Raw genomic sequence first — 1,153,433 nt, 5'->3', positions numbered from 1 at the left:
GACATTATGAGGGCTAATGATGAGAGTAGAAAAGTATGCACTTATTTGGGTAAACGAAATTTTGGGGAAAATTGCAGGTTTCCAATTTAATTTGACCAGTATTCTTGGAGTGCTTGTGATGTCAAAGGCACCATGCTGTCAGCACTGGGTGGGGAGTGAGTGTGGGCTAAAGAAGAATGGGATATCATCTCTTTATTAAAGTGGTTAGATTTTCTATCCTAGATGTCTAGCTCCCAATCAAGTCAAATCTCATTTCTGAAAAATATTGAGATAAACCAGAGAAAAAAGCTTGTCTTAAAAAATGAATATCTAGATAATAATTGTCAATAGCTACCATCTTAAAGAGACAACCAGACCTGAGATGCCTTCTACTGGAGGTACAAAATACCACCTCTGAAGTTAACATGTCAACATATCAAACTAGAATCTGATCAAGCCTTTACATTTAACTACCAATTTATAGGGGATGGAGGAATGTGTTAAATGATACCATAGGTATACAATTAGCAGAATCCAGACTATCAAAACTCTAAGGACAAACAATATGCTTTCCTCAACAACAAAATTGCATTGAAAATTGTGTGTGTGTATGTGTGTGTGTGTGTGTGTGTGTGTGTGTGTGTGTGTGATAGAGAGACAGAGAATTAGAAGCTAGACATGATTGCAAAACCTTAAAAGACATATCAACTAATTGCAAAGTGTGGGCCTTATGTTGATTCTAACTAAAAAATGAGAGAGAAGGGGAGAGAGAGAGGAGAGAGAGGGAGAAAATTAAAAGCTAGAGATTACAAGAATCTTAAAAGACATACCAACTAATTGCAACGTTTGGACCTTATTTTGATTCTGACTCAAATTGTAAAAATATCAGATTAAGGGGAATTTAAATACTGATTGGATATTTAACTATGTTAAAAGGAATACTTATTTTTAGTGGAAATGATGACATAGTTATTTAGAAACTATCATTTAGAGTCACATGTTGAAATACTTAAGGATAAAATGATATGATGTTTGGCATTGATTTCAAAATAATCTAAAAGGAAGGGGGAAGTGGATAGAGGTATATAAGAAGCACACTTGGCCACTAGTTGATAAAGTGATGGGCACATTGGGTTTCTTCTATTTCTGTTTAAAATTTTCCATAATGAAAAAATTTTTAAACATTGGTAAAAAATAGGTCTAGCATCATTCAAGATGGCGAAGTGTTGAACTGAAATTTTTTTCCCCAATCAGTGTACTGGTTATAGATTTACTATGTGGCAGGTATGAGGTACTTTTGTTCACATGGAACAGGAAGAATGACAAATTTATCTGTTTCCCATGGCTTGAATTGAGACATCACTGGCATCCTTTTATCTGTTTTTCCTTTCATCTTGAAAATGTTACTTCAGATGTTGATGTGAATTTTGGCATTGAGTGGGCTGAGCACAGTGTTACTCTGTGGCAAAACAAATTCAGAAATGGAGTATGAGGAAAAGAGGGGGATGCTGTCTGTGCCCTCATATTGCCCCAGGCCTCTTTCCCCTTCATTTTTCTGGGAGACCATCAGATTCTTTACCATAAGAAGGGACCATTCCAGTCACTTAATCTTAGGCTGAAGATGCTTATAAAATAGAATAATAAAAATAGTAATGGTCATTTATTAAGTGATTCCCACATACTACAATGTGCTAAGATATTGTACAGGCATAGTCTAGTTTATTTCCCACAGTAAATCTATGAATTAAAACTTATTACAGTTATTATTATTTCCATGTTACAGATTTAAAGAAGGCAAGTGTCCTGTGCAGAGCCAGGTTTTAACCTGGATCATTCTAACTCCAAAGCCTGTGCCATTTACTACAACACCAAATGCTTCTTAGCCTTTCTTTTCTATCTCTTGGGAGTTCTGATGAGGACAACCCAACAGACTTAGAGGGTGACCATTGGTCTTAATTTTTCCCCTTTACATTATTTGTAAGTTTTCCAAATACTATTTTGATAAAGAGACCCTGGCTCTTTGAACAGAAGTCCTCAGAATCTCTGTGTGGTGCTCAGCCATTATATAAACATGGCTTGCACTTTAGATATGAATTTTCCAAACCTATCTTTAGCCCAGCATGAGGCTCACTGCTCAGGAGAAACCTGTTAGTTTGTGGTATGCTCATGGTGTCCACGCCTTGGAACTCTGGATGTATCTAACTAGCTACAGAATTGCCAAGGCACTGAGTTCTTCCCTTGTGGAAAAGTGCCCCCAATCATCTGCATTTGAATCTGTGATGTGTTTTGCATACTTACATTTATATAATGAATCTAATACATTATCATTAGAATTATACAGTCTAAAAATGTGACAGTAGGCGATGATAGGGTTTAGAAATAGGCTTTGGAATTGGACAGGTTTGGTTAAGGCATATAACTTAATAGCTCTATGGCCTTGGACAAATTATTTAATTTCTCTGAGCTTTACTTTTTATCTGTAAAACAGAGATAATAACCTAGGACATAATTGTGAAGATTAAACGGCATTCTCTGGTGCCTAACACATAGTAAGAACTCCACAAATGGCTGCCCTTGTTGATTTCAGTATTACTCTTTGCTGTTTGTGATTTCCTTGGCTTCCAGCCAATGACTATAAGACTGAGAACTTCCTCTGTGCAAAGAGCCAGACACCCAGGTGTCAGGTCTGGGGATGGAGGATAGGCTTGGGGCAGGGGGCTGGGAATGTAGGGGAGAAGGACAAGGACAAATTTAAGGGAAAGATTAAGAAGAAAAAATGTGGCTCAGTAACATTGTGGATTCTGATTTAGCCACAGAGATCAATTCAGGATAAACCAAGAGAATATCCTGTAGGACCCCATAGGAGGTGAAGTTCCCTTACTGCCTCTCTCTATAATTGTTCCTTAGGAAAGTAGGAATTGCTGCCCTTGATCTGAGTCTTTATAAACTCTGAACTACTTTAGTGTGAATGATAAAGTACTATTTGGGAAAGAATGCTAAGATAACCTAAATATTTAGGATGTTTACACAGGCCTCTTGACAGATTGGGTAAAATGAAGGCAAATAAATATAGAGACTGCTATGGTCATGACTTCATAGCAATCATTTGATATTATAGTAAACAAATTTTTAGCTATTGCTTTATAGAACAAAATGTTAAAATGCTCCATTGAAGAGGTGCTGATTATAGTAGCCATAGGATAAATATTTTAGAAGGCGTGCAAAGGGGTACTTTTAATTTGGGATAAAATTCCCAATGATCTCATCATACATGAAATCAAAACATGCTGTATGTCAGTAGCTCAGAAGGAATTGAAGATGTCATCAAAAATAATTATAAGGGTAATGAAGACACTGATACATAGCTATATAAACCTGTCTAAGATGAATAAATTATTTTCTGGCCTATGAGTTTGGAAAAGGGTAATATTTTAATATCACATTACTTTTAATTTGTGATGCACACATGTGAAATTTAAACAGTAAAATAATATAAGTAGACATCTGACTACTTAATCTATGGCTCTAAAAGTGTATATATTGTCTCCAGTTTTGGGGGGAAGGAATTTTCTGTTTGGGAAACTAAGGGGTTGCTCTAGGTTTGGGCATATGAAGTACACAGATGTCTTGGTATATATTAAGGGGAAAATAAAAGAAAACACATTATTGGTTGAGATGGGTAGTCATTCAGGGTCTGAGTATTCCCAGAAGAAGAAAGACAGCAGAATGTAAAGTCCAGAGCATGGATTATGGAGCCAGCTGGCCTGAACTAAAATCCCTGCTTTGTTATCTACCAGCTCTATGATGTTGGATAACTTAATTTTTCTGTGTGCCTCAGTTTCCTCACCTGTAAAATTAGAGTTATAAAAATGTTTATCTGTTATGCTCTTATAAGAATTAAGTGGTTTTTTTTTTTTTTGAGATAGAATCTCACTCTGTCACTCAGTCTGGAGTGCAGGGGCGCGATCTCAGCTCACTGCAACCTCTGCCTCCCGGGTTCAAGTGATTCTCCTGCCTCAACCTCCTGAGTAGCTGGGATTACAGCCATCATGCTTGGCTAAGTTTTGTATTTTTGTAGAGACGGGGTTTCACCATGTTGGTCAGGCTTGTCTCGAACTCCTGACCTCAGGTGATCTGCCTGCCTCGGCCTCCCAAAGTACTGGGATTATAGGCGTGAGCCACCATGCCTGGCCAGTTAAGAGTTTTAAAGAGTTTAGAACAGTGATTGGCACACAGTGGGAACCTATGCATTTGTTACACAGATAGATAGCCTGAACCTGTATCTTGCCTTGTTACAGTGGCCTTACCCAGAAAGAGGTCCTGCCTCTGCTGCCTGGTCTTTCTCTGTCTTCTAAATTTTTAAAAAAAATTTTTGTGGGTACATAGTAGGTGTATATATTTATGGGGCACATGAGATATTTTGGTACGGGCATATAATAGATAATAATCACATCAGGCTAAATGGAGTATCTATCATCTCAAGCATTTATCATTTTTTCATGTTACAAGCATTCCAATAATCTTTTAGTTATTTAAAAATGTACAATGAGTTATTGTTGACTGTTGTCACCCTGTTGTGCTATCAAATACCAGATCTTATTCATTCTATCTAACTATCTTGTTGTACCCTTTAACCATCTTTACTCACCCTACCACTCCTTCCATCCCTCCCACCCCTCCCACCCTTCTCAGCCTCTGGAAACCATCCTTTTACTCTATTTCTGTGAGTTCAGTTGTTTTAATTTTTAGCTTTCACCAATGAGTGTGAACACAATGAAGTTTGTCTTTCTGTGCCTGGCTTATTTCACTTAATGTTCTCCAGTTCCATCCATTTTGTTGCAAATGACAGAATCTCATTCTTTTTTAAGGCTAAATATTGTGTATTTGTACCACATTTTCTTTATTCATTTGTCTGTTGATGGATACTGAGGTTGCTTCCAAATCTTGGCTATTGGGAATAGTGCTACAATAAATGTGGGAATGCAGATATCTCTTCAATATACTAATTCCCTTTCTTTTGCATATATGCCCAATGGTAGGATTGCTGGATCATATGGTAGTTCTATTTTTGGTTTTGAGGAAGCTCCACTATGTTCTCCATAGTGGCTGTACTAATTTACATTTCTACCAACGATATATGAGGGTTCCCTTTTCTCCATATCCTCACCAGCATTTTTATCACCTGTTGATATGGTTAGTATGGTTAGGCTTTGTGTCTCCATACAAATCTTGTGTTGAACTGTAATCCCCATAATTCCCATGTGTCAAGGGAGAGACCAGGTGGAGGTAACTGGATCATGGAGGCAGTTTCCCTCATGCTGTTGTCATGATAGTGGGTGAGTTATCATGAGATCTGATGGTTTTATAAGGAACTCTTCCTGCTTCACTTGGCACTTTTCCTTCCTGCCACCCTGTGAAGAAAGTGCCTTGCTTCCCCTTTGCCTTCTGCTATGATTGTAAATTTTCTGAGGCCTCCCCACCATGCTGAACTGTGAGTCACTTAAACCTCTTTTTTAAAATAGATTACCCAGTCTTGAATATTTTTTATAGCAGCATGAAAATGGACTAATACAGTAAATTTGGTACCAGGTATATGATATACATATGCCCCAAAATATGGAAGTGACTTTGGAAATGCATAATAGGCAGAGGTTGGAACAGTTTGGAGGGCTCAGAAGAAGACAAGAACATTTTGGAAAGTTTGGAACTTCCTAGAGACTTGTTAAATGACTTTGACCAAAATGCTGATAGTGATATGGTCAATGAAATCTAGGTTGAGGTGGTCTCAGATGGAGATGAGGAACTTTTTGGGAACTGGAATAAAGGTGACACTTGCTATGCTTTAGCAAAGAGACTGGTGACATTTTGCCCCTGCCCTAGAGATCTGTGCAATTTTGAACCTGAGAGAGATGACTTAGAGTATCTGGTGGAAGGAATTTCTAATCAGCAAAGTGTTCAAGAGGTGACTTGGGTCCTCTTAAAATCATTCAGTTTTATGTATTCACAAAGAGTTTGTTTGGAATCAGGGGAGCTGCCCAAGGCTGTGGGAGCCCACCTCTTGCATCAGTGTGGCCTGGATGTGAGACACAGAATCAAAGGAGATCATTTCTAATCTTTAATATTTGAGTGCCCTATTGGATTTTGGAATTGCATGGAGCCTATACCCACTTCCTTGTGGCCAATTTCTCTCATTTGAAATGGGTGTATTTACCCAATGGCTGTACTCCCATTGTATCTAACTTGCTTTCGATTTTAAAGGCTCCTAAGTGGAAGGAACTTGCCTTGTCTCAGATGAAACTTTGCACTTGGACTTTTGGGTCAAAGCTGGACTTTGGGAGACTATTGGGAAGGCATAATTGATTTTGAAATGTGAAGGGGACATGATATTTGGGAGGGGCCAGGGTTGGAATATGGTTAGGCTTTGTGTCTCTACCCAAATCTCATCTTGAATTGTAATCTCTATAATCCCCACATGTCAAGGGAGAGACAAGGTGGAGGTAACTGGATCATGGGGGAAGTTTTCCCCATGCTATTCTCATGATAGTGAGTTCTCAGGAGACCTGATGGTTTTATAAGGGGCTCTTTTCCCTTTGGTTGACCTTTCTACTTTCTGCCACCTTGGGAAGACGGTGCCTTGTTTCCCCTTTGCCTTTTGCCATGATTGTAAGTTTCCTGAGGCCTCCCCAACCATGCTGAATTGTGAGTTAAACTTCTTTTCTTTATAAATTACTCAGTCTTGGGTATTTCTTTATAGCAGCGTGAAAATGGACTAATACACCTGTCTTTTGGATATAAGCCATTTTAACTGTAGTGAGATGATATCTTACTGTAGTTTTACTTTATATTTCTCTGATCAGTGATGTTGAATACCTTTTTACATGCCTGTTTGCCATTCGTATGTCTTCATTTGAAAAATATTCAATTTTTTTCCCATTTTTAATGGATTATTGGTTTTTTTCCTATTGAGTTGTTTGAGTTCCTTACACATTCTGGTTATTAATCCCTTGTTAGATGGGTACTTTGCATATATTTTCTCCCGTTCTGTGGGTTGTCTCTTCACTTTGTTGATGTTTCCTTTGCTGTGAAGAAATTTTTTAACTTGATGTGATCCCATGTGTCCATTTTTGCTTTGGTTGCCCGTGCTTATGGGGTATTACTCAAGAAATCTTTGCCCAGACCAATGTCGTGGAGATTTTCCCCAATTTTTTACTGTAGTGGTTTCATAGGCTGAGATCTAGATTTGTCTTTAATTCATTTTGACTTTTGTATATGGTGAGAGAGAGAAGCCTAGTTTCATTTTCCTATAAATGGATATCCAATTTTCCCAGCATCATTTATTAAAGAGACTGTCTTTTTCCTCAGTTGATATTCTTTGCATCTTTATCAAAAATAAGTTCACTGTGGATGTATAAATTTGTTTCTGGGTTCTCTATTTTTCTTCGATCTATATGTCTGCTTATATGTCAGTACCATGCTGTTTTGCTTACTATAGTTCTGTATTATAATTTATAATTAGGTAATGTGATTCCTCCAGTTTTGTTCTCTTTGTTTAGAATGGCTTTGGCTATTACAGGTCTTTTGTTGTTCATGAATTTTAGGATTTTTTTTTGTTTCTGTGAAGAATGTCATTGAATTTTGATAGAGATTGCATTGACTCTATAGATTGCTTTGTGTAGTATGGACATTTTCACAATATTGATTCTTCCAATTCATGAACATGGCATTTCTTTTTGGTGTCCAGTTTCTTTCATAAATGTTTTATGGTTTTTACTATAGAGGACTTTTAGTTCTTTGAAGTTTATTTGTAGGTACCTTATTTTATTTGTTGCTAATGTAAATAGGATTACTTTTTTATTTCTTTTTCAGATTATTCACTGTTGGTGCATAGAAATACTGCTGATTATTGTATGTTGATTTTCTATCCTGTACCTTTACTGAATTTGTTTATAAGTTCTGATAGTTTTTTTTTTTTTTTTTGGTGGAGTCTTCAGTCTTTATATTTCTAAATATAAGCTCCTATCATTTGCAAACAAGGATAATTTGACTTCTTCCTTTCCAATTTGGATGCCTGTTTTTTATTTCTCTTGTCTGATTTCCAGTACTATGTTGAGTAACAGTTTTGAAAGTGGACATCCTTGCCTAATTCCAGATGTTAAAGGAAAGGCTTTCTGTCTTTTCCCATTCAGTATGATTATAGCTGTGATTCTGTTGTAAATGGGTTTTTTATTGCACTGAGGTATGTTCCTTCTATACTCAGTTTTTTGAGGGCATTTATGATGAAGGGATGTTGAATTTCTTCAAATGCCTTTTTTAGCATCAATTGAAATGGTCATATGATTTTGCCCTTCATTTTGTGGATATTATGTATCACATGAATTGCTTTGTATATGTTGAGCCATCCTTTCATTTCTTGGATAAATCTCACTTGGCCATGATGAATTTTTAATGTTTTGTGGAATTCAGTTTGCTTGTATTTGTTGAAGATTTTTGTATCAATGTTCATCAAGGATATTGGTCTGCAGTTGTTTTTATGTCTTTGATTTTGGTATCAGGGCAATACTTGCCTTGTAGAATGAGTTTGGAAGTATTTTCTAAGCTTCCATTTTTCAGAAGATTTTGAGTAGGATTGGTATTAGTTTTCTTTCAAATGTTTGGTAGAATTCAGCAGTGAGAGCACTGGATCCTGGGTTTTTCTTTACTGCAAGACTTTGTATTATTATGGTTTTGATCTCATTACTTGTTACTGGTCTGTTCAAGTTTTGGATTTCTTCACGGTTAAATCCTGAAGCTGCTAGCTATGTTGCCTGGGGGTGGGGGAGGAATGTTGCAAGCACTCCTTTGGTTGCCCCAGCTGGTATCTCACTGGGCGGTGTGCACCAGAAGTCCACTGGCTCTGAGCCTAGCACAGCATCAGGTCTTGCCCAGGAATTGCAGTCCTTGTGGCCTACACTGCTTTTAAAGTTTATTAAGGACCACAGAGCGCTTTAGCCCATAGTAGTGGGGCTAGCCAGAATTCAGGTTCTGGCAGCTGGGATGGACAAATCCCTCTTCTAGCTTGGGCTGGTCTAAATGCCCCATCTGTGGATTCCTGCTGAATTCTGCCATGTGTTGCTTTCCACTGTGACAGGGCAGCATTGAGTTCCAATGCAAAGTCCCATAATTGCTGTGCTGTCCCTCCCCCAAGCATACAGATTCTCTCTCTGCACCTTGTGGCCAGTTCTGGGGAATAAGGGGATGGTGATGTAGGCAATTCAAGACCATCTTTGCTACTCTATTCAGTGTGTCTTTCCTTAATATGATGTTCAAATCAGGTATTGTAATTACTCACCTGATTTTTGGTTCTTATGAAGGTGCTTTCTTGTATGGATAGTTGTTCAATTTGGTGTTCCTGTGAGGGTGCTGTGATCTCTGGAGAGTTCTTTTTGGCCATCTCACTCTGCGTCCTCTCTCCTGTTTTATTTATTTGCTTTAGGAGACCTAAAGTAACTACTTTTGCATTGGAAAAGATTGCGCATATACATTTGGCTGGTCTGATGACTTAGGGGATAAAGTGGGGAACTGTGCTTCTGGTGTCATGCTTGAGCCTCCACAGTCTTCAGGTGCTCTTTTTGAAGGAAGAGATCTGACAGCCACCCAGAGGTTGGCCCCTGAATCTCTGTTGTCTTCTGCTCAAAGCCATGCTGTCCTCTATCAATGTATTGTCAAAAGGTTGTCCTATGGAACATACTGAATGCTGGCATGGATGTAAGGTAGCAAGAATGCTCATATGTTGCTGATGGCCGGGTCAAATGGCACCACCACTTTGGAAATCAGTTTGGCAGTATTGTGGAAGCTGAGCATATGCCTACTGGATGACCCAGCCATCCTGCCCCTGATATGTTCCTAACATAAATATGTACACACATTCACCAAAAGTCATGAACACTACTAATCATAAGTAGACGCCCCCAAATTCTGAAATGGACAGATGTATTTCCTAATATTTATGAAATGGAATACTACACAGCAATGGACTGAACTACAACTCTGAATGATATAGATCAATCTCTCAAACATTATGTTGACCCAAAGAAGCCAGACACAAAAAGAATACATAATACATGATTTCCCTTATATAAAGTACAAAAACAGGCAAAACAGAATGTATGACACAAGTTAGGACAAGGGTCACTCAGAGGAGACTAGTGACTAGAAAGGGGCAAAAGGGGAGGCTTTTGGGATGCTGGTGATGTTATTTTACTTAATGTGAGTGTTGGTTACCTGGATGTGTTCAGTTTCTGAAAATTCATTGAGCTGTAAAGTTATGATGTGTGCACTTTTCTGTATGCATATCAGACTTCAAAAATGTTTTGAAAAGAGAGCACAGATAACTTTCACATTCTGCAAACTGGGCATTGAAAACATGCAGTTATTAATGCTGCTGAAATCTAAACCTTGTATTCCGATTTTGTAAGTGCTTGTTTTTATATGTTTGTCTTGTTTCTGTAATTAAATTTTAAGCTCTTTGATGGGGATGACTGTGTCTTATTTTTCTTTGTATTCCCACAGTGGAGGAACAGTGTGCATGCTCATTAAATGTTTGTTCATTTATCAGGAGGAAAAGTAGTCTTGCCTAGCTACTTCATGGAAGGGTATGGTTTTCATGCCCGATTGTAGCAGAGTCTTTTAATAATTATGTTCCTTAATTTAAGACAGTCTTGGAATAGGCTGGCTATTTTGAGCTCTTAACCTTGTGTTTTAGACAATCTGATGTGCCAAATGCTTTGACTAAATTCTCCTGAGGTAAAGTGCCAGCTTTGGAATGTATTTTCTGAGAAGCCAACTTTGAGTGCTGGCAGAATGGAGTGGCTGACTGCCAGCCGGGGGCAGGAAAACTTGCTCTGAACTTTGGGAGACTACCTCATTAACTTACTATGCCATGGATGAACTCTTTCTGGCTCTCCTGGGCCTGGCTCTCCAGGGTCTGGGGAGAGGGAGGGAAGGAAGGATGGAGAGAGAAGAGAGAGGGGGAGAGGGAGAGGGAGGAGAGAGAAAGGGCAGCTTAATTGAGGAGCAACTCCCCAGGGCCTAAGCCACAGTAGAAAATGGTGCTGGCTTAAGACACTGTTGGTGAAATGAGTCAGCATGTCGGCTTAGCCATAGGACAAAGTCTCCACAAGCTAGCTATAATTGGAGAGAAAATTTACATGAAATTGAAAGTAAGCACTCATCCTCCCACTTAAAGTAAAAACAGGCCTTGGTGGAAAAATTTTATACCATAAATAATGCACATGGAGTTATACTTGTAAATCCGTGGGACCTATAGGTAGGATTTCTAAAAAACCTATTTTTTTCCTTTTTCTTTTGAGACTTTGCTCTGAAAATAAAAACGATTGATTGTTTTTAAAGTCACATGTAAAAGAACCTTTCTAGACCCTAGGTTACTAAGTGTTTGTGCTGAAGAAATATGTAAACAAATGCATATTTTTCTGCAACCTGTAATTCTTTTAACTGATTTCAATTTGAGATGCTATTGCAAGACTAGTATTATGTTTTTCCACTTGGAAACTCAGAGCTAACTGCCTGCTTTTGTAATCAGCTTGTAGGAGCAGCAGAAAAAAGAGTGCTGTTTAAAGTGATTCTGCAGAATGCTGCATTGATTTCTTAGTTTTATGGACATCACTTTTGGTGCATGAAGCTTACCTCAAAATTATTTCTTTTCTCTTTCTTGAAAACACATACACACACACACCCCTACACCTTCAGAGCAGAATCAGTGTGAGCAAAAATTCAGTCGAAGTTGAATTTCTATTGTCTGGGATCTAGGGAAATTTGTAGAATGCCCAAATCTTGAACAGACTTCTAGAAGTCCAGAATATTCTAGAAGGCATTAGAGAAGGCAGAAGTGCCCTGCAAATATAGCAAGAGTTAATCTGCAAGTGTGTGCAGCTAATTGACACTGCCTTCCCATTCTTCTACACCAGGAAAGTGCTTGACAGTTACTAGGCCAAGGCCTCACTACTAATTGAAGGTAACTGCTCCTGCATTTAGGAAAAGGGAAATTTCAGCTGATTTGGAAACACTTATGAACTCACATTGACTTATTCTTTTTAGGTAAAGTAGGAGAGATTTTAATTGATTCTTGAACATTGCTTTCCTGAAGCTTTCAAAGCTTACCAGACTTGTGCCCTGATGTATAGTTTTTGGTCCTGTTGTTATTCAGAGCCATATATTTAAAGAGCTTTAATTTTAAAAACCATCTTTCAAGATAGCCTATTGTCACCTCTGTAGTCTCAAATGCTAATGAACGGGGCAGTTGTGTGTGCTGATGAATAGGTACTTATAAAGCTTTGTACAAATAAAGCAAAAATATGACAAATTCGTCAATTTAAACAGCTTAGGATTCTGAATGTTCAACAATTAATAATGAACTTGTGGGATTGTCATTTCATAGTAGGTGAAAAACTGAGATGAAAGAATAAATCTCAGTGTGACAGTAGTGGCAGGTTTTCCTTTATGTTTAGGAACTTTGAGATAGGGTATAGGGACAGAGCATTTCTCTATTTATCAGGGTAAAGAACTTGAAACAAGAAGCCTGGTGCACCTTGCACAGAGGCCTGTATGGAACAATGGAGAGTCTTGACTGGTGTCATGGCTGTCTTCAACTCCCTACCTCACACCATCAGAAGAAATGTACTGATCCTGGGTTCCTTTGTGCTTTCTCTGTTTTGCTTTTCTACCATCTCTCTCTTCTAAACCCACTTTCTTCTTGCTCCTCAGTCTTTATCTGTTTTCAAACTTACTTCTCTCCTGCCTTATTCCAAAAATCTATTCAAACATGCAGCAGCTTCAGAGTTAGAGAGCTTTGCAGTCTAGTTTCCTTGATTATGGAATCAGAAGTCACAGAAATGTTTCTGAAAATATCTACAAAACTGGATGGGTTTCCCATGCTACTTTTAAGATTTAGATGAGATTGACACCCATTCCATGCCATGAGGATATCCAGAGTAGGTAACCCTCATAATCCTGGGGGCTTCAGGATTGCTATGAACCAGTGAATGCCATGTATTTTTTTAGTCTTCCTTTTCCTGAAGGAGAATGTCTATTATGGTCATCCTGTCTTACTTCACCCATGTATGGCATTAATTCCGAGGTTTGTTAATTAGGGCGGGATAAGCACGTTTTTTCTGTAAAGGGCCAGATAGTATTTCAGGCTTTGTGGGCCATATGGTCTCTGTCATAACCACTCAATCTACCATTGTAGGATGAAAGCATTCATAGACAACAAATAATGGGTAAAGCTGTGTTTCAAGAAAACTTTCTTTACAAAACTAGGAGAGAGGCTGGATTTAGCCTGCAGGCTGTGGTTTGCTGACCCTCACACATTATTTTTTCTTTCTGACACTGCTATTTTTCAGGATTTTGTCACTTTAATCTCCATATTACTTAGTTTTTGTTTTACATTTTTTTCTAATCTTTTCCTGTTGTCTTATGGAAACATAATTCAATCTGATCTCTAACATGGTAATTTGGTCATTGGCTATGTCTGTCCTGCTATGTATCCTAGCTATTAAGGCTTTTATTGCTATGATTATATTTTTTAAATTAACATTTTCACTTGGCTCTTTTTAAAGTCTTTTTACTGCTTCATAATTCAAATAACTTTCGTTTTCTATTTGAGGATATTTAATATGCCATCTATTCCAGTAACTGCTCCATGTGGTACCCATTGTTTAATTTTCTGTTTTTCTTTTGTAGCTATCGTATTAATCAGGGATAAAATTATTTTGTCCAGCACGGCCATATTCCTTGGGTACCAGCTACTCTCTCTAGTGATGGATATTAGGAGTGGATAAAACCTAGATGCTAGTTATTTATAGCCCTCATGATAATTTTGAGAGAAGAGTGAATGAACTCAAGTATGGAATGCCTCAGAAACCACAGAACCATTTGTTACCACTCCACAAGGCAACACTTCTAATCCTTCTAAATCCTTTCTTTAAATACTTAAAGAAGGACACATTAGGAGGTGGTAATCTCCTTAAATTGCAGTCTACCAACTCTGGGAACTTAGAGAGGAAGAAGGGAGGAGTGATTGTCTGGGTGGCCCTCACCAATCCATACCTGTTTTTTTTTTTTTTTGTTAAAGTAATCAAATTCTTACTGCAAGGATACTTTTGTGCTACTTTGAGAGAGCCCCATTGACATTGGCACTCTAGGCTGTTGCAACCTTTTCTGTGTGGGGGACCTGATTATATTGGGAGAATGTGGAGAAAGGGTAAGAGGAGAGCCTCAAGGGTCTCCCCTAGTGTATCAAATCCCTACTGTGTTTGCCTGGCTACTATACCACACTACCACCATTTCTAGATGTACAAATTCATGATTGCCTATAGCCTCCCAAGACAGTCTGCAGAAATTTTTGTTAATTCCTTGGTTCCATCCTTTCCTCTCACTTGTTAAGTTCCTCCATGATTGACTTTGGTGGAGGGGAGCCAGCAGCCTGTGTTAGTTTTTCACCTTGTCAAGAATGAAAAACTTTCTGAAGCTTTGCATGCTTTTATATTCACCCCAAGACCTGTCTTGGCCAATTAATCAATTAAAAAATGTGTGACAGCTACAAAAGCCCCTCCTACAAAAGAAAACATGACCTATCATTGGCAAGAGGGAAAGGAGAAAACAGGAAAAACTACAAGACCATATATGGATAATATAAAATATGATAGCAGAATTAAGCCTTAATATGAATAACTGTAATAAATGTAAGTGTTCTAATCTTCAGAGAAAAGTAAAAACACAAGATTAAACAATAGTTAAATAATTGAATTAAAAAAAGATTAAACAAATAAAACATAAGGGTACAGAAAGACTGAAAATTAAAAAGATGAAAGGATATACCAAGTAGATATCAACCAAGAAAATCTGGGGCAGTAGTCTTAATATCTGATAAAATAGAAGGTCTTTGCATACAAATAAAAGTTATAATACAATCAGAAGGAAAAAACAACCATGAATGTGTATATAGGTAATAATATAACCTCAAAATGTATAAAGCAACTACTCAGTGTCATGGGTAAAAAATTTTCAACAATTATTTGGACATTTTAACAGACTCCTTTTTAAAATAGGTTAAGCAGTCAAAAACAGAGACATGGGAGGTCTGAATATACAAATGAATTATCTTCAGCCATTAGATACTAACTCAGTTCAACACATCCCTTTTGAACATATTTTCAAAAATTGATGATGTAATAGGTCAAAAAGGAACTTTCAATAAATTCCAAAGTATCGATATTAAACACCTATGTTCTCCTACTATAATGAATAAAATTAGAACATAAAGGAATTGCTAAAAAATTCGGTGAGACTGGAGACTGAATAGTATAATACTAAAAATCCCTTTGGTTAATAAGTAAAACATTAAAATAAAATACAAGAAAATTATAATAAAAACACTACTTGTCAAATTTTGTGGGACACAGAGCAACGTCCTCAATTAGGAAGGAATTTATAGCTATTGCATTTATCAAGAAACAAGAAATGTTGGAATGAAATGAACTACACTTTCAAGTCAAGAAGTTTTAAAACTACAGGTAAAATAGAGACTAAAAATAATACAAGAACAAGATGAATGTATTAGGGTTCTCTAGAGTGGCAGGCCCAGTAGGGTAGATGTATATATGAAAGGGAGTTTATTGACTCACATGATCACAAAGTAAAGTCCCACAATAGGCTGTCTGCAAACTAAGAAGCAAGGAGGCCAGTCTGAATCCCAAAACCTCAAAAGTAGAGAAGCCGACAGGGCAGCCTTCAGTCTATGACTGAAGGCATGAGAGCCCTTGGCAAACCATTGAAAAGTTATCCAACTTTTGGATTCTTGATGTAAGTCCAAGAGTCCAAAAGCTGAAGAACTTGGAGTCTGATGTTCGAGGGCAGAAAGCATCCAGCATGGGAGAAAGATGAAGGCTGGAAGACTCAGCCAGTCTAGTGCTTCTACATTCCCCTGCCTGCTTTTATTCTAGCAATGCTGGCACCTGAGTAGATGATGCCAACCCAGATTGAGGGTGGGTCTGCCTCTCCCAGTCCACTAACTCAAATGTTAATCTCCTTTGGCAACACCCTCACAGACATATCCAGGAACAATTCTTTGCATCCTTCAATTCAATCAAGTTGACACATCACAACAAATAACGTAGGCAATTACATTTGAAAGTCGAGATGACTATTTTCTGGAAAAAATATTTTAAATGCCAAAATTCACTTAAGAAGTTGGTGAAAAGTTTGTACCCTTTGACTAACATTCTCCCCTTCCCTGACACCCGGCCCCTGGCAAATACTGTTCTACTCACTATTTCTGTGAGTTTGACTTTTCTAGATTCCCCATATGAGTGAGATTATGCAGTATTTCTTTCTGTGTCTGGCTTACTTCACTTAACATAATGTCCTCCAGGTTCATCCATGTTGTCACAAATGGCACAAAGTTTCAGTTGTACAGGATGAATTAGTTCTGGAGATCTAATGTACTGCACAGTGATGATAGTTAATAATGCTATGTTATATACTTGAAATTTGCTAAGCGAGGAGATCTCAAGTGTTCTCACTAAAAATAAAAACGTAAATATGTGGGGTGATGGATAGGTTAATTAACTTGATTGAGGGAATCATTTCACAAGGTATAGGTATATCAAATCATCACGTTGCACACATGAAATATAGACAGTGTTTATTTGTCAATCATACCTCAATAAAAATAGGTAAAGAGCAGGAAGCATTAAAACAATTTCATACAATTAAAAACTCCCTTATCCTTTCTAGGACGATATGTTTTTATGCATACTTTCTATCAAATCTTAAAGGAATAATTTGTATCTTAGATAAATTATGCTGAAAGATAGAAAATAGTTCATTTCACATCATGAAGGTAAACTCTGGTTTCCAAAACTGGACATAGACAACTCAGGCCTGTGAATCATTTTTATTTTCCTATCTCACTTATGAATGTAGATGCCAAAATCCTAAAGGAGGAAAAGAATATATTCTCTCAGTTGATGCAGAAAATATATTTGATAATGCAAAATATTTTTATGTTGTAAGTCTTCACAAACAAAGTAAAAAGGGATTTTCCTTATTGTGGGAAAGGTTATATAACAAATTCCTGCAGCAAACATTGCATTTAATTGAGAAGCTTTTAAGATCAGGAATGAGGGAACGATACCTCCATCACAGATACTGTTGAATACAGTGCTGTGACTCCCACACAGTTATAAGAAATAAAAACAAAATTAGATTATAAAAATTGGAACATTAAGTGATAAAACTATCTTTATATGTTGATTGCATAAATATCTATCTAGAAAAACCAATAGAATCAAGAAATGAGTTTGCCAAACGTAAGATTAACTTACAAAATCAATAGTATTCATTTCTCTACACTAGCAACAACTGCCTGTAAATTATTTTTTTAAAGATACCAGTTATAATAGTAAAACAAAACCTAAAAATGAAAATTAAAAAAACAAGAGAGCACAATAAACCACCAAACCAAAAACCCTGTAAAGTTGGGGTTAACAAACTATGGTCAATTGGCCAAATTCTGCCAACCACCTGTTTTTGTAAATGAGGTTTTATTGGAGCCCAGCCACACCTGTTGTTACATATTGTCTGTGGGTGCTTTCATGCAACAATGGGTGAATTGAGAAGTTTTAACTGAAACTGTATAGCCCACAAAGCCTCAAATACTTGCTATCTGGTCCTTTACAGAAAAAGTGTGCTGATCCTGCTCTAATGTTCCTAGGAATCAACATAACCAAAAATTTACAACACCTACATGAAAAAATCTTAAAGCTCTATTAAAGGACATGAAAGAAAATCCAAATAGTTGTGGAGACATCCTTTCCTCTTAGAAAATATTTTATGTGTTTTCTATGGCTGCTTTCAGCAACCATGGAAGAGTTTAGTAGTTTTAACAGAAACTCTATGGTTTCTGTATGAGAGAAAATAATTGTTTAATGAGAACACATGAACACACGGAGGGGAACATCATACACTGGGGCCTGTTGTGGGGGGTGGTTGGGGACAAGGGGAGGGAGAGCATAAGGAGAAATATCTAATGCATGTGGGACTTAAAACCTAGATGATGGGTTGATAGGTACAGCAAACCACCATAGCACATGTATACCTACGTAACAAACCTGCACATTCTGCACATATATCCCAGAACTTAAAAGAAACAATTGTTCACTTATTATGAAATGTAACAGAAATCCAGAGTGCATCTAGATTTTTGAGACATTCAGTATTTTAAAATTAATATGAAATAATAAAATTCTGCAAACAGCTAAATCACCTTTGGAAAAGAAGAACAAAGAAGAGAGTTATCCACTCAGATATTAAGGCTTACTACAAAGCCATGGTAAAAAAAACATGTTGTGGTACTGGTACAAGAAGAAATAGACCCATGGAATGGAACAGAGACTCAGAGACAGACCTTGTATATGTAGGAATTGAATATGGTGAAAATAACACCAGAAATCAATGAGAAAGGATGCACTGTTTAGCAGATGGTAATAAGAATACTAACTCACTAAATGAAGAAAAATAAAACGGGGACCCTACTTAATACCATGTTCAAAGTGGACTCCAGATACATGAAAGATGTGAATGTGAAAGATAAAGCCATAAAGTTAATAGAAGATAATGCCGGAGATTTCTGTGTGACTGAAAGGGATGGGTCATCTTAAATAAAACTCCAAAACAAAAAGATGAATTTGATTATATAAAAACTAAGGATTTCTGTTCAATGGGGAAAATAAGGACAAAGTAAACAGCTGATAGACTGGGAGAAAATAAAACTCCTGCAAATAGAAAAAATACTCCAGTAGAAAAATAGGTAAAAGGAAAAGAAATAACAATTCACAGAAGAGGAAAAAAAAGACTATATCTGGTATAGGAGGATATACTCTTAATCATTAGTAATTAGAGAAATGCACACTAAAGCAAGGCATATCATTTTGCATCTATCTAAGGTTAGCAAGCATTAGAAAGGTTAATCACATCAAGCTTGTGGGGAAAATAGGAATTATTACACATTGCTGAAGGGAATGTGAAATGTAGACTGTTGTGGCCATTCTAGTGAACAATCTGGCAGCATTTAGCTAGATTGTAAGTTAAAAATCTGTATACGTTGTAACTCAGCAATTCCATTTCTAGTTAGGTATCCCTGAGACATTCTCATAAAGGTCTGTAGGGTAGCAGTGTTTGGAAGATGTCCACCACAGCGTTATTTGTAGTGGTAGTAGGAGCAGGGATCTGGATGCACAGCACCAGGGACTAAGTACAATCTGAAGGGTGCAACTCATGGAATACTGTGCAGTGATTATAAGTGTCTGACTAGTTGTACACAATCACACAGATACCTTGAAAATATGGTGTTGAGTGAGAAAAAAGGAGGGAATATGAATGAGCATGGACAATAAGACTAAAGGAATAAAAAAAAAGCTGGGCTTTGCATGGACCAATGAAGCATGCCATGAACGCAGGAATATAATTAACTCAATCCTCCCCCACCAATGTCCTTAGCTGAATGCCGACTGCCAACTTCTCTCAGCCCCACTACCTCTGATTTTGTTCCTCTGCTGAGCTATAGGAAAAGTCTCCTTGAAAGGTCTGTGCTTTTGCTGAGATTGGAAAGGGTTAGAATTCCTAGGCTGCTCAGCTCTTTTGGGTGTCGCTGTCAGTCTGATCCAATTGAATTTATAGCTACCAGATATTTTTTTCTTTTTGGATCTATTCCTGACACCCATCACTGACTCCTAACAGACTGTGGAATGATTATTTTGATATTTCTTCAATGGTTTTTGTAAGGAGAGGTAAATGTCTGTGTTCACTCAATCAATTACCTTAAATCAGAAGTCCAAAAGATTATTTACTTTTTAATTTTGTGCTTCAACACTCCTAATCTAAATTTCAAACCCAGGGTTGTTGAAATAGCTTTCTTAAATATTCTAAACCTTGCTTCTGAAAAGATTGCTTTAAACTCAGAACTCCAACAAGTTTAGACAGATCGACTATTTGAGTTTTTACTATGCCCTCATGCTTAACATCCTAGGTGCAAATTTGAGAACACTAAGTTGTCTTTAAATTGTTTCAGTACTTGAAGTGAAATTAAATTCATAAATCAATAAAGAAAAGAAAAAGAGCATAGTAACTGTGATTTATTTATGTGTAGATAATTTTGACATATCTTATACTTTAATTTCAAGAATTTTCTGCATTTGATTATCTTATTGCCACTGTGCTTGTAAATTTAGTTTTTAAAAATTAACTTTAAAATATAACATTTTAAAAGGTGCACGAATTATAAGTACACAGCTCAATGAATTTTTAGAGTAAACATACATGTACAATCACCAGCTAAGTCAAGAAATACAACTTTACCAACACCATAAAAGGATGGAATCAAGTAATACATGTTCTTTTGTGTCTGGTTTCTTTCATTCAACATTTGTTTGTGAGATTCATCCATGTCCCTGTGTGTAGATGTAGCTCATTAGTTTTCTCTTGCTGTGTAGAATTCCACTATAAACAGTGTGCTGTAATTTATCCTTATAACATTAATGAATATTTGGCCTTGAGGGTAGAAGGATTTAAAGGAAAGGGCCCTGGGCACTGGAGGGGCCCAGGGCATTTGTGGGACCTTGGAGCTCACTGCCTAGGGTCCTTTCAAGTTTCTCTCCACACATTCTGGCACAGTGCTCCTCAGCTGCCCTAGTTGTGACTCAAGATGGCGCAGGTGCATCTCAGTCTGCCCTTCCAAAAGCCAGAAGAGGGTAATCCTTGGTGGTGTCCACATGGTGCTAACTCTAAGTGCACAAAGTGTACGAGCCATGGGGCCATGGCTACCTCTACCTAGATTTGAAAGGTTGCTCTGTAGAGCTTCAGAAGCCCGGGGAGAGAATTGCCACATCAGATATCAAGGTTATGCTGGCCCCTTAAAAATATATGGGTATAAAGTTGTTATTTTTTTATTACAATTTTAAAGATTGAGAGATCTGTAGTGATATCCCACTTTTAATTCCTTATAATAGGTATTCATGATCTCTTTTTCTTTATCAGTCTTGGTAGAGGTTCATACATTACTTTTAGTGTTTTAAAGGACAAACTTTTTGTTTTTGATCATGATATTGAATAGGTGTCTGTAGCCTCTGTTGCCCCTGCTGTTTGTTTCTCTGACTGCCACTGCAGTGTTGTCTCAGGGCTGGAGGGTATGACAATAGAGAAAACAAGGAAAATGAGGAATTTCTTCTGTCTTTTATAGTGTTATGAATGGCTTCCTCTCATTAAGCCAGAATTTAAGGGATTCTCCTAGAGCTCATTCTGTCCATTCCTGGGTGCCTACTTTCTGGTTTCAGGTTGACTTGAGACCTCAGAAAGGGATAGAGGACAAAAAAAGGAGAACTTACTGCTGGTTCAATGGTACTTTAAACTGTGATCTTTTCCTTCCATCTAGCTCCCAAAATTTATCTTTCAGAGTTCTCAAATAGCTTCCAGATTGTATAGCTTCATTGAGAGAAACAGACAAGATGGAGTGTACTGACTTTATCTCACCCAGAACCAGAAGTGCATCAGTTTCTTTTCTGTAGTTTCCAGTTCCCTGTCAAAATTCACCACTTGTGGTTTAATTTTTGAACATATTATGACTATTTAAAGTCTAGGTCTGTTAACCCCATTCACTGGATTTCTTTTGGGTCTTTTTGCTATTGGTCTTTTTTTGTAAAATACTGAGTTTCAGTTCCATTTTATCTTCTTACATACCTGATTATTTTTGATTGAGTGCCAGATACTTGCATTAAAATTTTCAGTTGCTTTGATGCTCTAAGTAATGAAAACTTTGTATAGAGAGGATTAATTTTTGCATGTGTTAGACAACTAGGCATTGGGATGATCACCTTTATCTGGTCAGGAATTGAGATGACTTAAAGCTGGGTTTCAATTCTTTTGAGGGCTGTTATATTTCTAGTTCCTCCTTCTTCCTAGAGTGCACCCCTTTGCGGACCTGATTGAGGTATTTACCAGGGCTTCTTTTCCTTAGCAGTCTCAAGTCAATTTTTTGTCCTCTTGTACTTTGTTATGCTTAGCTTTTCAGCCTCTCCACTGCCGCTTTTACTTTAATTGGCAATTGCCTCAATGGTAAAATTATTCCCAAGTGCCTGTCTCAAGTCTCTCGGTTTCCATTTTCTTCTGGATCTTGACTCTGCAAATTTTCAGTGCCTTGGTAGTTCTGTGATTCATTCAAGCTAGGGTTTTTTATGTTCCCACCACCCCACCCCACAGCCTTTCTAATTGTTCGCAGCAGGAGTATTGGTCTGAAAGAACCTAGTCAGCTATTGTCCCAGAGGGAAGTTTTAGAGGTAAAAATCTTATGTCACTTCTCTCCTCAGAAACCTTTAATATGTCTTAGTTTCTACCCTACTCCTACTTTGATGTTGCATTTTTTTCTGAATGATACAATTTTATCCTTCTATGACTTTTCCTACAGTTTGTCCTCTATGTGGAGTTCTCTTCTGTCTCTTCTCTGCCTCAAAGATTAAGTATCTTTCTTCATAATCCATGTTATATTTTATCCCCTTTGTTAGACTTTCTTTTGTGTTTGGCCTCTGTATTTCACACATACTACTTTAGTTGTAACTCTCATACAGCCTTATAGTTGGTTGTTTGTCTACATGTCTGTCTTCCTCATTAGAATTGAGCTATTTTGTGGCTCACACCATATATTACTCATCTTTTTATATCCAGTGCCAAATGCAGTATTTATCACCATAGACGTTTGAAATAAATGTGTTTGGACTGAAATGGAGTGAGCTACAAAAATATGTTCAACTGTAAGCATGGTTTGGCCCTGAGGTTATCTCCTAGTCTGTCTTACCTCAGGGACTGACGAAGGCCTTATTTAGGAATGACCAATTGAAATGTGTCAGGCTTCTTCCTTGTCTAGTTGGTTGTCTTCTTTTATAGTACTGGTTAATTACTGTCTCTCATTGCCTATTGTATCTAATGATATCATAGACTGGGCAACACTATATACCAGGTCTGATATTAACTCTAGCAACCTCTCAGTCTCTATCTGAATTATTCAAAGTTTAAAGTGTAGAGCCCTACTTTGATTTCTTTGTTTTAAGCCAGTTTATTCTTATTAGATCTCCCAAGTTCTTCACAAATATTCTTAGGCCATCCTAGTCATGAGCAGAAAATGGACATCTTCCAGACGGACTGTTACCTGAAAAAGTCTTTCCTACTGTGTAGATGACATTTTCTCTGTTCTTATCCCCAGGATCTTGTTATTAAATGTGGCCTCCTGCACCACTTCAGCCTACAACTGTCTGGGGGATTTGCTATTCCATTGTTTCATGGTATATAAGTAACCCTGCTCTTGAAAATCTTGGATGTTCATGAAGATAATATAAATATTGATGTTAAAATGTGGTTCAATATTCTTTATTGATTCATTTATATTCTCCTAACCTTCAAAAATGGTTTGAGGGAGGCTGCATGTTATAAAACAATTATCACAAAATAAAAATTTTCAAAATCAGAAAAGAAGAAAAACTCCGGCAAGAACTCCTTGCTGTAAGAAGCTGTAGATTTCATATACCAAATTTAGCTCTGTACCTCCTGCTGGCTAGGGAGAGAGAGAGAGAGAGAGAGAGAGAGACAGAGAGAGAGAGAGAGAGGGAGGGAGGGGGGGGAGAGAGAGAGAGAGAGAGAGAGAAACTCAATAGGCTTTATAACTTGCATTTTTTTGTTGTTGTCGTTAGAGCCACTTCAGTTTCTCCAGAGAAAGTAACAATATCTTTCTGGGCAGAACTGAGAGAAATTTATCACTGGATTCCTTATGTTAAGGGGATTTTTGGTAATAGTAGAGGAATTTGTTTAAACATTTTATTTAAAATGATAGGATTTGTTGATTTATTTCTTTTTTAGCCCTCCATGAAAACCAATATTTAATGTTAAAATATTGTTCTATACAGACAGCTCTAGAGTGGGAGGGAAGGTAGGACAAGCATGTAGGTTTCTGATGATTTAGCATAACCCAAGGATAAAACTTGAAGAATTTTGAGAAAGGCTTGTTGTCATCTTTCAGTCTATTAGTTTCTAATCCCAGCTAAATCATCTGAGTTTTTTTAAAAAGTTACAAATGTTACAAATATCCAATGTTGGAAAAAGTGGTAGAAATATTTACATAGGTGACTTTAAAAAGCAATTAATTTGAGTCAAACCTTAATGAATTAATTTCCTTCTCTTGGCATGAAAATGAATGATGTCAGATATGGTTTGGATTGCTGTTATGCTTTCCGTAGGGTTTGAATTAACATTAGCAACAACCACCAGCACAAACAACTAGGCAGATGTCACTGTGACAGATGCTGAAGATGGAGAAGTGAACAGGACATTTGGAGCCTCAGTCCTATAGTTAAATACAAGAACATATATGGATGTTAAAAGAATGTACAGTGTACTAGTTTACTATTGACACTGTAACAAATTGCTACAAACTTGGTGACTTCAAACAACACAAATTTATTGACTTATAGTTCTGGAGGTCAGAAGACCAAAATAGGTCTCATTTGGGCTAAAGTCAAGGAGTTAGCAGGGCTGCATTCCTTCTGGAGGCTCTAGGGGTGAATCTATCTCCTTGCCTTTTCCAGCTTCCAGAGGCTTCCCTCATGTTTTTGGCTTGTGGTCCCTTCCAGTATTGTATTGCTCTGACTTCTGCTTCTGTCATCACATCTACTTCTCTGACGGACTCTATTTCCTCCCTCTCATGTAAGAATCTTTACATGAGAGGATTCTTACATGGGCTTACTTGGATAATCCAGGATAATCCTTAATTGGTCACACATCTCAAAGTCACTTTTACCATTAAGACAACACATTCACAGATTCCAGGGATTAAGACGTGTACTTTTGTCTTGGGGGGTTGGTATTATTCTGCCTACTGCATATCATAAGCATACAAAAGTGCATGGCCTTTATAAATGTGGTCAGGTTATTTAAACTCTAATTTTCAAAATATTCACCTCTAAAATGGGACAATAATAGCCTTTTAAAAAGACAGTTAAGAAGCTTAAATAAAGTGTGAACACTTTTGCCACTATAGCTGGTACACAGTAGGTACTCAGTAAATATTAGTTAAGTGAGAATTTAAATCTAATACCTGTATACTGCAGAAAGTTTGAATCCAACTTGTCAGACTCTTTGGACAGAGAAATTTTTTATTATTCCTTTAGGTTGGTGCACATTTTCAAGAGAAAATAAAAAATATGGCTCCAGATAATACTAGCTTTGTGTCCCTTATTTGAGAACTAATCATATGGTGAAATATCACATGCTTTGGCATTATCTTCCACAAAACATAAGGGAGAAAACTTAAAAATAGAAAAATAGAAAATCTCAACAATAATTCTGGTGGAAACGACTTGTAACTATTTAGCGCCTTATTTTTATTTCTGGAACACTTTCCATTTGAAGAGCTCAGATTACTTGGGACATGCTAGCTAATTCTTATGGTACCAGATGTATCTGGTGCAATGAGGGGGTAGGTACTAGCAACGAAGGGAAAAGGGGGAAATGGGGCAGGTGTGACAAGCTAGGGTTTGTGTTTGGAAGCAGTTCTTGGCAAAGGTGAACATATTTTTAGGTAATCTTTTCTTTTTCCTGTGAAAGTCTGTAATACTCTAAAATTTGCTCCATTCTTACAGCCTAGAAATAGAACCCTGGAAATAGAATGACTGCACTTTGGTGGTTATTGTGGGCTGGGAAGTGAAAGCCAAGAGTGGTGGCTCTAAAACTTTTACTTTGTAATTTGTATCCATCATCCTCTCTGGCTCTTCTGAGGCCCAGTGGCACATAGCAACAATTTTCTGCTTCTTTTCACTTTTTTTCTGATGCCCCTCCCTCATGGCAAAATAGCTCTCTTTAAACTAATTTGGACCCACTACTGCCTGTGGCAGTTCAGAATTTTGTTGTGCTGCTTTCCTCTCTCATGAGATCTCAGAAGATTTCAAACCTTGGTCAGAAGACAGTACTGGTGTATGATTCAGGTGGCAAAGGAGGCCCATTTCCTCCATTTTTACTGTCTACGAATTGCTACTTTTGCTACTTTCTTTAAATCATTCATTAAAAAATATTAAGGATAATCTCAATAAGCTATTAGTGGTAGATACTAAAGATATAGCAGTGAACAGCAGTCTCTGCTGTCATGAACCTTGTAGGCTAGTGAAAGAGACAAGTAATAAATAAGGAACCCAATTTGTAAATGGGATAATTACAGTAGCTATAAATACAAAGGATGAAATAAAGTAATGAGATAAGCAAGTTTAGAAGAAGTGGGATCTTGGTCTAGCAGAAGAACAGAAAGAAGGCTAGTGTGGCCAGAACATGTTCAGGTGGGGTCGAATTTTGTGAGATGAGTTTAGGGAGACAATTTTCAGTGATGCTAAGGAGTTTGGATTTATTTTAAAAACAATGGGAAGTCATGAGAGAGTTTTAAACAGGATAATATCTGATTTATAGTTTAAAAATTATTCTGACATTCTGAGTGAAAAATAGTCTGGAAAGAAGAAAGAGTGGAAAAGGAAAATCTGTTAGGAGGTATTGATGGTGAGATGATAATGCTGCAGGTCTGGTGGAATCAATGTCAATGGAGATAAATGAACACTTTTCAGATGTTTCTGAGATAGAGTTGGAAGGACTTGCTGCTGGATTGGTTGTAGGGGTTGATGGAGAGAAAGAAAACTTGGGCGATTCTAGGGTTTGGCTTGATCAGCTAGGTGACTGACAGTGCCATCTACTGAGATGATAAAGACAGGTGGGGATATGGGTTTTGTGGAGGGAGGGAATGATGAGTTTTGTTTCTGTCCATGTTAGTAATTTAGAGGATCTTTTAGCCAGCAGCCTTTCAAGAAGAGATGTCATGTTAGCAGAAGATACAGTTTGGGAGTTGTTAGAATATCAATGGTATTTAAAACTATAGCACTGCATGAACCCATCAAGGTAAGACAGAAGAGGACTCCTGTGCTTACAAACATTTGGAGATCAGTTGGAGGAGGAACCAGCTAGGGAAAGTGTGATGTCACTGAAACTATGAGACAAAATTATCTTAAGAATGATCAACTGTATTGAGTACAGCTGACAGGACATGAAGTTTGAGGACAGAGAGATGACAACTGGATCTGTCAAGATGGAGGTTATTGGGGAACTCGATAAGAGTGGCTTCAGTTCGGTGGGGAGAGAAGCCACATTCTGGAAGAGTGAATGGGAGCGAAAGAAATGAAAAAGTCAAATATAAACACAACTTTTGGCCTTCCCTCCCTTAATTCTGTTACTCTGTTGAAGTTTATTAGAATGTGTTGGGACAATCCATGGCAGTGGATGATTATAGAGAAGGAAGTAAGAGTTTATATTCCCAATTTGAGCAATATTTATCATAAAACACTAATTATCCTTATCAATCATACTTCTATTAGGGGCTCTCCTTATGTTATTTTTAGGGTGATGAGTGAATCTTGTTTTTAACCCTCTGTCTTCTCCCTTTACTTTCCTAACTTTCCCCAGTCATCCCTTGAATAAGCCTATTTTTGTCATGTTCACTCTTCTGTGCTCTATACTTCTTTTTTTTTTGTATGTGCTCTATACTTCTTATAGCTACTCTTGATTATCTTTTAACTATTCAATTTCTTCTCCTTTTATAAACCTAAAGGATTTTTTTTTCTTGTAGTTGAATTTCTATGTTACCTTTTGTCTGATATTTTTCTTAGGTTTTGTGAAGGGTTTCCTTGGCTAGGTAATTTTCTATGCCTATTGTATTGCTCAAGTCACATTTTCCCAAACGAGAACACAATGCTGGAGTAAGTAGCCATTTGTGGAACAGACTGTAGGTGGTTGCTAAAACTAGGGTGAATATTATGTTTGATTACTACCCTTTCAGTCAATTCTTGCCATCATGGTCAGTGACAAATTACACCTTAAGACTAGAACAACTGTAAGAGGAGAATAAGAGCTTTCTATGGAATGTGGAAGAAGTTCTGGTTTGAATGCTGCACTTAAGACCTCCATGTCTTTTCCTCCTAGGCACAGTGCTAGATAACATTTCCAAGTCTCCTTTGCAGCTGTATGTAATAGCCATGGTGTTGAGTTCAGGCCAGTGGATTAAAGGTGGAGCCGGGCGCAGTGGCTCACGCCTGTAATCCCAGCACTTTGGGAGGCTGAGGCGGGTGGATCACAAGGTCAAGAGATCGAGACCAACCTGGTCAACATGGTGAAACCCCGTCTCTACTAAAAATACAAAAAAATTAGCTGGGCACGGTTGCGCGTGCCTGTAATCCCAGCTACTCGGGAGGCTGAGGCCGGAGAATTGCCTGAACCCAGGAGGCGGAGGTTGTGGTGAGCCGAGATCGCGCCATTGCACTCCAGCCTGGGTAACGAGAGCGAAACTCCGTCTCAAAAAAACAAACAAACAAACAAAAAAAGGTGGAAGTGAAGTGAGCAACATCCAGACTTGACCTATACAAATGAGAATGCTATTCTGTGTTCTTTCTTCCCTTGTCTCCTGGCAAGTTTCAGAGCATCCAGCAGTACACCTCAAGACTTTGGAGCTAATAAGCCACAAGATAGAAGGAGTCTCGGTCTTTGAAGCCAACCTTATACCCAGGAACATAGTCTTCAGACTTTATATGAACAAGAAATTAACTACTAAGCCATTACTATTTTGAGGTCTGTTTGTTAGAGTTGCTGGTGTTGCTGACCCTAACTAATAGACATTCTTTGTGTGAGTTTTCTCTGTGCATTTGGTCATTCCTCCTCACTGTCCTGGAGTGCCCTCTTCTCACTTTATGAAACCTGACAGCTACTTTGCTGACCTGTTTTCTATTTTTTTTCTGACATAAAATATTTTCCGACTCACCCAGCCTGGGACAATCTCTTCCTTTAAATTTCTAAAGTGATTATTAGCTTTGTGGTCTACTGAGTGAATAACGAAAAGATCATAAGCTCTTAATATCTGAGTTATTTTGAGTAAGTTAGCTAACCTGTTTACTTTTCCTTAAAAAAAGACATAACAATCCACACCTTATAAAGTTGTTAGGAGGTTTAGATGAGGAAACAAATGAAGAGAGCTTAGAACAGTAACTGGCATGAAGCAAGTCCTCTATTATTAGACTCTGTCTCCTACCAGTTTTTTTTCCCCTATATGCTGTGCCCCTTGAGTCAAGCATTAGCCAGGTGGAATGGATATGGCACTGAGTGATAAGCTGCTGTTCTTATAGTTTCTTCATCTGTAACACTTATTAATACATAATGCAACTTGCTTCAGTGACATTTATTGAGCATCTACTATGTGCCAAAGACTGGGCAATATATTGTTGGGATATGAATATCCCCAAGGAGGTCAATCAATTTTAATATCTCTATAAGTCAACAGATCAAATTAATACTACTTGAACTGGTGTTTAGAAACATTTTGTTTTCTTCTTCAAAGCTGGATCTCTGGAGTTTAATAAAACCTCTTACCTCGCAGGGCTATTTTGCAGATCAAATGGTAGAATATGTGGAAGTGTTCTGCAAACTTAAAGTATAGAGCAAATGTTTATGAAGATGTCAATTTCCAATTCTTTGTTTTTAAAAGAAGTTTTCACCTTTGCATGATTTTTATCTTCACTCTAAATTGAATATAAGCTTGTTGAAGCTTTATTATTTATTAATCTCTCTAAACCACTAGTATCTACCTCTGTGCTAAGTAAAGGGCAGGCACTCAAAAAACTTTTATGATTCAAAATTTTGCACAGTGTTTACCATGAAAACCCTTGACGCCTTCTCTTATCTAGTAGTTTTCTGCAAAGTAGTACTTATGTACTGGGTGAGAGATTTGACTATGTTGGTTTCAGAGAAGAAACCTGTTTGAGGCATGTTGCTAAGTGGAAAATATACTTTAAAAACATATATTTAGTTCTCTGAGCAAAACCATCTTGAATTTTAAGCACCAATTTTCAATGAAGCTGACAGGCAAGAAATTATTATTGAGCTGTTGATCTGCTCTGTGCATCTGTACACACAGTGTTGAATAAGCTGTTAATCCTTCTATCTTTATAGAATATTTTAGGAATGCTCATGGTGAGGTCATGCATATCCATTTCTGTAGTGTTCTCCCACTCTACCCACTCACCATGTGTTCTGGTGCTGTGATATTTTTGTCCACTTTCATAGTACTCTCTTCTTACCTTACTTCCCTCCCCCAAACCCAAGAAAAAGAAAGTTGATTCTTCAGTTTTTTCCCAAATTGAAAATGTGACTGAGATTAGGAAGAAGGGCATTGCTATTTTTTTCTTCCCCACTTCAGGTTGGTGTTGAAATGACTCAGAGTAAACAGTTTGATATTCTGTAAAAACAATTCTTCAATCGAAGAAAAAGTTATGTCAGTGATAAGAAACAATGTTTTTCTGGAAAAGATTTCCTTGTATTTCTAACTTTCACTTGTAAATTCTGCTGTTACTGCCTTTCGTGCAATTTCAGGTCAGCAGAATGACTTTCTAAAGGAAAATACGATCAAGTCATACTTTTTACAATGGTCCAAGGTGTGATTTTAATTACGATATACTTGTACTGAGTTTAAAGAAAATCTTTGTTGTTGGTCCAGCACCATGGACAGAGAAATGGCTTCTAGTCCTCCTAGGTTGGCTAGCAATTTACCTATATCGTTTAGGTCCTCAATTCATCTAAATTAAATACAAATTTAATTTGCATTAAATAATTTAATGTCATGTCTTAACCCAGGACTACTGCCTTATAATATTTGCTAATCTTTTCTTGAATATTCTAGGTACTATTTTTCTTTCTTAGCTATAGGTGGTTTGAGATGGTCTAGACTCCAATTCTAGAGCCAACTACTTTGCAAACTTGACTCTCGCACTTTTATAAAATACTATTTTTTGCTGGGCATGGTGGTGTACTCCTTAGTCCCAGCTACTTGGGTGGCTGTGGCAGGAGAATGACTAGCTCAGGAGTTCAAGTGATCCTGGTGAGCTATAATCCTGCTGTTGCACTCCAGTCTGGGTGACAGAGACCCTATCTCCAAAACGAAAATTCTATTTTGAAATAATTATAGATTTACATAAAGTTACAAAAAATGGTACAGAGAAGTCCTATGTATCCTTTACCCAGTTTCCCCCAACGTAGAGCTGCCAAATAAAATATAGAACACTTAAATTGGAAATTCAGACAATGTATACATTTTAGTAAAAGTATTTTTAATATAAATATGTTCTATTCAATGTTGGGAAATAGTTATACTAACAAGTGATTTGTTTATCTGGCTCGGGCTTTTTTGTCATTAGGATACATCTCAGTAGGGATGAAGAGTTGAATTATAGTGTTTTAAAGTCACTTGGAATAGTTCATCTCTGTCTGGTTATGACACCTGGATACATAGTTATGTTCCTTTGTGTCATTTTACATTTGAATATTTTAGAAATTGTTTTTAAATTTAATTTCATTTTATAGAATATTTACATGGTTCTAAATTCAAACTTACATGAATATAATTTTAATGTGTTTTCTCTCTGAACTAACTGAAATTAGTTTGCTCATTTTAATTTTTAAAAACATGCAATATTGTTTCCCTAGGTATGATTCTTTTACGATTATTTTATAAAACATCTTTCTGAAACAGAATGAATCCAGAAAGACAGTCTGTATAACACTGGGTGATCTTTTTTGGGGTTGCTTTAAAGCAAAGTGACCTCATATTCTACCTAAAGTAGAGAGAAACTGGAATTTCTGCTAATTAGCCTCCTAGTTCCTTTCATTTTGTACATGGCTAAAAATATTTTCATAAAGTCCCTAAATGGAAAATCAACAAGGGAGTTTTGCAAATGTAATCCTAATTAAGGTACTTGCCTTTTATTTTTAATAACTCTATATGTAGATTTTGTATTTTGAAATTATGAAAACAAGCAATGAATTAATAACATTTCTTTAAAAAGCTACTTTGTGGTGGGAATGAACTATTATTCAATGTTAATTAAAGAAATTAAACATGAGTTGTTAGTACAAGTCCTTGGGATATTTATGAATATCTTAATTTTAACAAGAGAAAAATGACAGTTTAGGCCTAGCCAATGCTTGCTATTTTCATTTTGGTATTAGTTTTGTGTCTGTCTATATTCTTGACTTCCATCTTTGCCTCTCTATTTTTTCTGTCTTTTTAGAAAGATAAATCTTAACTTTAAAAATAAAAGTATATTTGTAGTTTTTTGATTATTAAAGTAATACATGCTTATAATAGAAAAATTAGAAAGTCATGAAAAAGAAAAAAAATCTCTTACAATAGTTCCATTACCCAAAGAAAATCAGAGTTACTATAGATGTAATTCTAATATTTTTCTGTTTATTTTATGTAATTGGGATTGCATTTTGCATATATTCAATTTTATTGTCTTTTTCTGTTTAACATTAAAACAAGCATTTTACATATTAAAAACTTTGTAAATAATTTATTGGTTAAAGTTCTATTATGAAACTTGAATGAAGATTTTTAAATCATTCATCTTTTGATCCAATTACTATAAACCATGTATAAAATATTTAAATGTATTTTAAAATATGATTATGATCTTCCAAAGAAAAATTCTGGGGGAAATGTCTTTACTTATTATTTCCACCTGGGATTTTTGTAAGTTGTGAGAAATTTGTAGAAATTCTTGTGTCATTTTACATTATGTAATTAATCCATATGTCTTTATACCAGTGGTTCTCAGTGGGGTCCTTGGACCAGAATCATCATCATCATCTAGGAGCTTGTTAGAAATGCAAAATTTGGGGCACTATTCCAGGCTTACTGAATCAGGAACTCTGGGGGAGAGCCTCAGCGATCTGTGATTTAACAAGTCCTTCTGGTGATTCTGATGCACACTCAAGTTTGAGAACCACTGCTTTAGAGTAATTCTTAACAAGGGGATTTTCTTTTATTATTTCTTTAGAAGGTATTAGTCAGTTAATTCATGAAACAAGCATTTACTGTCTGTAATAACAAGCGTTGTTCTAAGATATACAGAAGCAAACAGAACAGAAAGAGTTCCTTCCCTCATAGATCTAATACTCTAGTGGTGGTGGTGGGGGTCAGACAATAACCAGATAACTAAAATATACAGAATGTCAGATAGTGGTAAGTAATAAGTGCAATAGAGAAAAATAAACAGGAAAAGGAGATAGGGAGTGCAGGGATGGTTTACAATTTAAGTGGAAAGGCCATGATAGGTTTTACTGAGAAGGCAATGGTGTGAGGCTGCCAATCATGCCAAGATTTTTGGGAAAAACATTGTAAACAAAGGGAGCAGTAAGTAGAAAAGCTCAAAGGTGTGACAACACTAACCTCTTTGAGGAACAGTAAGGAGATCAGTGTAGCCAGGAATAAGGAGGGTAATTGAAAATGGGGTCAGAGGTGAGGAAGTGATGGGAGAAAATAATGCAGGTCGTTGTCAGAGTAGGATACACAAAACTGTAATTATGGAGGGGTCATAGAGTGGATGCCATGGGTGCCCCGTCCAGATCTCCTTTGCCAGCTAATACACCTATTCCCAAGCTGCTGGGAGTGTTGCTTGCTAATAGGTCACAGCTGCTACTTTTTGCAGTGAATCGACCTTAGCTAAGCAGGACCCACCTAGAAAGTTTATTCTCCTCATCTCCAACTAGGGAACTAATGACTCACTGACACACAGTTACAAAAAGCCCCCTAGCTTCAAGGTGAGACTAACTCTATGGTGCTACTTATGCTCTAGAGCACCCTGTAGGATCAGGCTGAAGCAAGTTTTCAACTCAGAATTCATCCTTGCATAGTGGTGTTTCCTATGTTCCAACCTGTTTCCCTCACTTCCTTTCTCCTGAGAACACTTCTTCAATAAATCCTATGAACAACAAGCCTTGTCATAGCTTCTGATTCTAGAAATACCAGCCTAAGACAGTTGGTATTAGGAGTGGTCCTAGAAAGCAGACTCTAACAATGGGATTCTGGCTTTGGATCATTCACTGGTTCAATGGTAATAGGTACCTCATCACTGGTGGAAGGTGGAGTATTGACAGTCCATGGCATGCTGGAGCAAAATGATTGCTTCATCTTTAGCATGAAGTGAGCTGGGCTAATACACAGGTAGAAGGGGATTCCCTTGCTAGTACAATGTCTCTGGCACTTGGGAGGTATGGGAAATAGAAACTATAAGAATTAAAGTTGCTAGGCACCACTGATGCACTGGAGAGAACATGACTAGCTCAGATCCCATTCATCTGATTATAAGTAAAGGGTAAGAGTCAAAAGTTTTCTTTGGCTGCATTTAAGAAGAGCCTCATATCTGAAGCTGAAGAGCAGATAGCCTTAAAAATCAGGCATAAGACATAATTCTAAGTGTGGCAGAACTTCAAAGGAGGCTGAATGTCAGCCTAGGCGAGTCCCTTATGCCAAAGTCAGGGCCGTGACTGGGAAGGGACTCTGAGACTTGGCATGGAGATAAGAAACCCTGAACTATGAGTCTACAGAAGTGGTGCACTGTGTCTTGCTGGAAGATAGAGTTATCCGTTTCTTTGAAGACTATGCAGAGGCCTCAAATGAAGCAGATGCCTTACAAGTCAAAGCCTGTCCTCATTATCTATGCCTACCAACCCTAATCACCACCAGACCAATAACTAGGGTCAAATCTCAGCATGACCTAAGAGGCAGTGCTGAGTATATTCAAGGAGGAGGGGGATTGTATATCAAGGGAGTTGCAAGATTAGCTAACATGTACCAGCAGTTACTGAGAGGGTATGCTTGGAAGTGATCCTGGAAGTGCTGGTCCAGGGAGGCAGACTATAAAGCTGTTACAGAAAATTTGTTGATTATATTATTTTTTATTGTTGTGTAACAATTAACACAAACTTAGAAACTCAAAATAATACCCATTTACTACCTCTTAGGTCAGAAGTCCAAGCATGACTTGAGCTCTCTGTTCGCAAGTGGTTTCTCAAGACTGAAATCAAGGTGTCATCTGGGGCTGCAGTCTCATTTGACAGTGGGATCCTCTTCTAAGCTTATTGGTTGTTGGCAGAATTCAAGTTTTTGCAGCTATAGAATTGGGATCCTCAGCTCTTAGAGGCTGCCTACTGTTCCCTGATACTGTTCCTGCTGTAACCCTTTCCACAGTAAAGCACTTTGCTTCTTCAAGGCCTACAAGAAAGTGTCTGCTGCTGCTTCTTATCTCTTACCTTCTTTAAAGGGCTTGCTTAATTTTGTCAGGTCTACCCAGCATGATCTCCCATTTGATTACATCAAAATCAACTGATTAAACACCTTCATTTCACCCATAATAGCCCTTCACCGTTGTCATATAACATAACATAATCACAGGAGTTAGATCCCATCATATTCACAAGTCCTGCCCACAATTAACTGGGGGAATTACATAAGGCATGAACATTAGGGAGCAGAGATCTTAAGGGCCATCTTAGAATTCTGCCTACATCATCAATATGGGAGCACTTTCCTGTAACACATCTTTTGATACCCTGGGTGTAGTTCTAGGGGAACATTTATTTATTTATTCATTTATTTATTTTTAACATGTTCTTGGGATAGCACTTGGAGACTTGGAAAAAGGTGATAGTCTGTATTAAATGAAGTAGAGATGCCAGGATCGCCAAGTGACTTTGGGGAAAAGGGTCAAAAGGCTTCCAGAAGAGGGCATTCTACAATGGCTCTATTACGTAAGACAAGAAAAACCAACCAATTGACTATGTTATTTGGGAAAGACTTATTTACTAAGGCAATAAGGAATGCACTGGCAAAAGTGGTACATACCTCATTGATAAGCTTAATACTGTCTGTTCTCTGTAGGCCAGAGCTGATAGTAGAAAATGCTGTTTATAGAACTAGTTCCCTAGTAGCAATGGGGATGATGGGATAATGGAATAGCAAATGACAGATAGCAGTGCTTAACTATCAGAAGTGAGGTGGGCATAATGATCACGATGGACAGCAAATTCAGATTGGTAGCTAGGGGATCCTGACTTTCAGGGATATATGGAGAACACTAATAGAACATGGTGTTTTTAGAGGTATTATAGGCAGCCAATTTGGGTATTGCTTACCATATATAATTAAAAGAGATCAAGAATAGATGATCTGAAGGCTGAGGTCAGCAACCCAATGGAAAGTCACAATCCTATGACCAGTTTCAAGATCCAAGATATTTTTTTTCCTCTCCACCCCCCACTGTCCCTCCCCTAACCCCCCCAACAGTCGCCAGTGTGTGATGCTCCCCTCCCTGTGTCCATGTGTTCTGATTGTTCAACACCTGCCTATGAATGAGAACATGCGGTGTTTGATTTTCTAGTGTCAGTTTGCTGAGAATGGTGGTTTCCAGATTCATCCATGTCCCTACAAAGGACAGGAACTCATCATTTTTTATGGCTGCATAGTATTCCATGGTGTATATGTGCCACATTTTCCTTATCCAGTCTATCATCGATGGGCATTTGGGTTGGTTCCAGGTCTTTGCTATTGTAAACAGTGCTGCAATGAACATATGTGTGCATGTGTCTTTATAATAGAATGATTTATAATCCTTTGAGTATATACCCAGTAATGGGATTGCTGGGTCAAATGGAATTTCTATCCAAGATAGTTTATAGAAGAAATTGAGTGAAGACTGGGTCCCCATAAGGAAGGACATTATGACACCATAGCAAGTATATACAATAGTAATTTCCCCCAGTTCTTTCTTATGGGGACTTAAGAACATTTCCTTGAGTAACCATGTGTGGGGGAAAGGAGAATCCTCAGATCTTTCTGGGTTTGTTGGATACAGGGTCCTAGTTGAAACTGATACCCCAGGACCCTAAATACTGTCATGACTTCCTCATGTTAGTTTACAGATGTAAGGGGTCAGGTAATAAATGGAGTTCTAGCTTGCTTGGGTGTGACTCATAGTGGGTCCATTGGGTCCACAGACCAACTCAGAAGTATAATCAATATGGACCTAACTAGCACTGGCAATCTCCATATTGGGTCCCTGACCTGTAGAGAATCCCTGAAACTATCCCCACACCCCCACACGCCAGCCAAGATAGTCAATCACAAACATTATTGCAACCTTAGCAGAGTGGAACAAACTGTGGGGCAAGGAATAAGAGTCTTTTTAAAATCTTTTTTTGCATGTGAGACTTTTATTTTGTGAGGAAAGTACTGATAGGGCATGAGTTGCTTTCTCTCTTCTTTCCCCATGATCCAACTGCTTTGTACTTAGCTGCAATAGTAAGGTTCTGCCAATTTTAGTTTTCTATGGTGTGTGTGTATGTGTATATGTGAGTGTGTTCCTGTGTTTTCATAGATATTTTCATGGGAATCAGAAGGATGCTGTCTATGGACAGGATTGTTAACCAGATGCCATTTAAAAATGTGTAACTGAAATAACTTTTAAAATAATTTAAATTTGGCAGGGCATGGTGGTTCATGCCTATAATCCCAGCACTTTGGGAGGGCGAGACAGGCAGATCACTTGAGGTCAGGAGTTCAAGACCAGCCTGGTCAACATGGTGAAACCCTATCTCTACTAAAAACCAGGTGTGGTGGTGCATGTCTGCAATCCCAGCTACTCCGGAGACTGAAGCAGGAGAATTGCTTTAACCCAGGAGGTGGAGGTTGCAGTGAGCAGAGAGAGAGAGCATGCCACTGCAGTCCAGCCTAGGTGACAGAGTGAGACTCCATCTCAAAAAAAATTAAATTTATTAAATCACATAAAAGAATGAATTCTGGCAGGCAGGTATACATAGCTATAAAATTATATTACTTTGACATGCCACAAACAAATCTTCATGGGGCTTAATTCACCATAGGGTAGTTCCAGTTGAATTCCTTGGGCCCACATTTACCTTTTTGTTGGACTGTAACAAAATGTCTATGTCTTAGAAATATGGTCAGAAAGTCTGTGATTATGCAATCACACCAAAAGGTGGGGGAATATGTGGACATTATTTTGCTGTGACTTTATTCAGAATTCTACTTAGAAGCAGCTTAGACCTTCAGTCATTCTCATATGACTTCCTGTTCTGGGTTGGGGGGTTCTTCATTCTTTCACAATTGCTGAGGGCATAGCTATGACAGGTAGCCTGTACTTACATGGTAGTTGATTCTGTGTGCAGATTGTGACCAACAGGAAGTGTAGGCCTTTCTGAGGTGATGATTTGCCAGAAATAGAACTTTATACTTCCTATGTGAACATGTGATAAAATATTTCCAGGTTGGGTGCCTTCTGTGACTCTATGCTTGGTCTTAAGTCAGTCGCACCACGAAGTTAATGTAACATGGTTGTGAGGCCACTTAAAATGATTGTAAATCTGTATTGGTTTGCCGGGGCTATCATAAAGTATCATAAACTGAGTGGTTTAAACAACGGAAATTTATTTTCTCACAGTTCTGCAGACTGGAAGTCTGAGATCAAGGTGTTGGCAGGATCATGCTCCCTCTGAAGGCTCTAGGGAAGGATATGTTCTAGGCGTCTCTCCTAGCTCCTGGTGGTTCCTTGGCCAATCTGTACATGGTACTATCTTTATGTTTGTGTCTGTGTCCAAATTTCCCCCTTTTATAAGAACACCAGTCATATTGGATTGAGCCCACCCTACTCCAGTATGACCTCATCTTAACTAATTGTATTCACAACAATCCCGTTTCCAATAAGGTCACATTCTGCCATACTAGGAATTAATATGTCAATATGTTAACTTTGGGAGGACACAATTCAATCCAAAACAGACTCCCTTCTTTATATTTGGGTCAGTATTTCTCAATCTTGTTCATACATTAGGACCTGCTTGGGAGATTTAAAAATCCTGATTGCCAGATTGCACCCATGACCAAAGACATCTAGAATATCTGTGGGACCCAGGAATCAGCACTTTAAAACACTCTCTAGGTGATTCCAATGTGTCAACAGGGTGTCAACCACTCTTTTTGGGCATTCCTGTTAAGGATGAGGAAAAGCAGAAATTCATCCAATTCTACAGACAAAATGTTAGGAAAATAAAATTCCAGTAACACACAAAAATTTCTACTTGTTAGTACTATGATTAATTTTAGAGTCAGGACTTTTTTTTTGGAAAACTGGAATTATAGGTGATTTTTTTCAATTTTTTCTTGTGCTATTTAGAAAGTCTTCTACAATTAATGTAAAATTCTTATACAAAAACCCAGCAATAAACTTTTTTAAAAATGGAAAATACACTCCTTTTTCTTAACAACCATGGACTACTATTTAGAAAAAATAGGAAAGCATTCCCACTGGATTTAGTGTCATAAAGGGCTTTGATAAACTCTTGGCCATCCTATCTAATTACTGTCAAGTCAGAGAACTATAGATGACTCCTTTTAAAACAAAATGGTCATTTATGGTGGCAATTCACCAATGCTTAACTGATTTATGAGTAACAAATATGTCACAAATTAGCTCACTCGGAAACCTTGACACACATTTCAAGACCAATTTATCTTGAAGGTTATGATAGACAATGATGTCGCTCAATCTTAAATACACTAAGAGTGCTCCATATTAAATGGTTTGGGAGTTTTGTTAAATCCAAGGAAGGATTTGATTACATACTTTAAATTGTCAAGAATTTACTGTGGTCTAGAATTTGGGACTTTTTGTCTTTTCTTTCTGAGTTAGTGGTGACCCAGTATTATTTCTTAAGATAAATGTTGGCCCTGCCTGTGAGTAGTCCCCTTGGCCTACTATTCATACTCTCTAACTTTCATAAAAAAAAGTTATGAATTCCTACTGTCTGCTCAGATGATTGTTAAAACACATTTCCCTAACACTCAAATGGCAATATAGGATGTACTAACACCAAGAACTCATATGGAAAGTGGAATCTTAAACCTGCTGTCACTTATAACTTATCTAAAGCTAGGTTGGCTTCTGGCAATTGATGCTTTAGATATAATTGCATACATGTGGAATGGCATATGTTCAAGGTTATGCACTACAGCAAAATTTTTTTAAATATAAAAGACTGAAAACCAGTTCATTTTTTTTCTTTTGTGGATCATACTTTTGGTGATGTATTTAAGAAATCTGCCTTACCCAAGGTCACAAAGATTTTGTTCTGTTTTTTCTTTCAGGAATTTTAGGTTTTATGTTAGGTTTATGATCTATCTTGAATTAATTTTTATATATGAGGTGTATTATGGATTAAAGTTCATTGATTTTGTATATGGATATACAATTATTTTAGGAAAAGAATAGTCTTGTACCTTTGCCAAAATCAGTTGTTCATGTGAATATATTCCTGGACTCTGTTTTGTTCTATTGATCTATTTGTCTATCTTGACACAAATACTATACTGTCCTGATTACTCTAGCTTTATAATAAGTCTTGGACTTTATTAAAATTAAAAATGTCTGCTTTTTGAAAGATATGATTAGAGAATGAAAAGACAAGCCACAGAAGGGAAAAACATTTGCAAATCATATAAGCAACTTGTGTTCAGAATATATAAGGAATCCTAAAATTCAAAAAGTAGACAAATGACCTAATAAAAATGGGCAAAAAATGTGAACAGATAGTTACATCACCAAGAAGATATATAGATGGCAAATAAGCACATGAAAAGATGCTCAACATCATTAGTCTTTAGGAAAATGCAAATTAACCACCATGAAATACTACCATTCTTCCTGTAGAATGGCTAAATTAAGATGACTGACCATACCAAGTGTTGGTAAGGATGCAAATGAACCAGAATTCTCTTACACTGCTGGTGGGAATGTAAAATAGAACTACTTTAGAAAACAGTTTAACAGGCTGGGCACAGTGGTGACTCTTGCTTGTAATCTCAGCACTTTGGGAGGGCAAAGCGGGTGGATCACCTGAGGTCAAGAGTTTGAGACCAGCCTGACCAATATGGTGAAACCCTGCCTCTATTAAAAATGCAAAAATTAGACAGGCATGGTGGTGTGCACCTGTAATCCCAGCTACTTGGGAAGCTGAGACAGGAGAATTTCTTGAACTGGGGAGTTGGAGGTTGCAGTGAGCTGAGATCATGCCACTGCACTCCAGCCTGGGAGACAGAGTGAGACTCTGTCTCGAAAAAGAAAAAAGTTTAAAAGTTCCTTAAAATGGTAAATATATATCTACCATATGATCCAGCTATTCTACCTCTAGGTATTTACCCAAGGTAAATATTTTGTCCATACAAAGACTTGTGCATAAACATTCATAGCAGTTTTAATTGTAACAGCCAGAAACTGGCAACAACTCAGACGTCCATTAACAGGCAAATGGATAAACTGTGTTATACAATGGAATGCTACTCAGCAATAAAAAGGAATAAATATTTGATATACACAACATGGTTGAATCTTAAAATAATTAGTCTAAATAAAAGCAGTACTACAAAAATGAGGACTTGCTGTATGATATATCTGGAAACTTCAAACTAATCTATAGTGACAGAAGGCAGATCAGTGATTACCTGGGGAGACTGGGAAGAGACAGGCAAGGAAGTATGGGCAGGAGGAATTACGTAGGGGCTAAGAATGGTTTTTACATTTTTAGATGGTTGAATAACAAAAGAATAACATTTTGTTGATATGTAAAAATCATATGAAATTCAAATTTCAATGTTTATAAATAAAGTTTTATTAAACATAGCCCATTAATTTATGTGTTGTCTGTGGTTGCTTTTGCACTATGATCATAGAGTTGAGTAGTTGCCACAAAGACCATATGGCCTGCAAACACTAAAATATTTACTACTTGGCCCTTACAAAAAAACATTTCTCTATCCCTGCTCTAGACAATGCATAGTTTTCCATTAAGCACATTTTTCCCGACAAAAGATACTGATATTTCTAACTTTCTCTTTTTGCCTTCCCTTCTCTCTTTTCTTCCCTCCCTTCCTTTCAACAATCATTTATGGAGTACCTACTGTACACCAGTATGGTGAACCTTGGCAGTAGAAAAGGAAGAGAAAATATCACCTTTGTGCTCATGCATTTTGCAGTCATGAGAAGAGAATCATTCATCAAATAGTCATGTATAGATGTATAATTATAGGCTGTGAAGTTCCCATAAGGGAAAGAATAGAGTGTTATAAAAATATGTAGGAGAGGCAGTTTTGGTGGAGTGGAAATTGGGGCAGGGAGAACTTCCCCTCAAACAACTGAAGATGGAACTGACTGATTACTATGTAGGGTTTAAGTGAAGAAGGAGTGGTGGCCTATGGGAGGGGATGTATCTTTAGTTGGGGAGAAGAGATTTGAGGGAATAGCACGTGTTTCAAAGGCTTGCTGGCAGATCGAGAGCAAGAAGCATGAATGGAATGTAAAGAAAGCCCTTGAGTCTGGCTGGGCCATGGTGAGTATTTGAGTGAGCAAGATAAGAGATGAGGCTGGGGAGGAATGTGGGGTATAGCTCACACACGGATTGGTGGGCCCTATTAAGGGTTTCAGTCTTCATCTTGAGGACAGCAGGTGGCCACTAAAGAGTTTTTAATGAGAATGATGATGTGTCACTTGGAGTGTGGAGCAGATAATAGATAAAAGAGGGTAGAAGTGGATATAGGAGGTCAGTTGGGAGGCTACTGCAATAGTACAAGCAAGGCCAGGATTTTTGTCTTACAAATTAAGGCATGGTTTTGTTTCTAGGATGCAATGTAAAACTATGCTTGTCACAGTGCCAGTGGCTCATGATAATTCTTTGTATATTTTGCTTGGAGAGATCTCCTTTATAGGTCTTTAGTGGAGATTCATAAGATGGCTCTTTCTTTATAAAAATGATTCACCTAAAGACCTCTTTTTTTGAGTTGCAAGGTTCTTCTACCTCTTGCACACATACACCCCCCACCACCACCCCCTCCCTCACTTGAGAACTCACAGAGTAAGCATGGCATTTCAGATGATGAACTTACTCCAGCTTGAAGGCATGCTTGAAAATAACTGTGAAGCCTGTGACTTCTTTTTCTGTAAGACTAAAAAATTTATATAGGGTTTTATTTGTTTTTAATGCTTTACAATTTCCTACTGATGGTGCTTCAGGGTACAGGGGATGCTTTTAATCATTAGCATTCTTACCTGCCAGGACTTTGTTTAAAAAATTAATTTTTGTGGGTATATAGCAGGTGTGATGGTTAATACTGTCAAGTCAACTTGACTGGATTGAAGTATACAAAGTATTGATGTTGGGTGTGTCTGTAAGGGTGTTGCCAAAGGAGATTAACATTGGAGTCAGTGGGCTGGGAAAGGCAGACTCCCTGTTAATCTGGGTGGGCACCATCTAATCAGCTGCCAGCATGGCTAGAATAAGAAGCTGACAGAAAAATTTTCAGAGAGACTGACCTAGCTTCCCAGCCTACATCTTTCTCCCATGCTGGATGCTTCCTGCCCTCGAATGTCGGACTCCAAGTTCTTCAGTTTTGGAACTCGGACTGTCTCTCCTTGCTACTCAGCCTGCAAATGGCCTATTGTGGGACCTTGTGATCATGTGAGTTAATACTTAATAAATTTCCCTTTATATATATATATTAACTCATATGATAAATATATATATTAATATATGTAAATATATATATATATATTCCATTAGTTCTGTCCCTCTAGAGAACCCTGACTAATACAGTAGGTGTATATATTTATGGGGTACATGAGAAGTTTTGGTATAGACATACAATGTAAAATAATCACATGATGGGAAGTGGGGTGTTCATCTTCTCGAGCATTTATCCTTTGTGTTACAAACAATTCGATTATACTCTTTCAGTTATTTTAAAATGTACAATTAAATTATTGACTATAGTCAGCCCATTGTGCTATCAAATACTAGGTCTTATTCATTCTATGTAACTATATTTTTGTAACCTTTAGCCATCTCCACTTCCCCTACCCACCCTGCCCCAGTTACCCTTCCCAGCCTCTGGTAACCATCCTTCTACTCTCTATCTCCATGAGTTCAATTGTCTGGATTTTTAAATCCCACAAATAAGTGAGAACATGCAATGACTGCCTTTTTACGCCTGGCTTATTTCACTTAACATAATGACCTCCAGTTCCATCCTTGTTGATGCAAATGACTAAGTCTCATTCTTTTTAAATGGTTGAATAGTACTCCATTGTGTATATATATCACATTTTTTTAATCCATTCATCTGTTGATGGACACTTAGCTGGCTTCCAAAGCCTGGCTATTGTGAACAGAGCTACAACAAACATGAGAGTGCAGATATTTCATTGATACACTGATTTCCTTTCTTTTGGGTATATACCCAGCAGTGGGATTGCTAGATCCTATGGAAGCTCTATTTTTAGTTTTTTGAGGAACCTCCAAATTGTTTTCTATAGCAGTTGTACTAATTTACATTTTCACCAACAGTGTACAAGGGGTCCCTTTTCTCCATATCCTTGTCAGCGTTCATCATTGGCTGTCTTATGCATATAAGCCATTTAAATTGGGGTGAGATGCTGTATTAGTCTATTTTCATGCTGCTATAAAGAACTTCCCAAGACTGGGTAACGTATAAAGGAAAGAGGTTAATTCACTCACAGTTCAGCATGACTGGGGAGGCCTTAGGAAACTTACAATCATGCAGGAAAGCAACGGGGAAGCAAGGTACCTTCTTCACAAGGTGGCAGGAAGAAGTGCCGAGCAGCAAAGGGGAAAGAGCCCCTTATAAAACCATCATGAGAACTCACTCAGCATCAAGAGAACAGCATGGGGGAAACTGCCCCCATAATCCAATTACCTGTGCTTGGTCTCCCACTTGAGATGTGGGGATTATGAGGATTACAATTCAAGATGAGATTTTGGGTGGGGACACAGCCAAACCACATCAGATGCTATCTCATTATAGTTTTACTTTGCATTTCTCTGATAATCAGTGATGTTGAGCACCTTTTTATATAACTGTTTGCCTTTGATATGTCTTCTTTTGAAAAATGTCTATTCAAATCTTTTTCCCATTTTAAAATTGGATTATTATACTTTTCCTATAGAGTTGTTGAACTCCTTATACATTCTGGTTATTAATCCCTTGTCAGATGGGTAGTTTGCAAATATTTTCTCCCATTCTGTGGGTTGTCTTTTTACTTTGTTGATTGTTTCCTTTGTTGTGCAGAAGCTTTTATCTTGATGTAATTTCATTTGTCCATTTTTGCTTTGGTTGCCTGTGGTGGTGGGGTATTACTAAAAAAATCTTAGCCCAGACTGATGTCCTGGAGAGTTTCCCCAATATTTTCTTGTCATGGATTCACAGTTTGGAGTCTTAGATTTACATTTTTATTCCATTTTGATTTGATTTTTATATATGGTGAGTGATAGGGGTCTAGTTTCATTCTTCTGCATATGGATATCCAGTTTTCCCAGCTCTATTTCTTGAAGAGACTGTCTTTTTCCCAGTGTTCTTGACACCTTTGTTGAAAATGAGTTTACTGTAGGTGTGTGGATTTGTTTCTGTGTTCTTTACTCTGTTGTATTAGTCTGTGTCTGTTATGCAGAGAAACAACCCTTCTCCTACATATCCTAGGTCATAGCTTTCAAAACTGACTCCATCAGAAGTAGCTGAGGAGGTTTGAAAACACAGGGATAACTAAGTCCCACCCACAAACACTGATTTAATTACTTTGGGGTGGGGCCTATATAATCACAAGATTAAAACCTCAACAAGTAAGTCAGATGTGCAGCTAGGATTAATAATTACTGTTCTAGGCTGGGAGTGGTGGCTTCCACCTGTAATCCCAGCACTTTGGGAGGTCAAGGCAGGCGGATCACAAAGTCAGGAGTTCAAGACCAGCCTGGCCAATATGGTGAAACCTCATTTCTACTAAAAATAAAAAATTAGCCAAGTGTGGTGGCACTTTCCTGTAATCCCAGCTACTCAGGAGGCTGAGGCAGAAGAGTTGCTTGAACCCAGGAGGCGGAGGTTGCAGTGAGCCAAGATCGTGCCATTGTCCTCCAGCCTGGGCAACAGAGGGAGACTCTGTCTCAGAAAAAAAATTACTGTTCTACATCAGTGTTTTTTAAACTTCCATGAGCATATGAATTACCTGGGAATTTGTTAAAATGTAGATTGATTCAGCAGGTCTGGGGCAGGACCTAGAGTCTGTATTGCTAACAAGTTCCCCAGAGATGCCCATGGTAATATAAAATCATTGCATTACTGTCATTCCTTAAATATAGTCCGAATTCATAGTAATTGCTGAGTTCCTGGGCATTGAGTCTAGTCAGATGTAGTGCCTTCCCAGATATATTTAAATTGATGGGTTCAAAGCCCCTCCTCTGTAGCCTTTAAATTGAATTTTTAAAGCATTCTGTCTTTAAGTTACTGGTAGTTCCAACATAGTGTCCATTGTTATTTGGATTCTTGTGTATGTAGAATCAATTCTGCTTTTGCTACTTGTGAAATGCACGTGGAGTTGCACACATTCTGAAATTCAGAACATCTACTTCTCATTTGACTAATTGTCTCAGGGTTGGCCTTTTCTCCTGGATACCACAGAGATGTTGAAGATCCTGGAATGAATTGTGTTAACTCTCCTGAGACTGAAATCTAGGGCACAAAAATTTGATCACTTGACCCAGAAGCCTTCTCCTGAAGACAGAATTTGTTGGCATTCTCAATTCTGTAGATGTCCTTTCCCTGTTCTTGGTTCCATAGGGAACTTCAGGGACCTCTTACTCCTCCATGGGGCCTTTTAGAATAAAGCTATTGGGGGGTGATTCAGAGTGGTGCTTTTCATTTTCACACCTCACCAGTACATTTACATAACGGGTGTAATTCTGAATATGTCTAAATGGAGAAAGAAAAATTGAATGACACTGCATTATAATGGAGGTGCAGCTCAGGCTTTTGGGAATCCTTCAATTCTGCTATGTATAAAACAAGAATTAAACTCAATAATGTTTACTCATTAGTAAACTAAGTAAAGTTAATTAGTATTTTCCACTTAGGCTTTCATCTTAGTATATTCTAGAATATTCAGTACGTTAGACATAGAAGCATTTGCTAGTTTGCCCAGTGATATACATAACAATTTCTAATTTGGGTTAATTTAAATCTCTATAATGCTATTCTTTTGTGTCATCCTCCTCTCCCCATACTCTGCTTTCTATGTGGGACAGGGCTTATTTTGCTCAAATCTTGCATTTTAAAAATAACACTGCTCCCGGATATGCTTGATACCAGTTTCAGGTCCTGACCTCTGCCAGCCATTTCCAGGAAGCACAAACACCAGCAACAACTCTCTGCAGTGTCTATTTTTCTCTTGGCTGAATCATAGCCAGATGTATATCTTCAGCTGACATTTAATAACACCGGAATGTTCTTATGAGTAGGAGGAGTAGGTGACTGCTTCTGGGGACATGACTCAGAGGACTGGGAAACCCTTCTTTTACCAAAATGCTTCCTACATTCTGTCTGATGCCTATAATTCTCACAAGAGAACACTCTTATTGTGGTTAAGGCTCTAGTTCTTGTTAAATGCTCTGGGAATGGGTAATGCTCCAAACCAAAGCTTTCTAAACTTTAACGTGCGTATGACTTACCTGGGGGATTTTGTGAAACTACAGGTGCGGTTTCAGTGGGTCTAGGGCAGGGCCCCAGAGCCTACAGGTCTGACAAGCTTGCAGCTGCTGCTAAAGTTGCTGGTGGGTGGAATGCATTTTGGGTAGCAAGGCCAGATCAGCATTCTGAAACTTGGCTGCACATCAGAATCTTCTAGGGAGTTTTACCAATCCTGAAGTTCAAGCTGTATCCCGGACCAATTACATGAGATTCTCTGGGGGTGGGACCCAGACATAAGTAGTTTTTGAAGCTTCCCAGGTGACTCCACTGTGAGGCCACATTTGAGGACAAGTGCTTCAAAGCAGTGGCTCTTGACTCTAGCTGCCAATTAGAATAATCAAGGGAGAATTTAAACACACCAATGCCTGGCTCTACCCAAGATCAATGAAATCTGAATCTCAGTTGGTTAAATTTCAGCATTTGGATTTTTTTTAAAAAGCAGCCTGAATGTTTCTGGCATGCAGCCAAGTTTAAGAACCACTGTGCTCTGCTAATCAGTGTATGTAACTTCACGTGGATAAGGTCTCCTCTGTGTGAGGTTTGGTGGGAGGGGTGAGAGAGGCAAGAAGTGGAAGGTTCAGAGAACTGGGAGCCCCAGGAAGGGTGGAGACGTGAAGAAACCTGTGAAATGGAGAAAATGGGGAAGCTGACCGTTTTGCACACTATGCAACTTTGCCCAGGGCTGTTCTGGAGAGTGTCCACATCAGAGGATTTGGGAAGGTCTGATCATGACACTGTTTCAATGACTGGTTGACCTGAGTAGTGGGCGGGGTACAATGTGAAAGTAGAGCCTGCTAACTATTTTGTTCTCTGAATTAGATGCCTCAGTGAAGGTGACCAACTGCTCCATTTTACCCAGACTGTCTTGGTTTGAGCACTGAAAGTTTCGCATTCTGAGAAACTCCTCAGTCCTAGTTGAACTGCAATGGTTGTTCATTCTAGCCTTGCCTCACCTCTGAAGCAATGACCCAGATCTCAGTGTGTGGCCACCATAGAGGAGCAGGTTTGTTCTTCTGGCTGGGCAGTTGGAAGAAATGCACCTTACTGAGTTCTTAAGTGTATTTCATTCATTGTTGTTGGATAGGGTCAGATATTGTGAAGATGGCAGAGAATTTGGAAATACCTGATCCTGGATACATGGCTTAAGAACAATTTGAATGGTTTCTCTTAATTTTTTTTAAAAATGTGTGGTGCCAATATACCCACTTCCCTCCACACACTCATGCATGCACACATATATGTATATCTCTGCTTGGTTGGCAGACCACTGACCTACATAGGCACAGAGGCCAGATAGCTTCCAAGGAAATGAGAAAAATCATGGTCTGTGCTGAGCTCCCGTCTGACAGATGGATGTAACCTACTCAGAGTATTTTCAAAGCACGTGGCTTGAATGCAGATTAATGTCATGCAAAATGAATATGCAAATGTTAAGACACCAAGTCACAGAGTAAAATGCCACATCAGAGGAAGATAGGGTTAATCAGGAAAGACCTTTTTGAAGATGTGAATGTCATTTTATAAAATGAGGATAATGTCATCTTTCTAAGGGAGAAAAAAAGGCCAGAAATACCAAAACCCAGAACTACTCAAAGTATTCATTAAAGGGTGGAGTAAAAACTGGATGATTCAATAGTCCATGTTCTAGTTCACAGACTTTAGAATATAATCTCTGAGGTAATCCACCCTCAGCACAATTGAAATCTGCTTTCGAAGCTATTTTAGTTTGTATTATCAGGCTGCTGGTGGCTGGTTTCTTTGACTTAGAAGCCATCAGCAGTTCTTTGCCTGAATCAAGACTTTGGATTAGACTCTCCAGCAGTGATTCTCACATTTAAGCATGTGTCAGAAGCATCTGGAAGACTTCTTAAAGAAAGGCTGATTCCCCCACCCCCCAAGTTTCTGATTAAGGTCTGGGATGGGACCTGAGAATCTCCCCTTTTAATAATTCTCAGGTGATGCTGATGAACCTGGTCCAGAGATTACACTCTGAGAAAGAATGGACTAGAGCATTGTCCTTGAAGAGGTTTATAGACACAGTAATATAGCTCTTCCTAGAATAGACCTTGCCTTTTAGAACATCATGATCAAAACTGAAGGATGTCAAAGGGATGAAAATTGGAAGCGAAGAAAGCTAGAATGCCATCTGGGGAAACAAACAAAACATCCTAATTTTTGTTTGTGGTTAGCGCTACAGCTCTCCACTAAAACCATGGTGTTTCTGGATTTTATACATGTGCAATTAAAATGAATCCTCGCCATTGTGACTTAAAGAAAATCCTAGTCTTTGGAATGAGAAAATACTGTTTTCTCATGAGTGATAACAGTCACCAAATTCTATTCCAAACATATCTGTTAGAATATGTCATGAAGTCTATTTTCTTCCATGACAGGGTCATTTTATTGGGTAACCACTGGGACCAATGAATTTCTTAGCAGTTTAGCTATGTCAATGGGGTAATTCAATCAGTGGCTTTAGGAAACACTGCCAGATGTGTTTTAGTTAAAACTGTGTATTTTGAGTTAATGCAAGACAGATAGATCTACTTACTTTCTAAGGCTATCTGAACTACAATGCCTAAAACAAATGCTTCTTTCTAACTTCTGCAGGAGAAATGCAAGTAAGTTGTAATGGATTCTGTTTATGACTGATCCACCATCCATTTTCTCTTTTCTTCCCAATAGCATCCCAGTTTTGTCCAGGTGTCTGCAAGTCATTTATTTGCCAGGTGATCTTAGCAAACAAATGTTAGGGAGTGGTGAGAAGAGGCAGGGAAGCTAAAGAAACCAATGAAAGGTATGTTATCATGTGAGTTACCACTGTGGGCTCCTGGAGCTCAGGCCTGTTGGGGAAGTGTAGTGATACTGGGTATGCTGCTGGGAGACAATTATCCATGTCTTTGTACATCTTGTGACAGCTGTTGTCCTCATCTATGTTTTCAAGGATGTTTGCATAGCAAACAGCTATGGAGATAGTATCTCCATTCAAGGGCAAAGGGCTGATCTGTTTTCTCACCAAGATGAGAAAGATGATGTCTTTCTTGGGGACAAAGGTGGTAGGTTTGCTAGTAGCCCTTATAAGATTGGAGATTTCTAAGCTTGGAAACTTTCAGCTATGACACAAATCTACTGTGTGCATAACATCCACTGAGATTCCTCAACATCACTCTGTGGGAATTGGGTGTCAAGGGGAACAAATGGGGACATGAAGCTCATGCTGCCTGCTATGCCATGAGTAATAATGTCCTTTGTCTCTGACCCTGGGATCTACTGTCTTCTGCCAGCATGTATGAAACTGGCAGGCTAATCTGCTAGCTTTTAGGCAGTGTAAAATCTCAGAACCTTCACAGTCCTTGACAGATGTCTCAGCCTTATCCCTTTTGAGGGATGATAAAGCTGGGGTATTTAATAATCATTGGTCATTGGTTGAAGGCTACTCCCATGAGGCATTAAATCTTCAACATTTCCAGCTTTCTGCATGAACAGGCTAAGTGACCTTCTGCAATTTTGTGAAAGCCTCCAGACAAAGAGATGTAGATACTGCCATTTAGAACTGGCAAGTGCATACTGAAATGGTAAAGCCTGAAGGATATAGGCAGGGCACAAAAAAGGTCCGCTATTTCTTCTCTGGTGTTCATGTGCCTCACTTCAGAGACCACCAGTGAAGAGCATGAGAGGGACATGTTACAAGATGAAGCCCTCAGAAGTAAGGGGCACCAAATCACCTAAGCTCTTTAGAGCCATGTTAATTAATTTGAGGGTGGTGGGGAACCACTGGGTTTTTAAAGCAAGGTAGCTACTATTTATTGAGTATTTACTATGTATTAGGCATCATGCCAGGGACTTTAGATGTACTAACATAAATCTTAACCTTCATAGCATTATTTTTATGATTTTATGTTTAAAAAAATTTTAAAGAAAATTTAAGAAACAAACTCAACATTAAACACTAATATTAATTTATCAATTTATTTGAAAAGTAAATGTGCCAGCCCTCAAGCCCAGCTGTATTTGCTCTGAGGCCAATGGTGTTTTCATTATGCCATAGCTACTGCTTTTCTTCAAACATTTTCTACATATGAAGAAAATGTAATTCCCAGTGTGAAATGATTTATCTTAGGTATTGAATTGGTTTTTGACATCTCAGTTTGTTCCTGAATCAGAGAAAGTTTATATCTTCATTAAGCTTAATATATATGACTATAAAATATTTATTTAATATAAAAATTATTAAGCTAAAGCCAAAATCAGTTTGTAGTTGATCAAGAAGTTTCCTTAAAGTGCTTAATGCTTTCTGTAATTCAGCTGGTATATTTTTGAGAATCATTCCAATCTAAGTTACCTTCTAATATTTAAAAAGTCTATAAATGAATATAATCAAACAGAAAAAATCCAAATATATTGAAGTTTTCATGTTTATATAAGCAAATCCTGTGTTTTTATTGCCATGTAGCCATATCCTATTATTTAAAGTGGATGATTATGTCCAAAGAGCAATCTGCGTTTATGTTAAAAATGGTTCATAACTAAATCTCTTCTCTACTCCTAAACCACAAAGAAATCTTTTGAGATTAAATCTTCCAGATTTATCTTAGCTCCCATGTAAGAGTATTGAGAAATGTTGGCAAAAATAATCCAGTTATTTTTGAGCATAGAGATGAAAGTAAAGAATGTCTACTTTTTGAAAGCTAGCTAGGTGTTGAATTTTTTTCCTGTAAACATTTATCCTAGATGTTTAAAAACAATGTGGGAATTTAAATGGAAAATTTTTCTATGTAAATATGCTTAGTACAGGGATTTTGGACTTTTAAACAAAAGCCTTTCACAATTACAAAGCATTTCTTGGAGCGTTTTTTCCTCTGTGCTTTCCCTAGGTTGACTAAATGTCAGTGCTACATTGAAAAGGAACATGAAGAATAAAATTCAGGCATTAAAATTAGGCTATTGAAAAAGTTATCTGATCCCCTACATATTTTTGTAAACTCACATTTTAAAATTATATCTAACAAATGATAATATGCCTGAACTCTATTTAGGAATATTTATCTATTTCATACTTAAATATAACAACACACATTTATGGCAGGTTCCAGTGTTCCTTTGATGGCCATATTTACAGGAGGCAGGCATTAAGACTTGCCTTAAAAATTCATTCTCATGTCTGTGTTTTGCTCATCATTTCTAACTCTGTTAAGATAGGGTTCTGGAAGTGAAAGAGCTGTAAGAATTCAGCGTATCTATTGTCTCACTTTAGTTAAAATTGATTTGGAAATGCCTACAGAATTTGGTTGAAAACTACATATTCAAACAAAAGTTAATGTTTTATGTTGTACAATGAAAGGTTATAACTTCTTCAGGAAACTGAGGGTCATGATCAGCCTCCAAGAATACCACCTTTCTCAGATTCCCTAGGTCCTAGTAAGGAAATAAGATGGGTAATTGGGCACCTGAGATCAATTCTCCAGACATTGGGATTATCACTCCCTCACTCAAGGAAGGAAAGCTAAAGCTGTTTTTCACCTGTTAGGCCAGCTATTCTGGAAAGGTTGGAAGTCACTTGAGGGAGGGAAGAGTTGAAGGATAAGTATCTGACTTTGTAGCCCAACGTTGTGTTTGAGGAAGGAGGGTTTTTAAGAATACAAGGTGTGGCCAACTGAAGAGCATTCTAGGTGATATCCTGGGACCCTTGGCTTAAATGCCTGAGAGAGAAAAGAAAACTACATATGTCCAGAAGAGGGAATTACCTGGGATCTAGGCCTGCCAAGGCTGGCCAGGGCAGCCCTGCCTTCAGAGGAAGTGTCCTTCTACTAAAGAGTTAAGAATGCAGGTGGAAACTGACAGAATACGTAGTCAGAAGTAGAGACTTCCACACCAAGGAGGAGTGAATGAGTTTGATCAGGAGTGCCTGGCTAGGATTCATCCTGTTTCTTCTCTTAGGTGAGTGGAGCCATGGAGATTCCCATCCTTATATGCAACTTCCCAGTCCCTAAGAATTCTGAAATTCAGCATTCTCAGAAGTAAACTTGTCACCTCAATTAACTTTTCTCTTCTGTATTCTCCAACTTTCTTGGTGACTGGCCCAGCCATCTAGCCAATCAACTTATCCATCATTCCTCACAAACTTGTCAATCTTTACATCCTTCATACCCCATGTCTGATACTACTTTCTTGGTTTAGGCCCTTAACTTTCTCCACATAACATAGCTATCAAGTTTTTGGATATAAAATACAAATCTGGCTGTATCACTCCACTGTCACTGCTAAAAATAGTCAATGCCTACCCCTCTTGCTGCCTTTGGGTTAAAAAACTTCTCTGCATGGCAAAGTGGTGTGCTGGTAAACCAGTTCTATCAAAACAAGAAGGTCCTGATTTTGACTGTTTGCAAATTTCCATGGTGTAAATACCCCCACCATGGCCAATTCCAAGCCACAGTTTATCGACCAGATCACTCAAGTTCCAAATAATTAACAATTAGCTGCTAGCTGGCTCTAGCACACCAAATGCATCAAACTCATGAAGACGTGGTGCCGGACTACTTCTCTTATCACTAGCTAATCCCTTCTCAAAGCTATGCTCTGGGATGTGCTTGTAGCTCCCTATGTATTCCAGGCTGCTTATTGCCTGCATGCTTTTGTTCATGCTGTCTGAAATGTCTGTCCATAGCACCCCTTTTCACCACCCTCTTGAGGTGAAACTCTTATCTTCATCTTGCTATGTTCTTCCATCCTGGCTTAGGCAAACTTTCAAGGAAGACTTTTTTCCTTCACTTTTTGTCTTCATTTGCATAACCCAGAAGTAGGCCCTGAGATGAAGATTCATGTGTAAGTGATTTCTTAGTAGGTGTTCCCAGGAAAAACCAATAGGAGAGTGGTGAAGAGAGACTGACAAAGACAGGAGGCCAAGCAAAGATGTGGTGGAGTTTCCATGGACAGTAACTCTGGTGCCTTCTCATAGGCGACTTTTGCAGAAAGTGTAAGTTATACATTAAAGTTGTCTTGATCCAGGGGCAAAGGAGCTGGCATATTTATATTGCCATATTTGTCAGTCATAAGAGCTTCCCCCAGGGAAGTAAATTCCTAGGCACTTCTGGCTCTCTGTGCAGGTGCACAGACAAAGTGGGTTCTTGCAGCCTGAGAGCTATCTTCCAACAAAGAGACACAGTGCTGGCTGCTGGGAATGAAAATGACCTGAATCTGATGTGCATGAAAGTACAAACGGGTTCCACAGGATATGGGCAGGGCACTGACAGTGCATGAAATATACCCTACTCCAAAACACACATGCATGTGTGTGGGCACATGCATATGATGTGTGCACACACACATGCACAAATGCACACACATCCCTCAGATCGGTTTGGGTTTCTGTTATGGTTTGGCTCTGTGTCCCCACCCAAATCTCATCTTGAATTGTACTCCCATAATTCCCATGTGTTGTGGGAGACACTTGGTGGGAAATAATTGAATCATGGGGGTGAGTTCTCCCATACTGTTCTCGTGGTAGTGAATCAGTCTCACAAGATCTGATGGCTTGATAAGGGGAAACCCGTTTCGCTTGGTGTTCATTCTCTTTCTTGCCACCTCCATGTAAGAAGTTCCTTTCACCTTCTGCCATGATTGTGAGGCCTCCCTAGCCACATGGAACTGTAAGTCCATTAAACCTCCTTCTTTTGTAAATTGCCCAGTCTCAGGTTATGTCTTTATCAGCAGCATGAAAATGGACTAATACAGTTCCCCTCTACAGTACTTCCATCTCACCATCATTGCAGTTACCTCATGGTTTAGAATAATTTCTTCATGTATCAGTGCCCTTCATTTTACATGACTGCCTTGAGAATAGGGATCATTCATCTTTGTACAGTGCCAGGCATACAATACATGTCCAATAAATGTGTATAGATTAAATACCTAAGGGAGGAGATCATAGTGACAATTAATGGGAGCAATTGGGATTAGGGAAGGGGCGTAGATGGAGCAGAGTCTCAGAAAGACTGGATAGGAAGTTGAGGCACATGAATTTTTGAGTATAGCTCAGGTCTTAAGCTTTCTTGTTTGCTGTGGTCTGCAAAGATGGCATTAGCACAGCATAAGCTTGGTAAAACTGGAAAATGGTTCTTCAGGCCCCCTGGGGATTAGCTTTATGCTATTTTTCCTTTCAAGAAGCATTCTTAAGACACTTAGAAATTATGGGCAAAATGTTGGCATTACAAAAGAACCTATGCCAGGCCTCCAAGCCAGAGGTTAGAGGAGGCTTGAGTGCATTGTTCGTAGGGATTTCCCTGAAGTCTAATTAGCATCTAAGAACACTTCAAACTGCAGCTCCACTGCTTGCAACATGTAATTATGGATATTACTAGCATGTCTAATTTGACAAGTAACGTAGAGGGCGAACATTAAGTGGGAGCTGTAACATTTGGCAACATATGCTGCAGAGTTCAGTTTTGCACTGACACCAGAATCATCTGTGTGTGCCAAACAAGCCTTTTGAAAATGACAGAGATTAGGAAAGCAACGAGAGAGTGGTATTTCTTCCTCCTCCTCTTTCCAAGTTAGTAGTTCAATAAAATTGGTTAAACTATATGATCTGTGTGGAAAATGGAATTCTAGTTAGCATTGATAACAAACCATTTACCCTCTGCTTTTGAATATTAGAACATTTGTTTCTGGCCAATTCTGTTCCCTTAGAATTCAGGGCATTTGAATCAATTTGGGTAATCAGTGGTCATTTGAGTCCAAGAGGAACAAAAAGAGGTATGATGTTTATCTGAAAAACCTTCTAAATAGCCTAAACAAGAAAAGGCTAAAAGGAATAAAAGAGAAATCTGAGATAAGGACTAAGAAAAATTACACTATTATTAAAGTATTTTGTTAAAATAACAACCCTGCATTTAGTAAAGATCCATCTCCCTTGTCCCAGTCCTTATGATTTTCTCAAGAACTCAAGGTTGAACATTTGAGGTCATCCACCTCTTTTAGCCCCTCTATCTGGTTATGGAAGTCCTTTTTTCTTATACCTTCAGAATATCATGTACATGAACCCATCCTTGGGATAGATGGAGCAGGTGTCTGTTGACATGGGTTTGAGGAGTTTCAGGGGGCACTATTGATTTGGGTCCAGAAGATGGTTCAATCTTTAAAGAGTAGACAATCACATTTAATTTCCTTGAAAGAGGGCGACAAGTCAATCGGTTGCCAACTATAGGCTTAAAGGAATTGATTGACAGATATCAAACCAGGGGTTTGAATGTGGGTTGGAGGAGGCAGCAGGAAGAGAGAAAGAAAGGCAGAATGCAAGATAGGACGCTGGTAGCAAAATATCTCTTTCAAGTTTTGATGAAGCCTAATTCTATGCAGAGCATCCTCTGTCCTTGATGATGCTCTTCAAGCCTGCATCCCTCTTTAGCTTTTCAGACCCATCAACCTATGCAGAGATGTTGGATTGATTTATCTCCATACTTCTTTCAACACCTTTCATAATTTCACTCCCACGTTGAATGAACTAGTCTTCTCCTGGTTCTTTAGCTGGGCCTATGTACCAGGCACTGGTCACTAAAAATAAAGATGATAGCTTCAGTCTAGAGCAGAGCCACCTACCCTACCTCAAGATAATTCTTTAGTCCCATCCTTAGTTCCTTATTAAGACCCTACCTGTGGAAATGTAAATTAGTACAGCTACATGGAAAACAGTATGGAGGATCCTCAAAAAATTAAAAATAGAAATACCATACAATCCAGTAATCTGATTGCTCAGTATATATACAGAGGAAATGAAATCAGTATGTGAAAGAGATATCTGCACCCCCTCCCATGTTTGTTGCTGCACTATTCGCAACAGTCAAGATATGGAATCAACCTAAGTGTCTATCAACAGATGAGTTGATAAAGAAAATGTGGTATATATACACAATGGAATACTATTCAGCCTTAAAAAGAGAAGAAGTTCTATTATTTGTGACAACATGCATGAACCTGGAGGACATTATGCTAAGTGAAATAAGCCTAGCACAGAAAGGCAAATACCACATGATCTCACTCATATATATGGAAACTAAGAATGTCAGACTCATGGAAGTAGAGAGTGGAATTGTGGTTACCATGGCCTGGGCATTGGGAGGGGGGTGGTCAAAGGATAAAAAATTTCACTTAGGATGAATAAATTCAAGAGATCTATTGTACAACACAGTGACTATAATTAATAACAATGTATTCTTGAAAATTGCTAGGAGTAGATTTTAAGTGTTCTCAGCACAAAAAAAAGTGAGGCAATAGATAATTAGCTGGATTTAGCCATTCCACAGTGTTTACCTATTCCAAAACATCATGTTGTATACCATAAATATGTTTTATTTGTTAATTAAAAATACATTTTAAGATATAAAAAAATTTTAAAAAGACCCTACCACTTGGTGCCTCTCTGGTCCCAGGCACCTGGCAATATTTCACCTTCCTTCCCCCTCTTGCAGTTTTGTGCCCTTATGTTCCCTCTGGCATTCATATCTTGGCACCCCTTTTCTGGTTTTAGTTTTGCTTACTCCTGGCCTCAGAAGTGCTCCCTGCTGCTTGCTCCAGCCCCCATCCCTGCATCTCGAAGGAAAGGAAGGAGAAAATGTTCTTGTCTAATTCCCACTGCAAATCTGGGAGCTAATTCTGCCAAAAGAACCATGTGGCATTTATGGGAAAGATTAAAAGCATGAAGGGGAAGCGTGTAGTGTGTTCAGTGGCTGGTCATGTTGAAATAGCCAACTTCATAATTAGAGCTATGGTCCTTGTAGCACCTGCCTTTTGATCTTGGTACAGAATATATTAGGTTTAATAAACAGCCATTTTACTGCCTTGTTTTCAATATTCACTAGAAACTCTACATTGGGTATTTGTAGCCCTGTTGAGCTTTTTATTTCTCAATCTGTTTCCTATTAAGAATAGAACCTGATGTAAATGCCCTCCTCAAGAGAGAGGATCTAGAGCAGTGCTTCTCAAATGTGGAAGGGCACTCCAATCTCCTGTGGGTCTTATTAAAATGAGATTTTGGTTCAGTAGGTCTGCCTGAGATTATGGATTTCCAACAAGCTCTCAGATGCTCCTGAAGCTGTTGATCCAGGGATGACACTTTGAGTAGCTAGGATCTCGATTCTGGATGCCAGAATTTTCAGCAATGATTAATGAGCAATAATTGGGTTAATAGAGTTTGGGTTTAAGACCCAGCATTTTCCACAAGCATGTATACTATGTATACTTCATTGTAAAAAGAATCTGGTAAAATTTTAGACCCTCAGGAAATAATGGTCTACTTACAAATTTCTTGTGCATCTTCTTAGACACTTCTTCTGATGGGTCTGAAAAAGTGGAAAGACGATCAGAATCTTGATCCAGAATGATTTCTGTCTGTAGTAATATTTTAGGTTGATGTTGCCTGCAGAGCAAGCACTGAACTCGAGGCTTCCTCAGGGAAGGTGTTCAGGTATTGTAGACCTGAGACCCTAAGAGACAAAAATAATCAGTATCAGTTAAAGCTTCCTAAATGCATCATTCTTTCAAACTGTAAAACCATTCATGTGTAATTAGCATTAGTGGAAAATAAGTCAGTGACTGTTTCTCATCTCTTATTTCTGAATACTCATCTCCTCCCTTGAGGTGCTTCTTTTGATTTCAGTTATTGATGCTTGATCACAGATATTTTCAAAGTCCCTGCAGAGAACCTAGTAAATCCTACCTTTTGTTAGTAGTAAAATTAGCCTTAGGCATGGTAACTGCCCTGGCAATGTGCTAGCAGCTGAATCACCAGGTGAAAGCAATGGAAGTTCCAGGAGGAGACAGAATATGACCTCAAGCTGGCCACAGGGCCCACTGGTCATGACATTATAATATAACCTGTTTTTGCCACTTAGCCTCTGCTTTTCTCTCCTCTCTTTTCCCATCCCATTCCCATTTCCAGGTTACATTTCTCTTTTTATCTTCTTGATCCCCAGCAGATAGCACAGATAGCACATTGAAAACTAACTCAATGAAAGTGTGATGGTGAAGTCAGACTTTTCCTCCCAAGTCCTAGCCTAAGGTGCCTGAGATTACCCAAGGCAAAGGTGTACTGTGCAGCCCCCAAGTAGAAACTCCTCCCTTGTTTCTGCCTTTATCCATCACTGTTAAGAAGGGGCCTCATAACAGTTTAAGCATTTGTGTTTTGGTATTTAGGTTCTTATTTGTCATTTAATGAACTGGTGTTCCCTGCTGGAGCTTGAGCTAATAGAAAGTGATAGATACAGCCAATATAAAAAACAGAAATTTCTAGGTTGTGGGCAGCATAAGTGAAAGTTCAGAAGCTTAGAGTTTAAGGTAGCTTTGCTGACCCAGCTTGCAAAATCCTAGCGGTGATTTACAACTGTAAATCCCCTACCTCCCTCCAGGTTGCTTTATCTGTTTTTTTTTTTCTCTCATGCTTTAAGCCAGAGACTGAGGCAATATGAACTCACAAATATTTAGCTTATTATTTTCCATGACCACAACTAAAGTCAATGGAAGAAGATACCATAGGTGTGCAATGCTCAAGGAATTCCCAAGTAAGCAGATCCTGTTTAATTCAGATTCTTCCTTTCCTGAGCTCATCTTTTATCGAATGTACAAAGCCCTCTAAAACTTCTACAGAGATCATTCTTCCATGCCTAGTTATGATTTAATTCATTTGCATGTGGCAATTCTATTATAATCTCAGTACCATGAGGGGCAAGTTCCCAAGGCAACAGGAAGTGGTTCCATCTTTAAGGAGGTCTCAGGTTTACTTGCTCAATTTCCAGTCAAGCTATTGGCTCATTTTGTTGTTATAATTGCAAGAATGCTATCTTTCTGTGGCATTACACCTGGTGTTTCTAGATCCCTCAGACCCACACATTTATCTCCAAATCAACTTTATTTATACTAAGTAATCTTGACAAGTTCCCCTCCTTTAATAAACTAAACTCCTCTTCAGATATGCACTCAATAGCATTCATTTGGAATCCATCTTGGACTTTTGGACTAAATACCACTCCCTGTAGGGAAGCCCAGCCTGGACATCTGTTGTGGGACCACATAGCTACATGTCTCTGCAACTCAGGAAACATCCATGATTCTGACTGACTACTGGGTGTGTGGGTTTCTTGAATAAAGGGGCTGTATCCTTCCTTAATCTGTCCTTGCAGTATTTTAGCACTGTGACCTCTTGTTTTCTTCTAAATGAAAAATGGCTTTATTATTTAACTCTGATTATAAAAACAATCCATGCTTGGGGTAAAACTTTCAAATAGCACAGATTGGTATAAGGAAATAAAGAAAACATTAAATGCCACCAATTAGGGATTAATACAATTCACAGCCTTCTGGACCCTTAATCTGCACATAGACACAATTTAATGCAATTGGAAGGCACTCTTTTGACTGAATAATATATTATTGTTTCAGGGAGTACAGATATCAAAATAGGTATTTATTTCCACTAGACTGAATTGCAATATAAACAGAGGCCTATGGCTGTTTATAATTCTCATGCCCTTCCTTATTTTTCAACCGCTCTCCACAATTTCTCTGAGCTCCTCTCCCTCTTCTTTAACCACGGCTCCCAGCATCCCCTGAGGGGCAGCCTTGGCTGCTGCAGTTGCCAGGGAGAGGAAGAGAAGGAAGGAGGTGCAGGTGGTCAGGCAGCAGGAGGGACGTTCCATGCTGTCACTTCCAGGAGAATTGGCCTTCTCTACTCTTGCCAGGTGGGAGTTGAAGTGACGTCAGTCTCCCATTTTATACAGTCTCCTTGTTTTTTATACTCCATCCACCTCTTCGCCTCCTTCCCAAGCAGCAGAAGGAAGGCATCTGCATGGTCACCAAGCTCCTTTGGCAATTCTGAGTTAGAAGGTGCACAGCTACTCTTTGAGACATGCTGCTTCGCTCATTGCAGACCAGGTGCATCTTACGGCTAAATAGGAATTACCTGGGGAGGTGGTTAATAAAACAAACTCCTGCACCTCATCCCCAGAGATTCTGATTTGCAGAGCTGGGATGTGGCCCAAGCTGTGTGTGTGTGTGTGTGTGTGTGTGTGTGTGTGTTTTCTGCTCTACTTTCTGGCAACTCAAAGTGTGGTTCATGGACCAGCTTCATCATCACCTGGGAGCTTATTAGAACTGCAGGATTTCAGGTATCACCCTAGACCTGCTAAATCAGAGCCTATACTTTAATAAGATCCCCAGCTAATTCATATGCAATTAAAATTTGAGAAGCACTGCTCTATCCCAGTGCTATAGAATGGGCAAATCCTTCTTTGTGGCATTTAAGTAAAACATTGTGGCTTACTTGATTCCCACCTACTTAACTGGTAGTGAGAGTTCACAAAATGTACCCACAACCTATGAGAACATTTTTATGAAAGAGTTGGGGTAAACAGTACAGATAATTTTAACTTAAACTCTCCATTTTGAACCTTGGCCTATCCCTGATTTTATGCATGAACTCTTCATGAATGGAACCAATATTTACATGAATATTTTAGATTAAAGGTTGAAACTGGGCCACATTTTAGCTATTAAATCTAGTCTTCCATCCTTAGTGTTTAGTGGTTTGCAGGTTGGCTCCTGTGCCTTCATGAAGTGTGTCCATCTTCCAGGAAGGAAGAATGGGAAATGGAAAGAGCCATTGGGTTTAGAAGTCTGCCTCTTTTTAACAAGCTTTCTAAGCAGCTCCACCCAATGATTTCCACTTATATACCATAAGCCAGAGCTGGGTCATATGACCACCCCAACTGAGAAGGAAACTGGGCATGTTGCTACCCTACTCGCCAAACTGGGATTCTGTAACCAGATGAAAGGGGAACATGGATATTAGGTAGGTAGTTAGCAAGACCTGCCACTATCACTAAGTTGTAAATAACTCACAAGATCTTTGCATTGTAAAGGGGAACAAAGTCTTAAGCCAAAGGAATAAACCTTGAATAGTAGAATTTCAAAAATTAGTTACTGTGTACTTAGTCTTTGTGTTTAGGGTTGAGAAATTCCTATTTACTCTCTGCTCTCAGTATGCAGAATATTTGCCTACTCTGTCTGGGTTTAAGTTGGACCCTACTTAGATAAGAAACCACAGAATCCACAATGTGACACTTACCTCTGTCCCACCTGTGCTCTGTTCTGTTTTGAGATGTGATGTTTCTAATCAGAGTCCCCAAAACAGAAACATCCTTCCAAATACCTGCTTTTATTTGGAAAGATGTTAGCATAGTTATCTTGAATTGTGTTTTCTATAGTCAACACAATTGTTTTTATTTGATCGAGATTCTAATACCAATCCATACATGCTTCCTTTTTAAAGTGATGACCTATATTTAAGGTAAGGGTTTAGTAAAATCGAATTATTATAAAACTTCATTTTTAATTGAGAATGCTCTGCTTTTCTTGTCTGGACAGGCCCTCAATCTAGCACTTATGCCCTCTCTTGTGGAGCAGAAGTATAGATACCCTCCTGATCTCATGCTTAATGTTGAGAGACTATGAGGCAGGTCCTTAGGGCAGGTAAGCTTAGATATCTATGGAAAATAGTGACTTCAGCTAAAATAGAGTGGATGACTAGATCTGGAGACTGAGAGTAAGAGAAACTAGAGATCTATTTTTTTTTCTGCTTTTGCAGGCCAGAGGGAGGAATGTGAAGAATGAGACTGCTAAATCCTAACCACTAGACCACCAGGAAACTTAGAACTGAGAAGAATGAACACAGCAATCTGAATGGTTTTAGGAAGGGTCAGAGGGACTGAGGATGCTTTGTGTGATTTAGACCAGGTACCAGGTAGAAATAGATACTTAAAAGTCCTAATAGGAAAAAGTGAAAAATTATTGAGGCCAGAGTTTTTGAAACAAAACCCAAATCAGAGTTGGCCAGATTCCTGGCTTCCTGCTCCCGTGTAACTTCAAGGGATCTAGCTGGCACTAATGGGGTCTCCACGAGCCTGGGGAACTTTGTGGGATTGTATGTCATTATATATATACAGAAGGTTTAAAGTTTAGGGAAAGTTCCTTGTTCCAGTTAGTATTGTTACACAATATATCATTCCAAATCAGTGGTATAAATAACAACCATTTTATTAAGCTCACAAATTCTGGGAGTCAGGAATTCAGGCAAGGTACAATGATGATGATTTTTCTCTGACTCATGATGTGTAAGTTCTCAGCTGGGAGGACTCAGATAGTTGGGGGTGACTTGAATGGCTGGGGGCTAAAGCCATTTGGAGGCTGCTTTTCTCAAATTTCTGGAGTATAACCTGGGACACCTCAATGGCTGGCCTCATCAGGGCTGTTGACCTGAGGATCTATATGTGGCCTCTCTATGTGGCTGGGTGACGGCCCAAGGACTCTCTGGAAGTTGTGGGTTCTCCAAGAGAGTCCAGGCAAGCTGCAGAGCCCCTTGTGAACTAGCCTTTGAAATCTTATAGCGTCACCTTCACTTTTCCCTTGTGGTCAAAGTATCTAGAAGCCTGCCTGGATTCAAGGAGTGGAATCATAAAGCAGCCCTCTCTTGATGGGAGGAATGGTAAAAAAAAAAAAAAAATTGAGGTCCACAAGCAAGTAAGCAAACAAATTCCTACTTCCTAAACTTGGTAACTTGGCTGTATATTTTCTAGCTGGTGACCTTGAGCAAAAGAGTCAACTTCTCTGTTGTCTACTTTGCTCATCTACCAGATAGTAGGTGCCCATCTCATGGGGTTTGGATGATAACAAAATGAGATAAACTTACATTGAAGCATCTAGCACATTGCCTGGAACATAACTATTCAATACCACTTGAGCCTAAATCTGAAGAATGTTGGGCAGAACGCCAAGGCTAAAGTCAGGTTTATTTTATCAGGTACAGAAGCAAGGATGAAGTTGAAAAAGGTATTGTGCTTTAAACAAATGCATACCTATTGAAGACCTCCTACATGCCCCGCATGTCCTCCTAGCTAGGGACAGGTCTAATTCAAGAGTTAGCCTTGGATCCAAAACTACAGACATGACATTTCAGATGATTATGGATGCAAATATTATCTAAGCATCTTATCCTTTCCTTGACCATAAATTTTTTCCAGGACTGAACTTTTGAAAATCTCTTTGTATGCCAAGTTCTTCTCTGTGCAGGTTTTGCAAGAGATTTTGTCTATTCTTACATGTATTAAACTTCTTGCATCCTTAAATATTGAATTAATTTAGTTGAATTTCCTAGAAAAAGAATGACTGTTGTGTCCTTAGATGAAGTCCTCATTAGGAGATGTTCTTTTCTGAGAAAATCATTGTGGTTCCTGGGTACTGTGACATTTAGTTGACTTGGTGCAACAGTTTTAATTAGTGAGAGGGATGAGATGGGACTTCTGAGGAGGCTTTCAGGAGTCTAATAAGACAGACAGCAGTTCTAGTTGAAATATCACACACATCTTGCCCTGTGAGGAGCAGTGATCATGGGTAATAGATGCATCTACCTACACAGTGAAATTACTGGGAGCAAGAGCTACAGTGGATAACAGAATTCTTGCAATCCAACAAGTGATCTTGCTGGTGAAAATAAAAGTAGATTAAGAACTGTAAACGGGTTTTCTGTTCATGGAGCAGTTGGGTTCTTCTTATTTTATGGGTTCATCATACCATGTTGTGGATAATATCTTTCTAGCAAATTTATTTAAATATGTGAAAAAGGAAAGCTTAGTAATAGAATATGAAAGTACTATGATCATTAGATTTGAAAGTAGTTCTTAAAATGTAATTTATTGTAACCAAATGTAGCTAATGCTTTCTGTGTCTCAAGCCACATTCCCTCTACCTTTATGTGACTTCAGCCATAGCTGTGGTAGCCATTTCCTGTGCATGCTGAAGGGTTCTCCCCAGTGCTTGCTGCATCTTGCTCAGCCCTCACATACAGCAGCCTGAGATATGGCAAGGAGTGGGGCATGAGAGTCAAAACTTCTACATGCAACTCTGAAACAAAGGAGGACAGGAATGGGCCCACAATGCTTCCTCTCCTATGGAGGAATAATCCTGAGGCACATTCTACATCATTTCCAGTGTGTTCCCAGCAGGATTAGTCTCCAGCTGCTCACAGGATTAATCATTTCAGGAACATACCCTTCCTTAACTTTCTTCCTTGTCTGCCTTACTCTCCCTGATCCTTCAATCCTGACCCCTGAGCTCATCTCCACAATAAGCTACCTGGATCCCCCAAATTAAAATACCAAATATCTTGACTTAGTTGGACCTGAAATGCAACTATGCCCAGAGGAAGGGGGTCTCTCATTCCAACTTTAATATTTATTGCCTTGCACTAATTGTCATGGGAGCCAAGGCCACACCTGAACAAGGGACTCCAATAGTGTCCTCAAAGTGGAATGGATTGGGGTAGGGAATAGGATTCTGAGATAGACAGAGAGACTTTACCTAAAAGGAAGAAGGAGCCTGCTGTGATACATTCATTTATTCAACAAATATTTATTGAAAATCTGCTATGTTTCAAGTACACTTCTATATGCTGGAAATGCATCAGTGAATGAAAGCAACAGAAATCCTTGCACTCATGGAGTTTGTATTCTAGTAGAGGAAGACTGGTAATTAAAATAATAAAAAATAAATTTTAATAAACATGGGAGTACAGATATCTCTTAGGTATACTGATTTCCTTTCTTTTGGGTATATACCCTGCAGTGAGATTGCTGGACCATATGTAGCTCTATTTTTAGTTTTTTGAGGAACCTCCAAACTGCTCTCCATAGTTGCTGTACTAATTTACATTCCCATCAACAGGGTATAAGGGTTCCCTTTTCTCCACATTCTCACCATCATTCACAGTAGCCAAGATTTGGAAGCAACCTAAGTGTCCATTGACAGATGAATGGATAAATAAAATATGGTACATGCAATGGAGTACCATTTAGCTATCAAAAAGAATGCTATCCAACCATTTGCAACAACATGGATGGAATTGGAGACCATTATGTTAAATAAAATAAGTCAGACACAGAGAGACAAACAGCATATTCTCACTTACTTGAGGATGCTAAAAATTAAAACAATTGAATTCATGATGATAGAGCATGGAAGGATGTTTACCAGAGGCTTGGAAGCATTGGAAGGGCAGTGAAGAAGTGGGAATAGTTAATTGTTGCAAAAGTATAGTTAGGTAGAATGAATAATATATAATATTTGATAGCACAACTAGGTGACTACAGTCAACAATAATTTATTGTTTTTTAAAAAATAATATAATTGGATTGTTTGTGACACAAAGGACAAATACTTGAGGGGACAGATACCCCGTTTGCTCCGATGTGATTATTACGTATTGCATGCCTATATCAAAACATCTCATACAACCAAGAAAGATACATATATACTATGTACTCACAAAATGTAAAAATAAAAAAATTTTAAAAAGTACATTTTAGAATATTTTAGAAGAGGTTAAGGGCTAGAATAGAATAATGTAAGGAGGATTAGCAATACAGGCAAAGAAGGGGGTGGTGTTAACTTAGGAATGAGGTGGCATGTTAGTCTGCTCAGACTGCCATAACAATATAGCACAGAGTGGGTGCCTTGAACAACAGACTTTTATATTCTTACAGGTCTGTAGGCTAGAAATCTATGATCAAGGTGCCAGCAAACTCAGTTTATGATGAGGGCTCTCTTCCTGGCTTGTAGATGGCTGCCTTCTCACCGTGTCCCTGGTGAAAGAGCTCTGGTGTCTCTATTTCTTATAAGAGCACTAGCCCTATTGGATTTAGGTCCCACCCTTATTACTTCACTTAACTTTTATTACCTCCTTAGAGGCCGTATCTCCGCATACAGCCACATTGCGGGTTAGGGATTCAACATCTGAATTTTGAGGGGACACAATTTAGTACATAACAGATAGTTTGGGTAGATATCCTTTACAAGGTGATATTTCGGCAAAAACGTGAAGTAAGCAAGTTATCCATATGGATATCTGAAGGAATAGAATTCCAGGAAGAGGGAATGGCTAGTACAACTGTCCTGGAGGGAAACCGGTCTACCCTGGCCAAAGTGTTCAAGAAATAGTAAAGACATAAGTGTGGTTGAAGTGGAGGCAGTCAAGGGATTTGTAGAAGATGAGATTGGACAGGTAAAGGTGGCCCATGTCCTGTATAGCCTTCTAGGGCCCTGTAAGAATTTTTTGCCTTCTGGAGTGGTAGACATGGAAAACCAAACTCAGCAACAATGTCTAATGGGTGGATGAGGAGCAGTGATTTTAGGAACAGGTGGCATGGTGACCTACTTGACAGCGTCCTGATCCAAGCACCCTTTTGGCCTGCTGTTGAAAGAATTAATGAAGTATATGCTAGGAAGAATAAAACATTATGATTACTGGTCAAAACAAAAAAACAAAAACAGTCATTAAACTATGTCATTCACTGGGGTCCAAGCAACCTGTTTGTGGGTGTCATGTAACAAAGACTGGAAGTGCCAGCAGAAAACTGCAGCCATCACTGAGACTGCTCAGTATGGATGGAGCCCAGTGTTGACAGATGATCAGCCCAGTAAAGATGAGGGTCTTGTTGCAGATAGCATCAATCAGATAGACCAGGGGAGAAGGACAGGGAGTTGAGAAGTACAACTCCATGATGCCATATGTGGTGGCTCATACCTGTAATCTTAGTACTTTGAGAGGCCAAGGTGTGAGGATAGCTTGAGCCCAGGAGTTCAAGACCAGCAACATAGCAAGACCCTGTCTCTCCAAAAAAAAAAAAAAAATTAACTGGGCTTGGTGGCGTGCACCTGTAGTCTTAGCTGCTCTGGAGGCTAAAGAAGGAGGATCGTTTGAACCCAAAATATCAAGGCTGCAGTGAGCCATGATCATACCAGTGCACTCCAGCCTGGGTGACAGGGCCAGATGCTGTCTCAAAAAAAAAAAAAAAAAAAAGGAAAAAGAAAAGGAAACACACCCCCTCATGGTATATATAGGAATTGAAATATGTGAGAAAAGTCACATTTCAAATTAGTGATTATGCTGACACTTGGTTGATAATGTGGCAAAAATTAATTTGGAGCTCTATTTAAATCCACATAGATTGAATATTTGAAATAAAAAAAGTTGTTGGAGGATCTATATTTGTCTTAGCTTGGGAAGGGCTTTTTAACCATTACCTCACTGGCAGAAATCAGAAGGAAAAGACTAGCTGGGCATGGTGGCTTATGCTTGAACTCCCAACACTTTGGGAGGCTGAGGTGGGGGTATGGCTTGAGCCCAGGAGTTTGAGACAAGCCTAGGTAACATAGTGAGACCCCCATATCTACAAAAATAAAAAAATTTAGCCAGGTATGGTGGTGTATACCTGTAGTCCCAGTTACTTGGGAGGCTGAGACAGGAGGATCACTTGAGCCCAGGAGTTCAAGGCTGCAGTAAGCCATGATCATGTCACTGTACTCCAGCCTAGGTGACAGAGTGAATCCCTGTCTCAAAAAAATAAATACATAAAATTAAAAAAAAGACTGAAATATTTGACCACAAAGATGTTTAGAAGTTCTATATGGTAAAAAAAAAAAAAAAAAAAAAAAAAAAAAAAAAAAAAAAACCAACCAAAAAAACCCCACTATATCTGTAAAACTGGAAAAATATATTTGCGACATTTGTGACAGAAAAGATTAATATCCTTAGCATTTAAAGAGCTATTATAAACCAATACAAAAAAGAAAAGCTAATAAAAAATGAATTAAGGCTATGAATAGTAAACTTACTCAGTCTATGAACATTAAAATATGAAACAAATAAGTACGAATTAATAATGAGATATATTTTCTCAGAATAACAAGGATTAAAAAGATTGTGGACATAAAGTCTTGGCTAATATTTGGAAAAATAGGCACTCTTTCTTATAATACTGGTTGTTTCTGATGAATTACTCTGCTGACAAATTTTGTAATATAGATCATATCCAAGTATATATTATTTAGCTCAAAAATTCCACTTCTAGTCATTTATACTAAGGCAATGATTCAATATATATGTAAAGATGGGTATCAAGAATGTTTAATTTTTGACATTTATGCAAAATAAAAAGAGAGAATAGTCCAAATGTCTCAGGATAGAAATGCCATGAATAAATTACGGTGTGTCTAAAATATGATACAGCAATTAGGATGAATGATAAAGCTGTATATTTATTAATATAAAAGTTTTCTTTCTTCTTATAATGGTGACTAGTAGACACCACTCACAAATCTCTAAGTACTCTGTAATCTCATGTGCTTGCATGTATATACTAGCATAATAAAGTAAAAAAATGATAAGTTACCTTTGGGAAGTGTTATTACATGTGATTTTTAAAAAGTTCTCTTTTTGCTTATCTGTATTATTTAATAATGAAGTTGTGTAGATTGAATAATAAATATTTTTTAAAATTATAATTTAGGCTATATAAATTGCTAAGTTCTTGAATATCTGATATTGAAAGGTTTCTGGTGTTTTTCAAGTTAAAGTTTTCTCAAGCCTGGCTGATTTAATTTTTAAAACAATATTTATGTCAAGGAAGTGTTATATTTTACATAAATTTGATATTTCCTTTGGTTTTCAATTTCACCTCTGTCTCATTATTATGACCAATATCTAATTCTTATCTTTGACATTTCACATTTTAATAATACTGAAAGGACTAAGAAGAACAATTTGAACAGAGACCAGGATTATACTTCTCCAGAGGCTGACTGAGATAGAGTCATCTGTGGGACCATGGGCTTTTTTTTGCTAACAGCTTTATTGAGATATGATTCACATGCTGTGCTTCTCAGCCATTGCAAGTATATAATTCAATGGTTTTTAGTATATCCCCAGAATTGTAAAATTATTGCCACACTCAATTTTAGAACATTTTAATTGCTCAAAATGCAATGTCCATACCCTTAGCAGACAACTCTCATTAGTTTTCATGTTTTCCAGCTTAGGCAACTACTCTATAGATTTGTCTATTCTGGACATTTCATGTAAATGAAACCATAAAATATGTGTTCTGTGACTAGCTTCTTTCATTTTGCATAATGTTTTCAAAGTTCATCCATGTTGTAGCATGTATCAGTATTTCATTCCTTTTTATTGCTAAGTAATATTGCATAATATGAACATTTTACATTTCATCAGTTCATGAACCTTTGGTTTGTTTGCATTTTTTGGCAATTATAATTCCGCTATGAAAATTTGTGTACAAGTCTTTGTGTTGAATGTAGGTTGTTTTGGTTAGTAATTCAATCTCTTTATTGTTAGATATTTAGATTGTTTCTTTTCGAGTCATTTTTGGAAGTTTGTGTTTTCTAGGATTTTGTCTATTTTATGTAAGTTATCTAATTTATTGGAAACCATGGTCTTTTGAAAAATATTTGGAGTGTACAGGAAAGAACAGAAGACTAGTGGAAGATTGTGTAGTTACCCTGAGATCCTTCTTGTAATCTCTTAAATCTTTAATGAAGTGACTGAACTCACAAAATTTTTAGTGTGACTTGTTTTTTTTGGTGAATAGCAATAATAACCAAAAGAAGAAACAGTAGCCACAACAACAACAGGGGAACAGGGCTCAAAGTAATTTTAGATTGGGCTGAATCAATTAACAAGACTGCCCTTGCCATATATTCTGAATTCAAGCAGCCAGTTCCGTTTTTTCTGTTTGACTAAAATTTGTACTTAATGGTGGCTTATCTGAAGTAAAGTTGTGATGCCAGAAATATCTATGATGTAAAAGAAGGAATTCAAAGGCTTAGAAGGATAAAAATATTGGAATGTATTTATCATGTGCACCTGGCTTACCTATGTCTTCTGAGAAAACCTGGAAGATATTTTCCTCACCGTGGCAATAAAGAAAAAATTGGTGAAGTTGGAGGCAGCATCCTGGAAAAGCACAGTATTGATATTTTCTGTAGGCAAGGGACAAAGAGGGAAAATGCAACCACTGAAATGGGGTGGCTGAGGCAGAGGCTGAGTAATAGCACTTAGTCACTAGAAGCCAATGGGTGTGGTTATAATAGGCAACAAACCCAAATGCTTGTCATAGTGGCTGGACCTACAGGGATCTCTGGTGGTAGCTAATTGATTATGGTGTCTCCATAGCTGAAACAAATGACTAAATGTGTGATCTAACATCTTCTTTGTAGAACAGAAACTGAGTCATCATGTTAGAGAATATGGGATCCTCTTCCAATTCCTGGCTTGAGTCAATCCACAGATCTAGAAGCCCCTTCAATAAGAGAGATGCGAGGCACTCTTGTAGGACTGTAAACTTGACACCTGACCTTTTACAAGGGGGTCTGGAGCTATTTAATTAGGTAGCTTCACTATGGAAACAATTCTTGGAAACCCAGAATACCAGTGTGATCTGCCTATCAGTGTGGGGGCAGACATCTAACAGTCATTAGATGATAAATGAAGTTTTGGCCCAAGTTCATCTCACTGTGGCTCTGGGATTTTTGTTAGCCCACTGTCTGCTAGGCCTGCCAACAAAATATCACAGTTTGGGTGATTTAAACAACAGAAATTTATTTTCACACAGTTCTGGAGGCTGAAAGTCCAAGATCAAGGTGCCAGCAGGGTTGGTTTCTCTTGAGTCCTCTCTCCTTGGCTTGCAGATGCCTGTTTTCACTATGTGTTCTCACACATACCTTTTTTCTCTCTGCATGTGCCCCTGGTATCTCTCCCTTTTCTTTTTTTCTTTTTTTTTTTTTGAGACGGAGTTTCGCTCTTGGTACCCAGGCTGGAGTGCAATGGCACGATCTCGGCTCACCGCAACCTCCGCCTCCTGGGTTCGGGCAATTCTCCTGCCTCAGCCTCCTGAGTAGCTGGGATTACAGGCACGCGCCACCGTGCCCAGCTAATTTTTTGTATTTTTAGTAGAGACGGGGTTTCACCATGTTGACCAGGATGGTCTCGATCTCTTGACCTCGTGATCCACCCACCTCAGCCTTCTCCCTTTTCTTATAAGGACACCATTTCTATTGAATTAGGGCCCGACAATAATGACCCTGTTTAACCTTAAGGTCAGGCTGGTCTTGAACTCCTGAACTCAAGTGATCCGCCAGCCTTGGCCTCCCAAAGTGCTGAAATTACAGGCATGAGCCACCATGCCCAACCCATTATCTCTTTAAAATAGGACCATGTTTAAATCTTCTCAGACAACTCCAAAATTGACCCAATTTCAAAGTAATATACACTCTTTTTAATATAAGCAGTGCATTCTTATCATTGAAAACTTAAGAAATAAAAGGAAACCTAAAGAAAAAAATATATATATATAACACACTGAGAGATAATTACTACTAAGTTTAAGTTTTTGGTATTTATTTCATTTTAATCTTTGCTGCCATCTTCCCCCAGTCACAAACCCTCAGAGATTATAAAGTATATTTTTAGGTCTGTACCCATGAATTCTGACAACAGGAAACAAGTTCCATGAAATAATAGTTCATCACATGAATATACTTTAATTTTTTAAATGTAGTATTCTATTGTTGAACATACAGACATTTGCCATGAATTAAACAAAATTTAGATGAAAAATATCTTTGGACATAAATCTTGTTCACATTTAATATTTTCTGTAGGATAAAACTGTAGAATTATCTAGTCAAAGTATATAAATATGTTTAAGAGCTGGATGAATATTGTAACATCATTTTCCAGAGAATTTTTGCCACTTGCACTCCCAGCAATATGGAATTTCCTTAACTGTTCCTTAATTAGTAAGTAGTTTCTTCTTTTTTCCTTTAATTTGTTGGTAAAATGAAAACTTCTTATATCAGTTATCTATTGTTGCATTAACAAACCACTCCAAAGCTTTGTAAATTAAGGCAAAGATAATTTATTATTTCTAATGATTCTATGGGCTGGTAAGCTGGGGCTAGGTACTTTTTCTCCAGGTCTTAGATTATTTATGCATCTGCAGTTCTCTGACAGCTCAACTGGGGCTGAAGGGGGCCAAGATGACCTCACTCATATGTCTGTCTGGAAGTTACTTCTGATTGCTGGCCGAGTCACCCTTTTTCTCCCCATCATGGTCTCTCATCCTGAAACATATTTTAGACTGAGCTTCTTCACAGTTTCAAGGTTCCACTGCGATAAGAGTGAAAGATGCATGGTCTAACCTCCAGCATAATTTCTACCACATTCTTTTGGTCAAAGCAAGTCACGAGGCCATCCCAGCTTCAAGGGGTGGGAAAATAGATTGTACCTCTTTTTTTGTTTCGTTTCCTTTAGTTCTGTCTGATCTTGGTTATTTGCTTTCTTCTGCTGAGTTTGGGTTTGGTTTGTTCTTGTTTCTCTAGTTTTGTGAGGTGTGACCTTAGAATGCCAGTTCGGGCTCTTTCAATCTTTTTGATGTAGGCATTTAGGGCTATGAACTTTCCTCTTAGCACTGTTTTTGTTGTATCCCAAAGGTTTTGGTAGGTTATGTCATTATTGTTATTTAGTTAGAAGAATTTTTAATTTCCATCTTGATTTAATTTTTGACCCAATGCTCACTCAGGAGCAGGTTATTTAATTTCCATGTATTTATATGGTTTTGAAGGTTCCTTTTGGAGTTGATTTCCAGTTTTATTACACTGTGGTCTGAGAGAGTACTTGATATAATTTCAATTTTCTTAAATTTATCGAGGATTGTTTTATGGCCTATCATATGATGTATCCTGGAGAAAGTTGTATGCATTGTTGAATAGAATGTGTATTCTGTGGTTGTTGGATAAAATGTTCTGTATATAGCTGTTAAATCCATTTGTTCCAAGATATAGTTTAAATCCATTGTTTCTTTGTTGACTTTCTGTCTTGATGACCTGTTTAGTGCTGTCAGTGAAGTATTGAAATCTCCCACTATTATTGTGTTGTGGTCTATCTAATTTCTTAGGTCTAGTAGTAATTACTTCATAAATTTGGAAGTTCCAGTGTTAGGTGCATACATGTTTAGGATTGTGATATTTTCTTGTTAGACAAGGTCTTTTACCTTTATATAATGTCCTTCTTTGTCTGTTTTAACTGCTGTTGCTTTATAGTTTGTTTTTTCTAATATAAGAATAGCTACCTGTGCTCTCTTTTGCTGTCCATTTGCATGAAATACCTTTTTCTACCCCTTTAAGTTTATGTGAATCCTTATGTGTTAGGTGAGTCTCCTGAAGGCAGAAGATAGTTAGTTGGTAAGTTCTTATCTATTCTGCCATTCTGTATCTTTTAAGTGGAGCATTTAGGCCATTTACATTCAATGTTAGTATTGCAATGTGAGGTACCCTTGCATTCATCATGCTCTTTGTTGCCTGTGTACTTTTTCTTTTTTTTTTTTTTTTTTTTTTGCTTTTTAACTTGTATTTTTGTTTTATAGGTCTTGTGTGATTTATACTGTAAAGAGGTTCTTTTTTGATGTGTTTCTAGTATTTGTTTCAAGATTTAGAGCTCCTTTTAGCAGTTCTTATAGCGGTGGCTTGGTAATGGCCAATTCTCTTAGCATTTGTTTGTCTGAAAAAGAGTGTATTTTTCCTTCATACTTGATACTTAGTTTCGCTGGATACAAAATTCTTGGCTGATAATTGTTTCATTTAAGGAGGCTGAAGATAGAGCCTCAATTCCTTCTAGCTTGTAGATTTTCTGCTGAGAAATCTGCTGTTAATCTGATAGGTTTTTAAAATATGTTACCTGGTGCTTCTGTCTCACAGCTTTTAAGATTCTTTCCTTCATCTTAACTTTGGATAACATGATGACACTATGCCTAGGGCAAATCTTTTTGTGATGCATTTCCTAGGTGTTCTTTGTGCTTTTTGTATTTGGATCTAGGTCTCTAGCAAGGCTATGGAAATTTTCCTCGATTATTCACCTAAATATGTTTTCCAAGATCTGAGAATTCTCTTCTTCCTCAGGAATACTGATTATTCTTAGGTTTAGCCATTTAACATAATCCCAGACTTCTTGGAGGCTTTGTTCATATTTTCTTATTTTTTTTCCTTTATCTTTGTTGGATTGGGCTAATTTGAAGACTTTGCCTTCGAGCTCTGAATTTCTTCCACTTGTTCAATTCTATTGCTGAGACTTTCCAGAGCATTTCACATTTCTAAAAGTATGTCCAAAGTTTCCTGAATTTTTTATTGTTCTTTTTCTTTAAGCTATCTATTTCCTGGAATATTTTTCCCTTCACTTCTTGTATTGTGTTTTGGATTTCCTTGCATTGGGCTTCACCTTTCTCTGGCCCCTCCCTGATTAGTTTAATAACTAACTTCCTGAATTCTTTTTCAGATAAAGCAGAGATTTGTTCTTGGTTTGAATCCATTGCTGGTGAACCTAGTATAATTTTGGGGGTGTGTTGAAGAACCTTGTTTTGTTATATTATCAGAGTTGGTTTTCTGGTTCCTTTTTATTTGAGTAGGTGTTGTCAGAGAGAAGGTCAATGGCTGAAGGCTGTTCAGATTCTTTTGTCCCACAGGGTGTTCCCTTGATATAGTACTCTCCCACTTTTCCTCTGGATATGGCTTCCTGTAAGCCAAACTGCAGTGATTGTTGTCTCTCTTCTGGGTCTAGCCACCCAGTAAGTCTACCCAGCTCCAAGCTGGTACTAGGGGTTGTCTGCACAGAGTCCTGTGATGTGAACCATCTATGAGTCTCTCAGCACCTATTACAGTGGAGGTGGCACGGTGTGGGGTGCAATGGACTCTGTGAAGGTTCTTAGCTTTGGTGGTTTAATGCTCTATTTTTGTGCTGGTTGGCCTCCTGCCAGGAGGTGGTGCTTTCCAGAAAGAATCAGCTGTAGTAGCATGGAGAGGGACCAGTGGTGGGTGGGGCCCTAGAACTTCCAAGATTATATACTCTTGGTCTTCTGCTACCAGGGTGGGTAGGGAAAGACCATCAGGTGGGGGCAGGGCTAGGCACGTCTGAGCTCAAGACTCTCATTGGGCAGGTCTTGCTGTGGCTGCTGTGGGGGATGGCAGTGAGATTTGCAGGTCACTGGAGTTGTGCACCTTAGGAGGATTATGGCTGTCTCTGCTAAGTCATGCAGGTTGTCAGGGAAGTAGGGGAAAGCTGGCAGTCACAGGCCTCATCCAGTTCCCATGCAAACTGAAGGGCTGGTCTCATTCCCACTGTGCCTGCCCCTGCCCCCCACGCCCACCCCCAATAGCCTTGAATCTGTTTCCAGGTAGAGGGTGAGATGGGCTTGAAAACTTGCGCCAGGCTACCTACCTCATAGCTGCAAAATAAAAGGGCTTGGTTCTTCCATCATTTGTGGAGTCTGCGCACTGGATTTGCACCCTCCCCTCACTTCTGGCTAGGAGGCTTCTTATCCTGTTCAAATTGTTACAAGTTCAGCTAGAGATTTCCTTCTCCTTGTGGAGTTTTACCATCTGCTCCTTTGGCTGCCCTCCTGATGAATCCCTGTAGTGCCAGGCAGGAGTGGCCTGCTAGGGGATCCAGTGAGCTCCCAGGGCCTTTCTGCTGCTTCCTCTACCCCTATATTTCACTCAGCTCTCTAAACTGACTCAGCTCCAGGTAAAGTTGGAAACCTCTCCTGCAAACGGACCTTCAGTTTCTCTAGGGGGAAGGGGGTGTGTGTTCGGGAGAGGAGAGTCTCCCTTTCCCACTTCTGCAGTTGGGGCATTCACAGTATTTGGGGTGTCTCCCAGGTCCTGCAGGAGCAGTCCACTCTTTTCAGAGGGTCTGTGGGTCCTCTTGTGATTGCTGGTTTTTTCTTCCAGTCGATCTGGAGCTAAAATTCACAATGTGACCCTCTACACGCTGCTCTGTCCAGAGCTGCAAGTTAGTCCTGCCTTCCATCCACCATGATGATCCAATTAAAGATTTTTCATTTCTTGGCTTCAGTGGTGTCCTGGAGTCTGAGCTATGAATCTTCCAATACCAGCAGGTCACAGTGAGGGAGGCTGAGGCTGTGGCAGAATCACCAAGACCTCCTGAAGCAGAGGTCCTGGTGCAGTTAAGCCTTAACCCCCGAGCTCCAGCTGGAGCAAGGGACAAAACCTGTGCCAGATCTTGGAAGCCACTCTTCCTCATTTTAACCATTTTTAAGCATACAATTTAATGGCATTAAGTATATTCACAATATTGTCAGCCAACACCGTTATCCATTTCTAGAACAATTTCATCATCTCAAACTGAAACTCTGTATCCATTAAACACTAATTCCCCATTCCCACCTTCTTCCAGATCCTGGTAACCACACTTCTACTTTCTGTCTTTGTGAATTTACCTATTCGATGTACCTCAGATAAATAAAATTATACAATATTTTTTTTTCTTGTCTAGCTTAATTCTTTCAGCATAATGTTTTGAAAGTGTATCCATGTGTGGCATTCATCAGAATTTCTGTTTGTTTTATGGTTGAATAATATTCCATTTCTAAATGTATATGTATATATATCAATATCAGTGTATAGGTATGTATATCACATTTTGTTTATCCATTCATCTGTTGATGGACATTTGGGTTGTACCCACCTTTTGGCTATTGTGAATAATGCTGCCATGAATATTGTTGTATGAGTATGTGTTTGAATCTCTCCTTTCAATTTGTTTGGGTATATGCCTAGGGGTTGAATTGCTAGATAGCAGAGGAACCTTATGTTTTACTTTTTGAGGAACCACCAAACTGTTTATCAAAGTGGCTGCACTATTTTACCACCAGCAATGCTTGAGGGTTCCAATTTCTCAACAGCCTCAGCAACATTTGTTATTTTCCTTATTTTTTTTTGATATAGCCATTCTAATGAATATAAAGGGGTATTCATTATAATTTTAATTTGTATTTCCCTACTGACTAATGATACTGAGCATCTTCTCATTGCCACTGGCCATTTGTATATCTTCTTTAAAGAAATATCTATTCAAGTCCTTTGACCATTTTTAAATTGGGTTGTTTGTCTTTTGATTGTTGCGTTGTATTTGGTTGCTGATTCCCTTACATGATTAAAAACATTTTTTTTTTTGGTTGCTATTGGTGGTGCTTCTGATGTTATATCCAAGAAATCATTGCCAAATCCAACATTATGAATATTTTTCCCCATGTTTTCTTCTAAGAATTTTATGATTTTGTCTTTTAAATTTAGTTCTTTGACCCATTTTAACTAAATTTTTGTATATGGTGTAAGTAGTGGTCCAACTTGGTTCTTTCACATGTGAATATTCAGTTTTCCCAGTATTTTTCTGACTTTTTAAATAATGCAGTATTTGTCAGCACATTCTATGGTCCACTTCTCTATACCTAAATGACCTATGTTGATGATCTTATCCAGCCTCATGGCTCTAAAAGAATCCGTATGCTGGTAATTCCTGGATTATATCTCCAGCTGCAATATTTCCCCTTGGACTCAAGATTCATACATTCAAGTTCTACATCATTTCTCCCCTAGAACTCTGACTCAAAAACTGAAGTTTACACTACCAGTTTGGGCATTAAAACTCTTTAAGTTTCCAAAAATTAACTTAGTACCCTCTTCCTCATGCCCAACCTACACATCCCCTAGTCTTTCTTATTATAAAATGCTGCCACCAGTCCCCCAGTTGCTTATGCCAAAAACTAACATGCCACCCTTTACTCCCCTCTTTCTCTCACACCCCACATGCAATTCATCAGCAAGTTCTCTGAGCTCTACTTTCCAAATATACTCTAAATTCAACCAGTTCTCACTCCTCTGCTGCTATCTTTCTTGTTCAAGCCCCCATCCTCAATTCCAGGATTCTGCAGGAGTCTCATGATGGTTTCTACCTTCACTCCTATAATCCTGTAGTTGATTTTCTATACATCAGCCAGAATAACTCTTTACAACTGGAAATCATATAATATTATTTTCTTGCTCAAAACTCTCTAATGGCTTGCCATAATAGAATAGAAAACAAATTATTAGTGTGGCCCAAGAGCCTCAGTTTCAGTTACTATTACTGTGTAATAAATCACTCTAAAACTTAGTGGTTTAAAACAACATTTTTTAGAAACTCAGGCAGATACTGGCTAGTTGGTTCTTCTGTTCATGATGGAGTCAATTGAGGTTACTCAGGGGGACTCGGCTGGCTGATATGGACTGAAGGGTCCAAGATAATTCTTTTATTTATTTTTCAGACACAGTCTCGCTCTATCTCCCAGGCTGGAGAGCAGTGGCATGATGTCAGCTCACTCCAACCTCCACCTCCCAGGTTCAAGCAATTCTCCTACCTCAGCCTCCTGAGTAGCTGGAATTACAGGGATGTGCCTCCATGTCTGGCTAATTTTTATATTTTTTAGTAGAGACACCATTTCACTATGTTGGAGCAGGCTGGTCTCAATTTCCTGACCTCAAGTGATCCCCACCTCAGCCTCCCAAAGTGCTGGGATTACAGGTATGAGCCACCACACCTGGCTGGGTCCAAGATAATTCTATTCACATCTGGCTCCTTGGCAGGGTGGCTAGAAGGTTGGGTTCAGCTGAGACTCTTGACTGGAGTACCTACGTGTGACCTCTTCAACATGACAGTCTTAAGATAGTTAAACTTATATGGCATCTGGCTTCCCTCAGAGTGAGCACTCAAGAAATCAGGAGGAAGCTTCATGGGCTCTTACGAACTTGCTTCAAAAGGCATCTAGTGTCACTTCCACAGTACTTTATTTATGGAGGCAGTCAAAAGCCTGCCAGATCCAAGGGGAGGGAATTTAGTCCTCACTTCTCAATGGCAAGAGCGTCAAAGAATCTGTGGCCATTAAAAAAACACTGCTACAGCCCTGAATGCTCTAACTCCTATAATGTCCCTGCCCTCCTCTCCAGCTTCTCTCCAGCTTGTTCATTCTGCTGGAGTCACACTGGAAAACTCCAAGCTCTCTCATGCCTCACAGCCTTTGCTCTTGCTGCTGTCTGTGCCAGGAATGATTTTCCTTCAAATCCATGCATACTATACCTTTTTCACTTCATTCAGATCTCTGCTCAAATATTCCTTTCCTACAGAGCCTTCCCGCCTACACTGTCTGAAATAGCGCCCTCCTCTCAATGATTTATCTCCTTACCCTCCATTGTTTTCTTTACAGACATGTGCAACCCTGTATATTTCATTTTTTTAAGTTGTCTATTAGTGTCTCATTCACCAGCACGTGGGCTTTATGAGGACAAAGACTTGAACTAATGTTTTCTCTTGTGTACCTTGAACAGAGACTGACATAGTTACTCCATCATATTTGCTAAATGAATGATTGAATTCACATGCATGTTTTCCATTCTATCATGTAATCCTTTTCCTTTTCATTTCATTCTGAGGAGAAAATGCATTTTCCATTCCCTTTTCTCTGGGGGATGTTTTCTGCCACTTGTGGCTCTTTATTAGCTGTTTGTCGGGGATTTGATTTTGAAAAACATTTGATACATCCATTTAACTTTTGGACAAATACTAGATTTGAGCAGTAGACTTTATTTCTATGGTCTTTTAAATTAGTCTTTTACTTTGAGCTTCTTTATTAAGCCCGGGCTAGATAATAACTTCATGTTTTCTGTGTGCCAAAGGGAAAATCTGAAGGTGATTAAAAATTTTCCATTAGAAATATATTTACAAAAATAAAACCTTATAAGAATTGATTACATAAGACTGTGTTACTTAAGTGGCCTGGTATAGCATGTGCTTTATCTTACCTGAAGAATCTTAGGAAAGAATGAGTATATTTATATCCTAATTCTTTTCAGAAGAGGACTTGAGGCAGAGTATATATACACAATAGGAGAAAATTAGTAAATTGGGGCAAGGCAAAAATAAGTTTTTAAGAAGTGAAGATTTCCCCCATAGAAATATGCCAGTTGTTACATTAAAATGAAAAAAATGAGAAGCTTGCAATAGGATTTTTTTTTTTTAATTTCAAAAGTGCCATTTGGGTGTTTTAATCACAAGAGAAGGACAATGATGAAAATGAGTTTATCTGTGTCTTCTATATTAGGTCATGATTAGAGTAGACTAATTAAAAAAACTTGAGAAATACTGGCCTTTCATAGATTTTTAGGTATTTTTATTTGTTTATTCTTTGTGGATCAATTGATAACATTTTTATTAGCCTTCTGAGAATTAGCATTCTGAATATTTTGAGTGCTCCCTCTGGATCCAGTATTACTTTATTGTTCTGCACCAACATTTACATTTCTATTTTCTATTGTATGAATCTTTATTGTTTCCTTTGTGCATTTTTTTTTTTTTTTGCTATTTCTCTATTTGTGGATTGAGGTATCATAGAAGTCAAAAGAAAATTCAAACAAACCATAGCATCAGGAGTGTTTGCAATGCATTCAGTTCAACCACCATTTGTTGGATGCTTACTGTATGAGTCTTGAACTCAAGTGCATCTACAGACCAAACAGATAAATTAGTGATGCAGGGCAAGCGTACAGAAAATCAATTGCCAGAAAAGCAATCAAGCTTTCTTTGTTTCCACTGAAATACGGTGTAAACAGATAACATAATAAACACAGTTATGTGAATGGGGATTATATTTTACCATGTACATGAGGAAATGTAAATTGAAAATAGACATAGTTAAAAAATTATTATTTTCCTTCATGTTTATTTTTAATTTGGAAATAGAAAAAGGGGTGCCTTAACTTTTGCAAAAATATTAGGTGTCAGGTTTTATATTTCACATTGTGAGGTACAGGGCACCTTAATTCAGTATTAAATCCTCTAATAGGTTTTCATATTTAATTTAATTTCAGGTTCATAACAGAAAGAAGCTCTTCAATAATTGATAGTTCCTTTTAAACAGGATTGTTGCAGTGTTTTTATAAATAGATGTGTTATTTCACTTTTAGTATTATATTGCACTCCAGTTCAATAACTTCTATTTGGAACTCTCAATTCACACTGTCAATAGTATTTGAGGAAGATTAACTGAGAAATTCTAGCTTATTTTCATAAAATTTCAGATTAAGAAAACATATTTGGAATTTGGGATTTAATTTGATACTTTGGGGAATATAAATCCAGCTATGACTTCAACTTCTTTTAATAAAGGAAAGTAGATGAGATTATTCTCTGACAAAGGAAATTCCCAGAGATTCATTTTTGTGTGATTAATGAATAAAACTAATTCTTCCATTTGCTAATGCCCTTGATAAGATATTAAAAATATTTAGAAGGTAATAATGTCAAGTGTTCCATCCATTTTTTGCTGCTAAATTGAGATGGGCATTTTTTCATGAGTAACATGAACCAGCATCTATCATGAATTAAAAAGAATTCAATATCCATTCATGATTTAAAAAATCCAGGCTTTCAGTAAACCAGGAAACTGTATTGAAGCAATACAGATCTTCTTGTCCCTGCAATTCCTTAACATCATTTACATAATGTTGGTGACATTGTTACATATTAACACTGCATCATCCATCCTGCTGCCCTGACTCTTTCTGATGTAATTGTGCTTTGTTCATGATGATCAGAAATGCAAGTCCTATTTAAAGCATGTGGGAAAATCTGAATAAGTTATTTTCTGATCATGTTAAATTTACTACCCATTATTTTATAGTACAGTGGTAGAACAGCACATCAAACAACTATGTCTTTTCTTGAATTCTTTAGGCCATGATTGCTGCATCCCTAGAATGCGATCTTTTTCAATGTTGACTCAGCCCTTGCTGTGCATATACTGATACCAGCAGGGAGGAGTGTGGAAGGTAGTTGAAGGGCCCATCAACTGAGCCAGAAGGGTAGTCCCATTTACATGAGTAATGGCTGCCTCTGATTCCACATGGCTTTAGATTGCTCAAGAGCACAATGTCACCACATCAATCACAGGCAAGAGCAGACATGGATGGTGTTGTGGAGCAATGGTTTCAAAAGCCCTCAAGGACACAGGCAAGGCTTCTCTTTGAGTACCATTGACACATAGGCCTTTGGAGGCTTTGACAGGGGATCACTCTGGATACCAGCAGAATGACATGCAGAGTAACAAATACCTGCTGCCAGTCCTGCCACCCTGAGGTACTGTAGACTGGAAGTGGCACAGTCCAGTGGTGGACCATTGGTAGCTCAGAGCTACTTGTCCCGTATCTGATATGAGTGAGAGCCACCCCAATCCAGCGAGTTAGCACCAATCTTGTGCAATTTCATGAGAGAAATATGAAGGCTCTTGGGAGAAAAATGCTTGCCAGACTGTCTTCCTAGAATTGGGACCTTAAGACCAGTCTATAAATGTGATTTCTGGAGCTCTTCAGGCCATCTGGGTGCCCCTGTGCAAGGGATGCATAGGTGAGGTAGCAGCTCAAAGAGCATCTGGAAGGGAGAAATGGCAACTGGTGAGCAGGTCACACATACAAGTTCCAGTTTGGGCAAAGTAAGTGTCCATCACCTGGGCAGCACTGCTGGTTGGGCCAGTACTGACGCCTAAGGGGAAATTAGAAAATTTCCAGGATTGTAGCCCTGAGGCCAGGGCCTCTTATATTGAATACATATGCTTTATAAAGTTCCTAAATGTAAGGCTGGGAGTGATGGCTTATGCCTGTAATCCCAGCACTTTGGGAGGCCGAGGTAGGTGCATCACCTGAGGTCAGGAGTTGACCACCAGCCTGGCCAACATGGTGAAACCCCATCTCTACTAAAAATACAAAAATTAGCCAGGTGTGGTGGCCAGCGCCTGTAGTCCCAGCTACTTGGGAGGCTGAGGCAGGAGAATTGCTTAAACCAGGGAGGCAAAGGTTGCAGTGAGCCGAGATTGCACTGTTGCACTCCAGCCTGGGTGACGGAGCAACACTTCATCTCAAAATAAATAAATAAATAAATAAATAAAAATAAAGTTCCTAAATGCAAATCATTGGTGTCAGGCAATTAAATTAATACGTAACTGTATTTCATAGCAGCATTGTTGATTTTATTCACATTCAAAATAAATTCTATGGCAATTGCACTCCTTTTCTGGTTTACTAAATATTTTCTCAAACAGCATGTTTGCTAAGAGCATAAGTCCTGAAAGTAGAAGGCTGGGATACAAATCCCAGCTCTCCTACCTACTGGTTCTATGACTTTGGGCAAGTTACTAAACCTCTCTGTGTTCCAGCTTCTTCAGCTATGCAATAGGGAAAATAATAGTACCTACCTCATAGAATTGTACTGAGGACTCTGTGTGGCTACATCTAAGTACCTAGAACCCTGTCAGCTGCATAAGGACTCTTAAAGTGTGTGCTATTATTATTGTATGCCAATGGTTCTCAACAGGAGTAAATTTGTCCCTCAGGGACATTTTGCAACTTCTGGAGACAGTTTGGTGGTTCCAACATGTGGTGGAGAAGGGTGTGGGGAATGCTATTGGCACCTAGTGGGTAGAGGCTGACATGATGCTGAACATTATATAATACACAGTAAAGCCTCCACAACAAAAAAATTATTTGGCCACAAATGTCAGCAGTGCCAAGGTTGAGAAACTATTATTATATACTATTGACAGTTCTTACTGTGGTCTGTTTCATGATGGTGTCTTCAGGTGTATACTTTTGACCTAGGTACACTGTGCAAAGTAAACAAGTTACAGTCTTAGCTTCTGCAGGAAATATGCTCTTTCCCCTTTACCTCGAAGTAGATTATTGTAGAGGTAGGGGGTACAAGAAGGATTTTGTAATCCTCTTTACTCTATTACAAGTGCAACAGTAACAACTGAGAGCTAACCATTGGCTTCAGACAGGGAGAAAATAGAGACTGATGCAGTGATAGGGAGGTAGAGAACTGGCTTTAGGTCCTTGAAACCATCAAGTCTAGAAAGAGACCATTTACTTGTTTTCCTGTCCCCTAATTCTTATGTGTCAGAGGGCACAGCATCAGTTATTGTTTGAATGGGGGGAAGTAGCAGAGGAAAAGGTAAACTAGTAGACAAAAATCCCAGCAGTTTTTATTTCAAATATATTAACTATTTCATGCAATCGTAAAAAAAAATAATAATGAGAATGAATTACAACAACCACCAACAAATTGTATGTGAATCAAAAGGTTGGGCAAATTTTTGGTGGGAACCTTGCTCTTGAATGAAGCTTCCTTTTGGGGTTGTGGGTTCTCTATGTCCTCAATACTCAAAGTGGGGTCCATAGACCAGTAGCATCACCCAGAGTTTGTTAGAAAGGTGGAATCTCAGGCCTCACCTTCTTCCTGATGAATCAGAATTTGCATTTCAACAAAATTTCTAGGTGGTTTACATGCATGTTAAAATGTGAGATGCACTGGAATGCTCTCTCTGTCCCTAGCACTCATGGTGTGCAGCTTAGCTTTTAATTCAGAAATGGGCCTATTAATAGGCTAAAGGTGACAGGAGAAAACATTTTAATCAATGAGAAAGCTATTTCTCCCTTCCATTAAGTAATTTACATGCCATTGTGTTTATTTATAGATTCTCAAATGATCTGATTTTATAAGATATGATCTCTTCATTAAACAGATGTTATGGTTAATGATTTGTTTTATATGTGCAATTTAAAAGTTAAGAATGAAGAGTATCAAAGCTTTGAAAGGTAACAAGGTGTGTTCTGCTATCTTTGTAATTTGCAAACGGGAAGAACCACACTTGCTAAACAGCAGTGGCATTCTATATTTTTGATCTCTATAGTGTATATTTATTTGCATAAGTCTAAATATGGTAACTCTAATCTCCTACACACTTAGCTGACTGTCACAGGCTGAGACCAAAAAGGCAATTACAGTAAAATTGAGTGGCAAAGGATACATTACTTCAATTAAGTGCACTTCCATATTAAATAAATTGGACTGGTAGGCCAGGACACTGAAAACTGTTTCCAGCAGAAACCCAAGTGAGAATAGAGAAAGTTGTGTGAGGGAGGCACTGCCCATACAGTGCCTCAGGGGCATTTGAGCCATTCTGGGGTGCCTGTGTCAGGCTTCATCCTCATTTTTATCCTGTCCCCATCCCAGAGAAAGGAGTATCTTATTTTCTGTTAAAGGAGCCAAAGGGTGGATGAGCAGCTGATATAAAGCTTTTCCAGCTGCATATTCACAATTTCTGCTTTCTCCCCTAAAATTCTTGTGAACCCTGCCCCACCCCCAAGTCTTTTCTCATGCTCCTTACTAAAACTCCAGTTGATCCCTGAGAGCTTGATACAATTGGAAAACTTAAGGCAGACATAGAACTGTGGCTTTCTAACTAGGAAACAAAAACATTCCCATGCCCTTCCATGTTGGGTGATTTCCAAAGTACTGTAATCTGTACGCCTTGGAAATGGTCAGGTGTTTTGGGCCGAAAGCCACCAGTAGGAATAAATTTCAACTTTATCTCTTGCTGTTGAAGTATAATGAGCATTTTCTTATGAAATTTGAGGCCTCTTTCTACCCAGCAGCTTATGTACTTCTATTGTTCCAGCTTCCGTATACTGTCATTATCATTATTAGACACAACATCTAAAACACCATCAAAATAAATCTCATCTCAAATTGCCTTCCTGAAGTGAGCTGAGGAGATTCTGGCATCTATAAATGCAGAAATGTACACTGCAATGGGCTGTATGTTGTATCAGACCAAAAATGAAATGAGGAACATATCAAGCTTAAAGATTCATCAGAAGCTTGTTGATAATTCTGCCACTGTTTCAATTTAAGTAGTCTCTTATGAAACATTGGATCTCATTGGGCTTTCAGTTCTTGAGCCCCAGGATGCATTGTATTTAATTAACTCTTCCTGGCATAAAACTTCTAAGAAGCTCTAAGCACTGGTGACCAAATAAAGTAGTCTCAAAGGTAATCTCAGAAATCCCTTGATATACATATATAAAAATGCAAATATATATACATATATATACACATATATGTATACAAATATTTAAATGTCATTTACTTTTCCATATGCAAGCTCAGGTGTAGTTGCAGAGATAGTGATGTCTATAGATATCTGACTTAACAGCCAATGTGAAATCTGGCTTAGAGAGAAATTAGTCTTAGCTGTTCAGTGGTTGTAAGCAAGATGTATTCTCATCCTTAGACTGGACTGATGGCATCAGTAAAGCTTATGAAAACACTTCTGAAATGACAGAAATTTGGGCTGAATATGCTGAAGTTGTGGTATGTCAATATTCTTGGAATTTGCATCACCTCTTTGCAATGAGTTCTTTTCCTGGTTTGTCGATTTGACATTGTCACAGACTGAACTGTTATAAGAATATGAGATTTTTAATGAAAATGAGCAATAATGAGCAGTAATAAGCAAAGTAATAAAAATAACAAACAATAGCAGTTATTTCTATTGGTGTTTGAACCTATTTCACAGGATACAAGAGATGAATAAAACCACTTTTCAATCAGGGTATCTAGACTAGAAACTTTAGAGGAGAGTGTAAAAAGCTCCTCTTCCCCAAACACTTCTTATGTCTGAACATATTAGTCAATAGAAGATTAAAGGGAACAGAGTGAAGGAAAAGCAGTGAGGATGATGGTGACCTTTGGTGGGGGTAGTGACAGAAAAGAGCAAGACAGGTGCTGGTAACGTGGGCATGTTCAGTTTATGAAAATTTATCATCCTGAGCATTTATTACCAGTAAACGTTTCTCTATGTATATTTCAAATGAACAAACAAACAAAAAACCAAACGTAGTTTGTGAAAGTGGTCCAGGTAGAACTAGGCATCCAGCAGACATGGTGAGGGTCAGAGAGGGATAATGTCACTTGAAACAGAGAGAGGATACGTTAAAAGGACCTGGTCCAACCAGTAGCCAGAGTGTCTGGAAGAAAGTTCAAGAGGGGTGGATGGTGGATGGTGATGGTAGCTAATGGTAAGAAGAAGGATAGTGAATCAGGACGCTAGAATCCAAAGGGAATTTAAACAGAAAGTTGACACAGGAGCTAAGTGTATAGATCACAGAATATCGATAAAAGGAGTTCAGCAGGAATTAGCATAGATCTGGGCAGCAGTGGAAATGGGGGTGGGACTCTTCTCCCCAATGCGTAAAGTGGCAGAGATCCTAGACAGACTCTTAGATGAAACCCAATACTCATTTAGAAAGTGGAATTATCAATTACACAGAAAACATTGGTTCCCTAGATAGTACGTTCTCTGAGGTTCAGTCTTCCAAATGAGGAAGAGTTGCCCCTTTTGGGTACTGGTTGATTCACCATCCCAGTCAAGGATTAGATTTTGTGACCATACATAGCAACCCAGATGATTGAATAGATCTACAGATTGTTCATGCAACAAACACTTTTTGAGCACCTACTATGTGCCAGGAGCTGTTCTACGTGTTGGAGAGGCAATGAATAAGCAGAGAAAATCCCTGTCCCTTGAAGCTTACACCATATTGCTTATGTTTAATGTACCAGAGCTGAAGGGCTTGTGCAGAGTTTTATAGCAAAGAAAAAAATCTGTTGAGAATCATCAAAAACCTTGATGGCTAAAATATACATAAGTGTGTCCAATAGGTAATGTAGGCACATAGACACATAAAAAAGATATTATACTTAGGCATTTTCCTTATTAACTCCAACCCCAAGGAGGGTACATTTTATGAGGTGAAAACACCCTGGGGTTAAGGTTTAACACCTCTCCCTCTCTCTTGCCAGGTGAGTGTGAGCAATTTACTTTACCTTCCCAAGCTTCCAATTTTCTCATTTATGAAATCAGAATAATTTGAGTACCTGTATGCTAAGGTTGTCATGAGGATTAACATGTTTATCTTAGTTTCTTACAATAATTCTACCTACAATAATAATAATTATTATTATTATTAATTGCATTTTAGGTTTTGGGGTACATGTGAAAATCATGCAAGGTTGTTGCATAGGTGCATATGTGGCAGTGTGATTTGCTGCCTTCCTCCCCTTCACCTATATCTGGCGTTTCTCCCCATGCTATCCCTCCCCAACTCCCACCCCCGCTCTGTCCCCCCCACTCCCCCCAACAGACCCCAGTGTGTAGTGCTCCCCTCCCTGTGTCCATGTGTTCTCATTGTTCAACACCCACCTATGAGTGAGAACATGTGGTGTTTGATTTTGTGTTCTTGTGTCAGTTTGCTGAGAATGATGGTTTCCAGGTTCATCCATGTCCCTACAAAGGACGCGAACTCATCGTTTTTGATGGCTGCATAATATTCCATGGTGTATATGTGCCACATTTTTCCTGTCCAGTCTATCATCAATGGGCATTTGGGTTGGTTCCAGGTCTTTGCTATTGTAAACTGTGCTGCAATGAACATTCGTGTGCATGTGTCCTTATAGTAGAACGATTTATAATCCTTTGGATATATACCCAGTAATGGAATTGCTGGGTCAAATGGAATTTCTATTTCTAGGTCCTTGAGGAATCGCCACACTGTCTTCCACAATGGTTGAACTAATTTACACTCCCACCAACAGTGTAAAAGTGTTCCTATTTCTCCACATCCTCTCCAGCATCTGTTGTCTCCAGATTTTTTAATGATCACCATTCTAACTGGCGTGAGATGGTATCTCAGTGTAGTTTTGATTTGCATTTCTCTAATGACCAGTGATGATGAGCATTTTTTCATATGCTTGTTGGCCTCATGTATGTCTTCTTTTGTAAAGTACCTGTTCATATCCTTCACCCATTTTTGAATGGGCTTGTTTGTTTTTTTCTTGTAAATCTGTTTTAGCTCGTTGTAAATTCTGGATATCAGCCCTTTGTCAGACGGGTGGGCTGCAAAAATTTTTTCCCATTCTGTTGGTTGCCGATTCACTCTATTGACTGTTTCTTTCGCCGTGCAGAAGCTGTGGAGTTTGATCAGGTCCCATTTGTCTATTTTGGCTTTTGTTGCCAATGCTTTTGGTGTTTTGGTCATAAAGTCCTTGCCTACGCCTATGTCCTGAATGGTTTTGCCTAGGTTTTCTTCTAGGGTTTTTATGGTGTTAGGTCTTTTGTTTAAGTCTTTAATCCATCTGGAGTCAATTTTAGTGTAAGGTGTCAGGAAGGGGTTGAGTTTCTGCTTTCTGTATATGGCTAGCCAGTTTTCCCAACACCACTTATTGAACAGGGATTCCTTTCCCCATTGCTTGTTTTTGTCAGGTTTGTCAAAGATTGGGTGGTTGTAGATATGTTGAGTCGCCTCCGAGGCCTCTGTTCTGTTCCATTGGTCTATATCTCTGTTTTGGTACCAGTACCATGCTGTTTTGATTACTGTAGCCTTGTAGTAGAGTTTGATGTCCAGTAGTGTGATGCCTCCCGCTTTGTTCTTTTTGCTTAGAATTGACTTGGCTATGCGGGCTCTCTTTTGGTTCCATATGAAGTTTAAGGTGGTTTTTTCCAGTTCTGTGAAGAAGGTCATTGGTAGCTTGATGGGGATAGCGTTGAATCTGTAAATTACTTTGGGCAGTATGGCCATTTTCACGATATTGATTCTTCCTAACCATGAACATGGAATGTTTCTCCATCTGTTTGTGTCCTCTCTTATTTCGTTGAGCAGTGGTTTGTAGTTCTCCTTGAAGAGGTCCTTTACGTTCCTTGTTAGTTGTATTCCTAGATATTTTATTCTCTTTGTAGCAATTGTGAATGGCAGTTCATTCTTGATTTGGCTCTCTTTAAGTCTGTTATTGGTGTATAGGAATACTTGTGATTTTTGCACATTGATTTTGTATCCTGAGACTTTGCTGAAGTTGCTTATCAGTTTCAGGAGATTTTGGGCTGAGATGATAGAGTCTTCTAGATATACAATCATGTTGTCTGCAAATAGAGACAGTTTGACTTCCTCCTTTCCTAATTGAATACCCTTTATTTCCTTTTCTTGCCTGATTGCTCAGGCTAGAACTTCCAGTACTATATTGAATAGGAGTGGTGAGAGAGGGCATCCTTGTCTAGTGCCAGATGTCAAAGGGAATGCTTCCAGTTTTTGCCCATTCAGTATGATATTGGCTGTTGGTTTGTCATATATAGCTTTTATTATTTTGAGATACGTTCTGTCAATACCTAGTTTATTGAGGGTTTTTAGCATAAAGGGCTGTTGAATTTTGTCGAAGGCCTTCTCTGCATCAATTGTGATAATCATGTGGTTTTTGTCTTTGGTTCTGTTTATGTGGTGAATTACATTTATAGACTTGCGTATATTGAACCATCCTTGCATTCCCGGGATGAATCCTACTTGACCATGGTGGATAAGCTTTTTGATGTGCTGTTGCAATCGGTTTGCCAGTATTTTATTGAAGATTTTTGCATCTATGTTCATCATGGATATTGGCCTGTAGTTTTCTTTTCTTGTTGAGTCTCTGCCGGGTTTTGGTATCCGGATGATGTTGGTCTCATAAAATGATTTGGGAAGGATTCCCTCTTTTTGGATTATTTGGAATAGTTTCAGTAGGAATGGTACCAGTTCCTCTTTGTATGTCTGGTAGAATTCGGCTGTGAACCCATCTGGACCTGGGCTTTTTTTGGGTGGTAGGCTCTTAATTGCTGCCTCGACTTCAGACCTTGTTATTGGTCTATTCAGGGTTTCGACTTCTTCCTGGTTTAGGCTTGGGAGGAAGCAACTGTCCAGGAATTTATCCATTTCTTCTCGGTTTTCTAGTTTATGTGCATAGAGTTGCTTGTAATAATCTCTGATGATGGTTTGAATTTCTGTGGAATCTGTGATGATATCCCCTTTATCATTTTTTATTGCATCTATTTGGTTATTCTCTCTTTTCTTTTTTATTAGTCTGGCTAGTGGTCTGTCTATTTTGTTGATCTTTTCAAAAAACCAGCTCCTGGATTTATTGATTTTTTTGTAGGGTTTTTCGTGTCTCCATCTCCTTCAATTCTGCTTTGATCTTAGTTATTTCTTGTCTTCTGCTAGGTTTTGAGTTTTTTTGATCTTGCTCCTCTAGCTCTTTCAATTTTGACAATAGGGTGTCAATTTTAGATCTCTCCTTTCTTCTCATGTGGGCACTTATTGCTATATATTTTCCTCTAGAGACTGCTTTAAATATGTCCCAGAGTTTCTGGTATGTGGTGTCTTCATTCTCGTTGGTTTCGAAGAACATCTTTATTTCTGCCTTCATTTCATTGTTTATCCAGTCCACATTCAGGAGAAAGTTGTTCAATTTCCATGAGGATGTGCGGTTCTGGGTTGGCTTCTGAATTCTGAGTTCTAACTTGATTGCACTGTGGTCTGAGAGAGTGTTTGTTATGGTTTCCGTTCTTTTGCATTTGCTGAGGAGTGATTTACTTCCAATTATGTGGTCAATTTTAGAGTAGGTGTGATGTGGTGCTGAGAAGAATGTATATTCTGTGGATTTGGGGTGGAGAGTTCTGTAAATGTCTATTAGGTTTGCTTGGTCCAGGTCTGAGTTCAAGTCCTGGATATCCTTGTTAATTTTATGTCTCGTTGATCTAATATTGACAATGGTGTGTTGAAGTCTCCCACTATTATTGTGTGGGAGTCTAGGTCTCTTTGTAATTCTTTAAGAACTTGCCTTATGTATTTGGGTGCTCCTGTATTAGGTGCATATATATTTAGGATCGTTAGCTTTTCTTGTTGCATTGATCCCTTTAGCATTATGTAATGTCCTTCTTTGTCTCTTTTGATCTTTGTTGCTTTAAAGTCTATTTTATCAGAGATGAGAATTGCAACTCCTGCTTTTTTTTGCTCACCGTTTGCTTGGTAAATCTTCCTCCATCCCTTTATTTTGAGTCTTTGTGTATCCTTGCATGTGAGGTGGGTTTCCTGGATACAGCACACTGATGGGTTTTGGCTTTTTATCCAATTTGCCAGTCTGTGTCTTTTGATTGGGGCATTTAGTCCATTTACATTTAGGGTTAATATTGTTATGTGTGAGTTTGATCCTGTCATTTTGATGCTAGCTGGCTGTTTTGCCCATTGGTTGATGCAGATTGTTCATTGTGTTGATGCTCTTTACCATTTCGTGTGTTTTTGGAGTGGCTGGTTCTGGTTGTTCTTTTCTATGTGTAGTGCCTCCTTCAGGAGCTCTTGTAAAGCTGGTCTGGTGGTGATGAAATCTCTGAGTTCTTGCTTGTTCACAAAGGATTTTATTTTTCCTTCACTTATGAAGCTTAGTTTGGCTGGATATGAAATTCTGGGTTGAAAGTTCTTTTCTTTAAGGATGTTGAATATCGGCCCCCACTCTCTTCTGGCCTGTAGGGTTTCTGCTGAGAGATCTGCTGTGAGTCTGATGGGCTTCCCTTTGTGGGTAACCCGACCTTTCTCTCTGGCTGCCCTTAGTATTTTCTCCTTCATTTCAACCCTGGTGAATCTGATGATTATGTGCCTCGGTGTTGCTCTTCTAGAGGAATATCTTTGTGGTGTTCTCTGTATTTCCTGGACTTGAATATTGGCCTGCCTTGCTAGGTTGGGGAAGTTTTCCTGGATAATATCCTGGAGAGTATTTTCCAGCTTGGATGCATTCTCTTCGTCACATTCAGGTACCCCTATCAAACGTAGATTAGGTCTTTTCACAGAGTCCCATATTTCTTGTTGGCTTTGTTCATTCCTTTTTACCCTGTATTCTCTAATCTTGCCTTCTCGTTTTATTTCATTGAGTTGATCTTCTACCTCTGATATCCTTTCTTCTGCTTGGTCAATTCGGCTGTTGAAACTTGTGCATGCTTCGCGAAGTTCTCGTGTTGTGTTTTTCAGCTCCATCAATTCACTCATATTCCTCTCTAAGTTGTCCATTCTCGTTAGCATTTCATCAAGTCTTTTTTCAAGGTTCTTAGTTTCTTTGCATTGGGTTAGAACATGTTCTTTTAGCTCATGAAAGTTTCTTATTATCCACTTTCTGAAAGCTGATTCTGTCATTTCATCACACTCATTCTCCATCCAGTCTTGTTCCCTTGCTGGTGGGGAGTTGTGCTCCCTTGTAGGAGAAGTGTTCTGATTTTGGGTGTTTTCATCATTTTTGCGCTGGTTTCTTCCCATCTTTGTGGATTTATCCGCCTATCGACTTTGTAGTTGCTGTCTTTCTGATTTTGGTAATTTTAAGTCTGCAGCAGCAGAACTCATAAACCCCCTTTTTCTTCCCTCCCGGTGTTCTGTCCCAGGGAGTTAGGGCTTTATGATTTTCCGCTGTCTTGTTGTTGCTTTCCCTGCCCACAAGGTGGCAGCCTAGTCACACTCAGCCTGCAGAGGCTTCGCTGAGCTGCTGTGGGCTCCGCCCAGCTTCCTTGTGAACTTCCCTGCAGCCCTGTTTGTATGGGTGTAGTTAGAACTGCTTCCACTATGTTGGCCCGCCCCTGTAGTGACGGAGTCTCTGCAGAAGGAGCCACCGCCCCCTGCCTCAGGGTGCAGGCCGAGCAGCTGCGCCAGTCAAACCCACCGCACTGGCGACCTGTGGGGCTCTTCTGCCTGTGAATCTCCTGGTCTGTGGGCAGTAAAAATCCGCTGCCCTGTGAGCCGTTGCGTCAGTTGAAGCGTCGGCTCTGAGATTCGTGGTGCGTTTTTGCCCGGGGAATCTCATGGCTTGACTCCCTGTTTCAGCTCCCCTTGCTGGCTTACAAGGGACTCGGTCGCACTCACTCTGCAGAAGGAGCCGCTGCTCCCTGCCTCAGGGTGCAGGCCTAGCGGCTGCGCCTCTCAAGCCAGCAGCACTGGCGACCTGTGGTGCTCTTCCCCCTGTGAATCTCCTGGTCTGTGGGCAGTAAAAATCCATCTGGAAATGCGGCGTCCACTCACCCTCTGCGCTTTCTCTCAGAGCTGCAATCGCGAGTTCCTCCTAATCGGCCATCTTGGATCCATCCAATTCTACCTATAATTATTTAATAAAAGAAATGCATTATGAATGCCTGAATACTTCCAAGTCTTCTAGGTTTCTGAACTCCCTCTTTTATTTGTAAGCCATTTGAACTTGATCAAGCCCTCATATCTATATTATAGGATGGCCAGGGTCTGTCACAATATTTATAAGGATTGATGAGGTGAGGAGACTTCATTTCCTGGGAATCTCTTTTTATGAATTCCCACTCCATCTAAATTCTTGATCCCTACTCACGAGGCCATGATCCGGCCTCCTGCCACTTGGCCCCTGCACAGGTACTTCCATTTCACCTTCCTTCTCTCCACGTGTAACTAACACAGGGCTGTTGGGTGTAATAGACTTTGATGGAGGGTTTGGAGACAACCAAGGGAGCCCATGGCATTGCCCAGAACAGGAGCACTGACCATCTTTCCTTCCCCAAGATTTGGCTTCATCCCTCACTTCTCTCTCTTCATGTACAATTTATCAGGAAATCCTGTTGGCTCTATTTTCAAAACATGTGAAGGAGAAACATTTAAAAAAACTGATTTTTTCAAGTGCCTATGACAATGTCTGGCATAAAGTAGGTGCTCATTCATTATGTGTTGAGTAAATGAATGAAAATGTGCTTACAGCAGTGCCTTGCATGTAGAAATAAACATTTAAATATACTAATATGATTGTCTGTGATCTGTAGTCTAGCCTTTCAAGTGGTTATTGTGTCAGAAGTAGGTTTTTGCTGTAGAAAACTGACTCACACTTCATCAACCTCACACTTCAAGTCAATTAATTAACACTTGGGTGCAGTAGCCATATCTTGCTTACCAAGGACTGATTATCTTCAGTATTTGGTAAAGTCAGTTTCCTAGGTTTGCAAAGCTGCACAGGATACAGTGAACCCTTAATGACCACCATAGAGGCAGGTATGTTGTGAGGATCAGCTTGAAACCAGGTGAACAGCTTCTCTGTCTTAACCACAAGCGTCGTACCCTTATATTTAAATAGCATCAGGTTTATTGAGGAAAGGGGACCATCTGAACTGTCAGGTGTTTCAATTAAAAATAAAATCGCAACAGCCAAGAAGCCATTACCACAAGTCCTGCATGTGTTAGACATTTCAGGTTTTACTAAGTATTAATACATTGCAAAAGTATCAAGAATATGAGAAATGTTCACATTTAAATTTTAGTTTAGTGAGATGCTTTTCTTATTGCTGCCTCAATAAAAGCACAGTTTTTAGACACATATTAACATATCTGTTCTGCTCAAAATCTTTTTTATGATTCTTCATAAAATACATAAAACACACTCCCTTAGTCTAACATTTCAGGAGCCCCATATCCATTACAGGGATGGAAAATACTGGGCCCAAGAGACTCCAGCTGTGTTTTCATTTCTTCCATGCCTACAGTGAGTAGGTGGTGGCCTTCTTTCCTGTTGAGTCTGAATTTGGTCTCAGCATTCTTCTCCACACAGCATTCTAAGCAGTTGTTACTGATTAATCCTCTGTCTTCCTACAGTCTACTCTCAATATGATAGGCAGAGTGAGCCATTAATGTGTAAGGCAAATCACTGTCCTCCTCTGTTCAATGTCCCCACCCCAATCCTTTACCTCAAATGACCTGGTTCCCCTACTTTCTGATTTTATTTATCTCTTAGTACCCTGATTCACTGTGTCAGCTGTGCTGGCCTCCTTGTTCCTTGAACACACTGGGAACCCTTTGGCCTTATGGCCTTTGCACTGGCTATCTTTTTCCAGAACATTCTCCATAATATAGCTTTATAGGTAACTCCCTTATTTTAGGGTCTTGCTCAAATCTTACCTTAATCAATGAGGCTTACCATGACCACCAATTGCAATCCTTTTGTGAGAGCAGAATAATGTACCCCCCCCTCCAGGGGATTATAACCCCAGATTATACCCTACAGGAGGCATTGTACTGGATTATCCAGGTAGGCCTGATGTAATCACAAGTGTTCTTATAAGAGTCAGGCAGGAAGGTCAGAATCAGAGAAGATGTGACATGGAAACAGATCAGAGAGCAGAGAGATTGGAAGATGCTACCTTGCTGCTGGTCTTGAATAAAGAGGAAAAGGTCATGAGCAAAGGAGTGTAGATGTCCTCTAGAAACTGAAAGAGGCAAGGAAATGAAGCTGTCCTAGAGCCTCCAGAAGAAATGCAGTCCTGTCCAAACCTTTTTTTATTTCCTTATTATATTTGGGCTCTGGGGTACACGTGCACGTCCTGCATCCTGCAGGATTGTTGCATAGGTATATACATGCCATAGTGGTTTGCTGTCTCCATCCCCCCACGAATGTTGCCTACATCAGGCATTTCTCCAGGTGTTATCCCTCCCCCTTCTCCCCACCCACCCCTGCTATGCTCCCCTCCCCCCACCACCTAGCCCTGTGAGTGTTGTTCCCCTCCCTGTGTCCATGTGTTCTCATTGTTCATCATCTGCCTATGAGTGAGAACATGCGGTGTTTGGCTTTCTGTTCTTGTGTCAGTTTGCTAAGAATGATGGTTTCTAGGTTTATCCATGTCTCTACAAAGGACACGAACTCATCGTTTTTTATGGCTGCATAGTATTCCATGGTGTATATATGCCACATTTTTTGTTGTCCAGTTTATCATTGATGGGCATTTGGGTTGGTTCCAGGTCTTCGCTATCATAAACAGTGCCACAATGAACATACGTGTGCATGTGTCTTTATGATAGAACGATTTATAATCCTTTGGGTATATACCCAGTAATGGGCTTGCTGGGTCAAATGGAATTTCTATTTCTAGATCCTTGAGGAATTGCCACACTGTCTTCCACAATGGTTGAACTAATTTACACTCCCACCAACAGTGTAAAAGTGTTCCTATTTCTCCACATCCTCTCCCGCATCTGTTGTCTCCAGATATTTTAATGATCGCCATTCTAACTGGCATGAGATGGTATCTCAATGTGGTTTTGATTTCCGTTTCTCTAATGACCAATGATGATGAGCATTTTTTCATATGTTTGTTGGCCGCATATTTGTCTTCTTTTGAAAAGTGTCTGTTCATATCCTTTGCCCACTTTTGAATGGGTTTGTTTGTTTTTTTCCCATAAATCTGCTTTAGTTCTTTGTAGATTCTGGATATTAGCCCTTTGTCCGATGCCTAGATTGCAAAAATTTTTTCCCATTCTGTTGGTTGCTGGTTTATTCTAATATTGTTTCTTTTGCTGTACAGAAGCTCTTAAGTTTAATTAGGTCCCATTTGTCTATTTTGGCTTTTGCTGCCAATGCTTTTGGTGTTTTAGTCATGAAGTCCTTGCCTGTGTCTATGTCCTGAATGGTTTTGCCTAGGTTTTTTTCTAGGGTTTTTATGGTGTTTAATCTTTCATCCATCTGGAGTTAATTTTTGTATAAGGTGTAAGGAAGGGGTCCAGTTTCAGCTGCCTGCATATGGCTAGCCAGTTTTCCCAACACCATTTATTAAACAGGGAATCCTTTCCCCATTGCTTGTTTTTGTCAGGTTTGTCAAAGATCAGATGGTTGTAGATGTGTGGCGTTGCTTCTGAGGCCTCTGTTCTGTTCCATTGGTCTATATCTCTGTTTTGGTACCAGTATCATGCTGTTTTGATTACTGTAGCCTTGTAGTATGTTTGAAGTCAGGTAGCATGATGCCTCCAGCTTTGTTCTTTTTGCTTAGAATTGTCTTGGCTATGCGGGCTCTCTTTTGGTTCCATATGAAGTTTAAAGTGGTTTTTTCCAGTTCTGTGAAGAAGGTCAATGGTAGCTTGATGGGGACAGCATTGAATCTATAAATTACTTCGGGCAATATGGCCATTTTCACAGTATTGATTCTTCCTAACCATGAGGATGGAATGTTTTTCCATCTGTTTGTGTCCTCTCTTATTTCCCTGAGGAGTGGTTTGTAGTTCTCCTTGAAGAGATCTTTTACCTCCTTTGTTAGTTGTATTCCTAGGTATTTTATTCTCTTTGTAGCAATTGTAAATGGGAGTTTGCTCATGATTTGGCTCTCTGTTTGTCTCTTACTGGTGTATAGGAATGCTTGTGATTTCTGCACATTGATTTTGTATCCTGAGACTTTGCTGAAGTTGCTTATCAGCTTAAGGAGGTTTTGGGCTGAGATGATGGGGTCTTCTAAATATAAGATCATGTTGTCTGCAAATAGGGACAATTTGACTTCTTCTTTTCTTAATTGAATGCCCTTTATTTCTTTTTCTTGCCTGTTGCTCTGGCTAGCACTTCCAGTACTATATTGAATAGGAGTGGTGAGAGAGGGCATCCTTGTCTAGTGCCAGTTTTTAAAGGGAATGCTTCTAATTTTTGCCCATTCAGTATGATATTGGGTATGGGTTTGTCATAAATAGCTTTTATTGTTTCGAGATACGTTCCATTGATACCTAGTTTATTGAGAGTTTTTATCATAAAGGGCTGTTGAATTTTGTCAAAGGCCTTCTCTGCATCTATTGAGATAATCATGTGGTTTTTGTCTTTGGTTCTGTTTATGTGGTGAATTACATTTATAGATTTGCATATGTTGAACCAGCCTTGCATCCCTGGTATGAGGCCTACTTGATTGTGGTCGATAAGCTTTTTGATGTGCTGTTGGATTTGGTTTGCCAGTGTTTTATTGAAGATTTTTGCATCAATGTGCATCATGGATATTGGCCTGTAGTTTTCTTTTTTAGTTGTGTCTCTGCCAGATTTTGGTATCAGGATGATGTTGGGCTCATAGAAAGAGTTAGGCAGGATTCTCTCTTTTTGTATTGTTTGGAATAGTTTCAACAGGAGTGGTACCAGCTCCTCTTTTTATGTCTGGTAGAATTCAGCTGTGAACCCATCTGGACCTGGACTTTTTTTGATCAGCAGGCTATTAATTGCTGCCTCAACTTTAGACCTTGTTATTGGTCTATTAAGGGTTTCAACTTCTTCTTGGCTTAGTCTTGGGAGTGTGCAAGTGTCCAGGAATTTATCCATTTCTTCCAGGTTTACTGGTTCATGTGCATAGAGTTGTTTGTAGTAATCTCTGATGGTCGTTTGTATTTCTGAGGAATCCATGGTGATCTCCCCTTTATCATTTTTTATTGCAGCTATTCAATTCTTCTCTCTTTTCTTTTTTAGTAGTCTAGCTAGTGGTCTGTCTAGTTTGTTGATCTTTACAAATAACCAGCTCCTGGATTTATTGATTTTTTGAAGGGTTTTTTTGTGTCTCTATCTCCTTCAGTTCTGCTCTGATCTTAGTTATTTCTTGTCTTCTGCTTGCTTTTGAGTTTTTTTGATCTTGCTCCTCTAGCTCTTTCAATTTTGATGATAGGGTGTCAATTTTAGATCTTTCCGTTTCTCATGTGGGTATTTATTGCTATAAATTTCCCTCTAGACACTGCTTTAAATGTGTCCCATAGGATCTGGTACATTGTGTCTTCATTCTCGTTGGTTTCAAGGAATGTTTTTCTTTCTGCCTTCATTTCATTGTTTATCCATTGGTCATTCAGGAGCAAGTTGTTCAGTTTCCATGTGATTGTGCGGTTTTGAGTGCTTCTCTTAATCCTGAGTTCTAATTTTGTTGCTCTGTGGTCTGAGAGACTGTTTGGTATGATTTCCATTCTTTTGCATTTGCTGAGTAGTGATTTACTTCCAATTATGTGGTCAATTTTGGAGCAAGTGCAATGTGGTGCTAAGAAGAATGTGTATTCTGTGGATTTGGGGTGGAGTGTCCTGTAAATGTCTATTAGGTCCACTTGGTCCAAATCTGTGTTCAAGTCCTAGATATCCTTGTTGACTTTCTGTCTCATTGATCTGTCCAATATTGTCAGTGGAGTGTTAAAGTCTCCCACTATTATTGTGTGGGAGTCTAAGTCTCTTTGTAGGGCTTTAAGAACTTGCTTTATGTATCTGGGTGCTCCTGCATTGGGTGCATAAATATTTAGGATGGTAAGATCTTCTTGTTGCATTGATCCTTTTACCATTATATAATGCCCTTATTTGTCTCTTTTGATCTTTGTTGGCTTAAAGTCCATTTTATCAGACTAGGATTGCTACCCCTGCTTTTTTTTGCTCTCCATTTGCTTGGTAAATCTTCTTCCATCCCTTTATTTTGAGTCTATGTGAGTCTTTGCATGTGAGATGGGTCTCCTGAATACAGCACACCGATGGGTCTTGACTTTTTATACAGTTTGCCAGTCTGTGTCTTTTGTTTGGGGTGTTTAGGGCATTTAAATTCAATGTTAATATTGTTATGTTTGAATTCGATCCTGCCATTTTGTTGCTGGCTGGTTGTTTTGCCCGTTAATTGCCATGGCTCCTTCATTGCTTTGTTATTCTTTACCATTTGGTATATTTTTGCAGTGGCTGATACTGTTTATTCCTTTCCCTGTTTAGTATTTCCTTCAGTGGCTCCTGTAAGGCAGGTCTTGTAGAGATGAAATCTCTCAGCAATTGCTTGTCTGTAAAGGATTTTATTTTTCCTTCACTTATGAAGCTTAGTTTGGCTGGATATGAAATTCTGGGTTGAAAGTTCTTTTCTTTAAGGATGTTGAATATTGGCCCTCACTCCCTTCTAGCTTGCAGGGTTTCTGCTGAGAGATCTGCTGTGAGTCTGATGGGCTTCCTTTTGTGGGTGACATGACCTTTCTCTCTGGCTGCCCTTAGCATTTTTCCTTCATTTCAACCCTGGTGAATCTGACAACTATGTGCCTTGGGGTTGCTCTTCTTAAGGAATATCTTTGTGGTGTTCTCTGTATTTCCTGGATTTGAATGTTGGCCTGCCTTGTTAGGTTGGTAAAGTTCTCTTGGATAATATCTTGAAGAGTGCTTTCCAACTTGGATTCATTCTCCCCGTCACATTCAGGTATGCTGATCAAGAGTAGATTAGGTCTTTTCACATAATCCCATAGTTCTTGGAGACTTTTTGTTCATTTCTTTTCACTCTTTTTTCTCTAATCTTGCCTTTTTGCTTTATTTCATTGATTTGATCTTCTATCTCTGATATCCTTTCTTCTGCTTGATCAATTCGGCTGTTGAAACTTGTGTATGCCTCGCGAAGTTCTCATGCTGTGTTTTTCAGCTCCATCAAGTCGTTTATGTTCTTCTCTAAGCTGGTTATTCTAGTTAGCATTTTGTCTAACCTTTTTTCAAGGTTCTTAGTTTCTTTGCATTGGGTTAGAACATGGTCTTTTAACTCAGAGAAGTTTGTTATTACCCACCTTCTGCAGCCTGCTTCTGTCAATTCATCAGGTTCATTCTCTTTTTTTGTTCCCTTGATGGTGAGGAGTTGTGATCCCTGGGAAGAAAAGAGGTGTTCTGTTTGTTGGTGGTTTCATACTTTTTGCGCTGTTTTCCCATCTTTGTGGATTTATCTCCCTTTAATCTTTGAAGTTGGTGATTTCAGGAGGAGTCTCTGAGTGGACGTTTTTTTCTATTGAGGTTGGAGCTGTATCTTTTTTGGCCTGTAGAGGGCGTTACTGGGCTCTCTCGGGTTCAGTCAGGTTGCTGGGTGGGTGGTCCTTCCCTGGAGTCTGTTTGCAGGTGAGATTGGCCCTGCCTTCCCAATGGTATCTCTCCCAGAGCTAGATCTTCCTGGTTGGGGTCAAGCTGGTGTATTTGCTGCCAACCTCTCTAGCTAGCGCTTCAGTTTGAGTTCTGTGGGGGTGGGACCTGTCCACCTTATGGCCTGTTTCCCTGCTTTCAACTCTGCCTCCCTCTATGGGACAGTCTGTCCCACTGGCATTAGTCCAAACTCCTACCCAGGTCCCTGCAACAACTTGCTGCACCCGGCGGTAGCTGCTGCTCAGATTTGCATCGACTACCCATGGCGCCCCACCATTTGGCAGGGCTCTTATGGACAGAGGGTTGCAGGAGGAATGAGGCAAGCACAGGATCTGAAACAGAGCGCCGAGGGGGTTAAGTCCCCCCACCCTCCGAGCCAGCTGCATGTTTCAGGTGGGGACGCGCCCCTCCCATCTTGATTTGCCCCCCTAGGCGGCTCTTGCCTTGTGGCTCCTTCCCTGGGCCCAATTCCAGTGCCCTACTAGTCCCACAGAAAAGAACCCGGCACCTTGTTTGGAACTGTGAAGTCCTCCAGCCCTCTGCGTCTCATTCGCTGGGAGCTGCGTTCTGGCACTGGCTTCTCTCAGCCATCTTGGCGCCCCCCACCACCCCCATTCAAATCTTGATTTCAGCACTTCTCATTACCTAACTATAAGACAATGAATTTGTGTTGTTTTAAGCCACTATTTGTAGTAATTTGTTATAGTAGCAAGAACTAATACACATTCTCCCTCCTAGATTTTTCTTTTTTCATTTCACTTACCAGCCTCTATTGTACCAGTTAACATGTTTATCATGTCTATATTTATTATCTCTCTCCTGCTTTGTCCTCTGCCTCCCATTATAATGTAAGCTCCATGAGGACAGACATTTTCCTATGTTTTGTTCATTGCTGAAAACCTGCACTTAGAATCAGTGCTCAATAAATATTTGTTGAATTAACTAATTGGTCAATTCTGAATCTATTTCAACACTCTAAAATTACTTCCCACCATGTTAAAAATGAATCCTTTTATTTGGTCCCTGGTTCTTTTACTCTCTCCCCCTGTCACTCTGTGTTTCCATCTCTTTCTCTCTGTTTCTGTCTCTCTGTCTCATACACACACACTCTCTTTCCCTGTCAGAGTGGGTCCAGTTCAGGTTATAGGTGTTTATGACGTCCTCTCTGGACTCAACAGTCCACATTCAACTTTGCATTTTCTGATTTCCTAGAGCATCTCGTATCACTATCCCCCAGTTTTGCACTTATATTCTCTTACTTTTTGTATCAGCTAGGTTTCTGTCAGGAGGCAGAAACCACACAGTAATTAGAACAGAGAGAGTTTAATATAAAGAATTATTAATAATAACAAGGGATTAACTGCTATGAAGTAATGGATAATTCTAAAGAATACAGAGATAGCAGATATAGGGAGCAGCCACTACGTCTAGGGTTGAAGTGAAGTACCTAGGGAGGAACACATTTGGAAGGGCTTCCCTCAGCCCCTACCAAGGCTGAGATTCAGACCTCAGTTGAGGTGTGTGGCTGTGGCCCATTGATTAGCAGTGAACTTCACTGAGGTGCTGCAGACAGGGGCTGGCAAGCAAAACACTGCTTGCCAAGGTGCCTACTAAACTCACTGGGAAGCTACTCATGGAGTTGCTGATGAGACTCACCGAGAAGTTGCTCTGGAATGCTACTAAAACTCTGGGAAGCAGTCCGCTAGGTTGCTAGTGGAACTTCCTGGGAAGCTGCTTGTGAGAATGCTGCTGAAAGTCGCTGAGAAGCTACCTGTATGGGTGCTGCTGAAACTCACTGAGGGGTGAGTACCTCTGAGGGATCTGCATGGCCCTGGCCACCTGTGGTGCAGAGGCAAGCAGGAAACCAGAAAAGCACATTAGGATGAGAAGTCTCTTTGCCCTGCCATGCACTTCCAGTGCCTAGCACTGAACCAGCTGGCAAAGGAGAAATATTTACAGGGTCCACCTCCAGTATCACAAAGCACGGTGGATTACCACTTTGGTGGTAAAGAAGGGTGGATTTACCACTGAGAGGCACTACATTGATAATTGGCACACCTTTGTATTTGTAATTTTTCTTGAGTGTTTGCAGTATTGTAAGCCTCTTGAGTGTAAGGACAATGTCATGCTGCTTCCTCTCCTCCTCCTGCCCCTCCCACCTTCAATATGGGTTATATAGCATTTTTAACATGAAGTTGACCACATGTAATGAGTACTTGGTCAACTGTAAATAAGATTTCCCTGAGCTCTTATTTGCTCAAAAGCCTGGGAAGCCAATGGCACCATCATCCTCTTCATTTGTGTTACCTATTCTGAAATCTAATGACAGAGAAGTTCTACCATGAGTGAACAAAAGCTGCCACCGAACTAGCAATTTCCCACAAGTGCAAACCAGACTGATTTTCTCCTCAGTGATTATGCTATCTTGGATGTCATTCTCAAAAGTACTGAAGCCAAGCTGGGACCAATTGTGATTCTGTTATTAAACTCTCACTTGGTGGGAAACAGCCCTGTCAGCTGCTGAGTCTCTTAAAGTCAACTCTCCCTCAGGCTTCTAAGGCCAACCAATCAAGGAAGTATGTTCCAATGTGTCCCACCTTCTCCTTTTCTCACAAAGACTTAGAAGCTTCACAGACCAGTCCTTTCGTGATCAGAATGACTCAAGCTGCACACACCTGCTCTGTGGCCAAAAGGAAAATAGTACAGCCTAACAGTTGTATTCATTTTAATATATGTATTTCTTGGCTTCCATATTAGTCAGTTTTGCATTGCTATAAAGGAATACCTGATACTAGGTAATTTATAAAGAAAAGAGGTTTATATGGCTCACAGTTCAGCAGGCTGTACACAAAGCATAGTGCTGGATGATGAGGGCCTCCAGAAGCTTACAGTCACAGTGGACGGTAAAGGGGAGACAGTGTGTCACGTGGTGAAAGAGAAAGCAAGAGAGATGCTAGGCTCTTTTAAACAACCAGCTCTTGCATCAGCTCGTAGGGTGAACTCACTCATTATCTCAAGGACAGCACCAAGACATCCATGAAGGATCTGCCCTCATGACCCAAACACCTCCCACGAAGCTCTCCTCCAACACTGGGGATCACATTTCAACATGAGATTTGAAGGAGACAAAGCACCCAAACCATATTAGCTTCTAAAGGCCTTCAAAAATCTCGTTTTGTGTGAATCTAAGAATTTCTCACTTCAGGGCCTCTATTAAGCAGCCCAGTCTAAAGATAAGGTTGCCTAGCTTTAATATTAACACTAACTCTACCCTTCTTTATTTCTCCCTTGCCTGTGGTTAATGTGATGGTACTCTTTCCTCACACTGAATATAATGAGTTTTCCTCAAATATTTGCCCAGCATCAGTAATTGTGGCCCATATAGTTTCTGGAGAGTGAAAACAGTTCTGAGTCCTTGAGTTAGATAAATTTGTATGAACTCAGGGTCTGTTTGTTATTTGTGTGACTTTGGATACGTTACTTCCCCTCTTTTAAATTTCAGATTCCTCCCTGGTAAATCAGGACTAGATGATGAAAATGAGTTAAGTTATTCTCTTTTAAAAATCATTTTTTCTCCTTAGTAAATATGGGCTAATGATGGGTACTTATGCCACAGAGTGGTTATGAGGATAATGTTTGTATAGCCCTTAGGAAGTGAGTGTTCATTAAGTGTCAAATGCAATTATATCACAAACCTGAAAATGTCAACCTTTCTAGTACAAGCCACAATTATCTCTTCCCTGAACTGTTGCATTGGCTTCCTAACCGGTATTCCTGCTCACAGTCTTGCCTAGAGTCTATTCACCCCACAGAAGCCTGAAGAATCTTTTCTAAAATCAGGTCTTGTCACTCCCTTAACTCAAAGTCCTATATTGGCTTCCCATCATACTTTGAACAAAATCCCAAGTCCTTATCAGGACCTACAAGACTCTGTGATTTGGCTTCAGCTTATGTCTGATCTCCTCTCTTACTGCTCTCTTCCATGCCTCACTTTCATCTGGTTACAATTTTCTTGCTGTTTTTTGACCACGTAAGCATGTTCCAGCTGAGAGACTTTTTATATGCTGATTTCTCTCATCTGAATGCTCCTCACTCCAGATACTCACATTGCACCTGGCTTATTCCTGCATTTTATTCAGGTCTCCTCTCAAATGTCTTCTCATTAGAGAGGCCTTTGTTGGTCACTATATGCTAATTGGGTCCTACCTCCCATCCATTGGTCTTTAGTCTCTTACCTTCCCTTATTTTATTAATGACACTTACTGCTACCTAACATTATCTTATTTATGAGCTTTTGTTTTCTTAAAACTTAAGTTTCATGAAAGCAATACCTTTGTTTTGTTCACCATGGTCTAGTGCTTGGCATATGTTAGGTGCGCAATAAGTGCTTGTTGAATTAATGAGTATTACTGTTATTATCCACGACTTTGACTCTTGTGAAACTGAGTCTTTTGTGATACTCTTGTTGGAGTGCTAATGCCTCTAACAGTGGCTGACTCAGCTTTTTCTTGGTGATTAGTATAAATCTTAGCTGAGATTTTTCAGAAATGAGATTCCTGGCTTGACTACAAGTTTTTGGGGAAACATAAAATGAAAAAAGAGTAAGGAAGGGAAGGAGAAGCTTCTCAATAGGAGATATGGGAATATCTCAAAGAAAAATCTTCACCCAATTTATTATTTTGTCTAGGGCCATCCCTGGATACTTGTTCAAATCAGGATCTCATATGAGAGAAAAGCTCCTTTTCTCTACTTCCCTTTCCTAAATCTTCTTGTATTTGGCATACACAACATAAATGTAATGTCAATTGCTAAAGATAAGCCAATTTTAACATTTTTCAAGCTGTCTGAAAACAAAATGGAAAAATTCAGTTTTGTTGTTGCTTTAGCAATGAAAACCATGCTCTATTTTCTCATCAAATAAGACAAAACAAATACTAAGTCATAGTGAAAGTATATACCTGGGCTTCTGCAAGCCCACTCTTAGGAATACTATAGCTGAAGCTCAAAAGCACTTTGGCTTATAGGCCATTTTCCCAGCTAAGGACTTCAGAACTTCTATTTTAGAGTTCAAGTTGAATAGTGACTATTTGTTCTAGGTTGGTTCTACCATACTTTTAGGTCATGATTAACAATGATTATATGGGTAGAGAGCAAGCCATGGGGCTACTAAGAACTACTAAACAAAATACAGTATATATCATGATACCAAGACCTACATTTACTCAAATTTGACTGACAGGCACTCCTTCTCCTCCCACCCTTGTTTTTTCACCCAAAGAGAGCATAAATTTCTTACTCTTTTGAGAATGGGAGTGGGTGAAAGTGTTATGAAGGGAAAGGCAAGGACTGGTGGAGGAATGGCAGGCTGCCCTGTCCAGGGCAACTATGAAGTGAAGGGTGGCTGCCTGAGTTTCTAATATTCTTCTGGCCCTATTTCTCCATATTGGGCTGACACAATGTGTGCCAATTGACAGGGGAATGCTTGGAAATGCCACTGCTCTATGTATTCACAGGACCCAGAATCACTCCCATGAGCTATTAAGTAAGACAATGAAATTAGAAGATGCCAAAACACAGCCTGAATCAAGATAGAGATTCAGATCACACATCTGAACCCTTGGAACTTCTGGCAGGTTGGCTGCATAGGCTCACTCCAAAGTTTTCATCAACCCTGTGATAATGTGGCTTTTCATCTTATACATTAGATGTTATTACCTTATTCGTTTACTTGTTACTTGTTAAATGCTAGTTTCACCCCACTTAAGAATGCAAGCTCTATCATGGTAAAGACTGTGTTCCTTATGCCTAGGACATGGTAGGTACTCAATTTATATTTGTTGAATGAATAAATGAATTAATATTTATGAATGAATATCAGGCACTAATTGAGGTATGAAGGTAAGTGAATCAGGCTTTTCTTACACTAAAGGAGTACACCAGACTGGAAGTGGGGAACTATTAACTAGTAAATAACCCTAAATGCTGAAATTCTGAAGCTGAAACTAGCTAGTGAGGCTAAAGAGAAACTTTCCCCTTTTTATGGGATGCAAATTGTCCAATTTGCCACATCCTGCTTTATACATTATGTACCTGCCTGGAGTTTGAGGACATTTGAGTTTGTATGACTGCTGCTCTTGTTAGACAATATCTTAGATGGCCTGAAAAACACATAAATAGCAGAATTAATCTGATGCCCCCAAGCAGTGCTCAAGAGTGTTGGATAAAGGCAGTAGACAGGCTATGATAAGGTCTTAGTTTGACTCTTAGCTATGACTCACAGAGATCATGACCAAGGACCAAATGACACAATGGATGTCTCTGAGGATCCCATGAGAAACAAATTGTCAGTCCCTTTCCCCCTGAATCTTTTGGCATGCTGGAAAAGCCTTCAAAACTTTGACATAACCTAGGAGAAAGGGAAAGGACACCAAATTACTTAAGATTAAGGTTTGGTAGAAGAGCGAGGGGCTCATAGTCAAAATTAAGTCAAATTATAGAAGAATGAAGATCCAATTCATGCATTCCTGAGTTTGTGGTCCAATACTCTCAAACTTATATATTTATATAATGTATGTACTATGGGACTGAGGAGCAAGAGTTGTATTTTAAGATATATTCTCATTACGATTGACCATGATTCAGCTTACAATTGAAGGTAAAGAGAAATCCCACTGGCAAAGAATGATAGTTGATACTTTGGTTGATACTAATTTTTCTGCTACATCCATTAATATTTTATTTTTGTGAATCTTCCTGTTATGTATCACCTCTTTTTCATCTTAATAAAGTTACTTTTATTCCTGAATTATTTAGAAAAATGTATGAAGTCTGAGAGGTGGACAAATCATTTACTCTCTTTGGATCTTGATAATGTCATGTGTCAAATAAAGGAAGTCAACTAGACCAGCACATCTCAAACTTTAATGTATATCACCTGGGGGATCTTGTTAAAATGAATATTGATTTGCAGGTCTGAGCTTGGCCTGCCGTTCTGCATTTATAACAACCTCCCACCCAGGTGATGTCAGTGCTGCTGGTCCAAGGGCCACAGTTTGGGTAGGAAAAGCCTAGCTGACAGACAACATTATTTTTCTTTGCATTTCTAGGTTATTTATGGGACATAATTTAATTGGCACAGAAAAAGTACACACACACACACACACACACACACACACACACTCTCATACTGAGTTTTTCTATGCCAAGAATTAAGCCAACTGGGGGGCACTACTTCAGTTTTTGTAGCACATGAACTTCATCATATATTACCTTATGGGGATAGCTTATCTGTCTTAGTACAATTTAAGGTCATTAAAAATATATTGGAGTCTTATATTTTCATATTGTTCACTGTCCTATGCAAAAGACAACAATATGTTTCTAGCAGTGGAATTAATTGAGTAGTAGGGTGAGTAGTTGCAACTTACCCACTAACTGAACAATGTGAGATTGACATAAAGCATGATGTGGATATTATTACTGTGTCTATCTCGGTTTGATGCCACAGGGAAGATAAGGCTGATCTGTGTCACATTAGCCATTGGCAATGGAGTCATGGCATTGGGAGTCATGTTGAGGGAAAACATGTTTCTAATGCTTTCTGAGCAGGACATGAAACCCTGCGTCAGCCAGTTTAAGCAGCCATATCTGCATAAATAATATATATATATTATAGCCTATAGATAAGATTAATATCACCTTTATAGTTCTCAGACTTCCCTTGGTTCTTCCCAGTGCTACTCAGATTTATTCTATATCTTCCATTTATGATATTATGAAAACATTATATTTTGAACAGTATTTCAGTGTCACCAGGAATAATTATCATTGACATTTTAATCTAGGTTCCAATGGTAGATGAATATGTGGATTTCTTCACTCAACTTCTTTGAAAGTAAAGCATTGTCACTGGCAAAATGATTATGTCAATAGGTGGCATTTTCTTGATTTTCTCCAGAGGGTGTTTTCTATTTGTGATTTTATTTTCTTTGAAGTTGGTCCTTATAATTTATCTTGAAGAATACATTACTTCTTTCTTTCTACAAGCTTATCTGTGGGTAACTGAATCCCAATGACACTATAGTTTCTCAGTAGCCTGGCCTGTGTAGACTTGTTTTTATTTAATTATTGTGATTTTTTTCTATTGACTCACTAAAGCCAAATCAAGAGCTCTATGTGAAGACTACCTGTGAATTCCAGAGTAAGCATTTTGATATTAGGGAAAAGCAAAGCTTGCCTCCAATTCCAAATGGCCCAAGCAGTACTGGAATACTAGCTATAAGAAGCCATTACTGTGATACATTCCATTTGGGATAAGCGTTAACTGTTAAGGCATTTGTCCTATGGCGAAGCTTGGAAATAGCAGCTATAATTTAACAGGTGATGCTCTCTGAAGCAGTTTCACTTGCAAGTGAGTCATGCTACAAGAGATCTATGGAAGTTCATCAGAAGCAAGTCTTGTGCTCAGCATTCCCTCTGTGGCATCTCTTGGGTCTGTTATTCTTTGTTGGTGGCTTACAAAGAAGATTCCAACAAGTGAGAATTTCAATCCTTTTTCAAATGCCAAAAACCAAGTTAGAGAGCATTTTTGGGAGGGCAACAGGAACAGTGACTGATATGGTTTAGCTATATCCCCACCCAAATCTCATCTTGAATTCCCACGTGTTGTGGGAAGGACATGGTGGGAGGTAATTCAATCATGGGGCGGGGTCTTTCTCATACTATTCTCATGATAGTGAATAAATCTCACAAGATCTGGTAGTTTTAAGAATGGGAGTTTCCCTGCACAAGCCCTCTTCTTCTCTTGTCTGTCACCATGTGCAACATGCCTTTCACTTTCCACCATGATTGTGAGGCTTCTCCAGCTACGTGGAAAACTGAGTTGATTGAAACTCTTTCTTAAGTTGCCCAGTCTCAGGTATATGTCTTTAACAGTAGTGTGAAATGGACTAATACAGTGACTACATCCTAAAATCATATCTTTATATTTACAAGCTAGGGTCTTTTTTCTGCATTGATTAAATTAATTTTCTGCCTTTAATTAACTTTTTCCTGAGATTGTGTTATTTATAGTTGGGACTTTCTGAGTAGGTCAGGAGACTATAGTGTAGAGCAGAAATGTTAAGAAGAAAATAGTAAATGATTTAGGTTTATGTCAGCAAGGGCATGACAGTAAGGAGAGAATTCACCTGGAGAAATAGTTTCTCAATTGGCCGAATGAAGAGAAACAATTTTGCCAGTATCTGATTTCTTTTTATTAATTATAACTATGTTAAAATCAGTATTATGAACTTAAAAGTTTCCTTTATGTTCTGTTTTGGTTTTCTAAATTAGCTTAAGAAATGTATTATTAAAAGGAAGTATTAATTTGATGTGATGGGTAAAGGAAAAAATAAATTTTAATACATGATTTTATAAACAACATCATAAAATAACAATGTTGCGCCTGCCTTTTTATTTCACCATTTATCAAAACACTCGTTTTACCGTTTTTCCAGGTCTCTTTATAGTTCAGTATGGGTGCTTCATTTTAGTATGCTCGTCAAAGAAGTTTGTAATTTGCTTTCTCTCTTTAATATTGTATCATAACTGTTGCATTATTTTAATAAGCAACCTCACTATCTGTTAAGTTGCATAATAGCTTATTTGATTGCATTTTGGACATTTATGATCTTAATTCTTTTTAATGCTGCAATAAAAACACTTGTACATAAAGTTTGCTTTCTATTTAAAATTATTTGTTATTTGGCAGATATATTAGCCAGGATCCCCAAGTACCAATGACTTAATGCAATAGTGACTTGTTTCTTGTTCATGCTATGCATTCATCATGAGTCACTGGAGGGAGGAGTACCCCGCTGATGGAGGTTTCACAATATGATAGCTGTCAACTTGAACGTGTGTCTAGGCAAAAGAGAAGAGACTGGAAAATTATGCACAGACCTTTCACTGCTTCTACCTGGGAATGACACATGTCCCCCTGCTCACAGCCATCAATCAGAACTAGTCTGGAAGGGGCTGGGAAATAGAGTGGAACAAATGGAGTATTCAAAAAAAATTACAAATTCTTCAACAGCAGTGGTGTTGGAGCAGAAGGAAAGATTATTTTCCTAGAACAAATCCCTGATTGGTTGGGCTCAAACAAAAGAGATATATGTGTACTTTTTGAAACTTTTTTTGCAGAGCGCTTTACAAAGGGATAGGCCTTCTTCATAGTGCATAGTGATATAGAGTAGTGACAAAGAGCATGGGCTTGGGTCAGAGGCATATTTGTGTTTGTATCCTGGCACTTAGTAGTTACATGTCCTTGGATGAATTACTTACTTTTTCTAAATCTCAGTTTCCTGATTAACAATATGGGTGTGAGTGTATCTACTACACTTGGATAGAATTAAATGAATGACTATATGTAAAATATTAGCCCAGTGTGTCTGGTCCATAGTAACTACTCAATAAGTGGTAAATGCTATTATTTACCAATTTTCATTATGTTTTTTTATGAACATATGTTTTCTAGTTTTACACGTATCAAGTATTAAAATTTTAAATTTGGAGTAGTTAGTAGGCTCAATAATTAATGGGTTTTGACAGTGTAGGGCTTTCTAAAAAAATTAACAATAAAATTACCACATGATCCAGCAATCCCACTACTGGGTATACATCCAAAGAAAATGAAATCAGTGTCTTAAAGAGATACCTGCACTCCCATGTTTGTTGCCACACTGTTCACAATAGCCAAGACATGGAATCAACCTAACTGTTCATTGACAGATGAATGGATAAATAAACTATGACACACACACACACACACACACACAGAGATGCACACGAATATTATTCAGCCTTGAAAAGAAGGAAATCCTGCTATTTGCAACAACATGGATAAACCTGAAGGACATTATGCTAAGTGAAATAAGCCAGACACAGAAGGACAAGTACTGTATAATCCTACTCATATGTGGAATCTAAAAAAGTTGAACTCATAGAAGTAGAGAGTAGAACAATGGTTTCCAGGAGTTGGGAAGAGGCGATAATGTGGAGATGTCAAAGGGAACAAAGTTTCACTTATAAGATAAATGTGTTCTGGGGACTTAATGTACAGCATGGTGACTATAGTTCATAATACCATATGGTATACTTGAAATTTACTAAGAAAGAAGATCCTAAGTGTTTTCACCACACACATGCACATACACACACACCTTAAGTATATATAATTTTTGTCACTTAAGCCTCAATAAAGCTGCATAAAAATTAATGTGTTTAGATGTGGTGAGTATTTATATTTTCCCCTCAATGAAATGAAGTGAGTGATCACACTTGTTCCCTAGTAAGAGAAGATCTGACTAGGAGACTCTCCTTGGTTTCTCATCACCAAATTCAGCATCATCTCTATTGTCTTTTCTTTAATCCTAATTGGAGATGTAGTGATGGTGGGGACCTAGAAAGACAAGGAAGTTATGCTGTGTTATCAGGATTCTGGTTCTTGTTTATAAGGCTAAGCCATTATGTGTGTATGTATGTAGGTTTTGAGTATCCCATTCATGAGATTTGGAGGAAAAACAGTATGTCATGATGGAGATAGAGATGAATATAATATTTTACAGGTTGTAATATTAAAAACATATGAGATCATTTCTTTTTTCACAAAAGATAATAAATCCTTATTTAAATATTTCTTTGTGATTTGATAAAATAGGTTTTATTTATATGATACACCATCTAGATGTCTGATATTGAACAAATGTTAGTGTTCTTTCTATTTGGGTGGCACTAATAAACATATTGACAAAACAGTTTTGAGGGATTTTTATGCAGTTTCACTGTTCCAGGTGCTACAGTATAAGAAATTATGATTCTGAGCTAAAAGACATACATCTTACAGCTGTGGAGATGGATTTGTATGTACATAGACAGCAATTGTATGTACATACGATATATAGAAGTGTGTGATAGGGAAGAGCCAAAAGTAAAGCAGAAATGTATGGCTCTGGGAACATAAGAATGGGCCAATTTTTCTTCAGTGTTTTGGAGAATCTTCAGGGAGAAGAGGCTTTTGAGTTGGGCCTTGAAACCTGTGGAAAGCTTCAATTGGAAGCAGGAAGAAGTACACTCTAGGAAAAAGGAACTAAATGAGCAAAGGCACAGAGAGGAAAGAATACGGCCTGTTGTTTATATGCTCTTCCATAGGCACTAGGAAGCCAAAACAGGATTTTTAGCAGGAGGTTGACATAATTTGATGTGTTCCAGCCATATGGAGGCTGGATGAGATGGGAGAGCCTGGGTAAGAAAACCCAATTAGAAGGCAATTTTAATGATCCAGGAGAGAAGAGCAAGAGAAGGATAGGTCTGCTGGCACTGCTGAAAGAGCCAGCCTTGGCGAGGTAGAAGACCTAGCTTTTTCTATGATTTAGCATAACAAGTGGAACATGAACAAAGATGAAGGGAGATGAACTGGTAAGGCAGAGCTTGTTGGGTGAGCCCTATTTTTTTTTAGACAGGTAAAAGGCTGTTTGCTGAGAGGAAGAGAGTTGATTGGAGACCAGAGGAACTGTTAAAAGTTTGGAATTGCAACTTCAGTGAATGAGTTAGAGATGTGTTTAGGGATGAGTAAAATATTGGTCAAGAAGCAGTTGGGAGGAAGTTGATAGTACTGTGTTAATCGGGGAAATTGGCATCTCAGACACTGTTGGTGAGGTGTAAAGTGCTAACATATCTTTGAAGGCCAATTTGGCCTTATCTTTTGAAATTTAACCAGGGCTTTCACTTTGATGCAGAAGTTCCTTTTCTGTGAATTTGCCATGTAGAAACAATTTCATATATGTACAGAAATGAATATGTGAGGTTGTTCACTGAAGAGTTGTTTAAAACAAACATCAAATTGGAAATAACAAATTCCTAGTCAATAGACAATTGATTGGAAAAAAATACCTTACAACCCAACAATGGGATCCTATTTAGATGGAAGTCTGTGTTAGGTGATGGCACAGGTATGTGTTGACATGGAGAGATAGCAACATTATGTTAAAGTGAAAAGAATAATATTTATGGCATGTCCATTTTTCTTTTGGAAAAATATCACCTAACAAAACTGTGTGCTTATATAGGCATATCTATAATTTCAAAGATTTGTATAGGATATATCTGAAAGGATACATATTGGATTTTACTAATGATTTTCTTCCAGTACAGAGTATCTTTGCTTTCTTCATAAAAGCCAAATTAAAACTAAATCTCTGTGTGCAAATACATGTGTATGTGTTTGTGTGTATATTTGCACCTGCATTCATATATTCATGTGTCTGAAAAAAATAGTCTAAAAAGATACAACTAATCTTCACATTTTATTTTACCTTCTCATTTCTGTTGACTGTTTTGTTTTAAAAGAAGCAAATATTAATTTTTCAATTTAAAATAATAATTACAACAAATTATTTTCAGACAATGAGGTCCTCATATAGATATTGTGAAGTCTAGATTTTTAGTACAGCCTATCATTATGATGAAACACTTCTTACCTCTAGCTGTGCTTAGCAGCCTATGATCTGGGGTAGAGAAACAATTGGAAGAATTTATTGGAGAGAGATCCAAGATGGCCGATTACTAGCAGCTCAGGATTGTAGCTCCCAGTGAAAGCGCAGAGAACGAGAGGACACCACAATTTCAGATGAATTTTTGTTGCTCATGGACCAGAAGATTCCCAGCGGAGGAGCCCCACGGGTCACCAGCGCAACTCTTGTGGCCAGCGCAGCGGTCCTTGGTGCAGAGTAAATGGGACTGGGTCCCCTTTTGGTCGATGTTTGGAGCTCTGGGAAGGCAGAGTCGCCTATTCAGCTGATTGAAAAAGGGACTCAAGAAGGAAGCCAGACTGGAGATTCCTGGGCAGAAAAGCACCATGAATCTTAATGCCGCTGTTTTAGCCGGCACAGTGGGTTGCTCAGATTCCGGCGCTGGGAATCAACAAGTTGGACGTCCACTCAGAGACCTAATCTGAAAGTCAGTAATTACAAAGACGATAGGTGGATAAATTTACAATGATGGGAAGAAACCTGTGTAAAAAGGCTGAGAATACCCAAAATCAGAATGCCTCTCCCTCTACAGGGGATCACAGTTCCTCGTCAACAAGGGAACAAGACCTGATGGAGAACGAGTGCGTTCCATTAACAGAATTAGACTTCAGAAGGTGGATAATAAGAAACTTCTGTGAGTTAAAAGAACATGTTCTAGCCCAATGTAAAGAAACTAAGAACCTTGAAAAAAGGTTTGACAAAATCCTAATGAGAATAGACAATTTAGAGAGGAATATAAGTGAATTAATAGAACTGAAGAATACAATACGAGAACTCCACGAAGTATGCACAGGTTTTAATAGTCGAACTGATCAAGCAGAAGAAAGGATATCAGAGGTCAAAGACCAACTTAATGAAATGAAATGAGAAGACAAGATTAGACAAGAAAGAGTAAAAAGGAATGAGCAGAGTCTCCAAGAAACATGGGACTATGTGAAAAGACCTAATTTATGTTTGTTAGGTGTACCTGAATGTCATGAAGAGAATGAATCCAAGCTGGAAAATATTCTTCAGGATATTATTCAGGAAAACTTTCCTAACCTAGTAAGGCAGGACAATACTCAACTCCAGGTAATACAGAGAATGCCATAGAGATATTCCTCAAGTAGGGCAACCCCAAGACACATAATTGTTAGATTCGCCAGGGTTGAAATAAAGGAGAAAATTCTAAGGGCAGCTAGAGAGAAAGGTCAGGTTACCCATAAAGGGAAGCCTATCAGACTCACAGCAGATCTCTCAGCAGAAACCCTACAAACTAGAAGAGAGTGGGGGTCAATATTCAATATCCTCAAAGAAAAGAATTGTCAACACAGAATCTCATATCCAGCCAAACTAATCATCTTCATAAATGAAGGAAAAATAAATTTTTTCACGAACAAGCAAGCACTCAGAGATTTCATCACCACCAGGCCTGCTTTACAAGAGCTTCTGAAAGAAGCACTATACACAGAAAGGAACAACCAGTATCAGTCATCCCAAAAACTTACCAAAAGGTAAAGAGTATCTCCATAATGAAGAATCTATATCAACTAATGGGAAAAATAGCCAGCTAGCATTAAACGACAATATTAAACTCACAAATATCAATATTAATCCTAAATTTAAATGGTTTAAATGCCCCAATCAAAGACACAGACAGGCAAATTGAATAAAAAGTCAAAACCCATCAGTACGCTGTATCCAGATCCATCTCATACGCAAGGACACACAAAGACTCAAAAAAAAGGGTTGATGGAAGACTTATCAGTCAAATGGAGAGAAAAAAAAACCAAAAAACAAAAAACAGGAGTTGTAACTTTCGTCTCTGACAAAATAGACTTTAATAGTAACAAAGAAAGACTAAAAGAAACAAAGAAGGACCTTTTACCATTACATAATGGTAAAAGGATCAATGCAACAACAGGAGTCAATGATCATAAATATATATGCACCCAATATAGGAACACCCGGATACATAAGACAAGTTTTAATGACTTATAAAGAGACCTGGACTCCCGCACAATAATAGCGGGAGACTTTAACACCACATTGTTAATATTCGACAGATCAACGAGATAGAAAATTAACAGGGACATCTATGATTTGAACTCAGACCTGGAACAAGTAAACTCAGTGAATATTTATAGAATTCTTCACCCTAGGTCCACAGAACATACATTTTTCTCAGTATCATATTACACCTATTTTGAAAGTGACCACATAATTGGAAGTAAATCACTCTTCAGCATTTGCATAGCATTTCACAGACTTAAATGAAGTATTGATTGGCTGTTTGTTTGTTATTTTCTTCCTTTATTCCTTCCTGTCTCCGCTGTTAAGCACAATTATCGGCATAAAAGAGGTTTTTAATACCTATATTTAGATTGCATTCCAGCCTAGGCAATAGAGCAAGACTCTTGTTCTCTCTCCCCCTTTCTCTTTCTCTTTCTCTGTCTTTCTTTCAAAAAAAAAAAAATTTATCTATGTAAGCTGAGGTTACATAAAGTAGGTGCAACAGGAGGTCAAGGGCATCGATTAATTTAGAGAAGTGATAAGAGAAAAGTTGAGGTTGTTGCCCATAACATTCAAGTTGGGTAGCCTGCAATCCCATTAAGCTGTCAGACAAGAGAAAAATCCTATACGACATACTTTAGTTTTGAACATCATTTCATCCTGTCCTGTCTCTTTTGTCTACCACCCTGACTTTTCATCTTTTCTTTTAATTTTTACCATCTTTTAAGAATATATTGGATGCAAACAACAGAAAATTCTCACTCAACTGACTAAAGAAAAAAGAAATGGATTATGTCCAATAAAATAAAATGTATTTTCATGTAAGAAGAAATGTATTATCTCACGTAACTGGAAGTCCCAGAGTAAGGAGGCTCCAGGGCTGCTTGATTTAGCAACTTTGTTGTCATTAATCCAAGTTAATAGCATCTCCTGTTCTGAGTCCACAGTATTGGCATTATCCTCAGACTGGTAGCATCATAGTGAGAAAAATGAGAGGAAAGACACTATGTCTTCCTATGGTTCTCTCTTAAGAATGTGTAGAGGTTCCCTTTTCAGAGGTGCCCCAAAAGAATACTCCTCAAGAATCATTGGTCAAAATTAGGTCACATGCTCCTTTCTGAACCAATCCTTATCAAGGTAATTGGAGTATCCTAAGACCACTTAGATCTTCTGGAGCTGTGCAGTGGGGCTCGCTTCTCCTAAAGGGCATGTCTGTATGGAGGTAGGTGAGATCCTCAAATAAAGTGGAAGTTCTACTATGAAAGAAGAAGAGAGGCAGAGGCAGGAGGATCACTTGAGGCTAAGAGTTTGAGATTAGCATGGGCAACATAGTGAGACCCTATCTCTATAGACATTTTAAAAAAAAAAGAAGAGAGAAGTGGAGCTCGTGTAGGACAACAGTGCATATTACTCTTTCATCTTTAAATCTGAAGCTTTGCATATTTTCCCTGAGGAAAAAATAAAAGCAGCCCTCTGCCTTTTGGGACCTGGCCTGGCACCATCAGCTGGTCTTTGGTGTTACTTTGAGCTGGGCTGGCACTAACAGCTTAGCCTTGGTGTTTTCTTGTTGAACATAAACTATTTCCTAGATCACCAACATTAGATTAGGCTGCCCAATGGCCATAATGGATCAAAACAAAAACAAGACCATTTCATAATCACATTTTAACACAGACAAAACAAACATTGTCCAAGCCACATAAATGATCAAATATGCCTCTCTCCCAGTTAATATAAATGACTGCTGCTTCTTTACCAGTCACAGATTTAGCCTCATTTAGCCTTCCTTCTAGATAAGATATATTAAGACATTCAATTGTAGAACTACCCGTTTCCTTTCCATTTCAGAGCAAAGCACTGCTTCCTTAAACCCTCCCTAAAGCACCTAGCAGCTCCAATCCTAAGACAAGTCTTTCCTAACATCCTCTCACTGAGATGCCCCATGGTTCCCCAGGGTGTACATTTTCTCTCATTGCAATGAGTAGTAAACCCAGCTTGTTCAACCTCAGAAGGTTCCTTGTCATCTTTGACTGTAATGAAGGCCCAGCTTTATTCTGGTCTTGGTTCCTTTGGCCACAGTTCCTATGTAGACTTCAGCTGTGCTACCCCAGGTTGCCTTGAGGAAACACCACTTTGAATTAAATACCTTAGGTGTAACCTGCCACTCTGCTTGCCATGGATCCAGAAATGGATGAGCTAGTCAAATAGAGAGACAAGTAAAGTTGGGATACATTTGACAGAATGAAAACATAGGGAGGATCAGGGGTGCAGAATTCTTGAATTAATCCACATAATGACTTAAACAGTTATCTATCACATAGCAAATCCTCTATGAACCTTATACTTTCTTATTATACTTCTTGTCTCTATGATGATAATGGCAAAATGCTGATTTACTTCTTTGGGGAGGCGGGTGGGGCAAGGACATTACACTCATCCCCAAGAGCCTGCCAGACCTGGAGGAATTATTTCTCTGAGGGAGGCCTGGTCCAGACAAGGAAGCTGCAACCTTCTTCACTGCATATTAAATACTTCATTGGTTCATTCAATTCCATTCAACATTTAGAGAATGCTGGCTATGTGCCAAATTGAATTAGGGACTACTATTTTATCAACAATAAAGGCATGACTCACCCTAAGGAAAGCAAGTGCTAGCATATGGAAGAAAAAGTTGAAATTGTGTCACCACATAATTCTTTTTTGGGGAATGGATTCATGGTAGGGTTACTTTAAAATTTCAAACCAAATTATGTGTTTAATATGATTTGATTTATTAAAACTGTGCTTTGGATGACTTTTTTGAACCTATCTTCTGTGAAGAGACACCTTGACATGACATAGGCTCCAACATTGCCTTTCTTTCCTCCACAATCCTATAAGGGGCATATATTAAAACAAACATGGTGAGGGAGCTTCACATGGCAGTTGAGAGCATAGACAAGAGCCAGGGGGAGTCTGAATCTGGTATCACTATCCACCAGATATTTGCCTTGGGCAGATTAACTTGCCTCTCTATGCCTCCGTTTCTTCATTTGTAAAATGGAGATAGCAACATTGCCTACATCATAAATTGTGAGGATTAAATTAATGCTTGCAAAATGCTCAGAGCATTAAGTGTTAAATATGTTTTTTTAAAAATGTAGCATATAGGGAATTTGCAAGCAATAGCAGAAATTATGGGCCTCCTGTTCCAATGCACTATTACTTAAATGAAGAAAGAAGTTTTGACAGTCATTTATTTGTCAATCATTTGTCAGACTGCTGTGTTGTAAACAGTGAGTTAATAGTGGGCAATATAACAGGCATAGAGGCACAGAATCTGACCATGGTGGGGTGGGGTATGAAGGGGATGGTGGGAGGTGACAATGGCCATTCTTTCCTTTTTACAGTACAGAGTCTCCCTCCACCCCCCAGTGCTGTTTGAGAGCAAGAGCAGGCCTTGTGCTCTGTGGAGGCTGAATAGCAAGATTCAGATTTCAGGGGTGATGTGAGGATAGCAGACAGATCTGAGCGTGTTCAGTGGGAGTATTCCCTGAGGCGTGCTGTGTCTCCATTCACTGACACTGATGCATAGTGACTGCCCTCTCTTCTCCTCCTTAACCAGTGGTAACTTTCTTGGGCTGAGTGTTTTGGGGCCTGTGAAGGCCTTTATGTCAACATATCTCCACAATGAATCCAAGTATCACAAGAAAAAAAGAAAGAAAAAGCAACTTAACAATTGAGACACATAACCCAATTTAGAAATGGGCAAAGCATTTGAAGAGACTTTTCTCCAAAGAAGATACACAAATAGTCAATAAGCACATGCCAAGGTGTTCAACGTTATTAGCCATCATGGAATTGCAAATCAGAATCATAAGATAACACTGCATAACCACTAGGATGGCTATTATCAAAAAGGACAGACATAGCAAGTGTTGGTGAGGATGTGGAAGAATTGGAACCCTTATACACTGCTGGTGGGGATGTAAAATGGAAGTCACTTTGGAAAATAGTTTGACATTTCCTCAAAACATTAAACATAGAGTTACCATATAGCCCAGCAATCTCACTCCTAGGTATATTTCCAAGAGAAATAAAATGTGTCCATACAAAAACTTGTACACAAGTGTTCATAGCAGCATTATTCATAATAGCCAAAAAGTGGAAATATTCCAAATATCCATCAATGGATAATTGTATAAGTAAACTGTACTATATATATGTAAATAGAACATTACTCAGCAATAAAAAGAAAGGCAGTCCTGATACATGCTATACTGTGGATAAACCTGGAAAACATTATACTGAGTGAAAGAAGCCAGATATAAAAGACCACATACTGTGTGGTTCCATTATATAAACTGTCCAGAATAGGCAAATCCACAGAGACAGAGAGTAGATTGATGGTTGCCTGGTGGAGGGGAGGGTTGAGAAGAAATGCGGAGTGAATGCTAATTGCTACAAAGTTTCTTTATGAGGTGATGAAAATGTTCTAAAATTGATTGTGGTGATGGTTGTACAACTTTGTAAATATACTAAAACCCACTGAATTTTACACTTTAAAAGGATGAATTGTGTAGTATGTAAATTATGTCATTATATCTAAAAAGAAAAACTCTTAATAATACAACAAACATTACATCTGATTGGAGCCATGTCAAGCTGTCATCCCTAAAGTTTGGAAATCAAAATTCTCACCATTTTCCTTTCTTGTTCTTATCTAGGGGAGTATTAGAGAGTGGAAGAAATCTAGCAGTGTCCTTCACTCTATTCTCCTGTTTCCAGGTAAAGAGGTTAACAGCCAGGGATGTGGAATTTAAAATGCAGCTCTCCGAATTTTAATATTCCCACATGATTAGATTATGACATTTCCCCAAAGCAGTGGAATATGAGAACAGGGTAATAAGAGTATGGGGTGCACTGAAGGTAGGGAATTCCTCAGGAGATACCTCATAGGTTTCTGCTGCTGGGAAATTTCACTGCGGAAAAGTTATCCTGTTGCTAGGCAACACTGCAGCTTGAATTGAATTCATGGTGATCAGAATGCCTCACATAAAGTCACATTTCATATTCCTATCTCCAGTAAGAAGAGTGCAGATGAAAAACATTCTTTAAATTAAAAACGAATATAATCACAGCATTGAGAAAAATTTTAAAAATACAGGACTCACTCATATACCCCTCATTTAAACAGAACTATTGCAATTTCTGTATATTTTATTAGATTCTAATAGTTCATAAGCATACATTTTTACAGGATTATAATTGCAAAGAGCACACCACCTAACAATCTTCTTTTTCCTTTAGTGTATTATAAGATCTCCCTATATACCTAAAGTTTTCCTAATGATTATTTTAAATGACCACATAGCATTCCTTTTGGTTGATGTCCCATTGTTTGCTAAACCTTGCTAAATGTTACTGGACATTTACACTCTTTTTCATTTTCCTGTTTTTATTGAAAAATCCAGAGCACATGGCTTGAGAAGAATGTGTAATACAGAAACTTGATGAGTTAAGTATTGCTCTTCAATGACTATATTTAATTAGCCTCCTTTTTTTTTGATATAGCCATTTGGAAATCACTTCGGAAGCCCATTTAATCCACCCAATCAGTCATCTCTCCAGAGTGGAAACACTGTCTAAATGCTTGGTTGAGTCTTAAAACTGCCTATGTGCCTGGCAAAGGCCTCTCTGATGGAAGCTTTGCATTTTTGAGATTGCCAATTGCATGGGATGTGGCTGGGGGAATTAGCAAAATTATTTGAAAAGCATTCCACAGGAATGAAATTCTCTCTACTGTAAAAACTGGGGCTCCCTCAACACATGAAATTAATGTGCAAAAAGCTGGTCAAATGTAGGGATAAAAAAGGATTTAAAAAGTAAAAGGAAATTTATTGTCTTCAGCTTCAAGATTGTTATAGTGCCTAATCAGAGGACTCACAAGGTTTAAGATTGGGGCTTCTCTTATAAATACTTGAATATCTAACAGCTTTATTTCCTTGCTGCATTGAAGAAAGGTACAGATTAGAGATATAATAAAAATGCTGTTTTATTTAAGAATATCTGATGGTTTGGGGTTTTAAATCCATAGCTTCAATAATTGCCATTATCAAGATTTTCAAAAGTAAGTATTTGAAAACCATGTAGAAAAAACTGAAATAGATTTCCCAAGTTAAAACAAATAAAAGGAAATCCTCAATCAGAATATGTGTGTTATTTTTTAAAAAATCTACTTCAGATCAGAAAGATAATGTTGTTCTGTTGTCCAAAAACCTAGCTCTTATCCCTTTGGCCTTTACCTTTCAAAACCGAAATGCTGCAAATTGATTATGAGATGGGAAGCCCTGCTAATGTCAGTTGAATGCCTACCCTGGACATTTTTGCCATTTCAAATAGAAAAGCCTCTATAGGCTTTCTTCTGATTCAGCAGCAGCCTGCTTAGCATTAAGGAAGGGCAAGCCAGACTCCAGAGCTGGGTAATTATGGCTGAGCTCTTGGATATTCTCTTCAGGAGATAACAAGGTCGGTTCTTCCCATATTACAAGATGCCAGGAGGAGCTTGTGTCTGGCTGCATTCTGCATTTTGAAAGCGGCTCAGCTTGGAATGGTTTTGAAGCATCAAGTTAAAGGTACAACCTTTGCCAAACAGAGATTGCTTTAAAAAGAAGCTGACCGGGAATATGGCTCTCAGCAAAGAATCTGCAAAGATCTTTGAGCGGGAAGCCATATTAATCATTCATGATCACGAAGATGCTGTCTAACTCAGAGCAAACATTTGTTCCAAAGGAACTAAAGCATCTTGTGTATCAGGGTGCAAAGGTTCCTCAAAATAATCAAATCAGAATTTTATAACTAGTTAGAATTAAGTGGTTGTCACTCTCTTCTACTTTTTTTTAAAAAATTCAGGTTTATTGAGGTATAATTCACATTTTTATAGATACAATTCTGAATACTCTGACGAACACATATAGTCATGTAACCACCACCACAATTTAGCTATAGTATATTTCCAGCAATCCCAAAGTTATTTTACTCTCCTTTGTACTCAACCCTTTCTTCTACCTCCAGTCCTTGGCAACCACTAATCTGTTTTCTGTCATGACAGTTTTGCTTTTCTCAGTGTCATATCAATGGAATCATACAGGATATGACCTTAGAGTTTGCCTTTTTTCACTTAGCATAATGCATTTGAGATTCATCTATGTTGTTGCATGTATTAGTAGTTTGTTCTTTTTAATTGCTTAACAGTATCTCATTGTAAAGTTGTACCACAGTTTTTTTTAATCCACTCACCAGCTGATGAACGTTTGAGTGGTTGCCCTCATTTTAAATTTATTATTTTCCTTTTGCATGATGGTGTACAATTTACAAGGCTCTTTACATTTACTTATGTCATGTTATGAAAATACGGCAATTCTATTTTTTTGACGATAATTAATCAGAGTCACAGGGAGCTAAAATGGCTTTCAAGATTTAACAGCTGAGATCACAACTTTGAATTTCACTCTCCCAGGCTAACCCTTTTTCCAGTATACAATGTCCCTTCTCTGGTATGAAGTGAATATTATTGATTGAAAATTTTTATGCATTGGGACATAATAATGTACTGTATATTTAACAGTCTTAAAAAATAGAGACTCTAATTTTTAAAAAAATGAGTATCCCAATTATGTCAATGCAGTGTGGTAGGATGAAAATCAATTTTGGAATCAGACAGTTTTTGATGCAAATCCTAGCTACTCCAGTGATTAACTCTGTTACCTGGGGAAAATTGCTTAGTCTCCCTGAGTCTCAGTTTCCTCAGTTTCTTCATAAGAACAGTGCTTTCCACCACACTGGCCCCTAAGTGATGATAGTCTTGTGATGCTAAAGTAAAGTTATGTGTACATGGTGCATCTCACAGAGCAGCTGGGACATGCTAGACATTTCTTTGTTACTTTACTTCTCTCTCTGCCGCATGCACACACATGCGCACGCGCGCGCGCGCACACACACACACACCTATCCGCTGGCATGAAAACAAAGTGCTAGCAGAACGCTGCAGTGAGGGAAAAGAATTGGAGAGGAACTAAGCCTATGATTGGAGAGAGGAAGGAATAAAATCAGGGTACCAGTCTGTCTTAGAGTTGCAGTACTGATTGATGTGAAAGCCTTCTCCAACAGAGATGGCCTCAGTCTGTTCTAGTGACCAATCCACCTTGGAAAAAGCCCTCATGGCTGCTATCTCTGACTCCTTCCCATCTTCTCTTACCCAGTTTTTGTTTTCTGCAGAATGAGGATCTGGGCTGATTTTGGATGAAATTGTGTGAAAGTCTCAGTTTACTGTGGCTCTGCTTTCATGCTTACAGTACCTTCTCTTCTCAGGTCCAAGGAGGAATTTAGGATTCCCTGTCTCATCAGAATATTTCTCTTCCTTTAGTCTTATTCCTGGGAAGCCCCTGGCTTTGTCCTCAGACCCTCTTTTTCTACCATTAAAACTGCCCAGTTCTATCATTAGAAAAAACTTGATAGTGTAATTTACTGGAAGCTCTTGACTTCCTGAATATAACTTTCTGCAATAACTAATGTTAGATTTAAATTATATCCTTCTCAGGAGTAGTTGCATTTTATCAGTAGACACTTCTAAAAAACAGAAATACTAATGTAGAATTTCAGGCAGCATGTCACAGTAGAAAGAGCACTAGATTAGCTATTAGGAGATCTGAGCTCTTCTCTTTGTGTTTTGACCAAGTTACTTTAGGACCCGAGACGAGTATCACTTCCTTGATACTTGGTCATATAATATGTGTTCTACCCTTTTCCTGGTTCTTTCTGGAACATTTCATATCATCCCATATGTCAGCCACTATGCAGGCCATTCCCAGGCCAATAGTAATTATTCAAGTACCTAAATGCTCCTGGACTGTACCATTTTTATTCATGATTACCCCTTTCTGGGCACTAAATTCTGCTTCTTTGCTCTGTGTGGGTAGCTCTGTGTGGCCTAAGGGCCACATTTACCATGGTGTTTGGATTCTTTTCTATGCAGAAGTTATGGTGCCATGCTACAATGCCATTTGCCACTGCAGGGAAACATTGGTCTCCCTGTTGTTATCAGCTGAGACCAAATGTCCCAAGTCTCATCTGACAGAGTCTTGGGCGTTTCCACCCCCATCCTACCAAAGGAGCAAGGGTTTTGTACCACAAAGAATAGTGACTGATTGAAAAATAAGAATAAAAATAAAAGTTGACATATCTGGGAAACTGATTTTTAAAAAGGGAGAATTCGCGGAATACATTTTTTCATAAATCTGTGATAAGAGTTTTAAAATTCATGTTAGAAAAATAGACTTTAAGAAGAAAGATCAGTGTACTCTTAGTACATTTTTCTGTATAATAAACCCTGTCCTTTTGAATAGAATGTAATCTAATACATTAAAAAAAGTCCTGAGGCTTTTATTTTAAAGGCAGTGATACTGCTACAGGCAAAGTAATTATAACCATTAACTCCTCAAAATGTCAGTGGAGGCTTTGGCATCAAAATCCCAGAGGAATCCCAAATTGACTAACCAGTTTTAAAATTTTAAGAATTGTGTTCTTGGAGGAAAAACGTACTTAGAGAGGGAACTCAGAAGTCTAAATTATGCAAGAAAGTCACAATAATTTCAACTTATTTTTCAAAATTCATTCTTATGTTGCTTTGGGGCTTTATCTTTACAGTATATTTTATATAGTTTGCAAATAATTAACATAATCCCTGACCTTTAGGAGAAAACCACCATTTGGGATGTATGATTGAGAATACCACTTATTTTTCCATAAAGTGGGGGAACTATTTTTTATTATTTTAAATTTCTTTATTTTAATAGTTTTGGGGTGCAGGTGGTTTTTGGTTACATGGATGAATTGTATAGTGATGAAGTTTCAGATTTTAGTGCTCGTATCACCCAAGTAGTGTACATTGTACTCAATAGGTAGTTTTTCATCCCTCACCCCACTCCCACCCTTCCCCCTTCTGAGTATCCAAAGTCCACTGTACCACTCTGTGTGCCTTTGCATATCCACAACTAAGCTCCCACCCATGAGTGAGAACATGTGGTATTTGGTTTTCCATTCTTGAGTTACTTCACTTAGAATTGTGGCCTCCAGTTCCATCCAAGTTACTGCAAAAGACATTTCATTCTTTTGTATGGCTGAGCAGTATTCAATGGTATAAATATATGTATCACATTTTCTTTATCCACTTATCCATTGCTGGACACTTAGGCTTATTCCATGTATTTGCAATCGTGAATTGTACTGTGGTGAACATACATATGAAGATGTCTTTTCGATATGGTACTTCTTTTTCTTTGGGTAGATACCCAGTAGTTGGATTACTGGATCGAATGGCAGATCTACGTTTAGTTCTTTGAGGCATTTTCATACTGTTTCCAACAGAGGCTGTACTAATTTACATTCTCAACAGCAGTGTACAAGTGGAGACTATCACTTTCTTATTAACAATCTTTTCTCATAAATATTAGTAAAATAAAGCATATGTTATGGAAACAACTGAAAATTTAAAACAGGAAATAGCTATAACTCAATTATTATTGTCATTATTACATTTCTTTATGATTTGTTGTCCCGTTTAAGTAATGATAAACTGAAATAAAATCAATGATTAAAATTTAAGTGGAGAAGAAAAATTCATCCATTAATTTTATTATACATTTAACTAAATGTGAAGGTGGATATGTAGCAGGGTGAACAACACATGTGACTTACTGCAGACTTCCCTGGTCTTAGCACTGAAAGTACCATATGCAGAACCTTCCTCTGTCCGAGGCAAACCGAGATCATCGATTACTCTAAATAAAGTAAAAATGCCTTGTACAATCCTACTCTTAAGAAATCTAGTCTACTAAGGGAGATGAGACAGATGTGTGCAATGAAAAGTTTAATAACAAAATAAGAAATAATAGCACAGTTTTTGCTTCATGTTATTGATATGTTCTTGTAAACTTCGACTTTAAGTGAAACGATATAGTATAAGGAAACCAACTTTAAATTGATGTAAACAAGAGTAAGTTCCTACAACTTATTTTTGGTCACAAAAACATCATCAAACTTCTAAATAAAGACCCAAAATAGTTCTAATATTAAACATTGACATAAATGTTTAATATTAGATATACATACATTTAAGAAAGACTAATAACAAGTAAGATCATTTTTATTTGCATACATTTAAGGGATACAAGTGCTGTTTTGTTACATGGATATATTATGTAGTGATGAAGTCTTGGCTTTTAGTGTATCCATCACCAGAATAATGTAAACTGTACCCATGAAGTAATTTCTTATCACCCATCTCCCCTTCTGCTCCCCACCCTTTCGAGTATCTAGTATCTATCATTCTACACTCTATGTCCATGGGTACACATTATTTAGCTTCCACTTATAAGTGAAAACATGTAGTATTTCATTTTATGTTTCTGAGTTGTTTCATTTAAGATAATGATCCCCAGTTCCAACCATGTTGTTGAAAAGACGTAATTTCATTATTTTTGGCTGAGTAGTATTCAATTATGTGTATATGCCACATTTTCTTTTTTTAACTTTTAGGTTTGGTGGTACATGTGAAGGTTTCTTATATAGGTAAACCTCTATCATAGCGGTTTGCTGTACAGACTATTTCATCATGCAGGTATTAAGCCTGGTACCCAATTGCTATTTTTTCTGCTCTTCTCCCTCCTCCCAGCCTCCACTGTCAATTAGACTCCAGTGTCTGTTGTTCCCTTCTTTGTGTTCATAAGTTCTTATCATTTAGCTCCCACTTATAAGTGAGAACATGTGGCATTTGTTTTTTTGTTCCTGAGCTAGTTTGCTAAGAATAATAGCCTCCAGCTCCATCCATGTTCCCATGAAAGACATGATCGCATTCTTTTTTATGGCTGCACAGTAGCCCATGGTGTGTATGTACCACATTTTCTTTATCCAACCATCCATTGATGGAAACTTAAGTTGACTTTGTATCTTTGCTATTGTGAATAGTACTGCAATAAACATATGAGTGCAGATATCTTGTTGATATAATGATTTCTTTTCCTTTTGGTAGATACCAAGTTATGGGATTGCTGGATCTAATGGTAGTTCTATCTTTAGTTATTTGAGAAATATCCATGTTGTTTTCTATAGAGGTTGTACTAATTTACATTCCTACCAAAAGTGTATAAGCATTCCCTTTTCTCTGTGGCCTTGCCAACATCTGTTGTTTTTTGATTTTTTAATAATAACCATTCTGGCTGGTGTAAGATGATATATCAATGGGGCTTTATTTTGCATTTCTCTGATGATTAGTATGTTGAACATTATTTTTCATATGCTTGTTTGTCATTTGTATGTCTTCTTTTAAAAATATCTATTCATATTTGCCAACTTTTAAATGGGTTTGTAATTTTGTTGTTGCTGAGTTTTTCATAAATTCTAAATTTTAGTTTCCTGTTAGATGCATAGTTTGCAAATATTTTCTCCCATTATGCATGTTGTCTGTTCATTCTGTTGATTATTTTGCTGTGCAGAAGCAAAGTTCCATTTGTCTACTTTTGTTTTTGTTGCTTGTGCTTTTGAGTCTTAGTCATGAATTCTTTGCCTATACCAATGTATAGGAGAGTTTTCCCTAGGTTTTCTTCTAGTATTCTTATAGTTTGGGGTCTTACACTTAAGTCTTTAATCCATCTTGAGTTAATTTTTGCATATGATGAGAGACGGTGAAAATTGGCAATCCAATTTTCCCAGTACCATTTATTGAAAAGGGTATCCTTTCCTTAGTGTACGTTTTTGTCGACCTTGTCAAAGATCAGTCAGCTGTACACATGTGGATTTATTTCTGGGTTCTTTATTCTGTTCCCTTGATCTATGTGTCTGTTAAATAGTGCTGCACTGTTTTGGTTACTATAGCCATGTAGTATAATTTGAAGTCAGGTAATGTGATGCCTCCAGCTTTGTTCTTTTTGCTTACAATTTTTTTTTTGTCTATTTGAGCTTTTTGGGGGGTTCTGTATGAATTTTCAGATTTTTTTTTGAATTCTGTGAAAAATGACATTGGTATTTTCATAGGAATAGCATTGAATCTGTATATTTCTTTAGGCAATATGGACAATATCTTATTTTAACAATATTAATTCTTCCAATCCATGAGCTTGAGACATTTTTCTGTTTGTGTCATCTACAATTGCTTTCATCATTGTTTTATAGTTTTTCTTGTAGAGATTTTTCACCTCCTTGGTTAAATATATTCCTAAGTGTTTTATTTTATTTGTAGCTATTGTAAGTGGGATTGCCTTCTTGGTTTGGTTTTCAGCTTGATCATTATTGGGTTTTCATCTTGATCATTACTGGTGTGTAGAAACACTAGTAAATTTTATACATTCATTTTGTATCCTGACATTTTACTGAATTCATTTATCAAATCTAAAAGGCTTTTGTGGAGTCTTTAGAGTTTTCTATATATAAGATCATATCATCAGTGAACAGAGGTAATTTCTTTTCCCATTTTACAATTTGGATGCCTTTTATTTCTTTTTCTTGCCTTATTGCTCTGGCTAAGACTTCTGGCACTATGCTGAATAGGAATGGTGAGAGTGGGCATCCTAGTCGTGTTCCAGTTCTTAGGGGGAATGCTTTCAACTTCTCCACAATTATTCTAGTTCAGGATCGTGGGTGGTTGGAGCCTATCCCAGTAGCTCAGGAAGCAAGGTGGGATCCAATCCTGGCGGGGATGCCATTCCATCACAGGGTGTACTCTCTTTCATTCTCTCTCTCTCTCTTTCTCACACACACACACACACACACACACACACACACACACACACACAGGTGCGTGCTCTCAGATTGGGACCACCTAGACATATCAATTTACCTAACATGCATATCTTTGGGATGTAAGAGGAAACTACAGTACCTGGGGAAAACCCATGCAGACATGAGGAGAATGTGCCAAGTCCACACAGACAATTGCAGACAATCCTCAGCTGGGAATTGATATTTTTCCTCATCAATATTACAATGTAATGAGGTTATTTGAAGACCTGCTTTACTGACAACAATGTATTGTCAAAATTAGTAAGTTATTATTGTATAAAGTAATAGTTTTTTAAAATATTGAATCTGGGGAAAGACATTTAAAAATTGGACACCTGCCATGTAGTGAGGTGGTTATTATCTTTCTCATAAAAATCTTCCTGAGAAAACTGGGCTTTAGAGATATTTAGTAACTTGCACTAGGTTACGATGCCAGTAAAGGGTTGAGATGGAATTTGAACTCAGGTCTTTTGGATTTTGAAATTCACAATCTTCTCACTGTCCCAGAAGAATTTGGAGGTCACAATCTTAGGTTCTTTTCTTATACCTGAAGCAAATGAAGCCTGAACTAGTGGCCTGTATAGCATCCTAGAGCACTGCAATGACAGAGTTTGGATATAAATCCAAATTTCTTGGTTTACAGTCCAAGGCTGATGTACTATGTAGTGACAGATTACATGGTGTGGAGTCAGCTACTGCCAGGTCTAACACCACCTCAGAAAGTGAAGGTTTTAGGAAAATTTTATTCACTAAAATGATGCTGACTATAGTCTTCCCCCATTTCTGCCCCATCCCACCACCTCAACAATCCTTTTAACAAAAGTAGCAGCAGGAAGATAAATGTTGATGTGTACTCCATCTAGGGGCTTCATCTTCTGTATCAGATAGCAGCAGGCCAGGAAAACAGAAGCCATTTCAGATACGAAAACAGAGAGGAATTTTACAGAGAATCAGGTTGGTGATTCTCTGGTGTTAGAAGGACTGGAGAGTGGAAATGGAGAAGGTGGAATAGCCCAGGAGCCAGTGCTCTTTGGCCTCTACACTCCTGTGTCTCAACACTGCTATGTAGCCACCTCTGTAGCCCCTGCTCATCTGCTGACTGCCACCTACTCTTCAGGTCTCAAGTATCCAGGGTCACATTCTGTCATATGCTGCTGCCACTGCCATCAAGGGAACCAAACATGCCATTCCAGGAATCCATGGTTGCTTGATTGCTGCTGCCGCTGCTGCTGCATGCTGCCCTAGCAGCAGAATGGTCTCTACCTTCTTCCTAATTCCTAATCTGCTATGAGTGTCTCCTTTTGGTAAAATCTAAGCAGAATCCAAATGGCAAGGGTATTTAGGATCTTTTCCTTTTCTATTTTGCATTTAAAAAAAAATCCTATCTCATATAAATCTTTTCAAAGGATCAGTTTTTTACTTTGTTTATTAATATCCTGTTTTTCATTGATTTTTCAGTGTATTTTTGTGACTTAATTTTTTGAATTTTGTGTCCAATATTGTACATATATGTATGTCTGTGTATATATATATATACACTACAGTTATAATCTACATCTATAATTCATTTTAACTATATGCCATGTATTTATTCTATAGTGATTTTAATGTTGTCAGATCTTAGTATTTTCTGATATCCTATGAAATCTTAACTCAGATATTATTTAATAATATTATCTTATGTTCTAGAAATATGGGATCAGTTAAACTATCTTTTATTATTGATGACTAATTTTCTTTAATTTTTTTTATATAGACAGGGTCTCACTATGTTGTCCAGGCTAGTCTTGAACTCCTAGGCTCAAGCAATCTGCCTGCTGCCTCGGCCTCCCAAAGTGCTGGGATTACAAGCATTAGTCACCGTGCCCAGCTGATGACTAATTTTCTAGTCTTATGATTAGAGAAAGCTGTACACATAAGATGTAGATTCTTTGGAACGTATTAAGGCTTCCGTTTGGCCTGGAACATGGTCAACTTTTGTTCCAAATGTGATAAAAAAGCATGTGTATTTTCTGCCTACTTCATATAAAGTTAAATATATGCTGTATATGCACCAAAGTTCACTTCTGACATAATCCACAATTCCATTTTGACTTTGACCTCAGCCTTTGGGAAGCCCAAATGGTAGAATGGCTATCTAAACATAATTTCTATCAACTCTGAATTTTGGGATAAATGATTTCCTTTTTTTTTTTTTTTTTTTTTTTAAGAGATGGAGTCTCTCCCTGTCACCAGACTGGAGTGCATGCAGTGGCACAATCTTGGCTCACTGCAACCTCTGCCTCCTGGATTCGAGTGATTCTCCTGCCTCAGCCTCCCGAGTAGCTGGGACTACAGGTGTGTGCCACCACGCCCAGCTAATTTTTGTATTTTTAGTAGAGAGAGGGTTTCACAGTGTTGGCCAGGATGGTCTTGATCTGTTGACCTCGTGATCCACCACCTCAGCCTCCCAAAGTGCTGGGATTACAGGTGTGAGCCACTGCACCTGGCTGGATAAATGATTTCCAATCACTCAAGTTATTGTCAGATCTAATAACCACATCTATTATATAAATTTGGCACATTGTTTAGATTTATTTTCAATTTGTTCCCTTTAAAATACAAGTCAAATACTAGTATGAACTGTAAGAAACATATCTCCTTATGTGCTTTATGCATTGAAATTCTAACAATTGATTGAGCTATAATTGCATCTTTATTGAATAAAGTCAATGATGTGATAATAATTGATGATTGTGAAAGCTACTAATTTTATATGCAAAATAAATTATTACAACATTTTAAATAATTGAGTAAATAAGGAAATAGATTGGTAGTATTTCATATAAATATTATACGTTAGTGCATCATATGGTTTGGCTCTGTGTCCCCAGGCAACTCTCACCTTGAATTGTAATAATTCTCATGTGTCATGGGAAGGGCCCATTGGGAGGTACTTGAATCACAGGGGCGGGTTTTTCCCAGGCTGTCTTCCTGATAGTGAATAGGTCTCACGAGATCTGATGGTTTTATAAAGGGGAGTTCCACTGCACATACCCTCTCACCTGCTTCCATGTAAGATGTGGCTTTCTCCTCTTTCACCTTCCACTATGATAGTGAGGCTTCCCCAGCCATGTAGAACTGGGAGTCCATTAAACATCTTTTTCTTTACAAATTACCCAGTCTGGAGCATGTCTTTATAATACAGACTAATACAGTGCATTAAGAAAATAATTAGGAACAACATTATATCCTTTTTGAGCCCCCACAAAGCAGAATAATAGTTAAAAATAAAATAATTCTTTGTCTAATTCAGTTGCATTTGATAGGAAGGAAGGCTTAAGACCTTGAGGAGACATCATCAACAACAATGCTCTGTATAAGATGAGCTAGCCAAAAATCACCTTGCTTCTCCACCAAAGGTGATTGTAACTATGTGCACTGGGTTGAATAGTGCCCCTCCAAAAATTCATGTCTGCCCAGAACCTCAGATAGTGACTTTATTTATACATAGCGTCTTTGCAGGTATAATTAAAGACGAGGTCACAGTGAATTAGGGCGGCCTGATGAGTGGTGTCTTTATAAAGAGGGCCATTTGAACACCTAGATATACCCACAGAAAGAAGATGGTCACATGAAGATGAAGGCAGAGATTGGTGTGATGCAATTATATTACAAGCCAAAGAATGCTCGCAACTACCTGAAGTTAGGAAAGAGCCAAGGATTATTCTCCCCTAAAGCCTTCACGGGGAGCATGGCCCTGCTGACACCTTGATTTCAGTCCTGTGACCTCCAGAACCATGAGAGAATATATTTCTGTTGTTTTAAGCCACCCTGTCTGTGGTACCTTGTTGCAGCAGCTTTAGGAAACTAATACATTGAATATCTATTTCATCTCACAACTGTGTGTAATAGTCACTGCAGGAGCAATCTAGTGCTGATAAAGTTAAGAAATTATTTCAGACATTTAATATTAGAATATAATTTTTCATAATAAAAGTGAAATATGAATTACATTTTATTGAAAGCATTTGAGATTTAATTCTTATGTTCTAGCAGTTCATTCTACGATGATTGATTTTAGGTTTTGGTCAAATATTGGTTTAAATTATGTTATAACTGATCTTTTTTAATTTGCTTTAGCTATGGGTTTTGGAGAGGGGCTTGTTAACATTGCTAGTTGTTGTTATATATATTACAAGTGTCTGTGTTTAGATGTATGTATATATGTTAATGATAGTTAAACCTTCTTGATATATTTTCATTTTATGAGCATATAACATCCCTTTTGTGTTTTATGGCATTTTCTTGATAAATTTATTGTTTTATATTAACATTCCTGGTCTAGCTTTCGTTTTCTTACGTTTGCTTTGCATATTTTTCTTCATTCCTTTATTTTCAATTTTCATTATTCTTGTTAAGTGTGACTTCTGCAGTAACCATGTGATTAGAATTTTTTTTTTGGTCCAATCTGTTTGTTTGTTTGTTTGTTTTTTTACTGAATGGTAAATTTACCTTTTTACATTTCTTGCAATGACTGTTATAACTGGACTCATTACTGCCCTATTTTTTTGCATTTTTATTAGCTACAATTTCCCTCTGTTTCCCTTTTCTCTCTTTTCTTCATTCAATTGGATGAATCAATTTTTTTTTACTGACTGGAAATCATGAATTCTAGTTTTATTTTGGCTATTACTAATTTTTGGAGACTCATATTTAGGTTTGTTCTCCCTTTTTGGTATTATTTAATATTTAAATGTCTTTATCTTTTCTTAAAACAAAGCAGGTACTTTATCTCTGGTTCCTCTTATTTCCTCTTGTTCCTTGACTTCCTCTGGTGACACTGAACACATGCTTCTACCCTCTATGAATTCTCTAGAGCTGCAGTAAAGGAGGGATATTTCAGACCATGCATGCTTCTTTGCAATCTTATAGAACCACATACATTTTGTAACCCAAAACTTAAAATACGTAAAATTAGACCGTGAGTTGGTAGAAAAATAAAGGGAGGGATTAATAGCCACAAGAGCAGTACTTGCTTTCCATGCTTGTTTTCCACTGGAACCGTGCTTATAAAAAATTTTTAACTATGATAAATATAAGAAAATCATTTTACATTACAACTAGGAACACACATTCATATTAAAAATTAGAAAGGAAGCAAAATTTTCGTGAAACATTGTTTACCATTATGTTTTCTGTTCTATTGTACTCCAAACAAACAAACACAACACTTGGCATGACTCACTACATTGATTTCATGACCCACTTGTGGGTCATGGCCTGCAGTTTAAAATCACTAACCTAGACAGTGGGATGCTTTAGGAGATGCAGCCTGTTTTATCCCTTGGCATACTATGCATGCTTGACACAGTATATGATTTAATAAATGCGTGTTGAATGAATAAAGCAAAAAGCAGGAGAAAAGAGGTGACTCTTCAGGTCAGAAGTTGTAAGGTCTAGTTTCTTCACTTTCTCTTTGTGTATTAAAGTCAGGTGAAAAAAATCTGTAAACATAGGCAGTCAATTATTTCTTTGATGCAGGAGATGTGAATCACATGGAAAGGACCAAGTGTTGTGAGTAGAGCTGGCTTATAATTAGACGCTACTTGTGGAGCATCATTGAGAGAACACAGTCCGTGAGTCCCAGCCCCTAATAATGCTGCCACTGTCATCCTGGCTTTCTGAGAGTCCCTCATTTGAACACAAACACTACTGGAGAAAATTGTAAATGATCTCAGACTTTTATCTGGGAGAACAATAAAAACTGGGGAGGTAGATGAAGACCAGAAGGAAAGGAAGGGGTTGATGCAAAAAATGAAAATTGTTTGGTATGTTTTGTTGTCTTTCCTGCTGGTTTTATGAGATTCTTGTAAATATTTTTCCATTCTTGTTTTAGGGCTGTCTTCCTCTTGATTGCTTAGAATGATTGGTTGTGATGTGGGGAGGGAGTGACAGGAGTATGTGTAGGGCTGATGAGGAGCCATGGTTTTCACAGTGGCTGGAGAGTGAACACTGATACAGAGGCATCTCCATGGCACTTGTCAACTGTGGCAGCAGTAGTGGCTGCTGGCAATTATGATGAAAGTTTATACATTGTACTTATTTAAGCCTCAGAAGCTCTGTAGTGTAGATGTATGTTTTTGGGTGGGTGCAATTTATTTATTCTCCCCCACCTCAGTTTTAGATAGAAATCAAGAAAAACACTGAAGCTGAAAACTAGTGGTTGGGGAGGTGTTGAAAAGACTTCAAGATTGATATTTATTTTATTTCAAGTAACTCAAACCTAAGCTTCTTTTATTTCAGAACAGTGTGCCAACAAGAATTCTGTCATTGTCTGATGAATGAACCAAGCTATAACTTTTGACTGTTCTTACTGGGGTTTATTGATTCAACATACCTGTGACAATGTCTGTAGTGCTCACCAAATAGTTCATGTGCTGTCTTTATTTTCTGGTCTCCCTGGTGGTTAAATTGAGGTTGTGCAACTATTTCTGGCCAGTGGGCTGTGAGTGAAATGATGTGCGCAATCTCCATTCTGAAGCATTTAAAAGTCAGTGTGACACTGTCAAACTGATTCTTCCCTCATCTCAGAGCCCATAGGGGCTATATGTTGAAATGTTGGAGTCACAAGATGTAAGAAGCCTTGATTTCTGAGTCATCGCCTGGGAGAAATATCTTGAAACATCTTTTTGTCTGAATCAGACTCTGTGGGAGTGATAAATAAACCTTTGCCACTGAAATTTGGAGGTTTATTTTTTATTGCAGCACAGTTTATCTTATTCTGACTAAGCTAGGTACTTTACTAGATACTGGAGATAGAGAGATTAATAAAATATAATCCCTGCCTGTAATGAATTCAGTCTGTTATAGCAGATGAGTACATACTCTTACCATTATAATACAATGAAATAAGTGCTATGATAGAGATAGACAGGGTTCAGTGGGTTTACTCAGATGCAGCACCTATCGCTGACTGGGGTGGGGACAGGAAAATCCTCTGAGCAAGGTGACACCTAAGCTGGGTAAAAAATTAAGGAAAGGGTGTCCAGGTAAGAATGAGCTGTATGTGCAATGAAAGAGCAAGACATATTTGAAGAGCTGTAAGTAATTCTGTGCAACTAGATCATAAAGTGCTAGGTGTGGGTTGTGGAGTGATGAGAGATGAGGCTGGATAGATAAAGGAGAATGGGTGATAAATACTGTTGGACTCTATTCTAAGGGGGGTTGGAATTCATCCTAGTGAAAGCTTAAAGCATTAGTCAAGAAGGGATATAATCAGATCTATGATTTCTAAAAATCACTCCAGCAATACAGAAAAGAGAAAAGAGCCCTAGACCACCAAGGTCTCTAGGAACCCCAGGGAATATCAATATTTGAACCACCAGCAGAAGAGAAACAGAACATGAATGCAGTATCCAAGGGAGTTGAAGTTTAAAGAGGAAAGTTGCTCTCCAAAGAATGAATTAAAGTACTCTAATAGCATAAGAGAAATTACAGTGAAGTGGAGAGGCATGGTTGGAGTCAAATTTAATAAGCGGAGGAGTGAATAGGAGTAGAGAAAGTAAAGTCAGTAAAAAAGGTTCTTCTACTAAAAGTCCTGAGTGAAGAGAAGGAAAGCCCTGAGTCTATGACTTGAGAGAAACAAAGTATGGAAGGAGTTTATGTTTATGTTTGAATGTCCTTCAGCCAATCTTCCACAAGGGAATTGTTCACTCTGTAAAACACACACACACACACAAACACACATATATACACACCCAGTAAAGAAAAGAAAAACTATTGTTATAAACCCGAACCTCTCAACTAATTTCTTCTTTGGCTTTGTTGTTGCAGAAAACCACAAATCTAGAGGATTCTAATTCTTCTTTTGGATATTCCTATATTTAGGTACCTGGATATTGATTAGGAATGTCACAGAAATTATGGACTTGTACCATTTAAGATTTATGGTCTCAAACTCAGCAGGGCCGGAGTAGCCATTTAACCATTTCTTTCTTCTCCCATGGTCAAAGTCCCTGGTGATGGCTGGCTGAAGACCTTGTAAGAACAGAGAGATATAATGTTCACTTCAAGGAGTTTGTACTGCTACAGAGGGAACCCTTCTTCTGTTTCCCAAGATCTTCAGAAAAGTCTACTAAATATACAAATTGCTCTGTGGGAGTGGGAGTTTTTGAAGGTATGAAAGAAGGAATTGAGTTTCACGTCTGGATTAATGTCGTACAGAAAACATGTAGTGTGTGTCGGATGGGAAAATAAGTCTACAAGCTAAGTTGAGTTAGCAGAAGCAGGAAGGAGCTCAGAGATGGAGATGGCCATGAGAATGCAAGTTGTACGTTTGGAAATCACAAAGGTCCACAAAGTCCTCATGGAAGGACTTTGAGAATGCACAGCACATGAAATAAATAGTCCAGATTTATCTTAATAGGCCCTGAAGAGACAGGGAGATCTCAACTGATATCTGCAAACACTCCCCCACTCCCACTCCCATGTCCCCAGCACATGGAAGTGTTTGTGTATGTGTTCCTTTTCCAAATGTGTGTAGATGGTGTTCTACAAGGGAAATTTCTTCCAGTTAGTGAGAGCAGGGCCAGGGAATAGTACTCTTTATGCTAAATACTTCTGTATTATTTTGTGATTTATTAATTAATTGTTAAACAATTATGGAAATACACAAATGTTTATTTAATATTAAAGTAAATTACTTATGGTTTATTATGAGCATATGTTTCTTTTGTAATTAAAAAAATAAAAGTTTGGAGTAAAAGGCAGTAAATGGCAAGCTCAGTGAGTGTCCCAGTTGGATTTAAATGAGAAGAAACAGCTCTGTTCTATGTAGAGAGATCAGGAATAGCTTTGCAGAATAGGTAGAATTCAGGTTGTGCCCTAAAGCATGGGCAGGGTTTGAATAAGAAGATTGTTTGAGAGAGACTTTTCCAAGTGGGGCAAAGACTGTTGGCAACAGCAAGGAGTGTGAAAGTAAGGGGAGAAAAGGAGGTAAGAGGTGAGAGTGGAAGGGGAAGCCTGCTTTAGCTGTCTTCTGCTTCCATCTCATGAGTTGGGAAATATTTTGCTGTTACTCTTTCCTATTGTTTTCTCTTTTGTCTTTCTCCTCCTTTCCCAAAAAAGCTTTCACCTTCTCTTCCTAAGGTTTATTTTTTATTTTTTATTAATACCACCATGATTCCTCACTTATCCTTCCAGTCTCGGCTCAATCCCCTTTCTTCCTTCCTTCCTTCCTTCCTTCCTTCCTTCCTTCCTTCCTCCCCCCTTCCCCTCTTTCCCCCTTCCTCCCTCTTTCCCTCCCTCTTTCTCTCTCTTTTTTTTTATCCTTAGAAGTAGCACTTCTGTATTAATACAAAAGAAGTTTCCCTGATCTGGTGTGATACATTTACAAAAATGAATTTCCCTGAAAAAATGAAAAGTAGATTGATTTTGGTCTGTTTGGAGGAATGCCAGAATGGAAGAAATAAATCATTATTACAACACCACTGTTTTCCAGTTTGCCATAGACTATGTTTCTCCTTTAGCCTCTGAGAAGCATCGTGTTTGAGGAAATCAAGTTGAGCACAGTCATCACAGTCAGCACTGTGCTAAGGGGATAAATCTCAGTAGCTGAGCAGCCCGGGTAATTTCCTTCTTTTCTGTTGTCCTGCAACTGGTCATCTGGAAATGTCCTTGAGTCAGGTGGTGGACCAGGGTAGGGAATAAGAAATGAATAACACACATCTGTCCTTGTATCTGGGAGAAGAATCCACAGGGTTTGATCCTCTTAGAATTTCGTGACGAGCATCTTGGCATAAAGACACCCTTGTGATATTATTGATCAAAGATATTTTAGTTTAAACAACTGCCAAGAGTGGCAGAGATTCTGGGTGTATGCAGGGCATGGAGAAAGAATTAGACTAGGGAACAGAGCCCTATGGTTCATTCTCTGTTCTATCTCAAGTGTACTTTGGGCAAAGAAATTGGTGATGGGGAGGTGATAAATATTTGTCCAGTTTTGACCATGTGCTGGGCCTTGTGCCATCACATATGAAACCCTCAACCACTCTGTGATGGAGGTGTTCATGACTCCAGCAGAGGAGACACCACAGATCAGGGAGTTGAGGAGGCCCTGGAGCATTTCCACGGTGGTCACTGATGACCTGAGATTAGCACTTATGTTACTCTGATGCTAAAACTTATGTTTTCTTTATACCATGCTTCCTCACTTATCCCTGCAGTCACAATTTTCTAATCTGAAAATAAGAAGCACATGAGAAACTCTAAGGCCCTTTCCATCTCTGACATTGAGTGGTTTCATAAGTTAGCAAATTCTCTGCTCTTTGCTGAAGGAGTCAATCACTTGCTCTACTTACTGAATGGAAAGCTTTAAATGAACCCTTATTTTGAAGTCTCGTCTCTTTAGATGTTTTCTGCTCCAATTTTTCTTTTATTTTAATCTTTAGACAAAATTAATGAAGTTTGTCACCAGAACTTTACCCCTTTAAAACTTGCCTGGAGATTCATTGCATTAGGTTATGAATTAATACAGTAATTTTAAATTTGGTTGCTTGAAATCCCAGAAAAGTGCCAGATACAGAATCCATTTCCATAAGTCCTTGGAACGGAAACTATGCTGCCGCTCTTGTCTTAACAAGTCTATATCTTCAGCAGGAGAAATGCAACCATAGAAGCTGAAAGAATCTGAAAGTGTGAGCTCCAGTGCTCTTAGGCATTGAGTGTGACTCTTGGCAGAAAAACACTCTGCAGAAAGGGAATTAAGGCCAATTAACAAACTCACTGAGTGAACCACTGCTTGAATACTGTTGGAAAGGTAATATAGAGGCATTGAGACAGTTTTGATCAGAAATATGATCTTTGAGACCATTGGGAGGCTCATTACTTTCATTATTTGCATTTGTCTGTAGCCAGCAGACATCAGCTCAGATGGTCTTCATATATCTTTTAGATATAAGTGGATGTTAGGAAACAATTAGTAGGTATAAAAGAGGCCACTGATTTAGTTTCTGAACATGTGTCAGTTGGGTCCACAGGGCTGCTGCTTCTAGGGTAAAGTACTTATCAGAGGGAGCCCTGGGTTTCTTATTTCACATCGATTTTCATGTGGTATTTGCTCTTTATGATAGCAAACACTAAAAATCCAGCTTGACAAACTATGACATAGCAATCTGATAATGAAACCAAATTATCTTAAGCTAGTAGTTCAAGTGGTATGTGATAGATGCCACAATGTTTCACAAGAAAATTAAAAATATCCCATGGTGCCTCTATAAATTTGCTGTGGCACCTGGGATACATTGGTACATAGTTTGAAAACCTCTGGGATGTCCACCAGTTCTAGAATTTGGATGTTTGTTCCCACTAAAACTCATGTTGAAATTTGATTCCCAATATGGGAGGGAGGTGGGGCCTAGTCAGTGATGTTTTGATTATGGGGGCAGATCTCTCATGAATAGATCAATGACCTCCCACAGGAGTGAGTTCTTGCTTTCCTCAAGATGGAGTAGTTACCATGAAAGCAGGTTGTTTAAAAGTCTGGCTTCCTTGATTTCTCTTTCTTGCTTCCTCCCTCACTGTATTACCTGTCTTCTGCCTCAGTGACTGTCCCTTTGTCTCCAGTCAGCAAATACACAGCGTTGGGTGATTCCAAGAGAGTATGTTGTGTGTCAATGCAATTCATCAATGCCTGGCTAATAGTAAGTTCTCAAAAAATGCTAGTTGTTATTATCATTATTGTTATTATTTTGACATAGTGTTTCTTTCTACATTGCCCAAGCTATTTTGAACTCCTGGGTTCAGCCCAGCAAGTACCCAAGATTACAGGTGTAAGCCATTGTAAATAGCCCAGCTGTCATTATCATCACTCTTTTTTTAATATTCTGATTTTTAACTGGGATCCATAAGATATTTTGGCACAGGCATGCAATGCATAGTAATCACATCATGCAAAATTGGATATCCATCCATTCAGGCATTTCTCCTTTGTTTTACAAGCAATCCAATTATATACTCTTTTAGTTATTTTTAAATGTAAACTTAAATTATTATGGACTATAGTCCTCCTGTTGTGCTATGAAATATTAGGTCTCATTCATTCTTTCTAACTATTTTTTTTACACCTTAATCATCCCCTGCCTTTCCCCCCACCACCAATTCCCTTCCCAGCCTCTGGTAATCATCCTTCTATTCTCTATCTCCATGAATTCAACTGTTCTGATTTTTAGATCCCACAAATAAGTGAGAGGATGCAATATTTGTCTTTCAGTCCCTGCCTTATGTCACTTAACATAATGATCTCCAGATCCATCATGTTGTTGCAAATGACAGGATCACATTCTTTTTTGTTACTGAATATTACTCCACTGTGTAAAAGTACCATATTTTCTTTATCCATTCATCTGTTGATGGACACTTAGGTTGCTTCCACATCTTGGCTGTTTTGAATAGTGCTGCAACAAACATGGGAGTGCAGGTATCTCTTCAATATACTGATTTCCTTTCTTTTGGATATAAACCCAAAAGTGGGATTGCTGGTTCATATAGTAGCTCAATTTTTAGTTTTTGGAGGAACCCCAAAATTCTGCATAGTGATTGTACTAATTTTCATTCTCACAAACAGTGTACAAGGGTTCACTTTTCTCAATATCCTTTCCAGCATTTGCTATTGCCTGTCTTTTGGATGTAAGACATTTTAACTGGGGTGGAATGCTATCTCATTGTAGTTTTCATTTGCATTTCTTTAATGATCAGTGATGTTGAGCACCTTTTTATATAACTGTTTGCCATTTCTGTGTCTTCTTTTGAAAAGTGTCTATTCATATATTTTCCCCATTTAAAATAGGATTATTAGACTTTTTTCCTACAGAGTTGTTTGAGCTCCTTATATATTCTGGTTATTAATCCCTTGTCAGATGGGTAGCTCACAGATATTTTCTTCCATTTTGTGGGTTGCCGTTTCATCTTGTTGATTGATTTGCTGTGCAGAAGCTTTTTAACTTGATGTGATACCATTTGTCCATTTTTGCTTTGGTTGCTTGTGCCTATGGGATATTATTCAAGAAGTCTTTGCCCACACCAATATCCTGTAGTGTTTCTCCAGTATTTTCTTTTAGCAGTTTCATAGTTTGAGGTCTTAAGTCTTTAATCCACTTTACTTGATTTTTTATATGGCAAGAAGTAGGGGTCTAGTTTAATTCTTCTGTGTTTGGATATCTAGTTTTCCCAGCCCATTTATTGAAGAGACTATCTTTTCTCTGATGTAGGTTCTTGACACCTTTGTAAAAAATGAATTCAGTGTAGGTGTGTTGATTTGTTTCTGGGTTTTCTATTTTGTTCCATTGGTCAGTGTGTCTGTTTTTATGCCAGTACCATGTTGTTTCGGTTAATACGGCTTTGTAGTATAAATTGAAGTCAGGTAATGTGATTCCTCCAGTTTTGTTTTGTTTTGTTTTTGCTTAGGATAGCTTTCTTTTCTCTTGCTGCTTTTAGGATCCTTCCTTTATCCTTGACCTTTGGGAGTTTGATTATTAAATGCCTTGAGGTAGGCTTCTTTGGGTTAAATTTATTTGGTGTTCTCTAACCTTCTTGTACTTGGATATTTATGTCTTTCTCTAGGTTTGGGATGTTCTCTGATATTATCCCTTTGAATATACTTTCTACCACTATCTCTTTCTGTACCTTCTCTTTAAGGCCAATAACTCTTAGATTTGCCATTTTGAGGCTATTTTCTAGATATTATAGGCATGCTTCATTGCTTTTTATTTTTTCTTTGATCTCTTCTGACTGTGTATTTTCAAAAAGCCTGTCTTCAAGCTCAGTAATTGTTCTGCTTGAATACTTCTACTATTAAGAGACTCTGATGCATTCTTAAGCATGTAAATTATATTTTTCAACTCTAGAATTTCTGCTTGATTCCTTTTATTGTTTTAATCTGATTGTTAAATTGATCTGACAGAACTCTGAATTCCTTCCCTGTGTTATCTTCAATTTATTTGAGTTTCCTTGAAACACCTATTTTGAATTCTCTATCTGAAAGGTCATATATCTCTGCTTCTCCATGATTGGTCCCTGGTACCTTACTTAGTTAATTTCTTGAGTTCATGTTTTCCTGAATGATGTTGATGCTTGTAGATATATGTCAGTGTTTGAGCATTGAAGAGTTAGGTATTTATTGTAGACTTCACAGTCTGGGCTTTTTGTGCCCGTCCTTCTTCAGAAGGCTTTCCTGGTATTCAAAGAGACTTAGGCCCCAAGCCCAAAAATGCTCTGGCTTTTGCAGACTTCCAGAGGTACCACCTTGGTGGTCTTTGATAAGATCTGAAAGAATTCTCTGGATTTCTAGGCAGAGGGTCTTGTTATTTTCCCTTACTTCCTCCCCAACAAATGGAGTCTCTTTTGCTGAGCTACCTTGAACTGGGGGTATAATGATGCAAGCACCCCTGTTGTCACCGCCACTGGGACTGTACTGGGTCAGACCTGAAGCCACCACAGCATGGGGTTTTGCCCAGGACTTTTCCTTTCAGGGCAGTGAGTTCTTCCCAGGCTATGGGCATGTCCAGAGATGCTGTCTGGGAGCTAGGAATTACAGTCAAAACTTTAGCAATTTACCTGATGTTCTAGTCTACTGTGGCTAAGCTGGCCCTCAAATCACAATAACACCCTTCCTTTTCTTCCCTCCCCTTCCATAGGCAGAAGAGCCTTTCTGTGGCTACCACCACCACTGGTTTAAGAGGGGTTCTTCCAGGCCCTTGCCAATATTCACTTAAAATCAAAGGGCTCTTTTGTCAGCTTGTGCTGAATGGTGCCAGGCCTGGGACTTCCCTTCAGGTAAGTGAGCTCCCCTCTTTCTCAGAGCAGGTCCAGAAATGCTGTTCAAGAGCCTAGGCCTGGACTTGAAGACCCTAAGAGCCTACTTGTTGCTCCACTCCACTGTGGATGAGCTGGTGCCTAGGGTATAAGAAAAAGTTCCCTTTACTTTTTCCTCTGCTTTTCTCAAACTGAAGGAGTCTTTCACTGCAGCCACTAAAGCTGGAATGTGATAGGTCACTCCTGAAGCCAGCATGTTTCAGAGCCCAAGGCCACAGCATATTCCCTGGGAACTGCTGCTAGTTATTCAGGGCCCAAGGGCTCTTCAGTCAGCAGGTGATAAATCCTATCATCACCGCTCTTTGACAATACAAGAACAGATGAACACAAACTTCCAACACCCTGATTGTATATGTTCTTATCATGCACAGGGGTGCTTTTGGTTTCTTCCCCAATGGCTAAAAAAAATGATTCACTCAGAATTTGGGAAAGCAGAGAATCTGATTGAGATGGATTTTCTGAAGGTGAGAACATGGCCAGGTTAACCTCCACTTGGTGATGCACATTTGAGCAGACATCAGCTGCCCCTTTTCATCATCCCTCTCTTCTGGTGTTTTAGCTCTGCCAGGAACAGTTATACAGAATGGGAGTCATGTATAGATCTACAGAGAAGAATGGCAGGAAGCAGACAAGGTGAGACCTAGGTGAAACAGTGGCCAAAAAAGACAACACCAAATAGAACACAAATGCAGTTGGCATGCCAAGAGATAGATGGCTTTGGGCATAAAAGTTTTGGAGGGTAGAGAGAAATAAATGAAGATTTTTTGATATATCCTCCTATTAAACAATAATTTATATAAATCATCTAATAATCATATGATGATATATAATTATGTGATTATTTACATGAGGATCTAAATTGATATGTTATCTATAATTTTCTGCCTTAGAACCACTATACTATACCCATTGGGCTGGGAATTGGGAAACTTTATTTCTTTTCTGAACTCTATTGATAATTAGTTATATGGCCTTGAATAAAATACTGACTTTTTAAGAATACAGCTTCCTTCTCCATAAAGTAAAAAAAAAAAATTGTAGAGAATTTCTAGAATTTATACTGGATTCTAAGTATAAAATTATTTAATTTAAGGAAATCTTGTCATTCATTCATTTATTTACTTGTGTTTCAAAAAATACTGATGGAATTATTTCTATGTCAGATTTGTAGTTGATTGCAGGGATGAGATGGTGAATATAATGGTGAGATAAATGAGAAGTCCTTGTCTTGGAGCAGACTAGGGTGAGGGAATTCTCATCTTTTTCTTTCAGGAAGCTGTCTTAGTCTTTGGAGAAGAGATTGAGAATGATAAATGAGAAATGTCAGCAACATCTGGCAAGGTGGTGAACGATCCTCAAAAAATGGCACTCAGACTATCCCTCTGGGGACTGATGCACTTCTAAGGATGAAAACCTATTGTCTAAAGCAGTGATTGTTGTTATTCATTAGATCTATGTGTCTTTAGATAATACTCATTTGGTAATGGAATTCAGTGTTGGGATGGTAAAATTTATTCAAAAGATGGTAGCAAGCAAGGCAGTGTTAGTTGCTCACCAAAATCCATGTTCTCTTTTCCTTCCCAAGCATACAAGTAGACTGTATTTCCCAGCATGCTTTGCAAGTAGTAGTTATGTGACTTCTAGCCAATGAAATATGAGCAGGGTAGCCTGTGAACAATTCTTATACATACTCCTCCATGATTTCTCTTTCTGTCATAGGGTAGACAACCATAGAAACCTTGAGAGTCACATACTGAAGATGACAGAGCCACAGGATAGAAGAAGCCTTGGTTCCTGAATCATGCCTTGGAAGATCTATTATGTTAGTTAATGTTCTTCAGAGAAATAGAACCAATAGGATATGTGTGTGTATCCATGTACGTGTGTGGGTGTATATATGTATATATACACATATATACATATACACACACATATATATACACATACATACATATAGATAGATATATGCATACACATATGTATGTGTTTGGAAGAGATCCATTTATTTATTTATTTATTTTAAGAAATTGGCTTATACATTTGTGGAGGCTGACAGTCCAAAACCTACAGGGTAGGCCAGCAAGCTGGAGACTCAGGATGATGTTGCAGCTTAAGTACAAGGGAATTCTGCAGGAGAATTCCCTTTTTCTTGGGGGAAGTCAGTCTTTTTCTCTTAAGGCCTTCAACTGAGTGAGGCCTACTTACATTATGGAGCACAATCCGCTTTATTCAAAGTCTACTGATTTAAATATTAATCTCATCTTACAAATACCTTTACAGCAACATCTAGACTAGTATTTGACCAAACATCTGGGTATTTTGGTCTAGCCAAGTTGACACATAAAATTAACCATCACAGAAGACAACCACCTGCTGATTAGGGGCAGCTCTTTTAGAACATAGATTTTTGAAAAATAGCTTCTATAGCATCTCAGCCATTTTACTCATTCTTGTTGCCAGAAGCTAGCATTACCTTAACCAATAAACTATAAAAAAACCCATCAATTACTTTTTGTAATTTCAGTTTACTTATTTGCCAACACTTTTAGTTTTCCACTGGCTCCCTGATGTGTAGGACTAGGAAAGGGGCAATCTTATAATTCTAATAAATAACAATGATGACGATTTGTTGGATCCCACCCTGGGAATGTATTAAACACCTTGGGGGGTGACATTATCTCCTGTGGACCACCAATAAGTACAAAGAGGCAGTCTGTTTCTAATTGGTAGCCTAGTGGTTCAAGGAGGTTAATGCACCTTCTAAAGTGATTTGCTCCTATAGAGTAATTGATTTATTGGCATTCCATGTCTTAATGTTTGTGAAGCCCTTGGTGCTAATCAGAATAAACATGCTGAACTAATCTTTACTAAACTGCCAACAACATTTTACATGCCCCACTTTTAGAGGCAAGGCTTCCAAATTCTACAGTATGTTTTACTACAGATGAAAGCATTTACTTTTCTGATGTGAACTGTTGTGAAGGATAATATTTTTCACAAAAAGGTGATGAGAAACATAACAAAAAAAAATCAGTGACCAAAATGCCTCATTATTTAAAGGCAAATGTGGAGGCTTAAACAAGAAGATGGTGGATAGGAGGCAGGACTAGCTTGTAGCTCTCACTCAGATTGACAAAACAGCATGTGAAGACTCACATTGTGAACTTTTGTTTCCAGAACTATTGCAGGAATATACCAGGAAAGCCAGGAAAATCCACAGACCCTTTGAAGGAACTGGATCACCACTGCAGGCTCCCTGAGACACTAAAAAACTGTGAGTCAGATTGCTTTCTTAACAGGGAGGCCCATGGTCTGGTCCAAGTTCTCAGCCTTGGTCATCAGCTGCCTGGAAATAGATTCAGTGCTGTTGGAGAGGGCACAGTGAGAGTCAGAATGGCCTGTAGGACTGTGAGCTGCAAGGGAGTGGGGTAAGGCCTGTGACTGCAGGCTTTTCCCCACTTCCCTGGTGACCTGTATGACTCAGCAGAGGCAACCAAAATCCCCTTGGGAGTATAATTCCACTGGACTGGGAACCATCCTCCTATCCCCCACAGCAGCTGCAGCAAGCCCTGCCCAAGGAGAGGCTGAGCTCAGGCATGCCTATTCTGGGCCCCCACCTGATGGCCCTTCTCTACCTGCCCTAGTAGGTGAAGATAAAGGTCAAAATCTCTTGGGAGCTCTATGGCCCTGCCCACCATCCAAGAAATCTGAATACTTTTTTTTTTTTTTTGCATTTTAGGTTTTGGGGTACATGTGAAGAACATGCAAGATTGTTGCATAGGTGTATACGTGGCAGTGTGATTTGCTGCCTTCCTCCCCTTCACCTATATGTGGCATTTCTCCCCATGCTATCTCTCCCCAACTCCCCACCCCCCGCTGTCCCTCCCCTATGTCCCCCAACAGACCCCAGTGTGTAGTGCTCCCCTCCCTGTGTCCATGTGTTCTCATTGTTCAACAGCCACCTATGAGTGAGAACATGTGGTGTTTGATTTTGTGTTCTTTTGTCAGTTTGCTGAGAATGATGGTTTCCAGGTTCATCCATGTCCCTACAAAGGACACGAACTCATCAGAAACCTGAATACTTAACCAGGTATCCCTAGGGCATCCTCCCTATAGGACCACAGCTGATGCACTCTTGAAAGTGCCGCCTCCTGGCTGGAGGCCAACCAACACAAAACCAGCACACTAAACAAAAACACAACGAAGGACCCTCACTGATTCCACTTCACTCCCCTGCTAACTCTGCAGGGGCAGGTGCTGATATCCATGGTTGCAAGACCTGAAGACAGATCACATCACAGGACTCTGCAGATATTCCGTAGTACCAGCCTGGAGCCTGGTAGCTCGACTGGGTGGCTAGACCCAGTAGAGCAAAAACAATCACTACAGCTCAGCTCTCATGAAGCCCCATTCCTAGGGGAATGGGGAGAAAACCAAATCAAGGGAGCACCCCATGGGACAAAATAATCTGAACAGCAGCCTTGAATCCCAGATCTTCCCTCTAACATAGTCTACCCAAATCAGAAAGAATCAGAAAAAAACAATTCTGGTAATATGATGAAACAAGGTTATTTAACACTCCAAAAGATCATATCATACCAGCTCATCAACAATGGATCAAACCAAGATGAAATCTCTGAATTGCCAGAAAAAGAATTCAGAATGCCAATTATTAAGTTAACCAAGGCAGCATCATAGAAAGGCGAACTCCAATTTAAATAAATAAAAAACATGATTCAGGATATGAAAGCAAAATTCTTCAGTGAAATAGATAGCATAAATAGAAACAATCACAGCTTCTGGAAATCAAGGACATACTTAGAGAAATGCAAAATGCACTGGAAAGTTTCAGCAATAGAATTGAACAAGGAGAAGAAAGAATCTCAGAGCTCGAAGACAAGGCTTTTGAATTAATCCAATCTATCAAAGACAAAGAAAAAAGAATAAAAAGAAATGAAAAAAGCCTCCAAGAAGTTTGGGACTATGTTAAACATCCAAACCTATGAATAATTGGTGTTCCCAAGGAAGAAGAGAAATCTAAAAGTTTGGAAAACATATTTGGGGGAATAATCAAAGAAAACTTCCCTGGCCTTGCTAGAGATCTAGCCGTCTAAATATAAGAAGCTCAAAGAACACCTGGGACATCACAAAAAGATCATTGCTTAGGCACATAGTCATCAGGTTATCTAAAGTCAAGACAAAGGAAAGAATTTTAAGAGTGATGAGGCAAAAGCATCAGGTAACCTATAAAAGAAAACCTACCAGATTAACAGCAGATTTCTCAGCAGAAACTGTACAAGCTAGAAGGGATTGGGGTTCTACTTTTAGCCTCCTTAAACACAACAATTATTAGCCAAGAATTTTGTATCTAGTGAAACTAAGCTTCGTAAATTAAGGAAAGACACAGTCTTTTTCAGACAAACAAATGCTGAATTTGCCATTACAAAGCCAGCACTACAAGAACTGCTGAAAGGAGATCTAAATCTTGAAAGAAATCCTTGAAGTACACCAAAATAGAACCTCTTTAAAGCATACATCTCATAGGACCTATATAACAATAACACAATTAAAAAACACGAGATATTCAGGCAAAAAAGTAGCATGGTGAATAGAATAGCACCTCACATCTCAATACTAGCATTGAATGTAAATGGCCTAAATGCTCCACTTAAAAGATATGCAATGGCAGAATGGATAAGAATTCACCAACCAAGTTTCTGCTGTCTTAAGGAGACTCACCTAACACATAAGGACTCACATAAAGTTAAAGTAAAGGGGTGGAAAAGGTTTTCCATGCAAATGGACACCAAAAGTGAGCAGGAGTAGCTATTCTTATATCAGGAAAAAAAAAACAACTTCAAAGCAATAGCAGTTTAAAAAGACAAAGAGGGACATTATATAATGATAAAAGGACTAGTCCAACATTAAAATATCACAATTCTAAACATATATGCACCTAACACTGGAGCTCCCAAATTTATATAACAATTACTACTAGATGTAAGAAATGAGATAGATGTCAACACAATAATAGTGGGGGACTTTAATACTCCACTGACAGCACTAGACAGGTCATCAAGACAAAGTCAACAAAGAAACAATGGACTTCAACTATACCCTACAACAAATAGACTTAACAGATACTTATAAAACATTCTACCCAACAACTGCAGAATACACATTCTATTCATCAGCACATGGAACATTCTCTAAGATAGACCATATGATAGGCCACAAAACAAGTCTCAGTAAATTTAAGAAAATTGAAATTATATCAAGTACTGTCTCAGACCACAGTGGAATAAAATTGGAAATCAACTCCAAAAAGAACCCTTAGAACCAGGCAAATACATGGAAATGAAATAGCCAGCTCCTGAATGATTGTTGGGTCAACAATAAAATCAAGATGGAAATTTAAAAATTCTTTGAACTGAATGATAATAGTGACACAACCTATCAAAACCTCTGGGATAGAGCAAAGGTGGTGCTAAGAAAAAAATTCATAGCATTAAATACCTACATCAAAAAATCTGAAAGAGCACAAATAGACAATCTAAGGTCACACCTCACAGAACTGGAGAAACAAGGACAATCCAAAACCAAACCCAGCAGAAGAAAAGAGATAATGAAGATCAGAGCAGAACTAAATGAAATTGAAACAAACAAACAAAAATACAAAAGATAAATAAAACAGCTGGTTCTTTGAAAAGATAAATAAAATTGATAGACCATTAGTGAGATTAACCAAGAAAAGAAGACAGAAGATCCAAATAAACTCAATTAGAAAAGAAATGGGAGATATTACAACTGATACCACAGAAGTACAAAAGAAATACATGCATAAACTAGAAAACCTAGAAGAGATGGATAAATTTCTAGAAATACACAACCCTCCTAGATTAAATCAGGAAGATAAACAATCTCTGAACAGACTAGTAACAAGCAGTGAGATAGAAATGGTAATTTAAAAAACGCCAACCAAATGAAGTTCAGGATCAAACAGATTCACAGCTGAATTCTGTCAGACATTGAAAGAATTGGTACCAATCCTATTGACGCTATTCCAAAACAGAGAAAGAGGAAATCCTCCCTAAATCATTCTATGAAGCTAGCATCACCCTAATACCAAAACCAGGGAAGGACATAACAATAAAAAAAGAAAACTACAGAGCAATATCCCTGACGAATATAGATGCAAAAATCCTCAACAAATTACTAGTGAACCAAATCCAACAGCATATCAAAAAGTTAAGCCACCATGATCAAGTAGGTTTCATACTAGGGATGCAGGGATGGCTTAACATACATAAGTCAATAAATGTGATACATCACATAAACAGAATTAAAAACAAAAATTACATGATCATCTCAATAGATGCAGAAAAAGTATTTGACAAAATCCAGCACCCTTTATAATTAAAACTTTCAGCAAAGTCAGCATAAAGGGGACATAGCTTAAGGTAATAAAAGCCATCTATGACAAACCCACAGCCAGCATTATACTGAATGGGGAAAAGTTGAAAGCATTCCCTCTGAGAACTGGAGCAAGACAAGGATGCCCACCCTCACCACTCCTCTTCAACATAGTACTGGAAGTCCTAGCCATAACAATCAGACAAGAGAAAGAAATAAAAGGCATCCAATGGCAAAAAGGAAGTCAAACTGTTGCTGTTTGCTGATTATATGATCATATACCTAGAAGACTCATCCAAAAAGCTTCTACAGTGGGTAAGTGAATTCAGCAAAGTTTCAGGATACAAAATTAATGTACACAAATCAGTAGCTCTGCTATACACCAACAGCGACCAAGTTGAGAATCAAATCAGGAACTCATTCCCTTTCACAATATCTGCAAAATAAAAATAAAATAAAATACTTAGGAATATACCTAACCAAGGATGTGAAAGATTGCTACAAGTAAAACTATAAAACATTACTGAAAGAAAGCATATATGACACAAACAAATGAAAACACATCCCATGCTCATGGATTGATAGAATCAATATTGTGAAAATGACCATACTGCCAAAAGCAATCTACAAATTCAATGCAATTCTCAGCAAAATACTACCCTCATTCTTCAGAGAACTAGAAAAAACAATTATAAAATTCATATGGAACCAAAAAAGAGCCTGCATAGCCAAAGCAAGACTAAGCAAAAAGAACAAATCTGGAAGCATCACATTACCCAACTTTGAACCATCCTATAAGGCCATAGTCACCAAAACAACATGGTACTGGTATAAAAATGGGAACATAGACCAATGGAACAGAATAGAGGATCCAGAAATAAACCAAAATACTTACAGCCAACTGATGTTTGAAAAAGCAAACAAAAACCTAAAGTGGGGAAAGGACACACTATTTAACTATTTAACAAATGGTGCTGGGATAATTGGCAAGCCACATGTAGAAGAATAAAACTGGAACCTCATCTCTCACTTTATACAAAAACCAACTCAAGATGGATTAGAGACTTAAATCTAAGACCTGAAACCATAAAGATTCCAGAAGATAACAGCAGAAAAATCCACCTAGACATTGGCTTAGGCAAAGACTTCATGACCAAGAACCCAAAAGCAAATGCAACAAAAAAATAAATAGATAGGACTTAATTAAACTAAAAAGCTTCTGCACAGCAAAAGAAATAGCCAGCAGAGTAAAAAGACAACCCATAGAGTGGGAGAAAATCTTCACAATCTATACATCTGACAAAGAACTAATATCCAGAATCTACCAGGTACTCAAACAAATTAGCAAGAAAAAGCAAATGATCCCATCAAAAGGTGGGCTAAGGACGTGAATAGACAATTCTCAAAAGGAGATATACAAATGGCCATCAAACATATGAAAAAATGCAGCATCATTAATGATCAAGGAAATGCAAATCAAAACCACAAACCACATGCTATATCACCTTATTCCTGTAAGAATGGCCATAATAAAAAAAATCAAAAAATAGTAAATGTTGGTGTGGATGCAGTGAAAAGGGAACACTTGTACACTGCTGATGGGACTGTAAACTGGCACAACCACTGTGGAAAACGGTGTGGAGTTTCCTTAAAGAACTAAAAGGAGATCTACCATTTGATTCAGCAATCCCACTACTACGTATCTACCCAGAAGAAAAGAAGTCATTATACGAAAAAGATACTTGCACATGCATATTTATAGCAGCATAATTTGCAATTGCAAAAATATGGAACCAGAGTCCAAATGCCCATCAGTCAACGAGTAGATAAAGAAAATATTATATATATATGTATATATATATATGTGTGTATATATGTGTGTGTGTGTATACACACACCCCATGGAATACTGCTGTGTATACACACACACACACACACACACACACACACCATGGAATACTGCTCAGTCATAAAAAGGAACGAAATAATGGCATTCACAGCAACCTCGATGGAATTGGAGACTATTATTCTAAATGAAGTAACTCAGGAATGGAAAACCAAACATTGTATGTTCTCATTCATATATGGGAACTAAGCTATGAGGATACAAAGGCATTAGAATGATAGATTGGACTTTGAGGACTCGGGGAAAGGATAGGGGGTGGCGTGGGATGAAAGACTATACATTGGGCACAGTGTACACTGCTCGGATTATGGGAGCACCAAAATCTCAGAAATCACCACTAAAGAACTTACTCATGTCACCAAACACCACCTGTTCCCCAAAAACCAGTTGAAATAAAAAATAAAAATTGGAACAATAAAGAGGAATGTGGGGACATAAGAGAAGGGATAAGGTCTATGACAGATATCATATTTGTAAGATTGTGATGTTTTCTATTGTCTGCTTTGTGCAGGGCTGCGATGATAACACTGAGGTTTTACATCATCTAAATTAAGTTTTCAACTCAAATCCTTAGAGGCTTCCTTCAAACCATTCAGTGTGCTGTTAAGATTTTACAGAGATTTCCACAGTGACGTGGTAACCATTACTTGCCAGTCACTGAATATGTGTGAACACATGTTAATCCTGAGATAATTACTTTCTTTTCTTTTTCTCTGTCTGTTGGGTAAGGTCTCACTCCTGGGCCTGGCTGTTACATAGGTCTCATAAGTAGAAATGCAGAAATTGAAGGTAGTTGGACATGGATCTCTCTTTCCTGGTGGGAGAAATCACTTAAGTAATAGGTTGATTCAGAGCTATTCTTTCCTCTGGTGTCTATGGAGGCAGAAATAGAAAAACCAACTCCACATTCCTCTTCTAGCTGCAAAGCGCTGTGGTCAAAACTATGATACATTTAAAAAAATTATTTTTCCAAGTTGGTGACATCACAGATAGAGGTTATAGTATAGTGTGTAGTTCTCAGTGTGGTTCTTGGACCAGCAGCATCACCATCACTTGGGAACTGTTTAGAAATGGAAGTACTTGGGCCCCATCCTGGATCTACTGAATCAGAAACTCCAGGAGTGGGGTCCGGCAAGCTGATAAGGGATTCTGATGCCTGCCTAAATTCGAGAACCAGACTTTTTACTTCAATGAATCTGGGTTGGAATGCAGCTCCATCACTTAATACATGTATGATGGTCTTGAACAAGTTACTCCCTCTCTTCACCCCCTTTTTATTTTGTGTATGCTATTTTAAAACTGCACATAGTAAAATTCTAAACCACATTAAATATCTTATTGAAAAATAAAAATTACCTTTCCTTCTGCCTGCAATTCCCAGCCCTTCTCCCCAGAGGTAAATACTTTGAGTGGATTCCTTTTTAAAATCATTTTTCTGGTGTTTAATAGTGTTATTTTAAATAATAAGCATGTAATTACATTCCTTGATTTATTAGCCTGATACGTAGTCTCTTACTGTCCCACTCTGAAAGTTGGAGAATTTGGCTCATACCAGCTGCTATCACCTGATTTTGTTAAATTCTTGTTTTTACGTAATCTAGATTTACACAATTTTATTTTGTCACTATAATTGTCTTTGGCTTTGTTTTTAGATTAATTATAAAATATTAAAACAAAATAGCATTTGCAGAGTTAAGTTTATGTGACTATTTTTCACTACAGGGAGTTCCTCCTATAGAGATGTTCATGCTACCAAACTTGAGAGGATTTTACAAGCATCAAATTTCAGTGCTTCTTTCAGATTATAGTCAATTGCCATTGCTTCTTCTATCTCAAGTTTTCATGTATAATATTCTTTTTTTTCTAGAATAACTTTAGTAAAGCAGTTTTCATACAGATGTATGCAAATTATCTGCATTTTTGTGTGTCTGAAAATGTATTTCGTTCTTACACTTGTAGTATGGCTAAGCATAAATTATAGGTTCCTAATCACTTTTCCTCAGAGCTTTAAATGCATAATTCCTGTTTCTTAAAGTTATTTTAATTTCTTTTTTATCCTTAGAGTTCTGAAATTATGATAATTCATTTTTCTCACTACTGTTTCTGCCACCCAATTCCTGTCCCAGAGGTAACTGCTACCTCTTTCATATGTATTCTTCCAGAGTTATTTTATAAATATACTACTAAGTACACATGTAGTAGCAAATAATATCTTTTTTTACAAATGGTAGTATGCTTTCTCTTACTTAACATTGTTTTGATGATTTCTTTCAGATCACCACCTAAACAACTTCAACATTACTTTTATAGCTGTATACTATTGCTTTGTATGGATGTTCCTTAATTTATTTAACCCATGCCTCCTTGAATGTTTTGAGTGTTTCCAATCATTTGTAATCACGAAAAATGCCACAATAAATAAGGGAGTATAAATGTCTGTAGGATAAATTCCCCAAAGTCATGCTGCTGGCTCAGTAGGAATGCAAATTTGTAATGTTGATTAATATCTCCAGGATACCTCCATGAAGGTTTACCAGTTCATACTCTCAGCAGCAACATTAGAAGAGAGTGACTTTCTTCTCATCACTCCAATAGACCATGTTATTAAACTTCTCAGTAGCACCAATCTGATAGAAGAACTATTATATATCAGCATAATTTTGCTACACTTTTCTTTCATTATGAGTGAGGATGAGTCTTTAAAATATGTTTAAGGGCCACTTCTATTTCCTTTTCTGTGAAGTGTACATTGATATTCTTTCCTATTTTTCTATTGATTTCTTGGGGGTTTTTTTTTGTCTTTTTCTGTAGGAAATTTTTACATTTTAAAGAAATTAACATTTTATGGTATGAATTGCAGATAGCTTTCCAAGTTAATATTTGTCTTTTGGCTTTGCTTGTGGTGGTTTCTGCTAAGCAGACTTTAAACAAAAAATTAAGTTATAGATTTTTCCAGTACTTTCTCTTATGGCTTCAGGATTTTTAATATTTAGAAAGACCACCCTCTCCCTAAGATTATGAAGGTATTCCATTAATTTTCATTTTTATTTAATTTTAAAATGAAAAATTTTTTTTCAAGTTGGATTTTATTTTGGTATAAGATGTGATGTGTGGATCTAATTTTATTTTATTGTTTAGATGGCTACCTAATTTTCTAACTAAAATTCAGAACAATCCCTCTCTTCCCCATGGATATAAACTATCGCCTGTATCTAAAAGAAATGTTCATATGTAGTTGGTCTATTTCTATTGTGCTCCATTGATCATTTAAATGGTTTTATTTCTATAACATCTTTTAATGTCCAGTAATGCTAGCTCCTTCTTATTTGTGTCTATTTTCTGAGTTTTTATATATAATTTTGCCTTATTCTTTTCCAGATAAACTTTGGACTCTGCTTGTGGATTGCAAACAAAATTTCTGTTATTATTCTTAATGTGATCACATTACTTAGGGAGACTTGACATTTTTATGATAATCAAGCTACTAATCATCATAGAATATGGTTTGTCTTTGAATTTTTCACACTTTATCTTACACTTTCTACTGGCACTTGAAAGTTTTCTATTACAACTTTGTTATGTTTATTTCTAGGTGTTTTGCAGTATGTAAGTCTACCTTAAATTGAGGTATTTTTTCATTTATTCTAATTGGTTATGGTTTGTAAATGAGATGATTATTTGTGTACATTAATTTTAGACCTAGTCACATGTTTGCATTCTATTATTTATGAGTGTTTTTCAGTTGATTCTTTTATATTTTAGAAATATATCCTGAAACCAGCTGCAAATGATGGTAATATTAAGCACTTTGCAATTTTTATAGTCTTAATTTAACTTTCTCATCTGTTTTTGTGCTGCCAGTGTTCCAGAGCAATGGTAACTAATTGTAGCAATAGTGGACACTCTGGCTTTGTTTTAGACTTTAATGACAACATTTCTAGTTCTCCATTATGTGAGATACATATATTTGAACTTGACTTTTAAAAATTCTTGAAGAAAGTTCTGGACATGCATGGTGGTGATGGCTGCACAGCATGTGAATGTACTTATGTCACTGAAGTGTACACTTAAAAGTAGTTAAAATGGTAAATTTATATTATGAATATTTATCACAAGAAAAAAAGTAGCCAAGAAAAAATAATTGTTGATGGAGGTTGACTTTCACCAAATGTCTTTTCAGCATCTATACAGATGACAATATGACATTTTCCTTATTCCTTTTAACAAGAGGCAATATAGCATTGTGGAGAAGTGCACAGGCTCTTAGCTGCCTTGCCTATGTTCAAATCCTAGCTCTGCTACTCTTTAGCTCTGTCACCTAGAGGAGGTCACTTAAGGTTCTTATGCCTCTGTTTCCTTCTCTGTAATTCATGATAATAGTAGTGCCTATCTCATAGGGTTTAACTGAAGATTAAATGAATTTATATATATTCATATGTATGTGTATATATGTATATATATGTATGTGTGTGTGTATATATATATAGAGAGAGAGCACACTTAGAACAAAAACTAGCACATAGGAAGTATTACATGAGTTAATATGGTAGATTATTTTAATAGATTTTTCACATCCTAAATATAAAACCTTCATTGGCAATGGACAATTGTCCTGCTGAATATCATATATCTATATTTCATTTAGAATTTTTCATTACTAAATCATATGTGATAGTATCTAGTTTTCTTTCTTGTGTAATCTTTGATGGACTTTGATATCAATGTTGGCTTAGTTTTATAAAAAGAATATGGGAAAATTTCTTGCCTTTTTATGCAGTGAGGTGTTTAAATAGTGTCTAAGTTATCTGTTCTTTAGATGTGTTATTCCTCTGTAAAGTCAACTAAGCCTGTTGCTTAGTTGACAACTTTCTCAATTTTTTCTACTTAGATTTTCTATAACTTCTGGCGTTAGTTTGGAGTAAATGATATTTTCTTTGAAGATCATTCCTGACAGCCAGTATTCACATGTACTTTTGGGCCTTGGTCAGGTGACCTGGTTGGTGGGGAACCCTCCCATTTGCCAAATAAGGGGAGATTTACTTGAACAGTGGAGTGATTTAGTTACATTCCTGCAGGGAGGCAATGCCTTGGTTGGCTTTATTTTCTCCACATCTGTTTTGGGAATCTGGATTTCTCTCATACTCTATTTTGCTTTTCTCTTAGGCCTCTATACCCAAATCAGGAGCTCAGGACAGACAGGGTGTTCCTTTATTCAGACTTCAGTTCTTAGTGTTGGCTGGTGATACGGATTGGTTCTGTGTCCCCATCCAAATGCCATCTTGAATTGTAAATCCCACAATTCCCATGTACTATGGGAGGGACTCAGTGGGAGGTAATTGAATCACGGAAGCAGGTCTTTCTTATGCTGTTCTTGCAATAGTGAATAAGTCTCATGAGATCTGATGGTTTTAAAAAGAGGAGTTCTTCTGCACAAACTCTCTCTCTTTGCCTGCTGCCATCCATGTAAGACATGACTTGCTCCTCCTTGCCTTCCACCATGATTGTGAGGCCTCCCCAGCCATATGGCACTGTAAGTCCATTAAACCTCTTTCTTTTGTAAATTGCCCAGTCTCAGGTGTGTCTTTGTCAGCAATGTGAAAATGGACTAATACAGTTGGCTAGGTGTCAGAAGTGTCTGAGGTCTCTTCTCTGTGTTGTTCACATTCTGGAGGGCACCCAGCCTGGCCTGGCTGTTCTGAATGCAGCACCTTCAGTGACCAGCTCTGTTCTTACTTCTTGGTCCATGCCTGTTCTTTGTGGGTACCCCTTCTGGGTTTGAGTTCCTCTGGCTCTCTCTTGTAAAGAGCTACTTCTACCACTAGTGTTTTGGGCTATGGCTAGCCCTGCTTAGTTTTCTTCTTTGGTCTGTTTCTAACTGATTTAAATTTTCTAGCATTTCCTCAAAGTTTCTGGGCCACTCTTGGTTTCTTCTCTTGCTTATATCACAGGAAGGCCTTGCTCCCTGAAATACATTCCTTTATCTGTTATCTTCAGGATAACAGGCCATAATAATTATAGCTAACACTTACAATATGCTGCTTATCCTTCTAAGTCTTAGCAATCTTAGGCTTCCAAGTGCTTGGATAGGCATTAACTAATTTAATCCTCACAAAACCATATGAGGAAGAAATTACTGTTATCTCTATTTTAGAGATGAATAAACTGAGGTAGGGAAAGATTAAACAAATAGTTGGGAAACTGTACTATGAACTTGGGCATTTGAGCACCTAAGTCACTACTTTTAGCCACCATGTTGTACTGTGTCTTACTATCAAAAAGTTACAAGTTTTGGTCTCTTTACTTACACTCATGGGATGTTGGTTTACCTATCTGCAAAACTGGATTAGTAATAACTACCTCCTGGTTCTGTTGCAGGAATCAAATGTTTGGCATAGCATGATGCACTCCATACAATTTAGCCCTTTTTCTTTGATTTGGCTTTGGCTCAGAATCACTGTAGACTTAGAACTCCTAGGCTGTTTTATCCCCATGGTAGACATTTCTCACTGAAATGTGAATATTCAATTATTTGAACAGCATTTCATTAATATCATGGGATCACATGTATCACCTCTCAATTTCACCCTCCTCACTGATATCAACCATATATTTAGCTCCTACCTTCTCACTTTTCCATAATGTGTTTACATATTTCCTTATTTAGTTTTAGCCCTTTACATTTCTATGTGTTTTCATTACATTTTATCTTCAATGACTTTTTTCCTTCCAAAAATCAAGGAGGTAATTTCTTCAAAATATAACAGCACTCTTTATTAGACTTTCAATGTGCAATGAGAAGAGCACTGAGATCCTTTCTGGTGTTTGAAAATGTGTCCATTTCACTGACAGACCTCTTCCTTGTTGGAGAAAATCACACATGCTGTGTGTCTCTCTTTAATTTACACCTATGGGTACCCAAGGAGCTGGGAAGAAGGTCATCTGGATAAACTAAACTGATTAGAGATATTTCCAGTGTTCTGGCTGCTTGCCTATGGAAAAGGTGAGTACCAGCCTGTACTTAGACTCTCTCTGCAGGACTGTTGAGGAATAGACAAGTGAGTACTTACTGCTCTTTTCCAGTCCAAGACCATTTTGAGACCCGTGTCCCATGCAGTGATTCCTAATCCTAGTTGCACAACAGTATCACCTAGGAGTTTTAAGAAATCCTGATATTCAGGAACATCAACCTTGAATTCCTGAAATGAATCTCACTTGGGGGTATATTATTCCTACAATATATGTTTGAAATATTTTTCTACTAATTAAATATTTTACCATTGGGGAAAAAATCCTGATATTCAAAGCCAGGTCAATTAAATCTGAATCTCTGAGGTTGGGCTACAGGCATTAGTACTTTATATTTTTTGTAGCTCTCAGGTGATTCAACTGTGCAGTGAAAGTGGAGAATCGCTACTTTAACTCCTTTGGTTCTGTTGAATTTAGTATGACATTAAGATGCGACAGGAAAGTATTAGCACTGATGACTAATAGGTGGGGGAAAATCAACTTGCAAATCTGAATATTGCTCGGTACCCACCTGCTGAGGACATAGGGATAGGAAATGATATCTCTTCATCATGCCTTCTAGTTGCAGGGCAATCTGGCAGCTTTAAAAATCTTTGTTTTAAATAAGGTTATTCAGAGTGCAAATGCATTAGCAACAATTTTGGGAAAACTAATCTTTTATTTCAACATGTTATTTTCTAATCTTCTCAACGCTTGTTAACTTTATATTATTTCAGCTGCCTTGACCTTATTTCTTGTTTGAGGTAGCTTTTTCCAGGCATCTTTTCTTTCATCAGGGAGTGGGAGCCTGCTCACAAATCTGGCCCCAGATATCTGTTATCATCCAATACCTGCCTTAGGCTGTGCTTCTAGATTCATCTGTGAATACAAGTCTAGCAGACTTCCCAAGTTTTGAGAAAATTCTGTGTAGGCCTTGTATCATCCAGTATGAGAGCTCAGGTGCACCCAGGGCCAGTGTTTGTGGTCCGTCACATATTTTGAGATAAACTATACTGTTTTTCAGCTGTAATGATTTGCTTTCTAACTATTTCTCAAATCCATTTCTTCCTCCTTATCTCTGAAGTAGGCCCACATGATCTCAAACCTAGATTATTATAAGTCTCCTGAATGATCTTTCTTAAATTGGAGTCATCTAAGATGTTGGCAGGGTGGTTGGTCTCAGATGGAAATCTGTGTCTATTGTTCCTCCTGTGCTTAAAATTAACCCTCTAACAGATGGCCTCAAATGATGTCCAAGTGTGTTATCTCCCTTTGTCTACATCTCTACCTTCATTTCTTCTCACTTCTTACCTTGTACTTCATGCTTGGATCTCAGGGCAATTTACCTTACCTAGCTTTTCTTTTGTCCCTCTGTCTGCAGTGCCTTTGCCTAGCAAACTCCTGCTTTTAAAGATTCACCCAAGTGTTACTACCTCTCTCTGGCACCCTCACAGGAGTAACTACTTCTCTGTGTTCCTAAAACACACTGTACATATTTTGACAATGACATTTACCAGGTTGTTTTATACTGATTTCTTTGTGGATCTGACTTTCCTCTCTTGGTGAGTTATCTCCTTGAAGCAAGGAATTATGCCTTATTCATTTTATTTCCATAGTGCCTGAAGATAGGTACTCAAACTTTTGTTGACTTAATCACTAAAAGCATGGATAAAAATTTTAAATTTTATGTATACAATTAAAATTCTATGTCTCCTGTTTGAGGCCCCTGGGAAGTCATTTTTCTCAGGTCTTTACAGGAAGAAAAGCTGAACTACTCCTGTGAGATAAATTTGTCTTTATCTTATTCATAATAATATCATATGGTTGATCATAACCTTCATCAGACTTCAGAGTCTATTTCTCTGCCTAGGTGAAAGCTCCCTGAAGGCAGAGCCCATATCCCTCCTGATCACTACCATATTTCCACCCCTAGCTCAGTGCCTGTTACAGACAGGATATTTGATAAGTATATAGAAATAATTCATTTCACCTCAAAGTACAAGCCATAGTATACAACAGAGGAGGCCAAGAAAGTGATCATCTTAGGTTGGGTTCCCAAGAAGCAGAGCCTGAAGCAAGGCTTCATATACAAGTGATTTAGTAGAAATTGTTTCTAGGAACAACCACCAAGGAAGGGAAGGAGGTCAAGCAAGTGTATGCTATCAAGTAATATACCACAGGTGAGGTTCTGGAAACAGTGTAGGTACACTTCAGAGTTTTCTATCCAGTGACCAAGGGAGCTGGAGTATATTTGTTCTCTCCACTAGTCAGACATCAGTTGGAAGGCTGTGGATGAGGGATATAAATTCTCAGGCATATCTGGCTTTACATGCACACAGGCAAAGCAGGTTATGACAGCCGGAGGGCTGCTGGCCAACAAAAGACACACAGGTGCTGGCTGTTGGGAGGAAAAGCACGCCCACCAGGAGCAGGTGTGCATGAAAATGGTATGAGCACATCACTGTGAACACATGCTATAGTGATTATTGTCTAAATGTAGACATGGAAATTTCCTCCAGGACTCTGGATTGCTCAGACCATGCAGGGATCATTCGTAGACCACTCCTGAAAAATCAAATGGCCTTGACTCAACCTGAAGCATGAAAACTAGAAGGGACGAGGCCAAAGTTCAGTGAAAGCATTTTGAATATGGGGAAGTTGTCACATTTCCCTCAGTTATGGAAATCAGGCCCTTCATTTGGGGTTATGGGATCACAAGAGTTCCCAAGATGGCTAAGCTCATGTTTTAAGGCAAAGGATTCACCTGTTTTCCCACAGAGTAAAAGCCCTGGCTTAGAGCAAGGAGACCATGTGGTATAAATAATCTCTGTTCAGAAGCCATTGAGTATATGAAAATCTAATAACTTCACTCGTTACAGTCAGTTTTACTTCCTAGGGCATATGAATCACTTGGTAATTATGTTAAGATGCAGATTCTGATTTAGCAGGTCTTGAGTGGAGCCTGAGATTCTATATTTCTACATGCTTCCACGTGATAACTGATATTGCAGGTCCAAGGATCACACTTAGAGTAGCAAGGTTCTGAGATGCAGTTAAAAATGAAAACACAACAAAAACCAGCACAAAAAACTGCCACTAAATATGTGACTTGAGGTTTAAAAAGAAAGAAAACTGAAGGAGGCTGCTACCACTTTTTTTTAGTTTTATTCAGTGTTGCAGATATAGCTGATATTCTTGTTTCCCAGAAGAACTTTAAAAAAAGATGTTCTCAGGGGACCAGTAATATATGGAGTTAAAATCCACTTAGTGAGCCATTTGCTAATCTGTCCCCTTCCCAAATGAAAAAACTGAGTTATTAAGGTTATAATTTTAGCAAATTGTGTTTTGTAGTCTCCACATTACCCATCTGCAAGGCCTCAGAGATGCTAATGATGCAAAAGAAGCCTTGGGGTTTGCCTTCTTCAATGTGGGTAAAGGCTCATGTGGATGAAGCTTATGTGGATTGGACTTCAGACTATTTACATAGGAGCTACTTTGCTTTCTGACTCGGATATCAGAGAATAAATTCTGCATCATGGTGGTGACAGTTGTAGGATGAGCCTGGGTTGATAGGTGCTCATTATAATGGATAATTAAGTCTAAATGCAGGAAAGCTCACCATATGCCACATATTATTCCTAGTTCCTCTAAATTCTGCCACTCCTAAGCCCACTTGCAGGCTTTTGTCTCTTTTCCATAAACATTGATCACAGTGGGTTGAACCACAACTATTGTACATGGAGAGGACAGATATATCTATTTTTCCCAGAGGCTCTACTCAGAAACAGGCTTTTGTAGAGAACAGAAGGGCATTGAAGCCACCTGAAGTGGGGAGAGATAAAGAGAACAGACCATGACTCATAGATTTGGGCAGATGAGCCTGATTATTTGGTTGGGGAGTTTTCTGAATTTTCTGTAGCAACCCTCCCCACCACTATTGCCGTCTAAGGCTGGAAACTGTATTTCCCAGAAAATTCTTTCCTGCATAATTCTGGATTAAATTTTGCCAGTGACAGGTATTTTTGTGAAATTTGGAAGGTGGAAATAGAAGCTGTGATTGTAGAGCTAACATACAGCAGCTTTGTAAAATGCAGTGGGTTTTGCTGATTCAGCAGCTTCACAGATCTCTCTACAAGCTCCTATTTTGGTGGTCAGAATGGTGGCTTCTTGGATTTCCTCACGTCCTGCTTCTTGGCCCACTTCAATGCTTCTGGTAAAGTCCTTAAACCTTCCATCCTCTGGCTGCAGCCTTTCCATATCTTCACTCCTCCAACTCTCCCATGTTCATATGAGTCCTGATTTTTATGTGAAACTCCTTATTCTTGTAATAAATGTGGTGCTGCTGCTTTCCTGACTAAATCCATATGGGCACAGGAGTTCTTAAACTTACTAGGTTTCTAGTGGATTAGCAAGCTATTTAAATGTTTTGACAGAATTGTGAAAAATGGGGAGAAGAGCACTCACTCACAAGTTCATCAAAACATTTAAATAGCTTTCTAGTCTGCCAGAAATCCAATAAATTTGACAACTCTTGTGCCTATGTAGGTTTAGGGCCAGAAGTGTCACAGATTGAGTTCCTGGAGAAGCAGACCCTGAGATGGAGTTTAGTAGGCAGGTTGTTAGAGTGCCTGGGAGATCAACACTTGTGGAAGGGAGGAAAAAAAAGCAGATGTGGGTAAAAGTGAAGTCAACTGCAATGCAGGCCCAAGGGAAGCTGTGGCAAACTCCATGAGGAGGTCTGGAGGATATAGGGTTCTTCATGGTTGTCTCAGTTATGGGCAGGCTTCAATATTCCAGCACTCATCCGTCATTGGATATAGGCCACTGCAGGAAGGAGCATGAATTTGAGCAAGAGGGCTCTCTTCTTGTGAAGCAGGACCTGAAGGTGCTGTAGCCAAAGGCTGGTATGACAATGCTCCCAGGAGCTGGGGCAATTAGTGCTTCTTTGAAGGGGGATCTGGGTGACACATCTTGAGTTCACCCCAAGAAGTAAGTTACGCTGAGTTCTAAATCAGTGTTAGAGCTGGAGTTGGGAGTGACGAAAGGAGAATGACATTTGTGGTAGAGTGAGCAACATGCTAAAGGCTTGACATTTCAAAAAACAAATAGTCCCATCTGCCTAAAGCATGAGGTGACAGAGATTTAGGCACATTCCAGAAAGACAAGACATGATTCTTGGTAACTCAGGATCTGGATCCAGATGTTGAACATGTCTGTAGTCAACTTGTTTCTGGGGCCCTGGAGTAAAAGTTAAGTCTTTCTGGAAGCCAACCCATACCACCTTTGTCAACTCCAAGTTTGCTACATCACTTCACATTTCCCAGTCCTCTCAACCGGGGAGTGTAGTAGGCACAGGACCTCTATCCTTGGTGAATTCCTCCAAATTCAATGTGTTTCTTCATCTTCCTGATTAACTGCCTGTCTCTGATTCCATGCTTCCCAATGAGGACAACCACAGGATGTGACTCTTGTGTCGCAGTTCTTTGGTGTTTTCTGGACTTTATTTCCTCGTGAGCAGGCTCCTTTTCTGTCTCTTATACTTTCCTTCAGCTTTAGCTGACAACCACACTTTCTTTTAATTATGGGTATTTTCCCTTGATGTATTGCAAGAGTTCTCACTCTCTTGCTTGGTCTAAGCCTCTCCTAGTCTCATTTTATGTTACTCATTTCCTTAGACACAAAGATATGTCCTTTAACGGAAAGAACATGGGCTTTGGATTCCGACGGTCCTGGACCAGAATCACAGGAGCCTCACTTTCTACTGATGTAATCTTGGGCAACTTCTTTAAGTTCTCTGAGTCTCGGTTTACTTACTCATAAAATAGGGAGGGATATTACAAATATGACATAAAACAGGATGAGTTAATGTCCCTTTCCCTTTATAACCTGGAGTTTTAGAAACTGACCCTGAACTTGGGCTAGATGAGGAGGAGTTCTCCTTTTTTTGAGAGCTATTGGCCCTGTTGCTTTTGTCTTATTTTCCTTCCCTCAATGGCTATCAGCAGAGCGCAGCTCACTTTCTCTGTTGGAGTTCATATTACCAGCTTTCTGATATTAATCTTAGCTGCATCACTCAGTTGGCTTTATTCTGCAGTCCAATTCTCCTAACAAAATTACTTTAGGCATTTCCTAATCTTCATGTGAAATCAGTAACTCTAGACATAAGCAGCACTAACTCTCTAAAGGAGACATGCATTACCCAAGTACCACTTCAAGTCTTGTGAAAGGAGAGAGAACATGTTTGTATTCTATGGCCAGATAGGCTATGATGGTTCTAATTGGCCCTCCTGAGTGTTCTTGCCAGCTAAGGTTCTTCAGAGTACTGCAAAATTACAGTCTAATTGAATTTCCCCTCTGATCCGTTTACAGATTTTTATAAATGCAGTCTGGACAGATCAATGTTAATAGCTGCTGGTGCTTTGAAGCTAGACAAGTGGGAAAAACAAACTGGAGCTTTACTTTGCATGGGTATTGTTTAGATTTCCTTGGCACCTTTCAGAGGATGCTGAAGCTGCAATTGAATCTTACTTCTTGCTGCTTTTATTAGTCAGGGATTTCCAGAGCAACAGAACCAATAGATGGTTGATTGACTGATTGATTATAAGGCATTGACTCATGTGATTATGGAGGGTGAGAAGTCCCAAGATCTGTAGCAAGCTGGAGACCCAGGAGAGCCCACAGTGTAAGTTCTAGTCCAAATGCCAGCAGGCTCAAGACTCAAGAGGAGTTGACTTTTCAGTTTAAGTCCAAAGGCAGGAAAAGACCAATGTTCCAGCTGAAGTTGCCAGGAAAAGGTTCCTCTAACTCAGACTTTTTCTATTCAAGTCTTCAATTGCTTGAATGAGGCCCATTCACATTAGGAAGAGCAATCTGCCTTTCTCAGCCTACTGGTTCAGACACTAATCTTATCCAAAAGCACCCTCACAGACAAATCCAGAATAATATTTGACAAAATGTCTGGGTACCCTATGGCCAAGTCAAGTTCACACAAAATTAATTATCACACTGTTTCACCCCCCACCCCAGTAGTTGCAATTGCTTATGGAAACTTTAGTCTCATGAGAGAAAGCCTTTTCTTTAAGTTGCATGTGAGCTAATAGTAAGCCTACCTTTAAAATGTTCTTTGCTAATTAGAATTGAACAAGCAACATCATTTGCACAATCACTTCGGTTAGCATGGATGACTAATGCTTACCAATAGGCAGCTTTGACTCCCCACCAGTTGTTGTTTTCCTATTTGCATGTCTACTGTGGAGACTGCATATTAGGAGTGATTAGAAGTCAGTTGACTCATTCTCATCAGAAATATAACCATTAATGTGTCCTTTGAGATAATCTCTGTTGGGGTACTTTTAGTTGAAATTGGGAGATGTGGTAGATTACATTAATGACCCCATTCTTCACCTCTTTCTGTATCCATGTCCTTTACCCATATCTTTGCTGTTCCTCCTATTAAAGAGACAGACTCTTTCCCTACCCTTTGAATGTCAGCTTAGTCATGTGACTTGCTTTGGTCAATAGAATGAAATAGGAATCATGGTGTACTAGTTCTGAGCTTGAGTCCTGAGAGGCTGTCTGTGTTTTTGCTACCTCTTTCATACTTCTGACATCAAGTGAGAAAAATACACTCAGGACATCTCACTGGTCCCAAGAGGTGGATGAGAGATACATGAAACCGAGCTCTCCCCTACGGTGCCTAGCCTACCACATCCTAGAATAGAGTCTCCAGATGACCTGCAGACATATGAGCAGACCATTCAACCCACAGATGCATGAGCAAGTCCAGTCAAGCTCAGATGACTCACGACCTACCCTTTATTATGTGAGTTGTAGTAATAAAAATGAACATTCTTTCAAGTCACTCAGTTTTGGAGTGGTATGTTATGCAGCAATAGCTAACTGACACAAGAGTGCTATTTTATACTCTGCCCTTCAGGAGTGGGGATTTCAAGTCAGTGCACAATGGTCAATTTTCCTTTTATATTGCTTTCCTTCATTAGACACACATTTATCATCTGCATATTTTTGTCAATTGTGACACTGCTGCTTGATCAGCAGCTTTGTTCTCTCTCTCTGTCTCTGCCTCTTTCTCTTCTTCCTTCCTATATTTTTATATTTTGAGCACAAATACTAATTTCCTATTTCCCCTTGCATTCACGTGTTGCCATGTGATGATTTAAAGCCATGGAATATATGTCTCTCTACCAGGCCTGTATTAGCCTGTTCTCAGGTTGCTATGAAGAAATACCCAAGACTGGGTAATTTATAAAGGAAAGAGGTTTAATTGACTCATAGTTCTGCATGGCTGGGAAGACCTCAGGAAACTTACAGTCATGGTCAAATGCACCTCTTCACAGGGCCACAGGAGAAAGAATGATTGCTGAGCAAAGGGGGAGGAAGCCCGTTATGAAACCATCAGCTCTCATGATAACTCACTCACTATCACGAGAACAGCATGAAGGAAACCACCCCCATTATTCAATTATCCCCACCTTGTCCTGCCCTTGACATGTGGGGATTATTACATTTCAAGGTGAGATTTGGGTGGGGCACAGAGCCAAACCATATCAAGGTTTGATCATCAAAACCTCTTCTCTCTATCTCTCTTCACACCCCTACCCCTTGTCTACTGACTAGACATTGATATTCAAGGACTTTAAAAGCCATATGTAAATTTGTCAGGGTCTATGTCATCCTGGTTCCTGAATGACTGCAGGAGTAGTGGCCCCTTCTGCCTAGGAAGAATGATCATATTGGACTACTGTGTCAATGAGAACTAAATTTGGGGATGTTATGCCATTGAAATGTTAAGATTCATTTGTTAGAGAGCTACTTTTACTAATGTGCCAGTTAAAGAGGTATGCTTAGGAAAACTTACACTTTTGCTTTTCCCTCTTTCCCACCCACTCCCTTGTTGGTATATTATATATGAAGTTTAGATCTTGTTCAATATATTGATGTCCAATATGCTGATGGAGAAGGATGGGCATGAAATATTCAGTTTTGAAATCTTAAATTATACTCAGATCCTGCCCCACTTAAGTGCTGAGTATGTTTTGAGTCCTAAATATTGTAATATAGCAACAGCTTGTGAGCAGAAGTACAGACCTCAGAAAACGAGCATTTCTGAATTAGGAGGTGGTCAGTAAGCTGACCTTAATAATTCTGTTGTTCTGGGACTGGAAAAGGAGTGGGGCTGAGGGATTTTGAAACATGACAGTATGAAAAGATAGTTTTGTTCAAGATATGTTCCTTGTGAGTGAAGTTGCTATAACTCCTATTTTCATCCCGTGATAAGTAGGTAAGCCAATATCAATGCACTTTTCTAAGTTATTGAGGCAGCATGGATTCTGGTTTCTCTCCACTTCTGCAAGACCTCAATGTGCTTCTCAAAAGGGATTCTGTTTCCAGTTAAATACAGCAGACTTGACATTCACTGCATTGTCACAAACAGGTACATTTGGAAGATAAGCCCAGTAGTATTCCATTTTCTCTCTCCTGTTTGGATACTGTCCTTCAAGGAAAATGGAAAACTTCCTCTGTTTCTATTAACAAAAGGCCTGTTTTCCTTGCTTTCCCTTCTACATTAGAAAATACCAGATGTATGTGAGGCAGTGGGAGGTCCAGTGCAGTTCTAGGATGGCTAGTCATTAGAAAGAAGTGAAAAGGACTCTGAAAACCCAGCTTCCCAAATAATCCCAAACAAAACCTTTGTTTTCTTAACTACAAAGCTAATTTCTTAACAAATCAAGTGGCAGTGATGTCCAATTAGAACGATGAGCTAGAATTCTCAAAACCAAGTTTTGTGTGTATATGTTGGAGAGGGTATAGTGGGTGTCTTGTCCATTTTCTGTTGCTATAACAGAATACCACAGATTGAGTAATCTATAAAGAAAAGAAGCTTATTTGGCTCACAGTTCTGGAAGCTCACTTTTGTAACAAAGCCACTCCATCAATAAATCATCCACTCACTCAATAAAGACATTAATCCAGTCACGAGGGTGGAGCCCCCATGACCTAATCATTTCTTAAAGGCCCCACGCTCTCATCACTGCTGCTTTGGATATTAAGTTCCCAACACTTTGAAACTTTGAACTTAGGGAGATGTATTCAAACCATAGCAAGTGGTCACCATGATCTTTTCATCATAGTAACTGTACTCCACCGGAAATGAAAGGATGCATTTTGCTATGTGAATTAGGGATAATGTAAATCAGTTTTTCACATCACTGAAAAAATTCAGACTCTTTTCTACTAGAATATGTGTAAGTGTCTATATCTTCATGTGGTGTTCTTTTTATAATAACAAGTCATATTGGATTAGGGGCCCGTCCTACTTTAGTATGACTCATCTTAACTAATTATATCTGCAACAACTCTACTTCCAAATCAGGTCACATTCTGAGGTACTGGGTTTTAAGACTTAACATATGCATTTTTGGTGGGAAGGGGGTTTGCAATTCAACCTATAATAGATAGTATCCATCTCAGTAGGCTACTGTGAAAATTAAATAAAATGATGTCTAAAAATGTTATCATGGGACTTAAATGGAGTAGTGCCACGGTTCAGAAATGTTAACTCTTATTATTGTTAAGAGTTTGCATTTTTTTGACTGGAAATGGCAGAAATACCAAATTTTAGTTATTTTAAGAAAAGTAACCTGGTTGGCATCTATCTCCTCAGTCTTAACTGTCCATTCTTTCTGCTGCTTTAGGTCAGTGAAAATAGTCAGAGATGGTTGAGGACAGTCCTGTCTAGGGCATCACAGTGGGAAGCTCCAGACATTCAAAAGGCTGCACTTCCATTGATTATTTCTTTGAAGGAGATAGATATGACATGACCATTTGAGATGAAATCCACTTCAGACTTGGTGAATTGATGTCTGTTTGGCTACCATCGTACGTGACTTTGAGCAAATTCACCAACCACTGAAGGTCCTTCTAGGAAATCATAATGCTAGAAAGGGACTTAAACAATAAATTTTATTCTGACAAGTTTATTCAGGTTCACAGTCACAGCCACTCCAGACACATGAGAGTCAATTTGATTTCAAAGGAAGTCTAGAAAAGGAGATTTTGTAACCTCTCTCATTGTCAGCAAATGTTGAATTTAATCTAAATCTCTCAAGCTTTAGTTTAAATCCAAGTTTTGTTTGTTTGTTCCCAGTTTACAAACAGAATAATTGGTCATTGTAAATAGCATGAATCCTCCAGGTACATGAGTTGTTTCTTCTGTTTTGGGGGGTCTCCTCTCTTTATACTGCTAGTGGCCATCTATTCACTCAGTTGGAATTGATATATATAAATAAATTCCACACATATATATATATGTGTGTGCGTGCGTCTGTGTGTGTGTGTGTGTGTGTGGAGTTGCACACATCTTCATTTCCAGGCTTCCACGCTTCCTTTCCTTCCTTCCTTCCCTTTCCTACCTTCCTTCCTTTCCCTGCTTCCTTTCCTTCCTTCCCTTCCCTTTCCTTCCCCTTCCCTTCTGTTCCTTTCCCCTTCCCTTCCCCTTCCTTCCTTCCTTCCTTCCTTCCTTTCCTTCCCTTCCTTCCCTTCCTTCTTTTCCTTTCCTTCCTTTCTCTCTCTCTCTCTCTTTTTTTTTTTAGAAATGGGGTCATTCTCTGTTGCCCAGGCTGGAATGCAGTGGCACAATCATGGCTCACAGCAACCTTGAACTCCTGGGCTCAAGAGATCCTCCTATCTCTGCCACCTGAGTAGTGGGACTACAGGCACACACCACCATGCCTGGCTTTTGCTTTTAGTATTATTTTCCTCTCCTGACCATAGGCAATTTTCATTTGAACATTCCATCAACATGTTAATCCAAAACCTGGGCTTGGATGACCCATATTGGCTCCCCGAAGCCTATGCAGTTTTTCTTCCTTCTCAGATTCATAAGACTGGAGTGATGGCTTTTTCTATTTTTCTCTGTGCTTATATTGATATCCAGGTACTGAAGATTCTTCCATTTTCCCCTTTTTCCATTTTCTTACCAACTCTGTAGTCAGTGCTGAAGTCCGGAGGTTGTTTCTGCACTTAGGGGATATCTCCTGGCTGTCTCCAAGCTTCCCATTTTCCTACCACATTTCCCACAGCAGGAGAAAAAGTATACCTTCTTCTGGAATCCTGGCTCCTATTATTATGAACCTGCTATATTTCTGAATTGCTACACACAAGTAAGACTTAAAAAGGCAAGGTCACCCAACTTCTCCACACCAACGAAACAAACTGGCTCAATCTTTGAGTTCAGTAATTAACCAAATATTTATTGATCATCTCTGTTTTCCTAGGCTTTGTGCTAAGTGCTTCGGATCAGCTTGATGATGAGAGTCACTGTCCTAGTTCCCATGTACTCATTCATTCCACCATTTGAGCCTATGCAATTCCATTGCCTACACCAGAAATGACCTTCCTCCTTCCTCCTCCTCCTCCCTGAGATATTATGTCACTCACCTACCAAATTCATTTTCTTCCTGAAGTTTTTCTTGAACTAGTTGTGTGACTTATATTATTCCAGCCACAGCTGGAATATTTTTTTTTTTTTTGAGATGGAGTCTCACTCTGTCTCCCAGGCTGGAGTGCAGTGATGCGATCACGGCTCACTGCAACCTCTGCCTCCTGGGTTCGAGTGATTCTCCTACCTCAGTCCCCCAAGTAGCTGGGATTACAGGCGCGTGCGCCACCACACCCAGCTAATTTTTGTATTTTTTAGTAGAGATGGGGTTTCACCATGTTGGCCAGGCTGGTCATGAACTCTTAACCTTCTTAGGTGATCTGCCCACCTTGGCCTCCCAAAGTGCTGGGATTACAGGCATGAGCCACCATGCCCAGCCAATCTGGCCCCTATGCTTAAAATGCCCGTGTAGCCATTCTTAGTAATATGTATGTGTTGTGAATACACATGGCTTCAGTTATTGTTAGACCTCTGTATCCATGGGTTCTGCATCTGTGGATTCAACAAAATTCTGGCCAAAAATACTTGAAATCAAACCGATGAAAAATAATAATAAAGAAAATGTGGTACATATATACTACACAGCCATAAAAAAGAACAAACTCATATCCTTTGCAACAACATGAATGCCACTGGAAGCCATTATCTTAACTGAATTAATGCAAGAAAAGGAAACAAAATGCTGCATCTTTTCACTTATATGTGGGAGCTAAATATTGGGTACTCATGGATATAAAGATGGCAATAATAGACACTGGATACTACTAGAAAGGGGAGGGAGGGAGTAGGGTAAGGGCTGAAAAACCATCTATTGGGTACTATTCTTAGTACCTGGGTGATAGGATCATTCATATCCCAAACTTTGGCATCATGCAATATACCCAGGTTACAAAGCTGCACATGTACCCCCTGAATCTAACATAAAAGTTGAAAAAAGAAAGAAAAATAATAATACAACAATAAAAAATAATACAAATAAAAAACAATACAGTATAACAACTACTTACATGGCATTTACAATGTATTAAATATTACAAGTAATCTAGAGGTGATTTAGAGTATGCAGGGGGATGTGAGTAGGCTGTTTGCAAATATGACACCATTTAAGATAATGGACTTGAGCATCTGAGGATTTTGGTATCTGCAGGGGTCCTGGAAACCATCCCCCACGGATAGCAAAGGACAACTGTGTTTGTCTGGTCTCCTCGATTATAAGTACAACTGTTAGGAGGGAAGACAGTTGCCTCATATGTCATAATAATAAGATACCCTTCACCTTTTTGAGACAGAATTGGCTGACTATATCTGTCAGGTCTAGTTGGGAGGCAGAAATCACATTAGCTGTTTCAACAGAGAGAAGTTGATATTATAAATTGTTAGCCTGGTATTGGAGAACCAGAAAGGCCAAATGGAGACACTGACATATTTCAGAGTTTGTAACTGCTAGAAGCTGCTCTACCCCTAGGACTAGGGAACACAGGAAAGAGGTTGAAATGGTTAAAAGTTAATAACTTGGAAGAGAAGGTACTGCTCAGCTAGTGTTGACATCTCTGAGGGAGGAAATGTCACTGCCAGGGTGAAGAATCTTTGCTGAGGTGACACTGACAGAAACAGCAAGCAAATGTGGATGAGCAAGTCCCTTCTTCTAGCCTTCCTAGGGTGCTCCTGTTGGCAAAATATAACAGGGAGCATCTGGCCAAGCAGAAATGTACCAAGTACTAGCCTTTGATACCTCAGAGAGCAGAACAGAGCAGGGCAGGTTTGGAGGCAAGAGAAAAGAGTTTTATAATCAAAAGGCTTACTTGGGCAATGGGTTACAGAAATCTGAAATTTTCAGATACTTAAACTGAATCCCACATCTACCTCTGACCTTAATGCACTTTCTGTGCATTTTACTTGTCCAAAGAAATCCATTATGCTTGTGTTTTTTAGAGAACGGTAATGTTCAAAATCAGTGCCAAGTAGGAAACTTTCAGAATTTGTTAATGGAGTTTTCATGTGTTCTCCTAAGCAGAGGCAGTTGGGGATGTCCCACAAAGCTTAACCTTACCTGCTACACTGTACTACATAATAATCGTGTCCTGGGTGAACCTGGGAGAGTCTAGTATCACCTTGCTTCAGTGAGCCTGGGATCAGGCATCTTAAGCTGAGCAACAAAGAGAAAATATGTACTTTTCTGCTGAGCCAAAGTGGCTGTTGGAGAATTTCACTGAGACTTCATTTGTTGGAAGTCTTTTTCATCTTTATGTTATGTGTTAAGGGGAGGTGATGATTGTTTATTCTTTGTAATTTCTTCCATTTCTGGTTATGCTCTGTTCAGTAGACTGCAGCTTTCAATTACATAGGTAGGAGGTCTTTAGAATACTTTAAAAAAGACTTTTCTTAGTACAAAAGGGATACATGTTCATTGTAGGTAATTTATTTAACAGTCAAGCAAAAAGAAAAGCATAAAAATCACCTGTAGTTCTGCTTCCCAGAGATAATCACTGTTAATATTATGAATGTTGTGTTACATATCATTACATATGTATATTATATATGTATGTGTTTTTATATACACACTTTAAAATGTATACTTCAAAGTAATATATATATTACTAAAAGGGGATAGTTCTTTGCTGCCTGTAGTAGTCTGTTTTCTGTTGCTTATAATAGAATACCCCAAATCAGATAATTTATAAAGAAAAGGAATTTATTTCTTACAGTTTTGAAGGCTGAGCAATCTAAGGTCAAAGGACCACATCTAATGAGAGCCTTCTTGCTGATGGGGACTCCCTTCAGAGGCCAGAAGCAGTGTGGGACATCACATGGTGAGACGGGTGAGTGTGCTGGCTTAAATCTTTCCTCTTATAAAAAATATCAGTCCCAATTCCATGATAACCCATTAATCCCATTAACAAATTGAGAGCCCTTATGACCCAATCACTTCTTAAAGGTCCCATCTCTAAATGCTGCCACATTGGGAATTAAATTTCAACATGAGTTTTGGAGAGGATGAATATTCAGATGATAGCATTACCTATTTTATAATCTTTCATTTAACAATCAAGTTGCTCCTATACTAAAATTTCTAAATTGCTGTCTGTGGTAAGTGTTATTCCCATTCAGTCCTCTCAGTTACATCCTGCTGGCTACAACATGGGAATAATTACACACACTCATCTTATGTATCCCTTAGTTACTTAAAAACATTTGCTTCAATAATTGTCTACACATCTCAAACATGATCTGGCATCCTGGAGAATCAAGAAATATGTAGATGGCTGAGAATTTTCAAAAGCATTAAGGCATCATAACTTAAATTGGTCTTTAGTCCTCACTTATTAAGATTTTACCCATTTCTAGTCTTCACGAGGATTTCTCTATTTGGGGCTACAGTCAGCATAAGCAATCAGCAGGTACGATCAAGTTTTGATAACCTATCTTCCTGATAAAAGGCCTACCCTACTGTTTCTGTTCATTGTAGGTTTTATGCACAGAATTTTGCTCCTAGTGTCCCCCTTAGCTACATAGATCAAACACTGAAATTAATCATTATAAAAAGGAAAACGAAACATGTCAAATTAATTTAAATAGCATATTTAACCCAATATATCCAAATATTATTTCAAAATGTCATAAAAATGAAACATATATTATTGAAATATTTACATCCTTTTTTTAGTGTCAGTCTTTGAAAACTTTTTTTTTTAAACTTAACAGTGTATCTCTTTGTGTGTGCTAAATTTTCTCTGAGGATACTTGATCTGAATCTAGATTTCATATAATTTTAAGTTGAAAAAGTTGGTTGACATACCCAAGTGCTGTCAAACATTCTTAAAAGTTTTCCAATAACTAAATCAAGTACTGAAAATCATCTTCCTTTAATATTTGCATCCACATTGACAAAATGATTTATTGTTTTGAAGAGAATTGTTTTGACTTTGAATAAAATAAGTATCAGTTTGAAAACTACATCTGTCTAAATGAAGTATATTCACTGTCTTGTTTCACCTCAGTATGATTAATAAGTTCAAAAGGGTATTGCATAAATTGAAAAACAGCTCTTATCAAATAGAAAATAATTCTTCAAATTTTTCCAGTTGTTTTGTTTTGCAACAAACTTACCAATTACAATGTAAATCTTCTGCATATTGTTTCCACGTTAGAAAAATGTGAAAAGTCAATATTAGTGATTTCTATTATGAAAAGTTTCGATTTCAACTTAAATTTTTATACCTGTCTAGCTTACAAATAAGCTTTTCTTTTTCTTGGAACTGCAAATTGAGGTCATTCTTCGACATCATTAGCCATCAGGGAAATGCAAATCAAAACTACAATGAGATACCACTTCACACCCAGTAGGATGGCTATGTTAAAAAAGACAGATAGTAACAGTATTGGCAAGAATGTGGAGAAATTGGAACTCTCATATGCTGCTGGCAAGAATATAAAATGGTGCAGCTACTTTGGAAAAGAGTTTAGAGAAAGAACCTCACAAAGTTAAACATAGAGTTACCATATGACCCAGCAATTCAACTCCTAAAATCTAGAAGAGAAATGAAAACATGTCTATACAAAAACTTGTACATGAATGTTTATAGCAGTAGTAGTTATAACAGACTCAAAGTGGAAACAACACAAATGTCATCAACTGATGAATCCTTACATAAAATGTGGTGTATCCATATAATAGATTATTATTCAGCAATAAAAAGAAAGGAAGTACTGATATATGCTACAATATGATGAACCTTGAAACCAGTAAAATAATTGAAAGAAACCTGTAACAAAGGACCACATATTATATGATTCCATTTAAATGAAATGTCCAGAATAGGCAAATGTATAGGGATAGAACATAACTTGGTGGCTTCCAGGAGCCGGATGGAGGTAAAAGCTGGGGGGAAATGGGGAGTGGTTGCTAATAGATGTGGAGTATTTCTGGGGTGTGATGAAGTATTCTAAAATTAGATTGTGGGGCATGGCTATACAACTCTGTGAATATGCTAAAAACCCATTGAAGTATACCCTTTAACTGTGTGAATTGTATGGTATGTGAATTATATCTCAATAAAGCTGCTGTGAAAAGTTTAGTTTAATTCATGTGCAGTGTGATATCAGTGAAAAATGTAAATCCCACTTCCATTTTTGTCTTTGATTATTGAATATTTGGCAAGTATTCCTTCTCCTCTAAGAATATCTTAAATTTGATTTAAAAGTACTTTACAATAAATCTTTGCAAAGCTTGTTCACGACTTAACCAATAAGCACTGGCAAAGAACAGAAGATCATTGTCTTCTATTTCTGTCAACAGTTCCATAAACTGGCAATGATTCATAGCATTTGCATGTGTACAGAACAATTTTAATAACTGTATCCATGACACTTTTCCTAGGTTTGCTTCAGAGAACTGAGCACAGATATTTTAAATATGTATTATACAGTGAAACAAAGCAATAAGGGAAACATCAGTCTTTAGTTTAAAAATTTAATAAATTCATATTTTTGAAACTAACATAGCTGGAGCATCATCTGTTATGATAGAAACTAATGTTTTTCATATCTCACTGAAATTCTTCTTTGACAGATGTAAAATATTCAAAAATATCTACATCATAAATTTGATTTTTAAGCTACTAATCGGCATCTTTTTTTTTTTTTTTTTTTTTTTTTGGTAAATTTTGAAGTCCTTTGAGACAAAATGTACCCAAAACATTACTTGGGCAGTATCACTTATATCACCTGACTAATCTAAAGCTACAAAAAGTAATAAAGTTTTTCAACTTTTGAATGAATTAATCCTTAAAATTGTTAGAAAGGCCTTTGTACTCCATGGACAATTGTTTGGTGGCATAATCAACAATCTGCTACACTTATATCATTTTTAGTCTTATTCTTCTAATTTTCTAACATAGTTTCAACAACTGAAATATTGATATATTATTAGTTTTCTGTCTAAAAAATGGTTTTCTTTTGGTGCAAGGATCCAAACCATTATATATCTGGCCAAAGTTATAAGTAAATTAAAAATTGTTGTTGGTCATTTCTTTCTGATTTCGGGTGGCCAATTTCATTGATTCTTTTTTGAGTACTGATACAGATTTTTAATCGAATTCCCTATGTATTTGCTGAAGATGTGTTTTAGTATTGCCCACTTTATTATCTTTTTGCTTTTTAAACAGTTTTTTCATTTTACTCTGTTGCAGCAAATTGCAATTCCTATTAATTGTGAAATTTGCGACATACCTTCTTTCAATTTCTTTCTTTCCTGTTTCTGTCATAGTATCAGTTTCTGCATCTTGTCTCAATATTGTAACAGTTATGCCTTAATTTTAAACTTAAAAATTTGTCTGTACTTTTTTGGGGACTAGAAAAATAATTAAATTGTATTATAATTAAGAGAACCATTTCAATTTAAATACAAATTATGATTTACATGGATATTACTGTAACTCATTCTGTCTATATAAAATATTCACGTAAGCATCACAATGACACATTGGTACATTCAAACTGAATCAATCCCTTGACACTGATTACATTGGTGAGGTAATAATGTATAACACTAGCTAGAAATGAGACACATGCCCACCATGTGCACTAAAAGACAATGATAATAGCTTTTGTGATGCAGTGGTTAATGTGAAATGTAGTCCTTTGCATTTTCTACTCCATTGCTGGCATTATTATTTTTCATCTTTATTTTGAAAATTATTGCTTCATTATTTAGCCCTCAGCCTTGGTGTGACTTCCTCAAGGAAGATTTCTTTGCTTCTTCTACTAGGCTGAACTAGTCAAACTGTTTAAATATTACAAGAGTAGCAAGGTCCCAGTTTGAGTTTCAGAACTTTGAAGAGATATGCCTGATTATGGCTTCCCAGCAGGTGGGGACGTCCTCTTGTGACTCAGATAACTTGAAGGAAGAAGAAATTAGGACTAATAAGTGTAGCTCAATAAGTAATAGCTTAGGTATTCCAAGGACATGGGGATTTTTAGTATAGCATGATGTTTGCCATTCAGATTTGTTCCTTGCATGAGTATAAGTCCCATAGGGAGCAGAGTATTTGGATGGCAACTAAAAATGGAATCCCTAAATATCTGTAAAACATTGAAGAAACCAATATCTTACCTAACAGAATGTTATCCACAAGGGATACACTACTGAACAGCTCCCACAAAAACTCCAGTACCTTGGACCAGGACACAGTGGTCCCCTTAAGAATAGGGATTTTTTAAAATTAATCTTGATATCCTTAGTGTCTGTCAGGCAATGTGTCAGGATCACAGGAGATGAACAATAAATAGTTGTTAGCTGAATGAATTAATAAATGAGCACATATTTTAATTGGAGCCATTTGAAGCAATTTTCAGTCTTATTGTTTGATCCAGAGAAGCTACTATGATCGTGGACATTTTAAGCTATGCAGGAAGGGAGATTATCGATATGGCAGACCAAGAGAGGGATATATTTTTCCAGAGGATTGATTTGTCTAGATCTGTAAGTTTTATATCTACACATAAAAGTTATCCCTGACTCTTAATGATGGAATGGAAGATAGACCTTGTGTATATTGCATGCACTAAGGCTTTGTTATCTGCACTAAGTATACTTTGAGAAAAAGAGGGCTCTATCTGCATTTCATTTTTGTAAAAACTCCTTTCTCCTAGTATATAACAGCTTTATAAAAGACCAAAAGCAATGTAAATTAAAGTCTTATTTTTCATTTCATAAATGCCACAACAAAGGACAGCCACAATGCCTGTACACTTTCTTACCCTACCTATGAATGTCTTTGAATCACAACTGTAAAATTGCCTCAACAATGATCTCAATTCCAAATAGACTCCATCGCTGTGCTTTGCACTGAGATTGGAAGAAAGCTTCATTCACAGGGATGAGTTTGATGATAGGATTGAAAAAGGTATTTTCCACATGACACCAGCCTGGTTCAACCAATGTGAATTCTCAGGTCTTGACAGGTGCCAGGTAGTAACACCTGTAGCTTCCTCTTGACAATAAAAATGGAGGATTTCTGTGAAACTGCTGTGGATTATGAAGCAGCCTCATTTTCCACTGCTTCAGTCATTGAGGGCTTCCAAATTCTCTGTGGGTGTTAGACCTTCTGTTTTCTAATGGCAGAGAAAGGAATGTTTTGTTTTGTCAGAGTTAGGTTTTATCGGGGCTTTTAAATACTTAGCTCTGAATAGGTTAGGAAGACAAAACTCCTCATTCACTGCACATGCTTAAGAACTCTTGCTCTGATCAGAGCAGAACTGAAGGAGATAGGGAAACAAAAAAACCTTCAAAAAATCAATAAATCCAGGAGCTGGTTTTTCAAAAATATCAACAAAATAGACAGACCACTAGCCAGATTAATAAAAAAGAAAAGAGAGAATAATCAAATAGATGCAATAAAAAATGATAAAGGGGATATCACCACAGATTCCACAGAAATTCAAAATATCATCAGAGATTATTACAAACAAATCTATGCACATAAACTAGAAAACCTGGAAGAAATGGATAAATTCCTGGACAGTTGCCTCCTCCCAAGCCTAAACCAGGAAGAAGTCAAAACCCTGAATAGACCAACAACAAGGGCTGAAGTTGAGGCAGCAATTAATAGCCTGCCAACCAAAAAAAGGCCAGGTCCAGATGGGTTCACAGCCGAATTCCACCAGACATACAAAGAGGAGCTGGGACCATTCCTTCTGAAACTATTCCAAATAATCCAAAAAGAGGGAATCCTTCCCAGATCATTATATGAGACCAACATCATCCTGATACCAAAACTTGGCAGAGACTCAGCAAGAAAAGAAAACTTCAGGCCAATATCCATGATGAACATAGCTGCAAAAATCTTCAGTAAAATACTGGCAAACTGATTGCAACAGCACATCAAAAAGCTTATCCATCATGATCAAGTAGGCTTCATCCCAGGGATGCAAGGCTGGTTCAACATACACAAGTCTGTAAACGTAATTCACCACATAAACAGAACCAAAGACAAAAACCACATGATTATGTCAATTGATGCAGAGAAGGCCTTTGACAAAATTCAACAGCCCTTTATGATAAAAACCCTCAATAAACTAGATATCGACGGAACGTATCTCAAAATAATAAAAGCTATTTATGACAAACCAACAGCCAATATCATACTGAATGGGCAAAAACTGGAAGCATTCCCTTTGAAATCTGGCACTAGACAAGGATGCCCTCTCTCACCACTCCTATTCAATATAGTATTGGAAGTTCTAGCCAGAGCAATCAGGCAAGAAAAAGAAATAAAGGGTATTCAAATAGGAAATGAGGAAGTCAAATTGTCTCTATTTGGAGACGACATGATGGTATATCTAGAAGACCCCATCTCTCAGCCCAAAATCTCCTGAAACTGATAAGCAACTTCAGCAAAGTCTCAGGATACAAAATCAATGTGCAAAAATCACAAGCATTCCTATACACCAATAACAGACTTAAAGAGAGCCACATCAAGAACGAACTGCATTCACAATTGCTACAAAGAGAATAAAATATCTGGGAATACAACTAACAAGGAATGTAAATGACCTCTTCAAGGAGAACTACAAACCACTGCTCAACGAAATAAGAGAGGACACAAACAGATGGAGAAACATTCCATGTTCATGGTTAGGAAGAATCAATATCATGAAAATGGCCATACTACCCAAAGTAATTTACAGATTCTATGCTATCCCCATCAAGCTACCAATGACCTTCTTTACAGAACTGGAAAAAACCACCTTAAACTTCATATGGAACCAAAAGAGAGCCCGCATAGCCAAGTCAATTCTAAGCAAAAAAAAAAAACAAAGCGGGAGGCATCACACCACTGGACTTCAAACTATACTACAAGGCTACAGTAAGCAAAACAGCATGGTACTGGTACCAAAACAGAGATATAGACCAATGGAACAGAACAGAGGACTCAGAGGCAACACCACACATCTACAACCATCTGATCTTTGACAAACCTGACAAAAACAGGCAATGGGGAAAAGATTTCCCGTTTAATAAATGGTGTTGGGAAAACTGGCTAGCCATGTGCAGAAAGCAGAAACTGGACCGTTTCCTGACACCTTACACTAAAATTAACTCCAGATGGATTAAAGACTTAAACATAAGACCTAACACCATAAAAACCATAGAAGAAAATCTAGACAAAACCATTCAGGACATAGGTGTAGGCAAGGACTTCATGACCAAAACACCAAAAGCATTGGCAACAAAAGCCAAAATAGACAAATGGGACCTAATCAAACTCCACAGCTTCTGCACGGCGAAAGAAACAGTCATTAGAGTGAATCGGCAACCAACAGAAAGGGAAAAAATTTTTGCAATCTACCCATCTGACAAAGGGCTGATATCCAGAATCTATAAAGAACTAGAACAGATTTACAAGAAAAAAACAAACAAGCCCATTCAAAAGTGGCCAAAGGACATGAACAGACGCTTTACAAAAGAAGATGTACATGAGGCCAACAAACATATGAAAAGATGCTCATCATCACTGGTCATTAGAGAAATGCAAATCAAAACTACATTGACATACCACCTCACACCAGTTAGAATGGTGATCATTAAAAAATCTGGAGACAACAGATGCTGGAGAGGATGTGGAGAAATAGGAACACTTTTACACAGTGAGTGGGAGTGTAAATTAGTTCAACCATTGTGGAAGACAGTATGGCGATTCCTCAAGGACCTAGAAATAGAAATTCCATTTGACCCAGCAATCCCATTACTGGGTATATATCCAAAGGATTATAAATCGTTCTACTATAAGGACACATGCACACTAATGTTCATTGCAGCACCGTTTACAATAGCAAAGACCTGGAACCAACCCAAATGCCCATTGATGATAGACTGGACAGGGAAATGTGGCACATATACACCACGGAATACTATGCAGCCATCAAAAATGATGAGTTCGTGTCCTTTGTAGAGACATGGATGAACCTGGAAACCATCATTCTCAGCAAACTGACACAAGAACAGAAAATCAAACACTGCATGTTCTCACTCATAGGTGGGTGTTGAACAATGAAAACACATGGACACAGAGAGGGGAGCATCACACACTGGGGTCTGTTGGGGGGGAAATAGGTGAGGGATGGTGGGGGTGGGGAGTTGGGGAGAGATAGCTTGGGGAGAAATGCCACATATAGGTGAAGGGGAGGAAGGCAGCATATCACACTGCCATGTGTGTACCTATGCAACAATCTTGCATGTTCTTCACATGTACCCCAAAACCTAAAATGCAATTAAAAAAAAAAAGAACTCTTGCACTTTGCTGGGATTAGGTTACCAGTTCCTTGGTAATTCCCAGTTGGCCTATTTCTTTTAGATTACTTTGTTCTGCCAGAACATCACCTGCCTAAGCATAGTTAACATTTAAAAAATCACTTTATATCTCATTCATTCATTCTTCCACTAGCTAGTTAATACTACTCAGTGCAAACTATTATGGGATCTCAAGATGTATTAGAAACTGTCCCTACTCTGTAGTACTGTGAAATTCATTGAGGAAGAAGAACATATGCATAATAAGTATTACAGAAAAACGAATGAGAAATACCTACAAGGAAGTGTTATAAAACTGACAGGAGGGAGGAATTACTTCTAGTTAGGAAAGCAGGGAAATTTTCTGTAAAATGTGGCAGGCATGGAGCTTCTTGCTTATAATCCCAGCACTTTGAGAGGTGAGGTGAGAGAATCACTTGAGCCCCTGAGTTCAAGGCTGCAGTGAGCTGTGATTGCACCACTGATTGCCTGGGCAACAGAGCTAGGCCCTGTCTCTAAAAAGATTAAAATAAAATAAAAAGTCAAGGAATTATTTCACTTGGGTATAATGGCATGAGAGGTGAGACTGGCAGGGAGAAAAATGTAATGACTGGTTTGACTGATGTATAGATTCAATGCTATGCTGGAGCTAACTGATACTGGGTATGAGAGCCCATTGCATGCATATTTTCTCAACTTTGTGTTAGCGATGTCATGTTGATAGCTTAAAATCAACCATGGTGGTGGGAATTTTTATACCACAGAAATTAGCAAATGCCACAAATCAGGGTTTTGCTCTTGTTTTTTGAAATCTGGTTTAACAGCACACCACTGGATATATTGCATTATTATTTGTATTTCTTAAACTCTCCCTGAATCTCGAACCCTTGTCTTGAGTTTAATGTTTCCGCCACTACAGGCAGAAAATATTTCACTGCCCCATTGATTTTGGGTTTGGCCAGGTGATAGTTGCTTTGACCAAAGGGATGTCAGCAGATGTGATGTGAGCAAATGCTTGAAATGTACTTGCTTAGTTAGGCTTGTACTTTGGCACTCTTTCCTTTCACCATGACAATGATATTTTCTGGGCAACTTTCTATTTCCAGAAGAATGAGAGATACATGAAGCAGAGGTGAACTGAACTGATAGTAGAGCACCAATCCCAGCAGCACCCATCCAAGATCAGCAGAGCCCAGAACATATGTAGATATGTGAGCCAGAAGTAAATGCTCATGTTTGCATACAACTGAGATTTTGCAGTTGTTGTTTATGTAGCAATAGCTAATGAATTGGATTAGGCTCCTATTACTGCTATAACTAATTACCACAACTTAGTGTCTTAAAACAATACAAGTTTAGTCTCTTATAGTTCTGGAGATCAGAAGTTTTAGATGAATCTTATAGGAATAAAATAAAGATGTTACTAGGGCTGATTCCTTCTGGAGACTCCAGGGAATAATATCTTCTTTGTCTCTTCCAGTTTCTAGAGGCTACTGGCATTCCTTGATTCATGGCTGCCTCACTTCAAATTCTGCTTCTGTTCTCACATCCTCTTCTCTTATCTCTGGCATTCTGTCTTCTTCTTCTAAAGACTCATGATTACATTGGACTCACCTCGATCATCCATGTTAATCTCCCCATCTCAAGATTCTTAATCACATCTACAAAGTCCCTTTTACTATGCAAGGTGACATATTCACAGGTTCTGGGGGTTAGGACATAGACATTTTTGGGTACCATTCTTTAGCCCACTACACTGATACAGACGGAGAACAAAGCATATTTTCACCATTTCAAATGGTCAAAATTTTACCATTGAACCATTTGGAATGATGAAAATATGCTGCAAAGATATTGGTGTCAACTGGTAGATGATGAAAGTCACTAATGAATGGCTAACCTTCCCCTGCCACTAACCAATTTTTTTGGTCATTTTACAATTATCATTCCTACTGACATTTATCCACAACACTTAACATTGTTGATGTTGATATTGTCCCTTGTCATCTAGGATGCTACATTATCCTGATTTCTTCATTTTATTGAGGCAATAGCACTACTAATCAGACTAGGCATCCATGGGGTCTCTCATTTTAAACAAGGGGAAAACACCAATGGTAGTTAGAAATAAAATGAGATAAGACAATACATTTAGTGAGGAATGTGTTTTGATGAGTAAATCATTGAAGACAAACAAACCAAAGACAGAAAAACAGAGTTAAGATCCTAGTGGAAGCTGAAACTGTATATGCTCAACCCCAGATACCCTGTTGCTCACCACTTTTCAGTAATGCCATCACATTAATTTAAAAAAAAAATAACAAAAATAATTAGAAGTAAAGCCATCATTGGTCTGGAAAGAGTGGAATATACATTTAGTGGAATCCATGATGGTTTTGATGTAGAGATTGATAAACTTAGCATTGTGCTTGAGGAAAATTAATTTGGTGGCCTTGGGTAGGGTGAATTGAATTGAGGAGAAACTAGAAGCAAGGAGGCTAGCAAAAACATTAGTCCAGTAGAAAATTAATGAGGATCTGAACCAAGGGCATAGCAGTGGAAAAGGAAGAAAGGGATGGTTGTTTTAGGAACTGAGTAATAAACCCATAGTTTCAAACTTGGGTGATTATTGGTTGCCTGTAGTAGAAATAGAAAAATCAAGAAGAGGGACTGGGATGGGTAGGTGTTGGGGGTGATGAAGATTACAATACATGATTTTTTGGTTGTTAGTGTTGAATTTAAGATGTTTTAGGATATATATTTCCTTTGTAGATCATAAATTACTTGAGTCTCATTATTAGTCTTATTAATTTTTGTACTCTCAGTGTCTAACGGAGTAATTGGCATTTGTTAGACTCTAAATAAATGTTTATTGAAGGATGGAAGGAAGGTGGGAGAGGAGGAGAAAAGAGCTGACTGCTTGTTTTTCTCCCACTCTCCACTGTGGCTGACCCAACCCAGATGGGTGGCTTACAGGACGGGGAGTGCAGTCTGAGGACAGGCCCTCCAGTAGCTCTGATCCCATACTGGGAAAATCCTCTTCTGTCTTTTTTTCCAGACAAAGATTCCTTACGGGCAGCTAGGCCAATCAACAGAGCAGATGAATATGCAACCAGATGACACTTCACCAACTCTGACTTTATCAGTACAAAGGGAGAAAGAGCAGGTATGTGTTAGTCCCAGAAGATATTACAAGTGTGCAGGTCCAAGGTGTTCCTTATGCACTTTACCCATCTTTCGTGATCACATCCTTTGCCTGAGGCACAAACTCTTTCTAAACTCCTTCCAGACCACTGATGCTTTACTTCTAATTATTTTATTTGTATTTTGAAAAATCAATATCAAGGCATTGCTGAAAGGTGGGAGGCGACAGGGAATCCAGGGTTGAGCATATACAGTTTCAGCTTCCACTGGGACCTTAACTCTGTTTTTCTGTCTTTGGTTTGTTTGTCCTTGATGACTAACCCACCAAAACACATTCCCCTCTACATGGGCTGTCTTATTTTACTTCTAACTACCATTGATGTTTTCCCTTTCTTTAAAGTGAGACACCCCATGGATGCCTACTCTGATTAGTGGTGCTGTTGACTCAATAAAATGAAAAAGACAGGATAGTGTAGCATCCTAGATGACAAGGGACAGTATCAACATCAGCAATGTTAAGTATTGTGGATAAATGTCAGTAAGAATGACAATTGAAAAAGGACCAAAATATTTGGTTAGTTGCAGGAGAAGGCTAGCCATTAATTTGTGACCTTTAAGAGTGCAGTTTCAATGGAGGTAGGAGTTAAAAATTGACTGAAAAGAAGTGGAAGCCAAAGGAGGGAGGGTACTCTTCTGAGATGTCTGATGTTCAAAAATAAATGAGACAGGATGCTAGATGAAGGTTGTAGCTAAAATATTTTTGGAAGATTTGAGATAATGTTTTATAAATATTAGCCAATTAGTTAATTCATAACTGATATTTCTAATTTATTTCACAACCAGTGAATAAGGGGAACTGACTGAGAGGGAAACTGATTGAAATCTTGACATGGCTCAAGATGAAGTAATTTGTGTCACCAATAATTTGTATGTTATTTCTTATAATATAGAAATATCATGACATTTTAAACCAGATGAAATGATTACTTATTTCCTATATTAAATAAATTTTGAATTAATATATTTTCATCTATAAATCTTTATGGAGCTCCATGTCTATTTCTCAGCAATGAAGAACTGAGGTGACATAGATATTTATTTGAACACACACGATGAATGTAATTCCTCTTCAAAAGCTTTAAACAAAATAAAGTACAAATTAATCTTGCCATTTCTTTGGTTAGCTTTGTACTTAAAAATAACAAATAAATACCCTGTTTATTATTTTCTACTTCTTCAGGAAAATTTGGTTTCTCTGATTTAAATTTAAGGGAAGGTTAAATGAGAATGCAACTTAAGATTGAATTTGTGAAGTTTTCATCAAATTAGCTCTATTCCAGAAAAGTCTTTCTCAGTACAATATAATTGCCAAATAAGTTATAGTTGGTTTCATGTTAAAAGAGATGAACATTGATTGAATATTGATGTTAGAAGAAATTGAACGTTTATTAAAAGATGAACATTTTCCTTATGGAAAATACTAATTAAACCATTATTTCTTCTCACTCTATGAGGCTTGTTAGACACTCCATGAGGCTGGAAGCACAACAAAGTTTCAGAATTATTAAATGTGGTAGAATGAGTGAAGCCTGGGTATCTGGAAGCAGAGATCTTATTGTGACTCTGCTATACAATTTTGGGCAAATGCTTTCTGAGCTTTGCTTTCTAAGTTTTCAAAATAAGAGGATAGAACTAACTTATCTCCAGATTTAATCCCAAGACTATCTTTAACTTTGAATTATTCATTTGTTACCTGATAAAGACAAATTGTTATGAAGTGTCATTGTCTGTTTTTCCCCTTTTGAACACTTGGTAAAAATAATGAACTGTCAGCCTTACCCAAAGTAGCTGAATATGAAAATACAGACATTATAGAAATATCAATAATAAGATTTCTGCTCATACTTGCACTCTTATGTCTGCATTAAATGAGACTGAAGATTATAATTTTAGAAAGGATAAAAAATACACATTATTTCCATTTTGATTAAAGTCAATAACATAAGAGCAACTTGAGTTTGCTTGAGAGACGTTTTAAACAGAGCTTATTTGATCAGCCTCAGACATAAGTAAATTAGCAACAATAAGAAAAAAGAGGTATGCTTGCTAAGAGAACATTATGATCTGCCTTCACTTATGCACAAGGAAAATCGGTGCACTTTGTACGATTTCCTTGAAGGGATGCTTTTTCCTCCAATTTGGTTTTTCAGTTGGGACAGCATCAGATGGCATCTGACAGTGGTTCGGAAAGGGAATATGATTAATTTGGAAGGGAAACTACTTTGGGGTCATTTCTTGTTTTATACTTTTATATTAAAAAAGAAAGACCTCCTCAAATATTAAATGGTAACAACTTTGGAAACTCAGTAACATACTCTTAACACACAACCCAACTGTATTTCTTTACTTATGCAATTTCTTATATTTGGAAGATCTATTTCTTTCACAAGACAGGTTCCTTCCTTCACCTCTAAATCATTCTGTAAATACATTTCCTCTCTAATAGCACATTGCCATCCTTGTTCCTGCTCCTGACACTTGATTAGTTCTAGGCCTTTCAGCTATACCTGTATTCATTAATTATGCACATAGGTTTAGATAGCAAGAATTGGCTTGTATTCATGAGCCATGGTGGAGACTGCTGGGGCTGTGAAAAGTAACCACCGACCTGGGATAGCAGGTTTCTTAGAACCCTTTAAATTCCCTGTGGGCAGTCAAATGGCCCTAGCCAGTCATTTTGTTTGATAATTTCTTTCATTTTTCATTCTTTGGCCATTTCTCTCTCACTTCTACCCTTGTTAAGCAGCTTCCAGGTTGCTCCTGTTTCATCCTCTACTCTGAAATCCAATCCAACTCCAATTTGTGTTGATTTTACTACTCATCACCACTAGGCTCCATCTGCTTCTTTCCATTCCTATTATTTTCACCCTCATCCAAAGCACCATCATTCCTCACCTGGATTGTTGTTATAATGTCCTTATTTGTCTCCCTGCATTCATGATTGCTGCCTTCTTATCTATTCTCCACATTACAGCTAGAGTGTTATTAAAAATAATAATCATAACAAAACACAATAATATGTTCCCTTCTTCCTCATTTAAAGTCATTCAATGGCTTCTTACAGTGTTTAGGCTAGAAAATAAAATCTTTTCAAGGCCAATATTAAGACATCATCTGTCCTAGTTCACGCAGTTTAATACCTGTTTATACCTTTTGTCCTGGCTTAAGTATCAGCACTGCTTTCATTTTCAAAAGTGTCCTGGTTGCCTGATAAGTCATGTGATCCCTGCCAGCCACCCCTAGCTCTTTGCATGCCACTCTCCCCCTCCTTCACTGGGTCCAGAGCCCCACTGGCTCCTTTCAGTATCTTAGATATATTTTTTTTACCTCAGAGCCTTGGCACATGCCTTCCTGAAATGTGTTTTCTTCTTCATCAAGATAACTGTTACTCATCCTTCAGATCTCATTTGATCTCACTTTAAATGTCAAGTCCTCCCATTATATGCTCTTATAACTCTCAGTACTTTTCTTCAAAGCATTTGCCACCTTTGTAATCACATGTAAATGTGTGCCATTATTCAAGTAATATCTGACACCCCTTTCCTCTGCCACAAAACAGCAAAGGAGATATCTGTTTTACTCTCATTAAATTGCCAGTATCCTTCCCAGAACCTTGCACAGACTATGCAATCAGTATCTGTTTGTGGAGTGAATAAGCTGGTGAACATGCTCAGGGCACTCTGTATATAACACCTCCTACAAGGTCTAGATTATGATTGAAATTAAATCATTGCAAATATGATTAATGTCTTATGTAAGGTCTTCTTTGCTCACAGGAATATAAACTCCAAAGCAATAGGGCAATAGGGCTATGACTGGGAGGCAACAGATTGTAGGGTTCAAATCCTATGTCTACCACTAGCCAGTTGCAAGGCCTTGGGTAAGTCACTTAACCTCTGTGCCCTATGTCCAAAAAGGGGATGACAGTGATAGCAATCTCATAGGCATGTGTGTGAATCTTATAAACAAGAACAGTGCCTGGCACATTGTAAGTATCATGTGAGGGTACTTTTTTCATCACTGAACACCTTTGGTACATAGCATAGTATTGTGCTGTTACATGTGAATGTTAAATAAATGTTTATTAAATTATTTGGGAGACTAAATCCTCTGCTGTTTGATGTGGCTAAAGTCACTCCTGCATTTACCCATTGAACTCAAGTGAGAGCAAGTGCTGTCGCTGTATTTTTACTGTCTTAAGATAGATCTTCACTGTTCACTCAGGGTTTTAGAATCATGCTAGAGAATCAAGTCTCTTGTCTCATTTACTCTTTCTTATAATGTCCCTTTCATGCAAGAAGGTCTCCAATGAGGTCTTCATGGTCTGGTCTCCAATGAGGGATACAATCTAGAAGGTGTTCTGAGGTTTATTCTGCTGTGAGAAACCCAGTCTCTCTTTGCACTCAGCTATGACCACTGTTCTTGGGCCAAGGATACACCTAAACTCCCTTTCATCAGGATGAGATCGTTCTTCTGAAAAACCCTCAGTGTAAGGGCTTAGGGGATTATTCTAAGGGCTCTGATACCTTTGTAGCAGGGGTGGAAACTCTTCACTAGGCTTTAGTTTCCAAGCATTGTCCTGCCATAAAGGTCTTTCAGGCCCTCAAACAAAGACCTGCAAGTGGCTCCCTCCATTGGCACTCCAGGCATTAACACAACTACCTACTTAATAGCGATTATATGCCATAGGCCTATGATATTAATTATTACAAATAAATATATTATAGACCTTAGACCTATAATATAAATTATGATATTTATCTTCTGTAGAGTAGTGATAGTGTTATTTTGGTGACTGTTTCTATGTATAATACTGTACAGTATGTAGCATGCTGTTCCAAACTGTGTGGGCGGAATATAATCTTACATAAAAATTAATTTTTATAACCCCTTTCAGTCTGAGACTCTGCTTTGAGTGTATCATTATGTCTAGAGATCCTCTTGTTTGATTTAAATTTCCTCAATTATTTACCCTGTGCCGATTGACCCCATTAGATAGAAAGAAGACTTTTTTCATAGAAAGGGGTGCAGCTTGAGAAGGAGCTGTAGTTACCAGTTATCCTTTCACTGTTATTAGGAATGTTCTTGCCCCTACTGTAGTTAGCAGACATAATACACCACAACTCTATTTTTGATACTGGTCATGTGTGAAAGTGAGTAGAAAGTTGTCTTAGTTGGGTTCCCACAGAGGCAGACTGTAAGACAAGAATTGAATGTACATAGTCTATTAAGGAGGTACAGGAACATTGGCTGGGAGTGGGGAGGTAATATAGGAAAGGATAGCTAGCCAGTAAGAGATGCCTTTTAAAAACCAGTTGCCATAGTTGTCAGCTAAAATCTACTCCCATTGGGAAGCTTTGGAAATGGAGTAAAACACACATCTCAGCATAACCCACCCAAAAATCTAGGTACCTGAGGTATTTATACCTCTGTACCCATCAGCCATCAGTTTAAGGCTGCCCTGAAGGAATGTTAGTTCTCAGGCACTGTTATGTGAATATGTGTGGAGGTGGGCACAAAGCTATTTCTGGCAACCCCAGATCAGCCTTCTGGCAAAGATATACATACCAGCCATTGGAGGTCAGGCTGGTATGCACTGACATGGTAAGGTGATCAGAGAGGATGTGGGAGGAACTTTGACAGCATTTCTTATATAACTGAAAATGTTTTCAATGGGCTATCCTTTTGATGAACACATGGCAGGGTAGATATAATGTGGCTGTGGCAGACAGAGCCCTCTCCTACTCTCAACACCACTGTGACACCAGTTTATTTCTAGCTCTTCTCATATACAGTGTGCCACTTTCCTCACTGGCACTTCTCTTTTATCCCTTTATCCCAGTCTTGGACTCCATGTGGCCTCTTCTTTTCCACTCCCTACTGGCATACTTGGCCTGCTTACATATCTTTCCTCCTCTTGGTTTTTCCCAAATGGAACTCCTAAGCCTTCTGAGTCTTCTCTCAGAACAAACACCATTATAATGGATGATAACATGATTATTATTGCAGTGATGGTAACATTTGTTGACTGAATGCTCCACTGGTCACTGCTCCCGGCTCTCACAATGACAGCTGAGGAACCACTAAGTCAGGATAATGAGTGATCAAAACCGAAGGGCTCTTTTCAGCCTTGCTTCCTTTATGCCCAGCCGACTGTTGGCCTCACATGGCTCTGCTCTGGATCTGTGCCATTCTGCCCCATTTATTTGGCACTGCCTGGAGGAAGACTGCCTCTTGTGTCAGATGAAATTGATGATGATTCTTGGCTAGGAAAGTAAGATTCCTGAATGATTAGGACACCGAGGCCCAAGTTCATGTCTGAAACTCCTTTCCAGGCCTTCTAATCTTCATTCTACTTTTAGGACTATAACTTCTGTTAAAATGCCCTTGGGTTTGATTTTCATCATTTAAGCATGCTGTCATATCTGTTTGCTCAAGAATGCTGACCCTGTTTAGAAATTACAGTTGCAATGTTACCCGATACACATAAATAGTCCACTAGGGCCAATCCTCATGTAAGTGAAATGCTGTGATGTGATCTCAGGAGTAATCGGCTCACTACAAATATATAGCACTCACTTGCTTCCTAATGCGTAAAATTTCTTAACAAGAAATAATTCCTTTCAAGCTACAATTAGAGAAAGGAAGCTAGAGAGAGGGAGAGAGAGAGAATCCAAATTGTAGAATACTTCTGAGAGGAGTAATTTGTTGACTTGCCTGTATTTTTATTTTAACTTTTACCAAATTAATAGATAAATTTAATTTTAAAAACACAATTAGTATTACAAGGCTTGCAAAAAAAATAGCTACTATTCTACCACTCTCCATCCCAAGGACCACTCCTTAGAGAAAACTACTTTGTCGAGTCTTTGAGTTTTTTTTGTTATTTGCCTACATAATTATTTACAAAATATTATAGTGTGATTTTTTTATTGATTTTATACTTTATAGATTGACTTCCTACAATGGAAGATCAGAATTTAGTACTCTTACATACACCCACAGACCTGTGCGGTCCCTCTCTTTATTGTCCCAATATAGTTGAATCATAACTTTTCATTAAATTAATATTCTATGTTAAACATTATGACTACTTTAGTCCATTTGTGTTGCTAAAAAGGAATATCGGAGATGTGTAATTTATTTTTTAAAAAAAGGTTTATTTGACTTATGGTTCTGCAGGCTGTGCAAGAAGCATGGCATGGTGCCAGCATTTGCATCTGGTGAGGGGCTCTGGTTGATTCCACTCATGGCTGAAGGCAAATGGGAACTAGCATGTACAGAGATCATGGGGTGAGAGAGGAGGTGCCAGGCCTTTTTCAAAAATCAGTTCTCCTGGGAACTAAGTGAGATCCCACTCATTCCTGCATGAGAATGGCACCAAGTCATTCATGAGGGATCCATCTCTAGGATTCAAACACCTCCCACCAGCCCCATCTCCAACATTAGGGACCAAATTTCAACATGAGACTTGGCAGGGCTAAACAACCATATCCCACCATAGCAATGACTATGTAAAATTGTTCACAGCTGAGACAAATAGTATGCAATAATTCCATTTCCTTCATTATAATTTTTTATCTAGGTAATGGTTACATTTTCTTTCTGTTTACTTGGTTTTATATGAACCAATCACTAATTCTTTCCAAACTCTGAGATCATGTGCTGTGCAGTAACATGGATAGAACTGAAAGCCATTATCCTGAGTGAACTAATGCAGGAACAGAAACCAAACACCACGTTTTCACTTACAAGCGGGAGCTAAACACTTAGTACACATGAATACAAAGAAGTGAACAATAGACACTGGGGCCTATTTGAGGATAGAGTATGAGAAACAAAAACTACCTATCAGGTACTATACTTATTATCCAGGTGATGAAATAATCTGTACACCAAACCCCTGTGACATATCATGTCATGCAATTTTATCTATAGAACAAACATGCACATGTACCCCGAAATGAAAATAGAAGTTTTTTAAAAACCTCTCCTACAGAGCCATAGGTGCTTCTCTGTCAAAGATATCAAGCAATCTGTCAGTTCCATCTCCCCTCTACTCTCTCACAAGTCATCTGTCCTAGAGTCTCCTTTAATCCTGATTTGATCTGCACTAGTTGTTCCATAGAACAGCTATGTGGCTGCTTTCCTGTCACAATTTCCTCTGTTCCTAAGGAAATTGTGCTTTCTCTCTTCTGTGTTGAATACCCTGTTTCCTGGATCCTAGGCCCCCTACTTTCCCTTGTGTTAGTTAAGCCAGTCCTGGAGTAGTTTTCTGCAAACACATTTTAGAATTTTTTCATGCCTGAAAATACACTTCTACTTTCGACTCTTGAATGTTAGTTTGGTTGAAACTAAAATTACAGAATGGAAATAATCTTCCATCAGAATGTTGTGGGCATTGCTCCAGCTTCCAGTGTTGCTGCAGAGAAGTTAGATTGTAAACTGATTCCTGATTCTTTGTGTGCAACCTTTTTCTTTTCTGAGATTTTCTAGGGTTCTTTTGTTCATTGCTGTTAGACTAGCTTTTAACATGATGTGCCTTGTTGATATTTAGCTTTTGTGTTCTATATGTACTTGGCATTTGGTCAACTCTTATACTCTGAAAACTTTTTTTTAATTAGAAGGAAATGTTCTAGTATTACCTCCTTTATAATTTCTTTACCTTCCTTTTACCTATTTTTATTTTGAAATTCTTAAGAGTCAGATGTTGGATGTTCCAATCTGATCATCTAACTTTCTTATCTTCCCCTTCCTACTTTATGAGAGATTTTCTCATGTTTATCTTTCAACCCATCCATTAAATATTTTTTATTCTGGCTATCATAATTTTAACTTCCAAAAGCTCTGAAGTGTTTTCTCTTTTTTGTTGTTGTTGTAATATTATATTATTGATTAATGGATGCAAGGTTTTCTCGTACCCTCTGCTATTATTATTGCTCTTATTTTATAATGCCTTTGCTCCGTTTCTTTTTGGTATGTTTGTTTTGGTCTCTGACAGTCATGTTGGAAGCTATTCAAAACGTCTGTTATCTTAAGATGTTTTTCATATTTAAGAATGAAATGCTGAAAAGCTAATGAAAAGCTCTGTGTGACTAGAGAGGGCCCAGCCATTTTGTTGGGGAAACCTCAGATATTAGCATCTATAGATCTTTTATCTTGGGATTGTTTCTTCAGAAAAGAATCTTCTAATTTCCTGCCTGGAAGGTTAGAAGCCTGTCTGAGAGTGTTCTAGAAGCCAAGAAAGTGAACTTATAATATTTCAGTCCTGATTCTCTTCCATACCTTCTATTGTGCCAGGCTCCAGAGCCTCTCAGGCTTGACTGTTCCAGAGACAAAGCCTCCTGGCTTCTGTTGGGTTGTGGAGTGGAGATGGCTGGCTAGGCAGGGTTACAGAGAGGATCTCAGGGATCTACCTTTCCCTTATATACATTTTAAATCGGTTTTCCTATATTTTACCCTACGTTTTGAGGTATTTGTGCCTCTGATTTCTCAGCCATTCTAAGATTCTACAGAGAAAATTAGCTTGTTTCTTCTTGGCATTTTGCTTTTTAGACACTTTTTTTCAGCTTTCTGCTCTAGATGTTGACCTTATAGAGATGGTCAAAGCTGTTTTCCTAGCACCACATCTGCATTTTGCACAAAGCAAAGGAAAAAGGGAGGCAGGCAGGGCAGACAATTTCCTTTTAAAGAGAGAGATATGCAGATATATACATCCTCTTGTTCACATTCTATTGGGATAGTTTAGTATCATGGCAACACTTACCTGCAAGGCAAGATGGGAAATGTAGTCTTTAGCTAGACAGCTACATTGCTTGATAAATCTTTATATGTGGTGGGAAGTTATTAAAAGGAAGAAGGGGAGAATGGATACTGGAAAATGATGAACAATTTTTGACACAGATAGAAATAGCGTAATTTTCTTCAGCATTACAGCGGTCCCCTTGCCCACAAGGCAGAGGTCTTCTAAAAACACACATGTAGTCAGCAGCATGTGTGCTTCTGTCCCTCTTTTGCCCAGGTTTATAAGTGGGCAATACTGACCATCTTTACGCATGATCCCTCACACTTCTAGCTTCCTTGTAAGTAATGTATTTTGTCCTTTTTTTTTGAAACAGAGCCTTGCTCTGTCACCTAGGCTGCAGTCTTCTCCTCCCAGGTTCAAGCAATTCTCCTGCCTCAGACTGCTGAGTAACTGGGACTACAGGCCTGCACCACCATGCCCAGCTAATTTTTGTATTTTTAGTAGAGATGGGTTTTTGCCATGTTGGCCAGGTTGGTCTCAAACTTCTGGTCTCAAGTGATCTGCCTACCTCAGCATCCCAAAGTGCTGGGATTATAGGTGTGAACCACTGCGTCTGGCCTCATTTTGTCCTTTTGACAGAACATGAATAAAGAGATAAAGCTTCTGGCCACATAGGGAATTTTATGAGGCTGCATCTACTCATAAGCTGGTTAGGTGCAGGAGCTTCTCTTGTCTGAGGTTAGAAAGAGTTAGAGCACAACCTCCAAATTGGTACCTATTTTACATGCTACAAGAAAGAATGTGGTATGTTTAATACGAAACGAGAAACATTCTTTGTCTACTGCTTAGAGAAGTAGTCTCTTGGGCAGGACCTGAGAGACTGCATTTCCAACAATCTCCCAGGCAATGCAAACTTTGGTTAGCCCAGGTACTAAGTCCTCCCTCTGTTAATATTCTCTGCTTGGGGTTAGACAGCTCAACCTGGACACAAAATCCATATATGTCTAAAGGAAGCAACAACAACTGCATTTCTTCTGATAAGCATAAACAAAGAAATTTCATAGATTTTTCTGTTTCTTGCTGTACCTAGGAATTTTGAGCAAACAGCAAAATTGAATGATAAACAATGATGGGTGGGTTACAGTCCTAAAGGGAACTGCTTTGCTGTGTGAGTAAAAAAAAAAAATAAATCATAATTGCCTAAAGCATTCAAAAAGAAAAAAAAATCTCAACAACTTAAGCTGGCTACTCTCCTGTCTTAGGATTTAAGTTGCTTAATTGATGAATATGAAGGTGTACCGAAAGAGCAACACATTTCAAACTGTTTTAACCAGCTGGTCTCTGGTTTTAGTGTATATACACTTAACTGGCAGTTCTAATGACCGTGGTGGCTGTTCGGTTTTGGAAGCTGTAGTTCAATATAGGGAACATTACTTACCAGTGGAGGCAGGCCAAGGTCAATTATTTTTTTCTTAGCCAACTGAATTATAAAACAAAACAAAACAAAATGAAACCTTTTTAAAACCCGTGTTGTTTACTGCTTTGCTTAACGCTGACTGCAGGACTTGCTGAGTGACTCATTCTCCGAGCCTGCCCCCTTCGGATTACCTTGTCAGAGATACTCATTTGTACCTAAAGACACTGTTGAGTGCAAGTCTCAAATTTTTATTTTCAATCTTTACTTTCTGTTCTCATATGGGGCAAAAGGAAGGAAGGGACATATGCGTTTCATTGTGGTAGAAGGAATTTTGTTAAGTCCTTACTGTTGGAAAAACTGGTTTTATCTCAGTTTCTCACAAAGCAATCTTTGAGTGGATGCTGAACAGAAGGGTCAATGAAAGAAAGCAACACTATCAGCAGCCTTGCTAAGAGTTTTGGATTTTCATGAAACAGAGTGAGGGATTAATTTCTTTTGAATTTTTAAATTGAAGCATAATATAGAAAACTGCAAAAATAAATACGCAGTTTGATGAATTTTCACAAATTGAACACAAGGATAACCAACATCCATATAAATAGAACATTACCAGCATATAGAGGCCTTGCTCATGTCTCCTTCCAGTCACTTATACTGCCCTCCCAACACAAACCAGGAAAACCATTAATCTGACCTGTAGTATCATAGATTACTTTTGCTTGTTTGTGAATTTCAAATAAATGGAATTGTGCTGTATATGCTCTTTGGGGTTTTAATTCTTTGGCTCAATACTATGTTTATGTGACTTTCACATGTATTTGCTATGTGTTTTTGCACATAGCTGTAATTTGTTCATTTTCATTGCTGTGTATTATTTTTATATGACTACAGCACAATTTGCTTATATACTTTTGATAGTCCTTTGTTTTGTCCCCCTGCCCCCGTTTTGTAACCACTACTACAAGTAATGCTTTTATGAATATTATCATTCATTTATTTTGATGACTAGAGGTATTCATTTCTGTTAAGTTACTTAACTTCTGTTATTACCTGCCAGATTATAGGATAAATGTATGTTCAACTTCAGTATACTGACAAACAGTTTTTCAACTTGGTAGGCACCTACATCTTTGAGCAGTGTTTCAAGTAGAAGGTTGTTCTGGAGGAGGCTTAGACACGAGGATGGAGTAATCAACTGGTAAGGTGATTTCTAAATAGAACACAGGAGACAGGTGAGGTGCTGGACATAAGGAATTATTTCTCTCTATAGTTTGTATTTAGATGCTAATAATTTACAACACAGAATGGAGCTCAAGCAGCTGAAACACAGAGCAAAGGGCAAGTGCTCTATCTCTTGAGTGGCTTAACAAATAGTAGGTAATAAAGTATTGTGACAATCTGAATGGATTTATGATAACAAAGTACTTAAATTCACAGTTAATCTTGTTAGAATGTAAGACCAGAAAACACAATGCTTAAACACTTGGCCCTTGTAATCAGATTACCTGGATTCAAATTCCAAATCATCATTCATTTGTTATGATATATTTTTTTAGTTTTAAATTCAATTTAATTGTAATTGATGATTTTACAACTGTCACAAAAAGAAGTTGAGATTATCTTCCCAAGAATCTAAAATACTTGACAAAAAAGTAAACTATAATTAGGATGGCACACATTAATTTGTAACATAGGTACATAGTAGTTAGTAAGCTTCTTTTAAGGCTAATATTTGTTTCTTTTCTTTTTTCCAATTTTTAAGTTTTGTGGGTACACAGTAGGCATATATATTTCTTGGTTACATGAGATATTTGATACAGGCATGCAGTGTATAATAACCACATCAGGGTAAATGGGGTATTTATCACCTCAAGCATTTATCCTTTGTGTTACAAAAAATATCCAATTATACTCTTTCAGTTATTTAAAATGCTCAGTTAAATTATATTTTACTATAGTCACCCTGTTGTGCTATCAAATACTAGGTCTTACTCATTCTTTTAACTATTGTTTTGTACCCTTAACCATCCTCACTGCCCCTCATCCCACCTTTCTCAGCCTCTGGTAAGCATCTTTCTTCTCTCCATCTCATGAGTTCAATTGTTTTAATTTTTAGCTTCCACAAATAAGTGAGAACATGTGAAGTTTGTCTTTCTGTGCCTGGCTTATTTTACTTAACATAATGACCTCTGGTTCTGTCCATGTTGTTGCAAATACAAGATCTCATTCTTTTTTAGGGCTGAATAGTACTGCATTGCGTATATGTACTGCATTTTCTTTATCCGTTCATCTGTTGATGGACACTTAGTTTGCTTCCCAATCATGGCTATTGCAAATAGTGCTGCAAAACCATGAGCATTCAGATATCTCTTCAGTATACTGATTTCTTTTTTTACAGGGGTTGGGGGAACAGGTATATACCTAGGAGTGGCATTGCTGGATTGTATGGTAGCTTTATTTTTTATTTTTCTTTGAGGAACCTCCAAACTATTCTCCATATTGGTTGTGCTAATTTACATTCCCACCAACAGTGTACAAGGGTTCCCTTTTCTCTACATCCTCACCAGCATTCATTATTGCCTGACTTTTGGATAAAAGTCATTTTAACCGGGGTGAGATGATATCTCATTGTAGTTTTTGATTTTCATTTTTCTGATCAATGGTGTTGAGCATCTTTTCATATGCCTATTTGCCATTTGCATGTCTTCTTTTGAGAAATGTCTCTTCAGATCTTTTTCCCATTTTAAATCGGATTATTAGACTTTTTCCTATAGAGTTGTTTGAGCTTCTTATACATTCTGGTTATTAATCCCTTGTCAGGTGGGTAGTTTGCAAATATTTTCTCCCATTCTGTGTGTTGTCTTTTCATTTTGTGGATTGTTTCATTTGCTGTACAGAAGGTTTTTAACTTGATGTGAACCCATTTGTGCATTTTTGCTTTGGTTGCTTGTGCCTGTGAGGTATTATTCAAGAAGTCTTTGCCCAGACCAATATCCTACAGTTTCCCCAGTAGTTCCTTCAGCAGTTGTATGGTTTGAGGTCTTAAGTGTTTAATCTATTTTGATTTGATTTTTGTATGTGGCAAGAGATAGAGGCCTCGTTTCATTCTCCTGCATGCAGATACTCAGTTTTCCCAACACTATTTATTGAAGAGACTGTCCTTTTCCTAATGTATGTTCTTGGAACCTTTGTTGAAAATGAGTTTACTAGAGATGTATGGATTTGTTTCTGGGTTCTCTATTCTGTTTCACTGGCCTATGTGTCTGTTTTTATGCTGTTTTTATTCTGTTTCACTGGCCTATGTGTCTGTTCTGGGGTATAATTTGAAGTTAGGTAATGTGATTCTTCCAGTTTTGTTCTTTTTGCTTAGGATAGCTTTGGCCACGTGGTTCCATATAAATTTTAGTATATTTTTTTCTATTTCTGTGACGAATGTCATTGATATTTCCATAGGGATTACATTAAATCTGTGAATTTCTTTGGGTAGTGTAGACACTTAACAATATTGATTCTTCCAAACCATGAACATGAAATATCTTTCAATTTTATTGCATCTTCTTTAATTTCTTGCATCAGTAGTTTATAGTTTTCATTGTACAGATCTTTCACTTCTTTGGTTAATTCCTAGGTATTTAATTTTATTTGGAGCTATTATATATGGGATTACTTTTTTTGATTTCTGTTTCTGAGTGTTCAATTTTGCATGTAAAAATGCTACTGATTTTTTATGCTGATTTTGTATCCTGCAACTTTATTGAATTGCTTATCAGTTCTAATAGGTTGGTTTTTTGTGTGTGGAGTCTTTAGGTTTTTCCAAATATAAGATCATATCATCTGCAAATAAGGATAATTTGACTTTCCTCTTTCAAATTTGGATGCTTTTTATTTCTTTCTCTTGTCTGATTGCTCTAGCTAGGACTTTCAGTACTATGTTGAGTAACAGTGGTGAAGATGGACATCCTTGTCCTGTTCCCAATTTTAGAAGAAAGGCTTTCAGTTTTTCCTCATTCAATACGATACTAGCTATAGATCTGTGTAATATATGGTTTTTATTATGTTGAGGTATGTTCCTTCTATATCCAGTTTTTTCAGGGTTTTCATCATGAAAAGATGTTGGACTTTGTCAAATGCCTTTTCTGCATCAATTGAAATGATCATATGGCTTTTGTCCTTCATTCTGTTGATATGATGCATCACATTAATTGATTTTCACATGTTGAATCATCCTTGTATCCCTGGGATAAATCCCACTTGGCCATGATGAATAATCTTTTCGGCGTTTTGTAAAGTTTGCTGGTATTTTGTGGAGGATTTTCTCATCAATACTCATCAGTGATATTGGCCTAGAGTTTTTGATGTATATTTGTTGGTTTTGGTATCAAGATAATACTGGCCTTGTAGAATTAGTTTGGAACTATTTCCTCCTCCTTTATTTTTCAGAATAGTTTGAGTAGGATTGGTATTAGTTCCTCTTTAAGAACTAATGTTTGCTAGAATTCAGCAGTGAAGCCATCGAGTCCTGGGCTTTCATTTTTGGGAGGCTTTGTATTATGACTTCAATCTTGTTACTTGCTATTGTTCTTTTTTGTTCTTTTCAGGTTTTTGTCTTCATGGTTCAATATTGGTAGGTTGTATGTGTCTAGAAATTTATCAGTTTCTTCTAGATTTTCCAATTTATTGCCATATAATTGCTCATTATAACCACTAATGATCCTTTCAGTTTCTGCAGTATCAACCATATCATTTTCATCTCTGATTTTATCTATTTGTATCTTCTCTTTTTATGTCAATTTTGTTTATCTTTTCAAAAACCAATTTTTTGTTGCATTGATCTTTTGTATTGTTTTATTCATTTCAAATGTATTTATTTATGCACTCATCATTATTTTTTTTTCTACTAATTTTCAGCTTGGTTTGCTCTTAATTTTCTTGTTCTTTAAGGTATGCTCTTAGGTTGTTTCTTTGAAGTATTTTTTATCTTTTTTTGATGTAGGCAGCTATAGCTGTAAACTTCCCTCTTAGCACTGCTTTCACTATATATCATAGGTTTTGGTATATTGTGTTTACATTATCATTTGTTTCCAGAAATTTTTCAGTTTCCTTCTTAATTTCTTCATTGATTCACAGATCATTCAGGAGCATATTGTTTAATTTCCATATTTTTGAATAGTTTTGAAAATCACTCCTGTTATTGATTCCTAGTTTTATTCCATTGTGGTCAGAGAAGATGCTTGATGTTATTTCAATTTTTTGAATGTTTTAACACTTGTTTTGTGATCTAACACAGGGTCTTTCCTTGAGAATAATACATGTGCTGAGGAGAAGAATGTGTATTCTGTAACCATTGAATGAAATCTTCTGTACATATATATATTAGGTTCATTTATTCTATGGTGCAGATTAAGTCTGATGGTTCATTGTTAATTTTCTATCTGGAAGATCTGTCCAGTGCTGGAAGTTGGGTGTTGATTTCTCCAGCTATGATTGTACTGGGGTCTATCTCTCTCTGTAGCTCTACTAATATTTGCTTTATATATATCTGGGTTCTCCAGTGTTGGGTGCATATATATTCAAAATTGTTATATCCTCTTGCTGAATTAACATCTTTAACCTTATACGGTGACCTTTTTTGTCTCTTTTTATAATTTTTGTGTAGAAATTTATTTTGTGTCATATAAATACAGCTACTCTTATTGTTTTTTGGTTTTCATTGGCATGGAACATCTATTTCCATTCCTTTATTTTCAGTCTATGTGTATTTTTAAAGACAAAGTATGTTTCTTGTAGGCAATAGATTTTTGGTTCTTATTTTTTAATCCATTCAGTCACTTTATGTCTTTTTTTTTTTTTTTTTTGAGACGGAGTTTCGCTCTTGTTACCCAGGCTGGAGTGCAATGGCGCGATCTCGGCTCACCGCAACCTCCGCCTCCTGGGTTCAGGCAATTCTCCTGCCTCAGCCTCCCAAATAGCTGGGATTACAGGCATACCCCACCATGCCCTGCTAATTTTGTACTTTTAGTAGAGACGGGGTTTCACCATGTTGACCAGGATGGTCTCGATCTCTTGACCTCGTGATCCACCCGCCTCGGCCTCCCAAAGTGCTGGGATTACAGGCTTGAGCCACCGCGCCCGGCCACTTTATGTCTTTTGATTGGAGAGTTTAGTGCATTCACATTCAATGTTATTATTAATAAAAAGTTAACTCCTACCATTTTGTTATTTGTTTTCTAGTCTTCCTTCTTTCCTTCCTTCCTGTCTTCTTTTCAGTGAAGGTTATTTTCTCTGGTGGTATGATTCAATTTTTTGCTTTTCATTGTTTGTGTATTCGTTATATGTTTTCTGATTTGAGGTTACCATGAAGCTTGCAAATATTTTAACCCAGCATTTTTAGCTGATTGCAACTTCACACTGTTTGCATAAACAAATAAACAAACATGCTAAATGGAAATTAATTAAAACTCTATACCTTAACATCATCCCCTGGCCTTTTAACTTTTTGTTGTTTCTATTTATATCTTATGGTACTGTCTATGTTTTGAAAAATTGTTATAGATATTATTTTTGATTGGTTCATCTTTTAGTCTTTCTACTTAAGATAAGAGTAGTTTATATATCACAGTTACATTGTCATATTATTCTGTGTTTTTCTGTGTACTATTACCAGTGAGTTTTGTACCATCAGATGCTTTATCATTGCTCATTAACCTCCTCTTCTTTCTGATTGAAATACTCCCTTTAGCATTTATTGTAGGACAGGTGATAAAATCCCTCAGCTTTTATCTAGGATATTCCTTTTTTTGTTTTTGAGACAGGGTCTTTCTGTGTTGACAAAACTGGAGAACAGTGGCATGATCTCAGCTTACTGTAACCTCCACCTCCTGGGTTCAAGTGATGCTTATGTCTCAGCCTCCCAAGTAGCTGGGATCACAGACATGCACCACCATGCCCAGCTAATTTTTCTATTTTCAGTAGTGACAGAGTTTCCCCATGTTGACCAGGCTGATCTCGAACTCCTAGCCTCAAGTGATCTACCTGCCTCAGCCTCCCAAAGTGCTGGGATTACAGGTGTGAGCTACCATGCCCAGCCCAAATATCCTTTATTATTGTTATCATTCATGTTTGAAGGATATTTTCACTGGATATGATATTGTGAGATAAAAATTTTTCTCCTTCAGCACTTAAAATATGCCATACCACTCTATCCTGGCCTGTAAGGTTTCCACTGAGGAGTCTGCTGCCAGACGTATTGGAGCTCCATTGGATGTTTTTGTTTATTTTCTCTTGCTGGTTTTAGGATCCTTTCTTTATCCTTGATCTTCAGGAGTCTCATTATTAAATGCCTTGAGGTAGTCTTCTTTGAGTTAAATCTGCTTGGTGTTCTATAACCTTCTTGTTCATATGAAGCGACCTCATTGTCTGGGGTAACACCAAAGGTTCTAGGTCTCACAGCTATGGAGATCAAGAATGTGTACACACAAAGGTGAGGTTTAGAACAGAAATTTAATAGGCAAAAGAAAGAGAATATCTGTGATACAGAGAGGGGTCCTGGAAAAAATGGGTTGCTAATGTACAGTGAAATGCAAGGGTTTTTATAGATGAGCTAGTGGGGAGGTGGTACCTGATCTACATAGCGCATGAAAAAACAGTTAGGACCAGGTGTGCCATCTGCATAGGGTGCAAATCTCTGGCACCACCCACCCCAATGTTTTATTATGCAGGTGGGTATCCACTTTATGTTGGTTATTTCTTTCTTACTGTGCATGAGCCAAAAAAGAGGAAAGGTGGAGCCCCCATGGTAGACATGCCTGGCTCTAGATAGCCCTTTCTATCTGGGTAGCTGCAGGCATCCCCCCATGCAAGCTTCCAGCTTCCTTATCTATGTTTGCAGCCTGGTCTTCCAGGCTGTTCTTTAGAAGACAGGTGATTTCTTGGGCTTTTTGTTAGAAGGGAAGTTCTGCTGAGGACTCTTTTGCCCTCACTATCTGCCTAAATAATTTCTTTCTATCTCCTGTATCACTTGGATAGTGATATATTTCTCTTGGTTTAAGATGTTCTCTGTTATTATCCCTTTGAATAAACTTTCTATCCCTATTTATTTCTCTACTTTCTCTTTAAGGCCAATAAGTCTTAGATTTGCCCTCGTGAGTTACTTTCAAAATCCTATAGGCATACTTCACTGTTTTTTATTCTTTTTTCTTTTGTCTCCTCTGCCTGTTGTATTTTCAAATAGCCTGTCTTCAAGCTCAGTAACTCTTCTGCATGATCAATTCTGCTCTTAAGTGTCTCTGACTCATTCTACAGTATGTCAATTGCATTTTTCAGCTCCAGAATTTCTGCTTGATTCTTATCATTTCAATCTGTTAAATTTATCTGTTAGAAATCTGAATTCCTTCTCTGTGTTATATTGAATTTCTCTGAGTTCCTAAACACAGCCATTTTAAATTCTCTGTCTGAAAGGTCACAGATCTATTTCTCCAGGACTGGTCTCAGTGTCTTATTTAATTCATTTGGTGAAGTCATGTTTTCCTGGATGGCCTTGATGCTTGTGGATGTTCATCTGTGTCTGAGCATTGAAGATTTAAGTATTTATTGTAGTCTTCACAGTCTAGGTTTGTTTGTATCTGTCCTTCTTGAGAAGGCTTTCCAAGTATTTAAAAGGACTTGGGTGTTATGATATAGGCTGTACCTGCATAGGAGGCATCTGAAGCCCAGTAATGCTCCAGACTCATACAGGTACTGCTTTGGTGGTCTTGGATGAGATCCCGAAGAATTCTCTGGATTACTAGTCAGAGACTCTTGCTCTCTTTTCTTGCTTTCTCCCAAACATATGGAGTCTCTCTCTTTGTGCTGAACCATCTGGAGCTGTGGGTAGGGTGACACAAGCATCCTTGTGGCCACCAACACTGGGACTTCGCTGGCTTAGACCTGAAGACAGCACAGCACTAGGTCTCACCCATGGCCCACTGTAACAAATACCTGAGTACTGCCTATGTTTACTCAAGGCCCTTGGTCTCTACAACCAGCAGGGTCTGAAGCCAGCCAGGCTTTTTTCCTTCTCTTCATGGTGACAAGTTCCCTGAAGCCCCAGATAGATGCAGAGGTGTCATCTTGGAGCCAGGGACTGGCATCAAAAACCTAAGAAGTCTACCTGGTGTTCTATTATACTGCAGTTGAGCTGGCAATCACACCTCCAGAAACAGTCATTCCCATGCTTCCCTTCCCTTTTCACAGGCAAAGGAACTTTATCCTGGGGCCATCACCATCACAGGCCCATGGTGAGTATTGCCAGGCTACTGCTGACATTCACTTAAGGCCCAAGGGTTCGTCAGTCAGATCGTGGTGAATGCTGTCAGGCCCAGGACTCATTCGTCAGGGCAGTGGGCTCCCTTCTGGCCCAGGAAGCTCCAGAAGTGCTGTCCAAAGCCAAGGCCTGGAATCAGGGACCCCAAGAGCCCACTTGATGCTCTACCCCTCTGGGCTAAGCTGGTACCTAAGGTGCAAGACAAAGTCCCCTTTACTTTTCTCTCTGCTTTTCTCAAGCCAAAGGAGTCCCTCTCCATAGCCACCACAGCTGGTGATGTGCTGGTTCCCATATGAAGCCAGGAAGTCTCAGAGTCTCACCCAAGGCCCATGGCATACTACTTGGGTATTGTTGCAGATTATTCAGGGCTCAAAGGCTCTTTATTCAGAAGGTTGTGAGTTCTGCCTGGATTGCATCCTTCCCTTCAAGGCAGCAGGTTCCCTTCTGGCCCCAGGGTGTGTCTAGAAATGTCATCTGGGAGCTAGGACCCAGAAAGGGGTCTCATGATTCTGACTGGTGCTCTATCCTACTGTGGCTGATCCAGTGTCCAAAATGCAAAACGAAGTTCTCTTTACTCTTCCCTCTTCTCTCCTCAAGCAAATGGAAGGGGTCTCTTTTGGAGCCACAAGCTTTGCAGCCTGGGGTTGAGGGAGGGGTGGTGCAAACAATCTCTTAGCCACCTCAGCTGGTATCTCAGTAGGTTATGTGCCCCCAAAGTCCACCAGCTCTGAGTTCGGTTCAGCACTAGGACTCCCCTAGGAGTTGCAGTCCCCGTGGCCCAGATTGCCTTTTAAGTTTATTTAGCACCCGAGAGCACTTTACCTTATGGTGATGAAGCTTGCCAGAACTTAAGTACTGACTGCTGGGATTGACAATTCCCTTCTGGCTAGAGCTGGTTTTAATACTCCCTTTGTGAGTGGGTGTCAGTTGAGTTCAGCCTGATTTTACTTTCTGCTGTGGCAGGGCAGCACTGAGTTCAATGCAAAGTCTCATAATCACTGTGCTCTCCCTCTCCCAAGTGCACAGATTCTCTTTCTGTGCCATGGGGCTGCTGCTGGGGGATGGGGAAAGAGTGGTGTTAGAGATTCAAGACTGTCTTTCCTACCCTCTTCGGTGCCTTTTTCAGTGATATGAAGTTAAAACCAAGTACTATGAGTAATCACCTGGTTTTTGGTTCTTATAAAGGAAATTTTTTTGTGTGTAGTTGTTAATTTGGTGCTCCTGCAGAGGAGACAATCAGTGGAGCCTTCTAATTGGCCATCTTGCTCTGGCCCCTGCTATGTGATTTTTTAGCAAATCATCTAACCTCTCTTAGTCACAGTTTGCTCATACACAAAATATATATAATGAATACTCACATTTCAAGGTTATAGGGAGTATTAAAAAGATGACAAATGTAAAACTCTTAGCAAGTCTCTGGTAATAATCTTAATAATATATAGATAATAATAATACACAACATTTATTAGGCATTTACCATCTGCCAAGATTTTTATGTCCATATGTCATTTGAACACCAAGAAAACACAGTGAGGTAGGTTTATTTCATATTCTTATTTTTCAGATGCAGAAGCAGATTCAGAGTAAATAACTGAAGAGCCCAATGTCAAACTGTCAAACCTTACTATGGACTAGTTTGCTGTGAGTTGCTGTCTTCAAGCAAATAAAATGCATGTTAAGAAGTATCCACACAATTGGAACTCTCACATTGTTGGTGAAAATGTAAAACAGTACAACCACTTTGAAATATGATTTGTCAGTTTCTTATAAGGTTAAGCATATTTCTATACAACCCTGTCATTCTACTTCTAGATATTTGCCCAAGAGAAGTGAAAATACATATCCACAAGATGACTTGTGTGCAAATGTTTATGGCAGCTTTAATTGTAATGAGAAAAAACCTGGTAACAATGCAAATGTCCATCAATAGGTAAACAGATAAACTGTAATATACTTACATAATGGAGTACAACTTAGCAATGAAAAGGAATGAACTACTTATACATGCAATAATGTGATGAAACTCAAATACATTACGGGGAGTGAAATAAGCTAGACAGAATAAGAATTATACTGTTTAATTACATATATATATATATAATTCTAGAAAGCAAACTAATACAGAAATGCAAATTGATCTATAGTGATAGAAAGCAGAGCAATGAGTGCCTGAGACTGGGGATGGAAGGAGAAATGGACTGCAAGGGGGTAAAAGGAATCTCTGGGTGGGGAGGTGGAAATATTCTATATCTTCATTATTGTGGTGGCTTCACATATATATATATATCTACATGTAAGAAAAATGTATGCAAATATATGCTTTAAATGAGTACAGTTTGTTGTATGTAAATAATAACTCAATAAAACTGGTTTTTTTTTCAATATTTAAAAAGGGTTTCTAGGGGCCCAGCATTTACCTAAAATCTCAATCCATGATAATGGTAAAATTGTGGCAGGGCCATTGGTGCTGTAATGCAGGATGAAATTGACAATTTCACTGGGGTTAAGGAGGAAAAGTATTTTGCATTATGTGTTTCTTTTCAGATATCTGCTGCAAAGAATTCCGCATCTTCTTATAGGGGAGAAAGGCTTATCTGTTGAAGGAAACAAGAAAACAAAAGAGGCATTCTCTGTGATGTGACCCGTGGTTCTGTCAAGTAGTGTCCAGTATTTGCATTTTATACCTTTTGCTGTGGATGTGGGACGATTATAACTGATAAAAGTGTCTTCCAGCCCATGTGTGTCCTTTGCTCTCTGATAATATTTATGCACATGCTACACATTTTTATTTTCCAAGGGTAAGTGAAATGCTAGAATTCTTTCTCATATGAAATTCAAATTAGCTCATAAATATTGCATTCTGGATTAGGTACTTTACCTCTAAATAACTTGTGCTTTTTTATGGCTTATTTTGAAGAAAGAGATGAACTGTGATGCTGAATTCCATACAAGATAGGCATAAGGTACTTGTGCTTCAGATGCTGTAAAAAGGCAATTGGAATAATGCTTTCCTTCCTTTGAAATCCTGTCTAGAGCAACTACCATATGGCAGTCATTGCAGTTTTGTCTTGAACATTTTGAGAAGAAGGGTTAGATCCACAAAAGATGAAAAAAATGACATGTATAGAGGAGCTATTAAGTGCCAAGCATTACATCATTTGCTTTAGAAAAGTTATTTTATTAAAGAGTCCCAATAACACTGTAAGGTCTGTAGTATTGGCCTCATTCTATGGATAAGGAAACTGCGGCTTGGAAGGGTTAAGGGACTTATCAAGACCCCCTGAGGCATTTATTGATTTGGTAGAAGTTGAGAGGTTGAGAAACTGCACAGAGGATTTAGAAATCTAATGGATTGAGGAGACAAGAGCTAAACTTCAGGGCCCTCTAAGGAGGAGGAGCCCCCTTATAAATACAGATGAGTTTCAGTTGGAACCTTTTTTAAAAATAATTTTATTTTAGATTCAAAGGGTGCAAGTGCAGGTTTGTTATATTGTGTGATGCTAAGGTTTGGGTACGATTGATTCCATTACCCAGGTAGTGAGCATAGTACCCAACAGTTAGTTTTTCAACTCTTGACCTCCTCCCTCCTTCCACCTTCTAATAGTTCCCAGTGTCTACTGTTGCCATCTTTATGTCTATAAATATGTTTAGCTCCCACTTATAAATGAGAACATGTGATATTTGGTTTTCTGTTCCTACATGAATTCACATAGGGTAATGGTCTCCAGCTGCATCCATGTTGCTGCAAAAGACATGATCTCATTCCTTTTTATGGCTGCATAGTATTACGTGGTGTATATGTATCACATTTTATTTATCCAATCCACCACTGATGGACACCTAGGTTGATTCCATGCCTTTGCTATTGTGAATAGTGCTGCAATGAACATATGAGTGCATGTGTCATTTAGAACGCTTGAAGGACTACACATTAGGTAAAAGAGTGAACTCGTAATAGACCAGCTCTCATAATGATTGAAGCTAAGTTTCAAATCAACTCATTCGCGGATAAAATTAAAACAATGTTCCCCTACCCTAACTTCCTTCCAGAAGCAAAAGTAGATCACTCTGGAGGAAGACAACACCATTCAAAGACTCAGCTTATCTTCTAACAACTTTCAAACACAATGTCTAATACTCAGTTAATAAAACTGAAACCAAACATGAAAAAGGACAATAATTTATTTAAAAAGAAAAAGAAAAAAAATTGAGATAGAAACAGATCTTTGGGAGATCCAGATATTGAGTTATTAACATATACCTTAAAATAACTTTAATATGTTTAATAAATTACATGACAAGAGGAGGAATTTCAGTAGAAATCTGGAAGCTGTGGGAATCTATTGGAAATTCTAAAATTGAAAAACGTATACACTGAATTTAAGAACTCGAGATGGGATTTACTTTACTGCTTTAGAATTTGTCAAATTTTATATATTTATTCTAGCTCTCAAATGCTAATGCATGCAGAGGTTAAAATAACTTTTATTGTTTTAGTTCAGCTGAAAGAATCCAATTTTATAGTGAAGCTTATGAATGTTAATTTTTCATATTTTGAGCATTGGGGCTAATTGCATTAATGCAACTATACTTGAGTGGGAAAATAAAATGTGTAATTATAAACACATTTAAAAATAACTATTTTCTTTATTTTAAGGCTTCAGAGGTTTGTCTTGTCTGTCTGGCATTTTTCAGTTGGTTTCAGCACAGAAATGTGAATTACTTCACACAATGCCACTGCAAGGATAACCCCTCATGACTGCTGGATTCATTTCATTCTCTTGCTAACAACACTAATTGATAAGGAAGACAAGTGTAAGCTCTAAACCTTGAAATCAGATTTTAAAAAATAATTTAGCTATACAAACCTTGGAGAACTGCAGTTTTCCACATTTACCTTTTAAATTCATTCAGTGATTCTATTAATCGCTTTCCTAATTTAAAAACTAGAACCCATGAATGATTTTTAAATCAAAGTTATGTCCAATTTCTAGAATCTTTATGTTCAGAGCTAGCTTTATCTATTAAACCAGTCTTGTAGACATAATCTCAAAATCATACCATCCTCTCTACTTTTCCCCCAATATAATGGCTCTAGTTTACAGATCGTAATGTCAATTAGCTGAATCAGGTGATGGCAGGTGATGCACTCTACTAGAGGCTTATAAAAATCTGATTGAAGATTATATATATTTGAGGAGTATCATATTATTTAATCTTCAAAACAAACCTGATGATTAAGAATTCTTGTCTTCATTTTAAGGATGGAAAAACAAGGGAGTTTCATATATTTTTATTCTTCCTATGGACACCTAACTAATAAGAGATGGCCCTGGAATTCAAACCTGGCTGGGAATAGAGAAATCGTACCCCTGTGCTGGAGTACCAATTTCTACTCCATTGTCAAAGAATCACTAGAAATACATGTTTGCTGCTAGGATCTATATTTTTGATAGAACTTTAGATTCCCTTTTATAATGCTGAGTGATTAAATGGCAGTGAAGAAATGCCATTCTAAATATAGTTCTGCAGGCCATGTTTTCATTTTGAAAACCACTTTTTGGTGTAGAAATCACTTTGAATGATGTGTTGCCTTTCTAATGGTTTACAATAAATGTTGAGGAATCATGTCGTCCAGAGTGGGGCAAGTTGCATTGCCTTGGGTGCATAACTTTACAGCAGGGGCCTAGTGGTCTGACAGAGGACAAGTACCTGTTAGCTAAAGAATAAATCCAATCTGTGTACTCAAGGAGGTTGAAACCTAGTAGAGGGAATGTGATCTTCCAAATACATGTACAAAACCACAGAAACACAGATGTAAACATGTAACCTAGAATCATTTTAAAGCCCAGTTTATATTTTTACCTTGGGGAATAATGGAGTTCTTGAGGCATAATATAATATGCATAAAGTTTTCTAAGCATTAAAGTCACAAGGGGACTTTGTTAGCCACCTTTCTACTCACATGCAGCATAATTAGATCAAGAAATGTCCCAGGAAGTAATAATAACCATGTTGTTGTTCCTACAGGGACATTCTTGGGATGTCTGAAGATCATACTCTACTCATAAGGCCAAGCCATTTGCTGCTTAGGGTCAACTCATCTTGCTTCCTGAACAGGACCATTGCTGAAAACTTCCTCAACATTGAACTATGTGCTCTTTAATTTCCTCAAAAGAAGAGGCTACAAAAACACAAACATGATTCAAACTTGGAGAGTTTTTAAAAAAGAACATTAATAGACCTTGGCAATATTTTTTAGGGTCAAGGCCTGGAGTGCACCTTGATGTAGGTCGTCCCATAAGAAACAGCTATGATGTGTGGGACTTTCTAAAAGTGTATAGAGATGTGTGGGACTTGCTAAAACTGTGGAAGAGGATATCTTTACAGAATTAAGGTCCCAGTATACCTAGGAGAGGGATTGGATGTAATAAATACCTTTATTATTTTGGTCTCAGATTTTTCAGCAGCTGAGGCTAAGGGGAGAGGACATCAACAGATTTCTCAAGAAATGGAGATGGATAGAATTGTTCAGAAAAAAAACCTTTCTGGACAATGTGGGCCTTCAAATACAACATGGCAGGTGCCAAAAAGAAAGATGCTGGCTTCATACACTGATATCCCATGCAAAAATTCAGAGAAAGGGGAGAACTAGAGGCCAGGATCAGGAAGAAAGAAGACTTCATTGCAGCAAAGAGCAGCCAGCTGATGAGGTAATTCCATAGGGCAGGCTGGATACAAGTATTTGATATTTGCACTCATTCAGAGAGCCTCAAAGATTATTGGCAGTTTTAAGGCATAAATAATGATAGGTAAGAAAGTATTGGAGGCATATGATAGGCAAGCAGATCCTTCTCAGGTAATACTATATCTTGGATATTAAATTCCAATTAGTCACAAATTTGGAGCTAGAATCTTCAGGTTCAGAATTAGTTTTATCTATCAAACTAGTCTTGCCAACATAACTTTATCATCCTTTGCATTTCTCAAGTATAATATTTCTAATTCAGTGGCTAATATCCAGAAAAAATGATATTTTCAATTTTAATTAAATGTGAAAAATTGCAAAACTCCTACTTTTGCCCATTACAAAGTAACTGGACCTTGACTTACTTTCACATCAACAACAAATAAACATTGGCAAAATATATGCAGCAACTATTTTTAGGCAATGAACACTATTGTTCAGTACTGTGATCCTTGCAAGAAGAAAAACTCACAAAATGAACCCCACAGTCACCCACCTTTTTGTGTATGAATATTATCTTGCTTCACACCAGGAAGTGGAGTACAAGTCGAAGCAGAAATTGGAGTTCTGGGCTGCTGAAGATACTAGAATTTGTGAGATGATAGAACATAGAGCTGAGAAGAAGGGTGACAGTAGAACTTTGCATGCTCCTTGGCTAAGAGCTGGGCTGCACACAGGAAAGGCTTGACTTTGCTAGGCTTATCAGAAATTGTGGAGTTGCTTATTAAGTAAAAATACCAGAGGTCAAGAACTGCTGAAAGAAGTTGGTATTCTGGTCTAGCCAGAAAGAAAAGATCCCACTGAACCCCTGAGGCGTTCAGATCATACCTCACACTGTGAACACCTTGGAAATAAGGACCACGTCCTAGAATGAAGGACAGAAAGTTTAAAAGATATATCCTATCAGGACAAAACTAAAGCCAACAGAACCTAACATTTTCACCAGTAATTAAAGAGTTTCCAGAACAAAAATCAATACATATTCTAGATGGTATACAATATATTAGTTACTCTATCCAGCATATAAAAAGGCAGAGAAAAAAGGCAAAAACTATGTTACATAATCAGGAAAAGTGGCAGTCAATAGAAACATACCATGAGGATACAGCTGTAGGAATTATCAGACAAGGAATTTAAAGCAGCTGTTATAAACATATTCAACAACTCACAGGAAAGATAGTCATAGTGAGTAAATAGATGGGGAGTATCAGCAGAGGAATGAACATTATAGAAACGAACCAGATATTTTATAATTGAAAAGTATAATATCAGACACACACAAAAATCAATGAATAGGATTGACAGCAAAATAGAGACTGCAGAAGAAAGGACTGTTGAAGCCAGATAAATAGAAATTCCCTGCTTGAAAGAAAGAGAAAAAAACCACTCCACTGAGCTTCAGTGACATGTGGAACAATATGAAGTAATTTAGCATGGTTACAATTGGAGACAGAGAGGAGAAATCATACAGCAGAAGAAAATTTTCAAGAAATAATGGCTAAAATCCCCAAATTTGTTGAAAAAATTACTTTTCTGATCTAAGGATCTCAGTGAACTCCAAAAGGATAAAGAAAAAGATACCTATATACCTGTGCACATAATAGTCAAACTGAAAACTGCTGACTTCTTATCAGAAACAATGGAGGCCACAATTCAGTGCAATGGCATATTTAAAGTGATGAAAGAAAAATACAGAACAAAACAGAATTCTATATCCAGGGAAAATATCCTTCAAAAAAGAGAATAAAATTAAGACATTTTCAGCTAAGAGAAACTTGGGATAATTTGTCCCCAGCAGTTTTGCACTAAAATGAATGCTAAAGGGAGTTCTTTAAGCTGGAGTAAAATGACATTGGATGGAAACTCAGGTTTACAAGATGACTTACCAAAAATATTAAACAAGTGCTGGCAATTATACCTCAGTAAAGCTGAAGAAACAAAAGCTCAAGTCTTTCTTACTCTGAATAGCTTTAAAAGACAATAGACTACTGAAGGCAAAATAATAAACATGTATTGTGTTTTTTACATTTATATAAATGTAAAATAATAATAGCATCACAAAGGATGGGGAGATGAAATTTTGCATTATAAAGTTCTTATATTTTACATCAAGAGTTAAACTATTATTTTGAGTATATTGTGATAAGTATGTATATTATTTTCCAAAATCAGTGGTTCTCATCCAGGGGTGATTTTGCTTCCCATGGGACTGTTGACAATTTCTGGAGATATATATTTTATTGTCAAAATTGGAGGGAAATCTACTGACATATAGTAAGTAGAAGCCAGGGATGCTGTTAAATATTCTGCAATGCACAAGACAGCCCCCACAACAATTATTCAGCCAGAAATGTCAATAGTGCTGAGGCTGAGAAACCCAGCTCTAAAGAAAGCATTAAAAAAATGCAGAGAGATATTTTACAGGAATTAAGATGGAATGATAAAACATATTTTATTAATCTAAAAGAAGTCAGAAGCAAAGGAACAGAGGAACAAAAAACAGGAGAATTAGAAAATAAGATGGTAGGCTTAAACCAAATCTTATCAATGTTTATATTAAACATAAAATAATTCAACACTCCAAGAAAAAGGCAGCGGATGACACTGTGTAAGAAAGCAAGACCCAACTATAGACACTCTAAAGAGACACATTTTACACACAAACATAGATTGAAAGTAAAAAGATGGGAAGATATACATTATACATACACATAGTAAACATCAAAAAGCTTATGTGGCTGTACTAATATCAGACAGAGCAAACATCAAAACAAGGAGTGTTAGCAGAAATAAAGAGGGTCAATTCAGACTGAAATCTCAGGACACACAATCTTAAATAACAGAACTTTAAAATGCTTGAAGTAAGAACTGCAGAATAAAAAGAGAAAGAGACAAATTCACAATTATATGTGGAGAATTTTATATTCCTTTTTCACAAATAACAGAACAAATAGACCCCTAAATCAGTAGGAACACAGGAGCTTTACACAAAACTGTCAACTAACTTGATCTAATTGATATTTATAGAAGACTATACCCCCAAACTGCAGAATACATATTATTTTCAATATCTGAAATATTCACCAAAATAGACCATATGCCAGGCCATAAAAGGAGCCTTTATTTGAAAAGACCGAACTCCTTTGATCATAACAGAAATAAATTATACACCAATAATATGGCATCTGAAAAAAATCCCCAAATATTAGGAAATTAAACAACACACATCTAAATATACTACGGAGGTTAAAAAAGAAATCCAAAGGGGAATTAGCACATATTTAAAACTGAATAAAAATTAAAATGTACCAAGTTTTGTGAGACACAACCAAAAGCAGTGTTTAGTGGAAATTTTACAGTTTTAAAAATTTGTATTTGAAGTGAGAAAGGTTTAAAAGCAAAGATCAAAATTTCCTCTTCAAAAAGCTAAAGTCAAGTATAGGTGCAGTGGCTCACACCTGTAATCCCAGCACTGTGGGAGGCTAAGGCAGGAGGATTGCTGGAGGCTGTGGTGGAAGGCTCACTTGAGTCCAGGAGCTCAAGACCAGCCTGGCCAACATTGGGAGACTCCATCTCTACAAAAAAGACTTAAGCAAGAAATTAAGTTCATAATAAATAGAGGGAAGGAATAAAATTATAAAGATAAGAAAAAAATCTATGAAGTAAAACACAGGCAAATAATAGAAAAATTAACAAAGGCAAAATTTTATTCTTTCAATAAATAAAATCATAAAGTTCTAGGAGCATGATCAAGAAAAAAGAGGAAAAACAAATTGTTAATATCAAGAATATAAAAGAGTATTACTAAAAATCATATGGACATTAAGGGGATACTAAGTTAATACAGGTGAGTACCCCTTATATGAAATGATTGGGACCACAAGTGTTTGGCATTTTGGAATTTTTCAGATGTACATAATGAGATATTTTAAGAGTGAGACCCAAGTGTAAACATGAAATTCATTTGTTTTATGCACACCTTATACACATAGCCTGAAGGTAATTTTATATTATATTTCTTTTTTTTTTTTTTTGCACAAAACAATGTTTTATACATGAGGTTAGGTGTGAAATTTTCCATTTGTGGCGTCATGATGTTGCTCAAAAAGATTCAAATTTTGGAGCATTTTGGATTTCATATTTTTGGAGTAGGGATGTTTAACCTGTATTATATACAAATCTATTTTGACTGAGTTTACATTAAATTTTTTTGAAAAATTCAAATTACTAAATTGACAAGAAATAGAAAATCTGAATTGTACTATATCTAAAGCACAGGCAACTGAAGCAAAAGTTGATAAATTGGCTCACATTAAACTAAAAATCTTCTCCATAACAAAGTAAACAATCAACAAAGTGACGAGACAACCTACAGAATGTGAGAAAATATTTGCAAAAAGCTGAATAAGCTGACAAAGGATTAATAACCAGACTATATAGGATCTCAAGCAATAGCAAAAAATCCAATTATAAATCATTCTGTTATAAAGACATATGTACATATATGTTTACTGCAGCACTATTCACGGTAGCAAAGACATGTAATCAACCTAAATGCCCTTTGGTAATAGACTGGATAAAGAAAATATGGTACATATACACCATGAAATACTATGCAGCCATTAAAAGAATAAGACGATGTCCTTTGCAGGGACATGAATGGAGCTGGAGGCCATTATCTTTAGCAGACTAACACAGGTACAGAAAACAAAATGCTGCATGTTCTCACTTATAAGTGGAAGCTACATGACGAGAACACATGGACATATAGAAGAGAAAAAGAAACAGTGGAGCCTATTAGAGAGTGGCAGGTGGGAGGAAGGAGAGGATCAAGAAAAATAACTAATGGGCTTAATATCTGCATGACAAAATAATCTGTACAACAAACCCCCATGACATAAGTTTACCTATGTGACAAACCTGCATGTGTACTCCTAAACTTAAAATGTAAGTTAAAAATAAAAGAAATAACAAAAAAATGGGCAAAAGAACTGGATAGACATTTCTTGAAAGTAAACACACTAATGGCCAATGGCTATATTTAAAAAATGTTCAGCGTCACTAATCATCAGGGAAATGCAAATCAAAACCACAATGAAACATCTCACCCCAGTTAAAATAGCTATTTATCAAAAAGACAGAAAATAACAAATGCTGGTGGGGGTATGGAGAAAGATGAACACTCATACATTGTTGATGGGAATGCAAATTAGTACAGGTACTATGAAAAACAGTGTGTAGGGTTTCAGAAGAAAGGCCTTGAAATGTTCCCAACACGTAGAATTGATAAATACTCGAGATGATGGCTGTTCAAATACCCTGACTTGATCATTACTTGATCATTAATGTGCATATAACAAAATGTCACATGTACCCCATAAATATGTACAAATATTATGTATCAATAAAAAAACTAAAAATTGAACTACTGCATGATCCAGCAATTCGACTGCTGGATTTATATCCAAAAAGAAAGGAAGTCAGCTTATTGAGGAGCTATCTGAACTCCTATGTTTAACGTGCACTATTCACGATGGGTAAGATATGGTATCAACCAAAGTTTACATCAGTGTATGACTGGATAAAGAAAATGTGGTATGTATACATGGAATATTATTGTACCACAGAAAAGAATGAAATCCTGCCATTTGCAAAAACATGAATGGAACTGGAGGACATTATGTTAAGTGAAATAAACGAGGCACAGAAAGACAAGTATCACGTGTTCTCACTCATAAGTGGATCTCATGGAAGCAGTGAGTAGAATGGTCGTCACCAGAGGTGAGGAATAAAGAGGGTTTACTTGATGGGTACAAACATACAGTTAGATAGAAAAAGTATTATCAAGCGTTTGGTAGCACAATAAGTTAAGTATAGTTACCAATAATGTATCATATATTTCAAAATAACTAGAAGACTAGATTTGGAATATTCCCAACACAAGAAAATGATAAATGTTTGAGGTAAATGTTTAGTGGATAGCACAATTACCAAGATTGATCATTACACATTGCATGTTTTTAAAAATGTTTTAAAATTATTTTTAAAAATTTTGGGGGCACATAGTAGATGTATAGCATGTACCCCATAAATATGTACCATAAGTATGTATCCATGAATTCTTTAATTTAAAAATGAAATTCCTAATAAAAATTATTCACACAAAAACTTCAGACCCCTATGGCTTACCTGTGAATTCCATGAAACATTTACAGATGAAATAATGCCAATCCTCTGTAAACTGTTTCAGGAAATAGAAGCAGAGAAAATACCTCTCAACTTAAAACCAATGCCAGCAAAAAACACTAATAACACAATTTCACAATACATTTTTTTTTTTTTTTTTTTTTTTTTTTGAGACGGAGTTTCGCTCTTGATACCCAGGCTGGAGCGCAATGGCGCGATCTCGGCTCACCGCAATCTCCGCCTCCTGGGTTCAGGCAATTCTCCTGCCTCAGCCTCCTGAGTAGCTGGGATTACAGGCACGCGCCACCATGCCCAGCTAATTTTTTTTTTTTTGTATTAGTAGAGACGGGGTTTCACCATGTTGACCAAGATGGTCTCGATCTCTTGACCTCGTGATCCACCCGCCTCGGCCTCCCAAAGTGCTGGGATTACAGGCTTGAGCCACCGCGCCCGGCCTCACAATACATTTTAAGAAAAGAAACTTCAGACTAAATGTGTCTTATGAACTTAGATGCAAAAGTCCTTAACTAAACAATAGTAAATTGAACCTAAAAATATATAGCAATATATAAAAAGGACAGACAATACATCATGACTGAGTGGGAATTATCTCAAGAATATAAGATTAGTTTAATTTATAAAAATCAATCAATGTAATTAACCATTAACAGAATAAGACAGAAAAACGATAATATTATCTCAATATTATTGATGAAAAAAAGCATTTGACCAAAATTCTACATATATTTATCAAAAACCTAGTACTGAAAGGGAACTTCCTCAATCTGATTAAGGATATCTTCAAAAAAACTACAGCTAACATCATAGCTAATGATAAAATATTGAGCATGTTCCCTTAAGTTTGGGAGCAAACTAAGGATATTATCTCTCACCATTTCTACTAACCAATGTATTTGATAGAGGTCCTGCCCCATGTGATAAGGCAAGAAAAAAATGGCATACAAATTGGAAGCGAGAAGTAAAACTGTTGTAGACAACATGATTTTTACATCAAAATCTTGTCATCTAAAAACAACTACTAGGACTAATTTGTGAATATATCAAAGGCACAGGATACAAAGTCAATACTAAAATCCAATTTTCTTTCTAGATACTTGCAGCAAGTAATTGAATAATAAAATTTAGGGATTGCATTTGTAATAATGTCTCAAAACATAAATACTTATTAGTACATTTCATAAATACTAGCTAAACTGCTACACTAAAAACAAAATATTGCTAGAAAAAATTATAAAAGGCCTAAATAAATGGAACAATATGCCATATTAAATGTATTGTAAAACTTGAAATTGTTAAGATGTCATTTTTGTCCAATTTGATCTATAAATCTGATACTACTCCAATCTGAATGCTAGCAGGCTTTTAAAAATATAATTTGAAAAGCTGATTCTAAAATTTATAAGGAAATGCAGAGGACTGTGAATAGTCAGACGAATTCTGAAAAAGACACAAAGGCTGGGCCAGTTGCACCCCCTAACTTTAAGGCTTATTATAAAGCAATATTGGTCAAAGTGGTGTCATATTGGCAAAAAAAGTAGACAATGATGGAAGAAAATAAAGAATGTGGAAATAGACCCGCACTTATAAGCCCATTGATTTTTAATACACACACTAAAGCAACTCAATGAGAAAATTAACTTCAGTGTATGATTCTTGACAAACTGGAAATCTATGTAGAAAATAATGAACATTGGCTCCATACACAAACATCAACTCAAGTTGTACTACAGACGTGAATGCAAAAGGTAAAAGTATAAAGTTTCTAGAAGAAAGTTACTAGGGAATATTTTTGCTATCTGGGGGAATGCAAAGATTTCTTAGGGCACAGAAGTCAATAAATGTAAAAGGAAACAACTGATGATTTAGACTTCATCAAAATTTAAAACTTCTGTTTATTAAAGTAGACAGTTAAGAAAATGTGAAGGCAAGCCATAGCCTGGTAGAAAATTTTCACAATACAGATATGTGACAAAGGACTTGTAGTAAAGATATATAAAGAATGCTTTTAATGCATATATAAAGCATATATAAAGGCAAACAATCCAATAAAAATGGTGAAAATACCAGAACAGACACTAAGAATGGAAGATGCACAAATGCCCAGTAACACATAGAAAAGTGTTCAAAGTTATTAGTTATCAAGGAAATGGAAGTTAAAACCACAGTGAGCTTTTAAAACCGCTATTCAACCACAAGAATGGTTAAGTTAAAATGACTGACAGCACCAAATTTTGTTGAGAATATGGAGCAACTTACACATTTCTGGTGGGAATGAAAAATAATAAAGTTACCTTGGAAAACTGCTTAACAATTAACTGCTTAACAGTTAACTATACATTTACTCTGTGACCCAGTAATCTTCCTCCTATATATTTATTTGAGAGAAATGAAAGCATAGCTCCACAAAAACACTTGTACAAGAAACTCCATAGCTACTTTATTCATCATAGCCTCAAACTGGAAACAACCCAAATTGGTGGTATCATCATACAGTGAAATATTCCTCAGCGATAAACAAATAGTGAGCTAGGGATACATGAAGCAACATGAGTGATCTCAAAATCATTATGTTGAGTAAAAAAAGAGAGTGCATACTTTATGTCAAGAACAGACAAACATAATCGATAAAAATTACAACAGTGATTGTTTATGAGAATGTGGGAATTGATTCAAGGAGGCATAAAGTGATGGAAATGTTCTGTATTTTGACTGAGATATTGGTTGCATGAGTGTACACATTTGTCAAAACTAATAAAATTGTAACCTTAATACCTGTGTATTTCACTGTATGTAAATTTTACCCCAATTAAGAAAATCTTTAGGTGAAAGTTGTTTTTGGGCCCTTGGTTCATTAGTGATGAACACTGCAAGCCAGGTTAATGAGTTTGGACTTTATCCTGTATGTGACAGGTCTTCAATAGAGATTTTTAATCAGGCACTGAATATATTTATTTTTTAAGGAACACATTTCTGAGGAAAGTGTAAAAGACAGATTGGAGAGGGGAGTATCTGGAAGCTATTGCAAGTCCAGGCAAGAAGTGGTGAAGCATGAAACTAGGGCAGTGGAAGTGGGTGTGAGGGAGTTGAGAGATGGAAGAAACATCACAGAGTCAATATCAATGGAAATATATAGTGAGGTTGGTGAGAGATAAAGAGGAGTTGAGGATGGATTGCCATTTGCCAAAGCAAATATCGTAATTGTGTTTTTATTAGGGAAAGGGCATGAAGGGTTGAGGGGGCAGGAAATACGTTGTCCTAGATGAGGTCAGACTGCCTGCAGGACACCCATGTGGAGTTTTCCAACCGGCACTGGCAAGTATGGATATGGAATGTAAGAGAGTGACCATGACTGCAATCGAGTAGAGGTAAAAGTTAGGTGGCTGGAGGAAACAAGCAGAGTGGGAGAGGAGAAGAAGGTTAAAGGCAGTACTACATAAGGGATCTCAGACTGGGTAGCTTGTACTAAGCTTGAGAGTTCAGATAAAATTGAGCAAAGCTTCTAAACAGTAAAAATTTGACCTTCTCACATTCACAAAACCCTAAATGCCCTCATGTTTAAATCCTACAGACTTCTGTCATTTTACCTCCTCCCTACCACTGAGAACACCTAAGAAGAAGGACAAAGGAGGGTAGGTTTGATGATAACTAATTGGTGTCAATGCTCAACATCCTGTCAGGAGCTACTGTTGGCTTGAAGGAATGTAACAGAGGTCATAATACAGGGCAACGCAAGTGGCACATTTAACTCACTTTGGGAACTTGGAGCTGAGAGTTACAGAATGTTAAGTGGCAGGTAGCATTTTGCGACTTTTCTATTTTAGTGACATCTTGTTAGTCATTTAAATATCAGATGAAAACCTACGTAAAAACCTTTTTGCTTTTCTTTCTGCTGATAGTTGTGGCAGCAGCTGGTAATGGTGGTGGTGAGTCCTTAAAGTGGCATTTATAGTGACAATAGTTGAATGGGTCCCTGAGTTCAATGAATGCTTTTGGTAGTCCCCTTCCCCACAGCCTACAGAACAGCTAATTTTAAGGTAAAACCAGAGAACATGGCTTAGTGAAGTTTAGAGAAAAAGAGATGAGAAAAAATGAGAAAAAAAGAGCAGACAAAGGCTAGGAAACAGCATCAATGCAGAATGTGCTCAACAATATTAAATATTGCCAAGAGGTTAGTAAGATGAATACTTAGCATTGATGATTACATTTGGAAATTAGGGTGCTGTAGAAGAGAATTAAGGACAATTTCCTTATGAAAGTCAGTTGCAAGGAACAGACGAGTGGAGAACAAAGTGTAGGCATCAAGTGCACCTCTTATTTTGAAAAGGTCACAGGAAAGAAGAGTATGTGAGGGGGAGGGGGGTGTGGATGAGTGTAGTGTCTTGCAGAAGAACCATTCCTAGGAAGGAATTATTTAGGAAATGAAAATTGAAGTATGCTTAATGGGTAAGGTGAAAGATCAAGTGGAAAAGGAGACTGAAACTGAAGACAGGAGAAAGAAATAGAAATTCAGGGAGCAGGAGAAAAAATATGAGAGCCGACATACAGCCTGTCCCTCAAATTCCAGATACACCATGGATCAGGACAGAAGGAAGCTCTCTTTATTGACAAGCTTCTCAGCTTTCCTACCTTCCTTCTTTCACTCTAGGCTACACTGACAACCATTTGCTATTAAATTACTCCTGAGTGGTCCATGCACCCCTCAAATGCAACATAATTGTAAATCAACAATCATTATTCCCAAAACTTATTCTTTCTCCTGCTTTTCATATTTCAAGTAATCACACCCTCCTCCTTGCATTGGTAAATAAAGTCCTACACCTGTATTTGGCACACTAGAAGTATTCAAGCTTCATAAGACTTGAGTTAGATAATAAACATCCTATAGCTCTAGGGACCAGGTTCTCTGATTCAACCACCTGGCCTCTAACCACTCTGAAAGAGCCTGTTTTCAACAGCCTGGGACCTATATTCTCACCCATGGAGTTTCACAACCAATGCAGATGTCAACTTACTCCTACAGGAGCTGGAAACTTCCCTTTTGACTTGATCTGTCTTCAAAGTGCAATTCATCTGGGTCTTGGCCGAGGCCTGAAGGCCCACCTGATTTACCAGAGGAATGATTAACTTGGTAGAACTATACACAGCTAAATCTGCATACTTTTTTTTTTAATTGAGACAGGGTCAGTCTCACTCTGTTGCCCAGGCTGGAGTGAAGTGGCACGATCTCGGCTCACTGCAACCTCTGCCTCCTGGGTTTAAACAATTGCCGTGCTTCAGCCTCCCGAGTAGCTGGGACTACAGGCACCTGCCACCATGCCTGGCTAACTTTTGTATTTTTAGTACAGATGGGGTTTTGCCATGTTGGTCAGGCTGTTCTCCAACTCCTAACCTCAGGTGATCCAAGTGCTGAGACTACAGGGGTGAGCTACCATTCCCAGCCTAAATCCACATACTTTTTTTTTAACTTTTATTTTAAGTTCAGGGGTACATGTGCAGATTTGTTATATAGGTAAATTATGTGTCATGGGGTTTTGATGTACAGATTACTTCATCATCCAGGTAATAAGCATGGTACCCAATAGGTAGTTTTTCAATTTTCTCCCTTCTCCCAACTTCCACCCTTAAGTAGGCCCCAGTGTCTGTTGTTCCCTTCTTTACATCCATGTATTCTCAATGTTTAGCTCTCACTTATAAGTGAGAATATGTGGTATTTGGTTTTCTATTCCCATGTTAGTTCGCTTAGAATAATGGCCTCCAGCTCCATCTATGTTGCTGCAAAGCATATTATCTCATTCTTTTTTAAATTAATGTGTAGTATTCCATGGTGTATATATACCACGTTTTCTTTATCCACTCTACCGCTGATGGGCATTTATGTTTATTCCATGTCTTTGCTATTGTGAATAGTGCTACAATGAACATACACATGCAGTTGTCTTTACGGTAGTATGATTTTTAATACTTTAGGTCTAGACCCCAGTAATGGGATTGCTGGGTCCAATGGTAATGCTGTTTTAAGTTCTTTGAGAAATTGCCAAACTACTTTCTACAATTATTGAACTAATTTGCATTGCCACCAGCAGTGTATCGGCATTCTCTTTTCTCTGCAACCTCTCCATCATCTGTTATTTATTTTATTTTTTATTATACTTTATGTTCTGGGCTACATGTGCAGAATGTGCAGATTTGTTACATAGGTATACACTTGTCATGTGGTTTGCAGTACCCATCAACCCATCATCTACATGAGGTATTTCTCCTAATGCTATCCCTCCCCAACCCTTGCCCTGCCCCCCAACAGGCCCTGGTGTGTGATGTTCCCCTCCCTATGTCCATGTGTTCTCATTGTTCAATTCCCACTTATGAGTGAGAACATGTGGTGTTTGGTTTTGTGATCCTGTGTTAGTTTGCTAAAAATGATGGTTTCCAGCTTCATCCATGTCCCTGCAAAGGACATGAATTCATCCTTTTTTATGGCTGCATAGTATTCTATGGTATATATGTACCATATTTTCTTTATCCAGTCTATCATTGATGGGCATGTGGGTTGGTTTCAAGTCTTTGCTATTGTGAACAGTGCTACAATAAACATATGTGTGCATGTGTCTTTATAGTAAGAATGATTTATAATCCTTTGGGTATATACCAAGTAATGGGATTGCTGGGTCAAATGGTATTTCTGGTTCTAGATCCTTGAGGAATTGCCACACTGTCTTACACAATGGTTGAACTAATTTATACTCCCACCAACAGTGTAAAAACATTCTTATTTCTCTAAAAACTTCCTATTAAGACACATGTACTCTAAAACTCTACTATAAAAAAACACAAAACATCTTCCAAAATGTTCATTGCTAGTTTCTGTAGATATGCACAAGTTACAAAGTATAGAAGACAATATATTTATGCTCTCTGATGAAGAATTTAACAATATTAAACATAAATCTCAATAACTGAAAGTACGAGTATAATGTTACAAAGCAACAAATCTAGAAGTATAAATTCATGCTCATTAAAGGACTAGAGAGTTTTAATTTTTCATACAAAGATTTGGAAGACACTATTATACATTAATTTCTATCTACAATGCTTAAAGCACTGATCCAATTATTTTTCTTTTTAAGTGGCTTTTAAAAAATTTTTTTCAGTTACATTATTCAACATATATATTTCCTTGATATACTCCCCCTTAATATAGATTTATTGTGCCTAGACGCAAATGTTACCTGCCTCATTTTAAATATTTGTTTAAAATTATTTCTCAGAGTACATCTGTTCTCCATAATTCAACAATTTTAATATTTTAGTTTTATTCTTCCAAAATAGGCAAAATCCCTTCAAACGAGATCATTTTGATCTATTTTGGTTTCAAAAATATATTCTTACTACTCTTGGTCACCTCTCAATATATGAAGCCACAAGTCTTTTGACACACAGCTCCAAAACATTCTTTGCTCTCTCACTCCCATTCCAAACTCCTAGACTCCCACTGCCTAAAAACAAACTTTCCCATGAGCCTTCAGGAACTCTCTTTTATGGCTACAACTTTCCCACATTCACATTCTTTTCTTGGAGATTCCCTCTATCTCCTTGTTGATACTGACAGCCAGGACTTTCCCCAAAGACTCAGTTTCACCTAAGATCCTCTCAGGAGCAACTCTTTTTTCCACACTTCTTTAGTTCCCATGCTGCTTTCAAGATACCGTTCTTTCATATTTTTTGAGAAACACTTCCCATTGATGTTCATGCCATTGGCTTATTATGGAAGAATGAAATTTCACCCTGTTTTTAGTTATTCTGTATGGTCACTTATTTTATGTGGAAAATAACTTTTCAACGAGAAGACTTTAAACCTGTTCCTAGTTATAAGACGATCTACATCATCTTTTATAGCGGTTAAGTAATTAAGACTAGATCAGTACAGTTATAATGAGGGTTAATTATTCCACAAATGATGAATAAATTCAACCTGCAGTGGTTGATCAATATTAAATACAGACTCCAGAATTCACAATAATCCACCATAAACCATTCGCAATTTTAAGTGAAAACATTTGGCTTTCTACCAAACATCTTAACAAATGTAGTTTCTGAAAATCAACAATGATAGTCTCAAGGTTATGAGTAAGTAGTTCTTAGAAGTATTTTAAAAAATCTATCAATGCTATACGGAGCCTTCCTGCCAGTTTTAGTAATTAGAACTAGACAGACATTTGGCTTCATGATGAGCATATATTGCATAAACATGTGTTTCACTTAAATTTTATGCTAGTTGGTATACAGTTATTCCCTAACTTTAATTCTTCTCTGTCTAAATAAAAGCTAATAGCTAACATAGTGCATTGTCTGTACAAACTACTTGTGTTAATGGCTTCTTTAAAGTTTTCCATTAAGAGTTGCTAAGGACTTAGAGCCCATGAATAATTTTAATACAGGCTGAATAAAGTTAATGTGCATATATTATATATTTTGAGATATATATTATTAAACATATAATATAATTTTATATATATTCATTTTAATTGCCACAAAATAAACCATTCTTTCCCCTTCCTCGTTGTTGTTATCTACCAAATCCCCTCCCTTCTCCTCAATCCACTGAAGATATTAATATAAGCATTACTGACTTCCTGTGTAACAAACACCTGCCATTATCCTGGACACTATGTAAGCCACAAACATGCAGTGTTATGCACTGAACTGTGTCCACTCAAAGTTTATATGTTTGACGTCCTAACCCCGAGTACCTCAGAATGTGCCTGGTTTTGGAGATAGGGTCTTTAAAGTAGTGATTAAGGTTAAATAAGGCAATTAGGGTGGGCCTTAATCCAATATAACTGGTAACCTTATAAGAAGAGGACATTAGGACACAGACACATACAGAAGGAATGCCATGTGAAGACACAGGAAGAAGACAGCCATATAAAAGCTCAGAGGAGAATCCTCAGAAGTAACCAGCCCTGCTGACATTTGCGTTCAGACTTACAGTCTCCTGAATTTTGAGAAAATAAATTTCTGTTGTTTAAGCTACCCAGTCTGTGATATTTTGTTATGATACCCTTAGCAAACTAATACATGCAGTATCTAGCATGTGCCAGACATGCTCTATGTGATTCACCTCTACTAACTCATTTAATCCTTATAAGACCTATATGAAATGGGCAGATGAGGAAAATGAGGCACAGAGAAATGAAATAGCTTCCTAAGCTAACACAGCTAGTGAATGGCAGAGTTAGAAGCCAGGTTGTCTGATTCCAGTAAAGAAGCTATTGATCATGGTCTCTGCATACACTGGATATGCTGTTAGACTTTATTTAGCTGGAGAGGCATAAAGGTTAGAGGCTATTTACATAAGTTACCCCCTGCACTTTACTCTGTTTGGTGACTTCAGTATCCACGTGGATGTTTAGCCCCTCAGTTCCATGACCTCAGGTTCACCTGGGACTCTTCTTCCTAGGGCCAAGGGGCATTAACAGTTATTCTTAATAGAATGTGTCCATTGACTTCAGTGTTACTCCTTAACCCATTGGAACATGGTTGCTTGGCCTGCCATATCCCTGAAACAGCCATTACTAAGGTTACTTGCAACTTCCTTTCTGCTGAATACAATAAAACACTTTATATTTTCTTTTGAATTTTTGAACAGGTAGTACATACATATAGAAAACAATATTTTAAAAGTATAAGAGTAGAAGTAAAAAGAAAGTTTCTCCTTCCAATTAGTGTTTTCCAACTTAGTTCCCACCTCAAGAAGCAATGGCTATCACCAGTGTTTTGTGTTTGTTTCTAGAGATATTTTATACAAAGATGAATATAAGTGGTCTTAAATTTTTTTTTAATTAACGTTGAAGCATACTAAAACACTATTCCATTCTTTATTGCTTTCACATAATGACAGAGGTCTTTCCATATCAGTACATATAGAGCTCACTCATTCCTTTGAACAACTGTATAGAATTCTATTAATTTTATTAAATAGATGTATTATGATTTATTTAACTCATCTTCTATAACACTTAGATTGTTTTAATATTTACAATCAATATTGGGATACATTTCCTCAAACACATGTGTCAAGAATAGGTTGGGTAATACTTAGAGGTGGAATTGCTAGGTCAAAGCAATTTTTGATAGATGCTGCTACATTGGACTCCATAGCAATTGTACCGATATACACTACCACAAGAAATATTTCAGAGAATGCTTCCCAATGTCCTCTGCAACATAGTGTATTGATAGTGTCTTCTTGAAGTTTTGATTTGCATTTAAAGATGTTTAAGTAAGGTTGAGTATCTATTTATATATTTAAGACATATGTCTTTCCTTTCAACTGGCAGTTCCTAGCAATAAACAGTGTTTGAGTCTTATCTTACATGATTCCTGTTCAGAGTTGAATGACAATGATCACTGTGTCTCCCCACCACCCCAGATGTGCTGTCTTTTCTTGGCTTTCATAATACTGCTGTTACATTTTTTCTTCTTCCTTTTAGTGTCCCCTGTGGGGCTCTGTCCTACTGCATATCTCTTAAATGCTATTTTTCTCTGGGTCCTGTCCTATACAGAGCAGAGACTAGAGTGAGGCAAACAAGACTCCTAGGGCACCAAATAAGAAGGTTCTCACTCTCAGGGTCTTCAAATTCAAGTCCAGCACTTGTACAGCCCAGAGAGTGAATGCAGGGAAGGATAGGTAATCAAATAGTAAGTATGCCCTGGCAGTTGCTTGCAATTTTCCCCCTTCATTTGCTGTTTCTTGACTATTTCTTTAAAGCTGTTTTTTTTTTTTTAGCTTTAAGCGATAAGCACCTCTGATATTAAAGAGAAAATGAGAGATTTGGATTCCTAGGAAGTGCGTGTTATGTAACTCTAGGTGAGTCATTGTTCTGTAATAAAAGAGGATATTCTCGAAGCTTATTACAGGCTGTCGAGGGTGGCAGTAGATGAAAATGATAACACAATTCCTTTTCCCTTTTCCATTTGTGAGAAAAGGAACATATTATGATATTATATGGCACATAAATTTGAAATAATTGAATTCTTGAGCATGTTTTGGTAAAGACCTCCGAGTATACATTTACTAATTATATTATGTCATATAGTTTCATAATGTTATAGATTAATGGTGTGTTTCAAATAATAGTTTTTCTGAACACTACAGGTTCTACTGAATACAAATAATTAGAATGATTCTGGAATTTGTTTTTTTGTTACAGGTTTGGACTCTACAGGTTAATATTTATACTGCTGTTCTATTTTCTTAGACACCAAAATGACCAAAATTTGGAGAATTAGTCATGAGAAGTGATACTCAGTAGGATGATTAATTTTGTGTCAACTTGACTGGTTCATGTATGTTCAGAGTTGAATAAACACTGTTTCTGGGTGTGTCTGGGTGGTGGTTCTGGACAAGATTAGCATTTGAATTGGTGGAGTGAGTAAAGCAGATGACCCTCTCCATTGTAGATGAGAGTCATCCAATCCATTGAGGGCCCGAATAGAACAAAAAAACAGAGGAATGTTGAATTAACTCTGCCTGGCTTCACGAGCTGGACCATCAGTCATCTCCATCCCTGAGTATTCCATGTTCTCAGGCCTTCAGACTCACATTGGAATCTAAACCATTGGTTCTCTGGCTCTCAGCCTTTTGAACTATACCACTGTCTTTTTTTTGGGGGGGTCTGCAGCTTGCAAATGGTAGATCAGGGGACCTCTTAGCCCCCATAATTGCATGTGAGCAAATATAATAAAGATCTTCCTAGATAGTTAGATAAATCCCAATATGTTCATATTTATACATATGTATACATATTATTATTTATACATATAGATCTATCTATCAATATCTAACTATCACCTATATATCCTATTGGTTCTGTTTCTCTGGAGAACTCTGCCAGGATAGCAAAATTTAAAGGATCAGGTTCTCATGACCTTTATATTGTCAGATTAGATCATATATTACATATATTAGTGCCTTTTATAGTTTCTAAAAATCAAACAGCAGATGGTTAATATTTAATAATTACTATTACAAAGGATTGATTTAGCATAAGTTTATATCTGATCACTTTTTGATATTTTTAAATATTTAGTCACTAAAATTTATTGCTTAACTTTATCCTGATTCTCCCTCCAGAACTAAATATTGTGAATATCTTCTTTGAGCCAGATGGCCTATAGACCAAACATATATATGTATATATTTGACTCTCCTTTTTTATGATTTCCAAGATGTTTGATTTGAAAAATTCTTGCAAGTGGTTTTACTTCCTTTTAAATTCTTCTCATTCTGCAAGTTGATCATTTGCAATTTAAGGACTTTTAAATAAATTATTTTTGTAATTTTTGCTTATTTAATGGGTGCAATATCTTCTCATAATTCTTAAGAATATTATGACAGCTTATTGAACCTTTATTTGCATAGTGTATGCTTTTTGTCGATCACATTTTCTCTTTGTTGACTTTGATCGCTCACTGTTTTATATTCAATTATTTCCAGAATTGGGTAAATTTTATTGTCTTTCTGTTTTCAAGATGGGAGACTAAAAGCCAATTGGGAGGAGTTCTGTTTCTAAAAATATTGACTACCTTGCTTGAAAACAACATCCTGAAGAGAAGAAGTAGCAAACTGGATAAAACATGAGAAACATCTTTTTAAAGACATCAGAGTCGCCAAGACAGTGAGGACATGCAGAGCCAATATTTCAGAGAAAAAAAAATAAACCCAGAGAAGAAAGACAAACAGATTTTATGACAATTTGAATGACAACAAAATAGAGCCTAGAACATACTATGAGGGATAGCCCAGGTAAACACTCTTGGCCTTCATTTCTGACCCCAAAAGGCTCCTTAAGAGTGAGGGTAAACCAGGATTACACCACCTTTCACAAAGTCAGAATTTTAACTTTGAATCAGTTAAGTCTTTGATTGGATCACAGTGGTATTTTAGACCAGCTGACTGCCAGAAGCAAGAATATATTTTCTGTGGAGGAATAGAACATCCAGAGCATCAAATTACCTCAAAAAATTTCATATACATCATCTAGCATTTAGTGAAAGATAATCATGCATACAGCAACATGAATTGATCAAATACTAATATAAAAATAAACACACAGGAAAACTGGAAAATGTAGTTAGCAGGCATGGACTTTAAAATAGCTGTGATTAGTATTTTCAATAATTTAAGTGACAAGATGAATTTCAGCAAGGAACTGGAAAATATAATGTGTTATCAAATGGAAATTTAAGAAGTGAAATATATAATATCTGGAATTAAGAACTCAATGGATGAATTTAATAACACATTAGGCACAGCTTAAAAGAGAATAATAAACTGGAAGGTAGATGGGAAGGAAATATCTAGACTGAACATGGAGAGGAGAAGGATGGACAATACAGACAAAAGCATAAGAGATGAAGGAAACACAATGATGAAGTCTAACCCACGTATGATTCAAGTTAAAAAAGGTGAGAGAGCATAGAGCTGAAGTACTGTTTAAAGAGATAATTTTTGAAAACTGATAAAAGACTTCATGTTACAGATTCAAGAAATGATGCAAATCCAAAGCAAGAAGAAAACAAAGAAACCATACTGAGGAATTTAGTTGTAAAACTGCAAAAAACCAAAGTCTATGAAAGTATAATTTTTCATATGATTTAAAATAGAATTAAACTGTGTAACAATAACATAAAATTGGAAGTAAATGGAATAAATGACTTCCATGGTGTTTTTATTTGCTGGGAAGTGTTACCACTTCTCATTTGACTTTAGTAAGTCAAGGATATGTAGTATAATTTTAAGGGTAAACCCTGACAAGTAGGGAAAAATGCATTGCTAAAATGCAATAGAAGAAAGAAAATAATAAAAATGCTCAATTCAAAGGAAGGCCAGAAGGAGAGAAAAAAACAGAAAGGAAGCACAGGAAACAAATAATAAGGATTAGACACTTAGGCTCATGTTACCATCTTTTCTGGAAGCAGAGTATGCTTTTGATGAAAATTTCCAATGCAATTCAAAAATCATGTTGTCTCCCAGATTATCCATATAGTTACATAATTATTAGAGTCCAATTATTTGATATGTATTAGTACTTTTGTCCTGAATAGCCATCACACTCAGTTTTAAAGGAAAGTATTGAAAAACAATCTTTACTTTTCAATTTTATCTTTTCTGAGAACTGATTTACTATAAAAGGGTTATTTAGGACCCAATTGTTACCTGAATCTATAGGTATGCTTTTTGAGGCTTGCATGTAGGCCAAGCATTCATAAAATGATCCCTCATATAGTCTGGATCAGGCTTTTCCTATATCTTATATCTGACATTTCCTTGCTATTATTCTGTAAACTCCAACAAAGCTTACAGAAATAGCATCATTACTGAATTTATACATTTATTGGTAACTCTGTAATGGATATGTCTAAAACAGCTTTCATATTTGAAAAAATACCCTGTATCATTACAATTATTCTAAGGAAAGTAAATGCACTCAAAAGTGACTTTTTAAGTTATACAGCTGTTTTATTATAACTATACTATAACTATATTATAACTTTAAGTTCTGGGATACATGTACAGAACGTGCAGGTTTGTTACATAGGTATACATGTGCCATGGTGGTTTGCTGCACCTATTAACCCATCATCTAGGTTTTAAGCCCTCATGCATTAGTATATAACTATACTATAAGAACTGGTGTGTACGGTATGGAATACTTCATTCTACAATTGTTTTTCTAACATATCTGCAAAACAATGAAAACTGATATTTGTAATAATAACCCCGAGATCATCATAAAGAGGTCATTGTGAAGAGAGAATTCAAAATATGTTATTTTTTGTTTTAGCACTCAGTTTATTTTGTTGTAGGATAATTCTTTTAAAATTGACAACCCAGGAATTGACTATTATGCCAAAGCATTTAATTCTCAGACAACACTCCACACTAGGGATTGTACTTACACTATCATTTGCAGTTATTCTTGAGGTGCTGATAATAAAGTTTTTTTTTAATCCTTGGGAATCTCCCATTTATCCAACTAACATAAAAGTCATCTCAGTACCTAAGGATAGGACTGATGTTCAATCAGTAAACATTGGTAGGACTGTGTTGATTGTTAAAATGGTGAAATATTGCCCTACTGTTTAATAAATAAACTCAATCCAGAGACCAGCTGTTGTTCCCCCCACAAAATGCCCTGGTCCGACCACTCTTGACATATTTCAGGACCCCACTCCAGGGCTTATGCTGTTGCAACTGGTAAATGTTTTGAGTAATATCCCACAAAAGGATACTAACATTGCTCAAGATAGAGTATAAACCACCCTTAATCACTCAGGTAAGCATATATAGCAACAAAAGCCCCCTAGAGACTTCTTGCAGGGTTTTACATCCTCTCACAGGAGTATAGATGTACATTTCAAATGTGGCTTTTGGTTATGCAGTTTATTTGTGACTCTAGAAGTTATAATTTTGGTTTAGCTGGGCATCTAGACTTGTATTCCTCCATAAGGCAAGGATTCTGGCACAAACAGTTTATTAGGGAGGTGATCCCAGAAGATCCCAATGGAGAAGTGAAGAGGTAAGACAGGGAAGGAAAGGCTGTCAATAAAGTGTTGTTTCTGATTTATTTTTTATTTTCATTTTACTTAAGTTCTGGGATATATGTGCATAATGTGTAGGTTTGTTACATAGGTACACATGTGCCATGGTGGTTTGCTGCACCTATCAACCCATCATCTAGGTTTTAAGCCCCACATGCATTGAGTATTTGTCCTAATGCTCTCCCTCTCCTTGCCCCCCACCCTCCTACAGGCCCCAATATGTGATGCTCCCCTCCCTGTGTCCATGTATCTTGCTTGATAAAACACATTTCATTCTCATCAAATGAACATAGGAATACAGTGTGTTTTATCAAGCAAGATACCACTGTGAGAAAATAGTACTTGATCTCATTGGATAAGTCTGGAAGCCAGTATAGAATTCACATCTGAAAGTTATTTCACCTACTATGGTTTGGATATGGTTTGTATGCACCAAAACTCATGTTGAAATTTTAGCCCCAATGTAGTGGTATGGGAGGTGGGGTCTAGTGGAAAGTGTTTGGGTTATGAGGGCAGATACCTCATGAATAGCTTGTTGTTAATCTCATGGTAGTAAATTAGTTCTCGCTCTAGCAAGACTGGATTGGTTTTCATGTGAATGGATTGCTTCTCATGAGAGTAAGTAGTTATAAATCCAGGAAGTCCCTGAGGGTTTCCCCTTTTTGCATGTATTCACTTCCCCTTTGACCTTCTCTGCCATGTCGTGACACAACATGAAAACCGTTACCAGAAACCAGGGCCATGTCCTTGAACTTCCCAAGTTGCAGGACTGTGAGCTAAATAAACCTCTTTTCCTTATAAATTATCCAGTCTCACATATTCTTTTATAGCAACGTAAAACAGACTAAGACACCACCTCAGGGGTTAGAGATCTAAGGAATAAATATTCATAGTTCTGTTTGTCATGAATTGAGGTCTTCAGGGGCATTAATTCTATAGTACTTCTGACTTGCTGTGAAGTAGGAAGAGTTGGCCCATGTTACTGGAGAAATCTCTCTATCAAAAAGATGTAGGCATTGGTAATTCGAAATCACTGGGACAAGATGACACTATAAGTCCAACAAGAATTGCTAATCTAGACTTTAGCCAAGAGATGCTCACAGCACACTCCTGTTGGTGTTATCACTACCACCTCACATTACTCCCAAGGTGAAGAACAAGTGTGTTGAGGATTAATCAGCTTCAAGAGGCACATTTTCTCATCTTGACACATTATCTAAGGAGTGAAGCCTTAGTAGAAGGAGAATAAGTTAGCTTACATTGGAGTAACATATCTGTCATATTTTTGAATAATCTTCTTCCAGGTGTTTTCAGCAAAAGTGGATTGGGTCTTCATTTCCCACCCTTAAGAGAAATTTCAACCATCATTTTCTCTTTGCAGCTTGACTTCAGCTCTTCAAAAGCATTTTCTTTCTTAAAACAGTAGTGGTCATGGGAAATTATGGCTGCTGCCATTTGGGGAAAGACCCAGCTATCTCTTTTTCTCTTTGAATCACTTTACTACTTCCTGTCTCTTTGATGTGGGAGGGCAGGTGGGTGAGAAGCATGCATCTCTCTGCTGGAGAGCTTAGAAGCAACTCTATCCTTGAAAGGCCTGAAGTAAACTGTCTGTGTAAGCTCTCTTTTGATATTGGGGCACTCTCTGCTTCTGGATTTCATGCTCTTGGCTTTGCTATTTCTTTATATCGGTCATCTGATTTTGCAAGTTTGTGATTTGGGTATGGTTTTTGTGGAAGAAATAAACCATTCGGCCTGCTTTATTTTGGGCCTTCAGCTTAGATAAAACAATAATTAGAATAATAATTATTATTATAGTAATGTGAATTTATTGTGTGCTTTCTCTGTGGCCAATGGTATGTGTTTTTTATAGATTGGATTATTCAATCCTTACAACAACTCTCTAAGGTTGGTACTATTTGTATACTCATTTCAGAGATGTGTGCTTCACTGGGTCCACCAAATTTCTCCAATAAATAGAAATTTAGTTTCCTTTTGCAACCACTACTAAGTAATCCAAGGGTGATAAGTTGGTACCATCTGAGCATCGTGTATCCAATAACCCTTTACTTAGTGGCTTTAACATTCCTATATCAAACAATTCTTGCATTACAGTTGCAAAAAGGTTGTTTTTTGTTTCTCTCAATCCTCTATATTTATTAACTGGCATCCTTCTGTAGAACAGAGCAAACCTGTTCTTGCCCCCACACTTGCCCTTTACCCTGAGTATCACTTGGACCCATAGGGTTTTATTTATTCAGCCTTATAATAATTTATGGCCTTTTTTGATGCTTAAATTGTCTCAAACTTGTCCAAGAGAAATTCCTTCAAGCTGGCCTCTATGTCCTTCTAAAACTCTGTGAGTGCTTTTTAACTTTCTGGTTCAGTGAAATATTTCAGGCTTACTCACATACATTCTCTGCCCCATGTTTGTAATTAGCCAGTTATCAAAAGAACCTTGTTCTCTCTCAGAGAGAAATGGTATATAGACACCACATTCAAGCATTAGGTATGTTCACTATCACTGAATGTCATTGCCTTCAGACCCCTTCAATGGACACAGACAGAAAAGACATTTTTCCAAAAATAATGAGTTCATTTTGAGATTTTTACTTTCATTATGCCAGTGGATAACCCAAAACAGAGCTGGATTTGCAGCTCTCTCTGCCTTCTGTGCTGTGCCCATTATGAGCTCTCTTCTCTATGTCTCTATTGGCTATTGGAAAACACTGTTATCTGCAGTTTTACCTCTGTCTTTTCCAGACAGCTTTTCTGATATCTTTGGTTTCAAAAAAAAATTCCATTACTATTTTCTAGACTGGCTTTTTCTTCTGCTCTTATTTGCCCCCATTTCATATCTAGGCAAGGGCTGGACAGCAAAAAACACTGAGTGCCATCTCAGAACTGCACTATGCACCTGATTGCTGACAGCACATCCTATTTCAAAGACATAGTTTGGCTATTTGGAAGATGTGAAATTGTCAATAGCTTCTAGCCAGAATTATTTTCTGTTCAAGAGCAAGTGATACAGTTTGGTTGCGTCCCCACTCAAGTCTCATCTTGAGTTGTTGTTTCCATAATCCTCATATGTCATGGGAGGGACCCAGTGGGAGGTAACTGAGTCATGGGGGCAATACCTCCATGCTTTTCTCATGATAGTGAGTGAGTTCTTACGAGATCTGACGGTTTTATGAGGGGCTTTCCCCCCATTTCACTCTGCACTTCTCTCTCCTGCTGCTTTGTGAAGAAGGATGTGTTTGCTTCCCCTTTTGCCATGACTGTAAGTTTCCTCAGTCCTCCTCAGCCAGCTTAACTGTGAGTCAATTAAACCTCTTTCCTTTATAAATTACCCAGTCTCAAATATGTCTTTATTAGCAGCATGAGAATGGACTAATATAGTAAATTGGTACTGGGAAGTGGGTTGCTGCTGTAAAGATACCCAAAAATGTGGAACAACTCTGGAACTGGGTAACAGGCAGGGGTTGGAACTGTTTGGATGGCTCAGAAGATGAGAAAATGTGGAAAGTTTGGTACTTCCTAGAGACTTAAATGGCTTTGATAAAAAAGCTGATAGTGATATGGACAATGAAGTCCAGGCTGAGGTGGTGTCACATAGAGATAAGAAATTTGTGGAGAAAAGGAATAAAGGTGACTCTTGCTGTGTTTTAGCAAACAGACTGGCAGCATTTTGCCCATGCCCTAGAGATGTGTGGAACTTTGAACTTGAGAGAGATGATTTAGGGTATGGCAGAAATATGATTTGGAATTGGAACTTATATTTAAAGGGGAAGCAGAACATAAAAGTTCCAAAAATTTGCAAATTGATGATGTGATTGAAAACTTAAAAACCCATTATCTGAGGAGAAATTCAAGCTGGCTGCAGACATTTGCATAAGTAACAAGGACCCAAATGTTAGTCACCAAGACAATGGGGAAAATGTCTCTAGGGCATGTCAGAGGAAGCCCCTTCCATAACAAGACAGGAGGCCTAGGAAGAAAAAGTGGTTTTATAGGCTGGGCCCACAGCCTTGCTGCTTTGTGCAGTCTTGGTGCCCTGTGTCCCAGCCGTGGCTAAAAGGGGCCAAAGTACAGCTCAGGCCATTGCTTCAAAGGGTGCAAGCCTCAAACCTTGGTGGCTTACACATTGTGTTGGGCCTGCAGGTGCACAGAAGTTAAGAATTGAGGTTTGGGAACCTCTGCTTAGATTTCAGAGGGCGTAAGGAAATGCCTGGATGTCCATGCAGAAGTGTGCTGTAGTGGCAGGGCCCTCATGGAGAACCTTTGCTAGGGCCATGTGGAAGGGAAATGTGGGGTGGGAGCCCCCACACAGAGTCTCCACTGGGGCACTGCCTAGGTGAGCTGTAAGAAAAGGGCCACCATCTTCCAGACTCCAGAATGGTAGATCCACTGAAAGCTTGCACTGTGAGCCTGGAAAAGCCACAGACACTCAATGCCAGCCCATGACAGCAGCCAGAGGAGGACTGAACCCTGCAAAACCACAGGTGTGGAGCTTCCCAAGACCATGGGAGCTCACCACTTGCATAAGTATGACATGCATGTAAGACATGGAGTCACAGGAGATCATTTTGGAACTTTAAGGTTTAACTGCCCTCCTGGATTTTGGACTTGCATAGGGTCTGTAGCCCCTTTCATTTTGGCCAATTTCTCTCATTTGATTGTAGTTCCCATAATCCCCATGTGTCATGGGATGGACCCAGTGGGAGGTAATTGAATCAGTGGAGGTGGTTACCTCCATGCTGTTCTCATGATAGTGAGTCTCATGAAATCTGATAGTTTTATAAGGGGCTTCCCCCCACTTCACTCTGCTCTTCTCTCTCCTGATGCTTTGTGAAGAAGTACGTGTTTGCTTCCCCTTCTGCCATGATTGTAAGTTTCCTGAGGCCTCTCCAGGCATACCTTAAACCTCTTTCCTTTATAAAATACCCAGTCTTAGGTATGTCTTTATTAGTAGCATGAGAATGGACTAATACAGCAACATACGACCTTATTATCCTCAAGGGTTCTCCTTATACAAAGACATCTTTGCTAGCTTTATCTCATTTTGCTTTTGACTTTTGTGGACATCTCATTTGCATTTTCAAATTAATATAAAAAGCAAGTGTAATAAAATATTGCTAACTGTCCTTCATATTTATGGTGCAGTGTTTATTTAAATGCAGTTTATTATTTTTGCAATAGCAATAATGATATTTGGACCAGCATTACCTCATATATAGTACTTATTTAGATTCCATTGGCCTGGTGGCTTTTCTTCCTAACTTATCCTTTCCTATAGTGGCAGGAAAAGTGGTTAGATAATTACGAGTTCTCTTTTTCTACTCTTGGGTTTTGTTGTTGTTGCTGTTCTCTTTAGTTTGTTAAAAGGATCTGGAATGTTCAGGTCCAATCCACTGCTCAAAGACCCTTTTTCATCTTCCCTAAAGCATTTCTTACACTAACTTTTTTTGTGAAGATTTTATCTTGTTTCCCATCAACTATTCCCTCTTTCCATCTTTAGCATGGTAGTTAAGATCTTGGTTTCTGGAAATAGTCTCTGGTTTTGTAGTCTGGGACTGGCTACATAATCTTTCTGTGTCTTTGGTTCCTTATCTGGAAATAAGGGATAATAACAGTACCTACCTCATAATGTTGTTGAGGATTAATTGAATAATCCATGAAAATTACATAAAAGTGTACCTCATATAAAGAAAGCCTCAATAAATGTGAGCATCTATTATTATTTACTATGCCTACAGCCTACACGTAATCATGAAAAAGACATCTGTGTGCTTCCAGGAGCTGATGTCTGTTCTGTTCCTCATTCCTCCACAGATAAATTCAACAGGGTCTTACCACCTCCACTCTTCACATAGAGGGCAAAGGTGTTTCACCTGAGTAAATGACAAGTGGAGAGATACAAGTAAGAAGGAAGAATGGGGAGGACAAGTGGACCACTGTTTCCTTCTAGACACATTGACTTTGTTGTCTCTCTGTCATGTATTTCTGGAGATAGGGTTTGAACTTAGCCTCCTATATTCTTAGTGACACTATTTAAAGGTCCTGTGACCAGGGACCAGTAGGATGTTCTCTGTCTGAGGATCCCATGATTCAGTACAAAGAGGAGCTGTATTAGAAGCTGTCAGTGTGCTGCTGTCTCTCTTGCTCCCTTGGCCCTGACTGGCCAACATGCTCCAGCCCACTTCCAGCTGCCAATGTCTGCATCTCTGGGCTTGAGGGCTTTTACTGAAACTGGAAATGCAGATAGGAAATGCTAGTGAAATAATTCCTGTACCTCCACCTCAGTAGTCCTCAACCAATGACTACCAGAAGTTGGAGTGTAGATACCCCAGCTCCCTTGCCCCTTGGGTGCGATGATTCTTAGGCATTTATTTTACACCGTTTCCTAGAGCTTTCTTTCAGGATAAAGCTCCAGTTGTCACTGTGGTGATTGGTCTTATAAAGGACCCTCTCCTTGAACATGTTGCCCTCCCCTTCCCACATTCCTTTCTCACTACCCTATCAGTAGTCTCTGTGTCTCCCAAATACACTGGCAATAGAGCCTTCATGTCAGGGCTTGACTCTTGGACACCCAAATAAAATACAAGCTCTTAGTTTCTTGTTTGTTTCCAGAAACTTTCTGACATTGCCTATATTGTGTTAAACCCTTTGATCAATGCTACTTGAGTGGAGTAAATATTAAAAATACTCTTTTCAATTGCTATATTGTTTCATAAAGGTGTTTCACTTTTTATGCCTGGCTTGCATTTCAATAATTGTCTGGTCTGCTTTTTTGACAATGAATAATTTGTTTCTTTCTTCAGGATACCAAGAGATTGGCTTGGAATTGGATATTAAGACCAGCTCTGGCACAACAAATGAAAGGCCTTCAACTGCTGCTTGTGAGGAACTCTAACAAAGGTAAGATAATATGCAGCAAAATTACTTGCCTCTTTGAGCTGGCAAAGAATATAATTAAAATAAAGAACTGACATCTTATGTGACAGAGTCTGAGTAGGAAGCATAGCATTTATCACCTCCTGTTCGCTAGCTTTTCTTTGGGGGAAAAAAAAAGTCAGCAAGATTTTATCTTGGATGACGCCTACTCACCTGGCTTGGCTTAAGCTTAAAAAACATGAAAATGGTGAGGTATGAAATAACATGTCAAATATGCAATTTGGCCATGTTATGGCTTAAATACAAAAACCAAAATTTATTTTCCCAGAAAAGGACTGATTAGTAAATCTGCACTACATATGGAAAACTAATAAAAGTGCAAACACCATTAAACAAAATGGGGCATGGATTGCTGTCAATGCCTAAGTGTGTGGAGAGATAACAATGTCTGTTCTTTGGCATTACATCAGGAGAGTCCTAAAGGATAAAACTCAATTTGTATACAGATTCTTAGGAACAAACCTATTGCACGAAGCAGCATATATGTGACTAATAAAGTAGGTTATAAAAGGGATTTTACTGTATTTACCTTATAGTGAATATTTTTATCTCCTATAATTATTCCTAAAGGGAAACCTTCTGAAAACATTGACCTGACTCTCTACAGAGGAGTAAGAATTAAATCTGCTGAACTCCAGAGTCTTGCTGAAGAATTTATCCAGGAACTCAAGATCCCTCAAATCTAGGCCTCAGCTGAGACCACAGCATCCTTTCTTTCCTAAATACAGTCTTTGAGTGGGAGGTTCTCAATGTAGTACTGACGTAGGTGTGAACATTCAGTGTTTAAAGTCATGGGAAGCAACTTAAATTAAATTGCCTTGAATATTTTTTAGCTTTGAAATTTCTATTTTGGACTGTTAAAAAAGAGGGGTGGGGAGAGAGAAAGAAAAACAGCTTGTTCACTGGGTAGCTTTTGTCCACCTGCTTCCCCTACCCCCAACTCTCTGGGAATCAACCATCATTTTATTGGCACTAACACAAGTCTGTCAATACTGGGGAAAATGTACTTTTTGGTGTGTGCCTTCTGTATTGGTGACTATAGTGAAAAAAATCTCTTATCAGTAAGGTCTTCTTTCATACCAAGTAGAGTCACAGCTATTATCAAGAGAAACTATATTTACAAGGCCATGTTCCCTTGCAAGCTTGCATGTACAATCTGCTCTTGAACAGCCCATCTGGCATGGATTGAAGGGATTCAAGACATGGGCTTACTTAAAGCAATGCATTTTTTTTTCAATGAGAGATTTACATCTAGAATGAAAGATTTTACTCTTATTTCAAATAAGCTTTCAGGATTCCTTTATTTATTTATCTGAATTGATTTTGATGTCCAGAAAAGCAGCAACAAAGATGTATAATCTAAAGGAGAATGGTTCTGAACTGAAACCATCAACCCATCTCCAAATATTTTTCAAAACATTGTTTGCCAAACCTCAAGCTTATATGGATTTGCTTTATGTCTTGATTCTCCTAGTTGTTTTAGTTTATATTGATCAGTGGATGAGATTGGTCTGTCTCCTCAAGTATATCTATAATGTTCATTTGGAAAGTGAACAGCAGCAGTACTAGTGTCTGGCAAGTAGTGGGTGCTAAGTGAATATTTGTTGAATGAAAGAACACTTTAGAACATCTTAGTAGCATTATGCAGTTTTTCAAGTGCTGCAACAATCGTTTTATTTAATTCTCACAACTAGATAGGGAAGAAACTGAAGATCACTGATTCTATATCTCTGACTAAAATCTCCCAGCTGGTAAGTGGCACAGTTAGGATTTAAACTCAGAGTATACACATGGAAGACAATACCTTGACTCTACCAGTCATGGAGGCATGGAATACAAGGCACCTTTGGGGAAGAACAACTAGTTCAGTTTGACGGCAACTTAGAGCATGTTATATAGAGGAATAATAGGTGACTATCCTGGAATCATAATTTTTAGCCAACTAGAAGAGGGCTTTGAATGGCAGGCTAATGTGTTTGGACTCTACTGCAAAGTCAGTGAGGGACCATTTAAACTTTTTGAGCAAGGGATTAGGGTTGCCCTTTAGGCAGATTCTCATTTGCTATAATAGTTTGGAGGAGGGTGAGAATGGCAGCTAAAAGAGCTCTTTTTTTTCTCAGAAACAGGAAAAAGGAGAAGTTGAGATATGAAGAGGGTTTGAAGTAGAGAGAAGGGAAATTGGGATGCTGTGTTCAAAGGACTGACCTTCACAGTTTCAAGGTATAATTGAAACTCGAAGTGAGAGGAAACAGGGTAGGATTGAATATTTGTGAGGGCAATTTAGAACCTCTCATTTGAGCAGAAAATAAAAGGGCTTGTATAGAACAGTTAGGTTTTCCCTAAGACTAGATAGCATAAATTGTGGTGAATCCAACTGACAAAGTGTTGAGCCTTTTGGTAGTACAGTTTTCCCATGCTGGGAAAGTGGGAAAACCAGAAAACACAGAGATAAAAGGGGTAAAGCATTATATATATGGGGGTTTTGCACCTAAGATATGGAGAATTAAAGTTGTTAACTAAAACTTTGTGTGACAAGGCAGAAGAATTGGAAAGGCTGAGAGGCCTGAAAGTAGTCATGAAGAGAGCAAAGCTCAGACTTATTTATATGTGAGAATGTAGGAAAGGGAACTGTAGAGCCAGAGGAGGGAATTTGAGAGTTTGGCTTCTTAGAGACTTTGAGAAGTGACAATTTCAGAAGTATAGTGAATGATTAAAATGCAATGGAGATGGAGGTCATTGGGGTTTAGGGAATCAGTCTAATAGAGACCAGGATAAAAGAAGAGTCATCAGCAAGAATGGTGACCTCACTGAGTAGATTGTAAAGAAAAGGGCCAGAGAAGAAATATAGTGAAGCTTAATTTAGATAAAAAGCCTTTACTGAGACAAAAGACAAAATCAAATTGAATGTCCTCATTTGTGACTATTCATCTATCTCCCTGCTCTACCCCACCCTTTCACTGCCAGATTACAGTTCCTCTATGAACAAAAATTTACTCTTTAGCAAGGTCTTTAAAATACTAGAAAAGCCTGTTTGCTGTTTATAGGATAGAAGAAAAGAAAATTCCTCTTTTCATGGATGAATTTTTTGAATGACTGAATAAAACAAGGCTAAAACAGTACATTAATGAAATTCTTGGCAGGAGGGAAATTGAGAGGTATGGCCTACAGCTGTGTAGCTAGAGTAAGCACAAGGATAGGTAAGGTGGCAAACTGGACTGGAACAGACTCAGGAGGATTTTGCTGAGAAAATGCCAATGGTTATTTCTTAGAGTAAATGTAAACTTGCTTAAAATTCATTAGAAAGAAAATAATAGAATTGCAGGAAAATCATAGATAATATGCCCAGCATGACTAGATAAAGTTCCAAAGCCTAGGCAATGATTCTACTACGAATTAATGCAGAATGTGGTCCTATGCTTTCCAGTAGGCCTTTTACAGATATTGATGCCAATTTCCATAGTGTCAAGTTTATTCCCCTTAAGTCCTGAATTCTTTATCCCCTGCTTTCCCTGTCTCTCCAGCATATCCATTCTTATCTGGCTTTGCTGCCATAGAAAAGAAATCATATGACGTTAGCTTCTTCAGCTTTCCTCCACTTCACCTTACATTTTCTCTGCATCCTTACCCACCTTCAACTTTTTTCCTCCCTTCCACCTCAGAGAGAGAAAGTTTCCTTCTCACTAAATGAGTTAAGGCTCACCCCTCCTATGTGCCTCGTTACCTCCCCTCAAGGTTCCTCTAAATTCACCATCAAGTTCCTCCTTCCAGAACAATTCATCTCTCCCTCTACCATATCACTCTTTTCATCCCATTGAAGTAAGTCTCAAGTATTCTATTTCCAATAACCCTATTTTCTGTCCACCATTTACTTCCCAACTCCTTGTTACCTGAAACCTTGAACACATCAGTACAATCACTTTCTAGGATGTTAACTCTAAACATCTCTCTTTTTTTTTGAGACAGAGTCTTGCTCTGTCGCCCAGGCTGGAGTGCAGAGTGGCGTGCTCTCAGCTCACTGCAACTTCTGCTTTCCCAGGTTCAAGCGATTCTCATGCCTCAGCCTCCCAAGCAGCTGGGACTACAGGTGTGCACCACCAAGCCTGGCTAATATATTTTTATTTTTAGTAGATACTCGGTTTCTCCATGTTGGCTAGGCTGGTCTCTAACTCCTGGCCTCAAGTGATCGATCCCCCTGCCTCTGCTTCCCAAAATGCTGGGATTACAGGAATGAGCCATCATGCCTGGCCTAAACATCTCTTAATTAGGAAGCACACCTTCTCTGCATCTTCATTTCCCTTGACTCATTCTCAAAACTTTCTTCCTTTGGCTTACAAGACTCTATTCTCTCCTGATTTTCCTCCTCCTATTCAGACCATCTATTTACTGGAAGTCTTTTTCTACTTCTTCCTAAATACAAATATCCTGAAAAAACGTGGTGTTTGCCTTCTCTCTTTTATCTGTCTTTTTTCAGGTCTTATTTAACACCCCACCTTTGCTCTTGCCTCTATGGAGATTTTCAAATGTATAGCTTCAGCCTTGGCCTCTTTTATGAGTTTTACTTCCATATTTCCAACTGTCTCCTGGATAGCTCCATCTGAATGTCTCCCCTGTATCCCAAATCAATGCTCTGAGTCCAAAGCTGAACCAAGCCTTCCACTCTTTGGGAAGTTCTACTGATGCCTCAACCAAACCCTCAGATGAGCAGCCCTGAAACTTCTGAGTTTTCTCTGGCATCGTTTTCTACCATACCTCAACATGTTAGTTCTGCTTTCTACATTTTTGTTTTATCATCTTATTTGTATTCTCATCATTACTATGCAAGTCCACTTTCTATTTATTGCTAACCCAGGCTAAAGAAAAGCCACCTCTGTGGTCTCTCTGCTCCCACCAATTAATTCACTTCAGTTTGACCAATATTCTGGAAATACAACAGTCACAATAACACTGGATACATTTTAAAGGAAAAAACTTCATTTGTTCATATATAAAGTTCAAGCTTCTTAGTCTGATATTCAAGATCTTTTAAAAATTTGAGTCCATCTTACCTTTCAAATGTAATGCCACCTCTTTAGAGATATCCTATTCTCCAGACAAATAGAACCATTTGCCGTATACATTCTAGTTTTCCTGATTTCTGGTCTTTTGCTTTTGCAAAGCCTCATCTTTGCCCGTATTTCTGCACATCCAAATCCTACTCATTCTTCGAAACTCATCTCAAATGTTGTTTAATGATACTTTTCTGATCACCCAGTTGGTAATAATGTCTCTTCTGAACATTCATAAAATTGTAATTATAGCAGCCGGGTGTGGTGGCTCACACCTGTAATCCAAGCACTTTGGAGGCCAAGGTGGGCAGATCACCTGAGGTCAGGAGTTCAAGACCAGCCTGACCAACATGGTTAAACATCGTCTTAAAAAAAAAAATTGTAATTATAGCATATATGATCTTTTATATTTTAGTATATTTATTTCAGTGCATATCATATCTGAATCATGTTTGAATTGCCCACAGTTTTACTCACAACAAATTCTAATTAATTATGTGATGAGCATATTAATGTAAAATATACACTAATCAATGAGTAAATAGATCAGCATCAAAGGGAATTTGGGAATGAAGAGATGGCATGCATGAGAGGGTAGACATAAATATATTCTAAATATTTGCGTTTGTATCCCTAATGCAAATTTTTAAAAAAGAAATAGCTTTATTGAAATATAACTAATATACAATAGAATTCAGTGTATTTTAGTATATTCACAGGGTTCTGGAACCATCATCATTGTATTAGAATATTTTCTTCCCATAGAAGAAATTCCATACCCATTAGTAGTAAATTCCCATTCTCTTCCTGCTCCTCACCTTAACTCTAACCAGCCACCAGTTTACTTTCTATTTTTATAAATTTGCCTGTTGTAGACATTTCATAGAAATGGAATTGTACAATATGTGGTCTTATGTGATTGGCTACTTTCACTTAGCATAATGTATTCAAAGCTCATCCATGTTATAGCTGTATCAGTACTTCATTCTTTTTATTGTTGAATAATATTCCACTGTATGGATTCACCACGTTATTTATCCATTCATCAGTTGATGCATATTCAGGTTGTTTCCTCTTTTGAGTCATGAATAATGCTGCTATGAATATTCATGTACAAGTTTTTGTGTGAATGTATATTTTCATTTCTCTTGAATGTATTCCTAGAAGTGAAATGGGTAGGTCATATGGCAACTCTGTTTAACATTTTGAGAAACAACAAGACCATTTTCCACAGCAGCTTTACCATCTTACATTTCCACCAGCAATGTATGGGGTTTCCAATTTTTCCACATTCTCGCCCACACTTTATTTCCATCTTTTTTATTGTAAATATCTTACTGGGTGTGAACTCATTGTGGTTTTGATTCGTATTTCTCTGATGACTAGTAGTGTTGGGCATCTCTTCATGTGCTTATTAGCCACTTGTATATCTTCTTTGAAGAAATGACTGTCCAAATAATTTTCCCTTTTTAAGTTGGATTATATGTGGTTTTATTATTGAATTGTGAGGGTTCTTTATATTTTCTGAATACAAGTCTATTATCAGACAATTATTTGTAAATATGATACAACTTTGAAAATACAGCTCAATCTGTGATAGATGGCTCTTTGTGTGAAGATATTAAAGTGAAGAGATTTCAGAAAAGGAAAATAAGTAAAATCACTGATATACGTCAAGGCAGAAATAGAAGAAAAGATTCAAGGATCTAAATTAGTGAATACAATGAGGAGGAGAAAAAGAAGAAGAAAAGAAAAATGAGAAGGAAGAGAAAAAGGAGGAATAACTTCTAAATGACCACAACTATTGAAGAATAATCTGAAATACGATTGAAGAATAATTTTCAGAGTGGTTATATTTAAGAGAATAAAATTAAGTAAAGTGTGTATGAATAGAAAGATTTAAGTGAAATTATAGAATTATTACATAGTAAATTCCTTTACACACACACACACACATAAATTGGAACAAAATTCTGGATGAATTTATGATTCATTCCTGACTTGCAATGGAAACCAAAATGAGTATTAATAATGGAGATTTGAAGGTTGTATAATTCTCTTTTTAAAACTAGAGACTAACTCTGCTCAAGATAAGTTGATGTTTGGCTGCTTACAACTGCAACCGACATCTTATACTTTTAAAAACACTTAAGAATTTTCATATAAATTTTATGATTTAACTCTATTTAGTAGGAGTCCAGATGAAAATCATTTCTTGCATAGTTTGAATTTGCTTCAGTTTTGGCATCTGATTCAATCTCAGGAATTTTAGCCTGAAGTCAGAAAAATCTTAATTGCTTTTGTAAAAAATTGAGACAGTTTTGACAGAATAAGTCCTCATCTCTTTGGCAACTGATAATTGGAAACCAGAAGTACTTTTCACATTGTGGTGAAGACTGTTTCCAAAATTCTATTTTGAGACTAGAGATAAGACAGATTCGGGGAAGGTGGTTAGGTGGTGTGTTTTGTTTTTATTTGTATTTGGAGTTAGACCAACCAATTCCTCACACTTACATATCAAAAACATTGGAACATTTTTTTTATTGATAAGGGGTGAGTTTCCTTGCCACTGAAGTTAGAATGACACAATAGTGGCAAACATATTTTTGGTCTAGTAGACAGTGAAAATCAGTAAAAAAGGAAATATAGCATTTAAGGAGCAGATGGCAGTGCTTTCAAAACTTTTTGAGCTTTCTCTTTGCTTTTTTTTCAAGCTCTTGTAGTATAACCAATTAAAATTACAAAAATCAGATGGTATAATGATGGTGAGCACCCTAGCACCTAGCAGAGTGATTGGATCAATATGCTAATGGTATAACCCATTAGTTAAGACTGGATAAATGAGTATTAAAGATGAGGACAATATTTAAATCACATCATCCTGACTAATCGTATTTTGATGACTCTATCATGTGTCTCTACTTACTTATCTCTGAAAAGTATCTCATAACATTAACATGCCATCAGATTTTTTAAAACATTTGATTTTGAACTAATTTTAGATTTACATACAAGTTACAAAAATAGTAGAGTGTTCCCATATATACTTTACCCAGCTTTCTCTAATTAACATCTTACAAGACCATGGTACAATTATCAAAACCAAGAAGCTAACAGTGGTATAATACAAGTAACTAAACTGCAGCCCTCATTAAAGTTTCATTAGTTTTTTCACTAAAATTATTTTTTCTAGTCTAACTCCTTAGTCTCTTCCAATCTGTGACTATTCTTCAATTTTTCTTTGTCTTTTATGACCTTGACACTTTTGAAGAGTACTGGTCAGTTGTTTTCTAGAATGTCAACTACTGTGTGTCAGATGCTTTCTCATGATTAGATTGAGGTTAGCATATTTGGCAAGAATGCCACGGAAGTGATGTTGTGTCCTCCTCAAGTCTTGCTGTCAAAAGATTCATGATATCTATTTGTCCCATTACTGGTAATGTTAACCTTGATCACTTGGTTAAGGTAGTTCCTGTTGGGTTTCTCCACTATAAAGTTGCTATCATTCCCTTTGTTCTTAATAAATATTTTGGAGGACTATGATTTCAAAGGGCATAGTAGGGCAAGATTGCTCATATGTTTTCAAATGACTCGGCAACCCTGAAGGGTAGGAAGACTAGTAATATGACTTAGAATACAGAGATAAATGTGTTCGGGAGGAAGAAGTACTTCCTCTGCAGGAAAATTTTCTTTATTCCATCTTCCCTCCCCATTTTCCACTTCCCTTTACTGCTAATTCATTTATTCCAGAAAATGAGAACTTTTACTCATATTAAACCCCTTTTTGAGGAAATGGCAATCTTCTGCTTTATTCTGGTTCTACTGCTATACATTTCATCTATGGCATCAGATAAAAGCTCTTAGGAGTCCTTTGGGTTAGAGGTTTTCATTGTTTCTATTTCTTATTCATCATTTTACGAGCAACATAATTTCTTTTCCTATGTGTGTAGAAATTTTGCAGGAAGTAATCAATTTTTATTTTTAGATTATATATAAATCTGATCTTAATTATAACAATATTAGTCATACTGACCAAATATTAAAGTTCTCTTGCAATAAAAACAGTGGAATGGGATAATTTATCCAAGTTCCACTTTCTAAGTTGATTTTCAGTGTCATTGATGTTCTGTTACTTAGCATCCTGAACTAATTTGTTTATTCCTTTGTTTGCACTTACATTCTATTGGTTAAGTACATACTAAGTAAAAGGCACTGCACTAAATAATTCAGAATATACAGAGAGAATAAGAGACTGTGTCCTCAAGAAATTTTCTACTCTAGCAGCATGAAAATTATAATATGCTATTTTATTATGGTTATTGAGAAATCTGTTTCTAATGTACGTGTGCAACTTCAAAAAAGAAAACGCTATGAGTTCTACCCTTCCATCTAATCTTCAAATTCCTTTGACATAAAAGTTATATTTTCTTTCATATAAATGAATCTTTGAGACTAAAAGCAAAAAACTATATAAGAAGACCGAATAGATTACTAAGAGATCTCTTCCATTGCCATTTTCCCAAAGTACTCAGGCCCTCAATCGACACATTGATACACCATTAAAATGAGAGAGACCCTGTCTGGGAAAGCTCAGAATTTAGTCACAAAGTCTCCAATCATCACACAAGGATCAGCTTGGAAAAGACACTGGGTGATGCGATTTTATTGTTAGAGAACTACCTAGATAGAGTCTGGGACTGAATGGATCTAGTATGACAGCACAAAGCGAGAGGCACTAAGCAAGATGGACAGATACATGGATCAATAACCAATCATTTGTTTACAGGCATGCCTTTCCTGCTAGACCATGAGTTCTTTAAAGGAGGGAACATGTCTTCAGCAGCACTATAGCCCTAGCACTTGGCACCAGGCTAGGCCTGAAGAGAAGGTTGAGGGAAAGTTGTCCTATGAATGGGCAGCTTTAATCTTTGTTGACCTCTTGGGGCCTCTTACTTATGCTCACTGTGGACCCAGTGCGTATCCTCATTATTTGCATTTGAGTCATATGCTTTCCAAAGTACCATGCTATGCATGAATGTGAGTGGGTTGCTCTGGGATTTCCAAAACAATGCATTTCATTTGCCGGGAAGTAAAGTATAACTGAACCTTCAAGTCAGTTGATATAACTTGATCCCTTTAGACCAAGGACAGACATTTCTGACCCACTGAAGTTAGAGACATAACCTATTAGTACACCAGTATCATCCTGTGTTTTCTCTTTTATAGAATTAATCATTTTGAGAATTTTTTTCTTTATGTCTATGTTTCCTGAGAGAATGTGAGCTTCCTGAGACTCATGATCTATAGAGTGTCTTATTTACTTTCATCCCTGGTACATGTAACCTAGCACAGAAGAGAAATTTAATAACCATTGTATAAATGGGTGAACAAAAGGAACACAACACAGCAACAAGAGAGTACAGGGAAATGGAGAAGAGGGATGCTATACTGAGTCAGGAGCAGTGCATTAAATATGAGTTCAGAAGGATGAAGAGGATTTAGAGCTCTGAAGATGGGTGTGTGGAAAAAGAATGGTGGTGGCAGGATAAGGAGAGACTTCCAGATGAAAGGAGCAATGGCAGCAAAAGCACATGATAGGGACAGGTGGGATTTGGTTATTTGGGCAGGAAAGTAGAGGTTATGAAAGTAAGCAGGCAGAAATAGGGTCAGAAAGGAAGTATAATCAATAGGTATATGAGTGAAAGATTGAGAATTTAAATAATAAAACTATAATAATTAAAATAGGTATTATTGTTATAGCTCAAGCGTAGTATAATTCTCTTATTTTTTAGTTATTGTTTGTTGTCATATTTTGAAAGCTTCAGTGTGTGTGGTTTCATTCAGAAATGCACAAGTTTCTTTTAGAGAGGAGTGAAACTGATGCATGATACATTTCATTATAATATAAAATCATTTTTAATAATAATCAGAACTTAAGTATAATTCAAAACCCAGGGAAGTATGGCTAATGGTGAATACAAGGTTGTTATACTTGTTTGACATAACTATTTCTGATCTGACCTCATGAAATCACTTCTTTGCTTTAAAGTCTCAAAGGTCCAAAAAAATCTTAAATGCTTTCTAGCCCATATTTGTGACTAGGGTCTGAAATTTGCATGGGTATCATCTTCCCTTTATTAGACTCTCCAGAGAAAAGATACCATTTGACAAATCTTAACAAGTTAGTGTTTTTTTTTTTTTTTAATGTAATGTAAATACCTCTTTCTACACTTTACATTTCTTTCCCTTACTCTTTTGGGAAGATAGAGGGTCATCATTTCACAACTGTCAATAGTGTTGTTTTCTATGTACGTGTTGCCCCTGTACCTGTTACACCATCAAACAACCTCCCAGTTTAAATAGCCTCTTAATTCAAGAGACTCACAGAGAGAATCAATATGACTCTGTTTTCATCTCTACTTGCTTCTTCTAAAATTGTACAGAGAATATAAACTTTGTATAGATTCCCGTCACAGTATGTGGAATTTAATATCCGCCCACCACCCTACCCAAAAAGGTGAATAGCCATACAAGGAAATGGAATAAGCCACTTAGCACCACTCTATGAGCAGTTTAAAATGACAGCTTTGCAGAGCATATGTGAGCTCAGAATAAGGACCTCTGGTAAATTCATGCAATATGCTTTGTACACTAATAAAATTCATCGTGGTCTCTTGGAATGCAACAATTATTCATGCTCTTCTCATTTTATTTTTTTTGGGAGCAAGCAAATGGAAATAGTGCTACACAGCAGCATGTTTTTTCTCAGGTGTGCAGTTCAGAGAGCGATAGCAGCCTGAATACGAAGGTAGGCAACAGTATTGCTTTTTCCTGTCAAAGCACTGGAATTAAGTGAAATGGATTTGAAATAGAAGAACATATTGTACTGTACTTCTTATGGAAGAAAACATATCCCTATAACACTTTGTACAAGCTAACATTAGACATGGTAATTAAATTCAGTAGTTGTTCCAAGATTAATAGATGCTTTACTTCAAGTACTTTGCTAGCAGAATAAAATCAGAAGAAAGCAAAATGAAAGAAAAATAAATCTTGTCTTTTTCATTTCATTGGTCTGTAGGAAAGTATTTTGCAGGTAACCCTTCACAAAGACCCAATACACAGTCTCATGAGGCGGTCCCCTTTCCTTCTGATGCATGCAATTCCCAAGTAAAGCAATATCCTTTGGCCACCAGCTAACTTCTGTCTAGGATGTTGAGGGGATATAGCACCAAGCACATTACTTTTTAACACAATTTACATCTGAATTCGAAACTCTTGGCTCATGTCAATAAAGGCGATGTTCAATAGGTCATGTTGATTAGGAACCGACTTTCTTTTCAAAGAAAAATATTGTGTTTAGGTCAAATCAACTTATGTTTTTGCTTACTTATGAAAAAGCACCAAAATTGAACAGTATGTTTTATTAGTTTAAGTTTGCTTTCCTAGATTATTATTATTTTTTTTTGGTGAGGATATTCTCTATTACTAATGATGGGATAATACAATATCATGTACCTCTTGAGGGGAGGTACTGAGAAGGGCACATCATGACTTTTGTGGTATTCCTGCCAAAAACACATACCTGAATATAACTGTTAGAAAACATCAGACAAACCCAAATGGAAGATCATTCAATAATTCTTAAAAAATATTTGTTGTCATAAAAAGAGAAAGGCTGCAGGACTTTTTACGATTAAAGGGGACTAAAGGAACATGACAACTAAATTCACTATTTGGCCCTGGACAAGATACTGAACCTTAAAAGCATTGTTATAAACAACACTATTCAATTGGCAAAAATGAAATATGGATTTCCATCAAAGTTAAATTGACTGATTTTGATACTGTAGTTATGTAAGAAACTAATCTTGTTCTTAGAAAATACACATTGATGTGTGTAGGGGTAAAGGGGCATGATTTCTGTGAGTTACTCTTAAATGATTGAGGGAAAAATGTATAATCTATCTGTCTCTGTCTCTATCTATTTATCTATCTATCAAAATAATAATAAAACAAATAGGAATAACTAACAACTGGTGAACCTAGATAAAGAGTACATGGACATGCTTTATACTATGTACATAACTCATTTAAGATTAAAACTATTTCCAAATAAACACTTTAAAAATATGTTTTAAAAGATATTCTTGGAGAGAGATCCAAGATGGCTGGTTAGGAAAAACTCGGGATTGCAGCTCCGAGAGAAAGCGAAGAGGGTGAGTGGACGCCGCATTTCCAGACGGATTTTTACTGCCCACAGACCAGGAGATTCACAGGTGGGGGAGCCCCACAGGTCACCAGCGCCGCTGGTTTGACCGGCGCAGCTGCTTGGCCTGTGCCCTGGCACAGCAGCTCCCTGTACAGAGTGAGCAAGACTGAGTCCCCTCTAAGCCAGCAAGGGGAGCTGAAACAGGGAGCCAGGCCAGGAGATTCATGGGCAAAAAAAGCACCACAGGAAACACAACTAAACCCGGGACGGTCCAGCTCTGTGGAGAAGGGACATCCTCCATTACGGAGGCACCCTGCAGTTCCCAGGGCAGTCTCCCCGTAGCCAAGGCAACCTGCCACTACAGAGACTCCGTCACTACAGGGGTGGGCCAACATAGCAGAAGCAGTTCTAACCACACCCATATAAACAGGACTGCAGGGAAGTTCACACGGAAGCTGGGCGGAGCCCACAGCAGCTCAGCGAAGCCTCTGCAGGCTGAGTGTGACTAGGCTGCCACCTTGTGGGCAGGGAAAACAGAAGCAGCACAGTGGAAAATCATAAAGCCCTAACTCCCTGGGACAGAACACCTGGGGGGAAGAAAAGGGGGTTTATGAGTTCAGCTGTTGCAGACTTAAAATTACCAAAATCAGAAAGACAGCAGCTACAAAGTCGATAGGTGGATAAATCCACAAAGATGGGAAGAAACCAGCACAAAAATGATGAAAACGCCCAAAACCAGAACACCTCTCCTCCTACAAGGGATCACAACCCCTCACCAGCAAGGGAACAAGACTGGATGGAGAATGAGTGTGATGAAATGACAGAATCAGCTTTCAGAAAGTGGATAACAAGAAACTTCCGAGAGCTAAAAGAACATGTTCTAACCCAATGCAAAGAAACTAAGAACCTTAAAAAAAGACTTGACGAAATGCTAACGAGAATGGACAACTTAGAGAAGAATATGAGTGAATTGATGCAGCTGAAAAACACAACACGAGAACTTTGAGAAGCATGCACAAGTTTCAACAGCCAAATTGACCAAGTAGAAGAAAGGATATCAGAGGTCGAAGATCAACTCAATGAAATAAAACGAGAAGGCAAGATTAGAGAAAACAGGGTAAAAAGGAATGAACAAAGTCAACAAGAAATATGGGACTATGTGAAAAGACCTAATCTATGTTTGATAGGTGTACCCGAATGTGACAAAGAGAATGCATCCAAGCTGGAAAATACTCTTCAGGATATTATCCAGGAAAACTTCCCCAACCTAGCAAGGCAGGCCAATATTCAAGTCCAGGAAATACAGAGAACACCACAAAGATATTCCTCTAGAAGAGCAACCCCAAGGCACATAATCATCAGATTCACCAGGGTTGAAATGAAGGAGAAAATACTAAGGGCAGCCAGAGAGAAAGGTCGGGTTACCCACAAAGGGAAGCCCATCAGACTCACAGCAGATCTCTCAGCAGAAACCCTACAAGACAGAAGAGAGTGGGGGCCGATATTCAACATCCTTAAAGAAAAGAACTTTCAACCCAGAATTTCATATCCAGCCAAACTAAGCTTCATAAGTGAAGGAAAAATAAAATCCTTTGTGAACAAGCAAGTACTCACAGATTTCATCACCACTAGACCAGCTTTACAAGAGCTCCTGAAGGAGGCACTACACATAGAAAAGAACAACCAGTACCAGCCACTCCAAAAACACATGAAATGGTAAAAAGCATCAACACAATGCAGAATCTGCATCAACCAATGGGCAAAACAGCCACCTAGCATCAAAATGACAGGATCAAATTCACACATACAATATTAACCCTAAATGTAAACGGACTAAATGCCCCAATCAAAAGACACAGACTGGCAAATTGGATAAAAAGCCAAAACCCATCAGTGTGCTGTATCCAGGAAACACACCTCACATGCAAGGATACACAAAGGCTCAAAATAAAGGGATGGAGGAAGATTTACCAAGCAAATGGAGAGCAAAAAAAAAGCAGGAGTTGCAATTCTCATCTCTGATAAAATAGACTTTAAAGCAACAAAGATCAAAAGAGACAAAGAAGGACATTACATAATGGTAAAAGGATCAATGCAACAAGAAGAGCTAACGATCCTAAATATATATGCACCTAATACAGGAGCACCCAGATACATAAGGCAAGTTCTTAAAGACTTACAAAGAGACTTAGACTCCCACACAATAATAGTGGGAGACTTCAACACACCATTGTCAATATTAGACAGATCAACGAGACAGAAAATTAATAAGGATATCCAGGACTTGAACTCAGACCTGGACCAAGCAAACCTAATAGACATTTACAGAACTCTCCACCCCAAATCCACAGAATATACATTCTTCTCAGCACCACATCACACCTATTCTAAAATTGACCACATAATTGGAAGTAAAGCACTCCTCAGCAAATGCAAAAGAACAGAAACCATAACAAACAGTATCTCAGACCACAGTGCAATCAAGTTAGAACTCAGAATTCAGAAACCAACCCAGAACCGCACAGCTTCATGGAAAATGAACAACTTTCTTCTGAATGTGGACGGGATAAACAATGAAATGAAAGCAAAAATAAAGATGTTCTTTGAAACCAACGAGAACGAAGACACCACATACCAGAATCTCTGGGACACATTTAAAGCAGTCTCTAGAGGAAAATATATAGCAATAAGTGCCCACATGAGAAGAAAGGAGAGATCTAAAATTGACACCCTATCATCAAAATTGAAAGAGTTGGAGGAGCAAGATCAAAAAAACTCAAAACCTAGCAGAAGACAAGAAATAACTAAGATCAAAGCAGAACTGAAGGAGATAGAGACACGAAAACTCCTACAAAAAATCAATAAATCCAGGAGCTGGTTTTTCGAAAATATCAACAAAATAGACCACTAGCCCTATTAATAAAAAAAGAAAAGAGAGAATAACCAAATAGATGCAATAAAAAACGATAAAGGGGATATCACCACAGATTCCACAGAAATTCAAACCATCATCAGAGATTATTACAAACAACTCTATGCACATAAACTAGAAAACCTGGAAGAAATGGATAAATTCCTGGACAGTTGCCTCCTCCCAAGCCTAAACCAGGAAGAAGTCGAAACCCTGAATAGACCAATAACAAGGGCTGTTGAGGCAGCAATTAAGAGCCTACCACCCAAAAAAAGCCCAGGTCCAGATGGGTTCACAGCAGAATTCTACCAGACATACAAAGAGGAACTGGTACCATTCCTTCTGAAACTCTTCCAAATAATCCAAAAGAGGGAATCCTTCCCAAATCATTTTATGAGACCAACATCATCCTAATACCAAAACCCAGCAGAGACTCAACAAGAAAAGAAAACTACAGGCCAATATCCATGATGAACATAGATGCAAAAATCTTCAATAAAATACTGGCAAGCCGATTACAGCAGCACATCAAAAAGCTTATCCATCATGATCAAGTAGGATTCATCCTGGGGATGCAAGGCTGGTTCAATATACGCAAGTCTATAAATGTAATTCACCACATAAACAGAACCAAAGACAAAAACCACATGATCATCTCAATCGATGCAGAGAAGGCCTTCAACAAAATTCAACAGCCTTCTATGCTAAAAACTCTCAATAAACTAGGTATCTATGGAACATATCTCAAAATAATAAAAGCTATTTATGACAAACCAGCAGCCAATATCATACTAAATGGGCAAAAACTGGAAGCATTCCCTTTGAAATCTGGCACTAGACAAGGATGCCCTCTCTCACCACTCCTATTCAATATAGTACTGGAACTTCTAACCAGAGCAATCAGGCAAGAAAAAGAAATAAAGGGTATTCAATTAGGAAAGGAGGAAGTCAAATTGTCTCTATTTGCAGATGACATGATTGTATATCTAGAAGACCCCTTCATCTCAGCCCAAAATCTCCTGAAACTGATAAGCAACTTCAGCAAAGTCTCAGGATACAAAATCAATGTGAAAAAATCACAAGCATTCCTATACACCAATAACAGACTTAAAGAGAGCCAAATCAAGAACAAACTGCCATTCACAATTGCTACAAAGAGAATAAAATACCTAGGAATACAACTAACAAGGAACGTAAAGGACCTCTTCAAGGAGAACTACAAACCACTGCTCAATGAAATAAGAGAAGACACAAACAGATGGAGAAACACTCCATGTTCATGGTTAGGAAGAATCAGTATCGTGAAAATGGCCATACTGCCCAAAGTAATTTACAGATTCAATGCTATCCCCATCAAGCTACCAACGACCTTCTTCACAGAACTGGAAAAAACCACCTTAAACTTCATATGGAACCAAAAGAGGGCCCGCATAGCCAAGTCAATTCTAAGCAAAAATAACAAAGCGGGAGGCATCACACTACTGGACATCAAACTCTACTACAAGGCTACAGTAATCAAAACAGCATGGTACTGGTACCAAAACAGAGATATAGACCAATGGAACAGAACAGAGGCGTCGGAGGCAACACAACATATCTACAACCACCCGATCTTTGACAAACCTGATAAAAACAAGCAATGGGGAAAGGATTCCCTGTTCAATAAGTGGTGTTGGGAAAACTGGCTAGCCATATGCAGAAAGCAGAAACTCGACCCCTTCCTGACACCTTACACTAAAATTGACTCCAGATGGATTAAAGACTTAAACATAAGACCTAACACCATAAAAACTCTAGAAGGAAACCTAGGCAAAACCATTCAGGACATAGGTGTAGGCAAGGACTTCATGACCAAAACACCAAAAGCATTGGCAACAAAAGCCAAAATAGACAAATGGGACCTAATCAAACTCCACAGCTTCTACACGGTGAAAGAAACAGTCAATAGAGTGAATCGGCAACCAACAGAATGGGAAAAAATTTTTGCAGCCTAACCATCTGACAAAGGGCTGATATCCAGAATTTACAACGAACTAAAACAGATTTACAAGAAAAAAACAAACAAGTCAATTGAAAAATGGGCAAAGGATATGAACAGATACTTTACAAAAGAAGACATACATGAGGCCAACAAGCATATGAAAAAATGCTCATCATCACTGGTCATTAGAGAAATGCAAATCAAAACTACATTGAGATATCATCTCACGCCAGTTAGAATGACGATCATTAAAATATCTGGAGACAACAGAAGCTGGAGAGGATGTGAAGAAATCGGAACACTTTTACACTGTTGGTGGGAGTGTAAATTAGTTCAACCATTGTGGAAGACAGTGTGGTGATTCCTCAAGGACCTAGAAATAGAAATTCCATTTGACCCAGCAATCCCATTACTGGGTATATATCCAAAGGATTATAAATCGTTCTACTATAAGGACACATGCACACGAATGTTCATTGCAGCATAGTTTACAATAGCAAAGACCTGGAACCAACCCAAATGCCCATTGATGATAGACTGGACAGGAAAAATGTGGCACATATACACCATGGAATATTATGCAGCCATCAAAAACGATGAGTTCGTGTCCTTTGTAGGGACATGGATAAACCTGGAAACCATCATTCTCAGCAAACTGACACAAGAACACAAAACCAAACATCGCATGTTCTCACTCATAGATGGGTATTGAACAATGGGAGCACATGGACACAGGGAGGGGAGCACTATACACTGGGGTCTGTTGGGGGGGAGTTGGGGGGACAGTGAGGGGTGGGGAGTTGGGGGGAGATAGCATGGGGAGAAATGCCAGATATGGGTGAAGGGGAGGAAGGCACCAAATCACACTGCCACGTGTGCACCTATGCAACAACCTTGCATGTTTTTCACATGTACCCCAAACCTAAAATGCAATTAAAAAAAAAGATATTCTTTATGCTTCGCATTCAGCTTCGTTTGTCTCAAAGTCATGTCTTGCCTGGCTTTCATCTCGTGTGCACTAAAATTATTAGAAATGACACAGAAAATCCATAACTATATCAAAGAATTGTAAAAAGAAAACTATAATGTTTTAAATGATGCCAAATTCACCTAAAAACTTGAGTTTGAAATAGCAAAACCTAGTATCAACTTTAGATCTGTGGTTTCAGTATGAATTTCACACAGAAATCAACTTTACATACTTATTCAGTGAGTATTGCAAATACTCTTTACCATTGTTGTGTGAGTGTTTTCTATTTGTTTCTTCAGCAAATTCAATGTGCCCCATTTTGAGGAATATAAAAATAGAATTATTTCATCTAAGTTTTATGTTTTAAAATAACCTTTAGTTTGGTTTTTAAATGAAACCATTTGAGATAATTGCTGTTCTAAAGGAAAATTTTGGAAGTATGGCCTCAATATTTGTTGGGAGGAACTATTGACATTTAGTGGGAGGAGGTCAGGATAGATAGACAGTGTGTAGGATAAACCTGATCTATGGAAAGTTATCTTCCTACACTACTTTCAGATATCCTGCTGGACATTCATGATGGTAAAAACCTATAAGGAATGGCCATTCAAAAAATTTTTTAAAAAAATAGATGTTGGCATGGATGCAGTAAAAAGTGAACACTTCTACACTGTTGGTGGGAATATAAACTAGAATGGCCACTATGGAAAACAGTGTGGAGATTCCTTAAGGAACTAAAAGTAGAACTACCATTTGATCCAGCAATCCCACTACTGGGTAGCTACCCAGAGGAAAAGAAAGGAAGTCATTTTACGAAAAAGATACTTGCACACACATGTTTATAGCAGCACAACTTGCAAATGCAAAAATGTGGAACCAAACCAAATTCCCATCAATCAATGAGTGGATAAAGAAATTGTGATATATATATATATGTATGTATATATGATGGAATACTACTGAGCCCTAAAAAGGAATGAATTAATGGCATTCGCAGCAACCTGGATGAGATTGGAGACTATTATTCTAAGTGAAGTAACTCAGGAATGAAAAATCAAACATCGTATGTCCTCACTCAAGTGGGAGCTAAGCTGTGAAGGTGCAAAGGCATAAGAATGACACAATGGACTTTAGGGACTCAGGGGGAAAGGGTGGGAAGGGCCGAGGGATAAAAGACTACAAATTGAGTGCAGTGCATACTGTTTGGGTGATGTGTGCACCAAAATTTCACAAATTACCACTGCAGAACTTACTCATGTAACCAAATACCACCTATTCCCCAATAACCTATGGAAATTTAAAAAAAATTTTTTAAATAGTGCCTAGCACACAGTAGGTACTCAGAAAAAAACTATTAGTAAGTATCAAGTGCATGTAAGGCTAGTTCAACATATGCAAATCAATAAATGTGATTCTTCACAAAAACAGAACTAAAAACAAAAACCACATGATTGTCTCAATAGGGTTTTTGATAAAATTCAACATTCCTTAATGTTAAAAATCCTCAACAAACTAGTCATCAAAGGTACGTACCTTAAGATAATAAGAGTCATATATGACAAACCCATAGCCACCATCATATTGAATGGGCAAAAGCTGGAAGTATTTCCCTTGACAACTAGAAACAGACACTACTCCTATTCAGCATAGTACTGGAAGTCCTAGCCAGAGCAATCAGGCAAGAGAAGAAAATAAAAGGAATCCAAATAGGAAGAGAGAAAATGAAATTATTTCTCTTCATAGATGATTGTATACCTAGAAAACCCTGTAGTCTCTGCACAAAGGCTCCTAGATGTAAACAACTTCAGCAAAATTTCAGGATACAAAATCAATGTACAAAAATCAGCAGCATTTCTATACACCAATAACTTCCAAGCTGACAGTCAAATTGAGAACGTAATCACATTTACAATAGCCTCAAAAATAATGAAGTACCTAGGAATATAGCTAACCAAGGAAGTGAAAGAACTCTACAATGAGAATTATGAAACACTGCTGAAAGAAATCAGAGATGGCCCAAACAAATGGAAAAACATTTCATACTCATGGATAAAAAGAATCAATATTATTAAAATGATCATACTGTCCAAATCAATTTACAGATTCAGTGCTATTCCTATAAAGTTATCAATAATTTTTTTTCACAGAATTAGAAAAAAAATTCTAAAATTCATATGGAGCCCAAAAAGAGCCCGAATGGCCAAAGCAATTCTAACCAAAAAGAACAAAGCTGCAGGCATCATATTACCTGGCTTCAGACTATATTACAAGGCTACAGTAACTAAAACAACATGGTACTAGTTGAAAAACAGACACACAGACCAATGAAACAGATTAGAGAACTCATAAATAAAAATGTACACCTACAACCATCTGATCTTTGGCAGAGATGACAAAAACACACAATAGGGAAAGGACTTTCTATTCAATAAATGATGCTAGAATAACTGGCTAGCTATATGCAGAAAATTGAAACTGGACCCCTTCCTTACACCATATACAAAAATCAACTCAAAATGGATTAAGAATTTAAATGTAAAATCTACAACTATAAAAACCTGGAAGAAAACCTAGGAAATACCATTCTGGACATCAGCTGGCACAAAGACTTCATGATGAAGACATTAAAAATAAAAATTGGCAAGTGAGACCAGATTAAACTAAAGAGCTTCTACACAGCAAAAGATACTATCAGCAGAGTAAACAGACAACCTACTGAGTAGGAGAAAATATTTGCAAACTATGCATCTGACAAATGTCTAATATCCAGAATCGATATGTAACTTAAGCAAAATACAACCTCATTAAAAAGTCATCAAAGAACATGAACAGACACTTCTCAAAAGAAGTCATACATGCAGCTAATGAACATATGAAAAAAATACTCAATGTCACTAATCAGTAGGGAAATAAAAATCAAAACCACAATGAGTTGATTCCATGTCTTTACCATTGTGCATAGTGTTATAATGAACATACGTGTGCATGTGTCTTTATTGTAGAATGATCTATATTCCTTTGGTTATATACCCAAATTCCAGTAATCGGATTGCTGGGTCAAATAGTAGCTCTGGTTTATGTTCTTTAAGAAATCTCTGGCTGGGTGCAGTGGCTCCTGCCTGTAATCCCAGCACTTTGGGAGGCTGAGGCGAGTGGATGACCTGAGGTCAGGAGTTCTAGACCAGCCTGGCCAACATGGTGAAACCCCATGTCTACTAAAAATAAAAAATTAGCCGAGTGTGGTGGCACATGCCTGTAGTCCCAGCTACTGAGGAGGCTGAGGCAGGAGAATCACTTGAAACAGGGAGGCAGAGGTTGCATTGAGCCAAGATCACACACTGTACTCTAGCTTGAATGACAGACTGAGACTCCCTCTCAAAAAAAAAAAAGTAATCTTTAGACTTCTTTCCACAGTGGCTGAACTAATTTACATTACACCAGTTGGAGTGTGTAAGTATTCTATTTCTCCAAAACTTTGCCAGCATTTGTTGTTTTTTGAGTTTTTAATAATAATAGCCATTCTGACTGATGTGAGATTACATCTCATTGTGGTTTTGATTTGCATTTCTCTAATGATAAACAGTGTTGAAGTTTTTTTCATATGCTTGTTGGCCACACGTATGCTTTCATTTGAGAAGTGTCTGTTCATGCCCTTTGACTACTTTTTAATGGAGTTGCTTTTTTCTTGTAAATTTGTTTAAGTTCCTTATAGATGCTGGATTTTAGACCTTTGTCAGATGCATAGTTTGCAAAAATTTTCTCCCATTCTGTAGGTTGTCTGTTTACTCTGTTGATAGTTTTTTTTTTTCTGTCTAGAAGCTCCTGGGTTTAATTATATCCCATTTTCATTTTTTTCTTTTGTTACAATATTTTTTGCATCTTCATCATGAGATCTTTGCCCACCCCTATGTTGCAAATGTATTGCCTAGGTTGTCTTCTTGGGATTTTTTAAAAATATATATTTCATTGTACTTTAGATTCTGGGGTACATGTGCAGATCATGCATGAATTGTTGCATAGGTACATACAAGGGAATGTGGTTTGCTGCCTCCATCCTCCCGTCACCTGTATCTGGCATTTCTCCCCATGTTATTCCTCCCCAACTTTCCTACTCCTTGCTGTCCCTCCCCTATTCCCCCCTAACAGACCCCAGTGTATAATGCTCCCCTTCCTGTGTCCATGTGTTCTCATTGTTCAACACCTGCCTATGAGTGAGAACATGCGGTGTTTGATTTTCTGTTCTTGTGTCAGTTTGCTGAGAATGATGGTTTCCAGGTTCATCCATGTCCCTACAAAGGACATGAACTCATCGTTTTTTATGGCTGCATAGTATTTCATGGTGTATATGCACCACATTTTCCTTGTCCAGTCTATCATCGATGGGCATTTGGGTTGGTTCCAGGTGTTTGCTATTGTAAACAGTGCCACAATGAACATAAGTGTGCATGTGTCTTTATAATAGAATGATTTATAATCCTTTGGATATATACACAGTAATGAGATTTCTGGGTCAAATGGAATTTCTATTTCTAGGTCCTTGAGGGTTTTTTATAATTGTGGGTTTTACATTTATGACTTTAATCCATCTTGAGTTAATTTTTGTATATGGTGTAAGGAAGAGGTCCAGTTGCAATTTTCTGCATATGGCTAGCCAGTTATCCCAGCACCATTTATTGAATAGGGAATCCTTTCCTCATTGCTTGTTTTTGTCAGGTTTGTCAAAAACTAGATAGTTGAAGGTGTGTGATCTTATTTCTGGGTTCTTTATTCTGTTCCATTGGTCTATGTGTCTGTTCTCTTACCAGTACTATGCTGTTTTGGTTACTGTATCCCTGTAGAAATCAACCCAAATGCCCATCACTGATAGACTGGATAAAGAAATGTGGCACTATAGAATATTATGCAGCCATGAAAAGGAACAAGATGTCCTTTGCAGGTAAATGGATGGAGCTGGAGGTCATTATTCTTAGCAAAATAATGCAGGAACAGGAAACTGAATACCATATGTTTTCATTTACAAGTGGGAGCTAAATGACACAAAGAGGGGAACAACACACACTGGGGCCTATTGTGGGTGGAGGGTCGGAGGAGGGAGAGGATTAGGAAAAATAACTAATGGATACTAGGCTTAATATCTGGGTGATGAAATAACCTGTACAACAAACTCCCATGACCTATGTAACAAAAAAAAAAAAGCTGTACATCCCATATATGTACCCCTAAACTTAAAATAAAAGTTAAGAAAAAACACACATACAAAAAACAAAATAAAAATAAAAAAAACCCATAATGAGATACCATCTCACACCAGTCAGAATAGCTGTTATAAAAAAGTCAAAAAATAACAGATGCTGGCAAGATCATGGAGAAGAGGGAAAACTTATACCCTCCAACTGGTAATGTAAATTAGTTCAGCCACTGTGGAAAAAAGTCTGGAGATTTCTCAAAGAACTTAAAACAAAGCTACCATTTGATGCAGCAATCCAATTACTGGATTTGGGGTATATATCCAAAGGAATGTAAATTGTTATACCATAAAGACATATACACATATATATTCATTGCAGCACTATTCACTATAGCAAAGGCATGGAATCAGCCTAGATGCCCACCAATGGTGGACTGGATAAAGAAAATGTGTTACATATACACCACAATACTACATAGCCATAAAAAAGAATGAGGTCATGTCCCTTACAGTAATATGAATGGAGCTGGAGATTATTATCCTAAGTGAATTAAGGCAGGAACAGAGAACCAAATACTGCATGTTCTCACTTTAAAGGGTGAGCTAAGCTCTTTGCCCCTGAGGGGTACTTAATTTAAACTTGAAATGGTAGCATCGGACAATGTGTGTGTGTGTGTACCTATATGTAGATATGTTCTGTGGATAAAAAGGCAGGGAGAGAGTAGACTTATAGACATAGAAGACACTAGGTATGGAAGGCCTGAGAATATGAAGATATATGGTTTATTTGATGAATTTATGTTTTTTTCCATGTACCAGCAGTAGGCAGTTTTGAAATATCATTAAGATTCTAACAAGTGATTGGAGTGCAGAGAAATCAGATGTAAATTTCACTTACATCACTGCAGGCAAAGAGCAGGAGTAACACTAAATTCCCATGTTCTCCATGTCAGAGGCATGTGTTGCAGAAAATGCTGTGTACCTTGATCTAAATAATAATCAGATCTGAGACATTTAGTACTGTCCTGTATTCTTTTCAGAATATCAAGTGAGAAAGCTAAGACTCAGAGAGATTAAGAGACTTACCCAAGCACATGTAGCTAAAGTGGTAGCTTGTTAGGGTCTAGAATTCAGGGTTCTGAGCTGCCAATTCAGTGATCTTTCCATAATGGCATGGAAAGATCACCACCATACCACTAACCTAATGCACAAAAAAACAAAATAATGAAAGTACATGAGACGTGAAATCAAGAAGTCAGACTATCTTCTGTGACAATTTCAAAGCCTGCAGAAAATAAGGCTGCTACTAGATATTTTTAAGACTGTACGAGGATAGAAGATGATAGGACAAAGGAAGCATTATATATCTGACAATTAAAATCCCTTTTCAATTGATTCTAAGCATATCATAGTTGCTAAAGGAAAATGCAGGGATTTTCCAATGCCCTAGATAAAAGCAATGATATTGCCCCCCTGTTTATTAATCATGTATGGTGAAAAGATAAACTGTACCATAAATATATTACATCCTTAGTCCTGCTGTGTCTTGAAGCTAGGCAAGAACATATGGTTTTTGTAATACAAACTCATATTAACTACTAGAAAAGCAGCTCAAAATGTATGCCTTACTGATCACGAGTTAGCAGTATCATGTTTATATGTAAAGAATCATTTTTTTTCCCCCATTTAACAAATGCCTGCTCTAAATCATATAATAAAGGCCTTGCTAATGAATGGTGACTGGGGCGTCTTTCACCACTGCAAGAACTGGGTTTTAAACCATCAGTGATGGCTATTTTTCCAATTCACAGTGTTGTTATTTTAGCTACAAACAGAAAGAATTGCAAAGATATTGTAACTGATTTGCTGGCAAGTTTACAGCCTCTCTAAGTGATTTATCAGGTTGATATGGCTCCTTGTGAATCTCAGCAGCTAGAGTTATCCACTTATTGTCTCCTAGTGCATTAGGTTGATAGTATGATAGGATTTTTTCACATGTATGTTATATCTTCTATCTACTTCTTACTACCATTAGTGAGTTAGAAGTTTTTAGATTATAATTACTGCCATTTGAGCTCTTGGAATTCATACATTCAATCAATCATTCAATGGAGCTCCATTACCAAAAGCCTAGCATTTGGACACCTGGGAAAAAGCAGTCATTACAAAAAAACTAAGTTTGAACTATGTTATTCTGTAAATAAATGAAAACCTCAGAGCAATTTGTGATTTTATTGAATGCATGTCGTAATTCTTTTTCATTTTTCATTTTCTGTTGTTCAGAATGCTAAAGGTAACACAATATTTATCAATCCAGGAATAAATACTACTTCAGTTTTCACTATCAGTCTGATGTGCCATCTTTAATTAAAACACTGTAGTTGTGATATTTGCTCTTTGGGTTACAACACTCTTTTCCTTCCTATTTAGTCTTTTTGTATGTTTGTGTCTCTCTAAATAAATGAAAGCCTCACAATGCAAAATTGTCACCATTCCCTGATTGAAGCCATTTCTTTTTGCCTTTTAATTAAAATCTCACTCTATTCAAATCCATTAAGTCCATTTTTGTTATCTCTTTAATTTTAAATGATCAAGAGATACATCTGTGGAATGTTCTTTGAATTTAGTTCTCTTATAATACTGATATGACCCCCATAGTCTTACATTCAGGCCTAGAAAAATTTTAATGATTTGTTCTTTCTTAGAACAAATTTTTCCATTTGTTAAAACCCTTCTGTTTTTATTTCTCTAAGATTCTGCTTTAAAATTACTTTTGGCTTTTTTATTTTTATTTTTATTTTATTTTTTATTGCACTTTAGGTTCTGAGATACATGTGCAGATCATGCAAGATTGTTGCATAGGTACATACATGGCAATGTAATTTGCTGCCTCCATCCTCCCATCACCTATATCTCGCATTTCTCCCCATGTTATTCCTCCCCAACCTCCCTACCCCTTGCTGTCCCTCCCCTATTCCCTGCAACAGACTCTAGTGTGTGATGCTCCCCTCCCTGTGTCCACGTGTTCTCATTGCTCAACAATCGTCTATGAGTGAGAACATGCAGTGTTTGATTTTCTGTTCCTGTGTCAGTTTGCTGAGAATGATGGTTTCCAGATTCATCCATGTCCCTTACAAAGGACATGAACTCATCGTTTTTTACGGCTGTATAGTATTCCATGGTGTATATGTGCCATATTTTCCTTGTCCAGTCTATCATCAATGGGCATTTGGGTTGGTTCCAGGTCTTTGCTATTGTGAACAGTGCCGCAATGAACATAAGTGTGAATGTGTCTTTATAATAGAATGATTTATAATCCTTTGGGTACATACCCAGTAATGGGATTGCTGGGTAAAGTGGAATTTCTATTTCTAGATCCTTGAGGAATCGCCACACTGTCTTCCACAATGGTTGAATTAATTTACACTCCCACCAACAGTGTAAAAGTATTCCTATTTCTCCACATCCTCTCCAGCATCTGTTGTCTCCAGATTTTTTAATGATCGGCATTCTAACTGGCATGAGATGGTATCTCAATGTGGTTTTGATTTGCATTTCTCTAATGACCAGTTATGATGAGAATTTTTTCATATGTTTGTTGGCCTCATATATGTCTTCTTTTGAAAAGTGTCTCTTCATATCCTTTGCCCACTTTCAAATGGGTTTGTTTGTTTTTTTTCTTGTATATCTGTTTTAGTTTTTGTAGATTCTGGATATTAGCCTTTGTCAGATGGGTAGATTGCAAAAATTTTTTCCCTTTCTGTTGGTTGCTGGTTCACTCTAATGATTGTTTCTTTTACTGTACAGAAGCTCTGGAGTTTAATTAGGTCCCATTTGTCTATTTTGGCTTTTGTTGCTAATGCTTTTGGTGTTTTAGTCATGAAGTCCTTGCCTATGCCTATGTCCTGAATGGTTTTGCATAGGTTTACTTCTAGGGTTTTTATGGTGTTAGGTCTTATGTTTAAGTCTTTAATCCATCTGGAGTTAATTTTAGTGTAAGGTGTCAGGAAGGGGTCCAGTTTCTGCTTTCTGCACACTGCTAGCCAGTTTTCCCAACATCATTTGTTCCCAACAACAGATGGTGTTGGGAAAACAGGGAATCCTTTCCCCATGCTTGTTTTTGTCAGGTTTGTCAAAGATCAGATGGCTGTAGATGTGTGGCATTGCCTCAGAGGCCTCTGTTTTGTTCTATATCTCTGTTTGGTACCAGTATCATGCTGTTTTGAGTACTATGGCCTTGTAGTATAGTTTGAAATCAGGTAGCATGATGCCTCCAGCTTTGTTCTTTTTGCTTAGGATTGTCTTGGCTATATGGGCTCTCTTATGGGTTCCTTATGAAGTTTAAGGTGGTTTTTCCCAGTTCTGTGAAGAAGGTCTTTGGTAGCTTGATGGGGATAGCATTGAATCTATAAATGACTTTGGACATTGTGCCCATTTTCATGATATTGATTCTTCCTAACCATGAGCACAGAATGTTTTTCCATCTGTTTGTGTCCTCTCTTATTTCCTTGAGCAGTGATTTGTAGCTCTCCTTGAAGAGGTCCTTTACATCCTTTGTTAGTTGTATTCCTAGGTGTTTTATTCTCTTTGAGGCAATTGTGAATGGGAGTTCGTTCTTGATTTGGCTCTCTGTTAGTCTGTTATTGTATAGGAATGCTTGTGATTTTGTATCATGAGACTTTGCTGAAGTTGCTTATCAGTTTAAGGAGATTTGGGGCTGAGATGATGGGGTCTTCTAAATACACTATGTCGTCTGCAAATAGAGACAATCTGACTTCCTCCTTTCCTAATTGAATAACGTTTATTTCTTTTTCTTGCCTGACTGCTCTGGCTAGAACTTCCAATACTATATTGAATAGGAGTGGTGAGAGAGGGCATCCTTGTCTGGTGCCAGATTTCAAAGGGAATGCTTCCAGTTTTTGCCCATTCGGTATGATATTGTCTGTGGGTTTGTCATAAATAGCTTTTATTATTTTGAGATAGGTTCCATTGATACCTAGTTGAGAGTTTTTATCATAAAGGGCTGTTGAATTTTGTTGAAGGCTTTCTCTGCATCTATTGAGATAATCATGTGGTTTTTGTCTTTGGTTCTATTTATGTGGTGGATTATGTTTATAGACTTGTGTATGTTGAACCAGCCTTGCATCCCTGGGATGAAACCTACTTGATCGTGATGGATAAGCTTTTTGATGTGCTGTTGCAATTGGTTTGCCAGTATTTTATTGAAGATTTTTGCATCTCTGTTGATCATGGATTTTTGCCTGAAGTTTTCTTTTGTTGTTGAGTCTCTGCTGGGTTTCAGTATCAGAATGATGTTGGTCTCATAAAATAATTTTGCAAGTTTTCCCACTTTTTGTATTGTTTGGAATAGTTTCAGAAGAATTGGTACCAGCTCCTCTTTGTAGATCTGGTAGAATTCAGCTGTGAACCCATCTGGACCTGGACTTTTTTTGGTTGGTAGGCTATTAACTGCTGTCTCAACTTTAGCCCTTGTTATTGGTCTATTCAGGTTTTCACCTTCTTCCTGATTTAGGTTTGGGAGGGTGCAAGTGTCCAGGAATTTATCCATTTCTTCCAGGTTTACTGGTTTATATGCACAGAGTTGTTTGTAGTAATCTCTGATGGTAGTTTGTATTTCTGTGGAATTGGAGGTGAGATACCCTTTATCATATTTTATTGCATCTATTTGATTCTTCTCTCTTTTCTTTTTTATTAATCTTGCTAGTGGTCTACTTTGTTGATCTTTTCAAAAAACCGGCTCCTGGATTTATTGATCTTTTGAAGGTCTCTTTGTGTCTCTATTTCCTTGAGTTCTGCTCTGATCTTAGTTATTTCTTGTCTTCTGCTAGGTTTTGAGTTTTTTTTTACCTTGCTCCTCTAGCTCTTTCAATTTTGATGATAGGGCATCAATTTTAGATCTTGTATGGGCATTTATTGCTATAAATTTCCCTCTAGTCACTGCTTTAAATGTGTCCCAGAGATTCTGGTACATTATGTCTTTGTTCTCGATGGTTTTGAAGAACATCTTTATTTCTGCCTTCATTTCATTGTTTATCCAGTCAACATTCAAGAGCCAGTTGTTCAGTTTCCATGGAGTTGTGCAGTTCTGAGTTAATTTCTTAATCCTTAGTTCTAATTTGATTGCACTGTGGTCTGAAAGACTATTTGTTATCATTTCCATTCTTTTGCATTTGCTGAGGAGTGATTTACTTCCAATTATGTGGTCAATTCTAGAGTAGGTGTGATGTGTTACTGACAAGAATGTATATTCTGTGGATTTGGGGTGAAGATTTCTGTAGATGTCTATTGGGTCCACTTGGTCCAGATCTGAGTTCAAGTCCTGGATATACTTGTTAATTTTCTGTCTCATTGATCTGTCTAATATTGACAGTGGAGTGTTAAAGTCTCCCACTATTATTGTGTGGGAGTCTAAGTCTCTTTGTAGTTCATTAAGAACTTGTTTTATGTACCTGGGTGCTCCCATATTGGGTGCATATATATTTAGGATTATTAGCTCTTCTTGATGCATTGATCCTTTTACCATTATGTAATGCCCTTGTCTCTTTTGATGTTTGTTGATTTACAGTCTATTTTATTGGAGATTAGGATTGCAACTCCTGCTTTTTTTGGCTCTTCATTTGCTTGGTAAATCTTCCTTCATCCCTTTATTTTGAGCCTATGCGTGCCCTTGCATGTGAGATGGGTTTCCTAAATACAGCACACTGATGGATCTTGACTTTTTATCCAATTTGCCAGTCTGTGTCTTTTGATTGGGGCATTTTAGCCCACTTACATTTAAAGTTAATATTGTTATGTGTGAACTTGATCCTGCCATTTTGATGCTAACTGGTTGTTTTGCCCCTTAGTTGATGCAGTTTCTTCCTTGTGTCAATGCTCTTTACCATTTGGTATATTTTTGGAGTGGCAGGTACTGGTTGTTTCTTTCTATGTTTAGGGCTTCTATGTTTAGAGCTCTTGTAGGGCAGACCTGGTGGTGATGAAATCTCTCAGCAATTGCTTGTCTGTAAAGGATTTTATTTCTCCTTCACTTATGAAGCTTTGTTTGGCTAGATATGAAATTCTGGGTTGAAAGTTCTTTTCTTTAAGGATCTTGAATATTGGCCCCCACTCTCTTTTGGCTTATAGGGTTTCTGCTGAGAGATCTGCTGTGAGTCTGATGGGCTTCCTTTGTGGGTGACCCGACCTTTCTCTCTGGCTGCCCTTAGCATTTTTTTCCTTCATTTCAACCCTGCTGAATCTGAAGATTATGTGCCTTGGGGTTGCTATTCTTGAGGAATATCTTTGCGGTGTTCTCTGTATTTCCTTGGCTTGAATGTTGGCCTGCCTTGCTAGGTTGGGGAAGTTCTCCTGTATAATATCCTGAAGAGTGTTTTCCAGCTTGGATTCATTCTTTCTGTCACATTCAGGTATATGTATCAAACGTAGATTACGTCTTTTCACATAATCCCATATTTCTTGGAGGCTTTGTTCATTTCCTTTCACTCTTTTTTCTCTAATCTTGCCTTCTAATTTTATTTCATTGAGTTGATCTTCAATCTCTGACATCCTTTATTCTGCTTGGCCAATTCGGCTACTGAAACTTGTGTATGCTTTGCGAAGTTCTCGTGCTGTGTTTTTCAGCTCCATCAAGTCATTTATGTTCTTCTCTAAGCTGGTTATTCTAGTTAGCATTTCATCCAACCTTTTTTCAAGGTGCTTAGCTTCTTTGCATTGGGTTAGAACATGTGCTTTTAGCTCAGAGAAGTTTGTTATTACCCTCCTTCTGAAGCCTGCTTCTGTCAATTCATTAGACTCATTCTCCAACCAGCTTTGTTCCCTTGGGGGTGAGGAGTTGTGATCCCTTAGAAGAGGAGAGGCATCTTGATTTTTGGTGTTTTCATCCTTTTTGCGCTGGTTTCTTCCCATCTCCATGGATTTATCTACCTGTGGTCTTTGTAGTTGGTGATGTTCAGATCGGGTCTCTGAGTGGATGTCCTTTTTGTTGATGTTGAAGCTATTTCTTTCTGTTTTTTTAGTTTTCCTTCTAACAGTCAGGCCCCTCTGCTGCAGGACTGCTGGAGGTCCACTCCAAACCCTGCTTGCCTGGGAATCACCTGCAGGGGCTGCAGAACAGTAAGGGTTCCTGCCAGTTTCTTCTTCTGTTATCTTCATCCCAGAATGGTACCTTCCAGATGTCAGCCAGAGCTCTCCTTTATGAGGTGCCTCTTTGGATATACCGGGGTCAGGGAGCCACTTGAGGAGATAGTCTGCCCCTTATCAGAGCTCAAGTGCTGTGCTGGGAGCTCCGTTGTTCCCTTCAGAGCTGTTGGGCAGGTATGTTTAAGCCTGCTACAGAGGAACTCATAACTGCTTCTTTTCCCAGGTGCTCTGTCCTGGGAAGGTGGGGCTTTATTTATAAGTTCCTGACATGCTGCTGCCTTTTTTCAGAGACGCCCTGCCCAGCAAGGAGGTAGTCTAGTCACAGTCTGCCAGTAGAGGTGTTGCTGAGCTGCTACAGGCTCTGCCCAGCTGCTGTGTAAACTTTCTTGCAGTTTTGTTTACAGAGGTACAGTTAGAACTGCCTTGGTAATGACGGTCTGCCTCAGTAATGGTGGACTGCCTCAGTAGTGGCAGACTGCTTCAGTAATGGCAGATTGCCTCAGTAATGGCAGAATTCCTCGGTACTGACGGACTGCTTCGGTAATGGCAGACTGCCTCAGTAATGGCAGACTGCCTCAGTAGTGGTGGACTGCTTCGGCAGTGGCAAATGCCCTTCCCCCCACCAGAGCTGGACTGTCACAGGTCCAGCTGTGCCTGCTGCAAAACTCTGAATCCAGAGCATTTCAGATTGCTGGTCCTTGTGAGGGTGGAACCCACTGAGCCAGATCACCTGGCTCCCTGCTTTCAGCCCCCTCTTTTTCAGTTGAATGGGCGGCTCTGTCTCCCAGGTTTTCCAGGTGCCTGTTGAAACAGTCACCGAGATTTGTGTTAGTTTTTGTGTGAAAACCCATGGTGCTGGCTGAAACAGCTGGCACTTTTCGGCCCAGGAATCTCCTGGGCTGTTGGCAGTAAAAACTGCAGAAGTGCAGTATCTGAACTGGAGTGCTGGAGTGGATGGAAAAGCCCCTGATGGCCTCCATTGGGTAGGGAGGGGAGGTCCTCCAGAGATTGCACTTCCTGGGTGAGGCAGCACCCTACTTTGCCTTGGCTCACCCTTCTTGGGCTATATCCACTGTGTAAACAGTCCCATTGAGATGCACCTGGTACCTCATTTGGAAATGTGGTGATCACTCACCCTCTGCATTGCTCTTGCTGGGAACTGCATTCCAGAGCTGTGGGTAAACTCTGGATTTTTATTTTTAAGGAGACATTGTATCAGAGAAATATGCTATGTGTATATGATTATCCAGCCATTTTTTATTTTTTCTATTGAGCAAATGTCTGTTAAGAAAAACTCACTGGTTTTTTGTTTTGTTTCGTTTTGTTTTTTGAGACAGGATCTTGCTCAGTCACCCAGGCTGGAGTGCAGTGGCATGATCATGGCTCAGTGCAACCTTGACCTCATGGCTCACTGCACCCTTGACTTCCTGGGCTCAAGTGATCCTCCCACCTCAGCCTCCCAAGTACATGAGACTACAGGCATGCACCACTACACTTGGCTATTTTTTTTTTTTTTGAGAGATAGGGTCTCACTTTGTTGTCTAGGCTTGTCTCCAATGTTTGGGCTCAAGAGATCTTCCCACCTCAGCCTACCAAAGTGCTTGGATTACAGGAGTGAGCCACCACTGCCCCTGACCCTAAACCCATTTCTACATCTGACACCCTCAATAGTTCTATTACAACATGAGCTAAATTGGCATTCTAATTTACACCAACTTCATTAGACAAGGGTTTACATTTTGGACAGATAATGCTTTGTTTTAGGAGACTGTCCTGTGCATTGTACAGTCTTTAACAGCATTCCTGATCTTGACCTACTGGATGACAGTAGCATTTCCCTCAAATATTGACAATCAAAATGTATTCAAATGTTTTTGGGGGAAAATCAAGTGATTTCTTAGCTCAGTTTTTGTATTTCTAAAGGTGAAAGCTTTCACTTGCTCAATTTAACCTGCATTATGTGATCATCTTCTGTTACTAATACTACAGGAGCTATGCTATGTTTAGAGCAAACAGTTCATCTACAGCAAAGGCCTCCTACTTACACAGATTTACTGTATATTATTTATTTTATTAAGTATTACTTATACATTATATCATTTAGTTCTCTGTTTCACATATGAAGAAATTGAGGCAACAAACACAATTTCCTGGGAAGTTTTAATCCAGATTCCTAATAATGTGAATGTTCTAGGCCTTTAAAACCTATACACTCTTTCTATATTGTTTGTTCTTCTCACTTTGTGATCTTGGGCAACTTATTAAACTTCCATGTGCTTTAATTTTGTCAATAGTGTTAATTATTATTACAATTATCTGCATAAACTATAGTTTGAGAAAAAATATTTTTTGGCTTAGAACTCTATTTGAAACCTCCTTCAAAAGAGGTTGGATTTCCATGTAGCTTGTTGACCTGCTGTTTAATGTACTGGAGTTGTTCACTTTGTTTTCCTCTCCTTGAAGCTTTGGACATCCTGGACACATAGACACTCAGTAAAGCCTTGCCAACTGACTACATTAAAAACCACAAATTGCTTACCTACAGAAATTCAAAGTTATTTTCCCCAAGGATATTAACAGTCCTTGTTATACCAGCAGTTGATGATATTCACTATAACTATTTGTGTGTTTTGACACATTCTAGTAGTTTATTTATTTAAATCGAAGGGTTCTTATCAGCATTTTTTTTTCAAAGTTTTAGGCTATCAGCAGTAACTCTTCCTTACTTAGGCTTTGATATATATTACATTTAAAATATGAGACAATTTGCAGACAAGGGGGAAAGAGGGATAATGAAATTATCAATTCAGTTATGTGGGATTAGTCTGATAAAATTATACTACATCTTGAATGCTTCTGTTTTCACTTCAGAATGCTGTGTGTGGTCTGTTGCCTCAGAATGATTAATCACCTTCTGAAGGCAAATGAGGCATCACCATGTCACTAGCATGGTGAATTGCTTGTCACAGGAAGGCAAACAATGGCCAGCAGTATTGGTTACTATTTAATAATTGATAAATGGGATTATTTTATTTTCTCTGAAAGATGAATGGGAGGTTACTTCAAGACAATCCCAGGAAGGGTAAACATCAAGTGAAAAGGGATGGAAATTCAGGACTGACTTACACAGGAAATGAGTTTAGCTGCAGTGACATCCAGTTTTGACAGTGCCTGCACAGTATCCGCGGCACAGAGCCTGGAAAGAAAAAAACATTTTGACTACATGTTTTTGAAGGTAAATGAGGAGCATTAGATTGTATTCACAAAGGCAGATCTAAGGTCTATCTTCTCAGAGGGACTAATATGTGTATGCTTTCAGTTTGGACTGCATCTGGGTCTCAGTTGCCTCATTCTATATTGATTATTAAGTGTTATTTTTTATCTAAACGAAGCTACTTTTTAGAAATCAGTATTTCAACACTGGAGCAATATTCATTAAGAAGAGCTATGAGCTTTTTGTCCTTAAATAAATTAATGTTGTCCCTTAACAACAAGAATAAATTATGTGAAGCTAATTAAGATAGTGTTCACTCTTCTTGCACAGACAAGTGGAAGCCTTTAGGGTCAAGAAAATGAATTTTATTCTCTCTTAAAATGACTATTATAGAAAAGAGACCAAGTCTTATTTCCAGTAGTTCTTCCTTGAATGGATACAGCTATAAATAGGAAATATGAACCAAAGCATCCATCAGATAAAGAATGACCACCCTTTCTGGTAAGATGTTCACAGACATATATTCATATTAAAAGTAGTTGTTTGGCCAGGTACAGTAGCTTACATCTATGCTCCCAGCACTTTGGGAAGCTGAGGCAGGTGTATCAACTGAGGCCAGGAATTGAAAACCAGCCTGGGCATCTATACAAAAAAATACAAAAAATTGGCTGGGCATGGTGGCACACACCTGTAGTCTCAGCTACTTAAAAGACTGAGGTGGGAGGATCACCTGAGCCCGTAAGGTCAAGGCTGCAGTGAACCATAATCCTGCCACTGCACTTCAGTCTGGGTGACAGAGTGAGATCCTATCTCTAAAAAGAAAATAAATTTTAAAAAAGCAGTTGTTTATTAAGACACCTTTTTCAATCACCCTAAATCAATGTTTAAAATTCTTGCAAGAAACACCATATGCTGATCTCCTCAAGCAACCTAAGGAGCCAGCTATTGAAAATAAAGCCAATATTGGTTAAGCCAAGAAAAATTACTGTTAAGTGCAAATGCCAAAAATTGATCTATAGGATAATCAAAAGCTGAAACTCATAATATCATAGTCATGTGAAATTTTCTTATCTGTAAAATGAGAAAATTAAAAAACATAAAATGTAGAACTCTGAACACATGAAATAAAAAGTTGTATGTGATTGCTTCAGAATAATTTTTTCTTTCACTGAAATTAAAATATAGTTTATGTATAGTTAACTTTTGGTATTTCTGGGCTACAATTATTTGCTATAGTATTTTATAATTAATTGGTGTTTGTCTTATTTGATAGTTTTAATTAAGAAACTTTGGCTTTTTTTAGTAACTAATAAATGCATAATATCTATATTGATTTAACTTTCAGTAAGGGATTTGAGAGTTAGTCTATATGACTGTAAAACAGAAATGCTTTAAGGTAAATTTCCAAAGCAGTGGTTTCCAATGCACCAAGATTCTTAAATATATGTTAGTGGAGATTTTGAGATGTGTTGGATTAAAACAATGTGTCTGTATAGATTAAAGCAATGGAAAGAATATGGTTCAAAAAGTTACACACATTGACCAAGTGCTTTGAGATTATTATGAGAAGTGGGGATTTGTTGAGTGCATGTAGTGTGACATTGGGTCTCCAGGTTTTAAGATTAGAAGATAATATTGACATACATTCTCTCTTGTGGATTTCCACCCCACCAACATTAGTATTTGGAAGAAATTTCCTAAAAAAATGAAAAATGATGAAGTCTGTAGTCAGTCTTTCCAGACCGTCATTTTCTTTTTCATGAGTTTTTCTTCAACATACAGATGTATGCTGTTGGTTTTATCTAATTTGTCCCTTCTTACTCCAGCCCTCCACTCCCTCTTCCACACACACACAAAAAAATGACCTGAAAGAAAAATATTTGTAATTCAAAAAGCAGGCTCATGTGAACAGTACTCAGGTACCCCCACTAGGTTGCCTGGACAATACGCTCGTTGCAATCTGGGACAATCTTTTCCCAGCAGGAGGGACAGTGCCCAAGCTAAGCTAGCGATGGCACTGGTGGCTTCCGGTCCAACCTCTTCCTCCTCCCACCTTCATACACATAAAGAGAACGGTAACTTCTCAAGGGCTCCACAGTTCCCAGGTACTGGAGTAGCTAGCATACTGAATTCAGATTCCTATTTCCAAATAGGCTCTTTATTTCATTCAGTAACAAACCACAATTTCACACTTGTGTCGTAAGAAGAGAGACCCAAGAGTAAAAGGTTATTTTCGTTGGAGACAAACTCAAGCCAAGTCCAGAAAACATTCCCCCACAAGAAGATGGTCAAATTAGGGGACCACAACCACCTCTGGTGGCTGATCCTGGCCTTGTGAGTTGTCTCTTTTCTCATTGATACTTATTCCTTAAACCGATACTGTGCGGCTTGTGAAGTGTGTTCTAATCCATTATATGGCAGATGGAAACCCTGAAGAGAACCACCTGGTTCAACAGATTTCTTATTTATTCCTCATTCACCTATAATTATGGCAGCACAATATTGTGCTTGAAGCCTAATTTCTAAGCGTGGAAGGAAAGATATTTTTTTCATTTAAAAGATATTTTAGTACCAAGTAACATACGGGAGGGCAAGTATTTCATACTTTTATTAGGGAAAACTTTCTGGGTATTTTAAACTCAAACTACATAAGTGGTCATTCTTGTGTGAGGCTTTGATTATAGTTGTATAATAAGTCTTCAGTCAGGTAATATAACTATGTTTTTTTTAAATGGTAACTGTATATGTATGTTAATGTAACGACCACCTAAAACACGATACAGAACTATTCCATCACCACAAAACCTCTTTAGAGTCATACACACCTTTTTACAACCCCCCCCCCACCATTCCTAACTCCTGGTGACCACTAATCGGTTTTCTATCTCTATAATTTTGATATTTCAAGAATGTTATATGAATGGAATAATACAATACATTATCTTTTGGTATTGGCTTTTTTCATTCACCACAATGCTCTTGAACTCTAGTCAAGCTCTTGTTTGTATCGTTTGTTTTGTTATATTGCTGAATAATATTCTATCTCATATATAACATATATATTATATATTAATACACACACACACACACACACATACACATGTCACAGTTTGTTTAACCATTCACCTACTGAGGAACATTTTAGTTGTTTCCAGTTTTTGACCATTAAAAATAAAGCTGCTATGAACAATTGTGCACAAGTTTTGTGTGGACATAAACTTCATTTCTCTGGAATAACTGCCTAAGAGTTCAACTGCTGGGTCATATGGTAGGTGTATGTTTCTCTGTATCCTTGCAAACAGTTGGTGTTGTCACTATTTTCTATTAATATTTTAGCCATATAGTGATATCTCATCATGATATTAAATTGCATTTCCTTAATAGCTACTGATGTTGAACATTTTCCATACAGTTATTTGCCATCCTTTCATCCTTTTTGGGGAAATGTCTCTTCGTGTCTTTTGCCCATTTTCTAATCACCATTGCTTTTTTTTCACTGTTCAGTTTTGAGAGTTCTTTTTATATCATACATATGAGTCCTGTGTCAGGTATGTAGTTTGCAAATGTTTTCTTCCAGTCTATAGCTCATCTTGTCATCCTCTTAGTAAGATATTTCACAAAAAAAGAGTTTTAAATTTTGATGAAGTCCCATTTTAATATTTTTCTTTTATCAATTATGCTTTTGGTGTATGTATAATAACTCTTTGCTCTCTTATGTCTCAAACATTTTCTTCCATATTACATTCTAAAAGTTTTATAGTTTTAGGCTTTATATTTATATTTGTGATTCATTTGGAGTTACTTTTTATGTGAAGTATGAGGTTTAGGTTGAAGTTCACTTCTTTTGCCTATGGATATTCAATTCAGCAAGAATATCCTTCCTCCATTAAATTGTTTTACACCTTTGCCAAAAATCAGTTGCCTATATAGGGCTGTGTGGGATTATTTCTGGGTTTTCCATTCTGTTCCAATGACCTATGTGTCTACCTCTTCATCAATACCAACACAGTTTTGATATCTGTAGTGATACAATAATTCCTGAAATAGGGTAGATTGATTCCTTCTACTTTACTCTTCTTTAAAAGGAATGTTTTTCACTATTCCAGCTTCTTTTGTCTTTCCATATGAATTTTAGAATAGTCTTGTCTATATCTACAAAAAAGTAATGCTGAGATTGTGATATTTACTGTGTAAAACCTGTATATCAAAATATGAAGATTGATTTTGTTTTTCTATTTTGAGTTTGCCCAGTCATGAACATGGTACATCTCTCCATTTATTTAGAACTTTAATTTCTTTATTTTTGTTTTTTTTTTTTTGTACTTTAGGTTCTGGGGTACATGTGCAGATCATGCAGGATTGTTGCATAGGTACATACATGGCAAGGTGGTTTGCTGCCTCCATCCCCATCACCTATATCTGGCATTTCTCCCCAAGTTATCCCTCCCCAACCTCCCTACCCCATGCTGCCCCTCCCCTATTCCCCCCCCAACAAACCCCAGGGTGTGATGCTCCCCTCCCTGTGTCCATGTGTTCTCATTGTTCAACACTTGTCTATGAGTGAGAACATGCGGTGTTTGATTTTCTGTTCTTGTGTCAGTTTGCTGAGAATGATGGTTCCCAGGTTCATCCATGTCCCTACAAAGGATGCAAACTCATTGTTTTTTATGGCTGCATAGTATTCCATGATGTATATGCACCACATTTTCCTTGTCCAGTCTATCATCAATGGGCATTTGGATTGATTCCAGGTCTTTGCTATTGTAAACAGTGCCTCAGTGAACATACGTGTGCATGTGTCTTTATAACAGAATTATTTATAATCCTTTTGATATATACCCAGTAATGGGATTTCTGGGTCAAATAGAATTTCTATTTCCAGATCCTTGAGGGATCGCCACACTGTCTTCCACAATGGTTGAATTAATTTACACTCCCACCAACAGTGTAAAAGTATTCCTATTTCTCCACATCCTCTCCAGCATCTGTTGTCTCCAGATTTTTTGATAATCGCCATTCTAACTAGCATGAGATGGTATCTCAATGTGGTTTTGATTTGCATTTTTCTAATGACCACTAATAATGAGCATTTTTTCATATGTTTGTTGGTTTCATATATGTCTTCTTTTGAAAAGTGTCTGTTCATATCCTTTGCCCACTTTTGAATGGGGTTTTTTTTTCTTGTAAATCTGTTTTAGTTTTTTGTTGATTCTGGATATTAGCCCTTTGTCAGATGTGTGGATTGCAAAAATTTTTTCCCTTTCTGTTGGTTGCTGGTTCACTCTAATGATTGTTTCTTTTGCTGTACAGAAGCTCTGGAGTTTAGTTAGGTCCCATTTGTCTATTTTGGCTTTTGTTGCCAATGCTTTTGGTATTTTAGTCATGAAGTACTTGCCTATGTCTATGTCCTGAATGGTTTTGCCTAGGTTTCCTTCTAGTGTTTTTATGGTGTTAGGTCTTATGTTTAAGTCTTTAATCCATCTGGAGTTAATTTTAGTGTAAGGTGTCAGGAAGAGGTCCAGTTTCTGCTTTCTGCACATGGCTAGCCAGTTTTCCCAACACCATTTATTAAACAGGGAATCCTTTCCCCATTGCTTTTGTGAGGTTTGTCAAAGATCAGATGGTTGTAGATGTGTGGCATTGCCTCTGAGGCCTCTGTTCCATTCCATTGGTCTATATCTCTGTTTTGGTATCAGTACCATGCTGTTTTGATTACTGTAGCCTTGTAGTATAGTTTCAAGTCAGGTAGCATGATGCTTCCAGCTTTGTTCTTTTTGTTTAGAATTGTCTTGGCTCTGCGGGCTCTGTTTTGGTTCCATATGAAGTTTAAGGTGTTTTTTTCCAGTTCTGTGAAGAGCTTTAATTTCTTTCATCAGCATTGTATAATTTGCAGCATACAAATTCTATAGTTGTTTTGTTAGATTTACACCTAAGTATTTCATTTTCTTAAGAACAATTGTAAATAGTATTATATTTATTATTTTGGTTTTCACGGTTTGTTGTTAATACAGAGAAATACAATTAATTTTGTATGCCAATCTTATATCCTGTGGCTAGAAATTTTGTTGTAGATTCTCTGGGATTTTCTATGCAGACTATCATGTCATCTTCAAATAGGGACAGTTGAATTTATTCCTTTCATATATGTGTGCCTTTTTTCTTTTCTTGCCTTATTGTGCTGGCTAGAATTTCCAGTACCAAATGAAGAACACTGATGAGAGCAGACATATTTGCCTTTCTCATCCTAGAGTGAAATCATTTCATCTTTCAAAATTATGTTGTTAGCAGTAGGTTTATTTGGTCATTTTTTATAGATGTTCTTTGTCAAGTTAAGAAAGTTTTCTTCTATTACTAGTTTACTGAGAATTTTAATACTGCATGGGTGTTGAACTGTGCCAATGTGATCTTTCTGCATCATTTGATATAATCATGTGATATTTTTTCTTCTTTAGCCTGTTGGTATGATGAATTTTTACTGAGTTTTGACTACTGAATCAGTCTTACTTCTCTGGAATAAACTTTATTTTGTCATGAACATACAAGTGCATGTGTCTTCTTGTTAGATTGATTTATTTTCCTCTGGATATATACCCAGTAATGGGATTGCTGGATCAAATGGTAGTTCTATTTTAAGTTCTTTGAGAACTCTCCAAACTGCTTTCCACAACAGCTGAACTAATTTAAATTCCCATGAACAGAGTATAAACGTTCCCTTTTCTCTACAGTCTCACCAGCATCTGTTTCTTTTGACTTTTAATGATAGTCATTCTATTAATAACTAGTTTAGATGGTGTCTCATTGTGATTTTGATTTGCATTTCTCTGATAATTAGTGATGCTGAGCATTTTCATATGTCTGTTGGCTACTTGTATGTCTTCTTTTGAGAAGCGTCTGTTCATGTACTTGCCCACTTTTTAATGCAGTTATTTTTTCTTATTTATTTGCTTAAGTTCCTTATATATTTTGGATATTTTGCCTTTGTTAGATGCATAGAAAATACTTTCCCCCATTCTGTAGGTTGGACGTTTATTCTGTTGATAATTTCTTTTGCTGTACAGAAGTTCTTTAGTTTAATTTGGTCCCACTTGCCAATTTTGCATTTGTTGTAATTGCTTTTGAGGACTTAGCCATAAATTATTTCCCAAGGCTAATATCCAGAAGGGCGTTTCCTCAGTTTTCTTCTGGGTTTTTATAGTTCTAGGTCTTACCTTTAAGTATTTAATCTATTTTGAGTTAATTTATATATTGCGAAAGTAGGAGTCTAGTTTCATTCTTCTGCATATGGCTAGCCAGTTATCCCAGCACCATTTCTTGAGTAGGGAGTCCTTTCTTCATTGCTTATTTTTGTTGACTTTGTTGATGATCAGATGATTGTAGTTGTATAGCTTTATTTCTGCATTCTCTATTCTGTTCCATTGATCTATATGTCTGTTTTTGCACAAGCACCATGTTGTTTTGCTTTCTGTAACCTTATACTATAGTTTGAAGTTGGGTAATGTGATGCCTTCAGCTTTGTTCTTTTTGCTTAGGATTGCTATGGGTATTTGAGCTCTTTTTTGATTTCAAATTAATTTTAGAATAATTTTTCTAAATTCTGTGAAACATAACATTGATAGTTTAATTAATAGGAATAGCATTTAATCTGTGGATTACTTTGGGCAATATGGCCATTTTAACACGATTCTTCCTATCCATGAGCATGGAATGTTGTTCCATTTGTTTGTGTCATCTCTGATTCCTTTGAGAAGTAGTTTGTAATTCTTGTTGTAGAGATATTTCATCTCGCTGTTTAGCTGTATTCTTAGATATTTTATGTTTTTTTGTGGCTACCATAAATGGGATTGCATTCTTGATTCTCAGCTTGAATATTATTGATGTAAAGATATACAACTGATTTCTATACACTGATTTTCTATTCTGAAACTTCAATGAAGTCGTTTATCAGTTCTAGAAACATTTTGGCAGAGTCTTTAGAGTTTTCTAAGGATATAATTATATTGTCAGGGAAGAGAGATAGTTTGACTTCTTTTCTGATTTGAATGCCTTTTATTTCTTTCTCTTGTCTGATTGTTCTGGCTAGAACTTCCAGTACTATGTTGAACAGGTATGGTGAGAGTAAGCATCCTTGTCTTGTTCCAGTTCTCCAAGAGAATGGTTACAGCATGCCCATTCAATATGATGCTGGTTTTGGATTTGTCATATTTTGAGATATGTTCTTTCAATGCCTAGTTTCTTGAGGGTTTCTATCATAAAAGAATGTTGAATTTTATTGAAAGTTTTTTGGGCATTTATTGAGATGATCATATGGTTTCTGTTTTTAATTCTGTTCATGTAGTGAGTAACAATTATGAATTTGTGTGTGAGGAAGCAACCCTGTATCCCAGGAATTAAGCCTATTAATTGTAGTAAGTTAGCTTTTTGATATGCTGTTGTATTCACTTTGCTAGTATTTTGTTGAGTATTTTTGCATCTATGTTCACCAGGAATATTGGCCTGTAGTTACCTTTTTTATTGTGTCTTTGCCAGATGTTGGCATCATTGGGTTTGTAGAATGAGTTAGGAAGGAATCTTTTCTCTTTGATTTCTTGGAATAGTTTCAGTAGGGTTGGTACCAGCTGTTCTTTCTACATCTGGTAGAGTTCACCTGTGAGTCCATCTGGTCCAGGACTTTTTTTGGTTGATATGTTTGTTTGTTTATTACATTTTAATACTGATTCAATTTCAGAACTCATTATTGGTCTGTTCAGGTCTTAAAAGTTCTTCCTGATTCATTCTTGGGAGGTTGTGTCTTTCCTGGAATTTATCCATTTCCTCTAGATTTTCTAATTTGTGTGCATAGGGGTCTTCATAATAGTCTGTGAGGATCCTTCCTAATTCTATGGGATTGATTGTAATGTCACCTTTGTCATTTCTGATCGTGCATTTCTCTTTTTTCTTTGTTAATCTAGCTAGCAGTACATCAGTATTTTTTATACTTTCAAAGAAACCACTTTTGGCTTTGTCTGTCTTTTGTATGGATTTGGGCATTTCTGTTTCATTTTGTTCTGTTCAGATTTTAGTTATTTTTTTTTCTTCCACTGGTTTTGGGGTTAGTTTGCTCTTGTTTTTCTGGGTCCTCTAGGTGCAACATTAGACTGTTGCCAGAGTTCTTGCACTGACTCCTTCTTATCTGAGGGGGCCGATGTTTCTTTAGCTTTTAAAATTGCTGTCATCTAGATGGGATTTTTTGTTTGTTTTTTTTTTTTAATTCTTTTTTTCCCTTGAGGGTTTAACTGTGGTGGATGTTGTGTCATTTGGCTTCATTTCTGGGTGTTTTCAGAGGACAAAGGCCCTGTGTGGGCTCCTTATTTGTGGCTAAATTCCTGCATTAGTTTTCACAAGCTATGTGTGCTGAAGGCATCTATTTTTGTTTGGTGGTATAACTCAGGCTGCAATATAGTAGATGACACTTAACAGTAAGAGCTGGTAGATAGGCTCTTACTCAGCCACACATCTCTTTTGTATTTCAGTGTGTTTTAAGCAGCGATCTGGACAGGGGTAGATAGGGGGTGAGAGACAACCCTTTCACCAAGTCCATTCCCAGGCCTTGGTGGAAATCCCTGCCAATCTCTGGTGTTGTGCCTGCATTTTGGTAGCCCCAAGAGTGGTCCTGGTGGGTTGTGCTTCGTCTTCCCTTAGGGAAAGCCCAAGACAAAGGTTAGGTCACCAAGAGACCCACAACTGCCTGTGGACCTGCTGGTCCTCTGAGTTTGGAAGAGTCAAACCGGGTTGTAGGGTATGTCTGCAAGTGGTCTGATGATACAGTGCATCAAGGGTGGAGAATCCCTGCACAGAGATAGTTGTGCCATGAGTGTACTGCTGGTATAGTGTCCATGGATTGAGGTTTTTTTCCCAGCCAATGACTGTGGAGACCTTCCAGCTCACACTCTCTTGATCAGGTCTCCTACCGGTGTATGTCCAAGGAACAGACCCAATCAGCTAGTTTTGTCACAAGCCCTATGCACTCAAATTGCTGGGCTGTCCAGGCCATGGCACTCTCTTGGGTAGAAGCTGCAGCTGACCAACAGCCTACACCCTTCCTGGACCAGTCTTGTAGAAGGAGGGATGCCCAGCCCCCATGCCAGCACACAAACCTGTGCCTCAGTCTTTTCAGTGTTGTTAGGTTAGGGGCTTCTCCATTGCTCAAGCTCAGGGCACAGACTTCAGTTCAGTATCCCTTGGCAGTATGCTCAAACACTGGGGGCTTGAGACTGGGTCCATGGCTTCATTCTCTGATCCTTCAGGGTTGAGCATCGGGGGCAGATGGGGCTAAGCTATTCCCAGGCCACTGACAAAACAGTCAGGTGGGACAGCAGAGGCTGCGCTGTGTGCACCCTCTTGTGGAAATGGCCAGGCAGGAGCCTTTGGAAGGGTTGGTTGACAAGGGGTACACAGATAAGATGTGCCCTGGTCCCATGGGAAAGGCAGCCCTGCTCTCTTTCTGCTAGCAGTTAACAGGGACTAGAGACACTCAGAGAAAGATGGAGAACCTTGGGGATGAGCACCTATGGTCATATTTTGCTGCAGCTTCCCCATGCACAAAACCTTCTGAGCTCCATGCAGTTTGAACTCTGCATCTGTCTATTTTCTAGGTAGTTCCCCTTGACAACTCAAACGTCTATGGGGATCATGATATGGTATCTCTTCAGGCTAAAATCTCAGAGGTTCATGGCAGAGTGTGGTACTCTGGAGTTTCTTCACTCACCCCTTCCTTAGGAATGGTTGAGGACTGGTAGCCGGTCCTGGTACTTGATGACTCCATGCAGGCTTCCCAGCCTTCTTCTTCAATCCTGAAGGGCCAGAGGATGAAGCCATGGACTCCCAGAGTTTGAGCATACTGCCCAGGGATATTGAGCTGAGGTCTGTGCTTTTCTATCAACTTTCAGTGTTTTTCCTCAAAAGAGCTGTTCAAACTGTGATAGTTTACTTGATATTTTGGTTCCTGTCAGTAGGAGAGGTGTTTCCTGGATGCATCTACTCAGCCATCTTGTCCTATCTCCACAGAGTTTCTCTGCTGGGTTCCTGGTCTTAGGACACAAAATGGGAAATTCCCTGGCAGGTCTTCCAAAGGTTGGGTCTGATCAAATATGGCCTCTGTACCTGCAGGCTTCAGATACAGTGGGTCATTTCCAAACTTAGAAGGGAGCTGTGCCAAGGCTCTGGAGGTTCACTGCAGAGACCTCTTTTCTTTTTAGGGAATTACACTTAGTCATTCTTTTAGGGTTATTATAATAGTGACTAATTCTCTTAGTTTTCTTAATCTTGGCTTCACTTTCGCCTTTATTCCTGAGGATATTTTCACAGAATGCAGGACTCTAGGTTGATAATTCTTTTTTTTTTTTTTTTTTTTTGAGACGGAGTCTCATTCTGTCACCAGACTGGAGTGCAGAGGAACAATCTTGGCTTACCGCAACCTCCACATCCCAGGTTCAAGCCATTCTCCTGCTTCAGTCTCCCGAATAGCTGGGATTGCATGTGCACGCCGCAACACCCAGTTAATTTTTTTTTTTATTGCATTTTAGGTTTTGAGGTACATGTGAAAAACATGCAAGGTTGTTGCATAGGTGCATATGTGGAAGTGTGATTTGCTGCCTCCCTCCCCTTCACCTATATCTGGCATTTCTCCCCATGCTATTCCTGCCCAACTCCCCACCCCCCCGCTGTCCCCCACAAACAGACCCTCGTGTATAGTGCTCCCCTCCCTGTGTCGATGTGTTCTCCTTGTTCAACATCCGCCTGTGAGTGAGAACATGTGGTGTTTGATTTTGTGTTCTTGTGTCAGTTTGCTGAGAATGATGGTTTCCAGGTTCATCCATGTCCCTACAAAGGACGTGAACTCCTCGTTTTTAATGGCTGCATAATATTCCATGGTGTATATGTGCCACATTTTTCCTGTCCAGTCTATCATCGATGGGCATTTGGGTTGGTTCCAGGTCTTTGCTATTGTAAACTGTGCTGCAATGAACATTCATGTGCATGTGTCCTTATAGTAGAATAATTTATAATCCTTTGGATATATGCCCAGTAATGGGATTGCTGGGTCAAATGGAATTTCTATTTCTAGGTCCTTGAGGATTCGCCACACTGTTTTCCACAGTGGTTGAACTAATTTACACTCCCACCAACAGTGTAAAAGTGTTCCTATTTCTCCACATCCTCTCCAGCATCTGCTTTCTCCAGATTTTTTAATGATCGCCATTCTAACTGGCGTAAGATGGTATCTCAATGTAGTTTTGATTTGCATTTCTCTAATGACCAGTGATGATGAGCATTTTTTCATATGTTTGTTGGCCTCATGTATGTCGTCTTTTGTAAAGTATCTGTTCATATCCTTCGCCCATTTTTGAATGCGCTTGTTTGTTTTTTTCTTATAAATCTTTTTTAGCTTGTTGTAAATTCTAGATATCAGCCCTTTGTCAGATGGGTAGGCTGCAAAAATTTTTTCCCATTCTGTTGGTTGCCGATTCACTCTATTGACTGTTTCTTTTGCCGTGCAGAAGCTGTGGAGTTTGATCAGGTCCCATTTGTCTATTTTGGCTTTTGTTGCCAATGCTTTTGGTGTTTTGGTCATAAAGTCTTTGCCTACGCCTATGTCCTGAATGGTTTTGCCTAGGTTTCCTTCTAGAGTTTTTATGGTGTTAGGTCTTATGTTTAAGTCTTCAATCCATCTGGAGTCAATTTTAGTGTAAGGTGTCAGGAAGGGGTCGAGTTTCTGCTTTCTGCATATGGCTAGCCAGTTTTCCCAACACCACTTATTGAACAGGGAATCCTTTCCCCATTGCTTGTTTTTGTCAGGTTTGTCAAAGATCGGGTGGTTGTAGATATGTTGTGTCGCCTCCGACGCCTCTGTTCTGTTCCATTGGTCTATATCTCTGTTTTGGTACCAGTACCATGCTGTTTTGATTACTGTAGCCTTGTAGTAGAGTTTGATGTCCGGTAGTGTGATGCCTCCCGCTTTGTTATTTTTGCTTAGAATTGACTTGGCTATGCGGGCTCTCTTTTGGTTCCATATGAAGTTTAAGGTGGTTTTTTCCAGTTCTGTGAGGAAGGTCATTGGTAGCTTGATGGGGATAGAGTTGAATCTGTAAATTACTTTGGGCAGTATGGCCATTTTCACGATATTGATTCTTCCTAACCATGAACATGGAATGTTTCTCCATCTGTTTGTGTCCTCTCTTATTTCGTTGAGCAGTGATTTGTAGTTCTCCTTGAAGAGGTCCTTTACGTTCCTTGTTAGTTGTATTCCTAGGTATTTTATTCTCTTTGTAGCAATTGTGAATGGCAGTTCGTTCTTGATTTGGCTCTCTTTGAGTCTGTTATTGGTGTATAGGAATGCTTGTGATTTTTGCACATTGATTTTGTATCCTGAGACTTTGCTGAAGTTGCTTATCAGTTTCAGGAGACTTTGGGCTGAGGTGATAGGGTCTTCTAGATATACAATCATGTCATCTGCAAATAGAGACAATTTGACTTCCTCCTTTCCTAATCGAATACCCTTTATTTCTTTTTCTTGCCTGATTGCTCTGGCTAGAACTTCTAGTACTATATTGAATAGGAGTGGTGAGAGAGGGCATCCTTGTCTAGTGCCAGATTTCAAAGGGAATGCTTCCAGTTTTTGCCCATTCAGTATGATATTGGCTGTCGGTTTGTCATAAATAGCTTTTATTATTTTGAGATACGTTCCGTCGATACCTAGTTTATTGAGAGTTTTTAGCATAAAGGGCTGTTGAATTTTGTCGAAGGCCTTCTCTGCATCAATTGAGATAATCATGTGGTTTTTGTTTTTGGTTCTGTTTATGTGGTGAACTACATTTATAGACTTGCGTATATTGAAGCAGCCTTGCATCCCTGGGATGAATCCTACTTGATCATGGTGGATAAGCTTTTTGATGTGCTGTTGTAATTGGCTTGCCAGTATTTTATTGAAGATTTTTGCATCTATGTTCATCATGGATATTGGCTTCTAGTTTTCTTTTTTTGTTGAGTCTCTGCCGGGTTTTAGTATTAGGATGATGTTGGTCTCATAAAATGATTTGGGAAGGATTCCCTCTTTTTGGATTATTTGGAATAGTTTCAGTAGGAATGGTACCAGTTCCTCTTTGTATGTCTGGTAGAATTCGGCTGTGAACCCATCTGGACCTGGGCTTTTTTTGGGTGGTAGGCTCTTAATTGCTGCCTCGACTTCAGACCTTGTTATTGGTCTATTCAGGGTTTCGACTTCTTCCTGGTTTAGGCATGGGAAGAGGCTACTGTTCAGGAATTTATCCATTTCTTACAGGTTTTCTAATTTATGTGCATAGAGTTGTTTGTAATAATCTCTGATGATGGTTTGAATTTCTGTGGCACCTGTGGTGATATCCCCTTTATCATTTTTTATTGCATCTATTTGGTTATTCTCTCTTTTCTTTTTTATTAGTCTGGCTAGTGGTCTGTCTATTTTGTTGATCTTTTCAAAAAATCAGCTCCTGGATTTATTGATTTTTTGTAGGGTTTTTCGTGTCTATATCTCCTTCAGTTCTGCTTTGATCTTAGTTATTTCTTGTCTTCTGCTAGGTTTTGAGTTTTTTTGATATTGCTCCTCTAGCTCTTTCAATTTTGACGATAGGGTGTCAATTTTAGTTCTCTCCTTTCTTCTCATGTGGGCACTTATTGCTATATATTTTCCTCTAGAGACTGCTTTAAATGTGTCCCAGAGATTCTGGTATGTGCTGTCTTCGTTCTCATTGGTTTCGAAGAACATCTTTATTTCTGCCTTCATTTCAGTGTTTATCCAGTCAACATTCAGGAGAAAGTTGTTCATTTTCCATGAGGCTGTGCGGTTCTGGGTTGACTTCTGATTTCTGAGTTCTAACTTGATTGAACTGTGGTCTGAGAGACTGTTTGTTATGGTTTCCGTTCTTTTTCATTTGCTGAGGAGTGATTTACTTCCAATTATGTGGTCAATTTTAGAGTAGGTGTGATGTGGTGCTGAGAAGAATGTATATTCTGTGGATTTGGGGTGGAGAATTCTGTGAATGTCTATTAGGTTTGCTTGGTCCAGGTCTGAGTTCAAGTCCTGGATATCCTTATTGATTTTCTGTCTCGTTGATCTGTCTAATATTGACAATGGTGTGTTGAAGTCTCCCACTGTTAATGTGTGGGAGTCTAAGTCTCTTTGCAAGTCTTTAAGAACTTGCCTTATGTATCTGGGTGCTCCTGTATTAGGTGCATATATATTTAGGATCGTTAGCTCTTCTTGTTGCATTGATCCTTTAACCATTATGTAATGTCCTTCTTTGTCTCTTTTGATCTTTGTTGCTTTAAAGTCTATTTTATCAGAGATGAGAATTGCAACTCCTGCTTTTTTTTGCTCTCCATTTGCTTGGTAAATCTTCCTCCATCCCTTTATTTTGAGCCTTTGTGTATCCTTGCATGTGAGGTGGGTTTCCTGGATACAGCACACAGATGTGTTTTGGCTTTTTATCCAAGTTGCCAGTCTGTGTCTTTTGATTGGGGCATTTAGTCCATTTACATTTAGGGTTAATATTGTTATGTGTGAATTTGATCTTGTCATTTTGATGCTAGCTGGCTGTTTTGCCCATTGGTTGATGCAGATTCTCCATTGTGTTGCTGCTCTTTACCATTTCGTGCGTTTTTGGAGTGGCTGGTGCTGGTTGTTTTTTTCTATGTGTAGTGTCTCCTTCAGGAGCTCTTGTAAAGCTGGTCTGGTGGTGATGAAATCTGTGAGTACTTGCTTGTTCACAAAGGATTTTATTTTTCCTTCACTTATGAAGCTTAGTTTGGCTGGATTTGAAATTCTGGGTTGAAAGTTCTTTTCTTTAAGGATGTTGAATATCGGCCCCCACTCTCTTCTGACCTGTAGGGTTTCTGCTGAGAGATCTGCTGTGAGTCTGATGGGTTTCCCTTTATGGGTAGCCCGACCTTTCTCTCTGGCTGCCCTTAGTATTTTCTCCTTCATTTCAACCCTGGCGAATCTGACGATTATGTGCCTTGGGGTTGCTCTTCTAGAGGAATATCTTTGTGGTGTTCTCTGTATTTCCTGGACTTGAATGTTGGCCTGCCTTGCTAGGTTGGGGAAGTTTTCCTGGATAATATCCTGAAGAGTATTTTCCAGCTTGGATGCATTCTCTTCGTCACATTCAGGTACACCTATCAAACGTAGATTAGGTCTTTTCACGTAGTCCCATATTTCTTGTTGACTCTGTTCATTCCTTTTTACCTTCTTTTTTCTAATCTTCCCTTCTCGTTTTATTTCATTGAGTTGATCTTCGACTTCTGATATCCTTTCTTCTGCTTGGTCAATTCGGCTGTTGAAACTTGTGCATGCTTCGCGAAGTTCTCGTGTTGTGTTTTTCAGCTCCATCAATTCACTCATATTCCTCTCTAAGTTGTCCATTCTCGTTAGCATTTCATCAAGTCTTTTTTCAAGGTTCTTAGTTTCTTTGCATTGGGTTAGAACATGTTCTTTTAGCTCACGGAAGTTTCTTATTATCTATTTTCTGAAAGCTGATTCTGTCATTTCATCACACTCATTCTCCGTCCAGTCTTGTTCCCGTGCTGGTGAGGAGTTATGCTCCCTTGTAGGAGGAGAGGTGTTCTGGTTTTGGGTGTTTTCATCCTTTTTGCGCTGGTTTCTTCCCATCTTTGTGGATTTATCCGCCTATTGACTTTGTAGTTGCTGTCTTTCTGATTTTGGTAATTTTAAGTCTGCAACAGCTGAACTCATAAACCCCCTTTTCTTCCCCCCATGTGTTCTGGCCCAGGGAGTTAGGGCTTTATGCTTTTCAGCTGTGTTGCTACCGTTTTCCCTGCCCACAAGGTGGCAATCTAGTCACACTCAGCCTGCAGAGGCTTCGCTGAGCTGCTGTGGGCTCCACCCAGCTTCCGTGTGAGCTTCCCTGCAGTCCTGTTTATATGGGTGTAGTTAGCACTGCTTCCGCTATGCTGGCCCACCCCTGTAGTGACGGAGTCTCTGTAGTGGCGGGTTGTCTTGGTTACGGCAAATTGCCCCGGGAACTGCAGGGTGTTTCCCGATGGAGGACGCCCCTCCCCCACAGTGCTGGACCTTCCCGAGTTCAGCCGTGTTTCCAGTGGCGCCCTCTTTGCCTGGGAATCTCTTGGCTTGCCTCCTTGCCTCAGCTCCCCTTGCTGGCCCAGAGGGGACACAGTCTCGTTCACTTTGCTCAAGGAGCCGCTGCTCCCTGTCCCCGGTGCAGGCCAAGCGGCTGCTCCGGTCCAACCAGCGGTGCTGGGAAACCGTGGAGCTTCTCCGCCTGTGAATCTCCTGGTCTGTGGGCAGTTAAAATCCACTGCCCTGTGTGCCGCTGCATCAGCCGAAGCAGCGGCTCTGAGATTTGTGGCGCGCCCTTGTCCGGGGGTCTCCTGGCTTGACTCCCTGCTTCAGCTCCCCTTGCTGGCTCAGAGGGAACTCTGTCTCTCTCGCTCTGCATAAGAAGCCGCTGCCCCCCCATCCCAGGGCGTAGGCTGAGTGGCCACGCCGCTCAAACCAGCGGTGCTGGCGACCCGTGGGGCTTCTCCTCCTGTGAATCTCCTGGTCTGTGGGCAGCAAAAATCCGTCTGGAAATGCAGCATCCACTCACCCTCTGTGCCTTCTCTCGGAGCTGCAATCACGACTTCCTCCTAAGCGGCCATCTTGGATCCCCAGTTAATTTTTTTGTACTTTTAGTAGAGACAGTATTTCGCTATGTTGGTGAGGATGGTCTTGATCTCTGGACCTCGTGATCTGCCTCTCTCGGTCTCTCAAAGTGCTGGGATTACAAACATGAGCCACTGCGCCCAGCTGTTGACAATTCTTATCTGTCAGAACATGGAAAATGTTGTGCCACTTTTTTCTTGGCCTTCATAGCTTCTGATAAGCTTTTCTGTTGATGAAATTGTTTGACCCTACAGAAAATGCATCATTTTTCTCTGGCTATTTTCAGGACTTTTCTTTGTCTTTACTTCTCAGTTGTTTGATTATGTTGTATCTTGGTTTGGATTTCTTTAAGATTTCTCTGTTTGAGCTTCACTCAGCTTCTTCAATCTGTAGGTCATTTTCCCTTTGCCAAGTTTGAAAAAATTTCAGCCACTATGTCTTTGAATACCTTATTAACATAACCCCTTTTCTTCTCTCTTTCTAAGACTCTAACAAAATAAATGTTAGTTTCTTTTCTTATAGAGCTACAAGTCCCTGAGGATCTGCTCATTTTTTTAAGCCTATATCTCGTTGTCATTCACATTGGGAAATTTCTATTATTCTGTTTTCAAATTCACTGATTATTGCCCCCTTCTTCTTCATTCTTGTTTTAAACTCCAACATGCTTTGTTAAAATTTTTGCTTTAAATCATCAGTTATCTTCCAAGGAGAGTAAATAATGAGAAATGCATTTTATGTTTTCCCACATAATTACTATTTCCAGTGCTTCCCATCCCTTTGTATAGATACATATTTCCATCTCATATAATTTTCCTTCTGTTTAAAATACTTCCTTTAACATCTCTCATAGTCTAATTCTGCTGTTGATGGATAATTTCATGTTTTGTACTTCATAAAGGTAATTATTTCACCTTCACTTTTATAACATATTTTCACTGCTTATAAGAGTCTAGGCTAACAGGTTTCTTTTTTTCTTCATTCAGTACTTGAGATATGTTGTTCCACTATCTTCTGTCTTGCATTTCTTCCAGTGGAAATATGTTGTAGCTCTTATCTGTTACTCTCTATATAATGTATTTATTTTCTCATCGGCTGTTTCTAAGAATTTTTAAAATAAATTATTTTCAATGATTTAATAATAATGTACCCTGATATTTCTTGGTGTTCATGTTTCTCATGCATAGGATTCATTCAGCTTCTTGGAACTATTGTTTATTTTTTAGGCAGGGTAGCAAATCCAGTCCTTGATAGTCTATCTTGGTCAATAGCAGAAGTCCTGCATTACTAATTTGTAGAGGTCTTCAGCCATTTCTTATGTGTAGCTAAGCTTGAGAACCACATGGTGATAGACAGAAGTGAACAAATGAAGAAAACAATAATAAAGTAAAATGGCAAGACTTTGATCATTGAGTGGAAGTGTGGAGGTGGATGGGAGGTAAAATGTGGTTAAAAAAATGAAGAGACAAATAGGCTTATTGCCTCAGTAACTGTGAACTGAGAAAGATGTTGAAATACAGAACTCTATCATCAATATAGTTTTAAGAAATGGTAAAAACTAAATTTGAGATACCTGAAGTCTGTCCAAGCAGAGTCATTTTGTTCAGGAAGGCCTATTGGCCATTAGAACTGTTCATTCTTTGGGGATGTAAATACACACATTTTTGGATTTTTAAATAATCTCCATTAGCTTTAAATCACTAATGATTTTCTTCTTGGATCTTTGGAGGGGCAAATTTTGAATCTTCCCCAACCTGATATTGTGGAAAGGACACAGGCACCAGAAACGGAGGAACCTAAATTCAAATTTCAGTTTAATGATCTTGGGCAAATCCATTTGACTTGGCATTGACTTTATCTTCCAGCTATTCTCATTTTAAGTATCTTTGTGAAACTACTCTCTAAGATATCAGACTGATACTTAAAAGAAGGCCAATTAGTGATGTCTTTTTAAAGCAGTTTTAATATTCATAGCAAAAGTAAGGCGCTAGATTATGGTGATAGTAACATGAGTGTATATGTTGGTTCACAGTCACCAAATTTTATACATTAATTATATGCAGCTTTCGACACATCAATTATACCACAATAAAGTCTGGAAGGAAAGATTAAGATGCTGGGGAAAGACCAGAATAAGGAGGATGCCATAAAGCTCATTCTGTGGACCTAGCAATCACTTTTTTAAAAAGTCTTACAGGAGGCTATCATCCTTAGCAAACTAACACAGAAACAGAAAACCAAATACCTCATGTTGTCACTTGTAAGTGGGAGCTAAATAACAAGAACTTAGGAACACGAAGAAGGAAACAACAGACAGTGGGTTCTATTTGATGGGGGAGGGTAGTAAGACGGAGAGGGGCAGAAAAGTTAACTGAGCTTAATACTTCGGTGATGTAATAATATGTGCAACAAATCTCCATGACACGTTTATCTATGTAATAAACCTCCACATGTACCCCCAAACTTTAACTAAAAATTTTTAAAAAGGCTTACAGGTAAAACAATTATCTGGTAATAAAATACAAACACTCTCTCTAAAGACTTCCTTTAAAAGTCTTCAAGGAAGTTTTTAAAAAAGAGATATTTATCCGTGTTTAAAAAATAAATGAGCTTTGATTGAAAAATGGACAATTATCTGAACTTAGTAAAATGTGACACCCTCCAAACATCTGGCATGGGAAAATAAATAGGTTTTTTATATCAGTAGATGGCTTAGCTTAGGAAAAATATAGCTAAATAATTTCTGTAAAGCTTGAAGTACCTATTTTGAAATGTTTGAGATATTATTTGTTTGGTGATGGGTTGGGGGTGGGTATATGGAAATCAGATCTAAGGATGACATGACATTGTTAGTAATAAAGGTATTTAAAATAGGACTCAGGCAAGGCTATTTGCAGACCTGCCTGACTGGTGTGAATCTACACAGACCTATTTCTGGACTTCTGTTTGCAACTCATGGTAATTTACAGAGTAAATGGCTCAGGATGTGCATAAGGGAACAACAGCCTATATAGATTTCAGGGAACTAAATGGAAATCTTCCTCTTTGACACAGGAAAATTGGCATATGATGAATAGCTGATGGCTGGATTTTTATACTCTTGCATAAAATTCAATTTAATTTTCTTTAGGTTTGAAATCAACTCATTGATAATGTGTTAAAATGAAGAAAAGGAAACATTTAGCCTTTGGGAATGTATTTATCCTTCAGTAGATGCTATTTAATAGACAAGATTTAACTTACTTGAAATATTAAATTACTTTCTATGACTACCATATTCACCATTACTATAGAAATAAGCACTAAAATGTTTGAATATGCACATAGGATATCAAAAAAGTACATTTATTGAGTACCTGGTATTCCTCAGGCATTGTGATAAACAATTTATATACATTATTTCATTTCATTTGTATTCCAGTTCTACTTCCACTTAACAACCATTTCACCCTTAAGCAAATCATTTAATGTCTCTGATTTTTTTTTTCTCATCTCTACAGTAGGAACTTTAAAAAGTATCTTGCTTTCTGGTTCACTCATGTATTCAAAAAACATTTACAATGTACTTATTATATGCCAGTAGTTGTGTGAGATGCTGGGGATACAATGGTGAACAAGGCATTTTCCTGCCCAGAGTTCAATTGGTTTTATAAACATGATGTATGTAGGAATGTAAGGGTGTATTTTTTCCAACAATTATTAAAAAATAATAACTTTTTCTGATCATCACTCGTCATCAGAGAAATGCAAATCAAAAGCACATTGAGATACCATCTCACGCCAGTTAGAATGGCAATCATTAAAAAATCTGGAGACAGCAGATGCTGGAGAGGATGTGAAGAAATAGGGACACTTTTACACTGTTGGTGGGAGTGTAAATTAGTTTAACCATTGTGGAAGACAGTGTGGCAATTCCTCAAGGATCTCGAAATAGAAATTCCATTTGACCCAGAAATCCCATTACTGGGTATATAACCAAAGGATTATAAATCATTCTTTATAAAGACATATGCACATGCATGTTCATTGCGGCACTGTTTACAATAGCAAAGACCTGGAGCCAACCCAAATGCCCATTAATAGTAGACTGGACAAGGAAAATGTGGCACATATACACCATGGAATACTATGCAGCCATAAAAAACGATGAGTTCATGTCCTTTGTAGGGACATGGATGAACCTGGAAACCATCATTCTCAGCAAACCGACATAAGAACAGAAAATCAAACACTGCATGTTCTCACACATAGGCAGGTGTTGAACAATGAGAACACGTGGACACAGAAAGGGGAGCATCACACACTGGGGTCTGTTGGAGGGGGCTAAGGAGGGATAGTGGGAGGGAGGGTGGGGAGGGATAATGTGGAGAGAAATGTCAAGTATAGGTGTTGGGGGGATGGAGGCAGCAAAACACCTTGCCATGAATGTACCTATGCAACAATCTTGCATGATCTGCACACGGACTCCAGAAGCTAAAGTATAATAATGATAATAATAATAATCTTTTAAGGTGGCACATCTAACAAGGTTGTTACTAAGATTAACTGAGGTAACATCCAAGAAAAATACTTGATAAGTTATAAAAGGATATAAACCTACTTTGATGAATATTGGAAAATGGCCTTAATATTAAATCAACAAATTCCTTATAGATAAAAAATACTTTCAGGCTAAAATTTTATATTAATCTCTGAAAAAGTATAGTTATGATTTCATTAATTTGAACTGCAAACTATTGCTGGGATAATTGAAATGTAACTAATATTCATCAAAAACTGCTGTTCAGTAAGAGTATAATGCAGGATGATGTTAACATGGTGGTCTTCCTTTACAAAACTGATTTGTTGTCATGCTAGTTGAAGATGCCATCAAAGGGAAGAAGTTTATGTATAATGGCTGAAAACATTTGTTTTTCAAGGAGAGTCCATAATGCTGGATGTCAAACTCACAAGTTTGTGAAAAGGAACTTTTGAGTTGGAAGATATACTACCAAATATATAGATTAATTTATTCATTACTTCATTCATTCAATAATAAACCTCTTCAAATCAAAAATAATTTGGAGCCCAAGAACTGACCTCTTAAAGTTCTTTAATCACCCTCTTGCAGGTAAAGGAAGGTCATGAAGGCTGAGGGCAGTTAGAAGATACAGCAAAATGAGATCATCTTTTATTGTTTCTTAATAGAAACTAGATTTTTTTGTTTTCCTTTGTTTTGGACTTTCTTCCATTTTAGTTTTCTTAATTGTCACAGATTATATTTTGTTGTTTGAGTTTTAACCGCTGGTGTTCCTGATTTTTGCCCTTGACACACAATACTCGGGAACATGAGTAAACAGTGCCATTTTCTCCAAAGCCGAAAAAGTTTTGCAAATTTTTGCCTTTCATGTACTGAATTCTACTTAAGATAAGAGTGATTAATCCAACCCAAAATAGCTATAAGTTAAAGCAAGGAATATCAAACTACGGCTCACAGACCAAATCCAGCTAATAGCCTGTTTCTTTAAAGTTTATTAGAGCCTGGCCAGGCCCATTCATTTAAATATTATCTATGGCTGCTTTCATATTAAAACAGCAGAGTCAACTAGTAGCAATTAAGATTGTATGGACTGCAAAGTTGAAAACGTTTACTTTATAATCCTTTACAGAAAACGTTTGCCAATAGCTGAGCTAAAGCATTAACTAACTTTAAATACATATATATGATCATTTTACAGATATATATTGACTTACAACACTTATTCGACCATGGTAATTAATTATATCTTACATTTTTAAATAAAGTTATTTGTGAGGATTTAACATATTCTAAGTGGGCTATTCCTTCACAGGCAGAATTCTATCAAGTCTTTCCTCCCCCAACTTTTCACACCATCTCTAAAGCAGCAGGGAGTGCTGGTTATTTAAACATCTTAATTATAGTACTAAAGAAAGAAGTCATGATCATTTATCTCCCAATTGTTCAGCAAAATCATTGCCTTCTCAATAAAAATACTAAAGTAATATCTACAGAGTGATATAAAATAGTTGGCGCATGATATTATCAAATTAAATTACATATTTCATAATTTTAGCATAACTCAACTTAAAGTTTGATATGGAGATTATGCCTTAAATTTGAAAACCCTAAATCTTATAAGGAAAAGGATCATTCTAATTAATAGAATGTAATTATGAAATTTTCAAGAATAATCACAAACTATTCTGGGTAAAAAATATAGTGCTATTCAGTGCTTTAAAGAGGAGAAATGTCAGATCCTGCTGGCCAGCTATAGCTACTCTGCAGATATTAATTTAATATGGCAAATGCAGAAGTTTTTTTTTTTTTTTTTAATGAGGATATATATTTACCAAGTGATTCAATGAGTCATAGCACCACTTAGTTTAGGTAATTTGTAAAGTGACTGTGCCATTTGTTCACAGGCATAGGAAGACTCCTTTTGTTCTGAAATATTTTCTTATGTATATGTGAACCTTACTGTAGGTACACAGGGAGTACATGTCCTGAACAAAGCAAGACATCTTCCTGACTTTGGTCAAATACATTTGCTTAGTTATCCTCCTATGTCAATAACTTGTTGTTCTTTGCCTTCTTCAATTGCTTCTTTTCCTTCTCTCTTCTCCTAAAGGTAGGCATTCTCCAAATTGCTTTATTAGCTCTTCTTCGTTGTCTAAAAACTTCTTACTTTGATATAAATTTAAACCTAAACAGAAAAGTTGCAAAATAATACAAGGAATTTCCATATGCCCTTAGTCAAGATTCACCAATTATTTGCATTTTGCTCCATTCGTTTTATTGTTCTCTGTGTGTCTTTGTCTTTCTCTCTCTGTCTCTCCCTGTGTATGTGTATGTGCATGGTATTATTTTTTGAGTCTTTTAATAGTAAGTTAAAGACAATGTGCCCCTTTACCCCTATATACTTCAGTGTGTATGTTCTAAGAACTAATTCCTTTTCTTACATAACCACACTATCAAAATTAGGACATTCAACATTAATGTAATAATATTTTCTAATCCAAAACTCATATGCAAATTTTATCAGTTGTTTCAATAATGTTCTTAATAACTATGTTTTTCTATTGTAGGATCTCAATCTAGATCATGCATCACATTAACCATTATGCCTCTAATTTCTTTTAACTGGTATAATTGTTCTGTCTTTGTATTTTTGACCTGGGCATTTTGGAAGACTATAGAAGAGCTATTTTATAGACTGTCCCTCAAATTGGGTTTGTCTAGTGTTTTCTCAGCAGCCATTATTTTATTCCTTCCTAGGCAACTTTTCCAGATCTCACCCAATTTCCTAGCTTCATCTTGTTATCAATATCACCAGTTTTCTTGACTTCTCTTGCCTTAACCAAAGTATATATCATTGTTTCTACTTCTGACAATGCAACAAAGCAGCTACCTTGAAAAAAAATTAATGAAAGCCACCTAAAATAAAACATCTTGACATGTTAGGAGAAAGCATTATTTTAAATGCATAGTTGAATCCACGAGAAAGTATCAAAAACCTCATAGGACAAAAAGACAGAGATAACTGGAAACAAGGGTGGGAAACTGATGCCGAAGCGGAAGCTCTGGCTACCTAAAAGTCCATTTTGGATCTGAACTAATAATCCTCAATAATTATTTTTAAAAGTACATGATAAAAGAAAGGGTGAAATGGAAAAAGATCTACCAGCAAAAGAAGATGACAAAGAAATTTGTTTACAGTGAAACTGATTTTGGCTCTGGATCAAAAAAAAGTCAAAAAACCCTCTTTCCTGAGAATTTGAGACCATAGATTTGTTTCTTTCAGAATTGGAGTTCAAGTTTATACAAGTTACATATTTTAGGAAGTCCCAAATAAATGTAAGAAATTAAAGTGCTTCCAAATTTGCCTGGCAGAAGAAAATTTAAACCTTTCAGAAGGGTCACACTTCAGTCCTTGCAGAATTCTCTTAGATAAAACCCAATAAAATAGAAGCTCAGAATTCAAAGTTAGAAAATGCCTGGGGAAAAAAAATCTGCTATGAGTAAGAATCACTAGAATTGAACCCTCCAAAAATCAGATAAAATTACTAGCTACATACCACAAAATAAGTACATTTACAGTGATTAAAGAATGAGAAAATAGAAGTGATAACACAGCCCAGTATAAAATATTTCCATGCAGATTAACAACACCTAAATGCTACCTGTAGGAATAAAAAATATAGTTACTGAAATTAAAAAAACTCAGTGGATGGTTTAAATGGTAGAACAGATTCAGCAGAAGAGAGACAAGAAGGAATTATTGAGATTCAGCACAGAGGTGTAGACATGGCAAATATAAGAGATTAAGAAATAGAGAATAGAGCAAGACCTAACATACTTTCAACAATAACAATGGATTAAGATCTGGATGCTGAGAAAAAAAATAACTGTCAATCTAGAATTGTAATATAGGATACATTATTATTCAAGAAAAAAGGTGAACTAAATATTTTTTCAGACAAACCTATGAGCTTACCAACAAAAAACCTTTATTAAAAGAACTTCTAAAGCACATGCATTAAGAAGAAGGATAATCATCTCAAAGAAAGGACTGAATGCAAAAATAATAGTGAGCAAAGGAATTGGAAGACATATGGGTATGCCTAGAAGTCATTGAATAATGATAAACTTAACTTGAATACATCCTGACTTGTTCAAGTTGAACACACTCATTTACTTCTCCAGTCTCCTGAAATTCCAGTAAAACAAATATAAAGAAATTTTTTAAATGCGTGAGTTCATAAGGACAATGCAAACAAAGAATAGAGAGAGCAATTATGGAAGATGGAAAGAAAGTAGAAGAGTAAGTATTAACTTGTTTAGTAGACCTGGGAGACCTGAATCTTAAGCCTTGACAAATCTGATTTTTATCACAGAACCATGAATTGGAGGGGTGAGCTACCTGTAGAAGTAGAGGGGCATGTAGAGTTCATAATTAGGACTACTTTGGGAATTAAAACAAAACTAAAACACTTTGGAAAATAACAAGTAAGAACATAGGAGTTGAAGGGAATTAAAATGTTTTTCTATAAAATGAGATATTAAATTTAGTCTTGTAAACTGTGTGTTAAAACATTAAGGAATGGAGGTAAAAATGTCTAACTTCTAAGCCGGGGAAAAGGAAAACTAAATTTATAAAATGCACATATGTATAATATATATTTAAAATAGATATAGATATAGGTATCAATGAAACAGATGTAGATATAACAGATATAGATACAGATAAGTTCTGCTGCCACAAAGTCAGGGGTCGTCCTACAAGATCTGATATTCAAATCATACTCAAATTTCTTATTAACCAGTAAACTCTAAGTTTTCTTTTTCACTTGGGATAAGAGTAGATTGAGTGGATAGTTGCCATCATTATTATAATGATAATAATAGCAACTAGTTGTAATAGTTGCTCTAAATTGCTTCAAAGGAAGAGTAAGGTACTTTTCAGCTAAGGTTGTATAATATGAATAATAGTAAAAATACTGCTGAGGTAAGCCACAAGCTCAGCCTAGACGCTATTGAGATTAGATTATATTTGGATAAAAAATAGACATGAGGTGAACCATGCCCTCTATGTTCAGCCTCTTCTTGAAAGAAATCAAAGATGATTGTCGTTGTTTTGTCATTAGATGTTATTTCAAAACAAAATTCTATCAAATGGTGAAGTTATTTCTAGGACAACCCATTAAATCATTCATTGTAGTTTTAAGTCAGATTTCAGAATTGTGAAGAAAAGCATTGGAAAGAGACGTTCTATGTATTTTTAATACTTAATCCATTGAAACCAGAATATTTTATAAGACCTACTAGCAAGATAGGAAGCTTCTTGGAAACTTTTCTTTCCTTTTATTTATTTTGTTTTAATTGATTAAAGGCTGAAAACAGAAGCTGAAACAGTTAAGTGTAGGAGTAAAAAACAAAGATGTATTATATGCCCAGGATAAAGTGAATATAAAAGAATCTTATCATTTTCAATTTGAAAATAACCTAAAATATAAAAACAAATTGGACCACAATTTGTCAGAAGGGGAACAGGTTGCACTTCATGGTATTGTTCTCTTTTTCATGAAGATTCTGACTACATGTCATTCTATATGGTTTTCATATGTGGCGCGGATCTTATCATATAGCTACTATTCATCCAGTTTTACTTAGAGGAGTGATTCACAACCCTGGTTGTACATGAGAATTACTTGGGATGCTTTAGAAAATACTGATGCCTGGACCTACTACCACAGATTCTGATGTAATTGGTCTAGAGAGCAATGTGAGCAATGGGCCTTTTAGTTTCTGTAAGGTTTGTTCTTGGGTTCCTGCTGCGTTTAAAATGAAGAAACTGAGGCCAGCATGAAAATAATCCAACATGAAGGAATTTATTCAGGCTCCCGGGTGAGGTTCTGCAGTCCAGACAAGAGGGGCCGGAGAAGTCGCATGGACTTCTCTTAGACGTGGGTTTTATAGGGAGTGGAGGCATCTGATTGGTTGTGCCTGAGGTGAGTGGAACAAAATGGAGGGGAGTGGGACCTGGACGGAACAAAACGGCAGGGAGTGGGGCCCAGATAGGACAAAATAGTAGGCAGGGAGTAGGGCACAGATGGGACAAAATAGTAGGCAGGAAGACAAAATGGCAGGCAGGGAGTGGGGCCCAGATAGGACAAAATAGTAGGGAGGTAGGTCCTGGAGGGGCTTTTTTCCAGGCTCCCGGGGGGGAGGTGTGTCCAAGCTCCCGGAGAGGGAAGGGGGTGTGTCCGAGCTCCCCACGAGGGAGGGGGGTGTGTCCAAGCTCCCGGAGAGGGAAGGGGGTGTGCCCAAGCCCCCGGAGAGGGAAGGGGGTGTGTCTGAGCCCCCAGCGAGGCAACCAGCCTTACATTCCGACCTTTCGATGATAGATAGAGGGCGCCGCTCTTTCTGACTACTTCCTGCTGAATAGGGGCAAAGTAAGGGGGACAGGTCAGTTGGCTGGTGCCTCGACTGAGACGCGAACGAAGGGATAAAGCAGCATTTGGTTAACAGCACTCGTCCAATTTCTCGCATACGAGCTTGTAGGAACCTGAGCTAGTGACGTGATTTGTCGCTGGAGGGAGGCTAGAGAGGTGGCTGATGCTTCAATGGCCACACGGAGCTTGTCTTTCAGTTGAGTGGCTGAAGTGACACTGTAGCCCATTGCTCCGCTTCCTATTCCAGTGGCTACTAGAGATGCTGCTAAAGAGAGGCCGACTACTACTGGGAGGAAAACAGCTCATTTGTTTCAGCGAACAGAGGGAGGAGGCGTAAGGAGGGATAGGAACTCAGCCTGCCCATATGCCTTTAACTGTGGGACCAGAGTAACAGGTACGAAAGGGGAGGGAAGGGAGGCATTTATAACCTTGGTTATGGTCCCATTACACCAAAGGTATCCTCCCGGAGGTACATAGTGGGTGGATCTTACTCTTACAGTTGTGTTGCAGCTGAGGCTGTCAGTTGTTCCATAGCAGAGAAAGAGATCCTGGGAGTGTGCTTTGAACAGCGGGATCCCTGTTAGGGTGGTGTCGGGTCCCATAGGTGATCGTGACAGGTTGAACTTGGTCCGGAGGGGAACTGCGGCTAAGGGGGATTCATTGAGGGAGGCACACAAAAAACAATTAGTAAAGTTTATGGCTTCAGTTAAACTTAACATATCAACACCTTGCTGTACTAGTGTTAACCAAGAGAAAGGTTGGGGGTTATTGCTCGAGGGTCCAAGTTGGTTAGTTAAAGCGGCCTCATTTTGTAAAATGGTGTTGCCTAATGAGCTGAGTCGGTCTACTTCCGCTGGCACGACGCGGGTATAGGTTCGATATACTTGCCATGTACCACTGGGGTGGCTATTTGTAAACCTGGTGTATATTGTACCTGCAATTCCCTTTTCTCATCGATCGTGCCAGGGGTCACGAATAGTAAGGGACATCTTGCCTTGGTTGTTAATGGAAAGCACTTTACTTTTTGGGGTTTTATGCATGACACAAGAGGTGTACGGGCATCCACCAAAGATAGCGCTCCACTTATGACAAAAATTCTTGGCTTGGTCATACAGAAAGCAGAGACCAAAGTTATTCTGAGAGTTCTTAATAGTATTGGCCTTGGATTTTGAGAACTCGAATTTTATGGGGGATTTGCAATCTATGGGCTGGCAATCTACTTGAGCAATATATTGGGTCTTAGTAGTGGGACCTTGTTTCCAGGATTCCTGCAAATAGAACCGCCAGGCATAGTAGGGACTGGCCTTAAGGTGAGATATTAGAAGGATTGTTAGGAGGAGGATTTGAAGGGTTAGGAATTGACGGGCAGGGGCCGCGGGTGAGGCAGAGGCGAGTGGGACCCAGGGGTTTGGCTTTCCATTGGTCATCTTGAGGTGCCGCCTTAAGGCGGGACACATGATACCATGGGGTGTGACCTAGGAGCTTGGCAGCTGTGGGGGTGGTTAGGATAATGATGTGGAGTCCTGAACACCTAGGCTGCAGAGATCCTGGCTGGAGCTCCCGAAGGAAAACACTGTCACCTGGTTGCAGGGGTGCTGCCGGGTGCGAGTCTCCAGGCCCTGGAACAACAGGGAGAGCATGATCTGTGTGCTCCCTGAGTAAGTGGTGAAGGAGAGATAAATAGGGAAGGTAGGTGGCTAGGGGAGGTGGTTGGACCAGGAAATTATGAGAGACCAGGAAGGGTTGGCCGTACAGCAACTCAAAGGGACTAAGGCCCATTGGTTTCCGTGGGGTGGCTCGGATCCAGGCTAGAGCAAGAGGTAGGAGAGTGGGCCAAGATAGTTTTACCTAATAGTCAGTTTAGCCAAATGGTCCTTGAGGATGCCGTGGGCCCGTTAGACCTTACCCGATGACTGAGGGTGGTAGGGGATGTGTAGTTTCCAGGAGATGTTGAGAGACTTGATGACCAGCTGGACTGCCTGGGCTATGAATGCTGGACCGTTGTCTGACTGGATGGTGAGAAGTAGGCCAAAGCGGGGGATGATCTCTTGAATAAGAATGGAGGCTACCGTGTCTGCTGTTTCCCGAGAGGTAGGGAAGGCTTCAACCCAACCTGAAAAGGTATCTACAAAAGTTAGGAGGTAGCAAAGTTTTCTGTGAGTGGGCATGTGGGTAAAATTAATTTGCCAATCTTGAGCCAGCAGGTTGCCATGCATTTGGTGGGTGGGGAACTGTGTCCTTAAGCTTCCCTGAGACGAGACCTAAGAGCACGTAATGCACGTTTTGTGTACCTGCTCAATTGTCTGTTGTAAACCTGATAAATAAAAGAGAGGTTGTATAAAGTGGTACAACGCCTTGGGCCCTATATGTAAGGATTGGTAGATTTTGGCATTGATTTTAGGAGCCTGTTCCCGTGGAAGGGCGATATTATTTAGGAAGATCCAGCCCTGGTCAGACTCGGTTTTACCCTTTTATATAAGGTCCTGTCTTTCCGATGGCGAGTACACCGGCAACGTGGCTGTAGTAAGGAACAGGACCGGAGCGGGAGCTGGCCTGGTACTGGTTAGAGCCTTTGCTACCGCATCTGCCCTTGCATTGCCCTGAGAAAAGGCATCCTGCTGGGCTCAGTGCCCTCGGCAGTGGATGACCGCAACCTCTTTGGGCAGCATCAGAGCTTGTAAGAGGTTAGAGATTTGGGTGGCATTGACTATATTGGGAGGGATAGGGAGTTGAAGCAAAGGGTTAAGACAGGGCGTAGTCTCAGGAGAGACAGTAGGAGGTGTGTATGTGAGGGGTTTGACTTCGTGTATTTGAGATTAGTGAGTTAGAGAGTGGCCCCCACAGTCTGGAGAATATCTCATCCTAGCAAGGGAACTGAGCACGAGGGTATGATTAAAAAGGAGTGAGAGAAGGGGTGTTCCTCAAGGATACAGGCTAGGGGAGGAGCTTGGTTAGGACAGGAAGGCCTTCTCTCAATTCCCATGACTGTGACCTGGGAAGGTGTACTAGGCCCTGAGTAGGAAGGCAATACAGAGTAGGTAGCCCCCACGTCCACTAAAAAGGAAATGGACTTACAGTGTTACCCTGGGCTTGTCAAGGGTGATGGGGGTCCTCGAGTCCAGGCTGCAGCATTTATGCAGAAGGCCAAGAAATTCAGGTGAAGGGACTGCCTCCTGCAGACCGGCCTGCTCCCCACATAGAGGTGCGGGGAGTGGGCCTTTGGTCTGGGACGGGCAATTAACTTTCCAGTGTCCAGTCTGTTTGCAGCTTGGGCAAGGTCCAGGAGGTGGATGAGGACAGGGGCACTGCCGGGCCCAATGTCCCTCTTGATCACATTTGAAACAGGGCCCGGGTGGCAGGCACTGCCAGGCCCAATGTCCCTCTTGACCACATTTAAAACATGGTCCGGACGGAGCTCTTAGAGCATCTTGGAAGGGTTTCGATGGACCTTTCCCACTGGATGTTCGGTAGGTTGCCGGCCTTAGGGCTGCCACAAGAGCTCGGGTTTGGAGGCCTACCTTCTGCTGTAAGTGGGCCTGTCGGGTGGCCTCAGCCTTATCCTTTCAGCCATTAAAGATCTTAAATGCCATGTTTACCAGGTCTCGTATGGGAGTCTGGGGACCTTCCTCAGCTTTTTTAAGCTTCCTCCTTATATCAGCCGCTGACTGGGAGAGAAAGTGGGTGGCTAGGACTGTAGCTCCTGCTAGGGAGGCCGGATCCAGCTGGGTATGGAGGATCATAGCATTAGTCAAGCGATCAAGGAAGGCGGCTGGGTTTTCATCGGGTCCCTGAGTTATTTCCCTTAACCTATCGTAATTGACTACCTTTTGGGCTGCACTTTGCATGCCCGCCAGGAGGCACTGTAGCATTTGGTCTCGGCGGTGGCGGCCATCCCGACCATCCTGATAATCCCAGTTAGGGTCGGCCTCGGGGACCACTGCCGCGCCTACTGGCATCTGGTTGTTAGTCAGATGTACCTGATTAGCGTGTTCCCGGGCTGCTGTAAAAATCCGGTCACGCTCGTCTGGGGTAAGGGTGGAGGATAGGATTACAAATGTGTCATGCCAGGTTAAATCATATGCCTGAGTAAGGTAGCGGAATTCTTTGGTGTAAGCAGTAGGATTGGTGGAGAAAGATCCTAGGCGTTTCTCAATGGCTGACAGATCAGAGAGGGAGAAGGGAACGTGCACTTGGATAATACCCTCTGCTCCGGCCACCTCACGGCGGGGCCAAAGGAGGGAGGCTTCGTCGCTAGGAGCACTGTGTGAGCGGGTGTGTGCACTAACAGGAGAGGCTAGGTTGGAATCAGGAGATGGAGGAAGTGGGGGGGATTGTTGCACCTTCATTATCACCCTCATCATTACTACTGTCATTACTACAACCTTTATTATCACTACCTTCAGCATCATCACCTTTACCATCACTACTATTACCATCATCACCATTACCATAACCTTCATTATGATCATCACCACTTTCACCATCATCACCATTGCCTCAGTCATCACCTACAACATACCTTCATCACCACCTTCATCATACCTTCATCATTATTACCACTTTCATTACTACCACCATTATTAACAGTCACCTTCATCTCGAGGGCCTGAGCCTGTTAGTTAAGGTGGCCTTATTCGGTAGGTCCACTGGGGGGCAACATGCATTGAGGGTGGCTGAATCTGTAACTACTGCATAGGCTGCTTTTCGTTGCCCATTGGCTGTCACTATTGAACTCCCATTTACAAAAAGGCAAGGTCTGGGCTAGAGAGAGAAAGGTTAGACAGGCCCTCCCAAGGTGTAACAAATGTATCTATTAGTTTAGGACAGGAATGGGCTGGGGAGGGGGAATGGGATGGAAGAGGAAACAAAGTAGCCGAGTTGAGTAGAGAGGTGAGATGAAAGCTGACTGAAGGATTTTTAAAGAAAAAGTAAGACTTAAAGTGTAGAGGAATGGTAAAGAAGGCATCTTTTCCTTTTCTTTATGGAAAGCCCTCGTTTGGGTAGGTTTTGGGCTAGGCATCCTAATGGTGACTTGGGGTCTAAGTGGGACTTCTGGTTCCCCATAGTTGGCTTTTGTGGGGCAGTCGGAGGTGAGGAAGGGATAGGAACAGGTATTACACCCAACACAGGCAGAAGAGATCCTTTCCTGGAGGGGGTGGCTGAGAAAACCTACAGACTATAATGATTAATGCAATGATGATAATAAGGAGGAAAACAAAAAGAGACAGGGCTAGGACTGTCTGCCACATGGCAAAATTAGAGGCTACAATAAAGACAGCACCACATATAAGACTGACGGACAAAGGGCGGGTGCCCCCAAGATGGGAGACCAGTCTGACGCCTTCCCAGCCACGTCCCCGTGGAACTGCGGGTTGAGGCCCATACAAGCCCCGTAGCTGTTAGGCCATGGGACTACACATAAACTCACTCACTCACTCACTTGCACCAGAACTAGGAAGAAAGGGAGAAAAATAGAGTTAAAAATAGAAAGCAGGCACCATCTTAAGGGTGCGGTCCAGCTGCCATCTTAGGTGAGAGAGAAAGCTAAGAGCGAGAAGCGGCCGCCATTTAAAGGGCGTGGAATGGCCGCCATTTTGAGAGGGAGGGGGGAGAGAGAGGGAGAGAGAGGAAAACAGAAAGAGAAAGAAAGAGAAACCAAAAAAGAAAAATAGAGTGAGAAAGAAACTGTATTTTCGGTTTCATTTTAATGGGAGCCTTTATGCCAAATGGAATAATTTGAATTAAAGAATTTAGTATAAGCCGGAGGGTAATGGGGCTTCTGAATACCCACACCTCAATCGCTGCTGCAGGAGTGGTCGGAAGAGTGGCTAGGCATCCCAGGCTACGCTTACCGAGCACCGACAACGAGAGGGTTCAGGAAAGTGGGGATGTCTCCCTCCAAATCCTGACCCTGACACGACAACGAGAGGGTTCAGGAAAGTGGGGACGTCTCCCTAAAAATCCTGACCCTAAGAAACCCCTCACAGGGAGAAGACAAGAATGTAGGGACATCTCCTCTATGCTCAAGTCTTCACGACGAGGCCGGGGCCATGGGCCCACAGCAAACAACAAGAAAGAGTCCCTGACGCGGCCGTGATTGCGAGCAGGGAGTCCACACGACGAGGCAAGCAGCGGGAGGGGTAGTGGGCAACAGAAGTCTTACCTTGCAGTGAAAGGGCTGCTCCCTTGTCCCGCGTTGAGTGGAGGAGTCAGTTTCCCCCAGGAGGGGTCTTACAACTCCTTCCCGGGTTTCGGCACCACTTGTAAGGTTTTTTCTTGGGTTCTTGCTGCGTTTAAAATGAAGAAACTGAGGCCAGCACGAAAATAATCCAATGCGAAGGAATTTATTCAGGCTCCCAGGTGAGGTTCTGTGGTCTGGACAGGAGGGGCCAGAGAAGTCGCATGGACTTCTCTTAGACGTGGGGTTTTATAGGGAGTGGAGGCGTCTGATTGGTTGTGCCCGAGGTGAGTGGAACAAAATGGAGGGGAGTGGGACCCGGAAGGAACAAAATGGCAGGGAGTGGGGCCCAGATAGGACAAAATAGTAGGCAGGGAGTAGGGCACAGATGGGACAAAATAGTAGGCAGGAAGACAAAATGGCAGGCAGGGAGTGGGGCCCAGATAGGACAAAATAGGCAGGTAGGTCCTGGAGGGGCTTTTTTCCAGGGTCCCGGGGCGGGGAGGTGTGTCCAAGCTCCCGGAGAGGGAAGGGGGTGTGTCTGAGCTCCCTGTGAGGGAGGGGGGTGTGTCCAAGCTCCTGGAGAAGGAAGGGGGTGTGTCTGAGCCCCCGGAGAGGGAAGGGGGTGTGTTCGAGCCCCCGGTGAGGCAACCGGCCTTACAGTTTCCAAGTGTTTCTAACATGTAGCCAAGTCTGAGAACCACTGAGGTAGAGGGTTCAACTTAGGTTTCTCACAGCTTTCGAACTCCTGGCTTTCTAAGGGCTTCCTAAAATCAAAGGCTATTTCTCTGGTTAAAATTAATAATGTTGAACAAAGGTTCTCCTTTTTAAAATATCTTTTAAAGTTAGTGAAGCCTATAACTCATCTCTCTCTTAGCCTCTTCTTGTTTCCCACCCACTCTGCTTTCCCAACCATTTAAATATTTGCTGTGATCCCAGGCAGCACAAAAGGTGGACACCCAGCCCCACTTCCCTCACCATGACTCATCCTAAAAGCTGTTTGCTGAGTGAGGCTCTGGTTTTTGTTTCAGACTTCGTGCAGGGGGATCCACAACCCTATACAACAATGCCTGTTCTTGCTCAACTCCCCCTCAGTCCCCGCCCAACCTCCTACTCTCTATTCAAAACCCGCCAGAAGAAAAACAAGGCATTTGTCCCCAGCAGTTTGCAAACCAGTCATGCTTTTCCAAAATACACAGGGTTACCATTCAACAACCCAGGATTCTTGAAACTAGTTCCCTAGGCATTCATCAAATACACTTGTAGCCCTCCAAAGACATTTGGAATTTTCAGCCTCTGTGATATATAGACTGAGGATGGGGTAGGCCTTTCACAGTGCTTATAAAGGAAGGACTTCCAAATCTCCCAAATATACAGGACAGCAAATAGAGGCCCATTTTAGAAATATTTGGTAGGCATTTGCCCTAAACTTTTTCATGGGATCTCAATTTGACTGTGTTTTGGGCACAGTTGTGTGTTCACTGGTTAGCTACAGGGGAAAGTAGTAAGGGTTTGGGACAGGGAACTAAAGCTAGGTCTGTCCAGTGGATTGTGGTGAGGACTCCAGAAGCAAGTACACTGACTGGTAAGCTCCAGAACTAGAGCGTGGCTAAGAGAAAATAGGTGGTAGTCCTTGCCTGACATGAGAACCATGGGGGAAGGAGAGGGGCTGAGAGATTTCTGAGGTACAGTAAAGAGGAATCCAGCACTAACAATCTTCTGAAATCCAAGTGATATGGTTTGGCTCAGTATTCCCACCCTAATCTTATCTCAAATTGTAATTCCCAGGTGTTGAGGAAGGAACCTGGTGGGAGGTGAGTGGATCATGGGGGGCAGTTTCCCCCATGCTGCTCTCATGATAGTGAGGGAGTTATCATGAGATCTGATGGTTTTAAAAATGGCAGTTTCCCCTGTGTTCTCTTTCTCTCTCTCTCTCCTGCGACCATGTAAGATGGGCCTTGCTTCCTCTTTGCCTTCCACCATGATTGTAAGTTTCCTGAGGCCTTCTCAGGCATGTGGAACTGGGAGTCAATTAAACCTCTTGTTCACAAATTGCTCAGTTTCAGGTAGTATCTTTGTAGCACTGTAAAAATGGACTAACACAGATAATTTGTACTGGGAGTGGGGTACTGCTATAAAAATAATCTGAAAATGTGGAAGCGCTTTTGGAACTGGGTAATAGGCAGAGGTTGGAACAGTTTGGAGGGCTCAGAAAAAGAAGGAAAATGTGGGAAAGTTTGGAACTTTCTAGAGACTTGTTGAATGGTTTTGACCAAAATGTTGGAAGCGATACAGACAATGAAGTCCCAGCAGAGGTGGTTTCAGATGAAGACGAGAAACTTATTAGGAACTAGAGAAAAGTCATTCATGGTGTGCTTTAGCAAAGAGACTGGCAGCATTTGCTCCTGCCCTAGAGATCTGGGGAACTTTGAACTTGAGAGAGATAATTTAAGGTATCTGACAGAAGAAATTTGTAAGTAGCAAAGTGTTCAAGATGTGACCTGGATGATTCTGAAAGCATTCGGTCATATGCATTCACAAACAGATTATCTGAAACTGGAACTTTTATTTAAAAGGGAAGCAGAACATAAAAGTCTGGAAAATTTGCAGCCTGACCTTAAAGTGGAAAAGAGAAACCCATTTACGAAGAAGGAATTCAAGCCAGCGATAGAAATTTGCATAAGTAACAAGGAGCCGAATGTTATAGTAATAACCAAAACAATTGGGAAAATCTCTCCAGGGCATGCGTGTCAGAGATCTTGGCAGCAGTCCCTCTCATCGGAGGCCTGGAGGCCTACAAGGGAAAGACGGTTTCATGGGCAGGGCCACTGCTCTGTGCAGCCTTGAGATACAGCACCTTTCACTGCAGCAGCACCAGGTCCAGCTAGTGCTAAAAGGGGCAAGGTGCACCTTGGGTCATGGCTTTAGAGGGAGCAAACCCCAAGCCTCAGCAGCTTCCACATGGTGTTGGGCCTACAGGAGCATGGAAAACAAGAGTTGAGCTTTGGGAGCCCCTGCCTAGATTTCAGAGGATGTGTGGAAATGCCTGGATGTCCAGGCAGAAGTGTGCTGCAGGGGCAGAGCCCTCATGGAGAACTTTTACCAGGGCCATGCAGAGAAATGTGGAGTTGAAGCCCCCCAGAGTCCCCACCAGGGCACTGCCTAGTGGAGCTGTGAGAAGAGGGCCACCATCCTCCAGATCCCAGAATGGGAGATCCACCAACAGCTTGCATCGTGCTCCTGGAAAAGCACAATGCCACAGGGGCTGTACCCTGCAAAACCACAGGGTGGAACTGCCCAAGGCTGTGAGAGCCCACCCCTTGCATTAGTGTTGCTCAGATGTGAGACATGGAATCAATGGAGATTATTTTGGAGGTTTAAGATTTAATAAATGCCCTGCTAGGTTTTGGACTTGGATGGCACCTGTGGTCTCTTTGTTTTGGCCAATTTCTTCCATTTGGAACAGGAACATTTACCCTATGCCTGTATCCCCATTGTATTTTGGAAGTAACTAACTTGTTTTTTATTTTAAGGCTCATGTGTGGAAGGGACTTCCCTTGTCTCAGATGAAACCTTGGACTTGGACTTTTGGGTAAATGCTGGAATGAGTTAAGTCTCTGGGGGACTGTTGGGAAGGCATGATTTGTTTTGAAATGTAAAAAGGACATGAGATTGGGAGGGGCCGGGGCAGAATGATATGGTTTGGCTCTGTGTCCCCTCAAATCTCATCTTGAATTGTAATTCCCAGATGTCAAAGGAGGGACCTGGTGGGATGTGATTGGCTCATGGGGGTGGTTTCCCCCATGCTGTTCTCATGATATTGAGGGAGTTCTTGTGAGATCTGATGGTTTAAAAGTGGCAGTTTCCCCTGTGGTATCTTTCTCTCCTGCCACCATGTAAGATGTGTCTTGCTTCCCCTTTGCATTCTGCCATGATTGTAAGTTTCCTGAGGCCACTCTAGCCATGTGGAACTGTGAGTCAATTAAATCTCTTTTGTTTATAAATTATGCAGTCTCAGGTAGTGTCTTTATAGCAGTGTGAAAATGGATTAATACACTAAGTAGGACAGTAGTTACCATTGGCTCAATCTCTAGGCAGAGAACAAGACCTTCACTTTGCTCTTTGAGAATGGGGTGGGGTATGAGATGGTGGCAGTAGAGTAGGAGAAGAGTATGGTAGGGCGCTAAGCCTCAAGAGAATTTGGCAGGGATCCCTTAAATATAATTATTTGCATGTCTGTCATCTCAATTCAAGATTTTGCTGTGAATATTTGAAAAGTTACTTAACATTTGGAATCTCAGCTTTCTCATCTTTAAAATGAGTGAAGTAATATTTGTGCTATGGATTGAATGTTTGTGCCTCCTTAAAAACTCATATGTCAAACTGTAATCCTCAATGTAATGATATTTGGAGTTTGGGCCTTTGGGAGGCAATTAGGACATGAGGGTGTAATCCTCATAAATGGGATTAGTGACCTTATAAGAGGAGGCCAGAGTCAACTTGCTCTCTTTTCACGATGTGAGACACAGGAAGAAGTCAGCTGTCTGCAACCCAGAAGAGGTCCTTCACTATAACTGGATCATGCTAGCACCCTGGTACTGGACTTCATGCCTCCAGAATTATAAGAAATAAATTTCTATTGTTTATGTTACCCAGTCTATGGTATTCTGCTACAGCAGCCTGAACTGACTAAGAAAACTTGCCTCTCAAGAGTGTGATACAGATTAAGTGACATCAATGTAAAGCAATTAAATAGCATCTTGATAGAGTTTATGCATACATGTCTTCAATTCTCCCTTTCTTTGTATCCATGCCTCATTGCAATGTGACTTTGTAATTTCTTATATCAAAAGGGGAAGTCTCTCTCTTTACCCTTCGAGCCTGGACTTGTCTTTTTACTTGCTGTGGACAATGGAATGCAACAGAAGTGTTCTGTATGTAGGCTTTAAGAGGCCCTGCACATCTCCTTTTGCTCTCTTACAACACTGTTGCTGTCATGTAAACAAGCTCAGGCTAGCCTGCTGGAGGATAACAAGCATATGGCTCTGTTGCCCCAAACATCTGAGAGAACAGTCAGCCAATCCCCCAGAGCATAACCAATTAGCTGACTGAAAGTTGTTTGTAGAGCCAGCTAAGACCAGAAATGTCCAGTTAAGCCCAGTGTCTGTTGCCAACTCAAATTTTGAGATAAATTAAAAATCGTTGTTTTAAGCCATTGGGGTAATTTTTATGCTGAAAAAGCTGATGCAGTCCCTGGCACAGCATAAGCACCCAATGATGATAGCTGCTGTGATTAATAATAGTATTACCTGAGTGCCAGGTGAAATACCTACAGCCAAATGAGCCTCACAGTTGTATACTGCCTGTTATAAACAGTAGTACCTGTACAATGTTTGTAAGTTTTTAAAATCAATTACAATATTTTAAAATGGGGAGAGTTGACATAAAATCAGTGAACCCAGCTTTTCTTCTCCAGGCTACAATTGCGAGATCTGAGTAGTTGCTGCCCTTGAAATGAGGAACTTTCTCCCTAGATGCTCAGTTTCCCCCACTCTCTGTGGCTTCTGAAACACAATTATTCACTCAGAAATATTAATTCAGTTTCTCATACACAGCAGGCATTGTTCTAGGGTCTGAAGATATAGTGACAAAAAAGAAAACAAACTTTCTACTTTCCTATGGAGTTTGCAAGTGTATGACAGCTATGGACTGATGGGGATTACACAGAGGTTGGAAAATTTGTGCAAGTCCATAACCTTGCACAAATTTTTTATTTTGCTATAGGAAGCCAACAATAAAATCATTTTTTAATTATTTATAAAAACAGGACACTTAAAGAAGAAAGAGGAAGAAAACCATTTGCTGAACCATAGATGGGTTGTTGAGGATATTATGGCCTCATCTAAGCTTAGAGCAGGGCTTCTCAGCTAAGGCTATTGATATTTCAGACTAGATAATTATTTGTTATTGGGGCCGTCCTGTGCATTGTAGAATATTTAGCAGCCTCCTTGGCCTCCACCTACTAGATGCCAGTAGCACCTCTCAGTTGTGACAACCAAATCTGTCTCTAGACATTGCCAACTGTCCCCTATGGGGCAAAATTGTCCCTGTTTGAGAACTAATGATATAGAGTGAAGGAGTAATGCAATGGGTAAAAGCTGAAGTAAAGGTTTTTGTTTGTCAGCTGTACTGGTTGGGGTAAAGCTAGCTGTACTGGTTGGGTCAAAGGAACCCTTGACCTTTAATATTGAAATTATTTATTGCTCGTGGAATAGTCCAATATGGTACTCCTGGCTGCCCAGTAGTCTACACTGCTTCTGAAGTTTCTATATTCATTTGCATCAAGCCAGGAGATGAGGAAAGAACAGGGAGGATGGCACTATGGTTCTTTTTGTTTTCTAATGGGCAATGCAGGACGTTGTATATGTCAATTCTGCTTATATGACACTGGCTAAAACTCAGTCATGTGGTCTTATCAGAGGTTGGGAAAAGTTAGTTCTAGTTAAGTGTTCAGGAAGAAGAGACAAGAGGTTTGGTGAACAGCTTTCAATTTTCTACATCATTTTTACACCAAACTATACTGGTCACCACAGAGGACATTTCTATAGGAATTTTAAATATAAATCAATAAACTTTGATCACCACAGAGGAGATTTTTATAGGACTTATAAATATAAATTGATAAACCTTGAACCTTTCATTGCATTATTCATTTTAAGGCAATTTACTGACCTTCATACTAACAGCTCAGTGCTAATAGAAGTTGTTAGAAGTCAGACAAGACCAATTGAAAAGCCAAAATCAAAACAATGTACTTATATATACAAATGTCAGAAGCAGGCATAAAGACTGTTTCTGAAAGTAGCAATAGAGAATTAGAGAAACTCCTTATGGGCCATCGAAAGGCAATTTACTTACTTATGGGGGGAACAAAAGAATGATATTTTTGGCCCAAAAAACAATGGGACTTCCATCTACTGCCTTTGAGTAAAACTCCTGTACTATGGTCGCATGAGTGTACATTTATGCTATGACATTTCCACATATGAGAAAAATGTTTTCTTTTATCTAAGTATCACTAGGAAAAATTACTGTCATGTGAGTAAATTAAAATTAGAAAAGTTTTTAGTATGTTTTTTATCCCTCCCCTGTATCTCACAGGTGTAAACTATATAGAAAAACTGAGGAGCACTATTGTGCTATCTAGAACCTTTTAATACTGTGCAGAAACAATATCAAACAAATATGCAATGTGAGATATGAGTACCTGTCCTTTTGCTGTGTTTGGTATGAAATCTGTCCAATTCTTTCCAGCATCTCATTCTCATTATTGTTATTTGTATTAAGCACAGAAATGATTTTTCATATGATGTTTCTTTTCTGCTGTTCATTCTGAGCAGTGGCGGATGGGAGTAATAAGGAAAATGCTAACTCATTTTAGAATCTCTTTAATTTTGTAATTCATCACCCCCACCAAGGCAGAAACAGATTTTTAACAGCTGCTGTGAAATAATTTTAATATCTACAAACTGAGGCTCGGTGCCTCAAAAAAATATCAACTTCTTAAAATCCCCTTTTCCTGGTTGAGTTGAAGATCTATACTTCATGTTGTTTTAATGTCAATGTGCAATCATCTCTTCTAATTTTGTCACACAGTGTGCTCTACAAGAAGACCCCATTGCAGGAGATTTATGAGACTCCTAGGGAGGGATTCAATCAGAAATCGAGGAATTTAAATGAGCAGTGGGATTGGAGTTCTCTACCTTTACTTGTTTATTAGAGTTTTCTTGAAAAATCTCTTACTTCAAACTTCCATACTAAACAAGAAAAAAACGGAATCTATGATTTCCTGGCCTTTATTATTAAGAATAATTTGTAGTACACTAAACTTTCTTTTTTAAAATAATCCCTTCCCATTCCTAAAGTAGTTTTATAAGTGCAGATGCCCAGGATAACAAATTAACAGAGATTTTTTTCCTTGTTATATCACAGGAGCTTCTCTTTGCTTTATGCACCTCTAAAGAATGGCTCATGCAGAGTCTAAAATAACAAACTATGATGCAACATTTTAACAATAAAACTGTTAGGGATAATGTTATCTATCTTTCACTACACTCCTACTACAATATGCACTTTACTAGGAATATTACATCTCGTGTGATACTTACAACTTTCTGAGTTTGTTGCTACTGTGCATATTTTATAGAGGAGGAAACTATGGCTCAGAAAAATTAAGAAGTTTGGCAAGAATCACACAGTGATTATTTAGTGGCATAATATTTGGATCTAAGTTGATATTCTGCTATAATCTATATATTTTTCAGTTGTCCACTAGTGTTGGAGCTCCTTTCCTTCTGCATGTGAGGATATCTGGAAGTAGGTCATTGAGAAAATAATTATGTCAATGAGTAGTGCTGAAATCCATTAGCAGACTTTTCCTTAAGCTAGAGTTATCTTTAAAGGCAGTTGATGTCCTTTTGGAGTTCCACAACTCTGCCATTCAAAAATAGCCACTTCCTTGTTTGGATGTCTCTCTTTCTGAAAAAGTAGAGGTCAATTCCCATGCTAGGTTGAAATTTTGGAGAATGCCATGAGGAGGTCCTCTACTCAATGCTTTTGCCTTAGATTGCAACTCTTTTTGTTTAAAACAGTTCTCAGTACTACTCACCACCCTCATCTCTCCCAGTAATATTAAATTTAATTACAGTTGGCCTTCCCTATTGGAGGGTTCTACATCCATTGATTCCCCCAACTCAGGATCAAAAATATTTGAAAAAAATTTCATCTGTACTGAACATGTATAGACTTTGTCATTATTCTATAACAATATGATGTAACAACTATTTACAAAGCATTTACAGTGTATTAAGTATTATAAGTAATCTAGAGATGATTTAAAGTATACTGGAAGATGTGTATAGGTTATATACAGATACTATGCCATTTTATGTAAGGGCCTTAAACATCTACAAATTTTGGTATCCACAGGTGGTCTTGGAACTAATCCTCCTTAGTTATCAAGGGATGACTGTATTTAAAATTATTTCTTAGATGTTTGAAACTTCTATTTTATTTATTGATTATTAAGTAAATGAAAATAAATACTTGCCAATGTACATTCAAAAATAAAGCTTTGATTTATTTTACTAGCATGTTTAATTTTATACTACCAGAAATATTTCATATCGACATTGCTCTCAATATTTTTTTCTTTTAAATAACTTTTATTTTTTCTAATTTCCAACTTTTATTTTAAGTTCAGAGGTACATGGGCAGAATGTGAAGGTTTGTTACATAGGTAAAAATGTGTGCCATGGTGGTTTGCTGCAAAGATCATCCCATCACCTAGGTATTAAGTTCAGCATCCATTAGCTATTCTTCCTGATCCTCTCTCTCCTCTTACCCACTGCCCTCTAACAGGCCCCAGTGTGTGTTGTTCTTCCTTACCCCCATGTGTGATGGCTAATATTGAGTGTCAGCTTGATTGAAGAATGTGAAGTATTGTTCCTGGGTGTGTCTGTGAGGGTACTGCCAATGGAGATTAACATTTGAGTTAGTGGATTGGGAGAGTCAGACCCACCCTCAATCTGGGTGGGCACCATCTAATCAGCTTCCAGTGTAGCTAGAATAAAAGCATACAGAAGAACGTGGAAGGACTAGATTGGCTAAGTCTTCCGGTCTTCATCTTTCTCCCCTTGCTGGATGCTTTATGCTCTCTAACATTGACTCCAAGTTCTTCAGCTTTTGGACTCTTGGAATTACACCAGTGATTTGCTAGGGGCTCTTGGGCCTTCAGCCACAGGCTGAAGGCTACACTGTTGGCTTCCCTACTTTTGAGGTTTTGGGACTCAGACTGGCTTCCTTGCTCCTCAGTTTGCAGACGGCCTATTGTGGGACTTCATCTTGTGATAATGTGAGTTAATTCTCTTAATAAACTCCCCTTCATATATTCATCAATCCAATTAGTTCTTTCTCTTCAGAGAACCCTAATAATGATTTTCGTATAGGGAGTGCTTCTAGAACAACAAACTTTTAAGGATGGAGTTATTTCATTGGTTTTGGAGTTTCTGGAGTTGGCTGCTTAATCCGATTAGACCCCAGAATTCTAAGGGCTATACTTCTAATAGTATGAAGAACACTGATAGTCCTTGGCAGGAACTGTTTAGAAAATTATGCAAAATAAATGCATTTGATACTCCTGATTCACTGCTCATGAGAGGCAAGGAGTTTAGTGACTCTATACATGATATCTTTGACCTTATGTGGAGAACCAAGAAATATAATGAAGTTGGTTTGTTGCTTTTAAGTTCACTGGACAAAGTAATGAAAAAAAACAATGAACTCAAGGATTCTAACTCTCGGCTCCAGAAGCACATACTGAGCCTCAAATCTTCTAAGATTACCTTGAGTGAAAATCTTAGCTCCTGTAAATAAAGAGCTGAAATTATGGAAAGTCACACACATGATCTTAACATGCGATTGGCTGACCTTCAATGAAAGGTACACACACAGCCTTGCAAGGTGTCTACTGTTAAAGTGAGGGCATTGATAGGAAAAGAATGAGACTCTGCAACTTGGAATGGGGATGTGTGGGAAGACCTTGGTGAAGCTGAAGACACTGAGCTTGTAAACTTTGATGAACTATTTTTGCCCAAGGAAATACCTTCCCCATCCCCAGTGGTGGCAACATCCCCTCCCATACCCAGACTGCCAACAGCCTTTCCACTTCTGTCTGAGGAGATTAAGCCTGCATTGCCTGAAGCAACAGTGATGTCCTCCCCTGAGGCAGTTGCCAGGCAAGACAATGTTGATTCTTCCCAGGACCCATCCCTGACATCCCTGTTTACTTCTAGACCTATAGCTAGACTAAAGTCCTGGTAGGTTTCTAGAGGTGAGGTTCAGAGTGTGACCCATGAGGAGGTGTGATACACTCCAAAAGAATGGCTTGAGTTTTCTAATTTATATAAGGAGAAATCTGGAGAACAGACATGAGAATAGATATTAAGGGTGTGGGATAATGGTGGAAGGAACATAAAGTTGGATCAGGCTGACTTGTTGATTTGAGCCCACTAGGCAGGGATTCTGCATTTAATATTGTAGCTCGGGGAGTTACAAAAGGTTTTAATAGTTTATTTGCTTGGTTAGCTGAAACATGAATCAAAAGATGGCCTTCTGTGAGTGAGCTGGAAATGCCTGATCTCCCTTGGTATAATGTAGAAGAAGGATCCAAAGGCTTAGGGAGATGGAAATGCTAGAGTGATTAGTCACTTTAGACCTACTCATCCTAGCATGGGGAAGGGTCTAGAAGACATACCTTTCACCAATACTTTATGAAATAGATTTGTGAGGGCAGCACACGTGTCCTTGATGAGCTCTGTGATTGCTGTTCTCTGTATGCCAGCTTTTACATTGGTAATTGCAGTCATGCAATTGTAAAATTTAAATGTAATGGGAATAATTGGATCCCTGGTGGCAGGGGCCCAGTGGTGGCACTCAAGCATTAAAGGCAAAGTGGGCATAGTTACTGTATTGGACAGCAGAGGCAATGTAGCAATCAGAATAGTCTGACTCGTATACAGCTCTGGCATTGGCTAATTAATCATAGTGTTCCTAGAAGTGAAATTGATAGGAAGCCTACTGCATTCTTACTTCATTTATGTAAGCAGAAAACTTCGAGGTCCAGTGGACAAAAGACTAATTTGAATTATAAAAACAGACAATCATAGCCCCTCCATCAATTTTCAGACTTGAACCAGTTTTTAGACCCAGAACCCCTTGAATGAAGGAGAGGCTGGGTTCCCTTAAAGGAAGGACGCCACTACACTACCAGTTTATACTGTTAATCATTCTCCTAACCTTCCCCAAGGAGACCTCCAGCCTTTTACCAAGGTAACTGTGCACTGGGGAAAGGGGAATGATCAGACTTTTCCGGGACTACTGGATGCTGCCTCTGAGCTGACATTGATTCCAGGGACCCAAAACTCTTCTCTGTATGCCAAAACATCATTGTGGTCCTCCAGTTAAAGTAGGGGCTTACGGAGATCAGGTAATTAATGGAGTTTTAGATCAGGTCTGATTTACAGTGGGTTCAGTGGGTCCCTGGACTCATCCTGTGGTCATTTCCCCTGTACCAGAATGCATAACTGGCATAGACATACTTAAAAGCTGGCAGAATCCCCACATTGGCTCCCTGACTGGTAGGGTGAGGGCTATTATGGTGGGAAATGCCCAATGGAAGGCATTAGAGCTACCTCTAGCTAGAAAAACAGTAAATCAAAAACAACATTGCATCCCTGGAGCGATTGCAGAGATTAGTGCCAAAATCAAGGACTTGAAAGATGCAGGGGTGATGATTCCCACCACCATCCCCATCTAACGCTCCTATTTGGCCTGTGCACTAGGCAGATGGATCTTGGAGAATGACAGTGGATTATTGTAGCTTAACCAAGTGGTGACTCCAACTGTAGCTGATGTACCAGATGTGACTTCATTGCCTGAACAAAGTAACACATCTCCTGGTACCTGGAATGCAACCACTGACTTGGCAAATGCCTTTTTCTCCATTCCTGTCCATAATCCCCACCCCTCCCCCCAGGTGCTCTGTCCTAGGGACATGAGAGTTCTGTCTATAAGTCCCTCACTGGAGTGCTGGAATTCCTGCAGGGAGGCCCTGCCCAGTGATGAGGAATGGATCCAAGTTCCACCTAAAGAATCAATGTGCCCATAATCTGCCACAGCCACTGTGCTGCACTATGGGGAGTACTACCCAGTCCAAATTGCCCAGCTTCCCTAGCACTGGCAGGGGAAAACTGCTGACTAGAGTCACAGTGATGGTGGTCACCCCTTGCCCCAGGAACTCAGTCATCTTAGGCAGACTCCAGGCTGCTGTGACTGGCCAGTGGGGATTCCAAGCCAGTGGGTCTTAGCTTGCAGGGTTCCATGGAAGTGGGACCCACTGAGTGAGGTTATTTGGCTCCCTGGCTTCAGCCCCCTTTCAACAGGAGTGGAACGTTCTCCTGCCTCACTGGAGTTCTGAGAGCTGCCGGAGTATGTAAAAATTCCTACAGCTCAGTACTTGCCTGAACTGCTGCTGACTGGAGCAGCTGCCATGGGTCTGCCCAGTTTTGCGCTTGAGACCCAAGGCCCTGGTGGTGTAGGCCTTCAAAAAATCAACGAATCCAAGGATGTGTTGTGTACCTATGTATATGGGCTAAATGCCCCAATTAAAAGACACAGAATGGCAAGCTGAATAAAAAGACAAGACCCATCAGTGGGTCTTGCAAAGATACACATAGACTGAAAGAAAGAGACGGAAAAAAATTTAATGAGAAAATGGAAACCAGAAAAAAGCAGGGGTTGCAATCCCAGTTTCTGACAAAATAGACTTTAAAATAACAAAGGTCAAAAAAGACAAAGAAAGGCATTACATAAGGGTAAAAGGTTCAATTCAACAAGAAGAGCTAACTATCTTAAATATATATGCATTCAATACAAGAAGGCATGAGCGCAAAGTATGTGATGGAATGCTCTGTGCAGAAAACCACCATGGCAATATGGTTTATTTTTTCCATAAAGGAATAACAGATGCTGGCGAGGTTGTGGAGAAATAGGAATGCTTTTACACTGTTAATGGGAATGAAAATTAGTTCAACCATTGTAGAAGACAGTGTGGTGATTCCTCAAAAATTTAGAACCAGAAATACCATTTGACCCAGCAACCCCATTATTGGGTACATACCCAGTGGAATATAAATTATTCTACTATAAAGATACATGCACACATATTTTATTGCAGCACTATTCACCATAGCAAAGACATGGACTCAACCCAAATGCCCATCGATGATAGACTGGATAAAGAAAATGTGGTACATATACACCATGGAATACTATGCAACCATAAAAAGAAACAAGGTCATGTCCTTTGCAGGGACATGGATGAAGCTGGAAGCTATTATCCTCATCAAACTAATGCGGGAACAGAAAACCAAACACCATATGTTCTCACTTATAAGTGAGAGCTGAACAGTGAGGACATATGGACACAGGGAGGGGAACAAAACACACTGAGACTTGTCAGGGAAGGGTGAGGGTGTAAAGCATTAGAGAAAAGAGTTAATGCACTCTGGGCTTAATACCTAGGTAATGGGTTGATCTGTCCAGCAAACCACCATGGCACAGATTTACCTATATAACAAACCTGCACATCACACACATGTGCCCTGAAACTTAAAAACATAAAATAATGTTTAAAAATTTCTTTTTATCTTTGGTTTTCATCAGTTTGACTATGATGTATCTAGGTATGATTTTGTTGATATTTATTTTTCTTTGGGTTCTCTGAGATTCTTGGATAAATATTTTAATATCTTTCATTATTTAATAAAAGTATCAGGGCTTGTATCTTCACATATCTGTTTAGCTCTATTCCTTCTTCTTTCTTTTCCTCCCCTTCCCTCTCTTGTCCTCTCCTTTCCTCCCATCTCTTTCTGGGACTAGAGGTTAGAGCATTTGATACTGTTCCACAGTTTTTCGATGACCTTTTTCATTTTTTCATGTTTTTATATCTATCTTTCCGTTTAGATAATTTATATTAACATATCTTCCAGTTAACTGAGTTTGTCCTCAAAAGTGCCTAGTTTACTGATGGGTTCACTGAGGAAATTCTTGGGTATCAGAAAAAAAAATAAAAAGATTGTTCATCATGACTAAGTGGGATTTATCCCTGGGGTGCGAGAATGGTTCAACATATGCCAATCAATCACTGTGACATGGCATATCAACACAATGGAGGATAAAAACCATATGAACATTTCATTTGTTCCAAAAAAGGGTTCGATAAAATTCAACATCCTTTCATAATACAAACTAAAAATACTGTGTATAGAAGGAACATATCTCAACATAATAAAAGTCAGTTATGACATTTCCACAGCTAGCATCATACTGAATAGGGAAAAATTGAAAGCCTTTCCTTTAAGATCTAGAAAAAGATAAGGTACCCACTTTCATCACTGTTATTCAACATAGTATGGGAAGTCCTAGCTAGAGCAATCAGACAAGAGAAATAAATAAAGTACATCCAAATTGGAAAGGAAGAAGTCAAATTATTCTTGTTTGCAGAGGATATGTTCTTATATTTGGATAAACACAAGGGCTCTACCAAAAAACTATTTCAACTGATAAATTCAGTAAAGCTGCAGGATACAAAATCAAATGGGTGGCATTTCTGTATGCCATCAACAAACAGTCTGAAAAGGAAATCATTAAAGTAATCCCATGTATCATAGCTGCAAATAAAATAAAATACGTAGGAATAAACTTAACCAAAGAAGTAAAAGATCTCTACAATGAAAACTATAATACATTGAAAAGGACACTAAACAATGGAAAGATATTCCATATTCATGGATTAGAAGAATCTATATTGTTAAAATGTCCATACTACCCAAAGTAATCTATGTATTCTATGCAAGCCCTATCAAAATACCAGTGTCATTCCTCAGATAAATTTCTAAAGTTATATTTCTAAAATTTACATGGAACCACAAAATACCCAGAAGAGCCAAAGCTATCCTGAGCAAAAAGAACAAAAGTAGAGGAATCACAATACTTGACTTCAAATTATACTACAAAGCTAACCAAACAGCAAACAAAACCAAACATAACCAAAACAGCATGGGACTGGCAGAAAAAGAGGCACATAGACTGATGTGACAGGATAGAGAACACAGAAATAAATGGGTACATATACAGTGCACTCATTTTCTAAAAGGTGCCAGAACATACATTAGGAAAAGGTCAGTCTCCTCAATAAATGGTGCTGAATGTCCATATGCAGAAGGATAAGACTAGACCACTATGTCTTGTCATATACAAAAATCAAAACAAAATGTACTAAAGATTTAAATTTCAGGCTGCAAACTATGAAACTACTGAAGGAAAACAGTGGGGAAACACTCCAGGACATTAGTCTGTGCAATGATTTCCCACAAGCACAGACAACCGAAGCGAAAATGGACCACTTGGGTCACGTTAAGTTAAAATCTTCTTCACGATCAAGGAAACAACAAAGTGAAGAGGCAACCTACAGAATGGGAGAAAATACTTGCAAACTACCCTTCACCAAGTAATTAATAACCAGAATATATAAGAAGTCTGAACAACTATAGGAAAAAATTTGATTTTTAAATGAGCAAAAAATCTGAATTGATAGTTCAGAAAAGAAGACATAAAAATGGCAAACAGATATATGAAAAGGTGCTCAACATCATTGATCAACAGAGAAATGCAAATCAAAATTACAATGAGATGTCATCTCACCCCAGTTAGAATAGCTTTTATAAAAAAAAAAAGAGGCAATAATAAATGCTGGTGAGTATGCAGAGAAAAGAGAACACTCATACACTGTTGGAGGGGATGTAAATTAATACAGCCATTATGGAGAAAAGTAAAGAAGTTCCTCAGAATACTAAAAATAGAATTATCATACGATCCAGCACTCCAGCTGCTAGGGGTATATCCATATGGAAGGAAATTAGTATATGGAAGAGATAACTGCACTCTTGTGTATATTGCAACACTATTCACAATAGCCAAGATTTGGAAACAATGTATGTGTCCATCAACAGATGAATAAAGAAAATGAGGTGCATATATACAATGTAGTACTATTTAGCCATGAAAACAAGAAGGTCCTGTCATTTGCAACAGTGTGGATGGAGCTGTAGGATATTATGTTAAGTAGAATAAGCCAGGCACAGAAAGACAAACTTAGCATGTTCTCACTCATTTTAGGAGCTAAAAATGAAAACAATTGAACTCAGGGAAACGGAAAGTAGAATGATAGCTACCAGAGGTGAGAAGGGTGTGAGGGGTGAGATAAGGAGAAGTGGTGATTGTTAATGGGTACAAAATTATAGTTAGATAGTTACAATGAGTAAGAGCTAGTATTGGATAACACAACAGACAGTACAGTCAACAATAATTTATTGCACATTTTAATATAACTAAAAGAATATAATTGGATTGTTTGTAACACATAGAAAGGATAAATATTTTAGATGATGGCTACCCTATTTATCCTGATGTGATTATTACACATGATATGACTGTATGAAAATATCTTAGATATGCCATATATACATACTATGCACCCACAAGATTTAAAAATAAAAAAATGCATCCTGAATTCCAAAAAATTACCAATGCCATGGAGCTTTCCCTCTACATTTTCTTCTAGTAATTTTACTGTTTTGGGTTTTGTTTCCATCCTTAATCCATTTTGAGTGAGTTGATTTTTTTATATGGCATGAACTGAGGATCTAATTCTATTATTTTGCATGTGGATATTCAGTTTTCCCAGCACCATTTATTTTCCCATTGTGTTTTCTAGGCATCCTTGTTCAAATTTAATTGACCATAAATGTGCAGTTTTTTTTCAGGCTCTCTTTCCTGTTCCATTTGTCTATGTGTCTGTTTCTATGCCCGTACCATACTGTTTTGATTATTAGAGCTTTGTAGTAGATTTCAAATCAAGTAGTGTGAGGTCTCTGGGTTTGTCCATTTTGTTCAAGATCGCTTTCTTTATTTGGGGTCTTTTGTGGTTCTATGTAAATTTTAAAATTGTTTTTCCATTTCTGTGAAAAATGTCATTGGAATTTTGACAGGGATGGTGTTGAATTAGTAGATCCCTTTGGATAGTAGGGATATTTTAATAATATTGACCATATGGATTGCTCTGGACCCTAGGTCCCTAAAGCCAGCCTAGAAGATGAGTGTGCAAGTGGTGGCTTGGAGTTTAGGTCCATGTGGGCTAGCCTGAGTCCTGGGCCTTTGGGGCCATCATGGAACCTGGGTCTGTAGCAACAGTCCTGATGCCTGTCTCCATGGGAGCTCACCCAGCACTGAGGTCTACTGGGACAGTACTGGACAGATCTAGACCCTTGGTCTGCTGGTCTGGTCTGGAGGATGGGCCCATTGGGACTGACTTGGCACTGGGAAGGCCTTGAGACTGTGCCCACAGGTGCTGGCCTGGTTCTGGAGGCCAGGGGTGCTGCCCTAGTACTGGAGAAGGCCTGAAGCCTTGGGCTGTATGGGCTGACCTGACTTTAGGCTGGTCTGAAAATGGGTGGGTCTGGTGGTTGGGGTCACAGGGCCTGGTCTGCTGTTGGGTAAATTTGGAGCCTATATCCACAGTAGCCTGCCTGGAGACTGTCCATAGGTACTGGCCTCAAGACTTAGGCTGTGGATATCAGCCTGGAGCTGAGGATGGCCTGAAATCTGGGGAAATTGGGGCTGACTCAATGCTGGGAGTAGTTTAGAACTCAGGGTTGCCATGGCAGGCTGGCCTGGGGCAGGCCTAGAGCCTGAGGCCACATGGCAGGCTTGGAGCCTGGAGCTATGTGTTCCAACCTGGTACTGGGGTATGCCCAGAGGCTCAGTGGAGGAGTGTACATACCTAGAGTCTGGGGCTACGGGGACCTGCCTGGCATTGGTTTTTAGTGCATCTGGTGTTGGGGTTTGCGAAGAAGTTCAGTGCTTATTTCCTTCTCCCAAACAAAGCTATCTCTTTCCATGCTATGTTGACTGAGTTTTGGGGGAGAGGTGACATGGGTAGTATAAAACTGCCCTTCCTATGCTCTTCAATGTGTCTTTCCTTATTTCTGTTTTGTACCTCATGCTATGATCTCTCACCTGGTTTTCTCAGCTCTTGTGAAGATATTTTTGTGTGTGGACAGTTGTTCGAATTGATGTTTCTGTGGTGGGCTGAGTGCTGGAAAGTCCCATTCTGTCATCTTGCTGACTTATGCCTCCTAGGAGGTTCTTTTTTTATTTTTGAGTCAGAGTCTCTTAACTACAGTTTCATATCCTACACAAGTTTTTTAAGTGGCGCAAATTAATTTTGCCAAAAGGAATATACATCTTCTCTTATTTAACCAAATTAATTCTATAAATAGCAGGTCAATTTTAATGCTTCTTTATATAGAAAATTTTTTTCTCAAAACCACATAAAGAATTTTGCATTTCCACTCTCCTCAGTTACCTGTGACTATGTAACAAACTTCTTCATAACTTAGTGGTTTAGAATGACAATGATTCATTATGACGATTCTATGTATTGATTGTGCAGTTCTTTTGCACTTTGTAGTGTTAGCTGGACTCACTTATGTGACCGCATTCAGTTAGTGCCTGGTCTAATACATAAGGTTCATGAAGGCTTATTTCTCATGTCTGGACCTTGATGCTGATTGTCACCTGGGGGCCATCAATTTTACTCCAGGTGGGATCTCTCTTGACATGGCAGCTCGTCCTCTAGGGCCTTGCAACATATCTTTTGTATCCAGCATGACAGCTGAGACTTTCTTACAGCATGGCAACTGGGTCCCAATAGAATAAAACAATAAACTACCACTGAAGTCCCAGGCACAGAACTGGCACTGTGGAACTTCTGCTATATTATATCGGTCAAAGAAAGTCACAAACTAGCCTTGCTTCAAGAGAAGGGAAGCTAGACTCTAACACTTTATGAGAGTAGCAGTATGCAAGTACAGAGAAAAAAGTAATTTTCATGACCATATTTGGAGACTATGTAACATAATTCACCCACCAGCCACAACAACTCATATCCCTTCCATATGCAAAGTGCATTCAATGTCATTTTCAACAATATCACACCACTGTAGCATTAGCTCAAAGTCCAGGATCTCATCATCTAAAATTAGTTTATATGAGGATGAGGATCCTTAGGTGCAGTTTGTTGATTGCAGCTGCTCAGGTATAGTTTCTCTCAAACAAGAAAACTGTAAATTAAAAATGCACATCATCTGTCCCCAACATACAAAGGTGAGATAAGAACAGGAAAATTACAACAGACACATCCATCCAAAGGAGGGGATGGAAGGCACACAGTGGTCACTGGCCCATAGGCCCATAGCAATTTTGAAATCCACCCAGCTACATGATATCAGGACCCTATTCTCTGAGGAACCTTATAGTTTTTCTACTAATCAAATTATAATCTACTCCATTAAATGAAAGCTTCACCTACAATTTATTTTTTAAACAGGCTTTCTTTAAACTGGACCATGAGTCAAAGTGCTATGGAACAATGGCCTTATGAATTTTTAAAACCCCTTTGTCTAGCTGAAAGAGGATTTTTGAGGCACTGCATTAAATCATTCAGCCTCACTTTTGATTTGATCTTGATCCTGAGGCCACAGTTTACTGGTAGCATCCTGAATTTAATGTTTTCCTCAAGTTTCTTTCAAACTAAAGTCTCTTAGTAACTGAAGAGACTGTCTTAAACCTTCTGTATTTTCTCCAAATCCTTGTCAAAAACTTTAACAGTTTTTCATTAGCCTATCTTTCTTTTGCAATACATTATACAGGGCTAAGAGAAGTCAGTTGGCATCTTCAACATTCTTTTTGAAATTTTCGCCAAATACATAAGTTTGTTGGATTCCTTTCTATCTTCCAAGTTGCTGCAGGTAAGAGTATTGCCAAATATTCTAACAATGCATAACTGATTCTCCCTTTGCCAGTCTCCAACAGCATTTTCCTTATAGCTCTTCCACCCTCTACCCTCTGCCCAGTCTCAAAGCTAATGTCACATGTCTAATTTTTTTTTGGCAAGACCCCAGACTAGATAGAAATGTCTATCCCTGTTACTTATTGATAGGTAACAAACCACCCTTAAACTTAGTGAATGAAACAACAGCTATTAACTGTTTCTTATGATTCTGTTTCTTATGATTTCTGAAGGTTGGTTGGTGATACTTATGTTCCATTAATGTCAGTTGGAATCACTCATGTTGTCTCATAGGCTGGGCTGGAAGGTACAAGATGGCTGCTCTTGCATTTCTGAGGTCTCAGTATTGACTGTCATTGAGGATTCAGCTCTACCCAATATGTCTTCTATGTGGCAGCTTATCCTCCTGATTCTCTAGGGCCTTTCTACATATCTTCTTTCTACAGCAGGCTAGCCTAGACTTTCTTATAGCATGACATCCAGGTTTCAAGAGAGCAAAGGTGAAATCTGTCCCTGAAGGTCTAGGCCTGGAACTGGGAAAGTCACTGGCTAGCCTACATTCAAGGGAGAGGGAAATAGACTTTACTTTTAATGGGAGAAGTGGGAGTAGCAGGCATATGCCTATGAATATTGAGGAGTAATTGCTAATTGCTGGTAACCATATTTGGGGACTGCCTAGTACGCATTCTTTAGCATGTAGCCAACAAAGAAGGACTTAGAATTCTCAAATTTCAAGTTCAACCTTTCAAAACCTCTGAACATATAACCTAATGTTTTGCTTCCAGGTAGAAAGAGATCCATTATATGCACATAAATATCTTTAGGTAAATCTTATAATGTGCCTAAAATTACTCTTTGAGATTGAAGTTTTAAATACACAAAGCAAGGTGGTATGAAAGTTTGCCTTTGACCTGGGAATTCAGCCAAAATATGGTTTTCAACTTGGGCTTTGGCTGTAGCTGTTGGAAGGCTAAATAGCCTCTTGCCTACTTTAACATCACAAGAAAGACTGTGCAATTACCTAGGTTGCCATTATATATACTTAGTGTTATAACAATGGTAATACAAATAATAGTACAAAGCAGTAAGATAGATTATTGGGATTTATAGTTAATTTCTTGATATTCACTTTCAAATATAAATAAGCATTTTGAGTGTAGCATGAAGTTAAAATCTTGTTGTGTGCTTTATTTGTTGAAATTCTAACAGTCAATTGTAATATAAATGTGTATTTTTATTGCAGAAATAAAATGCTATAATAATTAATCATGACCATGAAAGCCATTAATTTTTATGTATAGAACAGTTATTAAGAATTTTCAGAGTTAAATGAATAAGGGAAAAGGTTGACAGTTATTAGAAATATTATGAAAATGCATGAGGAAAATAACATTAGAAAGAACACATTTTCTTTTTTGTCTAATAATTATACAATGTGAACAATAAAATACTGAAAAAAGAGATGAGATTACATATTAATTCTAATTAGCAGAATTGTTTGGTGTATGAACAATTATAAACTCAAATAAAATAACCTTTTAAGAACTTAAAGCTTAAGAATTTAATATGTAGCTACTTACTTTCATTTAGGCAGAGCTTTAAAAAAGCCTTATTGATAATTCACCACATCTTGGAAGTATGATTTTAAAGGCAAATGTCTCAAGTTGAATGATGAAGAAAAAAAATTTTTTTTATTAAAAAATAAATGGTGCAAGTCAATTTTGCCACCTCAAACCATCATAAGCAGAAAAAAAATAAAAGATAGACTATAAAGTAACTTAACAAATAACTTTTGATCCTGATATAATAAAGGATGTAAAGAATACAAAGAATAAATGTTAGAGAAAAAAGAGATATCTCGATCTCATTTTGTTCTTACCATCAAACTTCAAAATAAGAGACTTTAAAATACTACATTTGAGAAGAAAATTCCTTATAGCTTTAGTTTTCAGAGCCTAAAACTTTAAAACAAATCTCCTATTTAAATTATCTTTATAGAGTGCCAATCATTTTTATGGAGTTGAGAGAAAGGAATCTTGAGTTCCCTCAATTTTGACATTTTAAAAATCCTAGGTACAAAGTTTCATCTAGAAATATATTACTGAAAAAAAGTTTCCTGAATTATATTCTGCTAGCCAGAAAAATTCTAGTGATATTATTGAATATATGACCTCTGTATCTTGTAAATTAGACAATTGATAATTCAGAAATTAGCAGAAGTTTCTTTAAAGTTTAACTACTTGGTGGATCAATATGAATTTAATTGCTTTTCTGCTTTACTTGCTTACCAAGGGATTTCTAGGTTTTACATAACCATTAACATACCACAGCTGGTTGATAAACGATAAAATGGAAAATTATGGAATAAAATTATAACTGTTTTTAAAAATCTAACAAACATTTTGAAAGTTATACTAGGATCCACAATCATACAATGTTTTGTCCACTCTTTTTGGTTGTGCATTCAGAAAAAAAATTATAGAACAGCAGAAAAGTAGTGAGACACTTTCATCATTCTTCAGCAAGAGACAGACTTCATGTCATACAAGAGATTTTGGAATGTAATTTTATATAGAGATGAAAGCTATTTTAGAACTGCCTTACCATGTGTTTTACAAGATGTCCAAGCATGATGGAAGAAGCACTGCTACACACTTAAAAAGGCAGCTTAAATACAAGAAAGCTCTTATACCATACTTTGTAGATAATAATAGCATTGTAGAACTTAATAACAACTGATGATTGCATGTAGAGAAAGTCGTAGAGTTGCTTGAACTTGTTGAAAAAATAACATTGTGCTTGGAGAATGAAAGTGTTTCTTATACAATAGCTGATGGAGAGACATTTCTATCATTCCTTTCCAGTCAAAATGCTAGGAGTGTATCCAGGCAATGAAAGCTGAAATGCAGTTGGAAATTCAGGGAAGATTTTACCTTGAAAGCCAATAACTTAGTTCCAAAGCGAATTATTTTTCCCCATTACAGAGTCAAGATTTAGAAATAACATTTTTTCAAGTTCTTGTTTTAAGTAGCAAATGCATGAAAAGTTTTAGAAATAAACAGTATAATGGGATATCAATTGTATTTTTGCTTCTGAAAATATTCAGAAAGTTTCTTCTTTGAGGAGTGTATAACATTTCCATTCGTGGAATTGCTTTAATGCATCTGCATTATCACTATCAGCCAACCATCAAGACTAGGAGTTAAACAGGAGATAAGTTTTTACCTTAACAATTCAGTATTAGAGAGGAAGGAAAGCATAATAATTTGGTGGCAACATCACCATCAGTATCTTACATTGACAAAACTATCCAAAAATTTTACTGTTTCTCTACCAACTTCAGAAAAAACTGGGAGACTATTTAGTATAATGGGAACAAACCAGTGCTAAGCAAATTATTGCTCTTGTACTATATTACCATATAAATATTGATATTATCATTATTGATTAATAATTATATTGTTAAGGAGTACACTGCATTACATTGAACATGTAAAATCTAACCACTAAATTTTTAACGATAAAATTATAAATTTTCCCAGAAGTTAATACAGTGACAGTGACATAATCAGCTTTAGACAAATGCTTATTTTAAAAGTTTATCATTTAGTATTTTGCAAGATGTCTATTTGAGACATCTCTAGCAAAAACCTAATCGTGAACATATGATGGGGTATGGAGTAGAGAACTTACTCAGGCAGAGAATGATAAGTCAGGAACCCAAAACTGAAAATAATGGTGTAAACCAAAGTAAGATAGCAGCAAGGTCACTATATATATGTACTACACAATGTTGAGTACCTGAACTATGCCCATAATTTTCCTAATCAACACTCCTGTGGGCCTGAGTGGTTTCATAGCCTGAATAGAATCCAAAAAGTATCTGGGAGACCATATCAGTTATCTATTATTGCACAATAAACCATCCCAAAATATAGTTCTTGTGTTGTGTTTTTCAGCTCCATCAATTCACTCATATTCCTCTCTAAGTTGTCCATTCTCGCTAGCATTTCGTCAAGTCTTTTTTCAAGGTTCTTGGTTTCTTTGCATTGGGTTAGAACATGTTCTTTTAGCAAACAGATGTTTCTTATTATCCATTTTCTGAAAGCTGATTCTGTCATTTCATCACACTCATTCTCCATCCAGTCTTGTTCCCTTGCTGGTGAGGAGTTGCACTCCCTTGTAGGAGGAGAGGTGTTCTGGTTTTGGGTGTTTTCATCCTTTTTGTGCTGGTTTCTTCCCATCTTTGTGGATTTATCCACCTATCGACTTTGTAGTTGCTTTCTGATTTTGGTAATTTTAAGTCTACAGCAGCTGAACTCATAAACCCCCTTTTCTTCCCCCCAAGTGTTCTGTCCCAGGGAGTTAGGGCTTTATGATTTCCCGCTGTCTTGCTACCGTTTTCCCTGCTCACAAGGTGGCAGCCTAGTCACACTCAGCCTGCAGAGGCTTCACTGAGCTGCTGTGGGCTCCGCCCAGCTTCCGTGTGAACTTCCCTGCAATCCTGTTTATATGGGTGTAGTTAGAACTGCTTCCGCTATGTTGGCCCGCCCCCGTAGTGACGGAGTCTCTGTAGTGGCGGGTTACCTTGGTTACAGCAAATTGCCCTGGGAAGTGCAGGGTGTTTCGCGGTGGGGGATGCCCCTCCCCCACAGAGCTGGACCGTCCCAGGTTCAGCCGTGCTTTCCGTGGCGCCCTCTTTGCCCGGGAATCTCTTGGCTTGACTCCCTGCCTCAGCTCCCCTTGCTGGCCCAGAGGGGACCCAGTCTTGTTCACTCTGCACAAGGAGCCACTGCCCCCTGCCCCAGGTGTTGGCCAAGCAGCCGCGCCAGTCCAACCAGCAGCGCTGGCAACCCATGGAGCTCCTCCATCTGTGAATCTCCTGGTCCATGGGCAGTAAAAATCTGATGCCCTGTGAGCCGCTGCGTCAGCCAAAGCAGCGGCTCTGAGATTCGCGGTGCGCCCTTTCCCAGGAATCTCCTGGCTTGACTTCCCGCTTCAGCTCCCCTTGCTGGCTCAGAGGGGACTCAGTCTCTCTTACTCTGCTCAAGGAGCCGCTGCCCCCTGCCCCAGGGCGTAGGCCGAGTGGCCACGCCAGTCAGACCAGCGGTGCTGGCGACCCGTGGGGCTCCTCCTCCTGTGAATCTCCTGGTCTGTGGGCAGTAAAAATCCGTCTGGAAATGCGGCATCCACTCACCCTCTGCGCCTTCTCTCGGAGCTGTAATCCCGAGCTCCTCCTAATCGGCCATCTTGGATCTGAAAACTTTTCTTAATCCTTAGATCAGATAACCATTCAGCCATTTTATTCCATGCTTTTATGTTTTAATTTTTTAATGCTTCTGAATATTTAATCAGAGGGTCAATCATAACTCCCAGAGCTTATGTGTTTAGGAAGAATTAATTACTTCAGGTGAACTGTGGTGAGAGAATCTTTTTTCTTAAGGAATATACACTTAATGATGAAGTTAAAAGATTTTTATTTTAACTTAGACAGTTGAATTTTTTCTGTCATACTGCTGAACTTTTTCTTTCTAATCCAGAGATACAGCACTATCTCCAAGAGAAATGACCTAGATTCACTCTCTGTCTTACAAAAGCCAGTTGAGAGGAGTGAGATCTGTTTCCACATCAGTGATTAGTCTGGCCACTGTGATGAGAAACTTAGAACACATGTACATCCAGGAGACTGACTGGGCAATATGGCATGTTAGAAGTTGACCTTGATGGTTTTTTTAAAAAATAAAGTAACTCTCAAGATTGCATATGTTCATTTTACCACGCAGGCTAAGCAGTGTTCTCTACAGCTGTGGCTTTCCTGTGAGAGCTCCGATATTCGGTCTCACAACTACAGTGCCCTGTCCGAGCTTTCGCTTCTTTTCAGGGACGAGTCATGTAGTGGTGGTTAAAAATGACCCTGAACTGGACCAGCAGCTTGCTGATCTGGACCTGAACTCTGAGAAACAGAGTGGAGGAGCAAGTACAGCAAGCAAAGGACTCTATATACCTCCTCACTTAAGGAACAGAGAAGCATCTAAAGGATTCTCTGATAAAGACAGTTCAGGTTGGAGTTGCAGCAGAGATAAGGATGCATATAGCAGTTTTGTGTCTCGAGAATCAAGAAGAAGGTCTGGTTATTTCAGTGATCGTGGAAGTGGTTCAAGCGGAAGATTTGATGATCGTGGACGGAGTGAATATGATGGTATTGGCAATCGTGACAGAACTGGCTTTGGTAGATATGAACGGAGTGGACACAGTCGTTGGTGTGACAAGTCAGATGAAGATGATTGGTCAAAACCACTTCCACCAAGTGCACGCTTATAGCAGGAACTGTTTTCTGGAGGAAACACGGGGATTAACTTTGAGAAATACGATGATATACCAGTAGAGGCAACCGGCAGTGACTGTCCTCCACATATTGAAAATTGCAGTAATATTGACATGGGAGAAATTATCATGGGGATCATTGAGCTTACTTGCTATACTCGTCCTACTCCAGTCCAAAAACATGCCATTCCTATCATTAAGGGAAAAAGAGACTTAATGGCTTGTGCCCAGACAGGTTCTGGAAAAACTGCAGCATTTCTTTTGCCCATACTGAGTCAGATATATACAGATGGTCCAGGAGAATCTGTGAAGGCTGTGAAGGAAAATGCAAGGTATGGGTGCCACAAGCAATATTCAATTTCCTTGGTTTTAGCCCCAACGAGAGAATTGGCTGTACAGATCTATGAGGAAGCCAGAAAATTTTCATACCGATCTAGAGTTCATCCTTGTGTAGTCTATGGTGGTACTGATATTGGTCAGCAGATTCGGGACTTAGAACGTGGATGCCACTCGTTAGTAGCCACTCCAGGACGTCTAGTGGATATGATGGAAAGAGGAAAGATTGCATTATACTTCTGCAAATATTTAGTGTTGGATGAAGCTGATAGGATGTTGGATATGGGATTTGAACCTCAGATACGTCGTATAGTTGAACAAGATACTATGCCACCAAAGGGTGTTGGTCGCACTATGATGTTTAGTGCTACTTTTTCTAAAGAAATACAGATGCTTGCTCGTGACTTTTTGGATGAATATATCTTTTTGGCTGTAGGCAGAGAAGGCTCTACTTCTGAGAACATCACACAGAAAGTAGTTTGGGTGGAAGACTTAGATAAATGGTCGTTTCTGCTTGATCTGTTGTGGGCAACAGGGAGGGATTCACTGACTTTGGTGTTTGTAGAGACCAAAAAGGGAGGGATTCCCTGGAGGATTTCTTATACCATGAAGGATATGCTTGTACGAGTATTCATGGAGACCGATCACAGAGAGATCGAGAGGAGGCCCTTCACCAGTTTCGCTCAGGGAGAAGCCCAATTCTTGTGGCTACAGCTGTGGCAGCACGAGGACTAGACATTTCAAATGTGAGACACGTTATCAATTTTGATTTGCCAAGTGATATTGAAGAATATGTGCATCATATTGGCCGTACAGGACGTGTAGGAAACCTGGGCCTTGCCACCTCATTCTTTAATGAAAAAAATGTGAATATTGCAAAGGATTTGTTGGATCTTCTTGTAGAAGTTAAACAAGAAGTGCCTTCTTGGTTGGAAAATATGGCTTATGAACACCACTACAAGGGTGGCAGTCGTGGATGATCTAAAAGATTCAGCGGAGGATTTGGTGCTAGAGACTGTCGACAGAGTAGTGGTTCCAGCAGTTCTGACTTCAGTAGTAGTCGTGCTAGCAGCAGCCGCAGTGGTGGAGGTGGTTATGGCAACAGTAGAGGATTTGGTGGAGGTGGCTATGGAGGCCTCTACAATAGTGATGGATATGGAGGAAATTATAACTCCCAGGGGGTTGACTGGTGGGGCAACTGAATCTGCTTTGCAGTAGAGTCACCCTTACAAACAAGCTAATATGGAAACCACAGGTAACTTAGCCAGACTGTATTGTGTAGCTTCAGGAACTTGCAGTACATTACCAGCAGTGATTGTCCTGAAAATTCGAGGGAACTCAAAGTCACAAGAAGAAAAACAAAAGGAAATAAAACAACAGCCCTATTCAGAAATTGGTTTGAAGACCTAATTGCTGTAGTTTGGATTTAACTCTCCCCTCCTGCTTTAGTCCCACCCCAAACTGCATTTATAAGTTTGTGGCTAAGGATCGTTTTGTTTGTTAACGTACTGTGACTTTAACTTTAGACAACTTATTACTTTGATGTCCTGTTGAATCAATAATGCTCACGATACCAAGTGTTTTGACAAATTTACTAAACTTGACCTAAAATCAAACCTTGGCACAGAGGTGTGATACAGCTTCAACAGGAATCATCAATTAATCCATAAATATAAACGAGAAAAAACAAAACAAAAAAAACTTCAGGTAGTAGCCTGCATTCGGACTGTTTGATTCTTGCTGACTTGGGGGTTGGGGGATCATCTTAAAGCATTAAAGCATAGTTTTTTTATGTGGCCAACCTATATTAAGTTCTGATTTGCTCACTGTATGCTGGAGAGGCACTTAGAAACTTACGCTTTTTAAATATGCCATTCCAGTCATGATGAGGTGGAATGTATCCCCATACCCATTAATATTTTGAAAGAGCTCATAAAGTTAATTCAAGTAAATACAGCAGTTTCTCTTTTAAAGTCCAGGAAGTTTATTCTAAGCTAGGCAAATGTGGGTGTACTATCACAGGAAAGGTTTAAAGCTTTGATAAAATGTTTGGGGGAGATATCATTTAATTAGTTTTTATATGCCTGCCATAAAAATTTGAAATGTTAGAATGGCTGACCATGGCAACGACCAAGCCTCACGATAGGCCTGATTGGATTCTGGTCTTTACCTGCATGCTAGTGTTGATGTTTTTCAGTCAAGAAGGGATTTAAACAGGAAGGATTATGCAACAGGCTTTAATTTAAATGTAGATTCATATTGCTCTGGTAAAGCTGCATCGAAATGTTACAATGGCTTACACTTGTAGACTTTGTAAATCTAAGGCTGACAAATCCTTGAAATCACACAGGTTGCACATATGTACTAAACTGCACAAGGTGTGCATTCTCTATGTGCAGTTTTTGTGTCTTTTAGTTGCATAGGTTTCCAATGTATTTACAGTCTCTTATAAATTTGGCCAAAGATGATTGTCCACCGCTAAAAATGCCTCTCCCACTTGGAATTCTGTACCAATTTTGTGGCCAGAATGCAATGATCTTCAAAAACAAATCTTTTCAGTAGCATAAGAAGTTGGCAAATTTTCTTAAAGTACAATAGATTTTCACGTGTATTGTGCCTTTTTCTAAAATTTGTAAGTAGGTGTAATTCACAGTATTGAGGTCATTTGTTAAGGTGCTATTTCAATTAGTGTAAGTTTAGACTAACTTTTTATAAAGTACTTATTTTATTGCACATTCGGAGAATTTTATATATATATATATATATATGTCTTGTGTGCGTGTCCTCAGCCTCCCAGTTTTATTTTGTCTCTCGGAGATTGCTGAATGCAGCCAGTCAAGAAGTAGATTGTAAAATTTTATTTGGGACCATGGAATGATAGTTGAGAAGACAACTATTTGCACACAACAGATTTTAGATACTTTTTGCTGCTAGTTGTGTAATATTTATGGAACATTTTGACAAATATTTATTTTTGTAAGCCTAAAAGTGATTCTTTGAAAGTTTAAAGAAACTTGACCAAAAGACAGTACAGAAAACACTGGCACTTGAATGTTGAATGTCACCATATGCAAAATAATATATTTCGGGGTAGTGTGAGCTTTTAATGTTAAGTCCTATTAAACTTGAGTCAAATTAAGCAGACCCGGCATTGGCAATGTAGCTATAATTTTCTGAGAAACTTTAAGACAAAATTGTCAACTTGAATTTAAAACATGCCAAGGTTTTGATATGCTTGTCTTAAGGTATTAATGAAACACATCTGAACACTGATATGAAGTGTCTACATCCACAAACGTTCTCTGAGTTTTGTTAGGTGTTTTGTTTTGATTTTCAGTGATTGTCTGGCATATTTACAGTCCTCAAAAGTAGTTATTTTTGTGTATTGCCATAATCAGTGACTTACATTCAGTTTCATCAGCCAGCAATATTTTCAGTAAAGAATGTAATTGCTGAATGTAACCATGAAGCTCGAGTCACTGTAAGTTTAGTAATCGCTTATTGTATTAGTTGCAGATGCTGTCACTGCATGTGCTCTGTTATTCTGATTTTACTACAATAAAAAGTTAAAAATCTAAAAAAAAAAAAAAAGATTGCATATTTTCTTCCTCTTACTGTTTCCTGATGGCTTCTTAACATAACAAATGATTTTGTTTTCTTAATATCAGCTAAACTCATCTTTCATTGCAATATGCTTGGATGTCACTACACTAAAATTCAAACTAGAGTAATATAACTATTGGTGGTATTGGAGGCTTTATAGAAATTATTTATCACATATTCTTTGCCCACTTCTAAACCCAGAGCAGTTTACAAAAACTTAGATACTATTAAATCAACACATCTGTAATTACTAAAGTGCAAGTTCTAAGCAATGGGAGCAAGTGTTGGGATAGATGTGGAAAAGATGGGAGTGGAATAATTAAAACATAAAACAGAGCTAAGAGAGAATGACGTATAATGAATCAAATAACTCTAAGCTTCCTGGAAGCCAAAGTCAAAGGGAAACATAAGGGACACAGCAAGTTATCAGGAGAGACCATCTCCTAGCCCAGATCTCTGAGAGAAACTGAACAATGGGTTGGGAAATTTGAACAATGTAATAAACAGGATCTTCAATACAATTCTGTAATATCTACAGAGACCTTCTTTATATGCCCATTTTTATATTGGTCTTATATAAATAATTAAGGCATAATATCAATATTAGTTTTGTGAAGCCATTTCCTGTGGAATCAGTTGAGAAGGCAATATTGATCAAAGGGAGGATTTGGAATGAGAATCCATAGCAAAGAAGAAACTGCAGGTTTCAGGGCTAGTTAGTAGAATTAGGACTTGTGAAATGTCATTTCAGTAGCACATCTGTACGTTATCTGAACACCATTGAAAGAGAGACAAAGTTAAGTTGTGAAGGAAGGGTGGGGGAAAGTGAAGGTTTACATTTTGGATTCAGTGTCCACCTTAATCTTTCATGTGGTTCAAGAGTCTGTGTTCTTAATTACTACCTTTTCCACTCTTCACACCACAAAGAGGAAGATTCTCTTTTTCTAGGTAGGGATCAGGATACACTGTTGAAATTGAACTGGGGTGAAGAGAAGTGACTTATGAAAATGATGATCTCTTTTTCAGAGTTAGTATTTTCAGTTTGAAACCCTATCATCTAATTTCCCTGGATTCCTACCTGAGCCCAATGTTCTCCAGTTCCTTCTTATATTATGGCAAGATAGTGTTATCAAAAATATAGAAAATGAGAGAAAATACATATGCATAATTACATGACTTAAATACAACTCTATATTCAATTTGGATAAACTGTTTTCATTTTAATGTATGTATATATATATGAATATATAGAAATTCTTTTTAAACTTTTGATTATGGAAAATTTCAAACACATGGAACAGTAGACAGAAGGGTATAATGAATCCATCAATCGTCTTCTTGCTGCATCAGTTATTGCCATTTTTTCCAACTTCATTTCATCTCTCCCACCTCCTACTTTTTCTCAACATTTTATTATAAAACTTTTCTAATATGAAGAAAAGTTGAAAGACTGTAAAGTAACATTCATGTGTCCAAGACTTAGATTCTATAATTAACCTATTCCTATATTTGTTTTATAACCTATCTATCTATCCCTCCATCTATCCATCTATCAATCCCACTTATATTTTGATGTATTTCTAAGTAAGTTGCAGACATCAGTATGTTTCCCCCAAATACTTCAGCTAGTGAATTTTTGAATGCATTTATTTATACTTCTTATTTTGAGGTAAAAGTTACATACAGTGAAGTTCACAAATCTTTAGTGCATTGTTTGATGAGTTTTGACATATGCATATTTGACCTATGTAGCCTAAACTATTAAAGTATAAAATATAGAAAATAACCATTACCTTAGAAAATCATGCCCCTTTCCAGGAAATTCATGCTTGAACCTCTATCCTAAGGGACAACCACTTTTCTGATTTCTGATTTTACTTTCAGAAATTGATGTTTCTTTTTTTACCTTTAGATCAGCTTTGCGTACTTTAGAACTTCATATAAATGAATCATGTAGTATATATTATTTTGTGTAAGGCTTCTTTGACTCAGATAAATCTATACTGCATGCATAAGTAATCTGTTTCAATATTTCACTTTTAAAATTATGACATATTTTATAGCAAATGCACCATATCCTTTTATCCCTCAATACTTCCATTTTGTTTGCATTCTCATTTATACATAAAGATAGTCTGACTCTTGTTTCTCTCATCATAATTTTTTTTATTTCCTTTCTTTTGTTAAGCCACAGATCACCTGCCTGGATTCCTTATTACTGACACACTTATGTCACCAGACACTTTGTGATAGTACCATGAATGGGGGAAATTTAACATTTTCTCCTCGTATGAAATGTGTTTTTGCTATATTATTCTTTTGATGTTTTTCTAGAGCACATTTATCTTCTATAGATGTTTCAAGACATTTCTGCCCACTTGATTTTCACACCTTTATCTCTGTATGCATCACATCCCAATCATAGCATTACTCCACTCATCACTCTGTAAGAGGAACTATTTTACATGAATGATCCTATCTTCATGGATCCTTTGTTCTGTCAACCGTAAGTGGAGAACAATCACAGTAAATGAAGTAGGGAATAATGGTGAATTAAGAATGCAGTTTTTACTCTAAATGAAAGCTCCTTCTTTTCCTGAATATTTTGACATAAATATTTTAAAAGTTGTTTTATACTTTTTGTCAATTTAAAAATATGTTAGTCTCAAATTTCCAGAGAAAAGCTTTTGACCTTAACTACCAGCAGTTTAATTGTGGGACTTGGAATGAGCAAGGTTGAGTCTATGTTCCACTTCACCACAGATGACAGGTTAATTAGTAAAAAGCCTAGAAGGAGAAATTTGGGGATTTAATTTTTATCACCCACTGGCGGAAAAAACATCAGCTACCAAGACAGTGTTCTCAGTATGTCTGCATCCTGTTATTTCTCCACTTAAAATTTAACATCCAGAATAAAATACACCCTCTTGGGGATCACATGTGGTGGCAAACACATTTACTTTCTCTTTTGTGAGAAGCAGAGAAAGGCAAGTGACTTATTTCTAACATACACTGAAACTCAAATTTTTAGGTAAAATATAAAAATTTAGATTTTATTTCAAAGTATCTCTCATATCATTACATACTGTATTACATAGTACAAGCAATATATGCTTTAGGAGAAAATAAGTAGTATATTCTTTGAAAACTACAATAGTTTGAACCAACTTACCATAAAATATGTTAAAATGTATAATAGGGAGACATTTATAAAAATGAGCTTTCCAGGATTTGGTAGGGTTTTCCTTCTTCCATTTAAAAATGGCAACAACAGGGTATGTAGCAGTGCGAAATTATTATGATAATGACATTTCACTTTGGCATAAAAGAAATGTCTGCTACAATAAAATATCTCCCCTCTTTTACCATGTTTCTGTCCCCTTTTCCCATATTTCTGTCATGTACTCCAATCAATAATTGTTGAAACAATAAATATAGAATACTTGCTGAAATGATAAGTATAAAAAACATAAGCACAAATTATGTGGATTTAATGGAAAATGACAATTACCTGGGACTATCATTTATGAGTTTATGAAATATGTTTAGGGTCATAATCACTTTTAATGTGTTTAATATTTATAGATGAAGTTCAGTGATGTTTGGTGTTTTGCTCAAGGTCTCAGTATGTCTGCACCCTGTTATTTCTAGGAAAATCAGGACTCAAGCCTCAGTCATCTGAGTTTATACTTAGTTTTCTTCCTCTTATATCAGGCATTTCCATTAAGGACAGAAGATACATATATACACACAAGTGACTATAACACAAGACGATAAACAATGAATGATGTATATGTTATATAAGAGTCCACACATCACATCCAGATGGGAATATCAGGATGCATCCTTGGATGACAGTGCACTGAACCTTTCTTCTTGACAGAGTAGAGATAGGCTAAATTTCTCTTCAATTCAAAAATATGTACGGTTTCTGCATTTGGATTCAAATGAAATGTGCAAGTGCTCCAGGTTTGTGTGTCCTTTGTAAACACAACTTCCTGTTGGATTTTAGTAAGATTCTGAAATGACTTAAATAACTTCCTGAGTATTAAGTAGCTCTTGAAGAGTAAGATCTTGATGAATTATGTGTAATCAGAGACACAAATTCAAGACATGAATTTTAAAATTCTCCCCAAATACACGTGCTTAAAAGCAACATAAGGCAAGATAAGTTTGCAGGAAAAAATGTTTTAGGGTGTTTTCTTTCTTAAGTGGTCATAAATTCTATGAAAGGGCAGAGATCTAACAAATAATAATGCCTGTTTGTACATTTTGCCATCAAACATCTCTACTCTTTTATTTTCTAGACCCTGAGTGGGGCCACTCAGAACCGTGGACAGTTCCCTTCCTGCTCACAGTCTTGGTTTAAAGCCCACTGAACAAGCTTTTCTTCCCGACGCAAACCACTGCCTCAGAGACAATTCAGCATTCTCAAGTCTCTACATAAATTTGATAAGATGTTAGTCTGGCTCTTCAGCTGCCTCTGTGGATCTCTGTGAAGCTTCTGAGTGCTGGCAGGCATTATCCTCAAGCCCTTACTCCAAAGGTGCTACATCAAATACGAAAAAGATCAAATAGGAAAGGGAGAAATATGAACAGTAAAAATGATGTTGGAAAAGTAGTAAGATGAGGAGAAATATTTAAATTTGGGTGAGAAGAGAGGAGAGAAAACAGAGACTTATATTTTGAGTAGAAGTATGACATGGGAAAAGGCTCCTCTCAGTATGAGTTCTTCAGAGCCTTTGGGAGTGCTCAAGAAATACTTGTTGAAATACATACCTCAATAGGAGAATTTTGGAATGCTTATTCCATTTATATTAGGGAAAGAAAGAGTACTAAACACTAAGGACCTGGGGCGAAAGACTTGATCAAAAGCAGATTCTCATGGGTTTGAACTTCTGAGCTTTTTGCTGACCATTTTGCATTCTATTATTTAAAAAAAAAAAAAAAAACTCTTCAGTATGTTGGACCCCACCCTCAGTGCTATGATTTGAATACATTCTTCAGAGTTCATATATTGGAACTTAATCCCAAATGCAACAGTGTTAAGAGGTGAGATCTTTAAGAGTTAATTAGATCCTGAGGGCTCTGCAGCATGAATTGATTAATGCCATTATCATGGGGATGGGTTCATTATTGTGGGTGTGGTCCTCATAAAGGTTGAGTTTAGCCCCTCTATAACTCTCTCTTGCCCATGATGTCATGTTATTATGCAGAAAGAAAGCCTTCATCAGATGCTGGCTCCCCAACGTGGGACTTCCTAAACCCCAGAACTGTGGGAAATAAATTTCTTTTCTTTATAAACTACATGGTATCTGGTATTCTGTTATAGCAGCACACAACAGACTGAGGCACTCAGTCAGACAGAAGGAGTTTTTCTTTGACTAATGGAAACCAAAAACTGATGAATACATATAGACAAATCTCTTCCACAAAACATATTCAATATCATATAGCTGGATGGAGAAATTTTGCAATTGATAGAGCCTTGTCTAGTGGAAAGTGGCAACTTATTTAGCTTTGGGCTAGTCTGGAATTCTAACCATGTTGTATGCAAAATCTATGGCAATCCCCAATACAGTAGAACCAAAGAGTTTAATGGATCAATTGAGAGTAATTTGACTTGCTGGCTTCTGAATAGGACTGAGAATGGTAGTGGCTTAGTCAGTTCAGGCCACTATAACAAAGTACCATGGACTGGGTGGCTTACAAACAATGTAAGTATTTCTCACAACTCTGGAGATTGAAAGTCCAAGATCAGAGTGCCAGCATCAAGTTCCAACAAGGGTCTTCTTCTGGGTTGCATTTTGTCAACTTACTATTGTTTCTTCATATGACAGAAAGAGCTAGTTAGCTCTTTGGCTTCTTATAAGTGCACTAATCCCATTCATGAAGTCTTCAGCTTCATGACCTAATAACCTTCCAAAGATCCCACCTTCAAATATCCTTACATTGGGATTAGGTTTCAATATACAAATATTGGGGGAACACATTCAGTCCATTGCAGGTTGTAAACTTGGAGTATATGAAAAAGGTGAGCAGGAAGTAGAATAGGAACTCCCAATTTCATATAAGATGGTGAACTAGCATGGGATGCTGGCTACCTGCCCCCATAGCAAACCTAGAGATGCCTCAGAAGAGATAGAATGATAGATGGATTCCATGAATTCACATAATATATGGAAAAACCTTTGGAGAAAATGAAAGTAGTCGGGTTTCTGTGTGTGATGAAAAAAAGCAGTAAAGATGGCATCTCCTGTGCCAAGAGAGGATGAGAAATGAGATGGGGAAGGGTTGAGGGAAAGCTTTCTAATTATGATTTTTATTTCCTCACTTGCTCAGGATGATCACTGTTAGCCCCATTGCTACCCAAGGCTAGGAAAGGCAGCAATGCCAATCATTGCTGAGTAAAATTGGTGAATCAAAGATCCTGATAAAATGAAGAATCAACAGGAATCAGTCTGGCCCTGACTGGTTGTTTTCCCCTCTATTCAAAGACTAGACAATTACCACAGAGGCTGCTTGTTCCCAAAAAGGTACCTCAGTGGGTAGTAAATATTGAAGTGGGGGTGAAAACAAGAAGTGATGGGATCCATAATACAATACTAGAAGTCTCTGCCTTAAATCACGTTCCCTGATAAACTTCTGAAGGGGCACATGGTCCTGAAACAAAGGTAGACACTGTAATGCAAACCATCTGATTACTCCAGGGGAAAAATGGAACTCGAAGACATTTAATTCATGACTTACTCTAGGAGTGAAGTTGTATCACAGAAAGCAATGACCCCAAGTCAAAGTTATGGAGACAAGAGCAATTAATAGTAGGAACAACTCTGTCTAGTAGAGGGATATATTTATTAAAATAGAGGTTAGGTGGCTGTACCAAACGTCTAGTTGTTTTAAAAAGACAGAAGCTTAGTTTTGCCCATCAAAGGTGGTCTAATACTAGTATAACAGGACACCTGGATCAAGAGCCTAGTGTCCTTCTATCTTGTTCCGCCATTCTCAATATGAAACTTCCATCTCTTTGTCAAAGGCAAAGACACCATCAGATCTGTATTATAGCCAGTGAGAAAAGTGAAAGGGGAAAAGGAAAGATAGAATTCTTTTCTTTTGAAAGTATGGACCTGCAGTTTCACAAATCACTCATACTCACACTCTATAGGCCAGAATCTAGTCACATGGTCCCACCTAGCTGCAAGTGAGGCTGAGAAATGAGCCTTTGGCTTTGTGCTTAGATAAAAGTTGGGTGTTCTACTACCAAAAAAATGAAGGTGAGGAGAATATTAAGGAACAACTAGCATTCTCTGCTACAAGGAACACTCTTAGAAGAGTCACTGATCACAGGTCACAGAAAAACAGTTGGAGGTGCTTGGTTCTTGGCTGCTTGTGTGGCCTCAGAATCAATTGGGCACTTTCTCAGGGGTTAATTTATGGCAACAAAGTAAAGAGAAAATATGTAATACTGTATAATGTTGTGTAAAAAAAGTATTGGAATAATAAACTACAATTTGATATCAGGAGTTATTTCCGGGAGTGTGGGAATATGGATTGTGTTGTGTATGTGTGTGTGTGGAGGGGGGGTAACTTTTTTATAATAAGCAAGTACGCATTGTATATAAAAATATCAAAATTTATACTTTTATGACAACCAAATTCTGATGTTAACCATTTGTTATCTCTTCTTATAGTAGAAAAAATATGAGGTTGCCATTCTTCAGACTCTGTATTTTCCATATCTTAATCATATTTATTAAGTATCAGTCATCTTGTTGCCACTATCACTCTATAGTCATTCTAAAGCCAAGAAAAGAGTAAAACTGATATTATATAGTTGCTGATTTTTATAACTGATGGATTTGGTAGGTATGAGGATGTCGATATTTAAGAGTCAATTGCTATAGAAACGAATATATTTTCGTTTTCTTCATATATGCTATGAAGTGGGTATGTTCCTAGGGGGAAACTGCTTTAGGCTTCTAGTAAACCCCACTTAAAACCAATAAAAAATATGTCTCTAAAGATAAAAGGACCAGAGAGGATTGAGCATCTACTCTGAATCAGATGCTTTCACAAACATTTTACTTAATTCTTACAGCAACCTCTACCAGTTGGCTTCATCCTTCTTCTATACTTGAGAAAAAGGAGGCCCAGAGTACAAAAAAGTCGTAGAGCTAGTGTCTAAAATTGTTTGTTTCTAATCCGAAAACACATGCCCCTTTCACTATAACTTATCACCTCATACAAAACAAAGTGTGCTGCTTGTCTTGTTTGAAAAAGTTTCAAAACATGCCAAATTATTCTTACTTTTACATCTATCCGGCTTGAAGTGGGGATATAGCTGATGTGTCCTTTAGTCCTTACAAATCAACTCCTGTATGTGCTTCTACTCAAAGCTAAATGGCCATTTAAAGCCCTCAGCTTGAACTATTTTTCCTGATTTTTTATTTTATGCATTTAACACCTCTAGATAAAACATCAATAATTATACCTTTATTCTGCATTTAAAATTTCAATAATTATACCTTTATTCTGAATTTATGTTAAAGATTATACTTATACATGATAAATTGTTTATAAATATATATTATAATCATTATTTTGATTTTTGTTTGTGGCTTATTTTCATTCCATGGGGTCTCATTTAAGGGGCACACGTTTGTATTATTACATTTATTTGGTGGAAAATGAGACACAATTTTTGAGGGGCTGCACTGCAATAAGATTTCTACAGAGATTTTATGGGAGAAGGAAGCTGCAAATAAACTGCAATACTTGTAAACCTGAGCATTGCAACCTCAAATAGAAATTAAGTTTCCACAAAAGATCACTATAACGAGCAATTTAATAATGATAGTGTTGTATTTTAGCTAAAAGCCCAGAAATAGAAAAATAGGAAACATCAGGACCTAAGTAAAGAAATAAATCTAGACTATGTAGAGCTGCTGCCCACTCTATACCATTTTCCTCCTGAAATTGCTTTCACATACATAACAACTCATACATCTTTCTTCTTCTCCATGGAAACCTTTTTCCTAACAATTCTACAAAGCTAATTACTGCCACAGAGATATATGGTACAGAGAAAGGTATTCAGCTTGACAATCCTGAGAAAATTGAAAATGCTTTGTAAAAGACTATTGGTTTGGGCCAACCTTGTGTGAAATGTTTAAATATGTAAATGTAATATCTTAATATGATGCAAGTAGGTAAACACTTCTGAATTGTTTAGCATGTCAAATACTTTGAAATAGCCAGTTGCCCACTCTTTCAAGTTCTAAGACTTAATGTGTCCTTTGTGAGACAGAAGGGTTATTCTGCAAATAAGGAATAATTTCTCAATTGTTACAGGTGGACATATGGTTGCATTGATCCAAAAATGCTTAACTGACTTAGACATCCAGAAAGTGGAAAAATAATTATTCTGGTCAAAGGTTAATTTGTTGTATTGCAATTCTTAGTGTCAACAGGTACATTTTTTGGTGCCGCAACTGTATATCAAGTCCAGTAGTGGGTGTGCAGTTGATTATATGCCAATGGCAGGCTGCAGAAATGCTGTTTTAGCCAGGCCAGCTTGTACTAATTATAATTACTTGACACCTCTTCCCAAATTTAGTGTCAGGAAAGTTGAAATCTTGTTTCTTAGAAGAGTATCTGAAGGGTGTGTGTGTGTGTGTGTGTGTGTGTGTGTGTGTGTGTGTGTGTGTATGCTGGTGTTGAGGGGGTGCAGTGGTGGACTCTGCTTTCTGAATTGTCTTTTGTGGAATTTAATTTTTAGAACAAAACCTTTATAGTTATTTGAATTGTATCAATTTGATCCAAATGCTTTTAAAGTGGTTATGATCACACAAAAAAGTTTCTGGAATTTTTTGTTGTTGATGGGGTTGGCCTTTGGAAAGTGATGATGAAAAAATTACATTAGCTTGTGCAGATCTTAGAGTCTATCACCATTTCATGATTTTTTTTGGTGGGGAGTGCCATTTTATCTTAATATATTTCCTGCTATGTATAAAACAGTGCCAATCCACTATTTTCAATTCCTAAAACCGTATACATTTTGTAAGACATCACTTTCTCAGTGAAATTTCCATAGTGTAAACCAGAATCTATCTTGCTTGATAACATTCTTCTTCTTGAACTCCTTTTTGTTGTCAGTCCAATTTGTTTGACTGCAAAATTAAGAACATAATTGTCTGGCCTTTTTCTCCTCCTAGTCCCCCAGCAGGTCCTCTTATACTTTTTCCCCATCTACTTTCTACTTGACACTCAGGATATTCTGATAAGATTGCAAATCTGACTGTACTCGCTTCCCTTACTTCCCAAGCACTGGAGTCCTCCTCCCTGGACAGAGTCTGGGGAGAATGATGGCCTTTGTCTAATAGCTAATTGGAAAATTTCAAGAGGTAATTTCCAGCTTTAACCAGGTTTTTGTGAGGCTAGCAGAGTGATCATTAAAAAGTATATGGCTTAGTAATAGGTCATTTCTTATTCTTGGCAGGCTCAAGGAGGTACAATTGGAGAGAAGGGGATAAAAGAAAGGCACGAACAGTGCTTTGGATAATAATCTGCTGTACTAACTCCATTGTGAGAGAGGTGACCTTGTAAATTATAGAAACCTAGGGAATTATTGCCTTTTTCTTTTTACTGGGTTTGTTTGTACTGTCTCTGCCAAATACTGTTTGTTCTCAAAAACCATGAATGAGTGTATGTGCGTACACATAAGTATGTGTTCCAACACTTAATCATTGGGAAATGAGAAAAATAGACTTATCTGCAACTTATACTGGTGAGAGAAGCTCAGATTAGAAAAAAAAAGCAATGCCAATGCACACCTGGATATTTCTATAGGATATGGAATGTCAAAGATTACTATGAACTGTCTTGCTAGACCCTAGGTCACAATTGTAGCTTGAATAACTCAGATTTGTGAAAATTACTGGCAGCAGAGATATATCCAGGACTGAGAACAAGACTTGCGTGTACTGGAAAAATGTCTTGCAAGGTGAGTGAAGATTTGGAAGAACATGGATATGGAATTTGGACACCATTCCCCACAAAAATACTGAATCCTTTTCCTTTGGGTTATGGGGAGAAATATATTTGCTATGTTCTTTGAGATTTTTTCTTCCCTTCTCCACTATAATTCTCAACTATACATGGAATTCTAACATATATATTCAGTCTTAAAGTGTGGAACTATTGGGATAAATAAACAAAGGAGGAAAATGTTTCCTGTCCCATGTTTTCCCCTCACTGGGGCCATACAAAGGGGAGCTGTAGCCCATTAGAAGACTCTACCCAATGTCCAAGCTACAGCTGCAGTGGAATGAGCAGGAGTGAGGCAGCACAGAAAGGTGGGCAGCAAACTACAACAATGAGGAAACTTTTGTGAAACTCATTAGGCCAATCAGATAAGCTCTCCCTTCTCCCCAAAATGCTGGAGGAAGTAACCACAGAAGATACGGACTGCCACTTGTATTCATGATACTGTTACTGTCCAGATTAGAATCCTTCAATACCTTCCTATTGTCCTTAGAAAAACAGACATGTTGGGGCTCAGAGAATAATACCACAAAATATGGCACCTTGGCAATTGAGAAACTGCAGAAGCAAGAAGGTCACTCTGACCTCCTGCCTTTCTCCTCTGAAGCATGGTCATAAAAGAATTTTCTGATCTACTATCCCTGAAAGTAGATTATAAGACCCTCAGGTGACAGATGCCCTGCAAATAAAAACTACAATGAGACCTCATCTCACCCCAGTTAAAATGGCTTTGATCCAAAAGACAGGCAATAATGAATGCTGGTGAGAATGTGGAGAATGGAGACTGTTGGTGGGAATGTAGATTAGTACAACCACTATGGAGAACAGTATGGATGTTCCTCTATATAAATTTTTGGATCAGCTTGCCAATATCTACAAAGAGGCCAACTGGAATCTGATAAGAATTTCAATGAATCTGTAGACCAATTTGGGAAGAATTACCAACTTAAAGACATTAAATTTTCTGATTCATGAATGTGGAATGTTTTCTCATTTGTTTATATCTTCTTTGATTTCTTTCAACAATGTTTTATAGTTTTAAGAGTATATGTTTTGTACTTCTTTTGTTAAATTTACTGAATTTTATTCCTTTTGTAAATTAACTGCAAGCATCCAGATACCATATTTTTTAATTATTATTTTTATTCAATAGTTTTGGGGGAACAGGTGGTGTTTGGTTGCATTTAAAAGTTATTTAGTGGTTATTTCTGAGATTTTCGTGCACTCATCACCTAAGCAGTGTGTAGTGTACTCAGTGTGTAGTCTTTTATCCCTCACCCAACTCCCACCTTTCCCCTGAGACCCCAAAGTCCATTATATCATTCTTATTCCTTTTCGTCCTCATAGCTTAGCTCCCGATTATAAGTGAGAACATAGGATGTTTGGTTTTCCATTCCCAAGTTACTTCACTTAGAATAATGGTCTCCAACTCCATCCAGGTTGCTGCGAGTGCCATTGTTTTATTCTCTTTTATGGCTGAGTAGTATCCTATTGTACATATATATATATTTATATATATATATGTACACACACACATATATAATATATGTATATTATATATGTGTGTGTGTGTGTCACATTTTCTTTATCCATTCATTGGCTAATGGGCATTTAGGCTGGTTCCATAGTTTTGCAATTGCTAATTGTGCTGCTATAAACGTGTGTGCAAGTGTCTTTTTCACATAATGACTTCTTTTCCTCTAGGTAGATACACAGTAGTCAGATTGCTGGATCAAATGGTAGTTCTATTTTCAGTTCTTTAGGGAATCTCCATACTGTTTCCCATAGTGGTTGTACTAATTTACATTTCCACCAGCAGTGTAGAAGTGTTCCCTTTTCACCACATCTATGCCAACGTCTGTTAATTTTTGATTTTTTTAAATTATGGCTATTCTTGCAAGAGTAAGGTGGCATCTCACTGTGGTTTTGATTTGCATTTCCCTGATAATTAGTTATTTTCAGTATTTTTTCACATGTTTCTTGGCCGTTTGCATATCTTCTTTTGATGATTGTCTATTCGTGTCCTTTGCTCACTTTTTGACAGAATTTTTTTTTTCTTGCTGACTTGTTGGAGTTCCTTGTAGATTCTGGATATTAGTCCTTTGTTGGTTGCATAGTTAGCAAATATTTTCTCCTACTCTGTAGGTTCTCTGTTTACTCTGCTGATTATTTCTTTTACTGTGCAGAAGCTTTTTAGTTTAATTATGTCCCATCTATTTATCTGTTTTTTGTTGTTGCATTTGCTTTTGGGGTCTTGATCGTGAACTCTTTGCCTAAACCAATGTCTAAAAGAATTTTTCCGATGTTATCTTCTAGAATTTTCAAGGTTTTAGGTCTTAGATTTAAGTTTTTGATCCATCTTGAGTTGATTTTTGTATATGGTGAGAGATGAGGATCCAGTTTCATTCTTCTACATGTGGCTTGCCAATTATCCCAACACGATTTGTTGAATAGGGTGTCCTTTCCCCACTTTTTGCTTTTGTTTGCTTTGTTGAAGATCAGTTGGCTGTAAGTATTTGCCTTTATTTTTGAGTTCTCTATTCTGTTCCATTGGTCTATGTGCCTATTTTTATACCAGTACCATGCTGTTTTGTAACTACATCCTTGTAGTGTAGTTTGCAGTCAGATAATGTGGTGCCTCCATATTTGTTCTTTTTGCTTAGTCTTGCCTTTGGAGCTATTGTAAATGAAATTACTGTCTTTATTTCAATTTTTAATTGTTTATTGCCAGTGTATAGAAATACAATTGATTTTTGTATATTGATGGTGTATCTTCCAACCTTGCTAAACTCATTTATTAATTTTAATAGTTTTTTTAGTGATGTCTTAGGATTTTCTTTATATAAGATTATCATCTCTAAACAGATAGCTTTACTCCTTCCTTTCCAATCTTCATTTTCTTGTCTAATTTCCCTACCTAGAACTTCCAGTGCAATGTTGAATAGAAGTGGTGAGAACAGATACCTTTGTATTATTCTTGATCATAGGAGGAAATCATTCCATCTTTTACCATTGTGTATGATGTTATCTATAGGTTTTTGTTGCTGTCCTTCATCAGGCTGCAGAAGTTTCTTTTCAATTCTAGTTTGCTGAAGATTCTTACCATGAAAAGGTGTCAGGTATTATCAAATGCTTTTTTGCATCTACTGAGATAGTCATGTGATTTTTGTTTTTATTGCAATGATATGGCATAATGCATCAATTGATTTTCAGGTGTTAAACTTACATTGCTGGGGGTAAATCCCACTTGTTCATAGTGTATAATTTTTTTTACATGCTGATGGATTAGGTTTGCTAATATATGATTACTTTTGTGTCTGTATTAATAATAGATATTATAGTTTTCTTTTTATGACTTTTGTCTTATTTTGATATCAGAGTAATACTGGGCTCATGAAACGATTGAATTGGGATGTATCTCACCTCTTCTTCTCTTTGAAGGAGTTTGAAAGACTTGGTATTCATTTTTATTTAAATATTGGTAGAATTCACCTGTAAAGACATCTGGGCCTGAGCTATTTTTTGTAGGTAATTTTTTGATTACTAATTATATCTCTGTATTTGTTATCCTTGTTCATCTTTGAATTGTACACCTTGCTATTTTTAGGTATAGTGTTCTGCAAATACCAACTAGACTACATGTTATGGTCTGGTTGTGTCCTCCAAAAATTCATACATTGAAACCTAATTACTAAGGAGATGATATTAGAGGGTGAGGCCTTTGGTAGGTGATTAGATCATGAGGACAGAGCCCTTTTGAAAGGGATTAGTGCCCTTATAAAGAGGCCTGAAGAAGTGTGTTAGCTTTTCTGCCCTTCTACCATATGAGAACACAGCAAGAGGTACTGTCTATGAAGCTGCCTTCACCAGACACCACATGTACTGACACCTTGGTTTTAGAATTTCCAGCCTCTAGAACTGTAAGCAATATATTTTTGTTGTTTATAAGTTACCCAATCTCAGGTATTTTGTCATAGCAGCCTTAATGGATTAAGACACTAAGTTAACTGATATTGTTGCTCAGATCTTTTGTATTCTTATTGATTTATTTTTTTCTAGTTATGCTGGCAATTACTGAAGGAGGTATGCTCAAATTCCCAACTCCAATTATGGCTTTTTCTGTTCTTTCTTTTAGTTCTGTAAGTTTTCATTTTGTATATAGTGAGGCTCTATTATTATATGGGTACACATTTAGGATTATATGCCTTGTCAGTATATGGATTTTTTTCTTATCATAAAATGTCTTCTTTATCCCTGGTACTACTTATAGCCTAATATGTCTGTAAGAAGTCTACTTTATCTGATATCAGTGTAGCTACACCAGCTTAACTTACTCCACATACTCTGTTGACCAGTAATTCTTTGGTCTTGTTTTACATGATGGAGCACCAGAGAATCTCCTTTTCCCAATGTGGGAATGAGCTTTCTAGTCATTTTCTCTCTTTGGTTGTGCCGAGCCTTAAGATGGTAACTAGAGATATTTACCTGATGGTACTTAAATGGTATTTCACTGATAAATAATGTAATCTTATCAAGATTTAAAGCAAATTTATATGAATAATATATAGATTATTCATGGTGAGATTCAGCATCACAAAATGAGGAATCATAGCAAAGTCTTCCTTCTTACTAGTTATTTTGGATAAACAACTATTATCATGTGTTGGAGATATTGGTGCCCAAGAAAGTGATTTCAAAAGGTTCTAGAGGAGGAAAGTTTCAACATGTGTGCATGCTTTGAATAATGGAGGACAACGTTTTGGGCAGGAGGTCACAAACTTGAGAGTAGCTCTTCCTTCTACATAGACTAAAATAGCTTGGAGTCAGTTCCACTGCAGCATGAATAATAATGTGGCATTGTGACATAGTTTGCCTGGAATATATGTATGTACTGATGTGTATAGCCACAAGTGAAAGACTCTGGTCGTAATGATAACTTGATATCAGAAAGAGCTCTAAGGAGTTTAAATGAATAGATAATGCATTCCATTCAAAGGCTCTGATTGTTGTTGGACGTGTTATTTGTGAATCAAATCTGTGAATACTAGTGACAAGTAAGATGCAAAAGTCTGTTGAGGAAATTCTGAAATATATTCACAGTTGTATGAATGCAAGAAGAATGGTTCACTGCATGTGCACTGGAGTTAGAAATTATTTCCAGTCTAGTTGTGTGCTCTTGAGCACGTTACTTAATCTAAGATTAAGTATTTCTATCTATAAAATTAAGATTATATGGTATCTGACAGGTGTTTAGTGAGAATTTAAAGAGATAATCCATTTAAAGCACATAGCATAGTCCTTAACACATGGTAAACATGCAATAATTTATAGTTATTACTTTTATTTATAGTATTACTATGGCTATTACTACTACTATGTTTTAATGGCTTAATCACCAACATCATCACTAAAGGCAATTTCACTGGATGTGATTCTAGGAAAAGGAAGACCAACACAGAAGGAATGTATGAGATGAAAGAAAAAATGTTAACCATATAAAATGCTCAACATGTAGGCAAAATAGGTCATATATTGATATCATAGTGTGTATTTTGTGGGGTTAAAATTGAGATAAAATTATGTGGTTGTATAGTTAATAAAAGCATAGAAGTTGTAAGTGGGGAGTGATTTGCATTCAAGTTCTAAGGTCTTTACATTATTTGGGAAGAAGATAAAATTATTTATTTACTTTAGACTTGTTAAATAAACATATAAAAATTCTAAGGTCACCACAAAAGAACAGAAATACAGTATATCTTCTGACCTACTAGAAGTAAAAATTAGAATATGAGTGAATAAAAGCAAAAATAAAACTCAAGCAATGCTTATGAAGAAAGTAAGAAGGGAGAATTTAAAAGGCATTATGGACTCTGTGTCTTGCTTCTACCAGGTGGACAACATACTAAATAAGGGTTATGTTTTTATGATACACTAAGAATTGTTGAGTACAGTGGCTTAGTTCTGAAGTTCAAGCATTAAATGTGTCATATAATCCAGGTATCTGGCTTATGTGAAATGATGAACACAGGAAATGAATGTGGAGCTGCTCCACAAGTTCTCCTTTAGCTGCCTTTCCCAGTTGGATGAATTTTACTGTTGCTTTGAAAGGATCAGGCTGAACTGAGTTGGATACAATTGGACCTGAAGCAGACCACAAAGTCTGAAGAAGTTGCCTCCAGAGAATCCCAGCTCTTTAGATACTCTGTGTTTTAGGGCTTACTCTAGATCCTGACTGGAACCAACTCCTAATTCTGCCTTAAAGAGGCTCTAAGTTATTAAAGAGGAACCTCTTGGTTGTACTCCAACCTGGGTTAATGGGATTCTCTAGGTCTGTGCCAGTCACGTATTGAACTAGCATGCTGATTCATTCTGCATTGCTCTTTTCCTTGTTAAAAGTCAGATAAAAGAATTAATCTCGGCAGTGTGTTAGAGAGCTCAGTAGCCAGTCTCTTCCGCGCACCCGTCTCCGACATGTTAGTTCAGCCTGCTGTGGAGTAGTAAGCGCCAGAAAGGAGTCGGAAGAGGTCACACGAGGCCCTCAATACCGCCATGCCCAAGAATAAAGGTAAAGGAGGTAAAAACAGGCGCAGGGGTAAGAATGAGAATGAATCTGAAAAAAGAGAGTTGGTATTTAAAGAGGTTGGACAAGGTTTGGATAAATACTTCAGACATTATATTGATTGGTCTACGAGACTATCAGGATAACAAAGCTGATGTAATTTTAAAGTACAATGCAGATGAAGCTAGAAGTCTGAAGCGAGCTTCCAGAACATGCTAAAATCAATGAAACAGACACATTTGGTCCTGGAGATGATGATGAAATCCAGTTTGATGATATTGGAGATGATGATGAAGACATTGATGATATCTAAATTGAACTGAGTGATTTTACGTTTGAAGTTTTCTGAGGATTGTTCTACAGTTGGGATTTTGCCTATCACCAGTTAAGAAGAGAAATTCATTTAGTTTATAGTTTGTTAAAGCAAACTGGTCTATTTTCATTGTTTTAAAGTATTTATTTCTGTAAAAGGTGATGACGCTGAATTATCTTAAATGTTAATACTTTATTGTTTTGATGTAATGGAACTTAGACATAAAAGATCATAACATTTGCTGTAAAAACAAATAAACGAATGCCTTTCCTACTGTGATAATTTTACCTCAAGTAATTGGATATTTTGAATACATTTCTGCTTTGTAATCATAAGTTATACTAAGTCCTACTTCCCGTTAATCTATTTACTCTACAGTCTTTCTGTATGTTTCAGCTACTTAGATGTTCTTCTAAAGTTTCTGATACAATTTAAAGAAGACAAATCTACATTTGGAATCAGAAAAAAATGGACGTATTTTTTATATTTATCTAGCCATATGTATTTTTATACTAACATTGATGCCTTATAAATGCTTTTTGTCATGTGTGCCTCCTGTTAATAAGGGAAAAAAGAAGCATTTCCAACGTGCAGTTTTTAAAGTGTACCAACTTTGAGTAGTAATTTAGAATGTGTAACAGTTGCAGAAATTGAACCCTAGGTGACAACCAATTATCTTAACATTGGAAATATTGCTATGCCATTTTGTTTTCAAAAGTAATTCATTGCAACCCACAGTCTTTGTCTTCATGAACAAGTAAATGGCAATGTATAAATGAAAAACTAATTTTACAGTACGTTCTATAAACAGCTTTGCTCACATTGTCCCTAAACTGCCAGAGGAGGAGGCAACCGTACTGTATGGGAAGATACTTTCAGGCTGGGTGTGGTAGCTCACACCTGTAATCCTAGCACTGTGGGAGGCCAAGGTGGGCAGATAACCTACGTTCAGGCGTTCAACACCAGCCTGACCAACATGGTGAAACCCTATCTTTACTAAAAATACAAAACTTAGTGGGTCATGGTAGTGCATGCCAGTATCCCAGCTACTCAGGAGGCTAAGGCAGCAGAATTGCTTGAACCTGGAAGGCGGAGGTTGCAGTAAACCGAGATTTCGCCACTGAACTCCAACCTGAGTGACAGAGCAGGACTTCCTCTCAAAATCTGCATGGAAGAGCTACAACAATTCATGTAATAAAAAAGTAATGTTCAGTGTAAAAAAAAAAAAAAAAGAATTAATCTCAAGAATTGTATTTAGACCAGTGTATACTACTTGAAAGGAGTGAATCCCACTCATTACTTCTAATCTCCGGTCTTGTGTATTGACTGTCCTCCCTGGTCCCCCATTAGAATATAAGATCCATGAAGGTAGGGATTTTTGTTTGTTTCATTCACCACCATATCCCCAGTTCATAGAACAGTAGCTGACATATAGTGGGTGTTCAATAAATACTTGTGAATAACTTAATGAATAATATATATAGCACTCTGTTTGGGAAAGGCAACACCATGAGATTCTAGAGCTAAAAAAAAGGACCTTAGAAAACATCTTATACAACACTAGTAGTTTACTTTGCCAAGAAGTTGGTCAACACAGTCTCCCTGAGTGAGTTCAATCTATTTCATGGTTCTGCAGGCCACATGGATACTAAATGAGGCCTCACTCATGTATTTCTCCAGCCCAGGACCATGTGTCAAGCACAAGGCCTATAAACAGAGATGTTATTGACATTCCTAGTTAGATATCTCACATGAACCTAACTACAACATTCTGATTGGTCTCATTAGCTGATGCTTTTGAGGATATCAATCAGAAAAACTGATTTATGGCATAATTGGTCAACTATATATCAAATCAGTTTTTTCACTTTAGCTGCCAGGATAGCATCTGCTTAAGCCCAAATGGTTGGCCTACTTTTGTCTTACTCTATTCTAGCCCATATTTCCTAATCTAATTTATAGTTCCCTGGTCTTAGTGCTTTATTTATTTAACTATTTTTCTTGTGTACTTTCTGCAAGTCATTTCAAGTTTTTTGTGGAATTAAGCACAGTAGGAATAAAAGGAAGCAATTATTATCTGTTTCTGCAAACTTTATTCCCTCCTTCTATCCTCTATTTTTTCTGGCACTCCCCTTTCCTGGGCCTCCAGGGAGACAAGTAAGAACTTCCCTACTGGTCTTCCTAACTCTCTTGAGTCTTACCTACACCTAGTTTATATTGCATAAAGTTGCCAAAAAAAAAAAAAAAGCTTTCTAAAATACATCCTTGGTAATGTTCTACACCTGTTATAACCCCTTCATTGATGACCCTCTACTCCCTAGGAATGAGATTCAGACTTCATTATATGGAAATGAAGGCTAAACTCTGAAGATATGCCTCTTAGTGATTCTTCTCCCACATCCTTCATTTGGACTAGATCAAATCTCTTGCACCTGCCCGGAGTGCTTTATGCTCTTCTACATCCATATGTATTCACATGAGCTGTCCTTTCCGTGTGGAAACCTTGCTGTAACTCATCAAGTTCTACAGCCTTCAGGACTCAGTATAATTAGTTCACGTGTAACTAATGTCAACTGGAAAGTGTTCCCTAAACCCTACTTGATCCTATTTCTTACAGAACACCTGTACCATCTATTTTCCTTTCCTATAGTCCTTATCCCACAGTTGTACAATTACTTATGTTCAGCTTTTTCTAATTTTCTGTGAGTTCCCCAACCACACTGTATTATGTTCACAGTTTTTCCCAGAAACCCTAGAGCATTGCTTGGCACATAGGGGATAATTGATATTAATGCTAAGTACAATGGCCAATATTTTTATAAGGTACTGCGCACTAAACACTGTTCTCCTATAATAACACTAGGAGATAGATATTATTGTTAAACACATGTTGTAGATAAGGAAACTGAGGCAAAGATATATTAAGTAACTTACCCAAGATCACTTGGTAAGTTCTGGGGCCAGGATTCAAATAATACAATGTGGCTCCAAAGCCACTTTTCTTAAAAACAAGGAGATTCCCTTATAGTAAATTATTCCAGATAAATAAAATGTCTTCAGAGAAATTAAGGTGTATGTCCATGGCCGATAATGAATCAGTGGTAAATATTCTAAGATAAACATAGATTAATTTAAAAAATCAGTGATGTTGTTGGATAATGGTTGTGCTTGGGGTCTCCAAGCTGTGATTCCTCCAGGGTAACAAGTAGTTCTGATTGTTAGGTTATTAATAGACTTCTTAAGGCTGTCCACCATTCAAAGTGAAATAAATATTAAATTTTTAATAGAATTTAAGTTTAGGTTTCAATGGAACCCTTAAAGGACAGCCCCAAGAGAAAAGGTTTTCTTCTGGTTCCAGTTCTGCACATGAATTGTAGCAAGTGTATTGATATGGTTTGGCTGTGTCCCCACCCAGATCTCATCTTGAATGGTAACTCCCACAATTCCCATGTGTCATGGGAGAAACCCAGTGGGGGGTAACTGAATTATGGGGGCAGGTCTTTCCTGTGCTGTTCTCATGATAGTGAATGAGTCTCAAGAGATCTGACGGCTTTGAAAATGGGAGTTTCCCTGTACAAGCTCTCTCTTTGCCTGGTGCCATCCATGTAAGACATGACTTGATCCTCCTTGCCTTCCACTATGATTATGAGGCCTCCCCAGCCATGTAGAACTGTAAGTCCATTAAACCTCTTTGATTGGTAAAGTGCCTAGTCTTGGGTCTGTCTTTATCAGCAGTGTGAAAATGGACTAATACATGTGGTTATGAACATCACTTAACCTTTAGCCTCTTGGGAACATTATAAATGATCTGTAGTTGTCTTGGTCCTCTGAGAAACAGATGCCAAGATGAGATTAAATTTGTTAGAAACTTAGTAGGAGACTTTCTTGTGAGAGAAAATGGGGAGGCAGCTAGAAGAGGCTGGAAGAGCCATCAGACTGTAATGCAGGTCTAAACCCAAGTGAAGAACATAGGGAAGGAAGGAAGATTGAGTGGAAGCATCTTAGTCTGTAATGCAGTTCTAAGACAGTATGGCAATACTGTAGGCGAATCCTTGTGCTTGTTACCCATCAGAGGAATTCTCTCAGGAATGTGCTTGCTTTGGTACCCTTGCTGTCCTTAGTCATTAACTGTGAGGAGCCCCACCAAGCTGCCATTACCTGAGAAGAGTAGCTTTGGAGAACACAGTAGATGGATTTTAGAATATAACAACTGGGACTGCCAGTCCACTGAAATCCTCAAAGTAGAAGATCTGAGATGCATTCTCTTGGCCACCACAAATTTTACTAGCCTACTGTCTTTGAAATCAAAATTGTTATTATTAAGCTTTGCTCTTGAGTCACAAAAGTGACAAGCTCTGTTCTTCCAAGCATGGTGGGATATTTTTTTATTTTGGTGAAGAAAAATATTATAAGATTCGTTTTATTCAGAACACATTAAAATCAAAGGAATGGTCTTGACAAAGTACAAAAGAACTACTATATTAAAATTTATCCGTAAACTTTTGGGTAAATTAGTTAATATATCTATTGTTGGATTTCAATTTAAGTGCAGTTAACAAATGAGCATTTCCCTTTAACAGTTCCTAAAGTGGAGAAGATAGGTAAGAGAATGCGTGGAGGGCATTGCGAAGCAAGTGTTTTCATTAAACACCACAGAAAATGTCAGCACTCTACTTCTAAACCAGACCACCTTCTGAGATTTAACTTAATCTACCACTCTTTGCATATTCTATATCTCAACTCTCTTATTATGCATGTATTAAATTTGGCAAACCTTTTTAGAAATATAGATAAGTAAATCAAGCAATATTAAAACTATGAAATATTATGACCTCAAGATAATCACTGTTAACATTTTGGTGTTATCTTCCTAACATTTTCCAATGAAAATGTATGCATTTTCAAATTAGAATAACACTATAATTACTATCAATATTTTGCAATATACATTTTCACTATGTTATATTTAGAAAATATTAGATATTTGTCATCAGACTCACAGTATTCATGCTTTGTATGTATGTACTGCAATGTATTGAAACAATTTCCTATTGTAAGCCATTCAGACATAATAGATTGTTTCTTGTTCTTCACTATTTATAAACAATTCAGTCATACATATCTTATGTATGTGTCTTTTCTAACTTGTCTGATTTGTTCCTAAAGATGAATTTCACAACATAGAATTGCTGGATCCAAAAGTATGAAATTATTTAAGGAAACATGATAGGATGCAAAGCACATTGAGGTTATGCCATGAGGGGTGGTCAATATTGGCAAGAAAAGGGTTAGTTTGATCTGTGGATTACCCATTTTTCTGAGGAATCTAAAGGATTTAGTGGTGCCTCATTTTATTTCAAAAATATTGGCCTCACCCTCCCTTCTACTGGCATCAGTGGAGGATTCTCAGAACCTCAAGAAGATGTGCATTTTCTTCAGGGTAGAGCTAGAAGGCTTGGGAAGAACAGAGGTAGAAAGACGAAAGTGACCACAGGAAAAAGAGAAGAGAAAAGAGGTTGGGGGAAACAGAGTAAAAGAAAACGAGGTCTCCAAGATGCCGTCTCAGGCAGATTCTATATACACTGAAAGATAATCCAAAATAAGTGAATATTTTATACCTCTTGGAGTCTAATCACATGTGATCATATAATAGTTAAATAGCTTTTCTTACTGATAATTGCTCTGAATAAGATGCCAGATATAATAATCATAACAAAAGTATGGCAATTACAAAATACACTGCCTATTTGTTCACCAATATTCATTTTCTCTTACTCCTTGTCACTTGACTAGACATTTCCTAGGGTCCCTTGCAATTGAATTATGGTCAATGGAATGTAAACAGATGTACTTTACATCTGTTTGATATGGGAATAAATCTTATTATTCTCCATGTTCTCTTCCTTTCTTTGTCTAGTGATGGAGTCACATGGAAGAAGCCTTAGTTCCTAAATGACTACATGAAATGGGACCCCTAGCTGACCTGCTCTGGACCATGATGTGAACAATAATAAACTTTTATTGAGGCAAGTCACTGATTTGGGAGTTGTTTTAGGAGTCAGGCAATACTAGTACACTTATATTTTAAATAACTCAAATTATCCCAAATGGTTGAGTATTTTACTTAATTCTTATTAGATATTTGCCCTTTCAGTGTTTCCTTGTATGACAGAAAGAGAAATAATTTCTGGTAGGACAATCCCTTAGTCTATCTTAGGGCCTACACAATGGCAATGTACTGAAGCTGGAAATGGCTTTAGCCACTCTTCTGTCAGATATTTTCTAAACTCTAGGCTTTGACTAGGTAGACTAGAAATGTTTGGCAATTTCTCTCATTCACTAGGTATTTCCTGTTCAGCTGCTCATACTTGGGCTCAGAATCTTTAGAAATATAATTTAGGGATTGATGTTCACAATTTTCTCCCAATCTCCTTTATTAGTCTCTCAAAATGAGGTTGGGCAAAAAGACAGGGCAACATAATGGAAAAAATAGATAGTCAATATTTGGGTCCTTGATTGAATTTGTTTCTTCGAGTTTTTTTTTTTCTTTTGGCTTTTTGCCTTGTACAAACCACCTAACATCTCTCTAAGACTCAGTTCTTTTAGTCTATAAAATAGGGATAATAATATCTGCAGTACTTTCTTAAAGTGTAGTTGTGAGAATAAAAAGAGATCATATATATGAGACTGTGTGAACATCTTTGAAGGACCATACAAATTCACAGCATTATAGTAAAAATGAATTATTGCTATTATTGATTTTCTTCTTGGTGTAACTCTTAATGTTATGTGGATCTATGATAGGCTTGGGCGGAGGAAGAGAATTAATGGGAAACAAGAAATAAAATTAGGATGATCAAAATGGTTCTCATCCTTGGCTGGCCATAGGAATCACTTATGATGCCTTATAAAAATTCATGTACCTCAAATTTTTAACTCAAGAAGACTAGAATGGGTTTAGATGATTATGTTGTGTAGCCAGAATGGAGGGTCACTGGTGTATAATCTAGGACAGTGGCTTCCTACTTGTATTAGACTTACCCAGGAATTTTGAAAAAATAGATTGTCCTGCAGTCCTTCTACCATCCCCACTCCAGATATCCCAATTTAGTCAGTGTAAATGGGGTTCAGGAATTTGCCTTATTGTATGGCTCCCCATGTGTTCTGATGCAACTCAGTACACGGTTATGGTGACTATATAATTTTTATAGTTCAAATCAGAACACTTTTGACTCATGTGTTAGTCTGAATCTTCTGAGAAGCAGATGACCAAATGGAATTAGATGTATGAGAAAGGTATTAGGGGAAATGACTATGAGAGAAAATAGGGAGAGGGCCAAAAGAGGCTGGAAGTGCTGTCAGACTTCAATGCAGGTCTGACCCCAAGTGAAGGAAAAAAAGGAAGGGAGCAAAGGATGGATGGAAGCACAGTGTAAATCTAAGAGAAGTTCAGCAATAAGAGAGTCCTTAAGCCAAAGTTTGGTACTAGAGAAATTCTGCATCACCCAGAAATGGGCAGGTGTCCTGCTATGGGGGAAGTGGCACCAGTGCAAGATGGAATAGATTTTAAAGCACAGTAACTGAGGCCATCAATCAATTACACCCCCTGCAGTTGAAGGTCTTAGAGGTATATTCTCACAGCCACATGAACAAATATGGGGCATGTTTAGTAATTTCACTTGGACAACAGGTGTAAATGAGAGTTGTTCTGTTCAAAGCAGGACATAAGGACACTTTCTACATGGTCTGTGCTTGAGAAACATAATGGTTAAGAGCTTTGTAATCAGTGGATATGATATGGAAACAGTTTTCAAGCTAGTCTACCTAATTTAACTGTAACTAGTTCTTTGGGGGAACTTAATTAACCTTACTAAACTTCAGTTTACTCATTAGCAAAATGAGAATACAAGTAATATAACTGCATTGTCAGCTTGTTGTGTAGAGAAAAAGAAATTACATACATGAATCAATTAACATATAAGGCTCTCAATCAATGACACTATTAGTATTCTTTCTAGTTTATCTGGAGAGATAATATATAACCCCCAAATGTTGTCCATGCCAGCTCCAAGTTCCACCATGCAATCCATCCCATGAGGTCTCAGCATTGCAGAGTTACATTGGAGAGTAACAGGCAAACCACCTAGAAAACACTTGCTAATGGAGTTGAAATTTGAACAACAATTATCAGAGAAGCTTTACTTTCATAGAAATGTCATCGTGTAAGGAGCCTGATCAGCTTTTTTGCAAGCCTAGCATTGATAATTTATCCACAGTTGGTCAGAATTATTTTCTAGTCTGATACAAGAGCCACTAACTCACTTTTAAATTAGGGCTTTTTCCTCCCTTCCTATGTTTGACTACAAGAGACAGTACTTTTTCACTCTTCCGAGTATGGAGAATAGCTTCAGATAGTAAGTATTTTTAAATTTGTAATAATACATAGAAAATAAATGGAATTAGTTTTAAGTCTGTACATTAAAGACAGAGGTTATAAACTAGTCAGATATGTGTGGGAGAATTTTTTTCTAACAAGCACCAATTCAGAGACAACACTTAATACACTTATTGCTTATAAATTTACAAAAGGGTTTTTTTGCACTAATGTTACAGTTAAGCCCATTCTGAAAACAGTATCCACCATGCTACTAAACATGACAGGTTTTTACAATCTTAATTAGTTAGGAATGCCCTTTTTGAACTCGGGTTAATTCCAGCTATTAATTTACCCCCTGGAGAACAAATCTGCCAAACATGCTTATTACCTATTCCTTTGAACAAGCAATTCAACCACTAGCATCCTCAACACTCTTTGCCAGCTTTTGGCCCCCTCTCTCCCAATGATACAGATGTGTCTGATGGTGGATAAGGTTTTTTTGCTAACCAAGATTTCTTTATAAGTCTTTGGTTTTTAAAAAATAAACAGGTTTAAGAAAATACAATTCATGTTCTCACTCATAGACGGGTGTTGAACAATGAGAACACATGGATACAGAGAGGGAAGCACTACACACTGGGGTCTGTTGGGGGGAAATAGGGGAGGGACAGCGGGGGGTGGGGAGTTGGGGAGAGAGAGCATGGGGAGAAATGCCACATATAGGTGAAGGGGAGGAAGGCAGCAAATCACACTGCCACGTATGCACCTATGCAACAATCTTGCATGTTCTTCACATGTACCCCAAAACCTAAAATGCAATAAAAAAAAGAAAATACAATTCTAACTCCGCATGTTTTAACTATTTGAAGTATGCACTAAATTGTTTTTAGTGTACTCACAGAGTTGTGCATCCACCATCACAATCAATTTTAGAGCATTTTTATCCCTCCAAAAAAAAATCCCATACCTTTTAGCAGTCCCTCAATTCCCACACTCTTCTTAGCGCTAGGCAATCACTAATATCCTCTATGCCTTTATGGATTTACCTATTCTACACATTTCATATACATTGTATCATATAATATGTGGTATTTTGTGACTGACTTCTTTCATTTAGCATATGTTTTCAAGATTCATCAATGTTGCCATGTGTACCAGTAATTCATATTTTTATTGCCAAATAATTTTTCATTGCATGGCTATATCACATTTCCTTTATCCATTCATCTGTTGATGCACATCTGGGTTGTTTCCACTTTTTGACTTTTATGAATAATGCTGCTATGAACAGTCATGTACAAGTTTTTTTATGAACATGTTTTCATTTCTCTTGTGTATTTATCTAGAAATAGAATTGCTGAGTCATATGTTAACTCTCTGTTTGACCATCTGTGAAACTACCACACTATTTTTTATAGTGGCTGCAATATTTTGCATTTCAATCAGCAGTGTATGAAGGTTTCAATTCCTCCACATCATTGAAACTGCTTGTTATTATCTGTCATTTTCACTAACGCTAATCTGGTGGGTGTGAGGTGATATCTCATTGTGGTTTTGATTTGCATTTCCCTGACAGCTAATGATATTAAGCATCCTTTCATATGTTTATTGGCCATTTGTATATCTTCTTTGGAGAAATGTCTATTCATATACTTTGCCCATTAAAAAAAAATGTTTTTCATTATTTATCTTTATTTTCGAGATGCATTTGTGAGTAATTTCTATTTTTTTTTTTTTATTATACTTTAAGTTCTGGGATACATGTGCAGAACATGCAGGTTTGTTACATAGGTATACACATACCATGGTGGTTTGCTGTACCATCAACCCGTCATCTACATTAGGTATTTCTCCTAATGCTATCCTTCCCTTAGTTCCCCACCCGCAAAGGCCCCAGTGTGATGTGTTCTAATTGTTCAACTCCATGTGTCCAAGTGTTCTCATTGTTCATCTCCCACTTATGAGTGAGAACATGCAGTGTTTGGTTTTCTGTTCCTGTGTTAGTTTGCTGAGAATGATGGTTTCCAGCTTCATCCATGTCCCTGCAGAGGACATGAACTCACCTGTTTTTATGGCTGCATAGTATTCCATGGTGTATATGTGACACATTTTCTTTATCCAGTCTATCATTGATGGGCATTTGGGTTGGTTCCAAGCCTTTGCTATTGTGAATAGTGCTGCAATAAACATACATGTGCATGTGTCTTTATAGTAGAATGATTTATAATCCTTTGGGTATATACCCAGTAATGGGATTGCTGGGTCAAATGGTATTTCTGGTTCTAGATCGTTGAGGAATCGCCACACTGTCTTCCACAATGGTTGAACTAATTTACACTCCCAACAGTGTAAAAGTATTCCTGTTTCTTCACATCCTCTCCAGCATCTGTTTTCTCCAGATTTTTTAATGATTGCCATTCTAATTGGCGTGGTATCTCAATGTGGTTTTGATTTGCATTTCTCTAATGACCAGTGATGATGAGTCTTTTTTTTTTCATATGTTTGTTGGCCACATAAATGTCTTCTTTTGAGAAGTATCTGTTCATATCCTTCACCCACTTTTTGGTGAGGTTTTTGTTTTCTTCTTGTCAATTTGTTTAAGTTCCTTGTAGATTCTGGATATTAGCCCTTTGTCAGCTGGATAGATCGCAATGATTTTCTCCCATTCTATAGGTTGCCTGTTCACTCTGATGATAATTTCTTTTGCTGTGCAGAAGCTCTTTAGTTTAATTAGATCCCATTTGTCAATTTTGGTTTTTGTTGCCATTGCTTTTGATGCTTTAGTCATGAAGTCTTTGCCCATGCCTATGTCCCGAATGGTATTGCCTAAGTTTTCTTCTAGGGTTTTATGGTTCTAGGTCTTACGGTTAAGTCTTTAACCCACCTTGAGCTAATCTTTATATAGGGTTTAAGGAAGGCGTCCCGTTTCAGTTTTCTCCATATGGCTAGCCAGTTTTCTCAACACCATTTATTAAATAAGAAATCCTTTCCTCACTGCTTGTTTCTGTCAGGTTTGTCAAAAATCAGATGGTTGTAGACGTGTGGTGTTATTTCTGAGGCCTCTGTTCTGTTCCATTGGTCTATATATCTGTCTTGCTACCAGTACCATGCTCTTCTGTTTACTATCGCCTTGTAGTATAGTTTGAAGCCATGTAGCATGATGCCTCCAGCTTTGTTCTTTTAGCCTAGTATTGTTTTGGCTATATGGGCTCTTTTTTGGTTCCATATGAAATTTCAAGTAGTTTTTTTTTTTTTTAATTATGTGAAGAAAGTCAATGGTAGCTTGATGGGGATAGCATTGAATCTATAAATTACTTTGGACAGTATGGCCATTTTCATGATATTGATTCTTCCTATCCATGAGCATGGTATGTTTTTCCATTTGTTTGTGTCCTCTCTTATTTCCTTGAGCAGTGGTTTGTAGTTCTCCTTGAAGAGGTCCTTCATGTCCTTGTAAGATGTATTCCTAGGTATTTTATTCTCTTTGTAGCAATTGTGAATGGGAGTTCACTCATGATTTGGCTCTGTTTGCCTTTGCACATTCTTAATTTTTTTTCATCTTCTTGAGTTGTGAGTTCTTTATACATTGTTGATACCAGTATTTTTTATCACATATATAATTTTCAAAATGTTTCTCCCATTCTGTCGGTTGCTTTTTCATTTTCTTGATGGTGTCCTTTAAAGCATGAATAGTTTTAACTTGATGACGTCTAGTTGATCTATATTTTTCTTTTGTTGCTTGTTCATTTGATGTCATATCTAAGATCATAAAAATTTTCATCCAAGAATTTTATAGCTTTAGCTCTTACAGTTAGGTCTTTGATTCCATATTTACAGATGGTGTGAGGTAGGGGTTCAACATCAGTCTTTTGTATGTGGATATTCAGTTGTTTCAACACCACTTGTTGAAAAAAACTCTTCTTTCCTCATTTGAATTGCCTTGGTACCCTTGGAGAAAATCAGCTGACTGTAAATGTGAGAGTTTTTTTCTGGCCTATCAATTCTATTCCATTTATCTGCATGTTTAACCTTATGCGAATACCACATTGTTGCTTTGTACTAAGTTTTGAAATTGGAAAGTGTAAGTTATTCAACTTTGTTCTTCTTTTTCAAGATTGTTTTAGTTATTCTGGGTCCCTTGCATTTCCACATAAATTTTAAAATAAGATGGCCAAATTTTGCAAAGATGTCAGCCGTGATTTGGAACACACATTGCATTGAATTTGTAGATAAATTTGTGTACTATTGCCACCTTAACAATATTAACTTTTCCAATCCATTATCATGAAATGTTTTTCCATTTACTTAGTTCTTTAATTTCATTAAGCAACATGTTGGGATTTTAGAGTATCAGCTTTATACACATTTTGCTAAGTTTATTTCTAATTATTTAATTCTTTTTGATGCTATTGTCAATGGAAATGTTTTCTTTTCCTAAATTTTAAATTAACTTTTATTTATTTTTTATTTTTTGTGAGTACATAGTAGGTATAGGCATTTACGGAGTACATGAGATGCTTTGATACAAGTATGCAATGTGAAATAAGTACATCATGGAGAATGGGGTATCCATCTGCTCAAGCATTAACTCTCTGAGTTACAAACAATCCAATTACAGTCTTTAAGTTCTTTCAAAATGTACAGTTATTATTGAATATAGTCACCCTATTATACTATCAAATAGTATGACTTATTCATCCTTCTTATTTTCTTGTATGCATTAAACATCCCTACCACCTCCCAGCCCCCTAATAGCCTTCCCAGCCTCTGATAACCATCTTTCTATTCTATATCCATGAGTTCAATTGTTTTTATTTTTAGATCCCACAAATAAATAAGGAGATGCAATGTTTGCTTTTCTGTGCCTGGCTTATTTCACTTAACATAATGATCTCCAGTTCCATCCATGTTGTTACAAATGGCAGGATCTCATTTTGTTCTATAGCCAAATAGTACTCTATTGTGTATACGTACCACCTTTTCTTTATTCATTCATCTGTTGATGGGCACTTAGGTTGCTTCCAAATCTTAGCTATTGTAGACAGTGCTGCAGCAAACATGGGGAAGCAGGTATCTCTTCAGTAAACTGAGTTCCTTTCTTTTGGGTACATACCCAGCAGTGGGATTGCTGGATTGAATGGTAGCTCTATTTTTAGTTTTAGGTTTTTGGTGTTTTTTTTTTTCCTTGGGAACCTCCATACTGTTCTCCAGTGTGATTGTATTAAATTACATTCCCTTTTCTCCATATCCTCACCAGCATTTGTTATTGCCTGTCTTTTGGATATAAGTCATTTTAATTGGAGTGAGATATCTCATTGCACTTTTGTTTTGCATTTCTTTGATGATCAGTAATGTTGAAATAATGTTGAGCACCTTTTCATTTGCCTGTTTGCCATTTGTATGTCTTCCTCTGAGAAATGTCTATTCAAATCTTTTGCACATTTTTGGTTGGATTAATTTTTTTCCTATAGAGTTGTTTGAGCTCCTTATATATTCTGGTTATTAATCCCATGTCATATGGGTAGTTTGCAAATATTTTCTCCCATTCTGTGGGTTGTCTCTTCACTTTGTTGATTGTATCCTTTGCTGTGCAAAAGCTTGTTAACTTGAGGTGATCCTATTAGTGTATTTTTGCTTTGGTTGCCTGTGCTTGTATGGTATTACCTCAAGAAATGTTTGTCCAGACCAATATCCTGGTGTTTCCCAATGTTTTCTTGTAGTAGTTCCATAGTTTGAGGTCTTAAGTTTGTCTTTAATCCATTTTTGATTTTTGTATGTGGTGAGAGATGGAAGGCTAGTTTCATTCTTCTGCATATGGATATCCAGTTTTTGCAGCACCATTTATTAAAAAACTTTTTTTTCCCCCAGTGTATGTTCTTGGCACCTTTGTTGAAAATGAATTTACTGTAGGTGTGTGGATTTGTTTCTGGGTTCTCCATTCTGTTCCATTGGTCTAAGTGTCTGATTTTATGCCCTTACCATACTGTTTTGGTTACTATAGCTCTGTAGGATAATTTGAAGTCAGGTAATGTGATTCTTCCAGTTTTGTTCTTTTTACCTAGCTTTGAGTATTCTGGGATTTTTGTGGTACCATATATATACCAGGATAGTTTTTTTTCTATTTCTGTGAAGAATATGACTGGTATTTTGATAGGAATTGCATTAACCTGTAGATTGCTTTGTGTACTATGGACATTTTAACATTAGTGATTCTTCCAATCTATGAATATGAAATATCTTTCCATTTTTTGGTGTCCTCTTCAATTTCTTTTGTTAGTGTTTTATAGTTTTTATTATAGAGATTTTTCACTTCTTTGGTTAATTTCTAGGTATTTAATTTAATGTGTGGCTATTATATTAATTTTAAATTTCTTTTTCACATTGTTCACTGTTGGCATATAGAAATGCTACTGATTTGTGTTTGTTGATTTTGTAACCCACAACATTACTGAATTAGATTAATAGTTTTATGATGAAGTCTTTAGGTTTTCCCATATATAAGTTCATATCATCTGCAAATAAGGATAATTTGACTTCTTCCTTTCCAATTTGGATGCCCTTTATATCTTTCTTTTGTCTGATTGCTCTAGCTAGGACTTCCAGTACTATATAGAAAAACAGTGGTGACAGTGTGGGCATCTGTGTCGTGTTCCAGATCTTATAGGAAAGGCTTTCAGTTCTTCCCCATTCAGGATGATACTAGCTGTGGGTCTGTTGTACTTATGGCTTTTATTATGTTGAGGTATGTTCTTTCTATACCCAGTTTTTGAGGGTTTTTATCTGAAGGGACATTGAATTTTATCAAATGCTTTTTCAGCATCAATCGAAATGATCATATGGTTTTTATCCTTCCCTCTGTTGATATGATGTATCACATTGATTGATTTGCATACGTTGAACCATCCTTGCCTCCCAGGCCAAGGAACCTCACCCCATAGTCACCACCATCCCAGGCCACAAGGAGTACTGCCAGAATACTGCTGATGTTCCCTTAAGGCCCAAGGGTTCTTAAATCACCTTTGGTGAATGCTGCCTGGCCTGGAACTCTTTTCAGGGAAGTGGGCTCCCCTCTTGCCGAGGGCAGGTCCAGAAAAGCCATCCAAGAGTCAAGTCCTGGAGTCAGGGACCCCAAGAGCCCATTTGGTACTCCAACCTCCCATGGCCATGCTGGCACCTAAGGTGCAAGACAAAGTCCCTTTTACTTGTCCCTCTACTTTTCTCAAGCAGAAGGAGTTTTTCCCCATAGACACTATAGCTGGTAGTGTGCTGAGTCTCAGCTGAAGCCAGCAAGTCTCAGAGGCTCACCCAAGGCCCTTGACATAGTACCTGGGTATTGCAAGTGATGAATTATGCCAGGACATGGTCTTTTCCTTCAAGGCAGTAGGTTCCCTTCTGGCTCAGGGTGTGTCTAGAAATGTCTAGGGCCTGGAACTGGGGCCTCACGACTCTGACTGGTGCCCTATCCTGATGTGGCTGAGCTGGTATACAACATTCAAAACAAAGTCTCTCTCTCTCTCTCAAAGTCCCTCTATTTTCCTCAGGTAAAAGGAAAGAGTCTCTTTTGGAGTCACAAGCTGTGTAGCCTGCCTTGGCTGATGTCTCAGTATAGTACTTGTCTCCTCAGTCCACTGTCTCTTGGCCTAGTTCAGCAGTAGGACTCACCTAAGAGTTGCAATCCTTGTGGCCTAGACTACCTTTCAAGTTTACTTGGAGACAGAGAGCACTGTAGCCCTAGGCAATAAGGATTACAAGAACTCTAGTTTTGACTGCTGGGCTTTGGTGATTCCACTCTGGCTAGGGCCTGTTTAAATGTTCCCTCTGTGGGCAGGTGTCAGCTGAGTTTGGTCTGGTTTTCTTTTCTGCCCTACCAGGACAGCACTGAGTTCAATGACACACAATTGTTGTTCTTTTTCCCTCAGAGCCCAGAGATGCTCTTGCAGCAGGCCACCACTGCTGGGGGTTGGGGAGGGGTAGCATCCGCCACTCAGAACTGTGTTTTTTTTCTATCTCTTTAGTGCTTCTTTCAGTGATATGAAGTTAAAACTAGGTATTATAAGTGGTCACCTGATTTTTGGTTCCATGAAGATTTTTTTTTCTGTGTAGATAGTTGTTAACTTGGTGTCCTTGACGAGGGGACAATCAGTGGAGCCTTCTGTTCTGCTTTTCTCCTGAAATTGTTTTCTTATAGAGAGTTGTTTTTAATTTAAAGTTTCACAAAAGGCCATTTTTTTGAACTTTGAGTTGGAACTTCAGAAATCATGAGTGATCACAAACACACAAAAAAATCTCAGTTCTAGGTTATTCATTGCAGAGGGCTGCTCAGGCAGGGCAATGTCCTGTCACATCTAAAAGAGTTGGCATTCTCATGGTTGCAAAGAGTGTCACTATCAATTACTTTGCTTGTAAGGCAGCTTCTCTACAGATTCAGGAAACAGGTAAGTTCTGTGATTGGCTCTTCAACTCCTCTTTCCTTAGAGCGTCATCTAAAGCTCCCCAGAGTTCTCTTAAGGCAGCCCTACTTTTCTGATATTCTTTGGTTACCATGTGGCCACCATGTGGTCTCCTACCCAAGCTTGCCTTTGCTGGTTAGTATCCTGAATGTCTCAATCTCAGGTACCCATCCTCCCACCTCAAATTTTCTGTGTGATGACATTTTTCTTATCACAGAAGTCAGCATCCAGTGACAGACTATGGTAAGGAGATGGTAGGGGCAGAAGATGTGACCACAAAAGCATCATAGGCTCCAGAGATGTGGGAGAACTTTAGTGAGAGGTACATTTATACAGGCAGAGAGAAGATTCAGAAATAAGGTCAAGGAAAAATGATCACAAACAAGGGTCAAAGCAACAGTAGTTCATAGAGCAGACTTAAATGTCATCTTGGTTTGGGATCATAGTAGGATCAATAGATAAGAGAGTCAGAGGCTTGAACAAAAGGCAGAAGTCAGCAATGGAGCCAAGACTCAGACAGTAGCAACAGAAAGGACATTAATTCAGGTCTCAGTCACTTCCTTCAGTCACCATTAGCTCAGCATCTTCCCTTTGAGGTGGCCCTCCCCAAGTTCTTAAAGGATCTAGGGTTTTAGTATCAGTCAGAGTTCAATCAGAAAAGCAGAATCATCGAGAGATATTTATCCCTATCTCTAGCTCTATCATCATCTCTTTCCCTATTACAACTATATTGTTTTCCTATATTTACAACTATAGATGGCTCTATTAAAAAATGTATTATTGGAATTTGACCTTCTGCAATTTGTGGAAGTAGATTAAACAGCCCATGTGAGGCTGTTGCTTCTGAATCTAATGCTGGGGCCCAAATTCTCAGGACTGGCAGCCAGGAAGGGAATACAAACATAAAGTAGAGGAAACAAAGATAAATTGGAACTTGCAAAGCTGAGCTGGAACCCATGAAGATGAACTAGAACCATGTTGGTCTCTCACCATAAGCTTTATACCTCCAGTATTGATGATGAGGCTTTCCTACAGAAGTTAGCACCTTTCATCTCAGAGATAAACACCTAATTGTTGGGGGAGTTGGAGAAGCTGTAAGAGGCAGGAGATTGAGCAGTTATGGCCCAGATGCTGCCCCACAGTAGGGTGAGGCAGCAGACCAGAGTGAACCTGTGTGAACTGAAATAGCACCTTATGCCCTATACTGATAATTCAAGAGTAAGAAGAAGATAGCTCTGCTTCATTTGTATCATCATCTCATGCAAAATATCTCTTGTGGCCCACACTAACCCAGAACTACACAGGGAAGGAAACTCTAGAGAAATATTGTACTAGCTTTGCTAAGTTGACACAGAACAAATCTACAATACTTGTCAGCACAGATCATGTTTCTCCAGTGAAAAACTTATTTTTCCAGGAGCATTTGTTGTCACATCCTCAGAAAAGAACCCCTACTATGTAGAGTTAGGTCCTACTCATTCCCAGTAGATGAGTAGGACCTAACTCAAGGCTTTCTGGGGCAAGAATTGTGATAGCTGGGATCTTAACTGGAGACCTGAGGAGCATTTTCCACTTAATCAGTTAATTTAAAAAATGGGAGGAATAAGGCTAAAGGGATGGAATTTCTCAGTCCAATGACATAAAATAGTTCCATTACTCATAAGGCTAGCCCTTTGTATTCTCATGGAGTATAGTACAGACTCACATACATTTTAACCACAAGATGTACTCCTGTGAGATTTGCTCTTAAGTAAAGAGAAATGAAACTGCTGAGGAGGAAAAGGGTTGCTTGGTATGTCTGTCTAACTGGCTTGCCTTAATGATTGTGACCATAGCTCTCTAAAAAGAACGAACAGTGAAGAGTAAACAGACATGGTGCAGCAGGACTACTTATCCTTTCCTTAAGTCAAATAAATTCCCTTCCTTCAGATATTGACTTAGGATAACTTTTACAATGTAAAAGTGAATGCACTTAGCATTATCCATTTAATTTTCTTGCTTGTTTTGTTTGTGATCATTGTTAATTAATGGAGGTAAAGACACCACAAAAAGAAAAACAAAACAAAAAATAACTGGCTCTAGATGGCTATATAAGAATAGTTTTGAGTTTCCAAGAAATTTTGAGTTTCCAAGAATAAAAAGAATTATAGGTCAGCCTTGCAAATTGTCATCTGCCCTAGGCCAAACATGATTTATGTGTGCAGTAAAGGATTCAGCTTGTTTCTTGATCTGCCCTAGGATTCCATTTTCTTCTAGTAACTATGACATCCCTCCTCCATACACATAAACCCATCCCTGTCACCAGCAACTTTGAAAAAGGAAAGCAGTTTTGCAATGTTTGGATCCTGGTAAATTTCATATGCTTATTTTCAACAAATGGCCTGGATAAGGGTTTCCAATAAACTACAAACCAAGTTTATTTTGTTTATTCACAGGGCAAAAATATTTTCTAACACACAAGTGAACAAGATCATGATTTATATATCAATAATTAAAAATATATTCTTCACCAAAATCTATAACTTATATCTTTCTCTGGAGTAAGCAGTTATGGTAACTAAATACCTGCATATTTTTTCACTTCTTTGCTACATGATTCTCCTTGTTAGGAACCCCTTTGGAACCAAAATGCCCTATATTCTTAATGACTTATGGAGCCAGATTTATCTTTCTAGTTTCATCCCTGTTGAAATCCCATTAGAGAAGATGGCCTATTGTTACATTTTCATTGCAAATTGCACACCTGATATTTTAGGACATTTAATAATTAAGTGAGCAGCAGTATGACTCCTGAGTAACTGCAAAATGATTTGACAGGAATTGAAAAAGTGTATTCGCCTATACTTTAGATCCAACAGCTTCTAATCTAAGAGGAAAAGGTGCCAGCATCCATTCAAAGAATTAGATGGAGGAGGACACACTGAAATTACTATAGATTGGAGAACACCACACAATATGAGCATAGGCAATTTCTAAAGCTTTCTGTAATTGGGAAGTGAGAATACTCTACACAGTGATCAGGATGCTTGTCCTGTTTTTGTGATGTATGTCATGCATTATCCTAGCTTGAAGTGTGTGTGTGTGTGTGTGTGTGTGTGTGTGTGTGTGTAATTGACCAAGTATTGGGAGGCAGGATTGTTTGTTTTATTTTTTCATGTTGTTTTGCAAATACAATGTCTGGTGAGGAATAGACAGTTCTTAACTTTAGAAAATACACAGTCTAAATACTGAACTAATAGAAAGTGAAGGATGGCTAGAATTAGCAACCAGGACACTAGCCTTTCCAAGCTGATGCTAAATCCATACTGACTTTCCCCTAATAGTCTCTTCAGGCTTTTTTATTTTCACCCTCCATCAGAAAACATATTTCTGACTTTATTTTCTCTAGGTCTCAAATAAGAGATCCTTGGTTTGCTTGTGGGATTTTATCTAAAAGAGCAAACATTAATCTTGTCTACATTTCAGTTATTAGAAGTATTAACAATAACAGTTGTAACCTTTTCAGCTATAAATATGACATACATAAGGACACAACTCAGTTGAAATTCAAAACAATGAATATATTATCTTTCTCGCCTACAGAGAAATGAACACCTTTATACTATACATGTGTATTGTATATAGAAGTCAGATTTTAACTAAGTCAACAAGGAGTGCTTAATTAATCCCTTCCCAAGGACCATTCCTATTTTGATTTTGAAGAATTCAGAAATTTAGCTTCTCAATTTCAAGATTCTGCTAGAATCAGGAATACAATTAGTCTGATAATCATATTGCTCTAAAATAACATTCTTAACATCCGTCTTTACCATTAAGATAAACAGTGACTGGTTTTAAATTTTGTTTTACCCACAAATCATTGTTAAAACTGAAATTTCTTTACCATTAGCTTATAGAGTGGGGATTCTTTAAAGAAATTTAAGGAATTTTTATGGAGAATACAGGGCAACACTCCTTTTCTTTCATGATATCCAAAGGAAGAGAACTATACTAAAAAGAGGTCTGGGCACAAAACTGAGTAATAGACTCAGAGGTTTTCAACCTCAGTTGTGCCATTAACTAGGCTTAACCCTGGATAATACAAATTATTCTATGTGTATGAGTTTTCTCATCAGGAAAATGAGGTATGAACTTTATTTGCCCTACTTCTCTGCTTTTATGTAGCCCAAAGAGGAATAAGAAAGCACTTTGCCAGCTGCAGAACATCCTATGAAGCTAAAATTTTATAAATGAGGCTTCCTGTGAGTGACGAGGCCATTGGAAGTCAGGAACACCTCATGGTAAACAAATCTTTCACCATGCTTTTCACTAAACCAATTATTCTCAACCCTAGCTGCACATGGGGCAGCTCTAAAATATTAATGCCTGGATCACACCACCAGTGACTCTGATGTCATTGTCTGGGGTGTGGCCTAGGCATAAGGATTTCTAAGATCTCCCAGGTGATTCTAACTTGCTGTCAAGGTCAAGGAACACTGCAAAGTATTGTGGAATAATGACTTTTGGATGCCTGACTCCTGCTCACACCTTATGCTACTTGTCTGGCTTAAATGCTGGCCTGTAGAGACATCCTCCCAAAGCTTCACTGGATCCAGCTGTAGGAAGTAGAACACTGGGATAAGGTCAGAAAACCTACATGTAAGTCCTTGATGTGTCACCTTAAAGCTGTGTGATTTGGGGCAATTTATCACTCTGCCAATGATAATAACAATATGACAGCTAGCATTTATTGTATACTGATTATTGACTAGTAATTAGAAATGGTTAACATGTCCAGTCTCCAATAACAATCCAAAGTGAACATTATTATCCCATTTTACAGCAGGGAAAACTGAGGCTTCATCATACTGAATGACTTCCCCATGTTTTTCCTTATTTGCAAAATGGGTATAACAATAACCTGTCATAGATAATAATGAGATGAAATAATGTACAGGATAGTTATTCGTAAATTAAGACACTGTACATAAATTCAGCAAATATATAGCCATGTGGATAAAGCTTGAGATTTTGCTTCAAACGGTCTTGAGTTTCTTTCCCAGTTCTGTCTACGTAATTGCAGGACAATCTTAAGCAGTTTATTTAGCATCATTTTACTGTGTTTTTAAAACCGCATAATGGGAGATATTATTATCTCCTTTTGTAGGATTATTGTGGATTACAGATAATGTACTTAAAAAGCAAAGCATAGTACCTGGCACTATAGCTTAATAAAAGCAGCTATTATTTTCAATTGTTGTTATCTCTAAGGATCAGGTAGTTTCTGCTTCCAAATTTATGATTAATACGTATTGAAGTCTTTTTGTGTCTTTATTGTTAAAGTATTATTATTATTGGAATCCTATTTTTATCCTGGATTTTGAATCATTCAGGTTTGGTTTTGGGCTTTGTATAAAGTACATTTAAAGATCTTTTGGTCTAGCTCTATATTTAAACAGAGCCTACTGTTTGGACAATATCTTATGAGTAAGAGTGGACAAATGGCACATCTCTACTTTCATTGCAGCAGAACCTGAAAATTCAGTTCACCTTGGCCACCATAATCATCATAATCCTGGTCAGAATACTCACTAGGAGCTTTAATATTTACAGACCCTGAATGAATTTGTGGACACTGTGTCTCAGCTCCATTTTGCATAGGAGAATGCAACTATACCTAACAGTCATTACAGGGAAATTTGAGCCCTTTATCTGTTCAGTCTCACAGTTACCTACATACCCAATCCACTTACCACAGGTCACTGAAGTTTTCTTTCAAACATGCAAATTTAATGATCATTTTTGTTTGATTCTTTCTTGCTTTCAGGACAAAGTCTAAACTCCGAGGCATGGTATAATAGGCCTACCTTTCCTTGAACTTACCTTATCCTCCAGTCATAGAAAACCTGTACTTCCTGGAAGACACCATACACTATTGCAAGCTCCTGTACCTTACATGCTGCTACCTTTGTCTGGAATGTCTTTTTTTCCTTGTCCTGGCAAGTAAACAACTACTTCCCTTCCCAGCCCCAGTGCAGACTTCACCTGCTCTGTGAGGTCTCCTCCGATTCTCTGAGGCTGAATTGCATGCCCCCATTGTACCTGCACCAACCTCCAAACAAGCATATTGCCTTAGAATTGTAGGTTTGAAATTCTAGAATGTGAGCCCCAGTGCTGTTCCTTACTCATCTTTAAACTCTTACTCTGAGAACAGTGCCTGTTCCATAACAGGGGTTCAGTAAACATTCAGTGAATGAAGTGAATGAAAAACTAAAATATCTAATCTTGTTAAAATTGTGTGCAAAGTTAGAGTAAATAGACTTTGAGTTAGGGCTTGAGGCCCTTTCCTATATATGAGGTGAATAAGCTTAGTATATAAACTTGAAGACCTTTATTTAGAGTATTTGGTACTTTTTTAATTACTTTCTGATTCTTAACTATGCTATAGGTAGTTGATATTATTTGATAAATGACTTTCCAATATGGATTACTGTAATATGCTCAAGATTAAGCATAAGGTATGCATTATAAAAAATAAAAACATATAATTATCACCTTGAAATCTATTGATGAATATCCTCAACAGGAGTAAGGAGCTTCTCTCCTCCTACTGGCTTAGCAACTAGCTTGGACAAGTCAATTAACTTTTCTGAGCTTCAGTTGCCTACAAATGAGGGATTTGAAAAAAAAATGATGTCTAAATTTTCTGCCAGCTCAAACATGGTATAATCATGTAAAACCATGCTTTGAAAAAAAGGTTGATGTGCTTTGCATTGCAGAGCATTTTCTACCTTGGATATTTGATTTTGACTGTATAATAAACTGAAGAAACTTGAAAGAAAGATCATGAGTGCAGGGAGGAAGGTTCCGGTAAAGGTTATCTTAAAACAAGAGAGAAATAGAGTCAGGGTAGAAAGTGAGATTTGTGACCCAAGGTATCCTATTTATTTTTTAGGGCAAGAGATGAAAGTAGGTTGGACTTGGAGGGGGATGGGCAAAGGGGCATCCTGCAGCTGCAGTTTCCTTTCATGTCCCCCTAAAACCCACTGACAGGATAGAGGAAAAGCTAATTGAGGTAAGATGACTTCCCATGCGCCTAAGGGTCCTAAGCCCTTTCATCTCTCTCCCTCTGAACATTTAAAACCTGCATAATGACAAACACCAAGAGAACAATCATGACAGGGCTAGACTGAGCATTTTGTGCTAAAAAATGTGCTTTCTAAACTCTGGGGCCTGGGGGATTTGTGAGGGGAGATTGAGGACTTCACTGCCTCTCTCTTACAGATGAAAAGGCAGCTGCTTGTGGAATTTATGTGTTGGTGGTTTGACAGACATGAAGGTGGAAATACCTGTGATCGAGTAAGCAAATGAGAGGCTGACTTCTCCTAAAAGAGATGGGAATTGCACTCTCTAAGGAATGCAGTGTGACGTGGGAGTGCCTGAACTAGAAGGTTCTAATGGGATTCTCTTCTTCAACAACTTTTTTTAAACCCCGAGGCTCTGTCATACGAGGCTATATTCTGCTGACTGAGTGTGTTGATGAGGTGGTTAACAAGTGTTGTTAGTTCTTAGCAGGCAGGAGTTTTCCATTGTTTCAGCACTTAATCACGTTTTAGTTTCTCTCCAGGATGTTTGGATTCTTGGTTGTGCTGTGTTTTGCTTTGTTTCTGATAGTTTATGTGGTAAATGGATGGAGTGATTTTTGAAAATGACCTCACGGGCTTCCAGTTTCCCCATTACATTGGGGAGTTTGTCAAGAAGAGAAGCCCTTAGCTCTATCAAATAAGTGGCTATGGTCATTTTTAATGGTCTTCACTGCAAATAGTCACCCTTAATCTTTTCACCCCAGACTGGATGGAGTGAGCCATATGTTTGCAAGGTACTTCTTTCTTTGAACCTGGATTTTCTCGTACTTGGAAATATGGTATCTTTGGACAAATGCTGTAGTAAGTAGCAGAGCCAATGGGCACATTGTCACCCTTCGGAGCACCAGTTTTCTCTGAGGGGCTCCAAGGACAGGTGGGTTATCTTCCAAATGCTTTTTGCATTCAGGTGGCCACATTCCCCCTAACTTTTACATTTTTGCTTTATTTATTTATGTTTTGAAGTAGTGCTAAATTTACACGGCATGAAATGGAAAAGGTGCAAGAGTATTTAGCGACAAGTCTTCCTCTTATTCCTGTCCCTCAGCCTACCTGTCCTCTCCTTCAGAGGTAACCAATGTTACTGTTTTTTTTCTCTGAATCCTTCCAAAGATATTCCATACTTATACAAGCAACTATGTACACAGGATAGTTTTACTCCTTTACAAACCCACATGGTAGCAGACCATACATAACTGGACCCCTTGCTTGATTAACTTATGTGTTTCAGAGCTTTTTCCATCATCAATCCATATACACATATCTTATTCTTTTTTTATAGTTGCACAGTATTTTGTGGCATGGATTTATCATAGTATATTCAACCAATTATGAGGTCATCTGTAACTTAGAAATATGTGCATAGAAGACATTGCTGCAAGGGGCAGCATCACTGCACAGATTGCTCTTATCTTGTTCCAGCAAGTTATATGGTATTTGTGCCTCTTCCCAGGGGCACTAAGTTTGGTGCTAAACCTCCCCATAACTTGAAACCTGCACATACACACACTCACTCACCACCTTTCTGCCACCAGACCCCTGATGCCTGGGAACCATTTTTCTTTTCTCCAGTGAGAAGGCTAGATTTCTAATCTTGACCTATATGGTTTTATTAGTAGTACTACTTCTTTTTTTTTTTTTTTTTTTTTTTTTTAAGTAGAGATGGGGTTTCATCATGTTAATCAGTCTGGTCTTGAACTCCTGACCTCATGATTCGCCCACCTCGGCCTCCCAAAGTGCTGGGATTACAGGTGTGAGCCACCACACCCAGCAGTAATACTACTTTTATAGTTCTGGCATTATGCTCTGGGCATGGGAAAAATTTGTTCCAGCATTGCTAGGCCATTTAAGACTGTGACATGTCACTGGAATATCATGGCAAATAATTGCCATGTTACCCTATTCATTATCATACATGTATGTCATCAAGCAGCCCTACTATGCCCAGACATTACAGGTCACAGAGAAATCACTACAGCATCCTGGGTTGAGAATATAAATTTGTTTTAGGAGTTGGATAATTGTAACATCTTTTGTATTTAACAGTGGCTATTGGTTTATTTACATAGCTCAGCATATATATAGATACTGAGCCTCCCAGGGCAGGAACCATCATCTGTCTTACTCATCTTATTTCCTTTAATGCTTAACACAGTGCCTGGCATCTGATAAGCATTTACTATAGACTGAAAGATTTGAGTATTTGGGAGAAATATTAGAAAGATAAATCATTTTGACTTTTACATAAGGTCATAATATACATCAGGGTTTGATTAGAGAAGCAAAACTATAAGCACTTATGCAAAGGATTTATTACAGGAATTTGACTTACATAATCAAGGAAGCTTGATTTTTGTATGATGGTAGCTTCTGCACCTGGTGCTGGGCCTGACGTCAGCAGGACAGGTAACTGGGAAGGAAAGATGGACAAAATGTAAGGGAAAGTAGGGACAAACTAGAACCCATGAGGACAAGCCAGGATGTGTGCCAGTCTCAAACTTCTCTCAAGCCTCCAACTTCAATAATGCAGTGACACAAATGGGAATTCCATGCTCTTCCTCACAATGCTGAACATGGATTTGATGTAGGAGTCAGAGAAGTTAAAGGGAAGACAAACTTAAAGCTAGAGGAAAGACAGATCTGACTGTTGCCCCCAGAAGCTGCATAAAGTGGTCCAGGATTTGGAGAAGCTCTAGAAGATCTGGCAGGAACTGGAGGAGCTCTATGCCCAGCTGCTGCCCTACACCAACAGGGCGAGCCAGCAGATCAGTGACAATGTGTGGGAATTGCAACAACACTCTGTGCCCTGCACTGTCCTTCCAAATATAAAAAAGAATATGGACACTGCTTTACTTCCACTGTGTAAATCTTATCCAAAATGTCTCTTGTGACCTAAGTGAACTAAAAAGTATGACAGCAGGAAATTCTGGGAAACATAGTTCCAGGTTAGCTAAGTTGACACAGAGTAAATCCACTATCAACAGTGTTTTTCTTTTGATATCACCCCAAATCAGGTTATCTAAAAGGAAGCATTCACAGACTGTAAACTAACCTCCCAATTTAATCTTCACTATCTATAGAAAGGCAAAGAAGAATACTATATCTTTCTACTGCTCCCCAAAAATAGTATTTTTAGCCTCATGGGAAACCTACGGTTTTACTGGGAATATGACAAACATCTTCCCTGGAAGAATCTACTTTACAAAGGCAAAATTATTCACCTCCAGATATCATAGAGCTTAGTTCGAACAGGAAAAATAAGTATTGTTTTTCCAGTAGCTGTTTCTTCTGAGTTCAGTACATTTTTCCCAGCCCACTCAAAGTTAAAAAAAAATGTTGTGCATCCAAGTTCTTTTTTATTCTTCTTGAATTTACTTACACTTTATTCTTAAATTTGCTAAAAGCAGTAAAACATTCTGATAGTAGATCTCAGAGAATCTTTTAATGCTTTAAAAAGGAGATACTTTCAGCCTATTCCAAAGTTGCTCAGTTCTATTAAAACACTGTGGTAGGGTGCACAATTGGTACTAATTTTTCACTTATTTTTGTATTTCCACCTTTGTTGTGGGACTTGTGACTTTACAATTCCTCTGATTACAAGGACCAAGTATATTTCCTCACCAGTTGACATGGAGCTTGGGTGAGTGACTTGATTTGGCCCATAGCATATTGGTAGAAACAACAGTAGCCAGTTCTGAACCTAGGCCCTAAGGGGCCTTGTGTCTTTTGCCTGCCCTCTTATACTTCTGCCATCCCATAAGAAAGGCTTCTCCTGGGTAGTGCGACCCCTCCGCCTAACCCCCAGAAGAGGCAAACATAGAACAGAGCTGTTCCAAATGACCTGAAGATCTGTGAGAATAAATGTCTGTTGTTTAAAGCCAAATGATTTTGGGAGTGGTTTGTTATGCAGCATTTTTGTGGAAATACCTGCTTTAGTTATCTTTTGCTATATAACCACACCCTCACTAAAAAAAAAAAAAAAAAAAAAAACATTCTTAGTGGTTTACAGCAATAATCATTTACTTGCTCACAGATCTGGGATTTGGGCAGAGCTCAGCAGGGAAGGCTTCTCTCTCTTCCACATGGGACAGCTGGAAGGAATCTGGAAGACTCACTTCCAAGAAGGCTCACTGGTGACTGGCAAGTTGGTGCCAGCTTCCAGCTTGAGCTCACTGGGGGCCTCTCCACATGTACCTCTCCTTGGCTTTCCCACACATGGTGGCTGGGTTCCAAGAATGAGCATATTAAGAGACAGAAAGTAAAAGCTGCCAATTTCTTAAGGCTTTGACCCACAAACTGGCTCAGCCTCACTTCTGCCATATTTTATCAGTCAAGAATTCTAAGAGCCCATAGTCAAGGGCAGAGGATACAGAACTTGCTTTTTGAGGAGTGTCAAAGAATTTGGGGGCCATGTTCTAAGACTGCTACAATATTTAACCAATATAGGCACCTTCAAGCCTAAACCCTTCTATCAGAAAGGGAAAATAAATCTCTGGAGGTAAGAAACAAAAAGGAAGGAGTAAGAAACACAGAAAAGGCATGTGAGAAATATCACCCATTTCAAACTCATCTTCTTAGATGTTTCCCAGTTTCTACTCTAGGAACAAAGCAAAAGAAGAGACCAATATTTGTGTGGCCCACTTGGCAATTAGAAACATTTTTTAAAAACTTTCAACTTGAGGACTTGGAGTAGGAAGTTGACAAAATAAAATCTGGGTCACTGTGATGTCATGGATAGAAAAATCATTTTATTCAGGTGACTTGGCTCTGCCCCTATTCTGTACTACCTTCCTATGACCTCTGGCATTGGCATGTTATTTAACCTCTCTGGGTCTCAGGTCTTTCATCTGTAAATGAAGTGAACAGGGTGGTATTTGAGATTTGTTCCTGTTCTGACACTCTGTGAATCATTGTCATTTTCTTTATGACTCTGACATCTAAATGATGGCCTGGACTCTCTATATTTAACTCTCCAGAATCTATTTTTTGCTGCATGCCCTTGATAATGAATGGGATTCCTTAGTAAAACCAAACCTTAAGATCTCAGCAATAATGAGCTTCAGAATGATGATTGCCACGCTGAGTGGGACAGCCACACATGCACTTCTCCTTGTAATTAGAATGAAATAAAAACACCATTTCTTCCTCCATTTGGTAATGGAAAGGAAGACTAATATTTTCAAAGGGAAGTTTACCAAAAGCTAAGAAAACAAACAGAAATAATTGCCCCAAAATAAGTAGTATAAAATATTCATTTCTAAAATACAGGAAATAAAGAAATAAGGAGTTTTTCTGTGCTGAAATCTCCTTATGCTAGATAGCTATCTCCTGTCCCTGTGGTGCTGTGCATTAGAAATGATAAAACCTGGGTTCAAATCTCAGCTCTACTGTTTAAAACTTTTACCTGGGCTAAGTTGCCTAACCATATTGAACCTTAATTTCTTCACCTCTAAAATGAGAATAATCATATCTATTGCCAAAGTTGTTGATAGGATTAAATTAGATAATATAGGCAAAATAACAGGCTCATAGAAGGTTGACTTAGCTTGGAGTCTCTGAAAAGCAGACCCCAAAACAAGGATTCCAGTGTACATGGTTTTTGAGGAGGTTCAGGGAACATATCCAGGGAAGCAGGGAAGTAAGGGAAGAAAAGGCAGCCAATAAGGGGCATGAATATTAAGACTGCTGCCAGAGTGACTGAAGCTTAATCCCCTGGGAAAACTCTAAGAACTGGTACAAAATACATGCTTCAGATAACTCCACTCAGGAATATACAAGGCTTGGGTATTCTGTTAGTCATTGAATGAGGGCTACTTTTGACATTGAGAATTCCCCAGTGCTTCTTGTGGGAGAGTACCAGTGGTCCTCTGGAAAAATTCCTCAGGCATGAAAACAAGAATACTGGCAGGTAGAAGTTGTTCACAGCATATTAATATGTAAGGTCTCAGAAGCATGGACAGTGCATGGATATTATTTGTTGCAAAGGTACTCACCAAATACTCATTCCTAATAGAGACTGGTGGTGCTAGGCCTGACTTCCTTTTCTGCAGACTCTTAACTGTGCTTTCTAATCAGAGAGACATTCCTGTTTCACTACTTAAAAGACAACAGTGACTAATATCAATTCATTGCACTTGGGTAAAGAAGCTGCCATCATAGACCCCTTTCCTCTCTGCCCTGCTACCCCAATCTCAAGGGCATAAGCCATACACAACTGAACTTCCATCTGAAGACTGACACCTGTAACTCTGCACAGAGCACCACAAGGGAGAGTCCTGATGAATGTTATTAACTTGGCCCAGTAGTTCCATTTTCAGTGCTAAGGACTATGAATCTACCATGTTTCTCCTACTGTCCACCTTAGAACCCAAATGCAAATCTCTCTAGACCCTCATTCTCATCTGTACTCCTTTATAAATACTGTCTTGTGCTTCCTCTCCTGCACTAGTTGCAAGTTCTCCTTCCAAACCATTTATCTGTGCCCTTTGGAGGTGACCAGTAGCCTCTAAATTGTCACCAGATACTTTCTTTACCTCCTTGCTTTACAAGAAACTTCATTTTTCTTGCCCTATAATTGGGAACATTGCAGAACACCATTTCTGAATATTTTTATCAGAATCCTCTAAGCCTGAGCTGCATTATTGAACTTATTATGAGACCCTGCAGACTGATGCCACTATACATTCTTGGTCATCAGTGTTAAAATATCAAATAGACTCTTAGCTCAGCTCTCCTGGCTTGCTGGATTTTCCTGGTTTGTGGCAATTAGTTCCTATATTATCCATTCTCCTCATATTCTTGACCTTCCTTGTTCTCAGCAAATGATTTTATTTTCTACCTCACAAATAAATTAGAGGCCGTTGGTCAAGACTTCCATATATGTCCTGTCATCAAATCAGCCCTTATCCTTTCCTTTTTCCCTGATGTTGTATGGCAGGAGGCTAATCCCCTTGTACCTCTGTTGTCTGGATCCATCCCTTCTTTTCAAGAATCTTGCTGTCTTAACTTGGCCCTCTATCTCCAACTTTGAAGCTCCCCATTACCAATTAGCATTTTAGCATGCCCAAACCCAATTCATGCAAATAAGACTAAGTAAATATAAAAACAAACAAACAAACAAAAAACCTCACTTAATCCTACTGTCTAGCAAAAAAATTGGACTTCTCAAAGAGAGGTCTGGCCTTCATCCCTGACTCTTGAGAGGTAACCTTTAAACCCTTGGAATTTCTGGAATTACAGGAGTGTCTTTGTTGTTCAAGGCAGGCCCCTAGGAGCATTTGATATTTACTCAAAATTCTGAACACACTGGGCTGGGGCTGTGTCCCCAGAGCTGGGCATAGCCCATGCTGCAGATCTCATAGGTTGGAGTCAGGTGCCTGAGGTTTTCCCAGTCTGGTGTTGCACACTGGTGGCTCTGCAGTTTGAAGGTCCCTGGGGCAGCCCATGACTCCACTAAGCATTTCCCTAGTGGGGGATCTCTGTAGTGGCCCCAGTTCCACAGTTCTGCTGGTCATTACCCTAGTGGGGGCTTTATCAACACCACTTCCACTATGATAGCTCTCAGTCCAGGCCTCTGATGGCTCTCTGAGGCATCCTGTGAAATCTTGGTGGGGGAAGCCACACCTCCACAGCTTATGCACTCTGTGCACCTGAAGAATAAGTACCGTGTGGACACTGCCAAGACTCACCACTTGCACCCTTTACAGAGTGCCCTACCTGGGCCAAACTGAGCCCACCTGAGCCACAGCTATGTGGCCAAGAAGTGCTACATCGGAGTTCAGGGATCACAGATTTGAGGCAGCCCTGGGCACCAAGCCCCAAGGTCCTGCAGGTGCCCTGGGCACCTCTCTCAAAGCTATTCTGCCCTTAAGATCCTGGAATTCTAGGCCTGTGATTGGCATGATGGCAGTCTTGAAGCTGTTTGGAATTCCTCTGGGATCTCACCCGTTGTCTTAACGAATAGCACCTGGCTTCCTTCTATTCATACTAATCTCCCCATAAGGCAATCTCTTGGCTGCATGCTTGATTTTCTCTCCTAAATATCTTTTTTTATTCTTTATATTACTAGGCTGAGAATTTCCCAAATACTTACATTCTGCTTCCCTTTCGATTATAAATTCCATCTTTAAATTGTCTCTCTCGTCTTGAATTTTACTAAAAGCAGTTAAGAAAAGTCATGCAGCACCCTGAGCACTTTGTTGCTTAGAGATTTCTTCCACCAAATAGCCTACTTGATTGCTCTTAAATTCTGCCTTCCACAAAGTTATAGTACATGGACACAGCTCAGCCAAGTTCTTTGCCACTTTACAACAAGGATGAACTTTCCTCCTGTTTCCAAACCTTGTTTCTCATTTCTGTCTGAGACCTCATCACTGTCCGTATTTCTACCAACATACTGTTCATGGACACTAAAGTAATCTCTAAAAACACTGAGGCTTTTTCTAGTGCTCTCCTCTTCTTCTTAGCTCTCACCAGAATCACCCTTAATGATCCATTCACAGCAATACACACTTTTTCCAGCATTCACTTCAAAACTGTTCCATCCTCTACCCATTAGTCAGTTCCAAAGATTCTTCTGCATTTTTAGGTATTTTTAATAGCAACACCCCACTCATCTGGTACCAATTTGTCTTAGTCCATTTGTAAGGCTATAATTCTGTGGTACAGAATACCATAAACTGGGCAATTTATAAAGAACATGAATTTATTTCTCACAGTTCTGGAGACCGAAAAGTCTAAAATCAAGGCACTGGCTGATTCAGTTATCTGGTGAGGGCTACTCTCTGCTTCCAAGAATGGGTCTCGTTGCTGCATCCTCTGAAGGGTAGAGATGCTGTGTCCTCACATGGCAGAAGATGGAAGCACAAGCAAACCAAATGCTGTGTGAAACTTCTTTCATAAGGGCCTTAATCCTATTCATGAGGGAGAAGCCCTTATGGCATAATCACCTCTTAATACCAACACATTGACAAAACCTGATTTTTGGAGGAAATACATTTAAATTATAGCAGTTGTGTCAGAAATCTTGGGCACACTTGGAAGTCTGAAGGACTGTATCCTCAGTGTCACAGTCTGAACTTAGGATACCCACATTTCTCTCCCAGCTACTACTGATATGTCTTTCCTCTTCATGGCTAAAACTTTCGAGACATCTACACAACCCTTCTTCATTTCCTTTCCTATTCATTCCTAAACCCACTGAAATTGAGTATCTGCCCATACTACTTCAGTGATACACCCCATAGCTAACCAATACTCACCTTGTCACTAAATCCAATGAACAGTGACATTCTTACCTGATTTGTTGAATCACTCTTATATTTTTGTTTCTGTGATACCACATCTTCTGATTTCCTTCCTACCTCTAGTCACTACTTCTCAGCTTTCTTTATAAGTACCTCTTCCTTACTCTGCCCATATATTTTCATCTTTCCCAGTGACTCTGGGTGATTTCATGCATATGCCCAATTCTATACCTTAGCCTTACACTTTCTCCTTAGCTTCACTCAAATATCAATATGACTACTTGAATTTAAGTAAGACTACAAGTTCCATGAGTCTTGGAATTTGTCCACTGCTATATTCCCAGGACATAGCCCAGTGCCTGGCATAGTAGGTGCTCAGTAAATATTTATTGAGTGAATGAATAAATGAATTAATATATTATGTTTCATAGGCATCTAAAGCTCAATGTGTCCATAAATGAACTTGTTAATATACCTCTAAACCTACTCCTCCCCTGGAGTTTCTTGTCTCAGTAAATGGTGCCACCACCTTCTCAGTTGCCCAAGCTAGAAAACTTGAGAGTTATTCTTGACTTCTTTCTCTCCCTCTCCTCTACATCCTATCCATCATCAAGACTTGTCAATTCTTACTTCCTAAAAAAAATCTCTCAATTCCATCTATTTCTTTCCATTTCATAGGCAATGCATTAGTCCAGTCACTATTATCCATTACAAGGGCTACTCTATCAGCTTCCACATTGTTCTCCCTGCCTTATCCCTTGCCTCTCTACCCATTATTCACAGTACACCAAAAGTGATGCTTCCAAATACAAAGCTGACCATGTCACACACAAACCGTTACAAACTTTCTTCTACCCTTGAAATGAAGCTCAAACTCATAATGTGGCTTACAAGACCTACCCTGATCTGGTCTCAACTACCACTTTGTCCTCATTTTTAATCCTTTCTTCTGCCTGCCCCTCTCAGTTTATGTCCTAGTCCTACTGAATTTTCATTTTAGTTACTCAAACCCATCATACTCTCTCCACCTCTCACTCCAGGTCTTTGAATATATATTTTTCTCTTTCTCTCTGGAACACTCTGCACCCTTTAGGAATGAACAACTTTATCATCCTGATTCCACTAACAAACTTACTTCCACATCCAAGTTTCCCTCTTCCCATCTAGTTATAGGCAGAGTCTCCCCTTTTCTATATAAAGTCAACATCTCTACATCTAATCTTGACTGGACTTTCTTCTATTTACTCCAATATCTTGCTCCATCAATTATCTCTTCTATCCTATACCTTCAAGTTCTCCCTCTTTGGTGGTCCTTTTTCTCCTGCTTATAAAGAATCTTGAGTTCCTCCAAATTAAAAAAAAGTTCTGTTGACCCTAGATTATCTCTCCAACAACTGTATTAATTCTCTCTGTTCTTTTTTTTTTGAGCCAAGTTTCTTTTTTTTTAATAGTAAGAATAGCTTGTATATTTATGAACATGGAAAGTGGGCATTTGTTTTTTATTACAACTCATATTAACCAGTAATGAAAACGGCAAGGTACTAGGGCAAGAGTAGACACCAGTAAGTTTCTTAAGAGATTACTATAGTACACTTATACTCAGTGTCTATATTTCCTTACCTTCAACTCAATGCTCCTTCGCTACTTCTCTGAAATGACTTATGCATAATCCACCAGTGACATCCATGTTGCCAAATCAAATAGACATTTCTTTATTGTGCCCCTGGAATCTTTCTTTTGCAGTTAACCTGTTGAGCTTTGATTTCTGGAAACTTTTATTATCTTGACTTTTATGCAGTTGTTTTCTATCAGCCCCCACATTCAATTAATTATCAACTTCTGCCAAATTGACATTCAACATAATTTTTGAGCCTTTCCTTTCCCTCCATGCTTCTATACTGCCACTGCCCTGATTTAAGCTTTTACTATTTCTCAGTTGGATATTACAAAAGTCTCCTAACAGGTCTCCTTGCTCCTAGTCTTGCTTCATTAAAAAGTATTTATTTTTCCACCACAATCAGAAAAGTTATCTATCAGCTGAGTACGGTGGATCATACCTGTAATCCCAGCACTTTGGGAGGCTAAGTGTGTGCATCACTTGTGGTCAGGAGTTTGTGACCAGTCTCGCCGACATGGTGAAACCCTGTCTCTACTAAAAATATAAAAACTAGCCGAGCATGGTGGCTTGTGCCTGTAATCCCAGTTACTTGGGATGCTGAGGCAGGAGAATCACTTGAACCCAGAAGGCAGAGGTTGCAATGAGCCGAGATTGCACCATTGCACTCAATCCTGGGCAACAGAGTGAGACTCCATTTCAAAAAAAAAAAGAAAAAAAGAAAGAAAAAAAGAGAGAGAGAGAGAAATATGTTATCTATCATGACATCTGACTTCATCACTCATTTTCTTTAAATCCTCAAATATCTCTTCATTGCCTATATAATAAAGTTCAGACTTCTTAGTGTGGCATATAAAGTTACCTATGACCTAGCCTCTGCCTATCCTATAAGTGTCTAGCATACTTTATTTCATACTTTATCCTTAAATAAAACTAAGTAGCTTGTAGACACATACACACAATACATACAATGTATGCTCTTCACCAATACTTTGATAATGCTGATTCCCCTGTCTACAATATTTTCCCCATCTTTCTTTGCTTAAGGGTCTCTCCTCTGAGATCCCATAACACCCTAGAAATGCCCCAGATATTATCATTTACCATTATATTGAAATTCCCTATTTAGATAACTTTCTCACCACTAGACTATAAGCTCTTTAAAAACAGGGATTTCATTCTCAGCAGCTAGTACAGTGACTGAAGTGAACTAAGGCTCCAACTTCATAAGGAAGTCATTATTGAATAGCCAGTTCTCTGAAAGCCATTTAGTCATTTCTAACCAGTGACTCTTGTAGTTGGGAGGAACCTTTTAGGTCATTCAGCTTTCCCTCATAGCCAAGATAACTCCCAATTAAATGTGGTAGAGCATTCCAATCAACAGCTCTTATTTCAATACATATGGTGCCTTCCAATGATAGTAGAAATTGACATCATGACTTTCTTAGGAAGCAATTTAGTGACATGTATGAATATTTACATGTGTTTATATTTTTATTGTATTTTTACATTTTTATTCCTTAAATGTTCATGTTTTTATTCTTAGTAATGCCTCTCTCAGAAATATCTTGTCAGAAAATTATCCAAAAATATGGGGAAAATTATTACATAGTAATGGTCATCAGAAAAATATATAATAGAGAAAATTAAAAATAGGCAACAGTAGGGGAGTTATTAAGTAAATTATGATGCATTCATGAAATAGAAATTGGAAGGTGGAGCAAGATGGCAAAATAGAAGGCTCTACCAAGTGTCCCCCATGCAAGAACACCAAATTTAACAACTATCTACATTAAAAAATACCTTCATAAGAACCAAAAATCAGTTGAGCACTCATAGTACTTAGATTTAACTTTATATCACTGAAAGAGGCACTGAAGAGGATAAAAAAGACAGTCGTGAATCACCAATTTCACCTATCCCCCATCCCTTGGCAGTAGCTGTGTGACATGGAGAAAGAATCTTTGTGCTTGGGAGAGGCAGAGGGCAGTAATTGTGAGACTTTGCATTGAATTCAGTACTGCCCTGTCACAACTAAAAATGAAACCATGCTAAACTCAGATGATGCCTGCCTATGGAGGAAGCATATAGACTAGCCCAAGCTAGAGTGGAATCACACATCCCAGCAGTCAGAACTTGAGTTCCAGCAAGACTTGCCACCATCAGACAGTGTTCTTAAATGTGAAAGGCAGTCTAGGTCACAGACTGCAACTCCTAGGTGAGAGTGGACTTGAGGGGCACATAGCCTGCTGAGACACCAGCTGGGGAGGATAAGGGAGTGCTTATACCACCCCTCCCCAACCCCAGGCTGCATAGCTTGTGGCTCAAAAACAAACCCCTTCCTTCCACTTGATAAGAGGAGAGAGAAGAGAGGATTTTGTCTTGTATCTTGAATGCTAGCTCAGCCACAGTAGAATAGGACATTAGTAAGAGTCGTGAGGCCCCCATTCCAGGTCCCAGCTCCTGGACAATATTCCCAGACATAACCTGGGCCAGAAGGAAACCTACTACTTTGAAGGGAAGGACCCAGTCATGGCAGGACCAATTATCTGCTGACTAAAGAGATGTTTGGCCCTGAATAACCACCAGTGATACCCAGGTAGTATGCCATGAGCTTGGGTGAGACTGAGATGTACTGAGTTCAGGTGAGACCCAGCATATTTCCAGGTGTGGTAGCTATGGTGAGATACTCCTTCTGCATGAGAAAAGCAGAGGGAAAAGTAAAGGGGACTTTTCTTATATCTTAGGTACCAGCTTGACTACAGTGAGGTAGAGCACTGAGCAAGAGCTTGAGGTTCCCAATTCTAGGCCTTGGCCCCTGAAATGAATTTCTGTACCTGCCCTGGGCCAAAGGGTAGCCCACTGCCCTGAAGGGTGAGGCCCAGGCCTGGCAGCATTCACCACAAGCTGATTAAAGAGCCCTTGGGCCTCAAGTTAACATTAGCAGTGTGACATGGTAAAAGCCCCACAAAACTGCATACCTCAACCGTACCTTGGCTTTCTGTTGAAACTGCTCTCTATAACCCAAATGTGAATATGTAATTAAGGACTGTAATTTCCACCCTACCCAACAATGTGTAAACAAATGCTAATCTTGACTTTTGTGAACCACTTAAGTAACAATCAGAATGTCAGAAGTCCCCTGGCCCTTGGAGTGTCTGGAGCCCCTCACCCTCATCTTCGCCCAGGAATCCACTGGAATGTCTGGAGCCCCTCACCCTTATCTCCACCCAGGAGGTGATTTACAGAATCCACTAGCCCTGAGAATGTCTGAAGCCCCTCACCCCACCCCCGCCCCTCACCCTCACTCCTGAGGTGGTTTTATGGGTATAAAAGGTCCTGACACCCTCCTTTCAGGGCCATGGGTTGGAGAGACATGAGTCCTTTGTGGCCTCCAGCAGTAAAGACCTTGCAATTTGGCATACTTTTGTCTTGGTGTTGACTTTCTATGCTCTGGCCAGTACAACAGCAGTAGCATGGCAGTACTTCCTATGGACCTGTAGTGGTGATGGCCATGGGTTGAGGTTCCTTTGTAGAAGGGGGACAGAATAATTGGAAGGACTGTGTCTCATGGTTTGAGTGCCATGTCAGCCATAGTAGAAGAGAACACCAGGCAGATTTCTAAATTTTTATTCCAGCCCCACCCAGAGCCCAAGGGAACTTGCTGCCTGGAAAGGAAGGACACAATTATGACTGGCTTCACAATCTAATGATTGTAGATTCTCAAGGGCCTTGAGTGAATATAGGTGATAGGCAGGCTGTGGTTAAAGCAGGCCTTGGGTGGAATGTAATGCTGTGGTGCCTTCAGGTCTAACCCAGTGCAGTCCCAATCTTGGTGTTGTGTCACCCTGCTTTCAGCTCCAGGCAGCTTAGCACAAAGAGAGACAGAGAGACTCTGTATGTTTGGGAGAAAGTAAGAGAAGGGAACAAGAGTCTCTCCCTGGTAATCCAGATAAATCTTCTGGATCTTATTCAAGACCATCAAGGTGGTCCCTCTATGAGTCTGCAAGAAGCACAGTGTTACTGGACTAAGGGTGCTCCCTAACGCAGATATAGCTTAGATCACAATACCAAAGTGCTTTTGAATATCTGGAAAGCCTTCCCAAGGAGGACGGGTACAAATAAACCCAGACTGCAAAAAATAAAATAAATACCTAACTCTTCAATGCACAGACTTCAAGGAACATCCACAGGCATCAGGATCATTCAGGAAAACATGACATCACCAAATGAACTAAATAGAACACCAGGGACCAATCCTGGAGAAACAGAGATATATGACCTTTCAGACAAAGAATTCAAAATACCTGTTTTGATGAAACACAAAGACATTCGAGATAACACAAAGAAGGAATTCAGAATTCTATCAGATAAATTTAACAAAGAGTTTGAAAGAATTAAAAAGAATCAAGCAGAAATTTCAGAGTAGAAAAATGCAATTGACATAATGAAGAATGCATCAGAATCTTCTAATAGCGGAATTCATCAAGCAGAAGAAAGAAATAGTGTGAAGACAGGCTATTTGAAAGTACACAGTCAGAGGAGGCAAAAGTAAGAAGAATTTTAAAAAGCATGCCAACGAAGTCTAGAAAATAGTTTCAAAAGGGCAAATCTAAGAGTTATTGGCCTTAAAGAGGAGGTAGAGAAAGATGTGGGAGTAGAAAGTTTATTCAAAGAAATAATAATGAGAACTTTCTAAACCTAGGAAACATATCGATATCCAAGTACAAGAAGGTTATAGAACAGCAAACAGATTTAACCCAAAGAAGACTATCTCAAGGCATTTAATAATCACACTTTCAAAGATCAAGGATAAAGAAAGGATCCTAAAAGCAGCAAGATAAAAGAAGCAAATAACATACGAAGAGGAGCTCCACTACCTCTGGCAGCAGACTCTTCAGCAGAATCCTTACCAACCATGGGAGGGTGGCATGGAATGTTTAAAGTGCTGGAGAGAAAAAAAAGCCTATTATCCTACAATAGTATATACAGTGAACATATCCTTCAAACATAAAGGAGAAATAAAAACTTTCCCAGACAAGTAAAAGCTGAGGAATTTCATCAACATCAGAACTGTTCTAGAATAAATGCTAATGGGAGTACTTCAATCAGAAAGAAAAGTATGTTAATGAGCAATAAGAATATTCATCTGAAGGTATACAACTCACTGTAAGTAACAACTAAAATAGCAAGTACACAGGAAAACACAGATTATTATGCCATTGTAACTGTGGTGTGTAAACTACTCTTAAGCAGAAACACTAAAAGATGAACCAACCAAAAATAACTACAAGAAATATTTAAGACATAGACAGTACAATAAGATATAAAGAGAAACAACAAAATGTTAAAAAGTGGAGGGAGAAAGTTAGGGTGTAGAGTTTTTATTAGTTTTCTTTTTGCTTATTTGTTTGTTTATGCAGTGTTATTAGCTTAAAATAATGGGTGATAAGACAGCATTTGCAAGCCATACTATGTTTTTTGACATGTTCTAATTACTTCCTTTTGTTTTCTGTATATCTGTTCTATGTTTTTTGACATGTTCTATGTCAAAAAACATAGAACAGATATACAGAAAAAAAAAAGGAAGTAATTAAATCATACCACCAGAGAAAGCTACCTTCAATAAAAATGAAGACAGGAAGGAAGGAAAGAAGGAAGAGAAGACCACAAAGCAACCAAAACACAAATAACAGAATGGCAGGAGTAAGTCCTTATTTATCAGCAATAACATTGAACATAGACAAAACTCTCCAATTAAATGACAAAGAGTGGCTGAATGGAGACCCGATGATCTGTTGCCTACAAGAAAACCACTTCTCCTAGAAAGACACAGTCTGAAAATAAAAAAAAGATAGAAAAAGATATTCCATGTCAGTGAAACTCAAAAGCAGGTAGCTATACTTATATGTCACAAAATAGATTTCAAGACTAAAACTATGAGAAGAGACAAAGAAGGTCAATATATAATAATAAAGGGGCCAATTCAACAAAAGAACATATGAATTGTGAATATATATGCACCAAACACTGGAGCAGCTCTATATATAAAGCAAATATTATCAGAGCTGAAGAGAGAGATAAACCCCAATACAATAATAGCTAGAGACTTCCCATTTTCAGCATTGGGCAGATCTTCCAGACAGAAAATTAAGAAAGAAAAGATAGTCTCTTCAATAAATTACACTTGCAAAACTGGATGTTCATATACAGAAGAATGAAACTAGACCCTTATTTCTTGCCATATACAAAAATCAAAACTAAATGGAGTAAAGACTTAAATCTAAGTCCTCAATTAATGAAACTACTACAAGAAAACATTGGGGAAACTCTTTAGGACAATGCTCTGAGCAAACCTTTCTTGAGTATAAACCATAAGCACAGGCAACCAAAGCAAAATGGACAAATGGGATCACATCAACTTAAAATGCTTCTGCATAGTAAAGGAAACAATCAATAAAGTGAAGAGACAACCCATACAATAGGAGAAAATATTTACAAAGTACTCATCTGAAAAGGAATTAATAAACAGAATATATATGGGGCTAACACAACTCCATAGGAAAAAATCCAATAATCTAATTTAAAAAAGGGCAAGATCTTAATAGATGTTTCTCAAAAGATGGCATACAAACTGTAATCAGGCATATGCAAAAGGTGTTCAACATTATTATCAGAGAAATACAAATCAAAACTACAATGAGAAAGCTTACCCCAATAAAAATGGCTTTTATCCATAAGTCAGGCCATAACAAATGCTGGTGAGGGTATGGAGAAAATGGAACCCTCATGCACAGTTGGTGAGAGTGTAAACAGTACAACCACTATGGAGAAGAGTCTGGAGGTTCCTTAAAAAACTAAAAATAGAGCTACCATATGATCCATCAATCTCACTGCCGGGTATATACCTAAGAGAAAGGAAATCAGCATATCAAAGAGATATCTGCACTCCCATGTTTATTGTAGCACTATTCCCAATAGCCAAGATTTGGAAGCAGTCGTAGTGTCCATCACCAGATGAATGGATAAAGAAAATGTACATATACACAATGGGGTACTATTCAGCCATAAAATAGAATGAGATCCTATCATTTGCAACAACTTGGATGAAACTGGAGGTCATAATATTAAGTGAAATAAGACAAACACAGAAAGACAAACTTCACATGTTCTCACTTATATGTGGGAGCTAAAAATTAAAGTGACCACTTAGAGATAGAGAGTAGAATGATGGTTCCCAAAGTTTGAGAAGGGTAGTGGAGGGAAAATGGGGATAGTTAATGCAAAAAAATAGATAGAATGAATAAGATCAAAAAAACTCAAAAGCAAGCAGAAGATAAGAAATAACTAAGATCAGAGCAGAACTGAAGGAGACAGAGACACAAAAAACCCTCCAAAAAACGAATACATCCAAGAGCTGGTTTTTTGAAAAGATCAACAAAATAGACACTAGACTAATAAAAAAGAAAAGAGAGAAAAAACGAATAGATGCAATAAAAAATGATAAAGGGGAGATCACCACCGATTCCTCAGAAATACAAACTACCATTAGAGATTACTACAGACAGCTCTATGCACATAAACCAGTAAACCTGGAAGAAATGGATAAATTCCTGGACACTTGCACACTCCCAAGAGTAAGCCAGGAAGAAGTTGAAACCCTGAATAGACCAATAAGAAGGTCTGAGGTCAAGGCAGCAATTAATAGCCTACCAACCAAAAACAGTCCAGGTCCAGACAAGTTCATAGCCGAATTCTACCAGACGTACAAAGAGGAGCTGGTACCATTCCTGTTGAAACTATTCCAAAAAATCCAAAAATAGGGAATCCTCCCTAATTCTTTCTATGACACCAACATCATCCTGATACCAAATCCTGGAAGAGACACAACTAAAAAAGAAAACTACAGGCCAATATCCATGATGAACATTAATGTGAAAATTCTTAATAAGATACTGGTAAACTGAATCCAACAGCACATCAAAAAGCTTATCCACCATGATCAAGTAGACTTCATCCTGGGGATGCAAGGCTGGTTCAACATACACAAGTCTATAAATGTAATCTACCACATAAAAAGAACCAAAGACAAAAACCACATGATTATCTCAATAGATGCAGAAAAGGCCTTCAACAAAATTCAACAGCCCTTTATGCTAAAAACTCTCAATAAACTAGGTATCAGTGGAATGTATCTCAAAATAATAAAAGCTATTTATGACAAACCCACAGCCAATATCATATGGAAAGGGCAAAAACTGGAAGCATTCCCTTTAAAAACTGGCACTAGACAAGGATGCCCTCTCTCACCACTCCTATTCAATATAGTATTGGAAGTTCTGGCCAGAGCAATTAGGCAAGAAAAAGAAATAAAGGGCATTCAATTAGGAAAAGAAGAAGTCAAAGTGTCCCTATTTGCAGATGACATGATCTTATATTTAGAAGACCCCATCGTCTCAGCCCAAAACTTCAAGCTGATAAGCAACTTCGGCAAAGTCTCAGGATACAAAATCAATGTGCAGAAATCACAAGCATTCCTATACACCAACAACAGATGAACAGAGAGCCAAATCATGAGCAAACTCACATTTACAATTGCTACCAAGAGAATAAAATACCTAGGAATACAACTAACAAAGGATGTAAAAGATCTCTTCAAGGAGAACTACAAACCACTCCTAAATGAAATAAGAGAGGACACAAACAAACGGAAAAACATTCCATGCTCATGGGTAGGAAGAATTAATATTATGAAAATGGCCATTCTGCCCAAAATAATTTATAGATTCAATGCTATACCCATCAAGCTACCATTGACCTTCTTCACAGAACTGGAAAAAACACTTTAAACTTCATATGGAACCAAAAGAGAGCCCGCATATCCAAGACAATCCCAAGCAAAAAGAACAAAGCTAGAGGCATCACGCTACCTGATTTCAAACTATACTACAAGGCTACAATAATCAAAACAGCATGATACTGGTACCAAAACAGAGATACAGACCAATGGAACTGAACAGAAGCCTCGGAAGCAATCCCACACATTTACAACCATCTGATCTTTGACAAACCTGACAAAAACAAGCAGTGGAGAAAGGATTCCCTGTTTAATAAATGGTGTTGGGAAAACTGGCTAGCCATATGCAGGTAGCTGAAACTAGACTCCTTCCTTATACCTTATACAAAAATTAACTCCAGATGGATTAAAGATTTAAACATAAGAACTAACACCATAAAAACCCTAGAAGAAAACCTAGGCAAAACCATTCAGGACATAGGCATAGGCAAGGACTTCATGACTAAAACACCAAAAGCAACAGCAACAAAAGCTAAAATAGACAAATTAGATCTAATTAAACTTAAGAGCTTCTGCACAGCAAAAAAAAAAAAACAAAAAAAAAAACAATCATTAGAGTAAACCGGCAACCAACAGAATGGGAAAAAATTTTTGCAATCTATAATATTAGCAATAATGTTAATATTGCTAATATTGTTAGATTGGAAAAAATAATCTAACAATATTAGCAATAATGTTACTGCTAATAAGACATACTATCTGACAAAGGTTAATATCCAGAATCTACAAAGAACTAAAGCAGATTTACAGGAAAACAAACAAACAAACCCATTCAAAAGTGGGCAAAGGATATGAACGGACACTTTTCAAAAGAAGACAAATATGCGGCCAGCAAACATATAAAAAAATGCTCATCATCAATGGTCATTAGAGAAATGCAAATCAAAACTACATTGAGATACCATCTCACTTCAGTTAGAATGTCAGTCATTAAAAAATCTGGAGACAATAGATGCTTGAGAGGATGTGGAGAAAAAGAAACACTTTTGCACTGTTTGTGGGAGTGTAAAGTAGTTCAACCATTGTGGAAGACTGTGTGGCGATTCCTCAAGGATCTAGAAATAGAAATTCCATTTGACCCAGCAATTCCATTACTGGGTAAATACCCAAAGGATTATAAATCATTCTATTACAAAGATACATGCACACGTGTGTTTGTTGCAGTGCTGTTTATGATAGCAAAGACCTGGAACCAACCCAAATGCACATCAATGATAGACTGGACAAAGAAAATGTGGCACATATACACCATGGAATACTATGCAGCCATAAAAAACGAGTTCATGTCCTTTGTAGAGACATGGATGAATCTAGAAACCATCATTCTCAGCAAACTGACACAAGAACAGAAAACCAAACACTGCATGTTTTTGCTCATAGGCAGGTGATGAAAAATGAGAACACTTGGGCACAGGGAAGGGAACAACACTCACTGGGCTAGGTGGGGGTAGAGGGGAGGGGAAGGGAGGGACAGGGGTGCAGGGAGGATGGGGAGGGATAACACTGGGAGAAATGCCTGATGTAGTCTACAGGGGGTGGGTGGGGAGATAGGGATGGATACAGCAAACCACCATGGCATGTATGTACCTATGCAACAGTCCTACAGGATGCAGGATGTGCACATGTACCCCAGAGCCCAAAGTACAATTAAAAAAAAAAAGAAAAAAAAATGCGTAAGACCAACTATTTACTAGCACAACAGGGAAATATCTCATGCTCATGTAACCCAGAAATATATATATATATATATATACACACGCATCTAGTATGTACCCACAAATATTACAAACAAAAAACAATTTTTAAATATAATAGATGTTAAATTTTGTCATTTTAAGTGAAAAGTCACAATATAAAATCGTCTATTCATTATAATGTTACTTATACAAAAAATGTTTAGAACAAATTACTGAGAAGAAATGGTCATTGATTATGGATGATATATTCTCATTTTATTTAGTAAAATTTTTTAGTAAGCAGGGATGATTTTTATAATAAGAAAAAGTATGGGTTTTGTTTTGCTTTATTTGTTTTTAGTTCTGTTATTTTTGTTGTTTTAAGGAACTATTATCCTTGTCTTAAGGAGTAAAAAAGAAGATAAACTTAGTTAACTTCAGGCAGAGTAGATGAGATTTAACAAACATCAACTGAGTTTTTACTGATAGCTGAGACTAGGCTACAAATACAGATGAAACTAGTGAGGCCTCCAGAAGGAAACCTAGATGTAGAAAATACTCAGAAGACCAGGAACTCAAACTTTAGGAACTGGTTTATTTAATAACCTCATTCTCCTTACATGTTTCTAGCACCTCACCTGTGTTTCCATAGTTTCTTTCTTAAGCACAGTCCAGCACACCCAATATAGTCCATTTCTTAATCCCACTGCACTTTGAGTGTTCCATTCCTTATTCCCTTTTTGCCCATGCCTTTGCCACTCTTGTCTCGCAGCAATTCAGAGTACAGCAGCTCTATGCCTTCTTCTTCAAACCTTATTTTACAGATGGGAACGCTGAGGTACTTGGAATTCAAGTGGCACTGTCAAGGTTTCACAATAAATTAGTAACAGACCTAGGATTAGAACTCAGGCCTTATGGCTCCCATGACCACACATTCTAGTGTTCTCCAACTTAATTTGCTAAAGGGACAGCTTCTTTCTTAAGCTTTTCAGAATAGGAGCCCTTAATTTCAAAGCAAATTTTTTTAAAAAAGAAGAAAAATAGAATCTCCAGAAACTAATGAAAACAGAAACTTGTTTAGGGATTTTGAGAACTACTTGGATCTTGAAGTTATTCCCAGAGGACAGGTTGGAGAAACAAATAAGAGTCAATCACTATTTTGACTCCAATTATCTGGTAAAAAACAAAAAACATTCCTTTCATCCTTTGAATGCTGTTGACTAAAAGAGGAGCTGATCAGAGCTGTTAGTCTGGAATGCTAAGCAGCTCTGGGCAAGAAATCTGCATTCCAAGCTGACCCTGTCCCACCAGGAAAAACAGGGTGAAAAAAGTCATTGATCACACATTCCCAACTTTTTGCTTCCCCCTGACAAACAGAGTATGTTTTTTAAGATTGCTATAAAAGGTATTTATCTAATTAGGGACTGTTTTCCCCTTTTATTAGTAAGCAATCAGACCACACTTTAGTACATTAAGGAGGTTTTGTGAATCCAATTGCAAGCATATAAATTCTGTAATTGTGTAATTGCATATTGGGCATAAAACCACAGATTTTCTTCTATTCTGGCTTGACCATTTTTTAAAAGCAATTTAGGGTTTTCTAAGCTAATGCTTATGTGGTGAGTGTTTTTTAAAAGCCTACGGTAATACATATAATTTAGCCATTCTTTGTTTTTAAATCCAAATCAGAAAATGACACGAGTTCTGTACAAACATATATCAAGTACTTATTCTGTCTTTCTTCTTCATCTCAAAGCCTGGGGATAATTCTTTTGTTAAGTACAGTGGTAGCATAGTATCACTCTTTAGCATAGAAACCATCAAGTTTATCTCACCAAATAATTCCACAAACCCTGATTTAAACATCTGTAGCTCATGTGCATGTGACTGAACTCATCTTAATTACATTATGGCTGGGTGTACACTTTGGGAGGCCGAGGCGGGTGGATCACGAGGTCAGGAGTTCGAGACCAGCCTGACCAACATGAAGAAACCCCGTCTCTACTAAAAAAATACAAAAAATTAGCCGGCCACCTGTCTCTACTAAAAAAATACAAAAAATTAGCCAGCCATGGTGGCACATGCCTGTAATCTCAACTACTCAGGAGGCTGAGGCAGGAGAGTCACTTGAACCTGGGAGGCAGAGGTTATGGTGAGCCGAGATTGCACCATTGCACTCCAGCCTGGGCCACAAGAGTGAAACTCCATCGCAAATAAATAAATAAATAAATAATGTTTGCAAGACAAGAGTGGGGAAGAAATGAAAAGATCCCATCAGTTTGAATATGAGCTTGTTAAGTTAAATATATCAGGTTAGGTAGAGCTATATGACATTACCAATATTTGACTATTTCTCATTTACAAATCTAGTAATTTCCAGTGGTTCAGTTTCTATATATATTGCCCCAAGTTTTCACAAGGACATCACAAATACCAAAATAAAAACCATTGACTCACAGTCTTAATAAACAATGAATTCATTCATAAAAGTATCAAAAAACTTTGTAAATTACATTGGTAACATATTTTACTACTAGATGCCCTTGAGACCTTAGGCAAAACATTAGGCTTCTGGTTAGACTCTGTTTCCGTCTCTGACAGATGAGTGGGTTGAACTAGAATTAAAAAATAATAATTAAATTTCCATAAAAGGCATTACTAATCAAAATTAGGACACAGTGTAGATAACAATGCTGTTATGTTAAGGAAGGTGAGATCTATGTCATTATGAAAACATATCATAGTATTGTATTTTTATATGCTCTAAGAAACCCTTAATGCACTGAATTAGACTACAAAGAACTGATTTACTGATTGACTGGACGATAATAACAATTAATAATACTAATGAAAACAACTATCATTTATTGAGTACAATATGAGTTACACACAAGTATGGTTTGGCTCTGTGTCCACTCCCAAATCTCATCTCGAATTGTAATCCCTACATAGCATGGGATGGATCAAGTGAAAGGTGATTGGATCATGGGTCCATTTTCCCCATGCTGTTCTTGTGATAGTGAGTGAATTCTCACAAGATCTGGTTGTTTGATAAGTGTAGAGCTCTTCCACCTTCAAGCACTTCTGTCTCTTGCCACCTTGTGAAGAAGGTGTCTTCTTCCCCTTCTGCCATGATTGTAAGTTTCCTGAGGCCTGTTCATCCATGCAGAACTGTGAGTCAATTAAATCTCTTTCCTTTATGAATTACCCAGTCTCGGGTAGTATCTTTATAGCAGTGTGACAATGGACTAATACAACACTTAAGCACATGTTACACATTATCTCATTTGATTCTTATACCATATATATGAGCTGCAATGTGCTGGTAAATGCTTAATAAACAAGTATCTCAGAGGACAAACAGCCCAAATTTGTAGTGTTTGCTGATTTCTATGTTGTAAATATTTTCACCTTGGCTGAATTCCAGCTACCAACTTGACTTCACAAAAACAACAGGGCTAGGAAGAGATACCCAGTAGCATACTGTTATATGGTATTTCCACCATACAAGTACAGTAGACATAAATAACTTCAAAAATGCAGATAATAATAAAATGTAGTAAAATAATTAGAAAGTGATGGGTTATGAGTATTATTTTTGTTTTAACATAAAAGCATAATTTATATAATTTAATTTATTATAAAGGCTGTGTATAAAAACTAGTTCACAAAATTGTTGAACATTTAAAAGAGTTCTTATAAACCGAGGGCACCACTATATGTGAGGTTGACTTTGCTAACCAGTTTCATTGAAAATAGGGAATAGTGGCTGGGTGCGGTGGCTCACGCCTATAATCCCAGTACCTTGGGAGTCCAAGGTGGGTGGATCACTTGAGGTCACGAGTTCAAGATCATCCTGATCAACATGGTGAAACCCCATATCTACTAAAAATACAGGGAAAAAAAAGCCAGGCATGGTGGCACACACCTGTAACCCTAGCTACTTGGGAGGCTTAGGCAGGAGAATCACTTGAACCCAGGAGGCGAAGGTTGCAGTGAGCCAAGATCGCACCATTGTACTCCAGCCTGGGCAACAAGAGCAGAACTCCATCTCAAAAAAAAAAAAAAGAAAAGAAAAAGAAAAAGAAAGAAAGAAAGAAAAAGAAAACAGGGAATAGTAACATACAAAAGGTGAAGAGGTAAAGTAAGTTGCAAAGATTGTCCTCTAGTAAGCTCAAATCCTGATTTTCCAGACTAAAGTTTAACTCCTTGATTCTGAGGACGCTTATACAATGAATTTTAAGAACATAACTTTTGTCAGAGTAGGTAGCTAGTCAGGCATGAGCAAGGCAGGAGAGGGCTCCCCTCACCCCATCAGGAATGTCAGGCAACCATCACGTGATGGTCAGGCACCATCTCCCTATAAATAGCAAAAACCTGAAACTGGTGATTAGTAGCTTTCTGACAAGATCTCAGGAATTGGGTGAGTGAGATTAGTCATGTGCATTAAGAGGCAAAGTGGCAGAGTTTAACTGGTATCTGATCCTTGTCCAGGAATGCCAGATTGGTAACAGAAGAAAGTCTCAACTGAGCATGCATATAACTCCAGTAAGCACACTGTGCATGCTCCCCTTCCATGTGTTAGCAGGCCATTCTGTATGCAGACAGCACACCCCAAGGGAAGAATCAGGAGAGGAGGGATACAAGAGCCTGAAAGTATGCCAGTGTATAAAATCCCATGTCAAAAGGTCAAACCACACACTTGTCTTTCAAGTTGCCGTCTTGGCCCTCTTCCCAGTATACTTTACTTTCTTTTCATTCATGTTCTAAAGCTTTTTAATAAACTTTCACTCCTGCTCTAAAACTTGCCTTGGTCTCTCCTTCTGCCTTATGCCCCTCCATCCAATTCTTTCTTCTGCAGAGGCAAGAACTGAGGTTGCTGCAGACCTATATGGATTCGCTGTAAGTAACATTTTTATATAATCCAAGACATATATGTTTTTGATTGTAGATACAATGGCACTAAGCAAGGCTAAAAGGGAATAAAACTAAAGCAAGATGAAAATTTAAAGGAATGTTTTCTAGAAGAGAGCCTGTTGAGAGAAAAGTTACCAATGCAGGTCATTGGTAACAAGTTTCTGTTTTATGACATTTTCTAAGGTTGGTCAGAAGGAACTAGTAATTGTAAAAAGAGAAACCAGAACAGTGAATAAGCCAATCTATTGTTAGACATCACCAAGGGGTATTGAGGTCAAAATTACCATGGGAGGAGCTCACTAGTCTGGAATGATTTAAGGAACAGCTGTCTTTTTTGTTTGCCTGCACTGGAGTCTCTGTAAATTATGACAGATAATCACCACATTTTTTCCCCCAATTGTTTGAGACTTTTTTTTTCCAGATAAAAGAAGGAAATTTCTACATTCACATTGATAACATTTTGATTCCTCAGTAATTTCCAATGCAGTTTATAAAATAATTTATATAAATTTTGTTGCTACAGAATTTCACATATTCAGAAGTTTAGTGCTTCATTGGTATCACTGGTAACACTGGCTAAGTACTCCAAATGAAGCACAAATGAGTAAAGCTTTCATGCCTTTCATGAAGATTCAGACTTACTCTGACACTTACCAGACACAAGATCAATGTCTGGCCATAGTAAGTGCTGTGTAATCGTTAACTATTATTAGCATTTAGAACTGCTGGGTTTCTGGTAGGTCACAGATTCATGCTGTAGACAGCATTTCCTTAGAATGCCGCACCCAGATTGTAGAATTCTCTTCATATGCAACATTAGCTACAGGCTGCCAGAATTTGTCCTTTAATAGTACTAGTATGGCCAACATTTTCAGTTGGTCTTTGGTGTTCTTGGATTTTTGGTGCTGGAAATGTTTTATCACTTATGGAGGCCCATTGTAGAAGCAACATTTCCCAAAGAGGTTCAGTTCTGGCTGTCTTATTGGTTTAGGCTTATAAGGTGTTTGGGCTGATGTTGGGTGATGTCAGTTCATGTGAAAAACTGTGCTTTTGATAGTACAGCCAATGTATCTTTTCACCAGGGCTGACATCAAAGGAACTTCCTCATGATAGTTGGAAACTGACTTATTTGTCAATTCTTGCTTTACAGTGGGTCTCTAAAAGTTCTCAGAAACTTTTTTATTTGTTAACATATAAACAAATATAGTACATGTTTCAGTATTTATAGCAAACTGTAAGGTAGATGTACGAGCTTCATTAGAATTGATTAATAGAAATGCTCACTTTGTATAATGGGTAGTGAGAATAGTGAACAGTCTACATCAGCCTTCTCACACTTTCTGTCTTGAAATTAGATCCTTTGTATACATCTTTCCTTTTTTTTTTGGAGAGATGGGATTTCACCATTTTGCCTAGGCTGGCCTTGAACTCCTAGCCTCAAGTGATTCTCCCACCTCAGCCTCTCAAAGTGCTGGGATTATAGGCGTGAGCCATCACGTCTGGCCCATATTCATCTTATACTTCGTTTTTACGCTTTGCTATTGCTCCCTGTAATTATATTGAATTCATGTTTATTACTAAATTTCTAACTGCCTTATCAGAAATGGCAACTCCTTCCATACTTTTACTTATTTGAACATTTGTAATCTTTTCGCCATCATAGCAGCCTTCAAATCATGTCCTTTTAGAGCTGGTAAAGGCCTTCAGGTTCATTTAACATAAACTTGTTATTTTACAGTTGAGGAATTAAAGGTCCAGTGAGGTTAAATGTCTTGCCCAAAAAACTTGGCACATCAGCATCTTACTAGTTTTGAACTTTGCATTTTTGAATAAGTTATGAGAAATGTGTGGAATACCATCCATTTTTAAAATGAATAAACTTTCTTTAACCATTTTAACTTCCTGGAAAGAATTTTTTCAACAGAGCAATAAAATGACATCAGTGAAATCAATCATATTTTCTTGATAGGTTATAAAACTTTGGACAGTGACCACTGAGGACGCAAGATAATGCAGGGCAGGGGTGGGGTGGGGACAGTGGTGATGATTAAGCTGTGCTGTCCAACACAGCTGCTACTAGTTATATGTGGGTATCATAATATTGAAATTAATTAAAAGTAAATAAAATTAAAAATCCACTTCCTCAGTCCTACTAGTCACGTTTCATATGTTCAGTAGCCATGTGCGACTAGTAGCTATGGTACTAGGCAGCACAGAATATTTAGATAAAATATCTCTGTCATCTCAGAAAGTGCTATTGGACAGCATTAGAAGGTATGTTTGAATCTCCACTCAACTGCCATTTTTTTGGAGGCTTCTAAACTGGGAAGTTTCTTCTTTCTTGAGATAGGTGCCAATCCTGACACCAGGTAGATCTCTCAGGGAATGGACAGAGGCTTTCTAGAGTAACAATCTACTCAGCTCTTAAGCTGCACAACCACCCCTGATAAAAGAATTAGATTCAGTAGCTCATGCTCCTGGTTCATCTCACTCTCGCCTTGTTTGGGAGTGATGGTGCAGGGGAAGTATGAAGGAGGGAGGGGCCAGAATTTAGCATATCCCAAATAGTCTGAACCTTGCTTAACTTTTTACTTGTCTACAGTTTTCTTACCCACAACTCCCCAGTCTCTCTATCTTCAGGAGATATCAGCGGCATGGCCTTGATGAGGTCCAATCACTTTCTGCTTCTTTGGGGCTGAAGGAAGTGATTAGATAGATTCTAGGGAAAGAGATGTGTGAGGGCAGAAGCCTTATCAAATTTGCTGAGGTCCTCAATGTGGTCAGCTCAGTCAGCTCCACTGAGGGTACAAAGATGGTAAAGATGGTAAAGATTACTTTATAGGGGCTTCTTTTCCCAAGGGTCCTTTTTATTTGCAGCTCCCTGACCTGAAGGCCTGAGACCGGGCTTGGCTACCTAAGACCCTTCATTATCCACCTTGGCAGTGTGTTGGTCCATAGGAGACGACAGTCCTTCCCTACCCTATAATGATGAAACACCATTGTAATTCATAGTAAGGAGTTAATAAAGACTTAACAGATCTTTCTCCCAGAAGTATTTACATTTCAAAAACTACCTCTGAGCTTTCCTTGTCTCCCTTGCACCCCTCCTCACTGTTTGCTGCCAGTAAAATGAGGCATTTGAATAGTCATGTGTCAAATGGGGACATTCTCTGGGAAATGCATTGTTAGGTGATTTTGTTATTGTGCAAATATCATAGAGTGTACTTATACAAACCTAGATGGTACACCCTACTACTCACCTAAGCTCCTAAGCTATATGGTATAGCCCATTGCTGCTAGGCTACAAACCTGTACAACATGTTACTATTTATACCAGCATCACCACAAACACATGAGTAATGTGTCATACTGAGATATTACAAAATCTACTACGTCACTTAGGCAACAGGAATTTTCAGCTCCATTATAATCTTATGGGACCGAGATCATTGATTGAAATGTTGTTATGTGGTGCATGACTATAACTGATTTCTAAGTCCATTCCAAGCAGTAAAGTTGTTTGACATGCTGATTCTGAAGAATGCTAATGCCTTAGGTCAAAAAAAAAAAAAAAAAGCTTGTCTAGGCCTGGGAGTTTTACTGGGGCAAGAGATACCTTCTGGTAGTGAAAGTGTCTTCTTACCTTCATTCACATTTTTCCTAAAACTACAATTATATTTATTCTCTTTTCCTCAATGTTCATTTATAATTTCAAGCCAGTGGGAAAAGAGCACCCACACTACTCTCATGGTTTAAGTTGTTAAAATTGGTATCCTGAAAGCACCTGACAGAATTTGTAAAACATGGTGTTTGTCTCTGTGTCCATCAACACATCCAAAATAAACCATGATTTTCAACAATGTGATTCTTTAGAAACCCTCAGAGTTCTTTCAGCATAACACTGAAAACTTAAGTATTTCCCCTGGATGACAACAATAGCTGCAATTTATTAAGCAACTCTTATATGACAGACATGCCTACTTGACTTTTTTCAATAGTCCCTCCAACCCTTATCTGCAGGGGATATGTTACAAGGCCCTCAGTGGATGCTTGAAACTTCAAATAGTACCAAACCTATATAGACTATGTTTTTTTCCTATACATGAATACTTATTATAAAGTTCAACTTAAAAATTAGGCACAGTGAGAGATGAACAACAATAACTAATAATAAAATAGAACAATTATAACAGTATTCCAGCATTACTACTCTTGTGCTTTGGTGCCATTATTAAGTAAAATAAAGGTTACATGAACACAAGCGCTTTTATTCCACAACAGTCTGATAACTGAGGTGGCTACTAAGTCCCTGGATGATTCACATCCTGCGCCAGTTGGAGCAGAACAGTATAAAATTTCATCACGCTACTCGGAATAGCTCACAATTTAAAACTTATACATTGTTTACTTCTGGAATTTTCAATTTAATATTTTCAGACCATGGTTGACTGTGGGTAATTGAAACTACAAAAGTGAAATCATGGATAAGGGTGGGACTACTGTATAAGTGTTATCTAATTTCCCTAATTCAAGTGCCATTTCCATTCCACAAACATCAAAAGAGCTCAGAAAGTCCTGATAATTTACACTGATTCTTACGGCTAGTACTTTGGATCCAGGTTTAGAATAAGACTTCATCAATTGCTACAGTACATCTACTTAGCACTCTGCCATTAATTTTTAAATTATGTTCCAAGGAATCCTAAATGTCCTCTCAAGATATTAAGGCTGTTAAGAAAATTGAGGTTAGGTGAGGGAAGGGAGGAGGGGGGAAAGACCGCAAGGTAGCCTCAGTCCCTGTTCATGTCTTGTCTGTCCTGCTCACCTGCCAAATTTAAGCCCAGCATACACTCCTTTAGCTATTTTATGTACTGCGTTAGGATTCCACGTACTATTTCTCAGCTTAAAGAAAAGGTTTAAAAACCATTGAAAATAGAGTGTGCTTTCTCCAATGTCCTACTGAAACCATCCCAGCAATAGCTTTTGCCTATTTATAACTAATTGACATTTACATGTTAATTGATCCTGCCACTGAAGAATGATTAATAAAAAACAAATCATTGTACATCTTTAACTATGTTGTCCTTAGTTACAGACTCGGAAATGCTCTGGTGGAAATTGATTATTCAGAGGCATGTGAGGCCGATTCATCAGAAAAGAAAAGAAAGTGCCTGGGATATTGCTGCTTGCTTTCTCTTAAAACATAAATTCGGTTTAGACAAGATGATCATTTGATGTGTGATGGCCCTTGGATGAACGAAATACATTCATTTAACTTCCTTCCAAAAGGATCATTTTCTCAATCAGAGGTAACAGGATTGACTTTCAAAGTAGGGCTTGTTCACTCTTTTTCTCACTCATTAACCAACTAGAGGATTTATGGCCTCATATTTTTTCTATTACGTATAACTGCTTGAAAGCCTAAACAGAGATAAGTTTCAGTTTGTTTTTTTTTACTTCCTATAGTATTTTTTTTTAAAAAAATACTCCTCCCAAAAATTCCTTATTTCACTTATGGCATTCTTTGAGTTACACCTGTGTGTGTGGGAGTGGGGCGGTACACATATGCATACTTACATATAGGCCAAGGGTTGCCTGCATATAGTAGGGTCTCCATGTATTTTGGACCAACATTTTGGAACAATGAACATTTTGATGGGTTCAGGACATGCTATCCCAAAATGTTACCTTGGCATATTGAATGTTTAAGCTGAAGAAATGTGAGAAAACCACAGAAGCAAGAAGGTCTCTCTGACCTTCCACTACCCTTCCCCCACTGAAGCAGGTCATAAAACCTAGGAAGGAATTTCTGACCTTCCCTGAAACAAGTCATAAGGCCCTCAGGTGAGAAGTGCCATCCCTATACCAGGAGGAAAGGAGCATTCTTATCTCTGAAGACACAGGCACACAGAGAAGAAGAATCTGAGCAAACATGTCTTGATTAGTTGATTACCATTAGATCACACCCTTTTTGTGCTCTCACATTTCTCTATGACTCTTCTCTCTTCATCAAACCTATTTTAAAAAAACATTAAACTTACCTGTTTCTTGGGGTCTTTATTTCCTTATGAAGGCCCCCCGTTACATAAAACTTATATTAAATATATTTGTATAGCTTTTCTCTTGTTAATGTTTTGTTACAGTGGCTCAGCAATGAACCTAGGGTGGGTAGGGGAATATTTTTCTTGCCCCTACAAATGTTAGTTACTTGGTGCAAGAGGAAGCTGCCCTTGGGTAACCTACTTGTTCAATCCATTCACCAAACAGTAATCATCAATAATAATCAAGTATCTTTTATGGGTAACCAGAGAGGGAAATCAGAGATGTTCTGACAGGAGATAAATGACTGCTTGGTAAATAAATTGTAAAGCAGATTCCAGCAAAGACTATAAAATCAGAGTTTTAGAAATGTAGAGGCCCTTTCATCTTGGAATTCTATGCTTGTAACCATAAGATTTGAATCCTATCCTCTAGGACTCTGTGATCCAGAGGGAAGATGAGACATTTAGCTCATGATGATGATTGAATGTCTCTGTTTGCCAAAAATGACTCTGATCCTTGTATGGAGGAATAAATCTTTATCTAGAGTAGAAAGCTGCCAAGGGTGAGAGGCATGCTGTGAGATGCTTGGTCAGAAAATGAAGCTGAAAAAATATACTCCAGGAAAGAGGATATAATTTTATGATCCTGGGTGAAATGGCGTGTTTGTTTATAGTAACGTGAGTATTTTTTTGGTCATTTCAGTAGGTTTTCCAGAAAAAGTGGGAAGGAAATTGATGATGCCCTGGGAAGGTAAGGAAGATTGACTGGGAAAGGGCATCAACACTTCCAATGCCTGAGAGAATTACAGCAGGGATCTTTCTAAGAATCAGCCTAGCAATACCACCTAGACCCAAGGAATCTGCAGGCACAGCACCCAGAAGAGAGTGACACCAGAGAACTGACAGGCCATGAAGATAAGAAAAGATATTTTGTCCTGTGAATTGCACTTTTGCATATGATATGTTTTCTAAGATGTGACAAATCTGACTGCAAATGTGGAGTGGGTCCACTGCTATACTTACCCATGTGCAGGAATAGAAGACACTCAATACTAAATGATAAATAATATTCCCCCAAAATAACCAGGGAAAGTTTGTCACTTATCTCTTCAATAGAAGGCTTAGTAAGTGTTTTAGTCTGTTTTGTGCAGTTATAACAAAATACCCAAGACTGAGTTATTTATAAAAAGCAGATTTCTTTTTTTAAATTATACTTTAAGTTCTGGGGTACATGTACAGATTGTGCAGGATTGTTACATAGGTATACACATGCAATGGTGGTTTGCTGCATCCATCCTCCCATCATCTATATTAGGTATATCTCCTGATGTTATACCTCCCCAATACCCCCACCCCTGCTATCCCTCCCCTATCCCCCACAACTCCCCAACAAGCCCTGGTGTGTGATGTTCCCTTCCCTGTGTTCATGTGTTCTCATTGTTCAATACCCACTTAGGAGTGAGAACATGCCGTGTTTGGTTTTCTGTTCTTGTGTCAGTTTGCTGAGAATGATGGTTTCCAGCTTCATCCATGTCCCTGCAAAGGACATGAACTCATCCTTTTTTATGGCTGCATAGTGTTCCATGGTGTATATGTGCCATATTTTCTTTATCCAGTCTTTGATAGGCATTTTTGTTGGTTCCAAGTCTTTGCTATTGTGATTGTGAACAGTGCCGCAATGAACATATGTGTGCATGTATCTTTATAATAGAAGGATTTATAGTCCTTTGGGTATATAATCCAATGGGATTGCTGGGTCAAATGGTATTTCTGGTTCTAAATCCTTGAGGAATCACCACAGTCTTCCACAATGGTTGAACTAATTTATACTCTCACCAACAGTGTAAAAGCATTCCTATTTCTCCACATCCTCTCTAGCATCTGTTGTCTCTAGATTTTTTAATGATTGCCATTCTAACTGGAGTGAGATGGTATCTCAATGTAGTTTTGATTTGCATTTCTCTAATGACCAGTGATGATGAGCTTTTTCTCATATGTTTGTTGGCTACATAAATGTCTTCTTTTGAAAGGTGTCTGTTCATAACCTTTACCCACTTTTTGATGAGGTTGTTTTTGGGATTTTTTTTTTTTGTAAATTTGTTTAAGTTCTTCGTAGTTTCTGGATATTAGCCCTTTGTCACATGGGTAGATTGCAAATTTTTTTTCCCATTCTGTTGGTTGCTGATTGACTCTAATGATAGTTTCTTTTGCTGTGCAGAAGGTCTTAAGTTTAATTGGATCCCATTTGTCAATTTTGGCTTTTGTTGCCATTGCTTTTGGTGCTTTAGTCATGAAGTCTTTGTCCATGCCTATGTCCTGAATGGTACTGCTTAGGTTTTCTTCTAGGGTTTTATGGTTTTAGGTCTACCATTTAAGTCTTTAATCCATCTTGAGTTAATTTTTGTATAAAGTGTAAGGAAGGAGTCCAGTTTCAGCTTTCTGCATATGGCTAGCCGGTTTTCCCAACACCATTTATTAAATAGGGAATCCTTTCCCCACTGCTTGTTTTTGTCAGGTTTGTCAAAGATTAGATAGTTGTCGATGTGTGGTGTTATTTCTGAGGCCTCTGTTCTGTTGCATCGGTCTATATCTCTGTTTTGGTTCCAGTACCATGCTGTTTTGATTACTGTAGCCTTGTAGTATAGTTTGAAGTAAGGTAGCATGATTCCTCCAGCTTTGTTCTTTTTGCTTAGGATGGTTTTGGGTATGCAGGCTCTTGTTCGGTTCCATATGAAGTTTAAGGTGGTTTTTTCCAGTTCTGTGAAGAAGGTCAATGGTAGCTTGATGGGGATAGTATTGAATCTATAAATTATTTTGGGTAGTATGGCTATTTTCACGATATTGATTCTTCCTATCCATGAGCATGGAATGTTTTTCCAACTGTTTGTGTCCTCTCTTATTTCCTTGAGGACTGGTTTGTAGTTCTCCTTGAAGAGGTCCTTCACATCCCTTGTAAGATGTATTCCTAGGTATTTTATTCTCTTTGTAGCAATTGTGAATGTGAGTTTGCTCATGATTTGGCTCTCTGTTCATCTGTTGTTGGTGTATAGGAATGCTTGTGATTTCTGCAGATTAATTCTGTATCCTGAGACTTTGCTGAAATTGCTGATCAGCTTAAGGAGATTGTGGGCTGAGATGATGGGGTCTTCTAAATATACAATCATGTTGTCTGCAAATAGAGATAATTTGACTTCCTCTTTTCCTAATCGATTACCCTTTATTTCTTTTTCTTGCCTAATTGCTCTGGCCAGAACTTCCAATAGTATATTGAATAGGAGTGGTGAGAGAGGGCACCCTTGTCTTATGCCAGTTACTAAAGGGAATGCTTCCAGTTTTTGCCCATTCAGTATGATATTGGCTGTCAGTTTGTCATAAATAGCTTTTATTATTTTGAGGTACATTCCATCGATGTCTAGTTTGCTGAGAGTTTTTAGCATAAAGGGCTGTTGAATTTTGTCAAAGGCTTTCTCTGTATCTATTGAGATAATCATGTGGTTTTAGTCTTTGGTTCTGTTTATGTGATGGATTACATTTATAGATTTGCACACGTTAAACCAGCCTTGCATCCCAGGGATGAATCTGACTTGATAGTGGTGGATAAGCTTTTTGATGTAGTGTTGGATTCGGTTTGCCAGTATTTTATTAAGAATTTTCGCATCAATGTTCATCATGGATATTGGCCTGAAATTTTCTTTTTTAGTTGTGTCTCTGCCAGGTTTTGGTATCAGGATGATGTTGGTCTCATAAAATGAGTTAGGGAGGATTCCCTCTTTTTGTACTGTTTGGAGTAGTTTCAGAAGGAATGGTAACAGCTCCTCTTTGTTCCTCTGGTAGAATTCTGCTGTGAACCCCTCTGGTCCTGAACTTTTTTTGGTTGATAGGCTATTAATTGCTGCCTCAACTTCAGACCTTATTGGTCTATTGAGGGATTTGACTACTTCTGGTTTAGTCTTGGGTGGATGTAAGTGTCCAGGAATTTATTCATTTCTTCCATATTTACTGGATTATGTGCATAGAGGTGTTTGTAGTAATCTCTGATGGTAGTTTGTATTTCTGTGGCATCAATGGTGATATCCCCTTTATCATTTTTTATTGCATCTATTCTATTCTTCTCACTTTTCTTTTTTATTAGTCTGGCTAGTGGTCTATCTATTTTGTTGATCTTTTCAAAAAACCAGCTCCTGGATTTATTGATGTTTTGAAAGGTTTTTGTGCCTCTGTCTCCTTCAGATCTGCTGTGATCTTAGTTATTTTTTGTCTTCTGCTCGCTTTTGAATTTGTTTTATCTTGCTCCTCCAGTTCTTTTAATTGTGACGTTAGGGTGTTGATTTTAGATCTTTCCTCACTTCTCATGTCAGTATTTAGTGCTATAAATTTCCCTCTAGACACTAAAGCAGACTTATTTCTTATAGTTCTGGAGGCTGGGGAGTCCAGGGTTTAGAGCCTTGCAAGGCTCTTCTTATTGCATCATCCCATGGCAGATGGGCAAGATAAGGTGTATATGAGAGAGCAAGAGGGAGCTGAACTTAGTTTTATAACAACCCACTCTTGTGATAACTAACTCAGTCCTGTGATAATGACATTAACCATTGATGAGGGCAGAACCCCCACCTGCCAACATTGTTGCATTGGGGGTTAAGTTTCCAACACAAGAACTTTGGGGGACACATTCAAACCATAGCACTAAGTATTTGAGAAAAACAAAAGTTGTCAATGCCAATGAATATGTACACTAATGAGAAATCTACCGCACAGAAGTTCTCTCCTTTCACTGTGGAGTCCTCAAGGCATCTCATTTTACCATTAAAACAACCTCATGAGGAAGGGGAAACTAAGATTCCTGGGGGTTCAATAACTTGTTGAAGGTCACACAGCTAGGTGGAGGTACCACAATTAAATCCACATATTTCTGGATTCAAACCCAACACTCTTTGTACTTTTTCTCACCACCTCTCAAACAGGAAGGTAGGAAGATACAGGGAAGTTTGTGGTGATGGTCGAATTCATGGTAGAAACAAAATTATGTTATGGGATTTCCTTCCCTTTGCTACTATAAGTGTTTTTTTTTCTTTTAATGTTCTAAGAAAGCATTCAGTCACTTAGCCCAGAGAAGGAAAAATAGGTCCTGTTCTTTGATCTATGAAAAGTATTAATTTACTAAAAAATAAGATCAATAAGCACAGCTTACAGTGAATATTTAACTTTTTAGATAATTATTCCTTGCTTAACCCTGGATAGAGAATCAATTTTTCCCCCCAGGGGAAAGTGGAGAAAAACAAAATTAATTAAAAACCAATAGTAACTTAATTCAGTGTGGTTTCTGTTACACCACAAAAGACTCAAATTGCCCACTTTTTAATATACGTGCAGAGAACAGAACATTTTATTCATAAGAACAAATAATACTAAATAGTTCCTTATGAAGGCTGGATGACTATAAGATATAGTAGGACATATATTTGAAGGACAGAGCTGTCTATGAGACCCTGTATCCGACAAGCTCTCAGTGGGCTATGCTTTACCATCAGCTCTGGGTTATTTAGCTGCATGAACTTAGGAAAACTATAGCCAGTTGGAAACTAAAGAAAACAGAAGTTTTCTACTCTGAGAACTTCATGTTATAGATCAGGAAATGAGGTCCCACCCGTAGTAAACGACTTGTTGACCATCAGATAAACAGTGGTGAACTAGTACTGTCCTGTTCCTCACTCACTTAACTTCTTGGTGCCTCAGTTTCTTACTGTGTAAAAAGAAGAAATTTAAATAGGAAACTTCATTATATCATGGAAGAAACACATGATTTGGAGATTGAGATCCTTGGTTTGAGAGCCCTTCTCTAATACCTGTCCATTGACCTCAGGCCAGTCCTGAGGCCTGAGTTCTTATTAATATCAGATTTCACAACATAGTCACCCCTTATTAGTCACAATTTTCACTAATTTTACAGTTGTAATTAAAAGTTTTATTCAAGTTATAACACAGGGGTATTTAGAGAAACTAATAAAATAAGGCACAGACAAGTATTTAGAAAACTGTTAAATGCTTCAGAGGAGTAAAGGAATTATGATAAAGGTGATGATGATAATGATGATGATTAATTCTTTCTCACTCTCAAATTCTAATTTTTTAGGCCCTGGTGAGGGCCTTGTCTCTGATTCCAAGATGACATCTCTTGCTGTGTTTTAACATGGCAAAAGGGGCAAATAGTTGCATTGCACCTGTTTTATAAGAAGGGGTGGGGAGATTTGGGAGAGATAACAGGAGAAATACCTAATGTAGGTGACAGGGGATGGAGGCATAAAACCACCATGGCATGTGTATACCTATGTAACAGTCCTGCAAGATCTGCATATGTACCCCAGAACTTAAAGTAAAATTAAAAAAAAGAATGCAAATCCTCTGCCTTTATGACTTAATCATCACCTAAATACCCCATCTCTTAAATCTATCACATTGGTTACTCAGTTTTAATATGTGAATTTGGGGGAGGACACAGCTAGACCATAGCAGGGGAGTTCTGTGAAGCGGGTAGCAAGTGATGTTTAAAAGCAATGATTCCCAGCAATTCACCAGTCACTATTCTAGGAGTATTGGGGTAGGGAAGGAGTGGAAGTAAGCAAATTGTCCTAGTTTGGTTTCCCCAAAAAGCAGAGCCTAAGAAAGAATTCAAAGGCAGTAATTTAGACAAGATATGAGGCTAGGAAACTTAATAAGGAAGGGAGGAAAGTAAAAGCCATTATAAGGGTACATTATGTAGGTCATTGCTATAGGCAGTGGGGGCAGGATTCCACTGGTTTTACTAAAAAGCCTATAAAATGCCTCCTAGGAGGGGGACTAGGGCTTTTATCCTTCAGCTCCCAGTCTTCCGCTGATTAATATTTTCCTTTGAGAAGTGAAGGGGATCTAAATATGCCACTTCCAAGTATGCCACTTTGGCATAAGAGGTTTTTTTTTTTAGCTGAAGGCAAATCAAAAACAGCAGATTCAGAAAAAAGCTCTCTACTCTCCCCCTATTCACCTTAAAACGGGATAAATCTCCTTTTTGAAGGTGTTTCCCCCTCCATTCTCTCCTACCAGGAAGGGCAGAAAGACTCTTAATCACCAAGTCAACTCTAGGCTCTAACCAACACAGAAACAACATCAAGAGGAAAGAGATCTGCACAGCAAATACTACTAAATAATTCTTATCTTCCATTAGTTTCCCCCATGTATTTACCTTCCCACAATTTACCATGCCTAGATGCATAAAATCATTTTCTTTAGTCTTGTCACTGATTTACAAATTTGTTGCCATTTGTTAAAATGGTTTAGAATCCCCTGGGTCTGACTGTCTCTTTGTGGTTTTCACTTCCCTTTCTGTCAGACTCCTATGACATGCAAAAATCCTAACATCGAATAAAATTTGTGGGAGGAAAGTAGATCTTTAGGACTTGAGTGAGGAAAATGTTTCCAAGTGTGGACAGAAGGGAAAAATGCTCCTGAGAGACTAGCTTTGGGGAGGGGATGTGGAAGAAAAGAATAGTTTCTTTTTATTTCTTCTACTCTTAAAAAGCTTTTTCTCTTCATCCAAGCTGACCAGCACAATTGGGATACCCTCACTGTCCCTTTACAGCTCTAGTTCTCTCCTTATAATGCCTCAAGATTATGTCAATTGGTCATAGCCAGTCAGGGATTTTGGGTGAGTGCTGAAGGAACTGCAGGAGCCAGAGAAAAAAGAAACTGTGTAGAGTCAGCCTGGTTGCCAGCTTGTTCTAACTGGCCCTGAGTCATTGGGGGCAGCCTGCAGGGGCTGCAAGTGAGATTTCTTAACAGTGTTCTAGAAGCAGTTGATGGAGATAGGGTGGCCAACTAGATGCAGCCAAGAATAGCTTCTTCCACTAAGATACAAGACCATAAAGAAAATCGACACATTCCAAGCAGTTCTTATGAAAGAATGCATTGAGACAGGACAGAAGGTTGATGCAGACCCTGGACTCAAGGGTGAGGAAGCTGTGAACCCTGTATGGGGTTTCTGAGCACCAGTACTAAATCCTGGCCCCAAGTGACTCTTGGGGAAGGAATGAGTTAAATAGGCATGGAGTGGCCCACTCTTGCCATTCTGATGGCCCATTCCCATCAGAATCCTAGCTGCAGGAGACCCCATGACAGCCATGAACAATTGAGTCGGCAGGGAGAGTGGCTTGGAGAGGTGTCAGCTATAGGACTCCAGCCTCCACAGAATCCACAGGGTTTGGTTCTAGAATGGATGGAACAGATCCAGGGATGTACACTCCACTGTCAGACTTTGAACAGAACAGGGCTTTCTTGTCTACAAGACAGGGCCAGTCTGATCTTAGCTCTGCCCTTTCTACTGGCCTCTCCCAGGGCCCCTGCCTCATTTCACTCACTTGCAGCACAGCTTCACATGCCAAAATAGAGTGTTTCCCAGAGGCCATTGCCATAGCTCTTCTGCTGACAGATCCCACCTGTCAGAGAGCTTTCAAAGAGGGCTTCCACCAGTGTGTACCTGTCTGAGGCCTCCCCTCACCACTTTACTGGCATGCACTCACCCGCAACCTATCCCTACCACTTTGCCAGCATGTGCACATGTGTGGACTTCACTGTACCAATACCACTGGTGCATATGGACATTTGGACTTTACCGCCATGATCATGCCCCTGCTGGCACACAGTACATGGACCTGGCTGGACCACTGTACTGCTGCTGCCACATGCACATGTGCAGACCATGTTTCCCTGCTGCTACTGGTGCATATGTGCCCACAGACCCTGGCACGGCACGTTGCTGCCCTGCTGCTGCTGGTGCATGTGTATGAACATAGACCATGCTGCCACCACTCTGTTGAAGTGCTTTTTCTGGTGCCTTTTAGTGGAGTGTTGTTGCTAGTGGACCAGGAGCACAATGGATCCACCAGTGCAGCAGGTGCATCACCTCAAGAGACCAAAAACAAAGACACGGGCATGGTCCTAACCCTCCAGCATTAGAGCATGCAGCCTAACAGTGATGATATGAGCCTTAGTCGCCTGAAATTATCCAGAAACAAAGCCAGTCAGCTGAAGTCAACTTATATCACAGTCACACCCTGAAAGGCATCAAAGAATATAAAAGCAAAAAGCTCCATCTAAAGAACAACAACTTCAGAGATTAAAGGAACATCAGCCCACACAAATAAGAAAGAAACAGTGCAGGAACTCTGGCATCTCTAAAAGCCAGAGTGTGTCTTCTTACCTCCAAAAAACTGCACTAGCTTCCAAGCAATGGTTCTTAACCAGACTGAAGTGTCTAAAATTACAAACATAGAATTCAGAATCTGGATCCAGATCATTGAGATTTAAGAGAAAGTGGAAATCCAATCAAAGAATCAAAGAAATCCTGTAAAACAATTCAAGAGCTAAAAAAGAAACAGCCATTTTATCAAGAAACAAACTGATATAACAAAGCTGAAAATCTCCCTACAGAATTTCATAATACAGTCAGAAGTATTAACAGCAGAATAGAGCAAGATGAGGAAAGAATATCAGAGCTCAAAGATTGGTTCCTTGAATCAACTCAGTCAGACAAAAATAAAGAAAAAAAAATAGAAAACAATAAAAAAACTCTGAGAAATATGGGATTATGTAAAGAGATTAATCTATGACTCATTGGCATCTGTGAAAAAGAGAGAGAGAGTGAGAAAGCAATATGAAAAACATATTTGAGGATATTGTTCTCGAAAATTTATCCAGCCTTGCTAGAGAGGTCAACATTCAAATTCAAGAAATTCAGAGAAACTCTGTGAGATACTACACAAGATTACCATTCCAAAGACACATGATCATCAGATTCTCCAAGGTCAACATGGCAGAAAAAACCAGTAAAGGCACCTAGAGTGATTGGGTAGTTCACCTACAAAGGGAATCCCATGAGACTAATAGCAGAACTTTTAGCAGAAACCCACAAGCCATAGGAGATTGGGGGCTCACATTCAGCATTCTTAAAAGAAATTCCAACCAATAATTTCATATCCAATCAAATTAAGCTTCAGAAGCAAAGGATAAATAAAATCCTTTTCAGACAAGCAAATGCTAAGGGAATTCATTACCACCAGATCTGCCTTAAAAGAGGTTTTTAAGAGAGTGCTAAACGGAGACAAAAGACTGGCAAAAGTCACCATGAAAATACACTTAAGTATGATACATAAACCATTAAAGATATAAAGAAACAACACAATAAAGTTTGCATAACAACAAAATAACAACATTATAAAAGAATTAAATTCGCACATATCAATATTAACCTTGAACATAAAAGGGCTAAATGCCCCACTTATAAAGTGGTAAGTTGATACAGAAGCAAGACCCAACTGTATGCTATCTTTAAGAGACCCGTCTGACATGCAATGACACCTATAGGCCTAAGGTAAAGGGGTGGAGAAAGATCTTTTAAGCAAACTGAAAACAAAAAAGAGAAGGGGTTTCTATTCTTAATTGAGACAAAACAGACTTTAAAGCAACAACAGTTAAAAAGGACAAAAAAGGGCATTACATTATGATAAACAATTCAATTCAACAAGAACATTTAACTATTTTAAATATATACGCATCCAACACTGAGCAGCCTAATTCATTTAAAAAGTTCTTAGAGACCAATGAAGAGACTTAGATAACCACACAATAATAATGGAATACTTCAGCATATCACTGATGGTATTGCCCAGATCATTGAGGCAGAAAACTAACAAAGATACTTGGGACATAAACTCAACACTTGACAAAATGGACCTAACAGGCATCTACAGGACACTCCATCTAACAACAACAGAATATACATTCTTCTCATCTGCACATGGAACATGCTCTAAAAGCAATTCTCAACAAATTCCAAAAAGACAAAATTATACCCACCATACTCTTGGACCACAACGCAGTTAAAATAGAAATCAATACTAAGATCTCTCAAAACCGTACAATTACAAGAAAATTAAACAATCTGCTCCTGAATGACTTTTGAGTAAATAATAAATTAAGAGAGAAATCATTTTCCTGTCCAGTCTATCATCGATGGGCATTTGGGTTGGTTCCAGGTCTCAATGATAGACTGGACAGGAAAAATGTGGCACACATACACCATGGAATATTATGCAGCCATCAAAAACGATGAGTTCGTGTCCTTTGTAGGGACATGGATGAACCTGGAAACCATCATTCTCAGCAAACTGACACAAGAACACAAAATCAAACACTGCATGTTCTCACTCATAGGTGGGTGTTGAACAATGGGAACACATGGACACAGGGAGGGGAGCACTATACACTGGGGTCTGTTGGGGGGACTGGGGGGACAGTGGGGGGTGGGGAGTTAGGGAGAGATAGCATGGGGAGAAATGCCACGTATAGGTGAAGGGGAGGAAGGCAGCAAATCACACTGCCACGTATGCACCTATGCAACAATCTTGCATGTTTTTCACATGTACCCCAAAACCTAAAATGCAATAAAAAAATAAAAAATAAAAAAAATAAATAAATAAAAATAAATTTAAAAAAACAGAAAAAAAAAAGAGAGAAATCAAGAAATTACTTGAAACTAATGAGAACAAATATATAATATGCCAGAATCTCGGCCATAACTGAAGGAGTGTTAAGAGGAAAGTTTATACTGCTAAATGCCCACATCAAAATTTAGAAAGATCTCAAATTAATAAGCTCACATCACATCTAAAGGAGCTAGAAAAACAAAAGCACACCAACCCCAAAGCTAGCAGATTAAAAGAAATAACCAAAACCAGAGCTGAACTGAACAAAATTGAGATGTGAAAAACCATATGAAAGATCAACAAAACAAAAAGCTTGTTCTTCAAAGAATAAATAACAATGTTAGAGTGCTATCTAGACTAATAAAGAAAAAAAGAAAGAAGATTCAAATAAACACAATCAGAAATGACAAACGGGACATTACCACCAACCCTATAGAAATATGTAAATCCCCAGAGACCACTACCAACACCTATATGCACACAAACTAGAAAACACAGAAGAAATGGATAAATTCCTGGAAACATACAAGCTCCCAAGATTGAATAAAGAAGAAAGTGAAACACTATACAAACCAAAAACAAGTTCAGAAGTTCAATTAGCAATAAAAAACTTACCAAACAGAAAAGGCCCTGGACCAGATGGATTCACAGCTGAATTCTACCAGATGCATAAATAAGAATTGGTTTGAATCCTAATGAAGCTATTCCAAAAAAATCAAGGAGTAAGGACTTCTTGCTAACTCATTTTATGAGGCTAACATGATTCCAATAACAAAACCCAGCAGAGACCCAATCCAAAAAGAAAGCTTCAGGGTAATATGCCTAATGATTGTAGATGCAAAAGTCCTTAACAAAAATATTAACAAACTGAATCTAGCAGCACATCAAAAAGCTAGTTCATCATGATCAAGTAGACTTTATTACTGGAATGCAAAGTTGGTTCAACATATGCAAATCAATAAATGTGATTCATCAAATAAATAGAACTAAAAACAGAAGCCACATGATCATCTCAACAGATGCAGAAAAGGCTTTCAATAAAATTCAACATCTCTTCATGTTAAAAACCATCAACAGACTAGGCATCAATGGAACACAGCTCAAATTAATATAAGCCTTCTATTACAAACCTGCAGCCATTATACTGAACAAGTATATAAAAGCTAGAAGCATTCCCCTTGAGAACCAGAACAAGACAAAGATGCCTAATGTCACCACTCCCATTGAACATAGTTCTCAAAGTCCTAGCCAGAGAAAGCAGGCAAGAAAAAGCAATAAAATGTATCCAAATAGGAACAGAGGAAGCCAAACTCTCTCTATTCAAGAACACTTTGATTCGATACGTAGAAAACCCCATTGTCTCTGTCCAAAAGCTCCTAGATCTGATAAAAAACCTCAGCAAAGTTTCAGGATACAAAAACCAATGTACAAAAATCAGCAGCATTTCTATACACCAATAACATCCAAGCCAAGGGCCAAATCAAGAAAGCAATCCCATTCACAACAGTCACAAAAAGCATAAAATACCTGGGTCTGGATTCAAGATGGCCAAATAGGAACAGCTCTGGATTGCAGTTCCCAGCAAAAACACAGAGGGTGAGTGATCATCACATTTCGAAACTAATTTTTACCCATAGACCAGGAGATTCCTCAGCAAAAAAGCACCATGAATCTCCAGCATGGCTGTTTCAGCCAGCACAGTGGGTCTCCACACAAAACTCACACAAATCCAGGCACTGTTTCTACTGGCGACTGGAATGCCTGGGAGATAGAGTCACCCATTCAACTGAAGAAAAAGGGGGCTGAAACAGGGAGCCAGGCGATCTGGCTCAGCCGGCACCACCCCCACAAAGATGAGCAATCTGAAATGCTCTGGATTGAGAGTTTCACAGCAAGCACAGCTGGACCTGGGATGGTCCACCTCTGTGGGGGGAAGGGCGTCTGCCATTACAGAGGCAGTCCACAATTACCGGGGCAGTCTGCCATTACTGAGGCAGTCTACCATTACCGAGGCAGTTCTAACAATACCTCTATAAACAAAACTGCAAGGAAGTTCACACAGCAGCTGGGCAGAGCCCACGGCAGCTCAGCAACACAGACTGTGAGTAGGCTACTTTCCCACTGAGCAGGGCATCTCTGAAAAAATGCAGAAGAATGACAGGAACTTATAAATAAAGCCCCACCTTCCTGGGACAGAGCACCTGGCAAAAAAAGGCGATCATGAGCTCTGCTGCAGCGGACTTGAACATACCTGCCCAGCAGCACTGAACAGAACAATAGAGCTCACATCTCAGCACTTGAGCTCCTATAAGGGACAGACTGTCTTCTCAAGCAGCTCTCTGAACCCCGTATATCCAGAGACACCTCATAAAGGAGAGCTCAGTCTGACATCCGGTGGGTATCCTTCAGGGACAAAGCTAACAGAAGAAGAAACTGGCAGCAACACTTAATGTTCTGCAGCCGCTGCAGGTGATCCCCAGGTAAGCAGGGTCTGGAGTGGACCTCCAGCAGTCCTACAGCAGAGGGGCCTGAATGTTAGAAAGAAAACTAAGAAACAGAAAGAAATAATTTCATCATCAACAAAAAGGACGTCCAGAGACCCCATCTGAAAGTCACCAACTACAAAGACCACAGGTAGATAAATCCACAAAGATGGGAAGAAACCAGCACAAAAGGATGAAAACACTGAAACCCAGAATGCCTCTCCTCTTCCAAGGGATCACAACTCCTCACCAGCAAGGGAACAAGGCTAGATGGAGAATGAGTCTGATGAATGGACAGAAACAGGCTTCAGAAGGTGGGTAATAACAAACTTCTCAGAGCTAAAGGAACGTGTTCTAACACAATGGAAAGAAACTACGAATCTTGAAAAAAGGTTTGATGAAATGTTAATGAGAATCAACAGCTTAGAAAGGAATATAAATGAATTGATGAAGCTGAAAAACACAACAGGAGAACGTTGTGAACCATACAAAAGTTTCAATAGCTGAATCAACCAAGTAGAAGAAAGGATATCAGAGATTGAAGATGAACTCAATGAAATAAAACGAGAAGGCAAGATAAGACAAAAAAGAGTAAAAAGAAATGAACAAAGCCTCCAAGAAATATGGGATTATGTGAAAAGACCTAATCTATGTTTGATAGGTGTACCTGAATGTGAGGGAGAGAATGAATCCAACCTGGAAAACACTCTTCAGGATATTATCCAGGAGAACTTCCCCATCCTAGCAAGCCAGGCCATCATTCAAGTCAAAGAAATACAGAGAACACCACAAAGATATTCCTCAAGAAGAGCAACCCCAAGGCACATAATCGTCAGATTCACCAGGGTTCAAATGATGGAAAAATTGTTAAGGGCAGTCAGAGAGAAAGGTCAGTTTACCCAAAAAGGGAAGCCCATCAGACTCACAGTGGATCTCTCAGCAGAAATCCTACAAGCCAGAAGAGAGCGGGGGCCGATATTCAACATCCGTAAAGAAAAGAACTGTCAACCTAAAATTTCATAACCAGCCAAATTCAGCTTCATAAGCAAAGGAGAAATAAAATCCTTTACGAACAAGCAATTGCTCAGAGATTTCATCACCACCAGGCATGCTTTACAAGAGCTCCTGAAAGAAGCACTAAACATAGAAAGGAAAAACCAGTACCAGCCACTCCAAAAAAGTATCAAATGGTAAAGAGCATGAATACAATGAAGAAACTGGGTCAACTAAAGTGCAAAACAACCAGCTAGCATCAAATTCACACATAACAATAGTAACCTTAAATGTAAATGGGATAAATGTCCCAATCAAAAGACACAGACTGGCAAATTGGATAAAAAGTCAAAACCCATTGGTGTGCTGTCTTCAGGAAATGTATGTATCCATCTCACATGCAAGGATACACAGAGGCCCAAAATAAAGGGATGGAGGAAGATTTACTAAGCAAATGGGGAGCAAAAAAAAAAAGCAGTAGTTGCAATCCTAGTCTCTGATAAAATAGACTTTAAAGCAACAAAGATCAAAAGAGACAAAGCAGGGCGTTACACAATGGTAAAAGAATCAATGCAACAAGAAGAGCTAACGATTCTAAATATATATGCACCCAATAAAGGAGCACCCAGATATATAAAGCAAGTTCTTAATGACCTACAAAGAGACTTAGACTCCCACACAATAATAGTGGGAGACTTTAAAACCCCACTGTCAATATTAGACAGATCAACGAGACAGAAAAATAACAAGGATATCCAGGACTTGAACTCAGATCTGGACCAAGCGGACCTAATAGACATCTACAGAAATCTCCACCCCAAATCCACAGAATATACATTCTTGTCAGTAACACATCACACCTATTCTAAAATTGACCACATAATTGGAAGTAAATCACTCCTCAGCAAATGCAAAAGAATGGAAATCAAAACAGTCTCTCAGACCACAGTGCAATCAAGTTAGAACTCAGAATTCAGAAACTAACTCAGAACCGCATGACTTCATGGAAACTGAACAACTGGCTCTTGAATGTTGACTGGATAAAAAATGAAATGAAGGCAGAAATAAAGATGTTCTTCAAAACCAATGAGAATGAAAACACAACATACCAGAATCTCTGGGAAACATTTAAAGCAGTGTATAGAGGAAAATTTACAGCAATAAATGCCCACATGAGAAACAAGGAAAGATCTAAAATCGACACCCTATCGTCAAAATTGAAAGAGCTAGAGGAGCAAGACCAAAAATACTCAAAAGCTAGCAGAAGACAAGAAATAACTAAAATCAGAGCAGAACTGAAGGAGATAGAGACCCAAAAAACCCTTAAAAAATCAACAAACCCAGGAGCTGGTTTTTGAAAAAATCAACAAAATAGACAGACAATGCCAGATTAATAAAAAGGAAAAGAGAGAAGAATCAAATAGATGCAATAAAAAACGATAAAGGGGATATCACCACAGATTCCACAGAAATACAAACCACCATCAGAGATTATTACAAACAACTCTATGCACATAAACCAGTAAACCTGGAAGAAATGGATAAATTCCTGGACACTTGCACCCTCTGAAGCCTAACCCAGGAAGAAGTCAAAACCCTGAATAGACCAATAACAAGGGCTGAAGTTGAGGCAGCAAATAATAGCCTACCAAATAAAAAAGCCCAGGTGCAGATGGGTTCACAGCCGAATTCTACCAGACATACAAAGAGGAGCTGGTACCAATTCTTCTGAAACTATTCCAAACAATCAAAAAAGAGGGAATCCTTCCCAAATCATTTTATGAGACCAACATAATCCTGACACAAAAACCCAGCAGAGACTCAACAAGAAAAGAAAACTTCAGGCCAATATCCATGATGAACATAGATGCAAAAATCTTCATTAAAATACTGGCAAACTGATTGCAACAGTACATCAAAAAGCTTATCCATCACGACCAAGTAGGCTTCATTCTGGGGATGCAAGGCTGGTTCAACATATGCAAGTCTATAAACATAATTCACCACATAAACAGAACCAAAGACAAAAACCACATGATTATCTCAATAGATGCAGAGAAGGCTTTCAACAAAATTCAACAGTGTTTTATGCTAAAAACTCTGAATAAACTAGGTATTCATGGAATGTATCACAAAATAATAAAAGCTATTATGACAAACCCATAGCCAGTATCATACTGAATGGGCAAAAAGTAGAAGCATTCCCTTTGAAATCTGGTACTAGACAAGGATGCCCTCTCTCACCACTCCTATTCAATATAGTATTGGAAGTTCTAGTCAGAGCAATCAGGCAACAAAAAGAAATAAAGCGTATTCATATAGGAAAGGAGGAAGTCAAACTGTCTCTATTTGCAGACAATATGATTGTATATTTAGAAGATCCCATTATCTCAGCCCAAAATCTCCTGAAACCGATAAGCAACTTCAGCAAAGTCTAAGGATAGAAAATCAATGTGCAAAAATCACAATCATTCATATACATCAATAACAGACTTAAAGAGAGCCAAATCAAGAATGAACTGCCATTCACAATTGTTACAAAGAGAATAAAATACCTAGGAATACAACTAACGAAGGATGTAAAGGACTTCTTCAAGGAGAACTACAAACCACTGCTCAAGGAAATAAGAGAGGACACAAACAGATGGAGAAACATTCCATGTTCACGGTTAGGAAGAATCAATATCATGAAAATGGGCACAGTGCCCAAAGTAATTTATAGATTCAACGCTATCCCCAATGACCTTCTTCACAGAACTGGAAAAAACCACCTTAAACTTCATATGGAACCAAAAGAGAACCCGCATAGCCAAGCCAATTCTAAGCAAAAAGAACAAAGCTAGAGGCATCATGCTACCTACTTCAAACTATACTACAAGGCTACAGTAATCAAAACTGCATGGTACTGGTACCAAAACAGAGACATAGACCAATGACACAGAACAGAGGCCTCGGAGGTAACACCACACATCTACAACCATCTGATCTTTGATAAACCTCACAAAAACAAGCAATGGGGAAAGGATATTCCCTGTTTAATAATTGGTGTTGGGAAAACTGGTTAGCCAGGTGCAGAAAGCAGAAACTGGACCCCTTCCTGACACCTTACACTAAAATTAACTCCAGATGGATTAAAGACTTAAACATAAGACCTAACACCATAAAAACCCTAGAAGAAAACCTAGGCAAAATCATTCAGGACATAGGCATAGGTAAGGACTTCATGACTAAAACACCAAAAGCGTTGGCAACAAAAGCCAAAGTAGACAAATGGGATCTAATTAAACTCCAGAGCTTCTGTACAGCAAAAGAAACAATTAGTAGAGTGAACCAGCAACCAACAGAATGGGAAAAGTTTTTGCAATCTACCCATCTGACAAAGGACTTATATCTAGAATCTACAAAGAACTAAAACAGATTTACAAGGAAAAAACAAACAAAACCATTTAAAAGTGGGCGAAGGATACGAAGAGACGCTTTTCAAAAGAAGACATATATGAGGCTAACAAACATGAAAAAATGCTCATCATCACTAGTCATTAGAGAAATGCAAATCAAAACCACATTGAGATACCACGCCAATTAGAATGGCAATCATTAAAAAATCTGGAGAAAACAGATGCTGGAGAGGATGTGAAGAAACAGGAACACTTTTACACTGTTGGTGGGAGTGTAAATTAGTTCAACCATTGTGGAAGACAGTGTGGCAATTCCTCAACGATCTAGAACCAGAAATACCATTTGACCCAGCAATCCCATTACTGGGTATATACCCAAAGGATTATAAATCATTCTACTATAAAGACACATGCACATGTATGTTTATTGCAGCACTATTCACAATAGCAAAGGCTTGGAACCAACCCAAATGCCCACTGATGATAAACTGGACAGGGAAAATAAGTCACATATACATCATGGAATACTATGCAGCCATAAAAAATGATGAGTTTCTGTCCTTTGTAGGGACATGGATGAACCTGGAAACCATAATTCTCAGCAAACTGACAGAACAGAAAATCAAACACCGCATGTTCTCATTCATAGGTTGGTGTTGAACAGTAAGAACACATGGACACAGGGAGGGGAGCATCACACACTGAGGTCTGTGGTGGGGGGACTAGGGGAGGGACAGTGGGGTGTAGGGAGTTGGAGAAGGATAACATGGGGAGTAATGCCAGATGTAGGTGATGGGGATGGAGGCAGCAAACCAGATTGCCATGTATGTACCTATGCAACAATCCTGCATGTTCTTCACATGTACCCCAGAACCTAAAGTGCAATAATAAATAAATAAATAAATAGATAGATAGATAGATAAATAAATACAAAACAAAGAATAAAATACCTAGGAATAAAGCTAACCAGAAAAGTGAAAGATCTTGATAATGAGAATTACAAAACAGTATTGAAAGAAATTAGAAACAACACAAATGAACAGAAAAACATTCTATGCTCATGGATAGGAAGAATCAATATTGTTAAAATGGCCATACTGCCCATAAAATTTACAGATTTATTGCTATTCATATCAAACTACCAATGTCGTTTTCCACAGAATTAGAAAAAACTATTCTAAATCTCATATGGAATAAAAAATGAGCCCTAGTATCCAAAGCAATTCTAAGCAAAAAGGGCAAAGCTAGAGGCATTACACTACCCAACTTCAAATTATACTACAAGGCCTTGGTAACTAGAACAGAATGGTACTGGTACAAAAACAGACACATAGACTAATGGAAAAGAATAGAGAACCCAGAAATAAAGCTGTACACCTACGACATTCAAATCTTTGGCAAGGTTGATAACAACAAGTAATGGAGAAAATACTCCTTATTCAATAAATAGCAGTAGGATAACTGGCTAGCCATATGCAGAAGATTGAAACTGGACCCTTTTTTTTTCACATACATGTAAATCAATTCACAATGGATTAAGACTTAAATGTACAACCTAAAACCATAAAAATCATAGAAGAAAATCTAGTAAATAGCATTCTTGACATAGGCCCTGGCAAAGATTTCATGATGAAGGCTCCAAAAGCAATTGCAACAAAAACAAAAATTCACAAGTGGGACCTAATTAAACTAAAGAGCTTCTGCACAGCAAAGCAACTATCAATGGAATGAGCAGGCATCATACAGAATAGGAGAAAGTGTTTGCAAACTATGCATCTGAAAAAGGTCTAATATCCAGAATCTGTAAGCAACTGAAACAAATCAACAAACCCAAAACAAACAATCATTAAAAAGTGGGCAAAAGACATGAGCAGATGCTTCTCAAAAGAAGACATACACGTAGCCAATAAGTGTATGAAAAATGCTTAACATCATCAATCATTAGAGAAATGCAAATCAAAATCACAATGACATACCATCTTACACCAGCCAGAATGGCTATTACTAAAAAGTCAAAAATTAACAGATGCTAGCAAGGTTGCAGACAAAAGGGAACCCTGATATACTGCTGGTTGCAATGCAAATGAGTTCAGCCACTGTGCAAAGTAGTCTGGAGATTTCTTGAAGAACTTAAAATAGAACTCCTGGCTGGGCATGGGCACGGTGGCTCATACCTATAATCCCAGCACTTTGGGAGGCCGAGGTGGGCAGATCAGTTGAGGTCGGAAGTTTGAGACCAGCCTGGCCAATATAGTGAAACCCTGTATCTACTAAAAATACAAAAACTAGCCTGGTGTGGTGGTGCACACCTGTAATCCCAGGCACTGGGGAAGTTCAGGCAGGAGAATTGCCTGAACCTGGGAGGCGGAGGTTGCCGTAAGCTGAGATTGTGCCACTGCACTCCAGTCTGGTTGACAGAAGAAGATCTTGTCTCAAAAAAAAAATACAATAAAAATAAAATAGAATTACCATTTGACCCAGCAATCCCATTACTGGGTATACACCCAAAGGAATATAAATCATCCTACCATAAAGACACATGCACGTATATGTTCATTGCAGCACTATTCACAATAGCAAAGACATGGCATCAACCTAGATGTCTTTCAACAGTGGACTGGATAAAGAAAATGTAGTACTTATATACCATGGATTACTATGCAGTCATAAAAATTAATGAGATTATGCCTTTTGCAGAAATATGGATGAAGCTATGGGCCATTATCCTAAGCAAATTAATTCAAGACTAGAAAACCAAATACTGCATGTTTTCACTTATAAGTGAGAGCTTAACACTGAGTACTCATGGATACAATGAAGGAAACAATATACATTCGGGCTTACCTGAGGGTGGAAGGTGTGTCAAGGGTGAGGATTGAAAAAATATGTGCGAAGTACTACACTCACTACTTGGGTGATGAAATAATTTGATACCGAATCCCAGAAACACACACTTTACCCATGTAACATACCTATATATGTACCCTCCAAACCTAAAATAAAAGTTGGAAAAAAATAAAGTTTTGTGTCTTTTCTCTTGTTAATCTGTTTTTTGTCAGTTTATTTTGCAGTGCCCTCTGTACTGAACATAAGAGAGTAAAGGGAACAGGTTTTTTTCTTCCTCTATAGAGTCGTTAATAACCCCACACATCTGGGCTTGAGATGTGCAGTTTTCTCAAGTACTCCTTGAGACGAGCAGTTTTAAAAAACTTCAGAGAAAGCCCGAGGGTGGGAAGGCTTAGAGAAGCTCAAAGTACCTGAAGTGGGATGCTGTTGGCAGTAGTCTGATCTGGATGAAATGTGATGTGGGACACCCAAAACATCTACAGAGACTACAAAGAGGCCACTGACAGAATGCAGAAGTGACAGGGTCTTGGACTAGGATTAGTCATTGTTCCAAAACCACTTATTAAGCATCCACCATATGGTAAGCATGTTCTAAACACTGGGAATCCAAAGAAGAATGATGCAGTTCCTGCTTTCAATGAACTTTCAGTCTAGTACAGGAAAAAGTTGAAAATACAGACAGTAATTAGAATGTAGTATGCTAAGTATTATCACAGAGGTATATTTAAAATATTATCAAAATAAGAGGAAGTACAGAGAAAAAGAGAGCAAAAAAACAAGAGTAACGAGATTTTAAAGGTTAAGAAGTCAAATTAGGTATATGACTAACTCTCCCCTGTCTTTCATATCTGGCATCCAGATATGTGAATTCAAGATTTTGAATGAGGGTGAATGACAAATATTGGAACCAAGAGAACTATAAAGTTTGGAAAATGAGTTTGTTTAATGGAGAATGATAATGAATTATTTCTATACCACAAGAAGTTGAAAGTACAAATATGTCTGGGAGGTTCCTGAAGATACAGGGCTGATGATTGGTTTAAAGGCTAGGGCTAGAAATCACCTAAGAATTCTGTAGACTTGGAGGAGAGCAAAAACCATGACAGGTCATGCTCAATAAGTGAAACATTGATGAGCGAATCAAGTTAGTGCTGAGGATGGTGCCTCAGATAGTACCTGTGGCTAAAGACCAAGAGGAGAAAAAGATGACAGAGGAACTGAGACAAAAGATTAAGTAGTGTATAAGAAGCTAAGGGAGGAGTTACAAGAGGGGACTGGTTGGCAAGGAAGTCAAGGAAGGTTAGCAGTCAAGGAAGGTCATTCAGTAAACACCAAACAAATTTTGTGTGTTAAACCCAAATGAACACTAGCTTAGTTGTAATATATGGATATTTATAGACAATTTAATTAGTAGCCTTTGACCTCCAAGCAAAGGAAGTTACATTAAGGCAAATATAGCAAAAATATCTGACTGCTATCCCTAGGATAAGCCAGAGCCTACCAAAAGTTAGTCAGCTCTTGGTCTGGGGCAGGTGTCTGTACTTTGAGTGATTCCTGTAATCATGCATGGTAGACATGCTCATGCACCATCCTGATCCCTCTTTGGTGAAGAACTTCTTGCACAAGTTGCTGAGAGTACTATTGGTGCAGATAATTTTCAATTGTCATTGCAGAGATTGCATTAGTTGCCTGAGGTCATATCCTTTTCAAGAGGATGCATTCCAATGACTAATGGAGATGAAGGTATAAAGGCCTGATTATCCTGGCCAATCTTGGATCTTTCCATGAGGTAGTCCATGTGTCATTGCTTACCTCACAGCTTTATTTCTTCTGCCTAGTTCTGCTTTATTTTCCTCCCTTCCATAAGATACTCCTTAAGAAACATCCTGTGAACTAAACTCAATCTGAGCATTTGTTTCCCAGGAAAATCACCCTGTGACATCATGCAACCTATATCCAATCAGTTAAGTGACATCACGCAATCAGTTAAGTGTCTTCAAGTAACATGTAACTCCATATCAACAGGGTTAAACAATAAAAAAAAATTGTAATCTCATATCACCTGAAGTCTTGAGGTGGGATTGTTTCAGGGTTTGTTAACCCAGTGACTGGTTAAAACCATTAAGTTCCCAAGATTCTATTCTTTGTTGTGCTGTCCTCGGCATGGTGGTTTTGTGATTCAGCTTAGCACTCCTCATGGTCACAAGATAGCATCACAGATAGGTGTAAAAATGTCCTCAAAAAGAAAAGAACTGATATTTCCCATGTGAATCTTATTGAAGAGCAAGACACCCTTTCTCAGAAGCTGTTTTGCTAACTTCCCCTTAGTCACTGGACATAACTGGGGCTTACATTTTCCTCCAAACCAATCACTGGAAAGGGAATGAGATGATAAGAGATTTTCAGAGACCAATCAGAATTTGCTTCTGAATCTTTTGGGGAATGGATGGATATACCCCTGAAAAAAAACAGGCTAACTGCATTGCCACAATGCTACAATGTGTTTATTTAGAATTTTCCTTCTAAGTAACTCATTTTACATAACTTAAAATCTGGGTTAGGTAGCTGGAAGGAACTGTTATTTTTATATAAAGCACCTGGAATGGCCTTCTGTGAATCTTCCTACAAGGACAATGAAATTAATTTTTTTGGCAGAGGATGAGATGTGTATTGTTGTTTCCAAACCATCAGTGAACTGACTATGTATTGGGTATACATGCATTTTCACCAGTGCTTGAGTTCAGAGGAAAGTAGCAGCACCTGATATCACGCATCAATTTTAGTGAATTTGCAAGGACGAGTTAAGAAGCACATTTTCAAATAAAACAGTCACAGAAGAACAAATACTATATGATTTCACTTATATGAGGCATCTCCATGTATTAGACTGTTTTCATACTGCTGTAAAGAACTGCCCAAGACTGGGTAATTTATTTAAAAAAAAAAAAAAGAGGTTTGACTCTCAGTTCTGCAGGACTGGGCAGCCTAAGGAAATTTACAGTCTTGGTGGAAGGGAAGCAAACATGTCCTTCACACGGCAGCAGGAAGGAGAAGTGCTGAGCAAAGGGAGAAAAGCACCTTATAAAATCATCAGATGTTGTGAAAACTCACTATCATGGGAACAGTATGGGGGTAACTGTCCCCATGATTCAATTTTCTGCCACTCAGTTCCTCCCACAACCCATGGGGACTATGGGAACTACAATTCAAGATGAGATTTGGGTGGGGACACAGCCAAACCATATAATTCCACCCCGGTCCCTCTCATATCTCATGTGCTAATATTTCTCAAGAAAATTATGCCCATCCAACAGTCCTCCAAAGTCTTAAATCACTCCAGCATTAATCCAAAAGTCCAAATCCAAAGTCTCATCTGAGACAAGGCAAGTCCCTTCCACCTATGAGCCTGTTAAACCAAAAGCAAGTTAGTTACTTCTTAGATACAATGGGAGTACAGCCATTGCATAAATACACCCATTCCAAATGGGAGAAATTGGCCAGAACGAAGGGGCTACAGGCCCCATGAAAGTCTGAAATCCAATAGGCCAGTTATCAAGCCTTAAAGTTTCAAAATGATCTCCTTTGACTCCATGTATCACACTCAGGTCACACTGATTCAAGAGGTGGGATCTCACAGGCTTGGGTAGCTCTGTCCCTGTAGCTTTTCAGGGTTCAGCCCCCCTCCTAGCTGCATTCATGGCTGGTGTTGAGTGCCTGTGGCTTTTCTGGGTACACAGTGCAAGCTGTCAGTGGATCTACCATTCTGGGGTCTGGAGGATGGTGGTCCTCTTCTCATAGCTCCACTAGGCAGTGCCCCTGTGGGGACTCTGTGTGGGGGTTCCAATCCCACATTTCCCTTTTGCACTGCCCTAGAAGAGGATCTCCATGAGACCTCTGCCCCTGCAGCAGACTTCTGCCTGGACATGTAGGTGTTTCTATACATCCTCTGAAATCTAGGCAGAGGTTCCTTAACCTCAACTTTTGACCTCTGTGCACCCACAGACCCAACACTACATATAAGCCCCAAAACTTGGGGATTTCACTCTCTGAAACAATGGACTGAGTTGTATATTGGCCCCTTTTAGCCACGACTGGGATGCAGGGCACCAAGCCCTGAGACTGCACAAAGTAACAAGGTCCTGGGCCTGGCCCATAAAACCATTTTTTCCCTCCTAGGCCTCCAAGTCTGTGATGGAAGGGGCTTCCCAGGAATGTCTCTGACATGCTCTGGAGACATTTCCCCCATTGTCTTGGTGACTAACATTTGGCTCTTTGTTACTTATGCAAATTTCTGCAGGGGCTTGAATTTCCCTCCAGAAAAATGGGTTTTTCTTTTCTATCACATCATTAGGCTGCAAATTTTCCAAACTTTTGTGCTCTGCTTTCTCTTGACTGCTTTGCTGCTTAGACATTTCTTCCCCCAGATACCCTAAATCATCTCTCTCAAGTCCAAAGTTCAGATCTGTAGGGAAAGGGCAAAATGCCACCAGTCTCTTTGCTAAAGCATAACAAGAGTGACCTTTGCTCCAGTTCCCAAGAAGTTCCTCATCTCCATCTGAGACCACCACAGCCTGGACTTCATTGTCCATATCACTATTAGCATTTTAGTCAAAGCCATTTCACAAGTCTCTAGAAGTTCCAAAGTTTCCCACATTTTATTGCCTTCTTCTGAGCCCTCGAAACTGTTCCAACCTCTGCCTATTACCCAGTTCCAAAGTCGCTTCCACATCCACATTTTCAGGTAATTTTACAGCAGTATCCCACTCTCTGTGGTACTAATTTACTATATTAGTCAATTTTCACACTGCTATAAAGGACTTCCCAAGACTGAGTAATTTATAAAGAAAAGACGTGTGATTGACTCACAGTTCCAAAGGGCTGGGGAGGCCTCAGGAAACTTACAGTCATGGTGGAAGGGGAAGCAAACACGTCTTTCTTCACATGGTGGCAGGAATAGAAGTGACAAGCAAACAGGGAAAAGCACCTTATAAATCCATCAGATGTTGTGAGAATTCACTCACTATCGTAAGAACAGCATGGGAGTAACTGGTCCCAAGATTCAACTATCTCCCACTGGGTCCCTCCCATCACATGTGGGGATTATGAGCACTACAATTCAAGGTGAGATTTGGGTGGGAACACCGCCAAACCATATCACTAGAATAGTCAAATTAATAAAGAAGAAAGTAGAATGGTGGTTTGCAGAAGCTGGTGGGGGGGGGGGATAGGAAATTATTGTTTAATAGGTACAGAATTTCAGTTTTGAAAGATTAAAAAAGTTCTGGAGATGAATGGTGGTGACGGTTACAGTGATTGTTCTTAATGCCACTGAACTGTATGCTTAAAAATGGTTACCATACTAACTTTTATGTAATGTACATTTTACCACAATTAAAAGATATAAGTATATTTTCAGAGAACACATGCAGGAAGAAGACCCACCAAATGAGGTTTAAAAAATTTGTTTATTAGGACATTTTAGTCACCCACTGGAACTGCTTTAGCTTATAAAAATCTACTGCAAGTGTATTTCATTGTGTTCTATTTGTAAAATGGCTTTATTTTAAATGATTGTGGCTCTTAGCTCATCATCTAGCAAAATTAATTCTAAAGAGTGGTTTGAGTTTAAATGGTTAATTATTCCAAAATAAAATTGTAGTATTCTAATAATAAAGACTCCAATCATCCTATTTCAGCAGTTGAGTGGCCACTTTTTTCATTTATGTCTTATTTATGTCCACATTGAAGTCATTTTTTAATTAAAAGAATAATGAACTGTATTGGGGCAAAAATGATCAAAATTGGATGAATATATTAATGTATTTTAATAGCTTGACTGGGAGTTTCACAAATCTCATTCCTATCCAAAGTATGTCACTATAAATAAGTTTCAACTTACTCCTGTTCAGAAGAGAATACTCCGCTAAAATATTTTTAGCTACTTAAAGCCCAAACTGGATGTCCATCTATTGATGTAGAGCAAATGTTTACACTAGGGAGAAGCTGTATTAGGTAATTTCTATGGGCTCTTTAAACTCAATGGCTCTGAAATATGCTCAATCTTTGATAATGACTCTCATTAGCACCGAACAGAAAGAGATATGCATCTTAAGAAAATGTTAATATTGTGGTTCATACTAATGAACAGTTTTTCTCACATACTATAAATTCAGAGGCCACTATTGTAGGCCAAATAACCCCACTAAAGTGATCTGTCCTATTTATTTCCATTTTCCCAATTAAACTCATAAAATCTAATAGTATGACAGATGCTGCTCAGTCAGTATTTTGGAAATGTAAAAATCAAATAAATAAATGATTAGGAACTGTCTTAGGCAATTTCTATAGCAATAAAGAGAAATACTTTCAGACTACCGAAACATGATCAGTGTAGCAAGTTCTGTCAGTGCCTATCCATATCTTTTTGGTACTCAGTGTTTCTGTTTAATGATGTCCTACTTCAAGCACATGGAACTCTCTGCTTGAGAATTTCCTCTGGCCACAGGAGAATGCCCAGCTCATATAAGGATCAGGCTGGAAGTGCCAAGGAGTTAACTTTCCTGGGAAAAGCCCTCCACCAATGATAACTGGAAATGGTGGGTAAATATCTCAGCTTTCTATCTCCTTGGGTGGATGACTCTAAGTCAAACTTTACCCTGTCTCCAAGGAAATCCCCAATAAGATTGAGCCTTCATTGTCTAGAGCAGTGATATGCTCATTAACATACTTGTATTGGCTTCCCTCCTTTCTTTGTCTCAGTGCTCCACTCCTCTACCAGTGCTTTCTGGGATCATTTCCCAAGTAAACTACTTGTACTCAATCCCTGTCTTAAGGTCTGCTTCTGGGGGAAACAAAACAAGGGTAAACAGTAAGGGAGAAACGTTCTCATAGGAATCCAAAAACTGGCACACTGGAATGAAACTCAGTCTCATGGCAAATGAGTTTGGCATTGGGATTTCATGAGTATTTGCTATAAGGTTTCATTGTTACATAAAACGTTGTTTTTTTCTTCTCCTCTCTCCTCCATACTAATTCCTCACCCTCTATTCTGCAGATCTTTCCTCAAGTTTGGAGCCCCTACTTATTTATAAATTTGAATTGCTAATAACATTGACTAACTCATGGCCTATCATGACCCTCCCACTCTTCTCTCCTTCATGAATTTTCAGTTTTAGCCTTCACTGTTAACCATAGAAGACTAATTTCATTTTCCAGTTCAAATGGTGGAGAGTAAAATTTTAACATAACCAAACTTTGAGCACAGTTAATTACAACAGATTAGTAGTGCATAGTTAGACATCATCTAATCCAGGGCACATATGAGAGTGAAAGAGTCATTATTAATAAACTAGGACTATTGGTATAAACCAGGACTATTTGGAGTGTAAAAGAAAAATATCTTGGGCCCCCAAAATCACTAAGAAAACTCAAGCTGCAAACTGCTTAGGGAAAATCTGCCTCCCATTCTATTCAAAGTCACCACTCTGCTTCCTGAGATAGATGCATATCTGATTTGCCTCCTTTGGAAGGGCTAAGCAGAAACTCAAAAGAATTATCACCTATCTGTGACCTGGAGGCTTTCTCCCTGCTTTGAGTCTGCCTGCCTTTGCTTTAAGTTGTCCCACCTTTCCAGACTGAACCAATGTACTTCTTACATATACTGATTGATGTCTCATATCTTCCTAAAATGTATAAAACTAAGCTGTACCCCAACCACTTTGGGCACATGTCATCAGGACTTCCTGAGGCTGTGTCATAGGCATGTCCTCAACCTTGACAAAATAAACTTTCTAAATTAACTGAGACCTGTCCCAAATTTTCAGGGTTTACATTTTGGTAACCATGGAGGGATTCTGAGTGGAGATGCCCCTGACCTTTGACAAGTCTCATATCCGTGCTTGTGCCAGCATGAGCTAACTTTATGGCTCAAACCAATAGGACAATTTGCTGAAGTCTGGGAGCACCCCCTCCAGACAATCCCTGATCTCCCAAAATGTGGTTGAGATCTAAAGTTTATTTTGTGTACAAATCCTCTGTTTTTGGAGTTTTACTTGCTTCCAACTCAAGGAAAGCAAGTTTTTTCTTGCTTCCATGAAGATGGAAGGCAGGTGACTCCTTTATGGAATTTGAGCTCACTTCTGACAGGGAAGATGAGGTTTTTTTTTTTTTCTGTTTTTTTTTTTTTTTTTTTTTTTTTTTTTTTTTTTTTTCCTGTTTCTAAGATGTTAGAGAGCAGTCTACAGCCTGAGAGACCCATCACTAGGTAAGAAACTGGTTTGGGAGTTTGTCTTGCAAATTCCTTTTAAATGACTAACATTAGCATTTAACAACCAGCTGGTGCTAATTTCTCCTTGGACTTAGAGCACTCAGAAATTCTATAATTTGTGTGATCATTGTTAGTATAGCAGCATTTTGCTCTAGCTGAAATATGGTAATCAGATTTTTAAAAAAATTTTTAAGGAGTTTAGTGTTAGCTGAGTTAGGTCAAAGTTAGCTTAAATAAAAGGCTAACATCCAAGATGTGTGTGTGTGTGTGTGTGTGTGTGTATGTGTGCAGGTGTGCATGATTGTATTTTAAAGGCCTTCATGTTTTGTTTTTTTCCTCCTAAGACCATGTCTTTTTTTTGAGCAAAAGTTTTTCTTTTTTCATTTTCTTCTCAGTCGACTGAATTCTGTTTTCACCTAATTTTTAATTTTTTTACTAAAAGGGTTATTGCATCAGAGTCTACTCTTGGGTTTCTAAAGAAAGAGTGTAGTTTAATTTTATGTTTAATTTGGCTCAAAGATAAATAAAAGTGTCTCCATCTAGCAACACCAAACTTTTTCTCTCTGTACCTTATGAGGTAAATTTTGCTATTTGATTTTCACCTGAGTTGTTTCCTTTACTGTTCAAATTTAAGGCTGTTTAGCTGACAACTGCCTAGGGTAGTGAAGCAGTTTATCAAGAATTTGAAAGCCTAGATAGAAAAAAAAGAGGGGAGTCTTTATAAATCTATAAAATGCACTTCTATCGGCATGTCTAATAAATCTTTATATGTATTTATGTGTTGTGTACAAAATGTTTCACTACTAAAAATACATAAGAGCTCTAATTAATAAGCTTAAAGAAAAATATAAGCCCTTAAATCATACTAAAACAGAAAAGACTAGTCAAATGCTTTTTCAAATTTCTATAACTTAAGTAAAATCTTTAATAAATAAGCTAGCTTTAAAATTATTGATAAAGTAATATTAGAAATGTCTTAAAGATTTGCCATATACATTTTTTGTTTTGCATTTATTAATAAAGCAATTTCATACCTATCCCTGCCCAATATACTAGAAGGTGTCAAAAGTTGGCATGGGGGTTAGAAAACTATAAAACCGGTCCAAAACAGAATGATTTTTGCTCATGTAATTTTTAATAAATAAGACATTGTTAAGGGTTTAATGAAAATAGCTGCATCTTGAATTTAGTAAGATTACTGTAACTTCTAATTCTGTAGCTTTAGGCAGTCTAATCCAAAGGCAATAAAGAGGTTTGTTTTGGGAAAGGACTGTTACCATCTTTGTTTCAAAGTTAAACTATAAACTAAGTTCCTCCCAGAATTAGTTTGGCCTATGCCCAAGAATGAACAAAGACAGTTTGGAGGTTAAGAACAAGATAGAGTTCATTAGGTCAAATATTTTTTCACTATCTCAGTCATAATTTTGGTGGTTTCATAACTTTAAATTCATGACTATCACAGTTTTCATAAATAATCTAGGTAAACAATTAAAATAAAATAATTAGATAAATGTAATGGGATACATACTTGCAGAAAAGCTGGTCATAATTTAGAATATGAAGTTAAATTGCATAATAGATACTTCATTATTTGGGTATTTTCCAATAAATATATATTGTAAAACAACATTCTTGCACAAAAGCATGTCCTTTTAAAACAAAGGTAAAAAATTTTTGTCTAATTTAAAGTTTATTTAAAGGTTATGTATAAAACAAGGTAAAAGGAACCAGGAAGTAAAAAGAGACGTAAAGAAAATTACAAAGAGGTTTGTGTGTGTGTGTTTGGGGGTCAGGGGGCAAGAAAGCTTAAAGAGAAATAATCTTATATGGTAAATTTTAGTCCTAAAATAAAATGGTTGTTTAAGAAGGAGGGATGTTCAGGAAAAACCAGAAAGTCCAAATGTAAGTTTTAGTTTGCTTAGGAAAAAAAACCAGAAATTTATTTTAATTTTTTTTTTTTAAATTAAGGTTGTTACATCCATGTATCTTCTTGTATATGCTTTTAAAGTCCTTGTGACATTGAGTTACAGGGCTTTGATTCCTGGATCTAAAAAGGACACCAAGTCCTGCTAAGTCTTAAACACTGACAGCAACTAGAGCATCATCTTCAGGCCCCATAGAAGACACCAGTCAAAATAAACTGTATTTCTGAGACACAGGGCAAAAAAATTAAAGTCATTTTAACTACTCAAGGCCCAGGGTGGTGGAAGAGGTGGGTGTGTAAGATTGTCAAGGCCAATTTTGACAGATAAAATATGTTCAGTTTCTCTATAAATCAATCATTAATGTCAAAGGCACACTGATGCAAGACCAGCATATGGGCACCTGTGTCAGACTGACATGGTTTTCTTGAAGAATTAACCAATTCCTTAATAAAGGTTGGAAAAGGCTTATGGAAGCTAAATCCTATCATCAAGATTAAAACTTCATAGATTGTTTATAAAATTTTGAAAAAGAAATTTAATTGGCTTCATGCTGTTTTTATTAGGGCTTATTGTTTGGAAAATTAAGTCCCCTCTGTCAAAGAATAAACCTTGTCACTTCTTTTTAAAATCCTTGAATTATCACTTTGGTGAAATAAATGACTTTACAATGACCTGTAATCCTATTTTGTAATATCAAGTGTTTTAAATCTTTTATGTTTGACAAACTTTTAAAAATCAAATTATGTCTTTTTGTAACCTAACTAATCCTTTAAGATATTAGTTCCCTAAAGTCCAAAAATAACATAATTTGGCTTATTTGGTATAAAAACTATATAGGAAACATTGTCAAATATGAAATGATGTTTGGTTTTCTTCAGGCTGTATTTATAAATGTGTTATTTGTATGTGTTCCAAAATTAGGAGAAACTCCTGTAATTCTGATATAACTTAGTGTAAATTATTGGTAATAGTCATAATTGTTATTTTAAATTATTGTGTGCCACAGAGGTAACACATTTCCTTGTCAATTGTGTCTTTTAACTATGGCTACCTTAAAACTTTTTTTCATCCATGGACAATTATGTCTTGTTTTGATCCTCTTTAGAAGGTCATTTTATTATCAGCTATAAAATTTCAACAGGTGCTCTTGAATGCAGGTTTCTCATGTCTTTGGAGACTGTGACATCAGAATAGAGGAAAAACTTTCAGGACTCATAGAAAGCTAAAATGTTCACGAGTATCAAGGTGAACAGGAGTTAACTGTGTGGACTGAACCAATCTTTTAGACTTTTTACTTAATATGTTTGCTGATCCTTTGTTTTGTTTTTCAGAGTCTTAAAACTTCTTTTGAGCTATTGACAGCTTTTAACAATTTAGTATACTCCTAAGAACAAAATTTGGAGCATATTTGTTTCTTTCTACCTGATTCCTCCAGAATTGGAAACTATTTGTGAGTATTCTTAACTTGTGGCAATACAGTTATTTGCATAAGTGCAATACAAATCTGATTTCATTTGTAACAGGGCATAATTGGAGCAATTGGTTATTTTACCAAGGCTTTGACTGCAATGGCATGCTTTCCTTTAAGAAATCAAACTTGACTAATGGAGCCAATAAAGTCTTTGGAAAAACTGGACTAATATTTTGTGTAGACAGTCCCTATACATGCTTTCTGACCTGTAGTAAGTAAAGAATGTCACTCTCTGACAGGTGCAGAAGCCCCAGGTTTATCTTTGAACCTCAAGAGGAGATAAAATTCACCAAACTCACAGATATTGGATGGCACGAATCCATGGCTGGGCTCAGCTTTAAAAAAGTCTTATCTGGGATTCCTTCTATGGAATAAAGTTCCATCAATGCCAATTTAAAGCCTATGTAAACAATAATTATGCTTGCTGCACTGTATACAAACAATTAAGACAAATATAATAAAGCAAACCCATCCTATCATGATTTGTCTTTAACAAAAATGGAAAACTGGAGAGAGAAAAATTGTTTCAAAAACAATTGTACACCTGTTGTTAAATTCTAGTCTTTCTTACTGTTTTTAAATTGCTATTATTTCTACAGTTTGGGCTAAATTCTAATTTTTTCTTGGCTGTAAGTCTTCAAAATGATATTTTCATTTTTTCTCCTTCTTTTTTCCCATTTTTCCTAATTTGGAGTCACTGAAAACTAAACTGTGCTTTCTTAAAATCTGTGAACAGAAGCCAGACAATTTAAACTTCAGAAGAAAATAACATCAACCTATTTACATATATCAGCCACTTTCCTACCTGCCTTTTATTGTATGGACTTCAGGGTAACGTGGCCTAGATCAATTTTTCCAGGATTCTTCCTCTGTTTGTTCTTGTTTATTCTTCCTTCCTCCCTGCTATTTTCTCTTCACAGGACATGACAATTCACAACCTGCTAAAAATGAGGTTTTGAGACCTACCCATCTAGGAATAAATCATCATAGTCATGAGAGATCAGATGAAACCTGAGACTAGAGACTCATTTTCTTGTAAAATGCTTTCTCCAAAAGATTCTTTTTTAAAAAAAGGGGTAATGTTAAAGGAAAATATCTTGGGCCCCCAAAATCACTAAGAAAAACTCAAGCTGCAAACTGCTAAGTGAAAACCTGCCTCCCATTCTATTCAAAGTCACCCCTCTGCTCACTGAGATCTATATGTATCTGATTTGCTTCTTCTGGAATGGCTAATCAGAAATTCAAAAGAATGAATCACCTATTTGTGACCTGAAAGCTCCCTCCCTGCTTTGAGTCTTCTTGCCTTTGCCTTAAGTTGTCCCACCTTTCCAGACTGAACCAATGTACTTCTTACATATATTGATTAATGTCTCATATCTCCTTAATGTTTAAAACTAAGCTGTGCCCCAATCACCTTGGGCACATGTCATCAGGACTTCCTGAGGCTGTGTCACTGGGGCATCCTCAACTTCGGCAAAATAAACTTTCTAAATTAACTGAGAACTGTCTCAAATTTTCGGGGATTCACAGGAGCAAATTTGAATTTATGGCCACCTTGGCTTTTGGTGGTAATCAGTGGCTTTTCCTAAGATAAATTGCTCATTGATTTTCAATTTAGCCATGAAATTTCAATTTAGCACACTTCCTCTGCGTGCACTGGCCAGGGGGATGGTAGTGGCTGGCACTTGATTTTCCATTAAAGAGGCTAATGATTTCCTTAAAAGATGAAAATATGGTTCTTGTTCAGTTATAAAACATTCATACTCATACTATAGGACAATAAGGAGCCTTATGGTCATCAGTGATCCTCAGACCAAACTTGGAAAACACCCCACAAAAATTCACCCTTTAGTGCATTGTCACAACACATTTTAAGGCTGAAGATAACTCAGTAATGAATTCAACTATGATCTATTTTGTATTGATGCAAAGTCATTTGGTAAAATATAATTCTCCAACATAATGGTTCAAATAAGTATTGAAGAAGTTGCATCATGGAAAGCCTATTGTATTCAGGCAGTATTAGCATTGTCTAAAATAAACAATCTTGGGATCCATAGATGTCTCAGATTTGCATTATTATTTGAGGTGTAATTGAAATTGAAATATTCATAAGTGCATTTATGTCTGTCTCAGATTCAGAGAATGAGTGGGAAGGAAAGTCCTTGATATTACTAAATAAGCGAGCAGCTTCCTTTAGTGTCTCTTACCTTTGAAAATTAAAGAGAAGTTTGTTCAATCATCATTCTGCATCATTGTATTATAAAATATGTATCTTTCTAGATTCATCTTATAAATATTGTTTTGAAAGTTATTTCAGTAAGATTGCAGAGAAGGCCTATATTTTTCTATAGAGTTTCAGAGACAAGGTAACTAAGCTCTTTTTCTACAGCAAGAACAAAACATAGAAGCTTTCAGTAACTCTCTGGGTATGTTGAGCAGTGACTGGGTAAAGTAGCAGTCAGGAGTTCTAAGTTCAAATTTCACCTCGGCTACTCTAAATCTGTATATCTCAGAAACAAGCAGATTGAGCTTGACTAGACTTTCTAATTTGGCTTCTGCTGAATCTATGGAGTTCCATGTTTTCCTCAAAAGTCACATTCAGGCAGGAGAGAAAGGAGGAAAGATTTTCTTCCATGTCTCAAGCAGTCAAAAATTTCAGGTTTCCAACACATTTCAACCAAATGATGGGTCTGATGTCCTCCATGCCCATGACTTTAGTAACTGTCAATATGCAGATAACTTCTAAATGTATATCTCCATATCAGATGCCATTTTTGAGCACTCAATTGTCTACATCCAATTGCCTACTCAACATCTCCAACTGAATGTTCCAAAAGCCTATCAAGCTCAACATGCCCAAGACTAAATTCTTATCTTCCACAGACAAATGGCCTCTTGCTGTGTTCTTTATCACAGTAAGTAGCATCAGTACCCTTTCAGTTGTGCAATCCTTAAAACTAGGCATTATCCTAGATACCTTCTACTTCCTTACTTCTACTTGTCCTCACTCTCACATCCTGTGAATTTGACTCTCTAATATTCCTTGAGTGGTTTTACATCTCTCAATTAATCTTGTGACAAAACTAGTCAAAGCTGTCATCTCTTGCCTGGATTATAAGTTTTCAAACTGGTTTGTTTTCTTCTCTGAATCTTTGCCCCCTTTCAATCAATTCTCCATATTTAAAGATGATTTACCTTTGAAAGCTAATTCTGACCTTGCTACTTTCTTTATTAAAATAGTTCAGTGGTTCATAATCACCTTTGTGAAAAGACCAAACTCCTTTATATAGCTTACAAAGCCATATATAGTTTTTTTTTTCCTGTCTCTTTCTCTAGCTTTATCTCATCTTACATTCTCTTCTTTGTACTCTAGCCACCTGCATCTTCCTTTCAGGCTTTTGTATAAGCCATGGTCTCTTCTGCCGCAGGATCGTTGCAGGTGTTATCTTCATTTAAAATGCTTTTACTGCTCCATTCCATTCTCCAACTACCCTACCTGGTTAATTCCTACTCATCCATTAGACAATTGTTCAGGAGTTAATACTTCAGGAAAACTTTGCAAAATTCTCAATCTGGGTCACATCTTCTGTTCTTTGTACTTTTATAACCACATTTCTTTCCTTCATCACATTTAATCCACTCATTTATGCGACTATTTTATTAATATACGAATTCTCCAGTAGTTCTAAGCTCTCTGAGAATGAAGACATGGCAGATTGCATTTTCCAAAGACAGTTGCAATATCTCCTATTTCAACATGGTTCTCTGTGATGTTATCTTGTGACTTGCCCCATCAAGAGGTGGAGTTTGATGCCTCTTCTTTGAGTTGGGATTGACTTACCATTGCTTTGGCTAATGGAATGTATCACAGGTGACATTATGTGATACTATAGCTATGTGATAAAAATCAATGCAACTTCTTTTTTTCCCCAGAACACTTGCGCTTTGAGCCCTAGCACACCACGTATGAAGTTCGAGTACTCTGAGGCTCCTGTACTATGAAGAAACCAAGCCACAGAAGAAGTTCTTTGGAGGAAACAAGACTAACACTAAACAAAGATCTTGATGAAAATAATCAGTTGACTAGGTAGCACCAACCTGAAAGTAAGATACAAAAAATGTGTTTGTGCTTCTGGTGTCATGCAATATAATTGTGGAGCTACACATGGAGAACCTATTTAAAAGGCCATTATCTGCAAAAGTAAAGGCAGTTATAGAAACTCAAGTCCAGTTTCTGCTTTTTACTGCAGGTCTTCTTTTTGTTTTTGTTTTGAAACAGAGTCTCGCTCTGTCGCCAGGCGCCAGGCTGGAGTGCAGTGGCGCAGTCTTGGCTGGGCTCACTGCAATCTCTGCCTCCCGGGTTCAAGCAATTCTCCTGCCTCAGCCTCCTGAGTAGCTGGGACTATAGGCACGTGCCACCATGCCCAGCTAATTTTGTATTTTAGTAGAGATGGGGTTTCACTGTGTTGGTCAGGATGGTCTCAATCTCTTGACCTCATTATCTGCCCGCCTTGGCCTCTCAAAGTGCTGGGATTACAGGCATGAGCCACTACACCCGGCCCACAGGTCTTTTTCTTTTTTTTCCTATTGTACCTCCCTTTCTTAGCGAGACATGAGGGTGATCTCATAATTCAGCAGCCACACTCAGCGTTTATGACCTAATTGTGTTTGTATGCAAGTTTGACACACACACACACACACATTCCCCACCCCCACATATTTCCACCTTCTTCATTTTGGCAAAATAATCTCAAATGCATAAACTCACAAATGCACAGATACCACTAGGAAAACTCACAGTAGGATTTGCAAAATATATAAAGAATGTAAGCATCTGTGGGACATCTGCTTTTAAGAACTATATTCATGTGGTCCTGAAAGATAAGATAGTTACAAAGTGTTCCCCAAATAATAAGACACATCAATCCAGTGGCTGTAATTGTTTGCAATGTAAGAGTTAAATATTTAGACAGCCCCAAAATAGGCTTTCTTGAGCATCTGGGAAAATGACATCCTTTATAACAGGAATGGTGCATTTCTACTCATCATTGGGCCTCAGAAACCATCAATTCTGAGTCATGATAAATGACTTCACTTTTACTGCAAAATGACTCATAAACAACTTAGAGCTCAAGAGATTGTTTTGCAAGTTATTTTAAATTTATTTGGCTATGTTCCTTATTTAAAGATCAATATCCATGTGAACCTTTAGATAAATTCTCCTTTAGAACAGGTAATATCAACAAGCAGCCCATGAAATTGGAATGCTTGTAAGGTATTTTGAAATTACTCAGCAGATTTTCTTTGTTACTGTGGACTTGATTTTTGTTAAATTGTAACTGCCTCTAGATTTGTTATTTCTCTCTTTGACACATTCACAGGTGTGCTGGGCAAGAGGAATCAACCACAGAAAAAGTCCCACAAGACCATTTTTAGATTACTCCCTAATATAGTTTAATGGAGGCTGAGAGTATAGTATAGAACTTTATTTTATTTGCTGTAATATTAAATATTTATGTGTGTACAGAACTCTCCCATGCCTTGTATGAGAACAGCATTCGGAATTCCCTATTAATCTACTGTCTTCAATGTTAAGAAGAAAAAAATAAAGAAGAACCTGTCTCTGGTTTGCCAAAACGTGAAGAAACATTTAAAGTCTAAATTCTCATTATCAGATTTACAAATATGAAAAAGACTAAGAAAGTGTTGCCAAGGGTGAGAGGCATCACCTTCTAGAGGCCAGTTTAATACGGCAAACCAAGTTTTAAAATTTTGTCTTGGGAAATAATCATATAGATATAGTAAGCTCAGGAATATTTATCAAAATATTAAACAATGGGAGAGAAATAGAAACAAACTAAATATTCATCAATAGGGCACGAGCTAAGTAAAATATGATGGTTTATGTCTTAGTTTGAATTTTCAATATCTGTTCTTTCTAAAACAGTAGACATTTTACTAAACGTAACTACATAACTACTGAACACTTGAAATATGGCTACACACCTAATTTCATCTCTATAGCACCATACACATCCAATTTCAGAGATGTATAGAGACTATCTTATTAATCACTTTTTATTTTAATTCTAGGTTGAAATAACTTTTATATATTAGGTTCCATAAAATATATTGTTAAAATTAATTTCATCTATTTCTTTTTACTTTTTGATGTGATTACCAGAAAATTTTAAATTGCATATATGGCTTGTGTTTATGGAGTAGTCTTATTTCTAGACATAGAAGTAAATCTTGAGACTATGATTGTTATGCAAGCAATTAAGAAGTGCTTCTGGAAGAATATGGTAAAAGATTGGAAAAAGCAGAAAAGGGAATCAGAAGAAGCCAAGCAAGTGTATGATTCAGGTAAGTTTCAATCTCAGCCTGATCTTGCAGGGAGTTCTGGAGCATGAATTACACCTCAGAGTTTGTCCCACCTTAAGGCAAACTGGGCTGGGCTTTCCTATCCTTACATCAATCAGTCCTTGAACCTCAAGAGTCACCCTGAGAACAGGTAAACACTCAGAAATTTCTGGCTTTCCACTGCCTTGGTGAAGCAGCTCCTTTAGACTAAGGACACACTCTAAAAAAGGTCACAGGTGCAAGCCATTGGAAACAAAGCACATGGGAGCTGGGGGATGGGTGAATATAACAAGTTATAAAGATCAGAGGGGATGAGAGCAGCCCACTGACAATGTCAGCTATATTTTATGTAATGGAATACTATGCAATGACTTTTTAGATTTAGATTTATGGACATAGAACATGTCCATAACATAGAGCAGCATACAAAAGCATATTAGTAAGCATCATATATGAACATCATATATGATCCTGCTTATATAAAATTACATACATATTTCTATCTTCATAGAAATATATTTGGAAGAATTATCCACCAAAACATTAAGAGAGCATAAATCTGCATTGTGAAATTTTTCTGATTGTAATTTTATTCTTTGTTCTTCTATTTGATTTTTGACAATATACACATTTTATGCATTAGAAAGACAATAAAATGATTGAATGCACGAATAAATTGAAAGTAATAAGTAAAACCTAAGATCTGAGATATGAGAACCTGTGAAATTTTACTAAATTTATGAATTAGTCACCCATGACATTTTTAGGATACCTGGGATGCACCTGGTGATGTGATCATGGATGACATTCATCTGGTGACACTCGTAGGGTCAAATGGCCAGCATCTGTTCTGCCTGGAAAATGTTTGTGTTATGCTGGTCAGTATCTCGATGAAAAGAACTATTAAGACATAAATGTGTATGGTCAAATTGGCCCTGGGTTAATTAAAGGATAAAAGAGGATGCCTGAACCAGAGGACCCAAGGTTCAATACAATCTAAATAAGCAAAACATCCTGAGGGATTGCAGAACTAAATATAAACATTTTAAATAAAGATAGGATCAGTAACAGTGCCTTTTCTGGCTGTATTAGAGCCCGAGGCTAAAAAGAATAGTAATATTCCCTCTTTCTTTGATTAAAAAAAAAAAGTCTACATTTCCTTCAGGATGGAATTTTGCATTAATTTTTGATTTTTTAAAGTACCATATTAAAATATCTCATTTGATTACTGAGAATTTTGGTATCCCCATAAACTTTGCATCCTAGGTAAGTGCCTCACTTGCCTCACTTGCCTCCCCTTAGTCCCACCTTAAGTTGGAAGTGTCTCATGAAACAACCTAGTCTAACTAATCATTTGATGTGCACATAAAACTATCATCTGCATATCACTTTTGAGAGTTGGCTGTCAGAGTGACAAATAGAAAATCTTGCTGTAACCCTTCCTTTCATTAATGGCAATCCAGCACTGTCTTTACCTGAATTATATGAGGATGAAAAGGGATGTTGAGACACAAGGATTTGCAGATCTGTTTGAGAACCATTAACAAAGCAGTAAATAAAATGTGCTGAAGATGTGCTAACATTTACATGTATTTTAATACAGAGATAACAAAAGTAAAAAAAAAAAAAACCAAGGGGAAAAATTGTTCATTCAAACACAAAAGTGATTATTAAAAAGAAAGCTCATAGGTCAGGAATTACAGAGAAATAACTTCCAGCAAAGGGTCTCTGGTAGAAATTCCAACATTCATTCTTGGTTTTGTGGGATCTTGCATTATGACTGACATAAAAAGATGTGCAGGATTGCATTACAGTGCATTTTCATATTATTTATCATTTTGTTTGCTCTCAGATATTTAGCTTTCCTTAGTAAGAGTATTCTGAGAGGATCAATATATTGAAAATGGTTGACCCCACTCTTTTTTTCACTCTCACAAATACCTCTTTCATAAAACCCTGCCCTTAAATAGTTTACAAAATGAGTGGTAAAAAAATAATAGGTTAAGACTAAAAGTTGTTACTTTTTTTCCTGAAAGCTTTGTGTAAAATTACATATGCAGTATATATTTATAGTTATCCCAATATATTTATGCTGCTGCATGTTTTATCCTCTCTCTAATTTTTTAGAAATGCATATTTTCAAGTTGCATTTCTATTGCAGACCCTAGATCTGAAAAAGAATCCTTGTGCTAAAAAATACTGATTTTTATTCTTGTTTACAAATAAAATTCAAATAGAGTTGATTAGTCATCTATGAAGCAGTTGATAATTAATGCTTGAATAATTTTCTTAAATGATACAATGTAGTTTTTCCACAGGAGGCAATATGATATATGAAAAGTTCAGTTACTTTTGGGATATTTGTTTTATATTGTGAAAATCACATCTTGAAGGAAACACCTCAGAATTAAGTAGCAATGAAAACCAAAAATTATTATATGCCTATTGGGAAGATCATTACAACACAGTGGTGAGAGACACTTGAAAATATGTTTGTAATAAAATGTAGAGAGTGACTGACTCTTTTAGAATGCTCACTTTGAAATGGGTTGAAATGAAAAAGAACTGTTGGTGATAGACCCTAGCCCCTTGGCACATGCTGTTCCAGAGCACATGAAGGGTGTTCAAGGCTGATCCAATGACAAATAGGAGGTGCAAGATAAACTCCTCAGCTTCCTTGCCCTTTGGGAGTGGGTTAGGGAGTAGACAGCTTAGAATATTGTTCTACATTGTCTCCCAGAGTTTTTCAGTGGAATTGAGCCCCAGTTGCTCATAGTGACAATTTCCTTGATAAAGTACTCTGCATTCACTTCCTTCTTTTCCCTGTTTCAGTTCCTACTCTCCTACAAAGGCTTCCTGCGATCACTTCCCAGACAAACTATTTGCACTTGAACGATGCAGAGCCTTCTAGAAGGGTCCCAAATTGAAGCAATCTCCTTGGAGTAAGTCAGTGAAGAAATGAATCTAGTAATGAATTCAGATTGATCTCTCTGTCAATTCCCAAATCATTCAGTTTGGTGCAGCTCTCCTAGAATCTTTAGATACTTTAAACTCTACTGTCTTTTACAAAAATAAAATAAAATGGAAAATATTTCATTTGATATACTTCCTTCCTCTCCTCTCAAAGTGCATATGCTTGAAAGCAAGCTCTCGTGTCTGAGAGTGTACAATCTTGATGTAGAAAATTAGGCACAAAATAAAAAATGAAAAATTTTGAGCTAATGTTTTCAAAGCCTCTACATAATAACAGCTTTTATGGCCCAGTGTTGACAAATGAAAAGATCCCCTTTAGGGCAACTGTATACGTTCACAAAATAAACTATTAAAACAGCTTGGGGAATTTTTTTTCAAATGAAACAGGTCCACTTGAACATGTCTTGCTGAAAAGTCATTAGTGACCCTTGGCATTTCATCTAGACTTCTATATGCTTGCCACTGGGGCCACATTAATATTTGAACATCATACTAGCAAAACACAGATGTACCAAGGCAGTGGAAAGACAAGGCGTAAGAACTGTCTTCAGCTCCATCTGTATAAATGAGCAGAATAATGCTGAGAAGCCTAGATATAACAGTGTCCCTTAAAAATATATGGCACAGAGAAAAATAAGATGTGTTGCCATAAAGAGCAGTAATCTTTGTATGTTTCTAATTCAACCCTTCAATTCCCATGTTTGCATCTAAATGTCCCACCCTTTGTCATTGCTTTGTAGCATTTACCGCTGGAAAATACAGTGTCTTATTCAGATGTTAGTACACATGTTACTTAATGCACAACTGAAAATCCCAGACATTCTGAACATGAAAATTCATAGCTGTATTCACGATCAGCAAAAAACTGTAAGCAATGATATGATCTTATATTTGAAAAAAATCTGAAGACTCCACCAAAACACCTACCAGAACTGATAAATTTAATAAAGTTTCAGGATACAAAATCAATATACAAAAATCAGTAACACTTTCATATGCCAACAGTGAAAATCTGAAAAAGAAATAAAAAAGTAGTCTCATTAACAATAGCCACAAATAAAATGAAATACCTAGGAATTAACTTAATCAAGGAAATGAAAGACCTCTACAATGAATACTATAAAACACTGATGAAAAAGAAATGAAGAGGACAAAAAATGAAAATATATTCCATGTTCATGGACTAGAAGAATCAATATGGTTAAAATGTCTACACTACCAAAAGAAATCTACAGATTCCATACACTCCCTATCAAAATGCCTATGACATTCTTCACAAAAATAGAAAAAAAAATTCTCGAATTTATATGGGATCACAAAAGACCCAGAATAGCCAAAGCTATACTGAGTAAAAAGAATAAAACTGAGGGAATCACATTACCTGACTTCAAGTTATACTATAGAGCTATAGTAACCAAAATAGTATGGCACTGGCATAAAAACAGACACACAGACAAATGAAGCAGAATAGAGAATCCAGAAACCAATCTACACACCTACAGTTAACTCATTTTCAACAAAGGTGCCAAGAGCATACACTGGGGAAAAGACAGTCTTTTCAATAAATGGTGCTGGGAAAACTGGATATCCATATGCAGAAGAATGAAACTAGACCCCTACTTCTTGTCATATACGAAAATCAAATGAAAATGGACTAAATTCTTAAACCTAAGGCCTCAGACTATGAAACCACTACAGGAAATATGGAGGAAACTCTCTAAGACATTGGTCTGGGCAAAAGTTTCTTCCATAATGCCCTACAAGCACAGACAACCAAAACGAAAATGGACAAATGAGACCACATCAAGATAACAAGCTTCTGTACAGCAAACAATCAGCAAAGTGAAGAGATAATCCACAGAATGGGAGAAAATATTTGCAAACTACCAATCTGATAAGGGATTAATAACCTGAATACATGAGGAGCTCAAATGATTTTATAGGAAAAATCTAATAATCCAATTAAGAAATGGGCAAAATATTTGAATAGACATTTCTCAAAAGAAGCCATACAAGGTGGCTCACACCCATAATCTCAACACTTTAGGAGGCCAAAGTGGGTGGATCACCTGAGGTCAGGAGTTCGAGATCAGCCTGGCCAACATGGCGAAACCCTAAAATACCAAAAATACAAAAATTAGCTGGGTATGGTGTGGGTGCCTACAATCCCAGCGCTTTGGGAAGCTGAGGCAGGAGAATCACTTGAACCCAGGGGGTGGAGGTTGCAGTGAGTCAAGATCATGCCACTTTACTCCAGCTTGGGCAAAAGAGTACATACAAATGGCAAAAAGGTATATGAAAAGGTGTGCATCATCAGAGAAATGAAAATCAAACTACATGAGATATGAGATATCATCTCGCTGAAATTAAAATGGCTTTTATTTAAAAGTTTGCCAATAACAAACACTGGTGAGGATGTGGGAAAAAAAGGAACCCTTGTACACTGCTGGTGGGAGTGTAAATTAGTACAACCACTATGGAGAACAGTTTTTAGGTCCCTCAAAAAAACTAAAAATAGAGCTACCATATGATCCAGCAATCCCACTGCTGGGTACATACCCAAAAGAAAGAAAATCAGTACATTGAAGATAAATCTGCACTCTTATGTTTGTTGCAGCACTGCCCACAATAGCCAAGATTTGGAAGCAACCTATGTGTCCATCAACAGATGAATGGATAAAGAAAAGGTAGTACTTATACACAATGGAGTACTATTCAGTCATAAAAGAGAATGAAATGCTGTTATTTGCAATAACATAGAAGGAAATGGAGGTCATTATATTAAGTGAAAATAAGCCAGGCTCAGAAAGACAAACATCATCTGTTCTCACTTATTTGTTGGATCTAAAAATCAAAACAAGTGAACTCATTGAGATAGAGAGTAGAAGAATGGTTAGCAGAAGCTGGTAAGGGTAGTGGGGGGCTTGGAGGAAGGTGACAATGGTTAGTGGGTACAAAAAAGATACAAAGAATGAATAAATCCTAGTATTTGCTACCAAAACAGCAGGACTATAGTAATTAAAAATTTACTTGTACATATTAAAATAATTAAAAGAGTATAATTGAATTGCTTGTAGCAGAAAGGATAAGTGCTTAAGGGGATGAATACCCAATTTTCCATGATATAATTATTATCATATCATGCCTTTATTAAAATATCTCACACACCACTTAAATATATACACCTACTATGTACTCACAAAAATTAAAAATTAAAAAAGAAATTTAAAAACTGCAAGCAACCCAAAGGTCCATTAACAAGTAAATGGATAAACAAATCAAGGTATATAAAAGCAATTAGATACTATACAACTATACAAAGGATCAACATGGATGAATCCCAAAAATATATTAAGTGAAAGACACCAGACACAGGCCAGGCGCAGTGGCTCATGCCTGTAAACCCAGAAATTTAGGAGACTGAGGCGGGTGGATCACTTGAGGTCAGGAATTAAAAACAGCCTGACTAACATGGTGAAACCCCGTCTCTAAAAAAAAACGAAGCCAGACACAAACTATACGTGATACTATATGAATACTATATGTGCCATTTATATGAAATTCTAGAAAATGGGAATCTAATCAATAATAGAATGCAGATCAGTGGCTGCTGACAGCCAGGGGAGGACAGACTGCAAAGGAGGCTTGAAGGAACTTTTTGTGGTAATGAAAATGTTCTACATTTTGATTGTGATGATTCCTACATATATTTTAAAATATGTCAAAACTCATTGAACTGTATATTTAAATTGGCACATTTTATTATATGTAAATTAATCCTCAATAAAATACATTTGTATCTTTTACCAAAACTTTATTTAACTAACAAACCAATTGCTATCATTTAGTAAGGAGAGCACTGAGCAAAATAGACTTAGGACAGTTTTATTTTGTCAAGGGTTCAGACAGACTTGAGTATCATCTTGCATTGTAAGCATCTAGGGAAGCCTGGGACTCTAGAAATCTGATACTTAAAAAAATATATCTAAAAGAAACAGTAGAAGGGGAGGAAAAGAAAAGGGTATTCCATGCCCAGGAATACCATGTTTGTGTGTGGGTGTAGTGGGGGCAAGAAGGAGCAAGGGTATCAAAACATGGGCATGCATCTATTGGTGGTGTCTTAAAGTAAAAAAAATTAAAGATATATTTTGGAGTGAAGTTTACCTCAAACTTTAGTGAACATTAAAATCACCTGCACAGTTAGTCAACATGCAGATCCCTGGGCCCCACCACAGAGATTCAGTGGGTTTGGAGTAGAGCTGAGATTATGCATTTCCAGCAAGCTTCTGGGTGATGCTGATGCTGCTGATCAAGAGACCACACTTTGTGTAGACCTGATCTTTAACCCTAATGTTATTCTAAAGCAGGGATGAACCCTCATATTTAATTATTGCTGAAAATTGTTCTGTTGTCATGGCCAAGGCATGTTGGTTCAGAAGGTTTTTAGAAGAGAATTTATTCAAGAGAACTCTGATTTTGTTCCTTGCTCCAAATTTGGTCAGTATTTAATGAGTACTCCTTGGAATTTGTTGATAAGAGGAGGTGAATAAGCTTATGAATATAGATCCTAGTTGCTTACCATTTATTTCTCAGAAAATTCCAAGTATCATCTATAGGTGTGAGCAGGAATCCCTGGTCCTGCCATCAAAATGTGAGCGGTGATTGCTTGAACTCCTTCAGTTGGAAGTTAATGGTTTTGTGATCCCCAGAATATGCAATTAATGAGTTTCACTCTACTGACATTTTTAATGTCAACATTACCAACAGCAGATGGGAGATGTCTGCATTGAGTATCTGTTTCCAATTAAGATCTTTAATTTATGGTAAATGAATATGTATCAATCATGTGTGCCTTGCATTCAGTGTATGCTTGGTTGATCAACAATAAAAGCTGCTGGGAATGTTTTGGCACACAAAGAGAGATTGAGTCAGCCCACAGGTAGAAGGCTCACTGTTTTAATGGTTCCTTAATTACTTAAATCAGAAAAAGTAAAAAAAAAAAAAAGTCAACAAATGAGCTTAGCAGTTCTTTTGTTTAATATATGCATGTGAAACTCTGGAAAATTGAAGAGGATAAAGAAATACCTGTAGACATCTCCACCCTAAAACAAACCCTGTTAGCATTTAGGTATCTTATTCTGGTCTTTGGACTATGCATAGAAGCATTTAGATAAGTATAATTACATATTGATTCCTGAGTTTTTCACCTAATACATCCTATGCTTTATTTTCCTTGTTTTTCACAATCTGTTTCTGCTATCTATTGCTTCATAACAAATCACCCCAAAACTTAGTGGCTGAAAACAACAAGATGAATTTGGCTTAAGAATCTGCAATTTTGGCAAGGCTTGGAAGGGACAGCTGGACTCTGCTACTCTCAGTACTGACTGGGGCATTTCAAAGGCTGGGAGCTGAATCATCTGATGGCTTGCTTGTGCACATGTATCTTGGTTGATGCTGGATGTTGGCTGGGGCCTTAGTTTGGCCTGTCAGCAGAAACACCACGTGTGACTATTCCATGTTGCTTAAACTTCTTCAAAATATGGTAGCTCTATTCCAAGGGTGGGCTTCCCATGAGAGTAAGGCACATGGAAGCTGTATTGGCTTTTATGATCTAGCTTCATAAATCACACAGCATGACTTTTTTTTTTTTTTTTTTTTTTTTTTGAGACGGAGTTTTGCTCTTGTTACCCAGGCTGGAGTGCAATGGCGCGATCTCGGCTCACCGCAACCTCCACCTCCTGGGTTGAAGCAATTCTCCTGCCTCAGCCTCCTGAGTAGCTGGGATTACAGGCACGCACCACCATGCCCAGCTAATTTTTTGTATTTTTAGTAGAGACGGGGTTTCACCATGTTGACCAGGATGGTCTCGATCTGTTGACCTCGTGATCCACCCACCTCAGCCTCAGCCTCCCAAAGTGCTGGGATTACAGGCATGAGCCACCGTGCCCGGACTACTTTTTTTTTTTTTTTTTTTTTTAGAAATGAGTCACTAAGGCCAGCCTGTATTTAAGGGAAGGGAGATTAGACCCCCACCTTTTTATGGCAAGAGCTTCAAAAATTTTGTTGATATGTTTTATAAAAAGTTGGCATAATATGCTATCAAGTGAATATAGCAATCTTAACCATTTTGCCTACAGTTACATTTGAGTTGCTTCTGTTCTTAGACTGTGATTAACATCTTTATTTAGCGGGGTTTCTAGAAATAATTATCCCTTGCATTCCACCAATTAGTTTGCAAAAGAGGATTTTTGTTATACATATAGGCACTTAGTAAAGGTGATTGTTTCCTTTGCTGTACAGAAACTTGTTATCTTGAAAGGACTAACATAACCAGACCTTAATTGTAATAAGATCTTTCTAAGAGCTAAGGCTGCCTTAATAGATGACAATCTTAGATAAAGATGGGGGAAGCAGGTAGATGCTCTTACCTTACAAGATCCAAGAAATCCAAATACATCCATAACTGTAAAATTTACACTGAGTTACAACATTTTCCAATTCAAGATGAACTGTCAGAAACAATGTTTCAAGGTTATTTGGCATTGGTGAGTGTAGACGCTGGAAAGTTGATGTGCCCCATAAAATGTGGGGTGGGGGGACAAATGCTGGTGATAAATATACCTAGGGTCTCCCCTAGGGTGTATGGTGTCATCAGTAAATATTTTTGTTGGGTTTCTGTCTATATAAAGTTTGGTTAAAAATACATGACAAAATTCATAGACCCATCTAATTTAATGATGAATACTCACAATTATGGGTATGGAAGAGGACCTTACATATTTGTTTATTGTCCAATCACAGTATATAAAGATTCTTTAATTACCTAGGCAGCATCTTTTCCCATCAAATCCAAGAACCACTTGTTCATGTACTTTGTGGTCAAATTGCCATTCCTGGATAATTTCATATCCCCCACTAGGAGGAAAAGGTAACAACATTGTGTTTACTCACAACACCATGACTTTTAATTCTTTGTATTGAAATAATCTAGATCTTCTTACATCTGTAGTTCTCTAATATCTTTTATTTAATGAAGGGTTAAATGACTACTTATGATTCTGTCTCCATTGTGCTGCCCATGAATATTGGCTTCCAGTGACTGTCTCAAAGGTTGTTACTGTGCTTTATTGATGATGATTATTCATGTAAATCTTACCCAGCATAGGCAGGAAAATCTGAACAATAATTCATTTTCTGGTCATGATAAACTTACATTTCAGAATTTTATAGAGTAAATGTAGAAAACCCCTTTTTCCAACCATGTAAGTTCTCAAACTCTTTACTCCACCATCACTACATTTCTAGAATATGACTATACCCCTTCCTACAACACATCACCAGAAATGGGAAGGATAGGCAAGGAACACATGGGCAGACTGAGAAGAGCAGAAGGAATATCTATTTTCGGTCTGGTCCAATAGTGTTGCTCACAGAGGAGACAGCCCAAGCCAGTTTCAGTGACCAGAAGGACTCTTAGAAATTTTCAAGGAAGGCATTCTAAAGCACTGGGCTTTCAGTGTAGCCTTAAGCTGGGGGCCTGGGGCAGAAGCTCAGTTTGCCCAGGTTTAAAGGCAGTATTGAACACAACCACAGATGACAGAAGAAAGTTAATTCTTGCAGATAAATGCTTTTAGGGGAGAGTATAATACACAAGTGATACATTATAGGGCAGAAGGATAGCCAGGTTCAGGGAGGTCAGCAGGTGATAGATAATGCTCTGGCAACAAAAAATAAAAATCCTCATGATAGGTCACATGGAAGTGGACTCCATTAAGAGTCTGAGACTAGAAAAGAGTCATTGAATTTTAGTTCAGTAGTTTTAAAACAGTGTTCCAAGCTCCAGGCTCTGTGGTGTTTTCTTGAAAGTTGACTTTCAATTCTCATCTTTCTTGATCCAGTAGCAGAGTTTGACACAGTTTATCATTATTTCTACCTGAAATACTTCCTTTACTTCCAGTGCATTAAACTCACTTAGTTTTCCATTTAACTTTCTGGCTGGTCGTTCTCTGTCTCCCATGCTGATTTCTCTTCACCTTATGGACTGCTAAATATCAGAGTGTCCACATCTTAGTCTTTGGGCTTTATCTTCTCTATTTACCCTCACTCCCTTGATGTTCTCATCTAGTTTCATGGCTTTAAACACAATTTATATGCCCTTGACTCTCATATTCATATTTTCATCCCAAATGTCTTCTGTGAATTTCAGAATCATATGTACTACTATGACCTTGACATCTCCACGTGGATGTCTAAGAGACATCTCAAAACAAATGTGTCCAGTTCTAAACTCCTGATATTCAGCCTTCCCCAACTTGATCAGTCCATAGCGTTCTCCATCTTATTTGATGACCACACTATCTCTCCACTTGCTCAGAACAAAAAAACTTGGAATAATTCTTCACTCTTTATTTCTCTTATAGCTAATGGTGTCCTGGAGCCAGCTGAAATGGGCAAATAAGAACCAATGATGCACATAACTTCCCAACTCTGTGTTCAGTAATGTTACATTGGTAGCTTGAAATCAGCCATGGTAGGAAAATTTATATCATGTAAATCAGTAGATTTTACACATCAGGCCTCTCTTCCCCCTTCTCACTTCCAATCTGGTTGTTTAGCATTTACCAGCACATGGCTGCATATACATGTCATCCCCAATCCATCAGCAAATCTTGTTGGTTCTGCCTTCAAAATATACCCAGATCTGATGATTTCCTACTACCTCCACAGATACTACTCTGGGCTGTCTGTGTCACATAAATTCTCATGTGGATTTAATGTGTAACATCCTGACGGGTCTCTCTGATTCTGCTCTTGGCTCCTAATAGTATATTGCTCAAATGGTAACCAGAGTGATTTTGTTAAGATGAGTCAAATCCTATCACTGTTCTAGTCAAAATCTCCAGTTGTTTCCCATCTACTCAAGAGTAAGTCAAAGTTCTAATGATATCCACAAGGCTCTCCATGATCTGGTCTTCTGTTGTCTCTCTGACCTCATTCTCTCCTGCTCTTTCTCTTGTCTACTCAACTTCAGTCATACTGGCCTCCTGGCTGTTTCTCAACAACAGCAGGCATATTCATTCCTCAGGATATTTGCGTTTGCCTCAAACCCATCCCCAAACTCTATATTCTTTCTCCAGATATATTCTTCAGCTTCTTCAGTCTCTAATAAAATGTCATCTTATTGCAGCCTTTCCTGAAACCCTATGTAAAGTTTCAATCCAAACCTTCTTCACACACACACAGCACTTCCTTTCTCCCTTCCTTGCATTATTTTTCACTCAGAAATCATAATCATCTAACAAATTAAATATTTTATTTTTCTTATTTATTTTATATTTCCTCTACTAGAATGAAAGCACCACTAGGGCAGGGATTTATGTCTGTATCATTCCCCAATGGATCTCCAACACCTACAAGAGTTCCTGACATATAGTATGTATGTTCTCAACATAAATTGTTAAAATTAATGTATGAATAGCACATATGGGTAAAGGATGAGGTCGAGTGGGCAGTGTTCTGTGATCGCCAGCCCCCATTGAACATTTAACTCAATTTTTTAGATATTGTGTTATAATATGTTTTACATATTGCATTGTGCATATGTAAAACACTTGTGAAGAAGTATTATTGCATAAACAATACTAACATTTATAGTGATAAGGTTTGAAATACACTGTTCTAGTCCAATACTCCCATTTTACGTATTGCAGAAGCTGAGAATGACTAAGGTGAAGGGGCTTGCCTAAGGTCTCACAATCATGCCCCTACTTCCCAAGTCTGAATGTGGTAGAGGGAAGAGATAGCTTAAAGCTGCTAATTTGGGTATCACTAGAGACTGTGCCATCACCACTGGAGTGGAGTAAAAAAGCAGTTGCATGAATGAACTTTTCAAGAAGAGTGTCAGTACGATTTACAAATTATAGTAATAGTAATTACATGATTAGGACCATGGAAGTGCACCTATGGCTCATTGCTATTTAGATGAAGAAATCAGACTCTTCTAATTAAGAATACAGAGAGGCAATATATGAGAAAACAGAAAACTTTACAAGAAAGTCAAAGTTTAGATATAAATTACACTAAGATGAAGTATGATTTAGAACAAATAAATAAGATATGATAAAGCTACACCTTCAATAATCTGATAATTTAGGAATGAGGAAAGGGCCACTGATTGATTCTCTGAATTCTTATATAATCATTTTGGGGTTACAACAAATTATAGTTCTAGGCATTTATGTAGGATGTGTTTGTTTATACCTGAAAGTTATTTTTCATTTTGTGGTGCATTTTGCTTATAAATCAGTTCTTCCCCAGAAAGATCTCTGAAAAGATCACCTCAAAAGTAGGTTTTGGTACAAATAGTCCTTAAAAAATGAATAGTTATTGCTTGGTTTGGTTTAATTTGGTATCATCCTGGTGCTTTTTGTTAGTAGTATTTGTTTTTATTTTTATAAGACCATTTGCTTTTTACTTCCCATAAACTAATCTTTATGCCTATGAACATGCATTAGGGATTTAAAAAATCTAATAATCATCCAACTTCTTCCCATTGTTGACAATTTTTATCACTACTCTTAAAAAATCACCTTACAAAATAGATTCCTTAATTTCTTTATTTTCACTACAGTTTATTTCCTTCTGATAATATTCAATTAAAATTAAAGTTAATTTCTATGTTAAATATTAGCAGGGGTTGTTTCTGGATGGTAGATTTGGTAGTGTTTATGACAATTCTTTTTCTATTTCTGAAAATTTCTATCTAATCAATACATATTAATGTTATAATTAGACATTATTTTTATAACTTTGAATAATTTAATTTTAAACAACAAAAAGCCAACTCGATTAAGTCAAAATATACATGCATATGTACATATCATTAAGAAATCAAGCTTTATAATGAGGAAAGGAATCCCTATTCAATAAATAGTGCTGGGATAACTAGCTAGCCACATGCAGAAGATTGAAACTAGACTCCTGCCTTACACCATATACAAAAATCAACTCAAGATGGATTAAATACTTCAATGTAAAACCCCAAACTATAAAAATGCTGGAGGAAAACTGAAGCAGTACTATTCTGGATGTAGGAACAGGCAAAGATTTTATGATGAAGATGCCAAAAGCAATTGCAAGAAAAGCAAAAATTGACAATGAAATCTAATTAAACTTAAGAGCTTCTGCCCAGAAAAGAAACTACCAACAGAGAGAGAATGGGAGAAAATATTTGCAAACTGTCACAATAGTAAAGACATGAAACTAACATAAATGTCCATCAATGATAGACTGAATAAAGAAACTGTGGTACATGTACACCATGAAATACTATGCAGCCATAAAAAGAATGAGAATACACCTGACAAAGGTCTAATATCTAGTATCTATCAGTATCTTAAACAAATTTACCAGAAAAAAACAAAACAAAAAATCTTCACTAGAAAGTGGGCAAAGGACATAAAAACACACTTTACAGAAGAAGACACAGATGTTGCCAACAAACATATGAAAAAAAGCTCAATATCACTGATCATTAGAGAAACGCAAATCAAAACTACAATGAGATACCATCTCATACCAGTCAGAATGGCTATTACTAAAAAGCCTAAAAATAACATGCTGGAAATGTTGTGAAGAAAAGAATACACTTATATACTGCTGGTGAGAATGTAAATTAGTTCAACCATTGTGGAAAGCAGTGTAGTAATTCCTCAAGGAGTTAAAAACAGAAGTACCATTCGATCCAGAAATCCCATTACTGGGTATATGTCCAAGGGGATATAAGTCATTCTATCATAAAGATACGTGCCTACAAATGTTCATTGCAGCACTATTCACAATAGTAAAGACATGAAACCCACATAAATGTCCATCAATGATAGATTGAATAAAGAAACTGTGGTACATGTACACCATGGAATACTATACAGCCATAAAAAGAATAAGATCATGTCTTTTGTAGGAATGTGAATGGAGCTGAGGTCATTATCCTTAGCAAACTAATGCAGGAACAGAAAACCAAATACTGCATGTTCTCACTCATAAGTAGGAGCTAAATTATGAGAACTCATGGACACAAAGAGGGGAATGCAGACACTGGGGCCTACTTGTGGGTGGAGGTTGGGAGGAGGGAGAGGATCCAAAAAACTAACCATTGAGTACTAGACTTAGTGCCTGGGAGATGAAATAATCTGTACAAAACACCCCCATGACATGAGTTTACCTATATAAGAAACCTGCACAGGTACCTCTGAACTTAAAAGTTAAAACAAACAAACAAACAAAAAAGGGAAATCAAGCTTTAATCTTGTTTGGTCTTTCAGGTTTTATCTAACAAAGAGGTTCTTCCTTCACTGATGTTAAGGATAGATAGTAACAGAAAGGCTGGTTTTTGATAAAGAATCCTAGAAATTTCCTTTCTTGCCATTGAACCTAATAAGAGCCATAAACTCTCCTGTTTACTGTAATAATATTAACAGTGACCAAAAGAGAGGAAGTGGGGCCATGAGTAAAAACAGCAGCAGCTAGTGCTACTGCCACTAATGCTAGAAGGAAGCAGAGCCTTTCTTTAGCCCTTCCCATCTCTCCTTTTGTTTTCTTCAAGGACTCAGACTCAGCCCTACTTGAAGCAAAATCCACTTGGCTTTAAACTCAGCAAATCGAGACTAAATATCAAAGATGTTATGGGTTTCAGAGGTATTCACTTCTTAATATTTCCTTCATTATCTGTTTGTTTATAATTTAGAGACTGCTAACTTCAGAAAGAGTACTTAAGATACAATATTTTAATAAAGAACTCTTGGAGGGAGGAAGTGGAGCAAGGTGGCCAAATAGAAGCCTTCACCAATTGTCCTCCCCACAGTAATACCAAATTGAACAACTATCCATATAAAAAAGCATCTTCATAAGAACCAAAAATCAGACAAGTGATTACAATGCCTGGTTCTAACTTCATTTCACAAAAAGAGGCACTGAAGAGAGTAGAAAAGACAGTCTTGAATTGTTCATAGAATCTCTCTCTTATTTCCTGGCAGTGACCTCATGACACAGAGAATCTGTACACTTGGGGGAGGGAGAATACAGTGATTGTGGGAATTTGCATTGGCACTCAGTGCTGCTCTGTCACAGCAGAAACCAACACTGGGCAGAATTCAGCAGGCTCCCATAGAAGGAGCAGTTGGACAAGCCCTAGCCAGAGGGGATTTCTCGACCCAGCAGTTGGAACATGAGTTCCAGTATGCCTTACCACCACAGGATAAAGTGCTCTGGGGTCCTAAAAAGGCAGTCTGGGCAACAAGAACTACAATTCTTGGGGAAGTCCTGGTGCTGTGCTGGGCTCAGAGACAGTGAACTTGAGGGGCATGTGACCTAGTGAGACATGAGCCAGGGTGGCTGAGGAAGTGCTTGCACCAGTCTCCCCCAACCCCAGGCAGCAGAGCTCACAGTTCCTTCCTATACTTCTGGAAAGGAGAGAGAAGAGTAAAGAGAACTTTATCTTGCAACTTTGATACCAGCTCAGCCACAGTAAGACAGGGTACCAGGCAGAGTTGTAAGGCCTTCATTCCAGGCCCTAGCTCTCAGATGTTATTTCTAGACACAACCTAGGCAAGAAGGCAACCTTCTACCTTGAAGGGAAGAGCTCAGTCCTGGTAGGATTCATCACCTGCTGAATAAACAGCCTTTGGGCTATGAAAAATGGGGAGCAATACCCAGGCAGTGCTCACCATGGGCCTTGGGTGAGAGTCAGAGCCATGCAATATGAAATAAGTACAGCATAGTGAATGGGGTATCCATTCCCTCAAGCGTTTATCCTTTGAGTTACAAACAATCCAATTATATTATTTCAGTTATTTTAGAAAATACAATTAAGTTATTATTGACTATAGTTGCCCTATTGTGGTATCAAAATAATAGGCCTTATTCATTCTATTTTTTTAAGCATTAACCATGCCCACTTTCCCCCACTACCCTTCTCAGCCTCTCATAATCATCCTTCTACTCTCTATATCTATGAGTTCAAGTGATTTGAATTTTAGATCCCCCAAAATAAGCTACTGTTATAGTTTTGTATCTTCTATACAAATTCCAGTCCATCAGTGTCAGTCAACTGATTTTAGCATCTTTATAAGAAACCTATCATTAAAACTCATAGTAATGGAGCAAGTTATAAGGGGACCACACAAAGACAGTTTATAATTTTGAAATTACAAAAGATGAAACTAGAGGCAATGCCACTTTAAAAGATGTTTATATGGCTAGATATGAAAACAAACAATTCTCCTAGTGAGAAAAACAGCAAAATTCCATTTCACGCTTTTCCATACATTTTTGGCAAGAAAGTTTTACTTTCTACAAACATTGTTGACACTAATATGAGAAATCACTTTTACCATACATATTAGTCCATTATCGCATTGCTATGAAGAAACACCTAAGATTGGGTAATTCATAAAGAAAAGAGGTTTGATTGGCTTACAGTTCTGGAGGCTATACAAGAAGCATGATGCTGGCATATACTTGGCTTCTGGGTAGACCTCAGGAAGCTTACAATCATGGCAGAAAGTGAAGTGGGAGCAAGCATGTCACATGGCCAGAGCAGGAGCAAGAGGAGGGAGAAAATACCATTACACTTTTAAATGACCAGATCTCTTGAAAACTCACTCACTATTGTGAGGACAGTATAAGGGCATGGTATTGTCATTTATGAGAAATCTGCCTCCATGACCCAATCACCTCCCACCAGGCCCCATCTGCAACACTGGAGATCACAATTCAATATGAGATTTGAGTGGGGACACAGATCAAAACCATATAACTATAGGAATGTAAAAACTGTATTTACTATAGTAATTATATAATTATCAGAACAATTGAAAAATAAAAACAAAAGAGTTCATTTTATTAAGGTATGTGTATACATTTTGGAAATAAAATGATAAACACATTTTAAAACCTTCTATCTATTATGGTGAGTATAACATAACCAAAAAGAACTATCTTAAAAAGTGGCCTAGCCTACTTCATTGGCACAAATTCTTAAACTCCTCTGTTACAATATTATTTAAAACTAAATTGAAGGCAATAAGTGAATTTACTATCAATGAAATTGTCAATATATTTGTTGAAAGCAGTCAAGTTTGTAAAATCTACACTTTAATCTACACTTAACTCTGTTCTCAATTCAAGTTTCACACAAGAGTATCTGATTGGTGGAGCACAAGTCACATTCCAAATCCTAGCTGCAAGGGAGTTTTTCAATCTTTGAAGTACGGAAACCCACAATAGAAAAAAGTTGGAATAGAAGAATGAGCCAATCCTTAGCATCTCCTACAGTACACCATCAAGCTTAAGCAGTTGCTGAAAGCCTTTCTTTGGCCTCTAAAGGACTAGGAGAAGCACAACTTCAGATTGAGGCTTATAATTAATGGAAGGTACCATAAATTGAAGGAAAAGTATTGATTATGAACTGCAAAACAAGTAACATGAAAAACATTTCCTTAGCCAGGCACAGTGGCTTATGCCTGTAATCCCAGCACTTTGGGAGGCCGAGGCAGGCAAATCACAAGGTCAGGAGTTCCAAACCAGCTTAAGCAACATGGTGAAACCCGGTCTCTACTAAAACTACAAAAATTAGTTGGGTATGGTGGTGTGTGCCTGTAATCCCAGCTACTCAGGAGGCTGAGGTAGGAAAATTGCTTGAACCTGGGAGGCAGAGGTTGTAGTGAGTTGAGATCACACCACTGCACTCCAGCCTGGGTGACAGAGTGAGACTCTGTCTCACAAAAATAAATAAATAAATAAATAAATAAAAAAAGAAGATAATTTCCTTAAAGATACTAAATATAAGATTCTTCATGAATGTTATTTCCCTAAACAGTGAAGTCTCTCAATCCATTTGTTTTTTATCAGGTTTATTGAGGTAATTTAACAAAGAAAAAGTGTGTGTGTGTGTGTGTGTGTGTGTGTGTGTGTGTATGCATATATATATTCAAGTTCTACAGCGTGATTTTAAATTATTTACTTTTTAAATTGACAAAAATGTTACATATTTATGGTGTACAACATGATGCTTTGATCTATGTATACATTGTGGAATAGCCAAATTACGATAATTAACATATCCATATCTCACATATTTATCTGCTGTGAGATCTCTCTTAGCAATTTTCAAAAATGTAACACCTCATTTTAAACTATAGTCATGATGTTGTAGAATAAATCTCTTCAAGTTATTCCTCCTGTCTAACTGAAATTTTGTATCCTTTGACCAATATCTTCCCAACCTCCTCCATCCCAGCCCTTGGTAACCACTATTCTACTCTTTGCTTCTATGAATTTGACTGTTTTAGATTCCACATATAAGTAAGATCATGAAGTATTTGCCTTTCCATGCTTGGCTTATCTCACTTAGCATAATGCCCTCCATGTTCACACATGTTGTCACAAATGACAGGATTTATTCTCTTTAAATGTTGAATAATATTTCATGTTTATGTATGGATCATATTTTCTTCATTCATTCACTGATCAGCACTTAGTTTGATTCTGTATCTTGGCTATTCTGCATAATGCTGCAATGAACATGGAGGTGCTAATATATCTCTTTGACATACTGTTTTCTTTGGATAAGTAACAAGTAGTGGGATTGCTGGATCATATGATGGTTCCATTTTTTTTCTTTTTAGGAACCACCACACTGTTCCCCATAATGGCAGTGGCTATACTAATTTACATTCTCAGCAACAGTGTACAAGGATTTTCTTTTCTCCACATCCTTGCCAGCACTTGTTACCTTTCATATTCTTGAAAATAGCCATTCTATTAGGTATGAAATGATATTTCACTATGCTTGTAATTTGTATTTTCCTGATGATTACTGATGCTGAGCACCATGTAGCTTGTACTTTCCTCCTCTTAGACACTTCCCTGAGGCCAACATCTAAGAAAAGCAATTTAGCCTACTGGAAGATGAGCACCCATGTGGAGGGTGAGAGGCCAGCAATAACCACCAGACATATGACTGAGGCCATCTCAGACCCTATAGCTAAATGCCATTTCAGGAGTTAGCTCAAGCAAGACTAGCAGGACCATTCGATGGGTTCATGAGAGATAATGGGTCAATGTTGTTTTAAACCAAAAATTTAAAAAAGATTTTCATTACTTGCCCTCTTAATTTGCTTTTAGGATAAGATCCACACTCATTAATCTGGTTTCTAAGGTTCATCATGACATGATTCCTTATAATATGGACCCCAAAAGTCTCTACTAGGAGTCTGGATTCTAAGTATGGTCATTGGAAATGCTTGCTCATTTTCCTTAAGGAAGAATTAGAAAACATGAAAACCTATTTAGGTTGCTGTTATCACTTGTGTAATTACAAAATTTAACAGCTGCCAGTATGCAAACCAGCTGCCAATGTGCAGAATCCGAAAAAGGGATCCTACCACACACAGAATGTATTTAACTAAAGAATTAGCAAAGAACTGTGGTGGGGTATGTAGGGCAGTTTTTATAATTATATACTTAGCCAGAATCCATGCCTGCTATAACACCCCACACACACACACACACGGTGGCGGGGGAGAGGGGGGAGAGAGAGAGAGAGAGAGAGAGAGAGACAGAGAGAGAGAGAGAGAGAGAGAGAGAGAGAGAGAGAGAGAGAGAGAGAGAGAAAGAAAGACTTTATTTTTCCATAGAGAAGCTTTCTTTCCCAGTGAATTGATTTTTGTTTAAAGATTGTCTTAGAAAATGTCCCTAACCTAACTTCTTGGAAAGCAGATCACAACGTAAAAGTTCTGTAACTGCTATCTCTGCCCCCATAAAACATTTTAAACATCCTTTTGGACAATCATGTTTCCTTGCTGAGCTTTCCTTTTTATACTGTATCAAAGTATGTCCCATCTGAAAAGGAAGAGAAGAGATGCCCTGAAGAACAGCCAAAGACCTCATGGGCTGTTGGGTAATACTGCCTTCTCCTGTTTCTTCTCATGCAGTTAAGTTCATATACAGATCAGTTAAGTTCATATTCAGATGTATGATAGCTATATACTACTTCTCGCTTTGGGGCTATTGTTGGGAATAGTTTACTGAATGATGAGGGAATTGGAAATAAATACTATAACATGGATTCTCTCAAATTTGCCTCCCTCTCTCTTCTTAGCAATCAAGATCCATCACAAAATTTAGGAGTTTTTCAGAAGATGGATTTATATGGAAAAGCCTGAGGAATGAATGAAGTGTTTTATATTTCCTATAGTATTTTTGTTTGTTTCCTCAGCTTTATCTCTAGCCCCTCCTTCTTCCGGAAATCCCTGTTTTAGCTTACCTGAATTTCTAGTCCACCTACTGCATTGCACTCTATTGCTTCTTATGTGACCTCAAGAGAAATGTCACGAATTGGATCAAGACAGCTTGTACTCATAGACAAAACCTCAACATTGGTTTAAGTTCATCTTGCCACCTATTACATGGCTGCATCTCAGTTTCTGAAAATAATTGGTAATAAGGTATGCCAGTGGACTCATTTTAAATTTATGACCATGAGCCACATGTGGACCTTCAGTGCTGCTGGACAGTCTTACTACACTTCCCTTAGGTCAAATAATTCTCCCATTGTCTAAGATGACTATATCATCCAATTGCCTTCTGCTTCAAAATCCTAACACCTTTTCCCTATTCCTCATTTAGCCGATGACCTGACTTATATCACTGAAAAAATCAATCAGATTTAGTTCTAACTTCTATATCCTTCACTATCACATCTTTCACCCTCATTGCATCCACACCCATATACTCTCCCTTCCCTCCAGTTATAAAAAACCAATTGTCTGGTTCCTATTTAAGGCCAACTGCCCCCTTTGTGTATTGTCACTCATACATTTCTCACCACTTCAAAACAATGCTCTGTAATGATCCCTCTTTTCTCCGCAGCATCAATTTTACTATCATTCTCATCTGCAAACAAACATGCTTTAATATCTCCAACCATGAAAATCTTCCTTGTTTCAAAATTCCCACAACCAAAGTCTTGGAAAGTGTTGACCATAAAACCTTCACTTCTTTCCTTCCAACTTTACCTTAAATCCACTGCAATGTGGCTTGTGTCATCAGCACTTCACTGAAATCTGTCTCATTAAGTCCCCTTCACATTGCCAAATTCAGTGTCAATCCTCAATTTTCATATTCCTGGAGCTCTCTGCATCATTCATTAAAGTTGCTCATTCTCTCTTTCATAAAATACTTTTTTCACTTGGCTTGTAGGGCTGGTTTTCCTTCTTTGCTGGCTTCCCCTTTGGAGTCTCGTTTACTGTTGTTTTTGTTGTTGTTCCATATTTTCATAGGTTGTAATGCCCTAGTATGAATCTTCAGACACCTACACCTCTCTATCTGCACTCTCTCCCTAGGTGATTTCATTGCTTTAAATACAATTTATAAACTGACGTTTCCCAAATGTTTCCTGTTTCAACCTTCCCCTGAATTCCAGTCTCATGTCTGCTACCTTATCTTGGATTTCTTATAGAGGTTGTCTCTAGATTAACATTTCCAAAAATGAACCCTGTATTTCCTCCTCTCCTGCAAATGTGCTTCTTCTTCAGTGTTTCCCATCTCAGTAAACGATGTCACTGCTCATACATTTGCTAAAGTCACGAAACTTAGTCATCTCTTTCATGCCACATCTAATCCATTAGCAAATATTACAGGTTCTACTCTCACTCATCTCACTACTTCCACCAGCACACTCCAGGTTTCAGCCAACATGATCTCTCACCTGGATTGTTGACATGAGACTGCAACAGCCTCCTACTCTGTTTCCTCCCTTTCACTCTTACCCCTCTACAGTTGATTCTTCTGGAGTTTCCAAGATGACCCTTTAAAAAATATGACAGTGTATGTCATTTCCATGTTCAAAATCTTCCAGTGGTTTCCCATTGCAATTAAAATAGTATCTACACTTTTTATTGTGGCCTATGAATCCCTTCTCTTTATAGTCTCTGGCTATTTATCCTACCTCATCTCCTGCTACTAGCTCTTGTTTTTCCTTAGCTCAAGCCACACACTGGCCTTCTGTTCTTGCTCTAGCACAACAAACATGTTCCAACCTCAGATTTTTTGCATTTGGCATTCTCTCATCTGTCATGGACTGTGTTCCCCAACATCTTGATAGTTCTCATTTCATTCAGGTCTCTGCTCAAATGTCACCTCCTAGTTGAGGTCTTTCTTGACCACTCTGTCTTACATGTTATCAACCACCATTCTATTCTCATGTGCTGATTAATTTCCTTTTCATAACATCACTAACATACTACACATTCGTTATCAACTTTGTTTATTTTGTGCACTGCTATATCTCCAGTGTCTAGAACAGTGATGTAACCTAGAAGGTACTCAATAAATATTATTGAATTAATAAGTCCATAACTTTCTGAACAACCTTGGGAAAGATGATTGCCTGCTCTTATCTTAATAGAGCCTGAACAGTCTGTAGAGAAAAGGTGGATGGAAACATTTGTTTTCTTTGAACACTGTATCTATCTATCTATCTATCTATCTATCTATCTATCTATCTATCTATCTATCTATCTATATCTATATATTTACTACATTTATCCCCTTGAGTCATAATGGGAAAAGTCTGGGCACCAGCAAGACTTTATTTACAAGGATCTTTAATTAAAGTTTATACACAATCAAATCTACAATGTCTGGGCATTCTAAATTCCTACATTAAGGAGCAGTTTCTCTGATTCCCACGTGATACAATTCACTATCTGAATTAGTTTTGTGGATAATCCTTTTAAACTTAGCTTAGAAGATGCAAGCAAGTTCATCCTTGACCAACACAAGGATCAGGGCCACCAACCCTCTATATAGTCAAAATCTGCATATAACTTTTTACTCTTTGAAAATTTAAGTACTAATAGCCCACTGTTCATCAGAAGCCTTACTGAAAACATAAAGTTGATTAACACACATTTTGCATATTGTGTTATATACTGTATTCTTACAATCAAGTAAGCAAGAGAAAAGAAAATGTTATTAAGAAAGTAACATTTACCATTTGATAAGTAGAAGGGAATCATCATAAAAGTCTTTATCTTCATTATCTTCATGTTGAGTAGGCTGAGGAATAGGAAGAGGAGGGGTTGATCTTACTGTCTTAGGGGTGGCAGAAGCAGAAGAAAATCTACACATAAGTAGACACTTGCAGTTCAAGTCTGTGTTGTTCAAGCATCAAGTGTATTTCAAACAGTTCCTGATTTGGATTTTGGAACAGGAGTTTTGTCCTCAAATGAAGGAATGTTTGACCTAATACCTGATAGTAAAGAAATTCTCACCAAAAAACAAGAGATCTTAAACAAAACTTTTTTAAAATTTTACTTTAAGTTCTGGGATACATGCCATGGCTGTTTGCTGCATGTATCAACTCATCATCTAGGTTTTAAGCCCTGCATGCATTAGGTATTCATCCTAATGCTCTCCCTCTCCTTGCACTCCACCCACTGACAGGCCCCAGAGTGTGTTGTTCCCCTCCCTATGTACATGTGTTCTCATTGGTCAACTCCTACTTATGATTGAGAACATGTGGTGTTTGCTTTTCTGTTCCTGTGTTAGTTTGCTGAGAATAATGGTTTCCAGCTTCATCTATGTCCCTGCAAAGCACATGATCTCATTCTTTTTTATGCTGCATAGTATTCCATGGTGTATATGTGCCACATTTTCTTTGCTGATGCTAGTTTCCTCTGCTATGCAGAAGCTCTTTTGTTTAATTAGATCCCATTTGTCAATTTTGGCTTTTGTTGAAATTGGTTTTGGTGTTTTTAGTCATGAAGTCTTTGCCCATGCCTATGTCTTGAATGGTATTGCCTAGGTTTTTTTCTAGGGTTTTTATGTTTTTTGAGTTTTACATTTAAGTCTTTAATCCATCTTGAGTTAATTTTTGTATAAGATGTAAGGAAGGGGTCCAGTTTCAGTTTTCTGCGTATAGCTAGCCAGTTTTCCCAACATTATTTATTAAATAGGGAATTCTTGCCCTGTTGCTTGTTTTTGTCAAGTTTCTCAAAGATCAGACGTTTGTAGATGGGTGTTATTTATGAGGTCTCTGTTCTGTTGCACTGGTCTATATATCTGTTTTGGTACCAGTACCATGCTGTTTTGGTTACTGCAGGCTTGTAGTATAGTTTGAAGTCAGGTAGTGTGCTTCCTCCAGCTTTGTTCTTTCTGTTTAGGATTGTCTTGGCCATGCGGGCTGTTTTTGGTTCCATATGAAATTAAAAGTACTTTTTTCTTATTCTGTGAAGAAAGTCAATGGTAGCTTGATGGGAATTCAATGCTATCATTGAATCTATAAATTACTTTGGGCAATATGGCCATTTTCACAATATTAATTATTCCTATCCATGAGCATGGAATGTGTTTCCATTTGTTTGTGTCCTCTTTTATTTCCTTGAGCAGTGGTTTGTAGTTTTCCTTGAAGAGGTCCTTCACTTCACTTGTAAGTTGTATTCTCAGGTATTTTATTCTCTTTGTAGCAATTGTGAATGGTAGTTCATTCATTATTTGTCTGTCTACTTTTCTATTGTTGGTGTATAGGAATGCTTGCAGTTTTGCACATTGATTCTGTATCCTGAGACTTTGCTGAAGTTGCTTATCAATTTAAGGAGATTCTGGGCTGAGATGACAGGGATTTCTAAATATAGAATCATGTCATCTCTAAACAGAGACAATTTGACTTCCTCTCTTCCTATTTGAATGCCCTTTATTTCTTTCTGTTACCTGATTTTTCTGGCCAGAACTTCCTAATACTATGTTGAATAGGAGTGGTGAGAGAGGGCATCCTTGTCTTTTGCAGGTTTTCAAAGGGAATGCTTCCAGCTTTTGCTCATTCAGTGTGATATTGGCTATGGGTTTGTCATAAATAGCTCTTATTATTTTGAGGTTCATTCCATCAATACCTAGTATATTGAGAGTTTTTAGCATGAAGGGGTGTTGAGTTTTATTGAAAGTCTTTTCTGCATCTATTGAGGTAATTGTGGTTTTTGTCATTGGTTCTGTTTATGTGATGGGTTACATTTATTGATTTGCATATGTTGAACCAGTCTTGCATCCCAGGGATGAAGCCGACTTGATCATGGTAGATAAGCTTTTCGATGTGCTGCTAGATTCACTTTGCCAGCATTTTATTGAGGATTTTCACATTGATGTTCATCAGGGATATTGGCCTGAAATTTTCTTTTTTGTTGTGTCTCTGCCAGGTTTTGGGATCAGGATAATGCTGGTCTTATAAAATGAGTTAGGGAGGAGTCCCTCTTTTTCTATTATTTGGAATAGTTCAGAAGGAATGGTACCAGCTCCTCTTTGTACCTCTGGTAGAATTTGGCTGTGAATCTGTCTGGTCATGGGCTTCTTTTGGTTTGTAGGCTATTAATTACTGCCTGAATTTTCAGAACTTGTTACTGGTCTATTCAGAGATTCAACTTCCTCCTGGTTTAGTTTTGGGAGGGTGTATGTACCCAGGAATTTATCCATTTCTTCTAGATTTTCTAGTTTATTTGCATAGAGATGTTTATAGTATTCTCTGATGGTAGTTTCTATTTCTGTGGGATCAGTGGTGATTTCCCTGTCATCATTTTTTGTTGTGTCTATTGGATTCTTCTCTCTTTTCTTCTTTATTAGTCTAGCTAGTGGTCTATCTATTTTGTTAATTTTTTTAAAAAACCAGCTCCTGGATTCATTGATTTTTTTGAAGGGTTTTTCATGTCTCTGTTTTCTTCAGTTCTTCTTTGATCTTAGTTATTTCTTGTCTTCTGCTAACATTTGAATTTGTTTGCTCTTGCTTCTCTAGTTCTTTTAATTGTAATGTTAAGGTATCAATTTGAGATATTTTCCACTTTCTGATGTGAGCATTTAGTGCTGTAAATTTCCCTCTTAACACTGCTTTAGCATTGTCTCAGAGATTCTGGTACGTTATCTCTTTGTTCTCATTGGTTCCAAAAAACATCTTGATTTCTGCCTTAATTTCATTATTTACCCAGTAGTCATTCAGGAGCAGGTTGCTCAATTTCCACATAGTTATGTGGTTTTCACTGAGTCTCTTAATCCTGAGTTCTAATTGATTGCACTGTGGTCTGCAAGACTGTTTGTTATGATTCCTGTTATTTTGCATTTGCTGAGAAGTGTTTAACTTCCAATTATGTGGTCAACTTTAGAATATATAAGTGCCATGTAGCACTGAGAAGAATATATGTTCTGTTGATTTGGGGTGGAGAGTTCTGAGGATATCTATCAGTTCCACTTAATCCAGAGTTGAATTCAAGTCCTGAATATCCTTTCCAATTTTCTGTATCATTGATCTGTCTAATATTGACAGTGGGGTGTTAAAGTTTCCCACTATTATTGTGTGGCAGTCTAAGTCTTTTTGTACATCTCTAAGAACTCGTTTTGTGAATCTGGTTGCTCCTGTATTGAATGCATATATATTTAGGATCATTAGCTCTTCTTGTTGCATTGATCCCCTTACAATTATGCAATGCCTGTCTTTGTCTTTTTTTTATCTTTGATGGTTTAAAGTATGTTTTATTAGAGACTAGTATTGCATCCCTTGTTTTTTCTTTTTTTTTTTTTTTTTTTGCTTTCTATTTGCTTGGTAAATATTCCTCCATCCCTTTATTTTGAGCCTATGTGTGTCTTCACACATGAGATGGGTCTCCTGAATACAGCACACCAATGGATCTTGACTCTTTATCCAGTTTGCCAGTCTATGTTTTTTAATTAGGGCATTTAACCCATTTATAGTAAAAGCTAATATTGTTATATGTGAATTTGATCCTGTCATTATGATGCTAGCTGGTTATTTTGCACACTAGTTGATGCAGTTTCTTCATAGTGTCTTTGGTCTTTACAATCTGGTATGTTTTTGCAGTGGCTGGTACTGGTTGTTCCTTTCCATGTTTAGTGCTTCCTTCAGGAGCTCTTGCAAGGCAAGCCTGGTGGTGACAAAATCCCTCAGGATTTCCTTGTCTGGAAGGCATTTAATTTCCCCTTTGCTTATACTGATTAGTTTGGCTGGATGTGAAATTCTGGTTTGAAAATTCTTTCCTTTAGGAATGTTGAATATGGGCCCCCACTCTCTTCTGGCTTGTAGGGTTTCCACAGAGAGATCTATTGTTAGTCTGATGGGCTTCCCTTTGTAAATGACCTGACCTTTCTCTCTGGCTGCCTTTAACATTTTTTCCTCCATTTTAACCTTGGAGAATCTGACAATTATGTGTCTTCAGGTTGGTCTTCTTGAGAAGTATCTTTGTGGTGCTCTCTGTATTTCCTGAATTTGAATGTTGACCTGTCTTGCTAGGTTGGGAAAGTTCTCCTGGATAATATTCTGAAGTGTATTTCCCAACTTTGTTCCCTTCTCCCCGTTACTTTCAGGTACACCAATCAATCGTAGGTTTGGTCTTTTCACATAGTCCCATATTTCTTCGAGGCTCTGTTCATTCCTTTTCATTCTTTTTTCTCTAATCTTGTCTTCATGCCTTATTTCAGCAAGATGGTCTTCAATCTCTGATATCCTTTCTCCCAGTTGATCAGTACGGCTATTCATACTTGTGTATGCTTTATGAAGTTCTTGTCCTGTGTTTTTCAGCTCCACCAAGACATTTATATTCCTCTCTAAACTGGTTATTCTAGTTAGCAGTTTCTGTAACCTTTTACCAACGTTCTTAGCTTTCTTGCATTTAGTTAGGACATGCTTTTTTTAGCTCAGAGGAGTTTGTTATTATCCACCTTCTGAAGCCTTCTTCTGTTAATTTGTCCATCTAATTCTCTGTCCAGTTTTGCATCCTCACTGCAGAGGTGTTGTAATCATTTGGAGGAGCAGAGACATTCTGTTTTTTTAAAATTTTCAACATTTTTGCACTGTTTTTTCCTCATCTTCATGGATTTATCTACCTTTTATCTTTGAGGCTGATGACCTTTGGATGGGATTTTTGTGTCAGGTCTTTGTTGTTGTTGTTGTTGCTTTCTGTTTGTTAGGTTTTTTTCTAACTGTCAGGCCCCTCTTCTGCAGGTCTGCTCCAGTTTGCTGGAGGTCCACTCCAGACCCCATTTACGAGGCTGTCAACAGTGGAGGCTGCAGAACAGCAAAGATTGCTGCCTGCTCCTTCATAAGCTTTGTCTCAGAGGGGCACTGGCCTGATGCCAGCTAGAGTTCTCCTGTATGAGGTGTCTGTTGACCCCTATTGGGAGGTCTCTCCCAGTCACGAGGCACAGGGGTCAGGGACTCATTTGAGGAGGCAATCTGTCCCTTAGCAGAGCTCAAGCACTATGCTGGGAGAGTCTCCCTTGTCAGGATCAGCTGCTCTCTTCAAAGCTGGCAAGTGGTAAAGATTAAGTCCACTGAAGCTGCACTCATGGCCGTCCCTCCCCACAGGTGCTCTGTTCCAGGGAGATGAGAGTTTCATCTGTAAGCCCCTGACTGCCCTGTCTAGTGAGGATGAATCTAGAGAAGGAATTTGGCCACAACTGCTTTGCCGGGCTGTGGTGAATTCTGCCCAGGTCAAGCCTCCCGCTCTCCTTAGCACTATCAGAAGAATATGTCCTACTAAAGCCTCAGTAAGGGCTGATGCCCCTCCCCCAACCAAGCTTGATCCTCCCAGATCAACTCCAGACTGTTGTGCTGGCAGTGATAATTTCAAGCCAGTGGTTCTTAGCTTGCTGGGCTCTGTCAGAGTGGGACCTAATGACCAAGACCACTTGGCTTTCTGGCTTTAGCCCCCTTTCGAGGGCAGTGGATGGTTCTGTCTTGCTGGGGTTCCAGGCACCACTGGGTGCAAAAAACAATCCTGCAGCTAGGTCAGTGCCTGCCCAAACAGCTACCCAGTTTTGTGCTTGAAACCCAGGGCCCTGGTGGCACAGGCTCACAAGGGAATCTCCTGATCTGCAGATTGCAAAAATCTGTGGGAAAAGCATAGTACCCAGGGCAGGTAGTACAGTCCCTCACTGCTTCCCTTGGCTAGGGGAGGGAAGTCTCCCAGCTCCTTGTACTTCCTAGGTGAAACAATGCCCCGTGCTGCTTCTGCTCACTCTCCGTAGGTTGCATCCACTGCCTAACCAGTCCCAATGAGATGAACTGGGTACATCAGTTGGAAATGCAGAAATCAACTGCCTTCTGCATTGGTCTCACTGGGAGCTGCAGACCAGAGCTGTTTCTATTCAGCCAACTTGGGCCCTCCTCAAGAAATCTTTTAAAGAAAGATTTGATAAGTTGATTAAACAGATAAGTGTGTTTAAAGATGTTTTCATTCTGCTGAGCAGAGCCGCTAGGTCTTCCTCTTCAATGGACTGTTTGCTTTGCATTCCGGGGCTTTTTCTCCTTACACAAGACCAATCGAGGGATTTTCAACTAAACTCCAATACTGGTGCTTTTTCTCAATTCACAGGGAGGAAACATTAGGCTAATATACAGGAATTTTTCAATCTTATAATTACATCTATTATTTTTTTTTCACACTGGTTGCTAAGAATGCTAGAGATGACAAAAATGACTGAAGTGGCAGCAATGCAGACCAGTAGAGTAATTTAGAAACTTTTTATGCACACACGTGCTTGTCATTGTATATTGCATACTTGTGCCATATTCAGTTTGTATAAAATTGCTCCTAGTTTCCAAGATTGAGTTAAATATGTCAGAATTTCATGGTGTTTCTGAGAGTACTGAATCCCAGATGCCTCTATTGGAATGAGATTGACAATCTCTCCTTATAGAAACAAACTAAAATTTACTGAGAGCATAATTTGTCCTATTCTTTAAAAATGTTTTTTAGAAATTTTGAATTCTGTAGTACATTTCATAAATGTGAAAACTGAGGATTTAGGAGAGTAAGTTACCTGGTTTAATTCACACAGAAGTAAGAAATAGAGAAACCAGTGTGAAATGCATATAGATATGAATCCATACTAAATTAGCAGTTAGCAGTTACTTTGTGAGGCTGGCTTGTAGACACCAGTAAAATGCCAAAGTCATATACTCAGTACTCCTCTTTTAAACATAATATTTCAGAAAGATAAAAGAAAAGAATATAATTAACAGCTGTGTAACAACTACCTAGATTAAGAATAATAAAATACAAAACAATAGAAAGCTTTTATGTCCCTTCTTACATTTCCCTCACTCTAGAATTTGGGTTTATTATTTCTATGAATGTTTTTTAATTGAAATTATATGAAATTCTTAGGTTAATTTTGGGACAATTAACATTAATAATCATTAAATCTTCCTCTCCATAAACATTTTTCACAATTACTTTGGGTTTTATTTAAAGTATTGTAATAACAGTTTGTAATTTATCCCCATAAAAGTTGTATACATCTTTTGTTAGATCCATTACTTTGTATCTTTTAAAATTTCTGTTGAAAATGGCACCTTTTAAAAATTACATTTTCTAGAACTAGAGAAGCAAGAGTAAACAAACCCCAAACCTAGCAGAAGACAATAAATAATCAAAATCAGAGCTGAATTAGGAGACAGAGACACAAAAAAACATTCAAAAGATCAATGAGGCCAGTAGATGCTTTCTTTAAAAAAAATAATAAGATAGTAGAACCATTAGTTAAACTACTGAAGAAGAAAAGAGAGAAGATCCAAATAAACACAATCAGAAACAACAAAGGAGTTATTACTGCTGATCCCGCAGAGATAAAAATAACAATCAGAAGGTATTATGAACACCTCTATGCACACAAACTAGAAAATCTATAAGAAATGGATAAATTCCCAGACAAATATATCCTGCCAAGACTGAACCAGGAAGAAATTGAATCCCTGAACAGACTAATAATGAGCTCAAAAATGGAATCAGTAATTAATAGCCTACCAATGAAAAAAAGGCCCTGGACCAGATGGATTCACAGCCAAATTCTACCAGACTTACAAAGAGGAGCTGGTACCATTCCTATTGAAACTATTCCAAAAAAATTGAGGAGGAGGGACTCCTCCAGAACTCCTTCTAAGAGGCCAGCATCATCCTGATACCAAAACCTGGCAGAGACACAATAAGAAAAGAAAACTTCAGGCCAACTCCTTGATGAACATTGATGCAAAAATCCTCAACAAAATACTAGCAAACCAAATTCAGCAGCATATTAGAAAGCTAATCCACCAAGATTAAGTAGGCTTTATCCCTGGCATGCAAGCTTGGTTCAACATATGCAAATCAATAAATGTTATTCATCATATAAACAGAACTAAAGACAAAAGCCACATGATAATCTCAATAGATGCAGAAAAGGCTTTTGATAAAATTCAACACCTGTTCATGTTAAAAACTCTCAATAAACTAGGTGTAGAAGAAACATACCTCAAAATAACAAGATTCATCTATGATAAACCCACAACCAAAATCATACCATATAGGCAAAAGCTGGAAGCATTTCCCTTGAAAACTGACACAAGACAAGAATGCCCTCTCTCACCACTCCTATTCAACATAGAACTGTAAGTCCTGGACAGAGAAATCAGTCAAGAGAAAGAAATAAAGCGCATCCAAATGGAAAGAGAGGAGGTCAAACTATCCCTATTTGCAGATGATATGATTCTTTATCTAGAAAAACTCATAGTCTTGGCCAAATATCTTTAAGCCGATAAACAACTTCAGCAACATTTCAGGATACAAAATCAATATGCAAAGATCACTAGCATTTCTATACACCAACAACAGCCAAGTCAAAAGCCAAATCAGGAAAACGATCCCATTCACAATTGCCACAAAATAAAACAAAACAAACAAGGAATACAGCTGAAAGATTTCCACAATGGAAATCACAAAACAATGCTGAACGAAATCAGAGTCAACATAAACAAATGGAAAAATGTTCCATGCTCATGGATAGGAAGAATCAATATTGTTAAAATGGCCATACTGGCCAAAGCAACATAGAGTCAGTGCTATTCCTATCAAACTACCAATGAACTTCTCCAGAGAACTATAAAAACATTTAAAAAATCATATGGAACCAAAAAAGCTGAATAGCCAAGGTGATCCAAGCAAAAAGAACAAGGCAGGAGGTGTCAAGCTACCTGACTTCAAACTATACTATAGGGCTACAGTAACCAAAACAGCATGGGACTGGTACAAAAGCAGACACATAGACCAATAGAACAGAATAGAGAACACAGAAATAAGGTCTCACACCTATAACCATCTGATCTGTGACAAAGCTGGCATAAATTAGCAATGGGAAAAGGACTTTCTCTTCAATAAATGGTGTTGGGATAACTGACTAGTCATATGCAGAATATTGAACATGGACCCCGTCTTTACACCACATGCAAAAATGAACTCAAGATGGACTAAAGACTTAAATGTAAAACCCAGAACTACAAAACCCCTAGAAGACAACCTAGGCAATACCATTCTAGAAATAGAAACTGTCAAAGATTTCATGACAAAGATGCCAAAAGCAATTGCAACAACAGGAAAAAGTGACAAATTGGATCTAATTAAACTAAAGAGCTTCGGCAGCAACAGACAGTATCAACCAAGTAAAAAGATGTCCTACAGAATAAGAGAAAATGTTTTAATATTTCAAAAAGTGGTACATATATACCATGGAGTGTAAATTAGTTCAACTAATGTGGAAAGCACTGTGATGATTCCTGAAAGGGCTAAAAACAAAACTACAGTTCAACCCAGCAATCCCATTGCTGGGTATATATCTAATGAAATATAAAACATTCTACCATAAAGATACATGGACATGTATGTTAATTGCAGCACTATTCACAATAGCAAACACATGAAATCAACCTAAATACCCATCAATGGTAGACTACATTGTGAAACGTGGTATATATACTATACAACATGGAATACTATGCAGCTGTGAAAAAGAACAACACCATGTCCTTTGCTGGAAGATAGATGAAGCTAGAGGCCATTATGCTTAGCAAACAAACAAAGGAACAGAAAACCAAAGACTACATGTTCTCACTTGTGGGAGCTGAATGATAAGAACACGTGGACACAAACAGGAACAGAGCAGATACTGGGGCCTAAGAGAGGGTGGAGGGTGGGAGGAGCGAGAGTATCAGGAAAAATAACAATTGGGTACTAGACTTAGTACCTGGGTGATGAAATAATCTGTACATCCAACCCTGGTGACATGAGGTTACTTAGATAACAGACCTGCATGTGTACCCCTGAGTCTAAAATAGAAGCTCTAAAATAAATAAATGATAAATAAAATAAAATAAAAAATAAAAACTATGTTTTCTAAATATAATAGATTTCAATGTATATATCTTATTTTTACGAATTTGCTGAAATTTCTTACCAATCCTAGTAATATATTTATAAGTTTTTTCAGGTCTTCAGTGTAGACAGTTGTGTATTCTATAAATGGTGGTAGTTTTATTTCTTACTTTTGTAATCTAATAATTTCTATTCCCTTTTTTTAAATTCTTTTCTTACCATGATAGATAGAATCACCACAAAAATGTTGAAATGAAGTAAAGATAACAGTATATTTGTCTTAATCCTTCTTTAAAAAATAAGGCTGCAAGATAATTGAATATGAATTTTAAGGTAAGATATGGCTTCTGGCTTTATTAATAACTCAAAGTAGATACCTAAATAGTAAAATTATTATATTTCTTGGTTTAGATAAGAACCAGGAATTGCAGGACTCTTTCATGTTAAAATTTGGGGGAAATTTTTAACAATAAGAAATTCTAATCAGTTTTATCTTTTACATGCAGCTATCATTTATAAGAAAGCTAAAATGACTAAATAATACTCAGAAATAAACTAATATTCTAAAGGGAATGAATAAATGTATGCTGAAATCACAAAGGGCAGTTTAAAATTTGCCATTTAAGGTTGAATTAGTGGAAAAGAGTTACATCACAAAAAGGACAATTATCCCAAAATGATAGAGCACAACAAGCATAAACCTAGAGAAATAAATTAATGCATGTCATTATTAAAGTTTTTATTAAAATTTTTATGGAAACAAATACAATTTCTCTAGTGTGAAAAAAATAAGCCTCCTAAATGTCATTATTGTATATATAGAAAACCCTCAGGACTCCCCCCCTAAAAATGTTAGAACTGATAAGTAAATTTGGTAATGCTGTGGTATACAAAAACAATATGCAAAAATCAGTACCATTTTTATACACCAATAATAAACTTTCTGAACAGAAAACAATGCCACTTATAATAGCTACAAAAAAATAAAATACTTCTGAGTAAATTTAACCAAGGATGTGAATCATCTGTATACTGAAAACTATAAAACATATATGAAAGAAACAGAACAAACAAATAAATGGAAAGACATCCTGTGTTCTTGAATTAAAAGAATTAGTAGTGTTAAATGTCCATACTACTCAAGGTGATATATAGATTCAATGACATTATCATCAAAATTCCAATGACATTTTTCACAGAAATAGAAAAAAAAATCGTAAAATTCACATGGAACTCAAAAGACCTCGAATAGCCAAAACAATTGAGCAAAAAGAATAAACCTGGAGACATCATAGGACCTGATTGCAAAATACACTTCAAAGCAATGAAAACAGCATGGTACTGGTGTAAAAACAAACACACAGGCCGATTAAGTGGAATAGAAATCCCAGAAGTAAATCCAGGCATTGATGATCAATTGATTTTTGACAAAGGTGCCAAGAACACACACTGAGGAAAGGACAGTCTCTTCACTAAATGGTGTTGGGAACACTTGATATCCACATGCAGAAGAATAAAATTGAACCTTTTTCTCACTCCATACACAAAAATCAAGTCAAAAACTTAACCACAAAACCTAAAAGTGTAAAACTCCTAGAAGACAACAGAGGAAAGAGTTTCATGACATTGATTTAGGCAATGATTTATTTTTTGATGTGACCCCAAAGCACAAGCAACCAAAGCAAAGGAAGAGAAATGGGATTACATCAAACTAAACAGCTGCTGCATAGGAAAAGAAACAAGCAGCAGAGTTAAGAGATGATGTAAAGAATGAAAGAAAATATCATACAGTTTATAAGAGGTTACTACTCCATTGGAGAAACTGGGTGAAGGGTATATAGGATCTCTGTATATTATTTCTCAAAACTATTTTTTAGCTTACGGGTTAATATTTAAAGCATGTAAGGTGTTCAAACAACTCAATGGCAAAAAACAAAAAAACTCTAATCAGATTAATCAAAAAATAGGTGAAAGACCATACATATCTCTAACAAGTGTATGAAAAAATGATCAACACTCCTAATCATCAGGAAAATGCAGTTTAAAATCACAAAGAAATATCAACTCACCTTGTCAGAATAGCTATTGTCAAAAAGACAAAAGAGCAAGTGTTGGTGAGAAGGTGTAAATAAGGGAATCCTTATACACTGTTGGTGGGAATGTAAATTAGTACGGTCATGATAGAAAACAGTGTGGAGGTTTCTAAAATAATTAAAAATGGAACTGCCATATGATTCAGTAATCTCACTACTGGGTATATGTCCGAAGGAAATAACATCCATATATCAAAAAGATATCTACACTTCCATGTTCATTGCAGCATTACTCACAATAGCCAAGATATGGAATTAACCGAAGTGCCTATCAGTGGATGAATGGATTAAGAAAATGTGCTAATCATAAAAAAATGAAATATACAATTTTCAAGTATACAATAAATTGTATAACAATTTATAATAAATTTATAATAAAATAATTTACTATATAATTAAAATTGTTAAGAAAGTAGGTTTTAAGTATTATCATGATGAATAAATGATAAGAATGTGAGGTCATGAAAAAAATAGCAGTTGGTTAATAAGAAAATTACAAAGTGGTGATGTATAATATGAAACACTTTTTCAACATTTCATTTTAACCTGAAATGTCTAAGTATACATTATATTGGCCAGTTCTTTGATGTAGGGTCAAAGGATTTCCTTTGATGGTAGGTCACTGATTGGTATATTACATTTTTTAAACAAGCTATATCCATAACACTGAAAAAAAAATAAGCCTGCTAGCACTTCATCATAAAATATCATGTTTATTATGGAAGTTTTTGATAGATGCTCTTAATCAGATTATAAAATTATTTTCTATTGCTAGGTTGTAAGAATTTTTAAGAGTAATAAATATTGAATCTATCAAATTATTGTTCTTATTCTATTGAGATAATAATACTTTTTTCTCCTTTGTTTATTATGCTGAATTACACTAATGGATTTTCCTAATTGCAAGCCAACCTTGTGAAACAGGATTTTAAATGTAAGATGTGAGACCATGATGCTGGTCTTGTGAAGGAGGTAATTGCAAACCGGTTTTGTGACCCTTTGCTGAACACTGATCTCCACATCTAAAATAAGCTGTAAAGGCTGAAGAAAAAAGGCTTAAAAATTAGGAAGGAGTTTGAAGAAAGCTGTAGGTGTTCTGTGAGTCTGAAGTTCTCCCAAGGCTCGGGGGCAAAGCTCACATTCACCTTAAGCCTAGGGAAAGGAGCTTCAGAGGAACCACTTGAAGGCTGGGTATTGTTACCTAGATCTAGGGAGACATAATACACTGTTTTTCTACCCTGTTTGATAAATATGAAGAACAGGAAGGTCTCAGAAAAACCTACAGCAATGTCCCATAAGAAAATAAATTTTCTTATCAGCTATGATAAGACATCATAAGATATCAGCTATGTTCAGATAATGCTGATACTGGTTCCTAATAGTATTAATCAAGAAAGAACTTATTCTTCTTTTTCCTGTCACCTATCCCCTCCTCTGCTGCAATTGTAGAGGCAGGCATCAGAATCCTTCATATAGCAGAAGAGGGTGAGAAATACTCTATGGCGAAAGTGTTGAAGGACATCTGTGTTGTTTCCAGTTCTTGGCTATTACAAAGAAAATTGCTATGAAGATTTGTGTACAGGTTTCTGGGGAAAATAGATTTCCACTTCTCTAGGATAATTACCCAAGAGATAATTTCTGGGATGTATGATATGTTTAGTTTTTTTATAAAACTATCAAACGATTTTCTAGATTGGATGTACCACTTCACATACCCACCAGCAACGGATGAATAATTCAGTTTCTTCTAATGCCCACCAGCATTTGGTGTTGTCACTGTTTTTTTTTTTTTTTAGCCATTTTAATATGGTGCAGTAATATCTCTTTGTGATTTTAATTTGCATTTCTCTAATGGTTAATAAAGTTGAACATATTTTCATATATTTGTTTGCCATGTGTATATTTTATTAAGTAAAATGTCTTTTACCCATTTTCTAATTGTATTGTTTTTTACTATTGAGTTTTGAGCATCATTTACATATTCTAGACAATAGTCCTATTTTCTTGGTTCTCTGTCTTGTTCCTTTGATCTATGTGCCTATCCTTTTGCCAATACCAGACTGTCTTGCTTACTGTAGCTATGTGGTAAGCCTTAAGTTGAGTAGAATGATTTCTCCCACTTTATTCATTTTTAAAGATACTTGTAGCTATTCCAGGGCTTGTGCCTTTCCATATAAATTTTACAATAAGGCTTTTCTATTTTTACAAAAATCTTTGCTGGAATTTTCTTTCTAAATTAACTTTAAAAAATAATTTCTATTGTGTATTATTAAAGTATAAAACATGATGGTTGTGAGATACATATAGCAAAAAACAATTACTATAGTGAAGCAAACTAACATTCATCATCTCACATAACCACTTTCCATGTTTTTGTTTTTGTCTTTTGGCAACAGCAGCTAAAATCTATTCATCTAGCAAGAATCTTGAATACAGTACAATTTTGTTACCTATAGTTCCCATGTTGTACATTACATCTCTAGACTTACTCATCATAATATATCTGCTATCTGCTACTCAACATCCTCTGACATATATCTTCTGATTTCCTCCTTACCTGCCCACCCTTGCCTTTGGTAACCACTGTTCTCTAGTCTCTGTATATTTAATTTTTAAAAAACATTTCATATATAAGTGAGATTATGTAATTTTTTTTCTTCTGTGTCTGGCTTATTTCACTTAGCATTATGTCCTTCAGGCTCATCCATGTTGTGGTAAATGGCACAATCTCATTCTTTTTTAGGGTGGAATAATATTCCATCGTGTATTTATACTACATTTTCTTTATCCACTCATCTGTTGATGGACACTTAGGTTGTTTCCCTATCTTTGCTATTGTGAATAATGATGCAATAAACATACATATGCAGATATCTTTAAAAGGTGATGATTTCACTTCCTTTGGGCATATGTCCACAAGAAGGATTGCTGAATCATATGGTAGCTCTATTTTTAATTTCTTTATAAACCTCCATATTGTTTTCCACAATGGCTGTACCAATCTACATTTCCACTAATAGTGCATAAGAGTTCCCTTTTCTCCACACCCCCATCAACATTTATCTTTTTGCTTTTTGATTATAGCCATCCTAATGGGTGTTAGGTAATATTTCATAGTGCATTTGATTTGCATTTCCATGATCATTAATGATATTTGGCACCTTTTCATATTCCTGTTGGTAGTTTTTATGTCTTTGGAAAAAAGTTCTTTTTTTCCATCTTCTAATTGGTTTGTTTTTCTACAATTAACTTACACGAGATATTCATAAATTTTAGATATTAAACCATTATCAGATATATGCTTTGTAATTTTTTCTGGTATATAGGCTTCTGCTTCATTTTGTTTACTGTTTCATTTGCTCTGCAGAACCTTTTTAGTCTTATGTAGTCCCATTTATTTATTTTTGCTTATGTGAACTTAACCTTTGGGGTTATACCCAAAAAATCACTGCCAGGGCCAATGTCAAGGAGCTTTTCCTCTATGTTCTCTTCTAGAAGTTTTACAGTTTTATGTTATATTTAGGTCTTTTAGCCATTTAGACTTGATTATTGTGTATGGGGTAAGATAAGAGTCTGATTCAGTCTTTTGCATGTGGAAATCTAGTTTTTGTAGCACCGTTTATTGAAGAGGCTATCCTTTCCCTGTTGTGTCTTCTGGTTTACCTTATTGAAAATTAGGTAACCATATATGTTTAGTTTTATTTCTGGGCTCTCCATTCTGTTTCTACTGGATGATAATGTATACTCTTTCTGATATGTTGCTGAATTCGGTTTGCTAATATTTTATTGAGGATTTTTGCATCAATACTTATCACAGAGACTGACCTGTAGTTTTACTTTCTTATGATATCATTGTCTAACTTAGTTATCAAGGTGATGGTGACTTCATAAAATGGTTCTTTAATTCTATTTTGGAAAAGTTTAAGAAATATTAGCATTAATTATTTGAATGTTTGATAGAATTCAGCTGTGAAGCTATGTAGTCCTGAGATTTTCATTTTTGGAAGGTTTTCTTTATTACTTCTTTCATGTGTTTATTTGTCATTGGTCTGCCTACACTTTCTATTTCTTCCTGATACAATCTTGGTAGGCTGTATTTTCTAAGAATTTGTCCATTTCCTATAGGTTATCCAATCTGTTGGCATATGCTTTTGCATAATAGGATGTTATGATCCTTTTTATTTCTGAGGCATTTGTTGTAATTTCTTCACTTTCATTTTTATTTTATTTATTTCAGTCTTCTCTCTTTATTTCTTAGACTAGCTAAGGCTGTGTTGATTTTGTTTATTTTTTCAAAAAAACAACTTTTAGTTTTATTAATGTTTCTATGCTTTTACTTTTCTCTATTTTATTTCTTTCTATTCAGATTTTCACTACTTACTTCCTTCTGCTAACTTTGGGATAATTTGTTCTTCTTTTTCTAGTTCCTTGAGGTAAAACTGTTGAGTGGACAATTATGTATATGTCTGTTAAGGTCCACTTGGTTTAAGTACATTTCAGTCCAATATTTTCTTATTAATTATTTTTCTGGTTGATCTACCCAGTATTCAAAGTGAGGTACTGAAATGTATTGCTATTCTTCCTCCATGTACATTAATATTTGATTTATGTATCTAGATGCTCCAATGTTGGGTGCATATATCTTTATAACTGTTAATCATTTGCATGGAACATCTTCTTCCATCCCTTCATTTTCAGCCAATGTGCACCCTTAAATCTGAAGTGGGTATCTTGTAGGCAGCATATAGTCTATTTGTTTTTTCATATGTTCAGCCACTCCACGTCTTTTGATTGGAGAGTTAACCAACTTACATTCAAGGTTATTATTGATAGGTAGGAGTTACTATTGCCAATTTGTTCATTGTTTTCTGGTTGTTTTGCAGATCTCTTCTTCCTTTCTTGTTGTCTACCATTGTAGTTTGATAAGTTTTTGTAGTGCAAATCTTTGTTTCCTTTCTCATTACCACTTGTATATCTGCTGTAGTGTTTTGTTTTGTGGTTAACATAAGGCTTACATAAAACATCTTAGAATTATAATGAAGCTGACAACAACCTAAATTCTATTGTGTATAAAAATGCTAGACTTTTACACCCCACTCACAGAACTGTTTTTTCATTTTAGAGATGTGGTCCCTCTCTGTTGCCCAGGCTGGAGTACAGTGGCACAATTATAGGATCATAGCTCACCAGAACCTCAAACTTCTGGGTTCGAGCGATCTTCCCACCTCAGCCTCCTGAGTAGCTGAGACTACAGGCATGTACCGTGACGCCTGGGTAATTAAAAAAAATTGTAGAGACTGGTTGCACAGGCTGGCACAATTTATCTTTTTGATATCACAATTTGTATCTTTTTATATTGTGTATTTCTTAACAACTTATTGTAGCTTTGGTTATTTTTTACCCTTTCTGATTTTAACCTTCATACTAGAGATATTTAAACACTACCATTACAGTATTGGAATATTCTGGATTTGACTATGTATCTACCTCTTACAATGAATTTTATACTTTCATATCTATTCATGACAGTAATTATTGCCCTTTCATTTCCACTTGAAGAAACACCTTAAGTATTTCTTCTAGGGAAGGTCTACTGATCAGATGAAGTCCTACAGCCTTTTGCTTGTCTGAAAAATTATTTCTACCTCATTTCTGTAAGATAGCTTAGCTAGATATAATATTATTAGTTAGCAGGGTTTTTTCTCTTTCATCACTTTGAATATATCATCCCATTCTCTAATTGTTTACAATGTTTCTGCTGAGAAATCCACTTATAGTCTAATGGGTATTCACCTATGTCTAACTTGACTTTTTTCTTGCTACTTTAACAATTCTGTCTTTGACTTTTTAGAGTTTGCTATACTATGCCTTGGAGAAGATCTCGTTGGATTGTATCTGTTTGGGGAATTTTATATTTCATGGATCTGGATGTCTAAATCTGTCCCAACACTTGAGAGTTTTTCAGCAATTATTTCATTAAACAAGTTTTCAGTCCCTTTCTCTGTCTCCTATCCTTCTGTAAGTCCCATAATGTAAAAATATATTCATTTAATGGCATCCTATATGTCCTATAAGCTGTCTTCACTCTCTTTTGTTCTTTTTTTTCACTCTAAGACATTTTAAAAGACCTATCTTCACGATTTTTTTTCTTCTTCTTTCTCCAGTCTGCTATTGAAGCTCTCTATTGCATTTTTATTTCATTGAATGAGTTCTTCTGCTTCAAGATTTGTTTACTTATAACCTTCATACTAGAGATATTTATACACTACTATCGTATCTATCTCTTTGTTGAATTTCTTATTTAGATCCTAAATTGTCTTCCTAATTCCACTGAATTGTCCATTTGTGTTCTCTTATATATCACTCAGTTTCCTTATGATCATTATTTTGAATTCATTTTCTGGCAATCCATAGATTTCCATGGGGGAAGAGGTCACTTACTGGCAAACTATTGTGTTCCTTTGGTAGTGGCATGTTCCCTAGCTTTTTAAATGTTTCCTGTATCACTGTGTTGATATATCTGCACACCTGGTGGCACAGTCACCTCTTCCAGACTCTACAGAGTGGCTTTCATAATGAAAGACTTTCACCTGCAGACAAGCCTAAGAGTGCTGATTAGGAAAGGTGCAGTGGTTCTGATTATGTTTAAATGCAGTGGTGTTTTTTCTATGCAGTTCCTTTGGCTGTGATCAATGTCATCAATGAATGCAGGCGACTCAGTGGTCTAAGCTACATAGGTTTGTAGCAGTGATGGTGGCTGTGTAGGTTATTAGGGCAAGGGTTTTAGGGATCCTTCTGTTCTTATATTGCTCACAGTGGGAAGTCTTAGCTGAGATAATCTCTCTTGGTCTTAGGTCTGACACAGTCCAAAGGCAGCCACAGTGGCAAGGAAATCTAGAGCACAGGGGCTTGGAGCAGCTATAGAACTGGGTTCCTGGGCTTGTGAAACTACTGTATCACTTAGGACCTGAGGCACAGGTTTACTTTCCAAGGCATAAATGGATGTAACTAAGCTGGAGTCTGTTCCTCTGAGACACACCCCAACAGTTCAGGCATAGGAGGCTGGAATATAGCTGTGGTTTTGACCCTGCAGGGTAGAGCACTGTCACAGCTCTAGGGTAAAAAGGGTGCCCCACAGGGTTGTGCCCTGGAGAACAGGGTACAATTACAATTCAGGACCCAGAATGAACAGAGCATGGTGGCAGCTCAGACCCTGGAGGGTAAGGTATCATAAAATAGTATCTATGCTTCTGCACAGCAAAAGAAATTGTCAACAGAGTAAAAAGACAAATTACAGAATGTGAGAAAATATTTGCAAACTGTGCATCCAAATAAAATTATCCAGAATCTAGAAGGAAAGTAAATAATTCAATGAGAAAAAAAACACAAATAACTCCATTAAAAAGTGGGCAAAGGACATGAACAGACACTTCTCAGAAAAAGACATACAAGTGTTCAACAAACATGAAAAAATGCTCAACATCACTAATCATCTGAGAAATGCAAATCAAAACCACAATGAGATACCATCTCACACCAGTCAGAATGGCTATTAGTAAAATGTGAAAAAATAATAGATGTTGGCAACGTTGTGGAGAAAAGAGAATGCTTATACACTGTTGCTGGGAATGTAAATTAGTTCAGCCACTGTGGAAAGCAGATTGGAGATTTCTCAAAGAATTAAAAATAGAACTCGCATTCAATCTAGCAATTCTTTCACTGGGCATATAACCAAAAGAAAATATATTTTTCTACCAAAAAGACACATGCACCCCATGTATGTTTATCACAGCACTATTCACAATAGCAAAAACATAGAATCTGGCCAGGCATGGTGGCTCACACCTCTAATCCTAGCACTTTGAGAAGCTGAGGTGGGTAGATCAACTGAGATCAGGAGTTTGAGACCAGCTTGGCCAACATGGCAAAACCCTGTCCTTACTAAAAATAAAAATAAATTACCTGAGCATGGTGGCACACATCTGTAGTCCCAGCTACTCGGGAGGCTGAGGCAGGAGAATAGCTTAAACCCTGGAGGGAGAGGTTGCAGTGAGCCGAAATTGTGCCACTACACTCCAGCAGGATTTCTGCTGCATCTTTGCTCCTCCCCAGAGCTCTCGTCTAGTTACTTTTGGTCAAAATGTAGTTGTTTAACTGTTTTGTTTAACTGCTTTTTTTTTTTTGTGGCGAAGAGAGTGCTAAGAGCTTCAAGTTGGCTGTCTGGCTAATGTCATTCACTCACATTTCTCTGATTTTCTTTTTTTTCCACTATGGAGAGCAGTTTGAAGGTTCCTGAAAAAACTAAAAGTAGTTACCCTACAATAGAGCAATCTCACTGCTAGGTATGGGCCTCAAAGAAAAGAAATCAGGATATTGAAGGGGTATCTGTACTCGTATGTTTATTGCAGCATTATTTGCAATAGCCAAGATTTGGAAGCCTCCTTTGTCCATGAGCAGGCAAATGGATAAAGAAAATGCAGTATTAGATAGAGAGTAGAAGGATGCTTATCAGAGGCTCGGAAAAGCAATGTGAGTGGTGGTGGTAGGAATGGGGATAGTTAATGGGTACAATAAAGTAATTAGAAAGAATGAGTATGAACTAGTATTTGCTAGCACAACAGGGTGACTATGGTAAAAGATTTTAATTGTGTGTTTTAATTTAATTTAAGTGTACATTTTTAAATAGCTAAAAAAAGTCTAATTGGATTGTTTGTAACACAAAGGATAATGCTCGAGGTGATGAATAGACCATTTATTCTGATGTAATTATTACACATATCAGCCTGCATCAAAATAACTCATGTACCTCATAAATATATATACCTACTATGTACTCACAACAATTAAAAATTTTAAAAAATAAAAGTGATCCCAGGAAACATCATCATGGAAGAGGGGAAGTGAGAAAGGGAAAGAGAGGAAGTCAATAAATGGTTTATTATTAAGAAATTAATATCAGCGAACAACTGGGCCTGGGGTAACTCAAGAGCTGCCAGTTCTTCCACTTGAGATGCAAGGGAGCTAACGTACTTATACAAAGATGGCAGAGAGGAGAGTATAGGTCAAGATAGCCGAATAGACACAACTCCGGTGCACAACACCCAGTGAGAGAGACGCAGAAATCAAGAGATCTCCTAGTTCCAACTGAGGTACCAGGTGCATTTCAGTGGGTCTGGTCGGACAGTGAGCAAAGCCCAGGCAGGGAAGACCGAGGTGGGGAGGGGTGCTGCTTCACCCAGAAAGTGCATCTGACCAGTGAGTCATAGGCTCCTGCTCTTGCATTCCAGTCCAGATACAGCACTTCCCCCAATGCCTCAGCAATACACAGAACAGGGGATCTTTGCGAGTCAAGCACCGGGAATTACAAGTGCAGAGTTGAATAATAATCCACAACAGTGTCCTGGATTGGTGCACAGATCTAAGCAAACACATAAGCCCATAAGCCAGCCAGGAGAGCCTGCAGACCGAGCTATTGCACCCCTCCCCCTGCCCGGAGAGAGAGGGAGCAGAAAGTGGGAAGACAGACAAATCAGCTGGGTGGGCCCCTCCCCCATGACCAGAGAGAGAGGGAGCTGAAAGCGGGGAGACAGATGGTGGAGCTAGGGGGTCCCTACCCTCCCCCACAAACCCCAGAGGGCTAAAGCACTAACTCTAGTGGGTTACGCAGCCAGTGCCTCAGTCTGAGCTGAATCCTGAATGATCCAGCCCTGTGGAGGAAAGACACAACTTACCATTAAAGAGATGGGACTAGACTTCGTGTTTTAACAAGCACAGGAAGCCTACGTAGTAACGGGACAGTGTTCTTGACCACCCAGCAGTGCCTCCAGGTCAACAGAAAAGGCAGGCCTAACCTCCCAGTGTAAACAAAAAAGACACAGGAAGCCTACCTAGTAACCTGAAGGAGTCCCTAGAAACACAGTAGTGCCTCAACAGGCAGACAAGGGACCTTATCAAGCAGCTTCCTGAGATCACAGCCAGGTAAATCCACGAAGATGGATAAAAAACCAGCACAAAAAAGATGAAACCATCAAAGACCAGAACACCTCTTCTCCTTCAAAGGATGATAACTCTACAACAACATGGGAACACAACATGACCAAGAAACAGTGCGACAAATTGACAGAAACAGGATTCAGAAGGTGGATAATAATAAACTTTTCTGAGCTAAAAGAACACGTTCTAACTCAATGCAAAAAAAAACCAAAAACCTTGAAAAAAGGTTAAACGAAATGCTAACTAGAATAACCAGCTTAGATTAGAACATAAACAACTTGATGGAGTTGAAAAACACAGCACAAGAACTATGTGAAGCAAACACAAGTTTTAATAGCCAAATCAATCAAACAGAAAAAAGGATATCAGAGATTGAAGGTCAACTCAATGAAATAAAAAGAGAAGGCAAGACAAGAGAAAAAAGAGTGAAAAGAAATGAACAAAGCCTCCAAGAAATAAGGGATTATGTGAAAAGACCCAATCTATGCTTGATCGGTGTACCTGAATATGATGGGGAGAATGAATCCAAGATGGAAAACACACTCCAGGATATTATCTAGGAGAACTTTAGAAGCCTCGCAAGGCAGTCCAACATTCAAATACAAGAAATACAGTGAACTCCACAAAGATATTCCTCAAGAAGAGCAACCTCAAGGAACATAATCGTCAGATTCACCAGGGTTGAAATGAAGGAAAAAATGCTAAGCGCAGTGAGACAGAAAGGCCAGGTCACCCACAAAGGGAAGCCCATCAGACTCACAGTGGATCTCTTGGCAGAAACCCTACAAGCCAGAAGAGAGTGGGGGCCAATATTCAACATCCTTAAAGAAAAGAACTTTCAACCCAGAATCTCATATCCAGCCAGACTAAGCTTCATAAGTGAAGGAGAAATAAAATCCTTTATGGACAAGCAATTACTGAGAGATTTCGTCACCACCAGATCTACTCTACAAGAGCTCCTGAAAGAAAAACTAAGCACGGAAAGGAACAAGTACCAGCCACTGCAAAAGCACACCCAATGGCAAAGACCAAAAATGCAAAGAAGAAAATGAGTCAACTAATGGACAAGAAAACTAGCCAGTAACAAAATGGCAGGATCAAATTCACACATAACAATTTTAACATTGAATGTAAACGGCCTAAACAACCCAATCAAAAGACACAGACTGGCAAATTGGATAAAAAGTAAAGACCCATCAGTGTGCTGTATTCAGGAAATCCATCTCACATACAAAGACACACATAGACTCAAAATAAAGGGATGAAAGAAGATTTACCAAGCAAATGAAGAACAAAAAAAAAGCAGGGGTTGCTCTGATAAAATGGACTTCAAACCAACAAAGATCAAAAGAGACAAAGAAGGGCATTACATAACGGTAAAAGGAACAATCCAGCAAGCAGAGCTAACTATCCTAAATATATACACGCCCAACACAGGAGCACCCAGATACATAAAGCAAGTTCTTAACGACCTAAATCAAGATTTATACTCCTATACAATAATAGTGGGAGACTTCAACACTCCACTGTCAATATTAGACAAACCAATGAGACAGAAAATTATCAAGGATAACCAGGACTTGAATACAGAGCTGGACCAAGCAGACCTAATAGATGTATACAGAACACTCCACCCCAATACACAGGATATACATTTTTCTCAGCACCACATCGCACTTACTCTAAAATTGATGGCATAATTGGAAGCAAACCACTCCTCAGCAAATGCAAAAGAACAGAAATCATAACAAACAGTCTATGAGACCACAGCACAATCAGATTAGAACTCAGGATTAAGAAACATACTCAAATCCACACAACCACTTGGAAACTGAAAAACTAGCTTCTGAGTGTTGACTGGATAAACAATGAAATGAAGGCAGAAATAAAGATATTCTTCAAAACCCATCAGAACGAAGACACAACTTACCAGAATCTCTGAGACACCTTTAAAGCAGTGTCGAGAGGGAAATTTATAGCAATAAATGCCCACATGAAAAACAAGGAAACATCTAAAATTGACACCCTATCATCAAAATGGAAAGAGCTAGAGAATTAAGATTAAAAAAACTCAAAAGCTAGCAGAGGACAAGAAATAACTAAGATTAGAGCTGAACTCAAGGAGATAGAGACACACAAAAAAACCCTTCAAAAAAATCAATGATTCCAGAAGCTGGTTTTTTGAAAAGATCAGCAAAATAGACAGACCTCTAGCAAGACTAATAAAAAAGAAAAGAGAGAAGAATCAAATAGATGCAATAAAAAAAAGATAAAGGGGATATCACCACTGGTCCCACAGAAATACAAACTACCATCAGAGATTACTACAAACAGCTCTACGCACATAAACCAGTAAACCAGGAAGAAATGGAAAAATTCCTGGACACCTGGACTCTACCAAGACTGAACCAGGAGGAAGTTGAAACCCTGAATAGACCAGTAACAAGGGCTGAAATCGAGGCAGCAATCAATAGCCTCCCAGCTAAAAAAGGTCCAGGTCTAAACAGGTTCACAGCCGAATTCTACCAGACGTAAAAAGAGGAGCTGTTTCCATTCCTTCTGAAACTATATCAAACAATACAAAAAGAAGGAAACCTCCTTAACTCATTTTATGAGATCAACATCATCCTGATACCAAAAACAGGCAGAGATTCAACTAAAAAAGAAAACTTCAGGCCAATATCCATGATGTACATCGATGAAAAATCTTCAATAAAATACTGGCAAACTGAATGCAACAGCACATCAAAAAGCTTATTCATCATGATCAAGTAGGCTTCATCCCAGGGATTCAAGGCTGATTCAACATACGCAAGTCTATAAATAAAATCCATCACAAAAACAGAACCAAAGACAAAAACCACATGATTATCTCAATAGATGCAGAGAAGGCCTTCAACAAAATTCAACAGCCCTTCATGCTAAAAACTCTCAATAAACTAGGTATCGATGGAATCTATCAGAAAATGATAAAAGCTATTTATGACAAACCTATAGCCAATATCATACTGAACAGGCAAAAGCTGGAAGAATTCCCTTTGAAATCAGGCACTAGACAAGGATGTCCTCTCTCACCACTCCTATTCAGTATAGTATTGGAAGTTCTAGCCAAAGCAATTAGGCAAGAAAAAGAAATAAAGGGTATTCAACTAAGAAAGGAGGAAGTCAAACTGTCTCTATTTGCAGATGACATGATCGTATATTTAGAAGACCCCATTGTCTCAGCCCGAAATCTTCTCAAACTGATAAGCAACTTCAGCAAAGTCTCAGCATACAAAATCAATGTGCAGAAATCACAAGCATTCCTATATACCAATAACAGAAAAACAGAGAGCCAAATCAAGAGCTAACTTCCATTCACAATTGCTACAAAGAGAATAAAATACCTAGGAATACAACTAACAAAGGATGTAAAGGACCTCTTCAAGGAAAACTACAAACCACTGCTCAAGGAAATAAGAGAAGACACAAACAGATGGAAAAACATTCCATGCTCATGGTTAGGAAGAATCAATATTGTGAAAATGGCCATGCTGCCGAAAGTAATTTATAGATTCAACACTATCCCCATCAAGCTACCAATGACCTTCTTCACAGAACTGGAAAAAATCACTTTAAACTTGATACAGAATCACAAGAGAGCCCACATAGCCAAGACAATCCTAAGAAAAAAGAAGAAAGCCAGAGGAATCACACTGCCAGACTTCAAACTATACTACAAGGCTACAGTAATCAAAACAGCATGGTACTGGTACCAAAACAGAGACATCGACCAATGGAACAGAACAGAGGCCTCAGAGGGAGCACCACACATCTACAACCATCGGATCTTTGACAAACCTGACAAAAGCAATGGGGAAAGGACTCCATGTTTAATAAATAGTGTTGGGAAAACTGGCTAGCAGTGTGCAGAAAGCAGAAACTTGTCCCCTTCTTGTCACCTTACACTAAAATTAACTCCAGATGGATTAAAGATTTAAACATAAAACCTAATAAACCATAAAATCACTAGAAGAAAACGTAGGCAAAACCATCCAGGACAAAGGCATAGGCAAGGACTTCAAAACTACAACACCAAAAGCAATGTCAACAAAAGCCAAGATAGGACAAATGGAATCTAATTAAAATGCAGAGCTTATGTACAGCAAAAGAAACCATCATTAGAGTGAACTGGCAACCAACAGAATAGGAAAAAATTTTTGCAGTCTACCCATCTGACAAAGAATATCCAGAATCTACAAAGAACTAAAACAGTTATGCAAGAAAAAAAAAACCCCATTCAAAAGTGGGCAAAGGATATGAACAGACACTTTTCAAAAGAAGACATATATGAGGCCAACAAACGTATGAAAAAATGCTCATCATCATTGGTCAATAGAGAAATGAAATCAAAACCACACTGAGATACCATCTCATGCCAGTTAGAATGGCGATCAATGAAAAATCTGGAGACAACAGATGCTGGAGAGGATATGGAGAAATAGGAATACTCTTACACAGTTGGTAGGAGTGTAAATTAGTTCAACCATTGTGGAAGACAGTGTGGTGATTCCTCAAGGATCTAGAAATAGAAATTCCGTTTGATCCAGCCATCCCTTTACTGGGTATATACCCAAACAATTATAAATCATTCTACTATAAAGACACATGCACACATGTATGTTCATTTTAGCCCTGTGTACAATAGCAAAGACCTGGAACCAATCCAAATGCCTATCAATGATAGACTAAACAAAGAAAATGTGGCACATATACATCATGGAATACTACACAGCCATAAAAAATGATGAGTTCGTGTTCTTTGTAGGGACTTGGATGAATCTGGAAACCATCATTCTCAGCAATCTGACACAAGAACAGAAAACCAAATATCACACGTTCTCACTCATAGGCGGGTGTTGAACAGTGAGAACATGTGGACTCAGGGAGAGGAGCATCACACACTGGGGGTAGTTGGGGGGATGGCTAGGGGATGAACAGCGGGCAGTGAGGAGGGATAACATGGGGAGAAATGCTGGATATAGTTAAAGGGGAAATAGAGGCAGCAAACCACCTGGTTACGTATGCACCTATGCAACAACCCTGCATGACCTGCACATGTACCCCAGAACCTAAAGTAAAAAAAAAAACAAAAAAAATACAAAGATGGCAGAGAGTTATTGGTTGAGAAACATTCATGAGGTGTTCTCCAACATTTTCACCTTGCTTTTTACATCTGCAACTTCAGAAATTACATTCAGGTGAAGAATGGAGAGTGGAAGATAATGGTAGCTGAAAACAGGTCAGAACACAAGAGAAAAAAAATTCCAGAATATATTCCATTAGATCAACAATTTACTAATATATTTATAAGATATTCCCTTTTTCACAAAAGATCTTTCTTTAGCGAACTTCCTTCTTTATGGATTGGTTGGGGTAATGGGAGCAAAATTTCTTACTAAGCTCTGAGAGGATGCCTGGAAGTATCTTGGCCCTGATATTAGAATATAGGGATAGATAGCTAACATCTATCGTCCTCAGCTTTGAAACTCTAATGAAAATTCAGACAACAGAAATATTTTTCAACCTAAGTTTTATAGAGCATTTGACATATATAATTAGTAGGAGGACAAAGTAGATATTATTTCAAAAAAAAATGGAGAGTCAAAATATATGTGCAATAAGGTAGCATTGTTTGTAACTGCAAAAAAAGAAAAAAAAAAGAAAGAAAGAAAAAACCTGAATATCCACCAATAAGGAAAAGTTAAATAATTATGGGGCCTCCACACATGGTAATATATCAAATATATAATGCTTTCAGAAAATGAAGTTTATATATCTATACTAACTTGGAAAGGCTGCTAAGCAAATCATCAAACATCAAGATACAGAATATAGAATAAAAGTCATAGAATATAGAATAATTCTATAATATGCATACACACAGACTTAGACTTTATTATATATTAAAATGTAAATACAAAATCCATTATCCACCACCTCACCCCATAATTCTGTCTCCTTCCTAAGGAGGATTTTTTTGTTTGTGTCTCTCTGATCCTCAATCTTTGTAGTGTTGTTTAGAGGTAATAGGTGAAAATGTCAATTAAGGGTAGCTAAGAAACTAATTTTATTCTCATATAGGCAGAGTATGGAGCTACCTGAGGAAAGATGAAACAGGTAGGCAGGAATTTTTTGACAGATGAAAAAAGACAGACATCATAGTGACTTTGAAGGAGAGAACTGTTTAAAGAGGAATTTTTGGCAATTCATGTGTATATAGAGAATAAGGGGATGTTATTCCCCACTCCTCATTCTATGTTCAAAATGTTCCAGTAAAAGCAGATACTAGATTTTAAAGCACTAGATAGTTAAATTTGGATTTATTATGGATATGATATTGTGATGAGATCAATTTAAGGTAGTAGCAAAAGGCCTTGTTTTATTTGTAGGAGATATATATAATATAATTTGTAGGATATTTTTTTTTATGTTAAATGCTATATTATTTATTATATAGGGTTAGGGTTAATATTGTGTTTTTATTTATTACATATATTTTATAGGTATAGAAAATGTTTTAAAAATATCCAATAAACCATTGACAGACACAACTGGTAACTTCTAGATAATTAGATAATTAGGTTGAGTGGGGATATTGGAGAAGAATGAAGACAAGCTTTTTTTTTATATGTTTCTTTCTTTTTTTTTGAGACGGAGTCTGTGTCACCCAGGCTGGAGTGCAGTGGTGTGCTCTTGGCTCACTGCAACCTCCACCTCCCAGGTTCAAGCAACTCTCTGCCTCAGCCTCCCAGGTAGCTGGGATTACAGGCACACGCCACCACACCTGGCTAATTTTTGTATTTTTAGTAGAGATGGGGTTTCACCATCTTGGCCAGGCTGGTCTTGAACTCCTGATCTCTTGATCCACCCACCTCAGCCTCCCAAAGTGCTGGGATTACAGGTGTGAGGCACTGCACCAGGCCTATTGCATGTTTCTTCTATACACTGTTACCTGTTAACAGCAAGATTATATTCTTATATAATAAAAAAGAGCAACAAGGAAAAAGGAAAAAGCATAACCTGTTCTGGGGTCAATTAATAGAGAAATGTGTGACTGGATGTTAGATTTTTGAGCTGAAAGAAATGTTTAGAGATGAGACTAAAATGGTAAGCTGCAAAAAGATTATGTACCTTCTTCTGCTTCACCAGGGATTTACAACTTGACCCTGTTGGCAATAGAGGATCTTCAGAGGAATTTTTTTGCCCTGAAATAACTTGATTAGAGCTGTGATTTAGATAGAGAACATACATTCTCTTATTGATGTTTTTCTAACATCATTTAACTTACTAGCTTTTTCTTCACTCTTCTTTACTTCTTTCATTTTTGTTTATTTCTAAATAATAACCTCATGAACACAGTCACTTGAGCATTTGAATAACATATGTAGTAAATTCTTTGGAAACTACAAATAATTATATACATGTTAGTTATTATTATTATAACATTATCCAACTTTCATGGTTTATGTATTTAAATAATTGTTTTCTGATTTATTTCTGGGTTTCGAATTATGGTCTCCTTACATAGTTGCCCCATGAAGCTTTCTGTATTCTTTTTTAGTATCTCTCAGTTTAGTGTTCCATTCCAATTAAAGTTGTATGGAATTTTAAATAACATTTACAGCACAATTTACTTATTCTTTCAATGTTTGCGTATGCCTTCCTTTTCTGCTTTATGTACTACTTACTATTTGAAAAATCCTACTATTTTTCATGATTGTCCACTATTAAACAAGTGCTCATTGCGTCACAGCGGGAGGGCATACACAAGTATCAGACAGTGCCATCTGATATGTGCTATCAGAGACATGTATCAGAAAAAAAAGGCATTCAGGACAAGAACAGAATTGTGATTAGAGGTGATGTAACTGAAAGACCTATATAATGTGAATATGTATCTCCCAATTAGTTAAATCTTAACAAACCTTCCATGACTTTCTGAAACTCAGAGAAAACAGAATATTTAGCGTTAATCAAACAAATTTCTAGGAGATAGCAAACATTAGCCATTTACCTGAAGCAAAAGGAAGAAAGCAAAAGGAGAGGTAGTCCAATCTTTGTTTTGAAATATGAATAGACTTCCTTTTTTCCTTTTAAGAAGGGAAGACCATTTTAATCAAGACATTAATGAAACTCCCACTAACTCTTTTAAGAAAAGAAGGATCTACAAAAGCCAGCAACTTGAGCTACTTCAGCTGTTTTCCCCTTAAATGGCTTAATGAGAATTCATTTTACCTCCAGTTAAGTCTAACCACACTATTCACTGCACGCCAGAAAGAGGCTCATCCTAGATAATAATTTAGATAATCAAACAAATTTACGAGATTCCCCTGGTAAGAAATCTCATTCCATATTAGTCTCCCGGAGAAATCACAGGTAGAATTTTCCTAGAGAGATATAAAGGATGGCATTTTGGACCTCATTTACCTTCCCAGAAACAGTGATGACAGACATTTCTAGTTGCCTCATTCTGTCAACTCTACAAATATGCTCAATTAGCCTGTTTGAAAGCTAGCAAAGATTTTTTAAAATTCAGATTTGCCTGCCATTGAATCTCTGTTTATATTCATATCAACCTCTTTTAAAAATTTTTATAATTCTCACTGTGATATTTTACACATTATCCATTGATACTAATTTCATTTTTCAAATGGAGTCATCCAGTTTACGTTTTTAGGGGCACACAATTTGAACAAGGAATAGTTAATACATTGAATAGAACAAAAGCACTGTTTTGTGACTCCTGGGGTTTTGGGACAGGGGGTGGAGGGGTTAGGGTGTGGTGTTTTCTGGAAGGCTTGAGATTACAAAGTACAGTGTTTAAAAACATACGCAAGAAAAGAAAATTTAGCAGACTTCCATTTCAGGCTGTATATCAGATTATATAGCCTAAATTACTCTCTCTACTGAAACACTAAGTCTTGATAAAATAGAAAGGGTATCATCATTGTTGAGCTCAATAAAAGTAGAAAATCAATGGAGCAAAGAAAAAAAAAAGGCTAAACCAAGAACCCAGAGGAGATGGGAGTGGAGTGAGAGCTAAAGGCAATTTTCAACCTTGGGTTTTTGCCAGACTTTGGAGATTTTGAGCTTCTTCCTTTCAGGACTGCAAATGATGTAGAGGATAGGACCAGGGCAGTTCAAATGGAGTTTTCTGTAATTCATTCCCCACATATACATAGGGCTCCAAAGGACTACACCCACCACACCCATGAAATAAGGGTGAATTGAAAATTAAGCACCACTACAAAAGGAGACAGAAAGAAAACTTGGCTATTATAACCCTACTAGTAGATGATAAGAACATAAAGTATTTCCTAAGGATTCATACTACTTATATTGTCCAAAAACCTCAAGTGAGAAATTAAATTGATCATAGTACAGGTTTGGCTCCACTCCCAACAGATTGCAGAAGCAAACAGAAATTTGTTCTAAAAGAACTCAACTTCAATCCAGACTTTTAAGCTCGAGATATTAGATTTATCAGGTACAAAGTAGAAAATATTGATGTTTATAGAAATAAAAGAACAAGATGAAAGGAGATACGAAAACAGTCAACTAGAACTAGAAGTGAAAAATAAAATATGAATTTTAAAACTTTTCCTTTTAAATAATTATAGATTCACAGGAAGTAGCAAAGGTAGTACAGAGAGGTCCCATATACCCTTCACCCAATTTCATCAAATATTTACATTTACAGATACAAAAACATCCAATCAGAACTAGAAGTGAAAAATAAAATATGGATTTTAAAACTTTTCTTTTTATATAATTATGGACTCACAGAAAGTAGCAAAGGTAGTACAGAGAGGTCCCATATTCCCTTCACCCAATTTCATCAAATATTTACATTTTACATAACTAAATGCAATGTCAAAATCCAGAAATTGATATTGGTATAAAGTGTGTACTTCAGGGAGAAGAAAATACACAGTTCTATGTCATTTAATCAAAGATATAGAATCTATAATCATGATGGCAATCAAGATATAGAACTATTCCAACACCATAAAGAACTCCCTTTTATAATCATATGCATCCTCTCACCCTGCCCCTTTTCTAACCCCTAGAAACAACTGATCTGTTCTCCTCTATAACATTGTAATTTTAAGAATGTCATAAAAATGAAACCATACAGTATGTGAACTTTTGTGTTTGGCTTTATTCACTCAGCATAATGCCCTTGAGATCCTTCCAAGTTGCTGCGTACATCAACAGTTCATTCTTTTTTATTGCCGAATAGCATTCAATGGTGTAGATGTACCATAGTTTGCTTAACAATTTAACAACTATAGGACAATTTGGCAGTTTCTCATTTTTGGCTCTTATGAATAAGCTGCCATGAAAAATCACATATAGATTTTTCTTTTTGTCTGGATATAGGTTTTTGTTTATCTAGGATAAATGTCAAGGAGTGTGATTGCTGGGTCACATGATAAGTATGTTTCTTTTTTTAAAAAGAAATTGCCAAACTGTTTTCTAGGGTGGCTGTACCATTTTGCATACCCATATTTTCCCATCATCCTTTCCAGCATTTGGTGTTGTCACTATTTTCAAATTTAGCTGTTCTAATAGTTGTGTAGTAATATCTCACTGTGGTCTTAATTTACATTTCCCTAATGGCTACTGATATTGAACACGTTTTCATGTGCTTATTTGCCATCTGTATATCCTCTTCAGTGAAATGTCCTTTGATGTCTTTGCCTGTTTTCTAAATGGATCACTTGTTATTTAACTGTTAAGTTTTGAGAGTTCTTTATGAATTATAGATATGAGTCCTTTGCTGGATATGTGGTTTGAAAATATTTTCTCCTAGCCTGTAGCTCATCTTTTCATCCTCCTAAAAGGATCTTTTTTTTATTGTACTTTGGGCTCTGGGGTACATGTACACATCCTGCATCCTGCAGGATTGTTGCATAGGTATATACATGCCATGGTGGTTTGCTGTCTCCATCCCCTCCCCCACATCGCCTACATCAGGCAATTCTCCAGGTGTTATCCCTCTCCATCGTCCCTGCCCCCGCCGCTGTCCCCCCTCCCCTCCCCGCCATCCCCCCACCTAGCCCAGTGAGTGTTGTTCTCTTCCCTGTGCCCAAGTGTTCTCATTGTTCATTACCCATCTATGAGTGAAAACCCGTAGTGCTTGGTTTTCTGTTCTTGTGTCAGTTTGCTGAGAATGATGGCTTCTAGATTCATCCATGTCTCTACAAAGGACACGAACTCGTCATTTTTATGGCTGCATAGTATTCCATGTTGCATATGTGCCACATTTTCTTTGACTAGTCTATCATTGATTGGCATTTGGGTTGGTTCCAGGTCTTTGCTATCATAAACAGTGCCACAAAGAACATACGTGTGCATGTCTTTATAACAGAACAATTTATAATCCTTTGGGTATATACCCAGTAATGGGATTGCTGGGTCAAATGGAATTTCTATTTCTAGATCCTTGAGGAATCACCACACTGTCTTCCACAATGGTTGAACTAATTTAGATTCCCACCAACAGTGTAAAAGTGTTCCTATTTCTCCACATCCTCTCCAGCATCTGTTGTCTCCAGATTTTTTAATGATCGCCATTCTAACTGGTGTGAGATGGTATCTCAACATAGTTTTGATTTGCATTTCTTTTTTTTTTTATTGCATTTTAGGTTTTGGGGTACATGTGAAGAACATGCAAGATTGTTGCATAGGTACACATGTGGCAGTGTGATTTGCTGCCTTCTTCCCCTTCACCTACATCTGGCATTTCTCCCCATGCTATCTCTCCCCAACTCCCCACCCCCAACTGTCCCTCTCCTATTTCCCCCGAACAGACCCCAGTGTGTAGTGCTCCCCTCCCTGTGTACATGTGTTCTCATTGTTCAACACCCACCTATGAGTGAGAACATGTGGTGTCTGATTTTGTGCTCGTGTCAGTTTGCTGAGAATGATGGTTTCCAGATTCATCCAGTCTATCATCGATGGGCATTTGGGTTGGTTCCAGGTCTTTGCTATTGTAAACTGTGCTGCAATGAACATTCGTGTGCATGTGTCCTTATAGTAGAATGATTTATAATCCTTTGGATATATACCCAGTAATGGGATTGCTGGGTCAAATGGAATTTCTATTTCTAGATCCTTGAGGAATCACCACACTGTCTTCCACAATGGTTGAACTAATTTAGATTCCCACCAACAGTGTAAAAGCGTTCCTATTTCTCCACATCCTCTCCAGCATCTGTTGTCTCCAGATTTTTTAATGATCGCCATTCTAACTGGCGTGAGATGGTATCTCAATGTAGTTTTGATTTGCATTTCTTTACTGACCTATGATGATTAGCATTTTTTCATATGTTTATTGGCCTCATATATGTCTTTTTTTGAAAAGTATCTGTTCATATCCTTCGCCAACTTTTGAATGGATTTTTTTTCTTGTAAATCTGCTTTAGTTCTTTGTAGATTCTGGATATTAGCCTTTTGTCAGATGGGTAGATTGCAAAACTTTTTCCCATTCTGTTGGTTGCTGGTTCACTCTACTAATTGTTTCTTTTGCTGTGCAGAAGCTCTTAAGTTTAATTAGATCTGATTTGTCTATTTTGGCTTTTGTTGCCGTTGCTTTTGGTGTTTTAGTCATGAAGCCCTTGCCTGTGCCTATGTCCTGAATGGTGTTGCCTAGGTTTTTTTCTAGGGTTTTTATGATGTTAGTTCTTAGGTTTAAATCTTTAATCCATCTGGAGTTAATTTTTGTATAAGGAAGGAGTCCAGTTTCAGCTTCCTGCATATGGCTAGCCAGTTTTCCAACACCATTTATTAAACAGGGAATCCTTTCCCCATTGCTTGTTTTCATCTGGTTTGTCAAAGATCAGATGGTTGTAGATGTGTGGCATTGTTTCCAAGGCCTCTGTTCTGTTCCATTGGTCTATATCTCTGTTTTGGTACCAGTACCATGCTGTTTTGATTACCATAGCCTTGTAGTATAGTTTGAAGTCAGGTAGTGTGATGCCTCCAGCTTTGTTCTTTTTGCTTAGGATTGTCTTGGCTATGCAGGCTCTCTTTTGGTTCCATATGAAGTTTAAAGTATTTTTTTCCAGTTCTGTGAAGAAGGTCAATGGTAGGATTTTTACAGAGCATAAGTTTTACTTTTGATGAAGTCAAAACTGTCAAGCTAGAATTGTCTATACTACACAACTCTATTCAAGGAAAGGGGTAAAAATAAAGACATTTGTATACATATAGAGATACTCAACAATGGGGTACTTTCTGACACCTCTATGGGGGATTTGTATAGAAGGATTTGTGGTTGTTAAAATATCTGGAGATTTTGCTTTCAGCATTTAGTTGGTGATAGTAAGGGATGTTAAATATCTTGCAATATGAAGACAGTCTTGAATGACAATGGCTTATTTCACTCAAAATGTCAACTGTACTTCTTTGAAATATACTGACAGAAACGAAAATTAAAAGAGTTTACTAAAACAGACCTACACCAAATGCACTTCTAAATTACATACCTCAGAAAGAATGAAAATAATCTTAAAAGGAAAGTTTGAAATGCAGAGTAATCATAAGAGGGGAAAAGGTGAATATGAACCAAATTTAAACAATCATTATTTTATAAAATAACCATGGTCATGTATAATTTGATGAGCTGAAAAAAACACAGAACTAAAATACTAGACAGTAATAGTAATTAAAGTAGGAAAGAGGATTGTTGAGATTAATCTTCTAAAGTTCCCATTATCATTCATATTGGTTTTTAAATGTAGGTTTCCATTAAATATGCATAGTAAAAAGAATAAGAGATAGAGTTTGAGAATGACAGAAGACAAAGAAAAGTATGAATTCCCTCAATCATATTTTATCCAAAAACAGGTCAGACAATTTTTTAAAAAGACTTTTTTCCAAGTAGTGTTGGAGACAAGAATATCCATCACAAAATGTGTTACTTTGGCAGAAGGATAATTTTTGAGATAAAGGCAATTGAGAAGAAGAAGATACAAGAAAAGCCCTCTGTTCTCCTTTTATTTGTCCAAAATCAGGACATAAATTTACAAAGGCAAAGGTGTCTTTTCTCTCCAACAGAAAGGACAAAGGTTGACCACCAAAGACAACTTTAGACCCTTACCAGCCTGAAGAAGGCACTGGAGGAATCTAAATGGCAAACTTATTAACTAGGCTTTACCTAATATATTTGCCTTCCCACCATCTGTCACTCCTAGTGATTAAACTCCTTTTTTTTTTGTCTTGTCATTGCTCTAAAAATTTACTATTCTTTGTTAAAGATGCTATATAAACCAGAGTTCTAAGCTACCTCTTTGAGAATTACTTATTCCCTGGGTATCTCCCACATATATATAAAATACACGTTAATATATTTCTGTTTTTCTCTTGTTAATCTTTCCTTTGTTCAAGGGGCCCAGAGAATTAACTTAGGATGCACAGAAAAAAAAATTATTTTTCCTCTACGATGGTAGGATCAATAGAAATCAAAAAGTAAGGTTGTGATAATAAGCCCTATATATAAATAATCTCATTAACACAAACATACTAAGTAGCTAGTAAAAAGACAGAGACTCTCAGAGTAACTGAGAAAGAAAAAGCTGTCTATATGCTGTTTGCAAGCTGTGGGCCTGAAATAGAAAATTGTGGAAAGGTTGCAAGTAAAAGGAAATAAAAGAAATAAAAGATAGTAACCAAAGTAAATCCGGGCTTGTCCTATTAATATTAGTCAAATAGTCTATAACAGAGGTTGTCAAACTACAACCTAATATAGCCATTGCTTGTTTTTGCAAATAAAGTTTTATTGGAACCCAGCAGTGTCTATTTGTTTACACCTTATCCATGGCTGCTTCCATGCTACAAAGGGAGAGTTGATTAGCTCTGACAATATTGTAGGATCCCCAAAGCCGAAAACATTTACTATCTGGTCCTTTATGGAAGAAGTTTACTGATCTCCGGTCTATAAGATAAAAAGGAAAGTTTATTTCAAATCACTACATCACCACATATGGACAAAAGCTTTACTTTTTCAAGAATATATAACAATTTAAAATTTGTACAAGTCTAATAAATTACCATCAAAATACAGCAGTGGACCGACTATAAGTCATAATAAATAGTACCAATACTCCAAATTTGTGTCACATTCACTTTAGGCTGTCTGAGTTTATCTTTGACTGCCACATCAGCCTGTAGACTGGGGTTGGCCAGGATCTAAATAGATGGTCAAACTGCAATCATAGAGACCTGAACCTCTCCTTTTGTAGAAACCACTTTTAGGTATAAACAAGCTTATAGAAGTGTGCTTTGAAGGAGAGGAGGCTATAAGAGAGGAAGAAACTTGCTTAACAAAGCCAAAACCAAGGTTAACAGGCACCAATAACCAATCAAACAAAGTTTAGTTTTGTGAATGGTACTGAGATGAATGAGGCAATAAATAGTATCTAGTCCCAATCTTCAAATAGTTTATAATCTATTTAAGAAAACAGGAGCTAATATACACTTGGGGGTAAAATTAAACCACCAATTATGACAAACATAAAACTCTAAATCGAAAATACAAAAAAATTTCCAAGTGAATCAGTTGAATATCATTCAGTAATGCCAAAGCAACTCCAAGGTAAGAGTGATTCTTGTGTGTTGCACTTCAGGGTGCTTTAGACTTAGGGAGTTTATGGATCCCTTCAGGTACACAAAAAATATCCAAAGAGAATGTAGGCATTGGTAACTTTAAATAAATCAATTTCCAGATCCTCAATTCTTCTATGTATTCTTTCCTAAAGTCAATCTAATGAAGAATGTGCCTGCCATAATTCTGTTTTTCTTTTCCAACCTTTGCTTTTTAAATCATACTTTTCCAATTTTACAAAAAGAAAAGCCTATTTCTCAATCATCTTGAACCTGATTATTGGGCATCGATTGCATTGGTTGTGGAAACTTTGCTATTGCCAAACAAACAACAATTCAAAATATTGATTCCATTGTTGTCTAAGTTAATGATTCTAATGAGAAGCTAACAAATCTCTTGCCAAGTCAATTTCTAACTCTGTGCTTTTGATAAAACTGAAAAAAAAATTTAAGTTGCTCATTGACAAATCAATAAAAGTAGTTTTTGATGATAAAGCACATGAAAGCTTTGTGGTATAGAATCCAGATGACATTCAAAGAATGAGTGACATTGCTGTAACTAAAGTCCTTTTCTTCTTATCTACCTCTATTTGCTGCATACATACACAACATGTAAAACTGGAAGACGATACTGGCCCTTCTGTCATTCTAGCAATAAGTAATAATCATCTTTAAACACATATGTAAACAAAAAAAAAGCCTCATTCTCACCATTAAGAGATGAATTTTCTTTAAAATTTTGTATTTTATGTTGAATGATTACCAAAATGTGTAACATATTTGTATTATCTTGGTCATATAATAGTATTTGCAAGTCAAGATGTCTGGGAATTTTCGACTCCTTAAGAACAATAAAGACCTCTCCCATAAAAACACTTTAAAGCCTCCTACCATGCCTGCATTTTTATCTATTCCTTTATTTTTTCATGATTACAGATATAGATTATTGTTAAAAGACTTCAATGTGTTGCAATTAAAATGGTCACCAAAGCAACAGTTATAATGGCTCATCATGCTCAGTGGGCAAGCATGTGGGGTAGCATATGGCACTGGGAAGAGTTAAATAACCAGAGTTGTGAACAGCCAAGCTTTGCAACCATCTAAAATATTTTCTTTAGTTTAGAATTTGGTTTTCATTAGTTAGTGACTCTTCTCCAGTTGATTTAAGATTTTTGTCTTACAAGTCAGAGTTTATTCTCAAGCCTATATCAGCTGTAGTTTAGATAAATAAGATGCTAAGTATTACCAAATCTTGGCTCAAACTTAGCTAATTTGGCTCCTACGAAGTGTCCTGAAAGATGGACAGAATGGCAGGGGTATGGAGAATGTGCAGACATGAGACAGGCAAATTGTTTATACACAAAGGCACCAAGATAGGTTAATATGGATCAGGTGGTGACAGTGGTTTGGCTAAAGAAACCAACAGTGAAGAGTGACATGACCATCCAAAGAAGAAATAGAAGAAGTCAGATGTGAGTCATCAGAGTTCCTTTGTTGGCACAAGTCAGAGACAGTCAGGAGCTATCATAAACAGGATGGATGCATGGTTTAGTAATAGAAAAGTCCTTCCTTAAAAACAAGGCAGGCCTCAAATTCCCTGGGGAGCAAGGTAGGGTCTCAGCAAATAAATATGTAGCTATTACAAGGCAAAATAACTTGATAGTCTTAAGAAAAGTTTGGTGAAGTTTTCATAATAATTTAGATTTATTTGCTGGAGTCAGAAAAGGCTTCCTCTGAGATGTGACATTGAGATAGGCAGAATGGCTGTCTATTTTGTAAAAAGTCCTGCAACACATTCACCTCATGTCCATGATCCTTTACCATTACTATTGTACTTAGAAGCCTGGTGGGACGTTATGGCTTAGGAAAAATTGCACAGAAAAAAATTCACCATAACAAAAATTGTAGAAGGACATTAAGACCTGGGATTGCCAGTAGTCAAGTCTTAGTGGTTGAGCAAAATGTGTAATACTACTATCTTGTATTCTCCCCAAACCATAAAGTGTAATACAAATAAAAGCTATAATTCCTGGTTGCTTTGGGAAATGAGGAAATGGTTCAATGCTCCATGTTACAGTTGGCAGAGAGGGAAGAGGTCTATCCTTGGAAATGACATGTGAGGATATAGAGCTTCATTGGCCAACACAACAGACAACTATCCACATGTGGATATTGAGCACTTGAATTGTGGTTGGTGCCATACTTTGAAACGATAATATTTTGGACATATTGGGTTTTAAAAGATAAAATCTTAAAATTAATTTCACTTATTTAATTTTACTTAATGTGGGTACCAAAATATTTTCATTATAATGAAACCACAAATGTAATTTAAAATATTTCTATTAGACAGTGTTGAATAGATCAATTGATGACATGTACAAATGTGTACATCTCTGAGGATTCTTAGAAATATTGGGAAATACTATGTCCCACAATATGGGATATGAACTCAAGTAATTTTAAGCATTAAATTCAAGGTAAACTCCAAAATTTGAAGAATTTGAGGGTACACAGATACAGGGATTACATACATTATTTTTAATCATATAATTGTTTTGTATTTTACTAAATGATAAAACTTAAAATTTAATAATGAAGGTTAGAAATATATAAATTATTTCTTTACTTTAAAAAATGCCTATATATTCTCATAAAGCAAAACAGTATCCTGCTGTTTACAAGAAACTCTGCACTGTATTCTAAATATAAAGATGTTCCCAGTTCTCTCTTAACTGTCATATGAACAGTAAAATTATTCCCTCACAGTGTCTACCACATAGCATCTTTGGTAGGAAAGAAAGGACAAGAGATAGTCAATAAAACAGTTTTGTTAGTAGAATTGTTTCTTCTCTTTCCCCTCCCTGCCTGAAGCAAGAAGTATTGGAAGAAACAGCATGATAGGGTTAGCCCTTAGTACTACAGAAACTAATAAGTATTATGACTGATGTTTGCCTCTCCCCTTCCTTTCCCTTGGTTATATGGTGAGTAATGTTTGTTAAAAACAATGCCATTACACATGAGAACATCCTGAAAAAGAGCTTCTGCAATGATGTTCCAACATATTCTTTTCTCAAAATAGCACTAGGTTTTTGTATATAGAGATGAAGAAAAGGGATAGTGATAAATACTGGAAACAACTTTTATTGTAACATTCTTCAGGAAAGTTAAAAGGAATCAGTATAGAATAGTGGGATTTTAAATATGGTGCAAAAGACTAGTCTTAAATACAATCAATCTATGTAGAAATCTATGCCTGGATAATACTTTCAAATTCAGATGGCCTACCTTCCATTCTTCATATAGAACCCAATCTAGGATGAACAATAAGGTTTGCTACTTGGAAAAACATCCAATGGAGATTCTAAAATAACCAGCTTTCACTGTTTGGAAATTCTTTCTCACATCTAACCTTACATGAAGCTAAGGTGCAGAATGGGATATTTCTCTCTCTTTTTTTTTTTTTTTTGAGGTGTTAAAATTAAAAAAAAAGTTTTTTAATTAAAAAGTTATCTGGTTAGCACTGGAAAGTATGCTCAACACTTCCATTAGAGTTCAGAACCAGCTCTTGTTCTATTACATGATTATGATGAAGATCCTACTTAGCTCATACATCACTTTATCCCGGCTTCACATTGCATTTTTTTTCTGATAATCAATTATTTCTTTATCAACCCCTTTCTCCTACCCCTCCCAGGACCAGTTACCCTCTGAACCCTCCCCCGCTCCCTGCACAATCATTCTGGAACATTCTCATCTTCTCTCTGACAATGAGCAATCAGGGCATCCATGTTAAAAAGTGGCAATGATGTTTGTGTGAGCTCTTCCGAAACACTGGTAATTTCTTTTTACACAAAAGGAAATGTAATATCCAGTTTGGGTTGTCTCTCTAGGAGACTTGTTCCCTCTTCAAGGAGTACATGCTACCCATCTCCTCCACATGGTGCTTCAGTGCTTCAGAGAAGGTTGGCTCCATCCCTAGCCTTAGTGGGTGACCTTTGAGTTGATAAAGCCAAACACAGTGATTTTGGCTTCATCTCATTCTGGCCAGTGACTGTCTAGTGAGATGTGAAAGAAAATCTTGTGGTAAAGTGGGGCAGAGGTATATTTGACAAATCTTTCTTAACTCTTAAAAAGGGAAAGAAAAAACATATAAGCACCTTTTCTGCCTCTGAAGTCTGGTGTACCAAAGGTGATGGTGAAGCTACTGCAACCATTTTATAATCTTGTTGGGAGCTACCACATAGAACTTTAAGAATCTGAGTCCACTGAACAACTGAAATAATAAATCATGGACCAAACTTCCCTCCAGATAATTTGTCATGTGAAATAATAAATGCCCTGAGACTTAAGTCATTTTGAGTTCAGTTTTCTGTTACTTGCAGCCCAAAACATTCTAATGCATGTGACAATGTAGCATGTAACTCTGAAGACTGGTGCTGATTAAGCCATTCTATCTGTGCTTATATTCAATTATAAAATTAATAATTGTAGTTTTCTTCCATTTTTCAAAATGGCCTTAGGAAAATCTCTAAGTTTGGGTTTAAAATGAATAGGCTAATAAATAAATAAATAGGAATTTACAGACTTTTAAGTTGGAGAGAACAAATTGTGTGTTATTTTTTTCTCTCTCTCTCTCTCTGTCTCTCTCATCAGTTTGTCATTCTTTTTCTCTGCCCAAATCCCTCCTTTTCCATTTCCCACACAAGATTTTAGGTCCACTTCCTGGCTGCTTCATCTACCAGAGCCCTCTCTTCCATCAGAGATCTACTTGCCTAGACCCCTGATAGTTGCAGCAAATATAGCCTGGGCAACATGAGTAGTAGTTGTAGCAAGAGTAACTGCTGCAGATGCTTTCCAGGAAATACAATAAAGAATTAAGATTGGTTATTGGGAAAGCTGAAGGGACATTAAAGCATGACTCAGCCAAAGTTATATGTAACATCTGTGCTTTCTCTATGAAAAAGTCATTTTTGCTAACAAAATTTCAGTTAAAAAAAACAAGTACAAACAGGGCTCAAAGAGGCCATTTGAAACTTCTAATTCTTTCAAGCTTGTCCTTAGGGGAACAAGTCATTTGGGAAAAAATATATTTATGGGGGGAGATCCAAGATGGCCAAATAGGAACAGCTCTGGAGTACAGTTCCCAGCAAGAACAATGCAGAGGGTGAGTGATTACTGCATTTCCAAATGAGTTTTTACTGCCCACAGACCAGGAGATTCCCGGGCTGAGTTTCCAGCACAGCTGTTTCAGCTGGCACTGGAGATTTCTACACAAAAATTCACACAAATCTGGGTGGCCATTTCAATTGGTGCCTGGAACACCTGGGAGACAGAGCCACCCATTCAACTGAAAAAGAGGGAGCTGAAACAGGGAGCCAGGTGATCTGGATTGGCAGGTCCCACCCCCACAAAGACCAGCAATCTGAAATGCTCTGGATTGAGAGTTTCACAGCAAGTGCAGCTGAACCCCAGACAGTCCAGCTACGTGGGGGGAAGGGCGTCCACCATTACTGAGACAGTCCACCACTACTGAGGCAGCATTACTGAGGCAGTATGCCATTACAGAGGAAGTCCACTATTACCGAGGCAGTCCACCATTACCTAGGCAATTCACCATTACTGAGGCAATCCACCATTACCTAGGCAGTCTGCCATTACTGAGGCAGACCACCATTACCGAGGCAGTTCTAACTGTACCTCTGTAAACAAAACCACAAGGAAGTTTACACAGCAGCTGGGCAGAACCTGTAGCAGCTCAGCAACACCTCTGCCAGCAGACTGTGACTAGACTACCTCCTTGCTGGGCAAGACATCTCTGAAAAAAGGAAGTAGCATGTCAGGAACTTATAAATAAAGCCCCACCAGCCCAGGACAGAGCTACTGAAAAAAGAGGTGGTTATGAGTTCCTCTGTAGCAGACTTAAATGTACCTGCCAAGCAGCTCTGAATGAAACAACAGAGCTCCTAGCACCACGCTTGAGCTCCTATAAAGGATAGACTGTCTCCTCAAGCAGCTCCCCAACCCCTGTATACCCAAAGACACACCTCATAAAGGTGAGCTCAGGCTGACATCTGGCATGCATCCCTCTTGGATGAAGATAGAACTGGCAGCAACCCTTACTGTTCTACAGCTGCAGCAGGGGATCCCCAGGCAACCAGGGTCTGGAGTAGACCTCCAGCAGTCCTGCAGCAGAGGGACCTGACTGGTAGAAGGAAAATTAAAAAACAGAAAGAAATAACTTCATCATCAACAAAAAGAACATCCACTCAGAGACCCCATCTGAAAGTCACCAACTAAAAAGACCACAGGTAGATAAATCCACAAAGATGGGAAGAAACCAGTGCAAAAACGATGAAAACATCCAAAACCAGAACGCCTCTCCTCCTCTAAGGGATCACAGCTCCTCACCAGCAGGGGAAAAAGGCTGGATGGAGAATGAGTCTGATGAATAAACAGAAACAGGCTTCAGAAAGTGGGTAACAACAAACATCTCAGAGCTAAAAGAACATGTCCAATGCAAAGAAACTAAGAACTGTGAAAAAAGGTTTGAGAAAATGTTAACGAGAATAAACAGCTTAGAGAAGAATATAAATGACTTAATGGAGCTGAAAAATCACAACACGAGAACTTCATGAAGCATACACAAGTTTCAATAGCTGAATCAAACTAGCATAAGAAAGGATATCAGAGATTGAAGATCAACTCAATAATATTAAGTGGGAAGGCAAGATTAGAGAAAAAAGAGTAAAAAGGAATGAACAAAGCCTCCAAGAAATATGGGATTATGTGAAAAGACCTAATCTACATTTGATAGGTATACCTGAATGTGACAGAGAGAATGAATCCAAGCTGGAAAATACTCTTCAGGATATTATCCAGGAGACCTTCCCCAACCTAGCAAGCTAGGCCACCATTCAAGTCCAGGAAATACAGAGAACACCACAAAGACAATCCTCAAGAAGAGCAACCCCAAGGCACATAATGATCTGATTCACCAGGGTGGAAATGAAGGAAAAAATGCTAAGGCAGCCAGAGAGAAAGGTTGGGTTATCCACAAAGGGAAGCCCATCAGACTCACAGCAGATCCCTTAGCAGAAACCCTACAAACCAGAAGAGAATGGGGGATAATATTCAACATCCGTAAAGAAAGGAACTTTCAACCTACAATTTCATATCCAGCCAAACTAAGCTTCATAAGTGAAGGAGAAATAAAATCCTTTATGAACAAGCAATTGCTGAGAGATTTCATCAATACCAGGCCTGCTCTACAGGAGCTCCTGAAAGAAGCACTAAACATAGAAAGTAACAACCAGTACCAACCACTCCAAAAATGTACCAAGTGATAAAGACCATTGACACAAGGAAGAAACTGCATCAACTACCAGGCAAAACAACCAGCTAGCATCAAAATGGCAGGATCAAATTCACACATAACAATATTAACCTTAAATGTAAATGGGCTACATGCTTCAATCAAAAGACACAGAATGGCAAATTGGATAAAAAGTCAAGACCCATCAGTGTGCTGTATTTAGGAAACCCATCTCACATGCAAGGACACACATAGGCTCAAAATAAAGGGATGAAGGAAGATTTGCCAAGCAAATGAAGAGCCAAAAAAAGCAGGAGTTGCAATCCTAGTCTCTAATAAAATAGACTGTAAATCAATAAACATCAAAACAGACAAAGAAGGGCATTACATAATGGTAAAAGGATCAATGCAACAAGAAGAGCTAACAATCCTAAATATATACACACCCAATACAGGAGCACCCAGATACATAAAGCAAGTTCTTAATGACCTACAAAGAGACTTAGACTCCCACATAATAATAGAGGGAGACTTAAACACTCTACTGTCAATATTAGACAAATTAATGAGACAGAAAATTAACAAGGATATCCAGGACTTGAACTCAGATCTGAACCAAGAGGACCTAATAGACATTTACAGAACTCTCCACCCCAAATCCGCAGAATACACATTCTTCTCAGTACCACATCGCACCTACTCAAAATTGACCACATAATTGGAAGTAAATCACTTCTCAGCAAATGCAAAAGAATGGAAATGATAACAAACTGTCTCTCAGACCACAGTGAAATCAAATTAGAACTCAGATTAAGAAACTAACTCAGAACCACACAACTTCATGGAAACTGAACAACTGGCTCCTGAATGTCGACTGGATAAACAATGAAATGAAGGCAGCAATAACGACGTTCTTTGAAACCAATGAGAACGAAGACACAATGTACCAGAATCTCTGGGACACATTTAAAGCAGTGTCTAGAGGGAAATTTATAGCAATAAATGCCCACATGAGAAGAGAGGAAAGATCTAAAATGGATACCGTATAATCAAAATTAAAAGAGCTAGAGGAACAAGATCAAAAAAACTCAAAAGTTAGCAGAAGACAAGAAATAAGTAAGATCAGAGCCGAACTGAAGGAGATAGAGCCATAAAAAACCCTTCAAAAAATCAATAAATCCAGGAGCTGGTTTTTTGAAAAGATCAATAAAATAGACAGACCATTAGCAAGACTAATAAAAAAGAAAACAGAGAAGAATCAAATAGATGCAATAAAAAATGATAAAGGGGATATCACCACCGATTCCACAGAAATATAAACTACCATTGGAGAGTACTACAAATAACTCTATGCACATAATCAGTAAACCTGGAAGAAATGGATAAATGCCTGGACACTTGTACCCTCACAAGTATAAACCAGGAAGAAGTTGAAACCCTGAATAGACCAATAGCAAGGGCTGAAGTTGAGTCAGCAATTAACAGCCTACCAACCAAAAAAAGTCCAGGTCCAGATAGGTTCACAGCCAAATTCGACGAGACATACAAAGAGGAGTTGGTACCAAGCCTACTGAAACTATTTCAAACAATACAAAAAGAGGGAATACTTCCCAAATCATTTTATGAAACCAACATCATCCTGATACCAAAACCCGGCAGAGACTCAACAACAAAAGAAAACTTCAGGGCAACATCCATGATCAACATAGATGCAAAAATCTTCAATAAAATACTGGCAAGCTGATTGCAACAGCACATCAAAAAGCTTATCCATTATGATCGAGTAGGCTTCATCCCGGGATTCAAGGCTGGTTCAACATATGCAAGTCTATAAACGTAGTCCACCACATAAACAGAACCAAAGGCAAAACCACGTGATTATCTCAATAGATGCAGAGAAGGCCTTCAACAAAATTCAATAGCCCTTTATGCTAAAAACTCTCAATTAACTAGGTGTCAATGGAAAGTATCTCAAAATAACAAAAATTATTTGTGACAAACCCACAGCCGATATCACACTCAATGGACAAAAACTAGAAGCATTCCTTTTGAAATCTGGCACTAGACAAGGATGCCCTCTCTCACCACTCCTATTCAATATAGTATTGGAAGTTCTAGCCAGAGCAATCAGGCAACAAAAAGAAATAAAGGGTATTCACCTAGGAAAGGAGGAAGTCAAATTGTCTCTATTTGCAGACAACATGATTATATATTTAGAAGACCCCATTGTCTCAGCCCAAAATCTCCTGAAACTGATAAGCAACTTTAGTAAAGTCTCAGGATACAAAATCAATGTGCAGAAATCACAAGCATTCCTATACACCAGTAACAGACTAATAGAGAGCGAAATCAAGAGCTAACTCCCATTCACAATTGCTACTAACAAAATAAAATACCTAGGAATACTTCTTTTTTTTTTTTTTTTTTTTTTTGAGACAGAGTTTTGCTCTTGTTACCCAGGCTGGAGTGCCATGGCGCGATCTCGGCTCACTGCAACCTCCGCCTCCTGGGTTCAGGCAATTCTCCTGCCTCAGCCTCCTGAGTAGCTGGGATTACAGGCACGCACCACCGTGCCCAGCTAATTTTTTGTATTTTTAGTAGAGACGGGGTTTCACCATGTTGACCAGGATGGTCTCGATCTCTTGACCTCGTGATCCACCCGCCTCGGCCTCCCAAAGTGCTGGGATTACAGGCGTGAGCCACCGCGCCCGGCTGGATACCTAGGAATACTTCTAACAAAGGATGTAAAGGACCTCTTCAAGGAGAACTACAAACCCCTGCTCAAGGAAATAAGAGAGGACACAAACAGATGGAAAATCATTCCATGCTCATGGTTAGGAAGAATCAATATTGTGAAAATGGCCATATTGCCCAAAGCAATTTATAGATTCAATGCTATTGCCATCAAACTACCTATGACCCTCTTCACAGAACTGGAAAAAACCACCTTAAACTTCATATGGAACCAAAAAAGAGCCCACATAGTCAACACAATTCTAAGCAAAAAGAACAAAGCTGGAGGCATCATGCTATCTGACTTCAAACTATACTACAAGGCTACAGTAATCAAAACAGCATGGTACTGGTACCAAAACAGAGATATAGACCAATGGAACAGAACAGAGGCCTCAGAGGGAGCACTACATATCTACAACCATCTGATCTTTGACAAACCTCACAAAAACAAGCAATGGGGAAAGGATTCCCTGTTCAATAAATGGTGTTGGGCAAACTGGCTAGCAGTGTGCAAAAAGCAGAAACTGGACCCTTTCCTGACACCTTACACTAAAATTAAATACAGATGGGTTAAAGGCTTAAACGTAAGACCTAACACCATAAAAACCCTAGAAGAAAACCTAGGCAAAACCATTCAGGACATAGGCATAGACAAGGACTTCATGACCAAAACACCAAAAGCATTGGCAACAAAAGCCAAAATAGACCAATGGGATCTAATTAAACTCCAGAGCTTCTGTACAGCAAAAGAAACAGTCAGTGGAGTGAACCAGCAACTACCAGAATGGGAAAAAATTTTTACAATCTACTTATCTGACAAAGGGCTAACATCCAGAATCTACAAAGAACTAAAACAGATTTACATGGAAAAAAAAAAAAACAAGCAAATCCACTCAAAAGTGAGCAAAGGATATGAACAGACACTTTTCAAAAGAAGACATATATGAGGCCAATAAACATATGAAAAAATGCTCATCATCATTGGTCAGTAGAGAAATGCAAATAAAACCACATTGAGATACCATCTCACACCAGTTAGAATGGCGATCATTAAAAAATCTGGAGACAACAGATGCTTGTGAGGATGTGGAGAAACAACAACACTTTTACACTGTTGATGGGAGTGTAAATTAGTTCAACCATTGTGGAAGACAGTGTGGTGATTCCTCAAGGATCTAGAAATAGAAATTCCATTTGACCCAGCAATCCCATTACTGGGTATATACCCAAAGGATTATAAATCATTCTATGATAAAGACACATGTACATGTATGTTCATTGTGGCACTGTTTACAATAGCAAAGACCTGGAACCAACCCAAATGTCCATTGATGATAGACTTGACAAGGAAAATATGGCACATATACACCATGGAATACTATCCAGCCTTAAAAAATGATGAATTTGTGTCCTTTGTAGAGACATGGATGAATCTGGAAAGCATCATTCTCAGCAAACTGACACAAAAACAGAAAATCAAACAATGCATGCTCTCACTCATAGGTGGGTGTTGAACAATGAGAATACATGGACACAAGGAGGGGAGCATCACACACTGGGGTCTGTTGAGGGGGCTAGCGGAGGGACAGTGGTGGGTGGGGAGGTTGGAGAGGGATAACATGGGGAGAAATGCCAGATATAGGTGATGGGGGGGATGGAGAATGAAAACCACATTGCCGTGTATGTACCTAAGCAACAATCCTGCATGATCTGCACATGTACCCCAGAACCTAAAGTACAATAAAAAAAAGATATTTGTAATTGTGTAATTCCTTAACATCAACAGATTTATTTCAATTCAAGAAGCCTTCACTGAATGCCTACTCTTAGGTCATCCCTGTGCTAGGTGGTTGTTATGGCCATAGAAGTAAGAAAGAATTGTTCTCTTCTCTCAAGAAGCTCAAACTTGGTCCTGAAAATACCTAAAAAGTGCTAAATTGAAATACAAATAGGGGCCTGGTTTGGTGGCTCATGCCTGTAATCCCAGCACTTTGGGAGGCCAAGGAGAGAGGAAGGCTTGAGTTGGGGAGTTCAAGACCAGACTAGGCAATATAGTGAGACACCTATCTCCTAAAATAAAAGGTAAAAAGGTATAAGTAGGGTTCTTAGTGAGCAAAAAATGGTGGGTTATCAGTGCTGACTTGAGAACCAAGAGGTGTTTCACAAAGGAGGTTACATTTGAACCATATCATAAAAGATGAGTAAGATCAATAGGGAAGAATGGAACCCAGGTGTGTAGATTTTAGAGGCAAAAAAGAGATACTACTGGAATGAAATTAGAGATGTAATTAGGTTGTATGGGTTTTATGACTTCATCTTTGGAAGTCAGATAAACAATGAAATTCATTTTCTAATCTTCCTTCTTTACTTGCCAGATGTTAGGATATCTCCCATCTTTGGCTATTGTTCAGCTCCTCAGTTCGAGAGCTGCAATTTCAGTCTTACTGTCTGCTCTTTGTGTAACAGTCCTTGTATAAAATGCATTCACAGTCCTTTTCCTAGTACTTATTTTTGATGCAAGGAACATGTGGAAGAAGCCAAAGTCATTTCTCTTTATGTATCATTTAAAATGTAAGAGAGGGAGGTGGATGCTATGACATATGAGTATTACATTGTTTTCATTTCAATCATTTGATGGTTTTTAAGAAGTAATAGCCATTTCCCTCATTTATATTTGAACAAGAAAGGGTAAATTAACATAAGTTCTCAGCCTTTTCCTAATTTTTTTTCCAGGTTTAAATACAATTGGATGATTTAAACTTTTAATATGAAAATAGTACTGATGTGATATTGTTCTTTGGCATTTACTCAGCCCCACCTCCCCAGATTTTGGTCTTGTCAATGTATACCATGCATATGTTAAGTATCTATGCCTGTTTTACCTAGGAAGTACAAAAATGGTACAGGGGGAGATAGATCATTAAACATATAAACTTAAGCAATATCGTGATGACAATTAATGGTCTAGATGAGATTTAGTTTGGGTTTAAATTTGAAATCTGCTATTCAATGGCAATGTGATCTTGGATAAGTCATTGCAGCTCACTTTACCTTAATATCCTCATTTCTGAAACAGGATATCAATATTTAGTTCCTAAAGTTACCATAGAGAGTTCCTAAAATAATGTTATAGCAGGAACTTAGCACAGTATCAGACATAGAATAAATGGTGACTATGATCATTATATACAGGGTGCTACACTTGTAACATGGCGTGGAAAAGTCAAGAAAAGTCTCACAGAAGAGTCATTATTAGCATTAAGAGCAGAAAAACAAATAGGGTTGCCTAGAAGACAGGGGCATAAAGGGTGTTCTGGGCAAAATGAACAACATGTGAAAAGGCAATAAAGACAATAAGTGGTTTTAGATCATTTGAGGAACTGAAAGTATGTTGATATAGCTTAAACTCAGAGTAAATGTGAAAGAATGGGAGTCAGGACAGAGGAGTAGGTTGATGAGGCCAAAGAAATAGGTAGAGGTCCAAACATGAAAGCTTGTGTAGGCCATTTTAAAACATTTATTCTTTAATTTGTGGCTGATTAAGAATAACAAGAGTTTTAAATAGAAAAGTGACATGGTGTATTAGTCTGTTCTTATGCTGCTAATAAAGACATCCCCCAGACTGGGTAATTTATAAAGAAAAAGAGGTTTAATGAACTCACAGTTTCACATGGCTAGGGGGCCTCACATCATGGCAGAAGGTGAAGGAGGAGCAAAGCACATCTTACATGGTGGCAGGTAAGAGAGTGTTTGCATGGGAACTCCCTATTACAAAACCATCAGATCTCATGAGACTTATTAACTATCATGAGAACAGCAGGGGAAAAGCCCACTACCACGATTCAATTATCTCCCACTGGGTTCCTTCCAGGACCCAGGGGAATTATGGGAGCTACAATTCAAGATGAGATTTAGGTGGGGACACAGCCAAACCATATCACATGGTCATATTTTCACTTAGGGTCAAGGGCAAGGGGGCTAAATATCAAGGAAGGTAATATTAGAAGCACAATTGCCATTAGAATCTGGCTACTGCAATAATCCATTAAGAAACTATGAATTGAAATAGTATAATAGGCACACAGAAGAAGTGGAGGGTATAAGTCAGCAAGTCATCAAAGATAGGCCCTTATAACTAATAGTAAAGAGCAAGGGAGTGGTGAGAAGGGAGAAATATCTAGGATATCTCCCATGTTTCTAATTTAGAAAACTAGGTAAATTGAGAGGTCATTAGCTTAAGTTGGAATAAAAACTGTTTTGAACATGTTGAACTTGAGGGCTCTGTCGAACATCTAAGTAGAAAGATCAACCTGGTGATTCAGAAGACACAATTGAACTAAGGCTGTGGATTTGAGAATTTATGCATAAGTAGCAGTCAAATCTAAATATGACTTAACTATGACAAGGATATGTTATAAAGATTCTGACTCCATTTTTGATGTTTGACAGCTGAAAGCTTTAAAACCCCACCACTCCCTCTTTTCCTACAACTGGGCAAGTTGAGAAGAAAGCCTGGATGCTCCCTACTTTGGTGTTAGGGGAAAATCCCAATCTTCAACACCAGCTTAGGACCCACCTAGACATCATCACTTCTAAAATTCTAGAACCAATAGAACCAGCTCAGCAGCTTTTTACAAGTTAAGATTTCCCATATGAATGGAGCTTCATGTCTCCTGTGGATTCATAAACTCCAATTATATATTATCTGCCAATCTCAATCAGTGTCAGTGGTTGCCTGGAGTTCTGGTTTGAGGCGGATTCTAATGTCACAACAAAGTTTGGTGTATTTTCTGACTTGAAATTTTTCATAGTGAGCAGTGATTTGTTCTGTTGTCTGCTGAGTGGCCATAACCACATCTTGCAATACCTGTTGGCTCATTGCTTTGCCTTACACTTCACAAAACCTCTGTTCTGCCTCCAGTTTCACAACTGTAGGATCTATCTCAGTTACATCCCAAGCCAGTATGTGTTTTTGTATAAAGTTCTTTTTAATATACTCCTGAACATCTAAGAAATAGACAAAATTAGCAAGCACGCTCCACACTATGGATTATTATTTGATTCAAAGCACATTCAAAGTTGTTTGTTTTTCTTATTACACACAGGAGTTATTTATTTTTGTGGGTAAGAATAATCGGCTATGAAATCAGAGACTTTTGCTCATTTCCAAGTTTTACCTCCCCTAAGCCATGCAGTTCTGAGTGAGATATTTAACTTTTATTTACCTGAGCCTCAGTCTCTCTATATATAAAATGGGGCTAAAAATTTTCTATCTCATAGAGTTTTAATAGTGTATATGTATATACACTATATGTATATGTGTGTATATACATATACACTATATGTCTATGTACATGTGTGTGTGTGTCTGTGTGTTTATGCTTAGTGCAACACATGGCACAGAGAAAAAGTTTACAAATGACAAATATTATAATCTAAAAAACGTAGGTGGTAGGTGCTATCATTTATTAGACAAATTTTATAGATCAGGAATCTGTAAATCTATTTGAAGAAGGTAAGTAAACTGTCCAAGGCCATGTAGCCAGAAAGTGGTGGAGTTGAGATTCCCAATGAGATCATTTGATTCCAGGGCATGTAGCAGAACTTCTGCATATTGTTAGCTCATAGCAACTCATTTCCTACACTGTCTTTGCAGATCCATCCTGAGCAACAGAGTAGCAGAAATCAAGCATTCAATTGTTGTGGACATAATTGATTCATTATCATGTCAATGTTCTGTTTTATTTAACAGATCTACTCATTATCTCATTAACTTTGAGGAACTGCTCAAAAAAGAGGGTGGAACTCCCTCATTTAATCACCTGGTTGGGGAAAAAAGGCCTTTGTAGACTGAAGTCTGGCCTTTTATTTTAATTACTTCAAAAGACATCTTCAAATGACATCTTGGGTAATTATTGGATTGTTGGAGTTTTTCAATATTTACACATTGAAATCCACCTTCTTATGATGATTGTCTATTGTCTCTCTTGGAAAGGGCAACATTAACATTTCTTTACTTGTAGTTACAGCAACTGGCTTCTTAAATATGCATCCACCGAGGGTTAATCCTTTAATAATCCAAGCAAAAAAATAACTAAAAACCACTAGTCTACACAGTATTTTCAGAAATACAGTGTTTGTCAAATAAATATTCATTTCTTTAAAGTCACTGTGACTCCAATGGTTATATCTTACATCCATATATCATGAATATCAAATACTACATGAGCATAACATTTGACTGAAAGTTTAAATGACTTAAGCACCAGAAATTTTGAATAAAGACTAAACATTTTAGAGGAGTTCCAAATTATTTAGCAAATCATTTTTCTCAATAAAATTGTTACATTCCAAAGCCTCATTTTCCAGTCACCTCTTTTTTTTTTTTTTTTGAGACGGAGTTTCACTCTTGTTACCCAGGCTGGAGTGCAATGGCGCGATCTCGGCTCACCGCAACCTCCGCCTCCTGGGTTCAGGCAATTTTCCTGCCTCAGCCTCCTGAGTAGCTGGGATTACAGGCACGCACCACCGTGCCCAGCTAATTTTTTGTATTTTTAGTAGAGACGGGGTTTCACCATGTTGACCAGGATGGTCTCGATCTCTTGACCTCGTGATCCACCCGCCTCGGCCTCCCAAAGTGCTGGGATTACAGGCGTGAGCCACCACGCCCGGCCCAGTCACCTCTTTTTAAAGACAATTTTAGAGCAGTTTTAGTTCACAGCAAAATTGGGAGGAAACTATAAGGATTTCCCATAGGCCCTCTGCCCCTCCACACACACAGCCTCCCCCATTATCAACATCCCCCACCAGTAGGTACACTTGTTATGATTGATGAACCTACATTGATATGTTATAATCACCCAAAGTCCATAGCTTATATTACGGTTCACTCTTTGTGTTGTACATTTTGTGGGTTTGGACAAATGTATAATGAGATGTATCCACCACTATAGTATCATACAGACTATTTTCACTGTCCTAAAAATTAACTGTGCTCTGCCTATTTATCCTTCCCTCTACTACCCTCAACCCCTGGCAACAATTGACCTTTTTACTGTCACTGGTTCAAAATTGTTTAAGCAAATCATTTTTCACAATTAAATTGTTACATTCCAAAACCTCATTCTTAGGGTTTCCCAGTTACTTTTATTTTTTAAAATCAATTCCTTATGAGGCTCCATGCTCTGATTTTTCATATTATTCTATATTATATAAATGTCAGTGTGCTGCTTCTTTTTCACTTACTATGAGAATATTTATGTCACAAATTGCTTAAACAATGCATAATGCAAACACCAGAAATTGAGAGTTTGGTGGTGACCTTGGGTCATTTTATTAGTCCGTTCTCACATTGCTATGAAGAAATACCTGAGACTGGGTAATTTATAAATAAAAGAAGTTTAATTGACTCACAGTTCTACATGGTTGGGGAGGCCTCAGGAAACTTACAACCATGGCAAAAGGCACCTCTTCACAGGGTAGCAGGAGAGAGAATGAGTGCAAACAGGGGAAATGCCACACACATAAAACCATCAGATTGGCTGGGTGTGGTGGCTCATGCCTGTAATCCCAGCACTTTGGGAGGCCGAGGTAAGTGGAAAACTTGAGGCCGGGAGTTCAAGACCAGCCTGGCCAATATGGTGAAACCCTGTCTCTATTAAAAATACAAAAATTGGGCAGGCACTGTGGCTCACACCTGTAATCCCAGCCCTTAGGGAGGCAGAGGCAGGAGGATAGCTTGAGCCCAGGAGTTTGAGACCTGCCTGGGCAATATAGCGAGGCCCTATTACAAAAAAAAATAAAAAAATTAGCAAGGTGTGGTGGCATGTGCCTGTAGTCCCAGCTACTCAAGAGGCTGAAGCAGGAGAATCACTTGAACCCAGGAGGCGGAGGTTGCAGTGAGCTGAGATTGTGTCACTGCACTCCATCCTTGGTGATAGAGAGACCCTGTCTCAAAAAACAAAACAAAACAAAACAAAACAAAAACCATCAGATCTCCTGAGACTCACTCATTATCACGAGAACAGCATGGGGGAAACTGCTCCCATGATCCAATTATGTCCACCTGGTCCCACCCTTGACACATGGGGATTATTACAATTCAGGGTTAAGATTTGCAAGGGGACACAGAGCCAAACCATATCAGTCATGTTTTAATTACTGGCCAACTTATCAGTAGATGAATTGCTGAGATTTGCCAGTAGAATAATTTTAAATTCTGGACTATCAAACAAACTTTTCTGAAAGGTTTTTCTTACTATTGATTGATTATTAAACAAATAAATGTCAAAAGGTATGGGCCCTTGTGTAATCATGGATCAATCTCTAACTGTGGATCTGCTTGGGTGGCATTCATGTCTGTGTGAAGGCAATTTTGGTTGCAAATAAGAGAACACCCATGCCAAACTGCTATAAGCAAAATAGGAACTAAGTAAACTTACTGGTTTTCATGACTGAAAAATACAGAGGCAGGGCTGGTTATAGGCACAGTTGGATTCAGTCCTCAAAATGAGTCATCGAGACTTGGTTTTTCTTCATGTCTCTACCTCTAACCCCCCTATTTTACTTCCATCAGGTTCAGGTTACATGTAACAGTATGAGGGCAGTAATACAGGCCCTACATCCTCTTATGTTCAAGTAGAGCAAGAAAGAGTGAATGTCTTTTCCCCAGAGTCCTTAGGGAAAGCCTCAGTGTGTCTCATAGACTCTCAGGAGCATCGGACCATCACTTTACCACTGTGTGCTGGTAAATGCAATATGCCAACTGGCTTAATCTTAGCCATGTATGTTATCTATCCTAGTGCCACCCTCAATCAAGTTCATGTAAATAGGAGATAGGAGAATTCCCAAAGACCCTTATAGATATGATAAATGACCTGGCTACCAAAAAGTAAAAACTTTATCCTTGCTTCTTTACACTTTGTCTTGAGTATCTTTAACGTACCCCTCGCCCTACAAGAGGGTCATGAGGTAAAGATTTCTATATTTAATTTCTGCTAACAGGTACTCTCTAATGGAAAAAATGCTCAAGTAGCAGCTCCCAGAATATATATTGTAGAAGTTGGCTGATAGGATTCTTCTGTATTCTTCTGCCGCCTGTCATCTTGGGATCTCTCACTATTCATTATCTGGTAGCAGGCCTGCAGTGTACAGATGGAAAAGTCACCCCAGAGGGAAGAGAGCTGTTATACTCTACCCCCCTTCTGGTTCCACTTCTGTGCAATGCTAATTTAATCAGGCACATGATTCACTCACTCACCTTAAGCTCAAACCAGACCTCATTCTATTTTTAATATTTTATTATTCACCCACAAATGTATCCATCTCAGCTTAAGTATTTCTGAACAGTCAGAAATATAAGCTGAAGGATAAGGTCTTTTCTCCTCATTCCTATTCCAGTTCTTTCCAGATCATTCCGAGTGCATTGTTCCGAGCCATGTGTAAGATAAGTGCTTTGGGGCCAGGCATGGTGGCTCACACCTGTAATCCTAGCACTTTGGGAGGCTGAGGTGGGAAGATTGCTTGAGGCCAGGAATTTGAGATCAGCCTGAGCAACACAGTGAGACCCTATATCCAGAAAAAAATTTAAGAAAGATTAGCCACACTCCCATTTGAGCACAGGAATTGAGGCTGCAGTGAGCCATGATCATGCCACTGCACTGTAGCCTGGGCAACAGAGCATGACCCTATTTCTTAAAAAAAAAAAAAAAAAAAAAAAGATAAGTGCTTTGAAAGCATTAGAAAGTTATCTTGAAACCAGATTTAGGCTCAATAAATAGCATGCTAACTGGAAATCCAAGTCAGTATCCAAAATGGTCCTTTCTAGCAACCCCACTGGAAACAAAGGCCAAATCAATAGAAAAACTTCAGCAGATTCCCAAGGGGCCAGGTTGGCATGTTTGGGTTACTATTCAGAAACTGAAAGCCTTTGGTTTTATTATCAGATTTGTTGTGATCGATCTCAGAGTCTATAGAGGAAAATGTAGGTAGAGAAGTGGAAGCAAGAGAAAGGAAGATGGTAAAAAACAAAGTAAGTCAGTAAAAGCTGCAATCACTACCTTTGGATAATAGAAAGTCCAAAGCAAAACTTAGGAGGAGGGACTTGGAAAAAAAAAAAAGAACTGACTGACAGGTGTGTTTGACTAAGGTCTCACACAGCTAATTAAAATTCTTTTAGCCACAATAGTGACTGTGGGTGGGTGGGGACTATAATATACTGCTTTTAATTAACCATTAGAACTTGGTCAATAGTACATGAGTCACAGTCTTCATTTAATAATAGCAAATCATATTTGATTTAGTTATAAAGAAATGCTTAGTTGCACCAGTGAAATCTACACTATATTAATAAATGCTTCAATTTGATTTTCAAGTTGAAGGTAGAACTATGGAAAAAAATTGATAAGATTATTTGCTGTCATATATATTCATGGTAAAGTGTGTTCTGGTTATCTTCACAATATTCTGATTTATGGGAGTAAGAGAAGAAGGAAGTTGGTAAAATATACAAAATAATAGTCACATCTAACAGCAAAATTGACATGAGACACTACCATGTAAACAACATTCTAAAAACATCACTCTTCAAAGGTAGTCTCCTGCATGAAAAACACTTTTATGTAGAATCAATAAGCTCTTGAAGCACCAAAAACTATTTTAGATATTCTGAGGATATAGAAAAAAAACAAAATCAGGTTCTCCTACTATACTCTCACAGTACAGAACACTTTTGACATAAAATGGGGGGTATGTTTTTTCCTCACACACCAAGCAAACAAGCAGTTTTACAGTGGACACCAGCTGGATGTCCTCTAACTCAATTTGATTCTGACACTCTCTACCTGGAGAGAGTAACAGATCCTAAAAATTAAGGGCTTAGTCCCACAAGACTGCCCCCACCTCTGATGCCTATCACAAGTAATAGGTTGTCACCTACACTTCTGTCTGATTGGCTATATACTGGGGTTCCCACTACCCCCTCCTCAAGTTCAACTTTGTTAGAGTGGCTCACAGAACTCAGGGAAACACTTTCCTTATATTTACTGGTTTATTATAAAGGATATTACAAAAGATACAGATGAAGAGATGTATACGGCAAGGTATGGGAGAAAGGGCACCATGGTGTGTTATCCTGCAGGAACCTCCACTTGTTTGGCAATCCAGAAGCTCACTCAAATTCTGTCCTTTTGCAGGCTACATTACTAAATATAATTTATTAAATCATTGGCCATTGGTGATGAACTTAACCTCCATTCCCTCTCTCCAGCCCAGAGGTTTTGGGGTAGGGCTAAAAGTCCCAACCTTACAATTATGCTTTTGTTTGTCTTGTGAGCAGCCCCCTCATCCTGAAGCTACCTAGAGACTGCCAGTGGGTCAACTGATTAGTATAGAAAAAGACAGTTATCACTTTGAAGATTCCAAGAATTTTAGGAGTTGTATACCAGGCAACAGAACCATATTCACAATATTACAGACAAATTATTTTTTTCGGGAATACAAATTGCAATTTTATTGAAAGTTAACCAGGTACATCTTAAAACTCTTCGTGTATTTATAATTTATCCTGAAATCAGTCCCCTGAAGTATAGGTATTGTTGTCTCCATTCTACTGTTGAAAAATTGAATACTCAAGATTTAAAGTTAATGAGTGACAGAGCTAGAGTTTGAATACAGGTATTTTTGACTGCCATGCCAGGGCTCTTTGCCATTCATTAATGGTTCTCTGAGAATAAACGATAACCCTTAATCAATTATGAGTTCTTACACAGTTATATTCTAAGATTCTATTAGAACCTGTGAAATACAATAATTAAAGTTATATTTTAATACATTTCAGTGTACGTGTTATATATTAGCTAATGGAGAAAATTATTTCCAGAAGAAAAATAGAATGCTGTGTGGATTTTTAAGTAACTAGTATTTTTAAATGTCTCATTGTAAAGTTTCACATCTACAAATAACAGTTTTTAAGTCTTGGTATCTATTTACAATGAAGATATTAATTCTTTCTGTGAAGTTTTTAATAGTCATGGAATATATAATTAAAAAGTTTTACCATCTAAAGCTGCTCTTCATATATCTTGAATTTAATGAGAAATATTATTGCACATTTTTTCCCATTCAATTAAACCAACAGTTACTGAATGCCTACTACTGGGGAAGCAAATTGCTAGGGGCTGTGGAAGATACAAGAGCTTTCTAGATCCTTAAAAATTAGTGTGAGAAAACAGACAATTGTATAAATAACATTTAAAACAAGGCAATGCTATAATAGAAATGCCATTTTTAAAAACTAAATTATTGTAAATAATATTGCTGCATTTGAAGTAAAAGTAACTTTAAATATTGATTTTTCTAGTTGGCCATTAATATTGTAGTTAATTACAATATTCTTTATTCATATTGTATCTATATTATAATAATGTACAATTATATCTATACTATATTATAATAATATACTATTATTGATGTCAGGAGTTCAAGATCAGCCTGGCCAATATGGTGAAACCCTGTCTCTATTAAAAGTACAAAAATTAGTCTGGTGTGGTGGCATATGCCTGTAGTCCCAGCTGCTTGGCAGGCTGAAGCAGGAGAATCACTTGAACCCAGGAGGTGGAGGTTGCAGTGTATCTATATTATATAATAATAATACACAATTAATATTGTATCTATATTATATTAATATGCAATATGAATATTGTAGTTAATAGTATTTCAGAGAAAAAAATCTCTGGAAGCCCTTAAATGGAAGGTAGTATGGTATAATGCAATGATGATCAAACACAAATGTGTGTCAGAATCAGAGAGGTCTTATTAAAACACAACTTACTATACCCCACCTCATACTTTCTAATTCAATAGATTTGAGGTGATGTCTAACAGTATGCATTTCTAACAATACAGGTGATGCTGCTGCTGCTGGTCTGGGAATCAAACATTAAGAACCACTGGAGAGTGTGGGTTCTAGTGCCAGCCCACCTAAGTCTAAATCATGGCTCTAAATAATGAAAGCACTGTGGCAGAAACTGCTAGACAATTGCCAAACTTTCATTCTCTTCTTATTTCCATCCTCCTTTGATGTTTAGTGTGGATCTGTGATTGACAGCCAAGGAATATGAGCAAAAGTGATGCACATCACTTTCACGCCTGACTCCTAACAACTCCCACACATATCTTTCATGCCCTTCCCAACACTTCTGGCTTGTGCCAGATAAGCATGGTAAACTTGGAAACTGCAAGTTTCCATAGAAGAGCACAAGATGGTAGCAACATGAAGCAACACTTGGAAGGGAGTTGCTTGCCAAATAGTAACATCTATTTGGGCTTTATATGAGGGGGAACTTGACCTGTTCTTTGTATCCCTTGTATCTAGCATGCTATCTGAGACACAGTGGCTCAACGGAAATAATTGTTGAGCTGTTCAAGAAAACCTTTTAAACGAATGGATCAGTGTAACAGTGGACACAATTAGATATATTAAACTCCACATCAGTGTAGAGTATTTTAATAAAACTACAAGGTTACAAATGAATGGTTATATTGAAAGTATTCCTCAATACGTAAAAGGTTAGGAATGATTACCTCTGGGGACTCTTCCAAATATAATATTCTACATTATGCCCTAAATTTAAATGACTAGGAGGTAGCTTCTGGAAGCTATATCTTTTTTCTCAGCTCTATTATATTCCAATCCTTTTGTTTTCTTCTTTTCCAAATATTTCATCTTTCCTTGTTAATCAATCAGTATTTGTAGAGCACATAAAATATGACCAGACCTGTCCACATGGTGCTTGCCATCTAGTTGGGGAGAGGGCTTGTGGAACAATACATTTGAAACAATTAATAAGCAATATAAAGAGATCATTAAATGCTCCAGTAAATAGTGGTTGAGTGAGTTCTTCAAATATGTAATTTGTGCACATTAAAAGCATACAGCCAGCTGGATGGGCAATCAAAAGGATAAAATTCAACTTGCTTTTCTGTTAATAGGCAGTGCAAACGTGGGAAAGTCATTTAGCCTTTCTCTCTTTTATAAGATAAAAACAACAATTCTGTCCAATTAACTAGGGAGCAGAGTGATAAAGAATTTATTCACGAATTAGAAAGCTTGATACCTTAGAATAGAGTACTCTATTTTGAAACCTTATGTTCCAATTAGTCTTTACTTGCATTGCTTATTTTCTTTCTATAAGTAATCAGGATTTTTGCTGTTACTGATGGTTCATCTAAGAGTTCTTCATTCCACCTGGGTGCAGCACCCAGAAAACTGGCTGTCTTTGTGTTGAAAAAGCACAATAGGCCTCTGGCCCTCCATGGCAAATAATATAATCATAAGTTTGGACTTATGGCCGCTTCAGTAGCAGTTGTTACTGCTGCTGTTGACCTGCCACCTGCTTGAGCTCAGGGTAGAGACAAGAGACTCAAAAGCTTCAGCAGGATTTCTTTGTCCAGCTGAAGATAACTAACTTGGAGATTACATTTCAGGAGCATTATTTCATACTGTGGTATATATACTAAATATTCTTTCATATCTGAAGAGATAGCAAAGAAAAGTTACAAGAGGAGCATTTAATGTTTTTGAAATAGCATAATATAATAATCATTGATGTTTTGAAATTGGGTAAGTTTCCCATGACTAGCTAAACTTCTTCCCTGCCAGCTGTAAATGCTGCCTCCAGCTGCATTCTTTTCATGAAGAAACTGTTTGAGTTTTGTACATTTTATCGGACTTATTTTAAAACCATTTTCAAAATGTTTTTCACTGGTTTGGTTTTGAAGATTTTTGCATCTGTAATATATTTCTTAGATATTTTTCTCCAATTAGACTCTTTGAAAAAGAAATGAATGAAAAGTTCCATTTCAGCTTTTCCAAAAGTTTGACTCTGTTTCAAATGGCTTCTTCAACCTCTATGAGAGGTTTGACAACCTAACCTACTTTGAACAATGTCTTCAAACCAGGGAATTAGAAGATTCTCATATTAGAGGTACAAATTCTCAATTAAAAAATAATTGAAGGCAAATAAAACTTCCTCATCTTGTCTAACAAGTATTTACAAACTATGCCTTACACATTTTTGCATTAATGACAGCAGAGCATATGGCACACAGTAAAAACTGTTTTAATATTTGACTTAAATTAGGGTTGATCGATTAACCAGATTTCGAATGGTGTTTTCTCTTTGAATTTCCCAATCAAGGAAGTAAAATAATATTTCTTCAATTCTTATTATTAATAATCTTTGTATGTTATATGTATTGTGTACTTATTCTATCAATTACTTAGGTTAAAACATATCTAATTATACTTCTGGATTTGTTTCCCTTGAGTTCTATCAGTTTTGCGTCATATATTTTTGAAACTCTGTTATTAGGTATATATGTTTTTTGGATCATTATAAATTTTTTGGTGATTGACTCTTTTATCATTATGAAATTACCCTCTACCTCTGGTATTACATCTTACCTTAAAGTCTACTTTGCCATTAATGTAGCAAACCAGATACTGTAGCCACACTAGACTTCTTACGCTTAATGTTCATATAGTATATCTTTTTCCATCTTTTAATTTTCAATCTATCTGTGTCATATGTAAAGGACATCTTTTATAAATGGCTTAGAGTTGGATCTTGCTTTTATATCCAGTCTGATGATTTCTGCCTTTTAGTTGGAGTGTTTGGTCTCTTTACATTTAATGTAATTATTGGTATGTCTGAATTTAAGTCTATCATCTTGCTATTTGATTTTTGTCTCATTTGTTCTTTCATCCTTTGTTCGATAATTGTCTTTTGAATTACAAACTGAATGCAGTGTACTTAGCCCAAGAACAGAGATTCGGGGACAAAAATAAAGTATCAAAAAAAAAAAAAAAAGAAAATTAAGTATCGAACTGTTCTATGTTGTTAACGTAGCTAGAGGAACTTTCTCACAAATATTGTAGTTCAGTGCCTTCGAGACTTTAGTGTGCATATAATTCACCCTAGAATCTTGCTAAAATGCAAATTATGGCTCAGGAGTTCTTGGGTGGAGCCCGAGAGTCTGCATTGCTAACACATTCATAGGTGATGCTGATGTTGTTCGTCCAAAGCTCTAAATTTGTAGTCAGTTTTCATCTTGTCATTGCCTATTCGTCGTCACTTCCAGTGTCTCAGCAGATCTTGTGGTGAGAACTAGTTGAACCAGTTTTTCAGAACTCTTCACAAAAGTAAGAAGATTGACTTTAAAACAACTTTTAAGAGTTAATAAAAATAAAATTGGGGTAAACACAAAGTAGAAAGATGTCCTGGTAAGAATGGGTCAAAGGTATATGAGATTGAATTAAGGAAAGAAAACCAATCTCTTTTGTATGGCATTCAGAAGTAGAGTAAATAAAATATTATTAGAGGTTGCTTAGTAAAGATCTATTCACTTTTTCTTGGTGTAACCTCTGGATGAAATCTATTCCCCAGGATACTAAGAAATATCCTCCACCCAAGATGTTTTGCTTTTTATTCAATTTAGTTGCTTGCTCAAGAATGTAAACATAAACAGACAGTGGTACTCTTAATCTTTTTAATCTAAGAACCTGTCTAGCCCCTGTCTCCCAATTTTAGAATCTCTTTCAGCAAAGTTCTCAGATTGTTAAAGATGAGAGCACTTAGTCTTTTCAAATTATTACATCCACACAGAAAGAAGTGATGTACTCTTCCCCAGTCTGCTATTGGCATCTTTAGATGCCCACTTTCACAGATACCATCCAGTGCATTGATAACCATTGATCATTTTATAGGCAAATTCACACTTCTTAATTACAGAAATGCATTACACAGACAATGAAAGAAGCTACTGAAGTCCATTAACCCCAGACGGAAGGACAGCCTCCTAACAAAAAAGTAACCAAAATTATAGAAGGGATGTCATACAAAGTTGATAGCAAATGAAGTCAATGGTGGTTTTTCTCATTTACCCTTATACTGTTGAAGCCTACTCATGCACATCTCTCTCTTTTTTTTTTTAATTGTATTTTGGGCTGTGGTGTACATGTGCACATCCTGCATCCTGCAAGATTCTTGCATAGGTACATACATGCCATGGTGGTTTGCTGTCTCCATCCTCCCACCCTCTTCATCAAATGACAGGTATAAAAGGAAAATTGAGAAGTAAATTCTTCTTTCTACCTATTTTTTCTAACCACTACTATTCCTCCTACTATTCTTTTATTCTTTCAGAGTTTGTTTTAGCATAATTATTTGATCAGATTCTTTGTTACTACTTATTTTTATATATCCAATGGGTACTACAGTGCCATGACATAATCGATACTTAATAAATATTTGCTAAATGAATAAATGAGTATATTACATATATGGCAATTCATTATTTAAACCTCTTTGCAACTTTTCCTGACTCACTAAGAAAATGGAAAAAATACACATTGACATTTAAACACATATGTACACTGCAAAACTGGAAAGAGTAATCTATTTGGTTTTTATTCAGAGTAGGGGATAAAAATGCAATTCTTTTTATTAATTGTCTGAATACCAAGACCAGTGAAATGATTTCTTATATTGGGCAGAAACTCTTAAATTTATTTGCCTCAAGAAGTAGTTAATCAGGCCAGGAACAGTGGCTTATGCCTGTAATCCCAGCACTTTGGGAGGCCGAGGCAGGTGGATTACCTGAGATCAGGAGTTCAAGACCAGCCTGGCCAACATGGTAAATCCCTCTCTCTACTAAAAATGCAAAAATTAGCTGGGCGTGGTGGCATGCACCTGTAATCCCAGCTACTTGGGAGGCTGAGGCAGGATAATCGCTTGAACCCAGGAGGCAGAGGTTGCAGTGAGCTGAGATTACACCATTGCACTCCAGCCTGGGCAACAAGAGTGAACCTCCATCTCAAAACAAACAAACAAACAGAGAAGTAGTTAATCAAATAGAAAGATGTTTTCCTAATCTAAAAATAAAAACTGAATCTTACTTATCTAACTTTGGAGCTCCTGGTACTCTGAAGCCATTACTATTTGTGGTGGACACAGTGATGTGCCACCCTGACTCCCCTTCAGTAAAGGGTTTGTTGCCTCACCTGATGGCAATACTGTTAGCAGGCAGCCTTCAGCTGTCAGCCCTTTCCTGCTTGCCTCAGCCACAAAAAGCCATCTGACCCAATGTCACATCCCTTACCCAATGATCCACATCCAGTGACCAGTCATTGCAAGGGTAAAATGACCTGGCCATCTGGACCCAACTTAGGACAACTCCAAAGGGTCATTCTACTTTCCAAGATATCTCTAGGGTCGGCCATGGCTATCATTTGGCCTGCCTTGTACTTTAACTTCTCCCTCTTTCCAAGCTCTGCTTCCTTCCCCTAATGCCCTAAGGACACTCCCTAATAAATACTTTGCATGTTAAACTTCATGTCCAAGTCTGCTTCCTGAGGAGCTCAACCTAGGATAATATTATTTCCATATTCTTTTTATACAAAATAGAAAAAATGTTTAAAGTATCCACTGAGGACAAATTGCTATATTTTGTGGAGTGTACTCTTTGAAAGGGCACTTGTGTTGGGTCAGAGCTGCATGACAAAAATCCATGATGCCAAGGTTACTGCTACCTAATACATTTTGGTTTCATCATTGTATTGATGGTGTAGGGGAATGGGCTGGGAGTCACATTGCCATAATTCTCCAGCAGTAAGAAACACCATTTGAATTTTTCTTTGTACAACAGAATTAGGCTTTGTGATGTGGTTACCAAGTTCACTCTTCTCCAATCATGCTGACGTGAGCTAAGCTCTGGAAATTTCTCTCATCCCTGAAGAAACTATGTGGCATCCAGAAATGTAACTTTGAAAAATCAACCTTAGAAATTCTCTCTGAATTATTAAGTCACCCCATCCCCAGTCCTGGGCTCAAGCCTGTTTGCTTTGTGGTCTTCCTTCCCAAAATTATTTCTGTATCTTTTTTTATGATATACTGATAATTTCAGGTAGACAGGGTTGGGGAGAGGTCTCTATGGTGAGTGTTCTTTTGGTTGTCTCCATGATGACCCCTGCATAGCTAATAAATCCACAACTTAATTTTATTTCTCTTGAAGGTACTACTGGCTTCAGCTTTAGAATATGTTTGGGAGAAACCACTGGGGCTCATACAGTACTTTGTGAAGCAGGTTGTGCCAAGTTTCATTGGAGACTTAGCCTTGCTTTTCTATTTCTTTTTCCTTTCTTCAGAAACTCAACATCCTTATGTGTTTTGTACTCTGTCTCCTCCAGTTCCTTTGTTAAAAAAACAAAACTGAAACTAACGAATAAACAAATGATAAAGTAGTATATTACCACCCACAGTTGATGGCTTTTTAAATGGAAACAAGGTAATGAATCTCTCTAATTATGGAATTTTAGGCATTGAAAAACTATGTGAAAAGGGGAATAATAAGAAGAGGTTGAGAAACAAGACCCATGTATTCACTATTCTGTGCCCCATTTTCCCCATCTGTATTATCTACTTCTGAGGGTTGTTGAGTGGGAAAAATGAAATATAACATATAATGTGTTTAAAACAGTGTTTGAGTTGTCATTTAGCTACTGGTATTCTTATATTAATATTCATTTTTACTCATTAGGACAATTAAGACAAGTTTCCCTCTGCATCTTTAACCTGAAGTCTGTTTTTCCCTTTATGGAGAAACTATAAAACCTTGCTATTCAAACAGCGGCTCATAGACCAGAAGCATAAGCCACAGACAGGAGCTTGTTAGTAGTGTAAAATATCAAGCCCCATTCCAGACCCACTAAAGCAGAATCTGTAGTTTAGCAAGACTCCCAGGTGATTCTTACATGCATTAAAGTTTGAGAAGCCTCGAATAAATGTAGTGGTTCAAAACAGAGGCCTTAGAATCAGACAGCCTAGTTCCAATTTTCTCACTTTAGAATCTTGGGCAAGTTTCTTAAATTCTCTGAGTCTTAGGTCTCTCATATGTAAAACCTGGGATAATCATATCTATTTAGTAGGGTAGTTGTTAGGATTAAATAGAAAAATATGTAAAGTACTTGATGTGCCTGTTGGGCAAATACCAAGTGGGTGATAAATTGTGGCTATAACTGCTCTCAAAAGAATCTTTGAGCTTTCAATACATGCAATTTCAAGCCCCCAAAGGCAAAGAACTTGACCTCATTCAATGCAGGATTTTTCATACAGTCATATAATTTTAAAGATACACAAGGAATGTTAGGACCATCTTGAATAAATCAAAAGAAAAAAATGGTTAGGTTTATTTTGCATTGGAAGGTTTGGGATGATAGGAAAAAGATTTTCCTTTCTGCCTGTTTGGGCCTTCCACTGCCTTGCTGGGTAAGATACATTCAAGTTAGACACAGAAGTGATCAGTTGGCTATGACATGTGGAGGAAGTACCAGCAGGTCCAGCCAACACATTTGAGTATTTTAGACATAATTCTCTCTGCCAGTGAGAATCGCTAGCTTTTTTCAGGTCTGTGAATCTGAATGTAGTACTTCCAGAAACTTTGGAAACCGGGCTTTGAAGTCGTTAAACTTGGATTGGCAACTGTAGGCTCTAAATCTCAAACTCATTTCACATTAATCTCATGGATAAGAGCAGAAGCTCCGGAGTCAAGTTATCAGAGTTCAGATTGCATCATTTGTGAAATAAGAATCATTATAGCTCCTCTATTTAAGGATGGCTAGGAGAGTTTAATGAGGTAATCTGTGTAAAGAGTTTAGCACAGTACCTGCCTCATAATAAGCACTCAATAAAAGTAAGCTTTTGCAAAAAGAACAAAGCTGGAGGCATCATGTTATCTGACTTCAAACTATACTACAAGGCTACAGTAACCAAAACAGCATGGTACTGGTACCAAAACAGACATATAGACCACAGAGGCCTCAGAAATAATAACATCATACATCGGCAACCATCTGATCTTTGACAAACCTAACAAAAACAAGCAATAGGGAAAGGATCTCCCATTCAGTAAATGGTGCTGGGAAAACTGGCTAGCCATATGCAGAAAACTAAAACCGGACCTCCTTCCTTACAAATTAAACAAAAATTAACTCAAGATGGATTAAAGACTTAAACTGTAAAACCTAAAACCATAAAAATCCTAGAAGAAAATCTAGGCAATACCATTCAGGACATAGGCATGGGCAATGACTTCATGACAAAAACACCAAAAGCAATGACAACAAAAGCCAAAATTGACAAATGGGTTCTAATTAAACTAAAGAGCTTCTGCACAGCAGAAGAAACTATCATCACAGTGAACAGGCAGCCTATAGAATGGGAGAAATTTTTTTCAATCTACTCATCTGACAAAGGTCTAATATCCAGAATTTACAAGGAACTTAAACATATTTACAAGAAAAAAACCAACCCCATCAAAAAGTGGGTAAAGCAGCCAACAAATATTTGAAAAAAAGCTCAACATCACTGATCATCAGAGAAATGCAAATCAAAACCACAATGAGGTACCATCTTATGCCAGTCAGAATAGCAATTATTAAAAAGTGAGGAAACAACAGATGCTGGTGAGGCTGTGGAGAAATAGAAACACTTTTACACTGTTGGTGGGAATGTAAACTCTTTCAACCATTGTGGAAGACAGTATAGTGATTCTTCAAGGCTCTAGAAACAGGAATATCATTTGACTCAGCAATCCCATTACTGAGTATATACCCAAAGGATTATAAATCATTCTACTATAAAGATACATGCACACGTATTTTTACTGCAGCACTATTTACAATAGCAAGGACATGGAACCAATCCAAATGCCCATCAATGATAGATTGCATAAAGAAAATGTGGTACATATACACCTTCGAATACTACACAGCCATAAAAAGGGATGAGATCGTGTCCTTTGCAGGGACATGGATGAAGCTGGAAGTCATCATTGTCAGCAAACTAACACAGGAACAGAAAACTAATTTTCTCACTCATAAGTGGGAGTTGAACATTGAGAACACATGGACACAGAGAGGGGAATAAAACAAACCAAGGCCTGTTGAGGGGTGGAGAGTGAGGGGAAGGAGCTTAGAAGATGGGTCAATAGGTGAAGCAAACCACCATGGCACACGTATACCTATATAACAAACCTGGATGTTCTGTACATGTATTCCAATTTTCTTTTAGGAGAAATAAAGAAAAAATAATAATAAAAGAAAGAAAAAGTAAGCTTTTGTTGTTATTGTTGTTGTAATATCATACCTACCACACATCTGTTTTTCTTCAAATCCTGTTATTTGGTATATCTGACTCCAGCTGATTTTCTTTACCTCAATGCTGATATGAGGGGTGTAATGTCCAGGTTCTAACTAGACCTATCATAAGTTTGGTTGGAAGAATTAGAGTTAATTTCATGACACACCAATGAAAAACGTGAGACAACTTAGTAGATTTCCACAAAGGCATTTCCTAGATGACTGAGCATTTGAAGAACAAATTTTAATGTTGTTGACATGCCAGTGTATCCAGACTCTAAGAGACTCAGCCATTTTTGAGCTTTTAATGAGTTCCCTAAGGAGAAGCAAAAGCTACCATCCCAGTAAGTCTTTTCGCCACACCTGAATTGTTTGCCATTGAGTTTCTAATGTTCTGGAGACTAACACATTGGTCCCCTTTTCTGCAGGACACTGAATTGACAAACTTAAACAAATTCTTGATCAATCAGTGCTGGCAGAGTAGACCTGTTTGGAAATAGAATGGAGTGGGTAACATGGAAACTTGGACTATATACACAGAGGGTATCCTGAAATAGAACACATTAAGGATTTGGGAGCCTTCAGTCACCTGAACTACTCAATCTAAACTGGGACCAATGACAAGGTTTTGCATAAGCTTCTGTAGCCTGATGGAAATATTACTTCAAGCATAATTAGTAGTAGACATCAAAAAAACCTCATCAAACTTTGCCTAGCTTTCTGAATATTTCCTTAGGATAGATCTCAGAAGTAGAATGCATCAATCAAAGGGTAGGAATGTATTTCAGATAATCAGTACATTTGCCAAATTGTTTTACAAAAGGATTGTTACCAATATATCCTCCCACGAGCAATATGTGAACATGCTCTTCTGAGAGCACCAGTGATTGCTCAGAATGTTATCTTCAGTCATTCTTCCCTAATTTTATGGTTATAATGGCTATCTCATTATTTTACCATTCTTTTATTTAATGAGGTTTATCATTTCACACATAAATGTATTGATCATTTGTCATTTTTTAATTTCATAATTTGTTTATGACCATAGTCCATTTTTTCTACCAAACAGTTTTATCTGATAGTTTTATTAGTATCTTTATATATTAAAACACATTAGTCCTTGGTTATATTATTCTCACCATATATCTTGCCAATAATTTTAATTTAAGGTGGATTTTTTTGTTAACATTGTATAGAAATTTGGAATTTTTATGCAGAAAAATCTATCTAACCTTTCCTTTATGCTTATTTTTCACATTGCTTTTATTCTTGTAAATCTTTCCAAATTCAAAGAACAAATGAATATTTACCCATATTTTCTCTTAACAAGCACAAGAAGTTTTATTAAGTGTAAGTATGCTTATTTGAAGGCACAATGTGATCAGAATGATTTCACTTTACTCACCAAAAATAAATGATTCATAAAGTATATTAATTTTGAGGCACTCATGAATTGAATGTAGATATAATTATTTCAGGGCATAAACACAATTACCTTTAAAATGATTTTATAGAGTACTTGGCAAAAAAGATCAAAAACACATGTTAGAGAAGAATAGTAAAATACCAATCACAACTAGAGCTAGAACAAAACAAAGATGCCCGCTTTTTTCTATCTTACTTCAAGTTCTGGGATATGTGGGCAGAATGTGCACATTTGTTACATGGGTATACACGTGCCGTGGTGATTTGCTACACCTATCAACCTGTCATCCAGGTTTTAAGCCCCACATGCATTAGGTATTTGTCCTAATGTTCTCCCCACCCCTTGCCCCTCACCCTGCAATAGGCTCTGGTGTGTGATGTTCTCCTCTCTGTGTCTATGTGTTCTCATTGTTCAACTCCCACTTATGAGTGAGAACATGTGGTGTTTGCTTTTCTGTTCCTGTGTTAGTTTGCTGAGAATAATGGTTTCCAGCTTCATCCATGTCCCTGCAAAGGACATGAACTCACTCTTTTTGGTGGCTACATAGTAATCCATGGTGTATACGCGCCACATTTTTTTTAATCCAGTCTATCATTGATGGGCATTTGGGTTGGTTCCAGTCTTTCCTATTGTGACTAGTGCTGCAATAAACATATGTTTTTATGGCTGCATAGTATTCCATGGTGTATATATGCCACATTTTCTTTATCCAGACTATCCAAATATATACCCCATGAATATGTAAAATTATTTGTTAATAAAAAATAAAACATTGAAAATAAAAAAAAGAACATATATTTGTATGTGTTTTATAGTAGAATGATTTATAATCCTTTGGACATATATCCAGTAACGGGATTGCTGGGTCAAATGGCATTTCTGGTTCTAGATCCTTGAGGAATTGCCACACTGTCTTCCACAATGGTTGAACTAATTTACACTCCCACCAACAGTGTAAGAGTGTTCCTATTTCTCCATATCCTTGCCAGTATCTGTTGTTTCCTGACTTTTTAATGATTGCCAATATAACTGGGTGAGATGGTATCTCATTGTGATTTTGATTTGCATTTCTCTAATGACCACTGATGATGAGCACTTTTTCATATGTTTGTTGGCCACATAATTGTCGTCTTTTGAGAAGTGTCTGTTCATATGCTTTGCCCACTTTTTGATAAGGCTGTTTGTTTGTTTGTAAATGTGTTTAAGTTCCTTGTAGATTCTGGATATGAGCCCTTTGTCAAATGGATAGATGCAAAAATGTTCTCCCATTCAGTAGGTTGTCTGTTTGCTCTGATGATAGTTACTTTTCCTGTGCAGAAGCTCTTTAATTAGATCAATTTGTCATTTTGGCTTTTGTTGGAACTCCTTTTGGTATTTTAGTCATGAAGTCTTTGCCCATGCCTATGTCCTGAATGGTAATGCCTAGGTTTTCTTCTAGGGTTTTTATGGTTTTAGGTCTTACATTTAAATATCCAATCCTTCTTGAGTTAATTTTTTTTTTATTGCATTTTAGGTTTTGGGGTACATGTGAAAAACATGCAAGGTTGTTGCATAGGTGCATACATGGCAGTGTGATTTGCTGCCTTCTTCCCCTTCACCTATATCTGGCATTTCTCCCCATGCTATCCCTCCCCAACTCCCCACCCCCCCTGCTGTCCCCCTCACTCCCAACAGACCCCAATGTGTAGTGCTCCCCTCCCTGTGTCCATGTGTTCTCATTGTTCAACACCCTCCTATGAGTGAGAACATGTGGTGTTTGATTTTGTGTTCTTGTGTCAGTTTGCTGAGAATGATGGTTTCCAGGTTCATCCATGTCCCTACAAAGGACGCAAGCTCATCGTTTTTGATGGCTGCGTAATATTCCATGGTGTATATGTGCCACATTTTTCCTGTCCAGTCTATCATCGATGGGCATTTGGGTTGGTTCCAGGTCTTTGCTATTGTAAACTGTGCTGCAATGAACATTCGTGTGCATGTGTCCTTATAGTAGAACGATTTGTAATCCTTTGGATATATGCCCAGTAATGGGATTGCTGGGTCAAATGGAATTTCTATTTCTAGGTCCTTGAGGAATTGCCACACTGTCTTCCACAATGGTTGAACTAGTTTACACTCTCACCAACAGTGTAAAAGTGTTCCTATTTCTCCACATCCTCTCAAGCATCTGTTGTCTCCAGATTTTTTAATGATCGCCATTCTAACTGGTGTGAGATGGTATCTCAATGTAGTTTTGATTTGCATTTCTCTAATGACCAGTGATGATGAGCATTTTTTCATAGGCTTGCTGGCCTCTGTATGTCTTCTTTTGTAAAGTATCTGTTCATATCCTTCACCCATTTTTGAATGGGCTTATTTGTTTTTTTCTTGTAAATCTGTTTTAGCTCGTTGTAAATTCTGGATATCAGCCCTTTGTCAGACGGGTAGGCTGCAAAAATTTTTTCCCATTGTGTTGGTTGCCGATTCACTGTATTGACTGTTTCTTTTGCCGTGCAGAAGCTGTGGAGTTTGATTAGGTCCCATTTGTCTATTTTGGCTTTTGTTGCCAATGCTTTTGGTGTTTTGGTCATAAAGTCCTTGCCTACGCCTATGTCCTGAATGGTTTTCCCTGGGTTTCCTTCTAGTGTTTTTATGGTGTTAGGTCTTATGTTTAAGTCTTTAATCCATCTGGAGTCAATTTTAGTGTAAGGTGTCAGGAAGGGGTCAAGTTTCTGCTTTCTGCATATGGCTAGCCAGTTTTCCCAACACCACTTATTGAACAGGGAATCCTTTCCCCATTGCTTGTTTTTGTCAGGTTTGTCAAAGATCGGGTGGTTGTAGATATGTTGTGTCACCTCTGACGCCTCTGTTCTGTTCCATTGGTCTATATCTCTGTTTTGGTACCAGTACCATGCTGTTTGGATTACTGTAGGCTTGTAGTAGAGTTTGATGTCTGGTAGTGTGATGCCTCCCGCTTTGTTCTTTTTCCTTAGAATTGACTTGGTTATGCGGGCTCTCTTTTGGTTCCATATGAAGTTTAAGATGGTTTTTTCCAGTTCTGTGAGGAAGGTCATTGGTAGCTCGATGGGGATAGCGTTGAATCTGTAAATTACTTTGGGCAGTATGGCCATTTTCATGATATTAATTCTTCCTAACCATGAACATGGAATGTTTCTCCATCTGTTTGTGTCCTCTCTTATTTCGTTGAGCAGTGGTTTGTAGTTCTCCTTGAAGAGGTCCTTTACATTCCTTGGTAGTTGTATTCCTAGGTATTTTACTCTCTTTGTAGCAATTGTGAATGGCAGTTCGTTCTTAATTTGGTTCTCTTTAAGTCTGTTATTGGTGTATAGGAATGCTTGTGATTTTTGCACATTGATTTTGTATCCTGAGACTTTGCTGAAGTTGCTTATCAGTTTCAGGAGATTTTGGGCTGAGATGATGGGGTCTTCTAGATATACAATCATGTCGTCTGCAAATAGAGACAATTTGACTTCCTCCTTTCCTAATTGAATACCCTTAATTTCTTTTTCTTGCCTGATTGCTCTGGCTGAGTTAATTTTTGTATAAGGTATATGGAAGGATCCAGTTTCAGTTTTCTGCATATAGCTAGCCAGTTTTCCCCACACCATTTATTAAATAGGGAATCCTTTCCCCATTGCTTGTTTTTGTCAGGTTTGTCAAAGATCAGATGCTTGTAGATGTGTGGTGTTATTTCTGAGGCCTCTGTTCTGTTCCATTGGTCTATATCTCTGTTTTGGTACCAGTATCATGCTGTTTTGATTACTGTAGACTTGTAGCATGGTTTGAAGTCAGGTAGCATGATTCCTCTAACTTTGTTCTTTTTGCTTAGAATTGTCTTGGCTATACAAGCTCTTTTTTGGTTCCATATACAATTTAAAGTAGTTTTTTTCCTAATTCTATGAAGAAAGTCAATGGTACCTTGATGGGAAGAGCACTGAATCTCTAAATTACTTTGGCAGTATGGTCATTTCCTTGATATTGATTCTTCCTATCCATGAGCATAGAATGTTTTTCCATTTGTTTGTGTCCTCTCTTATTTCCTTGAGGAGTGGTTTGTAGTTCTCCTTGAAGAGGCCCTCACATCCCTTGTAAGTTATATTCCTAAGTATAGACCACTAGACAGACTAATAAAGAAGAAAAGCGACAAGAATCAAATAGACACAATAAAAATGATAAAGGGGCGATCACCACTGATCCCACAGAAATACAAACTGCCACCAGAGAATACTATAAACACCTCTACACATATAAACTAGAAAATATAGAAGAAATGGATAAATTTCTGGACACATACACCTTCCCAACACTAAGCCAGGAAGAAGTCAAATCCCTGAATAGACCAATAACAAGTTCTGAAATTCAGGCAGTAATTAATAGCCTAACAACCAAAAAAACCCCAGGATCAGACAGATTCATAGCCAAATTCTACCACAGATACAAAGAGGAGCTGGTACCATTCTTTCTAAAACTGTTCCAAACAATAGAAAAAAAGGGACTCCTCCCTAACTCATTTTATGAGGCCAGCATCATCCTGATAGCAAAACCTGGCAGAGACATAACAAAAAAAAAAATTTTAGGCCAGTATCCCCGATGAACACTGATGCAAAAATCCTGGCAAACCAAGTGCAGCAGCACATTAAAAAGCTTATCCACCATGATCAAGTTGGCTTCATCCCTGAGATGCAAGGCTGATTCAACATATGCAAATCAATAAATGTAACCCATCACATAAATATTATTTCTGGTTTTGTCCAGAACTAATGACAAAAACCACATGATTATCTCAAGAGACGCAGAAAAGGCCTTCAATAAAACTGAACACCGTTTCATGCTAAAAACACTCCATAAACTAGGTATGTATGAAACATATCTCAAAATAATAAGAGCTATTTATGACAAACTCACAGCCAATATCATACAGAATGGGAAAAAGCTGGAAACTTCCATTCACAATTGCTATTAATTGAATTCTTTAGTGCCATGATTTTTTGAAAACCAGTGCAAGACAAGGATGCCCTTTTCCACCACTCCTATTCAACATAGTATTGGAAGTTCTGGCCAGGGCAATCAGGCAAGAGAAAGAAATAAAGGCTATTCAAACAGGAAGAAAGGAAGTCAAATTATCTCTGATTTCAGATGAAATCATTGTATATTTAGAAAACTGTGTTGTCTCAGCCCAAAGACTCCTTAAGCTAATAAGCAACTTTGGCAAAGTCTCAGGACACAAAATCAATGTGCAAAAATCCCAAGCATTCCTATAAACCAATAATAGACAAACAAAGAGCCAAATGATGAGCAAACTTCCATTCACAATTGCTATTAATTGAATTCTTTAGTGTCAGGATTTTTGCATTTTATTATATATATCTCTGTTTATTTTCTTATTCAGACTATTCATCGTTATTCTGACTTCTTTGCCTTGTTTATCTGTGCTCTCTTCTATCTCACTGAGTTTTTTAAATACCTTATTTTGAATTCTTTTTTGAGCATTTTATTTTTTATTATTCTGCTGTTAGAGAATTATTGTGTTCCTTTGGACATGCTGTCCCCTTGCTTTATTAGGGTATTTTTTTTTCTCCTTACATTGATATCTCCACATCTAGTATAGCTGTTGCTTCTTCTAATTTTATGGACTGACATTTGTAACATTTTTTTTCTATAGGTGTATTTATAGGATATGTATTGGTTGGGTAGGGTGTTTTGGCTTTAATTCTGAGTGTGTACAGTGGTGTAGTCTCCATGTGATTTGTCATCTGTAATCAGCATCAGTGGTGTCTATGAATTCCGTAGTGGTTTAGGCTGTGGTTTTCAGTGGTGGCTGTGGTGAGGCTTTGCTGGGGAAAGGGATGTCAGGTGGGCTAATCCTTGGGCTGCAGTAGTGATGGTAGTGGACCAAGCATGCTAGTCCTTGAGCCCCCAGGTAGCATACATGGGCACTCATGGAAGCAGGTCTAGGCAGGCTGATCATTGGGCCTCCAGGTGGCTACCTCAGGTGCCAGCAGTTGCTAGGGGATGGGTGGGTCCTAAAGCCTCTGGGTCGTGCATGTGGCACTAGTGATTGTAATAATGGTGACAGGCCAACCCATGGGCTCCCAGGCAGCACATGCTGATACCACCAGTGGTATCAGTGGGCTGGGTACACCAGTCACCAGGCCCTATGTGGTGTATGCAGATGTGTGTCAACAGCAGTGGTGGTGGTGTTCTCTGGCCCCCAGGAGGATTGCACAGATGTTGTGGGCAGGGTGAATCAATCCCCAGGCCCCTGGACAATGTGTGTAGGCACTGGAAGGCTGGGTGGGCCCATCCTCAGGCCCTAGGAGAAATGCATGAACTCCAACAGGAGTGAGTGATGCAAGTTAATCCCCAGGCCCCCAGACTGCATGCTTACGAGCCAGCAGCAAGTGGGATAGGCCTATTATTAGGCTAACGGTGCATGCACACATCAGTGGCAGAAGGCAGGGAAGGCCAATCCTCAAGCCCTTGGACGAGATGCATGGGTACTGGCGAGGGCACTGCTGGATAGGACAGGCCTATCCTAAGGCCCATCAATGGTGCATGCAAGTGGCAGCTGTGTTAAGTGAAGCAGATCAATCCCAAGGCTTTTGGATAGTACACTCAGGTAAGGGCAGCAGTGGTTAGGAATGGTCTGTCCCCGGGACTCAGGATGGTGCCCAGGCAGGCCAGTCCCTAGGCCCTCAGAAGGCATGTGCAGGTGCCTGGTGTCTCTGCTGCATGCGGGGAGCAAGACTGTTGTCAATGGCAGTAGCATTAGTCAGGCAGCTCTCAGGCTCTGAAGAGTACATACTTCAGCTCTCTTTGTCCTGGTGGCAGCCTCCCTGATGCACTGCATCATCCTTTTCCTATGGAGTAGGACATTGCTAAGGACCTGGCCACACTGCTAGGTTTAGCTGGTATCATGACACCAAAACTTTCTGGGTGGACACTGAAGAAATGTCAGTGGGGCTCCAGGGATGTGGAGATGCAGAGTCTGTTGGTCCCAAGGGCAGGATGTAGTTCTGGCAAGGGCTAAACTCTCAAAATGGCATGGTCCTAAAGCTGTTTGTGTATAAGGCAGTATGTGCGACCCACTATAAACTTCCTCTCTGGAACAATGCCATTGCATGGACTCCAGGCAGCTTCCATTACTAGTCTGATGGCCCACTAGGGTCAAGGGACTGTTTCAGGGCTTGGCTTGCCAATGTGTGCTATAGGAATGTAGACTGTTGGGGATCTTTCATTTATGTTTTTCTCACACTAGGGAATTTCTCCTGACTGCCAGCCAATCCCAGACAGTCCAGATACTTAACTTCCCTCTGCTATGCCTCAGAGATTTCTTGTGACTTCCCTGCTGAAATTCCAGTGTTCTCTATCGGATGCTTTATTCAACATGTGATTACCTACTGTTTTGGTGCCTCTTTGTAGAGTAGGTGATTGATGTGGGCCTCTAGTCTGCCATCTTTCCCAAAGTGACTGGGGAAGGGATAGCTCCCTAACAGTTTCTAGCAGAGTCTTATATGACTCTCTGGTTATATGACAGAGCCAGATTGTTTACATTAGGTGTAAGGTGTCAATAAACTGCCCTGGGTACCACCAGAGAAATCTGAAACCTCAAGGTTATAAATCATTAGTTATCCCACTATCTTTGGTCAAGAATAAGTGCTAGACATTCAGGCAACTCTAGACATAAGCATATTCTATCTTTCATAGCTACAAAGGTGGTGGCCTAGAGAAAATGCTGCAGGAGCTAAATCTTGGAATATTTAGGTTTACTGTGAATTCAGCAGTGCCAGACATTTATTTGATAGCCAATAAATGTTAAATATTTTTAAATTGCTATATGCAGAAAGAAAAATAAGTTTCAACTAAATATTATGGCAGTCGCATTAGTCTGTTTTCACACTGTTATAAAGATACTATGAGACTGGGTAATTTACAAACACAAGAGGTTTAATTGACTCACAGATTTGCATGGCTGGGGAGGCCTCAGGAAACTTATAATCATGGTGGAAGGTGAAGGGGAAGCAGGTACCTTCTTCACAATGCAGCAAGAGAGAGAGAGTACACAGGGGAAACTGCCACTTTTAAAACCATCTCAGGAGAACTCCCTCATTTCATCAGAACGGCATGGGGGAAAAGGCCCCCATGATTCAATCACCTCCCACCTGGTCTCTCCTTCAACACATAGGATTATAATTCAAGATGAGATTTGGGTGGGAACACAGAGCCAAACCATATGATTCTGCCCCTGACCCCTCCCAAATCTCATGTCCTTTTCAGATTTCAAACCAATCATGCCTTCCCAACAGTCCCCCAAAGTCTTAACTCATTCCAGCATTAACCCAAAAGTCCAAGTCCAAAGTCTCATCTGAGACAAGGCAAGTCCCTTCCACTTATGAGCCTGTACAATGGAAAGCAAGTTAGTTACTTCCAAGATACAATGGAGGCATAGGCATTGGCTAAATGTTCCCCTTCCAAATGGTATAAATTGGCCAAAACAAAGGGACCACAGGCCTCATACAAGTCTGAAACCCAGCAAGGCAGTCATTAAATCTCGAAGCTTCAAAATACCCTTTGACTCAATGTCTCACATCAAGGGTATGCAGATGCAAGGGGTGGGCTCCTAAGGCCTTGAGTAGCTCTGTTTCTGTGGCTCTGCAAGGTACAGCTCCTGTGGCTGCTTTCACAGGCTGGGGTTTGGTGCCTGTGGCTTTTCCAGGAGTCTAGTAGAAACTGTTGATGGATCTACCTTTCTGAGGTCCGGAGGATGGTGGCCCTTTTCTCACAGCTCTCCTAGGCAGTGCCCCAGTGGAGACTCTGTGTGTGGGCTCTAACCCCACATCTCCCTTCCACACTGCTCTAGCAGAGGTTCTCCATCAGGGCTCCACTCCTGCAACAGACTTCTGCCTGGACATCCAGGCATTTCTATACATCCTCTGAAATCTAGGTGGAGATTCCTCTGGGCCTGTGATGAAAGGGGCTGCTGTGAAGGTCTCTGACATAGAGATACAATTACAATTGTAATCCCCACCTGTTGAAGTTCCTCCTTCAATATGTGGGGATTTCAATTCAAGATGAGACTTGGCTATTAACATTCAGCTCTTTTTATTTATGCCAATTTCTGCAGCTGGCTTGAATTCCTCTCCAGAAAATGGATTTTTCTCTTCTACCACATGGTCAGGCTGCAAATTTTTCAAACTTTTATGCTCTACTTCCCTTTTAAACATAAGTTCCAATTTCAAACCATCTCTTTGTGAACACCTGTAACTGAATGCTTTCAGAATAAGCCAGGTCACATCTTGGATGCTTTGCTGCTTAGACATTTCCTCTGCCAAATACCCTAAATCATCTTTCTCAAGGTCAAAGTTTCACAGATCTGTAGGGCAGGTGCAAAATGCTACCAGTCTCTTTGCTAAAGAATAGCATGAGTGACCTTTACTCCAGTTCCCAAGAAATTCCTCATCTCCATCTGAGACCACCTCAACCTGGACTTCATTGTTCATATCACTATCAGCATTTTGGTCAAAACTATTCAATGAATCTTGAGGAAGTTCCAAATGTTCCCACATCTTCCTGCCTTCTTCTAAGCCCTCTAAACTGTTCCAACATCTGCCTGTTATCCTGTTCCAAAATTGCTTCTATATTTTCTGGTTATCTTCATAGCAGTACCCCACTCTCGGTGCCAATTCTCTGTATTAGTTTGTTTTCACACTGTTATAAAGATACCACATCAAACTGGGTAATTTACAAACAAAAGAGGTTTTATTTGACTCACAGTTTTGTATGACTTGGGAGGCCTCAGGAAACTTACAATCATGGTGGAAGGTGATGGGGAAGAAGGCACCTTCTTTACAAAGCAGCAGGAGAGAGAGAGAGTACACAGGGGAAACTGTCACTTTTAGAATCATCAAATCTCATGAGAACATCCTCATTATCACAAGAAGACCATAAGGGGAAATGGCCCTCATGCTCCAGTCACCTTCTACCAGGTCCCTCCTTAACATATGTGGATTACAATTCAAAATGAGATTTGGGTGTGGACACAGGGCCAAATTATATCAGCAGCTTAATTTTTTTCCTTATCATGTGTATTACCCATAAAATCTTTTGCCAATATTAAAGACTTTATTGTCTTACTGTCTTTGGTTTGGGCACGTTTGAGATCTAAGAAGCAATAATTTATTATTTTAATAACAAAAGCTATCTTTTTAGTTTCTCATATGTGTTAGGTTCTTTAACTTCAGCTTATTTAATTTCAACAACAATCCTGTAAGGTATCTATGTCATCTCTGACTTGCAGATAAGAAAACAGATCCAGAGAGGGTACTTAAGTTGTCTGAAGACAAGAGGGAGAGCCAGGCATGGTGGCTCACGCCTGTAATCCCAGCAATTTGGGAGGCCGAGGCGGGTGGATCACGACCAAGAGATCGAGACCGGATCCAAGATGGCAGCTTAGGCGGAAGTCAGGATTGCAGCTCCGAGAGAAGGCACAGAGGGTGAGTGGACGCCGCATTTCCAGATGGATTTTTACTGCCCACAGACCAGGAGATTCACAGGAAGAGAAGCCCCACGGGTCACCAGTGCCGCTGGTTTCAGCGGTGTGGCCGCTCAGCCTATGCCCTGGGGTGGGGGGCAGTGGCTTCTTATGCAGAGCGAGAGAGACAGAGTTCCCTCTGAGCCAGCAAGGGGAGCTGAAGCAGGGAGTCAAGCCAGGAGACCCCCGGGCAAGGACGCGCCACGAATCTCAGAGCCGCTGCTTCGGCTGACGCAGCAGCACACAGGGTAGCGGATTTTAACTGCCCACAGACCAGGAGATTCACAGGCGAAGAAGCTCCACGGGTTCCCAGCGCCGCTGGTTGGACTGGAGCAGCCGCTCGGCCTGCACCGGGGGCAGGGAGCAGCGGCTCCTTGAGAAAAGTGAATGAGACTGTGTCCCCTCTGGGCCAGCAAGGGGAGCTGTGGCAAGGAGGCAAGCCAAGAGATTCCCGGGCAAAGAGGGCCCCACTGGAAACACGGCTGAACCCGGGATGGTCCAGCTCTGTGGGGGAGGGGCGTCCTCCATCGGGAAACACCCTGCAGTTCCCGGGGCAATTTGCTGTAACCAAGACAACTCACCACTACAGAGACTCTGTCACTACAGGGGCGGGCCAGCATAGCGGAAGCAGTTCTAAGTACACCCATATAAACAGGACTGCAGGGAAGCGAACACGGAAGCTGGGTGGAGCCCACAGCAGCTCAGCGAAGCCTCTGCAGGCTGAGTGTGACTAGACTGCCACCTTGTGGGCAGGGAAAACAGTAGCAACACAGCTGAAAAGCATAAAGCCCTAACCCCCTGGGCCAGAACACCTGGGGGGAAGAAAAGGGGGTTTATGAGTTCAGCTGCTGCAGACTTAAAATTACCAAAATCAGAAAGACAGCAACTACAAAGTCAATAGGCGGATAAATCCACAAAGATGGGAAGAAACCAGTGCAAAAAGGATGAAAACACCCAAAACCAGAACACCTCTCCTCCTACAAGCCAGCATAACTCCTCACCAGCACGGGAACAAGACTGGACGGAGAATGAGTGTGATGAAATGACAGAATCAGCTTTCAGAAAATGGATAATAAGAAACTTCTGTGAGCTAAAAGAACATGTTCTAACTCAATGCAAAGAAACTAAGAACCTTGAAAAAAGACTTGATGAAATGCTAACGAGAATGGACAACTTAGAGAGGAATATGAGTGAATTGATGGAGCTGAAAAACACAACACGAGAACTTCGCGAAGCATGCACAAGTTTCAACAGCCGAATTGACCAAGCAGAAGAAAGGATATCAGAAGTCGAAGATCAACTCAATGAAATAAAACGAGAAGGGAAGATTAGAGAAAACAAGGTAAAAAGGAATGAACAGAGTCAACAAGAAATATGGGACTACGTGAAAAGACCTAATCTACGTTTGATAGGTGTACCTGAATGTGACGAAGAGAATGCATCCAAGCTGGAAAATACTCTTCAGGATATTATCCAGGAAAACTTCCCCAACCTAGCAGGGCAGGCCAATATTCAAGTCCAGGAAATACAGAGAACACCACAAAGATATTCCTCTAGAAGAGCAACCCCAAGGCACATAATCATCAGATTCACCAGGGTTGAAATGAAGGAGAAAATACTAAGGGCAGCCAGAGAGAAAGCTTGGGTTACCCACAAAGGGAAGCCCATCAGACTCACAGCAGATCTCTCAGCAGAAACCCCACATGCCAGAAGAGAGTGGGGGCCGATATTCAACATCCTTAAAGAAAAGAACTTTCAACCCAGAATTTCATATCCAGCCAAACTGAGCTTCATAAGTGAAGGAAAAATAAAATCCTTTGTGAACAAGCAAGTACTCACAGATTTCATCGCCACCAGACCAGCTTTACAAGAGCTCCTGAAGGAGACACTACACATAGAAAAAAACAACCAGCACCAGCCACTCCAAAAGCGCACGAAATGGTAAAGAGCAGCAACACAATGGAGAATCTGCATCAACCAATGGGCAAAACAACCAGTTAGCATCAAAATGACAGGATCAAACTCATACATAACAATATTAACCCTAAATGTAAATGGACTAAATGCCCCAATCAAAAGACACAGACTGGCAACTTGGATAAAAAGCCAAAACCCATCAGTGTGCTGTATCCAGGAAACCCCCCTCACATGCAAGGATACACAAAGGCTCAAAATAAAGGGATGGAGGAAGATTTACCAAGCAAATGGAGAGCAAAAAAAAGCAGGAGTGGCAATTCTCATCTCTGATAAAATAGACTTTAAAGCAACAAAGATCAAAAGAGACAAAGAAGGACATTACATAATGGTAAAAGGATCAATGCAACAAGAAGAGCTAACGATCCTAAATATATATGCACCTAATACAGGAGCACCCAGATACATAAGGCAAGTTCTTAAAGACTTGCAAAGAGACTTAGACTCCCACACAATAATAGTGGGAGACTTCAACACACCATTGTCAATATTAGACAGATCAACGAGACAGAAAAATAATAAGGATATCCAGGACTTGAACTCAGACCTGGAACAAGCAAACCTAATAGACATTCACAGAACTCTCCAGCCCAAATCCACAGAATATACATTCTTCTCAGCACCACATCACACCTACTCTAAAACTGACCACATAATTGGAAGTAAATCACTCCTCAGCAAATGCAAAAGAACGGAAACCATAACAAACAGTCTCTCAGACCACAGTGCAATCAAGTTAGAACTCAGAATTCAGAAGCCAACCCAGAACCGCACAGCCTCATGGAAATTGAACAACTTTCTCCTGAATGTTGACTGGATAAACACTGAAATGAAGGCAGAAATAAAGATGTTCTTCGAAACCAACGAGAACGAAGACACCACATACCAGAATCTCTGGGACACATTTAAAGCAGTCTCTAGAGGAAAATATATAGCAATAAGTGCCCATGTGAGAAGAAAGGAGAGAACTAAAATTGATACCCCATCATCAAAATTGAAAGACCTAGAGGAGCAAGATCAAAAAAACTCAAAACCTAGCAGAAGACAAGAAATAACTAAGATCAAAGCAGAATTGAAGGAGATAGAGACACGAAAAACCCTACAAAAAAATCAATAAATCCAGGAGCTGGTTTTTTGAAAAGATCAACAAAATAGACAGACCACTAGCCAGACTAATAAAAAAGAAAAGAGAGAATAACCAAATAGATGCAATAAAAAATGATAAAGGGGATATCACCACAGATTCCACAGAAATTCAAACCATCATCAGAGATTATTACAAACAACTCTATGCACATAAATTAGAAAACCTGGAAGAAATGGATAAATTCCTGGACAGTAGCCTCCTCCCATGCCTAAACCAGGAAGAAGTCGAAACCCTGAATAGACCAATAACAAGGTCTGAAGTCGAGGCAGCAATTAAGAGCCTACCACCCAAAAAAAGCCCAGGCCCAGATGGGTTCACAGCCAAATTCTACCAGACATACAAAGAGGAACTGGTACCATTCCTACTGAAACTGTTCCAAATAATCCAAAAAGAGGGAATCCTTCCCAAATCATTTTATGAGACCAACATCATCCTAATACCAAAACCCAGCAGAGACTCAACAAGAAAAGAAAACTACAGGCCAATATCCATGATGAACATAGATGCAAAAATCTTCAATAAAATACTGGCAAGCTGATTACAACAGCACATCAAAAAGCTTATCCACCATGATCAAGCAGGATTCATCCCAGGGATGCAAGGCTGGTTCAATATACGCAAGTCTATAAATGTAATTCACCACATAAACAGAACCAAAAACAAAAACCACATGATTATCTCAATTGATGCAGAGAAGGCCTTCGACAAAATTCAACAGCCCTTTATGCTAAAAACTCTCAATAAACTAGGTATCGACGAAACGTATCTCAAAATAATAAAAGCTATTTATGACAAACCGACAGCCAATATCATACTGAATGGGCAAAAACTGGAAGCATTCCCTTTGAAATCTGGCACCAGACAAGGATGCCCTCTCTCACCACTCCTATTCAATATAGTACTAGAAGTTCTAGCCAGAGCAATCAGGCAAGAAAAAGAAATAAAGGGTATTCGATTAGGAAAGGAGGAAGTCAAATTGTCTCTATTTGCAGACGACATGATTGTATATCTAGAAGACCCTATCACCTCAGCCCAAAATCTCCTGAAACTGATAAGCAACTTCAGCAAAGTCTCAGGATACAAAATCAATGTGCAAAAATCACAAGCATTCCTATACACCAATAACAGACTCAAAGAGAGCCAAATCAAGAACGAACTGCCATTCACAATTGCTACAAAGAGAATAAAATACCTAGGAATACAACTAACAAGGAACGTAAAGGACCTCTTCAAGGAGAACTACAAATCACTGCTCAACGAAATAAGAGAGGACACAAACAGATGGAGAAACATTCCATGTTCACGGTTAGGAAGAATCAATATCGTGAAAATGGCCATACTGCCCAAAGTAATTTACAGATTCAACGCTATCCCCATCGAGCTACCAATGACCTTCCTCACAGAACTGGAAAAAAACATCTTAAACTTCATATGGAACCAAAAGAGAGCCCGCATAACCAAGTCAATTCTAAGCAAAAAGAACAAAGCGGGAGGCATCACACTACCGGACATCAGACTCTACTACAAGGCTACAGTAATCCAAACAGCATGGTACTGGTACCAAAACAGAGATATAGACCAATGGAACAGAACAGAGGCGTCGGAGGTGACACAACATATCTACAACCACCCGATCTTTGACAAACCTGACAAAAACAAGCAATGGGGAAAGGATTCCCTGTTCAATAAGTGGTGTTGGGAAAACTGGCTAGCCATATGCAGAAAGCAGAAACTTGACCCCTTCCTGACACCTTACACTAAAATTGACTCCAGATGGATTAAAGACTTAAACATAAGATGTAACACCATAAAAACACTAGAAGGAAACCTAGGCAAAACCATTCAGGACATAGGCGTAGGCAAGGACTTTATGACCAAAACACCAAAAGCATTGGCAACAAAAGCCAAAATAGACAAATGGGACCTAATCAAACTCCACAGCTTCTGCACGGCAAAAGAAACAGTCAATACAGTGAATCGGCAACCAACACAATGGGAAAAAATTTTTGCAGCCTACCCGTCTGACAAAGGGCTGATATCCAGAATTTACAATGAGCTAAAACAGATTTACAAGAAAAAAACAAACAAGCCCATTCAAAAATGGGCGAAGGATATGAACAGATACTTTACAAAAGAAGACATACATGAGGCCAACAAACATATGAAAAAATGCTCATCATCACTGGTCATTAGAGAAATGCAAATCAAAACTACATTGAGATACCATCTCACGCCAGTTAGAATGGCGAGCATTAAAAGATCTGGAGAAAACAGATGCTGGAGAGGATGTGGAGAAAAAGGAACACTTTTACACTGTTGGTGGGAGTTTAAATTAGTTCAACCACTGTGGAAAACAGTGTGGCGATTCCTCAAGGACCTAGAAATAGAAATTCCATTTGACCCAGCAATCCCATTACTGGGCATATATCCAAAGGATTATAAATCGTTCTACTATAAGGACACATGCACGCGAATGTTCATTGCAGCACAGTTTACAACAGCAAAGACCTGGAACCAGCCCAAATGCCCATCGATGATAGACTGGACAGGAAAAATGTGGCGCATATACACCATGGAATATTATGCAGCCATTAAAAACGAGGAGTTCACGTCCTTCGTAGGGACATGGATGAACCTGGAAAACATCATTTTCAGCAAACTGACACAAGTACACAAAATCAAACACCACATGTTCTCACTCATAGGTGGGTGTTGAACAAGGAGAACACATGGACACAGGAAGGGGAGCACTATACACGGGGGTCTGTTGGGGGGAGGGGGGACAGCGGGGGGTTGGGGAGTTGGGGAGGCATAGCATGGGGAGAAATGCCAGATATAGGTGAAGGGGAGGGAGGCAGCAAATCATACTGCCACGTATGCACCTATGCAACAACCTTGCATGTTTTTCACAGGTACCCCAAAACCTAAAATGCAATTTAAAAAAAAAAAAAAGAGAGATCGAGACCATCCTGGTCAACATGGTGAAACCCTGTCTCTACTATAAATACAAAAAAATTAGCTGGGCATGGTGGTGCATTCCTGTAATCCTGGCTACTCAGGAGGCTGAGGCAGGAGAATTGCCTGAACCCAGGAGGCGGAGGTTGCGGTGAGCCGAGATCGCGCCATTGCACTCCAGCCTGGGTAACAAGAGCAAAACTCGGTCTCAAAAAAAAAAAAAAAAAAAAGAGGGAGAAGTAAGCCTCAAATCCAGATTAGTCTAACTCCATAGTCAGTGTTCTACAACTATGGCAGACATTGTTATGCCCCCAGGCATATCCCTTTGGCACCTCACTAACTATTCCATGCACACCAGCAGCAATCTCCTGTAAGCACCCATGAATCTTCACCTGCATATGGCAGGCCAGGAATACCTAGGATTTAATGTTACAGAGAGCAGTCCTCAATCAATGTGGGATGAGAGTGGAGAACAGATACTCCTACTTCCCCACTTCTTGGGTAGAAAACTTCTGAGGAGTATTCCAGAGGTCCCCAGCAAGATTCGCATCCCACCTTACTGATACTTCTGGAATCACCTCCTGAAAACACCACTTGCATTTAAATCCTTGCCTGGGAATCTAACTTTGGTGCAATCCAGCCTAAGATAATACCACATTCTGTCACCTTCTCTTCCAGCCATAGTTCAGAAGTTATCTGAAAGGTCACCCAGTACAGTCTCCCATCCACTGCAGTTTTCTACATAATTGACAGACAACCATCAGAGTCTGCTTACAATTCCAGGAAAATAGTGCTTAATATTAACATGACAACCTATTTTCTTTTCCTTTTTTTTTTTGAGATGGGAGTCTCACTCTGTTGCCCAGGATGAAGTGCAGTGGTGTGATCTTGGCTCACTGCAACCTCTGCCTCCTGGGTTGAAACCATCCTCCACCTCAGCCTCCCGAGTATCTGGGATCACAGGTGCAAGCTATCACACCCAGCTAATTTTTGCATTTTTGGTAGAAACAAGGTTTCACCATGTTGGCCAAGCTCATCTCGAACTCCTGACCTCAAGTGATCTACCAACCTCAGCCTACCAAAGTGCTGGGATTACAGGCGTGAGCCACTGCACCCAGCCATGACAACATATCGCAACCAAGGAAAGTGCTAACTGTGAGCTAGTTCTTACTTATATTCGATAGAACTATTCTTTCATGTAACTTAAAACTTTGCATTGTAGTTCAATTATCTAGAGCTAGTTCAAGATTACATTCTTTTCCATGTGCCAATATTTTGCATATTTGAGGAGCGCTATCCAGTCTTCTCAAAGTCTTCCTTATCCCATTTTTTCAATGTTTAATTGTGTTTCAATGTTCAAATGCTTAAGCATCTGATTAAGAGAGTACCAAAAACTCTGAAAATGGCTTTTAAGAGTTATGTGATAGAGTCCCCCTTCTTGAAGTAAGGCTAGGTCTCATCATCAAACACAGATGGTAAAACTGTAAATCTGCACTGAATATAATTTTTGCACTTTTTTTCCTGACCACTGCCCAGGATTTTATTATGTCCTCTTTTCCCCTACCTGTAATGCTATTTCTTAATTATAAACTAGAAAAAAGGGGCTAATTGGAATTCATCCATAGCATAGCAATTTGAAGTAAAATATTAAAATTCATTTTTATGAGATTTTCAATTTTCAGGTTTGGCAATGATGAAAATCACCCAGATTCTGGGAGAAAAAGAATGTGATTGCTGTCTCATTCTGTGGTCGTACTAAGAGCAGAAAATGTCTTTTTTTCTTTGGGAAAAAACTGTCCAATTTTGAAGAATTCAAAATTAACATAAAACTACTTCTTTCATAAGTGTTGGCATTATCAGATTTCAAGAAAAATGAACTATTTTCCATCATTATGTACAAATCTATATCATTATGTAAATATCATCTATTCATCTCTAAGCCATTTACAATAAATTCATCTTTTATTCATCTTGTGGCTATGTATTGGGCATTTTGTGCCATATTCAAGACAGTCATTTTGGAAAGAGACATCTTAAAAATTTATGTATTTCAGCCTTTTGCTTCCCTGTCTTTCTGTTAAGGTCTTGTAAATTGCTCGGTTTTGCAACTGGAAAGTGTGTTTAGCATTAACGTTTCCAAGTGTGTCTCTTAGGCTTATTCTAACATCCATCCTCTATTTAAAAATGGGCAAATAATCAGCTTTTGGGCAAGCTCAATCCTGATAGGGATTGTGAAGAACGTAACAAAATTAGTCAATTTCCTCTTAGATGTTATGCTCCTTTTCTCTATCACGGCAGACTAGGCAACTTCTTACTCTCTCCTTACTTACATGTTCTTACGAAATTATCTTATATAAATCATTTACACCTTAGACATATTAAAATTTAAAAAAACAAAACCTCTTTACTTAATGTGAATTGAAAAAGTCTTGTCCACTGCCAAATGATTTTAAAAATCAATCCAAGGATATGGGAGATATGTGGAAATGGAGTGCTCTTCTCTCTGCCCTTGGAATCATCTATAATTACTCAGCCACCAACACAGAAGGCCAGGTCCTGTTTAGAAACATTAGAGGTTTGTATAAGGATGAAGTTGTGAATATACTCTAAGGATGCTCATATGGCCAGGACTGGTCTGACTGCATTAAGATCATGGGGGTGTTTACAAAATCGAAATCCCTGGTATGCACCCCAGAGATTGTTTTGTGGGTCTGGAGAATGTAGGGAGAAAGGAAGAAAGGGAGAGGAGAGAGGAAGAAAGAGAAGAAGAAAAGAAAGTGAGCAAATAATTGTGATGATATGATTTGGCTCTGTGTCCCTACCCAAATTTCAGGTTGAATTGTAATTCCCAATGTTGGGACAGGGACCTGGCTGGAGGTGACTGAATCATGGGGGTGGATTTCCCCCTTGCTATTCTCCTGATAGTGAGTTCTAACGAGATCTGGTTGTTTAAAAGTGTATAGCACATCCCGCTTCGTTCTCTCTCTCCCACTTTGCCATGTGAAGAAGGTGTTTGCTTCCCCCTCTGCCATGATATAAGTTTCCTGAGGTCTCCTCAACCTTGCTTCCTATACAGCCTGTGGAACTGTGAGTCAATTAAACCTCTCTTCTTCATAAATTACTCAGTCTCAGGTGGTTTTTATAGCAATATGAGAATGGACTAATATATGTGATAAACTTCAGGTTCTATTTTTAGTAATGATGTATGAGTCAAGCTTATGAGATTTCCTCCTGCACAGTATGTTCTAAAAGTTTTTCTGCTCACATACAATGCTGTAACAAGCATTCCTACTTGGGTGTGGGAGGGAAGTAATGATGACAGAGGGGTATGATAATCATCCTGTTTCATAGAAAGCAAAGTATAGTCTTTCCCCAAGTCAGTTATCATTACAAGCCTAGTGGTTTCATATATAAAACCCAGAATGTATAACATTAAAATAACATTTAAATAAGGCCCTGAGCATCTGAGCATAGATTTTAATCTTCATTATCTTCTAAATGGTTATTTGTTGAGATTTCTCTGGAACCTCATATCAGATTGACTAGTTATGGCACTTTTGTTTGTACTTCCCAGATACTCTTAGAAATATTTAGAGCCTTGCGAAAAGTTTTTTAATGGAGATCAAGGAAACTCTTTGCCATAATAAGGCTGAGACTTCAGGCTTTGTGGGCTTCAGTCCCTTTCCCCTCTTCAGTTATCTCCAGCCTAATCAGGTGGTCCTGTATAGGAGTACATGAAGATATTCAACTAGAATCTTCTAGTTAGAGACCTGCCATGATGGAAGATCTATTTGTGTATGTGAAGCACATGTCATCTTGTCTCTGATCCCACAGAAAATGTGCTCCATACTGATTAATAAAATGCTTTTATATTTACAATTGTACTCTGAGAGTAAGCTTCATCATCACCTCCTCCTCCTCTACACCCACCTCTTCCTTTGGTGTTTTCCTCTTTACTTTTCTCTTTTTCTCTTTTCCCACTTGTGACTCTATCATGTCTTATTTTCCCAATATTATCACAGCCTAATACTGTTGCCTTATTCTTCATAGACCTCTCATCCTCTACCTCCACAAACATATCTCACATCTCTACATTACTCACTCTTTTTCCTTGACCTTCTAGACTTCCCAAAAGAAAGCACTCTCACACTTGGTGTCTGGTTGTTCTCTAATCTTCAGTTTTCCCTCTGAACATCTCACACAGGAGCCTGTTGTAACAACTTTGTTCTGTGTTATTTAGTTGTACTGCATTTTCTTAGGAAATAACACTCAAAAATCCATTATTCTACTTTGTTTCCTTTCTTTTTCTCCCACCTCTTTCATTAAATCATAATGCATAAAGCTCATTTTTATTTTCTAATATTACAAATACAAGGAAAAAAATACAGTGAGGTTTTTCCTTCCTTCAAAAACAGCCCAGAGCTGATAGCGTTAGAGATTCAGTCCAATTTAAGTTCTATTGAAAGTACAGTGTAGGCTTGTGGTGTTCTATAAATAACAGCCACATTTCCCAAAGCTGTCCGTGGTTTATACAGAAGACCCCAATTAAACTCAAAACAGCTGAAGGAATAAACCTGTCAAAAAATTTATTTATCATGTACCAGTCTGGTTAAACTATGGAATAAGTCAAATTCTAATTTCCTTAAAGTCACTGAGTCTTCATATTTTGATAAAGCTTTTTCTTTTATGGATCCTTGTTCTCATTTGTTTAACTTGGTCACACATTTAGGGCAATCAAATGTAAATGAAATCTCATCTCTCTAACCCTGTAATGCTTTCTGTCACCTCTTCTTTGATATCTAACACACAGACTGTTGACTCCCTATGTCAACCTTTGTTTCTTATGTTTCAAAATATTATGATAGGGCTTGGGTCAAAAACAGTATGCAAAGTTTCAAACCCCTAGTCCCCTAATGATATATAGGTTAGAGTGTGGGGAAAAGTGTAGAAGATGACAGTGCTAAATACAGAGTGACTCTTGACTTTCATGAGCTGGTTTATATTCTGTTTACCAAGAGTAGTTTCTTACAAGTTATGGAGAAGAAACATGGTGGCAGTGACAGATGACTGTCAATAGAATCTAGCTAAGGACAAAATTTGCCTTGGCAAGCTGAGGTGTTTCCATGGAATAAAATGCTCTGACCTGAAAGATTTATTTCCAAATAAGCCAGTCTTCTGATAAAACTGTCCCTTTTTATTTCTCTAGTTCTGGTATAAGAAGTTAAATTCTTATGATTTTTAGCAGGGATTGGATATGAACACTGTCTTTGAATTAACAGGACAAGTTTTTCTGAGTGATGCCCTATACAATAAAGACAGAAAGCCAGAATCATTCTTAGACTTTTAAGTGTGAGTTCTAGCTTTAATATTAAGTGTTCACACAAAAACTTTGTTTCCTTTTCAACGCAATCACTTCTTTGTCAATTTGCTTTCCCAAGTTTATCCTCCAAGAATATTGCTAATAAAGAGCTGGAAATATTAAAATTCAGTAGTTTTATTCCCTATGTTTCCTTGCACTATGCCATCCAGGCTGTCCCTCTCTGTATGCTATCTTTTAAACCAACACTATTCTTCCAGGAAAGAACAGTGGACAACCCTCTAAATTTGGTCTTGGATTTGTTTTAAGAGCAGATTTCCCAACATGACCTCAGAGGCAGCACTGCCAATTCTTCCTGTCCGTTAGTATTTGTGTTCAGTGTCCTGAAAAAAATGTCTATTTTGCCAGTTAGTTCACACTCATTTGGACACATACCTGACTGAGAGAAAGATGTCTTCTAATCCACTAGAGCTGAAGGACCAAAAAACTGGAAATGCAAAACTGAGTTGGGAATATTTTGGAACTAACTGTGCAAATTATTTCTATGTATTCAACATAGCAGGTTATTCTAACATATTTCGTAGTGAATAGCACAGTGACATCCGAACCTCTAAGCTCACTTACATTGTTTCAACAATCTATCGCATCCAACTATGCTTATTCTTTTAATTTTTTTATTAGACTGAGTTTTCCTATATTTTATCTAACTTCCAGGCAACCGGCATTAATCCTTCATCCATTCAAGCTCCTTAATTGGTACTAGGATTATATCCCTGCCTTCAATTTACTTTTGAAATATTCATTATTTTTCTGGCTGTTTAAAATTGTAAAATATTTCTGATACACACATTTAGCCTCAGGTAGATGAATGCAATTCTATAGAATGAAACAACGGTGTATGACAGTTGTGCAGAAAAAAAAAAGTCATTTGAAATTAGCTTTCTTAGAAATTAACCCCTCATTTATATCTGCTGAACATTCTATATAAAAGACAATGCACTGCTGATACAATCTCTGTGCTGTTTTATTCTTTAATGAACAAAAACTAAAACTAAAGGAGAGAAATTATCCCATGGGGTAATATTTGAGAGCACAGTTAACATTTTAATTTCTTTCTGAGCACTGACAAATTTGCCTGTATATTGGGTAAGTGGTTCTTAATTAATTCATTAATTCAGAATGTTATTAACCCCCAACATGAGCCAGGTACTGTGCTAGGTACTGAGGTATACAGTGTTTAAAGAAACCTCTCACTCAAGTAGCATCTCAGCTAGTAGGTAGAGAGAAAAAAATAATTATAATGCCACATGTTGCTACAAGTTAAGAGCAAGTTAAGAACCAGATGCCAGTTTAGGTGATGAGAAAAGGACTTCTTCAGGACTGAAGGAATAAGAGTAAGGCCCGTAAAGAAAGGGAGAGATGGTATATCAGGCAAAGGGAACAGTATAAACAAAGGTGCAGACACTGGAGGATAAATGGTATGTGTGGGAGTGGCTAAAATTCAGGACAGCATCCATTGTCCAAGATGCTTGATATTGGAATTGGTGTGCTTGCCTCAGATGTGCCAAATAATTTATTTGTGATATGGACAAGTGTTAGAATAATGTAAAACAAAACACTAAATAGGCTTTCTACTGTCTGCATATATGGGTGACTTTAAACTTCATGCACTTGACTATTCCACAGTGATACCTGTTTGTGAATGCATGTGACAGGAATAGACGAAAAGTTTACTTACTTGATAAACCAGTTTTAAATTATTGATATGGAGGAATAAGAATATGTTCTTTAGGAAAATCATTCAGGCAAGACCACTGTCTTGGAGCCATGGTTCTCAACTTTAGGGTAAACCAGAATAACTTGTAGGCCTTGTTAAAATACAGATTGCTGGGCTCCATCCCCAGAGCTTTTGATTTATCAGGTATGAGGTAGGGGCTGAGAGTTACATTTCTAACAAGTTTCCAAGCGATGCTGATGCTGCTGATCCTGGGTCATACCTAGAGAAACACTGGTCTATAGACTTTTTTGAAGATATGGCAGTTACAGAACTGGAAATATCAAATCACATGAACTCTCGTGTGTTAACCATAAATCAGAGTTTAATGCTCCCAAAATAACAGATTGTACCCCAGATGTTTTCTAACTGAAACCTAGGGACTTTAATTTTCTAGCCCATTTTAGTCATTTCCCAGCCCCCCACCTTTTTAGTTTTGTCCTCTGGGCATCAAAAAGCAATATGATTTAAATAATTTATTCCCATACTAAAAGCCTTCTTGTTGACAAACACACTCTCTCCTATACTCTGGTGCTTCCTGAAATATTCTGTTATGTAAGGAACAAATTACTCCCAAATTTAAGCAGATATCAACAACTATTACCCTTGTGAAAGCTGCTTGTGAAAGTGTAGAGTGGCTTTAGTGTTTTCTCTTTCTGGTTAAGGGGAAATCAGGCAAAATAAATGTCAGTTTGAGGGATGAGAAACTTGTAGCTGAATTTAAGTAATGAAGTAAAATGTCAATATTTTCAGGAGGATTTGTCTTTTTATAAAAGACTTCCTTTTCTTCCCAAAACACGTATGGCATTTGGCTAAATTAGCTTTAGCTAATATATCCACTGAGCACATTCATACAAATCCTTCAAGAAAACCAAGCCTCAGAGTAGCCTCAGGTTTTTTAAATGACAAAATGGTTATGGCTAAACAAAACATAAGCAGTGAAGCTTCATTTTCACCCAGAAGAGGCTGCTCCCCACTTGCCTTGTTATGAAACTCTGCTGGCTGAGGGAGCCTCTGGGACAATGACTCCACAGTTATTTTAAGTATCAGTGTGGGAGGGATGGGGGACAGAATGGACACAGGGCCTCCTGGAGGAGAGGAACTCTGGGCAGGATACTACCTTATTTACTCAGTGAAAAGCATTTGTGGAATACATTAGATTTGGCCTATGGCAAAGGGAAAAAAAAGAAAACAAAAGAACATTAAGTTGAAAATATTTCCATTTGTTCGTATTTTTGAAGCAAAACCACACAGCAAGCAATAGGATATATTTTAAAAACATTTTTAATGAATATATCGCCATTCATTCATCTCTTTCCTATTTCAGTGCTCTTGATAAATTGAGCTGAAATAGCTGCGTAGCTCTTATCATCTGTGTGAAATTGGGGCTGTCAGAGGCATGATCAAGAGCAGACTAAGCTAAGCCAAGTTAGAAGCAGCAGATTTCAGTCTGGGTAATATTTTCTTTTTACCTAGAAAATAATATACTATTTGCTGATCTCCTGATGAGGTGATTTCTCCTAGGAAACTTGTCCATGCCAGAACTTCTTTGTGTCTAGTCATTTACACAGGGACTCCTCTCTTCTTTGCTGCCCAGTATGCCAGGTCAGGAGTCAGGAGCCCTATACTTCTTTCACAAGCCCCTCCCAGAAAATCAGATGAAAGAGGGTCAGAAAAAAAGCAAAAACAAGTATAATAGCCTACCTCTTTAATGTCACAACCCTGATATTTGAATCATGTAATTTAAATGTAGCCTCATTAATTTTAGATGCAAGCCATAAGTACCTAAAGAATATCATAATACTTAAAGAAAATATCTCTGGCAACAGAGAAGACATTTGTTAAATGCATAACCATCAAAAATAAATGAAGCATAAGTGGATTAGTGTGGGTATCCATGCTAGAGTTTGAGATAACCCAACCCAAAATAATTTTTTCTATTTTTTAATATAATGTAAATTATTTATAACTAATGGCCTTGTAGAATAAATTGTATTGCTATTAAAACATAGTGATAACTACTGTGTTTCATCAATTCTAAGGTGAACTTTAGTTTTTTAGAGATTGGGGTCTCACTATGCTGCCCAAGTTGATCTCGAACTCCTGCACTCAAGCATTCCTTCTGCTTCAGCATACCAAAGTGTTGGGATTACAGACATGAGCCACCATGCCTCGCCTAAGGTACACTTTTTAAAAAACATTTTTACATCTTTGAAATCAGGATGCATCTTATAGTCAGTGGTATAATTGTTTTATTGGCATCATTTTTCTTTGTTAGTAGTACACAAAACAACAATGCATCTTATATTTAATGGTATCTTCTATTTGGTTATATATGTAATTATCTATGGTAGGAAAGAATTTAGCATGAAGCACTTCAACTAACAAATCATATTTTGAGTCACAAGTACAAGGCATTGGGTTGAGATGACAAGGATGAAAAGATAAATAGAATGTGTCCCTGATTTCAGAATTAACAGTATAGTAAGGAACTACAAATAAGCTACTAAATAAGTGTAAAATGTCATGCTAGATTCTTCTCCTTCACAGAGGAACGAGAAAGTCATCCTGAACAGAGAAGGTTCATGGAGGAGGTGGCTTTTGAGATGAATCTTGAAGGATGAGAACACTTCTATCGTGTACATTTGGTATGGAGGTATATAGCTACAGAAGGTTGGAGTAGAATCTAGCCTAAGGAAAAAGAGAAGCAAACCTACAGAGTATGGAAATTACTCAAGAACTATCAGAAGGTTGTGTTATTTACTGAGTAATGAAACCAACTGGCAAGTTTAGTTTGAGTGGGTAGAGGGGGTTGAAATTTAGATTGGTTGGGTCACATAGTTTGAGATATTGGTAGGATATTGTAGTGGACATTTGGATATTTCCCATTTTTGAGCACCCATCCCATACTTAATAACTTTCCCATTGTGTAAGTTTTGTTGGAAGGTAGAGCCCAGTTCCCACTTTCCACTATAGAAGTAAGAAAGGCCAAATACTTGCTTTCCTGCCTTGCTTGCTGCTAGAGTACAGTTGGGAGACCTAGCTTTAGTCAAATAGACAAATGTGCACAATGAAGATCTGAATCTGGAGTTACTGATGCAAAAATGCAAAGTCAAGGGAGAATTCTTTTAAAGATAATGGTAGCATCAGGATTCAATGTCCATTAGAAGCTGTAGTCTTTACTGCAGTCTCAGTGGTGGTATTTATGTTGTCTTCACAACACTGGTTCTGCTGAGTGACTCTGACCAAAGTCCCAGCTATGTAACCTCCCTATAGTTTTGCCTGTTTTTCAACCTAAATCTTGTTCTCTAGCATTCCCAGGGATACTGGAAGACAGCCAATATAATTTCAATAGTTTGCTTTTCTGCTTAAGAAAAGAGTCAGTTTCTGTGGTTTGTAAAATAAGAACCCTGGGTGCTACAGACATACACCAGATGTCTGACAAAGACTTGGAAAATGAGCACACAGCACAAGAGGAAAGTTGGTCTAGATAATTAGACAGGGGAATCATTTGACTAGGACTGAAAATTAATGCTAAGGGAGAAAATACAGGCATAGACAGAGAAAAGAGGGAGGAAGAGAATAGCATCATTTTTGTGGAAGAATGAAGCAAGAACACTTAGCATCTGTGGGAGAAGAGAAAGAGCAGTCAGAGAGCCATAGAAAACACATATCCTGAGGGCCTACTATGTGTTGAGTATTTTAGCTAATTCATTTAATATTTACAAAAATTGAGTTATATATTGCTATCCTGGATTTACACATGACAAAAATTCAATGCATAGATATTAAATAACTTTCTGAAAGTCACATAAATAATAAGTGGTGTGAATAGGATTCAAACTCAGATTTGTCTGATTCCAACATTACACTGCCTCCCTGTCAGAAGCTTTAGAAAATGACACAGATACCAAAGATAAGACCTTAGTTCAGGGGTTCTTAACCCTGGCTGCACAGTGTAATAACCTAGAAAGATATGGAAACTGCTAATGCCTGAGTCCCACTCCCAAAGTTTCTGTTTTGCTTTGTCTGGGGATTGGGGATTGGGACTTTTAAAAGCTTGCCAAGTGGTTCCAATGTGTACCCAAGGTTAAGAACCACTGTGGTAGGTGGTGTTTCAGCATTAACAGTGAAATGGCTTGAAGAGTAAGTGGGACGTCAGACTACAGAGGCAGCAAGTGCTAAAGTGGAATATTGACAGGAAACAGGACAGTGAGTGGGAACATATTTGAGGGACACGAGTTTGATGTGGGTTGAAAAGAGACTTGGAAGTAGACACAGAGAAGGTAAGTATAGACTATTCTCACAGTACCTATGGATGTGAAGGGTACTGCTAGCCACTCAGGAGGTTTGTAGGCTGAGAAAATGCCTACAGGAAAGGTAAAGAACATCTGTAGGCTGAGGGAAAGGAGCCCATGGAAAGTGATAATTGCAGATAAAAGGAAGAGATTGAAGTCCTAGAGGAGACAAAGTCTAGTAGTATTCAAGAAGAAATAAGCTTAACTTTTGGAAAGAAAGAGAGTGCTTCTTTTAATAAAGGGGGAAAAAATATTTTTGAGTCAGAGAGGGCTGAGATATGTAGTGGGAAAGTAATGAGGGGGAACTTGAGGAAAGCAAAAAAGTAGAATTGGAAAAATGTGGGTAAGAAATGAATTAAAGGAGTCAAAACAAAAGAGTAAGACAGTGTTCACTTGAGATCATATAAAAATTTAAGTGTAATAAATCATCAAGTTTACATGGATTTCTCAAAAAAATGCTTGTAAGTCTTGAGAAGGTGAGAAAATGCATAATGGAGTTGACCCACAGGTGGAGATCATCCAGGCTGATCAAGTGATAGATAAGGGAGTGAGGAAATTTGAGGTGCCACTGAGATAACATACAAATGCACATTTGAAATCAAAGCAATGCTATTTACTTTGACATGAAATTTAGTGTATTAAAATTTAATAAGCTTCCATACCTCATATGGCACTTAAAATACATAAAATCCAAAATTTATGTGGAAACCCAAATGCATTCAGTGACAGATAATGATGACTCTAAAGAGGAAGAAGTTGTGGTTTCAAATCAAGAAATGATTAGAAGTGATTAGACTAGTGATCAGAGACCTAAATAATTAATTTGGTAATTGATCTTTCTTCCTTTCAGACAGGCCACATTTCAGATACTGGCCAAACATAGGGATTACATATAAAATCATTTCATTACAGAATGCTAGTTCTATTGATTATGCCTCTCCTAATTTAATAAAAAAAGAATAGTTTCTTAAACATTGCTCAAGTTGATGCCTCTGTTCACTTCTCCTAATTCAGATCTATGAAGGCTCTAACTTCCCAACTGTTTCTCAAACCTCATTCTAGCCACAGACCACTTCACAAGTTTTACTGGTGACACAATTTTTTGAGAATGTTCCTCCAGACAACTATGGCATTAAGTTTGGTTCTTTCTGTTCTTTGAAGTGCTCTCTTTCAACTCTGAAATTTGGCACAAAAGGTACCCTCTACTTAGAATTTGCTTCCTCCACTCTCATCCCTCACTCCTGCCCCCTTTCTTTGGTCTTTTGATTAGACAACTTGTTCAAGACTCCATTGAAGTATCACTATTCCGGGTAGCTTTTCCTAGACGTAGCCTCCCATAATACCCTGATCCTACTTTCTACTCATTCCATGCATCCCAGCTGTAATTATTTGCCCAGAGTCTGTATGCTTTGCTAAACTGTAAGATCTGTGAGGCAAAGACCATGGCTTCCAGGTCATAAGTATTCAATAAATATTTGTTGAGTATTTGAATGAGGGAGTAATCGTGAGTGGAAAATGGATTGTATGGGAGAGAAACTAAGGCAGGAAACCTCACTTAGGAAGCTATCATAGTCAACAGATAAAGCAGACATCTACATTTCTTTCATCTTTTACCATTTTCATACACACCAGCCCCCAATGTGCTTTCCCTCCAAACAGCCAGTACCTGCATTTCTGTTGGTCTGAGGGCTTCCGTAGCCCTTCTTTTGCCTGTTTCCATGGAGATCAGGAAGTACCTGTGAATTGATGTCCCTTAGGGGCATTCCTTGGCTAATGACTGACAAGTACAAAACTATAAATACTCCAACTCCCTTTTCTAATTCAAAAACAGAACAAAGTAAACAGTAGATTGCTTAGGGATATGTTAAGTTCCAAACTATAAAGAAAAATAAAGAAACAATTAGGACAAAATTCAGGATAGTAGCTATCTCTCTGAGGAAGAGAAGGAGGAGGATATGATTAGGGAGGTATATGTAAGGGATTATATGATACTGCTACCATTCCATTTCTTGAGCTGGGAATATGATGTTCATTTTATTGTTTTTTTCAACTGTATATAAGTTAGAAGAAGAAAAAAGAAAGAAAATGGTCCAGTAGGTTGAAAAGGAGACAGTTATAGGAAAATTTTTCATACAGGAGGGAGTATTAAGATGGTTGTAGACCAAAAGCAAAGAACAAAAGCCAAGGGAGAGAGGTATGATGAAGAGGTAAGTCTAAAGAGAAGTAAAGGAGATTGTACTAGCCTTGGGAAAATATTGCGAGATATATGACACAGCAATCCCAGTCCTGTGTCCCAACAAAAACTAATACATGTGTACACCAAAAGATGTATACGAGGATGCTTATAGTAGAAATGACGCATGCTACGACATTGGTGAATCTTGAAAACATTATCCCAAATGAAATAAGCCAGTCATAAAAGGACAAATATTTTATGATTCCATTTATATAAGGTATATAGAGTACTCGAATTTATAGAGACAGAAAGTATAATAGAGGTTACCAGGGGCTGGGATGAGGAGGAAATGCAGTTATTGTTTAAGGGATACAGAGAGTTTCTGTTTGGGTTGATGAAAAATTTCTGGAAATGAATAGTTGTGATGGTTGTACAACATTGTGAGGGTGCTTAATGTTGCTGAATTGTACAATTAAAATGGTTAAAATGATAAATTTTGTTATGTATATTTTATCACAATTTAAAAACTAACTTTAAAAAAAGTATGCTTGTAGTCACACTAGACCTGATATCCCCAACTTGAAACAATCCTAATGTTCATTATCAGTGTAGTGGATAAATATGTTACAATACATTCACACAGTAGAATACTATATAGCTTTGAAAGTGAGCAAATTAAAACTATACACAGCAACAAGGATCTATCTCACTGACATAAGTTTGAGTTGAAAGAAGCCAGGGGCAAAAAGGATATACTATATGACTCCACCTACATAAGGTTAAAAATAGATAAAACTAATCTTTGATAGGTGAGAGGAAGGGTGCAACTGGAAAGGTACATGGGAGGAAGGTTTCTGTGGTGCAGATAATGTGTGGGTGTTTCCCCTTGTCATCCCTTCTCCAGGATAAATCTTCTAAATATTTTAAAGGACTATTTATATAACATGCTCTTTAGATCTTTCATAGTCATGGATCTTGCAAAGACAAGGATCACATCCACCTTGTTCACTACACAGCCAACAGGCAGTTGTTACATATTTCCATCACATAGCAAAGTGACTGGCACAGAGAAATTACATACTGAATATATGTTGAATGAATGAAATAAGGAAAGGAAGTAATTTGATGTTATTATTTATGATTAGTGGAAGTTCTGGTGATGAGAAATAGAATAGATGTTAATAAAAGCAGGCTCTGAGAAAAAGTCTTATACTTACCCACTCCCTCTACCACACCAGAATGCCACAAAAGAGCTCTCCACATTTCTCTTTTGCTAAGATATAGTTTTAGAAAGGAGGGGAAGGAGAGCTATTTTTTCCTCTTCTTCATTATCATCAACATCATATTAAGGACTTACTATTTTCCAGACTTCATTCCAAGTACGTTAAGTAGATTATTTCATTTAATCCTTATAAAAATTATTTGAGGCAGATTCTATTAGCATTCTCCCTGGATACATGAGAAAATTGGGACTTGTAGAAGGTTGATAACAAAGCTAACATCACAGTGATAGTAAAAATGAAAATGGGGATTCCACATTAGGTTTAAGTCTTTGCTTTTAACTCAGAACCACACTCTTAAGCTTTTCATTTCTAATCAACTAGAAGGCAGATACCTCAGTGTTGTTCCTCTACTCTTGGAGGACTGGCTCAAGGTCTATATTAATTTGCTAGGGCTGCCAAAACAAAGTGCCACAGTCTGGGTGGCTTAAATGGAAATGTATTATTTTTACTATTCTGGAGGCTAGAAATCTGAGATCAAGGTGTTAGCAGGGTTGGCTTCTTCTAAAGACTCTCTCCCTGGCATATAGATGGCCATCTTCTTCCAGTATCTTTGGATAGTCTTCCCTTTGTGTATGCCTATGTCCAAATTTCCTTGTCTTATAAGGACACCAGATATACTGGGTCAGGACCCACCCATATGACCTCATTTTACCTTAATTACCTCTTTAAAGGTTCTGTCTACAAATACAGTCACATTCTGTGGTACTGGGGGTTAGAATTTCAACATATAAATTTTGGGGGAGACCCAACTCAGCCCATAACAGGAGTTTTTGTTACCTGCATCAAGGAACTAGAAATCTGAGATCACATCTGTACTGACCTGCAAGGATCTGTCGGTAAAATTCAAGGGTTTTGTGAACATAAATGACAGGAAGTCACATCTTTATTTTCACAAACATTTAAATGAAATCTAGTATTTCCTTTAAACCTGAATGCCAGCAACAAAGTACACTAGCTGTATCTGTAACTTTATCATCAACAGAAGTCACAGATATTTTCATATCACATTACAGCTGTTGCAGACATCTCAGCGTTTATACTCATCATTACATTGAAATTATGACAGTTTACAGATTCACTATTGGATCTGGATTTTTAACACCTTAATAAATAAACACTATCTCACTATATCACAAAGTTGTTTCATAATTATTTTGATAACTGTATTTCAATATAATTGATTTCCTTTGTAATCCTAAATAATTTATTTTATACATTTAAAAACATTATTCTGAGAAAGGGGTTTATAGACTTCATCATATGTCAAAGGGACTCATAATACAAAAGAACATTTTTGAACTCCTGTCTGATGGATCTGACTACAGATGGCAGCCCAATCAGAGATAAAAATAAGACAAGTCATGCAAGGGAAAATAAGTAACCCATCATGTTGGGTTTGAAGTGTTTAATGCAATGTCTAATTTATTCATAATTTGAGATAAGTGGCCCTTACTGTGTATATTGTGCCTTTCAAAACACTAAACACTAAGGTCCATTTTATTTTATGTCAGCTCAATCAGGCTTCAACTGTGCCTTATCTTTCAGGTCCTCAATTTGGGCTCTGCCTTCTCTCTTCCCACCTTGCCCTTAAAGTCCCTGGGTTCTGACTCAGTACTTTGGATTCATCAATTAAGTAGTATCCTTGAGGTAGACAATGATCCAGGATTTTTCTGAAGAAAATTATTACCTGTTATTTAAGACAGGGAAGGTTCTGAGAGTAATGGGTATGGAGGCCTCTTGTAGACATGACATTACCTGTTTCACAGCATCTTGAAATTTTTAACCATCACCTACCCCAGAACCCCAACAGCTATGTTTAAGCTCGTAGTGTCCTTCTATCTGTGGAGCAGCAGTGGATCTAGGTTTTGTGAGACCCTGAAGCCTATATACTTTAGGGGATCTCTTTAAGAAAAGGGTTACAGAATTACAAATACAATATTAAGCATGGTAACTTGGAAGGGATCAATGCAATTGGTGTCTCTGAAGTTATTTTTGCTTCCTAGTACACCTGCCTTTGTAATAGGGATTGTGGTATAACAGAAAGAATAACAGAAAGAGTATAATTTTTGAAGTTAGGTTTCAAGCCTTAATCTCCACTTGCCAGCCTAGAATACTTACGTGGTCAGAGAAGCTGGAAATGATGAAGGGTCCAAGCAACTTGGGAGAATAGAAACCCAAGCATCTCCACAAAAACACCATCCTTAGGTTATTCTGAGAATCTACTATGACAATTGATGTGAAGGGGCTTAATAAACTAAAAGCACCAATAAATATGTGAATTGTGGCTTTATTACACTCTAAGAAGTCTTTTAACGGTGATGTTTCTCTTTGTAGCTCTTTGGCCACCAGGCATAACCTCAGATGAAGGAAGAGGGCAGTAGAAGCGATGAGCAATTTCCTTTCTGCATGGCTGGACCCAGATTAGAGTCAAAGTCACTATATCTTCTACTCTTTTCTTCTTGATTTGCATCCAGAATTGTCTCTATACTAATCAGATTTTAATTAAATGGAAGTAGAATAGTAAGATATAAATTTTCACCTATAAAATTAGCATATAGGTGGGAGTATTACAGTTTTCATGGAAAGCAATTTGAGAGACTGTTAAGAACTTAAAAGATGAACATAGATACCTATCCTAAGGAAATAATTAGAGAGACCAATGAATATATTGGCAGGGCTATTTATCATTCGGAATAATTGGAAACCTAAATGTACAATGTCCAATATTAGATTAATGAATAAATAAATTATAGCATACTAAAATAATTACAGTATATTCAGATAATGAGCTAATATGAATTCATTAAAATAATACCTTAAAGTATTCCTTTAAATGAATATATTTATAATATAATGTTATTAAAAAATGATGTATAAAGTAAAACCTCTAGGTTGAAAGAAAATACAGTAAAATGTTGATACTAGGTATCTGTAGGTATCAGCATTAGGTAATTGTTACTTCATTCCTTATTCTTTTGTGTATTTTTATATTTTTCCACAATAGACATATAATTATTATAAAAACATTAATTTAAAAAAATGAAAGAACTTGATCTGAAGATGTAGATACCTATTGCACATAAGAAGCTTGGCTTCAGATGTACTTCATTATTAGTATTGGTTAACAAAAATAAGACTTTGCTGGCAAGTTCCTAGGATCAGGTTTGCTAAAATTTTAAAAAGTTCTCTGTCTGAGGGCAGTAGACAGGAAGAGTTTAATTTTATAAAGCGGTAAAAGAATGGGCAAATAGAGTCTGATTCTACCATACTGTCTGCCTTTAAAATTGTGTGCTATTTGTGTTAACTGCTTGTGTTTGGTTGACAGATCAAGGGGCACCCTGCAGATCCTCAGATAGCAAGAACTTAGATGGTAATTTCAGTCCACAACAGATGGGAACTGCTGGCACATAAGGTCACTCAAAATCTTAGTTGCTTTATCTCCCTAGAGCTATGAAGAGAGGAAAGAAGTTACAAGCCTGCCATAAGATAGTGCATTTGGTTCATTCCAGAAAGCTCCTATTAGTATGTTCAGTGGGCAAAGCACATACAAGTGTAGACTTTTAATTAAATTACTCACAAAAGGACATCAGGACCAAGATTAGAGAATGACAGGCAGGCCAAAAGTAAAGAGAAAGAGTGAATTGGGGTTTCCATGTAGTTATAATACCATGAGGCCCTAATGATACAAAATGTGTATTAGCAAAATCACGTTTTACTGTTTTTCACCTTAGGAATTTTGGAACTTACATGATTCAGGATGCAATTTTAGTATAATAAAAGTTTAAAACATTGGTAGTATAAGACTCAAAGAGTTTGAATTTGTCATTGCAAATTGCTTTAGAGATAGATTTTTCTTTTTAAGACTGAGATGGTGCCAACTTTTATAGGCACAAAGAAAGAGTATTTTAGTTGTGGGGTTACAGTATAAAAAATGTTTTCCAGATCTTAATAAGGTGATTAAGTCTACGAATTGAATACTTAAATGAGTAAAAAGAGATAAAGTCATGGAATGTGAATTACATTTAGAATACATGAAACTCACTGGGCTCTGAGGATCATGGCTCATTGTTTCCTGCTTTTAGATGAATTTAATAAAGACTTTTGAATTTTCACACCTCCTTTGCAAGCCTTCAAAAATATGTTTAATTATGTAAGGATAATACTATCTTGGTCATATAATTAAGAAAAGAAGAATAACAAGCAACATAGAATTGAGAAAAAACAGGAGTAATACAAACAAATCATTTAAAAGTTCATATAGCTACTTTGTTTTAATTTAGGAAGAATCCAGTAACAGTAATCATTTTGCCTTATAAATATGAAGAATGAGTTATTAAAGAAAAATATGCAACTACATAGAATTAAAAATGATCAGACTAAATGATTTTCTGCTTAAGAAAATGAGACTGTTACTAGCTTTAAGGCAACTGTACATAAAATTTTGGCTGTATATATACTTTTAGGACTGCATAGAGAATTTGAAAGTTGGGACTTCCAAACTGTATGGAACACTTCTTTGAAGAAATCAATTATAATGCACTTATAGACTTGGCTTGGGCTTTCTTGATTACTCAGGTAATTTATATGGCATTAGTTTTGAGTGTAACACCAATGCAGTGGCTGGGATGTGTACCTATTCTACGAATGAAAGTAAGGAGATGAAGAACTTCTAGGCATATTTCTCCTTTCAAGTGTCAATTAAATGCAGTAAACGTTTGTATGATGGTCAATTTTATTTGTCAACTTGACTGAACTAATGGATGCCCAGAGAGCTGATGAAACATTATTTCTGGGTGTGTCTGTGTTTCTGAAAGAGGTTAGCATTTAAATCAGTAGACTGAGTAAATAAAATCTGCTCTCACTAATGTGGGTGGGCATTACTTAATCTACTAAGGACCCAAATAAAACAAAAAGGCATAAGAACAGCAAATTATCTTTCTCTTTCCTTATGCTACAATGTCCATCTTCTCCTGACTGGTTCTTAGACCTTTGACTTTAGACTGGGTTACACCATCAGCTCCCCTGCTCCTCAAGCCTTTGGTCAAAAATGAATTACCAGTTTTCCTTGTTCTCCAACTTTAAAACAGCAGATTGTGAGACTTTTCGTCCTACATAATCACATGAGCCAATTGCCATAATAAATCTCCTCCTATCTATCTGTCTGTCTGTCTGTCTGTCTGTCTGTCTGTCTACCTACCTACCTATATCCAATTGGTTCTGTTTCTCTGGAGAACTCAGACTAATAGAATCTGTTCGGGTGTCTACTATTTACCACACACTGGAAGACCATGATGAATAAGACAGAGTTTCTACCCAAGTTTCTCATAGCTCATGCCTGCCTCAGCCCCAACCAAGTTGTATAACCAAAATAATGTCTTGTTTTGCTAATCATTGCCTTACTTCTTAATCCTCAACTTAATATGACATATGACTCAAATTCCTGTTCACAAATGATCAGGCCACAGATGGATACCTGACCCAGGCTGGGCCAGTCAAATTCTCCATTGAGCATGGGAATTGAGACTCTAAGTGTTGATACAATTAGGGATAGTAGGCACATGAACAGAAAGAACATGTAAAATCATAACTAGAGTCAGCATCTTGGCAACTAAGTCATAATCACATTAAGCTGGTGTTCCAGTGTAGCCATAAAGCATTAATTTGTAGAGAATACCAGTCTGTAAACAGAAGCAGGAAAATGGAGTGGCTGTCCATAGAGAAAATGGATACAAATCCTGGGAAGAGATAAATGGAGTGGTCTGGTCCATGTTTTTCAGGTTCCAGTTCCCATAGGATTCAGCTCCTCTTTGTCTCCTAACCTTGAAGAGTTGGTGATAGGCATGTTGTGTCCTTTCAGAAAACACCCTAATTGCTTGAGTCAGTTTGAGTAAGTGTCTAATTCTTGGAATCAATGAGCCTTGGATAGTCTTCTAGGGCTAGAGCAGTTTTGGATACCCATAAACCCTTTTGAGGATTCAGAAGTACTAGATCACTCTGGAATGGAATGCCTAGTGTTCCTTCAAAAAACTTACCTCAGAGTATGGTGGTAAAAAAAGAGTACTGAATTTTAAAAAGCAAAATAAAGCAAGAAAAATAAATCACTCTACAAGAATTAAGTTTGAATTCCTCTGCCTGACTTATTGAGTCCTTTAAAGTAAGCCAAAAATTAATGACTTGACATTGCTTCCCACCAAGACATCCTGACTTCTCTAATCAGGCTGTTCCCAAGAACACCTATGTCCATTTATATCTACATGTTTTTACTCACTTTTCTTTTATCACCTTCTCCTTTCCACCATTTTTCAAGAACAAGCTTAAGCCATATTTTCAATCATTCCGAACAACCTATTATTATACATACACTGTGTTTGAGATACTGTTTTAAGCACTACACATATATTATTTAATTTATAATAACTTTGTGCAGCTGGTACAATTATTATCACTATTTTACATACAAGGAAACGGAGGCAGAAAAGATGAAGTAATTTGCCCACTAAGTGATTAAGAAGTACTGAAGACCACACACATTAGATTACATAGTGTCATCTTTACGTACATTGTCCCCTTTAATTCTTGCAACGGCACTATTAAGTAGATGTTATTATCCTCATTATGAATATGACAAAACCGAAGCTCAGAGAAGTTAAAGATATTGTTCAAGGTTACACAGAAAGTATGCAGCACATCAAGATTAAAACCTAAATTCTATGCCTGCAGTGTCTTGATTCCAAAGCGCTAGACTACAGTGAGGACCTGAGGTTTGGAGACACATCTTACCCTTTTGGACACAGTGCCCAGAAAAGAATTAAATAGATGGAAATTAAGTTGTTCCAAAAACATTTGTTCTAATAAGGGTCCTAAAAAGAAATACTGGAATAAGTTAGCCAAAACAGTAACTTATTTTTTTTTGGCTTATGATGAAACTGAAAATCATGCCTTCCTCTGAAGCCATAAAGCTCCTAAAAATTTGCTTTGTGTTAATATTTTGATGCATATCTACATTTTAAAATCTAACTTCAAATTATTATTACATCAGCCATTCTTTCTCTGGTAAAATGAAGAAGGATAACACAGCCTCCAAGGTTGCTTATTCTTGAAAGCTTTTTAGTTTGATATTTTGCTGTTTGTCTTTTGACTTATTTCAGCCAGGATAGAAGAGGAATGATTATTGTGTGGGTGTATTTTTGCCTCACTTCCTTAGCAGTAGAACTATATTTCACCCACCTATCAAGGGTTGAGAAACCTCAGCTTAGAAAAGTAAGTAAACACAACCAATTTTCAATATAAAGGAAACAGATCAAGTTACACCTGACATTCAAGAAGCCCAAGAGAGTCTAGTCTCCACCAAGTAGAACAAACTGGGGTGTAGTTATTTCTGTAGCTCTTCCAAAGGAAGGCTTGGGGATACAGTTTTCCAAATCTTTTGTCCTATTGATGAATGATGGGGAATCCATTGTTGATATCCAGGGTTAGTGTAAATGAAAATGAAATTACTTTCAGAGTTGGAAGAGAACTTGGCCTTGTCAGTCATTTATGTTTAAATATCTTCCAAAACTTTCCCACCAACTGGTCATTGCCTATGCTTAAAAGCATTCCAGAGAATGTTTGAATTCCAAAGTTGACTCATTCCAGCGTTGGGTAGCTCTTATCATATCAGAGCAAAATATTTCTTCCTCCTCAGTTACTCCTGGGTAGTAAATTATTACCCTAAGATTAACATCACTGGATTTTATCATTATATTTATTATTGTTTTATACTTATATAAAATAATATCGCAGTGTATATCTACTAACAAGGTATTTGATAAGTATTTACCACACATATAAAATTACGATAATAGGTACTGTTTATTGAGCCATTATGATAAGATAATGATCATTAGTTATTTTATTATAATTGAGCACTTAGGGGGATCTATGAGGAATAGTGCTAAGCCTTATAGTACACATTAGACATTATAGATACTGACTCATAAAATTCTCACAATCATATTATGAGGTAGATGTCATAATCTCTGCATTGCATATGAGAAAACTGAAATTCAAAGAATTTCAAGGTCTTGCTCAGAGTCACATAGCTAAATGGTAAAGCCAGGTTTCTTTAGATCCTAAGTTAGTGTTCCAAAAAAACTAATCTGTACCATGTTCTAAATAAGACCCTAGTTCACTCTATATAAACATTTCTGTTTATTGCATTAAATAGGCCAATTCACAAAGCTTTACACAGTATTGGATAGATTCACTGTATGTTAGCTTGCGTATATATGTCTGTTTAACAGTAGCTAAATATTTTAAAAGAATAAAACTCTAACTTCACAGAAGCAGTTAGCTTATCAATGCTGCTAAAAATCACTAAAGAAGAATGGCTTTAGTTAATGCCATATTGGCAAGACAAAAAAATGTCACAACATTTATGGCCTTAGTGACTATTCTTTGTTTCAGATCAAGTACACCCTGAATTATTCTTTTCCACTTTCTCTTTGCCAAAAGCCAGATAAACATTGACCCGACATGAAGTAAACCCAATATATCCACCCAGAATGGCATATGCCCTCTGTGTTACAGAGAATAGTATCTAAAGATTAAAAAAAAAAGAGCTCATGTTCTATCTGATATCATAAAAACATACTTTGAACTTTCAAGCTAGATTTTGAAATCCTGTTAAATATGTAGTGGATCATTTTGATATTGCTTCAGGTATTCTTCTAGCCTCTATTATCATAAGCCTGTCTCTATAAGAATCATGTATTTTTATGCAAATTTCACAAATCTATACTCAGTGTCTTAAGTCAATTTTTGAAAATGTGATTGCTTCTTGTGCTACTATACTGGATTTTATCTGTAAAGCTTGTTTGTCTGCTGTGATTGTTTGCTTGCAAATACATGTAGTCTACTGAAAACCTGATAAATTAAGGCAGTTTCTTGGCAATGCAGTTTCTCTCCAAGAATCTTGTAGACACAAGAAAGTTATCATATTTGTATAGATATTACAGGAAAATCCTACTGATAGTCTCTTTGGAACTAAGGATGGAATACAGTTTCCAAAAGTATGATTCTATCTTCATTGTTTGCTATTTTAATCATATCTCACATTTCTCAAAAATCCTGGATTAGAAAGTCACTGCTAAAGAACTTCACACACATGAGAATGGCTGTAATTTAAAAAAAAATGGAAAATAACAAGTGTTGATAAATTTATGAAAAATTTGAAACTCTTATGCATTGCTGACGGAGATTTAAAATGGTGCATCTACTATGCAAAGCAGTTTGGAAGTTCTTCAAAAAGCTAATCATATAATTACCATGTAACCTAGCAATTCCTCTCCTAGGTACACACCCAAAGGAATTGAAAGCAGGGTCTCAAAGAGATATTTGTGCACCCATGTTCATAGCAGCATAGCAGCACTATTTATAATAGCCAAAAGGCAGGGACAACTCATGTGTTTGTAAACAGATAAATGGATAAACAAGATGTGGTATATTCATACAACGAAATATTATTCAACCATAAAAGTGAATGAAGTTCTGATTCATGCTACAACATGGATGAAGCTTGAAAACATTTTTTTAACCTATGGAAACTTTAAATTTATTTATTTATTTAAGTTATTATGGATACATAATAGTTGAACATATTTTTGGGGCACACGTGATTTTTGATACAAGCATATAATGTGCAATGAGCACATCAGGATAACTGGGATATCCATCATTTCCAGCATTTATCATTTCTTTGTTTTAGGAACATTCCAGTTCCACTCTTTTCGTTACAATACATTATTGTTAATTATAATTACCCATTGTGTTACCATGCACAAGATCTTACTCCTTCTATCTAACCGTATTTTTGTACTTTGAAAATATTAAGTTAAATAAGCCAGATAGGAGAGGACAAACACTGTATGATTCCGCTTCAATGAATGAAGTACCTAGAACATGCAAATTTATAGACAGAAAGTAGGTTTAAGGTTAACAGGGGCTGGAGAAAGAAGGGAATGGGAAGTTATTGTGTAATGGTTACAGAGTTTGTTTGAGGTGATAAAAATGTTTTGGAAATAGTGGTAAAGGTCATACAACATTGTATATATAATTAACACAACTGAACCGGACACATAAATGATTTAAATATCAAATTTTATGTTATATATATACACACATATATATACAACATATATATACATATATATATGTATACATAACCAAAATTTAAAATTATTAATAATGTAATATACCCCAAACCACTGAATGGTTAATTGTATGGTATGTGAATGGTATCTTAATAAAGCTGCTAAAAAGGAAAAAAGAAAGTTGTTGCTGAATTAGCAATGGTATCTGTGATCATAATGATGATGATGATGATATTAACAAGAGCAGCAACTGCTATTTGCCAAGTATCATGCTAGGAGTTTTACATGACTTTACCTCACAATAGTTGCTTAAGTTAAATATAGAAGTATTGTCTCATTTTTCACATGGACTACAGAAAACTCAGGTAGCTCCTATAAGTTGCTTAGGGTCACAAAACTAATAAGAAGCAAATCTGGTATTGAAATTCAAGTTTGTCTGAATCCAAAACCCTTTCTAAAACTCTCTCACCAGACCTATAACCCTTAAAATTTGAAGCATTTGCTAAACCAGTTATGTCAACTCTGAGATGAAATGAATACCTTTACTTCATAAGGCTACTACCGTGAGGATTAAAGGCAATAATATCTGTAAAACATTTGGAAGAGCACCGGGCATAGTGTCAACACTCAGTATATGGTGTTTCTTATTGTTTTGTGTGCAGGATGGAACAGAGACTTTGGTAAGATGGAGTAAAGAGGCTTTAGTGAGGTAAGGCACAGAAATTAGAAAATGAGATAAGGTCAAATTAGCAAAAGAAAACTGTATTTATCTTATAAATGTTCTGCTCTAAAGGAAAAAAAGTTAAAGCCTTTTTCTAGGGATACATAGGACTGGAAGAATCTGAAGTTATTTATTCTTGAAAATGGAATCGAAAACATGGTGAAAGGTAGGTAGGTAGGAAAAACTGAGGGTATTTAGAAGAGAAGAAAAGGGGCAGAAGTCACAGAAATAAAGGTATTTTTGTGTGGACCCTTGGGACTTCATGGGAACAGTTCAAAATTCTATCCAAGCCTCTAGGCTCAGAGTATATTGAAGATAGTTTTATGACTCTTAGTCTCTCTCTCTTTGGCTCTACTTATTGATCCAGCTACTTTACATGATATATATTGACTTTTCACTATAATTTCAGGATAAGAAATTTAGCTTCCACTACTCTTGTCTCCACCACCTTCCTCCATTTCCCAGTCCTCTGTCAGCTATGCCATTACTATAATTAAGTTTACTAGGAAATGATTCTGGTAACCAAATGCCAATAAACATACCTATACTGCTATGATTAAGGTAAATCTTATTTCTCTGTGACTCAAGGAGCATAACTGTACAACAGAGAAAAATATTTACATATATGTCACAAAACCTTTGGCACTAAAATCCTGTGCTGCTGCTCCAATTGCCAAAATTGAATTGGTTCTCTTTACTTATACTATATCAATTAGGCAAAACCAAATCATGCCTTAGTTTGCTCATATTTGAGGTATGACTTTCTTGAATGTAATTTTTCCTGGAGCCTTTTTTTTTCCTTAAGACTAAAAAATATATACCTTCATCATCATGTAATTGGGATCATACAGTTTTTTAACCATACTACTACTTGCTTGGTCTGCTGTACCCTGTATCCAAGGGGTTTCTTTTTAGTATAACCTTATGTTTTTCCACTGCGTCTTTAAAACTCCTTCTTCCCAACTTCATGTTACTTGACAATAAACTTAAATATTTCAAGGATAATGAAAAATTATCTGAACTTTGTAGACCTAAACTTATCTTTTCTTTCCTTCAAAAACGATTATTTTAAGTGAGTTTAGAATTCTAGGTTCAAAATAATTATCCAGGACTACATCAAAATTAAAAACTTCTATGCTTCAAAGGACACAATCAACAAAGTAGAAAAGACAATCTACAAAGTGGGAGAAAATATTTGCAGCTCATATATCTGGAATGGAAGAAATATCCAGAATATATAAAGAACTCCTAACAATACAATGACAACAAAAATAACCTGATTAAAAATGAGCAAAGGATTTAAATAGATACTTCATCAAAAAAAATACACAAATAGCAATATGAAAAGATATTCAATACCACACTAATCATTAGGGAAATGTCAATTAAAACCACAACAACATATCACATCATATCTATCAGGATGTTTACTAACAAGTGCTGGTGAGGATATCAAGAAATCAAAACCCTTGCACACTGTTAGTGGGAATGTAAAAGGACTTAGTTTTTGTGGAAAATGGTACCGTAATTCCTCAAAAAATTAAAAATATAGAACTAACATATGATTCAGCAAATTCACTTCCGGATATATATTCAATAGAATTGAAAGCAGGGTCTCAAAGAAATATTTGTACATCCATATTCATACCTGCCTTGTTCACAGTAGCCAAAAGGTAGACACAATACAAGCATCCTTGGATGGATGAATGAATAAACAAAATGTGATATATACATACGTTGGAATATTATTCACCCTTAAGAAAGGATAAGAGTTCTGACACATGCTACAGTATGGATGAACCTTAAGAACATTAAGCTAAATGATGTTCTCACTCATAAGTGGGTGTTGAACAATGAGAACACATGGACACAGGGAGGGGAACATCACACACCGGGGCCTGTTGGGGGTTGAGGGGATAGGGAAGGGATAGCAGGGGGAGTGGAGGGCTAGGGAAGGGATAGCATTAGGAGAAATACCTAATGTAGATGACAGGGTGATGGATGCAGCAAATCACCATGGCATATGCATACCTATGTAAAAACCTGCACATTTACCCCAGAACTTAAAGTATAATAATAATAATAACTACTACTTAAGAATGAAAAGAAAACAACATTATGCTAAATAAAATAAGCAGACACAAGAGGATAAATACTATAAGATTTCACTTATATGAGGTACCAGAGTAGTCAAATTCATAGTGACAGAAAGGAGAATGGTTTTCAGGGACTGAGGAGGGAAGAGTGGGGAGGAATGGGGAGTTGTTGTTTAATGAGTTCAATGTTTCAGTTTTCCAAGATGAAAAGAGTTCTGGAGATTGAGTGCACAACAATGTCACTACAACTAACAATAGCAAACTGTACACTTAAAAATGGTTGGCCAGGTGCGGTGGCTCATGCCTATAATCCCAGTATTTTGGGAGGCTGAGGAGGGTGGATCACAAGGTCAGGAGATTAAGACCATCCTGGCCAACATAGTGAAACCCCATCTCTACTAAAAACACAAAAAAATTAGCCGGACCTGGTGGCACATGCCTCTAATCCCAGCTACTCAGGAGGCTGAAGCAGGAGAATTGCTTGAACCTGAGGGGCAGAGGCCGCAGCGAGCCAAGATCGTGCCACTGCACTCCAGCCTGGCAACAGAGCAAGACTCTGTCTCAAAAAAAAAAAAAAAAAAAGTTAAGATGCTAAATTTTGTTATGTGTAACTTACCACAATTAAAAATAAAAAGTGCTAAAAATATTCTTAATCAGAAATCAGAAGACATTGCTCCATATTGCCTCCTAAAAACAGATACAATTTTATAGTGATCCTTTTGTAGGTAACATGGTTTTTCTTCACTAAAATAATGTACTTTATTTTATTTATCTTCAGCATTCTGAAATTTCATAAGAATATGTCTAATTTATCTTGCTGGATACTAGAGAGAAATCCTTTCAATCTGAACTTTCCAGTTTTTCTTCAGCTCTTGGAAATACTCTTCTTAAACATAATTTTATCCACTCCATTACTGCTGTGAATTTACTCCATTACTTCTATGAATTTAGCATGGATCAGTCTTCTTAATCTTTCCTTTTTATCATAATTTTATGTTCTTGTCTTTCTCCTCTATGTTACAGAAGACTTTTTAAATTATTTATTCCAATCTTTTCATGCATGCTCTATTTTGGCAATAATATTTTGAACTTCTACACTGCCCATATTTGTACTCTGATTGCTTCTTTTCATAGCAGGTGAATTTTATGTTTGTAGATATAACCTCTTCCCAATCTCTCTGAAGATATTAATTAGATTTGTTTGAATTTCTCTTTTCTAAATTATCTGACTCCACTGAAGACTTATGTTTTTTGTTTATTCACTTTTGTGCTGTTGGCTTTTCTCAAATAATCACAAAACGCCTGTCATACTTCATCATCAGAGTGTGTAGATCTAAATCTATATTTCAAAATCTGTCAGATAATCTTTGGAGTTGACTTCCAGCTAAAACTGTATGGACCATCATTGTATTTAATTCTTAAAGAGCACTTCCATTTTCTTGTTATTCATTTGTGCTTGAATTATTATTACTGTTGTTGTTAGTTCTTCACAGAAATCTTTACGATATCTGGCAATTTTGTGAGGGCCACCTTTATATAATTAGGCAGTATAATAGAGATTGTAATTAGAGCATACTTAAGGTACAAGGTGTCCTAATATTCTGAAAATGAATAGACAAATAAAGGCCTGTCTTAGATTGTGTTTCCTCAGAAGCAGACTCTGAGTTAAGTGTTTGAATACAAGTAGTTAATTGAGAAGTAACTCACGATGCTCCAGTAGGGGAGAGAGAAAACAGGAAAGGGAAGAATGCCAATAAAAGGTACATTATTGAGCAGTTGACCACTGTGAGTGAGGACATAATCCTGTTGGGGAATTCTGGGAAACTGTGTAGATTATCCTTTAAAATTATATACTATGTACTATATAGTATAGTACCTGCCCACTAATATAGTAGTCCTCCTTATCTGTGGTTTCACTTTTTGTAGTTTTAGTTACCCACAGTCAACTGCAGTCTGAAAATGTTTAATGGAAAATTCTAGAAATAAACAATTCATGAGTTTTAAATTGCATGCCATACTGAATAGAGTGATGAAATCTTGCACCATCCTACTCCATCCCATCTGGGACATGAATCATCCCTTTGTCCAGTGTATCCACTCTGTATATGCTACCTGCCCATTAGTCACTTAGTAACTGTCTCAGTCATCAGATGGACTGCCTCAGTATTGCAGTGCTTGTGTTCAAGAACCCTTATTTTATTTAATAATGCTTTACTGATAATTACTTATTAGTTATTGTTAATCTCTTACTGTGCCTAATTTTTAAGTTAAACTTTATTGTAGGTATGATGTATAGGAAAAACATAGTATTTATAGGGTTTGTTACCATCTGCAGTTTCAGGCACCACTGGTGGGTCTTGAAATGTATTCTTCTGGATAAGAGGAGACTACTCTACTCCGGTTTTCATTTCTCCTTCATTTTTGATGCCTAAGTGTTCCTTCACTTTCATGCAAACTCAGCTATGACTCTAAAAGGATATCTCTCATAGTTTATCCATAATGTCTATCTGTTTTGTTGTGGAAACGTTTTCAGATTACTTAATGTACCATATAGGCTATTTTCCCAAAAATATAAATGTTAGGATTAAAGGAAGACAAAAATCAACAAATACATATTATAAGATACAAATGTCTTAGAAAAATACCTGGCACACTCTAAGAGCTTGTTAAATGTTAGCTATTGCTAGTACCAAGATCCTAGTAATAGAAGGTGTAGACGTAGAAGAAGAAGGATAGGTAGAAGTATCACTGGAAGAAAATAGAGAAAGACTGATGGGGCTGCTCTTAATGCTTCTGAGGAAGTAAAACAAGAGTGTTTGTTCCAGTAGTCTTCATTTTTATTGCTTCTACCAAAGTTCCATTCTCTACAAAACATGTCTCAGCTTACATCTTTAAACATAAACAACTCATATGAATTACATGGGAAAATATCTTATTAGCAGGTGGTATGAGAACATCTTTGTAGGGAAAGGGACTTTGATAAGCTCACTGTGGGGTAGAAATAATTCTCAGATTGCTTAAGTTTCATCAGAAATGAGAAAGGGTCATCATATATTAAATTAAAACCAGTTTGAGAGTTGCCTGGGGGGGATGATCAAGGAGATGAGGCCTCTAATTATTGGAATACCTGAAGAAAGATTTTGGGAAGAATCAAAGCCATTGAATGAAGACTTACTTAAGTGTCTGCAGTATGTTGTGGATTAAAAGTCCTCTCCTATAAATTCCCTTTGTAATCCTTGACACAACTTTCATTACTCATTTATCATTTTATGTGAATTCAGTTTCAGTTTGGAGGAGCTCAAAAATACCTGCTAAGGGACAGCTGGAAACCTGCATGAGAATAACAATGCTCCTCCTTTTTGGAGGTAGAAACAGTAAGATATCCCATGAGCTGCCCCTCCGAACTGAGGAATCAAGCAGAGGAAAGGATATTGTGGGGAGAAGAAGCAGCATGAACATCTTCCTGGAACTGGAAGCAGATCAGTGATGGTGGATCACAGGCTACAGGGTAGCAGTGAGCCAAGAGGTGGGACCGAAAAAGAAGGCAGGAAACAGATCATGAATAATATTTACTGCTGGGCCATTGGCATAGAATTTTTAATGTAGAGGATGGGGATCACTAAATGGTTTTCGAGCCTGGAATGTATTGCCATTTAATACTATGGAAAGGTAATTATTGATACAGTTTGAGATAATGCTTTGAAGGAAAGCAAGATCAAAAGCAGAACAGAAAACAAATTCAGGAGCTATTGTAGGGCTTCAGTCTAAGAAGAGTGAGAATCTAGACAAAGAAAGGAGCAGCTGGACTCAAGGTGGTAGGAAAAAATCTGTGAGCTATCTATAAAACAGAATTGACTAACTTAGGAATATCAGTTAGGTAAGCTAAGCTGCTGTGAAAATAGACCCAAATATATAACATTGTTCAAACAATATAAAAGTCTATTTCTTGTATACATAGTGACTCAAGGAAGGTATTCTTTGTCATCTGGATGTTCTCTTCTGTTTGGTGATTCAGGAATCTGAGCTTCTTCCATCTTCTGGTTCTACTATCCATTAGAACTTCATGATAGTCTCCAGAGGGAGAAAGAGAGCATGGAGTGGGCATATCATAATTTTACAACCCTTGGCCAGGAAATGGCTCATAACACTTCCACCCATATTTCATTCACTAGTACTTACTACCATGGCCACATCTTACTGCAAGGGGCTGGAAAATGTAGTATAGCTCTAGGCACAGGAAGAAAGAGAAACGGATTTGGTAAACAACTACAAGTCTTGACACAATATCCCTTGGCACAAGGGAAATAAAGAATCTTATAATAATTCCCAATATTTATATTTGTTAACTGGATGAATGGTGGTAGATTAGGGAATATAGGTTCGGTTGAAGGGAGATGGGGTGAGGAGTTTGGTTGAGTATGGATACACCAGATATCTCCGTAGGTATTTGCTAGGCACCACTAACTCTACATGCCCCAAACTCCCTTTGGTTGAAGGATATCTGCTATACCTGTCCTATGTATATCCTTAAGGATTAGAGATATATAACATTGGTCGTTATGCTAATTTACTACCAGGTCTTATATAAGCTTTTGATGTGTGCCAAATATGTAGAGGATTTACTTGAATTAAATCTTTGAAAACATTTCATTGAATCCTTCATTGGTCTATACTTACAGGCAAGGTGCAGATGGGAAAACACAACTAAATAATATTCCAAAGTAGAAAGCAAATTAATTTCCCATGAAAGCAAAATGGTATGTTCCATGGAGATCTAAATTATTACACAGTGCACAGCCATCCACAATGAAAAGAAAACAGATTGGAAGCATTATCCTGGTGTAGCTGTGCTTGATTTCAAATTACGGGGAACTGCAGAAGTGGGGTTCTTTGCTTATTTTCAAAGATCTCCTTTATGAACATCCCTCTGCACCTGATTGGAATTTCTGAGGCTTGAGAGTAGGCTCACTTAAGTTCTGATTCCCTCAAAGTAAATTGCTTCAACATGAAATCAACCCTCAGGCTCTCAAGTAGCCATATTCTCCCTGTCTGGCTAGCTATTATGACAAATTTGAGTGTTCTTAGGATGCCTTGGTAAATCACTAAGATTTTAGGGTTCTTGATGATTACCTTGTGGTCTTAAAGTGGCTTGTCACTTCTAAGACAGAGAGGTATTTCGCTTGAAGGATGTAATGAATAGGTGATCAGATGAATTAAAATATTTCCATCATCTTTCTTTACTTTTAAGAAAATAATAAAGTATATATGTTTATTATTCACAAACCTAGATAATAATAATTTAATTTTCTGTACCTTTTGTGTGTCAAACTTTGTTTCATTATTGTGTGTGATAGGAGCACAAGGATGGGGATAGAGTGGGGGAATTAAATATCACACTGGAATTGTCAGGAAATGAGTTAGATGAGTCTACCTGTTTCAACACATTCAGTCAGGCTCATCTGGGATAATAAAGTTAATTGATAAATGGCTACAAACATGCTTAAGTATTATCCAAAATCTTTTCATATGAAGTATAAAATAATAGGACAGAAAAGCTTAAATATTAAGTAAAAACACTTTGGAAACCTGTATACCACAAGATAGACTCAAGTAGTTTTAGATGGAGATAGAAAGACAGACAGAGTATGTGTATGTGTATGTGTATGTGTATGTGTATGTGTATGTGTATGTGTATGTGTATGTGTATGTGTATATAATGCTTTTTGCTCTTAGGTGAACAAAACTCTGGGAGTATAATAGTTTGAGTGTTAGCAAAGACCTCAGCCAAAATGACATAAATGAAAGGCTCTCTTGCTTTTCTTCACAGAGCAAATATTTTTCTATTGTACCAATGGAAACCCCAGATACTGCACAGCCAGCCAATCTGTGTTTACTTCTGGTTATGTAACCTGTCTTTCCCCTAACTCTCATACTCCACAGGAGAGTCAGAGTTCTACAAACAGCCTAAGATGAAATAATCATTATTATGGCTTTTGCATGCCGAGTTGTGGCTTGGTCCCATAATTCTAAAGGCTAAACCCATAGAGACAAAAAAAAAGATTAGCAAAAGCTCTTTGCCACTCCAGCTGTGGGAGTCCAGTTGGAGGGTTTCTCAACTGACTGACCCCCATGGAAACCCAGTGCGAGATTCTGTATCACTACAAAACACAGGTTGCATTACATACCTCTTTGCATGACTGCCAGATGGAGCTGCCAGTAGGGGAAAATGACTAGGTCTTGAATCTGTAGTTCTTCTAGGTATCAAGGGAAAAAGGAAAACCCATCACATGTCGATTGATAACATGCCTGCAGTCCTTGTTTCCTCTCCCTCAATGGGAGCTCATTGCTCCAATTAATTTCCACCTCAATTAATATTCATCAAGTGTCCATAGTGAGCTAGACTCAGCTAGGGTGAAGAGGGACAGGTAAGGACAATCACTTCTTCTGCCCATATTGCTAATGTGGAATATGTTCATCAATATTGAAATTTTCAGCACCCCCACCACTGATCTTGAATAGCTGGTCTTCATGAACTCTTCAGAAATAATTATTAAGCCATCTGCCTCATGTAGACATACATGACCCTAGAGGAATTCCAGTGCAAGTAAGAGGTATATCTGTCTGATAGATCTGCCTTTGCCTAAGCCAAGGACCTTTTTATAGAGCTCTCTATAATAAGATATTTAGAGAGTATCAACAAATCACAATCCAAACTGTAGGAAAAGAAATGCACATTTAATTTTCCTTTGCACAATAAAAAGAAAAGTAATAATGTCAAAACTTAGAAAGTATTCAGCACCTAGTTTCAGATTAATCTGGTCACCTACAGAAAGGAAGTCATAACAAGATAACCGAGTGTCCTCTCAGTTCTCCAGGAACAAAGTTGAGTTTAAGGATTTCCAAATGTAAAATGATGACAATTTTCTAAGTTTTTTTGCTCTGAAATTTATTGTCTAATGTTTTTCAGTGGCAGGCACAGTTCCATGTACACTTTGCAGGATAAAACAGCAAACCTGAATTGGCACCAGTAAACAAATTCTTACCTATATTTTCTATATTTAAAAACATGCACATTTATAGATAGACATGTATATTGCTATATAGGTCCACGCCAAGTTTGAGGCATTGTTAAAGCTCTTCTGAACCATTTCTAAATTATTAATTCTGGCTTAAGGGAAGTAATAAAAATTATTCAGTTTCCATAGGAAATTAATTTGTTACCTTTCTCATTAATAAAAGCAAAGCTCTCTGGGGTACAGTGTTTTGCTAGTACTTTCTACAATGTCCATTGTTTATTATGCTTGCCTTAAATTGAAGGTAAAATGTTTTCATTACCAGCAGCCCTTCTTCACTGTTAATGGGCATCTCAATTAGTCTTATATGGCATACAATCATATTCCACACTGGAGTAGTGCCCACCTTTGCATAATATTTCAGCTTTCATAGCTGATCTATAATTAATTCATTAACTGATATCTGGTGCTTAGAAAGTCAAATGTCCCTTTCTGAGAATTTAGTTTGTACATAGCATAATACAGTAAAAGGTCAATAATGTGTGAATAATCTTATAGTCCACTACAGTGTGGTGTCATTATAGGTTCCTTCATAAAAAGACAGCATACTCACTCTGAGTAATCGAGAAGAATTTGAGAATTGGACCATTTACAAAGGTGTGGGCAGAGTGTAGGAAAAGTAGCAAGGGATATAGCAGCACCACAGGTCTAGCAACATCAGAAAGACTGAGGTCTGAAGAAACAAGAGAATGGAGCCATTACCAGAACCTGGGAGAATATTTATATGGAGACACATGATAGGAACTGGGGCCTTCAGCTAAGGGGAAGTAGTGAAGCCCAGGTAACAAAGCAGAGAAAGAGCTAGGGGATAAACTTTTTCTTCTGTTATTAGTTTGTGATGCAGAAAGGGATAAATCTTTTATTATTCTCACCTTCCTATTTCTTCTTATGCCTCCCACATTCCTATTTCTGCATGTGCCTTCCATTGGAAAAACTGGAAGCCAGAGGGCAAGGGAGTCTGCTAAGGCAGTCTGTAGAGGTCAGCTTTCCCCAGCACAGAGCAGCAGGCCGAATGATACAAGGATATGTAAAAGGGTGATGTGTAAGACATTCAGCCTAGAAGCCTTGCCTCATTGTTTGATGTTTTTGGACACTGCTCTAATGATAATGCCAAGACCACTTCATGTCACAATGCAGAGGACAAGATTAATACAGCATACATTGTACCATGGATATAATAATTTGAGTGAATTATATAATAAACAGTATACTGTGTTATAAATGCAGTAGTCTATAGTTACGGATGCACTGATAAATTGTGAACTGCAAATTTAGCATTCCAGAGTTATACTGTTTCAGTAGGTCACAGATATTTTCTAATAACATACAGGAGATGCACGAAGTAAAATTATCTGCTATAGGAAATCAATGTGCAGTTCTGAGTTGATTTAACACTTTCAGAAACATAAACATAACTAATATATTTGTAATGCAATCTTTGTTTTTTTAATTTTCTCAAAATTTCACGGTATACATAGTAATAACTTTACTTAATGCATTGCTCATATCTACAAAACTGTTGTAGTCCTGAATATGAAGAAAAGCCAGTAATTTGACAAAATATTCACTTAAACAACTCTAGATTATGTAGTTACCTGAATAATCAAATAAAGTTTCTACTGGAATCTTTTTCTGATAGAAATGATTACAAACACTATCTAGATTCATTCATTACTTCCTCTGCACTAATGACTTTTGGACCCAACATATTTAACTAAGTCATAATGTTTGGGTTCATTTTCTTCTAGGCCTCTGTTCTCTCTCTTGAGGCATCATTTCTTGAGGCATCTCTGGTTGAATAACATTTTAAATAACTCATTCACCAGTTAGCTCTTCTATTATTGCAATGCCTCCATTAGTATCAGTTGATTCCAATTTCCTCTTGAAAGACTGAATAAGGGGCTTCCATCTACAAAAACCCCAGCCATCCCTTGAAATCCTGTTCATTGTATTATATCTTTCAGGCTTCTCTGAAGAGTGTTAACTCTTCAAGTATTCCTCAGACAGAATATTTGGCTGCTAATAGGGTGCTACCCAGGGAGTCTTTAATGGCCAGCCAGAAAGCCAGGTCTTCTGACTGACTAACTGCCAAGCTACCACCAAAACTCCTCACAGCTATCTGTCTGTGCACTGAGGCAAAGCCTAGATGCTAGGCAACCAAGATTTTTTTAGATCCCTTAAAAGTGTTTCTCAGCCTTTCTTTTGATTATCACTTGCCCCCTAAGGATTTTTGACATGTTTTTCTAAATAACTGCCCCACTACATGAAATTTTAATACCACATTTTCACTGTATATCTGTTTATGTACTGTGTGGCCTTTGGAGGGCTACACAAATCATTGAAATACCTAAGTTTTTTGGCTCTGCCAAGAACTGATTTTTGCCCCTTTGGAGGGGATACTGCCTCCTTGAAAAGGCATACCTTAAAATGTAAGACCAGTTGGAGTCTTCAAAACTATAAGATATGGTTTAATGAATTTCTACTCTATCTGCAGAGGAAGAAAGAAGAGTGAAGGATAATGGAAAGGAGATGAAGATGAAACTACTATGACTGACCTGAGGTCATAGTCAATCAATTAATAAGAAACATATTGAGTTCTAACCGTCCTGTGTAGGTGTGCACATATAAAATATACAGGGTACAGTGTGTAAAATTAAAAAGGGTTCATTCCTTAAATATCCGTTCTATATGCACAGGCCATCTTCTGATTTTCCCCATATATTTGCCATAAGTTTCAGACAGACATTAACTTCATCCTCTTGAAGGCACTTATGAAAAATACTTTTCTATGTACAGATATGTTTACAAAGATGTTAAAAATCACAAAACTGAAGTGGAAACTTAAGCTTAGTCATTTTACTAAAGAGTCAGGGGAAGGAAAGCAGGATCTGCTTTCTAAATGAGGACTTCTAGGTTTGGTGCCAACCCAGGAAAGAGTAATTGTTACACTGGTAATGCGATTCCCTTCATTTCCAATCTTAGTAATATAAATATTCCTATTAATGCCTGTTCTGTCACCATAGTAACAATGAATTCTTCCTGAACCTGAATTTAAAATTAGTAACTAACAGCACTTAGGCACACAAAGCTATGTCCTGGGAAGGTGATTTCCAAACACAGATCAGTTGACCTCCCACATCAGAATCACCTGTGTAGCTTGTTAAAAGTACAGACCCAAACTCTCCAGCTAAACTTACTGGGCAAGAATTTCCAGAAGTGAGCCTGGGGATCAGCAGTATATTTTTCAAAAGCTTTTTAGTTGATTCTGATTCACAGCCAGGTTTGGAAGGCACTGTGGAATAGTTGAAGGTATTTGTTGCAGAAACAAACAAAAAATCTGAATAGTGCTCTAGTTTAGATTTTGCTAGTCACTAAGTGTGTGAACTTGGGCCAACTAATTGAGATTCCACTGGCCTCACCAACCTTATTTCTAGATTCTGCTCATCTATGAACTCCTCATAGTGCAAGTTGCCTAAGGGTCTCTATTATCAATCTTCTTCTTGTATATCTTTCAGCTTCTACTTTACGTACAATTTTCTTGCTCCTTCCTTTTGTTTTTTATATACTTGAAAGGATTAAATTGGTTCAATCCATCACTATCGTTCCTGATAGACAGTGCTCTCACAGGCCACCTACTAGACCACTAGGCATCCTGTAGCGTGGCTGCTTTGGAGTTAATGTTCCCCTTAGTTCAATCGGCTGATGCCAGGGGTATAGGATTACATGGTACAGAACAAGGTCATTTCTATATCTGGAACCACCTACAGCCATTTTCTTCAGTACACCTTACATTTATGGTCATAGTAGCCAATCTGAGGCATTGTCTAAAATGGTTCCTTCTTTCTTTAAAATTGTATAATTTCATTAATAAATAATATCCCACTCAAGCACATGAATGATAACAAGTAGACACATCTTAATTCAGTGTTAGAATCTTAAATACATCATCCTTAAAGGAGCTAAAGAAACAAAGACGTAATCATGTTGGTTTCTCATTAGCTAAAGCCCATCCTTGCTGTGTGTCAGTCTAACTTTAATCCTATTCCCAGGTAGAGACCTTAATAAATAAGAAGTCATTATGGTATTATTCATGAAGACATTAAAATCATGGCATTTAATTCTTTTTCTTTTTGCCTCTAAAAAAGGGGATTTTTTCACCATCTGAACCTAACTCTTACACATATGCCATGGACTCCATCCTCTCATCAGCTTCAGGATCTGAACTCACAAATTATCTTTAACTGCCCTTACCTTAAACTTTTCCTTTTCCCCTAGCTCCTTTCTCTATGCCTATACCCATGATCAAAAATTTAATCCCATTTTCAAAAGAAAATTTTCTTCAGTCCAAAATCTCAATGTATTGATGAGCTCATATTTTCTTCTTCCATGAGTTATGGGGAAAAAAAAGTGGTTTGCTATCATGGTACCCCTTCTCAATTTTACATTCACTCTTTATTGCAATCTGACTTCTGCCCCAATCATTTATCTCAAATTATTCTGTCCAAAGTGACCATTGCCTGCCTACTTTCTGAGCCAGTTGATTATTTTTTTATCCATTCTTACTTGAAATTTGATACTTCTTATCACTTTTTCCTTCTTAAAACTATCTCTTATTTTGGCTTTCATGATATCATTCTTTGCTCTCCACTTACATCTCTATTCCTATGGATCACCTTTACAGACCATTCATATATAAGGTACTACCCTTTGAATATCTACTCATCTCATGGTCTGAACACTGATGAGATACTTCAAACTGTTTCCCTTAACATTTTCTTTAACTTTTATGTATATCTTGGCAAGCATTTAAATTTCTACTTTAAGAGAATTGGTAAGGGGCAGCAACTGCTTCCCTTATTTTTTTCCTCTTCCTTCTGAGCACTTGTTCTCCTTAGGTCAAATCCCACAACCAGATCTGACACAAGCTTGAAGATGTGTCCTTGCATCCATTCGGAGTGTAGTAAATACTATGTTGTGGCAACCAGAGCCCTCTTCATGACCAAAGGACTCATTCCCTCTGCTGCTGAGTACGCAGCCAACAGAGAATCCTCAGTTGTAAACCCTTCCCCAATATTGCTCTTAGTTGGAAAGAGCTGCTTTAAGATTATGTCTCTTTCCCAGAGGCAACCTGCATCCAGTGAGCATAATGGAGAAATACAAAGACATAGCCCCTTTGCTATAAAGTAGAGCAACCTTGAAGAGTTTTCCCAGTTTCAGGACTTCCTGTTGGGTTGGTTGAAGCTTCTTTGGGAACTATGTTAACACTCAACTTCTCCCTCTGCCTAGTCTTATTTCCTTCCCCTACTCTCCAGGTATTGATCTGCAGATAACTCCCCAACAAACCTCCTACATATGAATCTCTCTCTCAGAGTCTGTTTTCCAGGGATTCCAAACTGCACCTCTGAATTACCCAGGCAGCCAACCTGACTGTTCACTATGTTCAGCTTATCACCACCATGTGTATACATACACTTCGTATTTCATCATCTGCTGTGTTGCCACGCCTTGTAAAAGTCTACCTCTCATTTGCTTTCCAACAATTAAAAAGATGGCTCATAATATTGACTGCAGGGGTAATATATGTGGAACACTTTGAAAAGACCTAAAAGCAACTTGAAAGTGCTCTCATAAGTGATTTGGTAAAGCAAAAATCAAAGGTAAGATTCCATACCTTGATTTCATATCTTGGCTACGTGACTAATGCTGCAATAAATATAGGAGTGCATTTATCTCTTCCACATACTTATTTCCTATTTTATTGTTTGGATGTATACCCAGCAGTGAGATTGCTGGATCATTTGGTAGTTCTATTTTTAGCTTTTTGAGGGACCATCATACTATTCTCCACAGCGGCTGTACTAATTTATATTCCCACCAATAGCATACCAGGGTTCCCCTTTCTCCACATCCTCGCCAGCATTCAATAGTGCCTGTCTTTTGAATTAAAGTAATTTTAACTGGAATGAGATGAAATCTCATTGTAGTTATTATTTGCATTTCTCTGACGATTAGTGATGTCAAACATTTTTGCATATACCTGTTGGCCATTTGTGTATCTTCTTTTAAAAATGTCTATTCAGGCCGGGCGGGGTGGTTCACAACTGTAATCCCAGCACTTTGGGAGGCTGAGGTGGGCAGATCACGAGGTCAAGAGATCGAGACCATCCTGGCCAACATGGTGAAACCCTATCTCTACTAAAACTACAAAAATTATCTGGGTGTGGTGGTGCATGCCTATAGTCCCATCTACTCAGGAGGCTGAGGCAGGAGAATCACTTGAACCCAGGAGGTGGAGGCTGCAGTGAGCCAAGAATGTGCCACTGCACTCCAACCTGGTGACAGAATGAGACTCTGTCTCAAAAAAAAAATGTCTATTCAGATATTTTGCCCATTTAAAAATTAGATCATTTACTTTTTTCCTATTGAGTTGTTTGAGCTCCTTATATATTCTGGTTTTTAATCCTTTGTCAGATAGATAGTTCTCAAATATTTTCTCCCATTTTGTGGATTGTCTCTTCACTTTGTTGACTGTTTCCTTTTCTGTACAGAAGCTTTTTAGCTTGATGTAATACAGTTTGTCCACTTTTCCTTTGGTTGTCTATTATTCAGCCATGAAAAAGAATTAAATGCTGTCATTTGTAACAACATGGATGGAACTGGAAGACATTATGTTAAATGAAATAAGCCAGGCATAGAAAGATAAATATCAAATTTTCACTAATATGCAAGAGCTAAAAAAAAATAAGCTCATGGATATAACAAGTAGAATGATGGTTACCAGAGGCTGGAAAGGTAGTGGGGAGTGGGAAACAAAGAGAATATGGTTAATGGGTACAAAAATACAGTTAGATAGAAGGAACAAGATCTAGTGTTCAATAGCACAATAGGGTGACTATAGATAACAATATTTTATATTTCAAAATAAATAAAAGAGTGAAATTGGAATGTTTCTAAAACAAAGAAATGATAAATGCTTGAGGCAATGGATACCCCAATTATATCACATGAACCCTATAAATATGTACAACCATTATGTAACCATAATTTTTTTAAAAACAACAACTTTATGAAAAGAAGAAAAACAAAGTAGCATAAAGCTCTGAATTAAGTGAAGTTTTAGGAAGCAATAGTCCTCTACAATGTTCTATAAGTAGGATAAGCACATAGTGAATTTCCTGAGAGAGTTCCTCATACTGACAATGCATGAGATAGAAAAGTGTGCACAGAGGAATTGACCTGATTCCTCATTCTTCTTCAAACACTTTAAAATTTCTGAAACCTACCACTAGATGAACTGAAAGAAATCCTAGCCTAGCTCTAACAGCCAGGGGACCAAGGCTTGCCCTTTAAGAATTAATCCCTAGGCTTACAAAAGACTCAGTACCAAAATTAAAGAAGGATGAAGAGATAGACAAGTGTTCAAGTAGCTTCCAAATAGCCCCTGTTTGTTTTCTCTTTGCACGGTATATGATCCAGTCTTATTCACTCTAGAGAAATCTACTTTCCTAGCTCTCAGTTGCTGCACTTGATTTCTCAGACCATGAGGTTCCTTCTTATAACTTAATGTCACTGAAGACTGGTATTTCTGTAACAGATGCTTTTTGACCCAGGTCCCAGAATCTTTCTTATGTTTGTATGATCCCTCAAGAAAACTTCTGACTTGTTTTAAGGTGTGCTGTTGTTTATTCAGCTAAAAAGGGGAAACCAAAAATGTGGCTAAGGTTATGCAGAGCCCCACTTTACTAATGAAATATGTGTGATGAACGTTAACATCAAAGTATTGATTTAAGCAATGACAACTATCTCTCCTCGGACTCATTTGCATGTGTGTTGGAAAAAATGACCAATATATGAAAAAATCCAAATGTGAAAATGGCTCTTTAATTTGCAACTGTGACCTGTTTGCAGAGACACTTGGTTCTTTACACTTCCTCCCAGAGACACTGTTGTCTTCAAGCCATTGTTTAAACTGGGCTCTTTTACACCCTTAAAATTTTGCCAGCCCTGTCCAACAGCTGCTAGCATTTTCCAGCCATGCCTAGCAATGTAGGCCTCTCTTGCAGTTGTGATACAGGGTGTTTTTCTAAAAGCTCCCTTTGCCTTCTCAGTTTATAGTTACTTCAGTTCTCCATTAAGTAGGGGTTTGAGTGTTGCCTACGTCTATTAAGTAGGACTGGGTTAATATGAGCATTTTACCAATGCAGGCAGATTGACTATATTTCAAGGCCTTCATTTTAATTCACTTACATAAGTTCAGGTTGTCTATTGCTGCAAAACAAACCACTCCACACTTAGTGGTGTAAATCAGCAACAATCATGTAATATTATTAGTATTATTATTGCTCATTCCTCTCTCTCACATGTCTGGGGTTGTCTGGGCTCAGATAGGCAGTCTTGCTCAGAGTTTCTCATTCACCTGCATGCAGGTGGTTTCTGGGGGCTGGATTCATCTCAAAGGTTCCCTCACTCACGTGTCTGCTGATTGACATAGTTGCCTGGAACCTCAGCTGGAACTGTGGTTAACTATAACTTGTATATGTGGCCTCTCCATGTAACCTAAGATCCTTCACTGCATGGCAGTTAGGTTCCAAAAGCAAGCATCCCAGAGAGAGAGAAAACCAGATGAAAGCTCTATCACCTTTTATGATCTAGCCTTAGAAGTAACACGGCATCATTTCTGTTGTATTTTGTTGATCCATACAGTCATAGAAGTCCACCTAGCTTCAAAGGAAGGAGACACAGACTCCATTTCTTGATAAGGGTGTGTCAAGGTGCATTGTAAAAAGATAATGTACAAATGGGAAATATTGTTATGGCCATTACTGGAAAATGCAGTTTGCCACAATATATAACTTTTTAAAATTACACAAATAATATATATTCATTGTAGAAAATTTAAAAGAACATATAGGTAATAGTTACTTTTCAACTTTAAACAGAGATTTCAACCTGCTAAGAAAGGCAGAAGCACAATTAGCTTTTGCTGCTTCATACCTATATGGAAACCATATTTTCTAATCTCAGTGTTAAGATTCATTGGCGTTTGTGATGCTTCCAGATACAAAAACAGAATTTGAGAAATAGTTTGACATGTTAAGAAATTTGGACATTTTGAAAGTTAATGGAAGGTCAACAAGACAAAATGTATAAAGCCAGAACTGTCTCCAAAAATTCACTTTGTTCTTATCCTACTTCCAGGATGCTGTAGAGGACTATTCCTTTCTAAAACTTCACTTAATTCAGAGCTTTATTCCACTTTGCCTTTCTTACCGTTGATATATTTATTTTCCTGGTTCACTTATAAGAACATTTTCAAGGTTGCTTTTGTACCTTTTCAAAGTGTTCCACATGTATTACCCCTGTTTGATCCTCTGCAATCCTATCAATCATTTGTAATGCCAAATAGAACAATTAAATAACAACTCTATGTTGTCTTTTAAAATATGCATTTGCACAGCAGAGCCTAAGAAAATAGAATATGGCAAATCAATGTCATGGCAAACTACAAGGCCATTAAAATGGTATCTAAGAATATATATTATAAGAGAAAAGGCACCTAATATATTAAAGAAAATATGATACCAATCTGTATGTATATGTTAATATAATGAAATGCCTTTTGTTTCAATTACATACATGTATAGAAAAAATGGCAAGAGGATAGTAAGGTTATAGGTGATTTCATTTGCTCCTTTATGCTATTCCTGTATTTTCCACATTTTCCATTGTGAATGTATATTAGAATTTTAACTCAAAAATAAAAGTTTATACATTTTAAAGCCAAGTTCAGAAGAAAATAGAAAGAGAAACTCTCAACTGTGTACAGTATCCCATGATGAGGCTTGTATACATTCTTAATTTTCCTAATTTTCTTTATACTTGATGTACATCTAACCATTTAACCGATCACAAAGAACAAAAGATCAGATCATCCATTTCACATATTATTAGGGATACATTTCAATAGACATGCTTATACCACTTAGATGGACATCATTGAGATATAATGATGCTCAGACACTTTTGAGTTCAGAGAGTTTTCCAGTTAATCAGAGATATCATTGGCAGCATATTCTAGTTGCCTTGTTGTTTTCTAACAATTGTCAGATATGTGGTAGGACTCAGAAATACTTGCTTGATTGTACATTAAAGTATTAATATATAGAATTCACTGTGTAAGGCAGGGCTATGATCAACTCCTTGTTTACCCCAGGAGAAATGACGATTAGGTTGAGATTGAATCCATCTCCTCTAGTGGATCCATCTTCTCTGATAGATCCAATGGTCATTGCTTATTTTACAACTTACAAATCATGTCTAGTTAGTCAGAATCAGAGACAAGTTTCAAACTCAAGTCTGGCTGGTTCCACTCCACCATTTCAGTAATATTGTGTAATAATTTCCAATGAATTAGTCTAATTATGAGTTCTGATATGCTGCTTTTCTTAGGTTAATCTTCATTTGTGCTGGGGAGAGGAGGAAATTTTATAGTTTGCCGTATAGGGCAAGCAGAAGGATCATGTTACATGATGTTATTTAAAGCCTCATTGATATTCCAAAAGTTATGGGACTTTTGGAGAATATACGTAGAATCTCTTCAATTTATTTAGGGGACTTTGGAAACCTAAAAGAACATATGTCTCAAAAATCCTCACTTCTACTCCCAAGTAATTGTTTTTATACTTTTATATTCTACACAAATATCTACTTGCTAAATCATAATGGTAGAAATGCATTACCATTCCAAACCACTGAGTTTTAAATGTAAACTTCATTCTGCAATTGCTATACATTTGTAAATGTAAAAGAGTAGACTGCATTTCTTTTTGAGAAGTCTTAAACTGTTAAATTAATATTCCTATTTCATATGACTCACTTGGTGAGAGCAGCAATGTCACATGCCAATATGAATAGAAAAATGGATCAAATATAAGAATGGAGAAGATGGAAGCAACATTTTGGACGTTATCGATATACTAAAGCTTACAATTAGAATTTACCTAAAAATAAATGTTGGAAGGATGGTTAGATGTTGTGAATACATGGTTGATTGAGAAAGCAGAGTGTGGGATGGGTACATAAATTATAGTGAGGAATCAGCTATTTGGAGTGTGATTCAAAGTGTGGCACATCTACTGCCATGTGTAGGTAAAAAAACAGCCCTTGTATTTCAATCTTGTCTTAAATAGGACTTATTTAATATGTCCATCAGTATATTACATAGGAAAAAATTATATATTTTAATCAAATAGACACAAATAATTATACACTGAAAAGAATCCTCAACAAAATACTAACAAACCAAATCCATCAGCACATCAAAAAGATAATACGTCAAGATGAAGTGGGTATCATACCAGGAATGCAAGGATGGTTCAACATATGCAAATCAATAAATGTGATACATGAGATAAATAGAATTAAAAACAAATACCTTATGGTCATCTCAATATATTCATTAAAAGCATTTGATAAAATTCAGCATCCCTTCATGATAAAGACCCTCCTAGAAGAAATATAACTCAACATAATAAAAGCCATATACAAGAAACTCACAGCCAACATCATACTGAACAGGGAAAATTTGAAAGCATTCCCTCTAAGAACTGGAAAAAGACACTATGCCCACTTTCACCACTCTTATTCAACATAGCACTGGAAATCCTAGCCAGAGCAATCAGTCAAGAGAAAGAAAGAAAAGGCATCCAAATTGGAAAAGATGAAGTCAAATTATCCCTGTTTACTGATTAAGTGACCTTATATCTAGAAAACCTTAAAGATGTCACCAAAAAACTCTTAGATTTGATAAATATATTCAGTAAAGTTTCAGGATACAACATAAAATTACAAAAATCAGCAGCATTTCATGCAAATTAGAACCACAATGAGATACCACCTTACCTCAGTCAGAATGGCCTTTCTTTAAGAAGTCAAAAAACAACAGATGTTGGTGCAGACATGATGAAAAGAGAACACTTACACTATTGGTGGGAATATAAATTAGTACAAACTCTATGGAAAACAGTATGGAGATTTCTCAAAAAACTAAAAGTAGATCTACCATTAAATCCAGCAATCCCACTACCAGGTATCTACCCAAAGGAAAATAAATCATTATATAAAAAAGACACCTGCATTTTTATGTTTATCAAAGCATAATTCATAATTGCAAAATTCTGGAATCAACCTAAATGCCCATCGATTGATGAGTAGTTAAAGAAAATGTGGTGTACACACACACACACACACACACGCATGCACACACACACACCCCATGGAATACTACTCAGCCATAAAAAGGAACAAAATAATGTATTTCATAGCAACATGTATGGAACTGGAGGCCACTATCTTTAAGTGAAGGAACTCAGGAATGGAAAACCAAATACTGCATGGTCTCTCTTATAAGTGGGAGCTAAGCTATGGGTATGCAAGTATATATAGTATAGTATAATGGATATTGGAGACTGAAAAGGTGAAAGATTGGGAGGGGAGTGAGGGATAAAAAAACTACTTATTGGGTGCAATGTACACTATTTGGATGACAAGCACACTAAAAGCACAGGCTTTACCACTATGCAAATCATCCACGTAACCAAAAATGACTCATACTCCTAAAATAATTGAAATAAAAAAACTGCAATGTTCAAAAAATCCCCAAAATCACTAGCATGTCTATATAGAAATAACCACCTAGCTGAGAATTAAATAAAGAAGCCAATCCCATTTACAATAGCTACCCCCAAAAATACCTAGGGAGAATTATTTAATCAAGGAGGGGAAGATCTCTACTCTACAAGGACAACTACAAAACACTGATAAGAGAAATTGTGGATGACATCAGCAAATGGAAAAGAGCATCTCATGCTCTCGGATCAGGAGTATTAACATCATTTAAATGATCATACTGCAATCTACAAAGCAGTCTGCAGACTCAATGCAACTCCTATCAAAATACCAATGTTATCTTTCACATAGAGTTAGAAAAATAATCCTAAAATTCATATGAAACACAAAAAGCTCAAATAGCCAAAGTAATTCTAAGCTGAAAGAACAAAGCTGGAGACATCATAATACCTGACTCCAATGTATACTACGATCCTAATTAGTAACCAAAACATCATGATGCTTTTAGAAAAATAGATCATAGATCAATGGAACAAAATAGAGAACCCAGAAATAAAAGCACATATTTACAGGCAGCTGATCTTTGGCAAAGTCAACAAGAGCATACACTGAAGAAAGGACATGGTGCTGGGAAAATTGGGTTGCCATATGCAAAAGAATGAAAGTAGACCCCTGTCTCCCACCATATGCAAAAACCAACTCAAGATGGGTTAAATACTTAAATACAAAACTTAAAACTATAAAAATACTAAAAGAAAACCTAGAAAAAACTTTTCTAAACATTGGTCTAGGCAAAGAATTCATAACTAAGATCTCAAGAGCACAGACAACAAAAACAAAAAATAGACAAATGGGACTTAATTAAACTAAAGAACATCTGTAAAGCAAAAAAATCAACAGAGTGAACAGACAACCTGCAGAATTGGAGAAAATAGCACTAGATATCTGACGGAGACTAATATCCAGAATTTACAAGGAACTCAAACAACTCAGCAACAACAAAAATAAAACAAATAACCCCGTTAAAAATGGGCAAATAATATGAATATTTTTCAAAAGAAAACATACAAATAAATGGCCAATAAGAATATAAAAAATGATCACTATCAAAGAAATGCAAATTAAAACCATAATGAGATATCATCTTACACCAGTCAGGATGACTGTTATTATTATTACTTTTTGACATTCAGTCAACAGATTGATAGAATTCACAGAGAGAGAACCTCTTGAATTTCTTCTACTTATCTGGCAACTTTTCAATCTCTTTTACAAGTGCTTCCTTCTTTTCCCTCTCCTTTAGGTTTTCCACTTCCCAGAAATTCACACTTAATCATCTTCTCCTTTCACTAGGAATAATCTTCTGGGGTGGTCTTACCTTCACCCATGACTTCCATCAATACTATTGGCTCCCTTGTCTGTTTCACAAGCCCACATATTTCTCCTGTGTTTCAGACCCATAAATCAATCCAACAGTCTCTAGACATCTCACTGAGACTCATCTAAAACTGTGTCACCATTTCCTAGACAAACTTGTTGTAACTTTGTCCTCAGGCCTTCCTTTGTTTCCTGACCTGATTATAAGGGAAAAATCCTCTAAACTCTTTCCACTTCCAGTCTTGCCAACTTTCAAGCATTTAATTCACCTTTTGGAGGGAGAAGTTATTTCTTTTTTTAAAATTCTTCAGTGACTCCCTATCACCTGCAAAATAGGTATTCTAATCCTGCCTAGGTAGCCAGTCTTCTCTTGCTTCTTACTTACTTCAACCCGTTAATGAACTACTTGCAGTTACTTGAACACAGGCTTTGTTGACTCTTAATATTACAGGAAACAGATACTTATTCTAATCATCTAAGGTAGTCAGAAGTTGTAAAAACTTTATAAAATAATTTAGAAAAAAAAGAATCTCACACAAAACCAGAAGTAGCTGCCATTCAGTACCTACGCCATCAAACTCTTTGGTCAGTCCTTATGCAGTAAGATTCTATGGGCTTTGCAGGAGTATTCCACCACTATTCTTTTACTCCCTGATTCCCTTTCTATACCTTGTATTTATCTGTCCACTATCAATTGTCAGATACTTTCCAAGATACCTCCCCATTATTTCTGCTCAGATGCCAAAGGTAGAGCCTATGATTGACATAGTTAATTTTCACTGCTCTTTTAGGCATAGTTTTTGGCCACAAATCTCATATGTTACCAGCCAGTCCATCATAATTGATGGCCCCTGTGCCAAGTGCCAATTTCCAGTCCATTAAGTGGCTACTCTTTGCCAAGATGCCTTCTCTCAGCATGGAGGTTTAAATTGATTACCCACAAAAAGAGATAATGAGATGGTCAGGAACCATAACTAGCATGTATATTAGGTAAGCTAGTCACAGATTGTAAACTGAGGTAGGAAAAAATATAATTTTTATTTCTTTATAACGGAACTAAATTGCTATATGGAACCCCTATCCTACCAATAGCAAAAGTTACGTTTCCTTTATTTAAGGCAAGTCACTCAGTTCAGAATTTTCGCAGTCAAATGAGAGTTCTTCCCTTTCTTATTTTCCACACATCTTAAATTGGGTTACCCTAAAAGCAGCACCTAAGATGAGGAGTTGGGTTTTGGTAGTTTATTTGCAATATAATCTTTGGAAACAGGATTGAGAGAACAAAAAGAGACACGGAAGAAGAAAAAGACAGTAAAAAGTTTGTTACTACTGAGTGGTGGCCAAGTGGGGCTCTACCCAACTAGGGCCTCTTGAGAACTGAACAGAGTGCAATTCATAATTATCTCTGAAAAACACGATGTTGGAGCTGTTGTCCTTGAACTTCTACTTCTTATCAGTTGAGACTTTCTCCTGGGGGCATTAACTGCATTGTATTTCTGGACTATCCTGTAGGCAAGCTGAGCAAGGTTTCATACCTTCAGAAAAGTCCTAAGATAGTAAAGTATAAAATTTGAGCACTTGCTTGGGATAATTTGTTGATAACATGCACAAGAACTTTCCACCATAGCTGCAGCTAACTTTGAGAGTGGTTAAAAGGATGTGGTATGGACACCAGAATTTTCTACTACACTCCAGGAGAATATACTATATGGACAGGAAAGTAGTATCTGGTATTCAGGTGTCATAATCTATCTACACTGGCATCTATTGAGATATTTAAGGCCCCACTTATCTACCATTTTTATCTCTGAGCTCTGTTAGTCAATCCAAAGTTATCCACATTTCCCTCTGGCCCCCAATTATAAAGTACATGCAGGGCAATCTGTGCCCTCCTTCCCATGATCACAGGATGCCACAAGTCATCTACTTTCTCTCATCTCAGCTCCTTCTGCACTCCTTTCACAAGGAGACTCTAACTGGAAGCTTGAGGACTCATCGTTAAAAGTGAGGCCTTGTGGACCCATTCCAAGAGACAAACTTCAAATTCTAACACCAATATTTGCACCTCCTCACCCTCCTCTCCTTCACGCTAGCCTATGAGAACGCTACCTAATTTAAGAAGGTGGGAAAACCTGACCTGACTGATATCATGTGTTTCTATGTCTTTTATTTATATCATAAAATTTGTGTCAAGATGGCCGGTTAGGAGCAGCTCAGGATTGCAACTCCCAGTGAAAGCACAGAGGGTGAGTGGACACCGCATTTCCAGACGGATTTTTATTGCCCACAGACCAGGAGATTCCCAGGCGGAGGAGCCCAATGGGTCGCCAGCGTGGCTGTTTTGGCCGGCGCGGCTGTTTTGCCTGTGCTCCAGCGCAGCAGTTCCCAGTGCACAGTAAACGGAACTGGGTCCCCTCTTAGCCAGTAAGGGGAGCTCCAGGGAGCTCCGGGAACCTCCGGGAAGGCAGAGTTGCCCATTCCTCTGATTAAAAAAAAAAAATGAGGTGGACTGAAACAGGGAGCCAGTCCAGGAGATTCCCTGGGCAAAGAAGAGCCACAAATCTCAGAGCCGCCGTTTCAGCCGGCACAGTGGGTTGCCGCACAGGAAATCACACAGATCCCGGAGCCTTTCCAACAGGCACCCAGAAGACCTGGGAGAGAGCCGACCGTTCAACTAAAAAACAAAAGGCTCTGAGACAGGGAGCCAGGTGACCAGGCCCGGCTGGTCCCACCCCCACAAAAACAAAAACAAAAACAAAAAAACAGCAATTGGAAATGCTCTGGGTTGAGAGTTTCACAGCAAGCACAGCTGAACCCAGGATGGTCCAGCTCTGTGGGGGAGGGGTGTCCACCATTACCGAGGCACTCCACCACTACAGAGGCAGTCTGCCGTTGCCGAGGCAACCCGTCATTACAGAGAGAGCCCATCATTACAGAGGCGGGCCACCATTGCCGAGGCAGTCCTAACTACACCCATATAAACAGGACTGCAGGGAAGTTCACACAGCAGCTGGGTGGAGCCCACAGCAGCTCAGCGAAGCCCCCGCAGGCAGACAGTGACTAGGCTGTCTCCTTGCCGGGCAGGGCAGCCCTGAAAAAAAAAAAAAAAAAAAAAGAAGCAGCACAGCAGAAATTCATAAATAAAGCCTTAACTCCCCGGGACAGAACACCTGGGGAAAAAAAGGGGTTTATGAGTTCTGCTGCAGCAGACTTAAACGCACCTGCCCAGCAGCTCTGAATGAACAATAGAGCTCACAGCTCAGAACTTGAGCGACTGTAAAGGACAGACTGTCTCCTCAAGCAGCTCCCTGACCCCCGTATATCCAAAGAGTCACCTCATAAAGGAGAGCTCAGACTGATGTTTGGCAGGTATCCTGGGACAAAGCAGAAGAAGAAACTGGTGGCAACCTTTACTGTTCCGCAGCTGCTGCAGGTGATCCCCAGGCAAGCAGGGCCTGGAGTGGACCTCAGCAGTCCTACAGCAGAGGGGCCAGACTGTTAGAAGGAAAACTAAGAAACAGAAATAACTTCATCATCAACAAACAGGACGTCCACCCAGAGACCCAATCAGAAAGTCAGCAACTACAAAGACGACAGGTGGATAAATCCACAAAGATGGGAAGAAACCAGCTCAAAAAGGATGAAAACAGCCGAAACCAGAACATTTCTACTCCTATAAGGGATCACAACTCCTCACCAGCAAGGGAACAAGACTGGATGGAGAATGAGTGTGATGAAATGACAGAATCAGGCTTCAGAAGGTGGGTAATAAGAAACTTCCAAGAGCTAAAAGAACATGTTCTAACCCAATACAAAGAAACTAAGAACTGTGAAAAAAGATTTAATGAAATGTTAACGAGAATGGACAACTTAGAGAGGAATATGAGTGAATCGATGGAGCTGAAAAACACAACACAAGAACTTCACGAAGCTTGCACAAGTATCAAAAGCCAAATTGACCAAGCAGAAGAAAGGATATCAGAGACCGAAGATAAACTCAATGAAATAAAACGAGAAGGTAATATTAGAGAAAAAAGGGTAAAAAGGAATGAACAAAGTCAACAAGAAATATGGGACAATGTGAAAAGACCTAATCTACGTTTGATAGGTGTACCTGAATGTGACAAAGAGAATGAATCCAAGCTGGAAAATACTCTTCAGGATATTATCCAGGAAAACTTCCCCAACCTAGCAAGGCAGGCCAATATTCAAGTCCAGGAAATACAGAGAACACCACAAAGATATTCCTCAAGAAGAGGAACCCCAAGGCACATAATTGTCAGATTCACCAGGGTTGAAATGAAGGAGAAAATGCTAAGGGCAGCCAGAGAGAAAGGTCAGGTTACCCACAAAGGGAAGCCCATCAGACTCACAGCAGATGTCTCAGCAGAAACCCTACAAGCCAGAAGAGAGTGGGGGCCAATATTCAACATCCTTAAAGAAAAGAACTTTCAACCCAGCATTTCATATCCAGCCAAACTAAGCTTCATAAGTGAAGGAAAAATAAAATCCTTTGCGAACGAGCAAGTACTCAGAGATTTCATCACCACCAGGCCTGCTTTACAAGAGCTCCTGAAAGAGGCACTACACATAGAAAAGAACAACCAGTACCAGCCACTCCAGAAACATACCAAATGGTAAAGAGCATCAACACAATGAAGAATCTGCATCAACTAACGGGCAAAACAGCCACCTAGCATTAAAATGGCAGGATCAAATTCACACATAACAATATTAACCCTAAACGTAAATGGACTAAATGCCCCAATCAAAAGACACAGACTGGCAACTTGGATAAAAAGCCAAAACACATCGGTGTGCTGTATCCAGGAAACCCATCTCACATGGAAGGATACACAAAGGCTCAAAATAAAGGGATGGAGGAAGATTTACCAAGCAAATGGAGAGCAAAAAAAAGCAGGAGTGGCAATTCTCATCTCTGATAAAATAGACTTTAAAGCCACAAAGATCAAAAGAGACAAAGAAGGACATTACATAATGGTAAAAGGATCAATGCAACAAGAAGAGCTAACGATCCTAAATATATATGCACCTAATACAGGAGCACCCAGATACATAAGGCAAGTTCTTAATGACTTACAAAGAGACTTAGACTCCCACACAATAATAGTGGGAGACTTTAACACCCCATCGTCAATATTAGACAGATCAACGAGACAGAAAATTAACAAGGATATCCAGGACTTGAACTCAGACCTGGAACAAGCAAACCTAATAGACATTTACAGAACTCTCCACCCCAAATCCATAGAATATACATTGTTCTCAGCACCACATCACACCTACTCTAAAATTGACCACATAATTGGAAGTAAATCACTCCTCAGCAAATGCAAAAAAGGAGGCTGGAGAGGTGCCAACCTCCTTTCCAGCTGGAGAGGCCCCAACACTGGAGGGTTCTGTAGGCAGCCTGGTCATCAACTTGCAATACCTCACAGAGCCAGTTCACTCAGTCCCACTCTGAGCTCCCACGAGAAACACTGCATCTCCAGGCCTGGGGTTGTTGGGGAGAGAGGCAGAGGCAGAGGTAGCTGGAGCACCATTCTCTCCCGCCAGGACATTGCTTGGGCTTTGGTATTGACTGAGTGGCTGACAGTTATCTTCCAACCCCAACTGGCTGGGGGCAGGACAAGGGCTAGGCTTGATGGTGGCCAGGCTTGCCTGCTCCCTGCCTGGGATGCCCCTGCTCTGGACCTATTATTTCTCTTCATTGGTTTATTTTTCAATGCATCTTTAATTTGTAAAGAAATAAAATAAATTAAGATGTAACCATTAAAAAGAAAAAAAAAAGGATGTGGAGAAATAGGAACACTCTTACACTGTTGGTGGGAGTGTAAATTAGTTCAACCGTTGTGGAAGACAGTGTGGCGATTCCTCAAGGACCTAAAAATAGAAATTCCATTTGACCCAGAAATCCCATTATTGGGTATATATCCAAAGGATTATAAATCGTTCTGCTATAAAGACACATGCACACAAATGTTCATTGCAGCACAGTTTACAATAGCAAAGATCTGGAACCAACCCAAATGCCCATCAATGATAGACTGGACAGGGAAAATGTGGCACATATACACCATGGAATATTATGCAGCCATCAAGAACGATGAGTTTGCGTCCTTTGTAAGGACATGGGTGAACCTGGAAGCCATCATTCTCAGCAAACTGACACAGGAACACAAAATCAAACACTGCATGTTCTCACTCATAGGCGGGTGTTGAACAATGGGAACACATGGACACGGGGAGGGGAGCACTACACACTGGGGTCTGTTAGGGGGAAATAGGGGAAGGACAGCGGGGGGTGGGAGGTTGGGGAGGGATAGCATGGGGAGAAATGCCAGATATAGGTGAAGGGGAAGAAGGCAGCAAATCACACTGCCACCTGTGCACCTATGCAACAATCTTGCACGTTCTTCATATGTACCCCAAAACCTAAAATGCAATAAAAAAAATTTTTTTTTTAATTAAAAAATAAAATTTGCATCCTGAATTCTTTAGGTATCCGACTCTTGACAGTATTCTTACAACTCAATTTTTTTTTCTCTAAAGTTTTCCAAGAGTTTGGGCTGTTTGGAGCCTGAAAAGCTGAGCCTTGAGTCCTTTATTTACTTCTTTGTATTTCTTTTGAAACAACTGTCCCCTGAGAGCAATAAGTAAAGAATATTCTCTCATTTTGGGTTTCCAGAAACAGACCATGATATAAGGGTTTGTATGAAAGTGATTTATTAGGACATGTTTCCCACCAAAACATATAGAGAAGTAAGGAATTAGAATAGGGAAGGAAAGAAAGTCAAGGAAAGATGTAATATCAAACGAAGTCCTGCAGAAGATAACTTTGGCCCTCTCTCAGGATATAACCCTGTACACAATGGAGGTCACTCTTTAGAGTTTTTCCCTGAACGGTCAAGAGAGTTTGAATACTTATCCTCTCATTTTATCAGTAATTGGTTTACAGCTGCCCAAGGGGAGGGTGGAGAAGAAAAGAAGGGGAGTAGGAATTGTGGCACAAATTCCAAGGCACATCTGCAAATTCCATTCTAATAGCATCTGTTAAAAATACTCGGCTATGATTGGAATGCATCTCTCAAAATTCACACATTTAAAAACTTAACCGCCAGTGTAACAGTTTTAGGAGGTGGGGCCTAATGAGAGGTGACTGAAGCACGAGGGTTCTACTGTCACTAATGGATTAATGTAGTTATAACAGCAATAGGTCAGTTACTGTTAAAGTGGGTTATTATAAAAATGAGCCCAGTCCCTTGTGCTTTATCTTTCACATGTACTCACTTGTCCTTCTACCTTTGCAATGGAATAATGAAGCCCAAAGTCCCTCCCCAGATGCTAATGCATGCTCTTGTACTTCCCAGCATCTAGAACTATAAGAAATAAACCTATTTTTAACAAACTATCCAGTTTATGGTATCCTGTTATAGCAACACAAAATGGACTAAGACAGATAATTGGTACTAAGGAGTAAGTGTATTGTTATGATAAATACCTGAAAATGTAGAAGAGGCTTTGAAACTGGGTAATAGATAGATGCTGGATGAATTTGGAGGAGCAGGCTAGAAAAAGCCTGTATGTCATAAAAGAAACATTAAGGGCAATTCTGATGAAGGCTCAGAAGAAGACTCCACAAAGAGGATAAATCTAAATCCTCTTACAGATTATTTAAGTGATTGTGACTGGAATGCTGGTAGAAATATGGACAGTAAAGGCCATTCTGATGAGATCTTAGATGTAAATGAAAAACAAGGTATTGGAAACTGGATGAAAAGCCATCTTTGTTACACAGTTACAAAGAATTTGGCTGCATTGTGTCCATGCCCTAGGGATTTATGGAAGCCAGAATGTGAGAGCAATGAAATAAGATATTGAGCTTAAGACATATCTAACTAGCAAAGTATTAAAGCTGCTGCATGTCTGCTTTTGGCTGCTTATATTTAGATGCAAGAGGAAGGGTATAATTTTAAAGACATAATCTATAATCAAATTATTATTTAAAGACATAATTTATAATTTATGAAGAACAAAGGAGCTAGAAAACAAGGAACAAAAATGGTACTAGAATGTCCTTACCTAGCAATAATTACCTTGTATGTAAATAGATTAAATTCTCCAATTAAAAGACAAAGTGGCTGAATAGATTAAAAAAAAAAGACTCAACTATGTGTCGCCTACAAGAGACTCACTTCACACCTAAGAGTATACGTAGACTGAAAATAAAGTGAAAGAGGAAGGTATTCCATGCAAATGAAAACCAAAAGATTTGGGGTAGCTATACTTATACTATACAAATAGACTTTAAGTCAAAAACTATAAAGAGACAATAAGTCATTATATAATGATAAAGAAGTCAATTCAGCAAGAGGATATAATGATTTTAAATATACATACACTCAACACTGAAGTACCAAAATACATAAAGCAAATATTAATAGATCTACATGGAGAGATAGACCATAATATAGTAATAGTAGGAAACTTCAAAACCCACTTCCAGCAATGGACAGATCATTCAGAGAGAAAATCAACACAAAAATATTGAATTTAAATTGCTCTCTATACCAAAGGGACCTAACAGTCATTTACAGAACGTTTCATCCAAAACTCTAAAATACACATTTTTCTCTGATATGTTTTGGTTCTGTGTACCCACACAAATCTCCTGTTGAATTGTAATTCCCAGTGTTAGAAGAGGACATGGTGGGAGGGGATTGGATCATGGGGGTAGACTTTCCTCATGCTGTTCTCATGATAATGAGTTAGTTCTCATGAAATCTGATGGTTTAAAGAGTGTGTAGCACTTCCCCCCTCATTCTCTCTTTCTCCTGCTACCACTAGAAGAAGGCGCTTTCTTCCCCTTCATCTTCTCAATGATTTTAAGTTTCCTGAGGCCTCTCAATCATGCTTCCTGTTAAGCCTGCAGAACTGTGAGTCAATTAAACCTCTTTTCTTCATAAATTACCTAGTTTCAGGTAGTTCTTTATAGGATTGTCAGAATGGATTTAATACAGAAAATTGGTACCAGGAAGTGGGGCATTGTTAAAAAGACAGCTGAAAATGTGAAAGCAACTTTGGACCTGGGTAATGGGCAGACGTTGGAACAGTTTGGAGGGCTCAGAAGAAGACAGGAAGATGTGAGAATGTTTGCGACTTCATAGAGACTTGTCGAATGGTTATGACAAAAATGCTGATAGTGATATGAACAATGAAGTCCAGGCTGAAGTGGTCTCAGATGGAGATGAGGAACTTATTGGGGACTAGAACAAAGGTCACTCTTGCTATGTGTTAGCAAAGAAACTGGGAACATTGTGCCCCTGCTCTAGGGATCTGTGGAACTTTGAACTTAAGAGATGATTTAGAGTTTCTGGCAGAAGAAATTTCTAAGCAGCAAAGCACTGAAGATGTGGCCTGGCTACTCCTAAAAGCCTATGCTCATTTGCAAAAAGAAAGAGATGGCCTGAAATTAGAACTTACATTTAAAAGGGAAGCAGAGCATTAAAGTTGGAAAACTTGCAACCTGACCATGTGGTGGAAAAGAAAAACCCATTTTTCTGGAGAGACATTCAAGCTGGCTCTGGAAATTTGCATAAAAGGAGCCAAATGTTCATAGCCAAATAACGGGGAAAATGTCTCCAAGGCATTTCAGAGAACTTTACCACAGTTCCTCCCATCACAGGCTCAGAGACCTAGGAGGGAAAAATGGTTTTCTGGGCCAGTCCCAGGGTCCAGTTGCTCTGTGAAACCTCAGAACATGGTATCCTATGTCTCAGCTGCTCCAACTCCAGCCATAGCTAAAAGGGGCCAAGGTACTGCTCATTCCATGGCTTCAGAGGGTGCAAACCCCAAGCCTTGGCAACTTCCATCTGATGTTGGGCCTTCAGGTACACAGAAGGCAAGAGTTGAGGTTTCAGATCCTCCACCCAGATTTCAAAGGATGTATGTAAATACCTGAATGTCTGGGCAGAAGTCTGATGCAGGGGCAGGGCCCTCAGAGAGAACCTCCACTAGGGAAGTTCAGAAGGAAAATGTGGAGTTGAAGCCCCAACACAGAGTTCCCACTGGGGCACTGCCTAGGGGATCTGTGAGAAGAGGACCACTGTATTCCAGACCCCAGAATGGTAGATATAATGACAGTTTGCACAGTGCTCCTGGAAATGCCACAGATACTAAATGCCAGCCTGGGAAAGCAGCCAAAGTGATTGTACCCTTCAGAGCCACAGAAGCAGAGCTGCTCAAACCCTTGGGAGACCACCCCTTGCATCAGCAAGCCCTGGATGTGAGACATAAAGTTAAAGGAGATTATTTTGGAGCTTTAAGATTTAATGACTGCCCTGCTGGGTTTCAGACTTGCATGTGGCCTTTACCCTCTTTGTTTCGTCCAATTTTTCTCATTTGGAATGGGAGCATTTACCCAATGCCTGTACCCCCATTATATCTTGGAAGTAACTAACTTGTTTTTTATTTTACAGGCTCATAGGCAGAAGGGACTTGCCTTGTCTCAGATGATACTTTGGACTTGGACTTTTGGGTTAATGATGGAGTGAGTTAAGACTTTGGGAGACTATTGGGAGGGCAAAATTGTGTTTTGTAATGTGAGAAGGACATGAGATTTGGGAGGGGCCAGGGGCAGAATAATATGGTTTGGCCCTCTGTTCCCATTCAAATCTCATGTTGTAATTCCCAATCTGGGGGGAGGAACCTGGTGGGAGTTGATTGGATCATGGGTATGTATTTCCCCATGCTGCTCTTGTGACAGCGAGTGAGTTCTCACTAGTTCTGATGGTTTATAACGTGTGTGGCACTTCCCTCCTCACTCTCTCTCTCTCTCATGCAATAGAGCAATAGAAGAAGGTGCTTGCTTCTCCCTCACCTTCCACTATTACTATAAGTTTCCTGAGTCCATCCCCGTCATGATTCCTGTTAAGCCTGTGGAACTGTGAGTCATTAAGCCTCTTTTCCTCAAAATGAATGAAAGATGTAAATGTAAGAGTTAAAACAATAAAACTACCAAAAGAAAGCATAAAGGACATACTTTATGATAGTGGTCTGGGCAAGTATTTTTTGGACAAGGCCACAAAAACACAGACAATAAAAACATAAATAGACAAATAGGATTACATCAAATTAAAAAGCTTCTGCTTGGCAAAGTAAACAATAAATAGAATAAAGAGACCAACTATAGATTGGGAGAAAATATTTGCAAACTGTGCATCTGACAACAGGTCCTGTATATGCATAATATATAAGGAGCTCAAATAACCCAAAACAGAAAAAGAAAACAAATAATTTGATTTAAAAATGGGCAAAATATCTTAACAGGCATTTCCCAAAAGAAGTACATATGGCGAAAATGTAGATAAATTGCTCAGCATCACTAATCATCATGGAAATGCAAATCAAAGCCACAAAGTGAGATATTACTTCACCCCAATTAGAATGGCCATTTTTGAAGACAAAAACCACAAATTCTGGAAGAGATATAGACAAAGGGAAACATTTATACATTGTTGATGGGTTTATAAATTAATACAGCTGTTATGGAAAACAGTATGGAGGTTCCTGAAAAAAATTAAAACTAGAACTAACATATGATCCAGCAATCCTACTATTGAGTATATATCAAATGGAAATAAAATCAGTGTCAGTATATTTGAACTCCCATGGTTGTTGCAGCGCTATTCATAATACCGAAGGTATGCAACCAACCTAAGTGTCCATCAATGAATAATTGGAAAGAAAATGTATTATATATGTGCAATGAAATATTCTTCTGCAAAAAAAGATGAAATCTTGTCATTTGCAAAAACATGGATGAACTGGAGGACATAATGTTATGTGAAACAAGCCAGACACAGAAAAACAAATACCACATGATATCACTCATATGTAGAATCGAAAGAAGTTTATCTCATAGAAGCAGAGAGTAGAATAGTGGTTACCATAGGCTGGGGAATGTGTGTCAGGGGGAAGTGATGGGCGAGATAGGAAGATATTGGACAACAGGTACAAAGTTACAGTTAGGAGGAATAAGTTCCAATGTAGTGTTGTAACTAGTACAGTGATTATAGTTAACAATATTTTATTGTGTATTTCAAAATAGCTACAAAGGAGAATTTTAAATTGTGCTCACCACAAAGAAATGAAAAGGTACAAAGTGATGAACATGATAGATACCCAGAACTGGTAATACGTAATGTATACATATATCAAAAGGACATCAATAAGATAATTTGAGAAAACTGAATGAGTATGGAATATAAGATAATACTATTGTATCTATAATAAACACCCCAAATTGGATAATTATATTGTTTTTGTGTAAAAAAATGTCTATTCTTGGGAGACACATGCTCCAATATTTAGGTGTGAGGACACATAATGTCTATAATGTCTTTGCAAATGACTCAGGAAAAATAATAATTATGAATCTAGATTAATTTAGTCTTATAAGTTTTCTGTACATTTGAAATTTTTAACACAAACAATTTAAAATAATAATAAAAAATAGTTCTTCCTTCAGCAGCACATATACTAAAATTGGAAGGATACACAGAAGATTACCATGGCCCCTGCACAAGAATGACACTCAAATTCATAAAGCATTCTATATTTTTAAACACCTCTATGCAAATAAACTAGAAAATCTAGAAGAGATGGATAAATTCATGCACACATACACCCTCCCAAGACTAAACCAGGAAAAAGTTGAATCCATGAATAGACTAAAAACAAGTTCTGAAATCAAAGCAGTAATTAATAGCCTACCCACCAAGAAAAAGCCCATGAACAGATGGATTTACAGCCAAATTATATCAGAGGTAAAAAGAGGAGCTGGTACCATTCTTTCTAAAACTATTCCAAACAATTGAAAAAGAGGGAATCCTCCCTAACTCATTTTATGAGGCCAGCATCATCCTGATATCAAAACCTGGCAGAGATACAACAATAAAATAAAATTTGGGGCCAATATCCCTGATGAACATTGATGTAAAAATCCTCAACAAAATACTGGCAAATTGAATTCAGCAGCAAATCAAAAAGCTTACCCACCATGATCAAGTTGGCTTCATCCTTGAATTCAAGGCTGGCTCAACAAATGCAAATAAATAAACATAATCCAACACATAAACAGAACCAATGACAAAAACCACATGATTATCCCAATAGGTGCAGAAGAGGCCTTTGATAAAATTTAACATCCCTTCATGTTAAAAACTCTCAATAAGCTAGGTACTAATGGAATATATAATAAAGGCTTTTTATGACAAACCCTTAGCCAATATCATAATGAATGGGCAAAGCTGGAAGCATTCCCCTTGAAAACCAGCACAAGACAAGGATGCCTTCTCTCAACACTCCTATTCAACACAGTATTGGAAGTTCTGGCCAGAGCAATCAGGCAAGGAAAAGAAATAAAGTGTATTCAAATAGGAAGACAGGAAGTCAAATCACCTTTGTTTGCAGATGACATAATCCTACCTCTAGAAAACCTCAGCAGCTCAGCCCCAAAACTCCTTAACCTGATGAGCAAATTTAGCAAAGTCTCAGGATACAAAATCAAAGTGCAAAAATCACTAGCATTCCTACACATCAACAACAGGCAAGCAGAGAGCCAAATCATGAATAAACTCACATTCACAATTGATACAAAGAGAATAAAATACCTAGGAATAAAATTACAAGGGATGTGAAGATCTCTTTCAGTAGAACTACAAACCACTGCTCAAGGAAATAAGAGAGGACAAAAACAAATGGAAAAACATTCCATCCCCATAAATAAAAAGAATCAGTATCATGAAAATGGCCAGACTGCCCAAAGTAATTTATAGATTCAATGCTATTCCCATCAAACTACCATTGACATTCTTCAGAGAATTAGAAAAAACTACTTTAAATTTCGTACGAAACCAAAAAAGAGCCCATATAGCCAAGACAATCCTAAGCAAAAAGAACAAAGCTGGAGGCATCACGTTATCTGACTTCAAATTATACTGCAAGGCTACAGTAACCAAAACAGCATGGTACTGGTAGCAAAACAGACATATAGACCAATGGAACAGAACAGAGACCTCATAAATAACACCACACATTTACAACCAAGTTATCTTTGACAAACCTGACAAAAACAAGTAATAGAGAAAGGATTCTTTATTCAATAAATGGTGCTAGGAAAACTGGCTAGTCATATGCAGAAAACAAGCAGGACCCCTTCCTTACACCTTATACAAAAATTAACTCAAGATGGATTAAAGACTTAAATGTAAAACCCAAAACCATAAAAACCCTAGAAGAAAACCTAGGCAATACCATTCAGGATTTAGGCATGGGCAAAGACTGCACAACAAAAACACCAAAAGCAATTGCAACAAAAGCCAAAATTTACAAATGGGATCTAATTAAACTAAAGAGATTCTGCACAACAAAAGAAACTATAATCAGAGTGAATAGGCAACTTTCAGAATGAGAGAAAAATTTTACAATCTATCCATCTGACAAAGGTCTAATATCCAGAATCTAAAATAAACTTAAACAAATTTACAAGAAAATAAAATCAACTCCATCAAAAAGTAGGCAAAAGATATGAACAGACACTTCTCAAAAGAAGACATTTATGTGGTCAACAAACATATGCAAAAAAGTTCAACATCATTGATCATTAGAGAAATGCAAATCAAAACCAAAATGAGATATCATCTTACACCAGTCAGAATGGTGATTACTAAAATATCAAGAAACAATAGATGCTGGTGAGGCTGTGAAGAAATAGGAACACTTTTACACTGTTGGTGAGAACGTAAATTAGTTCAACCATTGTGGAAGACAATGTGGTGATTCCTCAAGGATCTAGAACCAGAAATACCATTTGACCCAGCAATCCCATTACTGGGTATATACCCAAAGGAATATAAATCATTCTACTATAAAGACACATGCACATGTGTGTTTACTGCAGAACTATTTACAATAGTGAAGAAATGGAACTAACCCAAATGCCCATCAATGATAGGCTGGATAAAGAAAATGTGGTACATATATACCATAGAATACTATGCAGCAATAAAAAGGAATGAGAGCATGTCCTTTCCCAGGACATGGATGAAGCTGGAAGCCATCATGCTCAGCAAACTAACACAGGAACAGAAAACCAAACATTGTATGCTCTCACTCATAAATGGGAGTTGCACAATGAGAACACATGGACACAGAGAGAGGAACAACACACAATAGGGCTTGTCAGGGGTGGGGGCAAGGAGAGGAAGAGCATTAGGACAAAAAACTAATGCATGTGAGGCTTAAAACCTAGATGATGGGTTGATAGGTGCAACAAACCACCATGGCACACATATACCTATGTAACAAACCTACATTTTCTACACTTGTATCCCAGAACTTAAATTAAAATTTTAAAAAAGAATAAATAAAAGGACTATCTAGAGAAATCCAGAGAAACGCTTGCACAAGTGCATCAGGAGACATATATAAGAATGTACACATTTATAGCAGCAAATGTGCTCTCATATACTAAAAAAGTTACAATAAACTAAATGTTCTTGAGTAGTAAAATACATTATATTGTATATATAAAATGGAATACTACAGAGCAGTGAAAATGAATCAGCTAGAGTTACATATCACAACATGAACAAATCTCCAAAACGTAATGAGAGAATTAAGCAAGTTGTAAAAGGCATTATATAGTATGATTCCATTTATTTAAAGTTCAGAAATAGGCAAAACTAAACAAAATCATCAATCAACACTCTAAAAAATTGAGGGTAAAGGGATCATCAATGTAATACAATAATCTATCATCTGAAAAAAATTGCTAACCTCATTTGAATTGAATATTTTGTCCTTTACCATCCATGTTCTATTATAGGACTGTGCTCAGAAAGCTTTAGATATTATGGTGTCATCATCACTGGTGTTAGCTCAGCCAAGATTTTTATTGTTATTATTAGTTTTATATTTATAGTCATTCTAATGAGTGTCATAATTTAGGACTCTGGTGACAACTAGAAGAGCTACAAACTATTCTGTTGATATCTTTGCCTTTTATTGTGAATATATAATCAATCTCAGTAGTAGAAATAGCACATACAGATTTTTATTAGCAATTGATTCCTATGATCTTTAATTATGCATTCATCTTCTCCATTTAGTACTACTGCCTTTTCTTCTAGCATTATCAGGTTACAGTGTCAAATATCTGCCATTCACTGTCAAAACAGCATCTACCCACAACAAAGGATAGAAATAGCAGCCCTCCCACAGCCACAGCTAATCAATGTTTTATGATGACCAAGACATACAGCCATCAATAAGCACATGGAATCATGCTTTGAGCTTGGGGATAAAGACATACTGAGTCTTGAGGTTAAAAGATCCAAAATCATATCACATGTACACCACTTTAAAGAATATGGCTATTAAGCTCTTCCTCTGTGGTGGGAATAAGGAAGACACATTTGATAACCAACTTAAAATATCTAAAGAGTTGTCACATGGAAGCTGGATTTGACTTGTTCTTTATGATCCCACGGGACAGAACTTGAATCAATGGGTGAAGGCTTCAGAAAGACAAATTTGATCAATTTAAGGAAGAGACACCCAGAAATACAATAACCAGTCGCACAGAAAAGTGAACTGCATATTTCAAGAAGCATTGTAAAAGATTTTAAGCAAACAGTAGGATGAGGTCAGAGAATAAAATGATTGAATTCTTAGGGTTCTGAGAGTCTGGGTTCTAGGCATGGAAGAGGATGCTGAGCTAGGAGTCAAGAGGCCTGGGTTATTGCCCTTGCTCATCCACTAACTAGATAGATGACCACCATTTTGAGACTTTTCTAATATGAGTATTAGGATAAACTGATAGTGTTGTCACTGCCTTGATAGAAATAACAGCTCTTATCAGATGAATTTCACACTGATGTCAACCTTACGACAGCAAATCTGTTTCACTGGTGACAACCTGATTTACTAACACTAGGAATCTGATGTAGACCCACAAGATTTGGAGCATTTATTCTCTAGGGAAACGTCAGTGGAAGTATAATGTACACATCACCACCATGGAGTTAAAAAAAAAAGGTTTATTGTGAACAGTGCCACAATAAACATACGTGTGCATGCGTCTTTATAATAGAATGATTTATAATCCTTTGGGTATGTACCCAGTAATGGGATTGCTAGGTCAAATGGTATAATGATAGACTGAATAAAGAAAATGTGGCAAATATACACCATGGAATACTACGCAGCCACAAAAAGGGGATGATTTCATGTCCTTTGCAGGGAAATGGATGAAACTAGAAACCATCATTCTAAGCAAACTGACACAAAAACAGAAAACCAAACATCGCATGTTCTCACTCATAAGTGGGTGTTGAACAATGAGAACACATGGACACAGGGAGGGGAACATCACACACTGGGGCCAGGGTGGTGGGGGGCTAGGGGAGGAATAGCAGAGGGTGGGAGATTGGGGAGGGATAGCATTAGGAGAAATACCTAATGTAGACAACAGGGCAATGGATGCAGCAAATCACTGCCATGGCACGTGTATACCTCTGTAACAAACCTGCACGATCTGCACATGTACCCCAGAACTTAAAGTATAATAAATAAAAAAACAAGTTTAATCAGAGGGAAAGATTCCAGAGGAACTAGGCTTGATGGTCAAGAAAACCAATTTGCCTTTGAGAGAAATTATTCCTCCAAGAGTAGCTTTACCCTTGGCTTCTATGAAATATTTGTATATCACCTGGAAATAAGCACCACAACATCTTCTTTTTTATTAGTTTATTATGTTACTGAATAATATATGACGAACAAAATCAGTTGGCCAAATATTGTTCACATTCTGAGTCTATGTAAAGGTAAGCAGGAATAGCTTATAGAGTCCTTGATATACCCTGAACCAAGAAAGTCAGCTGTGTTTATTTTATTATTATACATTTTACAGAGGAAAGAAATCTCTTTTTCTATATTCCAGGGCAATGGAAAGATGCCTCATTTCGTTTCATACTGTTTCTATCCCTGTTAGGAATACAGTCACTGTTATCTACTTTTCAACTGTACAGCAATTTTTAGCAATTTCTGATGGGGAAATGTATCAGTCAAGGTCCCTGCAGGAAACAGGTGATTCCACTCAGGTGATTCAATTAGGAGATTTTTTAAATAAAGGACTACTTACAGATGTGTGGCTAGGGTTAAGGTTAAACAAGGAAGGATAAGGCCATTATGACCCAAAGATGAGTCATAGCTGGCAGCCATTACCAATCCTAGGTTTGAAAGGGAACATGGAGGAAATAGTGTTTTAGGAACCAGTGAAAGCTGGAACTATGGAGGAAGGGATACTCAGCAAAAGCTGTAGCACTGGAGAGACTCAACCACAGCCAAAACCAGAACCAACTCAGCCAGGGTGAAACAGAGAAAAGATATCTCTACCTTTCTCTTTTTATGTCCTACAGTCTCATGCTGGTGACTCCCTTTAACTGAATCAACAATGTAAACTCAGAAATTTAGTTTGGAATAGTTTGTCCAATGACTATCTCCTAACTTCCATTTCAGATTCTTTTCCATAATATAATGCTTTCAAAGGGATATAGTCTAGCAAAGTTTGTTAATGACTAGCCAACCTATAAACAATGGAATCCATATGTCACTTGGAGAGAAAAAAAGATGCATAGGGCTACATTTATTGTAATTTAATCATCATTCAAAAATTAATTGAGCCACTACTGTATAGTGCTGAAGACAGAAATGGTATCATAATTCATGGATCTTCTACAATATAAAAATGCCTAGAGACATGCTTAGTTAAAAAAAAAGAAGATATAGACACTACATGTAGATATGGAAGTTTGCCCATATAGACATCTGTCTGTAGTACGCATGTATGGGTGTATATATGTATGTGTGCCTATAGTGAGTATGTGCATATCCGTGCTGATGTTCTCCATATCGCCTCTCCATGACCCTCCCCAAATCCACTCTCCACTCTTCTCCAACTGCTTTGTGCCCTAAATGACTGAACTATATGAATTACATCAATGGGTTTTCTCATCGTTTGGCTTCCTGTTGGATTCAGATAATGGGTGGAAAGCCAGAAGAAAATCAGAAGGCAGAAAATGAGAAAGATCAGAGTATGTATTTCTCTGAGTCTCCTTGCAAAGTCACTATGACTCATCTTATCCTCAACTAAAAATCACAGTTTCTATCAAGCAATCTGTCTTTCTCTGCAGGTTCCAGTTGCTGCTCTCTCTCCCTGTCCCTTTAGTAACGACTGCACCTTGCTTTGATTACTTCACTAACCCTGTGGTTTCTCTGTACCCTGCCCATGTCTTGTAAATTATACCTTTATTAAACTCTTCTCAGGTTATCCAATTTGAGAGTGTCATCTGCTTCCAGTAGGAACCCTGATGGATATATTATGCCCCAACAACTCACAAGGATTAATAGGGTTTCTCCAGTCTTACTGCAACATTCCAGGCTTTAGAATAATTAATCTAGGTCTATTAGACTGCAAGGTCTTCAAGAGCAGAGATCACACCATACACACAGTTGTAACACCTGCAGGCCTAAATAGCTCCTGCCCACAGTTGGCAATCAACAATTATTCTGAGGAATTGAATTGACCTAAAACAAAACATAGCTATTCCCAGGCTTTGATCTTGAATGGATAATATAAACATTATCTTTAATCATGATATAAAAAATCATGTGATCCTAAAGAATTTATTGATGTTAACTGACTGAACATAATTCCCATTTTAATGTCTTCTTCATGTAGAAATAAATGGTTGTTAAAAGTACTGTCTGGGCACGGTGGCTCACACCTGTAATCCCAGCATTTTGGGAGGCTGAGGTGGGCAGATCACTTGAGGTCAGGAGTTCGAGACCAGCCTGGTGAACATGGTGAAGCCCTATCTCTACTAAAAATACAAAAATTAGCAGGGCGTGGTGGCTGGCACCTGTAATCTCAGGTACTCGGGAAGCTGAGGCAGGAGAATTGCTTGAACCCAGCGGGGTGGAGTTTGCAGTGAGCTGAGATTGTGCTACCACACTCCACCCTGGGCGACAGAGCAAGACTCCATCTCAAAAGAAAAAAAAAGGACTATTATACAGCTGGCTGTGTAATTACATTAATCAAAGAGTGCCTCTTCTGTTTGTTTCTTTGCTGTTGCCATAGTAGCAACCACATGTTTGCAAGTAGAGAGCACACATAGAACCCATTCATAATTACACGTGTAGCACTACATTTCAGAGAACACAATAAATATGGAGGTCATGAGTGCATGGAAAAGAAATATGATGAAAAAAGATTTTCTCTCCAGCTTTTCTATCTTTTGATTATTCCTAACCCCTTTCTTAGTATGTTCTGATTCCCTATTACCCCTTTTCATTCACTTCAATAAAAAGGTCTCTGCAGCCACCCACCAAATTACAAACATCTGCTCCTGAAATGACCCAGAACTGTTCTTTAAAAAAAGTCAGTAGGAAATTAAGTCCTGCCATAACAAAAATACAATGGAATGAAAGTATCTGCTGATACATTTCTAAGAAAACTGACACCACCCTCAGTCTTTTTTCATTTTATGGCAGAGCATCGAAGTCTTTCTTTCTAAGTACTGTTTGTATTACTAAGGGTTCTTATTTGTGATGAAATACCTTGCCTAGCTGTGCAATATAGGTTATAGACCTTGCCATTCTCAAGGATATTGCCAAGATTAGTTAATTATTGTCCATTTTAAAAATAAACAAATCATAATGCATATACCAAGGGTAAAACAAATTTTCCAAAGACTTTCATTACATCAATACTAAATAATAATTTCTCTTTCTCTCTCTCTCTATTTTCCTGATAGTATTTAAGGAAAGTAATATATTCTTTAGAGAAATAAGAGATGGTCTTTACTTAATTCTAATTAAGTCTTTCTAAAGGAGATGGATGCCAATCCAATCTACCTGAAAATTCTTTCTTTATTTTAAATAGTCTCACAGTTTAATAACATATTTTGGCATTACTTTTGTCCAGTACAAAATTAATTTTATATTGGCAATAAATTGTCACTGTACAATAAGACATTTGTTTCTGCTTTCTTTGGTGTTGATCTCATCAATGTTGATCATTTGCTTATTTATCATTTCCATTAGCATTTGCTGACTGCTTATCATGCAGTCGACACTTTCCTAAACTTAAAGAATATACAAACAATGATCCTAACCCTTCAAAAGCTTATGTCTAGAAAATAAGACAGGCATGCAGTAAACTGGCAGAACAGCTAGGGGATGCATAGTCTATGAGAGCCTAGCAGAAACCACTTATTTCTGCTTCCTGTGCTTGTTCATCCTCCAGCAGCCTAGAGAAGCAAAAGAACAAATATGTAAGGCTTCTAAGCTTGAAACTGACCCACTGTCACTCCCACTACATCCTATTGGCCAAAGCAAGTCACAAGGCCAACTGAGATTTAATGGGAAAGGATACAGGCTCCATCTCTTAATGGAAGGAGCAGCAAAGTAATGGTGCAAAAGCTGTGAATGCAAGGAGAGACAGAAGATTGGAGACATGTTTGCATAGTACCAAATGCACAGTAAGACAACAGATCTAACCTAGAGGGAATCAGAAAAGGCAAAATACAGTCTTTAAAGATTAGTAAGATTTTTCTATAATAATATGCATTAAAAGGCAAATCAATAGTTAGATTGACAGTATAAAACAAGAAATCCAAAACACATAATTGAGTGATAGCCTTGAGTCAGTTGTTCTCTTGTTACATTTCTCACTTAGCTAAACCTCTGAAAAGTAGACATTTTTTTCCTTAACTTTAGTTAAATATAAACTCATTAATTCTTTTTTCTTTTTAAAAATTTTTCCATAAGTTATTGGGGTACAAGTGGTATTTGGTTACATGAATAAGTTATTTAGTGGTGATTTGTGAGGTTTTGGTGCACCTATCACCCAAGCAGTATACACTGCACCATGTTTGTATTCTTTTATCCCTTGCCCCCTTCTGCTCTTCCCCCCAAGTCCCCAAGTTCATTGCATTATTCTTATGCCTTTGCATCCTCATACCTTAACTCCCACATATCAGTGTGAACAAACGATGTTTGGTTTTCCATTCCTGAGTTGCTTCACTTAGAATAATAGTCTCCATTCTCATCCAGGTCACTGCAAATGCTGTTCATTCATTCCTTTTTATGGCTGAGTAGTATTCCATTGTATATATATACCACAGTTTCTTTTTGTTGTTGTTGTTGTTTTTGTTTTTGAGACCAAGTCTCACTCTGTCACCCAGGTTGGAGTGCCATGGGGCAATCTTGGCTCACTGCAATCTCTGCCTCCTGGATTTAGGTGATTCTCCGGTCTCAGCCTCCTGAGTAGCTAGGATTATAGGCACACACTACCATGTCCAGCTAATTTTTGTATTTTTAGCAGAGACAGGGTTTCACCATGTTTGTCAGGCTGGTCTCGAACTCCTGACTTTGTGATCTGCCTGCCTCGGCCTCCCAAAGTGCTAGGGTTACAGGCATGAGTCACTGTGCCTGGCCTATCCGCAGTTTCTTAATTCACTCATTGATTAATGGGCATTTGGGTTGGTTCCGCAATTTTACAATTGTGAATTGTGCTGCTATAAACATGAGTGTGCAAGTATCTTTTTCAAATAATGACTACTTTTTCTTTGCTGGATCAAAAGGTAGTTCTACTTTTAGTACTCTAAGGAATCTCCATGCTGTTTTCCACAGTGGCTGTACTAGTTTACATTCCCACCAGCAGTGTAGAAGTGTTCCCTGATCACCACATCCACCCCAACCTCTATTGTTTTTTGATTTTTTTATTATGGCCATTCTTGTGGAGTAAGGTGGTATCACATTGTGGTTTTGATTTGCATTTCCCTGATCATTAGTGATGCTGAGCATTTTTCATATGGAGGTAGTCTGGCAGTACTCCCCATAAGTCTGTGGTGGTGGTGGCCATGGGGAGAGGCTCCTCTGCCTAGAGAAAGGGGAAGGAGGAGTGGGAAGGACATTATTTTGTGGTTTGAGTGCCAGCATAGCCATAGTAGAATAGATTTATATGGTTGCTTACTCCAGGCCCTGGCTCCCTGAAGGCATCTCTGGACAAACCCATGTCAGGGGGAACTCACTGCCCTAAAGGGCAGGAAACAAGCCTAACTGGCTTTGACACCTGCTGATTGTAGAGCTCTTGGGCTTTGAGCAAACATAGGCAATAGTCAGCTGGTGGTTACAGCAGGCCTGGGCTAAGACCCAGTGCTATACCAGTTCTGAACCAAGGATGGTTCCAATGGTGGTGGCCACAAAGGTGCTTGTGTTATCCCTTCCCAAGCTCCAGGTGGCTCAGTGAAGAGATACTCTATTTGGAAGAATGCAATAAAAAAAAAAAAGAACAAGACTGTGCCTGGTAATCCAGAGAATTCTTCCAGATCTTATTCAAGACCACCAAGGTGGTACCTCTACAAGTCTGCAGGAACCACAGCATTACTGGGATTGGGATATCCCATAATGTAGATATAACTAAGATTACAATGCCCAAGACCCTTTCAATACCTGGAAAGCCTTCCCAAGACAAACAGGTAAAAAAGAAACCAGACTATGAAGTCTAAAATAAATACCTAAGTATGCACTGCTCAGGTGACAGGTGCACCAAAATCTCAGAAATCACCACTAAAGAACTTATGCATATAACCAAAACCACCTGCTCTCCAAAAACTATTTAAATAAAATAAAATAAAATTTAAAATAAAATAAAATAAATGCCTAACTCTTCAGTGCCCAGACATCAACAAAAATCTACAAGCATTAAGACCATGCAGGAAAACATGTTCTCATCAGACAAACTAAATCAGGCACCAGGGACCAATCCTGGAGAAACAGAGATATATTACCTTTCAGACACAGAATTCAAAATAGCTGTTTTCAGGAAACACAAAGAAATTCAAGATAATACAGAGAAGGAATTCAGAATCCTATCTGATCAATTTAACAGAGATTGAAATAATTTAAAAGCATCAAGCAGAAATTCTGGAATTGAAAAATGCAATTAACATAACAAAGAATGCATTAGAGTCTCTTTAATGGAATAATTCATCAAGCAGAAGAAACAATTGGTGACCTTGAAAACAGGCTACTTGAAAATACACAGAGGAGACAAACGAAAAATGAATAGAAAAGAATGAAGCATGCCTACAAGATCTAGAAAACCACCTTAAAAGAGCAAATCTAAGACTTATTGGCCTTAAAGATGAAGTAGAGAAACAGATGGGGTAGACAGATTATTCAAATGAGTAATAACAAAGACTTTCCAAACCAAGAGAAAGATATCAATATTCAAGTACAAGAAGGTTACAGAACACCAAGCAGATTTAACCCAAATAAGACTATCTCAAGGCATTTGATAATCAAACTCCAAAAGATCAAGGATAAAGGAAAGATCCTAAAAGCAGCAAGATAAAAGAAACAAATAACATACAATGGAGCTCCAATATCCCTGGCAGCAGACTTTCCAGCAGAAACTTTACAGGTGAGGAGACAGTGGCATGACACATTTGAAGCACTGAGGGAAAAAAAAAAACTTTTAGATTAGTATATCCAGTGGAAATATCATTCAAATATGAAGGAGAAATAAAGACATTCCCAGACAAACAAAAACTAAGGTATTTCATCAACATTAGACCTATCCTATAAGAAATGCTAAAGGCAGTTCTTTAATCAGAAAGAAAAGGATGTTAATAAGGAATAAGAAATCACCTGAAGGTACAAAACTCACTGGTAACAGTAAGTAGACAGAAAAACACGGAATATTATAACACTGTGATTGTGGTGTGCAAACTACTCAAGTAGAAGCATTAAAAGCTGAGCCAATAAAAAATAATAAGTACAAAAAGCTTTCAAGACATAATTAGTACCATAAAATATAAATATTAACAGAAAAATGTTAAAAAGTAGGGCAATGAAGTTAAAGTGTAGAGTTTTTATTAGTTTACTTTTGGCTTGTTTGTTTATTAATGTAATCAGTGTTAAGTGGTCATCAGTTTAAAATAATGAGCTAGAAAATAGTATTTACAAGCCTTGTGGTAACTTCAAATTTTAAAAAAAGCATATAAAGGATACACAAAAAATAAGCTATGATTTGGAAGCAACCTAAGTGTCCATCAACAGAAGAATGGATAAAGAAATTGTGGCAAATATAAACAATGGAATGCTACTCAGCCATAAAAACGAATGAGATCCGGTCATTTCCAACAGCATGGATGAAACTAGAGGATATTTGTTAAGTGAAATAAGTCATGCACAGAAATAGAGACTTCATATGTTCTCAGTTATTTTGGGAGCTAAAATTCAAAATAACTGAACTCATGGAGATTAAGAGTAGAAGAATGGTTACCAGAGGCTGGGAAAGATAGTGGGTACACGGGGCATAAGAGGAGATAGTTAATGGGTATGAAAATTGTTCAAAAAAATGAATAAGACCTAGTATTTGATAGTCCAACAGGGTGACTATAGTCAATGGTAATTAAATTGTACATTTTTAAATAACTGAAAGAGCATCATTAGATTTTTTTATAACACAGTCAATGCTTGAGGTGATGGATGTCCTATTTATGCTGATGTGATTATTATACATTGCATATCTGTATCAAAATATTTCATATACTCCATAAATACATATACCAAATATGTAACAACAAAAATTAAAAATAAAATTTTTTTAAAGTAAATATTTTTGTACAGCTGTACAGTGTGTTTGTGTTTTAAGTTAAGCATTATTTCAAAGTTAAAAAGAATTTAAATGCTTATAAATTAATAAGATTATAGTCAGCTAAGGTTAATTTTTTTTATATAAATTTAGTGTAGCCTAATTGTATAGTGTTTATAAAGTCTACAGTAGTATACAGTAATATCCTAGGCCTTCACATTCACTCACTACTTATTGACTCACCCAGAGCAACTTCCAGTCCTGCAAGCTCCATTTATGGCCAGTGTCCCATACAGGTATACCATTTTGTATCTTTTATGCTGTTAGTATACCATTAGATAATACAGTTTGAATATATTAATCTAATATATTTTTACTATGCCATTTTACTTAGCATTGTTTTACAACTGCCTACAGTATTCAGTACAGCAATATGCTGTGCAGGTTTGTAGCCTAGTTTTGTAGTAGGCTACACCATTTAGGTTTGTGTAAATACACTCTATTATGTTTGCACAACAAGGAAATTGCCTAACAATACATTTCACAGAATGCATCACTTCATTAAACAATAAATGACTTTATTAGAAATAAGAAAATGTAGCAAATCAATTAATCAAAGTTCCTACTGCAAAAAAAAAAAAAAAAAAAAAACTAGAACAAAAGAGCAAATTAAACCCAAAGGAAGCAGAAGGAATTAAAAAATAAAGAGCATAAATTAATGAAATTGAAAATATTAAACAATAGAGAAAATCAATGAAATACAAAGCTTGCTCGTTGGGGAGAAAAATCAACAAAATGAATCTCTAGCAAGACAGACGTAATTTTTAAAAGATAGAGGACACAATCACCAATATTAGGAATGAAACAAGATCTCACTAGAGATTTTGAAGCCATTAGAATTATAGAAAGGAAAAAATAGTATTATGAGTTGAATTGTTTCTCTCTGCTAAAAGACATGTCTAAGTCCTAACCCCTAGTACCTCAGGATGGTACCTTATTTGGAAATAGAGTATTTATATTGGTAGTCAAGTTAGAACGAAGTCTTTAGAGTTGGCTCTAATCCAATAGGACTGGTGTCCTGATAAAAAGGAAAAAAACCACCTTAAACTTCATATGGAACCAAAAGAGAGCCTGCATAGCCAAGTCAATTCTAAGCAAAAAGAACAAAGCTAGAGGATCCAAGATGGCTGATCACTAGCAGCTCGGGCACGTAGCTCCCAGTGAAAGCGCAGAGAACGAGAGGACGCCACACTTTCAGACGAATATTTGTTGCTCACGGACCAGGAGATTCCCAGCGGAGGAGCCCCATGGGTCGCCAGAGGGACTCTTGTGGCCGGCGCGGCGGTTTTGCTGGCGCCTTAGCGCAGCAGTTCTTGGTGCAGAGTCCGGAGATTCCCGGGCAGAAAAGCACCATCAATCTTAACACCGCTATTTTGGCCTGCGCAGTGGATTGCCCAGATTTCGGTGCTGGGAATCAAAAGTTGGACGTCCACTCAGAGACCTAGTTAGAAAGTCAGTAATTACAAAGACGAAAGAGGGATAAATATATAACGAAGAGAAGAAACCAGCCTAAAAAGGCAGAGAATACTCAAAATCAGAATGCCTCTCCCTCTACAGGGGATCGCAATTCCTCATCAGTAATGGAACAAGGCTTAATGAAGAACGAGTGTGTTCCAATAACAGAAGCAGGTTTCAAAATGTGGGTGATAAGAAACTTCTGTGAATTAAAAGAACTTGTTCTAACCCAATGCAAAGAAACTAAGAACCTTGAAAAAAGGTTTGATGAAATGCTAACAAGAATGGACAATTTAGAGAGGAATATAAGTGAATTGATGGAGCTGAAAAACACAACACGAGAACTTCGCGAAGTATGCACAAGTTTAAACAGTCGAATTGATCAAGCAGAAGAAAGGATATCAGAAGTCGAGGACCAGCTCAGTGAAATGAAACGAGAAGACAAGATTGGAGAAAAAAAGGATAAAAAGGAATGAGCAAAGTATCCAGGAAATATGGGACTATGTGAAAAGAGCTAATTTACGTTTGATAGGTGTACCTGAATGTGACGAAGAGAATGAATCCAAGTTGGAAAATACTCTTCTGGATATCATTCAGGAAAACTTTCCCAACCTAGCAAGGCAGGGTAATATTCAACTCCAGGTAATACAGAGAACACCACAAAGATATTCTTCAAGAAGACCAACCCCAAGGCACATAATTGCCAGATTTATTAGGGTTGAAATGAAGGAGAAAATACTAAGGGCAGCCAGAGAGAAAGGTCAGGTTACCCATAAAGGGAAACCTATCAGATTTACAGCAGATCTCTCAGCAGAAACCCTGCAAGCCAGAAAAGAGTGGGGACCAATATTTAATATCCTTAAAGAAAAGAACTTTCAACCCAGCATTTCATATCCAGTCAAACTAAGCTTTATGATCAAAGGAAAAATTAAATCTTTTGCGAACAAACAAGTACTTAGAGACTTCACCACCACCAGGCCTGCTTTACAAGAGCTTCTGAAAGAAGTACTATACATATAAAGGAACAACCAATATCAGCCTTTCCAAAAATATATAAAAAAGCAAAGAGTATTAACACAATGAAAAATGTACACCAACTAATGGGCAAAACAGCCAGCTAGCATCAAATGGCAGTATTAAACTTATATATATTCTAATTGGATAAAAAGCCAAAACCCATCAGTATGCTGCATCCAGACCCATCTCACATGCAACAATACACAAAGACTCAAAACAAAGAGAAGGAGGAAGATTTATCAACCAAACAGAGAGTAAAAATAAACAAATACACAAAAAGCAGGAGATGCAATTCTCGCCTCTGATAAAGTAGACTTTAAAGCAACAAAGATCAAAAGAGGCAAAGAAGGACATTACATAATGGCAAAAGGATCAATGTAACAAGAAGAGCTAACGATTCTATAGATCAACCAGACAGAAAATTAACAAGGACATCCAGGACTTGAACTCAGACCTGGAACAAGTAAACTTAATAAACATTTATAGAACTCTCCACTTCAAATACACAAAACATATATTACCACCTCACACCTATTCCAAAAGTGACTATATAATTGGAAGTAAATCACTCCTCAGTAATCGCAAAGCATTTCATAGGTTTAAATGAAATATTGGTTGGCTGCTTGTTTGTTATTTTCTTCCCTTATTCCTTCCTGTCTACATCATTAAGTATAATTATTGGTATAAAAGAGGTTTTCAATACCCATTACTAAATTGCATTCTAGTCTGGGCAAGAAAGCAATACTCCCATTCTCTCTCTCTCTTTCTCTTCCTTTTTCTTCCCCTTCTTCATTTTTTTTTTCTTTCTTTCTAAAAACAAATAATAATAAAATAAAATAAAATAAAATAAAAATAAAATGGCTGGCCGGGCATGGTGGCTCATGTGGAGATAGGGCCTCACTCTGTTGCCTGTAATCCCAGCACTCCAGGAGACTGAGGTGGGCAGATCACTGAGGTCAAGGGTTCAAGACCAGCCTAGTCAGCATAGTGAAACCCCATCTCTACTAAAAAAAAAAAAGCTAGAGGCATCACACTACCGGACATCAGACTCTACTACAAGGCTACAGTAATCAAAACAGCAAGGTACTGGTACCAAAACAGAGATATAGACCAATGGAACAGAACAGAGGTGTCGGAGGTGACACAACATATCTACAACCACCCGATCTTTGACAAACCTGAAAAAAACAAGCAATGGGGAAAGGATTCCCTGTTCAATAAGTGGTGTTGGGAAAACTGGCTAGCCATATGCAGAAAGCGGAAACTCGACCCCTTCCTGACACCTTACACTAAAATTGACTCCAGATGGATTAAAGACTTAAACATAAGACGTAACACCATAAAAACACTAGAAGGAAACCTAGGCAAAACCATTCAGGACATAGGCGTAGGCAAGGACTTCATGACCAAAACACCAAAAGCATTGGCAACAAAAGCCAAAATAGACAAATGGGACCTAATCAAACTCCACAGCTTCTGCACGGCAAAAGAAACAGTCATTAGAGTGAACTGGCAACCAACAGAATGGGAAAAAAATTTTGCAATCTGACAAAGGGCTGATATCCAGAATTTACAAAGAACTAAAACAGATTTACAAGAAAAAAACAAACAAGTCCATTCAAAAGTGGGTGAAGGATATGAACAGATACTTTACAAAAGAAGACATACATAAGGCCAACAAACATATGAAAAAATGCTCATCATCACTGGTCATTAGAGAAATGCAAATCAAAACTACATTGAGATACCATCTCACGCCAGTTAGAATGGCGATCATTAAAAAATCTGGAGAAAACAGATGCTGGAGAGGATGTGGAGAAATAGGAACACTTTTACACTGTTGGTGGGAGTGTAAATTAGTTCAACCATTGTGGAAGACAGTGTGGCGATTCCTCAAGGACCTAGAAATAGAAATTCCATTTGACCCAGCAATCCCATTACTGGGCATATATCCAAAGGATTACAAATCGTTCTACTATAAGGACACATGCACACGAATGTTCATTGTAGCACAGTTTACAATAGCAAAGACCTGGAACCAACCCAAATGCCCGTCGATGATAGACTGGACAGGGGAAATGTGGCACATATACACCATGGAATATTATGCAGCCATCAAAAACGATGAGTTCGCATCCTTTGTAGGGACATGGATGAACCTGGAAACCATCATTCTTAGCAAACTGACACAAGAACACAAAATCAAACACCGCATGTTCTCACTCATAGGCTGGTGTTGAACAATGAGAACACATGGACACAGGGAGGGGAGCACTACACATTAGGTTCTGTTGGGGGGAAATAGGGGAGGGACAGCAGGGGGTGGGGAGTTGGGGAGAGATAGCATGGGGAGAAATGCCAGATATAGGTGAAGGGGAGGAAGGCAGCAAATCACACTGACTCGTGTACCTATGCAACTATCTTGCATGTTCTTCACATGTACCCCAAAACCTAAAATGCAATTAAAAAAAAAAGGAGAAATTTGGATACAGGGACAGACATTTATAGAGAGAAGACACTATGAAGAGACAAAGGGAGAATGTCATGTGAAGATGGAAGCAGATATTGGAATTATGCTGTCACAAGCCAAGGAATATCTAGGGCTACTAGAAACTGAAAGGCAAGGAATGATTCTTACCCTACAGGTTTCAGAGGGAGCATGGCCTGCTGATACCTTGGTTCTGGAATTCTAGCCTCCAGTAGGAGACAAAAAATACCGGTTTTTCTTTAATTTCAATTTTTATTTTAGATTCAGGGGATACATGTGCATGTTTGTTACAAGAGTATATTGCCTGGTGCTGAGGTTTGGGCTTCTATTGATTCCATCACCCATACAGTGAACATAGTACCCAATAGGAAGTTTTTGACCTTGCCCCTCTCCCTTCCTCCCTCATTTTAGAGTCTCCAGTGTCTATTCTCATCTTTATGTCCATTTGAACCCACGATTTAGCTCTCACTCATAAGTGAGAACATGTATTATTTGGTTTTCTGTGCCTGTGTTAGTTTGCTCAGGGTAAGTGCTTCCAGCTGCCTCAATGTTGGTGCAAAGGACATAATTTCATTCATTTTTCTGCCTTCATTCCATGTTGTATATGTACCACATTTTCTTTATCTACTCCACCAAGGATGGGCATTCAGGTTGATTCCATGCCTTTACTATTGTGAATAGTGCCACCAGAAACATGCAAGTGCATGCATCTTTTTGGTAGAATGATTTATTTTCCTTTGAGTATGTATCCAGTAATAATAGCATTGCTGGGCCAAATGGTAGTTCTATTTCTAGTTCTTTGAGAAATCTCCAAAGTGCTTTCCACATGGCCTGAACTAATTTGTATTCCCACCAACAGTGTATGAGCATTCTCTTTTCTCCACAACCTCAACACTTATTATTTTTTGACTTTTTTTTTTTTGAGACGGAGTTTCGCTCTTGTTACCCAGGCTGGAGTGCGATGGCGCGATCTCGGCTCACCGCAACCTCCGCCTCCTGGGTTCAGGCAATTCTCCTGCCTCAGCCTCCTGAGTAGCTGGGATTACAGGCACGCGCCACCGTGCCCAGCTAATATTTTGTATCTTTAGTAGGGACGGGGTTTCACCTTGTTGACCAGGATGGTCTCGATCTCTTGACCTCGTGATCCACCCGCCTCGGCCTCCCAAAGTGCTGGGATTACAGGCGTGAGTCGACTTTTTAATAATAGCTATTCTGACTGGTGTGAGATGGTATCTCACTGTGGTTTTGATTTGCATCTCTCTGATGATCAGTGATGTTGAGCATTTTTTTTTCATGTCTTTGGTGGCTGCTTGTATGTCTTCTTTTGATAAGTGTCTATTCATGTTCTTTGCCCACTTTTTAATGAGGTTATTTATTTTTTTTCTTATTGATTCATTTAAGTTCCTTATAGATTCCAGATATCAGTCCTTTGTCAGATACACAGTTTGCAAATATTTTCTTCCATTCTGTGGGTTGCCTGTTTGCTCATTTGATAGTTTCTTTTGCTATGCAGTAGCTCTTTAAGTTTCATCTGTTTATTTTTAATTTTGTTGCACTTAGTTTTGAAGTCTTCATCCTGAATCTTTTGCCTAGGCCAATGTCTAGAAGAATGTTTTCTAGATTTTATTCTACAATTTTTATAGCTTGCGGTCTTACATTTAAGCTTTTATTCCATTTTGAATTAACTTTTTGTACATGGTGAAAGATAGGGGTACGGTTTCATTCTTCTGCATATGGTTAGCCAATTTTCCCAGCACCATTTATTGAAAAGGGTGTCCTTTCCCCATTGTTTATTTTTGTTCGCTTTGTCAAAAATGAGTTGGTGGTGGGTGTGTGGCTTTGTTTCAGGGGTCTTTTTTCTGTTTCATTGGCTTATGTGTCTATTTTTGCACAGTACCATGCTGTTTTAGTTGCCATATCCTTGGCAACTAAAGGAGTATAGTTTGAAGTCATGTAATGTGATGCCTCTGGTTTTGTTCTTTTTGCTTAGAAGCACCTTGGCTATTTGGGCTCTTTTTGGTTGCATATGAATTTTAGAATAGTTTTTTCTAATTCATTGAAAAATGATGCTACTTTGATAGGAATAGCATAAATCTGTAGATTGCATTGGGTAGTATGGGTATTTTAAGGATATTGATTCTTCCAACTCATGAGCATGGAATGCTTTTCCATCTATCTGTGTCATTTCTGACTTCTTTGAGCAGTGTTTTGTGGCTCTCCTCATAAAGATTGTTTACCTCTTTGATTAGATATATTCCTAAGCTTTTTATTTTTTCTGTGACTATTATAAATGGAATGTATTCCTGATTTGGTGCTTGTCTAGAATGTTATTGGTGTATAGAAATGCTACTGATTTTTTTCACATTGATTTTGTATTCTGAGACTTTGCTTAAGTCATTTACTAGGTCTAAGAGACTGATGGCAGAATCTTTATGGTGTCTTATGTATAGAATCATATCATCAGCAAAGATAATTTGACTTCCTCTTTTCCTATTTGGATGTTTTTTATTTATTTCTCTTGCCTTATTTCTCTGTTCTAGCTGAGACTTCCAATATTATGTTGAATAGGAGTGGTGAGAGTGAACATCCTTGTCTTGTTCCAGTTCTTAAAGGGAGTGCTTCCAGCTTTTGCCTGTTCAGTATGGTGTTGGCGGTGTGTTTGTTGTATACAGCTCTTATTAGTTTTAGGTATGTTCCTTTGATGTGTAGTTTTTTGAGGGTTTTTATCATGAAGGAACATTAGATTTTATCAAATGCTATTTCTGCATCTATTGAGATGATCATTGAGTTTTTTTTTAAATTCTGTTGATGTGATGAATCACATTTATCAATTTACATATTTTGAACCATCCTTGCATCCCAGGAATAAAGCCTACTTGTTCATGATGAATTAATGTTTTGATGTGCTGCCGGATTCAAGCTGCTAGTATTTTGTTGAGGATTTTTGTGTCTATGTTTATCAGCATTATTGGCCTGCAGATTTTGTTATGTCTTTGACAAAATTTGGTATCAGGATGATACTGGTTTCGTAAAATGAGTTAGAGAGATGTTCCTACTTGATATTTTGGAATAGTTTCAGTAGAATTGGTACCAGCTCTTCTTTGCATGTCTGGAACAATTCAGCTGTGAATTTATCCAGTCCAGGGCTTTTTTGGTTGGAAATTTTTTTTTTTTTAATAACTGATTCAATTTCGATACCCATTATTGGTCTGTTCAGGATTTCTATTTCTTCCTTGTTCAATCTAGGAAGGTTCAATCTAGGAGGTTGTGTGTTCTTCCTAGTTCAATCTAGGAGGTTGTGTGTTTCCAGGAATTTATTCATTTCCTCTAGAAAGAATAATACTTGCTACCACACGAAAGCACACACGCGAACATAGTGCATGGACCCTATAAATCAACTACATATGCAAGACTACAAAGCAACTAGTTAATAACATTATTACCAGGATAATGTCTCACATATCAATATTAACTTTGAACAGAAACAGCCTAAATGTCCCACTTAAAAGACAGAGTGGCAAATTAGATTAAAAAAAGAACAAGACTCATCCTTTTGCTATCTGCAGGAGATCCATCTCACAGGTAATGACACCCGTGTGTTCAAAGTAAGGAAATGGAGAAAGATCTACCATGAAAATGGATAACAAAAAAGAGCAGGTGTTGCTATTCTTGTATCAGATAAAATAAATCTTAAACTCACAACAGTAAAAAAGGACAAACAAAGGCATTGCATAATGATAAAGGACTCAATTCAACAAGAAGATTTAACTATTCTAAATATATATGCACCCAACATTGGAGCACCCAGATTCATAAAACCATTACTTCTAGACCTAAGAAAATATTTTAACAGCCACACAATAATAGTGGGAAATTTTCACACCCCACTGACAGCATTAGACAGATCATCAAGGCAGAAACTAACAAAGAATTTTTGGACATAAATTAGACACTTGACCAACTAAGCCATCTACAGAGTACTCCACCCAACAACCACAGAATGTACGTTCTTCACATCCACACATGGAACATACTTGAAGATTGACCACATGCTCAGTCATAAAGCAAGTCTCAATACATTTTTTTTAAAATAATAATACCAAGTATATTCTTGGACCACAATGAAATAAAAATGCAAACCAAACCAAGAGGAACTGTCAAAACCACACAAATACATGGAAACTGAACAACTTATTCCTAAACTACTTTTGGGTAAACAATGAAATTAAGGCAGAAATCAAAAGGTTCTTTGAAACAAATGTAAATAAAGACACAACATACCAAAACCTCTGAGATATGGCAAAAGCAGTGTTAAGAGGATTGTTTTAGTACTAAACATCTAGATAAAAAACATTAAAAAATCTCAAATTAATAACCTAAACTTGCACCTATAGCAACTAGAAAAATAACAATAAACTAAACCCAAAGTTATCAGAAGAAAAGAAATAACAAAAATAAATACAGAGCTAAATGAAATTGGAACCAAAAAAATATATAAAATACAATGAAATTAAAAGTTGAATATTTGAAGGGATTAACAACAATGATAGACTACTAACAGGATTAGCAAAGAAAAAGGGAGAGAGAGGCTCCCAATAAATGTAATCAAAAAAAACAATGATGCTCTCACAACTAATCCCACAGAAATTTCTGTTCTAAGTCATCCAGTTTGTAGTATTTATTACATAAGCCTTAGGAAATTAATACAAATATTAACAACTTTATGTTTATAAATATGACAATTTGAAGGAAAATGGTCAATTTCTACCAAAACTCAACCTGCATGAAATAGATCATCTGAATTATCCTATAACTATTAACAAAATGGAATATATAATTTAAAAGCTCCTGAAAAAGAAAATTCTAAGCCTAGATAGTTGCACAGGAGAATTCTGCAAAACATTAAGGAATAATTAATAACAATTTTACACAGTCTCTTCCAGATGAAAGCAGAGGAAGAAATATTTCTTAGCTCACTATATAAAGCCAGTATTACCCTTACACCAAAATAAAATAGATAATATAAAAAACTATTTAAAAATTACAGAAGAACATCTCCTGTGAATTCAGATGTAAAATTCTCAGAAAATAAATATTAGTAAACTGAATTTAAAAATGTATTCGAAATGTACATACCATGACCAGGTGGTATTTATTCCAGGTATGTAAGACTGGTTTAACACTTGAAAATCAGTCAAAGTAATCTACTATATAAACAGGCTAAAGAAGAGAAGTCCTATGATAATGTCAATTAACATGGAAAACATATTTAGCAAAATACAATACTCATTCATGATGTTTGAAAAACTCCAAGTTTAGAACAGAAGGGAATTGCCTCAACTTGATAAAGAGTATTTATTTAAAAAAAAAAAACCCTACAGTTAACATCATATTTCATGAAGAAATGCTGAATTTTTTTTTCATAAAATTGATAACAATGGGAAGATAGTCATTCTCATCACTTTTTTCAAAATAGTGCTTGAAGTTAGAGCCACTGTAATAAGTCAAGAAAAAAAATGACATTCAGTTTTTTAAAATGAGAAAATAGAACTGTTCCTATTTGTAGATGACATGATTATCTATGTCAGAGATCATGAAGAGAATAAAAGAAGTCATGAGGAATCTCAAAAGAAATGCTAGAACTAATAAGTGAGTTTGGCAAGGTCACAGGACACAATATTAACACATGAAAATCAACCTCATTTTTATATACTAAAAATGAACATAAGAAAACCAAAATTAAAAATATGATACAATTTACAATCACTTCCAAGGAAATTGAATACTTAGGTATATGTTTACCAAATATGTACAGGTTATGCATGCTGAAGATTTCAAAATGCTGATTAAACAAATCAAAGTGACCTACATAAATGAAGAGATAGCTCATGCTCATGTATTAGAGGAGTCAATATTGCAAAGATGTCAATTTTCCCCAAATTGATTAATGTAATTCCTATCAAAAACCCAATATGTTTGTAGATATAAACAATAGTATTATTCTAAAATTGGTATGAAAAGGCACGGTCCCTAGAATATCTAAAACAATCTTGAAAAAGAATAAAAGGGGAAGAATCACTCTACTCAATATTAAGATTTACATATACCTACATAATCAAGAAAATGTGGTATGGACAAACAGACAGACACATATATCAGTGGAATAGAATAGAGAACTTAGAAAAAGACCCAAATTAATACGTTTAATTTTTGACAGAGGTTTACATACAAAGCAATTTAAAGGAGGAAGAACAGCTTTTTCAATGAATAGTACTGAAGCAATTGGACACAAATGGGAAAAAACCCTTAAATTAATTCTCACAAATTATACCAAAAAGAACTCAAATAGATACTATGTTTAAATGTAAAACATAAAACTATGAAATTTTTAGAAAAAAAATATGAGAAAATCTTCAGGACCTAAGGCTAGGCAAAGAGTTCTTACACTTGACACCAAAATAACTATGCACAAAAGAAGAAACTTGGTAAATGTATCAGGAGACTTGGTAAATCACATCACATCTAGTACATGAAAGGTAATTCAATATCATTAACTCTCAGGGGAATGCCAATTGAAACGATAATGAGATATCACTATGTACCTATCACAACAGCTAAAATAAACATACAGTGACAACATCAAATGCTAGTGAGGATGTGGAGAAAGTAGATTATTCATATTGCTGGTAAAATGGTAGAGCCACTTTGGAAAACAGTTTGGCAATTTAAAACTAAACATGCGATTACCATATAACACAATTTCACTCTTGGGCATTTATTTCAGAGAAATAAAACTTTTTTCATACTAATACCTGTGCACTACTGTTTATACAAGCTTTATTCATATATCCAACAACTGAAAACATCTCAGAAGCCTTTCAACAGGTAAATGATTAAACAATCTATGGTGTATCCATACAATGTAACACTACTCAGCAATAAACTAGAACAAACTATTGATACACAAGACAACTTGGATACATTCCTAGGGAATTATGCTGAGTGAAAAAAGCCAATCCCCAAAATTTAAATACTATATAATTCCATTATAACATTCTGAAATGACAAAATTATAGAAATGGAGAACAGATTAGTGGTTACCAGTGGTCAGGGACCAGGACAGGGATGGGGAGGGAGGGAGATGGGCAACACGAGGGATTTTTATAATGATAGAACTGTTCTATTTCTCAGCTTTAGTAGTGGATACATGAGCACATTATATAGAATTCAATACACACACACACACACACACATCTACATACACACACACACACACACACACAAAATACAGATAAAACTGTAAAATTCTTTTCTAGATTGGTGGTGGATTGCATCAATGTCCATATCCTTTGTGATATTGTATGATAGGTTTGCAAGATGTTACCATCTGGGGAAACCCAGTAAAGGATACACTGGCTCTCTCTGTACTATTCTTACAACTGCATGTGAATCTAAACTCACTGAGAACAAGCAGGAAGTAATCTAGGCATTCTTTATCCTCCCTTAAACAGGAACCTATATTTTTATTGGTATATGTCCTTAGTACTTTAAAACTCTCTCATGGTGCCACTTGTATTTTATCAGCATCTCCTATATGAAATAAAATGTACATAAGGCTTTGAAGTATTAAAATTTCCAAATAATAATAACAGAAAGAAAAATATCTTCAAATACCTTGTCAGAGTAGAAAGTAAAGAAGCTAAGGGTTTAAATCAACTGCCCATATTCTTTTGGCAAAATATCAAACTTTCAACGAACAGATTACGTAGCAATTTCAAGAGAAATATTTTTCTTTATATTTTACTCTTTTTCTAAGATAATTAGATTCAGTGATTGAAATTTAGAATAAAAAAGACAAAGAACAAAAGACAAAAGGAGGCAGTAGACTCAGGATCCTGGAGTATAGTCTCAAATCTGCTACTATCTATCTGTGTGAGTTTGGGCAGAACTACTTATCTTTTTGTATCTTGACTTTCTGGTAAAAATAAAAGCATTATATCAAACCCCAAGTTTCCTTCCAGTTTAAAAATAGTCTATGATCCTATGAAATTTAAAATGTTGATGAAGGTATAGTTGATAATGTTTCATCCCATTCCTTCATTAGACTTAATTTAATAAAAGTCTCCATGGCAACTACAATTGGCAATCCAAGCATTCCCTTCAGCTATGTAAATGACATTCCTTATTCCAGTACGACTGTCCAGTTTTCATTATCAAGTCTGTAAGTGCTAATTAACTTTGAAGCTGCTCTCCAATATGGGTTGCATTATAATTCATAGTAAACTGCTTCTATCTGCCTCAGATTGTTCTCCTCAATTTGTTTTCAGACACATGGAGTGTCATTTTACTGCTATTCTTAACTGTTTATTTGGAGTTCCTCGTTTTCAGGCATTCCATTGAATGAAATAATTTTTAAATGCAGAGAGACTGAAAAAGGTTTCAATCATATAGCAGCTTCAAGACTTCTTAACTACTAGTGTTTTGGGGGAATCTTGCCCAACATTCTTCTGTGGCTCAGGTATTATTGTTCTCAAGAGTTACCCTTAGTACAAAGTCTCTGTGGTACTCACCTTCTCATACTACTGATCCCCACCCTCTGCTCAAAACCCTAAGTATCTTTACTGGATTACCAAATCAGAGCCTCTTTCCCAAGGAGCACATCTGGGTATTGTCCATCACTATGAAACTATTCTGCTATATTACTCAGGTTTTCTACATACTGCTACCTTACAAGGACCCTTCTTCCCCAATTCTCATTGGCTTACAACCACAATATTTATTTATCTCTCACAGATCTACAAGTCAGATGTTGGTCAAATGGACTTGACTAGGCTTGCCTGGTTTAGCTCTTGGCTACAATTGACAGCATGTCTATTTTGCATGTCTCTTCATTCTGGAACCAGCAGCTGTTCAACAGTTAATATTCTCATGAAAGAGTATAGATTTGCAAGAGCATTGGCAGAAACTTTCCGTATTTCTTTGAGGTTTTTAACTCAAAACTGTCATACTCTCAATTCTGTCCACATTCCATTGGCTAAAGTAAATAACATAATCAATCCAAACATCACTTGGATTGGGGAAGTCTATTCTATACATGGAGAATCCATGGCAAAGGCAGAGAGGGAAAGAACAATTGTAAACAAGTAATATATCTATGTCTGCTTACTACTATAAAGAGAAAAAAGTAAAGGCAACTAGAACTACCCCAGTATAGGCTGAAGGAGTTTTATGTTCTCACTTGCTTTTGGAGAGTGACAATCTGGATCTTGGAAACATGCTCTCAGTTTTAATGATCTCTTCATTCTCTCTCCCTGCCTAGAACTGGAGGGCTTCATCAAATAGCCTGTGCTGACATCCCAGAGCTTCCAAGTTGTAAGGTGGGAAAGAGACTCTGAATTGAAGATGCAGTAAGAATACTTAATGTTTGGGGTAGTGTATGGGAATCAAATAGTATGAAGAGATGAGTACCACAGAAAGTTTTCCTAGCTTTGATTTTCTCAAAGAGCAGGGTGGTTTAATAAAGCAAGAGTCACATGAATAATGAAAATGTTACACTCTATCAAGGGTAACTCTCTCAAAATTGAGAACAGTGAGACCTGAGCCCCAGAGGAGTGCTGGGCAAAGATCCCCCAAAAGCACTAGTAGCTAAGTAAGAAGTCTTGAAGCTATATGATTAATACCATCTCCAGTCTCTCCCCACCTTAAAATGCAAAGTAGGCTTCCTCCTGCATTGATAGTCTCTCACTCTCTCTCTCCCTCTCCCTGTCTCTTCCTTCTCTCCCTCTATCTGTGTCTCTTCCCTTCCCCACCCCCCGCCAGCTGAAAAAGATTTAGTGACTTGCCCAAGGATAGAGAATATTAGTGTTGAAGTAATACAACTTTTGACTAAAGACTAATGTTGATTTCCTACCTCAGTGGTTGACTCCCACACTCACCGAGGTCAAAACTGCCACTAAGAAGTATTTTGAAAACTCAAGAGGAAACATTATTTTGACACTAATTTGGGGGTGGTACTGGCATTTGGTGGGTCAGGGTTGACACATATCCTACAATGAGCAAGACAGTCACATACAAAAAACATTTGATATCCCACATGAATTTCTAATGTCCTAACACAGCCATGTAAATGAAAATCCTATTTATAGGTATTTATACCTAGAATCTAATTCCATGTCACACAAAGTATTCTCTGCAAGGTGTTAATTTGCACTGAATTTTTAAGAACTACAACCACTGTATAAATCAAAGGAAGATTGTATTTTGCTTCATGAGTTTTGCTCTAAACTTTACCAAGTGTTGTATACCATTCAGAAAAATTGTATCTCAAAGGCAATGCTACATGTGTATTTGGGTCACCAATACAACTCACCTGTATCATTCTGCAGTTGCAGTTCTTGTGTCCACACTGATTAGAATAACAGATGCAAGCAATGGACATTATGTCTTAAAGCACTATCATGCCTGAACACATACTGAAACATATTATAAATTACATATTTCTGTGTAGTTTATTATATGTAATAAACACATATTGAAGCATATTGCCTATTGTAAAACATATATTATTAAAATATATTTATTATAAATTACTTTTCTTTTATTTCTCTTTTATATTACAATTTGGATATTCTATTGCTTTTTAAAAACATCTATATACGTTATATATGAATTGTATTTCAAGATACTAAAATGGTACCAAAATTTTAAAGGGTAACAAATATTTTATGAAAATTGTGTAAAATATTTTTGTAAAATATTCTAAAAGCATCGAAATATTTACAAAAATGATTGTTATAAAAACAATATTAATTTTGATAGGTTTGAGAACTCCTCTCTATGCCATCCGCTGTTTCTTTTCCAACTATTTTTCCACCTAAAAGTGACACGTAGAAGTATCAACCCTTGACTGAGAAATTGTGAATTAATGAAATAAAATTTAATGAAGCATTCTTGATAAATATCTAGTTTATCCTCAATTCACTAATTCAAGTGTCAATAATTTTTCCCTTAAATATGCTTTTTACAAAATGCTTTTTGGCCTCTTTCCTTTTCTTCATGCTTTCCCTTCTCTATGCTACTATTATTATAGTCATATCTTACCATACTCATTGTGTGTTAAAAGATCTTTCAGAAAAAACAAGAGCTAATTTGTATTTGGTCCAATAGAGAACATATTCTATGCGTTATTTGATTATGTAATAACATGAGTGCTTAGAGTCAGACTTTCTGTTGTTTTTTTTTAAATTTTGTTCCTTCTATTTATCTGTTATTGAATGTTTTTCTGACTTGATTTCCCTATTTTTGAACTAGTCCTATTTTTTCTTATTGGATGTTTATGCTTTGTAATCCTCTGAATTAAGATAATTCCATTGGAAAAAAGCATCCTTATTCTATCTGATTCACCCTTTCTGAGTTTCCCCCAAAATTCTCTTCCAGTACATCAGCCAAATTTATTAATATGCTATGTCAAACATTAAACACTGGGAGGAGGATAACAATCAATAATCCCAATTTGTGCTTTCAATGATTTTATTCTCCTGGTTACAGAAATCCATACCCTAGAAATAGGGAGAAGATAATGATATCTGTACACATAAGATTATCATTGAACACCGATACACAAACACATCAGTTTCTCATGCAGTTTTTCAGTTCTTAGTATCATGGTATGATTTATTTTCAGAAACTCAGTATAACCTTTAAGAAAAAAACTGAAGTGTCTACAGGTTTCCAAACCCAGCACTTTAAAATTAAACTACATGCCATGAAGATACTGTCAACTTGAATGAACTGTTTGCATGTCGAGTTCAAATTGCCATTATTCGTCTGCTTATTTGCCGTTATTATATATAAACCCAGGTTTATTAGCCAGCTTTTGTTATGCTGATAAAGGCATACCCAAGACTGGGAAATTTACAAAATAAAGAGGTTTAATGAACTCACAGTTCCACGTGGCTGTGGAAGCCTCACAATCATGGCAGAAGGTGAAAAGCACGTCTCACATGATGGCAGACAAGAGAAGAGCATTTGTGCAGGGACACTCCCCTTTATAAAACCATCAGATTTCATGAGATTTATTCACTATCATGAGAGCAACATGGGAAAGCCCTACCCTACGATTTAATTACCTCCCACTAGGTCCCTCCCATGACATGTTGGAATTATGGGAGCTACAATTCAATATGAGATTTGGGTGGGGACACAGCCAAACCATGTCACCAAGTCAAAGACATAAGGTTCAAATAATAATAATTGCCTAAGGGTGTCTAATTTTTGGCATAAAATAAATAATGGGCTTATAAAAGTTACCCATATATTTATATGTCTTTGTCTGGAATTTATGCTTTAATCCAATTTATAAGCAAGAATTATCCATCTTAGCAGATGGTCCTACATGCAAATAACCAAAAAAACAGGAAGAATTGGAAGTATGTGTTTCAGTGGGGTTTCTATATAATGGAATATAATTCAGGATGTAAAAATAAGAGACAATTATGTAAAGTCAGGAAGAAAAGCATGATCATTCCAGCTGTACATTAGTATCACCTGGAAAGATTTGAAAATACATACCATTGATTCAGACATAGCTAATCTGAGAAGTGGCCTGGTTGTTGTGATTTTTAAAAGCTCTCCATGTGATTCCAAGACAAAGCCTCGGTTGAGACTTATAGCACTAAACAAAACCTGGAACTCAACTCTGTTACCAGACATATTTAATGGATATTTAAAGTAAATATTTGAAAGAGACTTTTCTCCAAGCAAAAGTGGTTCTGTCAGTATAATATTTTTCACAGCTGTAGATGATAATATGTGTTTTCTTCCTTATATCAATAATTACTCATTTTATCAAACCAATTTAGGTCAAATAATTATGATATATATTTCTATCATAGTTTTTAAAAATGACATGTATATATTTAATTAAATGCAATAAAAAGGGGTACTTCAAATTGTCAGTGAATTGCTAAAGCTCCATCATTATACAACACCTCTAAGTATGCATGCTTTTAACTGCCAAAATTTATGGACATATTTTATGCCGAAAGCTCAGGCAGAGTTAGACACAGCAGATGGTATCATGGCTTTGCTCAAACTGTTTAGATTACAGACACAATAATATAGCATTTTGTTGCTTTTGTATCATTACCTACATTTGTATCAGTTTAAAGATTTACGCATATTGACAGACAAGCAAAATCCCCTTTATACAGGATGTCTGAAACAAAAGTCAATGTGGTTGAGGAAGTGAAATATATGTAATGCATACAATTTTAGTTCAGTTAACCCCATTTCAACTCACTGAAAGCTATCTTTGTGTAAATCCATTCCACTCATAATTTGATCCGAAACAAGCAGCATCAACGTCACTTGGGAACTTGTTAGAAATACAGAATCTCTGGTTCCACTTAGACCTGCAGGCTGAGACTCTGCATTTTAACAAAATCCCCAAATGATGCATGTTAAGGCTTACATGACTACTCTGGGCAATTTGTATTCACATTAAAGTTTGCATGACCACCTTGCCAAGTTTTCTAATTTTATCAAATTACCAAAAGCATATCTTAGGAAACAGTCTTGAATGTGTATAATTAATACATTCAATAACTATATTCTTAGCAGCATTTTAAGGAATATTCAGTCCAAAGCTAGGGTCATAGCATAGCATAGTCTTTTTACAAAACTATTCTGGGATTATAGGCATAAGCCACCACATCGGGCCTTATTCTTAGTTTTGGAATACAAACTATATTTTTTAGTAAATTCCTATAAATTTGGTCCATTTGATAAAATAGCCATTTGACAAGTTAGCTTTAGGCAAAATGGCATTTGTTAAATTGATTTTTACTAGTCATCTTGTTCCATCAAGCATGGTAAAACTATTCATATTTGTATTATACTTTTATTTTCACTGCAGTTTTAAAACCACTTGAGTAGGCTGGCAAATATTCAGGCAATGTTAAGTAGGGGTTAAGAGCAGACCTGGATTTGAGTATTAAACCTATTCCCAGTATGGTCTTGATGAAATTATTTAACCCTCTAAGACTCTGTTTCCCTAGACCACATGGCTATTGTGATAATAATACACAAGTCACTAGGACATATTAATCACTAATTTATATTATAATACTTGTCATTTGATCATCATGATTTTTTACATGTGTTCCCATTCAGATGAAGAAAGTAAAATAAGCAAGAGTCCTTATTAGAACATTTAGCAAGAAATGTTCTAATCCACTTCTCCAGAAAAAAGCACTGGCAAAAATGATTGATGAAGTGAATATTTTATCTTGTTTTTAATTTTTTTGATTCATATCTATGAATACCTGTTCCAGATACAATATCTCCTTTTCTAGGAGATTGATAGTCATGCTAGAATGCAGACTGAAGACAGTACTGTTTGACTCTAAGTATCCAATGACAGAATCTCCTACAGAATATTAGAAAACAGGAGAATGGGGCCAAATGGATAAATTGTTTAAATCTAATGATATGACAGATACAATTAGAGTATAAAAAAATTTCCTGGAAAAATTTAAAGTGTTTAACTCTAGTAAGAGATTATTTTTCCACCTTCCATGTGTTTTTTACAGGGAAGAATTCAAGCAAATAAGACAATTATAAATAAATTATATTTAACAATTTATAATATAACCAATTTATTATCAATATTATCTTAGATGGAAAAATGGTAAAATGAGATTCTCTATATTAGGTAAAGAAAATTCTCATGCCCTTTTGGCTCTCTGAGCAGCACCATGGCGGTTGGCAAGAACAAGCGCCTTACGAAAGGCGGCAAAAAGGGGACCAAGAAGAAAGTGGTTGATCCATCTTCTAAGAAAGATTGGTATGATGTGAAAGCACCCGCTATGTTCAATATAAGAAATATTGGAAAGATGCTAGTCACCAGGAACCAAACCAAAATTGCATCTGATGGCCTCAAGGGTCGAGTGTTTGAAGTTAGTCTTGCTGATTTGCAGAATAATGAAGTTGCATTTAGGAAATTCAAGCTAATTACTGAAGATGTTCAGGGCAAAAACTGCCTGACTAACTTCCATGGCATGGATCTTACCCGTGACAAAATGTGTTCCATGGTCAAAAAATGGCAGACAATGATTGAAGCTCATGTTGATGTCAAGACTACCGACGGTTACTTGCTTCGTCTGTTCTGTGTTGGTTTTACTAAAAAACGCAACAATCAGATATGGAAGACCTCTTATGCTCAGCACCAACAGGTCCGCCAAATCCGGAAGAAGATGATGGAAATCATGACACGAGAGGTGCAGACAAATGACTTGAAAGAAGTGGTCAATAAATTGATTCCAGACAGCATTGGTAAAGACATAGAAAAGGCTTGCCAATCTATTTATCCTCTCCATGATGTCTTCATTAGAAAAGTAAAAATGCTGAAGAAGCCCAAGTTTGAATTGGGAAAACTCATGGAGCTTCATGGTGAAGGCAGTAGTTCTGGAAAAGCCACTGGGGATGAGACAGGTGCTAAAGTTGAACGAGCTGATGGATATGAACCACCAGTCCAAGAATCTGTTTAAAGTTCAGACTTATAACAGTGGCAAATAAAAAGTCTTTGTGATGGTTTAAAAAAAAAAAAAAAGAAAGAAAATTCTCACCCATCTTCAGATAGCTAATGACATGGGAAGATAAGCTCTGGTGTTGGTTTCTAATTCAAAAGCCCAGTAAACATAACCGCATTCACATAATTCTTTTATAGTATGCTACATCTAGGGCAGGAGAAGGAATTGTCAATTCATGTTTACTCTTTGCTGGATAGTTTACATAAGTTTTATCACTTAATCTTTACAATAGCCCTGAAAGGTAGATGTTATATCATTAATGAAAAATTAAGATTCAGAAATGTTAAAGGAATTGCCCATGAACACACAGCTAGAAAATGCAAAGCTAAGCTCCAAACCCAAGTTTCTCTGCCTCTCAAGTCCATGTTCTTTGTAACATCCTACATAGCTCCCAGGTCCTATGGCGTATTGGAAAACAGCTATCTGCTTTGTCATGGAAGGTGGGGAAGTCATTAATAGTTTGGGGCCATCACCAACTAACAGTGTGAATACAAGACAATTATTTTACTTTTGTTTCTTCATCTACAAAATTAGGAGTTAGACTACAAGATCTTTAAGCTCTTCTGCCACTTCTAAAAGAAATGTGTTATGTGGCCTGTTACACAAAACACAATTCTATATACGTTTTGCTCATTCATTGCTCAATCATTGACTGATTGACTCATTCATTTATTCATTCATTCATTTAACAATCCCTTACTCATTTATTTAAAAATGTCCTTAACAATTGTATTTATTAAATACTTGGGATGTTTTCCTACATATGTTTCCATACAGACCATTTGTGCTCAAATTTTTTTAAAAACATTTAGAAAAACACCAACATAGATGGAGCCTTCCTTGACTTAGTTCTTAGTTTCTAGCTACCAAGTACGTAAAGAGCTAGATTTGTGACGTTGGGTTGCTTATTAATCCTATGGTGCTAATGGGACTGAAATTTCATCTCAGAATGAATCATAACAGTAATAATTATAATAATAATGACATCAACAACAATTACCAATTATTTAAGGCCTCTTGGGGGAAAATGCTCATCAACCCATTTTAATGGCTTACACATCAAATGCTTTTTGTAATATTTTATAGATACTGCTTCAGCAAAGGAATTTGAAAAAGGTAATAAGACACAGAAGGTAGAAAGTAGTACAGTCTCAAAATGTGCTACAGATTCTGTCCTGTTTAGTGCCAAATCAAGATAGAAGTATTAGCTGTATTATGATGACAAATTATACATCTATTCGGCAATGCTTTACCTCCCTTGGCAATTTTCTTCTGATTCAACTGTAAAAATGCTCATGCATTTAAGAGATACATTTTGCCAACAATATCTTAAAAATATTAATAATTTACTTAATGCCCATTCTGCTGAACCACCAAAACTACAGCCTTGAGTAAATTTATTTCTAAGGAACAGACAACCTTGGAGTCAAGTGAAGAGAATTGCTCTTATATCATTTCAAAATATTTTAAACTTGAAGCTGCCACTACATTCCCTTGATTGAACAGCAGTCAGCCAGTTTCTGCCACAAAGAAAAGAATTAGTTGCATGCAGCAACCAACATAGCATTGAACATTGCACGTAGTAGAATTGACAAATTTGCTACTCATGGAGTCAGCAGGATGAGCAATGTACCTGGGTTAACACATTTCAGATTTTCAAAGTAATGATTAGAGCTGATTGAGCATAACAAAAATGGATACTCTGTGAAACCAAAGGAAGATGGAAGAGATGTTTCATTCTCTTTGTAAAAAATAATTCATGAAAAGGAGAACATAATGTAGAAAAGCAACTCTCAGCAAAAGCATATGTTTTCTTCCAACAGAAAATGTCCTATAGCATGCACTTGCTTGCATACTTTGAACATGGTTTTTTTGTGTTATTTACCAGAATAATAGTCATATTACAGGGCCAGCTAAATACATAAAGAAACAGGCAACCTCTCTGTTACAGACTTAGACCTCCCTCTCCGAAACATTGACCACACTAACCTAGCGATGGCTTGAAATCACAGTTCTCCCTTTGAGTTAAAAATTCTCTTCCCTGGAGTGCCTGTGAACATACTAATAATTCTAAGAGGTCGAAATAGTAAACCATCAATAATTTTTAGTCCATAAATTCAAATAAATGAATGTGTCACTTCATTACAGTAAGACACAGGACATGAAACAAGTACACTTTGATAGAAAAAGAGCAGACAAGGGATGAGGTCTGGTCCAGTGGCTGCAAGCCCAAATAATGTTATAAAATGGAGAGACTCCAGGCAGACATGGTAAAGTGTTAAGGACCCATTTTCTCAATGGCAAGAGAGATATTTGAAAAGGGGGAGAGAGGAAAGATAGAGACAAATTGTCCCTATATTTCAATTTTGCTCAGGGAAGCACTGGTGATTCTATTTGGATGCCTTCATATCGCTATACTCTGCTTTTCATATTTTCCAAAATTTAAGCTTCTTCATTTAAAAATTCTGGCCTTTCAAATTTTTCAGAATGATATGCAGAACAAATAGCCCATCCTTGTTATAACAATATGGTAATGAAATTAATTAGAGGAGCTGCTGCTCTAGAAGAAAGATGGCATGTGAAATAGCATAGCTGTTGTTTGGAAAGAAGAGCTGAGAATTCTCATTGGCAGTAGTTTATTTTCTCATGTAATTCAAGGGCACAAATGTGAATGTCTCTTACCCTTGAATAACCCTTGTGGCTCTTTGTAAGTTTTCAGTGGTGCACCAATGAGAACCCTGAAAGGAACATCAGACTTAGTCCTTGACCTTAAAAAGTTCTTCCCACAAAGGATTTTGTTATTAAGGATATTCACAGAACATTTGTCAGTTAATTAGGGCAATTTTAAACTCACTTAAAAGATCTTGTTTGAGGCTGGAAACAGTGGCTCATTCCTGTAATCCCAACACTTCTGGAAGCAGAGGCAGGAGTATCACATGAGCCCAGGAGTTCAAGACCAGCCTGGGCCACAAAGGGAGATCACGTCTCTATAAAAACATTAAAAAACTAGAGTGTGTGGTGGCACACACCTGTGGTCTCAGCTACTTGAGAGGCTGAGGTGGGAGGATTGCTTAAGCTCCAGAGTTGGAGGCTGCAGTGAGCCATGATCCCACCACTGTGGAGTGACTTACTTCTCCTGGTCTCAAAAAAAATAAAGTTCTTGTTTAATTCTTATGGATATCTTTATTTTGCATGTTTGTGTTTTTGAGTGGCTTTCTACTATGAATCAAACATAAAGTGAGCTGTTTTAGCTATCGTTGATGCTACTAAAGCATGCTGGCAAAACAGTACAGGAAGTTGTGCTGGAAAAAAGTATATATGATAGGAAATATATGAAGGGTGTCAAGCAAGGAACAATCAGAAATGTACCAAGAGTATAAATGACTATCTTTTCTTAAAAAAATCCACAGGCCATGAAGATATGAGCTTTGCAGAATATCTCCTCTATTTGGGAGCAAGTCAACATTGTTAAAGTGTTAATTTAAAAGGCACCTACTAAAAGTGAGGGCCCACAGGCTCAGCAGTCAGTGGCGTACAACTTCTGGCCTCTAGAACAGCAGGTGCTCCACAATGACTACCTCCTCTTTCCCCTTTTTTTCCCCAAAATGTGGGTTTTATTTAGTGTACATGGACCAAGGGTAGGGTATTTGTGAAATACATCAAATTGATAATTATCTATTTTTTTCTGTTGTTTTTCAATAATCTTGAACTAAGAATGTCTTGAACTAGAAATTTAGCCACTTCTTTATTTGTTCTGTAGATAGATTTAGAATACAATATTTGACAGTATGAAGGATATTGACCAAGAGAACTTTGTGAGAAGGGCATTTCATGAACATTTGTTACCATATGCCATTTTATTTATGTTTTAATTTAGAAGAAAAGTGAGTTCTTACTTTCCAACATTGATATTGAAAAACATTGCCCAGTCTCCCATTTGAATTCTAGTTGACCAAGGTCTTAGATCAGGTTCCCTAGAAGCAGAGCCTATATAGAGAGATATAAACTCCTGTGTAAGTGACTTACTATGGGTTTGTTCTCAAAAAGATACTATAAATGAGTAAAGAAATCAAAATAGGTCAGGGGAAGAGCTAAGTGAAGCTGTGGTGACAACTGGAGAGTGGCTTCAGCTTGATCCCATAGGGAGCTGAAAGCTTGGATTTTACCTTGAGATAAGATAGGCAGGCTTTGGTAACCCACAGTTTCAGTCACTGCCTGCATGCTGCCCCCACCCTTTAGGGTGGGGTGCTGCTCCCCTAGGCAAGGCAGTTCCCCATCCACCAAGATCAATTCCTTCCGTAGAATCGTGCATCTGTGAGCCTTTAGCAACTGACATTCACAGAAGTTGGGGAACAGGTGCATCGGTTCAGTGAAGAATATTTAGGTAAGCCCACATCCCTTTAAATCTGAAGCCAGACAGCTAGATGGGGCTAAGGGTTTAAAGCAGTAAGGAAAGCCACATTACAGGAATCCTTCTGGACTAGTACTGTTTCCTCATTTCCAGGACTATGGTTTGAGTTCTTACTTGGAAAAATTTCTGACCTAATTACAATATGGCATTTTCCTACAGAAGGGATTTGCAATTGCAATCCCTCAGGTATATTCTTAAAATTGTGATATAACTTTGAACTACTCTCCATAAGCCCTATCAGATAAAAGCTAAATAAGGATATGGGATTTTGCTTTAAGTTCTCTTTTACACCAAGTTATAAGACCAAAAGTTTAATTGAAAGTGATGAATTTACTTTCCATTAAAGTAAACTGTGGTAGGCAAATTCTAAGATGGTCCCAAATCATTCTTGCCTCTTCATATCTATATCCTTCCCCTTGAGAGTGGAATAGATCTAATGACTTACTTCTAATGAATAGAATACAGCAAAAGTGATAAGATTTCACTTCTGAAGTCAGATTTTATAAGCATTTCTTCTTTCAACTTGCTCTTCCTTTTTCATTCTCTTGCTTGCTTGCTTTGAGGGAAGACTGCTACCATGTTGTAAACTACTATATTGAGAGGTTCACTTGGCAAGGAAATGAGGGAAGCCTATGGCCAATAGTCAGTAAAGAACTGAGGCCTTCAGTCCAATGGCCTGTGAGGAACTAAATCCTTCTAACAACCGCTTGAGTGAGCTTGGAAGCAGGTACTTCCCCAGTTGAGCCTCGAGATGACTGCAGCTCCTGTCAACATCTTGACAGCAGCCTCGTGAGAGGCCCTGAGTCAGAGATCACCCAGTTAAGCTATGCCCAGATTCCTGATTCACAGAAACAGTGAAATAATAAATGTTTTAAGACACTAATTTTTGGAGTAATTTGTTATGTAGTGATTGATATGTAAGGCTTTGAGAATTTTTTTCTGTTGTAAACTTGTCTAAAATCTCTTCTATTTTATGTATGTATATATATATATTTTTTTTTGCAAGAAATTTCCTTATTCTACACCAAAATATCACCCATTCTAATCAAGTGCTATGTTGTTCTAAGGTAAAGACTGTCAATTCTATCCAAAATATGTTTGCTTAAATGCTTGATTATTTCTCTCACCATTTATTATATCACAGACTTTCAACTTTTAGGTCATACTTGACAATATCGTGATGGGGATTGAGTCTCATTGGCCTTAAATTTGGCCCAGAGAATAAATTCAAGCTGCGAAATGGAAGACAACAGTTAAAGAGATAAACTTATATATATATACTAAGAAATCTATAGTATATATATATACTTAAGGTACTGGGATACATGTACAGAATGTGCAGGTTTGTTACATAGATAAACATGGGCCATGGTGGTTTGCTGCATCCATCAACTTGTCATCAACATTAAGTATTTCTCTTAATGCTATCCCTCTCCTTGTCTCCCACCCCCGAATAGGTCCCAATGTGTGATGTTCCCCTCCCTGTGCCCATATATTCTCATTGTTCAACTTCTACTTATGAGTGAGAACCATGTGGTATTTGGTTTTCTGTTCTTGTGTTAGTTTGCTGAGAATGATGGTTTCCAGTTTCATCCATGTCCCTGCAAAGGACATGATCTCATTCTTATTTTATGGCTGCATAGTATTCCATGATATATATGTGCCACATTTTTTTAATCCAGTCTAACATTGATGTGCATTTGGGTTGGTTTCAAGTCTTTGCTATTGTGAATAGTGCTGCAATAAACATACATGTGCATGTATTTTGTGCATGTAGAATGATTTATAATCCTTTGGGTATATAACCAGTAATGGGTTTGCTGGGTCAAATGGTATTTCTAGTTCTAGATCCCTGAGGAATCACCACACTGTCTTCCACAATGGTTGAACTAATTTACGCTCCTATCAACAGTATAAAAGCATTCCTATTTCTCCACATCCTCTTCAGCATCTGTTGTTTCCTTACTTTTTAATGATCACCATTCTAACTGGCATGAGATGATATGTCATTGTGGTTTTGATTTGCATTTCTCTAATGACCAGTGATGATGATCCTTTATTCATAATCCAGCAAAGTCTCAGGATACAAAGTCAATGTGCAAAAATCACAAGTACTCCTTTCTATACACCAATAATAGACAAACAGAGAGCCAAATCATGAGCAAACTCACATTCACAATTGCTACAAAGAGAATAAAATACCTAGGAATACAAATTACAAGGGATGTGAAGGACCTTTTCAAAGACTACTACAAACAACTGCTCAAGGAAATAAGAGAGGACACAAGCAAATGGGAAAACATTCCATCCTCATAAATAGGAAGAATCAATATTATGAAAATGGCCATACTCCCCACAGTAATTTATAGATTCAATGGTATTCCCATTAAGCTATCATTGACTTTCTTCACAGAATTAGAAAAAAGTACTTTAAATTTCATATGGAACCAAAAAAGAGCCTGTATAGCCAAGACAATCCTAAACAAAAAGGACAAAGCTGGAGGTATCACGTTATCTGACTTCAAACTATACTACAAGGCTACAGTAACCAAAACAACATAGTACTGATACCAAAACAGAGATATAGACCAATGGAACAGAACAGAGGCCTTGGAAATAGCACCACACATCTACAATCATCTGATCTTCGACACACCTGACAAAAACAAGCAATGGGGAAAGGATTCCATATTTAAAAAATTGTTTTGGGAAAACTGGCTAGCCATATGCAGAAAACTGAAACCGGACCCCTTCCTTACACCTTACACAAAAATTAATTCAAGATAAATCAAAGATTTAAACATAAGACCCAAAACCATAAAAATCCTAGAAGAAAATTTAGGCAATATCATTCAGGACATAGGCTTGTGCAAAGACTTCATGACTAAAACACCAAAAGCAACTGCAACAAAAGCCAAAATTGACAAATGGGATCTAATTAAACTAAAGAGCTTCTGCACAGCCAAAGAAACTATCATCAGAGTGAACAGGCAACCTACAGAATGAGAGAAAATGTTTGCAACCTATCCTTCTTCTGTTCTTAAAATGATGAAGATCAGTGCTTTATAAGAGTTTTTGGCAGGTGGTAACATAAATGTTGACAGTGAATGATTATCTGGATTTAAATTTCCATCATTGTTTTCATAGGATGTACAGGAATTTTATGTAAATGTATAAAGAAAGAGCCTAAATTTGATATGTAAAATTCCCAAAACATAAATGGAAAGCTCTTTTGCCTAAAATATAGATAAAGTCAGTGTTCTTTAATGCCATCCTTAATTTCAGTGAAATTTGTATTTATTACAACTTATGAGCATCAGTGATGATACGTTCATTTTTTTATCAAAGACATCCTGATGAAGTACCAAGCATTTTCACAATGGCAAAAAAAAAAAAAAATCAAACGTTGAAAAAGAAGAGACAAAAAGAAATCTAAGAAGCTAAAAAGCAGAGTAGTAATTAGAATATTTGCAATTCTTACCAACTACTTTTATGTTGTCTGTCACCATGTGGTGGAAAGATACGAGTCCTTGTGATATTTTGAAAATTCTTTTGAAGGTACATTTTAATGCATGATACATAAAAGCTTGATCCTTAACAATAAGGAAATAGGCTTTTTGAATTACTTTGAAATTTCTCTAATCCTGGATTCAGCCACTCAAGAATCACATTGTTGTAGTCAACAACAGCGTCTAGTTAGAGAGCTCAGACCTAACTACTAGATTATTTATGCCCGTTCCTGCATATTAATTCCAAAATCAAACTAATGAAAATGCCTAATCTTTAAGAAAAAGATTCCAGAATTGAAAGTGCTCATACATAGGCTATCTCATCCTAGTCCCTTAGGCAATGACTTCACTGGCTTTAAAAGACACATTTTTTTGTGGCTTTAACCACCATTTAAAAGCCACTTTTTTGTGGCTTGCAAATGGCAAGAAATAGGTTTTATTTGATAACTTTATGATTAATTACTTATGACAGAATATTCTACCATAAAATGAAATAATTAAATAAGCAGAAAATCTAGTACTATGTTCGATATTTTCTACAGACAGAGTGGGTACTTCACTCACTCATTCAACAAGCATTCAGTTGAACACCATTGTGTCTAGGCACTGGAACTACAAAGATGAATTAAGATATTTAAACAGATAGCTACAATTTTAAGTTTGCACAGGCATGCACAAGTACTTATACCAGATTGAAGGCAAAATCTTGTTGAATGAGAAATAATTATGCAGGTAAATATGTGTGTTGGTAAATGTGGGGGTTGAGAGCATTCCAGAAAGAGTTGGCAGCATGAGTTAAGATTCAAAAGCAAGAAAAAGTATGCCATGTTCCAAGAATCCAGACCAGGTCAGAAAACAGAAAATTCCTAGGAACCCTGGGAAACAATTCTCACCAATGACCAAAAAAAAAAAAAAAAAAAAAAAAATTTATACCAAAATCTCTCCTTATAGCCCACACATCATTTATACTATATTGTTTTTGTTAAAATTTATTATATGAATATATATATAATCTCATGCAATTCTGAGGATTTAACAACATGTTTGTTATATCCGTAAAGTTTTGTCTGAAGTTATAGACGAATATTTAGATTGAGTCAACCTTATATGAATCTTCTAATTATAAATAGGGAGCCCTTGGATGGCCAAATCAGATAAACATCATTCATTGGAGAATATTTCTTCAGCAAGGATTTGTTATTTTTGTGTATGCTGTATGTATCCAGGATTTTTGCAAGAAATTTCCTTATTCTACACCAAAATATCACCCATTCTAATCAAGTGCTATGTTGTTCTAAGGCAAAGACTGTCAATTCTATCCAAAATATATTTGCTTAAATGTTTGATTATTTCTCTCACCATTTATTATATCACAGACTTTCAACTTTTAGGTCATACTTGACAATATTGTGATGGGGACTGAGTCTCATTGGCCTTAAATTTGGCCCAGAGAATAAATTCGTGCTGAGAAATAGAAGACAACAGTTAAAGAGATAAACTAAGTAAAATTAAAATCCCCCAAATATAATGTAGGTTTATAAAAATCTTTCTATTTATCTATTTATTTGTATAAATTTATAAGGTACAAGAGTAATTTTGTTGCATGAATAGTTTGTCTGGTGGTGAAATCAGGGCTTTCAGGACATTGATCACCTGAATAATATGCATTGTACTCATGAAGTAATTTCTCATCATCCACTCCCACTTGCCCACCCTTCCTAGTCTGCAGGTTGTCTGTTCACTCAGTTGATGATTTCTTTTCTTATACACATGCTTTCTAGTTTAACTAAATCCCATTTGTCTATTTTTGTTTTTGTTGTCTGTGCTTTTGAGGTCTTAGTCGTCAATTCTTTGCCTAGACCAATGTCCAGAAGACTTTTTCCTAGATTTTCTTCTTGTATTTTTAGAGTTTCAAGTCTTATACTTAAGTCTTTAGTGCATTTTTAGTTGATTTTTGCATATGTTGAGAGATAGGGGGTCCAGTTTCATTCTTCCACATATGGCGGCCCAATTCTCCCAGCACCATTTATTGAAAAGGGTGTCCTTTTCTCAGTGTATATTCTCATTCACTTTGTCAAAGATCAGTTAACTGTAAATTTGTGGCTATATTTCTGAGTTCTCTTCTGTTATTTTGATCTATGTGTTTATTTCTATAATATTCTCATGCTGTTTTGGTTACTAGAGCCTTGTAGCATAATTTGATGTCAGGTAACGTGATGCCTCTGGCTTTGTTGTTCTTGCTTCAGACGGCTCTGGCTATTTGGAATCTTTTTTGTTTCATTTGAATTTTAGGATTTTTTTCTAATTTTGTGAAAAATGATGTTGGTATTTTGATAGGAATTGCATTTAATCTGTAGATTGTTTTTGGAAGTATGGTCATCAAAACAATATTAATTCTTCCTATTCTACCAAACTTAAACAGAACAATGAATACTAATCATTCTGAAACTGTTCCAGAAGTCTAAAAGGTGGGAATTCTCCCTAATTCATTCTACAAAGCCAGTATCACCCTGATACCAGATCCAGATAATAACAAAACAAAAAAAGAAAACTACAGACCAATACCCCCATGAATATAGATGCAAAAATCCCCAACAAAATTGTAGCAAACCAAATCCAACAGCCCATGGAAAAGACAATATACCACAATAAAGTGGGTTTTGTATCACGCATGCAAGGATGGTTTGACATATGCAAATCAATAGAGGTGATACATCACATAAAGAGAGTTGAGGACAAAAACCATATGATTATCTCAATAGATGCATAAAAAGCATTTGCAAAATTTAGCATCACTTCATGATGAAAACCTCAAAAACCTAGGCATAGAAGAAACATACCTCAAAATGATAAAGGCCATATACAAGAAACCCGCAATCAACATCATACTAAAGGGGAAAAAGTTGAAAGCATTCTCTCGAAGAACTGGAATAAGACAGGATGCCTTCTTTCACCATTCTTATTCAATATGGTACTGGAAGTCCTAGCCAGAACAATCACACAAGGGAAAGAAATAAAAGGTATCCAAATTGGAAAAGAGGAAGTAAATTATTCCTATTCACTGATGATTTTACTTTATATATAGAAAACCCTAAAAGCTTCACCAAAAAACTCTAAGATTTGATAAGCAAATTCAGTAATGTTGTAGAATATAAAATCAATGTACAATAATCATTAGCATTTCTATATGCCAGTAAGAATCTAGATAAGAACCAAATCAAGAATGCAATCCCATTTGCAATAGCTACAAGCAAATAAGATACCTAGGAATATATTTAACGAAGGAGGTGAAGAATCTCTAAAAAGGAAAACTACCAAACAGTGATGAATGAAATCATAGACAACACAAATAGAAAAACATCCTGTTTATTTTTATCTCTCCAAAAATAGCATTTATAAGCAATTTAGTAAAAGAATGGTTGAATATATTTTATTTTTTGTTTTTCATGAGCTTTCTAGTAACTCATTTTTCTGCTGGATCATATTACTTAGATTCCTTGGATTGGGTTTCAACTTTCTTCTGGATGTCAACAATCTTTGTTTCTATCCATATTCTGAACTCTAGTTCTAGCATTTCAGCCATTTCAGCCTAGTTGTTAAGAATCATTGCTGGGGCGCTACTATGGTCATACAGAGGTAGGAAGACATTGGCTTTTTGAATTGCCAGAGTTTTTGCACTGGTTCACTCTCATCTGTGTAGGCTAACATTCCTTCAATTTGAAATTGCTGTCCCTTGGATGCAACTTTTTGCTTTTTTCTTCTTTGATGCTTTTGAGGGTTTGATTATGGTATAAAGTGAGTTTAGTAGACTCGCTTTGATTCTAGTTCACTCCTAGATCTTGGATGAGTCCCCTGTGATTACTGTCTCTATGCCTGCATTTCTTTTGTTGGGTGTTCTGCTCCACAGGGCTCCCTGAGGCAGGGACTGCAGTTGGCATATAGGCCATTTCTTTGCTGGGTCAGTCCTAATCTTCCATCTGAGTGCTTCCCAGGGGAACACAGGGTTGCATCTGCCTGCAGAGATCAGGGAGAAATGGGACCTCTAGCAGGTGTGGCTGTCTGGCTATGAGAGGAAGGGTTGGGTGGAGTTGCTTAACCTGCTGTCTGAGTGTCTCCAGGGCAAGAGGAGGCTGTATCCACTGGCTGAGTCCACACACAAGCAAGACCACTCGGCCAGAAGCTGTAGCAGGCATTACTTTACTGGCTACTAGTGGCAAGGGTGGGTGGGGTCACATGCCCTGCCATCTGGGGTTTCCCAGGATACTTCTATATTTATATTGACAATACGAAAATTTAAGAAACTTTTTTTATTTTTATACTTGAATGCCGAAAGAAGCTTCACAATACATAATATCATACATATGGTCAGAATTTATCATACTATCTGATGGTTATGAATATGTGTTTTTGTCTGTTAGGATTCAAAACCCATATTCTGTATTTCTGAGGAGATTCCTAATGATATTAACTTCTCCTGTATTTTAATTATTGAATAAAAATACACAAAATAATATCCGTAAGAGTAGCCAAGCAGGTTTTATATACTGTGTATATATTTATGCTATAAATCCCTACTTATTGCTGATAATGACCTTTTCCACATCACTCTTGAAATTGGTGGACATTTTTTTGTATTACAGGTAAGGCCTGTGTAGCATGGATTAAAATTATTTTATTCTAATACTAACAGCCTCTGCAGTGTTCAGAGTTTGTTAATGTAATATCGAATTCTCTGATGTTAACTGAAAATGTATAATAGCATGTAGATACTTCACTTTTGAAGATGGTTATAAATCTCTTAGACAACAGAATGAACAAGAGACTTACGTGTTTACTGTGGTGTGTTTTACAACATTTCACCCCTATTAAAGCCCTCTACCAGTGTTAATCCCTTCATAATCCATAATATAACACAAAGTATTCTGTGTTTTTTGTGCTGTTCAAGGGGCCTCATAACTGAACTCATAATAGAACTCATAATTCTGGGAGAATTATTTTTTATTTTTCTGTAGATCTGTGTTTTGGGGAAGTGTCACCTAGGGATTTTTTAAAAAGCACCACAAGTGTGAAATGAGAGCTTGCATCTCATCAAGAATTTGGGATTTTATATGAATTATTTCTGACAAATGTTTGGCAGGCAAACTCTTCTGCATTGGTTAGGAGGGGTCATGAAAGGAAAACAGCTGTGCTAGAAAACTCTTAGTCTCTAAAGCTTTTAGAAAACATAGAAGTATTGAGACTTTCAACAACTCATTTCACAGCTTTATACAGATAAACACTTGTACAATCTAGGGTCAGAAAAAATAGAGCCCCTCCAGGAAGTTTCTCATTTTTTCATGTAACTTTTTCAACCAGAATAAATGTTTATACAATTCCTTAATTTTCTTTTTAATTTCTCTCCCAATTTTAATCAATGCTGCATTATCTAATAGGCAAATTAAATATATGCTAAGGCAGCAATACACCAGCATCATCCAAAAACTGTTTATGAAAGAATGTGATATTTGATATCTGCTCCCCCAACACATTAAAGTAGAATTGGCAGACAAAGTTATAATTTAATGGAATTTCTTCCTTTAACATTAGCATTTGTTCTTTTTATTTATTCTTGGGAATAGGGTACCATGCTTTTCCTTGTTTAGGGATTCTAATCATCGTCTTCTTTTTAAATCTTTTAGAATAGAAATTTTCACACACATACCAAAGTAGAAAGAATAGTAAAATGAACTCCCATGTACCCATCACCCAGTTTCAACAATCTATAACTCTTGATAATTATTTCATCTGTACTTCCACCCACTCTCACTCTCCACCTGCCATTATTCTGAAGGAAATCTCAGACATCATATTATTATATTTGTAATGATTTAACTATGAATCTCTAAAATAGATATTTTTGAAAAATTCAAATCTTCAGACAAATTGTAAAAATAATTATCCAATACATATTCCACAATCAAGTTTCTACAGTGGTCCCAATAATGTTCATTATACTAATATTTTTCTATCTGGGATCCAGTTAAGAATTGTATTTAGTGATCATATTTTTAAATATCTTTTAATCTAAAACAATTCCTTTTTTTCTATGGTATTGACATTTTGAAAAGTATAGATCAGTTGTTTTGAGGGACGTTTGTGGAACATCCCTCAATTGTCCCAGCACAGTCCTGACATCAACCATCTCCACCCCTACTCTCTAGGCCTTCGATTTTTTTAGGGCTTATGGGCACCATAGAGATAGCTGAAGGTGTCTTCACTTAGAATCTCTTTCATTTAAGATAAATTACCTTTGTTTGGATTTGTAGGAAAGCAGAATTGCAATGTGAAGAAGAAAAAAGGAGTGGACACGATCAGTATAGGCTCAAATTAAGTCGCTAAGATTCAAACACTTAACATTTCATGACAGGCTTTTTCTTTTTTTCTTTTTTGAGACAGGGTCTTGCTCTGTTACCCAGGCTGTAGTGCAGTTGTGAGATCTCAGATCACTGCAGCCTCTGCCTCCCAGACTCCAGCGATCCTCCCTCACCCTCCCAAGTAGCTGGGACTACAGGCATACACCGCCACCCGCCAAAATTTGGGATTTTTTTTGTAGAGATGGGGTTTCACCATGTTGCCTAGGCCAGTCCCAAACTCCTCAAGCAATCCACCACCTTGGCCTCCCAAAGTGCTGAGATTACAGACATGGACCACTGTACTGGGCCCCTACAGTCTTTTTCAATTGCTTCTTTCCAAACTTACTATTTTTGGAACCGCACTTGACAAGAGTTCCAAGTAGAACATCTTAATAAGCAAGCATGTGTATCTGATGAGATTTGGTGAACAAGCTGAGATCATTGTTACAGTATACTAGTTTGTTATCTACTTGCCCTAGGCCCTGTGTTGGCCTCTTAAATCCATCCTCCTGCTGCAGTCAAAGGAACCTATTTAAAAACACAACTCTGACTATGTTATTCCCTGGCAGAAAAAAAATCACCAAATGAGATAAAGTTCAAGCTTCATGGCATGGCACAAAATGTCTTCCATGACCTGATAGATCCTAACTAATATTTAAGCTTTCTCACATCGATTTCTGAGCTTTCCAAACAGAAATGTGATGTACATAGAAGTAATGGAGCACTATGCTAGAGGGGTCAGTATAGTGTAGTTTCCTAGAGCTTCAGCTTTACACAGTGGTAAGTAATTGTGGCAGACTGTATTTTCCAAAGACAGCCGCCAGAATATTTCCCATGTCACGTACTTTTCTTCAATGTGAAAGTTGATAAGCTTTCTATGGAGGAGTAGGGCTGAGGTTCCCTTCTCTCGCAGGAAGTGTGTATGTGTGTGTGTGTGTGTGTGTGTGTGCGCGCATGTGTGTGTGTTGATACTTAGGTCAGTGCTAATCATAGTGTAAAAATATCACTTCATCTTTCAGAATTGTCATACCTAAAAATTTGAAAAATCGTCGTTATTCTGGACCACTAGTTTTTAATGTGAGATTTCCACACCCAGGGGATCTGAAAGACCATCCACTGGGATACAGGCAGAAAATACTAAGTTTAGAACTTTTATTTTTCTCTCATACATCTCTAACTTATGTTTTATATATTTTAAAATATATAAAACTGCAGTATTGAATACAGTAGCCATTAGCCATACAAGACTATTGAATACTTAAAACATGGCAAGTCTGAATTGAGATACCAGGAGTTTAAAATGTACAAGAAATTTTAAAGACAATATATTTAAAGTGAAATATTTCATTATGATTTTTACATTTATGTCCTGTTGAAATGATATTTTTATATATTGGCTTGATTAAAGAGCATTATTAAAGTTAATTCCACTTGTTCCTTTTTTTAAATTTAGCTACTACATATGTATTTTAAATTATATATATGGTTCTTATTTGTGGGTCACATTATATTTCTATTGGACAATGTTAATAAATAACTATTTTATAGTAATACACTATGTAAGTTTTAAGTTAACAAACAGGAAATCTGTATTGGAGGAATGCATGTTTACACTTGATAGCAGTGGGCAATTACAAATGTTTGGAAAACGCTGATATTGAAAGCCAGTTGGAAAGTATATTTAAAATAATGTAGGACACAAGGTACCAAAAGGGAACATCCTTCGTCATTCTTCCCCCTTTTCTCCTTACAAGTCCTCCAAAAATATTCAGTATTCTCCAAATCAATATTACCCTCCTAAAAGTGTCCAGTCTGTACTGCTCTGTACTCTGGTTTGTTCAGTGTACCCAGCTAGTGAAACTGCTAGCTTGAGTCTTTCTCACTATCCAAGTACCTCATCCAAGTACTACTCTCTCACATGGCCTTGAGTCAGGACTGACTACATATTTGCAGGGCCCAGAACAAAATAAAAATGTGGAGCCCCTTGTTCAAAAATTAGTAAGCATTCAAAAAAGCAAAAGCAGAACATTAAACCATGTACAGGGCTCTTCTGAGTCCTTGGCCCTGTGCAACTGCACAGCTCACACTCCCCCAAGAAGCTCACGCTGCCTCAGGTCATGTGCCTTCTTGGAGTCTCCAGGTGTTCTTGGTTCTTTCGGACCTCTAAATAATTACTGTGAGGTGCTGAGAATTTCCCATCCTGATTTAGCAGGATAATTGTGGGTCTTTATAATTATAGTTCCTCAAGTAAACGCTCTGCTCTTTCATTAAGCTACTAAAACCACATGTTTTCTTGATTCTTCTCTTGAGTTTCCCGGACATTCCATGGATAAAGCACTCCTAGCCACAGCAAAGAGGCTATTTTTAGTGTCTTCACAAATAAAGAGATACATCTCATTCCCTTAGCACTGTCCTCAATAATTGTTTGATTACATTTGAATCAGAATGTTTTTCATATTGAGTAAGAGACAGTGTTTTGATGATAATGATTTCTTCACACACTATATGGCCTAAGTGACCTAATAAATGTTAAAAGAAATGTGGAGGGTTATCATTGTTAATATTTCATTAAAATATAAGAAATACTAACAAATTTAAGTGTCTTATTGCCCTATGAGATGTTCATCCAATTTAAAATATTATGGCTGACAGCTGCTTATAGATGATAAAAGAAATGTGTTAATGTTTCTGCTTCATTTTAAAAAGTGAGTTTTTAATTATCAGGATACAAAGAATTGGTCCTAATTCACTTTGTGCAAAGAAATAAGAGTATTGATTTCACTACAATGATAAGCATTGATCATTTTCGTTTATAAACTGACTTACAAAAAAGTGTGCCTTCTGGTTTGTTTTCTGTTTGTTTGTTTTTTAAGACAGAATCAGCTCACTGCAACCTCCGCCTCCCAGGTTCAAGTAATTCTCTGGTCTCGGCCTTCTGAGTAGCTGGTATTACAGGCGTCCACAATTTTGTAATTGTGGCTAATTTTTGTACTTTCAGTAGAGACAGGGTTTCATTATGTTGGCCAGGCTCATCTCAAACTCCTGACCTCAGGTGACCTGCCTGTCTCAGCCTCCCAAAGTGCTGGGATTAGAGGTGTGAGCCACTGTGCCCAGCCTGAAAGTGTGCCTTCTATAAGTAGAGAAAGTTGAAAACTATGCCCCTTATTGTAGAACAAAATAGCAGCTAGTACCTGGGAATAAGCATGAATAATGGAGGTGCGAACATAGAAAAATGAAACGATTCAAAGATAAAATAAGTGGGATTACTTCATTGAACTGACAGCTGCCACAAATACCATGATCTAATTTCACTGCAATGACAAATGGCTTCCTTTTAAATAACTTATGCCCTATACCATGCTCGCATTCACTTTCATCTTAGATATGTGCCAAATATGAAATTAAATGTAAACTTTTAAACCAAGGTGGAGCCAAATTGATAATTGAAAAATAACTAAATATATTAGATAACCTTCATGAAGCTATCTTGAATTCTTGTAATAAAGTATTTTATATAGCCAACACAAAATTTCTAATATTATGTGTAGTCAGTTAAAGTACTGAAAGAGCACAGTGAAAATTTATTTGCTCATGGTCGTCATCCTTCTACTCAGACATATAGACAATAAATCAGCGGAGATCTATGTTATAATGTGAATATATCAGTAAATGCCAAAGTGAAGTGTGCCCTTACTTTTACTAACCACTAATTGAGTGTCTATTAAGAGCAATACATTTGTTACATCACCAAAAAAAAAAAAATCATATGACTGCCCTGTTAACTCCCCAGCTAATGAGATTGAAATGAGAGAATAAATATGAAAGAACCTTAAAATCTTAAAATAATTGTGCAACTATTTCATATTTGTATATATCTTCCTTCTTTCCTTCCCTTCCTTCCTTCCTTCTTTCCTACCTTTCTTTTTTCTCTTTCTCTCTTTCTTTCCTTTTTTCTTTCATTTATGTATTTGTTTTTTAGAGCTGAGGGGGCCCAGGCCAGTGTGCAGTGGCACAATCATAGCTCACTGCAGCTTTAACTCCTGAGCTAATACAATCCTCCTGCCTCAGCCTCCTGAGTAGCTGTGATGACAGGTGTGTGCCACCCAGCTCATATTTGTATATATCTTAAACCCTCAAACTGCTTTAGTTATAGGGCTCATCTAGAGTTTCTTTTCAGGCAATTGTTTCCTCCTTGCAATTTAAGGGTTTGTTTCCAAAGATGGCACCTCTGTCTTCCAACTGGTATCATACCATGGTTCCCGACCCTATGGATAAGCATGTGATAAGTATGACGTGCACCTCAGACATAACACAAAGTAATTCAAATTTTGCGGTATTCTTTGATTAACATGACTGTTATTTACAGAAAGAAGTATAAATAAGATGCATCTGCATAAGTTGCCTGAGTAAACAATCTCACCTTAGTCATTACAGTTCTTAGTCATTTACAACTTCTATGCTAAGATGAGTTTAAGTTAAAGAAGAAAGGGTCTTAGCAGACTGCATTTTCTTTGGATAAATGGCTCATTTCTCACACGGCAGTAGATTTCTCTGTGACACATGGAAGATAGCAGGTGAATGTGAATGAGAAAGGTCACTTTATTCAAAGTAGGAAAAAGAACTATGATATGAATTTCATAACAATCAATCATATTTATCCATATAAATGTGGATAGTGACAAAGCCAATATTAAAATGAAATATTTCCTGTTGGATATCTAGGGAAAAAGAAAAATACCTTTTCTTGAGATCAATCCAGTTATCTCCAGTGCTCATTTAGTTCTTATTTCAATAGACAAAGTATTGTGGACTTATTTTAGTTGTATACTGTAAATGTTGTGGGTACACTTTTGGGAGAAAATCTATTTACCTAAAGATAGTCTATAATAATAGGTTTGACTGTGTGTGTGTGTGTGTGTGTGTCTGTGTGTGTGTATGTGTGTGTGTTTGGTTTTATTACTTTTGAAAACAGTTATTAACTTCGTTACTCCTAGTGTTTGGGCTAAAACATTTAGACACTTGACTAAATCGTAAATTCTGGGTTTTTTCCAAAACCTTTTTCTAGTCCTTATACACTAGGAATATTGTAACAAAAACAACAAAAACAGAAAGCTCAATAATAAATTATTTGATATCCAAGCCTCACCTTGACTCTTTCTTTCTTCAATTGCTCTGGGGTCCATTTCAGTTTGGATTTCCTAACATCATTTCTCTGGAGTCTAATCTGAGAAAAGATAAAAGAAGAAAGCCCTGGTTAGAGAACAATGGGGCTCTATAAACACACCAAGGCATCTCAAGCCTCTCAACAGGACTATCTTCCTGAGAAAAAGCCATCAAATGTTCCAATTTCTTCTATGGTTTATATCACAGTTGCCTAGGATGTCAATTTAGATTGATTGTTTGGCTATATGGTTGTTATGAGTAGACTACATGGTTTTATTGACAATTGTAAACACTACAATACATGACAGGGACACTTTGCCCCTTCTTTTTAGTTCATATATCATTTCTATATGTATCAGTCTCTTTCTAACAACAAACATTTAGCAAGCATTTTTTAATATGTTTTATGTGCCAGGTAGTGTACTGGCACTGAAAATACAGTGATAAGATAAACCAGGTGCCATCACTATGGAGCTAACATCCTAATCTGGCATGAGAAGAAACAAACAAAGATAATAACTAGTTGTGATGAAGAGTTTGAGAGAAATTTAAAAGGTAGCTTAAGTAAATAAAGGAGTCAAGGAAAACCTTTCTGAGAAGGTAATATTTTAGCTGATCCCTAAAAGAACAGGAAACTCATGTGGCTAGCTTGTAGTGTTGTGGCATGAAATGGAAGTAGGAGATACAGGCAGAGTCGATTATATAAAGCCTTATACACCATGGAAGGAAAGTTTGATTTTATTGTTAACATAGTAGAAAGCCACTGAAGGGTTATGGAGGGATTTACCTTTTTATAATCTCAAAATATAAAACTGGAAGAGACCACAGTGATAATTTCTTTAAATATCGTATTAAATAGATAAGGACAATAAAGCCTAGAGAGTGAAAGTGACCAGTAGAGCAAGTCAATAGCAGAGCGGAGCCTGAACTTCAGTCTCTGAGCTCTAGAGAGAGGCAGGAAAAAAAAGCAAATGTCAGGAATGAGTAAAAGGAAGACTTTTTATTTTTCATCAAGAGTATGGAATACTCATGGAATAAACATGATATGGGTCAATTATTCCAAATGAAGTAAATGATTAGGCAAAGAAATAGCCAAAGGACTTAGTATCAAGGTCCAGAAAACTGTGCACTTTCTCTCTGGGACAGGTAAGAAGGAACATTTGGGTATTTTCAGGTCATTATCCTCAAAATATAAGAAACATATTCCCAGTTGATCCTAATTTGCCCTAATAATCCACTATGATTGGAATTAATATGTTTTGTGCTATCTATGTACGTTTTCAGCCACTACCTCTTATTATTCACTTCTAAAGTTTGCTATATTTTATAATTCAAGTGAAATTAAATAGGACTTTGAATGTTTAATTTCTTAAGCTTAGTTATTCTCAAACATGTTTCTGAACACCACAATACATGTATAACAATGACAATTAGTGTTTAATATTTGTTGAAAGCTACAATAAACTATGTGCCAAATGAAATATATATAAATAGTTGATTGTTTCATACATTCTAAAGAGAATAAGGGTTAATTTAGCAGAAATTTGTTTCTATATAGCCCTTTATGCTTTCAGCATGTTGGACAATCATGCTCATTAGTTATTTCTCAAATAATACATAAAAGTACTTTAGTAATCTACACATATTTTAGAAATGATAAAATAGACTAACAGGGACTAGAGTTCCTGGCATATGAGTATAGAATGTCATCTATCCAAAAGTCCCTGAGACAGACTAGGATTTCCTGAAGTCAGGAACAACCTTGGTTCTGTGAATGCTGTCTTAACACCCTAAGAAAAGCAAACTTTCTACATATCTGCATGGCAATTATTCACAACTTCTGATACATCTTTTTCTTGGGAGTAGTCTGGGAAACAGACAATCATTATTCCCATTAACTTGACAAATCTGTGTGTTTTATTTCTGGTCCAATTAAGTATCTAAATAGGATACGTATAATTTGCATGTTTGTTAGTAAAGTTTATGCCATTAGGACAATGAGTTAGTCATGTCATGGCTTATTTGGTCTTTCTCTTTATTTATAAATATTCTCCTGGCTCTTAAGTTGATTCATAACCAATTAAAATTATAACTATTGCAGCTGCTTGTTGCGCAATAAGAAATCAGGAGTAAGTACAACCCTAATTACAGGAAAAAAGCAATTCTAATGACATCCTAAATAGCAATTAAAGCAGCAAAGTGACTATTAAATTATTATAAAATGTATGCTATAAACTTAAAATCTACTACTTTACTCACTGACCTCATTATGGCAATTCCAGAATATTATCCTACAGTTACAATCACACAAGTGTACACAGATATATATACAAGAACTTTTCACTGCAGATTTTTATATAAATAAAATATAAAAATTTTAAATAACCTTTAATAAAGGAATAATTAATAGTATATTCATAAAATGGAAATATTGTACAGTCATCTTAAAAATAGAGACTTTGAAAATGTCCAAGATACATTGTTATTGAATTTCAAAATAGTATGCATCCTATGACTAAACAGACACACACACACTATAATTTTCATAGCAAAATATTAAAAGGGTTTCTCACTAAGTGATAGGATTATAGGAGACGCAGATAAAAATTATTTTTACTCCATAAAAAGAAAGACATTCTATGCCAAAAGCCTACTATCTAAAAATTAGGAGATTCAGAAAGAGAGAAAAAAGAAAACAGAGGAGAAAAAAATGATCAAACAAATAATACCCAAAAATTTCCCACAATTGCAGAACACATTTCTAGACTGATAAGTGTAAGGTTTGTTCTTGGGTTCTTACTGCGTTTAAAATGAAGAAACTGAGGCCAGCACGAAAATAATCCAACGCGAAGGAATTTATTCAGGCTCCTGGGTGAGGTTCTGCTGTCCGGACAGGAAGGGCCAGAGAAGTCGCACGGACTCCTCTCAGGCAGGGGGTTTTATAGGGAGTGGAGGCGTCTGATTGGTTGTGCCCAAGGTAAGTGGGACAAAATGGAGGGGAGTAGGGCCCGGATGGAACAAAATGGCAGGGAGTGGGGCCCAGATGGGATAAAATAGTAGGCAGGAAGACAAAATGGCAGGCAGGGAGTGGGGCCCAGATGGGACAAAATAGTATCAGGTAGGTCCTGGCGGGGCTTTTTTCCTAGGCTCCCAGGGCGGGAGGAGGTATGTCCGAGCTCCCGGAGAGGGAAGGGGGTGTGTCCGAGCCCCTGGTGAGGGAAGGGGGTGTGTCCGAGCTCCCGGAGAGGGAAGGGGGTGTGTCCGAGCCCCCGGCGAGGCAACCGGCCTTACGTTAAGTATCCAACAAGTGCTCAACACAATATATGAGACCTTTATCAAAGCATGTTATAGCACAACTTCAGAACACTGGGGATAAAAAGGTAATTTCTTAAGCTTCAAAGGGAGAATCAAGTGCACTTACTTACAAAAAAATTCGAATTTACAATAGCGCTGTAGTTCTTAAAACAACACTGGAAGCTAGAAGACGTTGCTTTCAAAATTCTGAAGAGAAATTATTTCCAACCTTGAATTCTACACATAGCAAATCAAATGTGACAGTTGTATAAAGTTATTTTCAGACAGGTAAGAACTCAAAAAATTAACCTCTCATGTGCCCTTTTTCAAAAAGCTACCAGAGGGTATGCACCACCAAAGTAGTGGAATAAACCAGGAAAGAAAGACGTGAGGTCCAAGAAATGAATCCGCATAGGAGAGAAAATATGAAAATTCTCAGAACGATGGTGAAGTTTAACAGGTCTGTTAATTTCTTTAAAAGTTTACTTCAGACTAGACCAATTGTCTTCAGAATTTTTCCCTAATAAGGAAATTCTATCATCAACCAAATGGCATTTACTTTGCTGCCAGATGTATGTTTTTTGAATGTTTTATTCTATGGTGAGAGAACTAGGGATTTGAAATGGAAAATAGTTTGTGCTTTGAGTTACCTTCTGCTTTGCTCATTTGAAACTGCAAGTCCCTTACCGGCAAAGCTGAGGATCTTCCTATGCCAGTGCAAATTCATTTCTAGCATGGAAAAATCAGAACTGAGTGTTTTGTCTTGTTTTCTGAACTGAATGACAATCATGCTCATTGTTTTTAAGTGTGTGTGTTGGGGAGGGGGTAGCATTCATTAAAAAAAAAACAGTGCTTGATAAAGAGTACTTTCTCTGCCTACAGTCTACAAAAACTGTTCTTCAATTTTCAGCTGTAACAAATGAATTTTAAAATGTAAATAAACATATGGATGCATATTTGTGTGCATATGTAATACACACACACACACACACACACACATATATATAAATATATACTCAAAACACAGCAATCTGACAGGCAATGAGCTACAGAGAGAATAGCCAATTGCTCTCCCCTCACAGATTTTACAGTCAATGGGAAAAGTGGTAATACATTATTATTATTATTATTATTTTTTTTTTTTTTTTTTTTTTGAGGCGGAGTTTCGCTCTTGATACCCAGGCTGGAGTGCAATGGCGCGATCTCGGCTCACCGCAACCTCCGCCTCCTGGGTTCAGGCAATTCTCCTGCCTCAGCCTCCTGAGTAGCTGGGATTACAGGCACGCGCCACCGTGCCCAGCTAATTTTTTGTATTAGTAGAGACGGGGTTTCACCATGTTGACCAGGATGGTCTCGATCTCTTGACCTCGTGATCCACCCGCCTCGGCCTCCCAAAGTGCTGGGATTACAGGCTTGAGCCACCGCGCGGTAATACATTATTATAAGCTTGATGAATATACTAAAAGAGGAAGAGCAAATAACAAAATGATTTAACCTAATCTAATCATAAATGCAGAACCTATTGCTATTCACAGCTGTCTCTTTAACTAACATACCTACTTATGGAAATAGCGTGCCATGAGTCAGCAAAGAGTGCTACAAATTTTATCTTCTTTCACTGCCTAGTTTAACTATGCAGTATGTCTCAAAGTAAACACATTGACCATTCAGAAATACAGTATTTGTACTCACTTCTGGGCTACTGTGTTTTTCACTCCATGTAGATATAGCCTAAGACCCATTGTTTTTCTTATGCATGTTTAAAATACTCAAACCTAGAATTCTATACCTAGCCAATCAAACAAGCAAGCCAGCACACAAAAACCTTTCCATATGTCTAATTGCAACAACCCAGATTTATCTGCCTCTCTTGATACCTCACATTTCACAGTTATGCTGCCTCATCATTTTAATTTGTGGTTGCATAGGTTGATATTCTATTCATTTGACTAATATGTGACAAAATAAACCTTCTTAGTATGACTGACATTAGGTAGAATTATTTATTAAGCCAGATTCTGCTAGTTGTTCCATTTAAGAAAGGTGCTCTGAGGGATGTGGCAATTTTATAATGGACAGTATGCAGGCTGATTTACTACAAACAATAAACCAAAAGGCTTTTAAATATGAGAGAACTAATATAAACAAAAATTGTGATAGTACTGACCATCTCTTCTGTCTCAGAAAATGTTAATTGAGCCCAAATGTTAAAATCAGTTATGAAAACCCAAGAGATTATTTGAGAATAAAGGCTTGGGACTGCCTTCATAATTTTTCTACTCAAAAAAATAATTGAAATTTCTTGTCTCAAGATTTTCCATTTCCATCAATGACTTTAATATCCAAGCTAGAACTTAGGAAGGCAAGAAAAAGGCTAAGGTAGTCCTTTAAATTAATGAAATACATGAAACAGTTATCTCTCAGAATAGTTAAGGTATCACTATTGTAATTGTATAATGACAGATGCTTTGTTTTCATCTTAAAGCTATCATCCTGAATGAATGAATGAATGAATGAATGAATTCCCAGGGTAGTCATATAGCAGACTAGTTACCCTAATCATTCTCTCAACTGAAAAAGAACACTTTTTTAATGCACTGCCGAGCTGATTCAAAAGGAAGAATTCTGCAGAAGTCAAAGTGAAACCTAGGAGATAAGTCAACACCAAAGTCAGCCTCACTCTAAGACATTATGCAAAATCCTGGAGATTTAAGCTACAATGATAACTGTGTGAATATGGAAGGGAGATCAACAGATAAAGCCTAGCCGCCCAAGGTGTGGAAGAGAAAACTCCTCATAAAGATGAGACCCAAATGTGTAAGGGTAAATAGGAAAGAAACGTCAAATCAATTCAAAGCAAAACAAAACAAACAACAACATACAGAAGAAACAGCAAAAAAACTTAAAAAAAAACTTGCTGATCTCAACCTTGATATTAGATAGAATGGAAAAAATTCTCCCCTAAGAATACTCATTTATAACCACAAGCTGGTTCCTCCCAGGAATTTATAGTCCAAATTCATACTACCTGCATGGCCAAAAAGTATCTTGAACAAAGAATATAAAGTGCTTCAAGGCTGGAAGTGACTCTAGACAACTGGCAAATCCTCTCTATAAGAAGGCAACATCAACTCAGGTGCAAAGAATTCTCACAGATTTTTTTAAAAACTCAATGTAAAACTATCAATCTCATCAATTCCAAAACACACATATTTTCAGGTTATACATCTCTGAAATTGAAGTGAATTTCCCAATTCAGGTATTTAATAATGTGTATCAAACTGGCAATAGTTGTAATATAGCTGTGACTGCTTATACATGTATGAATACCAAAAAGTCCAACATCAAATTTTATAGAAAGAGAGTCAGAGATTTGAAAGAAAGTCCTACAGAGAAAGTCCTGCCATAATGCACTCTTTTAACCCTTTGAAACCAAATGGTTGTACAGGGGGAAGTATGGAATAAGAGCTTTTCTCAAAATTCCCAAAGTAGAAATAAATAGATGAGTTATTCATGAATTACTTCTAGCTAAGTTTAATCTCAACTACTTTATAGTATTTGTTGCTTTTATGAATGATTTCTTATTTCTAATATCAGTCTAAACCTAGCTAATGACTTTTGGTTACTCTAAACAGCAACAATGACTTTCGGTTACTTTACGGATTTTTTAAAATGTGACTTTACTAACACTCCTGATGACCAAATTATAATATTGTGTGGGAAAGCATACAATTTTACCACTGCTAGATAAAAAGTTATCAAGAAGAGTTATCCTCTTAATATAAAGAATTTTGGAAGACCTTAACCATTTGTGCACCAGGATTTTCTTTGTATTATGCATAAGAGGGATATGTAATAGAAACCTAAGTCTAATTAACTCTAAATGAATATGCTTTCAATAAAAATGTAAAATAAAAACTCACAGTTTAATTGTGCAGCATTTTTCCTTGGAAGTGGTACATAAAATAAGAATAAATCTTATAGTCAATGAGGTCTTAAACTTCCTCACGAAATGTGATGGTATTAGAGATCCCAATTCACATAACAAAAAAATAGAAAGAAATATGAAGTATATCAGGCAGGAAACAGTCCATGTCAGAAAGTTCAAAGTGGGAGTTTAATATCAAGACAAACGACAAAGGTATTATAATAGCTGACAAGCCAAACAGCAGGCAGGTTTGGGAGGAGGTAAGAGCAGGAAGCTTCTACCACTTCTAGGGCAGAAAGGATCAAGGGAAGAGATGGTGTCACACAGCATCAGGATTTCTTTATAAGATACCTAAATTTATGACCTAGGAATTATGCTCCTATTTATATATCCCACCTATGTCCAAGGAATGATTAATTTCAAGGGTATTAATACAAAGGGTTTCCTCTGAAGGGAAATATATATATATATTCAGGGAGGGTATATGTCAGGCCTATAAAGTACTGGTAATCCTATAATATTTCTTAATCTGAGTAGTTTGTGAGATAAACTGCTGTTGGGTAGAAGAATGACTGATTCATTCTCCTTGCTATATAGTATTTCAGTTATAAATGTACCAGAATTTATTCATCTTTTCAAATGTTGATGGACGGTAAGAGAAATATAACCTATTCATACTTAAAGGGCAAAGCATATGGAAATACATATTTCTGTGCTTTTGAAGGTACCTACCACTGAGATCATCTGACAGGTAGAAATACCTTAAATATAATTATTGTCTAGAGCAAATAAAAGCAAATTTTGAGTTCTTCTAAAATCCACATAAATTACAGTATACTTTTAGTTTTGTTTATTTATTACTGTTGTTAAGAGTGATTCACCTCACAAGCATAGCAAAATCACCTGACTAGTAATTCAAAGAAATTTATGATAAGGTGAAAGAAAATTTGCAAAACATTGCGAGTGCCATCATTTCACCACTAAATTGACAAATGGCTTTCTAAGTTTAATATTCATTAAGTTTAGGAAGTAAATCTTCTCTAGACAAATTTTTAAACCTTTATGAGGAAATGCTCAAATCTGGGGAGGATTATACACAGAAATGTGATAAAGAGTAAAAGTCAACAGAAAACCTAGTACATCTCCATAGAAAAAGAATGCTTCACTTATTTAAGAGTATTGTTCTTTTTCTTTACAAAAACATGTTAAGGCCAGAGGAATTTACACTATTTAAAAAAAAAAATTGAGTTATTTATAAGCCTCTGAATCATGCCGTTATATGATTTCAACGTCAACTAAGATGTAGAAAAATGCAAATAAAGGTATGTGCATTATTTTTTCTACATCTCAGTTGAAGTGTTTAACTTTTCTTTCTGCTACCTATATAGTGAAATATGAAGAAAGTTAAATGAAATATAAAGAAACACACTATTGATAAGAAAGATTAAATTTTTTGAAAAAATTATTAATATCATCTCACATAACACTGGATCTTAGCAACTTTTGTTTGGTGGAAAAGCAAGTAGTACAATTGGTGTAAATGGCATATATGTTCTGAAGATAACACTAGAAAAGTAATTTCAAGTAAAATTGGAAATGACTTGCTATACAAAGGAGTTTAACCTTTACTTAGGTGGATTGTGGGAATGACTGGAATTTAGGAGCAGGGTTATAAAGTCACATGATTAAAGTTGTAGTTTTAGGGGGATACATTGGCAGCGATGTATAGGGAATTTATGGAAGAGGTATAGGATAGAGGGAAGAATGGAAGAAGGATAGAGAAAGGGTGGTCTGTTAGTTTACCTTACCTAAAGTGAGAAGTAATTAAGCCTGAAATAGGACAGCAGCAGCAGGAATAGAGACAATGAAATATGCCAATTATATATGTAATCTTATATCATCATTACATATACCATGGACTGGGCAAATATCTAGTTACTATCTTACATGATATAACTTCCTCAAACATTTCCAGGCAATAAGTTATTTTGTCTAAACTCTCCCAAAGTTAATTGAATAAATATTTCCTATAATGGCAAAAATATATGTTAACCAACTTCAAAGATAGTTGAGTAATAATCTGTCTGTTCCTGAGAAGCTGGTACTCTAATGGAAGGAATGTTCTATATACAACTGAATAATAGAAGACAGATGGGAAAAGATGCTATAGCATAATATTTATTACTTCTGAGGCTTATGTTTAAACTTCCATGACATATTTTTATACCTGTATGCTGTACATGCATTTCTCTGGAAGCAAACACAAATAACTGATAACAGTTATCTCTGAAAAAGGAATTTGGTGGCTGGTGAAGAGTTGGAGAAAGACTTGCTTCTCACCATATATTATTTCATACTATTCAAATTTTGGACCATCTGAATGTATTATTTATTTTTAAATATTTTTAAAATATATGATTCTTTCAAAAAATGTTTTTATTATTATATTTTAAGTTCTAGGGTACATGTGCAGATCATGCAGGATTGTTACATAGGTATACACATGCCATGGTGGTTTGCTGCATCCATCCCCCCTTCATCTACATTAGGTATTTCTCCTAATGTTATCCCTCCCCAAACCCCCACCCCGTGCTATCTCTCCTCTAGCACTCCCATTCCTCAACAGGCCCCAGTGTGTGATGTTCCCCTCCCTGCGGCCATGTGTTCTCATTGTTCAACTCCCACTTATGAGTGAGAACATGCTTTCTGTTCTTGTGTCAGTTTGCTGAGAATGATGGTTTCCAGCTTCATCCATGTCCCTGCAAAGGACATGAACTCATCCTTTTTTATGGCTGCATAGTATTCCATGGTGTATATGTGCCACATTTTCTTTATCTAGTCTATCATTGATGGGCATTTGGGTTGGTTCCAAGTCTTTGCTATTGTAAACAGTGGCACAATGAACATATGTGTGCAAGTGTCTTTATAATAGAATGTTTTATAATCCTTTGGGTATATGCCCAGTAATGGGATTGCTGGGTCAAATGGTATTTCTATTTCTAGATCCTTGAGAAAAATATATGATTCTTTAAATTATTTTTGTAGAAAATTATGAGCACTTTAAAAACATAACACATTCTATAAATGAGAGGTAATTATAATTTTTCATTTAATCATTGAGTGTTTTCTTTCAATCTTTATTTCCCATTCATAGTTAAATACAGTTTTTTCAAGGTGAAGCAATGAAGTTGATTTACTGAAAGTTTGAAATTATGCTCAACTCTAAGGTATATTTTCCAAAAAATTACCAAATTAAGAAGAGTAGAGTAAAATTCCAAGAATCTTAGCGTCTAAGAGCTGGTCTAGTCTCCAGCATTTATAGTTTTATGTCCATGACATGGTCCTTTACACTCTTTGAGCCATAGATCACCTCTATATAAATTGTATAAAATGGGGGAAGTAACACATACCCTGTTTATTTTATAAGATCATGTATGGTAATATTCATAATAATCCATACAGTGTATATAAAGTGGCTAAGAAATGCACACACTCACACACTCACAGAACTCAAGTATGTGAACATGGAATTTCATTTACTTTTCCAAAACTAAACAGAACCTAGATATCTAGTTTTCCAGTTTCATCAATGGCATAAAATTTAATCTTGCTAATTCAATTGCTTTCAGATTTTTCTTACGTTCAGTTCTTCACTGTCCCTCTTCCCCTTCTCCTTACATCTGGTTCAGGGTAATTAGAGAAGCTAGTGATGAAAGGACATAGTCTAAGTTCTTGGAGAAGGTGAAGGAAGGGACATATATAAATATGATTTTAGTATCAGGGAGATATGGGATAACTGATCCAAAAACCATCCTTTGTCTTCACCGGCCTCTGCTTAGCTATACCTCATGTCATTTGGTCTTCTTCAAGGGTAGGCTGGCAACTTTGATGTCTGCCGGCTCACCATGACCCATGATCATTAGGTCTATCCATGTATTCTATGTCCAAGTCTGATATCAGACTCCTCTCAGCAATTTAGCACCCCCAAGAACGATGCTAACATGCAGAGAAATCCTAGGCAGCTTTCCCACACCAAGCAGGAATGTGTATGACTCTGTAAGGCTGCCTATTCTGCCAAACCCATCAGCCAATACTATCTTCCCTATCAGCACCACGCTACACTGATCTCTAGGATAGTTGCCAGAAAATCATGACCCAGATCCCCTGTATTCTGGGCCCAATCAAACTTACCTGTGCTTTTATCAATCCTCTCAACTTGGAGGGGGTGGGATACAAGATTCCCGTATCCTCATTGTGTATAGGAATGCACATCAAAAACAAACTCTCATTTTCATCTCTTTATTCTATCTCAATACAAATTTCAACTTCTCTATCAGTGGTAACCAACTCTCATGCTAAGTTTCATGCTGAGTTCACAGTCTTTTAGACTTTTGACACTCAAACCCTCCCCCTCTGTTCCACAAAAATTCCAGGCATCTGCCTTGGCCTTCAAGATTATTTTCATAAGTTAAATAAGAAAATGTAGGTATTTATTAAAACTATACACAAATTTCATTTCTTTTAGAAACTGAACTTTCCCACCCATTTTGAAATTAGGCCTAACATGTGGCCTACTTTGGCCAATGAAATGCAAAAGGAAGTAACATGTCACTTCTGGGCAAGAATTAAGAGCTGGTGTGCATTTTGCTGTACTCCATTTCAACAGCCTTAATTATAGAAGCATGTTGAGACGGAGCCTCCATCAAACTGGATCACTGAGCAGAGCTCCCCATCAGCTCATGTTCAACACCTAGTATCAACAAGAAATAAGCTTTTTTCTGGATTAAGCCACTGAAATTTGAGGTAGTTTTATTACTGTAGCATAATCTAGACTATTCCAATTACAAAACTTAGTTTAATCTGGATCTATACCTCTACTGAGGCTATAAACACTACTGATAAAGAGCCATGGGGGAAAAAAAGTGTAACAAAAAAAATCTTCAGTTGCTTGGAAATATCACTCATTTGTATGTTTAAGGTATTATGATTAGTCACATTATTTTGGTAGGTATAAACTTCACTTCATAGGAAGAAGGTGTCCATTTATAAAGGAAAGTTGAAATTTGTTCACTAGGTTGAAAACCTAGGCAGGTAGTTAGAGGTGAATAACTAAGGGGAAATTAAGCTGAGCTAAGGAGAAAGAATAAGAGCAGAACTTTCAAAATAAAGTAACAGTAGATGGGGCACAATGCTTGAGTAATGCTAGAGGTACACTATGCTGCATTATGAATCCTCTCTGAAAAATACAGAGAAGAGTCTATGCTTCTCCCTTATTAACATAAGACATTTACATTAATGATGGTTATTTAATTATTGTCATTCAGTCCCAGATTTATTCCTTTATACACTGTTTTGTGAAGGTGGGGAATGGATTCTGCAATCTACATTTCCCAGATTCCCATTCCAGCTGACCACTGGCTATGGGATTTGTGATAGTTACTCCTGAATGTCAACTTGATTGGATTGAAGTATGCAAAGTATTGTTCCTGGGTGTGTCTGTGAGGGTGTTGCCAAAGAAGATTAACATTTGAGTAAGTGGGCTGGAAGAGACAAACCCACCCTCAATCTGGGTGGGCACCATCTAATCAGCTGCCAGCATGGGTAAGATAAAAGCAGACAGAGGAATGTGGAAGGACTAGACTGGCTGAGTCTTCCAGCCTTCATCTTTCTCCTGTGCTGGGTGCTTCCTGCCCTAGAATATTGGACTCCACACTATTCGGCTTTTGAACTCTTGAACCTTTGACCACAGACTGAAGGCTGCACTGTCGGCTTCCTTATTTTGGAGCTTTTGGGACTCATACTGGCTTCCTTGATCCTCAGCTTGCAGAGAGCCTATTGTGGCTGTGAGTCAATACTCCTTAATAAACTCCCTTTCATATATACATTTATGCTATTAGTCCTGTCCTGCTAGAGAACCCTGACTAATACAGGGCACCTGCCACCAAAGGTCCAAACCCCATCCATAGTTTATCCTACTCAAAAGTCTGGACAACAGTTGCCAGGTGCTCCTATACAAAGGTTTGAGTGTTAAACTGGAGTGCCCTCCTTAGAAGCTCAATCACCAATCCTATATGGGCTTGTTCTCTTAGTTTTTAGGGGTCCAGTGGTCTGAGGCATGACAATTTATCTCATTCAAAATGAATCACAAGTTGTTGTACCTAGTACCTCATATAACAAAGAAAAAGGTACAATGCTTCGGATTTGATACCATATATATATATATATATATATATGTCACATTTGAGTGTGCTGCTCCTACCAATTTATCGTGTAACCTGTAAGGCTGTTATTCTGAATAGGGCCTCAAGCAAGAGAAGTCCCTGAGGCAACCATACTGCTGCCCAAGCTTCTCTGCTACTTGAGTCTTATGACCCAGAAGATCCAATGATACTATAAGTGTCTGTAGTAAATAGGAATGCTGCATAGACCAAAAAGATAACTAGAGCCTTGAGCAAAACCAAGTGCCCCATGATAACCAATCTCCTTTCAAGAAACAAATCCTACTTTGCTACTCAGCTCTGAAAGAGACCAAATACCCAACCATGGGCCAAAAAGTAGCCATATGACCTAAGCTGCCCACTATGAACCGGATGCTATCTGATCCATCAGGTTATATGTGTGGATATGCAAGGTAGCAATCCATCATCAGGTGAAAATGGTATATGAGTTCCAGCAGGTCCTGAAGGTACAGATAAGCTGCATGAGCAGTTGGCTCAGACTCCACTGCATCACCAACTCTCCCTTAACACACACACTATGGCCTCATAGAAAATTCTCTCTTACCAGTTGGCTGAGGAAAATGAATTAGGGGTTGGTTTATAGATGATTCTCCATTTTATTCTGTCAAACCAGAAACAGACTGCTGCAGCATTATGTCCCAGTTATGGGAGTGTCTCCTGAAAGACAGAGGTGAAGGGAAATCCTTTCAATGGCCAGAACTTTAATCAGTACTTTAGCTTTTCTACTCTGCCTGGGTAGAGAAGTGACCAGAAGTATTGATCTAAACTGATTTTTGGACAGTGGCTAATATTTTGACTTAAATGATCACGGGTCTGGAAAAAACATGATTGATCTATTGATGATAAGGAGATCTGGAAGATAATTATGTAGATGAAGTTTCCCAATAGTAGATGGTCAAGGTCAAGAGTCTGTCCTGTGGATTTTGGTGTGCCTTTTCACCAGACACCCAGACACTTGTTCAATGAGCTTATGCACATAATGTCCATGATGGCAGAAATGGAGGTTATGGATGGGTGCAACAACGTGGACTTTTTTCTCACCAATGCTGATCTGGCTACCACTGGTTACTGAGGGCCTAACTTGCCAACAGCAGAAACCAATGCTGAGCTCCCAAGATGGCATCATTCCTCAGTTGAATCAGCAAGCAGGTGATTATATGAAACCATTTCTATCAGGAAAAAAGCAGCAATATTTCTAACTGGAATAGAAACTCTAGATATGGATTTGTCTTCTGTGGTAGGCAGAATTCTAGGAAATCTTCCAAGATCCCTACTTCCTGGTGTACACACCCTGTAAAATCTCCAGGACTTTGACTATGATGGATTTCACTCCTATAATTATTTATGTTATATGGCATGGCTGACTTTAAGAAAAAGATATAATCAAGGTGGGCCTGAACTAATTACCCACTTTAAAAGCAGAAGTTTTCTACCACTGGTAGCAGTAGAGGAAGTCAGAGAATCAGTGCATGAGGATTCAACACGCAGTTGCTGACTTGAAGATACGGGGAACCACATAGTGAGGAATTCATGCAGTCCCTATGGACTCAGAATAGCCTCAAGCTCATAGCCAGCAAGGAAATAGAGACCTCAATTTTATGGCTGCAAAGATTGAAGTCTTCTAACAACAAGAAAGGGCTTGGAAGTAGAAATTTCCCCAGAGCCTCCAGATGAGAACTCAGTGCAGCCAACACCTAGATTTCAGTCTGTGATATCATGAACAGAGAACTCAGTCACTCTCTGCCAGCTTTCTGATCTACAGAACTGTGAGCTAACAAATGGGTACTGTTTTAAGTCTCTAAGTTGTGATTATTTGTTTGAAAACAATAGAAAACTAATATGCTTTACCTGAATGCAATGACCTACTGAAGACTACAGCACCAGTTGGAAGTTACAGTGGTAGTTGGACAAAAACACTTGGTGAAATTAGTACCCTATTCTACAAGAAGTGAAATATGCTTTGAACCAGTCACAAATACATGGCATTTTCTTCTATAGCCAAAATACATGGATCCAGGAATCACAACAAATGGCAATTAGAGTAGATCCTATTTCTCTTACATCTAATAACATAACTTTGGGTTCTGCTGGCTTAGAAGTCTAAGATCCCAAGGAAGAAATGCTTCCACTTGAGAAGATGATGATTCTATTTAATTGGAAGCTGAGGTAATCACCTGTTCATTTAAGGATCCTCATACCACTGAGCCAAAAGGCTGATAAGGGTGAAGGTGATAGATCCCTATTACCAAGGGAAATTTTGGTTGCTTCTACAAAATGAGAGGCTATATAGAAATCTCAAGGGAGTCTCTGGGGCACCATTTCATATTTGCATACCCAGTAGTAAAAATTAATTTAAAAACGAGAGCAATGCAAATAAGAAATGACTACTAAGAACTCAGATCCTTCAGGAATTAAGTTTGGAATCACCTCACCATATAAAGACTCAAGGAACTGATTTTCTGTCTGACTGACAGTAAAGCAAACATGGAAAGGATAGTAGAAGGAAGACATTAGAAAGATCAACTATGGCCTTTTGACCAGTTATAGGAACAAGAATGTAGCAGCTATGCATATTACTTCCTTGATTGTTAAGAATATATTAACTAGTTTATCCTTTGTTCTTCTTTTCTCTATTATTTTAATTAAAAAGTATTACTATTATCTGAATGTTTATTTCTACATCCCATTGTGCTCTTTCAGCTTTCCAACACTTATGTTAACATTTTTCTATATTAAATCTGCAGTTTAAATATGTAGCATAGTTTCTGTTTAACTCAGTGAACCCCCGACTGACACATCATTCTTTCCTCCCCTCATCAGACCTCAGTCACTGACTATAGCTTTGCATTATACTTCCACCACCCCTCCCACAAGATATGTATCTATTCTGTTAATTTCTCATTAACAATAAAAAATTTGCCATACATATTCCATATCAACTTTCAGAAATTCAGAATTTCATGTGGTAGTCCTGCCAGGACTTCAAGAACTATCAATGATGGTAGAAAGATGGTGAGCAAGTAGTGAGGAGCCACAGTTGCTTTGGAGGGTATATGGGAGGGAAGATGTCACTCTCTAATATACTGGCACAGCTACTTGAACTTGGGCAACAATAAGGGATTTAAATGCTAACCTTTACACATTGTAACTAAGGGATCTGTATGGTTACCAGAATGAAACTTTCTTCCTTATCTTAAAAATACCATTTAAAAAGAAATTTAATAAAAATTCCCTTATGCACAGTTGATATAAAAATAAAGGTAAATTTTCAGAGTTCCAGTAGTTCTATTTAGTACTAATTAAATAAAACATCCAATTGGTTGTTCTAATAAATATATATATTATAAATCAAACTGCCTGTTTGATAGAGACAGACTGTTTGACTTAGCATAAATTATACTTTTAAAGAAATACATTTTAATGGAAAACAATTGTCTGGTATATAATAACCTTATTTTCTTCAAAATTAAAACAGAGGACTAGAAAATGAAAAGATTACGCAACTGTTCTGCAAGTTTATTGGCAAATGAATGAATGTGTGTTTTGGTTGTTCTGCAGAGACTTGACCTAATTGAAAGAGAAATGTGATGCCTGGTGACAGAGCTGAATAAATGTCTTTTAGAAAAAGAGAGTCAAATAATTATTCATCTTCTGTATTTCTTCCACATAGAGTTTATGATGACTGTTTCAACCCTGGGAAATAACTCGTATTCCCCAAAAAAGTCCAAACCAGAGACTCTAATATTTGTAGTTTAATTTGGGGCTTTCATTAGAAAAACCAGCATTTCTTTGTCACTATAATCTCTGATTAATCAGAAAGTTTCCTTCATCCAAAAAGGTAATATAACTGACTCACTGTCTACAAGACATGAGTTCTAAGGTTGTTGGGGTGGGGAGTTGTTTTTGGTTTTGGTTTGCAGGGAATTTTTGTTTGTTTTTCCAGAAGCAGTTTAAATATTTTTCTGATATATCCACAATCCCTGGCTGTTTTCCTCCTGACCAAAGCATTGATTTATTGTAGTGGTTCTATAGCTAGAGACAGATTAATGCTAAATAGGCATACAATAAGGAAAAACTCTCTATCAACATCGCCTCCTACCCCATAGCCAAAATAAGGAAATCTTCAAAATTTGTTCACTTCTCTTTAGTTCCTAGGAAAGCATGAGCTCGTTTGAGAATTAATCTTGTTTATCTTTCTATTCCTAGTTTCTAGATAATGTACTCAATAAATATTGGTTTGTACAGCGGATCACCTAAGCTTCAGAACAGACTATTTACTGAACAATACCAGGTGCTTGACCAGGCTGCTAGCCCAAGTTCTTAGAAAAATAAACAAGGTAAAAATACTTTCTTAATTGAGTTCTTACTCTTATTGACATTTAGAATAGTAGTGTTCACAACCTTAATTTCAAAACCACTATTTTATGCTTTATATCCCTTAATGTCCAAGATATAAGACCTATTATAGAATAATGAAAATTGTTAAGGGGTCAGTTACTCTTATAAGATCAGCTTCTCAGAAGTAAAGTCAAGAACCACTCATTCAATTCATTTGACATTTATTGAATAATGAGTTGTGTGCTAAATGTTGTGGATACAAAGATGAATAAGAGAAAAGTCCAAGTCTTAAAAGACTACACAATTTATTTGATCAAACAGATTCTTGTAATTCAATATAGAGTTATATACTGCAGGATATTATGAGACAGCAAAGAGAGGGCCCCTATTTAAGCACAGAGAGCTCAGGGAAAGTTTCCTAAGTCAAGTCTTAAAGAAAAAATAAGAGGTGGTTAGGCAAAAAGGACAGTTTGAGCGAAGACAAAAAGAGCAGAAAGAACATGGTGTGTAGGAAGAAGTACAAACATTTTTGTGTCACTGAAGCATAACAAAGAAAAGAGTAGCAGAAGATGGCAGAAAAGGCATGCAGTAGCTAGATAATAGAGGCCATATTTGGCAGATTTTGGAATTTGGAAGTAAAGGGTGTCTTCAAAGAGTTCTAGCAAAGCACTGACAGGGTCAGGTTTGTATTTTCAGATAGAGCATTTGAATTGTGACGATGATAGATTGCAGGAGTATAATACTAAAGACAGGGAAAGCAGTATTACAATAATCTAGGTGAAAGTGTGTGATAGCTTCAACTTAAAAAAGTGGGGATGAGATCTCAAAATATTTAGCAGGGTTTGGTGATTGATGGGTTGTGAGCTGTGAGGCAAAAAATTCCAAGGTTTCTACTGGGACAACGAAGTGAATGGCACTGACAGCAAAGAGATACAGAATGCAAAAACAGGGAGATTCAGTAAACAGGTAAGAAGAATTTAAATAGACATGCCAAATTTGAGATAATGCTGAAGCAGTCATCTGATTGGAATTGTATATCAGAGAGTTAGATATCTTAGAATCCCTCAATGATGTTTTGGTAGTGAAAACCACAAGAGCAGAGCTGGGGAGAACGGAGAAAGTGTTAAGGATGGTGTCATGGAAGACAACAAAAAAGCAACTTCAAGAAGGGAATTATCAACATGTCGAATGTAGCAAATAGGCCCAATTAGAAAAGAACTGAAAATGCCCAGTAATATTTGATAATTAAGAAGGCTTATAGAACATAATGAGAAAATTTTCAGTAGGGAATAAAAGCAGACAGTAGACTGCATTAACTTCATTGGTAAATGATAGATGAAGAAGTGAGTATAAGTGAGTATAGACTTTTTAGAAGTTTGTGTGAGAAGAGAGATGATGGTAACTCAATTTGTTCTTTTATGAATTGTACTTTTGGTATCATATCTAAGTACTCTTTGCCGAATCCAAGTCACAAAATTTTTTTCTTATGCTGTCTTCTACAAATTGTATAGGTTTATGATCAAATTTGAGTTCATTTTGGCATAAGGTGTGAAGTTTAGGTCAAGGTTTATTATTTGCACATGGTTGTACAATTGTTCCAATATTATTTGTTGAAAGAACTATCCATCCTGCTTTTGCATCTTTGTCAAAAATCAATTGGTTGTACGTGTGACAGTCTGTTTCTGGACTCTATTCTGTTCCATTGATTTACGTGTCTATCCTTTTACCAATACCACACTATCTTGGAGCTGTATAATAAGTTTTGAAATCAGATAACAGTGAGTCCTCCAAAGTTGTTCTTTTTTATTTCAAGACTATTTTGGCTATTCTTATTACTTTGCCTTTCAATATAAATTTTAGAATCAACTTGCTGATGTCTATAAAAATCCTGCTTGAATTTTGGTTGGGATTTCACTGTAGCTCCATCAGGTAGAAACTGACATCTTAACACTATTGAGCCTTCCAATCCATGAAAATGGTGTAGGTATCCATTTATGTATATGTCTGTATTAGTCTGTTCTCACTCTGCTAAACAAGACATACCAGAGACTGGGTAATTTATAAAGGAAAGAGGTTTTACTGACTCATAGTTCCACGCGGCTAGGGAGACCTCACAATCATAGCAGAAGGCAAATGCATGTTATACATGGCAGCAGATGAGAGAAAATGAGAGCCAAGTGAAAAGGGAAACCCCATATAAAGGCATTAGATCTGGTGAGACTTATTAACTACCATAAGAGCAGTATGGGGGAACTGCCTCCATGATTCAATTATCTCCCATCAGGTCCCTCCCACAACATGTGGGAACTATGGGAGCTACAATTGAAGATGAGATTTGGGCACAGACACAGCCAAACCATATCATTCTGCCCCTAGCCCGTCCCAAATCTCATGTCCTCACATTTCAAAACCAATCATGCCTTCCCAACAGTCCCCCGAAGTCTGAACTCATTTCAGCATTAACCCAAAAGTCTAGAGTCCAAAGTCTCATCTGAGACAAGGCAAGTCCTTTCTGCCTATAAGCCTGTAAAATCAAAAGCAAGTTAGTTACTTCCTAGATACAATGGGGTACATTCATTCAAAATGGGATAAATTGGCCAAAACCAAAGGGCTACAGGATCCATGCAAGTCCTGAATTCAATGGGGCAGTCAAATCTTAAAGCTTCAAAATGATCTCCTTTGAGTCCTTGTCTCATATCCAGGTCACACTGATGCAAGAGGTGGGCTCCCATGGTCTTGGGCAGCTCCACCCCTGTGGCTTTGCAGGGTACAGCCTCCCTTCTGGTTGCTTTCATGGGCTAGCATTGAGTATCTGTGGCTTTTCTAGGTGCGCTGGATCTACCATTCTGGGGTCAGGAGGATGGTGGCCCTCTTCTCACAGCTCCACTAGGCAGTACCCCAGTGGGGACTTTGTGTAGGAGCTTGTACCCCACATTTCTCTTCTTCCCTGCCATAGCAGATGTTTTCCATGAATAGCACACCTCTGCCTGGACATACAGGCATTTCCATACATCCTCTAAAATCTAGGCAGAAGGTCCCAAATCTCTATTTTTTACTTCTGTGCACCTGCAGGCCCAACACCATCTGTAAACCTCCAAAGCTTGGTGCTTGCACCCTCTGAAACAACAGCCTGAGGTCTACATTGGCCCTTTTTAGCCAGGGCTGGGATGCAGCAGGTGGAAGATCAGCAGCCTGCTTGGTCCAATCAATACTACTTCTACAGGGGAATCAGGTAACTGCTGCCTGCTACTACTGGGCAGGAGATGGAAGATAAGATTCCCATTCAGCTTACTTACACTATGTAGTGCAGATATTAGAGTGCCATTCAATTTCTGTGCAGAAATTGGAGTGCCAAGTCCTGAGACTGCACAAAGCAGAAAGGCCCTAGGCCCAGCCCACAAAACCACTTTTTTCTTCTAGGCCTCTGGGCCTGTGATGGGAGGGCATGCCGTGAAGACCTCTGACATGCCCTGGAGACATTTTCTCCATTGTCTTGGTAATTAACATTTGGCTCCTCATTACTTAAGAAAATTTATTCAACCAGCTTGAATTTCTCCTCATAAAATGAGTTTTTCTTTTCTGTGCCATCGTTGGGCTGCAATTTTTCCAAACTTTGATGCTGTGTTTCCCTTTTAACACTGAATGTTTTTTACAGCACCCAAGTCACCTTTTGAATGCTTTGCTGCTTAGAAATTTCTTCTACCAGATATCCTAAATCATGTCCCTCAAGTTCAAAGTTCCATAAATCTCTAGGGCAGGGGCAAAATGCCATTAATCTCTTTGCTAAAACAGCAAGAGTGATCTTTACTCCAGTTCCCAACAAGTTCTTCGTCTCCATCTAAAACCACCTCAGCCTAGATTTCATTGTCTATATCATTATCAGCATTTTGGTCAAAGCCATTCAACAAGTCTCTAGGAAGTGCCAAACTTTCCCACATCTTCCTGTCTTCTGAGCCTCCAAGTCTCTAGGAAGTTCCAAACTTTCCCACATTTTCCTATCTTCTTCTGAGTCCTCCAAGCTGTTCTAACCTCTGCCTGTTACCCAGTGCCAAAGTTGCTTCCACATTTTTGGGTATCTTTACAGCAATGCCCACTATCTGGTAACAATTAACTATATTAGTCTGTTCTCACACTGCTAAATAAGGCATACATGAGACTGGATAACTTAGAAAGGAAAAAGGTTTAATTGACTCACAGTTCCATGTGGCTGGGGAGGCCTCAATGGTAGAAGGCAAAAGGCATGTCTTACATGGCAGCAGACAAAAGAGAAAATGAGAGCCAAGTGAAAAGGGAAAACTCTTGTAAAACCATTAGATCCTGTGAGACATATTCACTACCACGAGAACAGTATGGGGGAAACAACCCCCAAGATTCAATTGTCTCCCATGAGGTTCTTCCCACAACACGTTGAATTATGGGAGCTACAATTCAAAATGAGATTTGGGTGGGGACATAGCCAAATAATATCAATGTCCTTATTTCTTTCTTCAGTGTTTTATAGTTTTTAGCATATAGATTCTGCACACATTCTGTTATATTTAAATCTATACATTTCAGTATTTTGGTACTGTTCTTTCAATATTGTAGTCCAATTATTGATTGCTAATATACAGAAATAAAATTGGCATTTTAGATTTATTGACTTTGTAACCTACAAACTTGCTAAACTCATTTATAATGTCTAGGTGTTTCTTTGTAGACTTCTTGATGATTTCTGTATAGACAACCATGTCATTTGAGCATAGAAATAGTTTTGCTTCATTTCCAATATGGATATCTTTTTTTTCTTCTTTTGGACTTAATGCACAAGGATAAGACTTCCAGTAAGCTTTTGAACAAGAGCAGGGGGAGCAAATATCCTTGTCTTGTTCCTCATTGTACAGAGAAGCATTAGTCTTTCATCATTCAGTATGATGTTAGCTGTGGGTAACTCAGGTAACGGGAGTTGCCTTCTATTCCTAGCATGCTGAGATTTTTTTCAAAAAAATTAATAGATGTGAGATTTTGTCAAATGTGTTTTCTGGTTCTATTGAGATGATATGTCTTCTTTGATCTCCTAATATAGTTGATATTATTAATTACATTGGTTGATTTTTGAATGTTGAACCAGTCTTACATTCCTGCAATAAATCCCACTTGGTCATGATATATGATCCTTCTTATGTACTGCTGGATTCAATTTGCTAACATTTTAGTAGAGGATTTTTGCATCTTTATTTATAAGGAATACGAGTTTGTGGTTTTGTTTTCCTGTAAAGTCTTTCTTTGTTCTCAAGATACATGAGGCCAGGTACAGTGGCTTATGCCTGTAATCCCAGCACTTTGGGAGGCCAAGGCAGGCAGATCACCTGAAGTTGGAAGTTCCTGAGCAATATGGTGAAACCTCATCTATACTAAAAATATAAAAATTAGCTGGGCATGGTGGCATGCACCTGTAATCCTAGCTACTCAGGAGGCTGAGGCAGTAGAATTGCTTGAACCTGAGAGGTTGCAGTGAGCCGAGATCATGCCACTGTACTCCACCCTGGGTGATAGAGGGAGACCCTGTCTCAAAAAAAAAAAAAAAAGACACATGCATGCCTATGTTCATTGCAGCAATATTCACAATAGCAAAGATGTGAAATCAACCTAAATACCTATCAATGATAGACTGGATGAAGAAAATGTGGTACATATACACCATGGAATACCATGCAGCCATAAAAAGGAACAAGATCATGTCTTTTTTTTCAGGGACATGGATGGAGTTGGAAGTTATTATCCCCAGCAAATTAATGTAGGAATTGAAAACCAAACACCACATGTTCTCACTTATAAATGGGAATTGAATGATGAGAACACATGGACACATGATGGGGAATAACATACACTGCAACATGTCAGAGGGGATGTGTGGGGAGGGGAAGCATCAGGAAGAATAGTTAAGGGATGTTGGGCTTAATACCTAGATGATGGGATGGTCTGTACAGCAAACCACCATGGCACACCTTTACCTATAACAAACCTGCACATCCTGCACATGTACCCCTGAACTTAAAATTTGAAAAAAAAAAAAAAAAAGAGGGAAGCCAATATATGAAGGTACCAAGGCTAGGATTGTAAATATGTGTATGAGCATGACTTATTGGGGTGGGGCAAAGAAGAGCTGAGTCCTTGACTCTCCAGAAAATTGAAATGCATTGACAGTGCAAGTGTGGTATGGGAAGGCAGCTTCACCCCAATCAGGCTTGCTTATAATCAGGCCTGAAAAATCACATGTAGAATTTTTCACCTTGAGCTGGACTGCTCAATAAATAATAATAAATTGCCAAAACAAATTTGGCCACTATTATTTTTTGTTATTACTTAAATAATATTTCACCGCCATTATCTCTCTCCTCTTTTTCTGGAACTCTGATGATAGAAATGGTATGTTTTGCTATTGTCCCATCAGTCCCTGGGACTCTGTTCATTATTTTTCAATCTGTTTTTTCTTTGTTGTATAGACTGCATAAATTCTATTGATCTATAGTCTAGTTCATTTATTTTGTTTTTTATCTTCTGTACTACTGAGTCATTGAGCAAGTTTTTCATTTTGATTATTCTAATTTTATATCTATGATTTCCATTTATTTCTCTCATAGCTTTTATTTCTTTGGTAAAAAATAGAAAATTAATTTCTTTCCAACTTTTCATTATTTAAAATAATTTGTAATTTCTTATTGAAACATTTTTATGATAGTTGCTTTAAAAAACTTTGTCAGATAATTCCAATACTTAATCTCTCTTGGTGTTACATCCATTAATTGTTTTTTCTGGATCATGTTTGATTTTCCTGGTTTGTGTTATAATGGATGTTTTTTATTGTATCCTGGACATTCTGGATATTATATTATGAAACTATGCATCCTATTTAATCTTCTTTATTTTAACAGACAGTCCATCTGTTTAGGTGTAGCTGCCATGACAGCTGGGGTGAATGTCCTGCCAATACCACTCAGGCAAAAGTGGGCCACTTACTTACACTGCCTCATGGAAGATGTGGGAATAAAAGCTCCTCCTCAGCCCCCACAGATAACTTCCTAGTGAAAGTGGGACACAGACAGATGGGTGTAGCAACTCAGCTTCCTACTGGACCACTTTGACATCTTCAGTGAAAGAAGAGAAGAGCTGTCTAGCCTTCCTTAATACCACATTATTCAGTCTCATTACTGTTGGGCAAGTTTAGAGGTTCAGCTCTGCACTGGACTTGTCGACACCAGGGGTAGGCAGTGAGTGCTTACTAGTCCTGACTAGCACTGCCTTATTCAGTCTTATTAATCTCAGGTGGGAGTGAAAGTACAGCTCCTCACTGTGCCCTGTGACATGGAGAAGGTGGTGAGTAGTGAAGCCTATTGGTGGCAAGCACCACCCCCAACCACCTTATTAAGTCTTATAGCTGTTAGATACAACTCAATGTTTAGCTCACCACTGAATACCACTGAAATGACTCTGGTGGGGAAGTCTGAACATTACGTGCTCCCTCCAGGTGGGGAATGAAAGTTCCTCTCTCCCATCCCGGCACAACCAATAGTATTCTAGTCAAGGAATCAGAGCACTACATGCTTCTACCATGCAGAGGGTGGAAGATAAGCAACCTGCTTGGCCCAATCAATACTACTTCTACAGGGGAATCGGATAACCGCTGCCTGCCACTACTGGGCAAGGGATGGAAGATCAGATCCCCATTGAGCTTATAGACACTATCCAGTGCAGAAATTAGAGTGCCAGTCACTTACACCAAATGGAATATCACTGAAACTATGGGGGAGTGAGGTGTTGCTTCTCCATTGGTGTTTGTCTTGTATAGTTTAGGTATTGCCAAAAAAAGTTTCTGATGTTAGGCCACACTTTTCGGGATCTGTTGGCTTGGTGGGAGGGGGAGACTGGCTTTTCTTGGAACTTATTTGTCTTTGCCTGTTGGCAGTTCTGGATAGGAGGATTTTGCCTTACTCTGTCCAGGATATATAGGAAGTAATAAGAAAATCCAGGAAACTCACCACCGTGTATTTCCTCAAGTAACAAATTACCTAGTTGTCAACCTGCTTCTTTCAATGTTTCAGAGTCTTCCTAAGCTTGTTTATATTGTTAGATCTAGGTTACTTAGTTGTGAGTGGGAGGACATAGAAGGAATGAGGCTACTCCATCTTGTCAGAAACAGAAGTCACCCAAATGATTATTTTGAGAAGGCAATATTTTTTATTATACCTTATTAGCATTTTTAAAATACAGATCAAATATTTAATTATGCCAAATTCATTTTCTGCATCTATTTGGAGGCTAACATATGTATTTGACCTTTAATCTACTTATTAGAGTTATGATGGGCATTTAGGAAAACAGTACATGATGGCCTGAGCTTTTTTTATGCAGAAGGAAGAACAGTGATCTATTGACCAGCAATTTTTAAAACTTAAAAATGGATTTTAAAATTTGCCAGTTTGGGGGAAAAGCTGAAATTAGTACTAAAGGTTTTAATATTTAATGTTAACAGAATATATAATTGATGACTAGGAGGTGCTGAAGATACCAATAAACCTGGGGTACCCTGAACAGAAGTATTGGCAAGCATTATAACGATTATATATGTGATATATTCATATGAGAAGAACTGCTCAGGCAAGTGTCTTGCAATATTTTGTTTCAGCTAACATCAACATGCTCTTTTATTTTTAAAATTATTATTATACTTTAAGTTCTGGGATACATGTGCAGAACGTGCAGATTTGTTACATAACCACACATGTCCCATGGTGGTTTGCTGCACCCATCACCCTGTCATCTAGCTTTCAGTCTTGCATGCATTAGGTATTTGTCCTAATGTTATCCCTCCCTTTGCATTCCACACACCAACAGACCCTGAGGTGTGATGTTCCCCTCCCTGTGTCCATGTGTTCTCATTGCTCAACTCTCACTTATGAGTGAGAACATGCAGTGTTTGGTTTTCTGTTCTTGTATAGTTTGCTGAGAATGATAGCTTCTGGCTTCATCCATGTCCCTGCTAACGACATGATCTCATTATTTTTTTATGGCTGCATAGTAATCTATGGTGTATATGTGACACATTTTCTTTATCCAGTCTATCATTGATGGGCATTTGGGTAGGTTCCAAGTCTTTGCTATTGTAAATACTGCTGCAATAAACATACATGTGCATGTATCTTTATAGTAGAATAATTTATAAACCTTTGGTTATATATCCAGTAATAGGATTGCTGGGTCAAATGGTATTTCTGGTTCTAGATCCTTGAGGAATCACCACACTGTCTTCCACAATGGTTGAACTAATTTACACTCCCACCAACAATGTAAAAGCATTCCAATTTTTCTGCATCCTCACCAGCATCTGTTGTTTCCAGACTTTTTAATGATCGCCATTCTAACTGGCATGAGATGATATGTCATTGTGGTTTGATTTGCATTTCTCTAATGACAAGTGATGATGAGCTTTTAAAAATATGTTTGTCGGTTGCATAAATGTCTTCTTTTGAGAAGTGTCTGATATATCCTTTGCCCACTTTTTCATGGGGTTGTTTTTTTCTTGTAAATTTGTTTAAGTTCCTTGTAGATTCTGGATATTAGATCTTTCTTGGATGGACAGATTGCAAAAATTTTCTTCCATGTAAGTTTCCTGTTCACTCCGATGATAGTTTGTTGGCCTGACCGTATATTTCGAAAACCCCATTGTCTCAGCCCCAAAACTCCTTAAGCTGATAAGAAACTTCAGCAAAGTCTCAGGATACAAAATCAGTGTGCAAAAATCAGAAGCATTCCTATACAACAATAATAGAGAGTCAAATCAAGTGAACTCCTATTCGCAATTGCTACAAGACAATAAAATACCTATAAACACAACTTACAAGGGATGTGAAGGACCTCTTCAAGGAGAATTACAAACCACTTCTCAAGGAAATAAGAGAAGACACAAACAAATGGAAAAACATTCCATCCTAATGGATAGGAAGAATCAATATCATGAAAATGACCATACTGTCCAAAGTAATTTATAGATTCAGTGCTATTTCCATCAAGCTACCATTGAGTTTCTTCACAGAGATAGAAAAAACTACTTTAAAATTCATATGGAAGCAAATAAGAGCTCATATATCCAGGACAATCCTAAGCAAAAAGAACAAAGCTGGAGGCATCACACTACCTGACTTCAAACTATACTACAAGGCTACAGTAACCAAAACAGCATGGTACTGGTACCAAAACAGATATATAGACCAATGGAACAGAACAGAGGTCTCAGAAATAACACCACACATTTACAACCATCTGATCTTTGACAAATCAGACAAAAACAAGCAATGGGGGAAAGATTCCCTATTTAATAAATGGTGCTGAGAAAACTGCCTAGCCCTTGTGCAGAAAACTGAAATTGGACCCCTTCCTTACACCTTATACAAAAATTAATTTAAGATGGATTAAAAACTTAAACATAAGACCTAAAACCATAAAAACCCTAGATTAAAACCTAGTCAACACCATTCAGGATATAGGGATGGTCAAATACTTTGTGACTAAAACACCAAAAGCAACTGCAACAAAAGCCAAAATAGACAAATGGGATCTAATTAAACTAAAGAGCTTCTGCACAGCAAATGAATGAATATTTCGATTTCTCATTTTGCAAACAAATATACTTGATTATTTTGTGCTCTACTTTAATTTTTTGTAGAGTAGTATTTCAAACCAAACATAAGACTGAAAATAGAATAATCTAGGAGCTTATGCAGAAATGTTCCTAAAATGCAGATAAACAAATTCTTGTGAGAAACATAACCAAGGAAATACAATCCACTGGTGTTAAGCACTCAAAATTGTCATTTTTGGAATATTCATATAATTCAAAATATTCGGGAACTTTTAAAACATTGCCTTCATTAATTAAAAGTGGCATTATTTTTTAAATGTCTATTTTATAGTTATTCTTTTTTTTCTTTAACCAAAAACAGTGTTCGCTAGTTGGAGCATCAAATTTACTGGTTAGACTTGGTTTCAAATGAGTTTTGACTACCAAAGTTAACCTTAAAGATTACCTTAAAGAGTATCCAGTCTTGAGGATATTTAGTTATTTTATACTATGAATGGTACACAACTTGCATAACAGCATTACTATATATTTGTATATAATTTTGATGAGGACATACACTTCAATGAAAATTAAGAAGTTTTGCTACTAAAATCATCCTTAACTTTGCCTTTTGAATTTACACATTCAGATTAATAGCTAGGCAGATGTAAAGCCATAAATCTTTATTTCCAAATTGCCAGACATCTGGTACCCTAAGAGTCCTCATATCAGAACAACCAATCATTGATAACAATTTAAAAATCTAGACACATTCAAAGGCAAACAAGTATTAACACACCCCTTCTTGTAATGGCCATAATCTGCCATAAAATAAAACAAAAATAAGATTGTTTTTGTTGAAAATTAAAAGTAGCCACATGCTAATGGAAAAGAGCTTGATAATTACGCTTTCATATAGGATTTTTGCAAAATTATTTGCTTGGAAAGCAAGAAAATGCTGTAAAATTTTCATTATCAACCAATTTGTATTTCTCTTATCAGATTTCAAATCTCATAAAAATTGAATTAATTTATAATTGAATGATATAGGACATTTTCTCTAATGAGAAAAATTGTACTGCTTCAGATAAGCTTAGAAATAATATATTGTTCTAAAAATAAGGTTTCTGACTTAGGAGACATATGGTGAATTTTCATGAAGTCAGGGAGAAAGGAGAATTTGTCATAAAATGTGATCGATTAGAATTTCCAGGGGGACAGACTGTACTTTCCTACTAACAAATATCCATTTTACATGTGGATGTCCCTATATTTTCATATTACATGTATAATTCTTGTGCTTTTTACCTATGAATATGTGAAATTTTTTCTATTTTGAATTCAGAGAGTTCATGTTCTATTTTACTTCCACTCAAAAAGTATACTGTATACCCATTGCATATAAAAATGGAGTGAAAATAAAACATGCTCAAAAGCAGATAAGAATTCTACCCTTGGAAGTGAGCGAGTGGTTGATTTGGAAAAGATTCCATAGAGGAAGATACATTTCAATAGTCTTGATGAGTGAAAATGGTGCTTGAGGGAGAGATAAACAAGAGAAACAAGATTATGTTTTTTGATGTAGCTAAAACATAAATTGTGCTAAGAGTATGGTTGGAAATAGAGAGGTAAAGCTAGATTGAGGTCATCTTGTAAATGACCACCATGCAATGGACTTCAGTCTTTATGCTCTAGTAAGTCACAGTAGAGACTTCTTATTTTATTTAAAATATTTTTAGGCCAGCATAGTGGCTCATGCTTGTATTCTCAGTGCTTTGCAAGGCTGAGGTGGGAGAATTTCTTAAGGCCAGGAGTTTGAGACAGGCCTGGTCAAAATAGCAAGACCTTTTCTCTACAAAACAGTTTTTAAAAATCAGCTGGGCATGGTGCATGCTTGTAGTCCTTGCTACTCAGGAGGCTGAGATGGGAGGATTGTTTGAGCCCAGGAGTTCAAGGTTACACTGATCTATGATCATGCCACTGCACTGTAGCCTGAGTGACAGAGCAAGACCCTGTCTCTATAAAAAATAAAATATTTTAAAAATATTTACTTAAGTTATACATATGAAAACGGTTTATAAGTACTTACAATGAAAAAACCATGGTCCCCTGCCTCATCCTTATGCACTTCCTTTTTACCTCATTTAAGCTGATTGTATTAGTAGATTTGTTAATTTGGGGCATTATCCCAAGACTTTTCATCATGGCATAAGAGTATTTAGCTAGCTTACACCTCTACTGCTTTGTTCATTTCCCCCCAATGTCATTTGTTTTTTTAATTTTCAGCCCCTTTATTGCTTACCATTGTAACTTTAAGGAATATATTTAGATGACTTTTTTCCACCAACTATGTAAAGTATCCCTTAACTCTCCACCACATAAAATGAGTATACCAGCCCTCTATTTTGCCCCTTTAGTTTTCTTCCCCTTTGAAGTCTACTTCATTTGCACAGTATATCTTTTTCCATCCTTTTACTTTCTTTCTATATCATTATATATGAGGTGAGTTTCCCATAAAAAACATATAGTTAGGTCATGTTTTTAAATCTCCTCTGCACTCTTAATTTGTATACTTAGACTATTTATATTTGAGATAATTATTGATGTGTTGGAGCTTAAGTGTAGCATTTTATTTTTCTCTGTTCTCTGCTTTTCATTTGTTTTCTTTTCCCTGCCTTTCTATGGGTTATGTGAATATTTTTAAAGTTTCATTTTATCTACAGTGTTTTTGAATGCATCTGTTTTACAGTTCTTTAGTGATTACTCTAGGTATTACATTATATAAACATAACTTATCATAGTCTACTAGTGTCATTATTTTACCAGTTCAAGTGAAGTTTAGAAAGCTCACCTTTCTTTACATGACTTTAATTTCCCTATTTATACTCCATAGTCATATATACCATCTACATACATTGAAAACCACATTAATGTTATAATTTTTGCTGAAACCATAAAACATAACTTAGAAAACTCAAGCAGAGAAAGTCTATATTTATCCATTTTGCTTCCTATGTTCTTTCTTCCTAACGTTTCATTATTCCTCCTTTTACGATTTCTTTGCTATGTAGAGAACTTCCTTTACCCATTTTTTATGTCATATCTGCTGGCAAAATTTTTTAGTTCTCCTTCATCTGAGGATATCTTGATTTATCTGTCATTCTTAAGAGAATATGCTGAATATAGAACCCTGGATTGACAGTACTTTTTTTTCAACACTTAAAAAATGTGCCATTTCTTTCTATGGTTTCCTCTTTTTTGCCTTTTCTTGTATTTTTTTATTTTGGTAAAATATACATAACAAAATTACCATTTTACATGCAAAATGTAGTGGCATCTCCACTATTCCTTTCCAAAACTTACCCATTAGGCAACAACTCCCCATTTGCCTTCCCCCAGCCACTGGTAACCACTATTTAACTTTTATCTTTGTCAGATAATTCTAATATTTCTGTAATCATGTTGGCCTCTATTGATCATCTTTCATTCAGTTTGAAATTTTCCTAGTTATTGGTCTGACAAGTGAATTTCAGTTGAAACCTAGATGTTGAGAGTATTATGTTATGAGCCTTTGGATCTTATATAAACCTTATTTTAATTTGCTTTCTGTGACACAGATTCAGCAGAGGAAGCAAGGCACTGCCTTCTTTCAGCCAGGTGTGGTAAATGTCCAGGCTCCCCATTCAGCCTTCAATGACACCTAAGATGGGGCTTTTCATTACTACTGAGCCATCTGAACTATGGTTGGAGGTCTAACTTTCCTACTGGCTTCCATAAATACCTCCTGGCTAGGATGGATAAGAGTAGTTCATTACTTAAGGTCACTACTTGGTTTATGCTGATGTCATGGGGTGGGAGGTAGCCTAATTACTGCGTGGCAGTGGTCAAAGTCTTAACTCTCCACAAGGACTCCTCTGACACCATCCCAGTGGAGAGGGGGCACTCCATTGCTGCTGGATGGAGGTAGAAGTCCAGGTTCTATTGACACTGCAGATGGGTAGGGGGCTCATTACTGCCTGGCAGAAATGAAAGTCCCAGGTCCTACTTGTTCTTCTCTGACTCTGTCCACCATGGCAAGGGGGTTTGGGTGCCTTGATACAGCCTGGCAAAGGTGGAAGTCTAGGCTCCCTACTTTTCCTTTGCTGGCATGGGTGGGAGTAGGGCCACAGTTTTTTCTGTGGTTGGAGTAGAGCGGTTATTTTATGAACATTTCCTATCTTTCTCGGCTGCCCCTTTCCTGGTCACTTTGATAGAGCAGGCTTTTCTTAGACCCTTTTTGTCTGCATCTTTGGCATTTCCAGGTTTCTAGCTTCTTCAGCTCAAAGTATGAAATATATGAGGTAAAAAAATTAAAAACCTGAAGAACTCACCACAATGTTATTCCTTGGTTCTGAGTTAACTTCTTGTTCTGCTTTCTTCTCTCCACCTTTCAGTCTTCTTATGTTATACATATATATAATGTTCAGGGTTTTTGGGTGTACTTAATAGAGGAAACAGGGAAAGGTATGTCTACTGGATCTTTCTAGAAGTGAATCTCCTTATATAATTTTAAAAATAAGTCATCTCATGTTTCTGACCTGCTTACAATTCTCCATGGCTTGTCACTGCACTTTAAGATAGTTATCACATAGATTACAACCCTGTTTTCTCTAACTCCAGTCTACTTATCTAGCCTCTTTTAATGTCCTTTGCCCATTCACTATTCGGCCACACTGATTTCCTTTCTGTTCCTCAATCATCTCAAATTCTTTATGCCTCAGAGATTTCACACATGCTCTTATTTCTCCCTTGAATGAGCTATTTCTGCTCTTTTCATGCCTATATTCTTCTTATATTTCAAGACTGTGCTGAAAAGTCACCTACTCAGAGAAGTATTTTCTGATCATCTTAGGGAGGTTCCTCTTTCCTTCACTCCAGCTGTTTTCTATCACTATACCTTGTACATTTCGTATCAGTGCTTTTCATAATTTGAGTTAATACATGTATTTTTTGATTACTAGTATATTGTATGATTTGTAAGCTCCATAGGGTCAGGAACCATGTCCATTATATTCATTGGTTTACCCATGGTGCTTAGCCTAGTACCTGGTACATGGTAACAATTTAATATGGATGAGATGAAGCATTATACATGGTACACAATAACCATTTAATAAATGTTTGCTGAATGGAGACAAAACAAAATATACAAATTATGTTGCCATCTTTTTTTCATTTCAACTTTTATTTTAGATACAGTGGATACATGTGCAGGTTTGTTACATGGGTATATATCACCCAGGTAGTGAGCATAGTACCCAAAAGATAGTATTTCAACCCATGCCTCCTCACCAGTACAGTGATGAGGAGGTGTCACACTCATCTGCAGTGATTTGCAGTATTTACTGTTCCCATGTTTATGTCTATGTGTGCTCAATGTTTAGCTCCCACTTATAAGTGAGAACATGTGGTATTTGGTTTTCTGTTACTGCATTAACTCTAGCTCCAACCATGTTGCTGGAAAGGACATCTTTTTTGTGGCTGCATAGTATTTCATGGTGTTTTATGTACAATATTTTTTTCTTTATTCATTCCACCAATGATTGGCACCTCGGTTGATTTCATGTCTTTGCTATTGTGAACAGCGCAGCAATGAACATATGAGTGCATGTGTCTTTTTGGTATAATGATCTATTTTCCTTTGGGTATATACCCAGTAATGAGATTGCTGGGTGGAATGATTGTTTTGTATTAAGGTCTTTGAGAAATCTCTGAACTGCTTTCCACAGTGGCTGAAGCAATTTACTTTCTCACCAACGGCCTATAAGTGTTCCCCTTTCTCTGCAGTCTCACTAGCATCTGCTGTCTTTTGACTTTTTAACAGTAGCCATTCTTACTGTTGCAAGATGGTATCTCATTGTGGTTTTGATTTGCAGTTTCTGATCATTAATGATGATGAGCATTTTTTCATGAGTTTGCTGGGTGCTTATATGTCTTCTTTTGGGAAGTGTCTGTTCATATCTTCTGTTCATTTTTAATGGGGTTACTTGTTTTTTGCTTATTTAAGTTCCTTATAGATTCTGGATAGTTCCTTATGAGATGCATAATTGGCAAATATTTTTCTCCCATTTTGTAGGCTATTTGTTTACTCTGTGGATCATTTCTTTTGCTGTGAAGAAGCCCTTTAGTTTGTTTAGGTCTCACTTGCCAATTTTTGTTTTTGTTGCTATTGCTTTTGGGGACTGAGCCAAAAATTCTTTGCTAAAGCCAATGTTGAGAAGAATATTTCCTAGGTTTTCTTCTGGGATTTTTACTGTTTGAGGCCTTACATTTAAATCTTTAATCCATCTTGAGTTAATTTTTGTATATGGTGAAATGCAAGGGTCCAGTTTTATTCTTCTGCATATAGCTAAGCCAGAACCATTTATTGAATAGAAAGTCCTTTCTCCATTGCTGTTTTTGGCCTTTTTGTTGTCAAAGATCAGATGGTTGTAAGTGTGTGGCTTTATTTCTGAGTTTTCTATTCTATTCCATTGGTCTATGCATCTGTTTCTGTACCAGTATCATGCTGTTTTGGTTACTGTAGCATTACAGTATAGTTGGAAGGTGGGTAGTGTGATGCCTCTGGCTTTATTCTTTTGGCTTAGGATTGCTTTGGCTATACAGCCTCTTTTTTGATTCCATACGAATTTTAGAATATCTTTTTCTAATTCTGTGAAGAATGGTGTTCATAGTTTGATAGGAATAGCATTGAATCTGTAAACTGCTTTGGGTAATATGGCCATTTTAACAATATTGATCCTTCTAATCCATGAATGTGGAATGTTTTCCATTTATTTGTGTTGTCTCTGATTTCTTTCAGCATGGTTTCTTTGTAGAGATTTTTCATCTTGTTGGTTAGCTGTATTCCTAGGCATTTAGTCTTCTTTGTGGCTATTCTAAATGGGATTATGCTCTTGATTTGACTCTCAGCCTGGACATTATTGGTGTATAGAAATACTACCAATTTTTGTGCATTGATTTTGTATCCTGAAACCTTGCTAAAATAGTTTATCAGTTCTAGTAACCTTTGGTGGAGTCGGTAGGGTTTTCTAAATATAGACTAATATTGTTTGTGAAGAGAGATAGTTTGACTCCTTCTTTTCTTATTTGGATAATTTATTTTTTTCTCTTGCCTGATTGCTTGCTCTCCATTGCCATCTTCTAATATAGAGAGATGCTTTTTTATTAATTTGGTATGTACATAGGTTTTCATACTGTGACATACATCCATAATACTTTTGTATGTCTCTGTCATTTCACTTGCTACATTACATCAAAAATACATATTTGTATGCTTTTTTGGTTTATAGGTTTTGAGGACAGAAACCATGTTTTACTCATTTTCGTATTGATAGCGCTTAGCACAGGGCCTATACAGAGTACATGCTAACTTTGAAAAGTCAATAAATAACAGCTTGCATTGTATTATAAAATATTTGAAATAGTTTCTACAAGTAATTAAACCAAAATATTTTCATTACATTGCGAAAATAACTGTTTTCTTTCAAAATCAAGGAAATGTCAAAAGCAATGACACACTTACATGCCTCTCTCTCTTTCTGGATACAGTTCCTGGTCAGTAGAAATAACTGATTTTCTTCCAACTTGGTATGAGCATCCTAAATTACCCAATCTTCCTAGAAGTAAATAAGACTTATTTGAGAAAAAAAGACAAAAACCTATGGAGAAAAGAAACTATCTTTCCCATTCTCCATCTTTAATACTCTGTAGTCTGTCAATTATCAGCCAAATATTAAACAATTGCTCTCTTACCTTAGGCACTTTTTACCTTAAAATTTTCGATCTATCAAAATGTACCAGTTAACCTATAAACAGGACCTTTCAGCTTATCCAGCATGAATTTTGCCAGTTTACATTTGTCACTTCCAAGTAAGACTGCTAAATGTTCAGATGAAAATGGACCTATCATCTTGAATGTGAGGAGCATTCCCTAAACTTCTGTGTTTTGTAAATAATATTAAAGCTCATAATAAAGGTTTTAGATCAGACTCTTTGTTTCCTATCCTGAAATATCAACACAGGATTTTTATTAATTATGGGTTATCTTAGGAAGCCCTAATAATTAGGAAAAATTTAGTCTTTTCAAATTTGAAATCGAGTTGTTGCTGCCGCTGCTGCTGCTGCTCTTGCTGCTGCCGCTGCTGCTGCTGATTTACTAGGGCAGGCTAGACTGGCCTAGTTTATCCAGGCAGAGGTTCAGCAGATCTCACTCCTTTTGGGAGTATTTGTGGGTTTCCTAGATAAGATCTGTGCCAAGTGGTCAAGCAGTACCTAAGCAGAAGCATGGTGACAGCTGCTAAGTTGGCTTGTCACACTTCCATAGATTTGGCCAGTAAAGAGACAACTCTGAATAGATTAAGAAAGTTTATTATTTACACAGACAGCAGTGCAAAATCAGCATGGTGTCAGCTCCCCACGTCCCTAGTCCCATAGGATGATGCCAAATCCTAAGAGACAGATGATAGAAGACACAGATGTTGGGTCACTCTGTTGTTGAAGAGCCAATTCTAAACTACAGCTAAACCATTTTTAGTCTGAAACTGTATCTGAAGTTAGGGTAAGATGGAAAGCCCCATGCTTCACTGGAATCAGGGTGGCAGATGAAAAACCGACTTGGGATAGTTATTCACTGGACTGACTGTCTTGCCATGTTTCAGGTAGGATTGTAGAGAATTCAGCCAAAACATGTGTCACAGTGTAATTGATGTTTGCCTACATGGCTTATGTGGAGATGTGTAAGATCCCAGGGTGCCATGGCAAAGCTGTTCCCCTACAACTGACGGAGGGGGGATCTCAAAGCTAGTCCAGTTTAAAGAGTGCCATCATACTACTAGAAGTGGTAAAGTACAATCAGATAAGAGTAGGTGTCATTAGTAGTGTCTGAGATTTTATCAGAAAACATTAATGCAAGTGGTAGTGGGTAAATTGGAGAAGAATTGCAGTTATTCATTGTGGATCTATCTGAATAAAATATACACATAGGTAGGCTATGGGGAAAGATAGAAAGAAAATCAACTTATGAAAATAATAATGTCCTATATACCAAGCCTCCCTATTCTGACATCCAGTTCTTTCACAGACCTTAATAACACCATAAAGGATATAAAAACTGACAAAACTACCATATTCTTTTTTCAGTTCTCATTGGAGCAGCATCATTTTTGCACTTCACACAATTTTTCACTTGTTTCTACTTGAAATTCTTTGTTCACTGGGGTATCATGACACTGCATTCTCTTGATTCTTCTTATAATTTACATATCTTCTCTTTCTCTTCTGTGGACTTCCTCAGTGGAGCATCTGACCACTTCTCTGTCTCATCCATATTCTTGTTTTAGTAGTGATTCTTAAACCTGTATCTTTAGCCCATACTCAGCTTCACATTCCTATACGTGAGCACAGAAGCTACCTACTAGAAATCCCTTTTTGACTGTCCTATAGGTATTTCATCTTTAGAATGTCCAAAACAGAACTAATTATCTCGGATCACTTTCCCCTCCCAAGTCTCCTCCTTTTATTTTTTATGTTATATGGAGGATAAATAATTTACCCATTTACCCAAGCTAGAATCCCAGGAATCATTCTTGATATTGCTCTTTTCCTAATCTTCTGTATCTAATCAATAACCAAGTTATCCTGGATATTTATTAAATATATTTTCTCTTCATCCTCACCTCCACTGCCCTATTTCTGACCTTAGTCATCTGTTCACGTCTTTTGCCACAGTCTCCTAATTGCATCCTATCTCTCTTGAATCTGTTTTCTCCATGGTTGCCAGAGTAGACTACATAAAACATAAATATGTAAATATGCAAGTTACTCCATTTCTTAAAATCCTTAAATGGCTCTATCTTGGACAGTTTGATTTTTTCTATAATCTGGCTATTGCCTATCCCTCCCACCTCATCTCCTGTTACATCTTGCTTTGGTTTTTAATGCCAGCAATCCAGGTACCTATATATAGTGCTATATAACTTTGATTGCACTGTACTTCTGCCTATAAACTTGCTTCTGCACTATTGCCTGGCTGTCATCCTTTAAAATCTAATCCAGGCATTATCCTTTCCATATAGTCTTCCTCCCAGATGCTAGGTACCTCTCTTCACATTATCACTGGACACATCTATCATTGCACATATCCCATTACACTATTAAATTAACTAAATGTTTCTGTTTCTGCTACCAGTCTATGAAAATCTTGGTCATCTTTGCGTCCACAAAATCAAGCTAATTTTTCTGATCAAAGGCTACAACTTGAGTAGCACATTGTGCTCAAAGAAATGTTTGTTGAATAGTGAGTTTATATGCCTGTTATTATGGCTGACAAGTGCATTGAAAACTTCCCTGGTGGGCTAGGGCTTTATGTGTTAAGAAAGCTAGGTTTCCTAATCTTGGTGGGCTCTGAGATTTTTATTAGATTGTGATTAATGCAGCAGGGAGGAGCCCTATAAAGAGCCCTATAAAACCCTATTGGGATAACCTCAACTCAAGCCAATTTCTCCTCACCCAGGGAGTATTGCTGTATATCTTGGTCAAGAAAGGATATGGCTTGATGTAATACAGTTTACCCTAGAGGCAGAACAGCAAAGAAAGGATTCTACTAATTTAATTATCCTCTCTGGGTGTTTCTCCCTGTTAATCTAGAGGGAGATTTGGCCCAAGGCAGTGCACTGAAGGCCCATTTACAGTTAAGGTCTCTTTCTACTTGCTTTTCTGATGATTGGAAGCTTAAACAGATTGCTATCTAGTAGTTGGTTATATCAGAGGCTTTGGTTCTTAATTCATAGCTGTTAGTTGGATTACACTGCAAAGAAATTGTTTCAGAAATTTTGCTAAAATTTCCCTGGAGCAAGTTTTACATATTGTTTTTGGGAATAATGTGTTTTGTTTACTAGTCTTACCAGAAATGCCTAATTTTTTCTGATCAAGGGATACAGTTTGGGTGAGCATAGAACACCAGCTTTTGAAATTATAGGAAAGGTCTGGGCAAAAATAAGTGGAAAAAGGAGGTTCCTATCCTTTCCTCTATTTTAGGTAATGGACTACCCTCACAGCTGTTCTGTGTTGTCACGTCTCACTACCCATTAAAAGACAACAGATAAAAGAGATAAAATAGTTTGATACAATATTACTCATTAAAATGGCAAGAATTCTAAAAAATCAAACAGAAAGCTATAGCAAAAAATACGAAATCTAAGCAAACCAGGAAAACCACCAGAAAGAGCTATGCAAGACATTTTACCTAAATGTTAACTAAAAACAGTAAAATATGTCTTATACGACAAGTCTGAGGCCTGATGCAGAGCAAGCATCTTTGCAGGAAAAAACACTAAGTGAAAATTATGGCCCCTATAAGATACTCTAGGTTGGACAACGTAGGGGTCAGAGATACTAAGCGTGCAGCTCAAGAAGAAACATTCCTATTTTTTACTCCTTTCCTTGGCCCCAAAGAGACAAAGGCTTGAAGGTCCTTCTCCCAGTTGAATGCTCCCTCCCTATCTGACCTAACCTCTAAAAGTCAGATCTTTTGAGCACCCAGAGTCTAGTTAGAAAACCATTTGCAAATTCCATATCGAAGCTAATTAAAATCACTACTTTTACTATAAAACCTTAACATAATATTTTGGTCAAGAGACTTGTGAAATCTAGAGGAAGAAGATTAGAAAAGACCAAACTATAACAACTAGTGCCATAAATTGACTTGAGATTATTTTTAAAATAAAAAGATCATTTAAAGTGATTCATTTTGATATGGGTGCAAATAGTTCACAAGTTATATTTTCAATTAATTTAATATTTCTACTCTTCTGCTTCCAAAAAGAATCGAAGACTGCTTCCAATGATCAGTTTTTCTTTTATACCTAGACTATTGAAGTAAGTGTGACATCATACTATTTAGTGCATTATGTTTTAGTATGTATTTTATGATAACATACTTTCTCCTAATCTTGAGACTGTATTTTGCATTAGGAGAAAGCAAAAATAAGCTGCTAAAGTCTGTATATAATCACATTACACTACACTTACAAAAATGGAACGAGACATTAACATTTTGACTAACAAGCAAAAAAAAAAACCTACTTTATTTGAAAAGTTGTGAAAGGAGAAATGCAGGAAAGTTTAGCTGAGTCATTTGTAGTTAAGAATAAAAGAGTGAAGGCAATGAGGATTTAATCCTTTTATTTTTCTTCCCCCCAAATCAAGAATATTTGAAAAAGCCAGTATGTTCTGAACAAATTAAATGAAGTATTTAATGCCTATCATATTGTCAAAATCAAAGGCAAATGCTGTTTTGTAAAGGAAACCTCGGGGAGAAGGATTTAGGGCAAATATTTAAGGTGTTGGTAAAATCTATTCGGCTGTATAACTCCACACCTACATTTTGGTTCAGTCATTATTAGTTCTTAGACATATATTTTTTAAATAATGTTAGGTGATTAGACCAAATTAATTCCTTACTGCAACATAAATAAGAGGAGAACATATATGACTGAATTCTGACTTAGGGTCTTCCTCAAAATCTTTCTCTGAGATCCTGTTTCCCCCTCTTCCTTGGCACTGGTCTTTTCATGAAATACACATCTATTTTATTTTTACTGCATCCTGGTCTTTGACATTTGTTTTGATATTCCACTCATTAAGCAAGCAATATTTCACTTTGAATCTGCTTGCACAGTATGGTTGCTTGTCCTGCAAGCCCAGCCTTAAGGTGCAGTTTGGTGTGTCAGTCAAATTTTGTCATTTCCTTCATTCTCAGAGTTGCTGTTTAGATTCTGGTCAGGGAACACTCAGGGTGACTGTCACACCTCTTTGTAGTAACTACTGATGAGACATACTCTGTTAATACTCAATGAACTTTCCATCACTCATACTGTTCATTTTGTGACACTGATAGAAATCTTTTTGCTAGTTTTAGAAGTTCACATTCTGGAATCACCTTAACTTGGTGCATCATGACCTCAGATAAATTACGTTTTTAAGCCTTATTCATTAATTTATCCAACATTTATTGAATTATGTTTAACAGGTTTGGAGATAGGAAGTGAATGTGATAGGTAGGGTTTTCTTATCTGTAAAATGTGGCTAATGATGAGCTGTTTCAGAGGATAAAATATATGTAAGGGAGTTAGCAACATGCTCAATATTCATTGTTATTATTAGCAGTATTATTTTGATAAAATTACTTTTAACATCTCCCTATGGCTGAAGCCCCATCATGTATCCATTACATTTTTCAAAAATATATATAAAACTACTCCTTAAATTACTGACACTGAAAACAGTCTTTTCTAGAAATATCGATGTAATGTCCTTAGACTCTATTGGAATGTAAGCACTCCGAAATATAATACCTTTCACACCTGGTCAGCCAAGAAAAAATTGTAAGTCACAACCATGATCTGGATTATGAAAGGAAGGTGTTGTTTCTGTGTCCTCTGAGTATAGGCTTGTCTAGATAATTATCTAAATGTCTTTCCAAAATTCTGCGTATACTTTTAAGTTTGGATAGTTAGAAAAATAAAGAAGCCTAAATATAGGCCATCTTAAATTTTACTTGTTCTCTATCACTAGCATTTAAAACAGCAGTTAAAGACGGCACAGTATTTTAACTACTGTGGTTTTAGCTGTCTGTGTATGTGGGGAGGGGTGTCATCAACTCAACACCAGTTGAAGAACATGACATTTCTGCATCTTATAAAATTGAACAAGAGAAAATGTATTACCACAAGAACTTGCAAAACCTATTGACATTACTGGAATGCTTATTTTAAAAGTTTCTCTTTTACTTAATGGACCTATTTAACAACGATACAGAGAAAACGCCTATAATGGTGGTAGGGAGTTTGCATCTACACTCTAGGAATATTTGTCTTTTAAAGTGAAGCCTCATTTAGGCAAACTGTATTTTACTAACGGTTGCATAGTAGCCTGTGTATGGTTTTTGAAGAAAATGAGTTTTGAAAAATGTTTACAATTTGTCACTCATTTTAAATCCCAGTGTTGCCCTTCGGTTCTTATTTATAAGAATATCGAAGACAAAATGACATCCTCCAAAACAGGTACTTTAGAGGAGTTGGCCGAAAACCTGAAACAGAGCCTCTTAAAATGGTACTTGGGGCAGAATCTGTCTCAGGATCACCATAACCAGCAGCTGGCAGGTGACAGCCTCAACGCCTGACTTCCCAGGACCCGCTCACCACCCCCGGAAGACAGCACTAGCAGCGTTTCTGGATGGCGGAACCCCGTTCTCGTCCACGGGGATCCACGCCTCTGTCTCCGCAGGCGTACGCGGGTCTCGGGAATCACCTCCGGAGCTCACTCAGCAGCGGGGAGGGCGAAGGCCAAAGCGAGAGCCAGGAAAGCCCAGGCTCTCGCTGTAACCCTCGCGCTCAGTGGTGTCCCCCTCCCCTCGGTGGTGGGGCCGCAGATACCTCCTCAGCTGCCTCAGCTGTCGAAGTTCAACTGGTGGGAGGCCCTTCCAGCCGTGGCCGCCACCGCCGGGTCCCCTCAGAGGCCTCACAAAGCCGTGCTCAAACGGCCCGCACCTGATTGACCGACCCAGGGCTCTGCCTCTGCCTCGCGCAGCAACCGCCTCCGCGCACGCGCACGCGCACGCGCACCTCGCGCGCCTCTGTTCACGGACGGCCCCTAGAGCGGGAACGCCAGGCTGCGAGCTGCTGGCACCTGTGTGCTTGCCAGACAGACCCTGGGCTCCGGCCTCGTGCCAGCACGCGCACGCGCACGCGCTTCGCGCGCCTGCCGTCGGCCCTGGGGGCGGAACCGCGCGGCAGCGAGCGGGCGGGGGGCTAGTGGCGCGCGCGCCCGGCACCGGAGGGCTGCGGAGAGATATTTTGGGTGGCAGGAGGCCCCTCGTCATTTCCGCCGGGCAGCTAGTCGTGCTGGGGGCTTCACTCCCGCGCGTGAGGCGAGCGGGCAAGTTGGCTGAGGGCGTGCGGCAGAGGCTCCTTCCCTCGGTGACGCGACCCCTCAGCAGCTCAAGCCATGAACTGAAGCTCGGTAGGGACCGAGACCCAAGCGGAGTGGAGGAGGCAGCAGCAGCAGCAGCAGCAGCAGCCGCAGCAGCAGCAGCCGCCGCCGCCGTCGCCGCCGCCTTAGCGGGAACTGAGCCGACCCGGCGCGGAGCCACGACTCCTGCACGTTTCCCTCCCCGTCGCCGCTCCTGCCAGCTGTTGGCTAAGAGGCATTACAGCCGCGAGACTCGACACACAAAAGCAGCTTTCTCCGCGCCGCCCGCCCAGGGAGGCTGCGGCTAGCAAGGGACCCCACCTGAGGGCGGCTCGGGCTGCTGAGTTCGTTTTGTGTCTGAGCTCCGCGCTCCCCACGGAACCGACCGACCCCGTACCCATGGCTCTGATAATGGAACCGGTGAGCAAATGGTCTCCGAGTCAAGTAGTGGACTGGATGAAAGGTAATGCCTGCTGCAGGGAGGGTGAGGCGGCACTGGGGCGCGGGGCACCAGTGCGAGGTTAGGAGAGGACGCCCGCCGCACCAGAGCCCTCCACCGCGGCTACCAGTGGCTGATCGTCGTGCTCATCGGGGCGGGGGACTAGGGGGGTCCTCCGGGACTGGCAGGGGCCTGAGGTCCCGGTCTCCTTTTGTCTCCAGCTAGTGGGGCGCGGAGCGACCGGAGAGCTAGAGGGCAGCGGGCGCCACCAGGTTGGAGGCAGGAAGCCGGGAGGCGGAATGCCAGCGCATTTTGCGTACTCCGCGCTCCCCTTAGTGCCCCCGGACCAGGAGGACGTGGCAACCCTTATCTCCCAGCTTGGGGTGGACTACCCCAGGACCTGCCCCCCTGATCGCCCTTCCCTGGACCCTTTGTTCCTGGGAAAGCTGATGCCCCCTTGGGCGGCCGCCCTTGCCAGGTGCCTTCCCCATCGCCAACTCTCCCAAGCAACTTTTAGCCCGCATAATGGGGTCAGGACGCGGCCGCCCCCATTTGGAGCCTGGCGTCCCCCACACCCAGGTTTGGCTGAGGATGCTCAGAGCGGGGGTATGTGCTACTTTAGGGGGGAGGAAAACATGCTTCCCCTGGGACAGCATCCTCGCTGATGTCTGTGAGCTCCCGCCAGTGCATCCCCTCGCATCCTTTGCCTTCTCTGCTTTCTCCCTTTCAAGCCAGTTGAGGTTTTGGACCGTGCTTTTGGACTTTACGGCTTTTTATTAAGGGCTCAAAGCTAGGTGTGAGGTGATGCGCATTCAAGTACCTTCACATTTCTTCCATCTTGAAGATTCCCCCCTTTTTACCCCTGGTGATTTATAATAACCACAGTTATAGACACTCGCCCTCCTAATCGCAAACGTGAGCTTTTTCTTTAATCCCTGGGCTTTCCTGCCTCACTACCTCCCTCTGTTGTCTGAGTTAAGGGACTTGTAGAGGACTCCCTCACCCACCAACCCCTTGGATCCCCAGCCTCAACTCTTCCCTAAGATTTTGGGAATTAAAAAGGAGATGGATGAAAGGGAATGGAATAAAGGATCCGTGGCCACACTTGGGAAATGTTAGCGCTTTGCTCGAGGTCGTACCTGAGCAAACTCTAGGTAGATCAGTCAGGGACCTAAGGTTTATCTCCGAAAATGCCCGTTCCTACGATGAAAGAGCCCCTTCTTGGGCTTGCTTAACAGTCAGACTTTTTAAGCTCCATATAATTTAGAACAAAAGGTGAGGTGATTGGGAGGGATTGAGAGGGACAAGGAGAAACTGAATTTTTTTGCCCATTCTTTTCCCCAGCTTTTTCTGCCGCTTGCTTATTCTTGTGGATTTTTCTTTATTTTGCTTTCCGTTTATTCCCTTACTTGCCCCTTTATTCCTCATTTGCTTTTCTTTTCTAATATGTGGAAACTGCTTTGTAACTGCAAAGCACAGTACAAATGTGAGTGAATTGAATTAAACCTAATTCATTATTTATCGACTGCCCCCACTGTGTGCAGTGCATTGGGCTAAGGTGCCATAGGGGATATAAAGATGACTAAGACAAAGTCCTGCAGTGGCTCATCTTTTCTGCTGCTTTTTCTCTTTATATAATCTGCTATTGAAATTCCAGTATCTTAGATTCCCACCAATTCTCCTCACTCTCCACCTTCTCTGTTTCTCAGGGAAGAAAGAGTCAGAGCGTATGCAGGAGGCAACAATGCTTAATTAAAAACCCTTTCTTTGAATTTCTCTAAAAGGTTACTTTAGTTTGAGTCTGTTGCTGAAATATTAAAAGACAAGCTATCTTGGCTCTATGGGAGTCTGATTACCTTCATAGACTACCTTTCAAAAATTCCCATGATGCCTGTAGTGAGTGCTGCATATTCAATCTCCACCTCCCACCCTCCCAGCTAGATTCTTGCAGTTTCCCCTCTCTCCATAGTTTAGATCCACTGAAGCAAGTACAATATATGATGCACATATTCTGACACACATTATTAGTTGTTCAGTATACTAGTCCTTTAAAAATCTTTCTAGCCTAAATTGCAGCTTCTTTGAAGTTACATTAACATTATTAGCTGTAATTTGAAACATTTTTTATATGTAAGTCGAATACCTTGTTTTCATACCTGTTGGTGACGCATTTTAGAGCTATTTGAAAAGACTAATTGGTGCCGAGAGAGTTTGTGTATCTCTGTACACATATGAGATTTTTTAAAAAGTTGAATGAACCAAACATTTCCTCAACTTGTAACTTACACTGTTACCTTAATTTTTCTCTTTGCCCTTTTCCCCAAATGAAGTTTAACAAAGGACATTTAAAAATATTTTTCATCCTGCAGTAATGCAGTAATGTTTAGAAGTCAGCTGCTAATTTAGGCTGTAGCTTTGAGATGGCTAAACCTCATTTAGTGTTGTATAATATATAGTGTTGTAAAGGCAGTCCCAAAGAATGAACAAGACTCTTGAACAACTGCAACACTGTGAGAGTTGTTCAGAGGATGCTCTTAGTGAGACAGTTTCATCATCCTTAACATTGAAAGCATATAGCATATGCTTTCAGCTAGTCACCATATAACTGTTTAGTAAGGTACATTCTAGGGTATTTTTCTCTTCACTAAACAGAATAAGAATCACTAAGTGTATAAGAATAGGAATGGCCATATATTTATGATTCTAGACAATTTATAGAAGTGGTATAGAAATTCAGTCCCAGAGAGGGAAATGAAGGGGAAAAAAAGCTGACAAGATTATTAAGCTTTAGTGGCATATATTCAAAATTATTTATGAGGGACAATTTATACATTGCAATTTTGATGATGTATAAATGGATTCATTTTGATTAATTTTTATTAAAATATTTGAGGGAGATGGAAATATAAAATTTATATATTATTATTTGTAAAGATAAGAAAATCCTTACGTTCTTTTGCTCACCAACTTCATTATTTGTAAAATCAAATACTCACCAAATTTTCTATTGACAATAAAAATTGGATATGACACAGTGTCAATGTTATTTCCAGTAAATACATGAACCCCTTATGAGTCAGTAAAATAAGTAGCTATATCCCAAATTATCCTGACAGTACTTCTGGCTATTTGGAGATACCTTATAGATCTTCAAATTAATTTTTAAAATTAATTTTATAAAAAATATTTTTGGAGAAAATCAAATACTCGTAATTTAGCATTTGAAACTAACCTTCTTCAATTGGAAATTGTATCCAATCCTCTTATAGTTTTTGTATTTTAAAGCATAAACTCTCTTCAAGGTAAATAAAGGCAAATGAGTTATTAGAAAAAGCCATAGGCAGAAAAGTAGGCCAATAATTGTTCTAATTTTTTGCTCAGTCTGTTACTCTAAAATAAATTATTTCTCAGCTCCTATCTGTTCACTTGCAGGGCCTGGAAATATTTCATAATCTGCAGTTGTTTGAGTCCCCAGACCTCTACTTTTTTGCCCACTGAAATACAACAAAAACCTCTGAATGCTTTAGGGCCCCTGCTATTAACTTTATTATCAATTTTCCTATTCCATGTCACACCCAGTCATTCCAATTTTTTTTCTTACATCTTTTCCAACTCTGAAACTCATTTAAAATATCCACATGACTAAGATAGTTATTTTTCCAGGACTCAGCTCCCTACATTACATCCTTCCAGTGATCTTTAATCTCTCTGGGTCAAATAAAATGATTATGATTTTTCAGAGTTAACCAATAGGCCCCATTTTGCTGGTCTTCTCTTACCATCTCTGTGATTTAGCTTCCGCCAATTTTGTATTATTATGATTGTTAAAATAATCTAAATTTTTAAGATAGTCTTTTCTCAACCCATTCCACAATTAACTGCTGTATTCTTTCCTGTTTACTATAAATCATTTCTTCAGGAGGCATCCTCTGACTTCTAATTTCTGTCCTGATGACTCAGCCATCTTGAGGACAGAAAATAAAATACATTCTTTTAGGTATAAAAACCAAAGTCAGTGTTTTGTATACAACCCTATAATAGAGGAAAATGTAGTGATTATATAAAGTCTAGTCAGTATAACAGTTAAATGCTGTGAAGGAGAATGTATCTGATAAGGCAAAGATGTTTTGACAGGTACAATGTTCTTTAGTAATTCTTTTTTCCTTTCATAGGACCCAGAGCTGAGGTTGAAATTTGTCTTTATTAAATAAAGGAAAATTTCAAAATTTTGAGTTAAGCTGTCTTGAGAGGGAGATTGGAAATAATTTTCTGGAAGGAACTACAAATAAACTTAAGTAATCAAATTGGTTGTATCAATTCCTTTTGAAAAACTAGGGTATTTTTTTCAGTTGAAAAGTAGCTAAATTGGCACCAACAGTCGTCTACTTTGGATTTGACTTTTTTTGGGGAACAGGGATTCTTGTCATTTTATGTAAAGAAGAAATTTATCTTTCCCATGTGGGGAATTTAGTTCCCAAGAAATGCCATTTTTCTTATAGTGTCATTAACATTTGCTCCTTAAGGTGACACTCAGGATTTAGTGCAGATTAGGAATAAGGTGTATATTTATGTGGATATATTTGCTCCATAGATATTATTTTCTCAGTGCTTCTGCATGGAAGGTGCTTTAATGGATTGTTTGTTTTAAATTAATTATTCTCTGCTTTGGGGAAATTAGCCTCTGTAAGGGATGGTAATTACATTTACAAACTTAGGCCAACACAGAGACAGGTACCAACTAGCACACGTGGTAATTTTTTAAAGGCTGCATTATGTATATAAGCACTATTGGAAAGAGAAGATGATAATTTTATTAAATCAGGAAGGGGTCTGTGGGGAGGGTGGGGTTCTAACAACTACTTAAGCTACTTATTTAATTAAGACATAATCTAAGAGGTATATGTACTAAATGTAGCAGCACAGTAAGAAACTCTAGCGTTGAGATGGGGTTATTAACTAGAGGGGGGTTGTATCTAGATTTGTTTGGATGAAGAAGAGAGGTGGGCAGTAGAGGGAAAGTGAGGGAGGATCATGAGTAGGTGGCACAGAAGTACAAGAACAAATCTGCATTTCACAAAGACAATAAAACTCTCATCATGTCCTGAGTTTAAACAAATGCCACATTATAAAACTTTAGCTGCCAAAAATAAGCCCACAAAGAATGTGTATTGAATTGGTACAGCTGTTTCAAATCTGTTTCTCAGGAATAATTTCAAAATAATGTTAAAATGAATTATTCTGAAGATTCATTAAATCATTAACATTATGTTGTTAGATATTTCGAATTTTACTGATCCAAGTTCTTATATGAAGAATGGAAATAGACTTTTAAATATTAATACTGTTCTTAAAGCAATGATAAATTATCATTTTTATTTAGAACAGAGCAACCCTAGATTAGGGCTCAATTTGTTCTTTTTCTTTTTTTTTTTTTTTTTTTGAGACAGTCTAACTCTGTCACCTAGGCTGGAGTGCAGTGGTGAGATCTTGGCTCACTGCAACCTCTGCCTCCTGAGTTCAAGTGATTCTCATGCTTCAACCTCCCGAGTAGCTGGGATTACAGGCACCCACCACCAACACTGGCTAATTTTTGTGTTTTTTAGTAGAGATGGGGTTTCACCATCTTAGCCAGGCTGGTCTTGAACTTCTGACCTCAAGTGATTCACCCGCCTCGGACTCCTAAAGTGCTGGGATTACAGGCGTGAGCCACCGCACCCGGCCTCACTTTGTTCTTAATGACTTTTAGATTTCTATGTGTCTTCCCTTCAATACCTCACACGTAAGGCTTATTGTGAAGAATAAAGTTATTAGCTTCTATAAAGAGTACTAAAATAATGGATCATTTGTACTAATTTTAGAAAAGGGGCGAGGGGGAAGGGAGGATCAAGTAATTTGAAAAAAGTGGAGTCAAAAACTTTTGTTTATAGCTTTTTCATTATTTAGTATCTGATTAAAGAACAAGTATAGTCTTCAATGTGGAATCATTGTGTTGAATAACATTCATTGAGTGAATTCACAGTTTTCATGAATAGCATAGGCCTGTGTTCCTCAAAATGGTATATTTTTGTGTTTGTGGAAGCCAAATGATCAAAAGAAGCCAGAAGCCAAAGAGGTGTTTTTTTTTTTTTACTAAGAATTTTTAAGCATTATATTAAAACAAACATGGATATTATATTCATGATATAGAAAACTAAATTGGCATTATTTCAAAGATGAGACCAGAGACTTAACCAGAATTTTAGGCTTGCAGCAGGCTGTTTAAAGCTGTATTCTCCAGTCCTCCCAGGGTTATGGTACTCTCTTTTGAGCAATTACAGATGCATCAGTGGAAAAAGTTGGAGAAGTGGTGGTTGAGTTTAGAAAAGGTAAAATTAATGTACTCTGTTTCCCTTTTCTTCCTGTTAGTGCAAGGCACAAAATAATGACCTTTTTCAGTCAAGGTCATGATAATTATAGCATCTTAATTTTGTTTATTTCTTTGATCCGTACACCTGCAGTCAGGATGAATTCCTTGAAAATGAATCTCAATGGATCTCGTTTTCTCAGGTCTTACCCTCATCAGTTGAAAACAATTTAATGACTTTTCATTGTTTTTAGGATAAAGGTCAAAGTCCTTAACATGGCCTATAAGACCTTTGAAGCTTTGGTTATTGCCTATGAGGTAAGCGTCATGCCCAGCACCAAGTATATAGGCTGTCTCACCGTCCTTACTGTTTGCTCACCACTGGGCATTTGCACTTAATATGTTCCCTCATCCCTCTTCACCTAGTTAAGTTCTACTCATCCTTCAGGTCTTAGGCTTTTTCTCATCCACCTTAGGAAAGCCTTTTCAGATTTGTTAAATCACATCAAATCCTCAGTTATATGCTGTCCTAGTACCATGTATATCTCCCGTGTCCCATTCACCAGTTTTATTTTTATATTAATTTGGATGGTTATTTGATTGATGTCTAACTCCCCCACTAGATGAGGGCAGGGACCCCATTTGTTTCTTGTACCAATGTGTAAAAAAGCACCTGGTATAAAATAGGCACTTAGAAAATATTTGTCAAGGGAAAGAATAAATTAATTTATTCACAGATTACTGGTCTGTCAGCAAATCTGCTTTCCTAAATGACAATGCACGTAAAGTCCCTTATAATGCTGAAATGGGTACTTCAGTGCGGACTTGCATATTGTGTGCCAGAACACAGTGGAAGTATGGTTGATTTATCCGTGTCTCATAGTTGTAGTGCTCTAGCCAATTCAAAGATACAAATCATGGTTTGAACTCATTTTGTTATAAAATATTAATAATTTCAGTAAATTAATAACACTTTTGTATTTATGCCATAAGTAATATAAATATGGTATAAATATTATTTACTAATGTCACTTAATAGGACAACATGATAAGCAAATACTTATTAAAACATTAAAACATACTCCTTCTCCTAAGCATTTATTTCCCTTCATTCAAATTTTCTAATTGTTTCTTCATTTTGGTATTTTTAAAAGAACTCTCTGTATTTTAGAAAGCATGATAGAGTGAAATTGATAAAATGTCTTAGGTTCGTTTTCTTATAAAAATAAAAACAAAAAGCTCATATAAAAATTTAAAATGCATTTTTCTGTTGTGAGAATATCCTTTATTTGTTAATTAGGAAGATAAAATGGAAAAACACCTCTTGAGCTTAATGAAACCATTATCTTATTTATTATATTTAGTGTTCAATTTGCATTTTTATTAATAAGAATACAATTAAGATAGTTAAAGGTACATCTTAAATCAACATTTTATTGTGTAATTTTTCATTCTTCCCTCTGATTTTGAAAAACAGAAAGCTTTAAAAACTACATGTAAGTTTATCATTACTAATTTTTGAAGGCTACTTGTTAAGAACATATGTCCAGAATTATTGTAAAGCATAGTTTGCTAAATACAGGTGCCTCAAGTGGATTTTCTGTGAATTACATGCTGCTGGATAATCACTGGTAGGCAAATTACCTAGATTTTTCTAATAAAGCCTGCCTCCCCCCAATTTAGAATCATTAAAATACAAATTAGTATAAGTGAAATTGTAAAGGTCTTACTAGGCATGCCAGTTTGTTAATTCTTTCTAAAACATCATCAGGCTTAAATGCTCTAGCTAGTACTGCAAAACAGTGGGTTGCAATTGTGCCCTGATTTGACTTACAAACACCTATAAGATAGAATTTCTGAACTTTACAGATGTATTTATTGTTTGATTTCAATTTTAATTGCAATCATTAATTCTAATGGAAGTTTTCATTATCTTACTCTTGCAATTTCAGGAAAAAAAGTATGTTGCTATTTGTATAAATTAATTGAATTTTAAATTTTACTAAAGTACAGTAATAACTGTTTTAGCATTCTTTGTTCATCTGTTGACTACTTTACCACAACATAAAATTATTGTAAAAACCAAGATTTATTTAGTAAACCAAAACTTGCACTGACATCAATATACGAGAGCTTGCCATGATAAAAATATTGTTACATAATATCAAGTATAACATACATGGCTGTTACATGTTTACTTGACATTAATGTTCTTAGAAATTAGATAGATTGGCTATTGTTTAGATACAGTGGTAGATAAGAAGAAACCTTATTAAATTAGCTGCCTTTTAACATGTTACCCAATATCATTGGCTTTGGTATTTGTCTGAACTTTTTGTTTTGTTCTTGATACAGCTGCTATTTTTAAAACAGACTTGCAACATGTTTTCTTAAGTAATAACTACAACAAATCAATGGAAGCCTAGCTTAAATCCTGGATTTTACTTTTTTCAACTTGTTTACCAAAGATCATAAAATAATCCATTTTCTAGTAAGTTAGTTATAGTTAACAATGTAATTTATTAGTAAAAACCTTTAAAATCCTGGCGTTCAATAATACTGCTGAATGATTAGTTTTAACAACACTAGGTGACTTTTTGTTTTAATTTTGGTGTGTTTTTTATATGTATAAAGGAGTTTAGTATATTTTTTTGGAAAATCGATATTTTAATTTTGTGAAAATCATTTGTATTTTGGTTTTCAAAACAGGCCATTGGGATATTAAATACATATAACAGAGAAAGTGTAGAGATTTTGCTCATGATGCTCAAAACAGACATGTAGTAGCCCAGTTGCTAGTTTCCCTCCCGGCCTGCTAGAACTTACATAGAAACCAAATTTGATGTGATACAAGGCTAGCATGATATGGCAGGGCTAGGTGCTCCTTCCCCATTTCCCTTTATATTGGTGCCAGGATGAGCTTTGTGGCAGTTTCTGTTGGCACCAATGTTGCATTAAATCAAAAAAACAAGGCTTCCTTATCCAGAAGCCTGATCTGTTGACTTCTAGCTGTCAGACCAGAGCTTTCAGTTTGATGTTGAATTGACACACACACAAAGTAGTTAGTTCTGTAGATTATTTGGGTTAGATGATTTTTCTTTCCAGTGTCCCTAGATATAATGCTTTGAGTTTATTTATGATAAAAACCTGTTAATTCATATTCTGTTTATTTGGGAATTATAATCATTTTAATGTGCTCCTATTGAAGATTACTCTTAATATGCAAAGGAAGGGTTTGCTGATCAATCTAATAATGCAAACAGCATTGGAAAGGAACTGTTTGACCTTGGAGAATACAATGCTTTTGTACTACACTTTGCCAGGAGCCACTTACATGCTGAAAATATGCTAGTTAGAAAGGAGTTGTATTTTTAGTTAGAATTGCTGAATACTTAGAATCATCAGTTTTTATTTTTTGGAGTATTTTTGCAAACATTATTTAATACAGCTTGGTTCTTCTTCTCATTCACCCAAATTGGAAAGGTATCATGTACTTCACATTGTATTATTACTAGTAATCTTTAAAAGTGAGATAAGGGAGAGTTATTAACGCCTTTTTGTAGGTGAAGCACAGAGAAGTTAAGCAGCTCAACAGAGATTGAACCACTGTTCAGTGAAATTAGGTTTGACGTCAACCTTTCCCCTATTAGATTGGATTTACAATTTAGTGGGTAAAGGACACCATTCAGATATGTACACAATTATTTTCAGATTTGACCTTTTACAAAATTATCTGAATTTTCTACCCTTTAAAAATTGGCATAATATATAATATAGTACAGGTAAGAGCATTTTGGAATCGAGATACATGGGTTTATATCCAACTTTATAACTTCTTAGCTTGTGTGATCTTAGGGAGAGTTTAAGTAACTTTCCCAAGTTTTCTCCTTTTTATAAAATAGGGATGCTGGTATCACCTACAATTACCAATCTAAAATGTGTTTCTGCCTTTTACCACATTTTTCTGTTGTGGCATACTTAAAACAATGCCTGGTATATAGTAAGCACATATTAATGCCAACTTTTTTAGAGGAAGAAATTATATTCTGTTGGCAATATTCAGAGGCAGAACTAATAATAGATAATATTTATTAAGTGCTTACTACATACTGTGTCCTGTGCTAGGTGCTTTCCCTACATTACATTTAATGGCTGTCTTAGCCCTGAAAGGTTGGACTTAATCCATATTTTACAGATGAAGGAACTTTGGCTTAGAGAGATTTTTACTTAGAAATAAATGTTGAATGACTTGTGCTATATACCTGTATATTTATTAAGCAGGTGTTTAAGTATTGATTTCTGATTGGTTCCAAAATACCTAATATTTCCACCTTGCCTTTCTAGCAGAGGTAGATGTGACATGACAGGAATCCTGGAAATACTTTCAAAGATGTGTATGTCCTCTCCATCAGACCTAGCTTCTCTAGTATCTGGTAAGGTAGGCTATAGTTTTTGCATCCTTTGGGTTTCTAGTAAGATGTGTGTGTGCATATGTGTCTGCATGATGAGTTGTTTCTACTTCTCAGGATAGGTCTTTCATTAGCGACAAAGATGCCACACATCTTTGTGTCACCAAGACTACAAAGTCTTTTCTATTTTGAAGTGACTCCTAGAGTTTGATGCTCCCCTCTGCTGAGTCTGGACCTAGGCAAAAAAAAAAAAAAACCTACCCTGACCACTACTGTCACGAACTCAGTGCTGAGATGTTTTGTTCTCAAAGGATTGCTAATAAAAACATGTGGTACCTGATAATAGACATTAATAAGTACATCACATTTTACCAGAAATAGTGTTATTTTGTTCAGATTTACTCAGCAGTGGTTAGCCTCGCTACCTACATTTCACTAGTGTTTCTTTGAACAGCAGACTCTTTTTTGATGCGTTCCTACAGATCTGAAACCCTTAGATACCTACAAAATGTTAATTCATCCCTCAAATTGTTTTGTTTGGAAACATTTATCATAGACCAAATTGTCATATGATAGGAAAGCTTAGTGAATCACAAAAGCAGTTTAAATGCTAGAGGAAATTTAATCATAATTAGTTAAAGAACTATTGTGAAATAAATGCAAAATATGGAGTGGTCAAGTTGAATTAGAGATGTTTGACCAGTGGAGAGATTGTAAAATGGTAATGAAAAGTACAGTTCCATCTACATTATATATTAAAGTGATATACATAATTTTGCATATGTTTTAAAAATATATATTCTAGTATATATGCAGGAACTTAAAGTAGGATTTGTTCAAAGTTATGCAAAGATGATATTTTCTGTTTCTCCTTGCTTTCTTTTAATAGAAAGAATTAAGGTGACTTTGCTTTAGACTGAAAGTGTTAAAATAATTGAAAATAACTTAAATTGTTCTTTACTTGTGGAGAGAATGGTTTGAAGTTTCTCACTTTTTATAAAAGCTGTTACAATACCCAGGACAATAGAACCTTAAAAAAAATTGTGAACTGTGGTAAGCTACCAAATATTTTAAAGTTACCTTAGTCTTGTCTCTCTGACTATATAAAGCACCCTCTTCTCCTAAATTGCTCATTATTATTTAAAATTCATATAAATTAAAATTAATTTTGTTTGGGTATGTTTTTGAGAATTTCATCACTTTCTTTGAAATCATTATTGACATCTTGTGTTAAAAAACAGTCTGGTTTAGGCCGGGCGCGGTGGCTCAAGCCTGTAATCCCAGCACTTTGGGAGGCCGAGGCGGGTGGATCACGAGGTCAAGAGATCGAGACCATCCTGGTCAACATTGTGAAACCCCGTCTCTACTAATACAAAAAAAATTAGCTGGGCATGGTGGCGCGTGCCTGTAATCCCAGCTACTCAGGAGGCTGAGGCAGGAGAATTGCCTGAACCCAAGAGGTGGAGGTTGCAGTGAGCCGAGATCGCGCCATTGCCCTCCAGCCTGGGTAACGAGAGCGAAACTCCGTCTCAAAAAAAAAAAAAAAAAAAAAAAACAGTCTGGTTTAAATATGATAATACTATGAATCTCCATCTATATTATTTTTAAGATGTATCTGATTTAATGTTTTAGATTTTCAAATGAAGCTACTTATTCTTAAACATATTCATACTGGAAGCTAAGGCACACACATAAAAAATAAATACAGCAACAGGCTGGATGCAGTGTCTCATGCCTGTAATTCTAGCACTTCGGGAGGTTGAGGTGGGCAGATCACTTGAGCCCGGGAGGTTGAGATCAGCCTGGGCAACATGATGAAACTCTGTCTCTACAGAAAATACAAAAATTAGCCAGGCATGGTGGGGCATGCCTGTAGTCCCGGCAACTCAGGTGGCAGAGGTGGGAGGATCACCAGAGCCAGGGAAGTTGGGGCTGCAGTGGGCTGTGATCGCAGCACTGCACTCCAGCCTGGTGATGGAGTGAGGAGACCTTGTCTCAAAAAAAAAAAAAGAAAAAAGAAAAGAAAAGAAATACAGCAGAATAATAGCTGAGGAACTATAACACTATTATCATACCACAGTCCATTCATTCCTTAATATCAATATCTATTTGTGAAAATTTCTAGTTTTACAATGTCAAACACTTTTTGTTTTTTTTTTCTTTGATCAGGATCCAAATCAGGTGCACACATTGTAGTCTAGCTTATTCTTTTTTCCTATGTCAATCTTTTTGGAGATTTTACGTAACAGATGTTATATAATATCCCCTGAAATAAAACTCATAGATAACATAACCTACCTACTTATGTAATTTTTAAGAACTCACTATGATGTCCTTATTGTAATAAAAAGAAAAATATATAATAAAATAATATGGATCTCTATACATACATACTCAATATGACTATACGATAAGAAAATAATTGATATTTTTGCCTACTTATAATGAACATATCTGGATTTAAAAGAAGCATTAAGATTAGAAGTTGTTCCATAGAGTGTATATAAGAAAATGGAAGAAGAGGTGATCTGATAGACCATGAAGTAAAAACAAATATTAGAAGAAGTGTTAATGGACCAGACTCATTTGATATGCCATTCTAGTAATTCCTATTGACCATTTGAAAGCCACGAGTGAAGGAAACAGCTTTTTGGCAAATGATATATTCTAGGGCTGGGGTAGAGAATATGCAGAGGAGGCTGGAGCATCCTGTAGTGCCATAAAGTAAGGAAATGTTCAAAAACCACAATGATGAGGGCATGTAAAAGACTCAAAAGCCAATCTGAAAGAGCTCCCAATAGCTAAAGCTGGAACAATTTGAGCAATAAAGTATTATAGTATTGAATTGTAACCCAGCATATAAAATAAATATATTTATGGGTCCATACTGATAAAAATAAATGTCTGAATAATTAAAGAAATGGAAGAGAAGAGACAAATCTTCCATGTAAAGAATTACAAATAATTTATATACGTACTCCCTAACCACCACCACAAGGAGGTGGCACTTAATTCCCCACTCCTTCATTGTGGGTTGCACTTAGTGACTTGTTTCCACAGAGTAGAGTGTAAAAAAAAGGGAAACATATAACTTTACAGTAAAGGAACCTGGCAGTTGCTACCTTGGCCAAGTGATCAAAGTTAACATCATCAGTGATAAGTCATGTCGACAGCATGTACCCATGATATGATATGATATGATATGATATGATATGATTGATATGATGAGAATGGTTCTTTATCTCTGTAGTCTTTCTTTTCTCCCTCCAAAACCCATTACCCCCATTTCTAACCATGAGAAAAACATTAGAAAAGCCCACATTTAAGGACATTTTTCGAAATACCCAACCAATACTTCTCAAAACTGTCAAGATCATTAATAACAAGGAAAGTGTGAGAAACTCAAAAACCAGAAAAGGCTAAGGAGACATGATGATTAGTTATATTATGGCATCTTAGATAGGATCTTGTAATAGAAAAGTACATTAGGAAAAAACTAATGTAATCAAAAAAATAGTGTGGAGTTTAGTTTATTAGTAATACACCATGGTTGGTTCCTTAGTTGTACTAAATGTACCATAGGAATGTGAGATGTTACTAATAGGAGAATATGGGTGAGGGGTATACAGGAACTCTTTATTCTATTTTTTTGCAACTTTTCTGTACATGTAAAATGATTCTGAAATTTTTAAATAGTTGTTCAAATAAAAAATTACAGTATTTTTCAAATTTGGTAATACCAAAAGATAAGCTATATCTCATATATGAATAGTTTTTTTTTTTTTTTTTTTTTTTTTGCCTCTCTGGAAGTATTAATAATAAAGTCTTTCAAATGTAAAAGGGCACTTGGGATATAGAGTAGTTCTTCACTACATGGGATTGTTCCATCCATGGATCTAGTCATCATTCAGTAACCTAATCATTGTGATAACCCAGTACTCCCCACAATTCTCAAAATGCTTCCAGGAAACAATATTGGCCCTGGCCCAGCATCATGAACCCTGGACTACTTTTTTTTTGTAAACCTTATACTTTTCCACATGTGAACATTTTAAAAAATTTTATGAATACATATTGTTGTGATTTGAAAAATAATTGAATGAATGTTATACTTTGTTTTCATTCTATTAAATTTACTCTTTTGATTAGCGTTTTTTACCTTTTGCTAATTAGAAATATGTTTAAGAAAAAGAAACTAAATGTACATGGATAGGATGGAGACCACCAAAAGTTAGCTCCATCTTCTCATTTTACCTTAATGCCAAACAATTTGCAGTTAAATTCTCAGACAGAAGAGTGTGCTATTCTAAATGTTGTTAACAAAGCTTGACTCCCAGTGTTCCTTCTAATTGTAGTTTCTGTTTTCTGTAGGTAATTTATGTCAGAATGTTAAACAAGGCATAATTTTTAAGTAAATAAATCTTATTGTTTCTAATTGATAATCAGCTGTATATATAAATGTGTGTATAAATATGCACACACATTTACCTTAGGCAGATATTTACCTAGGGCAGTGTATTAGTCTGTTCTTGCATTACTTGTATGAAGACCTACCTGAGACTGGGTAATTTATAATGAAAAGAGGTTTATTTGGCTCACAGTTCCACAGGCTATACAAGAAACATGACTGAGGAAGCCTCAGAAAACTTTCAATCATGGCAGAAGGCAAAGGGGAAGCAGGCACATCTTACATGGCTAGAGAAGGAGGAAGAGAGCAAAGGGAAAGGTGCCACACACTTAAACAACCAGGTCTCATGAGCACTCACTATCATGAGAACAGCAAGGGGGAAATCTACCCCCATGATCCAGTCACCTCCCACCTGGGCCCTCCTCCAACATTGGAGATTACAATTGGATATGAGATTTGGATGGGGACACAAATCCAAACCATATCATGCTGCTTCTTGCCTCTCCCAAATCTCATGTCCTTCTCACATTGCAAAATGTAATCATCCCTTCTCCGTAGTCTCCCAAGTCTTAACTCATTTCAGCATTAACTCAAAAGTCTACAATCCAAAGTCTCATCTGAGACAAGGCAAGTTTCTTCCATCTATTAGACTGTAAAATCAAAATCAGGTTAGGACCTCCAAGATACAATGGAGGTACAGGCATTGGGTAAATGCACCTATTCCAAAAGGGTGAAATCAGCCAAAAGAAAGGAGCTACAGGAACACACAATTCTGAAACCCAGCAGGGTGGTCATTAAATCTTAAAGCTCCAAAATTACCTCCCTTGACTCCATTTCTCACATCCAGGCCACACTGATGCAAAGGGTGGGCTCCCAAGGCCATGGGCAGCTCTGCCACTGTGTCTATGAGGAGTACTTCCCCCACCCTCAGCTACTTTCGCAGGCTAGAACTGAGTGCCTACGTCTTTTCGGGTGTATAATGCAAGCTGTTGGTAGATCTACCATTCTGGGGTCTGGAAGATGGTGGCTCTCTTCTAATAGCTCCACTACGCAGTGCCCCAGTGGGGACTCTGTGTGTGGGCCCCACATTTCCCTTCTGCATTGCCCTAGTAGCGGTTATCCATGAGAGCTTCTCCCCTGCAGTAGACTTCTGCCTGGACATCCAGACATTTCCATACATCCTCTGAAATGTAGGCAGAGGCTCCCAAGCCTCAACTCTTACCCTCTGTGCACCCACAGGCTTAACACCATGTGGAAGCTGCCAAGGTTTATACCTTGTACCCTCTGGAGCAGCAGCCTGAGATATTTCTGGGATCCTTTTAGCCACAGCTGGAGCTGGAGTGGCTGAGGATGCAGGAAGCAGTGTCTTGAGGTTGTACAGGGCAGCCAGGCTCTGGGCCCAGCTCACAAAACCATTTTTCCCTTCTAGGCCTCTGGGCCTGTGACAGGAGGGGCTGGTTTGAAGGTTTCTGAAATGCCTTCTAGGCCTTTTACTCATTGTCTAGGCAATTAACTTTCAGCTCCTCTTTACTTATGCAAATATCAACAGCTGGCTTGATTTCCTCCCCAGAAAATGGGTTTTTCTTTTCCACCACATAGTCAGACTGCAAATTTTCTAAACTTTTATACTCTGCTTCCCTTTTAAATATAAGTTCTGGTTTCATATCATCTCTTTGCTCATACATATGACCATACACTGTTAGAAGCTACTAGGCCACTTCTTGAATGCTTTGCTGCTTTAAAATTTCTTCTTCCAGATACCCTAAATCATCACTCTGAAGTTCAAAGTTCCACAGATCCCTACAGCAGAGGCATAATGCTGCCTGTCCCTTGCTAAAGCATAGCAAGGGTGACTTTTACTCCAATTACCAATAATTTCCTCATTTCCATATGAGATCTCCTCAGCTTGGCCTTGACTGTCCACATCACTATCAGCATTTTGGTTACAGTCATTCAACAAGTCTACAGGAAGTTCCAAACTTTCCCTCATCTTCCTGTCTTCTTCTGAGCCCTCCAGACTGTTCCAACAATGCCAATTACCAAGTTCCAAAACTGCATCCACATTTTTAGGTATTTTTATGGTAATGCCCCACTCCTAGGTACCAATTTTTTGTGTTAGTTTGTTCTCACATTACTTTAAAGGACTACCTAAGACTGGGTAATATATAAGGAAAAGAAGTTTAAGTGGCTCACAGTTCCACAGGCTATACAGGAAGCATCGCTGGAGAGGCCAGGAAACTTTCAGTCATGGCAGAAGGCAAAGGAGAAGCAGGCACTTCTTACATGGCTGGAGCAGGAAGAAGAGAGCAAAGGGGAAGATGCCACATACTTTTGAACAATCAAGTCTTGTGAGCACTCAATATGACAAGAACAGCAAGGGAGGAAAATCTGCCTCCCTGATGCAATCACCTCCCACCAGGCCCCTCCTCCAACACTGGGGATTACAATTCAACATGAGATTTGGGTGGGGACAGAAATCCAAACCGTACCAAGCAGTTTTGCTGAAATTGAATATAACTCAAAAGACTTTTTCAGATAGTTTTTCTGCAAGGAAATTGAGTTTTTCTTCTTGTCATTAAATGTGGTACCTTATTTTCATCTTATAAAGAGTCCATGTAGTGCATTTAGCAGATGAGTTTGTGTTATGAAGAGTTGTAATTTAAGACCTCCTTTGGTCACAGCTCCAAAAATTACATTAAGTTTCAAAACAGTACTACTTTAATACTTACCCTTAATTCTTGTGCCTTCCTTATTAAGATCTTCCTTGTTTTTTAGTTTACCGGTGTGAAAATTCTAAAACTCTCAGTCTCTGGTAATCAGTAGATAAAGAAACTGACAAAAAATATATTTGCCTGATACTTTTTTTCTTGCCACAAAAAATTGAAATGTTATAACTGTCACAATTTCAACTTACTTGATTCTTTATATTAATCCATCTCTGTAAAAATGTGAAGTTTTGTTGATGTTGTTGATGTGAATGCCTTAAAAGTGTTGCCCTCATTTTCTGCTAAATGTCTTTTTCTGACTTTATGCTCTGTGAGTACCAGCCTAGCTATACACTAATGTGCTCTCTGTGAAATGCTTCTGCTTTTTGTACAAACTATTCTTTAGCTATGCTCACAGGAATGAAGGATAGATTGTTTTGTTTCAGTAAGGTAAGAATGCTTTACATTTAAAGAATGCTTCAAAAAACAACCTGTGTAGATTATACATTAAATATCAAGGGTTTGAAACTAGTTTTGAATATGTGACCAGAAAGGATGGTTTGACTTTTCAAACGAATTTCCAATATCTTAAAACTTTAGAATTTATTTCAGGTTAGGTGGGCGATGTTTAGACTATAGTTGTTTCAATGCTTTCCAAAAATACTTTTCATAAAATTTCACAGATTTAGGGTGGCTATCTATTGCAGTATTACAGCCTTATAATAATTAACAACAGAATGTTAGAAGCAAATTGTGTGATTTGCATGACTTGTGAAATACAGATGGTGAGAAGTAGACTTGGAATCTTTTTCAGGGTGCAGATGGACACGAGTTCTTCAGTGAAGTTAATTAAAAGTAATCATTGTATGGTAACCACTGTCTTGTAGGCTGCTATGAAGTCAGTATTCTACTTTCCCAAATGAAAATGCCAGATGATGCCTTTCCAGGCTGTGGGAAATATCTTTATTACCTGTAGTTATGTCAGAAGACCCATTCCTCTTCCCCTCTCTTCCTCCATCTCTAGATTTCATACAGATGAATAAAATTAAAGGGACAAATGTTAGTAGGAAGCACTGTATATAAAAGACAATATAAATTATCTGTAGCACTAAGTTGGGATTGGAAGTTGTGGTCCATCTCACATTCTGTTATGTATTTGTATGTGTGTTTAATTCATGTCTTTACTTCTGAAACTCTTGGTATCTTTATTTTAAAATGGAAATAATTAAAATGTGTTTTATAGAGAATGCTGAGGCATAATTAATGTACAGTCCAGGCAGAAATGGAGTAGCATTCTGAAACTGGCAAAAAAGAATTTATTCCTGTATAGGATTTAAAAATGATCTTCATGGAAAAGAATTTTTAAGTATTCCAGTTTAGAAATAAATTGCTAGATATAGCTCACATGTGTTTGCCTTGTGATATGGCATGAAAATAAGATTGTACTGATTTAAAAATGTATCTAGGGTATAGATTTCAGGTGGCTGGCTTTGTTTTGGGGTCTCTTTCCCTTTTACTAACTTCTGTCATGTAACCACTTATTTTTCTAATGGCTGTATCGGAATGTTTCTCTACAAATCAATGTTTTTACTTATTTGAGTCAAAAGATTACTTAACTAATTTAACCTAGTTATTAGAATGGTATATTCCATTTTTCCTGCCAGGGAACTCAATACAAAGGTCCTAAGGCATTGTTGACGGCTCCACTAAACCTGGCTAAGTCCTGAATCAGTATAGGCCTCATCTCAGTAATAAACCCTGTATATCACAGTCCCCTAGTACTTCTCAGCATTATTTTATCACAAGGTTTATGATTATTTAAATTTTATTTCTCAGATCTTGTCAGAAGATTGTAATATAAGAGTTTTATTATCACGTATACATTGTGTTCAAAATTATTAAATACTGAATCTGTGCAATGAAAATGATAGGTACTTAGTAGCACTAGAGCTCCATTTAAGTGATAGAAATGTATTGACTTTTCATAGGAGAAACAGTCAATTGTAAGAAACAAATGAACCAATTCATATCAGCTTGGATCACTGAAAACAAGAGAGAATCACAGGCCAAACAATGCCTTTTCTCATTCATGTGTCACAAGTGGTATTTGGATTGAGGACAATTGAGAAGCATTAAGACTGCAAATTAGTTCCCAAGTTGTGTAGAATAGTTGTCTGAAAGTGTACTTTCCCAAAGTTCCTATGGCAGCTTTTAATTTTTTTATTACCAGCAGTTTTTTTTTTTTTTTTTAGGTTTTACATTTTGGTCTGCATTTGTGTTTTCCTTCTAAAAATGGTCTGTATATCTATCCAACTAGCACATCTTCTGTAAATGATGTCAACTCACATATAAGACTTCACTTTGAGGAATTTTAAAAATACACAAATTTATTAAGAGCTCTCTTTTAATCAGTATAATAGTGTAATAATGTTGACCTTTAAGCTTTTCAGAAATACTCACTGTGATTTTGTTATTGCTGTTTCTTCAATCTTTTTGATATTGTTATGTTTCTAAATGACAGTGTATAATAAGATGTCAGATTTTGTACTTTCATTCAAACTTTGAAGACCATTTGGATTTTTTGGAATGATTGGCTCTGAGCCATTCATAACTCATTTGTTAAAAACACGTAAGTCTTCAAGTAAATGAATGCCTTGGGAAAAAAAAAAGATTTTGTGGTTGAGACAACTCTGCTTCTGTCAGAGTTACCTAGGGTAAATAATTTGGATTTCTGCTTTTCCTTCCTATAAAAGAAAGTTGGATTATATGGTCCTAAAAACTATAATATTTGGTGATTCTAAGCCTTAAATTCATGTTCCTATTTGGTTTATAAGTGATGAATATTAAGCATTCTTGGTTTTCTTTACATACTTCTATGACCACCAGTGACAGTTGGGCCCTCTGAATTTTTCAGTTTAATTTTTTTCTACCCTTTAATTAAATGCCAAATACAAAGCTGTATGTACTTTACACAAAGACTTGCTATGTAACAAAAGTGGAAGGTGTATTTTTGATTTTTTAGGTGGATTTGAATCCCCTCAGGTTTAGGCCACCAATGCCAGGTTACCTTTACAAATTCTGTTTGGCAAATTCATAAGACATTAGGTTACAAATCTTTCTCCTTTCTCCTTTCTCTTTTCTCTTTCTTTTTTTCTTTTACTATAATCTTTCACCACTAAAAACTCTTAACAGTTACAGGTTAGCAAGCAGGTCATGGAGCAAATGCCCTCTAGCCTCTTGGAGAGTCTAACACTTCACACTGTCTTCTCTGCCTGCCTCTTGGTATTATACGTAAAAGTTTCAGGTGGCTGCAGCCCTAGTATATTAAAAACAAAAACTTGAATTCCAAATACACCTGTAAGACCAAGAAAAACATAAATTAGACCATATCTTATATGTAAATTAATATAGAGTATGTGAAAAAAATACTTTTTGTCCTTGGTGGTTATATTTAAATCATACTTTTAAAATCAAAAGTCTGTAATATGATAGTTCTGTAAGTTATATCTAGATGTGTATGAATGCATCAAACGGATTTGTTTTATGCATGGAGTACAAGTATAACCCTTAAGTTCTTAGTGAAATTTATACCTATTTTTATCAAACTTTAATATTTATGGTTTTAATTATATTTAATGGGCAAATTTAAAACACAAACTCAAATATAGTTCTTGTTTCCATTATTGAAACACATTATCATTTAAAACAGTTTGTAACATTTTCTTTTATAAAGTAACATGCTATACACACTGACACTCTTGTTCTTTGCACAATCTATGAGATTAATCAATAGCTAGAATGAGAACGAACTTTTAGAAATCCCTTGGTCCTATGCCCTCATATTACTTGTAAGCAACTGAGCTCAGAGAGCTTAAAGGACTTGTCTAAATTCATATATCTTTCTAGTCCCAAAATTAGTATGACAAAGAACCCAGTATGAAAGCTCAGAAGTAGTCTGTTGTATAGATCTTTTCATTGTTATGAGGACATCCTCTATTAGAAACAAGAGAATGAGTTCTTTTGATCACTGGTGTCAAAGTTAGAGTGTGTCTTTATTAACACATTCAACAAACCTACTTCATAGAATAATCTCCTCATTAAAAATGTTTGTTTTAGATTTCATTTTATCATAATTGATTGTAAGATTCAGAGAATGCCAAACCCCATTTATAGTTAAAATGCTATTAACTGCTAGAAAATCTTCTCCTGATGGTCTTCTAATCTCTGTGGGCTGTGACTCAATGATTTTAAATCTCATTTTCTAAAGCTTTGCAGATTGTTAACATAGCCCAGTGCAACAGGATTAAACACAAATCTGAACACACAGTACTTTTTGAGGCCCATTTAGAGCTGGATAAGTGGTTTGCTCTGCTGAATAATTTATTGTAATTCACTTTAATAATTTTCTGTTTTTATTATGAGCAATATACATGCATCTAAAGCTCTAAATGTGAATTTTTTGACTCTTTAACCCTTAGCTGTCTATATTATTTAAATAACCTCATTCACACTACTGGAATTAATATGTTAGAATAAATTGATCCCTTGTATTTTATAATACATGTATCTGTCTTTGATACACCAAAAAAGTATATTCGATACCACGTTTTCACTCATATGTGGGAGCTAAAAAAAATTGAGTGCATAGAAGTAGAGTGTGGAATTGTGGTTACTAAAGGATGGGAAGGGGAGTGGAGAGAGGGAATTGGGATGGGGTTTGGGAGAGGTTGGTTAATGGATACAAAATTACAGCCAGATAGGAGAAATAAGTTCTAGTGTTCTTTAGTATGGTAGGGTAACTATAGTTAACAGTAATTTATGTTTTCAAATAGCTAGAAGAGAGGATTTTGAATGGTCCCAACACAAAGAAATGATAAATGTTTAAGGTGATAAATATGCTAATTACCCTGATTTGATCATTACATTGTATATGTGTATCAAAATATCACTCTGTACCCCATAAATATGCACAATTATTACATGTCAATTTAAAAAGTGCATTTTGAAAGATCAAGGCTGCTGAATTATTTTAAAATTTATTCAGAAAGCTTATTGATTTTGATGTCCTCCTTTGTACCTATTGTACATATTACTTACTTCTATATAGTGGACTTTATATCATTTAAACTGTTCTCATTTCTGTCTCTTTTCAACATTCTAACATCCTAGTGTTAGTTAAAGCCTCAACAACTGGAATCTCAGATTTTAAAAATACTTATTTATTTAAAATGAGAGTAACTATAGCAGTGTGATATCTGCATTTATCTGTGGTTTGATAAGGTATGTAAATTGTACAGACCATAGTGAGATTTCTGGTAATTATTTTAATAGCTGAATAAAAGTATTTAACAAAATGGAAATAAAAACATTAATAGATTTTTCAAGTTTAATAGGTATATAGGTCTCTTGTACTATGTGTGCTATCAAGTATTCAATATGTGAAAATATAAAATACTTTTTTTCACCACTATAATGCCATTGTATGATTTTTATTCTACATATCTTCTCTAATGGCACTTACTGTCTTTTACAAACTACTTTCTGTTGCATGTTAATTTTTAGGTATTGCATTGTTCAAGATTTTTCATCCTTTAAGGAAGGCAAAAATGTGTAACTTAATCACTTGAAAATGAACTGTGTCATTATGTGTATTTTCTGATAGCTGCTGTCAAAGATAAAATAATAACACTTCCTGCCACCATAAGAAGTGTGGTCACTTCAGGACAGCACTGAGTCATACTTCTGGGGCCAGTAGGAAAAGTTTTCATCGTTGGCAGCCACCTGGGCTCTTCATGTTCCATGGCAAATGGCAAACTGGCACATAGTGTAACTTAAATATTTCTCAAATGTCTAAGTCCTTGGAAAAATTAATGCTAAGTAGTATAAAAACTGAAATCTATGACTTTATATTAAACCAGTGGTTTTGAATTCTTAGTTATGCCTATTTCACACATTTGTAATTCTAATTTAGTTGAACTAGATTTAAATTATAACTTGAAACGTTAAAATGAAAGCACCTCGTATGGTGAATAACTCAAGAATTGAGTCTTGTTATTGTATTTTTTTAATGCGTTACCCACTCTCAACCTAAGTAGCACTGGAATATGACCCTTAATGTTTTTTCCTATCTGTCTTTGTAAGATACTGCTGTTAATTTAACCTAGATCTCTGCTTGACTTGTAATCTATATGTATATCTAAAGTATTTATGCAATTATACAGAACAGTAATATAATATTTGAAAACTTGGTTGATTACCCTTCATAAATACCAATAAAACTTGGAACTACAGAAACTGCCAACCTCCATCCACTCAGATAAATAACTTGAAAGCATAAATGCTGTTTAAAAGTGTTTTATTAATATGATTCAACATACTTATAAGTACCTTATAAAAAACAAAATCTTTAATCAAATGGTTAGCTTCTGAGTATATATCCTCAAATTATGCCTTATATGTATTTTTTATATAGAAGTAACTTGCGTATCCTTCAAATGAAAGGAAATTTATTTTGGAGACAATGGTCCCTCTATCTTTGGAGTCTTACTTGAAACAAACACATAGTTTACTAATTATAACAGAACTAATTTTGTATGTTTGGGTAATATTTTTATTTGTATGTGAGTTAGTTTTTTAATAATAAAATAAACATGTTGCTACCTACTTAGATGTTTTAAAAATTTCTCTAGACATTTGAATCCATTATAAAAACCTCTTAGGATAATACAGTTATTCCTTTCCTTAGGGGATCAGAATAGGCCCATTCTAAGTTTTGTCAGATATTTAAGTCACATTAACTTGTGCTCCCAAAGAATGGGCCTGTCAGGTTGTCCACTATGAATATTGTATAACTAACTACCACCAGCATAAATAGTCACTATATTACAGTGTGGAAAAGTGTGACCTTTGAAGCTAAATACACCTAGATTTAAATGCCAGCTTTGCTATTTATTGGCTGTATGAATTTGGATACATAATAACCTCTTTGAGTTATGCAGTTTTCTCATTTTTAAAGTGAGGAAATAAAAACACCTCAAAGAGTATTGAGGTTTAAATGAAGTAGTCTGTGTAAAAGATGTACTAAGTCACTGGCACTTAGTACGTTCTAATTTAATGTTGGCTACTTTTAGCACCACCACCATCATTTATAAAGAAGGGTTGTAGTAAGGGGGTCATAATATATGCAAAGATCACAGTAGAAGGTAATTATTGTTACAGCCAGGCATCATGCCAGTAATCTGCAATTAATTAGTGCTGTAATTGAAGTTCAATGTAAAAAATGTATTTTTTGAGCCTTTCCAATTTAATTTCACTGAAATTACATAATGAAATTAGAGAAAAATAAAAAGTTACCGAGAAAATATACATAGAAATAAAGAGTTCAAGAATCGGCAGCTCAACTCAACATGGCCTGCTCATATAAAAATATCTGATTATAGAATGCTTTGCCTTAATATATTTAGATGCCTCTGTTCTGATCATTTTAAAAAGTCATACTTCTGAAATGTAGAACTCCACATAATTTCCATTTGGTTTTACATGGTATTTTATTAGGACTTAGCAATGTCTGAGTTTCTGAAGACTTTAAGAATAGTTTTTGGCACATGGGTACAATAAATATTTCTCAAATGAATAAATGAATGGAATTACACTAGTTAATGAAACTTGATCTCAAGCAACTACTACTACTCTTAGACTTTTATGTCATTTGTCAATTTAGGGGCAGGGCCGGAAATATTGTAGGTCTCCTTTTTCTTCTCTTCCTCCTTTTCAATACCTAAGGAAGATACATTTTATTTAAGATCAGAGATTTCCTTTTTATATGTTTCTGTAGAACATTTTTATTGAAAGCTGTTCTGTAAGTGAAAAGTTCAAACGTTGTTGCCTGAATGAAAAACCAGATCAAAATATGTAGAGAAAATAGTTTGCAATGAATAAAATGTCTTAATTCTTTTTGGACAAACTTGCCTAAATTTAGAAGGTTCATTATGGGTGGGATGAAAGGGCAGATGAAAGAACACATTTTAAAATTTTATGTTTCAATGACTCCTTTCTTTCCTACTTCCTTACGAGTGTTTTGCAGTGCTAGAAGTATGCAAGTAGAGTTTTAAAAGATTTTAGTCTTTTTAGCTTTTAAGTCCAAGAATATAAACATACAGATATACCTTGTTCAAGCTTGTTCCTTTTGGCCAAGATTTATCTTTTCTGAACAATGATTTGTTAAATTAGGAATTCTATTATAAGCCAGGATGTCAACAATACTAACAGTATTAGAATGAATGGGCTTAGAAAACTGGGTTAAGAAATGATCAGGAAGAAAGTCAGGATGTTGGATAGTCCACTATAAAGAATCTTAAAATAGATAAAAATTTTCTGTAAGAGTAGATAGCAACCTTTTGGCTTTTTAATGTTATGTGGTAAAAAAAAATAGTGGATTTAAAAATTGGAAATAATATGAGTTTATATTTCTTGATCATTATCTAAATCTACAGAAATTTTCATTATTAGAATAAATTATTAATATTTTTAAATGATTTTTACATTTTCATACTTAGTTTTAGCCAAACAAATATCACTCGTGGGTTCGTGGCACATCATTTTTCAGTGGTCCATTTTTCCCCTTTTCTTTCATAATTATGTAGTCCTGGAGTGAGAGTGTGTGTGTATACATGTGCACCTATATGCCTCTTTCAGTAGTGTACTAAGTCCTGTCTAGAGTAGAGACACCTATATAACATATAGCAATCCCTATCTTTTGGTTAATTTCATTTTAAGAATCGATCAGACAGACATTTTGTTTTTTACCATCTTTGTTTTTAGATCACTGCACAGCTCATTCTGGAAGAAACAAACGGAAATGGCATAGTCTTTGATCCTTGGAAACTTCTAATGTACAATAAATGTAAAACTCAATACTTGTACAAATAATCACTGTTCACGATGTGCCTACTAAGTGTCAGCCACTTTTCATACTGACTTGATTTGCTCATTGCAGCAGCATCTCTAGGGTAGATGTTATTAACCAATTTTAAAGATGAAACAGGTTAAATGACTTACTAGTAAATGACAGATTCAAAAATCGGAACCCAGGGTCCTCTGACGCCATAGACCATGCATTTTCTCTCAAACATATGGTCTCCCAAATTAAATAAGAACACCTACCCAATAGTGACCCTTATTTTTCTCTGGTTCATCTTAACGTGAGTTCGAAGTGCTTTTTTCTACTGATCAGAAAAGGATAAATACAGGGCTGCCACATCCATACATGGTTGTGTAGGTTAGTAGTAGATAACCTGCACAACTCTATACTGTGTCATTGGATAAGTAAAGACATAGAGTTGCTAACCTAGGCCAAGTAAAAGGAACCTTTATAACCCCTATTTTTGTTTATTCAATAGAATTTAGAAAATTAGAATAAATTATTAATATTTTTAAATGATTTTTACATTTTCATATTTAGTTTTAGGTAATGCAAATGTTTATGCTGAAGGCTATATTTGAAGTTATCAACTTAGCAGACTTAATATTTTAAAACAGTATGTATGTGATTTTTTCATTTTTAATCTAGTAACTAATACGAAATTTTAGTGGCAAATGAGCACATGGATTATATTACAACATTTTACAAATAAAAATACATTTTTAGTATCTTAGAACATGAAACTAGTTGACATTTAGTTAGCTCCTAAGTATGCTAAAAAAGAGGATAATGCTAAAGTAGTAAATAACGATATTTTTATATTTATTTGACATAATTTCTTGTTCTTGGTTTACCATCTTAATTATGTTTAGGACATAATTCTTAAATTGATCTGTTGAATCCTTAAACTCATGATTGAGTCAATCCTATAAACAAGTACATCAAACCTATGAACAGGAAGAGCCAGAAAAACACTGGAAAACTATAAGGGAAGATTAGCTTTACCAGCCATTAAAACCTCTATAATAAAAACAGTATTGATAAGTAAGGACTTAGATTTGCTAACCTAGGGCAAGTAAAAGGAACCTTTTAAATTTCCTTTGCTGGCCCATGCATTGACAGATATACCAGTGGAACAGCATAGAAAACCTAGAACTAGATCCTGGCATATAGATGCTGGAGAGGATGTGGGAAATAGGAACACTTTTACACTGTTGGTGGGAGTGTAAATTAATTCAACCATTGTGGAAGACAGTGTGGTGATTCCTCAAGGACCTAGAAATAGAAATTCCATTTGACCCAGCAATCCCATTACTGGGTATATATCCAAAGGATTATAAATCGTTCTACTATAAGGACACATGCACACGAATGTTCATTGCAGCACTATTTACAATAGCAAAGACTTGGAACCAACCCAAATGCCCATCAATGATAGACTGGACAGGGAAAATGTGGCATATATACACCATGGAATACTGTGCAGCCATAACAAACGATGAGTTCGTGTCCTTTGTAGGGACATGGATGAACCTGGAAACCATCATTTTCAGCAAACTAACACAAGAACAGAAAATCAGACGCCGCATGTTCTCACTCATAGGCAGGTGTTGAACAATGAGAACACATAGACACAGGGAGGGGAGCATCGCACACTGGGGTCTGCGGGTGGAAACTAGGGGAGGGACAGCAGGGGATGGGGAGTTGGGGAGGGGTAACATGGGGAGAAATGCCAGATATAGGTGATGGGGAGGAAGGCAGCAAACCACATTGCCATGTATGTACCTATGCAACAATCTTGCATGTTCTTCACATGTACCCCAAAACCTAAAACACAATAAACAATATATAAATATATATTTATATATTTTATGTATTTTATATAACTATATATATATATATATAAGAAATGTATTATGACAAAGGTTGCATCTCAAATCATTGGGGAAAAGATGATTGTCCATTGGCGTTTGGAAAGAGATATGATTAATACCTTGCAGCATACACAAGAATAACCTCCAAGTGGATTAGGAATCTAAGTGTGAAAATTAAAGCCACAAAAGTACTAAAAACCTCAAGATTTTGACACTGGTAAATATTTCTAGGGAAAATTTCACATACAATTGGAAAATTTCCTTCTGACATGGCAGGCTCTCCCCCCTCATTTTGCAGATGTGATTATTTGCAGGTAGCAGGCATAGGGGAAATCAATTCTCCATCAGTATTCTCAATCTTGTCACCAGCTACATGTATTCTCTTTAAAACATCACTGGCAAAATTATAAATTTATACTGTTATTTTTAAGAATAGACTCACTCTCGGTTACCATGATTTGTTTGTATACATTAACAAGCAGTTCTACCCTAAATTTTATCATTTGAATTTCAGTGTCAATTAGTCTAACTTCATAAAATATCAAAAGTAACTCAGATTTCATGATGGTGAAATATGGAAAGTATGTTAAATTCTACTGTGACTATGACTGATGATCATAAAGTTTAATTATAGAGAGAAAATTGGTGATTCTTCACTAAGGGAAGATTTCGGAAGGAAAAGATCTTACATAAAATGTATGGAAACCCACAAAAGTAACTTTAAACCTATATTGAATTTTAAAATAAAGCAGAAAGGATGCTCATTATGCAAGCATGTATTAAATACCTTCTGTGAACTAGATTCTATTCTGGCAATACAAAAATGGCATTTATTCCCATAGCTGGTCTTACTATTAATAAGTATCTGATAATGAAATGCAGAATCTTTTCCTAAATAAGAGTTATTGACTCCAGTGTAAAAGTTTTCATTCTTTATACAGCTGCTGTTATATTTCATGTATACCTCATGCTACATGGCAGAACAAAGGATAAACTGGGTAAACTACAGTACATTTTAAATAACTACTTCCAAAAAATAGCATTGTATAACAAACTATTCCACATAGGGTCTTTCATTGCAGCTTCTATTGTCATAAGTAGAAACATGCAGCAATATGTAGCTAGAGTAAACAAAATTGCAAGAATAGTTTAATTAGTTGACAGAACCAGTGTACCTAATCACTTACCTTTCATAGAATTTGCTTTGAAAAAAAAAGAATAGCCTATTCTGGGATCCATGTAGGAGAGATGCAACATACTTCTATAAGAAACAGTGGCTCACTAAAGCATAACTTCTTAAGGAGTAAAGAGGGAGAAATGGGGATGACGAGATTTTATCAGAAGCTAGGGTTTATCTGTATAGTTTTTAAAAGGTCCCCTAAGTGTTTTTTAACAGGACAATATTTAAATTTTAATGTTCTGTCATTTTTCCCTTTTATGGCTACTCGTTGTATCTTGCTTAGGAAGATACTTTCCATCCCTATATTATATAAATCTTTTCCTATATATTGTTCCAGTGTATTCATTTCTTAAAAACTTTAGTTAGTGTTTTATTATGTAATTTTAAAAAATGTCTGGTATATTCTGGCAAAATGTGGTGGTTCATTCCTGTGTAGACTTTGGGAGGCCAAGGCAGACGGATCATTTGAGGTCGGGAGTTTGAGACCAGCCTGGTCAACATGGTGAAACCCCGTCTCTACTAAAAATACAGAAATTAGCTGGGTGTTGAAATGCGTGTTGTAATCCCAGCTACTTGGGAGACTGAGGCAGGCGAATCACTTTAACCTGAGAGGCAGAGGTTGGAGTGAGCCAGGATTGTGCCACCGTACTCCAGCCTGGGCAACAAGAGCGAAACTCCATCTCAAAAAAAAAAAAAAAGTACAATATAAAATAGAGGATCTGACTTTACTGTTTTTCCAGATGGAGAGCCAGGCGTTCTAACACAACTTATGGGGTAATTTTCCCCTCACTTATTTGAAATGCTAACTTTATAAAAAATCAAAATGATAAACCTCAATTATGTAAACTAAAATACACATGGATAGGTCTGTTTCTGGATTCTTCCTTTTTAGATGCATTTATCCATTTTCTGTTTGAGTGCAATTTTGAATTATTGTTGCTTTATAGATGTTTGCTATCTGAATGGCAAGTTTCCCCACCCCCATGTTTTTCTTTTTCAAATATTTCTTGATTACTGCCCATTTTTCCTTTCATGTGGAACTTAGGTTCAGTTTGTCAAGGCCCACACAAAAATAATCTCATTAGGATATTGACTAGGATTGCACTGAATTTATAGGTTAATTTAGAGAAAGTTAATATCCATATGCTATTGGGCATTCTTATCCAGGAATGTGCTATACTTTCTTACTTATTTGGATCTTCTTTTATATTCTTCAGTGGAATTTGATAGATTTTTAAAAAATAAATGTCGTCTACGTTTCTCTTTAGGTTTATTCCTAGTTTATTGTTTGTTTGTTTGTTTTTTACCAATTGTGAATAGAATTTTTTTCATTACATTTTCTAATTGGCTTTGCTGTATATGGGGGAAGTTATTGTATACGGCTCTTGTATTTGACTACCTTAATAAACTTGCTTATTGGTCTTTCAGTTGATTTTCTTGGTAAATTTTCTTTGATTGATTTTCATGATATTTCTAAGTAAATATTATGCATATGTTGATAGACTTTTTATCATCTAATATCCATAACTCTTCTTTTTCTTTCCTGTCCGCTTTTGCTAGGACCACTACTTAATGTTGAATATTCTCGACCTTTAGTTAGTAAGAATGCTGCTTGAATTTCACTATTATATTGATCATGATGATTCTGAATTGTCCTAAATTTGCTCTGTATTTGACAAGGTCTGGTTAATTGATATATTAACTTTCAAATTTGTAATTAAATTTTGTAATTAAAAATAAATATGTTTATATAAAATCCTAACAGTTGGTTCAGAAAAGTTAGTTTAAGGAAATGATCATTCATGGTTCCTGAGGCTTAAGGGTTTAGCTTGCTATGTAGATTCTACATAGCAGAGTACCAAAGTAGCATGTAGACTCTACATAGTAGGCCCAGGGTCCCCAGCCCTTGGGCCATGGACCTGTACTGGTTCACGGCCTGTTAGGAACCTGGGCCGCACAACAGGAGGTAAGTGACTGATGAATGAGCATTACAGCCTGAGCTTCGCCTCCTATCAGATGACCAGTGGCATTTTAGATTCTCATAGAAATGCACACCCTGTTGTGCACTGAACATTTGAGGGATCCAGGTTGGATGCTCCTTATAAGAATCTAATGCCTGATGATCTGAGGTGGAACAGTTTTATCTTGAAACCATCCCCCCATTGTCCATGGAAAAAGTTATCTTTCACAAAACCAGTCCCTGGTGCCAAAAAGGTTGGGGACTACTGATGTAAGGGATGAGTTTTCATCTTTTATTTGAACTTGGTGACTTAGTTTATCAAGTAACTTGCTTTCAGATCTTATAATAAAAATGTAGTTTTAACCATAAAACATCTAATTCTATTTTGAGTTGATATCAGTTTATGTATATGTATTGATGATATGATTAACATTTTCATTATTGAACTATTAAGGAGTATAACTATGTGTCCCCATTATTTAGAAATTTTCTGAAAACTGTTTCATGCATTCCTTTGGAAATTCATAAAGCAAGCTTCTGAGAATAAAGAAGTTGAGAGATGTGACCACTGGACCACTCCTAGCTGGGCCAAAGCATATTCCACAAAGTTTATGATCTCCCCTCTCCATTCCTATGTGTCAAGATAAGAAGAGGTGGGTGTAGGGGAGTCAGTATCATGTCTCTTTAGTTTGTAGAAATCATGATTTGAAATACATGCTATGCTTTTTATTATTCTCTAGTTTCTTTTTCTTTTTCTATTGTGTTCTCACAAGATTATCAAGAACGCCTCGTCCCCTTCCTGTTCAGGAATAAGTCATTTTGGTTGTTTTTTTCTCCTTCTTGGCAAGATTTGAGATTGGTAGTGTATTTATATGTATACAAAGCTTGCATCCATCAGGTTCTTCTCATTGAAATACACCAGTGGAGAGCTTGCTAAAAGAATGTTTGCACAGTTGCCTTCAGGCAGTGACCGAAGTCTCATAGGAAAGTGAACGAATATACTCTTGTTGAGCCAAGCTCAGAAGTTTCTTGAATAGTGCTTTACATAATATAAAGTCATTACATGTGTTGGGTCTTTGCCCTTACCTAATTTCCCGCAGCCTCCACTCCACTCCACATTCTTTCTTTTCTTGCTTAGTCTCTTTTCACTAGAAGAGCTTTTGTTTACCCTTTTATGTCTTGTGAAGGTATTAAAAAAATTTGTCTTCTCATATGACATCGTTATCTAAGGATCTTAAATTACATACCACGTTAGTTTTTTTAAATCCTGAGACCTAAGTGAAGATGATGTCCATATATTTTTCTCTTCTTTTAGACTCCTTTCTATGAAACTAGGTTTTTAAGCAGTAATGTAATCATAGGAGAATCATAAGAATATTAAGCTCTTTTAACTGTTGGGTTGCCAACAATATGAATGTGGTATTAAATCATGACTTGAACTTTGCAAATGTCATCTACAAGTTCTTAAATTCCTGGCAAGCAATTACACTGTGCTAAGAAACAGATGTTATGGAGGTTAATTTGTGACTGGAGAAGCAATGTTGTCTCTGTGGTAAGAAGACATGAGTTCAGGATTTAAAAATATATATTTTTTATATATACATAATATATGATATATAATAATTATATAGTATATTTTAATTATATATGTATATAGCTCTGTCACACTGTTTCTTAGTCACAGTATTAGTCAAGGATCTGATAGACACTTTCCCCACCATCCTGATTCAAATGCATCTGCAGAACTTTTTATTCCTTCCTTTCTGACTTTCAGGTATTTCTTCTGATTCCTATCCCCTTGTAAAATTTGGAGTCTGGAGGGAACCAAGGGAAAGCAGTGATTACAACTGACGTCTTCCAGTTTGACTGGTGAAAGGAGAAACCCCACTTCCTCAGTGAACATTGATCATAGTAAAATGCTGTCAGAATTCAGGAGAATTTTGCTGAGCAGAGAGGAATTATAAAAAACATTAGAAGACATTTTCAGAGTTCTTTGAGAAATGTTTGATAAGGAACATGAGCTTATATTGTTTGTGGTTTCTTTCCTTTTTTTTGAAGAACTTCTGCCACATTCTTTTAGAATTAGTAACAGTATTGTGCAGGTTGAGACTAATTTTTCATTTAGCCTGGTGAATTTCTCCACAGACCTCACTTTTGGGAAAATTAGGAAGTTTTCTAAGTATCCCTAAAACAAGAAATTAGGGATTTATTCAAATAAGCATAATTAAAATTAGTTTGGAATAGACTTTTTCTCTCCATTTAGTTATAATAATTTGTCTAGCTTACAGTTCCTTTGTTGTCTATTGATTTCTGAGAAATAGTTGTTAATTCTTGAGTATCATTATTTTTCAATTGGGACTAATTCCAAAAAGGGCATGGCTAGATAATCTAGAAACATAAGCCTAATTGTGTCTATGTGTGTATATATATAACCAGTCATCATTATTGTCCTATTTGATGAATTCATCACTTATTGAAAAAAATCAAGTCTCTTTTTGCCTTGACAAGTGTTGCTCTAGTAATGTTGGTTATTATTTTAGAGCTTGTTAGAAATACAAAATCTCAGGCCACACTCCAGACCAACTAAATCAAAATTTACTACAGTTTAATCAGATTCCCAGATGTTTTATATGCACAGAAAATTTGAGAAGCAATAGAAAACTGACACTGTTTTGAGTAGCAATTAGAAATTTGTAATTAATTTATAATTTTAAAATAAAATTGGAATTATTTTGAGAAAATCTTATCAATTTTAGGAGGAAAAAGCAGGCCTTCAAAATAGGCTCTTTTCCTGGGTCAAGTAAAATTTACTTCATAGGTGAAAAGAAATTATTTGGCTTTTAATTTCATTATGTTATGCTACAAATTGATTCTGATATATAAAAGAAAACAAAAAATTGAATGTCACCACTTATATTATTTTTAGGAAACATGTCAGAAATGGCTGTGGTATAAATGTAGGATTCTTTTTGTCCTGACAATAAATCTTTACTTGTGATAAGAGATCAAAATTCATAGCTTTATTTTAACTTTAAAGTTCAATAAAAGTAATGACAGTTTAGTGATTAGATGTAAAGCACATGTTGACTAAGTATTTAAATTGGCCCAGTATTTTAGAACATTCTTTTTTTTTGAGACAGAACCTCACTCTGTCACTCAGGCTGAAGTGCAGTGGCTAGATCTTGGCTCTCTGCAACCACCACCTCCCGGGTTCAAGCAATTCTCCTGTCTCGGCCTCCCAAGTAGCTGGGACTACAGGTATGTGCCACCACACCTGGCTAACTTTTTGTGTTTTTAGTAGAGACAGGGTTTCACCGTGTTAGCCAGGCTGGTCTTGATCTCCTGACCTTGTGATCTGCCTGCCTCGGCCTTCCAGAGTGCTAGGGTTACAGGCGTGAGCCACCGCGCCTGACCACAACATGTTTTAAGAGTCAAACAATTCTAAAGCACCAAAGGATTTTGTGTGTGTGTGTTTGACCCTGTAAACTTATTGAGTAGTTAATAATGCTGACATTCATTTATAGTGGGCAAGTGTGTGTGTGTGTGTGTGTGTGTGTGTGTGTGTGTGTGTGTATATTTGAAATGATGAATAAGATTTGTTTTGTATTAGGGAGAGATCACAGGGGATATACTGAAATTAGGTTTAATAGTAGATGGTGCCCTTTGTTTCTGCAGTTACTTTTATGCTAGAATTTTCTTTTGTAGAAATTACTTCAGTCATATTTAATAAGATGCGTATGTCTCAATATGATTGGCTGTAACTTCTAAAGGCAGTTTTTTACCTCTATATTACTATACAGTTTTTCTAGAATTACCACTTTTGAAGGTAATTTACCTTTAACCACATTTTTCTGTTGATTTTAATTTCTTATTCAGGAGACAATGGATACAGTTCTAAATAATGTATGAAGTAAGTTCTACTTGTAGAATTTTTTTTAACTTCCCTTAATAAGAAGAGAGTAAGAGGAATTTTAGATAGGAATAGAGAAATAAAATGGCCAAAGAAAGAACATATGTAGAAAAACTTAACTTGCATAGCTAAAATAGTCAACCAAGTGAAGGTGCCAAGCAGGAAGTTTAACTCCTACCAGAGACAATCCTTTCTATGGCAAAAGGCAAATTGGCCACAAGTCACTGTTCTACATGTTGAAACCAGAGAGAGTTTTTTTGAACACAGCCTTCAGTCATGGTGGCCTTCTTTCAATGCCTCATATTCTCCCTCCTGTCTCCAAGCTGTTTAGTCCTTGCTCTTTTTAGGGTCTAATACTCTTTCCTCCTTCTGTGGCTCGTTAACTCCTAGTCATCTCTAGATCTCAGTTCTTGCCACACTTCTCCCAGGAAATCTACCCCTGATCTCTCTGATGTGGTCAGATCACATTATGGGCTGTCAGAGCACTATGCCACTTTCCTTTCCTTCAATTACTTGTTAGGGTTGTTTGTGTAATTACTTACTTAACATGATTCTCTCTCAATTAACTAATACTTTAGTAAAAAGGGGCCATGTACGTTTCTGCTCACTTTTCTTCTTTACTCCTTAGAATAATGCCTGGCTCAAAAATAGGCATTCAACAAATATTTGTTCAAATAATAAATGAAAGTTGGTATCAGCAATTAGAAAAGCAGTGATGTGAGCATCCTGATACTAGGGACAGGAAGGGAGGCGTTCCTTAGGAAAATCATATAGAAGTCTGCGTTGTAGAAGAATAAAGAACAGGCAGTCATTGACTTTGGAACCTAGTTTAAATCTAAAAATATCAGGAGTATTAGGGAAGCCTGGGACTGAGATAAGCCAAGATTAGATGTGTCCTCAGAAGTAATGTTGAATCAGCAAGTTTTGCCCTTTACAATGGCAAGTCTCCAGCATTGTTCTCATTACTACTTCCTCTTACCTCCCACCTGGAAGACTATCTCCTCTTGCCCTTGGGCAAGTCCTCCCTGGAAAAGATAATCTCTCCCAGCACCTTGACAAAGATGACTGACTAATTCTTCATGACACTAATTCTTTTAAAATTCATCTAGATGTCATTTAGGTACAAAATTCTTTTTTTCCCTTGATATGTCTAGTGTACAGTTTTCAGCGTGTCCTCACACTCGATATTGCTTAGATATTAAGTGAAAATATTTAAAAAGGTAACTGTATTAAATCCCATCATGATTAGGCAAATTATTTTTTCATGATGAATTAGCATTGGGCAAGACGTCATACTGATGACTTATATGTAGACTATGCTAAATTTAGCAAATCATTGCCACCAGTGGTTTCTTTGTATTCAATAGAAAAGAAGATTGTATTTCTATTAGAGAAGTTTGATTATGCATAGATAGACGTAACATTCATAATCAGATATAAAATAGTAACTCACAGCTGTGACTTTCACATACCCATATGCCTCCCAAAATGCTTAGGTTTGGCCGGGTTTGGTGGCTCACGCCTGTAATCCAAGCACTTTGGAGGCCAAGGCGGGCGAATCACCTGAGGTCAGGAGTTCAAGACCAGCCTGACCAACATGGTGAAACCCTGTCTTTAAAAAAAAAAAATGCTTAGGTTTAATTAAAATTTGAAAGGAGTAAATTTGGGCTACTTAAGGTTAATCTGTTGGTTAATTTGTACTTTTTATTATGGTAAAATATAGATAACATAATAACCATTGCATTTTTAAGTGTAAAATACACACATCATCAAATGTACTGTCTTAACCATATTTAAGTGTGCAGTTCACTGGCATTAAGTACATTCACATTTTTGTGCTACTGTCCTCAGCATCCATTCACAGAATTCTTTTCATTCTTGCAAAACTGAAACTCTTTACTCATTAAACAACAATCCTTATTATCCCTCCCCTCAGCCCCATTCTACTTTCTGTCTCTGAATTTGGTGATTGCATGCCTCATATAAGTGGAATCATACAGTATCTGTCCTTTTGTGGATGACTTATTACACTTAGCATAATGTCTTCGGGGTTGATCCATGCTGTACCATGCATCAGCACTTTCTTTTTAAGGCTGAATGAAAATGTATATACATTTAAAAACATGTATACAACATTTTAAAAAATATTTTTAATTTTTATGGGTACATAGTAGGTGTGTATATATGGGGTACATGAGATGTTTTGATATAGGCATCCAATGTGGAAGAATCACATCATGGAAAATGGGGTATCCATCCTCTCAAGCATTTATCCTTTGTGTTACAAATATAACTATATTCTTTTAGTTATATTAAAATGTACAATTTAATTACTGACTATAGTCACTCGGCTGTGCTGTCAAATAGTACAACTTATTCATTCTTTCTAAATATATTTTTGTATGTATTAGCCTTCGCCACCTGCCTTTCACCTCCCCCGACCACTACCCTTCTCAGCCTTTGGTAACCATCCTTCTAGTCTGTCTCCATGAGTTCAATTGTTTTAATTTTTAGATCTCACAAATAAGTGAGAACATTTGATGTTTGTCTTTCTGTGCCTAGCTTATTTCACTTGACATAATGATCTCCAGTTCCAACCATGTTGTTGCAAATAACAGGATCTCATTCCTTTTTATGTCTGAATATTACTCCATTATATATGTACTATATTTTCTTTATTCATCTGTTGATGGACACAGGTTGCTTCAAAATCTTGGCTATTGTGAACAGAACTGCAGCAAATATGGGAATGCAGATATCTCTTTGATATCCTGATTTCCTTTCTTTGGGGTATATACCCAGCAGTAGGATTGCTGGACCATGTGGTAGCTCTATTTTTTAGTTTTTTTGAGGAACCACTATCCTCCATAGTGGTTGTACTAATTTACATTCCCAACTGTGTATGAGGGTTCCCTTTTCTCCACATCCTTACCAGGATTTGTTATTTCTTATATTTTGGATATAAGCCATTTTACTGGGGTGAGATGCTATCTCGTTTTAGTTTTTCTTTGCATTTCTCTGATGATCAATGATGTTGAATACCTTTTCATATGCCTTATGGCCATTTGTATGTCTTTTGAGAACTGTCTATTCAAATCTTTTGCCCATTTTTTAACCAGATTGTTAGATTTTTTCCTATAGAGTTGTTTGAGCTTCTAGCATATTCTGGTTATTAATCCCTTGTCAGATGAGTAGCTTGCAAATATTTTCTCCCATTTTGTGGGTTGTCTCTTCACTTTGCTGATGGTTTTCTTTGCTGTGCAGAAGATTTTTAACTTGATGTGATCCCATTTGTTCACTTTTGCTTTGGTTGCCTGTGATTGTGGGGTATTACTCAAGAAATCTTTGCCACACTTAGCTGCCAAACATCATCACTGCAGCTAATGTTTGTTGCTGATAAACGGAGTTTTCTGTATGGTTCTGTGGCAAGAGATTTCATAATTTCTGCTACACTTCAACACTTGGTGATTCACTATTATATATGAATTTCAAAAAAAAAGCTTCATAACCTCAATTTTTAAGTCATATTAGCTGAGAGACTTTCAAAGTTTTGATAAATAAAAATTGACAAGTCAATTATTTTCTCATTTTCAATAAATATTGGGTGGTTTGATATAGCGGTTAAGATACTGCAGTAGTCTTAAGCTAGGCAGCAAGAGGGGGAGGGAAGAGAAAACATTAACAAACCAGTATAAGATAAGATAGCATTTGGTAAACTATAGCCTGTGGGCCCAAATGTGGCTTGCTGCCTGTTTTTGTACAGCCCCCAAGTTAAAAATGGTTTCTGCATTTTTAAATGATTGAAAAAATATTTAATCATGTATAAAATGACATGAAATTAAAAAAAAAAAAAAAAAAGAAATCTTTGCCAAGACCAGTGTCTTGGAGAGTTTCTGCAATGTTTTCTGGTAGTAGTAGTTTCATAGTTTGAGGTCTTAGATTTAAGTCTTTAATAGATTTCTATTTGAATTTTGTATATATCAGGAGATACGGATCTAGTTTCATTCTTCTGCCCATGGATATCCAGTTTTCCCAGCATCATTTATTAAAGAGACTGGCCTTCCCCAGTGTATGTCCTTGGCATTTTTGTTGAAAATGAATACACTGTGGGTGTGTGGATTTGTTTCTATGTTCTCTATTCTGTTCCATTGGTCTCTGTGTCTGTTTTTATGCCAATACCATGCTGTCTTGTTTACTGTATCTTAGTAGTATAATTTGAAGTCAAGTGTTGTGATTCCTCCAGTTGTGTTCTTTTTGCTTAGGATAGCTTTGGCTATTCTGGGTCTTTTGTGGTTCCATATAAATTTTAGGATTTTTTTTTCTATTTCTGTGAAGAATGACATTGGCATGTTAATAGGAATTGCATTGAATCTGTAGATTGTTTTGGGTAGTATGGACATTTTAACAATATTGATTCTTCCAATCCATGAACATGAAATACCGTTTCAGTTTTTGGTGACCTCTTCCATTTCTCGCATTAATGTTTTACAGTTTTCATTGTAGAGATCTTTCACTTCTTTAAGTTGATTCCTAGGTGTTTAATTTTATGTGGGCCTATTATAAATAAAATTACTTTATTTTTCTTTTTCAGATTGTTGACTATTGGTATGTAGAAATGCTACTTATTTTTTTGTGTTAATTTTGTATGCTGCAACTTTACTGAATTTATCACTTCTAATTGTTTTTTTGTGGATTCTTTAGGTTTTCTTCAAATATAAGATCATCTTGTCAGCAAATAAGAATAATTTGACTTCTTCCTTTCCAATTTGGATGTCATTTATTTATTTCTCTTGCCTGGCTGCTCTAGCTAGGACTTCCAGTACTATGTTGAATAATGGTGGTGACAGTGGGCATCCTTGTCATGTTCTAGATCTTGAAGGAAAGGCTTTCAGTTTTTCTCTATTCAGTATGATACTAGCTGTGGGACTGCCATATTTGGCTTTGATTATGTTGAGTTATGTTCCTTCTATACTCAGTTTTTTGAGGGTTTTTATCATGAAGGGATGTTGAATTTTATCAAATGCTTTTTCAGCATCAATTGACATGATCAGATGTTTTTGTTCATTATTCTGTGTATATAGCACATTGATTGATTTGCATATGTTAAACCATTCTTGCATCCCAGGGATAAATACTTGGTCATGATGAATGAACATTTTAAAGTATTTAATATTACTGTATTTGGCTTTCTAGTATTTCGTTGAGGATTTTTGCATCAATATTCATCAGATATATTTGTCTATAGTTTTCTTTTTTCAGTGTGTCTTTGTCTGGTTTTGATATCAGGGTAATAGTACCCTCATGAAATCAGTTTGGAAGTATTCCCTTCTTTGCTATTTTTCAGAATAGTTTGGGTCAGATTGGTATTAGTTCTCCTTTAAATGTTTGGTAGAATTCACCTGTGAAGCCATCAGCTCCCAGGCTTTTCTTTACTGGGAGACTTTATTATGGCTTCAATCTCATTACTTGTTATTGGCCTATTCAAGTTTTGGATTTTTTAATAGTTTAATCTTGGTAGGTTGTTTTTGTCTAGAAATTTGCTCATTTCTTCAAGATTTTCCAATTTATTGGCATGTAGTTGGTCATAGTAGCCACTAATGATCCTTTGAATTTCTGAAATATCTAGTGTAATGTGTCCTTTTTCACCTGTTTTTATTTATTTGGGTCTTCTTTCTTATTTTCTTAGTGTAGCCAAAGGTTTGTCAATTTTGCTTAACTATTCAAAATGCCAGTTTTTTGTTTTGTTGCTCCTTTGTATTGCTTTATTTCAATTTCATTTATTTATGATCTTATCTTTATTATTTATTTTCTTCTAGTATTTTAGGTTTGGTTTGCTCTTGCTTTTCTAGTTATTTAAGATGCATTGTTAGGTTGTTTATTTGAAGTTTTTCTTCTTTTTTAATGTAAGCACTTATAGCTATATATTTCCCTTTTACTATTGCTTTTGCCATATCCCATAGATTTTGGTATGTTGTGTTTCTATTACCATTTGTTTCAAGAGATTTTTCAATTTCCTTTCTAATTTCTTCATTGATCTACTGGTCATTTGGAAATGTGTTGTTTAATTTTCATTTATTTGTGTAGTTTCCAAGTTCCCCTTGTTATTTAAGACTTGTTTTGTAACCTAACATGGTCTGTCCTTGAGAATGATCCATTCGCTGAGTAAAAGAATGTGTATTCAGCAGTCTTTGGATGAAATGTTCTGTACATACCTGTTATTAGGTCCATTTGTTCTATAGTGTAGATAAAGTCCAATGATTCTTGGTTAATTTCTATCTAGAATATCTGTCAAATGCTGAAAGCGGGCTGTTGAAGTCTCCATCTATTATTGTATTGGGGGATCTCTCTCTCTTTAGCTTCATTGATATTTGCTTTACATATCAGGATCTCCAGTGCTTGTTGCGTATGTATTTGAAATTGTTATATTCTCTTTTTGAATCGATCCCTTTATCATTCTATTATTTTGCCTCCTTTTATAGATTTTGTCTTGAAATCTATTTTTTCTGATATGAGTATAGCTTCTCCTGTTCTTTTTCGGTTTCCATTGGCATGGAATATCTTTTCCATTCCTTTCTTTTTGGTCTATGTGTGTCTTCATAGGTGAAGTGTGTTTCTTATAGGTAACAGATCACTGTGTTGGTTTTTTTTTTTTTTCATGCAGCCATTCTACAACTTTTTAATGCGGAGTTTAGTCCATTTATATTCAGTGTTACTGTTGGTAAGTAAAGACTTCCTCCTGCCATTTTGTTATTTGTTTTCTGGTTGTTTTGTGGTCTTTTCTTCCTTCTTTCTTTCTGTTCTATCTTCCTTTTAGTGAAAGTGATTTTCTCTGTTGATATGATTTAGTTTCTTGGTCTGAGGTTCCCATGAGCCTTGCAAATACTATCTTAATAACTATTATTTTAAGCTGATAAGAACTTAACACTGTTGGCATAAACAAACAAACAACAAAAATAAAATAAAAACTCTACGCCTCAACTTCATATTCCGACTATTTAACTTTTTGTTGTTTCTATTTAGATCTTATTATACCATCTGTTCTTGAAAAGCTCTTGTAGTTATTATTTTTTATTGGTTCATTGTTTAGTCTTTCAACTTAGGATAAAAGGAGTTTGCATATCACAGTTACAGTGTTGTTACAATATTCTGTGGTTTTTTGTGTATGTGTGTGGTTACTATTGCCAGTGAGTTTTATACCTTTAAGTGACTAGTTATTGCTGATAAATGTCCTTTTCTTTCTGATTGAAATACTTCCTTTGGCATCTCTTGCAGGACAGGTCTCATGTTGATGAAATACCACAGCTTTTGTTTGGGAAAGTCTTTAATTCTCCCTCATGTTTCAAGAATATTTTTGCTGTTTATCCTCTTTTAGGGTAAAAGTTTTTTCCTTCAGCACTTTAAATATGTCATGCCACTTTCTGCTGGCCTAAGTTTTCCACTGAAAACTCTGTCACCAGATGTATTGGAGCTCCATTGTATGTTTCTGTTCTCTTGTTGCTTTGAGGATCCTTTATCCTTGACTTTTGGAGGATTTTTAAGTGCCTTGAGGTGGTCTTCTTTGGGTTAAATCTGCTTGGTGTTCTGTAACCTTCTTGTACTTAGGTATTGATATATTTCTCTAGGTTTAGGAAGCTCTCTGTTATTATCCCTTTGAATAAACCTTCTACCCCTGACTTTTTCCTCTACCTCCTGATTAAGGGCAATAACTCTCAGATATTCTGTTTTGAGGTGCCTATAGGCATGGTTAATTGTTTTTAATTCTTTTTTTAATATCCTCTGACTGTGTATTTTCAAATAGCCAGTCTTCAACCTCACGAATTCTTTCTTCTGCTTGATAAAATCTGCTGTTAAGACTCTGATGCATTTTTCAGTATGACAATTGCATTTTTCAGCTCCAGCATTTCTGCTTGATTCTTTTTAATTATTTCAATCTCTTTGTTAAATTTATCTGATAGAATTCTGAATTCCTTCTCTGTGTTATCTTGGAATTTCTTTACGTTTCCTCAAAATAGCTATTTTGAATTCTCTATCTGAAATGTCACATATCTCTGTTTCTCCAGGATTGGTCCCTGATGCCTTATTTCATTTATTTGATGAGGTTATATTTTCCTGAATTGTCTTAGTACTTGTAGATGTTCATCTGTTGCTAGGCATTGAAAACTTAGGAATTTATTATAGTCTTTGCAGTCAAGGCTTGTTTGTGCCCATCCTTCTTGGGAAGGCTTTCCAGATATTCTAAAGGACTTAGATGTTATGATGTAAGCTGTATCTCTTCAGGGAGCACCCCAAGCCCAGTAAAGCTGTGGTTCTTATAGACTCGTAGAGGCCTCCTTGATGGTCTTGGACAAGATCTGGGTTAATTCTCTGGATTACCTGGCAGAGACTTTTGTTCTTTTCCCTTACTGTCTCCCAAACAAACAGTCTCTCATTCTGTTGTGAGCCACCTGAAGCTGTGGGTGGAGTGAGACAAGCACCCTTGTGGCCACCACCATTGTGACTGCTGGGTCATACCTGAAGCCAACACAGCACTACATCTTTCTCAAGGCCTGCTTTAATCCCTCCCTGGCTACTGCCTGTGTTCTCTGAAGGCCCTGTAACTGTACAGTCAGCAAATGCCAAAGCCAACGGTCTTGGATTTTTCCCTTTAGAGTGGCAATTTTCCCTAGGCCCTAGGTGGGTCCAGAGGTGCTTTCTGGGAGCCAGGGATTAGCATTTAAAACCTTAGAAGTGAACCTGGTATTCTGTTATACTGCCACTGATCTGACACTCAAACCACAAGATGTAGTTCTTCTCACTCTTCTCTTCCCTTTCCAAAGGCAGAAGAGCCCCACCCCATGGCCACCGTCACCACAGAACCAGGGTGAGTACTGCCGAACTACCACTGTTATTTCCTTAAGGCCCAAGGTATCTTCAATCAGCTTGTAGCGAATGCTGCCTGGCCTGGGCCTCACCCTTCCAGGACAGTGGACTCCCCTTTGGCCCAGAGCAGGTCCAGAAATGCCATCCATCCAAGAACCAAGTCCTAGAATTATGGACCCAAAGAACTTGCTTTGTTCTCTACCCCACTATGCATGAGCTGGTACCTAAGGTGTAAGACAAAGTCCCCTTTCCTTTTCCCTCTGCTTTTTTCAAGGAGAAGGAATTGTGCTCCATAGTCAGCCACAGCTGCAAATATGCTGGGTCTCACCTGAAGCCAGCAAGTCTCATAGTCTCACACAGGGCCCTTGATGTAGTACTTGGGTATCATTGCTGCTTATTCAGGGCCCAAGGGCTCTTTAGTTAGCTGGTGATGAATCATGCCGGGATGGGGTCATTTTTTGGCCCGGGGTATGTCTAAGGAATGTCATTCAGGAACTTGGACCTGGAAAGGGGGGCCTCATGACTCTGACCAGTGCCCTGTCCTGCTGTGGCTCAGCTACTGTTCAAGATGCAAGACAAAGTTTTCCCTACTCTTCCCTTTTTTCTCCTCAAGTGGAAGGAAGGGAAGTCTCTTTTGGAGCCATGAGCTATAAAGCCTGGGGTTAGGGAAGGGGTAATACCAGTACTCTCTTGGCCACCATGGCTGGTGTTTCAGTATGTTGTGTGTCACCCCCATCCACTATCTCTGAGCCGTGTTCAGCATTAGGACTCTCCTAGGATTTGCAGTCCTTGTGGCCTAGACTATGTTTCAAGTTTATTTATTTAAATCCTCAGAGCACTTTAGCCCATGGTAGAGAGATTTGCAGGAACTCAAGTTCCAACTGCAGGGATTGACGACTCCCCTCTGGCTAGGGCTAGTTTAAATACTCTCTCTGTGGGTGGGCATCAGCTGAGTTTCGTCTGGTTTTCCCTTCTGCTCTATCAGGACAGCAGTAAGTTCAATGCCTCACAAATTGCTGTGCTCTCCCTCCAGCACACAGAAACACTCTAGTCACCATACTACCATGCCTGGGCTTGAGGGAGGTGTGACATCACTGATTTAAGGCTGTTTTTTTTTAATGTTTTCAGTGCCTTCAGTGATACGAAGTTAAAACTGGGTACTATGAATGTTCACCTGATTTTTGGTTCTTATGAAGGTGCTTTTTGGTGTAGATAATTAAATTGGCGTCCTTGTGGGGGGCTAGGGAAGGCAATCGGGGAAGCCTTCTATTCTACCATTGTGCTCCACCTCCTCCGACATTTTGTTTATCTGTTTATACATCAGTGGATACTAGGGTTGCTTCCACATTTTACCTATTGTGAATAATGCTTTTATGAACATAGGTGTACAACTATCTCTTCAAATCTCTGCTTTCATTTTGTTTGAGTATATAGCCAGAAGTGGAATTGCTGAATCCTGTGGTAATCTTTTTTCTACATTTTATATTTTTTTCTTTGTTTTTTGGAGAGTAGTTTTATTAGCTCAGGATATAATGGGATCATCTAGGAGGGCAGGGTTTTCCACTGGTTACCACCTGCAACTGTCTGGGGAGCAGGATGAAATTCAGTCCAGGGTTCTGTACTGGGGAGCAAGGCCTTAAAAAGAAGGCAAATTGTCCAGGGAAGTAGTGACTGTGAGGGTCGTGGCTGGCCTGCTCCACTCTACTGCACTGGATCTCCTGGTGCTTTTCAGGCACGTGTCAATTCTGTTTCTGTATGGAGCAATGGACCATCTGGCCCAAAACTTTATCCTCAAGTTTGATGTAGGCCAGGCATTTCTGCTTCTTTCCACTGAACTTGACTTTGCGGTCAGGATTCTTTGATTACTTCTTCCAGAAGCTTGTATACTGGAGCTTAAATTTTAGCCTCACAAAAGTTCCTACTGGGAAGAGTGTATCCATAAAACTGCTCATATTGGTCTCCCTGAAGGCTCACTGTGTAAGTGGATGCTTATGGAATTTCCCCAGCACCTGCAGGCCCTGCTGCTAGGCCCCTAGGAGCTCAACCCTGCCTAATCCCATGGCGCCCAGCCATAGGGCCAGCAGGACCAGCAGCTGCTGCATACCCTCAATCACCCTGGACCTTCTTTCCTGCGTCTTCAAGAAATCTCCTAACCTTCACTGTGGCTAAATCTTGGCCTCAGCTGTCAACCTCTTCCTGGTCTTCTCTTCCCCACATCCCTGTCCCTGATGCTCTTTCCTACTATGGGGGCCTATTTTCACTTATGTATTTATTTTTTGAGGAACTGCCAAACATTTTGCACAGTGGCTCCACCATTTTACATTCCCATCACAGTGCACAAATGTTTCAATTCCTCTACCTCCTCACTTACCTCTGTGTGTTTGTTTTGATAGTGGCCATCATAATGGGTATGAGGTAATACCTTATTGTGATTTTTATTTGCATTTTCCTGATGATTACTGACATTGAGGATCTTTTTGTATGCTTATTGGCCATCTGTATATATGTTTTAGAGAGATGTTTAAGTCCTTTGCTCATTTATCAGTCAAGTTGCTTTTTTGTTGTTGAGTTGTGGGTGTTCTTTATATATTCTGTATATGAATATTTATCAAATATATGATTTTCAAACATTTTCTTCCATGCCATCGGTTGCTTTTTTGCTGTTTATAGTGTCTTTTGATGCACAAAAGTTTTTAATTTTGGTGAAGTCTAATTTATCTATTTTTTCTTTTCTTGCCTGTGACTTAAACTTTTTAAAAATCAACATCTGTAAATACGCTTTTTATAAGAAGTATGACAAGGGGAGTAATTTTATGGGAAACTATCATAATATTAAATGAATATATACTGTGTATCCCCAAAATATTTTAGGAACCAGTTGACAAACTTAATTTTCAGAAGATGATTCAAATAGAGCTCACTTTTGTCTGTTTTCATTATAAAAAAGAAACTCTACTACTTATTTTCTCCCTGGAATTATAAAATCTGTTGATAGATTGTAACTTCCTTAAAGCCAGTGAAGATAAATATGTTACTGTCTTCATGATAACCAGCTATTATTTGGTCTACAATACAATATAATATTTTTAAAAATGTATTTCAGCCTTGCTGTAAAAAACAGTCCAATGGGAACTTAGAGTTGTGTTTATCAAAAGGGTTTATTTTATTGAAGGTGGTGTTTATTATATTACACAAGGATTCCTTCCCACAAGAAATCCTTTTTGCCGACTTTAATGTCAAAAAAGGATGGGCATGTTTGAGGTGATGGATATTCCAGCTACCCTGATTTGATCATTATACTTTGCATTAATGTATCAAAATATCACATGTACCTCATAAATATATACAACTATTATGTATCAATTTAAGAAAAGACTAGATGGGCTTCTCTGAGAAACTGGCTCGCTGTTATCTAATGAATGTTTTAAGCTATTAGTATTTTTCATTTGTATGAATTTTTTTCATTTTCATTATTTTGGTTCCCACTTTATGACTAATCATATTTTCCTCTAACTATATTTTTCTTACCTACTTTTAATTTGTATTGCCCTCCTGAATTGTGTGTGTGTAAATGATAAATGCCTTTTGATACAAAGCATGATTTAAATAAATATATATTAAAGACCTTAAAGTTTTAAATGGAAAATAGAAAAATATTTTTGGCATAATGACTTTTGGTATAGTACAAACAAACAGTCTAGAGCTTTGAAAACCATCCTTTCCATTCTTCCCTCACTCCTAATTCCACGTAGTCTTTAAGGGCATGGATTGAGTCAGATGAACTTGGGTTTAGACCTTGCCTTACCATTTATAAGGTGTGGGATCCCAGGCATAGTTCCTAAATTTCAATTTTCTTATCTGTAAAATTAAGATAATGATATACAATTCATAAATAACTGGAAGGTATTACTATTATTCAGCATCAATTCTTCTATATAGTAATTATACAAAACTATTGAAAGTGTAGCCTTTTACAAAATAAATTAGGACAGAATAAATAAGAACGGTCCCAGAAGAAAATTATCCTTACTTTTTCTATTTTATTTGGTTTTCTTGAGAATCCTTGTGAAAACAAATCATATACTGCTTGTTATACAGTGACTACTTGCTCGTAGGAGGATGATTATTAAGGATGGCTTTGAAGAACATAAAGAACAGGGGTTTCTCAAGTCAACATATATTGGTTTCGGTGGTATCTAAAAACTATTTGCAGTGTTTTCCCTTTCATTCATTCAAATGCAACTTCAGATTGAATGCCATCTGGGTACTCTACACAGTATTTAATTCATCAAAAATATGCTAGCATGGACTTTAGTCCTTGGTAGTTTTAATTTCTTTTCTTGTGGGTCTAGAAGAGTGTGATTTCATTAGCCACTGTTGTATGTTATTATTATTTTTCATTTTAATAACTGTATGTCTCTATCTCCATTTACCCGTTTACTGTTGCAAGGGTATGAATCCATTTTATTGTTAAGATGTGTTTTTTCAGTCTTTGGATGGTCTGATATAGTGAAAGTAGATTAGATTTTGGATCCTCTGGGACTAGGTTTTAATTCTTGGTTTGCCTGTCAGTTACTTACTATGTACACTTAGAGAGTTACCTAATCTCACTGAGCTTTAGTTTCTTCGCTTCTGAAATTGGTATAACAATGGGGACACTGTAATTAGTACCAACTCCATTTGGATGTTCAGCACATATTTGTAATGGTATCAATTTACATGTTTATTTTATTTACAAGTATTTCACTGAACTCTCACACAGATCCATAATGTTGTCTTAAAGTCATTAGGCAGGGAGTTCCTCATCTTACTCACAGGCTGTAAATCTACCTGCATCTACACCCATCTTTTCCTCCTTCCCTCCTTTTTCAATAGAGACATACAGTTCTTATCCACATTTAAATATCTTCAAGTCTCTAACATCTTTAAGAAGAAAAACAAACGCTCTCTCTCAATCCCATATTCTCTAGATATCCTCTTATTTTTATCTTCTCTTATGTAGCCTGACTGCTTTGAAGCCTCCTTAACTCATTCAGTGCTGGCTTATTGCCATCACTGTGAAAACAACTCTCAGGAATGTCATTGGTGACTTTCACGTTGCTAGATCCAGTGAGAACGTATCAGCCCTCATCAGTATACAGATAATAATGGAGAATGAAAGAAAAAGATTGTTTAGAGAGGCTACAAAGTTACTCTAGTTACTTTAAGGAAGTTTGAGAATATAGTAAAGACATCTGTGGCCTTATACTAGACCCTGTCAGGAATCACAGTGCTGACTCTTTCCCTTTCTCAGTGGCTACATAATCTCTGTTTGGAAACTTGGCTACCTTTTGCACATCTGTTCTAATTTTATCTCTGTTTTTTCTATTATAATTTCTGCTTCTTCATAATTTCAGCTGGAATGTAGCCCATTATAGCCTCTGGTCTCCCTTTTTGATATATTGAGGACCTCTTAGTTTCAGCTAATTGCCTCATTTTCTTGGTATTCTTTACTTAAATTTCTAGAGCATTAGTTTTATTAGTCCAGTTCATCATTTGTATCAGGCCACTTCACAGGTGATTGAAACCAACTCAGTCTATAGCTGAGCCAATCACTTATGAATTGCCCTGGATAATCCTGTGGATTTCTACTTTTAGATTTGAGTAAAATCCAAATGATAATGGATTAAGGAGTGCATCACAGATGAGGAAATAAAGATAAGGGCTTGAATCCAAAGAGGATGACAGACTATTGGGGAGCACACAGAATAAACGAAATCAAAAGAAGGGTTTTGTTTTTTGTTTTAAGATGGCAGAGATTTGAACATAGAACAAGTCAATTAATAGGAAATAGTTGAAACAAAGAGAGCATTTAATTTTTTAGTTACTGAAGTAGTGTTAAGGTGGCAGAAGATGGGACTACAGAGTACAGAAAGATAGATTAGCTTTAAATAGGAAGGATAATTCTTCCTCTGAAGTGGGGTTTAAATAAGAGAGTAAGAATGTGATGCAGAAAAATTTGAAAATAGGGGAACCTGCCTGTTGGCATACTTTATGAAATAGTCAGCAAGGAGAACTGCACAGAAGAAAGATAAAGATTTCCAGTACTTGCTGAGGAAAATTGAAATAGGTACCTAACAACTATGAGTATGATGAAGTGATTTTCTTTTTCACTGTAGTCCATATGTACGTTAATAAAGGGTGAAGGATTTAGCTAGTTCACAGTTAAAATGGACTTAATTTGTGATATGGTAGCATTAATGCTTGCTTCAACCATCCTTCATATTTGTTTTGTTTGACCATGTTTTCATTCTGATCTTTCATACTTTTATTTTGTAGGTCTTGATGACTGTTTGCAGCAGTATATTAAGAACTTTGAGAGGGAGAAGATCAGTGGGGACCAGCTGCTGCGCATTACACATCAGGAGCTAGAGGATCTGGGGGTCAGCCGCATTGGCCATCAGGAACTGATCTTGGAAGCAGTTGACCTTCTGTGTGCATTGGTAAGGACATAAAACTAGTGAAGAGGAAAACTTCTCTTTTTCTTTGTTTTTTTCTTTCATTGCTTTCCCCTTTTTTCTTCTCTTCTTTTGATAATTGAAATGCAAATAGAAGAAAAAAAAATCCTAATTCTCAACCGATTGGACATGATATTTTCTTCCTTCCTTAAATTTGTTATATTAGTGCCAAATAACAGTTCCCTGCTTGTTAACATCTTTTATAAGAGTAAGAGTTGGGCATATCAGAAACTTAAGTCCACAGTGTATGTCTCATAAGCAGGGCGCTTCATAGATGAACCACTCATGTGCTAGGCTCTCACACTGCCAGTTTGAGGAAGGAAAGATTATTGATGATTGACAGTGTTACATACATATAGTCTAGACGTTCAAAATTTGATCCATGAACAAGGATCTGCTGACCTAACCCTACTTAAAAGCAGGACATCAGAAATAGATGTCTAGACCACTTATAAATTTGAACTGTGTAGCTGTGGTGAATCCTTTCAGATGCTGAGCTTTAATACCTGTACAGCTCTGGGTTTAAGCACCAGGTTTAAGTCATATCATTTGGATACTTCATTATGTGATTAAGCTCTAACGCAGAAAATAAATTTAAACACCAATTTTTTTTTCTTTTTATTTAGCAATTCCTTGGTCATAGTCCCCACAGAGGTCAAATATCAAACTTCCTTCTTACCTCTTCCTAATGTAATGGATACACATCAACAAGTCAGAAGTACAGATATATTTCAGTTTATGCAACAGATGATTTCTGAGGAATATACAGCAAATTTGAGGAGTGAATTCTGATTTTCTTTTACATGCAATTATGAAATCAGGAGGTGAGATTCCTTATCAGCAGGCTAAGTTGACTAGTCCAGGAAGTTGTGCTACTGAGACTGTATCTTTACTTCCTTCCCCTCTGCCTGCAAACTGCTCTTTGGATTTCAGTTTACCTTGCTGTGTCTTGTCTCTCTGATCTTTACTGGACTTTACATTTTCCTTATGTCTACTGTATTCATTTCTTTTTCAACAATTACATATGCTCAAATAGTGCTACCACTGGGAATGCAAAGATGAAAAAGACATAGTCTGTATTCCAAAAATATATACAGTTCATTAAGAAAGACAATAGCCGTTAGAAGACAACATAGATTTTTTTTTTTTAATTCCAGGGGAATGTGGAAAGAAATGAACACTTCTGAGGGATTCAGGTAGTGTAGGTAGAATTTGTATTGGGTCTTGCATGATGGTTAGATGTTTGCCAGACAAAAAGTTGGAGAAAAGTTGTCTAGGCAGAAGAAATATCATGTGTGAGACAGAATTGTGAAAGAATATGAAATATTCAGAGAAAATTGAGAATTTTCATTTAGCTTGCAGAGTGGGAATTGATGAGAAAAGAAGGTAACTTAACACTTTGTATCACATTACAATTATTTGTTTAGGTTCTTTTACCCTTTAATTCATGGTGGGCTCCTCAAAGGAAGATACCTTTTTTTAGTTCATATTTTTCATTCAGCTTTCTGCCCAGTGCTTAACTCATAAAATATGTTAAATTAATGTTACCTTACTGAATTAAACTGTCTTTCTTCAGAGAACCAAAATTTTTCTCTTACCTACACAGCCTTTGACTCTGAAGTTTCTGTTCCTCATATAAGGAAGACATAGAGAAATCAACAGATTCCTTTTGTTTCTTTTAAGCTATACTATACTATATTTTCGTCTACCTTGTCTTGAAGTTATTCCTTATGTGAATAAATGTTTATGGCAGCTGATGAGAATCAAAGGTTTATTTAGTCACTTGTTTATTCATGCAACGTGTATTTGTTAAGCATCAGATATATTGTTTGTATCACATTATTCTAGAAAGAAGTAAGCTGTTCATGATTTGGAAGTGTAATAATATTTCAAGCTATTAAGCTATCATTTAGTATGCTTCAATAGAGAGCAAAGAATATTAACTGAAAGAGTAAAAACATAAATAAAATATATATATAGCTTAATGTATGGTCCTTAATTTGTGTTCTGACAATACACTTTTTATTAGGAACTGTGAATGAATCATTTATGACAGGATAAGAACAGTTTTCGTTTCATTTTTTATGTACTTATGATTTCAGGCATTTTGCATGAAAGATTTGATGTTTGCAATTGCTAGGATTTGTTTCTTTGCAACATAATTGCTTGGTTCATTCATCTTAAAATAATTTATTTTCTGAAAAAAATTCATTAAAGCAAGCCTTTTAGAACTCACTCATATTTATAAAGCAATGTATTATAAATCTAAAAACCTGCTACATGACGCATTTAAATTAAGAACTCTGAATAAAATGGCATTGACATTGTAAAATATGTGATGCAAATATTAAGTATTTCTAGTTAAGTGTTTAGTGAAAATATGCCACTAGTGAGGATATAGCCAACATTATTTTTCTAAAATGTTAAATATGTTCTTAATGTTTTTTTTTTTTTTTTTTTTTTTTGAGACGGAGTTTCACTCTTGATACCCAGGCTGGAGCGCAATGGCGCGATCTCGGCTCACCGCAATCTCCGCTTCCTGGGTTCAGGCAATTCTCCTGCCTCAGCCTCCTGAGTAGCTGGGATTACAGGCACGCGCCACTGTGCCCAGCTAATTTTTTGTATTAGTAGAGACGGGGTTTCACCATGTTGACCAGGATGGTCTCGATCTCTTGACCTCGTGATCCACCCGCCTCGGCCTCCCAAAGTGCTGGGTTCTTAATGTTTTTGCATGGATATGATTGAAAGAAAAGGCTGATATGAACTTAGCACAAATTCGTTGAGACTTAAATGGCTGTGTTGAATCAGTTCTAAGTCATTACTGGTTCTGGCACAAGGTAACGGCCAAGTATGTGAACAAATAAGTAATGTATAGGACAAAGACAGCAGCTAAGTACATTTCATGTCTAAGTTTTTGTTTTGTTGAGGTAGTCCTTTTTATACTAATAGTAATACCAAGTTTTCCCCTGCATATCCAATGAAAAGCAAATCTGTGGTGAATAAACTGCATTTTTAAAAAATTGAGGCAGTACCCTCCATACCCCTGGCCTAGTAAAAGGGGCTTGATTTACTTGTTGATTCTTTAAATGATAGGTAAGGGTGTGTGGTTTACTGGTGACTTACTAAGTCACAACAAACCATCCACTTTCATGAAAGAAATTGCCAGAAGGTATCTGTATTGGTAGTAATAGAGAATTGTGATGATAAAAATTAACTAGAGACTGGGCATGGTGGCATGCCTATAATCTCAGCAGTTTGGGAGCCGGAGGAGGACAGATCACTTGAGCCCAGGAGTTCAAGACCAGCCTTAGCAATGTAGGAAGACCCCCATCTCTACAAAAAATTTAAAAATTAGCCAGGTGTGCTGGCACACACCTGTAGTCCCTGCTACTCAGAAGGCTGAGGTGGAAGGATCGCTTGAACCTGGGAAGTCCAGGCTGCGGTGAGCCATGATAATGCCACTGCACTCCAGCCTGGATGACAGAGGGAGACCCTCTGTCAAAAAATAATAATAAAATAAAATTTAAAAATTAACTTGAGAGATCAGTTAGTCTCTTTTGTTAAAATAGTGGCACATAAATCTGGTTACATACAGATGAGCTTCTAACCTATTATACTCTTCTAAATTTTTAAAAAATGTTTTTGGATTATCAGTGTAACTAGTTATGTTCATTAACTAGAACAAATTTTAAGAATTTCCTCCCCCATTCTCTGCTACATATCTTTTGATTCTTTTTTCCTCTGTATTTCTCTGTCCTCCATATTTTTCACCTCTCTTCTGCATAGGATATATTTTTAGGAGGTTTCCAAGTTAGACCTTCTGAGAGTATCCTTTCAGGTTTTGTCCAGATGACTATTATATTCCCTAATTCTTGAGTCATATGAAAAATAATAATTTTAGTTTCTTAGATTTTGAAGACTGTGAAATATTTCTAACTTTGCCTTTGGATTTTTATTTATATAAAGACTAATATTGTTTTACCTTTCCTAATAAATCATTTGAGATGCTAATGTTATATAGAAAGAAATAATTTAAATCAATTCATCTTTTATGGAGGCTAATGGCTACCGAGTGAAAGATTTCTCAATCAACCAGGTTGATAGAGTAGGCTTCTCTCTAATAAACTGTTATAATTTGAACTTTTTAAAGAAATTACTATAATTTGTTGGCAAACAAATGTTTTCTCATTAAACACATTTATACACAAAAATGAAAAATACAATCATTTTTTACTCCAGAAAAATGCTTTAACACAGGGAAAACTTCTAAAAATACTTTTCAGCATTTTCATTTACAGTTACATTTATGGAAGAAGTATCATTTATAGTTAGTTTGTATAGTTACAAATTGTTCTTATCTAGTCATTAGAGAGCATCTTTTATAAACATAAGATGATTTCTTTCATACTATAGGGACGAGTTGGACAAAGTCTCCTGCATTTCACAGATAATCCATTCTCAGATGCAATACCATTTGAATAGGATGTTGTTTTATTTGCACAAGCCAAATCTTTAGAGAGAAGAATATTACAGTTCAAATTAAGCAGTGAATATTTAATATATTAATGCTGTGTTATTTTAGAGAACAGATTTATAATTTCAGAAGAAAGTTTTCTTTTAATAAACATGTAAATTCTCACTAAAGGACAAGCAGACTTTTATCACAATTAAATCTTTAGTGATAACATGTATAACTTGGTATTTACTGTTCATGCATCAAAACCTTCCTCTCCCCTCATTTTTCTCCACTAAGTTTTCTCTTGTCTTAAATTGCAGTAGGAAACAAAAACACTTAAATGTTATACAAAGTAGGTACCCACTGGTTGTTGACTTAATAATATAGTTTAATTTATTATATGACTTACTTTACCTTTCACTCATCTTTTACTTTGCTTTAATTATTGTTACCATGTTTCTGAGAATAGGAGTAGAATATTGATGCTAAAGAAAGTGGTAGACATATCCCCTCACAGATAGCCTGGTTACTTGCAGTTCTATTCTGAACTCTGTCTAGTCTAAGTACTGAGCTTTTTAAGCAAACTATTAAAAAAGAAATCTTCCCATACCTCAGTTTCCCCAACTGTGAAAAAGTAAGTCAAACTAAGCCTCGAAGGCCCAAGCAAATTCTTACATTCTTTGGGTTTTACCATTTTCAATAAGGTGGTAATAATTTTAACTTTATACACAACAGTAATGTGCATTCTGCTAAGTGGTTTGATAAAGGTTATCCTGGTTAATATTAACCAGCCTTTTTTTTGTGAGACGAGTCTCGCCCTGTCACCCAGGCTGGAGTGCAATGACGTGATCTTGGCTCACTGCAATCTCCGTCTCCCAGGTTCAAGAGATTCTCCTGCCTCAGCCTCCTGAGTAGCTGGGACTACAGGCATCTGCCACCATGCCTGGCTAATTTTTTGTTATCTTTAGTGGAGATAGGGTTTCACCATGTTGGCCAGGCTTAACTAGCCTTTTTGGGGAGTGTTTTACAACTCATAATTAGCTGCTTTACATTTTAATTGTAACTTACGAAAACTTTCCCCAAAGTTTGAAGGGATTCTACAATCTTTTTCTATTTGAAGATAGTAAAAAGGTTTATTATACTTATTTGTATAACCCCTTTCTGCCATAAGGTATAATAGACAAGATATTTAGGACAAATTAATACATATTAATTGAAATGTGAGAACAAGGAAAAGAAGAAAACAAATACACTTACCAAAAAGTCACTACGATTGCTTTTGGTGTGTTTCATATTTACTTGTGAGTCAGGACAAAAACAAAAATAATTTTAGTTTCATAATTTGTATTACAAAAAGGAGAAAGTGTATTAGTTCCCCTGAGGAAGCAGAGCTTTTCCTGATACCATATTATAAAAGAAATTTCTTAAGCATCATTATGTAGAGTACATATATGTTTTTTCATCTGATTTATTTACCTGATTTATTTCTTGCTTTTCCATTTTATTATTGCTGGTTGCGTTTATTTTCCTAACTTTGGGGAAGCAGAATTGTTCCTAGTACCTACATTCATGACCATGCATATTGTTAATTGAATGTATACTCAAAAATAATTGTTGATAATAATTAATTTCACAAATAAATGAGCTTAGGTTTTGGTTTTAAGAAACAAATTTATTATTTCTTACGATCTTGCTCTCTTGGGTAGCATAGTTCCAAGATACAATGCCCTCATCTTTCCATGTTCATATTAGTACTTAACACATTTTATTAGAATTTCTTTATATGACACCTCCCCAAGTAGTCACTTAACTGTGGGCTCCACTAGGTCAGGAATCCTATCTTATTCATTTGTAACTCTAATGCTACTCTATTACCTATGCATAATAAAGTACTCAGTAAATATTTTCATGAATGAATAAAATATTTAAGTATATTTTCTCTCTTTTTTATAATTCAGAATTATGGCTTGGAAACAGAAAATCTAAAAACCCTTTCTCACAAGTTGAATGCATCTGCCAAAAATCTACAGAATTTTATAACAGGAAGGAGAAGGAGTGGCCATTATGATGGGAGGACCAGCCGAAAGTTGCCAAATGACTTTCTGACCTCAGTTGTGGATCTGATTGGAGCAGCCAAGAGTCTACTTGCCTGGTTGGACAGGTAAAGTCTTCCACATGTTTCATAAGTAGCCTCTCCTCAGATGCCAGTTTGAATATAACATTATTTTGTATTTTCTTGTGAAAGGATTAGACAGGCAGAGGAATACCAAGTAATAAATGTCTAATGATGATTTACCACAATATAGCGTATTATCAAATAGATATTAATCTTTTGTAAAATTTGATGTCCAACTAAGTAGCCAATCAAAACTTAGTCTCTGAAAACTGTAAAATACTTTTGCTGCTCTATTTAAAATTTTTTTTTAATTTTTGTTAATTTATTTTTTTGAGATGGAGTTTTGCTCTTGTTGCCCAGGCTGGAGTGCAATGGCGAGATCTCGGCTCACCGCACCCTCCACCTTCTGGGTTCAAGCAATTCTCCTGCCTCAGCCTCCCGACTAGCTGGAATTACAGACATGTGCCACCATGCCTGGCTAATTTTGTATTTTTAGTAGAGATAGGGTTTCTCCATGTTGGTCAGGCTGGTCTTGAACTCCTGACCTCAGGTGATCCACCTGCCTCAGCCTCCCAAAGTGCTGGGATTACAGGCATGAGCCACTGTGCCCAGCACACCTTTACTGCTTTGTAAGCAAAATCATTATTTGGCTGTCATAATACAATTTATAAATTTTTGTTTGTTATAATACTGCTCTGTCTCCTGATTTTCTTTATTTGTATTAATTGGTTTTAATTAAGGAAATGACCATTGGGATGCTATAAACTGTTTTAAATAGGTAATTAGACACTGACACCTTTATAACATGCCTTGTATGTCTTCTTAGCCTCGCTTCATTCATTCTCTGTTATTAATTTCGTTGTACTATTTTGGATATCATAAACATACTTTTAGACTTTTTTAAGTTTAGGTGACTTTCACTTGTTTTGGAACACATAAAATAGTTTAAAGTCTTGTAATATGAAATGAAAAGGTTAGATTTAAATTATATACTGTATGTGGTTAAACATAATGATAAAACATTACAATGATTTATGAAAAAACTAAACAAGTTATCTGCTTTCAGTTTTGGAATTTTTGGTAAGGGATATGTACTATGTTTGATGGCTAAATAGTGAAATTTTAAAAATGCTCTTTGTCTTTCATAAGAAACTCTGATAATATACATTACCAGAATTCTTTCTTGAATGTCAGTAGGATATTCATATGTGTTCATACACAACACACACACACACACACACACACACACACACACACACGCCAGTATAACATTTTGGCATTTTAAAAACATGAGACCTTATATTAAAAGTATAGCATTTGTATTTTTAAGGTGAAAATTGAGATAATTTTTCTTAATTTTATATTGTCTAATTTTATATATACTTTTATATAATATAAAGTGATGATACTAAATCCAAATATGAAACACTAAACTATATATTACTAGCTTTTAATAATTAGTTAATGTACGGAATGTTTCTTTTGTATTATTAAAATTTAATTTTCATAATTGTCAAAACCACGTTATCAAGTGTTTAATTGCATTTTAAATATATCCATTCCAAAAGTTATGAATGGTCAGCAAGTAAAATATGGCTTAGTCCTTAAGTACTATTAATATAATACATTTGTTTTGGTAGGCTTCACAGTAATTAGAAGACTTAAAGAACACATCCTTGATTATAATTATATCTTCTTTTACTCTCACTTTCCCTGTAATTATAAATTTGCTCAGCCTTGATATTTGCATTTGGTAAATTTATTTATATATATATTTTACCTTAGTATTGTTAGATGAATAGATAAAAATTAATAGCGTGAAAAGAGAATGTTTTTACTTCTTGATGACAGATATTGCACATTTCCCACACCATTAGTTGTCCTTGAGATTTCATTGTATCAATTTTTTTATGGTGGCATACGTTCATTATCTAATAAGATGCTTTTGGTAAATGCCAATTCACCTACAAAACACATATGTGCATACATACCTACAAAAATATGTAAAAACACACGTAACAATCCATGAAGTCAATCCATGTTTTGTGTTTATTTCATAGGAAGAGAAAATATGACAAAAAGCCCAAAGGAAATAGCTTAAGTCATCTATTAGGCTTCCATTTCTGCAAAGTTTCTCGCAATGCTTATTTGGTGTTATATCATACTATGGTGATCAATTAAATCAAAGGTCATTTAACATTTTGATCATGAAAATGAAATAAAGACTTAAAAGGGAACAGAATACAACTGTGTGATAACTGAAATCTTCAATTGAGACTCTTGTAAATTGACAGAAAAAACTGAAGTTTATATTTTGAAGCTCTTTCATGGAAAAGTTCAGCTTTAGGCTGGTGCTTTAATTATAATGCTTTAATATCTTAGATTTTGAAAAGAAAAGCAAAAGGAGAAGAATAAAAAGAGAAAAGATTATTTGCCATGCTAATGCATTTAGACTTTATATTGAAGGCAGTGGGGAGGTGCTTAGGGTCATGCTTGTGTCCAGATCTGTGAACTTGGAAGATTATTTGGACTACAGTGTTGGGAAAGATTAGAGAAGAGTAAGGCTAGAAGAAGGGAAACCAGTTAGGAGGCTCTTGTAGGAATTAATCATGCTGCTACTACTCGTGGTGATTCTGATGCTAAAATTGATGATGATGTCATCTCTTGGGTACTGATGCCTCCAGACACTCTCATTTAATCAAAACAACCCTAGAAGGATGGTCTTCATTTTACAGATAGGAAAACTGGGAATGAAGGAGATTAAGTTCAAAACCAAGTGGCACATAAGTAGTGGAGCCAGGATTTAGTCTTGACAGTCTAACTACAGAACTTAATCTCCCCACTTCTTTTTGTTGATATTTTTAATTAAAGAAGCAGCAATGAGGATAGAAGAATGTTAGAGTTATTTATGTAAATAAATGAGACTTGGTAACAGGTAAGATCTCTAGAGTAAGGAAAAGGAAGGCATCTGGGATGAATAAGAAAAATCTGACTTGACTGACCCAGTCGTGGTGGTAAGCCTTATGAAAATAGGTAGCTGAAGGAGAATTTTAGAATGAATCATTCTTATCCTACTCTATTTTCCATAACATTTAGACCCTTCCAATATACTGTATAATTTACTTATGTATTATGCATATTATTTTTATCTGACCGTTCTTTATATAATGTCCACTTCAAGAGAGCAGGTAGTTTTCATCTACTTTGCTACACTGGTACACTGATACCACAGTTATCTAAATGAGTTCTAGTCAATAGTGGCTGCTCAAAAAATATTTTTGAATGAATGGAAAAAAGTGGGATAAGGAATGAGACCTGTGCACCACCACCAATTGAAGAATGGTTAGAAGTTCGGCTTATAGGAAAAAAAAATAAGAAGGCATAACCAGAGAGGCAGGAGGAAATTAGCTGAGAGTGATGTGATGGAAACAAAGTGAGTAAAGAGTTTTAAGGAAAGATGGTAATGGTCAGTAGGGTCAAATGCTGCTGAGAGATTAGGCAGGGTAAGGACTGAAAGTGGTAGGTACTCAGGGTATCTGTGACGTTAGTTAGTTGGAAATTAATGATAACTAAGAACTCTTCTTTGAAATAAAATTTCTCTGAGATTGTTTATAGTTTAGGATAGTTTTGTGTAATGTTTACTTCCCCTTTTCACAGATTTTAAATCTTTTGCCAATAATAGGAAAGAGGAAAGTTAAATGGTGAGTGCTACTAATATATTTGGGAACTTGACTTTGCTTCCTCCTCTGCCATGGCTTGTATGAGTATCTTAACTGCTCCTTGGCTTATATAAATTTCAGAAAGTCCTGAGATCAATTTAAATCTAATAGGATTTTATCTATAACTATGCAAGGTGAAATGTTTAGGCTGTTTGATTACCTGACAAGTAGTCCAGGCTTTTATTAGAGATTGTTAGTGGGTGTATGTTTAAGTTATAATTTTATTCCTTTTAAAGAAAAAACAATGTTTTCTAGGTAGCAGCAGGAGTACAAGCCAGCACTCCACATGCCCTCTTGTTTGAGTTTGTCCTACAAACTTTACACATTAATCAAATGCCAGAAAAGCCAAAAGAACAGCGTTCTCCATGACCATTACTGTGAATTCCCACCAAAATGCATGGTAATGTAGCATAAGAGAGCATAGGGCTGAGAGTTGAGTCTCAGCTTCCTTCTAACCCTCCATAACTTGAACCTTAACCTCTATTTTTATTTTCCTTTTAGAATAAGGATGTAAGACCTGCAGAATTTAAAGTTCTTTTCTAAGCACTAATATTCTATGATATAATGCATTGATCTTGACTAAAACCATATGAGGAATATTTCCAACTTATTTCCCTGTATATAATATCAAAGATAGACACCGACAAAATTTCGTAGTGACTTTTGGAAGAATGATTTTTAATTCCTATCTCTTTTCTAAATAAATTTAGTTAATATTTTTGTTTGTTTCATGTTAACTTTTTAAAAACTTTAATTCTTCTCTATGTTTTGCTTATATAAAGTAAGAATATGTCTTGTCTTTTTTGTTTGCTTTTCAAGAATTTAGAAATTAAATGCTTAATTATGAAAGTTCCACAGAAACAATTTTGACCAAAAATTTTTAATGTTTCATTGTATCAGTGTAGATTTGCTTTAATTTGGGGGGTTGAAAATGAACACTGTAGATGAATACTGCCAAGTATATGATCTTTAACTTTAGTTTATTCCTTCAATATGTAATATTTTACTTGAAGAATAAAACTTTTTTTCAGTTAATAGAATTAATTTGATGTTAAACAACTTTTCATTTTTAAACAGCTGTAAGTTTTTTGGCATTACAAAATTTTCATTATATTTTGGAGAAAACTTGCATGCACAGCAATATGATTTGGGTTTACTACAATTTTTATTTTATGTTACTTGAAAGAGGAGAAAGAAGAAGAGTAGGTGAAAAATCTTTAATTTGTTCTAGATGCTGAACTAGATGCTTTATGCATATATACATATATATATAATGTCAGCTCATTGAATTCTCACAAAGCAGATATCCTCATCTCCATTTTACATATGAAATGTGAAATAACTTGCCTAAAGTCATTCATCTAGTATGAAAATTATACTTTCTGTCTATTTTTGTCTGACACTGAAGTTCTGTTGTTTTTTCCTTTATATTCCTTTGTCATGCTACCTCATTTTGCATGCTAATTATTGAGGATTTTGAGGAAGGGATGTAGCATCTAAACCTTTATTTACATTTTGCTATTTCTCTTCAAAAACTAAATAAGACTACCACTTTTCTTTTTTAGGCCTCAATATCTGAAATTGCTGCATAGAACTTCATTTACAGAAAATTTTAAGTTCACTGTATGATAAAGGTTTACTATTTTATTTTTAACATTAATAAAATTTAATTCTAATTGTTTCTAAAATACCTTTCAAGATTATTATGCTTTAAAGGGATCAATGAGATACTTTTTTATGTCACTGAAAAACCTTTAAACGTTTAAGGCATAACAGTTAGTGTGCTAGGAAAATAACATTTATGACTCAGAAAAACTCCAATTTCAACGGAGCGTCCATTTAAATGAGATACACTTTCAAAGGCCAGCTCCTTACATTTCCTAAATAAGATAAAATCTAAGGTTAATAAAATTCCATTTTTTCTCCTATTTAAAATATTTGTTCCAATGAAACAGCAGACTTTCCCAGAGGAGTAGCCTCAGAGGTAAATCACAGTTGGTACCTTTACTGTTTATTTTCAGTGCATGGTTTACTTGTCTATTTTTAACCTACATCCTACTGTTTTTGACACCTTATATTTCTTGCAGTTTTCTGTGGCTTTGCCAAATTGATCTATACTCAGAAGTTTACAGATCACTACAAGTGTTATGTTGTACAGTAACATCAGTAAAAATGTTCAAAATTACTATTTAACAAAGTTTATTTTGCCTTCAATAGTGACAGTTTTTTTTCTTCATTTTTAGCAGTAATATCCAATTCTAGTAGTTTACAAAATACCTTTTAAGGCCATCCTGTTTCGATGGGATCAATGAGATCTCTTAATATCATTGGAAACCTTTTACATATTTAAGGCATAAGAGTTTAAGGTACTAGGGAATTTTTGTTAAGATTTCTTTAAAATTTTTTGCCTTTTGTAAGAAAATGATTAAACTAATTTCTTCTTCCATGATAAGAAACTTTTGGACAAATTAATTCTATACCAGGAAAAATATTGCAGAGACCAAGAAAACCACATCAAACACTACCAGATAATGTTTGGTCTTATTTTCTCTCATGTGCTCATTCCTTGTCACTTGACACTAATTATTCCAGGGAAGAGCAGTGACTTTAGCACTACCATTATTCATGGACTTCCCTAAGGCTTCAGCAGTGCCAACCTGAGAAATAATAAGGTGTTCCAGATTTTCCTTATTAGCATCTTAGCTTTCCTTATTAGATTCTAATTTGTTTAGGATTTCTGAACCATTAATAACCTTTTAATAAATGTAATGCTTTTGTTTAGAAATAATATACAAAGAATAATTTCTTATAGGGTCATAAACTTTTGCACCATAGAGAAATATAAGCGTCATATTATCTATATGGTGATTTAAGGAGGACAATTGCTTACTTTTTTTTTCTTTTTGATTTGTAGAAACTTCCATTTGTTTACTCAATTTTTTATTTTTATTGTACTTTAGGTTCTGGGGTACATGTGCAGATCATGCAGGTTTGTTGCATAGGTACACATATGGCAATGTGGTTTGCTGCCTCCATCCCCCCGTCACCTACATCTGGCATTTCACCCCATGTTATCCCTCCCCGACCTTCCCACCCCCTCGCTGTCCCTCCCTTGGCCCCCACCAATAGACCCCAGTGTGTGATGCTCCCCTCCCTGTGTCCATGTGTTCTCATTGTTCAACACCCGCCTATGAGTGAGAACAGGCGGTGTTTGATTTTCTGTTCTTGTGTCAGTTTGCTGAGAATGATGGCTTCCAGATTCATCCATGTCCCTACAAATGACATTAACTCATCATTTTTTATGGCTGCATAGTATTCCATGGTGTATATGTGCCACATTTTCCTTGTTCAGTCTATCGTCGATGGGCATTTGGGTTGATTCCAGGTCTTTGCTATTGTAAACAGTGCCACTATGAACATATGTATGCGTGTGTCTTTATAGTAGAATGATGTATAATCCATTGGGTATATACCCAGTAATGGGCTTGCTGGGTCGAATGGAATTTCTATTTCTAGGTCCTTGAGGAATCGCCACACTGTCTTCAACAATGGTTGAACTAAATTACACTCCCACCAACAGTGTAAAAGTGTTCCTATTTCTCCACATCTTCTCCAGCATCTGTTGTCTCCAGATTTTTTTTTTTGAGACGGAGTTTCGCTCTTGTTACCCAAGCTGAAGTGCAATGGTGCAATCTCGGCTCACCACAATCTCTGCCTCCTGGGTTCAAGCAATTCTCCTGCCTCAACCTCCCAAGTGGCTGGGACTACAGGTGTGCGCCACCATGCCCAGCTAATTTTTGTATTTTTAGTAGAGACGGGGTTTCACCATGTTGACCAGGATGGTCTCGATCTCTTGACCTCATGATCCACCCGCCTCGGCGTCCCAAAGTGCTGGGATTATAGGTGTGAGCCACTGTGCCCGGCCGTCTCCAGATTTTTTAATGATTGCCATTCTAACTGGCGTGAGGTGGTGTCTCAATGTGGTTTTGATTTGCATTATTTCTCTAATAATCAGTGATGATGTGCATTTTTCATATGTTTGTTGGACTCATACATGTCTTCTTTTCAAAAGTGTCTGTTCATATCCTTCGCCCACTTTTGGATGGGTTTGTTTGTTTTTTTCTTGTAAATCTGTTTTAGTTCTTTGTAGATTCTGGATATTAGCCCTTTGTCAGATGGGTAGATTGCATACATTTTTTTCCCATTCTGTTGGTTGCCGGTTCGCTCTAATGATGGTTTCTTTTGCTGTACAGAAGCTCTGGAGTTTAATTAGATCCCATTTGTCTATTTTGGCTTTTGTTGCCAGTGCTTTTGGTGTTATAGTCATGAAGTCCATACCTATGCCTATGTCCTGGATGGTTTTGCCTAGGTTTTCTTCTAGGGTTTTTATGGTGTTAGGTCTTATGGTTAAGTCTTTATTCCATCTGGAGTTAATTTTAGTGTAAGGTGTCAGGAAGGGGTCCAGATTCTGCTTTCTGCACACTGCTAGCCAGTTATCCCAACACCATTTATTAAACAGGGAATCCTTACCCCATCACTTGTTTTTGTCAGGTTTGTCAAAGATCGTATGGTTGTAGATGTGTGGCATTGCCTCCAAGGCCTCTGTTCTATTCCATTGATGTATATCTCTGTTTTGGTACCAGTACCATGATGTTTTGATTACTGTATCCTTGTAGTATAGTTTGAAATCAGGTAGCATGATACTTCCAGCTTTGTTCTTTTTGGTTAGTATTGTCTTGGCTATGTGGGTTCTCTTTTGGTTCCATATGAAGTTTAAGGTGGTTTTTTCCAGTTCTGTGAAGAAGGTCATTGGTAGCTTGATGGGGATAGTGTTGATTCTATAAATTACTTTGGGCAGTATGGCCATTTTCATGATATTGATTCTTTCTAACCATGAGCATGGAATGCTTCACCATCTGTTTGTGTCCTCTCTTATTTCCTTGAGCAGGGGTTTGTAGTTCTCCATGAAGAGGCCCTTTACATTTTTTGTTAGTTGTATTCCTAGGTATTTTGTTGTCTTTGTAGCAATTGAATGGGAGTTCTCTCATGATTTGGCTCTCTGTTAGTCTGCTATTGGTGTATAGCAATGCTTGTGATTTATGCACATTGATTTTGTATCCTGAGACTTTGCTGAAGTTGCTTATCAGTTTAAGGAGATTTTGGCCTGAGATGATGGGGTCTTCTAAATATACAATCATGTCGTCTGCAAATAGAGACAATTTGTCTTCCTCCTTTCCTAATTGAGTACCCTTTATTTGTTTTTCTTGCCTAATTGCTCTGGCTAGAACTTCCAATATTATATGGAATAGAAGTGGTGAGAGAGGGCATCCTTGTCTAGTGCCAGATTTCAAAGGAAATGCTTCCAGTTTTTGCCCATTCAGTATGATATTGGCTGTAGGTTTGTCGTAAATAGCTTTTATTATTTTGAGATATGTTCCTTCGATACCCAGCTTATTTAGAGTTTTTAGCATAAAGTGCTGTTGAATTTTGTTGAAGGCCTTCTCTGCATCTATTGAGATAATCGTGTGGTTTTTGTCTTTGGTTCTGTTTATGTGGTCGATTACATTCATAGACTTGCATAGGTTGAACCAGCCTTGCATCCCCAGGATGAAGCCTACTTGATCGTGGTGGATAAGCTTTTTGATGTGCTGTTGCAATCGGTTTGCCAGTATTTTATTGAAGACTTTTGCATCTATGTTCATCTTGGATGTTGGCCTGAAGTTTTCTTTTTTTGTTGAGTCTCTGCTGGGTTTTGGTATCAGGATGATGTTGATCTCATAAAATGATTTGGGAAGGATTCCCCCTTTTTGGATTGTTTGGAATAGTTTCATAAGGAATGGTACCAGCTCCTCTTTGTATGTCTGGTAGAATTCGGCTGTGAACCCATCTGGACCTGGGCTTTTTTTGGTTGGTAGGCTATTAATTGCTGCCTCAATTTCAGCCCTTGTTATTGGTCTGTTCAAGGTTTCAACTTCTTTCTGGTTTAGGCTCAGGAGGGTGCAAGTGTCCAGGAATTTATTCATTTTTCCAGGTTTGCTGCTTTATATGCATAGAGTTGTTTGTAGTAATCTCTGATGGTAGTTTGTATTTCTGTGGAATCGGTGGTGATATCCTCTTTTTCATTTTTTATTGCATCTATTTGATTCTTCTCCCTTTTCTTTTTTATTAATCTGGCTAGTGGTCTATTTTGTTGATCTTTTCAAAAAACCAGCTCCTGAATTTATTGATTTTTTGCTTTCTTTGTGTCTCTATCTCCTTCAGTTCTGCTCTGATCTTAGTTATTTCTTGTCTTCTGCTAGGTTTTGAGTTTTTTTGATCTTGCTCCTCTAGCTCTTTCAATTTTGATGATAGAGTGTTGATTTTAGATCTTTCCTCATTTCTCTGGTGGGCATTTATTGCTATAAATTTCCCTCTAGACACTGCTTACATGTGTCCCAGGTATTCTGGTACGTTGTGTCTTCATTCTCGTTGGTTTCAAAGAACATCTTTATTTCTGCCTTCATTTCATTGTTTATCCAGTCGACATTTAGGAGCAGGTTTTTTAGTTTCCATGAAGTTATGTGGTTCTGAGTTAGTTTCTTAATTCTGAGTTCTAATTTGATTGCTCTGTGGTCTGAGAGACTGTTTGTTATGGTTTCCATTCTTTTGCATTTGCTAAGGAGTGATTTATTTCCAATTATATGGTCAGTTTTAGAGTAAGTGCAGTGCGGTGCTGAGAAGAATGTATATTCTGTGGATTTGGACTGGAGATTTCTGTAGATGTCTTTTAGGTCCTCTTGGTCCAGTTCTGAGATCAAGTCCTGGATATCCTTGTTAATTTTTTGTCTCGTTGGTCTGTCTAATATTGACAGTGGAGTGTTACAGTCTCCCACTATTATTGTGTGGGAGTCTAAGTCTCTTTGTAGGTCATTAAGAACTTGCTTTATGTACCTGGGTGCTCCTGTATTGGGTGTGTATATATTTAGGATCGTTAGCTCTTCTTGATGCATTGATCCTTTTACCATTATGTAATGCCCTTCTTTGTCTCTTTTGATCTCTGTTGGTTTAAAGTCTATTTTATCAGAGAATAGGATTGCAACTCCTGCTTTTTTTTTGCTCTCCATTTGCCTGATAAATCTTCCTCCATCCCTTTGTTTTTAGCCTGTGTGTGTCCTTGCACGTGAGATCGGTTTCCTGAATACAGCACACCAATGGGTCTTGACTTTTTATCCAGTTTGCCCATCTGTGTCTTTTGATTGAGGCATTTAGCCCATTTACATTTAAGGTTAATATTGTTATGTGTGAATTTGATCTTGCCACTTTGATGCTAGCTTAATGTTTTGCCCATTAGTTGACACATTTTCTTCATTATTTTGATGGTTGTTACCATTTGGTACGTTTTTGGAATGGCTGGTACTGGTTGTTCCTTTCCTTGTTTAGTGCTTCTTTCAGGAGCTTTTGTAAGGCAGGCCTGGTGGTGATCAAATCTCTCAGCAATTGCTTGTCTGTAAAGGATTTTATTTCTCTTTCACTTACGAAGCTTAGTTTGGCTGGATATGAAATTCTAGGTTTAAAGTTCTTTTCTTTAAGGGTGTTGAATATTGAACCCCACTCTCTTCTGGCTTGTAGGGTTTCTGCTGAGAAATCTGCTGTGAGTCTGATGGGCTTCCTTTTGTGAGTAACCTGATCTTTCTCTCTGGCTGCCCTTAGCATTTTTTCCTTCATTTCAACTCTGATGAATCTGATGATTATGTGCCTTGGTGTTACTCTTCTTGAGGAATATCTTTGTGGTGTTCTCTGTATTTCCTGGAGTTGTGTGGTGGCCTACCTTGCTAGGTTGGGGAAGTTCTCCTAGATAATATCCTGAAGAATGTTTTCCAGCTTAGATTGATTCTCTCCGTCACATTCAGGTACACCTATCAAATGTAGATTAGGTCTTTTCACATAATCCCATATTTCTTGAAAGCTTTGTTCATTTCTTTCACGCTTTTTTCTCTATTCTTGCCTTCTCATTTTATTTCATTGAATTGATCTTCAATGTCTGATACCTTTTCTTCTGCTTGGTCGATTTGGCTATTGAAATTTGTGTATGCTTCGCGAAGTTCTCATGCTGTGTTTTTCAGCTCCATCAAGTTGTTTATATTCTTCTCTAAGCTGTTTATTCTAGTTATCATCCCATCTAACCTTTTTTCTAAGTTCTTAGTTTCTTTGCATTGGGTTAGCACATGTTCTTTTAGCTCTGAGAAGTTTGTTATTACCCACCTTCTGAAGCCTGTTTCTGTCAATTCATCAGATTCATTCTCCATCCATCTTTGATACCTAGCTGGTGAGGAGTTGTGATCCCTTGTAGGAGGAGAGGCATTCTGGTTTTTGGTGTTTTCATCCTTTTTGCACTGGTTTCTTCCCATGTTAGTGACTTTATCTACCTGTGGTCTTTGTAGTTGGTGACTTTCGGATGGGGTCTCTGAGTAGACTTCTTTTTTGTTGTTGATGAAGTTAATTCTTTCTTTTTCTTAGTTTTCCTTCTAATAGTCAGGCCCCTCTGCTGCAGGACTGCTGGAGGTCCACTCCAAACTCTGCTTGCCTGGGGATCACCCACGGGGGCTGCAGAACAGTAAGGGTTGCTGCCGGTTTCTTCTTCTGTTATCTTCATCCCAGAAGGGTACCCACCAGATGTCAGCCTGAGCTCTCCTTTATGAGGTGGCTGTTTGAGTATATCGGGATCTGGGAGCTACTTGAGGAGATAGTCTGTCCCTTATAGGAGCTCAAGTGCTGTGCTAGGAGCTCAGTTGTTGCATGCAGAGCTGCTGGGCAGGTACCTTTATATCTGCTGCAGCGGAACTCATAACTGCCCCTTTTCCCAGGTTCTCTGACCTAGGAAGGTGGGCTTTATTTATAAGTTCCTGACGTGCTACTGCCTTTTTTCAGAGATGCCCTGCCTGCCCCACATGGAGTAGTCTAGTCAGTCTGCCAGCAGAGGTGTTGCTGAGCTGCTGCAGGCTCTGCCCAGCTGCTGTGTGAACTGTCTGGATATTGACGGACTGCCTCAGTAGAGACGGACGCCCTTCCCCTCACTGAGCTGGACCATCCCGGGTCCAGCTGCACTTGCTGCAAAACTCTCAATCCAGAGCATTTCAGATTGCTTGTTTTGTTGGGGTGGTCCCCACTGAACCAGATCGCCTGGCTCCCTGTCTCAGCCCCCTCACTTTCAGTTGAATGGGCGGCTCTGTCTCTCAGGCATTCCAGGCGCCTGTTGAAATGGCTGCCCAGATTTGTGTGAGTTTCTGTGCGCCAACCCGCAGCACCATCCGTGCTGAAAACTCGTGCTGCTTTTCAGCCCAGGCATCTCCTGGTCTGTGGGCAGTGAAAACTTCTTTGTAAATCCAGTGAGCACTCACCCTGTGTGTTGTTCTTACTGGGAACTGCACTCCGGAGCTCTTCCTGTTTGGCCATCTTGGATCCTCCCCAGTTTCTTACTTGTTACAATCTAAATAGGATAATTCCTGTAATGGCCACTTACAGATAATCCAAGGATTTTGTCTGTTTTTCTCTTTCTGGCATCGAAAAGCTTTCTTGCTATGAATTTGATTTCCTTTACTTAGAGTTACTGTGTTTTTCTTATAAGTACCCTGAGGTCCACTTGAGGTTTTCTTCAGACTTAAGAACAGTTTCTATATTTTTGGTTTTGGTTTTGGTTTTGTTTTGTGTGTGTGTGTGTGTGTGTGTGTGTGTGTATACATGCATGGGTGCTGATTATATTCATTTATTCTACAGAGATCTATTGTTTTTACTCCCATAAATGAACATTAAGTCATGATTGAGTGGTAATCTTTGGTAACCCACAAAGATTGGAACCCCACCTGACCTTTTACCCTTATTTATATGTAGATATAGCCCAAACCATCATATCAAACATTAAAATCTGCTGGCTAAGAATGGCTGTTAGTACAGTTGTATATGATTTGCCTCAGATTAAAACTTTAGGGTGATTCTTAATCACTACAAAATAAAATCATTTCCTTGGTATGTATTTAGATTTTTCTTTTCATTTTTTCTTGAAATTTAATCTTGAGTGAGAAGATTGTCCTACTTAAAATCAATGGTCAGGAAAGTGGAAAACATGCCTTAGAATTCAGTTTGCTACAGGCATTTAGTGATCAAATAGATTTTTCTTTCTCTATATTTTGAAAATCAAATGAGATTCTTTTAAGTACTTACAGTAAAAAAAAAAAAATGCTGTGCATCACCTCATCACTTCTTAATGAAATTTTAAGATTTTATAAACAGACTCTGACCTTTTCAAACCTAGGAATCTGAACCCTTTTCTAATCATGCCAGAAGCATATTTGAATTCTTAGTTTAAAATGCCACTTTTTATGCTTCAATGCAGCAAAAATGGACTTTACATGTTTTTTTTGTTGTTGTTGTTGGACAGAGTTTTACTCTGTTGCCCAGCCTGCAGTGCAGTGGTGTGATCTTGGCTCACTGCAACCTCTGCTGCCCAGGTTCAAGTGATTCTTCTGCCTCAGCCTCCCAAGTAGCTGGGATTACAGACACCTGCCTCCACACCTGGCTAATTGTTATATTTTTAGTAGAGATGGGGTTTCACCATCTTGGCCAGGCTGGTCTTGAACTCCTGACCTCATGATCCACCTGCCTCAGCCTCCCAAAGTAATTTTTTAAATAAATGATTTTCTCCTTGAAGTGCTTACATTTTTCATCTTTAAAAAATAGTTTTATTGAGGCCTAATTTATATTATATAAATTAACCTATTTTAAGTATACAGTTTGATGGGGTTTAGTAAATTTCAGTAACACTTATATGACCACCTTTACAATCCAGTCTTAGAAAACTTCCATTAGGCTGGATTTTTAAAAGCTTGTTTCTGCTTCCAATTAAAGAGATTAATTTTTTTAAACTGAGAATTTCGATTAATCACATTTTTTTTCTAATTCAGTTTTTTGAATTCTTATGTCTCCTTCCATTTAAGCAAATTATGTTGAAAAAATATACTGGGTTTTGGAGTAGGAATAGATAAGTTCATAAAAGAGAGCCTATATTACACTGTGATATAGTCATACATTGCTGTTGATGAGGATTGGCAATTTTTTTGTTGTGCAAATGTCATAGAATATGCTTACATAACCTAGATGTTACAGCCTACTACACGCCTAAGCTATGTGGTATAGCCTGTTGCTCCTAGGCTACAAACCTGTATAGCATGTGACTGTACTGAATACTATGGACAATTTTAACACAATAGTAAGTATTTGTTTCATATCTGAACCCAGAAAAGGTAGAGTAAGAATATGGTATTATAATCTTATGAGACCACTGTGGTATATGTGGTCTATTGTTGACCAAAACATCATTTTATGCAGCGCATGACTGTATATAGAATCATTTAGAAAACAACATGTTAAAACCACTGGAAAAAGGAAGGGCCATTTAGTAAATTGCCCTCATTTAGAAAACAACATGTTAAAACCACTGGAAAATAAATAATGATAGAGCACTATCTATTTTTCTTCACTAAAATAAATTTTAGATGTATCAGCTATCTAAGAAGGAAATATAAATTTATAAGAAAACTAGAAAAAATATGGGCAAAAATGATTTCTAGATGTGGAGAGACTTTCTAAGTATTTTTAAAATGGAATAAAATACAAAGGAATGTACTGTTTGACTACATAAAAAAGAAAAAACATGTAACAAAGTATAAGATGACAAGCTGGAAAAAATATTTGCAACAAACATGAAAAGTAGAGGGTTAAGGTAAAATGTGTAATATTCATATATGTGAATACTCATATTGATAAAATATATGTGAATATTCATATTGATAAAAAACACCAAAAAGTGACAGATGAGCATTTAAGTAGGTAAATCAAAAAACAACAAACAGAAATCACTCGTAAGATGTGTATATGAAACAACAGAACTTTAAAGTGCATGAAGCAAAAACTGACAGAATCAAAGAGGAAATAGACAAGTCCACAGTTGTAGACTTCATTTACCTCTTTCTCAAGAATAGACAGAATTAAACAGGAAGTCAGTAAAGATTAGAGGCGCTGAGCACCACCATCTAACAACAGGATGTAATTGACATTTTTAGAGCACTTCATCCAACAGCAGGAGAATAAAAATTCTTTTCAAGTGCCCATGGAACATTCCCCCAGATAGACCATATCTGTATCATAAAACAAAATTCAAGAAGTTTAAAAGAATTGAAACCAGATAATAAAATGAAACTAGTCACTCATATAGCACACTTTTAAGTAATCCAACAAAGACGTCTCATGAAAACTAAAAAGTAATACATTGAACAGAATGAAAAAAGACCAAATCATAATTTGTGGCACACAGCTAAAGCAGTGCTGAAAAGGAAGTGTATAGCACTGAATGCTTATATATATCAGAAATATATATATTCAAGACATATCAGAAATATATATAGTAAATATATATATATATCAGAAGCACTGAATGCTTTATATCAGAAAAGAAGAAAGATCTTAATCATCTAAGTTCCCATTTCAACAAAATAGAAAAAATAAGAACAAAATAAGCACAGAGCAATGATAAGATGCTCTTAATGATAAGAGCAGAAATTAGTGAAATTGAAAACAGAAACAATAAAAAAGTCAATCTAAATGTAAATGTTAGAAAAGGAATATTACAAATAACTTCATACATAAATTTGACAGCTTAGATGAAATGGACCACTTCCTTGGAAAATAGTACTAGAACATAACCCGAGATGAAATAGATACTCTGAATAATCCTGTAACTATTAAAGAAATTAAATATTACCTAGAAATGCCTCAGGGTGTGGAAAAAAAATCCAGGACCAAATTATTTTAGTGGTGTATTCTATGTATTTAAAGGAGAAATAACACCATTTCTACACCATCTCTTCCAGGAAATGAAGGCAGAAACATTTCCCATAGCATTTTATGAGGAAATCATTATCCTGATACAAAAAATACCCCAAAACAAAAAACAACTACAGACCAATATTTCTCAGGAACTTAGATGTTAAAACTCTGACCAAAACATTAGCAAACTAACTCCAAACATGTATAAAAAGAATTATACCTATGACTAAATGAACTGCTTCAAACACTTGAAAATAATCAGTATACAGGTCCACCACTTACTAGACGTGTGATCTTAGATAAGTCACTTAATCTTTCTCTACCTTATGTTTCTCATCTGTAAAACAGGAATAATAATAGCACCTGTCTCATAATGATTGTGAAGATTAAATTATCTAATACACGTAAAGCATTTAGAATTGTAACTGGCACATAGTAAGCCCTCAGTAAACCTTAGCAGTTGTTATTACTAGCTCTTAATTGTGAATATTCTAAGTAGATACTGTACTCAGAATCTTAGGTTCTTGTGAAAATAAACTAACATGTTATCTTTGCCTAAAGTATTCCATTTTTGTTTTAGATATAATGAATATACCTTGTAAAAGCCAAAAAACTTCTAAATAATTAAGAACTTTAAAAAGAGAGAAATTTGGTAGAAAGCAAGCATTATATTTCCTGAATTTAATTCTCTTCCAATTATTTTCTTCAAATCTTTCCTTAAAATAAGTCCTGAATATTTTTATCAATATGCAAATTTCAGAACATTTATTTTATAATATTATATAATCTATTTCATATTATTGAAAAACGCATTTTAGGCTACTATATTTTGGGACTTTTCAAAAGCTGTTCCTAGTAATCACAATTTTCCTTTTCCCTTTATAGGTCACCATTTGCTGCTGTGACAGACTATTCAGTTACAAGAAATAATGTCATACAACTCTGCCTGGAGTTGACAACAATTGTGCAACAGGTATTAGCTGACAAACTTTCTTTCTGTTAATTTATTGCCAACTTCATATTCCAATAATGGGAAGTATCCTGTGTACCAAGAGTTTGTAAGATACTGGTTTAAAAGTTTCTCAAAGACAAATCATTCTAAAGAAATCAAATATGTTTAATATTTATTGGGAAACTATGCATATACCTCAGTTAACTTACCAGACAATATAAAAGGAACCTACCTGACCAGTAAATAAACAATTATAATAAAATAATATCTGTTAGTCTCACACTTTAAATGGGGATGACTAAGGTATATTGCCTTTCAAAAAATTACCCCATTCAGATAACAATCTCAGATTTTTGCTCTAAGACACTATTAGTTTTACTTACTTTTGTACACATACACGCAACTGTGCCTAACAGCTTTTAACAATGATCTAATTACCCAAAATGATTTTTCGCTTCGATATTATCTAAGCCAGGAATCCCCAAATCAGATGCCTTCAGGGTCCAGCAGCTGATATAAATGGTTGAATTAAGTCTGATATAAGGCATGGGGAAATGCAAGAGACTTGGGTGATTTGACTAGGACATATTCAAACATGTCTTTTAGAGGAAATGTAATTATAGGCATGATATATTAGTGCTTTTAAATTATCTTTTAAATAATTTGTCCTTTTTCTACTGTTATGTGATGATATTTCTCTTCAGTACCAAGTTTTTTTGGGCTCTGTGGTCTTTTGCTACCTGTAGTAGAAATAAGAATAAGGATTAATAGGTAAAATAATGAAATAAAATAGTTAAGTGTTTATTTCTTTATGGTGAAACTATGGGTGATTTTATTTAGACTCTACTTTTCGGTATTTTTCCAAATGAATTTTTATTTTCTAAAATGAATTTGAGTTATTAAAAAAAAGAATGTTAAGTACATTGAAGAAATACTGCTTTAAGTTTGCCAGAGGAACACAACTTAGACAAATATTTAAATATACTTTAAAATAAATTACATGCTTACAAACAGTTACTGTTCATCTAATCATCTAATTCAGCCATTATATACATACTAATCACTGCATTTGATTGGAATTGTATGAAGTATCTGAAGACAGGAATTAAATTTAAGCTGCCAGTAAAAGAGGCCAATTTGAAAAAGCAAGGTGTAGACTTTAAAGAAAAACTAGGGCATGTATTTATTACCAGGCTTTCGAGAAATCTCATCTGAACAGTTATGATGATGGTTATGCTTTGAAATATGCTGTGCTTCAAATTATTTTTCACTCAGCTTTAATTATTTTTATTCCCTTTGCAGCAAGATGAGATAATCAATATCTAAAAATAAACTGTCACAAATGCCTTTTTTCCCCTTCCTAACACAAAGTGGTGCTACTGTGAAGTAAGAGGAAAGTGCTTCTTGATATTGGCCACTTACATTTAAAATAATACTAAAATTAGTGGAGAAATTTAATGTCCGTTTCTTTTTAAAACTTTCATTTGTAGGAATTTACTTAATCTACTATATTTATTTTACTTATTCCCAGTTGTGATGGGTTTGGATCATTGTATTTGAAGCCTTTTAAAGAGATTTCTACCCCCCCCAACACTTCCCTCATCTCGTAAGATTGGTTATGATGACATCTTTGAAAAAAAAAAAGAGAAACTGGTTTTAAAATCTTAAATAGAATTCTCACAAAGAACTGAAGCTTCATTTAGAACACTGTCAGCAACTGAAGCAGAACAATGAGACAGGTACCCACACACTACTTGTCAGCACTGAAATAATTGCCATGATGCCTTCCTTAATGGATATCAGCTTAACCTAAAATTATTATACTGTATCATTTTTTTGTTCTCTACTTCAAACACAAAAATGATGAATTAGATTGTCACTATTTAAGAAATAAGCACAAAAGTGTTGGTTTGCAAGATGAAACTTTGGTGAAGCTTAAAATACATGGGGCAAGGGAGAAGGTTGTAATCTTGGAAGATCTGAGATTAAGCCCTGTTGATTCATGATGATTCCACACTGGACAAACCATGTCATTGTTTTCACCATCTATAGACAGAATTAATCTACCTCAGAGTTATTGTGAGAATCAAATGAGATTTATTTAAAAATAGTTAAGACTTGGAAACAACCTAAATGCCCATCAGTAGCAGACTAGATAAAGAAAATGTATATATACACCATGGAATACTATGCAGCCATAAAAAAGAATGAGATCATGTCCTTTACAGCAACACGGATGGAGCTGGAGGTCATTATCCTAAGCAAACTAACATAGGAACAGAAAACCAAGTACTGTATCTTCTCACTTATAAGTGGGAGCTAAACATTAAGTACATGTGTATACAAGGGAACAACAGGTACTGGGGCCTACTTGAGGGTGGAGGGTCAGAGGAGGGTGAGGATCAAAAAACTGTCTTTTCAGTACTATGCTGATTACTTAGGTGATGAAATCTGTACACCAAACCCCTATGATACTCAGTTTACTTACATAACAAACCTGCACATGTACTCCTGAATCTAAAATAAAAGTTAAAAAAGTAAAATAAAATAAAAATAGTCAATGAATGTAAAGTGAATAACAAAGATGAAAGTAATATTTTACAAAAATGGGTAAGGAATAACAAGACTTGATAAAAGGAAGTAACATAAGAAGTTTTGAAAAATAAATGTCAGAGATGTTTTTTCTCCATTTGGTGTTAGTTTTATTGAGCTGCATTTACAGTGAAATCTGATTTAGGTGCTGAGGGAAAATTCAAACATGTTGAAGAACGTTTTAAATCAGATTTTGAAATATTAAATACAGAGTGAAAAATTCCTCTTAAAACTCAAATTTTGACGATATGCTTTTTACCTGAACTGGTCCTCTCTAAACTATATTTACTAAAAATCTTTTTTCTGCTTTCTTATGGGTCTGTTCATTTCCAACCTTTTTTTTTTTTTGAGACAGAGTCTCACTCTGTCATCAGGCACCAGGCTGGAGTGCAGTGGCACAATCTCGGCTCACTGCAACCTCTGCCTCCCAAGTTCAAGCAATTCTCCTGCCTCAGCCTCCCGAGTACCTGGAGCTACAGGCGCACGCCACCATGCCCAGCTAATTTTTGTATTTTTAGTAGAGACAGGATTTCACCATGTTGGCCAGGATGGTCTCCATCTCTTGACCTCGTGATCCGCCTGCCTCGGCCTCCCAAAGTGCTGGGATTACAGGCTTGAACCACCGCGCCCGGCCATTTCCAACCGTTTTAGATCCATTTTCCATGTTCTTGGTTATCACTGGTTATCTGAATAGTGTTAAAAACATTTTACAGAAAACTATAATGAAGAATATTTATAATAATATAATCCTAATTACACAGAAATAGTGCTGTTGCTTTGGTCTTTCCTGTAATAAATGTCTTTACTTAAGTTGTTATTATGACTTTCTGAAAGTTGATTTGTTTTACTTTGTTCCATATTTACCTGTCAGATGTATTTTGTTTTCTAAACCTTTATTCAAGTAAATGGAAAAATATCTTTAAAGATCAGTATTAAAAATGTTTCTTTTTGATGGGCAGCCTCCTTTAAATTATGTGTATGTGCTTTCTATTCACTTGTGTTACCTATATAATATTTTAAATGCAGAAAATAAAAGTAAATGATTTATGAAACTCTCTCTAAATCTGCATCTTAAAATAAAGATATAAATGAGCATATTGAGTATATAGCCCTCTTTAAATATATTCCTGCTCAAATGTAATTTAAGCATTTTATCTGTTTTATCTTAATCGAGTTGTTAATTGCTCAAGGTAAATACTTGAGAAAATAAGAGTTTTTCTAGGACTTTTGAATTGGGATTTGTGTTTTAAATGCTTAGAGCACAAATTTGTAAATACTGTTTGGAAAGATTACAAAATTTTGTTAAAATAAATAGTCCAGAAGTAATTTTTAGTTTCATTAAGGATGTATTCAAGGAAATTTGGCCTGTAGTTTTATTGATTATAGATATTTTATTTTACTTAATTACATTCATGTATATGAATAGTACTTCATTTACCTTCTTAGTTGACATTTCATGTCATTTACCCTCATAATTTATGGCAAAATAATATAGTGGGCTTTGACATGAAGTTGATTCAAGTTCATCATCTTGGCTTTGCTTTTCAACAAACAGTATAAACTTGGACAAATTACTTCATAGCTCTGATATTATTTTTCTTTGTCTGTAAAAGTGGATCCCTACCATTTTTAGATTATTGTAGGGCTGTTGTGAAGATTAGCAACTGATTTAGCCCACCATCTGGCATATAGTGGGAGCTTAATAAATGGCCACTCGAGTTAGTTAGCAAAAAAGCCTTTGGAAATGCTAAACTCAGCTAGTTTGTTTCTCCACAGAAAATTTCAAGGAGTGATGCTCTGCTTACTTTTGGTATTGAGTGACAACGAGGAAAGACCTTATTTCTAAAATGAGTGATTAAAAAAAAGATACTGGTATAATTTAGAACGTTCCTTAAATTTTAATGCAAATTCATTACTGTGCTTCATTTTCTGCAAGATATGTTGAAACATTCATGTTCAAATATAATACATAAATTAACTTTGATCACCCAGGAATGTTTCATCCCTATCCACATATTCAAATAAACTGGAGTTATAAGTGGAAAACTCAAAACATATAAAGGTAAAGGAGACTATATGTGTTAATATATATTGTAGTACAGATGTATGTTTTAAAAAGAGATATTAAGTTCAAGTTATAGTTAAATACATGTAAAGATGTAAAATGGGGATAGAAATTATGCTGGTGTAGGCAGGGTATATATTCTATGGTTCATGTGGCAAGTGTTGAAAGCATATGAAAAGCCTGTCCAGGATGGTCTCATAGTTGTTTAAAACACAACTTTAAATACTACTTTTACTATGTACTCAGAGTTAGTGTTTAAACCCTCCTAAATCAGACATTCTAGGTGACCTGAAAATTGTATTGGGGCTCTTGAGATTGAAACTGGGACATTTGAGACCAAAAAACAGGACAAGCTTTATATGCATTTTTAAAAACAGTATGGATTATATTAGCATACGCATTGAAGGCAATATAAAATGTGATTCTGTTTTTTCACTTTTTCCTTTTATTTTTAGTTGACACATAATTGTAGATATCTATGGAGTACAGAGTCATATTTCAGTACATGTATACAATCTATAATAATCAAATCAGGGTAGTTAACATATCCATTATCTCAAATATTTATCAATTCTTTATGGTGGGAACATTCAAAATCCTCTTTTCCAGCTTTTTGAAAATATAAGATAAATTATTGGTAACTGTATTCATTCTACAGTGCTATAGAACACTAGAATTTGTTCCTCCTGTCTAGATGTAATTTTGTATCTATTAACCGATCTCTCCCTATCTCCTCCTTTCTTCTACCCTTCCCAACCTCTCATAACTACAGTCTACTCTCTACTTCTATGAGCTCGGTTTTTTTAGCTTTCACATATGAGTGAAAACATGCGATATTTATCTTTCTGTGCCTGACTTATTTCACTTAACATAATATCCTTTAAACTCATCCATGTTACTTTGAATTATAGGATTTAATTCTTTTTAGGGCTGAATAGTATTCCATTGTGTATATATACCATATTTTCTTCATCTATTCATCTGTTGATTAACATTTAGGTTGATTCCTTAACTTGGCTGTTGTCAATAGTGCTGTAATAAACGTGGAGATGCTGATATCTCTTGGACATACTGATTTCCTTTCCATCAAATAAATATCCAGTAGTGGGATTGCTGGATCATATGGTATTTTGTGAAATCTATATTCTGTTTTCCATAATGGCTCTGCTAATTTACATTCCTACCAACAGTATTTTTTCACTTCCTTTCTGTTTAAATAAATAATACTTTTAATTCAATGCAATTATGCTTCACCCTTTAATTTTTCTTCAGCCTTTTACATTAATTATAAAGAAGCAATATCTTTTCAAATTTTTCATATAATGCTAATATAGTAAGTCAGAAGTTATAGAACAATCAGAGATAATACCCAGATAACTTAAAGACTTGTTTCTGAAGAAAAATGTAAAAACTAAAAATGTAAGTTTTCAAAACTGAAGGTATGTTACATATGTGTACCTGTATCTTCTCAAAGGCATATGTATAATGAGAATATTCTCAAAATAGATATAAATACACATACAAGAAATTCTCATTCATGTTATTAAATACACCTAATAGGCAGCTGCATATTTTCTGAAGTCTCAGAATGAAGAGATAAGGGTGATGAAATCATTGCATACTAATACTTAAAAAAGCTCTCTTTAGAAGAGTGGGACATAATAATTTATTCTTCTTCTAGCTTTCTGACACTGGCCTGGCTTGTGAGCAAAAACTTAAAGATGTACTGTGTATCATATTAATATGGATGCTGAAATAGTTTGTTTTCATAAGTTTATTCTTTTATAAACCAAGACCATTGCATGTTATCAGAGTCACCTGCCAAAGTGCTTTTAAAGATAGTATCACCATCAGTAATACCAGAAGGAGACTAGATGGGGATGTACTAAACTAATCAATTCCTTTTAGATAGCAAATGGTAGATCCTATTTCTCAGACATCTTTCTTCACTGTGTTACATTTTGAAATTTATGAAACTTACATACATGCAAAAGAATATATCTAATATATATATGTTATGAAGAATACTACTCATGAATCTGCCATCTAATTTAATAACTACAACATTATCAATATTGTTTCAGTTACTTTTGAGATCCTCCCCCATTTCATCAGCTTGCCTTCTCAAGGGTTTATCATTTTATTTTTTCTTAAAATAGTTTCATATACTTTTCTAAATGTATCATTTGATTATGCTTGTCTTTTCAATTGATGTATTTCTGAATTCATGCATGTTTTCTTCTGTGCTGTAGTTCATTCATTTTTACTGCTTATAGTGTTGAATTCTGTGCATTATGTGCATATCCAAGTATGATTATCCATTCTTCTGATTATGGACATTTTGTTGAATATTTACATTTAAGTATATACCTAGGAGTATAATTACTAGGTTATACAGTTTACACATGCTCATCTTTACAATTGTGAATATAATGTTCTCAAAATTTTATTGCTTAGTATATCTTGTACTTTCATTATCTTTCTACTCTCTGAATTACTGTATTTGAGTCTTACTTTGCAGTTCACCTTTGAAGAGGCTTTTATAGTTTTCTCACAAAGACCCTAAAAAGAGGTAACTTTTACCCTTATTCATATTATGTATAGGGATACAGATGTAGAAAGGTGAGTTAGGCTATTTTTGACCCTCGTAAGTGATAAAATAAACTTGAGGGGAGAGTCCCTGATATGCTACCATTTGTGATGTACTGTGACTATTCTTTTTAAAGAACCAAGCCAACAGTAATAGTTCATTTAAGAAAAGATTTGCTGTGACAGACTTGGAAGCAGGAGTAGACCCCATGCACTTCTGTGTCTCCAGTGCCTGGCAAATAAGTGTTTGTTGAAAGAACGATATAATTATTTTTCCCTTAAAAGTTCACCAAAAGTGATTACAGAAATTTAGAAATGTTAGGAGTTTAGAATCAAGTAAAGAACTGTTTCAAAACACTGATGCCTGAGCCCCATCCAGGCCTCATTAAATTAGACTCTTTGTAATGGGATTACGCATCAGTATTTTTAAAGTGATGCCTCAAGTGATTCTAATATGGAGCCAAAGTTAATAACAGTTGTGCTGTACTCATACTTTAGAAGGAGACGAATATGAGGTGGGAAGAAAATGCATGTAATTAAAAACAGTGTTTCCTTTGTGGACCATGTTTCCATGGACCGTGATTCATCTGAGAAAGCGTATCAAAAATGTAGATTCTCTAGATTTTACCACAGGCTGAATGATTGAGAAGTGTGGATCAGGAGGTTCAACTATTTATAGGTAATAACAGCCCAGAGCCTATACATTTATAAAGGAGTCTGGTTAAAGTTTTCAACTTATAACTGTAGTTATTAGTGGGTTATAGTCCCTCTGTAGTAAATACATATCCAAAAGGATTAGGCTTGTTCTTTGAAACATCAGTTATAAGTTATTAATTAAAAAGTGGTTATTGCACACTTGTAATAAGAAAGGAAGAGCCAGTGCTAGAAACTGGTATAGTAGTAGTAGACATAGGAAGGCACTAAGGTTAGTAAAACAAGAAGCAGTAATAATCATTAGTAACATCTTAAGCATTTATTACATCATACCGTGCTTTACATGAATTACATGACATAGATTTTCATACCTATGTAAGATAAAAGCAGCAAACTAAATACATTTTAGTTACTATTAGGTTGGTGCACAAGTAATCACAGGTTTTGCCATTACTTTTAATCCTTATTATGTCTTGTACTTCCATTATCTTCCTACTCTCTGAATTACCATATTTTTGTCATATATCATAATATTAATATTACTTTTAATGGCAAAAACCGCAATTACTTTTGCATCAACCTAACAGTTATAGGCACTAATTTATTAAGGCGTTTCGCCTCTGCTAAAGAAGTAGTTTTTAACATCCCAGTCTGCTTGGGTTGGGTCAGAAAGACCACCAACATCAAATAAGTAATTCAAATAAAATTAGGCCCTAACACAAGTAAAATAATGGATTGAAATTGTAAATGATAGTGGTAGGTTGAAGAACTGGTTAGAATCAAGTAATTAGGAAAAGTGAGCCCAAATCAAACTTATAAAATGAGTCAAAATTTATCTGTAAAAACCAGATTGGGCTAGGCATGGTGACTCACGCCTGTAATTACAGCACTTTGGGAGGCCGGGGCAGGTGGATCACCTGAGGTCAGGAGTTCTAGACCAGCCTGGTCAACATGGGGAAACCCTGTCTCTACTAAAAATACAAAAATTAACCAGGCATGGGGGTGCATGCCTGTAATCCCAGCTACTCGGGAGGCCAAGGTGGGAGAATCACTTGAACCCAGGAGTGGGAGATTGCAGTGAACTGAGATTGCACCATTGCACTCCAGCCTGGGCAACAGAGTGAGACTGCATCTCAAAAAAAGAAAAAGAATTAACAGATTGGAAAATCTAGATTTGCGAGAAGGTAGCAGAATGTAACCTGAGGTTGATTGTGGGTAACAATCTGTGAGACTTGATATAGAACCTCTAAAAAATAACTCTCATATCCCATGAAATGAAGAGATACAGCCTGAAAAACTAATGAAATGGTTATTGCATTAAACTCTGCATTGGTTATGTCTTCATATGCATGTCTGTCTTATGTTTCCCTTCGATTGGTGCAGAGTTGTATCAGTCAAGGTAAACTAGATTAAGCTGCAGTGACAAACAACCTGAAAATATTAGTGGCTTTTAATAATGCTTATATCCAATGCTCATGCTCCATGTGCATCCTGGGTTGCTATAGCACTACTCTATGTACTGTTCACTTCAAAGCCCACACTGATAGAGTAGCCTCTTCTAGAACATTGCTGGTCATTATGGCAGAAGGAAAATAGAACATGTTGAACCATGCACTGGTTCTTAAAGGTTCTACATGAAAATGAGACCTAGCACATCTACTCACAATTCATTGGTCAAAACAAGTCACATAGCCATGATTGACTTCAGTGGTTCAAGGAAGTTTACTATTCCCTTTAAAAAAAATGGCAGTATATGTTTGGAAATCATAATACAGTCTGCCACAGCAATGAATCTATGAAGAATTCCAGTATAGCGTTATACTAGAATTTTGAGGACAACAATATTGGTTGTTGTCCTCACTGTAGTGTGTTTGTAGTGTGTGTGTGTGTGTGTGTGTGTGTCACAGAGAGACAAAATTGGTATTTTAAGTATAATCTGCTGGAATATGACTGGTAGGTTTGGGTGGGGGGCAATAAATGACCTGTTGGATTTTGTCCAAGCACAAAATTCTGGTTAATAATCACTCAGTACTCAGTGTTAGTACTAGGAAACTTAACTGGATATGGATTCTATGGAATATCTTTTTTCAAGGTGTACCAAATTAAGCCTAAATTTAAGATAATACTATTACTTGGACAATTTAGTATTTATTAGGATTTTAATATCTTATCATCATCAATGATCTAAAACTTTTTTTGCATACCTGGATATAACTGACACTTTTTCAAATACTGCACGCAATTACTGAAAAGAAATGGTTCCATTTTGTACAAGAAAATACAACCTAAATAGATAAAAGAGACAAACATATAGGGCCTGAGGAATTTTTTTAAACTAATATTGGAAATTATATACCATACCATCTCTATTTTTTGACAGCCAAGTGAATAATCTTGAATTAAAGAATTAATGTTTCATTTATATTTTTATTTATGATAGTGTTTGATTTTAGTTTTGCTTGTACCCTTTATTTGAGTTTGTTACAAGGGAAAAAGTGCTTCCCATTGCTTAGACCCTATAGAGTTTCCTTTCCTTGGGATATAGTAGATGGTCATTACCATTAGCAACTTGAATATCTGGAAGCTAGAGAAGCTTTCTATTACAAAGAAATGTTAGCCTCATTCTGTGACTGTAAAGTTCTTGATATCTTTTCTATGATACAAATCTTACAGTAAAGGCTCAACTATTTTTGTTAAAAATATCTTCTGAGATCATTCAGATTAAAGTTTAAAACCAAACTCACATGTAAAATGTTTTAAAAACTGTGAAATTCAGTCTATTTTTGTATAAAATAGAAGTGTGAAGAAACTAAGTGTACTGTACTAGTTTTGCAATTAGAAATTTTATTTCCAACAACATGGCTTTATGAGTTGCATTTTTGTATCTCCTGTGTAAAACCAATGTATAATATTTATTATGGAAAGTGAAAATAGCGAATCAATGCAAGAAAATACTGATAACAGATAAATTCAAATTATATTTATAGGGTATACAGAGAACCTTGAGAAAGTAAAAAGACAATGAAGTTGAATATAGGGTTCCTTCTTTGAAAATATTAACAATCTAATGGGGCAGACTAAGAGTAGCAAACGAATAACTGATGAAAACATAAAATATGTAAAGCTCATAGAGTTATCTGATAGGTCATTCAAAACCATTTAGGCCTTGTGTCAAGACATGCAAAATAAACAAACTTAGTTCATAATGGCAATTAACTCACTGCCTCTTCAGGCTGTCAAAACACAGCTATTAAAGTTACAGGACAGCTATTAAAGTTACAGGGATTACAGTCTTACTCTAATGAATTTTTTTTTTCCCAAGGTGGAGACTGTATCTCCCAGGCTGGAGTGCAGTGACACGATCTCGACTCACTGCAACCTCCACCTCCTGGGTTCAAGCAATTCTCCTGCCTCAGCCTCCAAAGTAGCTGGAATTACAGGCATATGCCACCATGCCAGTCTAAATTTTTTTTTGAATTTTTAGTAGAGATGGGGTTTCACCGTGTTGGCCAGGCTGGTCTCAAAGTCCTGACCTCGTGATCTGCCTACTTTGTCCTCCCAAAGTGCTGGGATTACAGGCGTGAGCCACCATGCTCAGCCCACTCTAATGAATTTTCTGATCATTGAACACCTTGACATTTTTACTTCAGTCTTGAAATTTCAATTTTTTTGATTTGTTAAAGACTCATATGAATGCTGAAAAAACGTTTAGCCTCTCTTTTGCCTATACCCTCACATCTCTATATGCCAGAAACATTATCTTACGCACTCATTCAATTATTAGGACATTAGTTTTTCATTGTGAAGTGAAAGACTAGAGTAGTTGGAGCTAACTTTAGATGACCACATGGGAGAGACCTGAAATAGAATTTTGTAAAGGAATATTATACAACATGTGGAAGAATTAGCCATCTTCACTGACAGAAGAAAAAGTAGTTATCAGCCATTTTACAAGCATGACTATTTTATTTTACAGACCTCATGTGTCAAAAAATTTAAGGCTTTTGAACTATATTTCTGTATAACAATTTCTCTAAATTTTAATTATGTTTAACTACTAGTCTGCAATAGACAACCAGTGTTACCTAAGTCAGTTTGTGCAATATATGGTTTCCCTTGCCCTTTTTGAATTACCCATAGTGGTTCTCAGGCCCCACTTCTCCAGAGCTGTCTTTATATACTATCCTGGAAAATGTGAGATTTAATAATATCTTTCTCTTTTATTTTATAATTTGGAAAAAAGTGAATGACAGAAAGAAATGTAGAACAGTGTAACAAGCACACATGGACCAGCATTACAAATTGGTAAATATTAAGATTTGGTCATATTTACATCAGAACTTTTTATAAAGTTGTATTTCTGCTCAGGCCCCTTCCTCAGAGGCATACATGAGCATTGGCATGCATCCTTTTAGTTGATGTTTATATACTTTGCTACATATATATGCAGAAACAATATATTCTACTTCTCAATTTTAGTCAATAATAAAACATCATGGAATTTAAATAGAAGGATATGGGATTATGATAGGATAATTAAAGTGGTTCAGAAGTTTGATATAGTAGTCTTATCAGACCCTGATTGAAACTCTTTGATGGCTTGCTCATTAGCCTCAGGATAAAACTCACATTTTATCATGATTAAAAAAAACTCATAAAACTGACTTTCAAGGCAACATATTATTAGATTTCCCAAGTTTTCCCTCTTCAGTTCATCTCAGTATTTCTCTTTCATATCTCAAGACTTGTTGCTCTGTATGCCTCAGTCATAGTGCCTTTTAAGTTTTTTTTTAAAATTTCCATTTCTAAAGCCGTATTAGTCCATTCTTGCATTGCTATTAAAGAGCTACATGAGACTGGGTGAGTTATAAAGAAAATAGGTTTAATTGACTCAAAGTTCTGCAGGCTGTACAGGAAGCATGGCTGGAAAGCCTCAGGAAACTTAAAATAGTGGCAGAGGGTGAAAAAGAAGCAGGCACATCTTACATGGCCAGAGTTGGAGAAAGAGCAAGGGGAGGTACTACACTCCGTTCAACAACCAGAGCTTGTGAGAACTCACTCACTATCACAAGAACAACAAGGGGGAAATCCACCCCCATGATCCATTCATCAGTTATTTATTCTCAGTGTTATTGAGGTTGGAAGGATGAGAGGAACTAAAGTTGGAAGAATTGTATTGGGAAAAATATGTGGAAAGGCTTTGGATATGGTTTGGATTTGTGTCCCCACCCAAATCTCATGTCAAATTTGTGATCCTGAATGTTGGAGGAGAAAGTTATTATTGGCTACTCTTAGTCTGTCCCATCAGATTGTTAATGTAACCTCAATTTACACATCACTTCCTCTAGGAAGTTGCCTCTGATCTTTCCAAAATATGACACCAGAGCCCAAACTAAGACATTTTAGAATCCTCAAATACTAAAGGTCATATAAGATATATGGCTGTTGCCCTACCACCATGTTATTCACAATAAACACAATATTAAGTGCAATGAAGTCTAAAATTTTGGTTTCCTAATAGTAACTATTTTGATTATTTTATTCTTTGAAGTATTGAGTGTCATGTTTATTTCACAAAATCAAGTTTCTTGTTTGCTTGATGAGTAGTTTAGCACTGCACAGCAATCTGTTCTTAACCCATCATGGTGCTTATTAATCAATCTGATTATTTTTCTACACATATCACTAGACTGTAAACAATTTGATGATAGGAATTATGTATTGCTCAACATCTTATCTCCAGAACAAGGACAGTGCCTGGAACATGGATATTCATCAATAAATATTTGTTAAATAACAAAACCAATGGTAAGCTAGTTTCTCATGGTATACAATTAATCAAAAGCCTTGCCTTCTCTAAGTTTGTACTTAGAGATGAGCAATTCCAACCTAAAAGGACATGAGGATCAAGTTCTTCCTGTGTGTTGCACTCACTCTATAACAGAGTGGATCTTCAAATGAGAAAAAACATGAATATAAACTATGTCTAAAGGTACATCTGTTTGTATAACATTTTACAATTTATGAAGTATTTCCAAATATACCATCTCATTTGGCCCTTATAATAAACTTGAAAGGCAGATATTTTTGTCTAAGTTTCAGATATGAGGCAACAGGCTGGGACAGGTTAAATAACCTGCAAAGTTATATGGCAGTAAGGCAGGACTAGAACTCAAGTCCACATCTTTTGACTAAATAACCTCTCTATATGGAAACCTGTTGATCAATTTATCTCTGGATATAGAGCAATACAGTTCTTTCTGTTGTTGAAAATTCCTAACCTGAACGCGTATTCATGATGATCAAAGTAAAACAATAGTGCAATTAGAATATATCTTCCACCTGACTGGTAAATCAATGGATTTTATATTTCAAAAGAAAAAAAAGTAAGCTTAGGATTTTTCTCTCTTACATCTCTTCTAGAGCCTTTATAAACCTGAGAGTCTCTATATACTCAGTCTTGCTACTTTCTCAGTTTTTGGCATCAATAATGTTCTAGGTTTTTATAGTGAGATAAAAGTGTTGAAGTATTGAACTTGAGTCTCAGAAAACATGAAAATCCAACGATTTTTAATTTATTAATGATTAAACCGACAAAATTATATTAATGATTTTATGTGACGTTTTTGCATAAATTTTCTACTATCTTCTTTCTACAGTTTGAGTATATAACCAATAAGTCATTTTTGTGTAAAGATGTTTGCTTTACTCAAGAGATTGTAAATGAAACCTTTATAAAGCCATTCTGTAATGAAGATTACCTTATATGACAGATTGAATTAAGGCAAGTCAGAAATAAATCTTTGTAGAAAACCTTATTGGCGGAATTCTCCCTCACTCTTTTTTATTCCCCTTAAATCATATTGCCACCAGAGAGACTGATGTCAGTGGCATATTTGATCATAACACTCTTCTGCTTATATCACTTCAGGGAGCCCCCCCCCCCATGTACAAGATAAATTTTAAGCTCTTTCAAAATGGTCAAGTGCTAGCCGATTTCATCAGCCTCGTTTCACTTCTTCTTGCTTTACAATTCATATTCCAGTAAAAACAAACTATGTTTAGCTCCCTGCATACAGCTTGTTCTCAGCCCTATGCCTTTTTAAACATGCTAGTCCCATTACCTTGACTATTTCTCAGCCTTTATCTGGATAACTCCTGTTTATTCCTCCAGATTCTATTCATGCTTCTCTTTCACTAAAATGCCTTTCTCAGAGTGCTTACCTAGGTGGTGGTATTTGCTTCCTTAACACCCTCTACCCATGTCTCTCTTTACAGCTACCAATTTATGTATTTCCAGCTTTATTGAGGTATTATTGACACATTAAAATTGTACATGTTTAAGATATACAGCATGATGCTTTGATGTATATACACATTGTGAAATAATTACCACAAACAAGTTAATTAACATATTCATCACCTCACATAGTTACCTATGTATGTGTGTCCATGTGAGGTAAGAGCACTTGAAATCTACTCTCTTAGCAAATTTTAAGTATGCAATACATTATTATTGACTACTATTACCATGCTGTAGGTTAGGTTTCCAGAACTATTCACCTTATGACTGAAAGTTTGTGCCCTTTGGCCATTATCTCCTCCCATCCTGTCTATTGTAACCACAATTCTACTCTTTTACTATGAGTTTGACTTTGTTTTTTGGATTTCGTATATAAATGAGATCATGCAGTATTTGTCTTTCTGTTTGGCTTATTTCATTGAGCATGAGGTTCTTCCATGTTGTTGCAAGTGGGAGAATATCCTTGTTTTTAAAGGATGATTAATATTCCATTGTGTGTGTGTGTGTGTCACATTTTCTGTATCAATTTATCTCATGTAGTATACTTAGATTGTTCTATATCTTGGCTATTGTGAGTAATGCTGCAATGGGAAGGCAGATATCTTTTCAAGATAGTGATTTTATTTCCTTTGGATATATACTCAGAAGTGGCTAGATAATATAGTCATTCTATTTTTAATTTTTTGAGAAACCTCCATGCTATTTTCCATAATGACTATACCAGTTTACATTTCCACCAACAGCAGACAAGAATTATCTTCTCTACATTTTTGCCAATACTTCTTATCTTTTGACATTTTGGTAATAGCCATTCTTTTTGTTGTTGTTGTTGTTACTTTATTTTTTTTATTGCATTTTAGGTTTTGGGGTACATGTGAAGAACATGCAAGATTGTTGCACAGGTACACACGTGGCAGTGTGATTGGTAATAGCCATTCTAAGAGGAGTGAGATGATATCTCATTGTGGTTTTGATTTGCATTTTTCTGATGATCAGTGATTTTGAGCATTTTTTCATATACCTATTGGCCTTTTGTATGTTGTCTTTGGGAAAATATCTAGTCAGGTCCTCTGCCCAGTTTTTAATCAGGTTATTTGTTTCTATTTTTGCTGTTGAATTGTATGGGTTCCTTATATATTTTGGAAATTAACCCCTTATTGGATATATGGTTTGCAAATATTTTCTCCCATTCTGTAGGTTGCCTTTTCATTTTGTTGACTGTTTCTTTTGTTGTGCAGAAACTTTTTGGGTTGATGTAGTCCTGCTTGTTTATTTTTGCTTTTGTTGCCTGTGGACTACCAATTTATATTGTACTATATAGACATTTACATGATTTTTCTTTCCTGCTACCCTTTGAGCTCTTTGCGTCTTCTTCCCTTAAGAATATTATTTGGATATTTTTCTATCCTTGTACTTTTTGGATGGTCTGTGAACATTTTTCTATAGACTGCTAAGTAAAATAACACATAATTTGGCATGATGCATTATTAAGAAGTAAATAATAAATAAATGCCATGCCAAGAATAAAACATTTCACTACTCTGTTGTATTTAGGTAAGAAGCATTGATATTTTTTGTTAAACATCATTGCATGAAACATCATGTTATTGATTAATGTATTATAACGATTCAAGCAGATAACACATTTCAAAAGTAATGATGATCTATAAATGTATGCAGATACAGAGTATATTAGTATATGTGGCAGGTGGAAAATTATGACAGTTGTGCGTATGGAGATACTGCAAGTACAGAATTATGGAATCAGGGCCTTGTTCAGTTGGAAGGGATCTTAGGAATCATCTTATTTCAACTGCTTTTGAAATTTGTGTGTAGATAATGATAATAACAGCTAACATTTGCATGTTATGTAATTTACAAAACATTTCCATATCACTCGACATTCATAGGCAGGTCAACAGAGTTGTTATTGTTATGATGCTCATGGCAACTCTACAGAGAGAATTGGTTTCATTGTACTGTGCTATTGTAGATGTCATAATAGACTGGAATCTGCTGTTTGCTGAAGGATTAATAAGGGATGCATCTTGTTAATACCTGAGAACTAACTCTCTTCATGTTTTCTTCCTGATGTGGACTTTACTGTTAATTGTTTGAAATGTTTGTTAAATGGCTTCCTGTTTTGTAACTGTTGGGTGTACTATAGTATGTTTCTCTAGACCTACACTGCATCTAACACCGCAGTAACCACTAGCTGCATTTGGATATTGAAATGTAAATTTAAATCAGTTAAAATTAAGTAAATCCCATTCCTAATTTGCATGAGCCACATTTCAAATGCTCAATAGCCACATGTGTCTAACTGTTACCAAATTGAACAGAATAGACATAGAACATTTTTGTTGTCCCAGAAAGTTTTATTGGACAGTGCTATTCTAGACCATTGCTGTATGTATGCATTTTGATGAAGTTGTCATCTATCAGTACTTAACTTGGGATGTTATAAGGCAGAAATCTGTAAAAGTAATCAGATTGAGAATAAGTGGTAAATGAATGAGGATTGTTCTAGCTTGTTACTAAAAATGGAATAGTCCCTCCCCCCTGTGGAAAAGTTGTTAGAAACTTTTTTCAATGTAAAAGACTATAAAATGACTTAAAACTAGTAAAAAAAAAAACTGAGGTTTTTGCTTTTGTTTTTAACTTTTAAGTTCAGGGGTACAAGTGCAGGTTTGTTACATAGGTAAACTCATGTGGTGGGGGTTTTTTGTACAGATTATTTCATCACCCAGGTATAAAGCCTAGTACCCATTAGTTATTATTTCTGATCCTCTCCCTCCTCCTACCCTCTACCCTCCGATAGGCCCCAGTGTGTGTTGATCCCCTCTATGTGTTAATGTGTTCTCATCATTTAGCTCCCACTTAAAGTGAAAACGTGGTATTTGGTATTCTGTGTTTTCTTTTTGCTTTTGTTGTTCTCCAGCTCATTAATTGTGGCCAATACCATATCATAGTATCTTTTTTTTCTGAGGAATAAGAAGCTGATCTAAATATTTTCTATTCCTGACAATATTCTTCATCTTAGAGTGTGTGTGTGTGTGTGTGTGTGTGTATGTGTGTGTGACAGAGTTTCGCTTTTGTCCACGAAGCTGGAGCGCAATGGCACGATCTCGGCTCACTGCAACCTCCGCCTCCTAGGTTCAAGCAGTTCTCCTGTATCAGCCTCCCGAGTAGCTGGGATTACAGGTGTGCACCACCACGCCCAGCTAGTTTTTGTATTTTTAGTAGAGACGGGGTTTCACTGTGTTTGTGACTCAAACTCCTGACCTCAAGTGATCTGTCCACTTTGTCCTCCCAGAGTGCTGGGATTACGGGCATGAGCCACTGCACCTGGCCATCCTTTTTAAGCCTCACCAGATTTTTGCCTTCTTGCCCCTGATTGATAAATTTGACACATTTATTATACTGTTTTAAGAAGATGGAAAGTATTAGATATATTCTTTGTTCATTTGTTTTTCCCTTTGATATCACACTTCAGTCAACTATTCTCCTTTCTTTGTATTTGTCATGTCAACTCCTCTAATGATGCATTCTCCTTGGTGTGTATATAGTACTAGATCTTCCATCTCCTAATACAATCTCCTAACAAAAATGACAAGAATCATGTTATATAGAGCATACTTATGTATTCTTTCCATTTATAATCTTTATATTGGCTGAGTTATATAAATATATTTATCTGGATTTTTATAAATTGCTGTATCATGATAAATGCTAAACTGCCTCTCTACTATTTTTCATTACATTGACCCTGCTTCTCAAAAAACTAGACTTAATTCCTTTTCTACTCTGAAACATTTCTTAGAACAGTTTATATTAGTGCTGTTACTTGTACATCTGAACTCCTCACATTGTCTTTTTCATCTACTCCATCTCCATTATTATATTAAAACTGATTTTTAAAGTTTCTTGCTGTCATTTTTCTCAGACTCTTACTTAAATTAGACACTATTTATCTCTTCTCCCTTTCTAAAACTCTTTCCTTTATCTGTAAGATCACTTTCTTCATTTAATCCTGGCCAGGGGATTAATTCTTCCTCTGGCTCCTGAACAAGCATTGTCTGAGGTTTTGTCCTCAGCTGTCTTTCCACCATACATACTCCGTTCTGGTGAAGTCATCATTGTTGTTTTCTTAGCTTTAACTATCACTTCAATGTCAGTATCTCCAAGATCTGGCTGTATTTCCATTCTAATCCAGTTTTTTCAAATGCTTACTGGACAGTTGTATGTAACATGTTCTGTTTAGAGCCGCTTCTAATTTTATGTGCACAACATAAAACTGTTTGAATCTCCTCACATTCCTTTCTCCATCTCTACTATACCATTCTCTCAGGCTTGAACACTTGGAGTAATGTTTAACTTTTCCTCCTCATTATTTCTTGTTTACTAATTTGCATATTTGAAAATTTTTGTGGATATATAGTAAGTGTATAATCTATGGAATACATGAGATGTTTTGATGCAGGCATGCAGTGCGTCAATAATCACGTCATGGAAAATGAGGTATGCATCCCCTCAATAATTTATCTTTCATGTTACAAACAATCCAATTATATTTTTAACTTATTTTAAAATGTACAATTAAATTATTATTGACTGTAGTCACACTGTTGTGCTATCCAATACTAGGTCTTATTAATTCTTTCTAACTATATATTTTTTGTACTCATTACCCATCCCCACTTCTCCTCCACCACCCTACTATATTTCCCAGCCTCTGGTAACCATCTTTCTACTCTCTATCTTTATAGGTTCAATTGTTTTGCTTTTTAGACCCCATAAATGAGTGAGAACATGTGATGTTTGTCTTTAGGTGCCTGGCTTGTTTCACTTTACATAATGATCTCCTGATCCATTAGTGCTGTTGCAGATGACTGAATCTCATTTTTTATGGCTAAATAGTATTACATTGTGTATATGTACTACATTTTCTTTATTTTTATTTTTATTGTTTTTTTGAGACAGAGTCCCATTCTGTCACCCAAGCTGAAGTGCAGTGGCACAATCTTGGCTCCACCTTTGACTCCCGGGTTCAAGTGATTCTCTTGCTTCAGCCTCCCAAGTAGCTGGGATTACAGGTGACCGCCACAATGCTTGGCTAATTTTTTTTTGTATTTTTAATAGAGACAGGGTTTCACCATGTTGGCCACGCTGGTCTCAAACTCCTTACCTCAGGTGATCCTCCCACTGCGGCCTCCCAAAGTGCTGGGATTACAGGCATGAGCAACCACATCCAGCAACTACATTTTCTTTATCCATTTATCTGTTGATAGACACAGATTGCTTCAAAATCTTGGTTATTGTGAACAAAGCTGCAAAAAACATGAGAGTTCAGATATCTTTTTAATATCCTGATTTCCTTGCCTTGGAGTATATACCCAGAAGTCAGATTGATGGATTACATGGCAGCTGTATTTTTAGTTTTTTAAGGAATGTCCAAGCTGTACTCCATCATGATTGCACTAATGTACATTCCCACCAACAGTGTACAAAGTTCCCTTTTCTCCACATGCTCACCAGCATTTGTTATTGCCTGTCTTTCGGATATAAAACATTTTAACTGGGGTGAGATGCTAGCTCATTTTAGTTTTGCTTTACATTTCTTTGATGATCAATGATATTGAATACCTTTTCATATCCTAATGGCCATTTGTATGTCTTCTTTTGAGAACTGTGTATTCACTGTTTTGCCCTTTTTAAAATTAGATAATTAGATTTTTTTCCTATAGCATTGTTTTCGCTTCTTACACATTCTGGTTTTTAATCACTTGTCAGATGAGTAGTTTGCAAATATTTTCTCCCATTTTGTGGGTTGTCTCTTCACTTTGTTGACTGTTTCCTTGGCTGTGCAGAAGCTTTTTAACTTGTTGTGATCCCATTTGTCCATTTTTGCTTTGGTTGCATGTGACTGTGGAGTATTAAGAAATCTTTGGAGGCCGAGGCGGGTGGATTACGAGGTCAAGAGATCGAGACCATCCTGGTCAACATCGTGAAACCCTGTCTCTACTAAAAATACAAAAAATTAGCTGGGCATGGTGGCGCGTGCCTGTAATCCCAGCTACTCAGGAGGCTGAGACAGGAGAATTGCCTGAACCCAGGAGGCGGAGGTTGCGGTGAGCCGAGATCACGCCATTGCACTTCAGCCTGGGTAACAAGAGCGAAACTCTGTCTCAAAAAAAAAAAAAAAAGAAATCTTTGCCAAGACCAATGTCCTGGAGAGTTTATGCAATGTTGTTTGGTAGTAGTTTCATAGTTTGAAGTGTTAGATTTAAGTCTTAAATCCATTTTTATTTGAATTTTGTATATGGCGGGAGATACAGGTCTAGTTTCATTCTTCTGCCCATGGATATCCAGTTTTCCCAGCATCATTTATTAAAGAGACTACTTTCCGCAGTGTATGTCCTTGACGCCGTTGTTGAAAATGAGTTCACTTTGGATGTGTGGATTTGTTTCTGTTTTCTCTACTCTGTTCTGCTGGTGTCTGTGTCTGTTTTTATGCCAGTACCATGCTGTTTAAGTTATTCTGTCTCAGTAGTATAATTTGAAGACAGGTGTTTTGATTCCTCCAGTTGTGTTCTTTTTGCTTAGGATAGCTTTGGCTATTCTTTTGTAGTTCCAAATAAATTTTAGGATTTTTTCTTTCTATTTCTGTGACGAATGTCTGGTATTTTGATAGGGATTGCATTGAATCCGTAGATTGCTTTGGTAGTGTGGACATTTTTAACAATATTGATTCTTCTAATCTAAAAGCATGCAATGTTTTTTCATTTTTTGGTGGCCTCTTCCATTTCTTTTATCAGTGTTTTATGGTTTTCATTATAGAGATCTTTCACTTCTTTGATTCTATTAATTTCTAGATACTTAATTTTGTTTGTGGCTATTGGAAACGGAATTATTTTTGTCATCTTTTTCAAATTTTTCACTATTGGCATGTAGAAATGCTACTGATTGTTGATTTTGTATCCTGCAACTTTACTAAACTTGATCATCAATTCTAATAGTTTTTCTTGGAGTCTTTAGATTTTTCCCAATTTAAGATCATTGTCATCTGCAAACAATGGTAATTTGACTTCTTCCTTTCCAATTTGGATACACTTTATTTATTTCTGTTGCCTAATTGCTCTGGCTAGGACTTCTAGTACTATCTTGAATAGCAGTGGTGAAGGGCATCCTTGTGTTCCAGATCTCAGAAGAATGGCTTTCAGTTTTTCCCCTATTCAGTATGATACTAGCTGTGGGTCTATCATATATGACATTTATTATGTTGAGGTATATTCCTTCTGTACCCAGTCTTTTGAGGGTTTTCATTATGAAGGGGTATTGAATTTCATCATATTCTTTTTCAGCATCAATTGAAATGATCCTATGGTTTTTGCCCATCATTCTTTTGGTATGATGTATCACACTGCTTGATTTTTGTATGTTGAACCATCCTTGCAACCCAGGAATAAATGCCACTTGGTCATGATGAATGCCCTTTTTAATATATTGTTGAATTCAGTTTGCTAATATTTTGTTGAGGATTTTTGCATCAATATTCATCAAATATTGGCCTATAGTTTTCTTTCTTTGGTGTGTCTTTATCTGGTTTTGGTACCAGGTTAACACTGGCCTTGTAGAATGAGTTTGAGTGTTCCCTCCTCCTCTATTTTTTTGAAATAGATTGAGTAGGATTGGTATTAGTTCTTCTTTAATGTTTGGTAGAATTCAGCAGTGAAGCCTTTACGTCCCCAGCTTTCCTTTTTGGGAGACTTTTTATTACAGCTTCGATCTTCTAGCTTGTTATTGGCCTCCTCAGGTTTTAGATTTCTTCATGTTTAAATCTTGGTAGGTTGTATGTATCTAGGAATTTGTGTAGGATTTTTAAATGTATTGCCATGTAGTTGCTCATTGTAGCCACTAATGATCCTTTGAATTTCTACAGTATCAGATGCAATGTCTCATTTTTCATCTCTGATTTTATTTATTTGGATCTGTTCTCTTATTTTTCTTAGTTTGGCTAAAGGTTTGTTAATTTTGTTGTTTTCTTTTTTTAATATACCAACTTTCTGTTTCATCCATTATTTCCATTGTTTTCTTCATTTCACTTTTATTTATTTCTGCTCTGGTATTCATTATTTTCATCTACTAATTTTGGGTTTGGTTTGCTCTTGCTTTTCTAGTTCTTTAACATGCATTGTTAGGTTGTTTATTTGAAGTTTTTTTTTTCTTTTTTGATACAGATACATATAGCTACAGCCTTCTCTCTTAGTACTTCTTTTGCTGTATCCCACAAGTTTTGGTATGTTGTGTTTCCATTATCATTTGTTCCAAGAAATTTTTATATTTTCTTCTTAATTTCTTCATTGACCCACTGGTCATTCAGGAGCATATTGTTTAATTTCCAAGTATTTATATAATTTCCAAACTTCCTCTCGTTATTGTTTTCTAGTTTTATTCCATTGTGGTCAGAGAAGATGCTTGATATGAGTTCAATTTTTTTTAATGTTTTAAACTTGTTTTGCAACCTAACATATAGTCTGTCCTTGAGAATGATTCATGTGCTGAGGAAAAGAATGTATATTCTGAAGCTCTTAGATGAAATGTTCTGTAAATATCTATTAGATCCATTTTGTCTGTAGTGAAGATTAAGTTTGATGTTTCTTTGTTGACTTTCTGTCTGGCAGGTCTGTCCATTGCTGAAAGTGGGGTGTTTAAGTCTCCAGCTATTATTGTTTTGGGGGCGATCTTTCTCTTTATTTCCCATAATGTTTGCTTTATGTATTTGGGTGCTCCAGTGTTGGGTGCATATATATTTAAAATTATTATATTGCTGAATTGGCCCCTTCATCATTATATAGTGTCTCTTCTTGTAGCTTTTGTTTTGAAGTCTATCTTGTCTGATATGAGTATAGCTACTCCTCGTCTTTTTTGGGTTTCATTGGCATGGAATATCTTTTCTTATCCCTTTATTTTCAGTTTATGTGTTCTTTATTGGTGAAGTGTGTTTCTTATAGGCAGTGGATCATTGGGTCTTATTTTTTAAATCTGTTCAGCCAGATTATGTCTTTTGGAGAGTTTAGTCCGTTTACATTGAATGTTATCATTGGTAAGTAAGGACTTTCTCCTGTCCTTTGTCATTTGTTTTCCAGTTATTTTGTGAACTTCTCTTCCTTCTTTCTCTCCTTCCTGTCTTCTCTTAGTGGAGGTAATTTTCCTTGGTGATATAAGTTAGTTTCTTGATTTTTATTTTTTACATACTCGTATGTTTTTTTGGTTTGAGGTTACCAAGAGGCTTGCAAATACTATCCTATAAACTATTATTTTAAGCTGATAGCAACTTTAACACTATTTGCATAAGCAAGCAAAAAAAAAAAACCCAATAAAGACTCTACACCTTAAGTTTATCCCTCTGCTTTTTAACTTTTTGTTTTTACTATTACTATATTTTTGTAGGGTCTATGTCTTTAAAAGCCATTTTAGTTATTTTTATTGGTCTATCATTTAGTCTTTCTACTTAAGAGTAGTTTACATACCACAGTTACAGTTTTATAATATTGTTTTTCTGGTACTTACTATTACCAGTGACTTTTGTACCTTTAGATGATTTCTTATTGCTTATTAACACCCTTTTCTTTCTCACTGAAGTAATTCCTTTAGCATTTCTTACAGGACAGGTCTGATGTTGATGAAATCCTTTAGCTTTTATTTGTCTGAGAAAGTCCTTCATATTTGAAGGATATTTTCACCAGATAATCTATTCTACGGTAAAAGTTTTTTTCCCTCAGTACTTTTAATATGTCATGCCACTCTCTCCTGACCTGTAAGGTTTCTCCTGAAAAGTCTGCTACCAGACATATTGGCACTCCATTGTATGTTATTTGTGTTCTTTTGTTGCTTTGAGGATCATTTATCCTTGACTTTTGGGAGTTTGGTTATTAAATGCCTTGAGGTAGCCTTCTTTGGGTTAAATCTGCTTACTGTTCTATAACCTTCTTGTACTTGGATATTAATATCTTTCTCTTGGTTTGGGAAGTTCTCTTTTATTATCACTTTGAGTAAACTTTATACCCCTGTCTCTTTCTCTGACTCCTCCTTAAGACCAATAACTCTTAGATTTGTCCTTTTGAGGCTATCTTTTACATCCTGTAGGTATACTTCATTATTTTTTATTTTTCTCTCTCCTCTGTGTATTTTCAAATAGCCTGTCTTCAAACTCAGTAATTCTTTCTTTGCTTGATCAAATCTGCTATTAAAAGACTGTGATACATTCTTTAGTATGTCAATTGCATTTTTCAACTATAGAATTTCTGCTTGATTTTTTTTCTTTATTTCAATCATTTTGTCAAATTTATCTGATACAATTCTGAATTCCTTTTTTTTGTTATCTTGAATTTGTTTGAGCTTCCTCAAAACAGCCATTTTGAATTCTCTGTCACATATCTTTGTTTCTCCAGAATTGACCCTTAGTGCCTTATTGAGCTCATTTGGTGAGGTCATGTTTTCCTGGATTGTCTTAATATTTGTAGATATTCATCTGTTTCTGGGCATTGAAAAGTTAGATATTCAATTGTAGTCATCACAGTCTAGGCTTGTTTGTACCCATCCTTCTTGGGAAGTCTTTCAGGATATTTGAAAGGACATAGGTGTTGTGATCTAAGTTGTATCTGCTTTAGGAGACACGATAAGCCCGGTAATGCTGTGGTTCTCGTAGACTTGTAGAGATCCGGAAGCATCATCTGGATTCCCAGGCAGAAAGCCTGTTCTCTTCCCTTACTTTCTCCCAAACAAATGTAGTCTCTGTCTCTCTGTTATGAGCCACCTGTCGTGACATAAGTACCCCTTTGGCCACCACCACTAGGACTATGCTACATTTGGACCTGAGGGCAGCACAGCACTGGATCTGGCTCAAGGCCTGCTGTAACCATTCTGTGGCTACCACCTATGGTTGCTCAAAGTCCTAGGGCTCTATAATCAGCAGATAGCAAAGCCAGCCAGACCTATGTTCATCCCTTCAGGGCGTTGAGTTGCCCCTGGCCCCAGGCAGATCCAGAGGTGCCATCTGGGAGCCAGTGACTAGAGTCAAAAACCTTGGAAGTCTATCTGGTGTTCCATTTTTTTGCAGCTAAGCTAGCACTCAAACCACAAGATGTAGCCCTTCCTACTCTTCCCTCTCCTTTCCAAAGGCAGAGGGACCTCCTGCTGTGGCCACATTGACGTCAGGCCCTGGAGTACTGCCAGACTACAGCCAATGTTCCCTTAAGGCCCAAGGGCTCTTTAGTCAGCTCGTGTTGAATACAGCATGGCCTGGGCCTCACCCTTCAGGGCAGTGGGGTCCTCTCTGGCCCAGGGCAGGTCCAGAAATGCAATCTAAGAGCCAAGTCCTGGAATTACGGATACCATGAGTCTACTTGGTGCTCTACTTCCCTGTGGCCAAGCTGATACCTAAGGTGCAAGACAAAATCCCCTTTACTTTTCCCATGCAGAAGGTGTCTCACCCGTAGTCACCACAACCGGGAATGTGCTGAGTTTTACTGGAAGCCAACAGGTCTCAGCGTCTCACCCAAGGCTTTCACATAGTACCTGGATGTCACTGCTGCTAGTTATTCAGGGCCCCAAGGGCTTTTCAGTTAGCAGGTGATGCATGCTGCCTGGACTGTGTCCTTTCCTTTAAGACAACAGGTTCCCTTTTGGCCCTGAGTGTGTCTATAAGTTTCTTTCAGGAGTGAGGGCCTGGAAAGGGGAGCCTCGGGACTCTGACTGGTACCCTATCCTGCTGTGGCTAAGCTGGTATCCAAGACACAAACAAAGTCTTCCCTACCCTTCCATTTCCTCCTCTCAAGTGAAAGAAAGGGGTCTTTTTTGAAGCCATGAGTTATGCAACCTGGGGTTACAGTAGGGATGATGCCAGCACTCCCTTAGCCATCCCAGCTGGTATCTCAGTAAGTTGTGAGCCACCCCCCGCAGTCCACTTGTCTCTGGGCTCAGCTCAGCACTAGGACTTGTCTAAGAGTTGTTCTTCTTGTGGCCTAGACTGCTTTTGCAGTTTATTTGGGGCCCCACATCACTAACCCATGGTGGCAAAGCTCGTAGAAACTGAAGTTCAGATCACTGGGATTAGTGATTGATTCCCCTCTGGCTAGGACTTGTTTAAATGCTCCCTCCGTGAGTGAACATCAGCTGAGTTTGGTTCAGTTTTGTTTTCTGCTATAACAAGGTCAGCACTGAGTTTAATGCCTCAGAATTACTGGCTCTCTTTCTCCCAGTGCACAGAAACGCAATCATTAACAGGCAGCTGCTGCCCGGGTTTGGGGGAAAGGGGACATTGACAATTCAAGACTGTTTTTCCTACCTCTTCAGTGCCTCTTTCAATGACATGAAGTTAAAACTAGGTATTGTGGGTGCTTACCTGGTTTTTGGTTCTTATGAAGGTGTTTTTTTTTTTTTTCTATGGAGATATTTGTTAAATTGATGTCTGTGTTTGAGGCCTGGGAGGACAATCTGTGGAGCCTTCTATTCTACCATCTTGCTCTGTCCCTCTCTCCCACTCATCATTCTTTGTATCTGATCAATCAGTTACCTAATGTGACCTAATATGAAAAAATTAGGTAACTGATTTTTCGTATCTGGCTATCTGCATGGCATCCACTTGTTTTCATCTCTCCTTCCACTAACATAACCTCAGTTCAAGCCCTGATTATCTATCACAATTCCTAATGAAAACTGATCTTCCTAACTCTAGTTTGTCTCCCTTCCAAATTCCTAACTTCTTCTAATCATTTGCATGAAACATAAATTTAATCACATGCTTCTCATATTAAAATATTTGCAAACATGCTCTTGTATCCAAATAAAGTTCACACTCCTCCATCCTTTCTAGAGATAAACATCCACTTTAGTATGTCTCGGAAGATACACAGCTTTGCAGAGATTTCTGTATCTGAGATATGGCACGAAAGTTACTCTTGTAACTTAAGGGGCTATGAAGAATGGAACAAGAGATGGCTATGGGAGTTGTTAGCTGGACAAGAACATTTCATCTCCACAGACCCCTTAACTCTCACTCACAGCTTACCTTGCTGTGTAACATCAACTATTATATTAAGTAGGCTGCCTTGACTTCAATTCTTCCCCAAGGAAAGTCAAGAGAAATTATAAACTGACTAAGTTTTTGAAGGAACTTCAAAATGGAAATTAGATTGTTATAGAAAAATTGAAATTGTTTTTCTTTTAAAACAAAAACAAAAATTTTCTTCAACCTAGCATTGGTAGCTCTCCATAATATGCTCCATGTTATTTTCTCTGCCTTCTTTCCCACTGTATTTTCCCCACATAGCTTAAACTTTAACCAAATCAATCTGCTTACTTCTTATTGATTGTACATTTGTTCAGTGTGTTCACACAATTTGAAATGTTCTTTCTCCCTAAACCTTCAAATTTCCAGATTTGAAAGCCATTTAGGGCCAGGTAAAATATCATCTTCTCCACATAGTTAATCTAGGATTATCAGAATTTATCCCCTTTTTAATGGAATCTTTTGTTAGCATTTATCTTGTCTACCTTCTATTTTTATTTGAATGTTTTCTCCCCATCCCACCCCCCAAATTAATGAAATTATGATGGCCAAATACCAAGGGTAATTTATCCCTAATCACATAATAGAATCTGGAACTGAATTGCATTTAGGAGATGACAGAAAACATGTTGATGAACTGAATTGTGACTTCAATAAATAAATGAATGCAAGAAAGGGAGGAAGGAAGAGAGGAAGAGAGGGAGGGAGAAGAAAAGAAAAAAACGGAAAAGTTTAATACTTATTGCTTGAATTAACCCTTTAGGCATGTAAAGACGTTTTGATAATGATAGAATATGTTGAAGTATTGAATACGAAGATACCATTATCAAAGGTTTACATAGATGGATTATTTATATATTACTTCTAAGCAAAACAATATTTTTATATTATTTGTAAAAGTATACAATATATACATGAAAAGAAGACGTGGAAATTTATGGCATTTCTAAAGCTCCATGAAATACAATTGTATTCTTATTAGAGATATATACTATTTCCCTTCACTATCTCTCTTTATATATTTGCTATTAATAACATATACACTGTTCTTATGATTATAATATACAATTGATGAGAAATATTACCTGTTCTGAGCATTGTGACCCACCAGGCGCTTAAAACTTATTGACAAAGTATGGAACATCAGTGGTAATATGTAGGAGAAAAAACCGTTCTGTTATTCTGCTCCGTATAGCATTGCATCATTGTTTCACAGAAAGGGTAACATTATGATCCTGTCTGGGTGTATAGCTCATCTGTGGGAGGATGTTTCTGTGCATACTTAGTGATCAAAATTCAAGAAACACGCCTCATTTTTATGAATATTTTCTCATTAGGAATTTGGCTCATGTAAATGCGTCACACAGTTTGTAGAAGCATTATATGGAAAAGGATAAAGAAGTAATGAAAATTTTATTTTCCATATACAAAAAGCTTGAGCTACTGAAGAGAATTCTTGGGAGTATGTAGTATCATTGCTGTAAACCCAGTCTTTAAAATCTAAATTTAATTCTGACCTAAAAATAACTGGAACATCAGAGGTGTACCTTTCCACAGCATGAACAGGTTTGTAAAGTATAGATTTCTCCATATGCAATGCTGTTTTCTCTTTAAAACTTGAAATATCTTTTAGGAAAAGATTTGGCCCCAAGTATTAATAAAACCCATACCTGAGAAGAAAATATTTTAAAATCACCTGTTGATGAAAGTAAAATAACTTACTAATAAATAAACCCCCTACAGTACCTCGAGCTATTTAAATATTTAGCATGATAAAATGAATGCCATGAAATTATAGCTTAACAAAATATAGTCATTTAGCTTCTATTCTTCTCCCTAATATAAAGTTATAAAGTAGTATGTTAATATGCACTCTGTGTGTGTGTGTATGTGTGTGTGTGTGTGTGTGTGTGTGTGTGTGTGTTTTAAGGCAGAGTCTCGCTCTGTTGCCTAGGCTGGAGTGCAGTGGTGCAATCTTGGCTCACTGCAACCTCCACCTCCCAGGTTCAAGCAATTCTGCCTCAGCCTCCCAAGTAGCTGGGATTACAGGCATGTGCTACCACACCCAGTTAATTTTTGTATTTTTAGTAGAGATGGGGTTTCACCATGTTGACCAGTCTGGTCTTGAACACCTGGCCTCAAGCGATCCACCTAGGCCTCCCAAAGTGCTGGAATTACAGGCAGGAGCCACCTCGCCTGGCCTCTATTTTAATATGGTGCATCCTCACCCTTTGTGAAAGCCTCTGGCTTTCAATAACTAGCAAGGCAATCTTGCTGAAAGAAGGTATAGATGCAAACAAGTGGAAGCAAGCATTCTATGTAGTAAGCTATTAAAGAAAGAAATAAGTTTAATGAGAGAAAAATAGTAAATTGGGGGCACTCAAATTGTTTCATGTTTGGTCAGTGGGAATCTCTTCATGTTGAGTCCTGAGTCCTACTGACACAGGAGTCAACTCCTGTGTAGTAGTAGTCTTGATAGACTACTCCTAGTAGACTTTGATAACTTCCTTCTGTCTTGTATCAGAAGGAAGATTTCCTATATGAGATCTTGAATCAGCCATTTTCCAAGAAGGCTTGGGAAATGTGGTTTTAAGACCATAAACTGTGGGAAGTTTATCATTACTAGGTTGGTCATTGTTCCTATGCCTTTTCAGGGTACAGAGCTAAGAAATACATGCCTACATATATGTACATAGATAATACTTCAAGAGACTCCAGCGTATTATTTAACTTCTTTAATCTTATATATGTGTCTGCTTTCTCCCATACTAAAAATACTTATCAATGACACTGGAGTGATAGAATGACAGTCACATAATTGTTCAGTTATTCATCTTATAAAGCACATGCAACAGATTCTGCGTGACAATAATAATCACAACAGTACCATCAAACATCATATGATCACTGAAAACAGTTTAAGATTATTTTAACAGTCCTTTTTGTTGGATCACACTAGGAATGTGCTAGTAAATTTTTATATTTTAAAGATACTTGAAATAGTTACTTTCTGTATGATTATTATCTACTAGTAGAGTATATATTCAGATCATATTTACTTTTTTCCTTGAGGAGAATCTCTTTGAAGTTTGAATGTTTAGTCGTACCCTCTGATTCTGTGAAGGTGGGTAAAAAATGGAATTTGCATACATTACAGCTGAAGTAAGCTATAGAAGCAGCAAGCAGAAACTGGGCAACTTCCCAACTTTTCCCACATTATCTCTGCTTTGGCATATGAGTCTCTCAGAAAGGCAAGACCCAATTCTTAAATATTTCCATTAATTTGTAAAATATACCTAAGTTTTATTTTTGAAAATTTGCCCCAATCTGAATACCTACTTCTTCTGACAAGGCATTGTGGTAAAGCTGCATTATCAAAAATTGTGTTGAGCAACATTCCTTTTTGTTAAAATTAACTTTAGAAAAAAAGAAATGAAATATTATTTCCTAAAATATTCAGTACTGTGGAAATTTTTTTTTAAAAATTAGCCAAATAATAGTTACTTAATTTTATTTTTTGAAGTAAAGTTAATTAATTTTTAAAATTAAAATAGTGATGAAGAATAACACTAATACATGGTTAAAATGTATTTATCACTTAATATATGTCAGATTCAATTGATTTATCTCATTTTGTCACTTAATTCTCACAACATTCTTATTGGGTTACTACCAATATGCCCATTTTATAAATTCTCTGAGGAAACTGCTCTGTAGAAGCATTAAGTCTCTAAGCAAAGATCAGTTTTTTGTATTGCTGCTTATTGTATATCAAGTACTTGCAGGTTAAAAAAAAAGACCATGGTGGTTTTTGAAAGAATTTTTTTTTTTTATAATTTCTGGGAATTAAATTTAGGTGAGAACTGTGAACTTGGTAATTATTATTAGTAGATGTATTAATTTTAAGGGTATAATGTAAAAGTATATGTAATAGCTTGCCATAGTTGAAAATATAAAAGTATTTGAGATTTTGATAGGACTATTGAAGTAAATGTTAGTGTGTTTTTAAATGTTCTAATCCATTATAAATTAGTATTTGTAATGTTGGGAATATTTTAACAAATCCATTTTTTACATGTAAAAGCTTAGAAATGGTTACAATATTTTTTCAATTTTTGTCTTTAAAAGTCTACTTAATGTATATTGTCATTTAGTATGTGTTTAAAAGTAGTAAAATTAGAATATACAGTTCAGCAAAAATAAGGATATCCTCTGCTACTGACCATCAGAGCTAACCATTATATTTTGGTGTATAGCATCCCAGATTTTTCGTACTCTTATTATTGCTTTTACTTGAATTGTTAAAACTTTTCAAATTATGATATAATTTCTAAGAAATTTTTTTAAAGAATACTTGATGTTTTTTATCTAATGTATATGGTTCTTTTTTCCAGGATTGTACTGTATATGAAACAGAGAATAAAATTCTTCACGTGGTGAGTGTACTTGGATTTATTTTATCTTTATTAGAGAATATTTTCTTGTTCAGCTAGAAGAAGTAAACCATAAGAAAAAAAATCTACTAACCATATCGGTTAAGCATATTTTTGTAGGAAATCTACAAAAGAATCAAAGCATAACAAGTTATGTTAGTTATAACCATTCTATTATACCTAATAGGAAAAGAACTTGATATAGTATTTTAAGATTGTAATATGTAGCAAGGTTGGAATATAATTAAAAAATTAATAATGTAGAGCGAGAAGAATTTGAAATGAGAATTTCTTTTACTGTTCATCTATTACAAAAAAAAAGATCAGAGAAAGGTATTCTGTTCTGTAATGGGTAGTTCATCTCTATCGTCATTTAGATGAAATACTTTATAAAAAAATCAAATTTCCTTTGCTCCAATTCTATACTCACCAGATGACTTTTCAAATGGTAATATGGCAATATTTGTTGAATCAATTATTGACTTTATGTATTATTTTATTACTGGAAATGGACTATGAGTACATTATATTTGGTGGGAAGACCATTTCCTGTTTTCTTAATGAACAGTTGGCCACTTTTGTTTGTAAATGCATTTCTTGATCAATCCTGGTTTGTCCTAATAACTTCTTTACCTCTGGTGTGTGTGAAATCATGTCATTTCTACATCAGCCAGGTACTAGATGTTGAAGATCCATGTGTCTGTAAAAGGACATTTGCCTCATTTATTCCTATTTTCAGTTTTATAAGTTTTATGTTTCTGAAATGTTTGAATATTTATAAAAGAATACTATTTTGTATTTAGAAAAGTAAACACTTTAAAAACATCTAAATGTATGGAGGGAAAATATTCAAAGTATCAGCAGCACAGCATTCCTATTTCTTTTTTGTTATCTACTATAAAAATGATACTGAATAATCCTCTGCTAATCCTCTTCCCTTCGTTTTGCAGTAGTGATGCCCTTTGTGGTTTGTAAGGGTAGTTTCAGGAGTAGATAATTAATGTACTTTTCTCCTTATTAGTCCAGGAGGAAAAATAATTATAACTCCCTCACATTGATCTACCTGTAGGGCATGGAGAATAAAAAGATACTAATATTTACTTAGGGCCCATATATTTCAAGTATTAGTTTAGTTTCTATAAGCATATTCTCTCATTTAATCCTATTTTTGCAGATGGTAGAACTAAGGGTCACAAATATTAAGCTGTTCAACTATTCAGTTTGAACACAGAATCTGATACTAAAGCCCGTGCTCTTTCCAGATCTGACAGTTGCTACCAATTCTAGTTACCTAAGACTTTACAAATTATATTACCTTTTTTTCCAGCAGAACCCAGGGCTACTGTCTAGCTGTGCCTATTATGTCAATAACTAAGGGGCATGAACAGACCCTTTCCCCCCTATATTTTATTTCCTGTGAGTGACTGTTTCTTTGACATTGCATTTTCTATGACAATGACTATTCTTTCTGAAGTATTGAATTTACTGAATCCAACTTTGGTACACTGCTGTGGGTTCTTCATTGTTTACTTCAAGGCTGTTATTGAGGTCAATGTGTATTAACCTTTTTTTCTTTATCAAGTTTCTCAGGAGTAATCTCTCCCTGATGTTAGTGTCAAAAAGAGCTGTACTTTTCTTTATGCATTGGCTGCTACGAACTTAGGATTAAAATTTGTGGCCCATAATTGGCAAGTGCATCTCATGGTATTTGTTTTGTATTTAGCTTCATTCTTGGCTCTAATTTATATACATGATTTCTTTTTGCCTTATTTTCTCAATTAATTTATGTATACTATATATTTTTACATTTGTTGATGTAATCTTTTCTATGGAGGAATAGTTCCAGTTACAAGTGCACATTTGTGATCAGTATTCAAATATCAACAAAGGAAATGTAAATAATTTATGGAAAAAGTCTCTAGAGAAGTGTAAAAAATATGCAATTTTATTTCTGAAGAAAATTCAGATTCCACCATATGACAGAATAACAGAAATCAATTTCAAGGATGAAAGCAATACTGTGGGTTATCTCTTGTACAAAAGACCTTAAATATAATTTTAATTAATTAGACTAAGGAAATAAGCCCTTCTGGGTTATAAAATTATGACTGAAATTTTATTAAGTAAAAATCATAGTAATAGCCAAATTTTAAACTTTCTTATTCACTAAATATTTTTAATTTTAAATAATTTTAAAATAATAAGTAATTTTTAGTTTCTTAAATAAATTCCTGATAATTGACTCATACTGACTTAGCTTTCCCAAAAGCCAGATTTTGGGCTCCTTGCTATTAGAAATAAGTGACAGTGTAAATAGTACTGAAGGAGTTTAGAAATGAATACCGTATATTTACCTTGGCAATTTTGCATTCCAGCTAGTGAGAATTTAAAAATCCTGTCTGATAATGATGGAAACAGTGAATGACATTAACCAAATCAGTTCATCTCAGAAAGCACTTGTCTTTTCATGTTATCATTCTACTTCTCATCCTGGCCTTTTTATACAAAGATTACCCAGCCTTTACTAGAAGGCTGTATGTATACTTATATATTACTTTTCTCACAGTAATAATTAATTTTTTTGAATAATGAAATTGTATACGGTACCACTTACTATATGATGCTAGAATAGTTTCTTTAAAACAAAATTTCTAATACAAGTATCTTTCTAGATCTATACTGTAGAATAAATAACTTTGAGTCTAAAAAACTGTCTGAATCCTAATTCTATTATTTTCTATCTTGGTGACCTGAATCAAGTGATGTTTTTGAGAGTTTGTTCTTATTATATAAAATTGGTATGTTAATATCGTTCATGAATGATTGTTGCTTGGAGAAAATAAATCAGTAAGTTTTCTAGACAGAGCTTTATAATCTGGTAGTCTTCTTTCCAGTATTTATTTAGTTAGGTTATATTTATTATTTAGGATTTTTAATTTCTTCTTTATCTCCTTTTTATATGTACCAGAAAATCAAAAGCCTGAGTTTTTATATAGCTTGTTTAGGATGAAATTGTGAGCTAGTTTTAATGTTTCACTTGTTTCTATGATACTTGAATATTCTAAGTACAATAATATGTACTCTCTATGAGCATCTTAGCCTGAGTTCTTTCTGGAAAACAGAGACTTCAACAAAGGCTTGAATGGATAGTTTATGTTGATTAGTGATCCCAAGGCACAGAAGCAGTACTGGGAAGGAGAATAAGTATGGGTTCTAGAGTTGTTAACTGCTACAGGGAACTGAAGTTTTATCCCATCAGGACCTTCTGAGAAGCCCTGCAAAATGTGCCTCGGAATTGTCCAACCTGCCTGACAAAGATTGAAGAGGGAGAATTTATCTGCTTGCTCTAATCCAGTTATCCCATTGGTCAAAGATTGCTCCTTGGGATGTTAACTCTCTCACACTACCAGGTTTTTGGAGGTACCAGAGAGCTGTAGGATAGAAAGCAAAGGTAGTACAACTGAGGTGAAGCAGATTGCCACAGCAGTAGCTGGAGAAAAAAGTGGGCTGAGTCGGTATGAGATGGAGCTTAAGGGGTGTCTAGTACAATAAAACACCTCTAAGCGGCAATCCAAATTTTAAAGTATTTTGGATCACATAAAATACCCTGATAGTGATTGAAATCATGATTTGCATAACTCACAAAAGCAAGCTTCAAACAGTAGATATGGCATAACATTTGTGTAAAAAAGCAGTATATTTATAGTGAAGAAAATAATTTGAGGAACTATGCAACAGACAATGTTGGTTGTCTTTGCGAGAAATAGGATAAATTTTAGGGGCATTAATTTTAAGTTATGTGTCTGTATAATGGTTAAATATTGCATAACAAATATGTGTTAATTAGAAAAATAAACTACTAAAATATCCATAGAAATGCCTGAATAGCAACCCAAAATCTAGATTAAAATTAATATTTTATAGTTAGATACAGTGAATTAGATCTACTACTTGATAGAACAGCAGAGTGACTACAGTCAGACATAATTTGTTGTACATTTTAGAGTAACCGAGGGAGTATTATTGGAATGTTCATAACACAAAGAAATGATAAATGCTTGAGGTAATGGATATCCCCATTTACTCTGATATAATTATTACACATTGTGTATCTGTGTCCAAATATCTAATGTACTCCATAAATACCTAATGTATACCTACTATGTACCCAGAAATTGTTTCTAAAAAATAAGTATTTTTAACAAATGAGTAAGAATTCCAAATGGATAAGGAGTGAAAACAATGCTAGTAACCAACCATTGACTGATCTAAAGAGCATGGCTGAAATCTTTCTAGTGCCAGGCATATTTAGAATCCTATGTAATATACTAATAGTTCTTAGGAACCTCTTTACTTTAGCACACTGCACTGTGAGTTAAATAGGTTTTTAGAACATCCCCAGTGATGGCTGCCTTTTAGAAGGAAAAAGGAGGAGACCTCACGTGACTGAATAGAGATTATAGTAGCTTGAGATAGGCACAAGAACATCAATTTTCTTAGCCTAAACGTTACCCTTAAAACTTTATTTTGTACAGAGGATAGGGAAGGCAATTTTCAAGAGGAAGGAGAACTTACCACTTATGAAAACTTGCTATATCCTAGGAATTCCACAAGACAATACAGGTTGAGTGTACCTCATCTGAAATGCCTGAGATTAGAAGTGTCTCTGATTTCAGATTTTTTTGTGGGGGGGATTTGGGAATATTTGCATAACATACTTACCAGTTGAGCGTCACTAATCTGAAAATACCAAACCAAAATGCTCCAATGAATGTTTTCTTTGAGCATCATGTCAGTGCTTAAAAAGTTTCTGATTTTCGGATTAGGGATACTCAACCTGTACCAGCATCAGAGAGCTGTTCAACACATGGGCAAACTGAGATAGAGATCTGAGATTGTGAGCTGTTGTGTCTTTCCCTGAAATAGATCTGTATTGAAGGATGGGTAAATAAAAAGAATGGGAAAGAGTAGAGAAAGTATACTCCAATGTATTAGAAGAAAATCCTTCCCCATGAAGCAGGTTTATTAAGAACACTTTTTTAATGTTTGTTTTCAGTATAAGTCAAAAGATATTACCTGTATTAAAAAAGAATACCATGCTGTAAAGAAGGTAAGACCACTATAAACTGAGAGCAAAATGAACTAAGAACATAGTTCATTAAACTAACAACATGGGAGCAGAAATTAAACCATGGCGAAAGCATGTGTTTCCCAGTTTTTTTCAATTAATTTGCATTGCTTTCATAATGAAAAAGTATCAAAATATATATTTATTCTAGTATATTTAGAATTCTGATTGCTTTTAAAGGACGATTTCATAGTACATATATTGAACTATTCAGAATGGAGTTGGACACTCCTTAGGCTAGATTTTCTGTTCACTTTTCTCACCTCTAAAATTAGAGTATTTCTGCTTAAAATCAGAAAGAAGTAGGCTGTGAATACCAAAATCCCTGGTGGGAAGGGAGATTGGTTGCAGTATTGGGCAGGGATGTCTGTTAATTTGAAGTGTGAGAATGAATAAAAGGAGACTGAACAGCTTGGATTTCCTTGGAATTTGCCATTAAATACAATGGAACAGACAATAGAGTGCAACCATAAAGGACAAAAGGCAATACAGATAATCAATGTAGTTATATATGTCAGTGATTATCGACTAAAGATAAATAGTATTATGTTTCACTTTTATTGATCTGATCTTTTCCTTCCAGTTAGGTTTTGTTCTGGATTACACATTCTCTGGTATGTTGGAGCCCATCTGTTTTACTCAGTGCAGATCCTTGTTTTATATAATAAATGAGTTACAGAGAATTTGGAGTTTTCAGTTCTATACTTTCTCCTCACTCCTACCTTTCAGTACAGCCTTTGAGTCTGGAGTGATAAGCTCTCCTGAGAAGTCATTTCAGAGCTTGTGCTTTTGCAGACTTCCTCTGCTTGTCCCTGCCCTGCTGCTCTCATTGGTGAGCCTGAAACACTTGTCGGCTTTGATTAAACTTGTGGAAATCCCAGTCCAGCCATAATCATTAAGGTCACTCTGTTTAAATCAGGTTGTTCTGAGCACAAAAACATCTTTTACATTAGTCAAAGGTGTGGCCTTGTATATGGAACTTTGTATTTTAGCATTTTACCCCATTATTTGTGTAAAGATAATAAATATAGCAAATATCTGTTTATTATTTTAGTGTTAATATTATCTTATATAGTATTTTACAGTTTATGGAACATAGGAATGCTTTCTTCTCTTCTCTCTCTCTCTCTTTTTCTCCAAGCTATATTTTTCTTTAGTTATTTAGGTTTGTTAATGAATTAGGCTTATTTTGGCATCTTAAGTATTGTTTTATTTCATAAACATTCTGTGTAATTTTTTTCCTTTCTTTAAATTTATGAATTCCTTGCCCTTAAACTCCATCTGGGGTGAGATTATTATGTCTTCTTTGCTATCCAGACTAGAAATAGTTTAAACTGCATAGAGCCAACAGATGTAAGAAAGGAGCCTGGAGGAGAAAGTAAAGGGGTCATTTTAGTCTTTGCCCTGACGTCTATATCATATTGTTTATAGAAGTATAGCTTTCCTCCTCTGAAGGATCAAAACCCTGAGGATGTGTTTAAATACTAGGGTAGCAGCATGCCTCACAATGAAATAGAAGTGACCATATTTATATTAATACCTTATCTTTAGAGATTTCTTGAAAACATTGATACTCTAGTGACTTAAAAATCCTTAAAAATAATTTTAACTGGTCTTCAGGAGGTCTCTGATGCTGTGATGAGGCAGCTTTTGCCAACTGTAGCCCAGTCTCTTCTAAAAGCTATGATCTTGATCCAAACGCAAACTGATTTTTTTTTCAATATGGTTGAGATTTTGGCGGTAACTGTAGCATTTGAACATATAATTTATGGTCAATATCACTAAAACATGAACTCTAATACTGAGTTTTATAGATGAAAAGCCTAAGGTGCTTCTTTATGTTTTTGAAGTTAAGGTGACCGTTCTATCTCAGCTCCCTTTACTATCTTTGTGGTCAGCCTGAAGAAACGTGCTAAAAATATTGCTGAAATAGGCATTCAATTCTTTAGTGTTATATTACATTGTTTTCAGATTTTGACACTTGGTGGTTAATTGCATTGTAAATTGTTTTAACTATAAATTCTCCACAACTGATGCCTCATGCAAGAAAGGAAAAGGGAAAAATCCAGATATAACATGATGGAGGTGGAAGATGTTTGTCTTTCCTGGGACAAAAAGAAAATGTGTGTGGCCTATGTGAAGAATTAATATAATCTGGTTTTAGTGTTTCTGATTGTGATTTAGATAGACATTTTATAAGGCAATATATTTATTTATATAGGTGTTCTTGCTAACATTGCATTTGCTGAACACATTATGCATTGCAAAGTGCTTTTATATGCATACTGACTCTGAGAGTACAATCCTTGTCCTCACAGTAGTATTCATTTTTGTTGCGGAGTCAAGTGAGGCAGAATACTATAGTAGAAAGAGTACCAGTCTGAGGGTTAAAAGGTTAGGTGTCCTGACCCTGTTCTGTCATTTACTAGCTGTAAACAAGTGAAATTAGCCTTTCTGACTAAATTGGGAGCTTGGAGTATGTGTGGCTTTTAAAGTCTAAATGCCATAATTAATTGGTGACAAATGTACAAGATCATTAGAAAGCAGTATGGCCACATAAAGTGATAAATTGAAGGACTGTCTTTATTTAAGACCACCCTACATATGACCAAGGACACTACATATTTTAAAAATAAATTTAGAGCGCACATGTTCAGTTTTGATACATGGATATATTGCATAGTGGTGAAATCTGGGCTTTTAGTGTAGCCATCACCGGAATGGTGTACATTGTACCCATTAAGTCATTTCTCACCCCTTACCCCCTCCCACCCTTCCACTCTTCTGAGTCCCCAGTGTTTATCATTCCACAGTCTATGTCCACATATATACATTTTTTAGCTCCCACTTATAAGTGAGAACACGTGGTATTTGACTTTCTCTTTCTGAGTTATTTCATTTAAAATTTAATGGCCTCCAGTTCCATCTATGTTGCTGCAGAAGACATGATTTTATAATTCTTATGGCTGAGTAGTATTCCATGGTGTGTGTATACACACACACACACACAAACACACACTCACAGAGACATATATATACACACATGTATATCACATTTTAATCCAGTCTGTTGATGGACACTTAGCTTGTTTAGTTCCATACCTTTGCTATTGTTAATAGTGCTTCAATAAACACAAAAGTGCAAGTATTGTTTTGATATGATTTATTTTCCTTTGGGTAGATACCCAGTAGCGAGATAGCTGGATCAATGCTATGCATTTTTTAAAGTGCAGTTATAGTCACTGTCAATGTAAAAATTTTTTCGACAAGATAATTGAATCAGTCTGGAAACATAAGCCACACAGTAATTTAAAGGAAGTTTGATATAAATAATTATAAACTTTGATAAGAAATACCTGCAAACATGTAAGGAGCACCCTACACCATGCCCTACAACTGAGGACTAGTACCCAAGGAAGGATATCTTGTAAGTGGAACACCCTGACCAAGGCTAAGAAGGTGTGGCTGCAGCTTCATTGGGTTGCCTAGATCAGAGCTCATCCACAGTTGCCAGGCAAGTGGAAGACAGCCTTCCAGGATGTAGACAAGTGATGCTGCTGGGAAGGCTCACAGCAAGAGTTAGGATGATGCTGTAACAGGTCTGGAGAGCATGTTGATCACTGAGCCTAGGCCGAGGCTGCAAGGTCACTGGGGGACTGCGTGATCTGGACATGCAGCTGGGGCACAGTACTACCGATATCCCCACAAATATGCGCTGCTAGTGGACCCTGCAGCAGGAACAAGAAAAAATAAAAGAAAGCCCATGGGGAACCTAGAAACCTTCTTCTCTTTGCTGTGTCCCTCCACTGCCCTCTATTGACAAAAACTTAACAGTGTGCTTATGTACAAAATAAATGCTTAGAGTCCAATCCATTATCACAGAGCAAGCACTGAAGATGAATTTAGAGCTGAGAACCACAAAACTCATAACTGGCAGTGTGGTTAGTTCTTACCTCCATAAAACTACATATGGCAACTTCACATTTCTCAACTATAAGTGAAGACATCGCTCCCAGATCTCTGCAGTTTGTTCCCAATATTTACCCATAAAGTGTATATATAGTGCCTTAAATTTCCAGAAGCTCATCTAATTATTATGAACTGCTTCACTCTTATTTGAATATAAAATCCAAACAAAAATCAAAACATTTTTCTAATAACCTACATCTTAGTTGAGCTACCAATATGTCCAGACTATTCTTTTTCTTGAGCCTGAAAGTTGTGTGTCCTCTAATGAGTGATTTTTCATCTTCTTGGGAACCTGCCACAAGCCCGCTTGTCTCTGTTTCCTGCCTGTGAAACAGCAGATAAATAGAATTGAGATGGTCCCAGATCCAATTCTGGTTTCCAGCTTACTCTATTTCCCTATCAGAAGTGAGAGTAGTGGTGAAGCCTCTTATCCCAACTCTTAATTCATACCAGATTGTTTCAGGTAAGTAGCTGAAAGTAGGTTGGAAGTGCCATGGGTCTACTTCTTGCTCATCAAAGGAGGTATATATTTGGGACTGACATTTTCTCACTGTTTTGGCATTGACATTATCATTCTTAGATGATTGTTATTTTGAAGTATAATTTTTAGGTCGTATTATTATCTCAATGTTTGGGCTCACTAGGCATTAAAATATTTGATAGTTACGTGCCAAGCAGTGTTCAAAGCACAGTGGTTAAGCAAGCAGGAACTGAAGCAAAATTGCCTGGTTGTAACTTGGCTCTGCCATTTAAAAGTTGTGTGACCTCGAGCAAGTTTTTAACACCTTTGTGCCTCCATTTCTACATCTGTACAATAGAGATAATAGCAGTATTCCCTTCTTAGGGAAGTTGTGGGAGTTAAATTTGTTAATACATGTAAATGACTTAGAAGAATACTTAAAATATAGTAAGCTCTCAATAAATATCAGTTATTGTTTCATTTAGTCCTCCTCACAATACAGTAAGATTGGTATTATTTTTATCCCAATTGTATAGATAAGGAAACTGAGGCACACAAAGGGATTAAAAAACTTTCCCCAGGAGAGAGATCCAAGATGGCTGATCACTAGCAGCTCGGGCTCCTAGCTCTCAGTGAAAGCGCAGAGAACGAGAGGACGCCACACTTTCAGACGAATATTAGTTGCTCACGGACTAGGAGATTCCCAGCAGAGGAGCCCCACGTGTTGCCAGGGCGACTCTTGTGGCCGGCGCGGCGGTTTTGCTGGTGCCTTAGCGTGCCAGTTTTTGGTGCAGAGTCCGGAGATTCCCGGGCAGAAAAGCACCATCAATCTTAACACCGCTATTTTGGCCGGCGCAGTGGACTGCTCAGATTTCGGCGCTGGGAATCAACAAGTTGGACGTCTGCTCAAGTCGGTAATTACAAAGACAACAGACAGATAAATATATAATGAAGGGAAGAAATCAGCGTAAAAAGGCAGAGAATACTCAAAATCAGAATGCCTCTCCCTCTACAGGGGATCGCAATTCCTCATCAGTAACGGAACAAGACTTAATAGATTACGAGTATGTTCCAATAACAGAAGCAGGCTTCAAAACGTGGGTGATAAGAAACTTCTGTGAATTAAAAGAACTTGTTCTAACGCAATGCAAAGAAACTAAGAACCTTGAAAAAAGGTTTGACGAAATGTTAACGAGAATGGACAATTTAGAGAGGAATATAAGTGAATTGATGGAGCTGAAAAACACAACACGAGAACTTCGCGAAGCATGCACAAGTTTAAACAGTCGAATTGATCAAGCAGAAGAAGGGATATCAGAGGTCGAGAACCAGCTCAGTGAAATGAAACGAGAAGACAAGATTGGAGAAAAAAGGATGAAAAGGAATGAGCAAAGTCTCCAGGAAATATGGGACTATGTGAAAAGACCTAATTTACGTTTGATAGGTGTACCTGAATGTGATGAAGAGAATGAATCCAAGTTGGAAAATACTCTTCAGGATATCATTCAGGAAAATTTTCCCAACCTGGCAAGGCAGGGTAATATTCAACTCCAGGTAGTACAGAGAACACCACAAAGATATTCTTCAAGAAGACCAACCCCAAGGCACATAATCGCCAGATTTATTAGGGTTGAAATGAAGGAGAAAATACTAAGGGCAGCCAGAGAGAAAGGTCAGGTTACCCATAAAGGGAAACCTATCAGATTTACAGCAGATCTCTCAGCAGAAACCCTACAAGCCAGAAAAGAGTGGGGACCAATTTTTAACATCCTTAAAGAAAAGAACTTTCAACCCCGAATTTCCTATCCAGCCAAACTAAGCTTTAAAATCGAAGGAAAAATTAAATCCCTTGCAAACAAACAAGTACTTAGAGACTTCACCACCACCAGGCCTGCTTTACAAGAGCTTCTGAGAGAAGCACTATACATATAAAGGAACAACCAATATCAGCCTTTCCAAAAATATATCAAAAAGAAAAGAACATTAACACAACGAAAAATTTACACTAACTAATGGGCAAAACAGCCAGCTAGCATCAAATGCTAGTATTAAAGTTATATATATTCTAATTAATTGGATAAAAAGCCAAAACCCATTGCTATGCTGCATCCAGACCCATCTCACATGCAACAATACACAAAGACTCAAAACAAAGAGAAGGAGGAAGATTTATCAACCAATCAGAGAGTAAAAATAAACAAATAAAAAGCAGGAGATGCAATTCTCGCCTCTGATAAAGTAGACTTTAAAGTAACAAAGAGCAAAAGAGGCAAAGAAGGACATTACATAATGGCAAAAGGATCAATGTAACAAGAAGAGCTAACGATTTTATAGATCAACGAGACAGAAAATTAACAAGGACATCCAGGACTTGAACTCAGACCCAGAACAAGTAAACTTAATAAACATTTATAGAACTCTCCACTTCAAATACATAAAACATACATTACCACCTCACACCTATTCCATAAGTGACTACATAATTGGAAGTAAATCACTCCTCAGTAATCGCATAGCATTTCATAGGTTTAAATGCAATATTGGTTGGCTGCTCGTTTGTTATTTTCTTCCCTTATTCCTTCCTGTTTATATCAAGTATAATTATTGGTATAAAAGAGGTTTTCAATACCCATTACTAAACTGCATTCTAGCCTGGGCAAGAAAGCAATACTCCCATTCTCTCTCTCTCTTTCTCTTCCTTTTTCCTCCTCTTCTTTATTCTTTTTCTTTCTTTCTTTCAAAAAAAAAAAACTTTCCCTAGATCATGGAGCTAGTAAGTAGTGAAGTTACTATTCAATCTGAGGCTTTTAATCACTATACTATAGCTGCCTCTATAGATGACTTTGAAATCTAATTCTAAGGTCATAAATTATAGGCATTTAATTTCAGTGACTTTCTTTTATGTCTTTCTATTGATGCTTTTCCTTTAACATCTATGGTAGACAGGATTCTAAGATGGCCCCCAGGACCCTTGCCCCCTGGTGTATAATTGCGCTGTTCTTCAGTGTGGTTGAGACTAAGGAATATGATGAATTTCACTCTCATGATTAGGTTTTGATCTATGGCAAAAGTGAATGGATTTCAAGGATGTATTTAAGGTCTCTTGTCAGTTGACTTTAATAAAATTAAAAGGGAGATTATCTTGGTGGGCCTGACCTAATAATGTGAACCCTTTAAAACAAGATTCAAAGGAGGTAGATATTATCTTGCTGGCCTTGAAGAAATCAGCTGCCATGTTGTGAGAGGGCCTGTGGGAGGGGGTCACGCAGTGAGGGCCTGAGGATAGCCTCTGGGAGCTGAGAACAATCTCCAGATGTCAGCCAACAGGAAAGTGGGAACCTCAGTCATACGACCACAAAGAAATTAATTCTGCTAACAACCTGAATGAACTTGAAAGCAGATTCTTCCCTACTTATACCTCCCTGTAGGAGTGTAGCCAAGTTGACACCTTGGTTTCAGGCTTATGAGACCTGGGACTGGTTCCAGTGCCTGGACTCCTGAGCCATGGAAACTGAGAGAACGTGTGTTTCTTTAAGCCTCCAACCTTGTAGTAATTTGTTACACAGCTATAGATACCTATTACAGTATCATTAATTTAAATTTCAACTCATAATGAATAAAAACAAAAAAATGTATTTTTAAAAATAAAACCAAAAAGAGACTAGTAGCCAATGGCGAATAAATATGAAAACAATTCTTTTGAGAATTTAAATATAAGATACTATATTACCTCCTAACTTATTAGATTCATGTCTTATTTATTATAAAGACTTTTTTGATTAAAGGCAACAACATGTCATTGTGAAAAGAGCATTTGACTAAGCATCAATACTTCTGAGTTTTAGTCCTGACTTTTCCATTAATTTTATTGTGTGACTTGTGCATGTCACTTAACCTCTCAGGGATCCCCAAGTGTCATTCAGGAAGATTGAACAAAATGATTTTAAATCATCTGTCTCAAAATTCTATGAATATAAGGATTTAAGTAATTAGAAGCTTGTAGTAACAGGACTAACACTGTCAATAAACTTTAGGACCTTTAAGTTTTAATGTGGGAAAATGTAAGAAATTAGAAGGAAATGGTGCTTTTAAGATCATGAATTTTGACTTACTAGTTTTAATGCATAATAGGCTCTTAGGGGTCATTGCTTCTTTTCTGTTATCAGGAACACAAGGGCAGCATACTCAGTGTCAGTGATGTTAAGCATGAAACCAAATACATTAGCAGAAACAACCATCCCAGGCTATGAAATCCTTAAGTGTAGTAGTTGCCATTTGAATCATGTAACAGACACTTAGTGATCCCTGAAGGCATGAATGGCTTAATAAAAGCTGGTGGTTTTTGTTGTGTTTTTCCCACCTTGAGAGTTTAAAATGTAAAGGGATTGTAGGAGTTTTCCAGGCCTTATTGGGATGAAGCTCAAATGACCTTTATTTACTTGCAACTATTTGCTTCCTGAAGCTATTTGAAAATCTTAATCTTTGCTGTATATAAATATAATTTTAATATTGGATTAAAATTGGAGTTTTATTCTATTATGTTAGTTTTTCAAGTTTACAAAGTTGTTTCTCCTTCAATTCTCTTTACTCATATGAACGAGAAATTCTTTCTGTTTTGGAGAATATGTATATAGAATAATAATTTTAAATACTAATTTAAATTGTTTCTGAATTTTGCTTTTTCAAAGTTACCTATGATTGTTCAATACTTGTGTCTTGTTAGGGAACCATCAAAATTTCTAGCTCAACAGAGATCTGTTAAGTACTAAGATACTAAACATACTATATTTAGTGAGACATATACGTAGAGTTCTCACAATTTAATATCAGAATAAATGTATGATATTTTATTAAAAAACAAAGCTTCCCTTGTTCCCCCAGTACAACGCAAATGTCATCCTACATTGGCACAGAGTTGCAGAACTTATCATACTGAATTATACTAATATTCAAATAAAACAATCAAATAAAAACATTTTTTCTTTAGACATTTTAATTGAAATATTTATACCAATAAATATTTAAACATGTACACATTATTTATCAAAATAAATTTTCATTACTATTTTCCATGCTATTGATAATAAACCTGAATTGTTTAAACTGTACTTAAATTGTAACTTTCACATCATTATTGCCATCTTAAAATATATTTCCATTTGTTGCTTCCTTAATTTATCTTGGTTTTATATTTTGTACTCCTGTTCCTTGTATATACATATATACTCAAAAAGTATAAATTTCCTTTTGTAAAGCTTTGTGTTAACCATATCAGCCTCAAGTTCTTTGCTGCATCAAATGAATTTTCTGATATTTTAATTTGAAGATATTTTTATTCATTTGTTTCAGTATACTTGGAAGAATAATTGAACAGTACTCCACTTACTTAGAAAAGCAATAAAATACTTTAAGTAGCTCAGTAATGCCTGAGTGTGCTTCCAGACTGACATAAGACTTTTTTTCTGTTCCTTAGCTTTTTACCACTGTTTGCACTTAGAACACTTTCTGCATTTCTTTTTTAAAAAAACAATAGCTAAAACTTCATGTATTAATCTTTCTTTAAAGTATCTGATAAATTCAGAGATAATGAAAGAAATCTATCCAGATACAATGAAAGAATGCTATCTTATTATTGGCTAATATATTAATGTGAGGTTATTGTTTTTTGTATCTCCACATTAACTAAAATGTTGCTTTTACAGCTATTTTGGAATCATTATTTCTTTTATCCTAAATATGTTCTGCTCAGATCTTTTTTCCTTATAAAACTTATATTTAGGTAAACCAGTGTGTGTGTATAAGTGTATATGTGTGTGTGTATATATGTGTGTGTGTGTGTGTGTGTATAGATAGATAGTTTAGAACAGAATATAAAAACTTACCATTTCAGCATAAGAATATGATGTATTAATTATATTAATTCACATTTGAAATTAATATAAACTACCTGAGGAAAAAAATCACACAATATCATAAAAGTCAGCATATGGCACTCGTTCATTTTAAAAGATTAAGTCATGGCTACCCTTGTCTGTTAACTGTTATTCAGTCATTAATCCTTTGTCATCTTGGGTAGTTTATAACAGAATCCAGAGAGTCAGTTAAACATTTATTTCCACTTCATGTTCTCTTTAGCTTTATTTAAGGCATATCATTTACTAGTCTTTAATTATAGGCACACATTTTTCTTCTATTTTTAGAAATAAAGATAAATAGAATTTGAGGGCCAGGCATGGTGGCTCCAGCCTGCAATCCCAGCATTTTGGGAGGCCAAAGTGGGTGGATCACCTGAGGTCAGGAGTTGAAGACCAGCCTGACCAATATGGTGAAACCCTGTCTCTACTAAAAATACAAAAATTAGCTGGGCATGGTGGCATGGGCCTGTAGTCCCAGCTACTCAGGAGACTGAGATACGAGAATCGCTTGAACCTGGGAGACGGAGGTCGCACTGAGCCGAGATCTTACTACTACACTCCAGTCTGGGCGACAGAGCGAGACTCCATCTCAAAAACAAAGTCCTTTGGTATAAATATTGCAAAAATAGCAAATAATCTCTTTTAAACAGTGGCTACTAGTCTTCTTCTAGCTAGTATAGAGTTGTCCTTTTGCTGGTAAAATTGCATTAACTTTTCCCAGAGAGCCATGTCTTTCACTGTCTCAGTTCTTTTCCATATCTAAACTACATTCGAAATTGCAAGAGCATTTGCAGGCCTGCCTTATATTTTGTTATATTATGTAATTTAAACATATTATATAAATCCATCTAATGCAGACATTGATTTTAAACAATACAAAATGAAATTGATCAAAAAAAGAAGTCCAGAGCTAAGCATAGAAACAGAATTAGCACAATAATGATTAGGAATTCAGTTCCTTCTGCTATGATAATGACCTTGGTCTATTTATTTAGCCTCCTCCTTGCATCTGTTAAACTGGCTATAATAATACCTACTTTAGGAAGTTGTTATTAGGATAAACGAGATAATAAATATGAAGTATTTAGCATTGTGCCAGACACATGGTAGGTGATCTACAAATGATATCTAATAATAATGTTGAATTATAATGAAAACGTATTTTTCTTGCTATTTTATAATTTTCTTTTTCTAGAATATGCTTGGGTAGTAATAGATAATATTGGGTTTCAAATATAAATTGTAATAATATAATATCTCACATGATTTCACTTAATGAATAGCATTGACCAAATTCAGGTTTTATAAAAGCATGTTAAATAACTCCCTGGAACTTTCCTATAGTACTGCTAATGTGGTTTCCTGCAGTAACTTGATGTATGATGCAGTAATGAGTATAGAATTAGCATGTAAAGCAAGGCCATTTTATACCCCTTCTAATTGGCTTATTTAGTTAAGTGCCAAATGCTGCAATATAAATGTTCTAGTATATTATCCCTAAAACACAAAGCAAAGTTCTAATGGAGTTTCTTTTCTAACTCTATTTTTTAAGGTCTTTAATCTATTAAATCCTGATAGCTTTGCTGGTAAAGTCAGTGTGTTTACTCACCTTTTGTATTCCTCATTAACACCTAGCACTTACCAAGCATTTGCCAAACAAAATCATTCAAGAGGAATCTGAGGAAAAATTTTTGCAAATTAATATGATGAATCTAATTAGTATTTTATTTTCCCTAAAATGTCTACAGTCTGTTATTTCTGCCTTTCCTTTTTCCACCCCACTTCTATGAACTACCAGTGCCTGAATAGGAGAGCTACTATTGTTCATTACAAGAGTGTTGTATGAGGCCTTGAATGTTGTAAGAAATGTATATATATTGAGCCGTTTATATACATCCATTGCTTTTCTATTTATATATTGGACTCTTTTGAAATATGCTTCAACTTGTAGAAACCACAGGGGTTTTTTTTAACATACTGACTTCATACCCTTCAGATTAGCATTCTATCCAAGTATCCTGTATAGAAATCATTCAGCATTAACAATGTTATCTTCCCCACTCGAAATAAAGAGACAATAAGAATGAAAATATAGCCACATAGAGAAGGAAAGGAATAGTTAAAAGATTTAATACTGTCATAGTACTTTTCTTCCTGTCAGACATACAGTTTGAACTGCAGCAATTTGAACTGCAGCCAGTTTTTATATGTTAAGTACTGCCATTCTGTCCTTTCTCCATGGCTGCTGATGAATATTTTTAAAACAAATTTCTAAAAATACAGAGAATGGGATTCCAGGATGGGCCACATAATTTGTGAGACCTAGTGCAAAATGAAAATGCCAAGCTCCTTGTTCAAAAACAATTAAGAATTCCAGGATAGCAACAGCAGAGCATAAAACCAAATGTAGGCCCATGTGCAACTGCGCAAGTCACCTTCCCATAGGGCTGGCCCTGAAGGATTCCCTATTTCACAGGGATGATCTTCCTGTTGGCACTTTGCCTAGCAACTTTTCAGAGTAAATACCTTCATTGTATCTAAGAACATTGAGACCTAAACATCAGAGAGAGTAAAGAGATGTGCCATCATGGCCATGCAGCTAGACTAACCAGTGTAATTACTGATCATTTTAAGATGCTCAGCAAGGTAATTAAATTAAGAATAACGAGATAATTCATACCATGAGTAGGATTTTAGCATTTTGGGGGTTGACAAAGCAACACAGGAGAAAAAAGCATTTATTGGGTGTCTTTTTTGGATAGGAGCCATATTGGACTCTTTTTAATGCATTATCCTGTCTTAGCATGTCAGCCATATAAAGTAATCTTTATTACCTCATTTCATTTTCTATCTGAGGAAAGTGAATCTCAAGGATATAAAATAACTTGTTTATAGTCATACAGCAGTCATTGGCAGTGTGGTGATTGCCCACATCTGTCTTCAGATCAAGCCCATGTTCTTTCCATGGGTATTGGTACCATGAGGCTGTCTGTCTATCTTTAGGAGCTGATAAACACAATAAAAGTACAGACTTGAGAAGCAGATGCAAAAAGCACTAGCACAATGAGGGAAATTTAGCATGACAGTTTCTTTAGTGTAAGGAAACTGAGCCCAGCACAAAGTACGGCCATGGACCAAGGACAGAACACAGTAAATAAAAAGAGAATTCTTATTATCTTGACCAGACAGGAGAAACTGTTGTGAAGGGAAAATAAATCTCGGGATCCCCAAATCACTAAGCCAAGGGAAAAGTCAAGCTGGGAACAATGTCAGGCAAACCTGTCTCCCATTTTATTTCTAAATAAGATCGCTACAAAGATAAGAAGCTACATACCTCCCTCACAATGTGCCAACAAGGAAATACCTTGTGGACAAAGGACAGACAGAACTCAAAGTCATTCCTCTGAGGCTCACCTGAGACAAATGCATATCTGCTTCCTCTGCCCTATTTATTTATGTAAAAATGCAGATTCACTGAGCCAGACTTAATTGTATATTCAGTGGAAGGCTGATCAAAGACTCAAAAGAATATAACCTTTTGTCTCTTATCTACTTCTAACCTGGAAGCCCCACTTTGAGTTGTCCTGCCTTACATGACTGAAGCAATGTACATCTTACACATATTGATTGATGTCTCATGTCTCTCTAAAATGTGTAAAAGCAAGCTGTACTCCAACCACCATGGGAACATGTCATCAAGACCTACTGAGGCTGCGTCACGGGCATGTCCTTACCTTGGCAAAGTAAACTTCCTAAATTGACTGAGACTTGTCTCAGATATTTTGGCTTAACACTGTCTACCTACCTCACAGTTGACTAATAACAGTGGCTACAGAACAAATGTAACATGTTGGAGATGAATAGAAGATAATACCTTGATTGCAAAATAATAGTTCCTCCTACAGTTAAAGCAAAAAATAAGTTTCAAATGATGAAAACCAGACTTCAGTAATGAGAGTCTGTGAAGCATCTGAGGACCAGCATATTTTAGGGAGGTATATTTCAAGCTTTATCACTTATATTCCACTTCTTTTGTTTGTTTGTTTCTTTTTGAGATGGAGTCTTGCTCTGTCACCCACGCTGGAGTGCAGTGGTGCAATCTTGCCTCACTGCAACCTCCACCTCCCAGGTTCAAGCTATTCTCCTGCCTCAGCCTCCCAAGTAGCTGGGATTACAGGCACCTGCCACCACACTTGGCTAATTTTTATATTTTTAGTAGAGACGAGGTTTCACCATGTTGGCCAGGCTGGTCTCAAACTCCTGGCCTCCTGTAATCCATCTGCCTCAGCCTCCCAAAGTGCTGAGATTACAGGCATGAGCCACCATGCCCAGCTCATATTCCACTTTCTTCATGATTTTGGCATGTGTAAGTCTTAAAATACTATGAAGGCTGTAGCACATATTTTACATTTATTATTTCATACAGTTAGTATGAATGGATTTATTCTGACAAAAGCACTAGCTTTCTAACCTTTGTAAAGCCACTCTACTAATTGTTTAAGCTCATTTGCTCTTCAGTTCATTTAACTAATATTTATTGAGTACTTTGTATTTTCTAGGATTTGTCTACCTGATGTGGGTGGTAGGTGGGGGTGGAGGGAAAAAGATAAGAAGACAGAGATGAGTAGAGTATGGTACCTGCCTCAGAGGGATTCAGAATAAGATAGTTGCACAGTTTCAGACTGATCATAGAATGCTGAGAAAGAAGGATTGAGACTTTGGAGGAGGTGTGAAACTATACAAAGTTGAGCAGGAAAGGCTGGATAAATAAGTAGGAAGAGTTTATTAAGCATATTTCAGAGATTCATCTTTCCTGGATCTTGGCCAGATTTTTTTTTACTTTTCTGATCGTGAATTAAAAGTCATCGAGATTTTTTTATAATGTTCGATTCAGTCTGATGGTTGTAATCAAGAGGTTCTCAGATTAAGATTGTTTAGAAACTATCAATTTTTTGTAGGTATGGTAAATCAAATAATAGAAACAGTATAACCATAACTTTAACGAATATTTTGGCATGTAGTTATTATATGGAATATAGGTGTGTTGTGTGTAAATGTGTTTTCTTTTCACCTGAATTTCTTTGTACAGATTTTGCAGAATAAAATGCCAGTTACTTTCTTCTACTGTTTCTTTTATTTTTCCTTTTAAAAAAGTTATTACAAAAGGTGATTTGTATGTTACTTACAACACATATTTACCACAACTATTTTTCTTTTTTTTGCTTCCAGTGTAAAACTCTTTCTGGAGTCTGTGACCACATCATATCCCTGTCATCCGATCCTCTGGTTTCACAGTCTGCTCACCTGGAAGTGATTCAGCTGGCAAACATCAAACCAAGCGAAGGGCTGGTAAGAGATACCATGTTTATCAAAACCACCATCCATCAGTAGACAGCTAATGATGTGGCCAAAGCAGCCTCTGAATGTGGGAATCTGAATTTCAACAGACACTGAACATTTTGGTATTTTTTTTCCTAGAGGAGTTATGGTAGTGGAAGTTTGTGATGCATGATAAGAAGTTTTATGAAGATAAATGAAAATGAAGGAGAATTGAAAATGGTGACTTCTGAATTAATTTAATTTGGTAATCATTTAGCTTCGATTACATTCTTTCACCCCCTCACCAAAGTTCCTTAGGTTTAAAGGAAGTTTAAGAGTTTTATAATAAACACCACAATGTTACCTGCTCATGAAAGTAGGTGTTTTGTTTGTTTACTTTGGTTTGTTCTGGTTTTAATAGTTATTGCTTCCCCTAGGGTGGGTTAGCTAAACAAAACTGATATTCTTTATAACTCACACTCATTCTTAGAAGGGTAAGTAAGCAAGTGGATATTGCCAGCACTACATGTCTATGAGTTGTATTTTTTAATTTTGTAATAAATATAATCATGTTTTATATTTTGTTCACCTGATTAAAAAATGTATTGGTTCTAGATATAACCCAAGAGAGAGATTTAAAAAAAAATAAGTCTGTAGAAAGAAAGCATATAAAACTTGATATTGAGACAAAAAACAAGAAACTGGCTACAGAATATCTTAACTACTACACAACTATTACATGTTAGTTTGGTGCTATAGTGTTTCCACTTTTTCCCTGTATATGAATTTACCAATTAATGGTATTTTGAAAAATAGAAATCTTGGCAACTAGCATTAATAATTGAATTCAGATAATATATTCTGTAAGATCTCTAAACAAGTTTAACTTTTCCTGTGGCTTTTCTTTTTCATACATCTATCTTAACTGTTCAGAAAGCAAAGCCTTTATTGACTACCACTGATTTTTCAGTTTGAGGCCATCTATTCTAGAGAGTAAGTTTTCTCCGAATATGTGGCAATTAATTCTGGTTATCTATAGTTCCTAGTGCTGTTGTGGCTTTTATGGGTGTTTACCTGGGAAGAAATATGATGAAAATCAGCATATCAGACATAGCATGCCATCATTGTAACCTGTGTTATATCTAACATTGATTACAGTTATGAACTTTTTAAGCAATACTTATAATCTAAAATTATTTTATTCCTTTTAGTTACCTCTACAAAGTCCAGTTTTATTTTAAAAAAACACTTCAATCTATAGCATTAAAGATTGTCATTTCTATTATGTCACCTTTTAGTAGTTATAAGGTAAAGGAAGCCCCCTAAGCATGATTTTTTTCGAGTAAAAAATAATTAACTAATACAACATCGTATTAAACTAGAAGTCAGAACACCCAGATACAAATCACTTACATAAAATATAACTATGAGAGTGATCTTAAAGAGGTGGGAAGTAAATTTAACCACCTTGGCCTTGATGTAGTCATGTGGGTGGGAGAGAGGAGTAGATCTTCTTTAAAGCTCCTTCTGGCTCTTAGTCTGTGGTTCTAAAAAGAAAAAAAGCCTGATTTTTTTTCCCTCTAATTTCCACGGAAATCACTGGGAGAAATACCCTTGTGAAGTAAGTCAAAACAATGCTAATTAATGGACTTTATGAAATCTTGATTTTTTTTTTTTTTTTTTTGAGACGCAGTCTTGCTCTGTTGCTGAGGCTGGAGTGCAGTGGTGCAATCTTGGCTCGCTGCAACTTCCACCTCCTGGGTTCAAGTGATTCTCCTGCCTCAGCCTCCTCAGTAGCTGGGACTACGGGCCCGTGCCACCATGCCTGGCTAATTTTTTGTATTTTTAGTAGAGACTGGGTTTCACCCTGATAGCCAGGATGGTCTGGATCTCCTTACCTCATGATCTGCCTGCCTTGGCCTCCCAAAGCACTGGGATCACAGGTGTGAGCTACCTCGCCTGGCCAAAATCTTGATTTTTTTAAAGGAAGGTATAGCCCTGGACAGGTCCTTTATTGTTTTCATTTGAAAGAGGTAGATCTGGGAACTTAAAATGCTAAGAACCAGATTCAGTTAAATAATCTGGGAAAGAGCTAGAAGAGAAAAGAAATGAGTGCCCACTATTTGCCAGGTTATTTTCCTCACAACTCTGTAGAGTAGGTATTAATTCTGAGAAAATAAAGTTGCACATATTCACCAGTTTGCTCTATATCACATATAGGTAATAAATAATAGAGGCAGGGTTTAAGTCCAGGTAAATCTAAATGAAGTGCATCTGAACAAAGCTTTTTTTATTATTCCATATTCAAATTTTGAATTGCTAAAGAGAGATATGAGAAGCTTAGGAGGATGACTTTAAAACCGGAATTATTTAGAGAAATTCGTTTTTAAAGGACAATGGGCAGCACTTCACTGAGAAGTGAAAGAATGGAAAAGAAAAACCTAAAATGTTGAATATTAATACAAAGAGTTAAGTATAAAACTATTTTTTGTGATTCATATCAAAGGGGAAGTACTAAACAGAATTTACATGGCTTATTCAAGGTATCGTTTTAAAACTCAGTCATGTTTAAGTAAGTTTAGACAGTCACATTTGAAATAAACCAATTTTAAGATTTTGATTTAGGATTTTGGTAATTGGCCATCGTAAATGTCTAAATGGTAAATGAAGGAAAGAAATAGGAAGAGATGGGAGAATACCAAGATTTAATAAAATTTAATTAGCTTAGAAATATCTGCAGAAGGTGTTCTGCCAATTTTAGGACAGAACATCTCTCATAGGCAAAAGGTTTGATTTGTTTGCCTGCTGATAAACTGTATACATCATTTATCATCTTTTAATTAATCAAGTCTCCTAGAGTTTCTTAGGTTTGTTAGTCCTAAAGTTTTATAAGGACTGGTGAGAAACAACCTTAGTTATGATTGAACCCTATGAAACTTTCTTCTAAAATGATTTTAAATAACAATAATTAGCAGAAAATTAAAGGAAGGAAAATGAGAGCTATTGAAACAACAAAGCTGTATCAGAGCCAAAACACAAGCTGAATAGAGAAGAAGGGACTGGGGTCATCCTTGGGGAAACCTCTTGGCCTCAAGGAGTTCTTTTTCTATTTAGGTACTTGGACCATCACCAAGTATGCCTTATTCTACCAACTTAACTGAGAGGTTGCTTTGGCTCCTGTTGGTTAACCAACATTTGGAGACAGAGAGAAGCAAATGTCATTTTGGCAACCTGAGCAGGAGAGAGGGAGCTGTGCAAGTCAGCTCTAGAATTAATTAATGGGTTTTTAAAAAGAGAGAGAAAAAAGGAGGAATGAAGTTTTTGATGAAATGGAAAGCCATATTTGTCACAATTCCAGAAAAGAAGACATTTGAATGACATGTCGTCCTGCTGTTTGGCCCTTTATCAGAGGTGAACAACAAATCAGATGTATCTCTGTGGACCCTTTCTTATTCAGAAGATGATTAGTTTGAAAGTCATCCAAGCAACTTATTTCTTCTCTTTCTTTTGGTGCCTGACTTTTGGCCATTTTTCTCATTACTACTATGAGAGGAGATTTTAAAAAATGAAGAAGTCAGTTTTGATTATTAAAAGCAGTTACAACATGGTTTATTGAATTTAGAAATGAAAATATTACATAAAACAAAATATCTTTATTCTCATGGCATTTTAAAATGTGTTTTATTTCTATCCTGTTGCTTCTGACTATAAAAAGTTTCTAGAATTAAACTTTATGTCTGTATCTAGATCCATCTCTAAGCATTTGACATTTTTATTCATCTGAAAAAAATTTGCTTTAATATGAATTCTATAATGTTGTCATGATGAGATCCTCTTCCTGTAACTACTAGATACTGTCTTTAGCTTACAATTGTCAGTTAGGTTCCTGGCATATGTAATAATTTTACACAGATAAATTTAGAGTCATAGCTATGCTATTTCCATGATTTTTTAATATCCCAATAACTACAATATCTTTTCTAAACATTTTTCTTTAAATATTAGGCTTTCTTTATGACCTCCTCATTTATAGAATCATTTAGAACTCTTGTCAGACACCTTTAATTCATAGTCAATAGTGCACAGTATTGAAAGATAAGTGGAGAAAAATATAATCAACTTCTGCTTACAGTTGTCAAGATGTTGACGGCTGTTGTGAGACCTCCGTTCTTAGTTTAAAAGAACTTAAACAAGAAACACACAGCAAAGGAGATGTAGCGTAAGCAATTTATTGCAAAGGAAAAAGAATATTGTGAAAGTTAGGTGCAGAATAGACAGTACACTCTGAGAGAGATTCAGGATGGGCTGCTCCTAAGGATGAGACCACCAAGACTAGCACTAGGGAGACTCCCTTTATGGGAGTCTTACGTGATTATTTATAAGAGGGTGGGAAGAGCTGTTACTAGTAAGCATGTTCTGGGTGGTCCTCTGGGTGCACGTGTGCAGTAGCTGTACATGCCTCTTCGTATGTTGCATGTCTCATTAGCATCTTAAATCTCCACCCAGAGGTATTTAAGGGTCAAATACCCAGGGGTATTTGAGCAAAGAGTCAGTTTGCGGACAGGTAAAATCAAAATGCACATGCTCCCTTCAGGAGAAATTTCCTAGGTATGCTTGAATGAGCTTGACTACAATGTGTATGCTGGGGCTTATTGTGTTAACCATATATTCTCCACAGTTGCCAAATTCCAAGGACATGTTAATTCCTTGACTACCTATCCTGCCTCAAAGAGAGATGGGTAATTGAAATGAATTTGTAAAATAGTAATCCCAGTTATTCTTTTAACTACATTGCACATACTACATGTTTGCTAAAGTGGTCTTAGTCTTTTAGAACAGATGTTAAAAAGTGAATGTTTGACTTTAATATCTACAGTCATGAAATACTCTAATAAGAAAAGTTAAGGTGTATAACTCTCCTCACTGTAAATAAATCGATAAATTAGGAGCCTAGTGGTTGAAAGTGTGGACTCTGGAGTCAGACTGCCTGGGCTTAAAACCTGGTTTCACCACCTTGGGCAAGACTCCTCAGCCTCTCTCTGCCTCAGTTTCCTTATCTCTAAAACAGAGATAATAATAGTTTCCATCTCATAGACTATTGTGAAATAAGTGTAAGACACTTAAAACAATCCCTGACACAATGTAACAAGTAGATATTAATGATGGTGGTAGATAATGATGGATGATAATTTTTTTCTGTGTCCGAACAGTATATGTTGTTCTGTTCACTTTTTCTACTTTATCTTTTCACAACCCTTGTATGTCAAAAACTAAAAACTGGCTGGGTGCAGTGGCTCACATCTGTAATCCCAGCACTGTGAGAGGCTGAGGTGGGCGGATCACTAGAGGTCAGGAGTTCTAGACCAGCCTGGGCAACATGGTGAAACCCTGTCTCCTCTAAAAATACAAAAATTTGCTGGGCACCATGGCAAGCGCCTGTAATCCCAGCTACTCTGAAGGCTGAGGCAGGAAACTCACTTGAACCCGGGAGGCGACAGTTACAGTGAGCCGAGATCATGCCACTGCCCTCCAGCCGGGGTGACAAGAGTGAAACTCTGTCTCAAACAAACAAACAAAAACTAAAAATGTACTCTCTAGCTCTTACAAATATGCAGTCATGCTTCATTTAATGATGGGATTCCATTCTGAGAAATGTGTCCTTACGTGATTTCATTCTTATGTGAACATCATAGAGTATACTTACACAAATCTAGATATTACAGTCTACTACACACCTAGGCTAGATGATAGAGCCTATTGCTCGTAGTCTACAAACCTGTATAGCAAGTTATTGTACTGAATACTGTAGGCAATTGTAACACAGTAATAAGTATCTGTGTATCTAAACATATCTAAACATGGAAAAGGTACAAAAAATACCATTATATAATCACATGGGACCACCATTGTATATATGGTTCATTATTAACCAAAATGTTATTATGTGGCACATAACTGTATTTTAAGATCCTTTATTAATCTTATATGATCTTGTTAATTCCTGAATGAAAAATATTTGCAAAGATCTTGTCCTCTTCTAAGTTCTAAAATAATACCATCATATTTACCTCCCAGTAAATAATAGGGTAAATGTAAGCTTCAAAGTAAGTTATATGCCTGTCACCAGTGTAAGGCTGAATATTACCATGTTGTCATAGCCAAGAACTACTGGCCAATCCATTAATTAAATTATGTCTGTACTTTTGTTAAGGTTATTTATTTTATATAAAGTGATAAGCATTCATTTAGTTTCATATTAGAGATCCAGGTTCAGCCACTTTTGGAACTGATAACATTTTAGATATATGGTATTACTGAAATGACTTTTTAGAATTAAAACCTACACAGTGATTTCTCAGTAGTTCCATACCATGAAATTTACTACTTATTTTTTTAATCTCTTTTCAGTGAAAACACATGTATTTTCAGGTATCTAAATATATAATTAACAAAGGTATAGGAAATTAACATTGTAGCAGTATGTACTTTGCTTCATAAAAGTACTAAATGTATGCTTTTTCTGAAATGGTATTGTTGGTTATTATTAAATCTGTAAGATTTGAAGTTAATTAAAATTAGTGTTTTTATTTATGAAGTCAATATTTTGAAATTGAAGCACTTTTATAGGTAAAATTTGTGTAGTTTTTCCCAAAAAATGAATTTAAAGTAACAGAATCTTCCTTAGAGGGGACAAAAATTCATTAACTGAATCATCTAGTTTGTTCCAATTTACTTATTTAATATTTAAAATGTGAATCCTTTATTGTGATTTTTTTTCTTTAAAGATCCATCACTATCTGTAATTTAAAGTTTCCATTTGCTCTTAAAGCTTGTGCAATTTCAGGATTTCTGTATAATTTTTAAACTTTAATGAAGCTTTTTCTAAAAATAGTTCTATTTAATTGGAAAGTGAAATCTTGTTCTTTTTACTGGGGGAAGGGATTGCTACAGATACATACTACCTTTTAATTATTGATGTAGAGATGATTGGATATAATTATTAAAACTTTATGAATAAGAAAAGTGGAAAATACAGGATACTACAAAATAGAAGGAGAAAATTTATGTAAATTATATTTTATCACTCTTCTCGCTCCAGTTATTATTGAAGTATCTCATTAGAAAACTACTTTCTATTGTATAATGTATATCAAATATAATAAGTTAATAACATACCAATAATTAATTTCCAACTGTAACTTTTATTTTTCCACAGAATATGTAGTATGGGTTTTTGTAGGGAGTGAGAGATGTTCTTTCTTAGGAATATTGAATTACCACGCTGCATTTTGAGTCTCATAGGCAATTCATTTAGCAAGTAGTTATTTAATTGAGTATAGGCTTCTTCAGACAAACTTTAGAAACCAGAATGTTCAGATAGTAATTTCTTACCAGTTTAAAGATAGCATCTGTCTTCATGGATTTATTTCTGGGGCATGTGGCAGTTTTAATTTGATAGAGTAATTTTTTATATAAACGAGGTTATAATGTACTTGAAAATTCTCCAATTGCTTCACTTTCTTTTCTGATGCTGTCTTTTTCTTAGGGTATGTATATTAAATCTACATATGATGGCCTCCATGTAATTACTGGAACCACAGAAAATGTAAGTATTTTAGTCTTTCAAATTTTTATGTGTGTTTTTCTGTTTTATTGCTAACAACTTACATATCTCACATGATTGAGGCTAACAGCTAAGGATAAGGACATAAACAGATAGTATATACAGTTTAAAAGAGATACTGAGTTAGTAGCATTGGTTCTGTTCGAATTTAATTTTTTTTGTTGTTTAGAATAGCTATTTACTTAACGTAAATCAGGTGTTTTCAGCCAGAGATTTGTCTATGTTCTGATTCATGACAAGTTATTGTGACATCTGAAAGAATTCATTTCCATCTGTCAAATGATTTGGTTATTTTAAGAAACTAAACTCATGTGAGAAATAAATTCAGGTAAGTCAGGTTTTCTGAATACTTCCAGTATAATTCAGCTTAATTCAGTGGAGGGGCAGCATGGTATAGCTGAGTGGTTTTCACAGTGTTATTCTTGGACAGCAGCATTAGCCTCCCTTGACAACTTGATGTATATGCAGACTGTCAGGCCCCACCCTAGACCTACTAAATCAGAAATTCTGGAGACCAGCCTATTTCTTAGTAAGAGATTCTATTTTAACAAGTGATTCTGAGGCATAGTTGCGAACCACCATAAGCAGTGGGTCAGAAGTCCACATGCCTACGTCCTACAACCAGTTCTGCATCTTAATGGCAGTGTAATTTTGGGCAAGACATTTAACCTCTCATTGCTTCAGTTTCTTTGACTATAATTGGAAACAAATTATCTTCACTACATACCTCACTAGGTTGTAATGAAAATTAAATAAGCTCAGAGAAGCCATGCTGTAGAGAATTATCTGTGTTACGGAGAGAGAAGTATGAAGTGATCATGCTGGATATTATTAACATTATCAGTGTGATAGAGTTGAACAGCATAATACATCATTGTTCTTGCATTTGGTTATTTCAAATTTCCATTCTATTCTTACATAAGCAGATACTGAGCTTTGAATGAATTATTTTTTTTCTTTTAGACATTTTGACAATTAAATGTTTACGCTGTGCTTCTTTAAAGAAGACTTAGATGGAATTAGTTTAATCTCAAATTATTATTGATCGGAACATTTTACCAGCATTTAATTTTTAAAAATCACCATTCTCTTCATCTAATTCACCTATTACTTTAATCACTTACTGATATTTTGCCCTGCTTCTGTTGGTTTCCTGCGAAAGGTGAAACACATAATATATATTTGCAGTTGGATTACAGCAGCAGCTTCACATTTGGTATTAAATATAAGCATCGTAAGGGATCAAGAATATCAGTAACATCCATATTATGAAGATTTTAACAATTTTAAATGCAGTTAAGATGCTACAAACTATACTCTTGTCATTGATTGTCCATTCTGATGTATATATTCGTTCATCTATTCATTTGTTCATTTAACAAACCTCTGCTTCACGTCTGCTACATTTCAGACATGGTGCTAGGTATTAGAAGAATCTTAAACTAGCTTGGTGCCACCAAGGTATGGAGAGCATATGGGGGTTTATCTTTATAAACAGTAGTGTAATTTGCATGGATGGACAAAGGGAAGAATAGTAAATGCTGCCAAGTGAAATCAGAGAAGGAATCACAGAAATGGTTATTTTGAACTGTATCTTGAATAATTGGTAGGAATGGATCTCCCTATATTGTCGGGGGTCTGTTAAAAAATGTTGAGGACTATGCCTTGCTCATATTAGTAATGTTTGATAAATAGATAAGTGATCAAAAGAAAGATTGAGTCTGGGAGTAGTTCAGATATGAACCATATATTAATAGTTCATCTTCTGATTTTTTTTCTTAAAAATATTTAAGTATTTTTGGTAACCTCAGTCATTTATAATTAGGAGAGCTATATTGAGTCTTAGTAAAGCTGCTCACTAGAGTGGATAAGTTATTTTACTTTGCTGTGCCCTAGTTTCTTAGTTTTCTTATATGTGAAATGAGGGGTTTGAACAAAATCCTATCTCTAGGATCTCTTTTAAAACTAAAAGTCTATAATTTATATGACTTCTTTACTTACCTGTGCAAAATATTGTTTCAGTTTCTTTGAGTTTTGTGTACTATCATTTTCTTCTCCATAATGAGTTGAGCCATTTGCTTGATATGTTTTCCATACTTTTAAAAAAAAAGATCAGTTGGGAACCAAATACCACAGGAACCAATTATAGTTACAAATATATTAATGATTAACAATCTTTTCAGAATTGTTACATGGTACTTGTCTGACTTAGTATATGTCCCCCTCCTAAAGGTGCTGTGAGATAAACATGTTATATTATTGTTATAACGCCATTCTTAGAGTTTGTATTGTAGATTAATCTATACCCTTAATAATGTACTTGTGTTATTACTTCAGCAACTAGAACTCCCTGGTATGGTGTCTTATCTTGAATTATAGCCTATGACAACTAATTTTATTGTGAATTTTGAAAATGTGTTGAATGAAGGTTAGCATTGTTTCAAGACTTATATGTTTTCATAATAATTGGAAATGAATAAAAAATAAACTAACTGGAAATCACTTTTAAATTATGTCCTACTCCAGGGTCTCAAAAGTAGCATTTTACTTTGCAGATTATATTATCGTATTATTCTTTAGCTTTCAGTGGTTAATAATGAATAGTATCACAGCATTTACGGTTGTGTTTGAAAGATAAACAAACACTTTTTTTATATTGACAAATACATTCTTACAAAAATATATTTTCTATATATTCAAAAGTTCAAAACCATATTAAAATGCATGTAATCTATAATTAGTAGCTAACAGAAGAAAATGTAGTATTTTAATTTCATTACTCAGACCTACAATAGAAAATTTCTATCTTAAATCTCATTTTAATTTCATAAAAATTCCTTAAAACTTGTCAGTATTAGCTTACCAAGTTGTTTTTTTTTGTTGTTTGTTTGTTTGTTTTTGTTTTAAATCCCTTATGGGAATAAAGGGAAAAAGTGATAGTTTGTTACATTCTATAAAAATATTGCCATTTTAGTTCATTTAGTTTGGTTTTATTGTCCAGTGTATTACATTATATGTAACAAGAAGTAGCATCCTCTTATAACTAGACATTTAGAATGTTATGTAATATGATTTGAACTAATTGCTGTCCATCTTTTATTTTGCTAGATTATTCAGAATTGGTGTTGTTGATGAAGTAAATTAGCAGTTTAATTATCAAAGCTTTGATGCTGATCACATTCATGTACTGGAAAATATCGATTTGCTGAAGTTAGTGTTAATTGTTTATATTAGATGAAAAAGATCAAAATACAAAAAGATATAATTTTTTAAAATGTAGTTTTGAAGCAGTTACCCACTAGAGCCTAGGAGAGTTGCCTGTATAAAATTTACAAAGGTTAATACCAATTATCATTTTTTCATAATGCTCTCAGAAATGTGTTATTCTTTTATAAAAACTATCTGTATATTATTTTGCATTTCTGTTTGTTGTCATTAGCTATGCAAAAAATGCAAACTAATTTTTATTAATTTTTTCTTTATGTATTAGTTTAACTCACTCAAAAGATAAAAACAATGTATTAAATACTAGTAACCATTTTATTAGTTTAATTCCTTGAAAATTTTAATTAATTTTTAAATCTAATTTATGGAGATGAACTTTTTGTAGTGTTTCCAGAGAGAGGAACTGACTGATAAAATTTATACTCTTTATCATTTCTTTTATGTTGAATTCAGTCACCTGCAGATCGGTGCAAGAAAATCCATGCTGGGGATGAAGTCATTCAAGTTAATCATCAGACTGTGGTATGTATAATTACCTTAACAGTCAATGGGAGGAACTAATTTTGATTTGTTAAGGCTTTAGAAGAATGCCAGTGAAATGAAATTCCTGTTTACAATATATTGAACAGCCTTTTGAAAAAATAATTGAATATTTATTCTTCTTAATTATTTGATGGAATGTAAAGCATTGTTTTAAAAGAACATGAAGTGTATTGGTGGTTGAGGTTAGAAATACATTTCTATATGGACAAGTACTGGATAATCGTACATATTCCATGAGCTTGAATAACAATTTTGGAATAGTAATTAAAGTGACAGTGTGTATAAATTCAACTTTTCTTGGTACAACTTTTAAAAGTTTAACTTTATAAATTATTGAAATACCTAATAGATGTTTTATAACAGCATACATGCATTTATCTACTTTAACATTGATTTGTTCATTAAAGTGTCTGGTGGTTTTGAGGGGAGTATTTTAAATGTTTATCTTTAAAAATTTTAAAATTTTTAGTAGCTGAATTAGCTTTTTTTCCTAAACGAGGACAACAGTTTAGTTTTAGAAAATGTTCTTGCCCTATGAACCTCACAAATCCCTTTGTTATCTACCCTTAAAAATCTGCAGTAGGCACAGAATCCCACTGTCATTATAACAGTGGGATTCTGTAACTACTGTAGATTTTTAAGGGTTATTTTTCTTAATCTTATATTTAGAAAATGAAAATTATATGCTTTTCATTTTGGACTATTTTCTATGTCTCAGTTAATTCACTTTGTTCCACTCTCTCTGCCAAAATAAAGTGTATTTGTTATCTTAAAAAGTTAAAATAATCTAAAATTATTATCATAACTCTGATTTGAAAAAAATGCAGATTTTTTATTAGTATTCTACTCCTATCTCACTAACTCATCAGAGTGAGTAATTATTTCCTATTACGCAATTTAACTAAATTTGCTTTTGTATGTCCTAGTGATGGAAGAAATTTTGTGAAAAGCCTGATTTTTCTCAGTGATTCTAATCATAAGGCAAATGACATTTCAATTTTGGTTTTGAATAATTTGAGAAGTTTGTAATATTTTGGAAAGGTTCCTAAACACTGATAATTAAAGCCATGATGTCTCTTCAGTAAGTTCATTATCTAAGTGAAGTAAAAGTCTGTAAAAGTTTTCAAAATTAAATGCGTGGGTGTACCTCTGACACTGAATAATAGTGTTGGTAGTAGACAAAGCCTTTCCACACTATGACAGTTTTGATGGCTTTCTTTTCTGATTACTAGAAACTGTACAAAGTGGTTGTACTGACCGAAGTTTCATGTCCCATAGATGAGGATTTGGACAGTGGGATAAAGCAGCTGCTTCAGTAGACTAGCAGCTTTTTCCTCTTCTAATGTTCATGCTGCTTCCATTTCTGCAATGTGACCTTAACAAACATGACATCTGTTGAATAATTTCAGCATGCATTTCCAGATGGTCAACTCTAAGAAGATAGAAATTAGTATCTAATAAAAATAAACTTATTTAAAGGATCTCATTTGTACATCAAAGATACTGATGTTTATAAAATGAATATGAAAGCCTTTAAAAGTCTACAAATAAACTAATAAAATCTATGTGGATTGGTGACCTTTAAATACACCTAGAATGTGTAAATGCATCTTTATATCACAGGAATATTCTAAAATATTGAAAACTACACAGAATGATGTTTGGGGAAACTTGGTTCCAGCTCTTGCTCTGAAATTGACTTATGGCTTTAAGTGAGTCATGGTAACTGTGCGTCTATTTACCTTTTTATAAGGATAATAACCATAGCTAATACTTATTGTGTTCTTACAGTGTGCCAAGCGTCATGTTCAGTATTTTACATATTTTATTTCATTTAGTCCATACAATCCTGCAAATAAGGTATATGTAGAAATTGAGACTCAGAATAATGATTCAGCTCACCCAAAACTCAAAGCTGTTTGACTCTAAGGCCCATGTTCTTACTTCAATTTTATTATACTGCCTCCCAAAACTCAAAAATTATGTAACTGTCCAACAAAAGAGGACGAATCCTAGGCAAATTTCAGGATTCAATGAAAGATTAAGTAGGATCAAGGGTAAGAGAAGAAGAAAGAAAGTAAGAATTTATATAACTGGGCGAGTCAGCTGAACTGAAATAGGGTTAAAATTTAACTTTACTGCCACTTCCTCACTCTGCTTCTTTCACTCAGGTAAGTAAGATATGTAAAACACCTATCATAATGCCAGGCACACATTAGGAGCTCAGTAACAATTAACTTTCCTACCTCCGTTCTTCTCTTTTACCTGCTACAACAGTTGGACCAATTGGAATCCTCTTTCTTGGCAGACTGCTACTACAGCCAACAAATTGATTTTGGGATATAATAGAGACAGGATAATATGTTGAATTTCATGAAAGTAGCCTTGTTTAATAATGTGATCGGTTGCCAGATTTTTTTGTGTGTGTTCAAGTAGAGGCATATTTGGGCAAAATGGATGCATTTCACTAAATGTAGCTGACTCTGCCCTCTTTCTTGCTGTTGCCTGTATTGTGATCTGTACAGTGCTTTTCATCTCTTATTAGACAATATACAGAGGTGGTGAAATAGAAATTCTTTTAATTGAAACAAGTATAAATTATTTATAGTCCACAATTATCCCTTCTCTCTCTACATTACCATAGGGTATGCTTATGATATGATAGTCACATTAAAGTATGGCCTAATAAATTTGAAATACATAATTAATATTCTCTAATCCATTAATTGACTAGAATAGTGAGATTGCCAGTATTGTTCTATACCAATTTAGACTCAATAACGAAAAGAACAATGTTAAATCTTAAATATTTTGGATGATTCTAACCTAGTTAGTATCTGTCTATAATTCTAAAATTTCTTATGACTATAGATAGTAATGTGAAATATAAAATCTGATATTTTTTCTTTACTTAAGATAAAAAATTATTTTAAATATTTCCCTAAGAGTCTGAGAAAGTTGAATAAATCAGATTAATTCAAATACTATTTTTTTAATTGCTAGTATGGTCTATCTTCAAGATGTCTAATTAGATGTCTATGTTTCTAGTTTGCTCCTTTTTTTAAAAAAAGTACTTTCTTATATGAAATGGAACTGGAAGTTTTATGTCCTTTTTCTTGTTGCTATATTCTTTATTATAAGTGGGTTTTAAATTTTTCAAACCAACATACTTCTGTGGCTGAGAAACTGTGGCTGCCAGGTAGGAAGAAGAAAAAATTATGAACATCCAAGCAAAGCAGACTGAGTCTTATTACATGTCTTCCCACGTCTTCCCCACCATTGAAGACCCAACTCCTCAAAGGCTGCTGGAATCTCCCAAGATTTTTTCTACTTCATCTTCCACTACATCCCTCTCTCTGGGAGATACCTCGGCATAGTTTGAAGCAGCAACTTTGCCCTCATGATGCACTTTTAACACATTTTTTAAGCTGATAAAACTATTTATAGTTATTAAAAATATTGGGGCATATTTATAATCTGTTCAATTTCATGTTAATACTGTTTTTGGTGTGCAAGGTTTCTAAAGATTCTATCCATACTAAAAACAGTCTCTTAGGAATATCACTCGAAAGCATATATGATGGTTGAATCTATTAATAACATTTGGAAATTTTTCCTCTTATTTTGTGTAAATATTAAAACATATTCACTGTTATTTTGAAAGGTATTCTGGAGCCTGACAACTACATTATGGCAAGAAATGGTTCAATAGATGAGGCTATAAAGGATACTGGAATGGAAAATAACCAGGTTGGGATAGTCAAGAAGATAGACTGCAGCAAATAGGATATTCTACATTTATTAGTGAGAGATGGAAGATAAGTACTATAAGCTAGTGGTTTTTGTTACCCCCAAAATGGTAAACATTGTTGAGAAAGCCTAGGGATGGCAGAGAGGGTGGGAGGAGGGAACAGATTAAAGGACTATCTTGAAACTTCATCTAACTTCATTTATGTGTCTCCCTTACTGTCACTCTTGTATCTCGTTTTGGACTCTGTCCTCACTCTGTTGTTCCTTCAACCCCAGAACAACAGGAGAATATTGTTCAAAGGAGAAGCCAACATAATCAGAATGGATGGACAGTGTGGTAACTCCTTAAAGTTCATCTCTCCTTTTCCCTCCCTCTCACTTTACCTCATTCCCTGGACTTCAGCAGAAATGAATGAGTCATTGAGTGGAAACAATACCATGATGTTGTCTAACAGCAGATGTGCTTTCACTTTTTAAATTTGCTAAATTGTTGTCTTTATTTTTTTGTTTTCTTCTAATTCCATTTTATTTTCTTTAGCATTCTCATCTCTTCTCATTTAACTATTTCTCCTCTACTCTTCATCTCATTAAGTTTTCTTTATTCTTGCCTATTTTCTTCCGTGCTGCTTTCTCAAAGGAGAAAGTGTTTATCATATAATTCCATATACCTAAGATATTGAAAACTGAGACCACAAGGGGCAGTGTTTCTGGTGTACCCCACATCTTATTCCTGTAAACACACATTTTGCTGGACTACAGAGATTAATTATGTTAGCATGATATTTAACGATTGCCTAATAAATAATGGGTTCTTATAATAGTCTAAAATAACTATGTTCGGATTCTAAGAAATTGGTATTCTAAAATAGGACAAGTGAATCATTCTGTTTTGGAAGGGGGAAAAATTATGAAGAGACCTTTACCACAAATTAAAGGAAACAATGCGTCAATGATTTCAGTTACTCATAAGAATATTTTATTTCAGATTCTACCTTATATAGTAGTTTATGAGAACTTCATAGATTGTTTCTCTTTTATTTCACATTGAACATTATGGATTTGATGAGAATGTGTGGAAACTGGTTTTGAAGTGATACATATTGATATAAACTGTATTTTTATTTTTTACAGAGAAATCTATTTATTACTTTATCATTCAATATAATTCATAGTTTTGCTATTAAACTAAAATTTATTATCTTAAGTTCTTATATAAAGGAGATAAATCATATGATACCTCAATAATAGTTACTTCCTGTTAACCAATTTATTTTCTCTGCAGATCTCTGCATCCTGACTTGTTTCTTTCTAATTTGTGCAGTTCTTAAGGGCTTCACCAGAAGAGTAATTGCTTTTTTAAAATGATTACTGTTTCATTTTTATGAACAAACTTTATCTTTTAGTGTCAACATGTGGTTACTATGTTCTAGTTATTTTACATGGAATTTTTAGTTTCCTTATAAGTTTATTTTATATGTTTAAAATATATCTATTGGCTGAAGTTCTCACCTACTCTGGCTTATCAACTTATTAAGTGTGTGACTCATTCACAAATCAGTATCAACCTCATTCCCCCACTCCCCTTTTTTTAACCTCTTTCAGAAAAGCAAGAGTCTGCCAGTCACAATTGCCCAATCCACTTCCTTTTCATAGGAGTAGGCAATCAGTGGATAACTTTTAACTGCCTGATAAAAGATAATCATATGAAAGGGAAACACTGTAGAACCACCATATAATAAGAAATTCAATATAATTTCTTAATTCTATTGAATTAAGCATTAATCTTAAGTTCTTTTTGGGTTATTTAGCCGTAAGTCTCAAGGATAGGTTTCATCTACTAAATTAAAATTCTGATTGGCATGGTAGCTCAAATTGCAGGTAATATACCACTCCTTACTTTTATATTTCCTCTCACACTGTCCCTTCTACATCTTATTATTATCCTAATAATGGACAATAAAGGATTTAAAAGTTGGAAAAGTGGTATATAGAGTTCACCATGGTCCCATTTGTAGCTGACATTGAGTTCCCTTTTTTGTCTGGGTTGCTGGAGTTTTGGTAAAGTGATTTCTAAAGATAACTTCTACAGTGAAAATACTTACAGCCATTACAGAAGGTTTTTTTTACTAAAAATTCTATTAATAAAGATTTAGGATGATGCTTTTAGCTATATATATACACACATATATGTCCTTTAGTTGTGTGTTTTGATAAACATATACATATATTGTAGTATTTGCTAATACTTTCAAATAAGCATATTTTTGTTACATGTCTGCTAGTAAATGACATTGTAAAAATCATTTATAGCAACTTTGTACATTTTTAAGCATATTACTTTTTGAATACTAGGAATTGAGTTGCTTTTAATTACTTTTGTTCCTGAATTAATTTTAAGCATGAATTTTTTATAAGTATAGATTTTCCCAAAAATTTCTATAAATGGGAGTTTTGACATTTTAGCTAAGGATGCTTCATTTTACCCTTTAGCTTTGGTGACTGGAAGTCTTTTCTTTTTATTTCAAGATACATATATTTCCAGTGTCTTTGTAAGCAGAATAGAAATGAAATATAGGAAGGAATGGCTGAAATTTAATAACTTAATAACCTATGCAAATATCTTCATTAAAAAATTAGTTAAAAGCCTGTATTGTGGCTGAGGGCAGTGGCTCATGCCTGTAATTCCAGCACTTTGGGAGGCCAAGGCAAGCCTCAAGATTGCTTGAGGCTACAAGTTCAAGACCAGCCTGAGCAACATAGCAAGACCACGTCTCTACAGAAAATTTTAAAAAATTAGCCAAGTGTGGCAGCATGTGTTGGTAGTTCAAGCTACTCAGGAGGCTGAGGCAGAAGGATCACTTGAGCCCAGAAGTTCAAGGTTGCAGAGTGCTATGATGTGCCACTGCACTCCAGCCTGGGCAACAGAGTGAGACCCTGTCTTAAAAAAGGAAAAACCTGTATTATTATTATTATTTTAAAATATGTTACCGCTTTTTCTGCAGTATGATCAGAGGTTTACATTACAGCTTTACCTTTCACTACAATGTGATTGTCTTCCTCCTTTTTTCTCTTTAGCAAAAGCTTTCAGACCCATTCAGTTTTATGTTTTGGTGAAGTAAAAGGACATTGTGAATAATGCTGAAATAAAAACAAAATTGGCTTTGATTTAGTTTTCTTTAGTGTATATGAATGAAAACCATGAAGCCTCTAAAACAAGCCTTTAGCCTTGAAAGACCACAACATTACCAAATGCCATATTGGAAGGGGAGAAGGGAAAAAGCTGTATGTTCAAGATGCTGAACTATACCTACAGCTTTAGAATCAGGTTATCACCAAAGTCAAGATGCCAACTATACAAAGTCCACAGTTAATTTAAGTGAAAGGTTAATGGAAGCAGTGCAAGTAGCAGGGTATGAAAAGTTACCACCTTTGTTGAAAACTGTGTGAGTGATTCATAAAACTTACATGAAAAATTAATATCAGTATTTTTATTCTTCCATGAACTTCATTATAATATCACTGCTTTCTTTCTCCCATGAACTTCATTATGAGTCAGTCAAGAAACTTTGATTTAGCTCTCAGAACTTCTTGATTATGGGGGAAAAAGATTCCAGGGGAGAAAAAGGTACTAGGTTCTTGTAGTGTTCGAGTTGGCTCTCTCTTACACTCCCTATCCATCTTTAGCTGCAAGAAACTATGTTATCTGTTAGTGCTTTATTTTTAAATACTGTATATTTATACATATTATATATTTATACATACACATTATATATGCACACATACTACATTCATAACTATGAAATTCACATGAAAATATTAAGTATTAAAACAAATAAATGTAAATTCAGATTTTGAGCAACTCACCATGGTCTAAGTTTTACATTAAAATTAAGCCATGTTAAAAAGCCAAATGCCTTGACATAATCTTATTTCACTGGACAAATGCCATTTAAAGTTCAGGAGGATGTGAGATGAAGAATGGCTCACTCAATGATTAAGATATAAAATTGCGGGCTTTTTTTGCTCTAATGAAAATAAAATCTTTCCCTTATTTCTTCTTTTTAAATATTTGTTCCTTTTATCTTTTCCCAAGATTCTCTCTCCTAATCGTGTTTATTAAAATATCAGTACTAAAATTTTATTTAAAATAAGTAAACTTTGGAACATTTCTAAATACTGAGTTACCTATTTAAGTTACTCTAAGTTAGGGTTAAAAATCACTTATTTTGCGTAGTTCCTTAACCACGGCATACACATTAGCTTATATTCCTTTGTACCTGAACCATGAGTAATTCTTTATTTCTATTCAGTGAATGAATAACTGTGAAAGAGCAAAATTAAGATATCTCCAAATGTAGCAAACTTTAATATCATAAGACTTTTTTATTAATATTTCATGGAAGAAAATTAGGTGAATGTGGATTTTGTAGATTGGTACTCATTACTTAATAGTTTTAGGATCTTTGAAAGACATTGTATGTCAAAATTCATTATTTCTGAAATGTTTATAATGGTATGCTATTTCCTTCACATAGATTGTTTTGCCGGAGAAAGAGGTAGTTATTGGTATAAAATGTTTAATTTATTAGGTACTTCACTATCTTTTTAGTAACACAAAGAAACAGAACATTATAATAAATATGTCAACACCAAAACATTTGGCAAAGACAGAGCGTCATTAACTGCAGCATGATGGCTTGTGTATTGAATTAAGTCTCTCCAGTGCTCTTAAAAAGAGCAGGAGGATGTTTGAGTTTAGCATCACTCATATTATCAGACATTCATATAGGCTTACTTCTAGTCTCTAAAATTTCCTTTGGGAAAAGGTATCATTTCTACATTACAACCTGTGAGTAATAGTGTGTGTATACACAAGAGTGTGTGTAAACATTGATAATGAATCTGTTTCTTTGTCTTGTGTAGGGTTATAACTTTGAAAATATTTTAAGAAATGTTCTATCTTCCTGCCTGTGGGTATAAAGATGCTCTCTTGCAACTTCAAATATAGCCATGAAAAAGGTAAAGAAGGTCTGGGTTGATAGGCTTAAATTCTTACCTTTATGTTTTTTTGTAACTGGCTACTTGGGACTAGAGAGTAGAAATTATATTCTCATATGTTAGTCAAATAATTCACCAGCTGTTATTTGGAAAGCAGACCTGGGCAAGTTCTAAAGGGGCCAGAGACAACTTCTTCCCTCTGTGTACTGAGGGGAAAAGAAGCCTATCATCTCTTCAGCACCAGCCCCAAAGCCTCTTGTGCACCTAATCCAGGCAACCAATTTTCCAGGACCTGCCCACTTATGTTGTCCTTCACAAAGGAACACCTGCTGTCTGCTTCAGCCTGATCAAAACAATTACAAGCCCCATCCACAAGAAAGCAGAACCTCTGGCTTTTAGCACTTGGAATTCCTTAATGACCTATTTGGGAAATTTTACTCCTGTTTGTGTGGTGCATAAAATACATTTTAATGTACATGTTGGGGATTATATATAAATTAGTAAGCTATATTACTTGCCATTGCTTGTAGACACTGACTTCTGCTACCTTGGATAATGAGGAAGATAATAGTAGTCCAGTGTATGTGAAAAACATTAGCTAATAATAAGATATTTTATGTAAAAATGCATATGATGGTTTTTTAAAGGTTCATTTTTAGCCCATGAAATTAATGTGAATGAATTACTCTTAAAATATTGATAACGCACTACAAAATATTTTTCTGGAAAAAACACCTTCATAACAGTGTTTATATAATACGTATGATAAAGTAAAATTTTTCTAGGACAAATAGAATCTATACCCACGGTTGCATTTCTTGTCTTATGACTTTAGGTCTGGAATATTCAAGATAGCAATATTATTTTTTTCAAAGGTTCATTTATAAGGAGAAAGTTTATTTGAAAATTTGGGGTACAGAATGTCTATTACAGCTTAATTATCAAGTATTTTACTTTTTTGGATGAGAGGTCATTTAATCTTTTATATGATAAATTTTTAAGTATATTACATTTAAAGGATATTTTAATACTATATCTTGGTTTTATGTACAAAACTAAACCCTCCTTTGGAGTTTCAAGGCCCTTTATTGTCTCTGAAACATTTGCATCATCATGTCACCATATCAGCTCACTAGTCAAGTTATACACTGTGCTGTGAGATTGACATGGGAAAAATATGGTGTCAGCTGTAACAAGAGGCTTTAGGATGGGTACTACATGTAAGATGAACCTTTATAGATAGGTAAGATTTTATAAGTGAGAAAAATTACGAGAGGGAAGAGTGCTTTTGCAGAGATATAGCTAAACAAAAAAGCACAGTGTTGGAGGGAAATGTATATTACTCAACCAACTCTTTTAATTACCAACTTTTTAAAAGCCTTTTATAATCATCTGAACTCTGTGTGTTTCTCCTGCCTCATTACTCCTTCCCTTGATCTGTCATCTACGTATACTGAACTACAGAAAGTTGCTCAACTAGTGATACTTTGCCTCAGAGCTTTGTTTACCCCTTCAACCTCCACATCTTCTTCACCTGTCCAACTCTTAAGGAATTTAGCTTAAACTTATTGGAAACCTTCCTTAGACCCTCAAGAATGGGGTAGGTACCCTGTTGGGGGCTCCTATTGTATGCTATATTCACCCTATTGAGGTACTTATCTTACTTTATTGTAAATGTTCCTTAATGAGGCACAGTCTGCTCTGCGTTCACCATTGTATTCATACTGCATGGAAGACACACAATAAATACTTATGAGTTATATCTAATGTTAAAACCATATGAAGCACCTAAACTGATGTAGACATGGGCAAGTAAGTCATTGCCTTCAAGGAGTTCATAATCTATTACGGAAGTTCTCAAATTGTGGTTCTTAGACCAGTAACATCAGCCTCACTTGGAAACTTGTATTAGGAAATTAGGCACTTTGGGAAGCCAAGGGTAGAAGGGAGGAATTCTCAGGCCCTACTCCAGAATGACTGGATCAAAAACTCTGGGGGTTAAAACTCAGCATTCTTTTAACAAGGCTTCAAGATGATTCTAACACATGCTAAAGTTTGAGAATCAGATTGAAGAAAAGTAATCCGAGAAAAAGCTATAATCAACCATATTGACAAAGAACCTGTTTGAGAATTGGTTATTGGTTCCTTAGTTGGGCCGTTGGAGAACTGTTAAAGGTTTGAATCATAGAAAACTTTTACACTTTAGCAGCATTTTGGAGCTGCAAAAGACTAGAAGCAGAAAGACAGGTTAGGATTCTGGTTTAAGTCTAGCGGTAGGTATCCAAGCCAGAACTAAGGCAGTGAGAAGAGGCATTAGTTGCCAGTATCTATTTGTTAGGACACATACATGGATTAAAAAGAGGAGAAAAGTCATAGGTGATTCCAAACTCCAAACTTTAGAGGATGATAGGGAACTTTGTTTTCTGGTGAATGAAAGTAAAGAAACAATGAGTTTGATTTTTAAACTGTTCTGTTCATGTGAGCTCCCAGTGGATATTCCAGGGAAGATACTGTGCTTTAGAATTGAAAAGACTTTAATGTAAGTTCTGGCTTCACTACTTACTATTTTTGTAATCTTGGCAGAGAAAACAATCTCTTTTTGCTTCAGTTTCTACACACGTAAATTGGGCTTAATAGTTCATCTCATTAGTCTTTTGTAAGAATGAAAATATTAATAAAAAGAATATAACATAGATGTGAAGAATCTAGCACAGTGAACTGTTGATGCTTGCAATTATTCAGTATCTATTAACGTGGATGAGCTAAACAGTTGAGAATATGACTAGAGTTCTTGATAGGAAGCAGGAATGGTAGAAAGATTTGGGAATCCTGCAGGAAGTTGTTAGTGAAAGCTTTTGAAAGAGAAGAGATTATTTTAAGAAGACAGCATGAAATATTGAAAAGGTGTGTAACACTTAGCGTAGAGGAAACAGGTACACTTTTTGGCAGGGAAGAGGAAGAAAAGATGGAAGACAGATAGGCAGAGATGTAACATGACCATGTTATTTTACTCAAGCTAATCTTTATCATTTATTCATGTCCCTACCCACTCTGTGTTTTAGAGTTGGAATATATTGTGACTGAAAGTTATCTAATCATTTGGCCCATGCAAGATATAGATACATCTCTTGATATTGGTCTATTTCACAAGTCAGCCAATTTCTTTTTTGGACATCTTTGACTATTAGAATATTTTTCTTCTCTGAATGAGGTGGCTCATGCCTATAATCCCAGCACTTTGGGAGTCCAAGATAGAAAGATTGCTTGAACCCAGGAGTTAGAGCCCAGCCCTGGCAACATAGTGATACCCCCATCTCTATAAAAATAAAAATTAGCCAGTCATAGTAGTGTGTACATGTAGTTCCAGATACTCTGGAGACTGAGGTGGGAAGATTGCTTGAGCCTGGGAGGTCAAGGCTGCAGTGAGCCATGGTGGTGCCACTGCACTCCAGCCTGGGCAACAGAATAAAACCCTGTCTCCAAAAATAAAAAGTTTTTCTTTAAGTTTTGTACCTTATTTAATTTCCTCCCATATTAGCAGCTTACACTCATATTAGTAACCACTAGGACCTCTACTTCTTTCAAAACTCTTTCTACTGCCTAGTACATACGTTCATTGCAGCCAGTGGAGAGTACTTTACAACCATTCTACATATTACTGTTATATCTTTACATGGTTTCTAATTTAAGCTTCACACACTGAATATTTTTAAACTGTAACCAGAAACTTAAATGAAAAAATGGAAAACTAACCTAGAAAAATGATTAACAGCTGAACACAGTGGCTGACACCTGTAATCCCAGCACTTTGGGAAGCCAAGGCGGGTGGATCACCTGAGGTCAGGAGTTTGAGACCAGACTGACCAACATGGAGAAACCCCATCTCTATTGGAAATACAAAATTAGCTGGGTGTGGTGGTGCCTGCCTGTAATCCCAGCTACTCAGGAGGCTGAGACAGGAGGATTGCTTGTACTCGGGAGGCGGAAGTTGCAGTGAGCTGCGATCGCGCCATTGCACTCCAGCCTGGGCATCAAGAGTTAAACTCCATCTCAAAAAAAAAAAAAAGAAAGAAAAATGATTAACACACATTTACGTATTTTCTATGGCTGAAGGTATGTTCAAATATCACAGAACGAGAGCTTGGAATTATTTTTACTAGAGCTCTAGCATGATGTCATATTTACTTCTAGTAGAACATGACCAAAACCAGTAAATGGGGGAAAAGTGTTAAGAACTATATGTAGTAAAGAAGATAGAAATGATCCAAATTAAGGAGTTTGAGAAAGGACTAAGCAAAAAAAGGACTATTCAAATGAGAAAGTCGCAGCTCTAGTTGCTGTTTGTGTGTATACAAGTACTAAGATAGAACTGATATAGCTAAAACCTACATATGTTATAAAGAAAAATGTTACACAGACTGTAAATTACCCAGTGGGACTCATTCCCATTTAATAATTTCTAAGTGAAACTGACTTGATGCTTAAGTGGAGTATCTACTGAGATAATTCACTGAATCAAAAATCAGTGGTTAGTATAGTTCTTGACTTATTGAGTACAACTGAATAATGAATTTGTATTCTCTCTTGCCAGTCATCAAGGTATGATGCATAGAGCAGATTTTTATTTCTCCATCATCACCTTTTAGTGTTTAAAATAGTAGTGTTGTCTTTCTGGTTCTGCAATTTTGGTGGAAATTTCCATCCATAACAGTCCTGATTAGGTAATTTATAAAATTTATTATTTTCTAATTTGAATATTAGTATTCGTAGACTAGGTTCATGTATTTTGTTGGTTTTATTTGCTTGTTTAGAAGAGTAACTCGTGCTTATTGCCAAAAGTTTAGGAAATAAAAGTATAAAGAAGAAAGTATGTATTGCAAGTCCTTACTCCCTTTAATATAACCACCATTAATGTTGTTTCCTATATTTATATACATTCTTTAACAAAAATTAAATTAAATTATATTTGCTATTTTGGAGCTCACTTTTTCCACACAGCAATTTTTATATCCCTTACTAATGGATACATTTACATAATGTACAGTTTTTGGTTGATTTAAACAGTACTGTGACATATATGTTTAACATTTATTTGGATACTTTTATCCAATCATTTCCTTATGGTAGTGGAAGTAGAATTTGGGAGCCAAAGACACATACGATACAGTCTTGATATATGTTTCTTTGCTTTTCTTTAAAACATTGTTAATATTATGTCAATAATAAAAGGCTGATTTTAAAGTAGTAAAATTAGATACCCAAATTTTCTGCCATTAAATAACATTCAGCTGTAAATTAAAATGCACCCCAATGAATTTTCTTGTCAGAAACCAATTCTACTTTCTGATAGAAAAGCAATTCTATTTTTTGGAATTGTTACTTTAAAAGAGCATGTAGAAAGTGTAAAAGAATAGGATAGATCAAATTGCACTGAAAATTTCACAGGAAAATACCATCTAACCTTAAACATCTTCAAATTTTATAATAAGTAAAATGAAAAGAAATTGGTGGGTAGAAATCAATGTGTAAATCATTGAGAATAGACACGCTGGAAGACAGATTATGTTCATCACATTGACCACTTTAGTATAGTTAGCAATTATTTAAGTGAATAAAGTAAATAATAAAATGTGGTTATCAGCAATAAGTTGTTCCTAAACTCTACGTATAAGTAGTATGTTTTTTTCCCTCCAAACTTGTAATTCAAAATGTGCATTCATATTGTTTTGGGCAAGCAAAGTGAACCCTTGGATTTGTACTCCCTTTGCTTTGATTCTTGGCTGTAGGGATACTACATAGCTATCAGATGAATCAGAATCAATGTAATATACCTTTGGGCACATAACAGCCCTCACTTACATGTAAGGTGAGGCACTTGACCAGTTCCATCACTGTGGTTGATCTACATTAACGTGATTTTTTTTCATTCAGGTTATCCAAGTATCATAATGATCATTTTGATATATATCTGAGACCCCCTGAGATTTTAAGCATTATAACATCTCACTTCTCGTTTGTTCTAATTTCACCAACACTCAAGTCAGCTATAGTTGAGGTTATAATTTAGATGAATGCTTATTAAATATACCAAAGTCCCCATTATTCTATAATAGCCGCATTCCAGATTACCTCTTCTTCATAGACTAGGGGTGTGTGCTGCTTTCGGTGGAAGTGCTCATTCTCTCCAGCTTGACAAATATCTTCCAGGCAAAAACACGGTGATGATTAGACAAAAGGCACCAGTTCTCTTTAACTTGGATGCCTAGGAAGAAACTATATCACTTTCAGACCATTTGCTAAATCCTACATGCAATACAGGATAAATTTTGACCTAGTGTATTTATATAACACATCCTGGAAAAATATAATTAATTAGGGTTTGGGATAAAAAGTTCTCTCTTTTAAATGTGAAATGCTTTTTTAAAAAAACTTTGGAATAATAGATATTTTAATGTGTTTCTTTAAAGCATAGTTTCTAGGATTTCAGTTGTCTGGTACTGCATCACTAGTCCATTTTGAAAGGAAAGTAACAAAAATTATTCTGTGTTCAGAATTTTAAAAGGATGAAGAGTGAAGTAATTTAACAGGGGTAATAGTTGAGCCAGATTTCAAGACATTTGTCAAGTACTTTGGTTTAATTACACAATATGTTTTTAGTTGATATTCAAATAGAATGGCTTCATTAAATTTAGCACATTATATTTTAAGTTTATAGGGTTGTTTGGAATACATTTCCAATAGCTGCTTCATTGGAGTAGTATTACCTTGTTATTTTTGTTCTGTCTTTATAGCATGGTAAAAGGTTTTTTGTATTGCTGCTATTGTCCATGCATAAAAATGTTGCCTTGGTGTGTCAGTACCAGCTATTGGTAGTAAAATATCTGTCTAATTTAGAGACACTTGTACCACTTATCTCTAAAAGATGGTGATGAGAAAGCATGTGGTTTAGTTTGTAAGCTCAGGATATTGCCAAATCCTTGTTTTCAGGCATGTAGATTTTTAAATCGTACTTGTGAACAGAGCTTGGATCTAGACCTAGCAGCTGAGCAACACTAATGGTGACATAATTTTGTTACATTCTGAATTACTCCATTGGTAGGATACCATTTCAGTCTTTGCTTTGACATGGTAAATGTCCATTATGTTGTCTCATAATGATATGGACTAATGCAATAACATGGTTAATCAATTCAAAGATAAAATTTCTTTCTTGAGTATGTATCTCCTGAAAATTGATAGGATGGTACACCAATTATGTGATTTTTTTTTAACTAATCTTATTAAAGGGGGAGAACATTAAATCTTTGAATACTGTACCTCAATTTTATTGTAATGATTTTGCTGGTTACCAGGTGGGGTGGCAGTTGAAAAATTTGGTGAATGCACTACGAGAGGACCCGAGTGGTGTTATCTTAACTTTGAAAAAGCGACCTCAGAGCATGCTTACCTCAGCACCAGCTTTACTGAAAAATATGAGATGGAAGCCCCTTGCTCTGCAGGTAATGAAGCTTAATCATAAGTCATACACCATCATTTTAGCCATAGATTATCTCAGTAATGCTTCTTTATTGTGCCTCATCTCAGCAGCATATGGATTAATCTTGTATGCTTTTGAAAAGTTGTTTGTGAAATGATCTCTTCACAGCTATTCTAATAGGCTTAATTGTGATGAAATCTGAGATTATCTAAAACCCAAATGAAAAACAACTCTGCCTTAATTTGTAAACATTTAAAGCATAATTCCAAAAGGTCACAATTTATTTCATGCCAAAATATTGGTAGAATGAAAATGAAATGTTTCGTTTTTATGATGTGATCTATTTTATGTTATACCCACATACTCTTTTAGAAGCTAAATGATAGTTTATAGAATTTTTTGAAATCAATTCATAAAATAATAATAGTAATTTATAAACAGTAGGAAAATGAAATTTTATATTAGTAATTAAAATGTATCTAGTACAAGCTAGGCGCAGTGGCTCACACCTATAATCCCAGCACTTTTGGAGGCTGAGGTGGGTGAATCGCTTGAGGCCAGGAGTTCAAGACCAGCCTGGGCAACATAGCAAAACCCCCACTCTACAAAAAATTTAAAAATTAGCCGGGCATGGTGGTATGTGCCTATAGTCCCATCTACTTGGGAGGCTGAGGTGGGAGGATCATGTGAGCCCAGGAGTTTGAGGCTGCAGTGAGCTATGATCATGCTACTGCACTCCAGCCTGGGAAACAGACTCCATCTCTTAAAAAAAATGTACCTTGTACATTCCTCGTGACTGATCATTTTTCTCTTTCCACCATGTAAGGTGGCATTAAATAGGGAAATTGTTGCATTAGAATTTTTGCATTTTTCTTCAGCATGAAACATCACTCTTCAGCAGGAAACGTTACTCTTAACATTGATAACATATTTATTAAGAGTTATGTTGAAAGTCATAAAAATATGATTCTTATTGATGAAAGGCAAGAATATAATGCATTTTCTTCTATTTCAGTCAGGATATAATCTTTAAACTTAGAAAATTTTTGTCCTTTACAAAACTTACATTTTTAAATAACAGACTATTACCTTCTCTTAGAAGTTAATTAAAAAAAAAATTAGATTGCCCATTGAACTGGAATATGGCCCGTTGTTCATATTATAAAGGAAAGCAGTATATGAAATGCATTGTTGTCACGGCTATGTAAATTGTTATTAAGCTCTATGTTAGTACCTTTTGTTATTCACAGATTTTTTTTTCCTAAGAATCAAATTCTTCGTTATACATGAATGGCTTTATAGATTATAATGATTTCTCATTGTTTAAAACATTACTACTTACTGGCTGTTGGCATTATACTTAAGTAATACAAAAATACATATATATGTCAACATTAAGGCTTTTAAAATTTTAATATGAGTCTATTTTTCAAATTAATATATGTAAAACTGTATTAATATGTCCAAATCCATTTGACTTGCATATATGTTTATTATCAAAGATACTTGATGATCATTACAGTTCAGAGGTCAGTATTAGCCTCATTATCTAAGTCATAGATGAGTAGATCAGACTTTCCCATTACGTCATTTTTTTTCTCACTGCATTATAATTTGCTTTGGTGTTCCCCTCTGGAGTTTCCTATTGCCATGTCTTCCCCAAAGATCCTTCTTCAAAGTGTAAGGGTGTGGGAACCCTGAAAAAGAGGCTTGAACTTTCAGCCATTAGGTTTTCTTCTCTGTATATGTGAGGTGAAATTTAATAACTCTTCTTTAGTCCCTCATGTTTCACATTAAACACCAAAAATATTCTAGTTTCTTGTTGCTCCATGCACTCTGTTTGAGGGAGTATCTCTAGCACAGGCGTTTATAATCTATTCCCCTGTTACATTATTTTATGAAAACGGAAGTGGAGAGTTAAGGTAATGGTAGTACCCAGTTAAGAATCATTTTTATATAAAATGCTGAAATAATTGAAAGATCAACTTTTTTTGTTGCATATACATTTGATGTATGTATTCAGACCTAGAGTAAAAGGACTTTAATTTTAAAAATTACCTCATACCATTCCTTACACTGTAAGTGCCTTACTCTTAAGGCACTATTTCTAGATCCATTCCAAACTCTGAGAAATGTGCCTCATCAGATCACTAATTATTTGTATTCCTCATTGCTTATTCAGCTATGCTGCGTGTATTTGTAAATTTACTTTTTCAAAATGCTGAAATCTGAAAAAGAGGAAATCAGCATTATATAAGTGCCATATATATTGACATTTTGTAAATTTGTCATTTCAGCTGAATTTGCTTTACCTAAAATCTATTGGCCAAAGTCAACCACCAATAGATAAATAATACTATTGGTTGGGGGAGGGGAGATGGCTTCTAACATTTTGAGAATTGCTTCAGTTGTTGCCTTTTTACAGACCAGAGGAAAGAGTATTGGTGTTACTTAAATACTTTCTAGTGGCTAAAACAAGGTCTTAGGAGTAAGGAAAATGGATACCTCTAACATGCCACACCACCACCAAATCTCCCTGAAGCCTGTTTTGAAGACCTGAAATTGAACCATTACAGAATTCTTCATTGATCTTAAAGTTCTGGCTTATGCTAAAATGCAAAGACACCTGAAAGCATAATGAAAACTAGTCAAAATTTTTATAAATTATAGATTTTGATACAAAAGATGGACAAAATCTCAAGGTACCAGGATCTGGAGGTTGAAGGTACACTGCCTCCAGTGGGAAAAAAGTTAAAGGTCTTAAATTCAGTTTTGCATAACATCATAACTTTATCTGAGGTCACATTTTCTTCCTAGTACCTAAGGAACTACCTCAGATATGAAACATAACAGCTAAACGTAGTTTAGTAATCCTCTGCGTAGACACAAGTGCCATTTTATGGTATTCTTGCTTCTGGTATGTGCAGAAATACACTGGAACCAAAATGTCCATCAACTCATCCAAATATAAATCTTCAGCTTTCAAACTTGAAAAAATGGAAATTCAGCTATTTCTTTTTTCATAGGGTGTACCAGTAGTCTACCAAGAGTTATTTAAAATACAGGATACAGAAGGAAAGAATCTGTGGCATTTAACTCAATATGTCTATTTAATCTTTTTGAAAATACTATCCCAGGCTTAATTTACCTGACAGCATTTTTAGATAAAATATAGAAAAGTTTGTGTAGTATGGAGGTAGGCACTAATACATGTATCTTTTTAATAAACAGTTTTATCCTAACATGAGGAATAATTATTTTTTAAACTTATAAGGAATTGTTTTTATCTACACAAATAAAACAACCTTATCTACCCTAAGGTAGAAAACTGTCAAAGAATATCACGTTTTAATTAAAGTAGTAGTTTTATTTCTAAAAATACTAAAATTATAGTGACTTCCAATATTGATTAACTACAAGGATGAATTTTGATTTGGATTTTCTTTTGAAATTCACTCATGAAATTATAGCCAATTAAACAAAAGCATACAATTCAACTTCATACTCACAGAGCAATTTCATTAGTACATTTCATTAAATTGGCAGCTCTTTTGATGAATTCCTGATTTCTCAAATACTTCGTGATAGAAGGGAAGGATTAAACATTTCTTAGTCAAACAGTACAGGCAGATTTAATAATATCTGGAAGCTTTAATTCTGTCATCATTTTCACCCATTTGTAAAAAGCGAAGATGTTTCATCTGAGATAGAATCTTTTATTCTAAGAAAGCAAACCAGGGATTCCTTGCTTTCTGAACGCTGCTTTTCAAAACATCTTTTTAGTGACACTCTACTAATTTCTTGCATTTTGATAAGCCTATCGTCAAGTTCTTCTAATTCAGTGAAAAAAAAAAAAAAAAACTTGGAGAACTGTGGATAAACTTCAAGGTATATTTTTAGATGTTTGTGGTTTTAAATTAATATGTGTAGGCCACGAGCATAGATGGGTGGTGTTCTTTTCTTCTTGTGAGATATGTATATGAGAAGTATCTGGACACTGCCAAGAATGTTCCTTGAAATCATTACTGGGAATCAATGATTTTAAAAACATTTAAGAACCCAGCTTTTTTTTTTTTTTAATTGGTGAGAATGCATCTCAGAAATGATCACTAAAATCAGTGCTGGAATTCTCAACATAATAGCATATATTGTTCAAGACATTTTTGTATAAAATAACATCAAGTTGTAACATTATAATTAGGTTCCTAAACTGTAGTAACTTGTATGATTTTGTGATTTTGTCCTTTTCCATTTAAATTTTATTGTTTAGCATTACCTTGATGCCATTTTTACAGCATATTTAAATAACTTTGAGCAGAAAATAAATAGAAAAGAGTTATAGCAGTGGATTTTGTCTATCAACTGGTGTAACAACTGGAGAATGTTGATTGCGTTAGGTTGCAAATATATACAGATATGAATGGTTAACGTCATTCTGGAAAAATCAAAATACGTAAGTTTAACAATAAAATTTAATATTCAAGTTGCAGGTAGATGTGACTAAAAAATTTAGTGATGAAAAATTTATGTTTCTGAGAGTTTTGTTTTAAAAGCATGTTTTAAAGAGAGCAAGAAATAGTATTAGGTATGGCACTAGCAAAGAAAATAAATTTTTAACTAAAAATGTAATTTTGCTGACTGGAAGCCAGAAACAACTGTATGTTTTACATACTCGAATGAGTAAATAGCTGCAAGTAATTGTCAAATTTTAGTTCACCAATGTTTAAGCAAATCAGTCAAAGGATCTAAGTCACATTTTTATTTTTGAGCCAAATGCTTTCAAGATTTTAATACTGGCTACAGATAATCACCTATGATGTAAAAATTGTCCATTCTTTATTTAGTTAACATCCCCAAAATGATGTTTACTATAATTTGAAAAAATGTAAGTCCAGTATTAATGTTGTACTTTAATTATGCCCATAAGACTGGACAATGCAGGATTAAAGACACTAGTGTTAGCCTCAATACAATGTGCAATATTTCATGATTTGATGGAAAAAGCCATTTTATGTGTGACTCTTAAGTCTTTATTAGTTATATGCTGTGTAAGTAATACATATTTTAGGCATTTATATCTGTATTTTTAAAACTAAGTAGATATGGTTTCCTGATCAAATCTGTGGTCAGAAAACACACTTGTTTTCTTGGTTTTCTGACAGGAAAGAAAAATCATATGCTTATAAAATGAGACTCGAACTTTTGTATTTATAAATTTGCATTCTGGAAAAAGCTGTGAAAGAACTGAGAGTGGGAGAATTTTGAATATATGCATTTCCCTTGCTTCAGTTCTTTTCAAATAATTTACTACTTATGAAAATCTTGGCCAGAAAAAAAAAGTATTCCCAATAATTTACCAAATTAGATCTAACCTTCTTTACATGGTCAAGAAACTACAAAAAATTTTATGTGAATTCTTGCCACCCAAAATTCAGAATACGTTTTCTCTGAAGCATTTGCTTAGATTATTAAGAGTCAATATAAAACAATGTTCTTCTACTAGTGTTGGGAATTAAAAATGTGTTTGAACTGAGTAAGGACTTATGTGAATGTTCTGTGCTAGAATGATGGGGTATTGTGATCCATTTGAGTCTGTGCTTATTCCCAAGAGTGAATAAAATAAATGGCCAGGTTTTATACTTGATGCAATTATTTGTGTTTCAGTGGGTATTTGCCCCCTGGAAAGCAAAGCAAGTTCTGTTTGATCTTGGCATTAGTGAACTTTAGAGATAACTACATAAATGTGTAATGCACTGTTTTAATATTTAACATTGGAGTTGTCTTTATGTCATTGGTTTCATTCAAGCACTATCAAAGCTGGGTCACTTACTAGAAAGAGGGACAACTAAATTAAGATATGCTTGCCCAGAGATGTTAAAATGTAAAATGTTTTGAGTAAAACCTCAACATCAAATGTAGTTTCTTAAGTATAGAAGTCTTTTCTCATTGTCTTTAAGATTATAGAGATTTCAGAGGTACACCATTACCTTCCATATGTGCGCACAAAGAAAAATCTCAGCAATCAGGGCTTTAAAGTGAGACCTGAGCCATCAGAGGATTTAAAGCTTTAGCTTACAAAATTTTATTTTAAAACAATCAAAATCTTCCAATGACGTTTGAGCTGGATAAGTAGGATATTATTGCTAACGTTATCGCTCATAATTAATAGGAAAGTTTGTGCCATACCCTATTTTGGGGCACAGTTTAAAAGTATACATTGAAACTGACAGTATGAAAAAATATACGTATAAGGACATTTCTAACAGTAGCAAATTAGCAGTAGTACGTTATCATTAATTGACCTAAGGTTATCATGTATGTTTGAAGAGATACATATGATCATTTTATTTAGGATTTGGACATTTTAAGGGATGCATGCCTGTGCCCTCAGAAATCTATCATAGACTTGTTTTTACAAGAGCCACAACATACATGCAAATGTGTCTTTCCTGTTGGAGCCTCATTGAATATGTGGAAGGAGAGCTTCATCTCACAAGGACCATTGAAATGAAAGCTAAATGATATGACAAGATCCTTCCAGAAAATAAACCCCTTTGGATGGGATCAAAATGGATCTGTGTCATACTTGATTACATGCCACAGAAGATCAAATTATACTGAAGCTTCATGTTTACTTTCAATAACAAGATGCAGTCCTAAAGCAATCACCTTGTATTTTATACATAATTGTTGATAGTTACTAATTTTCTTCCCATTCAAATTTTGCCAATATAGGAGGTCAAAATGTAATTCTACCTTTTTTCTTAAATTGAAATTTCTTTGTAGTACAACGGTAACTATACTTTTCTTATACTGTATTATAAACAAATGATTATAAGTAAATGTTGCCAGGATAGGAGAAGCTATCTTTTTGTATTATATCCTCCTCATTTGATTTTTTCCATCTAAGGAATATGCCTATTAAAACTTGAATGCTGAAAGAATTCTGTGTTTTGAGTTGAGGGAAGCTAAATTTGTTACTTGCTGTGCATTTTTACAAACTTAAATGGCTATTGGTGGTAGATGTATTTTTAATGTCATTTGTTACAACTAGGAATTTCTCACTGGTAATTTTAGCTAATTATATCATTTATTCTGTATGTGATTTATTCAAATTTCACCTGTCTTTCTAATGTCCTTTAATGCCTTTTACATTCATTTAGTCATTTGATTTTTTACTCTTTCAATTTTTGTTTAAAGTTAGAAATGTTTTTAAGAGACTATAATCTTAAATTTTCACAAAGACCCCTTTGGGTTAAGTAGTTATTTTTATTTTTCCATGAAGATTGTACTTTACTAAACTTTATTTTTCTATTGTTTAATGTCTAGTTTTTTAAATGTGATTCTCAAAAAGAATGTTTATTTTTTAGCTTGGATTAGCTTGTTAAAAATAGCACAATTAGTAGAGAGAAATATACTGAATATATTGAATATTTGCAATGAGTTTTACTTGGTACAAGGCATACTGATGAGCCAGATGGTGTTTCCATGATAAACCAGTTGAAATATTTTCTGTGACTTACCAGTCAATAAAATAACAAGCCAGATGAGTTAAGCAACAGGATTGACTAATTCCTTTTTTCTCTGAAGTAATATGTTAGGTTTTTTTCAACCAATTCATTTAATTGAACCAGCTTGGCATAATCAAACCTGTTATGTATTTAAGCATATTTAAGAGTCTTTTCCCTCTATGTATGTGCTAATTTAGCTAATAACATTAACTGATGACATTAATAGCAACTGTTTGCTAAAAGTAGAAACCTAGAAAAATAGCAGTTTGAAGGACATTGAAGGCTAATAATTACATTCATTAGAAGGGGAAAGATACAAGTACCCTAGGTTGACAATCCTGGTAATAGTTCAGGCAGAATAAAATATTTCCTTGGTCTTTACCTCACACTTCAGGTGTATCTATTTTAAAATATGCTTCTAACCATTGACTACTACTATTTCCTTCTTTCCTTCCTTCCCTCCTTCCCTCCTTCCCTCCTACCTACCTTCTTTCCTTCCTTCCCTCCTTCCCTCCCTTCTTTTTTGTTTGGGAAGAAGAAGGGTAGGTACTAACCAGGAAAAATCATCTTTAGTTCTGTAGATGGTAAAAGTAAAGAAGAGAAGTCCTCAAATTAGAAATACTGACTCCAAGAGAGAGGAAAGACAATAAAAATTTAAGTTGTATTATTTTTAAATGCTTATGTTTTTAGAACTTGATTTTAAGTTCATTTGCAGTGTTAGGATGTTTTAAAGTAAGAAAGCTATTAGAGCATTTAAAAAGCATACTGAATATTAGTTTTTCTCTCACGGTGTACCTGTTTAAAAGAATTTAGAAAATAATATTCTGTTAAATGAATGTTTTCTTTGCTACATTTCTATTATGATGAAATTTTGGTCAGATTTATTGTTTAGCATCATCTGTATTTAAAACCAGGATGTTCTGACAGAGAGGAAAACAGTTATAAACAGAGTCACATCGCAGTGACTGTGTGTATGTATTGTTGAATCTGCCATTCAAGGATTTGTTGTAGAGGCATGAAATACATCCTTAGAAAGAAAATAGTTATTTATTTCCTTGGGATTTATGGTATTCATCAGTACAGGTGACTCCTCTGATTACCTGTATAATCTCAGGGTTTTCCATTGTCTCAAATTTTCTTTTCAAAAGACAGGCATAGTTGAACTGGACCCTATTCCAAAATTAGCATAGTAAAACATAATAGTCTTTATTGTGTCATTTTATCATATCTTACAATTCTTCAATTAACATGTAAAACTTCTGACCTTTTTAAAAATACCATCTAAAATAGAATATTGTAAACTCCCAAATTACATTATCGTTTCTTTTCCCTTTCTCTCTCTCTTTCTTTAATTTCTACTTCACTACATTAAAATTTAATTGTTATTTGGTAGGATGTGTGATTTCAATCTATTAAGGTGAGCTGCGTAACAGGGAAGGTCAAAACCATGAACTGAGTCCTAAATTATGTAGCCTACCCCAGTGATGTACAGTGTATTCTCTATTGTATTTATGCTTGACTTTTTGAACACATTTTGTTTATCTGTACAAAGGTATTGTCACAATATAAAATAGCTGTAATATGCCACTTTTTGAGTGTCTAGCAATGCATATTAAAATAATAGAACTGTGAGTCTATATAAATATGCTAAGAGAGTTTTCATACTGGCTAAAATGGCAACATCTTGTCATGTGAAGATACAGTTCATTTGTGATCATTATTTTTGTGTTTGTGATGGCATTAAAATATTTATTTTTAATATGTTAATTGTATACATAGCTAATCAGTAAGATCTGTAAAATAAACATAAAAATTTGTGACTTTTAGTTTCACTTTAGGATAATTTCACAAACCACTAGATTATTTTCAAATGCTGTGAAGCTTGGAATTGGGAGTGCTCTTAAGTTAATGCATCCTCATGTACTGCTTAATTCAGTATATATATTATCTTAACTTTAAGAAAACAACCTCCTATTTAATATTTAAATACAAGCCTGAAAATAAGAACTATATATGCAACTAAAGATTATTTTAAATGATAGATAAATGTATGTGCCTGTGAAAGGTGAAATGATTATGTTACATAATTAATTACCATACCTTTGATGATGTACCATAAAATGGCTTTGATAAGACAGCTATGCTTATATTGACAGAAAGAAAGTACATTTTTCTAGCAAAGACTCTCCTATTGGCCTTTCATACTCCCACTTTTGTAACCTTTTCTGAGCATCTGTAACATTTTACTAACGTAGAAATATGGTTTGTCTTTTTTGGGAGAAGATACGAAATAGCTTTCTCATATTTCAGAGTTACTCATTATTATTGTTCTTTCAAAGGTGGGATTCTGACAAAGTTAATTTAATTTAAATAAGTTTCTAACTGTGAGATAAATCTTCGAATTATGAAACACTGCATGGTATTTTTGCTTTATAAATAACATTTAGGTGGTTATACCATAGAATAAGGTGAGTTGGGAGTGAAGTGGAAACCTTTAACATACTTTTGTTTTTGAAGATTGGAAGGAATATCCATGTACTAAATAACATGCTTCTTTATTTCAGCCAAGTTCAAAAACTTTGCAGAAATAGATAAATTTAAAATGATAACTATGTGTCATTGTTGTTGTTGTTGTTGTTGTTTTGTGTGTTGTTTGTGTGCGTATGTATTTTCTTTTTCATTTTAACCAGCCTCTTATACCTAGAAGTCCCACAAGCAGTGTTGCCACGCCTTCCAGCACCATCAGTACACCCACCAAAAGAGACAGTTCTGCCCTCCAGGATCTCTACATTCCTCCTCCTCCTGCAGAACCATATATTCCCAGGTATAAAACTATCTATCACATTGTCCTAGGCAGCTTCTAGCTAATGGTAAACCTAACAGCATATAAACTGCAAAGTCAATTCTCAAGGAACACTTTGAATATTTTCTTAGTTTGAAATTCTGAACACATTCTGCAGAATCATTCCCATTATAGAGAATGAATGTTGGTTAATAATAATAATAACTGATTTGTATATAAATACTTGCTCTACATTAAGTATCTTATACTATCTCATATAATAGGAAAGAAAAAGTAATATTAAATAACAATTAGGATTATTTTAATAAATAAAGAATAAGTGAGGCTCTTTGGCTAAAAAGCCCCAGAAAATTTTAGGTTAATTTCATACATTTTTTAAAAAATATAGAAAGCTGTAGATAATTTTTATGCTTTCTTAAATGTAGGTAATGAGGAAGATATTATTTGATAATGATGACAAGGGAAAATGTCTTTTTTCCCCTAATAATCCTGTATCTGAAATTTTTATTTCATTAATTCATTAATGTTTCTTTCAGGAAGTAGAGTTTACAAGGGAATGAATTACCCTTAAAGTCTATTTTCTGTATTTCTTGAGACTGTATCTCTATTTCATTTATCGATGCTTATTTGAAATTCCTTGCAGATGTGGAAGAATACAGCTTGATGCCATAATGCATTCTTTCTCAAAGCATTCTGATATCCAGCCTTGTGAAATACAAAAATTATGGAAAAGGACTAGCACTAAATGGGGATCATTAATACTAACCAAAAAACTTGATTCAGTTTTTAAATTAGTTCTGCATTCAAAAACAATAATTTAAGTTCTCTTGTTTTCAAGCCATAATTAGTATTAAATTTCTTTCATATATAAAAGAACTGAACTACTTGTGTTTAATTTTTATTATTCCTTAGTATACTTAGTGTTTCGGAAATCTGTATTCTATTAGATATGATGGTTTACTAACATTATATGATCTAAATGCTACCTGGCAATATGGTTTCTCTAGAAATACTATGTTGTCCTCTAGTAACAAAACTATAGTCAATTTTATATACATTTTAGTTCTTACTTTTGAGAATTAAATATAACCATTGGAACATGGCTTGTAAGATATAGTTTACTAAGCTGGCATTTCATAAATGTAATATATAATTTACAGTCTTGAGTTCAATTTATAAGCAAATATACAAATGGATCCAATATCCTAGTAAAATGCAAGTTGCCTTTTAATTCTATTAAGACAGTGTCAGATTTTCCACATATTCTTGCTTGAGGACCAATGAAAGTATGTGTGTTCCAAACAGGAAGTGACTTTTTATGGTTTACATTTTAATTGGAAAGATTTTTATTTCAGTGCAAGTAATTATTTAAGAGGCCTTATACTTTAGAGGGCTACATGTACAGACAGACATCAAAAGATTATTTATATCAGATCTCTGTAGTTTTAAAATATTCTTTTCTTTCCTCTTGGGTAGGGAGGAACTTGTTACAAAGAAAGTGTCTCCTCTACAGAAAATATTTAAAATACACTTAAGAGGACAAAAGAGTAAAATGATCCAGTTCCGTCTTCTGAGTGTGGTGAACATATTATAAAGGCTATATATTGAAGTCAATAAAAAGCTTGAAGATGCTATTTAAAAATACTAGAGAATGTGAAATTGAAATATCGACATAGGGACCCTTGTTTTATCAGTATTGCTTGAAAGCTCCATACTTTTCTGTAAAATTCATAGTGTTTACTCTATCACTATAATGATTCTTAGTTGGTCAGTATATAATTTAACAGAATATTCTAAATACATTTTGAGTCAAATTATTACTTACCCAGTCATAAAATCTTTCAATATAGGAGTCAGAACAATGCATACATCAAAGCCCTTCTGAACCACAGCCTTATATAAATGTCTACATTTTCTGGGTTGATGTTAACAGTCAAAACTTTTTTGTAGTCATGATTATTTTATAGATACAGCCTTGGCAATTTTTTTCCCATTTCCTCATTTTGAAGATGAATTTGGTGGACCTAGTTTAATTCTTCTGAACATTTTTCCCCATATTAAAAAACTTCATTTATACAGGATAGGCATTTTGGTGGTATATAAACATATATTATTATATGTTTGATTTTGATTGTAAGTAATAAAAGCTCTCTAGTCTCAAAAAATAAATGGACTTGAAAAATGATAGGACTAGTTTTCAAGTTAGGCAGAATTTTTTTCATGTGGTTACAATTTTTTGAAAACGTTTATTCCAGGGGAAAAAGGGTATTGTAAAAGTGCCTTTTTCTCTAAAAGAGAAAACACTCATGTATGTAAAGTGAGTAAAATTTGGTTGGCATTTTATTTTATGTCTTATGACTATACACAGTTTCATTATCATTATATATAGTACATTTCTATACTTAACCAAATTTCTTTTTCTGTGATGAAAATGAAGACTTTATAGGTATTTGAATAACTATGACATTTAAGTACTAATAGCTGTTATTAACTGTACTGTGTGCTATTAAATATAAAGTTCAGTAAAGCAATGCTCTTGTAATGCTTCCTTAAATCCTTTCTAGAGCAAAGGCACAGATTTACTATTTATGTGCATAAACTTACAACATTAAGGTGTACAAATTATTGACATCAGAATGAATTAACACACTGAGTTCTGCAGGGACTCATGACATGAATATATACATTAACACATACACACACACATTTACATACACAATACATGTATCAACTCATTCTACTGAAAAGTTTGTTTTTGTTTGGTACTTCCCTTAATTCAGCAGTATTTTACTGCATTCTATATAGATTTGTTTAAAAAAATCTACCCTGTTGATATAAGGTCCCTCCTTCATATTATTATAGAGTAGGAAGTACCATCCCTTTCAATTTTCTGCCTCAAGGTGTTTCCATATAAATATAGCCTGGTGTATTAATAGGGCTGAATCACCCTCTGATTTCAGCTGCATTAACATTGATGTCACAAGCCTCATAGTGCAAGGTCTGTCCATTTACAGATAGGCATAACCTTACTCCAGTGCCACAAATTTGTTAGGGCTGCGTCCAAGGTAACTGCAGTATCAATTTCTTTTTGATCGTGGACTAGCAGGAACAGAAAGTACCAGGCAATTTGTTCAGGAAAAGTTTTCAGCAAGCCAAAATAAAATTCTGTCTGGATTTTATATTTATTTCCTTTATGTTGCCTAAGAACTGTCTATATAGTTTTATTTTGGTAATAAGCAATACTTTTATTTTAGAAAATAAAAGAGTAAATGCTAATGTAAATGGCAACATCACCTTGTGATGGAAACAGATAAAAAAACTCACTGATTGTCAGTCTGGAGAATGATGTTTACTACTTTGTACATGTTTCAAATACTGGGCATATAGTTCTACATTTGGACAAACCTAATCTAAACATTTACACACAGAAATACAGGTTTTTGCTGGGCCGAGGCTCATATTTTAGAATTCACATTACTTTTATAAGCTCATCACCATTTTACAAGGTGTAATAGGAATTAATTTAAAATTTGTTCTTTTTATCTGTCTTGTTATAATTTACTTTATTCTATAAATTTAAGTATTTAGTCTTATCACTTAACATAAAATTAAATTGTTTTTCTGGTTTGACAGCATTTATTCATGGCACCTTTTAGGGTAACCAGAAACAAATAATGAGGAAGAAATATAACTAATGGTCCACAAGAGAAGAAATGTTGCATTTACATTCATAATCATGTTCTAGAAGACAAGCTTTTCTGACAAAAAGTTCATAGGTAATCAGTGAAACATTTCATAAAATAAACAAGATTCAATTTAATGAATCACAAATGGACTATTTCTATCAAAATGGGCTTAATTTGGGCTTAATTACCTATTACAGTATATGAGTAATAGGTTTTAGCAAGCCGATAAATTATTACAGATGTTGTTCTCTAGACTTTTATAGAAGAAAAAAATCAACTTGCTGTCACCCTAAATGCCATTCTTAAACTCCATATTTTAAAAAATTATTTTATCTTACCTCCTCAAGAAACATTGATGAGTAATGACATTTCTATATATCCATTTAGGATGAGTTCTAGGAACATGTCTTTTTACTCTTAAATGAGATACATAGAGTGCGAATACCTAGAATAATTCTTTTTATTAAGTTTTATTCTAAATTAATAACATGTTGTTTGAATTTCTTATAATACCAGCTTATGTCATGCTAATTTGGTTCCTAAGGCCACAGTGCTCCTTATGGTAGTTCTTAAACACATTTTTGTTTTTAAGCAGTGCAATTTTCTACCAAGAATCAATTAGGTAAACTGGCAGAAGAAAGCATTATACTTAAGTTCACATTACTACCATTATACCCACTGTCTTAAACACTAAAAGCAATTTATGTGCTAAGGTAAACTGGCAGAAGAAAGCTATATACTTAAGTTAACTTAACTAGCATTATACCTACTGTCTTGAATACTGAAAGCAATTAATGTATGATATGGTACAGTGAAAAATGGACTTGGGCAACAGTTAAAAGATTCATGGCCCATTTCAAATTCTGTCAGTTATGAGCTGTGTAACATTGAGGCAAGTCGTTTAGCCTTTCTGAGACTCACCTTTTGTTTTCAGCAAAATAAGAATAATTACAAATTGTCCTATAAATCTCAAAGAAAGTTTGGAAAGATCAGGAGATATATTCTTTGGGAATAAATTATTAGTATTTTAGACCCTCTGCCATTTACTACCCTAACATGTTTCTACATCCTTCTCCTTTAACCTTTCTTTAGGGATGAAAAAGGAAACCTTCCTTGTGAAGACCTTAGAGGACATATGGTGGGCAAGCCAGTACATAAAGGATCAGAATCACCAAATTCATTTCTGGATCAGGAATATCGAAAGAGGTTTAATATTGTTGAAGAAGATACTGTCTTATATTGCTATGAATATGAAAAAGGAAGATCAAGTAGTCAAGGAAGACGAGAAAGCACCCCGACTTATGGTAAGAATTCTTCTCATGTTTATATAAGAATATATGTCTAGCATGGGAATCTCAACTTCCTTTAATAGGTTTTTGGGTTATGAGAGCTACTTAGGAGCTTTTTAATCTTTATAATTGATCTGTGTCTGTCATGTGCTTCTAAGTGGAATCTCCACAGTATGAGACATGATACTAAAAATTATTCTAGATTGTCAAAACATAAGAAAGAACAGTCGGTAACATTTTAGCTCATAATGATTTATAAAAATCCTTTTAGCATCATATGTACTTCTTGTATGTTAGATGTTGCCAGTTTGGAAATATTCAAGAGTTATTTTTTCTTCTCTGTTTTTTAAATGAATATTCACTGTTAACATGACTTATTTAAAATAAAATTATCTCCTTATTCCTCAGGGATTTTAAGAAATAGAATTTTCTGGGAAAATTCTCACCTCACTTTTTTTTTTAAAGAAGCTGCAAAATTTATTTGACATTAGAGTGGAAGTGGATTTTAAATAGAATGGATGAACATAATGTATTTAAGGCAAAAATGGACCTAGAGTTATGATGGGCCTAGGATTGTTTTAATCTTTGACTCATGACTGAAGAAGTAACCCTGTCACAAATACTTAAAATTGTTACAGTATATCTGAAAGATTTGCAGATGAAGTTGCTTAGAGTAGTAAAGCTTGTGGTTCTTTTGTAATAATGAATGGATTTAATTGAAAGTCTCTGCCCTCCCTTTCCAGTTTTCAAATTTATCATTTTTAGTGAGGGTCTTATAACTTTGAGGAAGGACAGCATCCCTGCTAATTAGTTCAATGGGAACTAAGCAGAAGCAAAGTTGTTTTTAACTCCCTCTTTCTATCCGTACTCCTCACTTGTCCATCATGGCCATCTGCCTCCCTCCTTTGGTCTCAAAAGAGCAGTCATCACATATCTTCATACACATGTCTTATTTCCTTTCAGCTCTTTGGTAATAAGTATGAAAGAAAAATTTTCCCCAAAATGATCCTAAAGAATGGGAACCATACTTATATTACTTTGTGTTATTCTCGGTACATGTGCTTTTTAATCATAAGAATAAATAATACATTTTAACATAAACTCCTCAACTACACTACTCTAGTGGCAATTAACTGTTAAGTATTGAAGATATTTGAACCTCTACTTTTCTCCTTTACTATATTGTAAACTTGCAATATAGAGTATAGAGACCTGTAATCTTTACCATCCCTACCCTTGTCCCATAAAATAATATGAAGTTTTTATTCTTATTCATTGATTCCACAAGTACTAATTGACTACCTATTACTGGATAGGTAGTAATGTAATTCAACTCTTCTTTGTTTGTGTCCCAGTATTATCTGGCTATTTTCCACTTAGGTTTAAGTAGATAATTAATGTTTAATTTAAGAGAAATTATAGTCACCAAATAAAAGTAATTGATTACTGATTATTTTTAAAAATGTTTACTAAGTTCTTACTTGAATGGCTATAAATTGGTAGTCCCTGCAGACTACAGTTTAAAGCACCTAATGCCATCATGTGTGATAAATCTCCCCCAGTAGAATAGAATACTGTTTAAATATTAGAAAATTTAAATAACCTATAAATACTTGATATCTTTTTGTAAACAACTTAGGGGAAAAGAAATACATACATACTTGAGAGAGAAGGAAGCAAGCAGCATTATTTGTCTCAGTATCAATTTTAACTTAAGCTTTTTAAAACTGACACATAATTGTACATATTTATGGGATACAGAGTGATATTTTGATATATGTATACAATGTGTAATTATCAAATCAGGGTAATTAGCATATTTTTCACCTTAAACATTTATCACTTCTTTGTGTTGGGAACATTTGAAATCTTCTCTTCTAGCTATTAGAAATTATATAATAAATTATTGTTAACTATAGCACTAGAACTTCTCTCATGTAGCTCTAATTTTATATCCATTAACCAATTTCTTCCAAATCTCCCTCCTACTCACCCCTCCCCTTCTCAGCCTCTAGTAACCACAGTTCTAGTCTCTATGAGCTTAATGTTTTTAGTTCCCACTTGCAAATGCAAACATGCAGTGTTTATCTTTCTGGGCCTAATGTATTTTACTTAACATAATGTCTTCTAGGTTCATTCATGTTGCCGCAAATGACAAGATTTCATTCTTTTTTAGAGCTGAATAATATTCTTTATATATATTCTATATATAATATTCATATATATATATATCACATTTTCTTTATCCATTAATCTGTTGATAGACACATAGGTTAATTTTCATATCTTACCTATTGTGAATAGTGCTGCAATACACATGGGAGTACAGATATCTCTTTGACATACTGATTTCCTTTCCTTTGGACGTATACCCGATAATGTGAATGCTGAATTGTGTTGTAGTATTAGCCAACAATTTTTTTTTGAGCATTTTGAATATATCATCCTGTTCTTTCTTGGTCTGTAAGGTTTCTGCTGAGAAATCCACTGTTACTCTGATGGGGGTTCTTTTTATGTGATCTGACACTTTTTTCTTACTGTGTTTAGAATTTTTTTCTGTGTCTTTGATTTTTGACAGTTTGAATATAAGATTTGGAGAAGACTTTTTTGGGGTTGAATCTGTTTGGGGTTCTTTGAGCTTCCTGTATGTTTGTATGACCTATATCACTTGCAAAACTTGGGAAGATTTTAGCTCTTATTTCATTAAATAGTGTATTAGTCAAGGTTCTCCAGAGGGACAGAACTAATAGGATATACGTATACATGAAAGGGACTTTATAAAGCATAATCGGCTCACACAATCACAAGGTGAACTCCCACAATAGGCTGTCTGCGAGCTGAGGAGTAAGGAAGCCAGTAGTGGCTCAGTCCAGGTGCCAAAGCCTCAAAAATAGAGAAGCCAACAGTGCAGCCTTCAGTCTGTGGCTAAAGGCCTGAGAGCCTCTGGCAAACCACTGGTGTAAGTCCAAGAATCCAAAGGCCAAAGAACCTGGAGTCTGATGTTCAAGGGCAGGAAGCACCTGGCATGGGATAAAAATGAAAGCCAAAAGACTTAGCAAGCCAGCTTATTCCACCTCCTTCTGCCTGCTTTTTCTAGCCATGCTGGCAGCCAATTAGATAGTGCCCACCAACATTGAGGGTGGATCTTCCTCTCCCAGTTCACTGACTCAAATATTTATCTCCTCTGGCAACACCCTTACAGACATACTCAGAAACAACACTTTGCATCCTTCAATCCAATCAAATTGACACTTAATATTAACTATCACAAATAGGTTTTCTATGCCTTTTCCCAATTAATTTACTACTGGAACACTCAAATTCAAATGTTTGGTCATGTTATGGTGTCCCATTTGTCATGTAGGCTTTCTTTATTCTTTTTTCTTTCTTTTTTTCTGACTGGATTGTTTCAAAGGACCTGTCCTTATATTCAGAAATTCCTTCTTCACCATGAGCTAGTCTGTTGTTGAAGTTCTCGGTTGTGTGTTTTTATTTCATTCGTTGAATTCTTCAGTTCTAAGATTTTTGTTTGGTTCTTTTTTTTTTTTTTTTTTTTTTGAGACAAAGTCTTGCTCTGTCACCAGGCTGGAGTGCAGTGGTACAATCTTGGCTGTCTGCAACTTCCGACTCCCTGGTTCAAGCGATTCTCCTGCCTCAGCCTCCTGAGTAGCTGGAATTACAGGCATGTGCCACTACACTCAGCTAATTTTTGTATTTTCAGTAGAGACGGGATTTCACCACATTGGCCAGGATAGTCTCAATCTCCTGACCTCGTGATCCGCCCATCTTGGCCTCCCAAAGTGTTGGGATTACAGGTGTGAGCCACCCAGCCTGTTTGGTTCTTTTTTATGATTTCTATTTTTTGTTGAATTTCTCATTCAGATTGCGAATTGTTTTCCTTATTTTGATGAATTGTCTACATTCTCTTCTATCTCTCTGAGTTTCCTTAAGATCATTATTTTGAATTACTTTTCAGGTCATTTCATACATTTTCCTTTCCTTTGAGGTATATTGCTAGAGAGTTGTGTTCCTTTGGAAGTGTCATATTTCCTTGCTTTTTCATGTTTCTTGTGTCCTTACATTGATATCTGTGCAACTGGTGAAGCAGTCACTTCTTTTAATTTTATGGGTTTGCTTTCATAGGGAAAGACATTTTTCTGCATATGCATTCTATAGTGTCAATTGGGTAGGGTGCTTTGTTTTTGGTTGTGTTTATGCATAGTAGTGTAGTCTCCATGTGATTTTTTTGGCTGTAGTCACTGTTGTATTCTCCAAAGTTTTTTTTTTTTTAACTTTTGAACCTGAAACAAATATAACCTTAATGTATATACATCATTGGAGATTCCTCAGTACAACTTGAAGATTGCTTCAAATAAATAACTGTCTAATGTATTTGCCTTTTAAAAATTAAATGTTAAATAATAAAACCTATATGTCAGGCAAAGGATTATGTGGCCATAATTTTCCCAACAATTAATTCATTTGTTAAGTCATTCAACTAATACTTGTTGTATACATAAAGTCAGCCAGCCACTGAGACACAAAAAAATGAATAAATCCATAAATTCTAATTACTCAAAGGGAAGAAACAAATAAGTAGATGCATCACAGTCATGTCAGGTCAATTGGAACATATGCACCAAGTGCTGTAGTAGCCCAGGAAGTAGCCTCATAGTTTGCCTTGGAAGTCAAATAAGTATACATGACATTTATGCTGAGTTTTAAATGATGGATAGTCCTTTCATCCAGGGTTTTTAAATGCTAGTCATCCCACCAAATACCTGGTACCTTCTCAAGCGTAGGTCAGAGATCTGAAGGTTTGTCTCAATATCTCAGGCCAGACAGTAAAGGCCCCAACAGAAATTACTTCGAACCTTCATAAGCAATAATCCATGACAACTTCTTTATTTAACCTATAAAATAATGCCATTACCTGGACTCCCAAGTACAATAACATTATCTTGTATTTGGAAATAATGATAATGAAAGTACATAATCCTGCTGAAATATATTGTTTAAAAAAAAACCTAAAGTATGAAAAAGTTCATACTTGACATTTTCTGGAAATAATGGTAATTTAACCTCTTAGCACTTGTGTGATACCTTAAAATGCACGATGTAAGTCTTTTATCCTTAGAGTGTTCAATTTCTGTTCTTAGTCAGAAAAAAACCCTTACCTTGAAGTATGTGATTTTAGCCACCATTTCTCTCCTATTCACTTCCCAGATCATCTGTTTACTCGAAGAGAGTTTAGAGTTAAGATAATAAGAATATGGGTAGGATTTTGAGAAGCAAAAGAGATATGACACAGTTCTTCATATGTGCTTTCAGTTGAATATGTTTGTAGTTGCTGTATTTTCCTTGCACATTCATATTCTAAATTTAGATATATAAGAGAAAAATAGGGAAGCTCTGCTATTAAACACAGTGACAAAGAAACATAGACATAAAGAAAAATATTTGAAAATATCTTAATAATGACTTTTAAAGTATGTTGTTTAACCAAGGTTCTCATGTTATACCATGGACCCTCTAGTTGTTAAGAATGAGTTAAAAGAAGTAAGTACAGGTATTTACCCTAAGCAATTAGACAAGTACAGTATGGAGTGACAGTAGATGGCCCTTCTAGAAAATAAGTAAATACAGTAAGTCCTCATTTAACATCATCCACAGGTTCTTGGAAACTGGGACTTTAAGCAAAATGATGCACAGCTGATCCCAATACCATTTCCTTCAATGTCATTTTGTTATAACAATAAGGAATAAGATGGTTTTGTAATCTGTGGTTTCACTTTAAGTCCCAGTTTCCAAGAACCTAGAGACTACATTAAGTGAGGACTTACTGTAATACCTGTTGAGCTTTCAGATATGCCAAACAGTGTTCTAAGCATTTAAAAGGCATTAATCCATTTAATCCTCACAACAACCCTATGAAGTATGTACTAATAAAATCTTTGTTTTACAGATGAGAAATCTAAAAAACAGAAAGGTTGAATAACTTACTCACTAGTAAGTGATTGAGCTAGGATTAAGAGTACATGGTTATTTTTTTGACCCTTACCAGTGGTAATGCTAGCTAAATGTGATGAAAATAGTTTTTTAATTGTAGGTAAATAATTTCCAAAAATTACATTACTCATTCTAAATTCAAGAATTTGATTCTAGCAAAGCAGAACTAGGTGTGATTTTATATGTTCTTGTGTATGTTGTTTTAAATTTACTAACACTATAATGAGCATGCATTTACATAGATACGAATCTGACAGGCCTTAGGAAAAGACTGCTAAATTGAGATGTAAAATGAGCAACAGTGTGTTGTGCCCTTTTTAAATCAAAGAGCATGAAATATGTTTACTTTCCTAAAAAGATAGAAAAGAAGAATTTCTGGAAACATGGATACCAGTAGCAGAAGAAATCTAGATTAGTAGTTACTAGCAGCATCAGCCATAGTTGGTAATTTTGTTTGCCATCTAATTATTCCAGTGTGTCCTTGAGGATGTTACTCTAGGCCTCAGTTTTCTTATTAAATGAATATGATAATATCTGCTTTGTAGAGTTTTTGTGAGAATTTAATGATAAGACATTGTAACTTGCCTCAGTGTCCAGTATGTTGGGTGTTTGTTTTCATTATTGTCATTATGGCATAGAAACTTTAACGTGAAAATAGAAACAGGGAAAAGATGGCATTAAATTATTTTAACTATATAGGGTCTCATTGCTCAGGCCTCAAAGGCAAAGGCTCAAATTTGATGAGATCAGTTGCTTGGCAACTTTTCAAAATGGTAATATTTCCCATCAGCTTTTCCATTTTGCTTTATATAGACTTCTTGCCCTTGCTATTTCATCATAACACATTTCTATGCACGGAAACCTGCTAAAAGGTAGGCACAGTTGGCTGAGTCCCTTTGTGGCCATGAATGGTCATCTTTTTTAAGAATAGGAGGAAAACATACCTTTTTAACAATAATATCACCAAATAGTATTGGCTTGAAGATAGGAATTCAGACCTTTTCTGATTAATTGAAAATCCAAGACCTCACAAAAAGTACAGGAATGAATGTAAACTTGATATTTTAGAAATTATCCTTATAAATGTTATTTGCACACATTGTGCATTAAGGAAAATTAATTTCTGTAACATTATACCTGAACGTTTTCTACCTGAATAGTTGTGACAAGAAAAAATCAAATACCATGTTCTTTTTATCCACATAAATGGCAAATGGCTTGAATGACCTATAGCAGTATGATAAAGGGCCTATGAACAATGACATCATAAACTGAGTTTTATCAATGTGAAGTTAGGATAGCGTCCGTAGGTTCCAGGGTCTCTTATCATGCTTCAACAGACCCTTTCTCCTTCTCTTACAAATTCGCTTTATTTTTGGGGCAGTTAAATTATAATCAGTAGCATTATTTCAAACATTTCTTAAAGGATCAAACACATAAAATGCATTCACGTTTTTTATTTCCAAATACAAGTCTTCTCTCTGTCCTGTGATTTTAAAATGTAAATAATCTTCCTTATCAGGTAAAAGTTTAGCTGTCATTAATCAGCTATTTTGGAGACAAAAGAAAATAGGATTCTATCCATGAGAAATTTCTGTGTTCAAGTAAAATGTACCATTTCCAAAGAAGAAATAACCGTAGAAATAGAAATTAATGATTCAAAAATGAAGAAATATGGGATCTGCACTCTATTCATGGGAATTCTTATTCTTTTAGACTTATTAAATAAATTTCATAAAGACTACATGTTGGTTAGCCTCACAAAACAATTTTGAGCATCTAGTTTATGGTGGTTAGGAACCATGTAATTGATGGAAAAGCAGTTTGACAATATTTTGACATAGAAATAGAAAGTAGTCTGTTTATAATGTAAACATTAGAGTAATCATCTAGGGAAGGCATTCTTCCTTAAATTATACAATTTTACTGATGGAAATAGAAGAGCATGAATTATGAGGTGAAACAGACTTGAATTTGTTATAACAGCTTGGCTTTTAATAGCTAATTGACCTTGATCTTGAGACTTAACCTCCCTGTATTTTTGTTTCCTTATCTGTAAGATGAAATAGTAATACTACTTATAGTGTTTGTGTGAGGATTAAATGAGATTACATATGTCAAGTACTTAGCAGAGTTCTTGCCTCACAAAAACTACTCAAGAAATATGGTGCCTTAGATGGTATAATAAATGCTTGCTGTTCATAAATAAAAGTGTCCCAAAGATTTTTGAAGTCCCCTGTGGAAGGACTTACTTAGTAAAAGACAAATTGGCTAGAAGTCTTTCTACATGTTTGGTCCCTCTACCAAGCCAATAACTGGCCAGTTATAGGAGTTAAAAGAAATATGAGTAGAGCTTTTTGATTTCTTTTGGTTTGATTTTACAAACCAAAGTAGAAGAAAGATCTGTCAAATAGTTAATAACACGGCAAACTGCCCTTACCCAAATCCTCTTAAGCTCTAGTATAAAAATCATCAGCACATATGTTGGATTAGAAGGGCCCAGTTACAACCTCTCATCACCAGGAATCTGAAAACAGTTCAGCCCTCACATCTTTTTAAAGTTTTTGATTAGTTGCTTAAAAAATGGAAGAAGAATATAATATATAAAACAAATAAAAGAGTTGGAGAACCTTAAAGAAATTAAACTGAGGAAGAAAAGATCATTCTGAAAGAACTCAAGGTACTAGGTAATAGATAAAACAGTAAGATTAAGAAAAAGAACTATTGGTGACTGGTGAGATGGCCGGATAGGAACAGCTCCAATCTGCAGCTCCCAGAGAGATCAATGCAGAAGGCAGGCAATTTCTGCATTTCCAACTGAGGTACCTGGCTCATCTCATTAGGACTGGTTAGGCAGTGGGTGCAGCCCATAGAGGGAGAGCAGAAGCAGGATGGGGCATTGCCTTACCCTGGAAGCACAAGGGGTTGGGGAACTCCCTCCCCTAGCCAAGGGAAGCCATGAGGGACTGTACCATGTGAAATGGTACATTCTGGCCCAGATACTGTGCTTTTCCCATGATCTTTGCAACCAACAGACCAGGAGATTCCCTTGGGTGCCTACACCACCAGGGCCCAGGGTTTCAAGCACAAAACTAGGTGGCCATGTGGGCAAACACTGAGCTAGCTGCAGGAGTTTTTCTTTTTCATACCCCAGTGGTGTCTGGAACACCAGCAAGACAGAACTGTTCACTCCCTTGGAAAGGTGGGAGGTGGGGGTTGAAGGCAGGGAGCCAAGTGGTCTTGCTCAGCAGATCACACCCCCAGGGAGCCCAGCAAGCTAAGATATACTGGCTTGGAATTCTCACTGCCAGCACAGCAGTCTAAAGTCAACCTGGGACACTTGACTTTGGTGGGAGGAGGGGCATCCACCATTACTGAGGCTTGAGTAGGTGATTTTCCCCTTATGGTGTAAACAAAGCCACCAGGAAGTTTGAACTGGGTGTAGCCCATCATGGCTTGGCAAAGCAACTGTAGCCAGACTGTCTCTGTAGAGTCTTCCTCTCTGGGCAGGGCATCTCTGAAAGAAAGGCAGCAACCCCAGTCAGAGGCTTATAGGTAAAACTGCCTCCTCCCTGGGACAGAGCACCTGGGGGAAAGGGGGCACTGTGGGTGCTGCTTCAGCAGACTTAAATGTTCCTGTCTGCCGGCTTTGAAGAGAGCAACAGATCTCCCAACACAGTGCTCAAGCTCTGCTAAGGGACAGATTGCCTTCTCAAGTGAGTCTCTGTCCCCTATGCCTCTTGACTGGGAGACACCTCCCAGCAGGGGTTGACAGACACTTCATACAGGAGGTCTCCAGCTAGCATCTGACAGGTACCCCTCTGGGACAAAGCTCCCAGAGGAAGGAACAGGCAGCAAGCTTTGCTGTTCTGCAGCCTCCACTACTGATACCCAAGCAAACAGGATCTGGAGTGGACCTCCAGCAAACTCCAGCAGACCTGCAGCAGAAGGGCCTGTTAGAAGTAAAACTAACAAACAGAAAGGAATAGCATCAAAATCAACAAAAAAAAATCCACACAAAAACCCATCTGAAGGTCACCAACATCACAGACCAAAGGTAGATAAATCCAGGAAAATGTGGAAAAACGAGTGCAAAAAGACGAAAATTCCAAAAACCAGATGCTTCTTTTCCTCCAAAGGATCACAACTCCTCACTAACAAGGTAACAAAACTGGATGGAGAATGAGTTTGATAAAGTGATGGAAGTAAACTTCAGAAAGTGGGTAATAACAAACTTTTCAGAGCTAAAGGAGCATGTTCTAACCCAATGCAAGGAAGTTAAGAACCATGAAAAAAGGTTAAACAAATTCCTAACTAGAATAACCAGTTTAGAGAAGAACATAAATGATCTGATGGAGCTGAAAAACACAGCACAAGAACTTTGTGAAGCATACACAAGTATCAATAGCTGAATTGATCAAGCAGAAGAAAGGAGATGAGAGATTGAAGATCAACTTAATGAAATAAGGTGTGAAGACTAGATTAGAGAAAAGAGAATGAAAAGGAATGAACAAAGCCACCAAGAAATATGGGACTATGTGAAAAGACCAAACCTACATTTAATTGGTGTCCCTGAAAGTGACCGAGAGAATGGAACCAAATTGCAAAACACTCTTCAGGATATTATCCAGGAGAATTTCCCCAACCCAGCAAGACAGGCCAACATTCAAATTTAAGAAATACAGAGAACACCACAAAGATACTCTTTGGGAAGAGCAACCCCAGGACACATAATTATCAGATTCACCAAGGCTGAAATGAAGGAAAAATGTTAAGGGCAGCCAGAGAGAAAGATCATGTTACCCACAAAGGGAAGCCCTTCAGACTAACAATGGATCTCTCTGGAAACCCTACAAGCCAAAAGAGAGTGGGGGCCAATATTCAACATTCTTAAAGAAAATAATTTTGAACTGAGAATTTCATATCCAGCCAAACTAAGCTTCATAAGTGAAGGAGAAATAAAATCCTTTACAGACAAGCAATGCTGAGATTTTGTTACCACGAGGCCTGCCTTACAAGAGCTCCCGAAGGAAGCACTAAATATGGAAAGGAAAAACTGAAACCAGCCACTGCAAAAACATACCAAATTGTAAAGACCATCGATGCTATGAAGAAACTGCATCAACGAATGGGCAAAATAACCAGCTAGCATCATAATGACAGGATCAAATTCACACATAACAATATGTAAATGTCCAATGTAAACAGGCTAAATGCCCCAATTAAAAGACACAGACTGGCAAATTGGATAGAGTCAAGACCCATCAGTGTGCTGTATTCAGAAGACCCATTTCACATGCAAAGACACACATAGGCTGAAGCTAAAGAGATGGAAGAATGCTTACCAAGCAAATGGAAAGCAAAAAAAAGCAGGGATTGCAATCCTAGTCTCTGATAAAACAGACTTTAACAAAGATCAAAAAAGACAAACAAGGACATGGCAATGGTAAAGGAATCAATGCAACAAGAAGAGGTAACTATCCCAAATATATATGCACCCAATACAGGAGCACCCAGATTCATAAAGCAAGTTCTTGGAGACCTACAAAGAGACTTAGACTCCCACACAATAAGAGTGGGAGACTGTAACACCCCACTGTCAGGATTAGATCAAAGAGACAGAAAATTAGCAAGGATATTCAGGGCTTGAACTCAGCTCTGTACCAAGTGGACCTAATAGACATCTACAGAACTCTCCACCCCAAATCAACAGAGTATACATTCTTCTCAGCACTACATCACATGTATTCTAAAATCGTCCACATAATTGGAAGTAAAACACTCCTCAGCAAATGCAAAAGAATGGAAATCATAACAAACAGTCTCTCAGACCACAGTGCAATCAAGTTAGAACTCAGAATTCAGAAACTAACTCAGAACTGCACAACTACATGGAAACTAAACAACCTGCTCTTGAATGACTACTGGGTAAATAACAAAATTAAGGCAGAAATAAATAAGTTATTTGAAACCCATGAAAACAAAGACATAGCATACCAGAAACTCTGGGACACAGCTAAAGAAATGCCCACAGGAGAAAGCAGGAAACATTGAAAATTGACACTCTGACCTCACAATTAAATGAACTAGAGAAGCAAGAGCAAACAAACTCAAAAGCTAGCAGAAGACAAGAAATAACTAAGATCAGAGCAGAATTGAAGGAGCTAGAGACATGAAAAACCCTTCAAAAAAATATCAATGAATCCAGGAGCTGGTTTTTTGAAATAATTAACAAGATAGATAGACCGCCAGCCAGACTAATAAAGAAGAAAAGAGAGAAGAATCAAATAGATACAATAAAAAAAGGATAAAGAGGAGATCACCATTGATCACACAGAAATACTAACTACCATCAGAGAATACTATAAACACCTCTACGCAAATAAACTAGAAAATCTAAAAGAAGTAGATAAATTCGTGGACACGTACACTATCCAAGACTAAACCAGGAAAAAGTTGAATCCCTGAATAGACGAACAACAACTTATGAAATTGAGGCAGTAATTAATAGCCTACCAACCAAAAAAAAAAAAAAAGAAAAAAAAAAAACTCAGGACCAAATGGTTCACAGCTGAATTGTACCAGAGGTACAAAGAGGAGCTGGTACCATTCCTTCTGAAATTATTCCAAACAATAGAAAATGGGACTTCTCCCTAACTCGTTTTATGAGGCCAGCATCATCCTGATAGTAAAACCTGGCAGAGAACAACAACAAAAAGAAAATTTCAGGCCAATATCCCTGATGAACATTGATGCAAAAATCCTCAGTAAAATACTGGCAAATTGAATCCAGCAGCACGTCAAAAAGCTTATCTACCACAATAAGGTTGGCTTCATCCCTGGGATGCAAGGCTGGTTCAACGTGCACAAATCAATAAACATAATCCATCATATAAACAGAACCAATGACAAAAACCATATGATTATCTCAATAGATGCAAAAAAGGCCCTCAATAAAGTTCAGCACCCCTTCATGCTAAAAACTCTCAATAAACTAGGTATTGATGGAATGTATCACAAAATAATAAGAGCTATTTATGATACCCACAGCCAATATCATACTGAATGGGCAAAAGCTGGAAGCATTCCCTTTGCAAACTGGCACAAGACAAGGATGCCCTCTCTCACCACTCCTATTCAACAGAGTATTGGAAGTTCTGGCCAGGGCAATCAGGCAAGAGAAAAAAATAAAGGGTATTCAAATAGGAAGAGAGGAAGTCAACTTGTCTCTGTTTGCAGATGACATAATTATATATTTAGAAAACCCCATCATCTCAGCCCAAAATCTCGTTAAACTGATAAGCAACTTCAGCAAAGTCTCAGGATACAATTTCAATGTGCAAAACTCACAAGCATTCCTATACACCAATAATAGACAAACAGGCTAAATCATGAGTGACCTCCCATTCACAATTGCTACAAAAAGAATAAAATTCCTAGGAATACAAATTATAAGGGATGTGAAAGACCTCTTCAATGAGAACTACAAACCACTACTCAAGGAAATAAGAGAGGACACAAACAAATGGAAAAACATTCCATGCTCATGGTTAGAAAGAATCAATATCATTAAAATGGCCATACTGCCCAAAGTAATTCATAGATTCATTGCTATCTCCATCAAGATACCATTGACTGTCTTCATAGAATTAGAAAATAATGCTTTAAATCTCATATGGAACCAAAAAGAGCCCATATAGCCAAGAAAATCCTAAGCAAAAAGAACAAAGCTGGAGGCATCATGCTACTAGACTTCAAACTATACTACAAGGCTACAGTAACCAAAACAGCATGCTACTGTTACCGAAACAGACATGTAGACCAATGGAACAGAACAGAGGCCTCAGAAATAATGCAACACATATACAACCATCTGATCTTTGACAAACTTGACTAAAATAAGCAATGGGGAAAGGATTCCCTACTTAATAAATGATGTTGGGAAAACTGGCTAACCATATGCAGAAAACTGAAACTGTACCCCTTCCTTACACCTTATATGAAAATTGCCTCAAGATGGATTAAAGACTTAAACATAAGACTTAAAACCATAAAAACCCTAGTAAAATAAAATAAAAATAAAAATAAAAAACCCTAGAAGAAAACCTAGGCAATACCATTCAGGACATAGGCATGGGCAAAAACTTCTTGATTAAAGCACCAAAAGCAACTGCAACAAAAGCCAAAATTGACAAATGGGATCTAATTAAACTAAAGAGCTTCTGCATAGTGAAAGAAACTATCATCAGAGTGAACAGGCAACCTACAGAATGGGAGAAAATCTTTGCAATCTGTCCAGCTGACAAAGGGCTGATATCCAGAATCTACAAGGAACTTAAACAAATTTACAAGAAAAAACCCCATCAAAAAGTTGACAAAAGATATGAACAGACACTTCTGAAAAGAAGACATTTATGCAGCCAACAAACATATGAAAAAAAACTCATCATCACTGGTCATAAGAGATGCAAATCAAAACCACAATGAGATACCATCTCACGCCAGTTAGAATGGCAATCATTAAAAAGGAAACAACAAATGCTAGAGAGGATGTGGAGGAATAGGAACTTTTACACTGTTGGTGGGAGTGTAAATTAGTTCAACCATTGTGGAAGACAGTGTGGCAATTCCTCAAGGATCTAGAACCAGAAATACCATTTGACCCTGCAATCCCATTACTGGGTATATACCCAAAGGATTATAAATCATTCTGTTATAAAGACACATATGTTTATTACAGCACTATTCACAATAGCAAAGACTTGGAACTAATCTAAATGCCCATCAATGATAGACTGGATAAAGAAAATGTGGCACGTATACACCATGGAATACTATGCAGCCATAAAAGAGGATGAGTTCATGTCCTTTTCAGGGACATGAATGAAGCTGGAAACCATCATTCTCAGCAAAGTAACGCAGGAGCAGAAAACCAAACACCACATATTCTCACTCGTAAGTGGGAGTTGAACAATGAGAACACATGGAACAGGGAGGGGAACATCACACCTCAGGGCCTGTCATGGGGTGGGGGACTAGGGGAAGGATAGCATTAGGAGGAATACCTAATGTAGATGACGGGTTGATCTACATGGCATGTGTATACCTAGGTAACAAACCTGCACGTTCTGCACATGTATCCCAAAATTTGAAGTATAATAAAAGAGAAAAATAACTTTTAATATAAAAGTTTCAGGCTATTAATATGTAGGTAAAATACAAAGATTATCAAACCAAATCAAAAAAGCTAATACAACTATTAGAGGGAAAAATATACTCTTCAAATGAATTAATCAAAAAGATATGAACTAGATGAAACAGTATTCTCTTATAAATAGAATAGGAAAGCTAAGAAGAGAAACAGTCTAACTCAGTGATTCTCATCTGGGTTTAGTATTGCCCCCCAGGGGACATTTGGCAATTTCCAGGGACGATTTTGTTGTCACATTTGTCGGGGGAGGTTGCAGACCAAGGATGCCACTAAACATCCTGCAGTGCTCAGGACAGCACCCAAGAATGATCTGGCCTGAAATGTCTGAGAAACCCTGGCTAACTTAAGAAGAATTAATTTACAAATAAATTGAATACAGAGCAGATACTAGGAAAATCAAAGTTAGAGGCCTTATATGGCACAGAGCTGATTGCCTTATATTTTTTTAATTCAAACAACCTGAGAAGTTATCGCCCTGGAGAGATATACCTACATTTATTCACACTTAGCATATTCTCTGGACAGAAGTATTTGTTTAAGGTTGTGAGTGTCTGGGATTACCTAACCTGTTCTAAATAGAAAATCTAATCGTGACATCTCCTGGAGCAGGAGACAATACATTTATCCTTAGTCAAAATCAGAATACATTTTTCCCCATGGGAAAAAAACTGTAATAAATGGTAGCTAGGTAAAATTTAAATAGGGCTATTTATATTAGCCTTCAGATCACAAAATGACTTAAATAATCCAGCAATTTCCTAATTTCCTTAAATAATCCAACTATTTCTTTCACAGGCTATCTTTCAGAGCTAGTGATCTTCAGATCTCCAGATCACTAGCTCTGAAAGATAGCCTGTAAAACAAAAAGGTTATATGGTTAAATAAGAAGGGGAAGTTTTACATAATTTAGGCCCCTCCTGGAGATTAATAAATGCACATTCACATACTTTGTATTTGAAAGTGTTGTTGCATTTGGGTTAATTTACTGTTTCCCAAATGTATTTATACATTAAATCCCTTTTTTGGTCACACAGTATTTATCATCTTCCCAGTGGAACTAATGTATTATGGAATATATTTTGGAAATTATTGTCAAAAACTTTTGTAGCTCCTCTTAAAGACCCAAATACCAATGATACGATTTCTTTGTGTCTTAAGTTCCAAACAGCTGACTTACAAATAGGCATTTGGAAAAACCTCTATTCTCAATATTTAAGCCTGCCCAGCAGTTGGATTGTTGAATGTCATCTTCGTTCTTCATTCTTATCTTGCAGAAAAGCCATATGTAAACTACTTTCTAGAGTAAATCTTATTTATGATAAAAGTTCAAACTAAAGTTAAAAAACTACCTAAAAAGATCATTACATGGTGGTCTGTACTTCAGGCCACTTGCGGAATTACTGCTATCAGTGCAAAACAGTTTTCTAGAAATCATGGAAGAAATAGATCCTTGGGAATAGAAAATGTCAGGTGTAATATTCAGTGTTAAAAAAGAGATAAGTAAAAATTATACACTGATTAATGACTGGAGACATTAGAACAAATAAAACAGTATACAGCCATTTAAAAATATACATATGACAACTTAGCATTGTTTTATAAGCAATACATCATGTCAAACCAATTTATTTGCCATCATTGTTAAGGTATTGGACCATAAACAAAAAGTTGCATCCGTGGTTTATGTGCTAATCCTCCGTTAGTTCTTCACATAGCCTTAGTATTTTGCAGGAGTTGCAGACTGGCTGGGAGGACACTTAAACAAACAAACAAAAAGCCAGGAATCATACATGCCATTAGATTTTTTTAAGAAAAATTAATTGGATATTTGTCTAATGTAATGACTTAGAATGATACATCACTGAGGTAATTTGATGTGGTGAAAACAGGTGTGGGATAGGAACTTGAACATCTCTATTCATGGACTGACTCAAACTGTTTATTATCCTGAAACTTCTTTATGGTTTTTTTTTCACTGATTATCTGTGAAATTCTAAGAAACTAACTTTGGTCTGTCTTATGTTGTCATCTCTACCTTTCTTGCTGGCTTCACTAACAAGTAATGGTCTCAGAAAAATAGGTGAAAGGAATTGTAAAGTTATTACAGGATGTCATTTATTTTCAAATAAGAATGTTCGACTAGTTACCTTATTATCTTTTTTACTTTTCGTGAGAAAAAGTGTTTTCCCTAAGCTGATAGGATTTGCAAGACACCCTGTTTTACTAATGTTTTTTAAAACTAGACTGCTTTAATTTGCAATTTTTTAACTTGAGAATTGCATGCTTTTAACCAATAATATTTACATGCCTGTGTCATCTTTCTTGTTCACATTTGTATTAATGCTGACCACAGCAAAGAGCCAAGTATTTTAGCATAGCTCATTTTATACCAACCAGAGCCTTCAGAGGACCCAGAACTCTTTTGCCACTTAAACAGTATTTAAATCATCTAAATCTTTTCTCATTCCTCCCATACCCCTCTAATGTAGAGAAATTGTCTCTATGCACAGAGACAACATTTCAACTAAGAAAATCCTGTCTTTCTAAAATCCAATGTATATGTATAACTTGTTCCCTCTCTTGGTAGAATATTTACAAAAGGTAATTTGGTTCAAAATATAATTAGCCTTGAAATTAAGTGTTAAAAGTGCCACATAATTTTTTTTATTGCATTTTAGGTTTTGGGGTACATGTGAAGAACATGCAAGATTGTTGCATAGGTGCACATGTGGCAGTGTGATTTGCTGCCTTCCTCCCCTTCACCTATATCTGGCATTTCTCCCCTTGCTCTCTCTCCCCAACTCCCCACCCCCCACTGTCCCTCCCCTATTTCCCCCCAACAGACCCCAGTGTGTAGTGCTCCCCTCCCTGTGTCCATGTGTTCTCATTGTTCAACAGCCACCTATGAGTGAGAACATGCGGTGTTTGATTTTGTGTTCTTGTGTCAGTTTGCTGAGAATGATGGTTTCCAGATTCATCCATGTCCCTACAAAGGATGCGAACTCATTGTTTTTGATGGCTGCGTAATATTCCATGGTGTATAGTGCCACATAATTTTTTGATGCAGTTCAGTGTTTTCTCTTGGTACAATATTTACAAAAGATAATTTGGTTCAAAATATAATTAGCCTTGAAATTAAGTGTTAAAAGTGCCACATAATTTTTTGATGCAGTTCAGTATTTTCTCCTTTAGCAATTCTTTCATGTTACTTCCCATTTAAAGTATATATCACTTTTAGAAAACAGTAGGAAAATACACAACCACAATGGAGCTTATTCTTGGAAATTAGTTTTTTTAACTTTTAAGTTCAGGGGTACAAGTGCAGGATTGTTACATAGGTAAACTTGTGTCATGGGGTTAGTTATACAGATTATTTTATTACTCAAGTATTTAGACTAGTACCCATTAGTTATTTTTCTTGATCCTCTCTCTCCTCCCACCTTCCACCCTCCAAAAGGCCTCAGTGTGTGTTGTTCCTCTCTGTGTCTATGTGTTCTCATCATTTAGCTCCCCCTTATAAGTGAGAACATGCTGTATTTGGTTTTCTGTTCCTGTGTTAGTTTGCTAAGGATAATGGCCTCCAGCTCCATCCATGTCCCTGCAAAGGACATGATCTTGTTGGGTTTTATTTTTTATTTTTTTGAGACAGAGTCTTCCTATGTCTCCAGGCCCAGGCTGGAGTGCAGTAGCGCAATCTTGACTCACTGCTTCAAGCAATTCTCTTGCCTCAGCCTCCCAAGTAGTTGGGACTACAGATGCTCACCACCACGCCCAACTAATTATTGTATTTTAGTAGAGACAAGGTTTCACCATGTTGGCCATGATGGTCTTGATCTCTTGAACTTGTGATCCGCCCACCTCGGCCTCTCAAAGTTCTGGGATTACAGGTATGAGCCACCGTGCCCAGCCAATTTTGTTCTTTTTTATGACTACATAGTATTCCATGGGTTATATATGCCACATTTTCTTTATCTAGTCTATCATTGATGGACATTTATGTTGATTCCATGTCTTTGCTATTGTGAATAGTGCTGCAGTGAACATATGAATGCATGTGTCTTTATAATAGAATGACTTCTATTTCTGTGGGTATATACCCAGTAATAGGATTGCTGGGTCGAATAGTATTTCTGTCTTTAGGTCTTTGAGGAATTGTCACACTGTCTTCCGCAATGGCTGAACTAATTTACACTCCACCAACAGTGTATGAGTTCCTTTTTTTCCACAGTCTCACCAGCATCTGTTTTTTTTTTTTTTTTAACTTCTTAGTAATAGCCATTCTGACAGGTGTGAAATGATGTATCATTGTGGTTTTGATTTGCATTTCCCTAATGATCAGCAGTGTTGAGCTTTGTTCCATATGGTTGTTGGCAGAGTGTATGTCTTCTTCTGAAAAGTGTCTGTTCATGTCCTTTGCCCACTTTTTTATGGGGTTGTTTATTTTGGAAATGAGATTTTAACTGGTTTTGTTCTGCATCAATGAAACTGAAAAGATTTTAAGTTAATCAATACAAAGTTTATATTTGATTTGTATTATTTATAAGTCATTAAAGTTAATCCTTAAATAATCATATTGAAATGTTTACAAACCAATTTTTTCAACCTCTTTTATCCAGAAATGAAATTTTAAAAATATGGCTATAAAGATCAGATTGTTCATTCTTATTTTACTGGATCCAGATATGTTACCATTATCCTTTAAAAATTACTGACTTTTCATTTAATTCCATTTTACTTCCTCTTTAAAAGTGTGATTCTCTACCTTAAGTAACCCCAGGATGTTTTCCTAGAAATTCAATCAGCCATCTGAAAGTAATTTTTCTGTCTGGTATGTGGGGTTTTTGATGGGTGTATGTGGCAAGCATATAGCTTAACTAGACTTACTATACTCATTTTCATCAAAATATTGGCTAAAATATTCAGAACAGATGTGTATATGTGTATACTTTTTTTGAGACTCTGGAGAAAGATTTTTGGGGGGAATTAAAGGGCATGTCAGACTTATGGAGAAATTTCTTTGCAATTTTTTTTAAACCTTTGGCAACTGTAAGAGAAGATTGCTTCTAAGGTGCTGCTTATTACTCCAAAACTTAATAACTTTAGCATGATTTTAGAAAGTTTTTAAAAGTGATACAAATGAAAAAGGCAGCAATTCAGTGGTGTTTCAACAGACAACTTAATATGGGAATGTTTTTGGATAAGAAATCAAGAGACGAATTAGCTCTGACTTGATTGCCAAGGACTTCTGTAAAGCTAAATTTGTCAGAAAAATGAAGAGGGTTGGTGAGGGTAACATATTTGCCTTAGAAGGAAGGAAGAGGGAGGAAAAGAAGGAAATGGAAAATTAGAAGGAAGGAAATGGAAACTATGAAAATAGAAACTAATGATACAGCTTGGATCCTTTTTGTTCTAGTGTCTGAGGAAAGTCTCCTATTTACTTTCTTAACAAGCAATCAGTTAAAAATTGAGCAGTTACTGTGTTTAAGGTACTGTGCTAAGTGCGGGAGATAGCACTAAGTAGACAATAGAAAAGTCTGTCTTTCCTCATGAAACTTAGTCTAGAAGCATGACAGAATTCAAGTAACTAAATTAATAAATACTTATGTGACTGTAATTGGCATGCTACGAAGAAGAACTTTGAGAGGAAATGAGACAAACACAGAGAATCCTGACCTAGAATGAGAGGCCAAGGATTTTGTCCCTAGAGAAATGACATTTTTGCTTAACTCTGAAGGATGCATGTGAATTTATGATGAGAAGAGGCAAGGAAAACCAGAGGACAGAGTCCTAGGGTGCTGGGTGAGGAAAGTATTTCAAGGAGGGAGTAATACTAGGTGTTAATGCTTTATATACATCAGAAAAGTCAAGGACTCTGAGAATTGTCTATTGAATTTAGCAACATGGAAACTCTAGCACCCTTGACTATAGCAGTTTTGGTGGGATAGGGGTGGCAAGAGCTTAATCGGAGAAGATTCAAGAGAGAAGAGGAGGAGAAGAATTGGGGACTGCACGTATAAAGAAGCTTTCTACAAGGTTTTCTGTAAAGGGGAACAAAAAATAAGGTGGTAGCTGGGTAGAGGTTTGTGGGGTAAGGAGGGCTACTTTTTAAAAAACAATTGGAGAAATTACAGCATGTTTATGTGCTAATGGGAATGACTGAGTAGAAAGAGAAAAGTTGACGATGCAGAAGAAAGAAGGGAGGATTGCTCAAGGAATGCCCTTGAGTAGGTCAGAGGGAATAGGACCCAAGGAGCAACCTAGTAATTTGAGATCTCCCTAATGTCACAATACAGCATTGTAAGTATTGTATATATGCTAAAGGCACCAGGAAATAGCTTAGGGAGCCCAGTAAAGGGAGCAGTTAACTCCGCCAAAGGGGATTGTAGCATTTGTGATACTGCCTGAAAATGCTTTATTATCTAAGGTAAAAATTAGTTTAGTTTCAAGCAATGTTGTACACTAGCATTAAAGCATAGCAATTTTGTATTAAAATACAGTAATTTGGATATATTATTATAAAACACTCCATCATTGTCAGTATTCTTAAAATTGTATTTTGTGTTCCATTTGCTTAATTGCAGCTGGATATAGTCCATAATTCTTAAAAAGCTATCTGCCATCAATTTCATAATAAAATTCAGATAAAATCCAAAAAATATTTATTTTTTTCTGTGTGCCTCTATAAAAATAGTTACCTTTTACCTTTACCACATTTATTAGAATGCAGTAAGAAATACAGTGCAAAATTCCTACCTCTATGGAGATACCAATTTAAAAACTCTAGATGTGCAACAGATATTAAAAGCCAAATAAAATAATGGTTGTATTATGAGGCACTAGCACAGTGGTATCACAAGGCTTATGATAGGGTGCCAAAGGAACTCTGTAATTAATAAATGTCTTATATCTAAAGGAATAAGAAATTAAGAAGTGGTCAGCAAAAATTTTTAAATAGGCTCTAATCCTCGTTTTCTTGATTATATTCTTTACTGTTATTACTAATTCTTATCATGAATTAGTAATCTTAACTTTATCACCTCAAAAACCAATATATTACCATGTAAAGACATGTCTTAAACTTTTCCAAATTACTTTTCAGAGACTTATGTTTTATTTATGTACATTTACACAGGAATGGGTCAGATGTATTTAATTTTATTAAACCAATCAATTTGTATTAAACCCTTAAACAGTAATATGAGTATAAACATACTTTGCATGTATTAATAATAGTGTATATTTGATTTGAGTCCAACTATAATACTTATTCGTACTCTTAGCTTTCTGTTTTGTTTCACTGGTGTTTTACCAACAGCACTAAAACATCGAATCATAAAGTTCTCTTTCCATTTGAACTTTGCTGTCTTGTGAAATTAAAATGCTGCTGTGTACATATAGTAGCAAACATATTTTCAAGCTGTAATCAATGATCTGTATATTTGGAATTAGAAATAATTTAAGCCATGCTCTATTTCTCAATCTGCCATGAACTGCTATTTATACAAAAATGTTACCTTATGTTATTGGTTTAACTGCTTTATTAAGTCTACTTCAGTATTTTAGCACAATTAAAAATCAGTACTTATAAGCAGTATTATTTGTTCTACCTAAATCAATAGTATACTTTGTTTTTTAAAATACTTATTTTTTTTTTATTGCATTTTAGGTTTTGGGGTACATGTGAAGAACATGCAAGATTGTTGCATAGGTGCATATGTGGCAGTGTGATTTGCTGCCTTCCTCCCCTTCACCTATATGTGGCATTTCTCCCCATGATATCTCTCCCCAACTCCCCACCCTCTGCTGTCCCTCCCCTATTTCCCCCCAACAGACCCCAGTTGTAGTGCTCCCCTCCCTGTGTCCATGTATTCTCATTGTTCAACACCCGCCTATGAGTGAGAACATGTGGTGTTTGATTTTGTGTTCTTGTGACAGTTTGCTGAGAATGATGGTTTCCAGGTTCATCCATGTCCCTACAAAGGACGCGAACTCATCGTTTTTGATGGCTGCATAATATTCCATGGTGTATATGTGCCACATTTTCCCTGTCCAGTCTATCATCGATGGGCATTTGGGTTGGTTCAAGGTCTTTGCTATTGTAAACTGTGCTGCAATGAACATTCGTGTGCATGTGTCCTTACAATAGCACGATTTATAATCCTTTGGATATATACCCAGTAATGGGATTGCTGGGTCAAATGGAATTTCTATTTCTAGGTCCTTGAGGAATCGCCACACTGTCTTCCATAATGGTTGAACTAATTTACACTCCCACCAACAGTGTAAAAATGTTCCTATTTCTCCACATCCTCTCCAGCATCTGTTGTCTCCAGATTTTTTAATGATCGCCATTCTAACTGGCGTGAGATGGTATCTCAATGTAGTTTTGATTTGCATTTCTCTAATGACCAGTGATGATGAGCATTTTTTCATATGTTTGTTGGCCTCATGTATGTCTTCTTTTGTAAAGTATCTGTTCATATCCATCGCCCACTTTTGAATAGGCTTGTTTGTTTTTTTCTTGTAAATCTATTTTAGTTCGTTGTAAATTCTGGATATCAGCCCTTTGTCAGATGGGTAAGCTGCAAAAATTTTTTCCCATTCTGTTGGTTGCCGATTCACTCTAATGACTCTTTCTTTTGCCATGCAGAAGCTGTGGAGTTTGATTAGGTCCCCTTTGTCTATTTTGGCTTTTGTTGCCAATGCTTTTGGTGTTTGGGTCATGAAGTCCTTGCCTACGCCTATGTCCTGAATGGTTTTGCCTAGGTTTTCTTCTAGGGTTTTTATGGTGTTAGGTCTTATGTTTAAGTCTTTAATCCATCTGGAGTTACTTTTAGTGTAAGGTGTCAGGAAGGGGTCGAGTTTCTGCTTTCTGCATATGGCTAGCCAGTTTTCCCAACACCACTTATTAAACAGGGAATCCTTTCCCCATTGCTTGTTTTTGTCAGGTTTGTCAAAGATCAGATGGTTGTAGATATGTTGTGTTGCCTCCGAGGCCTCTGTTCTGTTCCATTGGTCTATATCTCTGTTTTGGTACCAGTACCATGCTGTTTTGATTACTGTAGCCTTGTAGTATAGTTTGATGTCCGGTAGTGTGATGCCTCCCGCTTTATTCTTTTTGCTTAGAATTGACTTGGCTATGCAGGCTCTCTTTTGGTTCCATGTGAAATTTAAGGTGGTTTTTTCCAGTTCTGTGAAGAAGGTCATTGGTAGCTTGATGGGGATAGTGTTGAATCTGTAAATTACTTTGGGCAAAATACTTATTTTTATTTGTTGCTAAGTCTATAGTTTTATAACTAATAAAAGCAAAACCTGATGTTCTCCAAAAGTAAATTTTAGTAAAGCTTTTTCTCTCAGTTTTTTTTCTAATTTAATATATTTTCCTTCAATTGTGTCCTAGTGATACACAGTCTCATTCTGTTTAAAAAGTCACTCCTGGAAAATTCAGTGTTAAAAATCTTCTGTGTAATTCTTTCTATGGCTAATTATACAACCAGACATATCAAGGGCTTAATTACATGCTTCAGTGACTTAGCTCCATTAGAATTTCAGAGATGACAGAAAATACAATGAAAACAATTATGTATTTCATATTCTGTGTGTGAAGTATGTTTCTTCTTGTTTTTGTGCACATGTTTGACTCCAAAGAACCAATTTTCAAGAAGTATCTAACTAGTTTTTTAATATATATATAATATTTAGAGCAAGTAAAACAATTAACTATTTATTAGATTTTCACTTTTCAAAAGTTTTTTTGGTGACATGTAAAAACAGTGCTAGAACTGTTAATTGCTTCAGTTTCAGTGCCCGTGCTGAAGTAGAGTTTATTTTTAAAACCAGATCCTAAAGAAATAAATTATAGATATTTTGAAAATACATTCATAACATTGAAAATCTGGAAGACTGGCTGTGCAGAATGGTAGAAATAGACATAACAAAAAGAGACCTTCCCTCAAACCCTTACCCTACCTTTGTTAGGCACAGTATTGACCTGGATCTATAGATGGCTATTGTGAGACCTCGGTTCTTCTTAGCTTAAGATAATTTCAACAAGAGACACACAGCAAAGGAGGTGTAGCATAGAGCAATTTATTGCAAAGGACAAAAAATATGAAAGTTAGGTGCAGAATGGACAGTACACCCTGAGAGAGGATTCAGGGAAGGCTGCTCCTAAGGATGAGACCACCATGACTGGCACTAGGGAGACTCCCATTATGGAAGTATACATGATTATTCATAAAGGGATAGGAAGAGGTGTTGCTAGTAAGCATGTTCTCAGTGGTCCTCTGGGTGCACATGCACAGTAGCTGTACATGCTTGTTCATACATTGCAAGTCTCTTAAATCTTAAATCTCTAGCATCTTAAATCTCTACCCAGGGGTTTGTTGTTTACTATTATAATAAGCAAAGGGTCAGTCTGAGAACAGGTGTAATCAAAATGCATGTGCTCCCTGCAAGGGAAATTCCCTACTACAGATAGCTGTGTTTGAATGAGCTGGACTACAATGTGAATGCTGGGGCTTATTGTGTTAACTGTATGGTTACCATGTAAGGACATGTTTACTTCCTTGACTACCTGTCCTGCCTCAGATCATCTCACTCAAATTCCCTCTGTAAAAGAGCAGAGATATACTGTTGGAGAATTTGGAATATTAGGTGATCATTTATAAAGTTGTTTGCATACCTTGAAAAGAAGCCATTAAATAAATACTACATTTTTGGCTCATTAATAATTTTATCATGTCCAGTTAATTCTTCAGATTTTAAAAGAGCTTAGCAAAACAGACTAAACTGTATCAGTGTTCACAATAAAAAGCCATAAGATTGATACATTTTCCTTAAGAACAGAATTAGAATTCTCCTAATAGAATTTTTTAAAACACATTGAGTGACTGTAATAATCACAAAATTTAGCTGTGCGAGGAGGGAAGTTGCAGGGACAGAAGGTGATAGATACTGAAAAGTGGTATGTTAGGTATTAATAGATTAAAGGAGGAAGAATTGTTGGACTTGGAGTACTGTAGGGAGTATGCTATAAATACAAAAGGCTGATAAGTGGGATATTTAAAGGGATTGCAGCCTTTGCAGATTAGATTAAGCATATGACCACAAGAATGAGTGTAGGAGAGAGCCTCAGGAAACTGAAAGGCCAGAATCTTGGTGAATATTGAAGTCACCAAGACTTACGACAGAAGTAATATTTGAGTGCCTGGGTTTGAATCCTGATACAATGCAGTTACCAGGTGTATGTCCTTGAGCAAGTTACATAACCTTAGTTTCCTCATCAGTGAAAATGAGGATAATGATAGCATATTTCTCTTAATTAACATGAGTATGTAATTTAATACTTATAAAACTTAGTATGTGATATATGGCAAATGATATATACATTTTCTACTATTATCATAATCATAATAACCATCATTATTTGTACGATCCAGTCCTGTGTGAGTCTCTGCTTTTCATTTGCTAGAAATTTATTAAGCAACTATTTCATGCCAGGCATTGTGCTAGGTATCCTCTTAAAGCTTTTGAATTATTTTCTTTGGCTGTTTTAGGCTTCAGGAATTTCAAGTGGAACAGAAATAATACACTGCAACCTCACCAAAATAAAAGTTATTCTTGAAGTCTTTGCCATGAGTTCTCCTTGCTGAAGTGAAATTTAGTAAGGATACAGACCCGGGGGAAATGGGACAGACCAAAGCAGTGATTACTTGGATCTGCAAATGGGGCAGGCTCACTATAGCAAAAGAGATGCTTAGAAACAGATTTAGCTATAGGACATGAAAGAGAATCTAACCATATTTTTGAGGCATGGTGGTGTCCAAAATGTATGTTGATAGGAGTTAGGAAGCAGCAAAGATAAAAAGTTATCCTTGTGGTGTTCCAACATGAAACAGTGGGTGGTACCAATGGGTGCTCTGATAGGTTAAACACAGAGAGCTACCATCTTGGAGGTTGGCTATCAAGATATAGACACTTGGGCATTAGGAAATAAGATAGAGATCCAGTTACTGAAAATAAAATAAAATCACTTATTTGATTATCCTCTTTGAAAAAAAAAAAAACTACAGTCTTAAAGTCTGGTGTTCCTAAGAGAGCTAACCTAGGCTATTCGTTATTATTTATAAAAAGTACCTTAAGTTTGTTTTATCACCTGGCCAATAGGCAGTTTCACCTTCTGGCTCAAAACACATTTTCTCCATCTATGCAAATGCCAACCATAATGTTGCATAAGAGTGAGTGTGTTTAGTAGACTTTAGCTAAAAATCAGTGTAAGTTTGAGCAGACATGGGGAAGAAAAACAATGTGATATGAACTTTGTTCTCTGTGTTTAGGCAAGCTACGACCTATATCTATGCCAGTGGAATATAATTGGGTGGGGGACTATGAAGATCCAAATAAGATGAAGAGAGATAGTAGAAGAGGTAAGTGTTCTAGAATTTCAGTGTAGGCTGGGTTGTTTGAACAGTAAGCAAATTTAAATGTTCTGTAAATAGATTGTTATGGCTTCGGTGGAAAACTTATTCTATCATTGACTTTATTGTACAACAAAACCAAGTCAGACCAACATTTGACTATCTTGACCCAGTATTACATAGATATTGTCTCTGAATGCCTTCTAAGGGGTTCAGGGTAGATAAGTACAGTGTTATAAGTGAATATCTAATTGTTATTTGAAAGTTAATATTTGGAGCACAAGGTCAGAAGTGTGAAACTGCATAAAATAATTAAGTTCAGTGAATAGGAAGAGTTTATCATCAATCCTCATCGGTCCGCAATGCAACCTCACCACTTTTGTATGGAAGCAACCTCAAAATGAGCATTGAAGCACATGTGTTAAAAGTTAATGGAAACTGGGCCAGTGACTTCTAACGAAAACCATGTAGAAATAGAAAAAAACTTTTGCTTTTTTTTCCTGTTCTGTTTGCTGTTCAGAGTTGTCTTCTTATATGGGGGTGGGCTATTCTTGAAATATCTACCAAAAGTGAGTTTTTATGTTCACTTATCCTGCTATAGAGATGAGCAGTAAAGAGAGCAACTGAAAGTTTCCCTACTAAATAGGATTTCATCAAGTGTGGGTATGGTGGGCCCAGTGGGTCATGCTGCTACTTCCACTTCCTGAAATAGAAAGCCGTAAGGTCATAGTTGAAAAATAAATCAAAATAAAAAACTATTTATAGAATGTAATTTCACTAAGCTTCCTTCATGATATATTTGACCCATTTTCTTATTTCTAGGCAGTATACAGAATTTATTTTATTACTGCACAGATCCACAGACCATATGGACAAGCAAACATGAATATCTGATTCATTAGTCTTCTTAATACTTGTTTTATGGAGTGAGCATTTCTGAAAATGTTGATAAATACAGGAACATTGACATATTCCTTTACATCTATGTATTCATTCCATTTTCGAATCTTCAATTTCTAATTTCATTTGTTCTACAGAATAAATCAAGAAAAATATAAAAGAGAAATGTTTATCGTATGCTATCTCAGAGTCACTGTTTTGGGACTTCATATTATAGTGACTTTTGTTGGTGGGGAGGGGGGACCATGTGAAGTACTAAGTGCTGACTACCATTTTAAGCATAGAATTCCTGAATAAATTTCCTTACTATTGGTTCTTAACATGGGCTTTAACTTCTCCAAGCATGCTACCTTGCATGCCACGAGCCAGTGTTTGTTATTGGGCTTTGGCAAAATCCCCCTGAGGGAGCTTGTTACAGATTTTATAAACCACACACCTAGAACTTCTGATTCAAGTTCCACAGGTGATTCTACTGTAGTTGGTCAGAAGATAAAACTTGGAGAAATAATCTATGGCTATTTTTTATTGTCTTATCATCCCAAATAATTAAGATATACTGTATTTCACTACATATTTTATAAGTTAAATCAAGTTAAAGTTCTGAAATGAAATATAGTAGGTTGGTGCAAAAGTAATTGCGGTTCTTGTGATTAAAAGCAATGGCAAAAACCGCAATTACTTTTGTGCCAACCTAATAATAGCACAATTGAGAAAGCATAATAAATTTGGGGTGTTTGTATATTTATATTGGTGTATTTATCTCTTTTTCAATAGAAAACTCTCTACTTCGGTATATGAGCAATGAAAAGATTGCTCAAGAAGAATACATGTTTCAGAGAAATAGCAAAAAGGACACAGGGAAGAAGTCAAAAAAGAAGGGTGATAAGAGTAATAGCCCAACTCACTATTCGTTGCTACCTAGTTTACAAATGGATGCACTGAGACAAGACATCATGGGAACTCCTGTGCCAGAGACCACACTATACCATGTAAGTAAAATGTCAAAGACTTTTGATATAGCTTTTATTGGGCAACTAGCAAGTGACTCTTTTAAGTAAAGTCAAGATTATTTTTTTCCTTTTACTAGATTTTCACAAAAGAGCCTAACTTCAAAGTTTATACTCTTAAATAATGCTGGGTAATTGATTTTTTTCTTAAGTTTATGTGTTCAATGAGTTCATAGTTGTAGCAAGTTGAATTTTTAGTGGGATAACAATATGTACAAAATTGATGGAGAACGATAATAAATAGCTGATTAATCATCAGTATGATACTGTGCAATGCACAGATAGCTGCAAAATTCAACATTAAAGGCGTAATTTTAATATAGTCATGATTCCATTTTAAAATGAGCATCTATTATATGCTAGACATGGAGAGTAGAGCTAGAGGTAAAATGGGAAGACATGACACATCATTATATGAGGAGAAAGACATGCTGAGAGTCCCAATATAACTTAACTGTTGTTATGGGTGGGTGCAGAAAGTATAAGAGGAACTTAGGAGAAAGAAAGCCTTAGTCTTTAGGGGAAGTGAGAAAAGGCTTCAGAGTGGGGAGCATTTGAATGAAGAATAAAATATGAATAGCAGTACTTTAGTGCAAAGGCACATGCAGGTGCACCACAAATGTGTGAGAATGTGGCACATTCCAAGGATTTCATGTGGCTTATAATTGCTGGTTTATTAACAATAGGAGGAAATGACATGAGAAAGGGAGAGTAGATGGGCCTGGAGGCACAGGTAAAGGTTAGATCATGAATTGTATGATAAAGTACTTAGGTTCTTTCCTGCAGTAATAAAGAGCTATTGAATAATTTTGAGCTGGAGACTTGCATGATCAAATTGACTTGTTTGATCTCTCTAGTGCAGAGCATCATTTGAGAGATCAAAAGCAGGACCATTAAGTCCAAGCCATATGGATGATGAGAAACTAGGATAATGGCCGTGGGGAAGCTGAGAATCGTGTTAGTAAAAACATTCAATCCACAAAATTATGCATTTTAAACCATTTTGGTTATAAGGAGTTTGTTGTGTCACTAGAACTATAGCTTCTTTTTAGGAGCCCTTGAAAAACATGGACTACATGTTTTAAGTAATTTGAATGACTGTGCTTAATGCTTAAAATATAAAAAAAAATTTTAATCTGCTCCTGCTGTAGAAGGTATACCATCTAGGCATACAAAATGTGAAAGATTAAATAACTTATTCTTGAGTTGTTTCTCTGAGTAAATCTCTTAAGTCATCTATGTATTCTATAGCTCTTTCGTAAAATTAGAGTGTAGAAAAATATTTTTATTTGGACTGTAGTGTCATTAGCACTCCTAGTTGCCTCATTCTCTACCCTCCCTTTTCCCCAGTTACATACTCTCAAGTCTCTTTCTAAGACACTAGTGCCCATATCAAAATCTGCTCCATTGAATGATTGATTTAGTGAATTATTATTTTTTCCATAGACATTCAGAGTCAGCCTGATATCAGTACTCTTAGCTGTTTGAAGGGGACCACTTTTGTTATTACCACTACTCAGAAGAGCTGTATGAGCACTGAGCTTCCTCTAGAATCTGGTGTTCCAGTCATAAGTAATACCCTGAACAAAAGTTTGAAGATGAGGGACAGATGGCCTATTCAAGAAGAAAGTTGCTAGTGAGAGATGAACCTAGAGAAGGAAGAAGAGACCATCACTTTGACTCAGAGTGTATAAATTATTAAAAGTTTGGATTTATCCTGAGAGGAGTAGTGAGCCATTGAAGGCACATTTAAATACTCAGCCTGTTCCATTCTGTCATGCATATCCTGACAGATGTTATACTGTGTGGGGAAGGAAAGTAGCTGAGTCTTGTGAACTATGAGGTGTTAAATTAGGGAAAACAGTAAAAGGTGAGTCAAACTTGTAATCAGGAATATTATGAATATTTTTGAGGAGTATAAATCTTTACCACCTTTCAGAAAGACATGATTTATTTATGTATATCGAGAATCTAGTCTACTAACTTCACTTCTAGAAATTTACTCTAAGAAAGGAATTAGAGTCCAGTTTTGCCTCCTGTTTTTATTATATATGTCTTAAATCTGTAACATGGTATTTCCCAAATAGATGACATCTATCTCAACTAATTTTTGATAGAGCACCAGCATAGAGCCAGGAATATTGTTAACTTTGGGGAAAATCTTCCCCTGTAACTCTGATATACCAATTCCAGAGTAGAAGGCTGGGTACTTCCTAACTCTGTTCTCAGGTTTAGAAGCAGCAAAATAATTGTTAACCCCCAAGTGCATGTTGGATATCTATAATCAATGTTCTAAAAGAGAGAACTTTAATTGGTGAGGTTTTTACTAAACTTGAGTTCCCTTGAAGAGCTCACCTTGCACTTATTTAGTGCTTTCACCGTTAGCAAGGGAGTTTCCACATTTGATATTGTCTTTTGAACCTCACAACAACCATATTTGCAAATAACAAAACTCAAAATCAGAAATGATTTACACAAAGTTGTGTTGCAAACAAAGTGTAAGTGCTGTTGTCAGGACTATAACCCAAATCACCTACTCCAGGGGTCTTTCCACAGTCTACCCTATCGCTTCATGCATGGTACACATTCCATATGCAGAGGAATTTGTGCTTTAATGAATAAATGAGTGCATTTTGAAAAGGCTTGGCTTGGAAAAGTATGTGCCCTCATATGTTGATGTTAATAATGTTTTCAGTGCTTGGATTGATTTCTATCCAAAATTGTCTTTTGCTTTATGTTATTATTTATTAAGTTAGGAAAACATACAGAGCTGCTGCTGTTATAAAACACAAGTAGTTATTTAGCTTGATCTGTTGCTGGGACAACAGAATATTATAGTTAAAAATGCTTAGACCTTGGAGACAAAGCAACATATGCTTAAATAATAGTTTTTTATATTTCACTTGAATTTCTGTTTTATCTGTTTATACACATTTACTTAAAAATGAAAGGCTTTTTCCTTATGTTAAATGTTCCTGAAAACACAATATCAATATCAATCTGTAATCTAATCACTTTCATGATGAACCACTAATCTTCGTTTTTGCCAGTTACTCCTTTGGATAACATGGCCATGTTTAATGGAATAGGACTAAGTGGAAGAGTACTATGAAGATTGAGTATTGCATTTCATAGGCTTCTATCTCTGCTGTAATACTAGCTCTATGTAATCGAAAGATGTTGAGTTAAAAGTTAGAGAAAATTGGTCGGGCACGTGGCTCACGCCTGTAATCCCAGTGCTTTGGGAGGCTGAGGCAGGTGAATCACGAGGTCAGGAGATGAAGACCATTCTGGCTAACACGATGAAACCCCATCTCTACTAAAAATAGAAAAAATTAGCCAGGTGTGGTGGCGCACACCTGTAGTCCTAGCTACTTGGGAGGCTGAGGCAGAGGTTGCAGTGAGCCGAGATTGCACCACTGTACTCCAGCCTGGGTGACAGAGCAAGACTCCATGTCAAAAAGGAAAATTTAGTGTGAATTTAATAGCAAGATCATATCATCATTAAATCTTCTTGAACAGCAAAGTAAAGGGGTGTGTGCATGCATGCATATAGTATTCCTTATATGCACACCTAGAGTATAATCTTCACTGTTCTGTTGTGGAAAGCAGCCCAATAAAAATACACAAAGCAAGGCAAATATTGTTTGGCTTCAGAGTTCAATTCATTATCTTATAATGAAGATTTAGAAGTTTATGGGATTATAAAATTTTTTTATTAATTCCACATATCTGATATTCTATGTATTTTTTCCTCAAACTTATTTAAAAGGAAATCATTCACTCTGCTCTAGCTACCCTAATCATTGACCAACTCTTTGCCACCACTTTCCTTTTCGGCATGCTGTTCTCGCTACTGAGAATACTTTTATCTCTTCTTTCTCCCAAGAATGCCTGCCTGTCTAAACCTGAAATCACAAGGAGATCTTCCCTGACCACTACCCTCTGGACTAAATCAGTTCTCCTATGTTCTCTTGTCATCCAGTAGTTCTTCTTCAAAACCTTCCTTGGGATTTTTAATTATATATTTATGTGAACGTCTGCTTAGTGTCTTTCTCTCCTGTACATGGCAGGACAGGTATGCCCATGTTCATAATGATAAGCAGGGACAATTTTTCCATTTTGTTCAGTACTGTATTTCAGCACCAGTACAAATGTAGTACCTTATAAGCGCTCAATAAAAATGTTATGAGTAAGTGAATTAATGAGTGAGTGAGTAAATGTGACAGGAACTTCAGTGGCTTTCTTAGTATCTTCAACCTGCAAACAAAGTCCCCTCCATCTTCCTAGGCCAGCCCCACAGGGGCCAATAATGCACAGGATTAGAAGCTTCACATCCCCTGCCCTACCTCCTTCACTCCAGCTGAAAAACTTCAGTTCCAGCTAGTTCTTGCTTGCTTCCTTTCCCTGCCATCTCATTACAAAGGTCCTAATATGCCCATCAGCCAAGCATGTTATAGCATTTTTCAAAGGAGCATAATTTTATTTTACCTGCTCACTGATTCTGTCTGAAAATGTGGAAGCGGTTAGCTTCTAAAGCCCTCATCTAACCTGAAAGTACATGAAGAAAAGGCAGACAGCAGTTTTATTTTTGGTATGTTTGTGTATGTGTGTGTGTACATGTGTGAAATTCAGATATGGTAAGAAAAGTCTTTAAAGAATAAATGAATTATTCTGAATCTCATCTTTAAATCTTGTAGAACTTATTTTTCCCTAATATGATGTGCATATGACAACTTGCTCTCACATTAAAGCTGCTAAACTGAATTCTTATACAAAATAATTAGGCCGAGCGCAGTGGCTCATGCCTGTAATCTCAGCACTTTGGGAGGCCAAGGCAGGTGGATTGCCTGAACTCAGGAGTTTGAGACCGGCCTAGTCAACGTGACAAAACCCCATCTATACACAAAATACAAAAATAAGCTGGATGTGGTGGCACGCACCTATAGTACCAGCTACTTGGGGGGCTAAAGCAGGAGACTTGCTGGAGCCTCAGAGGTCAAGGCTGCAGTAAGCAATGATCACACCACTGCACTCTAGCCTGGGTGACAGATTGAGACCCTGTCTCTAAAATTAATAATGATAATAATAATAGTCATTTATTTTAAGTCTACATGCTGAAATGCCAGAAAAAGTAAAATTGGATTATAGATTTGAGCAGTATGTAGGTATACTTTCATAAACTGAATACTGGTATAATTTTGGATGATTAAAAACAGACTTTTAGTAGGTGTTCAAAAATCTGGATAATTCCTTTCATGACATTCAGACATTAGGGTGGCCAGTTTTTGTTTTTTATCATATGACTGCAAACATTCAATTGTTTTATGTCTGATAAGTACTTTCAGTCATTCTGGCCAATTTGTGAGGTTTTGTGGCTTTTTTTGATGGAGGGAAGAGGGGGTAGAACTGTTAAAAACATTTTTATTTTTTAAAATTTAGCAAGTAAATAAACATTAGGAAAATGCTATTCTGATAAGAATGTTATTCTTATTTAATATTCTTATTCTTATCTGATTAAATAAGATAGTACAAATACTATCTTATTTGTACTATCTTATTTAATTTTCATAATGCTGTGAGGAAGCTCAGCTGCTGGTATTATCCTCATTTTACATACTAGAAAGTTGAGGGACGTGGATTAATTAGGTAATTATGTGGTAGAGCTAGGATTTAAACATTTGCAGTCTAGCTTTTAGCATAATATATTGCCCCTGAAAAAATAGCATAATTTAACAGAAACCTAACAACAATGGTAGTAGTGGCAACCATGTGTAAAGCCCAGTCTGAGTGCAGTGGAATATACAAAGACTAATACAGGCATATCTCAGAGATAGTATGCATGTTCAGTTCCAGACAACCACAATAAAGTGACTATTACAATAAAGCAAGTCACACAATATTTTTTAGGTTCCCAGTGCATATAATAGTTATGTTTATACTATATATTAGTCTGCTAAGTGCACAATAGCATGATGTCTAAAAAACAATGTACAGGGCCGGGCGTGGTGGCTCACGCCTGTAATCCCAGCACTTTGGGAGGCCGAGGCGGGTGGATCATGAGGTCAAGAGATTGAGACCATCCTGGTCAACATGGTGAAACCCCGTCTCTACTAAAAATACAAAAAATTAGCTGGGCACGGTGGCGCGTGCCTGTAATCCCAGCTACTCAGGAGGCTGAGGCGGGAGAATTGCCTGAACCCAGGAGGCGGAGTTTGCGGTGAGCCGAGATTGCGCCATTGCACTCCAGCCTGGGTAACAAGAGCGAAACTCCGTCTCAGAAAAAAAAAAAAAAAATGTACATAACTTAATTAGAAAATATTGCTAAAATATGCTAATAATCATGTGAGCCTTCAACAAATTATTGTTATTATTATTATTATTTTTCTTTTTGCTGGTGGAGGGTTTTGCCTCAGTGTTGTTGTCTGCTAACTAATCAGGGTGGTGGTAACTGAAAATTGGGATGGTTGTGACAATTTCTTAAAATGACAAAGTTTGCTCTATCAATTTACTCTTCCTTTCACAAAAGATTTATTAGCTGCATGAGATGCTGTTTAATAGCATTATACCCACAGTAGAACTTCATTCAAAATTAGGGTCAGGCTCTACTTCCAATTCTAGTTCTCTTGTTATTTCCACAACATTTGCAGTGACTTCCTTCACTAAAGTTTTGAACCCCTCAAAGTCATCCACGAGGGTTGGATTCAATTTCTTCTGAATTCTTGTTAATCTTGATATTTTGACCTCCTCCTGTGAATCACAGACGTATTTAATGGCACTTAGAATAGTGAATTCTTTTGACAAGGTTTTCAGTTTACTTTTCCGAGATCCATCAGAGGAATCACTATCTGTCACAGCTATAGCCTTACAAAATGTATTTCTTAAATAATGAGACTTGAAATTTTCAATTACTCCTTGATCCATGTGCAGCTGAATGGCTGGTATATTAGCAAACATGAAAACAACATTAATCTTTACATCTCCACAAGACTTCTTGGGTGACCAGCTGTATTGTCAATAAGCAGTAATATTTTGAAAGGAATCTTTTTTTCTGAGGAGTAGGTTCCAATGATAGGCTTAAAATATTCAGAAAACCATGCTATAAATAGATGTGCTATTGTTCAGGCTTTGTTGTTTCCTTTATAAAGCACAGGCAAGAGTTAATTGAGCATCATTCTCAAGGGCCCTAGGATTTTCAGAATGGTAAATGAGCATTGGCTTCAAGTTAAAGTCATCAGCTCTTTTAGCCCCTAACAAGAGAGTCAGCCTGTTTTATGGTTTGAAGCTAGGCCTTGACTTGTTTCTAGCTATGAAAGTCCACTGTAAGGCATTTCATCTGTAATGAAATTGAAAAATCTGTCATATAGTGTAGCCACCTTCATCAATCATCTTAGCTAGATCTGCATAGCTTGCTGTAGCTTCTCCATCAGCACTTGCTGCTTCACCTTGCACTTTTATGTTATGGAGATGGCTTCTTTCCTTAAACCTCAGAAACCAGCCTCTGCTAGCTTCCAACTTTTCTTCTGTGGCTTCATTACCTCTCTCAGCCTTCATAGAATTGAAGAGAGTTAGGGCCTTACTCTGGATTAGGCTTTGGTTTAAGGGAATTTTATGGCTGGTTTGATCTCTGTCCAGACCACTCAAACTTTTTCCATATCAGCAATAAGGCTGTTTCACTTTCTTATCATATTTGTGTTGAAAGCCTTGCTTTCAGTGTATCTTGGCTTTTGACATGTCTTCCTCACTAAGCTTAATCATTTCTTGCTTTGATTTAAAGTGAGAGACATGTGATTCTTCCTTTCACTTGAACACTTAGAGGCCATTGTAGGTTTAATTAATTGGCCCAATTATAATAATACTGTTGTTTCTCAGGGAATAGAGAAGCCTGAGGAGAGGAAAAGAGATGGGAGAACAGCCCATTGGTGGAACAGTAAAAACAGACACAACATGTATTAAGTCTGTTGTCTTATATGACTTCTTTCTCTAATCTTCATGAACCAACTTCTGCTAGCTTCCAACTTTATTTCTGCAGCTTCCTTACCTCTCAGCTCTCATAGAATTGAAGAGAGTTGGGGCCTTGCTCTGGATTAGGCTTTAGCATAAGGGAATGTTGTGGCTGGTTTGATCTTCTCTGCAGACCACTTAAATTTTCCTCTGTTTTCTCTTATGTCAGCCTGTCTTCTGAAGCTTTGAAACCAAGCATTGACTTCTCCTCTCTAGCTATATCAGTGCTAGATCGCATCTTCTTCCACTATAAGGCTGTTTCATCTATATTGAAAATTTGTTATTTAGTTTACTGTTGTTCATGGCACCCCAAAATATTACAGTGGTAACATCAATGATCATTGATCACAGATCACCATAACAGATATAATAATAAGGAAAAAGTTTTAAATATTGTGAGAATTACCAAAATAGGACAAAAAGACATGAATTGAGCACATGCTGTTGGAAAAATGGTACCAATAGACTCATTCAGCCCAGGGTTGCTAGAACCTTCCATTTGTAACAATTGCAATCTTCAAAGAATAAATTGAAGCACAGTAAAAGGAAGCATCCCTATAATATTCCACTGCTAATATTATTAATAGCTAACATTGCTAACATTTACTGATTACTTACTAAGCTCCTATGCTAAGAATTAAATACAGTATCTCTTGGAATCTTCAAAATGATCCTATGAGGTTAATATCATTATTTCTGTCCTGCAGAACTGAAAGGAACTGGAACACAGAGTTTACCTTAAAGAACTAGAAATAGAGTTTGAGAAATAAGTCTAAGCAGCCTGACTTTAAAATTCACATCTTTTTGTGACTAAAGCCATTTCTGCTTATAAGGATTTTACAATCTATTAGGGAAGATAGAGCTATTATTATCACAATGATGGAAAATCTGTGATATTATTAACATATAAACATTTATAATTAAATTTACCTGAAGTTATAAAGGTTGGTTTCTCTAACAGCTGCCTGACTTAGCTGCATTCTTTCAGGATTAAAGTAAGTAAAATAAGAGATCAGTTTATTTTAGTGGCAAGGAAGCCATATCTGAGTCAATACTTAAATTTATAACAACCAATTTCTCTCCGTATTGTCTTTATTCACACAGAAGACAGCTGTAGTACAGAATCACGTATTTTTCCCAATGAAGGTACTTGTAGACATGTTAGAGATCCATTGTAAATATTAGCGTATTCGTTTTGTGTATATTCTCTGATTCCTATGGATGACTTTGCTATTTCTAAAGTATTTCAGAGTAGCATTGTCAAAGCCCTACATGGTAACAGTCTATACTATGAAAAGTGTTTCCCAGGGGGCTGCTTCCCTACCGCAGTGATTCCCAAAGTATGGGCCATCCTTGGCAAAGGGCTCTGATGACTGAGGTCTGACCAAGAAGTGACAGTCCTTTCTTTGATTCTTATGGACAAATAATACATAAATTCACACCATTTTCACTTGTGACTAGATATTGCTTACTAGTAACCTAATAAATGAGTTTAAAAGGTTACAAATTGAATAATCATAAAATAATGCATTCATAAAATTTATTGAATATTCTAATTTAGTATTTTTTCAGTATGCCTGTGTTTTAATTCATTCTCACATTGCTGTAGGACATACCCAAGACTGGGTAATTTATAAAGGAAAGAGGTTTAATTGACTCACAGTTCCACAGGGCTGGGGAGGCCTCAGAAAACTTACAATCATGGCAGAAGAGGATGTAAACATCCTTATTCACATGAGGGCAGCGAGGAAAAGTGCAGAACAAATAGGGAGAGGGGAAGCCCCTTATAAAGCCATCAGATCTCATGAGAAATCACTATCATGAGAACAGCATGGAGGTAACTGACCTCATGATTCAATTACCTCCCACTGGGTCCATCCCATACTACATGGGGATTGTGGGAACTATAATTCAAGATGAGATTTGGGTGGTGACACAGCCAAACCATATCATTATGCCCCTGTCACCTCCCAAATTTCATGTCCTCACATTTCAAAACAAAATCATGACTTCCCAACAGTCCCCCAAAGTCTTAACTCATTCCAGTATTAACTCAAAAGTCCAAGTCCAAAGTCTTATCTGAGACAAGGTAAGTCCCTTCCACCTATGACCCTGTGGAATCAAAAGCAAGTTAGTTACTGCCTAGATACAGTAGGATACAGGCATTGGGTAAATACACCCATTCCAAATTGGAGAAATTGGCCAAAACAAAGGAGCAACAGGCCCCATGCAAGTCCGAAATCCAACAGGGCAGTCAAATCTTAAAACTCCAAAATGATCTCCTTTGACTCCTTGTCTCACATCCAGGTCACACTGATATAACAGGTGGAGTCCCATAGACTCGGGCAACTCCGCCCCTATAGCTTTGCAGGGTACAGCCTCCCTCCTGCCTGCTTTCATGGGCTAGCATTGAGTGCTTGCAGCTTTTCCAGGAGCACAGTACAAGCTGTCAGTAGATCTACCATTCTGGGGTCTGGAGGATTGTGGCCCTCTTCTCATAGCTCCACTAGGTAGTGCCCCAGTGAGGACTCTGTGTGGGGGCTCTGAACCCGCATTTCCCTTATGCACTGCCCTAGTAGAGGTTCTCAGTGAAGGCTCCACCCATGCAGCAAACTTCTGCCTAGAGATCCAGGCATTTCCATGCATCCTCTGAAATATAGGCAGAGGTTCTCAAACCTCAATTCTTGACTTCCGTGCACCTGCAGGCTTAATGCCACGTTGAAGCTACCAAGGCTTGAGGCTTGCACCTTCTGAAACCATGGCCCAAGCTATACCTTGGCCTCTTTTAGCCATAGCTGGGGTGGCTGGGATGCAGGGTATCAAGTCCCTAGGCTGCACACAGCAGGGGGATCCTGGACCTGGCCCACAAAACCATATTTTCCTCCTAAGCTTCCTGGCCTGTGATATGAAGGGCTGCCATGAAGGTCTCTGACATGGCCTGGAGGCATTTTCCCCATTGTCTTGGTGATTAACATTCGGCTCCTTGTTACTCATGCACATTTCTGCAGCAGGCTTGAATTTCTCCCCAGAAAATGAGTTTTTCTTTTCTACTGCATTGTCAGGCTGTAAATTCTCTGAACTTTTATGTTCTGCTTCATCTTAAACGCTTTGCTGCTTAGAAATTTCTTCTACCAGATACCCTAAATCACCTCTCTCAAATTCAAAGTTCCACAGATCTCTAGGTCAGGGGAAAAATGCCACCAGTCTCTTTGCTAAAGCACAGCAGGAGTCACCTTTGCTCCCGTTCCCCACAAGTTTCTCATCTCCATCTGAGACCATCTCAGCCTGGACTTCATTGTCCGTATCACTATCGGCATTTTGCTCAAAGCCATTCAACAGGTCTCTAGGAAGTTCCAAACTTTCCCACATTTTCCTGTCTTCTGAGTCCCCCAAGTCTCTAGGAAGTTCCAAACTTTCTCACATTTTCCTTTCTTCTTCCGAGTCTTCTAAACTGTTCCAAACTCTGCCTGTTACCTAGTTCCAAAGTGGCTTCCACATTTTTGAATATCCTTATAGAAGCACCCCACTCTACTGTTACCAGTTTAGTATATTAGTTCATTTTCACACTGCTAATAAAGACATACCCAAGACTTGGTAATTATAAATGAAAAAGATTTCATTGACTCACAGTTACACAGGGCTGGGAAGGCCTCAGGAAACTTAGAATCTTGGCAGAAGGGGAAGCAAACATGTCTTTCTTTACATTGCAACAGCAAGGAGAAGTTCAGAGTGAAGGGGAGGGGAAAGCCCCTTATAAAACCATCAGATCTCATGAGAACTCACTATCATGAGAATATCATGGAGGTAATTGCCCCCATGCTTCAGTTACCCCCCACTGGGTTCCTCCCACAATATGTGGGGATTATGGGAACTACAGTTCAAGATGAGATTTGGGTGGGTCACAGCCAAACCATATCAACCTAGTACCCATGCAGCCCTGAAAATGCAGTCATGTTCATATTGCACAGCACAAGAGTAGATTATCCAGTTTTTCATGATTTTCAGGAGGAATGCTATATCGATACATCACTGGGATTTTTTTTAAAAGTAACTATAGTTTTTAGCTGCTGTCCATTTTCATTATAAGTTATTATTAGACTTCATCACTATCAATTTTAGTTTGTTTTAGGTTGCTTGCTTTACCCTCTAGTATGTAGTGATTCATATTTACCTATAATTTTTCAAGACTGATACTGTAAATCATCTATACCCAACAGTACTTATAGAGTAGCAGTCTATTGATATCACCTAATTATTTTTTCCATTGGAAAGTGGGGATAAAGAGACCACCCAAGGGATCTATTGGTCTGTCTTAGGGAACCACAGTCAAAAACTGTGGAAGCCCACTGCCTTAGATACAGATATATGATTAAAAGAAGAAGAAAAAAAAATCTTGGCTTTACTTGTTTGTAAATATGAAACTGTTTTGGTGAATGCTAGTCCTAAAAAATTAGCTCACTTGTACTTCCTGACTCATTTATATTAATAGTTCTTTTTGCTTATATATTTAGGAAGGTTTGTTGTTGTTTTTAAAAAAAAAAAAAGAAATCGACTGTCAGTACTCCTCCCATCCCCCCATTTTCTCATTCACCACAAACTGGTGTACTTATAACTGAACTGGCCAGACTAGAGGATTTAATAATAGAAATACTCTTTGAAGGTTTAAAGATTCACAAATACAAACTTTCAGGCCCAGATAAGATGGAGTACACACATTTTATTTTATTTTTCCTACTACTCACAACTGAAAAATACCTGGATAAGATACATTAACTCATCTACCAGAAGACTCTGAAAGGTACAAAAGAATAAAGCAAACAGGCTAGGGACCTTCAGACCCAAGGAAGTGCTGTGGGTTTCCAGGCTTTTTTATTTGCCTCCTGTATACCTTGCCTGGGTACTATAAAAGCCTTCAACCTGAAAACATCAATAGGCACAGACAAAATACAGCCCCCAAAAAGCCTGCTCTCTTTAGCCAATGGACTGTCTTTAACCCAACGTGACAGAAATGTTTTAACAATACTTGCCTGTTCTCAAAGCAGAAACCATGAAAAAAGTCGTGTTTCTCTTCCTCCACCACAACTGGCATAAAGAGGTTCAATTCACTAAGAAGATATGACAGTCTTAAACATGTATGCACCAAACAACAGAGATTCAAACACTAGAAGCAAAATCTGCCAGAACTAAAAGGACAAATTGAAAGATTTACAATTAAGATTGGGGTCTTCAACATCCCTCTTCTGGTAATTGATAGAGCCACTAAAGAAAACACCAGCAAGGGTACAGAAGTACTGAATGACCGTCTACCTGCAGTTTCTAACTGACAGCCAACAACAGCAGACTACACATTGTTTTCAAACGTGCATGAGACAGTCATCAGAATACAAGATATCTTGAGTCATAAAACAAACCTTAACTTTAAAAGAATTTGAAATACTACAAAGTATGTTCTCTGATTATAATGGACTCAAACTAGACACCAATAACAAAAAGGTAACAAGTAAATCTCCAGCCACTTGGAAATTAAAGAACATACTTCTAAATAATCCATAGATAAAAAGAAGTATAAAGGAAAATGAAACTGAGTGAAAATAAAAGGACAGCATATGCTTAGAGGAAATTTATAGCACTAAATGCTTATATGAGAAAAGAAGAAAGATGTCCATAATCTCAGCCCCTACCTCAAAAAATTAGAAAAAGAACCAAATAAAAGCAGAAGAAAGGTTTAATAAAGATCATGGAATTCAATGAAGTTGAAAACAGAAAAACAATAGGGAAAATCGAACCAAAAACTATGGGTTTTTTTAATTTAAAAAATTGACTAACATCTAGCAAGACTGATAAACGGAAAAAGGAGAGAAGACTCAAATTACCAATATCAAGAATAAAAGAGGGGATATCACTACAACCCTCATAGACATTAAAAGAATACTAAATAAATACAACTCTGTGCATGTAAGTCTATCAGTTCAGATGAAATGGACCAATTCCTCAAAACATACCAACTGCGAGAACTCACCCAAAATGAAATATATCTGAATAGTTACATAACTATTAAAGAAATTTAATTATTTCTTTATTAGTTTAATTATTTAATAGTTATATAACTATTCAAATATATCTCAAATATTAAAATTTCCAAAATATTGATACAGAAATACTTTAAAACTAAAGAAGCAAATCCACAGTACTAATATTTTTGTATTGATTGAGTGTGGGAATAACCAATTTTGCTTTTATTGTTATGTTCCGTGCTGCTTTTAAAGTGTTGGAAGCCTATAAGAGATTTGATGTACAAGACTTGTAACTTAATGGAATTCCTAAGATACTGATTAAATTCATCAATTGTATTAATTTTGAAAATATTGTTTAAATGTTTAGAAATTTTTATTTCATCAATTTTTAAGTTTTAAAATTTTAACATTAAAAAAACAGAAAGATTCACTAATATGCCCTCATTCTTGAGAAAGATTTTTGGTTCCTCATTGTATAAAACAGATTGTTGATGAACTGAAGCCAGCCCTTTCAGCTTCACATTTGAACAAATGTGGATCTCATTCTGCTAGTTCCTGGGTAGAAAATGACTGCCAGGAAGCAAAACACAAAATTTGGCTTAATTAGTGAGGCACCATGTAAAACATGATGCAGAAGAATTGAATTATAAATTTATTAAATTTTAGTCTTATTTTTAATTCCTTTTTGACTTTAGAGGAAAAAATAAATAAATTCCAATGACAGGCCCTTAGCTTGGTTGGTAAGGTCAGTAATTACATACCTCCCTTTAGTTGCTTTGATCAGAGAGCATAAAGAAACCCCATTCCCTTGTATGTTGTAGATGTTTGTCTCCTAGCTTTATCGCCTCAGAAAACATCGTCAAATTTTGTAGGCAATTGGCTTTTTTAGCTCCCGTAATCACCCTACTCATATTACCTTGCCACCATAACTCATTTAATCAAACATCTCAAGTTTAATAAAACTATAGGTAGAATTATTTTACCCCTAGAATTCTTTAAAGTCTATTCTGATTGAAGGTTCATAGCCCATACCAAATTATTTTCTTCACTTAACTCCCACAATATATTAATATTGCCCCCCTGATGGTTTCAGCACTCTCAACTTCCACAAAACTATAGGTTTAACGATTTGCTGTATATACTAAAATTATCCCCAGTTTCCTCTTAATAAATGACATTAAGGTGCAATAACTGACTCCTTTAGATTCTAGTTTCTTAAAGATAAATTTTCTAAGAACTAGGTTAAACTGTTTGCAGCCATTAGGATTTTTCACTGGTTTTGACTCTGACAGCAATTGGCAATGGGCCAAAGTGTATACGCTCAGCCTAGAGTCTCAGTTCTAAATGATATTGCTAAATCTGTCTCTTAACATCTCTACAAATATCAGGGTAATTTAGGATCAGGATCCTAATAGACTTCAATCCAAAACAACCTGGAATGCTGAGAAATAGATCAATGTTTCAAACATGTTCTTTATATGTAACTGATTTTAGGTAAATTAGTGTAAACTTTCCTGCCATAGTAAACAGGAGAACAAGTTGTCTTCCCATGGTTTCTTTTATTTTCATAAATCCGGAGTGGTCCCAGGACTTAATGGGTCTTGTGTCTGATCATCTCCAGATAAGAATTCAGCATTAAGAAGAGAATTACCTTTTTTAAAATTCAGATGCCCAAGGATATTGTTGTAGTTATAAAACATGAGCCGTATATTTAAGTCAGCTATATATTTAAATCAGCTATAAGAACCTAGACACATTTCTGAACCTCAGTTTCTCATAGGTAAAAAGAGGATAAGACTACTTATCTGTTTTTTTTTTCAAAATTAAATTATACATTGTATATAAAATTCTTTCCATTGTGCTGAGCAAATAATAACTATTCTTAACTCTATATAGAAAGAAAATTAGTTAATTTGCATGTAAGGGAATCTATCTCCTGATGAGCAAATCAGGAAGCCTTTTAGGACTAAAATAGAATGCATTTCTTTTGGGCATTAATGAGTATATCCGTTGAAGTTCAACCAGGGAACTAGAATCTCAGAGTGACGTGCAATAAAGGACTAGATCTTATTCAGTTGAGGAGCTGGCGAAGATGCCTCAGCAGAGCCAGCGGTTGGGAAGAAAATCTGGACATGAAGTGAGGGAGAACAAGACAAACTAAAACCCATGAGCACAAATCAGTGTTTCCTTTAACTTCAGCAAGAAGCTAGTACCCTTCTCCATGGAGATTCACAAGTTCATAAGGAGGGCATCTGATTGGAACTGGAAGAGTTGTAGGCCTGGCTGCTGGCTCAAACCAATAAGGCAAACCAACAGAAAAGTAAAACAATTTGTATCAGCTGCAACAGTGACTGACAGCCTTCCCTGACTTTTCGGATCATAAGGGCTGCTTTACTTGTATTCTCCAAAATTGACACAAATTTACGTAGTGGCCAACCCTAACCCAGAACCATATAGATAAAGGAATTCTAAAATATATACGTCCTTCCAGCTTAGCTAAATCAATGCAATAGGAAACTACCAAACTGAGATTTCCCTCTCTGTGGCCATTATCAGTGTTTACTGTGTAAAACCTGCTTTGAAAATTTCTCTACTGACAGTATGTATGAGGTTTGTGGTAAAATAAAAATCCTAAATTATCATAAAATCTAGAGTGGATTCAAGAGTGTAGACTACCTCTGTAAGACTATCATTCCTACAACCTACTTGTTTAATTTACCAAAGCATATATTGGGAAATATATCTTAGCCAAATGTTGAACCGTCTTCACTTAGTTGCATTTTAAAATAATGTTCTCAATTTTTATCATATGGCTATTACAAGAAACAGCCATATAAAGTATACTTCTTCATTTGCTATAAAATATTTTTGGATATTGTATTTTCTGTTTCTTTGTATCTTCCTTGATATATATTTTTATAATTGGATAAAAGCTTTGGCTCTGTGCGGTGACAGTATATGTAAAGATCTGATTCAGTATCTGGTGCTATGATAGTGCACAAATAGTGTACCCTTCCTCCAACAGTACTACCAAAATGTCCTCACCAGTGGGTTGAGAACAAGCAAAATGTAATATAAGTGCATTTGAGGTAACCAGTTCTGAAGAAGTGGCAGCAAACATCAAGCCCTCCAGTAATTTAATTTTTTATATCTGAGATTACCTAAGTTGCTTTCTTTATCTTACTCAGTTTTCTCATTTACAAGATGAGTGTAGCACTGCAGAGAGGACTATGAAAAATGCCATCTAAATTGACAGGAAAATAATAATTTGATTCCTGCTGCAAGCACAGAAGTTAAAATATCTACCCATCAAGTTCTTTTTTCCCTTCTGTTAGATAAAACCAATTTTCCTTTTTTTAGTCTTAAAATAACATTTTACTATATAGTTCAGTATGAAAAGAAACAGTCTGAATTATATATCTCAATTATTTTATTGTAAAATGAATTGCATACAGTGACTTCTGAAACTTTTAAACTTATATTTTCATCCAGTACTCTGAAAAATATTTCAGTTATGAAAAAAGTCTCTAAATCAAGAAAACTCCATTTAAACTACCAGATGTGGAAACATTTGAAGTAACTGTGTTGGAGAGCTTGTCTGTTATATAAGAGCAAAAATCTCAGAATAAAAGTGACATAAGCATATTTTTAATATGATAAAGATATTTAGATAAAAGCTAGCATTCTTGGAACAAATTATACTGACACAGGATTTCATAATGAGAAAATATGTACATTGTATCAGAGAAATCAACCTAAAAATAGAGTTAAAGTAATCAGAAAAAAACTGTTTGATTTCAGTTCCTTTTACAAATAAAACCATTAAGTCCACACCAGAAAGGTTTTTCAGTAAATATGATTCAGTCACATCATTGCTGATAGAATCAACAATCATACCATAATTGTGACTCCATTTGAGATTCTTGGGTTTCATGCATCTCTATTAGAGGTGATTCTTTCTATAATATTTATTTCTCTGTTTCTTTTACATATAGTTTATTTCCTTGTCATTCACTAGCCTGCAGGCAGCAAATCTGGTTCTCTCCGTTTTTTCTGGTCATAAAAATTTCTTTGTCACAAAAGACAGGCAAGCCTACTCTGATTTCTCTTTTCGACATTTTCTGTCAAACAGAAGTGTCAGGAGTAGGAGCTGCCCTAGTTCTGCTTTTCATCTGTTAGAATTTTCTGCCTCTGTCTCAAGTGCAAATCTATGTTAATTGTACACATCAGTCAGGCACCCCAAAATAGCTGTATCTAAACTGGCTGGTGATAAGTTCTTTCCATACATGGTGGAATTCAAACATAAACTAAGTGCTTTTCAATGAATAATCTAGCATTCAGTATTAAGACTGACACTGATTACAGGTGTACATATAATAATTCCGAAAACATCAATAATTAGGTCTCCATTGGTAATAATTAGCTGGTTTTCCATTCATTTTTAAATTATAACCATGGAAAGTTATTGTTCTATGAGACATACTAAGAACATGTGGTGCAAATCCCTGATCTTGCAGATGAGGAAATTGAGATCAAGAGTAGTTCAGTAGCTTGATCAAAGTAATAGAGCTGGAATATAGACTGAAATATGGAAAACTAGAATTCAGGTCTCCTGATTCCTACCACGGTGTTGCTTCATTGGTAATGTGTGTTCCATTCTTGCTAAAAAATAAGCATTCTAAGTGTATCACTCCAACTGGTTTATTGAAATTAGACTGAAAGGGCCAGGGGTAAGTGTGGAAGCAGGGAGACAAGATAAAATCTGGTCAGTTCAAGTGAGAGATGAGAGTGGCTTAACCTTGAGTGCTAAAGTGGAAGTGGGGAGAAGAGGTTGGACTCTGGATGTGTTTTGAAGGTAACTGGACAGATTGTGCTGGCAGGTTGCATATAAGAAGCCATGACTCATAGCCCATACCTCAGTGTCCCACACATAGGTGGTGAGTAACTATTCAATTCATGCGTTCAACAGAAAATTGTATGTCATATCCTGTGCTAGGAGCTGAGTATAGAGTGGTGACCTAAACAAATGGTTTCTTCCTTCATAGAAACTAATGCAATAGGTAAAAACCATGCCTTCAGAAAGTGAGCCAAGTAATTTCAAAGCATTCCATAGTATTCAGGAGTGTATTGGGTGGAGAATGGTGTAACACAATGAATCAGCTCAAGCGAGTAAAGAATTAGTCAAAAGGCAGGCTGGATCCATGATTTTCTCATCAGTATTGACACAGGGTTTTCTAATTGAACTGAGTTCTGTTAATAGGCTGGTATTAAAATAATGATTGCAGTCCCATCTCTGTCTACTTAGGTTGGGCCTTATAATATTATTGTACCTTGATTTCTGTCTTATTTGCAAAATTGAGATGTTAACATGAGCCTTCCTCTCATGCAGATATTATTATAAGTGGTTGCCCAGACTCTCCTGTGAATCTTTTCTAACCCACAGAGCAATATAACTTGCTAATTAAAATAAAATTGACAAAGCATGAAAATTAGAGATTTATAAGATGTTATTGGTTTGAATTATCTCCATTGATATAAAAGTGTTTTTCTCACTGATATCTTTCTGTTTTGGAGAATCCTTTCTTTTTACATAGCAGTGTACTTGCATCACCTGTCATGGGGAGGTTTTCACAAATGGATGTTTTAGTTCCAGAAGCACTTTTTCTCTCTCTTTGTTACTATGACTACAGAATACTTACTTGGGAGGCAGTAATGCATGTACTAGTTAGGAGTATAGGTTTTGGGGTTGACAGACCTGCTTTGAATTTTGGCTCTACCCCTACCTATGAGATCCTGAGTAACTTATTTATGCATTCTGTGTCTCAGTTTTCTCTTCCTTAAAATGGGGTTAATGATAAACACTTTATAGATATATTATAAGGATTAAAATTGATGATTTATATCACTTATAAGCATTTATAAGTGCTTACTATTGTGCCTGACACATAATAAACTCTCAGTAAAAGATTATTTTGAGCTCAGAATGGCAGTTCTTATTTCCCAAGGGTGGTGGCTAATGTTAGTCTTCCTAAATATTCTCCAAGTAATCACTCCCCTTCTTCCTGCTTTACCACTCACTGTACAGGAACAGGAGGACTCACCTTATGAGATCCTGCATAAGAGTCAATTACCTCCTTCCTTCAGAATGTGATACATGTGACATTCTTTTTGATGGAACAGTGACTCTGCCCAACCTAACCAGTTTGACTGACCTTCTCTAGATTCTTCTCAATTACTGTATTTTTGTTCTTAATTGACTGCTAATTTGCTAGTATATGTTTATAAAGCATGCTTATTTTTGAGTAAGTGTGGAGGCATTTTCAGTTATATATGTACCCCTGACCCTAAAATCAAAGTTTAAAAAAAATCAAGTCGACTTGACTGACAGAATCCAGAGCTACCTCATCCCACTCTAATGAAAGACCTACTGTGTGTGCAGTGCCACATTCTCCACTCTGCTTGACTCCAAGTTTTCTTTCATGCACCAGAATGAGCAAGGCCACCACCAACAGCAGACATTAAGTTCTATGCTGTTATTTCTTATAAATGGAAAATTTTCGACTTAATATTTAGTTATATTGGCATCTTACCCCACTTCCATATATTTACATTTTTCTTCCTACATACAATAATTAGAGAGTTAAGAGAAAACATTTTTTGTAAAATATTTAGAATCTCAAAAAATTTTACTTGTTTATTTAAATAAATATGTGGAAGTAGCTATCATCTATCCCAAGTGTTTCAAATTGTTAAGCACCTTCTTTTCTTACGTATACTAAATAAGCTATTGATTTGACTAGTCACTAAAGAAGTCTTGGAAGTTTGCAGAAAATTACAGTAAGAGGAAATTGCTATTATTGCAACAACAGAGTATTTTGATTGCAGATTTTTCCATAAGTGTGTCAATTTGCAACTTGAGAAGAATTTAATAGTAGCGGAGCTTTCAAAATGTAACACAGAAACTCACTTTTTTCACAATTAAATAAGTTCTTCTGATAATTTGAGGATAAGAATGACCCAAATTACCCTTCCCCAACACTTCTCTATCCAAAGGAGTAGGGAATGGAGTTTGAACAGAACATCTGTGGACAGAATGAAAGACAAATGGTCTTTTCAGGCAAATGTCTGAAAAAAGGATCTTTTATAGCCAAACAGAATACTGTTGCATGCATCGCCATGGTTAAGAAGATCAAAATACTTTCATAATGGCCTTTTATTTTAGCACATTCTATTTTTATGGAAAGAATTATGATTTCAACACATTCATTCATAATTCATATAATTATTAGCATAAATATCTTTTGACACAGATTTAATGTACTTTTGCCAGGCATATTGTGAATTTAAATTTAAACTGTTAAATGCACTAAGACAATTTCTGTGCAAGTAGTGCTAAAGCAGATTAGATAAAAGGAAATTTTTCTTATCTGCCAAAAGGAATGTCCTATTAAAGAGCAGAATTTTTAATAATGTATTATATATGGATTCATAGACTTCTTCAAGTTAAAACAATCAGCTAATTAAGATTACAACCCATATTCTTTACTGATGGTTTGTTCAACATCCATTCACATAACCAGTATTTATTGAGTGCCTACTGTGCTAAGTCTTAATCTAGGCAGAGGACAAAGCAATACATAAAACAGGCAGAATTGCCCTTTTTAATGGAGTTTATATTTGGAGGAAGTCCAAGTGATAAACAAGAAATTTAAGTACTTTAGATAATGCTAACTGCTCAGAGGGGAAACAAAGCTGGGAAAAAGAACAGAAGGTATTGAGGGCAATTGGGATAATAGTTTTGGATAGGGAAGCTTGGGAAGAATTTACTAAAAAGAAAGCCTTTGTGTAATTACCTGAAGGAGGTAAGGGAGTAAGCCATGACAACATCTGGGCAAAAAACATTTCAGACAGAAGAAACAGCAAGAGTGAAGGTGTCGAGATGGGACTGTACTTGGCATGATCTTGGAACAACAACTGTAGCTGGAGCAAAATTAGCAAGGGGGAGAGCTGTAGGCAAAGGTAACAGAGGACCATATCATATAGGGCCTTCAAGTCATTGAAAGATATAGGCATTTATTCAGAGTGATATGAGAAACCATTGAAGAGTTTTGCATATAGGAATGACATGATTTAAATCATATTTTAACCAGATCACTCTGGCTCTGTGTTAAAAATTAGAGGGGTCTGGGCACAGTGGCTCACACCTGTAATACCAGCACTATGGGAGGCTGAGGCAAACAGATCACTTGAGCCCAGGTCTTCAAGACCAGTTAGGGCAACAAGGCAAAAACCCATCTCCACTAAAAATACAAAAATTAGTTGGGCATGGTGGTATGTACCTGTAGTCCCAGCTACTCAGAAAGCTGAGGTGGGAGGATCACATGAGCCCGGGAGGCGGAGGTTGCAGTGAGCCAAGATCGCGCCACTGCACTCCAGCCTGGGTGACACAAGACCTCGTCTCAAGATATATATACACACACACACACACACATATATATATACACACATATATATATATATTCTAATATATTACCTATATTAGAGGTGGTAAGAGCAGGGAGAACTGTGAGGATATTTCAGTAATCCAGGTGAGAGATTGTGGTGGCTTAGACCAGGGTGGTAATAATAGAGCTAGTGAGAAAAAGTTGTATTATAAATACATTGAAAGATAAAGCTAACAAAACCTGCTGATGGATTCACTATGGGGTATAAGAGAAAGAAAAGAGTTAAAATTGACTCCAAGATTTTGTACCTGAGCCACTAGGGAGGGAAAAAATGTAATTACTATTCAATAAGGTATAGATGAGTAGGAAAGGAGCAGATTTGGCCGATGGGTGATAGGCATCATGAACTCGGTTTTGTACATATTAAATCTGCTCAGTTAGGCAGGCTTTAGCTCAGTCAAGAAGTCCTGGCTAGTGATATGAATTCTTAAGTTGCTAAAGATCAGAATTTATAGAACATTCTTAGAAAGTTCAAATAACTTTCATCCAGTTGCTCACTATAATAAAGAGAAAGTGCTAGTGAGGCATTAGAAAGATTTTAATAAATGATGGTTTAGAAAATAATGAAGTTAGGGTTTTTTAGAGAATTGGTCTTCAAAAATGCTAACAAGAGAAATCCATTTCTGGTAATGAATAAGTATTACAAGCTTGTGCTGTAAATTCACGTACACCGGTGCACTCACCCTACCCTAAACACATAGCAATAAAATGAAATGAAACATACGGTCATGGTCAAATCTAAGCTTCAGGTACCAGAAGGAACAAAAATGCTCAGTGATAATTGGGAACTAAAGCCACATATCTTAGGCACTGAGTCCATAAAGGTAGAGATGCCTGAGAGTCTTCTCTAATGAGAATCAGAGAACCAGTGGATCTCATCTATGTCAGGTATCTAAAAATTGACTCACCAGGTGTAACCAACTGGAAAGGCAAGCAGAGCCTCTTCCACTTAGATTTCAAGGATGGGACTGCAACCCATTGCCACCACTAAAACGCCTGGTTAGTGTCCCAAGGAATGGAGGCAGAGACAGCCAAATGCTTAGACAAAAGGGATGAGTGCAAAAAGAAATATCCCTCCAAGAAGAATCTTCCACTCAAAATAAAATTCCAAAGCATCTAAAGAAAATTAATACTTTTTTAAAAATGGCAATGAGCTAAATAATGAAGTGATTCTTTCCTTGCTAAATGCAAATTACAAGAAAGTCACAAAAGCCCTTAAAATAAATTTCGGGAAAAAAAACAGGAAGTTTAAAACAGTAAATATTCAAAAGAGCCACTACCAACTAGATATCCTGGAAATGTAAAATATATGAAATAAACTCTCTATAGATAAGATAAACTTTAGATTAGAAACAATCAGAGAAAGAGTTAAGAAATTGGAAGACAGTAAAATGAATTCCCCTAAAAGGCATTGCAGAAATATGAAAGGATACCAAATATGAAAGACACATGGAAGGTAAATTGAGAGGTACCAACATATGTCTAGAGTTAAAAAAAAGGGGCTAGTAAAGAAGACCATTTGAAGAGATTTTCAGAATTAAATAACACTTTCAATAAAAATTGACTCACAAAAAATGCCAAATATGATTGAATTAGATGAATGATAACAGACACATAATAGTGAAACTGCAGAATATTAGGGATAAAGAGAAAAATGTTTTAAAAGCTACAGAGAGAATAAAGACAGATTACAATAAGCAAATGACTGTATGGCTACAGATGGCTTAAGAGAAAAAAATAGATGGCCAAAGAAAATAAAGTAGTATATTCAAGTTGCTGAGGGAAATTATTTTCAACTCAGAATTCTATACCAGCCAAGCTATTATTCAAGAGGAAGGATTTTCAAACACTAAAACTAGAAGAATTTGCCACTCACAGACTGCTATGAAAGAACTTCTAAAGAATATACTTACTTGAGCATAAACTTGGAAGAGGGGTGATCTGAAGCTATTATGAAATATATATAAATGAGATATGTTATGAATACCTCATGAGAAATACACTTATCCTGAATGCAAGGATTCTAGGCCTCTTTCATTTTTAGTTGTTGTAGTACCTTACATAATCAGTTGTGTTATGAATTACAGTCATGTGTCTGTTTTTAATGTCTTGCTCTTATTAAATTTGCATCATCTTAAAAACTGGAAAAAAATGTACCAATTAAATTTCTGTCACTGATAATAATTCCATGAGTTCTAGAAAAGACAATACAGTGCACCTCAGAGGTGCTTAATAACACTGTAGCTGATGACATAGGGAAAACATTTTCAGGAGATTATGTTCATTATTTATGAATAATGAACAGTTTCTAATATAAGTTTGTAAGGGATCTTTTTGAATGTGAGGCTGTTTTGGAGTTCCCCAAGACCACCCACATGTTCAGTGATTTGCTAGAAGAACTCATAGGACTCAACATACAGTTGAACTCAGTTAAGATTTATTACAGTGAAACAGCAGGAACATACAGACAGATCAGTAAGGAAAAAAGACACCTATGGAATCTGGAGAAATCTGTCTGTAGGTTTCCTGTGCTCTCTGCCTCCCAAGATAGGTCACACAGAGCATACTCTCCTCCCAGTAGCTAAAATGCAATCACATGTGTGCAGTGTTTCTGTCCAGGGAAGTCCATTAGAGACTCAGTACCCAAGGATATTGAATTGGGCATTTAGACATCCTCTGCCTAGCAACTACCAACATTCCAGACTCCCAGAAGGCAAGTGGGTATTCAGTGCCCCATGTGGGCAAATGAATCTTATCATTTAGGGAAGCTTCTTATCAGTATAGGAAACTGTTTACCAGCCAAGTTCCTAGATGCCAACCAAAGGCAAATACTGCAAGTAGGCCTTTCTAAGACAGCAACCTCAGGCCTGCTATGTTAACTCTTTTCTGCACAAAGACCTAACTGTATAGTTTTAATAGATTTTCCAATTACTTCCAAAAGCATATAATGCAATTAACTTTTTCATTTTAAAAAATGCCAAGTCACTTGGAAAAATAATAAAATCTCTCTTAAGATAACTTTATTTTAATATTTATAATATTTACAAAGGACATCTAAGGCTTTGCTTCTTTGAATGATGGATAAATCTGTATTTAATGTCTAGGAGTTCTCAGTTTTCCAGTAGACTGATTATACTCTGCAATCGTGATCTTTATGTAAATATACTTATAGGAAAAGAAATGATAATCTTGTTAAAAAGAAAAACTGAAGAGTATAAAATATGTTTGGTGTAGATTTTTAGAGTAAATGTTCAGGTTCTAAGGAATAGCATGCAAAAAGCATAGGAGATACATTATATATCCCAATTATTTCAAGCTGTCTGTTATCTATATAGCTTTCTAAAAAACAAACCACCTCCATCTTTGTCATTTTTCAAAATAATGAACTGTAAAACTATAATGATTACTTGCAGAAATACAAAAGAAAAACAAACTCAATCCATAATTTTACCATGAAACAATTTAGGGAAAATAACTATCTGTAAATTAACTATACTTAACCACACTAGCCTGAGTTATTATTTGAGTTAATATTTTGAAGCAAAGTGCATTGAAGAAAATCAACACAGCATAATGGGTTTTGTCTTTTATGCTTTCTCTCAAAATTTGATGGTGAATTTCTGTAACCATGAGTGCTGCAAAGTTTTATATATATGTGTGTATGTATACACATATATATACACATACACATATACCACATACATACATATTTATATTGCTTTAACACTTGGGTGATTATTTCTGGAAAACTTTGTATGTTAGTAAATTATCTGACCCTTATCTTTAGGACTGATATTCATCTGTAATATTATGTTCATTAGACTTGTATAAATCATATACAGAATGAAAATTATATAAGTAGAATGTTATCTAATTCGCAATGATATTAAATAATAAAGTATCACAAAACACAAATTTATTGTAAAAAAAAAAAAAGCAAATTTTAAATTATAAAATCCAGTTACCTCTTATAGATATATCTCTGTAAAGAAAAAGAAGAATCTATAACCTGAATTTCATTTTGAAGGAATATCTGTGAATTAAAAGCACACATGCTATCTTTGTTCCCTCTTAGCTAGCTAATCATATGAATGTAATTAATCTTGTTATACCAGTGAACAGTCTGGCTTAGTAGACTAACTGGAGCCAGTGATGTATAGTCATTAATTGAAAGTTAGACTGATCAGTATAGTTGTGGGTTTTTCTCTAGACATATCAAGCTGTCCAGGTACTTAGCATGGAGTGAACAGACAGATAGGTTTAACTGGGATGGATGTTTAGCTCGGCAAGTATGATGCAGAGAGCATGGTCAAGGGAATGATTATAATAGTATCCCATGGAAACTAAGAGGAAAGAAAGAAATACAGGCACAAGACAGTAGTGAGGTCAATGAACTGGATGCCTCAAAGTTTTTTTTTTAAGTGATGACATGACGGTATTAGACTGTGTAAGCCATGTATATTAGATACAGTGGCTGGTGTGTGCTTAAGATATTAAACATATGATCATGGGGCTGAGTAGCTGAGGAGTTGGAGGTAAAGGTCATTGGAACTGAGGAACCAGGGTACTGACATCATCTACATAAAGATTAGTCACCAATAATAGTGACAGAAGTAGACATGAGAAGAAAATATTGTTCCAAGTGCTGAAATATTTAGGGACTAAGGAAGTAGGAGATCAGTAGGTGTTGGTGGCTTATGTAATAAAACGAACTTCATGTGAACAAGTCATATTTGCCTGCTTACTTCATTAGATTTTGGGAGAATCAAATGAGATATTGTCTGACAAAGTACAATATACCCCTAAAAAAGGTACAAAGTAGTGTGTATGTAAAAGCCTTTAGTTTTATCAAATACTTTGTGCCCTGATTTCTCTGCCTACAAAATACAGGTAAAGATAATATCCTTTCCTGCTTCACAGGAGATTAGAAAGTTAAGTGACATGATGTATATGAATTTGTTTCCAGGCTTCAGCGGGGAAAGTACTTCCTCTAACAAACAGGGTTTAGAGTCATCATTTAGCTCTTGAGAGTTCTGTGTAGCATGCTGGTCCTCTGGATCACACCCTGAGTATCAGATAATAACATTCTTTTTATCTTTGATTTCAGACATTTCAGCAGTCCTCACTGCAGCACAAATCAAAGAAGAAAAACAAAGGTAAGAAAAGGAATGAAACCTTTTACCTGTTTATTTTGCTCTTTGATAATCACCAGCACACTTTATCCATGCCCTCTTTCCTGAGCCCAGTGTGGATTAGAAGAGCACGACCCCCTAGTGCAAAAGCTGCCAGCTTCTTCAGTTCTGTTATAATACGAGGTACCTTTTACAAAAAAAAATAACTCAGTAAGTTTTGAGACTGGGGTTACATATTTCTGATTAAGATATGTGTCACTTATGTGAGGGAAAATATTAAAGATTTTTCTATTTTTCCAGTCTAATACAATATAAAAATAATTTTTAAGATTGTGAATTACTCATACTTTTTTTTGGTATCTGTAGACTAATCCTTTACTTTCATACCTTTTACAAAATTTAAAGAGCATTTCCACCCTTTAGGTCCTATAGCAGGCAAGAGCAAAAGACGAATTTCTTGCAAAGATCTTGGTCGTGGTGATTGTGAAGGCTGGCTTTGGAAAAAGAAAGATGCAAAGAGTTATTTTTCACAGAAATGGAAGAAATATTGGTTTGTCCTAAAGGATGCATCCCTGTATTGGTATATTAATGAGGAGGTAAGGTAAAGCACATTTTGTTGTCTCATCCATTCTCTATCTTTAATCAAAAGAACCACCATTTTGAGACTTTTTAAAGACTTTTTAAAGTTTTAAAATCATATAATCACCTTAAGACCAATTCAGTAGACTTAGGCCAGTTATTTTTCAATCCACTCTCTTAAAATGATTGCATGTTGGGGTTCTAGAAAGATAGATGTCTCAATTATTTTAATGTAGCCACATATCTGAAACACAGATAAAGTGTAGTAAAATTCTGTATATCTAAATAAAAATGTTAAGCTAATCTAAGCAGTAGCTTAACTAAAAGGATTATATGTAGATATTTAATGATTTTTAATGTCTTCCTTTTGTTCAAAGTTTTACACTTTTTTCTGTTTTTTTTTAAGGGGAGGAGGGGAAGCCCTTTACTAATTTAAGTAAATTAATATCCTGAATTTATTTCCATTTTTCTTTAAAAATGATCTAGTAGACTAGTTTTGAAAATCTGCAAGTATTCATTTCACTTGGCCCAATAGGGGTATATAGATATAGAGATATAATACACTTAAATTATTCTTATGATTTTCTGGGGGTTTTAGTATAACAGATTTATATATCCAGAGTAGTCATGTCAAAACTTATCACATATCTTGACAGATATGCCAAAAGCATTTGTTGATATTCCCTTTACTCAGTATCTGCCTTTAATCCTTTGCTATAGCCACCTACTAGTTTACTTTATTAGTTTTTTAAAACAATGATTTCTGCTGTTATTTTATAAAAAATATACCTGGTTTAATGTAGTATGCTGGGTGAATAGTTCAATACTATTATGTTAAGACATTCATCAATTTATAGTTGAATGTTGTTGAAATAAAACTTAACAACAATATTATGCCTATGATTATAACATATAATATCTAGATAATTTTATGTTCCCTAGACAGGTTATAATGTAATGTTGTTATGTTTAAGAGTAGACTTAGAAATCACACCACCTGAGTTACTGTGCCTTAGTTTCTTCATCTGCAAAATGGGAACAATAATAATGCTTATCACTGGGCTATTGTATGGATGAAGTGAATCGAAGCCTGACACATCCTAAGTGTTCAATAAACATATGGTAGGCCAGGCCCAGTGACTCATACCTATAATACCAGCACTTTGGAAGGTTGAAGCTGAAGGATCATTTGAGCTCAGGATCTTGAGACCAGCCTGGGTAACATAGTGAGACCCTGTCTCTACAGAAAATTTAAAAATTAGCCAAGGGTTGTGGTGCACACCTGTAGTCCCCGCTACTTGAGAGACTGAGACAGGAGGATTGCTTGAGCCAGGAATGTTGAGGCTGCAGTGAGCCGTGATTGCATCACTGCACTCTAGCCTGGGCAACAGAGCAAGACCCTGTCTCAAAAAAATATGTGTGCTATTAGTAACATTTTTCAAAGGAACCTCTCATTTTATTTGTAAAATCTTGAGTTAATATTTTTCTATTTAATGTAAATATCTTTGTCACCTATATCAAAATATTTGTTTGTTTTTTGTACTTTTGACATTTTTGTGGCAAATCACACAATTACCTAAAATATACTCTGCTTTCCTAAGTATGTCTTATTTTAGATATAGAAAACAAACCATAATTTTACCTACATTTTCATTTAACAGATATATATTAAATACTTTTTATATGCCAATCAAGTATTAGCAACATATAGTATCCTATGTTTCTCTTTATTGTAAGGTCACTTGCAGATTTGTCTGCCATATACTATAGATTATATCCTATCTTTCAGAGTTTAAATGATGAAAAACTATGGCCCCTTTTTATTGAACTAAGTTTCAGTCAACTTATTGTTACTGTTAGCCTTGTGAGAGATGAATGAGGAATTCTACAGTATACATTGCAAGAAATACCTTTAATGTGATAATATTTTTAGGAGAAATATAAAAATCCCTCATTACATCATTATGGGGAGATAGTAACAACCTCAAAATATTTTAAATTGTTCAAAATTTTAAATGTTTACATTATGGATGTCAAGGGTAATGTAACATAGAAATGAAAGTTGGGAAAAGGATTTTAAAATATTGTCCTTATTCTAAGATTGGAAGAAAAAATATTCAAATATTGAAAAAGTTTAATACTGCTCTTTCTCATAACACACATTCAGTCGCTATCAGTAGCGTCAGATTTTTGTTTTGCTTAGAAGCTTAGCAATGAAAGCAAACATGCACTCTAAAAGAATTGAGTCTCTTTTTTTTTTCTCTGTGATAGTGGATGGGAGTGTAATCTCACTTGAACTTGATATGTAAGGAGCTATGGATATAGCACAGATCAAATAAAGATTAGAGATAGTAAAACTCTGAGGAGCTTAATCATGAGCAGGAGAAGGGATACAATGATAAACTATTTAGCAAAAGATAGTTTTAGCTTAGTTGGGATAACTTGTATCTAACATAATATTTTAGATAATTCTTCTATCTTGTTTTTCCATCCAGCATTAGAGAGAGGAGTATTTTATAGATTTCATTCGATTTTTCAGGTGAAAAATGACCTTTATATATATAGCACATACCCCAAGCCAGATATTTGAAAATCAAATTGACCTATTTCATTTGTAAACTCTTGAATACACAAAATAATTGTTATAAGATGCTGACGAGCTTGCAGAGAAAACAGGAACACTCATACACTGTTGGTGGGAGTATAAATTAGTTCAGCCATTGTGGAAAGCAGTGTAGTGATTCCTCAAAGAGCTAAAAGCAGAACTACTATTCAATCCAGCAGTCCCATTACTGGGTATATATCCAGAGGAATATAAATCTTTCTACCATAAAGACACAAACACGTCAATTCATGATAGCAAAGGCATGAATTGACCTAAATGCGTCAGTGACAGATTGGATAAAGAAAATGTGGTACCTAAATACCATGGAATACTATGCAGACATAAATGAGATTATGTCTTTTGCAGGAACATGGATGGAGCTGGAGGCTATTATCATTTGCAAATAAACGCAGGAACAGAAAACCAGATACCTCATGTTCTCACTTATATGTGAGAGCTGAATGATGAGAACTCATGTACACAAAGAAGGGAACAACAGACACTGGGGTCTGCTTGAGAGGGGTTGGTGGGAGGAGGGAAAGGAGCAGAAAAAAAGAACTGTTGGGTACTAGGATTAGTGCCTTGGTGATGAAATAATCTGTACAACACACCCCTGGGACACTCATTTACCTGTATAACAAACCTTCACATGTACTCTTAACCTAAAATGGAAGTTAAAAATAATTAAATAAAAGGTAATTGTTATATAAGAAGAGAAAATCAGGTTTGATAAGAGATTTGTTGGAGGGAAATTGAATCAGTAAACGTTGCTATATTTTACATCTGAACATTAAGAAAAATAGAAAATTGTGAATTACAAAAGTGGACTACATTTATTTTATATATTATAGAAGTGTATATATATTCCGACCAGAAAATTAGTTATAAAACACATTCCACTTTGAGAATTAAAGAATTTTCTATTCTCACTTTAATAAGAAAAATACTTTTTAAAAGTTCTATACATATTTTAGTAGTATTCTAAGTGTTCAAAATATATCTTCAATTTATGGAATACAACAGGTAAGCATGGACTTCTGATCTCTAAAATGTCAAATTTAAGGAATTAAAGGAACATATTTATTAGTACAGATATCTAAGCCATAGTTATAGAATATCATTACTTTCATACCTTTGTATATAATAACCTAACCAAGAGTGTTGCCTCTTTAGGATGAAAAAGCAGAAGGATTCATCAGTCTGCCTGAATTTAAAATTGATAGAGCCAGTGAATGCCGCAAAAAATAGTAAGTTGATTTTATTTGGGAAGAGGAAAAGATAGGGTTTTTTTTTTTATTTCCAGATTTTAAATTACAGGTTTTTCATTTAATGCTTTCACATTGAGGTAATAAGAAAGTAGTTTTGTGGACAGAAAATTGAACTTTTTACTGATTTCTGTCATGATGATAGAAGCATTATATATGTGAACTCGGGTTAGATGTTGTGGTAATTTTGCACATCAAAATTATTTGGTTCGAACTTAGTTCCCAATCTGTAATAAATGTACTTTGTTTCCCTTTGCAGTGCATTCAAAGCCTGTCATCCTAAAATCAAAAGCTTTTATTTTGCTGCTGAACATCTTGATGATATGAACAGGTAAAGTATTTCAGAGTATGTAGAAGGTCGGTGAGGCCTAGAATTCTAAATTTTCTACAGTAATGCTTAGAGAATAATGTCACTGAAGTTTCTAGATCAATCAATTTAAAATTAAATAGGACCAGCTATAGCTCCATGCAGCCATATCTAATTTTAAAGAACATCATTTAAAAAGTCAAAATAAACTCGTTAAATATTTTTGTCAAGTTTACCAAAAAGATAGAGACCATATACAGACCCAAAAAATCTACCACCAAAAAATGGGATTTTTTTAAGTTAATTTCAGTAATATGTCTTAAAATTTACTCCCAGATGGGGGAAAAAGAGATGTCTACCAAAAAAGCTGACTTTTTCCAAGTACTGAGTATTTTTGACAGAATATTCATCTCAATAATTCAGGCCTAAGAAAAATTAGTATTCTGTCATTTTTCATCTTTGACCTGACAGAACCATACAACCAACAAATCAGATGGCTCAGTGGTTACTTAGTGGCTCGGGAAAAACCTTTGTGTATTTTTTTTTTCTTTTCCCATCACCTGCCACATTCTGCTTCATGTTTATACTTTGGCTTTTATGAATTTTATGCTTTCTTCCTTTCTCTTTCCTTTCCCATCTTCCTTTTCTAGAATTATAGAAATTGAGTATAAGATTCAAAATTTTCCCCCTTTCTATAAGTTTACTAGCCAGTACATATTATAAATATAACCTGCCTACAGTTAGAGAGAGGCAGCATACCTTCATGATCAGGACCATGAACTTTGCAACCAGACTCTCTAAATCCCAGCTCTACCACTTACTACCTGTACAATCTTGGACAGATGACTTGACCTCTTCATTCCTATTGTCCAATCTATATAAGAGGTGGGTGGGGATAATAACCATCTCAATCTCAGCTCTACACTGATTAGCTGTGAGACCTTGGGCAAGAAACTTAACCTCTCTATGCTGAGGTATTGACCCTTTTATAAAGTGAAAATAATAATAAACCCTATCAGTTAGACTTTTATAAGGAGTAAGTAAGCATACATAAAGGACTTAGAACAGTGCCTACTAAGTTATAAGTGCTATGTAAGTGTTTACAATTAATATATATTTCTTTTATATACTTTGGGTTCTAACTACATTTACCTTTCTTTGTGTATCTCTAAAACAATTGTACCTGGGCATTTTTAAGCACAAAATTGTGTAGCTGCATAAATTTGCTTGAACATACTAAATGAACACTTAATGTCCTTTTATAAATAATCTTCTTCTTTGACACTTGGGAGTACAAGCATGTTTTTTTTTTTTTTCAAACCAAAGATATGAATACAAGGAAATGGCAAAGAAAGTGTTGAGAAACTTGATTAAATCTTTTATTACTAATAATGGAACTGAGCCTTTAATATAGTTTCCAAAATCTTCTCTAAATTCATATAACTTGTCATTCTTGAAATTTCACACCAGGCTATAAAAATTTAAATAGTTTTTTTCTCCTTGTTCTCAAAATGAAAATGTTTATTCACATGCACATGGAGAGGGAGAGGTGTGATACTCCATTTTGTGTTTTAATTATTTTATAATTCCACTTTTCTAGTACTTACTATCCATTTTAACATATGTAAAACTCAATGCCCTTGGGATAAATATGAAGGATTTTCATCATGACCAAACTGAAATTAAGTGGTATACAGGAGCATATACTATCTTACAAGATGGATGCACTAGAATCTAGCCAACTCCAAGAATTAACACAATGTAAACATTCATGTTACATGCTAATTTGGATCTTTTTAAGCTTAGAAGTTGCCCATTTAAAAGTAGATTTTTATGAGCTATAAAATTCTTTTTGGCCTTCATTACCCACTCCAAGTTAGCAATAGCTTCAAAGGATGCTGATGTCACTGCTTCTTCCTAATATTTTGTGGATGTATCTGATTTGGGGTATCGCAAACACTAAACCAGTTTTATGTGGTTCATTTTGTTGGTTTTCTAAGCAATAAGTCAAAGAAAGAAAGTGAAACATAAAAAAGGGCATCTTTACATTATACATTTAAAAGCACTGTTTTAGGTGAAGCCTGTCATGGTGCACTACAACATTAAGAATTTAATTGTGAAATAACATCATCACCAACAAACTGGACGTCCACTCAGAGACCCAATCTGAAAGTCAGCAATTACAAAGGCGATGGGTGGATAAATCCGCAGATGGGAAGAAGCCAGCGCAAAAAGACTGAAAACACCCGAAATCAGAATGCCTCTCCTCCTTCAGGGGATCACAGCTCCTCATCAGCAAGGAAACAAGGCCTGATGGAGAATGAGTGTGATTAATTGACGGAATCAGGCTTCAGAGGGTGGATAATAAGAAACTTCTGTGAGCTAAAGGAACCTGCTCTAACCCAATGCAAAGAAACTAAGAACCTTGAAAAAAGGTTCAATGAAATGCTAATGAGAATAGACAATTTAGAGAGGAATATAAGTGAATTGATGGAGCTGAAAAACACAATACGAGAACTTCGCGAAGTATGCACAAGTTTTAACAGTCGAATTGACCAAGCAGAAGAAGGGATATCAGAGGTCGAAGACCAACTCAATGAAATGAAACAAGAAGATAAGATTAGAGAAAAAAGGGCAAAAAGGAATGAGCAAAGTCTCCAAGAAATATGGGACTGTGTGAAAAGACCTAATCTACGTTTGATAGGTGTACCTGAATATGATGAAGAGAATGAATCCAAGCTCGAAAATATTCTTCAGGATATTATCCAGGAAAACTTTCCCAACCTAACAAGGCAGGACAATATTCAACTCCAGGTAATACAGAGAACACCACAAAGATATTCCTCAAGAAGAGCAACCCCAAGGCACATAATCATCAGATTCACCAGGGTTGAAATGAAGGAGAAAATGCTAAGGGCAGCCAGAGAGAAAGGTCAGGTTACCCACAAAGGGAAGTCTATCAGACTCACAGCAGATCTCTCACCAGAAACCCTACAGGCCAGAAGAGAGTGGGGACCAATATTCAACATCCTTAAAGAAAAGAACTTTCAACCCAGAATTTCATATCCAGCCAAACTAAGCTTCATAAGTGAAGGAAAAATAAAATCTTTTGTGAACAGCACTCAGAGATTTCATCACCACCAGGCCTGCTTTACAAGGGCTTCTGAAAGAAGCACTAAACACAGAAAGGAACGACCAGTATCAGCCATTCCAAAAATATACCGAAAGGTAAAGAGCATCAACATAATGAAGAATCTATATCAACTAATGGGCAAAACAGCCAGCTAGCATTAAATGGCAGTATTAAACTCACATATATTAATGCTAATCCTAAATTTAATTCGACTAAATGCCCCAATCAAAAGACACAGACAGGCAAACAGGATGAAAAGCCAAAACCCATCAGTATGCTGCATCCAGACCCATCTTACATGCAAGGATACACAGAGACTCAAGACGAAGGGATGGAGGAAGATTTACCAACCAAATGGAGAGCAAAAAAAAAAAAAAGTAGGAGTTGCAATTCTCGCCTCTGATAAAATAGACTTTAAAGATCAAAAGAGGCAAAGAAGGACATTACATAATGGTAAAAGAATCAATGCAACAAGAAGAGCTAATGATCCTAAATATATATGCACCCAATACAGGAGCACCCAGGTAAATAACACAAGTTCTTAATGACTTACAAAGAGACTTAGACTCCCACACAATAATAGTGGGAGACTTTAACATCACATTGTCAATATTAGATCAACAAGATAGAAAATTAACAGGGATATCCAGGACTTGAACTCAGACCTGGAACAAGTAAATTTAATAAACACTTACAGAACTCTCCACCCCAAATCCACAAAACATACATTCTTCTCAGTACCACATCACACCTACTCTAAAAGTGACTACATAATTGGAAGTAAATCACTCCTCAGTAATTGCATAGCATTTCACAGGTTTAAATGAAATATTGGTTGGCTGTTTGTTTTTTATTTTCCTCCCTTATTCCTTCCTGTCTCCATTGTTAAGCACAATTATTGACATAAAAGAGGTTTTTAATACCCATTTTTAGACTGCATTCTAGCCTGGGCAATAGAGCAAGATTCCCATTCTCTCTCCCTCTTTCTCTTCATCTTTCTTTCTCTCTTTCTTTCTTTTTTTTCTTTCTCTCTTTCTTTCTTCCTTTTTCTTTCTTCCCCCCCCCAAAAAAAATTGACTATTACTAATTCAAATATATTTTATTGCCCACTCATTTCTTCATCAAGGACTCTGTGTGCATTCATGTTAAATTGTTACATGTTGTGCTATAGATCTTGAATGTTTCATTCAAATTTTTCATTATTTTTGCTTTTTGCATTTTAGTTTAGTGAATTTCTGTAGAACTGTATTCTGATTAGTTTATCCTTTCTTGTAAAAAAAATTTATCATAGCAAATTATTAGTACCTTATTTTAATGGTTACATAGGATTCTATTATAATGGTGAGCTATAATTTATTTAATATTTCTTATTTTTAATTATATAGTTTCTATCTATTCTTAATTATGGGTATATATGCAATAAAAATATTTGTAACTAGAAAAAAAAAGAATTTAATTGTCCTGAAATACTGAATTGTTTTTTAAATTTAATTAAAATGGAGGGAGACAATCCAAGAAGGCTGAATAAGAACAGCTCTGGATTGCAGTTCCCAGTGAAAACACAGAGGGTGACTGATTACCGCATTTCCAAACAAATTTTTACTGCCCACAGACCAGGAGATACCCAGCAGAAAAGCACGATGAGCCCCCAGCGTGGCTGTTTCAGCCAGTACAGCGGGTCTCCACACAAAAATTCACACAAATCCGGGCGCCTTTTCAACTGGTGACTGGAAAACCTGGGAGACAGATTCACCCATTTAACTGAAAAAAAAGGAGACTCAAACAGGGAGCCAGGCCAGGAGATTCCCAGGCAGGAAAGCACCACGAGCCCCCAGTGCAGCTGTTTCAGCCGGCGCAGTGGGTCTCCACACAAAAACTCACACAAATACGGGTGCCTTTTCAACTGGTGACTGGAACGCCTGGGAGACAGTCTCCCATGCAACTGAAAAAAAAAAGGGGGATTGAAACAAGGAGCCTGGTGATCTGACTCAGCCGGTCCCACCCTCACAAAGACCAGCAATCTGAAACACTCTGGATTGAGAGTTTCACAGCAAGCACAGCTGGACCTGGGATGGTCCAGCTCTGTGGGGGAAGGGCATCTGCCATTACCGAGGCAGTCCACCACTACCGAGGCAGTCCGCCATTACCGAGGCAGTCCGCCATTACAGAGGCAGACCACCAATACAGAGGCAGTTCTAAGCATACCCCTATAAACAAAACTGCAAGGAAGTTCACACAGCAGCTGGGCAGAGCCCATGGCATCTCAGCAACGCCTCTGCTGGCAGACTGTGACTAGGCTACCTCCTTGCTGGGCAGGACATCTCTGAAAAAAGGCAGCAGCATGATAGAAACTTATAAATAAAGCCCCACCTTCCCAGGACAGAGCACCTGGGAAAAAAAGGCGATTATGAGCTCTGCTGCAGCAGACTTAAACATATCTACCCAGCAGCTCTGAACAGAACAACGGAACTCACAGCTCAGCACTTGAGCTCCTATAAAGGACAGACTGTCACCTGAAGCAGCTCCCTGACCCCCGTATATTCAAACAGTCACATCATAAAGGAGAGCTCAGGCTGACATCTGGCGGATATCCTTCTGGGACAAAGATAGCAGAAGAAGAAACTGCCAACAACCATTACTGTTCTGCAGCCACTGCAGGTGATCCCCAGGCAAGCAGGATCTGGAGTGGACCTCCAACAGGCCTACAGCAGAGGGGCCTGACTGTTAGAAGGAAAACTAAGAAACAGAAATAAATAACTTCATCATGAACAAAGAGGACGTCCACTCAGAGACCCCATCTGAAAGTCACCAACTACAAAGACCACAAGTAGATAAATCCACAAAGATGGGAAGAAACCAGTGTAAAAAGGATAAAAACACCCAAAACCAAAACGCCTCTCCTCCTGCAAGGGATCACAACTCCTTACCAGTAAGGAGACAAGACTAGATGGAGAATAAGTCTAATGAATTGATAGAAACAGGCTTCAGAAGGTGGGTAATAAGAAGCTTCTCTGAGCTAAAAGAACATGTTCTAACCCAATGCAAAGAAACTAAGAACCTTGAAAAAAGGTTCGATGAAATGCTAGCAAGAATAAACAGCTTAGAGAGGAATATAAATGAATGGATGGAGCTGAAAAACACATCATGAGAACTTCGTGAAACATACACAAGTTTCAATAGCCGAATTGACTAAGCAGAAGAAAGGATGTCAGAGATTGAAGATCAACTCAATGAAATAAAATGAGAAGGGAAGATTAGAGAAAAAAAGAATAAAAAGAAATGAACAAAGCCCCCAAGAAATAATATGGGATTATGTGAAAAGACCTAATCTACGTTTGATCACTGTACCTGAATGTGATGGAGAGAATGAATCCAAGCTGGAAAACACTCTTCAGGATATTATCGAGGAGAACTTCCCCAACCTAGCAAGTCAGGCCACCATTCAAGTCAAGGAAATACAGAAAACACCACAAAGATATTCCTCAAGAAGAGCAACCCAAGGCACATAATTGTCAGATTCACCAGGGTTGAAATGAAGGCAAAAATGCTAAGGGCAGCCAGAGAGTAAGGTCGGGTTACCCACAAAGGGAAGCCCATCAGACTCATAGCGGGTCTCTCAGCAGAAACCCTACAAGCCAGAAGACAGTGGGGACCAATATTCAACATCCTTAAAGAAAAGAACTTTCAACCTAGAATTTCTTATCCAGACAAACTAACTTTCATAAGCAAAGGAGAAATAAAATCCTTTACAGACAAGCAATTGCTCCGAGATTTCATCACCACCAGGCCTGCTTTACAAGAGCTCCTGAAAGAAGCACTAAACAGAAAGGAACAACCAGTACCAGCCACTCCAAAAACATACCAAATGTTAAAGAGCATCGACACAATGAAGAAACTGCATCAACTAATGGGCAAAACAACCAGCTAGCGTCGAAATGGCAGGATCAAATTCACACATAACAATATTAACCTTAAATATAAATGGGCTAAATGCACCAATCAAAAGACACAGACTGGCAAATTGAATAAAAAGTCAAAACCCATCAGTGTGCTGTATCCAGGAAACCCATCTCAAATGGAAGGATACACAAAGGCTCAAAATAAAGGGATGGAGGAAGATTTACCAAGCAAATGGAGAGCAAAAAAAAAGCAGCAGTTGTAATCCTAGTCTCTGATAAAATAGACTTTAAACCAACAAAGAACAGAAGAGACAAAGAAGGACATTATATAATGGTAAAAGGATCAATGCAACAAGAAGAGCTAATAATCCTAAATATATACGCACCCAATGCAGGAGCACCCAGATACATAAAGCAAGTTCTTAATGACTTATAATGAGACTTAGACTCCCACACAATAATAGTGGGAGACTTTAACACTCCACTGTCAATATTAGACAGATCAACGAGACAGAAAATTAACAAGGATATCCAGGACTTGAACTCAGACCTGGACCAGGCAAACCTAATAGACATTTACAGAACTTTCCACCCCAAATCCACAGAATATACATTCTTCTCAGCACCACACCACACCTACTCTAAAATTGACCACATAATTGGAAGTAAATCACTCCTCAGCAAATGCAAAAGAATGGAAATCATAACAAACAGTCTCTCAGACCACAGTGCAATCAAGGTAGAATTCAGAACTCAGAAACTAACTCAGAACCACACAACTTCATGGAAACTGAACAACTGGCTTTTGAATGTTGACTGGATAAACAGTGAAATGAAGGCAGAAATAAAGGTGTTCTTCAAAATCAACAAGAATGAAGACAAAACATACCAGAATCTCTGGGACACATTTAAAGCAGTGTCTAGAGGAAAATATATAGCACTAAATGCCCACATGAGAAGCAAGGAAAGATCTAAAATCGGCACCATATCATCAGAATTGAAAGAGCTAGAGGAACAAGATCAAAAAAACTCAAAACCTGGCAGAAGACAAGTAATAACTAACATCAGAGCAGAACTGAAGGAGATAGAGACTTAAAAAACCCTTCAAAAAATCAATAAATCCAGGAGCTGGTTTTTTTTAAAAAATCAACAAAATAGACAGACAACTAGCCAGATTAATAAAAAAGAAAAGAAAATAATTAAATAAATGCAATAAAAAACGATAAAGGGGATATCACCATAGATTCTACAGAAATACAAACCACCATCAGAGATTACTACAAACAACTCTATGCACACAAACCAGTAAACCTGGAAGAAATGGATAAATTCCTGGACACTTGTATCCTCCCAAACCTAAATTAGGAAGAAGTTGAAACCCTGAATAGACCAATAACAAGGGCTGAAGTTGAGGCAGCAATTAATAGCCTACCAACTAAAAAAAGCCCAGTTCCAGATGGGTTCACAACCGAATTCTACCAGACGTAAAAACAGGAGCTGGTACCACTCCTGAAACTATTCTAAACAATCCAAAAAGAGGGAATCCTTCCCAAATAATTTTATGAGACCAACATCATCCTGATACCAAAACCCAGCAGAGACTCAACAAAAAAAGAAAACTTCAGGCCAATATCCATGATGAACATAGATGCAAAAATCTTCAATAAAATACTGGCAAGCCAATTGCAACAGCACATCAAAAAGCTTATCCCTCACGATCAAGTGGACTTCATCCCGGGGATGCAAGGCTGGTTCAACATACGCAAGTCTATAAATATAATTCACCACATAAACAGAACCAAAGACAAAAACCACACGATTACCTCAATAGATGCAGAGAAGGCCTTTGACAAAATTCAACGGCGCTTTATGCTAAAAACTCTCAATAAACTAGGTATTGATGGAACATATCTCAAAATAACAAAAACTATTTACGACAAACCCACAGCCAATATCATACTCAATGGGCAAAAACTGGGAGCATTCCCTTTGAAATCTGGCACTAGACAAGGATGCCCTCTCTCACCACTCCTATTCGATATAGTATTGGAAGTTCTAGCCAGATCAATCAGGCAAGAAAAAGAAACAAAGGGTATTCAATTAGGAAAGGAGGAAGTCAAACTGTCTCTATTTGCAGACGACATGATTGTATATTTAGAAGACCCCATTATCTCAGCCCAAAATCTTCTGAAACTGATAAGCAACTTCAGCAAAGTCTCAGGATATAAAATCGATGTGCAAAAACCACAAGCATTCCTATACACCAATAACAGACTTAAAGAGAACCAAATCAAGAATCAACTGCCATTCATAATTGCTACAAAGAGAATAAAATACCTAGGAATAAAACTAACAAAGGATGTAAAGGACCTCTTCATGGAGAACTACAAAGCACTGCTCAACAAAATATAAGAGAGGACACAAACAGATGGAGAAATATTCCATGCTCATGGTTAAGAAGAATCAATATTGTGAAAATGGCCATACTGCCCAAAATAATTTATAGATTCAATGCTATCCCCATCAATCTACCAATGACTTTCTTCACAGATCTGGAAAAAACCACCTTAAACTTCATATGGAACCAAAACAGAGCCCGCAGAGCCAAGAGAATTCTAAGCAAAAAGAACAAAGCTGGAAGCATCATGCTACCTGACTTGAAACTATACTGCAAGGCTACAGTAATCAAAACAGCATGGTACTGATACCAAAACAGATATTGACCAATGGAATGGAACAGAGGCCTCGGAGGGAATGCCACACATCTACAACCATCTAATCTTTGACAAACCTGACAAAAGCAGTGGGGAAATGATTCCCTGTTTAATAAATAGTGTTGGGAAAACTGGCTAGCCATATGCAGAAAGCAGAAACTGGACCCCTTCTTGACACCTTACACTAAAATTAACTCCAGATGGATTAAAGACTTAAACATAAAACCTAACGCCATAAAAACCCTAGAAAAACCCTAGGCAAAAGCATTCAAGACATAGACATAGGCAAGGACTTCATGACTAAAATACCAAAAGCATTGGCAACAAAAGCCAAAATAGACAAATGGGACCTAATTAAACTCCAGAGCTTGTGTACAGCAAAAGAAACAATCTTTAGAGTGAACTGGCAACCAACAGAATGGGAAAAAAATATTTGCAATCTACCCATCTGTCAAAGGGCTAATATCCAGAATCTACAAAGAACTAAAACAGATTCACAAGAAAAATACAAACAAACCCATTCAAAACTGGGCAAAGGATATGAACAGACACTTTTCAAAAGAAGACATACATGAGGCCAACAAACATGAAAAAATGAAAAAATGCTCATCATCACTGGTCATTAGAGAAATGCAAATCAAAACTACATTGAGATACCATCTCACGTCAGCTAGAATGGTGATCATTAAAAAATCTGGAGACAACAGATACTGGAGAGGATGTGGAGAAATAGGAACACTTTTACACTGTTGGTGGGAGTGTAAATTAGTTCAACCATTGTGGAAGACAGTGTGGCGATTCCTCAAGGACCTAGAAATAGAAATTCCTTTTGACTCAGCAATCCCATTACTGGGTATATATACAAAGGATTATAAATCATTCTATTACAAGGACACATGCACATGAATGTTCATTGCAGCACTGTTTACAATAGCAAAGACTTGGAACCAACCCAAATGCCCATCGATGACAGACTGAACAGGGAAAATGTGGCACATATACAACCTGGAATACTATGCAGCCATAAAAAAACGACTGGTTTGTGTCCTTTGTAGGGACATGGATGAACCTGGAAACCATCATTCTCAACAAACTGACACAAGAACAAAAAATCAAACACCACATGTTCTCACTCATAGGTGGATGTTGAACAATGAGAACACATGGACACAGGGAGGGGAGCATCACACACTGAGATCTGTGCGGAGGAACTAGGGAAGGGACAGCAGGGGGTGGGGAGTTGGGGAGGGATAACATGGGGAGAAATGCCAGATACAGGTGATGGGGAGGAAGGCAGCAAACCACATTGCCATGTATGTACCTATGCAACAGTCCTGCATGTTCTTCACATGTACCCCAAAACCTAAAATGCAATAAAATATTAAAAAAAAAAACTATGAATGCAAACTAGGACAAAATTTAAATCTAAATGACTAGTATGTAGACAAATGTGAGATTCAAATACAGCATCTCTAATTTTGGTAACATGCAATTTGAATAAAATATTTTTTCTTCAAAATTAAAGGCAAAGAAAAATTAAAATGGAGTTTTATTGTTTTGCATTCAATTTTCCTTTTTAAAAAATAACCCTATTCCTAATGTCTACTTTCAATGGGAAGATTTTTTAATTGCTTGTTAATAGAAAGGGGAAAGAGTTGGTGCTAAAAATATTCAGAGGATTAATGATGAGAAGAAACACCCACCAACAGCTTTGTCAAGTCACTTGATTGTTACATAACAGCAAGATGATCTGGATGTTGGTTTGTTCTATATGTAATCTTTTAAAAGCATATCTAAGTCTTCAAAAGATTATATATTTATAAAAGTAATTATTATAAATATATAGTTTATGTGATTATTTTATATATTTTAAATGTCATATCTACTTATGAAAATACACTATGTTTCAGAGAAATATATTTTTCTGTTACTCATTTAAAAAAACAAATGTAATGATGGTGGTGACAGGACTTAGTAATTGGTGTTAAAAAGTAATCCTTACATTTAATTTTCTTCTGTAAAATTATATACACATATATGCACACAGTAAATGTGCATATATGTGCATACATATACACACACATAGAATATTAAAATTATCATCTTCTATTTTGAGAAGCAATAAGTTTTATTGTGAGGTAATTTGTAAAAACACTTTTAGGCACCCCACTACTATTCATCTGTTTCATCAGAAATAAGCGTTGAAACATTAAAAAATGAATTTTTTCTGGTCTTTGTAAAATCTATGGGGATAAAACAAAATATCATGTTACTCAAGTATGCTGAAGACTTATTTACTGAATTTGTTTGGCCTGTATGTACCTTACCATGTCAGTACATATGTTCTTGTAATTGTGATGACCCACCAGTTCCTATTTGGTAATTATTATTTATACATTTCTCCCGTGGTTCTTTCTCTTATTTCCCTCTAAACGCATTATTCTTTGTCAGTTGTGAATATCTCCTTTGAATGTTTGCTATAGGTTCAATATCCCTTTACTTATATTTTCCTATTTTAAAGCATTGGTGATATGGTAAGGTACTGAATTTAGACCTGTTATTAAAGAACTTTCTCATAAAATCTGTTCTGTTGAACAGATTCTAAATTCAATATTGTATCTCTGATCATCTTACCTAAAGTAGCCTTCCCTCATCCCCAGCATCTTTGACATTCTAATTTTCTAACTTGCTTGCTTGTTTGTGTTTAAATAGCATTTGCTACTATTTCACATGTTTATTTGTATCCCTGTTTATTGTTTGTCTCCCTCACAAAGATATGGGAATCATGAAGGCAGGCACTTTGTTTTATCTCTGTATCCCAGGTACCTGGCACATATAGGCTCTTAGTAAATATTGCTTGAATCAGTTAATGCATATGTGTCTGCTTTCATAATAACCTAAAATACCAAATCATAACCGTAGCAAGTAAATCAGTAAGTATCTTCTAGTTGAAGCCTAAAGGATAAGTTTATCCAAGATAGCACCAACAGTTGTTTAGTATTTAGCCTCTTGTGGCTCTGTGCAGTGGCCTGGTATATCCACACACTTTCAAACAATTTCTCTTTAATTAACAAAATTTTTCTTCTTAAGAATAGTTTAAACTTTCAATTGTCTTATGAAAGTTAGTAAATCTAGAGTTAACTGAAGGCAAAAATTATGTCTTATTTATTTCTGTATCCCTAACACATAGCTCATTGTTCAGCACATAGCAAACGCTTAACAAATACTGTTGAGGTAAAAAATTGAGCAAGCCCCTTTTTAGTTTCCTGATTTATTTCATAAGGACCTCATTGTTCTTCACATTTCTGATAAAATGAAATTTCATTGATATTTTTAAAGTAATAAATAGTAAATACAAGGCACTGGATTAAAATTCAGTAATAAATTTTTCATTCGTGGTATTATCATCATTTTCACCCAAAAGCACCAGGCCAGTCTTTCCCAAGAATGGTAAGATTTGCCTTGTAGTACAAATTTAACCCCCTTTTCACTGCAAATCAACTAAGACTAAATTTTAACTTTGAACTTTTACTAATGATTAGAGTCATTTTTAAAATATTGTCATGAAGTTTACTTCTTGATTTATAGTTTATAATTTTCTGGAGTGTGTGTGTGCATATATATATATATATATATATATATATATATAATGCTACTGAATTCAGTTGATAATCTTTATTTTATTCCATTTCTACTTCAGTCCTTTCTTCACTTCCCAAATGTACCTGAGATGATAATTACATTGTAGGTTTTGCTAAAATTAAGTTAGGCTTTAATTGACCTCTTCTTACAATTAAAGCTTAAGTTTCCATAGATGCGATTTTGTGTATTAGAGACACAACTTTACTCATTTTTCAAGATATTCTAAGTATTTGACGTACAGTTAACACCACTTGGCATAAATGATGAAATATATGAGTCACTTCAAACAGTGTGATCTTCCACTTGACAGGGAAGATAAAGATCTTAGGAGAAAAAGTTCTCAACCACAAATTTTTCTTAAAATATATCTAGATCAGATTATTCCACAACTTAATGACATTAGCCATACTAGTGATTCTGGACATATTCAAGCTAGCTTGAAAGGTAGTTTTTTCCTCAGTTTCTGATTTGGGAAGGTATATGGATTATGGTTCAGGATTGACCAAAGGGAAATTTTCATGTTGTTTAAGACATGTGATTTGATAATCTGAGGGATAACATGGGGAGAAATGCCAGATATAGTATGCACCTAAAGTAAAATAAATAAATAAATAAATAAAACCTTCAAGGCAAGTATCAATAAAAAGATTTTTAAATGAAAAAAAAATTAACACAAGGAGAGCCCTGGTGGGACAAAAGAAAGATGTTAAAACTGTGCTTTGCTTTAGGCAGTCCCTACATTGGCAATAGCAGCACTACAGAAAGACGAAAGAATTGAGATTTATTTTTAGCTTACTATTGTTCATGAAAATACATTTTCAAGATCTAAACAGATGTTAAAATTGTATATGTTCATTGTGTCTTTGGAAAACCCCATACTCTTGTATTTAGAGACAAGTGTCTGAAGTACTCCAAGATGTATTTCCTGTTAGATTATTAAACAAGCTTAATCAAAACTATTATTTCACAATAAAACTATTATTTTGACGGGCAAGATCCTTAACTTTTTTTCCTCATCAGGATAAATTAAACCTGATACTGTTTAAGTATCTCTAAAGGAGCATTTGTTCTGAAGAAACAGAACAGCAGAAATATTTGGAGTACTTCTACATTTGGAACAATAGAATTAATATGGCTTTGGTCAACTCCAAACTCTTTATGTTACAGATATTAACAACTTTGCCCAAGACTTTTCTATTGAAATAGCATCTTTGGTATGGGAGCAATTTGTACTATGGCAAATTGTATCTCATTGAAGATTCCATGCATCAGTACTTGCAAAGAACACATCTTATATGTAGGATTATTCCATATATTCTTAGACATTTTAAAATGTATGTTTCTAGGAAGTAAAATATAAGAAGTTAGGTTACAATGTTATTGATTATATTTGTTTTTTTCAGATGGCTTAACAGAATTAATATGCTGACTGCAGGTTATGCAGAAAGAGAGAGGATTAAGCAAGAACAAGGTAAAGGAATACTTTTTAAAAATAATTATGTTATACTTTTTTCCTGCAGTAATCCTATATAGAGATTTATTGCTATCACTTAAGAGAAAATGCATATGCCAATTTGTGGTTATTTCTCTTCTGGGCACTTAAGTGAGGTTTAACAACTTGAATAGATAGGGACTGAACACTCAAATTTTTGGAGCAGCTAATGTGGAGTTCTCTCCTATTCGTTACCCCGTCCTCCTATCTTTTTCTTATGAAGAAACAAAATCTTAAAAATGGAAAAAGTCTGATTGAATCAAGTCTAGATCCTTATCAGTGAGCAATTTTTACTATTTAGCAGTTTTTTAGATATTTAATTGGCCTTTTATGCAAAGAAATGAGATGAATGATCTTTTCTTTCATAAATTTTCTCATTTGGTTATGTTCTTCAGCTCTGTTGCTATGTAATTCTGTGATCTTTTGGAATTTGCCTTGGTATGGACCTCAGATTTATGAAACAATGTTATGGTTCTTCGGCTCTGTTACTATGTAACTCTGTGATCATATGGAATTTGCCTTGGTATCCACCTCAGATTTATGAAACAATGTTATTATGAGAATTGAAAGCTTAAGAACAAAAGCTATGGTCAGTGTTCTGAGGTGGCTTCACATTTCCCAAAGGGTGTTTGTCGTACATCCCTTGGAAGCATAAATAGGTTTTTGAAATTATCTGTTAAAATAATCCATAGATTGACACACACATAAACACAAACCTATTCATAGTTGTCTCTTCACAATAAACTGGTCGTAACCAGTTTATTGATGTCGAGATTCTAAAAGCCTTCTGTTTTCTTTTAGACTTAGAGTAAAATCTCAGCCAAGTCTTTTTCATTTGTTTGTTTTTTGTTTTGTTTTGAGATAGGGTCTCACTCCGATGGCCAGCCTGAAGTGCAGTGGCATGATCTTGGCTCACTGCAGCCTCGACCTCCCAGGCTCAACGATCCTCCCACCTCAGCCTCCTGAGTAGCTGGGATCACAGGCTCACACCACCACACCTGACTAATTTTGGTTTCTGTTTTTACTTGTTGTTTTTTGTAGAGACGGGTTTTTGTCATGTCGCCTATGCTGGTCCCGAACCCCTGGGCTCAAGCAATCCACCCATCTCCCAAAGTGCTGGGATTATAGGCATGAGCCCTCGTGCCCGGCCTTGAGCCAACTCGTTTTTAAAAACATCTGAAAACTAAAGTTTTTAAAAATCTAAAGAAGACAACCTGATCCCAAAACCAGTATGTCAGCAAATATTTAGGTACAGATTAGTAAATTTTTTCTGTAAAGAACCTAATAATATTTTGGGCTTTGCAGGCTATACAGTAGAGACTATATGTTGCATAGGCCTAAATTCTTGGTAAGAGTACTGAAAAAAAATTAGTCTTCCTTTTCAAATTTCTTTAAAAGGAATAAAACAGTTCTCTAAAAGTGTTTATAGATTTTTTTTTTTTTCTGATTTGTTAAAGACAGAAGAATTAGAAGTATGGGCGTTATACTGATAGGAAGATGAATCTTTGAATCAATTTGCATAAATATAAGGAAGCTTGGATCTTAAGCTTAACTTCTGTATTTTATTGCTTGGCATTACTATGAACCTGAGCTTGGTCTCTAGTGAATTTCCTTTGTACTTGGTATTATATAGCCAAATTTTATTATGGATGAAATATCTGATAAGTTATATAGTTATATTGGACATAGGGGTTCCAAAAAGTATTAGGTCTGTAGATTCATGATGTACTGATCTATCATGTAAGTAGAAAATCATAGGCAGAAGCTAGTAGTTACACTTTAATACAACAAGAATCTTGCTAATGCAATACAACCAGAATCTCTGAAATAATTTTGATTTCCACATAGGATGCATGTTCCTCAGGCACTTTAGCATAGGTCAGAAACATATTAGACTTCCTACCTCCTGCATGATTAGGTTGCATGGTATTCCATGTAGAAAACTACTAGATGCACATGTCTACTCCACAATTCTGTAGAGTTATATCTTGAGTACCTTTCTAAGTAATGAAGTTAAGCTTAATACAAAATATAGCTCTTTAAGGATTGGGAATGTTTCTCCAAGATGCAAGGACATAGCTGCCAGATACTGTTTCCATCTAAATAACCAATACAGCTTAGAAGTGACTCTTTGATTGATTTAAATAAAAATTTAGTGAATTGCTATCTTTGGTTACAGAAGTATAAAAGATGTGGGATTCTCTTTCAGTGTCCATTGTTGTACTTACAGAAAACAGGGTTACACTAAATTCAGCCAAGATAACAATTTGTCTAATTGTCTGCTGATCATTTTTATATTTTTTTCCAGCTTCAAGACAGACATCCATGACATTATTTTCAATCACATATAAGGTCTTTTTAAAGACTTAATCACACAAAAAATGAATGAAATATATTGTATTTCTTTGACAGTTCTAAATGAAAAAGTCGTTTTTTTCAAATTATCCTTTTGTATCAGCATGAGAAAATAAAGTAAAAATTTTTCTTTTCTAGTGATGGCAGTTTTTTCATGATTGCTTATAAAATTGTGTATCATTGCAAGGGACATTAAAAATATCCATTTAATTTGTGCTATATAGAGAACTAAAAAAAATAATTTACCATTAGAATAAAAATCAGACTAGTTTTCATCCTCTAAGCAACAGTGTGTCTCTAATTTTCCACACAAACCCAAAAGAGCCTAATTAAAATTTCTATGTAGCCTCTTCTCTGTCATTGCTCTCTCAAAGACATACAGCTTAGTGTAAGAAAACAAAATTAATTTGCAAAGTAGTATTTCAGCCTTTTCTTAGGCAACCCAAGAAAACTTTGGATTGACAATGCTTTTTAATAAACTAAGAATTCCATCAAACAGTGGGACTAAAATTCTTCCTAATTGAACTGGAAGGAAAAAGTAGAGAGGGAGCCTCCCAAAATCTGTCACTTGTAGTAACAGCTATGGAACCCTTGATAAAATCGTGATCATCTCCTTCTCAGTGTGCTAATAAGGACCACTTGAGGTATTAACACCTTGAAGGTATCAGTGAAAACATTAAGGAGATACTCTGTACAGGTGCCACAGTTTCTACAGTTCCTGGAAATAGTGGGAAGAATACCGGCAGGGTGATCTTTGCTTCGCAGGGGTGGTTTGCTTATTCCATTTACCTACAGAGTGATTTCCCAGTAGTATTTCAAGCTCTCACAAAGCTACCCAACCCAGGCCCCAGGGCTCCAGATTTTACTTTTTATTACTGGGCCTTGCTGCAAGAAAAACTTTGTCTAAGAAAATGAATACCAGGCATTTATCGCCTATGTAATCTGGGTCACACCGTCTTGGCATGCTACTACAAATACACCCAAGAAGATAAGGGGTTCTAATATTTATTGAGTGCTATCTAGATACAAGGCACTTAAAAACATGTTACCTTATTTAGTGCCCACACACACACAACTCTAAAAGGCGGTTATTATTAGATCACTTTTACAGATAACAAAACAGACTCAGAGAGGTTAAATAACCACCACAAAAGCACCAAGATGGTAAGTGGTCTAGCTAAGATTTGAACCTACACCTGTCTGACTACATAGTTAATGTGTTTTCCACCAACATTTGCTCGGTCCATTTCTGGGCAACTGTGCCAACTCATATTTGAGGGAAGACTTGGTATACTGGCTATCACTGGCATGAACCAATGGAAAAAAAACAGATATCAAATTAAGATTAACTAGTCCTTGCTTATCTTTTACTCAAAGGGAATAATTAAAACAGCAATAGAATTTGCAGAGTCTTTGTATTTTGAGACCTAGAATATAATTGAAAATGTATTTTATTTCCAACTTCTGTTGCTGAAGAATTTATGTTCACAATAGCTATAGGTATATAGCAGGAAGAAATAGGGGGATAAAATAATCATCAATATACTTCACATCAAATTCTCCTGCTATCCTTTTACAAAAGAGTCCCAGCAATTTAGTCTCCAAAGCTTTAGGGTATGGCAGTTTCTTAGTTCAAATCCCAGCTCTATTACTTTCTATTTGATATATAGTAATTTCTTAATGTATGTTAGCTGTAATTATCAGTAATATTAATCACACTGCAGGGAAACCGTATAAAAATACTACAATATGGGAATTCATGGGTAGAGAGGTTTTCCTGTAAATATATGTGCCATGACTGTTCACCTAAATCTGAATATTAGTTAAGCCTTATGATGGTTCTTTTAGGATTTAAATTTTCATAAGAATAAGGAGACTTTTGTTTTAATATGTTTTCTCTTACAATCTGAAATTGATGTATATATAATACTACAGGTTTTTTTCTTGTAAATCATATAAAGAATAAACCCAGCAGTTACAGGGTAGTTGGGATATTACTGGAACAGATTCCAATTATTGGCCCTTTTGCTGCATTTGACATACTCTAGTAATCTGAACTTATCTCTCAGAGTTCTGTCCCCTCCCTCCTGCCTGAGGTCTGCTAAGTCACTTTGCCTAGCTGCTTACATTTACTACCCTTTTAGGTAGTTCTGGAAGTTTGGAACTTGCAGCCCACATCAGCAGATTTGCCCTTTTGCATTTGGCAAGAACCAGAGTTTGCCATGTGTTTCCAAGGAGAGGTGGGAGTATGGTGTTATAGAGATTCATGTCAGCATGAGTCTGGAAACAGTGATTGTTAGATAATCACTGAACTGAAGCCAGAGAAGAGAATTGAGAGCATTATTTTTAGAGCTGTTTATATCTGTAGAGATCTACAGCAATGCATGTATTGCTTTTCTTTGAGTATCTTTAGGATAAAATGATATACCTTTAAGAGGCATCATATGATATCATTCATTAATTGAAGCTTCAGAATAATTGGATCTGAAATCTGAGGTACCCTAAACCTGATTAGGCTTATGCAGTACATTTTTCTTAACTTTCTAAAATTATGGCTGCATGTAACTGCTTGCTTTAAAAGGAAGTTAAAATTAGGTGATTATATACTTACTTTCTCCTCAAAACTCAACTGAAAATAAAAGTTGGTAGACCAGGGGTAAGGTAGTGCTGGGGAAATGATGTGGGGTCAGAATTTAAATTTCCTTTTCTTAAATGCTAATTCATGTTCATGAAAATATGACTAGAAACATTTAGTAGAATGTTGATGTATCCATGTCTATGAATTTTTCAGATTACTGGAGTGAAAGTGACAAGGAAGAAGCAGATACTCCATCAACGCCAAAACAAGATAGCCCTCCACCCCCATACGATACATACCCACGACCTCCCTCGGTAAGTTAGCAACAAAAATATTACTTCCACCAGCTTCTGTGACCTGAAACATCCTTTTCTGTGTTAAAAACATATCTAGTAGATTGCATATCAAACTTTAGGTTTCTTAGGGGAAAAGAAAACTGGGAGTCTAAAATCAGTAAGGAAAATTTTTTAAGCATACAAAGAATATTTAAGCAGGAGAAACAGTCACTACAGATTCCAGGCAGAATAAGTATGTCGTCAGTTTTATTAACAAAATATACTACTTGTGTTAAGGTAGCCCTCATGGAGATAACAACAATAGATAAGGTCATTTTATATATCCTTTTCTAAGAAAAGGATATATAAATAGAATATATAAAAAGGATATATAAATATATAAATATCCTTTTCTAAGAAAAGAATATATGAAATGACCTTATCTATTCCACATTAATAAAATTTATTCCTATGTCCTTTAGAATGAACTTATAAAAATTAATACTCTATCTATATTGAAGATGTTTTGAAGGTAGCTTTCTCAGCAGCCATGGGATCTGGTTTAATGTATATGTTTATATGGTGTGTCAGACAAATCTCTGTAAATTACTCTGTGTCTAGACTGTACTTTGATCTTTCAATAGGGTAAACAGTTGGAACTATCCCACTTTATTTCCCTTTCCCATCAGAATTACTAAGAGTGTCTCAGTAGTGTTCCAGTTTAGACAATAATATTCCATGGTCAGGCTGGGCACGGTAGCTCACGTCTCTAATCCCAGCACTTTGGGAGGCCAAGGCGGGTGGATCACTTGAGGTTAGGAGTTCGAGAGCAGCCTGACCAACATGGTGAAACCCCGTCTCTACTAAAAATACAAAAATTAGCCAGGTATGGTGGCAGGCACCTGTAATCCCAGCTACTCGGGAGGCTGAGGCACAAGAATCACTTGAACTCAGGAGGTGGAGGTTGCAGTGAGACGAGAGCATGCCACTGCACTCCAGCCTGGGCGACAGAGTGAGACCATGTGTCAAAATAATAATAATAATAATATTCCATGGTCACGTTACCATAACAACCAATTCTGCCTATCTTGGGACTAAGTGTTCCACATAGGAAATAAAAGCTAGATTTCAGTGACAACAATAGCCAACCTAATTCCATCTCAGTATTACTCCAGGGTGATCATTTATATTTTCCCTCTTTTTCTAAAACATCAGGATCTGAATAATTTCTTTAAAATATCTATAAAAGAGGAAGGATAGGAAACAGCATCTTCACTGAACAGCTCCTTAAACATGGCAATTTGTAAATTTCAAGAAGAAAACTATTCATATTATTATTAACATATGGGAAGGTAACTGACTGCCCACAGAGGATGACAAGTAACTTCTCCTCCTTTACCAGGAGGAATGGCATGCACCTTCACCTCAGTCAGGCGTGTCCTGGCTGCCACCTCAGCCTGGTTTGTGATGATCACATTTCACAAATCAGGCTTGGCCTGGGCTGCTGTGTTTGTTAGTCCCCAGAGCTAGAGTAAGGCTTGTGGCAGTAGAGGTGCCTGCAACTATTTTACAGTGTTCACTTGATGCCAGTCCTTTTTCTGGTTGTACTTTGTGCTATAACATATAGTCCCAAACTTTAAATTCCCGGGATAAAAATATTCCATTTTCACTTATATTTGTGTGCCCTGCAGTATCTCTGCCCAAGGCTAATGGTAATCCCTGGCAAGGTATAATCTCATCCTGCCTAACATTTTTAAACCCATGGAAAGTAAAATCATCAGATAGCTTTTATCTGGCACCCATAGGAGCAGAAATTCACCTATAAAGATAAGGAAGGGTTCTCTCTGTTTATAGCATTTAAGAAAAGGAAATTTAAATTCTGTCCCTACATCATTTCCCCAGCACTACCTTACCCCTGGTCTACCAACTTTTATTTTCAGTTGAGTTTTGAGGAGAAAGTAAGTATATAATCATTAATATGTCAGATTTTTCATGAGAGCTTGGTTTAGCCGCATTTCAATACACTCATGTCTCTGTCTCTTACAATGTTAGCTGGGGACTAACTTTGAGATGTCTGCAAATTTGTCTAGTCATTAAATTGACTACCTAAGAGTTCATCTACTTAAATATTACCTGGTGGAAACCAAATGTGTTCCTTGAAATAGAAGTGGTCTTTGGTTTTGTCAGAGACTAATCAGGGGCTCCTTTCTACAGATGAGTTGTGCCAGTCCTTATGTGGAAGCAAAACATAGCCGACTTTCCTCCACGGAGACTTCTCAGTCTCAGTCTTCTCATGAGGAGTTTCGCCAGGAAGTAACTGGGAGCAGTGCAGTGTCTCCCATTCGCAAGACAGCCAGTCAGCGCCGCTCCTGGCAGGATTTAATTGAGACGCCACTGACAAGTTCAGGCTTACACTATCTTCAGACTCTGCCTCTGGAGGATTCTGTCTTCTCTGACTCTGCGGCCATCTCCCCAGAGCACAGGCGTCAGTCCACCCTGCCAACTCAGAAGTGCCACCTGCAGGATCACTATGGGCCATACCCGTTAGCTGAGAGTGAGAGGATGCAAGTGCTAAATGGAAATGGGGGCAAGCCTCGAAGTTTTACTCTGCCTCGAGATAGCGGGTTCAACCATTGCTGCCTGAATGCTCCAGTTAGTGCCTGTGACCCACAGGATGATGTGCAACCCCCAGAGGTGGAGGAAGAGGAGGAAGAGGAGGAGGAGGAAGAGGAGGAGGAGGAGGAGGAAGGGGAGGCAGCAGGGGAAAACATAGGAGAAAAAAGTAAGTATGTTTCTGGAGATTCTTAGCTTGTGTACACAAAGGCCTAGTCTTTTCAAACTTCTTATTTGAAGAAAGTAGAATTTTGCTTCCCTTTTTTCTTAAAATAATGGTATGGCTATATAGTAAATTAGGTCTCTCTTGGTGTCCTACTTTCAGAACTTCAGTAACTTGGGAAAACATGATGAGTAATGAAGCTTATATCCCAAGATACCCACAGCTGGAGCAAATAATTTTTTTCTCCAACCATCCATTTGCCTTTTAAGGTTAATGGTGGTTTTTTTTTTTTTCTTCCTTCTCTTACCCACTTTATTCTCACTGGCATGCACCATCTGATTGGCCCACAGTGGTTGTCCCCTGAGTTGGGTTAAGAAACTATAAATGTTTCAGGCAGGTTGTTAGCAGAGCCTTGGTTGAATAAATGAACACACACATACACACACTCACTCACTCACATCTATACATATACATATTTATCTTCCCTTTTTATTGTCAGAAGATTTAAAAGTAAAATCCAAAAGATAATTTTTCCAAGGAGAGATTCCACATAGCATTTCTTTCAACTCGAAATAGCTGAACTTGTTTCTAGAAACCAGTTTTCCAAAAGCATCCATCTACTTTCTTGGTATGTATGTTGATTGCAAAGTTCATTTTATGTGAATCAGCTCTTAAGAGACAAATCAATGAAGTAACCCTCTGCCTTGTTGACATTAAGAATATCTTCACTAGTTATTAAGTTCTTTATTCAACATGCCATACCAAGCATCTATTTATTACTAATGTGACACATCAGTCCAGAAACCCAAGCTGGTTTAAGGGAAAGGCTACAACTTAGTTATTTTGGTAAGAAGGAAAATCTAGGTTTGGCTTTAAGTCTGAACATAAAATGCACAAAACAAAATATATAGAAGAAATAGTATAAAACTGTTCACATCTCTTTATTCAAAATGCAGTGTGGGCCAATTAGTGCAGATATAACCTGAGCCAATGGTGATGAAATCAGTTACTTGTTTGGTACCCCTCGGGCAATAGACTTCTCTTTTTAAAAGATAAAAGCAGAATGTAGCCTTCAGCCCATTTTATAAATATATGGGACTTCGATTACAGGATATATTAGTGTAAGTTCTTCATCACAACTGGAAAAAATATCTCAAAGTTCACAGGTTACCAACAGGTCAGGAGCCCCATGTCCATGTCAAGCTTGGCTCATTTAAAATGATAGTCTCTCTGGAAAGTATTGACAAGAAAGTACAGTGGACCTTCCTTATGGTATGGATCTTCATTGCATTATTTAATATTATCTCTTCTACCAACAAAATATAAGAATTGCTTGTAATAAAATTCATTTGCTGGGGAAGTTTCCATATGAAGTATATTTTAGCCATAATCTCCATGAGAAACATTATTAAAGGTATGCTGTTAGTGTAGGAAAAGTAATTACCATTCATTACTTGCCAAGCCCTTTCAACATTCACATCTATCAGAGTTTATGGAAGACTCTTATGGAATAAATATTTAGGAGCCATGTTAGGCCTCTGTAGGAGTTCTGGCAAGCATAATAATAATGTTTAATATTCTAAAGATTACCAAAATTAATAAATTCTAAAATTTAAAGATAGAAACTTCATTTCAACTGTCATTCAGCTGCTACACAAATGCTGTGACTAAGTATGTCAGGCTTATTTATTCTTTTACAAACATATTGGATAAAACACTTTATCTCAACCATTTTAAGATAATCTGTGTTGAAATTAGGCACAGCCCTCTGAAATAGAGAATTCTGTTCAGAAAATATTTCGTCATTCCTACAGGTTAAGTCACAAATGTTGTCTTGTTTTGAATAAGCTGGGCACTTAACAGTTCATCCTGGTCATTGTATAAGGGAACACTAGAAAGGAGCAAGTGTGTCCTAAGACATGAAGGGAAAATATGGCACCATGCTTGCTCATTCTTCAGGTTTCCAGTAGTCCACAGAGCACTTCTGATTAGATAGCTTTCTTTTTTTTTTCTAGAGTCCCTTTTTTGTTGTTCAGTAAATCGGATTTTTTAGCCAAATAGATGCACTCCTAAGTTGGTTGGGTTTCTTTCTTCACATTTCAGATGAGTTAAGTGGGTAGTTATTCAGTACTTTCCATCTTTTTCAATGGACTCTCTGTAGAATGTTATAAGACAGAACAGACCTAGTAAGTGTGTCAGTAAATTTGGTATTGTACTTTTTGTCTTTATGGTTCAATATTGTGGGACATTTCATGCTATTTCAGTCAGATCTGCTTCACTGAAGGTGGCCTTGCCCTATCTTCCAGGCCCCATTTCTTTCTGGGTGTTTTTCCATAAATCTTGCCACTTGATTTGTCAGTGTACTTCAAACTGTTCATAACAGAATAGTGCATTTCATACTTGCCTGAAGATGCTTATTATTCAATGAATTGTATGTTTGTTCTAATGATGATTTTCTGCATTGCTATTTCTAATATTTAGGAGTGTGCAATTTGATTAACATCTTATTTAGGAAATATCAGCTTTAAAAACCAGTGTTTTCAAAATAATCTTTAAGGTCTAGTTATGGGATGTCATGTTCATAGCTTCCTTGGATTGACCATTAGGAGTAAGTACTCAGGCTGCTTGTTCAAATCAAGCTGTTTGATGTTATGTCAACAGAGCAAAAATTATACACAGGAACAAAGCTGTGGCCATTACATCAGCCTTAGCCTCCTGTACATGTCCTCCAACACAGAGTGCTCTCTGTGCTGCCACACAGTTCAGCAGGCAGCCTGTGCTTGTAAAAATCAAAGTCTAACAGCAGTGTTTTACTAACTGTCCTGCTCCAGGCCAGCATTCAGTTTGACATCCCGAAGTGAGTCTGTAGTAATCAAGTACAGAACTGCAAAGGAAATAAGTTTAATGTCTGGTTCTAAACATTTTTCTCAGTTTATCAAGAAATTAAAAATAGAAAGTATAAGGCAAGTGGGCAAAAGAAATAATGGAAGAAAACATGAAAATATAGTCTGTCATATGCTTTAATGGTGAAGAATTATGTCATCAATCAAACCTCTTTCTTATCGTTTATATTTTACCCTACCTTATATTACGATATATGTTATATAGTGTTTATGAGCTTACAGAGAAATCTAAGAAGCAAGATATACCTAAATCCATGTCTTAGCTGTTTTTCATTTTCCTTATGCATGTGGAATTTGGCCCTGAATATGAAGTGTATATTTAGCCTTCCTTAGAACAGACTTCAATTTGTGTTCTCATGGTTGAACTACCTTTTGCCTTATTTTGAAATTCAATTATTTAACTTAGTCATACTGTGATTTTCTTAGGCTGAACTCATTTTAGTCTGAAATGGATGGTACTAAAATACACAAATGAGACCTGTCTTGTTTTCCTTTGACTGAAAAGTCAGCTTGCATATTAATTATCTTGATCTACTTCACTGACATTTGAGAAAAGACAAGTGACTTTCTATTATTCCAATTAGCAGTTTCAAACCTTACTAGGTATGGACCTTATAAGACATCAGCTAAATTAAATTATAAATTATATCATTCTATGCAACTTTAAAGAATTATAAATCATGAAAGTATAGGACAAAATATGAAGATATACTTCATTCAGAAATAATCTGCCATAACGTTAAAATAGTATTTTGGTTAATACAGCTTGAAGTCAGCTTAGAAAATCTCTCTTTCCTTTGCCGTAGGTACTAGCCAATTCAGATGAGGTTTTCAAAAACGTTGTCCCTTAATCCTGGTGATTTTCCCCTAAGCAATTATAAGGGAACTCTCCTGGACATACTTTCTTCGTGCCTTCATTTACTCAGTGAAGTCATAATGTCCTTTATCATTTTCTTGAAGATTACCTACCAGTATTATCACTTAATTTACACATATATTTAGCTTGGTCTTAGAAATCTAAAGCAAAACCTAGGTCTTTTAAGGGGGAATACAATCTATTACCTTGAAGCCACTGGACACATTAGATTATCAGGCTAAAATATTATTGACACTTTCAAAATGAGATCTGCTGAGAAATATATTTTAAGATTACTTTTTAAAATCTAGACTGAGTGTGGTGGCTCACACCTGTAATTCCAGCACTTTGGGAGGCCGAGGTGGTGGATCACTTGAGATCAGGACTTGGAGACCATCCTGGCCAATATGGTAAAACCCTGTCTCTAAGAAAAATACAAAAATTAGCCAGGCATGGTGGCATGTACCTGTAATCCCAGGTACTGACGTGGCTGAGACGGGAGAATTGCTTGAACCCGGGAGGTGGAGGTTGCAGTGAGCCAAGATCATGCCACTGCACTCCAGCCTAGATGACAGATCAAGACTCTGACTCAAAAAAAAAAAAATACAAAAATTAGCCAGTCTCATAACCCACTCTATAAATAAACAAATTAAATAAATAAATAAATAGATTAAAATTTACAGAATAAATAAAAATCTAACATTTTTTGTATTCTATTAATAACTTAGGAGCTGTGGAGAATATGCCACTCAGTAGCCTAATATCTTAAATTACTGGGGCATAAAGGCTAGATTATGACTACAAATATAGAATAGAAGATACATTAGTTCTTGTCAGTCATTTTAAGGGTCCTAGCTTAATTTCCTGAACATTTTCTAAAGGCCAAGAATTTAATTTTTAGAATATTAAGGTAGGAGATATGTGGAAAAGAAGAAGGTATTCCCAGAATATGAAATTCTGTTGAAGGAAGAAAAGGAACAAGTTGAAAATAAAGAAAAATATTGCAACACCTCTCACTTTTTTTTATTATCAAGATACATTATGTACACACACAAAGAATTTAAAAGAGCATAATCATTAATATCTGAAATTATAGTTCATGTATAAAGGGAGTAGATGGAAAAGGATATATGCAATGTGAATAAAAAGACATGATAAAGTCAGAGAAAGAATGGCAGAGAACCTTAACTATGTCACTTTTGCAAAGTTGAGCACACCATCCTTCGCTGATTATGTAACAAGTATGTATAAAAAAGAACAAAAAAATCTAGAAAGTGAGCAAATTCTTTTAATATATTGTCTTATTTTGAAGAAATACTGTTACTATTAGGAAGACATAAAACACTGAAGATTAGCTATAATTTTCATATTGGTTATAGGTTGGATTTTTAATCACACCTTCATTCTTTGGCTTAAATAATGAGGGAAAATTAGTAACTTACAGGAAGTTCAGAGGTGGGATTGTTCTGGGGTTAATTTCATGGCTTACCAATGTCAGGACTCCATTCATTTTTCTGTAATGCAACAGCTCCAAGCACCACTCCTCATAAGACAGCATCCAAAAAGCCAAAGACTAGGCCGTATGTTAGACCTTTCTATAAGACCAAGGGAAACTTTCTATGGATCCTTCTAGCAGACTTATACCCAGATTTCAATGGCCAAGATTGCATCACATGTCCGTGTCTAAAACAAACAAGGGAAATGGAATGACATGAACAGTTTAGACTAACCTTGATTTGTTTTTAAGGTGATGAGGAAAAGAAATGTACAAAATTGCTTCTCATTGCTTTCTGCATGAGCAGCTCTATTACTGTGTGTGTTTTGTCTTCAAATTATATTTGTTCAAGCAGTGTTTCACTTTTTAAATATATATATGCACATGCATACCCCAGATCACATCACCTCAATTAAAAATTTTGGCCCTATTGAAATGTTAGATATATAAATGAAGTATTAAGTATTATGTAACCCTGAAAATGTAGCAACTTTGATATAATTATTTTTGCTCATGAAATGAATAAGCATGTTTTCCTATATAGACAATAAGTAACCCTAGCTTAGAGTACAGTCTCTGGAGATATTCCTCAGTTCAAATCTTTGCTTTGTCACTGTCCCACTTACAACTGGTATGATTGATCAAGTTATTTTAACACCTCTAGACCTCAATGTCTTCATTGTCAAATCATATGGTAATAATTCCAAGATTTGATGTTGTGTGAATATTCAATGAAGTGATATCAGAAAGCACCTTAGACCCATGTATGACACATTATAAGTCTGTCCAGTAAATGTTACGTAGATTTTATATGATTATATAGATTTTATATTTAGATTTATATAATTATATAGATTTTATAGAGATTTATATTAAGGCAAAGAGGGCAATTACAATACTTAAATAGTGAATTAGGCCTGGCAAACTTCATTAAGTAATGTTTACTACATGATCTATCTTTGTTCAGTTCTAGTCACTGAGTCGAACCATATGAAATGTTGCTTTTGTAGGTCAAAATGATGAAATATCAGCAATTTTGTATGTTTCGACCTAACATATTAGCTGTGTCCTAGGAGCTAAAATAGAAATGTTCCTCATCTCCCATTCTTATCACTCACTGCTCCTTTCCTTTTTGACTTTGCACATTTGGGAACTCAAAAGGAACCTTGCATTCCAAATAGCAATAATCATATTGGATATATTTACTGAAACATTTACTTATAGATCTTGTCATTTGGGTCTCATTTCAAATATTTTCCCCTCGGAGACCCTTTCCTGACAACCCAATCAGACCCAGATGCCCCACCAGCACCATTCATCCTCTTGTATGGTTACCCTGTTTTATATTTTTCCCAGCTTTATCACTATGAGTATAATATTAAATATTGTTCACAGATTTATTTTCCATCTCTACCCACCAGAATATAAGCTTCTTAAGAGCAGGTATTTTATTCCTGTCTTATACACCTAGCACCTAAAACAGTATATAGCCCATAGTAGGCCAGGCACTATTGAATAAATGAATGAATGAGTAAATGAATGAATAATAGCTAACCGTTACCAACTTCCTTTCAATTTTATTATTTATAGAGCCAAGTTATTTTATCCATCATATGACATAAAACAAATCAAAACGTTGCAGAATTCCTCATTTTAGGTGTTTTGTGAAGGGAAAGCCAGGACTGCATTGTGTTCAGTGTACCCTCTTTATGCTGGAGACCACAAAGCTGCGATGCTAATAACTAGAATTACTGTTCTTCGCATTATGGCTCTTTTATGATCACATTCTCTGTGATTGAAATCATTTCCTCCTGTTTCACTGCCATTACAAAGATGAAGGCCACAAGAATATGACATCTGAAATAACTTGTTCATTGTCATAAATCAGTTAGAAACCAGCTCTTCCAACTCTCTTAGACAGTTGTTCTTCCTGCCAAAATCCACTGCCTGTAGAAGGAAGGAAGACTCAAATCACTACCAGTGCTTGGTTCACAGCCCTAGTCATCCATCACTTAGCTTTATTAGTTTGTAAAAAGTGTTGAAACTGCAACTTGTACTTTGTCAAATAACCAATAGCCCTGCATCAGCCAGGAAAATAATCTCAAAAGTGTTAATAGGTAATGACATTAGATGTAAATGGCAAAATAAGGAATTCTAGATGCTGTCAAGTTACAACAGCAGAAGATGTGGCCAGAAGAGAATTAAAGCAGACACAAAAGAATCTCAAACCCTCACTAGCATAGGTAAGACAAGTTATGATTTATGTTAATTTTTTTACCAAGAGAGATTATTACATTCAGCTACGTTGTTATCTGCTACTATTTTCACACATCAAAAAAGCAAATCACTTCTCTTCAGCTCAATAATAGCTTATTGTTCATTTCTCCATGGAGTATCTTCTAGCTTTTTGGATAAGAACCTATCAGTCTCTTTTTACCTTGCTCACCCTTGCCAGAGAGGGCTGAAGGTCATAAATGCCTCATTTTTGTCACTCAGCATACACAGTTTACCTCCTATGGTTGGTTACCAACTACTAGAAGACGGTAAGTTAAGATTTAATAGGATTGCACCATAAAAGATATCTTGAAGATTTTTTAATTTCCCTATTTTTTGTTGTGTAATTCCAAAGTAATAACTTGCTTATTGCAAAATAAATAGTACAGTGATGAAAATGCAAAGCCACCTTTTCTTTCCTTTACTCTCCAAAGGTAACTACTGTTGAAAGTTACAGTTTAAAAAAATCAATTCTGGCATGAATTTATTTTTCTTATATATCTCTACCTTGTAACTCAGAGTGAGTAGGGATATGAAGGATGGTTTATTTGATTATCAGAGTTCCTCTAAAACTTTTTGATACAGTGTTAGTTTATAATGTAAGCAACAGTCCTGTGAAATAACTTACCTAGCACCTTAGCACCCAGCCCAATCCCAATATTTATTACTCTAGAAAATGTAGCAGTTGACCTTTTCAAAAACAATAGGAGAAATGTGAGAAGAAAGAAATGGCAATGGCTGTACATGCACACTCATACACTGCCCCCGACAGACACCCCCCCCCAACATACACCCCGACTCATATACAGAAGTTCTCTTGCCTACTTGCTTAATGCCTTAATGCCTTATGAATTTTGCTCAGCTTTCTTTATGAAGATCTTCCAGTACTTTCAGTTTATCTCGAAGCTCTGTAATGGAAAGAGCCAAGCCAGAGCCATTTAGAAAAAAACTTAGCAAGTTTAGCCTTCAAAAGCCAGAAAGCAGAACTTGGATATGGGCTTCATAACCACTGAGTCTGGTGACCAGTTTACCTATGGATTTTAGCTTCAAGTTATAAAACACTGAAACTTCTACTACACAATCTCTCCTATTTCCAGTGTTCTCACTAGTTTCATACTGCTAGCCCCTCAGACTTTCTCATGCCATGCCATAGGCACATCTTGGCCTAATATTTGGTCTTAATAGCACAATCTATTACACCCTAAAATTTTTCCTTTAATAGGAAAATGCTCCCACTACTATGTCATTCAATAAGGAAAAAGTACTCATTATTATATTTTTTAGTGGAAAATTTGATCTTAAAAAAAGTAATAGTTAAACCTCATACTTGAGAACTTCTAGCAGTTTCTTGTCTCAGGAATGACAATTTCATATATTTTTGTTTTTATTGCAAACACAAAATATACCAATAAAATAAACCTTCTGGATTATTTCACAGACATTTTAGAATACTTGAAAATAAGAGTTATAATTATGTAACTCACTGATTGATTTCAGAGGTTTCAGAGCTACAAACTCTTTATACATTCTTACTCATTTATTTTCCAACATTTCAATATCTGGATTTAGCCAGCTAAAATGCAAACTAAATATCTGTATTGTACATATGGTTTGCTGTATCAATATATAATCCAATTAGTTCCAAGCATGCATTCATGCATTCAACATGCATTTATTGTTTATTTTTCTAAATGCAAGATACTGTTAAGAGCCTGTCTAGCTCTTCCATACGTCTATTTAAAACAGAAATTTGTAAATTATTTTTAAGAAATAAGAGATTTTCTTCTTTCTGATAACATGAAGCATAGCTAATAATTCAAAATATGCAACATCTGTGTTACCTTATACCAATACGTTTCCCTAGTAACCAGTTTATAATTTTATAAAAATAATTCATTGAGAGACGGTGTAAGACATTTTATTTTTATGTTAAGGTACTTGTCACTTATGCAGAATTTATAAGACTTATTAAAATCAGATGAGATCACATAAAGAGCTATTTTGATTCAGCTTATTCCTTTAGCATCATGGTTGGGGAATATGCATTCTGGTTACTCAGTTGTACTGATTAACACAAATTGGATGTCTAAAAATCAATGAACTGAACTTCATTTTATCCTGACCATACATTAATATTTTTTTGATAATTGAGAAGGCACTTCTTAATTTTATACTATAACCATTGTGGAATTTGATTATCAGAAAAACCTATTAATATAGGGAATATTAGCAGAGTGTTAAATATAGAAAATTATATTGTATTTTGAATGTCTGTTTTAGGGAAATATGAACCTTAAAATTTTAAACAGTTTTTCATTTCCTTCCACATTTGAAATCCCTAATCTTCCATGATTTTGAATCTGTTACTTTTACTGTGCTGTTTCTTTTTTGACAAATCATCCATACAGTGTATTTACTTAATGCCTAAGATCCGTTCATTTAAGATCTCCGAATTTTTTCATCTATGACTTTATTGGTTCTTTTCATTATAATTTTTTTTTAATTTTTGTTGTTGTGGCCACTCCACTGCTCTACGACTGAATTTAGAGTTTATTCTGTAACTTATGAAATGGACATTGTAAAGCATACACATTGAGATTCTTGGTGAGAGAAAATAGCCCATAACTTTGATGTCATTAAACTTAAACTTTTCGCATTTTTTTCTTATCATCTCTGCTATATTCTCCTGTTCCTTAACAAGGCCAGCATACAGGGGTTCACATGCCTTTTTTTAAACACACACACACACACACACACACACACACACACACACAAGGAGGAGGGACAGCTTGGAATCAGTGTGGCTTTAATACAATCCTTAAGCAAACTCTGACATTAAGCCCACCCCTCACTTTGTATTCTGTTGTCTTTTATAAATCCTGGGTAGTTGCTGGGAAGCCTTCTCTTATTTAGCATCTCAGGTTCTAAGATTCATGATGGGCTTTTATTAACTTAATTAGAAGGATTTTGCCTCAGCACTAGAGGTAGGCAAGATGTGTATCATTACAAAAATAATTCTGTAGAAATACTGAATAGCTTTCCTGAATAAGTAACTGAAAAGTTGCCTTATCTTTGAATGCTTCTTTAAATTTGTAAGCATCTTTTTTTAATGTGTTACTGTCAGTGGTATGTCTCTGGCAAATAGTACAGTACCTATTTTAAAATGCTTTATGTTAAGGAAAAGGGTTCATTTAATAGATGAATTGTTTTTAATTGGGATGGGCATATAACATTAGTCATGCTGTATGTAAATATGCATATAGCCCTCTTCTAAGGCTGGTTACCTCGCTGGGAGCTCGAACGCACAACCCCCCCCCGCTTTTTTCCAAAAGGTCGGACATGCTCAGGCATGTTCCCTTCTCCCCTTCTCGCACAGCCTGGCTTTCCCCTTAAAGAACCCAGTATGCAAGCGGGGTCTTGTGATTCTAGCCAATAGTAGCCGAGTCTTTCTAGCCAATAGCAGCCGAGTAATTCTAACCAATGGCAGCCAAGTCCTGTATGCAAACAAAGACTTGTAACCTTACCCAGTAGTAGTCCTGCTCTCCCACAACCAATCGAGCTCCTTCATTCCCTATAAAACCCCACATCTGAGAGGAGTCCACGCGACTTCTCCGGCCCCTTCTGTCAGACCGCAGAACCTCGCCCGGGAGCCTGAATAAACCCTTCATATTGGATCTTCTTGTGTTGGCCTCAGTTTCTTCCTTTTAAACTCGGCAAGAACCCAAGAACAAACCTTACACCTCTCACCAAAGAACGTAGAGTTTTGAGGCACTTATCTTTACCTCCTACCCAAAGCAGAAACTTTTGTGTATTTTAAAAATTGTAATTGAGCCTCTGCTTGAATATTTTGGAGACTCAGAACTCCTGCCTCCAAAAGCATGGCATTTCATGTTGAAGAGCCTTAGTTACAGAGTTCTTCCTTGTATTGATACAAAAACAAACTTCTGCTAAACTTTCTACTCATTATGGATCTTAAAATTGCAAATTAGAAAAATACATAACAAGCATTTGAAAGCCTGTCATGTGAAAAGATGGATAAGATAGTCTTTGAAGTTCCAGAGAACATAATAGGTAAAGGGCACAAGGAGGCTGATTTTAGATTGATATGAAAAAAAATCCAATTTTTTCAGGTTTACAATCGATCTTACAAGTTTAGTGGGCTCCTCATTACTTGAAGTGTTTAGGAAGAGGCTGAATAACCAGTTACCAGCCAGGAATTCCCAAGTTAGCTGAAAAGTTGAACCTGATGGTTTCTTCCAATTCTAAAGTTTTAGAGTTCTCTTCAGCATAATGGTCTTGCCCTTTGCTCTCACCATATGCCTTGCACATTGTATATCTCCAAAACTCTAAAATGGAATTGTGTTATCAAACATAATTTGTGTTGTCTGTTCTTGAGGTGAATGCATATAGTCATCTTTATGCCTGTGACACATGAGTTCTAGTTAACTCATCATCCTGGCTACCCTCATCTGGACTCCTTGTTTTTTTAAAGAGTCCCCGTGCTACATGTATTGGAACTATTACAGTGATCTAGACAGTATACTTTTGTTAACATGAGTACATTAGTTTTAACCTGCTCACTGTTGGCCCATATAATCTTTAATGTTATCAAGTGGTAAGCATTCCACACTTACTTTATTTTTTAATCTAAGTGCAGCTATTTATATTTATTTCTGTTAAAATTTTAACTTGTCATGTTTCACCCAAAGTATTTTACTGTGTTACAAAGTTTAGAATCTCAGTTTTATCATCTATGATATTATTCATTTCTCCTATCATTGAATAATCCTCCGAAATTCTCAGCACCCTTTATATGTTTCTAGCTGATTTATCAAGGAAAGTACATTTTTAAGAAAACATTTTAAAGAAGAAAGGACCAAGGACAGAGATTTACAGCATTAAATTTTAAGCTTTAGGTGTTAATTTTATTTATAAATTTATTCATACCTTTTTAGAATACTGAATAAAATTAACACCTAAAGTCCTTATATGGATCCACCTAATAGTAGGTGGATCCTTATATGGATCCACCTAATAGTAGTATCATTCAGCCCATATTACAGTATCGTCATTCATAAGGGTATCAGGCAAAAATTTTGTCTTATGTAAGATACACTGCCTAGGATTTTCCTCTTACCTTCTAACTTAAACATACTGTCCCCAATAAAAGTCATTTTAAAGTGCTTCATTTTTTATTAAATTCATGTTGCTTTGTCAATTGAAATTAAAAAACAAAACTCCTCCCAGTCATAATCTATTTTTAAAACTTTACTGTATATTTATATCAGGTTTATCAATATGTTCATCAGAGAACCCATGCTTTTTTTGTTTGTTTGGATAAGAGGACTCTTAAGATTTAAGCATTAAGTCTCATGGAATGCTGACAGTAGCCCTAAGATAATTTCCAAAAAGTTTATTCACTTGCTAAGATTATAACCTTCTAGTTTAAAGGAACCACAAAGTGGTTCTTAGTAGTCTCTTGTCTCCAGAAGCATTTAAGTTTTAATGCCCTAGTTTGAAGACATTTTTCTTGCAGGAAAAGCCTAAAATGTCATTGAAGCCATTATGGTTCTACTTTTTATCATTAATTTTTTCTTAATTTTTCTTTACAAAAGCTTTGTATCTTCAGTTTTTTCATAAGCTTCAGCTGAACATTTGCCTTTGTGATGTCCTTCTTCCAAACAATTAGTATTATTTTCTACTTGTTCATTTCTTGTAGCTTCTCATTCCATACTTCATACAAATCCTCCTTAAACTGAAGCTTGTTCTTAAAGAATCTCCTTATAACTACCTTGACTTCATCTGCATCTCCTTTCCCTCTCTCATTGGGACAGTTTACATTTTTATTATCATACTTTAATTTTTTTAAGTACTGATCATTAAAAATTTCCATTTGTCTTTGTAAAGTTTTAAAATCATATCTTTAATAATCTAGGGTCCATATCCAGCTATGTATTCTTTCTCATCACCTCTAGAAAAAAATAACAAAAACAAAAGAGCAAAATTACAGAATATATTTTTTTCAGTTCTCTTTGTACCATAAAAGTTCTTCCCTGTTGTTCAGCATTAAATCCCAAATAGGTTTCACTTATTTCTTTGTATTTCTGAAACGTGAAATCATCATGGTTTAAATCCATGCACTAATTATTTACATGTATTGATCTCATTTTCAATGCATTAAATCCTATAATTGGTGGTTTGAGGAGAAAATATTGAAGCTTAGGTTATATTATTTTATGTTTTTTCATCTTCAGAAGATTTTATAGAAATTGATCCACCTTTTAGTCTACAAATAATAGGAAATGTGACACTATAAAAATTAGGTGACTTCATTAGGACAATTTACAATATTTTTAAGCCTTTGCTCTTGCATGCCTCAATCAATACCAGAATATGCCTGTATAGAAAATTGGAACCCTACAGACCTGGTTAGACTTTTACATATCTAGTAAGAGTAAGAAAATAAGAGTATCAAAGATTTCTAGTAGTTTGTTTTTGTTAGATCCAAGTCCTAACCCTAATCAGCCATATTCTTTAGTCAACTGTATTCAGTAGCTCCTAAGAATTATCATTTCTATACTGTGCCCCAGTTTACATCCCCTATAAATAATACCTTCAAATTACAGAAACAAGTTGCATTCAGACTTCTTCATTTTAAGCCCTTTTACCTGAGGTAATAATGACTTGGTAATATAAAACTGTACTACCAATTTCTGCTCTAAAGAGCTTATAGAAATGGAGGTGATATTTGAGTATTTGTTTATTAGATTATCTTGCTGTAATCTATCTAGTGCAAGATACTTGCTTCCTGTCTGTAAAAGAAAAGGATGTTTGTTGAAGGTAATCTCTTCCATTATATTTTTAGAAAATACATGGCAACATTTCAGTATGTATGGTTTAATGAAGAGTAGTGTTCCACCACATTGTCAATGCTCCTTGATATTTTCACACATAGTCAGTGATACACCTCTCCCAACTGAATAACTAACTGATTGTGAAAATAAACAAACAAACTTGATTTAGCCCTTCAAAATTTATTTGCCTATAATTCACTGAGTTTATCTGTATTAAACAAAGCATATGATAGGTACTTCATTGTAATGGAACCCAAACCAAATAAATATTAAATAAAACTATTTTATGGATTTATAGCTTACAAAATACTGTCTATTGTCAGAAGAAGAAAGGTATAGGTGTCTAAAAATTGGTTTCTAATTAATTGTAATATGGAGAATTTTTTAAAGAATGGAATAACTTTTTTACAATTCCAGCTAAAATTTAGCATGTCCTCCATTATATGGAGCACCAAATTTTAAAATTACTTTCATGTTTTTAGAGTTTGAGACAGCCAAATTATACAAATGATTCTCTGTTTAAATATCGATAGTATTTCCACTGGTGGCATAAAATCAGGCTTCAATTTCTGAAATGTGTAATGAAATCCTATGCGTTACTGATATTTAGAAATACCTTTTTAGAATACGAAGATGATTGACATTGATCAGGAGCCTTAAGTCAGTTGATGAACTATTTTCACAAAATGCAGAGATATTCTATTTTATTTTGTATCTTAACTTTTAAAGAAAGAAAACAAAGGCAAAAGACATAATTTAGTTTGTTTTACTTGACAATCAGCAAAAGTCTGCTAAGCAGGGTGTGGCTATCATCCCAAAGGTGAATAATAAAAGAAATCATAAACTGGACAGGCCATATATCTGAACAGTGCCTAAAATCTCAATAACAATTTCTTGTACTTTCAATTGAGTTTACTGTTTAAAATGATGAGAATTTTGCCTATAAAGTCATAATTCCTATGGATAAAGAATGGACACAATCTGTTCTCATTTTCTAATATGAAAAGAAATAGGATGCCTCTGTTTTTGGGATTAAGTCTTACTCTGTTGCCCAGGCTGGAGTGCAATGGCATGATCCTCAGCTCACTGCTACCTCCACCTCCCAGGTTCAAGCGATTTCTGGCTAATTTTTATATTTTTAGTAGAGATGGGGTTTCACCATGTTGGCCATGCTGGTCTCAAACTCCTGACCTCAAGTGATCCTCCCACCTCGGCCTCTCAAAATATTAGGATTACAGGTGTGAGCCACTGCACCTGGCCACCCCTAAGTTTTCCATCATGACTTATTCCAAAAGGTACAATTATGATGTATTAATTTATCTACCTTGCCAAACTTGTATTCTGTTCATTGCACAATTTCTAAAATCAGAGATTATCTTAAATTTATGATATCTGACATATTTCTATAGTATCCCCCAATAGCTCATAATTCAAGTGGTTGTAACCCAATTAAATGATAAAAGCCATGAGGTTCGATTGAGTAAGGTAAAATACTAATTCTTATGTTTCCATTGTCTCTAATGAAATGACTGACTTTTTAGAAAAGCCGTTTACTTTATCCAGTAAGATTATAAGAAATGAGATATTTTTAGTGATGAAAATGCTTTCTTAGAGTTTAAACTAACTCAGTTTTCAAAAAAAGGTTATTAAAATAAATGTGTACCGTATTCTAAAAGTAAAAACGGAATGAACAGATAAGGAAATAATTCTACTATTTGGGTAAAATTTGGTTACTCTTTATCTATTAAATTTCAACATTTTATGGAAATGCACATGTAATACATGTAATGTGTCATTTTAAAATGTTAGAACAGTAACTAACGGTTATGTCACAATCGTATGCCTGATCCATGTAGTACAGAAACCTAACCATCCAAAATTTGTTTAAAAGACTAAGTTTTACACATAGCGATAAAGCTTTATCAAGCAATTTGGCTGCAACCCATTTCAGCATCTCCCCAGAGTAGCAGGGTGGTGAGGTTTTTTTGTAGTAGTTCCATCAATCTGCTTCTATCAACAGAAAGAGACCTTTAGAAAGCATATTTATAAGTTATATTTATGATTAAAATTTCATCCTAAGGCTAAGATTTTGTCTCACCTCATCTATTCCTAACATTAATGACATATGAATATCTTGACAATCTAGGTCATTCAAAGAAAACACCCTTTAGCAGTGGTTACACTATCACTTCATATAAGGTCAAAATCATTGTTCCTTGACATAGCAGTGCTAGAAATAGCATTCTTTGACTGCAGTGACTTATATTCCTAAGATTTCCCCCTCTGCTACATAGTTCACCTCAAAGACTTTAAGTAGATCTTCTCACTTCAGTTGAAAATCTAGTGAGGTATAAAGCATTTTACATAGTTGTTTAATAGAAGTCTATTCATTGTTCAACTTATACCTGCAAATATTGAGATTCTGAAGTAAAATGTATTTTGGTGATTTAATTAATTCAAATCATATTTATGGAGGCACCAATGTCCTGAGTACCCACTCTGCTAAGTCCTGGAAAAACCAAAACTTTAAAAATTACAGAATTAATAAATTCATCATTTAATGGGAGAGAAAAACATACAAATGTAACAGTATAGTATATTAGATGTTTTGAGAAATGAACACATTAAGTTCTATGAAAGCACTTAAGAGGTCTTCATTATCTCCACTTTGTGAAATCAGGCAAGACCTCACAGAGGATGTGACATTCAAGCTGGATGAGTAAGGAAGGCTTCACCAAGAAAAAAAGAAAAGGAGGGTACATTCTAGGTGTTTTTAAAAAAAATGGCATCAGCAAAGGTAGACAGAAAAAGAATAATTTAGAGAAACATGGTATTTAGTGTAGATGAGTACAGATGAGACAAAGATTTATATTAGAAATAAATTTAAAAGGTCCTAATATACCATGTCCAAAGGTTTGGATTGTATCCCAAAGAACATGATGGAGAGCTTCAGTAGGTCATTCTGGCCAATATAGATGTTTTGATGTGGGAGAATACAGGTGATAGGGAAAATTAGAAAATTATTTCAACAATCCAAATGAAAGATATGATACCCTCCCTCCACAAATGTGGAAGCAAATGTTACCTTCTCAGAGGAAGATCCAACAGATAGAAAATAGGTTTTGAAGAGTATAATGGAAACTTGGAGCACTCCTAATGAAGAATTGGATATTGGGCTAACCAGGCACTAATAAGAGGTCTGCCTAGTAGCCCCGAATGGCCTGAAGTCAGAAAACACAAATTTAGAATGGTGACAATCAGTGTGCATATACAGTTTTTTCTAGCAATGCCTAGTGGCCAGACAGGAGTAAAAAAGCACATGTTGAAACAAGTACATGTAATACTATCCAGGAGGGAATTGAGGGATCTAGTCAGAGAGATTCAAATTGGATAAGGAAATGAATTCAGGAGGGGACTGGTTATTAATAAGATCAAAGACTATACATCATATCTTGAAAGAGATGGAAAGAGAGGAAGCTATAATCAGGGAAAGCTGTAATATTTAGGAAGTGACATGGCTTACCATGATGGCAGGCTCAAATGTGTGATGATTTTGGATAAGACAGCAAGAATTCAATACAGAGGGCACTTATTACAAAGGAACTCTTCAATATGCCTCTTTTTTGTTTGTGTCTTGAAGAAAAAAAAATTGGAAAAATTTGCACATGAGTGTGTGTTAGTCTGCTGTCACACTGCTAATAAAGACATACCTGAGACTGGGAAGAAAAAGAGGTTTAATGGACTTACAGTGCCACATGGCTGGGGAGGCCTCACAATCATGGTCAAAGGCAAGGAGGAGCAAGTCACATGTTACATGGATGGTGGTGGCAGGCAAAAAGAGAGAGCTTGTGCAGGGAAACTCCTGTTTTTAAAACCATCAGCTCTCATGAGACTAAATCACTATCACAAGAACAGTATGGGAAAGACTCACCCCTATGATTCACTCATCTCTCACTGGGTCCCTCCCACAACCTGTGGTAATTATGGGTGCTATAAGATGAGATTTGGATGGGGGCATAGAGCCAGACCATATCAGTATGTAAAGTAAGTTATCTAATGACAAGAGGGAAACACCCATTGATAGGGGAAAGAAATCCCATTTATATTGGCAGGATTTATTTATTATATTTCAATTGTTAAGTGAAATATATTCAATGAACATATAATGAATTATGAAGAAGTGAAAACTGAAGCTATTTTAACTTGCTACTTCCATTCTAAAGCAAATCTCAACTCATTTCAGTCAGATTTACATCATTAACTGATCAGTCTTTGAATAAAATAAATTTCATGTCAAGGGCATTCTGAATAGAATGACTGAATTATATGTATTTGTCCTTTTACTTTCACTGCTGTCTCAGTAAGACTCTTTTTATGTTTTCTATAGATGATACCTCTCTGTTAAAGTCAAAGACATTTTAGTGATTTATCTTTTCTATAAAGATATGCCACATAGTCTTGACTTGAAATGCAGTCTGCAAAGCCAGGCATGCCCATAAATCTGAATCTTTAATTCTTTTCTTATATAGAAAAAGAAGATATTTGTACACATGGATAAAAATACTAAAGTAGAATTACGTTTCCCAAGGTACAGCCAAAACACCTATAGTGTGATGTATTTTGTTTAAATTTTATAGGTTTGTTGAACACATTAATCTATTACAAATAATAGCTAACATTTTTAATGAGTACTTACTATGTGTCAGGCACTATTCTAAGGTCTTTACATAATATAATTCATTTAATCTTTATAACAACCCTATGAGGAAAATACTATTATTATCCTTACCTTCTAGATGAGGAAACTGAGTTTAAATAGCATAATCCAGGACTCCCAGCTATTTAATAACAGACCTAAGATTCAAAGACATTCTGACAGCAGAGTGAATACTCTTAATTGTATATTGCCCCTCAGACTTACAAATTTAATACAGATTAAAATTTAGCAAAATATTTCTTTTCACTATATATATTAGACCTACATAAAAGGAATTTAAATTTTTGGGTTTTATCATACCAGCACCATTAATATGGTTAATCAAGTAAACCAAAAATGTTGTTCTGATCTTTCAATCACATTTACACCAATGTACCTTTTATTGGTAGAAATTGTAATTAGTGTACTTTCCAGTTCTAACCAGTGTCCAAAACTCATGTACTGTGATATGTATAAACAGTGAAATGAGTCCACCACTTGAGTCAAAACCCTTTCTTAGTATTTTAAGCTTTGACATGATTCCTTTTATAGCTAATTTTTAATATTGGGATTTTTTTTAAAAAAAGAAAAACTGGCCGGCCACAGTGGCTCACACCCGGCACTTTGGGAGGCCAAGGCAGGAGGTTTGCTTGAGCCCAGGAATTCAAGACCAGCCTGGGCGACATGATCAAACCCCGTGTCTGCAAAAAATACAAAAGTTAGCCAGACATGATGGCATGCACCTGTAGTGCCAGCTACCCAGGAGGTGAGGTAGGAGAATCGCTTGAGGCTGGGAGGTTGAGCCTCCTAGGAGCTGTGATCACACTACTGCACTCCAGCCTGGGTGACAGAACAAGACCCTGTCTCAAATAAATAAATAAGAAGAATAATTCCCAAGAATTAAGTGTGGCTAACCAATATGGTGACTCATCAGAAGTTATTTGAATTTTTCCTTCAAAGTTCTACTTTATACCTTTTTAGAGAAAGTCCAAATATTTCTGCCTATTTATTTATTTATCTGTCATTTGGTAGAGATACAAAAGCAACAGGTTTATGAGTAAAATTCAGAGATACCACTGATCTTACAAATTCCTACTCACAGATGCCAAATCTAAAATATTGTATGTTTCTTTATATTCTCTCATGATGAAACATTACTTCTTATCACCTCTTACAGATCTAAAGAGTCAATTCATGTGACCGGAAAAGAACTATTAAAGAATGCAACATTAACACTTTAATCTATTTCTAACTTTTAATCTCTCATGTAGTATGAGAATAAAGTAAAAACTCCATTACTAACGTGAACTTTAGTGAAACTCTCACATATGCTACATCTTCTTTCAAGGTACTGCATATAAAAGTACCTTATAAAGTAGAAAGTAAAATACAAATGTTAGTACCATAATTATTATTACTGAGCTAACATGCTGAATTGGTTAGCCTTCAAAACGTTAACACCAAATTGAGTAAAAGTTTTTCAGTGCTAATTCTTAGGATTCCTTGAAAAAGAATACTAATTAGAATATATGATATTTTGCAAAAACAGCAATGTCTCCATTAAATTTCTAGCTCCTCTTTAAGTAAACCAAATTCAGAACTAGTGAATAACTTCTTACTTTTATCCCATATGTTCTGGCTTTTGATTTTACATCTTAGTAATAAGTTAATGTGGGTATCTGTAACCCACCCTTCTTAGCAGGTTGCCATGACAACTCCTGAGGTAAAGTACCAGTTCACTGGAGCTTCAGACTTTGTCCATGCTAAATACAAAAGCTGCATTTGATTTCAGCTTGGCCATTTCTATTGGGAGCAAGGTACCACAGTTCTTTCCACTTCCCTGGCTGACTTTTTCATCACCATGGAGACCAGATCTGCCCACATAACTAAGATGTGAAACCATTCCTCATATGGCTAAAACTAAGGCCTTGGGAACCAAGACCTTTTATAAAGTATATTACTTTGTTAAAGAAGAGTTCCTGCTTCTGCTTTTAAAGTATTTATTGATTTTCCACAAAGAGAAAAGAAATTTTCTGGTGCTAAATTAAAGCTTCAAATCTTTCTCCTTATTAAAAAATAAAGAGAAAGAAAATGACATTTTCCTTGGTCAGGTTCTGGTTTTGTGTGTACTATATTCATGGTGTATATTCTGCATAGTCAATTACTAAGGAATAATGTTTCATTTCAAATTATGTGACAATATTCCTAAATAGTATTACACACATTTAATGTTTACTTGATGGTGGGCTTAAAATGTAACTTTTAGTTTGGGATTTTCTAAATTTGTCTCACTAAATCCAATATTAATATCTTTTAGATTAGTTCTGCACTTCCAATAAAATTAATATGAGAAGTTATTCTAGAACCTTGATCATAAGTATACGTGAACTTAAGGAAGAACTGATGTAATTTATCAGTACAAATTCAGTTATAGCATATCCATATAGATCTGATGAATTATGTATAAAAGATCATATAGTCCAGCTTTTAATATATTCTTATATATGTAAATTCGTAATGTTAGTATGTGTATATATGTGTTTGTATACACACAAACACACACACATATACAGACTAGTACCACAAATAGGGTTAAAGTTCCACAGAGTTCTTTGAAGATGGCATTTGTTATGGAGATACTAAATATTTTACAGCTGCTAGTATTTTTTTTTGCCACCCCCTCCCAGAAAATGGCACCAGTCAAAGGAGATGGTAGGAAGTCTTAAGTGGTGTTGGGAATCCCAAATTTACCCCTTGATTTGTGCATTCCTCAAAGTGACTTAAGATGACATCTCTACTTTCATGGTTTTTTACCCTAGAGAAGGCAACATGGTCCTTGCTTAATAAAATAGTTATAGGAATTCCAAAAGATTCTGACTTCAGTAAAATATAGAATTGTTCTTATCTTTTTCATATATTATGAATAAGCTAGCACCATAAAGGTGCCATAAATTAATTTAGAGATGGGAAACAAATTTATTAACATAAATGAATTTTGGGTTTTGTTTGCTAGCAAGAAGTTAGCAATCCATTGCAATATTTGAATACAAATTAAGTTATAGGATACAGAAAACTTTCTGACATTTCAAACATTTGAATTTTGCAAGAGAAACTCTCACTCCAATGAAGTTCCTGTATCATTCTAGTTTTCTGTAATTACACTGGTGAGTGTGAAGTTCAACATGCGATACTAAAGTTAAACACAGATATAGCTGTGAACCTTTTGCAATGACTATGAGGTCATTTGTATTTTTCCATAAGAACATTGAGAGTCAGCATATCTCTATTTGCTGAAACTTTCCTTAAAAGTGTAGTGCCATATAATTTTGTCAGAAGGGAAAAATGAAAATTCATATATAATAGGACATTTTTAAAAAGCATATTCTTCATATGTTTTTAGATTCAATAGCATTCCATCCCAAATGTAGGATGACTTTGCTGGTCCAAAATTTAATAACCAACAATTTCCAAGATAGCTAAGATTGAATATGAAAACTTATTACTTGGTTTTTAGTTAAGATGAACATTAATGCTAATTTGTTTACATCTATGTGTATTTCTTACAAACATGATTTTATAGTGATTTTTACCAAACTAATGTTTTTCTTCTTGTCATGTACACAATACATTTTGAATGCCTAAAAATAAAATAATTTGAATGTTGGAATATGCAGATGACTTAACAATGGGGATTTTTTAGAATTGTTTATGATATAATTATTGTAGATTAGAAAATAAAAGAGAATGTAAAAATACCATGGATTAAGGTGAGAGATTAGATTTATAACAAATTTGACATAAAGAAAAAATCTTAATGATAACTATCAATATACAATTTTAGATTCTTACAAATGTTTCTTGAATTTTCTTCTTACTTTCTTTGGCACTTGCTTTGCTGAGGAAGGTATCTTTCATTGTCCTTAAATTCAATTGGCAGTGCCCCTAAAGCAGCTCCTTCTTGCCAGAGTTGTTAATGAGCAAATGATCCCAAATGTCAGACTGGTATGCCAAGGAGGTTATTAATAAGGCATTAACATTTAGAAATTATTGAAGGAGGAAAATCAATATTGCCATTTTTATAATACTGCAAGCTCAGAAAGTATAAGCAGAAGTTTATTTCAAGCTTCTACAATCATAAAGAATGTTACAGTATGAGAGGAAATAATATCTTTAGATTTTTAGCATAAGAATCAATTATTTTCTTATTCTGCTATCAGCCCCCCACACACATAAACAGAACCATCTGTTGTATTTTTGTTGAAAAGAATTTAGGATTTCACTTACTTTTACAAATTAGTACCTCTTTTATTCCTTAATTTAATCATGAGGAATGACATGATATTAGAGCTAATACTGAAGATATTCTTCTAATAAAAATAATAATATTCCTACCAGAATCAAGATGGCAGTACTTTAAGGATAAAATATGAATTTAGTATAAGAGTAAGAATAGAATGGACTAGACCTGTAGGATGAAAAGTTCACAGAGATCTGTGTTACTGTTATTTATATAGCTATATATTCATGTATTTTAGAATATGAATATATATACATATATATACATTTATTTTAGATCAAATTTTCAAAACTTAGGAAGCTGTGCCATTGGTTGCTTCCTAAAGAAGCTGAGCAGTAAAAGCATAATTTGCATAGCATTAAAATTTACTCACCACAGATCAAGTTAGCTGATCAGCATCATGGCAGAAGTACATAAGGGCAAAGTCCTTTGTTTACTTTGAGTGGGTTCTGATGAAGTGAACATACTAAATGTATCTGGATTCTGATGAAGTGAACATACCAAATGTATCTCCATAACCCCAGCTCCCCAGGTACACATACCCTTACCTGTTATTCCACCAGAATATCCAATTTGGAAAATTCAAGTCGAGTGTGATGGACAAATTAAATAGCTTGGGTCATAGACATATAATCAGTGTTCTGAAGACATTCTTACCACCCAGTCACATAAGTGAACCAAGGTTCATATAAGGTTGGAACTACTTTTCAGAGTACTTAATATGTAGGAAAGAAAATGTCCTAATAGGGTTTGAAAGACCAAAAAGAACCTATTAAAGGAAATAGGCAAGAAAACTATGTTGATAGGGTTGATCCCAGTTTGCCTTTTCATTTTGGCAGACCAGCTATAGTCACAAATGAAGTGTTGAATGATTCACTTATTCACCAGATTGGCAGTTCTCATCACTGAGCTACGTCACATTGATTATCATCCAGGCTAAATATGATCTAATTATATTCTTTTAATACAAACATACAAGGTGGTGGTAGAAAATCCACAACAATTTAAAACCTGCACTGTTCACCTCTAAGTATTTGGGGCTTTTAAAAAAAAGTCTACTGTTTTCTGTAGGGGGTTCATTTCTCAGACTTCAGCTATGTTATCTCTATAGCTATTTCAACTGGAACTGAGAACTTTAAGGCAATTATTTTAAATTAAGTCATTATTCATCATAAAATGGATTTCAAAAGCAACCCAATCTGCCAATTATTTTTACTAAAGTTATCTCATTGGAGTTCAACATTATTTTATTAATAACCTCAAAATAACTTCTACTGAAATATTTTTAAATATGGGTGGATTAGGATGGAGAAGTCAAAATTAAGTTAAATAAAGTAGATAATTCCTGTTTTGTTTTGTTTTTTTGAGACGACTCTGTCACCCAGGCTGGAGTGCAGTGGCATGATCTTAGCTCACTGCAACCTCCGCCTCCCAGGTTTAGGCAATTCTCCTGCCTCAGCCTCCTGAGTAGGTGGGATTACAGGCATGCGCCACCACACCCAGCTATTTTTTTAGTAGAGACAGGGTTTCACCATGTTGGTCAGGTTGGTCTTGAACTCCTGACCTCGTGATCTGCCTGTCTCAGCCTCCCAAAGTGCTAGGATTACAGGCATGAGCCACCACGCCTGGCCAATAGATAATTCTTAACTATAAAATTTTAAGATAGAAGTGGGAAAGAGGAATACAACTATATCATAATCTTTTTGAGATGAGGCTGTCATCTTTGTATATTTATTCCTAACATTTGATATAGTATGTGTGTGTATATATATATATATATATATATATATATATATATATATATACCCATAGGGACCTATTAAACCCTTACTGAATATGTCTATAAAAATTATTCCCATTTTCCATTTTAAAATCTGAATGGTGACATTTGCAATGACAGTATCATGTGTCAAAATTCCATAGTACATTTTTCTGAAATATCTGTGGACACTTCATTGAAAATAAACTGGTTGTAAATTTAAATAACGTGTTAAGTACTTCTGTGACTATTAAATGTGAAAGATGTCTTCAGTTGTTTCCAATATATAAACTTCATTTAAAGAGTACTTTAGATCTGCCTTAATTTCAGACAGTGGTTTTTAATGGAGATTTTTAAAAGTCAGCATGTATGATAGACTCTTGAATAAGTAATTAAGTCACAAATGCACTCTAAGGTCATAATATAACAGTATGTACATTAAGACGCAATACTACTATCATCAGGAAATATTCCATATCTTGTGATTTATACACACAGGATGGAATTGTGGTTTGGGAATTTAGAGGAATGCTCAAATTATCTGGAAACAGTATTTTCTTACCTGTTTTGCCTATGGCTTAGGTTCATCAAATATTTTATTTTACCTGGAATTGCAAATTAAAGAACACAAACTATATTACCTTTCACTATTTATCACTTTATTTTGAAAAAGAATATCATGAAAATTTTGCTTCACATTCATAAACTAAAAATATTTTCCAACTCCTTCTCCCTGTGGTATTAAAAACTAAGCAGATAAAATTTTTAATCTAATATCCTGTCTTTTTGAAGTCAACCTTTTATGAGAAAATAGGTCCTCAAAATTTGAACAGATAATACTCAAACCACAATTTTGGTCTCTGTTTTGGTCTGAACATTCTGAACCAAGGTATGAGCCCACTCTCTCCAATTCTTACATAGAGAAAAGCAATTATCACTGTCATTTCATGGTGTTAGATATCCTTGTTTTTGAAAAAGAAACTTAAATCTAAACACATACATTTAGAAGAAGGAGAGGCTCCAGATAACTATGGTAAGTAAATAAGATTTTTCAAAATAAGCACAGAACAATTCTACTCTTCCAGGAGTAGAATTGTGTTACTGATAGACTTGAATATCTGCTATTGGTGACCTTTATGATCTGCAAATAGCTTAAGACAAGTAGTCTTTGGCTTTGCACTTAAATTTGCCCTCAAGCATGCTGATTATGGAACTGAGTAAAATGGAACTGAGTTCTGTCTTAGAACTCAAACAGAAGTAGGAATCTTCATAAGTGCTCATCTGGCTTAAATACTTTCTTCCATTTTAAAATATTTTCTTCTCTTTCATCCATTAAACAAAATATTTCTTTTTACCTGTTTTGTATTCACCCTTAATCATTTTCTTGCAGATATTTGTACCTCTACCCTTATCCCCTCTATAATCTAATTCTTGGGCATTTGATTGAAGTATCATCAGCTATATTTAGCAGGTCACTAATAGAAGCCAGATTACATTTCTAAAACTTATGTTTCCAAAATTTCTATTTATGCTTATTATTTGGGTGGTCAAGTTTTATTTGGGACAATGTTTAAATTCATAAAGCAAAAAGGAAAAGAAACATCTTCCTCAAGATTTCCTATTCAGTCTGTGTCTTAAGGAACTTGCATGGAAATGGAACCTCACTGGAATAAGTCATTCTACACATGATTCAACATGGCATTACATCTGGGTTCATCATTCAGATCTCCAGGAGTATAGTAACAGGGAAACAAGATCTGTTTCTTCTTAACCTAAGCTGGTGGCCTCACAATTGGAGGTTTCAGTGATGAGTAGAAGCTTAATAAATATTTATTAAATAATATGCCAAACAGAAGCATTACTGATTTTCTTTGTGGTATCATAGATATGTTGCTGTAATTTCAAAATGTAATTGGCTAAATTCTTGGTAAACAGTGAAGTTTATTTTAACATCAGGAGTAGGAAATATTTTTATAGGTAGAATATTAGCCAAAAGAAAACAAAATAATCAAGAGTTCTGTAATTTCTGTTTTTTCTGGCTTTTATTTTTTTAATAGAGATGGGATCTCGCTATGTTGCCCAGGCTGGTCTCAAACTCCTGGCCTCAAGTGATCCTCCCATCTTGGCCTCCCAAAGTGCTGGGATTACAGGCATGAGCCACTGTGCCCAGCATGTCTTTTCCTAAAAAAAAATTTCCATTTGTTCTTTTAGAAAAAAGGAATAAAATTAGTCTTGCGTAATAATTTTAACTCGTTTGACTATTTTGACTATTTGTGTCACGATAAATGAAGTTGTCCACTACAAAGGAGAAGGGTGGTAATCAGGGATTGAACACAAAGAAAAAAAGAGAAAGAAAGCCCAGTGAAAACATAAAGGGAGAGAAAAGGAAAGAGTGTTGAGAATCAGAACAAGACTTGCAAAAAGTTAAAGACACATAAACATGAGATTCACAGAAGTCCAAGATAGAATGGCAGTATCATGAAGTAGGTTTTTGTGTTTTAGAGAGTTCATCTAGATTAGCCATATACTGGCAGCCCTTCCTGCACTTGCTTCTGACCCACCTGGCTCACCAGTGCATTTATACTTAAGATTCATAATGCACATGCCAAGACATATAGTGGAGTTGAGTGTAGGAGTGCCTTTGTAGTTGTTTGTTTGCCTCAAAAATAAATAGGCAATATTTAACATGACGTAAAAAGTATAGCTTTAAAAATTTTATTTAAAGTTTACCAAGGCCTCTTTCGTTTTGCCATAATCTCAGTAGACCAAGATATTTCCATCAGATTCCTCAGCAGAAATCTTGAAATTGTTTAAGCTGTATGATACAATGTCAGACTGGTGATGGGATTAAAAATAAAATGCTATGTGAAGTCCCCAACCTTAGGGCTTCTGACTTAGAAACTACTTGTATATGCAGTACAAAAATTGGTGTTACTCCAACCAGCCCTAGCCAATGCGATTGATCTATAACAAGAAGTCTAAAACTGCAGTGGGCATAAGAATCACCAGGATTTCTTGTTTAAAATGCAGATTCCTGAGTCCATACCCAGAAATTCTGATTCAGTAGATGAGGTGTAGGGCCCAGAAATCTGTGTTTATCAAGTACCTCCAACCCCACCCTGCTCTAGGGAGTTATCTTCTCTTATGCTAACATACACTAACTGGTAACTAGTTGTAGCCATTTTGAAATAGTTCTCCCTCCGCCATCCTGTAGGAGCTAAACTGAGGAGATGTTTCCAGTCTCTTGCAGTAGAATTCAGCAATTGTGAATTGATTACCAGAGCTCTAGTTTAGTTTAGTATGGGTTAAAATGGGTATTAGGGAATGTGTACTAGAAATTAAAATGTTCATGTAACCTTATCTCTGTGTGGAAACAAAGGATGTGTTCAACATAATTGCAAAATGTTTGAATTGCGTAGATAAATTAAGAACAGTTTAAACTTAGAAATGACCTTGTGCCCAACATTGGATTCCCTCTGATTTTGCTATTTGAAATTTCATGACCTTGTGAAACGAAGTGGTAGACGCTAAAGCTAGCATTCCAGTATTATAATATTCTACAAACTGAGGTATTGCGTTTTGTTTTACTTGACCTATATATGAAGATTATTCAGTTCCCACCCCCATTTCTACAGAAAGAGTATAATATTACAGACAAAAATTAGTTCTGCTGATTTCTGAACTATGCTATATCTTGTTTTCTATGTATCAGTGTTACAGGCAAGATGTGTCCCTCCCCATTTTCTAAGGGAGGACATAATGAACAACATGCTTTTCTCTATTCTCTCTCCCAACTTGTTCCTTCTTTTCTCAATATAACTCAAAAGATACTATAGGATGTTACAGATAAAAATCTGCGCTAGGCTAGAGATTTAAAATGTTGCTAGTTTGTTTCTGCTGACAATATTTATTGGATTCCTTAAGATCTAAAATAATGTGACCTAAATGGGAGTACAGTTTATTTTATCCAAATTGTTCTTAGTTTCTCAGGTCATTCAGAAACATCCATCTCTTCCAGTTTCTTAACCTTAGCATGTGGCTTATGCTCAGGTGTAAAGCCACCCTTTCATCGTATTCACTCAGTTTCGGCTTTTCATTTCTTGGCACTTTATATTGTTAAGCATGCGGCCTCCTCATTGGAGCGATACTAGCTAGGCTATTCCACTGTCTCACCGATTAGGACATTGTAGTATATATATCAGGTTACTCCAATACCCTTTGGTCAGAAAACTAGAAAAGTTTGCTTCATGCTTCTTGATTGGATGAAATTGAGGAAAGATCTTGTATAGAAATACATTTTAACTTTCTCAAAAGAAATGGTCATTTTACATGTGTATGGAGAATATTTTTAACATAAACTTTTCTGATTAAAACTACATATACAAGTATAGTGGTGGGAAAAGATTTTTCTTCACTGTGTGTTATTATGTATATTTGGGAGATTAACATTTCCAGGCAACCAAGCTTAAAGCAAAAGGTATCCCATTTATGGCCAGGTAGACGTGCATGCCAACAGAAAGACATTGTATTAAAACCATATGCAATTCTAGCCATATTTTTCTACTTTCTCTTCATGGGTATTGCATGATGGTATTTCTAATACAAATACTAATATGCTTTGGAAATAATGGCACTCGCAGGTCTTTCATCATATTGTATCACTGCTTTATCATATTAGGCTAATACACTGCGAGAGTTGGTAGAACCTCTCCATGCCAAATCGGATCCACTTCTGTTGGCACTCAACCCATTGGACTCACAGATTGATAAGCTAATGTTTAGAGAATTTAGATCGGAGAGAGTCGGCACGTCGCAGACTCAACATCAGCCTCTTGCAAGCAACTAAAATGGCCTCGTCCTTGCTGTTTATAACAGAAAACAGACTTGTAAAAAGCTTAGATCATCAAGTGTTTTGGATTGGGGGCCTCCCAAAGGGATATAAGAGGGGCAGGCCACTCTTAAGAAGAATGCGAGCTTTCTACATTGGGACTAGCATAAGATCAAAGCCAATCAAGATGGAGCACAGTAACAGAAAACTGCGGTTTCTATGGGAGAACAGAAGGGGAAAGGGTCTTAACGGGGAAAGGGCTCTGTGTGGTGACACCTCAGTTGTGTTCTCCTGACACCAGGAAAAGAGAGGGATCAGCTTCAATAACTAGAAAATCCTGGCTGTTTGATGGACTCTTTGGTGGCCTCTTTTAAGGCAAAGCAGAGAAAGCAAATTATGTATTAAGTGTATTTTGCATTTTTAAAACTTGACGTGCTGTATTGTACTAAATTAAGTGTAATCTATTAAGGCAAGGTATACACAATGTGCTCTGAAACTTAATATGTTTATTCTATTATAAAGTGTATTCAGGTACAACACAGAGACTGCTTTCGGTGACATTAATGAAGAAAATTTCTCATGCCAGGCTTTATTATAGAATCCTCAGCTAAAATCCTAACTTTCTCCTTATTTCTTGGCACTTGTACACAAGTGGTGTTGCCTCTTAGGGCAGGCATGAGCTATTCTTTTCTGTAAAATATTTCGAATCTATAGGCTGTGGGTTTCATTTTTGAAAAAGTATTTTGTCTGGATGTCTTTCAAACTAGCTTCAGATATTATTTAATACTATGTAACTGGGTCTCCTATGGCTCAATCAGTATTGCTTATTTTTCTTCTGTAGTGGATGTGAAATTTTTTTTAGTTGGATAAGATACACTGTAATAATTTTAATGCTAATTAATGGATATTTCATACTGTGCAATGAACAGTTAATTTAACACTGTATTTTGAAATGTTTTTTTCTTCCTGTCACCGCAGTGTGTGGTATTGCATAATGTGAATACCTGTAAAAATATAAATTACTTAAAAATAAAAATATGACCAATTGGTATCATATCGTTTCAGATAGCTAAATAATTTGCTAAGTATGCTTGATAGTAAATATCTTTCTAAAAAGAAGTAATCAATGCTTCTTTCTCACAAATGGAATTTGTGTCTGTGAATAAAATCACATTGATCTGCCTTACAATTGCCTCTGTGCTCTAACCATTTTAATGTCTTTTTAAAAATACATATATATATATATATATAATAGTTCTGGTATATAGAAATCTATCAAAAAGCATTTTATTGGCATTTAATATTTATGGGATTGTCTTGGGTCATTCTCCCTGTTTAAGTCATAGTAAAATTTTGTGATCTGAAGAATTTTTTTTTTCTCATTAAGGAATATAGTGACTCCACATTAATTTTCAAATATAATCATCTCTTAGCTTTGGTTTTAAACTATCTCCTTTATGAGTTCCTGTCTGAGAGCCAAGCACTTTTACTTCCATATTCCTAGTGGTTAAATTTTCTAAATTCTACAGGTAAGCCTAAACTCTGTCATTTATATTTTTGATTGTCCTTCAAAGAACCTTCCCTTCTTTGGGGCAATAAATCAATGCTAACAACACCAAGATTTTGCCATCTGGACTACTTGTCATAAAAACTACTGTAGTGCCCTGAAAATTCAACCACTGTCATGTATTTTTATCATTAAACCACATAATTTTGCAGAAATTATATGTTTAGAGACATATAGAATAAACTTTAGCTATATTTCTTTTCTCACATCTTTATGGAGCAAGATTTAGTGTTGTAAGGAAGAAATTGACAGACACAAGTACTTGATTTCTGTGAAGCACATTATCATTCTTACAAGGATAGGCTTTACATGTTCTTTAAAAATACACTTAGCAAATGTTGGTGAAGTCACTCAAACTGGCCTTTTAAGAGAAAGGGTTTTGTCTCACTAAAATAGCTTTCTTTCATCAGAGAAATTATTGCCCAATAGTAATGTTTGTGTAAATATGAAACAAGTAGTTGATTACAAAGGGAGGACTAAAAGCCAGCTTTTAAAATCTTAATGCTTTTTTCTGATATAACAAACTACCCTCCCCAACCGCAGTTTTATAATTGACTTATATAAAGGCATTAAGAGAGCTAGTATTTAATTACAAACATTCAAATTATAGTATAAACTCCTGAATACTTAATCATCTTTGTCATAAAACCTGCAAAGACATTAAGTCCATTAAAAGTTTGTCACCTTACATATAAATAAGTTATTCATTATGGCATGCTAGTAAATTCATATTCATAGAAAATATTCAGGTGTTCTCAATGCAAATGTTAATTGCCTTCTGTGACAAGAATAGTGTTTCACATACTTGATATCATTAGCCTGGAAGCCTTAAAACGCTCTGCAGCCATACAAGAATGAATGTCTCTCAAATCTGACTATGTCCAGCCTCCTCTCCCATTCGTGATTTAATCTTTCCCAACCTTCTGGGCTCATTACACGGCTGTATTGCAGAAGGAACAACTGTTTCCACAAGGACCTCATTGTCCAATTTTACAAGATCACAGATCCCTTCCAAAATATGTACCAGAACTCATTATCCATCATTGGTTTCATTCTTCAAGAGCCCAATCAGTTTACTTGTTTTGTTTTCATTTTTTATGCTCCTTCAACATTGTCATTGCAGGGATGGGGAAATGGGGAGGATAATAGAGTAAAATTTTAGGTTGCCAAGTTTCATGAACAATATTATGCAATAAGACTGTCCTAATAATTACACAGTCACCTGTTAGGGAATGCTCTTTGGAGTAGTTCGTGTATAAATTAAAGAAAACCATCACTCTGTTTGAATGTGTTGGGTTGCATAAGGCACTGTGCTAGGTAGAAGAATGGGAAATGCAAATGAGTGGGATGAATTCCACTCATGGAAAAGTCACAGTCTAAGTCTCTGAAGTAGGGCACACAAGGGTCCGTTAAGGTACAGGAAGAAAAAACGTTGTAATTTTTCCTTGGGTTTTATCTCTCATCCTTTTGAATTTCTTTCTGTGTATGTTTTATAACATCTATCTATTACTATAGAGTAACACATATATATAAGTTTCTGTTCTATAAAACAGAAGTGTTTTAGCTAAGAATGTGCAATCAGAAAAAGCTTGGAAACCACTGAGCCTGAATGTAAGAAATACATCAACCAAAGACTTTTTGGCATTTGAGAAATGCATTATTATCTTCTAATAAGATATTTGCAATCGAGTCCATCAAACTGATATTTTTCATTAGCTATTCTTTTCTCTGAGCTTTCATTTATCACTTACTACCTAGTGGTCACAGGCCACCTGAAAAAAAAGGCAATGATGCTCACTACATCCCTAGATTCACAATATTTCTTAATTGAGCAGAATATAAAAGGGACAATAAAGAGGATCTTCTTTTACCCCCTGAAGTCTGACACAGCCATAAATGATACTCCCTTGGCACAGAATACAAGTTAATTCATCAATAACTTAATTATGATCCTCAAATCCATCAGTCAATGAAATTTTATGTAGGAAAGAAAATTTTATATGCACTATTTGCTTCAATAAAATTGGAATTTAAAAGTATGTAATCTGACACAGGACTAATTTACATGTTGTAAACCTAAATATAATTTGGGGGAAGTTTATTTCTGTATAGGTCCAGATTTCCTGAATAAATTAGATACAGATTAAAATTTCATTATAGCAGTGATACAGTTCCTCATTAGGAATCACAGAAGGTTCCTATATATGTCCTGAGATTTGAATGTGGTCTCTACACTTTGCCAACTTTCAGAAAACATTCATTCAAATTGCAAAAGAGCTGGTTTTCAGCCAGTGTTCCAATGGCTGTACTGGCACATTGAAAGAAAGTCAATCAGGAAGCAGACATCACCAAGTGCTTGCCTCCTCTTCCAAAGCAAGCCTCTTCTAAAAGAAGAAAAAGCAAGGGTTGAAAAAAGAGAGAAGCCTGAAGAGAAATGAGAAGCAGATGAAGAAGAGGGCAAAAAAGAAGAAAATAAAGGTGCTTTCATATTTTCAGTTGCAACAGTAGTCCCAATTGACTTAATTTTATTCATCTGAGAAAAATCAAGGAAACCAATTGAAAATTATAAAAGAAAATAAAGGTCTGTTTTTGTCTTGAATGTTGAGTTCTGTGTTGTTTTGACTGTTGAGCACACTGAATCAGATTTATAATGTGACTCTGCCCCTCACCAACCCCCCACCCCGCTTTGAAAATAAAAAGACTCTTTGTCTAGTCTTAAAATGTTAAGTAATTGGTGGCATTTCGTGGTAGCCTGGCATCTCAGTCCCTTGTCCTTATTCATCCCACTATTCTGTCTTGTGTAGTGTATGTGTATGATGTGTAGGGGATGGGGGGAGGGGGTGGCTTACTTATCTCTGATAGGAGCCACACTATCCCATTACTATACTTGGAAATGTTTCTGTGTTCTGTCTCATTGTGATTGCTTGTTAAAGTGTGCTGCCCAGAGATAAATCCATACTCAATTCTTTTTACAGCTGTCAAACCAGTTTCTTTGTAGAATTATGTTGCCTTTTGATTGAATGCTTTTCTCCCGTGTAAGAGCAAGAAGGGGGGAGAACTTTCAGTTTTTATTGTTTAATACCTATGTATATCGCTTTGTATATTGAATTTTCACTCATTCTTCTTAAAAGTAGAACTACATTGAAATTTTATAAAATCAGTCTTCTGCCCCAGTATTTCACAAACTTTAAGAACTGACGGAAAACTGGGTCAAAATGTTTTTTTAAACAAAATATATACACCCTTCTACAATGTTAGGTAATATGGAGGAAGGTTCTTTTAAAATAAAATTTTACTATATAAAAATACTTCTGCCTCCCTTAAATCCTAAAACTAAAATCCGAATCCCTTTTTCCTTCACCTTCTTTCGAGAACCAAAAAACTAATAATACATTAAGCCACCTGATACCTTAACTACTATAATTCACATCTGTTAGGCCTCCCATTTTCTACCCCACCCTCTGCTCTATGAAATTACATCTCGCTTTAGATGCAGTATTGCCTTGAGGAAAAAAAGAATGTGATAACTACTATATAATTCCTCTGGGTTCTTTCCTGGTCTATGATTTTCTGAAATAGACTTATACTGTTTAAATGTGTCCTTGTTTTTACAACTCCATTTAGTTATTCTAAATGGTCGTATGATTTTGTGCCTTCCTTGTTCCAAATCATTCTCAGTTAAGATTCCCTATCTTGCTTCCATTTTGTTCATAACCCACAAAGAAGTTTCTCCTTTTTACAGTCTTCCATCCCCCGTCCCGCAAAATCCTCTAGGTGTTGAATATATTCAGTGATGGGCCAACAGAGAATTTAAAAGTTGTTATTTAAAGAGATTTTTGTATTTTTAGATCATAGTTCTAACTTAGATATATGGTTAAGAAGTTAAAATTCATCGCAGAGGACTTAGTGATAGCATGTGCTCATGAAAACAAGAAATTTTCTAATAGAAGGACTCGATGACTATGCCTGCCATTAGTTTGTAACTTCAGTAGCAGAGCCAAAAGTTGAATGTGTAATGTAAATAAAGCTAATTTTTAATCCTAAAAATGATCTTTTTAGGTTAAGGTACATTTTGGGCTTTGTTGACAGTTTTAGATACAGTCATTTTTAAAATTTTTTTGCATGCCACATTTTAAGGAAGTCTCACATTCTTTGGCATCTACCGCTAAATACACATTTCAAATGATAACTGAAAAGAATTGGCAGTATAGAATTCTTGTTAAAATCGTGGGTTCTGGGGTCAGACTGCCCACATATAAGTCTAGCTCCAGCACTTTCTAAGTATGACTTTGAACAAGATACTGCCCTGCTATAAATGAAGATCAAATAGATCTGCTCTTAGTATTGTTGTGAGGATTAAATGAGATCATAAAGATTAAGCATTTACCCTGCTGTCTGGCACATCTAAATATTAAATGGTATCAGTACCAATTAGGGATTCTTTTTTTGAAACTGTGTCAGAAAGCCTAAAATATTCGCATGGACCATGGTGGAAATGAACAACATTTCAGATTCACTCTTTGGGCCAATATAATTACTTAAATATGTCTCCTTGAGATGGACATGACATTAGTGTTCAGGCAATTAAAAAACAAGATGGGAGTTTTATTTGTTTGGCTATGTCTAAGATCCTTATTGAGCCAGCTCTCATTTTTTCTCAAAAATATTTAACTGGAGGATTTTCTCCTCAGGTCTTACAAATACTAAGTAGCTTCTCTTAGCACATGCCAGATTTTCCCTCTATATTTGCATATAAACATATTCCCATATTTCATTTTCATTAAAATATAGGTAATTTATGATCAATTACTATATTTACAATGTACAAGGCATTACTATGGCAGTCACATGAAACCTAATAATCCTCTGTGGCACAACTGAAACATTTTTATAATCAAATATACTCTACTGAATGCCATTCAATCTTATGAGTTCTGGAAAAATGTAAAAATCAGTTCATTCAATATTGCTAAACCAGGTGAGCTCTATTAATCAGCATTTCTATGCTTATCAGCATAATGATAAGGAATATTCATTAATGTTTTAAAATATAATGTGCAGGACTGTTTCCATGTTGTGTGCCTTTTGTATTCTAATTCTTTGAACTTGCTGGACTCAAGATATGTATGGTGATTTGCTATCAAGAGAATATTTAGTTAATCAAAGAATCCTATTTGATCATTCTAAAACAATTAGCTGCCTGTAGCTAATGTTACACAATATAACTAGCAGCTGTGTGTTTTTGTTGTTGTTTTTTAATATAATACTGTTTTCACATTCATTATACTGTTTTTCGATAGTTTTGATTTTTTAATAAATTTTTGGGGTGTCAAATAACTTTATTACAATGAATTCATTTCTCTGTCTCTTTTTTTTTTGGACATTGCAGGTGAAAGTAGAGAAGAGAAGTTAGGAGACTCATTGCAAGATTTATACAGGGCACTAGAGCAAGCCAGTCTGTCACCACTGGGAGAACATCGTATTTCAACCAAGATGGAATACAAGCTATCATTTATAAAAAGATGTAATGATCCTGTAATGAATGAAAAACTACACAGGCTGAGAATTCTCAAAAGCACTTTAAAGGTAAGACAAGAAATAGAAGGACAAATTTCTTTGAAGAGATTCATTCTTAAAGTGGATTACCAGATACTGTAGGTTAAGAAATACAAATTGTGGTCTGGGGAGAGGAAGAGTTAAACAGTAGGAACCTGAGTCTGAGCTGTTTCTATGTCATAATAAGTATATTGGTAAAGAGGAGATCATCTTAACTTTTCATTAATGTCTCAAAGCACTGACTAAATGTTACGTTACTCAGTTCTAGGAGAAAACAGGATGTGATTAAAATTGTTTTCCAAAAATGCAGGGCTGGTGTTATTCCTCAGTCTATAGATTCTCTAACATAAAAATACCATGTAGTGTAATTATTAGCATTACTAAAAGAACACAGCATGCATGCAGAATGCAACAGTGGGTACTAAAAGAGTTTGAGGTATTCCGTGATTGTTTCCTCCATGAACTACAGTGCATTTGGGGTGATTTGTGCTCTATGTAGAAATTTTATAATTCTTCTGTTTACATTATCAGTTCCCAACTTACATGTTACCTTCCTATTATACATTTCTGTAAGTGCTTACATTGTCTCTAGTCTCCTTATTATGTACCCCCAAGTTGGGGAGGAGGTGGTGAAGACAGGAGAGCAGAGAGGCAGGAAGTTGGAGAGGGAGGCAGACAAGTGAGCCCTGCTCACTGTGTGTGGGGGAGGTTGAAGAGAAGGCCCAATCGCACAAGCCATCTGAGCAGGCCCTGTGCCTTTAAAATACAAAAACAGAAAATAACTATCATACATAGTATGTGCTGTAGTAATTTCAGGAAACAAAAGGTCAAAGGGCTCCTTTGGGAAATATTTCAGATCCATAGCATGCTGCTGAGGTTTTGTAATTTTGAAATATAGATGAGTACCAAAGAGACAGACAAACTAGAAAATGATCTGAAAAAAAAAATTCAGATAGCAAGCAGCAAAGTTTTCAGAGTCCATTAGCTTTTAATTGGTAGTCATGCAAATACTACTGCAAATCCAGGAGACAATTTAATGGACTTTTAGGAAGAGCAGAATTTTGGAGAGTGCTATAATAGTCATAAGAATAGTTCCAGTGACTAATCCTACTCCAAAGATATCATCACCCTTCCACTTTTATAGAGCCTCTCCACTTCGCCCATTCAGTTCTAAACTGCCTAGTTTAGAAGGCAGGCAGGCATTTTGAAGCAGGTTAGATTCATGGATCTTAAAGACCTCTTTTTCTCCTTCTGTCTGACAGCCCCCTTTCCCCTGTCTTTTATGCTCTGTAGAGTCCCCCAAGGTATTTTCTTCCAGTCACAAAATATATGGCTACTGCCGATGTTCATTTCAGTAAGTATTGATGAATCACCAGCTACGTGAACCCTGTGCTCAGTTCTCTGGGGCCAAGAATGATAATGAAAAGTCACTGTAAAACAACGTCCCTCATTGGTGCAAATGAACTGCAGAACCCTATGCTTTTTGGCATGGAAAATTAATAGGGAAGGAATTCCTTCATTAGGGAAGGACAGCTGACCAAGCAACCCTGGATGTGTGTAGTTCCTGGAATTTTAACAGGCCCCCTCACCAAGCACACATCTCAAATCTCACCACAGGCAATTCACAACATCCTCAGTCCCAGCCCTCTTCCATATTCTGGTCTGTGAGGCCAGACCAACAAGCATCTTGCTGTCTTTGCCTCCCAACTCTGGCTGGCCCAGAGGTGTGTGCCTTACTTCCTGCAAAACATCTTCTACACTTCCCTAAGCTTTGCTTGGGTCCCTAAAAGGTAGGACTGAGCTGCTCAGACTATTTTAACCCCTACTCCGCCATCCCACCTTCCACCTGGGAGATTCTCATCTTCCCCAGGTGATAGTTTTAACTGAGTGAGTTATACCAAAATGAAGCTTAGTCTTCAGCTGAGACCCAGCTTCCAATATGGAAGGGAGAGCACCCATTCTCCATTACAGGCCCCCAGTGCTATAGAAAGAGAGCCATAACATTCACACAGCAAGAATTATGTATTTCCGGTAACAGGGCCATGCTTACTCTCATTCAAGTATGAGAAGCTTACCATACAGCAGGAGAGATAGAACACCTGCCAAAGTAACTCAAGAGATACAATATGACAAATGTACTCAGTGGCAGTGATGGAGTAGTAAAGGGGCATAAATGAGGGAGAAAACTTTCCAGGGGTTTAAGGACAGCTTGAAGAAATGAGAGGCTTTTGAACTGGATCTTAAAGAACGAAAAAGGTTTCCATAGGAGAGAGGGCAAAAGGACAGGCAAAGAGAAAAAGCAAACCATACAGTGACCAAAAGGAGGCATTTTTCAGGTATAGAGAAAAGTACACTAGGAAGTGAGTCTAAAGAGCTGGGCGTGAGTATCCAAAGCCATCTCTTATGGGCTTCGTAAATGTTTTGCCTATTAACTTTTTATTTTAAACTTGAATAAAACTTTGTCCCAGTTTTAACTGTTGAATCCTTTTTCTTTTCAGGCCAGAGAAGGGGAAGTAGCCATTATCGACAAAGTCCTAGACAATCCAGACTTGACATCTAAAGAATTCCAACAATGGAAGCAGATGTACCTCGACCTTTTCTTGGATATCTGTCAAAATACCACCTCAAATGACCCACTGAGTATTTCTTCTGAAGTAGATGTAATCACTTCCTCTCTAACACACACTCATTCATACATTGAAACGCATGTCTAAGTGTATTCCGCCTTCAGGCTGTCTAGTACCTGCTGGTACACTGAACACGTGTATAAGGTAGTTTTTATATCAATGTGTGGAACACTTGACAAGCTATACTTTAATGTTATCAAACTATATGAAACAAACCATATATGGTCACAATACCACTATCTTTAATGAGCATTTGTATGTTTTATATGCAATCAGTGCTCAGCTTATGTTTACCATGTGCAAAATCAACTGTCTTTAATGACTTAAAATTAACTTTTGCAAACAATTCTAAATACAGGTGGTCTTCAAGTAGTAAAACCACAAAAGGCAGTTTTCTATCTATGGTCATCTTTTCTCCCTTTAAGTTAATTTTATATAAACAAGACTTCAAAAGTAAATCACATTTTTTGAGGTGCAGACATCCTTGTGGGTGGGAAAGAATTTAAACCTTTTTTATATTTATTAAAATGTTCTAAGAATTTTCTTAAACATTGCACAACATTTAATGCTGTAGTTTTATTTTTGTGAAATGTAGATGCACATACAAGAGCTAAGCAAAATAGAAGAGCATCGACATAAGAAAAGTTCAGGTATCTAATATTCGTCTTAATAGTCTATTAACTTGTGAAAGCTAGTTAATGGAAATATTATTCCAAATCTATGAGAACACTTGGTGTATCAGGGCAAAGCTTTGTAAGATGTTTTTGTAACTAAGACCAAAATTGAAGATAGAGCTGCTTTATTTTCTTGGTTTAAATCTTCCTTTATTTTTGTAGTGATGAGATGCTGATTGTGTACAGAAGAATTTGAGAGGGGATTTTTAAAAACTGACTTAACTCACCCAGAAAGGCAGCTAACAGCTATACATATATATATAATTTCAGCCCAAACTCATCTTTTTAAACTCCAACTCTTAAAAGACAACAAGGTATAAACTGAAATGAATCAACTTTCCACTTAGTTTCCAATTTTCCCCTAGTCCACTAATTAAACTTAAGTAATTATACTTCAGGCAGGGAAGTACAATATGTTTAGTTACAGGCTGATGTGTGTTATAAAAAACAACATTGAAAAATAAAAATGTACTTCCCTACTAAGGAGCAAGAGGGTGATGGTCATTCAGAGAGATGTCACATTGAATTATGAGAGAAACAATTTACAGGTTTTTTCCTAGCTTCATGTTCTATAGAGTGGATGAAGTCTAAGAAAAAGTCCTCTTTATATATTTCCATTTATAAGCGTCTTGTTTTTGAAAGTGATCACAGCATGAAAATGACTGTGCTGCTTTTTAGTGTCTGGCTGCATAACGTACAAGTCACAATTTGCTGTTTCTTCAGGAGGAGAAAGGGAACCTCCTTTACTATTCTGTATCCTAAAATCTACTTCTAATCAGCTTTATACTGTTGCCTGTACAGCTCAGTGAATGTACTTTCATCCTTAAGAGTTCAGATATATGCCAGTGAATATTTTTGCTGTAGAGGAGAAAGTAAAAACTCCACAGCAGGGATCTTTTTCTTTGCTTTTGAAACCACCATTGAATCACTATAGTTTTGCAGACTTTGCACAACTGTACAGGAGAGTGGCCTTTCTACAGCACATTTTCAGTATCCTATATTTAGTCAAAATGGATGAGAAATCATGTATTAATGTTTGTATGGAATTTTGGGTCCAGTGTAATATTTTTATCATTTAAAAAGAACTCTATTTGTAAAAACATTTATTTACTGCATGGATATTGATGCACATTAAATTTGTGGGATTTTGTATATGTAAAAAAAAAAAAAAAAAAACCTCTTGTCCTAAAATGAAGTGTGCTTGTTACAGGTGTTTAGACTTATTGATGTTTACTAGACCAAATGTATATGTTCACTTAAAAATTTACGTACCTGATGGATGTGTCATGAATACAGCGGCCAGGTTGTGGCCTATAAACAGCAAGCTGTTGATGGGAAGACTAGCTCTGTTGCTACTAAGCAGCTTTTACTTTTGTAAAGTCAGCTCTGTTGTTTTACATGGTAAAAATTAAACTAATGAATTTGACAAGACTCGTGGCTAGCCTAGCATGAAAGAGACCTTTTAACACTATATAATATCTGTACATTTTATTGCATTCGTTTCAAATTTAGGAGAGAGGCAGCACTGTAAACTGAAGTCAAATAAATTCAGCTCTTAATGAATCCTTATAAAGCACCTACTTTATTCATGCAAAGTCCTTACCACATTTCTTTGTGACCTAATTACACAGCCACCACCCTCCACCCCAATTCTAAGTTCTAACTTTGCTGCCTCATTGGTGATACAAGCCAAAAGCAGCACCTGTTCAGTATATACAAGTATCTTATCTAAGACCCTGAAAAATCAAGCTGGTTTCCCATTTACCTGACACGAACTTGAAAACTACCTATTCCTCTTTCCTTTCTCTGTGATTCTTTTAGAGGAAGTGGGGGTAACCACCAAAAAGTAATTATTTTTTGCAAATGTAATCTACAGTATGTCTGCAGAATGAACATTTAAAAGAGTATAAATCAGTTTTTGTTTTGTTTTCATTAGACATTCGACTTTAACAGAGGAGCCTAATTATTATGACTAAGGGTTGATGAGATGTGACTTAAAACCAGCGAGCTGTCTAAAGTCAGGGCAAAGGCAGCCTAGGGTAGGCACTGGAGACAGAAAAATTTAAGGATACTTTCTAGAAAAAAAAATGCTTAGAGTTTTTTTTCCTCTCAGTTCCATATTTATATCAAACCATCAAAGCAGAATTTTAACATGGCTCCAGATCATAAAATCATAGTTCCCCTTACAATGATTTCATGGTATTTAACCAAGGCACTCTCCTTTCACTATTTATTCAGATAATGCCATCTCCTAGGACTTAATTACAGTCTTTATAGCCAACAATTTTCTGAGTTTTGTATAAACTTCCTGTGGTACATTTTTTGGCATTTTTTTGGGGGGGGGGCACAGAAGTAATCACTGTTTTGCACCGAGGGAAACACTTTAACTGTAAGAGGTAAAATAAGGTCATATTTTATTTGTGAAAGTTCTCTAGCCTTGCGTGAGCCTTTCTAAAAATTCTTTCACCAGCTCACTGAAGCCGATTCATATAGCCTTCTATTTGACCCCTCCTGTCTCCCATTCTCAGCTCAAGGAGAAATGTTTCTCTTTGCTCAAGGCCTTGTTTGCCTCGTTAACCTTCAGAAGCCTCTCTGCTCCCAGAGTCCCTTTCTTAGAAAAAGCCCATCCGTTGCTCTGTAAGACTAGCCAAGCGCGACTTTCTCTTCCATTGCGGAAGGAAACTGGACTGACCCATTCAGCCTAGCACTAAATCTAGCGCTTCTCCAAGCTCTCCCTCCCGCTCCTCGTCCCCACCCTCAGTCAGCTGCAGCACTGCGCACTGCAAGCCGCTCCAGGCCCAGGGCAGCGCACAGCCAATGTCCTCCCAACGGTCCAGGTCGAGGTCGTAGCCCACCACGTTACGGGTAGGCACCTGGCGCGAATCCCGCCACTTGAGGCCGCCCAGCAGCAACGCCGTCTCCTCCACCACCGCCAGCCCATAGCAGAAGCGGTCGTAGGGTAGCGGCCGCAACCGAGTCCACTGGTCGGCGCCAGGGTCGTAGCGCTCGATCTCAGAGAAGGGCTCGTATCGCCCCAGAAAAGCGAACACCGCGCCGCGCAGCACTGCCATGTGGTGCCCGAAACGTGCGGTGCCCATGGGCGCCCTCTTACTCCAAGCCTCCTCATCAGGGCCCAGGACGTATAAGTCCCGGAGGCTGCTCCCGCCGCCCTCGCCTCTCCCTGCCTTGCCCCCGGAGATGTACACAACACCGCGGTCCCCGACGGCCCCCGCGTGACCGTGCAGAGCCCGCGGCAGTGCCCCAGCCGCCATCCAGCGGTCCCGACGCAGGTCGTACATCTCCACCGAGGCCAGTGCTTCACCGCCCGTGCCCAGACCCCCGACAGCCAAGAGCCTCTCGCCCACCGCGCCGCACCAGAAGTGGGCCCGCGCTTCCCGCATGGCGGGCACTTCCGTCCAAGCGTGGAAGCGAGGGTCGTAACGGTGCACTTGGGCCGTGACCACTCGCGGGCCGTCGGTCAGGGTAGAGGATGCACTGCCGGAAGGGCTCTCCCCACCCAGGACAAACAGGAAGTTGCCCGCGGTGCACACACTGTGCCCCAGCAGCGGTGTGGGTAGCTGCGTAAGGCTGCGCCAGCGGTGACTGTACACATCGAAGGCCACCACGTTCTGGGTGAGCTCCCACTCCTCCTCCTCCTCCTCCTCCAACTCTTCCTCTCCTTCCTCCTCAGGCTCTGGGGCAGCGACTCGACCCCTAGCTGCCCCCTGAGGGACCACGACCTCCTCAATCACCATCTCCCGTGCCCTGCGTCCCCCCACCAACAAGATGCGGGTCTGGGGGCTCCGGATGCTGGTCTGCTCGCCCTGCACGAGCGGTTGGCGGGAGGGTGCAGTGTGGTAGTTGAGGGCCTGGATGATGAGGCCCTTGACCCGGGCGGGCAGCACGAGGCCGGAACCTGAGTACACGCGCCGCAGTACCTCAGCCGGAACTAGGCCAAAGCGGACGCGCTCCAGCAACTCTGTGCAGTGCGCCAGGCGCTCAGCTGCGGGGTCCTGCCGCAGCCAAGCCAATGCCAGGCCCAGCAGCCGGGCCTCGGGCACCCGTGCCACGTCGGGGGCACCCAGTACAGCCCTCAGCGATGTAGGGTTGAGCTCCAGCAGTCCCGCGGGGCCTGCCCCCCGCTCCAGCAGCTCCCGCAAGTGGCGCACGATGCAGCGCTCAGCCGCGTCCAGCGTGTGAGCCAGGCCAAAGCGCGCCGCCACGTTGGCGGTGAAGCAGCAGTTCTCTGGAGCCAGCTGGCGCTCCAGGTAGCGCCCACAGAGCCCCAGGGCCTCAGTGACCTGCAGGTAGCTAGCGGCCTCCAGAGTGTCCTCTACAGTGTCCATAGAGAGCGACAGCCAGGCAGTGTAGATGAAGTCCAGCAGGCGCTGCAGGCCGGCTGCTGACGGCACGTGCAGGTGGATCACGCGCGCCCGGGATTCCTGGGTGTGACTCTTGAACAGGGCCCTGAAGTAGTCACTGGAGCACGCCAGGAGCGACCTGTGCGCCGGGAATTCGCTGCCTTCAGTCTCCAGTGTCACGTCGCACAGGAAGCCCTCGGCGCGCAGGGCCTGGTAGCCGGTGAGCAGCGCGCCGCCATGAGCTTTGCAGTAAGACAGGAAATAACTCATTCTGCCCAGGGCGGGAAGCGGCCTGGCGGGACCTGAGGTCTGCTGGGCGGGGCCGGAGGCATCCCGGGGCAAGACACTCCCGGGACCCCCTCGTGAGCCACAGAGCCCCTAGCAGGGGCCCATTTCTGCCTGTTCAGTTTAAAGCCCAGGCTCCTTCATCCAGACCTGCAGATCGCCCGGTGCCCCTCTCAGAGTAAATCCAGTCTGGAAACGGTTTCCAGCAACTCTGCGCAGAGGCCCTTAGTAAGGGAGGGCGCGGAATTTGGAGGCTTCCGGGGAGTGTGAGGCTTGGTTTCCACGACTGCCGAGGCTTCTAGCGCGTTGCCCAAAGTCCCCTCCTCGGCCCAGTGTGGAGAACCAACACCTGCAGGCCAGGGGCGGCGGTGGCCGCACACCATCACTCGGAAGAACCGAGCTGCCTGTGAACTCCGGGGGTGCGGGATCGCCGACGGCGCAAATGCAGCGTCCCGGGAGTGCAAGGCGAGGGCTCTGACCTCTGAGGGGTGGACGAGGAAGACTGGTTCTGCGGGCACCCGCGAAGGCCGGGGACAACTGGTTACGGGGCAGTGGGGGGCGGGGTGAGCTTGTTCCGCGCGGAGGATCAAATCAAAGCCTGAGGGATTAGGGAGGGGAGGACGCAGGTCAGAGCGGCGGGTCAGAGGCGTGATTGGGCGCCGCACATAACATGCCGGTAGCTCACAGAGACAGGAATAGCGCGCCGCCTCGGCCTCCTGGGAGCGCCCCGCCCGGCGCCCCGAATGCTGGCCGCGAACCGAGGGCACCGGCGCGGGTGAAGCGGCCCGGGCCTAGGGCTTGACTCCAGTGACCCTACTGGCCACCGGTATAACCAGAGGGTCCCAGGAACCCGGCTGAGATTGCGGGAGCCGGAGTTCACTGCAGCCCCTTGGCCTGGTAATGTCCGCGGAGGGGCGCCCGGCTAGGCAGGAGGAGTGTCGACCTCCCGGTGCCCCTGTGTCTGGGAAAGAAGCCCTGGCTCAACTTTCTGCTTTGAAGAGGCCCTAATTAATCCAGCGCGAGAGAGGATTAAGACGCGACTTTGCGCGCTGACACCCAGTAGACCGCTGCGCGCTGAGGAGGCGCTGGCGGGAACCACGCCTGGACGAATCCCAGGCTCCTTGCCAGCGGCGCTAGGTAACATGTCCCTCACCTGGACTCACCCTTGTAAGATGCCGGGCCTACTCTGAGCCCTTCCTGAAGAGCTCGCGTCTCCCAGGCTGGCTTATTTCACGTTCGTTCTGATGCCCGCTCCCCGACCCCAACTGAATTCTCCCTTCCTATTCTTGGGCCCTGCCCCGATCCCATCTGTTTGCAACATGAACAAGAAAATTGTGGTTGACTTGGATTTTCTGCCACTTAGTGACCAGTTCCTTTTTTCAAAAAGTGATTCCTTCCAATTTCTCTCCCTGATTTTCCATGCTCTGATCTAATTACTGGCTGCTACATCCTCGGTGTTTTGCCGGCATAATGGGCAGTACGGTTGCAAAGCTTGGTAAAGCTGGAATTTCGTAGGGCCCTTACTCATAAAGTTATTTTTATAAGAAACACCCAGCACGGAAATGACTAAAACCACCCTGATCTTGAGACATTAGGAAAGCATCTCTCCATCTCCATCCTGTTCTTAAATAACTAAATGATTAATATAACTGTTCTTTTTCTTTCTTTTTTATTTTTGCCAATTTGGAGACTTCTGTCTTTTGCATTCATCTAGGATTGATTTTTCTATTTTCTAGTGCAACTCCTCTGGCAGTCTTTTTTAAAAAAGATGAGCCTTTTGAGGGCATCTGTAATAACTCGTACTTCTGACAGCTGGAGTTGTATTTCATCGGGAAAAACAGTTCAAGGAAGGATAAAATTCTGTCATTTCCTACCTGGCATGCCATTAGTACTTACAAGGTCTCCAATTAGAAGTAATTCTTTAAATGCATAAAAGTATTAGTAAAATGATTTTGCTGTCAAAGATGAAACTGTATTATAACTTAAATTAGCCAAATTATAAAGTGCAGGCAGGGGCTCCAATTGGGCTTCCTTAAACTCCAGAGGCTAAAAATACTCCAATTTGAATTCCTAATGTTAGAGCTAAAGCTGGGTTGGAGAGGCAGGTGCTGGTTTTGTGGGGATTTGGGGGTTTTAGCATTAAAATTATTGGTTCACAAGTAAAATACCAGTTTGGTTCACTTTGCACAGATCTACATTTTGAATTTAAATGGCCTTTACCCAACCCAATAGAATTTTGCTAGAAGGGATTTTTGAGATCATTTAGTCCAACTTTGTCCCTTTTCTCTGAAATCTTGTTTTTCTTTTTAAAAAAAATGTGACAAACCAGTCCCAGTGAGAGTACAGTTTGTCTGGATGACTTGGATATTAAGTTACCAAGTCTGTACTAGAATCAAGGTCTCCCTCCCTACTGTATTATGTGACCTTATATATTATAAAAATAAAATAGTGCAACAGACAGTTTATTTAAGCCAAATAGGGTAATGAAGTATACTTATCTCCTTATCAACTTAAAGCTGTTTAAGTAGATTTTTTAAACAGCATATATTTAATCAAGAAATTGGATTCTGTCCCATTTGATCTGTCCATCACCACGCTTCCAGACTGAATCCAAAATGTCACGCTTACTTGAGAATAAAGATGCCATGAGAGACTTTAAACTCTTAACATCAAAAATCCAGTATTACATAACAAGTATGTGTTTATTGCAGGCCCAACATGCTACTTTAACATATTTTACCATTGAGGATTTGATGAACTGTGTTAACTAAAGATGTTTATATATTAGGTGTGTTTACAAGGTCTTCTTTAGAAAATGTAACTGTCTATCTAAAAAAAATCATTGTCCTTTGAGTAATATGTATGAAAAATATCAGTATTTTGATTTCTATGCAATTTTTAATTTTTGTGGGTACATGGTAGGTGTATATATTTATGGAGTACATGAGATGTTTTGATACAGGCATGCAATGTGAAATAAACACATCATGAAGAGTGGGGTATCCATCTCTCAAGCATTTATCCATTGAGTTGCCAGCAATCCAATTACACTCTTTATTTTAAAATGTACACTTATTATTGACTATAGTCACCCTGTTGTGCTATCAAATAGTAGGTCTTACTCATTCTTTCTATTTTTTTCTTGCATCCATTAACCATCCTCACCTCCCCAGCCCCTACTACCCTTCCCAGCCTCTGGTAACCATACTTCTACTCTCTGTATCCATGAGTTCAAGTGTTTTGGTTTGTGCAATATTAAGTATGCTAAATACAGTTTCACTGTGTGCTATTTAAAGTTGTTGTAGATGTGTATCTTAAGTTGGTGTCAGTCTGTTTCAGATGCTATTACAAAACACCTTAGTCTGGGTAATTTATAAACAATAGAAATTTATTGCTTGAAGTTTTAGAGGCTGATAAGTCCAATATCAGGCTGCCAACAGATTTAGTGTCTAGTGAGGGCTCTCTTCTTCATAGGTGGTGCCTTCTGACTGTGTACTCACACAGCAGAGGGGCGAGGGGCTAACAGACTCCCTCTGGGCTCTTTTGTAATGACACTCCTCACCTCCCAAAGGTCACACTTCTTAATACTATCATATTGGAGATTAAGTTTCAACACATGAATTTCAGGAGGATGTATACATTCAGATCGTAGTGATTTGGGTTCCCTAGAAGCATGCTTTGTGACCCAACCTGAAGGAATGGTGATGGACAGATCTAACGGGGTGAGGTCATTACGTTGAAAATGATCTGTTTATGAATTGCCCTCCCTTTTAGGCTATAAATTCCTGAGGTCAGGGACTGTTTCTTGGTCTTTGTATCTGCAGCCTCTGTCATGGTCTTTGGCAAAAGTAATGTTGAAATGAATAGATACAGGGAAGGAGTAAAGAGTTATTACAAGGAACTTGACAGGGACAATTACTTCCTTATCTCTTGTTCTCCTTTCCCTTACACAGCTGGGATTTAGGACACATCCTGGTAAGGCCATGAGCTTACATCCCTAGGAATCAAGTGGATGAACATGGGTGGCCCCTAACTAAGGAGTCTAGGTGGACTCAACTCCTTTGAGAAAGCCTTACTACCTTGTATAGCCCTGTAACTCCAGTCTAATCCCACATGGCTCTCAGCATCCAGTCACACATACTGCTACTCCTCCTACCCAAATGCAGGGCCCCAGATGCCCCAGGGGCCCCTCTTGCCCCAGTACACCCTCCATGCCCCAATTTATATGGCTGGGCTTCTGTTGAAGGCCCAGCTCCTCACCCCAGAATACCTGTTGAGACCCTGCCATTTGCCCTGAACCCCCTACCCCTCTTCAGGACAGTGAATTTCTGTCACTGATCCCTTCATGCATCTTCACGTCCTGTAACAGACCCTAGAACGAAAGTCTTCCAAGCACCCACCTCACTCCCTACATCAAGGCGGCAATGCTCATCAGCCATAGCACTCCACTTTTCTCCAATTGGCCCTCTAAATCTAAATTACAGAGTTCTCACCACCTCTAAAATAATTGTATGTGTTTATGGAAATCCAAAATTAGGAACTTCCATGTATAATGGCCATTTTAATTTTCTTACAAAGTTAACGTGCTCTTTTTGGTAATAGTGTTATCAAGATATAATTCCATATATACAATTCATTCATTTAAATTGAACAGTGGTTCTTTAGTATATTCAGAGTTATGCAACCATCACCATGGTCTAATTTTAGAATATTTTAATCACTTCAAAAAGAAACTTCGTACCCTTTAGGTGTCACCTCCTTGTATCACCAATCCCTGAAGCTCTAAGCAACCACTAATCTACTTTTTATCTCTATAGAGTCTCAATATCTCATATAAATGAAATCATACAAATATGGTCTTTTGTGACTGCTTTCACTTTGCATAATGTTTTCCAGGTACATTCATTGTAATGTACTTTTGAGGAAGAAAAAGACTTTGTATAAGGATAATATTGGAAACCTTTTCTCAAAACCTTAAAACTCTGGAATTCGCCTGTTTAGTATTTAGGATACAGTGTTTCAGCAGGTTAATGCTTTCTCCTCTGTCATTACTGGCTCCTTTCAATCCAACTATGCTTCCTTCCAACACATGGCTTCTGGCAACGTCTATGGAGAGCCTATTATTAGAAATTGACACATTAAGTTTATTGTGAAAACATGGTTACAAACAATAATAAGCATGCAGCAGAAAGAAAAATTCTGTTATCTGTACCTCCTTCTGAGACCATTTTTTGAGTATGAGAAATGTATTTATCTTTGTATTTTGCAATTCAAGTGAAAGGATTTCAAGGGGTGGAGTGTGTGTATGTGTGCGTGTGCGCGTGTGTGTGTGTGTGTGTTTTATTATGAGTGATTTTGACATTCTGGCTCAGCTGATAGTTTAAGGAGCAGTATGGTGAGTGGGGAAGAACTGAGCTTTGGAGTTAGACAGACTTGGGCTCCAATTCCAGATTTACCCTCACGTGACCTTAAAACAAGTAACTTAAATTCTGTGTCATTTTATTATTTTTAAAAGGAGAATCAATTCATAGCACCTACATTCATAGCACTGTTAAAATAAGATTATAATATATTTGACTGCTCCTGGCACACAGTATACACAAGAGATGCGAGTTTTTCCTTTTCCTTCCCTTGACTAAGGCCTTCTGAAAACTCATGATATCAGAGCCCAAGCAGTCAGGAATTGTAATAGAGGAGTGGGTTGTCAGTGATGTTCTTATAGCATCACCTGGAAACCTGCTATGAAATAAAGATTCTCAGCCTCATCTCAAACTGGCCAAATCAGAAACTCTGGAAGTGGGACCCAGTAATCTGTTTTAACAAGCACTCCCTATGATTCCGAAGCATGATAAAGTTTGAGAACCACTGTCATAGAGGATTATTAATAATTTCTGCTGCATTCTAAATTCATTCTTGGTGACAACTTGTTCTGACTGTGATGTCAATGTTTTTCAAAAATGGAAAGAAGTCTACTAGTTCCAAAAGATCAGAAGTCAGAGACCTGGAGGGGAAAAATTAGTGGCTGCTGCCCCTTGTCATATGACTTAACAATATACTGTGGTCTCTTTTGCCTTTCTTACCCCCACAAGATGATAGTAGATCACTGAGGCATGAGGCGATGGCTTGGTAAGCAACACATTTCCCCAAACAGCTGATTGAATATTCAAATCAGAAGGTACCTGTATCCCCCATTTTCCATCTGTATGCCACATTCTCAGAGGCTCTTAGATGAATTGGGGAATACCCAAAGAGGCCAGCCAAAGGAAGTGGGGGCTGGAAACATTCTTCCTCATATAGGGAGGAGGTAAAGAATCTGGAGATTATAGGCTAAAAGAAAAGACCCCCCTGGGGGTTAAATGATCATTATTTTCTGCTTTCTGAAGGGCAAGAAGAAGCAGAGGTGATCTTGTGGCTACAGAGGGCAGACCTGGGACCACTTAATAGAAGTTACAAAGAGAAATGTTGTCACAGGATTAATAAGGATCACTTGCCAATTTAGAATCTTGGAAGAAAAGGTACAAGTAGAAGAAATAGAACCTGACTGGCCATAAGAAGAATTACCTAAGGTTTGGAAGAGAGGGCACTTGTCCAAAGTGCAATGGTTTAGCAGACCTTGGGGCCCCGCCCATAACCCTTCGATCCATCTGTCATTTGGGGGCCCACAGATCTCAGTGGTTTTTGCTCCCAGCAGCCACATGCATCACTTTGTGGGCAGACCTCCTGTGCTGCTGGAGTCCACCTTGCCTGTGTATGTGAAGAGAAGCAAAAGCGCCTGCAAATATACTTCTCCCGCGTGGCCACCATTAACCAACAATTGACAGGCAGGGTGACAGCAGGTATACAGATACCCCAGCTCCCTTTCCAGGTCTTACCCACACTATTTCCAGAGCTCCCCTATGGGACTGAGCCAAAGTTATCCTCTGTGGGAGCATGCTTGGAGTCATACATTGGCTTTATTCCTTCCCCTCTCCTCCCCTCCCCTGTCTTACATTGCCACCCGCTTCCTATCAATCTTTTCTAGGAACACTTCCTACTAAATCACTTTCACATGAACTCTCATCTCAGAAGAAACCCCTGCCTTGGGAAATACCACCCAAGCCTCTCAGCTGGCAGATTCAGATGGATGGTGGGGCATGGGGTGGGCATGACACATACTACATCCACAAAGAGTCATCTGTCATTTGGTTGCAAACATGCATAAAACACCATTGACATATTGTGTTGGTAGACATGTAAACCCAGTGGCACACCTGGTCCTGGAAATCAAGACAACAAGACTGGGTATCTTGACCTTCACCCCTCTAGTCTTTCAGGACTGCTATGGAAGCCAAAATCAACTCCAGAGTCCTCTCAAACCCAACATGTCACAGTTGAGAGCCACTGCCCCCTTAAGTCCCATATGGAACTAGCATCTAAATGTGAGCTTTACCTGAAGTCTTTGCTTATGGGATTGACTGTGTTCTTTGTTACCACCTCCCTGCCTGTCCACTAGGCTGACCACTGCCCACTACACCCACCCACCCCAACCCCCAGCCTTCCTCCACACCTCACATGGCTTGAAGCTGTGCTTAGCTGCTTTCTTCTAATATTTCTCTCTCCTTCCTATATGAGGTGACCTCATGTTCATTTCTTCTTCACTCTACAGCAGCTCACATGCTCAGTTCTACTTTCATGTGTTTTCATGCATGTAGCTTGCCAGGGCTTGGCTGCCACTGAGCTTTGTACCTGACAGTTTCCAAAGGGCCAGTCAGTGACTTTAATAACATTCTTAATAAAAGAGATGCAAACCATTTGTCAGTTCCCTGTGAATGTGTGTTTCCGACTGGGAACCACCAGCATTTCAATCTGCAGAACTTGTTAAGTTGCAGGTTCCTGGGTCCCACCCTAGACCAACTGGATCAGAATCCCTAGGTGTGGCAGGAGTGGGAGGTGACAGACTTTTTAACAAGCTTCCCAGGTGTTTCTCACTCCAAAGTAGGGCTACTCAGTGTGTGTGGTCAGCCAACCAGCAGCATCAGCATCACCTGAGAACTTTTTAGAAGTGCAAATTCTCAGCCCTCATCCCAAACCTCCTGAATCAGAAACACTGGGGATGGGGTCCAGTCATCTGTATTTTATCAAGCTCTCCAGAGGACTGTGATGTACACTAAGGTTTGAGAAACATTCCTCTAAGGTTTAAGAACGATTTATGTAGAATTTCATTCATTAAAAAAAAAAAAGTCTATTGTGTTCCAGGTGCCATGGTTTATGAGACCTCATTCCACTAGGCACTGAGGGTACCATGATGAGCAAATCAGTCAGAGGGCCTGCCCTTGAAGAGCTTAAGCTTTAATGGATTCCATATCATGTTGCTGCTTCAGTATGTCTGCTAGGTTCTCAAGACAATGCAGCCTTTATGGTTCCTTTCATGAGGTCTTTGCTGCTTCTGCTTCAGTAGACAATAAACTGTCTAAGTAGGAGAATCCAATGCCAGTTCCCGAGTGACTACTGTTAAGTTCCAGACCTCGGACCTGGCTGATGGGTTCCTCAGAAAGGGGTGGAACATATGATGTCAGCCAATCTCACCCTGTGCCAGTTCCCCAAATGAGCTCACAATGAAGTGGCTTGACTGTTAGTATCGTACCCCGCAAAGAGTCAGCTGTGATCCACTTAGAGATGTATACAACAAACTAAGCCCGTGACTTTTGATAGTTGGACTTTCTTTGGAAAGACACAACAACACTTTGACATCACTATCAGAGTCTCTTATGCATCTTTCAAATGGCTGCATAGTACAAAGTCATACAATGGGAAGTGGCTCTGATATGTCATCTGAGCACAAAAATATAATCATGGAGCAGCCTTGGAGTGTTAGTAAATGTCTTCAATCACCCACACCTGTTTAAGGAGTTGCAGAGGCTGGGACTTCAAATGCTTTTTTTAAACCAATACTCTTCAATAGAAATTATACTCCTTCCTGAACTGTCCCTGTGTGTGACACATGACCAATATGTCAACTGTGCCAATTGCTTCTGCTATTTTCAGAACCTCTTTCTAATGACGCTGGTCAATGACTAATAGGGAAAAATTCTACACAAGGTCTTGCCAATAGGGGAGAGATTATGGAATAGTTTGCTCTCAACCGCTTATAGAATTCTTAAAGATATTCATGATATTAACAATCTCAAAATCTTGTACCACTTGTCCAGAGTTTTATTTCTTAAGAAAGATTCTTCAAAAGTGTCTATTAAGAGTTACCTGTACAATCATGAGCAAGAAATGGTCATTAAACAACAGCCCAAGTGACCGTTTTCTGATCAATATTTCATGTCACTTAGAAAGTCTCAGTTTGAACTCCAAGCAAGAGACACTTCCCACTAAAGCAGGCAGATCTGCCCTGCCCTGTCACCCTACAAATAGCATTTTGCCACCACAATATGAGGACACTGGGGAACAGCAGTGCTTCCAAAGCCTGCCCATTGTAAAAGGACCACTCACCACTGTTCCTAGAGTCAATGAATGTAACAGCCACCTGGCTGGCCCCAAACCCTCCAGCTTCCTTTAGTAGTTCAGTAAAAATGGCACCAACTCCCTTCTCTAAGATGGCAGGAAAACACAGTATTGCCCCAAGAATGCTGAGGAAATTTGAGGGACTTACATTTTTTCTGGTAACTCCCTGCTCTAATTCTGGCTTCTGCTGACACCTCCATTTCCCTCATGTTTTGCTTCTTGGGGTTATTCCCTACTCTTCACTCTGCACTCAGCCACCCATGGAACACAGTCCCAAGCCTTTATTCTCCCCCTTGATTTCTCATACAACCTGCGAAGGACTAAGAAAGACTTTACCGAAAATTTGGGTGGGACGGGCACAGTAAAGCAGCTAAGTGTAGAGTAGCAGATAAAACCAATAACCAATAATTCCTGTTCTAAAACTTGTCAGCTTGTCCTCCCCAGGGCCACTGTGTCATGCTGCTGGCCCTGGACCTGTCTCCTTCCTTTCTCCTCTTTTGCCCTGCCCACCACTACTACTCCCAGACTGGTCCCACAGAAACCCAAAATACATACCATTTCATTGTTCAGAGCACTTCAGCTTCTTCTCTTCCTAAGCAATTTTGCCTGGCCAGTCCTGACTGTGTGTGAGAGAGAGAGAAAGAGAGAAATACATAAAAAAAAAATAGCATTTAAAAAATTTGTAGATGTACATTGGCATTAAGTACATTCACACTATTGTATAACTATCACCATCATCCATCTGCAGAACGTTTTCATCACAAATTGAAATGCTGTGTCTATTAAACAATAACTCCCATTCCGTCTCCCCCTAGCCCTTGGTAACCATTATTCTACTTTTTGCTTCTGTGAATTTGATTATTCCAGTTACCTCATATAAGTGGAAACATATTATACTTGTCTTTTTATGTCTGGCTTATTTCATTCAGCATAATGTCTCAAGAGACATCCTTTTTTTTTTTTTGAGACATAGTCTTGCTTTGTCACCCAGGCTAGAGTGCAGTGGCGTGATCTCAGCTCACTGCAACCTCCGCCTCCTGGGTTCAAGCATTTCTTCTGCCTCAGCCTCCTGATTAGCTGGGACTACAGGCGCGTGCCATCGTGCCCAGCTAATTTTTTATATTTTTAGTAGAGATGGGGTTTCACCGTGTTAGCCAGGATGGTCTCAATCTCTTGACCGCGTGATCCACCCGCCTCTGTCTTCCAAAGTACTGGGATTACAGGCGTGAGCCACGGCACCCAGCAATCCCATTACTGAGTGTATATCCAAAGGATTATAAATAATTCCACTATAAAGACATATACATATGTATGTTTATTGCAGCACTGTTCACAATAACAAAGACTTGGAACCAACCCAAATGCCCATCAATGATAAACTGGATAAAGAAAATGTGGCACATATACACCATGGAATCCTATGTAGCCATAAAAAAGAATGAGTTCATGTCCTTGGCAGGGACATGGATGAAGCTGGAAACCATCATTCTCAGCAAACTAACACAAGAACAGAAAAACAAACTCCACATGTTCTCACTCATAAGTGGGAGTTGAACAATGAGAACACATGGACACAAGGAGGGGAACATCACACACCAGGGCCTGTTGGGGGTTAGGGGGCTAGGGGAGGGTCAGCATTAGGAGAAATACCTAATGTGGATGATGGGTTGATGGGTGCAGAAAACCGCCATGGCACGTGTATACCTAGGTAATAAACCTGCACATTCTGCACATGTACCCCAGAACTTAAAGTATAATAATTTTAAAAAAACTATGTTGATGGGTTTGTAATGTATATAAATGGTTGTCATATTTGTATTACTAGAGTAGAATATGGGAGAAAGAGAACAAAGGGATATAGAAGCAAAGATTTGGATCCAAGTGAATTAAACTGGTATTAATTCTAACTGAAAAAAAAAAAGATTAATCCATGTAGTTATATGTGTCAGCACTTCCTTTTTAAGGCTGAATAATATTCCATTGTCTGTATATGCCGCCTTTTGTCCATTCACTTGTCAATTGACATTTAGGTTGTTTCCACCTTTTCCCTATAGTGAATAATTCTGCTATGAGCATTGGTGTACAAATATCTATTTAAGTCCCTGCTTTCAGTTCTTTTGTATATATACCCAGAAGTGGAATTGCTGGGTACTGTAATAATTCCATGTTTAATTTTTTAAAGAACTGCCATACTGTTTTCAACATTGTCTACACCATTTTACATTCCAACCAGCAGTGCCCAGTTTCTCCACATCCCTGCCATCACTTGTTCTCTCTTTTATTTTTTGTAATAGATATCATAATGGGTGTGAGGTAGTATCTCCTTGTTTCAGTTTGCATTTCCCTAATGATTAGTGATATGATCATTTCATGTACTCAGTGACCATTTGTGTATCTTCTCTGGAGAAATGTTTATTCAAGTACTTTGCCCATACTTTGAATTGGATTGTTTGGTTATTTTGTGGTTGAGTTGTAGGAGTTCTTTATATTTTCTTGGTATTAATCCCTTATCAAATATGTGATTAGCAAAGATTTTCTTCCATTCTGTGGGTTGACCTTTCACTGTATTGGTAGTATCCTTTGAAAAAAAGTTTTTAATATTGATGAATTCCAATTTATTAATTCTTATGTTGCTGGTGCTTTGGGTGTCATATCCAAGAATTCATTGCCAAATCTAATGTCATGAACCTTTTTCCCTATGTTTTCTTGTAAGAGTTGTATAGTTTTAGCTCTTATGCTAATTAAGTCTTTGATCCATTTGGGGTAAATTTTCTTTTTTTTTTTTTTTTTTGAGACCATCTCACTGTGTTACCCAAGCTGGAGGGCAATGGTGCAATCATAGTTCACTGCATCCTTGACCTCCTGGGCTCAAGTGATCCTCCTGCCTCAGCCCCCAAAGTACTGGGATTACAGGAGTGAGCCATCCTGCCCAGGCTTGAGTTAATTTTTGTATATGGTGTAAGGTAAGAGTCCAGCTTCATTCTTTTGCAAGTTGATATCCAGTTTTCTCAGTACCATTTGTGGAAAATAGTGTCCTTTCTCCCATTGAATGACCTTGGCACTCTTGTCAAAGATCATTTGACAGTATATCTGAAAGTTTATTTCTGGGATGTCTATTCCAATCATCTGTATGTCTGTCTTTATGCCAGTACCACACTGTTTGGATTACTGTAGCTTTGTAGTAAGTTTTGAAATCAGGAAGTGTGTGTCCTCCAACTCTCTTCTTCTTCAAAATTGTTTGACCTATTAGAGGTCCCTAGATTCCTATGAATTTTAAGACACTGTTTTCTATTTCTGAAAACAAATATCATTAGGATTTTAGTAGGGATTACCTTGAATTTGTTGATTGTTTTGGGTAGTATAGACATCTTAACAATATTAAATCTTCTAATCTATAAACATGGGATTCCTTTCCATTTATTTATGTCTTCAATTTCTTATTTTTTCACACAATAGTTTTTAATATACATCTGAGCTAAAGACCAAACACTAACAGTAGGAGAAAAACAAATAAGTTTGTTAGCCTGCACTTAAACCTCAAACAAAGGAGATGCCTTTTTGTTTCTCTAACAAGTTCTGCATTGATTACACACCATAAGTAACAGTATATAAAGACACATTTGTATTTAGTAAGAATATTTTGTTTCTTGGGCCATATATTTCAACTAGGTGGTCTAGCATAGTTGGTACTTTCGAAGTTTAACTCTATTAGATGAAAGTATGGTGTGAAATATAAATACACTGCTGTTGGAACTGAACTATAAAGCTAAAAGTAGAAGTAGTTGCTTCATGAGTTGCTTTATGAGTTTGCAATTCCTAAGTCTATCTTATTTTATTTTACTTTATGTTTTATTTTATATTCAGGAGGCATATGTGCTTAGTTGTTGCATGGATATATTGAATATTGGTGGGGATTGGGCTTCTAGTGTATCCATTACCCATATACTGAACATTGTACCAGATACGTTATTTTTCACCCCTCAGCCCCCCCTTCACCCTCCCCTCTTTTTGAGTCCCTAGTATCTGTCATTTCCATCTTCATGTCCCTGTGTACCCGCTGTTTAGCTCCGACTTATAAGTGAGAGCATGTAGTATTTGGTTTTCTGTTCCTACATTAGTTTGATTAGGAGAATGGCCTTCAGCTCCATCCATGTTGCTGCATAAGACATGATTTCATGCTTTTTATGACTGCCTAGTATTCTGTGGCACATTTTCTTTATCCAGTCAACTGTTGATGGATACTTAGGTTGGTTCCCTGACTTTGTTATTTTGAATATATAAGTGCAGATGTCTTTTTTATATAATGATTTCTGTTCCTTTGAGTAGATACCCAGTAGTGAAATCATTGGGTCGCCTGGTATTTCTAACGAATTATTTGGGAAATCACCACAGTATTTTCCACAGAGGTTGAATTAATTTACATTCCCACCAACAGTGTATAAGCATTCCATTTTCTCTGCATCCACACCAATATTTGTTGTTTTCTGACTTTTTAATAATAACCGTTCTGTATCTGTGTCTTTAATTTTTTTTTAGCAGTGTTTTCTTAGTTTTCAGTGAGCAAGTCTTTTGCTTCCTTGGATAAGTTAATTCCTAAGTATTTTATTATTTTTGATGTTATTGTAAATTGAATTATTTTAATTTCCTTTTGGGATTGTTCATTGTTAGTATATAGAAATACAACTGATTTTTGCCTGTTGATTTTTTAATGATTTGTAACCATTAATTGGAGGGTGCACCCAAAGCTACAGTAGCCTGGTAATAACACTTTTGTTTCAGTGTTCACACTAAGAATTGTGCAAGAGGTCAAACTTTTTCCTGTCTTTATTGGTTTGAAACCACATTTCTTATAATTATGCTTTCTTATTTCTTATGCTCATTGCATAATATGCGATAAAAATTGATAGCATTTTTCTAACATATACTTATTTTCATTGTAAATAAGCGATGTTGTTAAATTTCCCAATTTCTTTTCAAGTATATAGAAATTTCAAAATTTTTACTAAAACACAAAAGCATGACAAAGAAAGCAAAAATACCTGAAGTCTTTCCATTTCTGTATCAACCACCATTAGCACCATAGTAAACTACATATTTATGTAGGTTTATGATAAGTAATTTTGCAAGGGTGGGATCATACCACATGTGCTATTTTTAAGCCAAATTCTTCATTTAACTATATCTTATGGTGGTATTTTCAAATAAATGAATATGGATATATAATACATATCCTTTCTTATGTTTGTATAGTGTTTTTATATAGATATAATAAAGTTAACAAATCCTTTTCTAATGTATATTCAGATTACTTCCACATTTTCACTTCTATAAACCAAGGTACAGTGGACATCATTGTACAAACCTCTTTGCCTACCTGTGTGATCAGCTCCTGAGGAGATATATATATATATATATATATATGTAGTTGGATATGCAAATCAAAATCTGGAAGGAAATGAAGCTGAATATTATCAGTAATCATAGCTGGGTGAACTGTGGGTAATTTTGTTCTCATCTGTATTTTTCTTTTTCATAGGACTTCCTTCTGCATATATTTTAATGTTTATAGAGTTATAGGTAATGTTATCATCACAATTTTTTCATTGAAATATTATTAAAATAAAATATTTTTAGAAGCAAAAACACTGGGTACACAGAAATGAAACCAATTAATCACTTATAAAAGAAATACATTTTATTAGTTTATTGGGATTATGCCAGCTATTGAAAAATTGAAGAAAATAGTCATGTTTCTGATAGATTAAAGTGTTTTACAAAACTTTTCTTTTTGCTGTTGGATACACTTGGAAAAACAATAGAAACACATGTATTTCTATTTCCTAAAATCAAATACTTTGACATTTATATACTTAAAACATTGGTGGCCAAAAACTGATGGTCACCAATCTTCAAATGCCATACTGTTGTGTTAGCCGTACCCTAGGACTCTTTACTATAACCCCTAAATGTGAAGAAAGTAGAATGACCTGCCTTGTTTTTTTGCCTGAAACTGAGTAGAGTGGCAATGAATGCTGGGAAGAAATGAGAGAATTGGGGAAAGTGACTATTAGTGTTCACTGGTTCTCTGATAGAAATAATGACTCAAAGGTCATATGCCGAATTAAGGGACACAATAGGAATCTCAAGGATGTCCTCCATAAGAACATACTCCCAGCATGGTAATTGATCCAATGTACTCCATGCAATTAAATCAAGAATTCCACTTAGTGGAAAACATAGCACAAATAATGGAAGGAAATTCTTCACAATTGCTTCAGGCTATAGAAAACAAGAGCATGGCCGGGCGCGGTGGCTCAAGCCTGTAATCCCAGCACTTTGGGAGGCCGAGGCGGGTGGATCACGAGGTCAAGAGATCGAGACCATTCTGGTCAACATTGTGAAACCCCGTCTCTACTAATACAAAAAAATTAGCTGGGCACGGTGGCGCGTGCCTGTAATCCCAGCTACTCAGGAGGCTGAGGCAGGAGAATTGCCTGAACCCAGGAGGCGGAGGTTGCGGTGAGCCGAGATCGCGCCATTGCACTCCAGCCTGGGTAACAAGAGCGAGACTCCGTCTCAAAAAAAAAAAAAAAAAAAAAAAAAGAAAACAAGAGCATGGGTTTAATAAAATAAGAGCTCAAAGATGAGATGATGAAACAGCAGAATGGAATGAAATGAGAGATTGCAGCTTTAAGGGAAACATTAAGGGTTGAACTAATATCATTTCAATACTAATACCTAAAGTAGAAACAGCAATGAACAAATGGACCCCTAAAATCCTAATTATGGATATAAGAGAAATACTTGGGATAATCACAGAAATATAGAATTAAGGCTAAGAGATGAAGACAATTTTTAAAAAGTGAATGTATGTGGAAGACAGATAATGATGATCCAAGATAAAGATAACTGATGTCTCTGAAATGAAGCAGCCCACTAATAACAGAAGGTATTTTTATCGGTATTATATAAGGAAATCCCCTGGAAATGAATAAATTTGCTGATTGCAAGGTTATACTTCATTCTAGGAAAATATGATATGCAACATTCGATGTTGAGACATAATCTCTTTTTAAGTTTTTCAATTTTAAAATAAAGAAAAAAATTAATTATCCAGGAAGACAACAAAAAGCATCTATGGGGGGAAATAATAAGGCTACCTCAGACTTGCTCATACTCATTAACCAACAATTCTATATCTAGGAATTTAATCTAAGTAAATAATCAGATGAGTATATAAGATTTATATACAATGATACTTATAATATTATTTATAAACACTTTTTCAAATATTATGTGATATTCAAGAAAGATCCAATTAGTAGAATACTAGATAACCTTTAAAATTGGTTTTAGAGGAATTTTTAGTGACAACAGAAACTGTTCATAATATATTATTGTCAAGTGAAAGAATCACATTACAGAAGAGTAATTACAATATTATTCTAGTGAAATCTGCACACATATAGAAAAACTGAGGGAAAAATACTGAAAAGATATGCATTAAAATGAAACAATGGTTATATCTGGGGGGAGCATTCAAGGGATATGTTTTTCTTTGTGCTTTTTTACATATAACATACTCTTTACAATGACATGTATTATTTTTATATTATAGAAAAATGACAAGCACTATTTAAAATATAATAAATAATAACAAACAATCTTACCTTGATATTACTGTAACAAAATAGAAAGGTTTATAGTGTAGAATTATGAGATTTGGGAACAGTTACTTTGACTACACTTTTAGAAAACTTAGCTGATCATATTTATGAGCGACTAACCCTGGGAATGTGCTGATTGAAAAAAAAAAAGAAAGAAAGAAAGCTCTGAAAGCCTTAGGTCCTGTGGCTGCTCATGGTCATCATTAACCAGCTTTATTTGTACTACGTCTCAGATGAAAAGTTAGTATGATTGTAAATTTGAGCAAGCTATGTTAGATGGGAACATGGAACATCACTGTATACTTGTATAAGCAAAATTATGAACCTCCAAAAAAATCAAGATTCTGACCATTGTGTAAAGAGGTCAGCACACTAGTGACACATGGTGCATGTAATAAATAGCATCTATTGAGGGGTCAATAAGCAGATGAATGGTGAAGCAAATGCAATTCCCACAAACTCGCATTATCCCACTGCTGGCTGTAGACAGCATTCCAGTAGAGAAAGCACACCCTTTACCTCCCTATCATCCTCTGAGTACTGTAGTTCTAGGGTTAGGAGGCCACAGAACATTGATGCCAGTATGTAACATAGTGAACGCTTCCTGGTTGGAAGAATGGCCTTGTTAGAAAGGAGAAGTCTTCAGGCCCACTAGCTGGTATCAGCCCATCTGTTCCTTGGGCTAACTCAGACATACTGAGCCAGATTTTTCCCAAGCTCCAAAAGTAGGGAGAAAATCAGCTCCCAGAGGCATCCAAATGGGTGTTGCATCCAGTTTTTGATTCATTAACACAGAGACCAAATTTCTCAAAATTGCCAAATATCTGGATTGTTCCAGTAAGGTTCCACCACCAAATAGGAAATAAGAACTATTCCCCAAATTGGAAACTCATCACTCAAGATTTCCCACAAGACCTTGCCCAAATGACGGCTTGTTCAAGTCCTCCCTTCCATTTGCATCTGGAAGCAACTCCTCATCCTCTAGTATCCAGCTAGAGGCTCTTCCAGCTCCACCATTCTGATTGGATGGCACCAATGATGGCTTCTGAGACTTACCCTAGCTCCTTGGTGGCCTCTCCTTTTAATATATCCTGGCAATATATTAAAATTTCAAACCATTTTAGTCTTGGTTATGAGAAAATCATTGCTAAGCCACAACCTTTGATCTGCTATCATGAATCTGCTGTTTCTTTGATTTGGGTGCTGAGATTTTACAAAATAATTTTCTATTTGTTTCATTCAGCTCATGTATTTGTTAACTGATTTACTCTTCCATAGGGAAGCAATGTGTTAAACTGGAAATATGCATAAGGGGTTCTTTATCAAGATCGTCATGCTCTAAAATATATTTAACACAAAAGCCCTATCACAGATCTCAGTGGTCTTCCAAAAATAGCAGACTTGGGTTTTCTCTTCTCACAAGAATTCCTTTTATGATAAGCTTAACATTTCTTCAAAGAAAATGTTACAATACCAGAAACTTCCCAGTTGACATTTACTTGGTTTTTACAAGAAGAATATTTAAAATTTACACAAGGCTTACATCTGAACATCTTCAAGTTTTGTAGGTATAAACCTCAAAGGGTGACTCTAAAAACAAAACTTAAGGCCACTGCATTTTCACATGTAAATAGGAGCGAGTCCGTATGATTGGTTCTAAGTCAATATGCTCATATCCTTGGAGCTTTCCAGGGCTCTCACCCCAGGTGGCCATCTGCTTTCCAAGGGAAGCATATTCAGCAAGCATGTGATTCATCAATGAGAAGTGACACATGTTAGCAATCAATTATTTACACCCTTGTCCCATAAAACTTACCTATAGACTCCCTCGGGAATTTTGCATGAGTAGTTTAAAACAGGCTGTGCCATACACTCATTCTCAACCTTTTCATTATAAGGATCATTTTACAAAGTAAAAATATTGAACAACCTCTCCCTTAATAGTGGTTCTACTCTTCATAATTGTCCTGTAGGAGAAAAAGCTCCAAAAAGACCAAAAACTCCTATGTCCTTGGTAACAGAGATAACTGGTTTTGAAAATTAAGCGCACACACACACACACACACACACACACACATCCACACACGAAACTATAGAGGATAAAATAAAAATTGCCCACATTTACACATCCAGAACAAAGCACTGTTAATATCCTGGCATATTTGCTTCCAGGATTTTCTCTTCTCTTCTTCTCTTCTCTTCTCTATCTTTTCTTTTTCTTTCTTTCCTCTCTCATCTTTCCATCTCTTTTTTGTTTTCTTTTTTATAGAAAAATTAGTCTTATCAGCATAGTGCATGCTTATTTAAGAAATTCAAATAGTTTAGAAAAGTACAAAGAAAGCTGACAATCATCCACAAAATACCATCCAGAAGCAATTATCACTGACATTAAGAGAGATCAAGACAATTGCATAGACTTATGCAACAAGATAAGTAGATAAACACACAGATACAGATAGGAAGACTTTTAAGAAAATGCTATTTCTTTTTTTTTTTTAAAGAAGAAAGAGAGAGAAAAAAAGAAAAAAAAAGAATGAAGAAGAGGAAGAAAAAGGAAGAGAAAGAGGGAGAGAGAACGGGAATATTGCTTTATTGCCCAGGCTAGAATGCAGTCTAAAAATGGGAATTGAAAACCTCTTTTATGCCAATAATTGTGCTTAACAATGGAGACAGGAAGGAGTAAGGGAAGAAAATAACAAATAAGCAGCCAACCAATATTTCATTTAAACCTATGAAATGCTATGCAATTATTGAGGAGTGATTTACTTGCAATTATGTAGTCACTTTTGGAATAGGTGTGATATGGTACTGATAAGAATGTATGTTTTGTGTATTTGAAGTGGAGAGTTCTATAAATGTTTATTAAGTTTACTTATTCTGGGTCTGAATTCAAGTCCTGGATATCCTTGTTAATTTTCTATCTCGTTGATCAGTCTAATATTGACAATGTGATGTTACAGTCTCCCACTATTATTGTGTGGGAAGCTAAGTCTCTTTATAAGTCATTAAGAACTTGTCTCATGTATCTGGGTGCTCCTGTATTGGGTGTGTGTATATATAGGATCGTTAGCTCTTCTTGTTGCATTGATCCTTTTACCATTATGTAATGTCCTTTTTTGCCTCTTTTGATCTTTGTTGCTTTAAGGTCTATTTTATCAGAGGTGAGAATTGCAACTCCTGCTTTTTATTTATTTATTTATGTTTGCTCTCCATTTGGTTGGTAAATCTTCCTCTGTCCCTTTGAGTCTTTGTGTATCGTTGCATGTGAGATGGGTCTGGATACAGCGTACCGATGGGTTTTGGCTTTTTATCCAGTTAATAATATATATGAGTTTAATACTGCCATTTGATGCTAGCTGGATATATTTTTGGAAAGGCTGATACTGGTTGTTCATTTATATGTGTAGTGCTTCTTTCAGAAGCGTCTGCAAAGCAGGCCTGGTGATGGTAAAATCTCTAAGTACTTGCTTGTTTGCAAAAGATTTTATTTTTCCTTCGCTTTTGAAGCTCAATTTGACTGGATGTGAAATTCTGGGTTGAAAGTTCTTTCTTTAAGGATGTTGAATATTGGCCCCCACTCTTTTCTCTTTTGTAGGGTTTCTGCTGAGAGATCTGCTGTAAGTCTGATAGGCTTCCCTTTGTGGGTAACCTGACCTTTCTCTCTAGCTGCTCTTAGTATTTTCTCCTTCATTTCAACCCTAGTGAATCTGACGATTATGTGCCTTGGGGTTGGTCTTCTTGAGGAATATCTTTGTGGTGTTCTCTGTATTACCTGGAGTTGAATATTGTCCTGTCTTACTAGGTTGGGAAAGTTTTCCTGAATAATCTCCTGAAGAGCATTTTCCAACTTGGATTCATTCTCTTCGTCACATTCAGGTACACCTATCAAACGTAGATTAGGTCTTTTCACATAGTCCCGTATTTCTTGGAGACTTTGCTCATTCTTTTTTATCCTTTTTTCTCTAATCTTGACTTCTCGTTTTATTTCGTTAAGTTGGTCTTCGAACTCTGATATCCTTTTTTCTGCTTGATCAATTCGACTGTTAAAACTTGTGCATTCTTCGCGAAGTTCTCGTGTTGTGTTTTTCAGCTCCATTAATTCACGTATATTCCTCTCCAAATTGTCTGTTCTCGTTAGCATTTTGTCAAACCTTTTTTCAAAGTTCTTAGTTTCTTTGCATTGGGTTAGAGCAAGTTCTTTTAATTCACAGAAGTTTCTTATCATCCACCTTCTGAAGTCTACTTCTGTTAATGGAACACACTCGTTCTCCATCAGGGCTTGTTCCATTGCTGATGAGGAACTGTGATCACCTGTAGAGGGAGAGGCATTCTGATTTTGGGTATTCTCAGCCTTTTTACACTGGTTTCTTCCCATCATTGTAAATTTATCCACCTGTCGTCTTTGTGATTTCCAACTTTCAAATTAGGTTTCTGAGTGGACGTCGAACTTGTTGATTCCCAGCGCCAAAATCTGAGCAATCCACTGTGCCGGCCAAAACAGCGGTGTTAAGCTTGATGGTGCTTTTCTGCCCAGGAATCAGCCAAAAGGGGACCCAGTCCCGCTCACTCTGCGCCAAGAACTGCCACGCTGAGGCGCCAGCAAAACCGCCGCGCCGGCCACAAGAGTTGCGCTAGCGACCCGTGGGGCTCCTCCGCTGGGAATCTCCTGGTCCGTGAGCAACAAAAATTTGTCTGAAAGTGTGGCCTCCTCTCGTTCTCTGCACTTTCACTAGGAGCTACTATCCCAAGCTGCTAGTGGTCAGCCATCTTGGATCTCTTTCTGCTATTTCTTAATTAAAATTAGGAATAAAATAGCTAAATCTTATTTATTTACAATGTTACTTTTAATTGTACTTTAATATCACAGAAAAAAAGAAAGTGAAAGAGAAGAATTCCTAATCAATATGTCTTCACCATAAGATATTATTTTCTAAAAAATTCTTCTAAAAAATTATTGCCCAGGCAAGGTGGCCCACGCCTGTAATCCCAGCGCTTTGGGAGGCTGAGGCGGGCAGATCACGAGGTCAGGAGATAGAGACCATCCTGGCTAACACAGTGAAACCCTGTCTCTACTAAAAATACAAACAATTAGCCAAGTGTGGTGGTATGCACCTGTAATCCCAGCTACTCAGGAGGCTGAGGCAGGAGAATCACTTGAACCTGAGAGGTGGAGGTTGCAGTGAGCCAAGATTGCACCACTGCACTCCAGCCTGGGTGACAGAGTGAGACTCAATCTCAAAAAGAAAAAAAATTATTAAGTGGTTGGAGTTGGAATTATTTAACTGCCCGTTCCAGTTTTAGACAATATTGACTCCCTGCTATGAGCAATGAGGACATTAATACTTTCACACTACCTCACACCTCTCTTTCCCCCGTTTTCCAATGTTTGATGGTTGTATTCTTCTCTTCTCATTGGCTGTTCAGAGCCTTCATGTTCTAACCTATAGTGACTCGATAGGTGAGAAGTCTTGCAGCCGACCCTTCCGGACCTCCTCCTAAGGCCTTCCTGATGTTTTGGTGGTCCTGCCCCCAGGCCTCCACTTCACCCCTTCTCCAGTGTGTCACTGCAGCCCCCAGTACCAGTCACCTCAGCATTACTTTACTAGTCCCTTATGTGCTGGTGGTAGACTGAGACAGCCTCTAGATTTCTGGAGGCCCTTTAGGCAAGCCATAGCCTCTTTCTCTTCTGTCATCTTCCATAACTCACAGCTGTGGGGTTTGTCTCTTTAAAGAAAAATAGGATCATAAGAGAAGGAAAACATGGCTTAGGAAAAGAAAGTAGAATATTTCAGAGGGTAGAAGTAAGCAGTTTACCTAATAAAGAAAATTCCTGATAAAGTATAAAGCCCTTCATCGGGACATTATTGGTAAGTGCTAGTTAACAGGAAAATATGTAAATTTCTGATTTAGCAGAGGGTAGTGGAAAGATGGTGGGAAGATCAGTGACAATACTTTTAAACTTCATGTTTTATGTTTACATACAGCAAAAACTAAAACAGGACATCCTCCTATCCTGCCCCATGCTTCCCTGCACATATGATCCTGGGCTAAATAAAATTGAGTCCTTAACCTAGTGTCTTTTTTGGGGATGATTGGCTTATTAAAATGTATGTTTAAGAAATATCTGTCCTCAAAATATTTGGCAATCACCATTTCTTCAAAGTGCTCACTTTTTAGGTCAAGTAAGAATGATCTAGTTGAATCACAGTAGGCCCAAGATTTGTTTTCCATCTCACCAGGAATAGCCCATTTTTGGACTGTCCCTGACACTCCATCAAAGCAATGTCCTTGGTGTAGTTGGCTGCCTTCTAAGATGCCACCAATAATTCCTGCTTCTTGGTGGTCACACCCTTGGGCAGTCCTCTCCCTTTGAGTGTAGGTGGACCTAGTTATTTACTTCTAACTAATAAAATATGGCAAAGGTGAAGAGATGTCACTGTCATGATTAGTTTACAAATGATCGTGAACTCTGTCTTGCCAGCAGCCTCTGTTTATTGACTTTTGGCTTTCATGTTTTAATGAAGCAAGCAGCTTTGTGGGAGAGGTCCACATGGCATAGAACTAAGAGCAGCCTCAGCCAACAGCCAGCAGGGAAGGAAATGCTGCCAACAACCACAGAGTGAGCTTTAGATATGTTCTTCCCCTGTCAAACATTCAGATGAGATGGCAGACCCTGGGCCAACACCTTGATTGCAGCCTCATGAAAGACCATTAAGCAGAGAACCCATTTAAGCCATGTATAGATTTCTGATCCATAGAAACTGTGAGATAATAAATGTGTGTTGTTTAAAGCCACTAAGATGTGGGGTAATTTGTTACTCAGCAAGCAATAACTTGAATAGATAACTAATATACTGTGCTGGCTTTACTGATTTTGAGAATTGCCAAGTAGTTCACCAAACAAGGTTGAATGACCATCTACCTGTCTAGATTTTAGAAGTAATGCTCCATAAATTTTATAGACTACACCTAAGAGGTCAAGAGCCTCCTTATTTCTCAAAGCTCCCTGAATTGGGAGATGGGGGAAGTCTTCCAGTTGAGGGAAGTCCTCCAGTTACTATTGCTGTGTGAAAGATTACTTCAAAACTTCACATCTCAATACAGTCACTTAATTGTGGATTCTGTGATCAGGCATGCTAGAAGTACACAGCTGGAATTGCTTGTCTCTGTTCCACAATGCCTGGGGCGTCAGCTGAGAAAACTCTATGGCTGGTGGTAACTTGATGGCTGGAAACTGGAGGCATCTGGAGGCTTCTTTGCTGACATGTCTAGTGCTTAGTGTTTATTGGCTTTCCGCTGGGACCTTAGTTGAAGTTGCCGAGTGGAGTACTTAAGGTGGCTTCTCCATGTGGTTGGCCTCCTCACAGCATGGCCATCTCGAGGTAGTCATGCTTTTTATAATGTCAGCCCACAGTTCCAAAAGCAAGTGTCTCAATAGCAGGGCCTGACCTAGCCTCAGAAGTCACTCAGCGTCACTTTCACCACATTCAATTGTTTATGAGTGAGTCACAAGCCTGTGGGATATGGGTTATTGTGAGGCCATCTTTGGAAAATTCAACCTGAAAAAGGAAGTAAGAATGTTTCATAAAAGAAGGCAAAACCAAGGAATCCTTACCTCTGTAAACAACATGAGAGACCTTAAAGCAGAGGACAGTTAAGGCAGGCCAAGATTTCCAGCTCACAGAAACTGTGAGATACTCAATTAGTGTTGTTTTAAGCCTCTAAGATGTGGGGTAATTCATCTGCAGTGAACAATAGCTAATGTTAATACTTGGATTTATGTGCACTAATACATGCCACCTTTAGGCAGTTCACCTTCATGGAGAATCACTGAGCCAAGACAAAGCGTATGAAAATGTCAACAGTAGTTATGAGTTTACAAAAAGAAAGTGAAGTTAATGTGGATCAGATTTTCAATTCAATGGACTGTGACAAACCACCACCATTTAAAGTTAATGCTCTACCTCAGTAATTTATATCCTATTTCTTTTTACTCCAGACTCTTCTTACTGTAGTCTCAGTACAGTCCTTTTGGTTATTGCCGGCATATCTTCATGAATTCAGTGTAAAATTCTCTGCAGATAAATGACCAGTCAAGGACAATTAGCTTTAGATAGTTACATTTGGATGCTCTTATTGCTTTAAGTTATTGAAATGATTGCCAAAAAAACACCATATTTTGGTATATTTTTCTATTTTTTTTTTTTTTTGGATTTCAGTTTTCACTGCATCTTTTATCTTCAAACAATTCAGTTCTAATACATGTTCTTACAACATTTATTTCAAATTCCCATCTTTCAAATGAGGAAAAAATAATACATCTCTCAAACATGTCAAGGATATTAAAGATGATGCTTAAGGTACCATTGAACTGAAAAGTGCTATTAAATTGATTTTTATCAAGTTTGCTCTTGTGAGCCATTATCACATCACACTTTTACACAAGCTCGGGATTATCTACTGCCACCCAAAGAACAGGAAGTTCAGGCTTCTTATGTGAATCATTTGGTGCTCATATCAATCAGAGTCTTTGGCTGCAAGCAACAGACACTTTGGCTCACCTAATGTGCAAGGAATGATTAAATGATATCAGCTGGCTCATAAAATCCCCAGCAGAGCCAGAAAATAAGGCATGGGAGGCTAAGCAGCCGGAAAAAAAATGCCCCAAATCACACCCCGGCACCGGAACCACATAGCCATCATTAGTGCTGCCACTGGGCATGGACACATTGTATCACTAGCTGCTGGACACAACCATGAAGACTACCACACTTCTTAAAAACAAATGGCTCATTCTAGGAATGGAGCAAGGAAAGATCAAGGTGGGCCTGGAGCACCCTGTGAGTTAGAAAGCAAGGAAGTGCTCAAAGAACAATGAGGATACATCAAAAGGACACGAGGTCTGCTGGAAGGGCCTCCTGCTGTCCAAATTTAGGACAATTTTTGAATATAATGACTAATGATAGTAATAGATTTTGGTGAAAGGAAATCAATGAGTTCTCAGTAATACTATATGAAAATGGGAAGAGAGAAAGCTCTTCTTTACAAAAGAATGTCAGTTTAGACTTATAGAAGGAATGACAGAATTTGAAAACCTTCTTTTTCAGAACAATACAATCATTGATTCAGGTAAAAATCCTCAATGATTACACCAATGAGTAAGAGGTTGTTGGGGAACAAGGTATTCACACAATTTCAAAGTATCACCCCCACAAGTTACTTATTAATTACAAAGGGGAAAAGATGACTTACACTGGAAGGATCTGGTGGACCTCACCTTAAGCAAGTGATCAAACTTAGCATGTCCAGTAATGGGACAAACTGATAGCATGTGCCTCCTGTTATGATGCAGTGGGAAGAACAGAGTATCACTTAAGTAGTATGCATGCACCAAAACTGTTTGGACTAAATCTAATAGTGAAGGAATAATTAGACAAAACTAAAATGTCAATGATCGTGAAAGACTAATAAAGCTGGAGAGACTGTTTTAAATTGAAAGAGCCCTAAAACCCCATGACAGTCATATGCAATTTGTAATCCTAGATTTCATCCTAAAATTTGAAAAAGAATTAAATGATATTTTGCTGAAAATTGGGGAAATTTGAATAGGAAATGTATGTTTGATAATATTATTGTAGCAACATTAAATTTCTTGGATTTGGCTATGGTCTTATGCATATGTAGGAGAATGTCTGTTTTTAACAGATGCATGCTGAGGCATTGAGATATAATATGCCATGATATTTTCTGCAAAAACAAAACATGTGTGTCTGTGTGTGTGTGCATATGTGTGTGTGTGTGAGAGAGAGAGAGAGGTGGTGTAGTATGGGGAGGGGAGGGGCAAAGATTAAGCAAATGTGGCAAAATGTTAAAGAATTTGTGAATATAGGTATAATATATATGGCAATTTAGACTATTTAACAGTGACTCACGTATTCTGTGTTCTGTTCTTTTTTTATTAAATAAAATTCCACAGAGGAAAGAATTATTCCTAGGTGAGCAGAGATCAGTAACTGCTTTCCTCCTTCCTCTCAAGAAGTATTTGAAAAGTGTGGGCAAGGACTGAAGATTAGGCTTGTGTTATGCAGAGAGACATTGTGGTGATAAAAAGAAATCAGAGAAGCTTCTAATTGTGTGGTCTGTGTGGGCTGGCATGACTGACTGGTACAAGAGGGGCCCCCAAAACATAGCCAGTTTTCACTACCAGTTTTCTCTAAGGGGCCTTTTGGTGAGTTCTGGGATAATGAGGGAGACTGGGGATGGAGACAACTTGGTAGATTTAAACCCAACTATATAATAATTACATCAAATTTAAATAAACCAGACATTCCAATGAAATTCAAAAGGCAGACTAGATGAAAAAAACAACATCTACTTATGTGCTATTTATGAAAGATAAACTTTAAATAGAAAGGCAAAGAAAAGTTTAAAATGAAAGGATGGGAAGATACACTGAAATGGTAAACTCTCTGGCTGTATCAATGCCAAACACAGTAGACTTTAAGGGAAGATATAAGAGATAAAGAGGACAATCTAAAAGGATAAAAGGGTCAACTCAATAAGAAGGCCTAAGGATTCTAAATGTGAATGCACCTCTAATAACATAGCTTCAAGGAATATAAAGGAAAACTTGACAGCACTAAAAGTAGAGTTATATCCACAATCTTAGTTGGACAAATTTAAACTTCTCTCATTAACTGACAGAACAAGTACAAAAAAGTCGTTAGAGATATAAAAATTTTAACTATACCACTATTTTTTTTTGAGACAGAGTCTCGCACTGTTGCCCAGGCTGTAGTGCAGTGGCACGATCTTGGCTCACTGCAATCTCTGCCTCCTGGTTCAAGCAATTCTCCTGCCTCAGCCTCCTGAGTAGCTGGGTCTACAGGCATGCGCCACAACGCCCAGCTAATTTTTATTTTTTTTATTTATTTTTATTTTTTATTTTTTAGTAGAGACGGGATTTCTCTATGTTGGCCAGGATGGTCTCGATCTCCTCACCTCGTGATCCACCAGCCTCAGCCTCCCAAACTGCTAGGATTACAGGCATGAGCCACTGCACCTGGCCAAATATGCAACTATTAACTAGCATGACATAACTGACATTTATAGAATACATTTATAGAAATCACATGAAACATTAAACAAAATAGACCAATGTACTGGGGCATAAACAAGTCTCAATAAATGAAGGGCAGAAATCATACAGAGTAAATTCTCTGACTACAATGGATTAAGCGAGAAATTGGTAACAGAAATATAACTAGGAAAAATAAGGAAAAGCTTACAGTTGATGAAAAGCATTTGGATCCCTGATGATTCCGCCATGGGCCAGAATAGGGCTGAAGCTGGCTGAGTGATACATGTGGGTCATCATTCTTCCTGCCTGTAAAATAAAAGTGGAGTTCCTGAGATGAGACTTGTAGGTAGCATAAGGAGATATAGGTGCTCTCAGAGCCACCTGCAAAGAGCAGACTCCCTACCTAGCACCATTAGGTAGCTTTCTGTTGTTACTCTCTGGAGAGAAGTGGGAGGAAAGTGATGAATTTCTTACCCAAATAAAAGAGCCCTCTACATTCTGAAATATTTACAAATGAAGTGAGGTTTACTTCAAAACTTGATGGGAAGGAGGGCTAAATGGGGACATAGATGAAACAAGATAGGCCATGAGTTGGTAATGATGAAACTGAGTGTTGGGTGTGCAGGGAATCATTACGATCCTCTATTTGGTACATGTTTTAAATTTTTCCGTAATAAAAAGATTATTTAAAGACGAGGAAGAAAGCAAAGAATTGATATGGCTACCTGTTTTGAACCACGGAGATGATATGCATCTTTTAAAAACTATCGGCAAATGCGAAGGGACAGTTCCCTTCTTCCCTTTTCCACATCCAGAAACATAACCCACGGGAGGATGATTGAAGAACAATGGAAAGATATCCTGCTGCTTCTAGATGAGAATGTATGGATTGCACTGTGGATGAGATTGGTTTCTAATTGATTTAGAAATTGATTCCAGGGTCAGGAGCTTTAGAGGATGCACCAGAAATAACTTGCATAGTGGAGCTTTGTGTAATAATCACTCTTTTGACATTTTCTCCTTTCCATTTTTTATTTTTAAGTGTATATAAAATTTCTCAGCCATAGGCCTAATTTTTTTTTCTTCCTGCATCTGGTGCTCATGGTATTTAAAAGGCCAATTTTCTATTTTTAGCTTTTGTGGGTTTGAGCAGTACTTCTAAGTTCAAAGGATAAAGATTGCTCATTAACATTTGTTTAGAGGATGAGGTAATTTCACAAACCAGGCTATAAAGATCAGCAAAATATGGAATCTGATGAAACTGAATATCAACTCTAGTGAGGGGGAACAATTCAACAGAATTACGCAGAATTGTGGTGACATTGATATGATATATTTTATTAATCTCTTATGAACTGCATGAACTATTAGAGCATGTATATAACATATGGGCCATGCCTTAATAAGCACAGTGTTGGAGGAATTAGTCAAAACCAAAGTAATGGAGATTTCCCCACTTATATTTGTGAAATGAAGAGATGCATTAGGCTTAGTGGCTGTATTGAAACAGTCTTCTATTTATTCATGCTCTCATCCATTTGATAAACGTTCATGAAGTCTCCATTAGTAGGCCAGCCACTGTATTTTTCATATTAATGTCCAAATTGCAAATGTCTCTGATAACCTTCCTTGGACCCTAAAAATATTAGTAAGGGGAGTAAAATTTCACCCATGAAAAAAATAATATTAATATTCAACTTAGGAGTGAAGCAATCTACTGCATTTGCTGCCTGCTGTCCCAACTGAACTCCACGGTAGGTTCATTGGAAAGGATATATTTTAGCCTGGCCCTTACAGAAATCATGACCTAAAGGTTCCCCAAACTCTTAAATATGGCTAACAAGTCCCTTCGGGATGTGTTTCTGGTGCATCATCTCTCGAAACTACCCACCCCCACCATCTGTAGCTTTCTATACTTCACTCAGATCACAGAATGTACCATTCTCTTCCTCAACCCCTAGACTTCACACATATTGCTTGCAACACTTTTCCCACTTTCTTCTTCTCATCTTCCCCTCCTCATCCTTCCACTGGCTACTACTATTCATCTTTTGGGTCTCGGTTAACTTGTTTATCAGCCAGGATAGGTTAGGTCATGTTACAGTAAAAAACAATTCTCAACCTCAGTAGCTTAAAATAATGAGGGTTTGTTTCTCTTTCTCACCGAGTCCTTTGCAGTCCTAGAAAACTCTCCAGGGCAGCTTTCTCACTCAGGATAGCTCAGGATTACACCTCCATATCAGCATGTGCTTCCACAGTCACTGTGGCAGTGGAAAAGAAGAACTGGGTCTCATATTGACCAGTGATTGTTCTGGCCTAGAAGCAACACATGTCACTTGCAGAATAGTCACAAGGCCAAGGCCCTACCCAACATCAAGGAGGCAGAAACATAAAGTATTTCCATGTGCCAAGACTATGAAAACTAGAATTACCAATTAGCAGCACTAACATTTATTACAAGGTACCACTTCTAGTGAGAAGCCTTCTCTTGCCCTTTAAGTAGATAGAACTAGTTTATTGAAGAGTCTCAATTTGTTGGAGTTTGTTTTTGTTTGTTTTGTCCAATTGCTACCTACCCCTTCTTCCCTACTGGGCAGCAGATCCTTAAAAACATCTTGACTCATCACTTTTGATTATCAGAATAATTTCCACTCAGCTTAAATATTCAGCCCTCTTCATTCTAGAATTTCAATCTCAAGGTCAATTTAAAACTCACTCCTCTGTCCCCAGTGCAGGCTTGGAATGAAGGATGGCCCATGGTCTGCTCTTTATACACATTCTCTTTCTCTCTTTTGTAGGGACTAATTTCTCCATGTGTTAGGGCAGATGAAGAGTGAAGGAAAACAGTAAATGTCCCTTTTCTTTAGTGATGAAGTTGGCATTCCTCTTACTAGATTTCCCCAGCTTCTCTTGCTAACACTGGCAGACAAACAACAGATGCCCTACTTCATGAGGCTTCTGATACCTGAGTCTCAATGAAGCACATACGTGGGCCCTTCAGAGGACCAGAGTGGGTCTTCTCCACTGTGTTTCTTTCCTGCTCTTGGTTACTAGTCTTCACCTGGACCATGTTCACTCCCACCTCTCACCACCAGACAGTCTACCCCTTAGCTTCTTTCTTCAGGGTACCCCTTTGGGGAGGCAATGTATTACTAGCAACGTGGCTCAAGCCCACCTACTTTCCCTGGTGCCCACTCCATCCACAGGAAGCTCTCAGATCTTCCTCACTCCTAATAGTGGGTAGACAGCTGTGTCTGCTGCCACCTTCTTACTTAGCCCTGCTTCCTTTTGCCTGTTCTCATTGCCCTTGTTCAGGGAAGCCAGGGACAAGTTGACAAGTTCAATGAGTAAACCAAAATCCAACCGGAGTATGAAAGGTAAGTTCATTTTTATTGTCAACACTTGTATACAAATGATTCTCTTGGCTTTGACACACACAGAGAGAAGCTAGCCCCTCCTTCTGACCACTGCACTAGCCCAAAAGGCCTCCAACGTCTGCCACTCTTGGTCATCTTATGCAGACTTAGAGGACAGGGTGGGTGTGAGCTGAAGCTCTTCAGCAAGCCCTGAGGTGGCTGTCCCTAAACTATGAAAATTCCTTGACTTTAGAATGTGGGGTACTTGGTGTCTTGTCTTCAAAATGGATACTGGCAAGAATCTGTGCTATCAGGAAAAATCTCCCTGTACTTCATGGAGATAATTGCCCTTCACAAGTGCTCCCAGAGTCCCTGTGCTGCTTGGATCTGAGCCCCATTACATTGTGTGGCTCTTGCTTGCTGGATTATCCATTGCCACCTGCTTTAGCCACTCTTGGGCTTTCTGGCCCATCCTGAAGTCCAACTCAGTGTCCACCACATGGTGAATGCTAAAGAAGAATTTTTTGACAAGATCAGCCAGGGAAGTTTAGTGTGGGAAGGTTTTAAGAAAAAGAAAATGGTTTTAAAAGATTTGAAAGAGAAAATATATGTTTTCATGAAGAGAATGGATGATATTCCAAATAAGGGAAATAACTTGAGAGGTAGGTGTACACTAGGAAAATGCTGTGCCTATGAATAGAGTTAGATTGATTTAAATGAAACAAAATGGTGATCACATACTGTATCAAGAAATGAAAAGTTGCTTTATAGACAATATAGTTTCACATATTAACTTGTGATTTTGTAGAATTATCTGCCTTTATTGCACATTTCCAGTGAACATATAGTAAGCTGTCAATATCAAGACATATGGCCTCAATTGTTACAGTGGGACTAATTTCAGCTCACCTCCAGAATTTTTATAACAGAGTCTTCAGGCAGAGATAGACAAAGAGTATTGCCTCATGTCATCTCATTCCTTGCAGCTATTGATGCAATCAAAGTTTACTGAACAATACAATCTCTTCTTTAAAGTACTATTGATTCCTTTCAGTAACTCAATATGTGCTGAGCAAATTCGGAAATAATTTAAGGGCTATAAAGATAGTCATGGAGTAAACAAAGTTTGAATGCCCTGACCATGGTTTATAAATGCCTAATTAAAAGCAATACTGTTGTTGCTCTGTTCAGTGTTACAAGTCTAGGGTCTTTTTGTAAGTGTTCCAGACCAAATGTAACTTACCTGTAGTGGATAAGCATTTGTAAGTTACTTTTACAGAGATTTTCCCAGAGTTAAGAAAAATGTGTATGTTTTGAACTACATATAATTGAAACAGAAGGGTAAAGCTGATTTTCTGGATCACCTGTCACCACAACAAATTCTTTCCTTGGATCACCATGCTGTTTGACTCTTTTTGAACTTTATGTAATCAGTGGACTGTTTCATGATTGTTCTGAGAAATGGCAAGGCTTGAGTGTAGCCTTGTTGGATTAATGGTGTCTGCTCTTGGAAGGTTGCCAAGCGGTGTTCCACTAGAACAGAGTTTTCTGTTAGACCTGTCCTTGACTGGTTGTAGTTGATGGTGACCTGAAGAAATTGGGTTAATTGAAGAATCTGGCTCACACCATTTCTGTTTTCAAACTGCCATTCTCTCTATAATAATTTTGGAGTGAGAATTTGAGCTAACATTCCATATAGCCTTGAGTTTTCCCTTGGTGTTTCCTTCAATCCTTTTTTCTTAATATCCTAAAAAACTTTTTCATAATTTTCCCAAGTATTTCATATCACCACTGCATAGGTTTTCCCATCTGGCCTATGCGCACATTCTGTCAGGAGGCAGTTACACATGAGGAAAAGATGGGGCAGCTTTTCAACCAGGCAGGCTCTTCATGCTGTGAAGGAATTTTTGACTGCTGCCTTTTAATCGCTTAACATTCATGCTATCTGAATCTAATCCATTTCTGAAAACACGTTGGATAGCAAATTTTCATATAGAGGAAGTTTATATATTATTATTTTAAATGGCAAAAATAATGTGTTCTCAGCTCATCCAAAAGCCACAACAAATTTTCTCAAATATTACTAAAATATTCTTAAACCCACACATAACCATCCACCAAGGATTTAAACATAATGGAAAACATTTAAAACACCTACTGCTATACCTAATTATTTGTGTGCAGTACTCCATTATGGTGGAACAGGGCTTTTCAAATTTTGGCATGCATCAGAATCAATTGAAGAGTTTATTAAAGCACAGATCCTGGGACCCAGAGTTTCAGAGAAAGTAGGTCTGGAGTAAGGACCAAGAGTTAGCATCTCTAACACACTCCTGCTGTTGCTGATCCTGCTAGTTCAGGACACTGAGACATGGACTGTTGTAGACTATATGAATTTCATCTTTTTTCTACATTCAGTGAGTATTACAAAACATAAATAACCATAATGGAAATAATATGTTCAAGATACTATAAAGGATGAATGCAAATTACCCTCAGAAGAATAAAATGAAATACTATGGCAATTTTTAAATGATGGTTATTGACTAATGGGAGAGTTGCCTGAGCAGAGTCCGGTGACCAGTGGAAGCTTCAGTCACAGTTGGAATTCGAGGGTAAGTAAAAGAATGAGTGGAACAGTAGATGCCTCACATCCTCCAAGTCCAAATGCAAAGAACTGACAGGCAGCTTTATTGGCATGCAAGACTCTGGAAGTGGTGTGGCCCTGAACCATTGTCTGAAGCTATAGATGAAACAGCGTGAGGAGAACAAAAGCTCTCAAAATGGACATCTGTTCATGTTCTCTTTGCTTTAAGTAATACAGCTGCTGATAGCATAAGACACAGCTCATCATTGTATTTTTGGAATGTGGTTTTTCCTTTGATGTCATGATCATACTCACTTGCTATGGCAATGGTTTTTGTGGGTATGATGTACAATTTCTTCTGAAAATTCTGCATTGAGTATTCATGGCATCTCTTCTTCCATTTCCCCTAAGTGATGATGAACATAAAGCTGAATGAGTTATACTTACTTTTTTTATTTAATTATTATTATTCTTTTTTGAGACAGGGTCTTGCTTTGTGGTTCAGGCTGGAGTTCAATGGAGCAATCTCGGCTCACTGTAGCCTCCACCTCCCACACTCAGGTGATCCTCCCACCTCAGCCTCTCAAGTAGCTGGGACTACAGGCATGTGCCACCACACCCAGAAATTTTTTTTTATTTTTTGTAGAGACGGGGTTTTGCCAAGTTGCCCAGGCTGATCTTGAACTAGCCTCAAGTGATCCATCCACCTTGGCCTCCCAAAGTGCTGAGATTACAGGCGTGAGCCACTGCACTTGGTTCAGTTCTACTTTGCGAGAAGACATTTTCACTTAACAATTGGGAGTGCTAATTTGGATGTTGATGATGTACATCTAGACAACATGTATCCCTATCAGGCAGTAGCTGAGATGGGCCTGCAACACAATCTGCATCCTCTTACCTGGGTTCACTTGCAACTTAAACAGATTTTCTGGCATTCACTTGCTGATTTGCAATAGCAGATTTTTATTTCAAATATTAAGTCTGGAATAAAAATACTTGCAAGTTGTTATAATGAGCAGTTAGGGAGTGAGAGTTCAGATAATGAAGGACACCTGGATAAATAAAAACTTCACTGTCTGGCAGACATAGGGCTGGGTACCTGGGCATACAGTGATCAACATAATAAGTATGAAGCTGCTTTCTTGAACTTATAGCTAGTGAGAGAGAAAAAATAAACAGGCGAATGAATGAAATCAGTACAGCATATGATACATACGATACAGACTGAGAAAGGAAAATAAGATGCTGTTAGAGACAATAATATAGGAATGTAGAATGAGATGGGAGCCCCTCTGAGAAGGCAACATTTGTCTCTGTTTCTTTATGGAATATTTGTTTTGAGTTTTCTATGGAAATGTTCAAAGTACAAGCAAGTACCAAGAAGAAAATAACTACCACCCACATTTCCACCTTCTGGAAATAACCTGTTAACACCTTGGCATTGTTCCTTCTAATCAAAGTTGTAAAAGATCTATTTCACTGCTGTAAGGAGCCATGGAGTTAATGGATACCTCAGAGTGGCCTGGCTCAATCTAGTTACTGTAGATATGGAGTAAAGGGAAGTGAGAGTATTTTTTTAAAAATACCTATATTCAGGCCCCACTCTACACCAATTGAACCAGAACCTCTTCACACGGGTGCTTTTTTAGCATGCCCAGGTGATTCCAAAGCATGATGTTGTTGAAGCACTGCCTTAAGGACTTCCCTTCCACTCACTTGGTCTGCTGAGGGCTGAGGGAGGTCACCTTTTATGTCTATCGAAGACTGAACCCTTCAGAGCTAGTGGAAAGAGCCTCCAAAGTACAAAGCACTTCCATAGAGAATGTGGGAAGAGCCATCCAGAGACAAATATCTCCAAATGGGGATGGAAGTCTCAGCTGCAGCTGCCTTCACTGGTGATACTGTGCTGCAGGTCATCTGGGAGATAGAAGGTGCCACAGTTTAGAAGGCAGACACTTTACTCTTTCGTTCATAAGCTGTATTAAAGATGCCCAATTTTTTAGCTAGGCAAGAAAAATTTATTGATTCTACTTTCACAATGCAGCAGACAAAATGCTACCCATATGTCTTCAGGCTACTATAATGAAATGCCATAGACTAAGTGGCTTAAATGATAGACATTTATTTTTCAAAGTTCTGGAGGCTGGGAGTGTGAGATCAAGGTGCCAGCAGACTCAGTTCCTGGTGAGAGCCCACTTCCTGGCTTGCAGATGGCTATCTTCTTGCTATATCCTCACATGGCAGAGAAAGGAAACTCAGGAGTCTCTTCCTCTTCTGGTAAGGGTTCTAACCCCATCATGGGTGCCCCACCCTCATTACCTCATCTAAACTTAATTACCTCCCAAAGGTACTAACACTATCACACTGGGGGTTAGGGCTTCAATACATGGATTTGGAGGAAGGGCACAGTCAGTCCATGGCACCCTACAATGTCCTGAGAATCTGAATTGAAATTATTAGAAGTGGTAGGAAACCTTCTCTTGGGCATCTTTGGCTAAAAATTACAGGGGATTGCTATGATAGGGAGAATGTCTCCCCAAAGATGCCCATGCCCTAATCCCTAGAACCTGTGAATACATTACATTACATGTCAAAAGGGGCTTTTCGGATTTGTTTGAGGCTATGAGCCTTAAAATAGAGAGATTAACCTAGATTATCTGGGGTCAGGATGGGGTGGCAATCTAATAACATGAGTCCTTAAAAGCAGAAAGCCTTCTCTGGCTGGGGGTAGAAAAGATGTAATGTGACAAAAGGGGGAAGTCAGAGAGACTAGAAGCATGAAAACGGCTCTGTGCATCACCAGAATGAAGATGAAGGAGGCAACATGATGAGGAATGCAGACAGCTTCAAGGACATGAGAGAGGTTAGCAGATTAGAACCCGGGGGAAAAAAAACCTACAAAAAAAAAAAAACCATCTACAACTGCAAAAAAACTGAGTTCTAACAACAACCTGAGTGATCTTGGAAGTGGTTTTTTTTCCCAATGCCCCCAAAAAAGAGCTCAAGCCAGCTGCCACCTTGATTTCAGCCTTGTAAGGCCTAGAACAGTGGAGCCCACCTGGACTTCTCACCTACAGAACTATGAGTTGATAAACTTGTCTTGTTTTAAACTGCCCAAATTTGTGGTGATTTTTAAGGTAGCAATAAAAAATGAGTGTAACTGCCAAGGCAATTTTCAGCTATTACCTCTTTGATAAGCAATTTTAGTGACATTGACTTTGATTGTTAAACACAAACCATAAGCTGAGAGATGAGTGACCTGGCAAGTTTTCGTGGTCAATTTGCTCCTGGAACATTTAGCCTGATTTGGATAATGTTGTTTTCTAAAAGGTTCTGAAACACTATAAAGGAAAATGTTGATGGATGTCAGAAATTATTGTGTCCGGCCAGCCATGTTTTAAAAATATGACAAAGCTATGACTATTGCAAAAAAAAAAAAAAAAGGTTGAAAGGAAATGCATGAATTTAGAAAAGAGATTTTACCATCATCAAGATAATTTTCTCCTATAATATAAACCTACAAGAACAGTAGGAACTTTGGGGCAATTTATGTTCTTCCTTGCCCATGGATGTTATGCTAAGCAGCTGGACACGTCCCAGCCTTTATGGTCTTCTCAATTTCCCAGCATCATATTTCTAGCTGCTAGCCAGGGGTCCCATTAGGAAATGCCTGCATTCTGAAATCACAGCGTGATGCTTTCAAAGACTTCCTTCTGGGCATATTTTATTAGCTCCAACAACAGAAACCAACTCTACTTACCTTAGAGAGAAAATGAATTTATGGCAATTTATCGAATAGCTCGTAGAATTAACAGGAAGGTTAGGAAACGAAGCCAGGCAGTTGTATCCACTGCTAAAATTACATCATAGAAAGAGTCTATTAAAGAAGCCACCTCTGAGCCATGGATGCTACCCTTGGCTCTGTCACCTTTGGATGCTGGCTACTGTGGATAAAGCTGCAAAGAATTCTGAACTGTTCCCTATTTCTGTCTCCGGATGTGAAATCCTGAGTGAAAGGATGCAATTTTTCTCAGCTTATATAATATGCAAAGAAAAAAAAATCTAGGCCTGCAAGGTTGGGAAAAATCACATATTTCAGTTTCCCTAGTAGGCGGCAGGACTCTTCTCACCTCTGAAACTTACACTGTGGATCATTCCCAGACACAGAAAAAGGTGCAAGGTTTACTGAACTCTCTACCCCTTTGGCTGGTCGACATCCCGGAAGACTTATCTTCTCATATCTGCAATGTTCCCACTTCAAATAATGCAAGCTACCCTATTCCCAAAGAAAGTAATCCAATATTTCATCAGTTACTTTTTGTAGCTCCTCATCCAAGATGTCTGAGGGATACTATTTCTGTCACCATCCCTTCTCAACCACCGGCTCACTTATATACAATAGTGGCATAAAGGAAAATGAAACCGAAATCACTCAAAATGTGAAAATATGTATATGGCACAGCAAGGAAGAAAATCTGAGTAGAGCCTACAAGTCCTAGTTTCTACTCCTGATGATGAGTTAATTCTGAGTTAGTTTCTTTTCACCGATTTCATTACAGTTACTTTCAGCCCCATCTTGGCTGGCAGTGGTGATATGCTAGTAAATGTTTAATGATCAGATGTCTAGAAAAAAAGATTATATTCATTATAAGTTTTACTAATGTAAAAGATATTTAGTGCAAAATTTACATCATAAAAACATTTACGATGTTCTTTATTACAAATTCCATAGATCCAAGTGAATGTCAAAGATCATTTCTGGGCTGGGCGTGCTGGCTCACGCCTGTAATCCCAGCACTTTGGGAGGCCAAGGTGGGTGGATCACTTGAGGTGAAGAGATCAAGACCATCCTGGCCAATATGGTGAAACCCCATCTCTACTAAAAATACAAAAAATTAGCTGGGCGTGGTGGTGCGCACCTGTAATCCCAGCTGCTCAGGAGGCTGAGGCAGGAGAATCACTTGAATCCGGGAGGCAGAGGTTGTAGCCAGCCAAGATTGCACCACTGTACTCCAGCCTGGCGACAGAGTGAGACGCCATCTCAAAAAAAAAAAAAAAAAAAAAAGATCACTTCTGTTAATTTTTTTTCTCTCAACCCATGGTTGCAATTCAACAATGATTTGACAAAACCAGATAGCAAATGAAGGCTTGCCTACTGCCCAGTTTGACCAAGAAGTTACTCATGTTAACTAGTGAATATAATTCTGACAAGGATATTGGTTGATAATTTTGTTTGCATTTACAAGTAAGATGAATGTAAAGAAATGAAGATATATGATGGAACTTCATTTGTTCATCAATGACATGAGTGACTGCTTTACAGAATCAGAAGAGTTTTCAAATATTGAAAGAATTTTTCCTCAAATTTTTGTGCTATCCACAATTTAATGGCTACAGCTAGAACCTGGTTTTAAGTTTAATCTGCATTATTAACATTTTCTCCATCATTTTCTTTAGACAATCAACAAAACATATCATGATTTAATTACTTTAAAAAATACAAAAAACAAGACTCTTTTTTTTTTTTGAGACAGAGTCTCACTGTGTCACCCAGGCTGGAGTGCAGTGGCATGATCTCGACTCGCTGCAAAGTCCACCTCCCAGGTTCAAGCGATTCTCCTGCCTCAGCCTCCTGAGTAGCTAGGATTATAGGCATCCACCACTGCACATGGCTAACTTTTGTATTTTTAGTAGAGACAGGGTTTCACCATGTTGGCCATGGTTGGCCAGACTGGTCTCAAACTCCTGACCTCAGGTGATCCACCCGCCTCGGCCTCCTAAAGTGCTGGGATTAGAGGCATGAGGCACCACGCTCAGCCTAAAACAAGCTTTTTGTATTAAAGCTTTACATCTTTTTCTTGTTGGACTTGAATTTCCATAGAATTTTATGCTAATAAGTATATAATTTTTACAGTTTTATTTGTACTCTATCATACTTCTCAGTGTGTGTGTTTATATATAAATATCAACTGGAATCTTTTTTGTTTCCAGGTTTATTGAGGTATGGTTGACAAATAAAAATTGTATATATATGGTGTACATGTTTTGATAAACAGTGTGAAATGGTCATCACAATCAAGCGAATTAACATATCCATCATCTGACATAATTATCATATTAACTGGAATTTTACATTTCATCTGTGTTAAAAATATTCCTCTGAATTATCACTATAGTTATTATTTGCACACAATTGTCAAAGACAGTGTGCAAGTATAAATGTTGATAAATAATCGTTAAACATAAAAAGCAAATAGAAATTACATTTCTTAGTAATATGGATGAGCTGATTTTAAAAAATTAGCTTATGTATTCATGGATGAATAGGACTTATTGCTGGAATGAAGCAAGGTTCAGCAAGAATTCAACAATTTATTCCTATTTTTATTGTGCCAGTTCCAGGAATAACCCTTAATTGGCTAGGCAGTTCCTGCTTCCAGAGTCTTGGAAGGCAGGTGCCTTATTTATATATATTTTTTGATATGACTTTGATATTGCTTTATTTTGATATTACTAGCACATTATTATAGATGTAAGCACTGAGAAACCTTGCTTGTACAAGTATATATATATATGTATATATATGAAAGGAGTAGTTTTGCTATGCAAGTGTCACTCAATTTGTTGAACTCTTGCTAAGTGTATGCTAAATGTTACATAATGATCTATCAACCAAAAATTATTTTTAATGATGTTTCAGCTCCCAGCTTACAGGTTTTTGAATTTTGTTGAAAGCAAAGACCTAGAATTATATGACTTGAGATATTCTTTGCATCATTTAGTTTCTCCATTTCTGAAGCACAACAAAAAGACATTTACTTAACATAAAACTATTAATTTTGCTTGTTCTTCTTTCTCCAACAGACACCATTTTTCTTTTTTCTTTTTTTTGTTTTGTTTTGTAAAGACTGGGCCTCACTATGTTGACCAGGCTGGTTTCAAGCTTCTGGCCTCAAGCAATCCTCCTGCTTTGGCCTCCCAAACTGCTGGGATTATAGGCATGAGCCACCATGCTTGGTCTCTCAACAGGCATCTTGTTTAGCCTAATGTACTTAGAGAAATTAGCACATGTTTTTTTCACTAGGTATCTTTCAATGCAATATTATTTCTAAAGTACTTTCATTTCAACACATGCTTTAATTCTATTTTCATCAATAGCTTGTAAGTGCAGCTTTAGCTCATTCAAGATGCCTGCCATATACTGCAATCTATATGGGAAAGCCCATCCTCATTGTCAAACCAATTAGTTAAACAAGAGTTGCCCCTCTGTCATATGACATCTTATATTCTAGAGCCTCTCCTCGAGACTTGGGCTTCTCACAGCATGGTGGTCTCAGAGCAGTTTCTCTTCTTATAGGGTGGCGGTTTTCAAAGAGTCAGGAAACAGGAACTACAAGGCCAGTTAAGGGTTACACATGGAACTGACACAATGTCATTTCTATCCTGTTCTATCGATCAAAGCAATCACAGGGCCCTCTCAGATTCAAGGGGATGGAGAAATAGACTCCACTATTTAGACCAAGGGGAGGAAGTCTCTGAGGGAGTCTCAAAGTCACATTCAGAACACCATTGGGATGGTAGATATCGTTGCCACCATCTTTGGAAAATACAATCTGCTATAAACAGTTTCTGAGATTGTTTCAGTAATATTTAGAAACTGAGGAAACAACCTCGGATGGGTTCAGTGTCCTCCTACAGGCTCTACCATTAGGTGGACTCCTGTCCAAACTCCATTTATCTTCTGTCCATCTGATTAATGGGTCACAGTAACTTTCTGGGTCCTCAGGAATTAGTGGGATCTCAGAGTCAGTGTTCAATAATCCCCCAAAGATGTACATTTTTCCCTTTCCCAGTGCACATTTACTAAGGTAAAATGAGTCTCGCAGTGGAGTCTAACTGATGAGGGCTAGAAGGGAGACCCAGAAAGAATTGAGGAAGTTTTTGCAGTGTTATTTCTTGGCGCACACAGCTTCCCTTTCACTCAAGGAGCCCTGGTCTGAAAGCTAAGGGGCCAGGTTTTAAAAGTAGGTGAGAGGTCCCAACTTGGTATTTTTATTTTTTGGCACATGTCTATCCTCTGTTCATCAGATATGGAATGGTAGCGGTGGTATTACAGACACCAAATTAGGGCCTTAATAGACTATCTAGGATCCTCACACCCGGAGATCTCATGATCAATCTATTACTGCCACAGATCCCTATGGCTTAGACTCCTATAATTTTCAGTCTAGGAACCATGATCATCTTGCTTCTGGAATTAAGTACTGCTTCCTGGTCTCCGTCATGCCAAAATACTCATAACACATTGACATTATGAAGCCTGTTTCTACATATTATCTCCTTTCAGTAATTCTGGTTGACAGAGGAGAGGCACTCCCCTCACCAATTTATTCCTCAAGGCCATGAGGGAAGGAATTGTCTTTTGGAGGTTCTCAAATAACATCATCAGTGTAAATGTGGAAATGAATCAACTCAAATATTACTATGTTTGTAAGTCTTTAGAGTTCTTGCAATTGAATTTCCTGGATCTCAACTTTATTTATAATAAGCCACAACTGATTCCAGGTTTTAGCCAACCAACCAAGTAAACTATTAGAACTACTTTCAGCATCAAGTCAACCTACGGGATCAAGAATATCTGGTAAGTGGACCCATATTGATTAATTCAGCCCAATATAGAGTGGTGGGTTGTTTTATTTTTTTTCCTATTTCTGGTCTAGCACCCTCAGAATCCATTTCCATATATATTTCCCCAGATTTTTACAGATTGTAAATCACAAACCTGCAATTATTTTGGCATGTAAGACTTCTTCTTCTGTGGAGACTTGGTGATTGGCCCCCCACCCAGAACATGCTGATCTGACTCTAGAGGTGGGAGTGTGAGAATTGGCTTTCTGTTGAGTTGCTCCTTTTGGTAAGAGGTCAGTTAAAATTCAGGGGTTTTATTACGGAGGAAGAAGTGGAGAATGCATACTGTGAGACACCTAGATCTTTCTGCCACTTTTAAGATATTTTTTACATTTTACAGTGGTGAAACTGCCTTCTACCTTTTCTATGTCCCCATCACCCCTAAACTACCATGGTATGGAAGCTGCTCAACTGAAAAGACTTGCTCACTCCCCTTCAAGCCCAGGGTTTCCTAGGACATCATATAACAATCTATTCAACCACATTTCCATTGCTGATAGTTTCATTTCCTAATTCTCTCTTTATGCTATTACCTCATTTGCCCTTATCACTGCAAAGCCTAGCAGGCAACCAAGTCATTGATATTGATCACATGTTCTGTTCAAGTCCTCTTTCTTTTTTGCTCTTTTCATCAATTTATTCAAGGATGTTTTCTTATTGACCTAATACTTAAGCTCCAAGTCGTGTACAGTTTTGCAATGACTTATGCAAATAAGAGTGAGGGAAAGTCTGGGATGCTTTTGAACCATGGGGTTTAACCATGAGGATATTTTACTAAAGGCTTCAAAAACATCCTAAAAGATGAAAACATGCTGCTTTTACAAAGAGACATTTGGGTCTGATCAACTGATTTTTTAGGGACATATCTATCTTTAAAAAAAAAAAACAAGCCTTTGTAATAATAGTAATCTTGTATGATAATAGTATATGAAGAGCTAGTAATACAACCATGTAATGTTATTATATACAGAGATATTAGATTAGATGGATATAGATACATGGATAGATAAATATATGCCTCCCTGTCTTTATCTCTACATCATTATGATGAAAATGTAGTTTGGAAAATATCCAAGAGGGGAAAGATATTTGTGGAATTATATGGCATAGGATGTTCTGTAGAGTTTTTATTTTTTAATTTTCATCATCAATACTGTTTCCAAAATGGGAGCCCTTGTAGGAAAAAACAAGTATGCCACTTCCCTATCCAGCAGGTATTAGACCTCTCACCAATTTTTAGTGGGAAAATATCAGGAATAATTCACGTTGATTCACTTCCTGAATTAAAATAATGATGTATGCTTAGCCAGTGACATCTTCAGTAGAAAATGTGTTCTGTGATCTGCTATAATAAGTATTTTATTTTGCCATTTATACATAGAAGCTGTAATGGGCCCTTTGCTTCACCCATATCCTCCTGGCTCCTACGTTTCAGTGCACATGACCCAGCTTCCAAACTGCCAACCATTGCATTCCTTTGTTAAGGGCTTTCTGTGTCCTGCAAAGCACACATTGCCTGCCCTGTGTAACAGGTATTCCTCAATCAAAGAAGGATGGAAGTTAGTACATAAATACCTCAGCTTCTTCACTCCTCAGCCGAGATCACTCTGAAGTATATGGTCTATTCAGTCTCCCAGAGCTTCCCTGGTGAGATTAAGCCTATTACCCATAGACATATCTGACTTCACAGCCCCTCTCTTCAGTTGTCTTCCCTGCTTCATCTCACCTCCCTGGTTCCCTACTGGTGTTTCCTTTCCTGCCCAAACAAGCTACCTTTACTTGAACCCTTGTCTCAGAGTCTGGTGCTGGGGAAAGCAAACTACGACAGAGCCAAAAAGAAAAGAAAAGCTTATTGATGTGCTTACTACCCTGGACTTTGGCCTGAATCTTAACTTCTGATTTAGATAGAGAAATTTGGAATATAGAAGATATTGAAATTAAGTCAAAATGATTTGAATTATGACTTCAATAACTATATGGTATAGATACATTTTTAAATAATTGTTGGTCATTTTAAAAAATAAAATAGTTCTCTGTATACTCATCAAGTATAGTCCTCAATATAGCCCTCAAAAATGCTTATCAAAACTCCAGTAGACTGTTTTGCAAGTGTCTGGGCAAAGACAAGTGCAGTGTCCTTTCCTCCAATGGCACCTGGCCATGTGCTGGATCAAGGTTGATGGCCTACTGATTTTGCTGTGAGTTTAGTTTTGAAAACACATGCAGTCATTTAAAGTGATTATTGCTCTTTCTAATATGGCAGCCAGGGTTAAAATGCAGATCAGTCTGAGCAAGAGAGATCAAGCGCTGGCCCATAAGAAGCTGCAAGCAGGCAGGAGCACTGTGGCTATGCTAGTATCACTGAAGGAAGGAGAGCAAATGGGGATTAAGGAAAGGCTGGTGCCCAAGTCACCCCAGGGCAGTTCCAGGTCACATGTGCATCAAGACTATGTGACATTTAGATGTCTCGGATCACCCTTCTCTTGTAGTCCTCGCTATACTTGGAAATTCCCGAACATACTCCTTACACATCAGAAGAAAATAGATGATGAGTGTTCGATCGTGCATGAAGCAGATAGGTTTCCACTACTCTGCTAGCCTGCAAAGAAGCCACCAAACCTTTGGTGACCCACCAAAGGGCTTAGGAGTAAATCGTTCTCCCTTCCTCTCTCCTCCTTCTCTCTTTTTCTCTTCCTATTTCTCTCCCTCCCTCTTTTTCCCCCTTGCCCTCCTACATGTCTTCCTCTTTACTATGTCTTACACAGCAAGAAAGCTCTGAAGTCTAAAAAAACAGATGTTCTTTTACATGTCTTTGTTTTGGTAAAGTCTTGTGACACCAGGCTGCCCCTGAGTCATTCTTCATAGCTCCTGCCTCCCTGTCACCCATCCGCCTCATATTTGGGTGTCTGTAAAGTTCCTAGTACATCTGTAATCAGAGAGAATGCATCAGGCCTCCCGAGGAAGAGTCTGTTGTCCTAAAAATCTGATTTCCAGACCGTAGCAAGTGATTTCCGCTTATTTACTGGGATCAGAAGTTGGCAAATAACCATGATGTTTGAGGACCAGAGACTGTTACATAATCATCCTTCGGTGGAGACAATGAGGTCACATGTTTACGCATCTAATCGCTGATCAGGGACATGTTTCATTGCAGATAATGTGCTCACTGGCCCACAACTTAATTACTGAGTGTCTGAATCAACAAAGCTTTTAGATGTAGGTCTTGCCTAATGGTGCATCTGTTAAAGATCATTGCCTCTGTTCGGCCTCTAAAACAAAAGGTCTGGGGGATGCAACGGGCCATTGCCAGTGCTGTTCTCAATGACCTCTCATTGAAAAACATTCCAGTTCCCATGGTTTATTTTCTAGCCAGCAATAGACATTATTTTTATATGCAGGGCCAAATAGAACCAGTGATTCCAGGGTGGCAGATATTGGTAAATCCTCTGGTGAAAGCATGCTCTCTGAGAAAATTAATGCCACACAACAGAGAGAGGATGGCTCCCCTCCCAAGCTAGGAAAGAAAATATGTCAGGAAAAATCTGGGGAAATAAGCAAGTAATAAGCAAAGTAGGACAAAATGTTGAGTCTATTGGTTGGAGTCCTTTAAGTAGACCAGGATCTAACTACAGAGTTTGGAGACCAGTGGTGTCTCTTGAAGGGTCATTTTTCCTGGTTAATTCCTCCTTCTGAATTCCCTACCCTGTGTGTGTGTGATTTGCCTGGATTCCAAATAAAGATCCCACCCTCCTGCTATTGGGCCATTACTATCACAACCATGATGCCTAGCACTGAATTCAAAATTTGGGAAAAAGAAGTTTGTGGTTTTTGTTTGTTTGTTTTTTCAAGATTTAGAGTCTTGGCAAGGCACGGTGACTCACGCCTATAATCCCGGCACTTTGGGAGGTCTAGGCTGGCAGATCACTTGAGGTCAGGAGTTTGAGACCAGCCTGGCCAACATGGGGAAACCCTGTCTCTACTAAAAATACAAAAATTAGCCTGGCGTGCTGGCACGTGCCTGTACTCCCAGCTGCTCAGGAGGCTGAGGCACAAGATTCACTTGGAACCAGGAGGCAGAGGTTTCAGAGAGCCCAGATCACACCACTGCACTCTAGTCTGGGAGCCTGGGTGACAGAGAAAGACTCTGTCTCAAAAAAAAAAAAAAAAATTAAAGAGATATAGACCAATGGAACAGAACAGAGGCCTCGGAGGCAATGCCACACATCTACAACCATCTGATCTTTGACAAACCTGACAAAAACAAGCAATGGGGAAAGGATTCTCTATTTAATAAACGGTGTTGGGAAAACTGGCTAGCCATGTGCAGAAAGCAGAAACTGGACCCCTTCTTGACACCTTACACTAAAATTAACTCCAGATGGATTAAAGACTTAAACATAAGACCTAACACCATTAAAACCCTAGAAGAAAACCTAGGCAAAACCATTTAGGACATAGGCATAGGCAAGGACTTCATGACTAAAATACCAAAAGCACTGGCAACAAAAGCCAAAATAGACAAATGGGATCTAATTAAACTCCAGAGCTTATGTACAGCAGAAGAAACAACTATTAGAGTGAACCGGCAACCAACAGAATAGGAAAAAATGTTTGCAATCTACCCATCTGACAAAGGGCTAATATCCAGAATCTACAAAGAACTAAACCAGATTTACAAGAAAAAAACAAACAAACCCATTCAAAAGTGGGCAAAGGATATGAACAGACACTTTTCAAAAGAAGACAAATATGCAGCCAGCAAACATAAAAAAATGCTCATCATCAATGGTCATTAGAGAAATGCAAATCAAAGCCACATTGAGATACCATCTCACTCCAGTTAGAATGGCGGTCATTAAAAAATCTGGAGACGACAGATGCTGGAGAGGATGTGGAGAGATAGGAGCACTTTTACACTGTTGGTGGGAGTGTGAATTAATTCAACCATTGAGGAAGATAGTGTGGCAATTCCTCAAGGACCTAGAAATAGAAATTCCATTTGACCCAGCAATTCCATTACTGGGTATATATCCAAAGGATTATAAATCATTCTGTTATAAAGACACATGAACACATATGTCCATTGTGGCACTGTTTACAACAGCAAAGACCCAGAACCAACCCAAATGCCCATCGATGATAGACTGGACAAGGAAAATGTGGCATATAGACACCATGGAATACTATGCAGCCATAAAAAATGAGTTCGTGTCCTTTGTAGGGACATGGATGAATCTGGAAACCATCATTCTCAGCAAACTGACACAAGAACACAAAATCAAACACCGCATGTTCTCACTCATGGGTGGGTGTTGAACAATGAGAACACATGGACACAGGGAGGGGAGCATCACACACTGGGGTCTGTTGGGGGGGAGTAGGGGAGGGACAGCAGGGGTTGGGGAGGTTGGGGAGGGATAACATGGGGAGAAAAGCCAGATATAGGTGATGGAGGGATGGAGGCAGCAAACCACATTGCTATGTATGTACCTAAGCAACAGTCCTGCATGTTCTGCACGTGTACCCCAGAACCTAAAGTGCGATAATATATATGTGTGTATATATATATATAAAAAATCTTAGTACATGCACTATTATTATTTTATCACTGGAAGCAGCTATCTATGTTGTCTCTTGTTTCCTCATTTGCGAATTTAAATAAATGAAACATGCCATTTTAAGGAAATTATAATAAAGCTGGATCCACCAGATGATTTTAAAATGCTAAGCAATACTTAGCAGAAATCCCATGCCCTCATGGGTGTCTGGCCTTCTAGAAGTTGAGATATCTCCTTTGGAGATATCTCATCTTCTGATGCTCCTCTTCTCCCACTGAATGCAGGAAAACTCACCCCCATCAGAGTGAGGAGGGTAAGGATTGCCTGAGATCAAGAATCTGTGTGTTGTCAGGGCCAGAAGACACAGTATGAAACAAAGCAAAACAAAATCATAAATCAAGAACAAAACCTTTCCTGTTTTTTTGTTTTTGTTTCTGTTTTTTTCCTAAAGCTTGCCATCAGCCATAACACAGCATGGCTTGCGTGGGTGGATTGGATGTTGGTGTGTTCCAAATACTTCAGAAAAGAAATTCCCCCAGGATCCTGTCTTGTCTAGTGTACCATCGATGCATGAACAATATTAAGCAGCATGAATAGTGTCCAGAGAAGTCTAGCCCCCTACTCTGTATTTCTAGAAACCATGAGCTACCCCCACACTGGGGTAAAAACCTGTCTGCACACCTCCTCTAACCACGGCCTTCCCAACTAACAATCAGATTTAAAGAATTCAATTTGAGAGTGCAGACCTGATTTGGCTTTGCAGCTAGTCTGCAGACATTTGAAGCCCAAGGGGAAAGCCTCCTTCCCTCTGGAATCTGCATCTTAATATATCCTCACCGAACCAGGGAAAGAGCTGGTCATAAAAAAGAGCCTTGTTATTTGATAGCATGGTTTCTCCTAGTCGGTGGTGTCAATGAATTGTTTTGCTCAGAAGTCAAATGTTAGGGGATTGATTTTCCTCCTTTAATAAACAAGTACAGGGGTGAAGGATGTGAGGCCAAATGCATTCCACAATCTGAAAATGATTGCTTAATTGAAGTTGTTTTTCTTTCTCTGAAGAACACCTTTAGGTGATGATGTTGTTAAGGCTACAATCTTATTTTATGGCTGAATCCCCTCTTTTAACAATCAGCATATATATTTCTTTGACAGTGTGATTTGCCTTCAGTGAAGGATCTAAACAAGTTTGGTCATTTGCATAGAGAAAAAAAAATGAACTCAATAATGAGTGCTCAGTATTTTCTTGGCCTGACAACATCCTGATGGGTTGCTTCCTCCCTTCGTGAATGCTCTTTGTATGGCTTGTCGAATGAATACATGATTGCATGTGAACATTATGATAATGTATCCTCTCCTTTGGAGAAGCACAGAAATTTAATTAATGGTATGTGAGGCAAAGAGCTAGCAATGGGCCACAGATGCATACATTCAGCATCAGGTTAAAATCCCATGAGAGCATCAATTATCAAGTTAAATGCAGTTTCTATTTCAAGCTAGATTGCAAAGCAATGGATAATGCCAGAGGCTCTCAAAGGGTACTAATTTTAATTGATCAACCCATAGTCCTTGAATCCAACTGAGCCCTGTTCTCATTGCCAAAGGGGGAACCCTAATTCTAGGTCAGCTCAAGAATGTAGGAGAGGGGATTTCACAAGACGGTACATTAAAATTAGTAGTGTTCCTTACATGAGCCTGATCAGAATGTGAGGCTTTTTGTAAATCCTCTAACTGCTCTAGTTAAAAATGAGGGATTCATTTGGATAATTATCATCTCCCATGCCCTCGGCCTAGCTTAGAATACTACTGTGTCATTCAGCTATTCAGTAAGTAACCTTGGAAACAAAGCTAATTACCTTTCAGTCTGTGCTGTTGAAATGTAAAGATCATACAAAATGAGTGCTTGAGATAATTCTGGAGAGGCTTATGTGTTCCTAATGGCTTCTGCTCCAAAGAGAGAAGCTTTCCAAGTGTCCCGTGAGGTCCTGGACTGAGTGGGGCCTTCTTTCACTTATGCCTCAAGCACGGTATAGGAAAATCCCATACACGGGGAAGGGGGGAGACAGACGTATGAGGGGTTGTTTTAAGCAAGGTGATTTTCCTGGATTAATGTGCTCTGTGTTCTCCCAGCACTTAACATAGTAGACACATAGTAGGCATCCAGAAAATGTAGGTGGAGTGATTGTTGTATTGTACTCAAAGATACTCAGCTTGTAGTAGAATATGATTATCACACCATTTACAGCGTGCCCACTGAAAACTGAGTATGGTACCTTATGCTTACTCACACCAGAGTTGTTTCTCTCTCTCCTAATAAATCTTCATCGGTTTGTACTTTGTTTCTTTTTCATGGAAAAGTTGCATATGGTTGTTTATAAATCTATAAGATAAATAAGGCTGTTTCAGTGAGACATATAGGTTTTTAAGGAGCCAAATGTGTGAATTTTAAAAATTATAACTTCATCGAAAGCAAAGACTGTGTCTTTTCTTATATTTTATTATGTACTATCCAATGAATGATAGAATGTGGAAGTTCCTAAATCCTATACATAGTGAATTTGAGCCTTAACAAAATACATTACGCATTAAATTTAAAATTCAAAAAAATCCATAGAATTTCTCTAATGACTTTGGTATGTCTTGTGCTGCAAATTTGCCTTGGAAGACTACATTAAAATATGAAGACAATTTTTATAACATTATACCAGAACTTAATTTTGAAACTGAACACAATTTACATTAAAACAAAGTGAGCACTGAGGCAAATTTGGTAACCCTACCCAACTACTCTAATCAGTATAGAGTGAGACAACTTGAGGTAACCTAACACCTATTCAGAACCTGTTTACCTCATCTTCTGACAGATTATTAGGCTGGTATATTTTGGTTTGATAATCCCCATGCCAAATGTATATATTAGATGTAGATGACCAAATAAACCACAGTCTGTGAAACACATAGTACCTATGACCAGACAGGCACCTTTTTGGGAAAACTTAAACTCATCAGGCACTGCTGACTCTGTGGCCAGTCACATGTGTAGGCAATGATAGTCCTGCTTTTGGAAACCGATCTCTATGAAACAGAAAAGCAGGAGAGTAATTTATACTTGGGATGTTTCAAAGTACATCTGATTTTTTACAATGGTTGACTCTGAAGCAAGGATCAAAGTCATGCAGCCTGAGACATGGTGTTGAGGTCTCTGCATACCAGGTAGGTGACATGCTTGCTTTTCAAACAGTGTGATCTTGATAACCTGGTCCCTCAAATCTTCACACTGTGAAGTTGCCCGAGCATTTCAGAAGATCACAGGACTCTAGAGGAGCACAGGTGATTCTTTTTGGTCTATGATAGTGTTGGGCATTGATTCAGTTGACATAGAGACTCTCCATTTTAGCAGCAGGAGACATGTTTCATCTTTGGATGGCTTTCTCCTCTCTTGTTCTGTTTGCTCAGCTTTACTTTATTGTGCCTTATAATGAACTCTATTCCATCTGGGTGAGGGGAGTTTCTAACTTTTAATGAACTCTATTCCATCTAGGTGAGGGGAGTTTCTAAGCCTCTATAGATGTAAAATGCACTCACTGTAAAACTCCTCATCCTTGGCGGAAGAGTATCAACGATATCCAATTCCTCAGGTGATATTTAACTTCATATGAGTGATCAGTCAGCCACAGTTTTACCCATGGTACTCAATAATTCAGAATGAGAGGCCCCCACTTAGGCAATATGGGATTGGACTGATTCATATCTCATTTCTCTCCAGCTTAGGGAATATGTAGCTATCTGAAATATAAAAATTTAGTCTAGATTCACATTTTACATTTACTCAAATATTTATTTGAACTCATAAAAAGTTTATTGCCATAATTTAAAAGGTGAAGAACTAAAACACTTTCCAAATATTGACTAAAATACTGTAGGAAGTAGCTTGGAAACTCATCGAAATCATTAGGCACATTGCCACATCACTCTCCATAAAATCATATCCCTCCTCAAAACCACACCCTCCAGGTGGTGAATTTATGGGCTAATTTGTTTTGTGAGGTGCCAAAAGCGAAGATAAATTAAAGTAAGAAATACAGCCAACTAGAAGGAAGATATGTAAATGTACAAACAGGACATTTCTGCTAGAATCTCAGGCATTCAGGAGGTTCGTAATCGTCATACAAATATATAAAATTTTAGTGAGCTATATTCATTTGAATCCATCCTCTTCCTCTTTAATTCTTCACATCAAGTCTGCAAAAGAAAAAACAAAGGAACCATGAGTTTTTTCTCTCCAATGTCATTAAGGCATAATTGACAAAAATGGTATATATTTATAGTGTACAATGCACTGTTTTGATATATGCATATACTGTGAAATGATTAAGTCAACATAATTATCATATTCGTCACCTCACATACTTATTTTTGTGGTGAGGACATTTAAGATCTCTTAGCAATTTTCAAGGATACATTATTAACTATAGTCATGATGCTGCACAACAGATATGATATGGTTTGGCTGTGTCCCACCCAAAATCTCATTTTGAATTGTAATAATCCCCACATGTCAAGGGTAGGACTAAGTGGAGATAATTGAAGCATGTGGGCGGTTTCCCCCATACTATTCTCATGATAGTGAGTTCTCATGATACCTGATGGTTTTATAATGGCTTCCCCCACTTTTGCTCTGCACTTCTCTTTGCTGCTGCCACATGAAGAAGGAGTGTTTGCTTCCTCTTCTGCCATGATTGTAAGTTTCCTGAAGTCTCCCCAGCCCTGCAGAATTGTGAGTCAGCTAAACCTCTTTCCTTTATAAATTACCCAGTCTCAGGCATTTCTTCATAGCAGCATAAGAATGAACTAATATGAGATCTCCAGAATATATTCCTCTTATGTAACTGAAATTCTGTGTTCTTTAACCATCATCTCCCCATCCACACCACCCCCCCAAGCCCCTGGAAACCAGCATTTGACTCTCTGCCTCTATGAGTTCAACGTTTTTAGATTCTATGTATAAGTAAAATCATGCCATATTTGTCTTTCTATGTCTGGCTTATTTGACTTAGCATAATGTCCTCCAGGTTCATCATTAGTTTAATTTTCATGAGATATGTTAGGGACAGATTATAAATCAATATGATAGGAACAAGTCAAAATTGAAGACCCCATTTTCACTTGAAAACTTCATCTCTCAGTTCCATGAATGTAAATGAACTATGGGTAGATGCTGTGGCCATCAACTTTGGCTCTAGTGATTTAGGTAATTCTAAATTAAATTAGGATAGCTTCTACTGAAGGATTATAGTGTAAGTCTTATGATTATGGCTTGTAAGACCATTGGTGCCTGAGGTAAATTTGCATTCATGGCTCCAGTTCTTCACCTCTCCCTACTGCCATGTAACTTTGTAGTTTTCTACCACTGTGGGTGGGGTATAATTTCTCATGCCTGAGTTTGGCCACATGTCTTGCTTTGGCCAACAGAATGAGGCAGAAATGATGGTGTGCCAGTTTTGAGCCTATGCCTCAAGAGATATCACATGTTTTTGCTTACTTTTGTATTTCTGCTATTGCCATAACAAGGGTATGCCCAGGCTAGCCTTCTAATCCCAGAAGAAGGACAAGAAATATGTGGGGCAGAGTCACCCCTGCTAAAGCACCCTAACCAGGCCCCATGCAGAGCAGAGCCCCAAGATGACCTGCAGACACAACAGTGAGGCCAGCCAAGATCAGCTGAGCCCAACCTATATCAGCAGAGCCCAAAACATGTGAGCTAGAATAAGAAATGATTTTGTTTTAAACATTGAATTTGGGGGGTGGTTTGGTATGCAGCAATAGCTAATTGATATGCTGCCACTTCTTTTCAAACCTCTTGTAATGCAGGGACTCTTGAATACTATTTACACATTTATTTTTCATTAGTCTTTGGTGTCATTCCTAGGGTGTTTTCTTTATGTGAATGGGCTAAATCTTTTCTTAAAAATTGAATGCTCATCTTTTTTATTGTCAATGGCTGGAGAAAGAAAACTCCCTAGACAAGGATATTCCCCCCGCTGGGGCAGAAACTCTGGTTCGGCACCCTCCATAACCCTTGTTTTTCTCTACTACAAAGGCTGGTGAGCCAAATATACGTTATTTCTCAGTCTCTCTTACAGCTAGGGGGAGCCATGGGACCCAGTTCTGGCCATTGAGCCCTGAGAAGTCTACATCAGAGATCTGTGTATAAGAAAGCTTCTCTTTCTTGTATATTTCTTTAGAGATCACAAAGCCCATTGTGTCATTGAACATTTCTAGCATTACTGTGATGCAGGTTGTGTTGTACTCACTGTTAGATGAAATACATGGAGGTTCAAAAAACAAAGTAGCTAGCTCAAAGTCTCACGGCTGCTAGGTAGAAAAACTGGGAATTTAACACAGTTGTCCTGACTTTGGGGATCTTTCCACTCCACTAACAGGATGGATGGTTTGTGAACCAGAGGAAAAGGTAGGAAGTTACTAATGATTGCAGAACTGAAAATGCTATCAACAGCAGTCAGCATAGGTTCTTGTATTTCCCCAGCATTTTATCTTATTATCAAAAGAACAAAATATGAGATCTACTCTCTTAATACATTTTTAAGTGTGTAATACATCATTGTTGACCTTAAATACAATGTTGTACAGCAGATCTCTAGAGCTTACTCATCTTGCTTGACTGAAACTTTATGCCTATTGATTTGTAACTCCCCATTTCCCCCTGCCCCCTGGCAAGCACCACTTCACTCTTTGATTCTATGTGTTTAACTATTTTAGTTATAAATATGAAGTATATAAATATGTCCTATTCATTTTTACATCCCATTGCCTATCATGGCACCTGACACATAGCAGGGGTCCAGCGATTGATGAGTTGGACTACTGGGGAAATGAAGATAGAAAAGAACTGGAGTTGCAGTTATAGCCAAACCCACATTTTTCAATGTGTGGCAGCAGTAATGAGTGAAGACCCATAGATGCAGAAATTCAGGAGTGTTGGTTTGATGTGCTATGTCCCCACTATGCTGCCAATTCTGCCCTAGGTCCCAGCTCTAGCTCCATGATGGCAAGGGTATGTTCTAGCCACTTTACTGCTATGGTCACTGTGCTGGGTGACATATGGCCAGTCTCTCTAAGTGAGAGGCCGATGACAAGCTTCCCTTGAAGCCGAGGCATTCCTTGGGCTTCTCTGAACAGCATGGAATGGGCGATGACCCACAGGAAATTGTTGCTGAAGCATGTTTTATGAGGTGTGATTTCTCTCCAAGATGTGTCCAGACTGAGAAGCACCATCTGCAACCCAGAAATGGGTACCATTTATATGGCAGGTTTAATATGGACTCCGATAATGCTTTATCTGTCCCAGATAGATAAGTGAAATTATGGCTATACTCAGAAACACAGGATGAGCCATTTGTATTTGAAAGCCATAAGACGCCCTTCACTATTGGGTTCAGTTTATAGTCCTCTCTGACTTTGAGACACTTTTGTAAACATAGAGAACTAATGGGTTGATAAAGACAATGTGGTATATATACCCCATGAAATACTACCCATCCATAAAAAGGAATGCAATAATGTCTTCTGCAGCAACTTGGATGGAGCTGGAGGCCATATTCTAAGTGAAGTAATACAGGAGTGAAAAACCAAAAATATGTTATGTTCTCAGAAGTGAAGCTAAACTATGAGTATGCAAAGGCATACAGAGTGATATAATGGACTTTAGAGACTCAGAAGAGGAAGGGTGGGAGGGAGGCTAGGGATAAAAACAACATATTAGGTACAATGTACACTATTCGGGTGAGAGGTGTCAGAATTCATCACTATATAATTCATTTATTAACAAAAAACCACTTGTACCACAAAAACTATGAAAATAAAAAATTTTTTAAAACACAGAGAAATCTTGATCCAGTTTCCCCAGGCCACCATGACCACTGTGAGATGACCATATTATATAGAAAAACAAATACATGGAATTCTTAATATAACACTAGCCCCAGGGGAACTGTGCTCTTTCTCTTTACTTACTGCAGCTGAGAGCCAAAGGAAGCCTGAAAAAAAAAAACTGTGAAGAGGGAGAAGCTGGGCCAGTGCTATCAGCCTGTGTTCATGTGGGAGTGGAGAAACAGCTGACAGTGGCAGTGCCAATTTTGAGCACCTAGTAGGTGCCAGGCGCTCCACCAACTGAGTACACAGCTACCTTGTTCAGCCTACAAAATAAACCTAATTCTTCTTTGCAGAAGGAGCCAGGCATGAGGTGGCAGATGAAACAGAGGAACCATTGCAGATGTCCTGCAGATCACCCTGTCCCTCAGCTTCCCACACTCCTGCGTTCCGGTAGAATTCAAGAGGGCCCAACAAGCCTGGAAACAGGACTGCACTGATGGATAAGGTCAGATATAGTCCTTCCCAGAGTACAAAGTCCCCAGAGGGCCAGAGTCTCCATCCCTGGCTTTTGGAGACTCAGTGTGTGCTCGGGATGCCGGCATGATACGAGAATACAAAAATTTGGGAATCCAGAGACCTGAGCTCCCTGCTCTTCATCAGGGCTCGAATTTAGAAATGAGAAACAATGGGAAGGGATCCAGACCTAAAATTGCCCATGCTGTAAAGCACACTTGTTTGTCAGGGTGTTGGAATGCAAGTGTATTGGGCTGTCTCCAGGGCCACACTGCTTTGCTGCCTAGACAACAGCTGTCAACTATTCTCCTGTGCCCTGTTCTCCTGTAGGGGACATTTGTGAGAACGATGGGGAAGGTAAGGCAACCAGCTGAAAAGTTATTCTCTAGATACCCCACATACCTTTTGTACTCAAACCAAAAATGACATGGAAGCACAACCTCTAGTTTACATTTGGGAAGGGCATATCTTGGCTGGTGTGGGGATGATACACCAACTATCTCGCTTGTGTCACCCTAAGTCCAGACATGTGATGTTTATGCCTTGCTGTGACCCATTTATAGCGGTGTTACTCATAGTCGCCATGGCCCCACATACATCATGTGGGAAATGGAGTCCACTCAACACTTGTCTGCATTTGGTCCTTTAACCAGACACTCAGGGCAGTGCGATGATTACTTCCTCCTACGTGGTGCTAAATTATAGAGCCATAAACACAGTGACACTCAAAAGTACCTGAGAGAAGGCAGTGCCTCATGGTCTGGTTCCATATGCATTGGCCAACTATGCACCCAGAGCAAACTGGTTAAAGCTTTGGAGTTACTTAAAGGGCATCAGAAATAAAACAAAAGCCTGGAATTTGTAAAGTCTTCTAGAGTTTACAGAGCACATTCACACACATTGTCTTTTGTACTCATCAGGACCACACCCTAAGGAAAGTGATACAAGCTACAACTAAGGCTTGTAAGGAACAACACACACCCAAGGTCAGAGAGGTGATCAGCCTGGAACTGCACCCAAACAACTCAAAACCGAGAACTTTCTTTTGTCCCAAACAGGTACTGGTAAAGTCAGAGAAAGAAAACTCTAAGTAAAACTTAGAAACGTTTTTTTCTAAATTGTGAAACATCCACCAAATTTTCCTTTGCAACTCATTAAACCTTTGGTAGTTAAAGTGAAAACTGAAATATTTCTACCAATAACTATATAAAAACAGGGAAGAAGAGAAAGGCACAAAGACCAGAACATTTGTCTTGGTCAAATCCTACAACTGAAATCCAGATTAAAGAAGTGCTATGTGCAGTTCCTGAAGAATCTGAGTGACCATAAAGTAAAGGCAAACTGCACATCCAGGTCAAATCTCATTAAAATATTTTTGATTAATCCCATTGTATTGAGAGTTTGTTGTGTTGGATATCAAGTCAGAGTTAGGGGCTGGCAACTGAGATACAACATTTGTTTGGTGAGATCTTGGTGGAGAAAGGGGCATTATTAAAGACCAGTCACCATAGGCAGCTCCAGATTTTGTGGGAAATTTCTCTTCATCCATCAGAACATTCATTGTCCTCCCTGTCTCTAAAGTGGCCACCAACTTCATTGGAGAAATAGTGACCCAAGATTTCCCTACCAAGGCAGAGTTTAATAAAGTCTAGAAGTAGACAAAGTGATAAATAAGTCAAAGAGACTGATGTCTTAACCAAGAGGTTCTCAGCATTTCCAAAGATAACAAAAGTCTTTCTACATTGTTTATGCCTTGGCATTCAAGGCCTAGAGACAATGGTGATTATATCAGAAGTACACAGAATCTTCCTACAACTCTCCAGCAATGATCTGTGGCAGCCAGGGTTTCTGGAGCAACCAAACAGAAAACTAATTTTTGACATTTAACTAACAGAATGTGTGAAACAAATGTAGGCCTCCCTGCCTTCTTCCCATAATGCATTCCTGGAAAGCACATTGTCATAGAAATCACCTTAAAGCTGAGTGATTGATTATTTTCACAGTCACAATGATGGTAATGAGTGGTCCAAAGACTGAGTACTGAGATAAAAAGATGGCTTTTGACGTATTATTAGGCAAAGATATAACTATAATATTTTAAAATAGTAAAACTTTTTCAAAGACAAATGGAACTAGAATTTTGGTATTTATCCTCATTTTAGAAATTAGGAAATTAAGATCCAGAGGGGTTGAGTCACTTGTCCAGGATCACACAGCTAGCTATTGGCTGATCCAGGATGAGGTTTGGAGCTCTTTCTGCTACACTAAATTCTTTTGTAAAACTTGTAAAAATTAGCATACGTCTATTAATCTGTTCTCACACTGCTAATAAAGACATACTCAAGACTGGGTAATTTATAAAGAAAAAGCAGCTTAATGGACTCACAGTTCCACATGGCTGGGGAGGCCTCACAATCATGGTGGAAGGCAAAGGAGGAGCAAAATCACATCTTACATGGCATCAAGCAAGCAAGAGAGGACATGTGCAAGGGAACTCCCCTTTATCAAATCATCAGATCTCATGAGACTTACTCACTATCTGAGAACAGCATGGGAAAGACCTGCCCCTGTGATTTGATTACCTCACACTGGGTCCCTCCCATGACACATAGGAATTATGGGAGCTACAATTCAAGATTTGGGTAGGGACACAGCCAAACCATATCATTAAGTAATCAGTACATATTGGAAGTATATTAGAGGCACACATTAGCAACTGATACACAGAAATATATCTGTAGTGTACCTAAAAGTTGACTTATCAAATATTCATGCATTTGTTCTAATGAACACCAAAATTCAACTTAAAAATATTTCTTGCCTTCTCAGAATCTAGCAGTGTTTCTAAAAATACTTCATATAGAGTAAAATGCACAAATCTTAAGTGAACTTGATGAATTTTTTACCACGTATATATCCATGTATGGCCTTTATTTTTACATAGCTCTTAAATACTACTGTATATGCCAGAAAATCCTCAAGGTTTTGTTCATTTGAGAAATAATAGTTCCAAGAGATGATAAAACAAGTTTTCGTTTTGAAAGAAAGGAAGGGGAAAAGAGGGAAAAAGAAAAGCATCAGTCATCAGATAAATTGAGAAATACGGGGTTAAGCAAAGATAAACCATTTTCTTAGTTTAAGGGCTCCTTGAAACCTTAAATATACAAATATATGTTGTGTGTGTTGGGTGTGGGGACCATACCATTGTAGCATTTTCAAAATTGACTCAATCACTGAAGCATTTTTCCAGTTTTATACTGTATCAATTGTTTATCATTCATTATATCACAAATAGTATCCATAGTATTTCATCAGGTGGCTGCACCAGAGTTTGCTTAATTGGAATCCTATTATTGGACACTTAGGTTCTTAATCAACTTTGCTACCATAAATGAACACAACTTTTTCCATGTGAACATTTTCTTTAGAATGGACTTCCATCAAGACATAACTAGGTTGGAAGATATATAAATCCACAATGGCCAGGAATTTCTCCATTTATTAACCCCCCCACACTCATCATTTATGCTACTGTGTGCCTGCTATACAGAAGATACTCAATATTTGTTGAGAATGAGTATATATCTTTTTCACGATCACTTTCCTATTCATATTTGTGGATTTTCTTAAAGGAAAAACAGTAACTGTTTTCTTGAGCATTCCTTTGATTTCTAGTGAGGCTGCACATTTTCTTAGGCTTCTCTACTAATTATACATTCACTTTTGTGAATTGTGAGTTCATTTCCTATGTCTATTAAGGTGCTAGCATTTTGCTTTCCAATTTACATGGGCTCTTTATATAATTATACATTTCATGCAAAACAATTTTCTTGATAGAGTTTGCTATTTAATGTTTGTTATTTTTTTCAAGTAACTTTTTTTTTAATTATGGAGAATTGGAGGGATGATTTTGATGCCTCTTCTTTAAAAAGCTATCCAGGGAAGTTTAAATCAATGCCTTCATTTTTTCCTCTAAATCATTCCAACCATTATTTTAAAAGCTACTTATATCCAAACCTTACCTTTTGATGCTAACATCAAATGGCTTAATTTTATAATCTTAAAAGCAATAAGAGGCCAAAAAAAGAAGGACGTTTATGGAAAGGAAGAAAGCATCATCAATTTGGAGATTTGAGATCTTGTTTATAGGCTGTTGTAACTCTGCTGTGTGTGTGTGTATGTGTGTGTGTGTGTGCGCGCGCGCGCGCATGCATGCTGGTGGGGGCGTTAAACCACCTAGAATGAGAGTTCAAGCATGGCTACACATTAAATCACCTGGGGGGGAGTTTTTATAACCATCCAAAAGCCCAGGCTGTCCCAAACCAATTACATGAGAGTCTCTGGAAGTGCAATCAGTAATTTGTAAAGCTCCTCAGGTGCCCTGATGTGCAGACAAGGTTGAGAACCACAGCCTAGGAGGGCATCTCAGTCTTCAACATCCATATGAATCCCTGGGAATCCTGTTAAACTGCAGATTCTGACTCAGAAGGTCTGGGGAGAGGCCTGAGACCACACAAATCTAGTAACTACCCAGGAGATGCTGTTGCTATTGGTCCATGGACCACTTGAAAATGAAGGTTCTAAAGCAGTAGTTTTCAATAGAGGGAGAGAATGATTTTTGCCCCCTACCCCATAGTGGGCATTTGGCACCATGTGAAGACATTTTTTGGTTATTACAATCAGGAAGGGGAGGGTACTACTGGCATTTGGTGAGTAGAGGCCAGGGATGCTGCTAACTATCCTAGAATGCTCAGAACAGCCCCACCGACAGGGTTATCTAGCCCAATTGTCGATAGTGCTGAGGTGGAAAAGAGCAGGTTTAAAGAGAGCTGTTTCTGATGAAAGACAATGATCGCAAACCTGAGCTAGAACAGAGCTTTGTGCAGTGGTGTGTTAAGTGATCCCTTCTGGGAAGCATTGCTGATAAAACATATTAGTAATTTTCTAATCAACTTTAATGAGATTAAGAGCCCCTTTTGAGAGATTTGATATACCTGCCTCACTAAAGTCACCTTGTAACAGAGTTTACTGATCACTTGTACCTTGTCTTACAGTGTTATCTAACCACATGTTTTCCTACTCCAAGTTTTAGAACTGGAGTTTTGAAGCCTCTTTAAGCAGCTTTAAAATAAAGCTTTGACATGTGTTTGCAGTCAATTCATCAGAGAAATTGCTTTTATACTCTTTGCCTTGCCAGTTTCCAAGTTGGTTCCCAGGTGGGACCCTGTCTCAGCAGTCAACTAATGTATCCTGAGTGCCTACTGTGGAGACATTTTCACAGCCCACTCTGCCTTCAAACCCAGCTTTCCTGCTTTCTTCCTATGCTACCTTGGGCAACTTACCCAACAACAAAAGCCCCAGTGTTCCAAAGGATAGGGAAATAATGATGTCAAATTCACAGGGTGGTTGTGAGGATAACATAGTAAAGCATTTAGCAGAGTGCCTCTGACATAGTCAGCATGTACTATTAGTATTATTCAGGGACAAAGATCCACAAAAAGCTTATAAATTAAAACATCCCTTCCTCCTCTTCTATCTTCCAAACAAAATTCAATCTTTGTCATTTTGGCTTCAAGCTCTTTGTGGTGCTGATGGTTGTGGAGATCTAAATGTGTAGAGAGGAGAACTGAAAAAAGTGAATTGAGTCTAAATTACATGGAAAAGGGACTTGGGGACTCAGTGGAAAATAGGATTTCTTGGAAAGAGAGAAGAGAGATTTGAGGTAAAATGTCTCCAGGATGAGGGAATCCTGGGCCAATGAGAAGATTTTTAGGTAGTTTTACAGTGTGTTTTACAATGTAAATCTTTTTTTTTCTTTTTTCTTTTATTTTAAATTTAAGGAGTACAAATGCAGTTTTGTTACATGGATACACTGCATAGAAGTGAAGTCTGGGCTCTCAGTGTAACCATCACCCAGTGTTCATTGTACTCGTTTACAATGTAAATCTTTCTTAGGTGAAGATTTACATTCCTTTCAGGGGCTAATATGGTTTGGCTGTGTTCCCACCCAAATCTCATCTTTAATTGTAGTTCCCATAATCCCCACATGTGGTGGGAGAGACCGGGTGGGAGGTATTTTAATCATGGTAACTGTTCTCGTGATAGTGAGTTCTCACGAGATCTGACGGTTTTAAAAGGGGCTTTTTCTCCTTTTGTTCGACACTTCTCCTTCCTGCATCATGTGAAGGAGGATGTGTTTGCTTGCTCGCCCTTCCACCATAATTGAAAGTTTCCTGAGGCCACCACAGTAATGCTGAACTGTGAGTCAATTAAACCTCTTTCCTTTATAAATTACCCAGTCTTAAGTATGACTTTATTAGCAGCATGAGAACAGACTAATACAGGGGCCATTTTTAGAAAACAATGTGTTTCTTTTGGACACAGCTCTGTGCTTAAAGCTGCTTAAATGGTCTTAGAAGTGAAAAGCAGAATTCCCCGTTTTATTTGGGCTACGTTATATACTATAAAATATATTAGGCACTGGGGATACACTAATGGACAAATCAGACAAGTTATCCCCCTTCGTGGAACTTAAGATCTAGAAGGAAAATCAGACAGAATAAACAATGACAATCCAGTCCTCCATTGTGATGAGTGCTGCTATCCTGGGACAAACACAGGAAGCTATCGATGCTTTATCCAGTTTAAGAGGAAACAGACAAGTTTTTCAAAAATAGTATTTAACTGAGACTTGAATAATGAGTAGGAATTAGCCAGCTAATGAGTACAGGAGGAAACAAAGATCAAAAAAGAATGTCATGAGCATGTGTAAAGGCCTGGAATCAGCATGTCACCTCCATCGACTGGGAGAAGTTCACTAGGGTTGGAGCAAGGAATGTCCTGCGCAGGCAGAAATGCAAGATGAAAAAGGCCTGCCGAGTCTGAGACAGTTAACACAGGCCGTAAGGGTCACGGGGAGCCGCTGAAAGATGTGCAGCAGGGCAGTGACCTGATCCATTTTGTGGGGTTTGGTTTTGTACTTTTTGAAAGATCCACTGACTGCGGGGCTGTGGCAACTGAAAACAAGTGAGAAAAAGCTTTAAGTAGTGAAGTGCACAGGTCACTTTAACAGCTGTGGCCATTAATGCTCCAATTGTTCAGTGAGGTCACCTGTGTGATAGCAACAAAAATACATAGTGGATGAATGAAATTTGCAAACCTTATTTCAAGGTGAAGAGAGGGGTAAAACATATGAGAATATCACAGCACTTGTCCAATGGCTTGTGCCTGAGGATTGAGAAGGGAGTCACCTGTCCATTAGCAAAGGCCCAGGGGCTCCTCACTGAAGCATTTCAGTTCCAGATCTCAAACTTCCATCGAGGGCTGAGGAAAATTCCCACGGGCTACACAAACATTACTTTGAGCAGTGAATCCAAGACAACTTGCAAGTGACCACATACTGTTGGGCAAGCAGTGGGAACTCATACTGAGCTCTCTTCTGTCAATTTGCAGTATTTTGTGGGCTGTGAGGAATTTGAGCTCAAATAAAGCAGAAATGGGCAGTCTCTCAAATCCCTTGGCTTAATTTATTGAACAGGGAAAATAAGCCTTGTGAGAGAGACAGTTCCATTCCCAACGATTTAACCATTAATAAAGTCCTGCTATAAATGGAACTCTGGAGAGAAGGTAGCTTGTCAGAGGGCAGAGGAGTGGGCCCCATTAGACAAAATAGGTCAAGCAAGGAGAAAGTTGTCATTTCCTGACTAGTTAAGCTGATCAGACATGACAAGCCTTGTCGTTTTTGAACTGATTGAAAAAGGATAGAGAATATACAAGAGGTTTCTTTCTTCTTGTTTCCTTTCATGGAAGATGGCTATTTCAAAGAGGATCCTGAAAAGAACTTGATAGTAGTTAGCACAATTTTGAGTTTTGTGCTTTAAAATGTGTATGTTGGCCTGAGTGTGTGTTTGTGTTTTCAGAAACATAGGTTTTCACAGAAAAAAAAAATCTGTGCTTCTCTTAGGAAGTTACTTGGGCTTCATTCAGTTTCATCTCAGATTAATGGAATTCTAACTCCTGAGGAGAGTTTTCCCTCCCATTGGTTGGATTTTTCATGATATCCTCTGCTTTTTTCTTGTTGTTCTGGTTTTGACCCTCAGAAATCCAAAGAGAGGCCAGGAGCGGTGGCTCATGCCTGTAATCCCAGCACTTTGGGATCCAAGGCAGGCAGATCACCTGAGGTCAGGAGTTCGACATCTCTTTTTAGTAGAGGTGGCGAAACCCCATCTCTACTAAAAATTGAAAAATTAGCTGGGCTTAGTGGCGCACACCTGTAATCCCAGCTACGCGTGAGCCTAAGGCATGAGAATCACTTGAACCTGGTAGGCGGCAGTTGCAGTGAGTCGAGATTGTGCCACAGCCCCTGCAGCCTGAGCAATAGAGTCAGATTCCATCTCAAAAAAACAAACAAACAAACAAACAAAAAAAACCAGAAAGAAGTCAAAAGAGAGAGCAGGAAAAACATTGCATATGGGAGCAAGCTAAGGAGAGGGAACAGTGTACAAAAGCTAAGATGTATCCCTCAAACAATAGATTTTTAATTCACTTCTGGATTTGCCTCCCTGTAGAGGTTCTGCCTTCCTCTCCCTCCTTTTGGACCCCTCCCTACTAATGACTCAAGGAAGTTAATAAAAGACTTTCCTCAGTGCTCACACTATGCACTGTGCTTGTGCACTGTCTGGTTTACAAAGGCTTTCTCTGTTAGAAGCGTCAGAGAAACTGGCTTCATATTTGGAAATAATTTTTCTAATCTCCCCAAAGATAAACGTTTGGTGTTTTAAATAAATATAAGAAATTGTTGGGTGATGAGGATCAGGAGGGGTGAAAGAAAAGCAAATACTGAAATGTCACAGCTACATGAATTTGAGAATCTCACTTTTCTGGACCTCGGGGTCCAGAAAAACGAAAGGGACAGGTGGCTATGGTAGGCGGCTATGGTAGGCAGCCTTCAAGATGGCTCCCAGTGATCCTTGAATCCTGGTATTCATATCCTTGTGTAGTCCTCTTCAACACAGAATAGGGCTGACTTGTGTAATCAGTAGCATGTTATGAAAATGACAAAGTATGAATTCTAGGCTAGGCCATAAAAGACTTTGCTGCTTCTGCCCTGCTTTTTCTTGGATCATTCACTTCAGGGAGAGTTGGCTGCCATGTTGTGAGGGGACTCAAGCAGCCCAATGGGTGGGTCCACATGGAAAGGCACCAAGGCCTCCTGATAACAGTCATCACCAATTAGCCAGTGATATGAGTGAGCCATCCTGGAAGTAGATCCTTCAATCTTAGTCAACATCTCACTACAACCTCATGAGGGACCCTAGGCTAGAACCACCCAGCTAAGCCACTCTAAATTACTGATCCACAGAAACTGTGAGACAGTATTTATCGTTCTTTAAAGTTTTGAATAATTTGTTACACAGCCAAAGATAACTAATACAGCTGCCTTAGCCCAAGTTCAGCTCTTGTATTTTATGTGTCAAGGAATAGGTGAATTGGTGGGAATTATGAAAAGTTCATGTTTAGTGTGACATGTCAAAAACTGGATCCTAGCTACAGGGTAGGACCATATTGCTCTGGGCATTTATGAAATGGGGAAGAAAGATAAGTAGCCAGAATCTAGAGAGCTGGCATCCTGAGAACTTACGGATTCAGCTTTATGGGAGTCAGCCAACACAGCTGTCTGACCTTGAACCAAAGTTTACAGTGCAACTGCTCAGCACCCAGTGATTAGTCTTTAGCATGTGATACCAAAAACATAACCCACTTATGTTTATACATGCAGAGACAGAACTTGTTAAAAGAAACTCCAATGGAATGGGGACTTACTTGGATTCTCCCTATAATGAGTCATTCCCAAAGGGTGCAAGTGGGATTATCTGAAGGGAATAGTGGCCCTGGCAGTTTTTAGAGGGAGATGAATTAGATAGGGGTTAAAAAGTGCTGAGTTCACAGTTAAACCCATGTGATTCTCCAGGGTATGGTACATATCTGGAGAGCAGTGAGTATAGAGAGATCTCTCCATTGGGCTGGGTCTCGGTTGGACTAAGTGACATTGATTGTCCCCTAACCTGTGAGAATATGACTCCACATATTGCTGGGTAGACACAAGTCACAACACTGACAAGACAGCACATTTATTAGTGGGAGCTAGAGTATCTTCAGCCCCTTCTAGGCCTGATATGGCTATTGTTAGGACTTATATGACAGTCCTGAACTTAGTATCTCTTTTCTATGTCCTATCCCAAATAGAGACTATGGCTCACCACTGAGTCACCCTGTAAATAAATGCACATCTCTGCTGCATGACTTTCCAAGAATGCTTGGCTCTTTTCCACCATTGGATACTTTCATTTCAGCAACCAGTACATTCAACCAAAGAAATACTTTCCCAAGCAAGAAAGATTTCAGTCTAGTTCATCAAAGGACGGTCTGAGAAATACCTTCTCAGTCCTTCTCAGACCAAGACACACATCAGGATCACCTGAAGATTCTGTGAAACATACCGATTCCCAGGCCTATCCTGCCACCCTCCAACAATTAACTGATAGCAAGTGGCACTCAAGCAAGTCCAGGTGATTCTAATGTGCAATCAGTGCTAAGGACCACAGATAGAACTGTATCCAATGTTTTGTTGCTGCCTGACTCTGTAACTTGTAACTAAGATAATTAGAATAAAAACAATGGTTCTCATCAAAAGCCCAAGGCTGGACAACTGAGTTGCTCAGAAACCAGCTTCAGTTCTTCTGTCATAGTATTTGAGAAAAGCTATAAAGCTGTCTATTAGGCTGGGTGCAGTGGCTAACACCTGTCATTCTAGCACTTTGGGAGGCTAAAGCAGGAGGATCTTTTAAACTCAGGAGTTTGAGACTAGCCTGGACAACATAGTGAAACCCCATCTCATACTATGCAGCCATAAAAAACGATGAGTTCCTGTCCTTTGTAGGGACGTGGATGAACCTGGAAACCATCATTCTCAGCAAACTGACACAAGAACAGAAAATCAAACACCACATGTTCTCATTCATAGGCAGGTGTTGAACAATGCGAACACATGGACACAGAGAGGGGAGCATCACATGCTGAGGTCTGTTGGGGGGAACTAGGGGAGGGACAGCAGAGGGTGTGGAGTTGGGGAGGGATAACATGGGGAGAAATGCCAGATATAGGTGATGGGGAGGAAGGCAGCAAACCACATTGCCATGTATGTACCTATGCAACAATCCTGCATGTTCTTCACATGTACCCCAAAACCTAAAACACAATAAAATATATATATATATATTTTAAAAAGCCAAGTGTGGTGGTGTGTACACCTGTGGTCCAGCTACTCGGGAGGCTGAGGTGGAAGGATCGCTGGAACCCAGGTGGTCAAGGCTGCAGTGAGCCATGATCATACCACTGAACTCCAGTCTGGGGAACAGAGTGAGACCCTGTCTCTATTAAAAAAAAAAAAAAAAAAAAAAAAAAAAGATAAAGCCGCATATCAATCTGCCAAGTAGCTGTGATCCTTTAGTCCTGTCTTTTCTTGGACTTGAAAAGTGTTCAAATTTAGAAACTCTTTTGTGTTTTACTTCCACTACCTGGACATCCACAAAAGCATACTTGAATGAAAATTATCAAACCCAGCTTTTTGTCTCAGCATATATTTGAACCGTGGCAAGGCCTTATTTAGAAATACTTTCATTTTGGGAAAATGACTTCATTATTCCCAATCATTTCATCCAGGCATCTCTCAGTATTATTTCTTACAAATGCATGTAAATCTAGAATGATCTCAAAATAAAAAGTTAAGAAAAAACAGGTGATAGGCTGGATTTGGCCTGTGGGCTCTGGTTTGCCAACCCTTGAACTGTAACAGTGTCAGCACTTAATAAACTAGCTACAGAAATTAACATTGTTTCAGTGAGATTAAGTGACTGTTAGATAAATTGATGTAGAATTTCCTATCCTTTACATTAGGATTGTTCCTCATAATTTACCCAGCTCATTTCACCCCCATGGACCTGTCTGCCACATGGATAGTCAGGCTGGGGTAATAATGAAAAGTCAGACAGCCTGGATTTGACTCCTGGCTGCCCCACTGTCTAGTTGTGTGACCTTATGGAAAGTCATGTAACTTCTCTGTGCCTCGGTTTTCTCACCTGTAAAATGGAGCTCTTATGTGTACTAACTCATTGACGTCTCACAAAGTTAAGCGCTTGCAACAGTGCCTGACCATTGGAAGCACTATTACAAGCATTTGTGATTATTGCTTCATTGATAAATAGTATATATGGATTTCAGCAAAGAAATCTGACCAAGCTTCTCACTGTACTCGTGGAAACTAGCCTGAAAACTGTGGAGCAGGTGATGGGATAGTTAGGGGATTTCTGAATGTCCAGAGCTAAACAATCTGATTGATGGCTCTAGGTCAGTGGTTCTAACAGTGTGATCCCAAACCACCACAGAAGCAGCAGCATTCTCTAAGAACTTGTCAGAAATGCAAACTCTGGAACCCATCCCATAACTACTGAATCTAAAACCCTAGGGCTTTGGCCTAGCAATCTAAGTTTCAGCAAGTCATCTAGATGATTCTGACTCATGCGAAAGTTTGAGAACCACAGCTCTAGGCCAATCTGAAAGGGTTTCCTTTGCGGCCACCCACAGGGTGCTGTCCTTGGTGCTGCCCTGTCCCCACTCTCCTCAAGTCTCAGTTAAAGATAAGAAAAAGCTGGCTTCTCAAATTGGCAGATCATCCATGCAAAGCCAGCCTGGAGGAATGATGACACTATGTGATGCTAGAATGTGGACCTGAAATGAACTCCACAGGTTGGAAGTGCCAGCCAAAATTGTTTTGATTTTTAATAGAGATAGCTTTTTTTTTTTAACCTAAGTTTCTAACTCAAGTTCTTGGCATTTTAACTCCTACATGTTCAGTAAGGTTGCCAGTGGTGCTGTGGGTATCCAGGCACTGTGACCCCAGTTAGCACCATGGCATAGGCTGCAGGAATCCAGCCAGTAATGGAAGGTTGGCCCTGAGTACAGGAGCAAATCTGGCCTACCACCTCTTGATATTTCAGAATTTGATCACATAGTAAGAAAGGGTGCCACACAGGAGATAAAACTGAATCTGGACTCAGTTATGAAGGGATGGCAATGGGGGTAGTGAGGAGGATCGGGAAGCATTCTAATATAGTTGCATTTGCCATCTGTACTGGTCTAGATCATTATTGGCTGTTCTGTCTTATCTGGGGCACGAGCTCCTCTTCCTATGTGCTGGGAATCCCTGCCAGCCAGGGGCTGTGACACCAGCTGGGTTTCTGGGGTGGCCTGCTCCTGGCAGTGAAAGCAGGTCTATAATTGGCCCATAATTGGATTGGATTTGGCTCAGAATGACTCCCAGACTCTCTCTCTCTCCTGATGGATAACAAGCAGTAAACTTGTATATGACCCCGCAAGGAGTCTGGGACACCATTTCTTAGCTGTCAGTGGAAATGGAGAGCTTTCCGGAAGAGTTGACCTTTAGGATAATGGTTTGGGGGCATCTTGAAGCGAAGTTTTCCCCAGAACCATTTGTTTGCCACCTGGTCCTTCTGAAATTCAGACATTTCAACCCAATTTCCAAATCCTGGATCAAATCTGTCCTGTACCATGTGTGTGCATATATGTGCATGTGTGTGTGTGTGTTGTGGGGGGTATGTTTGTATGTGTATAAAGATTACAGTATGACTTTTTAAAATTAGATAAGAAATTGAGATAATACATTTCCTTTGAAATATATCTATAGATAGAGGTGGGTAGATTAACCTTGAATTTCTTTCCATGTCAGTGATAAAAGTCCTTCTGGGTATAAGCAGGGGCATTATCTGTTCAATTCTGGCCCATGCACTGGATTGTAACTAATCCCCTTTCTTGGCACCTGTTGCAGACTACATGGTGATCCTACTTTTCTGATTAAAAGGGATTACACCTATTTTCTACAGATGGACTTCAATAGGCTTAATTAATAATTAGTCTGAAAATTAACCTTCTCCGGAGGGAGACGACAATACACCCCACAGTCTTCCACCCTTTGTGATGTTGGAAGTCATGTAAGAATGAACTGCAAAGTCAATTCCTGCCCTAACTATTTCACAGGACTATCATGAGGTTCGAAAGAGAGCATGGACATACATGGAAGTACTTTGGAATTCTTAAAATCAAGTGCAAGAATTTGTTAATGTTATTGCTGCTATTATCCCCTAGTTAAAAGATGTGACTTTGCGTATGTTATAAAACTTCCAAATAAACCTGTTTCCTCATTGCCTGGCCTGTGATGCCCCTTAAGCAGCCATTTCACAAAATCTCCAGGCTTCCGTGTTCTCTGGCACCTGTGTTTACTAGTGACTGCCTACTTATTATTGCAAGGTAGACATAACTTGATTATCAAATTAACTAATGTCAGAGGCAGAAAACACTTCTGTAAGGTAATCATAGCTGGAAATTGAATGTGAATGGTGCATAAGCCAGGACAGGGTGTCATAGAGAAGACATCCAGGGCACTTCTGGACATTGAGATTGACATGGCTCACATTTTGTTTTCTGGACCAGACTCCAATAGTGTATAGCCCATGTATGAAAGATTACTAAAAATATGAGATGCCTATTTCTGGTCATAAAGCCCATTCAAAAGGCTCAGGAAAGTGCTATATAAAAGTCCGTTGTTTGACTTTTCCTTGAGAGTAGGGCAATGGCAGCTCAACTCTCCAAATATTTCTTAAACTTACTCTCTTCCGAGAAAAATCTGAAATTACAAACCAGATACACTTGCGAGTGACAAATTAGGGTGAGAGGAGGAAAATTCCTTGAAGTCTCTAAAACAAAATGAAAATGCTAAAGTGAAATGTTTGTAATTTTGCTGTCTTCAAACAAAGGCCTTGGAAACATGAGCTGCTGCAGGTTTTGAAAACTGGAACTGCAATGCCTCCTCCAGGAGAAAGAGGACAGTTGCAGGTTAGAAATCATCTCATGAACTGGCTCAAGCTCAAAGGATTCCAGGTGGGTGGTGATTGAGAAAGAGACCCTCCTAGATGTTTGCAAGTGCTTCAATGAGCTCATATTAGTCACAGATAAGATAATTAATGGATTTTAATTTTCAGTGAGCTTTCTTCATATTATCTGGGGAAAAGTGCAGACCTACTTTTCAGACAGTATTTCACTTAAAAAAAGCAACCAATCAACTCCTAGCCTTGGAAGCAAGGGGCAGAGGGCAGAAGGTATGGGCAGACTGTGAGGGCAGCAAAGGGAATGAAGTCTTCCTGGATGCCGCTGTGTGCCAGAAGCTCTATCTGAGTCATTTCACTATCTTTATGGTCCCCTCTCAAGACTTGCATTATTATTCCTATTTATAGACATGGCTCAGAGTGGTCAGAAAGTTGCCCAAGGTCACTGAATTACTGTGTGTCAGAGCTGCACGTGGAGCACAGGAGTGTCTCACTCTTTCCAGCACATCTAGTGTGCAATGACTGCTGTAAGGTGGGCAAATGCACTCCAAAAAGCCTGTGCATGCCACCTGACACAGCCACAGACCACTCTGCTATGATCACCCCACTTCTTCCTGCAGAATTCAGGCTCCTAACCCTTCTCAACAGTCAGTACCAATGAAACAGGCACAACACTCCAAATGAAAACTGTTTGTCTTTCCTATAAAGTAGGAGCACAAAACTGGGAAATAGGACACTGGGATTTTAGACTGCTACTGACCTTAATTCCATTGCTCCTGGGACTCAGTTTCTATCACTAATAGATGGGGGATCTTAAATTAAGTTCCTTCATTTTGTAATTAATAACATTTTGTGGTTAATAATAGTAATAGCTCCCATGGTACACAGAACTTTAGATATACACACTATGTGATTCAGTGCTTCTGAACCTTGGAATTATTGGTGCCTGTTGTTGGGACTGTCCTGTGTGTTGTAGGGTGTTTAGTACCATCCCTGGTCTCAAGCCCCTGAATGCCAAGAGTACCCACTCTGAGGTGTGACAGTCAAAAACATCTTCAAACATTGCTAAATGTTCCTCAGGACAAACAGCAGAATTGCCTCTGGGAGTTAGGTATTTTTCTTATTTTTCAGATGAAGAAACTGAGGCAGATCAATTATATAAAATCACAAAACAAGGGAATAGCAAAGCCAGGGTATAAACATATCCTTGAATCACCTCTCTTCAACATTTCCTTCAGTGGAATAACTGTTTTCCAACATCCTGTCTAGACTCTGTCTTTGTCACCTGTATTCAAAGGCTGTGCCTTGTCATTTCTTCTTCATTCCTGCTGCAACCATTATGTGCTAATATCTCCTCTCACATATTCACCCAACTAGACTGTGAGTCCCTTGAGGGATGTTGTCTTGTATCACTTATTTCTAATGTAGTGGTGTCTGAAACAGTCGGTGAATAGGTGTTCATTTCATAAATGAGTGAATTTATCCCAGCACTTTAATCCTTTCCACTTAAATCCAGTTCATGCTGTTAATTTGCATTATGAAGAAGGTTAATTTGGCCAAGGTAAATTCCAACAAGCCCATGTACAAAATGATCAGGCAATGAAAACAGTCTGAATACATGGATGATTGAACACTCAGAATTTAATAAATCTGTTGGGGCAGTTTTCAGGATTTAATTATTGCCTCTGGAACTAAAAGGCAGTCATGATTTTTATCATTTGTATCCCAAATTGGGGGATCAAGTAAGAGCTAGGCAGTAAAATATGTATTACTTGTTAAGGATTCTATTACATCTGTGACAGGTGGAAGGAAGTGCCACTGTCCTTCCTATAGAAGGTTTCCAATGACTTTCTGTCAATAGGACATACTTGTTTTCTGCTGTTTATCCAGCAGTCCAGATGAATTGTTCTGAGCAGTCTTTGTGCCACCTTCCTGGACGAAAGAGACTCCAATCTGTCGACTGCTTAATAGAAATTTCCTTCAATAAGAAGCCAATTGTCTGACTCTGCCTTGGATTAAACCAGCCACCCCCTCCCCGTCTGCATAAAGCCCTAAACCAGAGGGTATAGAATGATCAGTTCACAGGCAGGGAGCGGTGGCAAGGAAGTACGAGTTAAATTTGCAAGTCTTGATTTGTTCCTCGTGATTCCTTCTCCTTCTCAAATGCCACAGCATGTGCAGGGAGTTAAAACGAGCAGCATTGTCACGATGCAGCCAACCCTGATTAGACAGCCTGGAATTCACTTCCCCAGTTTTCTGCGTGGGCTGCACACAGCGTGAGAGGGAATGAGAGAAAAGGCTTCATGGGTCGGAGACTGCTGCACCATGAATGACACAGAGACTCCTGGCAAGCCCTTGCTCATCTCCGGAGCAAAGGCAGGTGGGCTCTGCAGCAGTCTGGTATTCCCCTGCTGCAGTTTTGTCAGCACTAGGCGAAGTCCCCATCATCCCCAGCATTGCCAAAATCGGTGTTTTTCTGTCTCCTCTCCTCTCCTCTCCTTTCCCTTCCCCTCCTTTCCTTCTCTCTCTTTCTCTCTGACTTTCTCTGATATTTATGGGCATTAACTCTTCCTTTTTTCAACATCCTTAAAAAGAAAATTATTTGTGCTTCCATACAATGTTTTGCCCATTTAACAGGGTAGATGCTCTGGCATATTTGAATCCCTAATGCCTGATATACTCAGCACCTGGTACATCTTTTGTGTTTGGTAAATGCTGACTAACTAAAAGAATGAATATGTGAATGAATAAACAAATGAGCAGACAAAGGAACACATCAACCAACATGCCAGGATTGTGCTTCAGTGTTCCTCTTTGTGGCAGTGACAGTTTCTGCAGTCTCTTTAGCCTTTGCTTGCTGACCCAACATGGTGAAATATTATTTGCAAAGACTATAACTAAAAGAACATTTTTGAAGAATGCAGTGGGTGATAGTGATTAAAAGGACTGGCTGTTTAGTGTGACAGATGATGGTTTGCACACCACCTCTGTGACTTACAATCTGAGTGACCTTGGTCAAGTTGCATAAACTCTCTTAGCCTTCACTCTCACATAAACAAAATGAGCATTGTAGTATGTACTCCATACAGTCAGCACAAGGAATAAATGAAATAATGCATGTGAGGTGCAAGATATGGTATCAGGCATATCACAAGCATATAAAAAATGGTAATGCTCATGATGACAATAAAAATGATGACATCGATATAGGTGCTGGTGACTACTAATGCTTTACATTAATACTTTAGAAGACTTGATAAGCTGCTGTGCTAACCTGCTTTCTGATACATTTGAGATGAAAAGATAATCTACAAAAATAGTTACGTTTGAGGCAATTCCACATAGACCATATGCCGTAAATATGTTTAATTTGTGAATTGACCAAAGAATTATATTTAAGAGTACTTCATTCCTAGGTCTTAATTACTGTGAAGAGATTATAAATATTGGGCAATTAATTACTCTTTTTATTACTGTCTTAATTTCTGTGAAACACAACGCATTGATTGCTTGGAAAGAAAAGTCCACAGCAATCCGGACCTGACATCAACGTTTCAAGCAGATAAATCAGGGTTACTCACTCTCAGCAGTACTGACATTTGGGGCTGGATCATTCTTTGTTGTAGGAGGCCATCCTGGTCATTGTGGGATGTTTAATAGCATCCCTGGCTTCTCCTCACTAGAGGACAGTAGCAGCCTGCCCCAAGTTGTGACAATTCAAACTGTCTGCAGACATTGCCAAATGTCCCCTGGGAGGAAATATCCACACCCTCCCCCATTAAGAACAACTGAGATAGAGTAATGAGTTCCATTACATTGAGAGTAGAGCAGGTTCCAGGTGTAACTGCCCTTTATCTCATGGAAATGTATGTTCCAGTATAGTAAGATCAAGAGAATTGGGTTCTCAGTCACCTCTGCTTTCCACCAAGCTGGCTGAAGCAAATGTGCTTCTCTGGTCTCGAGTCTACTCCCTAAAAGCTCTCACACTAATTCCAACTTCTTCCTGATAATTCATACACTAGACTCTCCAAATCTCTGTTTTAGTAGAAACTACACTGGTAGCTTCTGTGTGTTAACTGTTGAGAGGCTCTTAAAGCATCTGCCACAGTCAACTCAAAGGCTTCTTGCGTTCACTCTCAAGAGTTCTTTACACCCACACAGGCTGCAACCAGGGTCTAAAACAAGAGTTTTGCCAGCCAGGAAAACAAATGAACAAAACTTTGATAGAGTTCGGAACTACTGCAGAACCTTTCTTTATCCTAACCAAGTAAAGATCAGGAAAAATTAAAAAAGAGCATCACAAATCAAAAGAAATGTGGCTTCACTAGAGAATGAAAAATTTCAGCATAAAACCATTTCCTTCAGAGAAAGTGAATAGAGCTATGTAATTGGGTCAAAGCAGGGAGCATTTCAAAAATGAGGACAAAAAATTTCCACAAACCCCAGAGAAGACATTTGGAGAAGTGTTTATTCTTTTTAAGTCTAGCTCTATGTAAAATAATAAATCAGTCCTGTCTTCTGGCAAAAGGAAAAGGTTATGAAATCATGGTCAGTCAAAGACTATGAGAAATAAATCATCTTAATTCTGAAGGCTGCAAAGCAACATGAAAAATAATCTTGTGGTAAAATGCAAAGTGGCAAAAGCAAGATACAATACTATACAAGTGCTATAAATGATGCTACGTAAGAAAAAGGTGTAAGAACCAGTTTCTATTTACTGAGGAATTACCAATCCATCCCAGGAACTGTGCCTGGAGATACTTTAAAAAATACATCTACCTAATCCTTCACAACTGCTCACTGAGAGAGGTGCCATTTTCTGCTTTTATCAAACAAGAAAATAAACACATAGAGTGCAAAGTTGCAAAGGTGGAAGGAAATGAGAGCAAGTCCTCACAACCCCAAATCAACATATTGTTAGCAACTTGGTTGTTTTTCATCCCAGATGTAAACCCGGAGGAAAAGACTAGAAGGCGAAATATCAAAGTCAGTACTATGCTAAAATGGTGATTTACTGGGCAATCATTTTTTATATCCCAGCCTCTGTTACATTGTTATACTATTTATACAAATAGATGAATTACATTTATTATGTCTTACCATTTGATAAGAATGATATTTCCATTGTTGCATCAATTTAATCATAAGTTTACTCTAAGAAGATAAAGGGCATTTTCCCAAATATGGAATAGGTGCTAATAAGGATTTGATTGATTGGTTATTGAATTTGAGATCTTCTTTTTTAATATAGTCATTTATAACTATAAACTTTCCTCTAAGTACTGCTTTCATTGCATCTTATAAATTTTGGTATGCTGTATTTTTGTTTTCATTCGTCTCAAAGTATTAAATATTTCAAATTTACCTTGTGACTTCTTTGACTCTTTGGTTATTTAGAAGCATGTTGTTTACGTTCCACAAGTTGTGAATTTCCCAAACTTCCTTCTGTTACTGATTTCTAATTTCATTCCATTATGGTCATAGAACATACTTTGTATGATTTCAATCCTTTTAAATTTGAGACTTGTTTCATGGCCTAACATGTGGTCTGTCCTGGACAATGTTCCACGTACACTTGAGAAGAATGTGTATGCATTACTCTGCTGTTGTTGGGCAATGTATTATATGTTGTATATATACATATACACACACTATATATATAATATATATACACACATATATGTATCTAGAATGTGTATATGTATATATATAGGATGTATATCTACTATATATGTATATGTGTATATATATACATGTATACATATATACATTATATATGTGTATATATATACATGTATACATATATACATTATATATGTGTGTGTTAAGTCTAGTTTATGGTTTTGTTCATGTCTTATATTTCCTTGTTGATCTTCTGTCTAGTTATTCTAGCCATTATGGAAAATGGGATATTGAAGTCCCCAATTATTATCATTAGATTGTCTGTTTCTCCCTTCATTTCTGTCGATTTTTGCTTCATGTATTTTGGGGGTCTGTTGTTATGTACTAAATGTACTTTTTATCAAGTATCTGGGTACATCAATTTGCCCTCCTGCCAACACTCTCAGACTTAGCCCTTGAATCAGTAGGAATGATGTGATTCATAATGCTTAACATTTCAGAGTAATGAGCGCCTTATGTTCTCCCCTATCAGAGATGACAACTCTTTGGATGACTGGTTGGTAAATATGTCTTATCTAGATAAAGATGTTATTTGAAAAATAAAGCCAAAGAATTCTTGAATACTAAGTTTTCTTCTGGTCTTACACATCTTTCACCTCTTTTGAGGAATATGAGACAAACTTGACATTTTCGTTAATTTTTTAGTTTCCCAGAGGAATACAATTAATTAAAGTCAAATTTCTGGGCCCATTACCGATTATGATCATCATTGTAAACTATGGACATTGTGATAGAAGTTAGTCTTTTTTTAAAAAAGTGGTAAGCTCCCTAAGATTACAAGGATTTGGAATATGTACATTTCTAAGGGATCCCAGGCTTGCTGTGGTCAGGGCACTGGTAACATCCTCCAGACTTGCCCTGTGTGCCTAATATGTATCATGTGAATTGCAGCCTTTAAAGGAGCTATATGATAGCATCATAAAGAAGATGTAAACAAGAAAACCAATACATTACAATTTGGCAAGTTTGTGACAGGATAAACAGAAGATGCTAGGGATGGGGCATAGTGCTAGAGGAAGAGGACTGTTATGGACTGAAATGTTTGTGTCCTTCCCCCAAATTCATATGTTGAAGCCTTAATCCCCAATGTGATGGTATTAGGAGATGAGGCCTTTGAGAGGTAATTAGGTTTAGATGAGGTCATGAGTATGGGGTCCCCATGATGGAATTAGCAATCTTATAAGAAAAGGAAGAGACATCAAAGGACACAGCAAGAATATGGCCATCTGCAAGCCAGGAAGAGAACCCTCACCAAAACCCAACAACACTGACACTCTCATCTCTGACTTTCAGCTCCAGAACTGTGAGAAATAAATGTCTGTTGTTTTAGCCGCCCAGTCTATGGTATTATTTTGTTATTACAGCCCGAGCAGACTAAGATAAGGGCACACCTCCCCCATCATAATCACAGGCCATTATAATGAGTCTTTTCAAACCTACAAAATCCAAATCAGTTGGCTAGCTGATGTGGGGTATGACATACAGACTAGCTTGAGATTATGAGGCTGTGTATGGGTACAAAGGAGCTGCAGATTATTCCAACTCACTCTCATTTACTGCCCTGAAGCAATTTTTCTTAAAGTGTGTTCCAAGGCCCACTGGTTGACCTCAAAAGACTTCTCAATGCAAAAACACAAGTGCTTTCTTCAGTTCATAATGGAAAATGGGGATTAATTCCATAGATTTTCACTTCTATACGAACCCTAGTTTAGTATATAATCGTGAAGCCCGACTGCCACACATGTGTCCATGCTGCAATGTCCAACACAGAGAGAAGGGATTCCTGAAACTTCAGAATGAGAATTTCTTTTTAGAGCTTCATCAGTCCCAAGGCTTTCAATTGTGACTTTCTTGATGCTCATTAGCATCATTGTAGAATTATTCTTAGGTTTTGCCTTTGTTAATCCTTTCTTTTTGCATTACCACTTTGATACTTCGTTCCTCTTCAATTATTTGATATCAGTGAGTTCTTTTACCACTGGAAAAAGAGATGAGATGGTATAGGCAGGCTATGGGGTTTTATTATGTTATGCCCCAAAAGTTTAAGACGTAGTGCATAGAGGAACTCTTTGGTCTCACTAGGCTGGTCTAATTATTAATGATACCCTGCATGCTCCATATGTCCAGAGGAGATCTCTCAGCCTTTTTTAAACCATTCCATTGCCACTGCCTCTCTGAAATTATCCTTGACCCCAAATCATCATACTTTACCCTCTCAAAAGTCATAACATTATCTCTACTGCCTAGTTATTAGTGGATCATAAACAGCCTTGGGATATCTTTAATAATTAAGCCGCTATCTAATTCTTGAATTGTTAACCACCTTTTAAAGTATTTTATCTTTCCATCAAGAATTAAGTATCCTGAGAGTGGGGACCAAGTTTTATATCTGTAGTTTCAGGGGTTCTTTACTGATCACCTATGCTCTGATTTAAGTGTTGGGAGCAAACAGAAATGGGCACAGAGTCTGTTTGGACACCAGCCCAGAGCAGTTCTGCAGGTTCCCCAGGCCTTTGTCCATGAAGCCTGCTACAACTACAAGCAAACAAGCTGACAGTGGCTTCTGGTAGTGGCCCTGCAGGTTTCCTGATAAGGCAGCAAACAAGCAGGATTAGAAGTGTTGGAAGACACCTGGTTTCTAGATTGTGCCACTGGTCCTGCCTCTTCATCTGGTTCTTGGACTTTCTTAAGTCACCATCTGGCTACCTTAAATCACAGCCAGGAGGATTCCAAAATTTATATGGCTGACCATCCTACCTTCCCTGTCCCATGTCAGTTCCAGCCCCATTTGGGACACTCCTGTGTCTTTTGGCTTTGTCTTGGTATGGGCTGTCTCTATATTTCCTGGTCTGGTTCTGGATTCGGTCTAGGCCTCAAGTCCTTTTCCATGAGCCATGATTTCTGATGCCCAACAGAGTAGTCATTGGCCTTTCTGATTCTTATTCTGTAATGTTTTTAACTGATTTCTGTGAACAATTCCATTTAACTGATTTCTGTGAACAATTTCCAGGGTATGGAAAGAATCTGAAATCCCACTTGAAAGGAGGCACTGATCTTGGCTGGAATGAGGTGCTAACCTGTCTTATATGTCTGAAGTACTGTAATAGTTATAGTACTATGTGGACCTTAAGCCTTATGGTTTTCACTGTGTTTACACTATGCATGATGGATTTATTCAATCTTCAAACCAATGATCTGTTTGATCTAATAACTGGACAACACAGGATGAGGGTGGGTGACAAAGCGGTGACCCAAGAAGAAAAAAATCAATCCAACCAGTGAAGGGTTAAGTGATGGCTGGTCCAAGGTATTTACTGCTTATGAGTTCACTGACTCAATCAATGTTCTCCTTCTATGACAGACTATGACTACTGAAGTCTTGAAATCTCAGACATATCTGCAGGAGAAAAATAAGTCAAAAGCAAAACAGCTTGCTACAAAAAACTAAAGATCATTCCTTGGCTTAAAACAATGAGTACTCATTTGGAATTCAGATCAATTACCCGTTCAACTTAGATTTTCACATTACTGTAAGAATAAGGAAAAGTAGGTCTCTCTGAGTAGTTTTGCATTAGAATTTGTTGAGGAGAGAAGAATCATTAAAGTCTTCTCTGAGAAAGTAACAAAAATGTGTTCTGGATATTCTGGTACATTTTCAATATTTGATTGAATTGGTATTCTTCCTTGTTCCCTGTAATCACACAGCCGAGGCTACTGAATCAACTCCACTGCTGGGTAACACTGCAAGATCCTCTCTAAGCTCATTTTAAAACAGCATTCTTCTGAATCTTCAAAACCAAATTATTCTGAAACTGGAACTGAGGTTAAATTTAGGTCAACATGGATTTCATAAAAGTAAAAGCCTTTAAAGTTTGCATTAAAAATTCATGTCTCCAACTCAACAGCCCTGGTTGGGTGATGATAATAAATATTACAAAAAGTTAAGTTCCCCTCTCCAGGCTTTCTAACAAGGAAGTTCTGAAGCTTCATCCCTACCATATTGAAAGATTTCATCTCAACTTGGCAATACAAGCAGGACTGAGTGTGATAGCCATCGCTATGTTCTATTCTGTCATTAATAGTAACAAGTGCATGTAGACAGGAGTCAGGTTAGTTCCTGCTCACATCAGTTTGTCCCCATCCAATGTCCTGGGATTCAGTCTGTGGTAATAGACCTACTCTGTATTATTCTTGCTCCTTTGTTCTTTTATGTAACTGTGCTGAAAACACCAGATACTGTTCTTTTATTTTAACTCAAAACAGCTCCTGTGTTTCTCTAGACTATAAAGAAATCTTTTCGGCAGAACTAACTTGCAAACATCCTAGTAAGTCAGTGTAAGTGTAACACAAATAACATTGCCACAACTGTGTGCGTCGGACTGCCACACAGAACATTCTGTTCCTCATTCCCGCTAGAGGAGAAGACACAGCAGGGACCTATCTGCCCCACTGCTTGCCTCTGCCATCCAGTCAGAAGATTTCACCCCAACACCAACAGTAAGTGTGCAACCCATCTGTAAGGTGTGGTGGGAGGAAGGAATTGAAGCAATATAACAAGTAGGTGATAGCACTAACTTTGAAGTCAGACTCCATTTTTAGAATACATGGTAGATGGGGAAACTCAGTCTCTCTAAGACTCATCTCAACAATGAGAGCAATAATTAGGTATCATGAGGCTTAAAAGAAACAATGGACGTAATGCTCTTCGCACAGTATCTTGCTCATGGTAACTGATGAATAAATGTTTCTAGTGTTCAGCACATAATGAATGCTCAATAAATATTGATTGAATAAATGGATGAGTGACCAAATGAGTGAATTGACAATCAACCAAATAAAAACCTGTTTTATGTTCTCAATACAGATTCCTCTCCTCTAGACTTAAATTTCTGCTTAAGAAATGGAATAGATTCTACATTGTGGACTTTAGTAATGTTAGATAAAGGGTAGATTTGCTCCCAGGGTCTCCTAGGAGAAAGAGTGATGACTTGGGCCAATTCCATACTGCCCCTGCTGGCAGAGTTCCCACACCAGTCCACAGGAGCCAGGTGGAAGGTTGTCTCTCACCAGGGGATCATTATTGAATGGATGCAATTAAAATGAAAATAAGTTCACAAGCCCTGCTTGCAGTGCCTTGTTAGGCAGCATGCAAGTTTTGAGCCTACGCTTAACCTCATCCACACCTAGAGTTGTTATGGCATCCTCTTGGTCTGCCTTACACACACCTGGGTTACTTGATTAAAGGCCTGAACTCCTGAGTCTCTGCCTCTTTATATACCCAAAGTTGTTCAGCTCCTTGATCCTCTGATCTTCTAGCTCATGAATAGGCTGTTGCTTTTTGTGATACCTGGGTGAGGAAACTGAGGCATGGAGTAAGGGAGGGCTCCCTGGACCTCAAGATCAAAACCTCCTCAAGGCCTCTTCCCAAGCATCTTTCCTCTCCCAATTTCATCCTTCCCCAACTAGGAAGGATGATCAGAAACAGAATGGCAGGCTAACATCCTCAATGGATGTCTGACTGGTGACAGAATAAGACAGACCCAAAAGCTTGGCTTTACCAGAAAACTGCACCCGAAATACTGACTTAAATTGAAGGTTCCTGGTATTTAAGAACTCTTGTAGAATTCCAGATTCCTTCTGTGGAAGGTTCCTTAAACCATTTTACTGAGGCCTTTTTGAAACAAAGAAGATCGTTTTTCACTCACCTTTTTTCTTCCAACTACTGTTCAGCTTTGGGAACATATTTTAGTTCACTTTTAATATTCTGGATCTCCGATAGGTTGACTGCAGGTCCTGGAAGTTTTTTTGCTCCTGGAATTGGCTTCTTCTCCTCCTCTGAGATGGGAGGAACACCCTGAAAAGAAAGAAGAAATCAACTCATCAAAAAAGACATTTGATCTCTCTGAGCCATGAGCATGAACCAGAAAAAAAATTAAAGCAAGAATGATGTCAAAGTATGATTCTAGGAGAATGACTGTCCCTTGTGTTGTTGAGACAGGCTTAGAGTTTCAATAAGATCTCCTAAAGTTTGTAGTGAAGTGTGAAATAAAGTTGGAAGACGAAAACAAGTAATTTCCACATAACTTAGAAAACACTAGAGTACAGTTCAACTTCTGATAACTAATAAAAATTACTACCAGTTTGAAGAATTTGTGTTTCCAAGTGGAGCATCTTACAAGATTGACTTTAATTGGTAATCATACAATTATTATATGCCTGACAGCAAAGATTTATACAATGTTAGAGCATGGCAGGCTCTAACAATAATTTAGTCCAGGAGTTTCCTGTTTCGGTTTGGGGTATAGTGGCTGCCAGCCTTTGTTCAAATGACATCTTTGGGATGCATAAACAAACTGAAGTGAATGTAAGCAAAACCTCTTTGAATATGGACACGACAGGAGAGAGTGGCAAAGGCAGCCCAGCTCTCTCCTGCTTCGGGAAGTATTTTAAATTTCCTTTCATTGAATGTTATATTTTTGTTGCAGCTTTAGGGCAGGACCCACATCCTATCCTTTTCTGTGGCATTTCCAACGTCTGGCACAGAGGTGCACACGCACACTTGTTGACTGTTTAATTGGATCAATCCCAAGAATGTATCGTAACGAAAATCTACACCTCTATGTACATACACCAAACACACATATAATGGTAACTACAAAACAAGATCAGTTTCTGTGTGTGGCTCTGAGGACTTCAACTCATTACTACAGAAAAAAAGCTGATTATTAGCCCATTCCTTCTGTTTGCTAGAGGTGGCTGGTAGGGGAGGATATCTTCTCTGTGGCCCTAGGGAAAGGTGTTGGAGGAACATTTGATCACTGTGGCAGCCATAAGAATGCGTCTCTCAGATCAGTTTACTGAAGAGAGGATAATTGAATGATGGCTCCAGCTGCTTCACACTGAAATCCAGCCATCCATCACCATGCTGAGGTCACATTTCCCACGGCTGCTTGTAGCCAATGACTGAATGCAACAGTAATTCTAAGGCAGGCCCATTCCTGGGAGACTTGAGACTCTTCTGCGGAGCGACTTCACCTGGAGAACTGGCCTCAGTACAGCCCTGAAGTCTGAGATGCTTCCACCCAACCCTCTATCCCTCTCTCCCTCTCAGCCTCATGCAACTCCCTACCATTTTCCCTTACAAGTGCTTTCCCTAGTAAATATCTTTGGGTCAGTTTCCTGAAGGACCCAGACTAACACAGACTGGTGCAGAGCTCCATCTGCTTGGCCAACAACTAGGTGAACCAATACAGTTCCCAGGAAAAGAAATAAGTAACTGGACGTTTGCTTCTCACTGGAGAGGGTGGACCCTAAGCCCTTTGCCCCGCCTCCACCCCACCCTTACCCACTACCGCCACCAGCAGCCCTGTCATTCAGGTATTAAAACTGATGGTTTGTGTTAATCCCTGTTTGGATCCTATGTGTAGTTCTGAAATTGGTTAGAACCTAAAGGAAGAAAGTATTCAAGCTTCCCCAAACTTTAACGAATTACTTAGTAGACACGTCCTTTAGAGAAATGTTTTTAAATTGCTTATCGGAGGGGATGAGTAGACAAAATATTGAGGTGTTGTTCTTCTACTAAGGGCTAATGGTTTTTCCTATAGTCATTTTCTTTGAATCTGGTACAGTGCTGATGAAATAGCTAACGTTTCACTGAAACAAAATGATAAAGTATTTCAATGTGGACTATACCTGCTATAAATATCTAGAAAATATTCTTTCCCTGGGTCAGTGTACAGAGCCATAGAATCAGTTGTTTTTTGTCAGGCACACACATTTATCACTTACAAATGTAGATTTAGAAGCAATAATTAAAACTGTAAAGCTTCCACTTGGAGGACTAGATATTCCAAAAGGTTCTTTGCTATGCTTTCAGAAAGAATTTTTTAACAAGGCTATAAAGTGCTCTGTGTGTGTGTGTGTGTGTGTAATACATGTAGTGGTGAAATGAAAAATGTTTCCTCACTTATAAATGTTCCCACGGCTGTTAGGTGGGTAGATCTTAATAAAGAAGCATGAAGGAGAAAAATGTTTCCAATTCCTTCTGTTAAGTTCCTGGGTAAGTCACATTTACTAACTTTGTAACGTCAAAATGTTCTATATTGGCACATTTAACACATTAAAGCCAATGTCTGTACTTAACATGTTCATATGCAAAAATTTATGTGTGAACATATGCAGATTAATATTTAATAGGCACCTTCCTCTCAAGTTATTAAAACCTCACTGCATTGTGTTTTTTATTTATCAACATAAGACTTACCACTTGATTTGGTAAAGTCACATATAATGGGAAATTATAAGTCAATATATTTAGTAATTAGACGATATTGACTCAGGAAGAGGGACGTTAATGGTGCATTTTCTTAACTGAAACTTCTCTCATCTTTTAAAAACATAACAGGAATCAGATTCCATTTACTTTATGAATTTGTGATTGCAAGAATTATCGTAAGTTAAGGCATAAGCAAACAGTGTTCCAGATGGTCCCATTTGGCTAATAAATAAGTCCTTTTTTTATTTTGTAGGTGGATATTTGAATGAAGAAGGGACATGAAAGACATTCTTTGGCCTAGATAAAGAGAGTGTAAAAGAAACCTTGTCAGCTACAGCAGCATTCTCAGTTTCAGGAATGGCTGTTGTGAAGGGACATGTTTCCTTTTGCAGGGTCACAGAGTATTTGTAAAACTTGGCAAAATAGCCATATTCAAGTGATCTCACTTTCATCTCCCTCATTATTGCCGGATATCCTACTGAGTTTTTCCCTAAACTCTCCTGTGTGGGACAATACAATCTGACCTGCTCATTCAGGCTCAAACACCAAAGACTTAATAATAACAGCAAACACTGTTAACTGTTCTAAATTACATGTACTAACTCATTTAATTCTCACCTCAACCATATAAATCTGGTACTATTATTATCCCAATCTTACAGTTGAAGAGACTCAGGCACAGAAGGGCTAAGAAGCTTGCCACAAGGTCACACAGCTAGGAAGTGGCTAGATCAGAATTAAATGTTTGTATCTGGTAAAGGAGCCAGGTGGAGATGGAAATAATGAACAGAAAATCCCAACGTGCTATTTTGTGGCTTAATAACGATAGTATTTCAGTCAAAAGAGAGATTTGGGAAGCTTAGTAGAGGCTTGTCAATACCCTGCAAATCACTTCAAGCAAGCAGCTGATTGTCTTACGCAAAAGACCAGCCCTGTTTATTAGGATTTGGCTGTAAGGCCTCAGTGTTGGGCACATGCCCATCTGTGGCTGGGCCAAGCAGATAGAGGGTGTACTCCAGCTCTGTAAGCAGAGCAGAGGTCTTACCAGAGACCATACATAGGTGGGCCAAAGACAGGGTCACTTCTCACAGGCCTTGGCAGACAGCCAAAGACTCATTCTAGCTTCCTGCTGAGGAACATCCTCTTCACATCTGAGAGGGTGTCAGGATCAAAAATCCTTCTGAGTTTAAATGGGGAACCTAGTGAATGTGATAGAGGTCATCTGTTCAGAGATGGTACATTATGATCTCTACACAGTAATTATCTTCATGCAAGCCTAGGCAACGAATCTTAAGTCTACAAAATTAAGCAATTCCAAGTTTAGAAACTAGATGATAATAAATGTGGATGTATATGTTATTTCAAATCCACATTCCATTTTCCCATTCAAACTATGCCTTAAAATGTGGCTGGGGCCTCAAACTAATTGACAAAATCCTATTTAACCCACTCTGTGGCCAAACCAAGCTGTCTACTCCCCTCACAATGTTGTCTTCATGAGAAACTTAATCTGAGGTCCAGGCCAGAGACTGAGTCATTAGATCCCACTCCCTCCCCAAGACCTCACAAATCCTGAGAGTCTATTTCTGCTTTTATGGTAAAGAAATACCATCTCTAGCTCCACCCTCCTGCTCAATGAGCTCTGTGAGAAAGGTATGGTACAATTCAAGAAGCATCCATCTGTTGGACAACAGGTTGTTAGAAGGAGGAGGAGGGGGGAAGGAGGGAAGAAAGAAAGGAAGGAAGGAGAAAGATAAAGAGAGAAGAAACAGAAAGGAAAGAAAGAGAGGAAGGAAGGAAAGAAAGGAAAGAAAAAAAGAAGAAATCCCCCTGGGGTCTTTGTATCTTTGTGGATATATCACTCCCTCCATCCTACGAAAAAGACTAGTTGGCCATTTGTATATGTGGCTAATTATAAAGTAGGTGTTCACAAACCAAGCTGTATCAGTTCTTGTCTATTTTAGAATGCTGCAACCATTAGATTAGATACAAGGCAAGAGAGAGCAAAGTGCTTCCCCAGTCCCCTGAGACACTTGTGTGGAGGAAAGTACCAGTTGTACAAAGAAGAACCAGGGGCCATCTGTACCACAGGTGGAAAATGAAATGTGAGCCTTCAAAACAGCTGTTACATTAGTCAATTTACTGAAAAAAGTGGGTCAAACTACCTTCTGACTGATTGCCATGGTAGTGACACAGTTTAAGAGGAGCCACAGGAAACAAAGAAAAATCTAATTACAGATAAATGAAGGTATAGAAGGATTCCACTGCCATCCCTTCTACCTCCCCATGCCTTTTCCTTACAACATTCAAAAACAATAGGCCCAGGAGTGCTTCGTGAAAATTGGACAATGACATCAGTTGATGAAAAATCGTTTAGGGAATACCTACTAGGCTATGCCATGTCCATCATATCATGCCTCTTCCCTCACAGTGGCCCTCTGAGGAATGGAGGGGATCCTATTTTGCAGACACAGATTCTGAAATACTTGGCCAAAGTCCCAGATGGAGACCTCATGATCATGAGTTAACTAGATGGCAAGATGGCAAAGTTAACAGCACAAGAACTTGAGATTATGTAACCATAAAAACAGGGTACAGCCAAGTCTTTTCAACTTGTACGTTCAAAATTTGTATTCATCAAGGGTGACTTAGTGGCTGAAATTCCAGCACTTGGTGATATCACTCAAATACTCTATCTCCTCCTTTCAAAAATTATCTTTCTACTGATAGGAGATTGGAACCACTAATTTAGGGCCACATCAGGAATATTCATAGGAAAAAAAAAGGTTACAGGCAGGACAAAGTTTTATTAGGAACCTTTGAAATGGTAATAGATATTCTTTTGGGGCAAATACCAAAAATGTCCCTTGGTAGAGTTTAAAAGCCTTTTTACCTTTTAAAAAAGATGAAATACACTTTGCGATGCCTTGTGGCTTTATTTGATTCCATTTTCCATGTCTTGTGCTAATAAAATGTTCCAAAACCTTCACTATCTTTTTTCAGAGTCAGACCTTCCAGGTTTTGCCAGAAAAGTCACAATTGGGTAAGAAATATAAACATCTGAGGAAGAAACTCTTCCCTATTTATGGCATTCATTATTAATTTTAGCCTCCAATTTAGCAGACCAGGTACTTGAATTTAGAGGAGAAATAAAGAATTAGAGGAAAAAAATACAGAAGTGGAGGCTTGATAGACTCCCTTGCAAAGTCCCCTTTTCAAAGAAAACATTTAGACATTGAATTTTTGTTTATTTGTTATTTGATGCACCAAATAATTTAATGTGCTTACTTTCAGCATTCCCACTCATCAGAAGCTGTACCAAATATTAACACATCCTGGTCAGTCGAATAAAAGATCCCAAGTGAAAACTTTCCAATCTAGTGACTACTGCTAGGCCAAAAACATCTCAGAGGCTTTATCCTCCCCACCATACACACAGACACAGACACAGACACACACACACACACACACACACACACAGAGAGTCAATCAATCAATCAATCAATTAATCAACAGACTGGAAGTTAAACTCAATACCTTCAAGTAATGGTGCCAGGTACAGTACTTAAATTTGACTGAAGGGAAGGGAGGAGGCAGTGCATTTCATGGCTGACTGAGCAAGACAACTAAAGAAATACACATACTATATGTGATTCCTTGACACGCAGCCATTTGCCCCCTCCCTTGTCCTGAAGAGCCAGCCCTTGCCTTGGCTCTGCCCCCTCTGGTGAAGATTTTAGAAGGGAAAAACATTGCTCTGTTCTGCTAGCTGAGTTTTCCTCACCTCCTCCACTTCAGGAGTACATTCTTTTCTTCTGGGAGGTTGACCTGCTCCTGGCCGAAAGGCTCCCATTGGAATATTGATGTTTGCCTAAAAGAGAAAACGGTAGATTTAACTTAAGAAAAGTAAGAAATTTCAATGACATTCTGAGACAGTAATCATTGTGAAGAAAAAAGCATCTGAAAAGCACATCTTCAAAGCCTTTTATCTCAGGAAAATTGCTGTAATAACAGCATAAAAATATGCAAAGGAAAATTTGACTTCCATTTATTACAGATTACATTTATTACAGATTTCATTTATTACACATCCTTAGGTCTGTGCAGTGATTTTACAGTTTCCTCTTGGATGGAAGACTTGGAAGACAGTTTGTTCTGGCTGTTGCCCTCCTGTGGTGCATATTATTTTTCTCTCTCAGGATAAGGAAGGAACACTTAATGATAGGAAAGGAGAAAGAGCATCTGCATAAGTTATTCCACACCTTAGCCCTCCTTCCGGTCCCTTCAAATTTACCACGTGGGAGGGGAGATATTTACACGTCCTGAGGTACCTCCTCCTCTCTATAATGTCCTTCACTTTATTGCCTTAGTCTCTGAAATTGACGCTCTTCTGCCTTATTCCCAACATGTGCTTGTGTGGGTCAGTAAGGAGAAAAGAGGGTGCTTGAAAAGTCAAGGTCCCTTTGTATCACCATTCATTGATTCTTGTCCTTTATGATGATAACATACTAATCTCCATCAGTGGTAAACATAAAATACCTTCATGACATCCTCTAAACATTAAATTAGGTAAGGATATATTGACACTGTAATTTGAACTTGGTGAGATAATATGTAAATTTGAATTTTGCCCATACTTATCTGATGTCAAAAGGTGAAAATATGTAATGCAGATCAAAAATGTCTTCAACCAGTATTACTCACATAGGACAACCATTAAATACTATTTTAAAGTAAAATACAATATTTTTCCACTGAAGATAAAGTGTTGCCTTATGAGTAATTGGATATGTGGGCTTGAAAACTTGAAATTTCGTTTTGATGTTATGCATGTAAATGATGCCTGAACAAAGGGAGCAAAGTTTTTTTATCTTATGACATGGATTGTATGATTTTGGCACCACACCAAAGGAAGTTATTAGGAAGTGTGGTACGCCCCATTTGGAACTGCCTGGTACAAGCCTGTTGCCAGGGGAACAATTAACCCCATGATACAGGAAGCATCCAGTGTCCATGTTCATGCATCATGGAGGGTCTGTGTTGTGCTCCCTTTAGGAGCAGGACATGACTTTTCCTACTCATGGGCTATAAAACTCCCTGTCCTTATTAGAATAATGCTGATACCACAGAAAGAAACAGATGCAAAGTATTTGTGGAAAATAACCAGAAAGGTACATCATTGTGGAGCCATTCCTAGTACCAACAAGCCAAGGAGTATTTTTAATCAGTATGTACCACACATGTTAAAATATAAATGCAGCACAACTTTAGAGGAAAGCATTTTAGAAACCTACGGCTGAGCTTTCTATGCTATTCTTATGTGTAACGGAAATACCAGGTGGCCTAGAGTGGGAGGAAGAGGGGGCATAAGAGAAGCAAAAGATGTGTCTTATGGTGGCAAATATGGAGCCATACTTCATGAATTCCAAGATGCATCTCTTTTAATATATCTGGTCAGAATGTGTCTTACAACCAATAGTATCCTACAATTTTAGTGGGCACATTTGCTTTAGTTTGGCAGGACATAAAATAATGGTATTTAACAATTGACAATGTCTTAGATTGGATGAAATATCACAGGGGCCTGAATAAAGAAGATCAAAACGATGTAAATAATACAGAAGATAGTGTATATTGGACCAATAGGCTATTCTCATCACTACAGTTTGGATGAAAGAGGGGAAAAATCAATATAGGGACTATTTGGGGGAAAGTTAACCAGTTAAAAGTTTAGTTAAATTGTCCCTACCCCAACCCATTTATTAAGCATCTACAGGGGGCATCTTCCTAATGGTGAGCTCAAGTTATATTGTTTCCGAAAGACTTAATTGCTAAATTAACGTGTTTAATCAAGTATATATGCTCTGTAGTAGACTGTAGTTTTTAGTAAGGGGACATGTAAAGGTCATCCAGAATAATATATTGTGAAGCACGTGTTATGGGATGACTACTTTTCCTGTTTGGAGATTACTTTTAGTGATGCGCCCCCATGTGGCCTCTCCATGTTTCATGGGTGGCTTACAGTAGTGAAAACTGCCTAGTGCTAGCAGTTGCCAGAAGTTCTCTGTACTTAAATAACAGTTGCTCTGGGTCTCATTGTCCCCATTTGTAATACAAATGTTAGGCTGTGTCAATGGTTTTCAAACCTCTTAGCCAGGGAACACTTCCTTCAAGTGAAGTACTGTAAGAATGTCTACAATGCAAAGCAGGCAGAGGTGGAGGGCTTACATACCTGCATCCTCACAACAAACTTTTGAGGTTAGTATTATCTTCATTTTATTGATTAAGAAATGTATCCTTAAAGAGGTTAATTCTCTTGAGGTCATACATACAGTTCCAGGAAAAGGGAAGATTCCAAACTGAAACTGTCTGACTTTAGGGACAGACCTTTTCACTCTATCAAACCCATCTAAAAAGAGCTCTTTTCACGTGGCCAAAAATAGCTCTAACCAGCTCTAAAATTCTCTAAAGCAGCTCTGATATTGGAGACTTACACTTTGAGAGTGGCCTTTGAAAAGGGGCACATAAAATGGATAATTTCATAATAGGTGCCAAAGAAAAGCCACATTGAAAAATGAGTCATTAACTCACCGACTTGACACTTTTTCTTCCTTAAAATCATCACTCAAGAAATCAGGAACCTAAATGGTTTTGTTTTTCTTTTTTTGACAGCAGATATTGACAGGAACCAAAGCAGCCTGAAAATACGTTGAGCATTCAATCATAATGTTCACCAATAAGGGAGTATAAGAGGCATGCTTTGTCAACTGTGGCATGCATTATACTATTAACAAGACGATTACAGATGTTTCATTAGCATAATTGTAGGGCAGTAATCTCTGAGTGACAAATCATAGACTAAATTATAGCCATAAGAAAAATTCCTTACAATTTGAATTTGATAAAAACATGTAGACCTGTAGTCTCTGTTTTTATTCCATTGGCCAGAAAATTGGGTCATATTTTTGTCTCTTTTACTGACTTGCTCTGTGTTTAAACACAAATGAAATACTTTCTCAGCAACTAATTTTTCTACCTACAAATTGAGTATGGTATTTGCTACTCAAAATAGGCTTAAAATACAAGCTAAACTTTTATGAAAGAATAAACAAAAAGAAATTGTTTAACATCAATGACCTAGAGTTGATATTAGGTTAGACTTCCTTCTCTCCATAGATTCTATATAAATGCGAAGGAAGCAGTCTCTTGTTTTGTCCTTTTGTAATTCATTCCTTTGTATTTCTTTTCCCTCCTTGAGGTTTATTCAGTTTAGAGATTTAAAAATATGCCCCGATGCAGCAGACCTGGTACATCACTTTCCCAAGCAATATATAATTTGTTACATCCTCCAAGTTGGGAATGGAAAAAAATCTAGTAGATCATCTTTTGCCAGAATACGATACAGTTCCCTGATAGAAGACCTATCTGATGTGAAATTAATACTACACTTGATCTCACTAGGTGAAGAAAAGTAGAAAGAATTCCCTGTAAGTTAATTCCACTACTCCCTTAATTATTTGTATTGTTCTCTTTACTTGGCTCTGGGCTTTGAGCCCAGAGGATTCTGGAAACAATATTTCCTCCACAGCCCCTTCTGTGTAGCTTACAATGGAATGACATCTTCTTTCCCCAGCGGGTTGGATTCTGATAGCTGCCAGCCGGCTGGGTACTGACAATTCCTATTGAACTTTGCTTTCCACAGCCATTGTTCTCTTATCTCCCCCTCCCTTTTTGTCCCCACTCTGTCTCTCCTTTTCTGAACCCACTGTGAGTTTTCTGAACAGTTCAGAGGCTTCTGGAGGTTCCTCCCATTGCATTATTTGTTTCAGATGACCCCCTACTGATTCGATCTTTACTTTTCAAAGGTCCCCAGCAGCTCCTGCCAGAATCTATAGCCTCCCCCATGCCATTCTTCTGTAGCACTGGCAGAGGAAATTCTACAGAGTTCCATTTTGCATTATTTCTTTCTGCTTTTTTCTATTCTCACACTTAGTCGTTCTCTGAATGGAGCAGGATATGACATTTTGAGATTTATAGCATCTTCACAGAAGACTTCAGGAAGAGGTTTGCTTTTTCATATCGGATTAGAAAGCAAGATTCTTGTTTGATATATTAACATAAAATGAGAGACACACGCATATCTACCAACTAAAATATAGTCAACTTATTTTAAAATTCTATATCACCGGAATGCATAAGTGCTTAGGGATATTTGAAATGTGGAGTGGATTCAAAGCACGGGAAACTTTCCCACTCAACATAATTCTGAGAAACTTGTACTTTGCTACTGTTCTTCACCCATGACGTTTCATATTGAAAATGTTTTTATTTTTGCTCTGTTTTCAATACTTCTTTGTTCTCTTCAATAATTTCCTGAATGACTCAACTGAAGTCTCATCATCCAGGAAAAAGCACATTTCAATAATGTACTGTGCAGCTATTAGGATAATGTGCACAATGGGTCGGGGGCAGGTTGTATTTCTGAAGTGCTTTTGGATGTCAACATCAAAAAACATGACATCTTTTTGCCAGTATATGACTGCTTTGCCTCATGTCACAAAAATGGAGCTAGGCAGAGCAGCAGTGATCCTTAGCTGGAAGTAATACTGAACCCACTTGAGAGTAACACTCCTATATTCCAGTTCTTGATATGCTTAAAAGAAACCAGCATTGGAAACCATAATCAATGTATTATAGTGGTTTATGTAAAAAAAAAAAAAAAAAAAAAAAGTAGATCCATGACCAAAGAAAAGGCCTTGGCTCTACATTAAAACAAATGGCAAATGAAAGTTAATTTTTAATGTTTTAAATTTAAACAAAATGTTGAAGGAAGGCATGTATCATCTTTATGATTTTTAGCTTTAATCTATCAGATTAATTGAAGACAATGGTGATAGGCTATTCCTCTATACAAATGATTATCATATATTTTGAACCATTTTTAAACTGGAAATCCTACACAGGAAATATTTAGAGTCTCTAATGCCTATCTGTAAATATTTTCATCTTCCATGGAGACTGCTTTCTTCTTCTACATTATGCCCTAGATAATGGAGAGTGGAAGAACAATGACAACTAGTGGGGAAGGGAAAGAAGTATTGACACATGGAGCATCAAAATATTCTCTTCTACATATAGATTGGGTAGCAACGGAAAACTTCCCATGCTAAGAAGTTACATACTCACTAAGGATGCAAGATTCATATAATCTTTATAAATGTATGATAAAGAAGTTAGATTTAGTTTCACAAACAAACAGCTTAAGTTGATTTAGCCATGGCTGTTTGTATTTCAAGACCATGTTTGTCATTGAGTCTCTTTACTTTGCACTTTTAACTCCAAGCCAACTAGCTCTTAAGTTGACTTTAATCAGTGTAGACTATCAGCTTCTTCACTGAAATGCTGACAGTTTCTAAATGTCTGTTGAGTTCTTTAAAAGGGAGGCAGTCACCCAGCATCCATAAAACGATAATTGCCTCTCAAATAGCCTTGGTGCTTATGATTACCCTTGAGATGGTCCACACTCATTCCTCCAGCCTTACTCTCTGTGCCAAGGGTGGGGACAGTAAGTAAAGACAGCTTTGCAGAGTGGTTCCAAACACAGGCTTTGGGATCAGACTGAATAACTGATTTTAGGGGTTGACTATCCTACTTACAAACTGTATAATCCTGGGTGAGTTACTTCACTTTTCCAAACCTAACATTATGATGCATGGAAATCCCACTGCACTGGGCCAGGTATATGGTAAACCTTGAATAAACTGAAACTAGTATTGTCATCCTGATAATAAACCTTAGAAGTTATTCTCAGGAAGTTCACAGACTTACAAGCTGGACGGAGACTTAGAAGTCATTTAACTGAAGCCCCTCCCTTTGAATATCACAAGGACCAGGGGGGTAAATTTATATAAAATAGAGCTAAGACTGGGGCAGAGGAGTCTTTTATGGTCAGCCATGAAGCTCTCAGATCTTATGGGAGAGGACCCATGATAGATACTCAGCTTAATTTGATTAATGTTGGAGAGTAAGGACCAGTGACAACCCAGAGAAGATTGGCTCTGTGAATTGAGGCCCTGAGGAGGCCTGTGGTGGTTCCCAAAGTGTGTGTGTTCAGGAGGAAGAAGGACAAGCAGGTGCTGCCAGTGGCCTGTGTCACTTGGTCTCATTAGTCACCAAACAGATCACTGATGGGATTAGATTTCCCCACCACCTGTCATGTCAAATTCTTTCATCTGGAGGGAGTGGACCCAATATGCAGAGTGCATTGATGTTACCTTGGTTGCAACTCAATTCCCACCAACAGTAGGGTTGTAAGAAGCAGCCTGGAGAGACCAGAACCGGAGTTGGCAAACTATAGCCCACAAGCCAAATCTAGTCTACTACCTGATTTTGTAAATAAAGTTTCATTGGGACATGGCCACATTCATTCATTTACATACTGCCTATGGCTGCTTTTGTGGTATAACAGCAGAGCTGACTAGTGGGAACAGACCAAACAACTTGCAAAGCCTAAAATATTTATTATCTCATCCTTTATAGAAAAGGTTTACCAACCTCTGGCATAGAACTTTATCAGCTGCTTAAAGGACAAAGGCCTTCTCCAGGCTACGAAAGAATCAACTGATTCTTTCAGGATGTTTTTATGCCCCTAGCAGAGATTTAACTAATACAACTAAAGAGAAGTGTAAGATTAGAATGCCTTTACAATTCAAAAGCCATCTCTTCTTTGGTGTGGATGTGAAAGACTAGTGTCTACCTCCTCTAAGGATGGTTCTAGTTCTGGTCTCCCTCTTATTCTGCATAGAGGAGATAGAACCAGTTGAAGAGAAAACCAAGGCCATTCCATGCATTACTTGGATGGTTAGAAGGCCCATCTCTTAAGGAATTTGTATACTATAAACCAGGCACTCACCATAGATTATTTTGTCTATTCAGTATAACAACCCTATTAAATAGTATGATTGTCCCCATTTTACAGAAAGGTGGACTAAAGGTGAACTAGCATTGCAGAGATTTGCAACTGCTTGACTCCATGTTGTCTAACACACATAGATGCCAGTAATTCAACTCCTGAAGTGCCTGATTGTTAGAACTATGCTCAAAAGCAACTTAAATTCACCCAAGCCAGACAAACTATAAATCTAAGTCATTATTTCTAGAAGTTCACACTGCAAAACACTATCTTGTAAAATAGTCACTGAAAAGGTCCAATATGTTTAGAAAACATTGCATATGTCTCTGCCTTCTTGGAAATAACATGATGCCATTAGGAAGTTGTGGAATCTGAGAAAATTTTTCAAACATTACACCATATTAACCTGTAATCTAATTAACAACATCCCATAAAACTAGTATTCCAAAAAACATACTTTGGGAACTTTTGAAGTAGATGATGATGGTGCTGAATGATGATAATAGCTAATATTTATTAAGTAATTACAGTTAGCCAGGCACTGACCTGAGTATTGACATATATTAAATTCATTTAGCCTTCATAGTAATCCTATGAGATAAAGACTGTTACTAATTCCTCTCTTGATAGATGAGGAAACCGAGGCATAAAGAAGCTAAATAACTTCCCAAAGTCACGCTAGTAAGTACCGGAGACCTTGAGTGCCTCAAACAGGAATCAGGCATTAATTTATCTTTGCGTATACCCTGCACTTAGCACAGTGCCTAGCACATATTATGCACTCAGGAAATGACAAATGAACTGAATTGGAGATAAAATCCTAGTAAAAAATAAGTGACTAGAGAGTATGAGTAGAACATTTCAGAGCTTTCAAGAATATTTACACAATGAGGAGAGTTCCTTATTAATCAGGGCTTCTATTTGTTCCAGACAAGACTAACCTAGATAATGTCCCTACTATAAATCATTCTGCATGGTGTAACCATGTTTGTATTTTATTTAATGTACCCTAATTAAGGTTAATGCAAAGATAATAGGAAAATATCAGATAGTGCTGATCCTATTTAGCCACAAGAAATAATATTTCATCTGAAGGTGCATTACATTGGGCCTTTCCTGTGGCATAAAATACATTGAAAGAGGCAATACCACATCTATAAGGAACTGCTGTATTGCCTTTGTTGGCAGAATCGATGGATTTTTTTGTAATGCGGTATAGTAACAGCTACTGAAAATAGTCAATTGCAGCTTTAAAATGTTACGAATCTAAAAATATATCAAGGTCAAAATTAGTAAATAAAATACTAGTGAATTTTCAGTGTAGCTTTGAGGGAGGCCAGGGACCAATAAGGAAGAAAAACCAACACACTTTCAGTTTTAAAAGGAAGAAGAAAAAAGGCAGCCCAAAAGAAGACTGTTTTTGTGTCCTGCAAAATAAAAAGGAATTTTTATGTTTAGCACTTCCAGAGGTTCAAATGCAGTGATTAAATGATATTACTTCTCACAACTTTAACACAGAGCATTCCTGAATGACAATAATTCTAATAATGGTTGACACTCAATGTGTGCTTACTATGCTGTTTTAAGCATTTTATACATGTAGCCCTGGGAAGTGAATACTATTCTTTTATCTCCATTTTACAGATGTGGAAATGGAGGCACAGAGAGATCAAGTAGGGAGAGTAATTTTCCCATGATCCTACACCAGTACAGGGTGGGTTAAGGACCCCTATACTATGGTTTCAGACCCCATGCTACTAACTGCTTGTATGCTGGGTAAAAGAGAAGACTCAAAGGCTCAAGGATGCCCACAGGTCTGGGATACAAAATATAATTCCACTACCACTGTCAGGGAAGTCAGAGACTCACTAGGTGGACACCAGGTGGACATCAGAGGGATCGATGTGACGATGCAGAGTGGGATCCTTGCCAAATGCATAGGCCCTTCCTCAGTGATTTGTTTAATGACACATTTCCAGAGGTCACTCTACATCCTGCCACTTAGGAACCCCTTCAATTTAAGAATCTGTATTAGTCATGACAGGTAAAGATCTGTCCCTCCAACCACCTCCACCAGCGGTGTGTGCTAGGGTTTCTAAACCCCTTGATAACGTGTTTACAACCCGTCCACAAGCACACCCCTCCACAATACAGTCAACCATTTATGATTGAGTTTCTGTTGTGATGGTGCATCAGGCCTAAAATATTCAGGAACTGTCATATGACCTGCTGTATTCAGAAAAGTCCAAGAAAAAAATTTCTTTGGAGAAAGCACAGACGGGCTCCATGTTGATGGAAAGATGGAATTTTACAATAAAGCATTGTGCCCACAGTTTCAGAGTGGAAGCCATTTGAGAGCCAAATACAGAACCCTTAAGAGAAATAACAAATTAAGTATTGAGTAAAAACAAATACTGAAAGTTATTTTCATAATTGTATTTTTGTTTCCAAATGCCTGCTTCCTCCTTCCCTTTTTGTGGGTGACACTTAAGTCAGTTTAAACAACCAAGGAATTTGTTTGCTGAGAGGGCATGAGGAGAAGTAATAACATACGAATTTTAAAAGATAAATACCCAAGCCCTGGGAAGAATACTTAACTACAAAAGGATATTATTTCAAGAAAGATGTATTTCAAACAGATGAGTCAACAAACTGTGACTCATCTGTTTGTGCATATATCAATTGGAAATTAAAAGTAAAATCAAATATATCCTCTATCAATGAACACATCAAAAGCATATCAAAAAACATACATACTACATTTTTGTTGAAGATAATTTAATTCTCATTTCTAGACTTTGCTTGTCTTATAATCCAGAACAATTAAACAAAAATAGCTTGCTTCTCCTGTCTCAGTTGAACCTGACTAGTTTTATATCCTTTCTCAATTGTGCCTTACAAATCTTATGAAGAACTTTCTTTCCTTCTTGAAGTTCATCATCAGCTAGGGGTGAACAATCACCAGAAATATGACTTATTAAGCAATCAGGCATGAAGTTGCAGAACTGATGACAAAGTACAGATATACCTACTTACCTGGATGGCTCTAACATTGGAAACTGGCTGTTTCGACATATTCATGCAGTCTTATCCCTAAAAAAACAAGTAAGAAACTGTTAGAGGTGGCAGCGTTCAGATTCTCAGTCTTGATAAATTAGAATTTAACTCGTGATTCAACTGGGCAGTCACCCCTTTCACTAGCCATATATTCTTTCAGTCTCAGTTTCCAAAGTTACTAAGAGACTCTCCTTCCTAATGCCTTGGGTGAGGGAACACTAGAGCGCCAGGATAAATCATTCAGGAGCAGTAATGGTGAGATGCCTTGCCCCTGATGCTAATGATATACAATCAGAAACTTGAAAGCTGCTATCATCTCCTTCCCTGCCCTCCTGACCTTCTGCCAAGAGCAGCAAAGCAAAGAGGTTGTGGGAATAAAACACCTTTGTTCGGGGCCTCTGAAGTTCTTGGCTTGAAACTGAACTTTTGATCTGAATTCATCATTGCCAGGGATGCTAGAGCCCATTGGGAGTGCCTCTTCTTTGTTGAACACCCAAAAAGAAATGGCCTGTACCACTTCCTTAACTGCTGTGATGCTCTCTACTTGCTGTGCATGTGTCTGTTCTGCCCAGCGACCGGGGATATGCTCTGAGGACGTAGGTGCCGTCTCCTGTTCTGTGTGCCCTTACCCTACGCTTTGGACAATGTGCCTCATACAGAGCCCAGGCTCTGTAAACACAGGCAGACAGCAAGCCTCGCCTGTATACTTTTCTTTCAAAGAGGCAAGGAATACTTACACGTGACCATGTCAAATCCTCAAGATGTAGAAGTGCTTCCTTCCCAAAGGACTTTTGCTTTCTTTAAGCATGTGAGACCTGACTTAGAGCACAGTGACTAGAGTACATTGAGGGATGTGGGATGTAATTTACCGAGGAAAGGGGAGAAGGGAATGGCCCAGCTCTGGCCTGTTTTTGTGACCTGGTCTATTAAATGTCAGCAGGACCCATTGAAAAATTAAAAATTCATTGAATTCAAAACATGCTGTGTTTTAAACCCAAACTATAAAACAGGCTGATCGAAGTCTCTCTATTGACTGGTGTAAGTGATGTGTTCACTGGTGAGTAAAAGAGTGCAGACAGCAGTGTTGGCATTTGCCACACATCTTGTGTAACCTGGGCAATGTCACTCAATATTTCTAAGACCGTTTCCTCTTTTTTAAATTTTACCTGCTTCACAGGTTGTGGTAAGAATTCATATGACATACATGCTCCTGAAAAGGTCTTATGAATTGTAAAGCGTGATGCAGATATTTATTGTTTATTACTATCGTCCATAGCTAATGACCTTGGAGTGCTGTACTCATCTGCAGCTTTAAGTACAGAGTAATAATTTATATAGGTATGTTCCCCAACACCTGTCGAGATAAAAGATCTGAAAAGAACTCTGTGAAAAAAAAAGGTTTTTGAAATCTCCAACGTCTTAGGCTCTATTATGTAAAGTTAAAGCAATTGCATATTTTTAAAGAACCTCTATTCTCAGTGTATCCAAATATATAGTTTTTGGAGCCACATACATGAAAACAATAGGACTCTTTTTAAAAAAGTTTCACCTGAATGTCTTTGTAATATATACATTTAGCCTTCATGCATAAGAGTCTAGGTAGAATTATTTTTAATATGGTTACAAAATTAAAAAACAACAACAAATAGAACAGTCAAGGATACATTTTTCTCTATGATGTGTTTCACATAGATTGCTCTCTTTCCTGCAGAGTCATAAAGAAATGAAGGATTTTTAATTTGTGGATCTAGGACACACAGCTTAATTCCAAAAAGAAAAGCTTGGTGGCTTAATTTTTAATGTTTTTATTCCTCAAAAGCTGTTACAAGTCATGCAAAGCAATAATTTTCATAGAACTTTAAATATCTCAGCATATGGTGTTCTCTGTGTGTGTACAACTGAAGTTTAATATCACTTGAGAACTTGTAAAAAACTTACTGTACATCAATTTGAAACAGAGATTAGAAAATTTCTTTATGTTATGACAATAGCAGGTTGAAATGATTTTTTTAAATTGGTCAATGAATGATTATACTGTACTTTTTTAAAACCAATTTTATTTTTTCAATGGACTGATTAACTTACTACTGGATTGCCGTCTTTGTGTGAACCTCTGAGCCTCAGGGATAGATAGGCCTGTCTCCTGTACAGTTTTGGTATAATCTAATTTGCATACAAATTTCTTCTTAACATACATGTCGATCTTTGAAAGAGTTATCTATAGAAAGCTGGTCAGATCCCAACTCTCATTCCTCACAAACCGTCTGAATAACATTTGTGTAAATCAGTTCAGCAGCAGTTCCTGCTGTCCTCATTATTTTCAGAGAAATCAGGGCAAAGCATACTGATGAATAAAAATAGACAGTGTTCCCTGTTTCCCTGGCCCTGCAATCACCTACATCAGGGATGTAGAGTGCAGAACACACCTTCCTTCTTCATCTGCATGCTTCGTCCTGGGACCAAAAAAAGAAAACTATGCCTTAGATACACACTCCTCTCCGACCGGAGCCACTGCTTTTCATCCAATGAGGTACTCTTTGCAGCACTTGATTACTATGTCTCCTGGTTCTGCCTAAAGTCTTGAAACATGGAAAGTTTGACAAGGCATATATTGACTTTTACAAAGCCTAGAGCATAATGAAAATGCTTGCCAGCTGAGCACCACTGAGTTTTCCTGGCAGTTCTGCAAGTCAGTGGGGACCATTAATGGTCTGTATGCTGAGTCACCTATGATCTATCCCCGCTTGTTTTTGATTGGGCAGCACCTAATACCTGACTTCTAAATAGAACTCTTTGACTTACTAAAAATTTGTCAACAGTAATATCACCAATTTCATAAGGAGGGATTCAGAGGAAAATCAATCAATATTCAGAGATAAAAGCTTTGTTTGCTCTTTTTAAAGGTTGAATAAGTGGATAAAGCTCCATCTCAAAGGGAATTATCTTCTGTCCTGTAGCTAAAAATAATTCCTGAGAAGGGTGTAGAAAGATGTTCAGCTGTCTGAACTGACTAACTCCTTATTTACTCTGCTTTAAATATGCTGAGAGGAAAGCGGTTCTCTTAGCGTTCTCATGCTTCAGAACCTGGTGCCCACATAGAAAGGGACAGTGAGTGCTGCCCTCTACCCTGCTACATGTGGGAATACTATGACCAAAGGGAAGATTTAAAAAGATGGTTCTATCACTGATAGAATTTCTCATTGGGACCAAGCCTGTTGCTTAGGGAAAGGAGAAAAGCATTTTAAACTTCTCCTGTATAACAACTCTGGCAATAATTTGCATTTTGGTAAATCAAAGAACTAGCATTATAGCTTTTCTCTGGCCCAAATTCTGATGATTTCTGAGCTTAGGGCTTGAATCAATCTGCAGCTGACCAGCTGTAATCTTTGCCAGCACAGCTTCAAGGTCACAGTTATCATATCTAGACTGTGGACATTTTATTGTTCTCACTATCGATGAAAACCGCCTTTCAGTCTTTGCCTAGCTCAATATTCTTTCAGCACCCTCACCCCTCACAATGTATAAACAGAATCAGCAATACCACCTGAAAAATGAATTTACAAGGAAGCTACACCCACTGGTTACAAACCTACAAAGTTATAAGTAGTCACTTCAAGTTAGGCATCAAGGAAATATCCTTTAGAAAACCCAGCTGCCAGAGCTGGGTCCTTCTGCTTACCTGCTTTATGTACTTGTTTACTGCCTAAGGAAAAGTCCCAGGCAGCCAGGTGCAAGAAAACAAAGCTCCTTGGAAGGTGGAAGGGGCGCCCGGTGTCCTCTGAGCTGCGATCTCAATTCCGATGCTTTTCATGTGGCTGAAATAGCTTGAGTGCTCTGTGCCTCTCCCGGTATTGAGAGCTGCTCCTGGCTCGGGGCTGGAGGGGAACTTAAACCGTTAAGGCTAAGTGTTAAAGAGAATTCCTGCCATAGCTCACAGTTGTTCTTCCTAAATATAGAGTTTGATACAAGCCATACGCTGGCTGCCTCCGAAAGGCTTGACCGTGCGGAAAGCAGGGCTCAAATGTCAGCTGGGAGGTGGTTATGGTATCTTACTTGCCCTCCTGATCTTCCAGAAGATGCTGGCTGCATTTTTTTTTACATATTCTGAGGGGGTATAGCAAAGTTTGAAAAGTAGGAAAAGTCTATCTTTAGCTTTATTATCTGGATGCCGGAAGATGAGCTTTCAATAAAAATTAGGGGGTGTCATCATGGTACCATGCCTCTCAGCAGGGGTACTGACATTAAACAGGGTTTGAATCCTAGCTTGGTCACTTGGGAGCTGTTAAAGTTATTTAACAATCAATACTCAACAAATAGTCATCAAATAATGGTAATTATCCTATTAAGTTGAACTATATGACATCGCACTTTTTGTAGATTAAAAATGATCCAAGATCAACAAGCTGGTGAGGTTCCAGGGCCAGAGCCCTGCCCACTCTGCTCTACTGCCTCTACTGGTGACAAAGATTTTGACCCTAGAGCACATGAGACAATAGAGGAAGAAATGTCTATTTTAAATATGGCAAGGGCCAGAAGCAGGTACAAGGCAAAACATTTTTTAAACAGAAAACATCCAAAATTCTAAGATACATGCTATTTTTAACACTACTTTTAATTTTTTTAACTTCTCCAGTCTCTGAAATTACCTTTACATATAACTTTACTGCAGTAGAAGTATTAAATGGAATGGAGAGACTTAAAATCCATCCACTGTGGAAGTGACCTCCATGTCTGAGTTCTTAACAGCATGGTCAAGCCACTGAACTATATTACCAGCAACTATCTCTTGCCAGTCTTCTTGTTACATGAGTAAAAAAGTTTCAATTTGTAGAAGCCCTAGATGTCAGGCTTCTGTTCCCTATAGCTGAATGCATTACAGATGGAAGTAGTTAACTTTATTCAGAACTGTAAAAGGAAAAACAAGTTTCTGGGAGTTTAGGGGGTCAGCAGATAATTGTGGTTCATTTTAGATTTGGGTTCACCATTAAGTTCTGTTTATGTGCTGTTCAAAAAAATTGTATCTTTAAAAATCAGTTTAGACATCATGCTTTGAGATCACATGTTACCAAAAGTGAGTTATTTATACACTGGAGAAGAGAATATGGTGAGCACATTAATATTTCTCCAGGTGTTAGGCTACCCCTATGTGTTCAGAGCTCTTCCTCAGACAAAAGATGGCATCACTCCATAGGCCAACAATGAGCCATTTTTGACCACTTGTTCTGAAGTTAGCCCATACATTTTCCACAGCCCTTTTGCCCCAGTGGCCCCTCAGTAGCTACTGATGGTGTATATGTTGAGGAAACTGCTCCTGGAAGAAATGTCTTGTACACAGGGCTGCCTCAATATGAGTGTGGCTGCCTCTTTGGGAAAAACTAAGGTGAGCTGCATAACCAGGGCTCTATTGGTCATAAGTGACAGTAACCCGAAGGGAACTAGTTTAAGACAGGAAGGGTGTGGCAGACAGTCAATGCCTTTCTCAGTATCACTTCTGCCCACCTGAGTTATGTAGCTGTAGGCAGTTTCCAGTATACCGTCAGCTTTACATCTCTCTCTTTTTCTCTTCACTGGGGCTCTCCACATCATCCAGAAGCAGGAGACATAACCCATAAGTGCCAGGAAACAACACCTCTAGGGATAAGCCTCAACCAATGGGAATGGAAGTTGAGTGATAGATGTCCCCACCTCCTCATCCTGTGGTTGGATGATTCTGAGGTGTGATCTACGGTTTCCCAGAGGTCTCTAGCAGGGCTGAGCCCCAGTTGTCCACCATGAGGATTTGCTCATTAATATACCCTTATTGGCTTTCTCTTTTCCCTTTATCACTTCCCCTACTCCCTAGCTTGCATTCTCTGGGATCATCCCCAAAGTAGATCACCAGCAACCAAGTCCTTGTCTCAGCATCTGGAGTGGAGGCAACCCAAACTAAGACAAAGGAGTTCATTAGAAAGTTTTCATGTAGCAAGTGGAAGGGCAGGGGTGCAGGTGAGCCTCATCAATAACCAGAACCAAGAACTCTGACCTCACTAGAGAGCGATGAATCTGTTTCTGCAACTCCAATTTTAAAGAACTCAAGGCTCTGTTTGCCCCAGCCTGAGTCAATACCCCACTCCAGGTTAGTGTCAAGGTTATGTAACAGAGGAGACCATTGGGGGTACATACTTGTGCATTAGGTCCTTCCCAGAAAGGGGAATAGTTGTGAGCTGAGCATCTCTCCTAATTGGGTCTCCGAGAGGCACCAAGAAGTCAATTGCTTTTCCTCGACTTTTTGCAATAGCCTGAAATTTCTACTGCTATTGTCAGGTTATTGGTTTAAGACTCCATACATATGTAAAAAACATACATGCTGGCTGGGCACAGTGGTTCACGCCTGTAATCCCAGCACTTTGGGAGGCCAAGGCAGGTAGATCACTTGAGGTCAGGAGTTCGAGACTAGCGGGCTAACATGGTAAAACCCCATCTCTACTAAAAAAAAAAATACAAAATTAGCCAAGTATGGTGGCATGCACCTGCAATCCCAGCTACCTGGGAGGCTGAGGCAGGAGAATCACTTGAACCTGGGAGGTAGAGGTTTTAGTGAGCTGAGATCACACCACCACTGCACTCCAGCCTGGGCTACAGAGTGAGACTACATCTCAAAACACACACACACACACACACACACACGTTGTTTGGCAAGGGTAACAGAAGAAGTCTCTGACACACAAAACACATACCAGGTTGGTGAGTGACACTTAACTGGGCCTGAAGGGATGGGGCACAAGATGAATCCATTTCTTTTTGAGAGAATTGAGATAGGAGAAATTGGAAAAACATAGCCTTAAAATATGGAAAATGGAAAGCTGTAATGGACATTGAGGGGGTAGCTTGAGTCCTTTGGGCCTTTGAGCATATTTCAGTGGAGATCACAAAGAGGGGTATGTTTGCGGGGGTTGTTGACAAAATCAAAATTCACTTAAGTCATTCCTACCTGCATGTCTTCACCCCTCCTCCACAAAATAAACCTTATTATGGAATTTTGTAAGTGAATTAATAGATAACTCTTTATACTATTATGTATAAATATGAAAACACCAAAAAAAGTATAGGCTGAAAAAGAGAAGAAAAAATAACAAAGAATGATTAGCTAGAAAGAAAGAATTCTGAAAAAGAGACTAGCTATACCTAATGAAAAAACTTTTCCCATAATATTTATTTCTACATTCAATTTTAATTTTTAACAGCATGACTATGATCAAATCAATGTCTGCTTTTAATCCAGGAGAGCAGGCGACAAGGTTTGTCCCCTGGAATGGATGCTGTGTGATGACATCTCTCCTTCCCCAGCAGATGCCAGCACCTTTTAAAAGTGCAAGGTAGGAAAAAAAAAGTGTTCCCATTATCTTTAAAGAAACTGATACTCTTATGCATTGAAAAATGGAAGTGTATACTCATACAACTACTTTGGAGGATAATTTCTCAATATTTTATGAAGCTAAAACTGTGCATATCTTTTGATCACTTTCATGATTTGGCCAATATTTGTCATTTTTTGGCAAGTGTGTATAAAAAGAAAGATAACAGAATGTTCATTTCAGTATTGCTTATAATAGTGAAAAAATCTGAAAATAATCTAAATGCCTATCAACAGAGAATAAATAAATAATTATTTGTTCATTTGATTGAATACAAATAATCAAAAGAGTGAACCAGAGCAATATGCATCAAAAAAGATTCAATTATACATTTCAAAATCAAACTGAATTTAAAACATACAAACACTGAATTTGAAAAGAGTTAACAATGTAAAAACTTGCAAGAAACTAATCACAATATTTTAAAAGTGATCATTTCTGGGAAAGAAGAGGGAGCAAGAGGATTTCATAAATAGCTTTAATAGTTTCCATTATATGTAATATCCTTAAAATAATTTCAACTAAGACAAAATTAGACTTTGAAGGACCAGGTTGTGAGTATAGGGGTGCCATTTTGTTATTTTGTTTGTAATTTTCTGTATGTTTGAAGTATTTCATCACAAAAACGGAATGAAGGATTTTTGTTGTGTCAAAAAAAAGACTGATGTGCAAGTGTGGCCCACCCTGACCACCTCACCCCCACGTGGCCCATAGCTTTGGTTGGCCAATCCAGATCTCCAGCTTTGGCAGAAAGTAATTCAAAATTTTCTATAACATCTATCAGAGCCAAAATTTCATAAGACATAATCAGTTGATAACAATAAAAATAAAACACTTTGCAATATTGGTAAGACCCAAGTAATGTGATAGATGGTCTCTCACTGAGGAATTGGTTGCAGTTCTCTATATTATAGCATCAGGTAATGGCATTACTCACCTTCCCAAGGCCAGTAGCTTTTAGGAATAAGAAAGTTAGAGAGGGTATGGATTTCAGTAAATTTACTATCAGAGAAAATACGGGTGATTAAAATATGATCATTAGAATGATAACGACCAAGGATAATTTTATCCTTTGTTTTTTACCAATATTGTTGCTTCCTGTTTTTCTCTTACCCATGCCCAAATCCCCATATCTCTATGCAATATTATTACCTCGAATCAATTGTAACTGCAATGGTTCTTTATATTAGGCAAGATGTACATTTGGTATTACAGATTATAAGTATATTATCTTTTTTTTTTTTTTTTGAGACAGAGTTGCACTCTTGTTGCCCAGGCTGGAGTGCAGTGGCACAATCTCAGCTCACTGCAACCTCTGCCCCTAGGGTTCAACGGATTCTCTTGCCTCAGCCTTCCGAGTAGCTGGGATTACAGGCATGCACCACCATGCCTGGCTAATTTTGTATTTTTAGTAGATATGGTGTTTCTCCACATTGGTCGGAGTGACCTTGAACTCCCAACTTCAGGTGATCCGCCTGCCTCAGCCTCCCAAAGTGCTGGGATTATAGGCATGAGCCACTGCGCCCAGCCGGATTATCATTGTCACTAAAGCCATGTTTCCCAATCATTTTACAACTAGATGATTTATTTTTATTTGTTCTGGCATTCTTAACTATGGTTGGAGCTAAATAATATGACTCAAATATCTCAAAATTGTGATGCCTGTACGAGTCACTTCAAAGGGGTGTCTCCAAGTGGGTGATTCACCATCCCTCCATGAGCCAAATGGCAGGACTTCCACTCTCCTTCCTTATATATCGCTAGGGATCCCTAAAGAGAGATGTGTCTCATAGATTATCCACAGTACTGCTCTGCTATTCCACGTCCCCTTAATCCCCAGCGCCTCAGAAGCTACGTCTCTCATTATCACTTCATAGAATGATTTGTTATGGCCTTTGGGGCCCAGCTTCTTATTTATTCTTTGGCATGTGAGGAGGTACCTTTTACATCTTGAGACTCACTGCTTCTTTAAAAAAATAAAATATGCATACTAAAAAAATCACCCTTAGAAAGTATAAAGTATACAGCTCAGTGGTTTTCAGTACATTTACAAAGGTGTGCACTATCTAATTCTAGAACGTTTTCATCATCTCCCAAAGAATCACCATATCCATTAGTAGTACTTCCCATTTCCTCCTTCCTCTGGCAACAACTCATCTGCATTCTCTTTATGGAATTGCCTATTCTGGACATTTCATATAAATGGAATCCTACAATATGTGGCCTTTTGTGCTTGGCTTCTTTTATTTGGCATAATATTTTCAAGGTTCATCCATGTGGTAGCATGTATAAGGACTTCATTCCCTTTCATGGCTGAATAATACTCCATTTTGTGGTATGCTACATTCTGTTTATCCATTCATCAGTTGAGAGATATGTGGGTTGTGTCTACTTTTTGGGAAACAAGAATAATGCTGCTATGAACATTCATGTACAAGTTTTTGTGTGAACATGTTTTCAGTTCTCTTAGGTAAATTCCTGGGAGTAGAATGGCTGGGTAATATGGTAACTCTATTCTTTTCAGAAACTACCAGAACCTTCTCCAAAGCAGCTGCATCATTTTACATTCCTACTAGCAGTGTTTGAGGGTTCTATACTTCTCCATATCCTCATCAACACTTGTTAGTGTCTGTCTTTTTTGTTATAGCCAACCAGTAGGCATAAAGTGGCATCTCATTGTGGTTCTCACATACATTTCTCTGATAACTAATGATATCAAGCATATTTTCATGTGCTTATTGTTCAGTGGTATATATTCTTTGGAGAACTGTCTATTTGGGTCATTTTCCCATTTTTATATTTGGCTATTTGTCATTTTTATTATTGAGTTGTAAGCATTCTTCATGTAGTCTGGATACAGGTCCCTATCAGATATACAACTTGCAAATATTTTCTACCATTCTGGTGTTTTAGTCTGTTCTCATGCTGCTAATAAAGACACACTCAAGACTGGGTAATTTATAAAGGAAAGAGGTTTAACTGACTCACAGTTCCATGTGGCTAGGGAGGCCTCACAATCATGGCAGAAGGCAAATGAGGAGCAAAGTCACATCTTAAATGGCAGCAGGCAAGAGAGTGTGTGCAGGGGAACTCCCCTTTATAAAACCATCAGATCTCGTGAAACTTATTCACTATCATGAGAACAGCACAGGAAAGACCTACCTCCATGATTCAATTACCTCCCGCCAGGTCCCTCTCACGACATGTGGGAATTATGCGAGCTACAATTCAAGATGAGATTTGGGTGAGAACACAGCCAAAACATATCACCTGGGTTGTCTTTCACTTCCTTGATGGTGTCCTTTGAAGTGCAAAAGCTTTTTTAAGTTTAAATAATAACTAAATAAAACTTTTGCTTGTGCTTTTGGTGTCACAGCTAAGAAACCATTGCCTAAGCCAAGGTCACAATGAATTGCATCAATGTGTTTTCTAAGAGTTGTATAGTGTTAGCTTCTACATTTAGATCTTTGATCCACTTTGAGTTCATTTCTCTGTATGGTCTGAGGTAAAGGCCTAGCTTCGTTCTTCTACATGTGGATATCCAGTTGTCCCACCACCATTCGTGGAATCAGGAAATGTGAGTCCTCCAATTTTTTATTTTTTCAAGCTTGTTTTGGCTATTCTAGATCCCTTGTATTTCCATATGAATTTTAGGGTCAGCTGATTTATTTCAGCAAAAAAGAAAAAGAAAAAAAGGAAAACCAAGCTGGAATTTTTAATAGGGTTTGCACTAAACCTGCAGATTGATTAGGGGCATATTGCCATGAATAAAAGTGGGATGTCTTTCCATTTATTTAGGTCTTCTTTAATTTATTTTAATAATGTGTTACAGTTTTTTATAGTTTTTTTATACAAGTATACTTCTTTTGTTAAATTTATTCCTAAGTATTTTATTCTTTTTGATGCTATTATAAATGAAATTACTTTCTTAATTTCACTTTTGTATTGTCCATTGTTAGTACATAAAAATACAACTGATTTTTTTGTATATTGATCTTATATCCTGTAACCTTGCTGAACTCATTTATCAATTCTAATAGTTCTCTCACTCTCTCTCTGTGTGTGTGTGTGTGTATGTGTGTATGTGTGTGTGTTTCTATGCCATCCTTAGGGTTTTCTTTATGTAAGAGCATATCATCTGTCTATAAAGATATCTTTCTTTCTTCTTTCCAATCTGGAAGAATCTTTCTCTTTCTTTCTTTCTTTTTCTCTCTCTCTCTCTTTCCTTCCTTCTTTCCTCCCCTCTTTCTTTTTTTCCTTCCTTCCTTCCTTCCTTCTTCCCAGATTTTGTCAGATTCCCATTTTCAAGCATTTCTCAGAATGCCCAAGAATTAAGGCTCATCTCTTCCACAAATCCAGCCCACTGGCCACATGCCTCCTTGCTAATGCCCTGGCTTCATACCATTGCTCCTACTGGCCTGAAGCCTGCTTCCCCCAAACTACCATTCTTCCTTGTCCAAAATGTAAATCCAGGTCCATCCCTTCATTGCTAAGAGCACAACCCAGACAAGATTCTAATATTCAGTAAAACTTCATTAAATATTTGTACTAACCAAATAATGGCAAAGTCCAAAACAAACACAAAATCAAAACTGGATTATTATCTGTGATTACATGAGCCAAGCCACTTCTCCCCTTAGCCCCTGGTCCTATGCCATGATGCAGTAGCCATGTGTATGTCTCTCTCCTTGGAATTTAGATTACTTCCATGAGTACTCACAGAACGAAAACATACTTTTTCTAAAAAGAAGCAATGTGCAGAGTTATAATTCTAGTTACAGAGGAAAAACTCTTTACATTATTGTACAGAATGGTTTAGCATCTCCTTATCTCCAAACATTTCATTTTAAAAGGGAACTTTTTTTTTACATTTGTATAGCTCAATAGCTATTCCTTCCCCCACCCCAAAGTATTTTCCTTCCAAAAATAAAGGAGCTATCTAGCCTCAGAAGTGAATTCAGACCTCCATCTCAAAAAACATCCTAATTGTTCCTCTGTCTTCAGAAAAAAAGCTGGCATCCACCTTTCAGTTACTCCCTGCTTTTAGCTAAGTCACCGTTTCCCATGAGCATAATATTTCATTCATTCATCACATATTTTATCAAGTGCCTACTGTGATTCAGGCACTGTGCTAGACGCTGAGGGTTTAAAAATGAGAAAAATATAGTTCTGTGCTCTATTAGCCTATTCACTACAGTCTGGTGGAGGAGACAAACAAGTGAACAACAATGTAGTTATTAGTTTTATGTGCTGTGGGGAAAGTAACTATAAAAACTGCTATAGGACTCCAGAGGAAGGCATCTCTAACTCTCCCATGGTGCTGAGGGCTTCACAGAGAAGGAAATGTTTGAGTTGAATCCTGAGCATCTATGTGCCAGCACTGTTCCATCCCCATTGTCACTGCAGAGAAAACAATAAGACTGTGTCCCTGCCCTCAGAGCCTATCATGGGGATGGGAGGAGACAAAGCCAAATACATAAACAAACAAGATAGTTATAAATCCTGTTAAGTGATATAAACATTTTTTAAAACACTGCAAAAGAGAGTAATAGGGAAAGAAGTGGCAGAAGAAGCAGCTGTCTAAGAAAAACTGAGATTGATAGGGTAAGAAGGAACTGAGGAAAAGGACATTTCAGGCACAGGGAGCTGTGAGATGGAAAAGTATGTTCTCAGGACTCAAAAACAATATGGCCTGAGCATAAAGGAGAGTAGCATAAGATGAGGTAAGAAGACTAGAGAGAGGTTAGCGGGGCCTTAGTAGGCCATTTTGGCAAGAGGTACTGATTTTGTACTAAGTATAGTGGGAATCCTTGAAAGGTTTTAAATAGTGGAGGTGCTTGGCTTGAGCTTTAATGATGTCACTATTGCTACTATATAGAAAATTGACTGTATTAGAACAAGCAGGAAAAAAGAATGATGAAAAGGCTAGCAATGATGGTGACCTGAACAAAGTTGTTGGTAGTGGAGATAGAGATGAACAGAGGTTCAAAATGTACTTTAGTAATAGAGTCAAAATATCCTTGCTAATGAATAAGATATGGTAGGACAGAAAAGAAGACTGGTGGGTATCTTAAATTTCAGGCTTGGATAATGAGATTTAAAGGAATGTGGTACACTAGGGGAGGAGTGGAAGTACCAATGACAATCTAAAACACAACTTAAGTGCTTGACATTGGGCCTGGCACACAGCAAGCTCTTAGGGCAGAGCATGAAGAATTAAAAAGGCATTGTTGACCTCAGAGAGAAGAGTTTCAATAGATTGTGGGGCTGCTCAAAAACCAGGTCACTGCAGGTTGTGGTGTGAATGAAGGGTTGAGGCAGCAAGTGGATTCATCTCTCCTGAGACCCTTGCCTGAGAATTAAAAAGGACAGTAGCTGGGTTTGGAGACCTCCAAAATGAAGAGAAAGTTTTTTGGCTGTATTTTATTTCAATCTGATCAATAGTTACACATGTCTATAAGCCAAGGTGAAGAGAATGATAAAGGCCAAGAGGAGGTCATTGATGAGCAAGGCCCAGAGAAGGGAATGAGATCCAGCCCCCAGAGGCAGGTAGATACCTTATTTCCTCTGAGAAGGAACTAAAGTAGAAAGCTGATACCAAAATGTTTATAAGAGGGTCTGTAGGGCTGGGGGAGGTGGAACAGGGAGAATGGAGGCCTCCTGATGGCCTGCCTCAACTTTCAAAGAGTCTTGAAGAGGAAATCAGGTATAGGGAATAGAGAAACACCAAAAGGATTGCCCAGCAGTGGTTGACAGTCTAGCTGAGGGTGGAAGCCTTGATACCTTGGAGATAGCTGTTCTATCAGCATGGTGACTGTTTTGCTGAGGCACTGGTTCTTTTGTGTATGTGTATATATATATGTATGTATATTTTATTGTGTTTTAGGTTTTGGGGTACATGTGAAGAACATGCAAGATTGTTGCATAGGTACATACATGGCAAGGTGGTTTGCTGTCTTCCTCCCCATCACCTATATCTGGCATTTCTCCTCATGTTATCCCTCCCCAACTCCCCACCCCCTGCTGTCCCTCCCCTAGTTCCCCCCAACAGACCCGTGTGTGATGCTCCCCTCCCTGTGTCCATGTGATCTCATTGTTCAACATCCACCTATGAGTGAGAACATGCGGTGTTTGATTTTCTGTTCTTGTGTCAGTTTGCTGAGAATGATGGTTTCCAGGTTCATCCATGTCCCTACAAAGGACTCAAACTCATCGCTTTTGATGGCTGCATAATATTCCATGGTGTATATGTGCCACATTTTCCCTGTCCAGTCTATCATCGATGGGCATTTGGGTTGGTTCTAAGTCTTTGCTATTGTAAACAGTGCTGCAATGAACATTGGTGTACATGTGTCATTCTAAAGAACACATATCTTCAGTTGGATTCCCCAGAAGCAGATCTGGAAGTGAGGATTTATGTGTAAGTGATTTATTTTAAAACTATTTCCAGGAAAGAACAGGAAACAAGAGTGTGATCTCAAGTCCCACATAAGATATATTCTGTCTGATCCCACAGCTCTGGAGTATAAATTATGCCATAAAGTTGTCCCAACCCAAGTAAAGGAGTGGAAGATACCATACTCCTGTATCCATTAGTCATTGGTTAAGTGCTGCCCAGGGGAATCAATTCCCAGAGCTTCTGGTTCTCTTTACCAGCTGGAAAGATAGCTCCGGAGGCCACTGGGCAAACCTCCAAAAGAGAGCTAACATATTAAAAGCAAATGCACAATGAAGCCAGGAGCAGATCACAAACAGGGGAAGAAGATCTGGGCAGGTTATTGTCATTATCTGCCCCAGCCCAGCTGTCCATTATGGCATATGGGCCTCAGCAAAGTTGTTCTTAACTACATTGATATCTCATTTTGAAAAAGCCCAACTTATTTGTATCAGTCTTCCAAAATTATATCATTGCAATGCTGAGATCTGTTTCTTGTTGGTCATTTTCTAATGAGTGTTGAAATGGGCAATTTTTTCGGGATTTGGGCATCCTATAAATATATTTAGAGTTACATTTTCCTGCTTTGTTACTTGAGACCTCTATAATCTGGCTCTTTTTCAAAAACGAGGTAATTCTATTCTCTTTGGTGACACATGGTAGATGTGGTAAGGGGGGATCCTCCTCCAGGGACTGAAGCAGAAACAGTAGCTACCCTGGCACATGTACCAGAGATCTGTAATGTCACAGAAACATCATTGCAGCCTATGTGCCCTTGAACAAGATTTTCACCCAACTAGAATTTTACCCAAGGTCAGGATCTGTAAGACTGCAGAGAATCACAACGGCACCACACACTATGTAGGACAATTTCCTCAGTGTCCTTTCCCTCCTACCCTGCAAAGGCTTTAAAAAATATCTAGATTTGGCCAGGCACGGTGGTTCACGCCTGTGATCCTAGCACTTATGAGGTCTAGGTGGGCGAATCACCTAAGATCAGGAGTTCAAGACCAACCTAGCCAATATGGCAAAACCTTGTCTCTACTAAAACTACAAAAATTAGCCGGGCATGGTGGTGGGCAGCTGTAATCCCAGCTACTCAGGAGGCTGAGGCAGGAGAATTGCTTGAACCCAGGAGGCGGAGGTTGTGCTGAGTCGAGATCGCGCCATTGCACTTCAGCCTGGATAACAAGAGTGAAACTCCGTCTCAAAAAAAAACTGGGTCCTCATAGAGAAAAAAAAGGAAGAAAACCTGAACTTAAAGCATATCACAGAGACAATGCAGTGAATTCAGCACATGGCCCCTCTTCCTGGCCCCCAGGGCACACTATACTTTCCAGACTCACTCTCAATCGGATTGGGGACATGTGATTGAGTTCTAACCAAAAAGATGCAGGCCTAATTACTGTAAGCCAATGCAACTCAAAGTGTGGTCCATGCACCAGTGCCCATTTACAAACTGTTTGTTACCAGTTTGCAGTGAACTGAATACAGAAATTTAAAAGTAAGTAATTAGGTACTTTTATAGCTATTTGATATTGCCACTACATTGAAGCAGAATTTCCTTTTTCTAATAATTAGTTTTTGTTGCATTTTACAAAAGCATGTGTCTGTGATGAATTAAAATGTTTTAAAATCTGGTCCTTGAATTGTTTAAGAAGCACTGCTTGTAAGTCATTCCAGGCCCAGCCCTTAAAAACATGCTATGAGATCCAGACCTTTCTTCCCCATCTGCAGCAACTTAGCAGCCACTGGTCCTAGATGTCATAGTTACAAGTTGGTAAAGGATCACCCAAACCACATGAGACTCCAACATGAGTGGGAAATGAAGTTTCACTATAAAAAGCCACAGAAATTTGGGTTTATTAACTGAAGCACAGCCTAGGATTATTTGACTTATACGTGGAATTATTGCCCTTATTCTGGGAGCTGGATCAGCTGGGGCTGGAGGATCCACTTCAAAGATGGCTGCTTCACTCATGTGTCTGGCACCCCTTTGCAGGGGTGGCTAGAATGCTCAACTTGGCTGGGACTATCAACCAGAGTGCCTACGTGTGGCTTCTCCAGGGTGGTGGCCTCAGGAATGTTGACTTCTTACATGGAGGTTCAAGGCTCTGAGAACAAATAATCCAGTATAAAACCAGAAGCTGCATGGCCTTTTATGCTATCCTTGCGAATCATATAACACCACCTCTGCTGTACTCCATTGGTTCAGGCAGTCACAAGCCTGCACAGATTTAAGAGCAATGGAGCTCCCTCTCTCTGGGAGAAGAGTCACAAAATTTCTGGCCATGTTATATATCCACCTCCACCATGATTATAATTTGGGACTCTGGTTCTTACATTCCTTTCAAACCATAAACCCAGAGCCTTATCCATAGCAGGTATGTGTGTATTGATGATAAGGAGAGGGAGGAGATAGGAATATTGCTCCTGTTTTAAAGATAACTGAATCTGTGGTCATGGGAATTCGAGTGTGCAATAATTTATGGATTCTAAGATGCACATTTTTCATATTTTAACATGTCTGTAATTAACACTTATTAAAATGTATGGGCCTTGAAATGATATTTACAGTATTTTCTTTTTTAGGGGTACATAAGATAACTATGTATCATCCTACTAGTAGCTTATTAAATAAAAACAGGAAATGCCAGGGAGTCTATAGCTACTAGATAAATCCTTAGTTAATGAGAAGCAATGAAAAGAAGCTAAAGGATATAAAAATTCCTGTTACCTCTGAGCTAAAACTGATGAGCACCCTAAGGAGGCTAGACGGAGAACCTGCAGTCACCGCAGTCAGTGAATAATAATATCTTCAAGAACCTGAAAGGACAGCAATCCTGAAAGTACCCACAGACCCTCTGAAGGAAGCAGACTGTGCCTGCAGGACCCAGGAGACCCCCCCAAAAACTGTGAATGCCCCAACTGTGGAAGTGGGAAAGGGAGACCCTCCTCTCCCTGACACACACCCCCACTGGAGAAGCTGAAGGATGGTTTACAGGAGAAATTTCCAACTTTACCTGGAGCTGAGTCAATCTGGAGAGCCGAGTGAAATACAGGGGTAGAAGAAGCAGCAGAAAGGCCCTGGGAGCTCGCTGGGTCCCCTAGCAGGCCACTCCTGCCTCGTGCCACAGGGATCCAATGGGAGAGAAGCAGGGGGTAAAACTCCACAGGGAGAAGCAAATCTCTAGCTAAACTTTGTAACAACTTGAATGGGATGAGACGCCTCTTGGCCAGAACTCAGGGGAGGGCACAAATCCTGTGTGCAGACTCCACAGGCGGGGGAAGAACCAAGTCCTTTTCTTTCACAGCTGGGAGGCAGAAAGCCTTGGGCAGGTTTTCAAGCCTGTATCACTCTGCCTGGAAATGGTGTAGGGGCTGTTGGGAAGGGGAACAGTGGGAGTGAGACGGGCCCTTCAGATTGCATGGGAGTTGGGTCATGCGTGTGACTGCAGCTTTCCTCCACTTCCCTGACAACCCACATGACTCAGCAGAGGCAGCCATAATCCTCCTAGGTGCACAACTCTAGTGACCTGGGAATCCCACTCCCATTCCCCACAGCAGCCACAGCAAGACCTGCCCAAGGAGAGTCTGAGATCAGGCACACCTAGCCCCGCCCCCACCTGATGGTCCTTCCCACCTTGGTAATAAAAAACAAAGGGCATATAATCTTGGAACTTCTACGGCCCCACCCACCACCAGTTCCTCCCCATAATACCACAGCTGATGCTCTCTGGAAAGTGCAACCTCTTGGTAGGAGGCCAACCAGCACAAAAATAGAACCTTAAACCACCAAAGCTAAGAACCCTCAGGAAGTCCATTGCACCCCAGCCACCTCCACCAGAACAGGCACTGGTATCCACGGCTGAGAGACCCATAGACGGTTCACATCATGGGACTCTGTGCAGACAACTCCCAGTACCAGCTTGGAGCCGGGTAGACTCACTATGTGGCTAGACCCAGAAGAGAGACAACAATCACTATAGTTCAGCTCACAGGAAGCCACACCCATAGGAAAAGGGAGAAAGTAGTATGTCCGTGGAATACCACCAGGACAAAAAAGAATCTGAAGAACAGCCTTCAGCCCTAGACCTTCCCTCTGACAGAGCATAATCAAATGAGAAGGAACCAGAAAACTAAACATGGTAATATGACAAAACAAGGCCCTTCAGCATCCCCAAAAAAATCACACCAGCAATGGATCCACACCAAGAAGAAATGCCTGATTTACCTGAAAAAGAATTCAGGAGGTTAGTTATTAAGCCAATCAGGGAAGGATCAGAGAAAGGCAAAGCCCAATGCAAGGAAATCCAAAAGCTGGTACAAGAAGTGAAGTGAGAAATATTCAAGGAAATAGATAGCTTAAAGAAAAAATAATCAAAAATTCAGGAAACTTTGGACACACCTTTAGAAATATGAAATGCTCTGGAAAGTCTCAGCAATAGAACTGAGCAAGTAGAAGAAAGAAATTCAGAGCTCAAAGACACAGTCTTCAAATTAACACAATCCAACAAAGACAAAGAAACAAGAATAAGAAAATATGAACAAAGCCTTCAAGAAGTCTGGGATTATGTTAAATGACCAAAGCTAAGAATAATCAGTGTTCCTGAGGAAGAAGAGAATTCTAAAAGCCTGGGAAACATATTTGGAGAAATAATTAATTCTAAAAGCCTGGGAAACATATTTGGGGAAATAATCAAGGAAAACTTCCCTGGCCTCACTAGAGACCTAGACATTGAAATACAAGAAGCACAAAATACACCTGGGAAATTCATTGCAAAAAGATCTTCACCTAGACACATTTTCATCAGGTTATCCAAAGTTAAGACAAAGAACAGAATCTTAAGAGCTGTGACACATAAGCACCAGGTAACCTATAAAGGAAAACCTATCAGATTAACAGCAGATTTCTCAGAAAAAACCCTACAGGTTCGAAGGGCTGGGGGCCCTATCTTCAGCCTCCTCAAACTAAACAATTATCAGTAAAGAATTTTGTATCCAGCAAAACTAAGCATCATATATGAAGGAAACAGATGGTCTTTTTCAGAAAAACAAATGCTGAGAGAATTTGCCATTACCAAGCCACCACTACAAGAACTGTTAAAAGGAGCTCTAAATCTTGAAACAAATCCTGGAAACACATCAAAACAGAACCTCCTTAAAGCATAAATCACACAGGACCTATAAAACAAAAATACAAGTTAAAAAGAAAAAAAAGTACACAGGCAACAAAGAGCACAATGAATGCAACAGTACCTGTTGCATTCAATACTAACATTTCAATACTAACATTTAATGTAAATGGCCTAAATGCTTCACTTAAAAGATACAGAACCACAGAATGGATAAGAACTCACCAACCAACCATCTGCTGCCTTTAGGAGACTCACCTAGCACGTATAGACTCACATAAATTTAAAGTAAAGGCATAGAAAAAGGCATTTAATGCAAATGGACACCAAAAGTAAGCAGGGGTAGCTATTCTTAAATCAGACAAAACAAACTTTAAACCAACAGCAGTTAAAAGGGACAAAGAGGGACATTATATAATGTTAAAAGGCCTGTCCAACAGGAAAATATCACAGTTCTAAACATATATTCACCTAACACTGGAGCTCCCAAATTTGTAAATACATATGTAATCTATACACAAATAGATTATAAATAAAAAATAAATTTATGATAGACCTAAGAAATTAGATAGACCACAACACAATAATAGTGGAGG

General features: G+C 37.2%; 5 protein-coding genes, 1 long non-coding RNA gene, 1 other non-coding gene and 1 pseudogene across 13 annotated transcripts; 5 read left to right on the top strand and 3 right to left on the bottom strand.

The window, feature by feature from the left end:
* Nucleotides 1–316,647: 316,647 nt before the first annotated feature.
* On the bottom strand, nucleotides 316,648–723,956 carry LOC105734663 (uncharacterized). Of its 2 annotated transcripts, XR_001111584.2 has the most exons (5): nucleotides 723,856–723,956; nucleotides 687,879–687,956; nucleotides 607,169–607,237; nucleotides 391,678–391,755; nucleotides 316,648–316,798 (listed from the first exon to the last, which is right to left on the bottom strand). It is a non-coding gene; the product is annotated as an uncharacterized LOC105734663 (long non-coding RNA). The 2 variants fall into 2 exon arrangements; XR_010338193.1 differs by lacking the exon at nucleotides 607,169–607,237.
* Nucleotides 343,658–345,081, top strand: LOC105705464 (ATP-dependent RNA helicase DDX3Y-like). Its single transcript, XM_064364624.1, is given in 2 exon segments — nucleotides 343,658–344,456; nucleotides 344,459–345,081. Coding segments are annotated over 2 exon segments (1,422 nt in total).
* Nucleotides 365,075–365,397, top strand: LOC135269955 (eukaryotic translation initiation factor 1A-like; annotated as a pseudogene).
* LOC135269968 (U6 spliceosomal RNA) lies at nucleotides 634,598–634,704 on the top strand. Its single transcript, XR_010338201.1, has one exon. It is a non-coding gene; the product is annotated as a U6 spliceosomal RNA (small nuclear RNA).
* On the top strand, nucleotides 667,587–668,428 carry LOC105734654 (small ribosomal subunit protein eS1-like). Its single transcript, XM_064364623.1, has one exon. The coding sequence runs from the start codon at nucleotides 667,587–667,589 to the stop codon at nucleotides 668,376–668,378; it is 792 nt and encodes a 263-aa protein (XP_064220693.1). The 3' UTR covers nucleotides 668,379–668,428.
* A 7,249-nt stretch (nucleotides 723,957–731,205) lies between the features above and the next one.
* Nucleotides 731,206–1,030,092, top strand: CNKSR2 (connector enhancer of kinase suppressor of Ras 2). Of its 5 annotated transcripts, XM_021674791.2 has the most exons (22): nucleotides 731,206–731,763; nucleotides 782,626–782,789; nucleotides 789,219–789,421; nucleotides 806,839–806,926; nucleotides 839,575–839,616; nucleotides 860,315–860,434; nucleotides 867,951–868,010; nucleotides 871,707–871,775; nucleotides 887,897–888,043; nucleotides 898,223–898,356; nucleotides 903,114–903,325; nucleotides 930,869–930,958; nucleotides 932,624–932,838; nucleotides 960,486–960,534; nucleotides 960,934–961,106; nucleotides 964,868–964,941; nucleotides 965,219–965,290; nucleotides 980,058–980,125; nucleotides 985,293–985,393; nucleotides 987,569–988,136; nucleotides 1,025,049–1,025,245; nucleotides 1,027,714–1,030,092. In XM_021674791.2, the coding sequence occupies exons 1-22, from the start codon at nucleotides 731,700–731,702 to the stop codon at nucleotides 1,027,927–1,027,929; spliced, it is 3,126 nt and encodes a 1,041-aa protein (XP_021530466.1). In that variant the 5' UTR covers nucleotides 731,206–731,699; the 3' UTR covers nucleotides 1,027,930–1,030,092. The 5 variants fall into 5 exon arrangements, with proteins under 5 accessions (XP_021530466.1, XP_021530468.1, XP_021530467.1 ...); XM_021674793.2 differs by lacking the exon at nucleotides 887,897–888,043; XM_021674792.2 differs by lacking the exon at nucleotides 930,869–930,958.
* Nucleotides 1,030,080–1,033,701, bottom strand: KLHL34 (kelch like family member 34). Its single transcript, XM_012477516.2, has one exon. It carries the CDS (start codon nucleotides 1,033,145–1,033,147, stop codon nucleotides 1,031,213–1,031,215), a length of 1,935 nt encoding a protein of 644 aa, XP_012332939.2. The 5' UTR covers nucleotides 1,033,148–1,033,701; the 3' UTR covers nucleotides 1,030,080–1,031,212.
* Nucleotides 1,033,702–1,085,395: 51,694 nt separating this feature from the next.
* SMPX (small muscle protein X-linked) lies at nucleotides 1,085,396–1,136,804 on the bottom strand. Of its 2 annotated transcripts, none has more exons than XM_012477507.3 (5): nucleotides 1,136,553–1,136,767; nucleotides 1,132,853–1,132,909; nucleotides 1,122,689–1,122,775; nucleotides 1,116,335–1,116,483; nucleotides 1,085,396–1,085,826 (listed from the first exon to the last, which is right to left on the bottom strand). In XM_012477507.3, exons 2-4 carry the CDS (start codon nucleotides 1,132,895–1,132,897, stop codon nucleotides 1,116,349–1,116,351), a joined length of 267 nt encoding a protein of 88 aa, XP_012332930.1. In that variant the 5' UTR covers nucleotides 1,132,898–1,132,909; nucleotides 1,136,553–1,136,767; the 3' UTR covers nucleotides 1,085,396–1,085,826; nucleotides 1,116,335–1,116,348. The 2 variants fall into 2 exon arrangements, with proteins under 2 accessions (XP_012332930.1, XP_012332932.1); XM_012477509.3 differs by lacking the exon at nucleotides 1,085,396–1,085,826 and adding an exon at nucleotides 1,109,398–1,112,607 and having other exon boundaries at nucleotides 1,136,553–1,136,804.
* Nucleotides 1,136,805–1,153,433: the final 16,629 nt, after the last annotated feature.

The sequence above is a fragment of the Aotus nancymaae genome, unplaced genomic scaffold (genome assembly GCF_030222135.1).
Source record: "Aotus nancymaae isolate 86718 unplaced genomic scaffold, 86718_ANA_hifiasm-v0.15.2.pri h1tg000058l, whole genome shotgun sequence".
Lineage (NCBI taxonomy): Eukaryota > Metazoa > Chordata > Mammalia > Primates > Aotidae > Aotus > Aotus nancymaae.
This window is presented reverse-complemented; position numbering and strand designations above follow the sequence as displayed.

Bases quoted from the DNA above. Each gene is read 5' to 3' on its own strand.
- KLHL34 (XM_012477516.2), bottom strand. From the start codon at position 1,033,147: ATGAGTTATTTCCTGTCTTACTGCAAAGCTCATGGCGGCGCGCTGCTC.
- SMPX (XM_012477509.3), bottom strand. From the start codon at position 1,132,897: ATGAATATGTCGAAACAGCCAGTTTCCAATGTTAGAGCCATCCAG. The intron at 1,122,776-1,132,852 runs GTAAGTAGGTAT...TTTCTCTTTTAG, and splicing joins CCAATGTTAGAGCCATCCAG to GCAAACATCAATATTCCAAT. The intron at 1,116,484-1,122,688 runs GTGAGGAAAACT...CTTTCTTTTCAG, and splicing joins GTACTCCTGAAGTGGAGGAG to GGTGTTCCTCCCATCTCAGA.
- CNKSR2 (XM_021674791.2), top strand. From the start codon at position 731,700: ATGGCTCTGATAATGGAACCGGTGAGCAAATGGTCTCCGAGTCAAGTA. The intron at 839,617-860,314 runs GTGAGTGTACTT...TTTTGCTTCCAG, and splicing joins AGAATAAAATTCTTCACGTG to TGTAAAACTCTTTCTGGAGT. The intron at 903,326-930,868 runs GTAAGAATTCTT...CTCTGTGTTTAG, and splicing joins AGAAAGCACCCCGACTTATG to GCAAGCTACGACCTATATCT.
- LOC105734654 (XM_064364623.1), top strand. From the start codon at position 667,587: ATGGCGGTTGGCAAGAACAAGCGCCTTACGAAAGGCGGCAAAAAGGGG.